Genomic DNA, 1,153,433 nt, shown 5'->3' on the forward strand with positions numbered 1-1,153,433 from the left:
GGCTGAAACAGACTATTCAAAACCTTGGGCAGAATTTTGCCCTTGGTGTGCAGGATCGGTGGAGACGGTCGGGAGGCTGACCGCTGCCCGCGATCAGCAGCGCTCCGTAATTTTATGCGGACAGGACAATTAAGGCCCACCTAGCGTGATACGCGAGCAGCAGTGCTGAGTGCTGCCTGTGCAGGCAGGGGGGCGGGTGAGCAGGCCTAGCCCGAACTTTGCACATGCGTACGAGAGAGCACTGAATAATCTTCCTGAGTCACAGAGCTGCCTCTGTCACATGAGCAGGGACATTTTTAAATTAAAAATTAAAGTTTTCATTTCTTTTGTCTTTGATTTTGGAAACCTCATCCCTGCGGGATGAGGTTTCCAAAAAAGTGCAAAGGCTGCTTGGCCTTTATGCCTGCCCACCAACTGTTAGGTTGAACAGGTGAAAAATTCAGCACAATTGATAACTTAATGGACTTAATAGGCCTTTTAATTGTCGGCAGGCATGCTGCCAGCTTTGGGTTGATATCGGCATGCTTGGCCGATATCATCGCGTGTCATTTCACGCTCGGTCGGGTCAGGCGCACGCCCACCCACCAACCTAAAAATCCTGCCCCTTGATATCTTATTTGACCCCAAGATGGGCTTCCAACCATACATCTGCACTATGACTAAGATCACCAATTTCCACCTCCATAACATTGCCTGAATTTGCACTATCTCAACTAATCCATTCCTGAAACCCTTATGTGTGCGTGTGGTACCTCTAGACTTGTCTACTTCAGTGCATTCTTGGCCAGCCTCCCATTCTTCAACTCACGTAAACTTGATGTAATGCAAAACTCTGCTGCCTATGTGTTAATCCATACCAAGCCCTGTTCCCCTTTCATCCCTGTGTTCACTGACCTTGGCTCCCGTCAAGCAATGCCTTGATTTTAAAATTCTTATCCTTGTTTTCAAACCCCTCCATGGCATCCACCCTCCCTGCCTCTGTAACTCCTCCAGCCACACAATGCTCTGACATATCTGTGAACTTCTCATTTTGGTCACTTGTGCATCCTCAGTTGTAACCACTCCACTATTGGAGAATGCACTTCAGCTGCTGCAGATCTAAGGTTTGCAATTCCCCTTCTAAATATCTCTGCCCTTTAACCTCACTTTTCTCCTTTAAGTCAGTCCTTAAAACCCACTTCTTTGATCAAGCTCTAATATTTCAGTAAATGGCTAGCTGTCATATTTTGTTTGATAATACTCCTGTGAAACACCTTGAGATGCTGGTGGCAATGTGCAGAATTTGTTAATCACAAAATATGGGTTTCTATAGTGAAAAAGCATGACGGGCAATAGGGGGGTGGGCCTTTTGCTAGATTCCTGAACTTTTGGGTACTATCAGGAATTTTACTCCCTCCCTTAACTTCTCCCCAGCAGGGAAATTGGCGTTTCACCCATTGATAAATCCATTATCTTTATATAATTGTCAGGGAGGCACGAGTGGATCCCGGAAAACTTGTCTTGACCTTAAATACAATGGACCCAGGAGTGGGGTGGCAGTGCACCCTAAAGCCATGATGGTAAGCTTGCTCTTGACACTGTTCCAGGTAGTGGCACCTTTATCTCTCTCTAAATATCCTAGAGGGCTTATGGAGAGTCTATATTCAGCAAAAATTACAAGTGTGGAGTCTAATTCCTTCAAGCTCTACATCTTTAGGGGAGATTTTAAAATGTTAAATTTACTTTTTCCTCAATGCCTTTATTCCTCTTTTAATCCAAACTTTCTTTCATTCTTTATATTTCTCTTCCTGGTTTGACATTGAATTTGCTACTTTTAACGTAGTCTCCTTCTCGGTCTTGGTGCTACTTATTTCCCAGTCCTTCAGTCTAACTGGTTAAAGAGATAAACAGATGCTTGCCCTATTCACTCAGGTCCCAGATGCCCCATTTCCCTTGCTGCATCGCAATTTCAGTAACTTTGTGGGCAAAAATGTTTTGAGCTGAAGGGTGAAGGTATAAGACTAACTAATGCCAACACCCTTAGATGCCTTGCTACAGAAAAATCAGGTCCTATGTTCAATATATTAAGTACTAAATCAGGGTTCACAGCATGACCTGCACTCTATAAATCCATAAATTCTTATTGACTCAATAAAAATTTAGATTTTGCTGTTAGAATATTACAGGTTATGAGTGCATATAATTTACAGCGTTTGTTCTCAAAGCAATGTTCAACTTAACTTAATTTCACAATTAAAAAAGTAAGAATATTCATGATATAAACTTTTACAATTTCCACAAATCAAAGGTAGGGAGAAGAAGTGTTCCACCAGAGATTTACATCCACATCTTTGGCAGTGATCTGCAACAATATTTTTTCATTAGCACTTTATTTTAATTAGGCAAAGCTGCTAATTAAACCATCCCACATATTTATAAATACATATAAATGTGTGTATGTACCACATTTCTTTGCTTAGAAAATACAACTTCAGATTAATTTTATGATTCATTTAGTGCCTATGTATGTGTTTTGATGAAGTTTATCTATGCAAAGGGTAAAAATAAATTCTGAGAATGCTGCAAGTTTGAAACCGCCAACAGGAACATATTGGAAATTCCATTGGGTCAGTCAACATTTGAAAGATAACGAAGATTTGAGTCATGAGCCATCTATAGCAATAAACTACCTTCCACTTTTAAATGCTCAATGCAATTGCTCTGCATTTCCAACCTTTCCATTCTTGTATATAAAGCAAGTAAAGATGATGAGAGAAGATTTCCATAGGGGTCTCTGAATCTCTTTGTATACAATGCAGCAGAAGTGCAGAATCCCTAGCGAAATGGTAGAAAAACCCAAATGTAGCTGAATTATGGTGGGAAGTTAGGAAAATCCCTGTGGAAATTCCAGGTGCTCATGAGTTAAACCTTTGGGGGGTTACTTTCTTCCATTTTGATTCGACGAGAGGATAAACCATGGCCTGAATTTTGCACTCATTGGGCGCATGCGGGAAACCATCTCCCGACTGTGATCGGCCCTTGACAGCGATTTTTCACGCTGGCTGGCCAATTAATGACCAGCCAGCGTGAAATACGCCCTGTGCCCTCTTTTGTGAAGACAGAACCAAAATATGTGTTCAATTCTTCTGCCATTTCTTTGTTCTCCATTATAATTTCCCCCGTTTTTGACTGTAAGGAACTTATTTTTGTCTTCGCTAATCTTTTTCTCTTCACATATTTATAAAAGCTTTTACAGTCAGTTTTAATGTTCCTTGCAAGTTTACTCTCAAAACCAAAATATGCCAAAAAGGAAAGGTTCTTACATGAATTATGTATATTTGGATCAGAAACTTGTTCGTTCATGCCAAGAGGAATACATATAGCACCATAAAGGAGGAAATTTTTTCCGTGCTCTAAATTCCCCATTTAGTATCTAAAGGTTGGGCAGGAGAACAGCAATGGATTAGAAATATACAGAAGCACATTAGTGCAGAAAGATTTTTCATCAAAGTGAAGTTTTATTAATACATTCACAAGCTTAGTGAAGTCAGATTTAGCAAACACTTGACTCAGAAACATCTAATCAAGCAGGTCAAAGGCCTTCTTAACATTTATTTTAACATTAACAATTGTGCACAATGTGGTGCAAAATGTTGAAAAGCTTGCCAGTATCCTCCTTTGATTATTTATATTTAAGGTAGTTGGTTTGTTCCAGGGAGTTACCTTGAGTGGGTTGTTCAATGTCACATTTACTTTCTTTTCTTGGTTCAGCCTGTTCAACTTTTAAATATAGAGGAAAAATATATTTTTCTACCATATATTTCAAATAACATTCATTTTGTTCACCTTGGTGTATTTTATCTCATTGTTACAGCAGTTCATTGTCAAAAAACACATTGCAATGTATTATTCATGTTAATTTATGTACACTGTGTGGTATGTTTGTATAATTTAGTCAACTAAATATAAGATAAACAGACTGTTACAATGCCATCATCCAAATTGCTCTAACTAAACTTTAAATCACAATTCAACATTACCAATTAATTGAAAGCCAAGTGAATAGCCTGGATTTTATCAGCCAGGGGGACTGTATTTTGTGAAGCAGCTTCGCACCTGCCCTCGACAGAAGGAATACTGAATAATTTTAATGGCCCTGGATCATTTAAACTCCATTAGCTGACTTGTCAGCTACTGTGTGATGGGAAATTGTGCCCGGTAAGTGTCAGGATCATCAGCCAGGGCCATTTAATTAGTGGAATTATCCTACCTCATCCTTCTTGACTTGCTTACAACCTTTGACCACACCATCCTCCTCTAACATTTCTCCTCTGTTGTCCAACTAGGTTCAACTATTCTCTCTTGGTGCCATTCTTAACTATCTAATCATAGCCAGAGTATCACTTGCAATGGTTTCTCTCCCTGCTCCTGCACCATTCCCTCTGGTGTCCCCTATGGATCAATCCCTGGCCCCCTTCTATTTCTAATCTAAATGCTGTCCCTCGACAACATCATCCTAAAGCACAGCTTTAGTTTTCAGATGTACGTTGACAATAGCCAGCACTACCTCTCTCTCTCTACTCCTCCACTGTTGTTAAATTATCAGACTACTTATCCAACATCCAGCACTGGATGATCAAAAATTTCTTCCAATTAAATACTCGGAAGACTGAAGTTGTTGTTTTCAGTCCCTGCTCCAGATTTTGCTCCCTAGCTACCGACTCCATCCCTCATTCAGTTCAATGATTTCTCAAGATTGCCATCTGCAGGGATTTCAACAGCGCACCCTGTGGAGGAGGAGAGCATCACTGATGGCAGCTTCTGGGTTCCCACAATGGCGCATGTGCAAACCCCAGAGGTTGATGCCAGTTTCACAGTTGCAGTGATGGTGAACAATGTGGTTTTGCTGTTATTACAACTGTAGAATTTGGGCCATTATGTTTTAGAAACTGTGTCAATGGCTGTGTGAAATTTGACTGCCTGGGTTACATATGCTAATGGCAGAGTGCATTGTGAATTTGTAATGACTCTAATGATGTTGGGATTTTGGGATTGTCAAACTTAATTCATGCCAGTTCTTACAGCCAGCAGGTCGGGGGAGACAATTATCTTGTCAGTCTGAATTAGATTCAAATCCTGGTCCAGTATCTAATGCACTATATCACCCAGTCCCTATTTTAATGACACTTTGAGGTTAGAGTGCCAATTAGAATTTCCAAGTTCCACAATCATTCTAATGGCCTTGCCCTTGTTGCTAATTTGGATGGAGTGTGACCACGGCCACATGATAGCAGTGTTAGAAGCAAAATACTGCGGATGCTGGAAACCCGAAACGAAAACAGAAAATGTGGGAAAAACTCAGCAGGTCTAGCAACATCTGTGGAGAGAGAAACGAGATAGCAGTGTTCATGGGAGTGTGAAGCGATTGAGTCTGCAATAATGATTTACGATTGAAATGAGATATGCCTTACAGTTTATGTTCGGTGTGTGTAGCAGTTTGAATTTGGTATGCCCCTATTAATTGCAGTATGAGTTTGAACTATCTGCATTATTACAATGTAGCATTGACAATCTCAGGCTAATAGCAGTTTAAGGCCAGAATACCTGCCTTAGGTTTGAGGTTGGTATGTTGATGGTCCTGTGCTGTACTTCTGCCTTTATTCATTCCAGCGTGGTAATAAGATCTGCTCTGGTTGTGTGTGGTGATATCATAAATGTGTTTGTGAATTTTTGTGCTGTTCAGTGTTTCTACCAAAACAATAAGCGTTTCTTCAGTACTAACGCCTGAGGAAAATGTCTCATAAGAGTTTAAAATGTCAGTGTGAACTGGATTCAATTCCTGGTCTGGTATCTGATGCACTACATCACTCAGCTCCCTATTTTAATGACACTTTGAGATTAAAATGCCAATTAGGATTTCCAAGTTCCACAATCATGCTAATAGCCTTGCCCCCTCAGTATGACAATAGAAACCAATCTCACTCCATGCTACTTTGTGTTACCGGTGTCTTCTATTTTCCTCTGTACTCACTGGCTACATGGTCTGAAGTGAAGGATATTCTTATAAGATAAAATGTAATATTTCTCAATTGATACGTAATCTACTTGCATTATTGCTAATATATTACTATTACTAGATATTACTATTTAGCAATAGTTACCAATAAAAAGTGAAAAATAGCAACACAACGCACAACTAGGGCCATGAATAGAAACTTGGGGGTGAACTTTAACCTCAAAGATGGGTGGCTTGGGGTCAGGTGAGATTATCAAATTTAAAATATCTCAAACCTGTCCCCAACCCACCTCCAAACCACTCACTTGCTGGTTTAAAGGAGACAAGTCAAGTGGCAGGCAGGCAGTTAACCTGCTCCCAGGGGGTGGATCGGCAAATTAAATATTTTAGTGAAGCTGGTGGCCTCAGATTTAACTTGCTTTAACATCTCCCCTCACCATTCAATGGCATTACCATTGCTGAAAATCCCACTATCAACATCCTGGGGGTTACTATTGATCAGAAACTGAATTAGACCAGCCATATAAATACTGTGGCTACAAGAGCAGGTCAGGGGCTAGGAGTCCTGTGGTGAGTAACTCACCTCCTGACTCCTCAAAGCCTGTTCACCATCTACAAGGCACAAGTTAGGAGTGGGATGGAATACTCACCAGTTACCTTGGTGAGTGCAACTCCAACAACACTCAGGAAGCTTGACACCATCCAGGACAAAGCAGTCTGCTTGACTGGCATCCCATCCACCACCTTAAACATTCACTCCCTCCACCACCGACTTACTGTGGCAGTAGTGTATACCATCTCCAAGATGCACTGCAGCATCTCACCAAGGCTTCTTTGACAGCGCCTTCTATACCTGTGACCTCTACCACCTAGAAGGACAAGGGCAGCAGATACACAGGAACACCATGCTGCAAGTTCCCTTCTAAGTCAAACACCATCCTGACTTGGAAATATATCACCGTTCCCTCAGTGTCACTGGGTCAAAATCCTGGAACTCCCTCCCTTACAGCACTATGGGTGTACTTACACCACATGGATCGCAGCGGTTCAAGAAGGCAGCTCACGACCACCTTCTCAAGGGCAACTAGGGATGAACAATAAATGCTGGCCTAGCCAGTGCCACCCACATCCCATGAAAGAATAAATAAAATAGCTATGTCTGGTCTGTTCACTAAAAAATGTTCCACTTCTCCCTAATGGGAAGATAATGGATGACCTTAAATGACCTTGCCTATTCTATTCCAACTTTTTCTGCAATTAGTCCACTGAAGGGATTCAACATTTTGCAGATATCTTTATAGATCTGGCAGGGTGACAGTGCCTTCCAACTGAGTCAAATCATTGCATTTATTCCGAAGAAGAGAAAGCCAATTTTAGCTAAGCAAGGTGAGTTGGAAGGAAGGTAACAGTCCTTGAGAAAGAACATGAATAAATAGGGTGAAGTCTCAGATAGAATAGCAGTGCTCCAAACAGAATAACTATGACTTGGAAACAAACCTCACTGCCTGTTATCTCACTCTACAAACGTACAAATTATAAGCAGGAGTGGGCCATTCAGACCCTCGAGCCTGCTCCGCCATTTCATAAGATCATGGTTGATCTGATAGTAACCTGAAATCTGCATCCCACCCACTGCCGATAATCTATCGCCCCTTGCTTACCAAGAATCCATCTGCCTCTGGCTTAAAAATATTCAAAGACTCTGCTTCCACCACCTATTGAGGAAGAGAGTTCCAAAAACTCACAACCCTCTGAGTGAAAAAGTTTCACCTCATCTCTGTTTTAAATGGGTGACCCCTTATTTTTAAACAGTGACCCATAGGCCAGAACTTTACATCCCATGGGCGGGCGCATGCCCAAGCCAAATGGGTGTAAGGTTGTGTGAGATTACATCAGGCGAGCGTCCCAACATCATCGCATACTCGCCCGGCAGGCACACTTAAAAGTCAAAAGAACGCCCGCCGACAATTAAGTGGACAATTAAGCTCATTAATGCCCAATTAAAAGCGATTTTTTTTGTAGCCTATCCTACCTTACAGTTGGTGGATGGGCCAATTGGCCTTTACATTTTTGATGAAACCTCATCCAAGGGTGGGCTGAAACCTCCATTAAGGTTTAAAATAAAAATAAATAACTGGGGACTTTTTTTATGAGGCGTGCTTTCAGGTGCTTGATGGTGCTGCATGGACATTTTTTGCAGCACTTTTGTACTTTCTGTTATTATCTGGAGGTCTGCAGCTCCCTGAAGCTTCTGTTGGCCTTTCTTTTTATGCATTCATGGGATGTGGGTGTTGCTGGCTAGGCCAACATTTATTGCCCATCCCTAATAACCCTCATTTAGAGGGCATTTAAGAGTCAACCACATTGCTATGGGTCTGGAGTCACATGTAGGCCAGACCAGTTAATTATGGCAGATTTCCTTCCCTAAAAGATATTAGGGGGCTCAGTGGAAGTGCTCACCAACACCCTGGTGATGTCGGTGCTCGCCCTCTTCCCGTCAATGACAAATGCTGAGCCTTTCTCCAGGTGCGTTTCACATTAGCTGGCCATTACTTGGCCAGCCAGTGTAAGATCGCATTCACAGCGTGATTTCAGCCAGGCGCAGGTTTTACATCCACTTCCGGCCACACAACTTCAGGCTCACCCGGAGGGCAAAATTCAGGCTCTAGTTCTAGATTCTCCTACAAGAGGAAACATCCTCTCTACAGCCACCCTGTCAAGGCCCCTCAGACTATTATATGTTTCAATCAAGTCACCTCTTACTCTTCTAAACTCCAGCAGATACAAGCCTAGTCTGTCTAGTCTTTCCTCATAAGACAACCCATCCATTCCAGGCATTAGTCTGGTACACCTTCTCTGAACAGCTTCCAATGCATTTACATCCTTCATTAAATAAGTTGACCAATGCTGTACACAGTACTCCAATTGTGGTCTCACTAGTGCCCAGACAACTGAAGCATAACCTCCCTACTTTTGTATTCAATTCCCCTCACAATAAATGATAACATTCTATTAACTTTCCTAATTACTTGTTGTACTTGCATACTAGCCTTTTGTGATTCATGCACTAGGAAATCGAGATCCCTCTGGATCTCAGAGCTCTGCAATCTCTCACATTTAGATAATATGCTTCTCTTTCATTCTTCCTGCCAAAATGGACAATTTCACATTTTCCAACATTAAACTTGACCTGCCCACTCACTTGACCTATCTATATCTATTTGTAGTCTCCTTATGTCCTCTTCACATCTTACTTTTCTACCTATCTTTGTGTCATCAGTAAATTTGGCAAACATTCCTTTCTTCCCTTCATCCAAGTCATCTATATAAATTGTAAACAGTTGAGGTCCCAGCACCGATCCTTGTAGCACGCCACTCGTTACATCTTGCCAACCTGAAAAAGACCCATTTATGCCTACACTCTGCTTCCTGTTAGCCAGTCAATCTTCTATCCATGCCAATATGTTACCCCCATACCATGAACATTTATATTCTGCAATAACTTTTGATGTGGCACTTTATCAAATGCCTTCTGGAAATTTAAGTACAGTACATCCACTGGTTCCCCTTTATCCACAGCACATGTCACTTCCTTAAAGAACTCCAATAAGTTGGTTAAACATGATTTCCCTTTCACAAAACCATGTTGACTCTGCCTGATGATCTCGAGTTTATCCAAGTGCCCTGCTATAACTTCTTTAATTATAGCTTCTAACATTTTCCCTACGACAGATGTTGAGCTAACTGACCTGTAGTTTCCCGCTGTCTGTCTCTGTCCCTTTTTGAGCGCAATGAATTCTAGTGCAGTGAACAGTGAAAGCATGCAGTAGCCTCAATTTAGTAACCTGACAAAGATTAAGATCAACAGTTTCTCAGAGGGCATTTTAAAAGCTTTTGTTCAATCGCAACAAATTATATCGAATTGTTTATCAACATCCCCAAAATACAATTAGTGTCTTTTGATGGGTCTCATACTCCCTATATTAAGAAGTCTCTCTTCAGTAAGTAACAGAATACCAGTATCTTTCAGACTGTAAAGACCCACAGAGCAATTGTCTCCTTAATAAACTTAAAACAAATTCCTCAGGTTAGCATACCTCTATAATAATGAAATATGAAATAATATTAATGATATATTAAGTACTGCACAATTCCCTCTGATCTAGTCTCATTTCGGTAAGTCAATCTCTCACCACTTTCCTCAGCTGTAATTTCAATCAAGAACATGGTTGCACAGGTGGGGGTGGGAAACAGTTTTGCCTGAAAACCTGAAAGTCCAGGGTTCCCCACATATTGTGGAGCTTTCACTCAAAGAAGACATTGTCACCCAGAAGACAACCTGTTTGCTGGACTTGGCTTCTTGGCCATTGTCCCAGTGAGTGAACATGCAGCTGCCACTGAGAGCTTGGGGGTTTGGTCTTATCCCTAGTTCCAAAGGAGTAATCTGAATTTGTGGGGATCCAATCTCCGACTCGTGGGGGTCAGATGGTTGAAGGTACAATGATCTAGGTAGTGGTAATCTGATCTAGCGAACATTGATCCAAGGCAAGAGGATACGCTTGGATGGTTGGGGAAAGCACTCCTGCTCCTCCCAGTCTATAAGCAGTGTTCTAAGAATTCTTACCTTCTTCCCAAAGCTGTTCTCACTTCCCTTCAGCTGCCTGGTTTCCAGTTGCCTGGGAAACATTGCCAGCCCGGGTTAAAGCAGGTTAAACCCTGCTTTCAATGTCACTGTCTATGCCTGGCCACCAGATATATCTTTGCGCAAGAACTTTCATCTTCAATATGCCTGGATGTGAAGCTCTGTCAAGAGTGGCTCTCTTCCTTGCGAGGGGATGACGATTCTTGATCCCCACTACAAGATTCCATCTTGACAACTTAACTTTGTTTTTCAGGCATGGAATGATCTCATCTCTTCAGACAACTGGTGAATTCGACCACCTTTGCAATACAAGGTCTCTGACTTTCGAGAAAATTGGATCTCTGTTTGTCCAATTCCTTATTTGCTTCGCATACACAGATGAAAAGTCCAAGAAATTCATCACAAGTACAACTTCCTGTGGCACTGGAACATGTACAATGCTATCTGGTAACAGGAGACAGTTGAATGCGTCCACATTTTCAATATGCTCACCAGGACGGTGCATAAAGGTGTACTCATACACAGATAATGTCAAAGCCCAATGTTGAATTCGTACTGAGGCTGTTGGTGGAACACTTTATCTTCACTAAATAAACCCAACAATAATGAAATGTTGTCCATGCAGATACTAACGGAATTTCTTCACTCCAAGTACCACCAACAAACCTTCCTTTTCCAGTTGGGAATAATCCTTCACGGCTGCAGAGAGGTTCAGGAGACATAACTGATTGGCCTTTCTGGTCTGATTCTTGTCTTTCCTTTTGCTGTTTGCCACAGAGTTTTGTCTTGTCCTTAATTTTGATTTCACAATCGGCCAAATTTCTCTCTGGTGAATCTTAACTTGGTCCAGTTCGGTGGTTGAGCTACCCATGTCTTCATTATCCACTCGTATCTTGAAAAGTTCCAAGACTTTTCCTTCTAATGCCTCTTTTGCTTCATTCAGCTGATTCTTCAGCTCTTTAGTCTCTCTCCTGTGTGTCTTGACTTCCTCCTGAACATTGAACATTGTTGAGTCTTCCAAGCCAACTGCTTCTTCAGTTTGTTCAGCGTGGCACTAAATTCATTGCATTTCTCTTCATGATTTTCCAGTGGAACCAACTCTGACCTGAGGGATCCTTGTATCCTGTGAAGGTCCTTCAATTCTTCTAAATTATTCCAAAATACACTGTCATATTCCCTTAACAGCCCAGGAATTCGTCCTGTTCTCACATGAAATATTTCAGACCAGTTGAACTTAATTTTTTGTAACCAACCGCAGCCCAAAAGACTAGGTCCTTCTCCATTACAATGATCACTGGAAGCTGGGCTTTCTGTTGCCTATAGGACACAGGTACTGTGGTGACGCTTTTGCCTGTATGGACTTTCCAGTGTATATCTTCAATTGAGCCATTGTTCGCTCCAGATTCAGTGGCTGGATACCTTCATTTAGGTATTTTAATGTGTGTTCTCCCACCACTCTGGTTGATGCTCCCATATCTACCTCCATGACTAGAGGCTTCCCATTCACTTGAAGGGTGACAATTATTAGTTCAGTTTTTACTGCTTTGACAATGTCCAGGGAATAGCTATTGGTATCAGAAGCTTCAGGTTCAGTTATGTTATTCACTTCAATACTTTTGGACTACTGTCTGATGGGCTGTCTCGGTTTCACCCTACATTGTGTCATAACATGCCCTTATTAAAAGCAGTAATGGCATTCTGCCTCTTTGAACCTGCAGGTTCCCAATACATGGTTACCCCCACATTTGTAACAGATTAACTTTGGAGTCGTTGCTGAAATGCTTCCAATAAGCCTTTTCATTTTTCGAGCAGTAGAAACTGTCTCCCGCTTCGTTGCAGTCCTTCTGGTTTTTGCACTATGCCTGGCAGTAGATTCCAGCCCCAATTGTAGAACAGCGCTATGCTACACATTCTGTAAAGCCTGTGGGTCCATCGCAGCGCTTTCCATGGCTAGCACTATTTCCATAGCACACTTCAAATCAACGTTAACTTCTGCAAGTAAACAGCGCTGAATGCTGTCGTCATGACAACCACACACTAACCAATCCCGCAACATGTTATTGAGTGTCTCTCCAAAATCGCAGCACTCAGTCAACTGCTTCAACTTCACTATATAAGTTGTGACGGACTCTCCCAGGGCCCTTACTCTGGAGTTAAATTTAAACTTCTGCATTATTACCGAAGGCTTTGGCTGAAAATGCTTCTTCATGAGGTCTACCAACTGGATGTATTCAGGGCCGTCACACTGCGGGTGAGGTTGTACATCTTGCTACCACAGACACTCAAAAGAATTGCTTTCTGTTTCTCCTCCATGGTAATTTTGTACATCACGATAAAAAACCCAAAGCACTTTACATACTGGCTCCGGTCTTTAACAGACACGTCATAAGGATTAATTCTGCCAAAGGGTGACATGACTGGTGAGTACGCTTTTCTGTTTTCCCTAAGGCTTGATGTATTCATGTTAACAGGGCGAGGTGCAGCGTTGGAGCTATTTTACCCTCGTTGCCCAATGTAATGACGTACCGGACAGGTTTCTACTTGAAATAGATAACTATTACAGAGTGCTTTTAGAAGCTAAATGCTTGAACCAGATCCACGACCTGAAAGCTCTGTCCCCCTGGATTACCCGCACTTAGGGCTCATTCGTCAAAAACAATCACATGACCCCTAATAGGCAGTAGGAAAGGTTATACCTTCAATCGCTATAATAATGCTTAAATTGCAGTTGCCATCTGTGTTCGGAACATATATAATATGCTTTAAAGAACCAAGTGACGTCGCATTTTAACCAATATCACAATTAATGTGTTTTGAAGTTGTGTACATTTTAACAGGAAACATTGTTGTTGCAATATTGAGGTAGATTTCAACTATCAGGAGGTCAAACAGCAGATCACACCAGTAGGCCAACCAATAGTTCCAGAAGGAAGCCTGGAGACGCTTAGCAACAAATATACAGGCAGCTGCACATCCTGAATATCAGGAGGTTGAACCTACCAGTTAACAGCTGGTTAGTCTGCTGATGAAACGTAAACTCTATTTCTCTCCATAGATGCTGCCTGACCTACTGAGTTTCTCCAGCATTTCTGGTTTTTAAGTCTGGGCCGTGGTTGCGTTTGCAAGCTGCAAGAGGGCTTGGGGTCAGTAGCAGCCCACATTATTTTCCTGGGGCTTGGAGGAGCACAACCTTTGCCCAAGGACCTCTTCTGGTGTTCAGGCAGATTTTAATTAGTGGCAACAATAGGGAGTTAAAATGGTATTGGAGTGCTAAGTAGATCATGCGTGACTGGGTATCCTGGCTCCTTATTCAGGTAAGGACTTTGGTCATCTAGCAGAAAGCTGGGAATATGGCAGTGATGTGGGATTATGCTTCAGTTATACAGGGCATTGGTGAGACCACATCTCAAGTACTGGGCGTAATTTCCCATGCCCGCTGCTGTCGGGCATGCTTGGCGGCGTGAGCAGACAAAATGGCGAAAAGGACAGAAATCAGTTTCTTGATGTCTGGCACCAGTTTGCAATTGTCCACTCTGTCTGTCAATGGAGGGCCACGTTTCCCGCCATTGAATGTCGGGAACCTCATTATAATACATCTGCATATCATTATAAGGCCAGCCCACGGGAATCATCTGCCCATGCTGGATCGTCCGCCCATCACACCAACGTCTTTCACAACAGTATATAAAAGGCGTGCACTTGGCGGGCTGCACTTTGAAGGGACCTCGGAGCTGAGTGCACAGTAACATTGTACAGCGCTTACTCTTGCATCCACGGCATGCCTGTTGGTCTTCAAAGTTGAGGCGCGTCGGAGGAGAGGGGGGAAAGGGCTGCCCTGCAGTTGAGGCAACTTGGGGGTTGAGGGGGGGTAAGGGATGCCCTGTGGTTGAACGTGGCGCACAAGTAGGTGCGAGTTGGGGGAGTGTGAAGTGGCCATGCACAAGGAAAATCTTGTATAAAGTGATCATTCCTCAGCTGCTAAAGCAGTTCAGATACATCCACATTGACATGTATGGAGTCGGGCCTCTAGCTTATCTGCCCACTCAAGCAATGCAGAGGCATGAAAATGTCGCCAAGCGCTCCAGAGCTTTTCACCCCTTGGACACAGACTGCAAACTAATGAGCATTTTAGTGGACTGCAGAACAGTTGGACGACTGGGCACGTTGTACAATCTCCTTTCTAATGCTGGCCAGGGAGCAGTCACTGGTGGATGCGTTCACAGCCCCTTGAATGTCAGCATCCCAGTTTGGACCAGCCTACCCATGGTTCAGGCTAACAGTGCAGGTCAGGAGAATGCCTGTGCCTGAGCTGAGAGCACAGCATGCAGTCCAATGGGCAAAGCCGCTGCCAATCAGTCAGGTGGAGTGGGATGGAGGTGGTTGGTTTCAGGTAGCCATGCAGTGCACTAATGTCTAGACATCCAAGTGGTGGCCAGCACTCTTCGGGATGTGTTAAGGGGCCTTCAGACTTAGTCAAGAGAGGTTCTTAGTACACCCATGCTAACCTACACGTCTCTCTTTCATCCTGCAGGTAGAGTACATCAGGAGCCTAGTAAATTAGCTGTATGCCTCACGATGTACAGAGAGCAAAGACGACAGAGAAGAGAGCAATGATGGTGCCTGGCTGGGCAGAGGGGGAGCAGCACCCTAGAGAAGGTGCAGCTGGGGCTTCCACACATGCCACTGAATAGCCACAGTGAGCCGTTATTCGTCAACGGCTGACTAGACCCAGGGTCTATAGACATCACCTTCATTCCTGCAGATGACCGATAACTAGTGTTTGCCGAAGACTGCGCATGTCTAGGGAACTGGTCGGTCACATTGTCAGTTACTGCAGGATTTGGTGCCATGGACACATGGAGGGCATCCACTGCCAGTGGCTGTGAAAGTGACCGCGGCGCTCAATTTCTATGCCAGTGGCTTCTTTCTGGGCTCCATAGGTGACATCTGTGCAATTCCACAAACCTCCACCCACAAATGCATCCATGAGATCACGGATGCCATCTACGGGAGGGCACACAACTTTGTGCATTTGCCCAGGACCAGGACAGCCAGAATGCAAGAGCGATTGGATTTGCCCAGGTCTCGGGTTTCCCACAGGTGTAGTGTACAATCGACTGCACTCACGTGGCGCTCAGATCTCCATCACAACACACGCTCAACTATGTCAATCGCAAGGGATCCCATTTGCAGAGTGTGCTGCTGGTGTGTGACCTCCAGAAACACATCTTGTAGGTGTGTGCACGGTTTCCAGGGAGTGTCCATGATGCCTACATTCTCAGTCAGTTACAGATCCCTGACGTCTTCCAGGGCCCACAGACGGTGCAGGGTTGGCTCCTTGGGGACAAGAGCTACCCGCAGAGGATGTGGCTGATGACACCCGTGCAATGGCCCTCAGACTGCAGCAGAGTGAAGATATAACGAGGCTCAGGCTGCAACTCGCAACTTGGTGGAGCAGACCATCGGGATGCTGAAGATGAGGTTCCGGTCGCTGGACCGGTCTGGTGGAGCCCTGCAATACTGTCCAAAGAGGGTGTCGCATGTCGTCGTCGCCTGCTCCGCCCTTTACAACCAGGCACTGTAACGGGGAGAGGAGCTGGCTGAGGAGGAGATAGAGGAGGTCTCCTCTGATGAGGAGAATATCAACAGTGATGAGAGTAAGGAGGATCCCGAAGGAAACGATGACAGCGATGAGGCCCTCTGTTGGATCCAGTGCTCTTGCTTTTTTGGGGCCAAAGGATCCAGGTTGCACGCTTGTTTCAGGGTGACCAAGTACAGAGGCAGAGTACATCAGGAGATTGTTGTTAGAATGAACATGTGTTGTTTATTTACAAACTAAACTCTGTAGCTATAACATAAAACTCTGTCTTCACTCATCAGTGACTAACTCAAGATCCTCCACAAAGAGGTAACCCACGCTACATTGTTATTGGATATTAAGATCATGTGACTTTACATTACAATACTTGTCTTAAAGGTGTATTACATGTCAGTTTACTTCATCCCTCACACTGGCCAAATGAAGCAGGTGCACTCAGGAGGCCCTCAAAGCCAGTAGATTTGTGGAGGATGATGGTAACATGCAGTGAGGAGACATCATAGATCCTCGCATTGCATCTATGAATGTTTGTGTCCAATCTGTGTTTTGGAAGCGCACATCCCCTCTATGATAATGCTCCTGTTATAGAGATGCAGTGGAGGCCCTAATAGTCACTCAATTGCAGAATGATGATGACGACATGCAGTGAGGATACTCCATAGATCTTCACATAACCTCTGAGAATGTCGGACTCCTGTCTGGCCGAGGGCAGCTCACTTGCACTCTGTTATCAGGGTCATATCACAGAGACGCAGCCGTGAAACTTTAGAAGCATCTGATCCTTTGTCCACCTTCAGCACCTGACCCCTTCAGGAGCACAGCATCATTGGTCACAGATGCTGAAGAGATGAGGGCCAGTTCCTCCTTAAAGATGCTGGGAACACACTGAGAGAATAAGAGATCTGTGGTGTTTGCCCACTACATTCTGGCAGCAATGACAAGCACCACTGAGGTGCAGGCATCAGTAATGTTTCCAGGGAGTGTGAGGCCGGACCATCAGTTTGGTCTGAAGGCTGCAGAAAGCACAGGGAAGAGGCCTGGACTGAGAGAATTGCTTTTATCTTGTGCAGAAAGGTTTCACATCTGAGTGTCAAGAACACTGCTCATCAGAACAAGGAGCCATAAGCAGGGAGACATTCTTTGGAGTTAATTTACAATTGTGAACATTATGTATAAGTGAATAACACCCGTGCCCAGGTAGTGCAACTAATTCTCCTTAACTTTTCTAACCCTGCCGCTACGCCTTGGTACTCCCCGGACAATGCAGCAGAGGTGGAGGCAGCCTGCTGGCTGTTACACCCTGTCTCTAATGATTGTGGCAGGCGTCCTCTGGAGGGCCAAGGCCTGGAGGGCCTTGGCCTGCTTTCAGAGTCCTGCTGTGTGACAGTGCCACCCTCCTCAGCTTGTGGAGCTGGAGCTGCTGGGGTCACAGGAATAGGGGATTCGCATGGGCCGGTCACTCCTGGAGTCACCTGGAAAGACGGCCCTGGCGGGGGTACACCTGCTGATCCTCCTCCCTATGGGTGCCTGTGAGTCCCTGGCTGATTCCTCGAGGAGCATTTAAAGTTGGAATGAGATCGAGCAGCACCCCTCTCACATAAGCACTGTTGGAGGCCAACTATGACACCGACGATTCAGTTCAGCCCATGCAGCAATGCAGACCGATGTCCTGGACCAAGGTATCCATGGTGGCTGCCAACCTACCAGTGTTGACCTCAGTGCATTGCAATGCCGGTGCTACCACCTCAGGCTGAAGGTGGACCAACTCCTCCATCGTGCCTTGCAAGCTGAGGAGAGGAGTGGACGTCCCTACCTGATGTTCCCGAGCTTGCCTTTGCAGCTGCAGCAACTGTGACATGATCGAATTCAGATGCTCATCATCTGACTCAGACTCAGCAACATTCTATCCTCCATGCAGTTCTCCGAGTGCTGGGGACCTGGGAAGTCCCTGCCTCTGCCTGCTGTGGATCAGGAAGTGTGATGTGCTCACCAGATTTATGATCCCAAGGCTACTCTAAAGCTAGGTCCCACCGAGGTGTGTGTCTCTGCGCTGGTGGAGTGTGTGGGTGAGCGCTGTGACGGGACTTCAGGGAGGGTTTCAGCGGATTCCTCTTCTGAGCTTCCCTCGGGGCTTGATTAGAGGCCCTGGGTCATGGGCTCTTTTGGCTGTTTCCCAGATGTGCCTGCGGAAGCAAGGGGAGATAATTAGTGCATGGCAATAGCCTGTGAAAGAGGACACATCACTCACAGCATGGTTGTCTGATGGATGTTGCGCTGCTGGATCTTCATTTGGCAGAGCAGCACTGAACTCACTGTCAGCACAGGACCAGTCCAGATCGTCCCCAGCCAGCTGGTTCTGTTTTCAAGGGCCCTGATTTTAGGCATTCTTCCACCGGCCTGTTGTTGTGTGCCAGCTTGTCCTGCATGAATAGGCATGGAGACAGTGTAAGCAGGACACCTGCCGGGCCAGATGATAAGTATGCCTGGCATGTGTGGGTGATGAGTGGTCCCATGGACGAGATGAGGACAGTGAAGGTGTGTATGAGAGAGTGAATGGTGATGTCCCTTGCACTGGCAGTGAGTGAGGGCCCTGTGGATGTATGATGGGTTATTGTGTGAGGTGAGAGTGTGAGAAGAGTGACTTACCCTGGCAGAACGGAGGAGATCATTCATCCTCTTGCAGCACTAGGTGGCTGTCCTCTTTTTCAGGATATTGGCACTGACCACCACTGCCTTGACCTCCCAAGCTGGATTAGTGATGCTGCTGCCCCTCCTGAGGCCAGAGCAGGGGTAGAGGACATCACGACGGGCTTCCACTGTGTCCAAAAGGTGCTCAATGGATGTGTCACTGAAGTGGAGTGCTGCAGTCTTTTTGCCTTTTGGGGCCATCCAGTCTTCCATGCGGCAGTCCTGGGCTGGAAGTACTGAGAGGTGTGTGCATGGCTGCACTTTAAATGTAGTGCCCAGCGTGATGAAGCAGCAAGATGATGGCGAATGAGAGCCTGCCCGCCATGGAAATGGCATGTTTCCCAGGAATGCATAATTAATGCGGCGGGTTTGGGACGATATGGCGTGAGAAGCCACCATTGAGTCCGGTGGGTAAAATGCTGTTTTACCCGCCCACGACCTCACAGTGCAAATCTGGGACAATTCCGCCCACTGTGTGCAGTTTTGGTCTCCTTATTTAAGCAAGGATATAAATACGTTGGAGGCAGTTCAGAGGAGGTTTACTAGATTTGTACCTGGAATGAGTGGGTTGTCTTATGAGGAAAGTTTGGAAAGTGGGCTTGTTTCCACTGGAGTTTAGAAGGTTGAGGAGTGACTTGAATGAAATATCTAAGATCCTGGATGGTCTTGACAAAATGGACGTGGAAAGGATGTTTTCTCTTGTGGATGAGTCCAGAACTAGTGAGCACTGTTTTAAAAGTAGGCATTGCCCTTTTAGGACAGAGATGAGGAGAAATTTTTTCTCTCAGATGGTTGTACGACTTTGGAACTCTCTGCCTCAGAAGGCGGTGGAGTTGGGGTCATTGAACATTTTTAAGGCAGAGGTAGATAGATTCTTGTTAGGCAAGGGAATCAAAGGTTATCAGGAGTAGATGGGAATGTGGAATTTGAAACACAAGCAGACCAGCCATGACCTTTTTGAATGGCGGGGGCAGGCTCAAGGGGCCAGATGGCCTACTTCTGCTCCTGTTTCATACGTTTGCATGTTAACATGGAGGCAAGTCCTTCACCTCCTATTGACTCCACTATGCTCCCTTATTTCTGCTGAGCAGAGATATTAAAATTTCTTTGTCTTTTTTGATTCACCCATAGACATAACAACAATAGATGCATTTGTTTAACAGAAACACAGATGCACCTTTAAAGCAAAAGTAATAAAGTAAGTTTTAATTTGCAGATTTTCATTAGGCTGCTACCTAAAACAATGTAATCACAGTGTGGCCTGTTGGGACAACTAACATATTTCGCTGTTCACAGGTGAGTTAAAGCATGCCAAGTTAGGCAAAGTTTCTTATTAACAGGCATAATTATAACATGGCTTTCAAGCAGAAGTAATTAAAATGATCACATCTACAGTGATTTCCAGAATTAAACCATGAGCAGGGAAGTGGTGTCTATTCAATTTGCACAGAAAGCCTTAGGTGACTTTATTATCACCTGAGCTGTGGAGTTTCTAAGGAACAGCTGGTCTGGAAGAGGAGGATGAAAGCTTGTGATTAATTGAGAATGCATCATCAATTGCACCAAATATTTCCTGATCAAATCTTTTGAACTTTTATTGTTGAAGCACAGCAACTTTCCAGGCTAATGTAGATAGCACCAAGAGTGGATGCAAAGGACAAGGTACATTTGTGTGTGTTCAGTTGATGTTGGGGCAAAAGATAATGTAAACTGTATTTATAAACTTTGTGCTCCACATGCACATTGTGAAGACTGTGGCAATACCCCTTCCAAGAAACTAGAATTTGTTAATGGATCACAATCAAGTGTGAATTCATCCGCTTATTAATAAGCATATTCTCTCACTCTGTTGCAGTGTTATTGGAGAGAAAGTAAAAGGCAAATGAGGGAAAGGTGCGCATAAAAACACACACACACACACGCACTCTTACAGGCATACACACACACACACACACACACACTCATACAGACATGCACAGACACATACACACACACACGCGCACACACATACACATGCACACACACATACTCACAGACACACACACTCACGCACACTCTTACATACAGACATACACACATACACACTCATACAGGCATTCAGACATGGCACACTCCACACACACACACACACACAAAAGACTTACATACTCACACACACACAAACACACATACACACACGTGCACTTACATAGACATGCACACACACTCTCACACACACACATGCACACACACTCATGCAGATATGCACATGCACATATGCGTGCACACTCACACACACACATGCACTCAAACACACATGCACACACGCACTCTCACACATACCCACACATGCACGCACACACACATATGTACTCAAGCACACACACTCACACACATACACACATACTCACATGCATGCATGCACACATACCCCCAAATGCACGCACATACACACACATACACACACACACAATACACACACACATACACTCACATGCACACATTCACACAGAGTCACCAGCAACCCCCCCGCACCCCCCCCACCCCCCACACACACACACACACACACACACACACACACACACAGGCACACACACATGCAAACACATTAAAATAGGCACATGTACAGATAAAAACACAAAGAAACAGAATTTTTAGACATGAAACATGAAAATGAATTGTGACAGAGTGAAAAGAGAAAACTGAAGCAAAGAGGAACAGATGTTAAGATTACCAAAGTTTTGAAAGTAAGGCTGCAGCCCACCTTGCATTACAAACTTGAAATTCCAATGCTGCCACCCTTTAATTATGAAGTGTCAAGAATTCAGATGCTGTCTTCAGGCTTTTCCTGTCCAAGACAGCATCTGCTGAAATGTAGATAAATCCATTATACAGTGTTTAGCTTACCTGTGGATCGATTTCCAGCTGACTGACTGGCAGCTGTTAACAATGGAAATCTGGTGGGCTGAATATTGCCATGTACTGGCAAGTCATGATGCTGGAGCAGAATGTGGGAGTCATATCAGAGGGCAGACAGTTCAGCACCCTCAGCCCATTAGTGATGCTATTGCTGAGGCTGCAGCTTCAGGGAGAAAGCACCTGAATGCTGGAGCACCCTTGAAGGGAGTTGAGGTAAATTGGGGGTATAGCTGAGGCAGGTTGCCAGGCCCCGGCGTTTGAGTGGGAGGGAGGGGTGGTGGTCTGTGGAGCACTGGCGACGCTGTTGCTGTGAGGGTGGCCATTGCCGTTGGGTGCCTCTCTGTGGGCCACAGAGTGCCCATAAACGAGGGCCCTGCCCACAGAACTTGCTGGCAGGCTGCCAGGTTTCACTCAGCAGCCTCCCCATCGAGCAGTGGGCTCTCCTAATGCAAAGAAAATGGCTGCAGAGGCAAGAAGTGGCCCTGAGTTGAACACTTTATGTAGCCCTCTTGATCATCATGCTGGCCATTTGGCATGGCAGTGGGAAAGCATCGGATTGGCCTCCTGAAGTAAACCCTCACCATTTTGCCAGCCCTCCCATTTCCCAGACCACCCGCAAAGGGCCTGGAAAATTCAGCTACTTGTCTCTCTACCAAAGATGACGCTATGTCCGCATGGACTATCAGTAAATGACGGGGATGGGAGAGGGGGGTGCATAAAATGGAAATAAATTACAAGGATATCAGGAAGCCTTATCAACTTGACACTTTAATCATACCAGCAATTGCAGAAGAGGGAGCATTGTATAATTGAAACATTTGATTTCTTTTGCAAAGATTTCAGCAGAAGATTGCATGCAACCCTCATAAGTTTCAAGGTGGTTTTCTGTTCTGTTCATCCAGTAACTTGGGAAAAGTTAAGCAAAATAAACATACAGCTTTAAGTTTCAGGCTCCTGGGTGATGACTGATCCATAAGAATGTTCCATAAATATCATTACATGATATCATTAACCTGAGAGAGAGATTATTCTAAAACATCTTGGACTGACAGAATTACAGAAGCTTGAACCAACATGTTCAAGAGAGGAAGGGAATAACCATTATTCATTCAAGCTTACCTTTGTTCCAAGCAACTGCATCTTGTTTAGAAACTGGAAATAAGATTAACTCTGTATGAACATCCAGATGTACATAGGAAGCTGGACTAAATCCGATCTGCCAACCATGGGAGGTCACGGGGCTGATGAACCTCCCAGTCCAGCATTCTGTTGAAGCAGCTGACCAGATATCATGCTTTTCACAGTGAAGATGGCTACCTATCTAGAACTTTGTGCACAAATTTGATTTTAAGTGAATTCCGGACTGTGGAACAGCAATGAAGCAAGGTTGGCCAACTGTGGGGTGATGGGGGTCTGGGGTTGGCGGGGTTGACACAGGTCGTTGTGGGGGAAGTCAATATTTGGCCTGGGCTGGGAACTGGGGAACACTTACTCACCTTGTCCAAAGGCTGAGCTGGGAACCACAGCTGGTAGGCCAAGCTTGGAAGGTATCAGAGACTCCTGGGAGTGAGATGGAATTGGTCCTCAAACGCTGTGCTGGCCAACTTCAACATTATTTGGGAGTGAGGGGGAAGGTTCTAGACCATCCCTCGACCTTCTCCGCCCCTTCTATTGGTTTTGAAACCTGGTTGTTTCAATGTGAAACACTATTCAAGATGGTAAACAGCTGGTAATTATTACTTATTGTAAGCATTTAAAAAAAATAGCTTTGAGAATTTCCTGTTAAAAAACAATTATCATTCCTGCTTCAAATGAAGAGAACCTCTCAATGGACTGTTTGAACATGGACATACAATAATGCTTCCCTTAGGGCTGTGCAAAATGGGTACTTTCTATTTATTGTATTTCCTGTTGAATTGTATTATTGAAGATAAGACAAGGGACAGAATGGTCCCAGATTTGCACCAGGTGCAGTCGCAAGTGGGAAAAAGGACGTTTTACCTGCCGGCCGCAATGGTGGCTTTTCGCATCGTATTGTCCCATTCCTGCCTTATTAATTCTGCAGCGACAGGAAACACACTATCTCACTGGCGAGCGGCCTCTGATCTGCCCGCCATGCCGTTTCCTCGCCACTTCCTCACACAGGGCAACATATTTAAACTGCAGCCGCGCGCACACTTCTCAATGCTCGCAGCCCAGGAGGGCTCCAGTGAAGACATGCCCCAAAAGCCAAAAAGAGTGCAGCTCCCCCCCTCCCTACCCCCAGTTCAGTGACACATCCCTGGGACACCTTCTAGACGCTGTGGAGACTCACTGCAATGTCCTCTATCCCCGGTCTGGCTGCAAGAGGCCCATCAATCTCACCACTCCATCTTGGGAGGCAGTGGCAGAGATGGTCAGTGCCAATGCTGCACACAAGAGTTTGGCCATCCAGTGCAGAAAATGGATGAATTATCTCATTCGTGCCACCAAGGTAAGTTAACCAGCTTATCACTCTAAACTCACACACTCACAAGCCCATCACACACTAGCGTCTCATTCACTGCCAGCTCAAGGGACATCGCCACTCACACTCTCACACATACCCTCACATCTCCATCTGGCCTCATCTTCTCTGCAAACTGCCTCCTCAGCCCTCACCATCTTGAGGTTGCTTACATAGATCAATATGTGCCCCCCACACACACCATGGGATAACCCCTTTCCCCAGTACAGCCCACATCCTGCAGCCTCTTCCCTTGCCTGAGGCCACTTCTCCCCTTTTCCCAACAAGCCCCAGCCCTGCAGCCATTGAAAAGCCTTACGGCTGATCCGGTAGGTAGAGACCTGCCCATGAGCTCCCGCTAAAAGTGATATGGTGCTGCCTGCGAAGCCTGGCACTGATGACCACAAGTGCTGCTCGAAGCAAGGTAGGCAAACAAACTTCGAAGTCCCGAGCCAAGTGCAGCTCGCCAAGTGCACGTCACTTATGTACAGTTGTGAAACACTGAAACACGTCAGCATGATTGTGCCTGGATGATCCAGCGTTGGTGGGGGAGGCGGGGTGGGGGGGGGGGGGGGGGGGGGGGGGGGGGGGCTGGCGTTGAGGGGTGGGGTGGGGGTGATTCCAGCGAGCAGGGCTTATAATTATAAGTATATGTATTAAAATGAGGGTCCTAACGTGTAGTGGCGGGAAACGTGGCCCATCACTGACAGGCGGAGCGGACAATCACAAACTGGTTTCAGGATGGCCTTAAACTGATTTTTGGTCTTCTCGCCATTTTGTGCCTCCCCCGCCGCCCCCGGCTGCCATGATGCCCGATGCCAACTGGGCCAGAAAATTCCGTCCAAGCTTTCTACATAGATGTCTATCCCTGGAGACTAAGAAAAGTATAATGGCCCACTGTATGTTTCGGGAAAATAAAGACAATAGAACAACAGAACTAAAAAATGTTTCTGCTGACATTCCTTGTAGAGAATTGCAGGAGAAAAAATGTCCAGAAAGAGGAACTTGAGCAAAGTGAAGCAGTAGCTTCCTAGATTTGAAGTTTAAGCAGCACAATGGTGACCAGTGGCAAAATGCTAGCAAATACCTTCTTAATATTCTCCATCATCTAAACTCACTATGAGCTCTGGGACTTATTTTGACCATTTTAGAGACATCAGGGGAGCAATTTTCCAGGCTTGTTTTTTTTTTCAACAACCTCTATAAAAATAGCTGAAAAGTGGAATGCACAGTGTCACTTAATACAAGTTTTAACAGGATAAATTTGTTTTTCATCTCACGGTAAGGGCCATCTTCTCGTGGTACCAATTTCCATTTAAAATGGTCAACGGCTTAAACTAAAGGTTATGCTCACCTAGACCGACACAAACTATAAAATGTCACCATCTTGATAGTGGCAGGGCAGTTTCTATTTTAGACGTGTGATGCCTGAGTCACACCAATCCATCAATCTTTATTTTGCAAAGAGAATTGGGTTGCCTTATTTAGAAGTAAAGGCTGTTGACAAGGATAACAGGACACATCTCATTCTTTTATATCTTGGCAAACAGAGAATGTCCCTTTTCTATTAGAACTCACTCAACCAGAGATGGTGCATCTTGCAGAGCAACTGCAATTTCTGTCCCTCTAAGAGGACAGTGTGAGGCAGTGCTTCAGTCGTCCTTGCATGTAGATTCTTCAAACATTATTGCTCATCTCACTGTGTGGACTTGTTTAAGGACTGGCTTTGCCTGTTATTGTGACGGTTTGAAATTTGTTTTAATGTTGTGCCTCTCTGTGGGTTACAGCTGTGCCACTTATTCAAAGGAGGAGAGGGATTGAAGGGGATTGAGAAGTGGGGAGGGAATATGCTAATTATTGTTCTGTGAATAGAAAATGCTGTAAATACACAGATCAGTTTGCACTTTTCTCATTTTACAAGGAGAAAAGATATTTCGGGTGTGTGTTCTTCATTCAGTTTCGGTTAACAGACAAATGGCATTTTAGTAAGAGTGGGAGAAATAGAGGGTGAAAGGGGCTAGAGAAATGGAGGGAAGCAATGGAGATGCCAATTACTGAGACAGCATTAATGGCCTCGATTTTAACTCCCCTCTCCCCACACCTTGAATTCCATTGACAGGCGGGAGAGGATCAGTGCAATCAATGGAGAGTAATATTGGGCAGAGTATAAAACCTACCTTCTACCCAGTTCCATGGGTATCCTGCCCAGCAAGTTAGGTTAAATTTGCTCCCATTATTGTAAATGGGTTAAAGTCAGTGCTTAATTACTGGAAGAATCTAGACATCTGACACAGTGTGCCTTATAAATGGCTCCTCTGGAAAGGGTGAGCTTGTCCATGGGACTTATCTCAGACTGGCAGGAAAACAAAATTGTTATAATGGTGAGTTTGTTCTTGGTTATTTTAACAAGATCTGATTACAATTAGACTGTAGTTGTGCCCCATTTGGCAGGCATTTTACTGCACTCCCTGAGCAGTTACAATGATACATCTCCTATCATTTAAATATGCTACGAAGTCCAAAAATGCTTTGCAATTTAAGGGCAAGTTGATTAGCTGTATGCAGCAGCAGACTCTTCCATACCTGACATCTGAGTGAACTTTGACAAATCATTTGATTCTGAACATCTTTTTATTGTTACCAGGAAGATCATCCCATTGTAGCCAGAGCTCTTAAACAAAGAGCAAGTGTCTCAATCCAAATGAGGTATAGCATTTCCTCAATCATTGACAAAATGCTAATTCTGATCATTTACATGGGAGCTTTTTGTTATTGCTTTTATCATATTATCTTTTTCGACTCAATTTCCAGAGCAGCTGTAGCTCAAACATTGACCGACTTGCCTATTACAGTAGTGTAATCAAGAGCGAAGGCCTTGTAATTATTCTGCATTAATTCCAGATCAGGTAACATACAGCCCAAAATATCACAATGGCATCCCAGTTCTTGTTCAGAATGAGAAAACTGACCATGAAGCTGATTTAGGGTGTCATCAAAAATGACTTCGCTGATCTACACATGAAAGTCTTCCATTTTGAGATAATGTTTCGTGTGTTTAATGTAAATGTCACTACCCTTCACTGGGGCTTAATGGTCTCATTTTGCGTTAGCACTAAGGCATGATATGAACCAAACTAGGCACCTGCACACTGCTGGAGAGAAAACAAAGGCATTTAATTTGTAGGCCATGCAGAACAAAGGTTGCCTCTGGCATTCCCAAAGCCCTCAATGCTACTCCATATTCTAGGCTTGAGTGAACACTGATAAGTGATAACCCAACATATGGCCAAAGTTAAAGAGTTCCTTTTGTTACGGAACTGTCTGTAAACTTAATTCATGATATAAAAGCAGGTAATTCATGCCACCGCTACAAGATTGTGATTTTAATCTCCATAGTAACACTGACTGGGTAACTCACTTAATGTGGCAACTGTACATTCTGTTTATCTCACTCATGTTCTTCTGAGGGGGTTTCAGAAATATTTGTTTTGTATAATCTCACCATACTTTTTAAATCTGAAAGAGAATTAAAACCTTTGCCCATCACCAGATAACATCAGTAAGATACTATGGGATAGAAATTAGATCTGTTTTCCAAGTATAAAAGCTAATTTTGAGGACCAACATCCTGCACACCAAAGATGCTTGAAAGGCATACAGCCTGATGTTGGGTTGGCTCATTTTTCAGGCACCTGGGGTGTAGCCACCTAAAACAGGCTTTAGGCCGCTGTTTAAAGACTCCTCTCTTAAATTAGGCTGTCCTAATGGAGCAGGCACCAAATGTGCTGTGCTCATCTGGCACTGGCTAACAAACAACTACTACTGAGAAGCCAAGTAATTTTCCTTTTGACATTTGATGTAGAGTCAACATGAGCAGGAATGCCCCTTCCATCTGCATAGCACATCTGACAGCCATGGCCATCCAGCGATTAACCCCTCCCACTCTCCTAGCCTTTCTGCCAGCACTCACCTGAGGACAACTGCCAATGAGGCAACAGGTAGCCCAAGATTGGATTCCACAATGAGGGCGATAGGTGCTGGCCAGCTCATTGGAAATAGTATTAGGCCTGAGGACCAATTTCAAGAGCTTCTCAGGCCAGTCTCGTCTGGCACATGTGCTTCCCCCAGCTGGTGGTGTGGTGCAATTCTCAGCCAGCAAAATTAAATCTTGCTTCAAGCTGCAAATCATATTTGAACAACCAGGAAAAACTCTCCATATCTGGCACTTACACCTAAGTATACAATAATCCTCCTGGCTGGAAAATTTAGAATATTTTAAGAGCACAGGCAGGACTATCTGCAATCTCAAAGCATGCAGCAGTTGAGGTGAATAGCATAGATGCATTTAAAGGGAAGTTAAGTAAACACATGAAGAAGAAATAAATAGAAGGTTAGGCTGATCAGGCTGGATGAAATAGGGTGGGAGGATCATAAACACTGACATGGACCAGCTGGGCTGAACGTTCCTTTCAGTGCTGATATTTCTATGTAATTCTATGTGATTAGAAAAGATTTATAAAATGCCTAAGAAGTAGAGTGGAGCCTGTGAGCATATTTTAGAACTAGCTTGACTCTGGATGTTCAAAACTATTTTCCAATGCCAAATCTTAACTTTCGAACAATTGCCACCAGGGAGAAATACACCCAACGGCATCTTTCATTGACTTCCCAGAGATCCATTTGTCAGTTTGGAGGGGTTTTTTTTTAAATACTGTGACGATTCCCTCTCTTGTTTGGTCATTTCCTAATTACGCTACAGATATCATCGGTTTAGCAGTGACAGTAACACTTCCATTAGTCTCCGTGCCCCTTGTTTCCCAGTGGAAAATTGGGCCACTCCTTATGGGCTGCCTTCAATTTGTGTCTAGACCTGATGAAGTAGTGCGGGGCAGAGATACTGGCGGAAGTGCCAGTGCCTTCAGGGGGCAAACAGTCAAAACTATTGGAGTAAAGGAAGGGACAATTGTTATTATTTATTAATATAAAATTGTAAAATAATTATTTAAAAAATAAATATATATTGGGAAAAAAAACATTTCACAACACAGTTAGAACTTCTATACTCCATCTGTTGTGTTAATTGATTTAATTTATCTTGGGTTCATGGTTTTAAAATATCCAATGACAATGATCTCTTTTACTCCACTTTCTTTATCTGATTCTGACTGCAACAGTTTAGCATGATGCTTATTATCCGCATTATTCTGCTTGCCCTGGGTTTTACCATTAATTATTCATTCTCAGATATACCAGTTTGAATCAGCACTAGTACATTGTGGGTGATCTGGTCCATTCACTCCCTTTGCTATGCTACCCATACTGCTCCTCAATGATAAAAATACTTTTTTTCTGACTATGCCCTCACAATTCTCTGCGTTAATTTGGATCTAATCTCCTGGTAGTCCCTTGACATGGATACTGTCCATGTTCACATCTATCAAAAGAAGCTGCTTTCTTCATCAGGAATAACTTAGGGATGGAAGAGGCCTCGCTGGGAGAAAGAGTGCAGGAAAAGACAAAACAAAACGGAACGGAGGTTGGCAGAAAGTGTAAGTTGCAAAATTGGTATGACCTAGGGTTCGGTTCTCAATTGTTCTGAATATGAACATTTTGACTTACAGAATTATAACTGGAGGATGAAGTATATTTGTCTTTAAATTTTCCTCTTTGTAATGAGGAGGCTTTTTATCAGCAATAAGTGTATTGTGTGATGTTTCCCAAACAGTTTTCTCTCTGCAAAAGTTGACTTTCATTAACTACACCTGTTTAATGTTGGTGTAAATCGCCCCCACATGCTTTCAGGATGTAGCCTGGACTGACACATTACGTTATACAAAGCCTGTGCCTTCTGAAGTAACATTATAACAACAGTCTGGTAGCACTTTGTTTTACAGGTTGCATCTGACAAGCTAATTCTTGCACCATGTGATCAAGCGTCACACTGTCACTATAATTTTCCTAAATTAAATGTTTGCATCTAGATTAATTTTGGTGGGGGAATCAGGAATCAGATTACCAACGACTAGCACGGGGTCATTTAATAACATTACACACAGGATGAAGCTTCACTGTGAAGTTTGATAGCACTCCTCTGAAGTGCCTTGGGATGTTTTCCTACCTTAAAGGTGCTATTGAAATGCAGAAAGTAGTGGAAAAACTCAGCCAGCCTGGCAACATCTGTGGAGAGAGAAACAGAGTAAATGGCCGGGATTTTCCAGTCCAGTTGTGGCGGGCCCACCACAGGAGATTCGACAGGACTGGATGATCCTGGTGGCAGGAGGGGTCGAAAAATGTTTCGAATCCAATATGACTCTTCTTCAGAGCATTAACTCTGTTTCTTTCTCCAAAGATGCTGAGTTTTTCCAGCACTTTCTGTTTTTAATTTCAGGTCTCCAGCATCCACAGTATTTTGCTTCTATCTAAATGCACATTGTTGTTGAGCTGCAAAAAAATGCATGTGTTAATAAATGACATTCTTCACAACCGCTGAAATGCCTATGTACCTACAAGTGCCCACTCTCACTCTGCCTGACAATAGGATTCATGCACAGCATTGCACCAAAAATGGAAAACTAGACCTCAAAAGCTGATAATGGTTAATATTTTTACTGTTTAACAAGATGGACCCAAGGATGCATTTGCCTCTGTATGAAACAATGTTATGACAACAATAAGTGGCATTTTCATGGTGCCTTTTAAATATGAAGGTGCTTCACAGGAGTGCTATCAAACAAAAGTTGATATGTGAGTAAGGCAGGTATTATTAGGCCTGACAACTAATTAAGGAGAGTGTTAAAGGGAGAGAAACAGACAGACAGACAGACAGATAGAGAGGAGGAGGGAGAGAGAAGTTTAAGGGGGAATTCCAGTGCTTAGACATAGCTGAAGGCATGGCCACCTGTGGTAGGGTGAAGGGAGTGGGGATGCTTAAGTCCTGAGTTGAGAGACTGAGAGCTGTCAGAGGTTTGTAGAACTGGAGGAGGTTACTGAAATAGGGAAGGGAAAAGCCATGAAGGAATTTGAAAATAAGGATGAGAATGTTAAACTTGAACTGTTGGTGGACCGTGAGCACATTGATGGGTGCACAGGATTTGGTCTGGGTTAGGATATAAGCAACAAAATTTTGAATGAGCTTGATAAGAGAGGGAGGGAGATGGGAGGCCAGCTGGAAAGCACTGGAGCAGACAATCTAGAGATAGCAACAGTATGAATGAGGATGTCAGCAGCAAAATGGGTAACTGCGGGTTTGGCCAGATACAACAATGTTATGCTTTCACTACTTTTGTAGTTGACTTCACGTACCAAATATTATATAACACTGAATTTCTGTCACTCCCACTATTTACTCAACATTGCTCATCAAATTCCAAACTATGGAATGGCAGAGGAGAGATAAAGAGAAAAGCTTCACCTATTCCCTGGGATAACTTATTTTAGCTTGTCTGAAGCAAGCATGTGATGTAGTAAGTATAACATCAGTATATTTGAGATATGGATTAGAGCCCAAGAATAGGATGCACAACAACTGAGAATAGACAATCAGGAGTCATCTTCCGAGGACCCTCAGAAGGAATATAATCTATGGACAGATTTTGAGTTCCCAGTGGGTGGGCACGATCGGTGGGTCCGGGAGCAGCTGGGAAAGTTGTGACCGCCTGCGATCAGCCCCCAACCGCAATTTCACGCTGGCGGGTGAACTTACAAAATACTGAAAGGCCTGGAGAGAGTGGACGTGGGGAAGATGTTTCCATTAGTAGGAGAGACTAGGACCTGAGGGCACAGCCTCAGAGTAAAGGGAAGACCTTTTAGAACAGAGATGAGGAGGAACTTCTTTAGCCCGAGAGTGGTGAATCTATGGAATTCGTTGCCACAGAGGGCTGTGGAGGCCAGGCCATTGAGTGTATTTAAGATCGAGATAGATAGGTTCTTGATTGGTAAGGGGATCAAGGGGATCAAAGGTTACAGGGAGAAGGTGGGAGAATGGGGTTGAGAAACTTATCAGCCATGATTGAATCGCAGAGCAGACTCGATGGGCCAAATGGCCTAATTTCTGCTCCTATGTCGTATGGTCTTATGGTCTTATTAAGGCCCACTGAGCGTGAAAGGCAGCTCCCCAATGGTTGGGAAGGGGTGGACGAGGGTGGGGGGCCTGTCGGCCGCCAGGTCCAATGGCGACCTGGCGGCTGTTTAAAAGCAGAACAGTCAGGCTCTGGAAGGCTGCCAGCAATGAAGACATCTTTGGTGATGTCAACATGAGATTATAAAGCATGGATTCAAGTACGGCTGCAGATGCCAGACAGGAGTGCAGATCGGGTGGGCACTCAGCTCCCCTGTTTTCTAATGAGTGCCTCGTGGTCCTCCTGGAGGAGGTGGCTGCCAGGAGGATCACCCTTGTCCCCAGGGATGGAAGAAGGAGGCAATCGCACCTTACAAAAAGAGCTTGGGAGGAGGTGGCAACCGAGGTCAGCAGCCATAATGTGGTGTGGCGAACCTGGGTCCAAGGACGCAAGAGGTTTAATGACCTGCTGCACTGGGGAAGAATGAGTACCGTGTTAGCATGGATCAGTGTGTTCAAGTGTTAAGTTCTGGGATCCTCCCGTGGAGCTCGGGGTGTTAAGAGTCTGAGTGCTAACTGTCAATGACACTGGAGCTGGCCAAGGGGGTGAGCCCTGGCTGCTTGGACTGAGTGCCTTGCGGCTCGAGGGCCACGACTCGGATGTGCCCTGTAAGGTGTTCCTCAGGCGGGGTTGGCCAGGCTGCAATGGCGCTGCAGGTAGAGAGGGGACTAATTAATGCACCTCTATCCTTTCAGGAGAAGATGGCCCATAACAGCATTGAACAGTCGCAGAGCAGTGGTGGCCCTGCAAACCTCTTAATCCTACAAGCAGAACACCTTGGAGTTGGAGAGGCGCCACTCTCGGTCAACTGGCCGTGGAGAGGCTCAGGTGTCACATGAAGGTAAGAGCGCAGTGCACAGAGGTAAGGGTTTCAGATGATGCAAACATTCTTGTTTAGTCTCATAATTTTGGGAGCCTCAAAACAGGAGTCCCCATTGATCATTGAAAAACAATGGCACCATGAGGCAGATCTCCATTGTCTCACCAGGGTGCCTTGCATGCACATTGACAGTGTGATGACTTAAACTGATAATATGTCATTATTCTCCCTTAGGTTTGCCACCACACAGGACCCCGAAGAGACACCCCTGACGCTAGAGGACCGTCAGGCTTCACATGTACCTGTGTCACACCCGCTCTCTGAACCAGGCACCAGCACAAATACCAAAACCTCGGTGAGCGTTAAATCTTCAGCTAGAATGTTGGAGCATAGCGGTGAGTGAACTTCACATTTGCTTGAGGTGCAGACAGAGGCAGAGAGTGTCCAGGGAACTGACAGTCGGAGGACTGCTGGGGACCAGTCAAAGGCAGATGTTGAGCCTCTGGAGTCATCCATTAGGCAGCTGATGCTGGATGTTCAGTGTTCAGTGAGATGTGGGGGAGGATCTGGCACATATCCATGAGGGAATGCATGCCAAGGTCTCTGTTGTGAAGGCGTCCATGTGGAGCATCAGCACTATGTTGACTTTCAAGGCCAAGCGCACTGCCTCCTCCATTGAGAGAGTGACAACTCTCATGGAGAGGCCGCTCCAGAATCAGAATCAGGAGAATCAGGAGGGTTGTGATCAGATCTGCAAGCTCCTCACACAGGCTCTGACCTCAGATGGTCAGTGTCTGTGTGGGAGATGGATTAGACACCCAGTATTCAAGCTAGGTGCCCTTCCATTAATGGTGAGCACAGAGGTCCAAAGCGACCTCACACTGGCATATGTGAGGGCAGCCTGCCATCTCTGCGGGCTCCTCTCAGGGTGCTCTGGATGACAGCAGCAGCTCCTCCATGCCTCTGCCAGTGACCGTGGCATCTGATGAGGCTGTGGTGACTGGGGAGATGCCAGCCATGGCACTGGCCACTCCCTCCCAGGCGGAGCCAGCAGAGGCTCCACTGGCCAGAGCACAACTGCCAAAGACATCAAGGCCAACAAGAAAGCAGAGTCAGCAGGCTGCCTGCAATGCCAGTGCCAGCGAGGGGGAGGCACCAAGACGTAATACCCACGAAACGTAAGTTTGAGGCATTATGAGCACAAGAGGGATTGCTCATGGGTGATCATCTGTTGTGCAAAGTTTTGTTTAATTTAACTGGTCTGGGGTTGAAGACCAGAGAAGATTCTGTAAATTTCTTTTGACTATCAACATGACATAAATTTTCTTTTGTCATAATGGCCTGAGTATGCTTCACCTTTTTTATTTAATATGGTGCAGGGTATGCCAGTAAGTAATGCTGGATGTGAGTGGCTCGACACTTTATTACACAGGCACTGAGTGGACTGTGGAGTCAAAGGAAAGGGTTTTTTCAGACATCCAGGATGGAGGCAGCAGCTCTGGCATGAGGTGGTAGCGCTTATTTGGCAGCCAAGCTGAAGAAGTGTTGGGTCAAGATATCACTGGTGTCCCTGCCTCCCTGGAGGTTACAGAGGTCTGCCTCCACAGCCTCAGTGTTCTCCTCACTGTGTCCCTTTTCTGACTCACTGCTGGATTCATCATCTGTGGCCTGTGCAGCTGCGTCAAGGTCTTCTTCCTCCACTGGGACCCCCCTTGCCAATGAGAGATTGTGGAGAGCACAGCATGCAACCCTATCAGTGACTCCCGCTCTGGGGGCTGTAATAATTATGGTTTTATTTAGTGTTCAATATACCTTTAAGAACAATACGTGTTAGGCAAGATCACATGATCTGTAGTAACCAATAGGAGAGTAGCACAGGCTACCTCAGCAGTCAGTGTAAAGATAGAGCTGGAGTTGAAAGCACATGTGTAGCTGTTGATGAGTATATTTTAAATAAACTTAATGTTTCCACCCAAGAAGTCTCTGCAGATCAACTCCATCACTAATAGTACAACTCGGCCAGCCTACAACAGGGGATCTTGTAGTTCTCCCCCTGAATGGTCCAGGCATCGGAAGTGAATCTTCAGAAGACCTATGTCTCTGTCACTGCCCTTATGGAGGCATGACTCCTATTATAATGCTGCTCTGCATCTGTTCTTGGGCGGCGGAGAGGCGTCATATCCACCTCTTCAATGGATAGCCCTTGTCACACAGCAGCCATCCATCCAGTTTGCCTGGAGCACTGAAGAGCCTTGGCTGGGAGTGTCTGAGGATATAAGCATCTTGGGAGCTGCCAGGTTACTTTGTGCAGACTTGCAGAATCTGCACTCTGTGATGACATGCTATCTGCACGTTCATGGAGTGGAATCCCTTTCTGTCGACGAAGGCACTGGGCTCACCTGCTGGCACCTTGATGGCCAGATGTGTGCAGTCTATAGCACCCTAGACATGGGGGAAGCCATCAATGGCCAAAGCCTCTGGCTCACTGTATCTGGCTGGCCTGGTCCACACGGAAATGAATGAAAGTCAGTACCCACCTGAACAGAGCTTCTGTCACCATCTTGATGCAACTGTGGACAGCTAAATGAGAGACTCCACACAGAACCCCCACTGACCCCTGGAAAGAGCCATATGGATGGAAGTTGAGGGTCACTGTGACCTCCAGAGCCACTGGCATGGGGTGTCCACCCACACAGTCGGAGGTGATCTCAGGCCCAATTATCAGACAAATGGAAGTCACTGTCTCCCTTGAAAGGCAGAGCTTCCTTCGGCATGGACCTCAGACATATTGAGGTAGCTACATCGCTGCCTGTAAACCCTGGCAGCAGGATAGTGGTGGCTTCTGCAGACCCTAATGCCTTGGACTGCCAGCTGGCCCTGTGCCCCTTGTGCCTGCGCCTCTCTGCCCACAGGTTGTTTCCTCGAAAGCTGTACTGGGACACCTGGCCTCCTTTCATTTCTGCCCCTCTCTTTCTCCTCAGAGGAGTTTTTTCTTTACTCGTTCATGGGATGTGGGCTTTGCTGGCTCAGCCAGCATTTATTGCCCATCCCCAAGCGCTCTTGTTCAGAGGGTATTTAAGAGTCAACCACATTGCTGTTGGTCTGGAGTCACATGTAGGCCAGACCAGGTAAAGATGGCAGATTTCCTTTTCTAATGGACATTAGTAAGCCAGATGGGTTTTTATGGCAATCGGCAATGGTTTCATGGTCATCATTAGACTTTTAATTCCAGATTAGGTATCACCAGTGGAGACCACAATCCCCATTACCAGGGGAACAGAAGGCTGTCCGATACCTGGAAGGGTCCTCACAGTCTGATTTCCGGGAACCTTTGGAAACACCAAGGAGTCCTGAAATGAAGCCTGGGAATACTAGTAATGAAGCCCCAAACAGGGATGAAGCTGCCATATACTAATGAGTCACCAGCAGCAAACTATCTACGAAAATCCTCACTACATACAATGGCAACACTGCTGACCCTTTTTATCCCATCCGTGGATGAGGTTTTTGAAATTGTCGGCTGGCCACCTGCCTGTTTTGCCTGTGTGAAGAGCGTGAAATCGCATGGGCAATGAAAAATCAGCGTCAATTGACTTTTTAATGGCCTTAACTGGCCTCTTAATTAATGTTGGGCATGGCTCCAGCACCAGCATGCACCTGCCGACCGAAATATCGCGCAAGTGCACAATGACGTCAGGATGCTCACCCAACATCATCACGCATTATTTTACGCTCGAGCGGGTTGGGCACATGCCCGCCTGATCAGGAAAAAATTCTGCCCTATATTCCAAGGAACTTTATCATGTATTTCATTTACACCACATTGTGACAAAAGTGATTTGTTAAGATTAGCAAGGTATAAGATTCTTTAATTCTGTCAATGTACAAAAAAAAAGCTTCACTCATTCAGTTATTGTTGCAATTTGTTGGTCTAAGATAAGTGTTCAAGGAAGGGAGGTTAAACAACTCAATTCAAATACAAACATCCTTTAGGATTTATCCAGCTAGGGGTGGAATTTTACAGCTGTCACTGTAGGGCGAGCCGTTCAAAAGTCCATTGACTTTGGCAGGACCATAAAATCCTGCCAGCATAGAAATCCACCCTATGTTTTTGATTGGTAGACCTCTTTTTGATTTAACACAGTTATCGAAATTCATTTGGTCTTGGTTACTTTGTTGAAGTCTGCAATTTGTCAGCCTTTTGTAAATGAAGCCCAAGGCATAATATCTGGTGTGCCTTAAGCCCATCTGTTCCACTGCAAACTGACACATTAAATACATTGTGCATGGGTTGTAAAGTAATTTAGATGAGTTACTTTATGTTTTTGGTTATCAGGTTCACTTTGTCCAATGAAAGCTTGCTGCGCCTTTGTTATTAACACATTAGTTGGTGCTTGAAACAATATAGGCAGAGAGATCGATTAACTGAACTAACACTGGTAGTTTATTGGAACCAAGAACAGATCATGAACACCATATGCGCTTCTTCAATCACTTCCAGCCCTAGACTTATTTACCCAAGAAGCCCAAGCTGTATAGCAATTGGTCAATACAGGCACATGCTCAAATAACTACATTCTCTTAAAGGTACATAGCACTCCATTTTACCACAAGTTCACTGTTGACTTTTTTAAAAAGTTGCTTTTGTAGTTTGTTCTTTATTATATAAATAATCAAGTGTGGCAAAGTGAATGATAACGCTAAGCCAGTGTGAACATTACAGAAGATTATATGTCGCCACATTCATGGTAGGTGAGTGACTTCCCTCACTTCCCATGTTGCGGGAGGTTTTCATTGATGAATGGACAGCATTATGCCTACATTTGTTGAAAACCATCGTTTCCCTGCAACTACCAACAGTAGCAGGTCATAGTGAACTTAACAGAAGGAAAATGTAATAGGGTGTGGGTTTTCTTCAGCAGTTTCTCATGAAGGCTTGTAAACTCATGTCGACTGTTGACTAAAGTATTATGCGAAGACTTAGACTTTCAGTCAAGAATAAAAGGCAAGGAAAAGCAACATGCAAATAATGCCATGCTCTTAGCACACATCCCTTAGGGACTCAATCACATGCAGGGTAGGCAGAGTCCTGCTGAATGGCCTATGGTATTGCAAACGCCTTCAGAAAGATAAAATCTAAATGAAGAGGCAAAGGCCATCAGTGGCAGCCACTGCCAAGGCTGTAATGAGCAGGAGAAAAGACAAAATAAATCATTAAGTTGTAATGAGAGAACATCAAGCTTGGGTGAACAGTTCAAGAATGGTTATGGGGGAAAGTGATTGTGACACAGGCAGAATACTACTAACTGAGGCAGACAGCTTCCTCAAGTATTTCATATGCTCATTTTTGTTTAACAGCCAATGTTTAAAATACATTATAATGCAAGTTTAAAAGTGAAACACTCTTCAGATTTTTGAAATGCTTTCATTATTACTCATTTATAATATTCATAGATTGTGAGACAGATCTGGTTTAAAATATTAAAGGAAAACATTAAAAATGTAAGAAAGACTTAAAAGCCTATTCTGTGGTATGCAACCAATTTTCAGAAATATTACAGCTGCATATATGCACATAACTTTTGATTGCATTTATATGAGAGGAACATGATTAGCAAGTTAAATATACTGTAATACTGTCTTCACAATCCTGCAATCGCTATTTCCCAGCATACTTTCCACACTGTGGAAGAAAAAAAGTCCTTAAAATGGTACTTTTAAGATTGCTGTGCGATAGAGGCTGCAGCAGTAATTATGAGCACTGAAGCATGGAATCAATACATAATGCCTATTTAGATATAGCAGATTAACTTAACTACCACGTTTAATGGTCTCTAAGCACTTTCTAAAAAAAAATTCTTCAATCATCTTTTTTTAATTTTGCTATTTTACACATTCTTATTTGGTTTTCCTGTGACTCAGCAGCAGTTTTGAATTAATTTTTGATAGCGGGCTATATGATTATGATACTTGAGCTGTACATCCTTCATCACCCTTTGTCCTCTGTCTCGCTAAGTGGGTCTGTTTGCCAGCATTTCACTACGGAAAAGAGCTAGATTTACCACCAATCGACTTTGAATGGACGAAATGTCTAGCCCATTAAGGTAAAGTACAGACTACAATATGCAGCACTCTAGGCCATTTACTAAGCATCAAATGACTGTCATACACAATGGGGTGAATTTTGTGCTGATTGCGCAGGCACAAAAAGGCCACAAAAAGAATTGAATAATTATATGAGCAGGCCTAAAGCTTGTTTTGAGCAACACAATTCTTCACTTTGGCTGCATTTTGTGTGCTGCAGAGAGCACAGTTAGGGTGTATTTTATAAATTCATGCTCTCGACACCAAGCTCCGCCTGGAATACGATCAGGAATTTGGTCAGGGAGGTAAGTGGCCACCAAAGGATTTTCTAACCAAATTTCATTTGTTTTCTGCATTTCAGGAAGTGGAAGAGATGTTGATGGCAGTGATGTGGTCATTTGACCAGCATATTCCTACTCCCCTTCTGCCACCACAGTTGGCTGCCTCTCACCTGCGTACGTGTCTCACCCAGTGCTCCCTCCTCAAGCTTGATAACTGCACCCTCTGGAATATGTGCAGCAGAGCTTGTACTTGATAATGTCCATGACAGAGACACAGAGGCAGTGTCTTTGAGTTGCTGGTAGGCTGCTCTTCCAGGCTCATAATGAAAGACAACAAATTAACATTGCAATGTTGGCTGAAAGAGGTACTTTCAAGCACAGCTTACCTTGTGATAGATTGTAGGCTATGTTTATAAGTTTGTTTGTGTTCCTGTATGATAGTGAGCATGAAGAGACAAGAAGAAAAAACAGAATAGTACTATCATAAAGCTAATGGCAAAAGCTTGGAGTTTTACATCTCCCATTTCTCTCAATTCTTATTGTAAGTGTAAAGGGCTGTGACTCCTTGCTCCATTTGGGATCTGTTCCCTCACATCATGCATGTGGCCTTGAGATGTTCTGAGTTGAAGGAGCATAAAGTGGTAGATTTATATCTCACCCACAACCAATCTGAATGTCAGAAAGTGACCCTGTGCCACACAACTATGCTGGGTCCAAATGAGTGGATATGTGAAGCTTTGAAAGCTTTCAATACGTCAGGTCTACCAGTTGTAAGTTTCAGTTTGAAAATAAGTCATTCTTAATGGATGAGGTGCTATGAAAGAGTCGTAAGATTGCAAGCGTACAACATGGGCCAGCAGTAAGTACACAACTGGGTGACAGGCAGAGGTTATGTAACCTCCTGGTTAGTCACACTTTTGGATAACTTTTCTTGGTGGCTGCATGAGGTGTGTCATCTTGTTCAGCATCCTAGGTACAATGAGGTATTAGCTTTAACTCTGGAAAATATCCTGAGTCTAGATGCCATACTACGGTGCTTTGGGGAGACTGTCCTTTAGTACAAAAAATAGCCTTCCCATACTTCGTATAGTAGCAGATTTATTTCTCCAAACACCAATCAGGGTTGAGAGCTGAATCAGGTTCCTACAGAATCCATTTCATGTCTCCACATTGGTTTGCATTCCCATTCTTTCTGTTACTTATTGTTCATGGAGCCAGCAGGAAAGCTGGAAATATTCAATACCATTTATAACCTTTGTTCCCATATGCAGACACTTAAATTTTCCCAACAGCTCCTTAAGAGACACCGGGAAGTATTTCTCTAAACTGCAGATGATCAAAAGATGGAGTGCCTTGCCAGGAATGCTGATTGAAGCCAGCGTGCTGGACTCACTTAAACGTTAAATGCCGCTTTGGAGAGATGGTAAGACTGGTGTTCTGAAAGAATGAGCCAAAAGGGCATCCTTCATCCAAGCCTATTTTGCAACAACATAAACAGCTGGTTACATTAATATATAAATACAATTGTACTTCATATGTAGGTGTTTTTGCCGAAAAGGAGGTTCCTTATTGGTTCATTTCATTATGATAGTCATATATTTTGTTTATGCTTGCAAAACTTTTAATGGTCATTGCAAGCTAAGTAACCTCAGTAGTGCTTAGCAGTTAGTGTTCTCATCATTACAAATCCACAACTCCTTAACGCAGAAGTACATTTTTAATACATGTTTTATTTGCTTTAATGAAAATGCATTCAGATTTATTCATGTTAGTTTGTAAGCTGTGAAGAGGATGGTGATGTTTCACTTCTGTGTTAAGACACTGCTAGCAATCTTGAAATAATAGCAGACATATATTAAAGTCAGTTCATGGAATTGCAATGCCAGAGTGCTCTGCCTGCTTAAATATTTTTAGCCCAGAGAAGGTCTGTGCCTTCTCCTGCAGTTAACCAATTCACAATGAGTCCAGGAAACGCTTGGATCTGAAAAAAAAAATTAATCAATTTGATGAAAAATAAGCAAGTGCACAATCATTTAGATTATCAAACCTGTTCCTTCCACAGACCAAATACTACTAGGCTCTGTTTTATATAATGTCATAGTGTGATATGCACATAAAAATTCAACCCGTGCCAGCTCTTTGATAGAAATATCCCATTAGTCTCACTCCCCTGCTCTTTTCCCAAAGCCACATAATTTTTCCCCCAAATATTTATCCAATTATCTTTTGAGTGTTGCTATTCAATTGGCTTCCACTGCCCTTTCAGGCAACACATTCCAGGTCACAACAACTTGCTGTGTAAGAAGATGTTTCCACATCTCAGCTCTGGTTCTTTTGCCAATCACCTTAAATCTGTGTCCTCTGTTTACCAACACTCTTCTGCTGCTCAAATCAGTTTCTCTGTATTTACTTTGCCAAACCATCATGATTTTGAACACTTCAATCAAATCTCCTTCAAATCTTAAAACAACCCAAGCTTCTCGTGTCTCCACTTAACTACCATTCCCAGACCATTTTAGTAAATCTCTGTGGTCTCTCTGAGGCCTCGACACCTGTCCTAAAGTTAAGCCAACATACAGTTAAGCAAAAAACCTCTTTGTCCTTTTGTCTCTGACATCTTTTGGCTATCTCCGCTATCACTGGCCCTCTATCCAGCTCTACTTATCCCACACCCCCCTTAAACCAGCTTATATTTCACCTCTTTTCTACTTTTCCTTAGTTCTACTGAAGAGTCATATGGACTCGAAAAGTTAACTGTGTTCCTCTCTGCAGATTCTGTCAGACCTGCTGAGTTTTTCCAGGTTTTTTTTTGATACAGTTAAGCAAGACATTTTGAATCAAGTTAGTACCAGTGTTTACGTAGTCATATATCACAAGCTAATGATAGCCTAGGGCGAAAGAGAGTGAGATTCAGAAACCCAATCAGCTTGTTATGCTGGCTTTCTGTTCCCTTTTAGGTGACTGTGCTGGAAGCCACCAATCAACTTTTACTAGAACAGTCTTATCCTTACCCAAAAGGAAACATTTTCAAGGTTGATAATTATATTATAATGGCAAGGAAAGAGGTGAGGCAGGAGGCTGTCAGGTCCGTGTGATAATTTTAAAAAAGTGGCAATAATTCCATCTCCTCTGATTTCTCTTTATCCCAAAAGTCAATTAAGGTACTTGTTATAGGGTGGCCAAGTTGTACTATTAGTGATAGAGTTGATCTGCAGTCAATTCTTGGGTGGAAACTTTTAAGTTTATTTACAATATATTCAGCAACAACTACATGTGTGCTTCCAACTCCAACTCTAACTCAACATTGACTGCTGAGGTTGCCCACACTACTCTCCTATTGGTTACTACAGATCATGTGATCTTCCCTAACAAATATTATTCTTAAAGGAGCATTACACACTAAATAAAATCATAATTATATATTCCTCCCCCAATTAACTCAGCTATACATTTTATATTTACAACCACATATTTTTCAAGACACAACATTTACGCTGGGTAAGGAATTTACAAGTTCAGCCTTTCAGGTGGTTTCCTGGTACGTGTGGAATGTCACAACTCCACAACTTCAGATTCTTTGTCAGGAACCTCCTTTTCTGGAGTTGCCTGAACATCAGGTGCTTCAGTGGGCACTTGCAGTTCTGTATCCTCAACTCTTATAGGAACATCAGACATGTCAGTCCTGGATTGAGTATCCTCAACAGGAAACACAGACCTGGTCATGGTCACTGGTGGAACCATATCTTGATGATTTGTTTCTCTCTTCCTTAAATGGTCCACATGTCCTGAGATGGCGTTTCAACAATAACTCTGCAGTGTGACACCTGTTGTTTTGTGAGGGGTGGTCCTGTAATGACAAAGAAACCGTGCTGGCTTGGTTGCCAAGGAATCGCCAGTTAGCTTTTTCATGCCTTCCTTGAACGTTTGAACCGTCCTTTCAGCAAGTCTGTTTGAGGAAGGGTGGTACAGTGCAATTTTCACGAGTGATACCGTTGAAGCTGATAAACTGTTGAGCTCAGAACTCGTAAATATTGCGCCATTAGCAGAAATGATTACTTCTGGTAGTCCATGAGTGGCAAAGCTCTGATGTAGTTTCTCAACTGTAGCCAACATTGGTGACTTCACCTCATATATGCCCAACCAGTTTGAATGGACATCGACAATGAGCAGAAACATTGTTCCCAGGAAAGGTACAACATAGTCAATGTGTAACCACACCCAGGGCCTACCTGGCCACTCCCATGGGTGTAATGGAGCTGTCACTGGCAACTTTTGCAGTTGCTAACAATGCACACATGATAGCTGTGTGCTATGGTCTTCATTTGGGAATTTCCTGGATGGGTAATGTGTAGTTCAATTAAGTGGCTCCCTTCCCATTGGAGGAACTATCACTCGTGCTCCCCACAATAAGATACCATCCTGGCTGGTTATTTCATGTCTTCTGTTGAAGTCGGGTTTCATTTAATCAGGTACGGGCTCCTGTGACCAACCATGTAGCACTTGTTCTTGTACTTGAGATATGACCAGGTCCTGCCTTGTCTAGTCTCTGATCAGTCGAGCACATACCGGCGAGGAATCTAAGAAATTTAACAGTAAAGTAAGTTCCTGTGGAAATGGGACATGCTCATCATTTTCTTGTAAAGGCAAACGACTAAGGGCATCGGTGTTTGCGATTTGATTGCCAGGTCTATGTCCGAAAGTGTATTCGTATGCTGCCAGAATTAAAGCCCATCATTGTATTCTTGCTGAGGCTATGGTTGGTATAATCTTTTCCTCACTAAACAATCCTAGAAACGGTTTATGGTCTGAAACTATTGCAAAATGATGGCCATGTACATACTGGTGAAATTTCTTGACATCAAAGATGGTGGATAAGCCTTCTTTTTCTATCTGCGAGTATCCCTTTTCTCCTGTGGTGAGCATTCTTAATACATAACCTATTGGCCGTTCCGTGCCATCATGCAATGAGAGAGTACTGCCCCTACTCCGTAGGGATTTGTGTCACATGTCAGCAACAATTCTTTTGTCTGGTTATAATGCACTAATAGGTTGGATGAGTACAACAATTGTTTCATCTTTATGAAAGCTTGTTTCTGGGGCACCTCACAAGACCAACGTTGGTTCTTTTTGATTAGAGAATGCGGGGGGGGGGGGGGGGGGGCAGCACTGTAGACAAATTGGGTAAGAAACGCCCATAATAGTTGGTCATGCCTAGGAATGATTTGAGCTCCGAGGCGTTCTTTGCCGCAGGTGCCTCTCTTATGGCTCTCATTTTCTCCTCAACCAGGTGGAGGCCGTGTGAATCTACCCAGTGACCCAAACAGATTACCTCCCTCACTTGGAATGTGTACTTTTTTTTTTTAAATGCATCTCAGCTTGCAAGAAACATTTTAAGACTTCTTCTAAGTTTGCCAAATGCTCTTTTTCAGTGAATGCTGTTACCAATACAACGTCTAAGTAGACTACAACCCGGGGTAGTCCTGCAGTAAGCTTTCCATTGTTCTCTGCAAGATGGCACAAGCGGAGGAGACACCAAAAGGCAATCGTGCATATCGGCACAACCCTTTGTGCGTATTAATTATGACAAATTGCCAGGAGGCATTATGCAACTCTAATTGTTGATAAGCATGACTAATGTCAAGCTTTGTGTAACTTGTTCCTCCTGCCAGCTTGGCACTCAGGTCTTTGATTTTTGGAATGGGGTGCCTGTCTAGTTCAGCTACTTTATTAACCTTCAGTTTGTAGTCTCCACAAATTCAGATGCTTTGGTTAGGTTTAAGGGTGGGGACTATGGCTGCTGCCCAGTATGAGAATTGAACAGGTTGTATTACACCCAGTTCCTCTAGTCTGTTCAGTTCAATGTCGACTTTTTCTCACAGGCCATATGGCACCGCTCTCACTTTCATGAAGCGAGGGGTTGTTTCTGGATCCACATAAATCTTGGCCTGCAGGCCCTGGATTTTCCTCAGTCCATCCTTGAAGACAGTGGTGTACTCTCTAAGTAGCTCTGGTAACCAACTTGTTCTCAACTGGAAAATTTCAGACCATTCTAACTTAATCTCCTTTAACCAGGAGGCTTGGCCCTTCTCCTGCTACCACCATCAAGGGTAGTTTTGTCAATTGGCTTCCATAATAGATAGTTACTCTGCTTATGTCCTTTACTTGAATGTCTCCACCCATATCTGTTTTTAGCTTGGCATCTTCCCTGATATTGCTGTGAGATTATCCAGTACCCTGTCATTCATTATTCAAATATCTGAAGGTATGTTCCCCAATTACTGTAGAGGAAGCTCCTGTGTCCACTTCCATTCTAACAGGTTTGCCATTTACTTTCACTGCAACAAATATTGGCTCTGTCTTTCCAACTTTCAGGTTAAACAACGAGTAAGTGTCTGAATTCATTGTTTCAGGCTCTTTTACATTGTAGATTTCATTGGCTTCTCCTTTTGTTTATAAGCCTGCTTGAATCTTTCCTTACGCTGCCTCATCACACGTCCATTTCTATGAGAATTGTAGCATTCGTATTTTTTAAACTGTCAATTGCTAAAAGACAGCTTGTTTCCACCTCTATTAAAATTATCTTTTGGTTTCGCTACTAAGTTATTTTTCTTTATTGTTTGGCTAGCGGGGGCTGTTTCCCGCTTCTTGGCAGAGTCTTGCTTTTTCGCGCCTCTTTCAGCTGATGTTTCCCGCCCGATGTGGAGGATGGTGTCATTTTGCACACCCTGTCTTGCTTTTGAATCTCTCAATGCAGTTCCCATGGCCAGTGCTATCTCTAGCGCCTTCTTGAAATCCAGATTCACTTCAGACAATAATCTTTTCTGAATAGAGGAGTAGTCGATGGCATAGTGGTATTGTTGCTGGACTAGTAACCCAGAGACCCAGAGTAATGCTCTGGGGACCTGAGGTTTGAATCCCATCACGTCAGATGGTGGGATTTGAATTCAATAAAAAATCTGCAATTAGAAGTTTAATGCTGACCATGAAACCATTGTCAATTGTTGTTAAAAAACCCACTAATGGCATTTAGGGAAGGAAATCTGCTGTCCTTACCTGGTTTGACCGACATGTGACTCCAGACCCACAGGAATATGGTTGACTCTTAAATGCCCTCTGAGCAAGGGCAATTAGGGACAGATAATAAATGCTGGCCTGGCCAGTGATGTCCACATCCCATGAATGAATTAAAAAAAAAAGTCCCTAAGAAGTATTATTCTTAAAGGTACGTTACACACTAAATAAAACCACAATTACTAATAATACTGGACATATATTATCGGCGGTTATATAAGGTTTTGTAGTTAACACCTCATTCTGTACCATACCTGATTTAAAAGACTTAAATTATACCTCCTGCAGGATTTTGAAATCTTGCATTTCTTTAACACTTTACATGTCATGCAAACATAAAATGAGGAGCAGGAAAAAACCAGCTCATCCAGCAAGCCTCCTCAGACTCATGCTGACTGGAGCATCATGATCAATCCCCTCCCCTCTCTGTTCCCATCTCTGCAGCCATGTAATCCCTTGCATGAAGTAAAAATAATCGTGCCAGTAAGGGGAAAAAGAACTATTGAAATTTTCTCTCTGACCCTTTCATTCCAAGGAATCACATGGATCATGCTTATGTGCCAAAATACCTAGAGTATTACAAAAAGATCAAACTAATCTTAAGCGCAAATTGTAAAACAGCAGACTGAAATTACTTTATAATTGAATTATTTACAGAAATGCAGAAAAAGAAAACTTCTAGATCTTCCCTGATATTGCTGTGAGATTATCCAGTAACCTGTCATAAAATCATATTGCACAGAAGGAGGCCATTTGGCCCATTGTGCTTGTGCCTGCTCTTTGAAAGAGCTAGTAAGGGGAAGAACAGCCTCTTCTTGTCCTTATGTCACTATCCAATTGCACCTTTGCCCCTGCTCTCTCTTCATTAACCCCCTACCTATTTCTCCTCCCCAGTATTTTTCCAGTTCTCTTTTGAAAAATACTATTTAATCTGCTTCTCCCACACTTTCAGGAAGTGTATTCCAGATCACAACAACCCACTGTGTAAAAAAAAACTTCTCCACGTTTGCCCCTCAGGATCTTTTGCCAATGATTAACCTGTGTCTACCAAATCTTCTGCCAGTGGAAAGAGGCTCTCCCTTTTACCCAATATCAAAAGCCCACATAACTTTGAACACTTCTATTAAATCTCCCCTTAACTTTCTCTGCTCTAAGAAAAACAACCCCAGCCTTTCCACTGTGTAATACCTGAAGCACTGCAGTAGGTCACTTGTTGCAGGGTGACTGAGTTGTACTATTAATGATAGAGTTGACGTGCAGATATTTCTAAGTTTATTTACGATATCCTCAGCAGCAACTACACATGGCTGCTTTGATCTCAAACTCTATCTCCACGCTGACTGCTGGGGCAGCCCATGCTACTCTCCAATTGGTTACTGCAGAGCATGTGATCTTGCCTCTCAAGTATTATTCTTAAAGGTACATTACACACTAAATAACACCATTATTACTATAGTCACCTACCATTGTAATTAGCAAAATATCACATGATGGACTCAAGGTAAAGATATAGAGAGCTTACGGAAGTTAAGCAACTTACACATGCTACTTGTAAGATTGTTACCTCTAAGTTCACAAAGCTTGTTTAAGACTTAAGCAACTCTGTTACTCCCACCTTCAAAATCTTATTCTGACTTGTTTCCACAATAAAATACAGATTTCTTTTAAGTGCTTCATCTCACAGTGCATTGGCATTACTCATTTAAAGATGCCAATACTTTATTCTATCCTCCTCCCCACTCAAAGGCTTCCTTCATTTTTTTATCATTCATCAAATGATAAAAAAGATCTTTTCTTCCCCCCAATACTTCTCTGTACTAACCAGGAGATGTTTTTTTGGTCCACATTATGGAGCAATCAATCACAAGGATTGAGCACAAGGACTCAATCTTTATAGTCCATCCAGCCTGGCTGAACCAGACACCCAAAGTATCAAAGCACTTCATAAATGTCCATCTCCCTGACATACAACCACAACTTGCATTTATGTAGCACCTTTAATGTAGAAAAGCATCCCAAGCTGCTTGACAGAAATATAATCATCATCAATTTTATCTCAGCAGCAACAACAAAAACCTTTCAGTGGGGTAAAATTCAACCCCACACACCGAGGCCAATGGCTTACACTTTCCGAGCAAGATTTCAAACTCCCTTTTATGATTCCAAGTTCTTTGCATCTGTTAGATCCTTCCTCTTGAACATATGGGTGCAATCATGAACTCATCAGCTAAATGGGGCATCACTAAAAGGCTGTGGAGACAAAATTGAGGGTTTCTGATTAGAGTAAATAAGGAGAAACTGTTTCCACTTACAGGAGGAACCAGAGGACACAGCCACTGACAAAAAAAACAGAAGGGGGAGATGAAGAAACTTTGGGTGGAATAGTCCCAGGTTTGCACTAAGTGTGGTAATGGGTGGGAAGAAGAACGTTTTGCCCGCCAACCGCAATGATGGTTTTTCACGCCATATCGTCGCATTCCCACCTCATTAATAATGCATTCCCGGGAAATACGCCGGGTCGCTGGCAGGATGGCCTCTGATTCACCCGCCCTGCCATAACCTCAGGTCTACAGTACACCGGGTGCCATATTTAAAGGCTGCCCCTGCAAAGAGCTAGCACCCTTCAAAGTATAGGATGCTGCTGGGAACTGATGGCTGCCAAAGCGAGGAAACATGCTGCCCCCAAATTTAGTGACGTCTCCATCGAGCTCCTACTGGATGCAGTGGAGGCCCACCCCAATGACCCCATCACGATGACCCCTACCCCCACTCAAGGTGAAGACCAGCAAGCAAGGTCACCAATCCAGCATTGGAAGCAGTGGCAGAGATGGTCAGCGCCAATGCCCTGCAAAAAAGGACAGCCATCCACTGCAAGAAGAGGATGAATGGTCTCATCTATTCCAGCAGGGTAAATCACTCTTCAACTCACACACTCACAAACCCATCACACATCCATAGGGATCTCACACCTCAAGGGACAACACCACTAACTCTCACACACACCCTCACATCTCCATCAGGCTCATATCCTCTGGAGCTCACATCCTCATCCTGTCCATGGCTCCACTCACCACACAAACATTGCATGCAGTGCCATGTGCCCTGCTCACACTCCCGCCAACTGCAGGAGAAGCCTGCTCATAATGGCAGGGAGAGGTCCCAGACCGGGAGTGGAGTGGCTCACATTAGACTCCTCACTCACCTTGAGGAGTGCGCCATCATGCTGACTGGTGAAGATGTGGACCATGCTAACAGCGACGGTGAGGTCGGTGGCGAACACCCTCATGAAGATCCTGCACCACACCATCCCTCTCTCAACACAACTGTCTCGCCCCTGCTGCCATGCACTAATTATCTCTATTTTGATTCACAGGGAGCTCTGCCAAGCGACCGACACCCTCAGCCAGCCAATCCCTCAGCTCCATCCAGGTCCTCACCTCCAGCCAAGAGGCGACCTCCTCCATTAAAGAGCAGGAAATAAGCAGCTTGGAAAACCAGCCACAGCGCTTACCCACACCCTCCACCAGCACAGAGACACACACCTCAGTGGGACCTAGTTCTAGAGCAGGCTCGGGTTCACAAATTGGTGGTCACCGCATGACACATGTCTACAACAGGAGGAGGCAGAATCAACGGAGCTCCCCGCCAATCAGAGGACTGCTGCGGAACACGCATCTGTGAGGTCTGAGTCAGATGATAAGCCTCTGGATTCGTCCTTCCAACTCAACCTGGAGAGTCAGCAGAAGACCTGAGAACATCACACAGAGCTGTTGGAAGCCCTCAGCAGAGTGGCACACAAGTTGGAGGAGTGGGTCCACCTGCTCTCTGATGAAGTGGTGCCCACATGTGTGTGTTTGAAATTCTCCATGGGGAGGATGGCACATGCCATGGAGACCCTGGTCCAGCAGAAAGTGGAGATGTGTGCAAACCTGCACTCCATCTTAGGAGCCATGGGTGAGTTCCTGCAGTGGCAACGTGAGGGGTAAACAGGGCAACTCGAAGCTCTTTCCCCTCAAGGAGTCAGGCCGGTGCCCTCGGGCACCTGAAGGGAGGAGGAGTAGCAGGTGGGCACCCCTGGGTCACCCACTCAGGAATCTCAGAAGCTGACCGCTCCGCTCCCCCTTTTGCCTGTGATCCCCTGTGATCGTCCTCTGTCACCCCAGAGGGTGCAGCTGAATCCCCACCAACCACTTCACCCTCCCAATCTACCAGCTCACTCTGCCCTCTTTCATACTCACCATTCCCTACTCCCATGCCCACACCTTACCCCATTATTCACCTTTACTCGTGCCTCCTCTCGAATTCCTTCCTCCCCCGGGCTCCTTTCCCCCTCCGAACTCCTTTCTCCCCAGAAGTCCTACCCATCTCTGAACTCCTTCCCACCTCCAAACATCTTCTCTCACACCTTCCCCCCTCCTTACACTTACCTCCTCAGTTGCCACATTCTTTCCCGTTACACCCTCCAGCCCCATATTCCCTACCCCTCTCTCCCAACCTCAGGCCCCGATACCATCAATCCCCCCCACAACCTAACCCCCCAACACCATTGTTGCCCTCCTCCCAACCTCAGCCCCCGGCACCATCACTCCCCCCTCCCAATCTCAACATCCCTCCCCCGCACCCCCCTCCCCCCCACACAGGTACACCTTCATCTTCCAGTCAAATCTAGACCTTACTGTCCACCTCCTCGATGATTATCCATAACAACCCATGGCCAAGACCTGATGTTCTGAAGCAGATCCCAGCCATCAATGGTGACCCTCCTCCTTCCATGAGCAGCTTCACGGTGGAGCCATATCCATGAGTATCCACTCTGCATGTGTTCCTCTAGGGTCCGGTAGCTGTAGGTCTCCAGCATCTTCTTCTCCTCGGATGTCCTCATGGTAAGTCCCGACTTCTGCATGTCACACTTGTCCAGACATGCTCTGGGCCGGTGCGTTTTCCTGCCAATGTGCCGGATGATCCAGCATGGGGGGACGATTCCGGCAAGCAGGACTTACAATGATATGCGGATGTACTAAAATGACATTCCCAATGTGCGGTGGCAGGAAAGGCGGCCCACCATTGACGGGCAGAGCGGACAATCACAAACTGGTTTCACAACGTCGTGAAACCAATTTTGGACCTTCTTGCCATATTGTCCGCCCATACCTGTCATGACAGCAGATGCCAAAAGGGAAGGATAATTCTGGCCTTTGTTTTTTAAGCAGCAAATTACTTTGATCTGCAATTCACAGGCTGATTGGCTGGTGGAAACAGATTCAATAATAACTTTCAGAGGAGAATTGGAGAAATAGCTGAAAAGGAAAATCTTGCTGAGGCAATGGGAAAGAGCAGGGGAATGGGGCAAATTGCAGAGCTCTCTCAAAGAGCCAGCACAGGTGCATGGGCCAACTGGCCTCCTTCTGTGTTGCACAATTATCATTCTATGAAGTATTCCTTGAGTAATCGATCAGCTGAGGGGAAAGGCTGAGATTAGGACATGTTCCATTAATCTTAGAAACTGTTTGATACTGCAATGCTAAGACGGTAGGATAGCTAACCATCAGCTGGTGAGATCAAATGGGTCGAAACAATGGCCCTAATTTGTGAATTCACGTATGAGGCTAACACTGCAAGAAGATTTTTACTGAAATAGAATAGTAAATAAATTGCAAATTGCTGTACTGAATATACAGTCATTGAAAAATAATCTACTGCCATCATTTTAATAATATAACAGTTTGTGCTACTTTACATATACAGCTAATTTATGGTGATTAAGCGAATGAAAAATTAAATCAATGAGAACTATAAAATAAGTATTTTCTGAATGATTTTATTTATGCAAGCTGTTTATAACATTAACATTGCACAAAGCAGTAATTATCTTCAAACATCGGAAGCATATGGTATTGTACTATTGCGATGGGCTTTCTTCCTCCTACCTAATTATTCATATCACAGTCATTTCATATTTACACATCATTTTAAGTTCTTCAATGGTTAAATTCCATTTTACTTTTAATAACATTTAGAACTCGCTCAAATTCAGGTAAACAAAATTTGATTGCTTTGATGGATTGAAAATGGTTCGCCCTGTAAGAGCTTATTTGATTTATTTCTTCAGGGATTACAAAGAATGGAATGCTATCTCCAAACAGACAACGGCATAAGCTCTTCTGCAAAAAGCCCATGTACAACCAACTCGGCACAGACATAGGCTGCTTTTCGCAGAATAAAAACAACAATCCTATATTTGAACGGATCTGGAGCTGTTAGTCCTAAAATGGATATGCTTACTTACCAAAAGAAAACTGTAAAAACAAGTGGCATTATAGATATCAATGGACTCCCCCACTGCCCTCAAACCGCAATCGCGCTTGCCCTTTTCTTCTCCGAATTCCAATGCAGTACTGAGAGAGCTTTGTCCTGCCAGAACTCTTGGCTTTTGGATGTGACTTTATACCAAGGCATTGTCTGTGCATTAAGCCAGACGTGCATTATCGCCTGGCACCATTTTGAAGAAGTGCAGGGTACTTCTCCATGGCGTGCAGGCTAATATATATCCGTCAACCAACATCCCTACAACAGATTACCTGGTCATTATCTCATTGATGTTTGTGGGATCTTGCTATGCATAAAATGGCTGTTTCCTACATTGTAACAGTGACAACATTGGGTGTAAAGTACTTTGGGATGGCCTGAAGTTAGAAAAGACACTATGTAAATATGCCAAGTTTATCTTCTTTGCCAGATGATGATAGCTGTACCTCCTCCCAATGCAATTCTCTCCTAAATACCTTGTTGTGCAACTGCCAGCACACAACATGACAGGACAGGTCATTGGGATGAATCTTGTCAAGGTGATGGGGTTCTTGGCTGCCGGCTGGAAAGCCAACAAGGCCCCCAGTCACCTCTTATCGGGAAGGCCTTCCGCATCGTATGCTACCCAGGCACCTAGGCCAACAGCAGGCCTTTTCTTGGGATCAAGGACCCCATGGGCAGAAGTCCCACCTGCCAAGAACTAATAGCCAATCAGGGGCTGGCAGCTGTTCTGTACTCAGCAGCACCACTGGGGAGGTGATGGCTGCTGCTGGTAGGACACCCACCCGAGGCCTCAGATCGAAGAGACAGGTAACCGAGGTACAGGTGACTGATTGCAGGAAGGGGTCGTGGGGTGGGTATTGCAGGAGAGGGGTAAGGGTGTTTGGCAGTAAGGACATAGGGATTGCTCTTAATGCAGGAACAGCCCCTTCCTGCTGCACGGTCCCTTGATGAGGCACTGAGTGCCTTTGAACAGGGGAGCCCTCCTGGGAGGCACGTAAGCAAACAGGCCAGAGTTTGCCTGTCATGCTCCCTGCTTGGTGAACCCCCTGCCCACCACTGACTTAACAACAGCAGCAGCAGAATGAAGCCCTTCCATGGGCATGAATTGCCTACTTAAGGGCCTCAATGGGCAGCGGGGCGGGAAGGCCATAGATGGGCCTTCCCATTACAGATCTAATCAGGGTGGAGGCAGGAATGTGGCAGGGACCACACCCAACACCTTCTCAACCAATTAAATGCCCTCCCCACCACCAAACTTACCATGTGGGAGTGCAAAGGATTCCACCCATTGTGTGATGCACATTGTAGAGAGACCCCCAAGTTAATGCAGGCATCTCATCCATGCCTTTGTTAGCTCTAGACTTAACTACAGTATTCCAACCCACTCAGGCCAGCCTCCCATTTTCTATCCTCTGTAAAATTAAGCTTATCTAAAACCCTGCTGCCCATGTCTTAAATCCCACCAAATTCTGTTCACCCAACACTCCTGTTCTTGCTCCCAATTGCATAGCCTCGATTTTCAAATTCTCAACCCTCAAATCCCTTCATAGACTTACCCCTCCTTATCTCTGTAATCTCCTCTAGCCCTACAACACTCCAAGTCCTCTGCACTCCTCCAATTCTGGTATCTTGAGCATCCTTGATTTTAATCACTCCGCCATTAAGTAGCCACCTTCAGGGGTCCCGCCTAATCGAGGAGAGTGGTTGAACCAGGGAAGCAGGAGGCAGCAATGCTCAGTCAGCAGCCCCACCAGAAGAGCCAGGCTCAGCTGAGACGGGTAGGAGACCATGACAGCATCTCATGATGGAAGTGATCTCTCCAGCATTGGGAAAAATGATAAAACATACATTGCCACTGCTGTCAGGCCAGCTGTATGGAAGCGGAGACCTTCCACTGGATGGCCTGCAACTGTGGCCTTAGCCATTGCATCCCAGTGGGCCTGTGCTTGGGTGAGTATGGGCCCTGGTATGTCGCATGGAGGCCGTCTCTAGTGCAATGTTTAACTACTGCCTCATCGGGGGTGGGGGAAGGGAGGCCCATTGCCATTGGGAAGAAACCAGTGGCACCATCATTTTTTCTCCAAATTAGCCCATTAAGGGGCCTAATTGGCAACCCAGCAGTCCCAGGAATGTTTCTGCCACATTGACCCAGCCTCTGGCAAGATCACTCAGAGGAAGGAACCCCGCTGGTAGCTGACATAATACATTATTTTATAACTGTTAACCCAGTCCTGCCTCCTATCCGTCCTCCCCAGGAAAAAGTAACACTGAGGTAATGAAGTTATTTTGAAGCCCATAGTTCAAATTCCATCATGATCTTAATTTTGCTTAATTAAAAATCAATAGTCAGGTAAATATTTATTACTTTTATTGCTTATGGTTTAAGGTCTTTTTGTGGTTTATAGTGTGTATATTCTGTAGTAATGAGGATCAGGAAAGAAGGGCCCTAGGGTAATTGATTTAAAAGGTTTAATTTAAAGGGATAAGTCATGGCAGGAGAGCTCGAAGCCATGGTGTGCTCCTCGTGCTCCATGTAGGAAGCTGGGAACATTTCCAGTGCCTGGGACCAGCAAGTGTGCAGGAAATGTATCCAGCTGAAGCTCCCGGAAGCTTGGGTTTCAGAGCTGTTTTGGCAGCTGGGAACACTGTGCAGCAACTGCAGGTCTGAGAGCATCGTGGATAGCATGTTTAGAGAGATGGTCTCTCTGCGGCTGAAGGGACTTGAGGAAGGAAGGGAGTGGGTGACCACCAGGCAGTCCAAGAGAAACAGTCAGGTAGTTCAGGAGTCCCTTGGGGTCCCGCTCGTAAATTAGTATTCCATTTTGGATGCTGATGAGGGCATTGGTTCCTTCAGGGAGTGCAGACACAGCCAAGCTTTTGGCACCACAAGCAGCCTGTCTGCACAGGAGAGGAGGAAGAGAGGAAAAGCAATAGTCATAGGGGATTCTATAGTCAGGGGAACAGGTAGGTGCTACTGTGGCCATCAACGTGACTCCAGGATGATGTGTTGCCTCCCTGGTGCAAGGGTCCGGGATGTCACTGAATGGCTGCAGGGCACCCTGAAGTGGAAGGGTGATAAGGCGGAGGTCATGGTACATGTTGGTACGAACTACATAGGTAGAAAGATGGATGAGATCTTGCATCAAGAATTCAGGGAGTTAGGCAATAGACTGAAAAGCAGAACCTCTCGGGTTGTAGTCTCTGGATTACTCCCGGTGCCATGTGCTAGTGAGCACAGAAATAGGAGAATAGCACAGATGAATACGTGACTTAAGAATTGGTGCAGGAGGGAGAGTTCTAGATTCCTGGATCACTGGAACCGTTTCTGGGGAAGGTGGGACCTGTACAAGCGGGATGGTCTACATCTGAACCCGAGCGGGACTAGCATCCTTTCGGATGGGCTTGCTAGTGCTGTTGGGAGGGGTTTAAACTAATTCAGCAGGGGAGGGGGACACAGAATGTTAGCAGAATAGGGACACATCATAACACAGTAAAACAATCAAGTGAGAGGGAGTTCAGCTGTATTAAGTTTCAAGGGTGTAAGACAAGGCTGAATGGCCTCTACTTTAATGCCAGGAGTATTACAGGTAAAACGGATGAGTTAAGTGTGAGGATTGACACGTGGAATTGTGATCTAGTAGCCATCACTGAGACATGGTTGAGGGAAGGGCAGGATAGGCAACTCAACATTCCGGGCTTGTTACTCCTTCCTATCACCCTAGAGCGGACATGTTCAGCCTGTACCCTCCCCATTTCCTTTTTGAATGACCCCCATTGCATTTCTGTAGATTTCCCCATAAGTAGCTGTTCCCAGTCTACCTTGGCCAGGTCCTGCCTTATTTTACTAAAATCTGCTCTCCCCCAAAACATTTGTTTGTAACTTGTCTTTTTCTTTGTCCATAACTAGCATTTCATTATTAGTTAAGGAGTCAGTTACTGCAGTAAGGAGAGATGATATCTTGGAGGGGGCATCGATTGAATCTTTGTGGGTAGAGCTTAGGAATAAAACAGGGGCAGCCACATTGTTAGGTGTTTATTATGGACTCCCAAATAGTCAGTGGGAAATTGAGGAGCAAATATGTGCACAATTTGCAGAGTTGTGTAAAAACAATAACAATAGGGTAATTATATTAGGTGATTTCAACTTTCCCAACATTAATTGGGATAGACATAGTGTTAAGGGCTTGGTTGGAGTGGATTTCATGAAATTTGTACAGCAGAACTTTTTAGGTCAATATGTGGAGGGTCCAACAAGGGACTGTGCAGTGCTGGACCTAATTCTGGGGTGTGAAGCTGAGGTGGTGGTGGGGGAGCATTTTCGTGATAGCGACCACAACATGGTACAAATTAAGCTAGTTATGGACAAAGAAAAAGACAAGTTACAAACAAATGTTTTGGGGGAGAGCAGATTTTAGTAAAATAAGGCAGGACCTGGCCAAGGTAGACTGGGAACAGCTACTTATGGGGAAATCTACAGAAATGCAATGGGGGGCATTCAAAAAGGAAATGGGGAGGGTACAGGCTGAACATGTCTGCCCTAGGGTGATAGGAAGGAGTAACAAGCCCAGAGAACCATGGATGACCAGAGAAATTCAGGATACGATGAGAAGGAAAAGAGAGGTTTTTAGCAGGTACAAGGGGAGCAAATCAGCGGAGGCATTAGTGGAGTACAGAAAGTGCAGGGTGGAGCTTAAGAAAGCAATTAGGAGAGCAAAGAGGGGCTATGAGAAAGCTCTGGCTGGTAAAAGTAGGGAAAATCCCAAGATATTCTATAAATATATCAATGGGAAGAGGATAACCAAGGAAAGAGTAGGGCCCATTAGGGACCAAGGGCGCAATCTATGGGTGGAGCCAGAGGACATCGCTAGAGTGTTGAATGAATACTTCACGTCCGTCTTCACCCAAGAGACTGAGGATGAAGGTATGGAACTTGGGGAGAGAGACTGCGAGATTCTTGAGCAAATTGATATAGCAAGTGACAAGGTATTGGAGGTGTTGGCAGGCATAAAAGTGGACAAACCTCCAGTTCAGGATGATTTGTGTCCCAGACTGCTGAGAGAGACAAGGGAGGAGATCGCAGGGGCTCTGACCCAAATTTTTAATTCCTCTCTGGCCACGGGGGAGGTGCCAGAGGACTGGAGAAGAGCTAATGTGGTTCCGCTATTTAAGAAGGGTTGTAGAGATAAGCCAGGGAACTACAGACCAGCGAGTCTCACGTCAGTGGTAGGGAAACTATTGGAGAAAATTCTGAAGGAGAGAATCTATCTCCACTTGAAGAGGCAAAGTTTGATCAGGGATAGTCAGCGTGGCTTTGTCAGAGGGAGGTCATGCCTAACAAATTTGATTGAATTTTTTGAGGAGGTGAGAGGTGTGTAGATGAGGGTAGTGCAGTTGATGTAGTTTATATGGATTTCAGCAAAGACTATGACAAAGTTCCACATATAAAGAAGGCAAATGCACATGGGATACAGGGTAATTTGATAAGGTGGATTCAAAATTGGCTTAGTTGTAAGAGGCAGAGTGTGATGACAGAAGGCTGCTTTAGTGACTGGAAGCCGGTGTCCAGTGGCGTACCACAAGGATCTGTGCTGGGTCCTCTATTATTCGTCATTTATATAAATAACATAGATGACTATATCTGGGAGTAGGATTAGTAAGTTTGCTGATCGTACAAAAATTGGCAGGGTGGTTAACAGTGAGGTTGAGTGTCTTGGGCTACAGGAAGATATAGATGGGATGGTCAAATGGGCAGATAAGTGGCAGATGGAATTTAACCCCGAAAAGCGTGAGGTGATATGCTTTGGAAGGAATAATTTGACAAGGAAGTATTCAATGAACGGCATGACACTAGGAACTTCTGAGGAACAAAGGGACCATGGCGTGTGTGTCCATAGATCCCTAAAGGCGGAGGGCCACGTTAGTGGGGTGGTGAAAAAGGCATTTAGGACACTTGCCTTAATCAATCAAGGTATAGATTACAAAAGTAGGGAGGTCATGTTGGAGTTGTAAGAACCTTGGTGAGGCCACAGCTGGACTACTGTGTACAGTTCTGGTCGCCACATTATAGGAAGGGTGATTGCACTGGAGGGGGTGCAGAGGATATTCACCAGGATGTTGCCTGGGATGAAACATTTAAGTTATGAAGAGAGGTTGGATAGACTTGGGTTGTTTTTATTGGAGCAGAGAAGACTGAGGGGCGTCCTGATTGATGTGTACAAGATTATGAGGGGCTTGGACAGGGTGGATAGGGAGCAGCTGTTCCCCTTAGTTGAAGGGTCAGTCACAAGGGGGCATAAGTTCAAGGTGAGGGGCAGGAGGTTTAGGGGGATGTGAGGGAAAACTATTTTACCCAGAGGTTGGTGACAGTTGGAATGCACTGCCTGGGAGGGTGGTGGAGGCGGGTTGCCTCACATCCTTTAAAAAGTACCTGGATGAGTACTTGTCACGTCATAACATTCAAGGCTATGGGCCAAGTGCTGGTAAATGGGATTAGGTAGGTAAGTCAGGTGTTTCTCACATGTCGGTGCAGACTCGATGGGCCAAAGGACCTCTTCTGCACTGTGATTCTGTGATTCTGATTCAGTGCGGAGACTGGTTCAACAGATGTTGACATCACGGGAATATGAATCTCACAGTGGGACACTATCGCTGAGTGGGAGCAAAGTACAAAATCACAACACCTTCAGTTGACAGGAGCATTCATAACCATCAAATGCCTTAACAAGAGTGCAATTTATTTACATGTCTAGCACACCCGTGACCCAGAAGTGACATCAATTTTTCTTCACTTTCCTAACTCTGGCACTGCACCTGGGTGCAGCCCCGACACCCACACAGAGGTGGAGGCAGCCTGCTGACTGCTACATCCTGATGTCTGCAATGACCTTGGCGGACATCCTCTGGTGGCCCAAGGCCTGGAGGGCCCCAGCCTGATAAGAGTCACCCATTCAAGGGCTAAATAGCCCTCAGCAGCCTGAGCAGCTGGAGTGAATGGGGTCACAGGCAGAGGGGGCCATGAGCAGCTGCACAACCTTGGATTGTCCTAAGAGGAGGCCCTCGGGGTGTCCGGCTGACACTCGTCCGCCCTGTGGATGCAGGAGATAGTGCACCTGGAGGGGGCGTCAAGGCACCTCGTTGCCCATGTTGCCTACATCTTGATGGTGCCCACCAGAATCTGTGGCCATGGAGTGCAGGGCCGAGTGCAAATTGGACAAGACCAGCTGGAGCAAGGTCTCCATGGTGGTTGCCAGCCTTCCCATGGTGACCTTGAGGTATTCGCACATCGGAGCCACGACATCAGACAGAATGTGGACAGACTCCTCTATAATTTGCTCTAGTCTGCTGAGTTACTATAGAATCTCTGCCTGATGTTCCGCCGTCCGTCTTTGCATCTCCAGCATTGATTTGGCAGCTGCCTCCAGAGGCTCATCATCTGACTTGGACTCAGCAGGTGGCTGGTCTCCAGTAGCCCTCTGAGTACTGGACCCTGGGCTGTCCCTGTCTCTGACTGCTGCTGTGGGGACGTGTCAGTGAGGTATTCACATGAAAGTGAGCCCGAGCCTAATCTACAGCTGTGCCCCACCAAAGTGTCTGGTCTCTGAGCAGGTGCAGGGTGCTTGTGAGTGCCATGGTGGTTCATTTGGGGCTTCCTCCTCGGATGAAGCCTGTGGGCTCGCACTGGTGCTGGACTCGCTTGGGGCCCTCAATATGTTGGTGCCTTGAAAATAGAAAATAGAGTTTCAGTTAATGAGCATGAGCTATATAAGACTGCATGTGACTTACTGCGAATGTCAGGATTTGAAGAAGTGATGGAGCTGTGATCCGTACTGGGTTGCTAAGAGAGGCCGATCTCCCCTTCCCTACAGGAGCGATTCCTGTCCTTCCTAGCCAGCTCAGCTGCAGCTTCCTTGAACTCAGTGACGACAATTATGTTGGCTGTCCCTCTCCCGGTCTGTGATTGCTCACGTCTGTTGTGCATCAGCTTGGCCTGTGTGAAGAAGAAAGAAAGTCATGAGAAGGGATGATCAGAGATTGGGTGAGATGCATGTCCCCTGTGTGTGGTGACCCCTCCCCAGAAGGAAGGACACTCTTCTGAAAGTGGATTTTTTTAAAAAGCAGCTGATTGGTAAGTAAATCCTGGTGAGTTTTTTTCAATCTATTAAAGTTATCCATTCTTAATACTGAGGTAGGAGTTAAAAAAAAAGCATAGAGTAGTACTGTACAAATATAATTAGTCAAGAAACAAGGTTCCTAGCTAACATAAATAAGGCCCCAAGCTAGCATATTATTTTTAAGGGAGTAACTAGTTTAATCGAGAGGGAGGTCATGGCAGGAGATCTCAGACCCGTGATATGCTCCTCCTGCAGGATATGGGAAATGAGGGACGCTTCTAGCATCCCTGTTGACCATGTGTTTGGAAGGTGTGTCCAAATGCAGCTTTTAGCTAACCGGATTTCAGAGCTGGAGCTGCGGGCGGACTCATTGTGGAGCATCCGTGATGCAGAGCAAGTCGTGGATAGCACGTTTAGTGAGGTGGTCACACCGCAGGTGAAGATTACACAGGCAGAAAGGGAATGGGTGACCATCAGGAACAGTAAAAGACTCAGGAAGGTAGTGCAGGAGTCCCCTGTGGTCATTCCCCTCTAACAGATATACCGCTTTGGATACTGTTGGGGGGGGATGGCCTCTCAGGGGAAGGTTCACAGCACCGTGGGTGGCTCTGCTGCTCAGAGGGGCAGGAGAAAAACAAGTGGCAGGGCTATGGTGATAGGGGATTCAATAGTTAGGGTCACAAACAGATGCTTCTGTGGCCACAAACGTGAATCAAGGATGGTATGTTGCCTCCCTGGTGCCAGGGTCCAGGATGTCACGGAGCGGCTGCAGGACATTCTGGGGAGGGAAGGTAAGCAGCCAGTGGTCGTAGTACACATTGGTACCAATGACATAGGTAAACTAAGGGATGGGGACCTGCAAGCTTAGTACAGAGAGTTAGGAGATAAATTAAAATGCAGGACCTCAGATGTAGTAATCTCAGGATTACTGCCAGTTCCACGTGCTAGTGAGAGCAGGCTTAAGAGAATAGACCAAATGAACACGTGGCTGGAGAGATGGTGTAGCCGGGAGGGACTCAGGTTCTTGAGGCACTGGGACCAGTTCTGGGGAAGGTGGGACCTGTACAAACCTGTACAGGCAGAACTGGGACCAGTGTCCTTGCAGGTGCTTTTGCTAGTTCTGTTGGGGAGCATTTAAACTAATGTGACAGGGGGATGGGATCCCAGGAATAGGATCAGATAGGTCAGATTCAGATCAGAAAAATGGAGGTAGAACATTAGCTAGGGACGTTGTGATAGACATGGAGTTACAGGAGAAGCAAAGTTTAAATGTGTCCAGCAAGGGAAATTGACGGGGTTAAACTATTTATACTTCAATGCAAGGAGTATTATAAACACGGTAGATGAGTTAAGGGCACAGGTAGACACATGGCAGCAGGATGTCATTGCTTTAATGGAGACCTGGCTAAAGGAGGGACAAAACTGGCAGCTAAATATCCCCGGTTATAGAGTCTTCAGACACGATACAGTAGGAGATAAAAAAGGAGGGGGGTAGTACTAATGGTTAAAGAATCAATTCCAGTTGTGAGAAGGGATGATATACTAAATGCATCAACAAACGAGGCGTTATGGATTGAGCTTAAAAATAAAAAAGGGGCAGTCACACTACTGGGAGTATACTACAGACCCCCAAATAGTGAAAGGGAGATAGAAGAACAAATATGTAGGCAAATTTCTGCTTGTAAAAACAAGAGGGCAATAATAGTAGGCGATTTCAACAATCCTAGTATCAACTGGGATTCAAACAATATAAGGGGCACTGAGGGAGAAAAAAATCATGCAGTGTGTCCAGGAAAATTTTTTCAACCAATTAGTGACAAATCCAATGAGAGGAGATCAAGTTCTAGACCTAGTCTTAGGGAACAAAGAAGGGCAAATGGGTGAAGTGACAGTTGGTGACCATATCGGGGACAGTGATCACAATTCAGTTAGATTTAGCATTACCATGGAAAAGGACAAAGATAAGGCAGGAGTAAAAGTCTTGAACTGTGAGAAGGCAAGTTTTGCAGAAATGAGAAGGGACTTGGCTGGAAAGCACTGCTGGAGGATAAAACAGTGGAAAACCAGTGGGAAGCACTAAAAAGCGAGATCCTAATTGTACAAAGTAGACATGTCCCCTACAAAAATAAGAATGGAACTGCAAAATCCAGACCTCCCTGGTTGTCTAGAGGAATACAGGGGAAGATCAAACAGGAAAAGAAAGCCTACGATAGGCACAAAGAACTAAGCACTGCAGATAGCCTAAACGAATATAAGAAATGCAGGGACAAAGTAAAAAAGGAAATAAGGAAGTCAAAGAGAGGTTATGAAAAAAGATTAGCAAGTAAAGTTAAAGATAATCCAAAGATGTTTTACCAATACATTAATGCTAAAAGGTTAGTTAAGGAAAAAGTGGGACCTATCAGAGATGAAGATGGAAACTTGTGTGTTGATGCAGAGGCTGTGGGAAGGCTTTTGAATGAATATTTTGTCTCCGTGTTTACAAAGGAAAGGGAAGATGTAGATATGGTGGTCCAGGAGGAACCTTGCGAGATATTGGATGGGATAGTCATAAAGATAGAGGAAGTACTCGAAAGGTTGAAATCCTTGAAAGTTGGTAAGTCACCAGGGCCGGATGGATTGTTTCCGAAGCTGCTGAAGGAAGTCAGGGAGGAGATAGCAGATGCTCTGAGGACGATTTTCAAATCTTGACTAGATACAGGGGAGGTACTGGAGGACTGGAGAAATGTAAATGTAGTTCCATTGTTTAAAAAGGGATCAAAGGAAATGCCAAACAATTATAGGCCAGTTAGTCTTACATCGGTGGTGAGCAAATTCATGGAATCAATCCTTAAAGATAGGATTAACTGTCATGGACTAGTCAGGGATGGTCAACATGGATTTGTTAAAGGAAGGTCTTGCCTCACAAATTTGATTGAATTCTTTGAGGAAGTGACAAGAAGGGTTGATGAAAGTAGTGCAGTAGATGTGTACATGGATTTTAGCAAGGCATTTCACAAGGTCCCACATGGCAGATTGGTCAGGCAAGTAAAAGCCCATGGGATTCAGGGTAATGTGGCAAACTGGATAAAAGGTTGGCTTTGTAGGAGGAAACAAAGGGTAATGGTCGATGAATGCCCTTGCGAATGGAAAGTTGTCTCAAGTGGTATTCCACAGGGCTCGGTGTTGGGACCCTTGCCGTTTGTGTTATATATTAACAATTTGGATGTGAACATGGGGGGCACGATTGGGAAATTTGCAGATGACACAAAGATCGGCCGAGTAGTGGATAGTATAGAGGATAGCCATAATCTCCAAAATGTTATAGTTGGGTTGGTGGAGTGGGCAGTAAAGTGGCAGATGGATTTTAACATAGAGAAGTGTGAGGTCATACATTTAGGGAGGTCAAACAGTTACAGGGATTACAAAATAAATGGGAATATACTAAGAGGGGTAGATGAAGTGAGAGATCTTGGCGTACAAGTACACAGGTCCCTGAAGGCAGCAGTTCAAGTAGACAAGGTTGTAAAGAAGGCATATGGAATGCTCTCCTTCATTGGCAGAGGTATAGAATATAAAAGTAAGGATATAATGTTGGAATTGTATAAAACACTGTTGAGGCCACAACTGGAGTATTGTATGCAGTTCTGGTCACCACATTACAGGAAGAACGTAATAGCTCTGGAGAGAGTGCAGAGGAAGTTTACAAGGATGTTGCCAGGGTTAGAAAAGTGTAGCTATGAGGAGACATTGGATAGGTTGGGGTTATTCTCCTTAGAACAAAGAAGGCTGAGAAGTGACTTGATTGAGGTATATAAAATTATGAGGGGAATAGATAGAGTGGACAGAATAAAATTGTTTCCCTTGGTGGAGAATTCTAGAACCAAGGGACATAGATTCAAGATAAATGGCAGAAGGTGTAGGGGGGACATGAGGAAGGACTTTTTTACGCAGAGGGTAGTGGGTGTCTGGAATTCGGTGCCCAAGTTGGTGGTAGAGGCAGAAACTCTAAACTCTTTTAATAAGTACCTGGAACTGCACCTAAAGTGCTGTGAGCTGCAAGGCCAAGGACTGGGTGCAGGAAGGTGGGATTAGAAAGGGCACCAGGGTGCCCTCGGGCTGGCATGGACAAGATGGGCCGAATGGCCTCTTTTTGTGCTGTAAGTTTTCTATGGTTCTATGTTCTAAGGGCCAGAGAATTGACTGTGAGCAACATGATAGATTAGTTGGTGGTGATGTAAAAGTCTCAGTGAGAGAATGAATGTTGATATGTATCTCTTGCTAATGGTTGTGTGAAACCCCTGAAGAGAGTAGTGCATGATGCTATGATAAGAGTTTGATATTGGAGGCAGTTGAAGGATGACTTACCCTGGTGGAATGGATGAGATCATTCATCCTCTTCCTGCTCTGGGTGGCAAAATCGGACATGGTTGCCAGCCACACTGACCTGCTCCATGCCAGCCTCCCAGGCCAGAGAGGTGAGACTGCTGCAGCCATCCCTGGGATACAGTGTGTGCCTTTGCGCCTGCACCCCTCTGATCAAGGCCTGGAGGGCCTGGTGTGTGAAGTGGGGTGCTGCCGCCTTTTTCAGGCTTTCGGCCTTCCTCTTCTGGCTGCCAGACCTCTCTGGTGGGCTGGAGAGAGTGAGATTGTGTGCTGGACTGGCCTTTAAAAATGGCGCCCGGACCTTCGAACCCCCCCAACTGACGGCAGGCAGACAAATCAGCTCCCGACCCGCCAGGTGATTCAGACCAAAAAGCGCCTTTGCATAATTAATGAGGCCCCAAGCGCAGAATCGGGCGCAAGTTCCCACCCTTCCAGACAGCGGGGTGGGGGCTGCAGAAACCACTCACCACTGCACTTGGTCTCATTTATGGAAAATTCTGCCCACTAACTCTGTCTCTCTCTCCACTGAATCTGCCTAACCTGTTAAGTAATTCCAGCCTGTCTTATTTTATTTCAAATTTCCAGTATCCGTAGTATTTTCTTTAGAATCATTCAATACTGTGTTGCCTCTGAAACTCAGAGGGCTGAATTTTCTGGCTGACATGTGGGTGGCGGAGCCTGCACATCAGTACTTCAAATGTAGCGGGCTGACATTACGCAAGCGTCCTGATGTCAGCGTGTGGCATTGCGATATTTAGGTGGGCAGGCACACTATGAAGTGCGATGCGCGCCTGCCATTAATTAAAGGCCTTGTTAAGGCCCTTAATTCGGCAATTGCCGCCGATTTTGAGGAGCCCGTGCGATCTTTGGCTCGGTGCACGGGCCCAACGGGCAGGCGGATAAGTGATTTTTAAACCTCATTCACGGGTGGGCTATGTGGGCTCAGAGGGGTTGTTCATGTTTTTTCTGAAGTATTTATTGCAGAAAGTGTTTTAAACTTGCCTGTGTGATTGTTAGCAGTTCAGATCGATTTCCAATAGCTTTCTCTGTGCTTTGAAGCTTCAGCTCAGCTCTCTGCAGACAGTAAACTTTATCGGGCCTGCAGCTTTCCGGAGGTCTCCATTTAGCCTGGGTATGGGTTCTGACATCTCCACTGGAGGCAGCTTCTCTGAGGAGGAACGGAGGGATAGAATAAGGAGGAGGCCAGGACTGGACAATCAGCCTCCAGGGGAGCCACCTTTGGGAGGCCAGGCGCAGGCACAAGGGGTGCAGGGCTAAGAGGTTGTCCAAGGTGGAAGTGGCCGCAGAAGATGCCACTATCCTGCTGCCAGGGTATACAGGCGGCAAAGCAGCTACATCAATATGATTAAGGTGCAGTCCCAAAGGAGGCTCCGCCTGTCAAGGGAGAGAGTCAACTATATCTGTCAGATGATTGGCCCTGAGATCTCCCCTAACTGTGAGGGTGGACACCCCATGCCAGCGGCTCTGAAGCTCATAGTTGCCCTCCACTTCTATGCCTCTGGCTCCTTCTAGGGCTCAGTGGATGATCTTTGTGGTGTCTCCAAATCAGCTGTACACACTTGTGTCAAGCAGGTTACAGACGCTCTATTCAGATGGGCAGTGACCTTCATCTACTTCCGCTAAGACCAGGCAAGCCAGACACAGTGAGCCAGAGGCTTCGTGGTGATTGCTGGCTCTCCCCGCGTCCAGGGTGCAATAGACTGTACAGATATGGCCATCAAGGCGCCAGCAGGTGAGCCCGGTGCCTTCGTCTACAGGAAGGGATTCCACTCCATGAACGTGCAGATAGTGTGTGATCACAGGATGCAGATTCTTCAAGTTTGTGCAAGGTACTCAGGCAGCTCCCACAATGCCTACATCCTCAGACAGTCCCAGGTGCCGGGGCTCTTCAGTGCTCCGGCCCAGCTGGATGGATGGCTTCTGGGTGACAAGGGCTATCCCCTCATGACACCTCTCCACCATCCAAGAACAGAAGCTGAGGAGCGCTACAGTAGGAGCCAGGGCACCACAAGGGCTGTGGTGGAGAGAGCCATCGGTCTTCTCAAGATGCTCTTCCGTTGCCTGGACCACTCAGGGGGTGCGCTCCAGTACCCCCCAATCGCGTCTCTCTGATTGTGATAGTCTGCTGCGACCTGCACAATCTTGTGCTGGAAAGAGGGGATGCAGTTGACGATGAAGACCTTGACGCCCTGGATGAGGCTGCACATGATGAATCCAGCCGTGCCTCAGAGGATGAGGAAGCACAGGGCGATGATGAGGGGCAGAACACTGACCCGACTACACCAAGGAGGTAGGGACACCCGCGACAATTTAATCCAACGAACCTTCAGCTAGCTCCACACACATGGATCAGCAGGACCAGCATTGCCTGGCGCTTCCATACATGGCACTTAGGTGCTACATCTTCCACCTCATCAGCTGCAACTAAGGGCTTAGTACAGAAACATCAATGTCCACTCAAACACTCATGAGATGTCTGTGAAACAGACAAATGCAGCACAAAGGAAACACCCTCAGCCATGGTCAGAAAAGTGGACTTTATTCCATCCATAATAAACCACAAACATTGCTCAGAAGTACATAAGTATTTTTCCCCATTCTAAGGTCAACATAAAATCACTAGTGAAATACCTGTGGAGTGCCGAACGTGCCCTATGCTTTCATTTTCGGGTGCTACGTCTTGGTGCTGCCCCATTGCTCAGAGTGGCTTGTGAGACAGTCTGCTGACTCTGCTGTCCTGTTGGCCTCGATGACCTTGGCGGCCGTCCGCAGACCCGTGGAGCCTGTGATGGACCCTCCTGGGAGGGAGAGGCCTTTTCCAGAATTGGCACCTCCCCAGTTGTCACAACCTCAACAGATGCAACGGTCACTAGCAGAGGGGCGGGGGAGCTGCTGCCCTCATCCGGAGCACCCTGAGAGGAGCTCGCAGCGATGACAGGCAGCTGCTGCACTGATGTAAAGTCACATTGGACCTCCCTGCTCACCGCAAATGGATGGGCACCAAGCGGCGACACTTGGTGCCCAGAACACCTTTCACATTGGGAATGACCACCCGTGGCCATTAGCGCTGTGAGTGCTTGCAGGTCCAAGCGTAACCCAATCAGAAGAGTCTCAATCCGACTGAAGCCCCTGTCCATGAGAGTCACCAATCTTTCAGTGGAGGAAGCCTGAAGCTCTGTCCTGAGGTTCATGCCTTCCCTGACATTCTGCCTGGACTCCTCCACCACAGAGACCAACTGAAGCATACCCTCATGCAACCCTGCCAGATGCCCCCGTGCCGCTTGTCCTGCAGCTGCTGCATTGGTGACATCTCCAGAGGCACATCATCAGTGCCGGACTCAGCATGTGCCTGGTCCCCTGCAGTCCTCTGGCCATCGGCACTCTCTGTCCATGCCATCTCCTCCAGCAATTGTGAAGTGCCCTCTCCACTGGCCCTGGGACACTAGCCGACGTTATATTCCCCACCGAAGTGTTTGTTGCTGCGCTGGTGCCTGGCTCGCTGAAAGGATGTGACGCAAAATGCAAGTCTTGGCCTTCAGGGTGTGGAGGGGGGGCTCTGGACGTGTTGGGGGTGGTCATGCGGTGGTGATGCTGAAATTAACAACAAGGACAGTGCATCAGTTAGCATTCAGTCAGTAACACCTTTCATCCCTTTCCCCTCCAACCTCATAAGTCACTCACCCTTCAAGAACCTAAGGAGACAAACATTGGTGGGGTGATAAATATGTCAAGAGGAGACCCAAACATTACATGTGCATACAGACAGGCTGGTCAGATGGCCTAAGGAATGCCACGTGGAATGTTATGTGGATAAGTGCTCGGTTAAGCAATTGAGCAAGACCAGCAAGGTTCGGGAATACATGAGTAATGGTAGGACCATGGGAAGTCACGACGATTACAGGGACCTTGCTGGGCAGACCCTTTAAGGTAGCAGAACAGGAACATAAGGCGTTTAATAAGGTCAAAGCCAGACTTGCCTTTATTAGCCGAGGAATAGAATGTAGGAAAAGGGAGGTCATATTGCAAGAGCACAAAACACTGTCGAGGCCACATCTGCACTTCGTCGTCCATTTGTGACCAGCGCTTCATGGGAGGGATGGCATTGGAGTGTGGAGAGTGCAGAGGTTCCTGACCTGGATGCATGCTGGCCTGGAGAGTTAGATTGATGAGGAAACATTGCATACACTTGTGACATTTGCCGTAGATCACAGGAGATTGACAGGTCACATTATTGACCTTCATACCGTTATCAGGGGCATAGAACGGGCGGACAGAAGGCAACATTTCCCTTGGCGCAGGGATGACTCATGTGGTGGCATTTATTTAAGTTGAGTGCCATGAGGTTGACAGGTGAGCTGCTGAGCACCTTTTAGACAGAGTAATGTGGGACCCACTGGCTGAAAGGGTGGTGGAGGTACAAACCCTCCTAAGATGCAAAACATCTTTGGATGTGCAGCAGCGATGCCATGGCATGTTAGGCCATGGGGATAGTGGTCACAAATGGTTTAAGGCAACTTTGGAAGGTGCTAGAGACGTGCATCCTCAAGGGGCCGAGGGACCTTTGTGTATGACCCACATGTCTGACTGTATCAGTCTGTGAATGAGCAGTGTTGCTGCATTAATGATTGCAGCAACCATCAGTGGTTTTGGATGGCGGGGAGATAGAGTGGATGGGACTGTGGCCCTCAAATACCTGACGGCTGCACCCCAGCCTCGCCAACATCTGCCGACCTGGCTGCCTGCCTCCTCCCCAGCTCCATGGCCTGCTCCTCATAGGTGGTGAGGCACTGCAGCACGGCGTGCCCACCACCAGTCCGCTGGCGCAATCTCATATTGTGCTCTGTTTTTGCCTGCAGAACAGAGAAGAGCATTTATTGGGGCAGGTCGCTCATGTACTCTGCACGCGCACACCACACCCCAACCACAGTGGCCCATCTGAGGCCTCCAGCGGCTCCTGTCCACACTACTGGTGATCAGTCCCCAGAAGATAGCATGGCTGGTCCCAACCCCCTCCCCCAATGGACACCATGGCCACATCCAGCGTCCATTACTTTGAATAACACATGGGTCTTAGCGCCCATGGCAAGGAGGCACAACTAGGTGCGGCGCTGAGACCAGCAGATGGCTCTGGGCCATGACATCTTGAGGGTCCCCTTCCATCATCTCATCACCATCAATAAGACATGTGTTGGAGTTCTGAGTATGTGTCTAGCTGCCTCCCCTGCAGGTTGCCCCCAGACTACTCAAATGAGACAAACACCAACATATGCTGCAGGGAGAACACGTCTTTTCCTCAACCACTAAGGCTGATGTAAGCATGGTCACTATCTGTTTGCCCACCCAGCGTGCGCCAAATGCCCAATGCAGTAACAACACTAAGATGTTGTGGGGGGGAGGAGGTGCTCAATGTCTAAGGCTTCCTGCTTAGTCAAATGGCCAAGGCTGACATTGTACTTACCCTTCCAGAGTGCAGCAAATCATTGAATCTCTTGTGGCACTGTGTTCCTGTGCGCGACACATCATCATGGGCGCTTACAGCCACCGCCACCGCCACCTCCTGCCCCACCTGCCTGGTGACATGGGGGGCCTCCTCCTCCCACCCTCTGGATGCAAAATATTCCAACAGTTGGACACCTCTCGGAAGAGGAAAACAAGGCAGACATCGGAGAACCGAGGGGCACAGTGGCCCCCCGCTGGCCTATCCTGCAGCCTGCCCCCTCCTCCTCCTCTGCCCTCAAACCACCATATCCTTCCCTACGAGTGGCCATGGTGAACTGCCTCAAGGAGGCTGCCGGGCCATTCTTTATACAGACTGCCAATTCCCCATTGGAACTGGCGGTCTGGACACACCCACCGCCGATTCGATTTTCCCGTTGTACACGGGAGTTGCAAACCCGCTGAGCAGGCCAATTGGTGGCGCGGCCCATTTCGGCGGCAATCGGCTGTCCGTCAAGGGCAAAATTCAGCCCAGAATGTATTTTTAAATCAAAAATAATTTCATTGCTCAGAGTATCTTTCTGAACTGATGTTTGAATATTAAATATTATAAGTCGTATACAGGTAAGTTATCAGTAACTGTATAATAAATACATCAGCCTGAATTTTGCACATTGGGCTCAATCAGAGATCTGGGTGCAAATTGTGCCCAAAACTGCGCTAGTTTCAAGAAGTGTTTTTTTTCCCCATCTCCCCCTCAAGTATATTTGCACATTGCTGAATGTAAAATCTGCCTTGAACTAGTGCTCTTGAGCAATATTTTAGAATGCAATTGAGAAAAATTATTGCTTTAAAAAAATGTTCCCTTTTTTAAGATACATTTAAGCTAACCTAGTGTGGCTTTATTAATACTGTTGAAAATGGGTTTATCATAAAAAAAATAAGCACTTTTAATTTGCATGCCCTTATAACCACCTGTGAATAGCCCAATTTTAAACATCTAAAAATGGCTTTAAATAAGCGATACAGAGCCATTTGCTAGCTATGTTGCTGTACAGTATTCAGTTACTTAATAAATAAAAACCACATCAAAACCTTTTAAAGTGTATCTATTAGTGCCCTTGTGCCTAAAAAAGAAAACATTAATTTTTCATAGCTTCCTTGGTGACCCACAGGGGTGGGCAGTTAATGGAAACTCCCAGTGGTGATTAATTGGATCTGGGGGTGTGGCCAGTTTTGTGGGTGGGGCCAGCTTCTCACGCAAAATATCGTGGAAACTTGATTTGTGCTTGACGTAACTTGCGCTTAAAATTCCATGATCTTCTGCTCTAGGTTTAGCAATTTTCAGGTGAGTTGCACTGAAAAAGATCAATGAAACCCAACAGAGACTCTTGTTGAAGGGTCTCTGGTTGTGAACTTGATAACTTCCTTGTGCTACTTTAATGCAGCTTTATACATTTTAAACACTTTGGTGAAAATAGCGACAGGAACTTCACATGAACCTGTTAAGCAGTGCGCTACAAGAGAAAATTTAAATCCCTATCATATGTAACATACAAACCACAGTAGCCCATGAATGTTAAATGTTACAAGTTGTCTTCCTCAATTATGTCTTACAAGAATCAGGTCATTTTTAAGAAGTTATTATTTAAAATAGATTGTTTTCTACATAACCTATAGTTCCTGTGTCAGTGAAAGTGATGTATTTTCCATTCTTTGATGATTTTTTCACACTGCAATAGGACCCATTCTTCTCTATGTTTAATAATGTAGATGAAGCTGCCCTTTAACTGTTTGCAGAATTTATAGATGTTTTCAGCTACACCAAGAGTAAGCATTACAGCTTTTCCAATGATTCCTTCTTCTCTGTTGAATGAGAATGATATTAACCGGTAGAGAATTTCCTACAGAAGTAGACCATTCAACCCAGGGATGAGAAACTTCAGCTACAAAGATAGATTGGAGAGGTCAGGACTGTTCTCCTTGGAGAGAAGAAGGCTGAGAGGAGATCTGACTGAGATGTTCAAAATCATGAGGGGGCTAGACAGAGAAGATAAGGAAAAGCTGTTCCAGCTCATAAAAGGATCAAGAACGAGAGGGCATAGGCTTAAAGTGATTTGCAAAAGAAGCAAATGTGACGTGAGAAAAAGCTTTTTCACATATTGAGTGGTTTGGGTCTGGAATGCACTGCCTGGAAGTGTGGTGAAGGCAGGTTCAATCAAAGCATTCAAGAGGGCATTGGATGATTATTTGAATAGAAACAATGTGCAAGGGTATGGGGGAAAGGCAAGGCAATGGCACTAGGTCATAATGCTCATTTGGAGAGCCTGTACAGACACCATGGGTCAAATGGCCTCCTTCTGTGCCATTAATATTCTGTGATTCTGTGATCCACTCCATCCTGGTGTTTATGCTCCACCTGTGGAGGTGATAACTGGACACTTAAAAAATAATGATCTACTGGGCAGAGTCAACATGGAATTATGAAAGGGAAGTCATGTTTGCCAAACCTGTAGGAGTTTTTTGAGGGTGTTACTAACAGTATAAATAAGAGGTGAACCAGTAGATATGGTGTATTTGGATTTACATAGGGCTTTCAATAGGATCCCACACAGGTGGTTAGTAAACAAAAATGAGGGCACACAGCATAGGGGATAATATTCTAGCATGGGTTGAAGATTGGTTGAAGATTCGAAAACAGTAGGAATAAATGGGTCATTCTCAGGGAGGTAGGCTATGACTAGTGGGGTATGCAAGGATCAGTGTTTGAGCCCCAGCTATTCACAAACTATGTCAATGATTTGGATGCAGGGTACCGGATGTAATATCTCCAAGTTTGCTGATGACACAAAACTCAGTGGAAATGTGAGTTGTGAAGAGGATGCGAAGTGGCTTCAAAGAGATTTGGGCAGGTTTAGTGAGTGGGCAAGAACATGATAAATGGAATATAATGTGTATAAGTGTGAGTTTCTTTACTTTGGTAAAAGGGACGAAGATGCAAACTATTTCTTAAATAGTGAGAGATTGGGAAGTGTTGAGGGATCAGGGTGTTCTTGTTCATGAGTCACTGGAAGCTAACATGCAGATGCAGCAAGCCATTAGGAAGGCAACTGCTATGTTGGCCTTTATAGCAGGAGGATTTGAGTAACGATGCCTTGCTTCAATTGTATAGAACCTTGGTAAAATCACACCTGGAGTACTGTTTTGGTCCCCTTATACTTGCCATAGAAGGAGTGCTGCAGAGGTTCACTAATTGCTGAGATGGCGGGATTGTCATATGAGGAGAGATTGAGGAGATTGGGTCTGTATTCTCTAGAGTTTAGGAGGATCAGAGGTGATCTCATTGAAACTTACAAAATGCTTAAAGGGTATGACAGTATAGATGCAGAAAGGACGTTTCTCCTGGCTGGGGGTTCTAGAACCAGGGGACACAGTCTCAGAATAAGAGGCAGGCCATTTAAAATTGAGATGAGGAGGAATTTATTCACTCTGAGGATGGCAGATCTTTGGAATTCTCTACCCCAAATGGCTGTGGAGGTTCAGTCATTGATATGTTCAAGACTGAGATCGATAGACTTCTGGATACTTATGGCATCAAGGGATATGGGGATTGTGTGGGAAAGTGGCATTGAGGTAGGGATCTACCATGATCTAGTTGAATGGCAGAGCAGACTCGACGGGCTGAATGGTTACTCCTGCTCTCAGACAAGTGTATATAATGAGGCTTGGCCAAGAGCCCAGTCAGCAGTCAGCTATTTAAATATGAGAATATCTGCTCCCCAGACGAAACATTTTTTGATTCACAGCTCAGGCACTCTAAGCTTTGTGGTCAATTTCATAATATATATTGACATAAATTAAGTGGTTTCAAGTGTTTGTTGTTTGTATTTTTTGAAACTCAAAGGGCCTGGATGATTGACACTTTTATCAGCTTGGTGCAGACTGCTTTTCCATATGAGAATTTTTATCAATGGATTACATTTTTTCAAAGCTATTTTTTAACAGACACCACTATACACTATAGTGGTCATTGGTTCTAGAAACGGTACAGAGGATTAATGGGCATGGAAGTGCCAGAGCTTGGCATAGGGGGCATTAGGGGACATAGGGGGTGAGTGGAAAGGCAGGGCTTGGTATAGGGGTCATAAGAGACGTAGGGGTGGGTGGTAGGGCATAGCTTGGCATAGGGACATGAGGGGATGGGTGGACTGGCAGAGCTTAGCATAGCAGCATGAAAGTACATGGGGGTGTAACTTGGTATAGGGGCATGAGGGGAACATTTGAACTTACCTTTCAAAAGGTCACCTCATTCACACTAAGGTTCACGACTCCTCTAAGGGGCCATGAACCACGATTCTTAAAAAACCTGACCTGACTCCATGAAAATTGTGGAGGAGTGTGAGATGCCTACCTTTGCAATGGAGTCAGGCAATTTGGGAGTGCCGGATGCGGGCTTCTGACAGGAAACAGCCCGCACTCTTTAAAGGAACTCCTGAAAATTAGTCCGGGAATGGGGGCGGGAATCCCAGAATAGGGTCCCATCAGTTATTTTTAAAGGGATCATGAGTCAACCCGACCAGGTGAAAATCCAGGCCACTGTGTACATTATTAGGTTCCACACTATAGGAAGGGTATTAAGGTGTTAAAACAGGAAAAATGCAGGTCTACTAGTTGCTGCTTGGGTATTAGGAAATACAAATATAACAAAAGAGTTGAAAAAATTAGGCGTATTATGGGAACAATGTAGATTAGAGTGAAGATGAAGATGATAAAGCCACTTAAAATTATGAAAAGAGATGACTAGGCAGATAGAAATAGGCTGTTTCTGAGAATTGAGGGGTTTAGAATGAAGTGCCATTGATGCAGGATAAAGTTTCATTGAATAGATATTCATCTGGGCCTATTTTGGGCCCAGTCTGCACACCTGAAGCCTGGATGAAATTAGGTCTGAGGCCTCACTAACATTATCAGGCCGGGCTGCAGCAGCTCCCCCATTAAGATAAAATCAGTTCTGGGCTGCTTGCTACTGGTGAGGCCTGAAGATATGTTCCAGGTGAGGGGGCTGGAGTGACAACAGAAGGAAGAGGGTAATCTGGAGAGTGTGGAGTCAGGGGAGCAATCCTGCCACCACAGTTTTACTTTTTTAAATGATTTTTTAGTTGACAAACCTAAGGCCTGGCTCCTGCTCACCTCATCCCAAAAAATTTCTGCCACGGTACCTAAAACAGGCAACTGTCCCTCGCGTACATATATCATTCTTTTGTTACACTAGAAACAAATCATCAGTAAAAATCAGAATGGCCCTAAGGCAGTGTTAGTTCCTCAGGGGTGGGAACTAGTTAATCACTGGCTCATATTGTCCATTCATCATTTTCTGTGACTCCAGGAGGAGTAACAGGTAAGGATATACCTTACTGGACTAATGTCTGCTTTAGGTGACTGCAAGGGATCCCTGAAAAATGGTCCAACCTGATTTTGGGTCAGATTTTTTACAGGCATCCTTGGGATGCAGGACATTGGTATCTGAATTTAGCCTTGTAAACCATGGACCTTTTCCTACTCTAATAAACTCAGAGATTCAGGTCAAGATTTAGATGAACTCTAGAGGATACACTGTTATTCAATGTCATATCCAATGTCTACGCTTTATTTTCATTTCCTTTATTCCTTAAGCCTATCCACCTTCCTTTCTAACAATGGTATATTTATTGGCTTCTCATCTCAGCATCAGCTGTCACTTAGTTCATAGCACTCCCACCTGAGTCACAAACTTCCAGGTCCAAGTCTCATTCGAGCGCTTGAGCACTAAAATCAAGGCGGTCGCGCTGGTGCAGTGCTGAGGGAGTGCGGCACTGTTGAAGGTGCTATCTTTTGGGTATGATGGTAAATGGAAGCTCATGCTATGGTGGATGTAAGTGATCCCATGGCACTGTTTTAAAGAAGAGCAGGGGAGTAATCCCAGTGTCTTGGTCAATGTTTATCCCTCAACGTCTCTCGGCTATTTGTAGGAATTTGTTGAGTTCATATTGATGCCATAATTCTTTCATTACAACAGTGACTATGTTTCAAAAGTACTTCACTGGCTGTAAAGTGCTCTGAGTTATCCAATGTGAAAAGTGCTATATAAATGCAGGTCTTTCTTTCATAATGATTCCATTGTTCTTTAAGATCAGTCAAAGCGGTCTATAATTGCTTACCAAATTAACTGTTCCAAATCATAGAACTGATTGAGCGGCATTGAAGAGCACAGGTAGGAACTGGAGCTATTTGGAATTGGGAAGGACTCCTATCCCAAGGGCAACCTTAAGAAACAAACGGAAAACAAAATGGTGACAAACATCACATTGGAAGCTGCTTTGTATAATATTAAAAAAGAATGTATTGACATGAAATTCCTTTCTCCATTAAAAGCATTAACTTGTTTTATTTAATCCACCATGCAATTCCAACCAAAATGACTTGTAGAAAGACCTGGTACGCACATCTGTTCTAATTAGTAAGCCAAAAGCATTTCCATACATATGCAAATGAATCATTTCATGCTGAATTTTTGTCAGAGGCGTTTTGGTTTCCCTTCTTCATCTAAACTTTACTGCAAATGTGCAGGTATTGAAAACAACTCATTGGTCTATAAATACTTTGACTGTTGAATATCTATTGCACCATTCTGCCACAATATCAACTTTCATTAAGGCTTGTGTTGAATGTCATAATGTAGAATTAGAATGTGGGAAATCCTGCAACAGTTCTATTTTTGTAGCATTCCCTTCAAAAACCCCTATAATCCTGTTACATGTGTTGCCTTGGTGCAAAATTACTCTTGGCATACCTAAAAGGGTTCATTTAGTCTTTTTTCTTTTTATCTCTCTCAATAGTTACCATAAAACATGAGTGTATATTTAAACCTTCTTCAAAATATAAATGTATTGATGTGTTTAAAGCTGCTTGTAAGAACAGCCTCTGAAAAGTTAATTAGCTTTGAACCTCTCACTGCCAGGCACAGTAACAATGTGACAGTGAAAAGTCCTTGATTAATGTTTTCAAACATTAACAGACTGTGCACCAGGTACTGTATTTGGTTTATTACTGTTTTGTTAGAATCAAATGTTTCCTCATTTAGAGTTTTAAAAAAACACATTGTTAGAGATGAATCAGTCAGGTGAACAGGTGATCTTTTCTGAGTTCATTAATGTCAGTCTTGAGTTCAATTTCAATAGTATCCAAACTTCCGGAATTAAACCTGAGATTTCTGCTGAATAACTACATCAGCTTAATCTGGTATTTAATTAAGTAGAGGTCAGGCCTTGGGGTCAACTGACTAGTGATCTCAATCTAAGACAAGTAGGCCACACAATGGGTGCATTTAAGGGCTATAGATAGAGATGAGGAGTGGGTGGAGCAGAAACAAGCTATCTGATTAAACATGTTGTATAAAGTAAGTACTGTGAAGGATGCCAGTAATAAAACCCTGGCATTGAATTTGAAGTCAGTGTGCATTGCACTGCTTTAACCACTAGGTAGCAGAGCGTGACAAGGAGACTGGTAGGTCTCTCATAAAGATGGCTATGGAGTTTGAGTTATTGTGATAGAGAGTCGTCTCATGGCACCTATATTATACACTGCTCCCCATGGTGGGAGAGGAAGTGAAATCGTGTCATTACCACCCTTTTGCTTTTTTGCTGATTCCCACGCGATCACAATTAAAATTGAAAGTGCCAGCGGAAGCTTTTCAGTGGCAAAACCTGCCATTAGCTGACAGTGCAGCAGGTACAGGCAAGCTATAAAAGAGCCTCCTGGACAAATAGGGGGCTCTGCATCACAGCCACAACTTTCCTGCCCAATTCCATTGTCATTAATTTAAGAATTTTAGAGAGCACAAAGGTTGCATGGGTGTTTTTCAAATTTAAACCTCACTTGAAAGTATTCTACATTACATTGATTTCATTTTATTCATGTCTGCATCATCGTTTTTTGTTGAAGTTAGCTTAGTTAGAGAACTAAATGTAACCGGCACTCCTCATAGCTGGCACGCATTGATGGTTACAGGGGAGTTTAGGGACATTTCTTCATTGTGGAAAACAATGATGTTGTGTCTTTGCATTCAGTCTTTATTAAATGTTAGTTTCCAGTGTTGTACTTGTCACTCTGTGGAACATAGCTGAACTTGCAGACTTAGCTGGCCCTCCCTTCTATGTATTGTAAACAACATTGTCCGAGAGCAGTCTAACCAGGAATAATTGAAATGTTGTAGGTGAACTCAAATCTTTGGAAGGACTCAGCCAACACCCCAAATAGGCCCACCAGTGGACAGTGCTGACAATGCCCTTTAGGTCTCTCATTTTCTTACCTTCACTTATCTTCCCACCAGCCCCCACCAATCCTAGGACGCCATGCCCTTCCCACTTCACTCCTTCATGCCCCTGAGCCCACACCCATCCCCACTCTGCCCACTCCACCACTCACTTACCCTTGCCTGTCCTGAGTCTCTATGTGAGCTGATATTTTTTTGCTCCCCTCCTTGTGTCACAGAATTCAACAAAGAAACATCAGACAGAATTGCACAAAGCTAACTGTTGCACACCATCTTTAAACGAATGTGAACTGGGTGCCATGCAATTCTCATGCATCCAGGTAGGGTGGTAATGAAAAAATGTTTTAATTTAATGGCCAGGATTTTACGGCCCCTCCTGCCTGGCAGGATATTACGGTCCTGCCGAACTGAATGGTGTTTAAATGGCTCGCCGCATCCGCCGGGAGGAGATAAGGAGACATACTGCGGTGGGGCCATAAAATCCTGGCCAATGAGTATTCATGCCATGCAAATGTATAACAAGTAGGAAATGGCCACGGAACGGCGTGAGGCCTGACCCACCACAAACACACCGCTGAGTTAACCTCTAAATTTGAACCTGCCATCAAGAAAATGAAATTTCAGCCCCCACCTAATTAATCCACCCCACATGCCATGTTTCTCGCTCTTGCAGATCCCATAAAATCCACCCCACCACTCCCCACTCCTCCACCCCATGGGTCTAAAATGAGTGCAACAGGGACCAATATTGAGGGCTAACGTCCAGTTCCCCAAGGATGCCTGAGAAACCAAGGAAAGTTGGGTCAGGCATCCTGTCAGCCACCTAAAATAGCCATTAGGACCCCAGCTTGCTCATGAAAATGAGATGTCTGTACCTGTTTTAGGCAAGTTGGAAGAACTGGTTTTCAGATGAGTGTAGCAGGAGTCTGGTATCATGCTTCATTCTTAATAAATAGCCAATGGGACACTGGCCCTGTGCCAACATTACATAGAACACACAGCATAGAAATAGGCTAATTTGGGCCAACTAGTCTGTGCTGGAGTTTACACCTCACATGAGCCTCCTGGAGTTTTGTGTACAGTTTTGGTCTCCTCACCTAAGAAAGGATATACTTGCCATAGAGGAAGTGCAGTGAAGATTCACCATACTGATTCCTGGGTTGGTAGGATTATCGTATGAGGAGAGATTGGGCCAAATAGGAAGAAAGAGAGGGGATCTCATTGAAACGTATAAAATTCTGACAGGGCAGGACAGACTGGATACAGGGATGATGTTTCCTCTGACTGGGGAGCCTAGAACAAGGGGTCACAATCTCAGGATACAGAATAGATCATTTAGGACTGAGATGAGGAGAAACTTCTTCACTCAGAGGATGGCAAACCTGTGGAATTCTCTACCACAGAAGGCTGTGGAGGCCAGGTCAATGAACATATTTAAGAAGGAAATAGGTAGATGTCTAGACTCTAAAGATGTTGTCACGACTCACTGAAGATAGTGCACTGTAATATTAAGCCCCACTGTTCCCTGGGCCATGACAAATGTGAAAAGTTTGATCAAACCGCCAGATTGTCCCAATTCTACCAAACTGTTTAATTTAGGTTAACAGAATACGAGCACCAGGTTTGTAAACTTAATAAGTAAATAACTGTTCATTGAACAAATTGTCTTTAACCCATGGCAAAAGAAAGAAATATGAATTGCTGACTTCTAACATTATAACCTAAACTCTACCCCTTCTTAAATCCCTATACACACACATACAAGACACACAAAAACATGGATTTTAAGGGTGGGATAAAATAGTTCAATAGCAAAAGTTCTGGAGTACAGGATTTGATGGGTTGATTTTGATTAATGTCTTCCAAATTTCTTTCAGTTCTTGTTGATGACACGAGGTGGTCTTCTAGCACTTTCAGTATTTAGTTCATTGGTTGAGAACTTGCTTTTCAATGTCTCTAACAGTGGTTTCCCCTTTTCCTTTTTATAGGGGTTTCCTCAGAGAGAGAACAAGTTATAGAGATATGAGGAAAAGAGATTTTAGATGTTTTCTCTTTGCAGGCCAGAAGCTCTCTACCTGCTGTACTGCTCTTACACAAACCCCTGGTTACCTGGTCAGGAGCCAATTAAAATGTTGTTGTCAGGCAGCTCCCTTGGTCCAGGATTCCTTTCTGGCACCATCTTGTCTTTCATGGCACACTCTGTTCCAGGACTGCAACATTGTATATATCTCTCATCCTGTTCCAGTGGATATGCCTTTCAAACTGCAGCCATTGTAATTCTAATCCACAGTGCAACAGGAAAAAAAAGATATGTTCTTTACAATGTCAAGGGATATGGGGAGAGAGCAGGAATATGGCGTTCAGATAGAGGATCAGCGAAGCAGATTCGAAGGGCCAAATGGCCCACTCCTGCTTCTATTTTCTATATTTCCTCTCATTCTGTCTACCACATCTCAGTCTTTCGGCTTAGCTTTCTATTCCTTTTTCTCTCATATACTATCTACTTTCCTTTCGAAGGCATCTAAGCTATCTCCCACTTCCTGTGATTGTAAGTTCAATAATCTGACCATTCTCCCTGAGTAAAGAAATTTCTCCTTCTTTTCCATATAGACTTAATAGTCACAACTGGTATTTATAGCCTCTTGTTGTGGATTCTCCCAGAAGTGGAAACTTTGTATCCACATGTACCCTCGCCAATCAATTCATAATCATAAAGACCTCAGGTCACCTCTAAGCTATTGCTTCCTAAAGATAAAAAACCAACCTGTTCAACCTTCCTGATAACTGTTAGTCTCTCAGTTCTGGTACCACCCTTGTAATTTCTTTTACACTTTCTCCAGTGCTTCTATGTCCTTTTTATGGTTTGAACACCAGGACCGTTTGCAGCATTCTAAATGCAGCCTGAGCAGGGTGCTATACAAATTTAGCAAAACTACACTATTTTTAAATGCTATACCCCTAGAAATAAATCCCAGGGCTTTGTTGGCACCTTTAATTGCTTTACTAACCTGGAATGCTGCTTTGAATGACATGGATCCCTTTGCCTCCCTATTCCAGTCAGTTTTTTTTCTAAGGTGTAGATGATGTTTTTATTTTTCTTACCAAAGTGCATCACCTCATATTTATTCATGTTAAGGTTCCTTTGCCATTTAACTGCCCATCCTGTAAGTTTTCTAATGTTTTCTTGTATTATGTTGCCTTCTTGCTCATTGTTATCTTCAACACCACCAGCCAACAACCTCTCCCCACAGCCCCGCCACCATTTGCAAATTTTGATATTGAATTAATTGCTCCTAAGTCCAAATCATGGCTAAAATATCAGACAGGGGAAAATTTTAGAGAGGAGCATTATGTGCTGGGAGTGTATATCAGGAATCCAGGCACAGGAGTCAGCCCAGCACGTACAGTTAGCCATCCAATAATATAAGTGAATGGAAAATTGTGTACGAGGCACGTTGGCCAGAATTTCTAATATGTGCTCCAGTCACAAAGATTTAAGCTAGTACTGCCAAATCATAAAATCTATCTCATATACCTTTGTAATATTGCCATAACCATTTGATGCAGTCATGTTTGCTATCGTAATAGCTGCATTGTCCATTTAAAACAAATGGTTTAACACCTGGACTTAATTAGTAGATAAAGAAATTTGATAAGAATGAATTAAACTTTTATATAATGATATCATACAGTATAATTTCAGAGTGGTAGAAGTTATGCCTCATTTCTCAGCTAAAGGTCCCCCTTTCAGATATAAATCACAGTGATTTGCAACCAACATATACAGTAATGTATGATGAAAAGTTCTTGAAACCTTTTAACTGATGCATTCTTCAAGAAATGTGCTTCAGTTTGGATTGAAGAGGAAGTATAGCGCAGATCTATGCTAGTGATTCTCTTATTAGTCCACATTTTGTTTCATATCTGCCTCACTTGCTGGGAACCACAAAGAACTCTAATTAGCGATTACTGTAGCTCATAAAATGTAATTTCTTAGCGTTCATTCCAAATTACATTGTTATAGAATGTGCACAGCTTAGAAAACTACATCAAAGGCAGTAAAATAAAACTAAATAATGGAGCAGATTGTTATTTTAATTGCATGAAATAATTGTTTGTTGTTGATTTTAACAGATTACAATATCTTTACTTTGCTGATTGGGTCTATTTAAAATGTGTTCAGCCTTTAAAATGCTCTCATGGTATTAAAAAATGAATAGGATCAGTGAATGGATTGTAAGTCAAGGGCAAACAATTTGCTTTTGTAGCATAAGTGAATAGTATAAAATGTAAGCACTAAACCAGTTTAACATATCAAGCTGCAATGTCCTCCATTTGTTTCTTGGCAGGAATCTCAAATTTCCTGAGTAATTTCTGATATTTGGAAAATTTGGGATAACCATCCAGTAGATGCACTATGTGAATATCAATCTTAGTTCACTGGTTTGATGAAGAGATACTTCTTTAAAACTAAAATTCCTCAAGGATTCCCCCCTTATGTAAACAGCATACAATCACATGAAGGTTTTAGTAGGGTGGACGTAGAGAGAATGTTTCCACTTGTGGGGATAAGCAAAACTGGAGGCCATCAGTGTAAGATAGTCGCCTAGTCTAATAGAGAATTCAGAAGAAACTTTTTTACCCAAAGAGTGGTGAGAATGTGGAACTCGCTACCACATGGAGTGGTTGAAGCAAATAGTATAGATGAATTTAAGGGGAAGCTAGACAGGTTTATGAGGGAGGAGGGAATTATAAAGGAATGATCATATTTTTCCTGATATTACTGTGGAATACTTTAAAGCAGACTTATGTTTGTGTGTGTGTATGTTTCTTTGTGTCTGAATAATTTAAGTAAATTGCAGACAGTTAGACTGCAAGATTTGAATCATCTAAGGGGTTAAGTGTAAAAAAACAGGTATTTGAAATTCTAATGGATGAGCTAAGTAAAATGGAATTTGCATTTTTAGATAAGTAAAGAGGCTTTTGGCTTTTCAAAGGTAAGATGGTTACTACTGGCAAGACAAATAAGACAAAGTTATTACGTTTATTTTTCCCAAGAATGTTGGCCAAAATGACAACATAAAAGATTTTTTTATTCTGGGAAAATTAAAGACATTTGGGAACAATGGGATTTACAGATCAAAAAGGAGGAAATATATTTAAAGAAAGATGGAAAGCTGCAAAAGTGTGGCCATGTGAGATCTTGAAAGGTGCACTGTGTGAACCAGACTTGTGGAAAAAGCCTCTAGCCACCCTGGAGAAGTTTGCGGTTACAGTAACCAAGGTGTTTTAAAAGACTTTGGAGTTTCATTGTCCAGTGAGAGGGAGAGAGAAGCTGTGAAAACCTCCCTTACAGCGACAGTGGGTGCTTGTGGTAATCTTGCTGGATGTGTTATAGATTAAGAATCTATTCTGGATTGTTGCTTGAAAGTGGTGTGCAGTTGGGAGTCTAGTTAAATAGAAGTTTTGGGAACTACTATAAGGCTAAGTAACGTGTAACTGTAATCTTGTGTGTGTTTAATTTTTTCTTTTCTTTTGTCAATAAGTGTTGTAATTTAATCTTTAAAATCTCTAAAGGTGGTAGTGAACTCATTACTTCTGACTCCAGTGCAAAAACCTTCTCGTAATAAATACACATTGCAAAATCATTGTGATAGCGTGGCCAAGTTTCCCTTTGGAATTTGGTCAGCCTGGCAAATACCACCTGCCAGCAAAATAGATGGTTAAACTGTCAGATTTAGTTCAGGAGAGAAGGGAATAGGGAAGTGGAGCATAAACACCTATTTTGCTGTGTGTGCATGTATAAATATATATATATATATATACATATAACATATTTATCTATCCTATGTAATCTGTAAATAGCAATGAATTAGAAACAGTGTTAACAATGATAAGGGTGAAACACTGACAAAATAAAGTATGTTTCAAAATTAAGTGTAGGAGGTAAATGAATCTATCCAGCACACTATGTAAGGGTCTAAAATGTCAAGGTTATTAACAAGGTTTAGTTCACTTGAGTTCCAGCCCCATATTTGCAACGGGGGAAAGAGCTTTGCACCTCCTGGTGATAAAGCCTCCCGAACTTTAACTTAGACAAACAATAGCATCCAAGGACTATTACCAATCATCTTCAGAGATGAAGCACAGCAGCCTCCCCAGCGGGCATTTAGGAAACAAGAAGAACTAATAGGATCTTGTATTGTTCAGGATATCCATGGGAAGAGACTATAATTGATTTCAATCATTGCTTTTTTAGGTTGGAATATTTTTCCATGTTATTTCTTGTAGATTTAACTAGTCAAAGTTTGGTTGGCTGTGATTTTTCTGTTGTTGAGTTCATGAAGAAAGTCAATAGTAAAATGACAATAAAGCAAGAAATCACACAATGCACCCATAATAATGCAGGTCTTATACATTACAATCACTCTAATTAAACTAAAGCTCCAAAAAAATTCATTCAGCCAGCTGTGGAGTGCACCAGACTGAATAAAGCTTTGACCTTTGGCCGGTCAATAAATTTGAAAAACTTAAAATAAAAGTAAAATATTGCAGTTGCGGAAAGGCTGGGAACTCTTAGCAGGTCAGGCAGCATCGTGGAGAAAAGAACAAAGTTAATGTCTCATTTTTAAAAATCTGTTTTTGAGTCAAACATCCTGATTTACAGACTGGGATGTGACAATATTTGCTGGCATTCTGGGAAAACAAAGGACTGGATTTTCATCCTCAAGACAGGTAGCAGGAATGGTGAAATTTCCCAGCTTGGTGCTCTCACCTTGGGAGAAAGTGCCCATGAAGTTGGGATTTTCACTACAGTTTGGGAGGGTGGGGGTGGTGGGGGAGGTGCTTACTGGAGTCAGGCTGACTGCCACAGAAAATTTTCAGCGGTAGCCATGGGGGTGGCCGAGGGTTGAGGTGGACAGGTTAAAAGGCCCACCTCAGTGTTTAGGAACTTGGTCCCAGTTATAATAAAAACAGTAAGGCCCTCTAGCCTTCACCTCTCATTCCCCAGCCCCCACAGTCCCCATGGCCCATCCATGCCAAATGATGCCACCTCATGCCCCTACCCATCCCCATGGCACCTCATGCCCTTCATGCCAACATATGGCACTCCCATGCCCATTCACCCAGTATACACTCTGTACAGAACCATTGAACCCTATAGTAACAAAGGCATGTGTGGAAAAGCTTTTTTAAAAAGTCGTTAATTCATGACTAAACTGATTTTACTACAGCCCTATAAAAGTGTCAATCATCCAGACCATTAGAGTATCAATAGCAGAAATAAAGCACTTGACACCTCTTTATCTTCTGTAAATGGACATTGAGCAATTGAGAAAATTGAGAAAAGCCTCATTATGCCTTCTTGACTGAGGGCCCAGACATTGATTAGCCTGTTGCTTGATTGACAGCTCTTTCTCTCAGATTTATTTGGACAATTGCACAATGTTTATTTATACAAGTTAAAAAGGTGTCAAGTAATTGTCATTTTTGCTACTGATACTTTAAAGAGCTGGATGATTGAAACTTTTATAGGGCTGTAGTAAAAGTAGTTTAGTTATGAATGAATGACTACTTTTAAAAAACTTTTCCACACTATAAGGTTCCTTGATTCTGCACAGAGTTTATGCTAGGCGAATGAACATGGAAGTACCATAGGTTGGCACGGAGGATATGAGGAGGCATTGGTGGAGGGGCATAGGTTGGCACGGGGGCCTTGGGGAAGATCTTTTTAAACTTAACTTTCAAAAGGTCTCCTCATCCAGGCTTTAGTACACAGCACCTCGGAGGGGCTGTGAACCACAAGTCCTTGTATATCTGGCCTGACTCCACGAAAATCCAGCCTATGATCTATTTTACAGAATACCCAATTTCTATATAGTGAAGGCAGTAATCAAAGTGTGAAATCAAAGACCTGGCAAAGTTGAGGGTCCCTGTCAAAGGAAGGCATGGCAGGAAGTGCAGGTTTGTCTTCTGGAAAGGGACCAACAGGGTACGGGTATGACCTTAGCACGTACCAACATACTACGTACCTCCAGCTTGGCATCTCTGATGCTGCATATCCTCTCTCTCGCAATAATATCAATGCCGGCCTCTTCTAACATTGCCAATCCATGTAGAGTACCAGTACCTCCTCTATTTGCTGTTCTACATCAGCTTCTCCTATGAGAAGAGTGGAAATGGGTTAGTTCAAATTGTATACAGAAAACTGCTTGAAGCAGCAACTTACATGTATAAATAATCTGTTTTCGGTGATAGTGGCTGAGAGAGAAATGTTGGCCAGAAGACCAGGAGAATACTCTGTTCTTCTTCAAATAATACCATCAGGCCCTTTACATTTAGCTATACAGGTAGAAAAGGCCTTGAGTTGAAGTGGGCAATTTTCAACCACAGGTGTCTATTTCTCAGCTGATAACCAGGCTGAAAAACTGATAAAAGAATTGGGAAGGAGGGATCCTCAGTGACCCATGGATGACCAAGATCTGCCTGAAACAATTTTGAGGCAGAGTTGGGCATGGGAAAAGGCTGGCTCCCAATTGTTAGACTCTCTGTTGCAATTTTCAGCTACAAATGGACAGTGAATGCACAAATAAGGACTAGGCATGTTGGTAATACTTACTGATTTCAGATTTGCATTGCGAGTTTAGCTAACTGTTTGGGAACTTTTGTATATTTTAGTCGTGAATAAATCCAGTGAAGAGTTTAGGCAAAAATTTGTTTACCCAGACAATGTTTAGAATGTTGAACCCACTACTACAGGGGCTGGTTAAGACGGATAGCATGGATGTTTTCAGAGGAAGACAGATAAGTACATGAGGGAGAAAGGAATGGATGGATATGTTGATGGGGTTATGAAGAGGGGTGGGATGAGGCTTGCGTGAATCAGGTTTACCAGCATGGACCCGTTGGGTCAAATGGCCTCATTCTGTCCTGTAATTTTGTAATGCATTGTAGGATGCATCAGCAAGTTAAGCTGACAATCTCTGCCAAGATTCTGAGATGTATTTCACTGGCAATCCTGGACTGAGTCATGATCACGAAGCATGAAAACTGAGATAGAGAAGGATGCACTAGGTAGAAATAAAGTTGAACTAATAGAAGAAGAGAGAGAATACGGAGAATGGAAGAAACAGAAATATTGGAGAGGTAGGTAGGTGATACATTGTGTCTTTGATATCATGAAGTCAGTGAAAAGGACAGTTGCTTTCCCAGTAAACATAAAACTCCAGATGGAGCAAAAATAGCACTGATTTCTTCAAAAGATTTCATACTGGTTTATTTTAGTTGTGTAAAGTTAATTTTGTAGCAATAAAGCTATTCCTAATATTCAACCAGGCTTGTTTCATGTACTGGTCGTACTTGAATCAGCAGAGGAGCTGAATGTGTATAATTTTCCTAGGCAGCACAGTCAGACTGGCACCTATCAACCTCCCGTTGGCAATTTAAGGGTTAAAGAGGTTTCGCTCAGAATTTCATCCGTGGAAGTAAACTTTTCAAATTTCGGCTTCCAAGTTAGGATTTTCTTTTATGTGAAGGTATGTGACAGGGAGGTGGTGTAAAATTGAGTATGCCCTGCTTAGCATGAATAGAGAATGAAAATTTCATAAAACTATGGGCACTTTTGCTCTTCAAATACTGGTACAAACATAGTAAATTGACAGTTTACTTGAAATACTGAGTGTTCATCAGAAACTGGGTACTACTTATAGCAGTCTGTCAAAGGGATGATTTATAAGCTTGAAACACAAGAGGCACTAGGCCCTTCTGCTAGGCCTGTATCACCTGAAGCAATCAAATCCTGCAAATATGAAGCAATTTAGCACTCCCATTTCAAACTGTTCTCCACAATAGGGACTTTTGTGTGCTTAGGTTTAATATTCAGAGCAGAAACCACAAACTCTGACAGCAGCACCAGGTTGAGATAGAATAATTGTTCCCAGGCAATGGGTCTGGTGTAATAGTATTGCTCAAAGCAATTGGGGATTTACTTGTATGTCAGTCTCTAAATCTGACAACTACAGAACTGTGGTAGGTCAAAGACATCCATTTGCTCACTGTTTTGATATAATTGCATAAGGGCCCTTGACGCAGAGTACTATCACACCGGAACAGCAGGATTGTCTGACCTCACTGTCATACAATCCACCAAAAAGTATTGGCTCTATGGTGAAATTTACTTCAGTGTTTGTTTATCAGTAATTGAAACAATGTGAAGACACTCTAAACTTGACATTAATATGCTTTCAGATGAGTTTCGTTAGCAAGGTGCATGCTGTGTTGTCCCTTTACAATTTAATGTCACCAATTTTTTTGAAAGGTTCTACAAATTTCATGGCATGATTTTTCTTAGAAATACGCAGTTCAATAATATGAACTTTTGACAATGTAAATTTTAAATAACTTACCTACTTGTTTACATTTTATGTTAGAATGCATATATCATAATTAATATCCACATGGAACAAGATTTCAATGATAATGCGCAATGTAAATTATTGGCTTGTATAAATTGATGCCAACTTTCAATTGACCTTTTGATGTGGACATTGTGTTTTTTGTAACACATTAATTAATTAACCCAGCAGGACCACAACCTGACAACCAAAACATCTATTTGACCTATTTGGTTTGGACTATTGATCAAAGATTTAAATAAAGGAACATAAAGGGCAGCCGATTAGCTCAGTTGGCTAGACAACTAGCGTGTGGATCAGATTAGTGCCAACAGGGCAGGGTTCAATCACTGTTCCAGTTGAGGTAGATTCGGGGCCTGCCTCCTCACCCTACCCATAGTAAAAATCCTGTGCTTTTCTATGGTTCAGTGAATAATCACCAAGGACCTGCCTTCAGGCAGAGAACTAAAGAAGAATATATGGTCTACTGTAGAGCCCTCTCTGTTGGGAAGTGTAAAAAAAGTTTGTTTAATCATTGTTGCCTGTAGTTGAGCATGTGTTAGTCTGAGTGCAATGCACAACAGAATGACGGACACAAGGATGGGATGGAATTCTTTCTTACATTTCATTTGAGAAATTAAGGAAAGAAGATTGTGAGACTCTTTTTCACAGAATCATAGAATCATTTCAGCACAGAAGGAGGCCATTTGGCCTGTCGTGTCTGCTGGCTCTTATTGGAATGTATAAAGTTGATTTTGAGGAAGTTTGAGCAATTTGAAAGGCTGCTGTGTGTGTGCACATTGTATTCAGGTACACAGTGAGTCAGAGTGGTACATAATTGAAAAATGGCACTGAAAACATATTTGGGGACAACAGGGAAAATTCAACCCGAACAAAGAGGACTAGCGTTATTACAAACAAAGTTTACACAATGCGCTAAAATTGAATAAAACAGGATATGAGGATAAAGTAAATGTTTCCCTCACCATGATAGGGCTAGATCTGGCTTTTGAGGCGGTGTCTAACCAATGTTGGCCATGAGATCCCAGTACTATGGACTATTCTGAAACTGATGAGATTCTGGTCTCATGTTATGGCACAACTAAGAATGAGATTGCACTGAGGGTTGCGTTCCATGAAAGGAAGCAGTTGCTAAGTGAGAATGTTACAGATTATATGCTCGAATTAAAGAAACCCTCTTGTCACTGTGGGTATGGCATGAACTTAGAAATCAACTTTAGAGTCACATTCGTAGGAGGTCAATAAAATCCAGGCCTCAAGCTTTTGAACAAAGGCAATGAGCTGATCGGAAGAAAGCCTGCAATAAGGCCACAGGCATGGAAAAGGCAGAAAGATATAATTGAAAATTGCAAGGGAGTTCCTTTCCTGAAATAAAAACTGAAAGTGTTGGAAAAACTCAGCATGTCTGACAGCATCTGTCGGGAGAGGAATAGAGTTAACATTTGAGTCCAGTATGACTCTACTTTGGAACTCCTTCTGAGCCAATAGGGCAAGTCCACCGGCCTTCAATGAGGTCATGGCAGCCAGGTTCACAGTCTCAGAGTCAGAAAGATAGACACTACTATTGCCATGGTAACCACCAACAATTTAAATGCCCCCATTTCCAGTCAAAGTGCTATGCCTGTGGGTAAGTCAGTCATATCCAGGGGAATACAGGAGTACAGGAAACAGTAATGCTTCAGCTCATGGTAAACTCCAGCTCACAGCCATACAGCAGGTCAACATTATGTTAGATCTAACGCTAGCTCTGGAGTCTCAAAATCCTCAAATGCTGATTGATGTGGAAACAGAAGTTAATGTTATCAAGCAAGATGATCAAGAGTTGTACCCAGTCAGAGAACAAGAAAAAGAGCACATGGAACATGAGAATTATAGGGCTGAAAATCAAATTCCAGTGCCTTAGTAGAAATGAAAGTCGGAGATTCACAACTTATTTTCATCGTTGATACACCAGCAAACGTATCTGCTATCTCAGAGGAAAAGCACAAGAAGTCACTAGGTCACATCTCTTACACAGAACTGGTGTGAAACTGACTGGTTACTCCAATAACAGTATTCCAGTGTTAGGTGAAGTTAGTGTTAGAGTGGAATATGATGATGCATCCTATTACTTGCCATTGGTAGTAGAACAAAATCTCCCTGAAGGGCAGTAATTAGCTTAAGAAAACACAATTAAACTGGGCTAAGTTATTCAAAGTAGGGATCAGTTAGGGTATGTTTGTCATTGAGGAAGTGCTAGGAGAGCACAAAGTGGTCTTTGGGCAATGAGGACCAAATGATCAAATTTGACATCACAAGCTTGAAGTCAAGATAAAGGACAATGGACAGGCAACATTTTGCAAGGCCAGGCCAGTGCCTTATGAGTTAGATGCAGTAAGTAAAGAGCTGGATAGATTAGAACAACAGGTGAAGAGCAGCGAATGGGCCACAAACATTGTGGAGGTTCAAAAAGCAGATAGGTCCATTCAGATTTGTGGAGATTATAACAAACGATAAATAAGGTGACTGAATACTTACCCACTGCCTGCCAATGAAAATTTGTTTTCCAGTTTAGCCAATAGGAAGGTGTTCAGTAAGATAGGCTTGCCAAATGCATATTTACAATTAGAATTAACTAACAAGAGCAAGGAACTGATTACCATTCATACACACAAAGAGTTGTACCAGTATGAAAGGTTACCAATTGGCGGTGTCAACTGCTCCCGCCGTGTTCCAGAGTGTCATGGATCAGATACTAAGTGGGATGGAATGAATATTCCTCTTCTTAGATGACAATCTAATTAGCAGTAAGACAGAGAATGAGCACATTGTAAGGTTGAAGTCCTAGATTGACTTCAAGAGTATGACATCAAGGCTAAAAAGCACAAGTGTTGCATCATGGTGTCAATTGTAACATACCCAAGTCACCAAATAGATGGTGAAGGTACCCCCCCCCAGTGCAGGAAAAGGTCGAAGGAAGTTTGCTGTCTGGTCTCTTAGCTTTCGAAGAAGAACTTAGAAGATTTCATTGGGATTGTTGTGTCTTATTCTAAGTACATCCCTGACTTAGCTAATACATTCATTCCAATGAATCAACTGCTCAAAGGTGAAGTAAATTTGGAGTGGTCTGTGGAGTGTCAGGAAGCTTTTGAAGTGAAGAAAGTACTAACCGGTGATGGTCTTTTGATCTACAGTGATTCCAAGAAACAGTTGGTTTTAGTGTGCGGTTAGATGTGGTGTTATCTCACAAAATGGAAGACAGTGTGGAGAAGCCTGTAGCATATGCTTCACGTACTTTAATGAAGTCAGAGCAAAATTACTCACAAATTGAGAAAAAGACTTTAGTGACCATATATTGTGTTACTAAATTCCACAAATACTTGTATGGTAGGAAGTTCACTTTGTTAACTGACCACCAAGTCCTTATGATCATATTTGGTTTGAAGAAGGAAGTAACATCCCTAATGGTAGCACAGCTTCAGACATGGGCGTTGATTCCGATGGCCCTAACTGTACAAGATTAAATATCATAAGTCAACAGATCGTGTAAATATGACTTTTTTCAAGATTTCCCATGAATACTGATTCATTCTTTGCCACTGAATTACCTGTGAAATACTTTACATACACAAATGACAGTGTCTGCCGGAGAAATTAGTGAAGAAACTCATAAGGATATGATGCTCAGTAAAGTGTTCAATTGTGTCATGAATGACTGGCCTAAAGAATTGATGCTGAGAAATTGCAGAATCCACACATATAAATGAACTGAGTGTAGATCAAGGCTCTCTCCGATGGGTTTATTCCGCCAAAGTTTAGAGAGAGATTGTCAGAGGAACATCATCAAGAGAACACAGGGATAGTGCATATGAAAGCAGTAGCAAGTATCCAAAGGTAAATAAAGATATTGAAGAGTCGGTGAAAGTTGTGAAACATGTTTCACAATGAGAAATTATCCAACCAAAGTTCCTTTCATTTCTTCGTCAAACAAAAGAAAACTGTGGGAATGTGTACATGTCGATTTCTTTGAGGCAGAAGGGGATGAGTATCATGTTTTGGTCGATAGCTATAGCAAGTAGATAAATATTGAGACAATGCCCAATGCCACACGTGCCAACACTATTGAAGTTTTGAGAAATTGGTTTGCAATTTTTGGGTTGCCAGAGTCACTCGTGTCAGATAATAGCCCAGAGTTTACATCAGAAGAGTTTGAAATATTTCTGAGCAAGAATGGAGTCAAACAATCTCTGCTACCACCATATTTGGAGGAGGCGGTGGTATAATGGCATTTTCACTGGACCAGAGAAATCCATGGTAATGCTCTGAGGACCTGGGTATAAATCCCACCAAGGCAGATGGTGAAATTTGAATTCAATAAAAAAAAACTGGAATTAAAAGACTAATAATGACTATTGTTGTGAAAACTCATCTGGTTCACTAATATCCTTTCGGGAAAGAAATCTGCTGACTTCACCTGGTGTGGCCTACATTTGACTCCAGACCTGCAGCAATTTGGTTGACACTTAATTGCCCTCTGAACTGGCCTAGTAACCCACTCAGTTCTCAATGTGAGCCTGCTCCGCCATTCAATTAATTATCAGTTGATCTTGTAGATGAACTCCACTTTTGCACAAAATCCTCATATCCCTTAATTATTTTAGTATCTAAAAATCTATTAATCTCTATCTTGAATATTCTCAATGACTGAGCATCCACACCCTCCTAGGTTAGATACATCCAAAAAAAACATGATCCTATGTACTCTGGGTGGGGACTTCAATGTCCATCACCAAGAATGGCTCGGTAGCACCACTATTGACTGAGCTGGCCGAGTCCTAAATGACATTGCTGCTAGGCTGGGTCTGCAGCAGCTAGTGAGGGAACCAACAAGAGGGAAAAACATATTTTACCTCATCCTCACCAATCTGCCTGCCGCAAATGCATCTGCCCATGACAGTATCAGTAGGAGTGACCACTGCAAAGTCATTGGCCAGACCTTTCCAGCTAACATGCAGGTGGTGGAGCCTGCACGTCAGCGCTTAAAATGTCACGCGAGCGTGCTGATGTCAGCACACAGCATCGCAATATTTCGGTTGGTGGGCGCACTCAGCAGCGGGGCGTTCGTCCGCCATTATTTGAAGGGCTTGATAAGGCCCTTAACTTGCCAATTGTCCAGGATTTTGAGGGGCCCGGGTGAACTTCAGGTCGGAGCACGGGCCCAACGGGCAGGCGGGTAGGAGATTTTTTAAGAAAACTCATGCAATGTTGGGATATGTGGACTCAGAGGGATTGTTCATGTTTTACACGGACTTTTAATTGCTGAAAGTGTTTAAAAGTTGCCTGTGTGATTGTTAGCAGTTCTCATCGATTTCCACAAGATTTTTATGTACTTTGAAACCAGTCTGCAGACAGTAATCTTTCTCGGGCCTGCAGCTTTCCGGAGGCCTCCATTTAGCCCGGGTATGGGTTCTGACCTCTCCATTGGAGGCAGCTCCCCTGAGGAGGAAGGGAAGGATAGAAAAAGGGGGAAGCCAGGACTGGACAATCAGCCTCTAGGGGAGCCACCTTTGGGAGGCCAGGCGCAGGCACAATGGGTGCAGGGTCAAGAGGTTGTCCAAGGTGGAAGGGGCCGCAGAAGATGCCACTATCCTGCTGCCAGGGTATACAGGCGGCGAAGCAGCTACCTCAATACGACTGAGTTGCAGTGCCGAAGGAGGCTCCGACTCTCAAGGGAGACAGTCAACTATATCTGTCAGATGATTGGGCCTGAGATCTCCCCTAACTGTGTAGGTGGACACCCCATGCCAGCGGCTCTGAAGCTCACAGTTGCCCTCCACTTCTATGTCTCTGGTTCCTTCCAGGGCTCGGTGGCTGATCTATGTGGTGTCTCCCAATCAGCTGTCCACACTTGTATCAAGCAGGTTACTGACGTTCTGTTCATACGGGTATCCACCTTCATCCATTGCCGCTACAACCAGGCAAGTCAGATACAGCGAGCCAGAGGTTTCGCGTCATTGCTGGCTTCCCCCGCGTCCAGGGTACAATAGACTGTACACATGTGGCCATCAAGGCGCCAGCAGGTGAGCCCAGTGTCTTCATCAACAGGAAGGGCGTCCACTCTATGAACGTGCAGATAATGTGTGATCACAGGATGGTGATTCTACAAGTTTGTGTCAGGTACCCAAGCAGCTCCCATGATGCCTACATCCTCAGACACTCCCAGGTGCCGGGGCTCTTCAGTGCTCTGGCTCGGCTGGATGGTTGGCTGCTGGGTGACAGGGGCTATCCCCTGCGAAGGTGGCTCATGACGCCAGTACGCCGTCCAAGAACAGAAGCTGAGCATTGGTACAATAGGAGCCAGAACACCACAAGGGTTGTGATGGAGAGAGTGGTCTTCTCAAGATGTGCTTCTGTTGCCTGGACGCTCAGGGGGTGCATTCCAGTACCCCCGAGATCTCGTCTCTCTGATTGTGATAGTCTGCTGCGCCCTGCACAATCTTGCGCTGGAAAGGGGGGGATGCAGTTGACGATGAAGACCTTGACGCCCTGGATGAGGCTGCACATGATGAATCCAGCAGTGCCTCAGAGGATGAGGAAGCACAGGGCGATGATGAGGGGCAGAATGATGACCCGCATTTACACCAAGGAGGTAGGGACACCCGCGACAATTTAATCCAAAGAACCTTCAGCTAGCTCCACACACATGGATCAGCAGGAGCAGCATTGCCTGGAACTTCCACATGTGGCACTTAGATGCCACATCTTCCACTTATTCAGTTGCAAATAAGGGTTTCGTACAGAAACATCAATATCCACTCAAACACTCATGATATGTCTGTGAAAAAGAAAAATGTACCACAAAGAAAAGACCCTCAGCCATGGTTACAAAGGTGGACTTTATTCTGTCCAAAAGAAAAGCACACAGCACTCCATTGTGATAAGAAAAATTTGGGCCCCTATTCTAAGGCCAACATAAAATCACCAGTGACATGCCCATGGAGTGCCTAAGCTGCCTTATGCTTACGTTTGCGGGTGCTACGTCTAGGTGCCACCCCATCGCTCGGAGTGGCTTGAGAGACAGCCTGCTGACTCTGCTGTCCTGTTGGCCTCAATGACCTTGGTGGCTGTCCTCTGGCCCATGGAGGCCGGGAGAGAGTGGCCAGTTGTCGCAGCCCCAACGGAAGAAACATTGACTGGCAGAGGAGCAGAGGATCTACTGCCCTCATCCGGAGCACCCTGGGAGGAGCTTGCAGTGACGACAGGCAGCTGCTGCTCTGACGTGAGGTCCCTTTCGACGTCCCTGCTCACCAGAGATGCATGTGCACTGAGCGTCGACGCTTGGTGTCCACAACATCTCCCACATTAGTAATGACCCGTGGCCAGTACTGCTGTGAGGTCTTGCAGATCAGAGCGTATCCCATTCAGTTCAACCTTTCATCCCTTTCCCCCCCAGCCTCATAAGGCACTCAGCCTTCAAGACCCTAAGGAGACGAACATTGGTGAGGTGGAAAAGAGTCAAAATGAGTCCCAATCATTAAATGCACATGCAGACAGGCTGGTCAGATGGCCTCAGGATTGCCATATGGCATGTTATGAACCATAGGAGTGGGGAGAGTGCAGAGGTACCTGACCTGGATGCATTGTGGCCTGGATAGTTGCGGGGCTGAGGAAACATCGCAAACAGTAGCGACATTAGCCGTCGATCACAGGAGATTGAAAAGTCACATCCATCCAGAGCTCAGCAAATCATTGAATCTTTTCCTGCACTGTGTGCCAGTGCACCGCATATCACCATGGGCATCACCCACTCCTCCCACGCCTGGCTGGTGACATGGGGGGCCCTCCTCCTCCCATTGTCAGGATACATAAGGTGCCGACGGATAGACACCTCTTGGAGGAGGACAGCAAGGCATGCATCTGAAAATCGGGGGGGCACAGTGGCTCCCTGCTGGCTTCACCTGCAGCCTGCACCCCCCCTCCTCCTGCTCATGCTGCTGTCCACTTGATCCTCCCTCTCTCCCCGAGTGGCTATGGTGCACTGCCTCAAGCAGGCTGCCTGGCCACTCTTTATACATTGGAACCGGCAGCCTGAGGCCGCACACCCCCGCAACTATTTTCCTGTTCTCCACGGGAGTCGCTTACCCGCTAGCTGGGCCTTAATTGGCCCGTCCGCGGAAAATGGCAGCGTGGCCCGTTTTGCCATTGGCAGTCAACTGCCCACCCGCCACCGAGTCGGTCAGGCCCACCGACTGACAAACGGAAAATTCTAGCCATTGTGGAGATGAAGTCCTGCCTTCACATTGAGGATACCCTCCATCATGCTGTGTGGTACTATTAACGTGCTAAATGGGATAGATTTCAAACAGATCTAGCAACCGAAGTCTGGGTATCCATGAGGCGCTGTGGGCTATCAGAAATAGCAGAATTGTGCTCAAACTCAAATCTGTGACCTCATTGCCCTGCATATCCCCCACTCTACCATTACCATCAAGCCAGGGGATCAACCCTGGTTCAATGAAGAGTGCAGGAAGGCAAGCCAGGAGCAACACCAGGCATACCTGAAAATGAGATGTCAACTTGGTGAAGCTATAACACAGGACTACTTGCATGCCAAACAGCATAAGCAGCAAGTGATAGATAGGACTGAGCGACCCCATAACCAATGGATCAGATCCAAGCTCTGCAGTCCTGCCACATCCAGTCGTGAATGGTGGTGGACTATTAAACAACTCACTGGAGGAGGAGGCTCCACAAATATCCCCATCCTCAATGATGGAGGAGACCAGCACATCAGTGCAAAAGATAAGGCTGAAGCATTTGCTACAATCTTCAGCCAGAAGTGCTGAGTGGATGATCCATCGCGGCCTTCTCTGGAGGTCCCCAGCATCACAGATGCCAGTCTTCAGGAAATTTGATTCACTCCACATGATATCAAGAAACAGCTGAAGGCACTGTCTAGTGCAAAAGCTATGGGCCCTGACAATATTCCGGCAATATCACTGAAGACTTGTGCTCCAGAACTTGCCACGCCCCTAGCCAAGCTGTTCCAGTACAGCTATAACACTGGCATCTACCCGGCAATGTGGAAAATTACTCAGGTGAGTCAGTACACAAAATCAGGACAAATCCAACCCGGTCAATTACCGCCCCATTGGTCTACTCTCCATCATCAGTAAAGCAATGGAAAGGATCATCAACAGTGCTATCAAGCGGCACTTGCTTCGCAATAGCATGCTCAACTGATACCCAGTTTGGATTCTACCAGGGCCACTCTGCTCCAGACCTCACTACAGCCTTGATTCAAACATGGACAAAAGAGCTGAACTCAGAGGTGAGGTGAGACTGACAGTCCTTGACATCAAGGCCACATTTGATTGAGTGTAGCATCAAGGAGCTCTAGCAAAACTGGAGTCAGTGGGAATCAGGGCAAAACTCTCCACTGGCTGGAGTCATACCTAGCACAAAGGAAGATGGTTGTGGTTGTTGGAGGTCAATCACATCAGCTCCAGGTCATCACTGCAGGAGTTCCTAAGGTAGTGTCCTTGGCCCAACCATTTTCATCTGCTTCATCAATGACCTTCCCTCCATCATAAGGTCAAAATCGGGGATGTTCACTGATGATTGCACAATGTTCAGCACCATTAGTGACTCCTTAGATACTAAAGCAGTCCATGTCCAAATGCAGCAAGATCTCGACAATATCCAGGCTTGGGCTGATAAGTGGCAAGTAACATTCATGTCACACAAGTGTCAGAGAATGACCATCTCCAATAAGAGAGAATTCAACCATCATGCCTTGAAGTTCAATGGAATTACCATCACTGAATCCACAACTATCAACATCCTGGGGATTGACCATTGACCAGAAATTGAACTGGACTAGACATATAAATACTATGGCTACAACAGCAGCTCAGAGGCTAGAAATCCTGCAGCGAGTAACTCACCTCCTGACACCCCAAAGCCTGTCGACCATCTACAAGGCACAAGTCAGGAGTGTGATGGAATACTCTCCACTTACCTGGAATAGTGCAGTTCCAACAACACTCAAGAAGCTTGACACGATCCAGGACAAAGCAGCCTGCTTGATTGGCATCACATCCACAAGCATTCACTCCCTCCACCACCGACACACAGTAGCAGCAGTGTGTACCATCTACAAGATGCACTGCAGGAATTCACCAAGGCTCCTTTGACAGCACCTTCCAAACCCACGACCACTAACATCTAGAAGGACAAGAGCAGTAGATAGATGGGAACACCACCACCTGGAAGTTCCCCTCCAAGTTGCCCACCATCCTGAATTGGAAATATATCAACGCTCCTTCACTCTCATTGTGTCAATATCCTGGAAGTCTCTTCTTAACAGCTCTGTGGGTGTACTACACCACATGGACTGCAGCAGTTCAAGTAGGCAGCTCACCACCACCTTCTCAAGGGCAACTAGGGATGGGCAATAAATGCTGGCCCAGCCAGCGAAACCTACATCCCATGAATGAATTTTTAAAAAATCCTGTGTGTGAAAAAAATCCTCCTCGTCTTAGTTTTAAATTGTCAACCCCCTATCCTGAGACCATGGCCCCTAGTTCTAGACTCCCCAGCCAGAGGAAACATCCACTCAATGTTTACCCTGTCAACCCCCTTAAAACTTTATAAGTTTCAATGAGATAACCTTCTTCTTTCTAAATACGAGGAATATAGGCCTCGTCCTTTCAATTTCTTCTCAAAGGACAATCATCTCTTTCTAGGTATCAGTGAAGTGAACCTTTGTTACATTCCCTTTAAGATTAGTATATTTTTCCATAAGTGAGAAACCAAAACTGTACGTGATACTCCAGGTGTTGTATCACCAAGGTCCTACACATTTGTAATAAGACTCCTTTACTCATACTCCATGTAATAAAGGCTAAGATGCCACTTGCCTTTCTATTGTTCGTTGTACCTGCATGTTAACTTTCTGTGATTCTTTCTGTAAATGGTAACTGTCGAATTAAATGGTTAGGTGGAGAACTGTCTCGTGCTAGATTATCCTGAGTATGATTAATCTGAACACATCAGCAATAGAAAATATAAGAGAACAGTTAGTGGAATGGAAATGCAGTCTTAGAGCAAGCATTGTTTAATTATTGTTTAAGTTAAAAACAAGTAGTTTTTTTTTAAAACAATCAATCTTTCCATCCCTTCATCTTATCACATCTCCACATCTTTTACACAGCTGGACTCATTCATACAACATACTGTAAAAGATTTTGCGGATAGTACTCTGGCCGTTGGTAATTCTAATTCAGATTATCTCAGTCTAAAACGTAAAGATGCCATCATGCTGGTTCGTATTTTATTACGTAGATTTAACAAGACGGTAAAATGTTAATTACATGGACTTAACAATAGCAATTAAGCTAATTACTGGTGAGTGGATCTAATTAATTTTACCTGGATACCAATCCCTATATTGTTATGTGGCAGACAACAGAAATTTTAGTCACCTTCAGAACAGGCATTAATATAACCCAGGCTAGTGTGAATATTTTTTTTGATTGTTATGGTAATAAGTAATGTGACCCTGCTATATTGGCACATGGGGAGGAATAATGCATCAATTAAGAAAATTGGCAAGCACATTTTGTGAGCGTTGCTCTATGGATTGTGCATCTAATGTGCATGGAGTCGAAGTGGGTCATTATTCTGATTATATCTTCCCTAAAAGGATACACATGTAGCATTTACATGGATGAAATGATTTATACTGTCACAACTACATGAGGATGATCACCCTGTGCATGAAGAATTAGTGCTGCCAGCACCAATATGAGAAAACAGAATCAAATTACAGGGGACATTTTAGAAGCTGCCATTATTTTCGCCACTTAAATGTATCCTTCAGCTGCCTGGGCTTCACCATCTGTTTTACTGCCTTGACATTGTCTGTTGTAATTGGCATTGTAAGTCAAACAAGACCCTGGTTAAGCTTTCAGCATTGTTATGGACCCAGGTCTGCCATCTCAGGTTTAGTGGTGACTGATGTCTCAACCTTCCTGTATCTAGCTGTAGGGTGTTACAGACACCTCTTGACTAACTGCAACAAGGTGTGTTTTAGAGAAGTTTTTTTTTAATCCTTTGAGTGCTGAGACTTCTAAGAACAGACATAAAACAGGTGCTTTGGTAGGTTTAAATCAAAAAAATGGGTAAACGTTTACTTGTCACAACACCTGAAATTGTATGCAACAAACACCTGTTCTCCATTCACGCACACACAGACATACACCTGTAAAGATGATTTCCAAAGATGTAACATGCATTTAGATTGCTTAAAGTTCCAAAAGTCAATATTACTGTGTTTTCCCAAGGATGTTGAAAGTGTTGCAGGCCTGGATATTCCCTTTCAGTTCACTGAAGGGGAAAAACAAGGGTTGGCGGTTTCTAGTGATGAATTCATAATGGTACTCCAAAAATGGTAGATTTATGGCTTTTCAGCCAAAGCTGTGGTCATACTTCTATAGTGAAGAAATATAATCTTGCAGGTAAAATGAATTAACTCCACTTCGCTGCTTCTGGTAGATATTTTCAGGCAGGGTCCTCTCTTGTGGTGGGTGAGATAACCTCCCCCTGGCCTTTATATAGCTGACTAACCCTCTCTGGGCTGTTCTTAGAATAAATAAGATATCTGCTATCTCAAACCAGTTCTTGTCATGTGACAACAATATCACTGTTTTCCATTGGCCACACAATGGGCTGATGGCAGATGTATTTGTCACACAATGAGGAATGAATGACACAATTCACACCTGTTGGTGATAAAGTGGTTCCTTCACACTCCTCCTTGTTAGATTTCAAATTTGTAGACATCAAGCCTGAGGTAACCATTGTATTTGAGTTTCTGTAAATATCCAGACAATGGTGATTCTAAATTCCACAATCAATTTTATATCCTGGTAGCTTTTCAATGGAAGGTCCTCCAAAAAGATATTTACATTTTAATAATTTACCAGAGGTTTGTTCTAACATGAGTTAATCCTTGCCTGCATTGAAACCACAAAAGAAATCAAATAGCTCTCTGGAGTTCCATTTTGTCAAGATAAATCTATATTTATGCTCCTTTTTAAAAAGGTAAAAGGTCCATCTTCCTAATAAGCTTTACAGGCATGGGACATGACAATAAGAAGGGATTTTACAATAGCATCCCTTGGAATCCAATACCTATTTAATTTCACACGTCTAATTCTTCAGTCCCCTCAAATGTAGATTAAGGTAACGTTAGGTGCTGGCGGGTGTTTCTTTGAATCATTACACTGCTTAACTCCACTATAAGAATATAAAGAGCAAAATTTATGATCAGATTCATCCAATTCAATCAGTATAGCACATTTCTCTTTAGTAGATTTTTACAAGAGGTTTCCTAATAATCTTTCAACATTCCTAACTTCTTTATCTCAGCTTTCCTTTGAACAAGCCAATTCCTTGCAGCCTACCTGAAAATCCCAAAGCCCATTTCCCTGTCATTTTTAAAAGCCTGCTTTTAGTGTCATCTCTTCCTCAAAGCTGATTACCCTCTCTCCAAATTGAATCCACAAGTCCAACGTGGCAACAAGTCCTGCTAAATTCAAATAAACAAGGCTGTTGAACAGCATTGAGGGTGAATGACTGTTGGAATGTCAAACAATCTCTCAATATGTCCAGAGCAATGCCTTATCTGAAACTTAATTTATAGCCACTCAACTCAACTTTCCTGTGAATGTAACCTCCTGAGAGTAAAGTTTACTTCAACAACAATAACTTGTATTTATATAGCATCTTTAATGAGTAAAGTATTTCAAGGGTCTTCACAGGAAATTTGACACTAAGCCATGAAGGAATTAATAGGACAAGTGATTGAAAGTTGAGTCAAAGAGGTAGGTTTTAAGAAGTTTCTTAAAGGGGAATGACAGAAAGGTAGAAAGATTCAGGGACAAAATTCCAGACCTTAGCAGTTAAAATCACAGACATCAGTGGTGGAGCGATAAAAGCGATTAAAATTGGGGATGTACAAGAAACCAGGATTAGAGGAGTGCAGGCATCACAGAGGGTTGTGGGGCTGTGACACCTACACCCATACAGAGGTAGGGAGGGGCAAGATCACAGAGGGATTTGAAAACAAAGGGTGAGAATATTAAAATTGAGGTGTTGCTTAACTGGCAGCCAATGTAGGCCAATGATCACAGGGGTGATGCTTAAATGGGGCTTGATGCGAGTTAGAATAGTAGTGTTTTGGATGACCTCAAGTTTATGGAAGGTAGGATGTGGGAGGCTGGCCAGGTCTGGTTTGGAATAATCAAGAATGAGGGTTTCAGTAGCAGTTGAGCTGAGACAGGGATAGAGTCGGCCAATGTTATTGCAGGTGGAAATAAGCAGTCTTAGGAAGATATGTGGTCAAAAGCTCATCTGATGATCAAATCTCCTACCAATGTTGCAAAGAGTCAGGTTCAGCTTCAGACAATTGCCAAGGAGAGTAATGGAATCAGTGGTTAGGTACTAGGGTTTTGTCGTAGGGACCAAAGGTATTAGATCCAGTCACCCCAATATCTAATTGGAAGAAATTTCTATTCATTCAGTACAGAATTTCTGAAAATTTCGAGCCAGTGTAGGGATTGAGGGTGGTGGTGGTGAGTTGTGAGGTGATGCTGGTTCCCAGTGCAGGGCAATTGTCCAGAGGAAGCGTGCACTTCTGGGCAATTGCCATGCAAACCCTTACCTGGGAACTTCTGAAAGGTATTCCGCAGCGTATCTTTGGGGTAACCACCCAAATCCAACACTGGGAAGCTTGGAAGTTACGGCCCATAGAGTCTCCCCGCAGAGATGAGCTTGAGAGTCTATGCATTATACAACAAAGGATAAAGTTCGCAAGGTCTGGATGCTGTCAATCTGGAGTTCCCTCGTGTGAAGAGTGACCGCTGGTCCCAAATGCAGACAAGTTACACTCAGATGAGGATTCTCTGGCTGCAGGTTGATAGCCATGCACAATTTCAGGCCAGGCAAAGAGGGAGAGCCAGTTAGGGTAGCCTTCCTTTTTCAACTTATTCCCCAACACGACGCATCAAAGGCAAAGCAGGTGAGCCCAACTGCAATACTGGAATAAAAAACAGAACATCAAATAGAATCATACTAGATAGTTAAAGTGGTCTGCTGGATGATCAGTCAGCAACACTTGGAATGATTCATAATGCATTAAAAAGGAAGATAAATCCACTCAAAATATCCAAAACACATTAGCTTTCACCTTTTATGTCTTATCCCATCACTGATACCCTCCTTATGTGGATATAAAAATGTAGTGTTTCCCAAAATTTTCTTAAATTCTTTTCCCGTTGACTGTCACATCAGGTTTTCTATGCCATGTGCTTCAGTTCTGCTCCTCCAATATTTCGCACTCAACAGGTAATTGGTAGATTAGGCAGTTTAATATTGGTCGAGTGGGAAATGTTCAATAATATTGAATCAAATGCTACCCAAGTTCAGTTAAAAATGTAAAGAGGACATAATGCATGGTGAGCATGATGTTAGATGAAAGGGCTACGCCTTATAAACATGGTGGGCCTCTTTAAGCTGAAGAATTCTGCTTCAGACACCATGAAGTAGGCTTCATAGTCTTGAGCATATTAATAGCAAGTCTTTATTAACAACTCGTAACTATTTAGAGTAGAGGGTACAGGTATGGAGCTGACTCCATCCTAGGTCTTTGTCTATCTCTTGACTGACCCTGGCTCTGGGTCATGTGCCTTCTTACCTCACTGTGTGGATGGTATCGCACTCAGTCCCACATTAACCCTGTATGTACCAGAACCTACTATTAACTTCCCCCCAAGTCTTTATCTCATACATACAGTTTATTTAGTTTACTTCAAGTCTTACATTGTTATATGTCTTGTGCATTTACCTTACAGTTACAACCTTAATGCTATTCTAACATTATTGCTATTACAGTATTAACATTAACAATATTCTCACTACCCCATCTCCCCACTTCAAGTTCTTGAAGTTAGAGGCTCAGGTGGTCTGGAGGTCTTATAACCCTTCCACACCTTTGTCATTCTTTTGGAAGAGTGGCAGGCTCTGGTGGTTCTGGTTCTTGTTGTTGTCTTCAAGTTTGAACTGGCATTTGGGCATGGTTCCATCCGTTTCTCCCACTGCTAGATGTTAAACCACATCTGGTTGGTCTGGCTGGTTTGGTGGTGCAGGGTTGTTGTTACTCTTGATTGTTTCTTGCAGGATGGAAGAAAATGGTGTTTATCTGCTTGCCAGTCCCTTTTCTGCTTTTTCCATTTGGGCCATTGGGAAGCTGTCTGAGGCTGACGAAGGGCATTCCTGTGGCAAGAAGAAGATTGAGTAGCATGCTCACCTCTGCTTTTTGCTGTTGATGGTGTGAGACCACTATCAGGTTCCAGCATGCCTTGTGGCCCTGGCACGTTGGCTGGAAGTTGCCGTGTGTGGACAGCAGTTGGTGTGTCTACCAACTGTACCATCATTGTAATTGGAGGTCGAGGCTCCTCAGACTGTTGATCCTTCTCAGGTGCCACTTCCACCAGAGGTGCTATGGTAATCTCGTGTGCAGTAAGTTGGTCTGACCTTTGTGGACTTTCCAGGAACTAGAATGATGATGGACGAACCTGATCCACAAAAAGAGAAGAGAGATCTCAGGTGAAATGAGAGTCAGAATGCTCTTTAGTGTTTGGGGGCTCAGGACTGCGCTGTTCTGGCTGCCTAACAATATTGGTCTTGACATCTTCTGTTGTCTGGAGGAGATTGAAGGCTTCGCAAACATCCCCGCTCATAAGAGAGAAAGGCTGATTCCGGGCAACAGACATCAGCTCAACGATCTGTTTGTTGCCATACCTCAGCGGTTCAGGGATCATGTCGATGACCGGAAGTCAGACATTCCCATTCCATACAGTGTAGTGTCCGTCGTTCGAATCCAAAGGCCTTGGAGCCATGGCTCCTTGTCTGACAGGGCTGTCATGCTAGCACCCGAATCTAATTTAAAATTGGTTAGATGACCAGTTACCAGGACATCAGCATTCCAAAATGAAGAGCCACATTCTGTGATGTCACCCAAGAAACATGATTGTGTGGCTTCAGGGTTTTCGGCCTCAACCTCATAGATTATTATTGGGCTATGTATGCGGTGCTGGGGTTTTGCCTTGCACAGTTTACCAGTGTCCCTCCCTGCCTGTTGCAGTGGAAGCCTTGGGCCATGCTCACAGGACATTGATCTCTCCGGTGAGGGCGCTTCACACCACAGCGCTGGTACGGTCGGTCTGCTGGGCAGCTCAGGAATTGTTGTCCTTGAAGTGGATGGTGCCTGCATTTCTGTGACTGGATATGGTAGACTGAGGGTTGGTTTCTGCCTCAACTAGCAGTTAGGATGGTCCTGTGTTGTTCACGTAGCTCAGACAATCTAACTAGCTGGATTCCCTTGCCTAGTGTAATGTTATCTTTAGCCTGTAGGAGGTCAGAGAGTGAATCATCTACAAAACTCACCATGATTCTGTGTGGGATGAGCTCAGACTTTAAATTGGCATATTCACCTCCCTCTGCCAGCCTGCAGAGATCGTTTATGAAGGAATGAACAGGTTCTTTGGGAAATTGGATTCTCTCATTAAATTTCACTTTCTCCAATTTTTTATTGGATCTCAGGTTGAAATAAATGTCAAAGGATTTATTGCTTGTCGTGCAATGACGTCATCTGCAAGTGACCCAATTGTGTAAAGAAGTGTATTAACTTATCCTGCTTCTGATTTTTTATTCAGGCTTTAGCAATGCTGTATCTTAAAAAATATTTCCATCCAAAGGCTCCAATTCTGTAACTGGTCTGGGCCATGGGTGAATCCCAGTGGACTTGGAAGTGCGGAATTGTGATCCATTTTAAAGATTTTTAAAAGTGTAAATACAGCTTTAAGTTGCTGTTCACTGATGAACAATGGAGTTTCCATCCCTTGCCAATTTTTGGCAGTCTTTCTGAATTGGTGGCGGAGTGCTTCTGCCTGAAGCAGAATGGCTCACAATGGCTGTAAGGGTCGGCTAGCTGCTGACTTAATTTAATCAGCGGTATAGCGTTGCAAGTCGAGATGCGTAGAAAAGAACCATAGGCTTGTAATTTAGGAAATCGGATGGTCCACGAGGTACCTGAAGTAGCGAAAACTAATTATTAATTTATTTATTTTTACTGAACTCAGGAGCCATATGTTGAGGTTCAGAGCCAGGGATTGGGATCAGCAATAGGTTTTTTTCAAATGGCGCTTCTGACTGAATGAATGAAAAGGGGATTCTCAGGACTGGCTGGCCTGGAATTTAAGCAAAATTTGTCTCACTCTTGTCGGCTGTGAGCTCTGCTTGCTGAAGCTGGACTTCCAAGGGAAATTCATTGGAGTCTTTTGCTCAAGTAAATCTTCTACCTTTTTGCTTCCAGTCTCTTCTCTATCTGGAGCTTTTTCTTTCTGGTGTATTTTCTCCACGTCTGTAGCTTCAACAGGGAGTTTGTTTCAGTTCAGAATCTATTGAAGGTGTCCTTTTTCTTAGATTTTTTGCTTTCTTGTGAGGATGAGGGTTTCTGATCCTGACACTAGCCCCATGAAGAATCCTGCTTTGGGCACCATGAAGTAGGCTTCGTAGTCTTGAGTATTTGTTATTGCTTTGAAGGATAGACAGGATTGGCAGATAAACATTCCAGGATTTAGATGTTTCAGGCAGGATAGAGAGGGATGTAGAAGAGGTGGGGGAGTTGCACTGCTGGTTAAGGGGAATATCACAGCTGTACGACAGGAGGACACCTCGTTGGGCTCATGCTGCGAGGCAATATGGGTAGAGCTCCGGCATAGGAAGGGTGCAGTCACAATGTTGGGGGTTTAGTATAGGCCTCCCAATTGCCGGTGGGAGATTGAGGAACAGTTATGTAGGCAGATTTTGGAAAGATGTAAAAGCAATAGGGTTGTTGTGGTGGGTGATTTTAACTTTCCCTATATTGACTGAGAATCACTTAGTGCTAGGGATTTGTACGGTGCAGAATTTGTAAGGTGCATCCAGGAGGGCTTCCTGAGACAATATGTAGATAGTCCAAATAGGGAAGGGGCAATACTGGACCTGGTATTAAGGAATGAAGTTGGCCAGGTGGTTGAAGTTTCAGTAGGAGAGCATTTCGGGAAAAGTGACCATAATTCAGTAAGTTTCAAGGTACTGGTGGATAAGGATAACAGGAGTCCTCAGGTTAAGGTGCTTAATTGGGGGAAGGCTAATTATAACAATATTAGGCAGGAACTGAGGAATCTAAACTGGATGTTTGAGGGCAAATCAACAACTGACAGGTGTGGGGCTTTCAAACATTTGTTGATAAGAATTCAGGACCGGCATGTTCCTGCTAGGATGAAATGCTAGACATGGCAAGTTCCAGGAACCTTGGATAATGAAGGATATTGTGAGATTAGTCAAAAAGAAAAGGGAAGCATTCATAAGGGCTAGAAGGCTGGGAACAGATGAAGCCCATGGAGAATATAAAGAAAGTAGGAAGAAACTTAAGCGAGAACTCAGGAGGGCTAAAAGGGGTCATGAAAAGTCACTGGCAACCAGGATTAAGGAAAATCCCAAGGCCTTTTATACATATGTAAAAAGCAAGAGGGTAGCCAGTGAAAGGGTAGGCCCACTCAAGGATAGAGGTGGGAATCTGTGTGTGGAGCCAGAAGAAATGGGAGAGATACTAAATGAATAGTTCTCATCAGTATTCACCAACGAGAAGGACTTAACGGTGGATTTGTCTAGGGAAGAGTGTGTAGATAGCCTGGATCATGTTGAGATCAAAAAAGAGGAGGTGTTAGGCGTCTTGAAGAATATTAAGGTGGATAAGTCCCCAGAGCCAGATGGGATCTACCCCAGAGTACTAAGGGAGGCAAAGGAGGAGATTGCTGGGGCCTTGACAGAAATCTTTGTATCCTCACTGGCTACTGGTAAGGTCCCAGAGGACTGGAGAATGGCCAATGTTGTTCCATTGTTTAAGAAAGGTAGCAGGGTTAATCCAGGAAATTACAGGCTGGTGAGCCTTACGTCAGAGGTAGGGAAGTTATTGGAGAAGATTCTTCGTGACAGAATTTACTACCATTTGAAAGCAAATGGGCGTATTAGTGAAAGGCAGCATGGTTTTATGAAGGGGAGGTTGTGTCTCACTAATTTGATCGAGATTTTTGAGGAAGTGACAAAGATGATTGCCGATGGAAGGGCAGTGGATGTTATCTACATGGATTTCAGTAAGGCCCTTGACAAGGTTCCTCATGGCATACTGGTACAGAAGGTAAAGCCGCACGGGATCAGAGGTGAGCTGGCAAGATGGATACAGAATTGGCTTGGTCATAGAACACAGAGGGCAGCAGTGGAAGTGTGCTTTTTTGAATGGAGAGCTGTGGCTAGTGGAGTTCCGCAGGGATCAGTGCTGGGACCTTTGCTGTTTGTAGTATACATAAATGATTTGGAGAAAAATGTAACTGGGCTAATTAGTAAGTTTGCAGATGACACTAAGGTTGGAGGAGTTGCAGATAGTGAAGAAGATTGTCAAAGGATAAAATGGGATATAGATCAGTTGGAGACTTGGGTGGAGAAATGGCAGATGGAGTTTAATCCAGACAAATGCGAGGTAATGTATTTTGGAAGATCTAATACAGGTAGGAATTATACAGTAAATGACAGAACCCTTAAATACATTGATGGGCAGAGGTGTCTGGGTGTACAGGTCCACAGGTCACTGAAAGTAACAACGCAGGTGGTTAAGGTAGTCAGGAAGGCATATGGCATACTTGCCTTCATTGGCAGGGGTATTGAGTATAAAAGCTGGGAAGTCATGCTGCAGCTGTATAGAACCTTGGTTAGGCCACACTTGGAATATTGCATGCAATTCTGGTCACCACATTACCAGAAGGATATGGAGGCATTGGAGAGGGTGCAGAGGAGGTTTACTAGGATGCTGCCTGGTCTGGAGGTTATTAGCTATGAGGAGAGGTTGGAGAAACTCAGAATGTTCTCACTGGTGTGACGGAGATTGAGGGGTGACTTGTTGGAAGTTTACAAAGTTATGAGTGGCATGGACAGAGTGGATAGTCAGAAGCTTTTTCCCAGGGTAGAAGAGTCAACTAGGGACATTGATTTAAGGTGGGAGGAGAAAACTATAGAGGAGATGTGCGTGGCAAGGTTTTTACGCAGAGGGTAGTGAGTGTCTGGAATTTGCTGCCAGAGGAGGTGATGGAAACAAGTACGATAGTGGTGTTTAAGAGGCAGCTTGACAAACACATGAATAGGATGGGAATAAGACCATAAGTCCATAAGACATAGGAGCAGAAATTTGGCCAATCGGCCCATCAAGACTGCTCCGCCATTCAATCATGGCTGATAAGTTTCTCAACCCCATTCTCCCGCCTTCTCCCCATAACCTTTGATCCCCTTACCAATCACGAACCTATCTATCTCAGTCTTAAATACACTCAATGACCTGGCCTCCACAACATTCTGTGGCAATGAATTCCATAGATTCACCACTCTCTGGCTAAAGAAGTTTCTCCTCATCTCTGTTCTAAAAGGTCTTCCCTTTACTCAGAGGATGTGCCCTCGGGTCCTAGTCTCTCCGACTAATGGAAACATCTTCCCCACGTCCACTCTATCCAGGCCTTTCAGTATTCTGTAAGTTTCAATCATAAGAGAGGGATATGGACCCTGGAAGTTCAAAATGTTTTAGTTGATGGGCAATATGATTGGCGCAGGTTTGGAGGGCCGAAGGGCCTGTTCCTGTGCTTTAGTTTTCTTTGTTCTTTGTTTGTATATTAACAGCAAGTCTTTATTAACAACTCATAACTATGCAGAGACTCCATCCTAGGTCTTTACCCATCTCTGTCCATCTCTAGATTGACCCCAGCTCTGGATCATGAGCCTTCTTACATCACTGTGTGGGCAGGACTGTACTCAGTCCCATATTAACCCTGTATGTACCAGACATTACTATTACATAACAAAAACAAAAATACCTGGAAAAACTCAGCAGATCTGACAGCATCTGCTGAGTCAGACCTGCTGAGTTTTTCCAGGTATTTTTGCTTTTGTTTTGGATTTCCAGCATCTGCAGTTTTTTGCTTTTAAACTACTATTACATAAGCTGTTATTTAAGGTAGTGGATGGGATGTCTCCAGTAGAGGCATTTACTTACATTTTGAAAGGGAATTTGGTAAATATTCACATCTGAAATTTGAAATGAGCTCCTGACCTTATTACAGTCTTCATCTAAACATGGACAAAAGAGCTGAACTTAAAGTGAGCTGAGAGTGACTGCCCTTAACATCATGGCAGCATTTAACCGAGCGTGGCATCAAGGAGCCTGAGCAAAACTGAAGTCAATAGAGATCAGGGAGAAAACCCTCCACTGGTCAGAGTCATGCCTAGCACACAGGAAGATGGTTGGGGTTGCTGGAGGTAAATTATCTCAGTTCCAGGACATCACTGCAGGAGTTCCTCAGGGTAGTGTCCTCAGCCCAACCATCATCAATGACCTTCCTTCCATCATTAAGTCAGAAGTGAGGATGTTTACTTGTGGTTGCACAATTTTCAGCACCATTCATGACTCCTCGGATGCTGAAACAGTCCATGTCCAAATGCTGCAAGACCTGGACAATATTCAGGCTTGGGCTGACAAGTGGCAAGTGATATTTGTGCAACACAAGTATCATGCAATAACCACCTGCAACAAGAGAGAATCTAACCATTGCCCCTTGATGTTCAATGGCATTACCATCACTGAATCCCCCACTATCAACATCCTGGGGTACCATTGACCAAAAACTGAACTGGACTAGCCATATAAATACTGTGGCTACAAGAACAGGTCAGGGGCTGGGAATTCTGCAGCAAGTAACTCACCTCCTGACTCCCCAAAGCCTGTGCCCCATCTACAAGGCACAAGTCAGGGGTGGGATGGAATGCTCCCCACTTGCGTGGATGAGTGCAGCTCCAACAACACTCAAGAAGCTCAATGCCATCCAGGACAAAGCAGCCAGCTTGATTGGCACCACATCCACCACTTTAAACATTCAATCCCTCCACCACCGATGCACAATGGCAGCAGTGTGTACCATTTACAAGATGCACTCCAGCAACTCACCAAGTTGCACGTGATCAAGAATGAACATCGAGGTGCCTGTCAAGTTAAAAGGAGGGCTGATCATTTATAAGCAACTACTTAACAACTCACGCAATTTCCAAACCCTTGACTTCTACCATCCAGAAGGGCAAGAGCAGTTGATGCATGGGAACATCACCACTTGAAATTTCCTCTCCAAGCCACACACCATCCTGAAGTGGAACTATATTGCCACTCCTTCACTGTCTCTGTGTCAAAATCTGGGAACTCCCACCCTAACAGCACTATAGATGCACTTACACCATATGGTCTGCAGTAGTTCAAGAAGGTGGCTCACCACAACCTTCTCAAGGGCAATTAGGAATGAGCAATAAATGCTGGCCTAACCAGCGACGCCCACATCCTGTGAGTGAACAAAAAAAATCCATGAAATTGAAGTCAAATTAACTAACTAAAGGTAAATGTGGTTTGGAAATAGAAAACAGATGCGATTGAAAACAATGAAGAAAATCTTTCTCAGGGAAATAACTATTGGAATACCAAAGGAGTCTGTGCTAGGTCTTCTGCTGCAATTGTATCAACCAATATTATTACATTGACTAATAACACCAAACTGCATCACCAGAGAGATTGATAGACAAGTTAAGAAGCTTAGCTTTGGAATAGCAAAAGGCTTTAATGTGGATCATTGTTAGGTAATGCACATTAATGTCAGAAACATATATGAAGTTGATAATTATTTACGGTAAAAATGAGGAAGGAAAGGATTTGGATGTGATTATTAACCATTCACTGAAAGTACCCAGTCACCATAAGGCTAATTTAGAACCAGAATGCCTCTTGAAGGCACTTGACTCCAAGTCAAACAGAATAGCTTAACCCCGTATGAATCATTGGCACAACCATATTTGAAGTATCGTATTCAATTTTAGTCATGATACCTTCAAAAAGCATTGGCCTATTGGAAAGGAGTCAGAAATATAGGGGGAAATTATACGCCACCATCTGCACCCCCTCCAAACCCCTTCCACTTCCCCCCCTCAGCATATATGAAGGTGTGGAGGCGCATAAAATAAACAGGTGTCTAGACCACCTCTTCCCTGTCTACCCATGAGACAGCCTGCCTGCTCTTAGGCCAACTGAGGCCCTTAAATTGCTCTTAAGTCTGAGTGGGCAAATTTTCACCTGCAACATAAGAAGTGGTAAGATATTTTCTATCCAATGCATAGGGATTTGGACTCTATGCTAAACCCAAAGTAAGAAAATTATTTTTGAGGAATAACCTTATTGGCAAAAAGGACAATTATTAATTTAGAATGCATTTAACAAGGTTTAATGGTCAATAAAGATTGATACTTAACATTTCACGAGTTGAGGGGCTTCTGGGATGCTCCCTTAGTTCTTTGAACTTGGTCCCTTGACTCACAGTGTCCTTCAAGATTTTAGCTTAGTCAATCTAACTCTAACATACATATAAATCCCTTTGTAGCTTTGAAACTTCAACTCCAGTGGAGCCTTTTCTAATCCACAGCTTCCCAGTCCACCCTAACTGCTGAAGCTGCCAGTCCTCCTTAACTGCTGAAGCTATATTCTTCACAGCTGCCTGCTGCTGAGTGTTCTCTCTCCCAAGGTAATTACTTTAGCCCTGGCAATCTTGTCTATAATGGATTCACTGATCACTGTACTGGATTCTTACTGCAATCCTCAACCTTGTGACAATTTCTTTAGCCACAATCTTAGTCTGATACTGGATTATTAAGGTAACCCCTTAAACTATGACAAATACCCATCGGCTGACAATGTGCTACACAAATGCTAACCTCCTAGCAAGGGCCCACTCCTAGATCTCTCTCCCGACAACTGCCCCCCAGTATCCTGCAAGTATCCTGAAACAAATGCTATCCCTTGGCAAGAGCAAAATGCCCAGTGAGGCACCCCCTGCAGGTGATCCTGCAACACCCAGCCCAAGCATATGCACCTGTATCAACATAACCAACAACCACCAACACTTGCAATCCTTGACCAATGGGAAGAGAACTTCTGGTTTCCTCACAGCAATCTAACCTCAACCCGCATCTCTTAACCGGAGGTCCTTGGAACACTCAGTCCCCAGACCATCTTCCAGGCCAGCCAGCATTGCAGCCTTGACTTCTGTTTACTGCTATACTAGATTCACTGGAGCCCAAATGTGCAAATATGTCCTAGCTATAACTCCAGCTCACTCTAGTATTTGGCACTTAAAGAGATCCAAACTTCAAGATTGCTTTACAACATCCTAATAATACATACAAATTAAGGGTTTTCATCACTAAACCTATGTACAGCCTAATTTGATTATTTAAGCTTTATTAATTACACAAATGTGCCAATGAGGTGAAGGCTAACAAGTATTAAAAGCATAAAAGGAAACAAATGAGGTTGAATAAATTTGCACAACAGTAGTCCCCAAGTAGAAAACAAAGAAAAATTTCCCCATTGGACTATTCTCATCACATACTAGAAATATATAGAGTACTTTCTGGGTTATTCTCATCACATCCTCTAAATATATATGGGCCTGAATCTTCTGGTCAGTGTGTGGGGGCGGGCCCCGTTCGCCGACACATAAAATGATGCCCGATGTCACCATGTGTCATTCCAATCTTCAGTTCAGTGGGCGCGCACTGGAGTCGGCTGCGCGCCCACCAAACTGTCAAAGGCCTATTAAGTCCATTTAAAAACTAATTAAAAGAATTAACGGAGCTGTACGTCCTACCTTAAGTTGGCGAGCAGACAAAGAACCCAGGCAACCTTCGCAATAATCATGAAACATCATCGTTCATGTAGTGTTTATAAATCCAATAAAATTTTAAATTAAAATTCATTGACCTGTCCCAGCTCATGTGACACTGTCACATGCAGGGACATGTCTGAATATTTTTAAATTTTTCATAATCAAACTAATCTCCCTCAGGCAGTACGGTGCCTCAGGGAGATTTCTGGGCTCTTTCACATGCATGCACGAAAGAGCGCAGGCCCCAACTCAGCCTACTCCCCCCGCCTGCACAGGGAGCGCTCAGTCCTTCTGGGTGTGCATCACACGGGGCGGGCCTTGATTGGCCTGCCCACATAAAATGGCGGCGCACAGCCAATCCCAGGCGGCAATTGGCTGTGCGCTCGCCCGCCCGCGGCTGCTCCCGCTCAGCCCCTCCAATGGGGAGAAAATTCTCCGCATGGTGTTTTCTCAGGACAAAGGGAAAACATTTTCATATTAAATTAAATTTACTTTGTTAAGTGAAGTGCTGAATATGGACAATTTTTTGTCCTTCTTTATATTTTAAAGAATCCTATACTATCTTTGCAGTTTTAATATCAGATTGGCACTAAAGTATAGATAAAGTTGTTTAAGAATTTAGGCAGGAAATGTGCGTAAAAATATCAGGAGAGAGAATTTCCACATTCATATTCTGTCTTGAGAAGATTTTCTAAATAGGCTTTTTAATGAAATTTATAGACCTTAAGCTTGCACAAGGCATCTACCTTGAGAGTCAGCAATGAAGCAAGATATAAACACTTTGGCAGAAACATTCTAAGCTGCTAAAATACAGCTTCTCTCCATCCTTTATTTCTTCATTTGAATTATAATTCTCACTTGCAAGCCAAACTATATTTGGACGAAATCTTTCAAGCCAAGCTATATTTGGACAGTCTTGCTTGTATTGCAAATAGCAAGGATATTTTTCTGCCCATATTTCTCAAATTATACATTGCATCCTCTTAGCAATAATTTCTGCAGCCATGCTTTATAGTGGGAATGTACCCGTATTCTATTCAACAGGATTATGGGCATCAAAGAAAAACATGAAAGATGCTGATTTATTTTAAACCTGAGAGTGATAGATTTCTGTTAACCAAAAATATTAAGGGATATGGGGCAAATGGAATTAGGTCACTGATCAGTATGACCTCATTGAATGATAGGACTGGCATGAGGGGCTGAAGGGCCTATCCTGTTCCTATTGTGAAAACCCAAAAGGTCCACTAATGTCCTTCAACAGCCATCTTTATTGTGGATATCTGGCAGGTTATGATTCTAGTCCCAGCCAATGTGGTTGTTGAGACCTTCAAGCTGGGGAGAGGGTTGGGAGGTGAGGGGATGACCCACATCCATGTTACCCACGCCCATTCCGATTCCCATGCTTTCAGGTCAGACCCCACTGTCCCTGACACCCCACTCCCCCAATCCCCAACACCTGCATCAGAGTCCCAACCACCATGCTGCACCTGAAACATGAACATAAACAAGGCCTGAAGGGACAGAAAAAATCTGGGACAAAATGTGTCTGGGGAAAGCTTGAAGTGGGACAAAAGGCCAAGTTGTGGGATGGTCCCAGAAACTCTGGGACGGTTGGACACGCTGCTTTTCATGCTTATATCCCCCCAATTGTCTCAACCCTCCCTATCTCTGTAACCTCCCCCAGCCCTACAAACATGTATTCCTACAACTTTAACCTCTTGTGCATCTCCCATTTCCTTACTCAGGTAATGATAATGGCCCAGATTTTCCGAGGAACAGCAATCATTGTCAGATTGCCATTCCAATTGAACTTTTCTGCACCTAAACGATGCTCCGCCTTTCTCGCCAGGTATTCCGGGCTCGGCTTCTCCAGAAATACAGAGTATACAGTCCCACGATCAGCTTCATCGTAGCATTGGAGCTTCGGGAGGCAGACAAGCCATGCCCCCTTTTTATCGCACTAGCTGCTTATGATAAAATGTCCAGTGTGAATGTTAGTGAATGGGTGAGTGAATGAATGAGTGAATGGGTTGGTTGGGTAAATAGATGAGGTAAGTAAGTAGGTTGGGTGAGGTAGGTAAGTGGATAGGGTGGTAGGTGGGTGAGGTAGGGTGGCAGCTGGGTAAGGTTGGCACATGAGTAGGATGGCAGGTGGGTGAGGTGTTAGGACAGCAGGTGAGTAGAGTGGCATTGTAGCAAGAGGGGAGGGCAGCAGGTGGTTGAGGCGGGTATGTGAGTGAGAGTGTAGGTGGGTCGGGGTAGTTGGGTCAGGTCGGGAAGGGATGTCAGTTTGGGGGCTTGTCAGGTCAGGTCGGGGGTAGTTAGGTGGAGGGGGCTAAGCAGGTCTGATTGGAGATGTGGTGTGTAATCAGGCAATAGGGGCTAGTCAGGTCATGTCCGGGTGGTAGCTGGGTCATGTCAGAGGGGTATTGAGGGGTCAGTAGTGTGGTCAGGTGTGGTTCAGGGAGGGTAGTCAGCAGGTTGTCCGGGGGGGCTAGTTAAGCTGTCGAGGGGGAGTCGGGCAGGGGGGGGTCTTCAGTGTAAGTGACTGGGGGATCAGTTGTATAGATGGACTAGGATTTTTCTATCTAATATTTCCTGGTAACTGTCCAAATGAGCAAATCGAAACTGTCCAAAGTCTTATGTCCGGTCTCCGTTGCCATGCGTCGTCAAGACAGTTTCAAAATGTTCATATCAGGATCTTTGCCTGTCACAATTTTCAAACAATGACATTCAGCAGAAAGGCTGAACATCACAGATTTTTAACTCCTTAGTTTGGATGGGCCACAGCTTGGACAAGCTTGTAGACAAAACTGATCACACTGCCTACATCTTGAAACCGTCATCATAGGGTGTATCATTCCTTTCAAAAGCACAGCCTAATAATGAAATTTACTATTGCCCAATGAGGCAAATATTATTTAAAGAAGTAAGTACTATGGGGATAAGTTTAACCCCCCCCCCACAAAAATGATGGATTTGAGGTGAGTCAGAAATTAAAATGTTAAAAAGCTGAAACCCAAACCCAACCAACCAACTTTCAGTTTTAACGGAACTGGGAGAGGAGAAGGGACATTCATTTAAATATTTTAATGAGGCTGCGTGCCTAAAACCTCCGCCCAGATTTTCACACCCCCCAAAGTCGTGTGCACATAGTCGGGAGATTTCCCGGCTCGTCGAACACAACCTTTAAAAATGTCCACCCACAGGTCGGGTTTTCGGTCAGGGGGTTGTGCGTACTGAAATAGGAGCCGGGGCAGGCAACTGCGGAATGAGCGTGGAGGCAGACAGGTGCAGAGGCAGGCTGGGTGGAAAGCCTGCCTTTGCACTCCTGAGCTCTGTTGAAATAAGTTTTAAAAAAGAATAAATTAAAAACAGCCCTCACCTCTCATCCCTTCACCCCCACACACTCTCAATGCCCCACCCATTCCAACCTATGCCAACCTATGGCCCCTCATACCCCCTTACCAACTTATGTCCCACAAACCACCTTTGTCCTTACCCCCTCCATGCCAACTCACCCTGTAGCATTGGGCAGTTCCTTGACAGCTTTGATACTTGCCTGACAGCTGGACAGTTATTGAACAGTTCTTCGACAGCTGGACAATTGCTTAGCAGCTGTTTGAAAGCTAGACATTCTTTAAATGTTTTTTGACAGCTGGACAGTTCCAATGAATTTTTATGTAAAAAGTGCATAATCATGTTCATTTTTAACAATCCCAAAGGGTGCCTTACCTCTCCCAAAAGGGTCCTGGGACCCTATCCAAAGGGATACCTTACATCTCCAAAGGAATATCCTGGCTACCCAAACGAATCCACCAAGTTCAGACCTCCTCTTACCTGTTCTTATCTACATGCTTTGGCTTTTACACTCTTGGCCTACCAAAATCCTACTTCAGTGGAGACAGCTGGTGATTTAAATGGCCAGCTGCCTCTGTGAATTGTGCATGCGTGAACCTTGGCCCAACTCCATTGCTGCCTCTGAAGTTGGGAAATGTTGGATTTGGGTGTGGGACATAAAAATGGTGGCCATTTCTGGGATTTTCACCACATCAGAAAGCCTCTCCCTTGTGTTAAAAATCTTGGCCTTTTTCTGTGTTTCAGGTTCAGTACTGGCCGACCAGGTTGCCCTTGGCCTCAGGCAGCCCTGCAGCTAAAGTAAGGCATGGACTGCTACATGGAATAGCTAAAGGTCTTCCTAGCATTTCTTATGAACAAAGAACGAAGAAAAGTACAGCACAGTAACAGGCCCTTCGGCCCTCCAAGCCTGCGCCGATCATATTGCCCGTCAGCTAAAACATTTTGCACTTCCGGGGTCCGTATCCCTCGATTGCCATCCTATTCATATATTTGTCAAGCTGCCTCTTAAACACCACTATCATACCTGCTTCCACCACCTCTTCTGCAGCGAATTCCAGACACTCACTACCTTCTGCGTAAAAAACTTGCCCCACACATCTCCTCTATAGTTTTCTCCTCTCACCTTAAATCTATGTCCCTAGTAATTGACTCTTCCACCCTGGGAAAAAGCTTCTGACTATCTACTCTGTCCATGCCACTCATAATTTTGTAAACTTCTATCAAGTCGCCCCTCAATCTCCGTCACTCTAGTGAGAACATTCTGAGTTTCTCCAACAACTCCTCATAGCTAATAATCTCCAGACCAGGCAGCATCCTGGTAAACCTCCTCTGCACCCTCTCCAATGCCTCCATATCCTTCTGGTAACTTGGCAACCAGAATTGCACACAATATTCCAAGTGTGGCCTAACCAAAGTTCTATACAGCTGCAGCATGACTTCCCAGCTTTTATACTCAATACCCCTGCCAATGAAGGCAAGCATGCTATATGCCTTCCTGACTACCTTATCCACCTGCATTGCCACTTTCAGTGACCTATGGACCTGTACACCCATATCCCTCTTCCTGTCAATGCATTTAAGGGTTCTGCCATTTACTGTATAATTCCTGCCGTATTAGACCTTCCAAAATGCATTACCTCACATTTGTTCAGATTAAACTCCATCTGCCATTTCTCCACCCAAGTCTCCAACTGATCTATATCCTGTTGTATCATTTGACAATCCTCTTCACTATCTGCAACTCCTCTAACCTCAGTGTCGTCTGCAAACTTACTAATTAGCCTAGTTACATTTTCCTCCAAATCATTTATGTATACTACAAACAGCAAAGGTCCCAGCACTGATCCCTGTGGAACTCCACTAGTCACAGCTCTCCATTCAGAAAAGCACACTTCTACTGCTACCCTCTGTGTTCTATGACCAAGCCAATTCTGAATCCATCTTGCCAGCTCACCTCTGATCCCGTGCGACTTTACCTTCTGTACCAGTCTGCCATGAGGGACCTTGTCAAAGGCCTCACTGAAATCCATGTAAATAACATCCACTGCCCTTCCATCGTCAATCATCTTTGACACTTCCTCGAAAAACTCGATCAAGTTAGTGAGACACGACCTCCCCTTCACAAAACCATGCTGCCTCTCACTAATAAGCCTATTGCTTCCAAATGGTAGTAGAATCTTCTCCAATAATTTCCCTACCACTGATGTAAGTAAGGCTCAACCTGTAATTTCCTGGATTATCCATAAGACCATAAGACATAGGAGCAGAAATTAAGCCATTCGGCCCATCAAGTCTGCTCCGTCATTCAATCATGGCTGATAGGTTTCTCAACCCCATTCTCCCGCCTTCCCACCGTAAACTTTGAACTCCTTACCAATCACGAACCTATTTATCTCGGTCTTAAATACACTCAATGACCTGGCCTCCACAGCCTTCTGTGGCAATGAATTCCATAGATTCACCACTCTCTGGCTAAAGAAGTTTCTCCTCATCTCTGTTCTAAAAGGTCTTCCCTTTACTCTGAGGCTGTACCCTCGTGTCCTAGTCTCTCCTACTAATGGAAACATTCTCCCTACGTCCACTCTATCCAGGCCTTTGCGTATTCTGTAACTTTCAATCAGATCCCCCCTCATCCTTCTAAACTCCATTGATTATAGACCCAGAGTTGAGTATAGACCCAGAGTCCTCAAACGTTCCTCATATTTTAAACCTTTCATTCCTGGGATCGTTCTCGTGAACCTCCTCTGGACCCTCTCCAGGGCCAGCATATCCTTCCTGAGACATAGGATATCCCTGCTACCCTTCTTAAACAATGGAACAACTTTGGCCATTCTCCAGTCCTCTGGGACCTCACCCGTAGCCAGTGAGGATACAAAGATTTCTGTCAAGGCCCCGGCAATCTCCTCCCTTGCCTCCCTCAGTACTCTGCGGTAGATCTCATGGGCCAGGGAAGCATGCGTTCTAGCCCTCAAATGGTGGCAGACTCACCAAGGACATAGAGAACCTAATTAAATTTCTTATAATGTAAACATTCTGATGTTATCAAGCTCCTGATCATGAGCGAGACAGCCTGAGAGAACTGTCAGTAAGGTTGCCGGGGAACAGCGCAGTGTGCAGGCAAGCATTTAGGGATCTACCAAGTGAGCTTGGAGAAATCCCAAATGAAAATTTTCCAAGACATTAAATTTCTGAACCATTTGCATTCCATAAGTGACATTTCCATCATCTCAACAGGACTCAAGCCAGTGTTTTGGTAGTTCTACAACATCGAGGAGAGACTAATAAAGAATGTTTCTTGCTATTCAATAACAACGACCACATTTCAGGACTCAAAGTGGATGCCAGTAAAAGCAAGCCTTAGGGTATTTGGACTGATGATATCAGTGCTTTTATAATACCTCATCACTTGCTTTTTATAGGGTGACTCAACCTGAATTTTTCAGCATATTTAAACAATCTCTATAGTAGCCGCTTCAGAAGGTAACCATAACATAGTCCAAACTTGTCACTTGTAACATAGGGCAGAATTTTTCGCTCAGTGTGAGGGCCTGCGGTCAACATGCTCAAACGTAAAATAACATGCGATGATGTCAGGTGAACGTGCTGACATCATCGCGCACTCACGCAATGTTTTGCTCGGTGGGCATGTGCAGGTGCCGGAGCCACGCCTGCCATTAATTAACAGGCTACTTAAGGCCATTAAAAAGTCAATTGATGCCGATTTTTCATTGCCCATGCAATTTTGCACAGGCAAAACGGGAAGGCAGCCAGCCAACAATTTCAAATACCTCATCCAAGGACGGGATGAAAAGGATCAGCAGCATTGCCAATGTGAGTAGAGGAGTTTGGTACATAGTTTGCTGCTGTTGACTTATTGGTAAATGGCAGATTCATCTCTGTTCGGAGCTTCATTCTTAGTATTTCCAGGCTTCATTTCAGGACTCACTAGTGCCTCCAAGGACCCCGGAGAATTCACCTGTGGACCCCACCAGGTATCAGACATCCTTCTGTTACTCTGGTAATGGGGATTATGCTCTCTGCTGGTGGCATCTCCTCCTCTGAGGAGGAGAGGGGCAGAAGGGAGAGGAGGCCAGGTGTCCTTATTCAGCTTCCAGGCGAGCGACCTGAGGTAGGAGAGGGGCAGGCACAGAGGGCGCAGGGTCAACAGGAAGTCCAAGGCAGAAGGGGCCGCAGAAGATGCCACTATCCTCCTACCAGGGTTTACAGGCAGCGAGGCAACTACCTCAATATTATTCAGGTGCAATGTCGAAGGAGGCTCTGCCTCTGAAGGGAGACAGTGACCTCCACCTGTCAGATCATTAGGCCTGAGATCAACTCCGACTGTTTGGGTGGACACCCATGTCAGTGGCCCTGAAGTTCACAGGGGCCCTCAACTTCTATGCCTCCGGCTCTTTTCAGGGCTCAGTGGCGGGGTCTTTGTGGAGTCTCCCAATTAGTTGCCCACAGTTGTGTCAAACTGATGACAGAAGCTCAGTTCAGGTGGGTCCTGACCTTTATTGTTTACCGAAAGGACAAGGCCAGCTAGGCTGAGCAAGCCAGCAGCTTTGCAGCGATTGCTGGGTTCCCCGCACCCAGGGTGCAATTGACTGTGTCAATGCTCATGTGGCCATCAAGGCGCCAGCGGGTGAGCCCAGTGCCTTCGTCATCAGGAAGGGCTTCCACTCCATGAACGTGCAGATAGTGTATGATCACAGGATGCAGATTCTGCAAGTCTGTACAAGGTACCCTAGTAGCTCCCATGATGCCTACATCCTCAGACACTCCCAGGTGCCGAAGCTCTTCAGTGCTCCAACCTGACTGAATGGCTGCTGGGTGACAAGGGCTATCCCTTGAAAAGGTGGTTCATGACGCCTCTCCGCCACTCAAGAACAGAGGCAGAGGTGCGTTATAACAGGACACATGCCTCCACAAGGGTTGTGTTAGAGAGGACCATAGGTCATCTGAAGATGCGCTTCCGATGCCAGGACCGTTCAGGGGGAGCACTACAATACCCCCCAGATCGTGGTCGCACATGGCACTCTCCAAAATCTGGCACTGGCAAGGGGGGACCCACTGGAGGAAGAGGATCTTGACAAAGCTGCACAGGCCACAGACGATGAATCCAGTAGTGAGTCAGAAGAGGGGCACGTTGAGGAGAATGCTGAGGGCGTGGAGGCAGACCTCAGTAAACTCCAGGGAGGCAGGGACACCAGGGACACCTTGATCCAACACTCCTTCAGCTAGGCTGCCAAATAAGCGCTACCACCTCAAGCCAGGGCAGCAGCCTCCATCCTGGATGTTTGAAATGACCCTTTCCTTTGATCCCCAAAGTCCACTCAGTGCCTGTGCAATAAATTTTCGAGCCACTCACATCCAGCATTACATACTGGCATATCCTGCACCATATTAAATAAAAGGTTGAAGCCATTATGACAAAAGAAAATTTATCTCATTTTGACAGTCAAAACAAATTAACAGAACCTTCTCTGGTTTTCAATCCCAAACCAGTTAAATTAAACAAGCGCACAACAGAAGGTCACCTGTGACCAGTCCCTTTTGTGCTCATGGTGCCTTAAACTTATGTTGGCAAGTGCTATGTCTTGGTACTCCCCCCTCGCTGCCACCAGCATTGCAGGCAGCCTGCTGACTTTGCTGTCATGTTGGCCTTGATGATCTTGGCATCGTCCTCTGGCCAGTGGAGCCTGCGCTGGCCTTGCCTGGGAGGAAGCGGCCACTTCCATGGCTGGCATCTCTCCAGTCGCTGCAGCCTCATCAGATGCCACAGTCACTGGCAGAGAGGCAGAGGAGGTGCTGCCAGAGCACCCTGAGAGGAGCCAGCAGAGACAATAGGCAGCTCAAGTGCCAATATGAGGTGCTCTAGACCTCCCTGCACACCATTGATGGATGGGCACCTAGCTGGGATACTGGGTGCCTCATCCATCCCCACACTGACACTGACCACCTGAGGTCAGTGCCTGTGGGAAGGCTTGCAGGTCCGAGCACAACCCCAAGAACCCCTGATTCTGTTTCTGGAGCTGCATCTCCATGAGAGTCGACACTCTCAAATGGAGGTGGAAGTGCACTCAGTCATGAGGGTCAACATAGTGCTGATACTCCACATGGACTCCTCCATAAAGGTGACCATGGCACATATACCCTCACGAATCTCTGGCAGATCCTCCTGCACATCCCCCTGGACATCCAGCATCTGCTGCCTAATGGAAGACTCCAGCTGCTCATCATCTGCCTTCAACTGAGCAGCTCCAGCGACTGGCATCACAGACACTCTCTGCCTCCGCCTGCACCTCAAGCAAGTGTGAAGTGCCCTTACCAATGTGCACCCACATTCTAACCAAAGACCTAATGCCCACTGAGATGCTGGTATTTGTGCTGGTGCCTGATTCAGAGAGCGGGTGTGACGCAGGTACACCTGGAGCCTGGCTGTCCTCTAGCGTCAGGGGTGTGTCTTTGGGGTCCTGCAATTGGGTACGTGGTGGCAAACCTAAGGGAGAATAATGACATATCATTAGCTTATGTCATCAAACTGTCGCTGTACATGCCAGGCACCCTGGTGAGACCATGGAGATCTGCATCATGGTGCCATCGTCTTTCAATGATCACTGGGGAATCCAGTTTTGAGGCTCCCATCAATGATGAGACTAAACAGGAATGTTTGAAACTCTCACCTCTGTACATTACACTCTTACCTTCGTCTGACACCCCACCCTCTCCACAGTTGGTTGACCATGGTTTGTGCCGGCTCTCCAGCTCAAGGGCGTCCTGCTCATATCAGGTTAGTATTAAGAGGTTAGCCGGGCCTCAGCCTGTCCACAACCTTTAAATTCCATTATGGGCCATCTTCTCCTGAAAGGACAGGGGAGCATTGATTAGTCCACTCTCTACCTGCAGCACCATTACAGCCTGGCCAACCCCAGCTGAGGAACACCTCCCAGGGCACATCCGAGTCGTAAGCCTCGAACCGCAAGGCACTCAGGCCAAGCAGCCAGGGCTCACCCCGTTGGCCAGCTCCAGCGTCATTGACAGTTAGCACACAGACAACATCCCTAAGCTCCACACAGGGACGGCCAGCCCTTAACACTTCAACACACTGATCCATGCCAACATGGTATTCCCCCTTCCTGAGTGCGGCAGGTCATTAAACCTCTTGCAGCCCTGGTCATTAAACCTCTTGCGCCGTACCACATCGTGGCTGCTGACCAGCGCTGCCATCTCCTCCCAAGCTCTTTTTGTAAGGTGCGGTGGCCTCCTCCTTCCATCCCTGGGGACAAGGGTATCCCTCCTGGCAGCCCCCTCCTCCAGGAGGACTGCAAGGCACTCATCAGAAAAAGGAGGGTGGGGGGGAGAACAGCAGAATGACTTCCCACCCGGCCTCTGCAGCCGCATTTGAACCCATAATTTTTACTCTCCTGCTGACAACACCAAAGATGTCTTCATCGCCAGCAGCCTTCCAGGGCCTGACTGTGCCATTTATAAATCAGCCGCCAGGTCGCCATTGGAGCCAGCGGCCGACAGGCCCCTGCCCGATCCGCCCCTACCTAACTATTAGGGGGCCGCTGGGCAGGCCTTAATTGGCGTGAAATCGCGGTTGGGGGCCAATCGCAGGCCGTTTCTCGACCACTCCCAGGCCCATCGACCAAGCCCGCCCACCGACCTCAAAATTCTGGCCATAAAAGCAGGTGAGTGCAGTAATTAGACAAACCCATTCTGCTTGTCCCATGGCGCATGTCCTATTTCAAGGTATGATCAAAGCATTTTCAACTTTTTCTCACTTATATCCTAATGTTCCTTGCTGAATAAGGAATCGATGAAATTCCTTTCTGAAATTTTTAATTGAGTCAATTTTTATTGCACTAGGTGGCAGCCTATTCCGTAAGTCAAACCTCTAAAGGTGAATGACTTATTAGCTTAGCTCATAATCACGCCTTGTGCTTCTATCGTAGATTTGCATAAAATTCTTTTCTACATCTATGTTAGTGAGTCTGTTCATTTTTTTTCTAGAATAAATTTACCATCAGTTTCTCTTCATAACTGATACTGCAATCAACTTTGTTGCCATTTTAAAAAATCTTTTCCACTGTTTGTTGCAAATATAACTGTTCTTACACAATATTCCATTTGTAGCAACTTACAGTGTTAGCATCAGTATATTAGGCTTCTAAGCTATGGATCAATAGGTAGCATGGATTCTTACCTCTGAGTCACAAGGTTGTAGGTTCAAGTCGCACTTGAAGAGCTTGAGTACAAAAGTCCAAGCTCACACTACAGTGTTGGATGAGCCATCATTTTGTTAATATTAAACTGAGGTGCCAACTGCCTGCATATGAAAGGTCCCATGGCATGTGTTTGAAGAAGAGCAGGTGAGTGATCCCTGGTGTCCCAGCCAATATTTATGGCTCAATCAACAGCACAATAAACAGATTAACTGGTCATTATCACATTGCTGTTTGTGGGAGTTTGTAGTGCACATGTTCGCCACTGTGTCTCCTACGTTGCAAAAATGTCTACATTTCAAAAGGTATTTAATGGCTGTAAAGTGCTTTGAGACGTCCAGTGGTAGTGATTCAAGTTTTTTGGGAGTCTACTAATACACCCCAATATTTCATCTATCACATGTGATTCTAACTTCAATGTTGATCAAATGCCACAGTAAGTCTTATGCTTGCCACATTAATGATTTACCTTCCATTTTGTAATATTTTCTGCAAATTTTAGTAAAGGTGTAGACCTCTTTCCACTATGCAATATGTAGTTTGTAATTTATATATCACCTTCCTAAGTCTCTGAATATCTCACAATTTAGTAACTTTTTCCAACATTTGACACGCTCATGGAAATTGATACATGCAACATTGAATACCATCATTTATATTATTTTTAAACAATGCTTCAGATTATGCTAGGGTGGGGTATCTTTCACTAAGTGCCATTAGTTAGATTTACAATAGCACATTTATGTTTTACAAACATAAGTGCGATCTGATAACGGTACAGCTACAACAACTGGATATCTTGATGAATAGAGGGACCAACAAGGTATCACTTTAACCAATGACATTAAAGGATTGATAAATAAGCACTGCGAAGGAGGTCTAAATTAGAGTGTGTGAACACAATTTTTAAATAGGTACTGAAAGCGAAATAAAGAGGAGAGAAAGATTGGATGAAGAGAAAAAAGAGACAGAAAAGAAAAGTTAAAATAATTATAAATAACTGAATTTGAAACTTCTAAAACTTCCAAAAATAATTCGAAGTTTGAAGGAATGAGATTCCACAATTAAAATTGTTAATTTTCTGGGCCAGAGTAATTGACTGGCAGTCATTAATGATCATCACCTCGTTCAAAGGGTCCTCACACTGATAACTGCCAGACTTAACTTTTTTTTGTGGCGAGTTTAATAGTTCATCATTGGGTGCACACAGTCAGAAGAGGCATTCCAAGAAATTGTAAAAAAAAACAAAGTGAGGGACATGGATTAAAAATGAATGTGAAGAAGACCAAGACAATGGTGATAAGCAAAGACCTAACTCTGGACATAAAAATTGAAGTGAAAGGACAAGTCCTGGGACAAGTGAAAAGGTTCATATAAATATTAGGCAGAATATCACCGATGATAGGAGATGTGTTTGTGAGATCTGAAGGAAAATTGAGATAGCCAAGACCAGCTTTATCGGAATGAAGGACATGTTAGCATCAAAGAAACTGAATCTGAATCTTAGGAAAAGAATGCTTTGGTGCTACATCTTGTTATCCATGTTACACACCTCAGGGACATGGACAGAAACAAAGAGATTATTGATTAGCTGAATGCATTCAAGATGTGAAAGTGCTGGAAATGGCTAGAGGAAAGAGGAAATTAGTGCATAACATCAAAGAGAGAAAGTTACCAACATTTTTCTCACATCATTGGAGCAGATAGTAGATAGTGGCAAATCTTGGAAGGAATGATTGACAGAAAACGGAGAAGAGGGAAGCAGAGGAGAAAATGGATGATGGATAAAATGGACTGGATGCAGTTGCCCAATGTGAAACATGTAAGGGCAGCACAGGACAGACCAAGGTGGAGATCCAAAGCAGTCAACCTTCTGGGAAGAAGATGACACCAACGAATGAACGAATGTACACAGAATGGTACTTCTTCCAATTTGAATAGCAAAGGTCCCAGATTGATCCTTTAAGACCTCCAAAAAACATGAATTTAAATAGCACTTTTCATGACCACTGGACATCTCAAAGCACTTTACAGCCAATTAAGTACCTTTTGAAGTGTAGGCATTTTTTACAATGTAGGAGACACAGCAACGAATATGTGTACAGCAAACTCCCACAAACAGAAATGTGATGAAGACCAGTTAATCTGTTTTTTTTGTGATGTTGATTGAAGGATAAATATAGGCAGAGACACCAGGGATGCCTCATCTGCTCTTCTTCAAAATAGAAGTGCTGACTCAGTTTCAAAAAGTTTCCAAGTTAATTGCTAACCTGGCAAATCTCAGCCAGGCAGCTGCTGAAATGCTACAACTGGCCTCAGTACCTGTAAAGCCAGGCAGAGAAAATCTGCCAGCGTCCCCACATGTTGGAATCATATGTTGACACTCACTGACTAAACTATTGCATGAGGAAAGGCCACTTCCACAGTAATTGGAGAGCTGTTGGTGCCAGTGTAACTGGAACCTACAAGGAGAGCCTGCTGGGGCTTGCAGAAAATTTTACCAACAGCAATCTGCCTCTTAAAAGGGAAGGAAATTATTTTGATAATTGCCTTCCATTCGGATGTGGTAAATACAGTATTTAATCTGCAACTTCTCTAATCTATTCTTTAAAAATAATTTAGTCCATATTTTTTACCTCAGGTTCTTTCCTCATTACATATAGTGGCCATCAACAATTCTTAACTCTATAAAGCCCAAGTCTGCCCAAGGTTTGAGTATAATTTCCATCTCTGAAGTGCCTTTTCTAATGTCTCCCTAGCACTCTTGTATGTGAAACAACAAAAATTTGTTGTCTGATACGGGATCCTGTCATATCCCCAATCTCTCTCTGTCACTTTTTGCCTTTTATTAATAATCTTATCCTCTGAACTTCATTTTTATGATCTCAAGCTACAAATGTTCTTCCTCCATACATCCCTATTGCATTAAAATCAAAGTTCCTCATAAACTACTCTACATTCTAAAAAGGAATGAGTTTCTCATTTATTATTTTTTTTTTTCCTTTAATGGGATGTGGGCATCACTGGCAAGGCCAGCAATTGTTGCTCATCCCTAATACCCTTGAACTAAGCAGCATGCTAAGGCATTTCGGAGGGCAGTTAAATCAACCACATTGCTCTGGGTCTGCGGTCACATGTAGGTCAGTCCTGTAAGGATGGCAGATTTCCTTCCCTGAAGAATATTAGTGAACTAGATGGGTTTTCTTTGACAATCAACAATGGCCACCGTTAAAGAGACTAGCCTTATATTCCAGATTTATTAATTGAATTTAAATTTCACAGCTGACAAAGCAATAGTCTAGGCCTCTAGATTATTAGTCTAGTGATATTACCACTATACCACCATCTCCCCAAAGAAGGGTGGGGCAGTTATTTGTCCATTGGAAGCAAAGAATATGTAGAGGCAGTGTTTCTGATTGGCTGTGCTGACTTTTTCAGTGCAATTCATTGGAAATCGTCATTACCTGCTGTTATACAGTTGATTTTCCAGACAACTTTTCTTAGCGGACACATTTAACTTTATTTACAACAGCAGCAGCAACTACACATGTGCATAAAACTTCCTAACCAAAGAAGAACTCTCCCAACTAGTGGTTTCCCACACTGCTAGCACATTGGTTTACACAGATCATGTGATCTTACAACACGGGATTATTCTTAAAGCTACAGACCTACATTTATCAAAACTATAATTACTGTGCAAAAGATCATGGAATTTTAAGTGCAAATTGTATCCAGCGCAAATTGAGTTTCTGTGATTTTTTTTTTGCACTAATCTAAAAAAAGGACTAAAAGCAAGCCCCACCCACAATGCTGGCCTTACCTCCAAGTGAATGGATCTTCATTGGGAGCTTCCAATGATTGTGCTTCTTTGCAGACCTCCAAGCAGCTTCCAAATATTAAACTGGAAATTTCAGGGGTGAGGACAAAGATAGACACGCTTTTTTTAATAAATCCTTCTCAAAGCTAGAGCTATTTTGGACTATTTTTTTTTTCATAAGATATGAGCATCTGGCAAGGTCAACATTTGTTGCCCATCCCTGTGCCACTGAACAGTCCTTGTGGAGATAGACCCATCTTCACATAGACAATACCCTCCATCGTGTTGCAGGTCACTACACCACGAGTGAGATTTTGAACAGATCTAGCTACTCAAAACTGGGCATCCATGAGGCTCTGTGGGCCAACAGCAGCAACAGAGTTATACTTAATCACAACCTGGAACCTCATGGCCCAGCATATCCCCCACTTTAGTATTACTATCAAGCTGGGGTTCAACACTCGTTCAACGATGAATGCAGAGGGCATGCCAGGAGCAGCACCAGGCATGCCTAAAAATGAGTTGTCAACCTGGTGAACTACACATAGGCCTATGTGCATTACCAAACAGGGAAAACAGTATGCAATAGACAGAGCTAAGCGATCCCACATCCAACAGATTAGATCTAAACTCTGCAGTCCTGTCATATCCAGCTGTGAATGGCAGTGGACAATTAAACAACTTACTGGAGGAGGGGGCTCCACAAATATCCTCATCGTTAATAATGGGAGAGCCCAGCATATCAGTGCAAAATACAAGGCTGTAGCATTTGCTACAATCATCAGCCAGAAGTGCCAAGTGAATGATCCATCTTGGCCTCCTCCGGAGGTCCCCAGCATCACAGATGCCAGTCTTCAGCCAATTTGATTCACTATACGTGATATCAAGAAACAGCTGAAGGCACTGGATACTGCAAAGGCTATGGGCCCTGACGACATTCTGGAAATACTGTTGAAGACTTGTGCTCCAGAACTTGCTGCGCCCCTAGCCAAGTTGTTCCAGTGCAGCTACAGCAGTGGCATCTACACAGCTATGTGGAAAATAGCCCAGGTATGTCCAATCCACAAAAAGCAGGACAATCCAACTCGGCCAATTACCACCCCATCAGTTTGCTCTCGGTCATCAGCAATGTGGTGAAAAGTGTCATCAGTGCTATCAAGCGGCTTTTACTCAGCAATAACTTGCTCACTGATGATCAGCTTGGGTTCCGACAGAGCCACTCAGCTCCTGACCTCATTACAACCTTGGCCCAAACATGGACAAAAGAGCTGAACTCAAGAGGTGAGGTGACAGTGACTGCCCTTTACATCAGGGCTGCATTTGACTGAATGTGGCATCAAGGAGCCCTAGCAAAACTGAAGTCAATGGGAATCAGAGAGAAAACACTCCACTGGTTGGGGGGTCATACCTAGCACAAAGGAAGATTTGTGTGGTTGTTGGAAGTTAATCGTCTCTGTCCTAGAACATCACTGCAGGAGTTCCTCAGGGTAGTGTCGTAGGCCCAACCATCTTCAACTACTTCTTCAAAGACCTTCCCCCTATCATAAGGTCAGAAGTGGGGGTGTTTGTGGATGATTGCACAATGTTCAGCACTATTTGTGAATCCTCAGATACTGTCCATATCCATATGAAGCAACTTTCAGGTTTGTGTTGATAAGTTGCAAGTAACGTGCATGTCACACCAGTGCCCGGCAATGAACATCTCCAACAAGAGAGAATCCAGCCCTCTCCCCTTGACATTGAATGGTATTACCATTGCTGAATCCTCCACTATCAACATCCTGGGGGTTACCATTGAACTGGACCAGCCACATAAATACTGTGGTTACAAGAGCAGGTTAGACGCCGGGAATTCTGTGGAGACTAACTCACTTCCTAGCTCCACAAAACCTGTCCACCATCTACAAGGCACAAGTCAGGAGTGTGATGGAATACCCTTCACTTGTCCAGATACGTGTAACTCCAACAACACTCAAGAAGCTCGACACCATCCAGAGTAAAGCAGCCTGCTTGATTGCCACCCCATCCACCACAATAAACACTTACTCCCTCCACCATTGACGCACAGTGGCAGTAGTGTGTACCTTCTACCAGAGGTACTGCAGCAACTCACTGAGACTCCTTCAACAGCACCTTCCAAACAAGTGACCTCTACCACTTAGAAGGACAAGGGCAGCAGATGCATGGGAACACCATCACCTGCAAATTGCCTTCGAAGCCACACACCATCCTGACTTGGAATTTTTTGGCATTTCTTCACTGTCGCTGGGTCAAAATCCTGGAACTCCCTTCCTAACAGCACTGTGGCTGTACCTACACCACATGGACAGCAGCAGTTCAAGAAGGCAACTCACCGCCACCTTCTCATGGGCAATTAGGGACGGGCAATAAATGCTGGCCTAGACAGTGACGCCCACATTCCATGGACGATTAATGAAAAAAAAAAATGCCTTTGAGGGTATTGAGCTGCCTTCTTGAATTATTGGAGTCCATCTGATGTAGTTACACCCACAGTGCTGTTAAGCAATTCCAGGATTTTGACCTAGCGACAGTAAGGGAAAGCTGATGTAGCTCCATATAGTAAGATGTATAACTTAGAAGGGAACTTGCACATGGTGGTGTTCTCTTACCTCTGCTGCTCTTGGGTGGTAGAGGTTTGGAAAGTGCTGTCAAAGGAGGTTTGACGAGTTGCTGCAGTGCTTCTTGTTTATGGTACATGCTGCTGCCACTGTCCACTGGTGGTGGAGGGAGTGAATGCCAATCAAATGAGCTGCTTTGTTCTGGATGGTGTTGAGCTTCTTGAGTGTTGGAGCCACACCCAAAGTGCAGAGTATTCCATACACTCCTGACTCATGTCTTATTGATGATAGGCAGTACAAGGGGAGTCAGGAGGTGAGTTACTCATCACAGAGTTCCCAGCCTCTGATCTCCTTTTGCAGCCACATTATTTATATGGCTGATCCAGTTAAGTTGGTGATTGTTCCCAAAGCAGAAACTCTACCTATGCAGTGTATGCAGGGGAAGTTACGGAGAGTGATGACATATTACATTGTTACAGAGAAAAGTGTTCAAAGACATCTTGTGGTTTACAGTGGCATTGCTGAATTTTCATTGTACATGAAAGTTGAGCCTACTGCTGAATAATCAATCTTCAAAATGGCAGGCACACAGCAAGGAGCAAGCGAGAGGATTACATTGTTTAATTTACACCCACTCTCTGAATGCTGATTCAAATAATTCAGGAAAAGTATATTTTAATATAATTAATTGAACAATTAAATTTATATGGGGCCTGATCAGAAGTCTCCTGAAACATCTCACTCAGAATAAATTATTCAGGAAGTGCAATGACTGTTATTATAGAGAAACAGTTTATTGGGTAGTTTTCACGTATTACTGCATCGAGCTATGTGAGAGTGCATACCGAGTGTACAAGCTCAAAGGTCGGCGTGCCCAGAAGGAAGAAACAGTGAAAATTGGAAAATAAGAATACTGGTCCAAATTGGTCTTTTATACTTAAAATGGGACACCAGTATAAACTGGTAAATAAGAGAACAAATCCAAACTGTGTTTTCCTTCTGGGTGCTTCTCTTATTTTTTAATAATGTTTTTTGGGAGAATAAGATAAGAAAACAAAATAGCTTTGACAAAGTTTGATTGGCAGCTTGGAAAACTGCCCACCTTTACCTCACTCTCTCTCTTTTTGTAATGTATAATGAGAAGGTTCCTGTTAATAACATAACATTGCTACTGTCTGCAAAGCTGATGTGCTCATTTGATTTAAGCTACATAGCTCAGTTCAAGCTGCTGAAACCACCTGAATTATGTGTATTATTGAGTGTGGTCCTAGTCTGATATGTGTCCTGTTAGATAACCTTTATCTGTGCATCATCAAACTACTTTTGTTTCACTTTGCTGTTTCCGGAACTCCATTCCAATTTGACACCATAAATAAACTAAGTCCAGGTGTATCTTTGGGCAGTCTGACATTTCTGAGCTGCTCACTACAGTAAGCTTATTGCCGATATCAGAGATTATGTTACAGTACTTTTAACAGGAGGCGACTGTTAATTAAAGTCTCATTTGCTGCTTCCTTCAAATGGCGTAGAATATTATGAAAGTGATTAACTTAGTGTCTGAGTGGCCCTTAAATAGGTAGGGACAAGACCTTGAAAGGGATTTAGGGGGAGAAGGATTGGGAATAACGTGTGAAGCTGTGCAGCCAACTATTACCAGCAGCAGAGGTCAAGTGGCACAACTTGTATTGCACCCCCATCTGCTTTCACATTTGAGACCTTGTAGCATGAAAAATAGACTTTTGTTAAAGAAACAAAACAGTTAGGTTCTTTCTCTGAAATATTCTTCTGAGATTCATTGGCTGAATACTCAGAAAGTGAATTCCACAAATGAAGGTGACTTTTCCTTCTGTGTTATTTATCTCCCCTTTTCATCCTCTCCAAAAGCATGGGTATTTTTTTTTCTGTTTGATCATATGCAGGTAATTCAGCACTTATTGTCCATCCCTGGTTGCCCCGATGGCTTGAAAAGTAAAGCACGTAGTTATGGGACTGGAGTCCTATATAAGCCAGACTAAGTAGGTGCAACAGAGTCCTTTTCCCTGAAGGATGTACTGAATCACTTTGGTTTTTATAACAATCCAGCAAATCTCATGCTTATTATATCCGGCGCCAGCTTCTAAATGACCAGATTGACTGAGTTCAGTTCAATACATGGTAATGATCTCACAACTTTCGGCGGGATTCCCCGCACCCGCCCGCTGCCGCGATCTTCCAGTCCCGCCGCAAGTCAATGGACTTCTGGCTGGGGCGCCATCTCACCAGCAGCAGGTCCGGAAAATCCAGGCCTTTGTCTTTGTACACCAATCATTCAAAGTAAGCATACAGGTGCAGCAAGAGGTTAAGAAGGCAAATGGTTATATTGGCCTTCCTTGTGAGAGGACTTGCGTCCAGGAGCATGGATGTCTTACTCCAGCTGTACAGGCCTTGGCGAGACAACATCTGGAGTATTGTGTGCAGTTTTGGCCTCCTTACCTAAGAAAGGATATATTTGCCACAGAGGGAATGCAGTGAAGGTTCACCAGTCTGATGCCTGGGATGGCAGGATTGACATGTGAGGAAAGATTGAGTTGACTAGGCCTGTATTCAATGGAGTTTCAAAGTATGAGAGGGGATCTCATTGAAACATATAAAATTCTGACAGGGCTGGACAGACTGGATGCAGGGAAGATGTTTCCTCTGGCTGGGGGGTCTAAAGGGGTCACAATTTCAGAATACGAGGTAAGCCATTTAGGACTGAGATGAGGAGAAACTTCTTCACTCAGAGGGAGGTGAACCTGTGGAATTATCTATCACAAAAGGCTGTGGAGGCCAAGTCACAATATAATTAAGAAGGAAATAGATTTCTAGACTCTAAAGACGTTGTCATGACTCACTGGGGATAGATTTCTAGACTCTAAAGGCATCAAGAGATATGGGGCGAGAGGGGAGTGTGGCATTGAGATAGAGGATCAGCCATGGTCATATTTAATGGTGGAGCAGGCTCGAAGGACCTTATGACCTGCTCCTGCTCTTATTATCTATGTTTCTATGTTTCTGTGTTAACCTCTGGGTAGTTAGTCCAGAATCATGACCAAGAGGCTAAGCCCCTAGAATCTGAACCATCCTACATTATTGGCAAGCTCTTTTTTTGCATCTTGGCTATGAGTGTTAGAAAGTTCTTCAACCAAAGGGGCATCACAGCCTCACACAATCCTACCCCGAAAGGAAATTTGCAATGAGATTGTCTTTATGTGAGGTGAAATTTTCAAGAGGATTGGAAAAAATGATCCAGGCAAATTATTCCCTGAGGTAAAAGACTCAATTATCAGAGACACAAGAAAATATAACAAATTAGAAATGAGACAAGGAACAGGATCAAATGGGGGGGTTTCCAAGCCCACCCTTTGTCAGAGCAGTCACCCAGCAGTGATTTTTGCCTAATTGGCCAATTAGTGGTCAGAGGGCATGCTCACCATTCAATCAAGCATTATTGGTGGGATCTCGAGGCTGGAGGTCTACCAACACAGAAGGAACTGCATCTAGAGGCATCCGCTCAGCAACTTTAAAAAACCTGGTCGGATGGTCAGATTCCATTGCGGCTGGGTGGAGGGGGAATTCCAATCCACCTCTGATAATTGGCCTTAAACTTAACGTAATTGGCTACCCACCGTTTGCGGGAAAGTAGCTCCTCCATCCCCATTCCTGCTTTCTGGGAAAGTAGCTTGGGGTGAGATGGTGCTGGCAAACCAACCGAAGCATCTCTGTTCTTGCCCCCCTATATCATGTGAAAGTTCTGCCCAAGAAGAAAGCAGGAACCTTTTGTATCCAAGGGGCTATCATGTTGTGAAATAGGTTAGCAAAGAAGGAGACAATACAAATGGGTTGAAGGTACAGTGTCTCTCTGAAGAGTGGATTTGTAAGATATGAGGAGAAGGTTGGTATACAATTGAAGAAAGGGGTGGGGTCCAATTGGCATTTGCCTATTGCTAAAAATTGCTCTTTGTAGATAGGTGATTTGCTTTCTGTTTTTGTTGCCATCTATAACCATCTTAGTTCAGAATTAGATGTATCATTGTTTCAGAAAGCAATATACAGTTAATTTACTGTCAGTGTATCTGCTTTCGATAATGATGGGCTGAATGTTATGCTGTTTGGGCAGGCGCGCGCCCGACCTGATTCGGGCGTGAAATCACGCGAGATGACATCAGGCGAGCATCCCAACATCATTCTGCGCCCGTGCAATATTTCAATAGGCGGGCGCATGCAAAAGTCAGAAGCGCGCCCACCGACAATTAAAAGGGCAATTGAGCCCATTAACAGGATAATTGTCTGTCATTTTATGTGGCTCGTCCAGCCTTATGGTTGGTGGACGGGCGAATTGGCCAGGCGGCTTTTACATCTTTCATCAAACCTCATCCAAGGGTGGGATAAGGTTTCTGTTATTAAATAAAATAAAATTAGAAATCAGTGGATAGCATTTTTATAATCTATATGTTCAGGTGCCTGATTGCGATGCTTGGACATTTTTTCCCTGATTTTAAAACCTTTATTTCCTGGGTTCCATGTCTTCAGCTCCCTCTGCCTTCAGAGGGCTTTCTTCAGTGCACACCCGCACTTGTGTTGACATCATCATCCGTAGTCTTCCCGCCCTCCACCTCAGCCACCGAGCTTTTCAGTGTGAAATCGCTGTCAGGGGACGATTGCAGTGAGCAGTCCATTTCCCAACCACTCCTGGGCCTGCCCGCTGAACTGAAAATTCAGGCCAATGAGAAACAGAGGGTGAAATCATCCCAGAATTGCACTAAGTGCAGTAGCAGGTGGGTAAAATTATGTTTTACCCATCGGCCACAATGGTGGCTTTTCACGTTGAATCGCCCCAAACCTGCCACAATAATTATGCATTCCCAGGAAATACACCGTTTCCATGGTGGGCGGGCTTTCATTTACCTGCCACACCATCACCTCGCCACTCCATCACGCCAGGCACCACGTTTAAACTGCAACCGCACTCATTGCTTCCAGCCCAGGACTGCAACAAAGAAGACAAGCCCCGAAAGGCAAGGAGACTGCAGCCCTTAAGTACCTTCTGAATGCCATGAAGGCCCACTGTGATGTCCTCTACCCCGGCTCTAACCGCAGGAAAGGCAGCAACCTTACCAACCCAGCTTGGTAGACAACGGCAGTGGTGATCAGTGCCAATGCTGCACTGAAGAGGCTGGTCATCCAATGTGGATAGAGGATAAATGATCTCATCCATGCAGCCAGGGTATGACAACCATCTCATCACTCTAAACTCATACTCAAGCCCATCACACATTCACTGGCAACTCATTCACTGCCAGCTCAAAGGACATCACCACCCATTCTCACACGCATACCCTCACATCTCATCTGTGCCTCATCTCCTCTGGAAATGGCCTTCGCAGCCCTCACCATCTTGAAGCCACTTGCACAGATCAATATATGCCCCACACACACCCTGAGTTACCATCCTTCCCCAGTACAGCTCTCATCCTACAGCCTCTTCCCTTGCCTGAGGCCAGTTCGCCCCCTTCCTCAAGCAAGACCTAGCCCTGCAGCCATTCAAAAGCCACCCACATATGGCTGATCTGGTAGGTAAAGATCTGCCTGTGAGCCCTCCCTAAAAGTGATGTGTTGCTGCCTGTAAAGCCTGGTGCTGATGACTGCGAGTGCTGACTGAAGCAAGGTAGGCAAACAAACCATGAAGTCCCAAGTGAAGTGCAGCCCATCAAATGCACGCCTTTTATATGCTGTTGTGAAAAACGTCCGTGTGTTTTCCCGCCATTATGGGTGGATGATCCTGCGGGGGGAGGATGAGTCCGGCGGGCTGGCCTTTTAATGACAAGCTGATGTATTACAATAAGGTTCCCGATGTCCGATAGTGGGAAATGCAGCCCGTCATTGGCAGGCGGAGCAGATGCTTGCAAACTGGTTTCATGATGTCGTGAAACTGATTTTTGGCCTTCTCGCCACATTGTCCACTCATGCCAGCAAACACACCTGACTCTGGCGGGCACGGAAAATCCCGGCCAAAGTCTTGAACTTTTCCATCAACTCTTTCAATAACAGGTTACGGAGTAGGCGGTTAATCCTCTTAACATTTTTAGATTCACTTTCCATTACAGTGTAATCATGACAAAACTTGCAAATTTTCTAATAGAATCACAATTGTTACTATTATAAGTTAAATCAACCATTATAAACCAATACGAGAAGATTGAGTGTAGTGTAACAGAATTAATAAAACCACTTTCAAGTTTTCCATTTTGCTTCAGGGATTTGTAGCATTTTAATTCTGCAACTTTGAAGTAAGCAAAATGTGCAGGTATAAGGTATGACATCCAGGGGAAAGAACAAACTTCAAAAAAGTACATGAACACATTGCAATGCTAGAGCTAATATCCTGAAGATATTTGAATTCAAATTATGTAAGCTCATTTAGCACCAGTAAATTGGTCTGAGTTCAATCAGGGAAACTCTGACACAGAACAAGGAGTGTGGGCTAATTGTCATTTGTTCATCAAATAAATTTCATTCCGAAAGAAATGAAACCTGCGAGCAAATTCTTTTGAGGTGAGCAGCGAGTTTATTATCAGTTAAATGCAGTAAATCGGTAATCAAATGGTGATAATGAAAATGGAATAAATGTAGCGCTCAGTCTTAACCTGCCATAGGGCAGTTCTGATGAAACTTAAGCACCATAATGTTCATGTGGTTTGATGACACAAAATGCTGCTCTGTACCCCCCTGATGCATTTTGCATTTAAAAAAATTATCAAAGCAACAAGGGATTGCAGAATGTCAGCCTGAACCGTACTGAAGGCAAATTCAGATTTAATTTATTGTGATTTTAACTGCTTTTGACTGATATTCTATGACATGCATGCACTCACATATTTGCATGCTTTCAATAAATATATATTATAATCTTTGTTTTGTGTTGTGATGCTGAAAAATAAATATTGGCAGGTTTTTGCTTTTCCTTTACAGTTATGATATTGCTTTTTCTTTACATAGGAACATTTTGTTGTAGCACATTTAATGTACTATTGCCCAAAGCTGTAATTCAAATTGACTGAGCAAGACAAAACAAAAGATTGGCGAAATATTCTGCTTTCACCACCTACAATGAAGGACACATAAAAATGACGTGTTTAAAATGTTTTGCGTATTTTTTAAAAAGCATAACAATCCATCGGGACTATCAGGAATAACTGAACAGGGTGGGCCTCCTTTCCCAAGAAAAGAGAAGGCTGAGGTAGATAGATTCTTGTTAGGCAAGGGAATCAAAGCTTATTGGGGGTAGGTGGGAATGTGGGATTCGAAACATAAACAGATCCGCCATGATTTTATTGAATGACAGAGCAGGCTCAAGGGCTGAATGGGCAACTTCTGCTCCAATTTCATATGTTCATATGAGGGGGTGACCTGACAGAGGTCTTTGAAATTATAAGTGGGTTTGATAAGGTATAGACATTGAGATGTTTTTACTAATGGAGAAATTCAAAACTCGGGCCCATCAATATAAAATAGTCACCAGTAAACCCAATAAGGAATACAGCAGAAAATTCTGCATAGAGAGAGGTTATAATATAAAGCTTGATACCACATGGCAGATCAAGGCAAATCGCTGAGGTGGCATTTAAAGAGAAGCTAGATAAGTACATGGAGAACAGGAATAGAAGGATATTCATAAAGGGGTTAGATGAAGTATGGATGAAGGAGGCTTGAGTGGAGCACAAACACCAGCATAGACACGTTGTGCCAAATGGTCTGTTTCTGTGCTGTACATTCTATATAACCCTATATAATGAGATGAGGATGAGGTGAATATTTTTATGCGGTGCGTTTTTGTGATCTAGGATATACGACTTGAATAGATGGTAGAAGCATTTTCAATAATAACTTACAAAAGGGAATTGGATGTATACTTGAAAAGAAAAACATTGCAAGGTTATGGGAAAGAGCAGGTGAGTGATGCACTACAAGTAAGTCCTCTTTCTGTATGGTGAGATTCTATGATAATGCATTAGCTGATTCTCTCCCTGAAAAGAGTTGCCAGTTTATTAATGAATATTTAATTATCTTGGTGCAAATCACAGTGCACTTACCATGTAAACATTGCACAACTCTAACCTATGGGAGAATTCTATTGTTCAGAAAGCATGAAATAAGGGAGAGAAGGGATGTTGTATTTTAATAAAATTGTTTTTGGAGGAAAAAAGCTAAAATTTAGTAACTTGAACATTCCAAGAAATTAATCATTTCCCAGATTCATACAACATTGAGAGGTTGGCAGTTCAAACAAAGATCCAATGTTTCAATAAATTTAATATGGAATAAGAGGTCAGTGATTTAGCATCATAACATGCTGTGCCACAGAATAGTGGAATAAAAGTTAAGATATAGATTTAGACTGTGGATTTCCACACAGTGAGTTTCCAATCTCAGCCAGTCAGTTGCAGAGATTTCCACTAGTACAGAAAGCAAAGAAGAGAATCTTAAAATTGAATTGTTGCTTAACTGGGAGCTAATTTGTAGGTCAGTGATCAGAGTAGTGATGGTTGAACAGAACTTGGTGTGAGTCAGTAGATGCACAGCAGACCTTTGGATGAATGCAAGTTTGTGGAGTGTAGAATGTGAAAGGCGTGAGTTGGAATAGTCAAATCTAGACTTCGGTGATAAATCAAAGAGTTATATTTGGCTATAATAATTGTGGCTAAAGGGAATAAATAACTGTTCCTACCTCAGCAGTTATTAACATTTACCCCAATTAATAAATATCCACATTGCATACAATAGTCTAGAAAAGGCATCGGTGAGGGTTTCAGCCAAAGATTAGGTGGGCCTGGGGTGGTATTGATCAATGTTACGGAGATCGAAATGGACGTTGTTAGTGATGGCATGGATTTGTGGGCAGAAGTTCATCTCAGGGTGACATATGACACCAGGGTTGTGAACAGTCTGTTTCAGCCTCAGGTATTTGCCAGGGAGACGGATGGAATACATGTAGGAAATGAAGTTTGTGGCAGTGACTGAAGACAATGGCTATAGTCTTCCCAATGTTAAATAGGGCGCTGTGTTTTCAGATGATGTTACTACTTGGAAGAATGTAGGTGATAAATAGGAGGGGCCAAGGATAGATCCTTGGAGGACACCAGAGGTAGTGTTGTGAGAGCAGGAAGAGAAGCTATTGAAGGTTACCGATAGGGAAATAGGAATGGAACCATGTGAGCCCATTGCACACAGCTGGATGACAGAAAGGCATTGGAGGAGATTGTGTGATCAGCCAACTCAAAGGCTGCCAAGAGGACAAGGAGGGACAGTATACCTTTGTCACAGTCACATAGGATGTCATTTATCATTTGATAAGAGCCATCTCGGTACTGAGGCAGGGGGACATAATTATACAAAGCAAATATTAACCCATTTACCTGGATTATCAAACATCAAATTGTTATATTTGGCTATAATAATTGTGGCTAAAGGGAATAAATAACTGTTTCTACCTCAACAGTTATTAATATTTACCCTAATTAATAAATATCCACATTGCATACAATAGTCTCGAAATTACACTAATGAGAGGATAACTGTTGAGAATTTTTGAGTTATAAGGAAAGATGTTTAATTGTTGATTTCACTGATTTGAATAGATGTAATTTAACACATACTTAATTGGCCAAACAGTGAATTAGCAGAAATGATCATTCTGATAACATCTATGAAATGCAACTGGGCACCATTTACATAGTTGAAATGATGTGGGGTAGCAGGACAATTATAAAAAGAGCAACTGAAGATAAGGAAATCTAGCTTTACTGGTCACCTTCCAGGGAGATAGGACACAGTGTATGGGTCTGCTGATTATCTCCTCCCCCAGAAGCAGTTGGCAAGAAGTGGGAGGTAGAAAGCTTTGCCCAGCCATAATAAGTTGCTCTTGGTTGGCACGGACACAATGGACCGAAGGGCCTGTTTCTGTGCTGTATAACTCTATGACTCTAAGTTTTGATTGACTGGACATAATTTAGCATTTCTGCTATTGTTACAATTAGCCAATTGTATTTTATTTATAAAGCAAAATTAGTGACCCCAAAGCTGTGTGTTAAAATTCTTCCATGTAAAATTGATAAATAAGATGTAGGTTGGCACGAGGAGCAATGACCAATCTTGCCTCTCATTGTTTTGCTAATGTTTTTCAGAAAAGGCATCCAGCCACCCCTGGCTCCAACCCCACTCTAAGTAGTTGATTCTTAGTGCTCTCTGACATGGCTAACCAAGCTGTTCAGTCCTAAAGAATTACTGCACAGTTACTATTATCAAAGCACCATCAGCACAAGAACTGCAGCAGTTCAAGAAGGTCCACCATTGCCTTGACATCTCTATGACCAGCAAACTGGTTAACACTGCAAATGTCAGCAGTACAAGCCTGGAATCAATCGGAAACTTAAGACTAGGAGGTCTTATGCTTTGACAATTATTGGTGCTGCTGTACAAATGTTAGATCACGTCTGGTGGTCTTCTTCATGGAGATGGCACAATTCTGTCAATTCCTTCATTGTTGCACCTAGTCTTATCTCAAATTATTCCAGGATTTTTACTTCAATCACCCTACGTATAGGTTCATTTCAAGTGTTGCTCACACTCTGAAGAGGATTCTTCAGACATGAGCACTAAATTTACCTTTTACTAATCCAACCTGTGCCCTCTTGTCATAGTCTCACAGTTTAATTTGAACTAATGTTCCAGTTTAACCTTTTCCATAACATTTACTATCCCCTATGTTCCCTGTTTTGGATGTTACCTTTCCTGGAAAGCCCAAATCACTCTAGTATTTCCTGATAACTCAGAGTGCCCACATCTGGGATCAACCTTGTAGCTCTGCTTTGCATTGCCACCTGGACATGACTATCTCCCTTGTTTCCCGGTAACCAGGAGTGGGCACAATATTTAAGATGTTGTCTGACCAAAGCACTGTACAGTTTGATCAGGATTTCTCCTGACTTGTATTCTACTGTCTTGGTTGAATTGTTCAACATTTTATGGGTTTTGCTGGTTGCTGCTCTGCATCAGCAGCAAATCTAATAAGACTCTAACATATCTTCCAAATTCCTCCTTTGCTATTTTAATGCCATTCCTGAAGAATGTGTTTGTCCATTTTTCCATCCTATGTGCAATCATTTACATTTGTCACATTAAATTAATTTGCCAATGCTCAGCTCATCCAAATATTTTATTCAACTTATTCTCTAATTTCTGGGCTGCTTCCTTCAATACCACTGTCCCTCTGAGTTTGATATCATGTGTAAATTTGACACATTTGCATGGAGTTTCTGACTCCAAATCATTGACACAAATAAGAAATTGTAGTGGTCCCAAAGTGGAGCCCTGGATCACCTCACTGTGTACCCTAGCCTAATCAGTACCCAATTGTTTTCTACCCAAAAAGGAGCTCCGAAGAAGAGTCATACGGACTCGAAACGTTAACTCTGTCTTTCTGTCCACAGATGCTGTCAGACATGCTGAGCTTTTCCAGCAGTTTTTGTTTTTGTGCCTGTGTTTGTGTTGGTGTTGTATTTTCTACCCAAGTTCTGTGCTGACCACAAGACTTTCATGAGGAAGTTTATCAAAGGGCTTTTGAAAATCGAGAGATAGCACTGCACTGGGATATTGCTTCCTCAAAAAGGGTGGAGATTGATCAGGCAGGATACCCCCTTTCTGAAGATGTGCTGAGTCTTATATCACCATTTTTGTTCTTTTTTGAAACCTTTACAATGCATCAGTAACTTATTGAAGAGAGGTAGTCAAAAATCACAAACAGTATGTCAAACAATGTTCCAAATGACCACATCAATGAATCAGGCAAGGCTAAGGTGACCTGTTTCAACTTTAAAATAAATGTTTTTGAGTTTACAATAGACTGGAAGTGCAGAATATTCCTGTAAAGTTCTTCCTTTTATTTATATACCACCACAGAAATGCTGAAAGAAGTGGCTCAGAAAACTCTGATGCATTTTAAACACATTTATTTTAAGGTATTTACAATCTGACCTATTGATGCCATTCTGTATTTCAGATTTCAGCAGGTCCTGTAACTAAATTCCCAACTATGTTAAATTTCATAAATTGTGGGAATCCAAGTGTTACCTCAAACACAGCCATATTTCCTCAATAAATGAAGAAGGTATTAGTGTAATATACAATAAATTGTAGTTAGTAATGAATGTCCTCTGGATAACCTCTTAGAAACTATTAATAATAGTCTTTACTAATGCCTCAGCATTTATCAATCAACTGGATGGTAGTTCTTCCTGAAAATTGTCATCAGAAAGTAGTTTATTTCTTTGGTATTTGTGTTCACATACTGTGCACCAAGAAAAGCAAATTATTTTGTCTGGATTTCTGACTTCAGCCATTTATGCCACACGGACAAGCCCTGCATGTGGATGCCAAATGTAAATGTACAGTCTGGTACCAGCTACAGAAAATCTCATGCTCAATGTGCAATCCGTTATTCTAAAGCGGGAATTTGGTCCAAGCTGGATTTTGAATTTCGAACTTGGTGTCATTTTCTTTTTACCATTTTTCATTCAGACGAAAACACAATGGGTTTTTTTGTGCTTATTGTACAGTTTTGGCGCTGTGTCCAGGGCTTTGGGTAAGGATTGCCTCATGTTCAATCCATTTATCACTGAAACACCACATTGACTCAACAGAAAGGCAGTACCATTTTTAAGATTTACCACGAAACCCAGGCCACAGGAATGCTCTCTGTGGTAACATTACCTCCTGATTATTGTTTTAAACAATAATGTGGTTATATTGATTATAATCCTTGTTTTCTCATAATCAACACTACCTATTCTGCAACAAATTCAACACCACATTATCAGACAATGATTGAAACATAAATTAAATTAAGTATTAAAACTTGGATTGAATAAAATAATGCAAGCTACATTTGGTTTCAAATTTATTTTTTTCCTTGGGAAATATCCATACTTTTGAAGAAATATTTAATATCACAAATTGTGGAATTTATAAAAAACATATAATCAGTAGTATTATCCCAAAACAGTTAAAAATGTGACGTTTGTTTTAATCACTGGTGCAGTTCACATCCCAGTATTACTATTCAAGTTATTTCTGTTTCCAGGAATTGAACTCTGTGAATTGGTCCTGCCATTCAATTAATACAAGATATTACCCATGTGAATTCTCTCTAACTATAGATAAAGGCATGTTTTCATTGTTTTGGCTGGCTGGTCTGGATGAAACTGGCCAGGTTAAATTTTCCAAATCAACCTCCAATGCCTTTATGTGGGTAAATTGTTCAGATTAGATTCTGAAAATTTAGGATTCAGGAAGGGACTCTGTATGACGTATGTTTTTAAAACAGACTTAAAACATACAGTGATTTAACTGCCTGAGGACACACTAAAACTCCTCTTATACTCCTGCATTTTCAGAGCAGTTTTCCCAATTGGATTCTAAAAATGCACTTTAAGCAAGTAAACTCTTTTCATCGATACCATCCCGTATCCCAATGGAGGAATCATAGATCCTTTTTTCTGCAAGTATCTGATTTGGTTGCTGTAATAAAAAAGCCAGATTTAGTAGTGTAAATGCCAGCACTTGTCTCAAACTATGCCATTTTCTGGGAATCTGATCTATCAAAGGCTTACTTTATGTAAGCTTTCTTGATGAGCAGAAGGTGGGGTTCATAGATCAAGAAGCCAAACCACTGGTAATGACATTCCAATTACAAAAAATCACAAGTTGTCTGGTGCAAGGAAACATTAAAAGGAGCTCAAGATATTCCATTTGTTGGAATGGGGCAGAGCATGCAAAATTTGTGCATATTTCATTATTATTGGCTTTCACTCTTCAAGGGTGTTCTGCATCATTGTAAATTTGCAACTAACGCCAGAGAATTACTGCCAATTACCAATGCCAATTACTGCCCATCAGCCTTGCCTCAATCATCAGCAAAGTGATGGAAGGTGTCATCGCCAGTGCTACTAAGCAGCACTTACTCAGCAATAACCGGCTTACTGACACTCAGTTTGGGTTCCACTAAGGCCACTCAGCTCCTGACCTCCTAACAGCCTTGGTCCAGACAAAAGAGCTGAACTCAAGAGGGGAGGTGAGAGTGACTGCCCTCGAGATCAAGGCAGCATTTGACTGAGTGAGGCATCAAAGGGCTCTAGCAAAATTGAAGTCATCGGGAATCAGGGGGAAAACTCTCTTCTGGTTGGAGTCATACCAAGCACAAAGGAATATGGTTATGGTTGTTGGAGGTCAGTCATCTCAGTTCCAGGACATCACTGCAGGAGTTCCTCAGGGTAGTGTCCTCAGCCCAGCCATCTTCAGCTGCTTCATCAATGACCTTCCTCCCATCATAAGATCAGAAGTGGGGATGTTCACTGATGATTGTATAGTGTTCAGTACCATTTGTAATTCATCAGATACGAAGCAGTCCATTCCCATATGCAGCAAGACCTGCACAATATTCAGGTTTGGTCTGATAAGTGAAAAGTAACACTTGCACCACACAAGTGCCAGACAATGACCATTTACAGCAAGATAGAAACCAACCATCTGCCCTTGGCCGGGAGTTGGCGGCATAATGGTAATATCGCTGGACTAGTAAATGGCTGGCCCAGACTAATTCTCCAGTGGCATGGGCTCAAATCCCACTAGGACAGCAGCTGGAATTTAAATCACAGAATCACACAGTGCAGAAGAGGCCCTTCAGCCCATTGAGTCTGCATCCACACGTGAGAAACACCTGACCTATTTACCTAATCCCATTTACCAGCACTTGGCCCATAGCCTTGAATGTTATGACGTGCCAAGTGCTCATCCAGGTACTTTTTAAAGGATGTGAGGCAACCCGCCTCCACCACCATCCCAGGCAGTGCATTCCAGATAGTCACCACCCTCTGTGTAAAAAAGTTTTTCCTCACATCCCCCCTAAACCTCCTACCCCTCACCTTGAACTTGTGTCCCCTCGTGACTGACCCTTCAACTAAGGGGAATAGTTGCTCCCCATCCACCCCGTCCATGCCCCTCATAATCTTGTACACCTCGATCAGGTCACCCCTCAGTCTTCTCTGCTCCAATGAAAACAACTCAAGTCTATCCAACCTCTCTTCATAAATTAACTGTTTCATCCCAGGCAACATCCTGGTGAATCTCCCCTACACCCCCTCCAGTACAATCACATCCTTCCTATAATGTGGCAACCAGAATTACACACAGTACTCCAGCTGTGGCCTCACCAAGGTTCTATACAACTCCAACATGATCTCCCTACTTTTGTAATCTATGCCTCAATTGATAAAGGCAAGTGTCCCATTTGCCTTTTTCACCACCTCACTAACATGCCCCTCCATCTTCAGAGATCTATGGACACACACGCCAAGGTCACTTTGTTCCTCAGAACTTCCTAGTGTCATGCCATTCATTGAATACTTCCTTGTCAAATTACTCCTTCCAAAGTGTATCACCTCACCCTTTTCAGGGTTAAATTCCATCTGCCACTTATCTGCCCATTTGACCATCCCGTCTATATCTTCCTGTAGCCCAAGATATTCAACCTCACTGTTAACCACCTAGCCAATCTTTGTGTCATCCGCAAACTTACTAATCCTACCACCCCCCCCCCACCATAGTCATTTTTGTCGTTTATATAAATGACAAATAATAGGGGATCCAGCACAGATCCCTGTGACTCGTCACTGGACACTGGCTTCCAGTCACTAAAGCAGCCTTTTGTCATCACCCTCTATCTCCTACAATTAAGCCAACTTTGAATCCACTTCATCAAGTTACCCTGTATCCCATGTGCATTTGCCTTCTTTATAAGTCTCCCATGTGGGACCTTGTCAAAGGCTTTGCTGAAATCCATATAAACTACATCAACTACACCATCCTCATCTACAGACATGGTCACCTCCTCAAAAATTCAATACATTTGTTAGGCATGACCTCCCTCTGACAAAGCTATGCTGACTATCACTGATCAAACTTTGTCTCTCCAAGTGGAGATAGGTTCTCTCCTTCAGAATTTTCTCCAATAGTTTCCCTACCACTGACGTGAGACTCATTGATTTGTAGTTCCCTGGCTTATCTCTACTACCCTTCTTAAATAGCGGAACCACATTAGCTCTTCTCCAGTCCTCTGGCACCTCCCCCGTGGCCAGAGAGGAATTAGAAATTTGTGACAGAGCCCCTGCGATCTCCTCCCTTGCCTCCCTAAGCAGTCTGGGACACAAATCATTGGGACCTGGAGATTTGTCCACTTTTAAGCCTGCCAACACCTGCAATACCTTGTCACTCCCTATATCAATTTGCTCAAGAACCTCGCAGTCTCTCTCCCTGAGTTCCATACCTTCATCCTCATTCTCTTGGGTGAAGACAGAAGTGAAGTATTTGTTCAGCACTCTACTGATGCCCTCTGGCTCCACCCATAGATTGCTCCCTTCGTCCCGAATGGGCCCTATTCTTTCCCTGGTTATCCTCTTTCCATTGATATACGTATAGAATATCTTGGGATTTTCCCTACTTTTACCAGCCAGAGCTTTCTCATATCCCCTCTTTGCTCTCCTAATTGCTTTCTTAAACTCCACCCTGCACTTTCTGTGCTCCACTAATGCCTCCACTGATTTGTTCCCCTTGTACCTGCTAAAAGCTTCTCTTTTCCTTCTCATTGTATCCTGAACATCTTTGGTCATCCATGGTTCTCTGGGCTTGTTATTCTCTCCTATCACCCTAGAGGGAACATATTGAGTCTGTACCCTCCCCATTTCCTTTTTGAACACCCCCATTGCTCTTCTGTAGATTTCCGCACAAGTAGCCGTGCCCTGTCTACCTTGGAAAGATCCTGCCTTATTTTATTAAAATCCACTCTCCCCAAGTCCAAAACATCTTTTTGCAACTTGTCTATTTCTTTGTCCATAACTAGCTTAAATTATACCATGTTGTGGTTGCTGTCACTAAAATGCTCCCCACTACCGCTTCATCCCCAGAGTTAGGTCCAGCACTGCGCTGTCCCTTGTTAGACTCTCTACATATTGACCTAAAAAATTCTCCTGTACACATTTCAAGAAATCCACTCCATCCAAGCCTTAACACTATGTCTATCCCAATTAACTTTGGGAAAGTTGAAATCACCTCATATAATTACCCTATTGTTATTGTTTTTACATACCTCCGTGAATTGTACACATATTTGCTGCTCAATTTGCTGCTGATGATCTGGGGGGCTATAATAAACACCTAACAATGTGACTTCTCCTTTTTTATTCCGAAACTCTACCCACAAAGCTTCATTCGATCCCCCCTCCAAGATATCATCGTTCCTTACTGCATTAACTGACTCCTTAACTAATAATGCAATGCTTCCTCCTCTTTTACCCCCTCCCCTGTCTCGCCTGAAGATTCTATATCCCGGAATGTTGAGCTGCCAATCCTGCCCCTCCCTCAACCACGTCTCAGTGATGGCTACTATATCACAATTCTCCATGTCAATCCTCATCCTTAACTCATACGTTTTACCTGTAATACTCCTGGCATTAAAGTAGAGGACATCCAACCTTGCCTTATTCACTTGAAGCTTATTGCAGCTGTACTCCCTCTGACTTGATTATTTTACTGTATTATGATATGTCCCTATTCTGCTGACATTCTGTGTCCCCTCCCCCTGCCGAATTAGTTTAAACTCCTCCCAACAGCATGAGCAAACCCACCTGCAAGGATGTTCGTCCCACTCTGGTTAAGATGTAGACCATCCCACTTGTACAGGTCCCACCTTCCCCAGAAACGGTCCGAATGATGCAGGAATCTAGAACTTTCCCTCCTGCACCAACTCTTAAGCCACATATTCATCTGCATTATTCTCCTATTTCTGTACTCACTAGCACGTGGCACTGGGAGTAATCCAGAGATTACAACCCGAGAGATCTTGCTTTCTTGTCTACTGCCTAACTCCGTGAATTCTTGATGCAAGACCTCATCCCGCTTTCTACCTTTGTCATTGGTACCAACATGTACCATGACCTCTGCCTTATCACCCTCCCCCTTCAGGATGCCCTGCAGCTGTTCAGTCACATCCCGGACCCTTGCACCAGGGAGGCAACACATCATCCTGGAGTCACATTGATGGCCACAGTAGCACCTACCTGTTCCCCTGACTATAGAATCCCCTATGACTATTGCTTTTCCTCTCTTCCTTCCCTCCTGTACAGACAGGCTGCTTGTGGTGCCAGAAGCTTGGCTCTGTCTGCACTCCCTGGAAGAATAAGTGCCCTCATCAACCTCCAAAATGAAATACTGATTTGTGAGCAGGACCCCAGGGGGTTCCTGAACTATCTGCCTGTTTCTCTTGGACTGCCTGGTGGTCACCTACTCCCTTCCTTCCTCAAATCCCTTCAGCTGCAGTGTGACCACCTCTCTAAATGTGCTATCCATGATGCTCTCAGACTCCGGATGCCCCACAGTGTCCCCAGCCACCATTCTAGCTCTGAAACCCGAGCTTCCAGCAGATGCAGCTGGACACACTTCCTGCACACATGCTGGTCCTGGGCACTGGAAATGTTCCCTGCTTCCCACATGGAACATGAGGAGCACTCCACGGCTTTGAGCTCACCTGTCATGACTTACCCCTTTGAATTAAAACTTTTAAATCAATTACTCTAGGGCCATTCTTTCCTGATACTTGTTACTACAGAATATACAAACTATAAACCACAAAAGACCTTAAACTATAAGTGATAAAAGTAGTAAATACTTACCCAACCTTACCCATTACTTACCAGTCAGTCTTCTCCCTCATAGCCTCTACTGCCGCAACAGGGCAAGACCACTCTCTGAAGATTTAAGAAGTTGGATAGCAAAGAATAAATGCAAAGAGCACCTCGTCCCCTCTGCACCGAATTCCCACTGTGCACCAAATTGCCAATACCCACATTCATTCTGGCTGTATCACATTCAGGATGAGTTCTCTCCCCTGCTTGTATGTAAGCACAATTAAATAAAGAGAAGTCTGGGGTGGAATTTTATGATGGCAGAGTTTTACAGTCCCACCAAAGTCAATGGACTTCTGAACTGCTCATTACACTTTACGGTCCTGCCTCTTCCGAGATGGGGCAGTAAAAATTCACCCCTCAAATTAAAAGATAGTCTCAGTAATTGTTACCATGAACCAATTGTTGTAAAAGCCCATCAGAACCTCTAATGTCCTTTAGGGAAGGAAGTTCTCTGTCATTACCTGATCTAGCTTACATGTGACTCCAGGCTCACAGCAAGAGACAATCTAACCATCACCCCTTGGCATTTAATGGCATCAATATCACTGAATCCCCACCATCAGCATCCTGGAGGTTACCATTGGCCAGGAACGGAACTCGACTACCATATAAATACTATGGCCACAAGAGCAGGTCAGAAGCTGGAAATTCTGCAGAGAGTAACTCACCTCCTAACCGCTCAAAGCCTGTCCAGCATCCACAATGGATAAATCAGGAGTGTGATGTGATAATCTCCACTTGCCAGGGTGAGTGCAGTTCAAACCACACTCAAGGAGCTTGAAACCATTCAGGACAAAGCAACCTGTTTGTTTGCACCCCATGCACCACCTTAGACATTCACTCCCTCCACTACCGGCGCACAGTGGCAGCAGTGTGTACCATCTACAAGGTGCACTGCAGCAACTCACCAAGACTCCTTCAACAGCACCATTCAAACCCGCAACCTCTACATGCCAAAGGACAAGGGCAGCAGATACATGGGAACACCACCACCTGCAAGTTCCCCTTCAAGTCACACACCTTACTGACATGGAACTATATCACCATTCCTTCACTGTCACTGGGTCAAAATCCAGAGACCCCCTTCCTAACAGCACTGTGGGTGTACCTACATGAGATGAACTGCAGCAGTTCAAAAAAGCAGCTCACTACCACCTTCTCAAGGGCAATTAGAGATGGGCAATATATGCTGGGCTTGCCAGTGGTACCCGCATTCCATAAAATATATTTTTTAAAAAGATAAACCAGGGGATCAAAACATAGCGAGGTTACAATTCTGGCTTACTACTGATGAAGGATTCAAAAGCATAGACATTGATACAGTAGGACCATGGCCTGTAGTAAATGTACCCAGAAAATTTACATATTGTGGTTTGCACTTCTGAGTATCCAGATGTAGTTTTTATATCAGCTGCTGCTGATATAGTTGCTAGTGTCATCCTGGTAATACATTCACAGATTTAATAATTCCCCACGGAAACATTATCAGATTGTGATACAAATATTATGACCCAGTTCAGCATGTCACTGTGGGAATAGTGTCACATTAAACATACAGATGTGGTAACAGTACCAGGCCACTCTCTGCCATACTTAGATGAATGGATCAGAGAAATAGTTCAATAAGACCTTGGAGAAAATGCTATTGCCATTCTGGCAGAATTCCAAACAAAAGCTCTCATCAGTCTTATTGAAATTAGGGAAGTAACTACTTGCGCTTAGTTAAACAAATTCTGAATACACGTGCCACACATTCTCTGAAATGATACTGTTTTGTACATTGGGATTCAGCATTTATGTTAGGATTCTTAGCCATCCCAGTACCACTGGTGAATACATGCCTTTGTGACCTCCAGGCTCAACTGTTCCAGTGTTGTCTAGATTAGCCTCCCACCCTCCCTAAGCCTTAAATTATCCAGGCATGCTGCCTATTCCACACCGAGCCCTACTCACCCATCTTTCCTGTCTTTGTTGAGCTATATTGACTCTTGAACTCTAAGTATTTCAAATTTTAAATTCTCATCCTCTTATTCAAATCCCTTTATTGCCCTTGACACTCATCCCTTTGATCAAGCATTTAGTCATCTCTCCTTCTATCACTTGTGGTCCATTTATTTCTGGTTATGCTTCTTCAAAGCTCCTTGAGATCTTTTTCCTATATTAAAAGCACTTTTTAAATGCAGGTTGTTCTGGAAATCTGTTGTGCTAAGTGAGAGATACAAACTTGTGGAATGATGAGAAGGGTCCTATTTACTGTTCCCCCTGATTCATTAAAGTCTCTGTATGAGTCAGAAGCAGGAACCAGGAACTGGAAGTTACGTTGCAAGCCTTTGAGTCTTGCAGCTACAAAAACATACCTGGGAATAGCAATTTGAATAGCTAGTGGCTTGGGTTGGTTGCTGAATGGGTGCATTATTGATAGTGTGTCAGTGGTAGTTGGAAGGCCCAATCCACTTAACATTTTCTTGGTGGCAAACCAGAAGCCAGCTTTTAGCCCACTGTCTGGTGAGGAGGAGAATTGGAATGCGAGGCCTCACTGTGTGGGGATGCTGAGAACTGATTAGCAGCAAGGCCAAAATATTTTTCTGGGGCCTGGAGGAGCACCCTGGCAACTCATGGCTCAACAAAAATCGATTATTTTAAAAACTTATCCTTTGGCAGAGTCTTCATTTAAGGATTTCCAGTTAGGCCTCTATGTGCCTGGAAAAAGTAAGACTGGCATGAGCCATGCTTCCACTCCCTGCTTCCCCCTGAAAGTTGCTGTCTGAGTTCTAAAGCAAGTGCAGATCACGATATTCATGTGTAAACAGTTTATTTTGGATGGAAGGGCTAGCTGCCTTCCAAGGCCTGGCAGAAATCAGGCAAGCAGATGGATGCACAACGTCCCCACCAGATGTCAGTCACCTGTTCTTCGGGTGAAAAATGGACAGCCCAAGGTTCAAGGTCTCTCCTCGTAACCACCCCCACCCCAACCCTGTCCCAACCCCATCCCCCGACACCGACCATATACATTGTGGTACTTTAATTCTTACAAGATAATTCAAACGCATCTTGGAAGATTAACATGATAAATTATTTTCCTCCAGGCACTTTTGAGGTTTACTCTCTGATTAGACTGTCGTATATGCTTGCAGCATAGCAATGTGATAAAATGTCATGGGTATTCTCAGATTATTTCCTAATTTTACATTTCACTTGTGCTTATTTTCCATGCTTAGCAAATATGTTTATTCACTTTTGTTACTTCTCCCATCCCTTATACTCCATTCTGTGAATGACGAGGTGGGCAGTCGAGTTGCTCCTGGGTATTTGTCCTTCTTAAAGCTGACTGCTAGTAGGTGTTTGAGAATTGATTAGCACTTTACTTCCTGCACACTCTCCAGGGAAGCTTCTCAGCTGTTCAACCCATCCCACCAGGCAACCTGGTGGGAATCGAAAACTAACTCTGCAGGGAAATCACAAAGAGAAACTCTTATCTGTCAGCTAGTGATGCACGCACATGGATACACTGTACCTGTAGGACACCATGTATTTATTTTTGGATCATGCAAAGTAAAAATTTGCTCTTTGGTAATGCACTGTCTTTGGGTGGAATAAATATTTGGAACAATTCAGAGTTTAGTTGTGGTATTATGTAAAGCATGCATTGCCTGAAATTTGCATTGTAATGGCGTTAAGGAGAGGCAGCTAAGAGCCAGTGAGGAAACATAAACATATTGTCCAGCATTCCCCCTCCCCCTTCAGCTACCAGACCCTAACAGGGCATTGGTGACCATGGACTTCCATTGCATTGGTGGATGATTCTGCTTGGTTTGCCATTGCCTTCTGCTGACCAGGAAAGTCTCCCACACTTACCACCTGCCATACTGGAAGGATATACAGGCCGATAATCGATCTGCTTGGCCATGTTATGAATGCACCTTCCATGGCCATCAAGTCCTGGAGTAGGACTTGAACCTGGAGCTTCTGTCCGAGAGGTAGAGACATTGGATGGAATTTTCTGACGCTGGGCATGATTAGTGGCGTGGATGGACAATACGGTGCAAACAGCGTGAAACCAGTTCACAATCGACCGGTCAGCCCATGTTTCCCACCATTGGGTGTTGGGAACCTCATTGTAATACATCTCCATGTTATTCTCAGGCTAACCTGCTGGAATTCCACACCCCCCCCCCCCCCCCCCCCCCCCCCCCCCACCTCCAGTCTACATTTCAGGTCTCACTGGTATCTTCAAGGTACCTGGAGGATTCAGACCATGTGGGCCCTTCCAGATATCGGACAGCCTTCCCTTACCCTGGTAATGGAGATTCTGATCTCTGCTAGAGGCACCACCTTTGAGGAGGAAGAGGGGGGGCAGGAGGGAGAAGAGGCCAGGTGTCCCAGTGCAACTTCCAGGGTATCGACCTGTGGGAGGAGAGGCACAGATACAAGAGACGCAGGGCCAGCAGGTAGTCGAAGGTGGAAAGGGCCGCAGAAGACACCACTATCCTGCTGCCAGGGCTTACAGGCAGCGATGCAGCTACCTCAATATGTCCAAGGTGCAATGGTTTCATTTCCACACCAGTAAACATATAAACAAAACATTACAGAACAGAAGATCACCCTTGGACAATCCCTTTTGTGTTCATGGTGCCTGAAACTTACGTTTGTGAGTGTAGTGTCTGGGTGCCTCCCCTCACTCATTGGCACCAGCATTGGAGGCAGCCTGCTGACTCTGCTGTCTTGTCGGCCTTGATGGGCGGAGGAGCTGCTGCAGTCACCCAGAGTACTCTGAAAGGTGCCCTCAGAGATGACAAGCAGCTTGTGCGCCAACATGAGGTCCCTCTGGAATCCCCAGTTTGCCACTGAGAGACGGGCACTTAGCTGGGATACTGGGTGCCTCATCCATCTTCCACACTGACACTGACCACCTAAGGTCAGTGCCGGCCTGAGGACTTACAGGTCTGAGTGCAACCCCAGGAACCCCTGATTCTGCCCCTGGAGCTGCCTCCCCATGAGAGTCGCCATTCTAAATGGAGGATGCAGTGCGCTCAGCATGAGGGTCAATGCAGTGCTCATGCTCTGCATGGACTCCTTCACAACAGAGACCATGGTACACATACAATTATGGATCTCCGCCAGATCCTCCTGCACACCCCGCTAGACATCCAGCATCTGGATGACTTCAGAGGCTCATTATCAGCCTTCGACTGAGCATCGTCCTGATCTCCAGCAGTCCTCCGACCACCTGTGCCCTGGGAACGCTCTGCCTCCACCAGTACCTCAAGCGAGAGTGAAGTGCCCTCACTGCTGTGCACTGACATTCTAGCTGAAGATCTAATGCCCACCAAGGTGCTGGTATCTGCACTAGTGTTCAGTTCAGGGATCGGGTGTGACACAGGTGTGGCTGAAGTCTGGTGATCCTCTGGTGTCAGGGGTTGCTCTTTGGAGTCCTGCAAACGAGAGCGTGCCGAAGAATATAAGGGAGAACAATGACATGTCATTAGTTTAAGTCATCACACTGTCACTATGCATGCCAGGCACTCTGGTGAGACAATGGAGATCTGCATCATGGTGCCATTGTCTTTCAATGATCAATGGGGATTCCAGTTTTGAGGCTCCTATCAATGATGAGGCTACACTAGAATGGTTGCACCATCCAAAACTGTCACCTTTGTGCACTGCATTCTTACCCTCATTTGACTCCACAACCTCTCCATCACTGGCTGAAGGAGGTGCATGACGACTCTCCAGCTCCCACGCGTTCTGCTCAAATCTGGTCAATATTGGAAGGTTTAGGGGGCCTCCACATGTCCATGACTTCTCAGTGTGGTTATGGTTCATCTCCTGAAAGGACAGAGGAGCATGGATTAGTCCACTCTCTACCTGCAGAGCCATTCCAGCCTGGCCAGCCCCAGCTGAGGAACACCTTGCAGGGCACATCGGAGTCATGACACTCGAGACGCAAGGCACCGAGTCCAAGCAGCCAGGGCTCATCCCTTGGCCAGCTCTGGTATCATTGACAGTTGGCATTCAGATTCTAACACTCCTGAGCTCCACGGGGGGACAGCCAGACCTTAACACTTCTCCACACTGATCCATGCCAATACGGTACTTACCTTTCCAAATGCAGCAGGTCATTGAACTATTTGTGACACTGCATCCATGTGGACCTGCTGCTTCCTCTCATTGAGGCAGTTTAAAGATGTAGACTGTTGATCTGTCTCTTCTTCTAGAGATGTTAGCACTTGGTTGAGTTCCTTTAAGAAGTTTCTGCCTGCAGCACCTGAATAGTTACAATTGTCAAACAGGATTCAAAAACTTGCAAGTTGGGTTGGCGAGAGAGAGAGAAAAGAGGGGCCCCACTCAATTCTTCCTCCAGTGTCTTGGCTGCTTGTTCTGTACTGCAAAGAAAGAAGATGCTTAAACACACAAAGGATGGGCTTGCCACATGACCATCACCCAGTGATTTAAACATGATTGTTACTAGTTTATTCCACTGTAACTTAATTAGTTCATGTCTGGGAATCCCCCTCTCAGCCATTGTCCAAGTGATTAAGTTTAAATGATTCATCTTCACCCAGTTCCATACCCCAGGTGATTGTCTTGATGCCTTGCTAATGGGGACAGGATATGTAATTCAGTCATTCCCCTGAGGTCATTGTCTTTGATGGGCTTTTGCGGACATGGGGTTTCCATCTCAGTGGGTTGAAATTTGGAAGGTATAGTGATGCAAATTGTTTAGCCATCTTTGGCTGTGAGCTCAAGTCACCGGACAATGGTTTTTAGTCTCTTTCTTAAAAACAAATATTTAATTAGGGTTTTCCAGTCAGTGGATTCAAAATCATTATTTGATATAAAGCACGTTTTGGTGACAATATTCAGAGTTAAAACAGAAAGAAAATGTCTTTTTTCCTCTGCATTATTGTGCTGCAAGAATATATAATCAGGAATTTTCATTAGGATGCCTTATCTCCTGTACTTTTTAATAAAGCAGGTCTCTATAGTGAAATAATGCAAATTTGATCATCTTAGCTGCATGCTTAGAGCAATTTCCTGTGGCAGACATTTGATTTTAATTGGTTATTGAGAGGAGACAAACAAATCAACACATCCAAACACCTCTAAGCAAAATTTGTACCATTAAGCTTATAATAGAGGCTCAAGGTTTTTGAGGCATTCTGTAAAATACAACATCAAATGTTGATGTATACCTCTTCAATGTAGATCATATGTCATCAGACTGATAATTCTTACGTCAAAAATAAACACTTCTATCAATATAACAATATCTGCAGTATTCCGTAATCTGTTAATTTAAATTGTGACACTGTTAATTTGTGACATTGTTTATTCCGAAGTTTTGCCTTGGTACTGAGACTAAAGTTTCTGCAGCCAATGTTCAAAAGGAGGTCATTGTCATTTCAGCTTGAAAAGGCACACAAGAAAAAATTCAGAGATCCAGTTCTTAATGGCAAACATTCCTCATTAAAATGTTTTCATATGTTCACTATGAATAGCCTATGCTTGTCTACACATGGAACTAATTTGAATCCCTCTATTATTTGCCAAGAAAAATCTCTGCAATGCGAGGTATTCCAAGGTATCCTGACAGTACACCTGCTGTTATCTGTTACCTTGGTATAGAAGCTGGGATAAATAGCCTGTTGTTTTCATGAGGGAATGCAAACTTGCTGCATAATTATCTACAAAAGGTGCATATAAACTAGCAAAGGCGATTTAAGGAGTGGGGCTATTGCCTTTACTACTGTGTCCTCACTTTGATCTTTAGTTTAGCTGGTTGAAAGCCAGAAATGTGGTTTAGCAGGGATATTTGGAAGAGGACCTTGTGTAAAATAACCCGACACAATCATGACTGATGTACATGGTATATTTTAAAGCTGTTAATGCAGCACTGCCCTGGATGCAGTGCTTTGGAAGCCATTTTTTAAATTGTACTCTACAGTGTATTTGTTTCATAACATTTTCTTGTGAGAAATACATCAAAGGACAGCTTATTTTATTCCAAAGTATTTGACTTCAAGGTGCAACTGTAAAATCAAAATCCTTCAGAATTACATGAGAAAATGTTGCAATATGATGCACTTGCAAGTTGCCTGGATGTATTCTGTACTTGTTTGATAAATAGAACACAAAATATCAGGAAGCAAAGCAGCGGCTGTTCCTTATAACTGGTTGGGGCAAGTCTAGTCATATTACTGCTTTTATAAAGTGGGAACTTTTCCTTTGTACCGACTACTTTCATTTCCTTCCTGCTTTAAAGCCCAGTCTCTATCCCTCTACTCTGTTCAGTCATGGTCGACTGATTCTTTTCCAGGGCTTCAAACATTAATTATATTAAGTAGCCAACTTTATCTTGATGTTTCTTTAACCTTATAATTATGGCCTCCAGGTTTCTCCAGTAACATCAGTTGACCAAAGCAATAAACAAGTTAAGCAAAGGATCTAATTGCAAAAGTAGCTATTTAATAATACAAAGGTGTTTCCATAAGGAGAAAAATGAGATGGTAATAAGAAGTGTGATGTTTATATGCTAAACAGTCACAGCACTGTAAAGATATGAAATTGACCCTAGAAGTCTGAAGCAAGGACAAGTCTGGATATATTCCAATTGTGGTAATTATGTGTAACTGAGAGATATCAACCGATAATTTCATTAGCTGACCAAAAACATACTGAACTGTTTAAAAAGAGCCCTTTTTTTAAAGACAAGAAAAAAGCGCTGACTAAAGGTGACTGCCACAAGTCACCTGATGTCTGGAAATGTAAGTTGACCACTAAGTTACTATATGGATTGTAATGCAGACATGCCGTGACATGATTGCTTGTGGAATGTTGCACCTGGGGGGGTGTCAAGGCTGACTTCAAAAATAAACTATGATGACAATGGAGAAGTGCTAACCAGCCAGGCTATACAGCCAACAGACACTCAAACCCCTTGTGCAGGATGAAAGAACCTCATCTCCTGTTCATTTTTAATATACTGAAATGTTCCAAAAGGTTTCTGACATGAAACATCAAAAAACGTGATTACTTGTTCTACAACAGTGTCTCTAGCAGACATGGTAATCAAATTTTGAGTATATATCTACAGCAGGGCTTTAAGACCTGGGTCTTACCAGGCCAAAGGTACACCATCAGAGAGAATTTGAAAAAAGACTTCGTCAGAGAAACAGGCTGAAGAGATCTCTCCCTCTTGTCATGGAACTATTAATGCATATAATATTATTGGAAAATATTTTTCTTTTAAAATAGAGGTTTAGTCTGTGGATGTGAGTTAATTGGATTAAAGCCAGCCAGTCTGGGTGCTTTAATGTGTGCTAGTTTTGATATGTAAGAGAGATAGCGTGTATTTGCATTTTTTTGAACAGAGCATTCAAGGAGTGGGGTGAAAACTGACACTTATCTAGCAGATACCAAGCAACATGTTTATATTACTAATAAAATTGGTGCTATGATAGGGGTTTTATTGTTAGAGAGGTTTAGTTCAGAGGTTGGTAATACAATTAGAATTTACATTCAATGGGCTATGCTAGGTATAACTTCATCAGTGTTGTGTGTGTAGAGTAGAGGCAATGTGAGATTAAAAGCAGCTGTAAGCCTTCACAGGAACCAAAGTGAAAAGAACCTTATTTTGAATTTGTAAGGTGAAAATGCTTTGCCTGGTGCTTGGTTAAGTCTATGGGTTTCTGTTGCCTTAATAGAGATTAGTTTAGGAATTTGTTAAAAGTTATGATAGTAGTAGTTTGTAGCCAAATATATGTGTGCATTGTGTTGTAGCTTAATAAAATGTTTCATTTAGTTTCATATAAAACCTCTCGAGAACTGGTGGTCTGATCCCTGAATTTAGAGTTGCATCTCAAACATAACACTTAAAAATATAGGTTAAGACAGTTGTTTAAAGTTTCCCTCTGAGGTTTTTAAATAGCTCAGCTGTAATAACTGCATTGGTCATAACACTCTCCACACTGCCCGATCCCCACCCCCACCCCCACCCCCTTTTATTCCTCAGGTTTAGTGGCTAATAAACTTGCCCTTTCTTTGACTCAAGAAAACCTCATGATTGGCTCCTTATTGTTCACTGCATAGCTAATAAAAAATACATTTGAATTTGGAAAAAGCATCCACAGAGAAAAGAAATTTAAAAACATTTGCTGCAACCAACTGAGGCTGAATAGAGGGGAACCAGTTCACTCCTCCTCACCTGGCTATAAAAAATGCTGAAAATTAGTTTCATAAAAAGATTGACTAATGCTCACTTATCACCCCTACCATTGCTGATGTATTTGTATAGCACCTTTAACATAATGAAATGTCCCAAGGTGCTTCTCAGGAGCATTATAAAACAAAGTATGGCACGTGAGCCACGTAAGGAGATATTAGGTCATATGGTCAAAAGCATGGTCAAAGTGGTAGATTTTAAGAAGTGTCTTAAAGGGAGGGGAGCAAGCTGAAGATGCGGAGAGGTTTAGGGAGGGAATTCCAGAGCTGGGGCCTAGGCAAGTGAATCCATGGCCACCAGGGTGCAATTATAATTAGATAACACAAGAGGCTGGAATTAGAGTAGTGCTGATATCTCAGAGGGTTGTAGGGCTGCAGGAGATTACAGAGATAAGGAGGGGTGGGCCATGCAGGGATATGAAAACAAGAGGTACCAAGAGATCTGGGTATCCTGGTACATGAATCACTAACAAAAAGTTAGTATGCAGATACAGCAAGTGATTAAGAAAGCAACTGGAATGTTGTCACTTATTGTAAGGGGAATAGAATATAAAAGTAGGAATGTTTCGCTACAGCTGTATGAGGCATTGGTGAGACCACATCTCATGAAGTGTGTACAGTTTTGGTCTCCTTATTTACGAAAGGACATAATAGCATTTGAAGCAGTTCAGAGAAGGTTCACTCGGCTGATTCCTGGGGCAAGGTTGTTCTCTTGGAGTTTAGAAGACCGAGAGGTGATTTTATTGAAACATACAAGACCATGAGGGGACTTGACAGGGTGGATGATGAAAGGGTGTTTCCCCTTGTGGGAGAGACTAGAACTCAAGGACACGGTTTAAAAATAAGGTGTCCCCCATTCAAGACAGAGATGAGGGGAAATATTTTCCCTTAGAGGGTCATGAGAATGTGGAACTCTCTTCCTCAGCGAACAGTGGAGGCAGGGTCACTGAATATTTTTTAAGGTTGAATTGAATAGATTCTTGATTGACAAGGAGTCAAAGGGTATAGGGAGTAGGAAGGAAAGTTGAGTTGAGGCTACAAGCAGATCAGCCATGATCTTATTGAATGGCGGAGCAGACTCAAGGGGTTGAATGGCCTATTCCTCTTCTAATTTTGTATGTTTGCATGTATGTTAGGATGAGTATTTTAAAATTAAAACATTGCTAGACCAGGAGCCAATATAGGGTAGTGAGCACAGGGGTGATAGGGGAACAGGATTTACTGCTGGCTGCTGGTTCCCCAATGCCTCAAATTTAAAATTCTCGTCCTTGCATTTAAATCTCTTCATAGCAGTGTCCTCTTCCTACCTCAGTAATCTCTTCCAACCCTGCAATCACCTCCAGAACTCTCCGTTCCTCTGACTCTGGCCTCTAGTGCATTCTCCATCAGTGGCTGTTCCTTCAGCTACCCACGCTCCACCGCCTGGAATCCAATACCTAGAATCTTGCTCTACTCCACCTTTAATTCCCTGCTCAAAACGTACCCCTTCGAACAAACTTTTGCTCACCCCATCTAAAATTTTCCTCTTTGGCTCAGTAGCCATTATGTCTTGGTGGGGAGCCCAGGGACAAGCTTGTTCCAACATTACAGGTGTAATAGAAATCCAAATTATTGCTGTCCTCAAAGTACGCAAGGAAACAGTGAACTGATTAAGGTGAACAAAACAGGGACAGTAGCATAGTGGTAACATAATGGACTGGTATTCCAGAGGCTTGGACTAATGCTGTGGGGACATGAATTCAAATGGGGGAATTTAAATTTGTAAATCTGGAATAAAATCTAGTCCCATTAATAATGATCATGAAACTACTGGGATTGTTGGAAAATCCACCTAATTCTCTAGTGTCCTTTAGGGTAGGAAATCTGTCATCCTTACCTGGTCTGGTCTACATGTGACTCCAGGCCCATAGCAATGCTGTTGACTCTTAACTGACCTCCAAAATGGTCTAGCAAGCCACAGACTTGTATCAAACTGCTACAAGAAAATAACACTATCTGTAGAATACCACATGAACTACAACAGTTCAAGAAGGCAGTTCACTACCACCCTCACAAGGGCAATTAGGGATGGGCAATAAATGCTGGCCTTGCCAGCAACACTCACATCCCAAAAATGATTAGAAAAAATATACAGAGGCACATTATTCAAGATTAAAAGCAATGTCGGGTTACTACTGTTTGAAAAAGTTAAAGGAATGCTCTGTAACAGTAATAAACCAAAATGAGGCCAGAAATGGGCTGGAATAAGCAAAGTAACATCAGGAGCTGATGTAAACTTTGTATAAAGACAAAAAATAATGGAGTACACTGATTGCCAAACTCCAAGATGGAGAAGGCATCGGCTCCTTCACAGAGCCAGCGCTGACACGATGGGCCAAATGGTGTCTGTCTGTGCTGGAGCTTTGTATGATTCTATCACAGAAAGACTGATTTCACGATTCCTTATTCCTGTCAGGGAATTTCTTCTGTCAAGGGTACAAATTTAAATTAGACGCACACTGCATAAGTGATTGGAAAATCAGTAATAGTTTGCACCCAAACGTTTCCATATGCACACCGAGTGAGAAGGGAGCTAGAGCGAGAGGGAAAGAAATTGAAATTCCTTTTCTGTTTCTGCACTAAGAACTTATACTCACCAACAGATTGCAATGGTTCAAAATGAAAGCCCATCACCAATTCCTGACAGCTCCTCAGGATGGGCAATAAAGGCCAACCTTGCCAGTAAAAGCCATGGTTTTAGATTTTTTCCACTTTGATGGTGATTTTAGAATCATGGGGCAGGATTTTCAGCTTGCCCTGCGGGCGCGTACCCGACATGCATGAGCGTGAAATAGCCCAATGACATTGGGCGAGTATCCTGACGTCATCACACACTCGCATAATATTTTGGACGGCGGGTGCATGCAGGATTTGGCAGCATGTCTACCAACAATTAAGAGGGCTCATAAGCCCATTAATAAATCAATTAAAGTGACATTTCCCCTGCCCATCCAACCTTACAGTTGGGCAGGCGAACAAGCCAAGCAGCCTTTGCACTTTTTGTGAAACCTCATCCACGGGTGGGATGAGATTTCGAACTGTGATTTAAAAAACAACAAGAGCTTTTAAAACTCATTTCGACATGTCCCTGCCTATGTGACAGAGTCACGTGAGGGGACATGTTTTCCTTATTTTAAAAATCTTTATTTTTAATGTTAAAAACCTTCAGCTCCTTGAGGCAGCTCTGTACCTTCAGGGAGCTTTCACTGAGCGCACCCGCACGCATGCGCACACTTCAGTGCTCGCACTCCTCCCACCCCCTCCCCAGCAGCGCTGAGGCTCCCAGCGTGTGTTTCACGCAGGCTGCCTGTTAATTGGCCAGCCAGCGTGAGATCACGGCCGGGGCCCGATCGCGGGCGATGGACTATTGAGCAGCCTCTCCCGGGCCCACCCTCCTGAAGAGGTAAAAATTCTGCCCATGGATTTTTAGAATCGATTCTTTTAGTTATTGATCTGAACACAAACAATATAACATTACAAAAATAAATAAAAACATGAGAGCTTCCAGGTCATACAAATGTTATCACATGGACTTATAGTTGCAAGTATTTAACCAAATCTTTATTGTCTCTGAACTCAGCTTCAAATCACTTCAAGACTTATTTACTATAGAACTTAATAGGATATTAGTAGTCAATGCCATGTTTAATTGTTTTACACAGTACTTGGAATGACCTGATGTTGTTGTAGACACAATGGGCTGAATTTTCTAGCTCTGCGGTGGTGGGGTTGGAGATGGAGGGGAGCTGGGAAAATAATGGCTTCCCAATGCATTCCAACTGCCAGTGAACTTTCCCAGGGGCAGACTGGGATTAGTTCAATGGAGGCAGGGTGGTCATTGGTGGCAGAAGGTCCATTCAATAAAGAGGGGTCAAATTAGCGAAAGGCCGTAATCAAAGCCAAGCTCGATCCAACCTATTTAAGTGTTGATGTGCAGGCCAGTAAGGGTGGCTCCTGAGGCACCCTCACAGTCTCAGTGGCAACCACCTCTGGCAGTGAGGCTGCTGAGGCCCTAATGCTGCTCCCCCCCAATAGGCCTGTATCATTGAGAGACTGCACACCATCGTCAATAGGCTGGTGAGCTCAGAGGCACACAATTAGGACACCACCTCTCCGAAGATTGCTGAGCCAGTCTCAATGCTGGCAAGCGTAGGGTCAGGACCCCCGTTGGGTTCCGCATTGGAGACCCAAAGCCCAAGACAAAGGCTGGGGTTTTCCTGGGATTTTCCTGGTTGGACTAACAAATACATCTCCAGCTAATCTTTGTTGAATCAAGGAAATACAGGAGGACTCAAAGAAGTCTGAAAAGGTTAAAATAGTCTGTGCTTGGAAATCTCTTTGCCCTGCGGTTTCTGAAACTTGAGAAAGATAACTTTGAAATGTAGTGAAGTTCAATAGACAGAACATTGGAATGTTGCTGCAGACTGTCACACAATTCAGCAATGGTTGGTTGACATTGTTAAGGAAGGTTTGCTCTGTCATGCTCATTGTCTTTTGCATATGATAGCCACCTGTCAAACATACTTGAAGCAGTTTCAGGTTTCAAGTGGTAGTGAGTGTCAACATAAAGTATAAAGCTAGGTGGAAATGAACATTAATTCTCTCTACACATTGAACCATAGAACCATAGAAAAGTTACAGTGCAGAAAGTGGCCATTCAGCCCATCGTGTCTGCGCCAGCCAGAAGAAGAGGAAATAAAAACCAGCTACTCATTTTTAATCCTATTTTCCATCACCTGGTTTATAACCATCCACATCACAGCACTTCAGTTGCAGATACAGGTACCTTTTAAATGAGCAGTAACATTATGCAGAACATACTTTGCTAAAACGAAATGTCAGACCTTCTGTGGATTATATTGCACTACAGCGTCTAATTTGCCTAAGCGCTGGAAATGCATTTTTAATGTTCCAAATGGTCTTTTAATTGCATGCTCAGTGAACTCATGTGTCCAATTATATTGCACTTCAACAGATATTACTAAATCAAAGAATCAGCAGCTATGTCTCCACATCTACTGTTTAACATCACAGTAGTAAAGAGGTCTAATTGCTTAAATCTTTCCAGTCAGAGTTGTAATAGAATTGTAGGAAATATGCAAACACATGATGTTTTATGGAGTTTGGCAAGTGTTCTAAAGCTGAGATTAAACCACATTATATCGCTGTGCTGGAAGTGTAGAGGGAGCTTTATCCTGAATATAACTTCTACCACGCTCGACCTCCGGGGACTCTTTGATGCTGACACTAATATCTGCAAATTGAGGTATTATTCCATCGGATAAACAGAACTTGGGAGGCTTTGGCCAATGTGAAACCACTGGGGTTATTTACATGCCACCAGCCAGCTGCCTGCCCGAAAGCAGCTGGCCAGTTTCAGTCAGATCAAAATCAAAGGCCACACTCAAGCACCAAGCTCAGTCCTAGGGGTGTTGTGGGGTGTGAGGGGGATGGGGGCAGTGCTTGGAGGGGTCGGGAGTGTGGTGGCAGGAGGTGCTGAATTAAAGAAGATCAAGGCAGTTTCACAAGGTGGGGAGGCAGGAAGGTTTGCTGGGGAAGCTTTTTTGTTATGGGGTCCTGAGGTGCATTCCTGCTTCTCCTAGCTCATCTTAGAGGGCCACCTCTTATTTCCTTCCAGGCTGTACTGAGCAGGGCACCCACGGTGGGCAGCTCCCTATCCAGACTTTCAGAATACCATCACGGTCCTATTGTCTTCATCTGAGACAGGTGGGCACCAGAGCCATCTGAAAATTAAGGACCAGGTCAAGATGGCAGTGGACAGATATCCATTGAGAAAGGACTGGCATGGATGGTATTTCTAAGATGGACACAGGTGGTTCAACTTTCAAGGGGGAAGTTCTGGACCTAATCCAGTCTGACCTGCTCCGGAGTTAGGAGCAGGGGGCTTGTAATAAACTTCTCAGCAAGGGCTGAAGGTGGGTTTTAAATCTTGTTTTGTGTTGGAATGATAGACAAAATAAGTGGTTTAGCAGCTAACCACTCTGGTGCCATTCAGTCCAAATATTGCAAAAGTGCCCCAGGATCTGGAATGATTGTATACTGAAAACATCTGGTAAGTATAGTTAGCAAATTGGGCACCAGGATCTATCTGGAAGGCAATGGATAAATCAGAGTAAATTATACAAATATTGTGCAGAATAATGGTTAGGCCCATTCTGAATTATGGTAAGCAGTTGTAGCCATCAAAAAAGGATATAGAAACATTTGAAAAGGATCAGAGTATGGAATGACCAGGCTTATTACAAGCTTTAGAGGATTAAGTTATGAGGAAGTCTCAAGCAATTAAAATTTTGCTTTTGGAGCAAAGAAGACTAAAGGGAGACAATACTCTTGAGATTTTTCTTAATCAACACTTGTGGAGTCAGGGCAAAACTTTGACCTACTGCCCTTTCCTTGCCATGACCCTGATTTAGAAGTCACAACATGCTTGACAAACTGAAAAAAATTTAGCCTGCAAAGTTAAGGAACTTGGGCTTGAATTGGAGGGAGAGGATGATAGAATGTTAGACTGGTACAGCACAGAAGGAGGCCATTCGAGTCATCGAGTCTGTGCTAGCTCTACCAAAGAACAATCCAGTTAGTCCCACTACCCCTCACCCCACTCTTTCCCATATCCCTGCTATATTTTCTCCTTCAAATTCCCTTTTGAAGTCTATTATTGAATCGTCAACACTACCAGGCAGTGCATCCCAAAACCTAGCCACTCATTGGTTAATCACATTTTTCATGTCACATCTAATTCTTTTGCCAATCACCTTAAATCTGTGTCCTCTGGTCACTGAGATGTTTTTTTTATTCGTTCATGGGATGTGAGCATCACTGGCAATGACAGCATTTATTGCCCACCCGTATTTGCCCTTGAAAAGGTGATGATGATCCGCCTTCTTAAATCACTGCAGTTCATGTGGTGTGGGTATGCCTACAATGCTATTAGGAAGGAAGTTCCAGATTTTTGCCCCAGCCCCACTGACCTCAGTGTGACAGCCCACTCATAACGATAGTCTACCAAAATCGCAATGGCAATCTACCAACATCAACGGCAATCTACCAACCACACAGTGACAGTCTGCCAACCTCACAATAACGTCTGCCAACCTCATAATAACAATCTACCAACCTCACAATAACTGGCTACCAGCCTCACAGTAACAGACTACCAACCTCACAATAACTGTCTACCAACCTCACAGTAACAGACTACCAACCTCACAGTAACAGACTACCAACCTCACAATGACATTCTACCAACCTCACAACGACAGTCTACCACACTCAGCAACAGTCTACCAGCCTCACAATGACAGCCTACCAGCCTCAAAATAACAGTCTACCAGCCTCACATTGACAGCCTACCAGCCTCACGATAATAGTCTATCAGTCTCACAATAACTGTCCACCAGTTTCACAATAACTGTCTACCAACTTCACAATGACAGTCTACCAACATGAGTGACAGTCTACCAATCTTAGTGACAGTTTATCACTCTTGGCAACAGTATTCCAACTTAAACATAGCCAAGCCAGGATGAATATTGAATCTGACATTTGTGTGCGCTTGTTAAAGATCCTTTCACTTCTTGACAGAATTGTTGCTCAGCACCAGCAACAATTGTCACATTAAGTAAAACTAAAATAATAAATATGTTTAATTGTATGACTAAATTTTATACTGTAAAACTGTTTGTATTTTGTTACAGGGGGCCCATGGAATGTTTATAAAATGGGAGGGGGCTCTCAGAAGCAAAATATTTGAGAACCCCTGCTCCATGCCTCGATTTTTAAATCCCCGGATCCCATAGGCTTTATTAAACTGCTGCTTTAAACTGTCCTACCATCTTCAAAGATTTGTGCACAAACACCCAAGGGTCCGTCCCTTCTTGCAACCACTTGAAAATTGCACCATTCTCACCTAATTGTTCTGACCTATATATAGGGTGCTACCACTAGACCCCTCATAACATTCTGAGATTTTGGAGCCTTCTCACCACTACCATCGGGACTACAGCCAGGCTTTAGGAATGTCCTGCCCAGATCTCCACAATGATAGAGCTGACTGAAAAGCACTGGAAAGAAATATGTGAGAGTGTATCAGATTTTAGAAAGCATATGAGCCAACGTAGAAAGATAGTGCTTGGAGTTGTTGAAGCTGTGAAGAATAGCTGATAATAGCATTATTGTGTTAATGCAAACCAATGCACAGGACATAAAACAATTATTGTTTGTTTTGTGGCTTCTCTGATACTATCATAGAAATAACACAAGAAAAATCATATTGTGATTTGTGCCAGTAATTGCATCAGACAAAGCTCAAAGTCTATTGAGATATTTATTAACATTTTTCATTCTGAAGCGACTTCATAATTGCACTGCCTTGGTCAGCTTCAGTATAATTAGAGGCAGCCGTTCACAGAAAAAAGAAATTCTGAATCAATTATAACCCTGATCTAAGGTACCAATGTAAATAAGGGATATCTTTTCCCTGTGTTCTTACTGGACACTTTGGAACCAAAGGCCATTCTAGAAAAGATTCACTGCTTCCTTTGTCACAAAAAAGCAGTTCATCGAACATATTTGGCAAGATTTCACAGAGAGAAATGTTCACACATTTGTAAGACATTATAGACAGGATATTACTACTTATGCAGAATTTGAGCTTTGACATTTCAGTTTTAAATGGTGAATTATTAACCTGCAAAATGGTCTCCTTTGCATTCCACGTGCTGATATCATTGCACACACAAATCTTTAAATCCTTCACATTATTCTTTCAAAAAATGTTACCTCAGATTTTGGTTTCTAATACCGGAGCAACTTTGGACATTAGTAAGTACTGGGAAGGGATTACCAGACGGTAATCTCATCAGGGGATTCAAGCATCTTTTTTCCAAATATTAATCTTCTCTCCTAAAAGGATGAGATACTGCTCAATGGGTGACAGTGCACCACGCACTGGCAGCTTGCCTAAATTTTTAAGAGGAACCCCTAAGGCCAAATTTCAGTCCTGCAGGGTGAGCACTGCTTGCACTGCAGAGCACATTCATTTAAATTCTTATCCCTAATTATCAACACAGGAATGATCAAACAATACTTTAACAAGTAACATATGAAATGAGCTTTTAAAAGGGAAAGAGTTTAAATGGAGTGTCGAGGTTTTGTAGTTACGTAATATTACCTTGAACTAACTACACTGTTGTATTGCTTTGGGTCCTGTGCCTTATTATTCATTCGCAGAATGTGGGCATCACTGGCAAAGTTACCATTTATTCCCGATTCCTAATTAACAATGGCTGGGATTTTCCGGCCCCACCATGGTGGGTCCCACTGCGGGGGATGCGGCAAGCCAGCCAAAAATCCATTGACTTTCGGTGGGACCGGATGATCCCAGCGGTGGGCTGGGATGGAAAATCCCGCCCAATGAGAACTCGGTGGTGAGTAGCCTTCTTGAGTCATTGCAATGCATTGAAGATACACCCATAGTGCTGTTAGAGAGGCTGCTTCAGGATTTTGACCCAGTGACAATGAAGGAATGGCAATTATATGATCAATTCAGGAGGGTGTATGACTTTGAGGGAAATTTGCAGGTGGTGGGATTGAATGCTTAAGGTGGTGGATGGGGTGTTTTGTCCTGAGTGTTGTTGGAGCTGCAGGCAATGCACACTCCTGACTTGTACCTTGTAGATGGTGGACAGGCTTTGAGGAGTCAAGAGGTGAGTCACTTGTCACAGAATACCCAGCCTCTGACCTGATCTTGTAATCACAGCATTTATGTGGTCAGTCCATTTAAGTTGCTGGTCAATGCTGGCCTCCAGTATGTTTATGGTGGGGAATTTGAAGATGGGAATGCCATTGAATGCCAAGGAGAAATGGTTAGACTTTCTCTTGTTGGCAATGGTCATTGCCTGGCATTTGTGTGGCACAAATGTTAATTGCCCCAAGAACTAACTGCTGTTCCAGCAACAACCAGTCCCAGCTTGAAAGTTGTCCAGGTCTTGCTGTATGGAGGCACAGAATGTGCCATTGTCTGAGGAGTTAAATAAACACTGTGCAATCATCCATGATGGAGGGAAAGTCATTGATGAAGCAGCTGATGATGGTTGGGCCTAGGACACAACACAGAGGAACTCCTTCAGCAATGTTCTGAGCTTAGTTGCGTGGTCTCCAAAAAGAACGAATATCTTCTTCTATGCTGTGTATGACTTCCAACCAGTAAAGAATTTTGCCTCTGATACCCATTGACTTCAATCTTACTAGGAGTTCTTGATGCCACAGTCAAAGGCTACCTTGATGTCAAGGGCACTCTCACCTCACCTCTTGAACTCAGCTCTTTTGTCCATGTTTGGATCAAAACTATAATGAGATCTAGAGCCGAGTAGGCCTGGTGGAACCCAAACTGAACATCGGTGAGCAGGTGAGCAAGCGGCACTTGATAACACAGTCGATGGCAACTGCCATCACTTTGCTGATGATTGAGAGTACACTGATGCAGCAGTAATTGGCCAGATTGGATTTATCATGTATTTTTTGATGGACAGGACTTTCTTGAGCAATTTTCCACTTTGTCGATAGGTGCCAGGGTCCTGGTTGTACTTGAACATCGGCCAGTTCTTGAGTACAAGTCTTCAGTATGACAGCCAGGATGTTGTCAGGGCGTATAATCTTTACTGTGTCCAGTCTGCTCAGCTGACCCTTGATATCACATGGAGTGAATCAAATTGGCTGAAGATTGGCTCCTGTGACGCTGGGGACCTCGGAAGAAGGCCAAGAGGGATAATTCGCTCAGTATTCATGGCTGAAGATAGTTGCAAATGCTTCAGCCTTGTCTTTTTCACTGATGTGACGGGCTCCATCATCACTGGGAATGGGGATGTTCCTGAAGCCTCCCCTTCCCATTAGTCATGCAATTGTCCACCACCGTTCATGACTGGAGGTGTCAGGACTAAAGAGCATTGACCTGAGCAGTTGGGTGTGGGATTGCTATGCTCTGTCTATACTATGCTGCTCCCACTACCTAGCATGCATGTAGTCCTGTGTTTTACCTGAGGTAATGGTTGGAAAATTGACCTGGCTCCATTGGGTGCATTGTGCTCAGCCACTTGTCTGATTTTCCTGTATCCACCACAGCCAAATAATCCTGGAAAACTTGCTTCCCAAGAAATTGCTGAATGAAAGAAAATTCATTACATTAATCTTATTCTTGTCCATTTTAGTAATTTTCTCGCACTTGTTTGCCTTAACATATGTGTTTTGGTGGACTGAGTTCATTAATTGTTTGTACTGTAGCAAAAATGAAATGCAAATGTGATGCTTAATTTGATCATCCAAACTAAAGGTTTGTTTTAATAAATGATTCCATTTTCCATATTTGGTGATGGGCAAACATGGGAATACCCCTATGCAATATTAAAAAATTCCATTTTAATGAACAACAGGCCAAACTACATTAAAAAGAGTAATGATCCCACACAGATCACAATCTAAGAGGTTTGTCAAGTGTGTAGTTTCCTTTCAATAGTGACTAATGTTAAAAATGTTAAATTCTGTAACTAGTAGGAACAATTCTACCTTTGTTTCTTATACAGGAATGTGCTGTAATCCCTCATAATCCCTCTGGATTTACAGATGCTAAATTTACTAGACCATAGTTTTTTAAGCCTGTATGTGATCACCTGCTTTTTCAGTTTTCAAATGCGTACTGTTTACTTGGAGTTTGAACCATTTGGTTTGATCACTGGGCCCCAGGATAGGTATGATGAGGCAAGCTGAACTGGTCCATGAAGTAAATCAAAATATTCTGGTGTTCAGTGACTGTGAAGGACAAAGTGATCGATGAATTAAGGAACTCTATTATCAGTGCATACTGAAAATATCCACAAGTCCGATGCTTTTACGTATTGTACAAAAGTGAAAAATTGTTCTGCAAGACTAGATATGAGGTAGTTTTTGCCCATGAGTGGGTTTAATGTGAATAGGATGAAGCAAGTGCAAAATATTCTCATTGGTCCAGATTGGAGGTGAAAGATATTTAAAATCCTGGGTTTAATTAACGTTTCATTGGTGGATTTCCCACTCAATCATGTCAAGTACAGGAAGCCCCTTGCTCCAGCTCTCGTGATGAAATTTTGTATAGCTGCCTCTCTGTTGCCCTCTTTGTCCTGTTAGGGAGTTGTAAATAAAGTTAGTTCAGCAATGGCTGCCTGTAGTTGAGCCCACATGGTGAATCTTTTCTCAGTGAAATGCACAACAGTATCCTCAGGTTCTCTGGGATTTCCATGGAGGCACTGGTTGCAGAGATTAGGGGAAGAGGGAAATACTGATTCCAATGAGTAAAAGGAAGATTATGAAGCCTGGCACATCCACCAGGCCTGGAAAGAGCTGGCTGAGATATTGTGAGATCTAGGGGCATCAACCTCAGGAACTGGATCCTGAGCAAGAAGCAGTTCAGTTATCAAACAGCCCTTCATTTCCCAATCTCTCTTGACCTTGCACAGTCTTCCCACACACCATCCCTCGCAGCCTTCTGAAAATCTCCTCCCCTCCATCTCTTCCTTCACCAATGATCACAAGAGCATATTAGACAATTCTCAATCCCAACACACATTTGCCCTTTCCTCATTCCCTTCACATCAGCCACTAGAAACATTTTTTTCTCACACAATGATTGTTGGAGTATTGCACATGCTGACAAGAAAGCTTGGCAAAACACTGTGATCTGTGTGGTATTATTACCCTTTTTGATGTTGTTTGTGCCTGATGTTTATTTAAATGGAATTTTTGAATATTGCAGAAGGATATGCCCACATTGACCCTTCTACACTTCACATTCCAACCACTTGCTCTCTTTCATCCTTGCTGCATTCTGTTTGTATCTTACACCTACTCACTCACAGCATATGTTCAGCCAGTAGAAGCCCCATGTGCGTGCATTCCCCATTTCAGTAGGCACCCACAATTTTTTTATTTATTCTTTCATGGGATGTGGGCATCGCTGGCAAGGTCAGCATTTGTTGCTCATCCCTAACTGCCCTTGAATAAATGGCTTGCTAGGCCACTTCAAAGGGCAGTTAAGAGTCAACCACTTTACTGTGGGTCTGGAGTCACATGTAGGCCAGGCCAGGTAAGGATGGCAGGTTTCCTTCTTAAAGGGCATTAGTGAACCAGATGGGTTTTTTATAACAATCATTTCAAGGTCACGATTACTGAGGCTAGCTTTCAATTCCGGATGTTATTAATTGAATTTAAATTCCACCAGCTGCTGTGATAGCATTTGAGCCCATGTCCCCAAATCTTTAGCCTGGGTCTTGGGATTACCAGTCCAGTCACATTACTATTACGCCAACATCTCCCATATCTTTCTTCAGAGGAAGCTGATGTGGACATTTTGAGGTTGGGGTTTATCTGAATAGGGTCACTGTTTCGTACTTGTACGCTTCATGTACCTCAGAAAACTGAAGCTTCAGCCAATTTGACAACATAAAGTTGCACTGTGAAGTGGCATCCTTTGATGATGAGTCTGTTAGTACCAAGCTATCTCTTACCCCTTTCCTCTAGTTCCTTCTTGGTAACAAGACCCTGCTGGAAATGCCTCCTGAGGATGATCTTGCTGCATTCTCCATACCACCAAAGCATCAACATTGAGATTAGCATCCCGGGTTCACAGAATAAGTTGCACATGATCAAACACCCAGCACAAGTGAGCAGGAGCAGCTAGAGGTGGCAGTGACAACTCAGGAGACTGTTCATCAGAGCGCGAGTCGCCTACCATCTCTGCTGAAGATGACAGAGATCAGAACTTCAGGGTCTCAGGCTTGAAACTATGGGCGGAATCGTCCCACATTTGCACGAGGTGCGGTAGCGGGCGGGAAAATGAATGTTTTACCCGTCAGCCACAATGGTGGCTTTTCACGCCGTATTGTCCCAAACCCGCCTCATTAATCATGCATTCCCGGGAAACATGCCATTTCAATGGCGGCAGGCTCTCATTCCCCCACCATGTCGTCACCTCGCCACTTCCTCACGCCGGGCACCATATTTAAAGTGCAGCCACACATACGCCTCTCAGAGCTTTCAGCCCAGGACTGCTGCACAGAAGACATGGCCCCAAAGGCAAAAAGACGGCAGCCTCCTGAGTCAGTGACGTATCCCTGGGATAACTTCTGGACACTGTTGGAGCCCACCACAATGTCCTCTACTCCCACTCTGGCTGCAGGAAGCCCATCAGCGTCACCACTCTGGCTTGGGAGGCACTGACAGAGGTGGTCAGTGCCAATGCTGCACAGAAGAGGTTTGCCATCCAATGCAGATAGAGGATGAATGATGTCATCCGTGCCGCCAGGGTAAGGCAACCATCTCATCACTCTAAACTCACAGGGCAGAATTTTACAAGTCGGCGAGCGGGGGCGGGGCCCACTCAACGACTCGTAAAATGAAACACAGCGATGTCGGGGGTAACTCCCGATGTTGCAGCATCCGATTTAAATTTTCAGGAAGGCAGGAGCGCAGTAAAATCAGCTGCGTGCCCGCTGACCTGTCAATGGCCATTTGAGGCCATTGACAGAGTCAATTAAGTAATTAAAGGACCTGCCCGTCCAACCTTAAGGTTGGCAGACAGGCCAGGCGCCCCGGCAGCAAATAGAGAAAACATGAAACCTCATCCACCAGCGGGATGAGGTTTCATGTCGCCTTTAAAAAATTTTAATAAAGATTTTGTAAAAATTATGGGCATGCCCCAACTCATGTGACAGTGTAACAAAAGGTGACATATAAGGGAAATTTTATTTTTCTATTTTTATCTTTTTGACATGTAGAGCCGATCTTCCTGAGGCTGCACTTAGCCTCAGGGAGATGAGTGAGCTCTTTTGTGCACATGCTCAAAGGAGCGCACTCTCAATTTTGGGATCCCCCCCACACCTGCACAGGGAGTGCAAAACGCTTCTGTGCGGACATCACGCTGGGCAGGCCTTAACTGGCCCGCCCACGTAAAATGGCACCACACCTCCAATCGGGGGCACCAATCGAAAGCACGCCCGTAACTTCCTCCCTCCCAACGGGGGGAAAATTCAGCCCAGCCACTCACAAGCCCATCACACATTCACTAGCACCTGACTCACTGCCAACTCAGGGACATCACCACACGCCCTTGCTCACACACCCTCACATCTCCATCTGGCCTCATCTCCTTTGGAGACTGGCTCCTCAGCCCTCACCCTCTTGAGGCCACTTGCACAGATCAACATGTGCCCCCACACACACCCTGGAATACTCCCCTTCCCCAGTAATGTCCTAGCCTTGCAGTCTCTTCTCCTGCCTGAGGCCACATCTCCCCCTTCCCCAAGCAAGGCTAGCCTTGCAGCCGCTTAAAAACCATCCACGCCTTACAGCTGGCCTGGTAAGTAGAGACCTGCCCCATGATCCCCCCTAAATTGTAGTGTGATGCTGCCTGCGAAGCCTAGCGCTGATGACCACGAGTGCTGCCCGAAGCAACATGGGCAAACAAGCCTCAGAGTCCTGAGTGAAGTGCAGCTCACCAAGTGCAAGTCGCTTATGTACAGTTGTGAAACATGTCATGCTCAGATGATCCAGCTTGGGGGGGTTGATTCCAGTCAGCTGGGCTTATAATGATATGCAGATATATTACAATGAAGTTCCTAATGTGCGGCGCAGGAAACACTGCCCGACATTGACGGGCAGAGCGGACAATTGCAAATTGGTTTCACATCATCGCAGAAACTGATTTTTAGCCTTCCTGCCATATTGTCTGCTCATGCCCACAGGATGCCCGACACCAGCAGGCATCTAAAATTCTGCCCTATATCTCTTCTGGCAAGTGGAATGAAAAGAAGAGAATAACAACAGAATTTGGCATACAGGCATTCAGGAAGCTTGCCCCAAAAGATGCCCATACATGTCTTTATTTTTGTTAATTAATTGTAGGAAGGACCATCTATAGCACCATCTCATATTTGGAATCATTCACCTTGCTAAGCAGTTCTGAAAATCATTATAATATCAATTAATGCATATCCACCCCTCTATAATGATGTAGAAATCTAGGGCTGAATTTTTATTTGAGGGTCGGGATCCCTATGTCAGGACCAGAGGTGAGGTGAGAGTGACAGCCCTTGACATCAAAGCAGCATTTGACCGACTGTGGCATCAAGGAGCACTAGCAAAACTGGAGTCAATGGGAATCGGGGGAAGACTCTCTGCTGGTTGGAGTCATACCTAGCGCAAAGGAAGATGATTGTGGTTGTTGGAGGTTAGTCGTCTCAGCTCTAGGATATCACTGCAGGAGTTCCTCAGGGTAGTGTCTTCAGCCCAACTATCTTCAACTGCTTCATCAATGACCTTCCTTCCAACATAATGTCAAAAGTGGGAATGTTTGCTGATGATTGCACAATGTTCAGCACCATTCACAACTCTTCAGATTCTGAAGCCGTCCATGTCCAAATGCAGCAAGACCTGGACAATATCCAGGCTTGGGCTGACAAGTGGCAAGTAACATTTGCACCACACTAGAGTCAGGCAATGACTATCTCCAACAAAAGAGAATCCAACTATCACCCACTGATGCTCAATGTTATTACCATCACTGAATTCCCCACTATCAACATCCTGGGAGGTTACAATTGATTAGAAACTGAACTGGACTAGCCATATAAGTACTGTGGCTACAAGAGCAGTTTAGAGGCTAGGAATCCTATGCTGAGTAACTCCCACCTCTTGACTCCCCAAAGCCTGTCCACCATCTACAAGGCACAAGTCAGAAGTGTGATGGAATGCTCCCCACTTGCCTGGATGAGTGCAGTTCATCACTCAAGAAGCTTGACACCATCCAGGAGAAAGCAGCCCACTCAATTAGTACCACATCCACAAATCTTCATACCCTCCACCACCAACGCATAGTAGCAGCAATGTGTGCCATCTACAAGATGCACTGCAGAAATTCACCAAGGCTCCTTCAACAACCACTACCACCTAGAAGGACAAGGGCAGCAGATAGTTGGGAACACCACCACCAGGAAGTTGCCCTCCAAGTCACTCACCATCCTGACTTAGAAATATATCACCGTTCCTTCACTGCCAATGGGTCAAGATCCTGGAACTCCCTCCCTTACAGCATTGTGGGGATACCCACACCACATGGACTGCAGTGGTTCAAGAAGGCAGCTCACCACCACCTTCTCAAGGGCAATTTGGGATGGGCAATAAATACCGGCCCAGCCAGCAAAGCCCACATTCTGTGAATGAATAAAAAAAGAGACCCGGGTTCCACCCTCATTCGATATCAGTACCAGGTGTCCAACTGTAAATTGAAAGAAGCAGCCAATTTGCAGTCCATGGGCATACCACCATCCAATTAGCAGCCACTGAGGAAGTGGGACGTAGACATGATCGAACAATTTAAAGGGCACCTGGCAGGCATGATTGTGGATGCCAACACCCTGCACTGGAATGTAGCGGAACAACAGCATCCATAGACCCATGGGAGGACAGCCCCATGAATTGACGACGCCTTTCGGGAGGTAATGTTAGAGGCAGTGACAGCCAACCCGGGGCAGTGTCCTGTTTCCGGAGAGCAGCAGGAAGAGGCCAGTTAATCAGCTAAAGCAGGAGTGGATGGAAGTGGCTCAGGGGTGACAGCTAAAGTATGGTCATTAGGACATGTGCACAGAGTAGGATAAACTTCAGCATCCTTCTGAGGTCTGGTAAGGTGAATGCATTGCTAACCCAAATTCCTGGCCTCCAGTTCCAGAGTCACCAACACACCTATGAGCGGAGCAGCCTGAGAGTGCATAGTGTTTGGGAACAGTGAGGAAAGGTGTGCCTGGCTCCTAAGCCATGGGGAACACTCACATCACAAGCACCTGTGGACGAGGTGGCATTGGAGAAATGGACATCGCATGTGAGTAGACCACAGTGTTTTAACTCTCTTGCTTTTGACTTTACAGGAAACAAAAGGCAAAACATTCAAGAAAAAAGTCACTTGGGTCACTCCATGGGGAAGAGGTCCTGGAATTGCCAGGGTGGCAGCTCGGCAGGAAACCAGTGAGGGTGAGTTGGGTATCTACCCAAGAAAGGTTGAAGGCACAATACCATGTTCATATGACAGGAATGGAGCTCTGTCCTCATTTTTGTAATCCTTAACAATGCCTAACCTATTAAAGGCTGCTGCAGCTCTGGATAAGCAGCTACGGATGCAGGAGAGATTTTGAATATGCAGTAAAATTGGCTTTGGACGATATAATATAGGGCCTTATTTGGAAATGTCCTGAGAAATTATTTGAAACAAAATTAACGAGAATGACCCAAAAATGATATGGGGAGATGATACCAGAACTAGGATAATAGATCAGTGAGAGGGCACCAGGGCCTAGACCCACATGGGCTGGAAATTCTGGGCCCTGTGCCATCTGGGCACATCTAATTATGCCCTTCAGGAGGACAATGTACCTCATCTCAATGAGATTGCACAATTCCACTTCCTGAGTGCTAGAGAAATAATAATTTCCAGCACAGGGTCTCACTGACCATAGTCCACAATCATCCCACCCCATCACCCCGGGCAACTCCAGGGTAGAGTGAATGATTTTTGGAATAGGCAGTAGTTCTATATTCCATCCCAGAAATAAGAATATACAAGAAGACCAAACTCAGATTCAACAATCAATTTGCCGAGCATCTCCATTCAACAAGTTTGTTACGTCTCTAACTTTTGCCAGTTCAGGTGAAATATCATTGACCAGATACGTTAACTCTTTTTCTCTCTCCACGCGTGTTGCTTGACATGCTGAGTATTGTCAAGCATTTATAATAATTTTATCAAAATTATTTTAAAATAGAGTTTAGTGATGTCTGTGTCTATGTGTGTGTGTCTTAATTGGATTAAAGCCAGTTGGTCTAGAGGCTTCGATGTATAGAAGAGAAGTTGTTTTGAAATGGTAATTAAATAAACATAGGGAAATAGAAGATGAGGTGTAAAGAGGGCAATTTGCATTTTTAAATAGACCATTCAAAAGAGCGGGTGAAATATTACACCTAACCAAGTGAAGTTCAGAAAGAATGTTTTTTAAAGCTTACTAGTAAAGTGTGTATTATGGAAGGGTTTAATTGTCAAAAGGTTTAAAGTTAAAAAAGCCTAGTGACAATGAGGATTTGCATTCAAAGAGGAAAATATGAATAAATGAAGAAAAGGCTGTTGGTAAAAGGAGGAAGGATTCTAAGATCTAAAGCCTCCAGCATGTAAGCCTCATGTCTGTCTGCAAGGACCCAGAGCTAAAAGAAACTAATTTTGAATGTGACTGTCCAGGGTATGCTTTGCCAGGGGTCTGTTTAAATCTACATATTTTACTGTTGCCTTACCAGGGGTCTAACTGAGAGTCAGATTATTTTGGGGATTTTTGTAGTTATTATAGTAGTAATTTTGTGGAAATATATATGTGCTTACAATTTCTCTTGTATTAATAAATGCTTAATTTAGTCTTATAAAAAAAAAGTTTTGAGACTCGGTGGTCTTATTACCACTCAATTCAATCGAAATATACAAATTGCAAAAATGGGTTATAACAGTTTTTTCAAACTTCCCTCTGGGATTTTAACAATTCAGTCTTTACCACCATCTGTGTCATAATTGTATTTTCAGCAATTTCTGCTTTTCTTTTCACAAGGATTATATTTGGGGTTCATTTTTTGAATCCTGGTCTGCATTGTTTAGTTTTGAAATAAGCCCAAAGAATTTTCATAATGAGGTGGAGTGCAACAGCCTGGAAGGCCCAAGTTTCAATCTCAGGTCTGAATGGACCAGAATGAAGCAGGGCATTGTATTTGGCTTCAGCAACTTTGGGAGAAGGGGGAGAAATATTAGGGGCAGTTTCTCATTAGTGTTCAATGACTCCGATTGGAAAGTGCACATGTGGACTAAAGTGAGCAAAGGTTAAGACATGGCTGTGATACTATCCTTGGCCATTGGGTCTTCTAACTTGTCTCAGGCATAAAGACTGCTGCTCTTGAATGAGATTGAGGAGGGCAGCTGGTAGCCACGGAAATGTACCTCAGAAAGAGCCAATGCCTACAGGAGAGGACAGAAAAGAAGGGAAATATAATAAAGCATAAAGAGGTGAAATTAGCCTTTGGCAACAATTCCAAAAGCGGAGATAGCCAATCGGTAGCCCATTTTACATGATTCATTTTCTTTTTCATTCTTGCCAACGATTAATTGTGCCCCAAAAATATTTGGGAAATAAAGAGCAAAATGGAAACAAAGGAAACAAGATTTAACATGGAAAAAATAAATCATAGCAAACAACTTTCATATTTTTGTTCTCCAGGAACTACATTTGATAGGATAATTCTCAAAAATTACAAACAAGTTGTAAAATTGATGACCCCTGTAAATCAGACACACTAATTACTGCAAATTCTTAGCGATAAAAAACCTTAGCGTATCTTTGAATGAAGCACGTGTAAACTTCCGTTTCCTAAGCAACTTAAATGTAAGGAAGGTTATAAGCTTTCTGCATTTTCTATTTACTGCATCAAGGAAGTGCAGGAGAAGAAAGAGTATATCAACACCTGTTTAATTATAGCCATCTTAAAGAAAGACATGAAAATATTCTTTTGTACCTGAATAGAGTTGCAAGCAGCACAGGATTCTTTTAGGGGAAAGGTGCTTAATGGAGGATTGATTTCCCTTTCTTGAACTGTGCCCAACAAAAAGAAATTCCATTCTAATGTGAAAATGGGGTTTCTGTGGTGTTGACTTGACAACAAACTCTGCACATGATCCACATGTAAAGAATGAAAGGAGCAAATCAAGTTGTAAGTGGTATCTGATCTGAATAAGGTAAGAGAATTTCCACACAATGTGCAGCATAAATTCCTCATGACTTATCAATGAAGCCAAGCAGCCAAAAAAAGTGCTTAAGATATTCTGCGTTTTAACATCAACAGTCACACAACAGAAGAGGACCAGTAAGCCTAAAGAGAGGAAGTCTTTCTGCAAATTTGGTAAAATATACAGCACCCATTTAGGCACTCTAACTCGAGGTAGATTTAGACAGTACTTTTTCTTTCAAATCAGATAAATGGTATCAGGAAGATTATATTACTTAATAATGGACCTATTTAGCCTTCTCATCATTACCTTAACAGCCACATTAGCTCTGAACCTGCAATTCTTTCCTTCATTGTAGCATGGAGACAAGATTAAGTTACAAAGACTTTTTGTTTGCAGATATCAATTTGAAATTCCTTGAAAATAATAGTAGTGCTCCTTCTAATGGAGCTAAGGATACTCAGGATCATGGTCTAAACACATTTTATACTTTCGTAAAAATGATGGTTTGGAGTGATGCCAACCTGTGAAAGCATTCAGTTCTACAGCATGGGACACAAGTACTATGTGCCAGATTTTCCCTTTCTGAAGCGTTGGTATAAAGTTCAATTTCTTTCTGTCAACCATGTACTAAGGAACAAGCGTTTCTTGGAAATGTCTTTTGTTTTGATTTAAGTAATTGCCACTGTGTTTACCAGCTCTGGCTCTGCTGTGTTAATGGTTCATAGTGAAAATTTACTCTTGGCAACTGCGTTGAAAAAGATGATCAAAGTAATACAAAGGAATTATTTAAAAACCTAACATTAGTGGTCTTTGATTCATTAGACTACTGTATCCAGCCATTTCAGAACCCACCAAACTGGAGTGGACGCACGTCATACTCAATCCCAAGGGACTGCCGAGGAATAAGGCATACCATCCCCTTCTATAGCCTTGTTCCCCCACCCATTTAGAGCTAAGAAGAGACTATAATGGTGGACCATGAACCTACTTATTCAGGATGCTTCCCTGGCCGTTTAATTCACAAATTGGTGAAATGCTTTTGCTAATTATTTATTTCTTTACAAAGCAGTTATCCTAAATGAAGCCATACTTAAACAAGAAGATAGGAGCAACTAGAAGCAGCAGTCATTCATTCAATTTGACCAGGTAATCTGCATACGAGTCACAATAGTGACAAGTGTGCTTCTTCACACCATTTACTTCTTTTTCTTCATTAGATTTTAATGGTCCATTGGTGTGGATAAAATTTCTTGAGTTCATATTTATATTCTAGCTTTGATCTTTAAAGGACTTTTTTTCTGTTTGCAGAAAATGAAACATAGAGGAATAAATAGAAGGAATAAAGAAAAATGAAGAAATAAAGAAGGAACAGCACATATTTCCAAATCAGGGTGTTGTGTAACTTGGAGGGGAACTTGCAGTTAGTGGTATCTAGAATGAGAGGCCATAGTTTTAAGCTAAGGGGTGGTAGATATAAATCAGAGATGAGGAGGAATTACTTTTCTCAAAGAGTCATGAATCCGTGGAATTCACTACCTCAGAGTGCAGTGGATGGCGGTATGCTGAATAAATTTAAGGAGGAGATTGACAGATTTTTAATTAGTAACAGGTTGAAAGGTTATGGGTAGAGGGTGGGAAATTGGAGTTGAGGCCGAAATGAGATCAGCCATGATCATATTGAATGGCGGAGCAAGCTCGAGGGGCTGAAGCTACTCCTGCTCCTAGTTCTTATGTTCTTATTATGTTCTTATTTCCATGTGCCTGCTGCCTTTGTTCTTCTAGGTGGGTTCAGATGCCGCTGTCACAGAAGCCTCAGTGAGTTGCGCTATACATTGTGTTAATGGCACACACTGCTGCCACTGTGCGCTGGTGGTGGATGGAGTGAATGCTTAAAGTGCCAACAAGCAAATGGGCCACTTTGTCCTGGATGGTGTTGAGCTTCCTGTGTGTTGTTGGAACTGCACGCATCCATGCAAGGGGACAGTATTCTATCACACATAAAACTTGTGCCTTGTAGATCATGGAGAGGCTTTGGTGAGTTACTCGCCACAGTGTTCCCAGCCTCTGACCTGCTCTTGTAGCCGCAGTATTTATTTGGTGGGTCTAGTCAATCATAATGCCCAGGATATTGATGGCGGCGGTTTCAGCAATGGTAATGCCAAGTGAAGATGGTTATATTCTCTTGTTGGAGATCGTCACTGCCCAGTACTTGTGTAGCATGAATGTTACTTGCTGTTAATCAAGCCAACTCTTACTGCATGCAGACAAGGACTGCTTCATTGTCTGAGGAGTTGTGAATGATACTGAATGCTGTGCAATCATCAGTGAACATCTCCACTTCTGGTCTTATGATGGAAGAGAGGTCATCGACCAAGCAGCTGAGGACAATTTGGCCAAGGAGACTGCCTTGAGAAAATCACATTACGATATCCGGGGACTGAGAAGATTGGCTTCCAACAATCACAAACATATTGCTTTGTGCTAGGTATGACTTCCGCCAGGGGAGAGTTTTCCCCTGATTCCCATTGACTTCAATTTTACTTGAGCTCCCATGTATGTGTGCACATATGTACATAATATATATAGATATCTATTTATGTGTGTGTGTGTGTGTGTGTGGGTGTGTGCGTGCCACCCATGTGTGAAAATATTAACCTAACCAAGCAATCAAAATGCATCAAAACTAAGCATTAGAATCATAACTTAAAACTGTCTAGTGTCTAATGAAAACATTATGTAAAGTTGCCTTAGAATACAGTACGAGCTAATGTAAAAGTGCAATGCTGGTAGAGTAATAGTGACTTGATGAGGCTGTATCATGTACTGGAGCACAATAATATTGACCATATAATGAGGTGCAGAAGAAGAATTAAAAATTGTTCGATAGCATAGAACTTGAGTATTGCTGAAAAAAGAGACATGTCAAAGCTTTTCATTTTGCAATCATTTGGACAATTTGCAAGAATACAATATAAGGGAAAACAATTTATACTGTATGTGAAGAGAGTGCTGATTGGTTGGAAAGTGGACTCTGACTGGTAGATGCATTGCCATGGAGAATGCACCAGTGATGGCGACTGTCAGTTAACTGCCAACTATTGTTCGAAATTTGAATCAGGCTGCTTGACACTGATTGGTCAATCAATTGCCCTGAAGAATGAGTCAGTGAATGACTGTCACTTATTTTGTTTAGCTGAAACAGGTGCAATGTGTATACATGTTCAAAGAACAGGGCCCTGTATATTAATATATGTAGCTATTGGAAGCTACACTACATTGCTGATATGTTCTCCCATGGCAACGTCTCGACCAATCAGAGTCCACTTGTAAACCAATCAGCACTCTCTTCACATACAACATAAATTGTTGTTTACCCCTTATATTGGTATTCTTGAGAAGTGTCCTGATGAATGCAAGATAAAAAAACTTCAACATGTCTCTTTCTTTCACCAATACTCATCTAAAAATGTAGGGCTACTACTAAATAGAATGGAGGTCACAATTTCTCATTATACAAGCACACCTGAAAACCAGAGACGGCAGCCTCTGTCCAATTAACACGCAGTGTGGAATCGCCACAGCCTTTTCAATTAAAGCTTGAGTTGTTCCTTAGGCTCCAAATTAATGACTTTTGTTGTATTGTTTTAATTGACCTAAGAGCTATATTCCTTTCGAGCAGGCTGAGATTTTGTTGGTGGAACATAGCGCTGATGGATTTAGTCAAAATTTTCACGTCATTCAGGTTGTGCCACAAACCGATCAACATAATTTAGAATAATTATAATTTAGATATAAATTATAAACAGAATTTAGGTAGATTCTATGCTGATATCATTGAATTCAGTGGTCAAAATGCAATCTAACTCAGGTTTATTCATTGATTTCTGTAGTCAAGGAATACTCATTATTTCTCTTCGTTCTCACTCTGCTAGCAAGCTGTAAATGGAGATTCACATACAGCCAGAACAACAAGTCCCGAGGGCTACTCATAAGGAAAAGTTGAATTGCAAGTGCATATTTTGCACACCTGCTGCTTTAGTTGTACTGCAACTACGCCAGCATTGTCAAATTATTTTTTCATCATTTTTAGTTTTTTTAGGTGTGATTGAGAAAGGCAGCATAGAAGGACCAATGACTACTGTCACCAGTAAGTAAACTATTTATCACAGATAAGTTGACAGTGATCATGTAATTCTTCCCTGTCAACTGATCTAATGAAGGGTGTTGCAGGTGTTTAGCCTGAGTCACGTACCATCTGCCAACTGGGTCTCTCCATTCACCAGACAAAGATCCGGTTGATGTCAATGAATAAGTACCATTAAGATATTAGTAGGAGACAATGGTATACTTGACAGGGCCAAGTCTGTGTTTCTAGGAAAAGGTGCAAGCACTTGAGCGTAGTCTCAAAAAACAAAAGAAAAACAAAGCTAAGGCTTAATAGAGCTGGGATCTATAAATTGTTGATTACATTATTTTTTACGGAAGAGAGAAACATAAGCCAGAGTATTTCACTCGGTGTGCTCGGCGTGCAGGCATGCACCTGACACAATCAAGCATAAAATAGTGCGCAATGACGTCGGGTGAGCATCCTGACATCATCGAGCACTCGTGTGATATTTCGATCAGCAGGCATGTGTAAGAGTCGGCAGTGCACCCGTCGACAATTAAGAGGGATATTAAGCCCATTAACGGCACAATTAACTGGGCTGCCCATCCAACATTATTGTCAGGCCAGTTAATTAGGCCATTAATGAGCTTAATATCCCACAAGCCAGGCAGCCTTTGCATTTTTCAGAAAATCTCATCCAAGGTCGGGATGAGGTTTCTGAGATTAATTGAGACTCGTGTAAAAAAAAAAGATAAAAATGTTTGGACACAAATTTCAGCATCCATATGTTTAGGTGACTCATTCTAATGTGTGGGCATTTTTTCTGGATTTTAAAATCTGTTTTAATTGCATTTAAATTGAGGCAGCTCTCTGCCTTCAGGGGGCTTTCTGTGAGCGCTCACCCGCACCCATGCTGGCTTCAGCGTTCACCCTCCTCCCGCCCCCCCGCCCCTGCCCCCCACCCCAGCAGTGCTGAACCTTTCAGTGTGCCTTTCACGCTGGCTGGCCATTAATTGCGGCCGGGGGCCGATCGCAGGTGTGGCAGTCTGTTCCCCGACTGCTCCCGGGCCCGCCGATCACGGCCGCTCAATGATCCAAAAATCATGCCCATAGAGCCAGATAATGACAAACAGAGAGAGAGAGAGTCAATGAGATTAGACGTTCACAATTTTGAATATGACAGGAATACACAACTATTATTTCCACACATTCCTGGTGTGTCAGCTATAGCTCATTTGGTGGCACTCTTGCCTCTGAGTCAGAATATTGAGCTCCAGGACCTGAGCACAAAAATGTAGGCTACTCCAGTGCTGCACTGAGTCCTTAAACCAAGTTTCTGTCTTCTCTCTCAGATAAATGTAAAAGATCCCATAGCACTACTTCAAAGGTAAAAAGGGGAGTTCTCCCCAATGTTCTAGCCAATATTTTCCCTCAATCAACATCATAAAACCAGGTTACTTTCACCTTGCTGTTCGTCAGAGCTTGCTGTGTGCAAATTGGTTGCTGCATCTTCTAAATTACAGCAATGCCTACACCTCAGAAGTACTTGATTGGCTGCAAAGCACTTTGACAAGAGGTCCAGAGATCATGAAAGGCCCTAAAAAATTTAAGTCTTTCCTCGTACAGTACATTTAGTACAGCATGAAAAAGAGTCAGGTTAATAATCATTAAGTGTTTCCTCATGGAGCCCCTCAAAAAGGTTCCTCAAGACTCTATGGACTATATCATAAGAAAATTTGGTGACAACAGTTTTACTGTCCTGATGTGCTGATCTATAAGAGTGTCAAGATGTGGACTCATGAGTATGGTTCCTTACTGCATGAACCTCTGACCTTGACTGGATGTTTAGAAAGTGAGAGAGAAAGGTGATGATGGTGAGTTGAGGTTAGGCACATTCTCACATAGAAATATCCCAACAGCCTGTTATATACTTCCAGTGGTCAAACCAAAACCAACACTGGAAATTAGGACTAGGAGTAGGCTGCCTGCCCAGTTCTTTGGCTTGGACTAGTTTAAATTGGACCAATTTCTTTGAAAGAATTCTCAAATGTGGGTAATGCTGTTGTCTACATTTACTCCAGTCCTTTGTCCTGAGAAAGTGCTTCTCAGGGCTGCCCAATTTCCAAGAAGTGGCTTAGAACAGGTGTTAGGCCCCCCCTATTAGCATAGGCAAGTTTTAGGTGGCTGCCTCAGATGCCTGGATATCATCCAAGGCAGAGTGATGACTCACCAGCTGACTTCTCAAAACAAATGCAAAGCTCAAGTCAGGAGTATGATGGGATATTCACCACTTTTGTTGATAACTGTAACCACAACAAAACATAGGAAGCACAACACTTTCCAAGACGAAGCAGCCCACTTCATTGGTGTCCCTGCCAATATTCAAAAGCCATTCACTCCAACACTAATGCGTTGTGGCTGCAGGATGTATTATCTGTCAGATTCTCTGCCAAGCCTTATAGAACCTCAACATGGCCCTCACCGAAAGGTGCTAAAACAACAACAGCTTTAAGGAACATCATCACTTCCACGTCACAACAAGTCGCACATCATATCCATTTGGTATGTATCCTGCCCTTTCATTATTGCTGGTTCAAAATCATGGAATTTCCTATCTTAAGCAGGCATGAGATGACAGAGACAGCAGTGCCTCAGGGAAAAGGCCCAGAGCCTTGGCAACCAGGGATTGGGAATAAGCATAACTCTCTCCATGTTACCCACATCTCAACACTTTTTAACATATGGGGATGGAATGTAGTTCACTCTGATGTAAGGAGCCTCACTTGCAGATCCGAACAAAGATCACAAACTCAACAGAAGATCGATGAGTTTCATGCCAATATCCACACCATTTGGTGTACATCAGTGGTGTTTGCCAATGAAAGACATTACAAATTGTACCAAAACATTGGTTAGTAGGTGGCAGGGCTCCCCTCCCAATACAAAGAATGAAAACATTGCAGGACATCTTTGGGGTCCAGGCCATATTCACAGGCGTGGTCCACTTTTACCCTTTGGCAGCCTGGCATGCCTAGTCTCACCATTGGTAGTCCGTCCCCTACTATGCTTTAGTTTTGAAAGGTATTTCTTCAGGATCTATCATCTTCAATGCAAAGAAAAGTTATTATGAGTGTTCATCTGAATTTCCAAACAGTCCAGCTCTGTCCACTTGGGGCTACGATGGTAATGCACTGGAAGAGCTGAAAAGCTTCAGACCCAATTTGTTAATACATGCCTTCTCATTACAGTACTTTAAAGTTGAACATTCTGTCCTTCATCTAATAACCCATGAAAGTATCTTTTAGTTTAGGCACAGGCAGAAAACTGGCACAGCACTGCAACCAGAAATAGATCAAGCATGCTATGCAGCTGATCCGCAATAACCAATTGTTCATCAGAGTCCAAAGTGAAAATTACCGCCAATATCTGCTTTGCATAGGTTTTCCAAAAGCACCCAGTGTCTGCTTGCTGCAACATTTTGATCAACTTACCTCTTTTTCCCTTACAGTAACATTGCTTCATCTTAGAATGACCACCATGTTATACTAATAAAATGAGAAAAACAAATATAATTTTGTATTATATTAGCCAATAAGTAGTTGTTATTTCACATATGGAGGCTATGGAATTTATTTCATTTTTTAAATTCGTTTTCGGGATGTGGGCTTCGCTGGCTAGACCAGCGTTTATTGCTCATCCCTAATTGAGAAGGTGGTGGCGAGCTGCCTTCTTGAACCGCTGCAGTTCCTGTGGTATAGGTACACCCACAGTGCTGTCAGGGAGGGGGTTCCAGGATTTGACCCAGCAACAGTGGAGGAACAGCAATATATTTCCAAGTCAGGATGGTGAGTGACTTGGAGGGAAACTTCCAAGTGGTACTGTTCCCATATATCTGCTGCCCTTGTCCTTCTAGATGGTAGCAGACATGGGTTTGAAAGGTGTTGTCTAAGGAGCCTTGGTGAGTTTCTGCAGCGCATCTTGTAGATGGAACACACTGTTGCCACTGCTCATCGGTGTTTGTGGAAAGGGTGCCAGTCAAGTGGGTTGCTTTGTGCTGGATGGTGTCAAGCTTCTTGAGTGTTGTTGGAGCTGCATTCATCCAGGCAAGTGGAGAGTATTCCATCACAATCCTGACTTGTGATTTGTACATTGTGGATAGGCTTTGGGGAGTCAGAAGTGTGTTACTCACTGCAAGATTCCTAGCCTCTGACCTGCGCTTGTAGCCACAGTATTTATATGGCTAGTCCAGTTCAGTTTCTGGTCAATGGTAACACCCAGGATGGTGATAGTGGGGGATTCAGCAATGGTAATACCATTGAATGTCAAGGGGCAATGGTTAGATTCTCTCTTGTTGGAGATGAAAATTGCCTGGCACTTGTGTGGCACCAATGCTACTTGCCACTTGTCAGCCCAAGCCTGGATATTGTCCAGGCCTTGCTGCACTTAGACATGGACTGCTTCAGTATTTGAGAAGTCGCAAATGGTGCTGAACATTAGCAATCATCAGCAAACATCCCCACTTCTGACCTTATGATGGAAAAAAGTTCATTGATGAAGCACTTGAAGATGGTCAGGCCTAGGACACTACCCTGAGGAACTCCTGCAGTGATGTCCTGGAATGGAGATGATTGACCTCCAACAACCACAACCATCTTCCTTTGCGCTAGGTATGACTCCAACCAGCAGAGATTTTTCCCCCTGAGTCCCATTGGCTCCAGTTTTGTTAGGGCTCCTTGATGCCAAACTCAGTCAAATGCTGCTTTTATGTAAAGGGCAGTCACTGTCACCTCACCTCTGGATTTCAGCTCTTTTGTCCATGTTTGAACCAAGGCTATAATGAGTTCAGAAGCTGAGTGACCCTGGCAGAGCCCAAACTAAGTGTCAGTGAGCAGGTTATTGCTAACCAAGTGCCGTTTGATAACACCGTTGAAGACCCCTTCCATCAATTTACTGATGATCGACAGCAGTCTGATGGGGCGGTAATTGGCCAGGTTGGATTTCTCCTGCTTTTTGCGTAAAGGATATACCTGGGCAATTTTCCCCATTGCCGGGTAGATGCCGGTGTTATAGCTGTACTGGAACAGCTTGGCTAGGGGCGTGGCAGGTTCTGGAGCACAAGCCTTCAGCACTATTGCCAGAATATTGTCAGGGCCCATAGCCTTTGTAGTATCCAGTGCCTTCCAACATTTCTTGATATCACGTGGAGTGAATTGAATTGGCTCAAGACTGGCATCTGTGTTGCTGGGGACCTCAGGAGGAGGCTGAGATGGATCATCCACTCGTGCAGTATGAGGTAACAAGGTCAATGGAAACTAGCATCCTGATAGTCACTACAGTTGAAAAAATATTCCAACAAGTGTCGATCTCTACTCAGTAATGAGTCCTAGCTGTAACTATAGCATTGTGCCTGTTAACAGGTCAAGTTTGTAATATCCCACTTGGCACATTTTTTAAAAAGCCACAGTAAAAGTATTTGCTACAAAAGGCACACCTATTTGAAATCTTAACAAAACACTGAAACCATAGTGCATCCATTGTGTGAATAAAATACTGCATCAGAAACAAAACATCAAAATCCTCGAATCCTTTCCTAACAGCACTGTGTGTGTACCTACTCCACATGAACTGCAGCAGTTCAAGAAGGCAGCTCACCACCTCTTTCTCAAGGGCAGCTAGGGATGGGCAATAAATGCTAGCCTAGCCAGCAAAGCCCACATTCTTTGAATGAATAAAAACAAATTGACTGTGGTACCTATTCCAGGAGCAAATCTAACCTGAATAAGTAGACTTTGATGCAAGTGAGGTATCGATAGTGATGAAACAAACATTGCACTCCAAAGCAATGTCACCCACACAATATAGAATAGCAAATAGCTGGTGATTCAATATTATTCACTGCAGCTTGACCATTTTGAATGTCAAATATTTGAAAGAGACACTAATTTAAAAGTACTTATACCTAACTGCGGCTCCTTAAATTTTCGTGTTTTAATGTGAAATTCAAGTGCCAATAGCAATGTCATGTTTTTTTTAAATTATTAAAGAGGACCTATAAAGTTTCATATTTGTAGGTTTAATTTTGCACACAGGATGGACTCAAAAAAGAAATAATCAAAATGTGTTTAAAGCATGACTTTTTTCAGTTTTTGATTGGCTGTTTTAAATTAATGCAGTGTTCCTGTTGTTGCATTAACATTGAAACTTAATATTGAAAAGGTATTTATTAAAAAGTATTCCAAGCATATTTTTTGAGCTTTCTCACAGTTCGGATATGTAAATCCTTGCTCATGTCTGGCGATTTAATTATGTAATTGAAGGAAAAAGACTGTAAAAAATAATTGTGTCATTCTTGTGTGAAGCAACTAATTTAAGGTCAGCACTAATGGAACCTTGATGCTTGAGGAAAAGTGAATGAAGACAGTAAATGGGAATTTCCATTCATAAATTTCTAAAGTGTCCAGCTATACAATGAATTATTAGAAAACTAATTGGGCATTTAGAAAATATTCAATCAATGTTATGAAGATTAATGAACAGTAATTCTCAGCATATTTCAAAGGCTGAGTCACATTTAACACAAAGTTGGGTTAAATATAGGTTACAAATTTCCACAAATACAGTCTTTAGTGAATATTGCAGAGGACGTATTTTCATAAAAATTCCAAATTTAGCCCCTGTCGTATGGGCTCAGCGGGAGTGGCCAGGAAACTGACTGCCAGAAGGCAATTAAGGCCCGCCCAGCGTGAAACAAGAGTGGCAGTGTTCAGCGCTGCCTGTGTGGGGGGAGGCGGGAGGAGGAGGAGGGTGAGTGGGGCGGACGTGAACTTGGCACATGCACCCAAGCGCGTCTTGAAATTCTCCCTGGGGCACAGAGCTGCCTCAGGGAGATGAAGAATTTTCAGAAAAAATAATAAATAATTGAAAAGTTTTATGAAACGTGTCTCCTCACATGACTCTGTCACGTGAGCAGGGACATGTTATTAATTAAATTTTAAAATTTTGATTTTATTTTTATTTCCTTTTGGAAACCTCATCCCACCCCTGGATTCCAGATAAGGGATCAAACAATTTCATATTTTTTACTTAGCAACTGTTGTAATTCAGATTGTGAAGGGAGTGGAACCTCATTTTGAAGAATCCAATGACTTGTTCTATTGGCACCCTGGTGGTGACATGGGCCCTGTTGTACCTCTGTGATAGAGTTCCACAGTGGAGTCATCAACCAGGCATTGACTGGGTATTCCTTGGCCCCCAACACTGAGGCTGTCTAGTAGACATAACACCTCCAAAGGATGAAATAGTTATGGTAGCATCCTGGATACCTGGTGTAGACTTGCATTATGTTCTTGCAGTGCTCACAGACCCATCGAACATTAAGGATTGGAAGTTCTTCTGATTAACAAATATGCCTGACTGTACTACTGTGATTGTCACATGTGTGCAGTCTATCATCCCCTGCGCCTGTGGAAATCATGCAAGGATAGAAAAGCTGACAGCCTCATTCATGCCAAAGTGGAGGTCTTTGCAAACAAGGCATCAATGGCCTGGGTGATGCAGTTGTGATCTGCAGACTGCAAGGTCCTCCAGATGTCACGAGCAGATCGTTGGAATAATTAAGACATGAAGAAACTGAGGTTATAGTCACTATGGCAACCACAGACAATGGGTGGACACCTGCTTCCAAAAGGCTGCATTTTTGTGACTAGCTGCCACCAGAGCCAAAGTCTCCTCTGGCACTGTTGTCTGGAGAAATTGAGGAAGGTAACCTTTGGCTTATAGACACTGTGCTGAGGGTATCGGGTCCTTTGAATGCAGCTCATTGTCCATCCTCTCTGGCCTATGTAGCTGCATCTGGCTGTGGATAAGACAGCTGGAATTGGTGCCATGGCTGCTGAACTCAAACAAGCTGAAGCTCCTCCTTGGATGTCCAAGCAACTGACTATGTAGCCCCCATGTTGCAGGGAAGTCTCATTGGCCTAGATGTTGAGATTGACCTCATGGAATCCAAGTTACTTGACAGGAATTCCCAAAAAGATCAGTTAGTTTAGGCTGAAAGAACTGCTCCTGTCAGCGCTTGTCTTTCGCTGACTGCAGGCTTGCTGATTTCAGCCTTTATACCATTTACTATCAGGTCATTTTCACTCTATAATGAGTTTCCACTCTGCAATCGCCTTCCCCAACCTGCAGGGTGCAGACACAGCACAGAACTCATGCACTCATGGCTCGGAAAGAAGTAATCCAGTGTAGGAACATCAACTTGGTGACAAACACTGGTCTTTCAGTGCAAAGGACTGTTGGCGACCAAGCGTTGCAGTTTGGCACATTGCAAGGACCAGGACTACCTGCTGAGGGATGCACTAAAGCTTTGGGGGAAGCCACCATAAAGGCTCAGTGGGAAAAGGCAATCGTATACTGAGGGCCTGAAAACTATTTAAAACCATTTGGGCTGTAAACACCAGAGGATGTTTGACATGAAAAGTAAACATTCATTTAAGTATAACCTATAATGGCAAGGGTAGTGCAGCATCTAATGTACTGTTATGAAACTGTATCGCACTTTTCATAATGTCAAATTTGAACTGTAAATGTTAAACTGTAATTTTATAAATTAAGTATATTTTGGTGGAAAAATTTCCAAGAAATATTTAATTGCTTTTATTGGTTTCCCACTAGATCCAAGGCAGTTCCTCACTAGCCTTGAAACTCACTCCCGGAAAACCAGATAAGGTAATGTCAGGATTCCAACCCGACTTCAGTTTCAGGGGATTTAGCTCCCTGTACCCATCAAAACCCACCTCCACTTCGCTGGCAAAATTGCCCCCAAAATGTTATTCTGTCTTGCCTCATCTGATGTTGATAGACTTGCTATGGACTTCCAAATTGTCTTTAAAGCAGTTTCAGTTGTTCTCAAGCTTGACCTGTCTCAATAAAGTGGCATACAATAAATGATCCTTCCGGTTAACCAGGAGAAAATCATTTGTTTGACTTTGAAATGCAAAACATGGGAATAGAAGAAAGAACCATATCAGTTTTAGGGTTGAGGGACAGTAAGAGTCTTTAGCTCGTACGTTTCAAATTTCAAATTTTCATGACTCATACCTTGTTATAGAGAATCTAAATAGTGTCACTAACTACAGAGAGGAAAGTGCGCATCTGGCTTTTGGTAATGATTGCACTTTTTTTTTCTTTTGTAATGCCACAGAGCTTCAGTGAACGAAAGATGTAATGTCAATTTGTCACTTGGGTATGGTTCAATGAATTGTAGCTAAGCTTGCTGGATATGGGTCAAAAATATGCCTTAACCTCTGTGATGGCAGTTAAGCACAGTCATAGACACAGCAGCACTTTTAATGCATGTCCTTTATCAGGATCAAATATATAACTGAATATTTTATGAATATTTATACACTTTTTATAAATACCATGCTGTTATATTTCATTGTTTCATGGCACTGATTGAAAATCACCTATCTGACAAGTCACGAGTATATGTTTACTGTAGCGTATCCAGCTGCAGTTGCTATTAACCCAAGAAATAACTTAATTTCATTGAACTAACCATCATGTTAATAAAGTTTATAGGGATGGTGATTACGTTTTGAAACTTTAAGGCTTTTTTTCTATTCCAGTGATGTTTGCAATTCATGGCAGCTTCTAATTGCAAGCTATATCTCTTACTATTTGTCAAACATGTTGTTGAAACATACAATCTACACACTTCCATTGATTAGAGATCAATGCCCCAAGCTTCTTATGCAGCCTACCTACTTGAGGCGTCTTTTGTTTTCACTCTATAATAATAATTAATGCTGTCAGCATTGCTAACAGTCATAGATTAATCAACAATAAAAAGTGTTTGTAATTTACCTACATGTTCATTAAATTTGTTCCATTTTCTTTCATTGTGCATCAGTTCATGTTATACTGTAATTATCCCTCATTGAGATCACAAGAGAAATACAGATGTTCATTTATCTTGATCTTGAAGATGATAATGGACATTCATTATTACCTCCCACTATGAAATTTCCCAGTTCAATTTCCCCATTTATGATGAGGAAAGACGAGGGGAGGGGGATTAATTGGATTGTTCTACTGTAGAGCTGGCATGGAAACAATAGGCCGAGTGACCTCCTTCTGTCCTGTATCATTCTTTATGCCAATTGTGTGTCTGTTTGGTTCAATAGATAACATTGTAACTTTGGAGTCAGGTGTGTGTACGTTCAAGCCCCACTCCAATGAACACATCAGTTCTGTGCTAAGGGAGAACTATTTCTTAGCCAGTTATCAAAATTCGTTTATCCAATATTGTTAAATCATAAGGAGCAATTCTCCTGTTGGTGCTCCTGGGGTTATTGAGGTCCCTGAGTGTGACAATTGCAGGAAAATCAAGGAAATATCATATATAAGAAGCAAAACCAACCAATTTTCCGTGCATGCAATCAAGCGGCTTTCCTTACATAGGTAATTTTCCAATTTTCCTGCATTCACTGTTCCCAGGTTCGGCAGTCCCAAGCACATGAACAGGAAAATCTGGCCCTACGATGGCTTCTTATATCGTTGCCTACTATTGAAATGATGCTAATGGCCAAATTATACTGCAGTGTTGGTTATCAATATGATACAGCTTTCGCAACACATTATTGCAAAAAAACACAGTATAATGCAGGAAAGAAGCCACTGAAAAGACAACACACCAAACTATGGCAAGGTTACTTGATGTTGATAGTCTCACACCACTTTGGCTTCACACCAGCAACAGTATCTCTGTGACTGGTGTTAAACAAATCAACAATGTTAGCTTTTAAAGATTTTACAGCTATTAAAGAGCCTATTCTCATTTTATTTCTCTGCTGAGATTAAAAATATAGCCAGCACTTGGTGCTCCTTTCATATGTGTAAACTTAGTTTGTTTAAGTATTTTCAGTATAAGGGTCACAAGGAATGCATAGTGCCCAGTTCATGTGATATTTTTTCCTACTGAGTATAATTTCTTTTGAATCTCAATTTTTCTTCTGTTTCTAATGAATAGAGAAGATTATCAGTATGAGGTAAAACTAGAGAAACTTGCCCTTTTCAGGCATGAATGGAGGCATTTGAGTTGGTGATCATATAAAGGCGTCAAAGATAGTTAAGGTTGCACTAAAGATATTTCAGAATATTAGTAAATTATTAAACTGGGACAAGAGGACTGATATCAATAAATTCTTCTTTACACAGTGTGATCAACACATGCAATGGGCTCCTGGATAGAATAGAGGAGGCAAAAACATTGGAGTCAGAAACAATTAGATGCTGTGATGAGTGAACTGGAATGTGCTTCTAGATGGATGATTTAAGTCGAATTTAATGGCCTTCCTCATCTATAATTGTGTTATTATCTGCTGATCTTATTCCAATGAACTCCCCCAGTGACCTGAGGTGAAATGCCATCAAGCTCTGGAGCTTTTTCAATACTTGCCACAGGCTTCAAAATAATAATTACTTTTTCTATTTTCAGTGGGAATAGGCTATGTTCCCCAAATACATTTTTCTGGATCTTAAATACTGTTAATATTTTCCACTATAAATTACACTACTTGCAAGTTTCACTAATAGTTGTTTGGTAGTCCAGAAATTGAGTATTGCTGAAAAAGGACACGTTACTGAAGCTTTTCATCTTGCACTCATTTGGATAATTTGCATGAATACCACATGTAAAGGGAACAATAATTTATACTGCATGAGAAGAGAGTGCTAATTGGTTGCTGTTTGCCAGCCAATCAGACACCCCATTTGAAGCCAACTTTGCTCTGGTGGCACAGTAATATATTTTTAACCATATGAGTTTCTCATGGAAAACATAGCTTTCAACTTGACTTGAAGTTAGTAGAAAGTCAGTGAGTGAGTGACTGATATGATCTTGCATGTTTTATGCCCAGATTGAAGTTGAAAGTTCCAGCAGACGAGTGACAATCTTATGAAATGTTAACAAATGGGAGATAATTGGACCAGGGACTATTTCAAAATCAGATATTCAGTCCTGTTCTATAATAGGTTAATGTTTTATATTACTGTTTATAGTCAGAATGTTATCAGCTACGGCCTCTGCGGGTGGCCTTGCTCCCGAGGAGCCATCCCTACAGCCTCTGTGGGCCCTGGAAGACTACAGGGGTCTATGACCAGCTGAGGATGTAGGTATCATGTACACTCCCTGGAAACTGTGCGCACACCTGCAGGATGCGTTTCTGGTGGTTGCACACCAGCTGCACATTCATCGAATGGAAGCACATGCAGCTGATGTAGTCACCATGTTTTGCGACAGAGATCAGAGCGCCACATGAGTGCAGTTGATTGCACCTGTACCTGTGGGAAATCCGGGATCTGGGTGAACCCAATTGCTCTTGCATCCTGGCTGCCCTGGTCCCGTGTGAAATGCACAAAGTTGTGCGCCCTCGCAAAGATGGCATCTGTAACCTCAGGGATGTATTTGTGGGTGGAGGCTTGAGAGATCCCACAGAGGTCACCCGTGGAGCCCTGAAAGGAGCCAGTGGCATTGAAATTGAGCACCGCAGTCACTTTCACGGCCAATGGCAGTGGATGCCCTCCATGTCCCTGTGACACCAAATCCTGCAGTAAATGGCAGATGTGAACAACCAGTTCCCTAGGCACATGCAATCTTCGACAACGCTGGTTCTCGGTCATCTGCAGGAATGAAAACCGGCATCTATAGACCCTGGGTGTCGCTAGATGCCAACCAGCAATGGCTCGTTGTGGCTCTTGCGTGGCATGTGCAGGAGCCCCTTCTTCCTGAGTTTGCTGCTGCTGCTGCCTCTGCGCAGCCAGGAGCCTCAGTTGCTCTCTCTCCTCCATTTTCTTCACACTGTAGGCCATCAGGCATACAACTAAGTCACCAGGCTCCATGATCCTGAAGTACTTCTCCTGCCAGATGAAAGAGAGAGACACGTGGTTACAATAGAATGGGGGCGGGGGGTGGGGATGAGCTCTGCAGTGCTTGGTGACACTTTGATGCCTCTGCATTGCTTGAGTGGGCAGATAATCTGGAAGCCTGACTCCAATCATATCAATGTGGCAGCGCCTGAACTGTCTGAGTTGCAGAGTAATGGTCACTTTATACTGGTTTCCCTATTGTGTGGCCACTTCCTTCACCCCTCCCACCCTCCCCCACCCTTCCCCACCCCAAGTGCTTGTGCGCTATATTCAACGGCAGGGCTGCCTTGCGCACAACCCCCCCGCTGCCACCAGCCGCCTCAGAGGCAGGGCTGCCCTTAACTACCACCACCACCCCACCACCCCACCACCAGTCACCAGTCGCCCCATTGACCAGGCTGCACCTCCCCCCTTCACATGTCATCTCAACGGCAAGGCTGTACTTGCCCCCACTTCCCGTCACCCTCAAAACTCACCTCCAAGGCAGGGCAACACGTCCCGCTGCTCTCCCTCACCCTCACCCTCAAAGGTTGCCCCTGAGGCAGGGTGGCACTTGCCCCCTGCTCTCCCACACCCTCAAAAGTCGCCTCCAAGGCAGGGCGGCACTTAACCCCAACCCTCCCGGCATCCCAGAAGCCTGCAAAGCAACAGGCGACCCTAGCAAGCTCAACAGGATGTTACTGTTCACTAACCTCCAGTTCACCCAAAGTGCAGGTTGCCAAGTGCACGTCACTTATATGCTGTTGTGAAACACGTCAGCATGCTTTCCCACCGATGTGGACAGACGATCTGGCAGGGGTGCAAGAGCCTGGCAGGATGGCCAGATAAGGATGTGCTGATGTATAACAATGAGGTTCCGGACGACTGATAACAGGAAACGCAGACAATCGCGAACTGCCTTCCCACCGTCATGAAACCGATCACGCCATATTGTCCACTCGCACCACCTATCACACCCGCAACCAGCGGGCACAGAAAATTCCGCTCCTAGTGTATATAATTTATTCCACACTCAAAATATTACATCTGGTTACACCAACATCTAACTGGAAATGTGTCCACTCATTTCTTGCCTGCAATACTGGAAGTGGAGTAGGCTGTTTAGCAGCAGCCTCAGAATAGGTGTAGCATGGCTGAATATCTGGGCTAAGACTTTCAATATATAATTTTTAGCCATCTTCTCATTGCCAGGCTAGCTTATATACAATATGGTGAGAAATAAGTCTGTTGAAGAGATCCTTCCTCTAAAACTTAATGGTTCTTTCTAGGCCATACTTAAAGTGATACATGTTGATTAACCCTCCTAAACTATATTTAGAGGAATATGTTGCCTATCAAAGAATAATCCTTGCTACCCTGAGTTATATATGCACTAAGCTGATAATGCAGGGGACTTTTCTGCGCACTTTGTCCATGTCACTGTAACATTTAAGCAGTTGCTCCTTCAGGCAAGAGATGATATTAAAATACATGTCTCTAATTTATGTGTGAAGCCTCAGGTTTTAATTTTTTCTTTTTGGTAACTGCTATTTCTTTTTGAGGGGGAACGGGTTTATAGAATAGGCTTTAGCCATGGTGCATGTTGTGCTGGATTATCTAAAATACATTGGAAAAACTAGCATGGCAACAGGAACATGTGTACTTTAATAAAAACAGGAGACACTGAAAATGCACAGCAGGTCAGTTGGCATCTGAATGAAAAAAAATAAGATTATTTCAAGTGTAACACAGCTGAAATGTTAATGTGCTTCTCTAATCCAGATAGGGGCCAACCTTCTGTGTACTTCCAGTATTTCCTGTTCTTACTTTCATTTTCCAATTTTGTGGCCTTCCTATTTATTAGGAAATCCTTTTACAAATGATTTATAATTCTGCAAAGCATTTTCTTCCGAAGAAAAGCTGCTTTTCGGTGTTGAATGCATTTAAAACACATTTAAACCTGACATATAGCTCATATATTTAAACTGCAGTTTGGCCAGAGATTCTGCTCTGATACTCCGTAACTAAATAGCGCAATGTCCAGCTGACAGAGCCAAGCTATATAACAGATTGCACTTTGCTGTAGATCCGATTCAGCACTGAAGGAGAACACATGTAACATGGCAGGTGGATAATGAGCATGGGGTATTGTTGCTGGGAGTAAATTTGCTCACTATTTCTGGAACATTGTGCAGGAGTGGCATAGGCAACTTATTCCGTGAAAAAATGGGGTGAAGGTCATTTTAACAGATTTCTGACTTTGAAACAGTTTTGCTTGCCTTCCTGATTTTTAGCAGCTTTCCTGGGATCTGCCCACCATCACTTTTAGTCTCATTTGAAAATGTCAAAATGGGAGCCACTGGCAATGCACCTCCGAGCTCCCTGGATTGCTGTGGTGCTTGAGCTAATGAGGTGGAGCATCTGTTAAAGGTGGAAATGAGGAGTTCCTGAAACATGAGAGTCTTTTTTATTTCAGATTTCAAAAGCTTTATCTTTTTTCCTCTCTGTCTACAGACATCCAGACTTGTTGGCCCGTAGATTTTCAGACTCCACCTATTGTAATATGGGTTGTTTAGATGTCTCAATGATGAGATGTCGAGGCTTGTATATTTAAACATGAACCCTTTATTGTTAGCCTTCAACTGTTTACAGATCCCAGGTTACTGTCATGCATGGTGCTGTTACCTCCATTCAGGCTGATTCCAGAGTTTTCTTTCTAGACTTTTCCCTCTGAGTCTATTACCATGTGATCCTATGCATCATACCATGGGCAGTGCTATTTTCCAGACCCACAAACCCTGCTCTGCTGAGCACCTTTACATTACAATGGCATGCAGGCACATAGAACATCCCCCTTTCTTTGCCAAAGAAAATTTTCCCTTCCAACAGGACATAGCTATTTGTAATACAATCTTTACTTGCTATCCCTTCTCCCACACCTCAAGTCTCTGACTTTATAAATTCAGATGGTCTTGAGCCTTGACAGTCCTTCCACGTCTCGGTCGGTCATACTTGGAGGAATGGTAGTAGTACTCTATATTTCTGGTACTTGGTTATCTCCTTTTGATTCACTTTTTGCGCTCCTTCGAGTTGTGTTTCTCTTTATCAACAACTTGTCAGCTTTTTTTGGACACTGTGGGCAGAATTTTCCACTTGTCAGGTGGGTGTGCGCCCGACCCGAACGAGCATAAAATGATGCATTATGACATTGGGCTAGTGTCCCGACATCATCGCGCACTTGCACAATATTTCAGTCGGCAGGTGCGCGCAGGAGTCGGCAGCACACCCGCCAATAATTAGCCGGCTTATTAAGGCCACTAAAGTACCAATTGAATTAAATTTTTCACTGCCCATCCAACCTTACAGTTGGCAGGCAGGTGAAAAGGCCAAGCGGCCTTTGGATTTTTTGCGAAACCTCGTGCACGAGCAGGATGAGGTTTTGTTCAGTGATTTAAAAAAAATTAAAATTTTTCAAGCCAACTTCTAACATGCCCCTGCTCAGGTGACAGAGTCAAATGAGGGGACATGTTATAAACATTTTTAAATTCTTTATTTTCATTGTTCAAAATTTTCATCTCCCTGAGGCAGCTCTGTGCCTCGGGGAGCTTTTCCTGCACACATGCGCACTTGTACAAGCTTGCGTGTTCAGACTTCTCCCCCCAACCCCCGCCCTGACACAGGCAGCACTGCAGCACTTGTTTCACACTGACAGGCCTTAATTGGGCCACCAGTGTGAAATTGCTGTCAGCCCCCAATCACGGGCAGCAGTTGACTTCCTGACCACTCCCACTCGTCCCTGCCAAGCCTGCCCGACAAGGGCAAAGTTCTGCCCTATGGGCTTGTCCGTTCCTTCTGCAGGGAATGTGCACTCCATTTATCCCTAGAGTGGACTCAAATTTTCTTTTTCCAAGGTTTCTGCCATAACCTTGCTGAACATGGACACCTCACAAATGGAACCTTCATTTCCACTTGTTTCACAATCTCAGCCAAATATTTGTTTGCTGTTTTATTTTCAAACCATTTTGCAAGCTTATGAATCTTTTCATTTAGCTCAATGGTTCTCAGTACATCTGAGACATCCAGTGCTCTTTCTTCTTCTAGTTCCTTGCACTTCAGTATCGGATTTACATTTTCTGATCTTATTCCCGTCTTTTCTTTCCTTGTCTGCAACAGAATTTGCTCCTTGTCCTGCATTTGGATTCCCTGTTGGCCAGGTCTGTCTCCAGCAAAGTCTTCACTTGTTTTAGTTCTGTAATTGTGCTACGCACAGCTTCATTATCCGCTCACAGCTTGGAAGGTTCTAAGGTTTTTCCTTTCAATAGCCCCTCTTTTCCATTCATCTATTTCTTCAGCTCTTCAGTCTGTTTCTTTGGCTTCCTCCTGGAATTTTGGAACATTGCTAAGTCTTCTCTGCCAACTGGTTATTCAGTATGTTAAGAGTAATGTTAAATTTATTTTCCTTCTCTTTGTAATTTTCCAAAAAAATAAACTTTGTCCTGAGGGATTCTTGGAGCAAGTGAAAGACTTTCATCAGGTTTTCCTTTTTTTGTGAAGCTCACTTGTTTCAGCTTGAGCTTTCCTGTAATTCATTAGCGTCTCTTCAAGTTTCTTCTGCTGTGCTTCCATTCTGCTGTTCATCAGTTCTTCATGTTGCTGAATGGTTGTGCATTTCGTTTGCAATTGACCTTGAAGGACAATCAATTGTTCGTTCAACTGCTCATTTTCTTGTTGACTTTTTGCCAACTCACTCTGGGCTTCAGTGCAAAGTTTCATTGCCACTGATAACTCCAACACAGCTTTTACTGACGTAATATTCGGCATCCTTTGTAGCTCCTCATGTCTTTCCATGGCTACATGTTGAATCATCAAGGAGTCTTTCAGAGTTGCAACTTCTTTGTGTGCCTTTCCTGCCTGCTGTTTTGCCTGGATCTACATTTGTTGAGTTTTCCCAGCGCTTGCTTTGATTTGCCAACAGTGGAATTGAGAGTTGTTATCTCCACCTGGTACCTTTGTCTCATCTCTGAAATTTGTTTATTCAGATCTTGAACAGTTTGGTTCATTGAAGACTTCAGTTTATCAGGTGTCTTTAAAGGTATATACTCAGCTTGAACCCTGCACTTCAAATCCCCCAGTTCAGCTCTGATGCAAACATTTTCCTGTAGAACAGTTTCATTTACTTTTTGCATATTTTGCATCTTTTGCGTTACCTCAAGAACTTTCCTTCATGCATAACCATCTGCGCACTCTGCACTGCCATCTGTCTCCCTCACTCTAGAGTATTTTGGTTCCCTCACTCTGGGGTTTTCTGTCACCCTTTCTCTGGAGGCTTTTGTTGCCCTCTCTCTGGGATATTTTGTGGCTCTCCTTCTGAGGCCTTTTGTTGCCCTCTCTCTGGGGGTCTCTTTTTACCCTTGGTGCTTTATTGGGAGGTATTCTCTCTCTGGGGTCTCTTATTGTTGCTCTCAGTGCATTATTGGGATTTGCCATCTCTCTGGAGTCCCATGTTGCCCCCAACATTTTTTTGGAAGTGTGCTGGACCTTCTTCTAGGGTCTGCACTCTCCACAACTTAGAGTTTATAATATCTGTCAAAACCTTGTAATATTTCACCACCAATACTCAACTGTTGTTAAGTGTTGATCTATATGTTGGCTGTGGAGTACCTCATCAGCAAATAAACCAAAGATGAATAAAAACTTATCAACTTGTACTTCTTCTGATTCCTCATTTAATCTTGTACTTCTGATGTAAACTAAGAATTGCCTTCTCCAAGACTCCAACTCTTGAGTCTGGTTTAGCCCTTTCCATAGCACAGATGCATCTGGCTTTTCTAATTTTCTGCCCATGACTTTTTTTTCTTGTAGTTACCACTTTAAATGTCATGACCACTTTAAGACTGTCAGTAAGGTAACCATTTTCTTCACTTGGGCTGTCTGCAGCTGTCGGCTTTCTGTGCTGTGCATTTCCCGTGCTTTTTGGGTTATGATGAGCTCTTTAGCCTTTGCCTCTGAACTTCCAAACTTTCAAAGCAGAAGTGTTGTCTTTTTCTGCGATTCTTTACTATTTTTCTGTAAGTCCTCTTCTTTGGGGTTTTGGCGGGCTCGTGGCCCAATCAAGGCCCTTTTTTTAACTTAAAGCAACAGTGCTTCTTCCTCTGCACTTCCTTCCCTTTATCCTTTCTCTCAGGTAACTTTTTTTTCAGTAGCCTCTTCTTTACTCTGCAGCTTTTCTTCTTAAATTTTTGACTCTGCCAGCTGCTTTTTATTTAGCTTCTTCTGTTTTTAACTTCAGTGCAGCAGGTCTTGCTGAGCCCTGGGGCTGCCACCTGTTCTATAATGTGAGTACAGCTTTTTCTTATAATTTTTGTTCACCATCTTGTGAACTGTGTCACTCAGGTTCAATTTCTGCGATGAAATTTCATTCATTCCGGTGGATTCCTCACTTCCAAGTCTGCAGTGAAGCTTCTTCAACTTTTTCTTCAAGTTTTATTCTTAGGTGCGCATCTCTCCAGTTAGGCTTCAGTTGCTTCTAATTTTTCATACCTTGGGGTGCTGTTTGGGGTTCATACATTTAGCTGCCACTTTTCATATCACTGTGGATCACCATGTCAGATTACGGTACTATCTCTGATATGATATCTTTTAGATGTGACCACTGCTACCAACCATGTTGTATTATGGTGCGCGATGCTGTCTCAATGATGAAATTTCAAGGCTTGCATATTTAAACATGATCACTTTATTGTTAACCTTTAACTATTTACAGGTCCCAGGTTACTGTCAAGCATGCTGCTGTTACCTCCATGGAGGCTTTTTCCACAGTGTTCTTTCGAGACTGTTCTCTTTGAGTCTTTTACCACGTGACTCTATACAGCATACTGTGGGTGATGCTATCCTCCAGTCCAATATTAACCCTTGCCCTGCTGAGCACCTTTGCATTACAATAACATGCACACATATACAAGATCATTCAACACCACTGCCTACGACTACACCGCCCTCCACCCCAACCCACCAAGCCCTGCGTACCCATAGTCAAGTCTTCTTAATAATAGGTATGGCAAGGCTGTGTCGTCTATTCTTGTACATCTTCTAACATAATGGCTGGGTTACTAGACTAGCAATCCAGAGATATAGACTACTAATCTGGATAGATGAGCTCAAATCCCACCATGGCAGCCAATTAAATAAATTGGGAATAAAAAGCTAGTATTACTAACGGTGACCATGAAACCACTGTCAATTGTTGTAAAAACCTCTAGGTCACTAATGTCCTTTAGGAAAGGAAATCTGTCATCCTTCCTGGTCTGGTCTGTATGTGACTCCAGCCTAGCAAATTATTCAGCTGGCAAGATGTCAGCTCATTATCACCTTCTCAAGGACATGAAGGGATCGGCAATAAATGCTGGCCTTGCCAGTGATGCCCATATCCTGTGACTGAATAAAAAGAATCAACACCCTTACGATTAAGAATACAGTCAAGGTGGTGAGTGGATCTGTCCATGTGGTATATTATATAGATGCTAAGCTGACAGTGTTGGTGCTTAGTCAGTGACATGCTAACAGTGAGACTTGCCATCCCCATCCTTTACGTTGCCTTTTCTTTGAAGGGACCATGGGGTCTAATGGTGGGAATGTTCCCTCCAGTGGCCTACCATTAGCTGACAGGGTGAGCTGATTTATCATGCAAGAAGATATAGTGAATGGAAATAAGAATAGCAATTGAGGTTTTTGCCTCGATTAGCATGGGAAAGGTGTAGCAAAAGAAGCAGGGTCTGAGTCTTTCAAAGTGGAGAAACAAGTTTTAAAGTTGTGCATGTAATTAAGTGCCGTGTGTAAACTGTTCAGTTTGAGCCTCCCTTAATCAGAGTGCATTGTGAATGGTTGATTTAGCAACTGTTGCTTTAAGTGTGTGAAGAGTGCGCTGCTGCCTCAAGTGGGCAAGTGCAAAAGGGGAGATATGTGCAATATTCTGATGAAAGGTCATTCTCTTGCCACAGATGCTGCCTATCTGACTTTTTCCAGCATTTTCTAGTCTTATTTGTACAATGTGTTACCTTACCCATCCTGGTGAGGATGTACTGTAACAGGGATGAATGATTGGCACTCAATATCAGTGCCACTATCTTCCATTTAGGATGAGTGATAATTCTGGATGACTTGATGACATCTACAACCAGGAGTTTGTATATTCTGCTTTAAGTGTCCTCCAGAAAGATTTGGGCGGGGGGGTGGGGGGGTTGAATGAATGAAATTGTATATTCATATTCTCTGATTTGTAGCAGTGCCCTGCAGCTCACAGACACTGTTTGAGTTGTCATAATTCTGCACATGTTAAATAAACATATTGCCATGATATATAGTGAAGCTATTGGATTGAAGTGAGGGATCCACTGCTCCTCTTTTACCTGTCCCAAAGAAGTCATATTGGACCCAAATGTCAACTCTGTTTCTCTCTCCATGTATGCTGCCAGACCAGCTGAGCTTTTCCAGCACTTTCTGTTTTTAGTTCCTCCCTTACCTGCTTGTCCAAAATTCTGCTGCTGAGATATGCAGGCTGAATTGTCGGAGTTTTGAGGATCTGAAACGTCCTTGAAGCTTCCCAATCAGCTGTCCCAATTTTTCCAGAGTGCAGTGGAAAACATGGTGATGTAATGGCATTGTAGCTGCCCCAGCTACAAGGAAAACCGCACCCACATAGTTTGGCTGCTTACATTGGTTTTGCATCAGTCTCTATGCAAATAGACAGATCCCAGGAAACACGTCCTCACACTCTGTCTCATGAGCCTGGCAGCAGCCACAGCATCTTATTTTTAATGACGCAACTGTGGTGTAACCCATCTCAAGGAAATTCCAGGCCAAGAGAAATTCCACTTGCAGGCAGTTAAACAAGTGAGAGTGACACAGCTCTGCTAATGGTGAAGAAAAGAAAATCGCTATTGAATATAGCAGTTCCTAAATGCCCTACCTATGGACAGCTTGGATATTTTTAAAATGGAACTGCTTCAGGCACAGTTGAATGTATACTCAGTATGGAACAAGGAACAAGCCCTGGGTGTTTAAGACCATCTAGACATGTATTCACAGTTCCATTTCACTGTGTCTTGGAGTCACATTTGGACCTACCTCTTGAATTAAATGTTTCTTCATATCCATGCACTTTGGAAACTAATCTGCTTTGCTGTTGGAAGTGTGAGTATAACAGCTTTGTAATGAGTTAGTTTAGACCAATGGTTCTTAAAATTTTTCATCTGTGGTCCAATTAGGTGGGAAAAAAGACCCCCCCCCACCCCCGCCATCAGTCCTATCCCACCCACTTTCCTTGCCACTGCAACTCTCAACAGAATTAATGGGAAGAATAGCATTGCTTTTGATAAGACACCAGTGAAGTGACGTCTGATGCCAAGCTGAAGAACTTCAGTCTCATGTCAGGCTCCACATTCAGCCAGTTTATCTTCTTTGTTTACAGCCCTTCAAGTGTTGAAAATCTGACTTTGCAGCTGTATGTTGTTAACAGTAATATAAATCTAGCCTATAAAACTACATTGTTATTGCTCGCGCTTACGACAACACATGCCATGCATGCGGGAGCCAACCTGGTTGTGTAATGTCACACAAGTGGTAGGGGTGAGAGCTATAACCTGTTCAATTGTGGCTGTGGCATGGCACATCAGTGACTTGTATTTTGAATTAGCTTACTGATCACTTGGAGGACTCTCACAGGCCACTTGTAGTCCATGAACCACACTTTGAGAACTACTAGCTTAGACTAAGAGAAAATATTAACAAGTTCCAGTCTCCACCCCAAATCAAAGAGTGCCAGTAGTGGCACAATTATTCAAAGATTAGCTAAATATCGTATCCTGATTTATGATAGTGTCATGCTCAATAAAGGCATGTCATATTATGAACTTGCGGTCAATACTTTCGAAAATTGGACACAAACAAGCTGTTAAGGTGGCTGCCACAAATCACGTGACTTTTGGCATCTAGACAGCAGGCAGTATCAAGTCTCTAACAAATACCTAATAAAACATGGACATAGGTAAGGATACCTACAGCCATTTGCAGAATTTATGCAGCTCATTGTTTAATGATGGTCCAACACCTAAAGACTATGGACTTGCCAGACTGGTTTCCATGCTTCTTACTGGACAAAAGGGAAGACTGAAACTTACTGTCCACTATCACAATGATTGTATCACAATGATCTCCCCCATCCAAATTACACTGGATGGGCCTTAGGATTGTTAACTCAGCAGTCATGTGATCCAAGTTGGTTTGAAGGACTGCACACTTATTACCCCAGGGTCCAGGAGATCCATCAGAACCATCAGTCAATCTAAGAACCAGATTCTGAAAACAGTTACAAGTCATCAAGCAGCCAAAGTACTTAATCTGTTCCAGTTTCAAAGTTCACCTGAGAATCAGCCTCCAAGATATTTGACTACAAGAAACATCTCAACATGCTGTAAACCTTTCATTTTACCCTCACCCTCACTTCAACTTTAAATCATCAAATCCATTCAAGAAACCATAGGTCTGCCATGTGAAAGATTAGAAATCATAATTCAGAGACTGAATTAATTGTAATCTGTAGAAGTACACTATTTTTATCTGTATCCAATCTTTGTGTATGTGTGCATGTTTGAGACTGAATTTGTGACATTGCATTAATTCAGGGTAATGTTATCGCACAGCTGATGGTAAATGCTGAGCTGCTCAAATCCCAGAGAGAAAGTTGAAACAACTGCCACAACTTGTTTTGCAATTTGAGATACCTGCCTTAAATTCAGTAGTAATAAGAATACCAAGTCTAATAGGTTTCTTACAAAACAAAGTCAAACCTTTATTAATAGAAGCACATACATAGATCTAAAAATTGCTACTATGTTAACTTCTAACTCCCCTAGTTAATCTAACTCCCAGTTACACTTTCATTAAGGCAATAGTAAGACACATAGATTTTAAAAGACCCAGGCAAAGAAACACGATACCCTGAACAATCCAATTCAAAAGAGTTTTCTTAACTTCAGTACATTGTAGATAGCAGCTTGAGGCTTAAATGCTGGAAGTTTTTTTCACACTTGTTAAATCTTAGATTAACCACAGCCTTCTCTCTTTTATCCATATTTTCCCCTTTAAATGCAAATTTCCATTGTTTCATGGGGTCTTTGAACTTTAACTCTCTGATAATAAAAAATTCTCATAGTAATCTTTGGGAAAAATAAACACACTGTTTCTTAACTTCTCCTGGCTTGGTGAAACATTTCACCCCGCTTTGAAATGTTCCCTTTACACCTATGTTTACCTACTTAATATTTGAAATCCAGCTTATCTTCTGATATATCAAAGCCTTCAGACCAGCTGCTTTTAATTCAATTAAGTCACACACACACACACACACACACACACACACACAGAAAGTGCAAATGGCACTGTTCAGCAAAAGCTACTCACTGACGCCCAGTTTGGGTTCCACCAGGGTCACTCAGCTCCTGACCTCATTACAGCCTTGGTTCAAACATGGCCAAAAAGAGCTGAACTCACAAGATGAGGTGAGAGTGACTGCCCTTGACACCAGCATTTAACAGAGTGTGGTATCAAGGAGCCCTAGCAAAACTGGAGTCAATGGGAATCAGTGGGGAAACTCTCTGCTGGTTGGAGTCATACCTAGAACAAAGGAAGGTGGTGGTGATTGTTGGAGGCCAATTATCTCAGCTCCAGGACATCACTGCAGGAGTCCCTCAGGGTAATGTCCTCGGCCTAACCATCTTCAGCTGCTTCATCAATGACCTTGCTCCATCATAAGGTCAGAAGTGGTGATGTTCATTGATGATTACACAATGTTCAGCACCATTTGTGACTCCTCAGATACTGAAGCAGTCCATGCCCAAATGCAGCATGACCTGCCATACAAGTGTTAGGCAATGACCATCTCCAATGAGAGAATCCAACTATTGCCCCCTGATATTCAATGGAATTATCATCACCAAATCCCCCACTACCAACATTTTGGGGGTTACCATTGACCAGAGACTGAACTAGGTTAGCCATCTAAGTGCTGTGGCTACAAGGGCAGGTCAGAGGCTAGGAATCATGTGACGAGCAACTCATCTTCTGACTCCCCAAAGCCTGCCCACCATCTGCAAGGCACAAGTCAGGAGTGTGATGGAATACTCCCCACATGCCTGGATGAGTGCAGCTCCCACAACACTCAAGAAGCTTGACACCATCCAGGACAAAGCAGCCCACTCAATTGGCACCACATCCACAAACATTCACTCCCTCCACCACCGACAGTAGCAGCAGTGTGTATCATCTACAAGATGCACTGCAGAAATTCACCAAGGTTCCTTCAACAGCACTTTCCAAACCCATGACCACTACTATCTAGAAGGACAAAGGCAGCAGATACATAGGAACACTACCACCTAGAAGTTCCCCTCCAAGTCGCTCACCATCCTGACTTGGAAAGATATCGCCGTTCCTTCACTGTCGCTAGGCCAAAATCCTGGAACTCCCTTCCTAACAGCACTGTGGGTGTACCTACACCACATGGACTGCAGTGGTTCAAGAAGGTAGCTCACCAGCACCTTCTCAAGGGCAACTAGGGATAGACAATAAATGCTGGCCCAGCCAGCGAAGCCCAAATTCCTTGAATGAATTTTAAAAATCCAATGACATTATGAGAATTATTATATCTTCCTGACAGTAATGGTGTGAGAAAAAAATAGCCTTCTTTATTTTAAACTCACAAAAGATTGCTGCTGAATTATTTAATTGGAATACATATTCCAAAGGTAAGAAAAGACAGGACTCTTTCTATAAAAACATGCTGATTATGGGCAGTAAGATAGCAAATACTTTCTGTCCATGGCAATAAACAGGTTGCATCATGGACAACAATTTTGTTCAAATCACTAAAGGACTTTTCACCAATATATATGTTCTGATGCAAAATGAATCCACCCATATGTTATACACCCATTTAATTTTGAATGTTGCTATCATCTTACCTTGATGACCTTTGACCTAGAAACAGTACCATAAGGAAAATTTGTAGTTTCTTTAAACTGCTTGTGAAATCTGTAATTGTTTTTAGGAGTGTTTGAAAAGGACATTTAAGAGTTTGCATCAAATGTGGAGGTGTCAATTGTAATTTTCTTGAATAATAAGAAATGCTGGTCCATGTGACTTGTTGATCCTTGACCAGGAAAAAGTACCAACAGGGAAAAAGTTAAAATACAGAATTGTATGGGCAGAGACAAAGAAGAGCTGCAGTGGGGGAAAAACAGATCAGGCACCTTCACAAGGAATTGTTTGTGATACAGATAAAAAAGGACAGAAAGCTGAAGCCAGGGTTAGAGCAGAGATTGTGAATTGGACATTACAATGGCTATGCTTCAGTTTTGCCAGTGCTGATCAGGCTGTTTAACGGTGTTTATTGAAGGAGTTAGGTAAAGGAGTCACTGAGGAATTTGTGCCATCAAGAATGTCATGAACCTAGCTAAGCAGGTTCTACAGGAATGTGCCATTTGGTTGATGGCTACCTCTGGGGGATGGAATGGAAATACCGCTGCAGGTGACTTGAGGGCAAATTCCATTAAGTGACAAAAATGAGAGATCCTGCATGCTGAAGGACAACTTGGAAGGAGTATGGGCCGTAATTTCCACAGAGTGGCAATCAGCATTGGATTGCCACTCCGTGCCCACTTACCTATGCCAAATTCCCTCCATACCAGTCTCACCCGACCTTCCAACTAAGGCCGGGTGAGAGATCCAGGCAGCGCAACTGTCTCTGCACTAGCTGCCATAAAGCAGGTAATTTTAAAGGTCCCATTGGAATTGACAGATCAGGGAGAAGGTAAGTGCCTAAGGTAAGTGAAAATGATTTTGGGGGTGGGGGTGTTCGGAGGTCGGGTGATGATGGGGGAGGAGGCCAAACATCAGGAGGGGTTGCAGCGGGCTGGATCTTTGGAGGGGTTTGGGGGGGAGTCTGACATTCAGGGGGCTTGGGGTTTCAAACGTTGGGAGGGGGTGCAGCGGGCCGGACATTCATGTGGACGGGGGAGGGGTCGTACATCAGGAGGGCTGAGGCATTGGGCATTGGTGGGGTGGTAGGGGTCAGACATTCGGGAAGACTGGACATTGGGAGCCACTGCGGGGGGAGGGGTGGGGAGGGGCTGGTGGGGGACGTGGGCAGACATTCGGGGGACTGTGGAGGTTGGACATTGGGACAGTCTGGAAGGGGTCGGGCAATCTGGAGGTGGGAGGCTGGGGAAGGGTCGGACATTCAGGGTGCTGGGGGGTTGCAATTTTGGAGGATGTAGGTCAGACATGGGGGGAGTAGGATCGGGGGGGGTGTGTTGGGTGAGGAGTCACGTGCTGGTTAGGGGAATCCTAAGGGAGGTCGGTAGGTGGGGAATACTGTCAGGGGGTGGTTAGTCAGGGCTGCGGGGAACCCCTGGGTGGGCTGGGGCTGTGGGCGAAGTCCTGTGGGGGGATTGGTGTGGGTCTTTACAATAGTTATCTAGAAGTGAGGAGAGGTTTTAATTCATCTAACTTTTTTAAGGTAACTATTGGTATAACCCTGGCGGAACCATCCAAAGTTTGTGATTTAAATCACATTTTCAAATGGTTCCCAGTCCAGCACAATTGCCGGAGGAATCGTGCACTTATGGGCAATTGCCGTGCAAACCCTTACCTGGGAACTTCCAAGAGAGATTCCTCAGTGCATCTTTGGAGTACTCCCCCCCAAATCCGACCCTGGGGAGTGCAAAGGCTACGGCACACTGAGATTACATGTGTGCTATACTTGTGTGGAGAATGATGTAAATGCTTGTAATCTCGTGAGCTAGACTTTGTTGTGTCTACTATTCCACGTGCGTGTTGTGAAGAGGACATAAGGAGGTTGCAGATCAATACAGATAGGTTGGGTGGGTGGGCAAAAATATGGCAGATGAAGTATAATGTGGGAAAATGTGAAGTTGTTCACTTTGGCAGGAAGAATAAAAATGCAGAATATTACTTAAATGGAGAATTCCAAGCTGCAGAGGGATCTAGATGCTCTAGTGCATGAGTCACTAAAAGTCAGTATGCAGGTACAGTGAGTAATTAAGAAGGCTGATGGAATACTATCCTTTATTACAAGAGGAATTGACCATAAAAGTAAGGATGTTATGCTTCAGTTATACAGGGCATTGGTGAGACCACATCTCGAACATTGTGTGCAGTTTTGGTCTCCTTTTTTAAGGAAAGATGTCAATGCATTGGAGATGGTTCTGAGGAGGTTTACTAGATTGATACCTGTAATGAGTGGGTCATTGACTGGGCTTGTTTCCACTGGAATTCAGGAGAGTGAGGGATGACTTGACTGAAGCATAAAAGATCCTGAATGGTCTCGATATGGTGGACATGGAAAGGATGTTTCCTCTTGTGGGCAACAGAACTAAGGGGCACTTTTTTAAAAATTAGGGGCTGCCCTTTTAAGGTCAGGAGAAGTTTTCTCTTTCAGAGGGTTGTGTGACTCTGGAACTCTCTGCCTCCGAAGGCAGTGGAGGCAGGGTCATTGAATATTTTTAAGGCAGAGGTAGATAAGTTCTTGCTAAGCAAGGGAATCAAAGGTTATCAGGGGTAGATGGGAATGTGGAATTCGACACACAAACAGATCACCCATGACCTTAATAAATGGCGGAGCAGGTTCGAGGGGCCAAATGCTCCTATTTCGTACGTTCATATGTACAGTTTGTACCGACTGTACTTAACCTGTTAATTCATGTTTAACTTACATGGGTAATGATTTGTGTTAAAGTAAAAGCTACAAGAAGTGGAATCTTACTGGTAATTTCTTTATGCGGAGGCCATTCAATAAATTTAGTTATTTTGGTTTATGGTTTCCCTATGAATCAGAATCAGAATCACAGAATCTTAACACCATGGAAGGAGGCCATTCGGCCCATCGTGTCTGCACCAGCTCTCCAAATGATCATTATGACTTAGTGCCATTGCCCTGCCTTTTCCCCATACCCTTTCTATTCAAATAACCACCTCACATCCTCTTGAATGCTTCAATTGAGCCTCCCTCCACCACATTTCCAGGCAGTGCAGTCCAGACCCAAACCACTCGCTGTGTGAAAAAGTTTTAGCTCACGTCACACTTACTTCTTTTGCAATTCACTTTAAACCTGTGCCTTCTCGTTCTTGATCCTTTTAACAGCAGGAATAATGAGGATTGTAACAAATCAAAGAGTGTGATGTCCCCCTCCTAGGTTTCTAGAACGTCCAAGAGATAAACAAGAGAAGCATGACAGGTCCCCATTACTTACTGATGGATAACATGAATTCATATAAACCTATATGATGGAGGAAAAGGTGGGAATGTACGACTGGAGTCAGAGCAGATGTTATAACACAGCCAAGGTTATAAAGATAGGGAGGAGTGACCTTCAGATGTCTGTTCCTTCCTGTTCTCCACTAACTAGTATGAAAAGGAAAGTTTAAGAGCTGTGGGGCAGGATTTTCTCCTGGGATTCAGGACCCCAATGCTGGTACCATATAGGGCCAGGAAACCAAAAACAGGAAGATGGTGTCAGCTGTGACTCTGTGCTCGCACTCACTGCTGAGTCACAAAGTTGTGGGTTCGAGTTCCATTTGGCACAGCTATGACAGGCTAAACAACCTCCCTCTGTGCTGTGAGGCTTGATTCCAGAAACCATAGTACAAAATCTAGGTTCGCACTCTAGTCCAGTGCTGAGGAAGTGCTGTGTGTCAGGGGTGCTGTAATTTGTCTCAGACATTAAAACAAGGCACCACCTTCCCTCTTAGGAGGACATAAAAGATCCCGTGGCCCTATTTTAAAGAACAGCAGGGAATTTGCCCTGGTGTCCTGGCCAATCCTTATCCCTCAACCAACATCACTAAAACACCGAGCACTAGTATCACCACTTTTACATGCAAATTGACTGCTGGACATCCTGAAGTCAGAAGAGAAAAATTGGGAATTAAATCAATGCAATTCTTAATCAGTGCCACTTTAAACACCAAAACCATCAAAATTTAACAGCTGCTCGCAATGAAATGATATACTCCCTCACAAAGCAACAAGGACAACTGATGTGGGAAATGTAAAAAAAAAGTTGCACTGGTGCAGCAAGGGGCACTATTTTAAAAGAAAAACTTGTATGTAATGATTTTCATGACCACAGGGTGCCCCAAAATGTTTTGCAGCCATTGAGATACCTTTGAAGTGTAGTCACGGTTGTAACGTAGAAGTACAGCAGTCAATTTGTGCACAGTAAGCTCCCAAAAACAACAATGTGATTATGGCTGTTTTTTTTAGATTATTGCTGATGGATGGATAAGTATTAGCCAGGATGTTCAGGATAAATCCTCTTCAAAATAATGCTATGGGATCCACCTAAGAGAGCAGACAGGACCTGGGTTTAACATCTCATCTGTAAGAAAGTACCTCCAACACTGCTGCACTCCCTCAGTCCTGCGCTGGAGTGTCAGGCTTGACTTTTGCACTCAATTCACAGGGTGGGATTTTCCTGCTGTCTGTGCTGGGAACAGTTGCTACAGGAAAAAAAAATTGCTGCTCATGCAGTCTCTTCTACTTCCGTTATATTTAGATTAGAATCAGCTTCTTGAGCCACCTTGGCTCCATTTCTGTGCTGCATACAAATGTTTAGATTGGTTTTTAAGTGCCATAGTATTGCTATGAATCATTCTAATGTAGGGCATATATAACCTTATAGTAATGGCACTTTTTGACATTTCACGTCATAAATTCTACATGTGTAGGACATGGCAACAGTGAGTGAAGAGAGAAACTAGCATTTATGAAAACTTGGTCGATCATTTTTAAATGAATCATTGGTTTATCACAATATTTTCTACACTTGTCAAGAACATTCATGTAATAAGAATTTACATTGAAATATTAACACATTTAATGACAAGGAAATGAATAGGTATTATTTTAACTGGAGTGAAAACCAGTTCCTGGTATAGACTATGATAGAATTATAATTCCTCCTGTCAGTTGAATATACACCAGGACTGATAATGGTGGACATGCAGGAAAACATAACCATCCTCACAGGACTTTGGGAAAAGATGCACGTTTTGGGAGTTTACTCGTGTAACAGAAACCTGTATATCACGGTTCACCCGAAGGATTGAACCAATGAGATGAAAAGAAAATCAACAAATGCTGAATAGCAAAAATAAAATTAGAAATTGCCAGATGGAAATGCATAAGTTGGCCAGCATCCAAAAACGAAATGTCTCATTGGAAGTGAGGTACTCAGGCTAGGGAAACCCCTTCACAGAACTTACAAAGCATACCGGTCAAAAGTTCAAATATTTCTCCTTAGTTTTCCCATGCGTTTAATATAATAATGATGCTGTATTAAAAAGGGAAAATGTCAGAAATACACAATATACACTGTAGCCAAGAAGAGATAGTGCTAATGTTTCGGGAGTTGAGATGCTTCACCATTACAATGACAATGCTTGGCACCTTTTTTGAGGGCTTATCCCAAAATGAAACTTAATTCATTTCATGTTACCGAATAGACTTGCACAGTTTTACAGTGGCACTGATGTTGAAGCTGAAGACACCTGCACTGTACATTCGCTGAACAGATTCAGTTAAAAAGTACTTCACGACCAGAGAATCAAGATCGATCCACTGGAAATAATGGGCGTAATTTTCCAAGCCCGCTGGCGGTGGGCGTGATAGGTGGCGTGCGCAGAAAATATGGCGGGACTTGCTTCACGACAGTGTAAAGGCAGGTCACCACCGTCCGCTCAGCCCACTGATGGCTGACTTTTCCTGCGTTTCCCGCCATTGGTCGGCGGGGAGCTAATTGTAATACATTAGCAAATAATTAAAAGGCCATCCAGCCAGGCACTTGGAACCCCACCGTATTGTCGGTCCATGTCAGCGGGAAAGCACACCGACGTGTTTCACAACAGCACACAGGCAACTTTCACTTTGGGGGATCTGAGGTGAGTGAGCAGCAGCATTCACCAGAGCTCACCTGTTTTTTACAGGCCTCAGGGGTGCAGGGGGGCATGAGCAAGTGCTGGCCAGCCTTGGAGGCAACTGCTGAGGGGTGGGGGTGGGTGTCCGGGGGCAAATGCTGGACAGCCTCAGAAGTGACTGCAAAGGGGGTGGAGGGATGGGTCAAGTGCTGCTCTGGCGCTGCAACCCATGCACAGGAAATCGAGGTGGGGGGCAGGGGAAGTAAGTGAAGTGGTCACGCATTATGGACACCTGTATAAACTGATCATGCCTCTGCAACTAAGACAGATCAGGTACAGTCACAGTGATATGATTGGGGTCAGGTTTCTAGTCTGCCCATCCATGCAAGCAATGCGGAGGCATCAAAGGGCCAGCAAGCACTCCATACCTTACCTCGCAACCCCACCCCTCCACCCCCACACCCCCAGCACAGACTTCGAGTCCACCACCACTTTATTGGACCGCGGAGCAGTTGGACAGTGCACATTGTACAAGCTCCTCGCCAATGCTGGCCATGCTGCAGTCATTGCTGGAGGCACTCACAGCACCTTGCAATCTCAGCATCCCGGTTGGGAGCAGTCTCCCCCATGTCACAGGGTGATAGGGCAGTCATGCAGCGCACTCATCTGTGGCCATCCGAGGGGTGACCAACACACTCCAGAAAGCATTAAGGGGTGGTCACACAGGACCAGGAAAGGGGCTAAGTACAGCCATGATAACCACATCTCTCTCTCTCCCTTTCACACTGCAGGAGGACACGTCAGGATCATGGATCCTGGTGACCTTACTGTATGTCTAATGGCCTACAGAGACAATAGAAGATGGAGGAGAGAGTGACTGAGGCTGCTGGCTGCGCAAAGACAGGAGCAGCAACCTCATGAAGAAAGGGCAGCAGGGACTCGCGCACACGGTGCCCAGGAGTGACAGCGAGCCGTGGCTGGTCGGCGCCTATAGACACTGCCTACCATTCCTGCAGATGACTGAGAACTAGTGTCGCTGACGACTGCACATGTCTGGGGACCTGGTGGTTCACAACTGCCACTTACTGCAGGACTTGGCACCAAGGGGACATGGAGGGCATCTACTGCCAGTGACTGTGAAGGTGACCATGGTGCTCAATTTCTATGCCAGTGGCTCCTTTCAGGGCTCCACAGGTGATCTCTGTGGGATTTCACAATCCGTCACCCACAAATACATCCATGAGGTCACAGATGTCATCTTCTCCATGGCACACAGCTTTGTGCATTTCACCCAGGATCGGGACAACCAGGATGCAAAGGCCATTGGATTTGCCCTGATCTCAGGATTCCCATAGCTGAGAATATACAGAGAGTAAGAGAGGACTCTCAGGGTGCGATTGACTGCACTCATGTGGCGCTCAGGCCTCCATCGCTACACTCAGTGAACTTCCATGATCAGGGCCATCTCAGAGATGCATCCATGAAACTTTAGACGCATCTGATGCTGTGTCCGCCTTCAGCACCTCAGCCCTCCAGGAGCTGGTGCGCAGGATCACTGGTCACAGAAGCTGGTGTGATGGGGGCCAGCCCCACCTTAAAGGTGCTGAGAGTATACAGAGTATATGAGAGGACTCTCAGGGTGCGATTGACTGCACTCATGTGGCGCTCAGGCCTCCATCGCTACACTCAGTGAACTTCATCAACCGCAAGGGCTTCTACTCACTGAATGTGCAGCTGGTATGTGACCACCAGAAACACATCCTGCACGTATGCGCATGGTTTCCAGGTAGTGTACACGAGGCCTACATCCTGAGCTGCTCGCAGATCCCTGCAGTCTTCCAGGGTCCACAGAGGCTGCAGGGTTGTCTCCTTGGGGACAAGGGCTACCCGCAGAGGATGTGGCTGATGACACCCGTGCAGTGGCCTCAGGCTGCAGCAGAGCGACGCTATAATGAGGCTCAGGAAGCAGCTCGCAGCTTGGTAGAGCAGACCATCGGGATGCTGAAGATATGGTTCTGGTGCCTGGACCGGCCTGTTGGAGCCCTGCAATACTGTCCACAGAGGGTGTCACACATCATCATCGCCTGCTCCGCCCTTTACAACCTGGCGGTGCAACGGGGAGAGGAGCTGGCTGAGGAGGAGTTGGAGGAGCTGCATATCTCCTCCAATGAGGAATACACCAGCGGGATGAGGGTGAGGGGATCCTTGGTGGCACCGATAATGGGGATGAGGCTCTCATATGGGCTAGACGAGGCAAGCGCACTCGAGAGGCCTTCATATGTGCCAGATTTGTGGAGGATGATGACAACATGCAGAGAGGTGTCCCTGTAGATCCTCACATCGCAGTTGTGAACATTTGACTCCAGTCTGGCTTATCGCAGCACCAATACACTCTGAGAGAATACTCCTGTCATGGTGATGCTGTGGAGACCCTAATAGTTGCTTAATCACAGGAGGATGATGACAACATGCAGTGAGGACACTCCATAGATCTTCACATAGTCTCTGAGAATGTCTGATTCCTGTCTGGCCAAGAGCAGATCGCTCGCGCTCCATGATCAGGGCCATCTCAGAGATGCATCCATGAAACTTTAGACGCATCTGATGCTGTGTTCGCCTTCAGCACCTCAGCCCTTCAGGAGCTGGTGCACAGGATTACTGGTCACAGATGCTGGTGTGATGGGGGCCAGCCCCACCTTAAAGGTGCTGAGAGTATACAGAGTGTATGAGAGAACTCTGTGGTGCCTGCCCACTACATTCTGGCAATAATTACCAGCACTGCCGAGGTGCAGACATCAGTAATGTTTCCAGGGAGTGTGAGGCTGGACCATCACTGTGGTCTGAGGGCTGCACAGAGCACAGGGAAGAGGCCCTGGACTGAGATACCTGCCTTTTATCTTGTGCAGAAAGGTTTCACATCTGAGTGACAAGAACACTGCTCATCAGAACAAGGAGCCATAGGCAGGGAGACATTCTTAGGAGTTTATTGACAATAGTGAACAGTATGTACAGGCTGTGCAACTACTTTTACCTAACTTTCGTAACCCTGCTGCTACGTCTTCGTGCTCCCTGGACAACCACAGCAGAGGCGGAGGCAGCCGGCTGATATTGACACCCTGTCTTTGATGACTTTGGTGGGCCTCCTCTGGAGGGCAAAGACTTGGAAGGCTCCAGCCTACTTTTGGGGTCCTGTTGTGTGGCAGCAGCACCCTCCTCGGTTTGTGCAGCTGGATCTGCGGAGGTCACAGGAAGAGGAGATTTGGATGAGTTGGTCACTCCCAGAGTCACCTGGGTGGATGGCCCCGGAGTGTGCACCTGCTGATCCTCCTCCCTATGGGTGCCCGAGGGCCCCTGGCTGACTCCGTGAGCGGAAGGGGTAGCTGGAATGAAACCGAGCTGCCCAGCACCCCTCTCAAGTACACACTGTTGGAGGCCAACTATGGCATCAGTGATGGAGTTAAGCCTGTGCAGCAGTGCAGGAGTGACGTCCTGGACCTAGGTGTCCATGGCAGCCACCATCCTGCCCATGTTGACCTCGGTGCGTTGCAATGCCGGCGCTATCACCTCAGCCTGAAGACAGACGGACTCCTCCATCCTGCCTTGCAATCTGAGGAGTGCAGCGGACATCCCTTCCTGTTGTTCCTGAGTTTGCCTTTGCAGCTTCAGAAACTGTGACATGATCAAGTCCAGAGGCTCGTCATCTGACTCGGACTCAGCAATGTTTTGGCCTGTAGCGTTCCTCCAAGTGCCAGGGACCTGGGAAGTCCCAGCCTCCACCTACTGTGGATCAGAAAGTGCGACGTGCTCACCAGATTGTGCCCCCAAGGCTACTCTGAAGCCAGGTCCCACCGAGGTGTGTGTCTCTGCGCTGGTGGAGGGTATGGGTGAGCGCTGTGATGGGACTTCAGGGAGGGTGCCTCCAGATTCCTCTTCAGAGGTTTCTTTGGGGCTTGATTGGAGGCCCTGGGTCATGGACTCAGTTGGCTGTTTGGCAGATGTATCTGTGAAAGCAAGGAGCGATAATTAGCACATGGTAGTGGCCTGTGAAAGAGGACACATCACTCACGGCATGGTTGTCTGATGGACGTTGCGCTGCTGGATCCTCATTTGGTAGAGCAGCGCTTACCTCACCATCAGCACAGGACTGGTCCTGGTCATCGCCGGCCAGCTGGATGGTTCTGTTTTCAAATTCTGTCAGAGCTTTGAATTCCGGCATCCCTCCACCTGTCTGCGACCTTTCCCTCCTGTTGTGTGCCAGTTTGTCCTGCATGGATAGAGATGGAGAGAATGTATCAGAACTCCTGCCAGGCCAGATGATAAGTGTGCCGGGCCCGTCTGGGTGGTGTGTGGTCCAATGGATGGGATGAGGACAATGACAGTGTGTGTGAAAGAGTGAATGATGATGTCCCTTGTACTGGCAGTGAGTGAGGGCCCAGTAGATATGTGATGGGTCTGTGAGTTGGGAGTGATGAAAAGAGTGACTTACCCTGGTGGAACGGAGGAGATCATTCATCCTTTTGCAGCACTGGATGGCTGTCCTCCTCTGCAGGGTGTTTGCGCTGACTACCGCTGCCACTGCCTCCCAAGCAGGGTTGATGACTTTGCTGCCCATCTTGTGGCCAGAGCGGGAGTAGAGCACATCCCATCGGGCCTCCACGGCATCCAGCAATCATTCGAGGGACCCATAGTTGAAGCAGGGTCTGCAGTCTTTTTCCCTTTGCTGGCCATGTCTCCCAGGCAGAGGTGGTGAGATGGGGGCAGTGAGTGCTTTGCTGGCGGCTGCCTTTTAAAGATGGCAGCTGGCGTGATGCAACAGCGGGGTGATGACGGGTGGGCGAATGAGAGCTGCCCACCATGGAAACGGCGTGTTTTGTCGGAGTGAATAAATAATGAGGTGGGCTTGGGAAGATTCAGCGTGAAAACCCACCATTTTCATCGGCGGATAGGCCTCCATTTTACCCGCCCACTACCACACTTAGTTCAATTCTGGGAAATTTCCACCCAATGTTCTGCTAAACATACAATGAGAAAAAGTCTCTTCTGTCAACTCTTTGCTAGAAGGCATTCTTGATGGGTAATCAGTATTTATTCAAATGCTATCAACAGTTCCTGCAGCTGAATTACTGCAGGTTGACCAACATACTAGCTGTGTCATGTTTCAACAACGAGCCACATTTTTAATGGTTCAAAGATTTTTCCCAGGGGAACAAGATTGTCAAATATTTTTTTCTAAAATTTCAAATCAACTCTTGTGCCAAAGTAAGAATGACAGCTAAAAATGCTATGTTTTTTCAAGAATAATCCAAAGTACCCTAATGACAATCATTAGCTTTATCCTTAAGAGTCCAAATCAACCTCAATACATAGTCTCTCTAATCACTAACTGTAAAACCCATTGTGACAACTGTATACCTCAGTGTTTCAGGCAAAATGGCAAGCTAAACAGTCAGTAATAGGTGTGTGATTATTTAAACATACAAGCTTATTCAGGTATGGAAAATGAGTTTTAAGCAATAATTACACACCATATATAACAAAACCTAATTTGCGCATTAAAAATATATCACATCAGATCCACAAAGCAAACCAAGGCACAGATGCAATTTAATTTATATAATTTGCTATCAAAAAGAATATTTGATGTCTGTATGAAACCTATTCACATTTATAGTCACTCAACTGCCCCCACTGAAGCTATTATAAGCATTATTTTAATAAGAATGGATAGTCTGTGATGTGCAAAGTGTTGCAAGAACAGCTTCAAAACTGATTCTAAAGAAATTTGCAGTAAGGAAACAACATCCTATGCCTGGTTTGGTAAGTTCTTTTCTGCTGAAGACCTCAGAAGCTCAAAATCCTGGAGAATCAGTAGTAATGAATGCATTATCCATTTTGCACCTATTTCAAATCCTAACAAGACCCAGTAATAGGTAAAAACAAAAAAACTGCAGATGCTGGAAATCCAAAACAAAAACAGAATTACCTGGAAAAACTGGCAGCATCGGCGGAGAAGAAAAGAGTTGACGTTTCGAGTCCTCATGACCCTTCGACAGTAATAGGTCTTCAATTTCATTTTCCTCTGAATGGGGGCGAGTCATTGTCAGGGGGGTAGTAGCAAGGGTGATGAACATTATTGGGGGTATGGGGGGGTGGGGTGGGGGACACGGTTAAACATTATCGTAGATGTGGGGGGTGGGAGTAAGCATTGTGGTGAGTGTGCAATCCTGGGAGCACAGGGTTGAGGCGATGGAACTTAACAACAACAAAGTCATTTAAAAACAATGAAATATAGTAAAGTGAGGAAAGTCTGCAAGGAGCATGTCTGCAGACCATGACAAAAAAGTGGTTGTGGCTTTGCTACAGTTCACTTTGCCACAATGAAGGAAATCAAAGAGAGGGCATGAAAAAAGAATAGCAAGTGAAGTTAAAGATAACCCAAATATGTTTTACCAATACATTAGTGCTAAAAGGTTAGTTAAGGAAAAAGTGGGACCATTCAGAGATGAAGATGGAAACTTGTGTGGAGATGCAAAGGCTGTGAGAAGGGTTTTGAATGAATATTTTGTCTCCGTGTTTACAAAGGAAAGGGAAGATATAGATATGGTAGTCGAGGAGGAACCTTGCAAGATATTGGACGGGATAGTCATAAAGAGAGAGGAAGTACTCAAAAGGTTGAAATCCTTGAAAGTTGATAAGTCACCAGGGCCAGGTGGATTGTTTCCGAGGCTGCTGAAGGAAGTCAGGGAGGAGATAGCAGATGCTCTGAGGATGATTTTCAAATCTTCACTAGATACAGGGGAGGTACGGGAGGACTGGAGAAATGCAAACGTAGTTCCATCATTTAAAAAGGGTTCAAAGGAAATGCCAAACAATTATAGGCCAGTTAGTCTTACATCGATGGTGAGCAAATTAGTAGAATCAATCCTGAGAGATAGGATTAACTGACATGTGGAAAGGCATGGACTAGTCAGGGATGGTCAGCATGGATTTGTTAAAGGAAGATCTTGCCTCACAAATTTGATTGAATTCTTTGAGGAAGTGACAAGAAGGGTTGATGAAGGTAGTGCAGTGGATGTTGTGTACATGGATTTTAGCAAGGCATTTGACAAGATCCCACATGGCAGATTGGTCAGGAAAGTAAAAGCCCATGGGATTCAGGGTAATGTGGCAAACTGGATAAAAGGTTGGCTTTGTAGGAGGAAACAAAGGGTAATGGTCGATGGATGCCCTTGCGAATGGAAAGTTGTCTCAAATGGTGTTCCACAGGGCTCAGTGTTGGGACCCTTGCTGTTTGTGTTATATATTAGCGATTTGGATGTGAACATGGGGGGCACGATTGGGAAATTTGCAGATGACACAAAGATTGGCCGAGTAGTGGATAGTGTAGAGGATGGCCATAATCTCCAGAATTATATAGATGGGTTGGTGGAGTGGGCAGTAAAGTGGCAGATGGATTCTAACATAGAGAAGTGTGAGGTCATACATTTAGGGAGGTCAAACAGTTACAGGGATTACAAAATAAATGGGAATATACTAAGAGTGGTAGATGAAGTGAGAGATCTTGGCGTGCAAGTACACAGGTCCCTGAAGGCAGCAGTTCAAGTAGACAAGGTTGTAAAGAAGGCATATGGAATGCTCTCCTTCATTGGCAGAGGTATAGAATATAAAAGAAAGGATATAATGTTGGAATTGTATAAAACACTGTGAGGCCACAACTGGAGTATTGTGTGCAGTTCTAGTCACCACATTACAGGAAGGACGTAATAGCTCTGGAGAGATTGCAGAGGAGGTTTACAAGAATGTTGCCAGGGTTAGAAAAGTGTAGCTACGAGGAGAGATTGGATAGGTTGGGGTTATTCTCCTTAGAACAAAGAAGGCTGAGAGGTGGCTTGATTGAGGTGTACAAAATTATGAGGGGAATAGATAGAGTGGACAGGATAAAATTGTTTGCCTTGATGGAGAATTCTAGAACCAGGGGACATAGATTCAAGATAAATGGCAGAAGGTGCAGGGAGGACATCAGGAAGAACCTTTTTACGCAGAGGGTAGTGGGTGTCTGGAATTCGCTGCCCAAGTTGGTGGTACAGGCAGAAACATTAAACTATTTTAAAAATTACCTGGATCTGCAGCTAAAGTGCTGTAAGCTGCAGGGCTATGGGCTGGGTGCAAGAAGGTGGAATTAGAAAAGGCACCTGGGTGTCCTCGGGCTGGCATGGACAAGATGGGATGAATGGCCTCCTTCTGTGCTGTAACTTTTCTATGGTTCTATGGTTCTAAGGCCACCTGGATCATCTGATCACTGGATCCAAGCTGGAGCTGACACAAGAAATCCCTAAGGCTCCAGCATAAAAAGGAAAGGGCACAGTTTTCAAATGCCTGACTGGAAGACCTGGGCCTACATGTTTACAGATCCAGGGGAACCATCAGTGAGGACTCTTGGGGAGTCATTTCTGAGGTACCTGAAGTTCAGGGCTCCAGCGTAAAATCGGCTTCCCAGAACTTCATTGGCCACTGTGAAAAACAGTGAACATATCAGCATTTGCTGCTATTGGGATTGGAAGGTCACAGACCTGGACAATTAACTTATTAGGACAAAGCCAAAATTCTGTGGATGCTGGAAATCTGAAATATAAACAGAAGGTGCTTGAAATACTCAGCAGGCCAGGTGGCATCTGTGGAGAAACAGAGATAGTTTCGGGTAGGTGATCTTCTTCAAAACTGGAAAATGTTACAAGTCTAACAGGTATTAGAGGCTGGGAAAGTCATGGAAAGGAGGAAAGAACTAGAAGAAAGGAATGTGATAGGTGGAAGTCAGGAATAATTAAATATCAAAAGGGGTGATGGTGCAAAAAGAACTGGTTATGCGGCAAGTCAACAAACAACAGATAGATTAGAGAAGGGGTAAATGGCAACAGCAGAATTATTACCTGCATCATCCGGCTAAACAAAATAGGATTCATTATACTACCTTGCCCTCCAATAAACTTAATGGCACTTTTAATGTATTAATAGAGAATGATGAGGAGTGGATAATTTTGTTCATGTTTCTCTTCCATAAATCAAAGTACAGACACCAATTATGGCCAAATTTACTCAGCCCAGACCAGTAATTAAACCTTGAATGAAAACAGCAAATGCTGGAAAATCCTTGCAGGTCTGGTAGCATCTGGGGAGAGAGAATCAGAGTTAACGTTTCAAGTCCAAAATGGCTTCTTCAGAAGAAGAGGTTCCAAAGAAGAGTCATATTGGACTTGAAATGTTAACTCTGTTTCTCTCTCCACAGATGCTGACAGACCTGCTGAGTTTTTATAGTTCAGATATCCAGCATCTGCAGTATTTTGCTTTAATTAAACTTTGAACCTTGCTGTTCCACTTGGGGCTCAGTAAAGTATATATCCTCAACCGTATCATAGTGTTGGGGTTGCAGGTAGGATATCTCTGGTTGAAGACATTCCTAAAACTCAGTGCTAATTTTGTTTTCAACACGCAAGGAAATATCTCTGGGAGAAAGGCTATTCCACCACAAATCTTTGCAGAAACCACACAGTAATTGATATCTTAAATAGATATTCTGCAAACAATAATCTCAAAATCACTTTTGCTATGGGAAAATTATTTTTAAATCAGGACCCTCCTTAATAATCAAACCTAAGAAGTTTGATTAATTTAAAATGGTTTTGGCTGTTTCAATCAGTTGGGTTTAATGGGCAGATTTTCAGATTCCCATTGGAGATGGGACCAGGAGCAGGAAAGCTTGAAAATTGGAGTGCAGCTTGCTGAGTTGCTGGCATGCTTCCGTCTCCAGGCCATTTTTGTTCTAGCAGGAATAGGGCTTATGGTACTGAGGGCAAGAGGAAGGTAACCTATTATGCCAAGAAAAATGGCTTATTAAGGCGACTCAGCAGAAGCCAACTGGAATCTTCCAAATGGCTTATGCAAGCCCCCCCGCTCCCAACCACTGAGCCCGAAACATGGTCAGTTGATGCCGGTTCCACTCAGCAGCAGATTGGGACTATGGGTGAGGTGGTGGGAGAGGGGTTGGGTGGCTAATGCTCATTCCGCTAGGGAGATCCCCAGATCCCCCAACCCTAGCCCATTATGGCCTCCCTCTCCCTTTCTCTTGCATGTTTCTGCAGCTCCCACCTTGGATGGTCGATCTGTCATTGCTAGAAGACCTCCTAACTCCAGCCTGGACACTCGCCTATTATCCATAAATGCACTCCATGGCCACTAATTGGCCATCCCTACAAAGATCCCATTGGCGTCTACAACTGACGCGAGATGGGATCGAGGCCTGGAAATTCTCCTAATGGCAGGGTGCAGGGTCCAAAATAAAAATCCAGCCCAATGTTTCTGTTTAAATCCTGCAATATAATTTCCTCTGGTGCACCATTGGCTAATGCATTTATACAAAATTACTTTGTGCATTATTTTAACACAGTTGTTAATTAGTTTAAACTAAAATAAACTAGTTAACAGCTGTGCAAACTAATTTAGTGTTAATGTATTAACCAGTACATTATTAGAGAAAATTAAACCCTTTAGTGCTGGTGATATTATTAAAGTAAAGCTTTGGCAAAGAAACCAAGACTAGAAATGTGAGAGAGCTAAATTAAAGTATACAGTTCATGCTAAGCACCCTCAGGACAATGATTATCTCTGTTGATGTTAATTTAGCTTCTCATGAGTTTTAGGCTCAATAATTCAAGCTATAGTGCCATTGTTATCATCAGCATCCTTGGCTGTTCAGGGGTTTCTCAGTGGAGCCGGCTGTCACAATGCAAAGGATGGTCTTGCTCCCTTACCAACCATCAAACCAGAGCTCCTTCTCCTTCCAATTATGCCAGCACCGTTGCACAATAAGCTTTTGCTTTAACCTCGTGGATATCAATTTTGAACGTGCACGATAGGGTTTCGGATGACACCTGAACATCAGCTTTTTGCAAACCTTTTCAGGGTTTGAGGAAACCAGATTCTGACGGAACCCTGTCACCTGGTGATAAACATCTACTCTGCATATCTGCTGCCTCCTTTCCATGGAAAACAGTAATGAAGAATTTGCCTATTGCAAATATGGCATTGTTATTTGGTTGAAAAATGTGTGCGGTGTAAATTGCCTGATTTATAAAAATTCATTCTCAGCATGTGGCCACTCCTGACAAGTCTGGCATATATTGTCCATCCCTAGTTCCCGTTGAGAAGATGGTGATGCAGCAGATGTCTACTAGGGTGGTTTGACAGGATCTTGTAGCTGTGGTACTCCACTTCTTAGGAAAAAGAAAACGTTGACCCAAATACGCACTGTTCATGGTGCAGCAGATGGTACAACTCCAGAGCAGCTTGTCTTGTGAAGCAAAGGTAGTGAAGATAGGCTTCCTCTGACATGCCCATGTGGAGGTCCCTGAGTGCCAACAGGTGGAGTCAAAATATGTGAAGAATCATTGCATCTTGTTGGCCCCCCGCAGAATCCTCTTCCTCATTCCAATTTTAGAAGAATTTCAGAAATCCCAAACAAATGCCCATTCTAAGCAAATATGAAGCAAAATAAAACTGCAAGTGCTGGAAATCTGAAGCATGGTATCACCGAAATACACAGCTGGTCTTTTAGCATTGGCTGGAAGAAGAGACAAATTGAAGTTGTAAATTGGAACCCTTGCCTTTTAGTCTGGGAAAGTGTTCTACTCAATACACCAACAGTTGAAACAGCAGGAGTTTAGTCATGGAAGAAGACAGCATGTCACCTGGCAGCAAATAATACAAACAATAATAGAACAAAAAATATAAATAAATCAATTGTAAAATATGTGGCCATAGATTGCTGGCTTGGCTATCTGGGTGTTAATGGGGTGGAGTAGGCCCATTGTAGGGCCTTTCCGATTTTCATTCCATCGGTTGGATGACCCAATGTGCCAGATAATCATCCAGGAGGTGTATGCAATAACCTATCCCATTATCTACCAGAATGAAAGCTCAGTCCAAAGTTAATCCCATGGAAATAGTTTGAGGCATTAGGCGACAGATCATTTTATCCTGATCTGAACCCATAGCTCTGCAGCATCATTTTTGCATAAACAGTGGAGGGGAGGTAACTTTTTGTACGATCTTCAATTTTTGAAGGGTACATGAAATATTGAGTCCCTCAGAACTTTATCAGTGCAATGTAGATTTAATTTCAATCTTATGGTCAATTGCGGCTTGGTGTTCATGTTGTGCAAGACTTCTTGTAGGCCTTTGCCAAGGCATTAATTTGTGACTTTCGGCATCACAGTCTAAGTTTTGCAAATCAAATTCTAAGGCACTTAGTCTAACGGATGATGCTTGGCTTGTGACAAGACTGGCCTATTTGTATACTTGTGTTTTATCAGCAAAGATATTCAAAACCACTATTACAGGGGGAAAAAAATTAAACATTGTTTGCAAACTCGTAAGTTTGCAGTGCCCATACTAAGAAGCTGGGATCACAGTAATGGACATGAGAAAAAATATGGTTCTTTGCTCACAGCAATAAAAAAATTATCATACTGATATGATGTTCCTCAGCTGTCAACAGAGCTGCGATAACGTTGTTTGATGATTACTTTCCCATGAATGTTAAACAGCTGGCACTGCAGAGGGAAAGAAGCTTATCAGCACCTAATACTGATCTCTAATTCCTGCCCTTCTTGAACTATCCATTTTCTAACAGCATTAACTGGCAAATTTACATCCAGTCTTAATGCTGCTAAAGAGGACAGGGGATGAAGAGTAAATGACAGCAGTGTAATGAGGACAGCTTTTTTCTCCTTCCCTTTAATGGATGCTGATTTGCACAATGGTCTGTGAGCTAATATTGAGAGCCCACCTGAGCTTCTTGCCAGTACTAACTCAAGTGACTAAGGCTTTTGTGAAAGACCAAAACCACACTAAAAATGAATGTTTTCAATATTCCTACATTCAGAGAAGTGACCAAATCACATTACAAAAGAAAAGAGAAATGTGGTTTTAAATTACACTCACCAATAGAATTTAATTAAGTGTGAGTTAAATTAACAGTCGAAGGGATGGTGCATGGAGCCAATAAGCATTCGTGCACTAATACTTATGCAGCATAACTTTAAAGCCTATTTTATTGAAAAACAGCAACATTGACTGGAAATGCACTTCAGGTTGGTCAGCGCCAGAAAAAGAAAGGTTAACATTTTGGATATGACCTCTCAACAGTGCATACTGAGGTCCAACAGCACCCAACTGAACCCTTAGCTTCTCCTTTTATTTCAAATGCTAATTTACTAGCTGTGCATTTCCAGTATTTTCTGGGGTTTTGTTTGGGGTGGTGGGGGGCTCTGGGGTGGTTGAGGGGTGGGGATCCAGATACTGAGGCTTATTTTCAGTTATTTAAGTGCTGTGTATATAAAAAAGCAACTTGGAACTAATTCTGGGAAAAGTGTTCCTTGTAATATTAGCTAAACCTAACAAAAAACATTTTTTTATCTTATTGATCACTTCCAAAGACTATTAGGGGAAAAAAATGCCTGATTTTCTGACCCAGGTTGTAAAGCCACGACCAGAGGATACAAGTTTAGTGCTCACTGTTATCCCACTGGCTCAGCGTCCTGAGACCTCATTTATGTATGGGATCCTCTTGGAACATTGTGGATCTGGTGCCGTGAACTTGCCAAAGGGTACTACTGTATGCAACCTCAACCCTTAAAGTGCTGCTGCCCACAGTGAAAGGGCTGTGGACACTTAAATCCAGTCCAACATGCCCCAGCTGCTTACTTTGTGAAAGGTATGTGTCTGGATGACTGATTGCAGACCAGGGTTATCCGTTGCAGCGCTGGCTCCTGACTCCCATTCATTTTCCTGCTACCCCTGGTGACCACTGATACAATTATCCTTATTGTGCTATCCGAATTCTCATTGTTATTCAGAAGGTATGATTTTGATACTTTGACAGTTCTGAGAGAGTCAGCCAGGGGCTCTCCTGTAATTAGCGTTTGCTGAATAATTTTGCTTTTCAGAAAGGTTCCATTATTGATGCACTAAAAGAGGAATTGGGAAGATGAAGAAGGCAAGCTGGCTAAAATGGTCAGAACTTCTTTTTGAGACAACATTAACCAGGAGAGACCCGCTGACAGCTTCAAGACTCCAAATATCAACAGATTTAGCCCATAATGGAGACTTTCAGCTGAATACCATCCCCACCCACTGTAAAATTCATCCATCATGGTTCACTTTGTTACTGACAAGGAGAGATATGGGGTAATTTTCTCCCTTCCCTCATGGCTGACTGCAATAGACATATTTTAAAGAAGGTGTGTTTTAACACTTTAAATGCTGTGACTTTAAAGAACAGATATTAACAGGCGTTCTTGTAATCTTAAATCAAAAGAAAGGATAAATTTTTATTTCTCACAGCACTCAAAATGAAATCACAACAACATTCGCTCCTCACACATGCTAGATAAACACACATGCACATACGCACACACGCGTGCACACACACACACACACATATACACACACACACACACACACACACACATAAGAAAAGATGTTTTTTAAAGGTGTAACATGCACTTAAATTAAAGAGTAAAAGAAAAAGTTATTTCTAATCAGTCTCAGGATGGTAATTGAAATGTTGCAAGTCTTAAGGATTGTCTCTTGATGCACTATAGAAAAATGAAGGTCATGGGTTTCTGGCAATACACTCATACTGTCCACCCTAAACAATAGAAAACTTCTGACTTTACAGTAAAAGTTGGCAGAACCCCTGTCGTGAAGAACTATACGCTGACAGTTGAAACAAACAAGCCCCAATTCTCTGCCTAAGGTAACTTTTGGGGCAGGGTCCTCCCTTGTGCTAGGCAAGAGATGGCTTCCCTCTAGCTTTCATATCCCAGACTGACCTGCTGAGCGTCCCATGTGAATTAATAAGGTATTGGCTATCTCCAGCCGGTTTCAGTCATGTGATAACAGTGTCAGTGTATTCCATTGTCTACACAATGGGTTGAAGGCAGATGTAATTGACACACAATGAAAGGTGTTTGCTACCTCATTAACATTCCAGCTATAATTAGCCTCAAAAAGTTTAGTTTAGCGGCCGTTGTCATTTTAAATCTCTTCCATTGAAATCATGAGGGGTAGTTAATCAGCATCTGAAAAAACCATTTGAATTTTTCCCAAAGATACATTCAGATAAGTCTCTCTCTCCCTGTACAGAAACCACACAGACACCACCTGATTCTCTGGAGTCCAATTTGTGAAGGTCCAGTGTCCATATTCCATGTTGCTTATTAGAAGTAAGGTGTCCATTTCCCAATAAGCTTTCTGGGCATATGACATGACGTAACAGGCAACCATATCAATTCAGTCATAAGCTGACTTGTAGAACTCTTCCAATGGCAGCCTTGGCAGAAGTAACAACTGTTTCCTACTTTACACTTACATTACTGAATACACTTCAGAAGTACTTCATTGGCTGTAAAGCACTTTGAGGTGTCTGGTGGTCATGAAAAGTTCAATATACATTCAAGTCTTTTTTATTTTATTTTCTGTTCTTGGATCCACTGTTGTCAGGTGCCTCAGATAACTTTGACCTTATGATCTTATAGCCATTACAGAGACATGGTTACAAGGAGATGAAAGCTGGGAACTAAATATTCAGGGGTATGTGACTTTTCGAAAGGACAGGCAGGAAGGAAATGGTGGTGGGGTAGCTTTGTAGTATGAAATGGAATAAATACGATAGCAAGAAATGATCTTGGGTCGGAAGATGTAGAATCCATATGGGTAGAGGTAAGAAATAACAAGGGGAAGAAGACTGGTGGGAGGAGTCTATAGACCCCCCCCCCCCCACCCCCCCCCCCCCCCGCCCCACCACCACCACCAACAGTGGCTATTCTATAGGACAGGGAATAAATCAGGAGATAATGAAGACATGTAAAAAAAGCAGTACATTAATCATGGGTGACTTTAATCTTCATGTAGATTGGGAAAATCAAATGGACAGAGGTAGCCACCAGCAAGAATTCATCAAGTGTATTTGGGACAGTTTCCTAGAACAATATGGGATCAGGCTATTTTGGATCTGGTAATGTGTAATGAGGCGGGTTTAATAAATGATCTCAGAGTAAAAGATCCTCTAGGAAACGGTGACCATAATATGGTAGAATTTAGCATTCAGTTTGAGAGTGAGAAACGTGGGTTGGAAACAACTATGCTAAACTTAAATAAGGGTAATTACAAAAGAATGAGGGCAGAGTTGACTGGAGTGGACTGGGAAAGGAGTTTAGCAGAAAAGACGATTGATGAACAATGGCAGATAGTTAAGAAAATAGTTCATGATTCACAACAAAGATATAGCCCAGTGAAAGATTGTAGGAGGAGGGTAAATCAAGCATGGTTAACCAAGGAAGTTAAGGATGGTATCAAATTGAAAGAAAAAGCATACAATGTGGCAAAGATTAGTGTTAAGCAAGAGGGTTGGGAAAGCTTTAAAAACCAAAAAAAGGGTGGCCAAAAAAATAAAAAGGAGAAAATAAACTTTGAGGGTAAACAGACAGTAAGGGCATCTTTAAACATATAAAAAGGAAGAAAGAGGCCAAAGTAAACATAAGTCCCTTAGAGAATGAGGCTGGGGAAATAATAATGGGTAACCAGGAAATGGCAGAGGAGTTGAATAAATATTTTGCATCAGTCTTCACAGTAGAAGACACTAATAGAATTCCAAAAATCCTGAATAATCAAGGGGCAAATGTGGGGGAGGAAATAAAGACAATAACTATCACTAGAGAAAAAGTACTAGGGAAACTAATGGGGCTAAAGGCCAATAAGTCCCCTGGACCTGATGGGTTGCATCCTCGGATGTTAAAGGAAGTAGCCACAGAGATAGTGGATGCACTGACAGGTCGTAATCTTCCTAGAAACCTTAGATTCTGGAAAAGTCCCAGAGGATTGGAAAATTGCCAATGTAACACCCTTATTCAAAAAGGGAGGGGGACAAAAAACAGGTAACTATAGGCCAGTTAGCTTAACTTCTGTCATTGGGAAAATATTATGTCTATTATGAAGGACGTAAAGAATGTAACAGCAGAGCATTTAGAAATACATAATATAATCAAACAGAATCAGCATGGCTTCGTGAAGGAGAAATCATGCCTGACAAATTTATTAGAATTCTTTGAGGAAGTAACCAGCAGGATAGATAAAGGGGAACCAGTAGATGCAATAAATCTGGATTTCAAATAGGTGATCAATAAGGTACTGCACATAAGGCTAATATATAAGATAAGAGCCCATGGTGTTTAGTATATTAGCATGGATAGAGGACTGGCTGACTAATAGGCAATAGAGAGTTGGGATAAGGGGGGCATTTTCAGGATGGCAATCTAACTAGTAGGGGGCCACAGGCATCAGTGCTGGGGCCACAATTATTTACAATATACATTAATGACTTGGATCAGCGAAATGAATGTATTATCGCCAAGTTTGCGGATGACACAAAAATAGATGGGAAGTCAAGTGGTGAGGATGACATGAAGAGTCTACAGGGGGATATAAACAGGTTAAGTGAGTGGGCAAAAACTTAGCAGATGGAATATAATGTGGGAAAGTGTGAGATTATGCACTTTGGCAGGAAGAATGGAGGAGCTGAATATTATTTAAATGGAGAAAGTCTGCAGAGAGCTGCAGCGCAGAGGGATTTGGAGGCCTCTGTGCGTGAATCACTAAAAGCTAGCATACATGTTCAGCAGGTAATAGGGAAGGCAAATGGAATGTTAGCCTTTATTTCAAAAGGAATGGAGTATAAAAATAGGGAAGTCTTGTTAAAACTATACAAGGCACTAGTTAGACCATACCTAGAATACTGTGAACAGTTTTGGCCCCCTTATCTAAGTAAAGATGTACTGGCATTAGAGGCAGTCCAGAGAAGGTTCATTAGGTTGACTCTGGGTATGGAGGAATTTTCTTATGAGGAGAGGTTGAGTAGTTTGGACCTGTACTCATTGGAGTTTAGAAGAATGAGGGCCGACCTTATTAAAACATATAAGATTCTTATAAGGCTTGACAGGGTAGGTGCTGAGAGATTGTTTCCCCTTGTGGGAGAGTCTAGGACCAGAGGGCATAATCTCAGAGTAAGGGGTCACCCATTTAAGATGAAGAGGAATTTCTTCTCTCAGAGGGTAGTGAATCTGTGGAATTCTTTGCTGCAGATCACTGTAGAGGCTGGGTTGTTAAGTATAGTCAAGGCTGAGATAGACAGGTTTTTAATCATTAAGGGAATCAAGGGTTATTGGGGAAAGGCAGGAAAGTGGAGTTGAGGATTATCAGATCAGCCGTGATCTCACTGAATGGCGGAGCAGACTCGATGGGCCGAATGGCCTATGTCTTATAGTCTTTGAAACTGCCAGGTACCATATGATTGATTGCAGGTCTGCTCATATGTCCATCACGGTGCCAGAGGTGAAATAATGCAATCCTCCTACTAGGCCGTCCTCATGGAAAATATTCTGGAACAGCATATTCACCGCTTCACCAGCATCTTTTTTTTAAATGCTAGATCCCCAAGAAAGTAGTTGTCAGATACACATGCAGGGGTTGCATATATGTTTGGCAGCATACCCCCCCAACTGTCAAAGAGCACACTGCTCCCAGAGACCAAGTGTCATCTCAGGGAGAGCGCTGAAAGTTTTATAAACTTAAAAAATAGAAAAATAAAAAAATTATTAACATGTCCCCATCATGTGACAATGCCACACGAGATGGGACATGTTAATAAATATCACATAAAGTTTATTAAAGTTTTTTAAATCAGACATGAAACCTCATCCCGCCAGTGAATGAGGTTTCATGTTTTTTCAGAAACCCGCTGGGGCTCCTGGCCTGCCCGCCAACCTTAAGGTTGGACGGGCAGGGTCTTTAATTGGCTTAATTACCCTGTCAATGGCCTCAATTGGCCATTGACAATTCGGCAGGTGGATAGCTGATTTCGCTGTGCCCCCGCCTTCCTAAAAATTTAAATGGGGCGGGATGACGTCGGGGTTTCCTTTGTCCCCAACTCGCCGACGGAAAAATTCTGGCCATAGAAACATAGAAACATAGAAACTAGGAGCAGGAGTAGGCCATTCGGCCCTTCAAGCCTGTTCCACCATTCATCATGATAATGGCTGAATATCCAATTCAATAGCCTGCTCCCACTCTCTCCCCATATCCTTTGATTCCTTTCGCCCCAAGAGCTATATCTAACTCCTTCTTGAAAGCATACAATGTTTTGGACTCAACTACTTTCTGTGGTAACGAATTCCACAGGCTCACCACTCTCTGGGTGAAGAAATTTCTCCTCATCTCGGAGAGCAGAGAGGGAGATCAGCAGAGAGGTTTCCGGGGAAATTCCAGATCTGAAGACATGGCCACCAATGATGGAATCAAAAGGAGCTCTAGCATTAACTTTAAACTTGAGCTGTGAAGGCTGTGGGACTCTGCAGCTGACACTTATACATCCTCACATGAGTTTACATTTAAGTTATTGTTGCAAAAGTTGCTTTTCATATTTCTTCTTTTTGAAGTTTTTCCTGCTCAGTTAAATTCCTTTTAATGCTTCCATTCCAATCAGCTTTCCAATAATTTTGCAGATGGAGTATTCAGCTATTTTTGTTTCAAATTAAAAATCTCCCATTGAAATAGAAAAAATAAATAAATGAACAAGGCAATTAACATAAAATTTAAAATAGTTCCTTGTGACAAACACCATCTGTCGAATGGCAGGCTTTGAACTATCAAGGTGAAAGTGGTCCTTGCTAAACAGGTTCACGACAGGCCGGGGCCCTGTGCAGCCAACCTCCACTACTGGGGCCTCCATACAAACCCCTTATGCACTTGTGGAAAGAGACAAACAATGCTGCACATTACCGAGGAGTGTCCCCTCTATGACTAAGTGGCGGACTAATCGCCTTAAGCTCAGCAAATGAGGAGGCAATCGCTTGGCTGCAGGGATTTGCATTCGCTAAATAATAATGATGATAAACAAAAAAAAAAAATTTTTTTTAATCAAAAGAAGCAAAAATCAGTGTTAATACTGAAAATGAAAATAAACGAAACATGTCAACCTTGTTTAAGAGCTCTATGGGACAAAGAGTTTACATGTACACCCATTCCAGATAGGCAAACAGAACACGTTGCACCATCCCATCCAACATAAATGGGAAACTATACTACGCCTTATTAAAATCCATTTATATGCATTTCAATATTGAAATTAAACTCTTGCACAGTTGGTGCGAGTGTTCTTTAGACTGGCTTAGAGGCTCAGATGGAAGAGTGCACACCACACAAAAGCTTCTCATTGATTTCATAACCCCTACATGCATAACCCACATTGGCAGAATTGAGTCAACAGGCCAGAAAATATTAATTGCCTTACCTTGTTTGGTTTTGTGCCTCAACATAGGATTTTGGGGTTGGAGGGGAGTGAGGTGGGGTAGGGAAAATTACAAAAGGAATGAGAGCAATTGTGATTTTCTGCAAATTAATGATCTGCTATTAAATTGTGTGTTTGAAAGCTGCCATTCCATTAACATCATGATAATTAGAAAGATCTTTCGCTGATAGGAACTTCCAGGCCACATTGGTCCCTACCATTAAGGCACTCAGATTGTCCACACAAACCTCAGCAAAGTTAGATTTCTTTGGGCTAAAAATTCGTCCGTTTTTATTTTGGGAGGGGGGGCCTGCGTAAGTACAATTCACAACCAGCCTGCACCCATAAAGACGAGTTGGATAGCGCTGCCACCTCAGCTAGCTGATTGGTGCATAGAGACGAGCATCTCCTGCACTGCTGGCTGTCTCTGTGGATGGCAGGGAGCCGAGCAGCTTGTGCTAATAGCATGTGGCACAACCAGCCTTCTGTTCTAAAAGGCAGTCTGTCCCTCTTAAAGGGACTGAATTACAGGTTGCTGCTGAATACTGTTGTTGCAATTATAAACAAGGAAAATGGAATCCCAGGGCAGAGAGAGTGTCCAGGGTCATCGACGAGGTATGGGAAGACTTACACTTACCAACATTCTTCCCTCTCTCTTGCAGGATAAGGTGACACACAATAGAAGAGAGCTGAAGAGAGCCAGCAGAGTACAAGGACACCTCTATTTCCTGAGTACAAGGAAGCACATGTTTCTCCGCATCATGTGATAGAGCCCATGGTATACGGTGTCACTGAGAACATTGAGGATGGTGGTATGTTCCTGCCTCATGTCCCCCCCTTAACATCCAGCTCACCCTTATCCCTCTATCTAGCATGGTAGCAATCTGCAAAAGATGTTACTTTGAACATCTTGCTCTCCACCCCATGCCCCCACTCCCCTCCTTGCCTCATCCCATCCTTCACCTCCGATTTTCTGATTTCAGGCACCAAAGCAGCAGTCCGTGTGCATATGCAACAAGACCTGGACAACATTCAGGCTTGGGATGATGAGCAGCAGGTAACATTTGCATCACACAAGTGCCAGACAATGACCAACTCCAACAAGAGAGAATCTAACCATTGCCCCTTGACAGTCAACGGCATTACCATCGCTGAAACCGCCCTCCTCCCTCCCCACCACCCCCCCCCCACCCCACCCCCCGCCCCACCCCAAATATCAATATCCTGGGGGTTACCATTGACCAGAAACTGAACCGGACTGGCCACATAAGTACCGTGGCTACAAGAGCAGATCAGAGGTTGGGAATTCAGCAGTGAGTAACTCACCTCCTGACTCCCTCAAGCTTGCACACCATCTACAAAGCACAAGTCAGAAGTGTGATAGAATGCCTGGGTGAGTGTTGCTCCAACAGCACTCAAGAAGCTCAACATTATCCAGGGCAAAGCAGCCCGCTTGAGTGGCTCCCCAACCACCACCTCAAATATTCATTCCCTCCACCTTTGACAGTGGCAGCAGTGTGTACCGCCTACAAGACACCTCACTGCAGCAACTCAACAAGGCTTCTTTGACAGCCCCTTCTAAACCCATGACCTCTATCACCTGGAAGGGCAATGAAGTTCCCCTCCAAGCCACACCTGACATGGAACTTTATTGCCGTTCCTTCACTGTCGCTGGGTCAAAATCCTGGAACTCCCTTCCTAACAGCACTGTGGGTGTACCTACACCACATAGACAGCAGCGGTTCAAGAAGACAGTGCACCACTACCTTCTCAAGGGCAATTAGGCATGGGCAGTAAATGCTAGCCCAGTCAGCGAAGCCCATATCCCATGAAAGAATAAATGGAGAGATCTGCCCAGCCCCAGGAACCCCAGGAGGGGGAGGGAGAGCAACAACTCAGCACTGGCGAAGAGACTGCTTCAACTGATCTGAAACTGCAGCCACCAGGCCAGATCCTGGCACTGCTCGTATCTTGGAGGCTAGCATAAATTTGGGGTTAGCATGTGATAAATCACCAAGTACTTGTGAGCTGCAGCCAGGCCAGGGTTGAAGGATGGTTTATTTTCTAGCTCCCAGGAAGGCAAGGAGTTCTGCTGGAGAGTACTCAGAGGGGGACCTTAATGGAACAGCACACAGGAGAACACTGCTCGGTTTGCACACCAAGTTATGTGTGCTGACCTGCCAGGCAGTCTCCTGTCACTGTCAAGGGGCATGGAGCAGACCATCTCTAATTTGACAGGTGGCATCGTGGCAGAGCTTCCCATCTCCACAGCCTCGGCTCCCTCTCCTTGTCAGATTGCAGACCCAGGGGCACTGCAACTGCAATCCTCATACCCATTGCAGTCTTTGAGTGGACAGACCACCACATCCCCGTAGATTCCCAGTGAAGATGCAGTACCACGCCCTGCCTAATCCAGTAAATCACTATAACTCCTCCAAAAATACTCCAGAATACTCCCGGAGGCTAGGCAATAGCAGAAGCTATTCAAAATTACCTTATCTGCGAGTTAGGAGCCTCTCCTTCAAATAATGTTAGCACCTGACCCTTCATGTAGCTTAATGCTTGGTCTTTAGTGAGAGATAAGCGTGGTCCAAATTTGGACAATGGGTATCACATCACCTGGCAGAGCTGTGAGGCCTTATGATAGGACCACTTCCATTGCTTCTGGCACACGCAGGGCAAACGCACACAATGGTCTTCTCAAGGTGGCGCACCATGTCAGAAGCAGCTAGCGGTGCAGCGCACGCTGCCAGAAGGGTTTTCAGCTTCTGTGGTATCATGTTCAGTGCCACGAATGGTCTGAATTTCATGACCCTCGAGTTTAATTCCGATATGAATTCAGAACATTGATTATTATTCAGTTCCTTCACCTTCCCCCTGGTGGCAGCAAAGTGTTAATTATGTTAATTCTTCTGCCCAGACACTTTAGCTCCGGTATTCATCCCGAATTTAATCATTCCACAATTGGTGGTTATGCCTTTAGCAGCCTAGGGCCTTAAGCTTTGGAATCCTCTCCCTGGAGCTCCCACCTCTCTGTCCTTCCTTAAGACCGAGCACTGTGACCAAGCCTCTGGTCATCTGTCCATTCCCTCATGTGACTTGGTGTCACATTTTGTCTGATAATGGTCCTATGAAGCACTTTGGAACATTTTACTGTTTTAAAGATGCTATATAAATGCAAGTTGTTGTTGTTGTTGCTGCCCATCCATGAGGTGCTATGGGCCATCAGCAGCAGCAGAATTGTACTCGAAGTCAATCTGTAACCTCATGGCCCAGCATATCACTCACTCTACCATTACCATCAAGCCAGGGGATCAACCCTGGTTCAATGAAGAGTGCAGGAGGGCATGCCAGGAGCAACACCAGGCATACCTAAAAATGAGGTGTCAACTTGGTAAAGTTATAATACAGGATTACTTGCATGCCATACAGCGTTAGCAGCAAGTGATAGACAGAGGTAAGCGATTCCACAACAGATCAGATCTAAGCTCTGCAGTCCTGCCACATCCAGTCGTGAATGGTGGTGTCAATTAAATGACTCACAGGAGGAGGAGGCTCCACAAATAGCCCCATCCTCAATGATGGGGGAGCTCAGCCCAGCACATTAGTGTAAAAGATAGGCATTTGCAACAATCTTCAATCAGAAGTGCCAAGCGAATGATCCACCTTGGCATCCTCTGCAGGTCCCCAGTGTCACAGATGTCAGTCTTCAGTCAATTTGATTCACTCTACACGGTATCAAGTAACGGCTGAAGGCAATGGATACTGCAAAGGATATGGGTCCTGACAATATTCCAGCAATAGAAAAACTTGTGCTCCAGAATTTGCCACACCCTACAGTACAGTAACAACATTGGCATCTACCCAGCCATGTGGAAAATTGCCCAGGTATGTCCTGTACATAAAAAGCAGGATAAATCCAACCCAGCACAGTAACTTCTAAATTCTGATCCTTGTCATCAAATCCATCCATGAGCTTGCTTCATTTTACCTCTCTGATCTACTCCAGCCCTTGCTCACAGTACATTTGTAAATATTCCTTCCGGTTCATTACACGTTTCCTTCTCTCAGCTCCTCCTTGGTGACATAACCCTCAGCTACCATGCTTCGGAACACTGGAATTCTCCTCTGTGTTTTGATCCTGGTCCCATACTACCACTCCCCCACCCCCAACACCCATCTTCACAAGACTCCTCAAAACTTCCCTTTTTTGCATTCAATGTATTCCCACAATGCTATGCCACCATTTTGTGCTCATTGTCTAGCATATTCCCTTCCCAACCCTTTAAAATACCTTGGGACATTACATGAAAGGCACTGTATAAATGTTATTTCAAAACTGATTGCTTTATTTACACATGATTTTCATTACTATGTAGATTCCTCAAAATAAATAACAGATAAAAATAATGTATACAAGTAGCTAAAGGAGTGAGCTTTATCCTATTTAACAAAGTCATTAGGGAAATTACCTCAGTCTTTTGTGCAGAGTACAGTCAGCACATTATTGTCTTCAGTCTGTATAATATATCTCAACATCACTACAGAGCTCAATACAAGAAGACAGGAATTAATTAAATCCTTTTGGGCATCTGGTGATGCATTATAAAAACAAACAAAAATAGTAGAAGTGATAATCTCTGCAGAGACTTCAATTAACATCAGAACGACACTTACATATAAAAATTTATTAATACACACACCATTATGTACAATCTCCATGAATAAATAGTGAGTAGCAAATTTCAAAGGCCACAGAACTAGCAAATGTCACATCACATAACTAGGAGTGCTGGGCTATGAAGGTTTTATTCCCATTTGTTTCATATTTCAAGCATCATCTTACCTGTGTCCCATTGCATGAATAAATCCTAAAGGAAAAAAAGAGAAAATATTGTGGACTTTTATAAAAAGCTGTGAAATTGAAATATCAAAGTGCACGGTAATTTTTGGAATTTGCCATGTGTTTATAAAGCTAGGAGAAACTTGCATTTATCTGGTGTCTTCCATATTCACAGACTATAGAACCTTTAGGGAACAATGAGTCACATTTAGTGGTGGACTATTGCACATTTCGCTCTGGGGCCAATGCAGTGTCAATAATTTAGCCCTGAAGAAGAGTCATATGGACTCGAAACATTAACTCTGTTTTTCTTTCCACAGTTGCTGTTGGACATGCTGAATTTTTCCAGCATCCGCAGTACTTTGCTTTTATCTCAATGTCAGTAATGATAGTTTTACAAAGCTTTTGCAAAATGCTGTGGTATAAGTTGATTTTTTTCAGTTATTTTACTCTCTTTTTCTTGACTTTCCATATATCTTATCACCTGGATGAATCTAGCTTTGCTGTCTACTGCTATCCTCCTGGGTGATGTTAGTCTGCAGAGAATCTACATCACCACTGGAAGGTTCAATATCTCCACCATCTTTTAGCAACAAGCAAAAACATCTCTATAGGAGTCAAACCAATCAGTTTTTTGCTTTGCAATTCATTGTCAAAACCTGGACAGTCCTACCCCTATTGTCTTTCCACATCTTAATATCATTTCCTTTGTTTGAACTTTAAAAAAAAGACTTGAATTTGTAAGCAGGCAGGTTGACAGGAATTTTCATTTTGTTCCCTAATTGATCCTGAGTTGTTACTCAATTTTTCACCTTCCCCTGGAGCTTACTTGGTTGTTGGTGGGAAGAGAGTGCTATATTGGGATGCATGAGGCATCACAACTATATGGGTCAGCTCATCTTTTCCTGTCTGACATTTCTGTATGTTTGCAGAACAAAACCAGTTATGATTTATGTTTTGTTGATAAGAATTAGAATGTTTTCATACATAATTCAAGTTTTCTTTCTTTAGTTGTTTATAGCTGTGAGACAGAGAGAGAGAGAGAAAGGGAAAATGAAAGTGAAAGAAAGAGACGGAAGGGAGAGAAAGAGAGATATCCAGGAACCAATCATAAACAGCTGTTCATGAAGACCAATTAGAAAGACACAAATCAGTTTTACCAGATATAGTTTTTCCACACTGATGTAACAGGCCCATGTTCTATCCTCGCAGTGTTGACAGATACCAGGAATGCATCAGCAAACCAAACTACACAACCCACTTCCCATTTTGCCAAATCATGGGCATTTTTCTCTATTTGCAGCTTGTGAAGGAGGATCACAGGAAGAATGTCAGACAATCCTTCAATGGGAATGCAGGATGACTGAACTTACCGTTATCCAATCAAGGTTGGGTTTTTTTCTTATTTTCAGTTCCTCAGCAATTTTGTGCCACTTTTTTTTTAATTCCCAAATTAATTGTCTGATCTTACTCATATAAACGTGAAATGTGAGAACATGGGCTGAATTTTGAGGTCGTTTGCATGGCAGAAATCGGCCATGATGCTGGGGACTGACCTTTTGCCCTGTAGCCACACTTGCTGTGGCCGCAGCAACCTCCCCAACAAGGCTGACTGCTTTGTGGCCAGGGCACATCCCTCCCCCAGCATCTAATGCCCCACATTCATCATCTAGTATTAGCTGGCAGTCCAGCAACATCCCATATATCCAGCTGTGCTTATTTTTGAGGAGCTGGGAGCAGCATCCAGGTACTAAAAATATAAAGCAGGCCATTGTTAACCCACACATGCCACACCCTCCTAGTCCTTACCAGCCCATCCCTCACCAATCGCCACCTTGGCCTCACTAGCCCCTTCTCCTCAGCCTCACCACTCCTGCTCACCCTTGCTAACCCCTTCAGCATCACTTGCCCCCTACTCAGCATCACCACCTTTCCTCTTCATCCCCAACGTCCCCATCCTTGCTAACCCCTCCTCATCCTCATCAACCTTCCTTAACCTCGCCAACCCCTCCTCCTCAGCCTCATCACCCTCTCCCACACCATCCTCTCCATCCCTTCCCAAGCAATGGCATCCAACCGCCGCTCATTCGTCAAACCCTCCGCATACTTGCCATCCCCCTCCTCAGCCTTACCGCCCTGCCCCCTCCTCAGTGGCCTCACCACCCGTCCTCATTCTTTCCATCCCCTTCCTTATCCTCGCCATTCTTCCTTCTCAGTCTTGTCACCCCATCCTCCCCAGACTTGCAACATGCCTCCTCATCCATACTATCTCTCCTCAGTCTTGACACCTCCTCCTCCTCAGGCTCACCACCTCCCTCACCTTATTTCTCCATCCCTCTCCTCCTTGATCATTTGTAAAAACACACAGATTTTAAAAAACATTTCAGACTCCACATTGAGCTGTGTTTGTGGCAAATCAATAATGTCGATTGCTCAGTTGACAAAAATACAATTAACTTAATTTTTAAAATGTTCCTGACAATCTGTCTGTCAGCAATGAATAAAACCTGTAGCTAGTTTAACCAGTTACCTTATTTAAAGCTGCACCCTTTGTATATTTTTCCAATGGGCAGGATTTTTAGGTTGGCATGCGGGCACACGCCCGACCTGATTGGACACGAAATCGCGCGAGATGATGTCGGCTGGACATCCCACCGTCATCCTGCGCCCATGCGACATTCCGGTCGGCAGACTCATGTAAAAATCGGAAGCTCGCCCGCCGACAATTAAGAGGCCAATTAGTGCAATCAAAGTTGTAATTGTCTCCGATTTTTCGTGGTCCATCCAACTTTACGGTTGGCGAATCTGCCGGGCGGACTTTGCATTTTCATGAAGCCTCATCCAAGGGCAGGATGAGGTTTCCGTTACTAAATCTTAAAAAATAACATCGTATGGACAGAATTTGTATCATTTATATGTTGAGGTGACTGATTCTGATGCGTGGACATTTTTTTCCGGATTTTAAAAACTTTATTTATTAGTTTTAAAGTCTTCAGCTCCCTGAGGCAGCTCTCTGCCTTCAGGGAGCCTTCATTCAGTGCTTTCCTGTGCCCACGCTTACATCAGCGCCCGTCCTCCTCCCACCCCCCACCAGGCAGCGCTGAGCATTTCAGTGCACGCTTCATGCTGACTGACAGTTAATTGGCCAGCCAGTGTGAAATCGCAGTCGGGGGCCGATCGTGGTTGATGGTCCATTCCCCAGTCACTCCTGGACCCGCCAATCACGCCCACACACCAACCTAAAAACCCTGCCCTATATAAATGAGTACATAGAAATGCCATTAATTATATCAAACATTTTGAAGATGCTTAATTTTTTTTGCAGAGTGGAAACATGAAGTTTGTGCACTTACAGCACAGGCTTCTCTTCACCAGAGTGCCTTTCTATCATGTCAGACTTCAGGAGTAAAGAAGTGAGGGCAAGCTGTGCATTATTAATATTGCACTCTTTTGGAAAAATGTAATGTATTCAAAATGGATGTTATGCGAGTAACAACTTTTCACAGCAAGCTACCTATACATGGGAAATATTTAATTATGGAGAACTGCAGTTTTAATCAGTCAGGTTGGGTATGACCTGAGGGTAAATATTTCATACACTCCACTGTAATAATGAAGTTTTTGATGATGAAATAAATGAAGCAATGTAATTTATTTCAACAGTAAATTATGCCCCCGAAATTCTTTCACCATGTTCAGTATCTCTGTGGCCTAAAAACTGGGCAACAGAACCTACTATCCTGCAAATCAGGGGGAAGTGAGTTCTGATGGTTTTGCACACCAAAATTAGGGTTTTTTTTTAAGGCATTCCTGGTTCTACAATCAGCTGAGACAGGCAAAACTGAGGGCCTTCTGAGTCTGAAAAGGATTGAAACTTTACCCATAAATGACTGGACATGGGGAAGAGTTGTTGGGATTTTTATTTAAATAGAAACTACTTCTAATTATAGAATCTTACAGCACAGAAAGGGGCTAAAAGGTGCTATTTAACCCATTGTGCTTGTGTAATTGGTCAGCCAGCATGAAATCGCGGTCCGGGCCCTATCGCAGGCAGCAGTCAGTTCCATAGCAGCTCCCGTTCTGCTCGCCCCTGCCAAGCCCACCCGATGACCAGAAAATCCTGGCCATAGAAACATAGAAAATAGGAGCAGCAGTAGGTCATTCGGTCCTTCGAGCCTGCTCCACCATTCGATATGATCATGGCTGATCCTCAATATGATCATGGCTGATCCTCTATCTCAACTTCATACTCCCGCTCTCTCCCCATATCCATTGATGCCTTTAGAGTCTTGAAATCTATCTATTTCCTTCTTAATTATATTCAGTAACTTGGCCTCCATAGCCTTCTGTGGTAGAGAATTCCACAGGTTCCACATCAGTCCTAAATGGCCTATCCCATATCCTGAGATTGTGACCCCTTGTTCTAGGCCTCCCAGCCAGAGGAAACATCATCCCTGCATCCAGTCTGTCCAACCCTGTCAGAATTTTATATGTTTCAATGAGATCCACTCATTCTTCTAAACTCCAGTGAATAGAGGCCTAGTCAACCCAATCTCTCCTCATACAACAATCCTTATATCCCAGGAATCAGCTTGGTGAACCTTCGCTGCACTCCCTCTATGGCAGGAATATCCTTTCTTAGGTAAGGAGACCAAAACTGGACACAATACTCCAGGTGTGCTCTCACCAAGGCCCTGTTAAGCTGCAGTAAGGCATCCCTGCTCCTGTACTCAAGTCCTCTTGCAATGAAGGCCAACATACCATTTGCCTTTTTAGCTTCTTGCTGCACCTGCATGCTTGCTTTCAGTGATTGATGTACAAGGAAACCCAGGTCCCTTTGTACATAAACTTTTTCCCAATCTATCACCATTTAAATGGTGCAATAGATGACCGACCATCCGGTAAAATATGAGATTGTCCCACATTTGCAGTGTTTGTCCCGCGTCCTGGGTTAGCTCCAAATGTTAACGTCATTTGTCCCATATTCTGCATCAGTGAATTTTGAGCATGCACAATATGCACCTGAGCATGCACACCATGATCTCCTCCAGGCAGCTTGCTGTCCTGTTTCCATCAGTGACTTTTATCGTGTCCCCGCCCCCTTCCCCCTCCAATGTCAAAGTGTCCCTTAAATCTTTCACCAACAGTTGGTCACCCTGGGTTGCTGTGCCATCTAACATGTGAAGACCTGCAGCCATAAACTTTGGCCAGAGAACTCTATAAAACATCAGTCAGGATGCCATCCAGACATATGTCTATCAGGTAGCCAAGACACCGGGCAGAATTTTCCAGCCCCTCCCGTGGCAGGTTCCCCTGCGATGGGGCCGGCAAACCATTGAAATCTCCATTCACATCAGCAGGGCCGGAAGATCCTACTGGCGTGAGGGGCTGGAAAATTCCAGCTACTGTTCCAGGCCACAGGGATGTTTATCTAGCTTGACATCGATAATGGCTGCAGCACATTGCCTTTTATTATTACCAACTTGTAAAGCATCTTAGTCTTTTCTCATACTGCTTCACTTCAACATTTTGGTTAGCTAATTGCGTCTTTTCTTCTACTATTCAAGGTCCTGGCCAATGTTTATCTTTCAATCAATGTCATAAAAACAGATTATCTGGTCATTATCACATTGTTGTTGTTGGGAGCTTGCTGTATGCAAATTGGCTGCCACATTTCCTAGATTACAACAGTGACTACACTTCAAAAGTATTTCATTGGCTGGAAGGAGCTTTGAGATGCTCGATGGCTGTAAAAGGCACTGCAAAAATCCAAGTCTTTTCTTTTATATCCTCGCGTTTCGCCAGATGCAATAGAATGGAAACCAGACGGCTTCAGTTACTAATGTGTATCCTCTCTGCCACAATCTTCATACCCAAGCAATGCTTAATGCCCAGGCAGTAAATTCTACCTCAGCATTTTGAATGTTTTGTCTTCAATAAAGCTGCCAAGATCCAAAACAAATAATAGCCCACTCTGTTAACTCACTCTGTCTTCTGAAAGATTGAAGCAGTACATGTGCTCAAGAGATGAAAATCTGGTCCAAATCACAAGGAGTTTCATTGTTACACCCCTGAGTCCTGATAACTGTGCTAATACATACAGGGCAGTGGAAGTAAACATCTGTGATAAAGCTGGCAACCGAACGATCTAAGGGAGCGACTGACGCGATCAAACTGAGTAGGTACCTATGGTAGGCCAGAATTTGCTACATCCATTTCAAATTTGTCATTAAAGTAACCAGTGCATATTGTACTGGCTGTGCCTCCTGTACCAGCTGTTTGGCCTGAACCTTTAAGTATGGCTGCCAGCCCAGATTTTCATGTGTAAGGCCTTCACCAGATGTACCTGCTGCAGAAATTGCAGCATAGTTTCAGCTGAGTCATTTCTGCTGATTGTTCTACAATTCCCAATGAGCCAAAGGAAAAAAAAACTTGACTAAATAGGATTTCTCCACCTTCTTTTCCATGTTCCAGTCTATATTGCATTCCCAGATGACTATGGAGTACAACCATGCAGTGCCCACCGGTGCACTTCAACTGACCATGACCAGGGGCTGCTGCAAGTCATCAATCCTCGGTGCCTGCCTAACAGTGCCCTCAGTGCCACTTTAGGCACATCCCTGGTACTGGCTTGGCCTATGGAAACTCTGCTGTTAATTCAGCTTTGGAGAGGCTGCCATGGACTTTTTCTTCCACTACCACCCCTTAGCAACGTTTCTATTGGTCAAGAGGAGAGATATAGCAAAACATTTGGGAAGTCTGAGAAATTTGACGGGTCTGGTCCTCATCAGTTGGACCCATATATGGCCTTGTGGATGGCAGTATACCTCCACTCCCTTGGTAAGAGTTCTGGTATAGACCAGCAGTATCCGCAGATGTTTAAGGCAAGTTTACAAACTATAACCTGACCTTCGTCCTTTTTCTATCAGTGGCACCCTCCTTCTGTGGAAGGGAGGCTGGGATGAGGGTGCTATACTTTTAACAGTTTGCCTGACTTTAGACAAACCAAATTCCTGAGCAAAACGCACTGGAAAAATGTGAAAAATCACTTGGACTATCCTTGTAAGTATGAGCTTTGTTTTCAAATCGTTGGAGGTGAAAGCACTTCAAGCAGATTTATGATGGTAACTGAATATATTTACTTCCCAGATGATGGCAGCTTTATCAATTCAGCCAAGTTTCAAATTGTGGCAGTAATAAACTGAACCAACCATGCAGCAGTGTCTCAGTAAACAGGAAATGAAGTATTTAACTCACTGATTGATGCTGCAACCAGGGCTGATCAGAAAATAGTAAAACTAAACAAAAACACTTATACTGAACAAGAGGCAAATCTGATGATGGGGAAGCTCATTGTTAAGAGAAGTTTCATATTTCGTATTGTGTTCAATAAGATCAGTTGAGAGAATAGGGTGAAGGTGGTTAAGTACAATCTTGAGGGACAGGCCAACACCAAAAATAACTTTCATTTATATAATACATTTTGTGCAGAACAATGACTCAAGCTGCTTTAAGGAAAACAATCAAAGGAACAGGCCCTTAGCCAAGCTGAACGAAATAGGTGAGGCGATGAACAAAGGATATGAGAGGTGATGCAAAGTTGGATATGATTGTAGAGGGAGCATAGAATGAGGCCACAGGATGAATTGAAGATATGAACAAGTGTTTTAAATCTCTCAAGCAAGGTGAAGGGCAAGTGAGATAGAGGGTGGGTCATGAAGCAAGAAGTAAACTTATGGAGGACTTGGAGTTTATTGATGGTAGGCAATGTGAGGAAAGGAAAAATTGCTCTGAAGATGTTGAAAGTATGGAGAAGACTGTGAGGAGATTTATGATGAGGGTCGGACATACTGGAGAAGTGGAAGCAGTCTTGGTAATGGATAAGTGTTTGACCCTCAGCTGTTGGTCAAACTGAAGGTCCGTATGGCCTGATTCAGCCCAAATAGCTGGCTGACATGAGCAAATAGCAGAGGAAAGGAGGGAAATGGAGTAAATAGCAAAGGAGGGAAATTTATGAAAGGACTATAAATGATGGTTTCAGTTTTGCATCTGCCATTGCAGGAAATTTTTGATCTTATATAACTTAATGTGTTAAGCAGACAGCCTAACAGCTTGGAGATAGCTGTGGGATCAGAACGGTGGAGCAGAGTAACATCCATTTAGATGTGGGAATTCATCTGTGCTTATGCACACCATTGCTGAGGAACCACATATAGCTGAGGAAGATGAGGGCCTCAAGGATATATTCAGACATGACTGTGCAGGGGTGAGAGGAGAAGTCACTGGAGAAGTTGGATTTGTTGAGACAGGTAGGCGTGGGGAACCTAGGCAAAGGAGAAGATTTGGAGGAGGAAAATATCATTAACATAGTGCTGCGCACATTAGTGAACCAGGGCAGATGATGGTTACAGTTAGAGTTATTGTTGTTTAGGACTTTGACCAAGATGGCCTAGGTTCTTTCAACAGGGAAGGAGCAGTATTGAAGGGATTTGAACAGGGTGTTGTGGGAGAGGTAACCATGGAATTAAGAAGTGATGATATATTCAAAGATACTAGAAAAGAAGAGCAAGTTAGAGACAAAGGATGACCATTTGCCTCTTTATTGGTGCTCCTGGCTGCAATGCTGTCACAATTTTCTGCCCTCACACTAGCAAACTCCATTTTGAGGATGGGAATCCTGGGAGAAACCTGCCAAGCATACATGATGAACCTGACCAGGATTGGAGATAAGGCAGATACAAAGAACTTGCACCCGAAAGAGAAGAACACCAGCTCCAAAAAGCCTTCCTTTTCAGTTTTCAGTTTCATTGCTGCTGTCGGGAATTCTCCTATCTGACATGACAGGAACACAGGGTGATACCAGGAAATCAGGCTCAAGGAGAGATGTTCTGTGTCCATCCATCAATAAACTACATACTCTCATCCATAGATAAAGGTGCTTAGGTTAATGAGCAGTGCAGTAGAAGCTTCTCTTACTAAAGAAAGCTGAAACAACAGACTTGATGATACCAGCAAAAAGGAAATTATGCCATCTTATTAATATCACTGTAACTCTTATTCCTTTGCTCCTACTGACATCCTTTTTAAAGATATTGCTTGGCTCCAATCAATAGCCTTCTCTGGGTGTTTATTCCTTATGGCCATCCTGTAGATAAAGGCATGTTTAAGAATTCACAATATGGTTGTGTCTCTTCCTATAGTGAAACTAAAACAGGGATAGATAGTAAAGATATTGGCTCAGATTTTGTGGTTGTAAAGATAGTGAAACTGTCAGCATCCACCATTATTACAACTGTGAAACTAACACCCACTTTGCACATGTGCAATTAAATATGGAAATTGAGAAATCGGATGAAGATTTTACAGGCCCCTGGGGGCAGGTTCACGGGTGTGGGGGGATGGTGGGGCTGTAACATTGGGCGCCATGCCATTGGGCACCATTCCCAGTGCCTACCCATCTGCTCACTGCAGTTTTAGCCGCGGCAGGGGAGGCATCAGAAGGCCACGCATGGGCCAAATGAAGCCCTTGAGTGGCCAATTAATGGCCTTTTAAGGGCCTTCTCCCACTGCCGCTGGGATTTTACCCAGGGCGGGAAGAGGTCAGCGCCCTGTGCAGCCTGGCAGCTAATGCTTCCTTAAATTAAGCAAGTCAAAGAAACTACAAAAATATTTTCTTAAATTAAGTTATTATTTCTTGTTGCTGGTTGCATACTGCCAGAAGCATTCGTGCTAAATGTTGGGCCTTTAATATAAATTGCTTCCTAGTGTGCATTTGCCTGTTATGAACCTACATCTGGCTTTATCTGACTATCAAAGTTGTTCTTAAACTCCTTCTAGATACCTGAGAAACTGCACAAAATATAGGTCCTTGTCTAGTTCATATAAAGCCTCAATCTTTGATGATTAAGAGGAAGGTAGCTTCCTCCAAAAGTGCGGCTATTAAATTAGGTAAATTAGAGATTGCTTGAAACCTTGCCAAGGCTCCAACTAATTTAGGGTTGTCCATTACTGATTGCATCACACAAACAAATCTATCAGATTATATTCCCCTCCAATATTCTGCAGCAATCATGTGCCAAAATAAACGATTGCCAATTCGCTTCAAATTGATGAATGTTAACAGTGCAAGAGTTGCACATGTTTTACCATTACTGCAAACTAAATTTACTGCATTCATTAGCCAAAACAGAGGGCAGCTATTGAATTCACAAGCATTAGCTTTGTATGGATGTAAGCCATTTAGGTTTATCCACTTCTAATTCCTTTAGTTTTAGAAGATAAAGGGCAAAATTTCATTATCCCATTAGGCAACTAATATTTTGTGAAATGGGGCAGGATATTGAGTTCGGCAAGCAAGGGACAGGGCCTGCTCGCCAACGTATAAAATGACGCGGGATGATGTCGGGTGGAACTCCTGATGTCACCCCACATCATTGCAATTTTCAGGTCAGCGGGGGCGTGGCCGAATCATCGCTATGCCTGCTGACCTGTCAACGGCCTATTGAGGCCATTTAAAAACTAATTGAAGTAGATAATGGACCTGCCCGTCCAACATTTAGGTTGGTAGGCAAGCTGGGAGCCCTGGCGGGCTTCAGAAAAAGCATGAAACCTCATCCACAGGCAGGATGAGGTTTCATGTAGGCTTTAAAAATTTAATAAAAGTTGAATTAAAAGTGATGGACATGTCCCAGCTCATGTGACAGTGTCACATGATGGGACATGTCAGGGAAATTTTATTTGTCTATATTTCACATTTTTAAATTTGGCGCCAATCTCCCTGAGGCAGCACTTAGCCTCAGGGAGGTGCGTGCGTGAAAGAGTGCACTCTTGGCTTAGGGAATCCCGCCCCCCCCCCCCCCCCCCCCCCCCCCCCACCATCTGGAAAAGGAGCCTTAATTGGCCCACCCACTTAAAATGGCGGCACACCCCAGATCGAGGCCACCAATCGGAGGCGCGCCTACAAGTGCCCACTCCTGAACTTCCCCCGCAACAGGGGGAAAATTCTTCCCCATGATTACTAATATGAATGAAAACGTCTTCTAACTTTTCAAAGACCATGGTATTATTTGCATGAAGAACAATTAGCCATTGTGAATGATTCAATAGGGACTTAATCTCCAAGGAGCAACATTTTCTTTCTCCAGTTATATATTCAATTATATATTCTGTTCATGTGTATTATAGATTAGCTGATATTAAGAATTATTTGCTATTCTTGTGTAATTTAACTGCAGTCATACACTGATGCTATGCACCAGAGGAACATTACCCTTACTCCTGTTCCAGCAGGTAAAGGTGCCTCCTCTGGATGCTCCAATGTGTTAAATAATTGTCATTCTGTTAATTGGCATTTTTTTTGTAGGAGTGCAAGAGGGGGGATGACACAGGCCTCATTAATGCTACAGAAGGAAAAAAATTGTTCAAAATTGTCAAATCCCAGTAAAAACCAGCAACACTGGCGTCAGTAATACAGGAGTTCCATTTTAATTGATTACAAGATCAGGTCAGACATGCTTTACTGCTTTTAACCAGGTTTTACTGGATTTTCCTTTCAAGCCAGGGAATAGATGACATTTAAACAAAAAAGTTCATGCAGCCCAAAGGCCCGGTTTGAGAGGATGTGATGGGGTGGGCGTAACTGTGAGGAGGGTGACATAGGGTTTCTAGGAGATTCAATGGTTTGGGAAGGTGGGGAGGGGGTTGTGGGGGAGGGAAGTCTGGATATGGGAGGCCTACACTTCCCTCATAGGGTCCAGAGAAGCATCCCAGCTCATCCTGGTATCAAAATGGGAAGTTTTAAACTCAACTTAAAAGTCGTCTTCGTTGCTTTGGACAGGTTGTTGCTGTCAGGGTTCCTGCAGTGGTGACCCAGCTTACTGAACATTCCATCGGGGTCCTATTGACATTATAGGACCCCCTATTTGCATGAACGAATGAGGGTCCAGCCTAACTCAGGCGGATGCCTCAGATTCCTGAACAATTGAGTCAAAAAAGAATCCCAGCCGAGTGGGAATGAAACGGGTATTTCAGGCTGTGGGGGTCAGTGGTGGTAGGGATGGGAGTAGTTGAAATTCCCCAATATGTTTATATCTGAAGAAATAGATTCACATGCTAAGGTCTAAAAAGACACAAAAGATCCATGGTCAAAATTAAATGTCACAAAACTTCAAGCAATTGTCTCTATCTTTGTACGAGCGTTTCCAAACCTATGACCCACAGTCTAATCTGTCCTGCAACCCATGCTTCTGCACATCTTATACCTGTTACTTAAGGCTTTATCTGGGATAGAGGCTGCACAGTATTTGGGCATGAATTTCACAAAAACAATTCCTTTTAGAAAACCTGTACTTGATTGCTCTCCATTACTAACAAGTGCAGCCAGAAAGTCCTCTGGAGAATTGTGCTTTGTGTGCTTGGACAATCACAGTTCAGAACAGTAATTAGTTGTGACATTGTGTGCTGCTGCTGCTCTGTCTGTCTGTGAAGGAAGATCAGCCATGACATTGTGGGTTTCGGTGATTAGAACAAAGACATTATATAGTTGTCTGGTAGTACAGAACTTGAATATTGCTGAGAAAAGAGACAAGCTGTTGAAGCTTTCATCTTGCACTCGTCAGGATAGAATTCACAAGCATACCAGTTGTAAAGGGAACAACAATTTAGACTTTTTTAATTCATTCACAGGATGTGGGCTTCACTGACTGGGACAGCATTTATTGCTCATCCCTAATTAACCTTGAGAAGGTGGTGGTGAGCTGCTTTCTTGAACCGCTGCAGTCCTTGTAGTGTAGGTACACCCACAGTGCTGTTAGGAAGGGAGTTCCAGGATTTTGACCCAATGACAGTGAAGGAACGGTGATATATTTCCAATTCAGGATGGTGAGTGGCTTAGGGGCGAACTTCCAGGTGGTGGTGTTCCCATGTATCTACTGCCCCTGTCATTCTAGACGGTAGTGGTCGTGGGTTTAGAAAATGGTGCCTAAGGAGCCTTGGTGAACTCCTGCAGTGCATCTTGTAGATGGTACACACTGCTGCTACTGTGCGTTGGTGGTGGAGGGAGTGAATGTTTGTGGAATGGGTGCCAACCCACAAACAGTGCTGATTAGTTGGTAAGTGAACTCTGATTGGTAGAGGTGTTGCCTGAAGAATGCACCACACAGCAGTTAACTGGCCAAGCTTTTGCTAAAATCCAAACCAGGCAGGTCAATTCTGATTGGTCATGGCACTGCCTGTCCCCCAAGATTTTGTTTAGTTGTAAAAAGCACAAAGCGTGGATATGCTCCTTCTGTGTGTGAATATATGTAGCTTCTAGCGTGCATACTTACTTAAATGACAAGGGGAGATGGTTAGACTCTCTCTTGCTGCAGCTGGTCATTGGATGGCACTTGTTTGACATAAATGTCACATCACTTAGCAACCCAAAACTGAATGTTGTTCCAGTCTTGCCGCATGTACGCACAGACTGTTTCATTATCTGAGGGGCTGTGAATGGAATTGAACACTGTGGATGGAATTTTCCATGCCCGCTGGCAGCAGGTGTGATAGGTGACATGTGCATAAAATAAAGCACGATCTGATTTGCAATCGTCTGTTCAGCTCGCTCATGGCAGCCGCGTTTCCCGCCATTAGTCGGCGAGAAGCCAATTGTAATATACCAGCAAATAATTAAAAGGCCATCCCGCCAGGATCTTGGAACCCCGCCTTATCGTCCATCCATGTTGGCGGGAAAGCACGCCGACGTGTTTCACAGCAGCACACACGCAACGCGCACTTGGTGGCCTTCACTTTGGAGGAACTGAGGTGAGTGAGCAGCAGCATTCTCCACAGCTCACCTGTTGTTTACAGGCCTCGGGGTGCAGGGGACATGAGCAAGTGCTGGCCAGCACTCTCCTGGAAGCATTAAGGGGTGGTCACACAGGGCCAGGAAAGGTGCTAAGTACAGCCATGATAACCATGTCTCTCTCTCTTTCATGCTGCAGGAGGACCGCGTCAGGATCATGGATCCTGGTGACCTAGCTTTATGCCTGATGGCCTATAGAGACCATTGGAGACTGAGAAGAGAGTGACTGAGACACCTGGCCATGCAAAGGCGGAGCAGCAACCTTGTGAAGAAGGGGTAGCAGGGGTTCCTGCACACGCTGCCCAGGAGCCGTGGCTGGTCAATGCCTAGTGACACCCAGGGTCTATAGACGCCACCTGCCATTCCTGCAGATGAATGAGAACTAGTGTCACTGATGGCTGCGCATGCCTAGGGACCTGGTGGCTCACATCTGCCACTTACTGCAGGACTTGGCACCAAGGGGACATGGAGGGCACCCACTGCCAGTGGCTGTGAAAGTGACTGCGGTGCTCAATTTCTATGCCAGTGGCACCTTTCAGGGCTCCACAGGTGATCTCTGTGGGATTTCACAATCCGTCACCCACAAATACTCCATGAGGTCACAGATGCCATCTTCTCCATGGCACACAGCTTTGTGCATTTCACCCAGGATCGGGACAGACAGGATGCAAGGGCTGTTGGATTCGCCCTGATCTCGGAATTCCCACAGGTGCAGGATGCGATTGATTGCACTCACGTGGCACTCAGGTCTTCATCGCTACACTCAATGGACTTCATCAACTGCAAGGGCTTCCACTCACTGAATGTGCAGTTGCTATGTGACCACCAGAAACACATCCTGCAGGTGTGCGCATGGTTTCCAGGGAGTGCGCACAATGCCTACATCCTGAGTCACTCACAGATCCCTGCAGTCTTCCAGGGTCCACAGAGGCTGCAGGGTTGCTCCTTGGGATCAAGGGCTACTCACAGAGGCTGTGGCTGATGACACCCGTGCGGCGGTCTCAGACTGCAGCAGAGCGGCGCTATAATAATGCTCATGCTGCAGCTTGGTAGAGCAGACCATCGGGATAATGAAGATGTGGTTTCGGTGCCTGGTCCGGCCTGGTGGAGCCTTGCAATATAGTCCACAGAGGGTGTCATGCATCGTTGTTATTGGCTGCGCCCTTTATAACCTGGCACTGCACTGGGGTGAGGAGCTGGCTGAGGTGCACATCTCCTCTGATGAGGACAATGCTGATGGGGATGAGGGTGACGGGGTCCTTGGTGACGATGATGGGGGAGTTGAGGCTCTCACTTGGGTTAGATGAGGCAGGCACACTCGGGGGGCCCTCATAGCTGCCAGATTTGTGGAAGATGATGACCACATGCAGAGAGGTGTCCCCGTAGATCCTCACTACGCAGTTGTGAAAGTTTGACTCCAGTCTGGCTTATCTCAGCACCAATACACCCTGAGAGAATGCTCCTGTCATGGAGATGCAGTGGCGGCCCTAATAGTCACTCGATCACAGGAGGATGATGACCTCATGCAGTGAGGACACTCCATAGATCTTCATATAGACTCTGAGAATGTCTGACTCCTGTCTGGCAGAGGGCAGATCGCTTGTGCTCCATGATCAAGGCCATCTCAGAGATGTAGCCATGAAACTTTAGACGCATCTAATGCTGTGTCCACCTTCAGCACTTCGGCCCTTCTGGAGCTGGTGCACAGCATCACTGGTCGCAGATGCTGGTGTGATGGGGGCCAGCCCCACCTTAAAGGTGCTGAGAGCACACAGAGAGTATGAGAGAACTCTGTGGTGCCTGCCCACTACATCCTAGCTGCAATGACCAGTACCGTCGAGGTGCAGACATCAGTAATGTTTCCAGGGAGTTGAAGCTGGACCATCATTGTTGTCTGAAGGCTGCACAGAGCACAGGGAAGAGGCCCTGGACTGAGACACCTGCCTTTTACCTTGTGCAGAAAGGCTTCACATCTGAGTGACAAGAACATTGCTCATCAGAACAAGGAGCCATAGGCAGGGGGACATTCTTAGAAGTTTATTGACAATAGTGAACAGTATGTACAAGTGATCAACACCCACGGCCAGGCTGTGCAACTACTTTTGCCTAACTTTCCTAACCCTGCTGCTACATCTTGTTGCTCCTGGGACATCCACAGTGGAGGTGGAGGCAGCCTGCTGACTGTGACACCCTGTCAGTGATGACTTTGGCGGGCGTCCTCTGGAGGGCCAAGACTTGGAGGGCTCCGGCCTGCTCTCAGAGTCTTGCTATATGGCTGTGGCACCCTCCTCGGCCTGTGGAGCTGAAGCTGCGGAGGTCACGGGAAGAGGGGATTTGGGAGGGCCTGAAATTCTTGGAGTCACCTGTGTGGATGGCCCCGGAGTGTGCACGTGCTGATCCTCCTTCCTACGGGTGCCCGAGGTCCCCTGGCTGACTCCATGAGTGGAAGGGATAGCTGGAGTGAGATCGAGCTGCCCATCACCCCTTTCATGTACACACTGTTGGAGGCCAACTATGGCATCAGCAATGGAGTTGAGCCCGCGCAGCAGTGCAGGAGTGACATAATGGACCAAGGCCTCCATGGCGGCCGCCATCCTGCCAGTGTTGACCTCAGTGCATTGCAGTGCCGGCGCTATCACCTAAGCCTGAAGAAGGATGGACTTCTCCATCCTGCCTTGCAATCAGAGGAGTGCAGCGAACATCCCTTCCTGTTGTTCCTGAGCTTGACTTTGCAGCTCCAGCAACTGTGTCATGACCGAGTCCAGAGGCTCCTCATCTGACTTGGACTCAGCAAATTTCTGGCCTCCAGCACTCCTCTGAGTGCCGGGGACCTGGGAAGTCCCTGCCTCTGCCTGCTGTGGATCAGACAGTGTGATGTGCTCACCAGATTGTGGTTCTGAGGCTACGCTAAAGCTAGGTCCGACTAAGGTGTGTGTCTCTGCGCTGGTGGAGGGTGCGTGTGTGTGCTGTGACGGGACTTCAGGGAGGGTGCCTTCAGATTCCTCTTCAGAGGTTTCTTCGGGGCTTGATCGGAGGTCCCGATCATGGACTCTGTCGGCTGTTTGGCAGATGTGCCTGCAAAATCAAGGGGAGATAATTAGCACATGGTAGCAGCCTGTGAAAGAGAACACATCACTCACAGCATGGTTGTCTGATGGATGTTGCACTGCTGGATCCTCACTTGGTAGAGCAGCGCTGACCTCACCATCAGCACAGGATCAGTCCTGGTCATCGCCGGCCAGCTGGATGGCTCTGTTTTTGAATTCTGTCAGAACTTTGATCACCGGCATCCTTACACCTGTCTGTGACCTTTCCCTCCTGTTGTGAGCCAGTTTGTTCTGCATGGATAGGGATGGGGAGAGTGTATCAGGATGCCTGACAGGCCAGATGATAAGTATGCCTGGCCTATGTGGGTGGTGAGTGGTCCCATGGATGGGATGAGGACAATGACGGTGTGTTTGAAAGAGTGAATGATGATGTCCCTTGCACTAGCAGTGAGTGAGAGCCCTGTGGATGTGTGATGAGTTTGTGAGTGTGAGAGTTGGGAGTGATAAAAAGAGTGACTTACCCTGGTGGTACGGAGGGGATCATTCATCCTTTTGTGGCACTAGGTGGCTGTCCTCCACTGCAGGGCATCAGCGGTATCCACCGCTGCCACCACCTCCCAAGCAGGGTTGGTAACGTTGCTACCCGTCCTGTGGCCAGAGCGGGGGGTAGAGCACTTCCTGGTGGATCTCCACGGCATTCAGCCGTCGTTGAAGTCGGGCACTGCAGTCTTTTTCCCTTTGTTGGCCATGTCTTCTGGGCAGTGGTGGAGCTAGTAGTGATGAGGGCATTGCTAGTGGCTGCCTTTTAAAGATGGCGGCCGGAGTAATGCAACAGCGGGGTGATGACAGGTGGGCGAATGAGAGCCCACTCGCCTTGGAAACAGCATGTTTCGCGGAAGTGAATAAATAATGAGGCGGGTTCGGGATGATATGGCGTGAAAACCAGACATTTTCATCAGTGGGTTGGACTCCATCTTACCCGCCCACTACCGCACAGTGCAATTCAGGGAAAATTCTGCCCTGTGCAACCAGTGAAAACATCCTAATTTATGACCATATTTTGGAGGGATGAAGCAGTTGAACATGGTTGGGCCTAGGACCCTACCCTGAGTAGTTCCTGCAGCGATGAGCTGGGACTGAGATGCTTTGTGTTCAAAAATCACAACTATCTTCCTTTGTACTCGGCATGATTCCACAGCAAAGATCTTTCCCTACATTCCTATTGACATAAATTTTGCTAAGGTTCCTCAATGCTGTCAGTCACATTCTGCCTTTATGTCAAGGCCAGCCACTTTCCCCTCACCTCTGAAATGCAGTTCATCTGTCCATGTTTGTGCCAAAGCTGTATTGAGCTGTGGAGTCGACTGAGCATTAGTGAGCAAGTTATTGGTGAGTCAGTGTCACTTGATTGCACTGTTGATGACCCATCCTTTACTTTGCTGATGATTGAGAGTAGGTTGATTGGTTAGATTGGATTTTTTTCTGCCTTTTGTAGACAGGACATTCCTGGACAATTTTCTGCTTTGTTGGGCAGATCCCAGTATTGTATCAGAAGAGCGTGGCTAGAGGTGTGGCTCGTTCTGGAATGCTGCAGCCGGGATGTTGTCAGGGCCCAGAGCCTTTGCTGTATCCAGCGCGCTCAGCTATTTCTTGATATCAAGTGGAGTGAATTGAATTGGATGAAAACTGGCTTCTGTTATGCTGGGGGCCGTGGGAGGAGGCTGCGATAGATAATTTTTTTATTAATTCACAAGATACGGTCATTTCTGGCTAGGCCAGCATTTGTTACCCATCCCTAATTGCCCTTGAGAAGGCAGTGGTGAGTTGCCTTCTTGAACCGATGCCGTCCATGTGGTGTAGGTACATCCACAGTACTGTTAGGAAGGGAGTTTCAGGATTTTGACCCAGCTACAATGAAGGAACAGTGATATAGTTCCAAATCAGGATGGTGAGTGACTTGGAGGGGAACTTGTAGGTGATGGTATTCCTATCCATCTGCTGCCCTTGTGCTTCTGGGTGTCAAAGGTTGTGCGTTTGGAAGGTACTGTCAAAGGAGTCTTGGGGAGTTGCTGCAGTGCATCTTGTAGATGATACATACTGCTGCCATTGTGCATAAGTGGTGGAGGGATTGAACGTTTAAGGTAGTGGATGGGTGTGAATAAAATGGGCTGCATTGTCCTGGATGGTGTCGAGCTTCTTGAATTTTGTTGGAGCTGCAGACATCTAGACAAATGGAGAGTATTCTAACACACTCCCTGATTTTTGCCTTGTAAATAATTTGTGTCTTGTATATAGTTGATTCACTTGATTCTTCTGACTGAAGATGGTTGCAAATGCTTCAGTCTTGTCTTTTCCATTCATGTGCTGGACTCTGCCATTATTGAGAATGGGGGTATTCATGTAGCCTCCTCCTCCCATTAGATATTTAATTTTCCACCACCAATTCTGCCTGGATATGGCAGGACTGCAGAGCTTTGATCTGATCCATTGGTTGTGGGATCAATTAGCTCTATCTATATCATGCTACTTCCACTTTCTAGTATACGTGCAATCCTATTGGAGATCACATGCCCTAGGCTCACAATTTCCAGAGTTACACTCTGTGCAAGTGATTGAGCAAATAATCAGCCTTACTAAAATAGGAGACAGGAATTTCAAATATACATGTTAATGCATCTGTGACTAATATAAATATCGCACAATGAAATTTCAACTCAAATATGATTGAACAGTGCTACTTGTCACATAACATAGCTGGTATTCTTCTAGGAAAACACAACCACTCACAACATTCATTATCAACACAGAGAATATCAGAGACGCATAAGAAGCTATTGGATCATTCAAGTGCCAACATGCTGCAACTATAACATAGGATTCTCTTCTGCCCCCGACCCCATCACCCAGCCCCCAATCCCCTCCCACCACCAGATCTCCACTACCCCTTCAACCCACCTATAGGCTGACACCACCAACCACTCAATCAAGGATTGGCAGCCCACCCAATCAATTTCCCTCCACCTGACCCTTACACTTGGACCAACTCCCCTCCTGCCATCAACCCTCCCCCAGAGGTTGTGCTTTGTTCGCCCTTCTCTGGGCCTGGTTCCTCTCCCTCCCTCTGCAGCCTTTCCCCAATTTGCTCAGTTAACTCAGGGGAAATGCTGTGGAGCAAATTTGTGTCTTCATAACACAAATTGCAAATCTTCCGTGAGGTGAGTAACACACATCAAAATTGGATTCTTCGCAGTGCATGGATAGAAATTCTAGTTACTAAACAGGTTTTCTCAAGAAGATTGTTGTAGAACAAGAAGCAGCATGCATCAATAGGTTATGATGGAGTTCAAACGTATACATTTTGTTCTAAATAATGAGTTCAAACTTTGAACCTGTTTTCAATTTAATCATCTTCCACACTCTAAAAAATGTATTTCTATTTTTTTTACCCAAGTTGAATTTGTTAAAAGGTGCATAAAAATTAATTATAGTGATTATTATTTATTTTAAGGAAATATTGAGATGTCTCACTTTTCATATCGCAACAATATTATTCCAGTAAAGTTAGAGAAATAGGCAATTAAACCTGTGGAGTTCCATGAGACATTGTGACAGTATGTACAAATTCTGATGTGGGACAAAATCAATAAAGTTTTGCTGATGTTTCCATCAGGAGAAATTTATTGTAATGTGGTCTAGGTTGAACTTATTTTAACCTTCATTCTTGTTCAAATTGGATTAATGTCATAAAATGTTATCAACAGTTTTTTTAAAAGGTTCAATCTCAGGAGAACACTACTCACTTTCCAAATCTGTGTTATTGATAAGACAAATGCATTACTGACAACACAGAGGGTTTAAGGTTACAGTTTATAGTGAATAAAGGCTTGTAATTCACTACCAATTCATTCACATTTGTTGCTTTATAGCTTACATATGATTTGTGTATGAAGCTGGTACAAGCTTTATGTAGATGCTTAAGGATAACTGTCCAAGGCAACACTTGAGAGCATGATAAATTATGTTGATAATGCAGGAGCCATGATTTCTTTTAGAAAGAGTGCACGGTTCCTGTACAAATAATATTCATATACCAATCTAGACTTTGTACAATGCACTTGTCCTTACAGTTCAAGGAGCCAGTAATGTGTTAGCAAGTTGTCCTTCATTGGTTATTTAATCAATGGTATGACCTTCTTGCAATGAAGAACCCTTTCCCAAATAATCAAAACCTCCTGGCCTAGTGCCCCCATACCCCTCCACTCCCCCAGGATTGAAATTCCCACCCCCACCCCCCACCCCAGCACAGAATTACCAGGTCCTGCAGCCTTCACCGATTGGTTCCATCCTGACTAGAGGCCAAGTCTGCAAATAGGAGAACCAATCAATGACATCACATGAATACTAAAACTCCAAAGCATGTGGGGGAACCCAAATTCCAGGTTCCCCACTACTTTCTGCTCCACCTGTCCCCATTGGTCAGTTAAGTTAAAATTCTGCCCATACATTGAGACATCAGGAATGACTGACCTACAATTTTGGACCTCGTCCCTCTGGATTTTCAGTGCATGTGGAACAGAAAAGACCAAAAGGCCGCTCCAGATAGAGGTTGGAATTTTCTGTCCCATTGGTGACAGGCGTCATGGCGGGCATGAGTGGACAATATGCCGAGAAGGCCAAAAATCAGTTTCACAATGTCATGAAACCAGTTTGCAATTGTCCACTCCACCCGTCAATGGCCGGCTGCCTTTCCCATTGCCACACACCAGGAACATCATTTTAATACATCTGCATATAAGTATAAGCCCTGCTCGCTGGAATCACCACCCCCCACCACCTCCCTCTCCACCCCCGACCACCGCTCTCCCCCCCACCCCCATCATGTTGGATCACCTGAGCATGTTGGTGGAAAAACACGCCGGCCCAGAACAGGTCTTGACAAGTGTGCAAGTGTGACGTGCAGAACTCGGGACTTACTGTTAGGGCCTTGCTCACATTGCAGACATCCGAGGAGCAAAATATGTTTGAGCCCAACAGATACTAGACCCTGGAGATACCTGTGCATTGCCTGCTGGGTGGATCTATAAGGACATGGCACTACCGCAAAGCAGCTCACGGAAGGTGGAAGGTCACCATTGATGTATGGAGTCTGCTTCAGGACATTAGGGTCTTGGCCATGGTCTGCTACATAAAGTGACAAAATGTGTTCACCCAGACAACCACTTGTAATCAGGAGTTCTTAACTTTTCAAGGCCAAACACTTCTAAGTGCCGCTCTGACATCTCAGCAGCGGTGGAGCCTATACAATAGTTGGCCCTGTTGCCTCTGATCATTTTGGCACGGGTCCTCTGGAAAGCCATTTTGAGGGCCCCAGCTTGCTTTAGCTGCTGTCTTGTGGGCTGCTCCTTCTGCAGTGACAAAGGACGAACAAGATTGGCGTGGGGGGGGATGCGGGGGGGGGAGGGGGGGGTGTTGGTGGTGGTGGGGGTCACAAGCAAAGAGGACTCAGAGGGAGAGGACAGCCTCTGAGATTCTTGAGTGGATGACCCAGGGATGTCCAGCTGCCACTCCTCCTCCCTTCAGGTGCCAGATGGCCTCAGCTTGATCCCTTTTGGGGAAGGAGCACCTGGAGGGATACTGAGGTGTCCCGTTTTCCACTCTCATATCCGCTGCAGGAATGCACCAATGGCTACCGCAGTGGAGTGCAGACCTGAGTGCATTTCCGCATTCTGCTGGACTAGGGTCTCCAGGGCGGCCGACATCCCTCTCATGCAGACCTCCATACATGCACATCAGAAAGCAAGTGGACACACTCCTCCAACTCGCGTGCCACTCTGTTGAGTGCTTCCAACAGCGTGCTGTTCCCCCACCTTCTGCTGACTCTCCTCGTTGAGTTGGAAGGCCAAATCCAGAGGCTCATCATCTAACTCAGATCTCACAAATGCCTCTTCCCCAGCAGTCCTCTGGGTGCTTGGGAGCTCGGATGAACCTGCCTCCTCCTGCTGCGACCATGTGTCCATGTGGTGACCACCAGATTGTGAACCCGAGCCTGCTCTAGATCTAGGTCCCACCCAGGTGTGTGTCTCTGCGCTGGTGGAAGGTATGGGTAAACACAGTGATGAGTCTTCCAGCTGCTTATTTCCAATTCTTCAATGGAGGAGGTGTCCTCTTGGCTGGAAGTGCGGGCCTGGATGGAGCTGAGGGACTGGCTGGCTGAAGGTGTTGGTCGCTTAGCAGAGCTCTCTGTGAACCACAGTAGAGATAATTAGTGCATGGCAGCAGAGTCAAAAGAGAGGGAACACTCAGCCTTGAGAGAGGGATGATGTGGTGCAGGATCCTCACGTGGGTGTTCAGCACTGACCTCACCATCGCCACAGGCACGGTCCACATCCTCATTAGTCAACATGATGGCATGTTCTTCCAAGTGAATGAAGGGTCGAATGTGGGCCGCTCCACCCCCAGTCTGGGACCTCCCCCGCTGATGTGAACCAGCTTCTCCTGCATGAAGACTGATGAAGAGAGTGTGAGCAGGACACATGGCATTGCGGGATGCGAGCTCCAGAGGTTATGAGCCTGATGGAGATGTGAGGGTAGTGTGTGAGAGTTAGTGGTATTGTCCCTTGAGGTGTGAAATTTCTGTGGATGTGGGATGGGTTTGTGATTGTGTGAGTTGCGAGTGATGAGAAGAGTGAATTACCCTGGTGGAATGAATGAGACCATTCATCCTTTTTTGCCACTGTGTGGCTGTCCTTTTTTGCAAGGCATTGGCACTGACCACCACTGCCACTGGCTCCCATGCTAGATTGGTGACCTTGATTGCTGGTCTTTGCCCAGAGTGGGGGTAGAGGACTTCACAGCGGGCCTCCAATACAACCAGTAGGCACTCAAGGGAGGCGTCACTAAATTTGGGAGCAGCATGTTTTTTCCCTTTAGCAGCCATCAGCCTCCAGCAGCTTCCTATCCCTTGAAGAGTGCTAGCTCTGTGCAGCCTTTAAATATGGCACCCGACTTACTGAATGCCTGAAGTGATGGCAGGCTGGGCGAACCAAAGGCCGCCCTGCCAGAACCTGGCATATTTCCCGGGAATGCATAATTAATGAGGTGGGAGTGGGATGATACGGCATGAAAAGCTGTCATTGCAGCCGGCGGATAAAACGTCCTTTTTCCCACCCACTACCATGCTTAGTGCAAATCTGGGACGATTCCGCCCAAAGTCTCTCACCTCTGTGCACTTCCCCCTGTCACTTTTCTCCAAGGCCAGTCTTAGTGGTGAAAAATGTACCAACCCAAATATGGATTGACTCAGGAAAACTGCTTGAAAGTAAAGGAAATAAATCCTTCAACATCTAACCTAAGAAGGGTGATCACTGTGGTTCTTATCTAGTTGGGCTAAGTTAGGGACACAAAAGAACAAATCAAGATATATCAAGTTGTATTCATCCTTCCTCTTTTACAGTAATTTAGGGAAAGTTGCAGGCAAGCAACTAAAAATGGGTTACATTGCCCTTATCAAATCCAATGGTATAAGTAACTGTGGTGATTATATAATCACACAGAAATGTATTTTGCTGGATTTTTGAGATAGAATACTATCAGGTTCAGGGAAGCTGCTATCATTGCTATGGAAATGGGCTTTTATTCTATGCAGCAAATACAGGCTATGGTCCTCCAATATCAGTTGGTCTTCCATGTTCACACCAAACATCAGTCTCATGTGGTTCTGAGCAAAACATATGCATGACCTCATATCAATATAAATACTACACATGCTTGAAATGTTAAATAAAGGAAAAGGGCTGGAAACATTCAGCAGATTAGACAGCACCTATGGAGAACAAAACATGAACATTCTACAACGGAAACATTATCTGTTTTCCCCACATATGCTAACTGACCTATATAACCTAATATTAGCCTTGTTCTAGACGTCAGTCATCCTAAACCTGTGCCAGGTTTACTTAAAACTAACATAATAAAGGTTTAGATCTCTGTACATCTGTGTATTTTAGTGCAGGATAAATACATTATATGATGGAGAATCAATTAGGTAAAAATAAACCTCCCTTGATGCATATTTCTTGACTCATTGCCACCTGTAAAACTCACGAGTTGTGTAGCCCAAGGCCACATGCTTAATTTTTCACTAACCACTGAGCTCTATCGTATATGTGACATTTTATGATTGGCTCAATTTTGTTTTAATCGTTAAAGTCAGCATTTATTTACCATCTTGTTAGGGGAATAATATCTGTTGAAATTGCAGAACAAGATTACTAATTAAACAGCTACCTGTTTCCATTTCCCCAAAGGCTCAACCAATAGCTGAGCCAAAACAGACTAGGAAAGTCCCAGGTATGAATTCTGGTCTGTATCAAACTGAGTTTAGCTGAAATGTTTCTGACAATTAACCAACCAACACCCATTGTGAAGGTCCTCCGATGATGGATGAGCTCTTGACCCAAGGTTTCTAGCAAACTGTGATATTGTACCCACCTGAAGTTGGGATACTTCTAGAAAGGGAGACAGCATTTTGCCTGCTCCAATAAAGGAGCATCGCATATAGATAATAATAAAATGCATCTGCCACTTAATTGTAGCCCAAACTGTTAGAGTGAAAGATGGAGGAATTTGATTTTGAGAATTAGATTTTGGTTAATATTATGGCATTAATACTCTTGTTCACATACTTTTTATTGTGAATTATGACAGCCCAGTAGCCCAAATTTTACTTAAAATATGCAATAGTACAAAGAGCAGTCTCACATAAGGGTAAATTTTCTAAGTTCATGCCTGCCACCAACACATGTCAGAAAACTGGGAATGCATCACCTGTGATTTTCCATCCAGCCATGGCAACAACTAAGATACTTTATAATCTCGACTGTGATACAAGGCAGTAACAGAGCACAAAGTTCAAGCAACATCTTAAACCCTAACAGCAAAGCTCAAGCAGTTTAGCAATTTAATATGAAATCACTAACATGTTCTTTGAAATGAACTAAAGCATTTCCTTCCAGCGCGTTCCATTACAAATTCCTCTATCCACATTTCTAATGGAAACTGTGCTCAGAAACTTGCCATACTGCACTTATTCCCACACTCCTATGGTGGCACTGTTGCAGCTTAGGGCGGAATCATCCCAGGTTTGCATTAAATACAGTAGTGGGCGGAAAGAAGAACTCAATGGCGGCTTTTCACGCCATATTGCCCCAATCCCACCTCATTAATCATGCATTCCCAGGAAACACACCATTTCGGTGGCAGGTGGGCTCTCATTTACCCATCATGCTGTCACCTCGCTGCTTCCTCACACTGAGTGCCATATTTAAAGTGCAGCCATTTGCACACCTCTCAGTGCTTCCAGCCCAGGACTGCTGCACAGGAGAAGGACAAGAAGACTGCAGCACCCCCGATTCAGTGATACGTCCCTGAAATGCCTTTTGTATAGGCCTGCCATGATGTCCTCTACCCCCGCTCTGGCCGCAGGGGGTCCAGCAATCTCACCACTCTGACTTGGAGGCAGTGTCAGTGGTGATCAGTGCCAATGCTACACAGAAGAGGTTGGCCATCCAATGCAGAAAGGCGATGAATGATCTCTTCTGTGCTGTCAGGGTATGGCAACCATTTCATCTAAACACACACACTCAAGCCCAACACACATTCACTGGCATCTCACTCACTGCCAGCTCAAGAGACACTCTCTCACACGCACCCTCCCGTCCCCATCTGGCCTCATTTCCTCTGGAGACTTTTGCCTCAGCCCTCACTATCTTGAGGCCAGTTGCACAGATCAACTTGTGCCCATACACACACCCTGGGATTCCCCCTTCCCCAGTACAGCAATCACCCTACAGCCTTTCCCCTTGCCTGAGGCCACTTCACCCCCCTCCCCAAACAAGCCATAGCTCTGCAACCATTGAAAAGCCACCCCCACCTCATGGCTGGTCTGGTAGGTAGACACCTGCCCGTGAGCCCCCTGAAAATGATGTGGTGCTGCCTGCAAAGCCTGGTGCTGATGACCACGAGTGCTCTCCGAAGCAAAGTAGACAAACAAACCTAGAAGTCCGAGTGAAGTGCAGCTCGCCAGGTGCACATTGCTTATGTACCGTTGTGAAACATGTCAGTGTGCTCGGATGATCCAGCGTGGGGTATCATTCGGCGAGCTAGGTTTATACTGATGTGCAGATGTATTGCAATGAAGTTCCTGACATCCGTCAGAGGGAAACACAGCCCGCCATTAACGGGCAGAGTAGATAATTGCAAACTGGTTTCACACTGTCGTGAAAATGACTTTTGGCCTTCTCGCCATATTTTCTGCTCATGCCACCAAACACGCCTGATGCCAACAGGCATTGAAATTCCTGCCCTTAGTCTTATATCTCTCTCAGCTCTTCCCTTGTACTGCAGGGAAATTTCAATGCTTCTGAACTACTTTGCTTCCCAAAATAAAATATAATTAAGCAATGAATGAATTAACACATAACTATGTACATATATACAGGGTATAGCCCAAGCTATGAGCTAACTCCATGCTTTCTTCTACACAGGTCTCTGTCCAGTCCAGAACTGACTCTAGCCTCAGGTTATGTGTATCTTTACATCACACTGTGGATGGTACTATTCCCCAGTCCCATGTCAACCCTTGCTATACCTGATACCCTTGTGCTACATGTTTGCCCTAGTTTTCTCCCAGATTATTGTTCCTACAAGCTTGCCCACCACCAATGTTAAACTTTTAAATGGAGTCTAAATTACACCTGCACACTCTGATCCAAGTATCCTCTGCCTTCTAACCCCACTTCACCTGAAGACTACAGTTGGTCTTGGTGCATGTACATAGGTATTAAAATGCTAGGTTGCCTATTTCCTGCACGTAACTTACTTATTCCCAGTCACACATTGGATATCAGATTTAGTGTACCCTCTGACTCACCATGAATGACACAATAGGTGAGTTACTGAGGTGTATCTTATATTAAGTAAAATGGAGGTAAAACAAGTGCAAGGGATACATGAAAAATTGGGTCTTTTTTCAGCTAGAATGCAGATTATGGGCTGATAAAATACAGGTCTTTTAAATGATAAAAGCAAGGAACAGGGTAGATAGGGACAGGCTGATTGTAGCCATTAGGTGGAATTTTACGCTGGTGGAATATTACAGACATGCTGAAGTCAATGGGCTTTTGAACAGCTCTCTGCAAGTTAGGGCCCCCCCCACCACAACAGGGCTGTAAAACTCTGCCCATTTAATAGCATAGTGGCTGTGTTACTTAACTAGTAATACAGAGGCCTGGACTAATGATTCAGCAACTGAGTTCAAACCTCATTTTGGGGAATTTAAATTCAGTTACTTAAATAAATTTTAAAAAGTAGTATCAGTAAAGGTAGCCATGTAATTACTGGATTATTGGGAGCCACATCTGAATCACTAATGCCCTTTCAGGCAAGGAAGCCTGCCATTCTTACCCAGTCTAGCCTGTATGTGATACCAAACCCACATCAACGTGGTTGACACTTAACTGCCCTATGAAATGGCCTCGCGAGTCACTCAGTTGTATTTCTGAAGGTGAAAAATTAAGGCTGAGCAATAAATCCTGGCCAGCATTGTCCACATCTCATGAATTAATAAAAAGGAAATAATGAGGGGCCATAGGCACAAGATAAAATGCAATGGACAGCAGGAGAAACTCTGTATACAAAGAATTGTGAGTCTGTGGAATTTACTTCCAGAATTAGTGGCTGAGGCAGAAACTGTCAACGTTTAAGGTTAGGTTGGATAAGTGGATGAAGAAGTTTAAGGGGCTTGGAATCAGGAATGTGGTTGAGAGGTTAAGTTCTGACATGGGCTGGTTGGCCAAATGTCCTATTTCTATGTTTTGACTTCTAAGTACTTCTTTTTCTGTTTTTTACCTTCTCCCCAAGAGGAAATGCATACATATTGAAGATTTTTCAAATATCATAGACAGATACATCTGGGGTCTGGTATATGATTATCGTTTACCAAGGAAGAGGACTTTGCTTAAGCAGTGTTCGTTGGGAGACTGGATGAGATAAAAAAAATAGCTAAAGTAGAGGAACTAAAAAGGCAGTAAGTTAAGTCATCCAGATGGAATGCATCCAAGGTTGCTGAGGAAAGGAAGAGTAGAAATTGTGGAGGTGCTAGCCCACTGTCTTCATCGTTAGATACAGGGGTAGTGCCAGAGCACTGGACAATTGCAATCATTACATCCTTGTTCCAAAAAGCTGAGAGATAAATCTGGCAATTACAGGCCCGTCAGTTTAACATTGATGGTGGATAAGCTTATAGAAACAATAATCTGGGAAAAACTTGGGCAAGTATGTAGTACAAGGGTATTAGGTATAGCAAGGGTTAATGTGGGACTGGGAAATAGTACCACCCACAGTGTGATGTAAAGAGACACGTGACCTGAGACTAGAGTCGGTCCTGGACTGGACAGAGACCTGTGTAGAAGCAAACATGGAATTAGCTCATAATTTGGACTATACTGTGTATATATGTACATAGTTATGTGTTATCAATAAACACTTAATGTTCAACCATACAAGCCTCAGAACCTCTTTGTGAGACCTACTGAATTGACATAAAATGTAAAACAAAATATGGACAAATCAATGAGAGTCAGCATGGATCTGTCAAGGACAAATTATGTTTTTCAATGAGCTAACGAAAAGAGTTAGGGCCTTGCAGTTGTTATGTATATGAACTTTCAAAGGATGTTTAATAAAGCACCACATATTAGTCTTGTTAGCAAAATTGAAGCCCACAAGTTAAAGGCAGTGGCAGCATGGATACAAAATTGGCTAAGGGATAGAAAACAGAGACTTGTGGTGAATGGCTCTTTTTCAATCTGGGGGGAGGCACACAATGGATTTCCCTAGACTTCAATACTATAGAACCACCACTGTTTTTGAAATCGATAAATAACTTGGACTTAGGGATTTAAAACACAATTTTGAAATTTACAGATGAAATAAAGCATTGGAAGTGTAGTAAACAGTGAGGAAGACAGCAGTAGGTTTCAAGAGGACACAGATAGCTAGTGGAATGTGTAGATACATGGCAGAAGAAATTCAACAGTCTCCAATGCTGCCTTAACTATAACTCCCATCCTACTCCACAGTGGGTTTGCAGCTCGCTTAAGGGACTTCACTACATTAAGTGCAAATCTTGCTGAATTATGAACAGTGGGTTCATTCATATCCACAAATATCTGAGTTAAAATTGCTATCAAAAAGAAATTACAGCCCTCTTGGCTGTTGTAGGAAAAGAAGGCACAGAAGTAAGTGATTAGCAAAAGAAGCAGAGGCAACATGAAGAAAAGCTCTTTTTACACAACTGGTTAGTGACTGAATGTACTATCTGATATGGGGGCGGATACAGATTGAATAATAGCTTTGAACAGCGAATTCGATAAATACCTGAAGGAGAAAAAATTGCAGGAATTTGGTGAAAGAGCGGGTTGCTCAGAACTAACTGATAGCTCTTCAAAAGAGCATGTACAGGATCAATGGGCTGAATAGTCTCCGTCTTTACTATTCTATGATTCTACAAAAGTATGAGGGTACATTTTGGTAGGAAGAATGAGGAGAGGCAATAGAAGCAAAATGGTGCAACTTTAAAGCGGGACTAAGGACAGAAAGACCAGGATAAGTTTGTGAAAAACCTTTGAAGGTGGCAGGACAGGTTGAAGCAGTTAGTAAAGTTATAATGAGGTAGGAGCTGAGGACCATTCAGCTTCTGACCTCATTACAGTCTTGGTTCAAATATGGACTAAAGAGCTGAACTCAAGAAGTGAGGTGAGAGTGACTGCCCTTAACATCAAAGCAGCATTAGACCAAGTGTGGCATCAAAGAGCCCTAGCAAAACTGGGATCAATGGGAATCAGGGGAAAACTCTCTGCTGATTGGAGTCATACCTAGAACAAAGGAAAATGGTTGTGGTTGTTGGGTGTCAACCATCTCAGTTCCAGGGCATCACTGCAGGAACATAAGAAATTGGAACAGGAGTAGACCATTCGGCCCCTCAAGCCTCCTCTGCCCTTCAATAAGATCATGGCTGATCTTCTTGTGTTTCAAATTCCACATTGCCATCTAACCCTGATAACCTTTGATTTCCTTGCCTAACAAAAATCTATCTACCTCTGCATTAAAAATATTCAATGACCCCACCTCCACCGAGGCAGAGGTTTCCAAAGTTTCACAATGCTCTAAGAGAAAAAATTTATCCTCATCCCTGTCCTAAAAGGGTGACCCCAAATTTTAAACCAGTGCCCCCTAGTTCTGGACTCACCTACAAGAGGAAACATCCTTTCCATGTCCACCTTGTCAAGGCTGTTCAGGATCTTGCATACTTCAATCAAATCAGCCCTCACTCTTCCAAATTCCTGTGGAAACAAACCCTTAGGGTTGTTCCCAAGGAGTTGTTCAAGGTAGTGTCCTAGGCCCAACCATCTTTGGCTGCTTCATCAATGACTTTCCTTCCATTATAAAGGTCAGAAATGGGATGTTCATGCCTCCTCAGATACTGAAGGAGTCCATGTCCAAATGCAGCAAGACCTGGACAATAACCAGGCTTGGGCTGGCAAATGGCAAGCAACATTCATGCCATGCAAGTGCAGGCAGTGACCATCTCCAACGATAGAGAATCCAGCCATCATCCCTTGACATTCAATGGCATTACCATCGCTGAATCCTCCACAATCAACATCCTGGGGGTTACCATTGATCAGAAACTGAACTAGACTAGCCATATAAATACTGTGGCTACAAGAGCATGTCAGAGGCTAGGAATCCTTTGGAAAGTAATTTACCTCCTGACTCCCCAAAGCCTGTCCACCATCTACAAGGCACAGGTCAGGAGTGGGATGGAATACTCTCCATTTCCCTGGATGAGTGCAGCTCCAACAACACTCAAGAACCTTGACACCATCCAGGACAAAGCAGCCCGCTTGATTGGCACCCCATACACAAACATTCACTCCCTCCATCACTGACGAACAGTGGTAGTAGTGTGTACCATCTACAAGATGCACTGCAGGAACTCACCAAGACGCCTTAGACAGCGCCTTCCAAAACCACGACCGCTACCATCTAGAAGGACAAGGGCAGCAGATACATGGGAACACCAGCACTTGGAAGCTCCCCTCCAAATCACTCAGCATTCTGGCTTGGAAATATATTGCCGTTCCTTCATTGTCACTGGTCAAAATCCCGGAACTCCTTCCCAACAGCACTGTGGGTGTACCTACACCACATGGACTGCAGCAGTTCAAGAAGGCAGCTCACTTCCACCTTCTCAAGGGCAATTAGGGAAGGGCAATAAATGCTGGCCTAGCCAGCAAAGCCCTCATCCCATGCTTGAATAAAAGAAAATTGAGCTCTTGGGCTTTATGAGTACAGCCATAAGTGTACAAAAGCCAGAACATTATGCCTGACCTTTTTTAAAAACACTAGCTTGCCCTGAGTGTTGTGGGCTGTTGTGTATAATTCTGGGCACTAGACTTCAGGAAGGATCTGGAGGCTGGAGGGTACAGAAGAGATTTACTAGAATGGTCGCAGAGATGAAAGATTGCTGTTACCTGGAGAAGCTGAGGTTGTTTTCCTTAAAGCAGAGATGGCTAAAACTACATTTGAAAGAGGTATTTAAAATCTTAAAGATTTTTTAAAAAAATAAATAGACAGAAATTGTTTCCAGTGGTTACAGAGTTGCTAAGTAGAGACAACAAATTTAAGGTCAACAGCAAAAGACTCACAGGCAAACGGAGAAAAATGTTTTTACGCAGTGAGTGGTCATGATTTGACATCCACTGCCTGATAGAGTAGTGGATACAAATTTAATAGTTGTTTCAAAATGGAATTGGATAAGTATTTGAAAAATTTGCATGGGTCTGGGGAAAGAGCTGGGGAGTGGAAGTTACTGGATTGCTCTTTGAAAGAGCAGGCACAGGCTCGATGGGCTGAGGGGCCTCTTTTTGTGCTGTACTATTAGATGATTCTATCATTAACTTCAGTACATGAGGCACATATTCCATTGAAAATCCACTGTAACTACCTGCAGTGCTTATTACTCTGATACATGGTGCTATGTTCAGAGAAGAATGAGAGGATTCTCCTTGTGTTCTGGCTCAACCAATACCAACATCTAATTATTTATCTACTTGTTTTTTGTGGAATTTTACTCTGTACAAATTGGCCGCTTCATTTGTGTATATGACATGGAATGGACTCAATGGGCTGAATGGCCTCCTTTTGTGCCATAATGACTGTGATAACAGTGACTACACTTCAAAAGTATTTCATTGGCACTGGCATATCCTGAGAATATAAAAGACGGTATTAAATGCATGCTCTTATTTAATTTTTAAAATGCAGATTAATCTGGGCACTAAAAAAAAATAGCACGTGAAAAATATTTTCACAAAGCATTTGGAAAAGCAGCAGCCAGTGTGAATTATTTACTCAGCCATTTTCCATTATAATGTAGCCATGTGAATTTATAACGGAAAGGTTGCATGAAAAATGGAAGAAAAATGTAACAACAGGAAGCCAAGTGGTTCAGATAGGAAATGTGTGCAGAAGTTGGATTTGTAATGTACATGTGTTATATATATAGGAGTTTGTTTGAAGCATTTAATCATATTTTGGCATTTTTATTTTAACCACAACCTTTTTCAAAACCAATAATAATGGACAATGGTTTTTCACAATGCATTCAGGTGATTTAATCTGACATTAATCACTCAAATTCTCACAAGTGTGACACCAAGGTGAATGCTATACATTTAAACAAATTTCAGCTGGTAACCAAAATTCTTGGAAACTAGACTGAAGCTGCGCAATGGGATTTGCATTTCTGTTTTCAAATTCTGAGTGCACTGTGGAATCAGATCACAGATCCAACTTGATGTTTACACACCAGGCAAAACAGCTCCACTCTGATGCTAAAATTAGAATATAAACACCCTCAAAGACCAACATTCCAAAAATTCCCTTTCTTGGTCTTTGAAATAAAAATGAGCAACTCCCTGATTGTGTTTTTATTCTCCCAACAGGTAATAATAAGTTCTAGTCCTAAAATATTTACATCCAGAGGTAACGGGTGAAATTTTAATTTTAATTCTTCCCCCTAAATGGCAGTAATTGGGAAGAGGCAGTTAAAATGAAATAAATGTGCTTATCCCATCCCAATCGGGCCAACTGCAATTTTAAATTTCACGCTGCAAGGATACCCACCCAAACTAGCAGAGCTCTTCATTAAATATGCGGAGTGGGCTCCAATTACATCATCAAGACCCAGCTGAGGGATTAAAGTCTTTCGCAAAAGGACATAGTTGTCTGCATCTGAAACCAGAACCAGAAGAGGGACAGGAAAGTATTGTAAAAAAAACACCTCTGGTCCTCTGGGTCTTAATAAAGAAATCTTAGGCTTCCTCTGCTTCGGAAATTTTAATTCTCTAAATAAAATATACGGGCAGTTGCTTACATTCATTCAGAAGTGTCCAGTATAACGCACTCACATACGAAACAAAATCCTTTGTAGCGTATTTAACTTCCATTAAAGTTTTTGGGGAGGGAAAGAAGGTTGCAATAACATTGTATGAAAGCAAAGCAACTACTTTCTATGTAGTTGGCATTGATGTTTCTCAACAAAACCCCAAAAATTCTAACAAACTTGTAGCTCTAACAATGTCACCTTACATTTTTCCAGGCAAACAATTTACTAAACTGTATCAATTCCCTCTATTAAAATAGGTTTACTTTTATTGGAACGCCTTGACATCTTTATACTCAATCTTTCCCCACTTCAACTTCTGATAGGTAAAGCTACCACCCTGTTATTGTACCCATTCTAGTTCTGTGCTCTGTTCAAATGTTGAAGAGTCAGATTTACTGAAGGAAAGGAGATTCAATTATTACCTCACACTAATAAAACTGAACGATGCTTCTCTTGTGCAAAATCAAAATATGGTCGATAAATAGTCGCTTGGTAATACAGAACTTGAATATTGCTGAAAAAAGGGACATGCTGTCAAAGCTTTTCATCTTGCGCTCATCAAGATTCATATGAATACCAAATCTAATGGGAACAACAATCTGCATGAGAAGATTGGATGGACAGATGGACAGACAGAGGAACAGTATATATACAGTGAATATATGTACTATATAAATATGGTAGATACTTGAAGTCTAAAATATAAACAGAAAATGCGCTACAGGTCAAGCAACATCTGTAGAGAGAGGAACAGAGGTAACATTTCAGGTCAGTGACCTATAATCAGAATTGATGAAAGATCTCTGGCCTGGAATGTTAATGATGTTTCTCTTGTATTCGACAATAACTTATCATAAAGACACTAAGGATACCGCTAAGGTAAATTCTATTTAATCGGAGGTTGTTGACACTGTCACGATCCCTGTCGGGAAATCATAAACTAAAATAATCAAATTTATTAAATGACCCTCAAATGAGAAATTACCAACAAGATTCCACTTTATGTAGTTTTTACTTAAACTTGACTCAGAATAAGCGTAAATTAAAAATGAATTAACAGGTAAATGATATTTCAAATAAAAAGGTAAATTTCACTTTAAATAGTCTATAGAAGAAATATACATCTTGCACAACCAGAATTATTCCTCTTCAGCATGTATGCACAGTACACAGTTCCACAATATGCTGTTCTTTATTCCTGCAGGGTAGGTCTGGAGCCCTAGCCAAAAACAGCTTTCAGCTCCAAGTTTCATGGGTATGATTATCATCAACAAGGCATGCTTCTATGAACTCTCTCCTTTTGGTCATGACAGTCCTGATGTTGTAGCTTCCTAGAGTTCCTTTTCAACCAACTAACCAATAGCACCCAAGTTCAAGGTTTGGCCACTTCTGTGAATATACCCAGTTCCTTAGTGTCTCTGAGCAATTCACACAGCTTTCTGGGTTTTATACCATTTTAGCCAGCTCACACAGTACCTGCAAGAGCTCCTGCCTCCTTTTATATGAAGCAGAAAACTGACCTCTTTCTGAGAGTGATTTTCATCTTCTCCTCACAAGAACTCAGTGTGTTCCTCTTTCTGCTTTTTCTTTTTGTCTGCATCTGGGCCTTCACCCTCCAACTCTTCTGTTTGTAGCCCTCCTTTTGCCTTCAGCTTTCATTTGTGTCTGTAGCTCTACTTTTAGCCTGCCAGCCACATGGCTGGCAAATGTTAACTTCCTTCCTGTCCATATTGCTTCCAGGACACCAGGTCACATGGACCAGCATTTCTTATGATCCAAGAAAAATACAATGGGTCCCTTTAGAAATGATACAAACTCTTAAAAGCCTTTTTCAAACATTCTTAAAAACAATTACAGATTACCTAGACATTTTAAAGAAATTACAAATATCCCTTACTGCACTGCTTCCAGGTCAAAAGTAATCACAAAACATGCAATGGTTCTTGGGTTGAGGTAGAGTTAATTGCATTTTTTAAAGGAAAACTGGATAACTGTATGAAGCAATGAGGAGAGAGAGGGCCATGGGCTAGTCTTGAAATGCCCCAAATAGCAATTGCAGGAACACTGGGCTGAATGGTCTCCATCTGTGCAGCAAATTTGTATGGTTTTATTAAAATAGAGTCCCAAAACACCATGGGCAGCATCCCAATGGTTATGTTGGGATATTTTTACCCTCTAACATTGACCCCTGCTTTAGTTTCCAGGGTCATTGGGAGAGCACAATATTTACTAGGGGCATGGGGCTGGAGACCATACGAGCCCCCAACCCCCCACCCCACAGCCGACCCCCTCCACAAGGGAAAAAGATCGTATGAGGTGTGAAACGTCAGCCCATTTGCGATCACCCTTTGTTGCCCGCTGATCAAAGTTAGTATGACCTCCACAGGTTGAGGCAGTGCATACACTGCTACAGTCCGCACATGGTGCATGAGTACAGCTACTTGCCACAGTCCATACACAAGATGTAGCAGTGTAGCTAGAACAGAAAGACTTGAAATGCAGTCACTATTACAATGCAGGAAATGCAGCAGGAAATTTGTGCACTGTTAGCTCCCACAAACAGCTGTGTGATACAAAAATAAAAATAAAAATACCTGGTAATACTCAGCAGGTCTGGCACTATCTGCGGACAGACCAAAGCAAGCATGACCTAGACCTCCCTGTCGCTTGCCATTTCAACACTCCACCCTGCTCTCATGCCCACATGTCCGTCCTTGGCCTGCTGCATTGTTCCAGTGAAGCTTAACGCAAACTGGAGGAACAACACCTCATCTTCCGACTAGGCACTTTACAGCCTTCCGGACTGAATATTGAGTTCAACAATTTTAGATCATGAACTCTCTCCTCCATCTCCACCCCCTTTCCGATCCGCCCCTTTTCCCAATAATTTATATAGGTTTTTCTTTTCCCACCTATTTCCATTATTTTAAATGTATTTCCATCCATTGTTTTATCTCTACCGTTTAGCCTTTTTCGATCCCTTCACCCCAACCCACCCCACTCCACTAGGGTTATCTGTACCTTGCTTGTCCTGCTTTCTACCCTTAATTAGCAAATTCCTTACATAATATCACCACCTTCAACACCTTTTTGTCCTTTTGTCTATGACATATTTTGGCTATCTCCACCTATCACCGGCCCTCTATCCAGCTCTACTTGTCCTACCACCCCCCCTTAAACCAGCTTATATTTTACCTCTCTTCTATTTTTACTTAGTTCTGTTGAAGAGTCATATGGACTCGAAACGTTAACTGTGTTCCTCTCCGCTGGTGCTGCCAGACCTGCTGAGTTTTTCCAGGTATTTTTGTTTTTATTTTTGTTTTGGATTTCCAGCATCCGCAGTTTTTTGCTTTTATCAACAGCTGTGTGACGATGGCCAGATAATTTGCTTTTGGAATGTTGATTGAAGAATAAATATTGGCCAGGACATTGGGGATAACTCCCCTGCTCTTCTTCAAAATAATGCCATGAGATCTTTTGCATCTATGAGAGAGGAGACGTGGCTTCAGTTTAATGTCTCATCCGAAAAAAAAACACCTTTGACTGTGCAACACTCCCTCACTACTGCACTGGAACATCAGCCTAGAGTTTTGTGCTCAGGTCTCAGGAGTGGATCTGCTGACTCAGAAGCAAGAGTACTACCATCTGAGCTGCAATAGCTGCTCCAGTCCATGCACGAGGTGCAGCAGTGCAGGAAATTGTTACAGTCCATATACGATGCAATTAGTTGATGCGAGAAGCCTAGCTGCCACAAGCATTAGTTTGGCTGACTGGTAGCATTCTCACCTTTGAGTCAGGAAATTCTGATATTATACTGTCTGCCTATTCAGGTGGACATAAAAGATCATGTTACATTATTTGAACAATAGCGAATGCTGCCAGAATGCTAGCCAACATTCATCCTTCAATCAATACAAAAATAGATCAACTGATTATTAATTTCATTGCTATTTAAATCAAGTGCTATATTTGCTTACAAAACAGGGACTACATAAGTTTGTTCCTTCTTAAGCCCATACAGAATGCAGCAATTCAGTTAGCAGCTGCAGCCCACACACACAGTTTAGGAATGCAGTTAGCTGCTACAGTCCATACAAAGGTAGCATGATTTCAATGCTGAATTAAGTACAGGGTTTTGCTCTTTTTCAGATGGTGCTATGACTTTTCCTTCCCTCCTGAGCTGTTAGCCTGACTTCTAATAGGACAGATTTTCAATCCTTTAAAAATGAATCACCGAGAATAGCAGTTATTGACTGCAGATATTAGAACCATTAGAAGCTTACAACAAGAAGGAGGCTATTTATCCCACAATGTACGTACCAAAATAATATACTGCCCTGTTCTCTCTCTGTGGCCCTATATCTTTCTCTGCTTCAAATATTTATCTACATTTACCTTATGAGAGATAATAATTTCTGCCTCAACCACCTTTTGTAGAAAAGCATTCCATGCCCCAACAAATCTTCCATAGACACATTTCTTCTGGAATGCCTTCTTAATTTCTTCGTCCCAGTTTTTTTTTTGATGACCCCTCATTAGAACTCCACAACCAGAGGGGAAAATACTGTTTAAATTATGTTTTCAAAATCCAATTAGCATAACATTGCCCAACATTTTTCCCTTAAATTTAAGAAAAATATTTGTCCTCTGGCATGACAGGAGACACAATCTGCGATTTCTCCACCGTTTATTTTTTAAAAATACTTTTGAAGATATAAGAGCAGAAAATGCTGGAAACACTCAGCAAGTCAGGCAGCAATCCATGGAAAGAGGTAGAGGGTTAATGTTTTGATTAATTCTCACCAGATTTCCAACATCTTTGGTACTTAATGTTTAAAGATCATTGGGTTCATTACTTTTGCTCTGCAGTTGATATCTAATTTTACTCCATCACCAGCAAAGGGACGAAACCTCAGCTTCCACAAAGCTTCATCATTTCATAAAGTTGCAGAAGGCAATTTATGCTGCAGAAGTAAAACATAACTCCCAGTTTGTTATGCCATTGGCATTGTATTTGCACTGGGGATTGCAGTGGTGTTTGTTTTGTAGAAAAATCAGACTTCATCTTATTTACTACCTTGCCCAAACTCACTAAGCCATCAAAAAAGAATCATAAAAATGGTGTCATTTGTATAGAACTCAATAGCAAATAGCCTACCTGAGGAGAGATGTACAATCGATTCTTAATAGGGTTTTAAACCCAAAATGTAAATGTAAAAAAGCCTTAGCTGTTTTTCCCTTGTCTCCCCAGAATCTTATCAAGCCCCCAGTGCTTTGACTTCCTAACTCATTTATCTTAAATAAAAACCTTTTCTCCATATATTGCTCACCGTCACTCTCAACCACTTCATGACTCAACACCTCCCTGATGTCCTAAAATAGTGAAAGCATAAAGAATATTGCTCCCTAAAATTAGAACAAAATTAGAAGAGAGTTTGAGCACACAGGAAAGAGTCAGCATTAGTAACACTGCATACCAATCTGAAAATCCTAAAAATATTGTTTCAGAATAGATTACACCATCTATTGTTGGGGTTCAGGGTGTGTCCATATATAGGTTGGTAATATTATGCTGTAAATACAGCCTCATTGTTTACAAGTGTCATCCATGAATGACTTGACGTTACTAATCCCAATAAAAATTGATCTAAGCAAATGAATTATACCATCATAACTAATAGATGCAATGGCAACCTGAAAACAATTAGGTAGAGGATTGTCAGAGGAAATGCTAATTTAAGATCTTTTTCCCCCTCTACCACCTTTTAAATTGTAGGTATGCAAGGCAGACCAAGCTACCAGCTCATTTCATGAATTATCAACTTGTTGAAAATTTGTATAGCCACATTACACATGCAAATTGCTCTGGCTGTGCAAATACCACTTGGAGATGATAAAAACATATTAATGATGGCTATAGAAGGAGGATTTGTTTCACTGCCTCGCCCGGGTCAAGCAATACATGTATTTGACGATTGTGTGTACCCAATTTTGTTGTAATTATATCAGTAAATTATTCTCCATAATCTTATTATTTTCCGTCTGTCTCCTTGTGCCCAGGATAATTAGCCTTCTTCACTAGTCTAAAAACAATTCAGTTTGCTGGCCAGGAAGGGCAAAGCTCTATGATCTGTTTTGGGTTTTGCTTTATTCCCTGTATCCTTGGACTCCTCTGCAAATTAAAAAAAATCATAGACCAAATATTATCCACGCATGGCATTCAGCACAGAATTAGCAATCCCTGAACCGCTGCATTCGCTATTAGATATCTCAACTACTTTGTACATAATGTATTAATCTGTGCTAATGAATTCTGCAACCCCTGACCGGGGTGAGATGACAAAAAAATTATTACCACTTTCATAGATATGCTTTTTTCATTTCAAACTCAATTCAAATGCTTCGTATAAACAGCCTGCTGTACAAAGATACCTCATATAATTATGGTTTTTAGATGATTAGTTTATCTTGCAGCGCTTATTTCCTCTTATCCTCCAGAGTCCGAACTTAACTGCAGGCTTGGAGTTTTGAACTTAATTCCTCTCTAACATCAGAACCGAAATTAGAATTGACCTGAATATAATTGACAGATGTGACACGCTCTGCATTTCAATGATGCGCTTGCACTTTGCTTAGAACAGCCGTGTTGGTATAAACGTACACAGAAGCGAAAAAAAAGAACTGATAAGATCATCTCTAATTTACAATTATAAAACGATCGTGGTGAGATATCGATCTTACAAAGATTAAGATGTCCAGATGTGGTTGAGCACAAACGAGGAATTTAAAAGGGATCGGCGCATCATTGTTTTATTCCAATGATTGCGGAAGTCATAAACATTACGACAAACATGTTTGGCGCTTTCAGATGCTTCACGTTATTCAAATTACATTATTGTAATTTATGCAGATAGCTTCAGTAACAGGGGGCAGCATTTGAAAGGAACAAAAAATAGAAAGGGGTGTTCGGAAGTCTGTTCCCTTCTTCCAATCTTTCTGCATGAAGTCTGTGGCAGCCAAGTCCTGGGTACGCTGCAGCATTTCTACAGGGGGCACTTAAACTTGCTGGAAAAATGTACGGGAAAATAATTGATTTGATGCAAATATTAATATAGTTGATTTCTTCCAACCCCTAGACAACCAGTGTTGCAGGTCAGACATAAAAGAATATTCCAAGTTAGGAATTCACAGTGAACGAAAGAGAGCTTATGAACAATATTAAGAAACCACGCTTTCTTTTACTTAGAAAGTATTGTAAAATACAACGGATGTACATTATATTAATAGGAGCAATTCTTTGATTTGGAAGGTGATTTGTATTGTATTGTTATATGATTTTAATATGACTTAGGATCTATATGCTCATGCGTATGCATACATAAGTATCCAGAGGGCCACATCACTGGTAACTAGGACTATGTATGGAACTCTGTATCAGTCTACAGCACTTCTTAAAAATTCTTTTATGGGATGTGGATATGGCTGGCTAGGCCAGCATTTTTTGCCCATCCCTAGTTGCCCTTGAGAAGGTGGTGGTGAGCTGCTTTCTTGAACAACTGCAATGCATGTAGTGTAGGTACACCCACAGTGCTATTATGGGGGCAGTTCTAGGATTTTGCCCCAGCAACACTGAAAGAAGGGTGATATAGTTCCAAGTCTTGGCTTGGAGGAGAACTTGCAGGTGGTAGTGTTCTTAGGCATTTGCTGCCCTTGTCCTCCTAGGTGGTAGGAGTTGCATGTTTGGAAGATGCAGTCAAATCAGCGTTGGTGAATTCCTGCAGTGCATCTTGTAGATTGTACACACTGCTGCCACTGTGCATCAGTCGTGGAGAGAGTGAATGTTTAAGGTGCTGGATGGGTGCCAATCAAGCAGGCTACCTTGTCCTGGATGGTGTCAAGCTTCTTGAGTGTTTTTGGAGCGGCACTCATCCAGACAAATTGAGAGCATTCCATCACAATCCTGATTTGTGCCTTGTAGATGGTGAACAGGTTTTGGGGAATCAGGAGGTGAGTTACTCTCTGCAGAATTCCCAGCCTCCAACCTCCTCTTGTAGCCACAGTATTGAAATGGCTAGTCCAGTTCAGTTTCTGGCCAATGGTAACCCCCATGATGTTGATAGTGGGGGATTCAGTGAGGGTAATGCCATTGAATGTCAAGGGGAGATAGTTGGATTCTCTTTTGTTGGAGATGTCCATTGCCTGGCACTTGTGTGGTGTGAATATTGCTTGCCACCTATCAGCCCAAGCCTAGATGTTGTCCAGGGCTTGCTGCATTTGGACATGGACTGCTTCAGTATCTGAGGCATCGCGACTGGTGCTGAACATGGCACAATAATCAGCGAACATCCCCAGTTCTGACCTTATGATGGAAGGAATGTCTTTGATGATACAGCTGAAGGTGGTTGGGCTGAGGACATTATCCTGAGGAACTCCTGCAGTGATGTCCTCGGACTGAAATGATTGACCTCCAACAACTACAACAATTTTCCTTTGTGCTAGTATGACTCCAGCTAATGGAGAATTTTCCCCCTGATTCCCAATAACTCCAGATTTGCTAGGGGTCCTTGAAACCACACTCGGTCAAATGTGGCCTTGATGTCAAGGGCAGTCACTCTCATCTCACCTCTTGAGTTCAGTTCTTTTGTCCTTGTTTCAGCCAAGGGGGTCTGGAACTAAGTGACCCTGGAAAAATCTAAACTGAGCATCAATGAGCTAGTTATTGCTGAGTAAAAGTCACTTGGTAGCACTATAGACGACCCCTTGCATGAATTTGCTGATGATCACGATTGGACTGATGGGGTGGCAATTAGTTGGGTTGGATTTGCCCTGCTTTTTGAGGACAGGACATACCTGGGCAATTTTCCACTTGTTGGGTAGATGCCAGAGTTGTAGTTGTACTGGAACAGCTTGGCTAAGGGCTCAGCTAGTTCTGGAGCACAAGTTTTCAGTACTATTGTTGGAATATTGTCAGGGTCCATAGCCTTTGCAGTATCCAATGCCTTCAGCTGTTTCTTGATATCACATGGAGCGAATCAAATTGGTTGAAGTCTGGCATGCTGGGGACCTCAGGAGGAGGCCAAAATGGATCATTCCCTCGGCAATTTTGACTGAAGATTGTTGCAAATGCTCTAGCCTTGTCTTTTGCACATATGCTGGGCTCCCCCATCATTGAGAATGGGAATATTTGTGGAGCCTCCTCTGGTTAGTTGTCCACCACCATTCAAGACTGGATGTAGCAGAGCTTAGATCTGATCTGTAGGTTAGCTCTGTCTATCACTTGCTGCTTTCACTGTTTGGCATGCAAGTGGTCCTGTGTTTTGGCTTTACCAGGTTGACACCTCATTTTTAAATACATCTGGTGCTGCTCCTGGTATGCCCTCTTGTACTCTTCATTGGATCAGAGTTGATCCCCTGGCTTGATGGTAATGGTAGAGTGAGGAATATGCCGGGCTATGAGGTTACAGATTGTAGCTGTATACAATTCTGCTGTAGCTGATGGCCCACAGCACCTCATGGATGCCTAGTTTTAAGTTGCTCGATCTGTTTGAAATCAATCCCATTTGGCATGGTGGTGGTGCCACACAATACAATGGAGGGTATCCTCAATGTAAACTCAGGACTTTGTCTCCATAAGGGCTGTGCAGAGTGCATTGCTACTGATTCTGTCATGGACAGATGCACCTGCAACAGGTAGATTGGTGAGGATGAAGTCAAGTAGGTTTTTCACTCTTGTTGGTTCCCTCACCACTGCCACAGACCCGCTCTAGCAGCTATGTCCTTTCAGACTCTGCCAGTTCCATCAATAGTGGTGCTGCTATATGAAATGCAAATACTTACCTTGACTTAAAGTTGGTGGCTGGGAACTCCAGTTCCTAGTGAGCCTTGGGCTTTTCACGCATGCACCGGCGGGGAAATGGCCAGACATGTGCAGTTCTTTTGCTTTTGCATCTTCAAGCTGGGAATTAGCCCTGTGCGCCTGTGTGAAAGCAAAGTGAAATAGTGCCAGACTGCAGATCAGGTGACCTGAACCGGTGCACCATTACCAAGAAAGTGTCCCAGGGAGCAGGACATGGGGAGGGGAACAGACAGTGGTCCCATAAGAAAGTCCCAGGCAGGACCAAAGACAGGTTCAGAAAGAGGTTCCCAGAAGTCAATTTAAAAGAAAGGAGCAGAGCAATAGGCTCTGAGTTAAAGAGAGAGCTGCAAGGAGCAGACTTGAAGCAAGGAGGGCTTGAGAGAAGCCCTGAAGATCTGAGGAGGCAGTCAAAGTTTGGTGACTCCTTACTGTAGGCCTTGGCATGGCTAAAGATCTGAAATTGTGCTTCGGAGGTGAAGCTTGAGTGAACTCGGAGTTCCAGAGGAAAGAAATCTTGGAAGGTGAGGTTGAAACCATGGAGGTGAATCTTTGTTGAAGCTAGCTTGAGTGGGGGTGACATTTGGAGAGAATTCCAAGGCAAGTTTTTCAAATGTGGAGATTGGAAACCCTCATGAGAAAGACAAAGTTTTGGTGAGACAGTTTGGTTCACAATTTGACAAACGCCTGGGTGGGTTGTTGAGAAATCCATGGAATCTGCTTTGGTCACATCTGTCGTTTACTTTGGTATACTGTTTGTCTGACCACAGTTCATCGGTTTATTCACACATACCTCATACTTACCCTGAATATTAAAGTATAAGATAGGTATTGTAAATTGTTTAATCTTTCTGTATTTGCATGTGTGCGTAAGATATTACTGAAGTAAAGGAATAGTGTGATTTGAATCATTTTCTTGTGTTGGTATTGAGATCTTTGTTTTAAAAGGACATCAGCAGAGTCCTGTGAATTTGTTCAGTGACTTTCCTCCACAGTTTCTAAGTTAGGATCTAGCAAGTCAAGTTTCATCCTGGGATCTGACTTGTCCAGTGTTAACATCAGCTGGGATCGTAACACTACTGAACCACTCTTGGTGACGGACACCCAGAGTACATTCTGTGCCCTTGCCACCTTCAATGCTTCTTCCAAGTGGTGTTCAACATGGAGGAGTACTGATTCATTAGCTCAGGTGGGACAGTACATGGTAATTAGCAGGAGGTTGCCTTCCCCATGAGACTTCATGAGGTCCAGAGTCAATGTTGGTAACTCCCAGGGCAATTTCCTCCCGACTGTATACCACTGTGCCACCATTTCTGGTGGGTCTCTCCTGTCGGTGGGGCAGGACATGCCTGGGGATGGTGATGGTGGTGTCTGGGACATTGTCTGTAAGGTATGACTCTGTGAATATGAATTTGTCAGGCTGTTGCTTGTCTAGTCTGTGAGACAGCTCTCCCAGTTTTGACACAGGCCCTCATGTCAATAAGGTGGACTTGGCTGGGTTGACAGTGCTGGGGTGCCATTGTTGTTTCTGGTGCCTAGGCCAATGCCAGGTGGTCCATCCGATTTCATTCCTTTTAGACTTCATAGCAGTTTGATACAAGTGAGTGGGTACTCAAAGGAAGATGCTCTGAAACCGAGCAATGTCATGCTGAAGGCATATGGTGGAACTGAGATTTGACAACCCAAATCAGAGGGACGCACAAACAAAAAGATGTTAACTGCATGCTCTATGTCACTGAAAGAGATGGTCTTGCTTTCCTGGTGTTGAACAGTTGCAAAGAGCTGCAGCTGATCTCATTAAACATTGAGATGAATTGGAGTCACTGAGGATTGAACAAAGTACATCACTGAAAAACACCCTCGAAACAGAACCAAGAAAGCGATTGCCAGAGTCACGGGAGCCTACAGATTGGGTAAATTCCATTGTTTCGAGAGATAACATGCAAAGCCAAATTAATGGCTTGCAGCTAGATATTGAATGACATGAAGAGCCCTTGACAGAAAAGGAAAGGGAACTAACTCCGAAAGTTCAGGCAACTAAAGAAGATTTCCAGGAACTTACAGCACTCCAAGACAAATAGTCAGAACTAGAGAATAAAGTTGCTGACCTGGAAAGACTGAAGGCTGAGCAGGGCCTAACGTGGCATACTGAAAATATGGAGCATATGGAAGAGTAACTGCAAGCTGTACAGTTAGCAGAGGCGACATCCAAGAGGGAGATCTTGAATCTCAGTTCAAAACTTCAACAGTACATGCTTCAAACAGAAGACCTGGAAAAAGAAAAGAATGACAGTGCTGAGTTCAGACAGCAAGTTAGTGAACCGCAGATGGAGCTTAACATTATATCACAGTCGGGGAATGATTTACTGGAGACCAATAATTGTGAGAAATGCTGGAACATTTAAAAGGGGAATAGCAAAATGCAGGAAGCCAAACAGAGCGGGCACAGCAGGAAGCTGAGAAACTGGTGGAAGGCAGGCACATAGATGGTTGGAAAAGAAACATAAGCTGCTGAATCATAATGCAGTGCCTCTCTTCAAAGGCCAAAGATTGGCTGCAGCATGCTGCTTAACTCAGATGAAGAGGCACAGTTTTACCACCTAAGCTATACTGTGAATAATGGTTTTGAGAAAAGAAAACAAAGTATAAAAGACTCTTAAGGTGTTCAATTTAATTATAAGCACCAATCGTTAATTTATTTTTAGTTTAGATATAATATTTTAAAAGTTAATGATTGGAACAGATATATTTATATAAAGAGGCATTATTTTTTAAAGCAGCAAGAATATTATATTGTTATTTTATTGCAATATAGGACCATAAGACGTAGGAACAGAAGTAGGCCATTCGGCCCATTGAGTCTGCTCCACCATTCAATGAGATCATGGCTGATCTGTATGATTGAGGAACTATACATTAATGCATATGTTTACATAAGCATCCAGAGTGCCACTCACTACTGCTCTACAGTCTGTCTATTGAACTAACAATGTATCAGTCCGCAGCACGTGGTGTGATTTGAGAAATGCATTTTATGAAGCTACAGTGTTTGAGTCTAAACATGTGATTATTTAAAACTTCTGGGGAACACAAGACATAACAACTGGGAATATTGGGTTCTCCTTATTTGTGAAAGATAACATGCCAGTGTCCTACAATTATCTGCATTTTACATTGTTGCAGAAACAGTAGCAATACATCAATTGACAGCCATTTTGAGTGCATGTTTTGAGGTGAGGAAGACACAGCACACATGTTTGGAGAACATGATTAGCAAGATTTCAATATGCAGTCCACAGCTTAGTGAATTATTAAAATAAGCAAAACACTGTTTCCATGTTGGTTATTTCTATGGGACAACAGTACCTAATTATTTTAAATCATTTTATGATCAGTGAAGAGAAATGACTGAAAGGAAAACCTAATTTTTGTTATAGCTCACCAAGCTACCAGAAATCTTAGTCACATGTAAAAGTGTTATAATTGTGCAGCACCAGGGTGCATATCATTGGTCAACTAGTTGAACAGAAAAAGTATCGAAGCATTGGAAGCCACGCTGTGTAATTAAGTGCATTGCCTTTATTTTCCCCTAGAATGGAAGAACCCGGGTGGTACTTGAATATTCCCACAATCATACTTTTGAAGGTTAAAAGAAATGTGGAGTATATTGTCCTGTGTTCACTTCGCAAAAAGTAGCTGCAAGTTCAATGTTTAGAACAGGTTTACTTTTTTGCTAAAAGTGATTGCAGAAAAATACATTCCCATGTGCGGATCCTGCAGTTCTGACTGTGATCCAGATCATGAAGTTTAGTCAAGGTAGCTGTGAGGAGCATAATAACTGCCCTTATGATCCCCAGTTATATTATAATTCAGCTACGGGAATAAAAAATAATTATCACAGGAAAAAAATTAATAATAAGCAATTAACTAGTGAACTAAAACACTTTATATTTGAAGATAGTTTTTGGCTTTGGTTAAAAGCCTTCTAGCTCTGTATAATTATTCTTCTTTCCCAATATTTGAATTTAATGCTGAAAATCCAACATTCTTACTGTGCACCTGCTGGTTGTTGTGTTTTTATAATGATATAAAGGCACTAATCACTCATAAGGGATTGGGTAAACACATTGTTGGTTCATTTGTGCCTAGGTACATGAGAATAGATATACAAGGGTATAAAGCTTGAAAACACCAGCAGCAGAGATGTCTATGTGTGCTCTGCTTAAAAGCAAAAGTGAAACTAAACTGGATCGGATGGCATATCTCCTTTCTGGTGATGTCATGCTCTTATCCTTTAAAGTCATATTATGACACTGGTTGCCTCAGGCTGCTGCTATTTTCAGTTCCTATTGGCTGTAAGTTTCCCACACACCCAAAATCATTTAACCAGCAAAGGCATGATGAGCTAAATGGCCTCCTTTGGTGCTGTAACATTGAAGTACTGAACTATTCCAAGATCGTAATTGATGATGCATCAATGGCTTCTTGGTATCTCAGTACATCATTTCTGTCCAAGTGTGTTTTTTGCAGATCAGTAGTGGAAAGTTAAGTATTGTTGCTGATCTAGTTTATACCTCTAAAGGATTGTCAATGAAAATAAAGAAATAACAGTCATACTGAATAATTACTTTATGTCAGTATTTAGAGTAGAGAAAGAAGTCAGCTTGTCAGACATCCCAAGATAACAATGATTGCATCAAGACTGGAACTCAACAAAATTAGCATCAACAAGTGCCCAAGGCCAGATGGTTTCCATCACAGGATTTTAAAGGAATTAGGTGAGAACATTGCAGATGCCCAAATTATGATTTTCCAAAGTTCTCTCAATTCATGAATTTTTAGATTGAAAAATTGTGCTTGTCAGTCCATTATTTAGAAAAGGTGAGAGAGGAAAATAAGAAAGGAAAAGAGGGAGAACTATCGGCCAGTTAGCCTGATAACAATAATGGAGAAAATGCTACTATATTATTAGGATAACAGGGACTTCAAAAATCATATGATTGGGCAGTGTTAATATACATATATGAAAGAGAAATTGTGTTTGGCAAATCTGTTAGAGTTTTTTGAGCTTGTAACTAGCAGGGTAAATAAGGGAGAACTAATGGAGTAGTATATTTGGATTTTGAGGTTATTGCATAAGATTAGGGCTCATGGCTTTGGGAGTAATATATTAACACGGAATGAGGATTGGATAATGGAGAGAAACAGAGAGTAGAAATTAACGCATGATTTTTTGGGTCGTAGGCCATAACTAATGGGTTACCACAAGATTCCTTGCCTATCATAGAATTTTTACAGTACGAAGGCAGGCCATTTGGCCCAACTGGTCCATGCCTGTGTTTATTCTCTGCATGAGCCTCCTTCTATCATAGTTATTTATGATCTATATCAATGACTTATGGACAGATAAGTCCATATGGACTCAGGGACGGATCCATGTTTGCTGACAATGCAAAGTTAGGTGGGAAAGTCAACTGTGAGGACACAAACAGGCTGCAAAAGGATATGGATAGGCTACGTGAGTGAGCAAGAACATGGCAGATAGAATTTAGCATGGAGAAATGTGAAGTTATCCATTTTAGTCGAAAAAAAAGAAGAGCAGGATATTTTTTAATGGTGAGAGATTGGTAAGTGTTAGTATTCAGAGGGACCTGGGTGCCCTTGTACACAAATCACAAAAAGTTAACCTGAAGGTGCAGCAAGCAATTAGGAAAGCTAATGGTATGTTAGCCTTTATTACAAAGGGATTGGAGTACAAGACTAAAGAAGTCTTGCTGAAATCATATAGAACCTTGGTGAGGCTACACCTGGAGCACTCTGTATAGTTTAGGCCCCCTTATCCAAGGAAGGATATATTTGATTTGGAGGGACTGCAACGACAGTTCAGTAGACTGGTTTCTGGGAGGAATGCATTGATCTATGAGAAGAGATTGAGTTGACTAGGCCTATACCCTCTAGAGTTTATAAAAACAACAGGTGATCTTGTTGAAATGTATAACATTCTGAGGGACTTGACAGGGAGGCTGCTGGTGGGGTGTTTCCCTTGCCTGGGGAGACACAATCACAGAGTATGTCATTTAGCACTGAGATAAAAAGAAATTTCTTCACTCAGCCGATTGCAAATATTTGGAATTTTCTACCTCCAAGAGCTGTGGATGATCTGTTGTCGACTATCTTACAGCAAGATATTAGTAGATTTTTTGAATAGTAAAGGAATCAAGAGTTATGGGGATAGTGTGGATGGTGTAGCTGAGGTACATCAATCATGATTTTATTGAATGGCAGAGCAGGTTCAAAGATCCGAATGGTCTACTCCTGCTTATATGTCTTATGTTCTCTTGCATGGTCTTAAGGAGGACATCCCAGAGGTTAAGGCCTAGATTGCTGAAGGCATTGTCACCAAAACTGTGGCAAAGGAAACCACCGACACATTGTAGCAGCAGCATGTACCATCTACAAGGTGCACTGTAGGAATTCACCAGGGCTCCTCAGACAGTACCTTCCAAACCCATGACCACTACATTGTAGGACAAGGGCAGCAGATAGATGGGAATGCCACCACCTGGAAGTTGCCCTCCAAGTCACTCACTATCCTGACTTGAAAATATATCGGCGTTCCTTCACTGTCACTGAGTAAAAATCCTGGAACTCCCTCCCTAACAGCACTGTGGGTATACCTACACCACATGGACTGCAGCGGTTCAAGAAGAGAGCTTCTCAAGGGCAACTAGGGATGAGCAATAAATGCTGGCTGAGCCAGGGAAGCCCACATCCCGTAAATGAATAAAAAGAAAGGCATGAAGAAGGCACATGGCCCATTTGGGGAACTGCACATTTCTCGAGGGCTTGTGGGGGTTGGATGGTGCTACAGGGATATTGGGGCCCTCTCTCTCACTCTCTCATGTGGGGACAAGATGTGAGTTAGGATACAAGCAGCAGAGTTTTGGATGAGTTCAATTGGACAGAGAATAGAAGATGGGAGACTAGCCAAGAGAGCATTGGAATATTCGAGTCTGGGACTAACAAAAACATGGATGAGGATTTCAGCAGCAGATGGACTAAAACAGAGGTGAAACAAATGATAATACAGAGGTGGAAGTAGACAGTTTTGTCAATGAAAAGGATGTGGGTCTGAAAGTTCAGCTCAAGTTCACATAGGACTTGGGTGCAATCAGCATAAAAACCAGTAAACAGCAAAATTTCAAAGCTAAAAGCAAAAAACTGCAGGTGCTGGAAATCCAAAACAAAAACAAAAATACCTTGAAAAACTCAGCAGGTTTGACAGCATCTGCGGAGAGGAACACAGTTAATATTTCGAGTCCGTATGACTCTTCACCAGAACTAAGGAAAAATAGAAAAGAGGTGAAATATAATCTGGTTGGGGGGGTGGGGGGGAGGGGGGTGGACAGGTACAGCTGGATAGAGGGCCAAAAGGTGGAGATTGCCAAAAGATGTCATAGGCAAAAAGATGTTGACGGTGGTGATATTATCTAAGAAATGTGCTAATGGTGACATTAAGGGTAGAAAGCAGGACGAGCAAGGTATAGATAGCCCTAGTAGGGGTGGGGTGGGGGGAAGGGATCGAAATAGGCTAAAAAGTAGAGATAAAACAATGGATGGAAATACATTTAAAAATAATGGAAATAGTTGGGAAAAGAAAAATATATATAAATTATTGAAAAAGGGGGTATCAGAAAGGGGGAGAGAATTCATAATCTAAATTGGTTGAACTCAATATTCAGTCCGGAAGGCTGTAAAGTGCCTAGTCAGAAGATGAGGTGCTGTTCCTCCAGTTTGCGTTGAGCTTCACTTGCAGCAGGCCAAGGATGGACATGTGGACATGAGAGCAGGATGATTGTTAAAATGGCAAGCGACAGGGAGGTCTGGGTCATGCTTGCGGACAGACCGAAGGTGTTCTGCAAAGCGGTCACCCAGTCTTGAAAACTTGAAAGCTACTAGTTTTATGGAAAATGGAGAATCTTCCCCAAGAGCTGGTGAAAATTCTACCTTTTTAGCACATTAAATTTTCCTGTTCTTTTTTAAATATTCACAGAATCTCTAGTTATCAACAATGACAAGTGAATCAGTTGCCATAGAGTAGAGTTTTAGCTGAAGACAAGATAGAAGCAAGAGTACTTCTCGTTGCTCTGTGTAGGGATATAATCAATGTGTCGGCAGAGGTTTTCTATCCACTCTGTCTGCAGAAATAGTAAATACATATTAAAATGATGTATTTATGATTTAGCTGTAAATATCAAATAATGGGAATCTTCACAAACGTATCCCGTGCCATTACACAGTCACAGGAGGAATCATTAATCCACAATATTTTACAGCAAAAAATTACATGCTGCAATAAACAATGAGCAATATTGCCTGCTGAATTTAATAGTTATGTGGAGTAATAAATAATCCACTCCTAAAATTATGTTCATTGCTCAGAGTACAGATCCTTACTTGCCCTGCACACTAAAGCTGTTCTATCTTATAATTGATTAATAATGGATACAAAGATATGATACTAATTAGCACACTAAAATACTGCAGTAGGACAGACTAGCTACTGAACTGGAATGTTACCAATATTTTCAAGCAGTTTTTAGCATTGGTACCTTTAAATTTAATTTCTACAGCATTTATTTTTCTCTAAAACATATGACAATATATCTTATAATGACTCTGCAGAGCAAACAAATAATTAGTAAGCAAATTTTAAATGTTTATAAACAATGTAAAAAGAAATTCTGACATACGGAGATACGAACATACAATTTGGGAACAGGAGTCGGCCACTCGGCCCCTCGAGCCTGCTCTGCCATTCGGTAAGATTGTGGTTGGTATGACTGTAACCTCAACTCCATATTCCTGCCTACCCATGATAACATTTCACCCCCTGGCTTATCAAAAATTTATCTACCTCAAAAATATTCAAAGACTCTGCTTTCACCATTTTTTCTAGAAGAGAGTTCCGAGGACTCACTACCCTCTGAGAGAAAAAATGTTTCCTTATCTCTGTCTCAAAAGGGCAACCCCTTATTTTTAAACATTTTGACCCCTACTTCTAGATTTCCCTACAAGGGGAAACATCCTCGCTACATCCACCCTGTCAAATCCCATCAGGATCTTATGTGTTTCAATTAAGTTGCCTCTTACTCTTCTAAACTCCAGCAGATACAAGCCTAGCCTGTCCAGCCTTTCCTCAAAAGACAGCTAGCCCATTCCAGGTATTAGTCTAGTAACCCTTCTCTGAACTGCATCCAACATATTCACATCCTTAAATAAGGACACCAATACTGTACACAGTACCAGATGTGGTCTCACCTATATAACTGAAGCATAACCTCCCTACTCTTGCATTCAATTCCCCTCAAAATAAACAATAACATTTCATTAGCTTTCCTAATTACTTTCTGTACCTGCATACTAGCCTTTTGTAACTCATACACGAGGATGCCCAGATCTCTCTGCATCTCGGAGCTCTGCAATCTCTCACCATTTAGATAATATGCTCCTTTTTTATTCTTCCTGACAAAATTGACAATTTCACATTTTCCCACATTATACTCCATTTGCCAGATCTTTGCCCTCTCTCCTAACCTATCTATAAGACCATAAGACATAGGAGCAAAAGTAGGCCATTCAGCCCACTGAGTCTGCTCCACCATTCAATGAGATCATGGCTGATCTGATAATCCTCGACTCCACTTTCCTGCCTTTTCTCCATAACACTTGATTCCCTTACTGACTAAAAATCTGTCTATCTGAGCCTTGAATTTACTTAATGACCCAACCTCTACAGCCCTCTGCGGTAAAGAATTCCACAGATTAACTACCCTCTGAGAGAAGAAATTCCTGCTTATTTCTGTTGTAAGTGGGTGCCCCCTTACTCTGAGATTATGCCCTCTGGTCCTGGACTCTCCCACAAGGGGAAACATCTCAGCATCTACCCTATTAAGCCCCCTAAGAACCTTATATGTTTCAATAAGGTCGCCTCTCATTCTTCTGAACTCCAATGAGTACAATCCCAACCTACTCAACCTCTCCTCATAAGAAAATTCCTCCAGACCTGGAATCAACCGAGTGAACTTTCTCTGGACTGCCTCCAATGACATTATATTTTTCCTTATATCGGGGATCAAAACTATTCACAGTATTCTAGGTGTAGTCTAATTAGTGCCTTGTATAGTTTTAGCGAGGCTTTCCTATTTTAATTCTCTATTCCCTCTGAAATAAAGGCCAACATTCTATTTGCCTTCCCTATTACCTGCTGAACTTGTATGTTAGCTTTTACTGATTCATGCACGGGGACCTCCAAATCCCTCCGCACTGCAGCTTTTTGTGGTCTTTCTTCATTTAAATAATATTCAGCCCCTCTATTCTTCCTGCCAAAGTATATAACCTCACACTTTCCCACATTATATTCTATCTGCCAAGTTTTTTCCCCACTCACTTAACCTGTCTATATCCCTCTGTAGACTCTTTGTGTTATCCTCACCACCTTCTCTTCCACCTATTTTTGTGTCACCAACAAACTTGGTGATAGTGCATTCACTTCCCTGATCCAAGTCATAAATATATATTGTAAATAATTGTGGCCGCAGCACTGATCCCTGTGGCACTCCATTCATTTCAGGTGGCCATCCTGAAAATGCCCCCCTTATCCCAACTCTCTGGCCAGAATTCTGCCCTTGGTGGGCGGTTGGGTGGGCAGCCGATTGCTGCCGCCGAAACGGGCCGCGCTGCTATTTTCCGCGGGTGGGCCAATTAAAGCCCACCCAGCGGGTTAGCGACTCCTGTGGAGAACGGAAAAATATTCGCAGAGGCGGGCGTGCTCAGACCGCCGGTTCTAATGGGGAGTTGGCAGCCTGTATAAAGAATGGCCAGGCAGGCTGCTTGAGGCAGTGCACCATGGCCACTTGAGGAGAGAGAGAGACAGCTGTCAGGACAGGAGCATGAGCAGGAGGAGGGGAGGCAGGCTGTAGGAGAGGCCAGCGGAGGGCCAGTGTGCCCCTCGCTTCTCCGATGCATGCCTTGCTCTCCTCCTCCAAGAGGTGTCCAGCCGTCGTTATATATTGTATCTGGAGGATGGGAGGAGGAGGGCCCCTCATGTCACCAGGCAGGCATGGGAGGAGGTTGGTGACGCTGTCAGTGCCCATGACGATGTGCAGCGCACAGGCACACAGTGCCGCAAGAGATTCAATGATTTGCTGCGTTCTGGAAGGATGAGTACCATGTCAGCCTTGGCCATTTGACCCAGCAGGTAGTCTTAGCCTTTAAACGCGCCCCCCACCCCCACCACCTCCACCCCCCCACCCCCACCCCACCCCCCCCCCCATCTTGCTGTCGTTACTGCATTGGGCATTTGGCACAGGCTGGCTGGGTAAATGGGTACTGACCATGCTTACATCTGCCTTAGTGGTTGAGGAGAAGATGGGTTCTCCCCGCAGCATATGTTGGTGTTTATCACATTTGAGTAGTCTGGGGGCAAGCTGCAGGGGAGGCAGCTAGACACATACTCAGAACTCCAACACATGTCTTATTGACGGTGATGAGATGGTGGAAGGGGAGCCTCAAGGTGTCTTGGCCAAGAGTCATCTGCTGGTCTCAGCGCCGCACCTAGTTGCACCTCCTTGCCATGGGCGCTAAGACCCTTGTGCTATTCAAAGTGATGGACGCCGAATGTATCCAAGGTAGCCGTTGGGGGAGGGGGTTGGGACCAGCCATGCTATCTTCTGGGAACTGATCACCAGTAGTGTGGACAGGAGCCGCTGGAGGCCTCAGATGGGCCAGTGCGGTTAGGGTGTGGAATGTACGTGGAGTACATGAGTGATCAGCCCCAATAAATCCTCCTCTCTGTTCTGCAGACAAAAACTGAACACAATCAGCAGGAGCGCCAGAGGACTGGTGGTGGATAGGCCATCTCCAGCGCCTCACAACCTTTGAGAAGCAGGCCATGGAGCTGGGGAGGAGGCAGGAGGCCAGGGCAGCAGGTGTCGGTGAGGCTGGGGTCCAGCGGCCAAGTCTTTGAGGTCCACAGTCCCATCCACTCTGTCTGCCCACCATCCAAACCATTGATGACTGCTGCAATTATTAATGTTGCAACAATGCTCATTCACAGACTGAGACACTCTGACGTGTGGATCATACACAAAGGTCCCTCGTCCCCTTGAGGAATTGTGTCTCCACTACCTTCCAAAGTCACCTTATCCCATTTGTGACTACTATCCCCATGGCCTAACATGCTTTGGCATCGCTGCTGCACATCCAAAGACTTATTGCACCTTAGGGGGCTTAGGACCTCCTGCGCCCTTTCAGCCAGTGCGCCCCCACATTACCCTGTCCAAAATGTCCTCAGCACCTCAGCTGTGAACCTCATGACACTCAAGTTAAATAAATGCCACCACATTACTCATCCCTGCGCCAAGGGGAAATGTTGCCTTCTGCCCACCCAGTCTATGCGCCTCCTAACGGTATGAAGGTCAATAATGTGACCTGTCAATCTCCTGTGATCCACGGCAAATGTCGTAAGTGTTTGCGATGTTTCCTAAGGACCGCAACTATCCAGGCCAGCATGCATCCAGGTTTAGTTGTAGGAGGCTTAGTTGTAGGAGGCAGAGGGTGATGACAGAAGGATGCTTTAGTGACTGGAAGCCAGTGTCCAGTGGTGTACCCCAGGGATCTGTGCTCAGTATCCTATTATTTGTCATTTATATAAACGACATAGATGACTATGTGAGGGGTAGGATTAGTAAGTTTATGGATGACACAAAGATTGGCTGGGTGGTTAACAGTGAGGTTGAGTGTCTTGGGCTACTGGAAGATATAGATGGGATGGTCAAATGGGCAGAGAAGTGGCAAATGGAATTTAACCCTGAAAAGTGTGAGATGATACACTTTGGAAGGAGTAATTTGACAAGGAAGTATTCAATGAACAACATGACACTAGGAAGTTCTGAGGAACAAAGGGAACTTGGCGTGTGTCCATAGATCTCTGAAGGTGAAGGGGCACATTAGTGAGATGGTGAAAAAGGCATATGGGACAATTACCTTTATCAATCGAAGCATAAATTACAAAAGTTGGGAGGTCATGTTGTATAGAACCTTGGTGAGGCCACAGCTGGAGTACTGAGTGCAGTTCTGGTCGCCATATTATAGGAAGGATGTGATTGTACTGGAGGGGGTGCAGAGGAGATTCACCAGGATGTTGCCTGGGATGAAACATTTAAGTTATGAAGAGAGGTTGGATAGACTTGGGTTGTTTTCGTTGGAGCAGAGAAGACTGAGGCGTGATCTGATCGAGGTGTACAAGATTATGAGGGGCATGGACAGGATGGATAGGGAGCAGCTGTTCCCCTTAGTTGAAGGGTCAGTCACAAGGGGCCTAAGTTCAAAGTGAGGGGCAGGAGGTTTAGGGGGGATGAGGAAAAACTTTTTTACCCAGAGGGTGGTGACGGTCTGGAATGCGCTGCCTGGGAGGGTGATGGAGGTGAGTTGCCTCACATCCTTTAAACAGGTACCTGAATGAGCACTTGGCACGTCATAGCATTCAAGGCTACGGGCCAAGTGCTGGTAAATGGGATTAGGTAGGTAGGTCAGGTGTTTCTCAAGTGTCAGTGCAGACTCGATGGGCCGAAGGACCTCTTCTACACTGTGATTCTGTGATTCAGGTCAGGTACCTCTGCACTCTCCCCACTCCAATGGCACATAACATGCCATGTGGCACTCCTGAAGCCATCTGACCAGCCTGTCTAACGTTTGGGCTTCCTCTTGATTCTTTTCCTCCTCACCAATATTCTTCTCCTTAGGGTCTTGAAGGGTGAGTGACTTATGAAGCTGGGGGGGAAAGGGATGAAAGGTTTAACTGACTGTACGCTAACTGATGCAGTGTCCTTGTTGTTAATTTCAGTATCACCACATGGCCGCACCCAAACACACCGCAGCTCCCCCTCCACACCTGAGGCCCAACACGTGCAACTTGCGGCACATCATTTTAACCAGCCAGGCACCAGCGCAGACACAAACACCTCCGTGGGGAATTTACGTCGGCTAGTGTCCTGGGGCACAGTGGAGAGGGCACTTCACAATCGCTGGAAGAGATGGCACGGACAGAGAATGCCATTGGTGCCAGCAGCCGGAGACCTGCAGGGGACAAGGCACATGCTGAGTCCGGCACTGATGACATGCCTCTGGAGTTGTCACCAATGCAGCAGCTGCAGGACAAGCGGCAGGAATCGCGTTTGCATCCAGCAGGGTTGTATGAGGGTATGCTTCAGTTGGTCTCTGCGATGGAAGAGTCCAGGCAGAGTGGACATGAAGGCATGAACCTCAGGACAGAGCTTCAGGCTTCCTCCAATGAGAGATTGGTGACTCTCATGGAGAGGGGGTTCGATCAGATGGAGAATCTTTTGATTGGGTTACGCTCTGACCTGCAAGCCCTCACAGTGGTACTGGCCACGGGTGGTCATTCCTAATATGGGAGATGTTGTGGTCACCAAGCATCGGCACTCAGTACCCAGGCATGTGCGGTGAGCAGGGAGGTCTGTCGTTACTGTGAGCTCCTCTCAGAGTGCTCCAGATGAGGGTAGCAGCTCCTCCACCCCTCTGCCAGTCAACATTTCTTCCATTGAGGCTATGACAACTGAGGAGATGCCAGTTCTGGAACTGGCCATTCCCTCCCAGGCGGGGCCATCACAGGCTCCACGGGCCAGAGGACGCCTGCCAAGGTCATCGATGCCAACAGGACAGCAGAGTCAGCAGGCTGTCTCACAAGCCACTCCGAATGATGGGGCGGCACCTAGACGAAGCACCCGCAAATGAAAGCATAGGGCACGTTCGGCACTCAACGGGTATGTCACTGGTGATTTTGTGTTGGCCTTAGAATGGGGAAAAACATACTTATGTTTGCAATGGAGACGTTTCTGTTATATGTTGGACATAATAAAGTTTATGACCATGGCTGAGGGTGTTTCATTTGTGCTGCTCTTGTCTTTTTCACAGACATATCATGAGTGTTTGAGTGGACATTGATGTTTCTGTACTAAGCCCTTAGTTGCAGCTGATAAGGTGGAAGATGTGGCACCTAAGTGCCACGTGTTGAAGTGCCAGGCAATGCTGTTTCTGCTGATCCATGTGTGTGGAGCTAGCTGAAGGTTTGTTGGATTAAATTGTCCCGGGTGTCCCTGCCTCCTTGGTATAAAAGCAGGTCGCCGTACTGCCCGTCATCATTGCCCTGTGCTTCCTCATCCTCTGAGACACTGCTGGATTCATCATGTGCAGCCTCATCCAGGGCGTCAAGGTCTTCATTGTCAACTGCATCCCCCCTTTCCAGTGCAAGATTGTGCAGAGCGCAACATGCTACTACCATCAGAGAAGCCATCTGGGAGGTACTGGAGTGCGCCCCCTGAGCGGTCCAGGCAACGGACATGCATCTTGAGAAGACCGATGGCTCTCTCCACCACAGCCCTTGTGGTGCCCTGGCTCCTATTGTACCACTGCTCAGCTTCTGTTCTTGGACGGCATAGTGTCGTCATGAGCCACCTTCACAGGGGATAACCCTTGTCACCCAGCAGTCAACCATCCAGCCGAGCCGGAGCACTGAAGAGCCCCAGCACTTGGGAGTATCTGAAGATGTAGGCATCATGGAAGCTGCCTGGGTACCTTGCACAGAGTTGCTGAATCAGCATCCTGTGATCACACACTATCTGCACGTTCATGGAGTGGAAGCCCTTCCTGTTGATGAAGGCACCGGGCTCACCTGCTGGCACCTTGATGGCCACATGTGTACAGTCTATTGCACCCTGGACACAGGGGAAGCCAGCAATGGCTGCTAAGCCTCTGGCTCGCTGTGCCTGAGAAGGTCAATGCCCATTTGAACAGAGCGTCTGTAACCTGCTTGACACCAGTGTGTACAGCTGATTGGGAGACACAGCAAAGATCACCCACCCAGCCCTGGAAGGAGCCAGAGGCATAGAAGTGGAGGGCAACTGTGAGCTTCAGAGCTGCTGGCATGGGGTGTCAACCCAAACAGTTAGGAGAGATTTCAGGGCTAATCATCTGACAGATATAGTTGACTGTCTCCCTTGAGAGTCAGACCCTCCTTCAGCACTGCTGCTTCGCCGCCTGTATACCCTGGCAGCAGGATAGTGGCATCTTCTGCGGCCCCTTGATCATTGGACAATGAGGCCTTTAATTAATGGCGGGTGCGCGTCCCACTGCTGTGCGCGCCTGCTGACTGAAATATCGCGATGCTGCGCCCGCACATCAGCCAGAAAATTCTGCCCTCTGTCTTCTACTAGTTAGCCAATCCACTATCCATTCTAATATACTACCCCCAACACCATTGGCTCTTATCTTATTAAGTAGCCTTATTTGCGGTACCTTATCAAAACGCCTTTTGAAAATCCAAATATGTTACATCTACTGGTTCCCCTTTATCAATCCTGCTTGTTACTTCCTCAAAGAATTCTAATAAATTTGTCAGGCATGATTTCCCCTTCATGCAGCCATGTTGACTCTGCTTGATTTCTAAATGCACTACTATTACATCCTTTATAATAGATTCTAACATTTTCCTAATGACGAATGTTAAGCTAACTGATCTATAGTTACCTCTTTCTTGTCGCCCTCACTTTTTGAATAAGGATGTTACATTGGCAGTTTTCCAATCCTCTGGGGCTTTTCCAGAATCCAAGAACTCTTGGAAGATTACGACCAGTGCATCCACTATCTCTGTAGTTACTTCCTTTAATATCCTAGGATGCAACCCATCATGTCCAGGGGGCTTATCGGCCTTTAGCCCCATTAGTTTCCCTACTACTTTCTCTAGCGATGGTTATTGTATTTATTCCCTACCCCCCTTTTTCCCCTTGATTATTTCATATTTTTGGAATGCTATTAGTGTCTTCTACCACTGAGACTGATGCAAAGTATCCATTCAACTCCTCTGCTATTTCCTGGCTACCCATTATTATTTCCCCAGCCTCATTCTCTGAGGGGCTTATGTTCACTTTGGCCTCTCTCTTCCTTTTTATATATTTGAATAAGCTCTTGCAGTCCATTTTTATATTACATGCTAGTTTACCCTCAAAGTTTATTTTCTCCTCTTGATTTTTTTTGGTTGCTTTTTAAAACTTTCTCAATCCTCTGGTTTACCACTAATCTTTGCCACATTCTATATTTTTTCTTTCAATTTGATACTATCTTTAACTTCCTTGGTTAACCATGGTTGGTTTATCCCCTTCCTAGAATCCTTCTTCTTCATTGGGATATATATTTGCTGTGAGGTATGAACTATTTTCTTAAACATCTGCCATTGTTCATCAAACACCTTTTCTGTTAAACTCATTTCCCAGTCCACCCCAGCCAACTCTGCCCTCCTTCCTTTGTAATTACCCTTACTTATGTTTAGCATAGTTGTTCCTGACCCAAGTTTCTCAGTCTCAAACTGAATGCTAAATTCTACTATGTTATGGTCACTGTTTCCTAGGGGATCCTTGACTTATTTTGACTTATTTTTGCTCTCCTGGTGGATTCTGTAATCCATCCAATTTTAGTTTCTTTTTGACTTTCATTTTCTTTCCGATTTTCACTTTAGGCTGGTTTGTCTTATTATTTTTAGGGACTTATTATGTGTGAAATGCTTGCCGCCTTTGTGTACGCATATCTGAAGCAGTTGGAAACATTTCTGAGCATTGTGATAAGGCATCGTATAAATGAACACCTTTTTCTTACAGTAGATCATTCTATGTACAATCCCAGCATTTCAGAGAATTGAGCTTTACTCCCAAGCACTCCACTTGCCTCTAGCATTGGCACAGATACCAGCGCCCAAGGTGAGCTTTAGGTTGGGGCACTGGGGAATCACAACTTACAGGAATGTGTCATGCCAGTAAGAAGAAATGTGTGTGCACATGTTACTTGTTAACAGAATGTGGAACGGATTGGTATCCGACTGAGCCTTTAATCAGACAGAAGTTAATACAGGAGCAAAACACTTTTGCACATCCTTTGAGTCAACCATTTGTAGTCTGCAACAAGTTGTATAGCTCAGTCATATCACCTGAGCAGAGATGCTAAGGCAAGTTGCTAAGCTTTCCCCAGGCTTTTTAAAAAATGTATTTATGAGATGTGGGTACCACTTGCCAATCCTAATTGCCCTTGAGAAGATGCTGAAGAGCCACCTTCTTGACAACCAAGTGGCTTGCTAGACCATTTCAGAGGACAGTTAAGAGTTAACCACATTGAAATGGGTCTGGAATCACATATAGGCCAGACCAGGTGAAGACAATTGAGACAACAGATTTTCTTCCCTAAAGGATATTAACGATCCAGATGGATTTTTACCATAGTTTCATGGTCACTATTATGATACTAGCTTTTTATTCCAGATTCATTTAATTAAATGAATTTAAATTCCTCAGCTGGCAATGCTGGAATTGGAATGATGACTCTGGTTCATTCATCCAGGCCTGGATTACTTATCCTGTAACATAATCATTATGCTCCCACAATCTGCTATGCAATTGGAACATGTACCATTATTATCCATATCTCCAGACTACACATGCATGTAAAAGTGCATGTTGCCACAGAAATTCAAAGTCCCTGAGTTAACTTTACCCCAGCACCAAGACAAATCATTGATATGGATTGTGAATAGCTGGGGCCTAAGCACTGATCCTTGCAGTAGCCAAGTCACAGCCTGCCAACCTGAGAATAAACCCATTTATTCTTACTCTTTGTTTTCGCTAACAAATTCTCAATTCTTTCTTTTTCTGTCTGGGTATCTCCTTCGACGTCCACTAGCTTGGCTCTGCTCTCTCAACATCTCCAAACCTGAACTTTGATTTTGACTACCAACTCCAGTTAATGGTTGGGACTATGACATTGATCAATTTGCCTTAATCAAAGACCCTGACTCACTTTGCTCTCCTGGTGGATTCTGTAATCCATTCAATTTCAGTTTCTTTTTGACTTTCATTTTCTTTCTGATTTTCACTTTAGGCTGGTTTGGGCAGAATTTTCAGTTTGACATGCGGGGAGTGGGTCCCACACATCCACGTGTAAAATGATGCATGATGACATCACCATGCAGCATTGCGATATTTCGCTGGACGCGCACTCGCCATTAATTAACAGGCCACTTAAGGCCTTTTAGTGTTCGATCGATACCAATTTTTCAGCACCAGTGCGATCTTCGGGTAGGCACATGGGCACAACAGGCAGGCGGGTAGGACACATTTGTATTAACCTCATCCACGGGTAGGATAAGAGGGCTCTGTGGCGTTGTGAATCTGCTTTGTGAAGTATTTATTGTTGAAAGTTTTTCAAACTTGCCTGTGTGATCTGCAGTACTTCAGAGCGCATACTAGCTGCTTTTTCTGGACTCTTAACCTTCAGGTCAGCACTCTGCAGTGAGGAATCTCTTCTAAGTCTGCAGGTTTCAGGAAGCCTTCCCTTAGCCTGGGTATGGGAACTGATTTGTCCACTTGAGGCAGCTGCTCTGAGGAGGAAGGGAGGGTTAGAAGGGGAGGTGGCCAGGAGTGCACATACAGCTTCCAGAGGAGCCAACTTTTGGAGGACAAGTGCAGGCACAAGGGGTGCAGGGCCAAGAAGTCGTCCAAGGTCGAAGGGGCCACTATCCTGCTGCCAGGGTATACAGGTGGCAAAGCAGCTACCTCAATATATTTGAAGTGCAGCGCCGAAGGAGGCTCCATCTCTAAAGGGAGACAGTCAACTATATCTGTCTGATGATTGGGCCTGAGATCTCCCCTAACTGTGTGGGTGGACACCCCATGCCAGCAGCTCTAAAGGTCACAGCTGCCCTCAACTTCTATGCCTTTGGCTCCTTCCAGGGCTCGGTGGGTGATCTTTGCGGTGTCTCCCAATCAGCTGTCTACACTTGTGTCAAGCATGTTACAGACGCTCTGTTCAGATGGGCATTGACCTTCATCCACTACCACTGGGACCAGGCAAGTCAGACACAGCGAGCCAGAGGCTTCGCGGCCATTGCTGTCTTCCCCCGTGTCCAGGGTGCTATAGACTGTACACGTGGCCATCAAGGTGCCAGCAGGTGAGCCCGGTGCCTTCGTCAACAGTCAGGGCTTCCACTCCATGAACGTGCAGATCGAGTGTGATCACAGGATACAGATTCTTCAAGTTTGTGCAAGGTACCCAGGCAGCTCCCACGGCACCTACATCCTCAGGCATTCCCAGGCACTGAGGCTCTTCAGTGCTCCAGCTCGGCTGGATGGTTGGCTGGTGGGTGATAAGGGCTATCCCCTGCGAAGGTGGCTCATGACGCATCTTCACCATCCAAGAACAGAAGCTGAGCAGCTATGGTGGAGAGAGCCATTGGTCTTCTCAAGATGCACTTCCAATGCCTGGACCGCTCAGGGGACGCACTCCAGTACCCCCCGATCGTGTGTCGATGATAGTGGTTGCATGTTGCGCTCTCCACAATCTTGCGCTGGAAAGGGGGAACACTGTGGACGATGAAGACGTCGACGCTGTGGCTGCGGCTGCACATGATGAGTCCAGCAGTGAGTCCGAGGATGAGCACGCACAGGGAAAAGAGGGGTTAGACACCGACCCAGGACTACTCCATGGAGGCAGGGACAACTGGGATGCTTTAATCCAACGAAACTTCAGCTAACATACCACAGATGGATCACCAGGACAAGCCTGGGCTGCCACCTCAATACTTGACACCTAAGGACAAAATCAACCAGGTCAGCAGCACTAACTAAGGGCCTTGTAAATAAAGCTGAATGTCCAACAAGTCACTCATTACACTTTTGTTAACCATACACATGCAGAAGAAACGAGGCACCCTCAGCCATGGTCACACATCTGCATTTAATGTGTGAAGCAAAAGAACTTATCACAGAGAGAAAACAATAGTGTTAACAATCAAAAAGATATAAAGACCTCATCTCGGGCCAACACAAAAGCACCAGTGGGAAACCCATGGTGTGCCTAAGGTACCTTTTGCTTTTGTTTCTGGGTGGTACGTCTTGGCGCTGCCCCATCTCTCGGAATGGCATCTGAGACAGCCTGCTGACTCTGCTGTCCTGTTGGCCTTGATGACCTTGGCGGGCATCCTCTGGCCCGTGGAGCCTGTGCTGGCCCTGCCTGGGAGGGAATGGCCAGTTCCAGAACTGGCATCTCCCCAGTTGTCATAGCCTCAATGGAAGAAACGTTGACTGGCAGAGGGGTGGAGGAGCTGCTACCCTCATCTGGAGCGCTCTGAGAGGAGCTCACAGTGACGACAGGCAGCTACTGTGCCGTGAGGTCCCTTTGGACCTCCCTGCTCACCGCACATGCCTGGGTACTGAGTGCCGATGCTTGGTTACCTCCTACTACTACCAATGGCAAATAATAGGATGCATCATTATATTCCACTCTAACATTAACTTAACTTCATCTTCAACCATATTACTCTCATCTTCCATGTGCTATTTTTCTTGCTCTGAGCACAACTCTTGATCTTCCTGCTCAGCAACAACAACTTCCATTTCCACATTTCTTAAACTAGCTTTTTAGATCTACCGCGACCGTGGTCCAGTGAATGGCTGCAACCTGGAGCATTGCTGTTTCCTCTACTCCTGCGTGCCATCTAGATATGACGGGCTATCCCACATGCACTTTAATGGGAAATGGGGACACTTAAATGGTTGGTGGCTACCAATGTAAACTTTTGGTGGCATCTAAACTTTTGACTCTGTGAACTTGGCTGCCATAGCCTGGATCTTGCTGGAATCTGGTGGACCTCCCCTCCAGCCCAGGAAAAGAACTCCCTTACAATTTGCAACCATCTCTTTCTGCCATTTCTTTCTGCTATTGTTGTATGATGTTATGATGTACCTGCATGCCATTGTAATGTAAAGGTGCTTGGCAGAGCAAGGATTAATGAGAGACTGGAGAATAACACCACCCACGGTATGATGCGTAGAGAAGAGTCTGGAGAGAACACTCTGGAAGCAGCCTAGCCTGCACGGTGAGCAGCTCCATGCAACACATTAACCTGGGACCTGTAAGCAGTTAAAGGTTAACAATAAAGGGTTCATATTTAAATGTACAACTCTACAGAATCTCATGTGGTAGACAACACCATGTTACAATATGGTTGTCAGTGGTAGGAGTTCCTAAAAGATATCTTAAGAGCTCGTATTATAACAGCTGTGACATCATTGTAGGCTTCCTTCCACATCAGCTTGGCCTGGATTTTATTGTTCTTTAGGTCTCCTACGAACATATTTCTAAGATTGAATTCTATGTTTGTGTCATACCCACAATGGTGAGTTTCTTTAATTCGAGAATGTAATCTGCAAGTCTCACTTGGCAACTGCTTCCTTTCACGGAATGCAAAGCTCAGTGCAATTTCATTCTTAACCGTACCATAATGATTCCAGGGTCCATTAATTTCAGAATGGTCTGTATTACTGGAGTCTGGTGGGAAATATTGGTTAGTCACCATCTCAAAAGCATCTGGCCCCATCATGGCGAGGAAAACAATTACTGTATTCTCAGCTCTTATTTTATTCACTTTCAACCGAATAACCTTCATTCAGAATTACACCAGCCCTCTTTCTTAGGATTGAATTCCCCCATTGTCCCCAGGTATGCCTTCAGCACCATTCCTTTCGATTACATACCGTGCTGAATCAGTGTTCACCTGAATATGATGCGCACATGGAGCAATCTTTCAAATCGGCCAAACTTTCTGAAAATCAACTTTAGAATTTCCAATAAGTGTGCCACAATGTTCTTCACGCTTAATTTCGCAAATGAAATGTAAAAGAAAAAGAATTCCATCCCATCCTTTTTTTTTTCATCTTTCTGTTGTGTTTTGCACCAATATTAGCACATGCTCAATTGCAGGTGGTCATTACCGAACAAATTTATTTGCACCTCTGCAACAGAGAGAGAAGTATAACAAAATACTCAGCTATTACTAGATATTAGAACCTCTATTAAGGAGAGATCACAAAGTGGGTTTTGCAGAGAAGATTTAACAATCATTTGTGTATCTAAGGTTGACAAGTATCTATTAAGCTGCCTGTTAAATCTATGGAGAAGGGAAAAAGCCAATGTTATTGAATCATTTGTGAATTTGTTTCATTTTCCTTACTTTTTAAACTGGCTGCACCTGCAGAGTGAAGACCATGTGGAAAGGTGAAGTAGCATTTGAGGGATAATTGAACTAGACCACACACATGTAATTACAGAGATACATTATTTATAACGGAATAAAAATTACACAAACAAAGGAAATTGTTACTTGGAGTATGGGAGTATTTCTGCAGTACAGGCTAATGAACTGGGAGATGCAAAACATGAGATGCTGGTGCACAGCCACTGGTGAGAAGGTGTTTTAAAACATGGCATATTTACTATTTAGTGCCATTATAAATGTGAGCATATAAATTTACAATGGAAAAGTTCATACAAAAGTGTGACTAAATTGCAACAATAGGATTTAAGGTTTTATAGACAGAAAGTAGGCACTTTTTCTTAGACTCCCCCACCGCCTAAACATGGATCTCATCTTGAGAGCCACCCATAAGATATTCCTCCCATCTACACTTAGCTTCTAAATATTCTGACAGAAGTAACAAATAGATATGAGAGGAGTATGATTTAAATGTTAAAATATCTGAGGTTAATCATATGTAAAAGGTCAGCACACAGAGCAGTCACTGTGTCAGGCACCACATGGACACTCCTTACTCAGCAGTCTCAATCTGTCAGGGAGCCACAATGACAACCCCTGTAGAGCAGTTACCCCTCCTGTCAGCAAGACACCCTGAGACTCACTGGACAGCAGTAACTCTCCCTTCACCTCGCTCTCCCACTCCTCTGTCCTCCACCCCCACACTATCCCCCATCCCTCTCTGCCCACACTCCATGTCCCACTCCCCACCCACCCCCTCTGCTCTGAGCACTCTCTTAACCCCTACCATCTCTTTATCTCTCTCTCCCACCCATCTCTCTCTCCCCCTCTCCCACCCCTGCCCCTCTCTCTCCCTCCCCCACCCCTGCCTCTCTCTCTCCCTCCCCCACCCCTGCCTCTCTCTCTCTCTCCCACCCATCTCTCTCTCTCTCTCTCTCCTTCCCCCACCCTTCTCTCTCTCTCCTTCCCCCACCCTTCTCTCTCTCTCTTTCCCCCACCCTTCTCTCTCTCTCTTTCCCCCACCCTTCTCTCTCTCTCCTTCCCCCACCCTTCTCTCTCCCTCTCTCTCTCTCTCCTTCCCCCACCCGTCTCTCTCTCTCCTCCCCCCACCCGTCTCTCTCTCTCTCTCCTCCCCCCACCCGTCTCTCTCTCTCTCTCCTCCCCCCACCCGTCTCTCTCTCCTCCCCCCACCCGTCTCTCTCTCTCTCTCTCCTCCCCCCACCCGTCTCTCTCTCTCTCTCCTCCCCCCACCCGTCTCTCTCTCTCTCTTTCTCTCCTCCCCCCACCCGTCTCTCTCTCTCTCTTTCTCTCCTCCCCCCACCCGTCTCTCTCTCTCTCTCTCTCCCCCCCCCCATCTCTCTCTCTCTCTCTCCCTCTCCCCCCCACCCGTCTCTCTCCCTCTCTCTCCTTCCCCCACCCGTCTCTCTCTCTCTCTCCTTCCCCCATCCGTATCTCTCTCTCTCTCCTTCCCCCATCCGTATCTCTCTCTCTCTCTCCTTCCCCCACCCGTCTCTCTCTCTCTCTCCTTCCCCCATCCGTATCTCTCTCTCTCCTTCCACCACACGTCTCTCCCTCTCTCTCCTTCCACCACACGTCTCTCCCTCTCTCTCCTTCCCCCACCCGTCTCTCTCTCTCTCTCTCTCCTTCCCCCATCCGTATCTCCCTCTCTCTCCTTCCACCACGCATCTCTCCCTCTCTCTCCTTCCCCCACCCGTCTCTCTCTCTCTCTCTCCTTCCCCCATCCGTATCTCTCTCTTTCTCTCTCCTTCCCCCACCCTTCTCTCTCCCTCTTTCGCCCACGCGTCTCTCTCTCCTTCCCCCACCCGTCTCTCTCTCTCTCTCCCCCCCACCCGTCTCTCTCTCTCTCCTTCCCCCACCCGTCCCTCTCTCTCTCCTTCCCCCACCCGTCCCTCTCTCTCTCCTTCCCCCACCTGTCTCTCGCCCTCTCTCCTTCCCCCACCCGTCCCTCTCTCTCTCCTTCCCCCACCTGTCTCTCTCTCTCTTTCCTTCCCCCACCCGTCTCTCTCTCTCTCTCCTTCCCCCATCCGTATCTCTCTCTCTCTCCTTCCCCCATCCGTATCTCTCTCTCTCTCTCCTTCCCCCACCCGTCTCTCTCTCTCTCTCTCCTTCCCCCATCCGTATCTCTCTCTTTCTCTCTCCTTCCCCCACCCTTCTCTCTCCCTCTTTCGCCCACGCGTCTCTCTCTCTCCTTCCCCCACCCGTCTCTCTCTCCCCCCCACCCGTCTCTCTCTCTCTCTCCTTCCCCCACCCGTCCCTCTCTCTCTCCTTCCCCCACCCGTCCCTCTCTCTCCTTCCCCCACCTGTCTCTCGCCCTCTCTCCTTCCCCCACCCGTCCCTCTCTCTCTCCTTCCCCCATCCGTATCTCTCTCTCTCCTTCCACCACACGTCTCTCCCTCTCTCTCCTTCCCCCACCCGTCTCTCTCTCTCTCTCTCTCCTTCCCCCATCCGTATCTCCCTCTCTCTCCTTCCACCACGCATCTCTCCCTCTCTCTCCTTCCCCCACCCGTCTCTCTCTCTCTCTCCTTCCCCCATCCGTATCTCTCTCTTTCTCTCTCCTTCCCCCACCCTTCTCTCTCCCTCTTTCGCCCACGCGTCTCTCTCTCTCCTTCCCCCACCCGTCTCTCCTTCCCCCACCCGTCTCTCTCTCTCTCTCTCTCCTTCCCCCACCCGTCTCTCTCTCTCTCTCTCTCTCTCCTTCCCCCACCCGTCTCTCTCTCTCTCTCCTTCCCCCACCCGTCTCTCTCTCTCTCTCCTTCCCCCACCCGTCTCTCTCTCTCTCTCCTTCCCCCACCCGTCTCTCTCTCTCTCCTTCCCCCACCCGTCTCTCTCTCTCTCCTTCCCCCACCCGTCTCTCTCTCTCTCCTTCCCCCACCCGTCTCTCTCTCTCTCCTTCCCCCAGCCGTCTCTCTCTCTCTCTCCTTCCCCCACCCGTCTCTCTCTCTCTCCTTCCCCCAGCCGTCTCTCTCTCTCTCTCTCCTTCCCCCACCCGTCTCTCTCTCTCTCCTTCCCCCACCCGTCTCTCTCTCTCTCTCTCTCCTTCCCCCACCCGTCTCTCTCTCTCTCCTTCCCCCATCCGTATCTCTCTCTCTCTCCTTCCCCCATCCGTCTCTCTCTCTCTCTCTCCTTCCCCCACCCGTCTCTCTCTCTCTCTCTCCTTCCCCCACCCGTCTCTCTCTCTCTCCTTCCCCCACCCGTCTCTCTCTCTACCCCCCACCCGTCTCTCTCTCTCTCTCTCTCCCCCCCACCCGTCTCTCTCCCTCTCTCTCCCCCCCACCCGTCCCTCTCTCTCTCTCTCCCCCCAACCCGTCTCTCTCTCTCTCTCCTTCCCCCACCAGTCTCTCTCTCTCCTTCCCCCACCAGTCTCTCTCTCTCCTTCCCCCACCAGTCTCTCTCTCCTTCCCCCACCAGTCTCTCTCTCTCCTTCCCCCACCAGTCTCTCTCTCTCTCTCTCCTTCCCCCATCCGTATCTCTCTCTCTCTCCTTCCACCACGCGTCTCTCCCTCTCTCTCCTTCCCCCACCCGTCTCTCTCTCCTTCCCCCATCCGTATTTCTCTCTCCTTCCACCACGCGTCTCTCCCTCTCTCTCCTTCCCCCACCCGTCTCTCTCTCTCTCTCTCTCTCCTTCCCCCACCCGTCTCTCTCCCTCTCTCTCTCCTTCCCCCACCCGTCTCTCTCCCTCTCCTCCCACCCTTCTCTCTCCCTCTTTCGCCCACACGTCTCTCTCTCTCTCTCCTTCCCCACCCTTCTCTCTCCCTCTTTCCCCCACCCGTCTCCCTCTCGCTCTCTCCTTCCCCCACCCGTCTCCCTCTCGCTCTCTCCTTCCCCCACCCGTCTCTCTCGCTCTCTCCTTCCCCCACCCGTCTCTCTCTCCTTCCCCCACCCGTCTCTCTCTCCTTCCCCCACCCGTCTCTCTCTCCTTCCCCCACCCGTCTCTCTCTCCTTCCCCCACCCGTCTCTCTCTCCTTCCCCCACCCGTCTCTCTCTCCTTCCCCCACCCGTCTCTCTCTCCTTCCCCCACCCGTCTCTCTCTCCTTCCCCCACCCGTCTCTCTCTCCTTCCCCCACCCGTCTCTCTCTCCTTCCCCCACCCGTCTCTCTCTCCTTCCCCCACCCGTCTCTCTCTCCTTCCCCCACCCGTCTCTCTCTCTCCTTCCCCCACCCTTCTCTCCCTCTTTCCCCCACCCGTCTCTCCCTCGCTCTCTCCTTCCCCCACCCGTCTCTCTCTCTCCTTCCCCCACCCGTCTCTCTCCTTCCCCCACCCGTCTCTCTCTCTCCTTCACCCACTCGTCTCTCTCTCTCTCCTTCACCCACTCGTCTCTCTCTCTCTCCTTCCCCCACCCGTCTCTCTCTCTCTCTCTCCTTCCCCCACCCGTCTCTCTCTCTCTCTCTCCTTCCCCCACCCGTCTCTCTCTCTCCTTCCCCCACCCGTCTCTCTCTCTCCTTCCCCCACCCCTCGTCCTCCTCCACCCCCTCCCTCCTCCTCCACCACCCCCTCCTCCACCCCCTCCCTCCTCCTCCCCCACCCCCTCCCTCCTCCTCCCCCACCATCCCCCCTCCCGCCCCCTCCACCACCCCCTCCCTCCCCACCACCTCCCCTCCCTCCTCCTCCACCCCCCCTCCCTCCTCCTTCACCCCCATCGCTCCTCCTTCACCCCCATCGCTCCTCCTCCCTCACCACCCCCCTCCTTCCCCAACCACCCCCCTCCTTCCCCCACCACCTCCACCCCCCCTCCCTCCCCACCACCCCCCTACCTCCCTCCCCCTCCACCCTCCCTACCTCCCCACCCCCCTCCCTCCATCCCCCCACCTCCCTCCCCCTCCCTCCTCCACCCCCCCACCTCCCTCCCTCTCCCTCCACCCTTCCCTCCCTGCCCCTCCACCACCACTCCCTCCTCCTCCACCACTCCCTCCCTCCTCCTCCACCCCCCTCCCTCCTCCAACTCCACCTCCCCCCTCCCTCCTCCAACTCCACCTCCCTCCTCCAATTCCACCGCCCCTCCCTCCTCCTCCACCCCCCTCCCTCCTCCACCACCACCCCCCCTTTCTCCACCCCCTCCCTCCCTCCTCCTCCACCGCCACCACCCCTCCTCCTCCCCCTCCCTCCTCCTCCTCCACCCCCTCCCTCCTCCTCCTCCTCCAAACCCTCCACCTCCCTCCCCCACCCCCTCCACCTCCCTCCCCCACCACCTCCCTCCCTCCTCCTCCACACCTCCCTCCTCCTCCACCCCTTCCCTCCTCCTCCACCACCCCTTCCCTCCTCCACCACACCCTCCCTCCTCCTCCACCACCCCCTCCCTCCTCCTCCACCACCCCCTCCCTCCCTCCTCCTCCACCACCCCCTCCCTCCTCCTCCACCACTCCCCTCCCCCGTCTTGCCCCACCAACCCGCCTCCCTCCTCCTACTCCCCCCTCCTCCCTCACCACCACCATCCAACTCCCCTCCCCCTCCCTCCTCCCTCCCACCTCCACCCCCTCCCTCCTCCTCCACCCCCACCCTCCTCCACCCCGATCCCCTCCCTCCCTCCTCCTCCACCCCCACCCTCCTCCACCCCGATCCCCTCCCTCCCTCCTCCACCCTCTCTCCCTCCCTCCTCCAGCCTCTCTCCCTCCCTCCTCCACCCTCTCTCCCTCCCTCCTCCACCCTCTCTCCCTCCCTCCTCCACCCCCTCCCTCCTCCCCCACCCCCTCCCTCCTCCTCCCCCCACCCTCCCACCCTCCTCCTCCCCCCACCCTCCCACCCTCCTCCTCCCCCCTCCTCCACCCCCCTCCTCCTCCTCCCCCACCCTCCTCCACCCCCCCTCCTCCTCCACCCACCTCCTCCCCCACTCTCCTCCTCCACCCCCAACCTCCTCCTTCTCCTCCTCCACCCCCCCACCCTCCCCCACCCCCCCGCCTCCTCCACCCCCCGCCTCCTCCACCCCCACCCTCCTCCTCCTCCTCCACCCCCACCCTCCTCCTCCTCCTCCACCCCCACCCTCCTCCTCCACCCCCACCCTCCTCCTCCTCCATCCTCCTCCACCCCCCCACCCTCCTCCTCCTCCTCCACCTCCCCCACCCTCCTCCTCCCCCACCCTCCTCCTCCTCCACCTCCCCCACCCTCCTCCTCCTCCTCCACCCTCCCCCTCCACCCCCCCACCCTCCTCCTCCTCCTCCCCCACCCTCCTCCTCCTCCACCTCCCCCACCCTCCTCCTCCTCCTCCACCCTCCTCCTCCTCCTCCACCCTCCTCCTCCTCCTCCACCTCCCCACCCTCCTCCTCCACCTCCTCCTCCCCCACCCTCCTCCTCCACCTCCTCCTCCCCCACCCTCCTCCTCCACCTCCTCCTCCCCCACCCTCCTCCTCCACCTCCTCCTCCTCCACCTCCTCCTCCCCCACCCTCCTCCTCCACCTCCTCCTCCCCCACCCTCCTCCTCCACCTCCTCCTCCCCCACCCTCCTCCTCCACCTCCCCCACCCTCCTCCTCCTCCTCCTCCCCCACCCTCCTCCTCCTCCTCCTCCCCCACCCTCCTCCTCCTCCTCCCCCACCCTCCTCCTCCTCCTCCTCCCCCACCCTCCTCCTCCTCCCCCACCCTCCTCCTCCTCCCCCACCCTCCTCCTCCACCTCCCCCACCCACCTCCCCCACCCTCCTCCTCCACCTCCTCCTCCCCCACCCTCCTCCTCCACCTCCTCCTCCCCCACCCTCCTCCCCCACCCTCCTCCTCCACCTCCCCCACCCTCCTCCTCCACCTCCCCCACCCTCCTCCTCCACCTCCTCCTCCACCTCCTCCCCCACCCTCCTCCTCCACCTCCTCCCCCACCCTCCTCCTCCCCCACCCTCCTCCTCCACCTCCCCCCCCACCCTCCTCCTCCTCCTCCACCTCCCCCACCCTCCTCCTCCTCCTCCTCCCCCACCCTCCTCCTCCCCCACCCTCCTCCTCCCCACCCTCCTCCTCCCCCACCCTCCTCCTCCCCCACCTCCCCCCACCCTCCTCCTCCCCCACCTCCCCCACCCTCCTCCTCCCCCACCTCCCCCACCCTCCTCCTCCCCCACCTCCCCCACCCTCCTCCTCCTCCACCTCCCCCACCCTCCTCCTCCTCCTCCTCCACCTCCCCCACCCTCCTCCTCCTCCTCCTCCACCTCCCCCACCCCCTCCTCCTCCTCCTCCACCTCCCCCACCCTCCTCCTCCTCCTCCACCTCCCCCACCCTCCTCCTCCTCCTCCACCTCCCCCACCCTCCTCCTCCTCCTCCTCCAACCCCCCCACCCTCCTCCAACCCCCCCCACCCTCCTCCAACCCCCCCCACCCTCCTCCAACCCCTCCTCCTCCTCCAACCCCCCCACCCTCCTCCTCCTCCAACCCCCCCACCCTCCTCCTCCTCCAACCCCCCCACCCTCCTCCTCCTCCAACCCCCCCCATCCTCCTCCACCCCACCCCCTCCTCCTCCACCACCACCCCCCCACCCCCTACTGCACCCCCCTCCCTCCACCCCCACCCTCCACCTCCATCACCCCCCTCTCCCCTCCACCTCTACCTCCTCTCTCTCATCCCTCCTCCTCTCTCTCACCCCCGCCGCCTCATCCTCTCTCTCTCTCCCATCCTGCACCCCCCAAAAAAGAGGTGGTCCTGCGCGCGCACCCGGGAACGCCCACATGACCCTCCGGCGGAAATATGCGCCATCCAGATTCCAGTCCGCCGGTGGAAATATGCGCCACCCAGATTCCAGTCCGCCGGTGGTTCTTGCTCTGCTACTTCGTTCCCGGGTTTGTTTAACGGTCCGCGCTGGCGAAGCGCCATCTTGGAGGAGGTTAATTCCCGGGAGCCAGCGCTGTGGTGCTCTCGGCTGGCGAGGTAAAATCAAACACATCTTTTTCCTGTAAATCAAGTATGCTCGGTATAGTGGTGGACTCCTTACCTACCAGGTACAAGCATTGGAGACCAACAAGGAAATTAGTAAAAGAAGCAAAACAGAGTCCAGAACCCCACCAAATTGTTTCAGTGCCCGGCGTCATGTTCTGTGTCACATCTTTCCTTTATTAACTGATTTCCTGTGCTCTTTTCCAACTTCATTTTTTCATTGAGCACTGCCTCGTGTTCTGAGTTTTTTTTTAATTCTTTCAGTGATTGTTCTCTCATGCTCTGTCCCTTCACTCCCCCATTGAGCATTCTCGTGTGATCTGTCACTTCTTTTCCCTTCAAAAGATGTCTTGTTCCTTCCCCCATGGACCACCCTCTGTCGTTCTCCGTTGATCGCTGTCGTCTTATATGTCTTTTCCTTGTACTACTGCTGCAGCCCTTCGTTCACTGCTGTCTTCTGTGTCCCTTCATTTTCTCTAGCAATGTGCCTCTTTCTCAACTCCCTCAGTGACTATAATTCCCCTTGATCCCCTCATTGGTTGCTGTTTTGTGCTGGCCCCTTATTTCCCTCCCTGGCTGCTGTCTCATGCCCTCTCCCATGATGTACACTTCATTTTTTTTCATTCATCCACTGTTCAAAAATTTGTGCCCAGTGCCAGATACTCCTGTGCGTCGCATTTCATTCACGTCAGGCACCCCCCCCCCCCCCCCCAAGAATTTGATTACCCCACTTTATCCCAGCTATATTAGCCATGTCTAAATCTAGTGATTACTATCAGGAAGCAGGCAATTTCTATGTGCAGAGCACAATATTTTTATGTTCTTCGGTATTTTACTCCCAAATAATTGAATGTGTACATTTGTAGTGCAAGTGCCCAAGCACAAAAATACCTGAACAGAATTAAAATGAAGAGTGGTGCACCAAACCAATATGAATTAAACGTATTTAACGTACAAATGAACAGGTTGCAAATAGAAATCCAAATTTAAATAATTTACATGGTAATACAGTAGATTAGAAGACGTGAAAAGAAATAGTTGGTGCACTGTTGGCAGTCACTGCATTTGAAAATGACGTGCAGTGTTTAACAGTGTCGACTTTCTAACTGATACTTAAGGTTAACAAGTGAGTTTTTATTTAGGGTGGGAACCATTGAGAGGTTCAGTTGACAACTTTGACAAACAAAAATAGCTTGGCCTAAATAGCCAAGTGGTTATGGTTCTGGGTTTGTAACCCCAAGATCAAGAGTTCAAATCTCACAATGGCAAACTATGAAACAATGTAACTTCATCTGAAACAGATGGAAACGTGTTTGTACTCAAAAGAGTTACAAGAGTAAAGCTGAAACAAGTCATCATCATCTGAATTCTGAGATAAGATCATGTCTCCCAGACATGAATTTTTTTTTACAGAACAGTGTGGTTTTCTTTTGATCATTTAGAATCTTCGCACTATCAGCACTTTTAGAATTATAGGTTTTTATTTGCATATCATTTATGATTTCTGTAAATTTGTAAACACTGGAAGGCAAAACCAGAAACAAACATGTTACAAATTGAAACAGGAAAGCAAGCAGGCTTCAAAGAATTAATGATTTAGGTACCAACTTTAAAACATACTTTGAATCAGTTTTACAAAGGAGCAGCGGTGCTGTGTATTATCACAGCATTTGTAGGAGGCTACTTTGACCACATAATTTTGAGTATTTGTACAATAATACACAAGGTCTATGGGAAGAAAGGGACTGAGTGGTTGGACAAAGGCACAAAGGATCTGTCCAGTTTTTTTTCCCATTATGGTATGAGAACATATATATTGGAAATGTGTGAATCTATTTGGTTAGCTTTAAGGGGAAGAAAGAAAACTACTCTATTGCATGCATATTTTGTGGACATGTTCAAGTTTAGAGGTATTAACACAAGAGTATCAAGCAAAATAGAAAAAAAAATCAGATGGAAGGCAAAATAAAATGAAAGGCCTGACAGGTGACAAAGGGAAATAGTGAAGAGATTTATGAACAGACACTAAGTAAAAGGATAATTAAAGATGGGGTAGATAAAACTGAGATGAAAAAGGAACTCAAATTGTGATTGGGATGAAGGAATGGCAGAGACATTAACAGTCCTTTGCCTCAGTTTTCAGAGTGAGGTAGTGTGCTGTAATTGTAAGGATGTAAGAAGTGATGGAGCAAGTAGATAGATTAACTATAAGGGAGCAGTACTGAAAAAACAGATGTAACATAGTGGAAACAGCTTAGGGCCCTGATGGCATGCACCAAAAAATTGCTGAAGGAAGTCATACGAGAAATAGCAGAGGCTATGACTGCAGCGTTTCAAACATCATTCAATCTGGAAGCTGTGTCAGTACACTGGAGGTTGCCAATGTACCTGTGTTCAAAAGGGGGAAAGGAATAACTATAAATCAGTCTGTTAACACCTTTGGTGGCTAAACTGCTAACATAAAATCAGGACTGCCCTAGAAAGTTGTACATTAATTAAGAACAGCCAGCATGGATTTGTAAAAGGCAAGTCATGCCTGACAAGTTTAATAGAACACTTTGTGGTAATAATGTAGTTTCTTGATAAAGGAAATTCTGTGATGGTTGTGTACATGGCCTTTGATAAGGTACTGCAATACAGGCAAGTTTATAAAATAGAGACACGTGCTATTAGAGAGAGTATGGCAGCATGGATAATAAATCAGTTAAAGGACAGAAAACAGAGTAGTACTTAATGGATGTTTTTGGATTGCAGAGATGTAAATAGTGATCTATCCAGAGGTTCCTATTGGAACCATTATTCTACATAGGTACCAGAGGCAAAATATAAAAATTTGAAAATGATAGAAAAGTATGGATTGTTGTTGTCTTTGAAAGTACTGTTAGCTTCAGAAGAGCTAGTCAAATGGGCAGTTAGATGAAAGATTACATTTAAGGCATAGAAATTGGGGCAATCTGGTTGTTTGGTCAAACTCTTCACATTTGTTGCGGCTCAGGAACAGTGGGGCTTGATATTACAGAGCACTATCCCCAGTGAGTCGTGACAATATATATCAAATGGTTAAACTTTAAAAGGTGTACAGGAACAAAATGTTTTGTGGTTCAGATACACAAATCTTTGAAAGAAAGTTGATGAAGCTATTTGAAACAAAATCTGAGATCCCAAATTCAAATATAGATTAGAAGAAGTATTAAATTAAAGCTAGATCTATATTAAGTGTGGGTTAGATTGCAATTAGAATATTGTATCCAGTTTTAGGAAATATATCAACTCCATCAAAAGGGTACAGGAAGATTCATGAAGATGGGAAGGGAAAAGTTAGCTTTGTCACAGCCAACCCTTCCACAGGCTGTGTACAATTTATGCAGATTATCAACCTCCTCAGATGAAAGGAGGGAAGAGAGAGAGAGAGAAAACCCAAACTTCATGGTCAAAATGGCCTCCTTCTGTGCTGTACTATTATATTCTAAATTGTTTGAGCCTCATGACGCCCTTCTCATGCCACACCCTGAATCCATTTAGCTGTAACTAGTACACCTCTGGTTTCTTTTGCCAGTCTGGGGGGAAGAGTGGCAGCCAGTGGAATCAAAAATCTTGTGCTTGCCTTCTTCCATTTCAATAACGTTAATGCAACCAGAACATGCTTCTTTTAGCTTTGCAGAAGAGTCATACAGACTCGTTTTTTTTTCTCTCTCCACAGATACTATTAGACCTGCTAAGTTTTTCCAGCATTTTCTGTTTTTGTCTCAGATTTCCAGCATCCGCAGTATTTTGCTTTTATGCTTCTTTATTTGTCTAGCCTCTGTGGATGTATAAAAGACAGATTAGGGTAAGGGAAGATTGATTGGGAGGTTTCAGCATCCACACCTAGGCAAGGTTCTACAGTAAGGCTATGCTCCAAGTAATAATATCGACGAGTTGGACTGCTCAGTAATCATGTCTAAAGTGTGGGAGGTTCTGTATTTTTTGTGGTGGCAAAAATGAACTGCCACTTTTTATTTCTAGGAATGAGAGTTGTGATCAACATTAGCAGAGTGATGATATTTTCAGTAGATGCTTAAATATGCCAGATTACTACTGGATTAGATTCTTGGGAAGTAGGTTTGCTCTGCAGGTGGTTCACTTCATCACTTCCCAGTCAGTTTATTTTAGTAGCTGTTTATTTGAATGCTCAATGTTTTTTGAAAACTAAGAACGTAGAGCTGTTGAGCAGGATTTTCCTGCAGGCTTCAGGTTCCCAACTTTGGGACCAAATGGGAGTCCTGAGCCTGCACTTGCTGGAAGCACACCATCTGCAGCAGTCTTTCCATAGGCTGCCACTGTGCTCGTCATCCTGATGCTTGTTGACCCACTCAGAGGGCTGGCAGCTCCACCTGAAGAGGTTGCTGAGGCAGGTTCAACATGGAGGCACCTTCGGAGGTTTGATTTTAGAGGGAGGATGGTGGTAGGCGCCTCGGAGCAGAGAGGAAATCCCTTCGCTTGGATGTTTAGGCCCATGGGGACATCCTTTGATGCTCGCAGCTCCCTCTTTGGGGTTTGGAGTCTGTGACTCTGATGTAATTTTGGCCAATCGTAGGAGGCTGCCCCCCTTAAGCTGGGATGGGGGGACCTTTCTGCTGACAGCAAAATGCTGGCAAGGCTGGAAAATCAAACTAATGGGGCCCCTAATGATGTAAATTGGCTGCCCGCATCATGGAGATGGAAATGCCCTGGTGTCAGGAATGCACGGGGAGCTGTCCCAACACAGCTCTCCTCTATTTCCCAGCACCTCCATCTCCAAGCCGGGAAAATTCTGCCCCTTAAGCCTTTATTGAGCCATTGGTGTATTCACAGTGAATGAAATTCAACAATGCAGCGTGACAAGAAAATGTTGAACCTGAATAGTAAGATTCCACAAAATTAAACATTAGAGGAATACCTTTCATGGGTATAGATTATGGTACTGTAACAGTTACAAATGAATTATGTATCTCACAATAAATAAAATGAAAGGGATATTTTGTATAATGTGTAGGATTCTGTTTATGCAATGAGTAGGAGTAGTTTACAGCATGAACATGTGAGGCCGCCTTACTGAAAACGACTTACAATCTTCAGTTTGTTTGGATGATTAAGTTTCCCTAAGCAACAGCAATTAGCTAGCTTGATTTCAGAATGAGTCTATAATAGCACTTTCTACAGGGATTGTTGAACAGGTTGAAAATCAAATTTCTGTTTTGTTTGTTGAAACCTACCATAAAGGCACACATCAATTTAGGCACAGCACCACATTAGCACAAGACCTTTTTATCAAGTTAGTCTGTTTAACCTATTGGGGGAGCCGATTGAGGTGTAATGCTTCTATTATAAATAATGTACTTCTGACTTACTACATGGAAGATTAACTCCAGTGAAAATATAAAAAGAGAATATACAAAGGAAGATTTTGTAGCTGTATAATGTTACTATGATATTGAGATCATAGATATCTAAGATGTACAAATATCAGATCGTAGTATGATCTAGCACAAAAGGAGGCCATTTGGCTCATTTTTGCCTGTTTAAAAGAAATCAGTTTTGTGAACATTTAGACAGTCTCCAAAACATTGCTGGTGGAAGTAATACAGAACAAGTAGTGATGGGCAAGTTACTACAAGATATTTTATGTAGCAACAACATTGCCATTGCTGAATTCCCCACTATCAACATTCTGGAGTTACCATTGACCAGAAACTGAACTGGGCTAACTATACAAATATGGTGGCTGCAAGGGCAGGACAGAGGCTAGGAATCGTGTGGCGAGTAACTCACCACCTGACTCCCCAAAACCTGTCCACCATCTACAAGGCACAAGTCAGGAGTTTGATGGAATACTCTCCACTTGCCTGGGTAAGTGTGGCTCCAACAGCACTCAAGAAGCTTGATACAATCCATGGCAGAGCAGCCCACTTAATTGGCACCCCTTCCACAAACATTCACTCCTTTCACCACTGACACTCAGTGGCAACAGTGTATACCATCTACTCACCAAGACTCCTTAGGCTGCACCTTTCAAACGCACGACCTCTAATACCTCAAAGGACAAGGGCAGTAGGTACATGGGAACACCACGACCTGGAAGGTTCCCCTCCAAGCCTCGCACCATCTTGACTTGAAATATATCATTGTTTCTTCACTGTCGCTGGATCAAAATCCTGGAACTCCCTCACTAACAGCACTCTGGGTGTGCCTACACCACAGGGACTACAGCGGTTGAAGAAGACAGCTTACCATCACCTTCTCAAGGGCAACTAGGGATGGGCAATAAATGCTGGCTTAGCCAGTGATGCTCACATCCCATAAATGAATAATTAAAAAAAAGAGAACTATTAACTATGTTTTCCTAAATATTTTGTTCATCACTTTGAAATATGTTAATGCCAGGAATGGAACACTTTGTTTCTGGGGCCATTATCAGCCTCAAGCTCTCCCAACCAAGGAAAACGCAGTTAGATACCGAACAAAGCTTCCTCTGTCAACAAAATTATGTCTTAACCCAAATTAGAAGAGCAATCCAAGTATACTTCTATGGCTCTTCCGTTTCTGACAACAACTAACCCCCTGGGTGAGTTTGGCAATGTTACTTGAAGGGGCCAGAGTGGATTGACATCATTAGAGTCCATGGTAGGATGTTGCTGGTTCAAAATCGCTCCCATATTGGCATACAGTGCAATTTACGATTGGTGAAATGAACAAAAAGAAAATAGGCAATTACAAAGTAGGAAAACATGAAGACTACAAGCACTGAACCAATCATAAAGAAGAAAATTATATACACGGAAATATCACTATAATTTTATTATTTAACTCTGTGCAATGTATGTTATTTTATATTTTGCATTATTTATGATCCATCCAATTCGTATTTGTTGTATTAACATTTTTAATTAAATAAAGCCAAAGTACAAACAGTTATTGGCAATTTTCCCCATTTCATCATGGAAGCAAAACTTTCAGGGGTGCTGTCCCTAACAAGCTTCTTAGGAAATCTGAAATCAGCTGATGCTAACTGGAATAAGTTAAACTTGAACAAAAAGAAATCTTACTGCTTTGCACATGTGTTAATCTTTGCAGCTTTCAGGTTTGAATATGTAGATATGTAGAAAGATGTGATTGCGCTAGAGAGAGTGCAGAGGAGATTCAGCAGGATGTTGCCTGGGCTGGAGAGTTTTAGTTATGAGGAGAGATTGGATAGACTGGGGCTATTTTCCCTGGAGCAAAGGAGATTGAGGGGGGACGTGATTGAGGGTGTATAAAATTATGAGGGGCATAAATAGCGTAGACAGGAAGGAACTTTTCCACTTGGTGGAGGGATCAATAACCAGGGGGCATAGATTAAGGTAAGGGGCAGGAGGTTTAGAAGGGGTGTGAGGAAGCATCTTTTCACCCAGAGGATGGTAGAAACCTGGAACTCACTGACTGAAAGGGTGGTAGAGGCAGAAACCCTCATAACATTTAAGAAGTATTTGGATGTGCACTTGCGATGCCATGGCATGCAAGGCTATGGGCCCAGTGTTGGAAAATGGAATTAGAATAGTTAGGTATTTGTTTGACAGGCGCAGACTTGATGGGCCGAAGGGCCTTTTTCTGTGCTGTAGAATGCTATGACTCTATTAAAATTCAAACAAGAACTCTTAAGTGCTGGAAATAATAAGAGATGAGTGATGCAGATCAGTCAACGTCTTGAAAAGCAAACAGTTGTACAGGAACAGGAGTAGGTCATTGAGCCGCTCAAGCCTGTTCCATAATTTGATGAGATCGTGGCTGATCTGTAACTTAGTTCCATTCACAAGCCTTGAAGTTTCCTTTGAAACTGCTATCTTTACCCCTCTCCTCAAAAAAACAGCCCTTTACATCTCCATCCTTACAAACTAATGCCCCAACAGCACCCCCCCGTCCCTTCTTTCCAAAGTCCTTCCAAATCAATGCCCATCGTTCCTGTAACTCTATATTTCAATACCTCTAATCAGGTTGTCATCCCACCACAGAACTGAAACAACTCTTAATCAAACTTACAAATGAAATCCTATGTGACTGAGAGAACAGTAAACTATCCCTCTTCGTCCATGATCTGGATGCAGATCAACAAGCTTGACTACACCATCCTCCATTAACGTGTCTCCACCATGGCCTAGCTCTCACCTGATTCCATTCTGGCCGATCTAATCGAAGCTGGAGAATCATCTGCAATAGCTTCTCTTCCTGCTCCAGCAGTGTCACCTCTGGTGTCTCCCAAAGATCTATCCTTGGCCCCTTCCGATTTCTTAACTACATGCTGCCCCTTCAGGACTTCATCGGAAAACACAGCATCAGATTCTACATGTATGCTGATGATATCCAGCTCTACCACGCTACCACCACCAATCTCTACACTGCCTCTAAATTGTTTGACTACTTGCCTGACATTAGTACTGGATGAACAGAAATTTCCTCCAATTAAATATTGGGAATACCAAAGCCATTTTTTTTGGGTCCCCACTGCAAATGCTGTTTCCTAACCACCATTCCATTTGTATCCCTGACAACTGTCTGAGGCTGAACTAGACACAGCTTGTTGTCATATTTGAAGCTGAGACAAGTTTTCAACTCCGCCTTCATGCCGTCACTGAGGCGGCTTATTTCCACCTCCATAACATCACCTGACTTGACTCCTACTTCAACCATATTTTTGTTATTCTAGACTTCACTACTCCAGGGCACTCCTGACCAGCCTCCCACGTTCTATCTTTTCTCTACCTTGTTTTCAAATCCCTCCATGACCTTGCCCCTCCCATTCTCTGTAATCTCCTCCAGCCCCACAACACTCCAAGATATATGCATTTCTCTAATTCTGGCCTCTTGAAGGTGCCTGATATTAATTTCTCTATTATTGGTGGATGTGCCTTCAGCTGCTATTGCCCCAAGCTCTGGAATTCCCTCCCGAAATCTCTGCGCCTCTCTTTCTTCCCTTTATGATGTTCTTTAAAACCACATTTTTGGTTATCTGTCCTAATATCTCTTTATGTGCCTCAGCATCAAATTTTGTTTTATAATACTTCTGTGATGTGCCTTGGGACATTTATTACTTTAAGGATGCTTTTTAAATGTAAATTGTTTTGTTTGGCCCATATCTTTTTATATACTTAGGTAGCAAAATATTATTGATCACAGATTTAAAATTATCAATTGAGCTAGTTTCGTCTGCTTTTTTGTGGGAGACTTCTATCATTCTTTGGGTGAATAAGTGTTTCATAATGCTTCTCATGAATGGCCTGGCTTTGATTTTAAAATTATGTCTCTTTTTTTTGAAGACTCTCCCACAAGCAGTAAAAGTTTCTCACCTATCCACCCTGTGTGGCTCAGATGTGGTCTAGCCAGGGTTTTATAAAGCTGCAGTAAAACGTATTCCCTTTTTATATTCCAACCCACTAGTTATAAAGGCCAGCACTTCATTAGCCCTTTTGATTATTTTTTGTACCTAGCTATTACATTTTAATGGTCTGTACGTGGACCCCAAAATTTCTTTGGACCCCGCCGCTGTTCCTAGCTTTTCAAATTTTAAATAATTATCAATCTATCCTTTCTTGGTCCAAAATGGATGACGCCCCCCCTCCCCACATTGAAATCTCTGCCATATTTTTTCATGGTCATATAATCTATGATTATCTCTTTCCTATTATATCACTACGTACAATACCACCAATCTTTGCTTCATCGACCGTCTCAATATATGACTTTCTATTGCACCAAATGTCATTAATAAATATATTAAATAGTTGAGGTCCCTGCACAGAACCTTGTGGGATACCATTAGCTACCTCCTACCTATTCGAGATTGGTTATGATGTACTGATTGTTTCCTTTGTCTGTAGTCACCCAAAATGCTTTGACATGTCTGTATTCTTTACAGATGCTGATTGACTATTGTGAATTTCCAGTATATTCTGGAATTATTGATGTTCTCAGAGCACTGAGCTCTGCTGGTTATGAAATTCTTCTTGAAATTTTCTTTAGTTTATAGAACTCGGACAGTTTTATTTTTTTCTTGGAAATCCCTACTGAGCTGCAATCATCTGATTCAGGACTGCTGCGCCATTGTACAATGGATTTGTTTAAATTATTAATAGCTTAACAGGGCAGGTGAAAAATGCCCAGCGAGCAATCCATTCAAATCAAGATTTTGTTGACAAAAGGGTTAACAATGAAACTCTAAATCAAACGGCAATTGTTCTGACAATTAACTTATTACAGTGAATATAAATTAATTCTTAAATTCAAGTTTCAGTTTCTGTGAAAATTCAAGCAATTATGCAAATGCCCCATCAACGTTGGATGTGGGAGCAGTCAAAGATGGTTTAAGATTATTACACTGCAAGGGAAGCTATTCGTATATGTAATGAGGCGGCACATTTGTTATGGTACTTAGTTTTGTGGGTGATATCAGAAGGACATTTGGCTTGGTATAGCTAGGCTGCCTTTGTTACTTCTCCATTTGGTTTTCTCGCCTCCTTTCCTGAAACAGCAAATTCACACATGGTTTCACCCTCAATACTCATAAAAGAAAACAGACCATTCTGATATTTCAGATCTGTACCCTTCATCAATAATCCTCTAGCACCATACCAAAGTGGCTATTCTGCATGTGTTAGCCTGAATAGTGAGTGATGGAAGGCTGTTCAACTGTAGGGGCTTTACAGTTGAGTCTAATCCTGTTTTGCGACAATGACACATGCAGATTTACCAGCTATAATCATTGAAAAGAACAATAGAATATTAACACAATAGGCAATCAGGAGAGCAACAAAAGATTGATTGTTTCCTCTTCCCCTAGTACTGTAATGAATGCCTGAGCTTTTGAGGCTCGGTTGAAAGCCCAGAAATCCATTAGCTTGTTGAAACACCTGAGAACACCCCCCCCACCCCCCCAACCCCCAGAGAAAACATTGCTTGATTGACAGCTCTGGCTTTGATCCATGCTGTCAATTTCAAAATGTTTGTTTAGACAAAGTAGAGGTTTCATGTTTTTTGCAGTTTCAGCTATTGAAAATTTCAGGGTCTGGATGATTGATGTTTCTATTGCCCCGTAGTAAAATGGAGTTTTTTTAAGAAAAGTAAAAAGTTATCAATGAATGACTTTTTTTAAAAGCTATTTTTAGACATCTTACTATCACTATAGTGTTCATTGGTTCTACATAGTGTTTGGTGGATGAATGGTTTATAAGGAAGTGCTATACTTTGGCATGAAGGGCCATAGGGGTTGCTTGGGGAGCATACTTTAGCATGGCAGCCATGAGGAGCCATAGGGGTTGTTTGACTTGGTGTGGGAGGGGGGTGCAAAACTTGGCATGATAGGACCATAGGGGTTGTTTGGAAGGTATACCTTGGATTGGGGTCATGAGGGGCTATAGAGAGTGAGTGGGGGGAATACCTTGGCATGGGGAGCATGTGGAACCATAGGGAGGACCTTTTGAACTTACTTTTTAAAAGATTCCCTCATGTGAACATATTCTGTGACACATCTGAGGTGATGGGAACCATATCACATTGAAAATCTAGCCCAACTCCATGAAAATTGCAGAGGACTAGGACATGCCTATACCCGCAGTGGAGCTGACCAGGTCTGGAGGGCTCACAGCCCGAACCAGCCCACAACCTTAAAAGGCCCTCCCAAAAATTGGAAACTCTGGAAATGGGGTCAGGAATTCTGGAATAGGGTCCTGGCTGCCATTTTCAAAGGGCTCCCAAGTCACTCTCACTCGATGAAAATTCAGGCCTAGAAACCTAGACATTAGTCCTAACTTGAATTCTGTGTAAAATAAAGAAATTGATCATCAGGAGTAAATTTGAGGATTATGTACATTATAATTTGGTAAACAGCAGTCAGCATTGATTCAGAAGGGGAAGATTCTGCTTAATTAACTTTATGGACTCACTAATGTATGGTAGCCTAGTGGTTGTGGTACTGGGCTAGCAGCACAGAGTTTGAGAGTTCAGTTGAGTTGGGTTTTATCAGCAACCCAGCAATCTTCATGATAATTTGTTTGGTACTAGCCCACAAATTACCAGATTTACAGAGTTTAGTTTCACAATTTGTTGTGGAAAGATTTGAGATTTCTATCTCTGGACTGCTGTTCCAAAAGTATAACAGCTTGATGACCAAACACTCTCATGGGTGATGGGTTATTTTTGTTTTGCAACTAATCAGACAGCTACACCACAGACTCAAAAAGCAGTCACAAAGAAGAAAATTACAGTCCACGTGCCGAATGGGAAAAACTGTTATTTTACTGTTCGTACTGTCGTAGTACTGTGTCACCTTTGATTCAGAAACTTGGAATTTCAAGCCAACAGAGCAGGACTTGAGGACATAATCTAATCTGGCAGTTCCATGAAGTACCAAGAACAGTTGGAAGTGCTGTCTTTCAGATAAGATATTAAGCCAAAGCCCTATCCACCTGTTCAAATGAGGGTAACAGATCTCATTGCACTGTTCCTAGAAGAACATGGTGTTCTCCAAGTGCATTGACCAACATTTATCTCTCAACCAAAACCATCAAAAAATGCAGTTGGTTAGTTATTTCACTTTGTATTTACAAGACCTTGTTCACAAATTGCTTCAAAAATTATTCAGTTGTGTGCAGTGCTCTGGAACATGCTGAGAATGTGAAAGATGCTTTATCAATGCAAGTTAATTCTATCAGCTAGATCATTTTTCTCTTTTCATGAAGTTTGTAACTTGTTCCTAACCCTCTCCTGTCATGAAAATAAATGTACCAGCTTCAAAGGAAGCTCGATGCCACATCACACCCAATGAAATATTCTCCTTTTAAAGTATTAGTGTGTTCAATACCCCATTGTTCAAATTAGAATTCAATTCAGTGAGAATGTGTATGCTATAAATTTGGTCTTTTTATTCAAGGCACTTTGTACAAGAAAACTGCCCATAATGACGGATTCCACAGACCAACAACCTAACTGGTAAGAGCACTTCATCTACATGTTGTAATTGTAAATATATATATATATATATATATATTGGATTACAGAAATCTCCTATGAATATATAGCTCATTAGCACGTGTCAATGTAGCAATGCACCACACCACCAAGAGAAGAAATAATGAATTTACATCAATACAGTGAGTTTCAGACCTAGGTTGGTTTGTCCCAAGGGAAGAAGAACAAGGAAGAATTACAAAGGAGAATGAAATAAATCAAAAAGTTTATGAATATATTTGAGGGTGGAACTGAATCTCAGGATTTTGCCGATTACACAAATAATTCAAACTTCAAAGCACTATTCATTATCTTATAATCTTGTAATATACCTCAAACCTGTTTGCTGTGCTGTGAAGTGAAAACATCCTTTGTAGTACATGTATATCATGTTGTTAAAAATAGTCTCAAATTACATAAATTATGTTGTATTACACACAATTATTAATAGTTTAGTAATTGTAACCCTCTTATATTTTAATATAAAGCTATTTTATATGTTTTATGTCTGCAGCTAAGCTTTAATTTGCATGTTCTAGTAGAGTAGACCTTGAATTTACAAAATTATGTAAAACTTTGTGGAGCTGGAACCCAGTACTTATGGTGAAATTTGCCCTGGGGTCTATTAAATGTGATGACCTGCGGTTACTGGAAAGGTTAGCTGATACAGCCCCTCAGGCGTTTATCAACTGAAGTATTTGAATACTGTTTTGCAGAAATGTTTGGTAAGGATGTGTGCGAAACAGGTATGTCAGCTTCCAAAAACACATTTGTAAAGTGTTTTCTCTCCAAGAAATTCTACTCCTCTTTCTTGCATGATTTTATGGGAAATTACTGTGTCTCATTTCCTTTCAATGTTTCCCATTGCCCCACTGTTTATATGTCATCTTTTTTTCAGTATGTCAGCAGGACAGAGTAGCAATGGAAATAATGTGGATACCTACTGGAAAGAAAAGAAAGCTGCGGAAGATTTGAAAGATGTATCTGAAGAGTGTCCAGCCGGAGTTTCTCTGCAACTGTGGAAGGTATGGTTTTTAATTGTATGGTTTAAATAATCGTTCCAAAGTTGTATGATGTTTTACCTGTACTAATATGCTTCATATTAAATGCTACTCAAACCAGTAAACATACAATACAGTTATTTTCCTTTGGGTCCACATTGTCATTTTACATGTTTAAAAACATGATGGTGACAAATTAAAATACTAAATGGCTATTGACTGCATAAGAATACTGCAAATGACTGGTAGGCAATTCCACATATCAGTAGTGATGAAGGGACAGCAATATACATCTAAGCTAGGTTAAACAAGGTGATGATAGTGTCCCCACAACATTGCTGTTCTTGTTCTTTGATGGTTCTTTGCTTGGGGAAGGAGGTGGTATTGAAGTAAACTGCAGTTCATCCTGTAGACAGTACCCACTGCAGCCACAGTGCAGTAGTGATGGAAGGAGTTAATATTGAGTGAATTGATTGGGATATTTTAAACAAACTGCTCTGACCTGCATGATATTGAACTTGGAATTGCCAAGTGATTGGCCTGGTGTCTCCAGGGATTGAAGATCAATCTCCAGGACACAGCTGTGTGCAGCCTTGGAGAAAAATCATCAGGACTGCCATGAAGCTATTAATGTAGAGAATGTTATTGGAAAATACCTTTTCTTTTAAAATAGAGGTTTAGTCTGTGGGTGTGTCTTAATTGGATTAAAGCCAGCTAGTCTGGGTGCTTTGATGTGTACTAATTTTGATATGGAAAAGAGATAGTGTGCATTTGCATTTTTTGAATAGAGCATTCAAGAAGTGGGGTGAAAACTTGACACCAGTCTAGCAGATACCAAGCAATATGTTTATATTACTAATAAAATTGGTATTATGAAAGGGGTTTTATTGTTATCAGTTCAGAGGTTATTGATACAATGAGAATTAACATTCAATGGGGATGGTAGGTATAACATTAGCAGTTTTTGGGTGTGCAGAGCAGAGGCAATGTGAGATCAAAAGGCAGCTGTAAGCGTCCAACTGGCTCCATAGCAAAGTGAAAAGAACTTCATTTTGAATTTGTAAGGTGAAAATGCTTTGCCTGGTGTCTGGTTAAGTCTATGGGTTGTTGTTGCCTTAATGGAGCATTTGGGAATTTAAAAGTTATCAAAAGTAGTAATTTGAAACCATGTGTAAATTATATATTTTAATCTGTGTGAAATAATAAAAAGTTTCATTTAGTTTAATGTAAGTAAAGCCTCGAACTGGTGGTCTGATTACTGAATTTAGAGTTGCAACTCAAACATAAAGCTTGAAATTATAGATTATGACAGTTGTTTAAAGTTTCCCTCTGGGATTTTTAAATAACTCCGCTTTACCAACTGCATTGGTCATAACAAGGGCATTAAAAACTATGGTTTTTTTGGCATTTTCTTTGAACATTTCTCTTTACTATGTATAGCAATACTAAAAATGGGCAATGAAGGTTTTTTGGCTGACAGTCAAGCATCATTCAATTGGGTAATGAGTCTTTTTGCTTTCCAACTGACTTAGGAAGGCATTACGTCACAAAGACCGATATGTTGGTGGCTAATGGCTGAAGCATGGGGGAAATCCATGTGATGAAACCTCCAGGAATACTTTTAATCATAGCTGGCAACCGTTGTTGAATTTCTTGTATGTTGTTGTAGCTGCGCTCATCTAAACATTCCTGACCTTAGCTTTGTAGTCAACTTCTAAGTTGCCTCCTTTAGGGATTGCAGAGTCTGAGAATTCTAACCTTTCCACATGCTTATTGGCTGTGTTCTGTAATGCTTCCAATGTTTAGATGGTTCCTTAGTCCCTCGGTGACTAGAACTGAATGTAGTATTCAAGATACAGAGTGAGAAAAGTGCTCTACAGCTTCATAGTTATGTTTGATTAATGAAAAGCTTGAATATAAGAACATAAGATGAGATTCTTGCAAAATGCTGCATAGCTGGCATAGAGAGCATGCTCATCAGAGCTCAGCTTTGCTGGATCACTCGTGGTTCTCATGGAGGATTCCCGTATAGCAAAGGCAGTACTCTACAGTCAGATGAGTATAGGAACCTGCACCATAGGACATCCCAAACATGGATATAAAGACAACCTCAGAGCTTGCAAGCTGGATCCCAATACATGGGGCAAAATGACCAAATGGAAAAGCCTCTGGCCTGAATTTTCCCGTCGGTGATTTGGGGGCAGGGCCCGCTCACCAACAGAAAAATGACGTCGGGAGGAACCCCCGAAGTCATCCTGTCCATTTAAATCTTTAGGAAGGCAGACGGACAGCGAAATCAGCTGTCCGCATGCCGACCTATCAATGGCCAATTGAGGCCATTGACACGGTAATTAAGATAATTAAAGACCCTGCCCGTCCAACCTTAAGGCTGGCAGGCAGTTCAGGAGCCCACTGGCGGGATAAGGTTTCATGTCCGTTTTTAAAAACTTTAATAAATTTTACGTGATATTTATTAACATGTCCCATCTTGTGTGACACTGTCACATGAGGGGGACATGTTAATTTTTAAATTTTTCTATTTTTGAAGTTTTTTAGACTGTCAGTAATCTCCCTGAGACAGCACCTAGTCTCAGGGAGCAGTGTGCTCTTTTGCGCCCATGCGTGAAAGAGCGCACTTTGACAGATGGGGAATCCCTCCACACACCCCCCCCTCCCCGCCCACACACGCGCACACACACACACACACACACACACACACACACACACACACACACACACACACACACACAGGAAGCACATAGCGCTTCCTGTTGGGCAGGCCACTAGGTGGGCCTTAATTGGCTCGCCCACTCAAAATGGCAGCAGGCCCCGTTTCGGCAGCGGAGTTTGGCTGCCTGCCTGCCGCCGAGCAGATGGGGCTTGCCCGCCAACCGAGGGCAAAATTCTGCCCTCTGTCATTACGCAATTTTGACATTTGAGGGGAACAGAGTCAAGTGGGCATGACACAAAGGCAATGCTTCCATCCAGCCCTCCAACACTGACTCCATATGCAGTATTTACAATTGGTTATGCACATCAAGCATGATTGGCCTAATGTCACACGTGAGACGATGACAGCCTAAACTTTAAACTGGTCTTTGTTTTTTTCGCTGAACATTCATCCATTGAAGTGACAAGAGAGTCATTGAGAATGTAAGAACTTAAGAGCATAAGAAATAGGAGCAGGAGTAGGTCATATTCCCACCCCCCCAACGTTTGAGAGAAAAAATTCTCCACATCTCGGTCCTAAATAATCAGTCATTTATCCTGAGACTGAGCCCTTTGTTCTAGATTCCCCTGCCAGGGAAAGCAACCTTTTAGTGTCTATCCTATCAAGCCTCTTAAGAATTTTGCACGTTTCAATGAGGTCACCTCTCATTCTTCTAAACTCTAGAGAGTATAGGCCCAGTTTACTCAGCCTCATTATAAGGCAAACCTCTCAACCCAGGAACCAATCTAGTGAATCTTTAGTGCATTGCCTCCAATACAAATATACCTTTCCTTAAATATGGGGATTGAAACAACATATAGTACTGCAGATGTACAATTGTAGCAAGACTTCCTTATTCTTATACTTCAGTCCCTTTGCAATAAAGTTCAGCATGCCGGTTACCTTCCTAATTGCTTGCTGTACCCACATGCTTAATTGTTATGTTCCTTGTACAAGTACACCCAACTCTCTCTGACCATCAGCATGTACATGTTTCAGGCCTTTTGAAAAATGTTCTGCTTTTCTATCTTGCTGCCAAAGTGAATAACCTCACACTTCCTTCACATTATACTCCATCTGCCACCTTGTTGTCCACTCACTTAACCTGTCTATATCTCTTTTACAGTATCTTTATGTCCTCCTCACAGTTTACATTCCTAACTGATTTTGCACCATCAGCAAACCTAGTTACATTACTCCCTGTCGCTTGGTCTAAGTCGTTAATATAGATTGTAAATAGCTGTGGCCCCAGCACTGATACTTGCAGCATCCCGCTAGTCACAGCCTGCCAACTAGAAAATTCCCCGTTTATCAACACACTTTGCATCCTGTGCATTAACCAATCTTCTATCCATGCTGATATATTATCCTCAAATCAATGAGTCCTTATCTTGTGTATTAACCTTTTATGTGACACCTTTTCAAATACCTTTAGGAAACCCAAGGGCAGAATTCTCTGAGCGTGGAGGCGGGCCCCACACGCCGACGTGTAAAATGATGCGCGGTGATGTTAGGCAGGTGTCCCGACATCACCGCGCACCATTTAGATTTTCAGTTCGGCGGGCGCGCACGGAGTCGGCTGTGCGACTGCCAAACTGCCAAAGGCCTATTAAGGCTATTTAAATAGTAATTAATTCAATTAGCTGAGCTGCCTGTCCAACCTTAAGGTTGGCAGGCAGGTGAAGAGCCCAGGCGACCTTCGCATTTTTCATAAACCTCATCCCCGAGCGGGATGAGGTTTCATAAAGTGTTTTAAAAGTCAATAAAAATGTTAAAAAATAATTCTTTCACATGTCCCAGCTTATGTGACAGTGGCACATGAGGGAACATATTTTAAAAGTTTTTATTTCCCTTTATTTAAACTTACACATGTCAAACCAACAAAGAACAAAGCCAAAGGTGCGGGGAGGGAGTGCAGGTCAAGAGCAGAGCCAGGGATGGGAGTAAGCTGAGAATCGGAGCCTGGGGTTTGAGCCCTGGAGGCCCTGACAGCTGCTTCTCTCCACTCCAGCTTTCCTACATCCAGAAAAGGTGGCAAAATCCAGGTCAGGGGGAGGGTGGAATAGGAGAAAGGGATGAGTGACTGTGGCTGAATGGGGAATAAGGGCACAAGTGAGGAATGGGATGGGAGGGAGGGAGGGAGGACATGACTGAGTATGTTGGGGCAGATTGAGGAGGGAGAACATGTAAATTTGTGCATCAGTCATAAAATGGATCTATAAAGCTTGTCTTTGTCTTGCGGCTCTCGAGCGTCTGGAGATTAACGTAAATGGCTCTAATGTTCAGAAAGTCTGGCCACCTCTAGTATATAAGCTTGTTCAAGTGGGAATTCTTCAAGTGTAAGTCTAGACAGTGTTTGGATACTATTCAAAAGGAGCAGATGAAAGTAGAAGTATAATAAGTAAGCTTGATCATCTCTCCCTTAGCTTTCACAAGTGTAGTTTCCAGTGGTGGGCACTGAAAAGGGATGAGTGGTTTCTCCTCCTCGCCCAGTACCACCTTGTTTAAGGTATGCTACTCCAGCAAAAAGTGGAGATCAAACCTGGGATCTTTCTGGTCTCTATCCTCAGTTACACATTGCCTTAATCTCACTTCCCTGTGTAAAAGCTAGAAATCAGTTTGTTTAATCCCATTGACATTAGAATTATTTGTATATATTGTCCGTCTATCACAAGTGATTAAATGAACAGTTGTTTTACTGGTGAAATACCTGCTATTCACTCACATTTGTGAAATAAACTCCAACCCAATTTACACTGAGTTGTCCTAATAATATAATGAGCAAGTTATTGCTTTTTTGCTTTAACATTGATATTAATCTTTTATTAGAAATTTCAGGAATTGAAAGAGAGAAGGAACTCCATAACTAAAACATCGTTTAAAGAGGATAGACGTAGACGAAAAGCTGCTGGTGCAGGTATGGCATGATCAGGAAATTCTTCACTTTACTTCTTTTAGTGAATGACACTAATTAGTGAATTACTAATGACATTGCCAACCGATTGTGCTCTTACATTATTCTAGCTACAATTTCTGAGAAAAATAATTGAGACTGAAATGCTTTGTTTTTACTTTTTTTTAGATAAGCTTGTAATTTATCTAAAACATTTTGTTGCAGTTATATTCTTGGTTGAAGTTGCCACTACACAGCTCTAATCTGACCAGTCTCACTCTTCCTCTAAACCAACTAGAGTAAATCTATGATTATGCATCTGTCATCTAGACTACTTGAGAAACAGAGCCAAGGTGCATTTGAGTGGAACTGCAGAACTTTAGCTTGCAAAGTCCCCCCCACAGTTGTTCTACACAAGGAAACATCACTGCCAATTTAAGAAATGACTCATTTTAAGTATGCATTTTCATTGATAATTTATTAGTGGCATATTGATAATATTAGCTCTCATTTACACTGATTAATACAGAACAGTAGTTTCCAATAGGTGTCCACAATTACAAAAAAGATTAAATAGACGATGAGTGCTTTAATAAATTAAAATAATTAAAAATTGAGACTATGTGGAACAATAAGCCTCTTTTTCCTTCACCTTGATAGTCATTGCATTTTGTAAAGATGGTAATAATTGAGGGATTGCCCATGTGAATATTTCAAAATAGACAGTACTCCCTTTCACTCTATTTAGTTGTCACTTGCAGGTTTACTCAAAAATTAGCCAAATGGAAAAGTTAATGTCAGCATCACAAAAGTTTTCTGGATTACAGTAATTATGAATTTGTGTACAACATGGATTATTCTCACACAGAATGCATGACAAATGTAGGAAGGACTGGTGAGGAATCCTCCATCAAAAAGCGGAAATCTGAGCAAGAGCAGAAGACTCTGAATAAAAGGTGCTTAAATGGAATTAACGTAACTGATTTTTTTCAGTCTTGTTGACAATTATTTGATAATCTAATATAATTATGTCTGCCAAGTTCCAACTTCAATTATAACAGAATAAATCAAAAGATTTTGTTTCAAAGAATACAATATTCATTTTTCCTGAAGACAATTTCACAAATGAAATCCTCAGTTTCATTGCTAAGATTTTTAGGATTTTTTTCCACATTCATAAGATGTGTGTGCTGATCCCTAATTGCCTTTAACTGAGTGGCTTGCTAGGCCATTTCAGCGGGCAGTTCAGAGTCAACTACATTACTGTGGGCCTGCACTCACATAGGACAGCAGATTTTCTTCCCTAAATGCCCCTAAAGGGCATTAATGAACCAAATTATTTTTTAACAACAATCCAGTAGTTACATGGTCACCAATACTGATACAATTTTTTTATTCAAGATTTATTTATTAACTAAATTTAAATTCCTCAGCTGCCAAGATGGAATTTGAACTCAGGTCTCTGGATCATTAGTCCAGACCTCTTGCTTACTAGTCCATTAACATAACCACTGTATTACTAATCTCTTGATTTTAGTTAGCTAATGCAAATCATTTTGAGATTTTCTTTGATTTTAAAGTTATTCTTGAGCAGAAAATAAGCAACTTGTTTGAGGAATTACCTTTAAGCACAAGTATATAGGATGACAGTAACTAAATTTGTAAAAGAAATTAATAAATTGTAATGAGTACTATGCTGATAACATGGAAGTTGTGCTTGCTTTTAGCAGTCAGTTGAATGTCCGAGAGGCCCACTGGAATGAACTAAAACAATACTTTGGAGCAAATGATAGATTTGAGATTCCTGCTTGCAGTGCATCTCCTTCAAAGGTAATAAAATATTTGTTTATCTAATCCTACAATTTGTATTCATTAATTTGATCTTGGATCAATAACACATTGCAATTAGGTAATGTCTTACAGCTCTGCAAAAAAAAAATCCCAAGCTGGTTCATGAATAATCTTTTGAAATACAGATACAGAGCCAGGAATGGAGAATTAGGAGGAGGTGACTGAGCCCTAGGTCTAGGAGATGAGTTTTAGAAATGTAAAAGTTTGGAAAGGGTGTGCAAAAAAGTAGAAGGCTGGGGCCAGAAGAGCAGAGCACATAGAGAAGATACAGAGCTGGGAGAAATCATAGAGATGGGTTGAAGCAAGGTCTTGATGATATTTCTGGACAAAGGCAGGGATTTTGCAGTTAGTGCACTGAAAGATGGGGAGACAGAACAAGGATGATGGACAAGTGAGGTTTAGTTCAGGACATGGCTCAGACAGCAGAGTCTGAGCACAAATCAGACTGTTTGCAACCTTGATGTTGTATTTGAACCCGAGATGACCTTTATACCACATACCCACACCATCGCCGAAACCGCCTACTTCTACCTCTGTAACATCACCTGAGTCTGTTCGTGCCTCAGCTCTGCTGCTGCTGAAACCCTTATCCATGCCTTTGTTGTCTCTAGATTTGACTATTTCAGCAAACTCCTGGATTGCCTCCCATTTTTCACCTTCCATAAACTTGAGCACGCGTCTTCGATGAGCTTGTTTCCTAATTCGCACCAAGTGCGGTTCACACATCAGTCATGTGTTTTCTGACATAGGAACATAGGACTTATATAGACCTACATTGATACCCAGTTAAGCAATGCTTCAATTTAAAAAGATTCTCATCCTTGTTTACAAATTCCTCCATGGCCTTGCCACCTCCCTATCTCTGTAACCTCATCCAGTCCTCCTCTCCTAAGTACCTGTGTTGCTCCAATTCTGGCCTCATGAGTATCTTATCAGCTACACAGGCCTTTGACTCTGAAATTCCGCCCCTAAACTTATCCATTGAATGGCCTCCTTTTGTGCCATAAATTTTTCTATGTTATTCTGCTTCTTGTTTCTCCTTTAAAACTCCTTAAAACCTACTTCTTGGCTAAGCTTTTGGCCATTTGCCCCAGTATCAGTTCTTCTGGCGTAGTTTTTGTTTGAAGCACTCTTTTGAAGCATCTTGAGATGTTTTACTACATTAAAGGTGCTGTATAAATGCAAGTTGTTGTTGAGTGTGGGACAGTCCAAATTGATGGAAGATGGAGGATGGAAAGCCAGCAAGGGGAGCATTAGAGCAATTGAATATGGGGGTGGAAAAGACATAGGGTTGGATTTTACGGCCCCTTGCCAGCTGTGTTTTCAGTGGGGGCGTGGGTGGGCATGTAAAATATGTCCATTGCCCAGCACACCACCTTTCCGCCCATCCCCAACCTGTTTCCCATAAAATGATAGGGTGGGGTGATGTGGTGAGTGGGTAAGGTGGCCACTAAGCTGCCACCTCTTAGGTGTATTAAGGCCCTTAACTGCCCAATTAAATGGCAGTTAAGGGGCTCAATCCACCTCCACTGCCAAGAAACACTGGGCAGTGACAGGCGGGCCTGAGTGCAAAAGCCATTTTTGAAACAGCTTTGAAAAGGCAGGAAAGAAGTAGGTGGGGGATGGGGGGGGTGGTGGTGCTCATCAAGTGAGGTTGCCCTCTGTGCACTGGGGGCACTCTCTGCAACCTTTGTTCTTTCCCACCTGCTCCCCCCACAAACCCCCAGGCTTTCCAACCCCTCCCTGCTCTAAAAGCCCGGGATGTACCTGGCTCCGGTCGCTTTCTTCTTCCCAGGGTCTCCTTGTACTCCCAGCAGTGCCCACTACTGAGCTCTGGTGTTGCTGGGACTGCTAGTGCTACCGGCCAATCAGATTACCCAGCAGTCCTTGAGGGTGGAACTTCCTGTCCACTGAGAGGCGCAAGTCCGACCCTGTGTTTATTCAGTGTGCCCCCAGCCTGTTATTACTGTGGGGCAGGCTTTTTAAAAGTTGGAAAGTTTGAGACTGACTTTCCTTCCCCCATGAAATCCAGCCCATGTGTAAGGGGCTGAAGGGTGAAGGCAGGCAGTGTTGCAGAATTGAAAGTAAGCCGTCTTTGTGATGAATAGGGTATCTCATTTAAAACTCTTCTTAGGATTGAACAGAATGGCAAGATTACAAAATCTTGTTCAGCCTGAGAAAGTGACTGTTTCCTCAGTTGTCAGTTTCACGTGTGTACATGTGTCAAGCATTTCATCATTATCTGTGTTGAATTTAATGACTAGAGGAATGCATTGGGAGCAGATATACTCCAAACAAAGTTTTTTTTAAAATCTTACCTCTCCTGCCCATTTTATAGCCGTTCACTTCCATGTCATCTCTCTCTTAACAAAACGCCTAGCCCCAGGTCTTCTAATGCCAACACAAGTTTATGGATTGCTCAGAAGATGTGTACCCAGTAATAATACTTTGTTGGCCTTTCCTTAGGCAGAGAACTGATCATGCATCGGTTGGCAGGTCGGAATGCAACACTCATTTAGACTGTCTTCTCAGACCTAAAATAGATCTGATATAAATCAACTTCCTTCAAAACACTAAGAAAAACTCCACCACATGGGAAAGGCTAATTGCTGGCTTGTGGAACAGGATGATACATATTGTCTTGCAGCTATTCCCCCCAGAACGATTTTTGATTTGCCTTTTCTCACTATCCCGTACTATAGTCAGACAGTTTGAAGTGGGCAATCATATACATAAGTCTACAAATTACTACTATGGTAACTCCTAATTAATCTGACTTCCGGTTACACCCATGTTAAGGTAACAGTAAAAACAAATATACTTAAATAGACCCAGGCAAAACAATGCTCTGGACAGTGAAATTCAAAGTAAGTTTTCTCAGCTTCGGTTCCTATCGACAGCAACTTGATGCAGAGGCTGGAGACTTTTCACACTTGCGTTAGATCTTAGAATGCCTTCTGCTCTGACACATAGCCTCATCTCCTTTATGCATGTTTCTCCCTTTTAAAGCAAATTCCATTGTTCTGATATGTCTTTTGAAATGTATCTTTCTCATAACATAAATCTTTCATAGTGCTCATATTATCAGTAACCTTTAGGAAAAATAAACACACTTTAACTTAGCTTCTTCTGGCTAAATGTAACATCCTACCATCTCTTTGAAGTTCAAACTAACCTAATTTATCTATAAATGCAAATTTTCCTCACACCTCACATTCTAAAACCTCAGCCATGTTTACATATTTAGCATTTCAAACCTAGCTTCTTTTTGATAACCCAAAGCCGCTAAACCAACTGTCTCCGATTCACTAAATCTCACAAGCATGCACATACACACAGAGAAACCATCCAAACACCATTATTTACCTATGTTTACAATAAATCACAATATTATGAGAATTGTTATACTTTCATGACAGTATCAAATTCAAAGAAAAAACATACCATGTGGCAAAGATTAGTGGTAACCCAGAGGATTGGAAAAGTTTTAAAAACCAACAAAAGATACCAAAAAAAAATAAAGAGGGAGAAAATAAACTTTGTGGGTAAACTAGCAAGTAATATAAAAACAGACAGTAAGAGCTTCTTTAAATGTATAAAAAGGAAGAGAGAGGCTAAAATGAGCATAGGCCCCTTAGAAAATGAGACTGGGGAAATAATAATGGGGAACCAGGAAATGACAGAGGAATTGAATAAATACTTTGCATCAGCCTTTTAGGTAGAAAACACTAACAGCATTCCAAAAATACTAAATCAAGGGGAAAAAGGGGGGAAGAAATAAATATAATAACTATCACTAGAGAGAAAGTAGTAGGGAAACCAATGGGCTAAAGGCCAATGTCCCCCGGACCTGATGGGTTGCATCCTAGGATATTATAGGAAGTAGCTACAGAGATAGTGGATGCACCGGCAGTAATCTTCCAAGAACCCTGAGATTCTGGAGAAATCCCAGAGGATTGGAAAACTGCCAATGCAACATCCTTATTCAGAAAGGGCGGTAGACAAAAAACTGGCGACTATAGACCAGTTAGCTTAACGTCTGTCATTGGGAAAATGTTAGAGTCTATTATAAAGGATATAATAGTAGAGCATTTAGAAATACATAATATAATCAAACAGAGTCAGCATATCTCATGAATGGGAAATCATGCCTGAAAAATTTATTAGAATTCTGAGGGGGTAACAAGCAGGATAGATAAAGGGAAACCAGTAGATGTAATATATTTGGATTTCCAAAAGGCGTTCAATAAGGTACTGCACATAAGGCTACATAATAAGATAAGAGCCCATGGTGTTGGGGGTAGTATATTAGCATGCATAGAGGATTGGCTAACCAAGACAGAGTTGGGATAAGAGGGCAACCTGTAACTAGTGGAGTGCCACAGAGATCAGTGCTGGGGCCACAATTATTTACAATATATATTAATGACTTAGATGAGGGAAGTGAATGTACTATCGCCAAGCTTGCGGATGGCACAAAAATAAGTGGGAAGCAAGTGGTGAGGTTAAGTGAGTGGGCAGAAACTTGGCAGATGGAATATAATGTGAGAAAATGTGAGGTTATGCACTTTGACAGGAAAAATAGAGGAGCTGAATATTATTTAAATGGAGAAAGAATGCAGAAAGCTGCAGTACAGAAGGATTTGGACATCCTCGTGCATGAATTAGAAAAAAACTAGCATACAAGTGCAGTAGGTAATAGGGAAGGCAAATGAAATGTTGACCTTTTTTTCAGCAGGAATGGAGTATAAAAACAGGGAAGCCTTGCCAAAACTATTCAGGGCACAAGTTAGGCCACACCGAGAATACTGTGAACAGTTTTGGTTCCCTTATCCAAGGAACAATATACTGGCATTGGAGGCAGTCCAGAGGCGGTTCACTAGGTTGATCACGGGTATGGAGGGATTTTCTTATGAGCTGAGGTTGAGTAGGTTGGGCCTGTTCTCATTGGAGTTTAGAAGAATGAAAGGTGACCTTATTGAAACATATAAGATTCTTAGGGAGCTTGACAGGGTAGATGCTGAGAGATTGTTTCTTTTGTGGAAGAGTCTAAGACCAGAGGGCATAATCTCAGAGTAAGGGGTTGCCTGTTTAAAACAGAGTTGAGGAGGAATTTCTTCTCTCAGTGGGTAGTGAATCTGTGGAATTCTTTACCACAGAGGACTGCAGAGACTGGGTTGTTAAGTGTACTCAAGGCTGAGATAGACAGATTTTTAATCAGTAGGAGAATCAAGGGTTATGGGGAAAAGGCAGGAAAGTGGAATTGAGGATTATCAGATCAGCCATGATCTCATTGAATGGCGGAGCAGACTCGATGGCCTGAATGGCCTATTTCTGCTCCGGCAGCTAAGTCTTATGATCTTATCATAGTTAGAGAATCAGTCCCAGTGGCTTCCCTTCCTGTTCCTACATCATCGCTTTTGGATTTCCCCACCAATTTATCTTTGGCCCTGTTCTATTTCTCATCTACAGGCTATCAGTCATCTATATCATCCAAAAACACAATCAGGTTCCACATGAATGCTGATGACACTCAGCTGTATATCAGGATCAATCCTCTTGACCTCTCTGTCCATGATTTGTCACACTGCCTTTCCAATATTGGATGAGCAGAAATTTCCCCTTCCTAATATTTAATCGGATTGAAGACATTGCCTTTGATCCCTGCCGCAAACTCCATTCCTTCAACATTGAGCTGAGCCAGACTGTTCACAACATTGGCGTCGTGTTTGACCCGAGGTGAGGTTCCAACCACATATCTGCTCCATCACCAAGACTGCCTACTTCCATCTCCGTAACGTCACCCAACTCCAACTCACCTACTGCTGGAACCACTCATCCTTGCCTTTGTTATCTCTAGACTTGACTATTACAGTATTCTCCTAGCTGGGTTACCACCTTCTACCCTACCCAAACTTGTGCTCATCCAGAACTCTGCTGCCCATATCTTAGTGGACTAAGTCTCGTTTACACATCACCCATGTGCTTGCTGATCTACACTGGCTCCTGGTCTGACAAGACCTCAATTTTAACATCCTCATCCTTGTTTTCAAATCCATCCATGATCCTTCCCCTCCCTGTCTTAACATTCTGCAGCCCTACAGCCATTTGAAATTTCTGCACTCTTCCAATTCTGGCCTCTTGTGCAATTGCTCCACCAATGGCAATCATGTTTTCAGCTACCTAGGCCCTAAATTCTAGAATTCTCATCCTAAACCTCCCTGCCTCTTTACCTCTCTCTCCTTTAAGACGCTCCATAAAACCAACCTCTTTGACCAAGCTGTCCTGTAAAGTTCTTCTATGACTTGGACTTAAAAATGTTTTTGATATTAATGATCTTGCTAAGCGCCTTGTGACATTTTGCTACATTAAAATGCTATATAAATGCAAGTTACTGCACTTGTTAATGTGTAATTGGTTGACTTTGAAGCATTTATTATGATAAATATGTTCCAGTTTATTTAGAAAACAAGTGAGTGTTAAATGTGTTGCTTTTCCTGAAGCTAAGCAGATTTTGGCAGAGTAAAAATTTAATTTTGACTTCCCTGGACTGCTAAAGCTTAGAAAAATTCTCAATGAGATTATTTTCATCAGAATCCGGCTGCATGACTTACATGTTCTGGACAAGATTTGTACCTTTTAAACATTTATTAGAAGAAAATTTGAATCTTAACCTCAACAGTAAAATAAAAGTCACTTCAATTTTATAGTATAAGATGAGTTGAAGGACTGATAAGCATGATCTGATTTCTAGGCTGTTCTTTTCTAAATATTATTGGAAAATAATGAATTGAGGGAAGGAAGTTACATTTTGCTGTACTGATGCAATAAAGGCTGTTGCACAGTACGTCATATGCTTCAGGAATGTTTATGAAAATCATTTGTCTTAAGCACCATGTTTCTTGTCGTTCATATGCTAGTGCCTACATCTATACAGACACACATATAGAAAGCTTACCGTAAGTGAATGTGGGTTTGGAAAACCCTGGCTAAAGGGAGTTTTCTCTTCACATTAGCACATTTCTGCTCATTCGCATTTCACCATTGCTTTGTCTTGTCGCCACTTGCAGTCTTCCCCATGCAGGATAGTTTAATAACACACAACTACATACCAGAGTTAAATATTTAGACACTTTAAGACCTGAATACAGGTTGCCCGTGTTAATCAGAGTGTTTCGCGTCACCTTAATGGTATTGTAAAAAAAAAGAACTGGATCTGCTGCAGGGACTGAATTGATAGACAAGTGCTAAAGATATGATTGATGCAGAACAGATTAAAACTGGTTCAGTAAAGTGCAGATTGCAGAAATTCATCCATCACACTATCATTTAAACATTTTATGTCAGCTATCATGTGATGATTTAAATCTCTTTCCAATGTCTTGAGGTAAGAACCCTGTGCATTGAGAAAAATTAGGGCAGGAATGGAATAACTAAAGCATAAGATTGCTTGAACATCGTGCATCAAATTATCAGCTCCCAATGTTCACATCCTGGATATGAAATGATAACTAGTAGATCAGTAACACAATTGAATCTGAAGTACAGGAATATTGACTTGTCTTGCTACTGTTAAATATTGCTTATATATAACATCATCTTTGTAAATATTGCACAGTGATACAGATCCATCATTGGCTGGTAAGAAATACCCGGACATGAGAGTGCTGTGAGAACAGTGCAGATTTATTCTTATATTTGGCTGGCCCATTTTGTTTGCAAAAAAAAGTTCTGACTTTTTCCTGTTAAATTTATTAAAATGAACCTTTTGCTAGTTGTTGAGGAGGTTTTACACTTTGAAAATAGAAATTTGGGGCTGAAGAAGTCACTGCAGTGTGTTGCAATATGGGAAGGAGTTTCCTGGGACTTCAGCACCAAATAACAACAACTTATATTTATATAGCACCTCTAATGTAGTAAAACTTCCCCAAGTGCTTCACAGGAGCATTATAAAACAAAATGTGACAGTCACATAAGGAGATATTAGGTCAGATGACCAAAAGCTTGGACAAAGAAGTAGGTTTAAAGGAGTGTTTTAAAGGAGGAGAGGGAGGTAGGAAGGTAAAGAGGTGTAAGTAGGGTACTCTAGAGCCTCGGGCCTAGGCAGTTGAAGCTGTGGCCAGTAATGGTCGAGCCACTAAAATCAGGGATGCTCAAGAGGCCAGAATTAGAGGAGTACAGATATTTCGGAAGGTTGTGGAGCTGGAGGAGATTACAGAGATGGGGAAGGACAAGCCCATGGAGGAATTTGAAAACATGAATGAGAATTTTAAAGTGAAGGCGCTCTTGACTGGGAGCCAATATAGATCAATGAGCAAAAGAGTGATGGGTGAATTGAACTGTTGCGAGTGAAAACATGGGTTGCAGAGTTTTGGATGGTCACAAGTTTACAGAGGGTAGAACGTGGAAGACCGGCCAAGAGTGCATTGGAATAATCAAGTCTAGAGGTAAAGGTGACATGAATGAGGGCTTCAGCAGCAGGTGTGCTGAGGTGGGGCGATGTTACAGAGATGGAAGTTGGTGGTCCCAGCGATTGAACAAATATAAGGTTGGAAGCTGATCTTGGGACCGTATGTGGCATCAAGGTTGCAAACAGCCTGGCTTAATCTTGTTTGTTGCAGGGGAGAGGGATGGAAATAGTAGCTAATGAAAAATCATTAATATTGTTATAGGTGCAAGATAGTTGACAATAACTAATGCTGCTTTATTTACAAGTCACACCTGGTTGTTCATAATATTTTCTTGTGTAAATTTTTTTTTTAATCATTACCAACTGTAGCCTCAGGTGGCTGAAGTTTTACATGCTGTTATTTGCAATTCACTTATTAAATTGCTCTTTCAGACAAACCTAGAAAAAAACCTTGACAAGGCCATTGCTACAGGGGATATAGAAGAAGCAGAGAAACTGAGTGACAGCCTAGCTGTTCGTGAGGTAAGCTGCTAAACCACAAGTTAGGAGATTTTATCCTGATAAATTATGTTAATATTTATTTAACTTTTCCATAAAAAGAAACAAATATTGAAGTTGTTTAGAGTATCTTGGAGAGTAAGGCTGAATTTTCCCCTTTGGTTCAGGAAGGGCAAGTCACCTTCCCGACTTTGGAAAGTCAACCCATTCGCCCGAATTTTTGTCTCCAACAGTCAGGTGCAAGCTGGAGCCAGGGCCACCCCCTCCTGGTGCAGGCCCGAAGTGGGAATGGAGACCGGCAGATGCCGAAGCTGGTTGGTTAGAAGCCCACCTCGGTTTAGCGAGACCAACCCAGTTCTATCTATGGTTGTTACACCCTCCCCTTAAGCCCCCTGCTCACGCTCCTGCCCCCTGCATACCCCTCATTCCTGATCCATGTCCCCATATATGTCCCATGCCTCCTCCATGCTCCTGCCTATCTCCCCATCCCCCATCATATCTCTCGTGCACCCTCCATTCCCCCGTCTATCCTCCATACCCCATGCCCTTTCCATACCCCTCACATGTCCCACGCCCCCTCCCCCGTAGGAGGAGGCAGTGGCGTAGTGGTTTTGTAGCTGGGCTAGTAACCCAGACACCCAGGGTAATGCTTGGGGGACCTGGGTTCAAATCCAACCAAGGCAGATGGTGAACTTTTAATTCAATAAAAATCTGGGATTAAAAATCTGATGGTCACCATGAAACTATCATCGGTTGTCGTAAAAACCAATCTGGTTCACTAATGTCCTTTAGGAAAGGAAATCTGGTGTCCTTACCTGACCTACATGTGACTCCAGATCCACAGCAATGTGATTGACTCTTAACTGTCCTCTGCAATGGCCTGGCAAGCCAGTCAGTTGTGTCAATTCGCTAAAAAGCCAATAAAAAGGAATGGAACTGGATGGACCACCCGGCATCGACCTAGGCACTGGAAACAACAAAGGCGAACTCGGCCCTGTCAACACTGCAAAGTCCTCCTTACTAACATCTGGGGGCTAATGCTAAAATTTGGAGAGCTGTGTCTCAGACTAGTCAACCATCAGCCTGACCTAGCCATGCTCACAGACAATGTCCCTTACAATGTCCCACTCACCACCATCACCATCCTGGGTATGTCCTGTCCCACAGGCAAGACAGACCCAGCAGCAGTGGTGATATAGTGGTATGCACTAGGGAAGGAGTTGACTTGGCGTTCTCAACATCAGGGCATCAGGTCAAAGATGGGCAAGGAAATCTGCTGATTACCACGTACTGCCCCCATTCAGCTGATGAATCAGTACTCCTCCACGCTGAACACCACTTGGAGGAAGCACAAAAGGTAGCAAGGACACAGGATGTACTCTGGGTGGGGGACTTCAATGTCCATCACAAAGAGCGGCTGGGTAGCACCACTACTGACCGAGCTGAGCAAATCCTACAGGACATAGCTGCTAGACTGGGTCTGCGGCAGGTGGTGAGGGAAAAACATACTTGACCTGATCCTCACCAATCTGCCTGCCACAAATGCATCTGACCATGACACTGTAAGTAGAAGTGACCACTGTTATGAAGTGGCAGATGATGTGTGCCAGACGGATCAAATCCACGAGAGAAACTTGATCACGCAGTCACAAATGTTTTGCGATTTGTATTTTACTTCGCGATGCATGTCCTGAATTCAGAAGTAATGGGACTACCACGAATTCAGAGGTTTTTAGAAAACTAAACTTAAAACTAAAAACTTAAACATTTGTTAACAGAAGAGAAGATTTCAAGCACATACATAGGTCTACAAATTACTACTATAATAACTCCTAAAACCCTAATTAATCTGACTCCCAGTTACACCTTTGTTAAGGCAAGAGTAAAAACAAATAGATTTGAACAGATCCAGGCAAAGCAACACAATACCCTGGACAGTGGAATTCAAAGGGAGTTTTCTCCACTTTGGTTCCTGTAGACAGCAACTTGATGCACTGAGGCTTTTCACACTTGTGTTAGATCTTAGATTTCTTTCTACTCTGACATATAGCCTCATCTCCTTTAATCATGTCTCTCCCTTTTTAATGAAAATTCTATTGTTCCAATATGTCTTTGGAACTTTACCCTTCTCATAATATAAATCTTTTCATATTACTAATTTTATTAGTAAGCTTTGGGGAAAATAAACAAACTGTTTGGCTTAGCTTCTTCTGTCTAGGTATAACATTTTACCAACTCCTTGGTAACTAATGTAATTTATCTTCAAATGCAAATTTCCTTACACCTCACATTCTAAGACCTCGGCCATGTTTATGTATTTAGCATTTCAAACCTAGCTTCTTGCTGATGAATGATCGCCTCCAGACCAGCTGCCTCCAATTCAATTAAATCCCACACAGACAGGCACATACACACAGAAACTATCCAAACCCACTTTTCAATAAATCACAAAATATGAGAATTATTATATTTTCATGGCACTACCACACAGTCTTTGTGGAGATGAAATCCCTTCTTCTCATTGAGGATACCCTCCATCATGTTGTGTGGCACTACCACCGTGCTAAATTGGATAGATTTCAAACAGATCTAGCAACTTGAGACTGGGCAACCATGAGGCACTGTGGATCATCAGCAGCACCAGAATTGTACTAACCACAATCGGTAACCTCATGGCCTGGCATATCCCCAACTCTACCATTACCACCAAGCCAGGGGATCAATCCTGGTTCAGTGAAGAGTGTAGGATGGCATGCCAGTAGTAGCACCAGGCATACCGAAAAATGGAATGTCAACCTGGTGAAGCTACAACACAGGACTATATGCATGCCAAACCGCATAAGCAGCAAGTGATAGACTGAGCTAAGCGATTCCACAACCAACGGATCAGATCTAAGCTCTGCAGTCCTGCCACATCCACTCATGAATGGTGGTGGACAATTAAACAACCCACTGGAGGAGAAGGCTCCACAAATATCCCATCCTCAATGAGAGGGAGCCCAACACATCAATGCAAAAGATAAAACATCTGCAACAATCTTCAGCCAGAAGTGCCAAGTTGATGATTATCTTGGCCTCCTTCAAAGGTCCCCAGCATCACAGATGCCAATCTTCCGCCAATTCGATTCACTCCCTGTGATATCAAGAAACGACTGAAGGCAGTGGACACTGTAAAGGCTATAGACCTTTACAACATTCCGGCAATAGTACTGAAGGCTTGTGTTCCAGTGCAGTTACAACACTGGCATCTACTCGGTTATGTGGAAAATTGCCCAGGTATGTTCTGTACACAAAAAGCAAATCCAAATAACCTAAACAAATGCAAGCCAGCCATCAGTCTACTCTCCATCATCAGTAAAGTAATGGAAGGGGTCATCAACAGTGCTGCCAACCAGCACTTGCTTAGCAATAACCTGCTCACTGATGCCCAGTTTGGGTTCCAGGGCCACTCAGCTCCTGACCTCATTACAGCCTTGGTTCAAACATGGACAAAAAGCTGAACTCCAGAGGTGAGGTGAGAGTGACTGCCCTTCACATCAAAGCAGCATTTGACCAAGTGTGGCATCAAGGAGCCCTAGCAAAACTGGAGTCAGTGGGAAAATTCCTCACTAGTTGGAGTCATACCTAGCACAAAGGAAGATGGTTGTGGCTGTCATCTCAGTTCCAGGACATCACTGCAGGAGTTCCCCAGGGTAGTGTTCTATGCCCAAGCACCTTCAGCAGTTCTGTCAATGACCTTGCTTCCATCATAAGGTCAGAATTGGGGATGATTGCTGGTAAATGCACAATGTTCATCACCATTTGCGACTCCTCAGATACTGAAGCTGTCAATGTCTGAAGAGCCCATGTCCAAATGCAGCAAGACCTGGATAAGATCCAGGCTTGGGCTGACAAGCGGCAGATAACTTCACACCACACAAGTGACAGGTAATGGCCATCTCCAACAAGAGAGAATTTAACCATTGCCCCTTGACATTCAACTGCATTACCATTGCTGAATCCTTCACTGTCAACATCCTAGGGGTTACCAGTGACCAGAAGCTGAACTGGACTAACCATATAAATGCAGTGACTACAAGAGCAGGTCAGAAGCTAGGAATCCTGCAGTGAATAACTCACCTCCTGATGCCCTGGAGCCTGTCCACCATCTATAAGGCACAAGTCAGGAGTGTGATGGAATACTCTCCACTTGCCTGGATGAGTGCAGCTCTAACAACACTGAAGAAGCTTGACACCATCCAGGACAAAGCAGCCCACTTGATTGGCACCCATCCACAAACATACACTCCCTGCACCACTGATGCACATTGGCAGCAGTGTGTGCCATCTACAAGATGCACTGCAGCAACTCACCAAGCCTCCTTAGCACCTTTCAAACCCATGACTGCTACCATCTAGAAGGATAAGGGCAGCAGACACATACGAATACCACCACCTGGATGTTCCCTTCCAAGCCACTCACCATCCTGACTTGGAAATATAACAACGTTCCTTCACTGTCGCTGGGTCAAAATCCTGGAGCTCCCTCCCTAATAGCACTGTGGGTATACCAACACCACATGGACTGCAGTGGTTCAGAAGCCAGCTCACCACCACCTTCTCAAGGGCAATTAGGGATGGGCAAGAAATGCTCACCTAGCCAGTGTACTCATATCCCATGAATGAATAAAAAAATCCCTCATACCTCCCAGGCTTCCCATACATTATCCATGCCCACTCACCTAGTATCCACTATGTACCAAGCTCGGGAGCCATATAAATAGCACTGGGGAGTCTTTAAAATCCACCGAAAATAAAAATTAGCCATTCGAAATCCCCTTGAAAAAAATTGTCCCTCTTAGAAACTCATAAATCTGTCCACAAATACAGCTATTCATACTCCAATTGGAAAAAAAAATTAAGCCACTTAACATCTCATAAATAGCTGTAAATCAGGAAATGTAAGAAAGGGAGGAACTCAAGAAAACTACGATCACCAGGGAAGTGGTACTGAGCAAATTGATTGAGCTGGAGGTTGACATGTCCCCAGGCCTTGATGAGCTTCATCCTAGGGTCATGAAAGAAGTGACTAGTGAGATAGTGGATGCATTGGTTTGAATTTTCCAAAATTCCCTAGGTATGGGAAGGTTCCACTAGATTGGAAAATCGTGAATATAATTCCTAACATGAAACTACTGGCCAGTTAACTTAACATCTGACATAGGCTTGTACTCACTGGAGTTTAGAAGAGGAAAAGGTGACTTGATTGAAACCTATAAGATCCTGAGGGCTCTTGACAGCGTGGATGTGGAAAGGATGTTTCTCCTTGAGGGAGAATCTAGAACTAGGGGGCCACTGTTTTAAAAATAAGGGGTTGCCCATTTAATACAGAGATGAGAAGAGCTTTTTTTCTCTGAGGGTCGTGAGTCTTTGTACCTCTGTTCCTCAAAAGGCATTGGAAGCAAAGTCTTTGATATTTTTAAGGCAGAGTCCTTGATAAGCAAGGGAGTGAAACTTTATCGGGGTAGATGGGAATGTGGAGATGAGGCTACATTTAGATCAGCCATGATCTTATTGAATGACGGAGGAGGCCCGAGGGGCGAAGTGGCCTACTACTCCTAATTCGTATGTTTGTATGTCATTACCCCTTTCCAAATAAATAAGTAGGTGTTGAAAAACCACTTCAAAGAAATATAAACTTATTACAAGCTCATAAAACTGTCAGTCAAATGAAGCTAACAGTTCCCTTCACGGCTGTGCAACCATTTCCCATATTGCTGAACCCATGAGTGGGCCTTGGACCTCAGCTAAGTATTCATAATGAGACCATCTGGGCAAATCTGGCCATCTGTTCAGCCTGCTTTATTGATAAAGTTGTGAGATGGAATCTCATTATGTGAGTGGAATGGTTATGGACATTAGGGGAATTTTACATGTAGAATATACTTGCCCTTTTAGCAAGGGAGATTGCATGAAAGATTGTAATAATATCTTGACTCCAAATGAAAAATGAAGTACATAGTAATTTTTTGTATCTTTGAAGAATTCCTTTAAATCAGAAATGTGCGATTTGGCTTTATAAGACTAATTAAATGATACATCAAAATGTATTAGAGATGCTGAATATTATTTTAAACAAAAACAGAAAATTCTGGAAAAACTCAGCAGGTCTAACAGCATTTGTGGAAAGAAACACAGTTAACGTTTCGAGTCTGTATTTCTCTTCTTCATGAATCTTGTTTCAGATTTGCAGCATCTGCGGTATTTTGCTTTTATCTTAATGAATGTTATTTTCGTGGGGTTCATTTTGAAAGGTGGAAAATATTTTAAGTAAATCCAGGAGTTCAGTGAAATTTTAATTGCATATGAAGCAGTGAACTGTACAGGATTATGGGGAGCGAGTACAACAGTGTCACTCGTTTTGTGTTGCTTGCAATGAGCCAGAATGACATCCTTCTGAGCTTTTTTGTTGTGGATACTCTTATTGAGTAATAAATTGTAGCTCCTGTGCTAATTATAAACAATTAGTGTTGTATTATTTATATTGCATCAGCATCATGGTTCACAACTAATGAATTTTATCAATCATTAACTAGATTTTCCTTCCTCGGCTCCAGGACAGATGTTGTGGTGAGATGTATTGTCGTGGACAGGGATATTAATACAATGCTGGAAGAACAACTGGCTGTTAATGCATTGCCTTTACAGAGATATTTGAAATTCAGCCCTTGAGGTGATGTAGCGGTAGCACCATAGTGGCATTCTTGCTGTAAAATGTCAAATGCAGTATGATACTGATATTCACAAATGTAGCTTCATAATTACTGTGCTGAGTCAAGCCTAGGTTTTGTACAATGCTCAAAGTTGCAGGTTGTATCACGTGGTGCCTTGCGCGTGTTGGTATTTCCCCCTTGCCAAAAAGGACTGCTTTGTAGTGAGTTTTCCTTAACCAAAAGACAGCCAAAAGTAATATTTTGATGAACAGAATGTGCTCTGATGACAGAGATTGCAGGTGCTGTACATTTATTTGGCAGTATTTGCAATAAGCGATCTTGAATTGTTCCAGCACAATTGAATCATTTTGCTTTCTTTTACAAAGTGTGGACATTTAGGTTTTTCCTGGAACTCTGACAATCCGTGCTTTAAAGAGGAAATAAATTACTTCAGTCATGCGGGAGAAATTCAGTCCTGCTTCTTTTGAATGTTGACAAGGACATGCTCTGCTTGCAGAATGTCAGCAGGAGTACATGCTGTCAATCAAGATGTCATCCTCCATTGGCCTTCTGTTGGCAGCTCACCAGAATGTAAATTTTTGTCTAACTGGGAATAATGAAGATAATGAGTTTTTATTTTGTTCTAACTTCTTCTTTGGTGCTCAACTAGTGTTAAAGAAGATAGGAATTAATGTTTGTGTTGTGCAGAACATCTTAATTTGTAAGTTCATATCTAAATTAAGCCCAATTAGCATAATACATGGTGACATTATCCCTGATTGCAACAATTTATATTCTGCTATCAAGTTTAGAAATAACCTAAGTAGTTTACACAGATAAGTTGCAATTATTAACCCTAAAAGTAGATGTTCTGCCTGCCAAGTTTAATAAATACAAAACTGAGCTCTTAATGAAGATAGAAAAGCATTTTAAAAAATAAGTGACCCTACTTTCCCCTCCCAAAAGTCATCCAAGTACTGACATTTTTTTGAAAAGATGTGAATGAATTATAATTGGTGCAATATGTCAGGTTTACAAATTATTGTTTAATAGCCTTGAAATTACTGTTGTTGATATTAGTAGACAGCATTTGATGTGTGTTTGACATTGGCTTGGGTTTAGTGGTACAAATAACTGTGTTTAAATTGGACAGCAACTTTTGCTGTCTGCACATGCGCAGTTTAAGGTGGAAATTAGGAAGTTGCAGTTCGAATTGCTCTGTTTCCCCAAGAAATTTTGCTACACCTGTATCTCATTGAGAGACTCTCAACATTAAAATACATAAAAGGGAGCGAAGTTGCAGTGCTTAGATGTTGGTTACCCACTAAACATGCCAGGGAGAGTTATGACTGGTGCCTTCAAGTGTAAAATTTAATAGCCTGATAATTCTTAATTATTAACAAGCAATCTCTCTGGCATTTATAATTTACTTTTACAAATGTGAAGTCTCATTGCTGCAGCATTGAATTATTGTTGGAGATTTTAAAAAAACATTTAACTTTTCTTTTTGCCTCTTTATATATTTATATACATATCTTGCTCTTACTCCCATCTCTCTCTTCCTCTCATTATTTCACTTTCTATACATGATTTTACAATAAATTAAATATTCTAATTGATACTTCCTGGTTTATACCATGCATGTCTCATTGTGAATTCTACAGTCTAATTGGTTGAAAACACACACTGGGCTGAATAATATGCTCCCAGAACAGGAGTATTGACCACTTCACTCAGCGTTATGTGGGGCATGATGATGTTGGGCGCCGTTTCTGATGTCATCACACTGGTTTGCAATAATACAGCAGCGGGGTAGGACAAAAAGTCAGAAACCCATCCATGTTATTCAAATGACAATTGAGAAACCAATGAGGATGATTAACGACAGAACTCTCAGCAATAATATGCTCAAAAGGCAATAATACCTTCAGGGTGAGAATCACGACAGGTAGGGAATCCATTTTTTGATGGGCAAGCCTGGGCGGGTTTTAAAACTGCAGCGGAGACCAGAATCTCAGCTTTGCAGTGAACACTTCAGTGACTGCAGGGACTGCTCATGTGAATGAGCACAGGAACCTTTTGGTGATTGTTTCATCAGGAGAACTCTCCTCTGATTCAGAAGGCTGCATTTGCTAGCAAGACCTGTAGCATACCGGACTAAGATTGCTCATACTGATGCCGTATTCACCCTGGCTGATCTAATGAGGTCATTTAGCCTTTTGTGGCACTGGGACCAAGTCCTTCTCACCACGCCCACACTGTTGACCTCTTAGGCCACCACCATGCAACACAAGTCTGGCTGGGCTTCCTCCTCTTGCCAGTGGTTGGCATGAGCTGGTCACGTCGATCGTGAACTACATGCAGGAGGGCGCCAAGTGTGGCCTCACTGTATCTGGGGATGGTTTAGCCCTTCTGGTATGCATCTCCCCTCAGATGGCGCTGATTTTTAAAATTTCTGCCACTTATGAAGATTGACATGGTTTGCAAAGATTAGCTACAATTTAAATGCACCTACCTAGGCAGACTGGAAAATGCACAAAACTTATCTCTGTATAGTTAATCCACTAGATTGACCATCTGATGGGTCACCTGACAGAGAGCCCTCTAAAGTGCTGGCCATGACCTTGTTCCAGGTCATGACCTGCAGCCTCCAGACTGGACATCCCACCCCCCCAACATTCATTGGGTGGGATGAAGGTCAAGACTCCCCCTTGCTGCTAATTGGCAGCAGTAACATATCATTGGGCACATGCTGATGGAGGACCCGGAAGCCAGAACGCCATGGTTGTAGGCCAATGGCGGGTGCGGAACCCACTGTCAGCCTACAACCGTATTATTCAGCCTGCTGTTTTTTGCATTGCTCACACACACCACAGATCCCCTGTATAAGGCTCCATTCTGGAATTAATTTCTAAATATCTAGGTTGCCGCTCAAAAGCCCACAAAAAGCCTGGGTAGGCTCAGCAATGAGAAATGAATGCCATTGACTGCAAAACTGGACCATTGTTTTAGTATATGTGTGTGTGTGTATTAAGGTGATCAGTTGAGTCTCTGCTTGGAGACTCATTGTAGCCACTGATGGTATCCACATGTGAACAAAGCAGCTGGCTTCCATTTCAGGGCCTGGCTTGCATGTGGGCTCATTCCACTTTATTGCATAAACAGAAGAGAGTGATCCAGAAAGATTGCTCTCTGGTTCAAGTGTCAAAGTAAAAGCATCTTGGAGCTCTTCTCTGCCAGTTGATTTTTGTATGCATTCCTTGCCTATCATTACATTTAATAAAATACCACGTAACAAATCAATTCAGGAAATAAGGCACATGATGTTAAAGGAACAGTGGTAACTCTGGCACATAATTGGCTTGGGGATAGAAGGCAGAGGGTAAGTGTGAGCAAATGTTTTTCTGACTGGGAAGAAGTATGCAGTGAGGTCCCCTAGTGGTAAGTATTTGGGTCATTGTTTTTCTTGTTATATATAAATGATCTGGACTTGGGCATAGGGAGTATACTGTCAAAGTTTGTGGATAATACAAACTTGGCAACATAGTAAATGGTGAGCAGGTCAATAGCAGACCTCAGGCGTAGATAGACTGGTGAAATGGGAAAATGCATGAGAGATGCAGTTTAATGCGGAGAAGTTTGAAATGATGCACTTTGGGAGAAACATCACAGAGAGGTGGACTGATCTATTTTGAGGGGGATGCATGGGCAGAGGGCCCTGGAGGTGCATATTCACAAATCCTTGAAGGTGGCAGGGCAAGTCAATAAGGTAGTTAAGAAAGTGTACGAAATACTTGGCTTTGTAAATAGGGACATTGAATTAAAAAACAAGGATGTGAGATCACCCGCTAGGCCTCAGTTGGAGTATTGTGCACAGTTCTGGGCATCACACTTTAAGAAGGATATCAAGAATTCAGAGAGGATACAGAGGAGACGTACCAAGATTATACCAGGGATGAGGGGTTTCAGTTACGTGAGAGAATGGAGAAGCTAGAATTGTTCTCCTTAGAGCAGAGATAGTTAAGGGTAGTCCTAATAGAAGCATTCAAAATTATGAGTTTTAATAGAGTAGGCAGGGAGAAACTGTTTGTCCTGGCAAGTGGGTCGAAAACCAGAGTTCATAAATTTAAAATATTGGCAAAAGAATTAGAATGGAAATGAGGAGAGGTTTCTTCAACAGAAAATTAAGGTGGTCTGGAATGAAAGGCCTGAGCAGGTGATTGAATCACACTCCATAGGAACTTTCCAAAGGCAATTGGGCAGACAAGGGCAGAAAGCTGGGTGTGGGACTAAAATGGGCAACTTCAAAGAGCAGGCGGAGGTGTAATGGGCCAAATCGCTCCCCTTTCTGTGCTGCAAGTCTCTATGATTGCATTGAAGCACTCTTTGTTCCCTGAAGGTTTGTCCTTAAATGATTGCCACTTTTCACTTTATTGGCCAACTATATCTGACTGCTGAATTGTGTCACTTCTTTCTGCTAAGATCTTTCCCAGTTATGTGTTTGCTGTTATATTTCCTTTGTTCTTACTGTTCCTTTTGCATTTTAGCAAAGAAAATCTCTCTCAACCTTCCAAGACTTTTCTGGAATTGGAAAGCTGGCAAATATAGTTTTGGATTTTGCAGATAGGGGTTGTTCCTTATGCTTAGGATTGTAAAAGAGACAATTACACAATTGGTGATGTGTTGGCCTTATACCATTACATGTGCATTAACATGTTTTTCAAACACTAACTTAGAAAGGAAAGCATATATAACAGAATTCCCTGCTATATTTGGAACTCATTTCCGGCACCAGTAAGGCAGAGGGTGGAATCGTCCCAGATTTGCACTAAGTGCAGTAGTGGGTGGGGAAAAGGACACTTTACCTGCTGGCCGCAATAGCAGATTCTCATGCTGTACCGTCCCAAATCTGGCAAATTAATTATACATTCCTGGGAAACACGCCGTTTCAATGGTGGGCAGGCTCTCATTCGCCCACCATGCCATCAGCTCGCCACTTCTTCACGCCAGGCACCACATTTAAGGTGCAGCTGCACTCACCTCTCAGAAGACAGGATGGCCCGAAAGGCAAAAAGACTGCAGCACTACCCCCCCCCCCCCCCCCACCGCCCCAGTTTAGTGACGCATCCCTTGAGCACCTCTTGGATGCTGTGGAGACCTGCCGTGATGTCCTCTACCCCCGCCCTGGCCGCGGAGGGGCAGCTGCATCACCAATCCAGCATGGGAGGCAGTGGCATTAGTGGTCAGCGCCAATGCCCTGCAGAAGAGGAGAGCCACCGAGTGCTGCATCCATGGTCTCATCCATTCTGCAAGGCTAAGTCACTCTTCTCATTACTCTCAACTCATGCACTCTCAAACTCATCACACATCCATAGAAATCTCACACCTCAAGGGACAACACCACTAACTCACACACACCTTCACATCTCCATTGGGCTCATACCCTCTGGAGCTCGCATCCTCATCCACGTAAACATTCCACGCAGTGCCATGTTCCCTGCTCACACACTTTCCATTTGTCTTCATGCAGGAGAAGCCTGCTCACATCAGGGAGAGGTCCCAGACTGGGGGTAGAGTGGCCCACATTAGGCCCCTCACGCACTGAAGATCGTGCCATCACGCTAACTGATGAGGACATGGACTGTGCCTGCGGTGATGGTGAGCTCAGCGGTGAACACCCTTGTGAGGACCCTGCAACACATCATCTCTCTCTCTCTCAACGTGACTGTGAGTGCTCTCTCTCCTGCTTTTGACCCTGCTGCCATGGGCGAATTTTCTCCACTTTGGTTCACAAAGAGCTGTGCCAAGCGACCAACACACTCAGCCGGCCTGTCCCTCAGCTCCATCTAGGTTCTCATCTCTAGCTAAAAGGATACCTCCTCCATTGAAGAACTGGAAATAAGCAGCCTGGAAGACCAGTCACGGCTCTTACCCACACCCTGCACCAGCACAGAAGGGGCACACTTCCGTGGGATCTAGGTCTAGAACAGGCTCAGATTCACAATCTGGTGTTCACCACATGGAAATGTTTCCGCAGCAGGAGGAGGCAGGTTCAGGCGAGCTCCCCGACACTCGGAGGACTGCTGGGGAGGAGGCATCTGTGAGGTCTGAGTCAGATGATGAACCTCTGGATTTGTCCTTCCAATTCATCTTGGAGAGTTAGCAGAAGGCGTGGGAATATCACGCAGAGCTGTTGGAAGCCCTCAACAGAGCAGCTCGCGAGTCAGAGTGTCCAGCTGCTCTCTGATGAAGTGTTGCCCACATGTGTGTGTATGGAAGTCTCCATGGGGAGGATGATGGATGCCATGGAGACCCTGGTCCAGCAGAATGCAGACCAGCACACCATCGCAGGAGCCATAGGTGGGTTCCTGCAGTGGGAACGCAAGAGGGAAATGAGGCACCTCAACATCCCTCCAGGTGCCCCTTCCCCTCAAAGAGTCAGGCCAGGCCCTTGGGCACCCGAAGGGAGGAGGAGCATCAGCTGGACACCCCTGGGCCACCCACTCAGGAATCTCAGAGGCCGTCCTCTCTCCTTCCTAGTCCCCTTTGCCTGTAAGCCCCTCAACCTCGCCCTCTGTCACCACGGAGGGAGCAGCAGACCAATGAGTGATTCTGGAGGGAGAAGTGTGTGTGCAGCAGGGCATTTTGGAGCCTTGTGCATGCATTCTCCGACGCACGCAGATCCTTCACGTATCACTCACCTCAATGTCCTGAGCATTTTCAATGCTGCTTGCTGGGGTTCGTTTTCAGTTGACCATCTGAGCTGACCTGCATCTCCGCCCACCCACTGATCACACTCCCATGCAGCGCCTGATCTCGCCCACCATGACTCTCGTTTCACTTTTGATTTAGACAGCATGGTGGTGATTCAGTTCTCCATTCGCTTCACTGTCCTTTCCCCTCCCCCAGTCACCCATTTCCTTCCCCATCACTGTTGACTCCCCTGTCATCACGTTCCACCTCCCCTCCATGATCTATCAGTCACAACTCTTTTCCTTCAGTGATGTCCAGGTGAACGTGCATGTTCCCTTCCCACCCCCATGCACATTAACCTCCCCAACCACCTCCTTCCCACCCCCAGGGTAGTATCTGCCTCAGAGTCACCACCAAACACCCTTACCATCCCTTCTACCGCTACTTTTGAACCCTCACCCTACCACCTCACTCTGTTCTTCGCTATTCTCACCATTCCCTCGCACCACACCCACCCTCAGTTCACTCCCTAGGAGGCAGTCATGGACTCATCAGAGTTCACCTGGCCATTGCCATCCCCCCCACCCCCCAGACCCCTTCCTCCCTTTGAACCCCTCCCCTCCCTTTAACACTCTTTCATCCCCGCTTAGTACATCCCCCTTCCTGCCTCCTTCAGACACCCCTATTTCTTCCTCCACCCTTACTTCCTCCACTCTCCTTACTCCCCTCAGACCCCTTCCCCCCTCACACTCCTTCCCTCCGCTGGAGTCCCTCCCCTCTCTGCACTTTTTCTTCCCACTTGACTCCCTCCCCTCTCCACAATCCTTTCCCCCTCCGAACTCCTTACACTTTACACTCCCCTCTTACGCCTACCTCCCCAGTTATCGCCTTCTCCCTCGTTACCCCCTCCTCCTCCCATACTCCCTCCCCCACCTCCCGCCGACACCTTCGTTCCCCCCACCCAACCTCACCCATTCCGACACCTTTGTTACCCCACTCCCAAGCTCACCCCGTCCAGACACCTTTTCCAATCCCAGTCGATTCTAGACCTTCCTCTCCCACCCCCCAGTACATCTTCCTCTGCCAAACACAACTGGACCTTCCTCTTCACCCCCTCAACCATTGTGAGCAGACCCTCAGCTGTGACTTTCAAGCTTCCATGAGCTGCTACGCAGCAGTCCTTGAGAATCTACCCAGCATGCCATGGACTCTCCTCCAGTGTGCCGTTGCTGTTGGGCTCCAGCATCTTCTGCTCCTCGGGTGTCCACGATGTGTGCAAAGCCCTGGGGGTAAGTCCCGACCTTCTGCACGTTACATCTGTCAAGATATGTTCTGCACTAGCATACAATCATGTCGACATGGGCGGACGACCCAGCGGGGTGGGGGGTGGTGATGATTCTAGCAGACCGGCCTTATAATGATATGCAGATGTATTATAATGAGATTCCCAATGTCCGATAGCGGGAAACACACGGGCTGAGCGGACGAATGCAAATTGGCTTCGCTATGCCTTGAAACCGATTTCTGGCCTTCTTGCCATATTGTCTGCTCATGCTGCCGAACACATCCCACACCAGCGGGCACGGAAAATTCAGCCCAGAGTTTCAGAGAAAGCAACTTGCACCTTAAATGAAAACTCCCATAGAGTGACAATGCACAGGGTAAAGCCCACACCTGGGGCTGAATTTTGGTCTCTAGGCATGAAACTGACGGGAAGTGGATGGGGCAACAGCAATGGCTGCCCAGTAGAGTTGGCAAGGACCCTACCCAATTTATGCATTGTCCTTTTGCATGCAGCAGTGAAGTTGCCAGTGTGAAATGTGGTTCCCCCAATCCCTCCTGTGTCAGCTCGTTGAATAGGAGACCGGAATTTAAGTGCTCCTTTAGGTTATTAAGATCCTGAAGCACCTTAAAGGGGATAAAACAAAATGCTGGAAAAACTCAGCCGATCAGTCAGTATCTTTGGAACCTGTTTCCGATTCCAGGGCTACTTGCCTGCGGCATGCTGGTATATTTGGATCATTGTCATAAGTTGTGTGCCACTACCATCCTGAATCCTAACCAGAAAGGATAACTATCAAGGTTCCAGCACAGCCAACTAATGCACTAGATACTGACACAATAACAAAACACTGTTTCCCACTAAAGACAAGACCTTCTGCACTCTGACATGAATGTAAAAGATCCCATTTAAAAGAGGAACAAGTAAGTTCTCCCTGATACCCTGCCCAACATTTACCCCTCAACCATGCCACTCAAAAAGATTATGTAGTCATTGTCACATTGTTGTTGTACTTGTTGTGCACAAATTGGCTGTTGTGTCTCCTACATTACAACAGTGACTACAATGCAAGAAAGGCTTGGCCTAAATAGCCAAGTGGTTATGGTACTGGGTTTGTAACCCCAAGATCAAGAGTTCAAATCTCACAATGGCAAACTATGAAACAATGTCACTTCATCTGAATAGGAACAGATGGAAACGGGTTTGTACTCGAAAGAGTTACAATGCGAGAAAGGCCTGGCCTAAATAGCCAAGTGGTTATGGTACTGGGTTTGTAACCCCAAGATCAAGAGTTCAAATCTTACAATGGCAAACTATGAAACAATGTCACTTCATCTGAATAGGAACAGATGGAAACGGGTTTGTACTCGAAAGAGTTACAATGCGAGAAAGGCCTGGCTTAAATAGCCAAGTGGTTATGGCACTGGGTTTGTAACCCCAAGATCAAGAGTTCAAATCTCACAATGGCGAAACAATGTAACTTCATCTGAAACAGATGGAAACGGGTTTGTACTCAAAAGAGTTACAATGCAAGAAAATTCTTCATTGGCTGTAAAGCATTTTGGGGTGTCTTGAGGTGATGAAAAAGGCAAGTTATAAATGCAAGCCTTTCTAACACAGCTACTGGTCTCAGAATTAGGTTCCAGCATTGTTATAACATAAGTCATACGATAGTACAATATGTTGTGCATAATATTCCATATTTTATACACCATGCTTTGAATGTAACCAAAGAACAATTGGAAGAAAAGATGTTTTTCAGTATAGAATGGCTATTTTGCTTAGTGTTGTTAGTTAAGGTGAGAATTTCATGATTTGAGATGGCTTGACAATTAACTAAAGCTTTAGATTACAAATATAGCATTCGAATAAATCAAGCAGCTCAGTGACTGTAAAGGCTACTATCAATAGTAATATACAGATTTTTTACCGCTCAGAGCGTTTCCTACAATTAAAAATTGTCATTGAAGAGTCCATTTGCATCACATAATTCAGAGAACATTTATCATGTTGAAGTTGGGGTCTAGCAGCCATCATACTTAGCCTATTCACCGACCTAAATATTTTCCTGCCACTGCCTGATGCTTTGCCCACAAGTGCTATTAAGCAGTTGAGTGGGAAACATGCATTGATTAATGATAAGTAAATTGAAAACTGCATCGCTTAAACAATGTTGGTAAGCACTTGTTAAAATGGTAGTTTAATTGAACAGTAATAAAGTTCATATCTGATAGAAATGATAAATAACAATGCTGTGTTATTTTAAGATTGCTGTTGGGAAGAGATTGGCTTTTGCTGAGCTGTTGGAGAAATCAACAGCTTACCTGCATGACTATGTTTTAAGACCAGAAGTGTTTGCTATTAGCCTGAAGCAATCTCTTCATCTGAAATTTCTTGTTTGGCTGAAACTCAAATTTCACATTTGATTTATAGTTTTAGATAACTCCTGTTTCTGCAAAGGTGCCATACTGTCTGTGAGTGCTCTAGCCCACGGCAACAATTTGATTACAATAAAACATATTGACCTCATTTAACAACCTGCCAAAGTAAATTTACAGATTTTGTGTAATTTGAAGGTATTAACTTCAGTTAATGGTGAACTTTTTTGCATATAAGATAATAATAATTGGACAGAACCTGCATTTCTTTCCTAACTATTGCCAGGTCTGAAATATTTATCTGAAATTTAACTCTTTCAATGGAATAGGAACAGACCAAGATCTTTGCAGTGGAGTTCATCCTTGGTGTTGAACCTTACATTTTCATTAAAGAGCTTTTAAAAGCTGTTCAAAACTTGGAGTGTCAAGCTACTCAGAGGATAAAGAACTGGGGATAATAAATGGGCTTGTTGACAAATGGAGGAACATTTTAACATGTTAGTTGAACATATTCAAGCATAGAGGGCCACGAAGTGATCGCATAACTTACCCTATATTCTTGGAGAAAGATACAAATTCCAGTAACAAAAAGGAGTCTTGGCAGCATGACTGTTTGCTGTAAGTTCCTTTCATTCTATGCCAACTATTCCACAAATAGAATCCGCATTAAAATACTAAGTTTCTTTTAAGTGGATTATTATTATAAAAAGGAATTTCATAAGTCATTAAGGACAGAGAGATATTTATTATGAGGTAAATTTCTTTACCTAATCATAATGATAGATGGAAATTATATATTAAATTTCTTGCATACAGCATGCACTTGCTTCCTGGAACCATTCAAGCTGCTATATTAATGTTATCCTCTGCTTCACTGTGAGCAATGCCTCAGAAGCTGTGCTAGCAGTGGTGATACCTGATTTCAAAACTCATCCCCAAGCATTATATTATAAAATTTGTATTATGAAATATCGATAATGAAATTTACCTAATTTTCTAGTATTCTCAGAAAGGTATCATTTGTTGTATATTGGACATTCTCCCATGAGAACATGAATATTTTCCTGCTACTTCATGTAGCAACCAATTTGATGCTGGACCTTGATGTTTGTTCTGTGTTGGTGAGTGGTATGTTTTAAGCTATCCGCTCATCAAAACAGTCAACTTGGCAGGACTTATTGCATATCAGTAGAAAAAAGAGTGGCATGTACAATCATATTAAAAAAAAAACTAACTTGAGGTATGAATTAGATACATATTGATTGGTTTCTGACTTGTATATGTAATTGTAGCTTCCATGCTAATAGGTAAACCAACTATGCACTATAGACGTGCCTGTTATTGACCTACAGATAATTAATTCTTTAAGAAAGTAGCAGTTTGGAAATTGAATAAAAACCTTCTGATTAACTAGTCTTGAATTCCCATGCAGGCCATTTATCCTAATTAACCCTTATTTCATCTTAAGTCCCCTTTAGGATATAAGCATACATTAACAATGTACTTCATCAGCTTTCACTGATTTTTATCAAAAACAAGTCCCATTATTTTTATTAACAAAAATCAGGCCTGCATACATCACATTTGTGACATTAGCCTGCAAGTTGTGTGCTGTGTGTGCCTTGCTGATGTCAAATTTTCGGCATGGGTCCCAGTTCGTTGTGAAGGATTGTATTCCTCTTAATATAGAAACCATTGGTCTTTTATGAAATAAAAACGGAAAATGCTGGAAATACTCAGCAGCCCAGACAGCATCTATTGAGGGGGAAACTGAGTTAATGGGAGGAATTTAATGCCCGCCTTGGATGAGTTTGGAGTCGAGGCCAGGCATGGTGTGGGCATGTGATCAGGTAGGAGGGTTACAGGGAAGAGATCCCGCTGCCTTCCAGTCTCCCTCCAATTAAGTCCAGGACAGGAAGCGTTGTTTGCACCTTCGCACCCAGTTGCCGATTGAGACCCTTAAGTGGGGCATTAAGGGCTTCATCCTGCTGCCCTTAATGGGGTATTCAGCCAGCGGTGAGCAAGGGCCTTGTTGTGCAGGGAGACCCAACAATCCCTGATGAGTTTGCTTGCAACCTAGTAGGAAAGGCATCCTTGTTCAAAGGCACTCTGTGCGTGATCATGGAACCCAGCATCGGGAAGTTGGGGGCACTGAGAACCATCCCCCACCCTTTCACTCACTTCCCCTTGTGCACCTGACGACTGTCTCCCCACAACCCCATCCCACCCTGGGACCCCTGGTGAACGCCCAAATGATTGCAGCCACGGCTCCCAATGGCACTGCCAGTAATGGAGAGCTGCCAGCCTCTGATTGGCTGGCAGTTCTTCATGGAAGGATTTCTGCTCTGTTGGGTAAGTCCTACAAATAAATATCCTCCATGGAGCCAGAAGCCCCGATGGCAGAGTTCCTGCTGCCAGTTAAGGACATGATTCCCTCAGGGCTCACAGAAATCAAGTTGGTGGAGATAATACCAGTTTTAGTGGTGGATGTCCAGCCCACCACTGCCCTCAGTAAATCCCGCTCAACATTTCAGGACCTGAAACATTAGGCTGGATTTTCCCACGGGTTTCACCCTGAGGATCCCTGAACCTGTACTTGCTGGCAGTGAGACCGGCAGCGCAATCTTCCAAGAGGTAGCTTCTTAATTGGCTGCCTCCATGCTTACAGCCTTAGTAAGGACAGTGGGCATACTCCAGATGCTGTAAGCCCAATCATGGAAGCCCTGGCAACCCTCTGGGGTAGGTAGATGTTGCTGTGGCAAGTCGTGAGGGTGCTTTGCTGTATAGGCACCCTCGGAGTCATGGATCCAATCAGAAATAATGTGGGCCAAGACTGATAGGCCCCTCAGAGCAGAGGAGAAACCCCTCCAAAGGTAGGCATGAAATCTGCTTGTCATGTCCACATCCTCGCCGGGGATCTGTCAATAATAGTCACCATCCCCCCCCCACCCCACCCCACCCCAGCTTGACATAGGGAGGCTGCTTGCATTGAACTGGTGGACTCTGCACATGGTAAATTGTTGGCAAAATTGCACCTAGTTGGGGCCTTAACCATCTTAATTTGAACAAAGGTGGGCAGCCGACCTTATTCCAAACCCACTCTGAAAAAACTCAGCTTCTAGCCGCCTGCCTTCCCTCACAGACTTGGCATATACAGTGCTAAATTGAACAAATTCTTACCCCCAGCTAGGATGAGCCTTTTTTTAAGGGCAATTTGGCCAAAATCAGCCAAACCACAGTATAAAAGATCAAGGGATATCAAGTGTGAATTAAGTCCGGTGCAAGTTGAGTGTCCCTGAACTTTTTGCAGTAGTTTAACAAAGGTTGCACTGGAAATTCACAAAACTGGCCATGTCCCCAGATGGAATTAATCACCTTTACAAGTTTCTGCTAAATGAGCCAGTTGGCTTGTCAGCCAGGAGGCTCATAAACTTTTTTGTAGACACCAGGGCACTGCTTGGTGTATCTTAAAAATGTTTGAGTCTTTTTAATGTAGTGAAAACCTAACTACTGTACACCAGTATAACTAGCAAATGGGTTTGTATATGCCTTTTTAAAATCTGCTCACTTAGTGCCGCAGACACTGATCAAAAATGGTTATTTTTTTTGTGATAAACCCATTTTTAGCTGTATTAATAAAACTACATCAGGCTACACTCTTAAATATACCAAGGAATATTGATTAAAACAAACTGTTTAAAAAATGATTAATTTAAATTAAAAATGAAGGTTTTTTAAGTGCTTTTAACTTCCTAGTTTGCAGTATGTGAATGCTTCAATTTGATTGGTTGCCTACCTACTTGCTGACATCACTGCTGCTACATGCCAAGACATCGCCTTGATTTGGTGCTAGATTTGAACTGCTGGGAAGGGGAAATTCCCGCCACAGAGATCGCTAGGTCTTTGAGGGTTTCTTTCTTTGAGGTCAATGTCGACTACCCTTGCTTTACTGCTGACCTCAAAATCCTGTCGTTTATGTTCGTTCATATGCAAATGAATAGATGGAAGAGAAAATCAACGCTCCTCGAAACTGGCACAATTTTGGGTGCACTTTATGCCTCGGTCACCGATTATGCCCAAAGCAGAAACCCTGAACTGCAAAGTTTTTTTTTTAAATAAAAGCATTAAAAACTGACTTAAAGATCTTCATAATTAATCTATGCTTAAAATCTTATATTCAATACTGGCAGTAATTTTGCCAGTAGTTGTAGGGAAAAATAGTGAGTAGTTTAGATTTGAACAAACAGTTTAATACCGTACCCAAAAAAAATGTCAATGTTTTAAATTAAAAGGCAGATTCACCTCTGCCTTGTTGGGACTTTACAGGTTGGTCAGCTCCAACACAGCTTCACTTCCTGAAGTCCAGGCTGTCCTTTCGGACTGCCAACTTGAAAACTCTGACACATTGTATTAAAAGTTAAAATCTAAAGTGAGTACTTGATGTCAAGTGATAGGGATTATTTATTTGATGGAAGTTTTAAAACTGCCAGTTATTCAAACCAGTTCAAATATTTGGTTGCATTCTCTGTGCAGTTTGCTTTTTTTATTGCATACCTTGAAATTGATTTCTCCCCCCGTTAAGTTCCTCCATCCATTGTGATGCTTCCCATAATGAGGTTTATGTTCTAGGTGTGATTGAAGACCTGTTTATATTTATAGTAATTTTCCAGGGACTAACTCAGCATTGATGTAGAGGAATTGATGTCATGTTGAATCAATTCACAGAAGGTGCTTTGCCCCCCTGAAATTTACTGCCCCACCCCATCCAAGGTCATAAGACACACACTCATTGCATATAAACATATCGATCATGGGCAGTAAAAAATCACACAAATCCTGTCCATGCCGTTAGGTGCTAATGAGGATGCTAATAGGCACCTTTCAAAAGCTTTTGAGTATTAAGAAAAAATTCCTAAGAAACTGACAACACTAATAAAACTAATAAATGGTTCTGAATAGCTTTTTAAAAGTATTTTCAGTTAATTAAAATGGGGTTACTCATGGGTGGTGGAATAAAAACTTAAAGATAAACCCATTTTCAGCCATATCAATAAAATTGTAGCAGGTTACCACTCTTAAGTATATCAAGGAATTTTTTGCAAGAAAATAAATTACATTCAAGAAAGCTGTCTGATTTGTTGCCCCATGGAAGATTTTACCTTTGTGATTATGCAAATGAGCTTGAGTGGAATCTTCACTTCAGCATGTGAGCACAATTTGAGCCTGGATTATCAACTATGGAAACTCAAGCTCCATGGATAGAGTTGATTTGGAGTCCGTGAGCCTGATTTTAATGCTTATAAAAACGGGTGGTTTTTTGATTGGGTTAAAATAGGGCCCCTCAGCTCTATTCCTGTGTTGTACTAGGCATGAGGGTTGTGGATGTTCTAACGTTGAGTATATTGAAGACTGTGATTGATTTTTTGATCATGGAGGGAATCTAGGGCTCTGGGGATCGGATAGGAAAAGTGGAGCAAAGATAGAAGATCAGCCATGATCTTATTAAAAAGCGGAGCAGGTTCAAGTGGTCGTTTGGCTTACCCTTATTCCTGTTTCTTCTAAGTTCTTATATTCATGATGATTGAGATAAAGAGGTTTTAAAAGCAGAAAATGACAAGAAAAATTCAATTGAAAATATCCAAAATTTCCACCCTTCCATCATTTTCACATGGTTTATCTCTGACACTTCCCTTCCTTGATCTCTCTATCTCAATTTCTGGTGATAGATTGTCCACCAATATTCATTATAAGCCTACTGACTCCCACAACTACCTTAACTACAGCTCCTCACACCCCACTTCCTGTAAGGACTCCATCCCATTCTCTCAGTTCCTTCGCCTCCATCGCATCTGTTCTGATGATGCCATTTTCAAAAACAGTTCCTCTGACATATCTTCCTTCTTCCTTAACCGAGGCTTTCCACCATGGTGGTTGACAGGGCCCTCAACTGTGTCCGGCCCATCTCCCGCGCATCCGCCATCATACCTTTCTCTCCCTCCCAAAACCATGATAGGGTCCCCCTTGCCCTCATTTATCACCCCACCAGCCTCCGCGTTCAAAGGATCATCCTGCGTCATTTCCGCCAACTCCAGCATGATGCCACCACCAAACACATCTTCCCTTCACCACCCCCCCCCCCCCCCCCCCCCCCCCCCCCGGCGGCATTCCGCAGGGATCGTTCCGTCCGTGACACCCTGGTCCACTCCTCCATCACCCCCTATACCTCAACCCCCTCCCACGGCACCTTCCCATGCAACCGCAGAAGGTGCAACACCTGCCCCTTTACTTCCCCCCCTCCTCACCGTCCAAGGGCCTAAACACTCCTTTCAAGTGAGGCAGCATTTCACTTGCACTTGCCTCAATTTAGTCTTCTGCATTCGCTGTTCCCAATGCAGTTTCCTCTACATTGGAGAGACCAAATGCAGACTGGGTGACCGATTTGCAGAACATCTTCAGTCTGACGGCAAGCATGACCCAGACCTCCCTGTCACTTGCCATTTCAACACACCACCCTGCTGTCGTGCCCACATGTCCGTCCTTGGCCTGCTGCAACGTTCCAGTGAAGCTCAAATCAAACTGGAGGAACAGTACCTCATCTTCCGATTAGGCACTTTACAGCCTTCCGGACTGAATATTGAGTACAACAACTTTAGATCATGAACTCTCTCTTCCATCCCCACCCACTTTCCAATCCCCCATTTTCCAATAATTTATATATATTTTCCTTTTCCCACCTATTTCCATTATTTTTAAATGTATTTCCACCCATTGTTTTATCTCTACCTTTTAGCTTATTTCGATCCCTTACCCCCACCCCACCCCCACTAGGGCTATCTTTACCTTGCTTGTCCTGCTTTCTACCCTTAATGTCACCATTAGCACATATCTTAGCTAATGTCACCACCGTCAACACCCTCTTTGTCCTTTTGTCTATGACATCTTCTGGCAATCTCCACCTATCACTGGCCCTCTATCCAGCTCCACCTGTCCCATCTCCCCTTAAACCAGCTTATATTTCACCTCTTTTCTATTTTTCCTTAGTTCTGATGAAGAGTGATACGGGCTCGAAACGTTAACTGTATTCCTCTCCGCAGATGCTGTCAGACCTGCTGAGTTTTTCCAGGTATTTTTGTTTTGGATTTACAGCAGCTGCAGTTTTTTGCTTTTATTTTAATTACTTTTTGAATGTTCGATTCCTTGTAATTATCTGAGATTGAGCAGTTATGTTACTGTACTCTGAAACTACCTCTTTTGTATGGTTCCAAACCAGTTGCGAATGTGCGCAAAAGCAGTTATGCAACTGAAAGTCAAGTCTCCACTATGCTTCCTGAGCAAATTGTAAGGCAGTCTTGAGTAATCATAAGCTGTTTGTGCTTAACACTAGGTTTAATATGACTCCAGCCAAGTGTGAAGCCAAATTTGATGCATTTCTGATGGTTTCACCTGGGAACCTTTTCATTTCAAATGTTGAATTGTTTGAAATGTTAAGGGAGATCGCATAGTCCTGTCCACATTCTCTTAACAATGAAATGTAACTAGCTGGCAGGCAGAGCCATGTGTTCGTTACATACACAGAAATCTCTTGTTGCAGAGAAAGTATGGAATCAAGGTGAGAGTCGGTTTTGGCTCCGAACCAGATCTCACACTCTGTTACGTAATTTATACAGTTATATGTCAATCAGAGGCCACAGCTGTGCCATTTATCTTGAATATGACAATCTGAATCCTGTTTCAGTATTCAATTCACTATTCAAAATTAATGCAAAATATCCATTGTCTTCAAGTCTTTGAAGAGCAATTGATCATTTTTAGCTCTTGCAGAATTATATTTGTACTCCTGTCAGCTAAGTTCAACAATCAAGTGATTAATTTGGTTTCATTTTTTCAAAATCAAGAGTGAGCTTTGCCAAAATGTGGTTGAAAATTAGAAATGTACTAATATTTGACTTTTAGAGATCAGCTTGCAAGTTTTAAATGTTAGGACAGTTAATTGCTGTGTTCTTTTTTGGTGCTTTTTTACATGTACAAGTAACTTAATGCTTTACATACATTAAGCAGGTGCTCTTGGTGCAATTACTATACAATGCATTGAAGCTATTTGGGATAATAGTTCTTAACTGACTCAAACATTTACAAAACCATGGATGCGATGATACTCTGCATTCACCACATTGCAGTGCTCCTTTAAACATTACGTTAATGTTGTATTTAGGACATGGTAATTCTTTATTTGGTACCTGGATTAAACAGTTGTGCATTATACTCAACCAGTTCAGTCAAATTCATGAAGGTGACCACTAGGCAATGGATTTATGATATTGTGCTGAGTTTCTACATTGCAGCAGTTATTTCAAGCCATTGAGCTGTCTCGGTTTATCAGGCGAAAAAGTGTAACAGATAATTTTTTTTCAGCACACATTTTGAGCAAGAGAAACACTACCACTTGTGTTTTTGGTCTTAAATTACTGGAGCATGATATTGAGCTTCAATTAATGGGCTAAGAAAGTCAAGCGATAGAATTAGTTTTATTGTATTCTACTAATTGCCGAGGTAGGCAAAGCCTTTTTTTGTACTATTGATTTTTTGCAGTTTAATTAAGCAACATGTTTTCTCTTTTTAATTGCAGCCATTTTTTCAGTAAATTGAAGCCCACAGCAAAATACATATATAATTTGTTTGTAATTAGGTATTAATTGATGGTAGTTGAAGCTTAGCACCCTCTGTTTCTTTCTTCCTGATTGCCATTTTATTACTAGTTACTCATTAATTAATCTGTTTTTCTAATTAGCTTATAAAACTGTTGTTGTAAATGCGATTGAAGTTCAAAGCGAACTAATAAGCTTTTTCTCACTTGGAAGGGCTGAGATAAAGAACATGTGAGAACATGGGGACTAGCTATGTGTTTGTCGGAGGGAGGAAAAAGAAGAAGAACATTTTAGACTTTTTAGAATGCAGGCACTGGAAATTGAAAATCTGCCGTATTACCTACAAGATGAAAGGCTAATTTACACTGAATTTCACTAATTTTGTTCAACCTACGAAATGAAGAGCTGTCACCTGCTCAGTGTTGCATTGACGACTGTGCCAGTGATCCATGAAATAAGCTGCTGCATGCTTTGTTCTGATAAGAATGAACAAATCTGCACAATGTACGGTTCCCAGAATCTAATTTTCATACTTGCATGAAGGCAAAAAAAAAATAAGCCGTTTGTAGGCTGATTAATCAGACAGTGGAGTTTTGTCTCTTTGATCTGTTTGGTCTCCTAGGTAACTTGCATAGACATTAATGCAGAGCTCCAGTAAAGACAATCAAGGAAACCGCAGACTGAACTGATAACATAATTTAATACACAAATCACAGTAGAGTTTCTACTACAAAAATGTTTGTTTTTAAAAATGCCACCAATCCAACCTGTGTTATTAATAACATTTTTGTATTATTTTTCCCCTGATGGATTTAATAGTAAATTTTATATTAAATTGTGAGGAATGTTAGAAAAAATCTTTACTGTTCATTAGCTGCAGGTTATGCAGACGCTTTTACAAATCTTCCAAGTGGCTGTATAGATGAATGCCTCAAGGGCCCAGCAAAAGCCATGTATTTCCAGCCAGCTAAAACCCTTATCTTCAATCCAAGAAAGTACCATTAATCTTTTTGAAAGACCTTTTATGGCTTTTAATATAACCCAAATTAGAACATTTTACACCCTTGGTTCCTGAAATACAGTGATAAAAAGCCTTTGGAGTTCAGTTCTTTTGCTGCATGCTCAGACTCTGTCCTCCCCTCCCTCCATTCCCATCTAAACCGTGCCAGCTTTTAGATCTTCATGATGATGTGACACAATATTACCTTGACCATCAGCTTCACTTAGCCTGCATAGGAACATTTGCTGTTTACCAAAATCTCTACAATGCTTATAAAACTGATGTAATAGGTCATGAAATAAAGCAGCCTGCCGTAATGAGTACTAATAAATCAATGTAGCTTAAATCAGTTCATAAGAAAAACATCAGAATTTGAAGAGTTCTAATACTTTAGTTTTGTGGTAAAACTGAAAGGGAATTAAAAATTCTACAATCTCTTAAAAAAAATCTTTGTGGACTATAGAACAGTCATTTTGTTTAAATATTGGTTTCATCATAGCTGCACAGTCATGTGTTCTAAAAGGCTGAATGTAACTACTGCATTGGTACAATTAGGGATATCCTGACAGGTCAGCTTGTGCTTCTTATTACTTGCACTGTTCCCAGCCTCAGGTGAATCCACTGCTATCTTTGTACATAAATCTGTCCAGTTTCAAAGGGATAATTCTCTTAACGGTATTTTCAAGGTGCAGTAATACATGAGACACATGCCAATCTGGATAATTGAAGCTGGCTTAGTCGACCTGAAGGACCTCAAACAGGCAACCTACCCTCAATTTCTTGTCGCAGTATTTGAGTTCTTGAATAATGTTCCTTGATTATATATTTGCTTTAAGAAATGTTATAAAGTACACAGAAAAATTACAATTCATTATAAGAGGCAACTGCAAAAATAGACTTAATTTTAACAAAAATATCACACCTATTGAATAATAGTCACTGAATAATTTCAAGTATGTGGGTCTGAATTGTGGTGATGTTAGCATTTTAAGGGGTGATATGGTTTCCTTATCCCTAGGCATTCTTTTTGACTTTTTTATTCTTTCCTGGTGTAAATATGGAAAATTTCCCTCACTGACATCCCATAAGTTCATGTTCAGAATTTAAAGAACACCGACTTATCAAAGTTACAGCCATAATCTGATTTTTAAAGTTTTTTTGAATTGCTGTGCTGTTTTTCTTTTGTACTTGATGTTAATGTACGTTTGTGCACATTAAAAATCACAAAGATATTTAAAACTTATAAATGTTTGTGCTTCATCCCCCAAGCATTGATTTTGTCCAGGTAATTTCCACTAATTACATTAAAAGTATTCGATACTTTGGGAGTGAGTTGGTGTTTAAAAGCTTCAGATAACATTTGAAACCAAAGGTTCCCAATTTTTTTTAAAAAGTTTCCACCCCAACCCCCTGCCCAACCTTGGAGATTCATGTCCCATGTGTGCCCCTTCTTTCTAAGAAACAATTATTTTGCATAATTAATGTGAGTGGTAATCCAAAAACTTCAGCTGTTTCAATTCTGTCCTGTTATAATCTCATCAGAACTCAGTGACTGGGAAATTTTTGGATCTGCTCCTGCTATTCCTATGTTGTCTTGCAGTGAAATAACGTTGGCAAAACGGGAGCAGAGCTGAGGTATTTTCTGGCCACTATGTCCACTCCTCCCCTGCGGCTTTCATGTTCCTGGTGGGGTGGGGAGTGCGTGAGGTTTGTGCCCAAAGCTTGGGAATCTCTGGGTTAAACTATAAGAGCTCCAGTAAACGGACCAGGTTGTGTAAGTACAGTTCAGTCCCCATCTTACTTGCACACATTCTGCCTTTATGTATTGCAATCATAAATTTCTATATGCACAGTTTTAATAGAAACTGCCGTTGTATACTAGTACATGCTGTAATTGTACCCTCATCAGTGGTGGTGCTTCTAGTAGGGGAAAGGTGTAATTACAACGTGATATATGTTAAATAGACAGTTACCAATGTTAATGTCAACATTGTCAACTTTAAGTGAAAAAGTTGATAACTACGTAATGATTGCAGGTGCATAAATTATATCTAAAATATGGTTTTCTGTTTGTTAAGGTGTTTATTTACTTGTCATTATCCATGCAAAAATACAAATGACTTAAAAGCCCAAGCCAGCTGTGTAATCTTACATAGATACCATTTCTTTAAATTCAGATAGTTCAATATTTAGTCGATTGAAATCATGTAATGTGCTATTTGTAGAAAACGTTTCTTAGCTTGATTTAAAAGGGATTTATCCCACAAATGAATTAATGCCTCTGTCAAAACAATGAAACAGAAAATTTAATGTGATGGTTGGGCAATTTATGGGCTGGTTGGGTGGAATGGCCTGTTTCTGTGCTGTACATCCCATAATTTCAACCCACTTCTGTTTCTTATGAGTAAATATATAACTTTGACATTATAAGGGGTCAGATAGCATTGTCATATATACAAGGCATGTGATGGATGAGCATGGTGTGCATTCACATCTGTATTTCTAAAATTGATGGTTTCTATTTGATGAATAGGCTTATTGAAAGTGGAATTGGTGTCAAGCGATGAGCTTAAAGTATTATAAGTATAGCAAAACTTTGCATTTTATCTGCTCATTATTGACAACCCCTTCTTTGTAATGTACAATTATTTCCATTAGCAAGGCTCAATATATATGGGCATAGGATCCTAGGTTAGAAGAGTTAGACTTTTCCTTCATTAATCACAAATTGTTGGGATGGCTCAAGGAATTATGTTATTCCGAAGCTTGATTGAGAATATTATTTTCAATTTATGGATTTCAGTTACATTTACCAACTAATCCAGCATATTTTCGTATGAACAATTGTATATATATATCTGGAAAATTCCATAATATTAGAATTAAGGCAAGAGGGAAAAAATACTGAATCGTCATTGCCTAACTAGATACAAAATCAGTGTATTTATATCATCACCATTAATATTAGGAATATTGTAAGTACATAGATGCAAACTGTTTCTTTTCTCCATCTCCAATTTTATGCTATCCCCTTTCCTGAAGGCGTTAAATCCTTTCTGTATTATGGTTTGGTGATCACCCTTAATAGCTTGTCTATATGACAGTTCTTCTTAAATGAACCTCAATGATAATTTCTTAAATCATGTTTGGCATATGAATATCCATGCACTTCTCACTTTAGTGAATTCTCATCCTGACCTCTACTGTAGGAAAGGAAGAGGCAAAGTGCTTCCCTGTGGGGAGAAAGGAAAAATAAAAGAGAGGCATCCACAGGAAATCATAGATATGGCATTGGAGGAATGAGGTATTGCACTGTTGTGCAGTTCTTTCTATAGTGGACATCTTCATCTTCACAACATTGCGCTTCTGTCAGTTATTTCAGTTAGTAGCGTGCTGATGCTATCCATTCATTTACCTACATGCTGTGACTCATAAATTATAACTGGTGGCTTTCAGTTCCACTCCTTTTGGTGGCAGTTATGTGACAAGATGTAATCACAAGCACACAATTACGTGCCAATTTGTAGTTACATAGTGCTTTTAATGAAAAGAAAATCCCACAACCCTTCATAGAGGCCTAATCAGCCAAAAGAAGGAGATTTTAGGAGGGGTAACGAAAAGCTTAATCAAAGATGTGCATTTTAAGGAGGGTCTTAAGAATAGAAAGAGGTGGAGAGACGGGGAAGTTGAGGGAGGGAATTCCAGAGCCTGGATGGCTGAAGACACAGCAACGAATGGAGGGGCAAAGGAAAAGTGAAAAAAGAAATAAGAGAAGCAAAGAGAGAGTATGAGAAGAGACTGGCAACTGACATAAAATGAAATCCAAATATTTTCTTTAAGCATATAGATAGTAGGTCAAAGGAGGAGTGAGAATAATTTGGGACCAAAAAGGGAGGCATGGAGGTGGAGGCATGGATGAGATCTAAATGAGTACTTTGCATTTGTCTTTACTAAGGAAGAAGATGCTGTCCAAATCAGAGTGAAAGAGGACATAGTTGAGACACTTAATGGGCTAAAAATTTATAAAGAAGTGAGTATTGGATAGGCTGGCTGTGCTTAAAGTTGGTAAGCCACCAGGACCGGTTGAGATTAATCCAAGGAGACTGAGGAAGGTAAGGGTGGAAATGCACAGGCAGTGGTCATAATCTTCTGATCCTTCTCCGATATGGAGGTAGTGCGAGAGGACTGGAAAGTTGTAAATGTTAAAACTTCTTTTGAAAAAAAGTTTTAAGCATAAACCCAGCAACTACAGGCCAGTCGGTTTAACATCGGTGTTGGAAAAACTTTTAGAAACAATAATTCAGGACAAAATGAAGAATCATTTGACAACTGTGAATTAATGGAGGAAAGCCAACATATATTTGTTAAGGGAAAATTGAGTTTAACTAACTTGCTTGAGTTTTTTGATGAGGTAACAGAAAGGGTTGATGAGGGTCTTGTGGTTGATGTAGTGTCCATAGACTTCCAAAACACAAAGTGCTACATAACAGGCTTGTCAGCAAAGTTGAAGCCCATAGACTAAAAGGCAACATGAGGTTGCATCTTACCTGTGTTGGGCAGGAGCGGGCAGGGGCGGGCACAGAGCTGATTGTCATTCGCGATTGGCTGTGTGCCACTATTTTACGTGGGCGGGCCAATTAAGGCCCGTCCAGCATAACGCACAGCTGGTAGCACTCAGTGATACCTGTGTGGGCGGGGGGAGGAGGGAGAGTCGGGGCCTGCGCTCTTGCGCATGTGCACAAAAGAGCGCAGCGATCTCCCTAAGTCACGGAGCTGCCTCGGAGATTAAGTTGATGATAAAAGTTTTGAATAAATGAATAGAAAAATTATTTAAACATGTCCCCTCATGTGACAGTGTCACATGAGCTGGGGCATGTTTGTACATTTAGCAAAATTTATTTAATTATTTTATTAAACCTTCAGGAAACCTCATCCTGCCTGTGGATGAGGTTTCCTGAAAAACGCGAAGGCCGCTTCGGCTCTTTGCCTGCCCACCAACCTTAACATTGGATGGGCAGTGTTGTTAATAGGGTTAATTGCTTTTTTAATGGCCTTAACAGCTGTTGACAGTTCAGTGGGCACGCAACCACCGAATTAAAGATCAAAATGACATATGATGACGTTGGGACACCCACCCCCGCACACCGACGGCAATATTCTGGCCATGAATATGAAGCTGGCTGAGTGACAGGAAGCAGAGAGTACTGGTGAATGATTGTTTTTCAGACTGGATGAAGATATATGGTGGGGCTCCCCAGTGTTAGGATCACTGCTTTTCTTGATTTATATTAATGACATAGACTTTGGTATACAGGCCACAATTTCAAAATTTGTGAATGACACAAAGCTTGAGAGTATCTTGAACTGTGAGGAGGATAATGATAAACTTAAGATGACTTTGACAGGCTGGTAGAATTGATGAACAAGTGGCAGATGAAATTAAGTACAGAGAAGTGTGAAATTATTCATTTTGGGAGGAAGAATGAGGAGAGGCAATATAAAACAGTAAAATTATAGAAGGGAATGTAGGAACAGAAGGACATGGGTATTTATGTGATAAATCATTGAAGGTAGCAGGGCAGGTTGAAAAAGTGGCTAATAAAGAATATGGGATCCTGGACTTTATAAATATGAGCATAGAGTACAAAAACAAGGAAGTTTTGGTGATTTAAAACAAAACCCTAGTTCAACCTTAACTGAGTTTTATATTTGGCTCTGGACACCACAGTTTGGGAAGGATTTGTAGGCATTAGAGAGGGTGCAGAAAAGATTTACGAGAATGGTTCCAAGGATGAAGAACTTAAGCTACGTGGATAGATTTGAGAAGCTGGGGCTGTTCTCCCTGCAGAAGAGAAGATTAAGAGGAGATTTAATTAAGGTTTTCAAAATCAGGAGGGCTCAGAGTAGATAGGGAGAAATTGTTCCCATTGACAGAAGGAACGAGAACCAGAGACAGTGATTTGAGGTGATTGGCAAAAGAAGAAAGGTGAGCATGCTTTTTTATGCAGCACGTGGTTAAGATCTGGAATGCTCTGCCTGAGAGTATGGTGGAAGCAGATTCAATCAAGGCCTTTAAAAGAGAATTAGATAATTATTTGAAGTGAAAAAAAAATTGCAGGGTTACAGGAAAAAGGCGAGGGAGTGTGATTAGGTGAGCTGCTCTTCCAGAGAGCCACTGTGGGCACAGTAGGCCAAGTGGCCTCCTCTGTGCTGTAATCATTCTATGATTCTATGAAATGGAGGGAGGATGCAAAAGAGGTCAAAATCAGCTGAATGGAGAGTTCTGAGGAGTAGTGGGAGTGGAGCAGATCACAGAGATTGGGTGGGGGTGACAATTTCATGACACAGTCATTATTACTGCAAGTTGTGTAAACAAGTTTCTGCCTGCAATTAATTCTTACTAACTAGATTTTCAGAGAGAGATGCCAAGTAGAGATGCCAGATGCTTTCTTACAGATAATAAATTATACAGAGTTACCTCGGGCAAATCTCACACACGTAGCAGCAAGCTGAAGAGTGCTGTTGATAGGAACTGAGGATCATGTTACATACTTATAGAGTACAGTACATGACCTGAGAAGACCTAGAAGAGGAGAAAAGGATGAAAATATAAAAGTAAATTGTTGGTTAAGAAGAATTATGTAGTCTTCATACACACAATCTGAGGAAATAAAATCAGAAAATGCTGGAAATAGTCAGCAGGTCAGGCAGCATATGTGGAGTGAGAAATAGTAAGCATTTCATTCAGTGCTTTCATTAGAACTAAGAAAAGTTAGAAATGTTCTAGATTTTAAGCAATGGGGGGACATTGGGAAAAAGAACAAAAGGGAAGTTCTGTGAAGGTTCCCTAGGGAAGACAGGAGAGATTAAATGACAAAAGAGTTGGTGGTGCAAGACCAAAGGGAGTGGTAATGGTGTAAGTAAAGAAATAAAAGATGTGGCTAGAGGAGGTGGGACTGGCAGATTGAAAGCTAAAACAAGAGAAAAACTAGAACAAACCCAAACCTGCAAAGTAAATGGAAACAACATGGGGGCAAAGGTTATGCCTGAAATTGTTTCCCCCTGAATAAAGGAGACTGCATTGTAAACAGCGAATACAGTATACTAAATTGAAAGACGCACATATAAACCGCTGTTTCGCCTAGAAGGAATGGAAAGGTTTGGGGCCTTGGATGGTACGGAGAGAAGAGGTGAAAGGACAAGTGTTGCATACCCTGTGCTTGCATGGAAAGGCACTGTGGGAAGAGAAGGAATTGTTGGGGTGATTGAACAGTGGACCATGGTGTTGCAGAGGGAAAGATCCCTTCAGAATGCTAAAAAGAAATGGAAGATATGTTTGGTGGAGGTGTCATGCTGAAGGATGACACAATCTGAGGAGATGGAACTTAACTCTGCCAAAAGACAAGATGATAACTAACCAGTTGCTCATTTGGAAAATTAACCACCCAAGCTTAAACCCTGATTTGTACTGACTTAGATCAGCAGTGTTTGGACCACTGCAGTCAGCTTCAATATCACTGTCATGAAGAAGGGGCAATTCTTCAAGCACCCTTGCCCCTGAGTGATTCCAGTTAGAGGAGTGCATGTGAACAGTTTGGGCCTCATTTTAACTCCTTGTAAGTGAGTGGGTTTTGAATGTGTTAAAATCTTGCCCCTTGTTTCAGCTGTGACATCCTCTGTGATCAAGTGGCCTGTTGAATCCCACATAAAGAACGGCCCTATGGATGCACTGCTGGAGGGTACCCTGTGCAATGCAATCATATGGTCCAGAGCCATTGAGTGATGAGAGGAAAAATACTGACTTAACTCCTGGTGGTTTGTTGAGTAAATCAAAGGCAGGGAACATAATGACATCATAGCACTTCTGTACTTTAAACCCTCTACCCAGCATCATTGTGGAGTTTCATCATCACCACAAAGACTACAGTGATTCTAGGAGAAGACAGCCCCACCTCCACACCACCGCCTTAGCCCAACTAAAGATAAATTAATTTATAAATCTTATTTGTATAATAAATTAAACCTAGTCAGAGCGCCTACATCCTGAGAACTTAAACAGAAATGCAGCTTGCGGCAAATCGAAAGGAAGGAAACAAAATGTAAGCTAAATTGAATAATATTGATGCAGAAATGTGTATGGTACTATACTATGGTCAGAAAGAATAAATAGTATGAAATATTTGTGGGATAGAACTGCGTCAGCAAGGGCTGAGACATAATCTACTGAAATGTAAGACTGCAGGCCATTCACATGAACAGCCTGTGACAGATCTTGTTCTGCATTCTGGTTTTAATAAATTGTTTCACCATTGCACTCATAGCTTTCAAGTTATTGCGGTTTTCTTCATCCCCCTCCCTTCAAGCCACCACAAAAGCAAAATATTTCTTGACGTGGAGGATTGTAGAATTTTCAGTCAAAGTTTGGCATACTGTGCTTTTGGCTGTAATGTAATTCTGTTGCATTTTTGTGTACAATTTGCACTTTGGCATGAATTTATTTCACTTTTGGATTAAGCATATTTTGTCATTTTTGTCTTTCAATAAGGTTTATTGTGAAAACAGGAGGATTTAGTTTAAGATTTATTATGACTAGATGTGAATGAGGAGAAAGAAATGTTTTTTATTTGAATTGTTTTTGGATCAGTTTGCATATACAGAGGGTCTCATTGTGCTGGATTTGCAGCTCCACCAGTTTCTTAGCCCCAGCTTGCCTCTGGACCATTTTTGCAGATGCAGCATTTTCCACTCGGCCTCCAGGTTCCAGCAGGAGGAGTAAACCAGTTTAGGTGCCTGGAGGTGGCCATGCAATGACAGGGTAGAGGGCACCAGCACTCCAGATAGACCTAGAGGCCCTTCCTATCTTTCTGGATGTAGGAACAGCTACAGGCTGCTCTGTAAGATGGTCCAATTCACACCACCCCCCTCGCCTTCCCCCAACCATAGCGGTGACCTGGCTGCACCAGCCATTTTTTAATTTAGATTTGAAAAAATTGGAGAAAGGGCACCTCCACCTTGGAGTGCCCTCTCCGTTACTTACATTGCAGCCTGCTGCTCCTTTCAAGCTGAAAGGACTTTGATTGGCCCTGCAACTTCGAGAGCCTGGCCACCCTTATTTGCACAGGGAACCTGAAAATCACAATGAGCAACTTACCCCACACCCCTGGGGGTGGCTTTGACACCCAGAAACAAACCCCACCTCTGTTTTTCACCCCCAGAGGGAAAATTCTACCCATTGTCTTTTATGTTAGAAAAGCGAAGACAGGCGAAAGATATTAGAATTAATTTTATTTTTGTATGCCCTTTGTGTTTCATTTTTCTAATGTTCTTTGGTCTTTCAATAGCTGGGTGTGAAAATTGCCAAAGCTGTCAATTGCCGTGATTTTGCAAAAGTCAACCAAGAGGCTGAAGCTTCTCAGCAGGCCCAAAAGAAGAAGCAACTTGCTTGGGGGTGAGTCATTCTTTACCAATTAACTTCAAACACTTCCTGTTGAACTTGAAAAGTAATCAACACAACAAGAATGTTTCTTGTGCGATTAGTTGCCTTTAAGTATGATTTTCAGCTGGCAAGGTTTGGATTAATGGGCTTGCGGCATGGGCTGCAGCAGATTTTTTTTTAAAAAATGGTACTGTAGCTGTTTCAGTAAGCCTTTCACAAGATCAAATACACTGCTTTCATTTATACAAAAGAATGTGCATTTTTTTGTACGGGCATCCGACTGTAAAAAAATCTGGGTTCAGGTCTGGGTTCAGCTCCAAACAGGCTTCACGTTTATTGACCCTTTTTTGAATTGGATAAAATGAATGACACACCTTAGGATACGGGGGCAGAGCAGGAGACTGCAGAAGTAAGCAATGTTTGCCACACTTTTATAAGTACTGCGGTTGAGCACTTCTAGCTATCGGTTATTGGGAACTGAAATCAATACTGCTTCATGCTGTTGTCTAATAATGATCTGATAACTATTTTTCTTTTCCTCCCTCTGTGTTTCCATAGAAATCTATGTGATATATTTATGAAGATTAGTTAGATATGCAGAATTCACTGAAATAGAATCTTTGACAGAGCTGGTTTTGTAATAAGCTGTCTATTTTGGTTGTCATTCAATCACCATTTAAACACAGGATAAAGGAAAACAATAGTTTATTTTGAGAGATTTTTTAGCTGTGAAGTGTCTTGTACAATTAACTTTAAGTTTGGAGTATCACCTATAAAATCAGTAACTGATTTTGTCACCTTCTGGATGACCGATTGTAATGTCTGTCTGCATTTTTTATTTATTAAAGTTGCTGTTGTCGGCCAAAGATTATGTCAGTAGTTTGATGTCGATCTGTTGAGCGAATGAAATTTAAAAAAAATTTCCTGACTGGCTAATGTGTTGGACTTTTGAAGCAATTTTCCAAACAAGATGCATTTTTGGTGAAATGGTTGTGGTCTTGAACATGGATTGTGGAGGCACAGGAAACTGGGTCTAAATAGTAAAAATAGAATGCTATAATGTAAGTGAGAAAATAGACACTGTAGGGAGGATGTAATGCAATATCATTTAGATAATAGGAAAAGAAGGTAGAATTAGAAAGGGAGAAGAATAAAATAATGATCTGATATGTGCCCTGACTGCTGAGTATCTTTATAACCACTGAGAAGCTGAGCTGCAGAGACAAAGACAGTTCCAGGTCATTTTGGGTCTCAATTCAGTTAACTGATCTCAGTTATGTAATTGGGTTTGACTCTCAGCCTCAACATTTTTGTTTAGGGAGAGGGAAATCAAGCAGGGTTCCTGATCGTGCACCCTGCCATCCAGTAGCCTGCTGGACACATGCTGCCCAGGCTTTTATATGAATAATGGACAGCTCAATGAGATATTACCTATTGAACTGTACCTCAGCAGCATGTCAATTTCTCAAGAGAGGTGACAGCTGAAGGCAATTAGTGAGAAAAATCAAGAGGAAGTTTCTCCAAACATGCCTTTTCTAATTGTAGACGAATCTAGGGCTTGATTATGAAGTGAAATATTAATCCAGCAACTCAAAGGTTACAGAGTTTTCTGATAATACCAGTAAGGGTTAATGTATAACAAATATATTATTGCCACAGATATGTTAGGTAATAGAGCTAGGTATGTTACATAGTTTTACAGATATTAACTATGACATAAACTTTAAGAATTCATTCACGGGATGTGGGCTTTGCTGGCTGGGCCAGCATTTATTGCCCATCCCTAGTTGCCCTTGAGAACGTGGTGGTGAGCTGCTTTCTTGAACTACTGCAGTCCATGTGGTGTAGGTACACCCACAATGCTGTTAGGAAGGGAGTTCCAGGATTTTGACCCAGCGACAGTGAAGGACTGGCAGTATATTTCCAAGTCAGGATGGTGAGTGACTTGGAGGGGAACTTCCAGGTGATGGTGTTCCCATCTATCTGCTGCCCTTGTCCTTCTGGGTGGTAGTGGTTGTGGGTTTGGATGGTGCTGTCTAAGGAGCATTGGTGAATTCCTGCAGTGCATCTGAGTGAACAAGGCTAGCAACTGTGCATCTCTTTAATCAATCAGATTGAAAGATTATGAAATTAATAGTACAAGGACTGAGAAGGAAGTATCAATTAAAGTGGATGAACTCAATGCCAAATCAGGCACAGAACAAGAATTAGAGCAAGGAAAAGAAAGCTTTGAATTAAGAGAAAGAGAGAAATCAAAAAGAATAAGTTTAAAAAAACAATTAAAACACAAAAAATTAATCTTTACCCATATAACAGTTAACTTTCAGTACCAGAGAAGTTGTTTGGGAGTAATTAACAGATAACATTGTTAGGAAAAGACACAAGACGGGAATGGACAAGACTGAACTTTCTATGTTGAGTTTAATTCATATCTACTGCAGAAATAACCACAACTTCAGTCCATTCCAGTGGTGAACTTGACATCGAGATGCCGTTTTCATTAAGCAAACCGTGGAATGAGAGCAACTTTTGGATATTTGAGTTTAACAATGCATGTGCTCATGCCTGAAGTTGCTGTACCATTTTTACTTAAATAACAGCAGCACTATTAGTCTAACTGTTAATTTAACAGGAAAATCTGAGTCATTATCAAATTTGATATTGTGCAGATTATTTGTTTCAGAATTATATTACTAAAAGTTATTTCAGCTTTTCCATGTTATGTTAAAAATATTAAGCTTTATTGCTTGCTTTTGTTTTAACAAATTGCAGGTAGCCTCTTAAGGTGTTTGCTTCACACCTCGCTTGTCATGATTTCAAATCACCATGGTGGCTAATGTTATAATTTGTTTAGTAACATGTTATGAGTTATGTTAACTGACAACCAGGCTGTTAGCTGTTCAACATGTTGGAAAATTACCCATGGGTCCTGTAAGAGCAGAAAAGTGAGAAAAAAGCAGTGTTCCTGAGTAAATTTTTATCTGTGCTTGCACTGAGTTGTCTAATGGAAGATGCCACCCAACATGTCCCTTCATTTACACCCAATCTCTGCAGTGAACATGTAAAGCAGCTCCATCATGAAGCAGTGTCAAGGTGAGAAACACTGGGAGCAATCATTTTCTTCACATTCCAGAAAAGCATATTGAAAATTAAGTAGACAGCTTAAGAAAAAGTTACTTTCAGAACATGAGGTGCTACTTACTGCATGTGAATTTGAAACAAAAATCACCAAAATATGTTATTTGTAAATCAAAATGAGCTGTTTACTATAATATAGCACCATCCCAGTATATTAACACCATTGAAGGTCATTACTGTGTGCCCAGTAACTCTTTATATCATTCACCTTCCGGTGCCAATCCTTGCTGAAACCTTTCCTGTCAGAGACATCTACAAACTGACTGACCCATGATTCACAATAGAAACATTTTCTTCCCACTTGCAAGATTCCCATGATATGCAGGTCAAGCCAAGGAAATAATGGTGCTTTGGTGCTGGAAAAAACATTAAAATTTGAGGTGCTAATAGTTTATTGGCCAGCTGTGCACATCATGGATGTGGATTCATTGGGAATTGTGCACTGACATCATAAATCAAATGGCAGGCACTGCAAAAAGATCAATGACTCGACCAGTCCCAGTGGGAACAATGACATGAAATCACAATTTGCTGTGTCTTCAGAATTTTTTCAAAACATTGTGCTGTTAATAATAGGGTGCCCCAATTTGACAGAATATTTTACCAAACACACCTACCACCACCAACACCGCACCCCCCCCCCCCCTCCATCTCCCCTGTCAGCATTCCAAAGGGACCATTCCCTCCATAACACCCTGGTCCACTCCTCTATCACACCCAGCATCTCATTCCCTCCCCACGGCACTTTCTTATGCAATCACAGTAGATGTAATACCTGCTCCTTTTACCTCCTCACTGTCCAAGGCCCCAAACACTTCTGCCAGCTGAAGCAGTGATTTTTTTGTACTTCTTTCAATTTATTCTACGTATTTGCTGCTCACAATGTGATCTCTGCTACATTGGGGAAACCGAAAGCAGATTAGGTGACCACCTTGCGGAATGCCTCTGTTCAGTCTACAAGCATGATCCTGACCTTCTGGTCGCTTGCCATTTCCATTTAACACTTTGCTCTCAAGTTCGCATTTCTGTCCTTGGCCTGCTGTAATGTTCCAGTGAAGCCCAACGCTAGCTGAAAGAACAGCATCTCTTCTTCCGATTAGGCACTTTACAGCCTTCTGGACTCAACATTGAGCTCAACAACTTCAGACCATGAACTCTGTCCTTCATTTTGTATATTTTTCCCCTAGTTAGTGCCAGTTTGGTTTCAGACAGCGCTGACCTTTATTCTGCTATTAATACCTGCACTGGACCAAAGCTTTGTTCCTTTACTACTACCATTACTATCCCTTTGCCTTTGTTCCATGACATCTTTGTCATTTAATCTGCGCTACCCTCTAACCTATCCCTGATCTTTCGCTCCACCTGACTCTTCTCTCTTTTCAACAGCATAAAACTCATCACATTTCTACTTCTCATCAGTTCTGAAGGAGTCATATTAGACTCAAAACATTAACTCTGTTTCCCTCTCCACGGATGCTGTCAGAACTGCTGAGTTTTTCCAGTACTTTCTGTTTTTATTTTGATAAAATGTTTGCCCTGCTCATAATTTTTCAGTTGTACAAACCATCAGTCACAGGTGGTGTGATGGTGCCGCACATTGGAGTACACAACTTGCCTTACCATGGGTGACAAACGTATAGATGAATATACAAATTAGGAGCAGGAGTAAGTCATTTGGCCGCTTGAGCCTGCTCCGTTATTTGATAAGATCATGGCTGATCTGATTGTGTCCTCAACTCTACTTTCCTGTCTACCCCCTATACCTTTGACTGCTTTGCCAATCAAGAATCTATCGAACTCAGCCTTAAAAATATTCAATGGGCCTGTCACCACTGCCCTCTGGGGAAGAGAATTCCACAGACCAGTGACCCTCTCCATCTTAAATGAGAGACCCCTTACTTTTAAGAGTTCCCTAGTTCCAATCTCTCCCATGAGGGGAAACATCCTCTCAGCATCCTGTCAATCCCACTTAGGATCTTATATGTTTCAATAAGATAGCCTCTCATTCTTCTAAACTCCAATGGATACAGGCCCAACCTGCCCAACCTTTCCTCATAAGATAACCCCCTTATCCCAGAAATCAGTCGTGCGAACCTTCTCTGAAATGCTTCTATGAACATACGACTTTGGAGCAGGGGTAGGCCACTCAGCCCCTTGAGCCTGCTCTGCCATTCAATAAGATCATGGCTGATCTAATTGTAACCTCCTGCCTATCCCTGATAACCTTTCACCCCCTTGTTTGTCAAGACTCTATCTACCCCTGTCTTAAAAATATTCAAAGACCCTGCTTCTACTGCCTTTTGAGGAAGAGAGTTCCAAAGACTCTCAATCTGCTGAGAGAAAAAAATGCTCCTCATCTCCATTTTAAATGAGCAACCCCTTATTTTTAAACACTGACCCCTAGTTCTAAGTCTCCCACAAGAGGAAACATTCTCACCAGATCCACCCTGTCAAGACGCCTCAGGAACTTTTATGTTTCAATCAAGTCACCACTCACCCTTCTAAGCTCCAGCTGATGCAAGGCTAGCCTGCCCAGTCTTTCCTCATAAGACATCCGGCCCATTCCTGGTATTCATTTAGTAAACCTTCTCTGAACTGCAGGAGACGTACATCAGGAACATGGAGCCTGGTGACCTACTGTATGCCTTGTAGAGTACAGAGAGCAGAGATGAAGGAGAGGAGAATGACGGAGATGCCTGGCTGCGCGGAGGGAGGAGCAGCACCCTCAGGAAGAAGGGGCAGCTGGGGCTCTCGTACACCCTGCTGAAGAGCCACAGCAAGCCATCGCTGGTCGGTGCCTAGTTGGACCCAAAGTTTATAGACGCCGCCTTTCATTCCTGCAGATGACTGAGAACCAGTGTCACTGAAGACTGTCTGAGGAACTGCCCAGTCACATCTGCCAGCTGCTGCAAGATTTGGTGCCATAAGGACATGGAGGGCATCCACTGCCCGAGGTCATGAAAGTGACCGCAGCGCTCAGTTTTTACACCAGTAGCTCCTTTCAGGGCTCCACAGGTGACCTCTGTGGGATACCGCAAGCCTCCACCCACAAATGTATCCATGGGGTCACGGACGTCATCTTTGTGAGGGCACACAACTTTCTCTGTTTTGCCTGGGACCAGGAAAACCAGGATGCAAGAGTGATTGGATTTTCCCAGATTTCCGGTTTCCCTCAAGTGCAGGGTGACATCAACTACACTCAAATGGTGCTCAGACCCCTGTCGCAACAAGTGGTCAGCAAGGGCTTCCATACGCTGAATGTTCAGCTGGTGTGCGACCACCACAAACGCATCCTGCAAGTCTGTGCACAGTTCCTAGGGAGTGTCTACGACCCCTACATTCTCAGTTGGTCTCAGATCCCTGACATCTTCCAGGGCCCACAGAGGCTGCAGGGATGGCTCCTAGGGGACAAGGGTTACCTGCAAAGGATGTGGCTGATGACACCCGTGCAGCGGCCTCAGACTGCAGCAGAGCAAAGATATAATGCGGTTCCTGCTGCAACTTGCAACTTGGTGGAACAAACCATCGGGATGCTGAAAATGAGGTTCTGGTGCCTGGACCAGTCTGGTGGAGCCCGGCAATGTAGTCCACAGAGGGTGTCACACATCGTTGTCACCTGCTGCACGCTTTACAACTGGTGCTGTAACGGCAAGAGGAGCTGGAGGTCTCCTCTAATGAAGACATGTACGGGGTTGGGGGTGAGGAGGTCCTCAAAGGCAACGATGAGGGCATCGCACTGGCTAGATGAGGCCGGCGCGCTCGGGAGGCCCTCATAGCTGCTAGCTATGTGTAGGATGATGACAAACTCCAGTAGGGAGACACCATAGATCTTCACGTTGCATCTGTAAACTCCAGTCTGGTTTATGGCAGCGCACATATCCTCTGTGATAAGGCTCCTGTCATGGAGACACAGCAGATGCCCTAATAGTCACTCAATTCCAGGAATATGATGACGACATGCAGTGAGGACACTCCATTGATCTTCACATAACCTCTGTGAATGTTTGACTCCTATCTGGCTTGCGCTCTGAGATCAGGGTCATATGGAGACGCAGCCAAGAAGCTTGAAATGCACCTGACCCTTTGTCCGCCTTCAGCACCTGAGCCCTTCAGGTGCACAGCGTCACTGGTCACAGATGCTGATGAGATGGGGGCCAGCCCCACCTTAAAGTGCTGAGAGCACACAGAGAGAATGAGAGAACTCTGAAGCCTGCCCACAACATTCTGGCATCAATAACAAGCACCATTGAGATGCAGGCATCAGTAATGTGTCCAGTGAGTGTGAGGCCGGACCATCACTTTGGTCTGAAGGTTACACAGAGCACAGGGAAGAGGCCTGAACTGAGACACCTGCCGTTAGCTTGTGCAGGAGCCAAGGTTTCACATCTGAGTGACACGAACACTGCTCATCAGAACAAGGAGCCACAGGCAGGGAGACATTCTTGGGAGTTTATTTACAATAGTGAACATTATGCACAAGTGATTAACACCTGTGCCCAGGCCATGTGATTACATCACCTTAACCTTCCTTATGCAGCCGTTTCATTTTGGTGCTCCCCCGAAATCCACAGTGGAGGTGGTGGCAGCAACAACCTGCTGACTGCTATGCCTCTGTCTAGACCTTGGTGGGTGTCCTCTGGAGGGCCAAGACCTGGAGGGCCCTGACCTGCTTTCAGGATCCTGCTGTGTGGCAGTGGCACCCTTCTCAGCCTGTGGAGTTGGAACTGCTGGGGTCACAGGAAAGGGGATTCAGATGGTCTGGACATTCCCGGAATCACTTGGGTGGATCGCAGGGTGTGCATCTGCTGATGCTCCTCCCTTTGGGTGTCCGAAAGCCCAAGGCTGACTCCTTGAGTAGAAGGGGTAGCTGGAGTGAAATCGAGCTGCCCCTCACCCCTCTCACATTGTGACACTGTTGGAGGCCAACAATGACATCAGTGATGGAGTTCAGCCTGTGCAACAGTGCAGGACCGATGTCCTGGACAAAGGTTTCCATGGAAACCGCAATCCTACCAGTGTTGACCTCGGTGCTTTGGCATGCCAGCGCTATCACCTCAGGCTGAAGGCTGATGGATTTCTCCATTGTGCTTTGCAACCTGAGAAATGCATTGAACATCCCTTCCTGATGTTCTGAAGCTTGCTACAGTAACGAAAAGGTAAACCACACAGATTTTAAAAGACCCAGGCAAAGAAACCTGATACCCTGAACAATCCAATTCAACTTGAGTTTCCTTAACTTCAGTTCTTTGTAGACAGCAGCTTTAAGCTTAGATGCTGAAGGTATTTCACACTTGTTAAATCTTAGAATGCCTACCCTTACACACAGCCTTCGCTCCATTTTGCATATTTTCCCCTTTGAAGTCAAATTCTCATTGTTTCCCTATGTCTTTGGGCTTCACCTTTCTAATAATAAAAATCTCTCTCAGTACTAATTTTACCGGTAATCTTTGGGAAAAATAAACACACTTTTTCTCAATTTTGTGTGGCTAGGTGACACATTTCACCCCTTCTTTGAAAACAATCTAGTCTGGTTTATTTCAAAATGCAAATATCCTTTTACACCTTACATACTAAACTTTCCCCTTGTTTACATCAAAGCCTTCAGACCAGCTGCCTTTAATCGAATTAAGTCTCTCACACAGACATAGACAGACAGACACACACACACATATAGAGACACAGATAGATATCACTATTTTACAATAAATTCCAATAACATTATTATATCTTCCTGACAACAGGAACAGTCCAGATCCTAGCCAGCCAACTGGATGGCTCTATTTTTGAAGTCCGTGAGGACCTTCATTCCAGGCATTCCTCCACCAGTCTGTGCCCTCTCCCTCTTGTGTGCCAGCTTGTCCTGCATGAATAGAGATGGAGAAAGTGTAAGCAGGACGCCTGCCAGGCCAGATGATAAATATCCCATCGACGGGATGAGGACAGTGAAGGTGTCTGTGAGAGAGTGAATGGTGATATCCTTGGAACTGGCATTGAGTGAGGGCCCTGTAGATATGTGATTGGTTTGTATGTCTGTGACTTGAGAGTGATGAAAAGAGTGACTTACGCCTGGTGGAACGGAGGAAATCATTCGCCCTTTTGCGGCACTGGGTGGCTGTCTTTTTTTCAGGGCATTGGCACTGACCATTGCTGCCACCGCTTCTCATGCTGGATTAGTGATCTTACTGACCCTCCTGCAGCCAGAGCAAGGGCAGAGGACATCACGGCAGGCCTCCACTGCATCCAAAAGCTGCTCAAGGGACGCGTCATTAAACTGCGGTTGTCTTGCCTTTCGGGGTCATGTCTTTCATGCAGCAGTCCTGAGCTGGAAGCACTGAGAGGTGTGTGCATGGCTGCACCTTAAATATAATGCCCAATGTAATGAAGCAGCGAGGTGATAGGGTGGCAAGCAAATGAGATCCCACGTGCCATCAAAACTGCGTGTTTCCTGGGAATGCATTATTAATGAGGCTGGATTGGGACGATATGGTGTGAAAAGCCGCCATTGCAGCCGGCGGGTAAAACGTTCTTTTTCCCGCCTGCTACTGCACTTAGTGCAAACCTGGGACCATTTCTCCTTTGTTCTCCTTAGTGTCCTGTACAACTGAAGCATAACTCCCTGCTTTTACATTCAATTCCCCTCACATTGAACAATAACATTCTGTTAGCTTTCCTAATTTCTTGCTGTACCTGCATATTAACCTTTTGTGATTCATGCACTAGGACACCCACATCCTTCTGAAACTCAGAGCTCTGCAATCTCTCACCATTTAGATAATATGCTTCGTTTTTATTTCACATTTGTCCACATTATACTCCATTTGCCAGATCTTTGCCCACACATTTAACCTATGATCTCTTGCAACCTCTTTATGTCTCCTTCACAACTCTCTTTCCTACCTATCTTTGTATAATCAACAAATTTAGCCACTTCATTCCTTCATCGAAGTCATTTATATAAATTGTAAACAGTTGGGGGCCCAGCACTGATCCCTGTAACACACCATTTGTTACATCCCGCTAACCAGAAAAGGGCCCATTTATGGTTTCCTGTTAGCTAGCTAATCTTCTATCCATGCCAATATGTTACCCACCACGCTATGAGCTTTTATTTTACACATAATTTTTAATGTGGTACTTTGTCGAATGCCTTCTGGAAATCTGAGTCCAGTACATCCACTGGCTCCCCTTTATCCACAGCACATATGGCTACTTCAAAGAAACCTATAAATTGGTTAAACATGATTTCCTTTCACAAAACCATGTTGACTCTGCCAGATTGTCTTGAATTTTTTCTAAGTGTCCTGCCGTCACATCTTTATTAATAGCTTCCAACATTTTCCTGCTGACAGATGTTAAGCTAACTGGCCTGTAATTCCCTGCTTTCTGTCTCCCTTTTTGAATAAAGGAGTTACATTTGCTATTTTCTAATCTGATGCCACCTTCCCCAAATCCAGGGAATTTTGGAAAATTAAAACCAATGAATTAACTATCTCACTAGCCACTTCTTTTAAGATCTTAGGTTGAAATCCATCAGGACCTGGGGATCTGTCAGCCCGCAGCTCCACCAATTTGCTAAATACCACTTCCCTGGTGATTGTAATTTTCCTGAGTTCTTCCCTCCCTGCCAAGTACTGACTTAAAGCTATTTCTGGGATGTTACTTGTATCCACTATAGCGAAGACCAATGCAAAATACCTGGTCAATTCATCTGCCATCTCTATTTTCCATTATTAATTCCCCAGACTCACTTCCTATATGACCCATGTCACTTTGTTAACTCTTCTCATTTAAGTATCAGTAGAAATTCTTACTGTCTGTCTTCTTATTTCTAGCTAGCTTTCTCTCATACTCTAATTTTTACCTCCTTATTAATCGTTTTGTCATTCTTTGTTATTCTTTATGTTCTGTCAAATCATCTAACCTGCCAGCTGTCTTCGTGCAATTAGATGATTTTTCTTTAAGTTGGATACTGTCTTTAAATTCTTTACTTAACCACAGATGGTCCTCTCCTTGGAATTTTTCTTTCTCGTCAGAATGTATCTATTCTGTGTATTCTGAAATATCCCTTTGAATGTCTGCCACTGAATCAATTTGACCTACCCTTGACCTCATTTGCCAGTTTACTTTAGCTAGATCTGCTTTCATTCCCACATAATTGTCCTTATTTAAGTTTAAAATACCAATCTTGGACCCACTCTTCTCTCCTTCAAACTGAATGTAAAATTCAGTCATATTATGACTGCTGCTACCTAGGGGGGGCTTCGCTATGAGATTATTAATTAATCCTATCTCATTGCACAGTGCCAGGTCTAGTGTAGCCTGCTCTCTGGTTGGCTCCAGAATGTGCAGTTCTAAGAAACTATCCGGGAAACATTCTATGACCTCAACTCAGTTATCTTTGCCCATCTGATTGTTACAGTCTATATGTAGATTAAAATCCCCCATGATTATCACCGTACCTTTTTGACAACCTCCCATTATCCCTTCCTTTCTCCTCTCAACCTACACTGTTTCTACATCCTGGTTTCCTAAACTTGGGTCATCCCTCTCTAAAGCTCCAATATGATAATTAATTAATAGAGCCACCCTTCCACCTTTTCCTAGCTTCCTGTCCTTCCTAAGAGCCACATGCCCTTCAATATTCAGGTCCCAATCTATGTCATTCTGCAGCCATGTCTCTGTAATGACTATCAGATCATATTTATTCATTTCTATTTGTGCTAACAGTTAATCTGTTCCTCAAAAGTTAATCTGTTTTGTTTTGAATGCTACGTACATTCAGGTACAGAGCCTTTAGTTTTGTCTCTTCACTATTTTTGTAACCTCTCGCCTTGTCTGCTGTATTACTCTTAGATTTGTGCTCTCTATCCCTTTGTGTCTCCCCTGTTTATCATTTCCTTTATTAAACCTTTCCCTCTTGCCTTGTCTCTTTGGATTACCACATCTTCACAAATTTGATCCCTTGACCCCACTATTCAGTTTAAAACACTCCCTACTTTCCCAGTTATGCAGCTTGCTAGAACACCAGCCTCAGCACAGTTCAGGCATAGACCACCCCAATGGTACAGATCCTACTTTCCTCAATACTGGTGTCAGTGCCCCATAAACTGGAACCCATTTCTCCCACACTAGTCTTTGAGCCACGTGTTCATTTCTCTAATTTTATTTGCCCTATGCCAATTTGCACATAGCCTGGAACTTTTGAGGTTCTGTTTCTTAATTTGGTGCCTAGCTCCTCATCCTGACTATGCAGAATCTCTTTCTCAGTTCTACCTATATCGTTGGTACCTTCTAATGCTATTATATCCTTTCTCAAGTAAGGAGACCAAAGGTGTACACAGTACTCCAGAAGTGGCCTCACAGATGCACTGCAGAAACTCACTTAGACAGCACCTTCCAAACCCACGACCACTTCCACTTAGAAGAACAAGGGCAGCAGATAGATGGGAACAGACCACCTGGAAGCTCCCCTCCAAGTCACTCACCATTCTGCCTTGGAAATATATCACCGTTCCTTCACTGTCGCTGGGTCAAAATCCTGGAACTCCCTTCCTAACAGCACTGTTGGTGTACCTACACCACATGGACTGCAGCAGTTCATGAAGGCAGCTCTCCACCCCTCCTGAAGTGCAACTAAGGATGGGCAATAAATGCTGGCCCAGCCAGCGAAGCCCACATCCTATGAATAAATTCTTTTAAAAATGCACCAAGATGCCCAGATCCCTCTGTACTGCTGAGTTTTGCAGTCTTTCTCCATTTAAATAATATATTGCTTTTCTATTCTTCCTGCCAAAGCGGACAGATTCACATTTTACCGTTTTTTACTCCATCTGTCAATTTTTTTTCTCCTCGCTTAAGCTATCTAAATCCCTTTGTAAACTCTTTATGTCCTCCAAACAATTTACTTTCCTACCTAGCTTTATGTCATTCGCAAAGTTAGTAACCATGCATTTAGTCCTTTCACCGATGTCTTTTCTATAGATTGTAAATAGTTCAGGACCCAGCATTGATCTTTGTGGCATTCCATTGGTTACAGCTTACTAACCCAAAAATGACCCATTTATCGATGCTGTCTGCTTCCTGTTAACTAACCAATCCTCTGTCCATGATAATATGTTACCCCATATACTATGAGCTCTTATTTTGCATAGTAACCTTTGACGTAGACTATCAAACACTTTGGGAAATCCAAATACACCACATCTTCAGGTCCCTGTTAATGCATGCCACACTTATTCAAAAAACTCTAATAAATTAGTCAAACATGATTTCCCTTTCACAAAACCATGTTGAGGCTGCCTAATTGCAATAAGATTTTCAAAGTGCCTTGCTATAACCTCTTTAATGGATTCTAGGATTTTCCCTGCGACAGATATTAAGCTAACTGACCTATTGTTTCCTGCTTTCTGTCTCTTTCATTTCTTGAATGGAGGAGTTATATTTACAATTTTCCAATCTGATGGGGCCTTTCCAGAACCTAGGGAATTTTGGAAAATTAAACAATGCACTTATGCAAACAATGCACTATCTTTGCAGCCACTTCTTTTAGGACCCTAGGATGAAGTCCATCAAGTCCTGGGGATTTGTCAGCCTTTAGTTCTAGAAGTTTTCTCAGTACACTTCCCCTGGTTATTATAATTGTTTTAAGTTTCCCACTACCTTTCATCCCTTGATTTACATGCATTTCTGGGATGTTATTTGTGTCTTCTATAGTGAAGACAGGCATACAATATCTTTTCAACATTTCTGATATTTCCTTATTTCTCATTAATTCTCCAGACTCACTCCCAAAAGACCCACATGCACTTCAATTACTTATCCTTTTTAAATACTTGTAGAAACCCTTGCTCTGTGTTTATGTTTCTAGCTAGCCTTTTCTCATACTTGAATTTCTCCCTCATTATTTTTTAGTCATTCTTTGCTGGTTTTTAAACTCTGTCCATTTTTATAATCTAACATTAACCTTTGCAGAATTGTAAGCTTTTTCTTTCAATTTCATACTATCTTTAATTTCCTTAGCTAGCCACAGATGGTACATTCATCTCCTTGAGTCTTTCTTTCTCACTGGAGTGTATCTTTACTGAACATTATAAAATATCTCTGTAAAATTCTGCTGTTGCATTTCTACTGACCTACCCCTTAACCTATTTTCCCAATTCACCTTAGCCAGGTCTCCATACCCTTGTAATTGCCTTTATTGAAGGTTAAAACACTAGTATTATACCCACTCTTCTCTTCCTCAAACTGAATGCAAAATTCAAATTGTTATGATCACTGCTACTTAGAGGCTCCTTTGCTATGAAGTAATTAATTTATTCTGCCTCATGCACTACCAGGTCTAGAATAGCTTGCTCTCTGGTTGGCTGTCGAACATGCTGCTCTAAGAAATTTGCCCAAAACACTCAATGAGCTCAACTTCTAGGCTACCTTTACCAATCTGATTCATCCAATCCATATGTAGATTAAAATCACCCATGGTAATCGCAGTGCCTTTTTTAGAAGCCTCCCCCCCGCCACCCCACCCAATTATTTCTTCCTGTGTACCCTGTCTTATAGCATCGTTATTGTTAGGAGGTCTTTAAACTACTCCCACAATTGCCTTCTCCCCTTTGCTATTTCTTATCTCTACCTAAAGTGATTCTACATCTTGATGTTTAGAAGTAAGGCCATCTCTCACTATTATACTAAGGGGCACTAACTTCCGAGCTCTAGGGTGTCGTACCTGGGGGGTACCCAAAGATGCGCTGGGGAACTCCACCTGCTCTGGAAGTTTCCAGGTGAGGTTTGCATGGTAATTGCCTGGGAAATGCACTGGGAACCATCCGAAAATGCGAATTAAATCTCAAACTTCGGATGGTTCCAACTGTGTTACATCAATAGTTACCCAGAACCAGTCAGAAGGATTAAAACCCTACTTCTAGCTTCTAGGTACCTATTGTACAAACCCACACTGACCCCCATGGCACTCCCCTCACACCCTAAATCCCATGGGGACTCTTTCCCGCCCCGCCCTCCAAAGGACTTCGCTCGCATCCCAAAACCCCCAGGGGACTCCTCCCACCCCGACTACTCTTTCCCTCCCCCACCCGCCCTTCCCCATAGGACTGTCTCCAACCCACCCACCCCCCCACGGGACTTCCCCCAACTACTCCCCAAGCCCTGCCCCACCCAACCGGACCTGACTGAACACCACCCCCATGCCTGACCCGGCCTGATATTTCCCCCCCGAAATCCTACCCACATACTTTATACACTTACGTTGTCAAAGACTTTTAAACCTGGCAGGACCTTTAAACTTACGCCTAGTGCCATATAGAAGGGGGCGTGATTTACTTACCTTTGATTCTACAGCCCTTGATGCGAGGTCCCAGGGACACGCTATACTGCCCAGAACTCCCCTGGCCTGAGTCGGAATGTCAGGCGAGATAAGATCGCCTGAATTTCAAGATAAGAACTTTCGACCGTGACAGTCCATCGGAAGTTATGGCCCAATGTCATCCTTAATTAACTGAACAACCCCACTACCTTTTCCTCGCTTCCTGTACTTCCAAAACTTCCAGTACCCTTGAGTATTCAGGTCCCAGCATTGGCCACTTTGCAGTCACTACTCTGTAATGGCCATACAGTCAAACATATTTATTTCTATTTTAGCTGACAGCTCATCTGTTTTGTTATGAATACTATGGGCATTCAGATACTAAACCATTAATCCTGTCTTTTTACTACTTTGCAAACTCTGGCCTTATCTACTGTCACACTTTTATGTTTGTACACACTGCCCATTCCTACAATGCTCTGATTGTCATTCCCTTATTGCCCCTTGCTCTCTTGCCTTGTCCTTTAACTTATCACATCTTCCCTCATGTGATCCATCGCCCCCACTATTTAATTTAAAGACGGTGATTTCCAAATCTGTCCTGGCATTGCTTTGGTAAGTTGAGGTCGTAAACTTGATATGGTGGGCAGAAGAGGAGGAAGGAACAAAAGAAATCCTCAGTTAATTTCGTGTGCCTTCATGTCTCCTGTTTTCCTATAGATGTGTGCAGAGATCTGGGAGAGGTTGACTGTTTCCTCAGCTGTGGACAGTGTGAAAAGTGGAAAGAATCTATTTTCAAAATTACTTATGTAAAATAGCCCATTAGGAGCCAAAATCAGCAAACCACTCTATGCTTATAAAAGTATGAAATAAAAATGTAACGTTTTATCCTTTTTTTTTCCATACAATCCAGATTTGAAGCTAAGAGAAGATGGGAGACAAAAAGCAACATGGGCTATATGTGATGTCTTGAAAATGAAGTGGGCATTGAGATGTGTTGAAAGTAAGTTCTCTGCTAAATCACTTGACCTGAACTTGTACTCTCAATCCAATCTCAAGGGAATCATCTGGAAGCACTTTACAAGAACGTAACAATGGCTGTGCCTTGCTGCTTTCATAACTGCACATTAACTGGTTGTGAATGATTTAGCCTTCAGTGTCTAAAATTTGAACACAGTCAAGGAGATTGGAAGAAGATTTTGACGCACAATAAATAACTTTAACAAGCCCTGGCATAACTTCTGGTGGAACAATTTAGTAATATGTGCAACAAAGTAGCAATTTCTTCTGTCATCCCACAAGCTGAAACACTGAGTGCCCTATTTACAACTGGAAGGTTGTAAATTTAAGTCCCAAGACTTGCTATCTGCCAGAATCTCTTAATTTTGTGATGTGAGCTTTATCTACTCTTGCATTGCCAAGTCATCGACATTGTAGCTGAAAGAAGAAAGGAAAAACTACTCAGATCTGATTTTGCAACCCCCCCCCCCCCCAACCTTTTAATTCAATGAAGTGTTCAAGTTACTCAGTGTCGCTGTGCAGTAGAATAGTTCACAGTCGGCCTGGTGGACAAAGTATGGAGAATGCATTTGTATTCATGAATTGCTCCAGTGCTAGCCATATATTGATTGTGTTCACTATTTCAGTAGGATAAAGATTGATTCGAGCACACAATCTTTTGTTAAATCAACATATTTTGTTAGCCTGTTACCATTTTTAACAAAGTACCCACCATCTTTCTGCTTGTAATAGTTTATGTATGTGGGAACATATCATATAGGTACTCTAATAAACTGGTAATATAATAAATGAAAGAGGATGTGTATCTTGTCACTATGCAAATGTAATTAGTGCATCTTAAATTCACTTTATTAGTGCTGTAGCAGTTGGGAATTAATAAAAGAAAATTGGTTAACAATTTTGCAAGTTTCTTACTTGCCCAACATCCAGGTGGTTTCTGTCACAATTGAAATAATTAAAAAAAAACATTTATATAAATGTTGTGTTTACAAAAGTGTGGATGTCAATGCAAAACGGAATGGAATGCTTTCCCACTTTTGGGATTCAGTATTGGTCACAAATAAAGTTCCTTTTGCTGAGTTACAACAACCTCACCAAAGCCCCAAGCTTAGAAGAGCACAGCAATCATATCCAGTGTGGATTTTTACATTTTCTACAACAGATATCCCTACAGCCCCATTCCAGAACTCGAGTAAGTAACCTAGACTGACACTTCATTGCAACAGTGAGTGAGAGCTGCATTGCTAGAGGTGCTATATCAATTGAAATGTTAAAAGGGTCAGGCATTCAGGTGGACATAGAAGACTCCATGGCACTATCTAAGAAGAGCAGGCTGTTCTACCAGTGTCCTGGCCTTAACTATTATAATCAAAAACAAATTTCCTAGTCAATTATCTCTGCTGATTTTGGGATCTTGTGTGCAAATTAATTAATGCATTTTCATAAACTGCAAAAGTAATTAATTAGATGTGAATTGCTTTGGGGATATGTAAGGTGCCATATAAATGCAAGTTCTTTATAAACTTTCTGATTGACATTACTAATTTAGTGCCAATTTATGGATAGCTTGGTACTGTGAATCTGAAACAGAAAGGGGGTGGGATTTTCCCTACTTTCACTTCACTTAGGCTTCCTCTCAGAAAGAGAGGACTTCCATGTGTCAGTCAAAAGCTGGGCTTGACATCAATGAGTGTGTGCTCTTCAATGGTGCCAACCTGTTGCGCTTCCTGGTTTGAAAAGCTGCTACACATAAACGTCCTTTGAAGAAATCATGTAATCTGATTTTAGGGTCTCCAGCCTCATAAACTGCCTCTGTCGGAGCCTGTCACCTCGTTCTCATTGAGTTTGTCTTCCTGGTGCAACACTTCCTCACTCCCCAGAACATCATTCCTATCTGACTTAAAGTGGTCATTTGATAAAGTGCAGGCCTGTGTTTAAGCTCATAGCAGTATAGAATGTTTTGGTTTTCAGTTATTTAATATTCTACTAGTTTGAAGTATACCCCAAATCCATTTATCTGCTTATGCGTGTTAAAGGATGGTGATACTGTAAACCCATTGCCTTCATGCCCCAAATTGCTGCTATCTTTAGATTTTCAATCATCTTAACTGCTAACATAATACCTTCAATGTGCTGTGATCAATGCTGTTCCTAATTTTCCTTTGTCCTGCTCAGCCTGTTTGTTGCAGTGCACAGCCCCTTTAAGATTGTTGCGTGGAGGCACATATGTGCATCTTAAAGGAATCGTTGTTGCACACAGCTGCTTGTTGCCTGCATAGTATGTTCTGGATTGATGCACGGCTGCAATTCCAAGCAGTTTAGAAGCAATGTTGCCTGCAATCTCTATGATTGTCAATCTAGCCAGTTAACAGCAGAGAGCTTTTTTAAATTGCTTAAGTTTGTAAAACTTCTATAATTAGTACACTTGACTCTTAACTTTAAATTTGGATGTTTACCATCCCACTCATGGCTGCCTTACTTGGGAGTGGGGGGAAGGAGAGAATCAATCTCACTTCCTGCAGCTACTATGCAGAAGGGAAAGGTTCCATTTGGGAGATGGAAGAATTGCAGTTGTCTGGCATTTTCTAAATGATGCGGCCGCTTTGTTTGTTATCAAATATTAGCATTGGTGGCAGATGAAATGGGATTTGTCATTTTCTAGAGGAAAATGGCTGTGAACCACCTGCAGGCAGTTTAGAATGGGAGAAAATGGGATGAAAAAGTTTCCGATAAATGCTTTCTGCTAAAGGGATCTGCTTGAAAGGATTACACGTACCATTTTTTTCAGATAATAAAAGACTTGGTAATCTTAATATTAGGAAGTCTTGTTGATACTTCCTGTCCTCTATGGAGCAATATGTTCTATTCTAGGGAAAACAACATAAAGCCACAATTGCCCTTTGGAATTCTGTTGCTGTTTCTATTTTTAATGATCATATGAATATAAAAGAAGCTAGTGAAAAAAATGTTGCAATGCAACTTCATAATTATTAGTCAGGGACAATGTGGACCTTACCTGTTGAAGCTAGGCTAATAAGTGGTTAGAATCTAATTGGTAGGTAGTTCACAGGCAATAATTGCAAAATAACCAGTGATAATGTGCAAAACTGGTCTCTGGTTGGTCAAGTTTATTTTTTAAATTATATTCATGAAAGAACTCAAAAAATGGTTTGACATAACTTCTCCATGGCTTAAGAATCTTAACATTAAAGTTTCAAGGATACAGACCCCATAAAGATCAAAATCATTGTCTCTTTAGCCGTATGAAAATTGCAGCATACTTACGACATATTTATTAGAGAACTGTGACTACTTTTTACATAGAACACTTGTTTTCGTTAGTAATATGTATGTTAAATGTTCTGAACATATGATTCACACTGAGGTGTACAGAGAAATTAAAGAACTAGCATTACTGGTAAAATTGTTCAGTTCCTTGAATAGATGAGATGGTAGTGACAGTATCATGAATGTCATGTGGGTTGATTGATGCATTTTAGAGCAAATGTTGTTCCACTGATTTACTGTTTTCAGGTACTTCAGGCTGAGACAACTTGCTAACAAATTTAATATTATGATGTTATGACAGTAGCTTTTGAAAATTGCAGTTTTGAATACAGTATGTAGTAAATTACATGGTAGAATTATGTACTTTTATATACACCTCGGGCCATTTCTGGTTTGTCAGCACAGGACTGCATTTCTTTGAAAATGCTGACAGCTTACTGAATTACCATAAGAAAGTAAGTAATAATTTATGTTCACGAGTGGAAACTGCAGCAAATCTGTCATACAGTTCTGGAAAAAGGAGACACATTCATTCAGTGATTTCAAATGAAATCTTAAAGGTCTTTCTGAACAAGGTATAAAATATGTTAGATTGTCTCTTATTTACACTTCTAAAGTGAGGATGTATTTTTAATGTTCACATAATGTGCACCTGTTTAACCATAAGTGCATTCTTATATTACCATAGAATATTTCAGCTACATCATTCCTCATCCTATCAGGCTCCATGTCAATGTATAGTGTAATACTGGTTCTCTTGACCAAGCAGAGGGTTAGGAGGCCAAAGAAAATTAAGTAAATTGCAAATCAGCCTTTGAATTTCTCCTATATAACCTGTAAAAATGGTTTTCTTAATGTGGGAACATTTACCATTGTTGCCAGAGCTGACATGTCTCACTTCTGAACATAATGAACATGATTGCATGACAATTACAATCCAAGATTCAAACATTTTATGTTAACAAGCCATGCATATCATACTATGTTAGTCATTTAGGCACACTGCAATTTTATGAAAGTTCACAGGACATGTGGTTTTGTTAGTAATTAACATATAAGATAAATTATCAAAACAGCATAAAACAGCATATTTCTAGCATAAAACATTTGACTGTTAAATGAAGAAAACAGCAAAGGTCACTTTGAGACTTGAAGAAATAATTAAAAATTCAATCGAGAAAAGCATGCAAAGAGTCTCATTCCTGGGGATGATTTGTCTCCAGTCCTAGGGACCTTTCTGACATTTTCTTCAAACAATCCCCCCTGCTGAGATTGAGTAGTGACTGGTGATGCAAGAAGCACATCTTGTTGTACATCTGATTCTGTCTCTTGCCACATTCTAAGACCAGGAGCAGAAACATATGAAATTATGAAACATGATTTTCAGCTTACTCCACCAAATGACAATTCAAGCTTTCTGTTAACCAATGTTAGAGCTATTTGATGATATAACAACATATCTTCAGTTCAGTCACCTGCAGTATATGCAGAATTTGCATTACAAGGACCACTAGTAACTAACAATTGAGGAGCTTTACATGTAATTTTACATGTAATAAACTGCTAGGTTCTTCATTCTGAGGTAATCATCTTAGGATTTTAGGTTACTTTCCTAAATTATTGCATTTCTCTTGGGCACATAGGGCAGAATTTTGAGTTTGGCGGGCATGCCCGGGATCAGCTGGGAAACTGGCCACTGCCCATGATTGACCCCTGACCACGATTTCATGCATGTGAGCCAATTAAGGTGTGTGCGCTCCCCCACTCTCTTTCCCCCCCACCCCCCCCAAGCATGAAACGTGGCTTCTCACTAATCAGGAAGGGCCGAGCAGGGGCAGGGTCCTATTGGCCGCCGGGTCCAATGACAAACCAATGGCCAGTTTAAAAACTGCACAGGCAGCCCCTGGAAGGGAAGGCTGTCGTGGAAGAACTTCTGTTCTGTGTTAGCAAACTCAAGCAATGGAATTGAGTACGGCTGGAGGGAGGTCGGTGGACACCTGGCTCCCTGCTTTTTAGAGGAGCACCTTGCAATCCTCCTGGAGGAGGTGGCTCCCAGGAGGGACACTGGGCTGCTGTGACCTTTAGAGCCACTGGCATGGGGTGTCCACCTACACGGTCAGAGCTGATGTCAGGCTCAATCATCTGACAGATGGAGGTCACTGTCTCCCTTGGGGAGGGCGGAGCCTCCTTCGGCATTGCACCTCAGACATATTGAGGTAGCTGCATCACCACCTGTAAACCCTAGCAGCAGAATGGTGGCGTCTTCTGCGGCCCCTTCTGCCTTGGACTTCCTGCTGGCCCTGCACTCCCTGTACCTGCGCCTCTCCTCCCACAGGTCCCTCCCCTGGAAGCTTTATTAGGACACCTGGCCTCCTCTCCCTTCTACCCCACTCTTCCTCCTCAGCGGAGGTGCCTCCAGCGGAGAGCACAGTCTCCATTACCAGGGTAACGGAAGGCTGCCTGATACCTGGAAGGATCCACAGGGTCTGAATCCTCCAGGGGCCTTGGAGACACCAATAAGTCCTTAAATTAAGCCTGGAAATGCTAACGATGAAGCCCCGAACAGAGATGAAGCACCAATAAGCAACCAGCAGCAAACTACCTCCAAAACTCCTCACTACTCACACTGGCAATGCCCCTGACCCTTTTTATCCAGGCCTTGAATGAGGTTTAGCAAATTGTCAACTACTCATTTTGCCCGAGTGACGAGCATCAAATCACGCAGGCAATGTGAAATCCAGCTTGATTACCTTTTTAACTGGTCTCGTAATTGATGGCGGCACAGCTCCGACTCCCACGCACACCCACCGACCGAAATATCACGTGAGTGTGCAGTGGCGTTGGGACACTTAGCGTCATCACACGCTATTTTACGCTCGAGCGGTTTGGACATGCACCTGCCCGCTCAGCAAAAAATTCTGCCCCAACAGACATTGAGCCGAATCTTCAAATGCGAGTGGTGTTTGGCATCTGGTGCTGGCATGATTTGAAAACTGAGGTCCGAAGGTTTTTTTAATTTATCCTTTTCAGAGTGAGGGCATTTATAAACAGCATTTATTGCCCATCGCTAATTGCCCTTGACAAAGGTAGAAGCTAACCTTGGGATCCCAACACCTCTGGGAAAGCTTGAAATTTTCAGTGCTGCTAGAGAGGAGAGAATAGAGAACCCGCTTGCTGCCAACCATTAAACTCCTTTAGGAGCTTGTTAAGGGGCTGGGGCAGTTGAGAATGCAATTTTTATGCTTATTTCATTGAAAAGCCTGAAAAGTCTGGTGCACATTCCATTTCTGTCACGTTCGCCACAGGACTAAACAAAAATTCAACTTTTAACGCTTAAAATTACCGGGCCCTCGGCTAATCTGCACTGAAACATGTACATTTCCTTAGTTTGATCCAAGATGCCTCATTCTCAAGCAGTTATCCTTCTGACCCTTTGATGAGCTGCCTGCTTTCTCCAGCAAAGCAGCAGCAGCTGGCACTGGTAAGGCACCTCCCACCTCCAGGAGGCACTTGGTGCAACTAATTGGGTGGCAAGATCACCTCCAGCCCAATTAGGGTATTTACATTCAATAAAAGCCTCAGGAGAGCAATGCAGTTGAGGCACAGGGTCTAGGCCCAGAATTCACCCAGGTGTCAGGTTCCCAACTGTGATTTGAAGATCCAGCCCACTTTTTCAAAAAGTACCATGGGATTTTTAACAACCACCTGAATCCAGAATCACAGAATTTTTACAGAGCAGAAGAAGGCCATTCGGCCCATTGAGTCTGCACTGGCTCTCTGAAAGAGCATTCTACCTAGTCCCATTCCCTTGCCTTATCCCATAACCCTGCACCTTCATTCTTTTCAGATAACAATCCAATTCCCTTCTGAATAGCCTTGATCGAACCTGCCTCCGCCACCCTCTCAGATTCCAACCACCCTCTGGGTAAAAATTTTTTTTTTCCCCACATCACTATTTCTCCTTTTGCCAATTATTTTGAACCTTTTCCCTTTAGTTCTTGATGCTCTCTTGAGTGAGAACAGTTTCTGCCCATACCCCGCAGGACCTTGAAAGCCCCCACTGAGTCTCCTCTTAGCCTTCTTTTCTCTGAGGAAAACAGCCCCAACCTCTCCAATCTGTCCTCATAGCTACAGTTCTTCATCCCTGGAATAATTCTTGTGAATCTCCTCTGTACTCTCTCCAATGCTGTTCACATCCTTCCTCAAATACAGCGCCCAGAACTGGACACTACTCCAGATGAAGCCGAACTAGTGTCTTATAAAAGTTCAACATGAACTCCTTATTCTTGTACTCAATGCCCCTCTTGTTAAAGCCTAAGATTCTATATGCTTCATTAACTGCTCTCTCAACATGCCCTGCAATCTTCAATGACTATACACTGAGGTCCCTCTTTTCCTGCACATCCTTTAGAGTTTCCTCCTTATGCTGTCTCTCCATATTCTTCCTGCCAAAATGAACCACCTCATACTTCTCTGCATTGACCTTCATCTCCTGCTTGCCTGCCTAACATGTTTATGTCCTTTTGAAGTTCAAGACTATCCTCATCACAGTTGGCAATATTTCTAATCTTCATATCATCTGCAAATTTTGAAATCATGCCCTGAACACCACAGTCTAGGTGATTATATATATATATCAGGAAGAGCAAGGGTCCCAACACTGACCCCTGAGAAACTCCATTACAAACCTTCCTCCAATCTGAAAAACAACCATTTATCACTAGTCTCTGTTTCCTGACACTCATCCAAGTTTTTATCCAAGTGCCTACTTTCCCCTTTATTCCATGAGCTAAAATTTTGCTCACAAGTCTGTTGTGTGGCAGTGTATCAAATGCCTTTTGAAAATCCATATACACCACATCAACAGCGTTGCCCTTATCAACTTTCTTTGTCATTCCCTCAAAAAAACTCCAAGTTTGTTAAACATGATTTTCCCTTAATGAACCCATGGTGGCTTTCCTTAATTATCCTGCACTTGTCTAAGTGATTATTGATTTTGTCCCAAACTATGGTTTCCAGAAGTTTCCCTACCACTGAAATCAAACTGACTGGTCTGTAGTTGCCGGCTTTATCCTTGCACCCCTTTTTGAACAAGGGTGTAACATTCGCAATTATCCAGTCCTCCGACACCACCCCTGTGTCTAAGGAAGAGGAGAAGATTATCACTACTGCCTCTGAAATTTCCACTCACTTCCCTCAGTACCCTTGAGTGCAGCTCATTCGGTCCTTCTTTAAATTCATTTTTTACAGGATGTGGATATCGCTGGCTAGGCCAACATTTATTGCCCATCCCCAATTGCCCTTGAGAAGGTGGTGAGCTGCCTTCTTGAACTACTGCAGTCCCTGCGGTATAGGTACACACACACACTGCTGTTAGGGAGTTCCAGGATTTGACCCAGACACAGTGAAGGAACAGCAATATATTTCCAAGTCAGGATGGTGAGTGGCTTCCAGATGGTGCTGTTCCCATGTATCTGCTGCCCTTGTCATTCTAGATGGTAGTAGTGGTCATGGGTTTGGAAGGTGCTGTCTAAGGAGCCTTGGTGAGTTGCTGCAGTGCATCTTGTAGATGGTACACACTGCTGTCACTGTTCATCAGCAGTTTAGGGAGTGAGTATTTGTGGAAGGGGTGCCAATCAAGCGGGCTGCTTTTTCCTGGATGGTGTCAGTTTCTTGAGTGTTGTTGCAGCTGTACTCACACAGGCAAGTGGAAAGTATTCCATCACTCTCCTGACTTCGTAGATAATGAACAGGCTTTGGGGAGTCAGAAGGTGAGATACCCGTCGCAGGATTCCTATCCTCTGATCTGCTCTTGCAGCCGCAGTATTTATATGGCTAGTCCAGTTCAGTTTCTGGTCAATGGTAACCCCCAGGATGTTGATAGTTGGGGAATTCAGCAATCGTAATGCCATTGAATGTCAAGGGGCGAAGGTCAGATTTTCTCTTGTTGGAGATGGTCATTGCCTGGCATTTGTGTATGTGAATGTTACTTGCCATGTCAGCCCAAGCCTGGATATTGTCCAGGTCTTGCTGCACTTGAACATGTACTGCTTCAGGGTTAGAGAGCAAGATAACCTCGGGATTCCTGCACTATCTGCCTGTTTCTCTTAGATGCTCTGGCGTTCATTCATTCTCTCTCTGTCTGAATACTTCTTAGCTATGGTATGACCACTGCTTAGGTTCTGCAACCTGGCATTGAAGTTTCTGCAGCCGGTGACACGAGTTACAGATGTAGTCATTGAGGGTGCTTTGTGCCTGCACAACTTCACACATCCTGCAGGATGCACATTCCACTGGTCCAAAATGCTCTGACATACCTCATACTATATATAAAGTGTTTACTACAATGTGGTATAATATAATAACTCAACAGTCACTCACCAATCATCTCCTCTGTGCTGAGTCTGGAAAGGCCTATAGTTACCAACCAATCAACATACGGGACACCTGTGACGTAACTTTTAGATTTTATCTGTAAAATCCCAGCTCTCTCTCTCTGCTGCTTTATGGGCCCTTCTCCTCTTCTCGCACTGATTTATCCTCTGAATTCTCACCGCGCTCTCTCTCCTCGCACTGATTTATCCTCCGAAGTCTTGCCGCTTCATTTAAAATCTCATTCAAAAAATTAGAACCTCTCACAATACAGCACTTGTTCAGTCCTGGGGTGGGACTTGTTCCTCCAAGACGAGAGTCACAAGAACATATGAGATAAGAGCAGGAGTAGACCACACAACCTATTGAGCCTGCTCCACCATTCAACATGATCATGATTAATCTTGGGCTTCAACTGCACTTTTCTGCCCATTCCCTATATCCCTTGATTCCCTGAGAAGCCAAAATTTTGTCTATCCCAGCCTTTGAGTTTCTTGTAAGAGCACACCCAGGTTTCTCTGAACATCAATATGTATCGTTGCAACCCTTTCAAAAAATATTCTGCTTTTCTATTCTTACAACTAAACCTCACACTTCCTCACGATATAGCCTATCTGCCATCTTTTGTCCACTCACTTAACTTGTCTATAACTCTTTAGAGTCTCTGTGTTCTTCTCACAACTTATATTTCCACCTAGCTTTGTATCGTCAACAAACTTAGATACATTACTCTCTGTCTCTTTGGCTAAGTCACTCATACAGATTCTAAATAACTGAGGCCCAGCACTGATCCTTGCAGCACCCCACCAGCCACAACCTGCCAATTTGGGAATGCCCCATTTATGCCTATAGTTTGTTTCCTGTCCATTAACCTTTCGTGTGGCATGTTATTGAATGCCTTTTGGAAATCCATTTATACTACATACACCGGTTCCCCTTTATCTAGTCTACTAGTTATATCTTCAAAAAGCTCCAATAAATTTGTCAAAAACAGTGGATGGAATTTTCCATAAATGAGACCAAGTGCAGTGATGAGTGGTTTCAGCAGCGCCCACCCCGCTGTCTGGAATGGTGGAAACTTGCACCCGATTCTGCGCTTGGGGCCTCATTAATTATGCAAAGGCGCTTTTTGGTCTGAATCACCTGGTGGGTCAGGTGCTGATTTGTCTGCCTGCCGTCAGCTGGGGGGGTTCGAAGGTCCAGGCGCCATAGTTAAAGGCCAGTCCAGCACACAATCTCACTCTCTCCAGCCCACCAGAGAGGTCTGGCAGCCAGAAGAGGAAGGCCGAAAGCCTGAAGAAGGTGGCAGCACCCCACTTCACACACCAGGCCCTCCAGGCCTTGATCAGAGGGGTGCAGGCGCAAAGGCACACACTGTATCCCAGAGATGGCTGCAGGAAGCACAGCAGTCTCACCTCTCTGGCCTGGGAGGCTGTGGGGGAGCAGGTCAGCATGGCTGGCAACCAGGCCTGAATTACCACCCGGTGCAGGAAAAGGATGAATGATCTCATCCGCTCCACCAGGGTAAGTCATCCTTCAACATCCTCCAATATCAAATTCTCACCATAGGCATCATACACTCAATCAGCCACTCTCTTCAGGGGTCTCACACAACCATTAGCGAGGGACACACATCAACACTCATTCTCTCACTGAGACTTACAAATCACCGCCATCTAATCTATCATGTTGCTCACACTCAATCCCCTGGCCCTTCTGGGGAGGGCTCACCACACACAGGAGACATGCATCTCACCCAACCTCTGCTCCATCCCTTCTCATTGCATGTCTTTCTTCTTCACATAGGCCAAGCTGGTGCAAAACAGGCGCGAGCAATCGCAGACCAGGGGAGGGACAGCCGACATTGCCCTCACTGAGTTTGAGGAGGCTGCAGCTGAGCTGGCTGGGAGGAGAGGGGTCACTCCTGTGGGGAAGGGGAGATCAGCCTCTTCTAGCAGCCCAGTACGGATCACAGCTCCATCACTTCATCAAATTCTGACATTCGCAGGAAGTCACATGCAGTCTTATATAGCTCATGCTCATTAACCAAAACTCTATTTTCTATTTTCAAGGCACCAACATATTGAGGGCCCCAAGCGAGTCCAGCACCAGTTCAAGTCCCCAAATGACATCCAAGGAGGAAGCCCCGGATGAACCACCATGGCGCTCACACACACCCTGCACCAGCTCAGAGACCAGACACCTTGGTGGGGCACAGCTGTAGATTAGGCTCGGGCTCACTTTCTTGCGAATACCTCACTGACACGTCCCCGCAGCAGCAGTCAGAGACAGGGACAGCCCAGGGTCCAGTTCTCAGAGGGCTGCTGGAGACCAGCCACCTGCTGAGTCCAAGTCAGATGATGAGCCTCTGGAGGCAGCTGCCAAATCAATGCTAGAGATGCAAAGACGGACAGCGGAACATCAAGCAGAGATTCTATAGTAACTCAGCAGACTTGAGCAAACGATAGAGGAGTCTGCATTCTGTCTGATGTCATGGCTCAGACATGCGAGCACATTGGGGTCACCACGGGAAGGCTGGCAACCACCACGGAGACCTTGGTCCAGCAGGTCTTGCCAGATTTGTGCTTGGCCTGCACTGCATGGCCACACACCCTGGTGAGCACCATCAAGATGTAGGAGACATGGTGATGAGGCACCTTAACCTCCCCCGGTTGCACCAGTTAAGGTGGGGCCCTCAGGCACCCACAGGGAAGACGAGCGTCAGCTGGACACCCCAGGGGCCTCCTCTCAGGACACTCCAAGGTTGTGCAGCTGCTCACACCGCCCCCCCCACCCCTCTGCCTGTGACCCCATCCACTGAGGGCGCTTCTGCCCCTGAGCATGTGACCGTTATCAGGTCTCGGGCCACCAGAGGATGTCCGCCAAGGTCATCACAGACATCAGGACGTAGCAGTCAGCAGGCTGCCTCCACCTCTGTTTGGGTGTCGAGGCTGCACCCAGGTGCAGTGCCAGAGTTAGGAAAGTGAAGAAAAATTGGTATCACTTTTCAGTCACAAATGTGCTAGACATGTAAATAAATTGCACTCTTATTAATGTGTTTGATGGTTATGAATGTTCCTGTCAACTGAAGGTGTGATTTTGCACTTTGGAATCCTCTGATTGAGGTTTAGCCTTGCTGCCACTCAGTGACAGTGTCCCACTGTGAGATTCACATTCCCGTGATGTCAACCTCAGTTGAACTAGTCTCTGCACCCTTGTATGATGTCAGGGAAATGTGTTTAAATCTTTATTGGAAGTGTGTGATGTAAGCAATTCTAACCCTTCTTCCTCAAGGAACACCATTGCGTGAGGGCAGCTCATCAGCTTTGATATTCTAGCAGCATCTGTGTCTCCCCAGTGGCAATGTCAGAAGAAAAGACATACACAGGAGGAGGAGCTCGCTAGGCATGTCCACATCTCAGTTGCAGCAGTGTTTGCATCATTAGATGGCGGCAAAGGCTTCAAGTTTTCTCTCACATCACTCTTGTTCCTAAATGGGCTCTCAGTCCCCAGAGTGAGCTCACTCACAGGGCCCCAAGGACCAAAGCAAAGATCATGGCCTGGCGAATCATGAGGCCAGAATGCACCAGTGTGAATGCAGGACTCATTCTTGCTGCAAGTGGGTGGACATCCCCTGAGTTGAAAGAAAATGGCATTGAGGGCTAGGAGAGATGTGGCCATATTCCCTCCCTTAACTTTATTCTTCTTGGACCCTGTCAGCGATTAACATATCACGGGCATGTCTCCCACGTCTTCCTTCCTCCATACGTGATTGCACTCATAGTGACACTCAGCAGCCTTCTGAGGGTCCTGGGCCTCCAGATCTTCACCCTCCCTTGAGCTCTCATCCTGTTCCAGTTCATTCCTTGGCAGGGATTCACCTTTTTTTATAGCCAGATTGTGAAGGCCGCAATACACTGATGATGCAGGAAACCCTGTCGGGAGTGTATTGGCATGAACCACCTGAATGGTTTAAGCATCTGAAGCATATCTTCAGAAACCGTATGGTCTGCTCTATAAGGGAGTGTGTGGACCTGTGAGCAGCGTTTTACCTCTCCTCGGAACGACTCTGAGGGTGACGCACTGGTGTCATCATCCAGAACTTCAGTAATACCCCTTATTCCCAAGCAGCCATCCCTGCAGATGCAATAGCCCCACAAAAATCTCAGGCAGCGGCGGGTGACTCAGTATGTAGGAGTCATGGCAACTCCCAGAGTACAGTGCACAAACGTGCAGTATGTGCTTCGGTGATCACACACCAGTTTTACATTGATGGAATCGTAACCTTTGTGGTTTATAAACATTAGGGGCTGCTGTCCTGGAGCCTGTATAACCACATGGAAGCAGTCTATTGCACCCAGCACTGTTGGGAAGCCTGAGATGGTGGTAAAGCCGGTGAATCTCGCAGCCTGGCTTTCTTTGTCCAGATCAAACCAGACTTAATGATGGGCCTTCCTGTAAAGGGCATCTGTGACTGGAGAATGGCCAATGTTGTTCCATTGTTTAAGAAGGGTAGCAGGGATAATCCAGGAAATTACAGGCCGGTGAGCCTTATGTCAGTGGTAGGGAAATTATTGGAGAAGATTCTTCGTGACAGGATTTACCACCATTTGGAAGTAAATGGGCGAATTAGTGAGAGGCAGCATGGTTTTGTGAAGGGGAGGTCATGTCTCACTAACTTGATCGAGTTTTTTGAGGAAGTGACAAAGATGATTGACGATGGAAGGGCAGTGGATGTTATATACATGGATTTCAGTAAGGCCTTTGTCAAGGTCCCTCATGGCAGACTGGTACTGATAGTAAAGTCGCACAGGATCAGAGGTGAGCTGGTAAGATGGATACAGAATTGGCTTGGTCATAGAAGACAGAGGGTAGCAGTGGAAGGGTGCTTTTCTGAATGGAGAGCTGTGACTAGTGGAGTTCCGCAGGGATCAGTGCTGGGACCTTTGCTGTTTGTAGTATACATAAATGATTTGGAGGAAAATGTAACTGGGCTAATTAGTAAGTTTGCAGACGACACTAAGGTTGGAGGAGTTGCAGATAGTGAAGAGGATTGTCATAGGATACAATGGGATATAGATCAGTTGGAGACTTGGGTGGAGAAATGGCAGATGGAGTTTAATCAGGACAAATGCAAGGTAATGCACTTTGGAAGATCTAATACAGGTAGGAATTATACAGTAAATGGCAGAACCCTTAAGTGCAACGACGGGCAGAGGGATCTGGGTGTACAGGTCCACAGGTCACTGAAAGTGGCAACGCAGGTGGATAAGGTAGTCAGGAAGGCATATGGCATGCTTGCCTTCATCGGCAGGGTTATTGAGTATAAAAGCTGGGAAGTCATGCTGCAGCTGTATAGAACCTTGGTTAGGCCACACTTGGAATATTGCGTGCAATTCTGGTCGCCGCTTTACCAGAAGGATATGGAGGCATTGGAGAGGATGCAGAGGAGTTTTACCAGGATGCTGCCTGGTCTGGAGGTTACTAGCTGTGAGGAGAGGTTGGAGAAACTCGGATTGTTCTCACTAGAACGACAGAGATTGAGGGGCGATTTGATGGAAGTTTACAAAATTATGAGTGGCATGGCCAGAGTAGATAGTCAGAAGCTTTTTCCCAGTGTGGAAGAGTCAATTACTAGGGACATAGATTTAATGTGAGAGGAGAACACTTTAGAGAAGATGTGCGGGGCAAGTTTTTTACGCAGAGGGTAGTGAGTGTCTGGAATTCGCTGCCAGAGGAGATAGTGGAAGCAGGTACAAAAATGGTGTTTAAGAGGCAGCTTGACAAATACATGAATAGGATGGGAATATAGGCATACGGACCCTGGAAGTGCAAAATGTTTTAGTTTGACAGGCAATATGATCGCTGCAGGCTTGGAAGGCCGAAGGGCTTGTTCCTGTGCTGTACTTTACTTTGTTCTTTGTTCTTTATGCATCGATGTGTTGAGGACTGAAAGATGCTGCACAGGTCCCCTGTTGATCCTTGGAAAGAACCTGAGGCCAAGAAATTGAGCACCGCGGTCACCTTCAAAGCCACTGGCAGGGGATACCCTCCAACTCCATGTGGCATCAGGTCATCACGAAGAACATGGCATATGTAATGTACCAGAGCTCGGGACAAGCACAGACATGCACAGCATTGCCTCGTACTCATTTGTAAATAGGAGACTCTTCTACAATAAAGCCTGGGTCTGGCAAGTCACCCCCGTTGTCTAGGTCTCTCCTCCTGATCTTCCTGTTCATGCTCTGGCTCCATTTGACCATGTCCCTCCTGCTGGAGCTGCATGCAGAGATCTCTCCCCCCTTCACCTCCTTCATTGCATTAGGACCCTCACAAAGGCAGCATTGAGCCCTGGATCCATGTGTGCTTTTGCCTTCTTTCTGAAAGGAAACATTGAAGACATTAATGATTCAAGGGGCATGGAAGTGAAGCCCAGAAAATGACATGTTTGGAGACTGTAAAGGTCATAGTTTTTCTTGCCCTACTTGCATGGTGACTGATGCTGCCTTCTCCCTCAGACACGAGCACGCACATCAAGGTGACCAAGATGGCATAGCAAACATGTAACATCAAGAGCCCTGTGTGGAATGCTAAAGTTTTGATGAGATGATTGACCCAACCTAGCTCTGTGCTTCAATTTCTGGTGTGGCCTATTAATGACCAATCAGTTGCCTATGGTCAATGAGTGGATGCCCTTTAGCCCGTTAGGAGTGTCAATTCTGGTGAACTCGTGACAGGCCTTCATTAATGGAATGACATATAATATACAGCTGTGCCTCCCTCCCTATTGCCTGCATTCCCAAATTCTAAGTTCCTGTGTTTACTCTTGAAATGCAGCGACTGTGATGTGAAGCCAATGAGTTCTGAGTAGCCCCTTAACAGTGCTAATGAAGTCATTGGTTTCAGTGGCTTTCATCGCAAGGAGGTCTTCCTCCTTTCTTTCTGAGCAGACTCCTGCGCATTCATGCAGCAAAAAGAGGTTAGAGGGTGACACCAGACAGTCTCCCCTCGTGTTCGCCCTTCTCCCTCACTGCCATTCCACAGCCTTCCCTAGATTGGGGGAAGGTCCCATTAGATTGGAAGATACCAATGTAACACCATTATTCAAAAAGGGAGGGAGACAGAAAGTGGGGAACTACAGGTCAGTGAGCTTAACATCTGTCATTGGGAAAATGTTAGAAGTTATTATTAAAGAAGTTATAGCAGGGCACTTGGAGAAGCTCAAGGTCATCAGGCAAAGTTAACATAGTTTTGTAGAAGGGAAATCCTGTTTAACCAACTTATTTAAGTTCTTTGAGGAAGTAATGTGTGCTTTGGATAAAGGGGAATCAGTGGATGTACTGTACTTAGATTTCCAGAAGGCTTTTGATAAAGTGTCACATCAAAGGTTATTGCAGAAAATAAAAGCTCATGGAAAGGAGGTAACACATTGGCATGAATAGAAGATTTGCTGGCCATCAGGAAGCAGAGAGTAGGCATAAATGGGTCTTTTTCAGGTTGGCAAGATGTAATGAGTGATGTGCCACAGGGATCAGTGCTGGCACCTCAACTGTTCACAATATATAAAAGTGACCTAGATGAAGGGATTGAAGAGATGATTGCTGTATTTGCTGATGACACAAATGTAGGTAGGAAAGTAAGTTGCAAAGAGGACATAAGGAGGCTACAAAAAGATAGGTTGAGTGAGTGTGCAAAAATCTGGCAAATGGAGTATAATGTGGGAAAGTATGAAATTGTCCATTTTGCCAGTAAGGATAAAAGAGAAGCATATTATCTAGATGGAGAGAGATTGCAGAGCTCTGAGGCAGATCGAGATCAGGGTGTCCTAGTGCATGAATTACAAAAGACTAGTATGCAAGTACAGCAAGTAATTAGGAAAGCTAATAGAATGTTATCACTTAATGCACTGGGAATTGAATACAAAAGTAGGGAGGTTATGCTTCAGTCGTACAGGGCACAAATGAGACCTGTCAGGAAATAGAGATAGCTTAAACAAGTTACACTTGTATTTGTGGGTGTTATGAATAAGTTTTAGCTTTAAAGTTTAAGTTTGATTTATATTTTTGTATCTGTGTGTTAAGAAAGGTCAAATGGAGTTTTAGTTTCACTTTAAAAGGCTACTTGCATTTCTAATGAGACGTTTACGAACCCTATAAAGTGAAAGTAAACACACGAGAGTAGGAAGAACAGTGCTGTTGCCTAGCAACAGGGGGCCAGATAGGCAGGTTTCTCCCATAGACACACACGCAGAAGAAAGACAGCAGTTTGTTTTGGAAGCTGTTTGAGTTCAGTTGATTTGAAGGCAGCTGTGGAGCAGAAGCGGCCTGAAAGGGGAAAGATAACAAGTCCCAAGTTAAGAAAAATCCAGGGTAGTGGAAGAAAACAAAGTTCAAAAAAGACCTTCTAGTTAAAGGAAGGACAGGAACCTGGGAAATGGTCCTGTTAAGCGAAGCTAAGAGTGAGGGGCAGAGACAAAGGCTCCAATATTCAGATTTAAAGTGAGAACAGCTTGCAAGAAGCAAGAAGGTTTAAAGAGACAACTGAAGGTCTGTAATTCTTTGCTATGGGCATGTGAAGCAATGGTGTACTGTTCAGGCTGAGTACATGTAGTGACCCAGGGAAGAGGAACATCAGAAGTAATGTTCAAAACCCTGGAGGTGAACCCTTGCAGAAGGTGCCTGAGTGAAAACATCAGTTTGGAAGAAGATTCCAAGGTGAGTTCTTGGAGATTGGAAACCTTCGTGTGAAGGACGGAGTTCAGTGAGACTGGTTGGCTCAGGATGTGACAAGCGTCTGGGGGGAGTTGAGGAGAGATCCATAGCATCCGTTTGAGGTGGCATCTGTCACTTGATTTCAGAGTGTGGTGTGCCTGACCACAGAGTGCCATGCGTTTACATGGACTGTGTAATGAGTGTGAACATTAGAGTATAAGGTAGCTTTTGTAACTTGCGTTATCCTTACAAATCTGTATATATCTGTAAAGGTATAGTTGTGGATGAAGGAGTATTGTAATATAGTTTGTCTTTTCTTGTTGAATAAATATTTTATTCTTTTGTTAAAAGTTCATCAGCTGACTCCTGCGCCTCTGTTCAGTAGCTACTCAACGTATGTAAACAAACAATAAGTTAGGATCTATCAAGCTGTGTTCCACTCTGGGGTCAGGCTTGACCGGGGTAACCTCAGCGGGGATCATAACAGACCACATCTGGAGTATGGTGTACAGTATTGGTCACCTTATTTAAGAAAGGATATAAATACGTTGGAAGCAGTTCAGAGAACGTTTACTAGACTAATGCCTGGAATGGGTGGGTTGTCTTATGAGGAAAGGTTGGACAGGTTAGGCTTGTATCTGCTAGAGTTTAAGAGTAAGAGGTGACTTAATTGAAACCTATAAGATCCTGAGGGGTCTTGACAGGGTGGATGTGGAGAGGATGTTTCCTCTTGTGGAAGAATCTAGAACTAGGGGTCACTTTAAAAATAAGGGGTCACCCATTTAAAACAGGGATGAAGTGAATTTTTTTCACTCAGAGGGTCGTGAGTCTTTGGAACTCTCTTCCTGGAAGAGTGGTGGAAGCAGAGTCTTTGAATATCTTTAAGGCAGAGGTGGATAGATTCTTGGGGGGTGATAGGTCATCAGGGGTAGTTGGGATGCAGGTTTCAGGTTACTATCAGATTAGCTGTGATCTTATTAAAGGACGGAGAAGGCTCGAAGGACTGAATGATGTATTCCTGCTCCATGTTCGTATGTCTCTCCTGTTGCCCTCCTCGTGTTCGCCCTACCCCCTCACTGCCATTCCACAGTCTTCCCTCTCTGCTGCCCGCTTTGTGTTCATCAACCCCACCCTCGCCCCACCACCCCTGCCCCTGTCCCCCTTGGTTAAAATGCGGGTTTCTGAAAGTAGAGGCCTGCACGAGTACCACAGCACAGTGGTGTTCCTTGGGACAATGTAGGCAAAGAGCAGGAACAGACGAAACCTACAGCCCTAGCAGAGCAGCGTTCATCACAACAAGACCTATGGCAGGTAGGCTATGAATGTTCCACTCACCTCGAAGTTACCAGTGGACTGAGGCCCGAATTGTACACGTTACCCCTTTTCAAATGGGTATGAGCCCGATGTACTTTCCCACTGGCGTGACGCAAGGCTGGAAGGCCTGACAAGATTCCAATGAGTAGCTGCTTTAATGAGCATTCATGAGATGTTAATTAATGCAAATGATGTTCATGCCGATGTGATAGTTTGCAGGCACTGGTGCAGAAGTTCAGAAATTCCAGTGAATACAGTAGATGGGGGGGCCAGGTATTCAAACCTGGATAGAGCTCTTTTTCTGAGCTGCTGATTGCTACACGGAAAATTACAGGCTGATTGGCATTAACAGCAAGACAGTAGCTGGGATTTTCTGCTCCAGTTTGAGGCAGGCATCATAGTGGGTGGGAACGGAAAATATCGGGAGATCGCAAAACTTGGCTTCACGTCATTGTAAAACCAGTTTCCCACCCGTCAATGGAGGGCTGCGTTTCCCACCACCACATGTCAGGAACCTAATTTGAATCCTTCAGCATCTCATTATAAGCCCTGCTTGCCTGAATCATCCTCCCACACTGGATCATAAGCTTATGTCGGTGTGCTTGCAAGCTGGCTTGTTTCACAACTGTACATAAGCAACATGCACCTGGTGAGCTGCACTTCGCTCGGGGCTTCGAGGTCATTTGCCCACCTTCCTTCAGGCAGCACTCATGGTCTTCAGCGCCAGGCTTCGCAGGCAGCACCACATCACTTTTAGGGGAGCTTACGGGCAGATTGCTACTTACCAGACAAGCGGTAAGGCAGTGGTGGCTTTTCATTGGCTGCAGGGCTAGGGCTTGCTTGGGGAAAGGGGGTATCCCAGCATGTTTGATGGGGCACATGTCAGTCGGTGCAAGTGGCCACAAGATAGTGAGGGCTGAGGAGGCAGTCTCCAGATGAAACGAGGCCAGATGGAGATGTGAGGGTGTGTGTGAGAGAGAATGGGTGGTGATGTCCCTTGAGCTGGCAGTGAGTGAGATGCCAGTGAATATGTGTCGGGCTTGTGAGTTTTTTCTTTATTCATTCTCAGGATGTGGGCTTCACTGGCTGGGCCAGCAGTTATTGTCCATCCCTAATTACCCTTGAGAAGGTGGTGGTGAGCTGCCTTCTTGAACTGCTGCAGTTCACGGTGCTGTTATGGAGGGGGTTCCAGGATTTTAACCCAGCAATAGTGAAGGAACGGTGATATATTTCCAAGTCAGGAAGGTGTGTGGCTTGGAGGGAAACTTCCAGATGGTGGTGTTGCCATGTGTCTGCTGTCCTTGCTTTTCTAGATGGTAGTGTTCATGGGTTTGGAAGGTGCTGTCTAAGGAGCCTTGGTGAATTCCTGCAGTGCATCTTGTAGATGGTATAGACTGCTGTCACTGTGCATCAGTGGTGGGGGGAGTGAACATTTGTGGATGGAGTGCCAATCAAGCAGGCTGCTTTGGAGAGATGAGAGTATTCCATCACTCTTCTGACTTGTGCCTTGCAGATGGTGGACAGGCTTTGGGGAGTCAGGAATTGAGTTACTCACTGCAGGATTCCTAGCCTCTGACCTGCTCTTGTAGTCATAGTATTTATATGGCTAGTCCAGTTCAGTTTCTGGTCAATGGTAACCCTCAGGATGTTGATAGCGGGGGATTCAGCAATGGTAATGCCATTGAATGTCAAGAGGGGATGGTTAGATTCTCTCTTGTTGGAGATGGTCATTGTTGGCACTTGTGTTACGTGAGTGTTACTTGCCACTTGTTAGCCCAAGCCTGAATGTTGTCCAGGTATCGCTGCATTTGGTCATGGACTGCTTCAGTATCTGAGGAGTCGTGAATTGTGCTGAACATTGTGCAATCATCAGCGGGCAACCCCACCTCTGACATTATGATGGAAGGGAGGTCATTGATGAAGATGGTTGGGTGGAGGACACTACTCTGAGGAACTCCTGCAGTGATGTCCTGGAACTGAGATGATTGACTCCAACAATCACGACCATCTTCCTTTGTGCTAGGTATGACTCCAATTAGTGGAGAGCTTTTCCCCTGAGTCCCACTGAGTCCAGTTTTGCTAGGGCTCCTTGATGCCACACTCAGTCAAATACTGCCTTAATGTCAAGGGCAGCCAATGTCACCTCACTTATGGAGTTCAGCTCGTTTGTCTATGGTTGAACCAAGGCTATGAGCAGGCTGGCCCTGGTGGAGCCTAAACTGAGCATCAGTGAGCAGGTTATTGTTAAGCAAGTGCCACTTGATTGCACTGTTGATGACCCCTTCCATCACCTTACTGAGTGTGTGATGAGAAGGTTGCCTTACCCTGGCGGCATGGATGAGATATTCATTCTCTATATGATCCAATCTGTTCTGTATAGCATTTGAACTGACCACCAATGCCACTGCCTGCCATGCCAGAGTGGTGAGATTGCTGGACCTCCTATGGCTAGATCAGGGTTACAGGACATCACAGTGAGCCTCCAAAAGGCATTTCAGGGAAAGGTCACTTATCTCTTCTTGGCTTTCAGGGCCACCTCTTCACTGTGTGTGCGGCTGTGGTTTAGATATGGCACCCAGAGTGAAGAAATGGTGAGGTAATGGAATGGCTGGCGATTCAGAGGCCGCCTGCCAGTGATACAGCATGTTTCCTGTGGATGCATAATTAATGAGGTGGGAAATGGATGATACAGCACAAAAAACCACCCTTGTGGCTGGCAGGAAAAGCATCTTTTTCACGCATACCACCACAATTAATGCAATTCAGGGGAAACTCCGGCCAGTGTTGCAGGTTCCTCCAGTTGGGGGATCATGTCACATGACTCCCACCTATCCACTTTGGCTTTGACAAAGGGTGTATATTCCTTTGTCTGGCTTTGTTAATGTTCCAACCATTAAGATTTCAAAGGAGGTTGCAGGGTCCTTTGACCTAGCAGTCTGGTTGACTCCAGTGGCTTATGAAATGTAGATGGCCTTTGTCGAAGTCCCTTTGAATTTGATCTCTGCAGCCACAGGGGTCATTAGTGTCTCTTCAGAGAAAATGAGGTGTCAGCTTCTCTGATTTGCCAGGAAGTTCCTTTTGTTCAAGGTTATAGGCAGGCATAGCTTCAGCCTTTTTAACATTTTTAAATTTTAGGTAATAGCTATGATGATATATGTGTGTGTATTATTTCATAAAAAATATAGTGCAAGGCCTTAGTTCCATTACAAATGTCTCTGTTATTTTCTCATTCCCCATAATAATCTCTCCTGTCTCTGTTTCCAAGGGGGCAATGTTTACTTTTGCTACTTTCTTCCATTTTATAGACTTGTAAAAGGTCTTATAACCTCTTTTTGTATTCCTGATTAGTTTACTCTCAAATTCTGTTTTTTCTCTTTTTATCAACTCTTTTGTGGCTCTTTGCTGGTTTCTAAAATACTTCCAATCCTCAGACTTGTACTATCCTTTGCAATCTTATAAGCCTCTTCTTTTAATTCAATACAATCCTTAACTTCCTGTGTAAGCCACAGATGATAATTCTTGCAGAGTCTTTGTTTTTCAATGGAATGTATTTTTGTTTGAATATTTTAAATTTTTTCTTTAAATGATTCCCATTGTTTACTTACAGCCATACCTTTTAGTTTATTTACCCAATCAATCTTAGTCAGTTTCCCCTCATACTGATGTAGCTGGCTTTGTTCAAATTTAAGATTCTTGTTTGTGATTGGGGTATGTCACTTTCAAACTTAGCATGGAATTGAATTGTATCATGATCACTCTTTCCCAACAGGTCATTTACTGGGATTACTAATTAACCCTGCCTTATAACACATTATTAAATTTAAAATAAATTTATCCCTAATTGGTTCCACAAAGTATTGCTCCAGGAAACCATCAGGAAAACATTCTATAAACTCATCTTCTAGACCACCCTTGCCAATTTGATTGATCCAGTCTAAATGAAGATTAAAGACCCAACAATTATTACATTGCCTGCCAACTGAGCTAACCTGACACAAATGGGGCTTTATTATCAACAAAACTAGAATATCAATTCAAGATTTCGACATTTTGGTGGTATTCTCTTTAAGACAAAACGCTTTATTCATAGTCACTAGTGGGGAATCTTTCAGAGGCAAATGGCCCTGATTTTCTGGTCAGTGACAAAGGGACAGGGCTCACCATTCACCTTGCTGATAGCTGCCAACAAGGTTTGACTGACTTTAGAGATGCTGTCATCTCTAACATTTTTAGCCAAATATAGTGCAGAAGAAAAATAAAAATGCCTGGAAAACTCAGCAGGTCTGACAGCATCTGCAGAGAGGAACACAGTTAATGTTTCGAGTCCGTATGACTCTGCAACAGAACTAAGGAAAAATAGAAGAGAGGTGAAATATAAGCTGGTTTAAGGCGGGGGGGGGGTGGGGAGTGGTGGTGGTGGTGGTGGTGGTGGTGGTGGTGGTGGGAGAGCATGCAGAAGTGTGAGGTGATGCATTTTGGCAGAAGGAATATGCAATACAAACTTAATGGCACAATTCTAAAGAATGTGCAAAAACAGAGGAACCTTGAGATGCATGTGCATTGACCTTTGAAGGCGTCAGAACATATTAGACAGTGGTTAACAAAGCAAATGGGATCTTGGGTATCTTAAATAGAAGCATTGAGTACAAAAGCAGGGAAGAGAGGGTGCAGAGGACATTTACCAGAATGGTTCCAGGGATGGTGGGGTTGGGGGGTAGTTACAAGGTTAGGTTGGAAAGACAGGGATTGTTGTCCTTAAATCAAAGGAGATTTAAGGGAGATTTGAGAGAGGTGTACAAGATTATGACAGACTTAGATAAGGTGAACGGGGAAAACTCTTCCCATTAGCTGATGTACCAGGACTAAGGGGCACAGATTTAAGATTTTGGGCAAGAGATGCAGGATGAAGGCAAGGAACAACTTTTTTACGTAATGAGTTGCAATGATTGGGAACTCGCTGCTCACAGGGTGATGCAAGTAGAAACAATCGATGATTTCAAAAGGAAATTGGGTGGGTACTTGAAGGATATAAATTTGCAGGGCTACTGGGATCGAGTGTGGGAGTGGGACTGACTGGATTTCTCTGAGGGGAGCCGTCATAGACTCGATAGGCCAAATGGCAAGTTCACACAATTGCAGTCATTGTAGTGGTGAGGCTAGTGCAAAGACTACAACAGCACAGTTTCTCTGATAGCAACTTCTGAATTTCAATGTGTGGATGGTAGAAGTTACTGTTGAATTGACCCATAACAATGGTGAGTACTGATAGCCTCACATTATTAGAACAAAATTTGGGACAATAATCCAAGATAACATATCATTTGGAAAATATGGGGTAATAAACGACAGCCAGCACTGACATGCTAAAGGCTTGGTAAGGTCACGGAAGAGGTTCGTGGTGTTTAATAAAGTACCACATAATAGACTTGTTAGCAAAATTGGAGTTTATGGGATTAAAGGGGCAGTGGCAATGGCAGCATGGATACGGAATTGGCTAAGGGACAGTAGGTAGAGAGTGGTGCTGGACAACTGCTTTTCAGATTGGATGGAAGGATAAAGTGCTGGTCTCTAGGGTATTAGGATACCAGGTGCAGAATTTCACCGTTGTTGGGGGGTCTCGGTGGGGACGGTTGGGAAGTTGACCACTGCCCGTGACCGAGGCCGGAAGGCAGTTTCATGCTGGCGGGCCAATTAAGGAGCTGCCTGTGCAAGCGGGGGCGAGGAGGGTGAACGCGATCTTCAGGCATATGCACGCATCATAATCTCCCTGAGGCACAGAGCTGCATCAGGGAGGTGAAGCATTTTCAAAAAAAAAAGAAAGAAATTAAAAATGTTATGAAGTATATCCCCTCAAGTGACTGTCTCATGAGCACGGACATGTTATTAATTAAATTTTAAAATTTTTGTTTTATTTTTATTTGCTTTAGGAAACCTTATCCTGCCCGTGGATGAGGTTTGCAAAAAAGCGCAAAGGTCACTTGGCCTTTTTGCCTGCCCGCCAACCGTAAGGTTGGACGGGCAGCAAAAATTTCTATTTAATTGATCCTTTAATGGCCTTAACAGGCCTTTTAATTATTGGCGGGCATGCTGCTGACTCAGGCACCCGCCTGCTGACCGAAATATCACGCAATAGCGAGTTCACGGTGGGACACTCGCTCAATGTCGATGCAGGTCATTTAACGCTGTAGTGGGTCAGGTATGCGTCCACCCGCCGAGCTAAAAGTTTTGCCCCAGCTCTTTTAGATGTATATGAAGGACCTGGACTTGTGTATACAGGCATAAGGTCAAAGTTCACAGATAACACATAGCTTGGAAATGTAGTAAATAGTGAAGAAGGTCATAAGGTACTTCAGAAGAACAGGCTGGTGAAATGAGCAAACACGTGGCAGATAAAATTTAACTGAGAGGCATTTGAAATGATTCATTTTGGTAGAAAGAACAAGGAGAAGCAGCATAAACTACATGGTAAAATTTTAGAGTGGGTTCAGGAAGAGAGGTCTGAAGGTAACAGGACAACTTGAGAAGGCTGTTACAAAGCATGTTGGGTCCTTAGCTTTTTAGACAGAGGCATAGAGTACAAAAGCAAGGAAGTTATGTTAAACATTTATAAATAACTGGTTAGGCCTCAGCTATTTCCAATTCTGGACACTATAAGGAGAAAGTCAAGGCTTTAGAGAGCATTCAAGGGAGAGTTACTAGGATGATGCATGGTGGCACTAGAGAAGCTGGGATGGTCCTCCTCTGAGCAAGATAGGTGAAGGGGTGATTTAATAGAGGTGTTGGAAATCATGGAAGATTTTCAATGAGTAAATAAGGAGAAATTGGCAGAGGAATCAGATGATATAGATTTGAGGTAATTAGCAGAAGAACCAGAGATGAGATAAAGAGGTTTTTTTGACAAAGAGAGTTGTTAGAAGCTGGAAAACACGGCCTGGAAGGGTGTTGGAAGCAGATTCAATAATAACGTTCAAGAGGAAGTTAGATTTATACTTGAAGGTGAAGCATTTGCATGTCTATGGGGAAAGATCAAAGGAGTGGGATTAACTCAATAGCTCTTTCTAAGAGCCAGCATAGGCATGATGGAATGAATGGCCTCTTTTGTACTATATCATTCTATGATTCTATGACAATACAACAATAACTTGAATTTATATGGAGCCTTAACATAATAAAACATCCTAAGGCATTCCACAGAGACATTATAAAACAAGATTTGACACTAGGCCACATATATGAAGGTTTACTTCTGCTCCAATTGTCACAAAGAGGCGACCTTAATGATTTCTCAATTGGATGTTGTGCCAAGATGTCTTTAGTTCAAATAACTAGAACAATTGATGTTTGCCGCACAAAAGGATGATGTCCAGTATATTGTGCCTTGGCTTCATTTGCAGCAGAGGCAACTGTGTTTGAAGATGCATGGTCTTATGGACAGTATGAGTTCTTATTAACTCCCACTGATTACTTCAATTGGATTTCTTTCCACGGACATGGAGAAATCTTCATTTGAAGATGATTCAATTTACCACTTTTTCCATTGTGATTCTCCTCTTATCGATGACAAGCAGAATTTTCTTCTAGGATCAAGTTTTTAAGATGCCAAGACTACCTACAGTCACATTCTATAAACGTATTAAATTTGCCATGTATATCATTCACTCCTTCTCAAGGCATCTCCATTCTGCCATGCCTCTAGGCATCTTGATTGAATTTTCCCATGATAAAGATATCTGTCACATAGTGGTGAACGCAGCTATTCACATCTGCCAATGGATAGGGCTTCTTCAGCTCCAGAAACAGCAAATTCCCATACCCAAACCTACAATATCACTGATCAACTCTGAGGGACATTGATTTTTGGCCTGATTTTCTGCAGCCAGTGCCACATGCGATCTACAGGTACAGTTGAAATGTTGGTACACCGACAAAAGATTAGCTGCAATGATGGGGTGCAGGGTGGAGGCGGGAGCCTAAGTCTAGCACCAATATATTTTTAGCCAAGAAAAACTGAGGGTGGTACAGTAAAGAAGTGTGGGTGCCTTCTATACTAAAAATAGAAGGGTTCTGGAGACATAGGTCTGAATTTTCCCATCAGCGATTTGGGGGAGGGGCCCGCTTGCCGACGGGAAGATGATGTGGGATGACATTGGGGGGAACTCCCGACATCATCCCGGTCCCTTTAAATCTTTAGGAAGGCGGGCAGACAGAGAAATCAGCTGTCAGCCCACCGACCTGTCAATGGCCAATTGAGGCCATTGACAGGGTCATTAAGATAATTAAAGGCCCTGCCCGTCCAACCTTAAGGCTGGCAGGCTGGCCAGGAGCCCCAGCGGGCTTCTGATAATACACGAAACCTCATCCACTGACGGGATGAGGTTTCATGTCCGTTTTTAAAAAGTCTGATAAAGTTTATGTCATATTTATTAACATGTCCCATCTCGTGTGACAATGTCACATGAGGGGGACATGTTAATAATGTTTTAATTTTTCTATTTTTTGACTTTTCTTACCTGTCACTAATCTCCCTGAGACAGCACTTGGCCTTAAGGAGCAGTGCGGTCTTTTGAGCGCATGCGCGCAAGAGCACACTTTGACAGATGGGGATTCCCTCCCCCCCACCCGCACAGGAAGCGTATAGTGCTTCTTGTTGGGCAGGCCGCTGGGCAGGCCTTAATTGGCCCGCCCACTCAAAATGGCGGCCAGCCCCATTTCGGTGGCGGGAGTCAGCTGTCCGCCCGCCGCTGAGCCGGTGGGGCCCACCATCCAAGGGCAAAATTCTGCCCATAATTACCTTCAGGAATAGCTCCATCATTTTCACATGGTCCATCTCTGACACTTCCCTTCCCTTCCTTGACTTCTCTGTCTCAATCTCTGGTGATAGACTGTCCACCAATATCCATTACAAACCCACCGACTCCGACAGCTACCTCGACTACAGCTCCTCACACCCCGCTTCCTGTAAGGACTCCATCCCATTCTCTCAGTTCCTTCACCTCCGTCGCATCTGTTCCGATGATGCTACCTTCAAAAACAGTTCCTCTGACATGTCCTCCTTCTTCCTTAACCGAGGTTTTCCACCCACGGTCGTTGACAGGGCCCTCAACCGTGTCCGGCCCATCTCCCGCGCATCCATCCTCACGCCTTCTCCTCCCTCCCAGAAACATGATAGGGTCCCCCTTGTCCTCACTTATCACCCCACCAGCCTCCGCATTCAAAGGATCATCCTCCGCCATTTCCGCCAACTCCAGCATGATGCCACCACCAAACACATCTTCCCTTCACCCCCCTATCGGCATTCCGTAGGGATCGCTCCCTCCGGGACACCCTGGTCCACTCCTCCATCACCCCCTACTTCTCAACCCCCTCCTATGGCACCACCCCATGCCCACGCAAAAGATGCAACACCTGCCCCTTCACTTCCTCTCTCCTTACCGTCCAAGGGCCCAAACACTCCTTTCAAGTGAAGCAGCATTTCACTTGCATTTCCCCCAACTTAGTCTACTGCATTCGTTGCTCCCAATGTGGTCTCCTCTACATTGGAGAGACCAAATGTAAACTGGGCGACCGTTTTGCAGAACACCTGCGGTCTGTCAGCAAGAATGACCCAAACCTCCCTGTCGCTTGCCATTTTAACACTCCACCCTGCTCTCTTGCCCACATGTCTGTCCTTGGCTTGCTGCATTGTTCCAGTGAAGCCCAACGCAAACTGGAGGAACAACACCTCATCTTCCGACTAGGCACTTTACAGCCTTCCGGACTGAATATTGAATTCAACAACTTTAGGTCGTGAGCTCCCTCCCCCATTCCCACCCCCTTTCTGTTTCCCCCTTCCTTTTTTTTCCAATAAATTATATAGATTTTTCTTTTCCCACCTATTTCCATTATTTTTAAATATTTTAAAATCTTCTATGCTCTCCCCACCCCCACTAGAGCTATACCCTGAGTGCCCTACCATCCATTCTTAATTAGCACATTCGTTTAGATAATATCACCAACGTTAACACCTATGTGTTCTTTTGTTCTATTGTTGTTGACATCTTTTGATGATCTGCTTCTATCACTGCTTGTTTGTCCTACAACCACACCCCCCCTACACTTCTCTCTCTCTCTGCCCACCCCCCCCCCCCCCCCCCCCCCACACACACACACACACCTTAAACCAGCTTATATTTCAACTCTTTCTTGGACTCGAACTCAAGTTCTGTCGAAGGGTCATGAGGACTCGAAACGTCAAGTCTTTTCTTCACCGCCGATGCTGCCAGACCTGCTGAGTTTTTCCAGGTAATTCTGTTTTTGTTTTAGTGGATTGTTTGTGCAGCCTCATGTTTAAAATCATTTTCAGCATGGCAGGGTTTTCCATTCGTTGGGCGGGTGGCCAGGGAGTGGCCGGGAAATGGCCTACCACCCACGATTAACGGCCAGCCAATGTGAAAGGCAAGCCTGAATGCTCAGCGCTATTGAGGTGGGGGCGGGAGGAAGACGAGCGCTAAATTCTGCGCATGCACGGGAGAGCATACACTGAAAGCTCCCTGAAGGCAGGGCACTGAAGAATTTTAAATTAAAAATAAAGATTTTAAAAATAAGGGAAACATGTCCCCACATGTGAACAGATACGTATTAAAAATGATGTTTAAAACGTTTTATATTTTATATTTTTCTAATTACTTTTGGAAACCTCATCCTGCCTGTGGCAGTGAAAAATATTACTGAATTAATTGATGGACTTAGTAGGCCTCTTAATTGTGGTTGGGCGCGCTGCCAACTCTCCTGCGCACCCGCTAACTGAAACATCACGCAAGCATGCGATGACGTCCAGACACTTGCCCAATGTCATCGCGCACAATTTTACGCCTGACAAACGTAAAACCCTGCCCCATGTTTAACTTGGCAAGTGAACTGTTTATTCAGTTGCAATTATATATATACTCAGATATACTTAAACCATTTTTCATTTGTAGTGTATTTATAATATGGATTAATCAAAACAGACGTTAAAAACTCTATTTTCCATGATTTTATGTTGCCCATGTGATTTTGTGCTCATCGCACAGGCAAAACAGGCAGGCGGGCAGCCTGTTTTTAATAAAACCTCATCCAAGGGTGGGATGAAATGTCTGGTGTCCAAATATAATAAAAATGATATCTGGAGACTGATGGTTTTTGAGTTCTGCTGTCAGGTGCTTGAATGTGCTGCATAGACACAGTTTGCTGCATTTTTTCTTCTCATTTAATCTGTCCAGGTCTGCAGCTCCCTAAGGCAGCTCTGCAGCATCTGTCTGCCTTCAGGGAGCTCGCTAGAATCACTCACCCGCACCCTCACTTTTGTTGGCACCATCCCGCTTCCTGCCTACCCCCAACCTCGGCAGCGCTGAGCCTTTCTCAGCACACCTTTCAGCTTCAAAATTGCATTCGGGGGCTGATCACTGGCGGAAGTGCATTTCGCATCCGTTCCTGGACCCGTTGACTTGGCGCACACGCCAAGCGTGAAATTCAGGCCATTGTATCGACAACAATTGAGTCGGTGTGCAATGCCCCTGTATACTGGGGCTATTCTTACACAGGCACTTGGCAACAATAGATTGAAGCTGTGTCCCTCTGATCATTCAGCTGTATAGCTGAGCCATCCAGATACAGATTACAGCAGAGCAAGGGAATTAGTCTCAGCATTCCTGGGCTAAGGACAGTTCCTAGTCACTCCATGATGGAATAGCAAAGAGTTTGTGCAATAATATCACAGAATGCCATTTCATTGAATCATAGCGCAGAAGGGGCATTCAGCCCATCCAGTCTGCATCGGATCCTTCAAAGAGCAATTTAGTTAGTCCCAATCCTCTGTTGTTTCCCTATATCCCTGCAATTTTCCCTCATTCAAATATTTATCCAATTTCCTTTTGAAGGCACGGTTTTATAGAATTTTTATTATTCTAGGCTATAACTTTCTGTCAAAAGTTATGTGGACAGTTCTTTACTTGAGCCTCATGATTGGTGACCATTGCCTTGGTCACCATAACTCTGGCAATAGTGTTCCATTTTGTCACTGTAAGCTTGAAATTCCAAGTTTGTTGTATGAATTTCTTTGTAGTCTTAAGAAATGTGTAAAGAAATTAGGCGCAACATTTGCAATAGCAAGTATATTAATGTTTTTCACCCAGTTTCCATGGTAATGTAATTCTGCATGCATTCATCATACAACAAATTATGTGTGACTGGTAAGTATTTTGAAGTGAGACATGACACTTGATTAGCAATAGGAAGGCAAAAAACAGAAGAATTCAAGATCAGTACTGCGCCCTAGACCACTTAATCCAAAAATGTATCCATTTTTACCTGTAGGAGAAGGGACAAATACAATTATATTTAGTGGCCTTTTGCTCGGATATGTATTTTCATGATCACTCTGAAAGTACCCGTTTAATGAAAGGATTATAAGCTTTTGTGGACAGGCTGATGACACTGTTCACAGTTCCGAACTGCAGAGATGGTGAGAACTGCATTGGTGCAACATCTGTCCGTCAGGTAGCAAATGTTCCTTTGTTTCAATACACATTATTAGAGTCGGAAAATGAGCAAAGCATATTTTCTTTTCATCAAATTCAGTGTACCGCTGGAGCTGATTGGGAAGCCTCTTAAAATTAAAGCATTTAACTCGCAAAACCTCTTACTTGCATGAATAATTTACCTTATTGATCTGACCAGAGGCACTGACAATCAGTATTCACCTAACAGTCCTAACAAATAGTTAACAATACTCCTGTGCTAATGTAACAAAGAGGCAATTAATTGCTATTTATTACAGCTTTCAGTTCGGCTGAATGCCCTCCTTCTGTGCTGTACACTTATGATATGGTTTGCAAGTATTTCACTACACTGCCGTGCATTTTTGGAACTAAGCACATTGAAAATACAGTTCCAAGTTGCCATAGTGTTGGCATTGAAATTGCGGCTCACAAGATATAGGAAACATGTTTGGTGTGGCCAATCTTAAATGGTAATGTAATTTCATATTCTAAGCGGAACCAATGTTATGATATTAGGATTCAGACAGTGATCTATAACTTTCAACAATTCAAATATTGGGTTTTTAGCAGTGGGAATTCTGAATCTCATAAACCAGTGTTATTAAATAATTCTGTTTATTTTGTGTTACAACCATAACAGATTGGATCAAGTATAAATAGATTGAAACAAGTGTATCAATATATTGCCATGGAAAACACAGAAAAATGTAAGGACATGGCGAGAAATATGTTTGAAATATTTAGATTATTAGAAATTGGAAGCTGATGTCACAAGGCATGGGAATTCTAAAATCAATGGGTTAAAATCACAGGTCAGCAGATATGAGACAGGTGTGTGAAGAGACTTTACATCAAATTGGCACGTTACAGACAGTGGCAGTAAAGGCGTCAAGGATAATTTAAATTTTTCCCAATATTGGAAGAGGAAGATAGAATTGTGAGCTGAGTTGACAGTAGCTTAGAGAAATTTGTCTGAAAGTTCTTAAAGGGCACTCTCCTGTGCTCCTGTCAAACACCTTGTGATGTTTTGCTATGTTAAAAGTGCTATATAAGTGCAAGTTGTTATTGTCCTTAAACAGATGCAGACATAAAATAAATACTTAATACTGATTAATTAAGCCATCGCAACAAAGGGCAGTCTGTGTCATTCATGTTGTTCAGAGAAGTACAAATGTAAGAACTTGCCAACTTTACATTATAGCTTCATACAGTAAAAAAATGTAGCAAATACTGCAGTTGCTCAATCTGTGGCAAATGCTTACATTTCATCATGTATCAGTTGTATTTAATGGTCAATTTTTAAAGTTATCTTTTGCACCTTCTTTACTTTCTCCCCTCACAACCTATAAACCCTTGCACTGAGGGTGAGCAACAGGCCTGCTTGTAGTCCCTGGTTATGTCACTTTACGCTGACCTCTGGGAATTGTGCTAGAATGACCTAGGTTGACTGCTTGACCTCAAGAGAAGTATCCTGTCCCTCCCTGACAGCCCAAATTGGACTCCATGCTAAACCTGTGACAATGATATCAATTAAAAGATATAAACATGCAAAACAAACACAAATCTGTACTATCTGTAATAATTCATGATATTCATGCAACCGTAATGTATTAATATTGTGTAGCAGCCCACTGCGCCGGAACACCCAAAGAGGAAAGCAAGTGCTGAACAGGTAATGAGAAAATCATGCATCGAACCTTTACTTTAATCAAAATTTAATGGGGTTATTTCCATTAGTAAGCGAATGAGTTAATAACGAATCAGCTTGATTGAAATGGTCTCAGACACCGTGGAATTAAGCAGCTTTGGAGCCTTTAAGTAGTTGCTAAAGGGGTTTTCCATTTCCTAGATTTCCTCCGATTATAACCATGGTTTGTTCATTCCACTAATAAGTGGTGTAGCCTATGGTCAAGATTTACTGTTTCCTTGGGGAAAAAAATTGCACAGCCCTTCATGCTTTGTTGTCAGACTGTGCAAACTATGCTTTGCTAACGCTATTGGGTAATTCGATTTCACTGTTATTGTGTCCACCCTTTGCTAAATTTCTTCCAGCTCCTTTGTTTTCACCTGTCTGATCAAAAATGCCAAATTTGCCCATGCGTAGTCCAGGCATGGCCTGATGATAGTTTAATATGAGTGTGTTAGATAATTTTTATTTAGGTTGACATGGACAAGGTCATTGAAAATGCGCATGTTTATCTGCTTTCTTATGCAGTTCTCTCCATGAGGATTCCATTTTAGATGGCTTGAAAATTATTGCGCACCGAGATTTTCAATTGTAATTAATCTCAAAGGCCAATATTTCACTATTTTTGTTATACTCTCTTTGCTCCAACTTCTCCCACGTTTCAGTGTTTGGAATTCTGTTTTGAGCTCAGCACAATATGCCAGCGATTTACTGTTCAACTGTGACAAACTCCAATCTGGGAATTGGGGCAGGTGGTCTCTGGCACAACACAATATATCTTGTTGATTGTGCTTATCCTACTACCTGTCAGGGTGTTAGCAAATGCTTGAAGAAGACTGTCAACCTTTTTTTGTTAGTAGACCGGATGCTGTTTTGCTGTTTACACTGCATGGTGTTGCTTATTAGTCAAATCAATGATGCATTGATACTGGTATGACCTGCAGTTCCAATACCACTACATTAGAACTAGATGTCAAGTACAAGAAATACTGCTCTGTCTGACTAAATGCCCTCATTAATATTCAATGACTGGAAAAGGAGCCAGCAAAAAAAAAGATCACAAATTCAGAAACATTGCAAAAGTAGTTTCTCTTGTTGCTCCTTGTTTGCAATAACATCCTCAATCTTTGATATTATTTGTAATAATATGTCATTAGCCATCCCTGTGTGCAATCTCTGTTTCTATTCATTGAGAATATTATTGCAAATGACGGAATTTACTTTTACCAGGGTCAGTGTTTTGACCTTGTTTAATCATCAACCAGTCACAATACAGTATTTGTACCAATGTGCGTCAGCAGTGTTATGACAGGTACACTGTTACCTAACACGTCATGAGTATTGTGTCATGTTGCCCTGACCTTACAAAATCATAACTAATAGACTTTAGTCTTAAATTTGCTCTATCTTAAGCCATTCTAAACTTAAATCATAGCAAAAAAAACAGAAACTTATTAACCCAAATTCTTAATAGAAATGTTAAACTAAGAGAAATATTTTCTTGAACATGAACTGATTTCCCATGTCTTCTGCAACCTTTGCAAAAGATAATTCCAGCACTATTACCTAATGTTGAATTTCAGAAGTTAAGCTATAACCTCTGTTCATAGTGAGCATTCTCAGCACCAGACACCTCTTAAATTGGTCTAAAATGTCACATTCAATCATTATAAAAGTAGTTCATTGCATCACATTCCAAGTAAACAGTGAGCTACTTATATTTAAGGTTTAGAACATGATGAAAGGTCTCTTTCACAAATGAATATAATGAAGTTTAAACGAGCAAAATCAGTGGAATTTTCAAGTAAAAATTTTGCATATCCTATTTCTATAAGATCATTCCTTTACAGTGCCAACTTCCAATTATAATTAATGAGACACTTAGCTTAAGATTCTGTGGTCATCGATACACTCCCTTGTAAGTTATAATGAATCATTTTGATATTAACACGTTTGGACAGATGGGAAAAAACTTGGATATTAAAAAATACTATGAGAAGCATTTTTAATACATATCTTTCCATTTATAACAACTAACAATCTCTTACATTGAGATAGATGTAAATTCTCATCATTGGTCGCCACTATTTCTGGTCTGTCCCTGCACTGAGCAACCATGCCATTGATGTAGGTCATGAGCTTGAATGGGAGTGATTTTATACAAAAATCGGTACATCAGCATTTGGATCAACCTGGAGACACGTTGGCAAAAATTCCAGATCAACAACCATTGTGTGATATCTTTCATTTATTAGCTGGCTATTACGAAAGAAGAGTTGCAAGCTTAGAGCTTACTATCAATGGCAGCGAACAACATCAAAACCAAAACAAAGCTTTCTACGGTAAAAATTACCAAGGTTTGTTTTAGAGCAAAGTTCACTGAGCTACAGTGCCTAGTCATTGGCTAGTATATTCTAGTAGCATAAAGCCTCATCTAAAATTATACTGAATTAAACTTGTGCCAACACATTGGGCGCAATATTCTGTTCTGGTGTTTAAGTCTGGTGGCAGACGGGAAAGGTGGCATTATTCCCACTGGGTAGTGGGATGGCTGAACACGCGTGATGTTCCACTGCTCAGCTCATTAGTTATGTTTAGTTATGCATCTGCGAGGAGCTTAGTGAATCTTGTGGTGGGGTGGACAGGAAGTCGCCATCCCACTGTTACTTCATGGGGTCTAAGGTCCTGACACCATATTTAAAGTGCCCCCAGACAGCCATTAACTCAATGCAGACCAGGAGCTCCACATTCTCCTTCAGAGTCCCTGAGGCTGCAGCTTGTACTAGAGAAGCTGGCAGTTGTGAGCAACCATATCCCTGGACTTACAAGGATTTCTCCGGCAATGTTTTTCACTCATTTCTAGATAAGAGCACCGCTGGTGATACACCAGTGGTCAGGACAATGGTGGCCATGGCAGTGGTCCATATTCACCAGCATCTTGACCTTCTTGAGGCCTCGCTGCCTCTTGCTGCTCAGGCCCTTCCTCCTCCTGGCCCTGTGCCAACTGGCGATGAGCCCGCTGTCTCCTCATCTAGATGAGAGCCATTACCAAGGCAGGGTTACCTGCAGCATTGATGCCTCAGTGGATGTGTGAACGAATTGAAGTGATAAAGTTAGTGAACATGTCCTTTACAGGTTTCCTTCCATCTCAAAGCCAGCAGAACAGTGCTAAACCCTTCGCCTGGTCTCCGTCTAGCCATGGCATCCCTATCCCACCTCTTCCAGGTGATGTCCTCTTCCAGGTGAAGGACATCAGGGAGGACCAGAGATGCAGGGTGTTGCTCCTGTTCATATATGACTGCATAAAGAGACATTGTTTGGTGACCAGGGCACTGAAAGCCATATGCAAGAAGCCTCCCTCTGACACTTTTCCATTTAACTCCACCACCCTCAAGACTATAGAGAGACCATTGCCTTGGCAGCATAGAAAGACAAACCACATGGGCCCTTGTCAGCTATGACCATTCACCAGGGAAGATGGAGGTTTGGAGTTGAGTTGGTTGCCCTCCACCAGCTGCCCCCCTTGGAGGCATCCACCTCCCTCCCTCCCTTCATCCCTGCTTCTGACAGCAGCCGATGGCAAATGGCACAGAATGAACAGCAGCTCCACACCTTGCTGGGATCTCGCATGAGTCAAACCAAACTTACTGCAATGCAGGCATCATCACAGAGAGGAGAAAACAGCTGAGCATGATTAACATTCAGTTGCCTCATAATTATTAGGATGTCCCTTTAGTCGGCCAATGTGCTGACTTTGAACTCCACCTACCTGAAAAGCCTCTCTTCCCACCTCAAGGGATCTCACTGACTGACTGACTGACTGCATGGTCAAGGTCAGATTTGAAAAATGGCATTTGTCACCATTCAAACTCGCTCCACCGTTTTCCATCTTTCCCCACCACCCTTGACCTACCAAATATCATCATTCCTCTCCCATGCCACCCTTAAACCTTCCCTCGTTACACTGGACCCTATTATGATCCAACTCCACATGTCTTCTCTCCTCTCAGAGTCAACACCCGTTACCGTCCCCACGCCCACCCTGACCCTGCCCCCTCCTGTTATCCGAGCCACCTGTCTAATCCCCCTCAGTGACCCATCCCCCCGATGAATCGTTCACATACCAAACGTTCACCCTGGACCTGGCACCCTACTGCATCCCACTCCCCTCTCTGACTGTGACTGTTCCCGCCTATCACTAGTGCACCGCACCCGCCCCCCAGGAACCCACCATCGACACCACTGGCCCCACCCTCTAAGACATTCTCTCCCCCTCCTTCCACTAACATCATTTCCCCGCTTCCTCATTTAGCTTGCCTCCACTGTCCAACCTTCACCTCACCTTTCCTCCCTACCACCCCCAACCCCACCCCTGCCCCTACCCCTGCGTTCACCTGCCTCCCTTGTCCAGCCTTGGCACAGCGTTTACTAATGGCACTCAAGTGAAGTTATGTGAGGTCCCTAAGGAGGAGAAAGCAACATCTACTGACCTCAAAGTTGTGAAAGAAGTGAAGTTCACCAGGTGCACGCCACTTATACACGGTTGTAAAAATGAACGTTCTAAATTCTTGCTGGTGGGGAACTTAATTTGGAGGACGAACGTAATTTCAGTGGTGGCCTTTTAATGAGTATGCACGAGATGCTAATGCATGCAAATGGGGTTCCCGTCATTGTTCCCAGGAACCGATGAACCGCCTTTAACTCACCTTGAAAGTCAGGAGAACAAAATTCCAGCAGTTTATCCTGCCTTAAGGAAACAGACTTTGCCTCCCACCAAATTAAGTGCCCATCACAATTCCTGCTGCTGGCAAACTGGAAGATTTTGCTCATTATCATTTATGAAATGTTATTCAGTTGCACATACCAAGTGTATCTGTAATGTATGCTGGAGATTAGAAGGTTTGTTTCTTTAGATAAACTATGCTTCCTTGTATGAACTAGATTATAGAATCTATAGAACTTTCGATCTCCATCAATTGGTTATGAAACAAAGTGCAGATAATTGATCAATGTAGTGCACTTAGAATTGTTACACTTTGAGCTAGTCAAAGGACATTTGACCAGAGTCACAGCCACTTTCTAGGCCAAAATAAAAGAAATAAATCCTTGGAGGACAACAATGTCCCCATTATTTGGGACCGATTTTTCTATCATTAGCAAACACAAATGTTTCCATTTATCAGCAAAACATTAGCTGTGATTTATGAAGGGGAGCCCGTAAAATAATTGTAAGGTTGAAATTTAAATATCCAATCTCTTCCTAGAGATTATTTGGGTTGAAAACTTTAAATGAAGAGGAAAGATTTCTTATGCCGGTAATTTCTTCCTCAGTTTATTCCCCATATAGCCAACCCAATGTAAGATTGTGTGAATAATATGAAATATATTTCACTCTATATTAAATATAAAACATATTTATTTTAGCGTTGTTTTAATGTTAAGCTAGATGATTTCTTCTCCCCTCCCAACCTGACTTCAAAACTTCTCTCCCCCAAAATGTCTCCCTCTTCCTGTCCCTTCAACCATACCGTGAAAAGCCCAGAATTCCATAAAGAAAAACATGCATGTTGTTCCACACGGATAAATATAGTCAAAGGAATAAAGTAGAAGTGCACCAACCAACTACCAATTAACCCGTCTTTACGTGGTGTCAGATCCTCCAGCAACCAGAGGGTGGGTGTTCAACCTGGGTTTTAATCCACATGTGAGACTTAACAAGGATGCAGGTTGCAGTATGTAGGGCATTTATTGTGTCTGCTCCTGGAGATCGCTGTTAACCATGAACAAAAGGAAAAAGTGCTGGCAAGAAGCCTAAATCATAACATAGGCATCTTCTAAAAGCAATTAGCAATCATAGCACCACTTTGTAGTTAGTGGGATTAAATGAACCCTTTCTTCAGACAAAACAGTTCTTTGTCTGATGAACCTTTATGTCCCTTTCTCCCATTTCATCTTCCCAGGTACTGGTTCAGGGAATTGATTTGGTTGCTGGTGTGTTTTCATTGTCTTCGGCCTCCTCTTGAGTGCTTGAATGACTTGCAGCAAGCAATCTTGACACCAATATTGCCTGGCAGCTTGTGTGACACTGAAATTAATGTTAGATATGATGGAACAATTGCTAGTTATGGCTGACACACTTCATGATGGAATTGCACCTTTAGGTTTACATAATTAGTATAGTCAGGTGACCACCATCAACAGATGTAGTGGTAGCTGCAGTACCAAAAACTAATTTGAACTTCCTCAAGACCTTGACAGTGAAGAAAATGTGGTGATTATTTGTTTACCAGTTCATGTACTAGGGGACTCAAAGATGTGGCATTTCAAAATAAGCATTCCTACTGCAAGCTGGGAATTTCCTTGGGTTCTCCTGGTCAGCTGGTGGAATATTGGCAGAAACTTTGTTTCTACTGAAGCAATGGCAGCTGATTTCAAATAAATACCCCACAACAGAGTATAAGATTGCGAGATAGCCCCCCAGAAGATTGAGTAATATACAATTATTAATGCCCACCTACTTGGTGCATTTCCAGTATCACCTGCGTAAACCCAATGGACAACAAACAGGGAGAAGGCCACTCAGTCATTAGCCTCAGAAGATCATCCCTGCTATTTCCAACAGAGACTGCCTTGATAATCTCCATTATGTGAAATTGTTCAATTGATGCTGCCTGTGTGAGACTATGAGATGATCTTGGGGCTTATAGATGGGCTTGAAGCCAGGTCCCAGACATAAATGACCAGTGATCCAATAAACTGCACTGGAGCCCCCAGAGAGACTTTTCTGTCATTTGGCTGGGCCGGATTTGATCATTTAGATTAGTACATGAGGGAGAAGGTAATAGAAGGATATGCTGATTGAGTTAGATGAAGTAGAGTGGGAGGAGGCTTGTGAGGATCAAAGACCGGCATGGACTTGTTGAGCTTGCTTCTGCGCTGTAAATTCTATGCAATTTTCTTAATCTCAAAACATTTCAAAGGATATTGCAAGAGTAATTTAGAGCACATTTTATCATTCATCAGTGCCAACAATGGCAGTTTTGTCCACACATGATAGGTAGAAAACTGTCAGCCTTTTCATCTTAAATTTGAAGAGGTTTGAAGAGTGCCTGGGGGTGCATGACAAGTGCACTGTCAGTAAGGAATTACTAATATTGATCAGTTGATTCTCCTCCACCTTCTGTTCCATCAGCTTCAGGACATTTTTAAGTAAAAACCTTGGTTTTCCTTTTGTCTCCTGGCAAACAACTGCCAGTACAAATAAACATGGTGGAAAACATACACCGGTCCTGTAATGGGGGTGGGATTGGGGTGTGGGGTGGGGTGGGGGGGGGGGGGGGGGGGGTGGTGGGGGGGTGAAAATCTTGAACGGAATTATTTATCAATTCTTTCATATGCTATTGGAGCACTCCACCCTAACTAAGGTAAATGCTCTTCTTATGGAAAAAAATTCCATTGTATTCCAAGACAAGTGATGCTTGAATGTTGAGAAGCAAACTTTCTTTCTTGAAAGACAATGAGCAGAATAGTCCGGTCCTATTGGCGGTGGGTGTGGGCAGACAATGTGGTGAGAAAGCAAGAATGCAAGAATCCTAAATTTCAAACAATCACAACATTTGTACTACAGGAGAAAAGGTTGATTGTTGGTTGGCAAGTTGACTCTGAGGCATCACAATCAAGAAAGCAACAGGGAACTATGCGCCCCCCTACTCCCTGGTAATTCAAAAAAGTGCAAGGCTTGAACCTATTCTTTTTGTTTGCAGAGAATGGATCCCTGCAGATGAATGAATGTCACTTCTCTAAAAATAGAGTTAATTAAATATTTCCGTCCCTCTTCAGGCAAACTTTTCACTCTGGAAGGGAGAAGAAGGAGTAATGTGAGTAATGCTTATACATTTGATGTTTAAGGTCTTCCAGCCTTTTGGAAATGTGTATCAAGCTAGATACCATTGGATTCTTGGCATCATTATTTACTAACTGTTTTAAAAATGATTTAATTATATAATTAGAATAAAGGGTATTGGAGGGGGTACCAAAATCAGTGAGAAAAGGGACTTCCCTGTAGATAGTTGGGTATTTTCATGGCATTAAACATTGCACTCCATCAATTTCTATTCTTTCTATTATGGAGAGTTTTAATTTGAACAACATTATTGAAATGGTTATGTAACTTTTTGCATTTCTCTGGTTCACAAAATAATGAAATTTGTAATTATATAAACTTCAACAATCCAGCTCTTTCACACCCCCCTATTTTTATTGTTCAATTTTATCAGACTATTTATGAATGGATTCAAGACCCATTCTCAGACCTGAGCACATGATCTAGGTTGACACTTCAGTGCAGCTCTGAGGGAGAACTGCATTGCCGGAGGTACTTTCCTTCAGATGAGATGGTAAACCAAGGCTGTGCCCAGTGCATGTAAATGATTCCATGAGACTATACATGGAAGAGCAGGGAATTTTTGCAATGCCCTAATCAACATTCTTTCTGTGACTGAGAACCACAAACTGACAACCTCAAAAAGACATTAACTGGTCATGCATCTCATCATGGCTCAACAGCACCTTCTCAAAGGTAATTAAGGATGAGCAAGAAATGCTGGCCTTGCCAGCAATACCCATATCCTATGAACAAATAAAAAAAATATTTTTTATGGGACTTTAGCATAATCCAAAGGACTGCAATTCAGAAGTAATTCATTGTGCACTCTGTGGAAACCCTTGAAGAAGGTCACAAGTGTTATATAGTTCAGATTCTTTCGTTGTTAACATTTCCTTCTGATAAATTCTTCAATAAGAGTAAAAATTAGAAGCCAGTCAAGATTGTGCAAAAAGAACATCAATGAATATGGAGATGGGGTGCAGATCAGCCATGATCTATTTGAGTGATGGATTAGGTCCAAGGGGCTGAATGGCCTGCTCAAGTTCCTAATGTTCCTATTTTATCCACTTTAGTTTTGCCATGACAGGGCTCATGGTCTGCAAATGAGATAAGGTGGCATATAAATTTACTCAGTTCTGGGCACAGAACCGAGAGTACTGAGCCACTCTCACAAACAGATTAAGAACTAATTTATTCTCAGTCCAAATAGAAGTATATTGATTAAATAATGGGATATTAAAGTCATTGGAGTTATCGAGGTAACACCCAAACAGTTGACACTGATGGAGTAAAAAGTGCAATTGCTGGCCCACCATAGAAGCACAGAAAACGTTGCTGTTACATTGGTAGTATTTTAGAGCTAAGCTTTATTGTACCATTAGAATGATACAGAAGTTTCATATACACTGTCCTTACAATCTCCGCCATAAGTTATGATGAGAAGTGAAGACTATATGCTTCTCAGCAGAGAGATGGGATGAAAAATCTTGGGTTTTGTCTCTCATTTGGTGAGTTGCCATTTTAAAAGTGAGGAGCACTTTTACTGTTCTACCTTCTTAAAAAGTTTCAGTCAGTAGAAACAGACACAACCACACGAGTGAACTGATTCACGTTAAGATTATTAGAGAGGTATCTTTTTACATGGACATAGTCTATTCTCAATTGTCAGTAAAGTGATGGAAGGTGTCATTGGCAGTGTTATTAAGTGGCTCTAACAAATGTTCTGCTCACCAGTGCTCAGTTTGTGTTCTGCCCACTCGGACCACTTGGCTCCAGACCTCATTACTGCCTTGGTTCAAACATGGACAAAAGAGATGAATTCTGGAAGTGTGGCACTTTTTTTTATAATTATTCAATCAATGTACTAGTATTTGACAGAACAACTGCCCTTGAGGGAAAACACAACTGGTTGGACTCATACCTACCACAAAGGAAGATGGTTGTGGTTGTTGGAGGCCATTCATTTCAGACACTGGACATTACCGCAGGAATTCCTCAGGGTAGTGTCTTCAGCCCAAACATCTCCAGCTACCCTGCATCATAAGGTTAGAAGTGGGCATGTTCACTGATAGTTGCACAATGTTCTGTTCCATTTACAACTCCTCAGATAATAAAGCTGCCTGTGTCTGCATGCAGCAAGACATGAATAACATTCAAGCTTGGGCTGCTAACTGTCAAGTAATATTTGCACCACAAAAGTGCCAGGTAAAGACCATCTCCAACATGAGGGAATCCAACTACTGCCCCTGACATTCAAAGGCATTATCATTTCCCCTACCATCAACATCTTGTGGGTTACCATTGATCAGAAAATGAACTGTTCCAGCTATATAAATACTGTGGCTACAAGAGAAGGTAGGCTGGGAATTCTGTGATGAGTGACTCAGCTCCTGACTTCCCAAAGCCTGTCCACCATTTAGAAGGCACAAGTCAGGAGTATTATGGGATACTCTCCACTTGCCTGGATTAGTGCAACTCAACACTCAAGAAGCTTGACACCTGCCAGGACAAAGTTGCCCACTTCATTGGCAACCCATACATCACTGTAAACATTTACTCCCTCAATCAATGATGCACAGTAGCAGCAGTTGTACCATCTACAAGATGCACTGCAGCAACTCCCAAAGTTCCTTCATCAGCACTTTTTAAAAACAACATCTACCAACTAGAAGAACATGGACAGGAGGCCCATGGGAACACCAACGCCTGTAAGACCATGACCCTCCCACCCCCCACCCAGCACTCTGCCACCCCTCCCACCCCCCCGCCCCTCACCCCCACCTCGCATCCCCCAAGTCCCAAACTATTCTTACCTCGAACCATATCACTGTTCTTTCATTGCCACTGGGTCAAAATCCTGGAACTCCCTCCCTATGTAAGATTTCCTGGGGTTCGGGGGCCACAGATACTAATATAGTCAGTCGACTAGTCATAGGTAAGTTTATGATGGTTTATTAAGTTTACAAAGAAACAACAGTTTAGATATGTTATATTAACTAATTAGACAGAAAAAGTGTATGACCCGTGACAGTAGTTGTTTTACTGGTTCCAGGCAGCAGACAACATTTGACACAAAGTGCGTTGATCTCACCATCCTCCTTCTCCTTGTCCAGCTTAAGAAGGCAGCTAACGATGAGTACTGCAACCTTCCCAGTACCTCAGCAGTGTACGATCCCTCAGCTGGACCTCCCCTTATATACCCTCTTTGGGGGATTGGTAGCTTACCCAGTGTCAATCACCTATTCAAACTATTCTGACCAATGGACACAAGACAGGTACTCAAAACGTCAGAGTGGTTACCATCCCCCTTGTGCGTCACCCTGCTCGAGGTCAGCTTTTTAGTTCATATCATGTTGAGGGTTATATTCTGGTCCTTTCTGAAAACCTGCATTGATAAGGGGGCACACAAGATGCCATTCCAACAGCTTAGGAATGTCAACATGGCAGCCTGAATTAAGACTGTTTAGAGGTCAACGTGTTTAGAAATTCTCTTTCCAGAGAGAGAATCAGTGCTGTTTAGCAAATCCTATAAAGGTTTGATATTATGCAGAAAATACCTGCTTATTCAAGACCACAATTTCTACACTTAACAGCACTGGGGGTGTACCTACACCAGAGAGACCACAGCGGTTCAAAAAAAAACACAGTTCATCACCACCTTCTCATGAGCAATTAGGAATGGGTAATAAGTGCTGGTTTTGCCAGCTATGCTTACATCCCATGAATGAACAAAAATACACGTGATGCAACTATCAACCTAAAACGTAGTTAAGATCTGGGGCCAATGGTGCTCAATATTCCATCAATCCAAATGATGGAAGTATATTGATTTTCTAATTATATTGATTTTCAATAAGTTCAAAAATGACTAAATGACATTTGTTGCTTTTGTTAGGTGTTATTTCCAATCAGCTGTGCATTTCCTTAAGAAGACAGAAAGGCAGTTCCATTTAATCTTGAAGCAGATAATCTAATTAGAATTTGTGAAGCTGAAAGGTCGAGCTTTCTGAGATTAGAAGATATATACCATTTGTAATGGGAGGTCAAAAAGATAGAGCCTTTACTAATGCCATTTGGTAGATTCCATTTCACCACACATAGTAATCCTAGGTTACCTGGGTCCTTATCAGAAATGGACAACAAACCAAACTCGTGGGGTTCATATAATTGCTAAGTCAGCTTTTCACATGTTGATCCGAGCTAATGGAGTACCATCTCATTGTGCGCAGAAAAGGTAATTTTCAGAGGGCAATAATTACAGAGCTTTCATCATTGTTTTTCTTCATTATTTCTTATATTGTAAGTGAATATTAATAGGAAACAATAACATCCATCTATTTGCCTCAGAATTTGTATAGAGCGAGGATTTTCCTGTTTCACTGGACAACATTATTCTCTCAACACATACCACCAAAAAACAGATTAATTAGTCATTCATCCCATTGCTGTCCATATTACTAGTGAAGAATAGCTGTCTCCATTGCCTTCATAATAACCATTGCACTCCAAAAAATAACTCCTCACATGAAACATTAAGACAAAGGATAGTAGGTTATATAGTAGGGCTACTTTTTTCTTTCATTACATCAAATTAATGTTATTGCCCACTTGAACTTCCTTAATTATTATTATATTTTAGCCTATTAGTCAATGTTGCTTTAATTAAGCAAGCATATTTCCATTAAAATGTCAGCTAAGGTTTTGTGGATTGGCATTTGTAACAAAAGACAATAACCCCAAAAAAGTTTGAAATACCATGTTATATGTCATGTCATTAAACTAATTACCACTCACAAAGTATTATAACCTTGCGTGCTGGAGCCACTGTTGCCAGAGGGTTGAAACAGTCCTATGAAGGAATTCACGCTCAACTAGATACAGCACATTTATTCATGGGTGTATACAGCAAAATAATATTCTAACTTTTCATACAATGTGTTTCAGTGAAAGAAACGAAAAACAGCAATTAAGCAAAATGTTTAATTAACTCTGTATGTTTCAACTCTGAAACATTCTGCTCTGTTTAGTTCCTTTGCTCATTTAGAATTAATTATAAATGTCTATACATTATTAGGTATTTCAAAGATTTTTGAGCTGTTGATTAGCAGTTTGCATAAACAAACTTTTCTGAAATTGGTAGTTAGCACTTGAATCGCATTCCTAAATTAGATAAGCTGAAAATTTACAGAAGTACCAAATCTTTCCCACCAAACATTGTCCCTTTTATGTAACTTAACCTTCAACCACAGCAATGATTGAAAGGCTTTTCCAGCAGACACAAGCACAGTCCCAGGCTGTTAACGGTGCACTGACAGTTTTGTGCCATAAATTGATGAAAGTTCTTTTACTAAAACCTCAGAAACATATCTGAATTGTGACCAGTAATAGCATGAACTCTCAAACATCTTTCCCTCAGGTACAGTCAAAATCAGGTCTCCAGATGTTTCTGTTTTGAAGAAAGGGCTAATCAAAATTAGACTTCCACCTCTGTTTAAACTGTTCTGCAAAGCTGCACGCACTGCATTTTCTAACTTGTTACTAAACAGAAGTGTCAATCAATTTATGTTCATGTTTTAGGGCATATCAAAAAACCGGTTCAAACAGGATAAAGTAGAACCTTTAATTATTGTTCTTCCAAGTTATTACAATTTGTAGCACACCCACAGGCATCAACGTTAGTGGAGCATGTAAAATATATAGTAGGCCATGGACTACATCAAATCTTTCCACTTTTAAAAAGAACTTATCTGACTATTCAAAATATTGTTTTTCTTCTGAAAAATATCAATACATCATATGTACACGAGAATAAAATCAAATCACAATTAAACAAGGAAGCATTGTATTAAATTGAGTACTTGCATCTTAATTGATAAGTCACTGCTTTAAGTCCCTGAGCGATCAGTCACTTAAATCAGCCAACCAGACCTTTTACATGTTTTGTCAGTCAACAGCCAGGTGCAGGATGGAGAACTTGCCAACTTGGGGAGGGTGGGGTTAGAGATAAAAGTTGAAAACAATCACCATAGTTCAAACACGTTTTATGCCAGGGAATTATGGAACAGTGTTACAACCGCAGAATGTAATGATTGTGACCAGCCCTTGGAAGAGGAAATAATGTGGATTCTTTTAAAAAACGACAATCAATACCTCAGTAGTTGACTCTCTCCTATGATCCTGTTGAACCAAATAAACTTTGTTTAACCTTCTGATCCAAAGAATTGATGCAATATACGTAGGTCAAGCTATTGATCAGGAGTGGATAATGGAATTTCTCTTCACACTGCGTTCTTGATGAGCCCAAGGACCAGCTTGACACTCTCCCTCCTTCAAAGAGCCTCTATCAATCTTAAAAACTCTACACAGAACATTAATAATCAAGTGTTTCACAATCCTTCTGCTTGTATGTACAAATTAGCTTGGTCAATTAGAATTATTAGAATATGCAATATCTTATACAATATGCCTTACAGGTTTTCTGCCAGCATTATCTACAAAGATACACAAGGCGTTACTGAACTGACACATTATTAGATAACGCTATAGATTCAAAGTGATTGCAATTAGAAACCAAATTCTTACACTAAGAAACAACTAAAGAACAAACCAAAAAATGTTTTTTTTCTTAGGACTACTAACAGATGGGAAATACTACAGTTTGTGTTATGCTAAAAGGAAAGACAATTTTAGAATGCGTGTAGGTCATAGAGATGTAATTCTTCTAAGGCAGATTGTCAGGCAAAGAAATATTTCCTAGTTGCTCATGAGTTAATTCATGTAGCTTCTAAACAGACATCAAAAAGAAAAATGAGCACCGAATGTACCATTAATTGAAGGCTGACAGTATTAAAGAAGACTGATGCATTTTAAATTGTATTATCAGAGATTTTTTGGCTTTGGGTAGGACACCATCCATTCATTTCCAGTACCTGCTCTTGAACCAGTCCATAACAGTAGAATGAAAGTTTCCCTTCTTTACTCAATGGAAAGGGATCATTTTCCATTTGGTTCTCCGTGCAAGAAGCTTTGTGCACCATGTGTGAATACGGAAAACTCAAGGAGAGGGCATGCAAGTTTGTAACTATTAATTTAAATGGTCAGAGTATTATGACTGAGTCATGCCAGGATTTTCAAAATGAGTTTCTGTTGGGGCAGACTAGGAATGTAAATTTGGAAAGTTAGCCCTTAATGTCAGACATTGAGGCTAGAATTTTACATCCCACAGGTGGGCGCGCACCTGACCCCCAAATGGGCATAAAATCGCACGAGATGTCGGGCGAGTGTCCTGATGTCATCGTGCACTCGCGCAATATTCCACTTGGCAAGCATGCGCAAAAGCCGGAAGACTGCCCACCGACATTTAAACGGGCACTTAAGCTCAATAACAGCCCAATTGTGTGTGATATTTCGGGGTCTGTCCAACCTTAAGGTTGGCAGACGGGCCAATTGTCCAGGCGGGCTTTACATTTTTGATGAAACCTCATCCAAGGGTGGGTTGAAATCCCCATTAGGATTTAAAATAAAAACGAAATATCTGGGGACTGTTTTCTTATGAGGTATGCTTTCAGGTACCTGATGTTACCGCATGGACATCTTTTGCAGCTTTTTTGTGCTTTCTTTTATTATTTGGAGGTCTGCAGCTCCCTGACGCAGCTTTCAGCTAGCTCAGTGGAAATGTTCAGCAGCCCCCGCGGTGACATCGGCACTCGCCCTCTTCCTGATCCCACCCGCAATGCTGAAGCTTCCTCAGGGAGTGTTGCGCGCTGCATAAGAGCATAAAACCATAGGACGTAGGAGACCATCGAGTCTGCTCCACCACTCAATGAGACCAAAATCTGACCCAAATTTTTAATTCCTCTCTGGCCATGGGGAGGTGCCAGAGGACTGGAGAATGGCTAATGTGGTTCCGTTATTTAAGAAGGTTTGTAGAGATTTGCCAGGGAACTACAGGCCAGTGAGTCTCACGTCAATGTTAGGGAAACTATTGGAGAAAATTCTGAAGGAGAGAATCTATCTCCACTTGGAGAGGCAAGGTTTGATCAGGGATAGTCAGCATGGCTTTGTCAGAGGGAGGTCATGCCTAACAAATTTGATTGAATTTTTTGAGGAGGTGACCAGGTGTGTAAATGAGGGTAGTGCAGTTGATGTAGTTTATTTGGATTTCAGCAAAGCCTTTGACAAAGTCCCACATGGGAGACTTATAAAGAAGGCAAATGCACATGGGATACAGGGTAATTGGCTTAGTTATAGGAGACAGAGGGTGTCTCCTCTGGATGCTTTAGTGACTGGAAGCCAGTGTCCAGTGGCATACCACAGGGATCTGTGCTGGGTCCCCTATTATGCGACATTTATATAAATGACATTGATGACTATGTGGGGGGTAGGATTAGTAAGTTTGCGGATGACACAAAGATTGGCCGGGTGGTTAACAGTGAGGTTGAGTATCTTGGGCTACGGGAAGATATAGCCAGGGTGGTCAAATGGGCAGGTAAGTGGCAGATGGAATTTAACCCTGAAAAGTGTGAGGTGATACACTTTGGAAGGAGTAATTTGACAAGGAAGTATTTAATGAATGGCATGACACTAGGAAGCTCTGAGGAACAAAGGGACCTTGGCGTGTGTGTCCATAGATCTCTGATGGTGATGGGACACTTGCCTTTATCAATCAAGGCATAGATTTCAAAAGTAGGGAGATCATGTTGGAGTTGTATAGAACCTTGGTGAGGCCACAGCTGGAGTACTGTGTGCAGTGCTGGTCACCACATTATGGGAAGGATGTGATTGTACTGGAGGGGGTGCAGAGGAGATTCACCAGGATGTTTTCTGGGATGAAACATTTAAATTATGAAGAGAGGTTGGATAGACTTGGGTTGTTTTCGTTGGAGCAGAGAAGACTGAGGGGTGACCTGATCAAGGTGTACAAGATTATGAGGGACATGGACCGGGTGGATAGGGAGTAGCTGTTCCCCTTAGTTGAAGGGTCAGTCATGAGGGAACGCAAGTTCAAGGTGAGGGGCAGGAGGTTTAGGGGGGATGTGAGGAATAATTATTTTACCTAGAGGGTGGTGACAGTCCAGAATGCGCTGCGTGGGAGGGTGGTGGAGGCGGGTTGCCTCACATCCTTTAAAAAGTACCTGGATGAGCACTTGGCACGTCATAACATTCAAGGCTATGGGCTAAGTGCTGGTAAATGGGATTAGGTAGGTAAGTCAAGTGTTTCTCACATGTCAGTGCAGACTCCATGGGCCAAAGGGCCTCTTCTGCACTGTGTGATTCTGTGATTCATGGCTGATCTGATAATCCTCAACTCCACTTTCCTGCCTTTTCCTCAATACCCTTGATTCCCTTACTGATTAAAAATGTGTCTATCTCAGCCTTGACTATACTTAATGACCCAGTCTCTACAGCCCTCTGTGGTAAAGAATTCTACAGATTGACTACCCTCTGAGAGAAGAGATTCCTCCTCATCTCTGAGATTATGCCCTCTGGTCCTGGACTCTCCCACAAGGGGAAACAATCTCTCAGCATCTACCTTGTCAAGCCCCCTAAGAGTCTTATATGTTTCAATAAGGTCGCCTCTCATTCTTCTGAACTCCAATGAGTACAGGCCTAACCTACTCAACCTCTCCTCGTAAAAAATCCCTCCATCCCTGGGTTCAAGCTAGTGAACCTTCTCTGGACTGTCTCCAATGCCATTATATCTTTCCTTAGATAAGGGAATCAAAACTGTTCATAGTATTCTAGGTGTGGTCTAACTAGTCCCTTGTATAGTTTTAGCAAGACTTCCCTATTTTTATACTCCTTTCCCTTTGAAATAAAGGTCAACTTTCCATTTGCCTTCCCTATTACCTGCTGAACTTGCTAGCTTTTTGGGATCTATGCATGAGGACACCCAAATCCCTCTGTGCTGCAGCTTTCTTCAGTCTTCAGATATTCAGCTCCTCTATTCTTCCTGCCAAAGTGCATAAGCTCACACTTTCCCATATTATATTCCATCTGCCACATTTTTGCCCACTCACTTAACCTGTCTATATCTCTCTGTAGACTATTTCTGTCATTCTCACCGCTTGCCTTCCCATTTATTTTTGTGTCATCCGCAAACTTGGCGACAGTATATTCATTTCCCTCAACCAAATCATTAATATATATTGTAAATAATTGTGGCCCCAGCACTGATCCCTGTGGCACTCCACTAGTTACAGGTTGCCATCACTAGTTACAGGTTGCCATCCTGAAAATGCCCCCCTCCCTCCCCGTATCCCAACTCTCCATCATCTATTTGTTAGCCAATCCTCTTTCCATGCTATTATACTACCCCCAACGCCATGGCCTCTTATCTTATTAAGTAGCCTTATGTATGGTACCTTAGTGAACGACCTTTGGAAATCCAAATATATTACATTTACTGGTTCCCCTTTATCTATCCTGCTTGTAAACTCCTCAAAGAATTCTAATACATTTGTCAGGCATAATTTCCCCTTCATGAAGCCAAGCTGACTCTGCTTGATTAGATTATGCATTTCTAAATGCTCTGTTATTACATCCTTTATAATAAACTCCAACATGTTCCCAATGACAGATGTTAAGCTAACTGGCCTATAGTTACCTGATTTTTGTCTCCCTCCCTTTTTGAATAAGGGTGTTACTTTGGCAATTTTCCAATCCTCTGGGACTTTTCCAGAATCTAAAGATTCTTGAAGATTCCCACCAGTGCATCCACTATCTCTGCAGCTGTTTCTTTAATATTGTAGGATGCAACCCACCAGGTCTAGGGTGGCTGTTAATTTGCCAGCCAGTGTGAAATCGTGATCGGGGCCGATCACAGGCGGAAGTGCATTTTGCGTCCGCTTCCGGGCCCACCGATCGAGCACGCCCAGCAAACGTAAGATTAAGGCCTAAACGTTTGGACACTTTCATGTTCCTGTGTGAAATCCACAAGAGTGCAGTATTCACAAGACTGTCTACTGAGCAACACTAAGCATAATTTGATATCAATTAGTAATTTTGATCAGAGCAGATCACAAGGATGGCCTGTTTAGAAAATACAATTGCATGAAGTTATTCTTTTGAGGTTAGGTTCAGGATGCATTGTCATAATAATGTAGAGAGCTTGTATCAAAGGGCCTCTATATATAACTGTAGATTAGGTGCGAAGGGTTTTCGAATTCACACTGGTGCTGCTGTATTGCCATGAATGCAACTTTAATCTGCAGTTGGGCACCAACTTCGAGTGTGAAACACTGTAACTTACATCATAATTGACCAATGGAGACTGGATGTCCACACTAGCTACAGAAAAAAGGGACATTTTCCATTTCCCATCATTGATATCTCGAACCTTACGGAGCATCAAGTTTAGGCAACATTATAGCCCATCCTAAACATCTTTTTCCTGGTGTATTTGAGAGTATTTTCAGTAATTTTGACAGATTTCAAAGGCAGCAATGTGTGCCTACGTGTGGATCTGTGAAGGAGCTGAAAGGTTGTTTGGGTGTTTTTTATGTAGCCTCAGTCAAGTTCTAACAGGCTGGATGAAACTGTTTGTGGTGTGCATACTTTGCCCATTACCTTACCTAGGCAAATACTGGGTCATCTTACATTTGTAACCTTTCTGAGGCTGTGAAACTATTTTTCATAATCTCACTTCAGTTCATATAAATATTGGAGTTGATCTGCTCTTACACCTGCTCCCGCACAATAGCTGGGAAATTCCATGCCCGCTGGCGTCAGGCATGTTTGGTGGTATGAGCGGCCAATATGGCGAGAAGGCCAGAAATCGATTCCAAAACATTGTGAAACTAGTTTGTGATCGTCCACTCAGCCCATAGATGGCGGGCTGCATTCTCTGCCATCAGACATTGGGAACCTCATTGTAATAGATCAGCATGTCATTATAAGGACAGTCCGCCAGACACACCCCCTCATGCTGGATCGTCTACTCATGTCAGTGGGAAAACATGGCCAAAGTGTTTCACAACAGCATATATAAGGTGTGCACTTGGTGGGCTGCAATTAGCGGGCTGCACTTTGCTCGGGACTTCAACGTTTGTTTGCCTACCTTGCTTTGGTCAACACTCGCAGTGATCAGCGCCAGGCTTCACAGGAAGCGCCACATCACCTTTAGGGGGCTGACGAGCAGGCCACTCCCTACCAGTTCAGCCATATGTGGGTGGCTTCTCAATGGCTGCAGGGCTCAGGCTTGCTTGGGGAAGGAGGAGAAATGGCCTCAGACAAGGGAAAAGGCTGCAGGATGAGGGCTATACAGGGGAAGGGGGGTATCCCAGGGGGTGTGTGGGGGGGGGGCACATGTTGATCTGTGCAAGTAGACATGATGGCGAGGGCTGAGGAGGCAGTCTCTAGAGGGGATGAGGCCAGATGGAGATGTGAGGGTATGTGTGAGAGACTGAGTGGTGATGTCCCTTGAGCTGGCAGTGAGTGAGACACCAGGGAATGTGGAATGGGCTTGAGTGTGAGAGTTTAGAGTGATGAGATGGTTGCCTTACCCTGGCTGCATGGATGAGATCATTCACCCTCTATCTGCATTGGATGACCAACCTCTCCTGTACAGCATTGGCACTGATCACCACTGCCATCACCTAACAAGCTGGAGTGGTAATGTAGCTGCCCCTCCTGCAGCCAGGGCAGGGGTAGAGGACATCACAGTGGGCCTCCACGGAGTCGAAAAGGCACTCGAGGGCTGTAGTCTTCTTGCCATTCAGGGCCTTGTCTTGTTTGCTGCAGTCCTGGACTGGAAGCACTGAGTGCAATTGTACTTTAAATGTGGTGCCTGGAGTGATGAAGCGACGAGGTGATGATGGGGCAGGCGAATCGGAGCCTGCCCACCATGGAAATGACGTGTATTCCAGGAATGCATAATTAATGTGGCGGGTTTGGGGCGATATGGTGCGAAAAGCCGGCATTGCGGCCAATGGGTGAAACATCATTTTTCCTGCCCACTACTGCACTTAGTACAAATCTGGGATGATTCCACCCCATGTATATGATTGTCAGCCCCAACTAGGGTGGCCTTGACCTTCTTTACCAATATTTTCAGTGCTACAATCAGAAAATAAAGCAGCTTTTCCTCTGTGCTGTTGAATGAAATACCAAAAACGTCTGGAACACATTTTTCTGCCAGCAGAAAAATCACATTTCCGTTAAATAGCAGCAGCAGCCCTTTAAGAACTGCTGCCATGCAGGAAATCCTCTAATCAATTAACCGAGTTCCCAGTGCCTGTTCCAATCATGGCCAGGCTCTCGCGATGGGTGCTTAATCAGTCTGATGTTGGTGCAAACCAGTGACTGCAATGCTCACTGTAATCCCATCCTATATCTACTGGCAATATCTACCCTCGTGTTCTTTAGAACAATGAGCTTATTGCTGTCATAAAAAAGGGGCACATCCCTCCCCCACTAGATCACGAAGGAAATTGGTATATGTTTTCTATACTGGCAATAACTGAAACTTCCTTACACCTCCACTCCACATAGATTAATGTTTAGAAATTACTTCAAGTGATAATCATTGATAAAATAAATGTAAATGGCATGTGTCTTATTTTTGATGAACATCAGCCTTGAACAGCAATTGTCTGTTTTGCCAGTAATAACAGGAAATGGAAAATAATTATACTGTATGTAACAAGACACAATGTCCCTGCTCAGGTGTTTTATTGCAGTGAAAATGGACACGCATACATAGGTTGAGATTTTGTTCTTCATCATTCTCACTGGGTGGTAGGTCTTCCCATTTACAAGGAACAAGAAACAGCAAGGTTAAAACAACCATCAGAAACATTATCAAATGCCAGAAACCTCAGAACATACAGAAGCTGTGCATTGTTGCCAGAAAGGAAGGGGCAAATATTTCCAAAAAGTACCCAAGGCTTTGCATTTGTAGGTGTGTAATGCAACCTTTCTCATTAAATCATGTACTGTATTCGAGTATTTAGAAGATACTGCCACTTAAATGACCACAAAGCATTCACTCACTGGAACTTACTTATGACTCGTATCCTGAAACAAGTGACAATTAAAATAATGTGAGAACACAGATACATTGAGACTTTAAAGAATGATTAACTTATCTATGTTGAGGCACCTGGGTAGACATAATCTAGCAATCACAGATCCATAATTACCAGCATGAGATAGATGTTCAGTACAATAGTATTTTTCTTTCAACACCCACAGGCTGTGAAAGGTTTTAGATATCGACACCCTCAGCACTAGTTAGACTGGGGTTGCTGTTTAGGGTGTTTTATGAGCTTTCAAACTGCTGTCAGAAACCAAAAATTACAATGAAAATGCTTGATAGATTTGACAGCCCATTAAAGTTGCATTTGTGAGAATGCGTGGAAGAGCTTATTTATAATTAGTGAAAAGAACACAGAAGGCAATACTCAGACTGTCAGGTGCAAAGAGATTCTAGAGGTTGATAATCCAAGTGGATGATGCCAGGAATGTTTAGAAACAATCTCGGCAAATGCAGGTTATGCTTACCATTTGATCATGACATACTCAATTTCTATATATCAGAGTGCTAAATTACCACTGGTGGTAAGATATCCAGTCATAAACCAGTTGCCAAGATTCAAACATAGCCAGCCATTGAGCTTATTTATATATTATAATATATGCTAATTATGCAAATGAATGTGATATATGTTACTGGCTCTAATGCCAAAAAATAGGATTTAGAAAGACTCAACATTGACAGCCATGATTCTCTCAAGCTGTGCTTTTTATTCTTGGCAAAAATCTTACCACACAGAATACTTTACAGTGAATAGCTAGGTGGCAACAGAAGCCCAAAGTAAGGGTGTATGCATGGTAAAAGAGAACAATGTCTGATTTTCAGTGTACTGTGTAGATTGTTAGAAATATACAACCTTGAAGCAACTACTTTCAAAAAAGGTACATCAAGTACAAGTCTCAACGAGAAAAAGGATATACTGCTGAAAATGCCTAACTGCCAAAGCAATAGATTGTACAGGAAGATGAATAAAAGACCCATTGTTCCCAGGTATCTGGTAAGTTTACATTTACAGTCTATGATTCCATTTATTTTCCTAAAAGTAGCTTGAAAAGCACTGTGCTTAAATATAAAATAAGCAGAATGGCAAAATCATTGTTTTTAAAAAAGTATGCACTCAGTATTGTAAATATTATGCAACCTGTACTTTCTTTTACATCTTTTTCAAAATGGCATCTGTAGCTGCCTGCCTATAGTTCCATGACTTGCATGTAAGAAACTAATAGTTGAGTATATTTCCTTTAACTTCTCAGAAAAGTCACCAGTTCCCTTTTCTACTCTATTTGCTCCAAGCAGGTTACCATTTCTGAGGTCACAGTGGAAGTACTGGGAGGAATGTAGGGTGAGATGGGGAAGCACAAATCCTCCGGCAAGGTCAAGTAAATGTTTGAAATCGTGGAGCAATATCTGACCTGTGACCAGAATCCACAATTTACTGGGTCTTGGGCAGGATTCTGTATTGGCAAATGAGGAGACATAGCTGTTCCAATCTGACATCTCCAAAGATATCTATAGAAATATGTCAGCATATTACGAGATTAATGACATGATTCATCTGCATAATATTTGTACTGGATATTTTTTATTGAGTATGCATACTGTCACATCAATCTGTTCAGCAGGATGAGTGCAAAACATATATTTAGACCTAACTTTGATGTTTGGGATATTTCAATGCCCAGGCTTCATTTGCATGCCTTTCCAAAACTGGCAGAAAGCAGCGATTGGCTGACAGATGAGAGCAGAGGTTTGGGTGACTGGAGACAACTTCCAGGTACCAAAGGAAGGCAAGAGGTCTCGTGAGGGAGGTTTGGGAGGACTTTGTGGGGTTCAGAGCAGGGGAGGTTGCTGTTTTCCCTCATGTTCCAGAAGGAATAATTTTGTCTACCTTGGCTGGCCTCTTAACCCTTATGACAGCTGCCAGCCAGTATTCCTCTAGAGGGAAAATTGCATAAACTTTCCTGCTCAGGTATAGGTCGGAGAACAACTGGAGTCCCACTGTCACATTAAGATCCCAATCTTCATAATAAGACTTCTGCCTACTTCCACTGTTAGTGCCTCAGCCACCTAACTGAAGTGAACAGTTAAAATGGTGGCCAGCAGGATTCTAGCAGGAACAGGCTGGTAATTTAAAATTTTAAAATTCCCCCAACCCCCACTCCTGCTCGCTGGAGTGATTAAGTTCCCCTCTGTGTCTCTGTTAAAATAACAAATGGGGGAAAGTCATGTCTGGCAGTTTCGGTGAGAGGCTCGGTTGAATTTGAGGGCTGGACCACGCATCAAGCACCACAGCACAAGCCCCTAGTTCTGAGCCGCCATAATATTTGGTCCCCAGGTACCTCTGGGCTGCAGGATGGGAGGTAGGAAGGCAGGGGGTTGAGGGCCCTAATCGCAGGTGTTGGGGAGTGGTGAAAGCTGGGTAGGGAGCATTCCAGGCTGATTTTCAGGAACCTGGAGAAATATTGCTGCTTCTCTTAGCCCCACAGTAATGGAGAGGGACTTACTTTTGGCCAGACAAAGAGCTAATGTTGTTGGGACTGTGAATGTGAACATGTTCTTCATAGTTTAGGCCAAAAATGACAGTCGGGTTTCTACAAATGGGGAGGTGATGGTATTGTCGCTGGGCTAGTAATCCAGAGACGCAGGGTAATGCCCTGAGGACCCAGATTCAAATCCTGCCATGGCAGATGGTGGAATTTGAATTCAATAAAAATCTGGAATTAAAAGTCTAATGATGACCATGGAACCATTGTCGACTGTTGTAAAAACCCATCTGGTTCACTAATGTCCTTTAGGGGAGGAAATCTGCCGTCCTTACCTGGTCTGGCCTACACATGGTTCCAGATCAAAACAATGTGGTTGACTCATAAATGCCCTCTAAACAAGGGCAATTGGGGATGGACAATAAATGCTGGCCTAGCCAGCAATGCCCACATCCCATGAATGAATTTTTAAAAATGTCATAGGATCCCAATCAGCATTCTAAATGGCCCTACAGCTTGAGTCCAGAGGGTCACCAGCTACCCAGTGATGGGTCCGGTAGAGGGAACATCACCAGGACCACAGAAATGTTGGCAATGCGCACCTCACTGTCTCTGCCAGATGGCAGGCCTAAAAATTCAACCTACTGTGTGCTTTTAAAAAAATACCTTTTGCAAACTGCACCCATATTTAAGAAATGGCTGCTTTCACAGACATCTTATCCAATTGTCTGTGTTTCATTTTCCTCTCACAGTGATACAGCTTTTAAAATAAAGCCATGCTAGAACATTGGAATAAACTATAATTATCAGAGCTTTCAACATAAAGGTGGGTAAATGAATCTCAAAATAATGTTATACATTGGCAGATAGGTTTGATCTTCAGTCTAATTTGGTTTAAGTGACCTTTTGAAATGACATTTCATTTATCAGAAAGAGTATATTTAATTTTCATTAGAATGAAAAATGTTAATCATGTCATAGTTTGTCCTATTCACACTGAATACTAAACATTGTGGCTGGTAGGACATTCAGCAGATGCAGATATTTATTTAGAGATCTTTATAAATCAGTGCTAATACAGAAATAATTGAGAATGGAAGACTTGAATTGCTTTAGTCTTCTGAGGTATAGTGATTACTTAATTATTAATTAAGTCTCACTTACATCAGTAGTTCTTCATAGAAAATATATATACTGACAAATTTCCTTAAAAATCAAAGATTTTTGTTGAAGAAAAGCTTGATATTATGAAAGATTTCATCTTAATAACACTCCATATGCATTCTACATATAATTAAAGCCGTTACTTAACAGCGCCATCATTAAACAGGGAATTATCTTTAATAATTCTACTACCCAAAACATTAACAAAATAATTAGATATATTTATGTGGGGCTGTTTAGTACTAACAACGCTAACAAGTTGGACTTTCAAGGGACAAATAGCCAACTCTCAGGAAATGTTCTTTAGGAATAGTTTATTATTATCAATAGACAATGGAAGAGTTGAATTTACCCTCTTGCTATACAGATATATCGCTTATAGCAAGTGTGCCGGTGTTAATAGAGGATACTGTGAATTCCACAGGCTCTACTGTTACTAAAATACCAATTGGTGTCAGAAGGAGCTTCCACTGAGTTCCCATGATGACCTAGAGAATCACCAAATGCAAGTTTGCGAGCAGAGAAAACTTTGAGAGAGACACTGCAGCACCAATGCCTCCCAAATTGTCTTCAGGAATAAAACTGAACATCGCACATCATTAAATACTATATGGGGGGCGGGTCAGGGTATTAGCAAAGTCAGAAAAACTGCGTGAAAGTGCGCTTAATATGTTATAAGTGAGCCTGTGTAATCAACTCTTATGGTAATGGCAAATGGTTAGTGCTATTAGTCTGATAAAGGTGTCTGTCCTTGGTAAGCATGGAAAGTGTATGTGATGGGGATCATATCTGGATGTTGTGTTGATATAAATTTGATACAAAAATCTTACTACAAAGCAACAGAATTCTACCCCTCTGTTTACATGGAAATAAAGGTCAAAGTGTTTGCTGGGTATCTAAGTTTCCAAATACATGTATCTTCATAAGTCGAATCCAGAAGTGCTAAATTTTGTAAAACTCTTTTCCTTCCTGAAGCTCGTAGATTGAACCATTTGACCAGTGCAGCGGCCTCTTTCTGTTAGACTGTGTGGGCATATGCCAATTGTATCCTCTTGCTCCTAAAATAAAATTAAAATATTAAACTATCTTCCACAGCTGTCTTTCCTATGTTACAACAGTGACTACACTTCATAAAGTACTTCATTGGCTATAAAATGCTTTGGGATGTCCTGAGATTGTGAATGGCACTATATAAACATAAATCTTTTTTCACGCATCTATTTTAAGATTTAAAGTCGATGGTGCATTTTGATTGATTGACCAAAGTCATTCATTTGACTGAATCGGGGTTTCATGATGTTTGGATTTCTGAAGACAGAAACATCCATTTGTTATCAGTTGTATAGTTCAATGTAAAATTAAGTTCATCTGACTATTTTACTCCAAAAGAATTAAGAGAATTAGAAGTTTGTAATTTTGAAGAAAAGCTTGATATTATAAAGGATTTCATCTTAAATACACTTCATATGCTTTTCTACGTATAGTTAAAGCCACTATTTCACAGCACCATCACTGAATTAAGAAAGTTTAAATGTTCTTTTGGAATTTAACTTAGTTACAGGTGCTACACTTACTGATACCAAAATAGTTATGAAAAGAACAAGCACAAGTGACCCATTAAGGACTTGCTGAATTTTTGTGTTTCTCTTCACTATTTAATTCAAATAAATGTATTAGCTGTAAAAATTCAGGTCTGCGTTTCATATCTACCAACTTGAAGAGTGATGTGTAACAGGTACGAATGTTTAATCCAGCAAGCAAATTACTATAAGTAGGATGAATGTTAGTCCTCAGCATTGGTATGGGTAAATTATCAGGAAAGTAGTTGACTGGACTTTAGGGGGCAAATTCTATTTATGATAACTACAGTTAAACCACTGAGAGAAAATGTTCTATTAAATAGCTATAAACAAGAAAACTTTGCTTTCATAAAAGTTATTTACTGTATTTTGATTTTCCTTTACTTAAGCCTGAATTTTTATGCAGATGAGGAGGCTCTCCACCTTTGCAAGAGGCCCGAATACAGAAGTCCCTCCCCTAAAACTGGCCCCCAACATTTTTGCAATGTAGGGGAAAGGGGTGAGTTGAACTTTGGACATTCATGGTTCATGAAGGCAGCTGCACATGTTAAAGTGCAGCTGACTTCAATCTGATCTGATTTTCACAAGGAGATGGTGGGAAATGTGACTTGTGTCACATTAGACTTGGTAGGAGAAGCTCTAAACTTACTGGAATTCTTTGGAGACATAGGGTACCTTTTTGGAGAGGAACACCTTTGGTAGAGGTCAGGTGCCCTTTGGGGGAGATCAGGCACCCTTTGGGATTGTTAAAATTAGACATGAATGTGTGTAAAAGGTGGATAAACTCATTAGAACAGTCAAGGGAGCTGTCAAGCATCAAGGAATTTAAATCTCAAGCCCTTTAAATATTTGAAAAAGTAGTCTGCAGTGTTGAAAAAAATCACTACTTGCTATTTCAGTTTATCTTCTGACATAAGCCTGAGAGCCACCATTACAGGATTAGTGCTACATGACTGGTTTCACAACTTATCATTATCACAGTGGGTGCCTGTCAGTTCACCATTTGATTGACAGCTCCAAGTGCTTATAAAGTCTTTGAAGTGGGATTGTGAATACAAATGTTTATTCTTCTAAGGGATTAAAGAAAGTTAAATGTATTTTTTTTTAATCTTAGCAAGGGTCCTATGGTCTGCCCATGTTGGATACTGGGTGAGTTAGCATGGAGGGTGTAAGGGTAAATGGTGGTGGGCGGGAGCATGGGTTAGCATGAGTTGGCACTAGGTTGGCATAGGGGCTACAAAGGAGCATGGGGGTGGAGTGGCATAGGTTTGCACAGGGGTTGTAAAAGGCCATGGGAACAGGTGATGGGCATAGTTTGACACTGAGGGTATGAAGGGCTATTGGTGGTGGTCAAAAGGGCATGGTTTGGCATTGAATGGTATGAAAAGCCATGGGTGGTGGCCAGAGGGACATAAGTTGGCATTACAGGGTATGAGGGGCCATGGAGGTGAGTGGAGATGCTTAGATTGGCGTGGAGGACATGAGGGGTCATAGGGGGTGAGTGGGGGACATGAGGTGGCATGGATGGGGCAATGGAAGTGTGCGGGGGTGAGATGGTGTGAGGGGTGAGTGCTGTTTTTTGTTTCATTCTTTTTTCACAGCTGGGTCAAAGTGCCAGACCGCCAAGGAAGGCCTTTCGCCCAGGCCAACCCTGCACCTGGCAGCCCCTCTGGCTGTCGATGTACGATCTCTTTCTGAGGGCAGTGGGGATGAGTCCCATAAAGCCTGCACCCACCCACTGCACCACCACCCCCCCACCAACCTGCAACGAAAATTTGAATTTTTTCAGGAATTGGATCTGGGGAGCTGGGATTTCTCCCACCTCTGTGCAACTGATGTGAGAATGAAAATTCAAGCCTTAGAGTTTAAATGTGAAAAAGATAAACCCAAGTGTACATTTGCCTAAAGAAGAGATGAGGTGAAAGCTGCTTTTGGATACGTTCAGGTGTGAAAGAAAGCCATGTTCCAATTACAAAGGTGTTGGTTGTGATACCAGTATCTTTCATCAACCTTTGAAGTTCCAATGGAATGTGTATGGTTTTCCAGTATTACCGTTATTACCGTTATTAACATTGGAAGTCATAATATTGTGACTATACTACTAATAATATGCTGAATAAAAGTAAACCAATAATAAAACTATTTGATTTAAATTCAAGTAGCACTTAATGCTATTTTAGCAGAACCGTCATTCTTTTAGTGGTTTGAACAGATTGCAACTCTGTATTACACACTAAGATAAAAGCAAAAACTACAGATGCTGGAAATCCAAAACAAAAACAAAAATACCTGGAAAAACTCAGCAGGTCTGGCAGCATCTGCGGAGAGGAGCACAGTTAACGTTTCGAGTTCGAATGACTCTTCAACAGAACTAAGTAAAAATAGAAAAGAGGTGAATTTCTATTTTTACTTAGTTCTGTTGAAGAGTCATTCGGACTCGAAACGTTAACTGTGCTCCTCTCCGCAGATGCTGCCAGACCTGCTGAGTTTTTCCAGGTATTTTTGTTTTTGTTCTGTGTTACGCACCCTCACTTGCAACCTAGCTCCACTTAGCAGGCAGTTGGTGATACAGTTATAGATATGATAAGCTCACTCATCCAATTGTGACTCAAACTCACCTACAGCCAGGGTGGAGGGAGGGTGGAAGCAGAGTGGATGAGAAAAGTGACTCTTAGATTATTTACCATTGGTTTAGTCACAGACAACATAATTTGCAATGTCTCTGCATTAATTTAGGTCTATAATAATCTTAATAACTGAGATACAGACTTAATTATAGTACTTGTTGCTGTGCTACACAGTTTAAAAATACTCTACCTGGCTATGTTATTGACCAGTAGTTTCAACCTGGACATGGTGATGAGATGTCCATCTTCTGGTACAACCTGAGTGGTTGACTTCGAGGAGAGGTCTGTGGGGAGAAAAAGAGTGCTGGTTCTACAATATGCCATGCCATAATATATGTTGACATTCAACAAAATAATGCTAGTATTGATTGATATCAATATTAGATAAGAATATATGTCATCTAACAGATATATTTATAAGACATGAATCTATCTTATTTGTTAACCCACTGCTTAAAAATCCATTTGCAACTCCAGCTTAAATTCGGAGTCAATGAAGGGAAAGGCAAAGAAGGAAAATTTCACCAGGAGCCAGTACCACAGTCCATGAAACTATTATATTGTCCAACCTGTTTTAAATCACTGAATAACATTCTATTAAAGGGTTGAATAGGACTCAGAAGGTGGTGAATAATCCAGTTCTAGTACATCCTTAATGAACTCTGACAGTTCTTTTCTAATCACAGGTCATCAAGAGTTTGGTTAGTGTTGTTTGGTTAGGAATATTTCATTGAGAAAGCCCAGTATTGAATGAAGACTAGAAATACATAAATATTAATTGTTAATGCTATGTTAATATATATTTAATTATTGGAAGGCTTTATTATGCGCATTGGTTTTAGCTATTCTCCATTCCCACCATCCATCCCATATGAACAGATTGAGTAGATTAATTACAGTGTAAATCAACGTAAAACATAAAAATTAGAAAGGTGGTATCACTTTAAAAGATTTTTCTCTTGGATGCACAGTGAGATACAAGACGGAGAAACAACACAGATCAAAAGGTGTTGTGCATTATCAAATGCTAAGCTGTTTAAGAATGGTGGAAAACAGTTCTGTTTTTCTTAGGTAATTGGCATCAAGAATTCATCTCCGGGCTAACAGTAAATCTCAGAATTAGGGGCACTTTGGAGAGCGCAAGTATCATGTGATATCTCTGTGACAAATCAGAAATTTCACAACATATATCAGTGAGGAAGTGAGCTACAAGCACATGGTGGTGAATCACTCTTACATGAGAGTCCTGTGACAGATCGTTATGAAACCAAAAGCAAATTAACTGGCGTTAACTTCATATGAGGCTCCCAACTGCACAGAATAAGGTATCACAATCATGGCATAATGATTGGAGTGGGATCCCTCATAATAGTTCTTCTTCTGCCTAGCTTGGGTGGGCTAAGGCCAAATTTAATGCTCCAGCTGAGATCAGTGGTTTAGCACACATGGCAGAGCAATGTATATTTTATTTCACAACTGGGCAACATTCAGGCCAATGTAAATCTCCTATTATTGTCATTGCGTTACGGACTCTTTTCTAAACTATACAATAAGAGTTGATCCTGTTTGAACAGCCCAGTTCCCACCTCCCCCCACTTTTGCCATAAAGATGAAATACAGCTCCTCACTGGGTGAAAGCTGACATGACTTCCTTTTATTTGTAGTTTGAGAATGTAGCTATTGTTTCTGAGAATGACATCTGTGCTGTTCCGCTTTGCTCACTATAATTTACCAAGGGTATTATCATTTCATATTATCTAGTGAGCCAACTAGAAAGTGCACATCATATTCTGGTGAAACTCAGCAATGTCTAGATTACACAAAGAATTTTGAGATACTAGATAGCTGTCAGTATCCATGAAATTGTACCCCAATAATATTCAATGGTAATTCAGTGATTGTGTAATATGGACAATATCTATTCAGTATCAATCATTTAACTCTACTGATTTTCATTTCCATTTTGGAGAGGTAAAACAGGCAGCTGAATCAGTATAAAGGCAAAATACTGCGGATACTGGAAATCTGAAACAAAAACAAAAAGTGCTAGAAAAACTCAGCAGGTCTGACAGAATCTGTGGAGAGAAAGATAGAATTAACATTTCAAGTCCGTGTAACTCTTCTCAAGAAGAAGAGTCTTATGGACTTGAAATGTTAACTCTGTCTTTCTCTCCACAGATGCTGTCAGACCTGCTGAGTTTTTCCAGCACTCTTTCTTTTTGCTGTAGCTGAATCAGTATCGCTGGTTTTACAGCGTCCAAAGGAAAAATTACCCCCAATAACTTCTAGGGAGGAGGGGAGAAATCTGAAAATTAAAATGCATGAGACAATCATGTTTCCTCCATGCCAAAGGTAAACTGCTCCTTCCCTTACCTGGAGTAACCTGTAGATGTTCTTTGTGCAGATCTACTTGCTGCAGCAGTATCAGGTATGCTATAATCTCTGGTAAGCCATGTTAAGAAAATTAAATGCACACCAATAACAGGGATATAAGCATACTTCAATGTTAAATATACACCTATAAAGGAAGCCATTGGACTGAAACAAGTTATTCTTGGTCATGTATACATAGCCATCAAAGTGAGGTACAGGGGGAACCCGTGAGCTACCTCTTTGGAAAGTGCTGGCTATATTTGAATTCTCAAAGGGCAGAATTTTACCAGCTTCTGGGTGGCGTGCTGGGAGACAGGGGCGAGAGCTGCCACCTGCTCCATGGAGGTGGGCAGTTGATTTGCATGCCAAATTGCTGCATTAAGGAGCCACCAGCATTTTGCTGATGGCAGGATGACCCCACACCAGCCCCCTATTACTTGGCGAGACTGGTCTCCCCAATGGAAGTGGCTCCCTACAGCAGCCGGAGGCTCCAGGACCCCAAAAGGTGGCAGCAGGCAGGGATTTCATTTCTTTTGGAGGCTCGGTGCCTTTGTTGAGGCTTCAGAGCCACTGGCCCTCTGGTTGGGCTGGAAACATAACGAACTCAAACACTGTCCTTAATTTAATGGTGGGCTTGCAGGCAGCCAATTAGGAGGCTGTCTGCAGTAAAATCACTGAGCTGGTCCCGCCACCTGCAAGTGCAGGCTTGGGACCCGCATTTTGCCCTGACATTGGGGTCCCAAGCCTACAGTAAAATTCAGCTTGATGTGTACCAGTTGTTCATTCCAGGGCTTCGCTAACTTTAGCATGTTAGTTCTGGTGCTAACTTATCTTTCTCTTTCAGACAATCGCTGATCCACTGTGTATTTTCAGCTTTTCCAATTTTTTACTTTGGCTTTTCAACATTTGAAGTTTTCTTTTGATCTCTACAATTGAAGATTTTTGCTTTCAAACAAGCTTTATGGTACCAAATGCAAATGGCTTAGCTTTTCCTAGCCTGTACTATAAATACCAACTCCATAAAAGTATTTTCTATTGCACATTTACAAGTTCCCATTTACAGCACTCTATACTTGTGCTCTTTTAGTCTGAGGTGGTGATGTTCATGTTGAATCCAGGGTAGTTTGGGTAACTGTGAATGATTTTTTTAAGGAATCTAGATCAACATTTTTCAAATGCATTTTTGAGAGACCCATAACCAGAGACCAGCATTAAACTAGATTTAGAACATGTAGAATCCTAAACTGACCTGTTGGGTTTATTTAAGTACTTGAATTTGTTAACCTAAATTACTCTGTTAGATGAGCAATAGTGTAAATAGCTACTCTGCATCTGTATGCAAATCACCATTTTATTTTTTATTCTTTCATGGAATGTGGGCATCACTGGCGTAGCCAGCATTTGTTGCCCAATCCTAAATGCCCTTGAGAGGGCCAATTCTCCCATTAGTCCCTGGGCATCATGACAGGAGATATGCTAAAATGTATAACGGTAATGGCATGCAGCTCTTAAATCTTCTAATGTTATATCTGGTGCATTAATGGACGTAATGGAGCTGATAGTTGGCAGAATTTTTGTCGATTATGCAGCTAATTCTTGAAGAAGGGATTTCTACTTATTAGTAAATGTGATATGTTCCAGTCCTTGGTCTTAAAGGTAAATGTCAATACATCATGGGGAGATGAGAGATGTAGCATAGCATAAAGCTTCTGGCCTCAAAGTTACTTGGTCTTTTTGGTTGAATCCAGCTAGAAGTTCAGTGGGAATATTGCTAACTCTAATTCGGCCAGGATTTGCTGTTTCCAGGGTAGGCTGGATCCCAGACTCGTTGTGGCCTTGCTTGAGGGCAAATCCTCTCTCTATCCCAAAAAACAAGGTCACAACAGGCTCAGAACTACTGCATCCTCAGGCTCGAAGGGACCAGGCATATGTTTGACTGCTGGAATGCCAAATAAGATGAGGAATTGGCCATGTAATTGATAGTGAAGAGGATAGCTGTTGTCTCCAGAATGATATCAATGGTTTGGTTGAGCGGGCAGAAAAGTGGCAAATGGAATTCAATCCAGAAAAGTGTGAGGTAATGCATTTGGGGAGAGCAAACAAAGCAAGGAAATACTTAATAAATGGGAGGATATTGAGAGGAGTTCAATTAGACACCTTGGAGTGCATGGGCAGGATTTTTTGTTTAGCATGCGGGTGTGTGCCCGACATGCCCGAACGTAAAATAGCGCGCAATGACGTTGGGCAAGTGCCCCAACATCATCACGCACTTACGCGATATTTTGGTCAGCGGGTGCGCACGAGAGTTGGCAGCTGCCCACCGACAGTTAAGAGGCCTATTAAGGCCATTAATGTATTAATTAACCTGGACTGGCAGGTGGACGAATCGGCCAGGCAGCCTTTGGAATTTTGAGGAAACCTCATCCAAGGGCAGGATGAGGTTTCTGATATTAATTTTAAAAAATTAAAAATATTTGGGCAGAATTTTTATAATCTATATTTTTAGGTGGGAGAGTCCGATATGTGGACATTTTTTTCTGCATTTTAAAATCTTTATTTGATGGTTTTAAATTCTTCAGGTCCCCGAGGCAGCTCTCTGCCTTCAAGGAGCTTTCATTGCGCGCTCCCCCTTGCCCGTGCTGACTTCAGCGCTTGCCCTCCTCCTGCCCCCACTCCGGCAGCACTGAGCATTTCAGATTGCCTTTCACGCTGGCTAGCCGTTAATTGACCAGTCATCGTGAAATCACGGTCGGGGTCGATCGCGGGCGGTGTGCCGTTTCCCAGCTGATCCCACCGCTCCCGCTCGATGACCTCAAAATTCTGCCCCATATCCACAGGTCCCTGAAGGTGGCAGGACAGGTGGATAAGGTGGTAAAGTAAGCATATAGAATGCTTTCCTTTATTGGACGAGATATTGAATACAAATGCAGGGATGTAATGATAGAACTGTATAAAACGCTGGTTAGGCCACATTTGGAATTTTGTGTACAGTTCTGCTCACCACATTACAGGAAGGACGTAATTGCTCTGGAGAGAGTAGAGAGATTAACAAGAATGTTGCCAGGGCTTGAAAACTGCAGCTCTGAAGAAAGATTGCATTGGCTGGGGTTGGTTCCTTTAGAACAGAAGAAGCTGAAGGGTGACCTAATATAGGTGTACAAAATTATGAGGGGCGTACATAGGATAGACAGGAAAGACCTGTTTCCCCTAGCTGAGGGTCAATTACGAGGGTGCATAGATTTAAGGTAATTGGTAGAAATAGAGGAGACATGGGGGAAAAACTTTTTCACCCAGAGGGTGGTGGGCATCTGGAATTCACTGCCTAAGTTGGTGATTGAAGATGAAATGCTCAACTCATTTAAAAGTTACCTGGATCTGCAACTGAAGTGCTGTGACCTGCAAGACTACGGGCCATGTGTTGGAAAGTGGGGTTAAAATGAGCGGCTAGTTTTTTTTTCTCTCTTTCTTGGCTGCTGCAGGCACAGTGGGCTGAAAGACCTCTTTGTGCACCATAACTTTTCTATGCTTCTAGGTATCCAGCCTCCTGATGAGCAGATATGTTCCATATTCTGGGGTTAGAGCTGCAGGCCAGAATTTTGGCCTGGACATCTGAAGATTGGGAGGGTGGGGGTGGGATGGGATGGGCTGGAGAATATATTTTTTATAGAAAGACTTAAAGCAGATCTTCTGAGACGACGATCCACATCATTTTCAGCCTCGCCCTAAGCTGGGCAAATTTTACTGTGGTTTCTGGCATCTTCAGTAGTGGTGGTGGTGAGGGGAAGGTAGCAGGGGTACAAGTTAGGGAAATCCAGATGCACCTCCACAATGTCAAAGGTCTATTCCTGGAGGCCTCTCCTCACTGACTCTGCAAGTTCAGCTTCAGTCTTGATCCCAGCATAACTGCTAGAATCACATGTCCATGGATTTTATGGCCTTTTGGTTTTACTGTTAGTATGTTCATGCTGTGAGCCATCCAGTGCAAGTGGGTGCCTGGCTTTGCACTTTAGAGTGCAAAAATGTTTTGAGCTTTTTCTAGGTGGTAAAGAGATGTTAGCTTATTCCTACTCATAACAACATTTCAGGGGAAAAAAAACTTTGCCTCTGGAATGAACCAGTTCCCCAATGCCTTTGACAACCATCACCACACAAAAAATATGCCATAATTGAGGGCTGTGTCATTATGTTGTGTCAGCAGATCTCAGCTGGCACAGCAGTTGGGATGTTAAAATTAGCCTCGGTGCTGCTGGGCGAAGGCAGTGAGCTCCTGATCTTCATTACAGCTTTGGTTCAAATGGACAAAAGAGCTGAACCCCAGAGGTGAGGTATGAGGGACTGCCCTTGACATCAAGGCAGCATTTGACCGAATGTGGCATCAGGGAGCCCTAGATAAGTGGGAGTCAATGGAAATCAGGGGGAAAACCCTCCACTGGTTGGAGTCATACTTAGCACAAAGGAAGATGGTTGTGGTTGTTGGAAGTCAAACACCTCAGTTCCAGGACATCACTGCAGGAGTTCCTCTGGGTAGTGTCCTAGGCCCAACCATCTTCAGTTACTTCATCAATGACCTTCCTTCCATTATAAGGTCAGAAGTGGAGATGTTCACTGATGATTGCACAATGTTCAGCACCATTCACGATTCCTCAGATACTAAAGCAGTCCATGTCCAAATGCAGCAAGACCTGGACAATATCCAGGCTAGTGGCAAGTAACATTCATGCCAAGCAAGTGCCAGGCAATGATCACCTCCAACAAGAAAGAGAATCTAACCATCATCCCTTAACATTCAATGGCATTACCATTGTTGAATCCCCCACCATCAACATCTGGGAGGTTACCATTGACCAGAAACTGAACAGGACAAACCATATAAATAAATACTGTGCTACAAGGGCAGGTCAGAGGCTGGGAATTCTGCGGTGAGTAATTCACCTCCTGACTCCCCAGAGCCTGTCCACCATCAACAAGGCACAAGTCAGGAGTGTGATGGAATACTGCCCACTTGCCTGGTTGAATGCAACTCCAACAACACTCAAGAATCTCGACACCACCCAAGACAAATCAGCCCTCTTGATTGGCACCCCATCCACAAATATTCACTCCCTCCACCACCAACGCACAGTGGCAGCAGTGTGCACCAACTACAAGATGCCACTGCAGGAATTCACCAATGCTCCTTGGACAGCACCTTCCAAACTCATGATAACTACCATCTAGAAGGACAAGAGTGGCAGACACATGGGAGTTCCCCTCCAAGTCACTCACCATCCTGACTGGGAAATATATCACCGTTCCTTTACTGTCCCTGGGTCAAAATCCTGAAACTCTCTTCCTAACAACACTGTGGGTGTACCTACACTACATGGACTGCAGTGGTTCAAGAAGGCACCTCACAACCAGGGCAATTAGGGATTGGCAGTAAAGGCTGGACTAGCCAGCAATGCCCACATCCCATGAATGAATTAAAAAAAGAATTATTGGCCTGTGACTCTCACTGGAAAGTGCACCTGTATGAGTCTCAGGTGACAACAGAATCTGGGTTTGCTGTGATGCCCCACACCATCAAAATAGCCAACCAATTCTCACTGTTCAGCTAAAGCGTTCATTGACCTGCTCTCAAATTTAGCAGTTGTCGTGAAATGATTAAATAATACTGATTTTCTTTTTGAAAAAAAACTTCATGGTTTTGCTCGGTTTTGTTGTAAAAAAAAAATTTCTCAAAATGGCTTCACATGTATTGCAAATGGGACTGCAGATTTTCCTGCAATATCATTTAGGAAAATCCACAGGCTTCCGGGAGCTATAATTGTTGTCATAATTAAGAAATATTTCCCAACAGTAAGACGGCTGTATATTAATTAATCTGACACCAAAAACCCATTTACAAGACAATGCTTGGGAAGTTGGCAGTGAAATATTTCCATATTGAGAATTGAGACCAATTAATTGAAGAGCTCTATTTTTCTTCCCTGAAAGACATGTGTAAAGTTGAAAGATTGGTAAAGTTAACAATCCAACATAGGCTGTTATTTTATTATTTAGCTATTACAAGTTACAAGATAGCTGCAAATTCATTTTGTAGGATACGTGCTGCACTTGATAGAGGAATAAAGGCACTTTGCCTAGCAGCAATGGACTGTTCAACCAAGCCCTGGCTCACTTTTGCATTGCACTGTGGAGCTATTTTTTCAAAGGCCTGTGCAAATTCTGTGCTTGTTAGATAACCAGGCTCAGTCCCAGAATGCTGTTGGAGATTGGCTTCACACTGAGGAACATACAGGTAATATTCAAAGAACAATTGAATCCCATTAGTGCTTAAAGTGTAAAAGTAAAACAAAAATCATTCTATTCAGCGAAGGTGTTAAAACTGCTTAAGTGGCATTTAATCTGTGTGTCTTTTTTGCTTCAACTTGAACTATGTTGGCTTTGGAATCCATGCTCTTTCTGAATGTCCTGAAATTCTTCGATAATGCCTGAGCTAATTATTAAACCAAGCTGAACAAAACAATCTAGGGTGGTCTGGTAGCTTAGCACTTTAGATAGGCTCTTCATAATCCTTTGCTCTGCCTGACTTTCAGAATCTGCCAGCCACTCTTCCAATGATTCTTTGTTCAATTTGTACTTTTTTTCTACACAACTTCGTTCCTCCTTCTAAAAACTGAAATATTCCTTGCCCCTATGGATTCTGTTTAATAAATCTTTAATCATGGAGTTATGCTACAGGTAGCAGTCTTTTGAGACCTCTACTAGCTTAGACTGATGTTAATCTGGCAGACCCAATTTACATTGGTGGCTCTGCATCACTCTCACATGAAGGAAAGCAGAGCTTTAAACATGTGTATAAGCTGACCTGCACAGCATTCCATTCATGAGGATCCAACTGTTGCCTTCATTTTAATGTTAGTGAAGAGGTTGGACTTTGCCATCAGGGGCAAGGATCAGGAAGCGGAAATTATCCCACATCGCAATCCTGCTTCCGTCACCAGGTTTCCGGGAAATGAGATCTTCTCAGTAGAAGGCTCCACTTTTCACTGCAGCCTATCCAACTTTCTTCCTGGTCCCCACGCCAACTGACATTGTGGATCATTTCATCTCCTCAGGTTCTGATCCCCTCTCATTCAAAACTGCTACCATCATTGTCTTTCTTAAAAACCCATCCTGTATCCCTCTGCCCTTACAAACTGCTGTCCCATCTTCAAACTCCCTGTCCTCTCCATAGCCTAGAGGCAAAATTGCTCCTTTTGAAACCAAAGACTCCAGAAGCATAATTTATTGACACCATTGGGCTTTGGGGAATGGGTGTCAGCCAGTCAGCTTTCCAATGCCAGAGCAGGGAGAGTGCCATTGATTTGCCATTGTGGTTGGCCCAAGCCATGCAAATAATTTCGCCCTGAGAAACTGGGATCAGGTCGCCAGCCTGCAGCTATAGCAGCAAAGGCTTCTGCTCAGGTACACATACATCAGCGGAGCAGATTTCAAAGAATGAAAGCGATCAGGTGTTTTCTCCATTTCTAAGCACAGTACATATATTTACCCACTCAGATTGGCAAAGTGCGACAAGCACTTTATTCAAACATGCATTAAGTGGAGGGACGGGTAGGCAGGGTGCAGGGTGGGAATGCGGCTGTGACACAATAGGAATATTCTATTTTTAATACTGAAGTGCGATGATAGCAGAAATAATTTTTACATTTTATCAGTTCAGTTTGAAATATATAAGAAAAAAGCAAGCATGAAGATTCAAGTATGACATTAGCCACAGTTGCAGAATTATTTTAATTTTAAAATTGTTTTAGTTGAAATGTAAACAAATTCGGAATGCTCTGCTAACATATAAAGAATGCTTAAAGCTACCTGATCCTTGACACACAATGTGCATGCCAGATTTACAAAACCAAGGAATAAAATTCCTTGTGTCTGTTGCTTGTGGTGAAATCATGAATATATCTATCGTCTGCAATTGCAATGTTGCTGCACACAGCAGTTACAGCATTTTTCCAGATGGTTCAGAGATATGCAATGTTTGCATATGTCTGTTTTGTCCTTACCTCTTCAAACAAGGGTTCAGAATTTGTTAAGATAAGTTTCAGAATATATTCCATCACGAGTGTTTTTGAAACACGTTTCTCATTAAGGCCCAGATATCCCATCACCATTGTCTCCGTTTCATCATCCTATAAATGGTTGGAAGAGGGAAAATAATAGTCAATACTTAAGTTTGAATGATGAAAGAAAAGCAACACCAAGGCTGAATAAGCTGGTGGGTTGGGGCATCTCCACCTCTCCTACATATTCACTACATCATGAACATAGCGGGTAAAATTACTGCTGAAAGATATGGGGTGCTTTCCAATTGTTTGCTGCCCATTTGACACTTAAACCAGCTGGCCAACAAGTTAACACTGTGGGGCGGAGTGTGGTTGCAACTCGATCAAGACTCACCTGAGCCCATTTGTTTTTTGCTTAAATGTAAAAATGGTCCTACACAACTTACTTGCAAATTTCAAGTACTAATAGGCAGAGAATATACCCAATACATTCCATTAATTTTGTCTGGGCAGCGAGCATCCAAACCAGCAGTCCTTAAAGAAACCTTTAGTGGCTGTTCAAGAAAAGTCTCACTGCCAGCCCCTGTTCCATCCCATTACCTTGTGCTCCCAGGCCTCAGCCTCTAGCTAACGGGGCATTAGAGTAGGTTGATTTTCCATTCTCTTGCAAGTAGTGAGTTGAAGTGGGACACCTGTTTGGTGCCCAAAGTTTGTGGGAAGCATTTAGATTTAATCCAAAACTGATTCAGTGTTCCCAATACTGGCTTTGGACAGGCAGCATAGTCATCCTGCCAATGTCATACCCATTTTGGATGGAAGTCACATTTCCCTCTCTGTATCATGTGCAACTGTATATATATTCTTTTAGAACGCTCACTTTTCTGCTGGAGCCTGTGAAAACAAGACATCTATACACTACATCTATGAGAAAATCTTCTACTATGGAATGATAGCTGAAATCGTCATATGGCCCTGGATCTGTTTTTACATTAAAATATTTGTTGATGTTTTAATCCTAAAGGCATGATTGCTTCAAGTGCACAAATTCAGAATCCTTGTGCGTAACACAAAGGCAAAAATACTGAGGGACGCTGAAAAACTGAAATAATTGCGTAAGACGAGAAGAAAAGATAGTATAATTTATCTGCATTACTGTACCCAACCTCTACTTTCACTGAGTTTATAACCTATATTGATTAATGGACATAAGTACTTAAAAAGGAGGATTACTTTACAATAACCTTCCATTAGTTTTTGCTGTATGGAATACCTTAGAATCCATTTACCACAAATGAGGGGAGTTCAATCTCATTATCAGTCTGTTTGTACACCAGCCACTTAAGAAGCATATCCAATGAGCCATATCTTGTTCTATAATTTCTATAAGGAGTGCTGAAGTTACTCCACGGGCTTTTCGACAGATCTGAGGCAGGGTAGACCTCAGGACACCTTATGGATGTGACCTGACCTTATCCCAAATCCCAGGGTCTGGGGCATATTTTGAGCAGCCACCTTTGGCACAAGGGAGACTGCTTCAGTGTTGTTGATTGCCATAGTGCAGCCAAGCCTGCAAATGATAGCGGGATTTAGTTCTGCCCGGTTGAGGTCTTGGAAGATCAATATGGTTACTACATGTAGTAGTAGAGGGTAATAGAGGAGGCCAGCTGGCAGCAACTTCAGCAGATGGTTTCATCCCACCCACCCGGCCTTTGTCTCAGATGTCATACATAAGGATGTTCATTTGGCACAACCAAAATAAAAAATGGAGCTCCAAATTAGTTTGTTTTTGGAACGTGGGCCTTGCTGCCACCTCCTTGAACTGCTACACGCTCTGTGGTGTAGGTACATCCACAGTGCTATTAGTTAGGGTGTTTCTGGATTTAGACCCAGTGACAGTGAAGGAATGGTGATAAATTTCCAAGTCAAATAGTGTGTGACTTGGATGGGAACTTGCAGGTTGAGCATTCCCATGTGCCTACTGCCTTTGTCCTTCTAGACCACTGTTGTCCAATAGGATTTCAACGCTCGCCAATCTTGTAGTGCTCGGGACACCATATTCACAAAATGATACAAATATATGCAATATTAATAAAACAAATTTTGAAAATAGGTTGAGGTTTTAAACTATCAGCAATCAAGATCTACACACTTAATGTCAAAGCCAGGAGAAGTGTTCTGTTTCTGACAGTGTCTCCAGTTTATTTAAAAAAATAATATTCCTTCAAAGCTAAACCATCTCTATTTTATTAAAATTAATATGTTTGGTGACAGGGAATGGAAAACAATTTACATATCTCTATGTATTGGCTTGTGCACACTAACTCCTGCCTTGCTTATGCTCTATTGCTTGTCATTTCTGAACAGTGTCTGGATATTTAATAGATCTTTGTCATGAACAACCTCCTGTAATCTCTCCTTTACACCAATAGCTATTCCTTTCAATCACTCATTTCAACAGATCTATTAAGATGAAGGCTGAACAAATTTAGATGTTCTTGCTCTGCCCCAGGTTGCCAAAAATGCACATTTTAGCCCTCAGTGGCAGCCATGTAGTGCTGTCCATCGCTCACAGACTTCAACTGTTTTGTGAGAACTGTCAACTACCAGCTGAACAAAATCAAATTCTTCAATTAACATTCCTTGTGTCACTAGGTTCCCTAAGAACATTTCGAGAGCAATCAAATCACTTTACTTCCAAAGGCTGACCCTGCTTTCACAGCTTTTCCCAGCATGGTCTCACAGATGTAAATGTATTGCCATTTAGAAGCCCCCAGACAGAACAAGAATAGAGAAGACAACAAATAGTGAACTATTTTCCTTGTTTCATTGAGCAACTGACCCTTCAGCTTCCAGGTCACTAGAAACCTGACAATTGAACTATATTTTGATAAATACAGTTGCAGACTGACAGATGTGTGACTCTTGTCCAACAGCAACATGGGTTGATTCTTCCTTGCTTAATTAAGGGCAATAATGGTGGTCCAGTGAGTGAAATCCATACTCATACAAAAACAGAATTACCTGGAAAAACTCAGCAGGTCTGGCAGCATCGGTGGAGAAAGAAAGAGTTGACATTTCGAGTCCTCATGACCCTTCCACAGAACTGAGCGAATATAAGGAGAGGGGTTATATTCGCTCAGTTCTGTGGAAGGGTCATGAGGACTCGAAACGTCAACTCTTTTCTTCTCCACCGATGCTGCCAGACCTGCTGAGTTTTTCCAAGTAATTCTGTTTTTGTTTTGGATTTCTAGCATCCGCAGTTTTTTGTTTTCATACTCATACACTCTGATGGAACTTTAACACAACTCAGCATTGTGTGGCTCTAAAAATGAACAGCATCAATTCACCAAATGTGGCGAGTGGCCTAGGAGGTGCTGTTGAAGGAGGCTTGGCAAATTGCTACAGTGCATCTTGTTGATGGTATCCACATCAACCACTGTGTGTCAGTGGTGCAGGGAATGAATATTTAAGGTGGTGGATGGTGTGCCAATCAAACTAGCTGCTTTGTCCTGGATGGTACTGAGCTTCCTAAATGTTATTAGACTGGGCCTCATCCAGGCATTTGCTCCATCACACTTCTGATTTCTGTCTTGTAGATGGTGGAAAAGCCATGGGGAATCAGGAGTTGAGTCATTTACTGCTCTTGCAGTTATAGTATTTATGTACCTTATCCAGTTAAATCAACAGTGACCTGCAGAATGTTGATGGTGTGAGATTCAATGTTGTCACTGAATGTCAAGGGCAGGTGGTTAGATTCTTTCTTTTTGGAGGTGATCATTGCCTGACATTTGTGTGACACAAATACACTTTTCAGCTCAAGCCTAATGTTCTCCTGTCCAGATCTTGCTGCATGTGGGAACGGACTGTTTCATTATCTTATGACTTCCAAATGGTACTGAACATTACGCATCAGCGATCTTCCCCAATTCTGACCTTAGGATAGAGGAAAAGTCATTGATGAAGCAGCTGATGGTGGTTGGGCTTAGAACACTATCCTGAGGAACACCCACAGTGATGTCAAGGGGCTGAGATGATTTGTTCCCAACAATCACAACCATCTTCCTTTGTGCTAGGTACTGACTTCAGCCAGTGGAGTTTCTCCCCTGATTTCCATTGACTTCAATTTTACTAGGGCTCCTTGATGCCACACTCTGTTAAATACTGTTAAAGGGCAGTCACTCTCACTTCACCACTAGAATTCAGCACCTTTTCCCATGTTTGGAGCAATGCTGCAATGAGACTTGGAGTCAAGTGATCCTGGTGGAACCCAAACTGAGCACTCGTGAGCAGGTTATTAATGGGGTAAGTGCCACTTGATGGCACTGTCAATGACATTTTATATCACATTGCTGATGTTTGACAGTAGATTGATGGGGTGGCAATTGTCCAGACTGCATTTGTCCTGATTTTTGTGGACGCACTGGGGCAATTTTCCACATTGCCATGTCGATGCCAGTGTTGTAACTGTACAGGGACAGAAACATGGCTAGTTCTGAAGCACAAGTCTTCTTTATGAAATCCAGGATGTTGTCGTGGTTCATAGCCTTCGCTCTGTCCAGTACGCTCAGCTATTTCTTGATATCACATGGAGCAAATCAAATCGGCTGAAGGCTGGAACCTTTGATGAAAGGTATCTGAGGAGGAGGCCAAAATGGATCATCCACTCAGCACTTCTGGCTGAAGATGGTTGCAAATGCTTCAGTCTTGTCTTTTGTACTTATGTACTGGGCTGTATGTTATTGTGAATGGGGATGGAGCCTCCTCCTCTGGTTAGTTATTTAATTGTCCACCATCATTCACAACTGGATATGGCAGGACTGCAAAGCTTTGACCTGATCTGTTGGTTGTGGGATTGCTTATCTCTGTCTAGAACATGTAGCTACCACTGTTTAACATACATGTTACCCTGTGTCGTAGCTTCACAAGGCTGGTACCTCAATTTTTAGGAATGCTTGGTGCTGCCCCTGGCCTACTCCTGGACCTGCCCAGAAAATAATGCTGGAATACTGCCAGAGCTGCTGTAAACAGGCCTTGTGTTCACCTGCTCAAGGATCAGAGGAAATTTGGAGAGATGTGTATGTGCAAAGTTAAAGCCTTTTCCAAGAAAGAGTAGATCACACCATAGAAAAATATGCTCCCCAACAGTCAGAAACTCAAGATGAGAAGAATAGTTTGTTACTTTGGCAGTGAGAAGGTTAACTCAAAGGCATCTTTACCTAATGTAGAATGATCTATCAGACCAGTCTTGGGGAAAAAATGTCCTGATCATTGTCGCACTTCAGATAACTACAAGGATGATAAGGATGGCTGCGTTTCACAACTCCTCTACTAAAATTGAGGTCATAGGGACTATTAACTCCCTGCATCAGTGGCTTTTAATAGGAGCTAAGTAAGTATTCCCTGTTAATCAGTGCACAGCACAATGATGTGCATTCTGCTCTCCTGCATTTTGATATCCCTTGTTTGGTAACAGGGCAAACAACCTTTCCCTTTATAAGAAACAAAAGATCTGAAGTGTGCAAGGGCTTAGTTTTATCTACACAGGAGCACACAGTTCTGTACATAAAGTAATGTTATGGAGTGATAGAATAGCACACAATGAAATATATTGATATACCATCATGCTGTATCACAGTGTGAGTGGAGACAATTTTGTGCCCACCAATTCCCAACATGGTAATGTTATGTTTTATCTGTTGAAAGGAGTTGCTGATAGGGGACCATAAAGGGGGGAGGGGGGATTGTCAGGTCAGTTACCTAAATTCTTCTAGATTCATGCTGACTGGTTACAGAACAACATTAGTGAAATCTTGCGAATTAGTCACTTATTTTCCTTATGTCATCAAATGGTGTATGGAATGGAGGAACTTGTGAGGGAGGGTTGACAAAAATAAAAATTGGGAAAGAAGAAAGAACTGTCAACTGATTAACAATGTCTGTTAAGTATGTAAGAGTACGGGGCTAACTATGCAATCCCTAAGCAGAGGAGGGATTGGGGGGTCTTCAGATGCTGCAGCAGAGGAGGTTGGATGAAGGCGGCTGAAAGAGTCAATTCTGTCTCATCAGGATCAGAAAGCAGGTGAAGAATATATTTGCTAATCTCCAAAGATTACCTAGGCAAATGTCTTCACAATTTGCTAAGTTGCCCTAAAAAGCAGTTTAACAATGCTTCACTGCAAGCTTGATGCAGCATCACAGTGGGAGAATGTACAGCAGTCTGGTAAATGTTCATCTACTTTTAAAAAAGCAAGCTATGCCTATACGCATTCTGTTTTGCTGTATGTCAAGCATTTGCAACACATTGGCAGGTCGAAGAGGACAGAGAACTCACTGTGCATACTTAAGAGGGTTGACCTCATGAAATCTCAAGGCAGCCAAGTGTGACATTAGTGAGTGTAAAATTTGTCACAGCTCATCCTGCTTTTTCAATGCCAAGATCCAAAAACTGCCCAGGTGAAAAGTAAAGAATACTATCACCAGTTATCTAAACTTAATTGTTAGTGCATCATTTGCAAACCATCAGCTCAGTGCACTGGTGAAAGTATTCATAATATTCCCCCCACGCAGTATCCTCTCTACATAATTGACAGTTTGAAAAGATCAGTACAGGGTAATGTACAAAATTGTAGCTTAGAGGTATGATATGTGTTATTGATGAGTCTGTTTGAAGTTTGAGTTTAAATTTCAGCTGAAGTAATGAAGAAACCTGATGTAATTAATTTTTTGACACCCCTGCACATTGCTACTCTTGTACAAGTGAAATCCTTCTGCTGATCTGGAAAAAGCAAAAAATGGCAGCAAAGAGTGAATCCTGCTAAAGCAACCTATTCAATCATCTCCATGTTTGAAATAACACATCTGCCAATAGTAACATAGCATGTGTGCACCATCATATACAAAAGGACTTACTCTATCCAGCATCTCACTCAAATTTCAAATTATTTAACCATTAATATTTATTATAATGTTTTAGCTTTACAATTAACTCAGAGTCTCCAACCTAAGTGATATTTTCTGAAAAGTAAGACTTTCAGGAGTTGTTCATATAATCACTTTGATCTAGAAATTTGGTTGCCCTTGTTATGGTGAGGGGTGCATGCTGCACTCAGCTGTTTAATGATCACTGGCAGCATGTTTATTTGAACTGGAACCTCATTAAAATGATTCAGGCTTTGATGTGGCAGGGGGTGGAAAATCAGGTGTCTCTGACCTCAACCTTACAAGTAGCTTTTATATAGTGATGCATATTTGCAAGCGTATATGCAGAAAGGTAATTCCCAATAGCTGCAGCTCACAACATTATTTGGATACTGCCAGCTATATTGTCCATACAGTTTCATACTTAGTAAAATCAGTTCAAATTATTTAATCTAATCTTTTCAGAATACCAACCAGCATCCTATTACAGAAGCTAACTGCTTTTAAGCGAGTCCAACAGCAATCTATGCCAGTAGTGGATCACCTTCTATTTAAAGAAATACTGCTGCCCTTCACCTTCACTACGACATTTTCATTATCACACATCAGAGTCCCTCTAAGATTTCAGCTCAGTTAGTTATGTTTACTATGAAGGTAGACGTTCTATTTTTTGTCCTCAGCTCTGTGAAGGATGTCCATTTTAGGGATCTTTTAGGGATCTTGACTCAGAACAAAACCATACCTAATTTAGTATGTTTTCTCCCAACTTCCCATGGTGAGGTTTCAATTTAAGGTTGGTGCTTTAATGTCAATTTGCCTGAATTTGGGTGATTCTGTGCTTCAGAGGCCACACAACCGGGAACAGGTGTGAAATGCACAAACTAATTTCACTTAGGACGCTTACAGCACAGTTAGAGGAGATCCTTATTCAGTCCATGAGGACCAGTTTTAAATCCAGGCCCTAGTGGTGACAAGATCGTGCTAACCCACTGGACAATTCAATCATCCACAAATATATCTATTAATCAAATTATGATAATTATAATGTTACCAATTGCATAGTTCCACATTAATATCAGATAAGTTTGCAATACAAGACGTTGCTTTTCAATGGTAAGTATAGAATAAAAGTAAATAAATTGGTAGTTCTGCTGGTGCAAGTCATAGTCTGCCACTCCACCTCCTCTGACTAGAGTACATTTTCTTGTCCTAAAGCTGGTAGGACAAAATAAGTGCTGGGGGTCTGGAGATTCTGACTGAGATATAGTATAATCCATTCAAATAAGGCCTAACACTATTTCCTGCTTGCTTGAGCTGGGAACTCACTTCTCCCATTTGAAAGGAAAGTTCCTTAAGCAATGGAGATTTTAAAGGGTTAAGGATTTTTTTTGCTTATTTTGTTTATATCTTTGCCAAACAGGCTTTCATATTACATTTTTACTGGCATTTTTCCTTTTTTTTTAAGCAGTTTTTTCTTTGCCTTAAACATTTGCTAAAAAAATAAATGTTATTGTGAAGTGGGTAATGCTGGTGAGGTTGCATTTATTGTCCATCTCCAGATTTGAGAAGGTGATAGTGGGCCTTCTCCTTAAGCTGCTGCTGTTCTTTTTGTGATGCTACACCCACAATGGTGTAAGATAGGAATTTACAGGATATTGACCCAACAAACTTGAAGGAACGAGGATATATATATAAAATTATGTCCTAGTCAGGATGAGGTTTGACTTGGAGGGGAACATCAAGGTGTAGGTTAGCCTGGGTAGTGAATTTTAGTAGAACCTGACTATTTTTAGACCAGTTTCATTTTATATTTACCGACATAAGCTAACAAGGTCAAGGAAGCTATTTTGAGACTAACATTTAACTGAAGAAGTCATTTTGTATTCTATAAATAATGAAATATATTAACCAAAGAATTGCACTGACTAGACACCAGTCAGAAAAAATGATTAAATAAGTAGTGAGCCTTAACTGTTGATAATTGAAGATCGAATAATTAATCAGTAGTTATGTTATACAGTTATGGGGGAGATGGTGGCATAGTGGTAATGTCACTGGACTAGCAATCCCAAGGCTCAGGCTAATGCTCTGGGCACGTGGGTTCAAATCTAACCATGGCAGCTGGTGGTATTTAAATTCAATAAAAAAACTGGAATATAAAGTTAGTCTCAGTAATGGTGACCATGCCTACTGTCATCAATTATTGTAAAAACTGATCTGGTTTACTAATGACCTTTAGGGAAGAAAATCTGCCATCCTTATCTGCTCTGGCCTACATGTGACTCCAGACCTACAGCAATATGGTTAACTTTTAACTGCCCTCTGAAATGGCCTAGCAAGCCACTGTTCAAGGGAAATTAAGGATGGGCAACAAATGCTGGCCTTGCAAGCGACACCCATATCCCATGAAAGAATGAAGAAAAAAAAACCACTGGATTATATACTTAACATTCTGTATAAGTTTAAATGTTTCTAGAAATTGCAGAGCTGGCAGAAACTGTTAAGGCAACTTATGATAAGCCACAGGACATCATGGTTCCCCAAGGTCTGGTTCAAGAATAAGGCTCATTTGTTCACAATCTGGTCAAGATTGGTAAGTAAAGCGCTTGTCTTCTATAAACTGCCATTTTGAACCGAGGTGCGATCATCGAAAGATGTAATTAAGGACCAATTAAATTAACCAAACAACAGCTAGAACCAATCAATAAGCTAACAGAAGCTTGACCTAATATTGCATGATGTCCAATAAAAGGGATAAAAATGAGGGCCTGTAAAAGGCCTGTTGCTAGCTAGTCTTGGACCAGAAATCCCTGAGGCAAAATTCTCATTAGGGGTACTGAGGGTTATACCGCTGCAGCCTGATCAACTGATGGAAGTTCTAAGAGTCTATCCTGTATTGTTAAGTATACTTTTTTTTGTATCCATAAGTATTTTTCTTTTAAATAAACTTATTTTAATTTACCATCTTAGAGTCTTGTCTTACCTTATATGTCAAAAGTCTTGCTCGAAATAAAACAGTTGACTGAGCTATTTACAAACACTAACGGAATTGGGTTGATTGTATTATTTACATTCAAAATTATGTCTGGTTCATAACAGAAGGTAGGCAATTGATCAAAAAATCAGACGTGAAGTCTGTATTTGCGATTAAGAGGGCTTACCTATATGATCTTAAGTAATTACATATTTTCATAAGCCACAAAATTTCTACAAAGGTGAGTTCCCAGTTCATTGCTATTCACACCCTTATCAGTGGTAGAGGTCACAGACCAGCTAGATGCTGTGAGTCGTCCCAGATTTGCACTAACAGTGGTAGCGGGGGCAGGTAAAACGGCCGCGATGGCAGGTTTTTACATCGTATCGTCCCAAACCCACCACATTATTTATGCACTCCCAGGAAACACTGTGTTTCGATGGTGGGTGGGCTCTCATTTGCTCGCCCGCCATCACCTCACTGCTTCATCATGCTGGGCACCATATTTAAAGTCCAGTTGCAAGCACACTTCTCAGTGCTTCCAGACCAAGACAGCTACATGGAAGACAGGACGGCCCTGAAAGGCAAAAAGACTGCAACCCCCCGCTTCAGCGACGCGTCTCTGGAACGCCTTTTGGACACAGTGGAGTCCCGCCGGGATTTCCTATACCACCACTCTGGCTGCAGGATGGGCAGCAGCATCACCAACCAGGTTTGGGAGGTGGTGGCAGCAGTGGTCAGCGCCAACGCCCTTCAAAGGAAGACAGCCACCCAGTGCCACAAGAGGATGAATGATCTCCTTCATTCCACCAGGGTAAGTCACTCTTCTCATCACTCTCAATTCACACACTCATAAACCCACACAAGTCCACAGGGCCCTCACTCACTGCCAGTTCAGGGCACATCACCATTTACTCTCACACACACCTTCATTGTCCTCACCCCTTCCATGGGACCCTCATCATCCACACATGCCAGGCATACTTATCATCTGGCCTGGCAGGCTTGCTTACACTCTCTCCATCTCTATCATGCAGGATAAGTTGGCATACAACAACAGGGAAAGGTCGCAGACCGGTGGAGAAATAACTGAGATCAAGGTCCTCAAGGACTTTGAAAACAGAGCCATCCAGCTGGCCGGTGATGACCGGGACTGGTCCTGTGCTGACGGTGAGGTTGGCGCTGCTCTACCAAGTGAGGATCCAGCAGTGCAACATCCATCAGACAACCATACTGTGAGGGATGTGCCTTGTTTCACTGCCATGCACTAATTATCTCCCCTCGCTTTCGCAGGCACATCTGGGAAACAGCCAAGAGACCCTCCAGTCAAGCCCCAAAGACACCTCGGAAGAGGAATCTGAAGGCACCCTCCCTGAAGTCCCTTCACAGTGCACACCCACACCCTCAGTGGGACCTAGCTTTAGAGTAGCCTTGGGATCACAATCTGGTGAGCACATCGCACTGTCTGATCCACAGCAGGTGGCATCAGTGATTTGCCAGGAGCCCGGCACTAGGAGGGCTGCTGGAGGACAGAAATTTGCTGAGTCCGAGTCAGATGACGAGGCTATGCACCCATAGGGAGGAGGATCAGGAGATGCAGACTCCAGGGCCATCCACCAGGTGACTCCAAGAGTGTCCAACACATCTGAATCCCCTCATCCTGTGACCTCAGCAGCTCCAGCTCCACAGGCCAAGGAGGGTGCCACTGCCACACAGCAGGACCCTGAAAGCAGGCTGGGGCCTATCAAGTCTCAGCCTCCAGAGGACGCCTACCAAGGTCATCACAGACAGGGCATCACAGTCAGCAGGCTGCCTCCACGTCTGCTGTGGATGTCTACGGAGCAGCAAGAGCTAGTGGCAGGGTTAGGAAAGTTAAGAAGAATTATTGGCACAGCCTGGCCATGGGTGTTAATCACTTGTACATACTGTTCACTATTGTCAATAAACTCCCAAAAATGTCTCCCTGCCTATGGCTCCTTGTTCTGAAGAGTCAATGGATGTGTCACTCAGATGTGAAACCTTTTTGCGCAAGATAAAAGGCAGGTGTCTCAGTCCAGGGCCTCTTCCCTGTGCACTTTGCAGAGTTCAGAACACAATGATGGTCCAGGCTCACAGTCCCTGGACACATTACTGATGCCTGCACCTCAGCAGTGCTGGTCATTGCCGCCAGAATATAGTAGGCAAGTGCCACAGAGTTCTCTCATTCTGTCTGTGTGCTCTCAGCACCTTTAAGGAGAGGCTGGCCCCCACCTTTTCCGCACCTGTGACCACTGATGCTGTGCTCCTGAAGGGCTGAGGTGCTGAAGGTGGACAAAGGATCAGATGCTTTCAAAGTTTCATGGCTGTGTCTCTATGAGATGACCTTGATCACAGAGCGCAAGTAAGATGCCCTTGGCCAGGCAGAAGTCAGACATTCTCAGAGGCTATGTGAAGATCTATGGAGAGTCCTCACTGCATGTTGTCATCATCCTCCTGCAATCGAGCGACAATTAGGGCCTCCACTGCATCTCCATGACAGGAGCATTCTCACAGAGAGTATGTGTGTTGCCATTAGCCAGACTGGAGTCAAACATTCATAGATGCAATGTGAGGATCTATGGTGTCACCCTCACTGCATGTTGTCATCATCCTCCACAAATCTAGTCGCTATGAGGGCCTCCCGAGTGCGCCTGCCTCTCCTAGCCAATGCAAGTGCCTCATCCCCGTCACCATTGCCTCCGAGGACCTCCTCACCCTCATCCCTGTCGGCATCCTCCTCATTGGAGGAGACTTCCAGCTCCTCCACAGCCAGCTTCTATCCCTGTTGCAGTTCCAGGTTGTAAATGGCGCAGCAGACGACGACGATGTGTGACACCCTCTGCGGACTATATTGCAGGGCTCTACCAGACCGGCCCAGGCACCAGAACCTCATCTTCAGCATCCCGATCATCTGCTCCACCAAGTTGTGAGTTGCTGCATGAGCCTCATTATACCGTCGCTCTGCTGCAGTCTGAGGCTGCTGCATGGGTGTCATCAGCCACAACCTCTGTGGGTAGCCCTAGACCCCGAGGAGCCATCCCTGCAGCTTCTGTAGAGCCTGCAAGACTTCAGGGATCTGTAAAGGACTGAGGATGTAGACGTCATTCACACTCCTCAGAAACCGTGCACAGACCTGCAGGATGCATTTCTGATGGTAGCATACCAGCTGCACATTCGGCAGATGGAACCCCTTGCGGTTGATGTAGGTTACCGTGTGTTGCAACGGAGACCTGAGCACCACATGGGTGTAGTCGATCACACCTGCACTTGTGGGAAACCCAAGATCTCAGTGAATCCAATCGCTCTTGCATCCTGGCTGCCCTGGTCCTGTGTGAAATGCACAAAGTTGTGTGCCCTCGCAAAGATGGCATCCGTGACCTCATTGATGCATTTGTGGGTGGAGGCTTGAGAGATCCCACAGAGGTCACCTGTGGAACCCTGTAAGGAGCCTCTGGCATTGAAATTGAGGGCCACGGTCACTTTGAGGGCCACTGGCAGTGGATGACCTCCATGTCCCCGTAGCGCCCAATGCTGCAGTATCTGGCAGATGTTGGCGACCAGTTCCCTAGACATGTGCAATCTTCAGCAACACTGGTTGTCAGTCATCTGCAGGAATGAAAGGCAGCGTCTTTTGACCCTGTGTGTCATTAGGCGCTGATCAGTAACAGCTCACTGTGGCTCTGAGGCAGCGTGTGCAGGAGCCCCAGCTGCCCCTTCTTCCTGAGATTGCTGCTCCTGCCTCTGCACAGCCAGGAGCCCCAGTCGCTCTCTCCTTCATCATCTTCGCTCTCTGTAGGCCATCAGGCATTCAGCTAGTTCAGGCTCTGTGATCCTGATGTAGTCTTCCTGCAGGATGGGAGAGAGAGACACACGGTTAGTATGGGTGTACTAAGGACTAGTCCTGGTTAAGTGTGAAGGACCCTTAATGATTCCTGGAGAGTGCTGGCCACCACTTGGATGGCCAGAGATTAGTGCACTGCATGGCTGCCCGAAACCTCACCACCTCTGCCCCACTCCACCCGGCTGATTGACAGCAGCTTTGCCTACTGGACTGCATGCTGTGCTGTCAGCTCAGGCGCAGGCATCTTCCTAACCTGAGCTGCAAGTCAACACCGTTAGCTTGAAGCATGGGGGAGAGTGGTCCAAACCAGGATGCTGACATTGCAAGGGGCTGTAAGCACCTCCAGCAGTGACTGCTCCATGGCAGCATTAGTGAGGAGATTGTACAATGTGTGTGGAGGGGGGTGGGGGGTGCGGTGAAAAGTTTTGGGGCAATTGGTTACACTTTGAAACCTCTGCATTGCTTGAGTGGGCAGATAAGCTAGAAGCTCAATTCCAATCATATCAATGTGGTTGCACCTGAGCTGTCTGACTTGCAGAGGAATGGTCACTTTTTACAGGTTTCCCTAATGCCTGGCTGCTTCCCTTATTTACTCTAACCCCACCCCAAAGCTTGTGTGCTATATTCAACCCCCCCCAAAAGTCGCTTCAATGACAGGGCTGCCCTTGGCTCCCACCGCCACAAGTTGTCTCAACGGTAGTGATGCCCTTAATCCTGACCCACCAGCACCCTGCAAGCTTGAAGTCCAACAGGCGGCCCTGGCAAGTGCTGCATGTTAATGTGTATTCACCTCTAAGTTCCCCTCAAAGTGCAGTCCGCCAAGTGCACGTCGCTTATGTGCTGTTGTGAACCATGTCGGTGTGTTTTCCCGCCAATGTGGACAGATGATCCAGTGGGGGGGTACAATTCTGGTGGCAGGCCTAATAATATGCTGACGTATTACAATAAGGTTCCCAACGTCCGATGGTGGGAAATGTGGCCCGCCACCAGCAGTCTGAGCAGACGATCACAAACTGGTTTCACACCGCCGTAAAACTGATCATGCCATATTGTCCACTCATGCCACCGAACTCGCCCAATGCCAGCGGGCACAGAAAACTCCGCCTGCTGTTAAAGTAATGTTGGCGATTTGTGAATTGCAGCCTGTAGAACATACATACGGTATAGTACATTGTCCACAATGCATTGGCCATGAAAAGATTGGATATCGAATCCAATGGCAAGGACAACAATTAATTGAATGGTGTCAAGTTTCTTGTGTGTTGTTGCAGCTGCATTCATCTGGTGATTGATGAATATCTCAATATACTCTTGACTTGAGTCTTGTAGATGGAGAAGAGGCTTTAAGAAGCTCTGAGGTGAATCAAACCAAACTCACCCTGCTGTTATTATGATCTTTATTTGGCTGGTCTACTTAAACTTCTTGTGACTTCCCTAAGAGTTTGAAGATGGGGACTTGGCAATAATGGTGCCGCTGAAGGTCAAAGGAAAAATGGTTGGGATTTCTCTCATTCGAGATGGTCACTACCTGGAATTTCTGTGGCATGAATGCTACCTGCTATTTATTAGCTCAGCTTAGTTATTATCCAGGTCCTACAGGCTTGCATGTGATGCTTTATTATCAGCGGAGCTGTAAATGGAGTCAAACACTGGCATCATCAGCGACCAACATATTCTTATCCTTATGATAGAGGAAAGATCACTGATAAAGCAGACTATGATATTTGAGGCAAGTGTGCTTTTCTGAGGAACTCCTACACGATATCTTGGGGTTGTGACTGTTGGCAGCCGATAACCATAACCATCTTCCTTTGTGTCAAGTACTCCAGCCACTGGAGGGTTGGACCCTTGAGAAGTAGCTGAGTGGATATTTATCTGATTTCAAGACAAACAGCAGAGTGTAAGCATAAAGGGTGACCATTCTATGTAACAAAAGGTACTAAGTGGAGTTCCAAAAGGATCACTGGTGGGACCACTGTTGTTCACAATTAATGGTTTAGACTTTGAAATCAAAACACAACTTCTCAATGTATGGGTGAGATAGTTAATACTGAATAGGACTACAACAAATTGGTTAGGCTAAATTGGTTAACTTTCTCCCCTCACTGGAAAGGAGGTCCTGCCCACAGGAACTGCCAGCCAATCTGATGCGCTGGCAGCTCCAGCATTCCCATCAGTGCCAATAGATCAATAGTGGGTGCTGCTGGGACTGCAACCAGTCCCAAGGAGAAGGCCCAAAGGATTCAGAGTGAGGTAAGTCCAGGGTATTGAGCGGGGCAGATTTGGCCAGCATGGGGGTTCGCAGGGTTGGCGATGGGTTTTGGAGAGCAGATGGGTTGGAAGGAAGGATGGTACTATCTTGTGGGGGGGAGGGGGGGGGGGGCGGGGTCGGTAATGCAAGGGCACCCCCTGAAGGTAATACCCTCCCTTCCTTCCTAGCCTTTTAAAAACATTTTCAAAAAGCAGGCTGCCCACTCCCGCCCGCCTGCCCACACTAACCCTATTATGGCATGGACAGCATATTATTGAAGTCAATTAGCTTGTTAACAAGCTCAATTAACCTTTAATTTTTTTAAAAACATGGCGGTGTACTGCCAATTTCGACACCTGCACATTTACCGTGAAGATTGGCCGAGTAGTGGATAGTGTAGAGGATAGCCATAATCTCCAAAATTATATAGATGGGTTGGTGGAGTGGGCGGTAAAGTGGCAGATGGATTTTAACATAGAGAAGTGCGAGGTCATACATTTAGGGAGGTCAAACAGTTACAGGGATTACAAAATAACTGGGAATATACTAAGAGGGGTAGATGAAGTGAGAGATCTTGGCGTACAAGCACACAGGTCCCTGAAGGCAGCAGTTCAATTGACAAGGTTGTATAGAAGGTATATGGAATGCTCGCCTTCATTGGCAGTGGTATAGAATGTAAACATAAGGATATAATGTTGGAATTGTATAAAACACTGGTGAGGCCACAACAGGAGTATTGTGTGTGGTTCTGGTCACCACATTACAGGAAGGACATAATAGCTCTGGAGAGAGTGCAGAGGAGGTTTACAAGGATGTTGCCAGGGTTAGAAAAGTGTAGCTACGAGGAGAGATTGAATAGGTTGGGGTTATTTTCCTTAGAACAAAGAAGGCTGAGAGGTGACTTGATTGAGGTGTACAAAATTATGAGGGGAATAGATAGAGTGGACAGGATAAAATTGTTTCCCTTGATGTCCCCTCTAGAACCAGGGGACATAGATTCAAGTGGCAGAAGGTGTAGGAGGGACATGAGGAAGAATTTTTTTATGCAGAGGGTAGTGGGTATCTGGAATTTGTGCCCAAGTTGGTGGTAGAGGCAGAAACTTTAAACTTTTAAGAAGTACCTGGATCTGCACCTAAAGTGCTGTAAGCTGCAGGGCTTTGGGCTGGGTGCAGGAAGATGGGATTAGAAAGAGCACCTGGGTGTCCTCGGGCTGGCATAGACAAGATGGGCCGAATGGCCTCCTTCTGTGCTGTAACTTTTCTATGGTTCTATGGTTATGGGAGTGATCTCAGGGGTTGCTGTGAAGGTGGTGGGCTTGGCACATGCCCTATTTTATGTGACTTCCCTGAAGGCATGCCCAGCAGGGCACGTAAAATCCAGCCCATAGTTAGGATAATGTTCAATGAAAAGTAGAGTTTGCCAGAAGTCTAGCCTCGAGCATTGTCTGTAATTCCAGACCCATGACTACCACATCTAAGACCACACAAAAATAACAGATGGCCATGCTTCTTTGATGTTCCCAGCAGCTGGTGTATTTAGTTGCCCACACCCTGTAACCAACTACCACCAAGTTCAATCCAGTGAAGGGGGTGGGGGGGGGGTGGGGGCCGTGGTTCTGAAGTGCTACAACTGCAATATTTCATAGTTGAAGTTGTAGTAAAGAAAGCTTGGGAGAAGGTGGTCTGCATAGGGTTAGGTTGAACTTCAAACTAATTTTCCCAGAATGGGCAAGGAGGATATCTGCATATTAATTAGGATCAATCTTGGGAAATTCTGTCAGATTGGGCCCAGCTGGAAAGTGCTGAATACAAATCTCTCTGATCTGTTTTAGCACAGCATTGTTTTAAACCCAAGAGAATCTATTATATTATTATAACCACACAGTATACAACTTTTAACAAGTAATTTTGCATGAAGTTAATCTCCATTGAATCCTTTGAAAACATCACACAGCTTATCAGGCTGATTATTATTATTGTAATCAATTTACTGATTCTGGAAATACTGCAAGTGAAGCAACCCTAAACATGCAATTTTTTTTTGTCTTTGCACATGCAGAATCCTCTGAGTTAATTTGGTAGCTTACCTGTAAAGACTAAACTACAGAGACAAACATCTGGAAATCACTAACAGATTGCCAGGAGACACAGTTCACCAGCTCGGCCATCAAAACAATGTAACGTAACACCACAGCATCCAACTTCCCACACAAAATATGGCCAAATACGGCAATCAGCTGTGAACACAAAGAACAGAAATTGGATAGATTAAAATACGTAGATTACAAAAGTACAAAGCATCAAAAATAATGAATCTGGAAACACTGGAGTGAAATGCAGGAGTTCAACAAAACTCCTTTTCAATGGGAGACTGCTCCACTGTTATTTTTATATCTGATATAAAAGATTTCTCTACATCACTCAATATATCTTGGTGCAACTCACAGATTCACTCACGGCAAATAGAAAGGCATGAATCTCTATTTTATAATAGTTGGAGAGTTACACCATGTAACACATAATGCATTATCCTGCTAATAATGTGGAACTACATAGCTTCTACCTTCAAGGCTGCAAAACCTGATTGCTGTAAATCAGCCTGCCGTGAGGTCAATGAGAGGCTAATTCCTATTAGGAACTTTCTGATTATCTGGATGGTATTGCTTCTCCTTAGTCCCCATTCCTCACACACAGAGGCCCACAAAAAGCAAGAAATTACAAGCTTTCATTCTTTTAAAAATATATTCCTAAGTTTGCTTTTGTATCTGAAACAGATGTATCAACCACAGTGTGATAGACAGCCAATAGATGGAAAACTTCTGTAGATGGGTAGATAGATATTTTGGAACCTATCCAACTGAACAGTGAACATAAAAATAACCACTGGTTAAAATGTGGCTATTTAGACCCATATATTTTAAGCAATTAATATCTTTATGCCTATTATTCAGCTAAAAATAGCCCAAATTGCATACTGTGTTATATATATTTTTATAAAATCTTGCAGAAAAAAATGACTGATGATACTTTATCGGTCTATAGATCCTTTTATGTCCTTCCAAAAACAGAGTAGTTAAGGAACAGTTTGATACATGCTCAAGTTAAACTACTTCAAAGTATTTTATCTGCATCCATTGAAAGGTAAGTATTTCTAAGAAGCATTTTTGAGGAGCTTACCCTGCTTGTTGATGCATATTTCTCTACAGCAGTCAGAAAGTTAAATAGTTGCTGAGGTCTTCCACAACATAGTAATCAGTGAAGAGTGCAACAAGGGAATCCTGAAAAAAATGAAGCTTACATGTTAAGAAAATTCACATCAATGAAAAATACAGTTAAACACTGCAACTAAAAATAAGACATATATATAAGTGGGAGTTTGTATTTTTTCTCTTTATTTTTTTTCTCAATAAACATTTTGGATAGCAGCCCATTAAGACTTCAATGATCTCTGATAAAATATATATAAATAAGATGAACAAAGGAACATGGCCATCCAAGGCCAGTGATGATAGGCAGCCTTGTGAAAGTATCCCCTTCCCATGTAGTATCAAGTTTCAAACTACAGGGAAAGTAGTCAAGCCATAGGAACAGGATGTTACAGACAGATGAAACATTTCACTGCCAACACAGATCCAAAATAATAGGATTCCTTAAGGGTTTTTCTCTTTGTTGTGTTTGGCACAATTATTATATTTGCAGCTTTTCCCACAATCCATAATATTCTTTTAGTGGCCGCGCCTTCAGTTGCCTCAGCTTGAAGGTCTGGAATTCCCGCCCTACACCTCTCCGCCTCTCTACCTTGCTTTCTTCCTTTAAAATGCGTGATGTAATTTATCATGATTATCATTTTGGATAATCTGTGGAACTTTTTCTCTTGTTTAAGGAGTTAATTTACAATATCGAGTTGAAACTATAAATAGGTACCAAACTATAAGCTGAAAATTATGTCTGAGATATTATCAGTCAATGTTTAAAGCATTCATGACAAATTACTTTGTCAACTATTTTAGGGTAGGTGCTAATCTGTTTCAATTAAAGGGGTTAGCACCTCTGTTAAAATAGCAGACAGTGAAATTTGATATGAAAGGATTAAGCTAAAATAATATGACACCATATTTATCATGATTATCTTAAACCTACCTCTTTGACAAAGTTTTAGTCACTTGACATAATATTTCCATGTGTGGCTTGGTGTCAATTTATTTTATTTTATAATGCTCCTTTGAGTCGACGTGGGACATTTTATTGCGTTGAGTGCTATATAAGTGGTGTTGTTGCTGTTGTTGAATGCAACGCTTACTGAAAACACGGTTAAAACACTGCAAGACGATTCATGTTTCCCTCACCTTACTGACTTCTTAAAGTGCTCAAAAGCATCCAACAGCCTTTGAGAGGCAGATAGGGGGCGTGTGCCTGGCTTTTCTTGAACAGGTTTATAGTAGTAATGTGAATTTTCTGTCTCTTCAACTTTCAGCACTGCTTTAATCCCTCCAGGGATGCACCCAATCTTTATTCGTCACTTCTGCTAATGACCCAGTTGAATGGGTAAATGGTTTTTTGGATGTCTATAAATTGCTTGATCGATTAAATATTCATTTTACATTACCTTCCAATCACTGATATTCTACTTGCAATAAAAAATGTTGAGGTTTGGGAAACATAAATGCTGCTTAATGTGGAATTGAAGGATTTTCACATTTGATTCACACTGCTAACAATTGTCCTTAACAAGTAATAATGTAAGACTGGCAATTACATTGTGTGATATCATTTCAGTTTAATCCTTTCATATCAAATTTCACTGTCTGCTGTTTTAACAGAGGTGCTAACCCCTTTAATTGAAACAGATTAGCACCTACGCTAAAATAGTTGACAAAGTATTTTGTCATGAATGCTTTAAGCATTTGACTGATACTATCTCAGACATAATTTTCAGTTTATAGTTTGGTACCTGATTATAGTTTCAACCTGATATTGTAAATTAGCTCCTTAAACGAGAGAAAAAGTTGCACAAATTATCTAAAATGATAATCATGATAAATTACAACACTTGTGCCTTTCCTGTCCCTTCACTGTATTTTCTGCTTCCGATGTTGTAATCCTAACAATAGGGAATGTGTTAATCCCTTTTGTAGAAAAACTGGTACTTGAGCTTTTAGCTCACATCCCATCAGATAAAAGAAATTTAATTAGAGTTAAATCTCTTTAAAAATTCATGAATTTCTCCTTCCCTTGTTTTAAAAAAGCACATGCAAATGATTAAGCAAGAGTGTGATCCTTGCACTGTACAGTAAAAGGCACAATAAAAGAAATAACTGTTTGTGTAAAGAGCACAAGGCTATTTACTGACAAGAAGAAAGAGTCTTGGATACCCCATCAGCTTAGCAAGCTAGGACAAAGGGATATCTTTTAACAACTTCAGAGTTATTATACTGATTACGAACTACAACTAATTAAACAGAGCCTAACCTTTTCTTCATATGTAAAGTGGGAACCCAGATTCAGAATGGCAGATTTTGTTCTTGCTTTGATTAAAGGAAAGAATGGTACTTTCCACTTCAACTGAACCAGAAGGAAAGGGGGACCACAGATTCAATAACCTTAAATAAACAATAAAGTTTGTCTGAAGCATGCACTTTAATGATCAGCTCACAAAGATAAGGAAAGATACAGAAAGACAAAATTAGGGGAACAATAGTTTTGGAATGATAAGCCAATGTGAAAATATCTCTCATTAGCCTTTTTAAAAATCTGTTCATGGTATGTGGGTACTGGAAAGGCCAGTGTTTATTGCCAATCCCCAACTGCCCTTGAGAAGGCAATGGTGAGCCTTCTTCTTGTACTGCCACGGTTCTTGTGGGGAGTTACACCCACAGTGCTGTTAGGGAAGGAGCTCCAGTATTTTGATCAATCGACAGTGAAGTAACAATGATATATTTCTAAGTCAGAATGATGTGTGATTTTGAGGGGATTTTTCAGGTGGTGGTGTTCCCTTTTATTTGCTGGCCTGCTAGATGGTGGAGGTCGCAGGTTTGGAAGGTGCTGTCGAAGGAGCCTTGGCAAGTTGCTATAATGTATCTTTAGATGGTACGCACTGCTTCCACCGTTGTGCCAGTGCTGGAGGGAGTGAATGTTTAAGGTAGTGGTTAGGTTCCCAATCAAGCAGGTTACTTTATACTGGATGGTGCTGAGCTTTCCAAGTGTTGTTGGAGCATCCAGGCAAGCTGAGAGTATTCCACAATATTCCTGACTTATACCTTATGTGGATTAGCTTTGCTGAGTCAGGAGGCGAGTTACTCCCCACAGAATTCTCAGCCTTTGACTTATTCTTACAGCCACAGTATTTATGTGGATGGTCCAGTTAAGTTTCTGGTCAATGGTAATCCCAGCATGTTGATGGTGGGGAATTCAGCGATGGTAATGTCATTAAGGTCAAGGGGAGATATTAGATTCTCTATTGTTGGAGATGGTCATGGGCAGGCATTTATGTGGCATGAATTTATTTATCACTTATCAGCCCAAATCCGAATGTAGTCCGGGTCTTGCTCCATGTGGACATGGACTGGTTCAGTATCTGATGAATTGCAAATGGTACTGAACACTGTGTAGTTATCAGCAAACATCCACACTTCTGACCTTATAATGGAAGGAATGACATTGATGAAGCAGCTTAAGATGGTTTGGCCTAAGATATTACCCTGTGGGATTCCCGCAGTGATGTCCCTGGGCTGAGATGATTGGCTTCCAACAACCACAATCATCTCCTTTTGTGCTGAGCATGACTCCAACCAGTGGAGAATTTCTCCCTGGTTCCCAGTGACTTAAATTTTACTAGGGCTTTTGATGCTGCACTCAGTCAAATGAAGGCAAAATACTCTGAAGAAGAATCATACGGACTTGAAACTTTAACTCTGTCTTTCTCTCCACAGATGCTGTCAGACCTACTGAGTTTTTACAGCATTTTTTGTTTTTGTTTCAGTCAAATTAAGGCCTGATTTCACCTCATCTCTTGAGTTCAGCTCTTTTTTCCATGTATGGGCCAAAGCTATAATGAGGTGAGGAGCTGAGTGGAACCAAACTAAGCACCGGTGAGGAGGTTATTGCTGTGTAAGTGCTGCTTAACAGCACTGTCAATGGCATCTTCCATCACTTTGCTGATGATCAAGACTAGACTGATGGGGCTGTAATTGGCCAGATGGGACTGGTCCACATTTTGTGGACAGGATATATCTGGACAATTTTCCATATTTTCGGGTAGATGCCAGTATTGTAGCTGTCCTGGAACAGCTTGCTAAGGACCATGGATAGTTCTGGGGCACAAGTCTTCAGTACTACTGCTGGAATGTTGTCAGGATCCATAGCCTTTGATCATAGGATCCAATGCCTTCAGCCATTTCTTGATGTCAGGTAGAGTGAATCAAATTAGCTGAAGACTGGCATCTCTGATGCTGCGACCTCAGGAGAAAGCTGAGATAGATAATCCATTTGGCACTTCTAGTTGAAGAACCCTCACTATGCTGCAGATAAATTATATAATTTAAATACAACTGGTCTTAAAGGTAATTTGTCCCAAAATATATTCCCTCCTGGTCTGACATATATAAATGTACCAGTGATTGCCCTGCTTGTGACTTGTACTTGGACATAGCAACCATTAGAATTCTGGTGCATTAGCTGCCAAATGTGGCCTTTCTAGCTAGTTTTCAATTGGATCCTAATTTTTTTGACAAAGTAAAATAGACAGTGGGACCCAAGATGAAGAGGAGGAGAAAAACAGTTTGTCATGCCTAGGAAAGGCATTTCATATTCATAACTTTAAACATGGACTGCATTCAGTGTAAAATTTTCTGGACCAGCTTTTTCTTTTTAAAATGGACATTAAAAGGCTGCTAAGAAAGCTGGCAATTGTCAGGTGACTTTTCCAATTTCTGCATAGACTCAGAAGTAACTCAAGTCTCAGGAAAGTTCCCAATTGAATGACCATGGATGGAGTACCTCCTTTGAATGAACATACCAAGACAAAACCATTTATGGAATTCACACCTTCTATTGTTTGTGGACTTACACAAAACTCAAAATCTATGGACTCCTAGATCCATTGTCTCTGAGCTCGATACTTAACAAAAGAGAAACTAGTTAATCACAGGTAGGTGTGAATGGCCACCACCCATCACCCATTGTGTGGCAATGGCTTTGAACTTCAAATAATTCTGGCTGGACATTTATCATGTGGTCACCTGATTGAAAATGTCCTCAGATGATGAATCTTGTTACCCCAAGAACCAGGGAGAACCTAATCAGTCTGGAAACTACATGCAAGAAACTACAGCAACAAAGACAGCAACTTCTATACCTTAAAACTAAGACTGCAACATCATAGGGTGCTCCAGCTTCCTTTTCAAGTCCATCAGTACAAAAACTTGCCCTCCTGATAAGAAGACTGCAAGTAACTAACTTTGTGAACTGATGAAAATCCATCTCTTTGAGGGAATCTGGCAATAATCCTGATATATGACTCTATCTGGATACCCTACAAGAGTACAAATGCCTTATTCACTGTGCCTGTAATGCATGTTTTTTCCTAAGACAAGACAAGCACATGAATTATGAACTATTCTTTTGTTCATGACTTGTAATAGTGCAATATTCTCTTTAAATGTATTTTTCCATGTGTGTCTGTGTACGTTGTGTGGGTGTGGATGTGTGAGCAAGTGAAAATTCGCTGCTGGTTATTCAAATTAATCGCACACTCAGAGGTTAAGAAACTTCCACATCTTTTTCAAGAAGGCACTGATTACAGACAGTAAAGGAAGGGAATTGTAATTTCAGTTCCCTCTCATCCCTGTCCATAACAAAATTAGGAGCTGCATTTGGGATCTAAATCAATTGGTGCAAACAAGCTGAATCTGACATTAAAAGAATACATTGGAAACAAAAAGGGAAAAGTTCAATAGCTGAAATTGTCCTTTAAGAAGACAACTACAGCAGCAGGCTACGTGTATATTAATACTAGGAAGTAAAATGGTTGACTTTAATGTCAGATCATTCATAGAACAGGAGAATTTAACTTGGCATAAGTTATCAGCCCTAACAATTGAACAGCTCAAAGCAGTAGCTAACCAGGTGAAATTTAATGTGAGGAAAAGGGCAAGAAGACCCAAGGTGCTAAAAATGTTGGCTGAGCATTCCTCCTTCAGCCCAGAACTCGAACAGGCAGAAAATATAGAACCTGAAACAGATCAGTTTACCTTAGCAAAAATTTGCCTAGAAGAACAGAAGCTAGAGTTCGAGTTTCAGGCAAGAAAAGAGGAACAGGAGAGAGAATTCCAGGGGTGGAATTTTAAGCTGATCAGGCAGGCACGTGCCTGATATAATAAATATAATAATAATAAATATAAATATTATATATGTATATATATGCGCCTGACCTGGTCAGACGTGAATTTGTGTGAGATAATGTTGGGTGAGCACCCTGACATCATCCTACGCTCGCACGATGTTTTGGTCAGCAGGCGCATGCAAAAGTTGGAAGCATGCCCGCCGACAATTAAGAGAGCAATTAAGGCCATTAATGGAGTAATTGGCTCCAATTTTTCGTAGTCCGTCCAACCTTAGGGTTGGCAGACGGGTAAATCGGCCAGGTGGCCTTTACATTTTTCATGAAACCTCATCCAAGGGCGGAATGAGACTTCTGTTATGAAATAAAATAAAAATCAAATCTGCGGGCAGCATTTTTATCATCTACATTTTCAGGTGCTTGATTCTGATGCTTGGACATTTTTTTTCTGGCTTTTTGAAACTTTATTTGATGGTTTTCGGGTCTGCAGCTCCCCGAAGGCAGAGAGCTGCTTTCAGGGAGCTTTCTCTCAGCGCTTGCCCGTGTTGACGTCATTGCCTGCCCTCTTTCTGCTCCCACCCTGGCAGCGCCGTTAATTGGCCAGCCAGCATGAGATCGCAGATGGGGGCCGATCGCGGTCAGCGGTCCATTTCCCGGATGATCCCAGGCCCGCCAATCACACCCACGTACTAGCTGAAAATTGAGGCCCAGGAAAAAGAGAGCAAAAGAGAATTCCAGAGGGAGAAGTTTAAGAAGGCATTACAAGCACAAAAAGGACAGAGAAATGAGAAAGGTTAAATTGACTCGGTTAAAAAATGTCTTTCATAGTGAAGAAGCCGCTGGTAATTCAAATGACCCTAGCTAAGATAGAAGCTTTGATTTCTTAAAGTATTCCCTGTTAGCACCCACATTTGAAGAAAATGATATTTAAGCTTCTTCATATCCTTTGAGAAGCTTGCAGATAAGTTAAAGTGGCCTGAAGAGACTTGGACTCTACTAATGCAGGATCAGATAACAAGGAAAAGCTTGTGAAGTATATTCCATGTTGCTTGCAGAGAGCTCTTCAAACAATGAACAAAATGAAAAATGTTATCCCGAGTGTTTATGAGCTGGTGCTAGAAGCATCCTGCCAGAAATTTAGGGATTCTCAAACCTTTCTTGAATTTGAGAGAATTGGAAAAACTCGCATTCGACCAGTAGATGCAGACACTCAAAATTGACAACACTTATGAAGTACGAAGAGAAGTCATGCCGTTAGAGGAGTTCGAAAACTGCCTCTTTTACAGGCTTAAAGCCAATGTAGAATGAAAATAGAGGGCAGGATTTACAGGTCGTTGGGTGGGTGGGCCCAGTGGCAGCCAGGAAGCGGCCTGCCGCCTGGGTTCAGCCCCCAAACGAGATTAACAGCCAGCCAGTGTGAAAGGCGCACTGAAAGGTTCAGCACTGCTGGGCTGGGGACGGGAGGAGGGCAAACGTGATTGCAAGGGAGCACGCAATGAAAGCTCCTTGAAGGCAAAGAGCTGCCTCAGGGAGCTGAAGCATTTAAAACCAAGAAATAAGGATGCAAAAAAGCAGCAAAAAATATCCACACATCGATCTCACTCACCCAAACTATAGGCAATAAAAATTCTGCCCAAATATTTTGATTTTTTTAAAATTGACATCGGAAACTTCATGTCTTTAATCCCTTTGGATGAGGTTTCCTCAAAAATCCAAAGACTGCTTGGCCGATTTGCCCGCCCGCCAACCGTATTGTTGGACGGGGGCAGCAAAAAATCACCGCTAATAGAAACTGTAATGGCCTTAATAGGCCTCTTAATTGACGGTGGGCGTGCTGCCAATTCTCACACATACCCGTCGATCAAACTATCGCATAAGTACACAATGATGTCGGGGTGCTCACCCGACGTCATCGCGCACTATTTTACGTCTGCTCGGGTTGGGCACATGCCTGCCCACTGGACGTAAAATTCTGCCCACAGTTTCAAAAGCTAGAGAAGCAGTCATCATAGCAGACGACTGTGAATTAAGCTGCAAACTACTAACTCAAAATAAATTCAGATCTGGTAACTCTTACAAGTTGGGGAGAGAAATGTTGGATGTAGATTGAGCAGAAATGGGCTCAAGAGAAAGGAGAATAGGGAAAAACATCAGATCAGTCCTGAACTTTTAAAAGAAAGAATCTAGATGGTAAACCAGCAGGGGCACACCGTATGTTTTCAGTGTTGAAAGGCTGGACACATCAGGGAGAATTGTCGGCATTCCAAAAGACTGACAGGGGATGCTGCAATTGAGACACTGTCTATAGCCATGCTGGTAGGAAACCTACCCTCAAATGTAGCAGTGGAGGACCAGGATACCTAACAGAACTTCTTGCACAAAGGGAAAATGACTTCTTTTGTATCCAAGGCACCAATGAAAGATATACTCATCCTCAAGGATGCTGTTTGCCTCCAAACACCACTAGTAGCAAGATATGCCACCCAAAACTGGAACAAATACCACAGTATTGGTAAAAGGGCTTACTGGAAAATGCTTGAATTAAAATTAAATTAAATTAAAATTGAATTAAAATTTACCTGCAAAGTAAGTTAGTCACCAGTGTAGCGATGACTGGAATTGTTCCAAGCTTACCAAAGCAGGGGCTCGACATATTACTGGGCTATGACTTAAGGGAATGTCAGGTCTTGAGTCCAGAGCTGTCCATGGAGACAAAGGGAACTGAAGGGAACCAGGAAAATTCTGCTCAGCTGCAGAGGGCTAAGGAAATCCCTAAAATCCTATGGGGGTAGGGGGTGTGGGGAATAGGGCCAGTGAGAATTAAGGAGTCTAAAGGAAAGCCAGGCAGGTTTAAAAAGACCTGTTTAGAACTTATGAAAGTCAAAAAGGCCAGGATGGAGCCCGTGGAATTTAGAGAGGCCAAAATGGAGTTGGAGGAAAACAAAGGCACACAGATAAAAGCAGCAGAAATTGAAGGAAATGCACCAAAGACATGGATGGCAGAAACCTTCTTCCAAGACTTAAATCGAGATCAAGAAAGTTCCCAAACAGGCAAACAGGAAGTGAGAGAGATGCTTCACCTAGTTGAAGATTCACAGGTGTGTGCAGAAGAAGCTGGACCACTACCTGTGGGCAGTAGTGTCCCAGAGAACATAGGGCAGATTTAGGGAAAACCCATTCCCAAAGTAAAAGGAAAAGGGAAGTTGATGCACCCTAAGCCAAACAGCAGTTATGAAAACCACAAAGGAAATACAAGTGCAGTGTGGAATTGCCCACTGATAGGACCAAATGTTCAGGTTCAAAATTAAGACCTATTTAAACCCAGCAATTCAGCTTCAGATCCCACTGAAGACAAAGTGCAGGAGGATATTCCAGACAATTTACAGGGATTTAAAATAGTTTACCACCCACTGTGACCCTAGGAATAAGAAATATCAATGCATCAGAACCTGAGCTATTAGACCCATGGGTTTTGGAAGCAGTAATTAAGGGGTTAAAGGCTTTACAGGCAATGCAACAATGAAGTTGGAGAAATTTGCATAGTACGAGCTTTGGAACAAAAGAGAACTCTTCAGCAGCCATGGAATTTCATTTCCTCCAGGACTCCAGAATTGAACTTGAACTACAAAACTCAAAACTCACCATAGACAGTGGGCAGAATTTTGCACTTGGTGGTGTGCGGACCCCACCGGCTCGATGGCGGGCAGACAGCCGACCCCCAAACCCCGCTGCTGAAACGGGGCCGGCCGCCATTTTGAGTGGGCGGCCTTCCCGACAGGAAGCGCTGTGGAGGGGGGGAGGGAATCCCCAGCTGTCAAAGTGCATTCTTTCGGGCATGCGCACGAAAGAGCGCACTGTTCCCTGAGAATAAGTGCTGTCTCAGGGCGATTAGTGACAGTGCACAAAGGTTAAGAAATAGAAAAATAAAAATATTATTAACACGTCACCCTCATGTGACAATGTCACAAGAAATGGGACATGTTAATAAAAACTACATAAACTTCATTAAAGTTTTTAAAAACGGACATGAAACCTCGTCCTGCCAGTGGATGAGGTTTCATGTATATCAGAAGCCCGCTGGGGCTCCTGGCCTGCCCGCCAGCCTTAAGGTTGGACGGGCAGGTCTTTAATGATCTTAATTACCCTATCAATGGTCTTAATTGTCCATTGACAGGTCGGCGAGCGGACAGCTGATTTCACTGTCCACCCGCCTTCCTAAAAATTTAAAGGGACTAGGATGATATCAGGGGTCCTCCCGACATCATTCCGCATCATTTTCCCGTCGGCAAGCGGGCCCCACCCCCAAATCGCCAACGGGAAAATTCTTGCCAGTATGTCTGTCAGTATTAGAATTCCCAAAGACAACACATAACTGAGAATTTTTAAAAAGGGAAAGGAATTGGAGGCACTAAGTTCCTGCATTCCTAAGACCAGGCCAGCACAACTCTGTCACATGAGCAGGGACATATTATTAATGAAAAAATAAAGTTTTTATTTGATTTTTATTTGCTTTTGGGAACCTCATCCCACTTGCAGAGGAGGTTTCCAAAAAAAGAATGGAAGAGTTCTGCTGGCTTGATTCAAATCTGTTGGGATTTAATTTATTTCTATTTTGTTTTCTTCCATTCTTCCTAATCCCACCTGTAGTTGAGGTTTCAAAACAAAAGGCCGCTTGGTAACTGTAGGTCAATTGCCTTTTTAATGCCCTTAATAGGCCTTTTAATTGTTGGCATGTGCGCTGCCGACTATGGTGCGCACCCGCCGACCGAAACATTGCCCAAGTGTGCAATGACATTGGGACTCATGCCCGACATCATTGTGCGTCATTTTACGCTCGGTCAGCTCGGGCACACATCCGCCTGCCAAGCTAAAAATTTTATCCTGTGAAATTGATGGAGAGCCAAGCCTCATTATGTATTCCTGGCTGAGAGCCCAGGCACCCATTAGATTACTAAAACACCAAAGTCCAGTGTTTGAAACTGAAACTTTCCTAGAATCTAGAAGCAAACTAACAGTTAGGTTTCAGGTAGTATGTTGCTGAAATACCAGGACCCCCATTTTGCAGATGTAGTGGGCAGACTAAATAAAACTGAAGGTTCAAAGTCCCACTTATCTGCATCCTGCTTCATATCCATGTGGCAGACTCATAAAGCAATTGGCTTACTATTCATTGCTGCAAATGATTCAGGTTGGGACAACTAAATGAACTATAAGCAACTGAGATTCTTTGTTAGCTTCCTTCAGAGGAATGAAGTTCACATTATCCTCATTAAAATGAACCTAGCCACAATCCTCTTTTAAAAAAAATGTGATCATTATATTTGTTTCTTATGCTCTGTGCTGTGATTCCTGACTGCTTTATAATTAAGTCTTGCTGAATTAAGAAATTGTTTTCCTCAAGAGAGATGGTGCTGATTTTTTTTTTTAACGAACACATCTTCTGTCTTATTGCTCCTAATTATAGGTAACATTAGTGAATAAAATAGGGTATTGTACTAATGATTGGCTTTTGAATAGAAATAAATTAAATCCCAACAGATTTGATTGGAGCCAGCAGAATTCTTCCATTTACTAATAATTTACTTACACAACTTACTGTCTAATTAATGAATTAATTTTAAAGCAACTTTCATACTGTTCCCTGTTAATTGCCATATAGATTTTCAATAGTTAGAAATTTTATTAATATGTTTGTCTATTTGACCTCGAAACTCAAATGCATCTCCCTTGTGATAAACACATCCATTTAGTAACACACACCTTGTCACAAGGTCTAATTTTTCCCAAGCATCCATACATCAACAAATTAGAATTCACACTCTACAAACTGAAAGGGTGAGTATCCTGGGTGTTGTTACTGATCACTAATATCCCATAGTGAATTATAATTTTATTAAACCATTTTTTAAAACCAAATATGGAATCTTACTTAGCAATTTTCATTAAATTGTCCACATGCCCAATAAATTAAATCCTGCAGCTATGTTTTTATTTTAAATTCTTCCAATTTTCTCTATTCCTGTCCTGGAGTCTTTGATTCATGCTGTGGAATATCTTCCCAAGTACCAGCTATTCTCCAACACCTCACCAAAACGTCCATTTGGAAGGCTAGATATTGAGGGTTACTAAGGTTCTTAGCTGTAGGATGATATCAGATTCAAGCTTTATGTTATCCTCACCCAACATGAACTACTGCTAACTTTTACAGGTATGCATTTTAATTGAGGGTAATTGAAGTATATACATTTCTGCATAGCTGTAAAACAAATACTATTTTTCTTAACAATCCATTTTCCCCAGAGATAAAGTAACTCTTTCGAGTACAAACCCATTTCCATTTGTTTCAGATGAAGTTTCATAGTTTTTGCCATTGTGAGATTTGAACTCTTGATCTTGGGTTTATAAACCCAGTACCATAACCACTTGGCTACCCAGAGATAAAGTACCTGAACAGAAAGAGCTGGTTCACTAATTGGTTTGGTTTCATCTTTCCACACAAGATTGGCTGCAAGGTGTTCGATTATAGACAGACAGCGATGCTATAACGAAAAGCAAAATAGAAAATTGTGTACAGCCAGTTAGATGTAAAACATGCATTTCTCCCAATTTCAGATCTAGAAATTCCGTAAGGTCAGCGCAGCAGCTGCACTATCCACCCATTGGTGCTGGTCCACAATCTGAGCCATTTTAAGGTCTGGGCCTCATTTGCATGCCCTCAGAAAGCTGTGATGCCAAATGAGTGCCCTCCTGAATTCCACTGGTTATGGAAGGTCGTTAAATTCTATACTGAGGCAGCCGACAGGCCGTGTCATATCAAGTCAGTGGGTGGGGAGAATAGTGACCCTGGGATGGGGCTTGGATGAGCTTGAGTTTTTTTGGGAGCCTGAAAGGAGCATTTTATGCTAGTTTTGGGGTCACAAGATAAGTTTCCTATCATTTTTTTGAGTGGCCATTGAATGGCAGGTGGAAATGGGCGGACCTGCACAATCCACCCATTTCCATCTGAAAGTTGCAATCAGGATCCTACAAACAGTGTAGGACCCCAGTTTACATAAGCAAGTAGCCTTTTTCTCTTTCAGGCAGGTGGGTTTGCTTGCCTATTTACAGACCACCTGAAAATTGCATCGGTTGAGTCTTGTGAATGAATTGGGTGGCTGAGGTGCCCCCTCTCCAATTTACAATTGCTAATCATCCATCTTTCAGGTGAGAATTGGATGCCTGGCAGTTGAACATCACTCATTTTATTCCTACTGCCGTAGTTTTAAATGGCAATAGCAGTACAAATGTACATGTGCAATATAATCAAGAGCAACAAATTTGAATTCCCACAATTAGCCACTGTATGGCAAAACAAGTCATTAAAACTGAATATACTTAATAGCAAAGCAGGGGCTTAATAGCTCCTAATATGTGGTTCTGTGTCATTTTTCGTTTTTTAATGTCCCATGGGAGCACCTTGGACTATTTTATTTTGTTAAAGATGCTATATAACTACAAGTTGTTGCTGGTAGAACAGTGACATTGATAAACGATTGTACTTAAGACCTAATAATGCTGCAATGTCTCTGTCTCCACTTTGAGACATGGTGCTCATTCCAACTTTTTATTAGTCAATTAAAAACTTGATGAATTACTATAAGCCCATAATGAAATGGCACTTTCTTTCGTATTGCAGTTTGCCTCAAGTAAAAGCCATCTGTGAAAGTTCAGCCAACAAGAAGTGTGACGAGGCTCAAATAAAAGCATTTGAAATGAAAGGACTCAGACGGATATTCCGCGTGTCATGGACGGCAATGCGGACAAATGAGTAGGTGCTCGAGAAAGCTGGTGTTACGAGGAACTTGTTTGACAGCGATATCAAGGAAGCTCACGTATTTTGGACACGCACATGATGTGAGCTGGAAGGGAGTGTTTGGAAAAAGAGGTAACACAAGGTAAAACACCTGGAAAACGTGCACAAGGAAGACCCAAAATCGCATGGGTGGATAATACCAAAACATGGACTGGCCTCTCTATGGGACAGGCGGTGAGGGCAGCAGGATAGTAATCAGTAAGGAAAGATTATTCATTGTGCAGCCAACCCTTGGAACGAGAAATGATGAAAGACAAGAGAAAACAAGCCAAAAGCCATCTGTCTGTAGTATAATTAGAGCCAACTGTAGGTGACTGTCCCATAACAAAACTTTGACTTAGTTGAGTAATAAACTTTCTTCAGTTACATTTGAAATGTTACATAAATACATCTATAAAGCTAGCAGCATCTGAAGTTAATGCCCCAGGATTTTTACTTCCAGAACTCAGAAATCAGATGTTAATTTGGTCTTTTTAACCAAAGATGGACCAAAGATCTCCTACATTCTCATTAGATGGGCTTACGTTATTTACTTGAAATTCTGCTAGATGACTGCTTTGGTGTTGACAGTTGTAAGTGCTTAACAATATATAGCTTCAATATAACTGCATTAAAGTCAGTTTGATTCAGTGCTTTTCTAGCTAGTGTGAGACCATCTGCATTTGGTGATCTTCTCTGCTTCAGCTTCCCTCAGTTATAGTATCATTGTAGTATGTGCAGAAAAATGCTGCTCAGGTGGTTCATAGAATAATAGAAAAGTTATGGTGCAGCAAGAGGCCATTCAGCCCATCATGTCTGCACTGGCCAAAAAGAGAGAAAAGAAACTTAGCACTAACTTTACTCCCACTTTCTAGAACCTGTACCATAGCCTTGCAGGTTACAGCACCTCAGATGCAGATCCAGGTACCTTTTAGATGAGTTGAGCATTTCAGCCTCAACCATCAACCTAGGCCATGAATTCCAGGCATCCACCACACTCTGGATGAAAACGTTTTTCCTCATGTGCCCTCTAATCCTTTACATCAACTTTAAATTCAGAATTTTTAATGTTAAGAGAGATGCTTGTAAAGTTAATTCCTTTTTTGACTTCTATCTTCACTGATATCTGGAGGCTGGTAACCTGAGCTTTCTTTATGCATGGCTGGTATGGTCTGGCAATGGTTTTAAAATATATGCTACAAGCAGGGAGCTTCACTCAGCGGGAGCACATTTTGGAGATTTGCAGATGGGTTATCCATGATTTTCCAATTCGGTGTGTGAGACTCTCTCATCCTCAAAGATGGGTGCATATTTGTTAAACCAGCCATTATAACTCCACACTCCTTCAATATTTTATGTGCATGACTCTTCACTGAATGTGGCCAGAATGTTCTACAGAGAAAGGCATCACATCAGCCTATTCACATCCAATGTTCACACCTGGAAATTCCAGAAGAGGTCACTGATGGCTGTCAGAAGTAAGAATGCCTGATTTTTCCCTTTCTTAGTCATTAAATGCTGAGGCCAATCATAGTGCTCCCTTGGCTGAGATCAGCATACTCAACACAGACCAGGAACCAATAACTTCATAGCATGGGCTGTGCCATTAACAACGGATGCAATTTAATAAGCCAGAAATTACTATTGGTAGTAACAGTGGACATTTAATGCAGTTGTTTGACACTTCTTTGTCCGTACTTTAACAGCAATATTAGTTCATTTAAAATAAGTTGTTTAATGCCACTGTTAAAATAGTAGAATGCAAATGTATTAAATGTTTGTCTGTTACTGTTACTGGCAGTAGTTTATGCCTCTATAATTCTTAATTCTCTATAGGTTATTATATTGGCCCCTAAAAAGGGCAGGACTGGGTTTTTTTTAAATTTGTTATCAGGATATGGGCATCACTGGCTAGGCCAGCATTTATTGCCCACCCTTAATTGTTCTCGAAAAGATGGTGGCGAGCTGCCTTTTTGAACCGCTGCAGTACATGTGGTATGGTGCCCACGGTGCTGTTAGGGAGGGAGTTCCAGGATTTTGACCCAGTGAGAGTGAAGGAATGGCGATATATTTCCAAGTCAGGATTGTGAATGGCTTGGAGTGGAACTTCAAGGTGGTGGCGTTCTCGTCTATCTGCTGCCCTTGTCCTTCTAAATGGTAGTGGTCGTGGGTTTGGAAGGTGCTGTCTAAGGAACCTTGGTGAGTTTCTGAAGTGTATCTTGTAGATGGTACATGCTGCTGTCACTATTTGTCAGTTGTGGAGGGAGTAAATGTTTGTGGGAGGGGTGCCAATCAAGCAGGCTACTTTGTCCAGGAATGACAGGGAAGGAAATAAAGGAGGGAGCAATACTAAGAAAAATATTAGTGATGGAGATAGAGGATGTCTTGGAGCCCAAGAACAGAATCTGTTTGGTTAGGGTTAAGCAACAACAGAGGTGCCATTGCACAACTGGGGGTATTCTGTAGGCTACTAGTGGGAAAGACAGAAAGGAGCACGTTTTCAGGGAAATTAAAAGATGAAAATACTATATAGCTGTAATGGGGGACCTTAATTAACCCAATATATATTTGGATACTAATAGTGTGAAAGACAGAGAGGTGGGAGAGTTTCTGAAGTGTGCTCAGGAGAATTTTCTTGTTCAGAATGTTTCTGGCCCAATAAGATGAAGGCATTGCTGGATATGGTTCTGGGAAATGAGTTTGGTTAAGTGGATCAAGAGTCTGTAGGGGACATTTAGGGAACAGTGATCATAGATTCACCAGGTTTAGGTCAGTGATGGAAATGGACAAGGAGCAATCTGGAATACATATAATTGATTGGGAGAAAAGCAATTTCAGCAGTGTGAGAACAGATCTGGCCCAGGTAAATTGGCATCAATGATTAGCAGGAAAAACTGTAATAGAACAATGGGCTCCCTTTAAAGAAGAGATGATTCCGGTAAGGTTGAGGTGCATTTCCAGGACAAGGGAAGGTAAGGCAGCCAATGCCGGAGTTTCCTTGATGATGAAAGAGATCGAGAGTAAGATGAAGTAGAGAAAAGGTTGTGTATGACAGATGTCAAGTTGCCAATATAAGTGAGAGCCAGGCTAAATATAGAAAGTTTGTAGGTGAAGTGAAAAAGGAAATACGAGAGGCAAAGAGAGAGTATGAGAAGAGACTGGCAACTGGCAAAAAAGGAATCCACAAGTATTCTATTGACATATAAATAGTAAAAGGAGGATTGGTGGACAATTAAGGACCAAAAATTGATCTATGCATGGAGACAAAAAGGATGGTTGAGGTAATAAATGAGTACTTTGCATCCATCTTTACCAAGGAAAAAGATACTGCTGAAGTCATATTGAAAGATGAGGAAGTTGAGGTACTGAATGAGGTAACAATTGATAAAGGGAAGGTATTAGAAAGGCTGGCTGTATTTAAAGTTGATAAGTCACTAGGACAGGATGGGATTCATCCGAGGGTGCTGAGTGAAGTAAGAGTGGAAATTGCAGAGGCACTGGCCATAATCTTCAAATCTTCTTTAGATATAGGGGTTAAAGAATTGTAAATGTCACACAGTTATTCAGGAAAAATATGTAAATATGCGTTCAGAAACTGGAGCTCCCCTTAGTGAAAGAAATTGTTCTCATTGACAGTAGGGTTTAGAACCAGAGGACATTGATTTAAACTGATTGGCAGAAGAAGCAACAGTGATGTGAGGAAAAAAAATTTTTATGCAGCAAATGGGAGGTTCTGGAATACATTGCATGAGAGTGTGGTGTTGGCAAATTCAATCCTGGCTTTCAAAAGGGAATTGGATGAGCACCTGAAGAGGAAAAAACTGCAGGGCTACAGGGAAAGGATGGGGAAGTGGAACGAGCTGAGTTGTTCTTGCAGAGAGCTGGCACAGACAAAGTGGGTCCAATTGCTTCCTTCTGAGCTCTAACCATTCTATAATTCTACAGATTTAGCACCAATGTGTAAGTTTCAGATTAACTGAAGAGTAATGTGAACGGAAAGCACAAGTGTGGTTCTCATGTTTAAAATTAAATGACTTACAAGGTAAATTCAGTGATTCTGCACTTACAGCAAGAAATCACACTTATACAACACTAATGATTCACCAGCTCATGTTTCCTAAGGGTGTGGCTGACATTGCAAACATGACATTGCTGAATTACCTTTATATCACAATTTGATAATCATTTAATAAAAATCAATCTTTCATAATAGAAAAGTTCCCTTGTGTTCCCAGGTCAATAATCCTTCTCGTGTGTTATCAGACCAGACAGAATTGATCATATCTGTTTATTGAATGTTTTTCAGGTGCTTATTATGATCCTGTCACACTTGGGCATGTCTCTATTACATCTAGAAGGAGCAAAAGAATTCAGCCAAAAGTGGAATTAAATTACTAAATTATACTGCAATATTGATTGTGATTTTATGCAAGTTTACTCTTTCCTGTAAGAATTTCAGAAAGTAATTGTGTACTTCTCTAGAGTACTTGATGATTTATATCTTGATTGGTATCAGTTCTATTCTCTCACAATAGCTGAGGATTGTAGTCAGGGCTGATCTTTTTCATTCCGAAATGACTTAATTGAAGTATTCAATATTGTGAAGGGCGTTAATAAAGTTAATTTAGGCAAATGGTTGATGAGAGTAAAAAGTGAAAATGCCATCAGCCCAAGTTCAAAATTACTACGGAATAAATTAGGCTGAACTTTTTCTACAAAGAGTGAAAGATTTATAGAATAAATTACCAAGGAAGCCAGTGAAGTGAACAATTTAAATGAGTTTATCAGGCAATTACTCTAGATGTCTTTTGGAGAGAAAATGGATCCAGAAATATAGCAAGCAGTCAGATAGGTAGAATTAAGACAGATTAAAAAGCTTTTTATTGAGCCAATTGATCATTTCCTGTTCCACAAAATTCTGATTTCATATTCCTGGAGTTAAACCAATACCTTTAATATAGCTGCACTCTCATTGGGAACAGTTTTTTAGAGCCATGGCTCAAAGGGCTCTCCCTTTCTGTACAGCAGGGCAAGTACCTGGCTTGAACATTTTATTATATAGAATGGTCATAAAAGGAGGCACTAAATTTGAATGCTGTGGCTGGAATGTACAGGACTGATATTTTTATGCTTAGGCATTTTATGTACACTTTATATGTACAGATTTTATACGTAGACACACAGTCACATGAAATTTTAATGTTATAGCAAAGGAATTGAAAGACCCTGCTGCTGGTAATAATGCTATGTAACCAAAGACTTGCTTAACTGCAATCATCTTATTTGCAAACCCACATCCTGTTATTAGTACTGTTGTCATTGATGGCTATCGTGACCTGAGTAAGTTCAATTTCACTCATTTCTTACAAGTTGTTTCACTAAACACTTGACAAATTATAATGCTTTTTGCAATCGGATCTATATCCTCTTTAAAGGTGTTGTTGGGCTGCATATTGTTAATGGTGCAAGGAGCATTAAGTTATTCTCTGTATTGCTGAAAAGACTTTTTGTCTTGCACTCATCAGGACAATTTGCAAGAAAATACAATAACATGGGAAGCAACAACTTTATACTGTATAAGAAGAGAGTGCTGATTGGTTGGCAAGTGGACTTTGATTGGTAGAGGTGTTGCATGGACAATGCACCAATTGATGGTAACTGACAGTTAACTGGCAAGCATTGTTTGAAATTTAAACCAGGTATCTTGACTCTGATTGGTCAAGACATTTCCCTGGGGAATGAACCAGAAAGTGGCTGTCACTTATTTTGTTTCGCCGAAAAAGGAGCAATATGTGTGCATGTCCTTTCTGTCTGCAAAGAACAGGGCCCTCTGTATTAATATATGTAGCTTCCAGTATACGTAAATGCGCCACACTGAGAGCCTGACTGACAATCTTAAATTGGTTGTCAACATAATTCTTAGCACACTAAGAATTTAGCAAATGTTGTCCAATCGACTACTCACATCTCATGTTGGACACTGTGCTTTGAGTTTTGCAAGCACAGGATAGTTGGGTACGGTCCGTACCTTGCCCATTGCGAATAGTGGAAGGGACACGCTGTTTGATATGATCCACCAGGGATGTACGGCCCACATACCTAGCATCATACAGGCACTGAAATTCATATACTACATTGCTCATTTGTGTGAAAGGCAGAACGTCTTTTTGGTTTTTTGGCAAATTTTTGAGATACCTTGCCCTTCCAGGGTAAACTGAGGTAGGTTAGGCACTTTTCAGGGCTGAAAGTGATGGTCTTGGGCCTGTTCTTGAGTTTGTGCAATATACAGTGTAAAATGATCTGATCAGGGTAGCCATTTTTCCACAGAATGTTCTTGAAGTGTCCTATTTCAGCATCAAGCTTGCATGGTGAGCAAATAGCTCAGGCTCTATTTACAAGGTTGCTGATAAGGCAATCTTATAGCTTGTGGAACTGTAAGAGTCCCAATATGTGTACTGACCAGTGAAGGTAGGCTTGCGGTAGACCGTGGTAGAGAATCCCCTGGCAGATTTCTTTATTAGTATGTCAAAGAAAGGGAGTTCATTTGACTTCTCCATTTCAAAGATAAATTTGAGCACAGGATACAGCCCATTAAGACATGCAAGGAAATTATTAAATGCAGTTGTGGATTTAAATATAGGTAGGAAGTTGGGTGTCATTCCATCAAAGGCCCATTTCTCATGGAACCCAACAAAGATGTTTGCAAGAGCTGGGCCTAGAGGGGATCCCTACCCCTTGCATATTTCTGATATGTGGATGATATGCTTGCTATATTTAAGTCCACAGCTGAATGTAATAATTTCCCTGTGTGTCTTCTTGGGCTCCATCCTACGCTCAAATTCACCTATGAAATGGAGAAGTCAAATGAATTCCCTTTCCTTGATGTATTAATTGAGAAACCTGCCAGGGGGTTCTCTACCACAGTCTACCGCAAGCCTACCTTCACTGGCCAATACAAGCCTTGGGATCCTTACAGGTCCATGTTATAAGTTTGGCCTTATCGGCAACCTCGTAAATAAGGGTCGAGCCATTAGCTCACCAGGCAAGCTTAATATTGATATAGGGCACCTCAAGGCATCCTTCAGGATAAGGGCTACCCTGATTAGATCATTTTGTGCTGTATATCGTGCAAACTCATGAACGGGCCTAAGGCCGTCACTTTCAACCCTAAAAAGTGCTCAGCCTCCGTCAGGTTATCCTGGAATGGCAAGGTATCTCAAAAATTTGAGCAACAGGTGAAGTTAGCTGTTTCATGCTGCGACTATGCAGTAGCAACATGAGTAATATTCGCCACTAACAGGATGCTGCTGTCAAGACATAAAGATGGTTTCCACAAGAACAGAAAATGCTGGAAAAACTCAGCAGGTCTAACAGCATCTGTGGAGAGAAAAACAGAATTAACATTTTGAGTCCACATGACTCTTCTTCAGAGCTAAAGAGATGATCTGCCTATCACACTGTTGAATAATGTGGTATATGAATTTCAGTGCCAGTGTGATGCACATGGGATGCAGGGTAATTTGATAAGGTGGATTCAAAATTGGCTTAGTTGTAGGAGGCAGAGGGTGATGACAGAAGGATGCTTTAGTGACTGGAAGCCAGTGTCCAGTGGCGTACCACAGGGATTGTGCTCGGTCCTCTATTATTCGTCATTTATATAAACAACATAGATGACTATGTGGGGGGTAAGATTAGTAAGTTTATGGATGACACAAAGATTGGCCGGGTGGTTAACAGTGAGGTTGAGTGTCTTGGGCTACAGGAAGATATAGATGGGATGGTCAAATGGGCAGATAAGTGGCAGATGGAATTTAACCCTGAAAATTGTGAGGTGATACACTTCGAAATGAATAATTTGACAAGGAAGTATTCAATGAACGGCTTGACACTAAGAAGTTCTGAGGAACAAAGGGACCTTGGCGTGTGTGTCCATAGATCTCTGAAGGCGGAGGGGCATGTTAGTGGGTTGGTGAAAAAGGCATATGGGACACTTGCCTTTATCAATCGAGGCATTGATTACAAAAGTAGGGAGATCATGTTGGAGTTGTATAGAATCTTGGTAAGGCCACAGCTGGAGTACTGTGTGCAATTCTGGTCACCACATTATAGGAAGGATGTGATTGCACTGGAGGGGGTGCAGAGGAGATTCACTAGGATGTTGCCTGGGATGAAATATTTAAATTATGAAAAGAGGCTGGATAGACTTGGGTTGTTTTCGTTGGAGAAGAGAAGACTGAGGGGTGACCTGATCAAGGTGTACAAGATTATGAGGGGCATGGACAGTGTGGATAGGGAGCAGCTATTCCCTTTAGTTGAAGGGTCAGTCACAAGGGGACATAAGCTGAAGGTGAGGGCAGGAGGTTTAGGGGGGATGTGAGGAAAAACCTTTTTACTCAGAGAGTGGTGACAGTCTAGAATGCGCTGCGTGGGAGGGTGGTGGAGGCGGGTTGCCTCACATCCTTTAAAAATAACCTGGATGAGCACTTGGCACGTCATAATATTCAAGGCTATGAGCCAAATACTAATAAATGGGATTAGGTAGGTGGATTAGGTGTTTCTCACAAGTCAGTGCTCGATGGGCTGAAGGGCCTCTTCTGCACTCTGTGATTCTGTGATGCCATGTATGTAAGCCTTATATCCGAAAGATTGGCAGATTGTATCAAACAGCATGTCTATTCTGCTGTTCGCAATGGACAAGGTATGGACTGTACCCAACTAGCCTGTGCTCGCAAAACTCAAAACACAGTGTCCAACATTCTATGTGATTCATCGATTGGACAACATTTGCTAAATAATCCTCAGTGTGCTAAGAATTACACTGATAACCAATTTAAGATTATCAGTCGGGCTCGTGGTGTAGTGCGTTTACATGTACTGGAAGCTACATACATTAATACACAAGGCCCTTTTCTTTGCAGACAGAAAGAACATGCATACACATTGCACCTGTTTCAGCTAAACAAAATAAGTAACAGCCATTCGCTGGTTCATTCCCTACCAATCAGAGTCAAGTTGCATGTTTTAAATTTCAAACAATGCTCGGCAGTTAACTGTCAGTCACCATCAACTGGTGCATTCTCCATGGCAATGCCTCTATCAATCTGAATCCACTTACTAACCAATCAGCAATCTTTTCTCATACAGTATAAATACATTGTTTCCCCTGATAATTTTTTTTTTTGCCAATTGTCCTGATGAGTGCAAGACAAAAAGCTTTGTCAGAAAATGTCTCCTTTTTTAGCAATACTCAAGTTCAAAACTATCAAATTATTATAGTTATTCTCTAGTTCATCAGCACTGAAGTGAAGTTGATCATGTTGATGGCCATCATGGATTTGACAGTTAAAAGAGCAAACATCAAAAGGTTCATGGTCCTATCAACAGTCAGCATTTCCTTAAATTGAAAAATGAGAATCACTTCTTTCAATGAAAATAATCCCTTATAAAGTGAAGACAAATCCATTTCCACAAAAAGGCCATTTGTTATGGTGGAAATCACAAGCTGACATGAATAAATTGAACTGCCCAAAACCTAGCTCTACCCGTTGCTGTCAAATCACTGCAGCATTGAACTTTAATGGGACTGGATCCTTCCAAGCCACCACTGACCCAATTATTAAAGTACGAAATTACCAAAAAATAACCATCACTAAAAGTTAGTGGAGAGTTACAAAAAAAAAAATCCTGAAAAGGCCAATGGAATGATTTCAAGAGTACTGGAATGCAAGCCAGTGGAAGTTATGTTACTGGTTAGACCTCCTCTGGTTCTAGGCACCCCAACTTCAGGAAGGATATGCTGGCCTTGGATTATAGTGGCCTTACAGGGGGTGCAACCCAAATTCACCAAAATGATAAGGCCTAAAAGGGTTAAATTATGAACATAGGTTTCATAGACTAGGCTTGTAATCCCTCAAATACAGAAGTTTAAGGAGTGATCTAATTGAGGTACTTAAGATGATTAAAGAAGTTTATAAGAGATAGAGAGTAACTATTTCCTCTTTGGGAGGTCAGAATAATGGGGAATAGTGAGCTAGGTCATTCTGCTGTGATGCCAGATAGCATTTCTTCACACAAAGAGTAGTGAAAAATCTGTAACTCTCTGCCTCAAGAAGTCTGAGAGTTATTTGAAAATTTCAAAACTCAGGTTGATAAATTTTTATTAGGCAAGAGTATTAAGGGTTATGGAACCAAGATGGGTAGATCGAGTTAAGAGGATCAACCATAGTCTTAATTGAATGGCAGAACAGGCTCGAGGGACTGAATGGTCTATTCCTATTCCTATGTTCCTACAATGACAACCATCACATTAGTCAGACGTCTGTCCATTTATGCATCAAGCAGGCAACAGAAGTCTTCTTTCCTAGAGGAGACACTTTGACAATTTTGTCATGGAAAAGAAACTAGCAGAGATTGACAGATTTCTAAACGCCAGTGACATAAAGGGATATAAGGATAGTGTGGGAAAAAGGCATTGAATTGGATGATCAGCCATGATCGTACTGCATGGTGGAGCAGGTTCGATGGGCTGAATGGCCTACCCCTGCTCCTATGTTCCTAAAAAAATAGCAGAAGGTGCAGCACTTCTACTACATGCTAGGCTTCTTTAAAATATGGGGACTCACTGATGGATATCACAGTTGCTAACAGCTCCTGGCATATATGGATAGGAAAACTTTCTATTCCATAAATGTGCAAGCGATGATGGGCCACGTGAATTGACTAATTTAGTTTAATGCATGACACCCAGCAGAAGCCATGAAGCCTTCATTCTGTGGTACTTTACTGTGTTAGCCCTATTTTAAGAAACAGGCAAATTGAATGGAAAACTGCTATCCTGGGCTACCTTCTGTAATTCTACTACTGAGGAAACCCTTAAACTGAAAGTGAAAGAAGTAGAAGACATGTGCCATTATTTGATGGAAAATCAATGTGTATATTGAAAGCGAGATTTCATTGTCTGAACAGCTCAGGTGCTTTACAGCTCTGAGAAACTATTGAAAATGAGCTGTGTCTGCCATACCCTTCATAATTTCACGATGCAGATAGTAGAAACTCTTCAGTCAGAGGACCAGAACGGTCAGCTTGTTGTTTTGGCAAAGGAGGAAAGAGAAGAGGTGGAGGAAGAGGAGAAAGCTAAAATGAGTGAGGCACAATGCAACACTAATGTGTAAGAAGCCTGTTTCTTTGGCATCTTAAAGTACAAAATAAAGCATTACAGACATGAAAGGTTGTGTATGAAGTTTATGTCAATGCTTTACATGGTTCATTGCTGATGCTGTACTATATTGAGGGCACGTTATTAGTGGCATGCATACAATAGACAAGCTTGTCTTGGTACTTGTCTCTAGTTCAGAGAACTTCTTTCTTATCTGCTTGCACAATCTATGTATGTGGGAGACAACATTCATTTTCTATGTTACCTATATGCTGCATAGTTCGTCTTAGAGGAAAGTTCCACTATGCTTCAAATATCGATATCCTTCTCTGTCCAGTATCTCCCCATCAAAGGGGGCAGTTCTACATCTTGCCATTAGTAAGATTCCATGCTCTTAGCAGCAGTCAGGCAAAACAAGCAGCATGCTTGGAAACCATAAATCAGAGCAGCAAAGCCATTCTCATGCAATCTGGCTGTGTGAAGTTTGGACTTAATAGTTAATACTCCTTTCTGCCGAGGATCATGAATTAGCAGGTGTGGGAGTTTCCTGCAGGTTCTTTGACACTGACATAAATAGGGAGGGGAGCAGAAGTTGTGATTTATTTTTAACCTCAGGCCCTTCAAGAGTTGTTGCTCCTTTATTCTCTGCCCACGTGCAATTGCAGCATTCCCTATGACTATGGAAAACATGCAGGCAACACACGTTGATTATTTTAATTAACTAATCCTTTTGAATCTGGTGAGGTCAGCTTCCTACTCCATATTGTGTGAGTAAGCTCATGTGTGTAGCGATCCTTGAGGTTATTATGCCAAGAATTGTGGAATCACCTCCAGACTATACGCCATCATTTTTTTTGGTTTAATTACATATAATAAACATTTCAAAACAGAAGTAAAAAGAAAATAAGGCACCTGTTCAAAAACTGAAAAATCTGGAGAGAGAAGAGATGATTTTGCTGGCAGATGAATGCCATTTGACATGTATTGGAGCCCCAAAAATGCAGAGGCTCCTGAGACTTGTAGTCTCGGGGATATATGTTGCAGACTTATCTGGTCAGACTTGGGTTAGAGTGTCATGAGGCTTCTGAATGGAGGGAAACAGCAGATTGGGTGAGGATTGTGAAATCTGGAGGTATGGGTGTACTCAGTGTCTAGGACGTTCAGATGCTAAATTGGGCACATTATACCATTTGGAAAGGGGAAGTAAAGTTGGTATGAGTAAATTTGTGATTGTTTTGATGAATAATCTGTGTGATAGTTACAGGATAAATTTTATTTTTAGACATATGTAGCGGGTTGAGAGAACAAATGGAAAGTTTTGTTACTGGAATGCAATTTGGGAGAAAATTGAAATTGGGGAATAACGTTTTACATAGCATTATTGGTAAATAATTATAACATAATTAAACTGGAAGGGGTAAAACACAAAAAACATTAGCCAATGAGGAGAAAGTATATTAACCAACTGAATAATTGTCACAAAGTAAACCAAAGACTCAGGCCGGGATTTTCTGTGTTTGCCAGCGTCGAGCATGTTTGGTAGTGTGAGCAGACAATATGGCGCGATTGGTTTCATAATGACTTGAAACCAGTTCACGATGGTCCACTCAACCGGCCAATGGTGGGCTGCATTCTCCACCATCAGTCGCCGGGAACTTCATTGTAATACATCAGCATATCATTATTAGGCTAGCTGGAATTGTCCCCCACTGCTGGATCGTCCGCTCACATCGGTGGGAAAACACAGTGACATGTTTCAGCAATGAGCGACGTGCACTTGGTGGGCTGCACTTCACTCGGGATTTCAAGGTTTGCTTGCCTACCTTGCTTCAGTCAGCACTCGCAGTCATCAGTACCAGGCTTCACTTTTAGGGAGGGCTCACGGACAGGTCTCCACTACCAGATCAGCCATACATGGATGGCTTTTCAATGGCTACAGGGCTGGGGCTTACTTGGCGAAGGAGGGGAAGTGGCCTCAGGTAAGGGGGAAGCTGCAGGACGAGGACTGAACTGGGGAAGGAGGGTAACCCAGGGTGTGTATGGGGGCACATGTTGATCTGTGCAAGTGGCCTCAAGATGGTGATGCCTGAGGAGGCAGTTTCCAAAGGAGGTGAGGCCAGATGGGCATGTGAGGGTATGTGTGAGAATGGGTGGTGATGTCCCTTGAGCTGGCAGTGAGTGAGATGCCAGTGAATGTGTGATGGGTTTGAGTGTGTGAGTTTAGAGTGCTGAGATGGTTGACATATCCAAGTTGCATGGATTCATTCATTCTCTATCTCCATTGGATGGCCAACCTCTTCTGTGCAGCATTGGCACTGATCACCACAGCCATTGCCTTCCAAGCCGAGTGGTAATATTGCAGCCCCTCCTGCAGCCAGCATGGGGATAGAGGACATCACAGCGGGCCTCTACGGCGTCCAAAGGGCACTTGAGGGCTGCAGTCTTCTTGTCTTTTGGGGTCATGTCTTGTTTGCTGCAGTCCTGGGCTGGAAGAACCGAGCGCGGCTGTACTTTAAATGCAGTGCCTGGTGTGATGAAGCGGTGAGGTGATGGTGTGGCAGGCGAATCGGAGCTAGCCCGTTTTTCTCTGGAATGTATAAATAATGTGGCGGGTTTGGGACGATACGGCATGAAAAGCTGCCAATGCAGCCAACGGGTAAAATGTAATTTTATCTGCCCGCTACTGCACTTAGTGCAAATCTGGGATGATTCTGCCCTCAATATACTTGTGAAGCAAAATAAATATATTTATAAAGATATAAATATTTGTTTATTCATGCATTTGTTTTATTTAGGTATTCACTTCTGTGCAGGTCAGAAAATGTTACTTTTTACTATGCTGTTACCCCCACAGATCTCTATGAATACCAGTGTGGGACAGATTGAGGTCTATGGATTCACCTTTTAATTAACCTCAGTGCTCTGCTAAACCCTAACTATACACAGTACTATATCCCTAGAGTGTTTGGCAAGACAATCTAATGAGGGAGACATCTGTTTGCATTACTATGTATTACTAATATCATGCAGATGAGCAGTTTTGTAAAATTCAATGGCACTGGCATTAACCCTACAGTCTATTTTCTTTTTGTTGCTTAAACGTATTCACCCATCCATTCAATTGCATTGCAATGAGTTTGAATGGTCCGTGGCAAGTGGTCCAGATAAATTATAATAATGAACGCCAATGTTAGTAAACAATATACAAAAATATGTTTTGTGAACATCAAATCAAAGAAGTAAATTACCAGAAAGAAAAATCTGGGCAGCACTCGCTTGAGTTGTGTACATTTCCTGAAGTAATCCCAGATTGATGTAAAATCATTTCCCTATAAAATAAAAGAGACACCCTAAAATAAATTCCTTAAAAGTGCAAACATTTTCAAGATTATCATTACCCCTTTTCTTTGTAAATTCATGCACTTCTGAAAAGTAATTTGTTTATTGTTACTCAATTAATTCTTCATCCCCCTGCCCCTCAACCCAAGCATCATTAATGCATTCACATTTCCTAAGTATAATAACCTACAAAGAAGGATCACTCTGCTAACAAGCGTAGGGCTGGAACAACAATAATTAGTGTAAATTGCCTTTCTAAACCTCAGTATAGGGACAAATATGAACATGCTGCTGCTTAATGTCACTGCTATATGATATAAGAAGTTATTAAGGAAGCTTAAAAAACGTGAAAACCATAAATCAAGGAATCAAAGTCATTCAAATGCAATCTGAGGGTGTGAAGTTTGGATATAATAGTTAACATTCCTCCCTGCAGAGGGTCAGGGATTAGCATGGTGTGGGAGTTTCTTACAGGTTCTTTCACACTGACATAAGTGGGAGGGGAAAGCAGAAGCACTGATTTTATTTTAACCTTTGTGCCTTCTACTTTCCCAATTTCACTCTGAAATTCTCCCTAATTCGGCAAGGAATTAATAGGTAGATTAAACCATATGCAGCATACAACCTGAGGATGGAGGTCAGGCCTACAAGGCAACACAGTCATATGCCTAAAAGATAATATCAACAACTTCAGATTCAGAGAGTGTAACAAAGATTCTATTAAAATTTTTAAACTGTTACTTGCATTTTTAGCACAATACTATACGTCTTCACATTTTTCTTAGATGCACCATATTTCCTGTATTAAATTCTATATAAAAACTATCATGGGGATTATTAGCTAGTTTTAACTGCTTTAATTTAACATATTGTGCATGGTCTGGACCAAAGCTTTTTTTTTTGCCAAGTCTTCCTTCTTGAAAATCTGAGCATTAAATCTTCCTCTTTCATGACAAATGATACAATATAGCCAGGAGTTTTGGCAAGGAATTTAATATAATGCTTTTGGCACTTTCAGAAAAAGCAGCAAGAAATATTAATTAGAAAGCTAATAATTAGAATGAAGGCAATTTAAAACCATTTTTGAAATTGTTGATAATTCTGCAAAACCCACTTAACAGATGAAAATCATCATTCCATCGGCCAGTATAACTACTGCAGTGCAGTACAATTTGTTTGCTCTTTTCATTGCCCAATTCTGTTATGAAGGTGCTGACTTGTATTGAAATATGGGCAAACTGACATTGGGAATTTTGCTGAAACAACCATTATTCAGAGGCTGAAGGTCATGGCTGCATTTTGCCCTGCCTGACCTGAATGCAGTGGTGGTGGTGTGGTGGAGAGGTATGGGGGGTGTCAACATATGAATATAGAAATTAGGAGTAGGCCATTTGGCCCCTCGGGCCTACTCCACCCTTCAATAAGTTCGTGGCTGATCTGATTGTGGTCTCAATACTACTTTTCCTGCCTGTCCCCTATACATTTTGTTATGATATGGCAGGTGGTATTTGCCAGGCTGACAAGTCCCAAAGGGAAACTTGGCCACACTATCACAGTGATTTCACAATTTGTATTTATTACGAGAATGTTTGTGCACTGAAGTCAGAAGTAATGAGTCCACTACCACCTTTAAAGATTAAATTAAAACATTTATTAACAAAAGAAAATTAAAAGTTAAACACACACAAGATTACAGTTACATAGTTATTTAGTCTTATAACAGGTCCTAAAATTTCTACTTAACTGGGCTCTCAAACTACACACCTCTTTCAGGCAACAGTCCAAAATAGATTCTTACTCTATAAAACATCCAGAAAGATTACCATAAGCACCCACTGTTTCTATAAGGGAGGTACTTCACAGCTTCTTTCTCCCTATCACTCGACAGTGAAATTCCAAAGGCTATTAACACAACCTTGGCTACTGCAACAGCAAACTTCTCCAAGTGGCTAGAGGCTGTTTCACATAGGGCACCTTTCCAGATCTCACATGGCCACACCCTATACAGATTTCCATCCTTCCTTAAATATATTTTTTCCTTTTTGATTGGTAAATCCCATTGTTTCAGCCTATCTTTGGAGGTGACTTTTCCCAGAATATAAAAATCTTTCATGTTGTCATTTATGGCGGCCAGCACTTTTAGGAAAAGTAAAAGTAATAATTTTGTCTTATTTACCTTGCCAGTTGTAAACATCTTACCACGTCCCTTTGAAAAGCCAACAACTTCTTCACTAATCTAAATATGCAAATTCTATTTTACTTGTCTACTAGCATTTCATATACCTGTTTTTTACGCTTAACCCCTTCGACGATTCAAACCTTGCAGTCTAACAGTATGCAGTTTACTTAAATTATTCACACACACAGAAACACACACACACAGACATATGCACACACAAATGTAAGCCTGCTTTAAAGTATCCCACATATCAGGAAAAATATGATAATTCCTTTACATCTTTTGTAGTAGTAGGGTCTGATACATACAGGGTTAATGTAGGACTGAGTACATTACCGGACGAGCTCATATCAGATAATGGCCCTCAGTTCTGCCTACAACAGATGGCACCGCACCAGACACTTGTCGCAACTGCTGCAGGGTGACAAGGTCTGGGTCCCAGACCTCAGGAGACAAAGGACAGTCCTCTGCCAGAACAAGGACCAACCTCGCTCCTACAAGATTGATACATTAGAGGGCACAGTCAGATACAACAGGAGGAGTCTCCATCCTCTCCCTAGAAAGGCACAATTGCATGATGGAGTACTATTAATGAAGATGCTCAAATGCCAGTCAAACCTCCAAGTCAACAAGAATCAGAACCACCAGAGCCTAACACTCTCCCAACAGAACAGCAAAAAAGATATGGTAGTGATATAAGGTCTCCAGACCGCCTGAGCTCTAACTTCAAGGACTTGAAGATGGGGAGATGGGGAAGTGGGAATGTTGTTAATGTTAATACTGTAATAGCAATAATGCTGGAATAACATTAAGGTTGTAATAATAAGGTAAATGCACAGACATATAACAATGTAAGACCTGAAGTAAACTAAAATAACTAAATCCATGGGATAAAGATTTGGGGGGAGGTATAGTAATAGGGTCTGGTGCATATAGGATTAATGTGGGACTGAGTGCACATGGCAATGTAAGGAGGCACATGACCCAGAGCCAGGATCAATCTAGAGATGGACAGAGATAGGTAAAGACCTAGGATGGAGCCAGCTCCATACCTGGACCCTCTACTGTATATATGTATATAGTTATGAATTGTTAATAAAGTTAATAAAGAACTGTTAATATACTCAAAACCACAAAGCCTACTTCAGGGTGTCTGAAACGGGATTCTTCACCTTTGACTCCCTTGTTGGTCAGGAATCTATCTACCTCGACCTTAAAAATATTTAATGACCCTGCCTCCATCAAGCTCTGGGGTAGATAGGAAGACAGACTCACAACCCTCAGAGAAAAAAATTCTCCCATCTCTATCTTAAATGGGAGACCCCTTATTTTTAAACAGTGTGCCCTGGTTCTGATCTATCCCACAAGGGGAAACATCCTCTCAGCATCTGATCTATCAAGTCCCCTCAGGGTCCTATATGTTTCAATAAGACCACCTCTCATTCATCTAAACTCTATTAGATACAGGCCCAACCTATCCAACCTTCCCTCATAAGACAATCCCTTCATTCCAGGAATAAGTCGAGTGAACCTTCTCTGAACTACTTCTGATTAAATTCTGTTCTTTCTTAAATAAAGAGACAGTACTCCAGATGTGATCTCACCAATGCCCTGTACAACTGTAAGACCTCAAGTAAACTAAAATAATTTTATATCTTTGGGATAAAGATTTGGGGGAAGGTGTAGCAGTACAGTCTGGTACATGCAGGGTTAATGTCTGCAATAGGGTTAAGCAAAACCTCTCTACTTCTATATTCCATTCCACTTGCAATAAACAATATTCCAATTGCCTTCCTAATCTCCTGCTGTATCTGCATACTAACTTCTCATGATTAATGTACCAGGACATCCAGATCCCTCTGTACTGTGGAGTTCTGCAGATTCCATTTTGACAATATACTGCTTTTCTATTCTTCCTGCCAAAGTGGACAGGTTCACATCTTTCCACATCATACTCATGCCAAATTTTTGCCCACTCACTTAACCTAACTGTATCCCTTTGCAGACTCCTTATATCCTCTTCATAATTTACTTTCCTACCTATCTTTGTGTCATCAGCAAATTTACCAACTATACATTTGGTCCTTTCTTCCAAATCACTGATATAGATTCTAAGTAGTTGAGGCCCCAGCACTGACACTATTAGCACTCCATTGCTACCAACCTGAAAATGACCCATTTATGCCTCATAGAGAAGGTGCCCTGAGGTAGCAATGATCATAATATGATTGAACTTGCCGTTCAGTTTGAGGGAGAGAAGAGTGGGTCCAAGACTAGTATCTTAAACTTAAATTAGGTCAATTATGAGGCTATGAAAGCAGAGCTAACTAAAGTGAACTGGCAAATTAGGCTAAGGGATAGGTCAATAGTAATGCAGTGGCAGGCATTTAAAGGGATATTTCAGAATACACAGAATAGATATATTCCAACGAGAAACAAAAATTCCAGTGGGAGGACCCACCATCCGTGGTTAACTAAAAAAGTTAAAGAGGGTATGAAACTTAACGAAAAATCATAAGGGTTGGTGGCAGGTCAGGAGATTGGACAGAATACAAAAAACAACAAATAATGACTAAAAGCTTAATAAGTAGGGAAAATTATAGCATGAGAGAAAGCTAGCTAGAAAAATAAAAACAGATAGTAAGGGCAGAATTTTCCAAGCCTGCTGGTGGCGGGCATGATAGGTAGTGTGTGCAGAAAATATGGTGGGAGCCGCTTCATGATGGCGTGAAGGCAGGTTGCGATCATCCGCTCAGCCTGCCGGCAGCAGGCCGCAATTCCCACCATTAGTCGGCGGGGAGCTAATTGTTATACATTAGCGTATAATTAAAAGGCCATCCCGCCAGGCTCTTGGAAGCCCACTGTACCGTCGGTCCACGTTGGCGGGAAAGCACGCTGATGTGTTTCACAACAGTACGTGGGTGATGTGCAATTGACGGCTCTCACTTTAGGGGAACTGAAGTGAGTGAGCAGCAACGTTCTCCACAGCTCACATATTGTTTACAGGCCTCAGGGATGTCGGGGACTGATGCCTGGCCCCGCAGGCAGCTGCTGAGGGGTGGGAGGTGTCTGGGGGCAAGTGCTGGCCAGCCTCAAAAGCGACTGCTGAGGGGGAGGGGTGGGGAGGTGGTCATGTGCTGCCCTTGCTCTGCATCCTGCGCACAGGCAGTTGAGGTGGGGGGGCAGGTGGAAGGAATGGAAGGGGTCGCCCATTATGGACACCTGTATAAACTGACCATGTCTCTGCAACTAAGACAGATCAGGTGCAGCCAAAGTGATATGATTGGGGTCAGGCTCCTAGCCTGCCCGCCCATGCAAGCATTTCAGAGGCACCAAAGGGCTGCCATACCTTACCCACCCCGCCTAGCCTCACCCCGCCCGGCACAGACTTCAAGTCCACCACCATTTTATTGGATCGCAGACAGTTGGACTGCACAAGTTGTACAATCTACTCACCAATGCTGGCCATGTAGCAATCACTGCTGGAGGCCTTCACAGCCAATGTTCCCTCATGTCGCAGGTTGACAGGGCAGCCATGCAGTGCACTCATATCTGGCCATCCAAGGGTTGACCAGCATTCTCTGGGAAGCATTAAGGGGTGGTCACACAGGGCCAGGAAAGGTGCTAACTACAGCCATGATAAGCATGTCTTTCTCTCTTTCATGCTGCAGGAGGACCACATCAGGATCATGGATCCAGGTGACCTGGCTGTATACCTGATGGCCTACAGAGACCGTAGGAGATGGAGGAGAGAGCGACTGAGGCTCCTGGCTGCACAAAGACAGGAGCAGCAACTTCATGAAGAAGGAGCAGCAGGGGCTCCCGCATACGCTGCCCAGGAGTGACAGCGAGCCGTGGCCAGTTGGCACCGAGCAGCACCCAGGGTCTACAGATGCCATCTGCCATTCCTGCAGATGACTGAGTACCAGTGTCACCGATGACTATGCATTTCTGGGGACTTGGTGGCTCACATCTGCCACTTAGTGCAGGACTTAGCGCCAAGGGGACATGGAGGGCATCCACTGTGGAAGTGACCCCACGGCGCTAAATTTCTATGCCAGTGGCTCCGTTCAGGGCTCCACAGGTGACCTCTGTGGGATTTCACAATCCGCCACCCACAAATGCATCCATGAGGTTACGGATGCCATCTTCTCCATGGCACCCAATTTTGTGCATTTTTCTCGGGACCAGGACAGCCAGGATGCAAAGGTCGTTGGATTCACCCTGATCTCAGGATTCCCACAGGTGCAGGGTGGGATTGACTGCACTCATGTGGCGCTCGGGTCTCCATCACTTTACTCAGAGAACTTCATCAACCATAAGGCCTCCACTCACTGAACATGCAGCTGGTATGCGACCACCACGCATCCTGCAGGTATGTGCACGGTTTCCAGGGAGTGTGTATGACACTTACATCCTGAGTTGCTCGCAGATCCCTGCAGTCTTCCAGGGTTCAAAGAGGCTGCAGGGTTGGCTCCTTGGGGACAAGGGCAGAGGCTGTGGCTGATGATACCCGTGTGGCAGCCTCAGGCTGCAGCAGAGCGACATTATAATGAGGCTCATGCAGCAACCTGCAACTTGGTGGAGCAGACCATCAGGATGCTGAAGATGGGGTTTCGGTGCCTGGACCGGTCTGGTGGAGCCCTGCAATACAGTCCACAGAGGATGTCACGCATCATCGTCATCTGCTGCGCCCTTCACAACCTGGTGCTCCAACAGGGTGAGGAGCTGGCTGAGGAGGAGATGAAGGAGCTGCACATCTCCTCCGATGAGGAGGACATTGACGGGGATGAGGGTGAGGGGTTCCTCAGTGGTGACGACAATGGGGATGAAGCTCTTGCACTGGCTCGATGAGGCAGGCACACTCAGGAGGCCCTCATAGATGCCATATTTGTGGAGGATAACGACGACATGCAATGAGGTGTTCTCGTAGATCGCAGTTGTGAACGCTTGACTCCAGTCTGGCTTATCGCAGTGCCAATACCCTCTGAGAGAATGCTCCTGTCATGGAAATGCAGTGGAGGCCCTATTAGTCACTCGATCGCAGGAGGATAATGACGACATGCAGTGAGGACACTCCATAGATCTTCACATAGCCTCTGAGAATGTCTGACTCCTATCTGGCTGAGGGCAGCTCACTTGCGCTCCATGATCAGGGCCATCTCAGAGACACAGCCATGAAACCCTAGATGCATCTGATGCTGTGTCCATCTTCAGCACCTCAGCCCTTCAGGAGCTGGTGCCCAAAATCACTGGTCACAGATACTGGCGTGATGGGGACCAGCCCCACCTTAAGAGAGCATGAGAGAATGAGAGAACTCTGTGGCGCCTGCCCACTACATTCTGGCAGCAATGACCAGCACTGCCAAGGTGCGGACATCAGTAATGTTTCAAGGGAGTGTGAGGCTGGACCATCACTGTGGTCTGAAGGCTGGACAAAGCATAGGGAAGAGGCCCTGGACTGAGACAGCTGCCTTTATCTTGTGCAGAAAGGTTTCACATCTGAGTGACAAGAGCCCTGCTCATCAGGACAAGGAGCCATAGGCAGGGAGACATTCTTAGGAGTTTATTGACATTAGTGAATATTATGTACAAGTGATTAACACCCAGGCCCAGGCTGTGCAACTAATTCTCCTTAACTGTCCTAACCCTGCCGCATGTCTTGGTGTTCCCCGGACATCCACAGCGGAGGTGGAGGCAGCCTGCTGACTGTGACGCTCTGTCTGTGATGACTTTGGCAGGCATCCTCTGGAGGGCCAAAACTTGGAGAGTCCTGGCCTGCTTTTGGGGTCCTGCTGTGTGGCAGTGGCACCCTCCTCGGCCTGTGAAGCTGGATCTGTGGAGGTCACAAGAAGAGGGGAGTCAAGTGGGCCGGTCACTCCCAGAGTCACCTAGGTGGATGGCCCCGGAGCGTGTACCTGCTGATCCTCCTCCTTATGGGTGCCCAAGGGCCCCTGGCTGACTCCATGAGTGGAAGGGGTAGCTGGAGTGAGATCAAGCAGCCTAGCTTCACGCTGTTGGAGGCCAACTATGGCATCAGCGATGGAGTTAAGCCTGCGCAGTAGTGCAGGAGTGATGTGCTGGACCAAGGCCTCTATGGCGGCTGCTCTCCTGCCAGTGTTGACCTCAGTGCGTTGCAATGCTGGAGCTATCACCTCAGCCTGAAGACAGACTGACTACTCCATCGTGCCTTGCAATCTGAGGAGTGCAGTGGACAGCCTTCCTGATGTTCCCTAGCTTGCCTTTGCAGCTCCAGCAACAGTGCCATGACCGAGTCCAGAGACTTGTCATCTAACTCGGACTCAGCAACGTTCTGGCCTCCAGCAATCCTTCGAGTGTCAGGGATCTGTGAAGTCCCTGCCTCCAACTGCTGTGGATCAGGAAGTGTGATGTGCTCATCAGATTGTGGCCCCGAGGTTACTCTAAAATTAGGTCCCACCAAGGTGTGTGTCTCTGCACAGGTGGAGGGTGTGGGTGAGAGCTATGACGGGACTTCAGGGAGGGTGCCTTCAGATTCCTCTTCAGAGGTTTGTTCAGAGCTTGCTTGGAGGCTCTGAGTCGTGGACTCCATTGGCTGCTTTCCAGATGTGCCTGCGAAAGCAAAGGGAGATAATTAGCACATGGTAGTGGCCTTTGAAAGAGGACACATCACTCACGGCATGGTTGTCTGATGGATTTTGCACTGCTGGATCCTCACTTGGTAGAGCAGTGCTGACCTCACCATCAGCACAGGACAGGTCCCAGTCATCGCCGGCCAGCTGGATGGCTGTGTTTTCAAATTCTGTGAGAACTTTGAATTCCAGCATCCCTACACCTGTCTGTGACCTTTCCCTCCTGTTGTGAGCCAGTTAGTCCTGCATGGATAGAGATGGGGAGAATGTATCAGGATGCCTGCCGGGCCAGATGATAAGTATGCCTGGCCTGTGTGGGTGGTGAGTGGTCCCATAGATGGGTTGAGGACAATGATGGCATGTGTGAAAGAGTAAATGATGATGTCCCTTGCACTAACAGTGTGAGGGCCCTGTGGGTGTGTTATGGGTTTGTAAGTGTGAGAGTTGGGAGTGATGAAAAGAGTGACTTACTCTGGCGAAACGGAAGAGATCATTCATCCTTTTGTGGAACTGGGTGGCTGTCTTCTTCTGAAGGGTGTTGGCGCTGATCACTGTTGCCAATGCCTCTCAAGCCAGGTTGGTGACATTGCTACCCATCCTGCGGCCACAGCAGGGTAGAGCACAACCTGGCAGACCTCCACAGCACCCAGTAGTCGCTCGAGGGACCAGTCGTTGAAGTGGGGACTGCAGTCCTTTTGCCTTTACTGGCCATGTCTCCCAAGCAGCGGTGCTGAGCTGGTGGCGATGAGCGCTTTGCTGCCGGCTGGTTTTAAAGGTGACGGATGGCATGATACAACAGTGGGGTGATGGCAAGTGGGTGAGTGAGAGGCCACCCACATTGGAAACAGCATGTTTCACAGGAGTGAATATATAATGAGGCGGGCTCAGGAAGATCCGGCATGAAAACCCACCATTTTCAAAGGCGGGTAGGACTCCATTTTACCTGCCGTTACCGCAACTAGTACAATTTGGGGGAAAATTCAGCCCTAAGAGTTTCTAAAGTTAACAAAGTGAGCATTGGTCCTATAGAAAGTGAGTCTGGGGAATTAATAATGGAAAATAAAGAAATGGCAGATGAACTGAGCAGGTATTTTGCATCAGTCTGCACTATAGAAGGTATAAGTAGCATCCCAGAAAAAGCTGCAAATCAGGGAATGGAAGGGAGGGAGGAACTCAAGAAAATTACAATCACCAGGGAAGTGGTACTGAGCAAATTGTTGGAGCTGCCGGCTGGCAAGTCTCCAGGTCCTGACAGACTTCATCCTAGGGTATTAAAAGAAGTGCCTAATGAAATCATTGATGCATTGGTTTTAATTTGCCAAAATTCCCTAGATTCAGGGAAGGTTCCATTAGATTGGAAAATAGTGAAGGTAACTCCTTTATTCAAAAAGGGAGGGAGACAGAAAGCAGGGGCAGGATTTTTACCTTGTCAGGCTGGCGTGGCAGGTGGGCCTGGAAGCAGTCATGAAGCTGACTGCTACCCGTGATCGGGCCCCGACATCAATTTCATGCTGGCTGGCCAATTAACTGCCAGCCAGCGTGAAACATGTGCTGCAACGCTAAGGGTGGCCAGGGTGGGGGCTGGAGGAGGGCAAGCATGGAGTTTTGTGCAAGCATGCAGGTGCGCACAATGAAAGCTCCCTGAGGCACAGAGCTGCCTCAGGGAGCTGAAGATTTTTAAAATCAAAAATGAAGAGTTTACAAATGTGACTTTGTCACTCACATTAGCAGGGGCTTGTTATAAATAATATTTCAAAACTTTTTATTTGTTTTAATTCCTTTTGGAAACCTCATCCCACCCGTCAATGTGGTTTCATAAAAAATCCAAAGGTCCACTTGGCCTTTTCAGCTGCCCGCCAACTGTAAGGTTAGACGGGCAGCAAAAAATGGCATTCAATTAATGCTTTAGTGGCCTTAGTAGGCTGGTTAATTGTATGTGGGTGCACTGCCAACTCCCACGCATGCCCACCGACTGAAATATCTCGCGAGTGTGCGATTCAGTCAGGACGATCGCCCGACGTCATCACACATCATTTTACACTCGAGCGGGTGAGGCGCACGGCCACCTGCTCAGCGAAAAATTCAGCCCCAGGAAACTACAGACCAGTTAGCCTTAACATCAGTCACAGGGAAAATATTAGAAGCTGATGTTAAAGATGTTATGGCAGGGCACTTAGATAAGTTCAAAGTATTCAGGCAGAGTCAACATAGTTTTGTGAGAGGGAAATCATGTTTAACCAATTTATTGGAGTTCTTTGAAGAAGTAACATATGCTGTGAATAATGGAGAACCAGTGCACGCACTGTACTTGGATTTCCAGAAGGTGAGGTACCACATCAAAGGTTATTGTTGAAAATAAAAGCTCATGGTGTAGGGGGTAACATATTGGCATAGGCAGAAGAGTGGCTGACTACCAGGAAACAAAGAGTAGGCATAAATGGGTCATTTTTCTGGTTGGCAAGATATAATGAGTGGTGTGCCACACAGATCAGTGCTGGGGCCTCAACTTTTTACAATTTATATAAATGACTTGGATGAGGGGACCAAAGACGTGGTTGCTAAATTAGCTGATGATACAAAGATAGGTAGGAAAGTAAGTTATGAAGAGGACATAAGGAAGCTATAAAAGGGTATAGATAGGTTAAGTGAGTGGGCAAAGATCTGGCAAATGGTGTATAACATGCAAAAATGCAAACTTGTCCATTTTGGCAGGAAGAATAAAAAAGAAGTACATTATCTAAATGGTGAAAGATTGCAGAACTCAGATTCAGAGGGATCTGAGTGTCCTCATGCATGAATTGCAAAAGGTTAGTATGCAGGTACAGCAATAAATTAGGAAAGTTAGCAGAATGTTATCATTTATTGTAAGGGGAATTGAATACAGAAGTACAGAGTTATACAGGGCATTGGTGAGACCATATTTGCAGTACTGTGTACAGTACTGGTCTCCTTATTTAAGAAAGGATGTAGTTCAGAGAAGGTTTACTAGACTAATACCTGAAATGGGAGGGTTGTCTTATGAGGAAAGGTTGTGTGCGCTAGGCGTGTATCCACTGAAGTTTAGAAGAGTAAGAGGTTGCTTGATTGAAACATATAGGATCCTGGGGGTCTTGACAGGGCAGATATGAAAAGGATGTTTTCTCTTGTGGGAGAATCTTGATCTAGGGGGGTCACTGTTTAAAAATAAGGTATCACCCATTTAAGACAGAGATGAGGAGAAATTGTTTCCTCTCAGAGGATCTTGAGTCTTTGGAACTCTCTTCCTTAAAAGGCGGTTGAGCAGAGTCTTTGCATATTTTTAAGGCAGAGCTAGATTCTTAATAAGCAAGGGGGTGAAAGGTTATCAGGGGAAGGTGGGAATGTGGGGCTGAGGTTACAAGCAGATCAACCATAATTTTATTGAATGGCCTACTCCTGCTACTAATTCGTATGTTCATTTGCCTACTCTCTGTTTCTTGTTAGCTAAACAATCCCCCAATCCATGCTAATACGTTACAGCCTACAACATGAGCTCTTATTTTGAGTAATAATCTTTGGTCTGGCACTTTGTCAAATGCCTTCTGGAAAGCTAAGTGCAGTACATCCACAGGTTCCCCATTTTCCATGTTGCTCGTTACTTCTTCAAAGAATTCTAATAAATTAGTCAAAATGTCATTTGGTAGTAAGAACTTGAGTATTGCTGAAAAAAGAGGCTTTTTTTATCAAAGTTTTTCGTCTTGCACTCGAATTGCCCTGATGAATGCAAGACGAGAAGCTTTGACAAAAACGATGGCTGTTTTTTCAGCAATATTCAAAGTAGTCAAACATGATTTCCCTTTCACAAAACCATGTTGACTGTGCCCGATTGCATTGAAATTTTCTAACTGCCCTGCTATCTCCTCCTTAATAATAGATTCAGACATTTTTGCTATCACAGATGTTAGGCTAATTGGCCTGTAGTTTCCTGCTTTTAAGTCCCTAGGATGAAGTCCATCAGAGCCTGGGGACTGGTCAGCTTTTAGTTCTAATAATTTTCCCAGCACCCTTTCCCCAGTGATTGTAATTGTTTAAAGTCCTTTCTTCCCTATCAACTCCTGATTCACAATTATTTCTGGGATTTTATTTGTAGCCTCTAGTGAAGACAGACACACAATATCTCTTCAATTCATCCACCATTTCCTTAATTTTCACTATCAATTCTCCACACTCTCTCTCTCTAGAGGACCTTATTTACTCTTTTCCTTTTTAAATACCACTAGAAACTCTTACTATCTGTTTTTATATTTCTAGTTAGTTTTCTCTCCTACTCTAATTTCTCCCTCCTTATTATTCGTATAGTCATTCTTTGCTGTTTTTTATATTCTGTCCAATCTTCTGACCGGCACTAATTTTTGCGGAATTGTATGCTTTCTTCTTTCAATCTGATACTATCTTTAACTTCCTTACTTAGCCACAGATGGTACATCCTTTCCCTAGAGTCTTTCTTTCTCACTGGAATGTATTTTTGCTGAGTGATATGAAATGGGTGAGGCCAGTACAAGGCATGCATGGAAACTGAGGAGAGAATTTTCTGCCCTATCTAGTGGCATGTTTGGAGGCAGGGAGGGCATTTGCTTAGGGAGGATGCTGGGTGATCACCCTGCCCTCTTCCTGCCACCCCGATTATGTCCAGGGCTGGAAGGCCCACGATCAGCCTTCCCACCTGCCGTCAATTGAGGTCCTTGAGTGGACAATTAATAACTACGTACGGACCTCATCCTGCTGTTTCTGGTATTAAACCAGCTGCTGGTGGGCCTATTGACATGTGGCATGCATGGCTAGTAAACCTGTGTGGGCTGCTTGTCATCGCTTGATGGGGAGGGGTCTTCGCTTCTTCAAAGGAACTCAGTGCCTGATCGAGGGAGCCAGCATCAGGAAGGTTGGGGCTGCTGAGAGCCACCCACTGCCCTTGCTGCTGACACCCCTAAACCCCATACCCCATGACCCCCATCACATGAAACCTCTCCCTACCATTAGTTACTTGTTGCCTGTATTGCTCTGCGATCCTGGGCATCCAGTGGCTGTTGTTCCATCATCTTCTGAAAGCACCTACTGGAGACACTGCTGAGCAAAAGCGCTGCTGGCCTTTGATTGGTTGGCAGCTCTCAGTCGGTGGGACCTCCATCCCAAGAGTTTTGATCCCAGCGCAAGGCCCACTGCTAGTCTCTCAACTTCCTGGTTGGTTTATGTTCGGTGGACCTACCCCAGAGGAGGCAATGCAGGTTTCTCGCCAGCTCTCCAGCAGCACACGAGACTCCCTTGGCCTACACAAGATTCCGTCCCGAAAGTCTGGATTCTCCCAGAATTTTAAACACATCGCATCTGTGTGATGTCACCAACAGGGTTCACTGCCCGGAATCCATCCTGATTGACAGGCTTGGCTTCCATTCGGGCTTCACAGATCCACGGAGGCTAACATAGGTCTGTGTTCACTGTTGGGGGAGTTGAACTCGGGAAATGTCAGTAATCCAGGAGGTGGATTACTGACCCCTCGGCTAGCTGATAGCAGCTAAACCAACACAGAATGGGGGTCAAACCTTCTTTGTGTGGCACATACAAAAGCAAGCAATGGATTCAGCCACTAAGTTACAGGGAGCCATACAGTACCAATCCCAACACAAAACATTAAAACAAAAGCAAAATACTGCAGATGCTGGACACCTGAAATAAAAACAGATAATGGATTCAAAAAATGGAACCATTCAGCAGGTCAGGCAGCTATTGTGCAAGCAGATACAAAGTTAGCATTTCAGACCTTTTATCAAATCTATGCTCCTTGTATTAACCTCGACCACCACTGCCTGTATATTTGCCTTGGCACTCTTTTCACATTAGCTGGAAAGAGCAGCTTCTTCCTCTGGGCTCCCTCTTCCTCTATGGGCCACCATTTTCATTTTGGAGCAATATCTGAGAACAATGATTCAAACAGCTAAAATGCACATCACCTTTAAGATGTGCAGGCCTGAGCAGTGTGATAATGACCAGATAATGTTTTTTTTGGGATGGTGATTGAGGGATAAATATTGGATGGGCACCCCAGGAATAACTCCATTGTTCTTTTCTGAAATAGTGGCATTGAATCTTTTATATCAACCTGAAGGCGCACTCATGGCCTCAGTTTAATATCTCATCTAAAAGATGGCATTGCCAACAGTGCAGCCCTCCCTCAGGACTGCAGGAGTGTCAGCCTTAATTCTGATGCTCAATTCCTGGAGTTGGACTTGAACCCACAAACTTTTGACTCAACAGGAGTGCTACCAACTGTGCCACAGCTGACATAATGCCTTGCTGATGTTGGGTCCATAGGCACTAATTGTCCTCCAGTACCTTGAAAATATGTATTGCAAGCAATTGGGCATGGAATGCGCAGTCTAAGCAGAGCATAATCACACAATGGCGAAAGCCTTTATTTCTAGTAAGGGATCAACAGACATTGGGCAGAATTTTCCTCCCCTCGGGGGGGAGTTCAGAAGTGGGCGCATGACTTCCGCAAAGAAGTGCTATGCGTTCCCTGTGCAGGCGACAAGGGGGATTTCCCTGAGCCGAGAGTGTGCTCTTTAACGCATGTACGTGGAAGAGCGCACTCACCTGCTTGAGGCTAAGTGCTACCTCAGGGAGATCGGCTCCACATTAAAAAATGTTAAAAAGAGAAAAAAATTTTCCCTAACATGTCCCCTCATGTGACATTGTCCATCACTTTTAGTTACACTTTTATTAAATTTTTAAAAACCTACACGAAACCTCATCCCACCCATGGATGAGGTTTCATGCTTTTTCCAATGCCCGTCAGGGCTCCCGGCCTGCCCGCCAACCTTAAGGCTGGACAGGCAAGTCCACTAAATACTTTAATTACTTTGTCAATGGCCTCAATAACTGATTTGGCTGAGCCCCCGTTGACCTGAAAATTGAAATGAGGCGGGATGACGTTGGGAGTTCCCCCCAACATCATCCCGCGTCATTTTACGCATTGGTGAGCGGGCCCCGCTCGCCTAACGGGAAATCCTGGCCATTGATTAGATGTGGAATCTTGACTAATTTTACTGAAGACAGTTGGACAACTAAAGTACCTCAACTGCTACCCAAGGTGAGATCAATTGGCTCAAAACAAAATGGGGATTAAACATAAGGGCTTGACTGTCTTTATGGCTCAGCTACTCCCCTACCTCAGCTCATCTGCTGTGAAATCTTCATTCATGCCTTTGTTACTCCAGACTTGATTATTCCAATGCGCCACTCCTGGCCAATCTCCCATCTTCCACCCTACACAAACTTCAGCTCATTCAAAACTCTGGTGCCCATGTTTAAACTTGCAGCAAGCGTGATCACCCATCACTCCTGTATTCGCTGACCTGCATTGGCTTCCAATTGAACAACATCTTGATTTAAAATTTTCATCTTTACTTCCAAATACCCTATTTTTGCAATCTCCTCCAACTCCACAAGCTTTTAAGATTTCTGCGCTCCTCCAATTCTGGCCTTCTGCAAATCCCTGATTTTAATTGCTCCATCCTTGGTGGCCGTGCCTTAAGCTACCTCAGTCCTAAGCTCTGGAATTTCCTCCCTAAATCTTTCTACCTCTCTTCGGAAAGAGGCGTTCCTTGAAATCTATCTTTTTGATACAGCTTCTGGTCATCTGCCCTAATATCCCTTAATGCAACTTGGTGTCAAATTTTGTTTGATAATGCTCTTGAATTGCCTTGGGGTATTTTACTACATTAAAGCCACTATATAAATGCACGATTTGTTGTTGTCAAGGGAACTCAGGCAACTTCTGAATGTCAGTAGATCCTCAAGATTGAATCATTATCTTAAACTCTCTGATTGCTATGCTATTTCTTAAAATAAGACATACATGACAGGTATTCAAGGAAGAGAAATTAAAAATAGTTTTAACTGTTCACGGCATGTGATATTGTCAAAAGACAAATCAAATAAGTTATGATGTAGGACCTCAAGGTACCTAGCATTGTCTAACTGGAACAGGATTATTAACAAGTCTTTTTTGGCAGTAGACCTAGGAAATAAATTATACAGTATATATTATCGTTCAATATTCCTTGCCCTGTGGTCATGCAACAGCCAAAACAATATATTTAAACTCTTTGACTACAACTGTGTTTGTGCATGATACAATGTGTAGTATTAAGGACAGTTCTCACAGTTCCCATAAGACTTATTTCCAGAGGTCAATTGTTTAACATAATAAACCATTGCCCGTCAACAACGTGTATTTAAACCTTTTGTTTTACAGTTGCTTCAAACAGTAGACTTTCCACACAAAACAAATGGCTATTTAAATAGAACTTTATTTTTTAGGTTGAGGGCAAAGTGCTCACTTAATTCTCATCATTGGGTTCCATAATGATGTCTAAATTTAACAAGAATAAAAGTAGTAACACCTCAGTTTCTTGAGAGGTGCTGAAGTATTTTGTCATGCAGGCTTACCACTACAACTTTTTCCAGTCCTACTAAAGGGTCATTAACCTGAAACATTAAATGTCTCTCACTCCATAGATGCTGCCTGACTTGCTCAGTATTTCTAACATTTTCTGTTTTTATCTGCTGATTCCCAGGGTTCCTTATGAAACCATTGAATCATGCACTCATAACCAAGCTGATCAGATGAGCACCCTGGTCTGAGGGCAGTTATGAAATTAATAATGTCTACTTTGGAAGCTGTTAATTAGGTACCTCTTGTAATGGTGATAGTTTTTTTTTACAAACTTCTGGGGTAGGGGGTTATATAGAAGGAAGGAGTATGTTAAACCCCTCTCCTGACTGATTTTTCTTTAATACCCCATTCTTTTTTATTACTGTCCCTTTTAAAGGAATTGTAGAAATGCAAGTTGTAGTTGTTATTGAAGCCATTAATTATTAATTAATTTGGTTTGACTTCTTCACCTTTTGATTTATCCAGTTATTCCAAACTCAATAAATACCTCAACTTGTTACATTTACATCCTTGGTCAGTTTGGGAATAGACAGAAAGCTGAAGGTAGCCTGAGAATTTATATTGGCCACGTTCATTCAGTAGTAACTGGAGGCAATAATTTAATAGCACAAAATTAAGGATATGGAACAGCCCATCGTATTCTACAAGTCAGCAAAATACAGCAATTTTAAGTCATTACAATATTGTTTATGGTTCTGACTATAAACACATTGTTCTCATTTTAAATACTTTTTTTTGTTAGAACTATTTTAACATTTTTATTTGCAAGGAAGCAACTTGCTCTGAGGCCTCTGATTTTGCATTTCAACCTATAGAGGAATTTCACTTATGCTCTTTCAAATTACAGTGACAGCCAATGACAGCTGCAACCTCATGATTTAAATAAGGTGCCACCAATACAGTCAGAGGAGCCATGGATCACCTCTGTGAATGATTTTTGGGGATTAAACAAAGATTCAACCATTCCAAAAAGGACAACTGAGGGATCAGCCTGGACAGTACAGTTTTCTACTTTCATGCAACAGTGTGGAAGGTCCATTACAAAAATAACTTTTAAACAACTGTACATTCCCTGACACGTTACAAGTCCACTTAAAACACAAATTGTTTTGCAATATAAAAGGACATCATTATCTCCCCATAATAATGAAGTTATAAAGTCATGTCCTAATATAGCAGCTTAGTACAGGTATACCTGTAATACTGCTTACCTTTGATGAACATTATTGGAAAGAAACTTACTATAGACTTTGAGGAATTCTTGGCTTACTACATATCAAATACCTGACTGGTGAAGTCAATATGTCATTTATGCTTAAATTGATAAAGGCAAAATCCTGCTGACATAGCATCCTTGTCAACGCAATGCCAGTCCATGTAGTAAATAATTTGTTTTCATTTTCAAGAATTTTTCATTTATACAGTAGTCCCCTGTGTAATATATCTCATCCATAATCCACTAGATTTTACTGAAAGATTTCAAGTCTTTGTAAAATTGTTTTGTTGAGCTAAAAGAAAACTTATTGCAGCTGCCTAAGAGCAGAAAATGCCATCAAATAATTCAATCATCATAACCACATTATATCTGACCTAAAAATTAAAAACACTAGGCATTGTTGGAAGCAGTAATAACATTCACAACAACGCTTGACAGTGCTCCTGTCAATGATGCATTTTTCCAGCAAAAGTAAGTTACCCTTAATCTCAGGTCTGTTGCATTGGAGTTAATTATATTCATACACTATGGGCAGAATTTAATGTTCTCTCCCAAGGCAAATTTGAAGGCAGGGGATCATTTAATCACATTTAATCAGGCTAGAGGAGATGGGATGGGGAGCTCGCTGCCTTCCTGCCTCTGCCCCAATTAAGTCCGAGGGTGGGAAGACTCATGGACAGCCTCCCCGTCCTGCCACCAATTGAGTCCTTAAGTGGATAATTGATGCCCAATTGCCTCGTTCCACCTCCACTGGTATTCAACTAGCAGTGGGTGGGGCAGTTATCATGCAGGGAGCCTGGAAAGCAAAACCTATTGTGGACTCCGGGGGAGGGGGTCCCTCATTGTCAGGCACTCAGTGACTGATCAGAAAATGGGAGGCCTGCCCCCACAACCCCCACAACCAGCGACCCCCTCCCCAAGACTCCCACCTGTTCTCACTCACCAACGGCCTGGGTCCCTTCCCGGTGGGTACATTGCCAACAGCTACCACTACCCCAACCCCCGGTGGCACTGATTGCAATGAGGAGCTGCCAAACATCTGATCGACTGACAGATCTTGGTGGGGTGGGGGTGAGATTTCCATCCATAGGGTCCTTAATCCTAGGGAAGGCCCACTATTGGCCACTTAAGTGACTGAATGGCACTAAACACAGCAGGTCTCCCCCAAAGGCAGCAATGCGACGCTTTCACTTGCTCTCCAGCCAGTGAGTGAGATCCCTGTTGCCTGGAGTAAATTCCACCCTATGTTCCTGACCTGAAAACCTTTATAGCAAAATTAATATTTTTGTCCAAAGGATTAATTTACATAATAAAAGTACCTAAATGTGGTTTAGAAATCTGTTCAGAAATTACATGATTCTTCAACCTGACAGTATGCACCATTCAAATTTATTGCTGTCAGGTGTGACTTGTTTGGGGATAGTGGGTACAGTATGTGATACAGTGTGATACAGTGTGGTACAATGTGGTACAGGTGCTACTTGTTTGGGAATAGTGGGTACAGTGTGCTGAAAGACATGCAATGCCTGGTTTTTCAGGATGTCAGCTAGTCTAGGTCTAAACATATGGCATAAAAATATTACATCCACTTTTAAAGCACAATATTAATCTTATAAAAATTAAAATTTCAAGCAGCTTATCTTTTATCATGTAACACAAGTGCTTTATTGAAATTATTATCACAGAAATGCTACAGTGCAGAAGGCGGCCATTCAGCCCATCATGCCTGAACCAGCTCTCTGAATAAACAATTGATTTAGTGTCATTCTCCCACCTTCTCCCCGTAACCCTCCAAATTCTTCCTCTTCAGCTAAAAGTCTAATTCCATTTTGAATGCTTTGAGTGAACCTGCCTCCACCACACTTTTAGGCAGTGCATTCCAGACCTTAGCCACTCACTGCATGAAAAAGATATTTTTATCACATTGCTTTTCTCTCTTTTGAGAAAAAACTATGCAGTGAAATTACTGGATGTGATCACTCTTGGGAACTCCAGATCTGGCCAACATGGAAAACCTGTCAAGAGTAAGCAAAATAATCATTTTGTGAAAACAAAATATACATTGTCCCATTTGACATAAAGACAGTCCTGTTATTGATATTAGTGTCAGCATGATCCCTAGTTCAGGCAGAAATCTGCTGTGCTGCAGTGTAACTTAGTTGAGATTACATATTTTGAGGGGTTGAATGGCCCATTCCTGTTCCTATGCCCTATCTACCTCAGGGCTTGCCTGTAAAGCTTTAATTCCATTTGTTCTACTGCTTTGAGATGACCACCACTATTGCTGTGCCCATATATTAGCAGCCATGGTGGGCAGACAGGAAAGTGGAGTTAAGGCCACAATCAGGTCAGCCATAATCTTACTGAATGGCAATGCAGGCTTGAGGGGTCAAATGGCCCACTCCTGCTCCTATTTCTGTTCTTTATGTAACATAAAGTTTGATGTTAGACCATGCCAATGAATACATGCTGACACATTAGTAGAATCATGGTGATAAAACTAAAGGTGCCAGATGAATACAATTTCTGGGTCTGCCTAGTCACTTATTCAATATATACCTGGAAACACTAAGCAATTGAAGAAAACAATGAAAATTATTGCCATGATCCACAGGCTTTGTACAGAATAAAGGATACGTCCCTCTGAATGTCAACCAGTGTCTAAGGTACATGTATATTGTCAGTACTGCTTTAAGTAATGACTATTTGTTCCAGCAAGGCAGTACTTTGACTCCTGCCTAGGTCAGATATGAATTCTAACCAGAGGGGAGCTCTGTGCATGTGTGCTTAAATACATTGGGAGACCAGCTCTGCTCAGGCCTGAACCTTTTCAGAGTGCTGGCAGGAGTGTTCATGTTATTAATATATTAACGTTAAGTTCTGGACGTACTTAAAAAGTATCCAATGGATCCCATTAACACCTCTAAAACAGGTTTGACACTGTGCTGGAATTACACTTCATGCTGTAGGAAACCCACATGTTGTAAACCTGCCTTCGTAGCAATGTTAGAGTTGCAATGAAAACACGTGCTAAAATAAATGCCTTTTATTCTACAGCGTTATTTCCCATCATACCGCTGGCATTTTAAAAAATCTTCAAAGCAAATACTCAAACAGATAGGAATGAAGGCAGTGAAATTGGGCTCCGTACTGGAAATACTCCAGAGGTTCTGAGGTCAGCAAGTGGCATCTTCAATGCTTCTGGCCACCTCAGGTGCAGAGCCCCATGCTGGAAAGGGCACTGGTGTGGGTGCACCTGGTATGTACCAGAAGCATCAGGAGTGCTTAAGTTGCAACGTCAATCAGCCATTCGGACTAATTTGACCTACAATTTTGAAACACGAATCACATTAGTTAGAGTCCAGTTAATGTTTGTGCTAATCACTCAGAGTTGAATGTGAGTCAGCTGTCTGAGGACCACCCAAAGAAGCGTTATTTATAGTGCCAGCTATCCAACTTCCAGGTGAGGTGCTTTTGATTAGTTTGCAGAGTTTGTGCAGTGGAGTATTTTTGGAGCTGTTGCGATGAATCAATCCATCCATATAGAGAGAGCAAAGAATTTGGTCACCTGTCCATACCTAAGTTGCAAGAAATGTGGGGTTGTAGGACCTCTAAGGCTGCAGCATCACAGACAAATGGAGCTGCAGAGAGAGGAAGCACAGAGGAAAGTGGTGGGCTGTCTACCGAAAACCTTACCCACAATGACTTTTCAGGGATAATTTCTCCTATTTCAGGTCAGCCAGAAAAATGCCTCAGATTCAAAAAAACCATATCACTTCCTTTAACAAGATCTGCAGCCTCAAATCAGGGTGAACATTGTGCTGGTCAAGGTCACCATCACTTTAAAATTCTGTGGCCGGATCATTCCAGACAGCAGCAGGTGACATAGTGAACATCTCTTAATATTCCTGCATCTGGGAGCTGGTAGAAGCCCTGTATGTAAGGAGAGGCAATTTCATCATCTTCGCTTGAAGAAGAGAGAAGCAGGATAAGCAGGCAGATGGCTCTACCAGAGTAGCAGGATTCCCAGTGATGCTGGGCGCCATCAACTCATCAACTTCATACATCTGATTTTGGAGGTGGGAGCTCAGGAGAGATTGACAAAAATGTCATGGACAAACGACAAAGGGAGTGTTAATGGTAGTGTTAAAGACTAAAAAAAGTGCTGATAGTGGCACAAAGGTAAGATAGCAGAAGAATCATATGGACTCGAAACGTTAACTGTTTCTCTCTCCACAGATGCTGCCAGACCTGCTGAGTTTTTCCAGTATTTTCTGTTTCTAATTCAGATTTCCAGCATCTGCAGTGTTTCACTTTTATCTTAGCAGTCTAAGTTGGCTGGTTGTGAGGCACAAGCATAGGCATTGGCAAGTGACAGTGGTGGGGGCACAAATGTTATCAGTCAGAGAGGACACCAGGTGTATTCTTCACAGTGCCACTCTTACTCCCACGGCGTGGTGCATCAACAATCCTAGTACTCTGCCGGAGGACAGATTGCTAGACTGCCACAAGAACCTGTGTGTCCAATTGAGCACTGAGATCCACAGCCATGATGGCAGCAATCTACAAACATATGAATTAGGACAGGAGTAGGCCACTCGGCTCCTCGAGCCTCCTCCACCATTCAATAAGATCATGGCTGATCTGATCGTGGCCTCAACTCCACTTTCCTGTGTGTGCCCCATGATCCTTGATTCATTGTTGATCAAAAATCTGCCTAACTCAGCCTTGAATATATTCAATGACCCAGCCTCCATTGCTATCTGGGGTAGAAAATTACAAAGATTAACAACATCTGAGAGAAGATATTTCTCTTCATCTCCATCTTAAATGGGAGACCTTTTATTCTGAAATTGTTCCCTCTAGCTCTAGATTCCCCCATGAGGAGAAACATCCTCTCAACGTCTACCCTGTCGAGTCCCCTCATCATCTTATATGTTCCAATAAGATCATCTCTCATTCTTCTAAGCCCCAATGAATATAGACCAAACATGCTCAACCTTTCCTCATAAGATAACCCATTCATCCCAGAAATCAACATAGTAAACATTCTCTGAATTGCCTTCAATGCAAGTATATCCCTCCTTAAATGAAGCTAAAGTGGCACTTAGTACACCAGGTGTAATCTCATCAATGCCCTGCACAGTTGTAGCATTACTTCCCTACTTTAAAATTTCATTCCCCTTGCAATAAAGACCAACATTCTATTTGTCTCCCTAATTACTTGCTGTGCCTACATGCTAACATTTTGTAACTCATGTACAAGAATACCCAGATACCTCTGTACCGCAGCATTCTGCTTTTCGATTCCTCCTGCCAAAGTGAATAACCTCAAATTTTCGTCTGTTATACTCCATTTGCCATTGGAGCTGGACTCCGCCATGCTCCCTGACAGTGACAACAGGCTTCCAGGCAGACCTGCCAATGCAGCAAGAATCTTGGGGTAAAATGTTTAGCTCAGCAAGCGGCCGGGCGCCTGACCCACTCGAGCGTTAAATGACGCGCGTTGACATCAGGCGAGCGTCCAGATGTCAATGTGCAATTGTACGATATTTCGTTCAGTGGGCGCATGCCGAAGTCAGCAGCGCACTCGCCAACAATTAAAAGGCCTGTTAAGGCCGTTAAGTGATCAATTAACTTGAATTTTTCACTGCCCGTCCAACCTTACGGTTGGCAGGCAGGCGAAAAGGCCAAGCGGTCTTTGTACTAATTAGGAAACTTCATCCACAGGCGGGATGAGGTTTCCTAAAGCAAATAAATAAAATTTAAAATTTAAAACTTAATTAATAACATGTCCCTGCTCATGACAGAGTCACATGAGGGGACATGTTTCATGACATTTTTATTTTCTTTATTATTTTTTCATATATTTCATCGCCCTGAGGCAGATCTGTACCTCAGGGAGATTAGGAAGCACATTTGCGCACATGCAGAAAGGTCACCCTTGCCCAGCTCGCACCCCTCCCCCACCCCACCCCCCCCAACACCTGCACAGGCAGCGCTGCTGCTCGCATTTCATGCTGTGCAGGCCTTAATTGGCTCACCAGCGTGAAATTGCCTTCCGGTCCCGATTGCAGGCGGCGGTCGGCTTCCCGACTGCCCCCGCCAAGCCCGCCTGACATGGGTGAAATTCTCCCCTTGGTGACCATGTTCATCAGCATTTGCCTATAGGCTCCACATTGATGTCCTCACCCGAGTCCCCATAACAAAACTTGTGTGTGACTTTTATTCTTTTAGGATGAAGATTCCAAACTTCGCATTGGTAAATTCAGCACAGATATGGTATTACAGATCTCCATCCAATTTTCTTATCACTAATCCCCATTTTATTTGTAAGAATTGGGCATTACCAATATTATCAATTCAAAAACCTGAATGAATGCATTCAGTGAAAAGGGGTAGCAGTTTGACAAAATGAAGAACCTCCCCCGCCAAAAATAAGCTGTTGACTAAAAGATTGCTGAGGTTGTGTGCTTCAACTGTCAAATAATGCTGCTGGGCTTCTCTTGGCTGAAAAATTCCTTTCCCTGTAATTTGATTGCTCAGATCAAATTGTTTCCATATTGCTCAGCTTTTCTGATGCAACCTGTCCTTTCTTCAATTGTAGTGTTGAAGCTCATGTATAGTAAATTGGACAAAGAACCAAATAATTCTGGAATGTAAGAATGTATGTCTCCCGTATGGAGGGAGACAGTGTTTTTTCATTCATGAGATTGATGATTAATGAGAAAATTCATTGATTTAACATTGCATATTTTCTGAATTTCTCATTAAAAATTTATTAAACTTGCTCCATTGTTTTTTTCTTATGATGACAATTTATTCAATAAATACAAGAAACATTTGTGGAAAGATCTTAACAACTGACCCGATCTGATAACTTTATCATAGGTAACAAAATATGTTTCCATTCTTGGATTATGTTAAGTGAGCTGCCTGACTTTTAGTCTTAACTGAAACAAAAATCTCTCACCAATGAATCATGGCAGTGGTATAATGTTTTAGCTGTAAACTCAGCATGTACATATAAAAAAGATATATTCCCAGGTCTTGAAATTACACTGTGAATATTAAATTCACAAACATTGCTGTTCATATGAAACAAAACAGTGGCATTGACCACTTTAAAACAGTGGGTTAATGATTATGTTCAAAAGCGTTAATACTCGCTCAGTGTAATTTTAAAGCATACATTAAGTGGGACAGTTGTAGCCTATAGCAGCAATTGAAGAAGTTAAAGATAGGTTTTTCTTTCCCTAAAGCGGCAGATTTGAAGCAGTATTTTTTTTAAATTCTGTATTCACCTCACAAGATAACAAAGTAAATACTGATACGATAGGTCCTTTGGTCCATTTTAGTTCCTCCATCCAAAAGTATGCTATATTCTCCCATTTCTTCCTTAAATAATTTCAGAGTTTTGCCTCCATTACTCTACCCAAAATCATTCCATTTCTTTATGGCTGAAAATGGTCTTTGCTAGTTGCACAATAATGGATCAGCAGCACGTTTTACACCATTTCTGATTTTCTCTTCCATTGATTGGGCACAATGTAAAACAGGCTGCTGATTCACTATGAGCCTGTTTTGTACTAGTGACACAGACAAATTTCACTTCTTTTGTGTGGATATCAGTCCTAAAGTTCTCTTTAATTGTACAGGATATAAGCTTCCTAGTTATATCACATCAACCATGACTTTGTTGGTAACACTCTTGACTCTAGTCAGAAGGCTACAGGTTGAAGTCCACAGATTTGAGCACAAAAATCAAGGCTGGATACCTTAGTGCAGTACTGAGAGAGTGCTGCATTGTTGGAGATGTTAAATGTTAATTGTTAAGGTGTTAAACTGAGGCCATGCCTATTCTCTCAGGTGCACATAAAATATCGCATGGTACTATTTTGAAAAAGAGCCAGTAAGTTATCCTTGGTGCCCTGACCAATTTGTTCCTAAATCAAAAACAGGTTATCTGGTAATTGTCATATTGCTGTTTGTGGGAGCTTGCTGTGCACTTGGCTGCCACGTTTCCTAATTTACAACAATTACTACACTTCAAAAGTACTTCATTGGCTGTAAAGAACTTTGGAGCATCCTGGGGTAGTGAAAAGTGCTGTATATGAAAACACTTGAATGTAGCCTCAACAACAAAATAATCTGTGCATCGTTTTTTACTGCATTAGAGGCTGTTGTGGCTCCATGTGGCACAGCTCCCAGTCAGGACTGTTAGTATGTGTTAGCACAGTGAAGCAGGTGGAGGTGAATGCAAAGAGGAGAAAGGGTGAATGCATTCATTTATTGGGAAATGTGTTCATGGTAGAAATACTTTTAAGCATTTTATTCATCATAGAAAATGACAGGTAGTTTGTATTTGCAATTTATATCCCCTATATTGGAGTGTAAGTGAATTTCAATATCCAGAGAGGACTTTTTCTCACTTCTAAACTGGGATTATAGCAAGAGTACCATTTAAACTTAAAGTAAAAGTATAGGAAAGTACTTCTCATCCAATTACTTACCTATCATAGGAACAGGGACGTAGGAACAATAACAGGCCATTTGGCCCTATGAGCCTGTTCCGCCATTCAATAAGATCATGGCTGACCTGACTGTGCTCTCAACTCCACTTTCCTGTCTACCTCCCAAAACCCTTGACTCCCTTGTCTATTGAAAATCTATCTACCTCAGCCTTGAATAAGTTTAATGACCCAGCCTTCATTGTTTTCCGGGAAGAGAATTCCATAGACTAATAACCCTCTGAGAGAAAAAATTTCTCCTCATCTTCGTCTTGAAAGGGAGAACTCTTCCCTTTAAACTGTGTCCCCTAGTTCTATTCTCCATAAGAAGAAACATCTTTCCAGTATCCGCCCTATCAAGTCCCCTCAGGATCTTACATGCTTCAATAAGATCACCTCTTATTTTTCTAAACTCTGATGGGTAAAGGCCCGACCTGTTCAATCTTTCTTCATAAGATAAGTCCTTTAGCCCAGGAATGAATCAAGTGCATCTTCTATGAATTGCTTCTAATGCAATTATATCCTTTTTCAAATAAGGAGACCAAAACTGTACACAGTATTCCAGATGTGGTCTCACCAAGGCCCTGTACAGCTGCAGTAAAACTTCCCTACTTTTATATTCTATTCCCCTTGCAATAAACACCAACATTCCATTTGCCTTCCTAATCACTTACTGTACTTGCATACTAACCTTTTGTGATTCTTGTACCAGGAAACCCTGATCCTTCTGGACCACTGAGTTCTGCAACCTCTCTCGATTATTGTACTGGTTTTCTATTCTTCCTGCCAAAGCAGACAAGTTTGCACTTCCCCACATTATAATCCATCTGGCAAATTTTTGCCTACTCACTTAAACTATCTATATCCCTTTGTGGACTCTTTGCCTCTGCTTGATAACTTAATTTCCTACCTATCTGCGGTGTCATCGGCAAATTTAGCTATTTGGACCCTTCATCCAAGTCATTGATAAAAATTGTAAATCAATATATCATCTATCTAAGTTTAAAAAAAATTTCCTACCTGACATAAGATATTTACAATTTAACATAATTTTCTTAGATTAAGACACAGTTCCCCAAAATTCTCCAGGCAGCTATCCAACTGATGTCATATACAGATCCTGTCAATGAGGATTACAATGGTTCTGTCTCAAATACACTCTTTCATATCCTGGATGGCAACCCTTTGGGAGCAAGTACCATATATGCAATCACTTTTAAAATCAAGCCTGATGTAAGAGTTTACACTAAAACTATTACCCATTCCACCTATTTTTTAAATAAATATTTACCGAAAATAGCTGCAAATTCAAAACAGATGTAAATGTGCAGCTGCACTATAAATGTAGGCTACTCAATTGGGAACTGTGCAATACAGAATTTATTCCACAAGTGTGCTAGATTTGATAATTCCCGAGTGTAAAATTTACAGATGAGTTATTAAGGCCTTTCCCACATGTGGAATAAATTCAGTATTCCATATTTTTCCGTCGGGCATTCTGTTTATACTATTATGTATAATTATTTTTATATTTCAATTAGAATTAGTTATCTATCTATAATACAACAAGCATCTCAGAGAGGTTTTGGCCATGCGGCCTGCACTAAGATCTCTGCAATTCTTTGGTACAAAGACATGAGGCTGAATTTTTGCCCCAATATGAGGGCATGCCTGGAGGCAGAAAGGTGCATAATTTCATGCCACCAACCAACATACCAGTTTGCCGGCACCTTCCTGTCCTTGAATTATTTTCCTGAGAACAGAGGGGCTATCTGCCTGCAAGTGTGGGTAGCCATTTAAGGTAAGTAACAGGCCAATTAAGTCCAATTATCAGAAGCTGACTGGAATTTTCTAGTTAGCCTGTGGGCCCCCTCTGGTGTTGGGAACAGGTCAGCTGCTTGGAGTGGCCTCCTGGTGGCAGACTGGAAGTCCAGCACAGCAGGTAGAGTTTGAGGCTGTCCTCTTGCTTACCTGGTCACAGTTGTGGCCACAGGCCTCTCTGTGGAGGGAATCCTCCTCCACAATGGTGGCCCAGCAGCTGTGGTCATTTATTATTTCAGATTTTGTAAAGTTGCTGAGAGGGTACCTCAAAATAGAGGTGCCCTCTCTCTCTCCCTTACCTGCTCCTTCCATGTCAGAGGACCTCCTAATGACCCTCCAGCTTCAAGAGCTGCCTGCAGTACATAACCGGCAGTGAGTTTGCCCTCTGGACCCTAGTTGGCCAATTCAGGGAAAATCACTGCTGGGCACATGTTCCTGAAATAGTGTAGGGTTAGGACCTCCATTTGACCCCAATGTCAGGGTCCCAAACCAAAACCTAAAATCCTATCCATGGTATGTCATGGTCATATCAGGGACATGGAATCCTGTAAATATCAGACATGGTAGATTCAAGTTCAAATTGAAATGAGCCATTTTACAGGCATTTACTTTTATCTTTTAAAAAAATGGGTGTTTCCACAACCTGCTTAAACCATATCTTTATAGCACTGAAATGTAAAACAGGTTTTAATTTAAAAAGTACGGATTTTAAGTTATAAAATACAGTATATGAAAAAAGAAATTTTATTTGAAAAGTATACAATAAAAAGTGTACATCATTATATAATCTTATTTTTGCAGAAAAAATGGATTTGTATATTTTACCTGGTAGAAGCTTTAACTCAGATGTGAAATTTCAAGTTAATTTCAATATCTGAACTGAGAGAAATTAATTTCTGCTATGTATTGCAAGGTCAGCTCTAAATCCAAATACAGTCTCTCCTTTCACGATAAAATGCATGGCTGAGATTTCGTGTCCTTCCTCCATTGATTTTTCTTCTGGAGCAGGTAAGGTTGGAAGTGGGTCAGCACTCTTTTGTGCCATGCCCCCTCCTATTTCCTTACGGAAGTGATGGAATGTTATGTGTTATGTTTTCCCTCAGAAGGAGGGACAAATTTTAATCCAATTAAAAGGTGAAAATAAGTCATCTGACAAATTTTCTGTCAGTTAACCCCCAGGAACCCACTGTGAGCTAAGGTTGGAACATTTGACATGTGACTGGAAATGCTGGTGAGTGGAAATTGCACTATGTGAAGATTCACTTCAATTTTTCAAAAGCAAACTATCTGGCTTGTCTTATGTCAAATGCCTACCTGAGCACCATGGAATGAATATTAGATGGATTCCATAATGTATGGATGATCAGCTCTACTAAATTACTGCCCATGCAGTGATGCTAAAAATCTACCTGAATGTTAGGATGCAATTTTTTTTCCGGAATTCCTGATGTTTTGCGATATCAATTCCGACTAAGCATGATATGAAGAGAGAGAGAAAACAAAGGATTGGCACATGGTGAATATTGCTCCAGTACACATCCTAATGGTTAGTTCAAGAGAGGTGTTGATAGAAGGATTGAAGTGTGTTGCCTGCCTGCCTTCTCAATCAGGGAATGGTCTATGAGATGTGGAATAAACTGCAAAGAACTTGTTCAGAGACAAGAAGGCAGCATCTTGGGCGAAATGGAAAGAATGCATTTTTACTTTTGAAGTGCTCTTCTCAGCTTGAGATGTGCTGCACAGGAGGGAGGTAGAGCTCTGCATTGCATAGTTTATTTTGTCTGGAAGTACTTGAAGATATCATTATGCGCAAAGTTGAAATATTTATTATTTCTTAGCAGATTGACCTGTCGAAGGAGGGGAAAAAGTTAATGGGATAAATCCCAAACTTTTATTAGTTTTTAAAATGTTGTCTAGGCCCCATTATATTACGCGGAAGACTGAAGTGGTGTAGGTGTGCTAATAATACACCTAAATTAATTACTCTACTGAAGTAAATTCAGTGATCCCCAATCCCAGCATTGAATGGCACTCAAAGGGAGGATATCAAAAATGGGGCTGTGCTTCCTTCAAGTGTAGCTTAACGCTGTAAGTCACTGCAGTTACCTTAGTAATCATTTCTAATTCCAAGAAGTAATAAAGATTTAACAGTATCCATTATATCTGTATAGGCTCTAGGAAACCAACTGCAAAAATAATTCAATTAAAAAGAATCCTCTAATACAAGCTAGGATTTATATTACAAATGTATCATACCTGGACCTGATTTATTGCTGGGTATATAGAGTCAATGCATATGACATCAGGTTTAAAGAAGGACTTATTAAAACTTTAAAGAAGATCAAATCCTGGTTAAATGAACTTCAATATCTTTCTCCTAATCCTTCAATATCCAGTTATATTCCAATTTACATGGTCCATGGTGGCCTCAAAATGACTGGTGCAAGATAAGATGGCCACATGCATTATTGCTAGTTGAAAAAAATGGCCACATGCATTATTGAGACTAAGGTCAGCTCAGAGATTAATACTCGTGCAGATATTTTATTACAACAGTAGGGACACCTATAACCATTCCTCTTTTTCAGTATCTTTTTACACTTTCTTTCATGAGCCCTTCTTCCTTTGCATTTATTTTCACCTTTTCTCTTTTAGTGGTAACAGTTCTTACCTTACTTTTTAGTTAATCACTCTAAAGTATAATGGATGGACTCACCCATATTTATGAATGTGAGCAATTGTAAATATTAATCTTTTAATATTGCAGTTTTTTCCCCAATGCATGTTGGTGGATGTGGAATTGCTTATAAATTTCACTTATTCATAAGAACTCCCACCAACACTGTGACGGTCACCATTGACCTTTTTCCTCAATGATTGATGTCAAAATTTCAAGGGACAGAGAAAGACCACTTAGGTCCCTGTTTGATTGACCTTAGGGCAGAATATCGCAGTGAATAATGGGCCTGTACCATGACTGTGCAATGACGCAGGTCGCATTCCTGATATCATAAAGCCTGAATGTGCTAATACGGTAGGCGGGCAGGCCTAGAAAGTGGGAGCCTGCCCACCTTATTTGAGTTCAATTAAATGGCTTATTTAAGCTTGTTAATGTCCCAGTTGACTGGAATAATACGTGCTGGGAGCAATAAAATGCTTAAAGTGTGTGAATCACGCCAGGTGGGGATCTTGTTTCTTTCACAGAAAGATTGTGAGGGCGGGTTAAAAGTCACCAGATGGGTCCTTAGTTTGACCTCAGCAGTTCAGGGTGTTGCGAGTGCTGCCAGTATTTGATATTGAAAGCCATGCTTCCAGGGGATACATTTGCTACTTTGAGGCATCATTTATCCTGCAGAAAGGTGCATTTAGACCCTCAACTGTACCTCAGATTTCTTGGTTGTGAAAACATGGGAATAGTGATCTCCATGGGAGATACATCCTCCAGTGAGGAGGAGGAGGAGGAGATTGAGAGGAAGAGGAAGAAGGACAGATGGTGAGATTCAGGATGCACTGGTGGTGCATGAGGGTAGCAGACCTGCAATGGAGTAATAAGCTGATGCAGGCATATGCTGCAGCAACAGAGGTGTAGAGGACTTATGATGCCAATTGAGTATATAGACAGAGAATGTCTGAGACACAGTGTCGAAGGAGACTCAGGCTCTCCAGAGCCACAGTGACTTCTCTCTGTGAGATGTTGGCAGGGGAGATAGCTTCCAACTGTGTTGGTGGTCACCCAATGCCAGTGGCCATGGAAGTCACTGTTGCACTGAATTTATCTGCCACTGGATCCTTTCAGGCTGTCTGTGGAGACCTCATTGGCATAACACAGCCTGCTGCACATGACTGTGTTAAGGTCTTTACAATTGTAATGTTCCAAACGGCAGGTCAGTACATTGCATTTCCAATGGACTGCCATAGTCAACTGGAGAGAGCCAGAGGCTTTGTGGTGATCGCAGGTTTCCCCAGGGTGCAGCGAGCAATAGACTGCATTCACATCACCATAAAGGCTCCAGCAGGCCAGCCCTGTACATTCATTGATAGGAAGGCTATCACTCCTTAAATGTCCAGTTGGTCTGTGAGAACAATCGATGAATAATGCAGGTATGCACAAGGTACCCGAGCAGCAGCCATGACTCCTAGGATTCTCCAGAACTCCCAGGTGCCAGACTTGTTCAATGGACCTGGTGCCCTGGATGATACGCTTCTGGGTGACAAGGGTTACCCTTTGAAGAGATGGTTCATGATGCCAGTGAGGCCCCCTGGAACAGACGTGGAGATGAGCTATAACGACAGCCATGGAATTACCAGGGCCACTGTCGAGCAGACAACTGGGCTGCTAAAGATGAGGTTCCAAGTGCTGGATTGATCAGGGGGAGTGCTGCAGTATGCTCCATCCAGAGTCTCACTGATGGTCGTTGTGTGCTGTGCTCTCCATAACTTCGCCATTCAGAGAGGGAGGAAGAGGCGATGCAAGATAGTGGGCGTTCCTCTGATGATGAGGGTGAAGAGGAGATGAGGGAACACCCTGAAGGACATGTGCAAGGCCCTGCACAGGAGCAGATGGATGGCCATGACATAAGGCCTTGATAAGACAGAGGTTCCAATAGGTCAGGAATTCTCAGCCTCAGAGATGTGTGTACTGCCTGTATCTCAACTTCATTCCATCTAGAATGTGAACTCACTGAGAATGTCCTGTGAGCACGCTCATCATTTTGATCCCCTAGGTGTTGTTACATCTTGACCAACGTTCAGTACTGACAAGTCAGGAATATTTTCCCAATAAAATTCCACGAGTGCTTATAGATAAAATGAACCACTGCAAAAGGGACAGTGAATTGAAGGTGTATTAACATCCTGCCTATGTTACACCTAATGATCACATCTACAAAACACATCCACGTGACCCGCTTTGTGACTAGTGTGAAGTTTTTTTAATTCTTTTACTTGTGCTCCAGCACAGTGCTCCCAACTCGCTTGCTGCTGCACTGTGAGAGAGGCTGCTGATTTGCTTGTCCCCTTGCCCTGGATGACTTTGGCGGATGTCATCTGTGCAGCTGAGGCCTGAGGGCCCTACCACATTAGAAGTCTCCTGCTGAGTCACAGGAGTATCTTCTGTTGCCATGGCAATTGAGGGGGGCCATGCCAATGGTGGTGGGGCGGAGGAGAGGCTGCCCTCATCAGAAATTCCCTGAGAGGTGCTTCTACATGGTGGCAGTAGCTGCTTTTCCTCTGCCATGAGAATCGATTGGTTCTCCCTACCATCCCATGAGGTCCCATAAGCTGGCTCAGTGTCCAGGCTCCCAGTCCCCCTGTTGCCTTGGCTATGGGTTCCTGAGCTCAGAGCAAGAGGAAATGTATGCAGGTCAGAGTGCTTACCCATAGCATTACAGTGGGTTTGCCCCTCCAGGACAGTCGCCAGTGTGTCCATGGAGGAAGCTTGGCATTCCGAAGAGTGGGTGATCGCAGTGCACATGGCCTGGATGGACACCTCCACAGTCCAGGCCAGAGCACGCAACTCCTCTGGTATATCCACCCAATTTCCATGCACCTCGCACTGGGCATCCAGCATCTGCCACCTCACAGTCGACTCCAGAGGCTTATCATCTGACTCGGACTCAGTCTCTGGATCACTTTGGACACTCCTCCAAGTTCCTGAGGCCTGCTCCATCAGATCTGGCAGCATGTAGATTATGAGGTAAGACACCTAGCAACCATTAAACCACACTTGTAGCAAACTCACAATGTTTCTCAGGAAGCTGCCCTGCCTTTGAATGTATAAACCACACATGCATTATTCATGCAAGCATACTAGGCATCAGATCCCCTCCCCTTAGCCCTCTCCCCCTCTGTGTCCCAGATCTGATTTCAGCCCCTTGCAATCTCACCAGCATTAGGCCTTCTTCCAATTTCACCTCTGCCAATGGAGCAGTTACATGCCATGGGGGACAGCAACTGAACCTTCTCCTCCTGCGGCATAGGGACTGCCAGATTGGCAGATTGGGCACTCCACCTCCAGTCCTGTATGTTTCATGGGCATTGTGGGACCACTTTTCCTGAAATGAGGTGTAACATTGCAATATAGGTTACTCACAGGTAACTTAATTTCATTACACCTCAAAGGTAAGAGTGAAATGCATGATCTGCACAATGGTAGGCAGCCAAGACATTGTGTACCTTCCTCAAGTCTAAGACCTTCCATTGCTGAAACAGCAAACAACAGCGACACCACAGAGGCATCAGGGCTGCGAACAGTGACATTGGTGCATAATGCTGCCTTGGACCTCAGAGGTACTCAAGGCTCCAGCATTTTCGAGCCTTTTCTGTAGCTTCCTTACAATAGCACACAGAGTGAGGGCTTACTCAGCCTTGCCAATCTGAAGGGGTCATTCAGCCTCTTCTGCATTGCCTCCAGTTTTGAGGCACGATCCCACGCTGCTGACCTCCATGGCCACCTCCTCCAAGGCTGGTCAGGTTATGAAGGGAGGTCTCATCTTCCCATCAGCTGGCATAAGGACCTCATGCCAGGTAGAAACAGTTTGACGGAGGGCGCGGAGGGATTCATCATCAAAACGCAAGACTGTTCTGGCCCTTCTTTCCTGCTTCGCCCCTCGCGCCCTTGTCTTGGCCAGCTATGGAGGAAAACATGTTAGAACTAAGCAGCTGCTCAATTGTAATATCTTAACATCATATGCATGATCAGATTTAATGCCATCTGTGTTCACTGGCAACAATCAGCTCAAAGCCTCTGCAGAATTTAACACACTTTACAGAATAATAACAATCACCTCAGATAATGCCTGATAATCTTTTTGGAAAAACCTTCCCTGTGACTTTTACCTTTATACATTTGCAGGGTCACCTGATGCTGTCCCATGCCAGGTGTCTCTTTAGATGAGTGGCTGTGACCTCCTTCCAGGTCATGGCCAATGGCCGGGATTTTCCAGCCCCGGGGCAGTGGGTCCTGCTGCTGTGCATGCAGCGGGCCATTCAATCTTCCATTCACGTCGATGGGACAGGAAAGTCCTGCCAGTAGGAGGGGGCAGAAAATTCCGGCCAACAATTACGGCCACTGGACATGACGCCCTCTTGCTTGGATTGGGCGAGCGAACATGAATCCTCCAACATCACGGGCTTAAAACCTGCCCTGAAGCCATCAATTGACTAATTGCTGTTTTATACGGCATGCAGCAACACTGGGGGCAGGGGTCAGAAATCCACCCACTTCCAGGTGCGAAACGTATTATTCTGAAACGTGACATATTATTCAGCCCTTAATTTCACCTAACTGCCTTCAGACTGCATCCCTCAATCCAGTTTTTCTCCAGAAACACATCAAATTGCCTCTTAAATCAATTTCTATTGTCCACTTCAATGGCTTTGCTGGTAACTATTCCACATGTCCTTTTGTATAAAAAAGTTTAGCCTGATTTAATCCCAATGTACTTACTTTAAATTTCAGTTGCTGGCACTCGTGCTCTTAACTCTCTTGAAAAACTTTCCTAAATTAGCTCTGTTAAACTGTCAGAAGCTAGAAAATTTCAATTAGGCCATCCCAGAGTCTCCCTTTCCAAAGAAAATAAAATCTATTTTGGCCATGATCCACAGCTGCTAGGGCAGAATGAAACTGGCAGTTATCAGTACCAAAACTATCAACTACTCTACGAAATGCATCATTCAATGTTACCTTCAAACAGGCCTATTAACGACACAGTGACGTTTCATATTTTCTTTGTATATCTGAATTAGTATTGCAATGCTAGATTTGTCAAAACTATTTCAATTCCTACTCCGAGTTCTGTTCCTCTGTGCTTCCACATACTGCACTACAGACATGCAGATATATAACAAAACAGTAATCAGCTCTTAAAACATTATAGAAAATTCAGGATTGTTTGGAAGACTGAATTTTAGAAAGCAGACATGATTGATTGCGACTGTTCTGGTAACACACAAGAAACTCTTTTGACCCAAGAAGACAGCTGTGTTTTAAAAAACATTAATGTGTATAATTATTGTAGAAAATTAAGAGGAAAACCTCAATGACCTTCATACTGAACCTCCGGTAAAAAAAACTCAGAAAATAACTTCCGAACCAAGAAAAAGTTTTGAAATATTTGCCTGCAAAATATCTACCCAATTGCAATATAAATCACATTTTCAAATGTAGAGGACCACAATAGGGGTTTTAAGTTAATCTTCAGAAAAATCAGGGTACCCAAAACATTATTTTATCTTTGGTGTCAAATTTGTGTACCATCTTCAAGGAATGTACACTTATTACAGCATGCAACAAAGCTCCCTCAATAGTCCAGTGGGGAAAGACACTGGCCAGAGTTTTATGTTCCACAGGCAGGCAGACGTGAAATGGTGCAAGGTAACGACAGGCGAGCGTCCCGACATCATCCTGCACTCGCGCGATATTTCACTCGGCCGGCGCGCGCAGCAGTCGGGAGTGGACTAAACAGTGATTTTACGTGGCCCGTCCACATGTATGGTTGGCAGACGGTCCATTCTCCCAGGTGGCATACCTATTTTTGCTCAAACCTCAATCCAGGGTGGGATGAAATCTCCGTGGGGAAATAAAACAAAAAGATACCTGGGTACTGGTTTTTTATGAGGTATGCTTTCATGTAGCATGGACATATTTTGCAGCACTTTTGTCATGTCCTTTAGTCTGTGGAGGTCTGCAGCTCTCGGGGACAGCTGTCTACCTTCAGGCAGCTCTCTTGAAGCACTCAACACACCATTACGTACTTTGGCGCCCGCTCTCTTCCTGCCCCCACCCTGGCAACGCTGAGAATTTCAGCACATGTTTCACGCTGGCTGGCCATTAATTGACCAGCCTGCGTGAAATCACGGTGGTCGGGGCCAGATCACGGCTGGTGGCCCATTTTCCGTCCGCTCCTGGGCCCGCCAATCACATGCCCAATGACTGAAAAATTCAGGCCAGTATCTGTAAGCCACGTACAGGCCAGAAGATTTGATCTCAGATCTATGTTGAGTTAACCGATCTTAGCCACAGGAGCAGTTGGAACACTGCAGTTGGGGTTAAGTGGGAGGTGGGGGATTGGGTGGTGGTCAGCGTTCAGGGCATCGCAAGGGAAAACATTAGCCTGAATTTCTGCTTCTGATTATTATCTTAACTGGACTAGCGTTGGTGTGTTTGCAGGACATACAACAGGATTAGAATTGGCTGTGATTCCTTCAATTGTTGAACGCACTGCTAACACACACTGTTAAGGCTCATACACAAAGAATGTCTGAAAAATTAAGAGCACGTAAGTAAGCTTTCTTTTAACTCCCATATGAAGGCTTACTGATGAAATGATACAAAATGTTTCTCATCAAATAAAATTGCAGTCCATGGACACTAAGCAAAGTTTTGTACAACTGTAAATCTGATTAATATTAAAGAAATTACAATACATTCGCCATGACAATACAATGACTATAAATTCCAAACTCATCCATACAGAAGAGTCTTAGGCTGGTTCAACAACTGTGCCTGTGGCAGGTGAACTCTTCAGTACAAAAACCAGGTGTTCACCTATAATTATTTACTTATTGGCAGATTTGATTGCTGAAACATCCGTTGTTGTTATTTAACAATGATTTACTCACCAGAGCATTTTTCCCCTCCCTCTGCCAGCTGCTCTCTGCCTGTGGCGACTGGAGTTTACAAGCTCCAGGGGGTGTTGGTAGTTGTGCGGTGTCATTTTTTGATTTGTTAGCCTGATCTGCAGAGACTGTGCTTGCAGAATCCACCAAGATTTGACTGAAGGAAGATGATTCAGGCAATGTGACAGTTTCTGTGGTATAGACAGGGACAGGGACAGGAACATGCTCTCTCGCATTTGGCCTGTAGTTGTGGGAGAAAGGAGGGGAATGAAAAAAATAACTTGAGTCAGCCAAATTGCTAGCTTGTGGAATTCAAATAATAGAAAAAAAAACTGATAATGCTATTCTTTTCAGTTGTCCAGGATTGCTATTACATCATCAAAATCCATTAGTGTTTTCCATGTCAATCAAACTATCAATCATCGCATTAATTTTATACAATAATGTTTCACTTATTACACAACACTAGAATATCTCACCCATCGAGACACCGTGCTATCAAATGGTGCTTCAAAACCTATAGGAACTATCTCTGTATTCTCTAAAGAGTTGCCAACTCAATTGCACATTGTAATATGCCTCCCCACAAAACACAGCTAATGCACAGTTGATTTCCTGCCTCAAGTTCAGGCATGTTGTCTATTACCTGACAGGCCTACAACAGGATTCAAACTAAACATGGTAATTTAATTAACTCCTTCTTTCCCACAAGGCACCTCCAAACAAGTTGTATGCCTTAAGGCTAAATATCAAACATGATGAAATTGTTTCCTGCTCTAACGCACACCTTGCCTTTGACTTATTGCATGAACATTGGATAAGAACTGTTCACCTGCTACCTACCAGCAAATCTCACACTTGACCTGCTTTGAAATCAGAAGATTAATTCTCTATTGTATGCAAAGGTTTTTTTTTGGCCTTGTATGGTTAAAGTTGACAAAAAAAAAATACATTTACTGGCAGGTAAAAGCACAACCTAGTAGATCAGTAGCCAAAAAGTTCTAAGTGCAATTTTACAAAAAAACAAATAGCAATTTTGACATTTCAGTCAAATCTGCAGTTAGAAATTTTAGCTTCCACAGAACAATGGTGACTCTAATTGCTGTTTTTAAACTGGAAGTAATAAACCATTCTAACAAGAGCCATCATGTGAAAATCACCCACCAATTTGTGAAGAACAGCATTTGCCGTAACATGGGGGAAGGGGCCACTGTTAGCGCAGAACACTCATATATTTGCTTGCTGACTGCTCACCATTCTGAAGGTCTGTACAACTGTTTAAAATGTTACTAGAAGGAAGACATAACTATAAGCAATTGTGCTGGGGCAGTGTTTGATCAACAACATTTTCAAACAGGCCTATTGTAGAATGCTTCAAATTTTTCAAACACACAATGCTAATTATTTGGGTGGCCTCAATGGATCATCAGTGTCAAACTCTGTTTGATCACTTGAATGTATTTTTCCCAGAGTTGTAAAAATAATCTTTCATTCTCACAATGCAAATGTCATTTTATTTGATGGACTTTGTGTTCTTTTTACATTTTTGACAGGCCAACAGGGATTAAAAAAATATAAAGGCTGATTCTGTTTTGCTTAGCTGCAGCAAAATATTCTCATTGTTTTTGTACATTTTTTCCTTTGTGCCCCAAGGCCAGTAGCAAAATCGCCTTTTTTTCTTTATTGCATGGAGATGTCAGGCCTGCTTGTATGCATTGGACTAAACTTACTATTTTACCAGGAAATGGGAGAAATGCTTATTTTTCAATGTAACATATGCCTGCTAAAAGTGCAAGATTCTGCAACATGCAGCTTCAGAAGAAATAGATTTCAGTGGAGATCTGGAAGAAGTTAATTTTAAAAGAAGCATGAAGTATGGCATGAATATTACTGTAAAACTGACTGCAGAACATGTAGCATGTGCTAGAGAATTATGCAACACAAAGACACGTTGACAGGGAGGTGGAAAAGAAAGATGGAAATTAAAATAAGTTATCCCCGATGCCCAGCGAGTTCAGCTAGTGAACTCCTCAGCCATGCAGACCAAAATTGCAGCTGGGTCAGGTGTAGGGGAACTCTAAGTTGCCTCAGTACCAAAGGGGATGGAGGAGAAAATCAGCCAAGTTTCCATGCCTGATTGCAGCAAGCTCCACTGGAAATGCGTGTGTAAATGTTGGTAAAGGCAGAATTGGACACTGCTAAGATGGCCCCGCAGTTTAAAAACTTGCCAGCATTCACTGCCAAGGTCACTAGAACAAGTGGTGTGAGGTGCTCAGAGCCACAGACCCATACCCGAAGCAAACTGTCACTCCTTCAGGAGAACACTGGTCAAGAAAACTGCTGAGAAAATGGGAAACTAATAGAAATAAATAATACTATACATGGCATGATGGAAAAGGGAATGTACTGCAGGAAGCAAAACAAGAAGACCCTCCTATTTGTGAACAGTATAATCAAAAAATACAGAGGAGCAAACACTTCTTTAATGGAAAGGGGGTTGGGAAGGCTTTGGAAGTGTGGAAATGGAGGTGTTGCAAAGTATGTGTTTGTGTGTCTTTCATTGTTGATTTTGAAAAATATGTAACAACAAAATTTCCATGCACAAGCCCATATAATGACAATACCATGCCACGCTTAAGTACTTATATCTGTAGAATTTCCACAGATGTTCTGCCAATCTGCTATCTCAAATTTGGCACAGCACTGGTGGAACCACAGAGAAACAGACTAAATTGTAAAATGGTTATTTGATCATTACTCCAAAAATCCGGTGAACCTCTGCCATAATTACAGGAGATGAGGAGATTCTGCGCAAATTCTCGCCGCCCAAATACAGATACGAACTCTACAGGAAATCATACTGATGCTGAGGAAGGAGCAGAGTAAAGCACCTAGGAGTAGCAACAGAGGGTTGGTGAGGAGGCAGCCAGTGAGCCAGTGCAGGGTGGAGATTTAAAACTCTAAATGCTCTTCCTGGGTTGACAATAAAGATTTTATTGGGCCACAATGGTGCAATGCACCCGTTCCAGACATTTGAACGACCCAATTCTTGTAATCTGGAATGCAATCTGGATCTGCAGAAATTTTAGGCCAATAAAATCAGTTGACTTTTAGTGTACCTTACTTAATATATCTACACCTCCAGGCTGTCTGTTTCTCCTCTGTTCCACTGCAATATAGTCATCATTGAGCAGTAAACAATCTATACTATTTGCTTCTTTCACTTTTCTAGAAACCAATGTTACCACATTATTTCTCAAATAGAACTTTTGCTAAAATTAGAAGACAGAAACAAATGATCCATTGGTGTACCTACGAAATGGGAGAGCAAAATTCATCCCTGGGTACATCTGTGACAGGACATTATTACTTATTACTTGATTCGTAAGTGCATTGCCGTAACTCAGCATATTGTGCTTTTAGAACGAGTCCCCAAGTATTGTCACATGTCACGCTTTAGGAAAGATGTGAAAGACATTGGAGAGAGTGCCGAAAAGATTCACAAGAATGCTTCCAGAGATGAGGAACTTCAATTGAGCAGAAATTTCTTTACACAAAGGTGAATCTTTGGAACTCTCTTCCCCAGAGGGCCACGGAAGCTCAGTCATTGAGCATGTTTAAGGTACAGATTGATAGATTTCTGATTAACAATAATGTAGAGGGCTATGGGGGTAGTGTGGGTAAAAGGCATTGAAGTGTTTGATCAGCCATGATCGTACTGAATGGCGGGGTAGGCTCGACAGGCTGAATGGCCTTCTCCTGTTCCTATGTTCGGATGGGCAGAAAATTTCCCCCATTGGGGGGGATGTGTGGGGGCGGGCGCAAACCCAATTGGCGCCCCCCGAACAGGGCTGCACCACCATTTCACATGGGCGGGCCAATTAAGGCCCACCCACCGTGACGCGCACCTGGAAGCACTGAGCGCTCCATGTGCGGGTGGGAGGGGATTCCCTGAGTGATTCTCTGCGCAAGATTTGTTTAACTTATGGAAATTTGAATAAAGGTGGGAAAAAATTTAAGGACATGTCCCCTCATGTGAAACTGCCACATGAGCTGGGACATGTCCATTATTTATTTCAAAAATTTTTATTTAGATAATAAACCTTTCATGAAACCTCGACCCGCCCGTGGAAGAGGTTTCATGAAAAATGCGAAGGCCTCTTGGTCTCTTCGCCTGCCCATCAACTGTCATCTTACGCATCGGCGAGGGCCCTACCCCCCCCCCCCCCCCCGCCCCCCCACCCCCCCCCCCCCCCCCCCCCCCACCTCACTGACCCAAAAATTCTGCTCTGTGTTGTGAAGATAGGTTGGAGAAGTTGGGTCAGCTATCCTTGGAGAAGGCTGAGAGTAGATAAGGAGAAACTGTTCTCACTCGTGAAAGGATCAAGAACAAGAGGGCACAGATTTAAAGTAATTAGCAAATGAAGAAAAAGTGACATGAGAAACAACTTTTCATGCAGGGATTGCTTAAGGTTTAGAATTCACTCCCTGTTAGTGTGGTGGTGGTAGGTTCAACTGAAGCTTTTAAAAGGAATTTGACTGTTATCTGAAAAGGAAGAATGTGCAGAGTTCTAGGGAGATGGCAGGCGAATGGCAGTAGGTAAACAGCTTATTCGGAGAGCTGGTGCACGATGGGCTGAATGGTCTCCTTCTGCACTGTAACAATTCTGTGATTCTGTCACAGTTACTACACACTTCCTTGCAGCTGACCCAGAATACACCACAGGAGAAACTTCTGGCCATTTTGTTGGTGTGTCATTTCATACTGTCACAAAATAATATAACCAGAAATTTCACTCATGATTTTCCACAGAGATTCTCTTGGTTGGCATCTGGGACAATTGACTCAGAATAAAAAAATAGCCATAGGGCATTCCAGATGGATCATCATGGTATGGCACTGACTGGATGGAGGAGGGAGGGAGTCAATGGTACTTGTTTGCCCGTCTGACCCTTCAAATGGTGCAGAACTTGTGGTGTCAAAAACACAAAGAGAGAACAATTAACTGAGGTAATTATAAAAATTTGGGGAAAGTCACATCAGGAAGATGAACTGCATATAAAATCCTTCTTGATTAACCCCCAGATATTTGGGACCGAAAAAATTCTACTAGCCCAGAAATCATTTTTAAAATGTGAGTGTGAGTGCAAATTTTGTTCCAAATAGCAAAAATTAGTTATTAGTCAATGAAGTAGTTCCTTTATTTCTGACACAGCTTCCAAGATATGTATTAAAACATTCTATTTTGTCAAAGATTGTGCCACTGAATTGAATGCGCTAGTTCGGAGCATCTAATAGAAATGACACTGTAGCTCTCTGTTTTCAAAAACCTGAGCAGCTACCATATCCTAAATTTTAAGTGCTCTATTGCAATCAGTGTCTTCACCTTTTTAAAAGTTGTCTACATGTATTTCTAATTAGAATTTGAAATCCCTTTCTTTGATTTCTTCACACTGGCTTACATCTGTTGGTTCCTTCAAAAACATTTCTTCAATCTTATCTGACCGTGATAATCAGTTTTAGTTCCATACCACAGAAAATGCTTTCGCTTTCGTCTTCAAACCCTTTATAGTTCCCCATCCTCCAACAATTTCTCCTCTCGTTTTATCTCCTTAATCTTTTTTCTGTGCTTCTATGGGTAGTTCTCTGATGTCTTTTCAACTCTTCATTTGTGAGCCAGGGCAGTGAATGCCAGGAGGCTATAATGACATTGTGGTTATCACAGCTAAATCTGATCCTGTCCTGAGTTGAAGGACAGATCTTCATCTCACATATATCTGATTGCTGGTAGTTTGGTAGAGAGAAGGGGCTGGATTTTCATCTTCAAATAGACATGGGAATCGAAGTGCAAAATGCTGCACTCAGGGTTTCTCACCAGAGAAAAAACAATTTTCTTCTGTCATTTTCGTGCGGCCTTTTTGCTGGTCGGGAAGGCCTGCTGTGCAAAATGCACAGACACCTCTTTCAATGTCGGGGTCTCCGTTGTGAGGATCACAGGCAAACTGTGTTTCCTCCTATACCCCATTTTCCTATGGTGTTGTGGGGTTTTGGAAGCACTTAAAAAAATGTCTCCTTGAAGAAGTCATGACCATAGGGGGAAACCTGAAGAGTTTGGAGCATTCTGACAGGTAAGTGTAAAAATGTCACTGTGAATGCTGTTTTGTAATGTAGATCTGTTCTAATGCAGTGATTCATCATAGGGATCTGTTCTGCAAAGGTAAGTTGAACCTTATATTTATCAACATTTGATAATTGTTATCATGCATTGGATTACACTCCCAATTGTCAATCATGCCATAATGCATTAAAAATGTATAAAAAAAATGTCCTGTCAGCCTCCGCTGTCATATTTTGTACTGTGATTTCAACTGACCATAGCTCTAGCTGTCAAAAAAAACCACTGGCCAGAATTTTCCAGCCCTTTAAGCTGGTGGTTCCCAACATTATGAACGGAGGTTTCAATGGATCGCTGGCTTCGCCACAGGGGAACCCACCGTGAAGGGCTGCAAAATACTGGCCACTGCTTTTGAGAGCTGAAAAAAAATCAGCACTTGCTCCAGTCTATTGATTTGACAGGTGCTCTGCTTTGAAATGGAAATAGGACACTATCTGTTCTGTCAGTTTCAGGCAATGTAACTTTTGTTATGACAGCTATAGCCATTATGAATGCTTGGTTGGGTTTCAACAGCTATTAATGCCTTCAGCTCAGCAGGTGGTCGATTGATCCAAGAATGATTAACAGCTTTAAGAGACTATAATAACAAGAATATGTCTTTAATGTGGTTTTTTAATATTTACAAACCTAATAGGCACTTATAGGATTGCATTTTTTTACATTGGAGTAGGTTTTTTTAAAAATCTTCTGAGTATCAATGATAGTGTGTTTGAAATTAAGGGCAGACTTTTCCGTGCCCACTGGCATCAGGCATGTTTGGCAGTGTGAGTGGACAATATGGCAAGAAGGCCAAACATCGTGAAACCAGTTTGCAATCGTCTGCTCTGCCAGGCAACGGTGGGCCACATTTCCCACCATCAGCTGAGACAGTTCACATTAACATGCTTGGAGTCGGGCCTCTCGCTTATCTGCCCACTCAAGCAACGCAGAGGCATGAAAGTGTCACCAAGTGGGGTCTCAGGCAGCCATGTGGCGCACTAAACTCTGGCCATTCAAGTGATGGCCAGCAATCACCAGGATGCATTAAGAGGCCTTCAAACTGAACCAAGAGAGGTTCTTAGAATATCCAAGCTAACCCATGTGTCTCTTTCTTTCACCCTGGAGGAGTACATCAGAAGCATGGAGCCTGGTGACCAAGATGTATGCCTTGTGACGTACAAAGAGCGGAGATGAAGGAGAAGAGAGTGATGGAGGCGTCTGGCAAGGGCAGAGGGAGGAGCAGCACCATCAGGAATAAGGGCCAGCTGAGTATCCCTCACACACTGGTGAAGAGCCACAGCGAGCCACAGCAGCACCTAGCTAGACCCAGGGACTATAGATGCTGACTTTTATTCCTGCAGATGACTGAGAACCAGTGTTGCTGAAAACTGTGGATGTCTAGGGAACTGGTTGGCCACATCTGCCACCTGCTGCAGGATTTGGTGCAAGGGCTTCCACTTGCTGAATTGTGCAGCTGATGTACGAACACCACAAATGCATCCTGCAGGTCTGCGCACGACTTCCAGGGAGAGTCATGACTCCTACATTCTCAGTCAGTCTCAGATCCCTGACGTCTTCCAGACTCCACAAAGGCTGCAGGGATGGCTCCTCGGGAACCAGAGCTACCCACAGAGGACATGGCTGATGACACCCGTGCAGTGGCCTCAGACTGCAGCAGAGAGAAGGTATAACGAGGGTCATGCTGCAACCTCGCAACTTGGTGGAGCGGACCATTGGAATGCTGAAAATGAGGTTCCAGTGCCTGGACCAGTCTGATGGAGCCCTGCAATATAGTCCAGAGGGTCTCATTCATCATCATCGCCTGCTGCACTCTTTACAACCTGGTGCTGCAAAAGAGAGAGGAACTGCCGAGAAGGAGGTGGAGGAGCTGGACGTCTCCTCTGAAGGCAGCACACATATCCTCTGTGATAATGCTCCCGTCATGGAGACGCAGTGGAGGCCCTAATAATTGCTCGATTCCAGGAGGAAGATGGGGCAGGTTTTTCTGGTCGGCGAGCGGGGGTGGGGCCCATTCGCCGACATGTAAGATGATGTGGGGATACATCGGGTGTGCGTCCCGATGTCACGCCACGTCATTTTGATTGTCAGTTCAGCGGGCATGCTTGCCGAACCGTCAACGGCTTATTAAGGCCATTAAAAAACCAATCAACGTGATTGATGGACCTGCCTGTCCAACCTTATGTTGGTGGGCAGGCTGGGAGCCCAGGCAGGCCTTGGAAAAAGCATGAAACCTCATCCACGGGCGGGATGAGGTTTCATGAGGGTCTTTAAATTTTTACGAAAGGTTTCAATAAAAGTTATGGACATGTCCTAACTCATGTGACAGTGCCACATGAGGGGACATAGCAGGGAATTTTTTCAAACCTGCTTATTTGAAGTTTTACATCAGAGATGATTTCCCTGAGGTAGCACTTTGCCTCAGGGAGATCTGTGCGCTCTTTCACGTGCATTTGCGAAAGAACGCTCCCGGCTGAGGGAATTCCCCCCCCCCCTCCCTCCGTCAGCACAGGGACCGCATAGCGCTTCCTGGTGCATGTCACACTGGGCGTGCCTTAATTGGCCTGCCCACTTAAAATGGCTGTGCACCCCCGATCCGAGGCTCGCCCACCTGTGCCCACTCCCACTCTTCCCACCCGGCAGAGGGGAAATGTTGGCCATAACATCATGCAGTGAGGACATTCCATAGATCTTCACATTGCCTCTGTGAATGTCTGACTCCTGTCTGGCCGAGGACAGTTCACTTACGCTGTGTGATCAGGGTCATATCATGGAGACGCAGCTATGAAGCTTTAAATGCACCTGATCTTTTGTCAGCCTTCAGCACCTGAGCCCTTCAGGAGCACAGCGTCACTGGTCACACCTGCTGACAAGATGGGGGCCAGTTCTCCCTTAAGGTGCTGAGAGCACACAGAGAGAATGAAAGAACTCTGTGGCACCTGCCCACAACATTCTGGCAGCAATGACCAGCACCATTGAGATGCGGGCATCAGTAATGTGTCCAGGGAGTGTGAGGCCGGACCATCACTTTGGTCTGAAGGTTAGACAGAGCACAGGGTAGAGGCCTGGACTGAGACAGCTGCCTTTATCTTGTGCAGGAATCTGAGTGACACGAACACTGCTCATCAGGACAAGGAGCCATAGGCAGGGAGACATTCTTGGGAGTTTATTTACAATAGTAACAGTATGTTTAAGTGATTAGCACCCATGCCCAGTCTGTGCAACTACATCTTCTTAACCTTCCCAACCCTGCCACTACGTATTAGTGCTCCCCAGACATCCACAGCGGAGGTGGAGGCAGCCTGCTGACTGCTACAGTCTGTGGTGACCTTGGTGGGCGTCCTCTGGAAGGCTGAGACATGGAGTTCCCCGGCCTTCTTTTGGGGTCCTGCTGCGTGGCGGTGGCTCCCTCCTTTGCCTGTGGAACTGGAGCTGCTGGACTCACACGAAGAGAGAATTCATCTGGATCACACATTCCCGGAGTCGCCTGCATGGACGGCCCCAGGGTGTGTGTCTGCTGATCCTCCTCCCTATGGATGCCCGAGGGCCCCTGGATGACTCCTAGAGGAGAAGGGGAAACTCAAGTGGGATCGAGCTGCCCCACACCCCCTCTCCTTTTGGAGGCCAATTATGACATCAGTGATGGAGTTCAGCCCATGCAGCAGAGCAGGACCGATGTCCTGGACCAAGGTCTCTGTTGCGGCCGCCATACTACCAATGTTGACCTCGGTGCATTGGCATGCCGGCACTATCACCTCACCCTGAAGACAAACGGACTCCTCCATCGTGCCTTGCATTCTAATGACTGCAGCGGACATCCCTTCCTGATCTGAAGCTTGCCTTTGCAGCTCCAACAACTGAGGTATGACCGAGTTCAGAGGCTCAACATCTGACTTGGACTCAGCAGATTTCTGGCCTCCAGCAGTCCTCTAAGTGCCAGAGATCTGCCTGACGTCCCTGCCTCCACCTGCTGTAGATCAGAATGTGTGGTGTGCTCACCAGATTGTGATCCCGAGGCTACCCTAAAGTTAGGTCCCACCAAGTTGTGTATCTCTGCTTTGGTGGAGGATGTAGGTGAGCACTGTGATGGGTCTTCAATGAAGGTGCCTCCAGATTCCCCTTCAGAGGTTTCTTTGGGACTTGATTGGAGGCCTTGGGTCGTGGACTCTGTCAACTGTTTCCCAGATGTGCCTGCGAAAGCAAAGGGAGAAAATTCATGTATTGCAGTGGCCTGTGAAAGAGGACACATCACTCACGGCATGGTTGTCTGATGGATGTTGCACTGCTGGATCCTCACTTGGTAGAGCACTGACACCCTCACCGTCAGCACAGGACCGGTCCAGATCCTCGCCGGCCAGCTGGATGGCTGTGTTTTCAAAGTCCGTGAGGACCTTGATAGAACAAAGAACAAAGAAAAGTACAGTACAGAAACAGGTCCTTCGGCCCTCCAAGCCTGTGCCGATCATATTGCCTGTCAACTAAAACATTTTGCACTTCTGAGGTCCATATGATTTTAGACTTTCCTCTACCAGTCTGCGACCTCTCCCTGTTGTTGTGTGCCAGCTTGTCCTGCATGAATAGAGATGGAGAGAGTGCAAGCAGGACGCCTGCCAGGCCAGATGATAAGTATGCCTGGCATGTAAGCAGGGATGAGGACAATGAAGGCATGTGTGTGTGAGAGTAAATGGTAATGTCCCTTGAACTGGCAGTGAATGAGGTCCCTGTGGATATGTGATGGGTTTGTGAGTGTGTGAGTTGAGAGAAATGAGAAAAGTAACTTACCCTGGCGGAATGGATGAAATCAATCATCCTTTTTCAGCACTGGGCGGCTGTCCTCTTTTGCAGGACGTTAGTGCTGACACAGCCTCCCATGCTGGATTGGTGATGTTGCTGCCCATCCTGCAGCCAGAGCAAGGGTAGAAGACATCACGGCGGGCCTCCACTGCGTCCAAAAGGTGCTCAAGGGATGCATCATTAAACCAGGGGGCTGCACTCTTCCTTTTCAAGGGGCCATGAAGGTTACTTTACACACGGCGTGATGAAGCGGCGAGATGATGGTGTGTTTCCTGGGAATGCATTATTAACGAGGCAGAATTTGGACAATACGGAATGATAAGTTACCATTGTGGCCAGCGGGTAAAAAGCCCTTTTTCCTGCCCATTACCGCACTTAGTGCAAATCTGGGACAATTCCACCCTAAATGCTTTATTAGACTGGTAGAGTGTTTTTTTCTCCAATGATTTTAAAATTATTCCCACTGCTATTGCATTACTCCCGGGAACTGTACATAATGGATACTGAATGAGTAGCTATGGAGAATATGTGGAGGATATGGAGGTGACATGGGGTGGCATGGGGTATCTGAGGTGACATAGGGTGGCAAGAGGGTCTAAGGGGGCATGGGGGATCTGAGAGGGCATTAAGGGGGCATGAAGGTGGGATGGGCTATTTGAGGGGGAATGGAATGGCAATGGTGGGGTGGGTCAGATGGATGAAGTGGTAAGGTTTAAGGGGCCTTTAAACGATGCTGGGAGCTGGGTTGTTGTGTTAGAGAACCTAGCGGGCCTTCTAAACAGCCCACACTGCTCACACACTTCAGCAAAGCTCGCACAATGCACTGCGACCCTCAACCTTGTGTACAAAGGCAAAAGTCCCAGGAAAAGTCACATATGGATCGAGTGTGCATTTTGGAAGGTGTAAAAGTGTGTAGGTCAGATTTTCCTGGGCCCACACAGAAATCTAGACCATGGTATGGAATGTTAAATCTGGACACTTACGGAAACTTGCCTGCATAGGTAGACATTACTATATAATCTTCTATATGTTTCACCTATTCTGAGAAACATGGCTAAGTATTATAGTCATAAAGATCTAAATCCTGGACAAACTAGGAAAGATTGTTTCAATATTAATTTGGGTTTTAAATTCAGAGCACCACTATTTTGATTCCAAATCCAATCTGATGTCTACAATTATCTGAATATAAGTGCCTAATTAGTAGAAAGCCAGTTGGATGAATACATCATTAACATATTTCAGGTAAATTAAATCAGCATTAAAAGTTGTATTTAATTCAAAAAACACATGATTTTTTTGATATATTGACATCTCATTTTTATAATTATTTTTCACCCAAGTTAGCCTCTTCTGTGCACTATTGTTTTAAGTGATGTGAGAAGTTCCAAGCTGTATATGGTAATCGGTGCTTTTCCAATGGGACAGCACTTGAATAGTGCAGAAAGATTCCCAAAGCCAGTTATCCATGACTTCCCTGGATAAGTTGGCCTAGACTAGGACAGAGCTACAAGTCTAGCCCAGGAATTAAACTCAAAGCTCTTAATTGAGTCCACTGAGCTAATATAGCTGTTGGGTTGCCTTGGGCATATTATCTCTTTATTATGCCTGACTTATTTCTGTATCTCATAGCTGTTTACTCCAAAGGAACAATATGCTTTCACCCCTCTTGAGTCAAGGTCTTAGAGGCTCTGTTCTGCTAAAGAACAGATACCAGGATCTTTTCAAAGAACAAAAGGATATCATTGAGAAGGAAGACAGATGGGGCTTACGCTTTTCATGGCTGACATGAACCAATTAGGATAACCACAGATTCTTGCCACTGAGAAGCATGGGTCAGTGAAAACAAATTACACGCGATTCGATGGTAGGGGTCTAAGGACTCAGGTGACATCAGGCAATGAGCCCCCTCCGAGCTTTCAATACATCAGAAAGCATCCTGAGCTCATAATGACTGACATGAAGTGGCAGCTAAGCACCAAATTTTGAAAAGGAAAATCTAATTTGTAAACAAATTGACATCATAACAAGCTATAAACAGCTGTCCTGGTTCTGGCAGATTTACTGATGCTTCAGTGACTAAAAATCACAATGTTTTTCCAAAGCAACTTCATTAATTTGTGGTCTGGCATTCATTAGGACAACAAGCCCCAGGGGACTACTTACAGCTTAGCCTCCATGGTAATGATGTGAGCTTTGGGTCTGCTGATTTTAATGTGGGTGCAATTCTTGGGCAGTGCAATCACACAGTTGTTACCAATTTTATGTGGACAGATCAGTGTCTATAAAAAAATAAAGCATATTAAAGAATGAATGGCAAAACACATATTAGTGGTATTTAAAAGGCAATATAACATAGAAAATATGCCCTTTATCAACAATTTAGTCTATGATATGATTTTACTAAACACGATTGAATGCACAAATAGGAGTCCCCAGTGAAATGGAGAAACAAGCAAGTACTTGTTCTGGCCTGCAGAGATTTCCCAGAATGGTTAAAATCATCACAGTAAGCACTGGTAATGGAACTTTACGCTATTCAGTATAAGCAAGCTGGTCTGTAGAGTGAGGGAAGTAATGAAGTAATTAGCTGGACTATTATGAGCACCTGTGACACTGATTAATACATGTCCGCTTTGGCAAAGTTTCTTCTCCAATTTGACTAAACCTTGTGTTTTCTGTTAAGCACTTCCTCCGCAAGGTAAAGTGATAACACAATGTACGCAAGGCAAAGTTTGTGACAATGTTGCATAAAATCAATCGTAATTTGCTGAAGCAAGGCTACATTATAATTGTTCCATGTCAAATCTAACAAACATTAATGTACCATCTGACCCACAAGCACAAACAATGATGTTCCTGATATTATTATGATAATGGAAAATATTAGGTTATGACATGTTTAAACATTCATCATTATGTTCTAAATAACGTAAGATTTATTTAGATTGAAAATCTTTTTTTCCAAGTCATTAGGAGTAATATAGTAAACTATCTTTAATTAGTGCCTGCATTTCAGTCTATTAGAAATAGTCTAATGAACCTTTTATAAAAACCACAACACAGCATAAAATAATAACCCTCCATTGCACCATGTTAAATGAGGCACAAGCCAGTATCAAACTACACACTAGATAACATGTCCATTTTCCCCAAAAAAAGCCAGAGGCCGCATAAATTTGATTTAGTCCTCTTTTAAAGCATCATCATTTTCTCTTCTTCGTCTGGATTAGCTTTCCCTGCACCCCTCTATACAGGACAGCTTATTTCCAGTTCTCTGATCATGATTCTCTCTTCATCCTCACCTCTTTCTCCTGCCCAGTGGAGAACCACTCAGCCTCCATTGATTAAGGGCAGCTCTGCAACACTGAAGATGTCCAAATTCAACAATGCTTTACAAAATGGCAAACCCGTAACTCCCAAAATGAAATGGAATTGAGTCTCACCTTTGGCTTCTGCGAACTAAAAACCTCTGAGAGTTACTAAAAAAGGTATTTTTCCCTCTATGTTACCTCCAATGTGGATTGACCCTGGCCATGAGGGTGGTCAGGAGATCTGCCTCAAATCTCAAAGTACATGAGAATACCCGGAGAGGTCTCTGTCTCTGTTTTTCCCTCCATTCCTGTGGCACAACCCAGTATTAACATTGACTCCCCACCCGCACCTCCGCTACAGCAGCAAGGCCAAGATTGTGAATTCAGTGTGTTGAGAATCAAGAGCACAAGGCCACATCCTACCACTGGGTGCCAGGATTCTTTAGCCTTTAATGTAGATGCACCATTGTGCCACCCTATCCTATTCTGCCACTGGGTGGCATAGGTCTTTGGGGCTTTAATGTAGGCTGTACCATTTATCATCCTGTGACTTTTATTCAAATTTATTGACAGCTTCATTATAATATTGCAGCGTGGAAAAATTCACTTCTTATTGCCACGTAAACAACATCATGCTTCCATACAGAGCAAATGATGCCTAAAAACAGCCCACACAAGCATTTGTCAACAAAAACAACACTAGTAGAGACCAGTCAGCAAAGAAAAATCCCTCAGGGAGAAACAGGTATGTTTGAACAGGAATAGCGATTTTGCGCATATTATTCAGATAATCAAGGATGGCAGGCAATTTCAGGACTGACCTTGAATCTTCCTCCAGACTGGCCTATCACATATCCTCAGTATTCTTAAAGTTTACAGATGTCTTTTTGGTCATTCTTTTTCCAGTATTAAGTTGAAGTCAGTGGTAGTGCCATTCGTGGTAGAAATAAGCTCTTCTGTGGTACTTTTAAAAATATAATTCTCAAAGTTCATAATTTTCAGGTAATTTTTCTAAGGTTGGAAGACTTTGTTTTGTGTCGTTTCTTATATTTTTGGCCACCCTGTCTTGCTGTATTGTATTTTGTGCTTGTTACTTATTCAGTAAAGTAGATTCATCATCAATCTTGCTGGATTGTGTCAGGGCCATTACTTTTTCAGCAAAATGAATGGATGGGATATTATTTTGCATTATGGGGTCCATGTCAAATTCTTTAACCTCTACTTCTATAATAATAAGGGCTTCTTTTGGCTGGTATTAATTTGAGATTGACACATTTATTTCTGAACAATTGTCCACTCACCTGAACAGGTTTCACCTAATGATTGAGAATCAGTATTCAATAGGTTTTTGTTGGGGTTATTTTAATTTTTCTCCTGCTCCTCAGATGAACTGCAAGTGATCTGACAGATTACTATCAAAAATATTTTTATTCACCTGCAATTTTCTACCTTTATCCTTCCTTTTCCAAAAAGGCACCGACCAATGTTTCGAGTGTAGTTTGATTTACATCAGCAGCTCTCTGGTATTGTAACCAAGCAGCAATTCTTCATGTGTGAGTTGTGACAATGAATCTTGAATGGGCAATTTGACTATGGAATCTGAGACAAAGTGGATTTTCACAATTATATCGCTTGTGCCCCTATGAGTTGCCTACATAGGTCCAGTTACCAACAGGGTTCACTTGATAAAGCTAAAGAGCATCAGCCCAGCCCAATTTTTCCCTGTCCTATTCTAGAGACAGCTGACTGGCTAAGATTGGCTAACTCAGCACATACTTCAAATCAAATCTTGGAACTTCCTGGTCTGTATAGCTCAGTACTACACCCTGCAGAGCCTTCAGAGGCCCTATTAGTGCTGGTTATGTGCCAACCACAAGAAGAGGAAGAGATTATCTCAAAATGAACTGATCTGCAATTTCTTCCTTCCTCCTATGACGCAGGTAAGATTGCCAATTCATCACATGGGGAGCGTTGGGGTTGCCAATTCTTTGTGTCATGTGAGGTTAGAGTGCCAGCAAACAATGTCATTATACTGCCTTGGAAGCTGGGTCTTAAAAGAATGCCAGAGATCCTCTCCCCTCATCCATGCTTTTAACCTTTTGATAGACTCAGTCTCCAATCATATGTTCCTCATTTCAGACCTAACATCATTTCCCTGATGTACATAATGTGCATTCTGACTTTAAACCATTTTCTTATGATTGACTTCATGCTTGCCTTCTCTGCACAGCTCAAACACATCGTGGCCTCCTTCACTTCTACATACGAATTCCCACCATTGCAAGAGGTAGAAATCATGGCTGAATACTTGTTCGGTACAATTTCATTTGCAGAAAAGGCATCTGAGAAAAGTTCCTGTAGGGATTCATCCATGTGGTTCTCCAACCCACTTAGTACTGAAGGGCTTGAGCCTGAAAATATTTGAAACACAATGCATTCTGAAAATTATATAAAGACTGTTGTTCATTGCGCGATCCAATTCACTACTGCAAATATCCCTCCCACTTTCTTTGCTGCTTTAAGTGCCAGCTGCAAGTGAATAATATTCCTAAGTGTCCACTAGGTGGTATCTGCTAGCCATTTGCCCACTGTCATTCCCTGCAATCCCCTAACATTTGTTATAAGAAACTGAACAGAAACAAAGTGTTATTTTTAAAATTATATTCCATCAGTTCAGCATAATTTCAGCCAAAGAGAACCCTTAATTTATAGCAACATTTCTAAACAATGAATTATTACAGACAAACAAGTAAAAAATAATGCATAGCGGTTACTCTTTTACCATCCCCACTCCTTGAAGACATTTACCTGGATTTCCTATTTGCACCTAGATGATTTTTTGACAGTTCCATTACATCCTTCTGTTCCATTTTGCTTCCTGTTGTCCTTCCCCATCTCATTTTATGCCAGTGTCATTCAGTATGCCCAATATGGGCGGGTACATTGAAATAATTGAAAGCGAAGAAAATATGTTGTCTGACATACTTCCTTCCACTTGTGTTGTTTGATTGCTGGATGCAAGGGACGTGTTTATCCCAGACTTATAGCATTTCAAAGTCACTGGGGCAAGGAATTGGTGGGTTTCCAAAGATTTAAATTGAGTAAGGGTGTGTGCCAGCAGTAACAGAGCGTTCTCTCACACAGGGTAAAGAGCAGGCCATATAACTTTTAAGAAAAATGTTTCCACTTTTGTAGGTAGCAAGGAAGCAGCATGCTTCCCCACAGTGTACAACTCCCCTGCAGTGACTGGGGAGATAATCTTCAAAAGGCTATAAGTCCTACCTCTTTTCCCAGAGATATATCTCTATCACAGAAGGTTCCACCCACTGATTCTTGATGGGTTGGGTTCCAGAGTAGCAGACAGACCTCAGGTATCTTTCTAAGCTGTGGCCATGAGTGTTAGCAGAATATTTGATCTGGAAGGGGATGTGGGGGTGGAAATGTAAGGGAGGCATCACAGCGAAGTCTGAACTAAACCAACACACTTACACTTTGCAGCAGAGATCACTGGATAGCAATCAGGTATAGGAACGCTGACAGATTCTTCCCTCTTTAGGCCAGAGGCACCCAGGCCAACTGTTGTTCTGTTGCCAAATATTAATAGATAAATATCCTTTTATAGTTAAATTACAAGCACAGTTACCATTACAATGAAATGCCTTGGTTGGATCACTATTAAAAATATCATCTGGGGCAGACTATCATGGTGCCAAATACTCATTGTGAGTATATATTTGGAATTTTAATAGTTTCTTTCTTGTGTTTTTTTTTCCCACTGTTGCTATGACTGTCATTTACAGTTTGAACTCTGATTCATTTGCTCCATGAAAACTAACTGTTTCTTCACGTGATGAAGAAACCTAGCGATCAAATGACAATAATAAACAACTAAGGGTACGTGTATCTGGGCTTCTGCCACGTCAGCGATTGTTTTAGCTCTCAGCTGCACCTCATGCCAAAACAATCCCTGGGGTGGTAAAACCCCAATCTGTGTACCGTTTGTCGTTCCATTATTATTGCCTAATTAAATGATGATTTAAAGCATATGGTACATCTGTTAGTGTCTATTTTTATTATCCCCTCGGACTAAGATGGAAATTGCGATTGGCTGAAGAAGTGTGGTGTGTGAGAAACTGCTTGTTACTATTTCCTGCTAATTCAAGTCAGCAAGCAACTAAGCTGAGGCCATTACCTGGCCTTGTCACAAGGCACAGGCTGGAAGCATGGAAAATGCCACAGAGAAGCTTTTCGTTAAGCATTCTATAAGCCAGAAAGACTGCAAAATTTATATTGATGCAAAGCAGCTTTTGGCTTCATATAGATCCAAGCTGCCCAGGGCAATTTGGGTGTGAAATTGCTCAAATTGAATTTAGGCAAGTGGTATGAAAGTACCTTGATGAGCTGGTCATAGACTGTTCTGGCTTCTCACAAGTTTCAGGTGATGCAAAGCAAAGTTTAAAACAATCCCATGCAGTCCAGCAGCTAATTTTTTAACCTTAAGATGTAACTGTTATTTGGGTGGTTTCCCATTTTCCTCAACCACAGATGCAGGTCTGTTAGCATGGCTTAACTCTGGCAAGTCTGAATCACTTTAAACAGATACCAGTCTGACACTGATCCCTGTGGGTATCATATAATGATGTTTTAGAGTTTAGGGTAACACAAAGCATGCACTGATTGGTCCATGTACCACATAGTTAACATGAAGCAATCAGCAATGCCAGAGTGCTCTACCATTTTATAATATTACACACTGCTCTCTACAATATTACATAAGCACAGATGGATTTTTTAGGACATGTATTTAAATCCAAGGGTAAAACAAAACAAAAGTTAACTACTACGCAATCCATAGTGAACAGGAGTTCCTCAGATTACGGAGGTGATGAAGAATGCGTAAAAACAAAGCCTTTTGCTTTAGGCCTTCTAACCCCCATTCAGTCATCCCAGCAATGCTTGGCTCATTAGATATACTCAACTTTTGGCTTTTGTTTGTAGTTATTTGATGTAAAAAAATGGGAAAATTTACTGGCACCACCCATTTTCAACATAAGACATATACCCTTGTTACTGTGATTGCAAGAAAGGCAAGTAAAAATCATATGGTTCTTCTGTACTTGACTCATATCCAAATAACACTGAAAGATATTTGGACAACGCCTGAAACTTAGGTGTCATGTTGTTTATGCTCTAATCTTTGAACAAGTGGAGTCTACCTCAAGACATTAAGTGCTATGTGGCTGCCTGTTGAGTGAACAATGACCTGTAATCTATTACAGGTGTCTGTGTCACTGCAGCCCCTATTGTTGGTTTAGAAGAACAAAAATTGATACTTTTTAAAATCATGTTTCATTGTGCCAATTCACAGTTAATTTTTCAATGCACTGTAGGTTAATAGTGCAAGGCCATTGCTCCAGAGCCACTGGCTATCCCGGTGTCCAAATCAGCTGACCTTAACAAGTATTAGAATTTGATGGTATTCTGGTGATGCTCTAGGAGGTCATGATGTTGAGCACTAACGGCAAGAAATGGCTACTGGTCATCGGTTTACTGCTGCTATTGTCGCCAAATTCCAGCTAATGAGATTATAAATTCCCTTGTGAGCTTTGGCTGGTGATGAACAAAAAATACCAAACAGTGGCAAAGAATAATGGTGGCCTATGTTAAGCAGAAAGACACCTTGGATCAAAAATTTTTATGTTGCCTCCCCTGAATATTTTAATTGAAAATCATCCCTGGGGTCTGAATGAGCCTTGAGCACATTTTGTGCACAGAATCCCAGCAAGTTATGTGCTATACTGGAGTAAGATAGCACTCCATTACATAGAGAGAACACCCAATACTTCTGCGCAATGGGCACTGGCCATTGTATTATGAGTCCGTATCTTAGCCTTTTAGCAATGACATTTAAGAGATTTTAATACAATGTTTAATAATGGATACTAATATTATTCTCACTAGGTTTTATAAAATTCTTAGCTAAGAAGTTGCTTCAGAAATAAAAATCAATTATGAAAACAAAATATAATGAAACGGTCTTGTTAAAAGGAACAGGGATTCTATTAATAAAATGTCGTGTACATATTGGAAATGGGGATTTAAAACCATTGTATAGTTGAGTGGCTTAAAGGGGAATATTTCAATATAAAATTCTTGCTATTGTTGCTTATTATTGATTTTCACAGCTCATATTTCTGGCATAAAGTCGAGCTCTGAAATAGCCCTCCACAAATTGTGCTGCATCGATAAGGTACTCAGTGGAGGCTATTTAGAAAAAGTCCTCTTTAGCAAAGCACGACAGTCCCTAATCAATATGAACTTGTAATCATTGCAACGTGTTTGCGTGGATTTTAAATCTACATATTCTTTACATTCTCATTCTTAAGAATCTCTTTATTGTGTTCACGTGAATGAGGGATCATAACACTGGAGAATAGAATATGTTCCCCATTATTCTGCACCCAGTGGCAGCGCTCCCAGGTTAGATATGACACTGTCTGGCTATTGCCCTGCTCTGTGCAGCAAAGAGAAATTGTTTCACCTCCCATAACTCAAAGAAAGACTGCTAATTTAGTACCAAATTATACGATTTTGTGCTTTAGATTCAAATGCATCATCAACTGTGTTTATGCCCCTCAAAAATCACTTGATTTTGGACATTTGCAACCAGCAGAGATTTTCATCCTATTCTTCTGTGTTTAATTTGGATCTAAGTCCAGAGCTAAAAGGGCAGTATCCTAAAGAACTCAGTCAAACATTCCTTCATTCCTTGCATTATAACTTTTCTTCATCAGGATTCTTACTCTGCACTTGGGTTATAGCACTGATACCGCAGGAAGCCTGACTGTAGTTTCAAGGGGGTGATGTTGGTCATCAAGATTGTACAGTGTAACTTCAAGAGGTGAAATCTATCTGCACTGTAAATATAAACAATTACCACTGGCACATTAGATGCCCACATTCTGCCACTGTATTCTGGGATTGGGTAGGCTGAAGTTTCAACCTGTGCATCCAGCATGTCAGCATTACAACATCAACGCTGCAGCCAGAAATTTAAAGTTGCAATTGTAGCTGTGCACAATTATGTCTGTGCATTCTTCCATGTGTGCAATTCTTTCAGTATTGCTGACAATGCTTTGAATTCCATGCCACAAGGTGAACAAAACACATTTCAGAACACCAGCAGCCTTGAACATTGCAGACAAATTTCTTTTTGACACAGTGGCAATATTTCAACTGAAAATCCTTTGAACATATTTTCAGTATCATATTCCATCATCGTCAATCTGGACAGATTTCACTCTACCATAGGTGTGCTGACAAAATGCAGTTAGTGAGCAACTTATTTCTATTATTTAATTTCACAGCAATTGAACAGGATATGCTAACTAACACTTGCTTATGCCATGTTCCTGGTTCCACATTGTGAGTGGGACGTGAATGAGGTAATACTGCTAACTGGCATCACTTTCACCACAAAAACAGAATCTAAAAGCACAAGGTTAAATTAGCAGGTTCCACATTATAATACTTAATCCCACTCCTCCTCAAGTGACATGGGTTCCAGTTTGAGCTACACCTGCTCTGTGCCTCAGAAGACTCCCCCACAATAATACCCACAAGTATATCAATGGCTTATCCAAATGCAAGTCAAAAACAGATGACTGAAAAATGCAGTCCCAGCTCAGGAAAGAATTATATTTAACCTTCTTTTCCACTCACTTCAACCACGGGTGTGTTCTGCAATATATGCCATTGCCTTTTACTCAATTTTCTCAATTAAAAGTAAATATGAAGAGAAATTCATTCATAGAAGTCAACACCATGTTGAACAAATCTAGCATTTCCAGCAATGATCCCAGACAATACAGCATATCACACTGCAGTCATTCTCTGTCTATGAAAATAACTATTTCAAATATTCACTGCATTCAGTTTTTTTTAAAGACACAATATACAATAAATATGAATAGCACAAACAGAATGCCAATTGTTTCAGAGTGGGATATGGAAAAGATTAATGGCGTTATAACCTGCAGAACTCGTAACCTGAGCTATGAGGTCATTTAGCAACAGACATTTTTCCACCCCCATTCTAAAACATATGGGATTGTCTATTTACTGAGCAGTAATAGTGCCTCCACTGTGACAACAGCTTCCTTGTAATGTCAAAAAATGAATAGCCTTCAATACATTTTTGAATGATTTGAAGCAGGTTTGCAGTAAATTTAGCAGAAGTTGTGATGAATGCATTTCCTCTGTTTCATATATATACATTGTACACAGTGTCTCACTACTCATTTACGTAGTCTTCCCTCTTTAAGCAAGACATCGCAAATTTCATGGCCTGACACTGTATATCTCCACAGATGAGTGCACAAAGTCCCTATAGTTGGCATTGCTCAATGTGTTATATATGTGTAAATAATCTAACATAAAATGATTTGCATTTGAATCTTATGGTGTGGTTTAGGTAGTTCTTTAATACAGGCCAGAGATGTATCAGGATTGTGTTATACACACCCCTGTACAGAGAAACAGGTTTTGTACCAAGACCCTAAACCTGAGCAATACATCTTTTTCAGAAAAGCTTAAAAGTCTTTTGTGCTTGTGTTCTGACCACGTTGAACTCACTGTGCTAAAAAAAAATTCATGAACAGCATTGCTTTAGGATCTATTACCAATGCTTTTGTATGAAGCAGAAGTCACAAATGAAATATAAGGCCTGAAGGCTTTTCACCAGGATCTTACACTATATCTAATAACTTCATTCATTGGCAATGCCATTGTCCCAATATTTTCAGTTTATTCATATTGTTATGCAAAGGTGTAATCATTAAACCATCGCATTCTTCTGGGAAATTCTGAGACTTGGGGGAATTAAAGTGATTCTAAGTTGCACTGGTGTCACTATTTCATTATTTTCTGGGATGAAGAAAAGCTTCTTTACCATTCTGGGCATCCACTCATTTCTGAAACATGATTTTTTTTCTTTATTTCTCATGTGAATAAAATACAAATGACTTTGTAACCTGTTGTGCCTAAGCTTTTGAGAGTGAGTGCTCTCTACAACCCTTCCCCCGCTCAGTTTTTTAACCACATCAGCTATGACACAAATGCTTTCGTGCATCTTCTATAAAGGCTCTGGTAAAGAAGAACAGATGAAAAAGCACCAATCAGACATTTAAGTTGAAATGTAAACAGAAGGGGATAGTGTCAGACTAGCTGAAGCATTGAATGTTAACCTTATGTCAAAGTAATAGACTGGCTTAAGATCTGTAAATAATGAGGCAGTTAATGCCATGGTACTCTGTTTTTGCTAGCTTATTGGTGTTCTTCACATCTTCACCCTGCTTAAGAGCTATCCTTCACAGACAAAACCACTGTGCTAATCCCGCCAATGGAATCAGGTGAGAAGGTTGGAAGTGAACTATTATATAGGGCTCTGCAGATCTGGGTTTTGAAATTTTTTTTTCATTGTATCATACATCATGTTTCATAGAAATCAGCTTTAGTGTGTGCACTTAACCCAATGTGCAGCTGTTAATTTCCTTGACAGGATTAAAAAAAATGAAATATTATCATCTACACATTGTTTGTGATCCTTTTCCCCTCTCTGGTTTCAAAAATAAATTAGACAGAGCAGATGTGACAAGTGAGATGAAGGTTGGTTTGTATTACATCTGATTTTTTTTGATGCACTCTCAATTTCTGCTTTGTATTGCAAATTTCTGACACAGTCCCTCCCACCTGACTCTGAATTGGAATCTGATACAGAAAGCTTCTTTTCAAAAAAAAAGTCAAGGGTTGTTGATAAGTTTACATTTTGACAGTTTAAAATGTTCCTTTGATTTCTGACATGGATTTCAAGTTCTCATGTCATCTGGCCTTGGAAAAAAAACTTCAAGAGTTGTCTCCCCAACCAATTTGTATGTGTTCAAGGCTACAATGAATTATATCGCCCTCAAGTTGTGTATAGACTGGCTGCCCTGGAGACCATGCTTGAGGGCTAACACCTGTTAGCGGCACAGACCCAATGAAAAAAAAAATCTTCATTAACTTGAGAAATCAAAGCTTAAGGATAAAAATATAATTTTACCTCTTCCTAATCCTGAGCTTCCAGAAGTGACCTTTGACACAGGAGCTTGTGTGGTATGTGGTGCAGATTTCACAAATTTTTCTTCATCTTGTCTTTCCTTTCAGAACAAAGAAATCAGAGAAATGGTGGTGAAAATAGTTAACAGTCTTGCCCAACAAAGAACAGAGCATCCATGACAAGCATGTGAAAAAATATATAAAGTAATTCTACTTACTTGAGGCTTTATTGAGTTAAACTGACAAGTAATAATTAAGAGGCTAAACGCCAGCATCGAAATTAAGCAGTAAACGCGGCCACACAGAAAGCTGGAACAGCCTTCCAAAACCCTAGGGTGGGTTGGGAGAGGTCACTGGTCAGGGTAATTTCAGGAAAAGCTAATTTCTCAACTACCTTTAGCAGGTGGCATGGCACTCAATGACTATTTACTGAAACTAGACCAAGGAAGTTAAAAAAAAAACAAAGGTCATGACAGACAGGAAGAAATGGAGAAACAAAATCCTCTCATCTAATTCTTTAAATGACTGCATGAAAAAGTCAATGAAATGAAGGAAAATGGATGGAGGGGAGAGGGTACTGAATCAAGCAACCAGCAGAACTTAAGACGCCAAACTGAGTGAGTCAAATTGCTTAAGAAGCTAAATAAACAAACAGTACAAGGCACACAAACAAGGACTGCTACACCTGCGGGAAATGCAAGTTTATATGAAATGTGTTTCATCCCCTGTCAAACCATTTTTTTTAAAGAAAACCCAAAGGTGACCATGTTAACCAGTGCAGCTGGTGACACTGCTGCCTGCAGCAAGGTCAGAAAGGAGTAAAGTGAACAGAGTAAGTATTGTTTTTCCAGCACACAGCAAAACATAGCAGGGAGCACTTTTAAAGCACAGCTGTGGTCACGTTTCCTTGCCAGTGACATTGATCAGATTCACACAACACCATAGACAACTCTTTAATTATTCAGGTACCATCACAATTTCTGCTTTAATGTGTGAAAACATAGAGCATGGTTGTTATTAAAACAAAGGGAATGGGAGGCCATGAGTAATCTAAATTTCCGCCAGCATGGTGATCAGTGTTGACTTATCATGCGTCTGGGTAATTTGATTAGAATAAAGTTCCAAACACGTGGACTGACACTGGGATCTTCACATCTGTTATCGAAGTCTTGATTAGCTTTGCACAAACTGCAAGATTAAACTCTCTGGTTAGTGAAATTCAAACCACTTGCATTATAGATCGACATCAATAGGGATAATTCTACTTTTCCAAATGAGTAAATCCAACCTATATTAAAAAAGAATTAATTAATAATGAGTTTCAGGTAGGCAAAATTTAGCATCTGTGCCTGGGATTACAATATCATAGCACGCTGCTGAAGCTCTTGTAGTCTTTATTAGGATTTAACTCAATTTAAACATCACTTTTAGACCAATTTCCTTTCATGAATTAATAAAAGTCCTAAGATTTTACAAATTATTGTTTCATAATTCATTACCAGCCACCATTTAAAGAATAACTGGTAGCTAATAAGATATTGGGCTACCCATTGTCTGTAATTTTAAATACATAAAAAGTCAATATATGTTTCTAATAAATTACTAATATGATCCAAATGACAATACTTTTAAAGTAATTTTTATTTCCTTTCAATTTTCTATTGCCACGTTTATGTGTACCGGCACCATGCAGACACAGAGACTTGCATTAATGTGGCATTTTCACGAGCACAGGATGTCCCAATTGCTTCTCAGCCAATGAAGTACTTTTGAAATGTAATTACTCTTGAGATGCTAGATCTGTTCAAAATCTATCCTACTTAGCATGGTAGTAGTGTCACACAATACGATGGACTGTACAGTGGTCACTCCTACCGAAACTGTCATGGATAGATGCATCTGCAGCAGGCGGGTTGGTGAGGACAAGGTCAAGCGTGATTTTCCCTCTCATTGGTTCCCTCAACAGCTGCTGCAGACCCACGTCCTTTAGCACTCAGCCAGCTCGGTCAGTAGTGATGCTACCGAGCCACTCTTGGTGAAGAAAATTGAAGCCCCCACCCAGAGTACATTCTGTGCACTTGCCACCCTCAATTCTTCCTCCCAGTGGTGTGCAACATTGGGGAATACTGACTCATCAGCTGAGGGCAGGGTAGGGGAGAGCGGGGAGCATACACAGTAATCAGTAGGAGGTTTCCTTGCCCATGTTTGACCTGATGCCATGAAACTTCATGGGGTCCAGAGTCAATGTCCAGGATTCCCAGGGCCAACTCCCTCCTGACTGTAAACCACTATGCCACTACCTCTGCTGGGTCTGTCCTGTCGGTGGGACAGGACATACCCAGTGATGATGATGGTGGTGTCTGAGACATTATCCGTAAGGTATGATTCCATGAGGATGACTATGTCAGGCTGCTGCTTGACCAGTCTATGAGACAGTTCTCCAAATTTTGGCACTAGCCCCTAGATGTTAGTAAGGAGGATTTTGCAGGGTCGACGGGGCTGAGTTTGCAGTTGTTGTTTCTGGTGCCTAAGTCGATGCTGAGTAGTCTGGCCGGTTTCATTCTTTATAGACTTTGTAGTGGTTTGATACAACTGAGTGGCTTGCCAGATCACTTCAGTGGGCATTTGAGAGTCAACCACATTCCCGTGAGTCTGGAGTCACATGTAGGGACAGGTGAGGACAGCAGATTTCCTTCCCTAAAGGGCACTAGAGGGGATTTTACAACAATCGGCAATGGTTTCATGGTCATCATTAGATTTTTAATTCTAGATTATTGGATTCAAATTCCACCATCTGCTGTGGTGGGATTCGAACTTGGGTCCTGTTCCAAAATGAGAGTCCACTGTCTTCAGAATGCGCTTATTATTTTCCAAAAATGTTGCAGCTCTTTTTATGTACAAAGTTCCTGTGATTTCCTGAACAACGATGTATATCCCCTGTTTTGCATCATTAATCCACTCCTCCAAGGTGGTATTTAATGCAAGCCATGGGGGTCTTGCCTGCCGGTTGGAGCTGGTGAAAGCCCTGCATCGCCTCCTTTGGGTAAGGCCTGCCTAATTAAGTGCCGAATGGCCAGCGGCAGCCTTCCCAGTATTAAGGATCCTTGTGGCAGAAATCCCGTCTGAGAGATGCCTGCTCATTGCTGGCAATGCCACTGGAGGAGTGGTGGTACTTGCTGTCAATGCACTCAGGGACAGGCCTAGGATCAATGAGGGGCCTAGGACACAAGTGAGGGCAGGATGGAGGTCACGTGAGAGAGGGTAGGTGCCAGTAACGGGGCAGGTTTGGCTCTCATCAAAGCCCCCTCTTTTCGATGCCAGGTCCCTCAATCAGGCATTGAATATTGTTGTAGGATGTTGATAACGGGGTAGGTCTGAAGAAGTCTTCATAGTCATACGTATGTTAACTGTGAGTCTTTGTTGCCTCTTAGAACTATTTACAAATATACAGTAAAGGGTACAAGATAGGAACTGTCTCCATGCTGCTGGTGCACACAGTTCTATCCAACACCCAGCTAACCCTTGGTGTGGCTCATGTGCTCTCTTACATCACTGTGTCAGCAGTAACGTATTCAATCCCACATTAACTTCATATGCGCCAGACCCTTATACTACAACTACCTCTAAACAGGGGACCCTCCCTGGGAACCTGCAAGCAACCCTAACAGGCTTTGCTTTTCAGGCTTCTCAGGTGGTAACTACCCTATACGTCGCTGGTTGAATACCTGCAGTGGCAGAATGAGGCCCGTAAGTGGGCATTAATTGCTCACTGAACAGCCTCAATTGGTAGTGGGGCAGGAAGACCATCTGTGAGCCTTCCGCCCCAGACTTGATTGGAGCTGAGGCAGAAAACCGGTGGGGTCCCCACCCACCACCCACCCGATTAAGTGCTTGCCTTCAAACTCACTTTTGGGGAGGGCATTAAATTCCATCTCTGGTTTGCTGTGAGTTTTATTAAACACAAAATCCTCAGTGCTGAGTGTGGAGAAAAAATGTGGTGAAATGGTCAGCAGTAACCACAAATCCCATGTAATCTCTCTCAAACTTGGATGGTGTAGTTTAGTATAGACTTACAAACAGTGTCAATGTTATATAATGCACCCAATGATATTACTTTGAACCCTGTTAATGGCAATCATTTTTCTTTTTGCGCACACTATATGCAAAAAAAAAGTCTGGGTGAAAACACAAGAAATGATATGGGGGAAATCTTTCCAATACTTTAGAGCATTGGAACCTTCTCTGCTTATGCACATCTCTCTCTTCAGGTACCATGCCCTTAAAGGGTGTTGGCAATCACAGAGCTTTGTGATTGGTCCATGGTTATGCTTGGCGAGGTACTGCAGTAGTTTGCTATTGCCTTCTGTTAATGGCTGACAGGAAACTCTCCCACTCAGAAAGATTTACAGATTGACAAACAACTTGTTTAGACACATCATGGCACATCTTCCATGGCCATCAAGTCCTGAAGTGGGGCTTGAAACTGGAGCTTCTGGCTTAGAGGTAAGGATTCTACCCCTGTGCCACAAGACCTCCACTTATGCACATAGTTTCTAAAATAATATATCAGCACAAGTGCACTGCTGTTCTATACAGTATATTTTATATATATATTTTACAGGAATCACCCAGGGAAGAGCATCAAACCTGCTGCCAATCACATGGCACTGTAATCCTCCAGCCCTTGCATAAGAAAGGCTTTCCATATTAAATTGCTCCATTTACATGGCTTCACATAATGTTCAGCAGCCTCCCACTGACAGAAATACATCTTACAATCCTGGTTGAAATAAAAATAAATAAGTCTAAAGCACAAAAATTCCTACTCCAGTAAAATCTAAGTTCAACAGAAATCCACAATAGAAACCAATTCACTGCCTCTTGCTTCATGTTCTTGCTCCAAAAACATAGACTATTACAAAATCACACTGAAGGGAGCAAATAGCAGATAACTGTGCACTACACCAGCACCATGTATAAAGCAACAGCAAGTCAACATATTTATAACTGATATATTGTACATGCACAGTGTTATAAAAGAATAAGCTAACCCTGTAAAGCACAGAGTTGATCCATGGCTAGCGCTGACAAAGTTTAAACTCTGGACTTCATTTGATGTTTGTATGATGTGATTATTTATGTTGGACTGGAACTTTAATGGCTAGTAACTGTTTCTATGTAATGTAACTTAAGAACATTCAAGGCAATGTGTAACAAAATATTTGATCAATATCGTACCTGTGAGACAATCCTGCAAAACAAAACAACTCATTCATGATGAAGGCCCATATTAACATGCAAATCAGGCAGCACATTTGAGTGAACAAAAATGACACCATGAGTTGAGAATCTCAAGAACTTGCTCTACCATTAGCCTCACAAAAATGGCATTTTGCCATTAGATTCACCGGTATTTTTAAGAACGTACTGGGTTTTCCCATTAAACTTGTGCAGAAAGTTGGGCCTCACATTTAACATCATATGTATTCTTGTAACAATGTGATAATTACCTTTGCCACTGACATGGGCAGAGGTAATGTTTATGCCCTCGTTTGTTAGTCTGTTTGTCTGCAAACAATATATTTCAAAAACTAATGGACTGATTTCAATGAAACTTGCTACACAGATAGGTTATGACCCAAGGAAGAACTGATTAGTTTTTTGGCGAAGGAGTGTATCCGTATCCAGATCCTGGAAATTTTAAAAAGATCTGTTAACACTGGGGGATTGACTTTTTTTAGAACGTTGTAAGTTGTTTTATTTAGAATGTTGTTGATTGTTTTAGAACATTGTCGATTGCCTTAGCTGCTGTGGTGGAGTTTGTCACAGCTGTCAAAATGTGGACAGAGTTTTCAGAGCAGGTTGCTGGGTGTGAGTAGGCCTGAAGCCTCCTCAGTGGAAACTCATAATAAAAATATTTCTTTTTTTCAGCTTTAGTTACAGAGCATCAGTAAAGAAAACCCTCAAGGAAGAGCTGCGTAATTGTAATAATGTTAACACATCATGGCAGAGGTATGGGCTCTACTGAGTGCCCTCTTTACTTATTGTTAACGCGATGCCAAGCAACCTTCTACTTTTCCTTCTGTCTCTCTCTCTCACTCTTAATTCATTTTTCTGTCCATTTCTTTATTTCTCTCTCTGTACCTTATTTGACTATAATTCACCCTCTTTCTCTGTTTCTTTCTCAGTCATTAAATCTCTTTGGTTAATGAGGTATGTTATTGGTACCATTGTTCACTAAGGTTCCAGAGGCCCCATTGCCCTGACCTTGCCATCATCAGCTCACGCTTCCAGCAAGTTACATTGCAAATTACATTTGAGCCAAAGGGTGCAGGAAAGTCTAACTAAAAGTGCACACTGTGAGACACAAAGCTTCATTAATATTTGGCCCATTTTCTTTGGTTACATGCATTTCGAAACTAGATGACCTTAGTAAACTATGGCAGTGAAATTGGAATCTTCAAGCTGTTTTCATGTATGGCACCTTAGTCATCTTCAATAATCTTCAGTAGAGCTGCAATTTAGCAAATCTTTGGTATGAAAATCAAAGTCACCTACCAAATTTTAAATGTATTCAGTAATGATCTCAAAGCCTTTTATATATTTGGGTTGAGCTATTGAAGTCCTATAAACATAATATTTAAGTACCCACACACCAAATACTTCCCATTGAAATCATATAAACATATGCACAACAAAATATTAATAATTAATATTAATAATATTTTGTATCATGTTTATGAATGTGGAATGCAGCCATCAAAATAAGAGACAGTGAACACCTCACCTGTGATGAAGTGCTTGTGTTATTAATCCTCTCCCCCCATCATCACCAGCTTTGCAGTATAAATTTTATACTCTAAACCCAAAGAGAAAGAGGCTCCATGTATTAATTTTTGGATGTAAATTGCTGTCTGTGCTAAAATTTGCTGCGTGGCTCTTGCAATATTGCTGGTAATGGCATTCTAAGGATGGAAACTTCAAGAACATTCCCATGATCCCTGTACTGCACTAATGTGCACTATGTATCAAAATAACAAAAAGAGCTTTCGTGTCACAGTTTAAATAAATACTTCTCAGAACCCAATCAGAATGGGTTACATTTAACTTATTCTATCATAATAACACACGGATTAAAACAAAACAGAAAGATTCAGTGGGCTTACATATGCATAATGTACTTCTTTAAACTTCAGATTTCACCAATGCAGTACAAATATTAATTTTGGTCAAATTCAATGGGATGTTATCGTTACCCTCAAGAATTGATATTGCCCAAGCTTGTTAGTACAAAAACATTGCATCAGTCAGAAACAAAATCAATATTTGGGTTCATAACTTTTCTTTCAATAGTGCAATATAAAAGTAGCTGAGTAAATAGCCAAAGAAAACACTGGACCAATTGAACTAGAGATCATTGATGTGCTGACCTTTGACTATTAAAAAAATAAAATTACTTGTAATTGAAAAATAAGAATTAAAAAAAACAAACAGAGTAAATAATATCGTACAATAATACATTATATTTTAAAATATTTTTAACTTAATTCTGCAGCATTTGCCAATGTTCAAAACAGCTTCCACATGTCAGCCTTACTGGGCTAGATTCTCCTCCATAATCCTCCCCAACATAGGAAGAAAAAAAAGGAATTGATAAGAACTGAAGAAACAGGAGCAGAAGTAAGCCACTTAACCCTTCAAGGCTGTGCCATCATTCAAGAAGATCATGTTTGGCTTTCTACCTCAATTTTCCCTGTAGGCTATACTTATAACCCATAATATCTTTAGTACCCAAACATTTATCAACCTCTGTCTTCAATATACAAATAACAGAGCATCCATGGCTGTCTAGGGTAGAGAATTCCAAAGATTCAGAATACTTTGGGAAGAATTTCCTCCCCATCAGAGGGGTTGGACAGGAGTGGGCACGGGCGGGCGTGTAGCTGATCATCACCTGCGATTGTGCCGCCGCCAATTAAGACCCACCCAGTGTGAAGCACACCCAGAAGCACTGAGCGCTCCCTGTGCAGGTGACAGGAGTAGACTGAGTCAGGGCCTGTGCTCTTTCACGCATGTGACAGTGTCACATGAGCTGGGACATGTCAATGAATTTTATTATAAATTTTTATTAAACTTTTAAAATCTTCATGAAACCTCATCCCACCCGTGGATGAAGTTTCATGATAAATGCGAAGGCCGCTTGGGCTCTTCGCCTGCCTGCCAACCTTAAGGTTGGACAGGCTGCTCAGTTAATTAGTTTACTTACTATTTAAATGGCCTTAATAGGCCTTTGACAATTTGGCAAGCGCGCAGCCGACTCCAGAGCACGCCTGCTAAACCCAAATCTGAATGATATGCGGTGATGTTGGGACGCACGCCTGACATCACCACATGTCATTTTACGTGTCGGCGAGCAGGTCCCACCCCCACTCGTCGACCCGAAGATCCTGCACTTTGAACGAAGAGGTTTCTCAGCCCTGTTATGATCTCAGCCGATGTTAATACTGGACAAGTCAGATCCCTGCGTGAAACCTGGCTTGATAGACCCTAACCTTTTTTTTTAGAAACCGTGGAGTTATTGAACAGATTCACAGGAGTCTACTAATGAACGTTTAACACCAAAGAATAAAATATTTATTGAACAGGAAAAAATGAACCATATTAGACCAGACAAAAAGGTTGGAAAGAACTCAATACAAACACAAGAAAATGATTCAAACTCACACTACTCCTTTTACCCCAGCAATATCTTTGCAGGCACATGCAAATTAAGAAAGATAAAACAATTTACAACATCTATCTTCTACTCTAATATTCAGGGTAAATATGAGGTACATGTGAATTAAGAGGTGAAGTGTGGTCTGACACACCACACTCTGAAGTAAATGACAGATGCAGCCAAAGCAGATTCCATGGGTATCTCAACAACCCACCCGGACATTCGTCACACTGTGAACCATCCAGTCTCGCTGAAACGAGGGTTTCCAATCTCTACATTTGAAGAACTTACCTTGGAATTCTCTTCAAATGTTGTTCCCACTTGGATGACTTTGACAAGGATCCACTTCCAGGGTTTCAATCTCACCTTCCAAGATTCCTTTCCCCTGGATCTTTGAGTACACTCGAGCTTCATCTTCCAAGCACAATCTCAGATCTTCAGCCATTCCAAGTAGAACACCACTGCTCCAAAAGGTCCACAGTAAGGAGTCACCAACCTTTGGCTGCCTCCTCTGCCCGTTCACAGCAGTTTCACACTATTTCACTTCTTTGCTTCTGTGCAGATGCACAGGGCTGTTTCCCAGCCTAAAGACACCAACTTATGTGGCCACTTCCCAGCCGGCACAGACGCAGAAGGCCTGGGGCCCTCTGGGAACTGGAGTTCCCAATCTACAACTTCAGATTAAGGTAAGTATTTTGAGTTTGATCACAGCCCTAAATGGCCAACCCCTTATTCTGAAACTGTAGCCCATGTTCTAGATTCCCCAGCTAGGGGAAACATTTTCTCAGCATCTACCCTGTCAAGCCTCTTAAGAATTTTCTGTGTTTCAATTAGATCACCTCGCATTCTTCTGAAGGGAGTTGACCCCTGGTCAACTTAATCTCTCCTCACAAGTCAGTCTCCTCATCCCAGGAACCAGCCTAGTTAACCTTTGTTGCACTCCCTCTAGGGCAACTATGTCCTTCCTTAGGAAAGGAAAGCAAAGTTGCGCAGTGTAATAAGAACATAATAAGAATATAATAAGAACTGGGAGCAGGAGTAGGCAATTCACCCCCTCGAGCCTGCCCTGCCATTCAATATGATCATGGCTGATCTCATTTTGGTCTCAACTCCAATTTCCCACCTTCAACCCATAACCTTTCAACCTGTTACTAATAAAAAATATGTCTACCTCCTCCTTAAATTTATTCAGTGTCCCAGCATCCACTGCACTCTGAGGTAGTGAATTCCGCAGATTCATGACCCTTTGAGAAAAGTCCCCATCTCTGATTTAAATCTACCACCCCTTAGCCTAAAACTATGGCCTCTTGTTCTAGAATGCCCCACAAGGGGAAACATCCGCTCCACGTCTACTTTGTCTATCCCCTTTAGCATCTTATATACCTCAACTAGATCTCCTCTCATCCTTCTAAACTCCAGCGAGTATAGGCCTAAACTGCTCAATCTCTCCTCATAAGACAAGCCCCGCATCTCTGGAATCAATCTACTGAACCTCCTCTGAATCACCTCAAATGCAACTACATCCTTCCTCAAGTAAGGGGAGCAAAACTGTGCACTGTACTCCAGGTGCCGTCTCATCAATGCCTTGTACAGTTGCAACAACACTTCCATATTTTTATACTCTATTCCTTTAGCAATAAATGCCATAGTTCCATTTGCCTTCCTTTTTACCTGCTGTACCTGCATACTAGCTTGCAATGATTCATGCACGAGGACACCCCTCTGCGCTGAAGCATTCTGAAGTTTCTCTCCATTTAAATAATTAAAAAACCTTTTTATTCTTCCGACTAAAATGGATAACCTCACACTTATCCATGCAAATTTAGCTATAGTACTTGCTATCCCTGAATCCAAGTTATTTATGTATATTGTAAATAGTTGTGGCCCAAGGACCGAACCCTGTGGCACCCCACTAGTTACAGCTTGCCATCCAGAAAAAGACCCATTTATCCTGACTCTCTGCTTTCTGTTGGTTAGTACTCCAGGCATGGCCTCACCAATGCCCAGTATAATTGTAGTAAGACTTCTTTATCGTTATACCTGTACTCCCAATCCCTCCAACAAAAACTAACATACCCTTTGCCTTTCTAATTGCTTGCTGTATCTTCATTTAACTTTCTATGATTTATGTACAAGAACACAAGGTTCCCCTGAATGCAAACATTTCCCAGTTTCTCATAATTCAAAAAGTATTCTACTTGTTTTATTTTTTCCTATCAAAGTAGACAGCTTCTGTCTTCACCACATTGGATTCCATCTGCCATGTTCTTGCCCACTCATCTAACCTATTTATATCCCTCTGCAGCCTCTTTGCATCCCCCCCACTGCTTAATTTGCCACCTAACTGTCTTGTCAACAAACCTCTATATGTCACATTCATTCCCCTCATCTAAGTCATTAACATAGATTGCAAATAGCTGAGGTACTGATCATTGCAGTACACTGCTAGTTACTGCCAACCCCCAAATGTCTATTTATTCCTACTCTCTGATTTATGTCCATTAATTAATACTCAATCCCTGCTACATTACCGCCAATCTCACAAGTCCTAATTTTGTGTTCTAACCTCTTGTATGACACCTTGTCAAATATTTTTTGAAAATCCAAATACACTGGATACATTATATCCACTGGTTCCCTTTCATTCACCTTACTAGTTACATCCTCAAAATACCCTTAACAGAATGGTCAACACGATTTTCCTTTCATAAATCCATGTTAATACTGTTTAAATATATTATGATTTTCTAAATGCTCTGCTATCACATTCCTATGAATAAACTCTAGCATTTTGCCTATTACTGATGTTAGGCTAATTGGTCTGTTTTCTCTCTCCCTTTCTTAAATAGTGAGGTTATATTCACTACCTTCCAATCCTTGGGGACTGTTTTAGAATGTTAGGAATTCTGGAAGATCAAAACCAATGCATTCACTATCTCTGCAGCCATCTGCTTTAAATTCCTAGGCTGCAGATCATCAGGTCCAGGGAATTTGTCACCACTTAGTTCCATTAATTTCTCCAGTACCATGGTCTTTAATTACTGATTTCTTTATATTTCTCATTCTTACTAGGCACTTTTCATGACAACTGGATGTCCTGAAGTACTTTAGAACAATGAAACACTTTTGAATTGTAATCACTGTTGAAATGTGGAGAAATGTTGCAGCCAATTTGCACACAGCATGGTCCCATAGTAACATACAAGATCAAATGATCCGTTTTGGTGATGTTGGTTGGAGGATAAACATTGGTCAGATCTCTCTGTTCTTCATCTAATAGTGCCCTGGGATCTCTTGTATCCACCTGTAAGGGCAGACAGGGTTTTCACTTAACAGCTTATCTGAAAGATGGCACCCCCCCCCCCCCAAAGTCTCTAGAATGAGGCTTAAATCCAAGACCTTCTGACTCAGAGGTGAGCCAAGGATGGGGAAAGTAACAAAATCCAGCAGTGAGGACAACCATCTGCCATTTCCCCTTCCCAAATTGGATTTCCACTCCTTTCCCCACACCCCTTCTCCAATCATTGCAAGCAAATGGCAAAGGGTAGCATCAGAATCCCCAGGAGACTTTTCTTGACATTCCTAGTTAGCTCCGCTTACTGGGACTGCCATGCGAAAGTTGGCAGTAGGTTTCAAAAATGGGCTGTTATGGCTTTCAAGTTTTCCAAAGGAGGGGTTTGTAGCAGATTCATCCCCCTCTAATCTGGCCCCCATTGATCTCCTCTGTAGGCTTTGGCTTCAGCGAATTCACTATTTTTCAGCGATCATTGGTGCTTTTAATTGGCCAGCCACTCCTCTTCCACTGCAAATTGCCAGACTTTTGTGGTTGGGCATTGGTAGCTGAAATTCAGCCAGGTCCCACTCTACCTCTTAATGACTCCCAACCCAGGGAAATGGGTTGGCGTAGGGGTAGAGTCAGAGGTGCGGGCACAAGTCCAGGGCCATTGGAACTCTGTCCCAAAAAAGAGAATTCAGCCCACTGCAAAACTAGGCAAGGCTAACAATTCGCTCATGCTTTGTACCACTTGTGCATGTGTCATCATTCATGCAAGAAAATATATGCTGTAGGCTGGCACAATGCATGCCCACCATCGTGAAGGAGGCTTGTTTACAAATAGCACTGGAGTTTTAGTCAGACTTTTTTTAAAACTAGGACAGGAATTGTGGGATTATTTCAGTGGTTAATGAACTTGGCAAGGAATACATTTCTCAAGGTAATATTGAAAATCAAAATATGGTTCACTTAAAAAGTCATAGCAATCCTTTCAAAATTATATATTCATCTGAAAAAGATTAAGCCCTTTCAAACATAAAACGCTAGGTTTTCCAATTTGTCAAAAATGAGAAAAATGCTCATTTTTCATCTTGGTTTGAAACTTGCATTAATCTATAGTCTTGAAATGCACATTTCCTGAAAATGTGATGCTGTTGGCAGTAAGAACAAACTAGCAGCCAATCACCATGCACCTGCTAGAATGAAGCCTTAATGCTTCTCAAAAACCTAATGAACCATTTAACTGGTACAAATTTCAGAAAGTTTATAAGTGCAGCTGCAGAGTGTACAATATTTCTGTGTAATGGCTCAACAATTGTAAAATAAAGTCCACCTAAGTCTTGTGTGTAATGGAAACTTCTGTAATGGAGAAATTCAAACAATCCTTTGTGGGTAAAGGCTGCTCCTAAAGTATGCAAAGGATGCATCAAAGAGTGATTGCAGTCACAAGTACTTCCAATTGCTGACTGGAAGTCCAGCAGTTGCATGACTTAAAGAAAAGTATGAAGGAAATGCACAAATATTAATGTAAAATAGCTTATGTATGATAGACATGAAGATGGATAGTAGTTTCCAATGTTTATACAAAAATGCAATAATGATACAGTCATACTGGTAAGACGTTAGAAGTGCAAACAGAAAGATTATGCAATTTACATTAAATACTATAAATTCAATGTAATAGAGTATTATATTATACAAAGTATAAAGCAGTTTTCAGTTGTGTTGCACATAGGAGTCAAACTAAGTGTAGACTTTAGGTTAAGAGGATTAGAGAGTGAAAAATAATTAAATTGGGGCATGCAGAATTCATTTATATTCAAATAATGCATTATTTTTCTACAATACCTATCTTATTTTTATTTTTATTTATAGTGAATGAATAAAGCATATGGCAATTTCGAAAGCAGAGAAGTTTCTTTGGAGTATAGGGGTTTCTCTGTTTCACAGGGGAAGAGCAGGAAGATACTACACAGAGCTGGTACAGTTGTACCAATGGCGGAGGCTCGTAATTACAGTGACATTCTTTACAATAAACAGTTTTTATTATCAGTATGAACATAGTAATTTACAATGAAAGCGTATGCAGATGTAACATTTTTAATATGTCACTAGTCAATGACCTGTAGTGTTGTGTACAAGGAGTCAAGAACAATGCAACATCAGATCAAACAGGGTTACAGGCGAGCAGTGTAACTTGACCAGGCGGCACAGACATAATTTAGTTACCATTTCAAAGTCATAAATTGTGTCCTTATTTTTGTTTTGTCAGTTATAAATTTAGATCCACATTTATAATGGAAACTGCTTTTGTATGTATTATTACACACCAATCTCTCTCTCATAAGTCCTCTTTCTTTCCTTCAATCATTGCCTCTCAACTTCCTGCTCTCTCGCTCCATTCTCTCTTCCTTTACTCTCAATCTCCCCTTGTCTTTTATTTTCACTCTTTCTGTCAACCCTGCCACTCCTTCATCAGCTCCCTCACTGACTTTCAACACCCTCAACCTCTCAACATCATATTTCTCTCTTAACACGCGTTCTCTCTCAACCCCTTGCTCTTACTCTAAACCCCTCTGACAAACGCATAACAGTCTCTCAACTTGCTTTCTGTCTCTCATTCTCTATCAATTCCTTCTTAGTCACCTTGTTTCCCCTCTTTTTCTGACCCCCTCAAACTTCCTCTCTCAAAACTCGACATTTTGTCTCAGAAAAAATTAGAATCGGGAAAGAAAGTATTGGCCTTGATCTATTTGTGTCTTTCAATCCATCTCTCTATCTCTCTCTCTACACCACCCCCAATCCCATTTCATATGTGTTAAAAATTAGAGCCTCTGTCAAACAGTGTAATCCATTAGCGTTGACTTATTCAAACTTTCAACAGTAGCAGGTGGAGTTAATTAGTTGAATTCAAAGTTCAACTAGTGTTGTTTTAAAATTGAAAATTAACATGAACAAAGACATGGAGGGTAATCTTCAACTTCACCACATAGGCAATAATCTGGTAGAGCACATCATCCACCTGTCATAGAACCCATCCAATTCTCATCCCATTGATTCTAACAATGGCTGTGTGATTAGCTTCACCATACTGCCTAGGTGTTATTTTTGAAAATGACCCCCGCTGTTTCTCTCATCCCACTCAGTCAATTTAATATATTTTGTCCACTCAGAGAATGTGGAAAAAAGGCTACAACTAGTGTTATAGGATACTGATATTTTCTCCTCATGAGAACACGAAAAAAACTTCTTTACACAGTGAGTGGTTGGGATCTGAGAACATGGTAGAGGCATATTCAACTGTTGCTTTCAAAAGGGAGCTGGACAAGCATCTGAAGAGAAAAAAACTGCAGGGCTAACAGAAAAAGGAGGGGAAATGGGCCTAGCTGAATTGCTCTCAGAGAGTGTTGGCATGGATGTGACAGGCCAAATAGCCTCCTTTTTCCTCCAAAAATAGAATCATTCTATGATTCTATCTGTAATATTGAGACATCAAGCTGAATTTTCGCCACAGAGATGAAAACAGGAGCCAGGGGAAAGTGATTAAAGTTGAGATTTTCACTTGGGTGAACAGTTAATTGCCATGGAAACATGTTTGCAGTCCAATTAAGGTTAGTAGGTGGGCTGTCAAAACTGGAGGGTCAATCAGAGGCCTTCCAGCTTCAGTGAAACACCTAACAGGGAGAGCCTGCTGCCTCCGGGCAGTTGATCTGCCCCATTGCGTCAGGGATTTGGAGGCCAATTGGAAAACACCAGTAAACACCTAAACTTATCTTTAACAAGGCTCTGAATAAGCCAAATTACCTCCCCATCATAGGGGTGGGAGAACTTCTTGGGCCCTGAACCCACCTCGCCAACAAAATGGCCAGCGCCAGAAATGGCATCCCGATACTCACACACCAGCCAGTGGCCCATCTACTTCTGTTACCGCTGTCGGGGGGCCCGAAAATTCTGCCTATTATCCAGGCCAAAGCAGCCCACTTGACTGGCACCCCATCCACTACCTTGAATACTCAAAACTTCCATGACCGGGCACAGTGGCATCAGTGTGTACCATCTACAAAATGTACTACAACAACATGTCAAGCCTCCTTCAAAAGCATCTTCCAAACCCAGGACCTCTGTCATCTAAAAGAACAAGGTCAGCTGGCACATGGGATCACCACTACTAGCAAGTTCCCCTTAAAGTCACACACTGGGCGGAATTGTCCCAGATTTGCACTAAGTGTGGTGCGGCTTTTCATGCAGTTTTGTCCCAAACCTGCCGTATTAATTATGCATTCCTGAGAAACACGCCGTTTCCACGATGGGCGGACTCTAATTCACCCACCATGCCATCACCTCACCGCTTCATTGCCGTATTTAAAGTCCAGCCGTGCACACACCCCTCATGACTGCTGCAATGAAGACAGAATGGCCCCAAAAGGCAATAAGACTGCAGCGCCCAGGTTCAGTGACGCTTACTGTGATGTCTTCTAACTGTGCTTTGGCTGCAGGATGGGCAGCAACCTCACTCATCTGGCTTGAGAGGTGGTGGCAGCGGTGGTCAGCACCAAAGCCCTGCAAAAAGAGGACAACCACCCAGCGCCAAAAAAGGATGAATGGTCTGTACTGCCGAGGTAATTCACACTTCTCATCACTCTCAACTCACACATTCACAGACCCATCACACATCTACAGGGATTTCACACCTCAAGGGCCGACGCCACTAACTCTCACACACACCCTCACATTTCCATCAGGCTCATAAACTCTTGAGCTCATATCCTCATCCTGTCCATGGCTCTGCTTACCACACAAACATTCCATGCAGTGCTATGTGTCCTGCTCACACTCACTCCATGTGTTTTCATGCAGCAGAAGCCTGCTCACATCAGGGAGAGGTCCCAGACCAGGGAGCCCACATTGGGCCCCTCACTCACTTTGAGGATTGTGCCATCTCTCTAGCTGGTGAGAACGTGGACCGTGTCTGCAGTGACGGTGAGGTCAGCGACGAACACCCTCGTAAGGATCCTGCGCCACATCATCCCTCTCTCAATGCAAATGTGAGTGCACTCTCTCCTGCTTTTGACTCTGCTGCCAAGCACTACTTATCTTTACTTTGGTTCACAGAGAACTCTGCCAAGCGTCCAACACACTCAGCCAGCCCGTCCCTCAGCTCCATCCACGGCCTCACTTCCAACCAAGAGGACACCTCCTCCATTGAAGAGTTGGAAATAAGCATCCTGGAAGACCCATCACAGCGCTCACCCACACCCTCCACCAGCGCAGAAACACACACCTCGGTGGGACCTAGATCTAAGCAGGCTCGGGTTCACAATCTGGTGATCACCACATGGACACATGTCCGCAGCAGCAGGAGGCAGGTTCATGCAAGCTCCCAGGCACTCAGAGGACTACTGGAGGTCAGGCATCTGTGAGGTCCGAGTCAGTTGCTGAGCCTTTAGATTTCTCCAACTCATCTTGGAGAGTCAGCAGAAGGCAGGGGAACATCATGCAAAGCTGTTGGAAGCCCTCATCACAGTGGCACATGGGTCAGAGGAATGCGTCCGCCTGCTCTCTGATGAAGTGCTGCCCACATGTTTGTGATGGAGGTCTCCATGGGGAGGATGGTAGATGCCATGGAGACCCTGGTCCAGCAGAAAGCGGAGATGTGTACAGTCCTGCACTCCAACGCGGGAGCCATGGGTGAGTTCCTGCAGTGGCAACGCGAGAGGGAAACGAGGCACCTCGACGTCCCTCCAGGTGCTCCTTCCCCTCAAGGAGTCAGGCCAGGGTCCCCGGGCACCCGAAGTGGGGAGGATGGCAGCTGGACATCCCCAGGTCATCTACTCAGGAATCTCAGAGGCCATCTTCTACCTCTGAGTCCCCTTCGCCTGTGAGCACCTCAATCTCATCCTCTGTCACCACAGAGGGAGCAGCTGGCCAACGAGTGATTCTGGACGGAGAGGTGTGTGTGTGTGGCAGGGCCTTTCAGAGCCTCGTGCAAGCATTCTCCCATGCACTCAGATCCTTCACTTATCACACTCACCTCAATGTCCTGAGCATTCTGAATTCTGCCTACTAGGGTTTGCTTTCAGTTGTCCATCTGAGCTGACCTGTATCTCTGCCCACCCAATGATCACACTCCCATGCAGCACCTGATCTTGCCCACCATGACTCTCGTTTCACTTTCGACTTAGACAGCATGGTGTCTAAGCATGGATTTGGTTTCTTTGTGCATTCCCCCGTCTTTTGCCCTACCCCAGCCACCCGTTTCCTTTCCCCCATCACTGTTGACTCCCCTGGAACCTCTTCCAATCCCAGAAGACTTTCTACCCTGGAAGCCCTCCCCCCCCAGCCCCTCCCCCAGGAAACCCTTCCTCCCTCTTAGTCCTCCCCCCGCAACCGATTCCCCCCCACTTAGGCCCTCCTCCTTCCTGACTCCCTCAGACACCCTTACTTCTTCTGCCAAGCCTTACTCCTTCTGCCCTGACTCCTTCCAAAACCTTACCTCTTCCTTCAGCCTTACTCCTTCCCCCCTCCTGACTTCCCCAGGCTCCCTCACTTCCTCTTCCAGCTTTACTCCTTCCCCCTTCCCAACTCCTACCTCCACCCTTACTTCTTCCTCCACCCTCACTCCTTCCCCTCTCTGCACTCCTTCACCCCCCTGGATTTCCTCCCCTCTGTGCAAGCCTTCCTCCCCTTGGACTCCTTCCCCTATCTGCACTCCTTCTTCCCCCGGGACTCCTTTCCCCCCCTGAACTCCTTCCCTTATACCTTCCACACCCCGTACACTGACCTCCCCAGTTGCCATCTTCTCCCCTGTTACCCCCTCCTCCCCGGATTCCTTCCCCCCTTTCCAACTTCCATGAGCTGCTTCACGGCGGAGCCATGTCCATGAGAATCCACCCAGCATGCCATGGACATTCCTCCAACATCTTCTGCTCCTCGGGTGTCCACAATGTGAGCAAGAGCCTGGAGATAAGTCCCAACTTTTACATGTCACAGTTGTCAAGACCTGTTCTGCACCAGCGTGTTTTCCCGCCAACGTGGGTGGATGATCCAGTGGGTGGGGCAGGGGGAATGAGTCCAACTGGCTGGCCTTAAAATGATAGCTGACGTATTGCAATGAGGTTCCCAATGTCTGATGGCGGGGAACACAACCTGCCATTGGCGGGCAGAGCAGACGATCGCAAATTGGTTTCATAATGTCGTGAAACCGATTTTTAGCCTTCTTGCATATTGTCCACTCACGCCACTGAACACGCCTGACACCAGCAGGCACGGAAAATCCCAGCCACCATCCTGACTGAGAGCTATATCGCCATTCCCCCACCATCACTGGGTCAAAATCCTGGAACTCACTTCCGAACAGCACTGTGTGTACCTACACCACATGGACTGCAGCAGTTCAAAAAGGGGGCTCACCATCATCTTCTCAAGGCTACTTAGAGATGAACCATAAATGGTTCAGCCTTGCCAAATGCGTCACATCCTGTGCATGAATGAAAAGCGAGCCTTCTTTTTAAGAATAACACTCAATATAAACAAAAACGGACAAAAGAAAATTAACAATAATTTGTTTTTTCAAAGGGTAAAGTCAAAGGAAGTGTCAATAGCTGGAGAACTTATCATATGTTCTGAATTTAAAACATATAGCACCATAATGCAAAAATAAATAAAGATATCAAACATAGCTAAAAAAAATACTCTTTCACCTGTCACATGTCTGTGTATTCATTACTTGATTACATGATTATTATAGCTGGCCAGTTATTTCAAATGCAACACTCCCATTGTTATTTTAACAGAGCTGAACACCTTTAGATTTAATTAAAGAAACAAATTGAAGGAAGGGTGTAAAGTGTTTTCCCCACTTAAGTGCAGAGTTGTCTACTGTAGTGACTAACAGTGAAATATCTTCCAGGTGTGAGGAATACTTGAAATTGGTCATCATAAAAGTTATTAAGAAGACTATGTATATTCCTAATGAGATAGCAAAGATTTATTTAAATTGCTTTTTCAAAATAGCTGCAGTTTAAAGTTCTGTCCCATACATTTTCCTTATCCTCTACAGTTTTTCTTATTCCAAAGGAAGTTTGTAATTTCAAAATCTCTGTGGCTCACTCCTTTTACATACTAAACCATTAACTGTACCAATGCCATGCTGAAGGTGCTTTATATAGGAACAGAAATCTTCCAGCCAACAAACAACAACTCTGGCATGGCTAGACAAAGTGCTGAATATTTTTTTAAGCTAAGTCTTGTGTACTTTTTGGTCCAATATTCTGCCACTCCAAACTTTTCATTCTTTATTTTGGCAGAAAATGTTACCTGCACTATGTCTAAAAATCACTAGTTTAGCCACTTATTGGGACCATATTGAATTAAATGCAGACATGACGCAGTTTTCAAAAATTGCCTGCAGACTTTTGCCAGGTGGCGAATAAGGATGCAATCAAACCGGGTTTAAAAACCACCCAGTAAGGAAGAACTTTTCTTTTTAAATCTAATAATACTTTGATAATATGATGGACTTATAATATTCCTCTAATATTCATAAGTACAATGGTAAGCCAATGATTTTACATACATTGCTGAGTGTTAGAAATTCATAACAAATCTTTTCATCATAATAACATCAATGTGTTGCTATGAATAACCATCACTGTGTAATGTGGCTGTTGAAATTCATGGCTGCAGCAAAATTGTTTGTGAAACGCTACAACCCAAATCACCTACCGTACATTATATTGATAAGGGCAGGATTGCACAGTATAAAACAACGTCATATGTCTTAAACAAAAACAGAATTACCTGGAAAAACTCAGCAGGTCTGGCAGCATTGGCGGAGAAGAAAAGAGTTGACATTTCGAGTCCTCATGACCCTTCAACAGAACTGATTTTTCTTTACAAGGAGAGGGGGGAAATATAAGCTGGTTTAAGGTTGGGGGGTGTGGAGAAGTAGAGGAGGGGTGTGGTTGTAGGGACAAGCAAGCAGTGATAGGAGCAGATAATCAAAAGATGTCACAGACAAAAGAACAAAAGAACACAGAGATGTTGAAGTTAGATATTATCTAAACGAATGTGCTAATTAAGAATGGATGGTAGGGCACTCAAGGTATAGCTCTAGTGGGGGTGGGGGGGGCATAAAAGATTTAAAAATAATGGAAATAGGTGGGAAAAGAAAAATCTATATAAATTATTGGAAAAAACAAAAGGAAGGGGGAAGAAACAGAAAGGGGATGGGGATGGAGGAGGGAGCTCAAGACCTAAAGTTGTTGAATTCAATATTCAGTCCGGAAGGCTGTAAAGTGCCTAGTCGGAAGATGAGGTGCTGCTCCTCCAGCTTGCGTTGGGCTTCACTGGAACAATGCAGCAAGCCAAGGACAGACATGTGGGCAAGAGAGCAGGGTGGAGTGTTAAAATGGCAAGCGACAGGGAGGTTTGGATCATTCTTGCGGACAGACCGCAGGTGTTCTGCAAAGCGGTCGCCCAGTTTACGTTTGGTCTCTCCAATGTAGAGGAGATCTTGACCTTTCTCCTCCATCCCCACCCCCTTTCTGTTTCTTCCCCCTTCCTTTTGTTTTTTCCAATAATTTATATAGATTTTTCTTTTCCCACCTATTTCCATTATTTTTAAATCTTTTATGACCCCCCCCAACCCCACTAGAGCTATACCTTGAGTGCCCTACCATCCATTCTTAATTAGCACATTCGTTTAGATGATATCACCAACTTCAACACATCTGTGTTCTTTTGTTCTTTTGTCTGTGACATCTTTTGATGATCTGCTCCTATCACTGCTTGCTTGTCCCTACAACCACACCCCCCCTCTACTTCTCTCCCCCCACCCAAACCACCCCCCCCACCTTAAACCAGCTTATATTTCATCCCTCTCCTTGGGTTCAACCAGTTCTGCTGAAGGGTCATGAGGACTCGAAACGTTAACTCTTTTCTTCTCCGCCGATGCTGCCAGACCTGCTGAGTTTTTCCAGGTAATTCTGTTTTTGTTTTGGATTTCCAGCATCCGCAGTTTTTTGTTTTTATGGAATTATTATAAGAGTATGAGAGCACACCGATTGGTGCAGCTCAATCACATGTGATAAAGAAGGAAGAATCATTGGGAGTATGCCTCAATCCATGACATTTAAAGGCAGCTTTGAAACATTCTCCTTACAAAATACCCACATTAGAAGAGTTAAATCCAAGATTTGCAGGTGCAAAATTCTTCTTGAAGCTTCATGACAAGTATAGTTACTGATCAGTACAACTTTTGAAGAAGTCCCAAGAGCTTACTACATTTCATACCGCATTCAGATAATACTGTTTTCAATTACTTCCTTTTGGGCTATCCTTTAGCCAGGATCTTTCAAGTTCACATGAACCACATTACAGACACTGTACCAGGATGCATCTGTATCGTAGATGACATAGCTGTTGTGGGAAGAACAAAGCAAGAATATGACCATAATCTGCACTTATTGATGCAAGTGGCACGTAATGAAAGATTGCCGTTCAACAGTCTGAAACGCAACATCAATGTGCAGCAGATCAATTTCTTCAGTTCTATTAATTCCAGTGCTGGCATATGTCTCTATCCAAGTAAAATAGAGAATATTAAGGCCATGCCAGCTCCTCAAGATAAGGACGATCTTCAAAGATGTCTAAGTCTCTTTAATTTCTTTTCTTCATACATTCCCAATTTCACTCAAAAATCTTTATCGCTAAGGGAATTGTTGAGAGAATATGTGCCTTTTTTGTGGCACAAAGATCCCCAATACCTCTTAGAAGCCCCAAAACAGTCATTATCAGAAGCACTGACATTGCAAATTTATGATCCTAGGGAGACAACTACCCTGGAGATAGATGCCGCACAGAAAGGTCTGATAGCATGCATGCTACAAGAAGGCAAACCTATTGCATTTGCTTCAAAATCTCTGCCCATAATGTAATCCAACTACAACATTAAGTAGGAAACATTAGCTTTAACGTTTGGAATCATGCACTTTCATACCTACTTATTTGGCAACAGATGTGTGGTAGAGACCGACCACAAGCCACTGGAAAGGATTTGGTGAAAAGCACTGACCATTGCATCGCCAAGATTGCACTACCTATTGATAAAGACTCAAGGTTACGACTGTGAGATTAGGTGCAAGGCAGGTAATGATGGAAACACTGGATACACTTAGCAAATTGCCTAACCCAGCAAAAACAGAAGATATATCCTTGGATCTACAAGTTTGACTTCATTGACATCGAACTTGAAAATGTTCTCCAAACCGATCTGTTTCATTTTGTGCAACACAAATGCCGGCAGCTACAAGAAGAAACAGCGAAAGATTTCACACTACAGAAACTGTGGAAAACCATCATAGAATGATGGCCTGGTTTACTTCAGAATGTCCACCAACATGAGAGATCATTTTGGCCTTATTGGGATGAGCCAGGCATCTCCCAGAAAGCCATTTTTAAAGGCAAACATGTCATCACACTGAAAATTTGCAACTTGATGTTCTTCAACAACTTCAATACTCATACATTGGCATGGATTGGAGGAGAAGACTTACAAGAGAGACAGTCTAATGGCAGGGTATGAACAATGACATTGAATTCGACGTCAAGAAGTACGAAGCATGTCATGAGCATATATCAAGTCAGCACAAAGCATCATTGAAGTTCTTACCCATCATTGGCCCACAATTCTTTCTGACCTCTTTCATGTCCATGGCAATGACTTCATCGTCTTTATTGACTACTTCACCATGTAGCCCATTATTTGACAACTGCATTATATATCAAGCACAACTGTCATGCACACCTTAAGTGCTATTTTCAGTTTATTTGGTGTGTCTACAGAGATCATTACAGATAATGGTCTACAATTTATTGGTAAGCCATTTCAGAATATGTGTGAGAAGTGGAATATCGATCACACTACTTCTTTTCCTCAATACCCTCGATCTAATGGCCTAGCTGAATGAATGATTCACATGGTGAAATCCCTAGTTCTCAAATGTAGACAGACCAAGCAGGATCTACGCATTGCAACGTTATATCTGAGAGCAACACTTTTAAGTGCAACTATTCCATCACCAGCAAAGCTCATGTTTGCCAGACCAGTGCATACCAATTTACCTACTCTTACCCATTCTACTCTCTCAGAAACTAGAGAACAAACTTTTAAAACTACAAGAGAGGATGACCAACATGCATGATAAAAGTGCAGGTACGGAATTGCTAAGTTTACAGTTGGGATAACAAGTTTGCATCCAGGATCCCACAGAAGGTACATGGCAACCAACCAGATTTGTTCAGAACCAAGGTCCTATGAGGTCATTACACACAAAGGCGCAATGATGAGGCAGAATCGAAGACAAATCAGATCCATTCCAGCTCCTCAACTACTGTCCCCAAAAAATGGTCGATAAGCCTAATTTCTCACCCTCATTGTCTTAAGTTCACATGCAAAGAAAAGACTCTTTGCTGAGATGCCAAAAAGTTTCCAGTATTCACGCACCATATTCCAGAACAAGGCACTGTCGTGTTATTAAGGGATTGTTCATAAGAGATTGGGTAAGAATGTTGTGAGTTCTTTTATTAAGATTAGGCACATGCATCTAGGATTGCATCTAGGACAAGATCCCAAATGTAACCAGGACAGCATCGAAGATTGACAGATCACTGTGAGCAATTAAAGAAACCTCCAAAAAGGGTTACCATCACAAGATCTGGACGTATCAGCGGACTACCTTTACGCTTTAGAGACTCATAGATTCATCCGTTCTATACATTTATTTAAGGCGACTGAACATCAACATGTATTGTAAATAGTTATACTTCTTTGGAAGGGGCAAAGCATCTTTAAAAAGAAAGGGGCTGCTGTAATTTGTCTTTAAGCAAGATCAGCATGATATCACTAGAAGGGAAACGTGTTATGTGATCCAGTCTTAGTTTCGCTTTTGCTTTAAGCAACAAAGTAGGCATGTTCCTAATGTCTTCAAGCTTTATACCTATCTATAACTATTCTCATGTGCCTAGTCTTAATAAATGAACTCAAAACATTCTTACCCAATTGCTTATGAATGATTAGGTATTATATCATTATAATAACACAACAGTGCCTTGTTCTGGAATATGGTGCGTGAGTACTGAAAATTTTTGGCATCTCAGCAAACAGCCTTTTCTTCGCATGTGAACTTAAGACAATGGGGGTGAGAAATTAGGCTCATCAGCCATTTTTAGGGCATTACAAGCCTTAGAGCTACAAAATGGCATCTGCAGAGCACTTGCACAATTCTGGGATGAAGCACACCAGCTATCATATTGGTGAAGGAATCAGTTGCATGTAGTGAGCATCGCTGGAAGTATGCAGGGAAGGCAGATCATGAAGTCAGGAAGACCTGACTGTGGACTGTACCATCTCAGCATGGGAGGAAGCAGTCTGGGTTGGGTGGCTGACAGTCAATATCACTGGCAGAGTGGCAGGGCACAAAATATCTTCCTGAGAGAAGACAGCAGGTTCTTGCTCCATGAAGTCATTGCCACTACCCTGTGGCAGTGCCTCTGAAATATTAGTAATCTGTTGGCAGATAGATTGCCCTGATACCCTGCAAGCCCCTTTGCACACTTTCATCCACAGCCATGATGGCAACAGCCTGAGCTTGCAAGGCAGCATGCTCACACAACTTCAGGTTAAACTTCCACTGCAGCATTCATGTGTTGTGTGGCTGCTGCTTGTGCTAGAATAGAAGCTGTGACATCACCCACATCATGGCTGGGTCCACAAGTGTGCAAATGGATTTGGCCACCACTTCCATGCTGGATAGGATGGGCTCCAAGCTCTGTGCAAAGCCAATTTGGAGCTGGATTCCTCCATCTTTCTTGACACTGTCTGCAGACTTTCTGGCAAGCTATCTAGTGCATCAAGCGTTTTGTTGTGCATACCCAACAGCATTCTCCTCTAGGTTATTCCTTCAAAGTCCTCATCCCAGAACTGTGCAAAGTCCTCTGCAGCAGAATCTGTTTGCAACCTCACCTTCTGGCAAGTTGACACCTGCACTATCTTTGTTCCTTACTCTAGGTATAGCCCACTCACGCTCAGTGTCTCATCATATGCAGATCCCACCTCTAAGCCATCCGCTGAGGTTAGTATCTGAGCTGGTGGCTACTAAAATGAAATCAAGTGACATTGCTGTGTCTTCATCATCACTCACTTCTTGGTGATCCCCCTATGCCTGGTCAGTTTGCACCTCTTGGCTATTTGAAAAGAAAAAAAGCAAAAGTATAAAATTATCGTGTATGGGGGAGGGGGTTAGTAAGAAGTGCATGCTTACACCATCAGCACCTTAGGATAAATCAGAAGAGAGTGTGGGATGAGGAGGAAGTGGGATATGAGAAGGAAGATTAGATACAAGAATATGGCCATCTTCAATGGTTTCAGCCATGTCCTGGCCATAGCCTGGGCAATGGACATTCCAACAACGGAGGTCAAAGTTTTGACATGCGGTTGCACCTGTCCCCTCTGGTTAGCTCCTGCTTCTTACAGTTGTACACCACTTTGGACTGCAAGAGAGAGGCAAATGTGAGTGAATGGTCATCCAATCTATTGAGCTGATGTGGCTATCATGGTTGAGCAGCTGGCATTGTATGTCAGCTGTGAGATGCCAGTGTGAGACTTGTAGTCATGCTAAATGTGAGAGGGTAAGGTGAAGCTTATGAATAAGACCATAAGACGTTGGATCAGAAATAGGCCATTCGGCCCATTGAGTCTGCTCCTCCATTCAATGAGATCATGGTTGATCTGATAAACCTCAACTCCACTTTCCTGCCTTTTCCCCATAACCCTCGATTCCCTTACTGATTAAAAATCTGTCTATCTCAGCCTTGAATATAGTTAACGAGCCAGGCTCTACAGCCCTCTGCGATAAAGAATTCCACAGATTGACTACCCTCTGAGAGAAGAAATTCCTCTTCATTTCTGTTTTATATGGGCATCCCCTTACTCTGAGATTATGCCCTCTGGTCATAGACTCTCCCACAAGGGGAAACAATCTCTCAGCATCTACCCAGTCAAGCCCCCTAAGAATCTTATATATTTCAATAAGGTCACCTATCTTTCTTCTAAACTCCAATGAGTGCAGGCCCAACCTACTCAACCTCTCCTCATAAGAAAATCCTTCCATCCCCTGGATCAACCTAGAAAAACCTTTTCTGTACTGCCTCCAATGCCAGTATATCTTTCCTTAGATAATGTAACCAAAACTGTTCATAGTATTCTAGGTGTGGTCTAACTAGTGTATGATATATGCTAGTACATACGATATGTGGTATATGGTATGATATATGGTAGCAAATGCTAGGTATGAGAACAGGTTGACAGAGATCGTTGGTAAATGAGTGAAGTGGGTATGGTGATTTGAGCAGTGTCTGAGGCTAGTGCTGTATAGTTGGTTGTATATGGCATTTACAGATGCATTCTCTGATCTTGACCACTCATATGAGGTTATGGAACCTTTTTCAACACTGCATCCATGTCCTCAGGGCTTGACTCCTAATATTGACCTCCACTGCTATCTGCTCCCACTCCCTTTTAAGCCTGCATCTACAGGGCCCTCCTGGTCCCATGCAATCTCTCTTACTTTCCATCTCCACCACCAAAGGCCTACAGTATAGTGCTCAGTACAATATAGAAAACTATTGATTCCGCACTCTCCCATGTTAAGTCATTCTTCAGATTCACTTTCTGCACATCTGCCAGAATGTGCCCCGCCACAAAGCACCTCCCTTTTAAGAGGTGCAGGCTAGCTTTAAGCAGTGCAAGTTAGTTTGCAGCGGTGCTAACAAGTTATGATTTTAGGTCCCCAGCTGACACGTTCAACCAATGAACAGCACGGTTAACTCTGGCTGCATGCAGAAATCTTTCAAATGAGCAGGCAGCATACAGTTGGTGTGCTGCCTACATTACATTGAAAGGGCATAGGTTATTCGCACATTGTCATCCTGTTTTTGGTGGTTATCTAATTTAGCATTCTGAAGATTTTTAGGCTATTTCACCACTGGGCATCATGGTTAACTCTAACCCTATCATCACCCAATGCTCAGGGATGACTAGGTAACACAGCAGAAAATGTGGCTGATTTTTCCTTTTTCTAGCACAGGGACTTTGAGACCAATCCTGTTGGCCCAATTGTTTCTCTCCTCCCCTCCATTTTGGCTGATTTCTGCTAATGCAACATAGACTATCAATCTGTGATCTGCTTAATTATTTTTCCTTCATTCTCTGGATATGGGTGCCACTGTCAAGCACAATATTTATTGCCCAACCCTTGAGAAGATGATGGTGTGCCTTCTTGAATCATTCCAGTCCATGTGATTTAAGTTACTTCCACACGGAGTTGAGCATTTATGCACTAAGACATTAGGAAAGCTGATCTATTATACAAATTATAGGGGAGGCGGTGGTGTAGTGGTATTGTTGCTGGACGAGTAATCCAGAGACCCAGGGTAAATCTGGGGACCCAGGTTTGAATTCTGCCATAGCACATTGTGGAATCTGAATCCAATAAAAATATGGAATTAAAAGTCTAATGATGACTGCTAAACCATTGCCAATTGTTGTAAAAACCTGTCTGGTTCACAAATGTCCTTTAGGGAAGAAAATCTGCTGTCCTTACCTGGTCTGGCCTACATGTGACCCCAGACCCACAGCAATGCGGTTGACTTTTAATTGCCCTCTGAGATGGGCTAGCAAGCCACTCAGTTGTATCAAACTGTTATGAAGTCTAAAAGGAATGAAACCGGACGGACCACACAACATCAATCTAGGCATTGGAAAAGACAACAGCAAACTAAATATATCGCCATTCCTTCACTGTCGCTGAGTCAAATTCCTGGAACACCCTTCCTCACAGCACTGTGGGTGTACCTATACCACATGGACTGCACCTCCACTTTCTCAAGGGCAACTAGGATGGCCCAGCCAGCAAAGCCCACATCCCGTGAAGAAAAAAAGTATCTAAAATAAACACTACCATGTAAAAAAAAAAGTACAGAGCAAGTTAAGTGAATAATTATTCCAATGAGCACAGAAAAGTTCAATTTTCATTTGTAAAACAATAGCAGATTGCCACTTGCGTGAAGATATGGTTCAGACAATGGCCTTGATTTTTTTACCCATCCAGTGGGCAGGGGAGGGTTGGGAAGTTGGTTAAAATATCAGGGTCCATTTTTGACTATCTAAATCTTTACAAACCCAAATCTGGCCAGTGACAAGGCTGCCGCAAAAGGCAGGCGGAAGCCTAATTAACATTCAAAGGTTGCGGCTGATATCAGCACTGCAACTTTAATTTAACTGTAGGCTGGGGGAAGCTGACACTGTTGTCACTGTCCCTTATTCCCCGGTACTCCCCACCCCTAACCACAGCCTGGAGCTTTTGGCAAACTCCGCCCCACCCCCACCCACCCCCCCCACCACCATCACCCCCAACAAAGAAGCTAGCATGCTAGCATCTTCTAGAAACCATCCTACCATTCATCCCGGTGGACATTTTGTGGGTTGGGCGAGATCCCTAATTTGCCTACCATTGGCAGTCACCACTCAGACTTGATCCTGGCCCACACCTCCAGGTGGTGCCACTCGTCAACAGTGTTGGAAAGGTAAACCTCCTCTGATTATAAATGTTTTACTCCTCACCTATATTCACAGTTCAATATGCCCATTTGCATAAAAAGCTTACATTTTCCCAAACCAATAAAAACACTTCTTTCACTGTTTCTGAGAAAAATTCACACAAACATCTTTCCCATTTTTGAGCCCCTCTCCCTAAGCATTAGCAGAACTACCTCACCACAGAACAACATCTAACAGACCATTTGCAATTCCGTGAGATGCATTAGTAGCAACAACATACTCAGCACATTCTAGCACATTGATAGAAAACCCCCAGCCACAGCCTGGCATAGAAATCAAAATGATCAATGTGAGATATGGCTCTGAGCTATCATGCAGGTTCCAGATTCAATCACTTCTTTATTCTAAGTCAATCGATTTAAGCCAATTAACACTGGAGATGTTATGACTAGTCTCAACCTACCCCAGATTGAAGAAATAAAATGGCCAGGGCTCACACTTCCAAGCTCTATCCAATGACTCCTTCCAGAAGAATACATTAGGTTGGGCTCCAATAGTACTCATGTTCAAATACTCCATTAATGATCACTGGATATTAATAATATCCAGGTATATAGCATTGAGGTGTTGCAGACATTTTTGTCTGTGAAACTATACCCAAGTGCAATTCAGTATCTTGAAGAAGAAAAGAATTATGTTGGAAAAACTCAGCTCATGAGGTTCCAAGAAGAAGGAAGATCTTATTTTATATGAAGACTGATGGTATGGCATTTATCAGACTCAAATGTCAGAGGCATTCTGAGGAATGGCTTAATTAGATCAGTTATAGTACATAAGAAAGCCATTCAGTCCATCAAGCCAGTGTCGATTCTCTGTAAGAGCAATTTAGCTAGTCCCACTCCTCTGCCCTTTCCCCATAGCCTTGCAAGTATTTCCCTACAGCTTCCCATCCAATTTCCTCCTGAAAGCCATGATTAAATCTGCCTCCATCACTCTCCCAAGTGGTGCATTGCAGATCCCAACCACCCGCTGCGCGAAAAGGCTTAATTCTACTAAAGTAGAAATTGCAATCTTACTTTGTGGTCTGATGGACTTTACATAAAGGAGTCAGCTTCACTGTGGAGCTCAATGATATTAAGCAATGATCCAAAATGATCAAGTCCCACGCCTGTACCTCAAAACAGCACTGAGGCCACCCAACTCCAAATACACATGGGCAAAATATAGAATCAAAGAAACAATGGCATGGAAATGAGGCCATTCAGCCTGTAGGGCCAGCACTGGTATGCACACCCTGTGTGTGAAAATTGCAATCAGGATCTTACAAATACCATACTAACCCCATTTGCATAGTTAAGCACCATCCCACCTGTTACAGGCAGGCTAGCTGTTCACCTATTTACAAGCCCAAGGAACTACATCTGGCAGACCTTGGGCTTCAATGGAGCAGCCAAGGTGCCCAGTTGTTAATTGCTGGCTTCCCATTTTTCAGATGAGAAATAGAAGAGCTGCAGTTTAAAAAAAAATTGCCTTCCCCACCCCCCCAGTGTATATGGCTAAGTTTGTACTCAGCTCAATACATGACACCTCTAAAGCACCATACGCACAAAAGGCATTTTATGTTGCCTTTTGTTTCATCAGTGAACCACATTTAAGTATGAAGAGCAGGCTGTCTTATTTAATTGTGGCGTCTCCTTGCACCAAGCCCTTGGGAAATGTCAGTTGGCAGCTGTATTGTGCCACACCAAGCCTTTCCGAGATATCTATCCTCCCAAATATAAACTTAATTTCGATTACTAGCGTAATGTCCAAAGTCTGCTGTTCAATTGTTCACTCCAACAAACATCCTGAGGTTTTACTTCTCATCAATCATCCAAAACCCCACTTACATCACCAGCTTTTCTTTTTGCAAATGACTAAGGGTGGAATTTTCCGTGCCCGTTGGCATTGGGTGTCATGGTGGACGTGAGCGGACAATATGGCGGGAAGGCCAAAAATTGGTTTTACGCCGTCGTGAAACTAGTTTGCAATCGTCCGCTCCGCCCACCAGTGGCAGGTCAGGTTTCCCGCAGCCGCACGTCAGGGACTTCATTTTAATATATCTGCATATCATTCTAAGCCCAGCTCGCTGGAATCATCCCCTCATGCTGGATCATCTGGGCATGTCAGTGTGATGGCAAGCTGCCGTGTTTCACAACAGCAGCTATAAGGTATGCACCTGACGAACTGCACTTCGAGGGGAACTCGGAGGTCAGTGCACAGTCATGTTGCTACCCTGTGAGGGTTGCCTGTTGGGCTTCAAGGTTGAGATGCCGCACATTCAGGCAAGGGCATAGGCAAGTCGCTTTTTCCCAGCTGGCTGACTGTGCGGTGCCAAGGCAAGGGCTGCACTGCGGTTGGGGTGAGTTGGAGGGGGCAAGGGCTGCATTGCGGCTGGGGCGAGTTGTGGGGGCCAAGGGCTGCACTGCAATTCGGGTGAGTTGGGGGGACAAGGGCTGCACAGCAGTTGGGGTGAGTTGGAGGGGGCAAGGGCTGCATTGCGGCTGGGGCAAGTTGTGGGGGCCAAGGGCTGCACTGCAATTCGGGTGAGTTGGGGGGATAAGGGCTGCACAGCAGTTGGGGTGAGTTGGAGGGGGCAAGGGCTGTGTTGCGGCTGGGGCGAGTTGTGGGGGCCAAGGGCTGCACTGTTGTTGGGCGAGTTGTGGGGGGTGGCAAGGGCTGCACTGCAGTTGATGGTGATGCATAAGTACATGCGGGCAGCGGGTGGGGGGAGAAGCAGCCACGCATTAGGGAAACCTTGTATAAAGAAGCCAGTCCTCCGCAGCTGAGACAGTTCGGATGCAGCCACATTGACATGCATGGAGTCGGACTTCTAGCTTATCTGCCCACTCAAGCAAAGCAGAGGCCTCAAAGTGCTACCAAGTGCTTGTTATGCCACAGCCGATGGTAAATGCTAAGCTGCTCAAATCCCAAAGAGAAACTTGAAACTTCTGCCACCAATGTTTTGCAATTTGTATATTTCGAGATGTGTGCCTTCAATTCAGTAGTAATAAGTCCACCAAGTCTTATAGGTTTCTTAAAAATCTAAATTAAACCTTTATTAAATAAATAAAAAATGATTTTAAGCACATACATAGGTTTACAAATTATTACCATAATAACTTCTAGCTCCCCTGATTAATTTAACTCCAAATAACACCTCGGTTAAGGAAACAGTAAAAACACATAGATTTTAAAAGACTCAGGCACTGAGCATTCGAATTCAAAATGAGTTTTCTTAACTTCAGTTCTTGCAGACAGCAGTTTGGGCACAGAGGCTGGAGGCTTTTCAGATTTTTTATATATTAGAACACCTTCCCTTGCACACAGCATTCTCTCCTTCATACATATTTTCCCCTGTGAATGCAAATTCCCATTGTTTCACTGTGTCTTTAGACTTTACTTCTCTAATAATAATAATCTATCAAAGCACCAATTTTACCAGTAATCTTTGGAAAAATAAACACACTGGGCTGAATTTGCTGTCGGTGAGCACAGGGTGGGACCTGCTCGCCGACGCGTAAAATGACGCGGGATGACATCAGGGGGGAACCCACAACGTCATCTCGCCCCAGTTAAATTTTCAGAAAGGTGGGCCAGCAACAAAATCAGCTGCAGGCCCGCCGACATGTCAATGGCCAAATGAGGCCATTGACAGGATCATTGAAACAATTAAAGGACCTGCCCGTCCAACCTTAAGGTTGGCGAGCAGGTCAGGTGCTCCGGCGGGCAATAGAAAAAACATGAAACCTCATCCACTGGCAGGATGAGGTTTCATGTAGGAATTTTAAAAGTTTAATAAAGTTTTAAATTTATAAACATGTCCCATCTCATGTGACATTGTCACATGAGGGGGACATGTTAAGGATTTTTTTTTCTACCTTTAACATTTTTAAAACTGTCAGCGATTTCTCTGAGGCAGCACTTAGCCTCAGGGAGATGTGCACTCTTTAGTTCGCATGCGCGAAAGTGCACGCTCTCGCTTTTGGGGAATTCCCGCCCCCCGCTCACACAGGGAGCGCATAGCGCTTCCCGGCGGACGTCACGCTGGGCGGGCCTTAATTGGCCCACCCACATAATATGGCGGCGGGGCCCACTTCTCCGGCGGGGATTGGCTCCCCGCCCGTCGGAGATTGGGTTGGGCCTGCCCGCCCGGTAGGTAGAAAATTCTGCCCACTATTTCTTAACTTCTCCTGGCTAGGTGGAACATTTCACTTCATCTTTTGAATTCAAGATAATCTGGTTTATTTAAAACTACAAATGTTCCCTTTACACTTCACATTCTAAAACTTCAACCATGTTTACCTACTTGGCATTTCAAACCTAGTTTCCCATTTGCTACATCAAAGCACCCAGACCAGCTGTCTCTAATTCAATTAAAACACGCACGCATGCATGCACGCAAACACAGACCCCACTATCACTGTACTTTACAACAAAGTCCAAATAACATTATGAAAATTATTATATCTTCCTGATAGCACTCCAGAGCTTTTCACCCCTCGGGCACAGACTGCAAACAAATGAGCATTTTAGTGGACTGCAGAACAACAAGACGACTGGGAACATTGTACAATCTCCTTGCAAAATCTGGCCATCGAGCAGTCATTGGTGAGGTGCTCACAGCCCCTTGTAATGTCATCATTCAAGTTTGGACTAGTCTCCTCCATGGTTCAAGCTAACAGCGCTGCCTTGCAGTGTGAGTTAGGAAAATGCCTGCGTCTGAGCTGAGAGCACAGCATGCAGTCCAGTGGGCAAAACTACCACCAATCGGGCAGGTGGAGTGAGGCGGAGTGAGGCAGCCATGCAGCGCACTAAACTCTGGCCATCAAAGTGGTGGCCAGCATTCTCTGGGATGCGTTCAGGCGCCTTCAAACTTAACCAAGAGAGGTTCTTAGTACAGGCAAGCTAACCATCGCATCCCTATCTTGCATCCTGCAGGAGGAGTACTTCAGGAGCATGGAGCCTGATGACCTAGCTATCTGCCTCATGGCTTACAGAGAGCAGAGATGAAGGAGAAGAGAGCAATGGAGGTACCTAGCTAGGCAGAGGGAGGAGCAGCACCCTCAGAAAAAGGGGGTGACAGGGGCTCCCATGCATGCTGCTGAAGAGCTACAGCAAGCCTTTGCTGGTCGGTGCCTAGCTGGACTGACGGTCTATAGATCGTTCCTGTCATTCTTGCAGATGACCAGGAATCAATGTCGCTGACGACTGCGCATGTCCAGGGAACTGGTTGGTCATATCTGCCAACTGCTGTTGGATTTGGCGCCACGGGGATGTGGATGACCCGACATCGGTTTTGCGCACTGCAACGCTGAGCGCTGCTGGGGTGCAGGGGAGGGCAAGTGCAGAATTTCGTGCATGCGCAAGTGCGCGTAATGAAAGCTCCCTGAGGCACAGAGCTGCCTCAGGGATCTGAAGATTTAAAAAATCAGAAACAAAAAAATCACCACTGTTATAAACAGGTTCCCTCGTGTGACTCTGTCACGTGAGCAAGGTCATGTTATGAATTAATTTTAAAAATTTTTATTAAATTTTTAATTGCCGTTGGAAACTGCATCCTGCCCATAGATGAAGTTTCCTAAAAAGTCCAAAGGCCGCTTGGCCTTTTCATCTGCCCGTCAACTGTAAGGTTGGACGGGCAATGAAAAATTTCATTCAATTAGAACTTAATGGCCTTAATAGGCCTGTTAATTGTCAGCGGGCGCTCTGCCGATTACCACGCGCGCCCACTTACTGAAATATCACGTGAGTGCGTGATGACATCGGGGCACTTGCCCAACATCATCATGCATCATTTTACATTTGAGCAGGTCGGGCACACGCCCGCCCGCTCAGTACAAATTTCTGCCCTTGGAAATATATTACCATTCCTTCGATGCGGCTGGGTCAAAATCCTGGAACTCCTTCCCTAACAGCACTTTGGGCGTACCTACACCGCAGGGACTGCAGCGGTTCAAGAAGGCAGATCACCACCACCTTCTCAAGGATAATTAGGGATGGGCAATAAATGCTGACCTAGCCAGCGATGTCCACATCCCATAATCAAATTTAAATAAATGGTCACGGGCGCCATCTTCACGAAGGCATTGAACTTCGTGCATTTCACTCGGGATTAGGAAAGCCAGGAGGCAAGAGCACTGGGATTTGCCCAGATCTCAGGTTTCCCACTGGTGCAAGGTGCCATCCAATGTATTCATGTGGTGCTCAGATCTCCATGGCAACAAGCAGTCAACTACGTCAACCACAAGGACTTCCACTCACTGAATGTTCAGCTGCAGGCACAGCCTACATGTCTGCGCATGGTTCCAAGGGAGTGTCCATGACTCCTACATTCTCAGTAAGTCTCAGGTCCCTGACATCTTCCAGGGTCCCGAGAGGGTGCAGGGTTGGCTCCCTGGAGACAAGGGCTACCCACAGAGGACGTAGCTGATGACACCCGTGCGGCGGCCTCAGAGTGCGGCAGAGAGAAGGTACAGCGAGACTCATGCTGCAATGCACACCTTGGTGGAGCAAACCTTCCGAATGTTGAAAATTAGGGTGCTGGACCGGTCTGTGGAGCCCTCCAGTATAATGCACAGAGGGTGTCACGCATCACTGTCATCTGCTGCGCCCTTTACAACCTGGCGCTGCAACGGGGAAAAGAGCTGGCTGAGGAGGTGATGGAGGAACTGCAGGTCCTCTCCGATGAGGAGGACATCGACAGGGATGAGGATGAAGAGGTCCTCGAAGACAAGGATGCCAGCGATGAGGCCGTCGCACTGGCCAGACAAGGCAGGCACGCTCAGGCGGCCCTCATAGCTGCTAGGTTTGAGGAGGATGATGACGCAATGCAGTGTGGACACTCCATAGATCCTCACATAGCTTATGTGAATGTCTGACTCCTGTCTGGCTGATAGCACCCCGCTTGCGCTCTGTGAACAGGGCTATAAAATGGAAATGCAGCGGGGAAACTTGAACTTCTCCTGATCCTATGGCATCCTTCATGAGCTGGATCCTTCAGGACCACACTGTCATTGGACACAGATGCCGATGAGATGGGTGCCAGCCGCACCTCAAAGGTGCTGGGAGCACACAGAGAGAATGATGGCCCAGGACATTCTGGTAGCAGTGATAAGCCCCATTGACGTGCAGGCATGACAGATGTGACCAGTGACAGTAAAAGCTGAGAAGATCACACAAAGCACAAGGAAGAGGCCCTGGACTGAGACACCTGCATTTATCTTGTGCAGGGACCAGGGTTTCACATCTGAGTGACACAAATACTGTTCATCAGAACAAGGAGCCATAGGCAGAGAGACGTTCTTGGGAGTTTAAAGAGAACATTATGTACAAGTGGTTAACACCCATACCCAGGCTGTGCAAGCCTAAATAGCCAGGTTATGGTACTGGGTTTGCAACCCCAAGATCAAGAGTTCAAATCTCACAATGGCAAACTATGAAACAATGTAACGTCATCTGAAACAGATGGAAACGGGTTTGTACTTGAAAGAGTTACATTTCCTTAACCTTCCTAACCCTGTGTCTTGGTGCTCCCCCGATATCCAGAGCAGGGTTGGAGGCAACCTGCTGACGGCAAGGTCTGTGATGACCTTGGTAGGTATCCTCTGGAGAGCCGAGACCTGGAGGGGCCCGGCCCGCTTCCGGGGTCCTGCTGTGTCACAGTGGCACCCTCCTCGGCCTGTGGAGCTGGATTTGCTGTGGTCATGGGAAGAGGGGATTTGATGGGCCAGAGTCACCTGGGTGGATGGTCCCAGGTGTCGAGCTGCTGGTCCTCCTTCCCATGGGTACCCAAGGACCCCTGGCTGACTCCTTGAGGTGAAGGGGAAGCTAGAGTGAGATGGTGCTGCCCCGCACCCTCTCACGTTGATACTGTTGGAGGCCAACTATCCTGTCAGTGATGGAATTCAGCCCGCACAACAGTGCAGGACTGATGTCCTGGACAAGGGTCTCCATGGCAACTGCCAACCTACCAGTGTGGACCTCAGTACATTGACATGCTGGCATTATCACCCCAGGTTGAAGGGGGGGGGCGGACTCCTCCATCATGCCTTGCAATCTGAGGAGTGCAGCAGATATCCCTTCCTGATGTTCCCGAGTTTGCTTTTGCAGCTCCAGCAACTGAGGCATGACCGAGTCCAGAGGCTCGGCATCTGACTTGGACTCAGCAAATTTCTGGTCTCCAGCAGTCCTCTGAGTGTTGGACACCTGGGAAGTCCCTGCCACCACCTGCTGTGGATCAGACAGTACGATGTGTTCACCAGACTGTGATCCCGAGGCTACTCTAAAGCTTAGTCCCAATGAGATGTGTTTCTCTGCACTGGTGGAGATTGTGGATGAGCGCTGTGATGGGACTTCAATGACGGTTTCAGCAGATTCCTCTTCTGAGGTGTCTTCAGGGCTTGAGTCAAGGACCTGGGCCATGAACTCCCTTGGCTGTTTCCTTCTTCTGTGCCTGCAAAAGCAAGGGGAGATAATTAGTGCATGGCAGGGGCCTGTGAAAGAGGACACATCACTTACGGCATGGTTGTCTGATGGATGTTGCACTGCTGGATTCTCATTTGGTTGAGCACTGCTAACCTCACCGTCAGCACAGGAATGGTCCAGATCTTCACCGGCCAGTTGGATAACTCTATTTTTAAAGTCCGTGACAACCTCAATTTTAGGCATTCCTCCACCAGTCCGAGACCTCTCCCTTTTTGTTGTATGCCAGCTTGTCCTGCATGAATACAGATGGAGAGAGTGTAAGCAGGAGGCTAGCTAGGCCAGATGATAAGAATGCCTGGCATGTGTGGGTGGTGAGTGGTGCCGAGGACGGGATGAGGACTCAATCCACAGGGCAGATGAAAGTGTGTGAGAGAGTGAATGATGATGTCTTCGCAACCACCCCAGCCAACAAATGCAGCCGAGAAGTCGATTGGTAGTCCTGCCGCCGAGGAGGCCCCGAAAGCCCGCAAAACCTCCTTTAGCCGTTTCCTCATCGGGAGAACCGAGGAGAAATCATTACCGAACTCCAGCAGTCCCCTGCCAACAAATGCAACTTGCCCAGTCGCTCCCTGTGGATGTGTGATGGGTTTGTGAGTGTGTGAGTTGAGAGTGATGAAAAGAGTGACTTACCCTGGCTGAACAGAGATCGGTATTGGGTAACTGTTCTCTTATACAGGGCACTGATCAGCGCTGACACCGCCTCTTATGCTGGATTTGTCACCTTACTTGCTCACCTTCGCCCAGAGTGGGTGTAGAGGATATTGCGGTGGACCTCCAGTGTGTCCAATAGGCTCTTGAGGAAGGCGTTGGTAAATCTGGAGAAAGCATGTTTCCTCCCTTAGGCAGCCATGACTTTGCAGCAGCTTCCTATTCCTTGAATAGTGCTTGCTCTTTGCAGGGGCAGCCTTTAAATATGGCATCTGGTTTAGTGAAGGCCTGATGTGATGGTGGGAGGAGTGGAAGGAGTGGATGAAAGGCTGCCCTGCCAACAACCTGGCATGTTGCCCAGGAATGCATGTAAAATCAGGCTGGATTGGGACAATACAGCATGAAAGCCCATCGTTGTGGCCGGCTGGTAATATGTCCTTTTTCCCGCCCACTACTACACAGTGCAAACCTGGGGCGATTCCACCCTAAGGACTGTCCCTTTGTACAGGCCTTGGACAGTACATACAGAGTGGCCTTTAGCAACAACACTAGAATTTAGATTTTAGCTGCTTTGTAATTATTTCTTCATGACAAAAATGCATGGCATGAAGATGAATAAGTGAATTACAGTGATAAAAACAAAAAAACTGCGGATGCTGGAAAGTTAATTACAGTAACTGACGGAAAATAAGTCAATCCTACTGCTACTTTCTTTATCTAAATAGGTTTCCAGGCACAAAATTTAGATTATGGGCAGGATTTTACGTAGGTGGGTTTGCGCCTGTCCGTAAAATAGCACGTGATGACGTCGGGCGAGTATACCGATGTTGTCACGCACTTGAGCGATATTTCGGTTGGCAGACGCACACAAGAGTTGGCAGCGTGCCCGACAATTAAGAGGCCTATTAAGGCCATTAATCAATTAATTAAAACCTATTTTCCGCTGCTCGTCCAACCTTACGGTTAGGCGGCCTTTGGATTTTTTAGGAAACCTCATCCACAGGTGGGATGAGGGTTCCAACATTAATTTAAATAAATAAAAATGTTTTGACAGAATTTTTACTATGCCCTTGTTCATATGGGTGAGGCCTATGTGGGGACATGTTTTTCACATTCTCAAAAGCTTTAATTCTGATCTTAAAATTCTTCAGCTCCCTGCTTTTAGGAACTTTCACTGTGCGCTCCCCCACGCATGCGCAGAGTTTTGAGCTCACCTTCTTGACCTGAACATCTCAGCGTGCCTTTCCCGCTGGCCAGCCGTTAATTGGCCAGCCAGAGTGAAATTGTGGTCGGGGGCCGATTGCAGTCAGCGGACCGTTTCCCGCCGCGCCTGCCCGACAACATGAAAATCCTGCCCGATGCTTAAGAACAGAGCGGATACTTCATCTGCAAAGATCCTTATTTCATGAAAATGCATGGACAGGATTTTCTGGTCCCACCCATCGCCGGGATTGTCCAGTCCCGCCGAAAGTCAGTGGACCTTTGGCTGGCCTGCCGCATCGCCTGTGGTGGGTCCCACCACGGTGGGGCCAGGAACTCCCCACCCATGCCTGGAATTTCATTAGGGGTCCCCAGCAGGTGACTGGCAGAATCCCTGTAGAAACAGCTAAAAAGTTTTGCCAACCTTCATCCAAAGTTACAGAAAAGGGTCATGAGAACCCCCCGGAAATTCTCCCTCATGGAGATTAATAGATTTGACTTATTCATGGTCCAAGATACCATGGGGTTGAATTTTTCAGGGCCGTGTAATGCTTGCCCCCACCCCTCTTTAGAAAAGTAGGTCGCAAAACAACCAACTCTAAAAAAGGCTGCCCTGCAGCAATATTACCCTGCAGGTGGCCTTAACAAGCAGAGCTGGGACTTCCACCCCTAGTGGCAGGACTTCCCACCCTCAAAAGCTGCTGGCCAAATCTTCCCTCTCTGATCCAGTTGCCACTAACCAGTATATCAGACAGTACAAGCAGATTGATGACTTTAAGTGGCCATTAATTGACCACTTAAGGGCCTCAATAGACCTAAGGGTGGGTGGGCTAGTCGATGCCTTACCCACCCACTATAATGGTTGTTGGTCAGCAAAAAGGTGATGGGCTACCCACCCACCATATTTTACGTGGCAATCCCCTCACTGAAAACACACCTGGCAGTGAGCTGTAAAATCCAACCCCATGATTTGAAATAGGAAGTAATTTTTAGCGCAGAATTTCAAAGTTTGGTGCCAGGGTCTACAAAAACTTGAGGTGATCCCTGGGGTTCTACAAGGTTATTAAGATATCAGGTTTCTGTATATTTCTGTACAGTTTTTGTACATTATCATTAATGTTATTTCTTGTCACTTTTTTATGCTAGATATTTTCTCGAGTTCATTGCCACTGGCCATTCCTGTCAACGGGCCTTAAGTCTCCTACAATCCTGTTCCTGCCCAACAAATGATAGTGACATCCAGAGATCATAACAGGAAAGCCCTTACACTGTATACCAGCTACTGCTGCCACAAGATGCTTCTCTCTAAAATCGGACTGAATATATACTCTGAGTAAAAACTCAAAGAGGATATATTTAAATAAAGCTGTTAAATGAAGAGTTTTAGGTTTAAAACAGTGAATCATACATTTCACGATCCTCCTCACTACTTAAAATATTAAAGATGCTACTCACTTTTTCTCTATAGATAGGCTTGAAAACAGAAGCACTTTTCTTGCTCTGAGAAACATGCTGTAATTGCAGAACTAGCCTGTCTTTTCTGCTGGCTGGCACAAACTTAACGTACAGAACTTCTCAGTTGGCTGGAAAGCAGAAAACTGCCTGCTTTCCGTCACACTGTTGGCTCAGATAGATCTTTGAAAGATATACTGAAACAAAAGGCTGTATTTGCCTTATCAGTACAAAATATATTGCCAATCCTCGACAATAATATACAGTGCTTGCCATGCTATGTGAAATTTACAGCCAAATGCCATAATTAGGACCTTTGACTCCACATTGTGATTTCCTTAACAACTCATACCTTGTGGAGTATACCAGCTGGTCTGGTCTCTGAGTTCATTATGTTTCCCTTTAGAAATATCCTGTGTGACCTTGGATTTTAACCCCTTATACACTGTTGCCAGCAATTAAAAAGTACGAGTTAAAATTTTAACACAGACAAAATATTTTTGTGATATTTCTGTTTCTGCATACCACTTACTTCCACAATGATAGTTCTACTTTCCATTTGGTAGCTAACACCATCATAGAGCTGGTAAGAAGGGAGTTCCTAAGAGTGTCTCAATGATTGCAAGGGGCACTCTTACAGAAAGATTAAAAAATCCATTGATTTGCACATAGCTAATCAAGGCACCAAATTTTTCTGCCTAAAACAGATACCTTGCAATAATATTTTATAATACGTTTCCAAGGACAATTCAAAATAATAGTGAAGACCTAAACTTACAACTTTTCTTAATTATTCCCAATGTTCGGAAATTTAGGGCAAATGTAGTTGCTCAGTTAATCTACTATATTCCATAACAAAAATAATTCCATCAGGAGGTTCAGATGAGTTTGTTTTGAGCTTCACCTGTGATGGGGTCCCTCACCTACCCCTAGAACGCAGAATCATGGAATCATAGAAAAATGCAGCACAGGAGACCATTTGGCCCATCTTGCCTGTGCTGGCTGTTTAGTGGGTTATTGAATTAATTCCACTTCCTTGCTCTTTCCCCATAGTCTGTAAATATTTTTCCTTCAAGTGTTTATCCAATTCCCTTTAAAAAATTACTACTGAATCTGCTTTCACTCCCCTTTCAGACAGTGCACTTCATAATACAACAACTCACTACGTAAAAAAGGTTATCCTCATGCATTGGATAATCGCAGGCATCTTGCCCAGAAAATCATTTCTATCACCCCACAATGCAATTAGAGCTTTTAAATTACTCCTCCATAGTTTTTATTTTGCATTAGTGCATTGTAGACATCTCAGGTGCCCGTTGTACTAAATGATCAAAGGCTACATATTTAATCCCTGATTTTAACTTGGGGAAGTGAGGGGATTGTGCAAGGCTGGCAGGTGAGCGCCAGGTTTGTTAAGGCTCACTGACATAATGTCCAGACTATTTTAGCTCTCACGTCTCCTTTACATACACCAGTCCCAACTCCGTTCAATCCCAGTATCAATGACACCTGACAGGTGGGAGTTGGGCAAGGGCAGTAGGAGGCCTGGAAATGTAAGAATGGTTACCCCCAATCAGATAAGTGATGGGGAAGGGAGCTCTGAGCCTTGATTTCTGTGTTAGTCTTGGTGCAGCACTCCTGCTCAGCTGGCCCACAAGGAAACCCTTCTTTAAAAATGGATTACCTTTCCAGGCCTATCCTAGGCCTGTAGCTCCATCATGCCCTATGCTCCCGATGAGCCCAGAACAGGTTGTCAAAAGTGACTGTCCAGCATTAAAATATAGTTAGGGTCTGAAAGGTATCATCCAATCTCAATGTTTGAATGACAAAGAGACCCTCACCTGTCCAACGCAAGAGGGTCACTGACTGGTCAGAATGTATCTGACAGAATGACACGTGGCACAAAGCCTTTGAGGATTGGGTGAGTAGGACACTGCAAGGATTTTAACCCTCTTCTACTTTCCCCAATCTTTCTGGGCTTGGCCGGGTTAAATCCAGGTCTTTAAATTGCACCTCTTCTGTTTTCCTCAGAGAAAACCGGATTTTACAGACTTGCATACAGACAAATGTGACTTTGAATCACTTCAGTTGGTCCATTTCCATTATTTCTCACATGGGGTTTGGTGAAAGTCACATATTTTTGACTGGTTCAGGAACTCAGTGTCCCATGTGACCAGGAACTTTGTGACATTTGACAGGAAGCTTGGCTGGGATACAGATGAACATTGCTGTGATCTGGCAGCTGCCTTCCTCGCAATATGTTATAAAGTGTAGAGAGAAAAGATTAGATGGAGAATCTCAAGCGCAAACTTTGTTGGAGCTCTCTTGACCTGAACTATTGTGATAGATAAGGTGTGAGAAATCTGTTAAATTTCATGCTTTCTAAATATTATTTCAAAAGGGACAGCTAAAAAATGTGAGCTTTGCACTCACACAAATTAGGAATAGTTGACCCTGCCAGATCTTCCGAGGTGAACCTCATTATATATTCACTGTGAGCTCTTGCCCTGGATTGCACCTGCAACTCGGATCTGGCTCAATGGGGAGGCAGGAAATCCAACACAGCTCTTAAAGGGGATGTAGCTGTAAGTTAAAGGGGAGGTAATTTCATTGGCATCAAACATTTTGCATGCAACAAGTTAATCAGTGGAAAACAATGATGCAGCAGCCACAATGAGCTCAGACATTTAGTGATGCAACTCTACAGTCCCTTCTTCAATAAGTAGGTGAAAGGAGAGTTGCCCCATTTGTCATTGAAGGGTTTCTTTATCACAGGACAGTCATCCAGATTGCCTGGGAGGAGATGGACAAAAAGTCAATGCTCTGTTTCACAATCAGAGAATCTGGTGGCATTTGGGAGATTCCCAAACACTGGGGTTGGGAGTGGTAAAGGGGGTGGGGGGAGGTGGAGGGATGAGGTTGTCAGGGGTGGAGAGTGTAGGGGGTGAGAGGAGAACACTAGCTGTAACTCACTAGCAAGTAATGCCTGAAATGCATATTTTCTCCAAAGGTGGCACTGTAGCACTCCCCTCAACTTTGTTGCTAATTCCCAACTCTGCTCTCTCCAAAATGAGAGCCTGTTCTGCAAACAACTTTGGCTTGGGTATTATCAATACTCATCAGTTTAAATGTGTTTCTTTCAGTTTAAAAAAGACAAGTGTTAATGAGTTTCCGCCACACCTTCTGCAAAGCCAAGGAAGTGAGAACAGATCCTAGAAATTTCTTGACCAATGACTTGTAATAATCTTGAACTTCATATTCTTGTAAGGGAGAAGAATTAAAACAGCTGAAATGACAAAATTATTCATACCTACACTAACATTAGTAAGACAAAAATACTGTATTCTAGAAAGAATCAGAGAGCATATGGGGTCAAGAATCTCAGAATGGGGGCTCAACAAAGAAGTGTTTGGGAAAGTATGTATGGCACAAAAAGTCACAACTTGACTAAAGGCACAAACAATCTCTTTCCTAAACCACAAATGGATGGTCATAGTGCAAAAAGGCAATTCCTCACCACAATTTCAAACAAGAACCATTACCATTTTGAAGCTGTAAAGATGTGTCGACAAAGAAGTAATGAAAATCTTCATTTTTGCTGCTGTAGAGGACTTGATCTTTCACCTTTTGATGATAGTTTATTCCAAAATCAAAGCGTATATACATGCACACACATATACCTGATATGCAATCTATATGAGATTTGTGAATTTTCACAGCAAAATAACCAGAATATAACTGCAGTTGAATAATTTGACATTAGGCTTCAGATAACATAAGATTTTTATTTCAGCCAGTTTTTAAATGTTAAAATTGATGTTTCAGAAAAAGCCCTATAGAGTCCTAAATTGCAAATGTTGAAAAAAGACTTAAAATAGCTCGGTAATTTCTAACAGAAAATTCACCAGCCAGAAAGTAGAATTCTGTGCTTTGGCTTGAATACCCTTGTGTGGAGCTCTGCTCTATGCTGAACAGGGAGCAATGTGGGTGTCTAGTAGAATTCAAGTATTGTCCTCATGCGCACTGAATTATCAAAGTTCTCTATCAGTTCCGAAAAAGAGTCATATTGGACTCAAAATGTTAACTCTGTTTTTCTCTCCACAGATGCTGCTAGACCTCTGAGTTTTTCCAGCACTTTTTGGTTTTATGTCAAGTTCTCTATACTTGAAGTGTAATGTGATCAATCAGGTATTAAACTCCTAAATGCTCTGAGGAAAAATTGGACAAATTTTCATTTAACTCTGTTAATTGAAGCAAGAAGCAATAAATCTATTGTTCTAATTCCTGAATGCTGTTATAAACTTTATGAAATAGGGTAGAAAATACAAAGGCAAAAGAAGTGGTATCATCTTCAGAAGCTTTCATGTTTTCATTAAATCAAAATGTGAAACTTGGAGAATACAATTATGTCATATTAATTAAAAATGCAAATTACATCTAATTAGTAAATGCAAGATAATTTGAAAATAGACATTCTCCAACAAATCAAAACTGCAAGTCCCATATTTATAAAACTTGAAGATTGTAATCTGCAAATGTTAAGGACAATTTATAAATTAATTATACTAATTTGGTTTAATTTATATATGCAAATTATGAATAATGACTATGCAGAAAAGCCATTATTGAGATTCTCTGAAGTAGCAGTGGAATGGGAGTAGACAATTTTAGTGCTGTAAAATTGACTTGCTTTTTAATTAATTTTCATCATTTAGAAAGAAATTAAACAAGTAAAACTCTATTTCTGTATTTTATGCTTGATGTCCAATTATCAATAACAAAGGGCCAAGATACTTAAATACATGATGGGCTGTTGTATACATGTAAATTGGAAATAATTTTCCACCACTGAACGTAGCTATAATATATTTAGAATCTAGTTTTCATTTCAAATACAGTTTATCTGTTTTAATCCTATATTCTCTGGTACCTCACAAGTGGAAATCCCTACAATTTTCAACAAGGCTAGAGAAATGGATGCATCACTCAACACTTAAGCAGATCAGTTTGCTTTCAGGCTTTGTAAAAGTCCCTCAGGCCTGTATGTGTGAAGTTTCTGAACAGTGGGTGGTCATAGGTACGGTCCACTGCCAGTAACCACGTGTCATGGTTTAGACTACATTGTATTTCTCTTGTGGCTTCTATGTTGCTACTAAATAATCCGTCTGCATTTATTTATTTTTCCTGATTCCTTTAAACACCTTCTGGCTTTAACAGCTGCCTTCCTCTAATCCTCTACTTTTGCTTTCTGAATTCAGAATTCATCAAACATACTTAAGGCCAACAGTGTATCTAAGTGCATTAAATGCAGATGCCCTTGTAACTACAACACACTCCAGGATGCATCCATCATTCCAGTATAGATGCAGTCTGTGAACTCCTCTCTGCTGCCACTCAGATGTTCCAGGTTGATAACAGTCCACTAATAATAGTCCATAACTTCCGATCTTTGGGGCGTCATACCTGGGAGGTGCCCCAAAGATGCGCTGGGGGGACTCCTTGCCCCAGAAGTCCCCAGGTAAGGACTGCATGGCAATTGCCTGGGAAGTTCAAACTTCTGTTGAGCAATTACCCTGCATTGGAAACCATCCATTTTAAATCATAGACTTTGGATGGTTCTGACTGTCTTACAGGAATAGTTACCCAAGAAAAGTTAGAAGAATGAAATCCACTTCTAAATCCTGGGTAACTGTAGTACGGACCCCCACCGCCCCACCTTCCTCCACTACCCCCCTTATCCCCCGGCTGCCTCCCACAACCTTCAACTATCCTCCTAAACCCCTGACTACTCCACTACCCTCCCTGACTACCCACCTGACACCCCCGACTTACCCTCACCAACCCCCCCACCTCGACTACCATTCAGAAGGTCAGACGGGAAAGGTGCAGCTGCAATGTAAGTAAATAGAAGCGGAGTAGCAATCCAACTGTGATTGCCATTCCACAGAAGTCCTGACCTGATGTTTTGCTGTCAGGCACAGAAAGCAAAGCAGGTCCTGTGAGTTCCTCAGCTGAGGGAGAATGCAAGCTGACCTTTGAACAGAACATTCCTATTCTTCACTGGTCTTCATAACCAATTCTCCCAGCATACTTATGTTTTCAGTTGGTGTTTTGCAGGTCGGAATGAGCAATGTTAGCTGCTGTGAGGTCTGGGTTACGAGACTGTTAACACTGCTCCTGTTCTAGTTCTAAAAGAAAAAAAATACAAAGCTATGTTACAACAGTTAGATCACATGTAAAATTAGTTTCATAGAAACATAGGAACATGAGACCATTTAGACCTTTCAGCCTGTTCCGCCTTTCAATGAGATCACGGCTGATTTGCAATCAAACACCATTCACCCGCCTTTGCCTCATATTCCTCAATAACTTCAGTTAGCAGAAGTCTATCAATCTCAGCTTTAAATGAACAATTAATCTAGCATCAACTGCTATCTGCAAAAGAGAGTTCCAAACTTTTAACACCTTTTCATGTAGAAGTGTTTCCTAACTTCACTCCTGAAGGAGCTGGCTCAATTTTTTAGACTCTGTTCCCTAGTCCTTGACTCCCAAACCAGCAAAGTTAGTTGCTCTCTATCTACTTTATCAGTTCCATTGAATATCTCGAAAACATTGATCAAATCACCCCTTAATTTTCTAAATTCAAAGGAATATAATCCTAGTTTATGTAATCTCACCTCTAGTTTAACCCTTGAAGTCTAAGTATCTATCACACCGGTAAATTATGCTGAAGCTTCACCTTCATAAGTCAAATGAAAGGGAAGAAAAAAGGGGTTTTTGCCAAATCAGAAAGTTAGAAATTATAAAAGATGTTGAATAATTGGATTTAACCAGTGTGATAACGGAAAATAATGTAAAAAAAAAGGCATGGAATACAATCTTTTCTTTGTGACCAGATTAATTTATATTGTAGCATGCAGAACAGTTTAGCTTGATATTGCTTTTTAATGCTAAAGGTTAATAAAAGGATAAGAAATTGGGAAAAGCTCTGAATGGCAATTCTGTAGAATTAATCATAGAATCAGAAGATATCTGGAAAATTGTGCCTAGAAGAGGAGAATGTAACTGATTACAAAAGTCTATGTTAACTAATGTTAAGTGATCAATTTCTGGGATGGTTCCAAATGATCTGAGGGTATGGTTGCTTGACCAGGAATGTAATACCCTAAAGTTATTGAGTAAACAAGCAACTCATTTTGTATCAATGGTCAGATTCCTCCCATCAGTCAACCAGGCAGAAACCAGCCTGGCTGCTTATATACCCACAGCTCAGAGATCCAGTACTATTACAAAGAATAGAATTCTATGGGATGTCACCAGGGATGCTCCAGCTGTAACAAAGTGGGGCAGTGCAGGTGACTGGTCCAAGTGAAGGGTCAAGTCCCAATCAGGAAGGCTGGACTCACTCACGAAGCATGACACATGATATTGCCCTGTCTGCAAAGCACCCATATAGGGAATATAAAGGCATTTTTCTTTTACTCATTCAAGATATGTGGGCATCATTGGCGAGGCCAGCATTTATCGCCCACCCCTAATTTCCCTTGAGAAGCTGGTGGTGAGCTGCCTTCTTGAACTGCGGTCCATATGGTGAAGGTGCTCCCACAGTACTGTAGGTAGGGAGTTCCAGGATTTTGACCCAGCAACGATGAAGGAACAATGATATATTTCCAAGTCAGAATAGTGTGTGACTTGGAGAGAAACTTGGAGGTTTGTTTCTGCCTGTCAGTGAATAATACTGAGTGTGAGCAGCCCAGTATGAATGAAGTCTCACTTACCTGCCCCATTTAGCCTATCCCCCTTCTGATCTATCTCCAATAACAAATATAGAGATGCTATACTGAACATTATAATGAGAACAAAAAAAAATCTAAGTTAAATCTTTTGCTCCAAAGCCTACAAAAATAGCTTGAAACAAAATTCATAAACACCAGCCTCTTTTAAATGCTAGCTATCTGAGTGCAGAACACCCTCCATACAATGCCCAATTTATATTAGTGACAGTTAACTCACAGAGCATTCACAGCGAATACTATGAGAAATTGTGTGTATGCTGATTTGCAGACCATTATAATCATTTGAATACTGTAAGGAAGTCCCATCTTTTTTCTCAACAAGTATTTTGCATACCAATATTGCTCCCCAACCCAGAAATATTTAGCAGATCACATGCCCTAAACCCTGCATTTAAAATGTATATTTTGCAGTTGAGTGAATTGAGTTCCACTCTCCCATTATAGAGCTGCCCATTCTTGTGTTATTCTTTTGTTCATTCATAATTGTGACTATTTAGTGACTTAGTATTTCAATTCAAATCGATTTATATTGAGCCTTTAATGTAGGAAATGACTTGGTAGAAAGTAGAAGCAGATGCCAAACGTTAGATGATGAGTTAAAGAAGACAAAAAGCATGATTAAAAAAAGAGAAGGGAGCCAGCTGGCATGGTGGGGCAATGCCAGAGAATAGGGCTAAAATCTAAAAGTCCTGTCACCAATGCAGGGAGCAAAAAGGGGCAAAACAAAGGAGGTCACATTTAGTAATTTGTTCATACTAACTATGTACATAGTTATATTTGCTCCCCTTTACCTATTACAGAAAAATTAAGATAGAATGATTAATGTTTATAAACAGATGAGATTGATATAATCTCTCATTGCTATTTCACAGTTGGTTTGTTTGATTTAAATTTTAAAAGGTTTTGCAAAAACCTCTACAGCTAAAAGCGGAAATCTGGAACTTGCTGTCAGCAATATCCTTCTCCTCCATGAGTGTGCTGTTGCAGTCCTCAGAGATGCAATCAGCACATAATCAGTGATTTGACACAAATTGCAACTTTTTACACACTATTGTCACTGTGAAATCCATTGGAAAAGTTAAGTTTTGTTGAATAAGTTTTTAACAGCCTACCATGTCATAATTATTGCTGAACAACCTCTCTGGCCCTGACAAACTAATTTTAGAAGCATAGAAGAGTGCATCATTTCCCCTATTCCACGATAAAAATTTCCACAGACGCTTAAAATAACAGATTTTTTAAAAAACTTGTTTATGATATTTCATCTTCTACCACAATACCATGTGAATCTGAATCTTTATTTTGCTCTCTGAAAAATAATTAAAAACTGAATGATAATCAGTGCTTTTTACTTTCTAGTTTGCTGACTGAGAATTCTTCATTCAGATTGGCTGCTCAGCTGCTAGATGACTTCACTCTTTCTGGATGCCAGAGATTCCCTATAGATGGCACTAGAGTGAAACTGGTTTTGTAATCGGGAAACCAATGCCACTGAACCCACTGATTTTTTTTGTGGTCAGCTTTCTTTGAGGTCAGCAGCAAGCACCATCTCTTTTGCTACTATCAGCAACGTCCAGACCAACATGTTTTTTTTATTTAAAATGCAAATATTTGTGAAACATTAACAATCTGTTTTTCTATTTTCTGAAGTATAATATGCCAGCAATTGATTCAGAATGATAATAATTTGGCACTTCCATTATTCTTTATTTTTTTATCCTTAACATATTTGTAATTATTTATATGTCACTGCAGCATGTTGGCATTGTTCCCTGGAGTACAGAAGTTAAAGGAGTTAATGTCAATTCACTAAAAAGCAAAATTGATTTTGCATCAAGTGTTCTATGCCAAATCCTCTAATTAATGATAATTTAAGAAATAATTATTTCACACTTATAGAATTGTTAGGTTAGTATTTTGCTATTTGTGTCAATGAATATAGACTCAGCTGAAAATAAGGTGCTAACTAACTGATGCTTTCAGCAGAGGAAAGAGAAAATTAAATTGATTTATTCAACTGCCATCTAAATAATCAGATTATATGGGTTTGTTTTTAAAATAGGAAGGAGCACTGTCAGTAACAGGGTGAGCTAGATGGGCTAACTTACCTTTACGCATTCTTACCTTCTTTATTAGTTAAATCAGCACTTTGCCTGGATTTACTTCCAGTCAATTATTCCAGTTATGTAAAATTTCAAAGTCGTATCCCTCATCAGGAGTGAAAGTCATGCAAAATGATTTGAAGATAACAAAAATGACCACTAAAAATACATAGGGAAGGTATCACCAAGAGTGTGAACAAATGTTGGTTACATTGGAGTTTTAGAATATTGTATAAGTCAGTAAAGCAGGTCTGACAAAGAAACTGAAATCAATTAGGATAAATATACCAAACTTCTGTTCTCAATCAGAGACAAACTCGAAAAGAGTGAAAGTTAAAGAACTGCCATTATAGTATTGTGGGCCTATCTCCAAGCTGTGCTCCCTTCAAGTTGAGAGTGCAGCACCAGTGAAGTCACCTTTAAATATCTACAAAGTGTCTACATCAGGTAAAATACACTCTAAAGTTTTCTGTGAAGAGATACGGAATGGGATTTTATAGTCCCAAAAGTGGGTGGGCGGGGATGGGGGTGGCTTTGAAATCAGATGCCAAGGTGACAGCAATGCCATGCCCGCCACCTACCTACCTCTGCAGCTATTTTATTAGCGGCAGGAGGTATCAACACCATGTAGTGAGGCCACCAGAAACCTGGTAGCCATTTTGCGGGCTGGGGGAACAGGGATGGTTGCCTTTTGGTTGAGCACCCTGTACCCAAATGAGGCCAACACCTACGATACTCCCCCACCCCGCATGTTCCCCCACCACCCCATCCCCAGATTCGCCAGGATCTGCCAACCTAGCCCCACAAAACTCAGGATTTACGTCAGTATCAAGATCCATGGCTTCTCCTTGATGGGCACTACTTGTAGTCCCAACAGTGGCCATTGCACCTGAAGGCACTTTTGGAACTAGAGAACTGCCAGCCACCAGATGAGCCAGCAGCACTAGAAGGTGGGACTTCCTCCCAGATGGGGTGGAAGTCTCACCCTAAGCCAATTAATGGCACCGCTGCAAGGTGACCTGAGTTCACCCCCAACTTTTCAGCTGTGGGAGGTGAGGCCACTGCCTCTGTATGAAATTCCAGTCATGTTTCTAGGGGCTGAATTTTCCCCCCGTTGGGGGGGAGGTTGATGGGCGCATCGCCATTTTATGTGGGCGGGCCAATTAAGGCCCGCCCAGCGTGATGTCTGCATAGAAGTGCTATGCGTTCCCTGTGCAGGAATTGGGGGTGGAGGGGGGGGGGGTGGGGGGGGGAGGTGTGGAATCCCAAAATCGAGAGTATGTTCTTTTGCGCATGCACACGGAAGAGCTCATTCATCTCCCTGAGGATAGGTGCTGCCTCAGGGAGATTGGCTGTACATGTAAAAAAGATAAAAATTGAAAAATAAAATTTCCTTTACATGACCCCTCATGTGACAATGTCATGTCCATAATTTTTACAAAATCTTTATTAAAATTTTTTAAAGCCTACATGAAACCTCATCCCGCCCATGGATGAGGTTTCATGCTTTTTCTAGTTGCCGCTGGGGCTCCTGGCCTGCCCGCCAACCTTAAGGTTGGACAGGCAGGTCCTTTAATTATTTAGTTGACCCAGTCAATGGCCTCATGGCCACTGACAGTCGGTGGGCACACAGCTGATTTCGCTGCGCTCCTGCCTTCCTGAAAATTTAACTCAGGCATGGTTCCCTCTGATGTCATTGTGCATCATTTTATGCTTCGGCGAGTGGGCCCCACCTCCGCTCGCCGACTCGTAAAATTCTGCCCTAGGATTTTAAGAAAGTGTTTGACAAAGCACCAGATCAAATGTTGGTTCACAAAATTGATACTCATAAAATACGATAGTCAGAGAAAGCTTGTTTAAAAAAAATTGGCTTAAGGACAGAAAACAGGGAGTCGTGGTAAATGCTTGTTGTTTTAGGCTGAAGGATTGTAGACAGTGGTTTAGTATTAGGGCCACGGCTCTTTTTGATATATATAAATGACTTGAATGTTGGAATATAGAGTATAATTTCAAAATTTGCAGATGATACCAAACTTGGATGTGTGGCAAAGTGAGGGTGGTATTAATCGACTGCCAGAGGACATAGATAGTCTAGCAGAATGGGCAGACAAGTGGCACATGGAATCTAATACAGAGAAGTGTGAGATGTTGCATTTTGACCTAAGGGATAGGGATGGGCAATATATACTTAATGGCACATTTCCAAAGAGCCGACAGGAAAGAGGGGCCTGGGCTGTTCATGCGCATAGATTTTTAAAGGTGGCAGGGCATAGTGAGAGATCAGTTAGCAAAGCTTATGGGATCCTAGACTTCAAAAATAGAGATATTGAGCAAAAAAGCAGGAAAGTTATGCTGAACCTAGATAAAGTTCTGGTTGGGCCTTGACAAGAGTATTGTGTCCAATTCTCATCATCATACTTTAGGAAGGACGTGAAGGTCCTTGAGAGGGTGCAGAGTGGATTTACTGGAATTGTTCAAGGGATGAAGGAATTGGCTACAAGGTTGTGTTGAAAAAGCAGGGGTGTTCCTTGGAGCAAAGGAGGTTGAGGGGAGATCTGATAAAGGTGTATAAGGTTATGACAGCTTTAGATAGCAGCTGCAACTGCAATCTTATGCATAAAAAAAGGCCTGATTTCAAAGTCCAGTATCTGTATCGGTCATCCGTTTGCAATAAGAGTCATATATCCTTGCCAAGAAGGATTCCTCCAAGTTGTTCTACCAATGTCACCTGCTGTGACTGGCAACTCATTTACATGCGAAAATAAAAATACATCCTCCCTGTTGGACTTTAACTCTGATGGGTATGGTGATCTAGACATTGCACTGGCATTATAATGACCTTCTTATCATCTGTATTTAATGCTGTACTGATAAGCAGAAAAAAATCAAAGCCCATCTCTGCATTCAGCTGCAGCTAAAATGGGTATTGGAGACTTTGGATTCAAAAAAGCCGTCAGTGGCTTATGGTCAGTTTTGATTGTGAAATTACAACCATACAGGTATTTATGAACCCTTCTTATTCCAAAGATCTAAGACAATGCTTCATTATTTGAGCATAATTCAGTTCAGTGGCACTGAGGACCATGAGGCAAATGCAATGGTCTCTCCTCACCATTATGCAACACATGAGAGATCACAGCACATACTCCATGTGGAGAGGCATCATATGCTAGCTTAATCTTTTTGAATATATCATAACGTACAAACATTATACCATCCGCCAATTTACTTTTACACCACTGGAATGCCTTGTCCCACTCCCTTGTCCAAATTCACAGAACACCCTTCCTCAAGGGTTCATCCAATGGATGCAATAAGGTTGCCAAGTTTGATATGAATTTACCATAATAATTCACTAAGCCCAAAAAAAATCTGAGCTCAGAGGTATTCTGAGGATATGATGCATTTCCTATTGCTTAAACTTTACTCTTGGTAGAATGCAATCCATCTTTGTCTACCTGGTGACGCAAATACTCCACAGAGTTTTGAAACATTGCACATTTGTGTGCCTTCACTCGAATTCTATGGACCGTAACTTCCGAGTTCCCCAGCGTCATTCTGGGCAGGAAGGATACCCCAAAGATGTGCTGGGGAATCCCCTTTGGAAATTCCCAGGTAAGGTTTGCACAACAATTGCCCAGAAGTGCAAACTTCCCCTGGGAAATTGCCCTGCACTGGGAACCATTTAAAAATGCGATTTAAAATGCAAACTGCACATGGTTACGACTGGATTACATCAATAATTGACCCAGAAAAAAATGAGAGAAATGAGAAAAACCACTTCTAACTTTTAGGTAACTATTGTACAGACCCAGAGGACACAGCCACATCAACGACAATCCCTTCCATAGGACTCCCCCACCCCAACCCCTGACTATCCCTTCCACGGGACTCAGCTCACCCCCAAGGGTGACAAGAACAACCCCGACAGGAACTTCCCAAACCACGGGATTCATCATGGGGACTCTTCCGCCCTGTGCCCCCCACACCTGAGCCCAATACTCACCCTCATCCTGAAGTTCCATAAAAACGGGAGTGTGGCCTCCTTCTCTTTGACTCAGCTGAACTTTGGCATTAGGCCTCGGAGCGCCCCGCACTGCCTGGATCCCACCCGACCTGAGTTGAAAGGTCAGGCAAGATAGGATCTAATAGAAACTAAGAATTTGGACAGGGAGTGGCAATCCAATGCTGATTGCCACTCTGAGAAAGTTCAGGCCCCATGTTTTTCCAAAGATTGGGGCAACTTATTCAGCCAGTCATCCATTTGGAGCTGAAATAACTATGTCATCCAAATAGCACACTACTCCCTGAATTCCTTGTCAAATTTGATTCATTACCCCTTGGAAAATTCTGGGGGTTTAAGAAACACCAAACGGCAGCCTATGAAACTGAAATAGGCCCATGGGCTGAATTATTTGCTGAACAGGCGGGTGCGGGCCCGACCCACACTTAAGCATAAAATGGTGCATGATGATGCCAGGCAATATCCCGACATCATCGCGCACTCATGCGATATTTCGGCTGACAATTAAAAGGCCTATTAAAACCATTAACAATGTAATTAAATGTTATTTTTCGCTACCCATCCACCTTATGATTGATGGGCAGGCAAAAAGGCCAAGTGGCCTTTGCATTTTTTAGGAAAACTCATCCATGGGCAGGAAGAGGTTTCCAACAACAAATAAAAATTTTAAAAATGTAATTAATAACATTTCCCTGCTCATGTGACAGAGTCACATGAGCGGGGACATATTTCATAGCCTTTTAGAAACCCTTATGTTATATTTTGAAACATGTTCATCTCCCGAGGCAGCTCTGTGCCTCAGGGAGATTTATAAGCACACATTCATGCGCATACGTGAAGTGCGCATTCGCCCTCCTTACCCCTTAATTGGCCCACCAGCATAAAGTGCAGTCTGGACCCAATCAGGTCCGAGCCATCCCAAAGAGGGAAAAATCCTCCCCCATGTGCGCATTCATCGTCAAATATGACTTAGACTCATATTCTAATTCAAGTTGCAGATAGGCATTTGTTAGATCTAACTTTGAAAAAAATCTGGCCTCCTGACAACATTGTGACCAGATCCTCCATGTTTGGCAAAGTATCAGGTGGATCACATTCCCTGGTTTATGGTTAACTTATAGCCCCCACATATTCTTAAACTACCATCTGACTTTGGTGCTACCACAATGGGAGTAGTCCTATTAATCTGTTCTACTTTACTTGAGATAATAGTCTCAAGCGTTCTCAGTTCTTCTCTATTTTCTCCCTTAGAACATAGAGCATTGGATGGGGCCTACAATAAACAGGTCTTGCATTCCTCTAGACCTGTACATTGGCCTTATATCCTTGAATCAGTTTGCTGGTTTCACTAGACACCTGAGGGTACTAGGCGATCATGTCATCTTGCATTGTGAATTTTGCCTCTACTTGAAAATGCTCACCCCAATTGAACATAAGTGCTGTTAACAAGTTCCTTCCTAACAAGGCTGGTTTTTCACTCTTCACTACAATGGCAGGCAATTTTGCACACTGCTCCTTGTATGTGACTGGAGCCAACATAGTTCCCATTATGGAAATTTTCCCTCCATAACTTTATAATTCTATGCATGATTTCTCCAGCAAATGCCAACTTAACTTTTGGTGGTATAGCAATTCAGGGATCACACTGATGTCTCCATGTCAACCTCCATGTTTACTGGAGCTCCATCCAACTCTACTTAGACTACAATGCTCCGCAAATTTCCACTGGATATCCTCGTGCTTCAGATTGTATGGGTTTCAACTGACTCATCATCTACCTGTTCCTCCTCGACAACTGGTATGCATTTACTGCCATTTCCTCCAGCCAGCATTTTCTCCATTTACATTCTTTCGACATGCCACGGCAAAATTACCCTTCTTCTTACACCTGTAAGACTCTGCCTTCACAAATGGACAATGGCCTAAGCACTGGTAACAGGACTTTTTAGTACCTCTGCTGCTGCTTATTACTGTTGTTAGGGCCTTCAGCTTACACAGCTACAGTTTATTTGCTTCAACAGGCAACTAGCAGTTGTTAACTCTGACTTCTCTTGAGTCATGTTCCACTATATCCGTGGACAATGCTGTTTGGCAAGTTATGTTGGAACTTAACTTTCGCAACGTTAGCAACTTACTGTGAATGCATTCACTTTTTAAACTGCAATTAAATCTGTCCTGCAATGCTCTCTCTTGAAATTCTCCAAACTTACAACATGGACAGTTTTTACAAAACCACAATAAAATCTCTTAATGTCCTCATTTGGCAACTGATTCATGTTTCCAAACTGATAGCTTTTAGCAATCTCCAATGGCTTAGGACTGCACTGCTGCTCAAGCTTACACAAAATGTCTGACAGCAGCGTGTCTTTTGACTAAGCAGGGATGAGCAAATTCTTGAGTGCTTCATATACTTCTGGGCTTGCTTCGGTCAGAAATATCACCCTTTTCCTTTCCTCCACTGCCTGATTAAAAGATGAATTATCAGAATCTTATTTGGAAATTACTAGCAGATGAGAAACACCTTGAGCCACTTCACATATGGACTAAAAGACTCTTGTCATAGCTATATTCTCCCAGATGCTCAATAATACCTGTTGACACAGCTATCTTTGAAGGTCAGTCCACCCACATGTACAAACAACCTTTTCACTAAGACTGGGTTTTGAAAGCTATTTCTCAGCATAAAAAACACCTCACAATTCCTCTACTGGCTTACTGGAAACTTCTTCAACCAAATTTTTTTTCAGCTAGGGACATCCACAATCCTACCTTGTTGGCAGATTGTGATATCTTTGCAGTACAGAAAAGAGACAGTGTGCCACATGTAAAGTGAAGTGCGAACTGAAAACTAGTTTATTCAGGTTTGAATATATATACATATGTACACAAATAGCCACAAGAGGGTGCTATTACACTATTACAATTTCCATGCCAGAGACTTTTAAAGAAGACAAAGGAATTAATGACAAATTAGCTAGCAAATTGAACAATTGTTTATCAATAGATAACAAATGGTGGTAAGGAATGGACAAGGCTATGTCCATATAGTGACAATGACTATTGGTGTTCAGCAGAGATCTGTTATAGTTACCTGCTATTTATATAATTCAAAAGGATTTGAAGAAGGGTACTTATATTAATATCAAATTTGCAGGTGACACCAAGGAAATGTACAGGTGATCAATGTAAGACTACTGTCTAATAATTGTTCTGAAAAGAATGGCAGATGCACAAAGGAATATGGAAAAATGTAATATAATTCACATAGGGTATACATATTTGAAATTCCTTATATCAAGTAAGTGCATCAGCTTAAAAAGTGAAAAAAGAAAATAATATTTGACTGCGATCATCAGCCATTCAATGAAAGTACTGGACAATGGGAGATGGCTGTCAATAAAACTAATAACTTTTGAGTGAATTTCAAAGGCATTTGATTTAAAAGTAATTTTAAGTCTATATGTTTGATTAATAACCCATCTTTAGAATAAGGAGCACGCTTTTTGAAGACGTTGATAAAGTATACTGCACAAGGATGGAAAGAGTGATTTAGGGATATTACAAACACATTCACAGAGCAAAATATGTTTATAGTGGAGGAATATAGATGAGGGTGGAAAATATGATTTTAAGTTTTTACAATGCTAGATGGCACACTTAATGTGGATATTAGCAGCTTAACCAAGGGACATAAGTAAAAAATTTGCAAGCCTCAAGCAAAACCAGAAATTGGAAAAATATTTCCATGTTGAACAGTAGCTAAATTGAATTGATTCCCAGTTAACACTTAGTCAATTAATTCCTATAAAAGGAGTAGGACAAATGTCTGCCTAAGAATAGGATTAGAGGCTAAAATAATAAGTATAGGCAAAAGTTCTTGTTCTACATATGTGATGGCTTTAGTCCTGCTGAAGCCATGGAATTGTCATCTGTGGTGTGCAGATGTTCAGACTAAATGTAGATTGTAATGTTAGACACGCTGAAGATTTTGCTCAATTATTTTTGGGGATTAGGAAAAGATTTTGCAATTTTATCTTTTTGAAGTTCTACTTGTGGTTACACAACTTTCTTAGAAGACAGGAAAATTTTGAGTAAAGAGCATAACAGTGCAAGTTGTGCATGAGACAGAAGGATTAGGCTTGATGAGCTGAATTAATTTTTTTGTTTCACCATTTTTTATAGTCTTACAAAACCTTTGATTGAACATAAGCAATTGGACAACTTCATCCAGCTCATACAGCTTTCTTTTCCATTATTTAGAATAGTCAGTCCTGCTTCTTACAGATAAGTTAAAATGTTTGATCCAGCCTACAATGTGTTCACTTGTTGTTCATTATAGTACTCCCATTAGGCTTGGCATGAGATATAAAGGAAAAAATTGCAAGGCTCTATTCTAATGTCGAATGAGAGTCTCACTAAATGGAAGCATGAGTTTGAGATAAAGTTAGATAATTGCAATTCTGATTCCGTGCTTATGTCTGGTGAGACTCCTTGCTTGTGTCCAGCAAAGTTCTGCATGTAACAATTAGCTACACATATAAAGACTGCGTGCATCTTAACTATTGTCCAAATTAAGCTTATAGTCAGGCTACAAAACATGCTGCTCCATTTAAAAATACTACTGGACCTGAATTCATCACATATTGTTATTATAAAGAAGCACGCATTCTGTTATAGAAGTCAAAGATTTTGTATCATTCTGCAAGAGGATTTAGAAATTAGCAAGTGTTATGACCGCAGCCGACGTTATTCGCTGAGTAAGCCAAATCTTCCTATTGCCTCCACTTGCAGGTAAAATAAAATTTAACAACCTTTCCTTGTTTACCTATGAAACCTGTGTAAGTTGTAAAAGTCCATTGTTATTTCTAAACTCTCTTTGAAACTTAACAGCTGAAAAGTCAAGTTCACACTTATAATAAAAATTTCACACCCAACCTTTTTACTGGTATATTCAACTTCACCATAGCTTCTCATTACAAATGCATGCATCTAGCTCCTTTGTCATTCATCTCGCTGCTCCCACAGACAAGCTGTCATTACTAACCTTCCCCCAGTTTAATTGCACACACATACATTCACAGCCTTCTTTACAGAATACCACCATACTCCCAAAAATATTTTTAAAAATCCATCTTCACACCTCCCTCAGTGGAAAAAATGAAATGTCATATTTCAAAAAGATGTTTTCATTTTCTCGACCCATTTCATATTACTTATTATACTTATCAAAAAAACTTACACTATGGTGTACATGTATCAACCATGAAAATATATACAATCCTTTTGTAAGAATTAAGTTCATTCCAGTTCATTCTCAATTCCCCAACATCCAAGTCCTTTTGAACTTAAGCTCTTAACAATGCATCTGCAATTAAATTCTCCCATCCAGCCACATGTACGATTTTTAAATTGAACGGCTACAATAACAAACTCTGCCAGAATAATCTGGCATTTTATCTCAAAAATTTTCCAGAAACCTCAAAGGATTGTGATTCGTGTATACAACTGTCTCTGAAGAATTGTTTGCAATGTGCACTTCAAAATGCTGCAACGCTAAAACCAAACTTAAAGTCTCTTTTTCTATAGTTGAATATTTCTTCTGATGCACATGCAACTTCCGTGACAGTCTCAAGTCCCAGTTCATTTTGTTGCTGCAACACAGCACAAACACCCACATCACTGGTGTCAACAGCTATTTTAAAGTGCTTTGTATAATCAGATGCTGCTAGAACAGTGGTTAGTACAGCTTCCAAGCTGTTGAATGCAGTCTGACCCTCCTGTGTCCATTGGAATCTCCTGTTCTTTCTCAATAACCCAGTCAGTGGAGCAGCTACGCTGCTGGAATTTGGCATGAATTTCCTATAAAATCCATTCATGCCCAGGAATCTCAAAACCTTCTGTTTTGTTATAGGTACTGGGAGCTCTACAATGGCTTTTACTTTTGCATCTCACAGGGCCACTTGACCTTGTCCATCAGTGTGGCCTAAATATGTAACTTATGCTTTTACAAATTCACTTTTAGCCAAATTTATCACCAAGTTGGCTTCTTGTAGTCGGTCAAACAGTTCCTTTAAATGTTGTGGATGCTCCTCCCAAGTTTGACTGAATACTACTAAGTCATCAATATAGACAGCACAATTGCTCAGTCCCTCAATCACTTTGTTTGTTAGTCTCTGAAATGTTGCTGCTGCATTTTTCATACCAAATGGCATTACTTTACATTGATATAAACCATCTGGCGTCACAAAAGCTGATATCTCTTTTGCCCTTTCAAATAAGGATACTTGCCAGTATCCTTGCAGCAAGTCAATTTTTGTGATAAACGCTGACTGGCCCACTCTCTTGATACAATCTTCCAATCGTGGAATAGGATATGAATCTGCCTTTGCTACTGCGTTTACTTTGTGGTAATCAATCCATAGTCTTGTTGTCCTTCCGGTTTGACACCATTAAAATGGGTGAACTCCAATTACTGTGGCTGGGCTCTACAATGTCATTTCCAAGCATAACTTCAATTTCTTTCTGCACTTGAGCTAATTTTACTGGATTTAATGTATATGGGTGTTGCCTTATTGAAACTGAATCAACATCATGCAAAGCCAAATTTGTTTTCCCTGGTCTATTTCCACAAATTGCTTTGTGTGACTGCAACAGTCTTTGCAAATCACTTCCAGTTTTCTGGAAGGTGACTTAATGCTACATTTAGATTCTTAAGTACATTCTCATTGTTCAATTTAATCAGAGGAAGGCCAATTTAGTAACGTTTAATTTCTGTTTCTTCCTCCTTACCTACCACTATCAGGCAATGACCATCTCCAAAAAGAGAGAATCTAACCATCACCCCTTAACATTCAATGGCATTACCATCACTGAATCTCCCACAATCAACATCCTGGGGGTTACCATTGACCAGAAACTGAACTGGGTTACCCATATAAATACTATGGCTACAAGAGCAGGTCAGAAGCTAGGAATTGTGCACTGAGTAACTCACCTCCTGACTCCAAAAGCCTGTCCACATTCTACAAGGCATAAGTCAAGTGTGTGATGGAATGTTCCCCACTTGCCTGGATGAGTGCAGCTCCCACAACACTCAAGAAGTTTGACACCGTCTAGGACAAAGCAGCCTGCTTCATTGGCACCACATTCACAAACATTCACTCCCTCCACCACCAACGTACAGTAGCAGCAGTGTGTACCATCTACAAGTGCATTTCAGGAATTCACCAAGGCTCCTTAGACAACACCTTCCAAACCCATGACCACTACCATCTAGAAGGACAAGGGCAGCAGATAGATGGGAACATCATCACTTGGAGGTTCCCCTCCAAGTCACTTGCTATCCTGACTTGGAAATACATCACCGTTCCTTCACTGTGGCTGGGTCAAAATCCTGGAAGTCCCTTCCTAACAGCTCTCTGGGTGTACCTATGCCAAATGGACTGCAGTGGTTCAAGAAGTCAGCTCACCATCACTTTCTCAAGAACAACTATGGATGGGCAATAAATGCTGACCTGGCCAGCGAAGCCCACATCCCATGAATGAATTGTAAAAAGTAACTCCTTCTATTTATCCTCTCTGTCAGGGTACCTTTTTAAGATGTTCACATGGCACACTTGCTGAGTCTTTCTTCCCTCTGGGGTATTCACTACATAGTTTCCCTCAATCAGTCTCTTTTGGATCTGGTAAGGTCCTCTAAACTTTGCCTTTAACGGTTCGCCTGACACTGGCAACAACACTAACACTTTCTCCCCAGCCACAAAACTACCAGCCTTTGGCCTTTTATCCACATTTGCCTTCATCACTTGCTGTGATATCTTTAAATGTTCCCTAGCTAGCTCACATGACCTACTCAATCTGTCTATAAATTTCATCACATAATCCAGGAAAGTAGTTACAGAACTTTGACTCATTAATTTCTCCTGAATCAATTTGAGTGGTCCCCTTAATTTGTGACCATAAAGAAACTTGAAAGGTCTGAATTCTGTCGACTGATTAGGGACGTTGAGAATAGTGAACAACAAGAATGGAATCTCTCAATTCCAATCATGTGGGTAGTTTTGATTATATGCTCTAATCAGAGGGCAGAATTTTCCTGAAGGCAGGCCAATTTTCCCACCGAAGGTCATTGGGGGGCTCATTGTAATACATCAGCAAATCATTAAACGGCCATCCCGCGAGGCTCTTGGACCCCTCCGGATCGTCCATCCAAGTTGGCGGGAAAGCACGTCGAAGTGCTTCACAACAGCACACATGTGATGTGCATTTGGCAGCCTTCACTTTGAGGGAACTGAGGTGAGTGAGCAGCATTGTTTTCCACAGTTTGCCATGGTCGCCTGTTGATTTGCAGGCTTCAGGGTCAACAGGGGGCCTGGGTGAAGTGCTGTCCTGCCACAGAGGTGACTGTTTTTTGGGAGGGAGGGTGTGCAGGGGCAACTGCTGCCCAGCCTCGGAGGTAACTGTTGATGTTGTCGGGGCTGGGGGGGACAACTGCTGCCCTGGTGTTGGATCTCGTGCACGAGAAATCGAGGTGGGGGGCATAGTAGGCAAGGGAATTGGTCATGCATCTGGGACACCTGTATAAACTGACCATTCCTCTGCAACTGAGACAGTTCAGGCGCAGCCACAGTGATGTGATTGGGGTGCCACCAAGCACTGCAGACATTACCAAACCCCTCCCCCCCACCGTCATCCTACTCACCCACCCCCGGCACAGTCTGTGACCACTTTACTGGACCGCGGAGCAGTTGGACTGCACACATTGTACAATCTCCTCGCCAATGCTGGCCATGTAGCAGTCACTGCTGGAGGCGCACACAGCCCCTTGCAATCTCAACAGCCCGGTTGAGAGCAGTCTCCCCCATGTCGCAGGTTGACGGGGCAGCTAATCTGCACACTCACCTGTGGCCATCCGAGGGGTGGCCAGCACTCTCTGGGAAGCATTAAGGGGCGGTCACACAGGGACAGGAAAGGTGCTAAGCACAGCTATGCTAACCACGTCTCTCTCTTTTTCAGCCGCAGGAGGACCACGTCAGGAGCCTGGAGCTGCATGCCTAATAGCCTTCAGAGACCGTAGAAGACGGAGGAGAGAGTGACAGGCTCCTGGCTGTGCAAAGGCAGGAGCAGCAACCTCATGAAGAAGGGGCAGCAGCAGCTCCCGCACATGCTGCCCAGGAGCGACAACAAGCCCCTGGCTGGTCGTTGCCTAGCAACACCCAAGGTTTATAGACGTCACCTGTCATTCCTGCAGATGACTGAGAACCAGTGTCACCAACGACTGCACATGTCTCGGGACCTGGTCACACACATCTGCCACTTACTGCAGGACTTGGCACCAAGGGGACATGGAGGGCATCCACTGCCAGTGGCTGTGACAGTGACTGCGGTGCTCAATTTCAATGCCAGTGGCTCCTTTCAGGGCTCCACAGGTGACCTCTATAGGATATCACAAGCCACCTCCCACAAATGCATCCATGAGGTCACATATGCCACCTTCTCGAGGGCACACAACTTTGAGCATTTCGTTGGGAGCGGGACAGCCAGGATGCAAGTGTCATTGGATTTGCCTAGATCTCAGGATGCCCAAAGGTGCGGGGTACGATTGACTGCACCCTTCTGGTGCTCAGGACTCCATCGCTGCACACGTTGGGCTACATCAACCACAATGGATTCCACTCAGTGAATGTGCAGCTGGTATGTGACCACCAGAAATGCATCCTGCAGGTGTGCTCATGGTTTCCAAGGTCCACAGAAGCTGCTGGGATGGCTCCTCGGGGACAAGGGCTACCCGCAGAGGCTGAGCTGATGACACCTGTGCAGCAGCCTCAGACTGCAGCAGAGCAACGGCATAAAGAGGCTTACGCTGCAGCTTGCAAATTGGTGGAGCAGACCATTGGGATGCTGAAGATGAGGTTCTGGTGCCTGGACTGGTGTGGTGGAGCCCTGCAAGACAGTCCACAGAGGGTGTCATGCATCACTGTTGTCTGCTGCACCTTTTACAACCTGGTGCTCCAATGGGGAGATGAGCTGGCTGAGGAGCAGATGGAGGAGCTGCATGTCTCCTTCAATAAATAATGGAGATGAGGGTGAGGAGGGTGAAGAGGTGCTCGGAGGTGACGATGACGAGGATGAGACACTCGCACTGGTTGATGAGGCATGCGCACTCGGGAGGCCCTCATAGCTGTTAGATTTGTGGAGGATGACGACGACATGCAGTGAGGAGACACCATAGATACTCACATTGCATCTATGAACGTTTGAGACCAGTCTGGCTTACAGCAGCACGAATACCCTCTGATAATGCTCTTGTGATGGAGATGCAGTGGAGGCCCTAATAGGCGCTGGATTGCAGGAGGATTATGACAACCTGCAGTGAGGACACTCCATAAATCTTCACATAGCCTCTGAGAATGTTTGACTCCTGTCTCACCGAGGGCAGCAAGCTTGCATTCAATGTTCAGGATCATATCATACAGATGCAGCCAAGAAACCTTAGAAGCATCTGATGCTTCATCTACCTTCAGTAGCTGAGTCCTTCAGGAGCTGGATCACAGCATCATTGGTCACAAATGCTGAAGCGATGGGGGAACAGCCTCTCCTTAAAGGTGCTGAGAGCACATTGAGAGAACGATGGGACTCTGTGACACCTGCCCACTACATTCTGGCAGCAATGACCAGCACCACCGAGGTGCAGGCATTAGTAATGTTTCCAGGAAGTGTGCTTCCGGACCATTACTTTGGCCTGAAGGCTGCACAGAGTACAGGGAAGAGGGCCTGGACTGAGACACCTGCCTTTATCTTGTGCGGAAAGGTTTCACATCTGAGTAACAAGAACACTGCTCATCAGAACTAGGAGCCACAGGCAGGGAGACATTCTTGAGAGTTTATTGACAATAGTGAACAGTATGTACAAGTGGTTAACAGCCATGCACAGGCTGTATAACTAATTCTCCTTAACTGTCCTAACCCTGTCTCTATATCTTGGTGCTCCCCAGACATCCACAGCGGAGGTGGAAGCAGCCTGCTGACTGCGACACCCTGTCTGTAAGGACTTTGGCGGGCGTCCTCTGGAGGGCTAAGACTTGGAGGGCCCCGGACTGCTATTGGGGTCCTGCTGTGTGGCAGTGGTACTCTCCTTGGCCTGTGAAGCTGGAGCTGCTGAGGTCACAGGAAGAGGGGAGTTAGATGGGCCAGTCACTCCCAGAGTCACTAGGGTGGATGGGCCTGGAGTGAGCACCTGCTTCACCACCTCCCTAAGGGTGCCCACAGGTCTCTGGCTGATTCCTTGAAGGGAATGGGTAGCTGCAGTGAGGCAGTGCTACCCCGCACCGCTCTCGAGTACAAACTGTTGTAGGCCAACAATGGCATCTGCAATGGAGCTGAGCCCACACAGCAATGCAGGAGCAACATCCTGGACCAAGGTCTCCATGGCGGCTGCCATCCTATCAATGTTGACCATGGTGTGTTGGCAGGCCAGCTCTATCATCTCAGCCTGAAGGCAGATGGACTCCTCCATCGTGGCTTGCAATTAGAGGAATGCAGTGGACATCCATTCCTGATGTTCCTGAGCTTGCCTTTGCAGGTCCAGCAACTGTGACATGACCGAGTCCTGAGGCATCTGACTCGGACTCAGCAAATTTCTGGCCTCCAGCAGCCCTCCAAGTGCTATGGACCTGGGAAGTCCCTGCCACCACTTGCTGTGGATCATACAGTGTGATGTGATCACCAGATTATTATCCTGGGGCTACTCTAAAGTTAGGTCCCCGCGAGGTGTGTGTCTCTGCACTGGTGAAGGATGTGGGTGAGCACTGTGATGGGACTTCAGGGAGGGTGCCTTCAGATTCCTCTTCAGAGGTTTCTTCAGGGCTTGATTGGAGGCCCTGGGTCATGGACTCTGTCAGCTGTTTGGCAGATGTGCCTGCAGAAGCAAGGAAAAATAATTAGAGCATGGCAGTGGCTGTGAAACAGGACACATCACGGCACGGTTGTCTGATGGATGTTGCACTGCTGGACCCTCACATGGTAGAGCACTGACAACCTCACCATCAGCACAGGACCGGTCCAGATTCTCGCCGGCCAACTGGATGGCTCGTGAGGACATTGACCTCTCTCTCTTGTTGTGTGCCAGTTTGTCCTGCATGGATAGAGATAGAGGATGCCTACTGGGCCAGATAATAAATGTACCTGGCCTGTGTGGGTCGTGAATGGTCCCATGGACAGGCTGAGGACAATGAAGATGTGTATGAGAGACTGAATGGTGATGTCCCTTGAACAAGCAGTGACGGCCCTGTGGATGTGTGGTGGGTTTGTGAGTGTGTGAGTTGCGGGTGATGCAAAGAGTGACTTACCCTGCCAGAATGGAGGAGATCATTCATCCTCTTGCGGCACTGGGTGGCTGTCCTCTTCTGAAGGGCGTTGGCACTGACTACCACCTCCCAAGCCGGATTGGTCACGTTGCTGCCCATCCTGCAGCCAGGGCGGGGGTACTTGACATCCCAGTGGGCCTCTCCGGCATCCAGCAGTCGCTCAAGGGACCCGTCATTGAACCGGGGGGGCTGTGGTCTCTTTTACTTTGCTGGCCATGTCTCCTGTGTAACAGTGGTGAGCTGGTAGTGATGAGCGGTGTGCTAGCAACCACATTTTAAACATGGCAGCCAGTGTGATACAATGGTGGGTTGATGGCAGGAGAGCGAATGAGAGCACGCTTGCCATGGAAACAGCATGTTTCCCAGGAATGCATAAATAATGAGGTGGGTTTGGGATGATACAACATGAAAACCTGCCATTGCCAGTGGGTAAAATGTCGCTTTACACGCCTGCTACTGCACTTAGTGCAAATCTGGGAAAATGTCACCCATAATCTTTAAAGTTTGATGCCACCTTTCTAATGCACCTTGTGATTCGGGATGATAGGCTGACGACCTAAATTACTTTATTCCTAAGCTGTTCATTTCTTCTTCAAACAGTTGTGACATGAAATGCGAACGTTGATCTCATTATATTTCTTTTGGTAATCCATATCTTGTAAAGAATTTGGTCAACTCTTCTACAATCACCTTTGCTGTGATTTCCCTCAAAGGTACTGTTTCTGGAAATCTCATGGACACATCCATGATTGTCAGTAAATTCCATTTTCAGTCTTAGGGAGGGGTCCTACACAATCAGTCAGGACCACGCTAAAAGGTTCGGCCAATGCTGGAATTGGAATTAAAAGTGCCGGTTTAATTGCTGCTTGAGGTTATCTTATCACACGACAGAAGTTAACTGCATCTTTATGTAGCCCAGGCCAATAGAAAGGTCTTTGTATCTTAGCTCAAATTTTCCTAATATTCAAATGCCCAGCCATTGGAATTTCGTAAGCCGCTCTCAAAATTTAATTCCGGTACCTAGATGGTATCACTACTTGGTGCACTATCACCCACATTTCATCTGCCGGGACATGGGGCGGTCTCCACTTTCTCATTAACACATTGTCTTTAAGTAATAATACTCTGGAATGTATCCTGCTTCTGATTCAGAATCGGTTGTCTGGTATAACTGCTTTAAGTCTGGATCCTGCTGCTGTAACTCCACTAACTTCAAGGAACCAAACACCCCAGCCTCATCCTCTCCAACCCTCCCCTCCTTTACAATCTTTTCAAAGATAGATCCAGCCAACTGAGGTTCAGTATCCTCCCTATATTTTAGATTCTTCCTCTTCCTGTTTAAGTTTGTGTGTCAGTGACCTCGTGTGACACAATCTGGAAACAATCCAGGATGCTCCATCCGCATAAACTCTGCTGATTATATCTCAACAGGCTCCTCTACTACAATAGGCGTAGTCAATATTTGTGATCTGGCTATATCATTTCCTAGAATAAATTGAACTTCTGCAATAGGCAAGTTCTCCACCACTCCAACAATCACCTCTCCTGTTTTCAAATCACTTTTTAAATTTAGTTTATATAACAAAATAGGCTTGAAGCCCCCATGAATTCCACTAACTAGCACTTTCTCCTGCCATAACCCTTCTGAACAACAGATGGCACAATCCCATAACATTAATGACTGGCTAGCCCTGTAGCTCTTAAGGTCCTCAAAGTCTTTCCTGCTCTTCCCAGAACACATGGATATACTTCCCTTTGAATATAAAATCTTGAAACATCTTTGTAGCTTTCCCTCCAGAATTCCCTTGGGAAGGTTGCAAACATATTCCCACCTTTCTGACTAATACTGACTCTTCCTTCTTCACCTGTACAAGGGCTACTAGTCTGTCTTGTACTTGGGCCTCTTTCACTTACAGAACTCTTCTGAGTTTCTATCACTGCAAATTCCCTTTTAACCTCCAACAATTTGATCTTATATGTCTAGCCTTGTTACAATGGTAACATACTACTTTTCTTCCTTCAACTTTGCCTTCTACATTTCCATCTTTAATAGTGTGGCATCCTTCAGCTAGCTCCTTGTTACTAACACTTCTATCATCACTAGGTTTCCTTACCTCCAATTTTCTTGCTGACTCCCATATGATCCTTTTCCTACACTCAATTGTCTGTGTGAAACATCATAAGTATTGGTTAAGACATCCCTGATCTTTTTACCTTGTCTTTCATCTAAATATGTCTTGATAGTTACTGCAATACTATTTCTAACTTCTTCCATAGTCATAACCTTGCTTACACTTTCAAAAGTCTTGTCTAACTTTAATGCCCTAAACCATTGATTCCAAAGTTTCTTTTTCTCTTGCAAATTCTACAAATGTCTGATCAGTTCTCTTTCTTACAGTCCTAAACTTCAATTGATAAGCTTCAGGGACAAGCTTATAAGCATTTAATATCACCTTTTCTACTACCTCATAATCTGCAGTTTGTTCCTCTGCTAAACTAGCATACATTGCTGTACCTGACAAAATACTCTGTAACGTTAGAGTCCAAGCATCTCTTGGCCAATTCAATTGCACAGTTATCTTTTCAAATGAGGTGAAATATCTTTGAACTCCATCCTCCGTAAATTTAGACACTAACCAAACATTTTTAGTTAATTCAAATTCCTTAACACAAAACTCCTGAATTCATAACTCCCTTCATACTCATATCCTTTTGGATTCACAAACTCCAAACCAATCAAGGAATTTTAATAGCCTAGACAAGCCCCCAAATTTGTTACAACTGCAGCTTATGTTATTCACTGAGTAAGCCAAATCCAAGAGGGAAATTTGCCTTTACTGATCATGACTCTTTTTTTGTATTTTGAAAACAAGGGGAAAACTACTAATCCTAGAAACATGGAATCCCAGTAACACTTTTAGGATTTTAAAATTAAAAAAAATTATTAACATGAAGAAACTTAAGCACACAAGATTAAAATTACATAGTTACAATAGTCGTACAAAACCCTCCCCAAAAAAACTTGGGCAAAACACACCAGTAAACTATTTGGCAACAGCTCCTTTATAGATTTTTAATCATAAAAATCCAGTAATATTACCCAAGGCAAAAATGCTGCTACTTTAATAAAGTATACCACAAGACTTCTCGCCCTCTTCCACTCTGCTGTAGACCCGAAGGAAGTTCAGAAACAGACTGTTTTCCGAAAACAAAGAATCTTCTGGCTTAGAACTGGGTGGTGGCTTCAAATTCGCAACTTTTCCCAGCACAGAGCTGGTCTCAGGACATCTCCCTCACACAGCCAACACAACTAAATTAAACATCTTTCCTTAAATATTCCTTTCCCCATTGATCTTAGACTTCATTGTTCTAAGCACCTCTTTGAACTCAATTTTTCCAAAATATAAAAATATTTCATGTCTTCCTATTGCCTCCACTTTCAGGTAAAATAAAATTTAACAACCTTCCCTTGTTTTCCTATGAAACCTTTGTAAGTTGTAAAAGTCTCTTGTCACTTCTAAATTCTCATTAAACTTAACAACTGAAAAGTCAAGTTCCTACTTATAATACAATTTTCAAACCCAACCTATTTACTCATACAGTCAACTTCACCATAGTCTCTCATTACAAATGCATGTAACACATAGGTGTTAAAGTTGGTGATATTATCTAAACGAATGTGCTAATTAAGAATGGATGGTAGGGCACTCAAGGTATAGCTCTAGTGGGGGTTTATTTTTTTTAAATATATATTCATAATGTCTTTGGTGTCTATAGCTGATGGTATTTGTGGGTACAAGAGGCATCACTGTATATCAGATGTGTGTGTGCGCGCGTGTGTGTGTGTGCGTGCATGCGTGCGTGTGTGCGTGCGTGTGTGTACGTGTGCGTACGTGTGTGAATGTTGTGTGCGTGTGTGTGTGTGTGTGTGTGTGTGTGTGTGTGTGTAAGTGATTTAGATTCTTTTCACTGCTCCCTCATTATGTATGGTTTGGGGGGGGGGGTAGTTAACCTTAAACATGCCAATCTTCCTTACTCAACTAAATGAAGTGTAGGATGCCCTGGCACTTGTGCCTTAAGGCTGCTCAGAAAGGACTTTTGAGTGAGTTATGAGAAAACCCTGAAATGATGCTGAAGCGGCTTGGTCTTTCACCTCTGGAGAACTTCGTAATGAAAGTATTGGGTATAAAAGCTGGAAAATTATGCTGAACCCTTATAAAGCTCTGATTAGGCCAAAACTAGAGTCTTGCTTCGAGTCACTACGCTTTAGGAAGGATGTGAAGATCCTTGAGAAGGTGCAGAGGAGATTTTCCAGAATGGTTCCAGTGATAAGGGGTTGAATTTTACATCCTGCAGGTGGGCGTGCCCCCGACCCGATCAGGTGTAAAATTGTGCAACAAGATGCTGGGTGAGGACACGACATCATCGTGTACTCGCATGATATTTCGCTTGGAGGGTGTGCACAGAAGTCGGAAGCGCGCCCGCCGACAATTAAAAGGGCAATTAAGCCCATTGACGGCGCAATTTTCATGGCCTGTCCAACCTTATGGTTGGTGGATGGGCGAATTGGCCAGGCAGCCTTTGCATTTTTCATCAAAACTCATCCAAGGGCCGGATGAAATTTCTGCTTTGAAATCAAATAAAAATAAATATCTGTGGACAGCATTTTTATCAGCTATATTTTCCAGGTGATTGATTGTGATACATGGACATATTTTTTGAACTTTTTAAATCATTATTTTAGCATTTTCAGGTCTGCAGCTCCTTGAGGCAGCTGTCTGCCTTCAGGGAGCTTTCTCACAGAGCTCACCGGCACCCATGGAAACATCATCGCCTGCCCTCTTCCCATCCCAACCTGGCAGCGCTGAGGTTTTCAGCGCGCATATTATGCTGGCTGGCCAATTAATAGCAAACGGCTCCCAACCACGATTTCACACTGGCTGGCCAGCCAGTGTGAAATCGTGGTTGGGGGCTATTCGCCGTCGGGAGCCTGTTTCCTGGCCACTCCCAGGCCCGTCGATCGTACGCACTCGCCAAAGGTAAAATTCAGACCAAGGGCCAAGAGAAACAATCTCAGAATAAGGGGCAGGCCATTTAGGAGTGAGATGAGGGGGAATTTCTTCACTCAGAGGGTGGTGAATCTTTGGAATGCTCTACCCCAGAGGGCTGTGGAGGCTGTGTCATTGAATATATTCAAGGTATGGATGGATAGGTATCTAGATATTAACCATCTCAAGGGATATGGGGTTAGTGCAGGAACATGGTTTTGAGGTAGAAGATCAGCCATCATCTAATTGAATAGCAGATCAGGCTCAAGGAGCCGAATGGCCTCCTCCTGCTATTTCCTTTGTTCCTAAGTTAGTTTTCAGAAGCTAGGGTTGTTTTCCTTGGATCAAAGCAGATTGAGAGGAGATTTGATAGAGGTGCACCAGATTACGAGAGTTTTAGATAAAGTAGACAAAGAAAAGCCGATGATACAAAAACGAGGGGACACAGATTTAAGGTTTTGGGCATGCGGGGGAGGGGGGGGGGAGAATGTATGGAAGAGCTTTTTTACATAGTGAGTGGTAATAACCAGAAATTTGTTGCCTATGAGTATGGTGGAAGCGGAGGTGATGAATAATTTCAAAAGGAAATTGGATGGGCACTCGAGAGAAATAAACTCGCAGGGCAATGAGGATAGAGCAAGGGGAATGGGACTGACCGAATTGCTCTACAAAGAGCTGGGCGTGAACTTGATGGGCTGAATGGCCTCCTTCAGTGCTGTAATGACTTTATAATATATCTGTATAATACATATTTACACCACATCCCAAAGTCTTATTGAGTTTGTACTTTTTTCCCAGCACAAAGAAATAAATGAGATTCTTCCACTATTCACTCTTTTTTGTAAATTAGAACATCTCTTTTTCTTTTAGAAATAATGACATAGAATTTCCTCAAAGGATGGCATTGCCAAAGTGCACCCAGAATGTGCTGGATACAGCAACAGTTTTATGCAGTTGAAAATATGCTGAAGTTTCTGGGCAAACTCATGAGAATAAGTCCAAACATAAAATCTCCGATGTATCAGCCCAGCAAGTAGCATAATTAATCGTAATCAATTTGTTATTACAAGAGAGTACTCTCTGGCATCACAAGGAGTGGGATTGCCAGAATATGAGCCATTCTTCAACATTTTAAACTAATTGACCTGCACCAGAACAGAGCAGATGAATTGAATTATTTAATGTTCTTGGTCTTACTTTTTAATTTGCTTCAGTTGACTGCTGTTCAGGTGATTAATGCTGGAACTAGGTGACCATGGTGCCTGTGAATCCAGTTATCTGGTCACAACGTGATGAGCGCCCCTGAAAAGGCACAACTGGCGGAAGCTCATCACTCCACCCTGAAGGTATGATTAGTTTTGTAAACAGAGAATGTTTCAAGTGAAGGGCTTTTGAACCAACTTAAAAGATCGTGAATTCTCCATTGTAATGTGGTTATTGCCCCAGCTCATTACATAAAACTGTGCGATCCTTTGCATGACTGCATTTGATTCCGCCCAGGTTAAGCTGATATCAAGGTGTTGAACATGTGGAAGAGCCAAGCTAATATGAGGTGAAGCAATCTCATGAGTTTTAGTTTGTAATTCAAACAGCTCTTTTTTCATTAAAAGATTAAATGAACGGTTTGTCTAACACTTGGAAGGCTTCCCTGTCTTTACAAGACACAAAGGAAAAAAGGTTCATTGTATTTATTCAGTAACGCTGCACAAGATTATTAAAGCAAACACCATTTAAAGTACCTATTAGGTACAGGAAAACATAACAGCTTACTAGAATACAGTTCGAGGATTCATAAGTTTCCTGTTTTCTGTTGCTCTCCTTTCCTGATTGAGGGGTTATATTTGTGGTTTTCCAATCCACTGGGATTTTTCCAGAATCTAGGGAATTTTGGAAAATTACAACCAATCTATCCACTATTTTTGCAGCCACTTCTTTTAAGATCCCAGGATGCAGGCCGTCAGGTCCTGGGGACTTGTCAGCCTTTAGTCCCATAAATATGCCTAGTACTCTTTCCCTAATGATAATGATTACTTTATGTACTTCCCACCTTTTTGTCCCCAATTTTCTACTATTATTGTGTCCTTTACAGTAAAAACATATATAAAATATTTTTTCAATATCTCTTCCATTTCCTGTTTCCCTTTATGAATTCCCCAGTCTCATCCTCTAAGAGACCAATTTTTACTTTAGCAGCTCTCTTCCGTTTTATACATTTGTAGAAGCTCTTTCTGTCTGTTTTTATATTTCTTGCTCATTTACTCATATTCTATTTTCTCTATTTGCTTCAGTCATCCTTTGCTGGGTTTCTAAAATGTTCCCAATATTCCGGCCTACCACTAATCTTCACAATATTGGGCAGAATTTTTCTCTCGTTGGGCGGGTGTGCGCCCAACCCGAACAAGAATAAAATAGTGCGCGATAACTTCGGGTGAGCGTCCCAATGTCATGTGCACTCTCAAGATATTTCACTCAGCGGGCGCACGCGAGAAGCGGCAGTGCGCCCACTGACAATTAAGGCCCTTAATAAATTAATTAAATCTGATTTTTCTCTGTCCGTCCAACTGTTCAGTTGGCGGGCGAGCAAAAAGGCCAAGCGGCCTTTGGATTTTTTATGAAACCTCATCCACTGGCCGGATGAAGTTTCCAACAGTAATTAAAAGTAAAATTAAAATGTTGAAATCTCCTTTATAACATGTCCCTGCTCATGTGACAGAGTCACATGAGCGGGAACATGTTTTTAACATTTTCAAATTCTTTATTTACGTTGCTAAAAATCCTCAGCTCCTCGAGGCAGCTCTGTGCCTTCAGGGAGCTTTCAGTAGCGCACAAGCACAAACATCCATGCTCGCCCTCTTCCTGTCCTCACCCCAGTGGCACTCAGCGTTGCAGCGCGTGATTCATGCTGGCTGACCATTAACTGGCCAGCCAGTGTGAAATCGCAGTTGGAGCTCAATCAGAGGCGGCTGTCGGTCTTGTGGCCATTCCCAGGCCCGCCCATCATGCCTGCCCAACAAGGGAAAAATCCTCCCTATTGTATGCCTTTCATTTCAACTTGATACCATTGTTAACTTCCTTAGTCAGCCACGATGGTTCATTCTCCTCATGGAGTCTTTCTTTCTCAATGAAGTACGAATATGTCTTTGTTGAGAATTTTGTAATATCTCCTGAAATGTCTGCCATTGATTATCTACTGCCTTACCTTTTAATCTATTTTGCTCGTCTACTTTAGCTAACTCTGTCTTCACACCATTCTAATTGCCTATATGCTTAATGTACAAGCTTCGGACCTGAGCCTCTTGCCCTCAAACTGAATGTGAAATTCTATTATGTTATGATCACTTTTGTCTAGAGGATCCTTTACTATGAGCATTAATTAATCCTGTCTCAAGATATAGATTACCGGATCTAAAATAGCTTGTTATCTTTCTGGTTTATTCCACAATGTATTGTTCTTAAAAACTGTCCTGAATACACTCTTATGAACTCGTCCTCAAGACTACCTTTGCCAATTTGATTTCACCAATCCAAATAAAGATTAAAGTTGCCCATGATTATTACAGTACTTTCTTTTAAGGCCCCATTATTTCTTGATTTATACTCTGCCCTACAGTGTAGCTATAATGGGCCTCTAGATTACCCCCACCAGTGATTTCTTCCCCTTGCTATTTCTCATCTCCCAAACTGATTCCACATCCTGATCCTCTGAGCCAAGATCATTTCTCACTGCTGCACTGATCTCATCCTTTACTAACAAAGCTGGTTCACCTCCTTTCCTTTTCTGCCTATCCTTCAAAAATGTTCAGTTGGCAGCCTTGGTCATTTTGTAACCACATCTCTGTCATGGTTGTGAGATCATACCTATTTATTTTTATTTGTGTGATCAATTCATCTATCTTGTTATGAATGCTACATGCATTCAGATAACATCGACCCCTGAGGAAAACCAGTGTATACTTTCCTCCAGTCTGAAAAATAACTGCTCATCACTACTCTCTGTTTCTGTCCCTTAACCTTAGAATATCTAGGCTGCTTCTGACCTTTTAATCCCATGGTCTTTATTTATTGCTGACAAGACTATACTGTGATGCTTTGCCAAATGCTTTAGTCCATATAAACATCATCAATTGCACTAACTTCATTGCTATTGCTTTAACTGCTGCTGATATAAACACAAATCTATAAAAAGAGAAAAAAAATTTATCACTACATAAAAATCCTTAACAGTTGGATTTTGCTGGATCACAGTCTGAAAATTGCTTTCAAACTCCAGAATTCTCAGTTATGCTTGTTCAACTTTGGGCTATGCTGCACTTAAATCTTTGGACATAGATCAATGCCCAGTGCATTATTTGCATAACCCATGAAAGTCAAGTGAGCAGGTCTTTTGAATGGGAACAGCACTATGTAAATGAATGGCAAACAGCTTTGGATTGGCGGGATTGCAGGGGTGGGTGGGGGGGGGGGCTGATGGCGTGCTGCTTCTTGAAAAGCGTTACAAATGACTGAGGAAATTCGCATGTCCTGGTGATTCAAAGTAAAAATCTCATCGTCATTTTCGATCAAATTTTCTTGGGAAATAATGGCACAATTCTGTTCCAAGGCCATAGTTACACTTAAAAGTTCCAGGAAATTATGGGTCAGTGTTTATAGAACCTATAGAGATTCTATTTAGGAATCTTGAAAGGAGAAACACAACAAGCTCTTGGTGAAGTGATTTATGTGACACAATAAGATGTTGCTGATTTCTCACATTATTTGTTATTTTCTCTTTGATCTGTTGATTTTATTTTGACTAGGTGGTGAAAACTGATTAATTTAGGATGACGATTTTGTACTTTTTGAACTTCCAGTGGGGCTTTTATGCATTACATACACAATCAGCAGCCAAAATTACCTTTGAGATTTTTTAGTGAAGTTGTCTAGACATCTGTAAATATCCAATTTCTGTGAACAACCAAGAAAAACTTCACTTTTCTGTCAGCTGGTTTCATTTAAAGTATCTTGGAGTCAAAGGGCACAGCATGACCTCATCAAATTAGCCCCTACTGAGAGAGGTGTTTAACACAAGTAAAAGGAAGTAATCTGGAGGACATTAAATGCAAATGTGATTTCCATGTGCAAACTTCAAACGCGCCAAAACCCATAAATGGCTTCTGCACAAGGTGAACAAAGCAATCCTCGTGTTCTGTAAATCGATCCAAAATATGGAGCGTTTTCTATCCCCAGAGGGCTCTCAAAATTTGCATGCTGAATCATGAGCAGGTCAGAAATCTCAATAAATAAGGATGAAAAACAATTACAGAAGAATGTACATCTGTACAACTGTTTAAGATACAGTAGAGCTGAATTCCAAGCTGAATCACAGCACTGGCAATTTAAACTGGATAGTGTACACTGATATGCTTGACATGTTTTTACAAAAATAAATGCAGAGACAAATACAAAAACAAGAAGCTTCGGCTTCTTGACAATTTATTCTTCTATGGCAATGGAAATTGCAATGGAACATTTTTTCAACAGGTCAATTTATCTGCTTTAGCTTTGTAATAATTTTGTATGTTCAGATTTTCTTTACTGGAGACATGTTTACTAATGAGAGCAGCCATCCTAGCTGAAAAGCTTTTGAATTAAATTAGATGCTTTTAATATTAGATGCAACCACTTAATGCATTCATATGAAATTCCTTCATTCAATATTTTAACAGAAACACTAACCTATTTAAAACTGGTTAAAAGAGGTTAACCCCTTGTTAAAGAGCAGGAGAAGGCATTGCATGTGAATGCATTTAATATTTGTATACCAATATTTGAAGAGCCCCATCTTAAGGAAAATCATTCTCCACTATAAAATTATAATCTCAAAAGGGCCATATTACTTTAGTTTCTGCACAAGCAGTACAAATTGTTATTGTTGTATTTACTGCTACCAATATGTAATAACCAGTCTAGAAAAATAATAAAAACAAATCTCTCTCATTATAGAAATGTCTTCAGAAGTTAGATTTTGCTGAATCACCATCAGATCCATTTTCTTGATGCATCAGTAAGTGAGAAGACAATGATTTCACATTTCTACACACCTGCAGTTTGACCCTATTTTCCATGCTGTGTCCCCCGTAGAGACTGATGTGATTGGCTTGCTAATGTATTTGTCATTATAACTGACCCTAGGTACAGCATGGAAGAAAACGACATTGCATCACTGCAATTATCTTAAAAGATACTGGTTAAGAGGGTAAGTAAAATATTTTAATTAAAAAATATTATTACCTGCTGTTCCATTTAAAGGAGCTTAGTGATGAGGGTAAAACATTTTGCAACGAGGGAAGATGACACTGGGTTACAGTATTTTTTTAAGTTTGTGAGACTGTTGCAACAGCCAATATAATTGTATTCAGGAGAACTTTCCAAATAGGTTTTTCTAAAAACTCATCCAACCTGAAAGCTCTCAATTAAAACAATAATGTATATTTAATGAATCAAGATATTAACAAAAAATGACAGAAACATACTTTCTTTGGAGTATTAATCCTGGTAGAACGCAAGACTCCACTTTAGTTTCCATGTAAGTGAATGGAACTAAATGGATAGTTCTTTCAAACAGCTGGCACAGACATGTTGGGCTGAATGGCCTCCTTCCTCGTCGTATCATTCTGTGATTCTTTGCAATTTAAAAAGAACTTACCGAGAGGTGCACTCTACCTAGCCAAAATACTATCAGTCTCAGTGCAGCCAAATCTTGGACTCTCATCATTCCTACACTTTCAGAAGAGCTGAGCCCTTCCTGACATGGTTGTAATCAACTTGGTATTATGTAAAACATTAAGCAGATGGTCTATAATTACTTGGTAATTGACGTACGCACTCTGTCAAGACCATGAAGGCAGCAATAGCACTCATAAACATTTGCATATGCTATTGTAAATCAGTTCTGCTGGTATTTCACATGAAAAGAAAGGGGCATTTTGTACATGCACAAGAAATGTGATGATACCTCCGAGCATGCTATGGCAAGTTTTCCACAGCTCAAGGATAATGTTTATTTAGAGTAATATATGGTAACAAAATGTTTATGCTAGCTTTCAAGATCATTTAGATTTATTCGAGGCAGGTGTCTTGACATTTGATATCAGAATACTGAGTGAACATGACAATAATCCCTTAATGGAAAAGCATTGTGGAGGTTCTGGAATTTGTTCCAAAGAAATATAAAGATCATTTTATTGCAGGTGGTATACCTTTTAATCAATTCTATTGCTGAAAATATTATTTCCTGAGGATAAAAGGATGAATATGTAAACTTTACTGTTATCTCTTGCTAAATTATCAGACTGCTTATCTGACATCCAGTATTGGATGAGCAGAAATTTCCAAAAAATTAATTGGGAAGACTGAAGCCATTGTTTTTGGTCCTCACTCCAAACTTTGTTCCCCAGCTACCAATTCCATCCCTCACCCTGGTATACAAGACCAAAAGAAAAAGAATGTAACCAGAAATACACTCATTGGTTACAGAGGGCAGAATCGTCCCAGATTTGCACTAAGTGCGGTAACAGGTGACAAAAACTATGTTTTATCCTCTGGCCGCAATGGCGGCTTCTCAAGTTGTATCATCCCAATCCTGCCGCATTATGCATTCCCAGGACACACACCGTTTCGATGGCGGGCGGGCTCCAATTCGCCTGCCATGCCATCACCTCACCTCTTCATCATGCCAGGAGCCACATTTAAAGTGCAGCCGCGCACACACCTCTCAGTGTTTCCAGCCCAGGACTGCTGCAAAGAAGACATGGCCCCGAAAGGCAAGAACACTGCAGCCCCAGAGTTAGTGACCCATCCCTCAAGTGCAGTTTTGACACCATGGAGCCCCGCCGTGATGTCCTCTACCCCGGTTCCGGCCACAGGAGGGGCAGCAACATTACCAATCCAGCTTGGTAGGCAATGGCACTGGTGATCAGTGCTAATGCTGCACAGAAGAGGTTGGCCAGCCAATGCAGGTAGAGGGTGAATGATCTCATCTGTGCCGCCAGGGTAAGACAACCATCTCATCACTCTAAACTCACACACTCAAGCCCATCAGATATTCACTGGCATCTCACTCACTGCCAGCTCAAGGGACACCAGCACTCATTCTCTCACACATACCCACACATGTCCATCTGGCCTCATCTCCTCTGGAGACTGCCTCTCAGCCCTCACCATCTTGAGGCCACTTGCACAGACCAACATGTGCCCCCACATACACACCCTGGGACACCCTCCTTCCCAGTAAAGCCCTTGCCCTGCACCTCATCCCTTGCCTGAGGCATCTTCTCCCCCAAGCAAGCGTTAACCCTGCAGCCATTGAAAAGCCACCCACACCTTATGGCTGGTCTGGTAAGTAGATGCCTGCCAGTAAGCCCCCCTAAAAGTTACCTGGTGCTGTCTCTGAAGACTGGCACTGATGACTGTGAGTGCTGCCCGAAGCAAGATAGGCAAACAAACCTTTAAGTCCTGAGCGAAGTACAGCCCACCAAGTGCACACTTTATATATGCTGTTGTGAAACACGTTGGTGTGTTTTCCCGCTGACGTGGCAGACAATCCAGCGTGGGGGAATGATTCTGGTGGGCTGGCCTTATCATGATATGCAGATGTATTACAATGAGCTTCTCAACATCCAACGATGGGAAACGCAGACCACCATTGAGGGGCTGAGCAGATAATCGCAAACTGGTTTCACAACGTTGTGAAACCAATTTTTTGCCTTCTCGCCATATTGTCTGCTCGCTGCCAAACACACCCGACGCCAGCAGGCATGGAAAATTCTGCCCATATTGTTGCAAATTGCATGTTCTTGTTCAAATTCCACAACAGCACATGGGATCAAGCCAGTCTGTTCGCAACCTTGGTGTTACATTTGATTCCAAGATGAGCTTCCAGCTTCATATTTGTGCTATTATTAAGACCACCTATTTCCACCTCTATAACACTATCCCACTTCATCCCTGTCTCAGCTCAACTGCTGCTGAAGCCCTTATTCATGCCTTTGTTACCTTTGGACTTGACTATTCCAATGCAGTCCTGGATGATCTCCTGTATCCTACTCTCAGTAAACTTGAGGTTATCCAAAACTCAGCTACCCGTGTCTTAACCTACAGCAAATCCCATTCCCCTATCACTCCTGTGCTCACTGATTTACATTGGCTCCTGGCCAAACAGTATATTGACTTTAAAATTCTCATCCTTGTTTCCAAATGCCTCAATGATCTTCCCCCTCTCTTTCTCTGTAATCTCCTCCAGACCCACAACCCTCCAAGATTTCTGCACTCCTCTAACTCTGGCCTCCTGTGCATTTCCAATTATAATTGCTCCACCATTTGTGGCTATACATTCAGTTGTCTACGCCCCAGGCTCTGGAATTTCCTTGCTACGCCCCTCTACTTCATTTTCCTTCTTTAAGACAGCCCTTTAAACCGACCTCTTTGACCAAGTCTTTGCTCATCTAATCTAATATTTCCCTATGTGACTGGGTGTTATACTTTGTTTTATAATGCTCCTGTGACATGCTTTGGGATGTTTCATTTACATTAAAGGCATAATATAAATATAAGTTTCTGCTGTTATCAATGGCTTAAATAATGGCTATGGGCTTAGAAAGATAATATACTCAACACTCTGGAGATACAGCTCATATAACTGATGAAATTCCAACAGAAATTCAGAATCATTGAGATAAAATCTATAGTTTTCCCCCTGACTCCAGTTTTGCTAGGGCTCCTTGATGCCACACTTGGTCAAATGCTACCTTGATGTCAAGGGCAGTTACTCTCACCTCATCTCGGGAGTTCAGCTCTTTTGTCCATGTTTGAACTAAGGCTGTAATGAGGTCAGGAGCTGAATGGCCCTGGCGGAACCCAAACCGGGCTTCAGTGAGCGGGTTATTGCTAAGCAAGTGCCGCTTGACAGCACTGTGGATGACCCATTCCATTACTTTACTGATGATCAAGAGTAGACTAATGGGGTGGTAATTGGCCTGGTTGGATTTGTCTTGCTTTTTGTGTACAGGACATACCTGGGCAATTTTCCACATAGCTGGGTAGATGCCAGTGTTGTAGCTGTACTGGAACAGCTTGGCTAGGGATGTGGCACATTCTGGAGCACAAGTCTTCAGTACTATTGCCGGAATGTTGTCAGGGCCCGTAGCCTTTGCAGTGTCCAGTGCCTTCAATTGTTTCTTGATATCATGTGGAGTGAATCGAATTGGCCGAAGACTGGCATCTGTGATGCTGGGTCCTCCGGAGAAGGCTGTGATGGATCATCCGCTTGGCAATTCTGGCTGAAGATTATAGCAAACACTTCAGCCTTATCTTTTGCACTAATGTGCTGGGCTCTTCCATCATTGAGGATGGGGATATTTGTGGAGCCTCCTCCTGCAGCGAGTTGTTTAATTATCCACCACCATTCATGACTGGATGTGGCAGGACTGCAGAGTTTAGATTTGATCCGTTGGTTGTGGGATCATTCAGTCCTGTCTATCACTTGCTGCTTATGCTGTTTGGTATGCAAGTAGTCCGGTGTTTTAACTTTGCCAGGTTGACACCTCATTTTCAGGTATGCCTGGTGTTGCTCCTGGCATGTCCTCCTGCTCTCTTCATTGAACCAGGGTTGATCCCCCCGGCTTGATGGTAAGGGTAGAGTGGGGGATATGCTGGGCCATGAAGTTACAGATTATGTTAGAGTACAATTCTGCTGCTGCTGATGGCCTACAGCACTTCATGGATGCCCAGTCTTGAGTTGCTAGATTTGTTCAAAATCTATCCCATTTAGCATGTTGGTAATGCCACACAAGATGGAAGGTATTCTCAATGTGGAGGTTACACTTCAATTGTGCGGTGGTCACTCCTACCGATACTGTCATGGACAATGCATCTGTGGCAGGCAGATTGGTGAGGATGAGTTCAAGTATGCTTTTCCCTCTTGCTGGCTCCCTCACCACCTGTCGTAGACCGAGTCTAGCAGCTATGTCATTCAGGACTTGGCCAGCTCAGTCAGTAGTGGTGCTACCAAGCCACTCTTGGTGATGGACATTGAAGTCCCCCACCCAGAATACATCCTGCATCCTTGCCACCCTCAGTGATTCCTCCAAGTGGTATTCAACACGGAGGAGTTCTGATTCATCAGCTGAGGGAGGATGCTATGTGGTTATCAGCAGGAAGTTTCCTTGCCCATGTTTGACCTGATGCCATGAGACTTCATGGGGTCCGGAGTTGATGTTGAGGACTCCCAGGGCAACTCCGTTCTGACTGTATACAACTGTGCTGCCACCTTTGCTGGGCCTGTCCTGCCGGTGGGACAGGACATACCAGGGATGGTGATTCTGGAGGCTGGGACATGATTCCGTGAGGATGACTATGTTAGGCTGTTGCTTGACTAGTCTGTGAGACAGCTCTCCCAATTTTGGCACTAGCCCCCAGATGTTAGGAAGGAGGACTTTGCAGGTTCGACAGGGCTGAGATTGCTGTTGTCGTTTCCGGTGCTGGGTGGTCCGTCTGGTTTCATTCCTTTTTTGTGACTTTGCAGTGGTTTGTTACAACTGAGTGGCTTGCTAGGCCAGTTCAGAGGGCATTTAAGAGTCAACCACAGTGCTGTGGGTCTGAAGTCAGACCAGGTAAGAATGACAGATTTGCTTCACTAAAGGACATTAGTGAACCAAATGGGTTTTTACAACAATCGACAATGGTTCCATGATCATCATTAGACTTTTAATTCCAGACTTTTACTGAATTAAAATTCCACCATCTGCCGTGATGGGATTCGAACCTGGGTGCCCAGAGTATTACGCTGGGTCTCTGGATTCCTGGTTCCAGTGACAATACCACTATGCCATTGCCTCCCCTTGGACTCCCCACTGACTGCTTCCACTCCCCCCAACCCTCCGAACCCCACAACCATCTGACTCCCACCCGACCCTCGGACCCTCCCAATCTACTGACTCCCCCCAACCCAACCTCACACCCTACCTACCCTACCCACCATGTCATGTGCCACCCTACCCACTTACCTCACTCATACTTATTCACTAACACTGTGAAAAGCTACTTAAATGTCCCAAAGCTTTTCAGTGTGTTAGTGAATGAGGACTTAACAAAATATGGCAGTTAGTGCTGTAAAAAGTGGGCGTGGCTTGGCTTCCCCAATGATCTTGCCCTACGAAGAAGGTACGTCCCGCATTTCTGAAGAGGCCTGGTTCCGAAGTCCAGGCAAGAAATGCAGAGCTCTGTCTCATTTATTTCTTCTAATTCCTGTGGGCCAGCACTTTCCGATGCTAGTCGGAACAAGAGCTTCATTATGGATACTTTTGTACTGATTAATCCCACAGGGATGCAGATATCACAGAACCACTGGAATGGTGTTGAAAACAGAAAAGCTGCCAGATCACCTGGGAACTATTTCAAAGCAATTTAAAATAAAAAAAACCTTACTCCCCACTCATTGCATTCCTCCTTGTATTGGTGATCAAATAGCTTGCTTCCAGTACTGTTGCATAACCAGCCACTAGGCAGTGCACTGCGTTAATTTTCCCATCAACTTCCACCACAAGAGTCAAACTTTTACTTTCTATCTGTAAATAATGGCAGAGCCATGTTTGGAAACTCATGCTGTAGCATATTGGCCTTTTATTAATCTGCACTAGAATATAAATAACTTTGGATTCATTTATCACTCCAAATAAACTTCACAAATGTCTTCTGCAATGTCAAAAAAATACCAAGCTAAAGCAAGTGGCACCATAAGGGTTTTGAATAAGATATTTTATTCTCAAATTCCATCTTCAAGTAAAATCCTGATCTCGGGGATTCCTTGGACTATGGTTTAAAACTGGTCCAAAATCATAAATGCCACAGAGGTTTAATTTGCAAAACAATACTTTAAGCATCAAGTTATTTACAAAACTGAGCGATATTTGAGAATCATCCTTTCATTAAGTGCAAACGTAACCAGAAAAATTGCATCAATTTCATTTTCATGAGCAAGCCAGGACTAGTACAAAAAATATTTTTTATGTTTTTTTAAGAAAACTTATTGCAGAATAAACCAATATTGATACAGTTATGGAAGGAGATTTCTAAAACATTCAATTTTTAAAACAATTACTAATACTAAAGAGAACACATTGATCAATTTAGTGAAAATACAGCAAAGCATTTTTAAAATCAAGGGGAAAGTTAATTTTGAACAGCCCTTTGTTTATGGATAGTTGAATGGTTCTTAATTAGTTTACTTGTAACAGTTTCTGCAATTAGAAGGCATTACCTAGCAAATTTTGTAAAAATCCAGTAAAAAGTTATTTACTTAAATATATGTCACATGTTCATAGCAATGAGATGAAATACTGATTTACTTAGTGTCAACTGGAATTTGATTTGGAATCTGAGTTCTGATGAAAGATCACAGATCTGAAACGTTAACTTCGTTTCTCTCCAAATATGCGGTCTGATCTGCTGAGTATTTCCAGCATTTTCTGTTTTTATTTCAGGTTTCCAGAATCTGTATTTTGCTCTTGTATCAACCAGAATTTACTTTTCTACAGTAAACTTCCCAATACGTTGCTTCATGAGATAGCAATTTTGCTTGAATGCAAAATTTGACACTCTTATCTCAGAGTTAGGGCCACAGGTTCAAGCTCCACTCCAAGACTTGAGCATCTGAAATAGGCTAATATTCCACATTGGGGTTGTGCTGCATTGTTGGAGCTTCCATCCTTTGGATGAGTCATTAAGCCATGGGCTGAATGGAAGGAAAATCAATAAGCCTTCCCCACAACAATAACACACCGGGAGAGAATTAAGCAGGCTGAGGATCGGACTTCTGCCGCTCAGTGGACAGAAAGTCCCACCCTCGAAAGCTGCCGGCCCATCTGATTGGCTGGCAGCTCTATCAGTCCCAGCAGCTCCAGAGTTCAGTAGCAGGGTCTGCTGGGACTGCAAGGCATCCCCGGGAAGAAGATCAAAGCGACTGGAAGCAGGTAAGTTCTGGGCTTTTAGGGCGGGGAGGGATTGTAGAGCCTAGGGAAGGGGCCCAGGTTTCGGAGAACAGGCTGGAAGGAACGGAGGGAGGAGGGGTACTGATATCTCAGGGAGAGTACCCCCAGTGCACCCTCCAATTGATGAGCCCCTCCTTTCTTCCTGCATTTTCAAAGAAGCCGTTCTAAAAACTGCCTTTGCACTCTTGCCTGCCTACCATTGGCAGTGGAGGCGACTGAGGATCTTAATTGTCAATTAATTGTTAAAGGCAGTTATGGCCTTAATAGACCTAAGAGCACGCAGACTATTGGGTGGCTTACTTGCCTCCCCACCCATCCCAAGTGGACAGTAAGGCAGTGGGCTGAGCACCCGACATGTTTTCTGTGCTGCCCCTGCCAAAAAACACACCTGGCAGGGGGTCATAAAATCCAGCCCCAGGCCTCATTTTCCAGTAGTTCTGATGATGTCAAAGAGGCACTATTCAAAAACCAGTAAGGAGTTTCCCTAGAGTCGTGTAATAGGGGCTGGACTTTCACCTTGGGAATGGGAAACAGGACCCAGGTCTGTTTTTGTGTCAGAAACCCACTTCAGTGGGTAACTGACTTAAGCTTCAAATTTTCCCAGGGGTGAGCCCATAATTGATATGGAGATAGGTTTCCTGTCCAAACAGTCACTTGGCAGTACAGAGCTTGAATATTGCTGAAAGAGGGACAGGTTGTAGAAGCTTTTCATCTTGCGCTCATTGGGACAAACGCAAGGATGCCAAGTTACAAATGATCACTAATTTATATCACAAGAGAGAAGGGTGCTGATTGATTGACAAGTCAACTCTGATTGGTCGATGCATTGCCATGGAAAAAGTAATGGGGAACTATAGGCTCCCCAAGCATTTGGATAATTCAAAAAAGGTGCAAGGCTTGAACATATTCCTTTTGTTTTCAGGAGAATGGGTCCCTGTTGTCCCATGAATGTATGTCGCTTCTAGCAAGTGTAAATTAACCAAGATCGATTGATTATCTTAAATTGGTTGTTAGTGTAGCTATTAGCACTTAGTTTCCTGTCCAATTGAATACAAAACAGAGGTTATGTTTCAGTTGTACAGGGCACTGGCAAGACCACATCAGGAGTACCATGTATAGTATTGGTCTCCTTATTTAAGGAAGAACGTAATTGGATTAGCAGTTCAGAGGAGGTTTACTAGACTAATACCAGGAATGGGTGGGTTGTCTTATGAGGAAAGGTTGGACAGGCTAGGCTTGTATCAGCTAGAGTTTAGAAGAGTAAGAGGTGACATGATTGAAACCTTTAAGATCCTGAAGGGTCTTGTCAGGATAGATGTGAAGAGGGTGTTTAAAAATAAGGGGTTACTCATTTAAGACAGGAATTAGGAAAAATTACTTTTCTCAGAGGGTCGTGAGTCTTCAGAACTCATTTCCTCAAAAGTAGAAGCAGCGTCTTTGAATATTTTTAAGGCAGAGCTAGATAGATTCTTGATAAGGGGATGAATGATTATCGGGGGTAGGTGGGAATGTGGAGTTGAGGTTACAGTCAGGTCAGCCAAGATCTTACTGAATAGCAGATCAGGCCTGTGAGACTGAGTGGCCCACTCCTGCTCCTAATTCGTATGTTTGTAATTAAAGCTAGTGGGGCAAGAATGGAGGCAGTTTGCAGACACCCAAGGGGGCCAATACTGAGGCTGCTGGTTGTCCTGAAGTAAAGGTGCGCCAAAGACTGCCATTGCACCACCCAAGATGGCACAGGGGAGCCACAACCCTGTCGCCCATGAGGGAGAAGAGCGAGGTCCTCTTCCTGGAGGGTGGTGGGAGGAGACCACCTTGTCATGCAGCGGGGCACCCCCATGTTCAATATCATCTTCTTTTCCTCCATTTCCTCCTCCTCTCTTCTCTCCTCTTTCCCCTAATCAACATAACTAAAACTTAATTAACTAATCATGCATCTCATTGTTGTTTCTGGGGTTTTGCAATGTACAAAATGGCTGTTGAATTTGCCAACATAACAATGAGGACAGAATTTCAAAGTAATTTGCTCTTTGCTTTTGAGATGTTTCTCAAAGGCATGATAATTGATACTATAATTAATGCAAGTCTTTTACTGTAAGGGCATATGAAAAATCTTTTATTCTTAACATAGATTCTGGATAATTTCTTTTCATCCCAAGGTTTTTTTGATAACCATATTTACTATGAGCACTACATACATTGTATTGAAAAGGGTAGATATGCTGACATGATACAAAGTAAAGGTTCCTTTACTGTGTGTCAAACCACGTCATTAGGGTCAGTTGTTTATGATCCTTTTACAGTGCAATTGTCCTTTTATAGATCATATTGCTAAATAAATCAATAAAAAGGAAGATAACAGATCAAATCTTTGTAATCTTGCTTCCCTCTTTGTATTTCCCCTTTACTAAAGTAGCAGCTCTTTAAATACGATGAAAACAAATCATGTACCTGTTTAGCTAAAGGGCCTTTTTTCTGTGCTACAAATATTAAATGTTCATAAAGTTCCAATGTGGCTTTGGTAGCTCTACGATGAAAGGGATTTGGAGACAATTGTGTTTGACAACATGAACGCAGAAAGGCAACAAGGACCATTTATTCCGCCACTAGGGGTTATATATTTCAGTCACAGGCCACAAAACAAAACCTGGATAATAGTCTTTTCTCCATCTAGAAAAATTGAATGTTTCTGGCTGCAAAAGATTGAAAAGTAGATATTTTTCTTGATTTAGGGTCTATTCAAGGTGATATTTACTTGTGGCACCATTGTCGTCATATTCCCAGGTTGTGTGATGGCTATTGGAGCTACGTTAATAATGTGGCATAGACCATTATGTTATAAAAAGAGAGAATGCTTGAAATAGTCAGCAGGATGATCAGCATCTGGGAGAAAAAGATGGCACTGGTTTTGCATTGGCAATGACAACTAAAGTATCAGCAGTCACCATTAGTACACCCCAGCAACTTCAGGATTCTGTACATGTGCAGAATAACACAGAAATCCAAAAGTTGTTGTCAGTGATTTGATGCTTCCTCAGAGTGCACTATTGAGGTTTCCCCAGAGTACAATCCCTAATCAATCGGTGAATTGATGAAAACTTCCACTTTTATGCTGTAAGTCCCACTGTAAAAACCTTAGAAAAAGTCATACATTGATGAATGGGTAACTAGGTTACTAGTGTTCTAAGTTTATAATTACTGCTGAACATCCTGACTGGCTCTGAAAAGCTAATTTCATATTTATGGAATGTCAACTTTTTCGATGATGGTTAAAAAAAATCCACAATTTTAAAGTAATATTTTGAAGATTGTTTTTAATATTTCAACTTCTATCACGATCCAAACATAATCACTTATTTCACTAACATAATCATCAACAGAGTTGAAAAAATTAATTAACAGTGCAGCGAGTCAGCGCTTTTAACTTACTGGTTTGCTGTCTTTGAAAACCGTGTAGCCACAGTGCTCACTCCACTTGTCGATATCACTACTGTTAGATGCCTGGAGATCTTTTTGACAGCTTTAAACTGGCATTAGATAACTTAGATTTTAGCTAGATCGCTGTGGGCAGCTGTCTTCAAGCTAAGTGGTGAGAACTGTGGCTTCATTGCTGACTGCAAAATCCAGCCAGGGAAAGAGTCAGGCAGCCCACCTGCTCTTAGGCCTATTGAGCCCTTAAGCGGCCAACTAATGGCCTCATCCCAACCCTGCCAGTATTTTACATGTGGAAGGGGAGGCCAGAGGGAAGGTGAGTAGCCCAGTAACTTGCATTGTAAGGCTGCTGTCAGGCAGGAAAGGGGTTACATCCTTTGGGGTGGGGGTCCCCTGGACCAGTCGGAGGCACCACGCCTGCAAGATAAAATTTCCTCCCCCATTAATACTCCCTCCTGGCCTCTCAAACCCAAACCACCCCCCCACCCCCCATCCTCCTCCAGCCATTCCACTTTCTGAGGTCTGCCAGCCAGCGTCCAAAATCAATGATTTAGCTTTAAGTTCGGGCCTCATCAACCTTCTTTCTCTGGGACTGCCTCTAGTCCCAGCAATGGCCACCACTCGATCCTGGCGTTGCTAGGACTACAGAACTGTTGGTCAATCAGATTGGTCAGCTGCTCTCTAGGGCAGGACTTCTTCCCAGATGGGGGCAGAAGCCCCACTCTGAATCAATTAAGGCTGCTCCCAATGTTATATTGCTGCGGGGCTTCTGGCTTTTTATTTCCATAGGGAGACTGGGAATACGTCTCCATGGCCAGAATTTTCCCATTGGCACGCAGTGATGTTGGGCGAGTGTCCCGACGTCACCGTGCGCCATTGCGATATTTTGTTGGATGGGCATGCGTTGATCTCCGATGCACGCCTGCCATTAATTAACAGGCCACTGAAGGCCCTTGAGATGTCAATCGATGGCGATTTTTTTTGGCACCCATGCAATCTTCAGGTTGGCGCACGGGTGCAATGGGCAGGACACATTTGTATAAACCTAATCCACAGGTGGGATAAGAGGGCTCAGTGGGGTCGCGAATGTGCTGTGTCAAATATTGTTTTTCCAAAGTTTCTGATACTTATCTGTGTGATCTGCCATACTTCAAAATGCATATCAGCTGTTTGGTCTGAACTCTCAACCCTCAGGTTAGCACTCTGCAGTGAGGAATCTTTTTTGGGCCTGCAGGTTTCCCTTAGCCTGGGAATGGGAGCTGAACTCTCCTCTGGAGGCACCTCTTCTGAGGAGAAAGGGAGGGCTAGAAGGGGGATGAGGCCAGGAATGCACATTCAGCCTCCAGGGGAGCCACCTTTGGGTGGTCAAGTGCAGGCACAAGGGGCGCAGGGCCAAGAGGTTGGCCAAGGTATACAGGCAGTGAAGCAGCTACCTCAATATGACTGAGGTGCAGTGCCAAAGGAGGCACTTTCTCTCAAGGGAGACAGTCAACTATATCTGTCAGATGATTGGGCCTGAGATCTCCCCTAACTGTGTGGGTGGACACCCCATGCCAGTGGCTCTAAAGGTCACAGCTGCCCTCAACTTCTGTGCCTCTGGCTCCTTCCAGGGCTCGGTGGGTGAACTTTGCAGTGTCTCCTAATCAGCTGTCCACACTTGTGTCAAGCAGGATACAGATGTTCTCTGTTCAGGTGTGCATTCATCTTCATCTACTACCGTTGGGACCAGGCAAGCCAGACACAGTGAGCCAGAGGCTTCGCCGCCATTGCTGGCTTCCCCCCCCCCCCCCGTCCAGGGTGCTATAGACTGCACGTGGCCATCAAGGCGCTAGCAGGTGAGCCCGGTGCCTTCGTCAACGGGAAGGGCTTCCACTCCATGAACGTGTAGCTAGTGTGTGATCACAGGATGCTGATTCTACAAGCCTGTGCAAGGTACCCAGGCAGCTCCCACGACGCCTACATCCTCAGACATTCCCAGGTGCCGGGACTCTTCAGTGCTCCAGCCCAGCTGGATGGGTGGCTGCTGGGTGACAAGGGCTATCCCCTCAGAAGGTGGCTCATGACCCCTCTCTGCCATTCAAGATCAGAAGCTGAGCAGCGGTACAATAGGAGCCACGCCTTCACAAAGGTCTTCTCAAGATGCGCTTCCGATGCCTGTACCGATCAGGGTGCGCACTCCAGTAACCCCCAGATCGTGTGTCAGTGATAGTGGTTGCATGCTTGCCTCTCCACAATCTTGCGCTAGAAAGGGGGGGACGCTGTGGACGATGAAGACATAGGCACAGTGGCTACAGCTGTAGACAATGAGTCCAGCAGTGAGTCCGAGGATGAGCACGGACAGGGAAATGCTGAGGGGATAGACACTGACCCGGGCATACTCCAGGGAGTCAGGTACACCTGGGAGGCTTTAATCCAACGAACTTTCAGCTAGCACACCACATATGGACCTCCAGGACAAGCCTGGGCTGCAGGCTCCATACTCAATACCTAAGTGCAAAATCTGTCTGGATAGGAACATTAACTAAGGGCCTTGTTAATAAAGCTGAATGTCCCACATATCACTCATAACATTTTTGGAAACCATCCGCCTGTAGAAGAAAAGAGGCACCCTCAGCCATGGTGACATGTCTGAATTTAATATTACAACCAAAGGAACTTAAGAAAACAAAATGACAAAGGCGTTCAACATCACACCAACTCAAAGACCTCATTGCAGGCCAACACAAAAGCACAGTGATAAACCCGTGGTGTGCCTAAGGTGCCTTATTTTTACCTTTTCAGGTGCTACATCTTAGTGCTGACCCCTCGCTCGGAGTGGCATCTGAGCCAGCCTGCTCACTATGCTGTCCTGTTGGCCTTGATGACCTTGGCGGTCGTCCTCTGGCCCATGGAGCCTGTGCTGGCCCTGCCTGGGAGGGAGCTGCCAATTCCACAGCTGGCATCTCCACAATCATCGCAGCCTCACCGGATGCAACGGTCGCTGGCAGAGGGGCGATGGAGCTGCCCCCCTCATTTGGAGCGCCCTGAGAGGTGCCCGCAGAGACAACAGGCAACTCCTACACTGACGTGACCTCCCTGCTCACTGTGCATGGATGGGCACTGAGCTGGGAAACATAGTGCCCATCCCGCTCCCATGTTGGCAATACCAGCTGAGGTGAGGGCTTGCTGGACCAAGCGCACTCCCATGAAGCCCCAATTGGTCTCCTGGCAGAGCCTCTCCACGAGAGTCGCCACTCTCTCCATGGAGGATGCATGATGCTCGGCCAAGAGGCTCATTGCTTTGGCGATAGTCTGCGTTGACTCCTCACCACGGACACCAAGCCAAGCATAGCCTCATGTATTTCCACCAGATGTTCCCGCACACCCGGCCACATATCCTGCGTTTGCTGCGTCGCGGACGACTCCAGAGGCACATCATCAGGCATGGACTGAGCATGTGCCTGGTCCCCTGCAGTTCTCCAACTGCTGGCACCATGGGCACTCTCTGTCTCTGCTAGCTCCTCCAGCGACTGTGAAGTGCCCTCACCGCTGTGCCCCGAGACACTAGCCAATGTTCTAATTCCCACCGAGGTGCTAGTATCTGTGTTGGTGCCTGCCTGGCAGAGATGGTGTGACGCTGGTGAGTCCATGACTTCAGGGCCCTCAGATGTGAGAGGGGGCCCCTGCTGCTCCTCCTCCCGGCCCTGCTCCGCTGATGCTGAAAGAAAGAACAAAGACATTGTCTCCACGTTAACTGATTCAATGTCAATGTGTATCCTTCTAGGAGGCCACCTTATTAAGGATGATGGATGTGATCCTGAGGCCGAGGCCCAATCAAAGGACCCCGCAGCAAAGGTTGGCTAGCAGCCCCACTGGGAGAAGTGGGCGCTGCTGAGGTAGAAAGGTGACTGCAAGTGCGCAACAATATGCAGGTTCTACTGGATGCCTTCTGCAACTTTGAGAATGAGAAGGCCCAGAGGTGGTATGGACATCAGTTTGGAGGGATTCCTCTTCCACAGGATTGTTTTTGGAAGCTGCTGTGGCCTATCGTAGTAGTGGTTCCTTCGTTGAGGCAAAGAACCTCTGGTTCCTGGCCCCTGGCCTGCCACTGGGAGGCTGCCTCCACAGAGTTGCTGGCCTCCACATTTAGAGGAAAGCACTCTGATAATGGAAAACAGCTCCTTCGTAATGGGGCTGATGACTTTGTTCTGAACCTGCCACTGGGAAGTTCACTGAGGCGGGAAGGTATTCAGAGCCGTCCTGATGCAGCTTCCCCGCATTTTTCCGTCCCACTCCCCCAGCTTCCAAATCAGTTTCTATGTTGCCAGGAAAATTCAGCCCAACAAGTCATGATTGCTTGAAGCAAAGGCTTGCAATGATTTTCGACCCTTTTGGAAGCTGTGTTGGGGCCACAAATGTCTGGGGGTGTATTATAAATAAACTCCCTCATCTGAATTTATCAGGTAATATGGGAGAAAGGTGACGAGCAAGAAAATGGTGAGAAGGCCACCCACTTTATTTTATAAGCACCCCCTCATCCCCACGCTCAATTATGCTGGCGGCAGGCAGGGGGAGTAAAATCCAGCCCTTTATTGTTGAAAAATAATACTGTTATAGTCAGTGCTAAAACTTCTCCATAAATATATCTTTTGGTAAGCTTCAGTACAGTGTGGAAGTTAAACTTGATAAGCTATTATCCTTTAGGTTATAACTGTAACATTGGAGCAATTCGGGAAAAAAATGCACAAACATTCTTTTCATGTAGTGTCCTGCTTTTGAGGACTGCGTTGTTAAAATTATTGTCCTAAGGGTTACAGAATGACTGTGTGTTATTCTGCACTATTGCTGTCTGATGTAATTTCCTCAACACTGCAGCTGTCTCTAGAGTCAATTCCCAATAGTGCCAATTATTCCATTCACACAACTACAGTTTAGCCAATCATATCTGAAATATCAGATCATGGATATAAATTTTGCAATAGATAATGGATGATAATACATATTTTGAATAAAAAGCAAATAGATAAGCAGCTTGAAGTATTACACTTACTGAAGCCACACTTGGTTTCTTTGTGATAGCAAGAGGCCTATTCTCAGCCTTTGCATCAAAAGGTTGCTTCATTCTCCATTCTATGTTAAAACATGATTCCCTCCACCCAGCAGGGACCTCTTAAGTGGCTTCCTTCTCTGTTATGAAATCTTTGTCATTTTCAGTTACATTTGGAGGATGTTTTGAATAAATTACTAGAACCTCACCAAGAAACAGCTGAAAGTACAAGTCATTACTTGCCTATAAACAAGCTCCTATTCTTTGTGAAGACTCCTGTGGACTAAATTACATTTTCGCACAGTAAGGTGTGAGCTGTAGTACAGAGCTAAGCATACCAACAAAACAGCAGCTGTGTAGATATGCAACATATGTAGTGTTTGTATTTTAAGGTTTCCAGACAAGCACAATGCTTTATAACACATTTCAATATCATTTTTAATAAGCATTTCAATACTTTCATATGTATTTTTACTTTCTCACAGTTGAGTTTTTTTGCAACACATCAACTACTTTCTGCTAAATTGCAGTAGTACAGGAGTGGCAAATGGCATTATTACTGGGATTTGGCTAATTGGAGGGAGACAAAATCAGAAGGCAAGATACATCAGGATGTTCCCACATAACTCATAATGGTTGGGTCAGGAGATGCATTGTAGAAGGGATGGAACAGGTCATCTGTTCACCTTTTCGGTGGTTTTGAAGGAAGGAAAAACTTGCATTTATACAGCAGATTTCATGCCATCAGGTTGTCGCAATGTGCTACACAGCCCATTATTACTTTTGAAGTACAGTCACTGGTGTTACATTGGTATACACTGCAGTCAATTTTGTGGCACTTTGCTGTGCACAATAGTACTAAGACAATGGCCAGGACATTGGAAGAATTACCTTAAACATAGGCCCATCATGCTTATACCAGGTCTTTGGGAGAGAAATCCATTTAATTCCACTCCTCTGATCTTTCCCCATAGCCTTGCAATGTTTTTCTTTAATTATATATATAATTCTCCTTTGAATGTTACGATTGAATCTGCTTCTACCACCCTTTCAGGTAGCGCACTTCAGATCACAACAAATCACTGTGGAAACACACATTCGTTCATGTCACTTCTGAATTTTTTGCCGGTCACCTTAAATGTGTGCGCACTGGTTACTGATCCTTCTGCCACTGGAAACAGTTTCCCCTTATCTACTGTGTCATAATTGTTCATGGTTTTGAACAACTATATAAAATCTCTTCTTAACCTTCTCTAATCAAATGAGAACATCTCCAGTTTCTCCAGTCTCTCCACATAACTAATGTATTGTACTAGGTAAGGGACTAGTAAATTCCTTCAGCACCCTTTCCAAGGCCTTGATATCCTTGCCAAAGTGTGGTGTCCGGAATTGGACACAATATTCCAGCTGAGGCATAACCAGTGTTTTATAAAGTTTAGAATAACCTCAACGATTTTGTACGCTATGGGCGCGAAATTGGGCATCTTTGTGATGGTTTTCAGGTACTACATGTACCTTTTTAGAGTTCTAAAATGGCATCCACGGACTGCTGCGGTAAATTGCACAGGGTGCCATGTTAGTAATGCAATTAGCATGTCTGCAGCGAATGTCATCTAGAAGAATGCAGATCAAGTAGATTGCATGTTAATGAGTGTGTAATGCTGATTTGATGTCAATGGGGCCATTTTGGAGTTCAATGCTCCAGCTAATGCCCTCTATTCACCTCGCACAGTTGACCCTCTCCCACCAATGCTACTTAAAGGCATCATCAACTACTTGCAAGTTAGTTTCCAGCTTATTTTTTCTGGGTTGCTACGATTCTACAAATGTTTGGTGTTTTCTATAGTTGTTTCAAGTTGCAAAAGTCTACAGGGAGTGATGTGGCAGGAGCTGAAGGACCTTTTGCTGACTTCAAGCTTTTTGCACAAACCAATTGCACCCAGACATGGGTGCACTAATAGGTGTTCCCCTTGGAATACGGTTTGACCTGGGGAATGAATAGAGACTCTGTAGAGCAGGACAAATTGGTGGAAGAGGGAGGAGGGGAAGAAGGGTTCAAGCAGAAGGCCATATTTGCTCAGGGAGTAATTCTCCTACATGAAACTCAATGAGGGACAGTTTTTGAGATATCTAAACTGCACTAAATAGAGATTAATCAAGGATTAAAAGAATTAATGTGACATGAAATGCAAGCAATAAGTAATATTTTTGTTTCCCAGGTAACTGATTATTTTTTAGCTATTTATGGGATGTGGGCATTGCTGGCTAGGCTAGCATTTATAGCCCATCTCTAATTGACCTTGACAAGGTGGTGGTGAGCCACTGCAGTCCATCTGGTGTAGGTACACCCACAGTGCTGTTAGGGATGGAGCTCCATGATTTTCACCCAGCGAAAGTGAAAGAATGGCAATATATTTCCAAGTCAGGACGGTAAGTGGCAAATTTCCAGGTGGTGGTGTTCCTGTGCATCTGTTGCCCTTGTCCTTCCAGATGGTAGTGGTCGTGGGTTTAGAAGGTGCTGTGCAAGGAGGCTTGATGAGTTCCTGCAGTGCATCTCGTATATGGTACACACCGCTGCTACTGTTCATCAGTGGTGGGGGGAGTGAATGTTTGGGGAAGGGGTGCCAATCAAGCAGGCTGCTTTGTCCTGAGTAGTGTCAAGTTTCTTGAGTGTTGTTGGAGCTGCACTCATCCAGGTAAGTGGAGATTATTCCAACACACTTCTGACTTGTACCTTGTAGATGGTGCGTAGGTTTTGGCGAGTCATAAGGTGAGTTACTCGCAGCAGGATTCCTAGCCTCTGACCTGCTCTCATAGCCACAGTATTTATGTGGCTAGTCTAGTTCAGTTTCTGATCAATGGTAACCCCAGAATGTTGAGTGAGGGATTCAGCGATGGTAATGCCATTGAATGTCAAGGGGCAAGGGGCAGGTTCTCTCCTGTTGGAGATGGTCATTGCCTGGCATTTTTGTGGTGTAAATGTTATTTGCCACTTGTCAGCCTAAGCCTGTATATTGTCCAGATCTTGCTGTATTTGAACATGGACTGCTTCAGTATCTGAGGAATCGTGAATGGTGCAGAACATTGTGCAATCATCAGTGAACATCCCCACTTCTGACCTTATGATGAAAGGTGTCAGGAAATAGGGATAATTTAACTGAGTTATATTGATATTTGTAGCTATTAGGAATGAGTTCTGTATTTGTGTTAAGAAACGACAAATGGAGTTTCAGTTTCACTTTAAAAATGTGCTTGCATTTCTAATGAGGAGCTTTACGACTCCTATAAGGTAAAGGTATATATACAAGGGTAGAAGGATTGGAATATTGCCTAGCAACAAGGGGCCAGAGAAGCAGGTCCCTCCCACAGACACACACACACACAAGGAAACAGTAGTTTGTTTTGGAAGCTGTTTGAGTTCAGTTGGTTTGAAGACAGCTGTGAAGCAAAACCAGCCTAAAAGGGGACAGATGGTAAGTGCCAAACTAGGCAAAACCCCAAAAGTCCAGAGGAATGGAAGAGGGGAAAGTCCAAAGATGACCTTCTGGTCAAAGGAAGAACAGGAACCTGGAAAAAGGTCCTTTAAGTGAAGTTAAGAGTGAGGGGCAGAGAGAAAGGCTCCAAGCTTCAGATTTAAAGAGACAAAAGCTGCAGAAAGCAGGTTTAAAGAACAGCTTGCAAGAGGCAAGAAAGTCCAAAGAGATGGCTGAAGATCTGTAACCCTTTGCTATGGGCTTGTGAAACAGTGGTGGGATGTTGACGGCTGAGTTGTCGAAAGAGAGTGCGTGGAAGACAGCTTGAATGCATGTGGTGACCAGGAAAGAGGAATATCGGAAGGAGAGTTCAAAACCTTGGAGGTGAACCCTTGCGGAAGGCGAACCCTTGCGGAAGGCATCAGAGAGAAAACATTGGTTTGGCAGAAGATTCCAAAGCGAGTCCTTGGAGAGGGGAGATTGGAAATCCTCGTGTGAAAGATGGAGTCCAGTGAGACCGGTTGGCTCACGGTGTGACAAGTGTCTGGAGAAGTTGAGGAGAGATCCATAGCATCTGGTTGAGGTGGCATCTATCACTTTGTTTCAGAGTATGGTGTGTACGGCCACGGTGCCATGGGTTTACATGGACTGGGTACTTACTGTGTACATTAGAGTATAATATAGCTTTTGTAACTTGTGTTATCCTTACAAATCCATATACATCCTTAAAGGTATAAGTGTGGGTGAAGGAGTATTGTAAGACAGTTAATCTTTGCTTGTTGAGTAAATGTTTTATTCTTTTCTTAGAAGTTCATCAGCTGACCCCTGTGCCTCTGTTCAGTAGCTACTCTCCACATATCTAAACAAAAATAAAAGTTAGGATTTGTCAAGCTGGGTCGCATTCTGGGATCAGGCTTGTCCAGGGGTAACCTCAGCTGGGATCATAACAGAAGGAAGGTAACTGGTGAAGCAGCTGAAGGTGTTTTATTGCACTGAATCACATAATCGGAACAGCGCAGAAGGAGGCCATTCGGCCCATCGTGTCTGCACTGGCTGTCCAAATGAGCAGTTCCCTTAGTGCCATTCTTCCACCTTCTCCCAATAACCCTCCACATTCTTTCATTTCAGGTAACAGTCTCATTCCCATTTGATGCTTCTTTTGAATCTGCCTCCATCACACCCTCAGGCAGTACTTGCTGCACGAAGAAGTTTTTTTTCTCAAATCACTTTTGCTTCTTTTGTCAATTACTGTAAATCTGTGCCCTCTCTTTCTCGATTCTGTACTATCTTATTACTATTTTGCACAATAATTTGTTGGTTTTCTAGGTTTACTTTGCTTTAAAATTTCTTTTTTTTATTCGGATTCTTTGAAGACTTACAAAGTTCATAATATCATGATCATAGTTAAATCTAGCAATCTGGTAGTAACTGCTGGTACAGGCACAGCATTTAGCCAATTCTATAGGCAACTTGAAGTTGTTCAATGAGTAGGCCTGTTTTATTTACTGATAAATATGGGGTTCTCAAATATCATAGAGGTTGTGAGTTGCACAGGAAAATAGTGCTTCTTTGCATAGTGATTCCTTTATCCCTTTCAACCGCCTATCTGGTGAGTGCTTCAACTTAGGAGCAATGGACAGTACACAATTTGGAAGTGATGTCTTTCAGTTTATAGCAAATGATAATTATATACAAAATAGGCACTAACCATTTATTAAGTAACAAAATAACACCACCACCGTAACTTCCTATTTTTAGGAACAAAAACAGAAATTGCTGGAAAAACTCAGCAGGTCTAACAGCATCTGTGGAGAGAAAAACAGAGTTAATGTTTCGAGTCCGTATGACTCTTCTTCAGAGGCTCTCTGAGGCATACGGACTCGAAACATTAACTCTGTTTTTCTCTCCACAGATGCTGTTAGACCTGCTGAGTTTTCCCAGCATTTTCTGTTTTTGTTTCAGATTTCCAGCATCCGCAGTATTTTGCTTTTTTTTTTATTTTTAGGCTTTGCTTGGTTGTAGTATACAGGAAAATCTCAAAATTTCCCAAAAACATTGTCTAAATTTGGCCCAATAGCAACAACTTAACAATTATTAGAAATATAATTCTGCACCTACATGCAGTGGGACATGATAGAGCTCAAACTATTTACACACACGCGTGTGCACACACACACACAACTACAGTTAATCAATCCAAAGTCCATGTGTGGTGCAAAGTAAGTCATCTCCAACAACACTGGCACAGTGTTCAATTCTTTTTTACAAATATTTTTAACAATTCATCCATGATACCCGAAGGGACAGGACAGACAGCTTCCTGATGATGCCATCCTGTGGAGTGGTGCCTCTCAAGCTATAGCCTCTGGCAATAGGCTAGCGACCTGTTCCAGGAAAATCTAGACATAGAAAGGCATAAGCACGTGCATTGTCTACCTCATATGTCACTAAGACATGGGAAAGCTCCTAATTATAAAAGTATGTGTAAGGCATCTCATATTGAGTAATTGCACCTTCTAAGCAGCAGCTTGGTGGGATGGGAGCAAAGGCAGCCTTGTGCTGGTGAAATAAAAACAGGAAATGATGGAAACATTCAGCAGGTCAGGCAGCATCTGTGGAGAGAGAAATAGAGTTAACATTTCAGGTCAGTGGCCTTTAATCACAACTGGAGAAGGTTACAGATGTAACATCAAGTACAAAGGTAAGGAATGTGGGAAAAGGAATTAGAACAAATCGGGAAGTCTGCAATAGGGTGGAAGGCTGTAGGGATTAAATGATAAAGAGATGATTGTGTATGGCAAAAGGAGATGATAAAACAAGTAAAGAAACAAAAGGTGGGTCTAGACAACGCGTTAATAGGAATGGTAGAATCTGCACCACAGCTCATGATTATCATAACCTCTACCCCAATTTTTCAGACAGAAGCCATTGGTAATGATTCTGCCATTCCCATTTACATCTCTTCTAGACCCATTTTTGTTTCTTTATTTGTTCCATTCCCATCTCCGTTTGCCTTGCACTATCATCCTTTTTGTTATTTAATCTTTCCTGCACTTCACCCTGTCACAGATCTTGCCTTTTGTTCTTACCCTGCTCCCCCTTTCCCTGCTTCTGTACTTGCTTAAAACCTATTACATCTCTAGCTTTTTCCAGTTCTGACAAAAGGTTATTGACTTGAAATATTAACTTTTTCTTTCTCCACAGATGCTACCTGACCTGCTGAGTATTTCCAGCACTTTCTGTTTTCATTTCAGATTCACAGCTGGTGCAGTATTTTGTTTTTGCCTATGCTAAGACATTTCCAATTGATTATTGACGGAGGAAAAGAGAGCCTTGTACTGCTGAGATATATATATCCGATCTAAATTATTTCAACAACGCTAAGGAGCATCAAACAGAACTGCTGCCAATTTTATTTTACATACCACAGATTTTGAGTTTTGAGTTCAGCTTCAGCGAACTTGGCTTTCAAGTGGAATCTGAAATTCAAAATAAGCCAAGTGCATATGTCTATCTGTTTTGTTTTGAATAGTGTATTTATTAATCTGCTTTGATAATTTGAGTCAACGTGTCTGAGCAAATGTATGTCATGTACATTAATTTGCACATCAATTGTTTCTAGTCACTCTACCTGATGCAGAGACTTCTCCTGTTCATTCAGCTGCTGTAGCAAGCTTTCTTTGTGTTGATTTATGAGGGCTAACTCTGTTACAATTTGTGCCATTGACTGCTTAAAGATCTGCTGTTTCCCTGTGAACTGAAAACAAATAGAGCTTAACATCCACATACAGAGTTCCAATAATGCTGTTTGAAATATTACAGATAATATTATCCTCTAACGTTTCTGCTCAATTTACAACTACAGATGGTCTCACAGATTAAGATTGAATGCAGACATTTCTAACTAGCTGTTACTTTTCATTAGATTAAAAAAAATGTACACTCATCATGCTGCACTCCCTTAAATTAACACATCTGTCCTAAATTTGCAGTACTTCAGTGATGACATGATTTAACTTTCCACCATGCAGAGTGCTATTTACAGATCGAATATAAATTTATTATTATAACAATATTTATATTGGCTCAATTAATCAGTATGTGTGGTATTTGAGTCCAGTTTTAAATTATTTTCTCAAATTAGTTATAGTGCTCTCAAACCCACAAATTCTGGTTTCAGAAACTTTTAACTATGCTCTAGAGATTATTGTTAACAAGGTACAGATTTGGATAGGGACAAAACTGCACATTAAAACATTGCTGATAGGAAATTAAATAAAACCAATTCCTCTTCCTATTGTATGGCACTTTCCAGGGTAAGAACTTGAACAAATTGGTGCTGTCAAATCAGTGGAGAGTGAGGCAACTCACACTTCTGCAGTATCTCCCTGCAGTGTCTCCCTCAAGGTTAAACACGAAAATATCAAACTGCTTACTTCTTTATTTATAGTTTGTATTTCAAGTTCCTCAGCGCAATAAGCAGGGTCATCTCTGTTATTCTGGAAATTCTTGGAAACCAGCCAAGTCTTGTGATTTTCCAAGTATAAATCAAAATCTGTGAAAAACACCAATTAAAAATGAATAGAAATAATCTGATTTCCACTAGTATGATGAACTATCCCAAGACAGATTGGAACAAAAGTAATGTATTTGGTATTATATAAAGAGATCACTTTTGGGAATGTATTCATGTCTATTTCTGCCATCAGTATATATTTGTAGTCCAACAAGGAAAGAAGCATTTCTTGATTTTGTCCTGGGGAATGATGAGAGGCAAATAACTGCTGAGACAGCAGGAGACAATGGGAAATTGTGCCTAGATCACAGATTCACTGTTAGAATGCACTAGGTCATAGAATTATAATGTGTGGCTTTAAGCCCATGCTCCATCACACTGTAAATTGCTAATCTTGGTTATAATTTGAGGAAGGCGCCAATCAAAAGATGAGAAACTTCATCAGGGAGTTACATTAATAATTAGGTTAACCTACTGGATGTGTATTGTCTACTGGCTAACAAACATTGAGATTAATATTTTGTTGCTTTCCTACTGTAATTCCAGCAGAACGGCACTAGATGATGCTGGGAAGGGGGAGCGGGGACAAGATTTCAAAAGCTGAGTGTTGATGCTGTTGAACCTTGCAGGGGACCCAAAATTACAATGGCGGCTGTTTATATAGTTAAGTGCGGCATACGGATTTCCACAAACATGCTTGTGGGCCCCAAAATTGAGTCCAGGCCAGGCAGTGGGCTGGGTCCCCGAGGAACTAAAAGAAATGCTATTTCTAAGTTCACCCAGATCTGCCTTGTTGCTCAGTGGAATGGGTGGTTGGTGTCAAGCTTCTTGAGTGTTGTTAGAGCTGCATTCATCCAGGCAAGTGGAGTGTATTCCTGACTTGTGCCTTGTTGATGGCGGATAGGCTTTTGACAGTAAGCTGGTGAGAACTTGCCACAGAATTTCCAGCACCTGTTGTTTCAGGAGGGGTGGTAGAGCATGTATCTGCAAAAGCCACTACCACCATACACCGCCACGTCTAGTCAAAATGGACAAGTGGGTACTGGAGATGCACCCAAACTGGATCTTCCAGTCATCTGGCTCATGTAAATGAGGTATCTTCCCATTCATCATGTAAACTCTGGTCATTGTTTGAGGGGAACCATTGGGTAACCATTGGATATGAGGTAGCTGTAGAATTGCAAATTCTGGACAACGTGGGCTGAGCTAATAGAACCATATTGGATACCATTGTTTACATCTTCAGAAGGAAAAGGTAATCTTAAATAGGTTAAGGATTTAGCTACAAGAGCAGGACAGAGGCTGGGAATTTGGCAACAAATAAGTCACCTCTTGACTTCCCAAAGCCTCTCAATTCTCTACAACTGAGGAGTGTGATTGAATATTCTCAACTTGCTTGTATGAGTGCAGCTCTAACAGCACTCAAGAGGTCAACACCATCCAAGTCAAAGCAGCCCACTTATTTAGCATCCTATCCACCGTTTTAAACATCCACTCTCTCCACAATTGGCATACAGTGGCAGCAGTGTGTACCATCTACAAGATGCACTGCAGCAAATTGCAAAGGCTCCTTATGGCCAACTTTAAGCTCTCTTCCAAGTCACACACTACATTGCCACTCATTCACTGTCACTGGGTCAAAATCCTGGAACTCCCTCTCTAGCAGCACTGCAGATGTGCCTACATCATGTAAACTTCAAGAAGGTGATTCACCATCAGCTTCTTAGGGGAAATTAGGGATGGAAAATAAATACTGGCTTCGCCAGGTATGCTCACATCCAAACGACAACTAAAAAGGATGGTGGTTATTTGTTTCAAAAGGCATTTTTATAATAAGAAAAAAATCAACACACAAGCTGACTGACCTTCGAAAATACTGTTCTGAACTTGGAAAAGCTGATGCTCAAGTTGTTTTGTAGCCTCAATACATGAAAGTAAATGAGTCTGTAAGGCAAAAACAGACAGAAAGGTTAACAAATAAGTTTGAAAACACCTTTGAATAAGACCACCTGGAGATCAACTACTGATACCTCGGCAATGTTTCTGGATATTGCAGTATTAATAATGGTGAAACTGTCAAGTGTTCACTTTCATTAAAACTTGCTTTTAACAGCATACTAAGTTCATAATTACTTTTGAACCACATCTCTGATCCTGAAAACTGCTTTATTTGAGGAATGTCAAATTTCTCCATTAAGATAAAGAGGTCCCACAAATTGGTAAAATATATAAAGGCGAAATATTGCGGATGCTGGAAATCTGAAATAATAACAAAATTGCTGGAAAAACTCAGCAGGTCTGAAAGCATCTGTGGAGAGAAAGACAGAGTTAACGTTTCGAGCGCGTAAGACTCCTCTGAAGAAGAGTCATTTGGACTTGAAATGTTAACTCTGTCTTTCTCTTCACAGATGCCTGCTGCAATGTTCCAGTGAAGCTCAACACAAACTGGAGGAACAGCACCTCATCTTTAGATTAGACACTTCATAGCCTTCCAGACTTAACATTGAGTTCAACAGCTTCAGACCATGAACTCTCTCCTCCCTCCCCACCCCTTTCTGATTTCCCCCCCCCCCTTTTTTCTTAATTTTTATTTATTTTATTTACTTTTCCCACTTATTTTCATTATTATTTTTATTTCCGTTTTTATTCATTGTTTTATCCCCAGATTTTAGCCCTTTCAATCTTTTTTCCCACAACCGTCCCCTCCCCCACCCCACCCCCACTGGGGTCACCTGTCACTTTCCAGAGTGCTTACCCTGGTCCAGCCATTATCACATTCTGCTTTCCACTCTTAATGTCACCATTAGCACCTCCTTTAGCCAGAACCACCACTATTAACAACCCTTTGACCTTTTGTTTGTGACATCTTTTGCAATCTCTCCTTTGCCTCCACCTATTGTTGGCCTTCTATCCAGCTTCACCTGTTTCACCCCCCTTAAGCAGTACATATTTCACCATATTTCTACTTCCCTTCAGCTGTGAAGAAGTCATACCAACCTGAAACATTAACTCTTTCTCTCCACAGATGTTGTTGGACCTGCTGAGTTTTACCAGCATTTTTTGTTTTTGTTTCAGATTTCCAGCATCCACAGTATTTTGCTTTTATTTTGGAATATTATTACTTCCAGTAGCTAATACCTAATGCAATGTCCTTTTAATGAACCCCTATAAATTTCCCCACTCTGTTAGTCATGAAATAAAGGCCCAAGTCTTCTGGTCAGCGACAGAGCGAGAGTGCCCACTGCAGACAGCAATTTAAACTGTCGATTTACTTTTTTACGTTGGAGCCTTAGGAAGTTCTGGTCCCAGCTCCAATTTGAATCCAATGGTATGAAGAGTCAGGAGGCCTAATGGTAAAGCATAACTGAAGCAAAGACATGCCTTTCTTTTTTGTCATGAACTGAAGACATCCCCTTGAGATCTGTTCATTGACTTGCAGAGTTTTAAATTGTCCCCGTCACACACAACACTGCACAACCTCTACCACTGACAATGTTCACCTCCCCCTCACCCCTCCTCCCTCCTGACAATGCTTATCCTCAACAACACCTTGACATTGCTCACCCCGCACCCCCCCAAGCCCAGCAATGCTCACCCCCCGCAATCTCCAACAGTGCTCACCTGGCCCAATCCCCCCTTCCAATGTTCACTATGTTGGGGGATTGCTGAGCTGTGTCAGGGGAGTTACCAAGCAGTGTTGGAGTTTCTATGGATGCTGGAGTGCTTTGACACACCAGCTGATTTTACTTAAAGCTGCATTCCTGAGCAGGTTTTACACCTACCAGGAAAAGCTCTTAAGTAAATCTGTGTAAAACAAGTAAGTATAGGACAAACAGCCCAATTCTGCATGGAAATGGCCATTTCATCCCACACTTGTAGGGAATCGTGCAGCAGTCTGGGCAGGATAAAGCTGGCAATCAGAAGTTTAACTGTCCGCATAAGCACTGCACACGTGTGTGCATCAGGGCCTCCTCAGAGCCCCAAGGTGCTCAGCAACTTAAGTCCAGTCATTCACCGCTCCCCATATCAGAAGATTCAGGCCAAAATGTATCAGGCTCTTTATTCGTCCTGCTGCTGCTGCTGCTCAGCACATCATGACTTGATTTTTTTTTTTGCTGCAATGCAGTTGTGTAAGTTTTTTCAATAGAATGGTTTCTAGTGGAATGCGCTTGGAGAGAAGGTTGAAATTGTGGAGGATATTCTTGTTTGTCCTCCGAGGCACAGATGACCATGTTCATCATCTAGGGTGTTTGGTAGGGTTCCAGTGGGTACATAAAAGTAGAAAATAACCCATTATAAAGGAGAAAAGCAGAGACTTACTTAAAAAAAACACTAGTGAGTAAGAAGACAACTGACCAATACCTTGACAGTCACAGACACCATAAATTTTATTATAAATATACATTTGGCTTGATTATTTTCTTCCTCCCTCAGGCTTAAACCTTCCTTGCCTACAAGGATGGTTGATTTATATTCACTTTGTGTAAAACTTATCAATAGAAAGGTTAAATGATGTGGAAGAGCAGATGCACTTGAGGGGTTTACAAGACATTAAAAGCACTTAAAATTTACCTTATATATTTCCTTGTTTCTAAATTTTGAGAGTAGGTTTGACCCTTACGTGGAGCATTTACAGCAGTGGTTGTTGAAAGTGAATTCCTAAACATTAAATTTCCCATGGAAATCATCACTCTAAGCTAAAGTCATAATAAATGTTGAATTTGACTTTTTAAAAAAAACTGGACTCATTCCCCATTAAAACAGAAAACACAACTATCCCATAACATAACCCTCATTAAATTTTCAAAGATGTTAAACACTACCCACAAATACCAGTATCATAGGTCCTTGCCTATCATCTTACAACAGCTTCACACTGCTGTTTCCATAGCAACCACACAACAAACCAATCACAACTTAAAACAGAGCATTAAGTAACCACAATTTTAAAAATACAAACATCTACAGCACAGCAATTAGGAAAAAAGATTTTGATGTAAACTTTAATCTATCATTCCCAGATTTCTCCCCAGTAAAAAAATGATGATTTAATAAAAAGGTTTGAAGCAAACATCTCAATATAGGAACTTCAAAAACCGTAATAGAAAGCAGAGATAATTACAAGAGATTTACCATAAATTGAAAATCGGCAAAGAACTGCAATAGCAACTGGTCAACAAACAGAACTAAAAAAACTTCAATGGAAACCAGATACAAAATGAAGCAATTGGAAACAGCATATGCAGCAGCAACTAGTTAACTTACCTTCCTGCCAAAGGTTTATTGTTATTATAGAACAATACCACTTTAAATAGGACATCACACTTCCATGTGAAACAAAAACAATATTCCATCAAATTTCAAACAGTACAAAGAAGAATTAATCTCCGGGTGCTTATAAGCAAATGGAAAGGGGTGGGGGGAAGGGGGCAGTCACCAGGGCTGTGAAGTTAGGGTGCACTCCTGCTCCTCCTGGTTGCACAAGAATGTTCTTAAAAATATTTGTTTATAAAAAATGGGCCTTCAGTTGGCAGTTGCTGAATAGGACTTCTGAACGGATCTACAAAGCACCTAACCTGCTCATTGCTGCAATTTCTGTTTGGAGGTCTAAACCAGTCATAATGCAGGTGAAGGACCTAACACCTGTTACAGGCGGCTGCCAGGGATGCCTGAAAAAATAACCTATACCAATTTTGCACTGGATGTTTTTCAGGCACCCAGGACATTGGCCCTCAAAATTAGTCCAGGTTGTGCATGATTTATGCCCTTTTAACAGGTGTGGAAAGATCCAATTTCTACCCCTTGTATACATTTATAAACATTAGTTATGTAGCAAGTATGCTACAGCATTCAATAGTTGTGGGAAATCTCTAATGTTCATTGGCAAATGAGCATTTTCTACCAAGGCTTCCTGTACTCGCAACAACTAGTATGGTTGCAATTGTGAGACATCTGTACTCTTATTGGAATGGTTAGGTTGACTAATAGACCAAAAATGCATGGTGAAACAATTTTTGTTGTTGGTAGGAATTTTGATTCTACTGGTGGCATTGCATCAAAGAGACTACATATTTATTTTGTATAAACATGCTGCGCAAATATAATTAACATATTGTAGCCGCATAGCATTACCAGGTAACACAAAACGTATATTAATATCCTATTTATATATTGTGTCTCTGTAGGGCTTCTCTGTCTGCCTCCATATGTAAAGTGCCATTTGCAGCACTTGCATTTGCAGTGATTTTTGGTGGCTCTTGGCAATGGTATACCATTTTATCCTGTATGTGGATAGAATTCTTTGGCTGCCTATACAGCCCAGCAATATAGTTCAGCATTGCTTTAATAAAGGGTATTCTTTTCAACTGATACGTATGAAGAAATATCAGTACACCACAGGATTATGCACAGCAAATTAGCTTACAAAATGAATATAAAATCTTACATGTATATAGTTATTTCAATGTCACAAATCTGTTTGGCAGTTTAAGTATGGTGAATTTTTCGGGATGGGCAATAAATGCTGGCCTAGCCGGTGACGCCCACATCCTATGATTTTTTTTAATAAATTCTGGCCTTAGAACCAGCCTATATCATGAAATGTTTCCTTGGATTGCAATATGTGAGTATAAGATTAATAATGCCTTCATCACAGAGAAATTTGCTCTCACAGAAACTTCATTTTTTTTTGTTAATTGTCATTGCTTTGCTTCCTTGCCAATCTCTACTGAGGCCCGAGGCCAGATTTCAAGAGGAATCTCTGTGAACCACACTAAAGTCAATAGCAAGCTGTAACAAACAACATGTTTCCACAGGTTATTACCGTCATATTTCATGCTAAGTCATTTTTAACATTTATACGGACTACATCTACACATTAAAAATAAACAATGAAAGCATAGTGATTGACCTTTTCAATAATGCATGAATGTTTGTAAAATTCATTTCAGAGGGTTTCCTTTCAACTGTTACTTACAAATAAATGCCAGAACAACACGGGACTACATGGTACAGCAGGTTAGTGTATAAATAATGAAGAATCTATAATGAGAAAATAAATTGGTGTTTGTGCCTCATTGACCAATGCTAATCACATGACTATGGTATTGGTGTTTTTGGCCAATCTTACCCCTAATGGTAATCACATTCTGTATATGTACCATTTTTAGTTACCTTGCTCACGATTAAGGACCTCACTGACCCAATTGTTCGACTTTTGATTGACAAAGCTCTGGACTAATTTTGCATAGCAAGGAAACTCAATTTGTTCGGTTGGAGCTGCACACACCAAAAAGATTAATAAGGGTCTGCAGTCCAAATGGACTTCTAAGGCTATTATCACTAAATTATATTAACTATCATTTAATATTACAATGATTTAATACTTCATTAATAACATTCATTGTTTTATTTGTTCATGCAGTGTGATATTTGAGTAACCTTGATATAAAGGTTTATATGCATTTAATAAGTAGCTCAATTGCAACAGAAACATGATTAGTGAAGATTGAACTGAGAGAATAGACAATTTCAAAGATCTCATAGTTGAGCAAAACATAAGAAATTCTAGCTTTACTGATTTATTTTTCTATTATTTGACGTACAACAATTCATATTTGACTGTACTGGAAAGATCTGAAAAACAGTCAAACCATTTCTCCTGTTCAGATCGGCATTACTAAATGCAGATTTATTAATCCATTGTTCATATCACAATTACAAGAGCGTTAACAGTTTAGTGCTTTGTTTCGTTCTACCAGGTTTCTCGGTAATTCTTCAATTGCTGTCCCCACCTGTTTCCCCTTCAAAACATTATGGCCTGGATTTTCACTGAGTTGGGTTGACTTGGCAGCCCTTTAAAAATAGCAGGCGGGTCCCGTTTCCAGGATTCCCTATTCCTGGGCTGTGCGATTTTTGGGTGTGCCTTTAAAGGATGTGGACTGCACCTTGTCAGAAGCCCGGCACTACTGACCTGGCTGGTTCCATTGCGGAGATAGGTATCTCATACTCCTCTGCAATTTTCATAGTCACAGAATCACAGAGCAGAAGAGGCCCTTCGGCCCATCGAGTCTGCATCAACAAGTGAGAAACACCTGACCTACCTGCCTAATCCCATTTACCAGCACTTGGCCCATAGCCTTGAATGCTATGACGTGCCAAGTACCTGGATAGGCAGGCACTTTTTAAAGGATGTGAGGCAACCTGCCTCCATCACCCTCCCAGGCAGTGCATTCCAGACCGTCACCACCCTCTGGGTAAAAATGTTTATCCTCACATCCCCCCTAAACCTCCTGCCCCTCACCTTGAACTTCTGCCCCCTTGTGACTGACCCTTCAACTAAGGGGAACAGCTGCTCTCTATCCACGCCCCTCATAATCTTGTACGCCTCGATCAGGTCTCTCCTCAGTCTTCTCTGCTCCAAAGAAAACGACCCAAGTCTATCCAACCTCTCTTCATAACTTAAATGTTTCATCCCAGGCAACATCCTGGTGAATCTCCTCTGCACTCCCTCCAGTGCAATCACATCCTTCCTATAAGGTGGCGACCAGAACTGCACACACTACTCCAGCTGTGGCCTATCCAAGGTTCTATACAACTCCAACATGACCTCCCTACTTTTGTAATCTATGCCTCGATTGATAAAGGTGTGTCCCATATGCCTTTTTCACCACCACACTAACATGCCCCTCTGCCTTCAGAGATCTATGGACACACGCCAAGGTCCCTTTGTTCCTCAGAACTTCCTAGTGCCATGTCATTCATTGAATACTTCCTTGTCAAATTACTCCTTCCAAAGTGTATCACCTCACACTTTTCAGGGTTAAATTCCATCTGACACTTATCTGCCCATTTGACCATCCCAACTATATTTTCCTGTAGCCCAAGACACTCGACCTCACTGTTAACCACCCAGCCAATCTTTGTGTCATCCACAAACTTACTAATCCTACCCCCTGACATAGTCATCTATGTTGTTTATATAAATGACAAATAATAGGGAACTGAGCACAGAACCCTGTGGTACGCCACTGGACAGTGGCTTCCTGTCACTAAAGTATCCTTCTGTCATCACCCTCTGCCTCCTACAACTAAGCCAATTTTGAATCCACCTTATCAAATTACCCTATATCCCATGTGCCTTTGCTTTCTTTATAAGTCTCCCATATGGGACCTTGTCAAAGGCTTTGCTGAAATCCATATAAACTACATCAACTGCACTACCCTCATCTACACACCTAGTCACCTCCTCAAAAAATTCAATCAAATTTGTTAGACATGACCACCCTCTGACAAACCCATGCTGACTATCCCTGATCAAACCTTGCCTCTCCAAGTGGAGATAGATACTCTCCTTCAGAAATTTCTCCAATAGTTTCCCTACCACTGACGTGAGACTCACTGGCCTGTAGTTCCCTGGCTTATCTCTACAACCCTTCTTAAATAGCGGAACCACATTACCTGTTCTCCAGTCCTCTGGCACCTCCCCCGTGACCAGAGAGGACTTAAAAATTTGGGTCAGAGCCCCTGCAATCTCCTCCCTTGCCTCCCTCAGCAGTCTGGGACACAAATCATCCGTATCCGGAGATTTGACCACTTTTAAGCCTGCCAACACCTGCAATACCTTGTCACTCCCTATATCAATTTGCTTAAGAACCTCGCAGTCTCTCTCCCCGAGTTCGATACCTTCATCCTCATTCTCTTGGGTGAAGACGGACTTGAAGTATTCATTCAACACTGTAGCGATGTCCTCTGGATCCACCCATAGATTGGTCCCTTATGGGCCCTACTCTTTCCCTGGTTATCCTCTTCCCATTGATATACTTATAGAATATATTTTTAAAGGATGTGTGGCAACCCGTCTCCACCACCCTCCCAGGCAACGCATTCCAGACCGTCACCACCTGGGTAAAAATGTTTTCCCTCACATCCCCCCTAAACCTCCTGCCCCTCACCTTAAACTTATGTCCCCTCGTGACTGACCCTTCAACTAAGGGGAACAGCTGTTCCTATCCACCCTGTCCATGCCCCTCATAATCTTGTACACCTCGATCAGATCACCCCTCAGTCTTCTCTGCTCCAACGAAAACAAGCCAAGTCTATCCAACCTCTCTTCATAATTTAAATGTTTCATCCCAGGAAACATCCTGGTGAATCTCCTCTGCGCCCCCTCCAGTGCAATCACATCCTTCTTATAATGTGACGACCAGAACTGCACATAGTACTCCAGCTGTGGCCTCTCCAAGGTTTATAAAACTCCAACATGACCTCCCTACTTTTGTAATCTATGCCTCAATTGATAAAAGGCAAGTGTCCCATATGCCTTTTTCACCACCCCACTAACATGCCCCTCTGCCTTCAGAGTCACACCAGGTTTTTAAAGAATCGTGGTTCACCCGCTCTTTAGTGGAGTGGTGAACCATCGTGTGCATGAGGGTACCTTTTAAGGTAAGTTCAAAACTCGTCCCAAGTTACACCCATCCACCCACTCCGCAAGGTCCCTCATGCCCCCTATGCTAGGTTCTGCCCTTCCATCCACTTCCATGTCCTGTTGTGCACTTTAATGCCAAGCCCTGGCACATCCATGCCCACTGACCCATGTTCACTTTCTAGAACTGATGAACACCACAAAGTAAAGTGTGATGTGTAAAAAAACGAGATTTGAAAAAATGAAATCCTTTGATCACTTTCCCCAGTGCTTGAAAAAAAAAGTCTGGGCAAGCTAATAAAATATCAATAATCCAAGCCCTTCGAAGTTTCAAAAACCACAAACATTTGAAACCACTTACCTATGTCAACAAATATTGTGATCTCTGCGGTCAATTTGAAAGAGACTGAGCTGTCAATTCTACAACGTTTGTCTGGGATGCAGATGTTCTGTTACTCTATTAAATGTCTGGACTCTCAGCCAAGCTATATTTTTACAAAGCATTTCTTTTTTTTACACACCCCACTTTACACTGTGGTGTTCATTGGTTCTAGAAAGTGTACAGTGGGTTAATGGGCATGGACTGAGCTAAAGCTTGGCATAAGGGGCATAAGTGGGTACGGATGGGACTTGGAGTGTTTGGAAGATGAATGGAGTGTGAGGGGTGAATGTTGGAGGGCCACAGTCCCTGTGGCTGCCTCTGCACCTCTTCCTAAGTCGATGACCCCGAATCCAGCTTGTACCTGGCCCCCAGCAATGTAAGTCCCACACCTGAGCGAACATTTTCTCCTGAAGTGGGCGGGCTGAGCCAGAAATTTTCCCGATTTCCCCCTACCTGCCTCATGGATGGAAACCATGGCCTACTAGATTCTAAATGAATAAGTTCCAGTTGAAGTTTCCCCAAGTTCAGAGAAAAGATTGCATGTGCTTGCTGATTCCAGCTGCGTTTGGGTCAAGGACAAACAAATGAATTTCACTGATCCTCAAAGCACAATTCAAATTCTGTACAGGTTGCACAGGAAATCAAAAAGACAATTCAAGTGAGAATTCTCCATTGTTAACACCTGATCTGTCTATATTTGGAAGTGGAACAATTCTGATGCTGTAATATCTGTTTGAAGCAACAAGGTATTTGCAAGCTTATAGAATAAGCCTCAGTTTAGACAGGAACCTCTGCCTTTCCTAGAAATTCCGATTCAGCTCATGGAGGCATTCAAATGATGTGTAATTAACAAAAAGATTTAGTGTCATGTAAATTTCCTCCAAGGAATCTGCAAAATTTCTCCCAAGAATTATTTTCTTCTTGTCCATAGATAACTCAAAACAAAAACTATTTCCTTGGTCATTTTTTAAAAAATTCATTAATGGGATGTGGATGTTGCTGGCTAGGCCAGCATTTATTACCCATTCCTAATTGCCCTTGAGAAGGTGGTAGTGAGCTGCCTTCTTGAACCACTACAGCCCCTGTGGTATAGGTATACCCACAGTGCTGTTAGGAAGGCAGTTCCAGGATTTTGACTCAGCCACAGTGAAGGAACAGTGATATATTTCCAAGTCAGGGCATGGACTGAGCTAAAGCTTGGCATAGGGGGCATGAAAATCCAGGGGGTGGGTGGGGGGCATAAGAGAGCATGGATGGGACTTGGGGAGTGTTTGGAAGATGAATGGAGTGACGGGTGAAGGCTGAGTGGCTTGGAAGGGAACTTCCAGGTAGTGGTGCTCCCATTTGGCTGCTGCCCTTGTCCTTGTACTTCTAGATGGTAGTGGTTGTGGGTTTGGAAGGTGCTGTTTAAGGAGACTTGGTGACTTCCTGCAGTGCATCTTGTAGATGGTATACACTGCTGCCACTGTGTGTTGGTGGTGGAGGGAGTGAATGTTTGTGGCAGTCCTGGGAGCAGCTAAGCTGCTTTGTCCTGGATGGTGTCAAGCTTCTTGAGTGTTGTTGGAGCTGCATTCATCCAGGCAAGTGGAGAGTATTCCATCATACTCCTGAGTTGTGCCTTGTAGATGGTGGACAGGCTTTTGAGAGTCAGGAGGTGAGTTACTCGCCACAGGATTTCTAGCCTCTGACCTGCTCTTGTAGCCACAGTGTTTATATGGCTAGTCCAGTTCAGTTTTTGGTCAATGGTAACTCCAGGATGTTGATAGTGGGGGATTCCGCAATGGTAATGCCATTGAATGTCAAGGGATGATGCTCTTGTAGCCACAGTGTTCATATGGCTAGTCCAGTTCAGTTTTTGGTCAATGGTAACTCCAGGATGTTGATAGTGGGGGATTCCGCAATGGTAACGCCATTGAATGTCAAGGGACGATGATTAGGTTCTGTATTGTTGGAGATGGTCATTGCCTGACACTTGTGTGGTGCTTATTTTTGCCACTTGTCAGCCCAAGCCTGGACATTGTGCAGGTCTTGTTGCATTTGGACATGGACGGCTTCAGTATCTGAGGAGTCATGAATAGTCCTGAACATTGTGCAATCATCAGACAATGTTCCCACTTCTAACCTTATGAAGGAAGGTCGTTGATGAAGCAGGTGAGGATGGTTGGGCCTTGGGAACTCCTGCAGAGATCTCCTGGAACTGAGATGATTGACCTCCAACAACCACAGCCATCTTCCTTTGTGCTAGGTGTGACTCCAAACAAGTGGAGAGTATTCCCCCCAATTGCCATTGACTCCAGTTTTGCTAGAGCTCCTTGATGCCACACTCAGTCAAATGCTGCCTTGATGTCAAGGGCAGTCACTCTCATCTCACCTCTGGAGTTCAGCTCTTTTATCCATGTTTGAAGCAAGGCTGTAATGAGGTCAGGAGCTGAGTGACCTTGTTGGAACCCAAACTGAGCGTCAGTGAGCAGGTTATTGCTAAGCAAGTGCCACTTGATAGCACTGTTGATGACCCCCTTCCATCAATTTACTGATGATGGAGAGTACACTGATGGGGTGTTAATTGGCTGCTTTGGATTTGTCCTGTTTTTTGTGTATAGGACATACCTGGGCAATTTTCCACATTGCCAGGTAGATACCAGTGTTCCCTTCCCTTACTTGAACTCTCTATCTCCATTTATGGTGATATACTGTCCACCAATATTCATTACAAGCCCACCAACTCCCACAGCTACCTCAACTACAGCTCCTCATATGCTTCTTCCAGTAAGGACTCTATCCCATTCTCTCAGTTCCTTTGCCTCTGTCAGATCTGTTTCGATGATTCCACTTTCCAAAACGGCGTGACTAACATGTCTTCCTTAACCGAAGTTTCCCCCCTCCCCCAACACTGGTTGACAGGGCCCTCAGCCGTGTCCAACCCATCTCCCACACCTCTGCCCTCACACCTTCCCCTCCCTCCTAGAACCATGATAAGGGGCCCCTTTGTCCTCACTTATCACCCCACCAGCCTCAACATTCAAAGGTTCATCCTCCACCATTTCCGCCAACTCCAGCATCATCAAACACATCTCCCCCTCACCCCCAGAATGTCAGCATTCTGTAGGGACCGTTCCCTCTGGGACACCTTAGTCCACTCCTCCATCACACCCAACACCTCCACCACCCCCCCCCCCACAGCACCTTCCCATGCAATCGTAGAAGATGCAACACCTGCCCTTTTACCTTCTGCCTCCTCATTGTCCAGGGGCCCAAACACTCCGTTCAAGTGAAGCAGCGCTTCACTTGCACCTCCTTCAATTTCATCTACTGCATCCGCTGCTCCCAATGTGATATCCTCTGCATCGGGGAGACCAAACGCAGGCTGGGTGATCGAACACCTCCAGTCTGTCCGCAAGCATGACCCAGACCTTCCGGTTGCTTGCTATTTCAATATACCATCCTGCTCTCATGCCCACATGTCCGTCCTTGGCCTGCTGCAATGTTCCAGTGAAGCCCAATGCAAACTGGAGGAACAGCACCTCATCTTCCAATTAGGCACTTTACAGCCTTCTGGACTTAACAGAGTTCAACAACTTCAGACCATGAACTCTCTCCTCCATCCTCATCCCCCCCCCCCCCCCCCCCCCCCTTTTTAATCCTTTTTTCTTCATTTATTTTTATTTTAATTTATTTGTGGTTTTATCCCCTTTTTTATATACCCCCTTCTATCCAATTTTTTATTTTTTTTTTCCCACCACTGCCCCCCCACCACACCCCATCCCCTACAGGGCCCTCTGTTACTTGTTCCATGTTGTTCTTTCACACATGCTACCCTTGTTCTGCTATTATCACATTCTGCTTTCTTACCTTTATGCTACTATCAGCACCTTTTTTAGCACTAACCACTACCATTAACACACCCCTTGTCCTTTAGTTCATAACATCCTTGTCAATACCTCCCATGTCCCCACCTATCGCTGGGCTTTCTATCCAGCTTCACCAGCCCCACCCCCTTAAACAGTATAAATTTAATCACATTTCTACTTCTCTTCAGCTCTCTAGAAGGGTCATACAGACTCGAAATGTTAACTCTGTTTCTCCCTCCACAGCTGCTGCTAGACCTGCTAAGTTTTTCCAGCATTTTCTGTTCTTGTTTCAGATGCCAGTGTTGTAGCTGTACAATAACAGCTTGGCTAGGGGCGTGGCAAGCTCTGGAGCACAAGTCTTCAGTACTATTGCTAGAATGTTGTCAGGGTCCATAGCCTTTGCACTATCCAATGCCTTCAGCTGTTTTTTTATATCACATGGAGTGAATCGAATTGACTGAAGACTGGCATTATTGATGCTATGGACCTCCAGAGGAGGCCAAGATGGATCATCCACTCAGCACTTCTAGCTGAAGATTGTTGTGAATGCTTCAGCCTTATCTTTTGCACTAATGTGCTTGGCTCCCCCATCATTGAGGATGGGGATATTTGTGGAGCCGCCTCCTCCAGTGAATTGTTTAATTGTCCACCACCATTCATGACTGAATGTGGTAGGACTGCAGAGTTTAGATCTAATCTGTTGGTTGTGGAATTGCTTAGCTCTGTCTATCACTTGCTGCTTATGCTGTTTGACATGCAAGTAGTCCTGCTTCACCAGGTTGACAACTCATTCTTAGGTGTGCCTGATGCTGCTCCTGGGATGCCCTCCTGCACTCTTCATTGAACCAGGGTTGATCCCTTGGCTTGATGATAATAGTAGATGGGGGATATGCTGGACCATGTGTTAAGATTGTGGTTGAGTACAATTCTGCTGCTGCTGATGGCCCACAGTGCCTCATGATTGCCCAGTCTCAAGTTGCTAAATCTACTCGAAAGAAACAGAAAATGTTGGAAAAACTCAGCTGGCCTTATCTGTGGAGAGAGAAACAGAGTTAATGTTTCGAGTCCGTATGACCCTTCGAAGCTAAAGAGAAGCTCCTCTTCTCTTCTCTTTTTAGCTCACTTCTCTTTAGCTCTGAAGAAGGGTCATACAGACTTGAAATGTTAACTCTGTTCCTCTCTCCACAGATGCTGTCAGACCTGCTGAGTTTTTCCAGTATTTTCTATTTTTAATTCAGATTTCCAACATCGGCAGTATTTTGCTTTTATCTGTTCTAAATCTATCCCATTTAACTTGGTGATAGTACCACACAACACAATGGAATGTATCCTAAGTGTGAAGATGGGACCTTGTCTCTACAAGGACTATGTGATGGTCACTCCTACCGATACTGTCATGGACAGATGCATCTGCTGCAGGCAGGAGAGGATGAGGTCAAGTATGTTTTTCCCTCTTGTTGGTTCTCTCACCACCTGCTGTAGACCCAGTCTAACAGCCATGGAAGAATTTATGGAATTTAATGTTAATTTAATGTTATGGAAGAATTTAAAAACAGTACCCCTTTAGGAATGAGGTCTCATGTAGAAGACAGTAAAGTTTCTAAGATAAAAGAAGCTGCTCGTTAAAACTATCCCACAGCCATATAGGTGGTAGTAAACATTTGTTTGGAAACCCAGACAGAAGCTGGAGAGATAAGAGAAGTGATAATGAACAGGTGTAGCAGGACGGCACTCATGTCACTGAAAGCTGTGTGCCATGATAAAGCTATGCAGGTGTGACAGTGGTTGCTGCCTCTGTGAGCATCAAACTCTCAGCGACTACAGTTCTTCTATATCACCTGAAACTCTATTTCACTGCATGGATATGGAGCCATTTTATCTGTTTGTATCACACATTGACAATAAGTATGGTGATAGTCATTGTACATGAAGCAAGTGCAACATCAAAATATATTGATCATGGACACCCTTGGCACTACAAAACTTGGTAAAATTAATTTGCTTACTTGCAGTTTCAGATTCTTTGCACAGAAAAGAAAGTGTCAGTTGTCCAAAACCAAAACATAATGTAAGTAGTACTCAGCAAAAATAAAAATGGGTTGCAAAAACAGCTTCATGATTATCAATATGTTCAGTAGTGCTTAATTATACAGCTCACTAAAAGAATGAGATTTCAAATGCCTTTCTCCCTCATACAGTGTTTGGTCTGCTGCTATTTCTTGCTGAACAACAGGGTGTTGCAAATAATAGACTTCCTTAATGAACAGCACAGGGCAAAGCAACAGATTCCCGAGTTGTGACAAATGGATCCCTGGAAGATCACTGCAGCATATCAATTGAGGTGAGGTGGTGGCCTTGGCTATTACTGGGTGGCTAATGATTCCTAAAGGTCTACAAAGGTCATATGTACAACTAAGTCATGGTTTCTGTGGGCGTATTTATGGATGGTGCTGCTTTATCATTTTCATGCATTGATTATTAACAATCACTTACTAGTGCAGAACTTGAATATTGCTGAAAAGAGGGACATGTTGCTGAAGCCTTTCATTTTTTTTTGTCTTCCACTCGTTGGAACAAACACAAGAAGACCAAATTTCAAATGATCATAACAATTTATACTATAAGAGAAAAGGGAGCTTATTGATTGGCAAGCCGGCGTTTTACCCCCCTATTTTCTCCATGGCGATTCTGTGTCGACTTGCCATACAATTAACACATGTTCCAGCTACAGTATAAATTGTTGTGATTGTTTGAAATTTGGCAGTATTGATTATTGTCCTAGTGAAAGAGAGAGAAAGATTCCACATTTATACCGTACCTCATTGCATCCTCCAGATATACCAATCACTTCTCAAATAATGAAGTGCAGTTACTGTTATGTACGTAAACACAACAGTTAATTTGTGAATAGTAAGATCCCACAAACAGCATATCTGATGGATAACCAGTCAATCTGTTTTTATTGGTGTTGGTTCAGGGAGGGAGACTGGCTATAAGAACTTCTTGCTCTTCTTAGAATAGTGCCATATTTATGCCCACCTGAACACCAGAAAAGACAGCTGGGGTCTCAATTTGCATCTTATTTGAAAGACAACACAGCACTTTCTTAGTTAATGACCTGAGGTATCAACAAGGTGGTAGAGGTAAGGGTTAAATGGCCAATCAGTTAAGTCAGAGGTGAGGCTCCTAAGAAAAATCTGATATAATCCACTGCTTAATGTAGTGCCTCCTGTTCTGATGCCTCATTGCTCTTGGCCAGCCCCTCTGCAGTTTCTATCCTTACTTCCCACAAAACCTAAGATGTATCCCATCCAGTCCTGGTGACCTATCTACTTTAATTATGCCTAATCTTTCCAGCACCTTCTCTTTATCAATTTTTAGCCTCTCCAGTATCTCACAACCTCTTCTTTTATTGTGACTTAATTGATAAAGACAGATGCAAAGTACTTATTTAGTGCCTCGGTCATGCCCTCCCTCCATGCGCATGTTTCCTTTTTGGCTTCACTCCTCCTTTTACTACCATCTATATTTCTATGGCTATAGAAGATCTATAGATTCCTTCTTATGTTAGCTGCTAGTCTATTTTCATGCTCTCTTGTTTTATTTTATTTCCCTTTTCATTTCCCCTCAAAACCTTCTATGTTCTTCATGGTTCTCACTAGTAGTTAGCACAGTGGTTAACATGTCTGTACATCTTTTCTCCACCTGCTGCTCTACCCTGCCCTTTTTGGGCAGTCCTAAAATGGGATCTGCTTTTAACAACATAATTTCCAATAATGGATCTCATTTGAAGAATTAATCCATCTTTCAAATACTTACTGGCAGAGTTTTACATCCTGCGGGCGTGCTCCCGACCCGATCGGGCACAAAATAGCACATGATGAGGTCAGGCAAAGCGTTCCGACATCATCGCACACTTGCACGATATTTCAGTTGGCGAGCGTGCACGAGATTCAGCAGTGCACCCACCAACAATTAAGAGGCCTATTATGGTCATTAAAGCATTAATTAAGAGAGATTTTTTTGCTGCCCATCCAACTTTAAGGTTGGTGGGTGGGTAAATCGGCCAGGCAGACTTTGCATTTTTGAGGAAACCTCATCCTCATGGATGGGTAAGGTTTCCAATATTAATTTTTAAAAAATAAAAATGTTTTGACATAATTTTAATTATGTATATGTTCATGTGAGTCCTATGTGGGGACATTTTTTTCAGAATTTCCAAATCTTTATTTTTGATTTTAAAATTCTTCAGCTCCACGAGGCAGCCTTCAGGGAGCTTTCATTGTGCGCTACCCTGCGCCTGTGCAAACTTCAGCACTTGCCCTCCTCCCGCCCCCACCCCGGAAGCACTGAGCCTTTCAGTGCGCATTTTACGCTGGCTGGCCGCTAATTGAGCAGCCAGCGTGAAATCGCGGTTAGGGGCCGATCGCAGGCAGCGGACCACTTTCTGGCCCCTCCCAGGCCTGACACCCGCCCGATGACCCAAAAATCCTGACCAATGTGTACTTCCAGCCTTTTATTCCAATTCCAACTATCTCATTTTATGCACACAGTTCCATTTAGATTTAATTGAACCAAGTATCCAAACTAAGCTATGGCTCTTTCAATCGGAGGAAGAGTTATCCCACCCAGCTTTAGAGGTTTACTTATATTTTACTGCCCTTAAAACATGCTTTTATAGTTATGTATTTTACCACTGAAGTCCATTGATTTTTGCCACAAGTGGCACATAACATACATGGACTAAGTTTATGCATACTAACCAGATGGGGTGTTGTACCTTTAGTACATGTATATCATATTTAGAGCAGATATAATTTGTTTAAAGTTCATTGCATGAGTAAATATAAAGTTTAAAAAAAAGACTTCCATATAAGCAACATAGTCAAAACTGCTTTTGAAATCATCTACAAATATTTTACTTTGTTCATACATTCACTTGATTAGTAGTATAATGTACTGCTGACAAACTATTGTATGGATGATAATCTATTTTCATTCAAATTAAATTATTATCTACAGGGTAAATTTTGCAAAGCCCTGCACTGCCAGTACCACTTCACACTCAATCAGCCCATAATGGAAAATCATCGTTGTACATGACTGTAACATTTCATCCACTGAAATCGATTTATCACAAAACAGGAAGACTACTGGTGCAAATTCAAACTATTCTTTTTTTTAAGAAACTTACCAGTAATAAAAGACAAAGGTGTAACTGCTAAACAGATCTTGTATGATTCTAGTAACTTTTATAATGCCTAGTTGGTATTTGTATCCCGTCAAAACCTTACAGGTACAGCCACAGCAATTGCCAATAACAATGCAAAGATTACATAGAACCTGATATTTTTTTTATTCTTGTCTTTTCAGTGTGCAGGGGACTTCAGTTCAAATGATTTAAAATACAGGATTAAGTTCAATTTTCTGCTGGTGATTAAAGTTCACTGGCTAAATGCTTCTGAACAACCACCTTTGATATGTATTTGCTTCAATCATGACAAATAATTGAGCCATACAATTATCCTGGATTTGTGACTTTAATGGCTTAAGTTACATTAGAGATGCCCTGTTGGCATTAAATCAATGTTAATTTTAAATGTTTTGTATTTGTAGAATTCTGAGTGTTTGCCGAACAAATATGATAGTAACCTTCCTACCCAAAGAAAGAAGATAGCAAACGGGATAAGAAAAGAAATACATCAAAGCAGATGTACTGGCGTGTAGGTTTCAGGTTCATTCCTCTGACAATGAAGTGTCAAAATAAGACGTGGGGGATTATCTTTCTTTTTACCTTTTAAATCATTCTCAACAAGATACATTTCTGTTTCACAAGGTAAAAATATCAGTTACATGTCTGTAGCAGTTTACTCTTAGTGGCTGGATCCTTTTCAAACATTCTATTGTTTTACCAATAAAGCTGACACCCTTAAAATGACAACTTAATTTAAAATGTCAATTGCAGCATTGAAGAGAATCCTTTGCTGTGCAAACAATATTCACTCAAACAACCCTCTTGAAAAGGTAAATTTGGCTTGAAGCATGTTAAATGGAGTAACCTTGATTTCAAATTGATTGGGGCTGTTTCCCTGAATTTTCCCATGAGGGCTGCAGTTTTGTGATTCTTTCAGTTACAAAGATTAGTAGTAGTGTTGTTTTGCCCTTTGGCTGGCAGAGAAAGAAATTATCTTATTTCAGATGGTCAAAGAAATTCCAACAGATAAACTACTACCTTGAAAAATTATTCTTTTGTTCAGAGTTACTGTAGGTAATTGAAAGGTTTTCTGATTAAGTTTAATTATTCCGAATTTTTTAAGTGTTTACATTATAGCTCTAGTACAAGGGAAAAAAAACACATGCAGATACATTTAAAGTAAATCTAAAGAATACCACTGTAGAAACTGCTTTGACAGCCAAGTTTTGTTTGGTGATGAGGAATCCCTCACATCAGTTAACTAACTCATACATTGAGCTAGATTTTTGCTGAGTCGGGGTGACTTGGGAGCCCTTTAAAAATGGCGGGCAGGTTCCGATTCCAGGATTCCTGACCCCAATCCCAGGGATTCTGGGATTTTCAGGAGTGCCTTTTAAGGGTGTGTGCTGGTTTGGGTCACAAACCTGCACCTACACTCCTGACCTGGCCAGCTGCATTGCGGGGATAAGCATGCCCTAGTCCTCATGGAGCCAAGCCAGCTTTTCAAAGAGTCCATGGTACCTCAGATTTGTAAACCATAGTCTGCATGAGGGAACCTTTTGAAAGGAATGTCCCCCAAGCCAAGGTATGCCCCTCCCCATTCTGTGGAGCTCAGGGGTTCCAACAGGCTAATGGATTTCAGCCAAGCTTCATTATGTATTCTTGGTTGAGAGCCCAGAAATCCATTTGAGTACTAAAACAGCTGAACCCCAGGGAAAATAATTGTTTGATTGTTAGCTGTCTCTCTGATCTATGCTGTCAATTTCACAATGTTTATTTACACAAGATAAAGAGGTTTCATGTGCTTGCAATTTCTGCCATTAATACTTTAAAGGGTCAGGATGCTTGACACCTTTATTGGTCTGTAGTAAAAAGGAGTTTTTTTTTAAGGAAGTGGAAAGTTATCAATGAACGACTTTTTTAAAAGATTTTTTTTATATGCATCATATTGATACTATAGCATTCATTGCTCTATATAGTGCATAGTAGGTGAATGGGCATGGAAGTGCCATATCTTGGCATGAGGGACCATAGGGGTTATTTGGGGACATATCTTAGTATGAGGTGCATAAGGGACCATAAGGGGTGGGGGGAGGGGGAAGGGGGGGTGGCATACCTAGGCATGAGAGGCTGTGAGGCTGTTATTGGGGCATAGCTTGGCATGGGGAATAAGTGACCAGAGGAGGTGGGTAGGGGGCTATGATGGCACGAATGGGGTATGGGGAGTGTCTGGGGGTGGTGAAGGTTGTAGTGCCTTTCTGTTTTTATTATAACAGGGATGAAGTCTCACAGCACCGAGGTGGGCCTTTTAAACAGCCTGCCTCTGGGCTGTCAGCAAACCTTTTCCCAGGTCAGGGCTGGCCCAACTGTAGCCCACACCCACAGCCCCACAATCAAATCCCGTCCTTGTGGGCACTTTCTCCTGAGACAGTCGGGTCAAGCTGGGAATTTTCTCTATTCCTGCTACTTGCCCCGTGATAGAAAATCCAGCCCAACATTCTTGCTCTGAATTAAATTTTCATCCGATATCACCCATTATACACTACTGGTCCAAAGTCAAAATTACTTGCAATGGATTCTGAAACTTAACGTAAATTGGTCATAATTGCAAAATGATATCAAACTAGGGGAGTAGTTGATTCTGAGGAAACAGTTCAGGAACCACAAATTAATTGGGAAAAGTATGTATGTACAACAATGAACAAGTGTAAAGTACTGCACATAGGCAGAAAAAAAAAGTAGAAAATAGTCCATGAATTAATTGTGTCAAGCCACACCTCAAATACTGTATCCACTGCTGCTCATCGAGGTGCAAAAACCCTGGATACATTTTAGGAAAGAGCCATGAAATTGAACTCTAGATTTAGAGGGCAGACTAATGAGAATAGATTGAAGAAATTTGAATTTTTCAGCTTTGAATGGAGGCAATTTAGAGATGACCTTTTAGGAGTATATGTAATAGTATGAAAACAGTTCATGTCACGCTGAGGGGCTGTAGGGTCTTTTCAGAAAGTTAATCGAAGGTGAGTGGAATGACCTTCCTTGTGTATTTGTGTTATAATCTTGAAACCTGCCCTTTAAAGAGATCATTTGCATCTCACTGAGCCTCAGCTTCCATTGCTTGCTGGTGACTTTCAACAAAAACACTTGGGCTGCTAGATGGACCCCCATCTTGCCACACAAAACTTAAGCTTGAAGCAGGGAAAGTCTAATAGCTTGCCCAAAGACTCCTACTGGCAATCGCTGTGCAGAACAACCCAGAGCACAAGATTGTCCTAGCCCTCCTGAATGAAATGGGTCATGATAGAATCATAGATTGGTTACAGCATAGGTGGAGGCCACTTGGCCCATCATGTCCATGCCAGCTCTCTGCAAGAGCAACTCATCTAGTCCCACTCCCCTACCTTTTCCCTGTAACCTGCGATTTTTTTCTCTTCAGATAATTATCCAATTCCTCTTTAAAAGCCACAATTGAATTTGCCTCCACCAAACTCTCAGGCAGTGCATTCCAGATCCCAGCCACTTGCTGCGTAAAGAAGTTTTTCCTGATGTTGCTGTTAATTCTTTTGTCAATCACTTTAAATCAGCATCCTCTGGTTCTCACCCGATCTGCCAATGAAAGTTTATCTCTATCTACTTTGTCCAGATCCCTCATGATTTTGAACACCTCCATCAAATCTTCTCTTAATTTTGTCTTCTAGAGGAACAGCCCCGGCTTCTCCAAACTATCCATTTATCTGAAGTTCCTCATCCGTGGAGCCATTTTCATGAATCTTTTCTGCACTCTCTTTAATGCCTCCACATCCATCCTAAAGTGTGGTGCCCAGAACTGGATGCCATACTCTATTTGAGGCCAAATCAGTGTTTTATACAGGTTTATCATAACTTCCATGCTTTTGTACTCTATGCCCTTATTTTAAAGCCCAGGATCCCATATGCTTTATTAGCCATGCTCTCAACCTATCTTGCCACCTTCAATGATTTGTGCACATATATCTCCAGGTTCCTCTGCATCCCCTTTAGAATTGTATGAAATGGGAAACTGCCCATTTGACCCTACTGAGAAATCTAAAGGTAGCACGGATTTTCAAAACTAAAGGGGGAGGAACAGAGTTAACATTTCAAGTCCATATGACCCTTCTTCAGAGCAGCTTTGAAGAATGGTCATACAGACTCAAAACGTTAATTCTGTTCTCTCTACAGATGCTGCCAGACCGGCTGAGTTTTTCCAGCATTTTCTGTTTTTGTTTGATTTCTAGCGTCCACTGTACTTTGCTTTTGTTCTAAACTAAGGTTTTTTTTAGAAATAAACAATTGTATATCTGCTCTTTATTGTAATATAAAAGTTCCACTGTATTTGACTACTCCTATATACTGTACAGCACAATTACATAATTAATTAAACTCCAATTTTATTTGGCATCTAAATTCCAGCAAACTCAAACCCTTTAACAAATCAGATCTTTTGTGTCAAGAAGCCCATTTGCTTCCAGAGTTCTGTTATACATTCAGTTTAAAGCCATAACATGAAGTAATCCTTTAGTTTTGTTGACAAAGGAAAACAGTGCCCAGTAGCCAGAAATATGGGTAACAGTTATAATGTTTATCTGTCTTCTCTGAACAATGCCCTGCCTTTCAAAACTTCAAGCTGCAAAAAGGTACCCAAATCTGCTAAGTTTACAGAGCAACACTTCAAATGAGTCTCTTGATCAACATCTCTTAAAATATTACAAAGTCAAAAATAACCACATTGACACTTTCTTGTGCTTGTCAAGGTACGTAAAGGCTAAGTCTCAATTTTATGCGACTGGTATGTTGACTTACCTTGCCCTCCAGAAGTGCGGATAGAAACTCAGGCACTCGCTGTGCATAATTTGCAACTATAATAGTCAGAAAATCATATTCATATTTTCCAATATACCATGTTGGCTGATAAGTAGCATGAAGTCAGAAAATAAATCTTCTAGTGCAAACATCACTGGTCACGTACAGAGGTGATGCAGAACAAATGTTTACTTTCCAGCTATCCAAAGGTTGTGCTTACAGCAGTGATTCTCAACTGGAAGTCCACAAGTAGGTTTCAAGCAGTTCACCATAAGGATGTGGAGGGCGGGGAGAAGGGAGAGAAAGAGCTGTCACCGTCCCCATGCCATTTGAGAAAGGTCCACTCACTGGCTCCAGTCTGCCCCCACAACATCATGGATTTCTACCCTCACTGCGCCACTGAAGCTAAGCCATACCTTGGGAGCCATTCTGCTTTGCGCTTCCCTCCCTCCCATACTCACTAGTGGCCACCCACATTGTCCCCGGCAGCTGGGTCAGGTATTGGGAGGGGAAGCAGCTCCACTGGGACGTCAGAAACCACCCTCCTGTTGTGGGTGGTGGTGAAGTGGATTAACCTTATGAAATTGTCAATATGTAGGGTAGAAATCTTAGTTGTTAGCTACATGTAATGGGACCATACAAAGAAAAAATGGGTTCAGAATTTTGTTACACCAAGTGCAAAGAAGAAATTTGTCCTTGATATCAATGTGGAAAACTGAAGGCATAGATATTATAACTTACAAATTTTAAATTTTTCCTCAAGAATGATAATGTTTCTTGTCCCTCTAATCTGCATCCAGGTTCTACTTACTGCATAGGACCCTGATTTGCATGCAGTAATGAGACTCCCAACAAATTCAGGTGTTCTCCAGGCACACCCAGCAAAAGACTACTGGAAATATGATGGCAGGTGGGACCCAAGCGGGAAATTGGTGGTAAGCGCTATATAGCTATTTAAGGGGCCCCTATCACCCCACTTTCTGCTGGGTAGGCCAATTTAAAATTGGCCCCTATTATTTAAACCTGAGAAATTGTGATGAAGGATCAAAGCTGACACCAAGGCCAGAATTTTACGGTCGGCATGTGGGCTTGGCGGGCACGGGCGGTTAGGAAGTCCACAGCCACCCGCGATCGGCTCCACAACACCATTTTACACGGGCGGGCCAATAAAGGCCCACCCAGCATAAGACGTGACAACAGCAACAGGGAGAAGGGGCAGGCAGGGGCGGGAGCTCAATGTCTGCCGAGTCCAATAGCGACCAATTCAAAAGCGGGCACGGCAGCCAAGCGAAGGTTGCCGATGAAGCAGATGCACCTCATCATGGAGCTCATAAGTGCTGAACATGACAGACAGGAGGGCAGGTCAGCGGGGCATTTGGCCCCGCGTTTTTCTGATGAGTATCTCGCCGCCCTCTTGGAGCAGGTGGCAGCACACAGAGATCATTGTCCCCAGGAGGAGGAGGCTCCCCCCCACCTTACCAAGCATGCCTGGGAGGACGTGGCATACAGGGGGAGTTCCCATGATGTGGTGAGGTGCACATGGGTGCAGTGCCGTAAGCGGTTAAATGATCACCGGCAATTGGGAAGAGTGAGTACTGTGTTGGCATGGGTAACTTAGCACAGCAGTTAGGAGCACCCCTACCCCCTGGCCTGGACCTCAGCGTTCTTAGAGTGTGAGTGAGTGGCAAATGTCAATGAGGCAGCATCTGGACAAGGGGTTGAGCCCTGGCTGCTTGGAATGAGTGTCTTGCGGCTCCAGGGTCACAAATCGGCTGAGCCCTGCAAGGTGTTCCTCAGGTGGGGTTGGCCAAGCTGCAGTGGCAATGCAGGCACAGGGTGGACCAATCAATGCTCCATTCTCCTTTCCGGAGAAGACAGCCCACAATAATGCTGAAAGGTTGCAGACTGGCGGAGGACCGCCCCACCTTTAATCTTGTCCAGATACGAGCAGGAGGCACTGGAGCTCATGCGCCTAGGTCAACCGGCCATGATGAGGTTGGGGTGCCACAGGGAGGCAAGAGTGCAGTGCAGTGAGGTCAGACTGTCTGTAAGAGCAACCATTCCACTGCTGTTTCTATATTGGTGTGAGTGATGGGGTTAGTGTGTGAATGAGTGGCAAATGTCAATGAGGCAGCATCTGGACAAGGGGTTGAGCCCTGGCTGCTTGGAATGAGTGTCTTGCGGCTCCAGGGTCACAAATCGGCTGAGCCCTGCGAGGTGTTCCTCAGGTAGAAACAAGGGGTTGGCCAGGCTGCAATGGCACTGCAGGTACAGGATGGACTAATCAATGGTCCTTTGTCCTTTCAGGAGAAGACATCCCATAACAATGCAGAGAGGTTGTGGATTGGCAGAGGACCACCCTAATCCTAAGTAGATATGAGCAGGAGGCCCTGGAGCTGGAAAGGTGCCATGCACCAAGGTCAACCGGCCGTGGTGAGGTTGGAGTGCCGCAGGGAGGTAAGAGTGCAGTGCAGTGAGGTCAGAATGTCTGTAAGAGCAACCATTCAACTGTTGTCTCTATATTGATGTAAGCCTCGAATATGGAATCCCCATTGATAATGGAAAGATGAGGGCACCCTGATCCGAGTGCCAGGCATGCACAGTAACAGTGTGATGACTTCATCTAATGACATGTCCTTGTTCTTCCTTTCAAGCTCGCCAGCAGCCCATCAGGGTGAGGAGCCTGCAGGCCCACCACTGGCTCCAGAAGACAGCAACCATGGAAACGCATCTGCATCACACCCTCTCAGCCAGGCAGGCACCAGCACCTCGGTGGGCATTAGATCAACAGGTAGTATCTCGAGGCACTTTGGTGAGGGCACTTCACACTTGCTTGAGGTGCAGGTGGAGGCAGCGAGTGCTCAGGGCTCCAGAAGTCGGAAGAATGTTGGGGACCAGCAACATGCTCAAGTTGGTGGCTGGTGATGTGCCTCTAGAGTCGTCCCTGAGGCAGCAGATGCTGGATGTCCAGTAGGATGTGCAGGAGGATCTGGCGGAGATACATGAGGGAAGATGTGCCATGGTCTCCGTGATGGAGGAGTCCTTGCGGAGCATGAGCAATGCCATGACCCTCATGGCCGAGCACTCTGCCTCCTCCATGGAGAGAGTGGCGACTCTCATGGAGAAGCTCCTCCAGGAGCTGAATCAGGGGTTCTTGGGGATGTGATTGGGCCTGCAAGCCCTCACACCAGCAATGGCCTCAGGTGGTCAGTGTCAGTGTGGAAGATGGATTAGGCACCCAGTATCCCAGCTAAGTGCCCATCCATCAATGGTGAGCAGGGAGGTCCAAAGCAACCCGACGTTGGCTCACGAGCTGCTTGTTGTCTCTGTGGGCTCCTCTCACGGCACTCCAGGTGATGGCAGCAGCTCTTCCGCCCCTCTGCCAGTGACCGTGGCATTCAATGAGGCTGCGGCGACTGGGGAGATGCCACCCGTTGCACTGGCCACTCCCTCCCAGCGGGGCCAATACAGACTCCACGGGCCAGAGGACACCGACCAAGGTCATCAAGGCCAACAGGACAGCAAAGTGAGCACACTGTCTCCAATGCCAGTGCCAGCAAGGGGGGAGCACCTAGACATGGCACCCGCAAGTAAAAACTTAAAGCACCTTAAGCATAACATGGGCTTATCACTGGTGATATTTTTTTCCCACACTTCTACATTAATTATTATTTGGTGTGATGGATAACACCTTTCACTTTAATTTGTATTATGTGTGCCAGGCACACAGCACTAAATGTGCTTCTGTTCAACAAGCCTCTGGGTGCTTCTTTAGTTCTGCAGGTGCAGGGTAACCCATGGTGTTATGAGTGACTTGCTTGTCATTGAACTTTATTGAAGTGGCACATGGTGAATGTTGTTCACCAAGCAAATGTTGCACTCAGGTATCGAGAATGGAGCCTGCAGCCCTGGTATGTGTTGGTGGTTCATCTTTGGTAGGCTAGCTGAAGGAGCGTTGGATCAAAGCCTCCTGGGTGTCCCTGCCTCCCCTGGAGGTTGCCCAGGTCAGCGTCTATCCCCTCAGCGTTCGCCTGACTGTGCTTGTCCTTGGACTCACTACTGGGTTCATTGTCTGTTGCGAGAGCAGCTGCGTCAATATTTTCTTCCTTCACCGCGTCGACCCCTTTCCAGCAGCAGATTGTGGAGAGTGCAGCATGCAACCACTATCGGTGACAATCTGGGGGATATTGCAGTCCGTCCCCTGAATGGTCTAGGCATCAGAAGCGCATCTTGAGCAGACCTATGGCTCTCCCTAACACCGTCCTTGTAGAGCCATGGCTCCTATTGTACCGCTGCTCCACCTCTATTCTTGGATGCTGGAGAGGCGTCGTGAGCCACCTTTTGAGGGGATAGCCCTTGTCACCCAGCAGCCATCCGTCCACCCAGGCTGGAGCACTGAAGAGCCTCGGCACCCGGGAGTGTCTCAGGATGTAAGCGTAAAAGGAGCTGCCTGGACTTGCAGAATCTACATCCTATAGTCACACACTCTGCACCAATCCCTTCCTGTTGACGAAGGCTCACCTGCTGGCGCTTTGATGGCCACGTGTGCAGTCTATTGCACCCTGGACGCGGGGGAACCCAGCGATCACTGCAAAGCCTCTGGCTCACTCTACCTGGTTGGCCCCTTCCGTGTGGTGGTGAATGAAAGTCAATGCATGCCTGAACAGAGCGTCTGTCACCAGCTTGACATAAGTGTGGACAGCTGATTGGGAGACTCCACAAAGATCCCCTACTGACCCCTGGAAAGAGCCGGAGGCGTAGAGGTTGAGAACAACCGTGACCCTCAGCTCCACTGGCATGGGGTTTCCACCCACACAGTCGGAGCTGATCTCAGGACCGATCATCTGACAAATGAAGATCACTGTCTCGCTTGAGAGGTGGAGCCTCCTTCGTCATTGCACCTCAGACATATTGAGGTAGCTGCATCACTGCCTGTAAACACTGGCAGCAGGATAGTGGTGTCTTCTGCAGCCCCTTCCACCTTGGACTTACTGTTGGCCCTGCGCCCCTTGTGCCTGTGCCTCTCCTCCCACAGGTCGCTCCCCTGGAGGCCGAATAGAGACATCAAGCCTCCTCCCCCTCCTGGTCCTCTCTTCCCCCTCAGAGGGGGTGCCTCCAGTGGAGACCACAATCCCCATTCCCAGGATAAGGGAAGGATGTCTGATACCTAGAAGGCCCCAAGTGGTTTGACTCCTCCGGTATCCTGACCTGAGCCCCTTTTTTCTGTCAAAGTAGCGCTGAAGCAAAATGAAATTGTCCTGTTCACACAAGCAAGCAGCAGTAACTTAAGCTAAAGTACAAACAACTCGCATTAGCAAGTCCACTCACCCCTCTTATCCCACCCGTGGATGAAGTTTTTGAAAATGTGGCCTACCCGCCTGCCCATTGTACCCATGCAATGCCCTGAAAATCGCATGGGCTACATAAAAATCACAGACAATTGGTGCCTTAAGGACCTTAACTGGACCTTTAATTAATGGCGGGCACACCTTCGTTTTCATTGTGCCCACCTAGTGATATATCGCGACAGTGCGTGGTGAGGTCTGGATGCATGCCCAACGTCATCACACGTCATATTACGTTCGGCATGTCAGGCGCATGCCTGCATGCCAAAGGTAAAATTCTAGCCCAAGGTTTTGCGCTCAGTCATGAACATCAGGTCACCCATTTCCAATGTGCTCTTGTCCAGTAGGTTTATTTCGGTCTGTCTGTCGATGGTGGTGCTGACTTTTCAAAAAGTGTCCCATTTAGTTTTTCAATATATAAAACAGGTAAAAACGTGTTTAATTCCATAACTAACTTTTACACAGAAAAATTACTTGTGCTGTGTTATTGGGATTTTTTTAAAACTCAGGAGAGGATGGGCTCATAAGCAAGAACGTTGATAGCTCCTGGCTTATAGAACTTGTTCCCATTTGTGAACCAGGCTCCTCTGATTTGCCAAGTTCACACTAATTTGTCACAAATTGTATTTAGTTTTAAACTGTGGGCCTCTAACCACTAGGAAGTAGATTGCAAATCCCACGTTATTTCACATACTACACACATATTTCTAGTGTCATCCTTGTAAGTCTTCTCTATAGTGCCTCTATTTCCTTTTTATAATGTGGCAATCAGAACTACATGTATGCTAAGTTGGGTCTAACCAAAGATTCTTCACTGCTTTTCAATTCTATCTCTCTAAAACTAAGGCCTACTTTGTTTGCTTTTATGGCCTTGCTAACTTGTGGCACAACTTTAAGTGGTTAGTGTAATTGTACTCAGATTCCTTTGTTCTTCTACCCCACCTAGACTTGAACCTTCCAAGTAATAAGTGACCTCCCTATTCTTCCCACCAAAATGTACTACCTTACATTTATCTGTATTGATCTTCATTTGCCAATTATTTGTCCATTCTGCAAGTCCCATAATTTGTTGCAGTCCTCCTCAGTATTGACTATCGCTCCAATTTGGTCTCATTGGCAAATTTAGAAATTATGCTTTTGATTCCAAAGTCCAAATCGTTAATGTAAATTGTGAACAGAAATGGACCCAGCACTGATGCTGTGGAACACCACTTCCCATCTTCTGCCACTCTGAATAACGACCCTTTAATCCCACTGTCTGCTTTCTGTCTTGAAGTCAGCTAGTAAACCATTCTGCCACATGCCCCCTAACTCCACACACTCCGACTTATTCATTAGTCTATTGTGGAATACCTTATTGTAGGCCTTTTGAAAATCCAGATAAATTACATCTGCTGAATGACCATTGTCTAATCTCTGTTACCCCCTCAAAAAATTCAATGTTTGATCAAGCAAGATTATCCCTTTTAAAATCCATGCTGACTATTCATTATTATATATTTAATTTCTAGATTTTTTCTAGAACTCTTACAACCAATAGAAAGATGATATTTATCTCATCAGCTTCAACTACATTTCAATCTTGCTCAGAACTAAAAGAAAGCCCTCTTGAAAAACACAAACTCACTGCCTTCCGTATGATACAAATGGGACACTCAGAATTTCTCATTTGTAAACTGGATGTACAATGTCTTCAGTTACTTTGTCCTCCGCCATGTAGGATAAATTGCACATTAAAATGAATTGCCATTGAGCCTCTGTATAAATCATTGTTGATAAATGTTCAGTGTACTGCTGAAATGCTTTCACACTAATGAGATACACAGATGCATTACAGCTTGAACCTTACAACTGTACTGCTGCAAAAGTAAGACAATATGCCACATTAATCGTGGTATTCTTCAAAATTAATTATTCACATTCATTCATTTTATCAAAATAAATCACTTAATATTTTAGCAACTGTGTAGCTTTACCTAAAATTCTGAAAGATTGAGTGAAACTAAATTTTTTTTTTTAAACCTTGAATACTATAAATGTGCAATACACACCTTGTTTGTTTGAGCTATCTTTCTGTTCCCAGAAGTTTTTGTGAAAATTGATGACAATGAGATTCTCTTCTTCATTTCCATGGGGTACTGGAAACCTTTGTAAAATAAGATATGTTCTGATAAATGGTCACACCTTGAAATGTTATTTGTCTTTCAGATTCTGGTCAATGTATTGTGATATTTCCAGCATTTGTATTACTTTATTTAAAATAAATCTTTACATTTATAAATTCCAATCAATTCAAATCTCAAATTCAATAACAGCTGTGAAGGCTCAAATCTTTTTTTTAAAAAATTGATTAAGAAAGGTAAAAGTAAAATGTTATCAGTGGGATAAAATACAAAGGAGTAGTGCACCTAGTACTTTTGAGATTCAGATTTGAATTTGTCTCAAGGCGTAGTTACCTCTGGATTTACCACGCAATTGTGTATTAGCACTGTTGGCAAGGAAATGAGCCACAGCATTTAATTGAGGCCAGGCGTTAAGCAATGGAAAGCACTGGGAATTCATCATAGCCTATGCTCCCTAAACCTTTGCGCTCAGGTGCACTACTTGTAGAGACTGCAAAAATAGCAGCAGAGTAGAATCCTAGAATCCCCAATAAGGCAGAATAAAATCCCCAATGAGGCATAACAGTTGTTTTTTAGACAGATTATTCGGCAATCATTGTCACATAATTGATGTTTTCTTGCAATCTCATTGGCCAATACTAATCATCATGACAAGTCTATGGTTCTTTCTTTTGAAAAATAGCACTTAACTGAGCATTGAGATGGTCCATGGGAAGATTGTAATTGAACAATATATGCCATTAATTTGAGGTAATAATTGGTAGTGAATAACTATGTGGCCATAAAAAGAAGTGACACACCACAATGACAGTGACTTCATGGAGCAATTTTAACTGATTTTTCTTAGGTTATGAAAAACAAATTCTTTTCAAAAATGTATCATCAGAGCCATCAATAGCATGTAAATTGGGAGGGGGCAGAGTTCAATGTTATTTTTACAATGCTCAGAATTAGTAAAAAAAATACATAGTATCTGCAAATGAAAAATGGTATCTATAATATCACAACAAAAATTGATGTTCGTTATTACACCCAATCTTTAACTTTTTAGCTGAACTGCATTGTAGCACTCATGCAACAGACCATTCAACAGAGTATGATCAATAATGAGGGCAAATATCTATTATCATTAAATACCTATTAAAATCCAAGAGCATAGGAGTGGGCCCAGCTCTTGATTCTGCAATTTTACGTAACATGAGTGTAGAAAATCAAGAGCAGACACTATTAGTAATAATAATATGACTGGAAGGAGTACAAGGAAGACAGGTTGCATTTTTTGTAATCTTCTCCTTCTGTGCCCGTTACAGCAGCTATAAAGGCAGAAGGTGGTAGGTGGCGGCAGGATTTCTGAATGAGTCAGCATTGATGTCGACAGCCTGAAGGGGCTGGAATGAGGTGGGAATATAGATGGCTGATCTGAAGAAACCTGCTAATTACTATTATGGCACAGCCGATGGTAAGGGCTGAGTTGTTCAAATCCAAGAGGGAAACTTGAAACAACGGTCATAATCCATTTTTGTAATTTGTATGTTTCAAGATGCAGGCTTTGAATTCAGTAGTAATAAGACCACTGAGTCTCGAGGATTTTTATATAAAACTAAGTTAAGCGTTTATTAATTTAACAAATTAAACACATACACATGGCTATAAATTCCTACTATAATAACTTTTAAACAAATGCCCAAATTAATCTGACTCAGTTACATCCCAGTTAAGGCAACAGGCAAAGCACATTTGACCTTATGAATTCAAAATGAGGTTCCTTGCAGACACAGTTGCAGACGTACAGGCTAGTTAGATCTTAAATGCCTCTGCCTTACACATACAAACTCCTTTCTGTTTATACCTAGCTTTTCCTCCGAATGTAAATTTCCCATTGTATTACTAGGTTTTTAATTTTACCTCTTTTAACAATAATATCCTTTCATCCCACCAATTTCATTAGTAAGCTGAAAAAAATAAATACATTGCTTGGCATCTTCTAGCTCGGTGCAAGATTTCACCCATTCTTTTGAATGTTTTATTTAAAAATGCAAATTGTCCCCTTGACATCTATGTTTCTACACTTCCCCATGTTTATCTAAATACCATTTCAAACCTACTTCTTTCTCTACATCAAAGCACCCAGACTAGCTTAATCCAATTAAGACACACACACATATACATACACAGACACCACTAAACTCTTTTTAAAAAAAATTCCAATAACATTATAGACATTAATCTCTTCATGACATTAATTTCATTAATATGCCATAAATGACCAAGATTTTCATCCCTTTCAAATTGCTGACTGTTTCCTATTTCCCCATGCAAACGTGGTGCAGTACTGTGGTTAGCATCCACAGGAACCCTCAAGTTGGCACTCTTGTCAACAGTTTACACCTCTTCCAATTCCACCTACACAGTCTCCTCCTTTGTACAGCAAGCTAGTGTTCCCTTCTGCAACTTGGCTGATGAGCTCCCTTGGAGTGGACCTTTCCACTGTTAGAAACTAGAGTTAGTTTTAAGTAAGCTATATGTGTATTTGTGTGTGTTAGGAATAAGCTATAGCTTTAAGTTTAATTTATATTTTGTATGTGTATGTATGTTAAGGGGAAATCTGGGTTTTGGTCACTTTAGAATGTTGCCTGCAAGTCTGTAGATTTGTTTGTATACCTGCACTTTAGTGAGGTTTTAGGACCCTTGAAGTCGTTTAAGGAAGTTAAAACAAAGTAGGGAAAACTGCTGTTGCCCAGCAGAGGCACAGAAAGAAACAGAAAGCAGTTTGAGTTCTGTTGGTGATCATGCTTTAAGGTGAAGAGAGCAGTTTAAGTCTCTCTCTAGCTAGACATACTAGCAGATTGCTGAGGAAAATAAGTTTAAGAATCTTAGATGAGTTGCTCAAGTTAAAGTAACAGTGAATGTCAAGTGAGACCAGGATCTCAAGGGAGATACCAAGTTCTCAGTAGTCTATTGGGAGAGGGAGCTTCAGAGAGCAGGTTCTAAAGGAAAAGGAGAAAGGTCCCAAGAAGACCTTTAAGTTGAGTCAAGGAACAAGAACAGGAATCAGAGACTGGCCCTGATCAATTAAAGTGCAGAGCAGAGAAAACGGCTCCAAATAAGAGAGAGAAAGCTGCAGGAAGCAGAAACAAGGCAAAGTGGGCTTCCGAGAAGCCAGAAGATTTGAGGAGACAACCAAAGGTTAGTGACTTCTTACTACAGGCCTTTGATGCAGTGGTGTTCTGTTGGCATGGCTGAGTATCTGAGAAAGGGTGCATGGAAGGCGAAGCTTAAATGCACGTGGTGATCCAGAGGAAAGGAACGTCAGATGGAGAGGTTAAAATCCCGGAGGAGGATCCTTGTGGAAGGTGACCAAGTGAAAGCGTTGCCTGGGACAAGATTCCAAAGTGAGTTCTTCAAGCATTGAGATTAGAAACCCTTAGGAGAAAGACGGAGTTCCGTGAGACCGGTTGGCTCACTGTGTGACAAGCATCTCAGGAGAGTTGATGACAGATCTGTAGCATCTGCTTGGGGTGGCATCTGTCACGTGATCTTGGAGTGTGGTGTGTCTGACCACAGGGTGCCTATTGGCTTACATGTATACTTATGGTGAACATTGAAGTATAAGATAAATTTTGTAACTTGTGTTATCCTTACAAATCCTTATATATCTGTAAAGGTATGGCTGTGGGTGAAGGAATGGTATAATATAGTTCATCTTTTTCTTGTTCAATAAATGTTTTATTATTTTGTTAAAAGTACATCAATAGATTCTGTGACTTTGCTCAGTAGCTGCCCTTCACGTTTCTAAACAACAAACAAGTTAGGATCTATCAAGCCAGGTTCCACACAGAGATCTGACTTGTTTAGTCGTAACATCAGCTTGGATCATAACAACTACAGGGGCAGAATTTTCCCGTCGGCGTGCGGGGGCAGGCCCAAAAGGCCAATGTGTAAAATGACGCGCAGTGACATCGGGTGTGCATCCTGATGTCACCACGTGCCATCGCGATATTTCAGAAGGCGGGCGTGCTATGAGTTTCGAGGCGTGCCTGCCATTAATTAATGGGCCAGTTAAGGCCCTTGAGGCACCAATTGAAGACTATTTTTCGCAGCCCGTGCAGGCGGGAAGGCCACATTTTTAAAAACCTCATCCACAGGCAGGATGAGAGGAGTGAATGGGCTCGCTAATGCAAGTTATTAGAACTTTAGTTTATTACTTACTGTTACTTGCTTGTGTGAACAGGACACACTTGTTTCACTTCAGAGCTGCTGTGACGGAAAGAACAGGTTTCAGTTCAGGGCTCTGGAGGAATCATAACACTTGGGGCCTTCCAGGTATCAGACAGCCTTCCTTTACCCAGGGAATGGGGATTGCGCTCTCCGCTGGAGGCACCACCCTCTTGAGGAGGAAGAGAGGGCCAGAAGGGGGAAGAGGCTAGGAGTCCATATTTAGCCTCCGGGGAGCCGCCTGTGGGAGGAGAGGTGTAGCCACAAGGGACACAGGGCTAACAGGAAGTTGAAGGCGGAAGGGGCCAGAGAAGATGCCACTACCTGCTGCCAGGGTTTACAGGTGGCAATGCAGCTACCTCAATATATCTGAGGTGCAGTGGCGAGCCGAAGGAGGCTACGTCTCTCAAGGGAGACGGTGACCTCCATCTGTCAGATGATCGGCCCTGAGATCAGCTCCAATTGTATGGGTGGACACCCCATGCCAGTGGTGCTGAAGATCAAGGTTGCCCTCAACTTCTATGGCTCTGGCTCTTTCCAGGGGTCAGTGGGTGATCTTTGTGGTGTCTCCCAATCAGCTGTTCACAGTTGTGTCAAGCTGGTCACAGGGGCTCTGTTCAGTTGTACATTGACTTTCATTCACTACCGCTCGGATGAGGCCAGCCAGGCAGAGCAAGCCAGAGGCTTTGCAGTGATTGCTGGATTCCCCTGCATCCAGGGTGCAATTGATTGCACATGTGGCCATCAAGGCGCCAGCAGGCAAGCCGGAAGCCTTCGTCAATGGGAAGGGCTTCCACTCCATGAACGTGCATATAGTGTGTGACAACAAGATGCAGATTCTGCAAGTCTGTGCAAGATACCCAGGTAGCTCCCATGCCGCATACATCCTGAGATTCTGAGGCTCTTCAGTGCTCCAGCCCAGCTGGATGGATAGGTGCTGGATGACAAGGGCTATCCCCTCAAAAGGTGGCTCATGACACCTCTCCAGCATCCAAGAACAGAGGCTGAGCAGTGGTATAATAGGAGCCATGCTTCCACAAGGGCTGTAGTAGAGAGAGCCATCGGTCTTCTCAAGATGCGTTCTTGAAAACCTTGCTGGCCTCATTTGATTCGTGACCCTGGAGCCACCATACGCTCATTCCAAGCACCCAGGGCTGACCCCTTTGCCCAGATGCTGCCTCCATCACATTTGCCACTCACACTCTAAGACCTTCCAAACCCACAAGCACCACCACCTAGAAGGACAAGGGCAACAGGTAGACGGGAACACCGCCACCTGGAAGTTCCCCTCCAAGTCACTCAGCATCCTGAATTGGAAATGTTTCACCCCTCCTCCACTGTCGCTGGGTCAAAATCCTGGAACTCGCCCCCGAATAGCGCTGTGGGTGTTCCTGCACCACATGCAGTGGAACCAGAAGGGAGCTCACCACTGCCTTCTCACCGGCAACTAAGGATGGGCAATAAATAATGCCCACCCAGCGAAGGCCATATCCCGTGAATAAATTAATACAAAAACAAAATTCTTCATGGGGGTGGGGGGTTTGGAGAGTGCAAACCTAACTACTATGCTAAGTTAGGTGGGGGGGCTGCCTCCTCCTGCACCAGGATCTCGTGGTGTGCTGCCACCTCCTCGATGGGTGCAGCAGGACACTCATCCGAGAACCTCGGGGCCGACTGCCCAGCCGACATGCCCTCCAGCCTGGCCTGCTCTCCGAGGACGTTATCCATCATGCTCCTGCTCGATATCAGTGGCAGCCTTAGGACGGCTGCCTATGACATTTTTGAATAGGCTGCCTGGTCGCCATTGGCCTCCCACCACTGCGCACCTCTTCCCACTGATCTCGGGAGCCGTGATTTATGCTGGGCAGGGCTTAATTGGCTCGCCTGCATAAAATGGCAGCGGGGAGCCGATCGCCGCCCCAGCTTGCTCCTGCCCAGCCCACCCACCACAGGAAAAATCCTGGCCCAGGAGTATTTGATATAAATTGTGATGAGTTGCTCAGGTACGCTACTAGTTTTTCCTCTGCTGAATTTAAAATTGCAAAGGAATATCAAAGATTAGCAATTCTGTAGTGACAATCATGAAATGGAAATGGCACATTGTAGCTGACTGGAAAAAATTGGGTACAACTTGTTGCCTGTACACAAGTATAAAACAGCATGACCAGCAGGCTAGTGATAGCAACAGAGACTAGGAAATTGCAGGTCTATAAATCAGGTTGAAAAGTTCCATTATATGTGAGGAAGCAATTCGGCACTAGAAAACAGCATTCAACTCTGAAAGCAAGATAGAGAGAGAAAAACAGCACAAAGAGGTTGCTACCCTCAGACAAGCTGATTGCGCAGTCATTTAAAGCAGCTATGTATTTGGCTTCTTCAAGGATCTATAAATGATCTGATTCTGAAACTGAGCACCTCCCACCAACCCTAACCACAGTATTGTTTCCCACCATTTTGGACGATGGTTCACATTCTCCCTGGGATGGCAAAGTCCTTTCTCCTATGCTACACATTACCATGTGCACAATATGTTTCTTTTTGATGCTATAGCTCCTCCCACTTGTAGAGAGGTAGGGAACTAGCCTAATTGGCTGTGCTGAGAATAGTCAGATTGTTTCACTTATCTGCAAAAATAACTAGCAGTATTTTTCAGTGTGTACAAAAGTCAGGAAGTTATGCTAAAGCTATATAAAACACTAGTTTTGTCCCATACTGTAACCATTTTCGGGCATGAGACTTTAGGAAGGATATGAAGGCTTTGGAGACATTACAGAAGATATTTACTCGAATGGCTCCAGGATGAGGGTTACATGGATAAATGTGAGAAGCTGGAGATATTCTCCTTGGAGCAGAGAAGGCTAAGGGGAGATTTGATAGAGATGTTTAAAATCATGAAATGTTTAGCTAGAGGAATTAAAGAGAAAACAACAGCTGAAGGGGGCCAAAAACCAGGGGGCACAGATTTAAGGTGACTGACAAAAGACCCAGGTGCAACAAGAGGAAAAACTTTTTATGCACGAGTGGTTACAATTTGAAATGCTTTACCTGACAGGCTATATTTGAATCTGTAACCGCACCCTTCAAAAGGGAATTGGATAAATACTTGAAGGAGAAAAATTGTAGGCATACAGAGAAAGAACAGGGATTGAGGCCAACTGCATTTCCTTCAAAAGTGTCTGCTCATATTCAACAGACTGAATGGCCTCCTTCTGTGCTGTACTATTTTATGATTCCATGGTTACATACGCTTTGTGGCTTGTACTGGAGCTGTATGATTGGAGGATGACCATTGATGCAAAAAGGTCTTGTAGTTATGCAGCTTTTTAACCTTAAACTGAAGGCTTCAGCTAAACAGTTCACAACACAGTTGGTGTTTATTTTGGTAAAAGGGTGAAAACAGGCACTAAACAGTTACTATGTTAATAAGATATGCCGATTTGAAAGTCTAGTTTTGGCACACAATTTTGGGCCTAATTGCTGATTACCATAATTTGAATGTCCCTGCCGGTTTACCACTCAAGTGTTAATTAGACACAATTTTTGTGGAGCAGTAAGTGTGGGCTCCACGTAGCCAGTAACTGAAGGTATGGAGTGTGCTGGCTGAAACACAGCGGCAAGTTTCAGGATGGCTCAAAGGCCTTAAAATAAGGTCTTGTGTAGGTGGTCCAGAGGAGGAGGGATGGAACTGCAGTGGGAAAGAGTCCACCTCACATTCTGACCCTCTGTCTTGCAGCAATTGGTGCTGTTCCGCCTGGCCAGGTCCTCCACCCATTCCTCCTATAGACCAATGCGCATCCCTTACAAGATGCCAATGACTTCTATAAGGTAAAGTAATGCACAGCACTCAGTCTTACTAGGTGAAGTCCTCAAAGAATTTTCAAAATAAATATTAGTAATAGCATTGGTGAAGTCTTGACAAAGTGTCCCAGAAAGCCTCCCAATGTGTTTCAAAAGTCCTCAAACCTCCAACAGCAGGTCAGCAATAAAAGGTGATATACCTTTAAATAGCACTTGAAATCCTCTACAATGACTAGTTTACTGTCAGGACTTGGAAAAATTTATTAATTTTGCTTCCAATCTCCACCCCTCCATCACTTTCACGTGGTCCATCTCTGACACTTCCCTTCCTTGACCTCTCTGTCTCAATCTCTGGTGATAGACTGTCCACCAATATCCTTTACAAACCCACCGACTCCCACAGCTATCTTGACTACAGCTCCTCACACCCCGCTTCCTGTAAGGACTCCATCCCATTCTCTCAGTTCCTTCGCCTCCGTCGCATCTGTTCCGATGATGCTACATTCAAAAACAGTTCCTCTGACATGTCCTCCTTCTTCCTTAACCGAGGTTTTCCACCCACGGTCGTTGACAGGGCCCTCAACCGTGTCCGGCCCATCTCCCGCGCATCCGCCCTCATGCCTTCTCCTCCCTCCCAGAAACATGATAGGGTCCCCCTTGTCCTCACTTATCACCCCACCAGCCTCCGCATTCAAAGGATCATCCTCCGCCATTTCCACCAACTCCAGCATGATGCCACCACCAAACACATCTTCCCTTCACCCCCCTTATCGGCGTTCCGTAGGGATCGCTCCCTCCGGGACACCCTGGTCCACTCCTCCATCACCCCCTACTCCTCAACCCCCTCCTATGGCACCACCCCATGCCCACGCAAAAGATGCAACACCTGCCCCTTCACTTCCTCTCTCCTCACCGTCCACGGACCCAAACACTCCTTTCAAGTGAAGCAGCATTTCACTTGCATTTCCCCCAACTTAGTCTACTGCATTCGTTGCTCCCAATGTGGTCTCTACATTGGAGAGACCAAACGTAAACTGGGCGACCGCTTTGCAGAACACCTGCGGTCTGTCCGCAAGAATGACCCAAACCTCCCTGTCGCTTGCCATTTTAACACTCCACCCTGCTCTCTTGCCCACATGTCTGTCCTTGGCTTGCTGCATTGTTCCAGTGAAGCCCAACGCAAACTGGAGGAACAACACCTCATCTTCCGACTAGGGACTTTACAGCCTTCCGGACTGAATATTGAATTCAACAACTTTAGGTCGTGAGCTCCCTCCCCCATCCCCACCCCCTTTCTGTTTCCCCCTTCCTTTTTTTTTCCAATAAATTATAAAGATTTTCCTTTTCCCACCTATTTCCATTATAAAAAAAACCCCACTAGAGCTAGACCTTGAGTGCCCTACCATCCATTCTTAATTAGCACATTCGTTTAGATAATATCACCAACTTTAACTTTAACACCTATGTGTTCTATTGTACTATTGTCGTTGACATCTTTTGATGATCTGCTTCTATCACTGCTTGTTTGTCCCTACAACCACACCCCCCCCCCCCCCCCCCCCCCCTCCACCTCTCTGTCTCTCTATCTCTCCGCCCCCCACACACACACCTTAAACCAGCTTATATTTCAGCTCTTTCCTGGACTCGAACTCAAGTTCTGTCGAAGGGTCATGAGGACTTGAAACGTCAACTCTTTTCTTCTCCGCCGATGCTGCCAGACCTGCTGAGTTTTTCCAGGTAATTCTGTTTTTGTTACTGTCAATCAGCTGGTCATGGTTTGGAGAGTATTTTAGGATAGGCAATAGCCAAGAAAATACCATACGGCCTCATTTTTAAGTGACAATCAGCTACTTAATGATACTGCAGGCACCATTCCCAATTCCTTTATTAAGATGGTGCCTTGTGTTAACTGCAGGCTAAATTGACCATTCACTTTAAGGCCCCATCTTGGCCACCTTGGAGGTTTCTTAGCACCTAAAGTATCTGGCGACAGGGATGCTCTAATGTTAAAACGACCAAAAATGTTCTGAAAGGAAACTCAGCCAAAAACAGTTTCAGAAATTCTATACTATGCATAAGTACTTCTTATTAGAAAGATGGAGGCATGCATGGGACATGAATATTAGAAGGGGTCCTCGATAAAAGTAACTTACAATCCTTTGCCTAATTAGATAATTACCACCTGTAGGGTGGTCAAGAGAAAAGTAGCATCATCATAAAGGAGAATGTAAATACTGGCAAAGTAAGTAAACACAGGAGGATTAAAACTCTGAAGAAATGTGATTGAAATTTTATCCCAAAACCTGAATGCGAAAATGCTCGATTTAAGAAACAAATGTGGAAATAACAAAGAAGCTACATTTTCATGCCACAAAAGAAGGCATGATGTGAAGATAAATGGCTTTCCTCAAAGTATTTGTTTTCACTAATTCCGATTGTTACAGTATGACGACAATAAAATTCATCCTTAACCGAAGATGTTAAAGTTTCAATAAAATTTATGAAAAATAAGGACTTGATAAAAGAATATTAATCTTAATTTTGCTTCACTCCAATAAAGTTGGACTTACTAAGGCATATGTGCCCTTGTTTATAGGAAACTGTGTAGGACACCCTTTCTATATCATATTACTTAAGGTTAATATATGTCTTTTGATGTGGTTTACAAAAGATTGATTAATCACTCTAATCCTAACAAAATTAGATACAGCGGCCTGAATTTTCCCGTCGGGGATTTGGGAGCGGGGCCCATTCGCCGACGGGAAAATGATGCAGGATGACATCGGGAGGAACCCCTGACATCATCCCGGTCCCTTTAAATTTTTAGGAAGGTGGGTGGACAGCAAAATCAGCTGTCCGCCCACCGACCTGTCAATGGACAATTGAGGCCATTGACAGGCTAATTAAGATAATTAAAGACCTGCCTGTCCAACCTTAAGCTGGCAGGCAGGCCAGGAGCCCCAGTGGGCTTCTGATAACACTTGAAACCTCATCTACTGGCGGGATGAGGTTCCATGTCTGTTTTTAAAAAGTGTAATAAAGTTTATGGCCTTTTTATTAACATGTCCCATCTCCTGTGACATTGTCACATGAGGGGGACATGTTAATTTTTAAATTTTTCTAGTTTTAAAGTTTTTTGCACTGTCAGTTATTTCCCTGAGACAGCACTTAGTCTCATGGGAGCAGTGCGCTCTTTCAAGCGCATGCGCGAAAGACCGCACTTCGACAGTTGGGGATTCCCTCCCCCCACTGCATAGGAAGCGTATAGCGCTTCTTGTCAGGCGGGCCTTAATGGGTCCACCCACACAAAATGGCGGCGGGCCCCGTTTCAGTGGTGGGGGTCGGCTGGCCTCCCGCCGCCAAGCCGGTGGGGCCCGCACGCCCACCAAGGGCAAAATTCAGTATCGCAGAAAATATTGGCCCTGATCTTCCAGTCTCTGAATGGTCAGAGACTGGACATACCCTGGTAGATGCATTACAGGACCCCTCAGAAGTCCCAACACAAGGATTCTGCGGGAATTTCCTGGGAAGTTTCAACTTCCAATGGGCAATTCCCCTGCATCCGGAACCCTCCGAAAAATTCTCCGACTCTGAGTTAGAGTTGGAAACTTCAGAGGGTGCTGACTCAGTCACCTGGCTAGTTAACCAGGAGAAAAGCCATGTATAACTCTTGAATGCAACTGACTCCCAGCCCCCGACGACTCCTCCCCAAAACCCTCGACTCTGACTCCCCCTGACCCAACCTGACCCAACATATCACCTTACCTGCTACCATTTCCTTGTACCTCACTCACACTCATTTACTTATGCACTGAAAAGCTATTTAAATATCCCAAAACTTTTTGGAGTGTTAGTGAATGAAAACTTACCAAAATAAAGCAGCTAGTGCCATAAAAAGGGGGCATAGCTTGGCTTCCCCTGACAATCCTGCACTAAGAAGGAGGACTCCGAGAACAGGGATGCTCTGCATTTCCAAAGAGGCCCAGTTCAGACGTCCGAGCCAGAATTAAGGAGCTCCATCGTGTTGTAAAAAAAAGATTGGAGCAGAATGGCAAGCCAACAGTGATTGCCACTCCTCAGAAGAGTCTGCCCACTATAATAATTCAATTATTTCTAAAATATTGCAAAATACTTTTGTTACAATCCTTTAAGTTAATAAAGGTACATTTCTGTCATAAAATATCACAATTTTCTAATACATAATACAAACAATAAGTAAATGGAATATTTTGTTTACATTTCATGAATCTAAACAGAAGTATTCTGAATAGACTACTTTATAATTAATTTGATCAGGTATAACCAATAATACATGATTTCACAGTTTTGCATCATATAAATACTTACAGTACACTAATGCAATTTTAATTACATTGAACAATTTTGATGAATTGTCTGCTTCTGTCTCTTGATGTTATACCATTTTTTCTCACATTTCCACAGAGGCCGCAGGGATGGCTCCTCAGGGACAAGGGCTACCTGCAGAGGCCATGGCTGATGACACCCGTGCGATGGCCTCAGATTGCAGCAGAGCAAAGATATAACAAGGCTTATGCTGAAATTCGCAACTTGGTGGAGCAAACCATCGGGATGCTGAAAATGAAGTTCCAGTGTCTGGATCAGTCTGGTGGAGCCCTTCAGTATAGTCCACTGAGGGTCCATCGTTGTCATCTGCTGCGCCCTTTACAACCTCGTGCTGCAACGGGGAGAGGATCTGGAGGTTTCCTGATGAGAAAGACCGTCAACAATGATGAGGGTGAGGAGGTCCTTGAAGGCAACGATGATGGCAATGAGGCCCTCGCACCGGTCAGATGAGGCAGGCACATTCGGGAGGCCCTGATAGCTGCTAGATTTGTGGAGGATGATAATGACATGCAATGAGGAGACACCATAGATCTTCACATTGCATCTATGAATGTTTGACTCCAGTCTGGCTTATGGCAGTGCACATCCCCTCTGTGATAATGCTTCTGTCATGGAAATGCAGTGGGGGTCCTAATAGTCGCTTTATTGCAGGAGGATGATGATGATGAGATGCAGTGAGGGCACGCCATAGATTTTCACATAGCCTTTGAGAATGTCTGGCCGAGGACAGCTCGCTTGCGCTCAGTGATCAGGGTGATATCATAGAGACACAGTCATGAAACTTTAGAAGCACCTGATCCTTTGTCCGCCTTCGGCACCTGACCCCTTCACTGCTCACAGATGCTGAAGAGATGGGGGCCTGCCCCACCTTAAAAGGTGCTGAGAGCACACCCAGAGGATGATGGAATTCTGTGACACCTGCCCATGACATTCTGGTAGCAATGACAAGCACCGATGAGGTGCATTTTCGGGTTTCATTTCAGATTTCCAACATCTGCAATATATTGCTTTTGTATCATTAAAATTATACTTACCAATAGTTATATAGACTATTATGATCTCAACAGCAAAATTGTCAACACACTTTCTCCCAAACAAACGTGGAGTGAAATGCTTAATGCCATTGGATTTCCAGGTGCTCCCCTCATTTTATATGCTTGTTTTGGCTTTAAACATGACTGCATTTAAAACATGAGAGCGCACAATGATTCAACTGTGGAAATTCCTCAGCATATTCTCTTTCCCACTGTGCATGAATAATGACACTTGCATAAGCCTGTCCATTTCCCTCTGAAAAGCTTATTATGTGTCAGCACAGCATTTCCTCTATGTAACTTTGCCAATAGTCACAATGAGCGGAATTTTACAATTTTGTTGAAGTCAATGGACTTTTGAATGGCTCGCCGCACTTTACAGCCGTAAAATTACGCCACGACAGGGTCATAAAATTCCACCCAATATTTTAATTTTGTACTGCTGATTTAATGCACACATTTAGATTAGATAGTAAAAAGGTTGGAGGTGGGGGGACAGGATTTTTTCTGTCCCGTCAACCTTTCTCTCCAATGAATTGCAAGCATCGAAACTGTACTGCAAATTTTGTTTATAATCATTGGCCATGCTGGAACGACATATTTCCTTCATGCCAATATCATGTCTTACACTTCTACTTTATTGGTGACATTCATGTTCATGAAATTATTTAATTCTTCTGGCCAATGATGTCCTGCACTGGGTCCACTCTGTCAGTGTCATACTGAAAGGAAGAAAAGAAAGACTGCCCCACTTAATGTCTTCTCTGCATTTTTGGGGGGCTGTCCACCAAAAAGAGGCTTTCATTGTTTCAGTCGAAATTCCCAATACTTGTACGGCCTTGTTATCAAATTAGTTGGCATTCAGATATTTGCATCAAATACTGCACACTGCACAGCTGGATCAACAAACATTGACAGTTTATTTGATCAGTTGCTTGGGAAATATTAAAGAATCACTACTGCAAATATTAAAGAATCACTACTGCTACATTTTGCCATCGACAAAATATATTCTCATGAATCACATGTTTCAAAGCTGTTTCATTCACAATTCGTTAGCAATGGAGGAGAACAGGCACTTCTCTCATTTTTCAATAACAGAAATATGGGGTCACAATATTTAGTGAACATAAATATTTGGGGAAATCTCCATTGGATCATATGTTTATTTAAATGTCCTGAAAACTACAGAACTTTAAATATCAGGTGAAATTATCTTGACACTGAACAGTCATTGACGGGGTATTCACAATAAATGTTACATAATAAATAGCTATTCAAATAGTAATTTTTTTATTCAGCAACATTGAATGTGCAGTTTTGATGCCCTGCAGGGCTTTAACTGCTTTGATTTATGTTGCAAAATGTTAGCGCAGCCCTGAAAGGTTCACTGAATGAAAGAAATTCCCATTTACACGTTTCCAGTAAATCAATCACTTTTTGTATGTAAAATATACATTGACATTTTAGCCACACTTTGGAGTCTCTAAATGTTGAAGATCTGCCACAGATTATGTCAAAAGTCATCAAAAGCCTCTTCAAAAATTCCTGCCTGAAGCCAGATCAAAGGTGAACACCTGGAAGCCAGCAACGCCAGCACGGCAAAAAGTAATCCTATACTCTTCCCTGCTCATAGATTTAGTTTTGTTATGGCAAACACTTATTTAAGTTTTATTTATTGCCTCAAACTTCTCTTTTCTAATGTAAAAGGATAGTTAAGATTTTCCCTTTGATAAAAATCATTTTCACGGGGGAAAAAAGGAGGTATGTTTTACCCTCTTGAAGCTCTTCATAGACCTTCTTGTACTGGCTTAGTGAGGCCACTTGAGCCTTTGTAGTCTGCAGCATTGCCCTTAGGTCTGTGATGGTCACGATATAGCATCTGGCTTGTTTTGCAACTTTCTCCTGTAGATCTCGATAGTCCTGATGCAACCTGACAAATAGAGTTGAGGTAGATCAGCCATGATTGTATTGAATGACAGGGCAGGCTCAAAGGGCTGATTGGTCTATTCATGCTCCTATTTTTTATTTTCTTAAATATTAGGAACTAAATGGTTACATTCAGGACAATCACCAAGTTCATCTCTTACAACATACTGCTTATATGACATCAGAATTGTGTGTATTTTCTCAAATATTTATTTTCACTAGATAAAATTTCACTGCTTATGATCTCAACAGGATCTTCCTCAAAATGCCACTTTGTCATATGTACCAAAAATCACATGCCAGGAAACATGAGTGTTGGTGTCGAATCCCATTCCCCAAATTTCAGTTTATCCTATTATCCCTCACTATTTCAATCAGTCCTTCATCATTTACTTCTATTGTATTTCTCTCGCTCTCTTTCTCTGTACAATTTTCTTCGCTCTCTTATTGCTACTGGTCTCTTCCTCAAGAATCTCTGCCTTTCTCATATGTATAACTACTTTTTAATCATTTTACTCTGCCACAATTAATGTGGTTACTGTTAGTTTTGGAGAATTGTTTTCCTTTAGTTCTATGTTAATCTACCATTTTACAGTTGGCATAGCTGATACAAAACAGTACTAAGTACCGTTTCATTTATTATTTGTTTTAACCAAAATAAGATATAACTCAAATGAATATGTATGCAGTGATTTGCAACAAGATAGACGAATTTGTACATTATTTTGCCACATCCAGCTCACCTAACAGCAAGCAAGTTTTTTAGTCTAATGTGGCATTAATTAGATATATTTTTTAAACGTCTGAAAAGGAATACTCATCAGAAATAAATGGAATGTTGGCAAAAATTTAAACATTTATAAAACAGAAATATAAACAGAAATAGTTTCATTCTGAAGTGATGAGTTACAATTAACAAGATTTCAAATTATGACTATACACTGAATAAATTATGATGCAAAAGGGTTTCTTAATATACCATCCTGCCATTTTAATTTCAGCTTTTCAGATGCAAATTATTTTGATATTATCATGGTTAACTGAACAGTTAAATGAACAAGGCAGACAATCTATTCATTAACAAACATATATTTAGCTACATATTACAAATTATGAGCTGCTAGAATCTAAGGTATAAAAGAATCTTTTTTCACTTGGTTTTGTACTTTTACAAATGTCAAATTAACTGGCACATCTTTAATAATTACTGTTAATTTATTTTCATCACACTATGATCAATTAGTGGAATGATAATTAAAATTTAAGACATTATCATGCTTATTATTTCAAATTCATACTTTGAAAATGCATCTACTTCTGAAATTATTCATGTAATAAACTGATCTTTATCACAAAATCATAAACTCTTTCAGTCTAGCAACAATGTGTTTCCCAGATATGAGAAGCTATTTGGTCTCTGCCTCTTCAATACAACAGAAAACATCAAAGTTGAAAAATCAACCAAATAGAAAATATAATTAGCAGGCCAAAATGACATGAACTCTGATACTTGTCTAGAACATGACAATGGATGATGCATTGCAATGTAAAAATCCATCTCATTATTCACCTTTTAGCCTCCTCAGTTTTCTCATGCACCTTCTCATTGAGGAAACTAATGTGATCTTCCAGCACTTTATTATTTTCTTTCAGTTCAACCACTGAACATTGCAAATGAATTTGGTCTTGTTCCTTCTGCAACAAACTGAAAACATATCTAGCATTATTTATGCATATTACCACAATTATTATTTCCACATGGTGAACTGTGGTCATATAATGCCATTTTTTTAATGTGCCTGCTGGTGCCTGAAGAGATAGTTACACAAGAATTTCCTGGGAAAGATAATCTGCCTATCCATTGGAGTAGTCATTGGCATGCACACCATGTAGAATAGGTGTAATTAGCTGGAATGCATGGAAACCAGAATGCAAACTTGAAAAAGGTCATTCAGACTGCATATTTCACTGCAGGAAGGAACAGTACTTGGCACATCCACTCGACTTGCATGTATTCTTAAGTTTTATCAATCTTTTCATCAGAAGTTTCAAAATAATACACCATAAGCACGTACACCAAGTGGCCAGGTAAGGCACTAGGGCATAGTGTCAACCTGGAGGAGAAGAACACAGAACTTTACCAAACTACATCTCTATGGCCTGATGTAGATTCTGAACAGCTGAATACAAGAGACACAGACTTCTAGATCTGCCTGCCCAGTTAGCTAGAAATATCACTTATAACACCTGGAGGGAGCTGGCAATGACTTTAGGACTGCAGAGAGAAAGCTAGTTTTGGCACAGTAGACTTCCGTTGAATCCTTGACCATCCTGGGCACCAACACACTGTTCACCCTCCCTCTTAATGCAATACATGAGCAACAAATCCTGCACAGTGCACACTGGTTAAAGCTCAACAGCTCTTACTTTGATTATTTCATGCTCCTCAGCTGCTAACCTTAATCTTATTATTCTATGTTCTTTCACGAGAAAATGGTCTGCAGGGAGGGGGGGGTGGTCTTTGCTTGTGGGGCATGGGCAGGGGGTGGGCCTGTGGGAGCTGGAGGCCTGGTGGGGAAGGCTATGGCTTGGGGTGGGGTGGGTGAGACAGTGGTTGCTGCCTGATCGCAGGAGTTGTTCTGGCAGGCACACTGGACCTAGGGGATAGGTGTAAAGGCATTCACCCCCTCTGGATCCAGAAAGCCCTCACTTGGATGTACCTGCCAGGTTTCCTTAAGCACAGGAAACACTGTCAACAACAATAAAAATAAAAAGCTGAAAAACAATTAGGCTCAATTCTTTTGGTTAAAACTCCCCACAAAGAGCCAAAAGATAGACTGGATTAAGCCAGAGAAAAGAAAGAGACAGTAAGCAAAGATAAGAATAACATAGTTTAAATTCAAATTTTAAAAAATCTCTGAAGACAATTTACTACTTAAATGAACGATACTTCACAGTTTCAATTGTTCTCCTTGGCCGGAGAGGTTGAGTGACATTGCAACTACAAATTCCATCACTGAAAAGCTACTTATGCCATTAAGCACTAATCCTAACTTTCGGCGGCAAGTTTAATTAGAGTTATAGAGTCATAGAGCCATTTACATTGCAAATTTCTTGAAACTAACAGGGAGTTCGAGAGTGAAATGCCCTTTTTTGCAAAGCATTCAACAACATCTGGCAATTCACAATTCATGGGCTATTTCTTCTTTGCCATAAGTTGCTGGAGGATTTTAATGTTAATAATGGTGTGCGTATTAAACTCACCATTACTTTGGTAGCAAAATCTAGGCCATACTATTTATAAAATATAACAGCATTCCTGATCAATCAAAAGATTATTCCCCAAATTGTAAAAAGCTGTCAGTTCAATAATAATTCATGTCAAACATTTAAGAATAATTCAATTGTTTTCCACTTTCTCAAGTGCAGAGTTCTGTAGGTGGTATAATACATGAAGTACGGTTCCCAATAGAACCATAGAAAAGTTACAGCACAGAAGGAGGTCCTTTGGTCCATCTTGTCCATGCCAGCCCAAGGACACCCAGGTGCCCTTTCTAATCCCACCATCCTGCACCCGGCCTATAGCCCTGCAGCTTTCAGCACTTAAGGTGAAGATCCAGGTACTTTTCAAAAATAGTTTAGAGTTTCTGCCTCTTTTTCGAATTCTGCAATTCTTTTCTCTTGCCATAATTGTCAAAGGTGTTTATGTCCCCATTGTTTCTAGTTACAAATCTCCTTTCATACCGAAGTCTGTGTCCTGTTTCTAAACGATCTCGCCATCCCGTTAACACTGTATCCTCCGTTTTCTGTCCTATTGTCGAATGGCTCATTTGTGCCATGAACGCTGCCAGAAAGGAATGTTTTCTGAGGATTTTTTTTTTTAAAAAGAGCTTCTGACAATTGTTCTAGTAATGTGTGTCTTTCTGCAAATTTAACTCCTGTCAAAACTAGAAATCTGTCCATATTCAATACATTGGCACAGTCTAGTAACTTAAATGCCAGCACTGATTGCATAAATTCCATCTAGAAATTCCCTAATCTTGCATATAGTCTACTGAATTAAATTATGTAATCTTCTATGGAACTATCCTCCAACTTTCTAAGTTTATCAAAATCTGACCATGCTTTGTAAGCACTTAAGTCATATTTTTGATGGATCTTATCCATAAAATTTAATAACGTTTTCAAACCTTCATCCACGTTCAAATACTCAGGCTCCAGCTCAGAAAATACTTTGCATCTTATTTTGCTTTTGTATGGTAACAAATGTGTCAAGGCCATTCCTTGCTTTTTATCTTCGGCAAGGGTGTAACCAGTGTCCACATAATTACTTCATTCTTCCATTACTTGTAGGGTTCACTCTTAAAAAACATTGGTGGGTAATCATACCCGAAACTACATTTTGATTCAGCCATTCTCCAGAGTTACTCCAAACCACTCTGCTCTTAAAGTTAACACCAAATAGTCTTTTGTCTGAAGAAAGCTTAGTTTCCAATCTTTTACTTACAAGCAGCACACATCATCTGCTACCACTGTTAACATTCCAATAACTGCTTGATAACAAATACAGAGACCACGACTGCCTTCTCCAAATAGAGTTTTATTCTGATGCATAAAACTCCACAAATACATTGTCTCACCTGTTTTCCCTTTACATACACACCAAGTACTTAGCTTATTTACAGGCTCACTTTTTGCCACATGGGTGATTTTAACTGAAAATCAGGAGGTCCACTGCCAAATACAACAGCAATATATGGTGGTAGGTAGCAGGGTGACCAGATGCCAGGAGAAGAATGTTTTCAACAATTTGTGAAGATTCTCTATAGGTCATGAGAACTAAGAGTGCAAACTGCAACAGTTGGTTGTAGTTCCGATTACAAAAGTTGGCACAAGAATGTGATAGCCTCCCTATAGAGAAGCATAGCTTCCTCATGAGTTGGTCCTCTGAACTGCCTTTGTGTTATTCTGAGCCATAGGGCGATAAATTTCCCATGAGTATGCCTCCTCCTATCTGTTCTCTCTAATGCTTTAGTTGGGTGTGCTTATTCCTTCTGAGTCCCCTCCTCTTACAAAAGTGGAATTGCCAGGCGGATCCACATGTCGAAAAAAGTGCCAGAAGCCCCATAAGATCTACAAAGACTTAAATGTGTTCTAAGTAGCCAGAAAGCACAATGTAATAGATGCAAACTGTCTCACAAAACTTTCCAGTGTTTTACCTGAGAGCAGCTGATGATCCCTTTACATGTTGCTGGAAATAGCTACCTCCAAACTTGAAAATCAAGCAGTTTTGATATTACGTGGCAAACCCACAAAGCCAGATTTATGCCCAGGATTAACAAACTAAAACAGCCAGAATTCAAAACGTACCAAACACGATCTTGACACAAGGCCTTCACTGTGTGGAAGCACCAGAATAGCTAGGGCATATTATTCACCAATGACTAAGTGGAGAAACACTGTGGTGGCAAGAATAGATTCAAAATCATAGTGCAGAGCGGGTATGAAAATTCACGAGAAAGTTTTGCAATCAGAGCATCACAGATTGTGAATACTCATGCCACTGTTTTGTACGGGAGGCTTTGCTCCTCCTCCTTCTCTGTGTCCTGGTCATTTGTCACTTGGGCATCTGATAACTAATTTTGGGCATCCTTTTGTTGGTCCTGAAGAGTAATCCATCTCTGAATTCCTAAGTTATGAAGGATGCAACAAAAATAATAATGCAGGGGACTTCTACAGGCTATCCCAGCAGCATAGCCCCTAAACATCATACCTAAACATCACAGGTTTCTTCAAAATACCAATTGTGCTCTCAATGTCGGCTCCCATGAAGACATAGGGGTTACTACATCTTCTTTCTAAGGGTGTGCTAGGATGATTCAAAGTAGCAATGGACACTCCTGATTTCCAAGGAGCCCGCCTTTTATTTTATTTGTATCTGAAAAAGGAGACAGAGGGTGGAAATGACTACTTAACCAGGATAGCAACCTGAATGCCTGGCGATAACTTGCATTGTGTAATATTCATTGTCTCATAGCAAATGAACCATGACAGAATAATAAAGAATCAAATACTGTGGATGCTGGAAATCTGAAACTAAAACAGAAAATGCTGGAAAAACTCAGCAGGTCTGACAGTATCTGTGGAGAGAGAAACAGAGTTAATGTTTCAAGTCCATGTGACTCTTCTTCAGAGCTTGGAATGATTGAACAATACTTCTTCCTATTAATATATGGGACACTTTGCCCAGAGGAGCCCAAGAGGCTACACAAGTCCCAATAATTAATTAGAGGAAATTTCACTATGTAGTAGAATCAAAGCGATCTCAGCTGAACTTCCCTGGCCTTCAGAGAAAGCTTTATGTAGGTTTTGTCTCCTGTGAAAAGGGCATATGTCATCTGCTCTACACTCCACTGCACTGATATCTTGAACATCTACAAGTTATCACCTGTCAGTCTGGAATGGACTAATGCAAAGAAGTTCAAAGCAGTGGTGACTTTACTGCTACAGAGATGGACATTCTTGCCATGGATTGTGGCACAAGGTCCTCCTCTGTGCTCCCTTCTCAGCTACTTGGTAAAACCAAGCCTGTAAAGGCACATTCCTCAGAGAGCCAAAGAATATTATTTGGTTCCAGTAAACCTTTGAACGTAGCTACTATTAAGTAGGTGCCCTCCTCCTCATATGCTGTTTAACTTCATTTAATGTCCAAACATTCTTCCTCCTCTTGAACAAGGTACAGTAGCATGCCAAAAGGTACTCTCAGTGGGGGCTCAAGGCTTTCCCAAGAAAATTTTTTCAATTTTTTCAGGTGCTTTCTTTTGACCACAAGAATACACTATAACCTCACTAGTCCAGAATGCTTGGGACCATGTCATTTCAGGATTTCAGAATTTTATGGATTATAGAATGACATTAAAATGCCTAACCACAAGTGTGTGAACTGGAAAATACCATAGGTGTAAATATTTACCTGAAACATAAAACAGTGCTAAAATGCTATAAAGCAGTAATAAAAATTGTTTTACTTATCCAAATACTATATCTCCCATGCTTCTGCTCCAAGGTATTGTACTAAAATGATGGATGACGTTGAGGGAACAGGTGGTTCCATACACTGCTTTATTTCACCAATAGTTAGAATGGGCGTAGAAGAAAATGTTTGATCATCAATCTCAAGACCAACTAATTCTGGATCCTGTGTTGCATCTGGTCTGCTAGTTGATGAGATTGGGCTTGGTGAGGGTGTGAGAGAGAGAGAGATGGAGAAAGAGATTGAGAGAGACAGGGACAGAGAGAGATGGAGAGGGAGACTGAAAGAGCAAGACAGAGACAGCGTAGAGAGAGAAGGCAAGTGGCTTGTTAATTTTGGCTGCGTTTTCCCGCTCTGCACAGTCACTGCATTCCCCCATCACCTACCATTTTCTGCCCTCAGTGTGAAAATCAGGTGAACTTCTCGATTTGTTGCAGCACCTGAACAGTCGTGTGGTAAGTCCGTGAGTTGCTTGGGTATGCTTAAAAAAATTTGTGGACACCTGACATTTCTGACTTCAGGATTTTGGATTGAAGAAACTCTAAAAGGAGGTGCAGGAACAGAGGGACCTCAGTGTATATGTACATATATCATTGAAGATGGCAGGGCATGTTAAGAGAGCAATTAATAAAGCATTTGTTATTTTAGGCTGTATTAATAGGGACAATAAGTACAAATGTAGGGAGGTCATGTTGAACTTTATAAGATCTCATCTGGAGTACTGCGTCCAGTTCTGGGTCCCATGCTACAGTAAGGATGTGAAGGCATTGGAGAGAGTAAAGAGGCGATTCACAAGAATGATTCCGGGGTAAAGAACGGTAGCTATGAGGGTAGATTGGAGAGGTTGGGACTGTTTTCCTTGGAGAAAAGAAGGCTGAGAGGAGACTTGGTAGGAGGTATTCAAGATCCTGAGGAGTATGGATAGGGCAAGTAGTGAGAAACTGTTTGCAAGAGAACATTAAGAGCTAGAGGGCACAGATTCAAAGTAATTGGCAAAAAGCGTAGTAGTGATGTGAGGAAAAATTTTTTCACCCAGAGAGTGGTTGAAGTCTAGAAAGAATTTCCTGAGAGAGTGGTAAAGGCAGGTTTGATCGAAGTTATTCAAAAGGGAATTGGATCGCTATCTGAAAAGAAAGAGTGTGCAAGGAGATAAGGCAAGGAGTGGGACTAGATGGAAGACTCTTTCAGAGAGCCAGGGAAGATCAATGGGACAAATGGCCTCCTTCTGCATTGTAAAGATTCTGAGAGTTTATAGTGTAAATTCTGATCAAAAGTTAGCAAGATTCCACAAAAGTCTCTGTAATTGTCTTAACCAAATGCTGTAGAAATTCTACAGTGAGAAACCCTGCCCCCTGTTCCTTACTGGCTGGCATTGCTTCAGATCTGTGACTAGTGGAGATAGTTACACGTAATGATGATGTCATATAGAGTCAAAATCATTTAAAAGGTACAAAAGGAGGCCATTCGCCCACTCAAGTTTATGCTGGCTCCCTGCAGAACAGTCCAGTCAGTCCCACTCCCCTGTAGCCCTGCAGGTTTATTTCCTTCAAATGCCCATACAATTTCCTTTTGAAATCATCAATTGTTTCTGCTTCCACCACCCTTGCAGGCTGCCTCTTTGAGATCATTTACCACTTGCTGCGTAAAAAAAGTTCTCCCTCACATTCTCCCTGCACCTTTCACCCAAAATCTTAAATCTGTGTCCCCTAATCTTTCTACCATCAGCTAATGGGAAGAGATTTTCCCAGTCTACCTTCTCTAAGCCTGTCATAATCTTAAACAAAAACAGAATTACCTGGGAAAACTCAGCAGGTCTGGCAGCATCGGCGGAGAAGAAGAGAGAAGAGTTGACGTTTCGAGTCCTCATGACCTTCAACAGAACTAGGTCTGTTGAAGGATCATGAGGACTCGAAACGTCAACTCTTTTCTTCTCCACTGATGCTGCCAGACCTGCTGAGTTTTTCCAGGTAATTCTGTTTTTGTTTTGGATTTCCAGCATCTGCAGTTTTTTTGTTTTTATCTCTGTCATAATCTTGTACACCTCTATCAAATCTCCACTCAATCTCCTTTGCTCCAAAAAGAATAACTCCAGTTTTTCCAACTAAACCTTGTAACTAAACCTCCCATCTCTGGAACTATTCTGGTAAATATGATCTCTATTTCCATTTCATTTACATGGCTATGATATTTCTGGTGTACCTTGACCCAGGCAAAGGAGAGGCAGGCAGGATAACTGACTGCAGCAAGAGTGGCTGCTATTCCACCATTTTGCATCTGCTCTCACACTTAATTCAAATTGTGCTGCTCAAATAGGCACATGTCAAGCATGAGGCCAGCAAAAAATATCAATTATAACTTTTCTACACATGGAAAGCGCTGCAATTGCACGATAGCAATTTACTCTAACTGCTGATTTTCTCTTAATGGATGTACAAAAAACCAAGAAGCTAATTTTCACGGTTGGCATGCTACAAGTGTATTTTATGACTTTGATTTTTTTGTATTGGTACCTCTTCTGAAGCAATTTTTGTTTTATCTATGTGGTATTTTCAGGTGGGGAACTGCATAAAATTTCCCTATGGCATAAAAATATTATGCACAGCTACTTTAGTATAACTGTACGCATTTCTTTCTCGTGTCATCTCAACCAAAGTTCTTTGCATTCAATTTTTACTTCAAATCAAAGTCATGCACAATAATAGTTTGGAACAGCTTTAACTTTTCTCGTTACAAAGGGAAGAGGGCAACAATTATGTAACTGTGTAATTTGAAACATTTAAATTTTGCAGGCATGTGTATCAAACTTACATTACATAATGAAACATATTCATCATATTCTGAAAGTGTTAACGTTATGGAGAAATATTTCACGACGTAATGAAAACTTCTTAGAAATACGTGTATAGTATATAATTAAATTAATCACCCTGACATCATAATACTCGGGATTGGGAAATGTGATTAATAAAGTAGACTCATCGCAAAAGAATAACTAATCTTTACAGAGTTACAAGAGTTCCATTTTACAGCTTTTTCAGATTTTGACAATATATGGTATAATGACCAAAATATGGATACGTTTGGTAGTATGTCAAAAAAGAAACTATTACAATAGCTCTCAAAGCTTACTATGTATAAGGTTATAAACAAACTAACCGAGTACCAATTTTCAACTTCTACTAACACTGAGCAGAATTTTCCATTTTGCAGATTAAGTGTGATGGCAGGTAGGATAGTCAGCAAGTTTCCTGCTGATTGGCAGGGTGGGCTCTCATGCCCAATATTCCGCTTTTTAAAATTCATTCATGGGATGTGGGAGTCACTGGCTAGGCCAGCATTTATTGCCCATCCCTAATTGCTCTTGAGAAGGTGGTGGTGAGCTGCCTTCTTGAACTGCTGCAGTACATGTGGTGTAGGTCCACCCATAGCACTGTTTGGGAGGGGATTTTGACCCAAAATCAGCTTGAAAGGTGATTAATTATGCGTCAGGGAGCTGCTCGCCAAATCATGCGGTGGAGCGGGCACTGGTTCATCCACCCACCATTACCTCATGGGGTCAAAGTTCCTGGCACCACATTTAAACAGCACCTAAACACACATCCACTCTGCAGGTCAGCTATGTGGTCGTATGACATGTCGTCTAAGAAAAGCAAGTGATCCATGCCTCAATTCATCCACAACTCCCCAGTGAGTCTCCTCCAGGCCCTGCGTGAAAGGCAAGATATCCTCTTCTCAAGGGAAGGAAGCAGGAGGGCAACAACCTGACCTAGCCGGCCTGGGAGGAGGTCGCCATGGAGGTCTGTGCCCATGACACACAGAAAAGGGACACGCTGCAGTCCAGAAAAAGGATGAATGATCTTATCCACTTTGCCAGGGTAAGTCAACCTTCTATTCACTTTAGACTTACATTCTCATAAGGGCATCAGGCACAATAAGGTTTACAGCCCACAGGGATCTCAAACACTATTAACAGAAGAGACATCTGCACTGAATGTCTCACACACACTTTAACATTTTCACCATCTCATGTATCATCCTGCACACTCAACTTCCACTGCCTTTTCTGAAGAGGACACAGCACACACAGCAGCCATGCATGCTTCCCAACTTTTCTTCCACCCGTTCTGATCACATTCCATTCCATCTGTCTTCATGCAGGCAAAGCTAGCCCATAACAAGAGGGAGAGATCCCTGACCGCTGAGGGAACCCCTGAAATACAGAAGCTGACTGCATTCGAGGAGGAGGCAGTTCAGTTGGCAGGGGAGGTCAGAAATTGATCCTGTGGTGAAGGCAAGATCAGCCTTCCCCATCAAAGCAGTATGGATGACCCCTCCATAGTCAAACACATTATGACCTTCACAGTGAGTTAAATGTAATGTTGGATTCTGCCTATTCAGGAACAAATTCTATCTTCTCTCCCAGGCATCAGCAGGAGAAGGCCGAGACAAGCCTCCAGCCAGCCCCTCAGTCCCAGTCCCCAGTCCACCTCAAATGATGATGCTGAGGACCCATTAGAGGTCAAACCGTCACTGCGTTCACCTATACCCTGCACCAGCACAGACAGACACACCTTGGTGGGTCCTAGATTGAGATTAGACTCAGCTTCACTATCTGCAGAACACCTTGCAGCCACGTCTCTCCAGCAGTTGGAGGCGGTGACAGCCTAGGTCTCTGGCACTCACAGGACTACTGGAGAACATGCCACTGCTGAGTCCAAGTCAGATGATGAGCCTCTGTAGTCAACCAATGCACACATGCTGGAGAGGCAAAGGCAAGCAGGGGAACATCAGGCAGAATTGTCCGAGGCAGTCACCAGACTGGAATGAAGGATGGGGGAGTCTGTCTGTGTTCTCTCTGATGTCGTGGCTCCTGCATGCAAGTACCTTGAGGTCTCCATGGGAAGGGTGGTGACCGTCTTGAAGATCACGGTCCAGCAATTTCTGCCAGATTTGCGTGTGGACCTGCAGTCCATCACTCTAGACTTTGGTGGGATCCATCAGTGGCTAGGCAAGAGGGGAATGGGGCACCTCGACCCCTCCTCCAGGTGCCCCTTCTCTTCAAGGAATCAGGCAGGGGGCCCCAGCAACCCAAAGGGTGTGCCAGACACACCAGGGCATCGACACAGGAGACTCCAAGGGTGCCCAGCTGCTCCCAATCCTGCTGCTTGTGACCCCATCAGCTCCAGCTGCTCAGGCCAAGCAGGGTGCACCTCTCCCACAACAGGAGGCACAAAGCAGGTCAGGGCTCTCCAGGCCCCAGGCCTCCAGAGGACGCCCGCCGAAGTCATACCAGGCAACAGGGCACAGCAATCAGCAGGCTGCCTCCACCTCTGCTGTGGATCTTGGTGCTATACCTAGTTATTGCGGCAGAGTACATAAAGTTAAGAATTTATGACTGGACATTGGTAACAAGGGTGCTTATTCACTGTATATATAATCCACCTTTGTAAATAAAATTTGTTCTTATGACCCCACATCTCAGGAGGTGAATGCCTCTTGGATCTGATTGGACGTGCTGTCTTATTTCAAGGGTGATCTAAGCTCCCACTCCTCAACGGTCTATCTTTGTGTCCCTCAGATTCATGTTATGTTTAGGAAGTCATGTTATGTTTAGGAAGTCATGTTAGTCACTCACCCCTCGTGTCCCCTAAGGGAGATGCGTCAACCCAGAGCCTTCGAGAAAGTGCATGTAGATACAGAAATGCTGTTTTGAGTCTTGCAGCACACGACTGAATAATGTGTGCTCCTGTGTCTTAGAGGGTGATATCTAATGTTGTGGTTTCAGCACTGAGCTGAGTTCCTTTTGAGTGTGAAAGTGCACATCCTGGATGCATTATGTTCACTGCAACCAACTTAAAATATAAATGGCTGCTGGAAGTGTCATGTGCTGGTGGCAAAGACTGCGCAATGTGCAGTTGACTCAGGTTGCGTGCTGGTGTGTTGCCTTTCACATTGCACAGGTTCCACATGCAGCATTGGATCCAGACCTTTCCGACGCTGATACATTTGTGATCCCGGAGGGTACAGGTCCCAGGCTGGAAGATGAGCTTGCTTGAGTTTTGTACGTTTGGAAAGGGCTTCCTGATCACTTCCATGCCTCTAGGGGATAGGCGAAATGTGCACTTGACACCTTGTGTGGACCTTACACTTCCTGGAACCTAGAGGCACTCAGCATATCACAGGCATGTTATCTATGTCCTGCCATTACAATGGCATCCTCACATGGCAAGTCTCCATCCTGGCCCTCTTCAGGTTCCAGCCTCACCTGCCTCTTCCATGTCTCCCTCTGGCAAGTGATCTACCCTTTGAAGCACCAGCTTGTGCAATGCACAGCATACCACAATGATGCGGTACACTCTCTGTGGACAGTACTGTAGACACCCACCTGAACAGTCCAAACATTGGAAGCCTGTCTTCGGATGTCAATGGTTTGCTCTATGATGGACCTTGGCACAGAATGCGCCGCACTGTATCTCTCCTCCGAGGCACTTTGAGTTTGATGCATGGGCATCATAAGCTAAGTCTTCTGCGGGTACCCTGGACCATGACCATGACTTGCATGCTGAGCCCCAGGACTGGCTTTGATTTCCCATCCCAACAATGTGCTCCAAAAAGACATGGCTACATGAGTGACTGCCACTTTCCCTCCTGGTTCCATCAAACTTCCCCCCTCCCCCAGTCATGAGTCTGTGTGAACTCTCTCTTGCGCTGTAAACCCACCTCCCCCAAGTCATGAGTCTGTGTGAATCCTCTCCCGCTCATCCAAAACTAAACCCTACTCAACCCCCTCATGAGCTCCAGTTCCCCCAGTCCCAATCATTCCTTTGCAAGTCAGCCCTCCCCTCCCTTGTTCGTCATAACCCCACCCATCCCCAGTTATTCCTCTACCTGTCATCCCCTCGCTTATTCCCTTGTTCATTTGAAACCCATACTCCTCTCCCACCCCTGCATGACTCTGAATATTCTCCCTGCAGCCTCTTTCCCAGTCTAGTCTCTCCAAGTACAGTGCAGCCCTGCCTACACTCCACAACAGTCTCTCCGGGTATAGTGCAGCCCTGCCTACACTCCACAACAGTCTCTCCGGGTATAGTGCAGCCCTGCCTACACTCCACAACAGTCTCTCCGGGTACAGTGCAGCCCTGCCTACACTCCACAACAGTCTCTCCGGGTACAGTGCAGCCCTGCCTACACTCCACAACAGTCTCTCCGGGTACAGTGCAGCCCTGCCTGCACCTCTCAACAGTCTTTCTCGGTATGGTGCTGCCCTGCCAACCCACCCCACCCTGGTCTTGCCTGATAGAGCAGTTTTATGAGTAGTCAGAGCAGCGGCAAGAGATGGCAGGAGCACAGTGAAAGGTAGGCGAACGCTGTGTTTATGCACCTCGAAGTCATGAGTGAAGTGAAGGTGGGCAGGCACATGCCACTTTCAACTGGTTGTAAATCAGACTGATCTAATTACCCGCTCACACAGCACTGAATTAGGAAGGAGGACGTGATTCTGGCGAGTTGTGATTTTAGTGTATCAATGACATGCTGATGCATGCAAATGGGGCTCCCAACATGGATCAACGGGAAAGTTGACCCGCCATTAGGCCACCTTGAAAGCCCTGAGGGGAAAATTCCAACTGATTTTTTGGCCAGTGGATATCTGACTTTTGGCCTCACACCCAATTTTGCATTCCTGCCCACCACGATTCCTGCCACTGGTGGAAGCAGAAAATTCCACCCTTTAAATTTTTTGACAGCAGAAATATCAAAGAAAGAAGATTACGAACATGTGAATTAGAAGGAGGAGTAGGCCACTCAGTCCTTCGAGACTGCTCTGCCATTCACTAAGAATCGTGGCTGATCTGATTAGACGGAGAGGTATTCATTACCATTTTGTCACCTCTCCACTAGATATGTACTCATACCAGATTGCAAGGTGCTGCCTTCCACCACCGCACCATTCCACCCCCCCAATCCCCACTTAACTATCAAGTAATAAAATATTTAAAATAGCTGAAAAACAGTGATATAAACAGTTCAATTACAATCACATTTCCATTTTGTTTTTCTTCAAAGAACAGTAACGCAAAATAATCTCAACTATGATAAATTTGAGTATTTGTTATTAACCTACAATGTTTCAGATCAAAAGCGTGATTTTGAATTTAGAAGACTTATATAAGCTAACTGTCAAAAGGATCCACTCTACTAGCTGAATGAGGTTGCAATGTGGAATGCAGCTTGTAAGGTAAAAAAAATCAAAAAAATGAGAAGTAAAATAAAACTGTCCAAAATGTCACTTTAAGAGAAGACAATAATAGGCCTTTTAACAGTAAAGCGATCTAGACTTGTCTTACCTGTCAAGCACCATGCTCACAAATTGAAGTATATTTTGAAAATAAAAATCAGCTTCCCCATCATGGTTTTTGTTCATGGACAAGTTTAGGTGATTAAACAGTTAAGTACAGCAATGTACACTTACATCTCTCTTAAATCATTCAATTTAGTGCAGGCTGCCTCTGTCTCTTCATTTCTGCAAATAATAAAGAAATTATTTTGTATTAAGATTTGCATTTACTTTAATAAATGATTTTATCATTAACTCATTTAAAGTTTCAGAATGTACACGTCCAATTTAGTTCTTGAAATGCACAGAATGTGACGAATTATATAATACAATTGCTCAGCCTCTCTGCTAAAGTGTGTAATTGCTATTAATTATTTTTTCCATGTGTAATAACCATTGGATATTAATATACATGGGTTTCAAAAGCTAAGTCAAAAAATTGATCTAGTTTTAAAGGTATTTAGATTGAATATTAATAGATCAATAGTATTAGTTTAAATAGAAGTTTGCTCAAAATATTTACATTAGAAACCCAACTCATTAACGTCAGATACAGGACATTGAATGACAATTGAACACTTCAGCAGTGAAAAGATCAAGTTCCTGTTTAGGTTGACTGGATTATTTGATCTTCAAGGACACTGGAGGAAAAATGGACACTTTCCACTATTTCTACTTACTGTCAGTACATCCAAGGCACATGAGGAAAAAAAAATGGGTAGACTACTCTCTGCCATCTGCCCAGCAATCCTTTTAGCCATATTCCACACTTAATATGACATTTCCATTTCACAGACGGCTATCCTATGGGTTGTCAAATCAGATTGCCAACACAGTACAAATGCGTACCCTTCTAAGATACTTCTGTGCAATGAGCTAATAACTATTGGACCTAAGTTAAGATTGCGTACACTAAATTAATTTAAGACCCGTATAGCTATCAGAGAAAGCGGTTTTCCTTCTATTATCTGAGGCAGGATGGAAACATGGGCCAGATTTTTCCGTTTGTCGGTTGGGCGGGCCCGACCGACTTGATCGTGGGTGGGCGGCCAATTGCCACTGGAAGAATGGGCCGCGCTGCTATTTTCTGTGGGCAGGCCTTGTAAGCGACTCCCATGGAGAACAGGAAAATAGTCGCGGGAGCGGGCAGCCTCAGGCCGCCGGTTCCAATGGGGAACCGGCAGCCTGCATAAAGAGTGGCCAGGCAGCCTGCTTGAGGCAGTGCACCATAGCCACTCGTGGAGAGAGGGAGGGAGGACCGAGTGGACAGCAGCATGAGCAGGAGGGGGGCAAGCTGCAGGAAAGGACAGCGAGGGGTCACTGTGCCCCCCCATTTTCAGATGTATGCCTTGCTGTCCTCCTACAAGAGGTGGCCATCCGTCGGCACCTTGTTTATCCTGAGGATGGGAGGAGGACGGCCCCCCATGTCACCAGCCAGGCATGGGAGGAGGTGGGTGACGCTGTAAGCGCCCATGATGATGTGCAGCACATTGGCACCCAGTACAGGAAAAGATTCAATGATTTGCTGCGCTCTGGACGGGTGAGTACCATGTATGTCTTGGCCATTTGACCCAGGAGGCAGCCTTAGCGTTTGAGCCCCCGATAGCATGTCTTGCTATCGTTATTGCATAGGGCATCTGGAGCATGTTGGGTGGGCAAATGGGTACTGACCATGCTTACATCAGCCTTAGTGGTTGAGGAGAAGAAAGGTTCTCCCTGCAGCATATGTTGGTGTTTGTGACATTTGAGTAGTCTGGGGGCAAACTGCAGTGAAGGCCACATGACACATACTCAGAACTCCAACACATGTCATATGGATGTTAATGAGATGGTGTAAGAGGTGCCTCAAGGTGTTTTGGGCAAGTGCCATCTGCTGGCATTGGCACCGCACCTAGTTGTGCCTCCTTGCCATGGGTGCTAAGACCCGTGTGATATTCAAAGTGATGGACGTCGAATATGTCCAAGGTGGCCGTTGTGAGAAGGTGTTGGGACCAGCCGTACTATCTTCTGGGGACTGATCACCAGTAGTGTGAACAGGAGCTGCTGGAGGCCTCAGATGGGCCACTGTGGTTGGGGTGCAGTGTGCGCGTGCAGAGTACATGATACTCTTCTCTGTTTTGCAGGCAAAAAGTCACCACAATGGCCAGGAGTGCCAGAGGACTGGAGGTGGGCGCGCCCTCCTGCAGCGCCTCACGCCTTTTGAAGAGCAGGCTATGGAGCTGTGCAGGAGTCAGGAGGCCAGGGCAGATGAAGGCGGCGAAGTTGGGGTCCAGTGGCCAGGTATTTAAGGTCCACAGTCCCACCCACTCTGTCTGCACACCATCCAAACCACTGATGGTTGCTGCAATTGTTAATGCTGAAACAATGCTCATTCACAGACTGAGACATTCTGACATGTGGGTCATACAGAAGGGACCCTCGTCCCCTTGAGGAATTGCGTCTCCAACCCCTTCCAAAGTCACCTTATCCCATTTGTGACCACTATCACCATAGTCTAACATGCCATTGGATCACTGCTGCACAGCCAAAGACTTATTTCATCTGAGGGGGTTTGGGACTTCCAGCACCCTTTCAGCCAGTGCGCCCCACATTACTTTGTCGAAAAGGTCCTCAGTACCTCAGCTGTGAACCTCATGGCACTCAACTTAAATAAATGCCACTACGTTACTCATCCCTGCGCCAAGGGGAAATGTTGCCTTCTGCCCACCCGGTCTTTGCTCCTCCTTACGGAATGAAGGCCAATAATGTGACCTCTCAATCTCCTGTGATTGACGGCAAATGTCGCTACTGTTTGCGATGTTTCTTCAGCCCCACAACTATCCAGGCCACAATGCATCCAGATCAGGTACCTCTGCACTCTCCCCACTCCTCTGGTTCATAACATGCCATGTGGCATTCCTGAGGCCATCTGATCAGCCTGTCTGCATGTGCGTTTAATGGTTGGGGCTCATCTTGACTCTTTTCCACCTCACCAATGTTCTTCTCCTTAGGGTCTTGAAGGGTGAGCAACTTATAAGGCTGGAGGGGAGAGGGATGAAAGGTTGAACTAAATGTACGCTAACTGATGCACTGTCCTTGTTGTTAATTTCAGCATCACCAGCAGAGCGACCCGCACCTTGACCCCGCAGCGGCACCTCCACACCTAAGGGCCAACATGTGCATCTTGCGGCACATCATTTCAGCCAGCCAGGAACCAGCGCAGACACACGCACCTCGATGGAGACTTTACCATTGGCCAGTGTCCCGGGTCACAGTGGAGAGCGCACATCATGATCGCTGGAGGAGATGGTAGGGGCAGAGAATGCCAATGGCGCCAGCAGCTGGAGGGCTGCAGGGGATGAGGCATATGCTGAGTCTGGCACTGATGACGTGCTTCTGGAGTTGTCCCCAATGCAGCAGCTGCAGGACAGGCAGCAGCAAGTGCGTTTGCATCTGGCAGGATTGAGTGAGAGAATGGGAAATGCTTCAGTTGCTCTCTGCAACGGAGGAGACCAGGCAGAGTGTACATGAAGGTTTGGCCCTCAGGGCAGAGCTTCAGGCTTCCTCCAATGAGAGATAGGCGACTCTCAAAGAAAGGGGCTTTAATCGAATGGAACATTTCACGATTGGGATAAGCTCTGACCTGCAAGACCTCACAGCGGTACTGGCCACGGGTGGTCATTCCCAATGTGGGAGATGTTGTGGACACCAAGCGTCGACGCTCGGTGCTGGGAGGTGAGCAGGGAGGTCGAAAGGGACCTCATGTCGGCGCAGCAGCTGCCTGTCGTCACTGCGAGCTCCTCTCAGGGCGCTACGGACGAGGGCAGCAGCTCCTCCTCCCCTCTGTCAGTCAACATTTCTTCCGTTGAGTCTGCGACAACTGGGGAGGTGCCAGTTCTGGAACTGGCCACTCCCTCCCAGGCGGGGCCATCACAGGCTCCTCGGGCCAGAGAACGCCCACCAAGGTCATGGAGGCCAATAGGACAGCAGAGTCAGCAGGCTGTCTCTCAAGCCACTCCGAGTGATGAGGCAGCACCTAGACGTAGCACCCGAAAACGTAAGCATTAAGGCACCTTAGGCACTCCCCAGGTATGTCACTGGTGATTTTGTGTTGGCCTTAGAATAGGGACCCATATTTCTGTGATAGCAAAAAAGTGCTGTGTGCTTTTCTTTTGGACAAAATAAAGTTCACCTATGTAACCATGGCTGAGGGTCTTTTGTTTGTGGTGCATTTTTCTTATTCACATATTTATCAAGAGTGTTTGAGTGGATATTGATGTTTCTGTACTAAGCCCTTATTTGCAGCTGAACAGGTGGAAGATGTGGCACCTAAGTGCCACATGTGGGAGTGCCAGGCAATGCTGTTCCTGCTGATCCATGTGTGTGGAGCTAGCTGAAGGTTCTTTGGATTAAATTGTCACGGGTGTCCCTGCCTCCTTGGTGTAAATGCGGGTCATCATTCTGCCCCTCATCATCGCCCTGTGCTTCCTCATCCTCTGAGGCACTGCTGGATTCATCATGTGCAGCCTCATCCAGGGCGTCAAGGTCTTCATCGTCAAATGCATCCCCCCTTTCCAGCGCAAGATTGTGCAGGGCGCAGCAGACTACCACAATCAGAGAGACGCGAATTGGGGGTACTGGAGTGCGCCCCCTGAGCGGTCCAGGCAACGGAAGCGCATCTTGAGAAGACCAATCTCTCCACCACAACCCTTGTGGTGCCCTGGCTCCTATTGTACCGATGCTCAGCTTCTGTTCTTGGATGGCGTACTGGCGTAATGAGCCACCTTCGCGGGGGATAGCCCTTGTCACCCAGCAGCCAACCATCCAGCCGAGCTGGAGCACTGAACAGCCCCAGCACCTGGGAGTGTCTGAGGATGTAGGCATCGTGGGAGCTGCCTGAGTACCTTGCAAGGACTTGTAGAATCTGCATCCTGTGGTCACACACAATCTGCACGTTCATGGAGTGGAAGCCCTTCCTGTTGACGAAGGCACTGGGCTCACATGCTGGCGCCTTGATGGCCACATGTGTACAGTCTATTGCACCCTGGACGTGGGGGAAGCCAGGAATCGCCACAAAGCCTCTGGCTCGCTGTATCTGACTTGCCTGGTCGTAGCAGAAGTGGATGAAGGTGGATACCCATCTGAACAGAACATCTGTAACATGCTTGACACAAGTGTGGACAGCTGATTGGGAGACACCGCAAAGATCACCCAACGAGCCCTGGAAGGAGCCAGAGGCTTGGAAGTGGAGGGCAACTGTGAGCTTCAGAGCCGCTGGCATGGGGTGTCCACCCACACAGTTAGGGGAGATCTCAGGCCCAATCATCTGACAGATATAGTTGACCGTCTCCCTTGGGAGTTGGAGCCTCCTTCGGCACTGCACCTCAGTCATATTGAGGTAGATGCCTCGCCGCCTGTATACCCTGGCAGCAGGATAGTGGCATCTTCTGCGGCCCCTTGCACCTTGGACAACCTCTTGGCCCTACGCCCCTTGTGCTTGCACCTGGCCTCCCAAAGGTGGCTCCCCTGGAGGCTGATTGTCCTGTCCTGGCCTCCTCCTTATTCTATCCCTCCCTTCCTCCTCAGGGGAGCTGCCTCCAATGGAGAGGTCAGAACCCATATCCCCAGGCTAATTGGAGGTCTCCAGAAAGCTGCAGGCCTGAGAAAGATTACTGTCTGCAGACTGATTTCAAAGTACACAAGAAGCTCTTGGAAAATGATGAGAACTGCTAACAATCACACAGACAACTTTTAAACACTTTCAGCAATTAAAAGTCCATGTAAAACATGAACAACCCCTCTGAGTCCACATGTCCCAACATTGCATGAGTTTTCTTAAAAAATCTCCTATCTGCCTGCCCGTTGGGCCCGTGCTCCGACCTGAAGTTCGCCCGGGCCCCTCAAAATCCTGGACAATTGGCAAGTTAAGGGCCTTATCGAGCCCATCTATTAATGGCGGGAAAATGCCCCGCTGCTGAGCGTGCCCACCAACCGAAATATCGCGATGCTGCGCGCAGACGTCGGCACGCTCACGCGACATTTTAAGCGCTGACATGCGGGCTCCACCACCCGCATGTCAGCCGGAAAATTCTGCCCATGATTCTAGAGGTGAAAGGACATTTAAATCTAAATATTCTAAATCATTGTGCTACCTAGTCCCCAAAAAACATTTGGAGCTAATCAGTGTCTGAAAACAAGAGGCTTTGCTTAGTCAAAAGACAACACAAATGATAGCTGTTTTCCAGTGAAGTGCAGGTAGATAAATATGCTAGCTATTAAGATACTTCAGTTTCAAGTAGTAGGGATCTGTATTAAGAACCCAGAACAGCACACTATATTCAGCCAAAAGACTGCAATCAACAAAACCTATATGTTCTGCTGATGTAGCTGGCATATATTTTTCTAAACTTTCCAGTTGCATATTAAGCAGAGTGCTTCTTAACAACAAGATACTTTGCTTCAGAGAAAGGGAAAACCTATGATCTGTAATCATGTGCCACTCTTGACTGATCATAGACTATGCATGTTGACCTTGATCACCATACCTTCACAGCCAAGGGAAATTCCATAGAAGCAAGGAGCCTCTTGGGGAAAAACAGAGGAAATATCAAAATAATTATGATAAGCAATTTATATACTCTGTGTTGAGCTTTACCTTTTTAAAATATATATATATATTTAATGTTTTGTTTTGGAGATAAATAACAGGAATTTACAATTGCATCCTTACTGTGCTAAATATTTTTCCCCACTGCTGGGTTCCCATCAATCAAGAACAAAGAACAAAGAAAAGTACAGCACAGGAACAGGCCCTCCAAGCCTGCACCGATCATATTGCCCGTCAACTAAAACATTTTGCACTTCCAGAGTCCGTATCCCTCTATTCCCATCCTATTCATGTATTTGTCAAGCTGCCTCTTAAACACCACTATCGTACCTGCTTCCACCACCTCCTCTGGCAGCGAATTCCAGACACTCACTACCCTCTGTGTAAAAAACTTGCCCTGCACATCTCCTCTATAGTTTTCTCCTCTCATCAGAGAACAAGAAATCAAGGCTTGAAGACTATGGCCAGCGCTGTGAGGACACATATGTTTGTCATTGTCATCGATCCTAATTCCAAGAAATTAATTACATACAGTGAGGTAATGACAGAAACAATTTTGTCACCTCCCCTGAGGTAAGTTCCTTCAGCTTTTACTTAAATATGGAAAACATTGGAATTGTGAGCATTTGCATCCTTTAGAAAATGTGTTTAATTAGAAGTCTTTTAAATTGTCATCATCATTAATAATATTCAAAAAAGTTGTATAGACTGGAATGTACAAACCTCCAGGATAAAGATGGTGAGGCATAGTCTAAAAATTAGAGACAGATCTGTCAGGTGTGAAATTGGGAAACATTTCTTCATTCAAAGGCTGGTTGAGTTTGAAACTCTCTTCCACAAGTGTCAATTGAAGCTCAGTCAATTGTTAATTTTAAAACTGAGATTGATAGATTTTCATTAACCAAAGGCAGGTATATGAAGTGGGGTCACACATCAGCCATGATCTCATTGAATGGTAGAACAGAGTCGAGCAGCTAAATGGCCCGCCCACACCTGTTCCAATGAGTGAAGAAGACAGCAGACTGCAAGAGGATGTAGTAGTGAAATAGGCAGATTTGGTTGGTGAAATTTAATGCAGAGAAATGAGAAGCGATGCATTTTGAAAAAAAGATGAGACAATATAAGCTTAATGCTGCAACTTTGAAAGGGGTGCAGGAACAGAGCAACTTGGAAGTTTATGTACACAAATCTTTGAAGATAGCAGGAGAAGTTGACAAGTTGTTAGAAAGACATATGGGACCCCTGATTCCATAAATAGAGGCATAGAATATAAAGCAAGAAAGTTAGGCTAATTTTGTATAAATCACTAATTAAACCTCATTTGGAGTATTGTGTCCTATTTTAGTCAGGGCACTTAGAAAGAATGCCAAGGCCTTTGAAAGAGTGCAGATAAGAATTACCAGAGTGGAATTGGGGATGAGAGACTTAAGTTATTTGGTGAGACTAAAGAAGCTGGGATAATTCGCCCTGCAGCAGAGAAGATTAAGGGGAATTTAGTAGAGGTATTTGAAGTTATGAGGAGTTTAGATAGTTTCCCTTTATTTACTCTGTTTCCACTGGCAGGTAACCAGAGGTTACTGATTTAAGGTCATTGGCGAGAATGTTAGAGGGGAGATGAGGAAAAATTATTTTTATGCAGCCAATTGTTTTGATCATAAATGCATAGCTTGTAAGCGTGATGTAAGCAGATTCAATGGTAACTTCCAAAAGACAACTGGATAAATATTTGAAGGAGAAAAAAAGACTGCAAGACTATGGGAAAGAGCCAGGGAGTGCGACTAAATAGATAGCATTTTCAAAGAGCCAACCCAGACAGGAAAGGCCAGATGATCTCCTTTTATACTTTATGATTCCTTGATTCTTAGCTTCCTTGGCCAATCCAGCTTAGCTCGTTCATCAATAACCTTACCTCCATTATAGGATCAGGAGTGGGCCTGTTTATTGATGGTTCAACAATGTTAATTCCATTCCTATATCCTTTGATAATGAAGCAGCCCTTTGCAGGGTCCTACAGCGCCTGAATAATGTCCAGACTTCGGCTGAAAGATGGGAGAAAAGATTCACATCATACAAATACCAGCTAATGACCACCACAAACAAGTGAAAGTCCAGCCATCTCCCATTGACCTCTAACTGTATTACCATTGCTGACTTCCAACCAACGTCATCCTGAGGGTCTCAATCAAACAGAAACCGAACTGGACCAGTCATATCATGCATGACTAGAAGAATACAGACTGGATAGGTTATCCAGCACAGGGCATATTGCTTGAATATTTCCCCTGCCACTCCATTCAAAACCCACCTTTTCCATCATTGGTGCAGTGTGATTGCATAACAGGTCACTTTTTAAAGTGTTAATAGCCATTCGTTAAGAAACAATATTAAAAAAGAACAAAATCATGAATTATTTCCCTGAACTGTATGTCTTGCTCCACTCTTTAGACATGAACAATTTCACATTGTGGGTAGTTGACGGCTGAAACTTAAATCATGTTCATTGAGAATATGAGTAGAAATACGAATGTGAAAATATAATTGAGGCATTTAGAAGTTTAGACCTTTCAAATAACATGGTAATTATAATATGCCTCAATATAAAGAATCCAATACCTGTCAGAATTTTAAAAACTTGCTGTCAGAAGTATGAATTGGAGATTAACTTTAGTTAACACAATCGTTGATCCTTTACCTCACAAATAAACCTTTAAAATTCATTTAGGCCTTGGGCCAACCTGCTGAAGGTTTGGACACCCCAACTCAAAGGGTCACAAGCTCAAAAACATTCCAGTTTCAACTGATAATCGAGTGTACCTGCCCAAATTTGGCAAGTTTTACCAGTTTCTGAAAGACCTGGCCCACAGAACACTAACAGCACCTCAGAGATGCAGAAAAACTTGTAGGGCAACTATCCTACAAGAGCTAAGCACCTGTTAAGTTATCAAGATGCGGGTAAACAAAATCTGTCCTACCTTGCAGGTTGAAGGGGAAAAGGATAATATTAATTGGAGAGACTTCTAAGCCTACGCACTTTATGGGAGGATGGGTTAGCTTCCCCGCTCCCCCCCCCCCCAAAAGTCAGTCAGCACCTTGCCAACCAGAAACCCAGCTGCCCCTCAGCAATATTACTTAGGGGGCAGCTTTAATAAGGGCAGAAGCTCCACTCTTACCAAATCAGGGAGGAAGTCCCGCCCTAGAGAGCTGCTGGCCAATCAAATAGGCTGGCAGCTCTGTAGTTCCAGCAGCGCCAGAAGAGTAGTGGCCACTGCTGGGACTACAAGCACTCCCAAAGGAGAAGAGAGGATGTCTCCTGGACTTGAGTTTAGCTTGGGGATTTTGGGCAGGCCCAGAAGGAAACCCCCAGGTAAGGGGAGAACTGGGGGCGTCGAGTTCGAGAGCCCGAAGGGGAGGGATAGAGGGGTATAATCTGAAGGTGTCCTCAATGGGCACAATGAACCCCCCTAAAGGAGGTACCCCAATTCCTGCCTGACAGCAGCCCATGGAGTCAAAGCTGTCGGATGTTCACCTTGCCTCTACCTCCCTCTGAAGGCCAAAAAATTGCTGCAAATGCAGATTGAGGCCACAGCTTGTGGTGAATTTTATGAGGGGATAGATTAACCACACCCCCAATCTAAAAGTCAGTCGGCACCTCACTAACCAAAAATCTGGCTGCCCTGCCCCCTACATGGGGGCAGCCTTAATTTGGTTAGTGGCAGTTAATCGGCTACTTAAGGGCCTCAATGGGTCTAAAGGCAGGCGGGTGTCTGACACCTTACCCGCCCCCTGTAAAATGGGGGGCATTTTGGGGTGGGTGGGAAAGTGGCGAGCTGGCCACCTACTTTATTTTACGAGCGCCCACAAAATACGCCAGCAGGGAGCTCTAAAATGCAGCCCTTTATATTACTTGCAAAGAAGACAAACTGAAAATCTGCAGTCGTTTCCCTGGCCAAAAAGGAGTGAAGGGGCAATTTTGTTTTCATTTTGGTGAGCCCCAGAATACACCTGTCACCCGCAAGACAGTCTTTCAAGATTTCCAGCCTCCTTTGGCAGGCAGAAAAAAAGGCAGGCATGCAAGGTGCACCCCAGTGGCTCAGACAACCATCCCAGGGTATTCAAATTAGCAAACTTGCCCCATTCAGCAGGACAGACACAGGGGCCGATGGATTAATATCAGCAGCTGATGCTAAGATTAAGGCGGGGAGAAAGAATTATTTAAATATCAGCACTAGAACAGCCAAGCAGAAAGACAGCTTATAGCAGCAGTACACTGATGGAATAAGAAGAAAGAGTAAATGCATTAGTGGACACCAGCCAATATACACACTGTGGCAGATAGGAGTTTTTTTTCTTACCTTATATGCAGGCTTTTCTTTGGGCTTGAATTTTGGTTGGGGTTCATCTTATACAGTTGGTGTATAAACTCTGAAGTTCTCTCGCTAAACATTTCCATTCTCCAACTCTCTCTCCTCCTTTAAGAACCTCATTAAAACTTACTAGCTTGATCAAACTTTTAGTCACCTCTCCTTCTTTGGCTCAGTGTCAATTTTTATCTGATTAAACTCCCCTTAGGAGGTTCTCCTACACTAAAGGAGCTATATAAATGCAAGTTGTTATATATAATGCATTAAAAAGGGTGGGCACTCCCTGACGCAATCCAATTAATTAGTCAGTGTCTTGAAACACTCCCTCGAGACAGAACAGTTCACTAATAAGCCTCACAAGTGATACTCCCTTGAAACAATTCATTTTTTGTTAAACAGTATCAACATTTATCACCCTTTGTTTTCCGTTCACTAACATCCCTTCAAGGTATTTCCCATAACATTCCCAGAAACAAGGCCCTAGCTTCATTAAATGTATATACATGCTATGCAACAATGGCCCCATTCTTACTTGGAAATGGCAACAAGGTCAATTGATACATCAACAAAAAATGTGCTGCAAAATATAATCAAATCATCCATGTGTTAACATCTAAGTTCACAAAATTATAACGAACCATTTTAAACTTAATCATAGACAAAATTATAACGCTTTGATGAGTGAGTCCAAGTACTGGATAGCTAAAAGCAGAAATCTGACTAGTATAGTAAATTAACTACAGTCTTTTCACAAATTCAATCTACAGTACAATTCAGCTAAGGTGAGTGGAATGAAATATTCCTCTGCAGCGCCACAATCACTGACAAAGTAATGTCTGGGAAACAGAACATGGCCATTAATTGGTATAATCAGAAAAAAACATGTGGCTATCCAGTGTTCGACCTGTAATTCAGAGAGTTAGGAGACCAACTTAACTGAGAAAGCTAAATTTGAGATTTAATCAGCTGAATTGACATGTCACATAATTAATGTCCAAATGATATATCTGAATTTAATACTACACTGTTCTAGCCAATGTGAGCATCTATTACAGAATGCAAGATGCTTCAAGGATATGTTCATCTACAAAGTCTATATTTCTATATAAATTTTGAATTTGCTACCTATATGATATATTGAAAACACTATGTTGATATCACCAATAGAGCCTAGTTTAACCATTTCACTCAAACCACCTGTTCAAAATATACCATAAACATGTACATACACTATTTTTAAGCACATTTCACAATCTATAAAACCAAGTACATTCCTAGCAATACTAGAGTAACGAAAGAACATTTTCTTCTGTGCTAAAACTGACTGACATTTTATCGCCAACAAAGTCTTACTTTTCTAGCAGCAGCTATAATACTTTTGCACTTCATGCTGATGTCACTGATACTTCATTGTCTACATCACTCATTAGCATATCTATTCTATTAACCCATTATACTACAATTGTGACCAAAAATAATCCTTGAGAGTAGCAGCTAAAGGGTTATCATCTTTGTTAATGAAATAATTCTCCAGGTCATGCTACGTGTAATATGGACAACAAAGGTTCATAATTCTATTATCACTAACCGTTTCTCCTGTAATTGATGAAGTAAGCTGAAGTAAGGTGCTCGGGCGATTGCATCAGCTATTCCAGATTCTGGTGCTGAACTCCCAGTAATTTGGGAACTGTATACTCCATCTACAAGGCAAGACATGAAGATAGCATATTTTTGAAAAGCTGCTGACTAATTTACTGAATAAATCTAACCCAACATTTATCAGTGAATACATTACAAACAGTACATTAACATCAAGACTACAAACACAAAGAAATAGTGTAAAATATATTGGGGGTGATTTTCCACAAATACCTAAGCTATATAAATACTAGTTGATGCCTTTGTCACTAAAGAGCCTCGAAAAGGGACAAGATTGGTGTTAAGCTGAAATGCCAGTTTAGCCTGCATTTTGCACTAGATACCATCTTGGAGTTAAAACTTGCACTGGGAACAGCCACCAAGACGATCTTTAAGGGGCTGATTGGTATTTAAATTGACAGTTAGTATTCATTAAGGAAGCTGCATGGCATTTTGGTGAATTGACGCTACCTCCTAACACCAATCAGCTGATTAGAAGTAAACAAGTTTTGCAGAGGGTTTCAAGGTTATTTAAAGGTATAACACCTTTTGCCCTTCACTTGCTAAATGAGGTTGGAAAAGGATTTTTGAAACACACCAAGAGACTTTCTGGGACACTTTACCAAGATTTCACCAACATTTATCAACATTATTCCGGAAACTCACTGAAGGCTTCATCTAAAAAGAGTAGGTGTTGTGCTACTCTACTTACTAGGAGTCAAGAAGAGAAAGGAAGGGTTCAGTCATCAGCATCTTGCCAGGCGCTCCCTTAGTTTCCAGGAATAATGGGAAGAGGACTTGAGGCCGAGCAGAGCACCACCAACTGGTACAGGAGAGAGGGACAGGAAGGACAGAAGAGCAAGGTAAACTCGTTCCCCCTGTGGGTAGAGGACACCAATCCTGCTCTGGACCTCCTCCACCAGGACCTAGATGCCACATCTGAAAATCTGTGTACCCTCATTCAGTCCCATGAAACCTGCTGCTCTGCATCAGCTACCACACTCCACATCTTCAAAAGGAATTGGGTATATAAAATCCACATATACTGCTCCATGAAAATAGTTTCTAATCAACACGAGTGCTAAATCAGCAGGTGTCTTCAGGAAAATACAAATTATGGTAATCACCAGTTAGAACCAAAATTGGGTGCAAAAACCAAACTTTCAAACAGGTGTGACTTAATAGCATGGCATCTAACAGCCTGTCTCACTTCACCAAAATAATCCCCATTGTGTTACTATTATTAAAGTGGAAAATAATTCAATATTGATTGGCAGCTTGCACTGAATAATATTACATGGTTGTAGAAAGGAGATATTGAAAGCTTTCTTCTTCTTACCATAAAGTTCATCCCTGATGAGTTTCAGTACTCTGGAAAATACACCCATGTGTGGTAAAAGGTCTTCTAATACTTGAAACACCAAGTTCATTCTTTCCTCTGTTGGCTTTTTGAAGGACAGTTTCTTTTTGTCCTCAATCAGGCGCACAAGATACTGATTAGCTGTTCAAACATCGAAAAAATAATGAACGAAACAGCAATGTCCACAAAATTCAGACAAGGTGCATTTATTCAACAAAAACAAAAATGCCTGGAAAAACTCAGCAGGTCTGACAGCATCTGTGGAGAAGAATACAGTTAACGTTTCGAGTCCATATGACCCTTTATCAGAACTAAGGAAATAGCAAAATTAGGTGAAATATAAGCTGGTAGAGGGGGGTGGGACAGGTGGATAGGGCGCCAGTGATAGTTGGAGGCAAAGAAGAGATTGCCAAAGGTGTCATAGACAAAAGGACAAAGGGGTGTTGACAGTGGTGACATTATCTAAAGGATGTTCTAATGGCGATATTAAGGGTAGCAAGCAGGACAGGCTAGTGGCAGATGGCCCTAGTGGGGGTGGGGTGGGAGGAAGGGATCAAAATGGGCTAAATGGTGGAGATAAAACAATGGATCGAAATAAATTTTAAAATAGGTGGGAAAAGAAAAATATATATTTTTTAAATTATAAATTATTGGAAAAAGGGGGATCGGAAAGGCAGTGGGGATGGAGGAGAGAGTTCATGATCTGAAATTGTTGAACTCAATATTAAGTCCGGAAGACTGTAAAGCGCCTAGTCGGAAGATGAGGTGCTGTTCCTCCAGTGTGCGTTGAGCTTCACTGGAACATTGCCGCAGACCAATGGACATGTGGGCATGAGAGCAGGATGGTGTGTTGAAATGGCAAGCGACAAGGAGGTCTGGGTCATGCTTGCGGACAGACCAGTGTTCCGCAAAGTGGTCACCCAGCCTGCGTTTGGTCTCTCCAATGTAGAGGAGACTGCATTGGGAGCGGTGAATGCAGTAATCTAAATTGAAGGAAGTGCAAGTGAAGTGCTGCTTCACTTGAAAGCAGTGTTTGGGCCCTTGCCTTGGACGGTGAGGAGGGGGGAAGTAAAGGGGCAGGTGTTGCACCTTCTGCGGTTGCATGGGAAGATGCTGTGGGAGGGGGTTGAGGTGTAGGGGGTGATGGAGGAGTGGACAAGGGTGTCCCAAAGAGAACAATCCCTGTGGAAAACCGCCGGGCCGGGGGGGAGGCGGTGGGGGGGTGGGTGGTGGTGAAGGAAAGATATGTTTGGTGGTGGCATCATGCTGGAGTTCGCGGAAATGGCGGAGGGAGATCCTTTGAACGCGGAGGCTGGTGGGGTGATAAGTGAGGACAAGGGGGACCCTATCAATATGGTAAGTAGTAACTTAGTAATGGAGCGAAGTGAAATCTCCATCTAGACTCAGTTATCCAATATATAATCCAAACAGGATCACAGATTGGCCAAACTGGCTGATTAAGGGAACTTAAGAGGTAAAACTTGTCTGGGGCACACATCCTCACATTCAGATGCAAATAAACCTAGAAACTGTTGATTTAGCAGGTAACATCTCCATTAAGATAGCAGAGAGGAATTTCAAGTGACTGTACTAAGCTTTTAGTGTTGCACTGCATTATTTTACCCCACATAAATCCTCATTCTCCACTCCAAAAGTAATGAGGTGGTGTCAAACTTATATTATAGGCTACATTATTCAACACTGGCCAATTCCATAGCACGAGTGAGAGCACTTTGAACTAACTGGAATTACAGTGTATGGAAATATACAACTGGTGCTGCAAACTGATTTTCACTGCAGCAAGGAGGTTGATAATGGCTGATGCCATAAATGTCACCAATCAAGAACTGCTGACTTAAAGGGCACCTAGCTTTTGGTGTGTTGGCTTTTGACTTCCCTTTTCTATCACTTTGGGGCTATGCAAGACAACAGTAACCAAAAACATGACTTGCAATGAGCTTCCTCTTCTCTATCCATACACATTTCTCCCCCAGTATTGTTTTATGTGCAAGAAGGTAAAAGTGAACCAGAAAATCCTTTTTCAAAGGAGGTTCGGATAGATCAATACCACTAAACAGCAGGATCAGCACACATCAGAGATAAAACAACAGCTCTGTCAACATAATAGAAACTGATTTATTCCTCTATATATACCCTAAGTTGTGCAAGACACTTCAGAAATGTTAATACAAGAAACGTTCAGTGTGTGAGAACACTGCATTCACACTTTGGTAGTGAATTTATTCACTGGCCCATCAGATTGGTCACTCACCTGTTGAAAACAGCTTATTTTTTAAATATATGGCCTTGGCTAACTAGCAATATACATTAAAAACTGCATTTTGTGACAAAAATGGTATAAAAGTTATACATTGGCTACAAAATTCTATAAAAGGTGCTGCATATATTATCATTCCATTGCAAAATTAATGTAGATTTATATTTCCCTGAAGCAACTATGAAAATATCTTTAATTATTGCAACAAGATAATCAATTCCTTGTTGCAGTCAAGCTTACCTCCCTCTATCCTGTCTGCAGGTCAGCTGGACCGGAAGACTGAATAGTGAGCTTATTGTATCTGGCACTGTACCATGTGTTGCCTGATAAGAAAAATCAGGTTTCAGGTGGGCAGGAGTACACAGCTCTAGTATGCGTGCCCTATTCACGTGCAAATTGGTATCCCTGATAGAGTGCTACTCAATTCCTAAATTAGTTTCTAAATATACAATACTTTTTTTAATTAGATTTTTTGAAATCAAGGAACACTGTTCCTTTCATGTCTCAATACAGAACCTGAGGCTGATTATGCCATTTTTCCTTCTCATAAGCGCAGATATTGAGTTCAGCATGCCACAAACTTAACTGATACTGATTGATATCTGCATTTTGAAGCTTGCAAATGTGATTTTCTTAATTTTCCTTACCTGGTGATATTGCCCCGAGTATAACATTAGAATCCAATGATTTAAGCTTCCGTGATTTTGTCTTGAATGCCATCATGGACAAAGAACCTGTCACTCAGTTGTGAGGAAATTGCAATTATGCAACTGAAACAAAAATAAATTAGATAAATTATTATGCAAGCTCTTATGCTTTGTAAGGCACTTATACTAGAGATTGCATTAGAGATTGTTGCCACCAAATTTAATATAGAAACAAAGGCCACAGAAATCTCAAATTTTCTACCTTAGCTCCCTCTTGCATCTTGCACTTGCATTAGCATCCAATGTGATGTCCAGCATGTCCCAGATGCCTGGTTATGCATCATTCAATACTTTCATCTCCCTTTACTTCAAGCACTTTCAATTCCTTTCGCTAGTTTCATCAATCAAATTGCTACATTTCTGAAAGTAGAGGAGGTTGTTGGCGGCATAATGTTCCTGCTGGATCCTCCTCCGCCATTTTCACTTGTTCTTTCTCACATGCTCTTTGTGATTCATCTGGTTCCTCAACTTCACTATATGTATCTTCAAGGACAGCAGCTGAAGATGGAAGCTCAGAACTGGACAAGTCTGAAGTAATCCAAGGCATTGTCACAATGACAAGCTTGGAGGGATGGACTTGTCATTGGGATCAGAAATCTTCCAACTTAGCTTCAGGTATTCTGCAAACTAATGTCTCAATGGGTGGACTGGTTCTAGCATGGTAAAAAGTGGAAAACACACCAATGCTCTGCACTGGTAAGTTATAGTTTTATCTGATAAATTCCAACTGTGCTTTCTTGGGGGTTCCAAAATCTTGGCTCTGGCAAATTATATCAAAGCTCTCTGCTACAAAAGCAAAATACTGTGGATGCTGGAAATCTGAAATAAGAACAAAAATGCTGGAAAAACTCAGCAGGTCAAGCAGCATCTGTGGGGAGAACAGAATTAACGGGCGGGATCTTCTGGTCCCGCTGAAGTCAACGGAGATTTGAATGACTCGCCACATCCTCAGTAAAGCCCAACTGATTCACTAATGTCCTTTAGCAAGGGAAATCTGTCGTTCTTATCTGGTCTGGCCTACATGTGACTCCAGACCCACAACAATGTGGTTGACTCTTAAATACCCTCTGAACAAGGTCAGTTAGGGATAGACAATAAATGCTGGTCTAACCAGCGACGGCCACATCCCATGAATGAATATTTAAAAAATTCACTGAGTGTGCAGCTGGTGTGCAACTACCACATCAAACGCATTCTGAGAAATGAAACTAGATTTCGTGTCTAATTTTAGATCACGTCTTTTTTTGTATGAACGATCATTTGAATTTTTGGGGCAATTGTAGAGGATCATCAAGAGGATCCATTGACCAAAGACCAGTTCATAATAGAACACCCTTAAATAATTCTGATAATACGCATTAACCCAAAGGTGTAAGAACATATAGTGGTAGTGGCACAGAAGAAAGCATGTGATGTGAAATCAGGTACAAACCTATTGTGTCATGTGTTGCAGTGAAAAAAAAATTTTGGAGGCTGTGCTGTTGACCAATACAAGCCTCATTAAAGCTACAAATATCCATATTAATGTACCATATGCAAAGCTTGATGAACTATGAATGTAAAACTACATATATTGCTCAGAAAATACAAATACATTTTCTTGAGAACCCAGTCAAAAAGTATGTAATTAGACCCAATTCTAGATGTAGCATTATTTGCAGTTTAAGATTGATTCAGTGGTAGTACTCATGCCTAAGGGCCTAAGGTGATTGTTGAATCAGACCCACTCCAGGGCTGGAGCTTATCAAACTAGTGTAAGGAACATATCTTTTTATTCGGTTGTACTGTTATGAAGAACATAACTTTTATTTTCTTTTGGACTGGGGATTAAAATTACAATGGCTGCAGGTTGAAAGACCTGTCTACTGGAACAGGATGAGAGATATACACAATGTTGCAGTCCTGGAACAGAGTGTGCAATGAAAGACAGGATAGTGCTGGAAAGGAGTCCAAAACCAAGGGAGCTGCCTGGCAACCGCAATTTAATTGGTTCCTGACCAAATGACCAGGTTTTGTGTGAGAGCAGAGCAGAATAGCTCCTAGCCTGAAAGGAACAATACCTAAAACCTCTTTCTCCTGTGTGTGTGGAAGATTCCAGTAATTCCACAATAATAACTAGCTGTTTTTTTTTCTGCTCATATCTCTATAACCTGTTCTCTCTCTGAAAACCCCTGTCAAGAGGCAAAGGGCAAACTCACTGTTAGAGACATTGAAAGGCAAGTGCTCAACCAGTGAACTAAATACTGAAAGTGCTGGAAGACCACCTCCTGTCATCAACAAGAACTGAAAGGAATTTGGAAGACATCAATCAAAATCAACCCATCGAATCCTGTAGTCCAGAATTCTTCGAACTGTTTAGTCCAACCTTATATTCCATGTTTTTGTGTGTCTCATGTGTCTTGTATGTGTGTGTATAGGGATTTAAGAAGGGGGTAGCGTTTAAGTTATAGTGTTAGAAATTAGCAGTTCATTTTTCTTTCTTTTGCCACTGCTTAATGACAGTTTGTTCAATAAACAGTTATTTACTTATTAAGTTTACAAACCTGGTGCTCTTATTCTGTTAACCTAAATAAACAATTAGGTAGAATTTGAGCAATCTGGTGGTTTGACCAAACTTCTTCACATTTGTTGCAGCTCAGGGAACAGCAGGGCTTGATATTACAGCAAACTATCCCTCAGTGAGTTGTGACAAAGTTTGGAAGCTCAACTGAGATATTTTGGAACAAAAGACAATGACAATTTGGGTGTAGATTTAGTAAGTAATAAAAGCTAAAAGGAAACACCAGGTTTGTACTGTCAAAAATAAGATGGCACTGGAAACTGCTAAAGCTTTCCTGCAAGTTGAAGAAATGTTCCTGATGATTTTAAAGGGGTCCCAAAAGCCAGGTTAAATCGAATTGGCAAGTAAATTAAGAGTAGGATTGCCTGCCAAAGCTAGGGAGGCAGAGATAATCGAAGAGACGGCACAGCATTTGAAATTGGAAAGAATACCCGAGAGACCGAGTTTTCCAAGGGTGGTTCATTGGAATGGTTCAAATTCAATTGCAGATAAAAAAAATTGGAACCAGAGGCAGAAGAAAAAGAAAAGGAAAGAGAACCGGTATTCCAAAGGGAACAGGCAGAAAGGGCAGAGAAAGAAAAAGAAAAGGAAAGAGAAAGGGCATTCCAAAGGGAATTAGAAATGGTGAGGTTAGAAATGGAGAAACATAAACTTGAACAGGAAAGAACAGAAAGAGAAAAAAAGAAAGACGAGAAATCCAGCTTAGAATGCTGGCAGTTAAAAAAGAGACGCCAGTAGGTGAGGCAGGACTTATTTCCAGATCAGAACTCAGTGGGGAGATGTTTAAATTTGTACAAGCTCTTCCAAAGTTTGAGAAAAGGGATGTTGAAGCATTCTTTATTTCATTTGAGAAGATAGCTGAACAGATCAACTAGCCAAAGGAAAACTGGACATTGCCCATGCAAAGCAAATTGACAGGTAGAGCAGAGGCAATGTATGCTTCACTGTCAGAGGAGGTTTCTAGGGATTATGATGTGGTGAAAAAGGCCATTTTAAGTGCATATGAGTAGGTCCCTGAAGCATGCAGACAAAAGTTTCAAAACAGCCTGGGCAAACTTACATTGAATTTGAAAGGATTAAGCAAACTGGTTTTGACAGGTGGATACGAGCATAGGAGTTAAAACTACCTATGAAGTTCTCAGAGAGACCATGCTCTTGGAAGAATTTAAAAACTCCCTACCTTCTGTAATAAGAACCCATGTTGAAGACCAAAGGGTTGCAACTGCTAGACAGGCAGCAGTAATGGCTGACGATTATGAGCTGATCCATAAAACTAACCCTTTTTTCCATCACCCCCATGAATTTGAAAAGGATAGAAAGTGGGAGAGTGAAAGGAAGGCAAGTAGCCAGGGTAAAAAGAATGGATAGCTGGGAATACCTTGAGATTTCCTCCCTAGATCAGGAGGGAAGGTACTGTGAAACTTGAAGGCCTAAGCATTTCCTTTGTAATAAAGTGGGACACATTTGCTCAGAACGTTGGAAGTTGCAAGGGAAGCCCATGGACTTATTGGAGTTCGTAAGAGTCCAAAAAAGGGAACTCAAAAAGAAAATGCTACGGATCAAATTGTCGCTTTAACTACAAATAAGGATCTGGAGTTAACACTGCTATGATTGAAAGCAAAGTGAATAAGGTAGATGAGAGATATAAAGGGTTTTTGTCTAAAGGGGAGATAACCCCTTTTTCACCAAATGATGCAGCTAAACCCATAACTATATAAAAAGGGACACAGGAGCTACTCAAACCCTTTTGCTGGAGAAGGACCTGGTTTTCCCTTCAGAGAGTTCAATGAAAGCCAAGGTATTAGTAAACGGGATAAGTGGATAATATATCCCGGTTCCATTGTACAGAGTGCAAGTGGAGTGTGATTTGTTGTCTGGATCGGTGGTTGTAGGAGTGGTTAAGAAATTACACGTGGCATTTACTTCCGGGGAATGATTTGGCAGGAGTGAAGGTTCTGACTTCGCCCATAATTACAGAAAGTCCGAGAGAGGCTAAAGAGACGTAGCAGTTAAAGGAACAAGTTCCTGGTATTTTTCCATCACATGTGGTTACCAGAGCAATGGCTAAACAAAGTCCATCGCCAGAGGTCAAAGTAGTACCACAAGCAGATGTCAGAGGAGCCGAAAATTTCTTTAAAGATGAGGTTAATTTAAAGGGAGTGTTTGGCAGGTCTTCATTAATTGAGGTTCAGAAAGCAGATTCAGAATTAAACAACTTAGCATAGTCAGCTCACACTGAAGCTGAGGCGGAGGGAGTTCAGGGTGCTATTACATTAAAAATGGAGTCCTGAAGAGGGAGTAGAGATGCCCTCACAGATTGCGGATGAGGAATGCACAGTTGTTCATCAGATAGTGCTACCGCCCAAATATCATAAGGAGATATTGCAAGTAACACATGAAATCCCTATGGCAGGACATGTAGGAATACTGAAAACCCAAGCATCGATAAACAGGTATTTTATCTGACCACGACTTCAAGGACGTGGTGCAATTTTGTAAAACATGTCATACATGTCGGGTAGTAGGTAAACCTCAACATGTAATCAAACCAGCACCTTTAATACACATACCAGTTTTTGAAGAACCATTCAGTTGGGTATTAGTAGATTGTGTAGGATCATTACCCAAAATGAAAACAGGACATCAGTTTCTCCTCACAATCATGGATATGACAACCCAATTTCCAGAAGCTATTCCTTTAAGGATAATTACAGCTAAGGTGGTAGTGGAAATGTTAACTCAGATTTTCCACTCGTTATGGCCTACTAATTGAAATAAAATTAGAACCTTGGTCAGATTGTATGTTTAAAATTTTCCAGGACATAATCAGCAATTTCTGTATCAAATAACTAAAGTCTACCGCTTATCGCCCACAGACACAGGAAGCTTTAGAGGGATACCATCAGACTCTCAAAACCATGATTGAGACCTATGCCATGAATACCCAAAGGATTGGGACAAAGGATTAGGTTTCTTACTATTTGCTACCAGAGATTCTTCAAATGAATCTACTGGATTTAGTCTATTTGAATTAATCTATGGTCAGGAAATAAGAGTTCCATTAAAAGTGATTAAAGAAAAGTTCCTAAAGCAGAAAGACAAATCCTCCATGTTGGATTATGTGTCCATGTTTCTAGAAAGACTCACAGGAGCATGTAAAGTAGCATGAGAACACTTAAAAATTTGCCAAACCAAAATGAAAGAATGGGCAGACAAACATGCTACAACTAGAATGTTCCAAGCAGGAGATGAAGTATTGGTATTATTACCTTTGCAGGGTGAATGCCTGAAAACAAAATTCAGCGGCCCCTACAAGATAGTTAGGAGAGTTAGCAAAGTGACTTATCTGATAGATACTCCTGTGCGTAGGAAGAAGAGGTGGTTATGTCACATAAACATGGTGAAGCAATTTATTTGCAGAGAAGATGTTAAGACAGAGTAAGTGTGCCAGGAGGTAGGAGTAGTGGTGGGTGACAGAGACAGTAAGGGCAAGGTGGAAAGAGAAGCAGACAATACCCAAAGCAAACCTCCTACAATTCGACTAGCCAATATGACAATACTGGGACAGTTAGACACTGTGTTCTCATATTTACAGGAAGGACCAAGGAAAGATCTAATTAGGTTACAAAGGAAGTATAAGGGAATTTGTAGAGATACACCTGGATGTACCACATTAGCTAAACATGATGTAGACGTAGGAGACTCAGTACTGATAAAACAACATCATTATCGGTTGAGCCCAGAAAAACAAGCAGAGTTAGAAATAGAGACCCAATATATGCTGGACAATCAATTGATTGAGCCTAGCCAAAGTGGCTGGAGTTCACCGGCATCCTAAGCCGCATGGATCCACTAGATTTTGTATAGGCTGCAAGAAAGTGAATGTCGTAACAAGGACAAATTCGTACTCAATTCCTCAGTTAGAAGATTGCATCGATAGGGTTGGCAGTGCCTCATTTCTTTCTAAAATTTATCTAATGAAGTGGTACTGGCATGAACATCAAGGGCTAAAGAAATATCCATCTTTGTTATACCAAGTGGGTTGTATCAATGTCTAGTCAAGCCGTTTAGGTTTAAAAATGCCGCAGCTACATTTCAGAGACTTATGAATCAAGTTGTAGCTGAAGTACATAACTGTGTGGTTTATTTAGATGATGTTGTAATATATAGTAACACATAGGAAGAACGTGTAAAGCAATTAGAGGACCTGTTAAAGCAATTGCAGTTGGCTGGGTTTGTCATAAATCTGGCCAAAGCCGAATTTGCAAAAGCAAGGGTAGCTTACCTAGATCACATTGTGGGACAAGGGCAAGTGTTGCCAAGAACAGCAAAGTTCTAACGCCCTAACAGAATTTCCCATTCCTAAAACTAAATGAGAAATCATGAGGTTTTTGGGAATGTCTAGGTTTTATAGGAAGTTTGTGCCTAACTTCAACACAATAGCTGTACCTCTCACCAATTTGTTAAGAAAACAGGCAGAAGTGGTGATGGTCAGCAGAATGCCAAGCAACCTTCGAAAAGCTGAAGGCAATCTTAATAAATGAACCAGTGTTGGCTGCCCCTGGCTTTACCAACCTTTTAAAATGGCAATTGATGCTAGCGACTTGGGGGTGGGTGCAGTTCTATTACAAGATGATCAGTTAGGGACAGAGAAGCCAGTGGGGTATTTTTCCAAGAAACTAAATCAATACCAGAGGAAGTACTCTACAATAGAAAAAGAAACTCTAGCATTGTTGACGCATCAACACTCCGAAGTTTATGTCCAATATGATAACAAAGAAACATTAATCTACACTGTCCATAAGCCTCTGGCATTCATTGAAATGTTTAAAACTCAAAATGCCAGACTGTTTAGATGGAGTCTATTGTTTCAACCATCCGATGTAAAGATTGTTCACATTGTCAGCAAATATGTGATCGCGGATGCATTGTCCCAGGTGTAAAATACTAAAATAAGTTAAATGGGTAAGAAATGCTGAAGATTGTACAAATGGGAGGAAGGGTGAATGAAAGTAAGTCTGGTGTTTGTTGTCCATGTGTCACATACCTTGTGATGATACATATTTTTGAAATGGTGTTTCATCTCTTTTAAGGGTGGAGGCATGCAAGGAAAATATCTTTTTATTTCAGTTGGACTGGGGATTAAAATTACAATGGCTGCAGGTATAAAGACATGTCTATTGGAACAGGATGAAAGATATATACAATGCTCGAGTCCTGGAACAGTGTATGCCATGCAAGACAGGATGTGCTTGAAAGGAGTCCTGGACCAAGGGAGCTGCCTGACAACAGCATTTTATTTGGGTCCTGACCAGGTGATCAGGACAGCAGAGCAGGATAGCCCCTAGCCTGAAAGGAACAATACCTAAAACCTCTTTCTCCTGTGTGTGGAAGATTCCAGTAATTCCACAATAATATTATTTTTTCTTCTCATATCTCCAAAAGCTGCTCTCTCTCTCTGAAAACCCTTGTCAAGAGGCAAAGGGCAAAATCACTGTTAGAGACATTGAAAGGCAAGTGCTCAACCAGTGAACTAAATACTGAAAGTGGTAGAAGACTATCTCCTGTCATCAACAAGAACTGAAAAGGAATTTGGAAGACATCAATCAAAATCAACCCATTGAATCCTGTACTCCGGAACTGGTGCTTTTGAACTGTTTTATTCCATCCTTAAAATCCATGTTTTTGTGCCTCATTCATCTTGTATGTGTGTGTATGAGGATTTAAGAAGGGGGTAGAGTTTAATTTATAGTGTTAGAAATTAGCAGTTCATATTTCTTTCTTTTGCCACTGGTTAGTGACAGTTTGTTCAATAAATAGTTATTTACTTATTAAGTTTACAAACCTGGTGCTCGTATTTTGTTAACCTAAAGTAAACAGTTAGGTAGAATTTGGGCAATCTGGTGGTTTGATCAAACATTTTCACATTTGTCGCAACTTGGGGAACAGTGGGGCTTGATATTACAGTGCACTATATCCAGCGAGTCGTGACACTAGACTGCTACATAAGTGCAGACTGAAATAGTTCGACATGGTCAGAGGTGCTACATTTCAAAATATACTTTAAATATGTAAGATATCATGCCACTTTTTCAGTCCTGGCCAACATTCATTCCTAATTTACCACTATCAAAATATACTGGTCATTTGCCTCATTGTTGTATATAAGACCTTGCTGTGCACAAACTGGTTGATGCATTTGCCCACAAAACAACAGGGACTACACTTCAAAAGTGATTAATTGGCCGTAAAATACTTTGGGACATCCTGAGGATTTGGAAGATGGTACATAAATGCAAGCTTGAAATGTGCATAACAGTGTGCGAATGACCTGTTCTGTAAGAATTGTTTTCTTATGGGCAAGTATCACTGTTTATTGTTGACTGAAAAGTCAAATTTTTAAAAATATTGTTTATTCATTTTCATTCATTGTTGTTTCAGTCAGTAAACTTTTGCAGTTTAAAACATCTATTTCTAAATTCATTTTTTAAACAATAGTCTTGCAATAGTCCAGCAGCTATTTAATTTGCTGCAATCAGAGTGAGCAGATCAGGGATTAATTTTGGGATATCAATGTGCTTCAATATTTGGAGGTGGGAGGGTAGTTTTTAAGAGGAGAAGAAGGGCAAGTGTAACTATACCTCAGGTATGGTGAATGTACCTCTTCTTTTCCCCGGCCCTGCAGTTACTGGATCACAGAATGTGAAAGAGAAGATAAACCTTTGGCACCTCTGTGCCACAAAACTATTGGAAGTGCAACTCCTGGCCAAAGAAAAGGTGCCTTCATAAGTCAGTCTGCTCTCAGCAGATAGTGCTTAGCCCTTGTTTACAAAAGGAAACACCTTATCACTTTTCCTATGCAAAGGAGGCTTAACAGGGCACAAAATTTTTTTCAAGTTGAAGAATTGCCAACCGTGTAGAGCATCATAGGTAGAACAGACTATTGAACTTGGCCGCAACCACCTGACAGGACAGTGTTGTCCTCTGGGATTGGAGTCCTCGTACTCACTCATGTTGCATCACCCTAGCAATTTCTCATAAATGCTCTTTTGGGCCTTCCCACAGCCTTTCTTTGCATTATGTGGCAGACATGGCTCAGCTGGTAGCACTCTCGCCTCTGAATCACAATGTTCTGGGATCAAGTCCCACTCCAGGGGACTGAGCACAAAAGTCAAGGCTGATGCTCCAATGCTTACTGAAGAGTGCTGCACTTCATGCCGTTTTTCAGATGAGGACCAGGATTTTCCCAGGTGGACAGGGACCTTGCCTACCAGTTCTGTGGGGGAGGCCTGATGGAACTTAAGTGGCCACCAATGGGCCTTCTCCCTGATAGGGGTCCCCAGCAGCAAAAGTTCCACCTGCGGAAAGCTGCTGACCTCCAACCAAAGCCAGCGAGAGCGGTGGCTGCTGGCAGCACCAGAGGCCAGGTTCACTGTGGGACCCCAGAACAAAGGTGAGTGAAGGCAGGACTACGGTTGCGGGAGAGGGGGGAGGGGAAGTTGAAGGCAAAGACAGAGTGGTGGCCTTCATCGGCCACCCATATACCCAATGCTGGGTCCCTTAATTGGGCACAGAGTGTCTGCCTACAAGGGGAGGCCATTGGCAAACCCGACAGGGCGCCTTCCGAGGGCACGGGAAAGCCTCCATTTAACCCCTGAGCTACCATTAAATTACAGTGGGCTCAGGGATAATGGGTGTCAATTGGCTCATTAATGAGCCTAACTGACATTCCACCAGCAGTGGCTGGGATTCCCACATCAGCCTCTCTACCCTCTGACTAAATCAGGGGAGGTTTTGCCACCGAGATAAAAACAAAAAAACTGCGGATGCTGGAAATCCAAAACAAAAACAGAATTACCTGGAAAAACTCAGCAGGTCTGGCAGCATCGGCGGAGAAGAAAAGAGTTGACGTTTCGAGTCCTCATGACCCTTCGACAGAACTTGAGTTCGAGTCCAAGAAAGAGTTGAAATATAAGCTGGTTTAAGGTGTGTGGGAGGAGGGGGGGGGAGGAGAGAGAGAGAGAGAGAGAGAAGTGCTTTTGCCTACAACCACACCACCCCCCTCCACTTCTCTCTCTCTCTTCCCCCCCACCCCCACACCTTAAACCAGCTTATATTTCAAGTGCTTCTTGGACTCGAACTCAAGTTCTGTCGAAGGGTCATGAGGACTCGAAAAATCAACTCTTTTCTTCTCCGCCGATGCTGCCAGACCTGCTGAGTTTTTCCAGGTAATTCTGTTTTTGTTGAGGTTTTGCCACCACTGGGAGACTGAAGCAGGGCCTTTCCCAAGTTTAGTGGGCCTGGTCACCATGTTTCTCACCACAATGGGCTGCATTAAATCCACCCTGAGGCGTTAAACTGAGGCTTCAACTGCCTAAAATAAAGGCAAAATACTGCAGATGCTGGAAATCTGAAACAAAAACAAAAAACGCTGAAAAAACTCAGGTCTGATAGCATCTGTGGAGAGAAAGACAGAGTTAACATTTCGAGTCTGAAGAAGAGTCATACTGACTTGAAATGTTAACTCTGTATTTCTCTCCACAGATGCTGTCAGACCTACTGAGTTTTTCCAGCATTTTTTGTTTTCGCCTCATCTGCCTGTTTGGGTGGACGTAAAAGATCCTGTGACACTATTTTGAAGAAGAGTAGGGGGTTTATTCTCAAAATCCCCAACTAGGCTAGCTGCCAATGCAAGGACAAAGATGTGATGGGAGTTTATGCCCATTATTCAAATAACTTAACCCTACAAAATTCTACACAATCACTTCAATGCTTTTGAATACTTTTCAACTAGCAACACAGACGTTGATGGGATCACAAAATGAAGGCAATCATGATTTCCTTTATTCCCTTTAACAAATCGAATAATTCTGCTTTAATTGTTTCTTCAATGTTCATTCTGTGGAGCAGTTGCCTAAATGCCACTCCATCAAAAGGGTTATTTCTCTCCAGCCATTGTAATAACTGCATCCATCTTCTATTTTTTATTGCTTGATCAAAAATTGAACATTACTTTGAAATCGCCAAATTATGACTTTTGTAACTAGTTTCTTTTGATGTACTATTTTGAATACTTTTTGGTCTTCTAGATTATAATGTTACATCTACTGCCTCTCCACCACTCTCAACTTAGTGATGCCTCCTAAATCCATGCCAGCTTTCATTAAAAATAATATTATTGTGTAAATCTCAACAGTCAGAACCATATCACCTCCTTCCTTGGTACTATACCTGCTCTCAAGGAGCTAAAAAAGATTTCTGCCAAAAGCTTCCACTGTTTCTTCCTATGCTTGCTCAAGAATTCCCAGATGTACGCAGTCAGGCCTCCAGTTCCTTAATAACACTTCCTCTACTAATATCTATCTTCACTAAACAGTCCCAGCTCTTCCAGTCATCTTATTTATGGGATCAGGAATCCTCTCTTGCGAAAACCGAACTGAAGTGAAGAACACATTTAAAAATGCATCCATGCCCTTATCCTCTACAACTAATCTGCCAGTCTTATCCTTCAGAGGCCCAAAGTGTTCTCTAATCCTCTGCCTTCTGTGAACATAAACTGAAAAACTCCTTATTCCCCTTGATAAACCACTGCAATTTTCCTTTCTAATTTCTTATTTTCTTTCCAGATTTCTATTTTAGTAATCCTTAGGTGCTGCTTATATTTGTTCCCCCTTTCCTGCTTCTTTACATTAGTTAAAACAATTTTTGCCTGTCCCTTTACGCTATAAATTTACCTTCTTATTCAGCCATATCAGCCTAGATCTAATATTATTCTCTGGCTTTTCAGAACTATAAATTTTGATTGAATCCTTTCTGATGTTTTTCAAACATGTATAATTTCACTGCATTTTTTAACTTTTAATGTCTGGGTGTTTGTTTTAAGCTGTTGTGACAGGACAGGTTGGCACCATCATTCAAGCACTGAGTGCTTGACTCCCAATCAGAAACTACTTTGACTTCCAGGATTACTTATCACTGATGATTGCCTGTTGTGGTTGAGTGACTTACTTTGGCTCTCAGACAAGGTCTTAAAAAAGAAGGGTGGGAGAGATCACGCATTCCACTGCATTTGAATTGCTGCTAAATACTGACAATAAACAAAGAAAAATAGTCTTGTCTTGCATTTATATAGTGCCTTTCAGGACATCAGGATTTCTCAAAACATGTTATACATATTCTGGACAATTCAGCATTTTAATTCAAAGCGAAATTTGTTGCCTGGCTGAAATTAATTTTTAGTGCAAAGCTAAATGAGTGTGCAAGAGAAGAAAACTGTAATATAGGGCTGGAGAGCAGCTCAAGTTGGGAAATTTCCACGATCAGTGCACCCACCTTGGGGAAAAAGAATCCACGAATGCCGTGATTTTCGCTCCGGGATGGGTAGGCGTGGGATGGAGTCAGGCACACTGGCCCCAGATGTAGATCGGAGGTGGCCACAGGGGCTGCTGAATGGCGAAATGGGCTGTTTAAAAGGCTTGTCAGTTCACTGGAACTTTGTCCCAGTTGTTCTGTTAAATACTAGGCCCTCTAGCCCTCATCCCTCATCCACTCCCCATGCTCCATCCATGCCAACTCATGCCCTCCACCCACTCCCTATAGCCCCTAATACCCTCCATGCAAATTCACAACACTTCCATGCCACTTAAATAACAGAAACTATAAGCATTTGACACCTCTTTATCTTTGTAAATAAACATTGGGTCATTGACAAAATAGATCTCAGAAAACAAAGCACATTGCTAGATTAATCTAGCCTTTTGGACTTAACATCGAGTTCAACAACTTCAAACTATGAACTCTCTCCTCCATCTTTACCCTTTTTTCAATCCAATTTTAAAATGTCTTAAAAATCTTTTTTTATCATTTTTTCCCCAACCCACTCCCCCCAACCTTACATGGCCATCTGTCACTTGTTTCTATGTTGTGCTTTCACAAAGCACTGACCTTTGTTCTACTATTAACACAATCTGCCATCTTATCTTTATGCCACCATCAGCATCTCCTTTAGTCTTTAACACTACCATTAATGCTCCCTTTATCTTGTGTCCATGGCATCTTTGTCAGTCTCTCCTGAACTCCCACCTATCCCTGACCTTCTATTTTGCTCCACCTGCTCCACACCCTCTTAAACAGTATAAAATCCATCACATTTATACTTCTCTTTAGCTCTTAATAAGAGACATATGGACTCAAAACGTTAACTCTGTTTCTTTGTCCAAAGACGCTGCCAGTCCTGCTGAGTTTTTCCAGCATTTTGTTTTTATTTCTTGCACACTGTAACCTGCCTCTCTCCCCTTCTCCCCATTCACAGTAATCAGCCCCTCTCCCCTTGACCACATGTACACTGTAAATCAGCCCTTCTACCCCTCGCCATAAGCAAACACACACACACTAATCAGCCCCTTTCCCCAAACACACACAATAATCAGCCCCACTCCCCACACAGACACAGTAATCAACCCCTCTCACCTCTCCTCCCCACACACACAGTAACCTACCCCTCTTCTCACACACACACACACACAGACACACACACACAGACACACACACACAGACACACACAGAGTAAGCAGCCCCTCTCCCCCACACACACAATAATCAGCCCCTCTCCCTATACACACACTGTAAGGAGCCCCTCTACTACCAACCCCCAACTCCATTTTGGTCAGTTTGCCAGTGCCTGCGAAGCAAAGTAGCCAGCTTGGGGTAAGGACCTTGTACAACAGGCAGACAGGAGCAGAAACACAGCGAAGTTTGAAGCCTCCATTCACCTTCCCAGCTTAGTCGCATCATCTCCTAATTTTTTCTTCCCTCCAGGCATGTCATTAAGTCACTGGGATACATTTGCCTTTGCCTGTGACAAGTCAGCGCACAAGTATCCCAAGGCCGCTCGGCACTTGCTGCCATAAGTGTTTTCCAAGGTTGAAGAGCACTTTGAACTCACTGACCACCCTTTGCTGTCTAGCGGCATTGATCTGGTGAATCCAGGGCTGTCCCGTCACCCCTGGGCTGGGTAGTCTCCTCTCCACAGTCAGCTTTGCTACCTCGGAGGAGGGGCAGCGTGCCACCCCAAAAGCTATCCCTGTGATCCCACCAGGGATTGTGACTCTCAGTTTGGGAACTGTTGTGTTAGATTGGGTGGGATATTTTTAGGCAGTTTCTTCAAGCACAAAAGAACTTTCAAAGTGGTCCAATTGGAGCCTTGAGCTAGCCTGCGTTTAGCGTAAGACACCATCTTAGGAAAGGAGTGGAAGTTTGCATTAGAAACAGGCACCTAAAGGATTGTTAAGCCACTGATTGCCACTTAAGTTGTCTGCAAACAAAACTGCATTGTATTTTGATGAATAATAGTTGGCCTACAGTCCCATAACAGTGATTTTGGAGTAAACAAGTCGTTGCTGAGGATGTCAACAACAACACCAATGTATTTACACAGTGCCTTTAAAATAATAAACATTCCAAAACATTTCTTGGAGTGTTATGAAGCAAAATTTGACACGTAGTTGCATTGGAGATATTAGCGCAGATGGAGGAAAGAGGGAGAGAGATGGAGAGGTTTAGGAAGAGAATTCCAGAACTTAGGACCTAAGCAGCTGAAGACAAGGTCACCAACAGTGGAGCAATTAAAATCAAGGAAGAGCAAGAGTCCAGAATTGGTGGACAGCAGGTATCTCAGAGGGTTGTGGAGCCAGGGGAAGTTAAGAGAGATTGGGAGGCGTCAGGCATGGAAGGATTTTAAAATGAGGATGAGAACTGCAAAATCAAGGTGTTGCTTAACCGGGAGCCAATGTAGGTCAGCAAGAACAGGGATAATGGATGAATGTGACTGTGTGAGGTAAGGATGCGGTTAGCAAGAGTTTTGCATAATGTCAATCTTATGGAGGGTAGAATGTGGGAAGCCAGCCAGAAGAGTTGGAATAATCAAATCTAAAGACAGCAAAGGCATGGATGAGGGTTTCAGTGGCAAATAAGCTGAGACAGGGTCACAGTCGAATGATGTTAGGGAGGTGTCGTAGTGATGGGATGGATATGTGGTAAGAAACTCATCTTGGGCTCACATATGACACTAAAGTTGTGAACATTCTGAATCAGGCTCAGACAACTGCCAGGTAGATAGATGGAATCAACAGCTAGGGATTGGAGTTTGTAACAGGGGCTGAAAACAATGGCTTTGGTCTTTCCACTATTTAATTAGAGGAAATTACTGCTTATCCAGTACCAAATATCAGACAAGCAGTCTGATAATTCAGAGAGTGGAGGAGTCGATAGAGGTGGTAGTGAGGTAAAGATGGGTGCTGTCAACATATATGTTTTTATGGATCTGCTTAGAGATTGCACAACAAGATTTCACATTTTATGACCTTTACTGTAACAAACATACTAAAATCAACATAGACTAAACGTTGCTTAGTATGCAACTACTACACTAAACCACAGGAAAGGTGTTCCCCAGTAACTTCTTAAAACAACCGAAAACCCCAAGCCATGTTTATGCATTGTGGCTCATTCTCAGCAGATAAGTAGGCTTGTATTTAATGTCTCAAATGTCTCCCAGTGATTCAATAGGCTCTCCTCTCCCTTCCCCTTAAGAGTGAATCTTCCAGTGTCTCTTCCAGTATCGTTTTAAACAAAATCGTCTTCATTCAGTCTTCTGAGAATAGTTGAATGGACTTCTAGCAACAAGGCACCCACTGGTGATTCTTTGGTCCTCAACTCTCCACAACAAGCTATGTTCCTTCAAACAGGGGTTCCATCCTCACCAGCACACTGCTTAGCAATTAACCCAAAAGCAGTCTTTTCTTCTACCTGGCATAGCAGCACTTGCTTTTGGTCTGACTGACTCTGACAGTCCGTGAGTCTTCAGTAATAAGGCCAGCTGCTTTTCCTTTGTGTCCAGATGTTAAAGTTCACACCTGACTTTGAATAAGTTTTGACCTGGTCCCCCTACCCCATTGTAACCAGGTCACATGGGATTATTGCTGGGTAGAGTTCAGCAGAAAATTACACTATCCCCCCATTCCAGGACATTCTATTTTTTACCTTGAATTAAAAGAGACAATTTAAAGCATGGGTGACACAGTGGCGCAGTGGTTAGCGCTGCTGCCTTACAGCTCCAGGGACCCGGGTGTCTGTCTGTGTGAAGTTTACACCGAACGTGTAAACCCAGTGTCTGCGTGGGTTTCCACCAGATGCTCTGGCTTCCTCCCGCTGTCCAAAGACATGCTGGATAGGTGGATTGGCTATGGGAAATTGTCCCCCAGTGTGTGTGTCTGTGTGTGTGCGTGTATGTGGGTGTACCCCACCTAGCACCCACTGCCTGTTGGGATAGGCTCCGACTCCCTGCGACCCTGAATTGAATAAAGTGGTTCTAGAAAAGTGAGTGAGTTTAAAGCATAGCCATCTTACAAATTCAGTGGTCATAAAATCTGAAAAACTAATAGAAAAAAAAATTCCCTTACATGTCCCCTCATGTGACAATGTCACATGAGTTGGGACATGTTCATAATTTCCATAACAACTTTATTACAATTTTTAAAACCCTACATGAAACCTCATCCCACCGCCGGGGCTCCTGGCCTGCGTACCAACCTTAAGGTTGGACGGGCAGGTCCTTTAATTGTTTTAATTATCCTGTCAATGCCCTCAAGTGAGACAGAGAGGTCAAGGAAGGGAAGGGAAGTGTCAGAAATGAACCACGTGAAAATGATGGAGGGGTGGAGATTGGAAGCAAAATTAATAAATTTTTCCAAGTCCCGACGAGAGCATGAAGGAACACCGAAGTAATCATTGATGTAGCCGAGAAAGACTTGTGGAGAGTTGTGACCTCTCTGTCTCAATCTCTGGTGATAGACTGTCCACCAATATCCATTACAAGCCTACCGACTCTCAGCTACCTCGACTACAGCTCATCACACCCCGCTTCCTGTAAGGACTCCATCCCATTCTCTCAGTGCCTTCGCCTCCGTCGCATCTGTTCCGATGATGCTATCTTCAAAAACAGTTCCTCTGACATGTTCTCCTTCTTCCTTAGCTGAGGTTTCCCACCCACGGTCGTTGACAGGGCCCTCAACCGTATCCAGCCCATCTCCCGCGCATCCGCCCTCACGCCTTCTCCTCCCTCCCAAAAACATGATAGGGTCCCCGTTGTCCTTACTTATCACCCCACCAGCCTCCTCATTCAAAGGATCATCCTCCGCCATTTCCGCCAACTCCAGCATGATGCCACCACCAAACACATCTTCCCTTCGCACTCCCTGTTGGCATTCCGTAGGGATCGTTCCCTCCGGGACACCCTGGTCCACTCCTCCATCACTCCTCAACCCCCACCTATGGCACCGTCCCATGCCCACGCAAAAGATGTAACACCTGGCCCTTCACTTCCTCTCTCCTCACCGTCCAAGGCCCCAAACACTCCTTTCAAGTGAAGCAGCATTTCACTTGCATTTCCCCCAACTTAGTCTACTGTATTCGTTGCTCCCAATGCGGTCTCCTCTACATTGGAGAGACCAAACGTAAACTGGGCGAACGCTTTGCAGAACACCTGCGGTCTGTCCGCAAGAATGACCCAAACCTCCCTGTCGCTTGCCATTTTAGCACTCCACCCTGCTCTCTTTCCCACTTGTCTGTCCTTGGCTTGCTGCATTGTTCCAGTGAAGCCCAACGCAAACTGGAGGAACAGCACCTCATTTTCCGACTAGGCACTTTACAGCCTTCCGGACTGAATATTGAATTCAACAACTTTAGGTCTTGAGCTCCCTCCTCCATCCCCACCACCCTTCTGTTTTTTCCCCCTTCCTTTTGTTTTTTTTTTCCAATAATTTATATAGATTTTTATTTTCCCACCCATTTCCATTATTTTTAAATCTTTTATGCTCCCCCACCCCCACTAGAGCTATACCTTGAGTGCCCCACCATCCATTCTTAATTAGCACATTCGTTTAGATAATATCACCAACTTCAACACCTCTGTGTTCTTTAGTTCTTTTGTCTGTGACATCATTTGATGATCTGCTCCTATCCTAACAAGCCCCCTCCACTACCCCACCCCCCCCAACCAGCTTATATTTCCCTCTCCTTGTAAAGAAAGTTCTGTTGAAGAGTCATGAGGACTCGAAACGTCAACTCTTTTCTTCTCCACCGATGCTGCCAGACCTGCTGAGTTTTTCCAGGTAATTCTGTTTTTGTTTTGGATTTCCAGCATCTGCAGTTTTTTGTTTTTATCTTTGTACACAAAGCAAACAGCTTGTCTGTCTATCTTGTCTCATCTACACGTAATGAATTATGCACTAGATAAAGAGCCCTGCTGAGATAAAGATATCTGCTAGGAAAAGCGAAAGACTACATCAAGAAACAAAAGCCAATAGGAAAAGAAAATCGGAAAAATTCTTCTCCACGAGGTCACACTGGCCATGACTAACATTATTTGGTCACTACTTCCTGTATGGTGCAATCTCTGCACCAGACAGCAACTAGTTCAGTGCTCCCTTGAAGGAATACAGTTAATCAGCACCACTGGACAAGCCGGTAACTGTTTCCCTGGGTCTACTATTCTCTGGGCCCTTGCCTAATTTATACACGTGGCCCTGGTCCTCCCCAATGTATCTAACTGAAACAATGTCAATATGCAGAGAATCTAGTCCCTTCTTATTTTAGGACCACAATGAAAATGTCACTTCTCACAAGTATATAGATCCAGTTCTTTAATCCCATCTGGGCAGCTAAGAAGTTTTAAATGGGAATCGTTCTTGTGGCCAGCCTATTAACCTTTTTCCAAAGCCTGAACATCACTCATCATGGGAGGGGACCAAAACTGAATACAGTTTTGAAATTAGGTCTAAACACGTAATATCAGGGTCTGGCACATATAGGTTAACATGGGACTCAGTACAGTACCAACCACACAGTGACGTAAGAGAACACATGACCTGCACCTAGGGGTTAGTCTAGTGGGTTAGTCTAGTGTTGAGCAGGGTCATGTGCACAAATAAGTATGGAGATAGCTCCTAGCTTGAACCCTTTACTGTATATATTTCTTAACTACAGGACATATGTATGTCTGTATGTATGTATATATATATATATATATATATACACACACACACATATACATATTTCCTGTAGTTAAGAAATACATACAGTTTACCTGCTTAAGACCATGAAGACTTCACTAAGATCTACTGAATGGCTTCCAACGCCCTACAACATGGTGGCAGCGAATGAAAAAACCCAAAAGATCACAAACAATGCCAGGAAAATTTAAAATCCTGCAAGATTAAAGAAAAATTCGAAGAAGTAATCCGACCTGAAGGAAAGCTCGAGAGGCAGATGCGCTGAGGAAAATTGCCAGGGAAAAGCTCCAAAGAGAGGCTTGGAAGCTGAAGGCAGAAATTCAAAATTCTTCATTGCAGCAGAAGACTCCATAGGATCTCTTGGAAGTCCAGCTTCAAGTCCCAGAGTGCAAAGTCAGCAGACCTAGTAGGGATGAGCTAAAACTTTTAAAAGTTGTGAAGTGCACAGAGCTTAAAAAGAGGCACAGAAAAGCCCCAGTAAAACACCATGAGGGTGCCAGGGAGCTTACCGGAATTCTCAAAAATATATCTATTTTGACATATTACCTGAACTGCCACTACAGATGATGATGCAGAGTGAGCAGCTGGCTGTGAATGAAGGAAAGCTATCTGATAAAACCCAAAATAACAAAGCCGGAAAAGGAAAATGAAATAAAGTTGGAAAATTTTTGTATCAGAACTCAATTGGAAGATTTGAAAGCTGAGTATATACCCTTGAAAACACATGAGACATTAAAGTTGTCAATGTACCAAACAGTTCAAGATCCGAACAAACAAAATTTTGAAGTGTCAGAGCTACAAGAAAAAGACTACAGAACTGAAGAAAATGGTTGGACATTTGGAAGAAAACTTGGAAAAAGATTACATTTCCCAGGAGGTATATGAGGAGGTGAAAATCCAAGAACCTAGAATGGCAGGAGAAAATAGAAGTTCCCCCAAAAGAGCATGAGCAGTCTCAAAAACAATCAGCAGGAGCACAATTACAGAATGAGAGTTTTAACGATAGCACAGAGGAATTATACTCTGCCAAGGTAAAAGTAATCGATGTGGAGAATTAACTTTCACATACGAAAGATACGTTTGATAAGGAAAAACAAGAACTAATGAGAATACTGTAACGTCACTCACAGGAAGTAGAATATTTGAAAGAGGACTTGAAATGCTTAAATGATGAACTTGTAGAAACAAATTCAACAAAAATGGATCTTCAATTAAAACTTGATGAACTTTAGCATTAGAAGTCTCTAGTAAGTATTGCGCAAAATGCCAGGAACAGGAGAAATAATTGCTGATGGAATCAGAACACTTGCTTGAAAGCAGAATTAACAACAAAAACTGATGAACTTCGGTCCAATCTGAACAACATGAAGGATGAGATGCACAGTATGGAAGAGCAAATCCAGACTTTGAAAGCAGAAAAGGTGAATTCTGCAGAACAGCTTGAAGATCTAACAAATGAATTGAAAGAGTCTAAGAAGCAGTCAGTGGCCATGGAAGAAAGATTCCAAAAAGAACTCAATGCGAAGGTGAAGTTGTTGAACTTATATAAGAGTTCCACAGATAACTCTGAAACAAAAACAACTCAATTTACCAGAGTTGTTGCTGAGCTGAATGAAAGAATTCATAAGTTCAAAAAACAACTTGAAAAGGAAGTGATCAAACATTTAGCTAAAATTGTGAAATGAGTGGAATGAAGGTTCCATTATTGAAACATGAACTTCATATGCAACATGGTGAGCTGCATAATGAAAGAAGAGAAAAAAAAAAACATTGAGGAGGAGCACAGTGTTCACCCACCCTGGAAAAAACAGGATAAATCAACAACTAGCTATCACCACAACTGCCAAATCAACAAAGAGTAGTTCCATACCAAGGAATGGAAAAAGAGGATGAAAAGATACCCAAGGCCAGAACAACCTGCAAATCAACAGAGTTTACTGCAACGACAGAGCCTACCACTCCCCTGACAGTAGTGTGAATGAGTTATAGTATGATTATAAGGCTTCCAGGCCTATGAACTCAAGAGACTTGAAGGGGGAAGATGGGGTAGTAATAATTATGTAAATACATGGGATAAACTAGAATAACTTGAAATACATTAGATAAAGACTTGGGGAGAGGTGTAGTATAAGACTTCATTAAGACCTACCGAATGGAATCCAACACCCGACAACAAAACACAGCAAATGATAAAACAACATGCAATTATGTAACAAAAATCTGTTCTGATGAAACTGCATCAACCTGAAACATTAACTTTATTTCTCTTCACAGATGCTGCCTGAAATGCTGAGTATTTCCAGTTTATATTATGCATTTGTAGAGTGTCTTTAAAATAGCATGACATCCCAAGGCACTTAACAAGAGCGTTACCAATAAAAGTATGTTTTATATGTAATGGATATCCTACCATTAGTCCTACACCCTACTTACTGTAGCAGGCAGGCATGGCTCAGTTGGTAGCGCTCTCACCTCTGAGCCAGCAGTCATAAAGTTGCAATTCAAGTCCCACTCCAGAAATTGGAGCACACAATTCTAGATTGATACTCCAGCGCAATACTGAGGAGGTGCTGCCTTTCCGATGATAAATTAAATTGAGGTTACATCTGATCTTTCAGTTGGACATAAAAGATCATATGGCTCTGTTTTCAAAGAAGAGTGGGAAGTTATCCCTACTGTCCTGGTCAATATTTATCCCTCAATCAACTTCACAAAAACAGATTATCTGGTCATTATCACATTGACGTTTGTGGGAGCTTGCTGTGTGCAAATTGGCTGCTGTGTTTCCTGCATTACAACAGTGAGTACACTTCAAAAATATTTCATTGGCTGTAGCTTTGGGCTGTCCTGAAGTGATGAAAGGTGCTTTATAAATGCAGCTTTTTAGATATAACTACTTAAGCACATTACATAACATCTTATATCTATTGCTTTATTTGTACAAACAAACAATATTTGTATTTCTTGCATTACAACAGTGGCTACACTTCCACTGGCTGTGGGTCATCCTGAAGTTGTGAAAGTTGCTATATAAATGCAAGTTTTTGCTATAACATAATTACTTTACACAGTGCTTTATAACTATTGTTTTATGTTTACCAACAATAAATGGATGCTATTTAGCTTTAGAGGAAATGTATCAGAAGTAATGGTACATTTTCTATTACAAGTAATTAGAGATCCTTCTTGTGTTTATTAGCAGAAAAGGTCTATGTCGCAATTTTGAGAAATATGTCTTTTCTTTTGAAAAGAATGACAAATTATGGCACAACATATTATCTACACCACATTATCACTATCCAAATGAAAACTATGAATTCTGAGAAAGAGAAACTAACAATGGGATGTGCTCTTTTATTCAAAACTCCTCTATTTACACTGGGGACATATAGGAATCTCAAAATTTGGATTGTTAATTAAAAAATGCAACTTTGTTACCGGCTTGAGGTTGATTTCATCCTCTATTAATGTGCTGTGTGATGTTACCAATAGGAATGACCCCATGTGCCTGCAGAAAATAGGGGTCCAACCAATAATATCTGATTGTCCTCAGAACTGAGTTGGAGTTTCAAGATTAGGGGAAACCACAAAACTGGTTAAGGGGCACCCAAAAAGAAAAACGGATCCTAATTTAATGCATTTCAGCACTCTTAAAAATAAACACAGCTCCTTCTGTTCAAATGAGATTTTCAATCAGCTTTACCCCTGAGGTTTACTTGATAATGTTTAACGTACATCCTAATTCCATTCAGGCAGTTATACACGAGCTTTCCCTGCATCTCACATTTATTCTTTTAGTGTAAATGCTCTGCTTACCTCGAAGAATCGTTTGAAATGCAGGCCTTGCAGTGGCACCCAGGACAAATCCTCTGTGTTCCCGAAGCCAAGTGCGTTGCTATGGGAAACGGGGAGAGTTTCAACTCTAACCTCTGACCCGTTCCCTCCCCAATCAGGACGCGGCCAGGATGGGAGCCGAGGGAGAGCCTGGGTTTTTCCTCATATTTCGGCCTTTTATATTCCGGCAGCAGTGAGGGAATGTGAAGGTGATATCGCCAGGACGTCCAAGACACCCTTGAGCTTGAATGTACGCCGAGTTTGCGCATTTTCAAATGAGATAATTGAACAAAAATAGAGAGACAGATGATGCTGGCGGAGCAGTCGCAGACATGGTTCCCTACCCATGTCCAAGTGACTGTCATGCAAGCCCGGGATCTCAACCCCAAAGGCAAAAGCGGCACCAATGACACGTACACCATCATCCAACTGGGCAAGGAGAAATATTCGACCTCCGTGGCGGAGAAAACCTTGTGCCCAATATGGAAGGAGGAAGTGTCCTTCGAGTTTCCTGGGCTTCTGCTGCAGGGAACCCCGGAGAAATACATCCTCCACCTGATTGTCATGCACCGTTCACTGGTTGGGCTGGATAAATTCCTGGGTCAGGTAGCCATTTGCCTCAATGAACTTTTTGAAAACAAATCGAGGAGACAAAAAGAGTAAGTGGTTCCCTTTCTATAATTTGTTGTATACATTTGCAACCTAGTTCAAGGTAAGTAGGACTTCCGTTTTTTTTTAAACCCTGAATCCTTTTTTTGATGTTGCATGCGCAATAATTCACTATACGTACATAGTAATTGTCCATGCTGTGTATTTTGATTTAGGTATGAATAAACTAAAACCACCACCCATTTGCCACCTTGTTTGCTGCACCTGAATGTTAACTTTTTCGTAACTATAGTATTTTTTTTTAAAAAGAATAAGCTTTGTTCTATTGTGCAGTCCAGATGAAGCTGTAAAAGGACAATGAATGCATACCTAGGTATGTGGCAGTATCCTATCGGTAATTGTGTGCATGTCTTCTGACAGACTACAAAGAAATGTTCCAAACTTTATCTTTTTTTGGTGAAACATCAGTCCAGTATTATCTTAACTTCTGAGTTGCATCACTTCTGCTATATTCATTATAGCTTCGGGTCTCAGAAAAGTTTGTCTTTCTAGTGGTCCCAAGTAATTAATATATTTTCATTCCATAACACTTGTGAAAAGAAATTAACCTGAAGTCTAACAATTTGTCTTTGAATGCATTTACACTGCAATTATGCATAAGTGCAATGAAAAATGATTGAAGTAAATGCAGCCCAAATCTGGAGTCTGGGCATGATGTGAGACCAGACTGAATGGAAATGGGGCTCTCACTCTTTGTTTCAAAGTCAGGTTGAACTCAGGATTTGAGAGTTCTTGTGTTTTAACTGAAGTCTTTCAAAGGAAATGGAGATGGCATTCTAACTTATTTTAGGAAAGGCTAATTATAACTAAAACAGTGGCTTTCAATTCTGAACTGTCCAAGCAACACCTGTAATTAGAAATGGTGTGGTTTCCTTATTGGCAAAAGGGACCAGGGAAATTATTTAACAAGATAGGACATTTTTCAGTTACTAACCTTATTACCATTTTTAAAAGACAGGTTAATCATTTCTCTGTTTCTGAGGCTTCAGGATGAACATTTGTGAAGTTATTTGTTTAACTTACAGAATTTTTTGTTGCTGTACAAATTGGCAAACTCACCAGTTTTAAACTAAAGAGTAAATTCTATGATTCAGTGCTCCTGGTGCACATCAGGAAAATTCAGACTCCATTTCTGTAACTTTCCATACGTTTTTTTTAAGGAGTAGAAAATCTAAGGCAGGTGCATAAAAACCAGAAACAGCTGAAAATGGAGGAAAACAGTCCAGGAAGTTTATTTAAGGATACAAAATGGACCTGGCCAGGGATGATGCTGATCAGGAAGCGCAGGAATGCATTTGAGGGAAGGAGGTTTTGAGTCCTCCCTCAGTAGGGGCCAAAGGCATTTCAGATCCAATTTCCCCCACATTCACATGTCCCTCCCTCCCCTCCTTTCCTGGTGTCCCCAGACCTGGAACCCCTCTCAAAATACTAGGAGAACCTAAGACAAATTCAGGTACTGGCTGATCCTAGAGTCACCCCTAAATGCAAATAAGTTAATGTCCCTAATAATAATTCCCATAACACCATAGGGACATAGGAAATAGGAGCAGAAGTAGGCCATTCGACCCCTTAAGCCTGCTTCGCCATTCAATTAGATGGTGGCTGATCATCTACTTAAATGGCATTTTAAATGGCCTATCTCTATTCCTTGATGCCCTTAATATCTGAAAATCTGTTGATCTCTGTCTTGAACGTACTCGATGCTTGAGCCTTCACAGCCCTCTGGGGTAGAGGATTCTAAATATTCACCAGCCTCTGAGTGAAAAAGTTCCTCGTCATCTCAACCCTAAATGGCCTACCCCTTATTCAGAGACTGTGTCCCCTGGTTCTAGACTCCCCAGCAAGGGGAAATATACTTCCTGCACATCCCTGTAAGAATTTTGTACATTTGAATGAGATCACTTCTCATTCTTCTAGATTCTACGGAATACAGGCCCAGTCTCCTCAGCCTCTCCTTATAGGGCAACCCCACCATCCCAGGAATTAGTCTGGTGAACATTCGCTGAACTCTCTCTTTGACAAGTATATCCTCCACAATACTCCAGGTGTGGTCTCACTGAGGGTATAAAAGATTGATCAAGAAGGGGAAAATGGAGTATGAGAGTAAACTTGCAGGGAACAGTAAAATTAACTGTAAAAGCTTCTATAAATATGTGAAGATAAAAAGATTAGCAAAGACAAACGTAGGTGACTTACAGTCAGAAACGGGGAAAATTATAACGGGGAACAAAGAAATGGCAGAAGAATTGAACACATATTTTGGTTCTGTCTTAACAAACAAAGACACAAATAATTTCCCAGAAATGTTAGGGAACCAAGGGTCCAGTGAGAGGGAGGAATTGAAGAAAATCAGTATTAGTAAAAAAATGGTGCTAGAGAAATCAATGGGGTTAAAGACTGAAAAATCCCAGGGCCTGATAATCTATATCCTAGAGTACTAAAGGAAATGGCCCTGGAAATACTGGATGCATTGGTAGTCATCTTCCAAAATTCTATAGACTCTGGAACAGTTCCTACAGTTTAGAGGGTGGCAAATGTAACCCCACTATTTAAAAAAGGAGGGAGAGAAAAAACAGAACTACAGACCAGTTAGCCTAACATCAGTAGTGGGGAAAATGCTAAAGTCTATTATAAAAGACATGGTAACAGAACACTTCGAAAGCATTAATGGGATAACACAAAGTCAGCATGGGTTTATGAAAGGGAAATCATGCTACTGGAGTTTTTTGAGGATGTAACTGGTAGAATAGATATGGGAAAATCAGTGTATTTGGATTTCAAGAAGCCTTTTGATAAGGTCCCACATAAGAGGCTAGTGGGCAAAATTAAAGCACATGGGATTGGGGGTAATATACTGGCATGGATTGAGAATTGGTTGCCAGGACGGAAACAGGGAATAAATGGATCTTTTTCTGAGTGGCAGGCAGTGACTAGTGGTGTACTGCAGAGATCAGTGCTTGGGCCCCAGCTATTCACAATATATATAAATGACTTGCATGAGGGAACCAAATGCAAGCTTGCTGATGACATATAACTGGGCGTGGTTTGGAGGAGGATGCAAGGAAGCTTTAGGACGATTTAGATAAGTTGAGTATGGGGGCAAACACATGACAGATGCAGTATAACATAGATAAATATGAAGTAATACGCTTCGGTGCGGAAAACAGAAAGGCAGAGCATTATTTAAATGGTGATATGTTCGGAAAATGTGTATGTACAAAGGGATCTGGGTGTCCTTGTACACCAATTAATGAAAGTAAACAGCAAGCAATTAGGAAGACATCCTCACTTCTGAACTCAAATCCTTTTGCAATGAAGGCCAACTTACAAGTAAGTAATTGTAAGTTGGCCTTCATTGCAAGAGGATTTGAGTTCAGAAGTGAGGATGTCTTACTGCATTTATACAGGGCCTTGGTGAGACCATACCTGGAGTATTGCGTGCAGTTTTGGTCTCCCTACCTAAGAAAGGATATACCGGCAATGGCAGGATTGTCGTATGAGAAGAGATTGGTTCGACTGAGCCTGTATTCACTAGAGTTTAAAAGAATGAGAGGTGATCTGATAGAAATTTTATACTTTTCAAACAGGGCTAGAAAGACTGGATGCAGGATGTTCCTCTGTTTGGGGAACCTGGAACCAGGGGCCACGGTCTCAGGATACGGGGCAGGCAATTGAGGACTGAGATGAGGAAAAATTTCTTCACTCAGAGGATGGTCAACCTGTAGAATTCTCTACCACAGAAGGCTGTGGAGGCCTGGTCACTGAGTATATTCAAGAAAGAAATTGATAAATTTTTGGACATTAGGGCCATCAAGGAGTATGGAGAGAAAGTGGGAATATGTCGTTGAGATAGAGGATCAGTCATGATCATATTGAATGGAGGAGCAGGCTCGAAGGGCCAAATGTCCTATTCCTGCTCCTAGTTTCTATGTTTCTGTATGCAATTGCAGCAAGACCTCTGTACTAAAAGCCTCTTGCAATAAAGACCAACATACCATTTGACTCAGTGATTAACGCCATGGGAGATCTGGTCAACTAAAAATCTTTAGTATAGATGAGAATGCATTTAAATCCAATAATTATCTTTAAACGTTTTTCCCTTCCTAAATGTAAAATTTTTAATTTAATTTTCATTTCAAATAAATTGTATCTTACTTTAATTTGCGTAGAATTATGATTGCACGCTCAGATCTAGATATCTTATTTGGAAAAATAATGTTTAACCCAAGTGGAAGAAGAAAAATGAACTGCAAAGGATACCTATTGTCTCTGCCAAGAGTAATCTGATTTTAAAAGGACAATTCATCTCTAATCAACCTATTGTACAATTGGTGCAAGGAAGTTCTTATTATTTCGCTCAGTCCAAGCTGCAGATTTTTTATTTCTTTTGTAGGTGTCAGCAATTCTAGAATTATGCCTTTTATTATTCATCTTCTCCTGAAGATCCCCTTAAAATGCACCCATGTTTTGCATCATCGGTGCAGGCAGTGGGCCGAATGGTTGCCGCCTCCGCCATAACGATTCTGTGATTCAATATCCTCTTCTTTGGTTTGGCATCACTTTTTCCCCTAACCCGAAATCTTGAGGCATTTTTTTACATTAAAAGTCCAGTGTAAATAAACCCATGTTATTGAACGCACAATCCTCCTCTTCCACCATAATCGTTGCAGCACATACCATCTACAGAATACACTACAGAAACTTTCCAAGGTTATTTCAACTTCAGAGCCTTGGACATAGATGGCTGAAGGCGCATTTGACAATGGTGATGTGAAGGAATGGATGCATAAGAAATCAAAGTTGGAAGAATAGAGAGTTCTCCTGCAATGATTGTAGGGCTGGAAGAGTTTAGAATTATAGGGAGGCGCAAGGCCATGAACAAGTTTGACAATGAGGATAAGCATTTCGAATTGAAGACGTGGGGGACCAGTAGCCAATGTTGATGATTTATGGGTTAGCAGGTAAAGGCACAATACGAGCAGCAGGATGTGCTGAAGCTTGTAGAACATGGAACATGAGGCTGGGTGGGACAGCATTGGAATACTCAAGTTTGGAGTTGGGAAAGGCATGCTTAGGAATTTCAGCAACGTATGGGCTGAGGTAGGGCAGACGCAGGCAGTTTTATTGAGGTAGAAATGGACCCATTGGACATGGAGACAGTAGGTCAGTTTGGGATCAAATAAAATGCTGTCATTATGAACATTCTACTTCAATCCCAGACCATGGCAAGAATATGTAATTTATGACAGGGACTGAATACGATGCCTTGGGTCTTCCCAGTGTTTAATTAGAGGAAAGTGCAGTCCATCCAAGACTGCACGTTAATTGTATTTTAATTGCATATGGGTGGTGAGCATTAACTTGAGGTTTCATTTGAGCACATATAAAGAGATACTTATTGAAACTATGGGGCGGTTGTGTTAGGAGGCGCATGCTTATAATGTTTAACTCTAAAAATAAGTGTAAGACTGAGAAAAGGTTATCTCCAGTACCAACTGGCTTTCTGGAAAATAGCCTGGTAACAGAGAATGGTTGCCTAAAGGTAAAGGCTGGAAACTTTAAAAATGTCTCTCAAAAAAACCACCAGTAACCATTGTGAAAAAACAGCAGAAAGTAAGGAGGGGTAAATTGTTGGGGTATGATTACCCTCCGATGTTCTGAGTCTGAACCTTATGACCAGTGGAAGAATAAAGTGCATTATGTGGTCACGGATTACCTCCCTGCAAAGAGGTAACAGGTCATAGCCTTGGCATTGACACTTCCTACAAGAAGTAAAATCAGAACTAATGTCTTTTGTGAACTGAATGCCTGTCAGTTGGCTACTGATGAAGATTTGGATCTTCTATTAGTGTTCTTGGATGAAATTTACAAGAAAGATGACCTGCTAAATGTCTGAGGCATAGTCAGACTTTGAAAGATTCTGGAAAACAGATGAATATTCAATGGAGGAATATATCATGAACTTTAACAGATTTGTATAGAAGATTGACAAAATTCAATTTGGAGATAGAAGAGCAAAGACCGTGGATGTCGAAAATCTGAAAGGATAGGTCTGGTAGCATCTGATGAGACTGAAACAGAGTTAACATTTGAGGTCAATTACCTTTTCTTTAGAACTTGAAAAGATTGTAAATATAATAGGTTTGAAGGATTAGTTATGCAGTGTCGTTGGGAGTGGTGATGAGGCAAGAAAAAAAAAACAAAGAAACAAAAGATGTGCCTGGAACAGGTGTACCACCACAAAAAAGCAAAAAAAAAAAGAGAAAAATGGAAACATACAAAGAAAAGGAAACGAAAGAAAAGAGCAGTCTGAAATTGTTGAATTTAGTGCCAAGTCCAGAAGACTGAAAAGTACAAAATAGAAAGATGAAATGCTGTTCCTCAAGCTTATGTTAAACTTCATTAGAACACTGCAGCAGACTGAGGACAGAGAGGTCAGCACGAAAGCAAGGTGGATAATTAAAATAACAGGTGACTGGCATGCAACACCTACCCTTTTGCCTGTTCTTTCTCCTGACTGTCAAGACCCCAATCACTCCTTCCATTAAATAGCAATTTACTTGTACTTCTTTCAGTTTAGTATACCATATTCAGAGGAAGTCTTTTGGCACAGTGGTAGCGTCCCTGCCTCTAAGCCAGAATTTCTGGGTTCAAGCTCCACATCAGGACTTGATAGCCAAGGAAGGCGCATCCATGATGTGGGCAAACGGGTTGAGTATCCACTTGTAAACCCTTCCAACATACACCAATGGCAGGCGGTAAGAGTGGGAGAGATTCCTGGCCAGCCATATGATGGAAAGAAATTGGAGCCTGTACAATCACTATTCATAGCTTCAGACTGCACAACACATGTAGAAATGTATGTTGTCAAATCAACTCGGACTCCTTGGTTCAGTTGGCTGGACGTTTATTGTGGGTCATATTAGTGTCAATAGCCCAGGGTTCAATCCCCGTTCCAGCTGGGGTGGATTCAGGACTTGCCATAAATTACATACCTTTGGTTGAGATCATGGCACTATGGGTCAGACCTGCCTTATGTCAGCGAACTGAAGGTACTGCTTACCATGCAGTCAGCTTTACATTGGGGAGACCAAATGCAAAATGGGTGACTGCTTTGTGTAACATTTCCCTTTAGTCCACAAGCATGACCCCGAGCTATCGGTCACCTGTTTTAAAATTGCATTGATAATTTTCTCACCCAACTTCTCAGAGGTTGATGTGGTTGATGAAGCCTATACCAAACTAATAGAAAAGATGAGTCAGAAGTATGAAGGGTGTCGCCACATCCCATTATAAGCTTTCCATTGGCTAGTAACTTTAATGGGGTAGTCGCCATGAATCAAAAACAGACAAAGACCACAACAATTTCATTCTGTATTTTGAAGGCCTGACAACCAGATTTTGTCTTTCTACAATAATACTAAGTAGGGGTAAAGTTGACAGCAGCCTGGTCATGGGCAGTTCATGCAAAGAATTCACTCCAGATGATTGAAGAATGTAGTGCCTATCAATTGGTCAATGGGTGAAATCTCAAATTGCTTTCCGTTCTATGTGATAGTTTGCCTGTTGTAGAAGGTAATGGAGTGAAAGAGTGGAAAGTACGAAAATCCAGTGCAAGTACTGATAATTGGTCTGAAAGTGATTCTTGTCAGAAAATGATCACATACTGGAGTCTGATAATGCAAGAGGGAGATCTCTCAGTACTTGTTCTGACGACATATAAGTAGAGGCTGCAGCTTGAACAGATTAGACAATGAAATGAAGGCATCTGAACGAGAAGTCCTCATAATCGTGAAGCTTTGGTGACTGCCAATAAACTTGGGGAATTAGATAGTTGGAGAGAGTTAGGAGTTTATTCTGAGCTATCACTTAAGGGGTAACTAGCCTAGTCACAGATTTTTACTGACAATATTCTTGCAGATAGAACTTATTAGACTAAAGCAAAGCTAGTTGCTAGAGGTTTTGAAGAGCAGCTGGATGGTGGAGATATCAGAGTGGATTACTCCACAGCTGGCAAAGTAATCATTTTAAAATCTTTTTAGCTCTTTTGACCATATATTCATGGGAATGTGGGTGAAATCAGCATTAAAGCTGCAAAAGGACGATACTTTTTGGAGAAACAGGTGTTTTGTGTCTGTCTTCACTGTAGAAGACTTAGAAAACCTCCCAAAGAAACTTGAAAATCAAGAAGGTAAAGGGAGAAACTTAAAACAAACACCATCGCCAGGGAAAAGCTTTGCCCTAGAGGCTAATAACTCCCCAGGACCCGAAGGCCTGCAACGTAGGGTCTTTTTAAAGAAGTGTTAGTAGAGACATTGGTTATAATCTTCCAAAATTCCTCAGATTCTGACAAGGTCCCAGTGAATTGGAAAATAACAAATGTAACACCTTTACTCAAGAAAGGAGAGAGATAGAAAGCAGGAAACTATAATCCAGTCCACCTAACATCTGTCATAGGAAAATTGCTAGAATCCATTATTAAGGAGGTTGTAGCAGGATACTTTGAAAACGATAATAGAATCAGGCAGAATCAACGTGGTTTTGTGAAAGGGAAATCATGTTTGACTAATTTATTCAACTTTGAGAAATAGCAAGCAAGGTGGATAAAGGGGGTACCTATAGATTGTGTGCTTGGATTTCCTGAATGCATTCGGTAAGGTGCTATATCAAAGGTTACTACACAAAGTAAGAGCTCTTGATGTATGGGATAACATATTAGCATGTATAAAGGATTGGTTAGCTAACAGGAAGCAGACAGTAGGGATAAATGGATAAATGGGTCATTTTTGGGTTGTTAAGCCAAAATTAGTGGAGTGACACGGATCAGTGTTGGGACCTCCACGATTTACAACTTAAATCAATGGCTTGGATGAAGAGGCCGAATGTTTGACAGCTAAATTTGCCAATGACACCAAGATAAGTAGGACAGTAAGTTGTCAAGAGGAGGTGAGAGTCTACAAAGGGTTGAAGAAAGGATTAACAAGTTAAGCCTATACCCATTGGAGTTCAGAAGAATAAGGGGTGATCTTATTGAAACATAAGATTCTGAGGGGACTTGTTAGGAGAGACAAGAACTAGGGGACACAGTTTAAAAATAAGTGGTCTACCTTTTAAGACGGAGATGGGAATTTTTTTTCTATGAGGGTCGTTAGCCTGTGGAATTCTCTTCCACAGAAAGCTGTGGATACTAGGTCATTGAATTTATTCATAAGTTAGGTTTTTGATAGTCAAGGGAGTCTAGGGTTAATGAGGGGCAGACAGGTATGTGAAGTTGAGACCACAACCAGATCAGCCATGATTTTATTGAAAGGCAGAGCAGGCTTGAAGAGCCGAAAGGACTAATCCTGCTACTAAGCCCTGTGTTCCTATGTAAGAGGCAGCAAATATAGAATGTATGCTTCAAAATGCTTTCCAACCAATGAAGTGTTTTTGAACTGTACTGTGGTAATGTGGGAAACTCAGCAGCCAGTGTGCACACAGCAAGCTGCCACAATTTGTTAATGACCAGAATATTTACTTCGGTGGTTTTGCTTGAGAAATAAGCATAAGTACGTCGAGGAGCACGCCCCTGTTTTATGTAAATAGTGTAATGAAATCTTTTACGTCCATTTAAGAGAGCACACACGGCTTTGATTTAACATCTCATTAGAAAGACTGCCCCTCCAACAGTGAAGCACTCCTTTGGTGTCCACCAAAGTTACTTGCTCAAGCCTTTGGAGTGAGGCTTGAACCCACAACCTTTTGGCTGCAAGGCAACAATGCTACTAACTGAGCCACGCTGGTCCAGTTGAAGGTTGAAAATGAATCGATAGTTTGCAGCACCAATGGCAGATTTTCTTTTATAGACCAAGGCGGTAACAATTTTGGATGAAGGCTGGGGAGTGGGAGTGGGGGGTGTGGAGAGGAGGGTAGTACCTAAACAGAGGGAATGATTTACAAGTTTTAGGTAAAGTTACTGTGCTGTGAGGCTGCATGCTGCCAGACTGAATGCTAGAGTTGCTGCTAATGGGAAGGTAGTTGAGAGGCTACATTTGGTAATGTTATTTACAATCAAGAAACGTGCCCAATGTTCATTTGAAAAAACCCATGTAGTTAAGATCCATGCAGTCCAATGTGCTATGTGAACTTCCATACGTAGAGAAATTGCATAGTTTTAGCCAACTAAGGTGAAAAGGAAAAATGTTCTTGCAGATCTGGAGTAAACATAAACCTTCTGTTTGGTGCAGTAACTTTTGCACCACCATAGTTTAGATTTCAGTTGCTGATTCAGTGATGATCCTGTAAGTTTTACTTGCCTGTTGTCACTGTTCTTTGCATAAAGAATAGAAATCATATCAGTTGTTTGGCTTTGTTATTCTTCTGCCACGAGATTAATTTCAAAACTTTTACAGAAGCTAAATAAGCTGAAACAAATGATTTATTGTTTGAGAATCACTCAGCATGTGTAGAACATTCTATACAGGTCAATAAACTCTGATAGATAAATAATGTAACAATGGAACCACTTTGGGAACAGAAAGACAGTATAGTGCAATAGGGCTAATTTTTTTTCAAACTGGAATGTATTGGATGAAACAAAACTATGCAAGAGTTAAGTAAAATCAGAAACTAAGTCTATAAAACTAGAAAACATTTGAGTAGCTTAATCATTAATTTAGGAAAGGAATTGAGATGAGGTGTAAAGAATTGTCTATCAATCCTTATTACATACTTATCAAGTATTCACTGGAGTTTCATAATTTGTTCTTTCCCTGAATAGATATTTCTTTTTTATTTCTCTTCACTTCATTCAAAGGTACAGTCAGCAGAACTCCTTTAAAACCAGTTAATATGCATGCAGAAGATGATTTGGATAAATTCAAAGGTTTGATATGTGCATTGACTTGCTGTCTTTCATTTCTAAAGTTGAAGTTTTTATCTAGCTCAGGCTGATTTATCAAGTTTTCTTTGTCATCTAAGAGTTCTGTTTGAAATAACTTTCCTAAAGGGTAACTGCCTGTCTACTTTCCCAAAGGTATCCTTAACTTAGCATTAATTTTACTGAGACTAGGAGATCAATTATATATGGGGACTAGGAGTAATACTTAAGTCATTGCCAGCCTCACACCCTAGTTTTGCAGGTGGGTAAGGTTCATTGCCCCACAGTGTCCTCAGCTCTCACTGATCCCTCCAAGCAGCTGGTAATTCACAACAGCGGACATACCCTGATACCTTGCCTTGGCTGATGAGCTAAATTAAGTGAGGGCATTATCAAATCATCTGCTGTTGATAAGGGACGTCACCCCTCTAAGTGCATAAAGTCTCAAACAATGGAAGAGGCAGACGATCCCAGTAAGAGGACACTGGCTCTGAAGGTGGACACCAGCAAGATGTGTGACATTTAGGGCACTCTCCTGACAAAGTGGACTTGTGATTAGTCAGCTCGGGAGATCTTGGGACTTCAGTGAATATCATACTATAGTTAGCAATGAAACCTAGTCACAAAAATGCTGTTGCTTACAATAGAAGTGACTGGCACAACATTGCATCCAATCATCAAAGATGAAAGAACCTGAAGAAGAAGGTTGATGTTGAGAGAAAGGAAAAAGAAAAAGTTCACATTGAGTGTGTATGCTCTTTTGAGGTAAGGAGTTAAGAAGCTTCATTAGAGGAAGGTAAAGGGGGATTTATTTTGCAGTCTGCTCCAATTTGGAAATCAGGCGATTCTGTTTTCCATAACTGAAATCCTTCAGCTTGACAAACACTAAGATAGTAATATTTTCTGTACCCATATAACTGGTAACTTAGACAAGTGGCTGCTGTTTCTCTAATTCAATGTAAGCTAACTCAGCGAATTAGTACATCTTGGTAAATATGCATACTCCAAAAGGTCAATACTTCTGCACCAGAATGCAATCTTCTCCTGTCCCAGGAAATTGTCAGGTGATGCAGTAATCTGGTCTAATTTCCAATGTATGAAAATTTGAATTTATAACTTGAATTGGTGTAGATTGAGTCTTGTGTAAATATTTAAGATACTAATCAAAAACATTGATTCAATTGACATGCCTTTTGTAGTTAGTTTAGTAGGAGAGTTAAGCTAAACTTATCTGGTGAAAAATGTTGATTGTATAATTGTAGATAAGATTACATTAATGGGTGCTTGCTAGAAATTGCTTAGGGATTCCATAGGCACATTAGGTCTCGACTTTCCAAATCTTGTCAAAAGAGTATCTTGCCGTTTATTATAATGGTGAATAATTTCATTACATAATTTCATAACATACCAAGACACTATCTTTTGAGGCAAATCAAGTGTTTTTTTAGCAGTTCCTTTACTTATATCTCAATTACACTTGATATAACCAAGACAGATTTTATTTTGTTCCTTTTTTTGCTTGATGTGAATTGTTAATGCAAGCTAATTTTAAAGATTATGGGGGCAGAACTTTGACTTACCCTGATTTACCCCTCCTCTTCATTTTCATTTTTGGAAATGGTGACAGCACTGTGAACTTTGGGGGCAGAAAGTTGACAGTATTGGAACAATCTGTCCATTTTATACCCTCCCTGATTTCCTTTCCAAATCATTGTAAAGTTAAAATTCTGCATGACATATAACGGGCACCCAATCCAACGGCCCCAGTTTAGCTCCCCTGCTGAAGTTGAAAGTTACCCACTTTTTATGTACTGAAAGAATAAAATTGGATTTGTAAAAATGCAAAGTCTTTATTCTGTAGATGGTTGCATGCATACAACTTTCCCCTTTTTGGACACTACTTTTGACATTCTCTTTCTCCCACCCCTTCCACATAAAGTATTAAAATGAAATTATTTCAGCCAGACGGATGTTACATTTTTGATCACTTTCTTGTTATTCACTAGTTTCCATATTGCTACACAGAACCGTTAGGGATTCTGTCAAGTGGTGCAACATATGATTCTGCTTGCTAAAGGTGCAGCTGGTATTTTTGAAGATGAGATGATCTGAAAGATGATATTGTATTTGGGTAATGGTCAGCAGGGAAGCCTGTCTTCAATACTTGTGGAGAAATTGTTAGTGCATTCTTCATGCACGGATACATGCACATTTACACTTTGTTACAAGTGGCAAACAAAAGAAATCCTTTTTCTTTCCATTCTCAGAATGTTCCAAGATTTTAAAAGTTGTTGCAGGCAGGTGTGACTTTGGCAGCATGGTAAGCAAAGAGTGACTCATTAATTATTTTCTGCAGGACCTCCCTTTATCTTCCTCCTGCAATCAATTGGGTATCGCTCATCCCTGATTTACCCCTCCTCTTCATTTTCACTTTTGGAAATGGTGACAGCACTGTGAGCTATGGTATTTCAGCTATGTTTCTTAGTTTTATAAAACCATGTAGGTTCATCTCAAACTATCACACCTAAACTTTTGTGCATCTCCCTTAACCTTAAATCTACTCTTACGATGCTAGTTTAATATTGCACCTTAGTTTTCTTATTGGGAATTACAATAACAAATGATGGTCACTTGAATGTCTTCTGAGGGAGAATTAACAAAGCCATGTGAATTTGATTTTTAAAAATGGTGCTGTTTTGAGTGGCAACTGGTGATGCCAGTTAAATTTCGGCAAATCCTATATAAATCTGCACCAATTTAAATAAATGCAGTGGCTTAAAAATAGTACAATTGTTTTAATTGTGGTGTATTAACTTTCAGCAGTTGGGGTTACAAAAAACAGGCTATAAGCCGGAAATCTTTTATACAATTCTCTTAAGGAGCCACAAATGTGGATGGTATTTCGGAACATTAAATTATAAAAGGATCTACTGTTACATTTTGGGTTTGAAGCCCAGGGGTTTCCAAAGCCTTGACTCTTCTGTAACTATACCCCTCTTTAAAGTTGTAACTGCTCTCAAACATCTTGAACCACATCAGTAATTAAAAACAGGGAATACAGTAGGCTAAGATTATGGGGCCCTGTTCTACTTGGTGAGTTGCCAGGTAACCTCATATAATGAAATTAACATATTGAACCTGAAGTAACCCTTGAATATGTGATTATGTTCATTTCATAATGGGTAGAAATCAGTTGCAACAGAAGTTGGAATGCTAAAATGGTCAATAACCCTAATGAGTTTCAATTTAAAAAAATGGCTAGGGCTGCAAAATGAATGGTTACAGTAATGTAACTGGCTGAATAGTAATTTTACTATGCATCATATGCCTTTTACAGGTGCATTGTAGACTTTGTATTTGGAAAGTATGTAACCCACATGAGAGACCACTAATGGAAAGTTCTTGGCTGCTACAGTACACTGATAAAATATTGTATTTTAGCAACAACCCTGTAACGTTATAAAAACACATTTTTATCCAACGCATTATTCGACAGATAGTATACAATGCCTGCCATTCATTGATGGGCATTAATTGGAATGAAGGTTGGACATTCATAAAATACCCAGCAAAACTGAGGAACGGTCTTGAATCTGAAATGTCAACTGACTTGACTTCTGTTTCTTCACAATGCTGCCAAACCTGTTGAGTATTTCTTGCTTTTTCTATTTTTATTTACATGAAAACACTTTGTCATACCCTGATACCCTTATGACAGGAAAGGATGCAAGCCTATTAAGATTATAATTCACTGTTTGTTTTGGTTTACTGTATTGATCTTGTGGCCATTTCAAAAATGGACCTTAACCATATTTACCGTGCTTTGAACAGTCACAATATGGTAAGGTTTGAAAGAGTGATATTTGTACATTTCATGGCTCTGAGTAGCCTTGTTGCTGAGTTTTACATTTCAGTCTCTGTTAGCGACGCACTATAAGCAGATGTTTTGTGTTGAACTTCCACTGGTGTGACCTCACCGAGGTTTGTTATACTATAATGTAAAAAATCCTAATGGAAATCTGCCCAATAAGTTTCACTCTATGTCTCTGTAAGCCTACCCCCTCTCATGGGCTTGGAACTTATCCTTACTCCTTTGCAGGAGCTTTCTACCTTTCACTTGGCATTCTCTCAATGTTGTCCAGGGCTCTGTGCATTTGTGATTTAGTGCCCGGAGACATCACTGCTAGCCTTTTTTTTTAAAAAATCAATTCCCTTAAAAGTTTGCATTACAATTGAAGGGGAGAACACGTTTTTAAAAAATATATATTTTTAAACTCCTGAACTAGCAGTATTTTTTCTAAATGACTCAGTCACTGGTAATTTCATATTAGCAATATCTCCTGGGAATTTCTTGTAGTTTTGATACCATTATAAATATGCTATGATCTTATTTTCTATTTGTGTAGTTTTTATGTATAACTATTTGGCATTATTGTCAGAGTTTATAAGGTCAATATTGGGATCCTATAAATTCCAGGGTCTCATTCAGACAAAATATTCAATTTGCATTTTCATAAAATCAAATGCAAAAGTGACACATTCCTATTAATAACCGCGACATAGATGTAGAGTAATTGATAGAAGGATTAGAGGTGAATTGAAGGGAATTTTTTCCCCCAGTAGGAATGCACTGCCTGGAAGGGTGGCAGAAGCAGAAACACTGAACACATTTAAAAAATACTTGGATTTGCACTTGAAGTCCTGTAACCTAAAAGACTATGGACCAAGAGCTGGCTGAATAGGTCTTTTCTCAGTCAGCACAAGTATGATGGGTCGAATAGCCTCTTTGTCATAAATTTTCTGTTTTTTGGTCCTTGTGACCTGAAAATTTAGGTACAGTTTGTGCACGAATACAAGTGAGCCCTTTTGCTGTTAGTTTGATGCAAATATCTGGTGCCATGTAAACCCTCAGTTTTATGGCATTTCATTTTTAAAACATTTTATCATCTTCACATTAACATTTTCGCTAATACATTTAGTGGAACCCCCATTGTGCAGTAATTGTCACAATTTATAAAATTACTGTATCTAGTTTATTATTTTTAATGTTGAACTGAACAAGCATTCTTTCATTCCTTGCCATTTTAAAACTGTTACTTCAAGGCTTAAATGAAAATCATAGCATTCAAATCTTTTGTGCCAACTAATATTTTGAAAAAGCAGCCCTTTTTTATTCAAACTTTATTTTGCAACGTTTTTTTTAACATTAGGATCCAATATATGCCACAATATGTTTTCAATAGGTTTTTCTTCATAATGGTAAATACCATTTTACAATCACTCAGACTTTAAAAGATGGTTATCATGCTACCCAGTACTTAGTGGATTATTGTTTAGTTTTCTTCCTCATCTCAAATTGGAGTTAAATAGACAAAGTAAATATTGGCCTGCTCTAGTTGGATAACGTTATAGAACATCTCTATCTACTGTTATTTTCAATAAATCTTTTTTTGCAATGCTGTGTTAAATTGTGAAAAAATAATTAACATTTGTTTTATACTTGTATTGGTTCAAATTATTGTCACAAAATTCTTAAGCCATATGGAAGACAATTATTGAAAGATATTAAAAAGGCCTATATAATTTGAAATGAAACACTTCAAGTTGGCAGTCCTTCCTGTACGCATGTTCAGAATAAATGCTTTATGTCCCACAATGAATTCTTGGCCAGTGATGAAGTAATGGATTAGAACATAGTAAAACAGTAATGTTAACAGGTTCTGATGAACATGAAAATTTTTAAGTGCAAATTATAAACTGCCTGTTCACAACACTCCTGATGTTTAAGTTAAACAATCTGTGTTTATTATATTTCTTTCCCGGCACTTTCCTCACCTTAGAAAATTAAAGTGTCCGTGAGCAGTGTCTAATGTATGTTTAAAAAAAAAAAGTATTCTCCACCAAGTATGAGTTATCATAGCCCTGCTTCAATAAATATCTCAATCATAGGAAGTTACTTACTGGATGGCGTGCCCACTGGATTCTCTCATTACATCAGAAGCTGAGGGGGGGTGGGGGGGGTGGGAAACACCAGTATACAGTACACAAGCTAAACTATTTGATTTATATTTATTTATAGATAAAATAACATGTAAAGAAAAGGTACTGTAGAATACAATACTTGAGAAATTGCTTGTACTGTTTTGAGCTGTAGATTTGGTATTCCAGTAGAATATGATGTGAAAGGCCATGATACCAACCTATCCTGTGGTCTTGTGATGACTTATTCTTGGTATTGGAGCTATGTTTTACAGGTAGATAGTGATTTTGACCTTGGGTTCCTAATAGAATAAAAACTTATGTTACCCCGGTTACTTTAACAAATGAGTGTCTAATGGTTTATATTTTGCAAGACGTGACAAGACTTGTCTGTTTATGGGAATTGATTAACTCGCTTACCTTCAGCTCAATGACTTTACATGGGATTAAAATGGTTCTCTGCAATTGATGTGTTTTTTGTCATAGGGATAAGCTTCCATATATTTTCTTTCTGGGCCAGCTGTAGGCACCCAGAGCAGCCAACTTGATCCTAGATCTCACAACTACTTTCTGATTGATACAGTAGTTCAGGAATGAGTTTATGACTTGTTATTTTTTCTCTTCCCTCTTTGCTTCCCCTGCCCCAAAGGAGACACCTGAGCTCTATTTGACACAGCCTGTAGCATCATGTTTTAGAATGAGATTTCAACAATTGAATCTTACATATTTTCACTTGTGTAATTCCATGTGTTCTTTTTATCTCAAACTGAGATAATGGCCTAACAGATAAACCTTCAGATCAAGCAGCACATAGTTATATACAGAAAGGAATTTCCAGGATTGACCCCCTAGTTTGGTCTGCCTTTGCTGAGCTCAGCCAGAGCAACAATTGGTTTCATCGCTGACTGACTAGAGAGGAGAAGAAACAACCAGGGTTTCTGTTCCTGATTACTAATCAATGTGTTGATGAAAACAAAAGTGGTCTTCAGTTCCATGGTGGATAGCCTTTCCCCACCCAAAAATAAAGAATGGCTGACTACTTAAGCAATATGACAAAGGTTTCTTGTACCAATAGCAAAAAAAGTTTTTTTCTCATCTTTCCAGAAAGTAGAGAATTTCAAATTTTAAAAACTTTGACATTCTCTCTTAGACTAGTATATTTTGTAGAATTTTAGAAATTTAGCACAAAAAGAAACCACCTTGGCACATCATGTAAGCAGCATAGCAAAGCTAACTGCATCAGCCCCTTTTTCTTGCTTCCTGCCCCCCTTTTCATTGTATTTAATTGTCTTTTGAACTCCCTCATGATCTTTCTTATACAGTCAACTCATTGTAGAATCAGAATAGGTCTGAAATTTAACAGCACTATAATATGGTAATGGAACCAAAACTTTTCTCTAAACTAAAAGCTAAGTATTGCAGGTGCTGGAAGTCTGGAATAAAAGGAAAGTGCTGAAAAACTCAGCATCTGTGGAGAGAGAAGCAGAATTAACATTATGAATAGAATATGACTTTTCAGAACTTAAGATAGGTAGAAATGTGAAGGGTTTTATGTTGTTGAAAGGGGAAAAGAAGAACAAAAGGGAAGGTCTGGGTTAGGATAATTCCATGTGTTCTTAAATTACACCTTTGTCATTTAATCTCTCCTGCCCTCGACTCCAACCCAGACCTTTCCTTTTGTTCTTCCTCCCATTCATCCCTGGCAACAGCCTAAAATCCATCAGATCCCTACCTTCTTTACATTCTGAAGAAGAGTCATGTTCAACTCAAAACTTTAGCTGTTTCTCGCTCCACAGATGCTGCCAGACCTGCTGAGTATTTCAGCTGATTTTTCTGTTTTTATTTCAAAAGTTTTTCTCTCTCCCCCTTCCCAATACAAAATGGACACACTTTGCCTCGCTTCATTAGAAGTAAAAGGTTTTGGAGTATTTTAAGGACATGACAAAGTATTTTAAAACAAAAGAATATTTGTGTTTTGTTAAACCTCAGTATATAGTCAAATCTGCATTCTAAAAACTGACATAAGGGCTTCAGTAAGAAAAGCAGTTGTAAACTATTATGGTATTTTTAAGCAAATCTACAATTGAGTTACTGTAGCTGAAATTTGTGTATTTCATGAATAAGGTCAAAGGATAAGCCTATGATTACATCCGTAGAATATGGGGCCAACTTTTCATCTATTTCTAAAAAGGTTGAGTACTTCAACATCCTACTGTATTGAATTAATTATTGTCTTGTTTTTCTTGGATTTCTTATTGTACAAATTCACTGGCTAATTAGTGTATATATAGTATTTAAAATGAGTAGAGTGCATCTGGTTAGTTTTAAGACCATAGTTCAACAATGATAAAACCACAAGAATAATGGGATGTCTAATTGGTAGTGAGTGGTCTTGTGACACACTGATTTGTATGCCCAAAACAATCTGCTGTAGCCTTGTGTGCTCCATTTTTATTTTGCAGAATTGCAATAATATCTATTTATTTAATATGTATTTATTTTCAGGATATTGGGAAGATATGGGCAGTAATTTTTCTTGCTTAAATCAATCCCTGTCCTTAAAATGCTCCATAAACTGATACTTACAAAGTAATCATCCCTGTATTGTACATAAATTTTGTATGTTTAGAAGTATTGAGAGTATTGTTTTCTTGTGTTCCTCAGTTTCATGTCATAAAAGAAACCAATCCTGAAGAAAGTCTCTCTTTGTTTTTGAAATAATATCTGGAGTGGAGCACAGGCTTAGGCCAATCAAACTTGTTCCACGATTTCATTAGATCATGGCTGATCTGTATCTTGACTCTATTTGCCTGTCTAGGCTCCATATGTAAATGATGTTGATAGCATTATTCCCACTAGAAAGAGCTCAGACTCCTTTCCTGTTGTGGCCATCAAACTTTTGTTGGCTCCGTCTGACCTGAATTTAAACCTATGTCCAAAAGGTGAAAGGGCAGTGTTTATCCAATTTTGCCATCCAACTTCCCTGAATCTGTTTTGATTCAACCCATGGTGACTACTTTAATGCCACTACCTGCATTAATTGGGAGCCACTTCTTCTGGTGCAACCTGCATTCTACAATGATGCATTTCATTTATGCACCAACTCTGCTGTGATTTGCTGAATAATTAAGAAATTAATCCGTTTAAAGTATCTGCTTTTCTACTATATGAAATGCATTAGTGTGTCATTTCTAATCCACATCAACGAGCATTCACTTCTGATGGAATGGTTTCTTGCATTCAAATTTTAATGTTGGTGAAATTGCGTATCCAGTAACCTGTAAGAATATTTATTGCCTTAAATCAGTAGTTAATGTTTAACTCAAATTACAGCTGACACCAATGCACTATTCCTACCTAAAATCTGTTGGATTTGGTAACTGTAACAGATCTACATTTTCTCCCTGAGATGCATCAGATTTTGTTCTGCACAAGGTGTTCATCTAAATGTTAAGCATTTGGTGCTGTACTTTATTTAGTGAGACGTCGATTTACTCAATGCAATATGTGGAGCATTTGAAAGTAACTAAGGAGTTTAAGTTTGTATTTAAGTTCTTGCATAAAAAGCTTTAATATGGTATTAAGTACTATTATGAAACTAGTTTATCTACAATGCCACTGTAACGGCCCATAATTTGCTGTCAAATTAATGGTGAAGCTAATGGTGCCTCCGCACCCCCCCCCCCCCCCCCCCCACACCCCCAACCAATCAGCTGACCCTGTTGTTTATGCACAAAGGCTATAGAACAGGGCTTCCCAAACTGGGGGTCATGAGATGTGAATTTGGGGTCACGAGCTCCAAGGCAGCAATGGCTGCTGTGGAGCTCAGACTGAGTGCTAACGGCTGTGAGGCCCCTTTAAATCTTCATTTTTTTTCTATTGGAGACATGACCTAATGGACAGATTTTTCAGACCTGATGCCTGCTGCAAATAAAAGCCTTTGAAAAGGTCGGTATTTGTTTTCGTTTTCAACCCTGCAGTTTCCCACCACGGTGAACTTCTCCCCCTTGAGTTTTAATTGGAGGTTTTAAAAATGTATTTTTCTGACTCTGTCTCTGTAACTGCAATCTTTCTTCCCCTCTCTACGTTCCTTTCTGTACCTGATTTGACAGTAATTTCAACACTCGAATTTACACTTCCTTCTTGGTCCTTGCGCTGTTAGCTTCAAAGTTCTTCAATCTGATTGATTATGCAGATGCACACTTGCTTGCCCTATTTACTCAGATCCCAAGTGCTTGGTTTTCCTTGCCATGCCGTTAGCAACTCTCACTTTCAGCAACTTGCCATGCTCATGTCCTGTCCTGTGTGTAGCTACTCCTACCAAGAGATCTGCTGTCATACTATGTCAAGCTCATCTGTCTTGTGCCATCCTCACACATTCACTGTGGCTTGTCTGCAACCACATAGGCATCTGTCAGCCAGCTACACTGAGGTGGACCCCTCTCTCTTCCCTTTACTTTGCCCTCTGGAAGGGATTTCTGTAGCTTTTCGGCTCAGATTAAATTCCCAAAATACTGGCATTTCCTTCTCTGGGTATCACTTTTCAGAGTTCTTTTTTGCTTTTGCAATTTCAAGCACCTCTTAATTTGTCTTATGGTCTGTATATGGAATTTTAAGCATACGTCTTAGCATCCACATTTCAAAGGCCTTGACAGATTTTCTTCCATAGGTCTTTATTGTCCAGGTTTCTGGGGCATACAGGAAGATGGATAGAATGTAGCAACTGAGGACTCTTTCTCCTCATTTCAAGCTTGAGTTTCCTTGTTAACACATCCTTCATCTTCACAAAATTACTTCTGGCTATCTCTATCCTTCTTCTGACTTCGGCATTGCATCTACTGACTTCTATTATCACTTGTTCTAAATAGACAAGCTTATCTACTTGTTCTAGTGTGACACCATCCACTTCAATCTTTACTGTAGTGTCTTCTAATATATTCCTTCTGACTACCATTGCTTTTGACTTTTTCAGTGTCCATACTCAATCCATGTTCTCAACTTCTAGATTTTACTTAAACCGTGCTATTTTGTAGGGCCTCTTCTGATTCGGCAAGTAATGCTGGGTCATCAGCGTACTCCAAGTTTATGTTCTTGCCTCCAATTTTTATCCTGGTAAGTACATCTGACTCTGTATGGATTCAATAATTTTGGTGACAGTATACAGCCTTGCTGTACTCTCCTCTTCACTTGACACCATATCTGATTGCCCATCTTTTAACCTGATGCTCGCTGTTTGGTCCCAATCTAGGTTCTGGATAAACCTCATACCTTTACTGTCAATGTCACATTTTAGCTTTTAGTGATTAAACACGATTGAATACTTTTCCATGGACTATGAAGCGTATGTAAGTGTTCTTAGTTACTTCTAGATATCTATCGAAAATTGTTCTTAGATTAAATATTCCCACTCTTGTTCCTACCCCAGTTCTAAATCCAGACTGTTTGTTTGTTTCACCAATTTCTGCTTTAAATGTGTTATTTCTTTCTATTATTTTCAAGATCAGTTTAATGAGATGACTTATTAAGCTGAAAGTTCTAAAATTATTGTATTCCATTTTTTTAGGTTTCTTATGTAACTTAAATAATGAATGCTTCAAGTCACTTAGAATATATCATTTGGTATATATCTATCACACATTGATAACTTGCCATACAAAACATTTAAAAACCTAAACGTGCAAGGGCAAGTCTAAGTAACGGGCAGGTGCTGTTGCATTCACTCCTGCAAATTATGGCCCAACTGAAAAATGAAGTTGTAAATAGTATTGTGATGCTGTTTATCCTGATAGCAGTTGTGTTCTTAAAAGGGAATATGTAATAGACTTTATGGTTTTACCAAGCCTAATGTATTCCTTTTCTAATGAACCTATTCCGCTCAATATGCTGTTGTTCACTTTTTTTTATTTGTGTAAGTTGAGGAGCTCTGGCTGCTCATAGAAATATTATTGGTAATGTTCTAAAAGTTTTATTTCAGGTGGCCAGTGTTCTTTAAACAAAGTGTTTTCAGGCTTCTAGTGTGTTAGGATCTGTCATAATTTCATGTAAAAATAAATGTGTAAGCTAGAACCTCACTTTTTGTCATTGTATGTTTGCTTTTCAGACATTTAAACGGGGCTAAATATCTAGTACCAAAATTTGAAAATGTTGGCAGTGGTAAAATATATATGCACATGTGAAAAAAGAGCAGAAGTAGGCCATTTGGCCCCCTTGAGCCTGCTCCACCATTCAATAAGATCATGGCTGATCTGTTTGTGTTTTAAATTCCACATCCCCCCATCTATCCCCAATAACCTTAGATTCCCAACAAGAACCTCCGCCTTAAAAATATTCAATGACCCGCCTCCACCACCTTCAGAGGCAGGGGGTTCCAAAGTCATGCAACCCTCTGAAAGAAAAAAATTCTCCTCATCTGTCCTAAAAAGGATGACCCCTAATTTTAAAACAATGCCCCCTCGTCCTGGACTCACCCATCGGAGGAAACATCCTTTCCATGTCAACCTTGTCAATACAGTTCAGGATCTTATATACTTCAATCAAGTCATCCTTCACTCTTCTAAATTCCATTGCAAACAAGCCCAGCCTGTCTGACCTTTCCTCATAAGACAGCCCACTCATTCCAGGTATCAATCTAGTAAACCTCCTCTGAACCACCTCCAACGCATTTACATCCTTCCTTTAAAAAAAGAGACCAAAACTGCGCACACTATTCGAGATGTGGTGTCACCAATGCCCTGAATAACTGAAGCATAACATCCATGTTTCTATGTTCAATTCCTCTCGTAATAAAGGATAGCATTCTATTAGTCTTAATTACTTGCTGTACCTGCATACGAACTTTTTGTGACTCGTACTAGAATACCTCGATCCTCTGCATCCTCAGAATTCTTCAGCCATTCTCCATTTAAGTAATACTCTGCTTTTTAATTCTTCCTGCCAAATTGAACAACTTCACATTTTCCTACATTATACTTCATTTGTCAGATTTTTGCCCACTCACTCAACCTATCTATATCCGTCTGCAACCACCTTTATGTCCTCTTCGCAACATACTTTCCTACCTGCCTTTGTGACATCTGCAAATTTAGCTACCTTATCTAAGTCATTGATATAAATTGTAAGATGTTGAGGGCCCAGCCCAGACCCCAGCGGGGCTCCACTTGTCACATCCTGCCAATCAGAAAAGGACCCATTTTGCATACTGTGTTTTCTGCCAGCCAGCCAATCTTCTATCCATGCTAATATATTACCCCCTACACTGAGCTTTTATTTTCTGCAATAACCTTTGATGTGGCACCTTATCAAATGCCATCTGGGAATCCAAGTACAGCCTACAGGCTCCCCTTTACCACAGCGCATGTTACTCCTTCAAAGAACCCCAATAAATTGGTTAAACATGATTTCCCTTTCACAAAAGCATGCTGACTATTCCTGATTACCTTGTGTTTCTCTAAGTGCCCAGCTATAACCTCCTTTAATGATAAAGCAGATTTTAATATGGGCCATTATGCAGTGCCTTCAACTTTCCGGCAACGTTGCAGTAAATTCATAAACGGAAACCCAGATTTTATTTTTTAATCAGTATTTATAAATTTGGAGTCATAAGTTCTTTGTTCAAACGACTTTTTTTTGTAGAATGGCTTACCCTCTAGATTTGTTTGACCCGTATTTTTAACATTTATTGTTTACCTGTATAATTGCCCTGCACTCTGCAGAAGTAAAGTATTTACTGTAAACTCACTTTGCTTGTTCCTGATTGTGTGATAATGACAAAATGCCTCATATCCTTATGCTTGGGCTGTATCATGCACTGGTGTAATCATAGAAGCTGCTGATAGGATATGGTCCAGCTGCATTCCATTCATCACCAAATTCCTTAGTTGGAACTTGCTTGTTTTCTGCAGAGCAGCTCCATACTACTCCCTCTCACAAGTTCCCACTGAGAGAATTCTACAGTGAATTCATGCATCACAAACGATTCTGTGAATGTAAAATGGGAAATCTTGGATTTGTTTTTTCTTCTTCTTGTCACTATTGTGTTCCATGCTACGTATGGCCATGCCTACCACTTGTGTACATCAGTCTTTGAACCGGAAGCATATGTTTGCACTAAGTTTGTAATTTGGTAAGCAAATAAATAAAAGAAACCCAAGAGTTTACAGGTGGATTTTTGATTGCATCACTTGTGATGTTGCAGATGTTTGCAGCATTCGTAATGCAAGTGCCTTGTGATGTTTGACTACGTTAAAGGCACCATCTAAATGTAAGTTGTTAAGCAGTTCAAACAGTTTGATTCAATTTTTATTTCTTGTTCTCACCAATCAGTTATCCAGCTTGAATATCAAAGTCAAGTATGTTGGAGACTATGCCTGCATAAGCTCAAGATTTGACGTGGCATGCTGATTTTAAGCAATATAACATGACATCTCACACAGTATGTTTGAAGTTGCACTTGTATTTTGCAATGTTAGCAAATATGGCTCTTTTCATGACAAAAATGAAATAGCAGGTTTCTTCCAGGTTCACATTGAACTTGACTTAACCTACTGTCCTTTCCAAGAGCCAGATATCCAAGTCTATGGATTCTCTTCATGTTCATACTCTCCAGTGCCAATATAATTTGTAGACCAGAGAAGTTAATAACACAGTTATGGCTGCTGCTTCTCATCATACTCAGCATGCTTCCAAATGTGTATGTACAATGACTTCTCACCAACTTAAAAATACTGACGCTATTCAAGTTAGAAAAAAACAACAGGGCAGTTTGCTCTCTCCTAACATTAAAGCTCAATGCTAAAGTTCTTAGGGAATTCATTAGACCATCCCAAAAGGTCATCTAAATAACTTGGTACTGGCTGTTGTTATTGTGAAGTCAGTATAAAGTTAAATTGGTGGCAGAATCCATCTCTAGATAGTCTCGTACTACCATAAAAGTACTGAATTGAACATTGATACAAGATGTGCGTTGTTTCAGCCCTCTTTGTGCCATACTTCCGTTGTTAGATTTAGCTTTCCTCTAGAAAGTTGCTCAGATCAAAATGTTCACATCTGCTAATGCACTAACATCTTTATTCCAGCTCTAAGTTTGGCATTGTCACTCACTTATTGCAGTTTCATTACAAGCATACATATGAATTAGGAGCCAGAGTAGGCCATTTGGCTCCTCAAGCCTGCTCCGACATTTCATAAGATCATGGTCATCTGATTGTGGCCTCTACTTTCCCGTCTACCCCGATACTCTTTGACTCTCTTGTCAGTCAAGAATCTATTTAACTCAGCCTTAAGCAAAATTATTCAATGACCCATCCTCTCCTATCTGGGGAAGGGAATTCCACAGACTAATGACCCTCAGAGAAAAACTTACTCCTCACCTCCATCTTAAATGGGAGACCATTTATTTTTAACCTGTGTCCCTTAGTTCTAGTCTCCCCCATAAGGGATACATGCTTTCAGCATCCGCGCTGTCAAGTCTCCTCAGGATCTTACGTTTCAAAAAGATCACCCCTCATTCTTCCAAACTCCAATGGATGTAGGCCCAAGCTATCCAAACTTTCCTCAAAAGACAACCCATTCACCACAAGAATCAGTCGAGTGAACCTTCTCTGCACTGTTTCTAATTGAATTATATCCTTTCTTAAATCAGGAGACCAAAACTGTGTACACTACTCCCAGATGTGATCTCATCAACATCCTGTACAACTGTAGCAAAGCTTCCCTACTTCTACATTCCATTCCGCTTGCAATAAACACAGCATCCCATTTGCCTTCTTAATCACTTGCTATACCTGCATGCTAACTTTGTGTAATTCATGTTCCAGGACACCTAGATCACTCTGTACTGTAGGGTTCTGCAGACCCTCTCCATTTAGATAATATGCAGCTTTTCTATTCTTCCTGCCTAAATGGTCAAGTTCACATTTTTCCACATTACACTCCATCTGCCAAATTTTGCCCACTCACTTAAATTATCTATGTCCTTTGCAGATCACTTACGTCATGTTCACAACTTGCCCTCCTGCCTATCTTTGTATCATCAGCAAATGTAACCACCATATATTTAGTCCTTTCATCCAAGTCATTGATATAGATTGTAAATAGTTGAGGCCTCAGCACTGATCTGTGGCACTTCACTGGCTTCATCTTGCCAACTGAAAATAACCCATTTATCCCCTGTTTTGTTTCTTGTTAGCTGACCAGTACTCTAGCCATGTGCTGGATACTGAAGAAGCTATGGGCCCTGACAATGTTTGGGCAATTGTACTGAAGACTTTTGCTCCAGAACTTGCCGTGCACTTAGCCAAGCTGTTCCAGTACTGCTACAATGCTGGCATCTACTCAGCAATGTGGAAAATTGCCCAGGTGTGTCCTGCACACAGCAGGACAAATCCAGCCCAGCAAATACTGCCTCATTTGGCTACTCTTGATCATCAGTAAAATGATGGAAGGGGTTATCAACAGTGCTGTCAAGCGGCACTTGCTTAGCAATAACCTGCTCATTGACGCTCAGTTTGGGTTCTGCCAGGGTCACTCAGCTCCTGACCTCAATACAGTCTTGGTTCAAACATGTCCAAAAGACATGAACTCCAGAGGTGAGGTGAGAGTGACTGCTCTTGACATCAAGGCAACATTTGACCAAGTGTGGCATCAGGGAGCCCTGGAAAAACTGGAGTTAATGAGAATAGGGGGTCGGGGGTTGGAGGGGGGGTGGGGGGAAAAGCTGTCTGCTAGCTGGAGTCATATCTAGCACTAAGGAAGATGGTTGAGCTTATTTGGCAGCACAGAACTTGAGTATTGTTGAAAAAAGAGACATGTCAAAGCTTTTTATCTTGCACTCATCAGGACACTTCTCAAGAATACCAATATAAGGGGAAAACAACAACTTGTACTGTAGGAGAAGAGAGTGCTGATTGGTTGGCAAGTGGACTCTGATTGGTAGAGGCGTTGCCATGAGGAATGCACCAGTTGATGGTGAATGACAGTTAACTGCCAATCATTGTTTCCAATTTAAACCAGGCAGCTTGACCCTAATTGGTCAAGGCATTGTCCTGAGTCAACGAATCGCTGTCACTTCTTATTGTGTTTAGCTGATACAGGCGCAATGTGTGTACATGTTCTTCTGTCTACAAAGAACAGGGCACTCTATGTTAATATATGTAACTTCCAGTACACGCAAATGCGCCACACAGCAAGCACAACAGAAATCTTTAATTGACTGAGCGTAATTCTTAGCGTACTGAGGATTACTTAGCAACTGCTGTCCAATTGCGGAATCACATCAAATGTTGGACACTGTTTTGAGTTTTATGAGCACAGGCTGGTTGGGTATGGCCTGTACCTTGTCGTTGCAAACGACTGGGATATGCTGCTTGATACGATCTGCCAGTCTTTGGAACGTATGATGTACGTACCTAGCATCACACTGGCACTGAAATTCATATACCATATTAACAGGATGCTGCTGCACAAATGAGTAGTGGTGAATACCACTCGTGTTGCTACTGCATAGCAGCAGCGTGAAACAGCTGGTTGCACCCGTTGCTCAAATTTTTGAGATACCTTGCCCTTCCAGGGTAATCTGAGGTAGACCGGGCGCTTTTCAGAGCTGAAAGCACTGATCCCTGAGGCACTTCATGAGTAACAGCTTGCAAACCTGAAAATGACCCATTCATCGCTACTCTTTGCTTCCTGTTAGCATGGATTGGGGATTGGTTAGCTAATATAAATATATAATACATGCAAAAATAAATGACCATAAACAAATATACGCTACTAAACCTTCTCAACTATGCTACTCCATTTACTGTAAACATTATGAAAATTGAAGAGCTTGTCCATATTTTAAACAGTATTCAAGTTTATTAAATCTTTTGCAATTCATTTAATCCAAATTATTTTATTTGGTTCTGCAGTTAAATTTCAGCCCCTAACCTTATCTTTCAAATGGCGGAAGAAATATTCTGTCTGATCAAACACTCATTCCTTTATCACAGAACGATACTAATCACTGTCTGATGTTGCTCATAAATCAGCTGTGATTTAGCTTTTGGGCCACCTTTAAAAATGATAGTAACTTCTCAATACAATATCTTACATTGAAGTAAAATGGCCTTTTGAATATAACATGCTGTTTGACCTTTGAGATTTGACTATCAAGTTGTCAATTTTATTAGGAATCCACCTGTAGCCAATAATTAGACAACCTTAGTTTTAAAAATATTAACTGCCTTTTTAATCCAAAAATATCTATATCCCATTACTAACTTTCTCAATTGGCAGTTGAATTGGCATATTTTCTAAGTCTCAAATAACATTCCAATTTGAACTTTCCAAATGAACAAAAAAGGCCTAATATCCAAAACAAATGACTTTCTGCTAAATTACATTAATTCTTGACTATGGCATTCTGCACCAAAGGTCAGAATAACCATTTAATGTGATTATGCACTATTATGCTGTCAATCGTTTGCATACCTTACAGGTACCAATATTTCATGTTATTAGTTGACCACATATTTTAAAAAGGAACTTTAAATTATGCTCTGGATGGAGTCTCCAGTTGTTTCCTGACAGTTCAGTTTGGCTGTTGAAAAGGAAGTGGCTATTCGGCGTAGGAGCAAGCTACCAAAAAATGCAACACAACTTCCTATAACCTACAGGATTGTGAATATTGTAACAGTGCAATTCATTCACCCACACTTTGATTAAAAGGTGTCACTATGTGAACCCATATGGGTACTGGCTATGCCTGCCTTTTTGCAGGACACATGCAACAATTTTGATCTAGTTCTACTCTGATCTCTTCTTCACAACATTTTCTGGTTTATCGACAATATTAGTACTGTTGCTGCTCTTACCCTCGGCTCAAAAATGTCATTGACTTTGCTTCAAATTTCCATGTCTCCCTCACGTTCATGTGGTCCATCTCAACCTCTTCTCTTCCCTTGCCTGACTTTTCTATCTCCATTTCTGAGGATAGGATGTCAGCCAATATCCGCTGTGAGCCCCTGGTTTTACTTCTTCCCACCCTGATTCCATTAAGGACTCCATTCCAATCTCCCAGTATTTTCTTCAAATCTATTCTAACAATGTCAGCTTTCACACAAGTGCTGCCCATGTTTTCCTCTTTCCTCAACCAATGATCCCTTTCCACCACTGTTGATAGGACCCTCGACTGTGTCAATCATATTTCCCAAACTTATGCTTTCACCCTTTTTCCGCCCTCCCAGAGCCATGATGGGGTTCTACCAGGGCCACTGAGCTCCTGACCTCATTACAGCCTTGGTTCAAACATTAACAAAAGAGCTGAACTCCTGGGGTGAGGTGAGAGTGACTGCCCTTGACATCAGGGCCACATTTGATCAATTATGGCATCAAGGAGCCCTAGCAAAACTGGAGTCATTCTGAATCAGGGAGAAATGCCATACCTAGCATAAAGGAGAAATGCCATACCTAGCATAAAGGAAGGTAGTTGTGGTTGTTGGAGGTCAGTCATCTCAGCTCCAGGAGGTCATTGTAGGAGTTCCTCAGGGTTGTGTCCTTGGCTCAATCATCTTCAATTGCTTCATCATTGACCTTCCTTCCATCATCAGGTCAGAATTGGGGTTTTTCGTTGATGATTGCACAATGTTCACCATTCGTGACTCCTCAGATACTGAAGCAGTCCATGTCCAAATACAGCAAGACCTGGATAATATCCAGGCTTGGGCTGACAAGTGGCAAGTAACATTTGTGCCGGGCAATGACCCATCTCCATCAAGAGGGGATATAACCATCACCCCTTGATATTCAATGGAATTGCCATCACTGAATCCCCTACTATCAACATCCTGGGTGTTGCCATTGACCAGAGTATGAACTGGACTAGCCATATAAATACTGTGGCTACAAGAGCAGGCCAGAGGATAGGAATTCTGCGACAACTAACTGACCTCTTGTCTCCCCAAAGCCTGTCTTCCATCTACAGGGCACAAGTCAGGAGTGTGATGGAATACTTCCCACTTACCTGGATAAGTTTAGCTCCCACAACATTCAAGAAGCTTGACACCGTCCAGGACAAAGCAGCCCCCTTGATTGGCACCACATTCACAAACATTCACTCTTTCCACTACCAACGCACAGTAGCAGTGTGTACAATCTACAAGATGCACTCCAGGAATTCAACAAGACTCCTTTGACAGCATCTTCCAAACCCAAGACCACTACCACCTAGAAGGTCAAGGGCAGCAGATAGATGGGAACACCACAACCTGGAATTTCCCCACCAAGTCACTCACCGTCCTGACAGAAATATATTGCCATCCTTCAATGTCGCTGCGTCAAAATTCTGGAACTCTCTTCCTAATAACACTGGGTGTACCTATACCACGCGGAGTGTAGCAATTCAAGAAGGCAGCTCATCACCACCTTCTCAGGGCAACTAGGGATCAGCAATAAATTAAACACAGAGATAAAAACAAAAAAACTGCGGATGCTGGAAATCCAAAAAAATTCCGCCAACTCTAGCATGATGCCACTACCAAACACATCTTCCCTTCACCCCCCTTATCGGCATTCCGTAGGGATCGCTCCCTCCGGGACACCCTGGTCCACTCCTCCATCACCCCCTACTCCTCAACCCCCTCCTATGGCACAACCCCTTGCCCACGCAAAAGATGCAACACCTGCCCCTTCACTTCCTCTCTCCTCACTGTCCAAGGACCCAAACACTCCTTTCAAGTGAAGCAGCATTTCACTTGCATTTCCCCCAACTTAGTCTACTGCATTCGTTGCTCCCAATGTGGTCTCCTCTACATTGGAGAGACCAAACGTAAACTGGGCGACCGCTTTGCAGAACACCTGCGGTCTGTCCGCAAGAATGACCCAAACCTCCCTGTCGCTTGCCATTTTAACACTCCACCCTGCTCTCTTGCCCACATGTCTGTCCTTGGCTTGCTGCATTGTTCCAGTGAAGCCCAACGCAAACTGGAGGAACAACACCTCATCTTCCGACTAGGGACTTTACAGCCTTCCGGACTGAATATTGAATTCAACAACTTTAGGTCGTGAGTCTCCTCCCCCATCCCCACCCCCTTTCTGTTACCCCCTTCTTTTTTTTTTTCCCAATAAATTATAAAGATTTTCCTTTTCCCACCTATTTCCATTATATAAAATATAAAAAAAAAACCCACTAGAGCTATACCTTGAGTGCCCTACCATCCATTCTTAATTAGCACATTCGTTTAGATAATATCACCAACTTTAACTTTAACACCTATGTGTTCTATTGTACTATTGTTGTTGACATCTTTTGATGATCTGCTTCTATCACTGCTTGTTTGTCGCTACAACCACACCAACCCCCTCCACCTCTCTGTCTCTCTATCTCTCCGCCCCCCACACACACACCTTAAACCAGCTTATATTTCAGCTCTTTCCTGGACTCGAACTCAAGTTCTGTCGAAGGGTCATGAGGACTCGAAACGTCAACTCTTTTCTTCTCCGCCGATGCTGCCAGACCTGCTGAGTTTTTCCAGGTAATTCTGTTTTTGTTCAGCAATAAATGCTGGCCCAGCCAGCGAAGCCAGCATCCTGTGAATGAATTTTTAAAAAACTTCCACTCTACCATTCAACAGATGATCTATTCCCTCCAGCACGATGTCACCACGAAACATATCTTCACCTCCCATCCCTTCCAACATTCTGAAGAGACCATTCCCTCCACGACAGCCTGGTCCACTCTTGCTCCTTGTCTCGTCTTCCCATACAAGTGCCATGAGATCGACATCTGTACTTTCATCACCTCCCTTCCTAACATTCAGGGCTACAATGTATTCCTTCAAGGTAAATAGCGAATTACTCATACTATCAACTGGTATGTTGTATTTGCTGCTCATTTTGCAGTCTCCCCTACACTGGGAGACTAAACACTGATTGAGTGATCACTTTGCTGAACACCTCCATTCAGTCTGAAAGTATGACCCTGAGTTTCAGTTGCTTATCATGTTAATTCTCCACTGCTTGTCATTTCAATTCTCCATCCCACTCCCACTGTGACCTCTCTTCACTTACTGTTCCAGTAAAGCGCGGAGTAGCATCTCTTTTAAATAGACACTTTACAGCCTTCTGTTCTTGACACAAGTTCAAAAATTTCAGATTATTAACCGTTGCTGTCTTTTTTTCAGACAGCATTCTGTTAACATTTCCTCAAGATCCACCTCTTGTTTCTTGTCTCATTGGCTCTTCATTTTGCCCAGTACCATCATCTTTTCTGCCATTTAATCACTCCTCCCTTTTGCCCCATCACAGTTATTCCCTTTTGTTCTTTCCTTCTCTTTTCCCCATGCCTTCTCCTTCCCTGCCTGCTACTTGTTTAAAACCTATGAAATGTGTAATATTTCATAGTCTGAAAAAAGGTCATAGATCTAAAACAGTAACTGTTTCTCCCTTCTCAAATTTGCAGCATTTTCCATTTTATATTTCAGTTTAATTACATACAAAAAACAAAATTCACAAAAAAGCTGACAAACAACTAAACTAACTAACTTGATGGTTTCATTGTGTGATATAACTTCTACTTCATCCGAGGCAAATCTTTCCTGTATCAAATCCTAATTTTCTGCATTAATTTATAGTTAAGTAATACCCAGCTTATGGGTAATAACAAGTTGTGATTTATTGTTCGCATATTACTTAGTCTGATTTCTGGCTCAACTATGGCATTGCATTTCATGCATTGCCAACTCAGTCCAGTACAGTTATTACAGCTGAACCCATTTAAGATCAATTTACAGTATGATGAGATGAAATCCTACTTGAGATGAAAATTATTGCATGTTCAAAAACAAATTCCAGTCTGCAATGTTGACCCATAGTTAAGTCATTCTATAAAATCAAAATCTTCTATCCAGTCAAAAATTTAAGCTTGTAATTTTAGTTCTTAGCCATTTTAATTTTATGTTCGTTTCATACGAACAAAGAAAAACGTAAATGTGAGTTTGATCATCCTGACTACATCACCTACTTGCTTATTTAATCAATTTACAATTTTTAAAAATCTTGCTATGAAAAGGTTAAGGAAGATTACTTCCTCATTTCCTCATTTTATGCCAGCGTTAAATTTAGCCATTCCTGCTCTAGAGAATTTTCAGGATGTTCTGAAATAACTTTTTTTCTTCTGGAGGGTAACACAAATCCAGGTATGTTTAGAGCCAGGATTGAACGTTTTAAGTAACAGCCGATAGAGTTGAATTTTATACTAAAATATGACCATGGGAGTGGAATCTTAGATGACTTGGGCTTTCTATAGAAGTGAATTGCTCAGAAGCACACAGTTTAGAACCTGATACCATTCAACAAATACAAAAAGCACCTTCTTCATTTCTCCTGCCTCCCTCCTCAAGATTTCTGGTCAAAATATGGAAAAGGACTAATGGCAACCCAGAGCCCAGAAGTAATTACGTGGGCTGTTAAATTATTCTGAATTGTTTTTATGTTAAAATCATCATCAAAACCAGATATTTTGATTTTTTTTTAATCAGATTTTATTGACAGGAAAGTAATGTGGGTATTATAGAGGAATTGCATTCTGAAAATCTTGACTTTAAATGAAACAACTTTAAATGAATCATAGGTTCCCTTAGGAATCAATGTTAAAACCAGAGTTGGGTTCCTTCAGACATCCCCCCCCCCCCCCCCCCCCCCCGCCAAAAACCAGTGTACAGGTTGAAATACTATGCCGTACATGTGCAGTCCTGTGCATTCATAGCTGGAATAACTTGTAAAATAAATCACTGGATATAACAGAATTACTGTATGAATTCAAATTAGATAACATTAATCATCCAAACAAGTACTGAGTGTCACGGCTTCTGTGTCTCACCCACAGCACTCCTGAAGCTCAATTCAACTTTTTGCTTGCTTTCCTTTCCCACTCTGTCATTCTCTCTTTTTTTCCCCCATTCTGTCTCCCCTTTTTCCCCGCCCCCCCCACCACCCCCCACCCTTGCCGAGGACAGTGACTCAGCAACCCAAGGCTCTGGCCAACTCCCAATCTGAGGCTGTATCTGGTTGAGGGCCTTTGGTTGAGCCAAAGGGGGAAGCCATGGTGGGGTCAGCTCTGCAGATTGAGCTGGGGGCCCAGCTCCCTCCAATCTCCCACCCCCACCCTGGGTTACTTAATCAACTGGTTAGCAGCTTCCTGTCCTAAGCCACCATGGCAATTCTCTGAGCGTCAGTGATTGTCCCAGTCGAACCTCTGGGTCCATCCCCCTGTCCTGCGCTCCTGCTTCCAGATCTCTGGATTCACTCTTTCCTGGCAGTATCAGCATCTTGTGGCAGCAGCCCTGGCATCAGAACATGTCATTTGCTGACCCAGACTGCAGCACGTGGTGGGTGCAGGTCGAGTGCAAACAACATAAAAGCAAAAATGGCAAAGCAAATTGAAAAAAAACAGGCCCTAAAGAATAAACAAAGTGACATTAAGCGAGCTGACTTCAAGCAAGGACTTAATGTACCAGTTCCTGAGATTGCCCCATGAGGACAGATTGAGTAGACTAAGCCTATGTTCCTTAGAGTTCAGAAGAATGAGACAGTGATCTCATTGAAGCAGATAAAGTTCTTAAGGGAATTGATAAGGTGTCACTGGGAAGATGTTTTCCCTAGCTAGGGAGCCTAGGACTACGGCTCACAGTCTCTGAATAAGCAGTAGCCATTTAGGACTGAAGTAAAGAGAAATTTTGTCACTCCAAAGGATTGTGAATCTTTGGAATTCAGGGAGACATGGATGTTCTGTTGTTGAGTATATTCAAAACAGAGGTAGATTTTAGGCTGCTAATGGAATCTAGGTATATGAGGGTAGTGTGGTAAGGTAGAGATTAGGCGAATGGGAGTTGATGGCGTAGTGGTAATATCACTGGACCATTAATCCAGAAGCCCAGGCTCTGTCAGGCCCCTTAAGAATTTTATCTGCTTCAATTAAATCACTGGTTCATTTTTCTGAACCCTAAGGAACATAAGTCAATGCTCTGGGGATATAGGTTCAAATCCCACCATGGCAGCTGGTGGAATGGAAATTCTGTTAATTAACCTGGAATATAAAATTAGTCTCAGTAATGATGTCCATGAACCTTTAGTTGATTGTTGTAAAAATGCGTCTAGCTCACTAATGCCCTTTCGGAAAGGAAATCTGCCACCCTTACTTGGTCTGGCCAACATGTGACTCCAGACCCACAGCAATGCGGTTAACTCTTAACTGCCCTCTGAAATGGCCTAGCAAGCCACTCAGTTCAAAGGCAATTAGGGATAGGCACAAATGCTGGCCTTGTCAGTGACGCCCACATCCCATGGGAAATAGAGATTGGCCATGATCACATTGAGTGGCGGAGCAGGCTTGAAGGGCCAATTGACCTACACTTCCTATTTCTTATGTTCTTACCCTATGAATTAAATCATAATCCCCTTTAAAGTAGGAAGAAAATCTCCAATCTAATGTAGATCCAGAGGTAGAAATTTTGTGTTTAATCGATGTCCATGAGGAGTTGAATCAATATGTGCATGATCCTGATGACAGAAATGAAGTTCATTTTTTCATATCGTAGATTCATTTGTTCAGGCGTTTGTTAGTTTTTTTCATTTTCTATTGATTGCACTCAATGCTGCATTTAAAGAAGATCCTGACTCATTGGGTAAACTCATTGCTCACTGCTGTGATCTAATTGGAAAGCAGTTTCTGTCTGTGATTTAAAGCACACTTAAGCCTTTGGATTGATAATTGGTTTTCAGAATTGGCAATTTTTAAACCTGTACCTTGTGCCAGTAAACACATTTCACGTGACATTACATGATAATTTTTATATGAACTTTGCTTCCTCTTTTTTTGGCTGCTCAAGTGGTTGTAAGAGGTTGAATGTAGTTATGCCTCTTTTTTCTTTCCTGAGATATGAAAAGGTATGTGAGTCATCCTGCCATCCAGTTATCTTATTTTTCAAAGCACTCTCTGATGCAATTTTTCAGGCCATTCTTCCTTTTGTTGTAATTATGGTTTGCTTCAGGTAATGACAAACATTTTTAATAACAGAGAAAAGCTACATGGCCGAATAATTCCTTTCTATTCATCTTAATCTCATACCTGTTTTCTCATGATCATTTAATTTAATCAGAAACATATCCTTCTCTTTGCTAAAAACAAAAAAACTGCGGATGCTGGAAATCCAAAACAAAAACAGAATTACCTGGAAAAACTCAGCAGGTCTGGCAGCATCGGCAGAGGAGAAAAGAGTTGACGTTTCGAGTCCTCATGACTCTTTGCTACCCATTTGTACTATCTGATTTTGTGGTATTCCTTGGTAACTTATTCTACCATCCTATCCCTATTTTTCTTCACCTTAAATTGTCAAACTTTACTTATTTCTAATTTCATAATCTTTAACCTTGCTTTATTAATGTTTTAACTATAGTGATCAATGTTGAATGCAGCAAATTTGTCAATGCCCTTCATAATATGAGAAAGGCAAGACTTCTTAAAGTCATCTTGAAGAGAACAAATCTAACCATAATTTAGATGCGGATATTCAGAATCGTTATGGTTGTTCACCACCTCAAGAGCAATATGATTTTGTGACTGGACACACACACTACTCCAGATGGGATGTGAATAACAATGGTGTGGTTATTTTTGATTTGTGCTTTTAAGTCTCTGCTACTGCAACCAAGTACTTATTTTGCCATCTTAAACTGCAAGCAAACACTGAGCGAATGGTTTCAACAATTTATTCAAAGTAGTACCAAGGATGTTTTTCCAATTGCTGTGCTGTCTAACTAGTTCAGACATTTTAGTTGCTTGTTTCAATGCTAGTTATTTTACACTTCTAAACATCAAACAGCATCTGACACCTATTCATTTCATTATATTTTTATTGAGCTTTTTTATATGAGCTACAAACTTGGAGGTTTTGTTTCCTTGTGCAAGTCATTGCTAGACACAAAAGGTAGCAATAGTCCAAATTATTATCTATCGTTGCACTCTTCTTCCTATTTTAAGACATGTAACTACTTTAGACTTTTTTCTCTCTTTGCTGTGACATAACTTTTAGCTATTGATGGTAACATTGAAGCTTGGCATAAGCTTTTGGAAGCTTGTGTATAAGACCAGCTTCCTTGTTTACCATCCAAATGTTGTAATCCATAAATTAAGCATACCTCCCTTGCTGAATCCATGCTGCTTATCTGTTTGCATTTCTCAGCATTCACTTCTTGGAATACGTAAAATTGTTTTAGATTTTATTTGCAACTAACAGGTTTACTTGTTTGAGATATGTTGTGACATTTCTTTTTAAATAAGAGCTTTGTAAGTCACCTCTGAATATTCCAGAATTGGTAAATTTACAAAATCAAGTTAGAATTTTGCTAATTCAAGACTTACTTTCAGTTCGAAGGTTTTATTTCCTTAAATAGGTCAAAACTAGGAGATAGAACGTTTTTTCACATGATCATTTAAAAAAATGTTGTGTCCCCAGTGGGGATTTCAAAGCTTGAAAGAATTCGTCTGAGCAAGGCTCAGATTTCTTTGACAGAAACTTAAAAAAGGAATGAGGTTCAACTCTCTATATAGTGGAGACTTTGAAAGGTTGAAGATGACAGTATGTTATTTCACTTTACAGTAGATATCATTTTCTACATGTAAAAAATCTTTATCTAAAGTGGCATACTAGAAAGTACAACTTATTGTTTTAAAGCTACATTCCTGAATAATATTATAGCCAGCTGAGAAAGTGAAGAAATTTTGTGCCATCTGCACTTGCAAAGCATTTCCATGTTTGGTAAAAAAATTGTTTTTAATGGCACACCAAGGATTATGGTAGCATTTTCCATCATATCCAAAAATATAAGAGGAATGGAATTTTTATTCAGAGTATACTGGAGGTCAGCTTGTGCAATTAGGCTTAAATTATGCATGTATGTAAGTTTTTTGAATGTTTTAAGAGTCAGGTCAACTACTGATGTGGATTTAAACTAATACCCAATGCACATCTATTACCTTCAGAGCACTGTAATAATCAGGTACAGAGATACTGTAACCTGTGAAATGTAGCTGCATTACTGTATCGTTCTGGTAAAATCACAGATGGTTTGGTAGTGCATGCAGTCTGTTGTGACTAGAATTTACACTTCGTATTTCATTATTGCAGACATAAGAAATTTTAAATATGGAGAAAGCTGTACAGACATGTAAACATCACGTGCTATAATACAAAGGTGTTCATACTATCTACCTATATAATTGTCATTCTGTAAATCTGTATCGAGGACAAAGATATCACACTTTTTCCATGTGATTCATCTGAATGTAGGATAAGCTATCACCTGTTATATCACTATAAATAAACAATTCAAGAATTCTGGAAAACAATTTAAAGGTTACAAATAAACCTGCTCTGCAACTCATTGTTTATTGTGGATTTTTTTGTCTGCAGGATCTTTCCCTTCATTGCCTTTTGAGACTCTCTTTTTCATAAGTGACAGCCTTGGCTCAGTAATAGCGCACTCGTCTTTTAGTCAGAAGGTAGCAGATGCATTCTCCCCTCAGGTGACCTGAGCACACAATCTAGGCTGACAAGTGTACAACTGAGGGAGTATGTTGAGATGCCATCTCTTTCGAATGCAATGGTAAACTGATTGTTTTCTGGCGCTATTTGAAAGAGTAGTAGAGTTATCCCAGCAACCTCTCCAATATTTATCCTCAACCAACATTATTTTTTAAATCCAAAACAAAACAAAAACAGAATTACCTGGAAAAACTCAGCAGGTCTGGTAGCATCGGCGGAGAAGAAAAGAGTTGACGTTTCGAGTCCTCATGACCCTTCAACAGAACTAGGATTTTTTAAATACTCGTTTATCTCATGACAATTTGTGGGACTTTTGAGTGTAAATTGGCTAGTGACTTTCCCTACATTAGAACAGAACCTCATTGCCTGCCTTTGGGCATCCTGCAGTCATGAAAGGCACTATATAAAATGCAAATTCATTCTTTGAATCCTATTGCACAAATCCCTTGCTGAATTAAGAAGCACTGCTCTGAGGGAGAACATTTTAATTGAAAACTACATATTTTGTAAAATGTGTTTTTTCTAACCATTGCTTACTGAAATCATCTCTAAGGTGTGTTATTGCTTACCTCACTTATTGCTCACGAGTCGTTTTATTTCATATTTCCCCTGAAACAGTTACTAAGAGCGAAATCTTCTGCTCTGAAGTCTATGCTTGGTGGCGGGCATGGAAGTGAGAGTGATTCCTGCTGGGGTGGGATGGGTGACCATGCGCGATATTGTGCTGGTCAGCTCATTAAATATGCATCCGCAAGGAGCTCGCTGATTCTCATGGCGGAGGCAGGTATGAGGTCAACATCCCCATTACCTCATGGGGTTGAAAATCTGGGCGCCATATTTATTTAATGAGCACCCAGACGGTTTGCACTATCCCTTCCACCTTTGCCTGTCCACTGCTCCACCCTTCCCCGCTAAACCTCCTTCCCTTCCTTGGTCATCCTCCATGCAACTTGCACTGCCACCACCCAGTTTCAAGCATAGGCTGGCATTTACAGACAAAAGAGGACAACGCAGCAGCAACTCAACATTGACCATGGAAGAAGTCCTACCTCACCAGGTGCACGCCAATTATATACAGTTGTAAAAGTGAACATTCTAATTTCTCACTGGCAGAGAACTTAATTTGGCGGGGAACTTAATTCCGGTGATGTGGCTTTTTAATGAGCATGCATGACGTACATCATGCATGCAAAAGGGCTTCCCAACATTGTTAATAGAGAAGCTCAACCTGCCTTTAAAGTCCCAAGAACTTAACTCCAATGTCATCCCAATGTCAAGATTTTTTTGGGCTCAAACCAAATTAAATTTCCCCACCCGCCACATTTGCTGCTGCTGGCAGGACTGGAAGATTTTGCCCTGAATGTTCTTTCCAAATTGTATGTCCTCTGTATTGCTTAGCCATTGTCTAATTAGCTTAGCTCACTTGTATTGAAAGCCAGTATTAACTTTGAAATTAGTTTATAAGAATTTGGCTTGCAATGAATTATTTTGAGATTACTCATCTGCAAATTGGAAATTAAAATGATCAACAGTTACAAATAGTAAGAAAGTTAAGGTCTAGCCTTGGTGTTTCAACTGTACACATTATACACATGCAATAGAGTCAAGTAATAATCTTGCAAAAATATTAAGGTAAGCCTACATATGAGAGTGTCTGTACATTAAGTTAACAAAACACAATTGTTCAGGTAATAAATTATAAAACTTGATAATGATCAAGGCTATTTGAGACAATGATATTAAGGGTATTTACTATACTAAAGGTTGCTTCAAATTAATTCTATATATCAAACATGAATGTTTTTGAATTTTAATTTCAAATTTTTAATTTACTGAGTTGAGTACAAGTTCATAATTAAACGCTGACGTTCTTAAATACCTAATTGTCATTTGATTGTAATCCATGAAGTTAATACTTGTGTTAATACTCCTTGCTGAATGAATTTTAATGTAGCAAAAGCAATAGAAATAAAAATAAATTGCTCAAGTCTGTCATGTAATGGTAACGCTAGAGCTGAAGACACTTCATTGATAACAAAAGCCAAAGTTAGAAGGCAAAACTGTGTCAAAAATACAAGATGCAAATTCTTAAACTAGCCAAGTTTTAAAAATTAGGTTCTATGCTTAATGCATTATGCAAAGACCCGAGTACATAACAAACTGTATACAACTTCAGCTTACTGACACACAAACATTTTTCATATTCTCATTATTCTCCCTGAGTTAGCTGCTTTTGTATCAATATTTAATCTAAAAACCTAATAGGTCCTCCATTGAAAATAGAAAAATATTTTTTTTCATTTTTGTACTGTACAGTCCTAGTAATTTTTTTGACTAAATCTAATGAATAAAGTGGGCATGTACCTTAAGCAATGCTAATAACTTGTATATGTGCCCTCGGCCATTGCTTTTTTCAAGAAGTATGTTTCTTCTTTAAAAGCATAGTTTAAAAAACTAGAAATAATTTTACTTCACACTATTGTGTTGAGCTAACCTGCGTCTATGGCTGTCTTCATTTTGCAATTGTATTAATTCATATCCATAGTAACAAGTCCTGTATCCTGTGTTTAGGTGGTTCAAGTTAGAGTCTAAACCAGGAAAGAAGTCAAAAGAAAGAGGCGCAATTCAGGTTTCCATCCAGTTCATGCGAAACAATATGACTGCAAGTATGTTTGATCTTTCCATGAAGGATAAAACGAGATCCCCCTTTGCCAAACTGAAAGACAAAATGAAGGGAAGGAAAAAAGATGCCACTTTTTCTGACCATTCGTCTGCAATCATTCCAAGTACAACATCTACTAACCCTGATCAAGAAGCATTGGAGATAGATAATCAACTCAAATCAAAGCCAAAAAGAGCCTTCCTCTTGGGACCACAAAGGCTATCATCTGCCCAGTCAATGTCAGATTTACCTGGTCCCCGTCCATCACTGGGAAAAATTAAATCCAATACCATAGGTCATGTTGTCTACAAACCTCCTTCAGATTCTGTTCACTCCAGTGAAGAAAGGGGTAAGTCTGATCATAGAGTTAATTATACTGATTTTATTCTTAAGCAGACATTTCAATTCACTTAAAAAAATAATGGCTGAAACTAGCTTGCTTTCTAAAGTAGCCAATTCTTTTTCAGATTTGGCTTTTATGAACTTTTTTGTCTGGCTTGTATACTATTGAGGTGACATTGGCAGTAAGTAGAAAAACTAAAACAAAGTAAATTAAATGCAAAATGATTGCATGAATTAATAGAAAAACATCATGAAACTATTTACTTGTGGTAAGCTGTTTTTATTTACAGCTTTTGAACTGATTAGAATTGAAACTATTTTGAGTGTAGCCTGGATTTAAGCCCCTGTCTCTTGATGTAGCCGCGACAATTTATAAAAATAAAATGTCATGTAAGTACATAGAATCTGTTTTTGGATTGAATGATCTTGGCTTTGACATATATCTGCAGTATTTAAGAGCACCAAAACATTACCAATTCCTACTGTTTTAGTGTAAAAGTGGGCTTAATGGGATGGGAGCCGGTGTAACCAGAGGAAAATCAGGCATTGACCCTAGGAAGGAAAGGTTAGGAGATGACCAGAAGATTGTAAAAGTAGTAGATTTTATGGAAAATTTTAAAGGAGATTGCAGCATTGGGAGGGGGTTTAGGGAGGTAATTCCAGAGCTTAGAAATTAAGCAACTGAAATTACAACCACCCAAGGGTAGAGAGCAGAAGAAAGATGCATATAAGGCTGCGATAAGGGAAATAGTGTGTTGATGGTTAAAGGTTGTAGTGCCTGTGAAGGTTACAGATGGGGAGAACTGAAATTATGGAGGGATTTGAACTCTGGAATGGGGATTTTAATTTGGGGGCAGGAAGCTACTTCAGGTCGTCAAGGACTGGTGTGGTCGGTAAGGATGATTTGATGTGTGACAGAATATGCACATCAGAGTTTTGAATCATGTAAAGTTCACCAAGTGGGAGAGTTTTGGATTAAACTTCCCTACAATTGACGGAATCAGAGGCGTATTTGCCAAAGTAGAGAAGGCAGGAGTATTGGAGGCATAAGCAGAAAGTGTTTGTGACTGAGAGGATGAAGGATAACAAACCCTGCTCAAGCATGAAAGTGCTGCTGAGGTAATGAACAATTTTTCTGCCCGAGGTTGTGGCCTGGCGGAGGTTGAAGTAAGGAGTTTGTTCAGATCTGAAGACAGCAGCTTTATTCCTCCAATTTGTTTAGCTAGAGAAATTACAACTCATCTAAAATAGAATGTTGAATAAACAGTCTGGCAGTATAGAAACAGTTAAGAAATTGAGAGATTAGAGCTGGGTGTCATAAGCCTACTTGCTGTCCAATGTCTCCAAGTGCCTGCACGTTTATGAGAAAGAGGAGGGACCAAGGATGAACCTCTTCATTTTTCTCACCTTTTGCCACATTCTTTCGTCTGTGATTTTATGCAATAATTAAAGACTACAGATACTTAGAATTCTAGATCATAAGTAGGCGATAATCTTTGTTATGGACAGAAGGGAGTTTAATTTAAACAGCTCTGATTCCCACCTGTCCACTTTGGCTTTGACAAAGGATGTATAACCCTTTGGATGCATGAGATTGTTAATGTTTCACCCATTAAGAATTTGAAAGGAAAAGTGAAGGATCCTTTGTCCTAACAGACCAATAGCCTCCACTGGCCAGGCCGGGCCTAGGAAATATTGATAGCCTTTGTATAATTCCCTTTGAATTTGATCTCTGCAGCCACAGGGGCTTGTTAGGGTCTCTTCAGATATAACGAGGTATCAGCTTCTCGGCTGCGTGTGCGCGCATGTGTGTGTGTGTGTGTGTGTGCGCGCGCGCGCGCGTGCATTGAATACTTAAAGCTTATTGTGTGAAATAGTCCTTAAAAGTATTTACATCTTCCTAAGGATGATTGTAGGAAGGATATAAAAGTAATGACCAAGTTGCAATGTAGATTCACTACGTTGTTCCAGGGTAGATGGATTAAAGGAGGAATAAGAGAGATTTCTAAATAGAGACTTTGTCTCTTTATGTAGGATTATGATGGGATAAGTAGTGGTGGATGTTTCTATTGGTCAGCAAGATTGTAATGAGGGGTTGGTTGTCTACTACAGATGATCATTTGAATGTGAATATTCAGCCACAAACTCTTGAAGTAGGTTCCAAGAGAGCTTTTAAAAAGCAACTTGATAGTCGCTCAAACCAGGGTATATCCTATTAAATGGTATGGATTATAGTGGGATTAGATTTGGGTGACTCATGAAGGAGAAGCATTGGTGCCCACTTGGTGGGCTGAATATGTTTCTCTGCTTAACATTCTTTGATTCTGTAAGTATCTCCGATAATTGGAATATTTGCTGTTAACTGAAACAGTTATTCCTCCTAGTCTGACTAATTTTCTAACAAGTAAGGGAGGAAAATGCAATTTGAACCATTGAATAAAGGTTTGAATTTTTCAACAAATTGTATTTATGCCAAGCTTTTAATGTAGTAAAATGACCCAAGATGCTTCACAAGACGCATTGTCAAACAAATTATGCACCAAGCCTCATAAGGAGCTATTAAGGCAGATGACCAAAAGCTTGGAAAAGAGGTAGGTTTTAAGAAGCCTCTTGAACCTCTATCTCCCTTTCCTCTTTTAAGGAGGGAATCCAAGAGCTTAGTACCTAAGCAACTGAAAGCACAGCCACCAGTGGTGGGGAGATTTTAAAATCAGGGATATGCAAGAGGCCTGAATTGGGAGGATCACAGTTTTAGGGCTGAAGGAGATTGCAGAGACGGGGAGGGTTGAAGCTGTGGAGGAATTTGGAAAAGGATAAGAATTTTAAAATAGAAATGTTACTTATGAGTAGGTCAGCGAGCTCAGGGGTGATGAATGAATGGGACTTAGTACGAGCAGAGTTTTGGATGACCTCAACTTAGGGTGGAAGATGAGAGTTCAGCCTGGAATAGGTTCATATAGTCAAGCCTAGAGATATTATAGGCATGAATGAGAGTTTCAGCAACAGATGAGCTAAGGCAGTCAACACTAAATCCTGACAGTGTTGACATAAGAATTATCACCTTGGAGCGGAGAACACTAGAAGAGATTTGATAGATGTTTAATATTATCAATGGTTTAGGTAGAGTAAGTAAAGAGAACCTGTTTCCAGTGGCTAAAGGGTTGAGAACCAGATGATTTTTAAGGTAATTAGCAAAAGAACCAGAGGCGACATGCGGAAAACTTTGTTTATTCAATGAGCAGTTAGGATTGAAATGCACTAATAGGATAGTGGATACAGATTCAATTGTAGCCTTTGAAGGCGAATTGGATAAATACTTGAAGGAGAGAAAAATTAAGGAAAATTGGGGGGGTGGGGTTGTGTGGGAGGGTGGTGGGGGTGGTGAATGGAAAGAGCCAGCACAGACTTGATGAGCTAAATGGTGTCCTTTTCTGTAATATTCTTTGGTAGAGTTAGTTTGGCTGAGACGTGGAGAGGGAGAGAAGATTTAAAGTAAACTTGTGTAATGTGGTTTGCTGTAATGGAGGTTTGGGTCTGGTGTATTCTTTTCAGTATCTTCCCACAGAAATCCAACAGTAGGGGGTATTAGGGGGAAAAAAGAGCTTAATCCCTTTCTCTCCGCCACTCTTATTTCCTATCCTGTACTCTCTATGCTATGAATAGCCTAGTGAAGAGCAAGGGGCAAGATCATCTCCAAACCTACATCACAACTGTTTTATAACCACCCATGAGGAGTTACAGAAGAATATCCCTGGAACATCAGCCACTTGGTTTTTTTTTAAAGATGCTGAACCTCTGCTTGCCAACTATCTGAATGATAAAATTAATACATGGGAAAAGGTGGGTGTAAATCCCACCATAACGTGCTGCAATACATAATGTAAAATGCCAATAGACTTTGCTATCATATGTTTTGAGTTTAACATTACATTTCATAATAAGGAACTGATCCATTAAGTATGCCAAACAAACTATAATAGTATTAGCTCTGTATTTGAAACTTTGAAACTAATCTTGTTCTGATCCAAGGCTCCTCAAATCAGATTTTTTTAAGTACTTTTTTTTTAAGTGGCTCTTAGTGTCAGCCGTGGGTCAGTTGGTAGTACTCTTGCCTCTGAGTCACAAAGTTCCGGGTTTGTCAAACTCCAGGGCTTGAGTGCAAAAATCAAGGCTGGCATGCCAATGCAATACTGAGGGAGTACTGCATTGTTGGAGCTGCAGTCTTTTGGATGGGGCATTAAACTAAAGCCCCATCTGCCTGCTTGCGTGGATGCAAAAGATCCCATGCACTAATTTGAAGAAGAGCGTGGGAGCTATCCCCAAGTAAACCTCAAACAATATCACAAAAGCAGATTATCTGGTCATTATGACATTGTTGTTTGTGGGAGTTTGCTGTGCACAAATTGGCTGCTGCGTTCCCTACGTTACAACAGTGACTACACTTCAAAAGCACTTCATTGGAGGCAATGTGCTTTTGAGATGTTCAGTGGTTGTAAAAAGTGTGATATAAATGCAAGTCTTTTTTATCATAAGTATTTGTTTTAAGGTTGAAAGTCAGAGCTATTAAAACTATTGCATTTTTTCTGTTTTTAAAAAGCTCTTAAGTTTAATGTGTGTGTGTGTAAATATTATAGAAATGTTTAATTTGCATTTTCCACCTTTGGAAGATGGTCTTCAATCTACTGCAGTTAATTTGTATTTTGTTGATATGCAATTTAAATCCAATATAGATTAAGGCTTAAATTTAAGTTTTTTTTCCTCGATTAAAATCATTGCAGGAAATGACTCATTGGCAAAATCACCTCACAGGAGATCACAAAGCATGGACACCTCCAAGGTGAACCAGTTTGACCTAATATCTGTCACAAAGAATGGGAATAATGCAACAAAGTCACCAGCGGATCCATTTTCAAAGCAAGGGGTGTATGTAACACAAAAGGCTGCAACACTGCCAAGAAGCAGAAATCCATTTGACAACAGCAATGACTCATGGCAGATCAGAGACACAAGTTTAGAAACCACAGCAAATTACAGACATCCAGAAATTAAAAGAGAGACCAAGAGAGACAAAGAGAAGGAAAAAATTAGCCTTTTTGCACGTGTGACCGGCAAGAAAGATGTCAAAAAGTCAGAAAAGGCTGCCAACATGAAGGCGGATGGTTTTAGTGATGCAAAACCAGTAAACCCATTTTCTGGAAACTTTCACAGCAGTTTTGAATTTGATTCCAAAAATCCATTTGTCACAAACTATAACACAGTTGATATGTCCTGGTGAGTAAGATTTTTTTTAAACTTATCCTTGCAGACTTGTGTTCAACTGTATGAAATTTAGTTCTGTGCAGCTATAATAATCAATGATGGTTGTTACAATACAGTAAAACTTATTAAAGACCATCTGGCATCAGACCCACCACTAAATTTAATAATATTTGAAGAAGTATTAAATCATTGACTGTATAAACCACTTCTATTATGCTTTAAATATTATTGTTACAAGAATGAATTATGTACAGTGCATTTTATAAGTAAAGAGTAACAACCTTTTGACTACACTTAATACAGATTATGTCAGGGCTCTGGTTGCAAGCACATCATTTTGAACTGACTGGCTATGGGTTCAGCTGAAAAGCACTCTTCCTTTTTTAAAGGTTAGCATTTTGGCTTTGAATAATGTAGACTTTTGCCAACTTGGCTAGAAGTTTAAATTTGCATTAGTCATCAAGTTTGTTTTGACAATTTATGAATGAGCGTAATATAACACCTTCTCCACCTGTAATGACATTTACATACACCCATCAGCTAATTAGGTTAGATGTTCAAAAAAGTGCAACCTTAATTGTATTTGGGAAACTGACTACTAAAAATTGGATTTATAGATACGCTCAATAATTTAACCTTTTTATAGGTAGTTTTGAGCTACAAATTGTAAAGTCAATACTGGTGGTACATTTTAAAGCAAATTTTAAATCCTAGTTCAGACCATTTGCACATTGTATATTTCCTGCAAAATGTATATATCAAGGTAAACCTGTCTGTTTTTCCCTCCTACTTGATTCATTTCGTTGGTGTTCAAAGACTAAGTTGGGAAACAAGTGTGAAGTGTTGAGCCATAATACAAGATGTCTTCAAGTTGCAAAGACTATCCAGTGGTAGTGTTTTAATTTTAAGTGGCACTTTAATTCGATTTTAATAGCATATCGACAATACTAGGAAAGGAAAGAAATTGTGGCGAGTTTTATGAGGTACTAGGAAAGAGCAATTAAGAGTAGGAGTCTGCAATGAGCCCTGATTTTTAATTTGTTGGGAGAAAGTTTGCAGCTTAGGAGGAACAAGAGAGTAAAATTTGGAGCAGCACAGGAAAATTCATACCAGGCATATACATTCAAAATTAGGAAGTCAAGTAAGAAAAGAATTCTAGTCTGAAGAAAGAGAGTCTGCTAGAATGTCTTTACTCAATGGGTAGAAGACTGGTAGAATAACTTATCAGGGAAGACCACTGAAGTGGAGTTTATGTGGATTCAAGAGTTAACTAGATCCTGGTGTTGGATTTAAGATCAATCACAAATGGGAGTCATTTGTTGGATCTAATGGCCTTTTTTCTGTTCCAGAAATACTAATGTTTTATATATTCTCAAATTTATATTGGCAGCTTATTGAAGTATTTCAACTTGCTTGATATACAATCACTGGTCTAACAATATTTAAATAACAAACATGCACAATATATTCCTTGTGATGTTGCTACATCTCCCAATATATTTTACTGCTGTTCACTTTGGCAAGAAGAATAAAAGAAGCAGAGTATTACTTGAATGGAGAATGACTGCAGAAATCCGAGGTGCAGAGGGACCTAGGTGTTCTAGTGCATGAGTCAGAAAAGTTAGTGTGCAGGTACAGCACATAATCAAGAAGATTAATGGAATGCTATCCTTTATCCCGAGAAGAATTGAACATAAAAATAATGACGTTATGCTTCGGTTATACAGGGCATTAGTGAGACTACATCTTGAATACTATGTGCAGTTTTGGCCGTCTTATTTAAGGAAGGATGTAAACGCGTTGGAGGCGGTTCAGAGGAGGTTTACTAGATTGATACTTGGAATAAGCGGGTTGTCTTATGAGGAAAGGTTGGACAGACTGAGCTAGTTTGCACTGGAGTCCAGAAGAGTGAGGGGTGACTTGATTGAAGTATGCAAGATCATGAACGGTCTTGACAAGGTGGACATGGAAGAGATGTTTCCTCTTGTGGGTGAGCTCAGAATTCACTCCAGAGGGTACTGTTTTAAAATTAGAGGTCACTCTTTTAGGACAGATGAGGAGAAATTTTTTCTGAGAGCTGTGCAACTTTCGAACTCCCTGCTTCAGAAGCATTGAATATTTTTAAGGCATAGGTAGACAGATTCTTTTTAGGCAAAGGAATCAAAGGTTTGGGGTAGATGGGAATGTGGAATTCAAAACACAAACAGATTAGTCATGATCTTATTGAATGGTGGAGCAGGTTCGAGGGGCCAAATGGCATACTTCTATTCCTATTTCATATATTGTAAAAAATCTGCAGAGGATAGATTGGGTAACATTAACTAGTTGGAAGACTAAAACACTTCACTGTAGGAATATTGTACAAATACTGAGATTTAATTTACCTGCTGTTGCAATTTGAGCTCTATGTGCAGACTTCACAGGCAAATTTGAAGTTATAAATAAACAATTCTGGCAAATTCTGAAAATACAAGAAAATGTAAGAGCAGAATTTCACTTTACACTAGATATAATGAAATCTTAAACCCAATCTTAAAACTATTTGATCTTACATCTGATGCACAAGAGGAAATCATCCAGAACACACACACATCAGCCTGAACTACAAGCAGTATAATTCTCAGCTTGTTTGATTTTCAGGCTCTTGTTCATTTGGGTTACTAATGTGCTTATTTTTTATGTATAAACCTAGAAGGATTTGTTGTCTGCGTGCCAACTATGTGGGATAGACTGGTCAGAACTTTTTGAAGCGGGTGCACAGAAAGAAAATAAGTTGACTGGCTTACAGCTGATGGAAGGAGTGTATTGTGCATTGGTTTCTTAAGTACCATGTTAGCTTCAACTGTTGTACAAATACTACTCTAACTCTTGGCCATATATTAAGTGATCTATTCTGCAGGAAGATCTGATCGATATTCAGCTGCTGGAGTGTGCCAAATCTACTAGGTGTGTAGCTATTTAGTATCCAAGGCTACTTTCTCATCATTTTCTGTTGTGCAAAGGTCCCAGTTTCTTTTGATTTTTCTCATGCCTCCAAACTGTCTGGAGCTTGTGTACTCCACGTTCTTTAAGTTTCCAAATTATTGAATTACTTTAAATATTTATATGGAAAACCACAATGCTAATTGCTTTGGATTCACCTAATATCTATGAAATCACTGAACTTGTGTTGGATCAGCTTAACATGCTCGTCAAAAAGTCTAGACAGTACTTGTGGTGCCCACTTTTTGTTTCTAAACAGAGAATAGCTAATTGACTGTTTGGATGCACCAAGCATTAATAGATAGCAAACCTTCAGTGAGACTCGAGGACCATTCCATGGAGACCACATCTTGAGCTAATTTTTAGAAAGATCACTACAGACAGCATTTGCAGTCCCGATATTTCACCAAACATTTCTGTTTCAATTTTCAGCCAAGGATGCTTTGCAGTTTTGGAAGTCTGTTTTGACTACAAGTGTGTTCCTCCTGGTTTAGATGAAACGATTTTCCTCCTAATCGTTGCTGGGTTAGAACTCTGGTATGTGGAGGCTCCTGAATGATGAAGAAGTAAGATTACTTGCCACATGGGGTCTTCCTTATTTTTCTAATGAACTCATTCTTTACATACCAAAGTTAGTCCCATTGGAATTTCTTTGTATAGTTACTGTGTTTTTAGATATTACATTTCTGTATAACTTACTATGTTGTATAATTTATCTGTGACCACTGGAAATGAACTGCTCCATTAGTCTGCTGGAGAGATACCCTTTATGTGGGGGGAAGAATTACAAAGGCCATGGCCTGATGCTTTTAATGTTAATAATGTCTTCCAAAGGGACTATCTCCAGATCTGTGCTCTACATTGTCAACTTGTACTTCTTGCACTCCCTTATTTAAGAGAGGTGAGAGAGGGAAACCAGGAAATTATATATCTGTTGGTCTAGCATCTGTTGTGGGGACATTACTGGAATGGCGGAGTACTTGGAGAAATTTGAACTAATTTAGAAAGAGCCAATATGATTTGTAAATAGGTCATGTCTAATGAACCAAATTGAATTTTTTGAGGAAATAATATTGTTGAAGACGAGGGAATGTCAATGAATGTAGTTCATATAGACTTCCACAAGGTATTCAATAAAATTCCACATAAGAGACTGGAAACTAAAATTAAAGCTCGTGGAACCGAAGGCAAATTATTGACCTGGTTAGAAGACGGAGTAAGGATAATAGTGCCATTGAATCAGAAGGAAGTGATTAGTGATGTCCCACAAGGACCTGTGCTGGGGCTTCAACTATTCACTATATCTGTTGATGAATTGAATAACACTTGAGAGCCACATGTCCAAGTTTGTCAATGACGCAAAGATAATGGCATACTAAGAAGTATGGGAGATGGGAACATAAAATTAGAAACATTGCTAGATTAAGTTAGTGAGGAAAAAGCTGTGGCAGATGAATTTCAACACAGGTAAGTGAGAGGTCATCTATTTTGGACCAATAAAATATAGAATCCAAATATTCTTTAAATGATGAACAGCTAGGAACAGTAGAGATCCAAAACGATGAGGTGGTCCATGTAAATGGATCACTAAAACATAGTAGTCGTGTACAAAAAAAAAATCAAACGGGCTAATATAATGTTAGATTTTATAACTAGAGGGCTAGGATATAAAGAGAAGTTTTGCCACAGCTATGAAAAATATTGGTTAGACTACACTTGGAGTATACAATTCTGGGCACCACACCTTAGAATATATTGGCCTTGCAAGGATTGCAGAACAGATTCACCAGAACGTTGTCAGGACTCTAAGGATTAGATTATGAGGAGAGAGTACATACACTAGACTTGTATTCCCTGGAATATAAAAGATTGAGGGATGATTTGATTCAAATTTTGAAAGGAATTGATATGATAGAGAGAAAGGGGGGTGGGTAAGTCCAGGACAAGGAGACATAGCCTTAAGATCAGAGCCAAGCCATTGAAGAGAAGTGTGGAACTCTCTCCCAGAAAAAGCAGTAGATGCTAGCTCAATTAATTTTAAATCTTGATTGCTTAATTTTTGTAAGGCAAAAGTATAAAAGGATATAGAGCCAAGGCAGCTGGATTGAGTTAAGATTCTTGGTTGAATTTTTTTGAGGATGTAACAAGGAGCGTTGATGAAGATAGCACAGTTGATGTAGCCTATGTGGATTTTAGTGAGGCTTTTGACAAGGTTCCACATGACAGACAGGACAGAAAAGTAAAACACAGGGGATCAAAGAGTAGGTGGCAAGTTTAATCCAAAATTAGCTCAGTGGCAGGAAGCCAGCGGTAATGGTTGGTGGCTGTATTTGTGACTGGAAGGCTGTTTCCAGTAGGATTCCGCAGAGCTCAGTACTCAATCTCTTGCTTATCGTGGTATATCTCAGTAACTTAAATGTATGATTTAAGAAGTTTGCAGATGATACAAAATTGGTGTGGTGGATAGTAAGGAAAAGAGCTGTAAACTGCAGGAAGATATTAATGCCAGATGGGTAGAAAAATGGCAAATGGAATTCAATTTGGAGAAGTATGAAGTAATACTTTTGAGGAAGGTAAACAAGGTGATGGAGTATACAAATGGTAGGAATCTGAAGTGTAGAGGAGCAGAGTCTAGAGATCCCTGAAGGTAGCAGGACAGATAGATAAGGTAGTTAAGAAGGCATACAGAACACCTTATTAGCCAAAGTATAGAATATAAGAGCATACAGGTTATTCTAGAACTGTATAAAACACAAGTTATTCCACAGCTACGGTACTGTGTACAGTTTTTTTGATCATCACATAACATAGGAACATAGAAAATAGGAGCAGCAGTAGGCCACTTGGCCCCTCAAGCCTGCTCCACCATTCAGCTGGATCATGGGCAATCATCTAATTCAATGCAATTTTTCCACGATATCCCCATATCCCTTGATGACTTTAATATGTAGAAATCTATCGATCTCCACCTTGAACATACTTCATGACAGCCTCCACAGTCCTCTTGCCAAATATTTACCTCCCTCTGTGAAGAAATTCGTCATTTCCATCCTAAATGGCTTGCCCCTTATTCTGAGACTCTGTCCCCTGGTTCTAGACCCTCTCAGCCATGCACCTACCTTGTCAAGCCCTGTAAGAATTTTGTATGTTTTAATGAGATTGCCTTCATTCTTTTAAACTGTAGAGAATATACAATTTCTCCTTAGCAGACAATACCACCATCCCAGGAATTGTCCTGAATTGAATATTAGTTACTATAACTAAGGGACTAGATTATAAGGTAAGATGTTTTTCTACAGTGATACAAAGCCCTGCTTAGACCACATCTGGAGTACTGTGTTGTTTTGGGCACTGCATCTTAGGAAGGATATAATGATCTTGGCACGAGTGCAGTGCAGACAAAGAGATAAGGTGATAGTAGTGTGTAACACTCCAACAAGAAGCTCAACCAATAATTTTAAATCTGAGATCAATGAATTTTACTAGTTATGCAAACGCATGCACGCGTGCATATATGCATGCACATGGATAGAGCCTTATGAATTTAATTAAGATGACCATCAGCCATGATTGGCAGAAGACTTAATGAGCTGAATGGCCCACTCCTGTTCTTATGAACACCAAGAAACATTCATTTGGTCACCTATAGCCCTTTTCAATCAGATCAAGGCTAGATTAGTGTACAGCTCCCGTCTACACAAGCAAAGTATCGGCCATTTTTTATAGCAACAAAGCAGGGAAAACACATGTGAATAATATCTATGGAAAGAGTAGAAGCAAAACAGGAAAGATGCAATTGCACTAGAGTATAGAGGAAATTTAAGAGGATATTGCCTGAATTGGAGAATTTAAGCTATGAGGAAAGATTTGTTAGGCTGGGGTTGTTTTTGTTGAAATAGAGGAGCCTGGAGGATTTTAATTGAGGTGTATAAAGGTGAGGGGTTTAGTTAGAGTGGATAGGAAAGACCTATTTCCCTTAGCATAGAGGTCAATGACCAGTGGGCATAGATCGGAAGTAATAGGTACAAGGTTCAGAGGGAAGTTGAGAAATATTTTTACCCAGAGAGTAATGGGGGTCTGGAACCCGCTGCCTGAAAGAGTTGTAGAGGCAGAAAACCCTCATTCCATTTAAAAAGTACTTGGATATGTACTTGAAGCTCCATTACCTACAAGGAAATATCTTGCCTCAGAAGGCCATAGGTTCAATTCCTACTCCAGGACTTGAGCATAAAAGTCAATGCTGACAGTCCACTGGAGTAGCAAGAGAGTACTACAGTGTAGGAGGTGCCATCTTATGAGATGTTAAAGCGAGGCTCTGTCTGCTCTCAGGTTGATGTAAAAGATCTCATGGTGCTATTTTGAAGAAGAGCAGGGGAGTTATCTCCAGTATCCTGGGCAATATTTATCCCTCCGTCAACAGCACAAAAGCAGATTATTTGTCCATTGTGACATTGTTTGTGGGAGTTTGCTGTGTGCAAATTGGCTGTCACATTTCCTACATTATAACAATGACTATATTTTAAAGGCACTTCATTTGCCTTTAAGATGCTTTGGAACATTTGGTGGTCGTGAAGGGTGCTACATAAAGTTCAAGTCTTAATTTTATTTGAATGGTGAAACAGACTTAAAGTCCTGAACCGCTTTTACCTTTTCCTATGTTTAGAATGGAGAGAATTATCCAAAGATTGAGAGAGTCTGCAAGGTTAAATCATTTTATCTTCATGAGTAAACAATGTCCTGAGAAATTGGGTTGTCCAAGTTAAAAGTACCAAATGCAATTAGCTACATATATATTTTGATAATGTTTTAAAATTACATTTGTGGTCTAGTATACACTATGAAAATGGTTCATATAATGTTGGGAAACATATTATTGAACTTGAAATATCCAGGTGGCTCCATATTTTTGTTCTAATCATGCTGATTTTAATATCTAAGTGAAGCTCTGGCATTCTTTTTTGTGGTTCAATGATTACAGGCTGTTAGTTACCTACATGACAAACGCACATTCAGTTGGAGTACTTGTAAAGGCTCATAATACAACAGACTTGCACAATTGTTAAACCAAGCATATTCTTCCTGCCCTGCAGTTTGTAGAACAATGACACAGTCGTTGTGATAAGTCATAGTTGGTGCCAGTACATCACCTTGTAATAAAGATTATCGTCCCAGTGAAATCCGTCAATTAATATTCAAGGGTGTTACTGCCAAGAATTTTGGGGGGGAAAAAAGCAAATTAACCAAATCTTTACAGCTTTCCACCTGATTATTGACAAGGGAACCAAAATAATCCGCAGTGATGTCTTAGTGGAGATGCTGTATGTCATGTTAAATGTTTGAATTCATCTTTTAAGGGGGTCCTACGACAAAGTTATCTAATAAACAGCTTCTCATATCTAGCTTCCAACATTTCAAAATTCTAACCTGTTGTTTCTCTCTTTGATCAATAATATTATAGTAGGTGCTTCTCTAGTATTTAGTTGTCTTTCTTCTAATCTTCAAATATGCTTCTCAACCTCTTATCACTATTAGCTTGAAATGGAGACACTCCTTGATCTCCTACTCCAATGTTTTCCAATATATTGAGTATTAGCCATACTTGGCTAATTGAGAATACAGGTATGGTTAATTGCATTTGCCTTTAGTAAATTAAAGAAAAAATGACTAATAGACATCAGTGTTGGATATGTGATTTCAATACACATTTGTGTTTTAAGAATGGAAACTTGACCTTCTCATTGCTCGGTCTTTTATTCCTTTTAAAACTTCTGTCCTGTAATTTAGATCTTAGCTCTGGCTTCTCTTTTTTTATATAGTAATTACAAAGAAATATTCATTTTTCTATCATTAATTCCTATTATTGTTATAACTGTGATTTATATAGCTGCAGTGTTTTTTATTTCTAAAATGAAGGCTAACTTTATTGTAGCTAGTGTCAAAGTACTGACTACGAGCTGATCTAACAAATATAATCATCTTTTGCCATCTATCTTCAGATTCTTCTCCCACCACCACTACCAACAACAACTTGCATATATATAGCACCTTTTTAACGGGGTGAAATGTTCCATGTTGCTTCAAAGGAGCATTATCAAACAAAATTAGATAGCAAAAATTCTAATCCAGAAAGCCAGTTGATGGATAAAACTGGAGCTAATGTTTACACACTTTAAAATTTTCAAAGTTACATATTACAAGCATACACCTAATCCAACAACCACAGTTTCAGTCTGTGTCTAATTATACAGGCACAAGTGAATCCCCAGTTATGCCCACCTTTTGCGTACAATTTCCTCCTTTGTTAGTTGCCAGTCTCTTCTCATACTCTTTCTTTGTACCTCTTTTTTTCACTTCCCCAGAACATTCTATATTCCACCTAACTCCCACTTGCATGACTGAAATCAGGTTGAGATTACACCTTTTTCTACTTCATCTTTGTCTCTATCTCTTTCATCACCCAGAAAGCTCTGGCTTTGGTTGTCCTACCTGTTCCTCCTATTTGGGATGGATCTCGACTGTATCCCCTCTTTAAAGGCAGTCCATTGTTCGATTACAGTTTTGCCTGCCAATCAGTGATTCCAATTTACCTGGGAAAAATCCCTTTGCAACCCACTGAAATTGACTCTCTTACAATTATGTATTTTAGATTGTTGCTTGTCACTTTCCAAAACTAATCTGAACCTTATGATAAAATGATCTCTGTTCTCTAAATACCCTCTAGTTGATTTATTTGATCCATCAAAATTTGGGGGAGGGGCTCTCTCCACTGGTTGGAGTCATACCTAACACAAAGAAAGATGGCTGAGGTTGCTGGAGGTCAATCATCTCAGTGCCAGGACATCACTGCAGGAGTTCCTCAGGGTAGTATCCTTCACCCAACTATCTTCAGCTGCTTCATCAATGACTATCCCTCCATCATATTGTCAGAGTGTGAATGTTCACTGATGATTATAGCATGTTCTGCACCATTTGCGACTCCTTGGATACTGAAGCATCTGTGTCCGAACGCAGCAAGACCTGGACAACATTCAACCTTGAGCTGATGTGTGGCGCGAATATTACTTGCCACTTAAGTGTCAGGCAATGCTCATCTCCAACAAGAGAGAATCCAATCATCTCCCCTTGACTTTTAATGGCATTATCATCGCTGAATCCCCTACTATTAACATCCTGGAAGTTACCATTGACCGGAAACTGAACTGGACCATCCATATAAATACTGTGGCTACAACAGCAAGCCAGAAGTTGGGAATTCTGTGGCAAGTAACTCGCTGCCTGACCACCAAATACAAGGCACAAGTCGTAGCGTGGTGAATACTCTACACTTCCCTGGATGAGTGCAGCTCCAACAACACCTTAAGAAGCTCGACACTATCCAAGACAAAGCAGCCTGCTTGATTGGCACCTCATCCACCACCTTCAACGTTTACTGCTTCCACCACCAACACACAGTGGCAGCGTACTGTGTACTATATGCACTGCAGCAACTCGCCAAGGCTCCCTTGACAGCACCTTCCTAACCTATGACCCTACCATAGGGAACACCAACGCCTGCAAGTTCCCCTCCAAGCCACACACTATCCTGACTTGTAACTATACTTCACTTACTTCACTGTTGCTGGGTCAAAATCCTGGAACTCCCTTCCCAACAGTACTGTGGGTGTACCTACACCACATGGACTGCAGCAGTTCAAGAAAGCAGTTTTTCTGAACGCACTTCAGAAACTCTTCCCCTTTCTGCCCTTACACTCCTACTATCCCACTCTATAGTAGGATAATTGAAGTCCTCCTTTATCACTGCTCTATAATTTTGCTCTATAGTTCTTGCACCTATCTGTAATTTCGCTGCAAATCTTTCCTACTAATTGGTGACCATCAAGTGCACCCAGTAATGTAATGTCAGCTCTTGTTTCTTAACCCTCTAACCAAATGGGTTCTGTTCTTGACCCCTGCAGGTCATCCTCTCTCTCCAGCACTAATTTTCCTTGATCAATACTGCTCCCCACCACCCCTCCTTCCTTTCTCTTTTCTAAACATCCTCTGTGTCGGTTAGTTTCTAAGTTTGCAGTTTTTCAAATATTTAGTTTAAGGATATATTAAATTAATGAATGACTCACTCTAGTATTGTGGCTGTAAGCTAGTTTCTTCAAAGTGGTGCACATTATTAGCTGATTCTGCCATTAAAAGTGGAGCAAATATTTGAACACTTTAAGATCAGTCTTTGCCATTTCTAAAGTCATCTCTTGTAAGTGGTAGCCAGAATATGAATTATTTCAAGTGTGTAATGTTAAACAGGATGTGCATTTTGTGATTTTATCAGATTTGTAGAATACTATTCAAATGTATCATGCATCTGTTACTGTATTACGTTGCCTCTCTCGTAGATCTCTAAGCGTCGAATGTTTGTATCAGAGTATTTTTGTACCTCTCCATTGGTAAACCATTTGGGATATGAATAAAAATACTGACATTTATTACACTTTTTCAAAATAATGTTCAAGTTAAATCCCCTTTTTAAAACTGTACTAAGTTTAATATCTTGGCTATTTTATGTACTTTAGAATTTGGTAAGTTGTCACCAAAATCTGGCTTTTGTTTATAAATTGAAAACCAGATTTGCTTGGTTCATTTATGCTCTTTCTCGCTGCATTAACAATCTATCACAGTTTTAGTGACTGCTAATTACTAAATTATGATGAGATATATGGCCAGAGAAATGTATTATTTTATAGTAGGTTGTGGAATATTATTCAGCTGCAAAAACATGGTAGTGTGATGACTTTTCTTCTGACAATCTATTAACCTTTGTTAATGTGAAAAGTCTGAGACAAAATTACCAAAAAAATAGTACAAATTATGTGAAAATTTCTCAATTTACAGCTTTTGACAAGTGGTAAAAGAAAGCTCAATATAATATGAATGTGTTATCAAAAGCTCATAGCGATACTGGACATATCATTAACAAGCTCCATTGAGATACCAGACAGGTAATTAACTAACTCCATAGAGAAATAGGATAGGTAATTAATGAGCTCTTAAGAGTTACTGGACAGTCTAGCGGGAAGCACAACCATTTAACTGGACAAGTTATTACCAATCCCTTTTAACTCTTTCGAGTACAAACCCGTTTCCATCTGTTTCAGATGAAGTTACATTGTTTCATAGTTTGCCATTGTGAGATTTGAACTCTTGATAGTTTTGCCATTGTGAGATTTGAACTCTTGATCTTAGGGTTGCAAACCCAGTACCATAACCACTTGGCTATTTAGGCCAAGCATACCAATCCCTTTTAGTGGAACCTTGGAGATAACAAGCAGATTAATGAGCTCTTTAGAGGTTCAGAAATACTGAGGCTTGTTGAACACACCTGTGATCATCTATGTGGAAAAGCCAAATTAAACCAAAGTAGCTCAGTTGATAAGTGCACCATGTGTTGGCTTGCCGAGCACTATAGGCAAATAAGATATTGGGTTTAATTTTTTCCAATTTTGTGTGCTTATTGGTTGGCCGAGAGCTCATCCTATCCTACAGTTTTCATTGATTGGCCTGTTCCTAAGCCAAAGTGTTCTGTCCAGAGTGCTACTAAACCCAGGCTCCCTATTCTAGCTCTACAATTCTGCTGCATGGACAAGGCATCCCTTGAAAATATAACATTTCCATAAGTTTCTTTTCTAACTGTACAATAGGCAAGGGAAACATTGGAAAAAATATCAGCTGCATTCTTTTGTGGAAATTCTTGTATTAGCAGAAAGGTGCAACTGCACTGTACTGTTGAATTCCTAAAGCTGTTCATGTGGTTTATGTTCTTTGGAGCTGGACAAATGCATAAACTCTTGTGATCTCAGCTGGCCATTTGACCTGATGTCCATGATAAACTAGTGATCCTCAACAACATGTGATGGTGTAAATGCAAGCTATTACTAAAACTAGGAAACATTACAAATCTATTAGCTAAAGGAGAGCCACTAATATAACAATAGATGTTCTTTCTGTAATGCACTTAAGGTTGCAAAATCTATACCACAGCTCATTTTGTAACTCCTCCACCTGAATGTTTACAATGAGGTGAGTGATTATTTTTTTCTGTTTTTTCTCTACATTGATGAACAAGAATTTTGTTTTGTATTCTTGTGATTTTTGAGCATCAACAGAAAGTAGAGATTGATTGCCTTCCATTTCTTTTTGGTGGGTATTCAGATTTTTTTTTTTAAATATTCAACTTTTATTTTTTCACACTGTGGGTGCATAAAATAACACAGAGGTTCTACTGACAGAGCAGCTGAAACATTACTATTATCCTTGAGTCTTGCTGTTAATTACCTGGCTAGGTGGGGGCAGCTTTGCAAGTGTAAACTGACTTCTTGGGCCATTAGTTTATTTCTAATCAAAAGTAAGTAAACCCATATTCTGGATTAATACCATTTTGTTGGCTTGGCTAAATCTCACCACTAAATTTAAACAATTGACAAATGTGAATCTGAAAATGTTCTGTTCTGTATTCCTTTATATTATATCCCCATAATAAGCTTCAAAATTAGTACTGTGATAGCTCAGCAGTTTTTGAAAAATATTTTGTTATCTATCTTGCGCTGAACCTCTCAAATATCTTTCATTCAGCTTATCCTTGAGTTGCTGGTCAAATTCAAATATGATTTTATAAATTTGTATATATTTCTGTAACATTGCCTTTAAATGGATTATTTCTACAACTGGTTTGTAAATAGTTTACAAATCAGTTTGTCATGTGTGGTAATTAGGGCCTGCCTCTTTAACCTTTAGCCATAGACCCTTCTGAGCAATTGACCACCATATCCTCCAGCTTGTCTGACATGAGAATGACATCAGATGAAAAAAGGGCACAACAAATTACTGCCACACTTCTATAAATGGAGCTGTTCTTAGTTTTCACCACAGCTAATTTGATCCAGTTCACTTCACTCATTTTTCGGAGCGAGATCAAAAAAGGAACCATGAATGAACAAGTCCATCATGTCTTTGGCACATCAGTGTGAGAATGAAAAGCATGCCATGAGGGAGGATTCCAGTTCTTAGAGTTTAGACAATACTTGATAAAAGAGTGCCTCATTCAAATCAATCCTATAGTGAGTAGGGCAGAACGCCTCAACACTATTGCAGACCAATATAATGAGATTTAGCAGGTTTGATTCACCAGTCACCTTTTTCCTTATAGCTGTGACCTTTGTTGTAATGTGACCTTTTCTTCTCTCCCTGACCTGAATCCCCACTACTGCTGATGGATATTTTAGGTTCTGATTGGGTTTAGTTTTGGTCAGGAACCCCAGCAGTGTTAGCAAGGTAAAGTGTCCTGATCATGACCTAAGCAACCTGGGTGTAGCTCCTAAACTGCACCAACTTAACAGGAAGAAAATAGAGCTTCAAGTAACATTTGACATGTCATGGTTTGATGAAGCCCTGCTTTCCAGCAGTTGACTTCTTCACAGAAAGATATCACTATTTGGTATTTATGCAAAATAACACAACTTGTATACTTAATTTGGACCAGAGCATTTTTTAAAATTAAAATAATACAAACAAAGATTATTTTCTGAGTCACATATGCTTGTTAATCTTGTGACAATTTAAAAGGGTAACAATGAAAACTCAAATTTAAACAAATTTTATTAACCACCTCTGCAGTGAGAGATTGGAATGGGATATTATATAACAAAGTGTAAATCTTTGATTTCTTTTACAGAAAATGTTAGTATAGTTTGTGTGTGTGTGTGTCTGTGTATAATACATTATACATTATATCATCTTTTCGTGGCAAAATGAGTTTAAGAAACACAATGGAATGAATAATCAGAAAAGTATAAAATGCAAAGTAGAGGAGGGAGGAAAGGGAATCAAACTGAGAATTATAGCAACAGAATTATTATTGGAATATGAATGGAAGCTCCTCTCTATTTAAGTTGGGGTGTAAATGCATTGGAGGCTGTTCAAAGGAGGTTTACTAAATTGATATCTGGAATGAGTGGGTTGTCTTGTGAGGAAAGTTTGGACAGACTGGGCTTGTTTCCACTGGAGTGAAGAAGAATGAGGGGTGATTTGATACAAGATCCTGAACGGCCTTGACAAGGTAGACGTCGAAAGGATGTTTCCTCTTGTGGGTAAGTCCAGAACTAGGGGGTACTGTTTTAAAATTAGGGGCTGCCCTTTTAGGACAAAGATAAGAAAATTTTCTGTCAGAGTGTTGTGCGAATTTGGAATTCTCTGCCTCAGAAGGTGGTGGAGGTGGGTGTCATTGAATATTTTTAAGGCAGAGTTAGATAGACTTGTTAGGCGAGGGAAATCAAAGGTTATTGGGGTTAGATGGGAATGTGGAAATCGAAACACGAGAAGATCAGCCATGATCTTATTGAATGGCGGAGCAGGCATGAGGGGCCGAATGGCCAACTCTTGTTCCTATTTCTTATATGTGTGTTGATTAAACTTTGAGCAACAGATTAATTTCCCCTACACTGAAGATCATTAAATTAGTGTATTCAAATAGAAATTTCATCATAAAATGATGATCTGGCCCATTATATTTGAATGCATGACACTGTGAAGGGATGAAAATAATTTTGAAAGTGTATATAATGGCATTGTAGTGACTTTCACCATAGAGGATATGTGTGGCAGTCGTTGAAAGGTGGACAGATCTAATTGTTCTGTCTTGGAAATATTTGAGAAGTACCCCAGGATATAGGTTAAATGAGAGTAATGATTTGTATGTGATGGATTTTTTTTATTTTGGCTTATTCAAGTTGCTGAATCTGGTTGAGTGCAAACTTGCCACTTCCCCATTTGTGAGTGGCATGCAAGGAAAAGGGAGTGATGGAGAATAGAAAAGTAAACTATTCTTTTGCACCTTTATAGACTCTCGTTAAAAATTGTAATTAGCTTTGATCTAGGTGCAACAGCCTGTCTTTTTGGTAAGCAAATCTAGCATTGTGCAGCAATTGGGGGAGGCTAGCTGTTACTTGCCATTTGTCAAAGTCTGTTTCCATTAACTTGCATTGGTTTTCAACGAGAACTGCAGCCTTACTTGGGTTGGCCTGTAACACCACCAATTGAGCAGCTTCCTAGGAATGGACGTCTTCAAATTAAAAAGAGGAATAGTGAGGCTGTGCATTGAAGTTTGAAACACGCACATCAGTGAAATTTTTGTAGCAAAATTCTAATACAAAGAGTGAATTGAACTGCTCTGGATGTCACTAAACTTCATTTAAATGAACTATGGTATAGGCACAGCTGAACTAGAATTTTTCTGTTTCTTATTCCAGTTTAACGAAGCCCATAAATTCTGAAGATATGAAGGTGACAGAATCCACTCTCAGACACAAATATCTAGCGAGTGACCAACATTCAAGTAACACGTTCAAGCAACATCACTTTGAATACTATGAAGACAAAACTAGAGTAAGTGTAAAACTACCCTTCTATGACACTCTCACTTCTATACTGTTTTAATAAGACTTAAACTTCTTGGTCCTTCAGTAAAATTTTCAGCTTTACAAAAATATTATAATTTAATTTTTGGATTGAATTTAAATAACTTTTTAATCAAGAACCTACTTTATATTAGGAATCTGAAAAGTGATTCCCTCTTACAATTTATGAATTTGTTATGTTCAAGCTACAACTTTTTGATTTATCCTGTCACTATTTCCAGTTTTTATATCTGCTTTTATGGGTGTTGGCCATTCATTTAATTTCCCTTCTTTTGAATAAAATGTAGGTTATATTTAAGCAGGCTTTGGCTTATGCCTTCCCAATAAAGTCATTGAAATGTTTTGAGTGCTAGAGTAGCCTGTCACTGAACCCAGCAGCTGCAGCTAGAATGAGTTCTTTCAAAATTTCTCAGCTGCCTGCGAGTTGGTGTGACTAGTAAAATGAAGCATTCTTTAGAAAGAGGAAAAGGATGAAAGGTTTGCCTCACCGTAATAAGTATCTGTTGTTAAGTGACCATGAAACAACATGACAGCTCTTCCCTTCCATCAGAATTAGGGCATGTTAGAGAGGGTTGAATTTAGGGAGAGAATGGAATCTAAAAAGTTCACCCTTTTTTTAAAAAAAGTGCTGCTTTTTTTCTCGCCAATTTTGTCCAACAATACTTTCCAGATTTAAGTAATCTTGATTTTTGTTTAAATTTAACTAGCCCAGAATGCATTACTAATCGTAATTTAAATTTACAATTAACATGCACTAAAAACCTATGTCCAATATAGCACAGACCATTTCTAAGTAGATTCCCTCCCTACTTTGCCCTCACTCAACAAGGTGTCTTTGGTGTAGTCAGCTGCTTATCCAATGTCCAGTTTTGGATTAGCCACAAATGTTTTCCAGTTTAAAATTTTGGATGTCTGAAGCCATCATCTAAGCCTGCCTCACACCATCTGCCACTGAAACCTACATCAGTGCCTTGTCATCTCCATATTCTACTGTTCCAAGTGTTTTTCTGGCTCCAATCCCATCCTTCAACCTCTATAAGATCATCCAAAACTCTGCTTCCATACCTTTGCTGACTTAATTTGGTTTTTGGTCCCTACACACCTCCAGCTTAAAATTGTCATCCATACATTTAAACTCCTAAAATGACCTTGCCTCTTCCAATCCTTTTGTAACCTCCAGTCCTGCAACCACTCTCCAATAGAACTCTCCAATTGTCTAACTCTTGACCTTTGTTCATCCTCCCCTGCCATTACGCCACCATTGGCGACTATGCCTTTGGTCTTCTAGACTCCACGATCTGAAATTCACTTCTTAAACTCCTCTGCCCTTCTCCTCCTATAAAACTGTCCTTAAAATCCACTTGTTTGACCAAGCTTTTGGTTATCGCTCCAACATAATTTTTTGCTCCACCTCCACAAAGCTGCTTGAGATGTTTTTCTATGTTAAGGCACTATACAAATCAAGTTGTATACTTTTGGGAATACGACATGGACCAAACCCACTAAATTCGTAATTCCTGAATAGGATAAATAGGAAGTAACACAACAAACTAAGTAATGCAATAATGTGGTGACAGTTGATAACAAAAAAAATCCCAAAATAAATTTTCATTAAACAACATATAAGTTCACATTGTTGGTAATGATATAATGTCTTTTAATGCAAAAATATGTCCTAAAATATTTCACAAATAGAATAAAGGTAAAGGAATGAATGTTTAACAATGGAGAGAACAGTTTAGATAGGTGACCATAACCCAGTCTAAAAAAAAGCTGTTTCAGAATTCGAGCAGTGAAGTAGTTTTATTAGTGAGATTTCAAGAAACGGGGCTGACTCAGGTGAAGCTTCTGTGCCAATGGTGGAATGAAAGGAGGTGAGTAAGTCTCTATATTCCAAACTTCAATAAATAGTAAATACCATCTAAGATCTATGTCTTCTAGTTAAGTTTAACAAACATTAAAACTTCTATTCAGCAAGCAGTGCATTTGTGTGATAAGGACTAATGTAGAGTGCACAGATGTTAATCCAAAATCATATAATGGTGAATATAGACTGGTTAGGGGGCTGGCTAGCTCAAATGGCTAGTGTGCGGTTCAGAAAGATGCCAACAGCACAGGTTTGATTCCCATTCCAGCTGAGGTAGACTTGGGACCTGTCTTCTCACCTTGCCCCTGAGAATGCAAGGCAATGGCAAACCACAAGAACTGCCAAGAAAATGGCTCAGGACGAAGCATCATCAGACAGTGAGCCAGGGACCTGCCTTCAGGCAGAGCACCAACGCCATCCATTGAATGGATATTTTGTGTTTATATATTTCATTATGAATAATTACATTTTCTATAACCCATGTAAAGTAGAGTTAATATAAGGTCACAGTTTTATTGTGATCCTTGATGTTTGGGAAATTAACCTGTACTTGGCATATTTGGAGTTTGCAAATTCCTGCCAAACATAAAAGGCTTCAGTGTGTTCAATTTTTTTTGAAATCTTATAACTCAGCCTGGATTTATCCATAGCTGATCAAAGTGTAATTTATAACCAGACATGGAATTCCAATGTACCATTCTCACTTGCTCCTGTTTTATATGGAAGACTTGGTCCAAGCATAACATTTCTTGGCAGCCTAGTTAAACTTTAATCAGGAACTTTGGTACTATTGAATTCTATCAAAGTTTAACATGTTGACACATCAGCCGGTACGTTTTCTCCACAGATGGCATTCATTTGGACAAGTTTCCTAATTGACTATCAAAGTGTCAGCAAAATGGTATCTTATTTTTTATAGTGTGGTTAATAAAATTACTTTAATATCAGTAGGTATAGGGAAATTTTGCTGAATTTTTCCCTATGCGTATTTCGTAACCAATATACCTTTCTCAAATATTATATGCTATTTGGTATATTGTATAGAGTATTATTTCTGTTTAGTGGAAAAGTTGTATTATAGAGATGTTTTGCTATTCACACTGCTGTAGTCCACTGAACCAAATCCAAATGTGCAGTATCACTGTATATTTTAACACTGCAACGAAAGTTATTTGTATTGCACCATTTTGTGCCACGATTTTAGTGGTGGTAAATGAATAGAGTTCCTCGGAACATTCAACAGAGATTCATTTTTGCATACATTTTTCATAGAACCCAGGGGGAAATCTGGTGCCAAATAATGTGATGTTTTGAATGGTGCTGAGCTAAAGAGTTTATAGAAATGAACATAGATGTTAAAGAGCTTTTGGAAATGGAAGCATCTTGATAGGGTAGGGGACAGATGGAAGGAGGGAATCAATTCAAAGTTTTAAAAATACTGCTTTTCTAAATAGATTTTTTTAATGAACTGTTTTAAAAACCTAGCAAAGGATGTGTCACTATGATAATCTCCAATATATTTTCAGGAATTCAAATTACCTAATTACTAATACAGTTATACAATGCAATCCAGTGACTGTAATTTCTACATAGATAATTACTGTAAAATTCTGAATATTGGCTTCCAGATTTACTGTGCCTTATTTCAAATTCATTTGAGGGCCTATAGCTTATGAAATACTTTTTCAAATTGTTCTTTTTAATTATTCTATGTAAAAAGGTTTCTCTGTTTGCTTAAGGATGTTTGAGTGTAGTGTCTTTTGATATATCATTTTTAATGAAGATATTATTTTAGAGGCAAGGGGATACTGGAAGATTGTCTGTACTTAGTAGGGTGCCAAGTTGGCTTCACATCATTTGCTCTTTCATTAAGAATCTACATTGGTTTCAACTGGTGCATAATTTATGTGGTCTCCATACAAGAGTTTCAGGATAATTTGTCTTCTGTTCTCCATCATTGGGTACTGAAGAGGCTTTATGCTGGGCATGTGCATAATGATTAGATCTGCCGCCATCTCTGTTCTAGTGCCAGTACCTGTCTCCAAATTGCAGTGTTTAAACAGGAGTGGCAGCCAGTTTAGAAGGCAGTGTGAACTCCTTAATGCCTAATTAACCACTGAAAAGTAAATGAGGGGAGTAGATCAGTAAATGTGAAAGTAACTGTATTGATATTCCCAGAGCCAAGTTCCTCATTAGAACAACATTGAGAGAATCATGGCTTGCCAGATCTTCCAACTTATCTGACTCCTCAAACTGCTTTGGATACCAGCCTGTGTTGCTTTGACATGTTTAGTCTTATAAGCGTTCTTGCCTGACAATGTATCCAGCCAAATTGATTTAAATTTAAGAGAAAAAAGATTTTGCACATTAATCAATAAGTCTAATTATTGTTAGAAACCAAGGGTAAGATTTTCCCAGCTGTCTTGTGAATCTGCCATCAGTCTGCAATGTGGGTCAGAAGCCTGCACTGTGGGAAACAGTCACTTGTTGTGATTTTTCCCCAGGGCAGCCAATTAAAGGCCAGAGGGTGGGCTCATCGTCCAATTAAGGATGGCAGGCAGGCTCTCAAAAGGGAGCCAAACTAAAAGCCTTCCAGCCTGAAAGAAGCCGGAGAGGATCAAGGGAGAGGGTGCTTTAAAATGGAGGTTCTTCTCTGCAATTTTTAAAAAATTTAAACAACAAATATGGAATTTTCAGCCAGGTGAACACTGCATCAGGGGAGGGGGTACCTGCAGCTGGTGCAGTGCCTAGCAAGCTTAGGCTTTCCTGGAATACTGACCCACCCCAATCTGCCACCCAGTGGTCACCTGTAGGCAATTAACCCCCCCCCCCCCCCAGTTGTCTGAGGAACCTGGAGGCTGCTTGGGGTTTTCTGTTCGGCCTCCTTTAATTGGCCTTAAGTAGCCATTAATTACCTGGATTGGCCATCCACTGCATGTGTGCAGGTGGTTCAACTGACCCCCCATTCCCCCTCCCAGAAAATGGCCCATTAGGGCCTAAAAATCAAGCCCCAAATTTTTGATTCAGAAAATAATGCATTGGATTTTTTTTTTATTGTAACAATTGCTGTGTATGTATTTGAATTTTTCTAACTCTTTAAAAATTAGCCATCTGCAAGATCTACTGATCTATTGAAATCTAACCCATCTAATGAAATACGTTTTCACATTTGGCAGTAAAATGCTTCAGTGTTAGAAATATCATTATTTCACATTAATTTACTTCAGCTGCAGGTGCGAGTAACCTTTTTCTGCAGAGTCAGCTCAATGGGAACAGCATCTTACAGAAAATGTTTTGTCTGTTTTGAAAGTTTATGGATGATTCCATGCCTGAATCAGTTTCTGCTAATGACTTTTCAGGTGGGAGAGTTGATAAATGGCTGCTAAATCTAGGAGTTAAACTATTGCATTTTTAAAAACTACCTAAAGGAGTCTGTCACTTTTCTGATATTTGAGTGCCTAAATAATGAATTCCATTATAGTTTATCTAAAAGGATAAGTGCCAATTTCATCATATTCCAAGCTCCACTTTAGTCCAAATGTTGTCAGATATAATACATGTGATATTTCTGGAAAAGGCAAAGTACATTAACATGATCTAGTATTTTATAGGCAAGCCATTTATAGATGTATTGTTCTAAAGGGAAATATTTTGTCTATTAAGAGTTGAAATAGATCAATGTGTAACATTGAGAACATAAATTCATTTTAGAAACTTATACCCACTACTTAATTTGTCTTCTATTTGTATTACAGAGCCACTTTGAGTAGAGGGGGGTAATAAACCCTGGCAATTCATGCTATGGAATCCTTTAAATGTACATTATATTTCGGATAACATAGCTCCAGCAATAACAGACAGTTGTGTTCAAGTCTTTTATATGTAGTTTGAAGATTGCGTTTATTGTCTGCCTGTTGGACCTTTCCTTAAGGATAAAACAGGCCCCTATGAGCAACAATAGAAAAGAATATTACAGAGATAAAAACAAAAAACTGTGGATGCTGGAAATCCAAAACAAAAACAGAATCAACTGGAAAAACTCAGCAGGTCTGGCAGCATCGGCGGAGAAGAAAAGAGTTGACGTTTCGAGTCCTCATAACCCTTCACATGGTTGAAGGGTCATGAGGACTCGAAACGTCAACTCTTTTCTTCTCCGCCGATGCTGCCAGACCTGCTGAGTTTTTCCAGGTAATTCTGTTTTTGTTAAGAATATTACAGGCTGTGTACACGTAGACTGAGCACGGCCTGCCTACAATCAGAAAATATGATAGCTGGCTCCACTAGATACATGAAATTCTTGGAAATGTATGTAAACAATGCTGTATGAATGGCCCAATGCCAATTTTTGACACACACAATTGAGGGAGTGACTTAGGTACATTTTTTTAAGCTATGCACCTGAATTTCCTTGATCTCATATGCCAGTTCACGAAACTTCTGCCAAAAATCTTTGCTGCTCATTAACATAATTTCCCACTCTTCAAGCAAAATTATAGCTCACATGAATTTATACCAGATCTGAATGGACTGAAAGTTTGCACCAAAGGTTTTAGGTGCTTTATGCTCATCTTTATTTATTGTCAAAGATATACAAAATACTTTCTGTATCTTTAAGTGCATCTTTTTGACATCTGTGTAATTTGCATTAAAAATTTCCATAATTGCATTTTCTTAAATGCGCATGAGAGAGAATTTGATGTCTTCAAACATTAATTTTTATGCTTGAAGCAGTATTTAAAGAAGGAATATGGCGTGAGTTTGCTGGCCGTGACCATTTACGCTAATTTCTATTTGTTATACATGATTAATAGTGGATACCACATTTGCACTGATGACATCCAGATGTTCCTCATCATCCCCTCTCGACCCTTCCACTGCCTTTGATTTGTCATGCAGCTTGCCTGATATCCAATATTGGATGAGCAGAAGTTTCCTCCAATTAAATATTAAAAGACTTCTGTCGCTGGCACAAACTCCATTCCCCTCCGACAACTTTCTGATGCTAGCTCAGACCATTCGTTGCTCCGATGTCCTATTTCACCCTGAATTGAGCTTCCAAACCCACGTCCTCTTCTCAACGAGACTACTTATTTCCACTTCTGTAATATTGCCTGTCTTCATGACTGGTTCACCCCATTGGCTGCTGAAACCCTCAAAGGTTTTTGTTACCTTTAGATTTGATTATTCCAGTGCCACCTTGGCTGACCTTCTGTCTTCCACACCCTGTAAAACTTAGCTCATCTAAAACTCTGCTGCCCATATCCTAACTTGCACCAAGTCCGCATACCTATCACCCCTGTGCTCACTGACTTACTTTTGCCTTCAGCTACAGCTACGCCTCAGATTTAAAAATCCCACCCTTGTGCTCAAATTCTACCTCTCTCCGTAACCTTTTCCAGCTCTTTGGGCCAAGAAATCTGTGTGTCTGTGTCTACATGGGCTCAGTTAGCATTGCGTTGCACAGGCATCTGAGGCCTGAAATATTTTTTTAAAAAGTATTTTTTAGAGGGAGTGCTGATAAAAGCCTGAGTTCCTGTTGCCAGTACAACAGGAGCAGAAAGTTGGCTGTGGTCAGGTGCATCTCTATGGTGAGTAGAAGTCATAATTTCCTTCCATCTCCTCTTGGAGGTGTGTCAAAATTGTGAGGGAGGGTGGAAAAACATAGCCCCTGATCTTCACTTTGCAGTGCTATCACCAAATAGATGAGTCTTTGGAGAAAATGATTATCAAAGTTGTGTTACTGGGGTAGCTCCTTGAACCAATTTTTTTTAAGTGTTCTAAAGAACATTGTGTAACAACTACAGCAACTTGAATTTATATAGTATCTTTAACATAGTAAGACACCCTCAGGTGCCTCATGAGCAAAACAAAATTTGATACGACTCATATCAGGAGATATTGGGCAGGTGACCTTAAAGCTTAGTCAAAGAGATTGGTTTAAAAGAAGGAGAGATAGTCATGACACATAAAACAACCTAGTTAATGCCCCTTCTTTCACAGCATCCCAAGGAGGCATTTAGAGAGATTTGCAGATTATTTTGCTACCAGTCCAATGCATTTAGTGACCAGAGTTAAACCAATAACGGGTGATAAAAAATGCAGCTGTTTTAAATTGATCTACTAGCGCTAGGAGATCCTAGGTTATGGCAGTTGATGGTAGATGATCAAAATAAATAGATTCGCTTAGAGGAACATCAAACTTTTTTTTGAAAAAGGATAGTCTGTTTAGAGTACTCAAATTTAATTAAATGCATGCCTCCAATTGAACTTGGCACACTCCCATGCAAGCTAAAAATCTGTTTTATTTTCACATTGTTTAATTACCTATTTTCTTTGTGTGGAAAGGTTAAGGTTATGAGTGATTATTCAGTAAAAATGTAATGGGTAACTTTTTTTTTACTGGTTAACTAATGTTGCCCAAATCGGTGCACAAGTGGTGTAGGGCAATGTCCTCCAGCTCTTGACACAATAGCTCTAATACAATCCAAAAATAATGTGAAAGTTTTCTTTCTCAAGTGAATTAAAAATTTTGATCAACAGCATCCATCTGGCTGCATGACAAGGCAATAGTCACACTAGTGTAATTAGGGTTGTTCTTCTGAAATGATGATTAAAGCACATTGGGCAAGGTAGAGCAAACTTTTTTCCCCCTGTATCTGACCCATTAACTTCCTGATCTAGGAATACTTGATGCTGGAATGCCATACAAAAATTAAAATGTCTACTCTCTACTATTAACATCATTCACCTTTTGACCATTAAGCTAATTTTTATTCCCCTCCTGTATGAAAATGTAATACAGGCAGGAAGAATTAAACACTGAATGCATAAAACATTGGTATTTCTATAATAGTGGTTTGTTACTAATGCAGTTAATAGGAAGTTTGAAGCAAATTTATGTTTGGATATTGATTACAAAACTGGAGAACTAGATCACTCTACCAAGAAATCAGGAGGCACATTTTGACCATTTTCACAAAAAGTGTCATATTTCTAGCTAAAACAAAATTTAAGATCAATCACAATCATTCATGCCTATTAAAATGTTATTTTGCAAAGCTGATTATTTTCCAAAAACATTTCAGTTTTCAATCATTGCGTTATTTCTTTTATCTTGTACATACAAAAAATTAATGTGCTTATTTTCAGATTTAATGGCATAGATTTCCTGGCCACACACCTGATGATTATTTTGGTGAAACTAGGGTGGACTGAGACCAAACATAGCTAGTCACGTGTACTGGTGCAACCCTTAATCCAGTGGCTCAAGTAATATCCATATGGGAGGCATGTTGCAATTTAAATGCAAATCTGTAAAATATATCCTTCAGTGTGCACACTAGATTTCAAGGAGCCCAGGATCATCCAGTGTTCTCTTGTAACAGTCCTGAATTGATCATCTTTTTCTTTCAAACATTCACCCCAGAAGGAACTACAAGTAAAAAATTTTAAAATGTTTCCATTTTTTTTGAAAGCCGCTACTTCTGCAGGAACCTGCCCCAAAAAGGTAAAATCACTCCTAAGGCTGGAAGGGCAACTGGGGTAATGGGATCGTTCCTCCATCCCTACAAAATAATTGCCCCAAGCAATTGGTTTCAAAGGTTGAGTAAAAATCCTAATCTGTGTATTCAATTTTGTAATTAAATCTCACAACATTACAGCACTAAACTTTGTTTCCAAAATTATGTTGGAAATATGAATTATATTTAAATGAGCAAATCCTCTTTTTCTTTTTAAAATCATATTTTTTTCCTTTCCCCCTTCCTCAAATAGTCCTTTAGTGTGTTAACTCAAGCTTTATGTATTTCAAATATTTGCTAATTATAGCAATTGAGATCCTAACCTGGGCTGGATTGAATATTTTCAATGTTCTGAATATGAGATTAATTGTTATTGGAAACAATCTACATGATCCCATCTTCAGTGAATATGTAACTAGGAGCCCCCCAAACAAACCAAGAGAATGCAAGAGGGATGAGGTTTAAATTATGCTCATATTTTAGCTAAGTTGAAGTTCTAAGTCCGATTTCCAGCATCCGCAGTTTTTTTGTTTTTATCAATTTAGTGCAGAACTGGTTTTGAAATAGCTGCAGTGGGAGGTCCATTATGGTGCTGCCATCTTTGATAAGCCAGTGCCTGTCTTTGGAGGAATATCCAATAGTGTGGCATCATCGATTTGCAATGATCGCAGGGTTTGTTGCAGGGAAAAACTGACTTCATGTAAGCTTTAAGTGGCACCTAGTATTAAGTTATTTGTGGGTTTAAAAATAGTCTAATACAAGGAGGTTACAAATGTATACAATCTAACTTCAGTTTCTGATTCCAGGATCCTGGTCTACTTGCCACTGGATATCGTAACTTATCATATGATGAACTGATCTATGAACTTGTGAAGCACAAAGAACTTGTTAAGAGAAAGGATGGTCAAATCCGGGAGCTTGAGGACTACATTGATAACCTTCTAGTGCGAGTAATGGAAGAAACTCCCAGCATTCTTAGAGTACCATACGAACCATCTAGAAAAGCTGGAAAGCTATCAAAAAACAATTGACCTAATTAACATTTTGTAATTGACAAAATATAGTTAGTACCTGTTGCAAAATGGATGGCAACTCTGAAGACCTTTATAGTCCACAAATTAGTAAAGTAGTTTACAGAACTGAAATAGTGTAAAACTTTCCACAGTGAGTATTGAGTAATTGTTGCCAAGCAAAGTAGAATCAATATATCTTAAGTCTCTCTCTTAGCAATATGGCTAACATTCAAGTATGAACTTAAATTAAAATGTCAATTTGTTTTAAACAAATTGTGCAGATTAGCACATATATAGTGACTTCACTGGTAGATTGACTATGGGGGGAGCCCTCTCTCTCTGAATGACTCTCGCCTGTTGACCTTGCATATTTATTTTTGTATTATCTTTACAGATAGGATGTAGCAACAATAGAATGAAATAGCAATCTAAAATGAATATAGCTTTGCTGTAATTATAGTTATCGTTTAAATAGTTACAGTACTGTTTGCATACCTTTGGGAAGGATCCAACATTTATTTGGGGAGTTTCCACAGTATAGTGTTGTGTTTTGTATTTATATTGTGGAAGTCATTAATACACTTGAATATATTGAAGCAAAATGTCAGTATACTCTGCGATGCCAAAACTGATCACTTTATACTTGCTTATTACTTGATTATCTGTTATGTTTATGTACTTTGGGGAAGGGTCTGACATATTTATTGGGGAGGAATTCACACAGTAAATTTAGTGGTGCGTTTTCTATTATAATGCAGCAGGCATTCATATGCTTTAGTTGAATACGTTTGAACAAGATGTAGGTATGCTCTGTGTTGCCAAAACTGATCACTTTATTCTTGCCTGTTACTTGATTACCTGATGTATTTGAATCTTCCAGTACTTCCAGAACACTGGGCTCTCTTTCTGGAGCTCATTTTACACCTGTACTTACACAAAATATAATTTACCTAATATTGCAATACATTAGAAAATGCAATGTTTTCCATTCTCATTTTCTCTGCATTTCATCCTGTTTAGGGGGCAAATGTATAGCAGAAATACACTGGGCATCTTTTTTTCAGAACAAACTGATGATATTTATTTATGTTTGTTGAAACATTAGTTATGTCACCTGAGGCTGTGGTTTTACTGGCGCTTTTGCATTTAGGAGAAGTTGGTGACTGTTGATTCAAAATGGCACCATAACTTAAAACACCAGAGAGCCAGAGGGTGTAACCCCTCCCAACCACACCCATCTTGTACTGGATTTGGTTGAGAGTGCAGTATAACTCCAACCTGAGATGTTTCATCTTTTTGAAATGGTACTTGAGATTTTATAGAACCAGCCTCCAGTGGTGAATTGTTCATATAGTCTTAAAATAAAAATGTCAAGTTTTCTGTCATTTAAAAAGCAGCTGGTCCGAAGAATGATAGTTCTCACAAATTTGATGCTAAGTTAAATACATTTTTGTAAAGACATTCTTTGCTAGTTGTTCAGAATAAAAGTTGTGCATTTTATGCCAAACAATACTAAGGTTTCTTGTGCATTTTAAATTGAACTATAACTGCCACATTACTGAATAGCCTTTAACAGCTGATTGTAGTCTTTAATGCATCATAATCCAGAAGTATTAATTTACCTTTATATTCAGTTGACTGTCACATTTATGATAGTTATTCAAAACAGATTATTTAATGCTAGACATTTAATGGACATAGTCTATGGTTGCAAATTACTGTCATTTAGACCTGTGAGCATCTTAAGGTACATGAAGTGTAGCCGTACAGCAGGTAGCCATTTCTTGTTTTTGTCCAGAATCACTCATCGAAAGCGTGTTGATATCAAAGTTTTTAAGCTGAAGGTAAAAGCTACTTTAGTCATTCAGGGTTAATTACCTGGCTGCAATAAAACAATACAGACCTCCAACCCTGAGGAGTACTCTTAACTGGGTAAAGTTGCTTGTTTTGAAAATTTGACACATACCATTAAAATTATTTAAATGTTTTAAGTGCCCACAGAATCTATTTAAATGCTCTATACCAGTATTGCCTTTGCACTTTTGAAAATGAAATTTGCAACAAAAGGTTTAAATTACTTAAATTTTGTGCACTTGGTCTTCTTTTAATGTTTCATAAAAACATAATGCCAGCTTTTGTAAATTAACTTTTGTTATTCTTTACACTATTAAAGATACTTGCTGGATAACTTTGTTTTTATTATTTAGCGATAGAAGCCATATCAAATCCTTAGTACATGTAGATTTTTTTATTGACTGCAGAAATAAAATACAGTGAACTTTTTGAAGTATTAATGAATGGTACAGACAAGAGCTGTGAAAACTACAAAGTCATCCATGCTGATTTAAGATGCCCTTTTAAAAAGAATAATGTTTCAGTTCAGGTCCAAGGGACCTGCCCTTTAGAGAATTGATGTAATAAATATGCCATTTGTAGAAGGATGCCAATAATTAAGGAGACTTGACAATGTAATAAAGTTGTACATTTTACAGTGAACATCTATATGACTTGCAAGAGGACATCGCCTAAACCCAAAGATGGTGTTTATTGGCTAATGTACTTCCAGACTCTTCCTCTGTTGTGCCATTATATTTTACCTTGCACCTTTTTATTTTCCACTGCCTCTTTTTGTGATATCTAGGTTACTAGCTGCTGCTTTTACCATCCTGGTTAAACTTAGAGTCATCCATACTGAATTTAAATCTTCTATGACAGAAAGTATTCTTGCCTCCAGTTTCTTTTATCGGTGCCAGTGCTCGATTATTTTGTTATTGGTTTAGACAGAAGTAAAATGATGGATGTCATTTGCAAAGGACATGTATTGTGATTCTGTGAACCAGAGTTTTTTGTACAGTTTTTAAAGATGTAATGTGTATTGCGTGTATTCTGCATTATGCCTAAATAATAGCTCTGTCACTTCAGTATCGTATTTGCACCCTAAAACAGTTTTATTTGTCTTCACTGGTTAGCTGCTATTGGAAACCTGAATGTACTTTCTTTAATTAAGCATAAAATTCATTTATTTCCAAATAGTCTTCTATAATAGAAACCGGGCTGCAGAGTAGGAACAGTGAAATGTACAATTTATCGATTTCTGAGCCAATGACTCAATAACTGAGGTCACCGGCTGGACTAAGAACTTAACATTGTGTGCAATAAATTATTCATTCATATTTTCCAAATTGGATAAACTGTTGAAAGTTAAATGTTCTGGTTTACACTGAGGGAACACAAAGGATGCTTCAATTCTGTTTAGGGTCAGTGCTAAAGGTACAATAATACCAACACTGGACACCAATGGTTTTCCTTCTTTCCTCCTGTTGGATTTTTAAAAAATGCTAGTTAAAAGCTGAACTTTCACTGCAATGCTATGGCTGCTTCCTTCACTAGAGATCTGATGCAATTGCCCTAGTCCCTGTGGTTTGTATCAGTCCTACTTCTGTAAACCTCAGAAGAGATAATTAAAGGTGAAACACTTATTTCTGATTTTAATGAACTTTTGCCCTGCAATGAGCATATATTACAACAATCCCTTCATTTTATTCCTTGCCATTTTAATTACTGCTCCCTCCCAATAGCAGTCTCTTTGATAAAGGATGTAAACTGTTGAGGATGAAGCGTTTGAGATTTGTCACTTGTCAGAAACTAAAGGAGTAAAACCAGCCAAGTCTACTTATGTGTCGTCCAAATTATCTGCAAAATCGAAAAGGTTACATCCAATTTTCATATTTGACTTGTTTATCCCTGCATTATCCACTTTCCCTTATGATCTATTGTGTTGCATGGAATGTATCTGTTGAGTATGTTCATTTCTACTTGTGGTATAGATACACATACGCTGCTTATAACATAACTCACTGAAAAACTGTGCATTTTTCTTGCATCTGAGGTTTTTAAATGCTTTGACCAAGAAGAACTTATAAATAGTTGAAGGTAACTTAATGCTCCCTTCTACTTTACTACATTTTTCAAAATAAATCTAATGAATGCAACATCAGCCATGAAGAGTACAACATATAAAATGATACTTCAAATACATGGGCATCTATGCGGTTTTATTTTAATAAGGTAGGATGCTGCACAGTCCTGCTACAAGCATATTGAACAAAGACCATAACTGATTTCTGCAGTAATTGAACATATTGAACACTGAATATATGTAAACTTCATTGATAAATGTGAAGCAGAATGTTATGCAAGATTGTCTTCAATGATTTTTTTAAATGCACCTCGGCAAGGCATTCAGAGTTGTTTTTTAATGAGTATGTATAAGATTTCATGTTGTATATTATATGAATTCATGGCATTTTAGAAGTGAAAATGTTACTGATCATTCAATGTAACTCTCCATGTATCTATGGAAAATTTAAACAGCTCAATTATAAGTTAAAAATGGAGTATGCAGTTAGCATCTGTTTATATTCTATATTAAATTGATATTCTATATTTGGTCTGATATTGTAAACAAGCTAAGAAAAATGGCTGCATGTAGCTTTGCTTGGTATGTATATTGTTATGAAAGAATTTTGATATAAATGGCTCTCAGTAAATTGATTGCATGTTTAGAAATTACATTGGGTTGAAAGGAAAGTACCAATGGTATTAATCTGCTAATGATTTAATGAGTAAGTTCAGTATAATTACGTTTCCACTGTAATTAAGTTGTGACAAAGCACATCTTTCATTACACGTATTAAACTTCTAAATGCATTCTGCATTTGTAGCCACGCTTGAAATATTGCTAAAAACCATATGCTGCATGTTTCAGATATTTAATAAAGCGTATTAACTATATTATGGAATGTTGTCCCTATTTTACCAGGAAACTGAGTAAATCTTGACTGTATAGATGTCAATTATTTTATCAGTTCATGCTGTGACCTCATTAAGGAATATTTAATATTGTTGAAATAATGCTACAGAGGATAACGTTTTTCAACTTTGCATCATGCAAGTATTAACATTTTAGTTTGACTTCCTTTTGCGCTGCTACGTAACCCAAACTTAGAACCTACTGATTGTATCTGAAATGAAATGCAAGGTCATCAATCTGAAAGGATAATTCTGTTTCTCTGTCCACAGATGCTGCCTGACCACCCGAGCATTTCCAGCATTTTCTGTTTTTATTTCCGATTTTTCACATCCAGGGTATTTTGCTTTTGTTCCAAGCTGATGTTGTCTTTGTCTTGTGCTGAATGTTAGAACAGTTGTTACTCTATGGATTAGCTAAAGGTGCCAGAAATAAAAATAAATGTTGTCCTCCATTAAAAGCTAATGAAAATTAACATTTTTCTAGCCAGTTTCAGGCTTGTCTTCTATCCAAGCCTAAATTATAATCAGATTAACAAAATTATTTTGGAAAACAGTGTCATCTGGATCAGTTGAAGATCAAGCCTGATATCAAATACTAGGTACTTGGTGTTGAAATGCAAGTGATAGTGATAATCAAAACCATGCAGATACCAGACCCTATGGAAGTCCCATGTTATAGTCATAAAAGTCACTGTCAGCAGTATTAGCTGTTGCACGGTAATAAATACAACAAAAAATTCATGGTGTATTATTTTTGAATTGAATAGATTTTCAAAACGTGCAAGTATTCCTGTACACTTTAATTGGAATTATCAAAGTCTTTCTCATGTGGCAACTTGCTGACTTAAGTGATCTAACTAATTGGCAAATGTTTCATTTGTCCCCTCCCAGTTTCACTGAATTAAGTTAGGCATAACTTCACATTTCTGGTATCATTACATATCAGGAAAGGACAAACAAGTTTCTGTTTACTCTTGGGGTGTGAAGGCTGAGAGATGACCTAATAACTAGCTTTAAAGTCATAAAAGGTTTTTAGTGTTTCCATTTGTGGGAAACAGCAGAACTAGAGGCCACCAATATAAGATAGGCACTCAGAAATCACATCTGAAGTAGGTTCTTTACCCAGACAATGGTGAGTGTGGAAAGCACTACCAAATACACTTAAGGGGAGGAGGGTTATGATGATAGATGAAGGATAAGAGGACACTCGTGGAGAATAAACACCAGACGACTAGTTGGGCCAAATGGTCTGTGTCTCTGCTCTATTTTTCATTTAATTCTGTATGGTGAAAATATATACAAGATGTGCAAATGTCAGCTATGATCTGTATGAAACTAGGGTTAGGAAAACAAATGACAATTGTTTCTTTCCATAAAGAGGCTATTGGTGCTAGTTCTCAGTTCTGCTTTAACAAGCATGTAATAAATATACCTTATATGGTGGTTCTGATGCATTTGGTTATATAACTTGAAGCAATGTGGTTGTCATATATCATCACTGATGTAATTAGGAAACTTTAATATGGCACTTACTTAAAATGGATTGCTGGACATATTAAAACCTTTATCGTATTACTAAGTGACTTTGGACTTCAGAGGAACTTGGAGGATGTTTAGCCCCCAGACATGCGGAATGCAGGCCCATGGGCATGTGGACATCTCCTGGCACTCATGATCCAAACTCCCAGCTATGGATGCATAGCTCCACTGCCTGTAGATACCTCAGGAGAGTTGAAAGGTAAAGGAGTAAACCCTGACAAAAAATCTGCAGTTGAATCCTAAGGGAGTGATGTCGGATACGTCATTTTTCCAGGAACTCCTGCAACCAAGCCAGTGCCAAACATTGTGCTTTGCATTCCTTTACAATCGACTAGAGCGCTCATGAGTTGGTGGGGGGTGGGGGGACACCCGGACATTTGGGCAGCCCAGAGCATTCATAAATTTTATCTAGCCTTGCATCCTGGAGAGGACACTCCAGTTTTGCTTCAGAGTGTTAAAGCAACACAGTAAACAGCAGATCTGAGTGATAAGCCCAACTTGATTGGGGTAGAGCTATGGGCTGCCTCTGGTGGGAGGGACCATCATGTCCCACTGGTCAGCCACCACCCACCTCAAGTTGGGCAGCCCCCGACTAGTAGTGTGCTGACCCGCCACTGTCCATCAACTTCAATGGATTCTTGGACCTTATGAGTCTCTGCTGAATATGTGGATGGAATCCATCACACCAGGCAAACAAAGGAAACAAAAATAAAGATGAGAATTCTTCTGCTGGCGAGCTGGAACGTCAGGCCCATGTGCATGAGACTTACAGATGAGTTGCAGCTGGTTGATGAGTGCAAAACAGCTGTGATTGACATTGAACTTGATTGATTGGACAGCAACATAGCATCCCTACAAGAGACATTGTTTGCTGAGAACAGATCACTGAAAGAAGAACATTATATGTTCACCTGACAGGGGAAGAGGTAAAAGGAAATGCATGAGCTTTGCTGTTAGGAACTCGCTACCCTTGATAGAACCTTCAACAAATAGTTCAGAATATGTTCTCTCCATCTGCCTTTCAGCTTGAACAGGACCAGTTAACCTCAAGAGTATCTATGTTCCAGTTTCACTCCAAAGGCAAAAGACCAGTTCTATGAGGATCTTGGTACTGCTATCAGCAGAATTCCTAAGTTAGTACATTATTACCTATTAGGGGATTTCAATGCAAATGTAGGCACAGACCATGAGGCATAGCCCTCCTGCCCTAATGTCATGGCCTGAAAACCAACAGAGACCATTTAAGCTTTGCTGCTACCATGAGCTTTGTGTAACCAACACACACCTTTCAGAACACAAGGTGTACTGGAAACATTCAAGGTCAGGACATTGGCACCAGCTGGATCTGAACATCAGATGTGACTCGCAACAGCATTCTGAACACACACCAACTACAGCTGTGATACCATTCACTCCCTAGGGTGAAGCTGTAACCCTTGAAGTTTTTTCATTCAAAGCAGAAATGCCATTCTCATCAACATCAGTGATACTGCCAACCCAGACAAAAACCAACAACCCCATGATTCGATTGAATAGGCACTTTCTGGCATTCCCATACAGAGTGCAGAAGCGAAATGGAATATATTTCAGGAGACCATCTACGATACCATGCATCAACAAATGAGAAACAAGAGCGGAAAATGCTGACTGGTCTGAGGCTAACATCACTGCGATGGAACAGATCATTGAAGCCAAGTGGTTCGCTCATTAATTATGAGAGATCTGAGCACCCGTTCTCATTAATTACAAGACAGATCGGAGCAAGCAATGCTTTAAGAGCCATTCAAGGTAAAGTCCAACAGCCTGCTAGGTGCTGCACCAACTGGTTACAACTCTCTGCCAGAATATCCAGATGTCAATTGACACAGACTGTCGGGCATGTATGAAGGGATCAAAACGGCAACCAGTCCATCAGAAAAAAAGTCTCCATTGCAAACAAAGGCAGGGGAGAGGTCATCACTGAGTGCAGTAAATAATTGGAGAGATGGGTCAAAACTACCTTGGGTTGTGCTCTAGGGAGAACATTCTTACCAAGGAAGCTCGAAAGCCTGCCTGTCATGGCAGAGCTGGCTATCAAACCTACAGTGGAGGAATTTAGTAAAACTTGACTTGCTTGCTATGGGCAAAGCTCCATGTGCTGATGCTATACCATCTGAACTCAAGCAGCACGGGAAACCAATACTCCTGCAGCAACTGCATGAGTATCTCTGCCTTTGCTGAGGAAAGGGGGCCATGCCCAGGATATGCATGATGCAGAGATTGTGACCCTGTACAAGCACAAGGGTGACCACAGCAATTGTAACAACTATTGAGGCATCTCTTTGCTGAGCATTGTGGGAAAGGTATATGCCTGTGCTGCCCTTTTAATACTGTATCTATCCCGAATCCCAATGTGGTTTCAGATCTGGAAGATCTACAATTGACATGATCCTCTCGGTGCAGAAGCTACAAAAGAAATGCTCTGAACAAAGGAGACCACTATATATTGCCTTCATCGACCGTACCAAGGCATTCAACCATGTGAACAGAGGTGGTCTATTCAAGCTGGAGAAAATTTGCCCGCCCGCCCACCATAGCTGCTCAATGTGATCTCTTTCCATGACAATATTATGGGGGAAGGTCAGCTATGATGGTGCAACATTGGAGCACTTTGAGATCCATGGCGGGATCAAAAAGGGTTGTATTCTGGCACTGACACTCTGGCATATTCTTCTGTTTGCTGCTGTCATATGCCTTCAGGTCATTGACAATGTCTATTTGCATACCAGAACTAACCGAAAGCTGTTCAGCCATGTTCACTGAGCTCCAAGACACGGGCCCAGATCTTCCACACAGTGATGGTTGGATTGCCACTGCGCTTAAAATCCCCCTGGCTCAACATTGCTGTGCAATTTTTCTGTGATGATCTGATCCCAGCTTTCACAGAAAGACATAGCATCCCTTGGGGTTCTCTTTCAGAGTGAGTAGTCAGCAGAAGACATGACACAGCCCATTTTTATAGCACAAGCTGTTTAAGTTTAAATGTCCAGTCTTTGATTGTGAGTGAATGAGTAGCCTTGGTGAGTGAGTTGGTGGGTAAGTGGGTGGGGTTGGGGGTTAGTCAGGTTAGATGGATTTAGTCAGGTTGGTTGTGTAAGTACCCAGGTGATAGACTAGTTTTTAATCTTTCTAACATTTCCTTGGTAACTATCCAGATGAGTACAGTGGAACTGCCCGAAGACTCCGACTCTTAACTTCAAGCCATTTGTGCAGGGTCTCGGGGAGCACGGGACTTGCCTGTCGGAAGTTTAAACTTCCCGGGCAATTCCTACATAGGTCTGTGCATCAGGACTTCAACAAGGTCCCAACCCACATCTTTGGTTGTGCACCCAGGGTTAGCCAATCAAAAGACTGGAAGATTTGGCCCATAAGTGTGCTAAGTTCTCATTAGAGAGTTGTTCCATGCTGCTGATGCCTCACTAACTTCCATACTGAGGAACCTCTACAGCATCAAATGAGCAGACTCTTACGCCTGTAAAAAGTTTGGTTTGACCATCAGGTAAACAAATGTCACAGTCCAGGATGTTGCTCACTGCCACCTATCCGCATTGACAATATGACGCTGGAGGCTGTTGATAGCTCCATAATCACCAGTAATCTGTCACTTGATGCTGAAATCAACAAATGCATTGCAAAAACTTCAGCTGTTATGTTCAATCTGAGTAAGAGCATGTGGAACAACAGCAACCTGACTCAGAATACCAAACTGCAAGTCTACCAAGCCTGTATCCTCAGCACACTCGTCTCCTGCCTACCATATGTTGTCCAGGTCTCACTACTGTAGAAAAGGTTGAACAGTTCCACCTTCGCTGTCTCAGATATCTCCCTGGCATCTCTTGGCAGGAGAAGGTGACCAACACTGAGGTCCTATTGCATTCTAATTCCATCATTGTTAAGCCAACGATGTTTTGTGCTGGCTCAGCCACATACATCAGACAGATGACGGTAATGCACCCAAATGCCAGAATTTTCGGGGCGGGGCCCACTCACCAATGCGTAAAATGACGCATGGTTAGGCCGGGCATGCGTCCCAATGCCACTGTGCGCCATTCAGATCTTGAGTTCAGGCACACACTAGAGTCGGCTGCACGCCCACCGAACTGTCAGAGGCGTATTAAGGCTGTTTAAACACCAATTAAGCTAATTAACTGAGCTGCCCGTCCAACCTAAAGGTTGGTGGGCAGGTGAAAAGTCCAGGCAGCCTTAGCATTTAACATGAAACCTCATCCACAGGCAGGATGAGGTTTCATGAAGGTTTTTAAAAGTTTTTAATAAAAATTTTTAATCAAATTTAATGACATGTCCCAGCTTATGTGAAACTGTCACATGAGGAGACGTCTTAAAACCTTTTTTTTCTTTACTAAAATTTTCAAATATCAAACTAATCTCAGAGGCACAAGCTGCTTCAGGGAGATTTTGGCACTCTTTTTTGCACGTGTGCGCAAAAGAGTGCAGGCCCTGACTTGGCCTACTTCCACTGTCCACACAGGGAGAGCACAGCGCTTCCGGATGCACATCACACTAGGAGCCCACCCATGTAAAATGGCAGCGTGCAGCCGATCGCAGGTCAGCATTGGCTATGCGCCTGCCCACACCCACTCCTGTCCAACACGCAACCCCCCCCCCCCCCCCCCCCCCCCCACCCCCCCAAACAGGGAGAAAATTCTCCCCAAGACCACCTACACAGTGATTTGGCTACTGGGTCACAACCTCATGGGCATCCATACCTCCACTACAAGGAAACCTAGAATTGAGGTATGACGATGGCGGATATTGACGGTGATAACTGGGAGACTATCGCTGACACCTATGACTTTTGGCGGCTGACAGTTTGAAGGAGCATTAGAAGGGGTTAGCAGAAACGAAAGCTCAGTTGGCCAAAAAGAGGGCCCAGAGAAAATAGAGGTCAGCCCACTGTCTTCCTCTGCAGTAAAAGTGGCAGAGACTGCCTGCCAGAGTAGAGTTCCAAGCAACATTAGGCGATCCTCAACACAGAGTTCACCACCTCGGTGCAAACCATTGTCTTACGAAATGGAAGGCTGCCACATACACTGAACGTAATACTGATTCATCTAGCTCCAGCTTCTATAAGGCTACAATATAGATGTATGCAACTGGAAAAAAATAGCACTTTCATCCAACTTGATCTAAAATATTAAATTAGTTGAGCAATCATGTATGTAACTGACTGGAAGACTGAGCAATTTTGGCAATACATTCAATGGTATTCATTCTCTTGTTTGATTAGCTGTATATATAATGACATCATTTGATGCAAGTTTGGGCTAAAATACTTTAAATATTCCCTAGAGTTAATCCAACCATGGACGTTAATTTCAATCCTTGAAGTTATTTCTTGTCAGATTTGCTCAAATGTAAAAAGTGATTTTAAATCATTTGCAGGCCATCGACTATGTTCTTAAAATTAATCTTATTTTCAGTGTAAGGACACCAATAGGCACATTTGAAAAGATTTTTGAATATCATTTTTAATTTTACCATAACTGATCATGAGTATAAAACTGGTGGTTCTTCATTTTTTTACTGACATTTTCAGTTGTTCAAATTTGTAATACTCAAGTGGTAGAGGGTAAACTAGATGCTGATTGTGGGATAACCTATTTCAGCTGTATTAATCAAATTACCACTCAAGGTATCCTTGACTGATTTATAAATCTTTTTTTAAAATTGCAGTCTAAACTGCTGACTGCACTGGTTCAAGGCAGATTTTACATTCGATGATATGCAGATAAGTTTAAGTGGAAACTTGAAAAGGTGAAACTTCTTAAAACTAGCACAATTTGACCATGACCTTGCCTAGACGAGTAAGTTGACTTGAAAGGTAATGGGGGGTGGTTGGGGGGAGATTAGAGAAATTACATCAGTTCTTCACAACTGTCTTCTTAAATGAAGACTCTGAATTAATTCCAGATCCAATCGATATGCCTTGAAAATCTATAACAGATGAGTAAAAATTATTTCATAAAGAAATAAACTATTGGACTCTTTTATGCAGATAGATGGTTAATAATACTGTTAGAATTCTTCTGTCCTTCCTTTCGGACCTCTACTTGGCCTTAACCTATTCTACTTTAATGGCAATTTCCAGCCTTTTGGGCACTAGAACTCTGTATTTCTTTAATGCTGAGATTTTCCTTGTGCCATTTCCCCATTTTTGGCTTTATATTCCACTATTAAACTTTTTTTCCTCTGGAATTTCCCACAAAGATCTCTCCAACTTGTCACCTTCTTTGAAAAAGTAACCTGCTCAAATCCCTTTTCCCCATGCTGTGTCTTTGGCCTTCCCTTTTAACTTTTATCTTTTTCTGTTCTCTGCCTTTGATTCAATTTTTGTTTGCAAAATATTTTGAATTTTGAATATATAGAGTGCCACGCAAATGGTGGTCATATGAAGGTGGTAGTAATGGTATTTAAAGGCCGCAATCTTAGGTGAAATTTCACTGGAGATGAATTTGTGAACCCCAGAACTGTTAGGAAGAAACAACAGATCACAACATATATTAACAATGGGATCAAGGCTTGGGATAGTGTTGGAATTGGGTGAAATGTTGGTCAAAGATTTCTACCACTCCAATTCACTTGAACCGACAGTATTTTACCTATTCCAAGATTCTGGGGTGGGATATAAAAGTTCTGGTTAATAATTATGGTATTTGCAAAGCTTTAAGGGTTTACCTGAAGATTAGTGACTGAACTCCTGTTGTTCAAAAATAGATGAATCAAAAACATTTTTGCTTAGTACTACTCAAGTTCTGTACTACTGAAAAAAGAGACATACTATCAAAACTTTTCGCCTTGTACTCATCAGGACAGTTCACAAGAAATTACCAACTGTAAATTGCAGTTCCCCTTTACTGTTGGTGATTTCTTAGGAGCTATTCTGATGAGTGCAAGACTAAAACCTTTGATAGCATGTCTCTCTTTTTCAGCAATACTCAAATGTTTTATTAATACTTTTCCCAGCACAAAGGAAGTAAAAAGTGATAGTATTCTAGTATTCATACTTACCTAGATTGACAGTATTTATGTTTCATTAAATCATGGTGATTATTTGAGAAAATAACTGACTAACTTAGCAAGGCAGTTTGCCAGTGTTTATCATTTATTTACTAAACACCTCCGAAAATCCAAATTAATATTTTACAATTTGAGGTCTTTCAAAAAAGTTAAGAATTCCAAATTAATGATAATTTAAGTAACTGAATTAAGAACTGGGTGTAAAAAAAAAAGTGTTTTCTTTAAAATGAAACACTAGCTGCGACAGTGATAAATGCATTTCCCCCAGGCTCGTTGTTATGGTGTGCTCTGGTTTTCACACTAGTAAAGAACAACTTTCTTATTTAAATAAACATTATGACACTCTGTATGGTCAGATGAGGAACACAAATGATTTTCAATAAGACCTGAACCAATTGAGCAGACAATGAATTTTTGTGTGGACAATACATATGGTAAAATCCATCAACAAAGACTTGAGGTTTTGGATGTAACTATTGATCATTTATTTAGTGACTCGAACTTCTGTTACAAAGTTAATGCCACACTATCTGTGTCTTGCTTGTCTACAAGTCCAAATAAATGTTGCCAATCTTATACTTTGGGATATTAGCTGCAATTTTGAGCACCCTTCCTTCCAAAGCGCAATCTATTAAATTAATTGCTAGTTCTACTGGAAATTGCTACATTTTGATTCTTATCTAAACTCACATTGGCTGCTTACTTTGCTACAACAATTTGCATTATATAGTGCCTTTAAAATAGTAAAATATCCCAAGGTGTTTCACAGAGTTTTATCAAATAAAATGTGACACCGAGCCACCCTCCAGAGGTATTCAGACATATGAGGAATGAGGTGGGTTTTAAGGGGTATTCATAGGACACATTTGCCTAGACTGGCTTAGCTTTAGTTGTTTGGAGTAAATGCCAAAGCCTAGGTTATCAGGATAGTTCCTTGCCATGTTCAAATTGCTTTTTGCAAAATACTTTTATAAAACTTTACGCAATCGCATTTAAACTTTTTGCAGGTGAAAATAAACCTATATTGCAAATGTGCTACAATTTACCAAGCCCTTTTGTGAAACGTGGACAAAATGCTTTTCAGATGGATGAATCTCTAGTCTTAAAACTGTTGTGAGCCATTTGTGTAAAAACTCTCAATGACCTTTCAAAAAGTTGTAAGAAGTTTTTTAAATTCATTCAAGGAATGTGGGTGTCACTGGTTAGGCTGGCATTATTGCCCATCTCTAATTGCCCTTGAAGGTGGTGGTGAGCTACCTGAACCTACAGTCCATGTGCTGTAGGTACATCCAAAGTGCTGTTAGGGATGGAGTTCTAGGATTTTGATCTATCTGCTAACAGGCAAAATGTGCCAAACACAGCCCAAGACTAACGTAGTATTCATTAGGATACCTTGAAACAACCATCATGAGTAGCCACTCTGAGACTGTCAAATGGACATTAAATCTAAAACAAAAATAAAAATACCTGGAAAAACTCAGCAGGTCTGGCAGCATCTGTAGAGAGGAACACAGTTAATGTTTCGAGTCTGTATGACTCTTCAACAGAACAAAGTAAAAATAGAAAAGAGGTGAAATATAAACTGGTTTGGGGGGGGGGGGGGGTAGAGCTGGATAGAGGGCCAGTGGAGGTGGAGATAGCCAAAAGATGTCATAGACAAATGGATAAAGAGGTGTTGAAGGTGGTGATATTATCTAAGGAATGTGCTGATTAAGGGTAGAAAAGCAGGACAAGCAAGGTCCAGATAGCCTTAGTAGGGGTGGGGTGGGGGGAAGGGATCGAAATAGGCTAAAAGGTAGAAATAAAACAATGGATGGAAATACATTTAAAAATAATGGAAATAGGTGGCAAAAGAAAAATCTATATAAATTATTGGAAAAAAGATGGGGGGGAATAAAAGGGGGTGGGGATGGAGGAGAGAGTTCGTGATCGGACATTAAATCAAGATGGTTATCGCTTTGCATGTTCATAAATTACGAGGGTATAGACAAAAAATCAACTTTAACTCTTATCAGGAATGAAGAGTTATTTAGGATTCCCTATAAAAGTGGAAGGTATTGTAGTTATTTGAACGTCAAACCTCGCATTAGGTAATTTGTTTGATTAGGTGGCGCTTTGCTGCAGGATGCGAGTTTAAAAATGTCCATTAAGCCTCTTTGAGGACTGACCAAGTCTCCTAGTCAAATATTGTCAATACAACCTGATCGCAAATGTGTATCTTTGCTATTGCTCTTAGACTTTAGATACCGACTTGACTGGCGTGGGGACGGTACTCACAAGTAGTCCATAGATATCTGCAAAACAAAATTACCATCACAGCAAGGACATGTCACATTTAGAAGCACCACTGTTTGCTTTTTAATCGCACTTTATTTGATCACATCTCCACATTTAATACGCTCGCTGCTGAATTTCTTAATCGTTCCACTGTTTAAGTATCTCTCACCTGCAGTAGGCGCCATTTGTTCCGCACTTTAACAGCTCAATTGCCTTCTGCCTACAGAGAGATGCTTGTCTGAGTTTTAAATAGCAATTTGTGAATAGGAAAATGTTTAATAAATTAATGATAATCCCTCGCCTATGCATATTCTTGTATCCTTTATCCATTTACCTACTGGCAGAACATATGGCCTCACAGAGTCCAGTTTTTTTAAAAAGAAAAAAATACTGCATGCAATTTGTAACATCAGCATCAAAGTGGTGACATTGAAAGAAAAGTACGGTAATTTAATCCCATTCCTAACAAAGAGCATCTTCCCGTAGTAACACCTGAAAATTCTATAAACATATGCACTTGTTTATATGGCGGGTGGCAAACGCGTGTCAGTTAAACAGAAGCGGGCAAGCTGCAATGCAATGATATTAGACTAATCCGGGGTTAATGAAAGCGGATCGATATCCGTCGACTTGCCGCTTGCTGGTGGCGATCATTTGAAACGTCTGAAGCAGAAAGTTAGCAGATGGAATTAAAGGTGTTTTATGTCGGAAAGCGAGCAGACGCAGATGCCGAGAAGCCCCCAGTAGCAGCCAGCTGCTACTCCCATTCGAGTCTTCACGGCGGACACGACTTTTTTTCCCGTTCTACAAAACATTTTTTTTAAAAAGTAAACTAATCTTGGTTGCAGTGGAAGTTGAAAATGCCTAAAGAAATCAGATGTCAGACGTGGCACGCGTGAGGCTCAGGTCTCCCCCCATTGTCTCTCCTCTTACCTGACACGCGTCTGAAAGGACTCTGACAAAGAGCAGATGACACCGACAACAACAGAGGCAACGCCAGGCGAGAAACCTTGGCTCACCAAATGTTTGCTTAAGTGATCACCCACGCCAGTTGTGTGCTAGATTTGTGCAGACGTGTGCCCTTAAATGAAAAAAGTTAATTCTGGGTCGACGGAGCCTCTCTTACAAAGCAGATGCATTCCCAAGTTTCTGTTTTTGCCTTTAGTACCATCATTACACAGGCAATACCAGATCTACATGGATATGGTACACACACTTGCACATTGGATTGACTCTGAATTCCCTGGCTTGGTAAATTGGAGTTGTGAAAAAGAAATGTTTCTCGGAGCAATTTATCCAAAAGATGCTGGATATACTCAGCAGATCAGGCAGCATCTGTGGAGATGTATATATCCAGTATTGAATAATAGATTGTTGGTTTTGGTAAAAGGTCAGATGATGAAAAAAGCAAAATACTGCAGATGCTGGAAATCTGAAATAAGACAAAAAAAAATGCTGGGAAAACTCCGCAGGCATCTGCTAAGAGAGAAGCGGAGCTAATGTTTGGAGTCCGTATGACCCACTGACATGAATCCTTTTTTCTATTCATGGGATGTGGGCTTCGCTGGCTAAGCCAGCATTTATCGACCATCGCTAATTGCCCTTGTTCAGAGGGCATTAATGGAGTCACATATAGGCCAGACCAGGTAAAGGACATTAGTGACCCAGATGGGTTTTTACGATAATCGGCAATGGTTTCCTGGTCATTATCAGACTTAACTGCAGAGTCCTTAACTGCAGGTTTTTATTGAATTCAAATTTCACTATCAGCCCTGGTGGGATTTGAACCTGGGTCCCCAGAGCATTACCCTGGGGTCTCGATGACTAGTCCAGTGACAATACCACTAGCCCCTCCTCATCTGTTGAAGTGGAACTTTGTTTCTCTCTCTGACCTGCTGAGTATCTCCAACGTCTTGTGTTTATTTCAGATTTCCAGCATCTGCAGTATTTTTTATTTGCTTTTTTTTCTCTCTATGTTTTTGTTATCTCTATCGACGAGCAGGAGGAACCCATTCTTTAAATTTTAAAGAGTCCCTTTTGTGCTTTAAAAGGTATCACGAACTCTTGACGTCTTCTGCTATGAATCACTTCTGTCCGGGGCGCGAAGAGCGGAAAGTTGTTTATCTCGCCGCGAGATCAAAAATGAAAGGTAGGATCTCTCTGAAGTTTGCCTGCTAAAGGCTGGACAATCAGTGCAGCTAACTGGCGCTGTATTGTTGGGATTTGCCGGAGGCGCTGAGGTGAGTAATGGCGCCTGTCTCCATTCTACTTAAACAGAGGTAAGTGTTTGGTTGCAACAGATGCACGCTCTCGCCCAGTTTAAAATTAAACCCCACTCTGAGGTCAGAAAAACAAAGTGATCCCTTTGCACTGGAAGCGTGCTGACAATTGTTCGTCCTTTTGTCCGCTCTACACAACAGGTTGAAGTCGATATTTTAAAGTAACGGGGAGGGGAGGGGACCAGGAGGAATATAGCTACCGTTGGAAAACGAAAGTGTTGGGATCTTTGGAACCTTTTTGTTCAAAACTACGAAATCACCAGGAGAAAATAACTTGTTGAAAGAACGATAATCAAAACGGTACAAAAACTAAGTGGGGTTCTCAATCATTTAGGGGTCTTATTGAATTGGACTTCCGATTTCACTGTCATTATAGTTGTAGCTTTTACTTTTCAAACCCTCTACCATTTGGTGAAAACAAACGCACTAGTACGAGTGATCCCATTATCATAGAATGATACAGCACAGCAGGATAACATTCGGCCCGTCGTGCCTGTGCTGGCTCTTTAATAAGCCTGTCCAATTGGTCTCACTTTCACCTAGCCCTGTAATTATTTTTCCTTTCAAGTATTCAATTCCCTTTTTGAATGTTACTATTGAACCTGCTTTCATGACCCTGTCAAGCAATACCTTCTGGAACACGACTCACCGTGGTTTCTAAAAAAAACTTATCTCATATCACCTAGAGTTCTGTTGTCAATTCCCTTAAACCTATTTCCTCTAGTTACCAACCCTTCTGCCACTGGAAACAGTTTCTCCCTATTTAGTCTATCATTACTATTCATGATTTATCTATCAAGGCTCCTCTTAACCTTCTCTACACTAAGGAAGATAACCCCAGTTTCTCTGGTCTCTCCAAATAACTGGAGATGAGGGACTTCAGTTACCTGTCTGGTACCCAGAGATGAGGGTCTTTGTAAAAACCCATCTGGTTCACTAATGTCCTTTCGGGAAGGAAATCTGAAATCCTTACCTGGCCTGGCCTACATGTGAGTAGGCCCAAAACAATGTGGTTGACTCTGAACAAGGGCAATAAAAGCTGGCCTAGTCAGCGACGCCCATATCCCATGAACAAAATATTTTAAAAATTCTAGTAACTTTCTTCAACATCCCTCCAAGGCCTTGACATCCTTCCCAAAGTGTGGTGCCTGGGATTGAACTCACTATGCCAACTAAGTCACAGTCACTTTTCCTGTAGTCTTCCATGCACTTTCCTTATTCCTGTACACGCCCAAGTTCCATCATTAAGTATAGAAATAGTGAAACTGTTGCATTGCTTTTGGCTATTGTGTGTACTTATATTGTTTTCTGCAATACAATTAGTAACCTACTATCTTATTGCCTTTTCTTTCAGTCACTTTGCTGTTTTAGGTGTCATTTTGGCTGCTGTCTTTTACAACCCTTTTCAGATGTTGTATTGCCACCTTGCTTTGATATGAAGTGCTTTCAGCTTTGTGGCAAAGGTGTGGAATAAAATTGCTGACAGAGTGGTCGAGGCAAAACCTGGAATAATTGACACAGGGGAGATTTGAATCATGTTTAGTGTTGGCATTGGGGTTTCTCTGAATGGATGGATGGATGGATGGACTGAAACAGCCTTCCTCATCTATAATTATCTTGTTGCAAAAAGTGGCAGTATTATTAGAGACACCCTTTCACCTGCCTAAATGCATTGATGCCAAGCTATGTGAGACCCCACGTGTGGTATAACTCTAGTGCAGTATGAGGACTGTTTTATATGATGTGCTCTTAGGCAATTTATAACCTTTCCTGTGCCACCTTTAATGTTGTGCAAAAATGCACATTCTGCCTTATACATGTAGAATGTTTTGGGAGTTTTTGGCAAAACATGTAGGACTATGCATGCATGTAAACAAACTTCTGTGCCAACAGATTGAAATTTGGAACCCATAAAATAATTCAGATGTTGGCGACTGTACTTCACACTCAGTCTTGGGTCCTAAACACAATCTAACTGTGGCAATAGGTTGTTTTTGTTGTGCATCGACATAATCACTATCCTCAGGACAGACAGTAGAATTTTTTAAAAATGTATGCAAACCTGAGTAATAATATCTTGGGGGTTGGAATATGATTTAAGCTTTGTTCTCACTGGTTATGAAGTGATATAATGCCTTAAATTAAGTAAACATTGTGTAACTTACTGAACTGTTTTATGTTTATACCCTCTTAGAATCATGAGACAGTTGTAATCTGTAGCATATCTTAATGACCATTCAGAGTATCAAATTAATAGACCATTATAATGTTCCTTTGAAACTGGGAAAAATAAATTGCAGAACATGTTAAGCTACTGTAGAGTGGCAATAGCTGTAAGAAATATTAGGAAGAAACAGAAAGAACTTGTACACTTCTGGTCATGGTGTTCTGTGTCTGTCACACCTAGGGTATTGCATTTGATAGATAACATATGCATAACATATGCAACTGATTTGGTTCAAATTTCATATTTAATCCAATGATTAAATCACAACTGAGTGATTTAAGTAGGTAAAGGAAATGTACCAAATGTACCAGGAAAATCTGATTAAATACAGCTGTGTCTCTTTTAATTACCTATTTGGGACAAAAGGATGGATTGCCTAATTTTTCAAGGATGTTCTGAATAAAAATCCTGAATTTTGAACATATCTAATGATGTCAGACCTTTCAGTAACTCTATATGCAGTTGGTGACATTAGGGACAACTCTGGCAGACTACACTCCTGGTGTGGAGCCTTGCTAAACAAGAATGTGGTTTGCAGAACCATCCCTGTAGTGTTATAGCCCTATATCTGGCCCAAGCTCCCATCTACAACTGCCTAGAATTGGAGATGGAAGGGTCACAGAAAGTGCTCTTCAAAGACTGAAGTTGAAATAAATTGTTAATTCTGAATTGAGGTAGCTTAACTTTCCGTCTAGTTGTGCAATACTAACTTTCATTTTAACAACATTATGTCATTACTAAATTATCCCATTCCCCACTATTGAAATGCCTTCATCTTGACAAACATTCATCAGAATTGTAAAAGCATAATACTGTGGATGCTGCAACTCTGAAATAAAAACAGAAAATGCTGGAAATGCTCAGCAGGTCTGGCAGCATCTTTGCAGAGATATATAGAGTTAACATTTCAGCTGTCACCTTTCATCAGAGATAGAATCAGAAATCAGTTAACTTTGTTTCTCTTCCCATGGATGCTTCCAAACCTGTTAAGTACTTCCAGAATTTTCTGTCTATATTTCTGTCTTTATTTCATCTGAAATGTTTCTTTGGAAGAAGAAACAGCAAAAACTTGTGGAAGAGAACTTGGCACTTCAGTAGCTTACTTCTAGAATTTAATAATGTGGAACAGTAGCTCGCCACAATATTAAACAACTGGCTTCATTATAACTCAAATCTTCCTCTTGAATTGCTCCCCATGCCAAGAGATGCATGAGGAATATGCTTACATTTTTTTCCATAGGTAGCTTTCCCTGCAATAGGTTGCTAGCCTGTTGTCAGTGGCCATAGCTTGAGGGTGCCGCTCCACATCAAGCATGGTTGACCAGGAGACTCTCCAGCTCTTACCAGGCATCTTGGAAGGGATTAAAGGTTGACAATTAACCTGTTTAGCCACATTATGAACGTGGTCATCAAATCCTGAAGTGGGACTCGAACCTGGAGCTCCTGGCTCAGAGATAGGGATGCCACTCATTGCGCCACAAGACCTCCTTTTCTCAGTCTACAAATTCTAAATATAGTTGGAACCCTGATTTTGTGGTGGCAATGGGCAAAACTGTCAGTTTTTGCTGTCATTGTTCCACTAAAACTGACAGCAACTCCTGAAGTCCACATATGTGTAGAATAACATGGAAATCCAGAAAGTGATGTCAGTGATTCTCCAGAAGGTGTGCTGTTGAGGTCCCCACAGATGGTAATTAATGGGAAACCTGAATCGATGACAACTTCCACTCTCAGTCCGGGATTTTCTGGCACCCCATCCAGAAGCCCATTGACTTGTGGTGGGACCAGAAGATCCTGGCGGCGGGCAGGTGTGGAAAATCCCGCCCTCAAGCTGTTAATCTCGCTGTGACCCTTGAAAAGTTACGTTTTATTGAATTATTATTTTTAAATGTGTCACAACTTCATGTTTTTTTAATTCATTCATGGGATGTGGGCTTCGCCGGCTGTGCCAGTATTTATTGCCCACCCCATGTCTTGCCTTTCATCCAACCTCATTCCAAGGGATGGCCACACTATGAACAATCTTTCTCCACTGATTTCTATTCTCCACTGTCTGGCCGATTAAGAGGCCAGCCCACGTCCTGACATTATCCATCCATACCATCTTGAGTCTTCCTTGTGCACACATTCCAGGTGTTTAACCTCTTTTTCCAAACACTCACCTCCTGTTCACTTCACGTACGTGTCAAAAATACGTGAGTTTCCTTGTTATCACTACCTTAAACAAGTTCCTCTTAACATCAGCTTTCTTGAGCACCCACTCATTTAACCGCTTGGCCGTCCATGATACACATAACATATATCTGAGACCTCTCATTCGAATGCTCTTATTTGAGCCTCATCACTCTTCTTGGTGGCCCAGCTTTCACAGTCGTACATTATCATCGGCCACACAATGGCTTTCAGAAGACAATTTTTTGGTATCGAGATGCTGTGACTACTCCATACTGTTTTAAGTAAGAACAAAGAAAGAACAAAGAACAAAGAAAAGTACAGTACAGGAACAGGCCCTTCAGCCCTCCAAGCCTGCGCCGATCATATTGCCCGTCAACTAAAACATTTTGTACTTCCGGGGTCCGTATCCCTCTATTCTCATCCTATTTATGTATTTGTCAAGCTGCCTCTTAAACACCACTATTGTACCTGCTTCCACCACCTCCCCTGGCAGCAAATTCCAGACACTTACTACCCTCTGCATAAAAAACTTGCCCCACACATCACCTTTATAGTTTTCTCCTCTCACCTTAAATCTATGTCCCCTAGTAACTGACTCTTCCACCCTGGGAAAAAGCTTCTGACTATCTACTCTGTCCACACCACTCATAATTTTGTAAACTTCTAACAAGTCACCCCTCAATCTCCGTCGCTCTAGTGAGAACAATCCGAGTTTCTCCAACCTCTCCTCATAGCTAATAACCTCCAGACCAGGCAGCATCCTGGTAAACCTCCTCTGCACCCTCTCCAGTGCCTCCATATCCTTCTGCTAATGTGGCGACCAGAATTGCACGCAATATTCCAAGTGTGGCCTAACCAAGGTTCTGTACAGCTGCAGCATGACTTCCCAGCTTTTATACTCAATACCCCTGCCAATGAAGGCAAGTATGCCATATGCCTTCCTGACTACCTTATCCACCTGTGTTGCTACTTTCAGTGACCTGTGGACCTGTACACCCAGATCCCTCTGCCCGTCGATGCACTTAAGTGTTCTGCCATTTATTGTGTAATTCCTGCCTGTATTAGATCTTCCAAAATGCATTACCTCATATTTGTCTGGATTAAACTCCATCTGCCATTTCTCCACCCAAGTCTCCAACCGATCTATATCCCATTGTATCCTTTGACAATCCTCTTCACTATCTGCAACTCCTCCAACCTTGGTGTCATCTGCAAACTTACGCAGTTACATTTTCCTCCAAATCATTTATGTATACCACAAACAGCAAAGGTCCCAGCACTGATCTCTGGGGAACTTCACTAGTCATAGCTCTCCATTCAGAAAAGCACTCTTCCACTGCTACCCTTTGTCTTCTATGACCAAGCCAATTCTGTATCCATCCTGCCAGCTCACCTCTGATTCCGTGCGACTTTACCTTCTGTACCAGTCTGCCATGAGGGACCTTGTCAAAGGCCTTACTGAAATTCATGTATATAACATCCACTGCCCTTCCATCGTCGATCATCTTTGTCACTTCCTTGAAAAACTCGATCAAGTTAGTGAGACACGACCTCCCCTTCAAAAATCCATGCTGCCTCTCACTAATATGCCCATTTGTTTCCAAACAGTTGGAAATCCTGTCACGAAGTATCTTCTCCAATAGTTGCCCTACCACTGAAATAAGGGTCACTGGCCTGTAATTTCCTGGATTATCCCTGCTACCCTTCTTAAACAATGGAACAACATTGGCCATTCTCCAGTCCTCTGGGACCTCACCAGTAGCCAGTAAGGATACAAAGATTTCTGTCAAGGCCCCAATAATCTCCTCCCTTGCCTCCCTCAGTACTCTGGGGTAGATCTCATCTGGCCCTGGGGACTTATCCACCTTAATATTCTTCAAGATGCCTAACACCTCCTCTTTTTAGATCTCAACATGATCCAGGCTATTTACACACTCTTCCCTAGACAAATCGACCACTAAGTCCTTCTCTTTGGTGAAAACTGATGAGAAGTATTCATTCAGTATCTCTCCCATTTCTTCTGGCTCCACACACAGATTCCCACCTCTGTCCCTGAGTGGGCCCACCCTTTCCCTGGCTATCCTCTTGCCCTTTACATATGTATAAAAGACCTTGGGATTTTCCTTAATCCTGGTTGCCAGTGACTTTGCATGACCCCTTTTAGACCTCCTGACTTCTTGCATAAGTTTCTTCCTACTTTCTTTGCATTCTCCACGGGCTTCATCTGTTCCCAGCCTTCTAGCCCTTACGAATGCTTCCCTTTTCTTTTTTACTAAGTAGGTTCACAACACCATGACCCTTGTTAAATCTAGCCTGAATTTCTTTGGCAGACTCTGCATCTTCTGTGATGAGTGACCCAAGATAGCAGAAGGTATCAGCTTGTTCAAGCTGAACGCCATTAATCAGAATCTTACAATTCTTTCCACCATCCCCATCACCTTTGTCTTGTTGACACTAATGAGGAGACTGGTTTTCTGGTAAACATGATCAAGACAATCCACCAATTCCTGCAGCTCTTCTACTGAGTTGGTGAGCAGAATGTCTTCAGCATATCGAAGATTCAAAACTCGTCGCTTGCCAATCTGTATCCCACCTTTATATCCAACAAGTGTCTCTCTTATAATCGTTTCTGCTAGGATATGATGAGAGGACATGCTCCAGTCTAACACCCTTTTTGACTCTGAACCATTCTGAGAGTGTTCTGGCAACTCTGACCCCAGCTCATTACTTATGATAAATCTTGGCTAGTCAGTTGGTTAAATGGGGAAAAGCATGTGACAGAGATCACTGAATCTTTATGTGCAGCTTTCCACAACGTCACTTTGCTGCAGCCTGCAAAATCCAGCCCAAATGTTTTTTTCTTGTGTGATACTAAGATGTTTAGATGTTTTATTTCGCCACAATGATGTGATCATTATTTTATTTACACAATATATTGTCTTATTTGTATTTATTTTAAATAATTGTACATTTTACTAAACAGAATATGGAAAACAGGAAGAAATCACAGTTTAGAGTTTCAGAGGCCTAATTTTAAGTGAGGAGCCCATACAAAGTTTGAACCATTGCTCTTTAATCCTAATGAAATGTCAGAGACATAGGCCTGGATATTAACAGAGAGGAATAACATAGGCCTGGGGGTACTGGAGTTGCAAAAGGGAAACCCTTAGGTATGGATTTCTCTGCATGTTGTGGAGTTTTTGCTCCACAGTGTCAATCTTTTGGCCCTTGTGGGTTCCCCCTCTGGAAGTTTGATTGACTGGCTTGGCTTTCAGACAAGTGGAGAGGATTCCAGAGCAGGCAGCAAGAGCAGGTCTCTCTGATCCTGAGCCCAGTATGGGGGATGGGTGGGAGAGGGGTTGATTCCCAGCCCTGGATCATTTCAAATCCCTGCCCCAGGGATCTTTGTATGTGGAGGGTGAGCTCTGATGGGTGAGAGCTTGGGGTCTGTAGGGAGGGGGTGGGGGGAGCAAGCACTCATGTTCCTCTTGGCCCTTCATCTCGCCCAAGTTAAAATGAATAGGTTGAAGGTGGGTTTAATATTTTTAAAATTTTAACATCTGACTCAACCCAACCCGTCTGTATTTGGATGCTAAGACGCAGCTTCCGGTGAGAGGGAAAGTTGGAAGCAAAAAGGTGGATCGACTGATTGATGAGATTCAGAAATGTTAGTGTCGTGGTTTGTTGATCTGGCGGTGATGAGACACTGTGCAACAATGGGAAATATGTGCCTGTGCAATGAAACGAGTTCTGAAAAATATGCCTTTGCTTCTCAACCGACAGATGTCACAAGCACAAGTTTGTAAATTACCCTTCATATTAAATGCTTCTATGTAAATATTTGATTAAATCCAGACCTAAAATAGGATATTTTTAGCCTCTGCTTCTCCTACTGTCAATGGACTACTGTTATAACTGAGAAAATATTCTACTACAACCTGGAGCTCTTCCAATAACAACATAATGGCACCAAATTATGCTGTCTCTGAATGTGTGCTACCTCCTAGTTTTATTTAACTGATCACCTTAAAGAAGAGTGACTTACTTAAGTATACAGGTGCTGCCCTGAAGATTTGGATATGGGGACCAAATGTAATATTTCCAAGTTCTCGGATAAAACTAGGTGGGAATGTGCGTTGTGAGGAAGATGAAAAGTGGCTTCAAGAGGATTTGGATAGACTTAGTGAGTGGACAAAAGCATATAATGTGGAAAAATGTGAGGTTATCCACTTTGGTAGGAGGAACAGATGTGCAGAAGGTTTCTTAAATGGTAAGTGATTAGAAAGTGTAGATGTACAAAGGGACCTGGGTGTCCTCGTCAATAAGTCACTGAAAGTACCATGCAGGTGCAGCGGGCAATTAAGGCTAATCACAAGAGGATTTGAGTGCAGGAGTAGCAATGTCTTGCTTCAGTTGTATAGAACTTTGGTTATACTGCACCTGGAGAACTGTGTGCCGTTTTTGTTCCCTTACATTAGGAAGGATATTATTGCCTTAGAGGGTGTGCAATGAAGATTCACCAGGCTTGTTCACAGGACAGTCCTGCCATCCCAGGAAGGGAGATTGGGGAAACTGGGCCTGTATTCTATAGGGTTCCAAAGGATGAGAGATGATCTCATTGAAGCCTACCAAGTACTTAAAGGGAAAGAGAGGGAAGATGCAGGTCAGATGTTTCTCTGGTTGGGGAGTCTAGAATGAGGGGACACAATTTCAAAATAAGATGGAAGCCACTAGGGCTGAGATGTGGTGAATTTTTTTTTTACTCAGAGGGTTGTGAATCTTTGGAATTCTCTGCCTCAGAGGGCTGTGGAAGCTCAGTCATTGATTATGTTAAAGTAGAAATTGGTATTTAGAAATCTGCCAAAGGGATATGGGGAGTGTGGGAAAAAAGCATTGAAGTAAGTGATCAGCCATGATCATATTGAATGGTGGAGTAGGCTCAATGGGCTGATTGGCCTACTCCTGTTCCAATGTTCCTATGTTTATATTGGACTCAATGTTAACTCTGTTTCTCTCTCCACAGATACTGTCAGACCTACTGAGTTTTTCCAACGTTTTCTGTTTTTAATCCACTTGTTGGTTTAGTCTATTATTGTACTAAAGATCTCTTAACATTGTGAATAGTCTCCAACACAAATATGGCCATCCTGTCCATTCTTTAATTCCCTTCAGTAATCGGATCCTCTTCACTTACCAGTGACCCAGTAATTAGCTCCCTTCTGTTCTGCTACTGAGAGAGGAACTGCCTCCAAATGGCAAACTAAATAATTGCTATTGCACAGGTTGCTATTTTGAAAAGATCTGCTTCATCCAACATGAACATAGATAGATAGAGGGTGGTAAGAAGAGCATAAAATCTTGAATAAGTTCACCATCAGGGACAGCTTAGCTTTTCAGAATGGTGAAACTGAAACTTAGGGGAGAATTTTCCCACTGTCAGGGACGGCTAGGCAGGGGCAGGCATGGACCTGATCTGCACCCCCAATAGGGTCTGCACCGCCATTTTACGTGGGCCGGCCAATTAAGGCCAAGCATGATATGCATCCAGAAGCACTGCGCGCTCCCTGTGTACATGGGGCGGCGGGGGGTGGGGGGGATCCTTGAGTCAGGGCCTGTGCTCTTTCACGCATGATGTCACCCTGCATCATTTTACACCCCCCCCCCCCACCCCAGCTGCTCTCCAAGCCACAAATTCTGGCCTTAAAATTTCTGACTTCATTATTATTTTGTAACATAGCTGGTACAGCAGTATCTTTTACCATATGCCCTATTGCAAATAGGTATCGTATTACAACAAATTCAAAATATATAGGTTCTCTGGGCCAGACTGATAGGATGAATGCCTGTTTTCTTCTGCTTGTTTGAGATCTATATCATCTGTGCAACCTTCGCATCGAGAGTGAATGTGTGGATAAAACGGTAAAATCAAGCCTGCCGCATTTAACCAACAGAAGAGTTGCATGCAGGTTTGCCATACTTGTTACATAGTGACAAGGGGAGTGTATACATTCTATTAATCTTTAACTCATTGTGCAAAGGCACTGACTTCAGGAAACCTATCTGCTGCTAAAGTAAAATTGCCCCTTCAGAACCATACGATCATAAGAAATAGGAGCAGGAGTAAGCCATTTGGCCCATCGGGTCTGCTCAGTCATTCAATAAGATTATGGCTGATCTGACTGTGGCCTCAATTCCTCTTTCCTGCCAGTCCACCTTAACCCTTGACTCCCTTTTCAATCAAAAATCTAACTCAGCCTCTTAATATATTTGATGATTTAGCCTTCACTGCTGTCTGTAGGAGAGAATGCCGTAGACTAACCACCCTCTTGGAGAATATATTCTTTCACATCCCCACCTGAAATGGGAGACCCCTTATTTTTAAAATTTGCCCCCTGGTTCTGGATTCCCCCATGAGGGGGAACAACCTCTGAGCATATACCCTGACAAGCCCCCTCAGCATTTTACATGTTTCGATGAGATCACTTCTCACTCTTCTAAACTCTATTGAGTATAGGTCCAACCTGTTGAACCATTCTTCATAAGACAACCCCTTTATCCCAGGAATCAGCCTAACTGCTTCCAATGTAAGGATACTCTTCCTTAAGTAAGAGGACCAAAACTGTACACTGTACTCCAGGTGTGGTCTCACCAATGCCCTGCACAGTTGTCTCTACTTTTATACTCCCTCACCCCACCATGTGCAATAAAGGCCAACAATCCACTTGCCTTCCACATTTTAATTAGTGTAACTCAGTACATTCTGAGATCAGTTGCAGGCTAATTGTTGTTGCTAAGCAAAGTTTGACTCTACATTGGCAGATGCTTGTAATTCTCTTCTCTTCTCTTCCCCTAGAGACTGATGATCTGCATTCTATGTTACTCCTTGGTCTTTTTATATCTCAAAAAGATACTATATCTTCTGACACTGAATTGAAACAAGAACTCTGCACCTACTCTTCTGGCACATGCGTGGTTCCTCCCACTACTGATATCATTGTTGTGCGCATGTTGTCCATTGAACACTCAGCACCCACTCGCTGTCACACCACTCTTGACTGCTTGGTGCCTCTCCCAAACCCACTCACCTCCTCCTTGGCACCCCACTCCTGACTGATCTCTCCACCTCACCTTTAGCGAGGCAGTGAGGGCTCAGGAGAGGAACAGCAAGTGAGGCGGCAAAGGTTTGGGAGTGGGGTGATGAGCAGGGCAGTGAAGGATTGGGAGGGGGGCCTGTCTCTGTCTCTCTTCCTTTTAAGACATCCTCTTCAACTAGGCCAGTGATTGGCAACCATTTTTTATCAGAACAGTCTTTTAAAAAAAATGCCTAAAAATTGTTGGAAGCCGCAAAACATAATTTAGCATTTCTAAACCTAATACTTGGCAAATTGCCAACTTTGTCTCTGGTAAAAGCATTATTTGCATTTATAATTAATAGAAAAACTATACTATAACATAAATATAAAAACTAAACTATAATTTGTCAGTAAAATCACCTTTTAAAACAAAATAACTTAAGATGCATAGAATTACATCAATGTTTCAGGCTGTTAATTCCCGAGATTTTAACACATTCAGAATAATTTATCATCTCAGTTTTATTAGAAACAATAATGGTCACATCCATAAAAACTGTCCCTCAAACCAAAGACATTATCTATAACGATAATTCGCTCAACAACTTGAACAGGTTTATTCGGGTAATGCTTTTCTTTAAAATGATTTAAAACTTTTATCCCCACAATATGAGCTCCTTTTACATCTCTTGAGTTAATTTTTTTAGGCTTTTTTCATGTTTATATGATCCAACTGGAAACTGTTGGGAGCTGCCAATCGGATGTTAAAGAACAGCATGCAACTGCAGAGCCACAGATTGCAGGCCCCTGGACTAAGCTTTTGGTCACCTGTCCTAATATCATCCTATGTGGTTTGATGTCAAATTTTGTTTGATCATGCTTTTGTGAAGTGTCTTGCTATGCTGTGTTGAAGGTGGTGTTTAAATGTAAGCTGAAGTTGTATCAGTGATAGCACTTTGAGTCAGAAAGTTATGGGTTCAAGCTTTACCCCAGAGATTTGAATACATTACCTAGATGACCGCTTCAGAGCTTACTTTTGATTGTGCTGTCTTTTGGATGAGACATTAAATCTGACCTCCCACCTGCGCTTTCTGATGGGTATAACAGAAGGAAAGGGGAGTTCTCCCAGTGACCTAACTGAGATTTTTTATGTCAACCAACATCATTAAAAGACAAATTATCACCTGGTCATTTATCTCATCCCTGTTTATGAAACCTGCTTGTATGCAAACTGGTTGCTCAATTTTGCTGCATGGTGTAGCACTTGTAAATATTCTAAGATCATGTAAAGCATTATTTAAATGCAAGGTTTTTAAGTTATATTAGACTGCAATAATTGGACTTTACAAAATACTGCAGTACACCTGAAGCACAGTGCATAACACAAGGTGGAATATTGCTTGTCACCTTCAAACTGTACTACTAATATGAGATATATATGGTTTCAACATGGTCAGAACAATGAAGGCACCTTTTCAGGATTTAGTTTTAGACATCCTATGGAAAAAGTGATGGAGCAATGAACTATACCCCAGGACCTAGTCAAAGGTAAAAGGAGCATTAACTCTTCCCAACAACTCCATCCAGGCCACTCTCACTCTGCTTCAGAGGGAAAGGCCCCTCAGCTTCAAAAATAACTTTTTAAAAATTCATTCACAGGATGTGGGCTTTGCTGGCTAGGCCAGCATTTATTGCCCATCCCTAATTGCCCTTGAGAAGGTGGTGGTGAGCTGCTTTCTTGAACTGCTGCAGTCCATGTGGTATAGGTACACCCACAGTGCTGTTAGGGAGGGAGTTCCAGGATTTTGATCCAGCGACAGCAAAGGAACAGCGATATCATTCCATGGTAGGATATTGAGTGATGACTGTGGCTTGCTCTATCTGTGATGCAGTATAATACAGTGAGGAAATGCTATGCAGCAACGCCGCCTTCAGCAAGTTCTTTTTGAAGCTGAGGGACCTTTCCCTGTGAAGCAGAGTGAGAGTGACCTGGATGGAGTTGTTGGAAAGAGTGACAGCTGCTTTACCTTTGACTAGATCCTGGGAATAGTTGAGTAAGATACTTACCTTGGCAAACTTTGGGACTGGTTAAGTGGGCTCACATTTTGCCTAATTCTACAATACATTCTAACAACAGTTCCTTTTTAAAATATGAGCAAGTAGATTAATGGCTGGCAGGATGAAAGGAAAGTGAAAGGACTTGTATTTACATGACTTCATGATGTTCATGACTTCAGGATGTCCCAAAGTGTGGCCATTATTATAATGCAGGAAAATGTGACAGCCAATTTGCACTTAGAAAGGTCCCACAAACATGAAGCTGTTTTTTTAATGCTGCTTGGTGAAGGGCAAACATTGGCTAGAATACCTAAAGACACTTCAGCTGTTCTTTAAACATGCTATGGGATCTGCCTGAGAGGGCAGACTGCCATGGATTAATGTCTCATTTGAAAGACAGCACATTTGACTGTAGCCTTCCCTTTGTACTCCATTGTACTCTCAGCCTTTATTATGGCCTCAAGCCTTTTGATTGGGAATTCAATCTATGACCTTCTGGAAAGAGCACCACTACTGAGCAAAAATTGATGCCTGCTGTGCATTCTTCTTCTGTGATATTGCAGCATGCTGCATGGTTTTTGTTTCTTGCCACATTTTTTGGGCAAATGTATGTTTATAGCCTATGGTCCACAGTATTTTGGATAGTTAGTCCAGACTGCTCCAAAACTCTCCTCTGGTCCTATCTTCCTTCCTCCAGAACCAATAGATTGATAAGCTTACTCAACCTACTCCTGTTTAAGAAAAACTTAACAATTCTTCCTTCAGCTAACATCAACAGATAGCAAATGGAGAATAGCTTAAAGAAGAGATGAATAGAAGAAGAAGCAAAATCCAAAGAGACCATAAAATAGATAGTGACATCTCTGGGTCAACATATTGCTACTCTGCTCAATTGTCAACCAGATTTCAGGAACAGGAACTAACCTGTCTAAATATATCAATGCTTCAGATGTTGAGGCCACATTACAAAGCCATAAGTTGACTGACATTCCTTTTAAGGCCTCAGTAAACGTGCGCTATCCCTCAGCACCACAGGCATTTCCTCACTGTTATACTGCTTCACAGATACAACAAGCCATTGTCACACCAAGTAACATAACTCACCTGCACCTGAAGCAGAGCATTACTGTAGGAGGATGTATATAGTTGGGATAAAGACTTGAGAGGAGATGTAAAGGGTTAATATCAGAAGCACCTGATGATGATGTAATGACATGGCTAAGTAACAGAGATCTTGAAAAAGGAGAAGTCTAACCTTGTGCAGAGTGACTAAGATGCACATTGAGCTGGAAATAAACAATGATTTTTAACAAACTACAGTCGAGTAGCTTGCTTAGGGAAAATAGACAAACCCCAAAGAACCAAGCCTAGACCCCAAACACACAATTTAACATGGTGGCACTGTACAACGAGTAAAGGACCTAGAAAAACTCCAAGAAAAGATTACAGACTTGACAAGCATATAGATCATTGAAAGAAGGATGAAAGGAGTGGATTGAAGACTCACCAAAAAAGTTGGAACGTCGCGGTACAGCAGATGCTAGCTGAGACACAGGCCAAGTCTGGACAGCAGTGAACAAGGATCCAGAATCAACAAGCAACACCTGTGAAGCAACAACTATTCCAGTGCTTGGTACAAACATGAAATCTACATTGCTGCTCCAAGAACCTTTCTGAAGTACTGAAGGCTTGCAACAAGCTCAGCATTGGGACAACTGGAGTAAGAGGTTTTCCAGGTGTAGAACCATTCCTGGCTTGAACAAAAGGATCTGGTCAGTACTTTATGCAAGTGAAACTATTACTAATGATGTAATGGCAAAACAGGGAGTCTATGAGAGTCAAAGCTCTTACAAGGAGGTCCTCCAGGCATTTGATTCATATTTCAGCATTCATAAAAAATTAATTACAGAACAAACAATATTTAATAAGCAAAAAAGACCAGGTGAAAGCATGGATTCGTTCCTCAACTATCTATATATAGGGCTAGCAGAAACTTGGGACTACGGAATAGTTGAGGGATGAATTGATTCGTGAGGGCCATGTTATTATAATGATAAAATACCTTGCGTTTATTTACTGTACAAGACTAGGCACCAATCACTCATAGGGATTGGGTAAACTCATTGTGGGTTAATTTATTAAGACTAGGCACATGAGAACAGTTATACATAGGTATAAAGCTTAGAGGCATCAGAGCTGTGTATATGCTCTGCTCAAAGCAAAAGTGAAACAGACTGGATCACATGATGTCATGCTGATATCTCTTAAAGGCATATTACAACATGCCTCTTTGTTTTTAAAGATGCTTTCCCCCTTCTAAAGAAGTATAACTGTTTACAATAAATGTTCATGTTTAGTTACCATGAGATAAATGCATTGAATGAATCTGAGTCTTTAAAGCGTAAAGGTAATCTGCTGCTCCACCCAGATCTTGTAATGGTAATGGTGTCTGGGGGTTTCTTTAATTGCTCACAGTGGTTTGTGGGATCATCATTTTTGGATGTTGTCCCTGGTTCCATTTGGGATCTTGTCCTGGATGCAACAGAACTATACGGTAGCTCAGGAGCTGGAATGGATCTAATTTGTCCTCTGTTACACCTCACTATTGCGCCATTGCATGTAATGACTTCATAGAACTTTGGTTCCAAACAAATCCTTGTCACCTTGGCTGGTTGCCACAGACCTTCTGTGGAATCCTGAATGCAAACTTGTTGGCTGGATTGATTGTACTTGCACTCCAGGACTATGGATCCTGCGCATGGAACTAGTGAACCGTTGTACGCTGAACGTTTCACATAGTAGGTTTCACCATGGCCTTCCATGTCTGTGGATATATGTCTTTTAGAAATCATGGAGGTAGGATGTTGGCTCCTGGCCATTAACTAATAGTTACCAACTTTCTGAGGACAGATAATTTAAATCTTGGCAAACACTTTAGATGGCGTAATAGCATTTGTTTTCCATGAGATTGATGGCGTGAATTGTGATCACCACTCTTTGTCTCGCCATGCACCTCATCATTTTCTGGTTTGTTAATCACCTCGTTTCTGTTCCTGACAGGATACTGGATGGCCAATCTTATTGCTTGAAGGTTCCGTTGCATATGGCCTTTTAGGATCAGTGCATGGCTCTTTGTAACTGCATCAGCCTTTGATCTCGTGCACTGTCACTGCCCAAGGCCTATTCTGCCATATGCCGTGCAAAATAATGAAAAGCTGGGCATTTCCCTGATGCATGTAGAAGGCCACACCTTCCACATGTCTTGTTAGGTTTCGGTGCTCTCATGAGTGCATCAACATTTGGGGGTCATACTTAAGACCTTTTAAGCTTTGTTGACCTGCAAGGGTCACTTCGTATTTATGGCCATCCTGCAATAGCTCTTTGCTGTACGTTTTGGACTTGTCTAGCAGATCTTTTTGGAATTCTTCCTTGGGAGTGGATGTGATTACTAATTCATCAATTCTGTCTGTTAGCTTCATGTTTGAAAAATCACAGTATGTACCCTTTTCTCTGAATCTGCTGATGAAGCGGTCTATGGATTCTGTAGGCTGTTGTTGAAATGACATAAACTATAGTCGATGAATATGGAAGTTTAACCTGATTCTGAACCTGAATCAAGAAACCATAGTTCTGTATGCTATTTAAACATTTTTAATTTGGATAGTAGGTCATTTGCATCCCAATTCAAAATGGAATTTTGTGGACGTTCTGACAATATCGCTTTGACCTTTCTTCTTCAGTAGCACCAGAGATGAGTAGTGCTGTAAATGTTTTTACACGCTTTACCAAAGCTCCGCCCCTGGAGATGAGTTGTGGTGGGAATGCACTATGGAATAAGTACATGTTTGTTTTTCATTCAGTTTTACTGTTCAGCAACTCCTGGAGCCACCCGTTATAATTGCAGTCTTCCCTGGCTCGATTTTTATTACTTTTTTTTTGTTTTCTTTTGCTTGACTCTCCTTTGCTTGCTATCGACCTCACCCACACCGAGGCCACTTGTCTTTCCTGACTGAGCTAACCCGGTGCAGGTCCTCACGACCTGCTGTCCCACTCACGGAACTGACAGGTTATATGCAATTTCACCATGCGGGTTCCACCTGCTTACCAGCTCTTTGAGAAGCAACTTGGTGCTCAAAGGCTTTCTTTCACCGTTGCCATGCTGCATTTTCAACACTTGCCGATGCTACGGCTTCGGTGCTGTCTGACCAAACATTCAATGGTCATCTCGTGCCATATAGCATGATCAAAGGCTATTTACCATGTCATACCTGTAGTTAATCTTGCTGCCAACTGTCTTACCACTACTGATCTCCGTGTCATGTTTTTATAATGATATAATATTCTTGACAAAAACAAAAACAGAATTACCTGGAAAAACTCAGCAGGTCTGGCAGCATCGGCGGAGAAGAAAAGAGTTGACGTTTCGAGTCCTCATGACCCTTCGACAGAACTAGGTGAATCCCAGGAAGGGTTGAAATATAAGCTGGTTTAAGGTGGGGGGGGTGGTGGTTGTGTTGGGGGGGGTGGTGGAGAAGTGGAGGGGGGTGGTGTGGTTGTAGGCAAAAGCGGTGATAGAAGCAGATCATCAAAAGATGTCACAGACGGCAGAACAAAAGAACACATAGGTGTCGAAGTTGGTGATATTATCTAAACGAATCTGCTAATTAAGAATGGATGGTAGGGCACTCAAGGTATAGCTCTAGTGGGGGTGGGGGGAGCATAAAAGATTTAAAAATATTTAAAAATAATGGAAATAGGAGGGAAAAAGAAAAATCTATATAATTTATTGGAAAAAACCGAAAGGAGGGGGGAAGAAACAGAAGGGGGGTGGGGATGGAGGAGGGAGGTCAAGACCTAAAGTTGTTGAATTCAATATTCAGTCCGGAAGGCTGTAAAGTGCCTAGTCAGAAGATGAGGTGTTGTTCCTCCAGTTTGCGTTGGGCTTCACTGGAACAATGCAGCAAGCCAAGGACAGACATGTGGGCAAGAGAGCAGGGTGGGGTGTTGAAATGGCAAGCGACGGAGGTTTGGGTCATTCATGCGGACAGAACGCAGGTGTTCTGCAAAGCGGTCGCCCAGTTTACGTTTGGTCTCTCCAATGTAGAGGAGACCACATTGGGAGCAACGAATGCAGTAGACTAAGTTGGGGGAAATGCAAGTGAAATGTTGCTTCACTTGAAAGGAGTGTTTGGGCCCTTGGACGGTGAGGAGAGAGGAAGTGAAGGGGCAGGTGTTGCATCTTTTGCGTGGGCATGGGGTGGTGCCATAGGTGGGGGTTGGGGAGTAGGGGTTGATGGAGGAGTGGACCAGGGTGTCCCGGAGTTTATTTATTGTACAAGACACAATGCATTAATCGCTCATAGGCGATTAGGTAAACATGTTGTGGGCTCAGTTTTTAAGACTAGACACATGAGAACCTTTATAAACATAGGAATATTGCTTGAAAGTATTCAGAGCTCTGTGTGTTTTGTGCTCAAAGCAAAAGTAAAACTAAGATTGGATCACATGACATGCTTCCCTTCAGTGATGTTGTCTTGACATCACTTAAAGGTATATTACAACAGTGATCACAGAGCTTCATCTAGGACTGCAACTACTATCAGATCTCTTGCAAATGAGAGGAAATTCAACTCTAATTGAGGCAGTACAAATTGTGGGGCAAACTGAGATCAAAAGTAAAATAGTGTTTGTTCAATGGGAAAATGAGGACCCAAGGAAATGAATGAGTGAGGCCATTCAACATGTAGGCCAGAAGAGGAAAAGCACACCAAAACAGAAGCCTGCAAAAACAGAAAAGTGCACCAACTGCTTTCTTGAAATGCTCTGTGTGGCAGGAAAACCATGCACAAGTGGGTAGAATGCCACAACAGTGGAAAGTTAGGACATTTCAAAAGAAAGAAAGAATATTAAGCCCAAATGCATACAAGAGGTGGAAGAATCACAGAAAAAGGAAATAATTTTCTTAGGAGAAGTAAATGAAACAGAAAATAAATACTGTAGCATTAAACTTGATGTGGATGGACACCCCACAGCGTTTAAAATTAGACATGGGCAGGTATTTCAGTCTTATCTGATGAAGTAATGTGGCTTAAGCCCATTACATTACATTCAGCATCCACCCATTTACAAGGTCCAGGTGGAACCACACTGGAAGTCATAGGACAACACCTGGAAACATTAAAATACAAGGATAGAGAAATCATTAAGTTTCTGTATGTCATACAGAATCAAGAATCATTGTCATTAAGCAGAAAGGCATGCTTACAATTGAAGCTGATCTATAAAGTTAATGAAGTTACTGATAAATAGCACATTCAGAAATAAATTTCTAAGATTATTTACAAGCTTGGGAAAACTGAAGACCGAATACGATGTTACCTTAAGAGCAGATGCTAAACCCATTTCCCTCTTCACACCGAGGAAGGTCCTTCGCCCACTCTTGGACAAAGTCAAGGGTGAAATTGAGCACATGCTACAGCAGGGAGTTGTCTCTCCAGGAACCAAACTGAGAAAGTGGTGTTCTGGAATGGTCATGGTCACAAAGGTAGATGGCTCAATTACAACCCATGTGGACGTGACTCAACTAAACAAATCAGTGGAACGTGAGATTCAATTGATGTCATCAGTGGATGAGAGTCTTGCCAAACTAGCCATGGATGTGCAAGAAGTTCTCAGACTACATGATGGGATTGTGGTTTAAAATTGAAACTGACCAAAGCCATTAGTAACCCTTCTGAACATGAAGGAGATTGTGAAGATGCTACCTAGGATTCAACACTTCAGACTCGAGACTAATGAGGTATTATTCAGTAACTGAGTATATCCAAAGGAAGTACCAGATGGCAGTAGACGTATCATCAAGAATACCAGTTGAAGGAACCAAAATAAAAGATTTGAATTTCATAGAGGAGGTGGAAGTGTATACTTCACTCATTACCAAACACCTACCAGCTACTACAAAGAAATTGCAGGAGATAAAACAAGCACAACAGCAAGAAGGTGAATGTGTCCAGATAAAAGAATACTGTCTGGAAGGATTGCCAGATCATACTTCTAACAGCCCAGTACTACGGCAGTACTTTGAACAGAGAAAGCATCTCACAATCATTAATGATCTCCTAGATTTTAATGACAGAATAATCACTCAGAGAACACTTCAGCTTGATATTCTCCAAAAAATTCATCAAGGTCATATAGGGATAGCAAAATGTCAAGCAAGAGCCCAGCAATCAGTCCGGAAGCCAGGCATTATTCGTTCTATTGAAGAACTAATTTTGAATTGCCTTATGTGTGCAGTGAACACCCAAGAGCAAAGGGAACCACACTCACCCTCCACTTTTTTTCATAAAGGCCATGGGAGCGCCTGGGAATGAATTTATTTGACTTTAAAGGCAAGGTATTTCTTAGTGTCATTGATCACTACTCCAGAAGTGAACAGATTGCATGGCATTTCAGCTGAAGCAGTCATTCACTCACTGAAGAGAATCTAAGCAACACGTGGCATCCCAGATATTGTAGTGTCAGACAATGGTCCATAATTTGCTAATGATTTATTCCACAACTTTATGAAGGATTATGGATTCATTCGTGTAACTAGCTCACGTCGGTAGCCTCAAGCTAATAGATAAGCTGAAAGAAGTGATCATCAAAGAGTTCATGAAGAAGAATGAAGATCTCAGCTTAGCCCTTCTTAGTTACCAAACCTCACCACTACAAAATGGGTAATTAGTGTCAGAGTTGTTAATGGGAAGATGATGGGAACACAACTTTTAGCTCTGCAACAGAAATTAGAACCAAATATCACCTCAAAAGACTGTGAGGGGGTTAAAAACCGTGAGGAGGAAAAGACACAAACATAACTTCAAATTCAGGCATACAGCACTCAGTGGTGCTGAGGAGAGTGTATGGATAGGAGACCAACAGAAAGAAGGCATAATAATAGAAAGAGCTCCACAACCAAGACCTTATGGGATTGAGACAGACCAGGGAATTATAAGCAGAAACTGCAGCACCTTGATATTCTTGGAAAGAAACCCAATAGAAACCTAGGCTTCCTATTAAGATCCGGATGAAGTTAAGGCACAAGAAATAAGACAGCAGCCACCCAGGAGAAGGACGCTCATAATGAACAAAGAGAGAGTGCTGAATGTCCTTGACCCCAGAAAGAGATCAGAACAAGATCAGGGAGATTGGTCAAGGCACCTCCGAGACTAACCATGTGAAGTCTGAGACTTTGGGAGAAGGTGTCTACATGAACTTCAGTAAGGCTTTTGACAAGGTCTCACATGGGAAACTGGTCAAGGTGGTAAGAGCTGATGGGTTCCAGGGCAATTTGACAAATTGGATCCAAAATTGGCTTAGTGATAGGAGGTAAAGGGTGATGGTTGAAGGTTGTTTTTGTGACTGGAAGCCTGTGTCCAGTAACGTACCACAGGGTTTGGCGTGGGTTCCTTGCTGTTTGTAGTGTATATTAATGATCTGAACATGAATGTAGGAGAAAAGATCAGTAAGCTCGCAGATGACATGAAAATTGGTGGTGTGGTAAATAGCGAGGAGGAAAGCCTTAGACCACAGGACAATATCGACAGGCTGGTCAGATGGGCAGAACAGTGGCAAATGGAATTTAATCCTGAAAAAGTGTGAGGTGATGCATTTTGGGAGGACACTAAGTGCACTGAATGTGGGACAAAATGACACAAACTGCACCAACTATGGGACGAAATGACACAAACTGCACCGACTGTGGAGCAAAGTGACTCAAACTGCACTGGGAATAGGAAGGGAAGGGAATACATAATGAATGGTAGGACCCCAGGAAGTACAGAGGATCAGAGGGACCTTGGTGTGCATGTCCATAGATCCTTGAAGGCAGCAGGACAGGTAGATAAGGTGAATAGGAAGGCATATGGGATAATTGCCTTTATTAGTCAAGCCATGGAATACAAGAGCAGGGAGGTTACGTTGAAGCTGTATAAAGTGTAATTAGGCCATATCTGGAGTATTGTATGCAGTTCTTGTCGCCACACTATAGGAAGGATGTGATTGCACTGGAGTGGGTGCAGAGGAGGTTTACCAGGATGTTGCTGGTCTGGAGCGTTTCAGCTATGAAGAGAGACTAGATGGTTGAGGTTGTTTTCCTTAGAGCAGAGAAGGCTGAGGTGGGGTGTGGGGCGGGGGGGGCTGATTGCAGTGTACAAAATTATGAGGGGCATAGATAGGGTAGATAGGAAGAAACTTTACCTCTTAGTGGAGGGGGTCAATAACCAGGGGGCATAGATTTAAGGTAATGGGCAGGAGGTTTAGAGGGGATTTGAGGAATTTTTTTTTTCATCCAGCGGGTGGGGGGCATCTGGAACTCACTGCCCGAAAGGGTGGTCGAGGCGGGAACCCTCACAACATTTAAGAAGTATTTAGATGAACACTTGAAATGGTATAGCATACAAGGCTACATGCCAAGTGCTGGAAAATGGAATTAGAGTAGCTAGGGGCTTGATGACTGGTGCAAAAACGATGGGCCAAAGGACCTCTTTCTGTGCTGTAAAACTCTGATTCTTTGTAGAAGGATGTGTATATAATTGGGATAAAGACTTGAGGAGAGATGTAGAGTAAAAGGTTAACACATGGTGCTGATGTAACTATGACACATGGCTAAGTAACAGAGATCTGAAGAAGAAGTGCAACCTTGTGCAGAGTTCCTAAGATGTACATAGAGCTGGAAATAAATTATAATGATCTTAACAAACTACAGTCTTGAGTAGCTTACTCACGGAAAATAAATAAACCCCGAAGAACCCTATCTAGACCCCGAACATATGATAAAACAATCACTGCAAAAATTTACTATATATGTCAAATGAATTGAATAATGAAGAATTTACCTAGCCAAGAGAAAAGACACCATGAGAATAGTGATGTTAAATATGCAGCAAGAAGCAAAGTAAATAGAGCAATGATTATGAAATCTTTGTAATATTAGGCTAAATAAATTATGCTTTTGAATTGTGGGTGTTAATCTCAGACTCCTATAATAAAATTCCTAATTTTGAAAACGGAGGAATCTATAAACGGAGTGCAATGTAGTGGTAAGTTATTTACATTGTGGGAATTGACAATTAAGTTACCAAGTACTGGACTGAAACTCCTCAAACTCAAACCACTTACAATCTTTAAATTTAGAAGAGTCAAGGTGAAGAGTGGAGAACTGTCTGTATCGCTTCCAAATTGTAAAAATTTTCATATTTGCACGTGCAATCTTGCTACCAATAAGGAACAAAGGAAATCTTTGTACCATAAATATGCTAATGTTATAAGTGAAATTATTTTGGGAACTTTCAGACCAGTACCCATTAAATATATGATTAGTGGCAAAAAAAAATGCCCAGAAGTTACACTGTTGGCATTAAGTTGTCAATCTTGCTCAAAGGGACCACAAAGGTATCATTATTCAAAAATTGAACCATGACACTGGGTCAATGTGTGTAGATGGCAGCTTCCTGAAGTTGGCATTAAGGCATTTGAGGAGGCAGAATGGAAAGAGTTTTCATCATCATCTAATTTAATTTAAATGTACCTAATTTGGGAGAATTTGCTGCACTGACTGCCAGCAATGATAAAGTATTATGGCTAGCCACTGAACATCTCAATAAAATAAAAGGACCAAAGAACTTCATGTACAATTAATTACTTTGTAATTATAGTAGGCAAACTTGTTAAACCGAATTAAAACAGAAAATTTTGGAAAAGCTCAGCAGGCCTGGCTGCATCTGTGGAGAGAAAAACAGAATTAATGTTTTGAGTTTGTATGACTCTTCAGAGCTCTGAAGAAGAGCCATATGGACTTGAAACATTAACTGTTTCTCTCTTCACAGATGCTGCCAGACCTGCTGAGCTTTTCCAGCATTTTCAGTTTTTATTTCGGATTTCCAGCATCCGCAGTATTTTGATGTTATCTTTGTTGTTAAAATGAATGACCAGTTTGTTTCTGATAGTGCTGGTTGATGAGAAAGATTGGTGGAAGCTTTTTTCCCCTCAAATAGCACCATGAAATCTTTAACATCCACCAGAACAGGCAAATAGATTTAGCATTTCATCCAAAGGACAGAATGTCTGACAATACACATTGTCCTTTTGTAATGCACTGGAATTTGAAAGTGCCAGCTTCTGACTCTGAAGAAAAAGTGTTGACAAATAAGGAAGACAGACTATCAGCACCAATAGATATTGATAGAATCAAAAAAAGGCAATGTTGGAAACTGCCTTAGCTTATTTAGTTTGATAAAGAAAACTTCAGCCAACCTACACCTTGAAACAACTGATAGGATGTTAACAATTTTACAATTCTGGTGTCTGTATGCCTGTTCTAATACAAGTCAGCTGTGGTTTTTATCTGCTTAATTCCAATAGTTAGATATCCATGTGTTAGTAGCCTCCAAATATACCAGTGGAGATGATTAAGCATGAAAGGAATGCCAATTGAGTGCTATTTCTGATTCCAATAGTAATTTTAAAAAGCCCTTGTTCATGATTCTTATGACAGAAGACTGTGTTTGGAAAACTGTACACGTCATTAGGGTTGTCTTTATATTGAGGTTGTAAAAAAAGTTCACAAACTAATATATATAAAAATGCAGAATAAACATGATTTTGGAAGAAGGGCCAAATACTATTTATTCATATAGGAAGACTAAAAGTGTTGTGCATTAATCTGTTATTCCTGTACATAAAATTAATTAACATAGTTCAGTTGGAAAATTGGTCCTGAAAAGAACATATGTTTTGGTTTGTGTTGGTGGGACAGGGTTTGTTGGACTAAGCTTAATGAATCAATGTAAGTGAGGACCATCTAGTTCAGCCTTGAGCCCAACCTGTGGTATGGAAATATGAAAACCTCAGTTACATAGTAATAGGATGACATTGCTTTTGAATATTGTTGAACATGATCCAAAAATGCCACTGTGGTCTTCAGAAGATTAAATTACAGTGCATACCTGCCCTGAATTTTCAGCAAGTAAAATACTTGCTGTAAAATGTAATGCTATGCGTGGGGAGCCATTATTAAAATAATTATTCCTTTCTTTGACTACAGTAATTAAAGGTTTCAAATGGAAAATATTTACTGCAAGCTTATATCACACCACAAAAAATAATACAGCAACATGTCATTGGTGGAGTCACACTTTGTAAAACAGAAATAAATGTCAAATATAGACTTCTATCATGCTGCAAGCTTGTATGACTAATAACTGAACAATAATATGATGGCCATTCTCTGCCCATGTAGAATTTGTAAAAATGCAAATAAATGTCAAACATGAGACGAGGTTTTCCCCTCCATGGTCTAAGTGTTGGGGGGGGCGTGGGCAGGAAAAGTGGCTTTTTCCCTGCCGACCACAACGGCACATTTTCACACTCGATTGACACCTCTTGTCTCATTAAATAATACCGTTTTGCTGGTGGATGGCCTGTAATTCGCCCGCCCCACCATGACCTCAGCCATATTTAAACTGCACCTGTGCACAGATCTTTCAATGTCTGCAGACCAGGACTGTTCCAGGCCGGATATGACCCCCAAAAGCAGGAAGATTGAGACCCCAAGTTTAGTGATGCCTCGCTGGGTCACCTTCTGGATGCTGTCGAGGCCGGCAGTGATCTTTCCTACCCTGGGGATGGCTGGGGGAAGGTCCAACAAGGCTGCCAACCTGGCTTGGGAAGTGATGTCTAAGGCAGTGTGCCGTATCAGCCCGCAGGAGAACAGCGATACAGTGCCACAAATGAATAAGTCAACCTTCTTATGCCTCTCAGCTCACACTCTCACAGCCCCTCACACGTTCACAGGATAACAGTCCACAGGGATCTCACACACTACCAATACAAGGGACATCACCACTCACTCTCCTAAACACACACTGATATCTCCATCTGGGCTCACATCCTGTGCCGTTCACATCCTCATCCCGTACACGGCTCCACTCAGCACCTATATAAGGCAGGCATCCTTATCATATGGTTTGGCATGCTTCCGACTCACACTCTCTCCATCTGCCTTCATGCAGGCCAAGCTCGTCCATAATCAGAGGGTGAGGTCCCAGACTGGTGGCAGGATGCCAGAGATCAAAGCCCTCACCCAGTATGAGGAACGTGCAGTGTACACCTGGCCAGAGAGGACTGGGACCATGCCTGTGGCAAAGTGAGGACCCTTCAGACAGCGAGACTGTGAATACAATGTTATGCCTTGGAGTCTAATGTTATGTCTTAGAGTCTGTTGCCATGCACTAATTATCTCTACTCTTATCCATAGACACCACTGCAAGTGCCCCAGGGACACTGGGAGCCAGACCTGACGACCCTTCGGATGAAGATTTTAAGGATTTGTGGAAGACCCATCACAGCACTCACCCACACCCTCCACCAGTGCAGAGACATACACACACCACAGTAGGACCTAGATCTAGAGCAGACTCAGTGTCACATTCAGGTGAGCACAGCACAGATTCTGTTCCACAGCAGACGGAGGCAGGAACATCCAAGGTCACTGACACTCGGAGGACTGCTGGAGGCCAGGATTCTGCTGAAGCCAAGTCAGATGACAAGCTTCCAGACTCATCCTTAATGCAGATGTTGGAGCAGCAGCAACAGACACGGAAATATCTGGTAGGGTTGTCAGCTGCATTCCACAGATGACAACATGCGATGGAGGAATCCATCCGCATTCAGTCTGAGGTAATAATGCTGGCATGCTAACTCCCTAAGGTCAACACTGGTACGATGGCAGTTGCCATGGAGACCTTGGTCCAGAATATAGCACCCGTGCTGCTGTGGGGGGTTGCACTCCATTGCTATAGGCATTGATGGCATCCAGCAGTGGCTACACGAGAGGGGGCCAGGGCAGCTTGATCTCACTCCAGGTGCCCCTTCTCAAGAAGTTAGCCAGAGGTCCTCAGGCATCCATAAGGACCAGGGTTAGCAGCTGGACACCCCTGGTCCATCCACCCAGATGACTCCAGGAGTGTCCAGCCGATCCCAATCCCCTCTGCCTGTGATGCAATTGGTTCCCAGGCCAAGGAGGCCTGCCCCACAGCAGGACACCCAAAGCAGGCTGGAGCCCTCCAAGTCTTGGCCCTCCAAATCTCAATCCTTCAGAGGATACCAGTCAAAGTCATCACAGACAACAGAGCGTAGCAATCAGCAGGCTGCCTCCACATCCCCTGTGGATGTCGGGGATGCACTAAGACTAAGATGTAGTGGTTGGGTTAGGAGGATTAAGAAATATTCGGAGCACAATGGTAGCACAGGTGTTCACCGCATGTATGTACTTTCCACTAACGTAAATGGAATTGCACCTACTCCATATCCCATCTTGTGTCTGCCTCCTCTATCTGCTGCGTTGTTGTGCTCAGTCAGATGTCACACCGTGTTCCCTACCCCACTTAACACAGATTTTGTGCCATGTGCCTTTGGTCGATGCTGTGTGCAGCTGTCTCTTCACAGTGTGCGTCACTTCTCAATTCATTCCCAACATCAGGGACTCCTCACTCTCAATGTGAAGTGTGCTTGTGCAAGGCATCTGGGTGCCATGCACTGCAGGTTCAAGTCATGTTCATCCTTGGCTGTGTAAGATGGAGGCTTATGTTGTTTCCCCAACTTGTCTGCATTGTGGAAAGGTAAATGTTTAGCGTAAAGGAGAGATGCAGATGCACGTGGAGAAGGGAATCTTTCCTTGAGCTCCATGTTCGGTTAGCCGGGAGGGTTTGCAATCCACGAGCCCATACTCTGAGGTCATGTGTGCTCCTGCCAGCCTTACATGTTGTCAACTCTGTCCGTCTGCTAAGCTGATAAATAAGTAGGAGTGCCTTCCCACCTCAATGTGCTGGTGCTCTGTCCCTCAAAGCTACAGCTTTAACCAATTTGGATCTTGGAATTGTCTGCATAGTGACCACAAGGATATCATCAAAAAGAAGGGAAGCAGCAGTGGCCCACTCCTTCTGCTTAGCCTCCTCTCCCCTAAACACTCACTGAGCTCAGCGATGCTACATCCATATGGAGATGTGTTGCGGTCAATGGTACTGCTGATATGTTAGCTTGATAGGAAGACAATACTGAGGGCAGAAAGGGGCTGGAAGCTAAGGTGTAACGCAGCTGATGTGTGCTCTTTATTATCAATGAAGTGGAATCTTGAGGGCTCCATGGTGCATCCGCATTTTCAAGGTTGCAAAGGGCAGGGCTGACCAATATGAGAAACTGATGGTGTGGAAAAGGAGGTGATCTATGTCCATTGAAAGGTCAGGTTAACAGGAGCCCCGCATTTCTAAGTGAGAGTGGAGGGACTCAGTGTAATCGGGATTAAGTAATGCTAAGGATTGAGTGCTTTGAACAAGTGTTAACAGCTGTTGAGTGTCCTCAAGTGCCTTGGCCCAAGTCTAGCTTTGCAGTATCACCATCGAAGTGACACATAAGGCGTTGTTCCATTGCTGGAGATGGATCTCCTCAAGGCGATTTGCTAGATTGAAGGACCATGATTCCATCAAGGACCGATTCCACTGAAGACTGCAATGCAATTCCTGCCTCTTGCATTAGCGACTGGGATGCCGGAGTGACGCTTGAAGAGGCCGCACCTTCTATCGTGTGACTCCCAAATGACCTTCTGCAGTTGGTACCTCATCTCAGCAAGGGCACTTGCCCCCAAGGCTTCATACTGCTTCAAAGGATGAGGACATGATGAGCAGATTGTGTGAATACTCAGTCTCCATTGGAAAACACTAGCCATACTGGTGGTGATGTTGGCCCATCATGGAGAGTATTGGTCCGACAGGATAAGAACTGCTACTCATCATCCTCCGGCAATGTGGTGGCTATGAGGGCCTTGTGTGCCCATCTCATCTGACCCGTGCTGTGGTTTCTTCTCCTGCAGCCTCAGCTTCCTCGACCTCCTCGCCCTCATCTCTCTCATTACCCTCCTTAGTGAAGGAGACATGCAGCTCTTCCATCTCGGCATTTGGCAAGTCCTGTCCCCTTTTGCAGCGCCAGGTTTGTGTAGGGCACATTAAGCCACAATGATCCATGAGACCCTCTGGGGAGTGTACTGGAGCATTCCACCAGATCTGTCGAGGCATCGGAATCACATCTTCAAGATGCCAATGCACTGCTCTAACAATGTTCATGTGGCAGAATGAGCATTGTTGTACCTTCCCTCAGCTGGAATTTGTGGCCACCAGATGGATGTCATCCACTATGTCCTTTATGGGTAACCTTTGTCACCGAGGAGCCAACCCTGGATGTTGTGTGGTCCCCTGAAGATGCCTTGGATCTGTGATCTACTCGTAGGAGTCGTGGTAGCTTCCTGGGTATCTTGCATAAGTTTGCATAATGTGTTTCTGGTGGTCACAGGCCAGCTACATGTTGAGCGAGTGGAAACTTTTCCTGTTATGTATTGCAGTGACTGTTGCCAGGAAGCTCTTCTAGTCACACGAGTGCAGTTGATGGCACCCTGCACCTGTGGGAATCCAGAAATAGCAAATTGTGATGAAGAGATTTATGGACTCGAAACGTTAACTGTATTCCTCTCCGCAGATACTGTCAGACCTGCTGAGTTTTTCCAGGTATTTTTGTTTTTCTTTCAGACTTCCAGCATCCACAATATCTTGCTTTTATCCCAGTGCTCTGGTTGCCCGGCTAGCTTGATCTCCAGCGAAATGCATGTAATTGTGGGTCTTGGCAAAGAGGGCATCCATCACCTCTTGTATGCACTTTGGGCGGAAGCTGAGAGATTCCTGCAGAGGCCCCCAGAAGAGCCGTGAAAAGAGCATTTACAAAGAAGTTATGAGCGGTGGTGACTTTCAGAGCCACAGGCAAAGGGTGTCCTCCCGGTCTCTGCGGCATCAACTCATGGAGAACATGACTGATGTGAGCCACCAGATCCCTGACATGCAGAGGTGTCGACAACACTGTCTGTCTCTCGCTCATCTGCAGAAAAGACTTGCATCTTCTGTATACCCTCTGTCTTGAGAGGCACCTACTCACCGTGTTTCTGTGAGCCTCATCCTATGGGTGTGGAGGGGGCCCTGCTTGCTGCCCCTGGCTCATCAGGATGAAGCACCTCCCTTTGGCGAGCCTGGCGCTGTCGTTGCACCCTTCTCCGCCTTTCCTCCTGCCCACATTTGATGAGACAGGCAACATTAAATGCACCCTTCGTCATCCTGAAGGTTTCCTCTCTGCAGGAACATTGAAAGAAAGACATGACTGAGCATCAGCCTCCAAAGGTTCTCTTTCTGTCGCTGGCTCATGAGTGGCTGTGGGTTCGAAGGCTCGGTTACAGTCTAGGCACCTGTTTGCCAATACAACTCTGGCCATCGCAATGACTGCTGTCACATTATACTTTCCCTCCACACTCACCCACCCCACCCCCCCCCGGCCCCATTTCAGTAGACCAATGCTAGGAGATGGATTTGGTCAGGTGCTTGGATGTCCTGCGTTTATTGAGGCAATAAATTACTCAGTGGACTCTATGGCTACATCCTTTGGAATACACATGAAAACACAATATTCTGTGAGGGGATGAGATTCTTTTAGGGGGGCTGGGAGTTCCCATCCCTGAACCTGGCAGCTGCAGGGCTCTGGGGTGGGCTTTCCAAGAGGCTTTTCCTGCTTTTGGAGTCATTATCACACTGGGGAATTACCACAATTGGTACAATAGGTTTTGCAAGGAGATCGATGATTGAAACGCATCAGAATTAACCTCGCATGAATGCGCTGTTACATTGAAGACTCCAACTTTCTCTATAGTTATTGAGGTGCTCCTAACATGTTTCAGTTGTGCATTCCTCCTCCATGTAGTAACACAGATACCAGATGGGTGTGCCTTTAATTACCCCCACCACCCAGTGCTGTGATCCACTCCACTCAGAAGCCCTAACATCCCTCCCCAATAATGTTTTTTCTTAGTTTTACTTTCTGCTGTGCAGATACTTGAGGCTCCAAGATGGTGTTCCTCAGATTTTATTTCCAGACCAGTTTAAACCCTTCCTGTGTGATTGTGGAAATCCCTCATATCGTCCTGAAGGAGCATAACATTCAGGTTTCCCTCCCTCCTGTTACGCTCAGTCCTTCTCCTGTAATCCTCGATCGCATTGTAATTGTGGTTGATATCACTGTGTTGCTCTGTGTCGTTTGAGGTGGATGTGCCTATGCCCCATGTAGACCTTACCCCTCCCCATCTTGAAGCCTACTGTATCCCCACCCTGCATGAGGCCATCGAGTGCCCTCCCTTACACTACCCATTCCACATCTGCAGGCTGCAGATGCCTCCCCTGACTGTGACTGTACCATCTTTGCCAGAAACCCCCTGGACTGCTGTGGCTGAGGTGATGTCTATGCCCTGCGCACTATGCTGGGCACGACTGACATGCCCTCCCCTTCCCTGGACTGGGACAAGGACAGTCTTTTCAAGCTCAAATCATGACTTAAGTGCTTCTTTAGTCAGCTGTCTTGCTATGTGCCTGAGACTCCCTTGGGACTACCTCAGTCAACTCTCTTTACTATCTGGCCATGAGATTTCTTTGCCCACCCCCCCAGCCATGTGTCTGCATTCAACATTCCCCAGTCAAGATTTTGCCCTCTAGCCCCTTCGCTTGCCTCTGTCTTGTCTTTTCCCACATATGTTACCTGTAGCATATTAGAACCCCACCCCTGCTTTCCCACTGGTCTAGTGTATGGAGCCATGCCTGAGAGAGGCCCCTGAAGTCAATGGGCTGAAGCCAGGCACAGAGTCTGCAGAGGCACCAGTGCAGCAAAACACAAGGTAAGCAAACTTACCTCGAAGTCACGAGTGAAGTGCAGTTCACCAGGTGCATATCATAATGCACATCGGTGCAATAGTTTGACCAAAAAACCAGATTGTCCCAATTCTGCCTAACTGTTTAATTTAGGTTAACAAAATATGAGCACTAGGTTTGTAAACTTAAGAAGTAAATAGCTGTTTTTTGAGCAAACTGTCTTTAACTAGCGGCAAAGGAAAGAAATATGAACTGTTAACTTCTAACACTATATAACTCAAAACTCTACCCCCTTAAATCCCTACACACACTCATACACACAAATACACAAGACACACAAAACGTGGATATAAGGGTTTGATAAAACCGTTCAGCTGCACCAATTCGAAAGTACAGGACTCAATATGTTGATTTTGATCGATGTCTTCCAAATTCCCTTCAGTCCTTGTTGATGGCACGAGGTGGTCTTCCAGCACTTTCAGTATTTACTTCACTGGTTGAGCACTTGCCTTTCAATGTCTCTAACATTGATTTTGCCCTTTGCCTCTTGACAGGGGCTTTCAAAGAGAGAGCAGTCTATAGAGATATGAGGAGAAATAAAACAGCTAGCTATTGTTGTGGAATTACTGGAATCTTCCGCACACAGGAGGAGGTGGTTTTTGGTCTTGTTCCTTTCAGGCTAGCAGCTACTCTGCAACATTCACACACAACCTGGTCAGGAGCCAATTAAAATGCTGTTGTCAGGCAGCTCCCCTGGTCCAGAACTCCTCTCCAGCACCATCCTGTTTTTCATGACACACTGCTCCAGGACTGCAACATTGTATATATCTCTCATTTTGTTCCAGTGGACAGGTCTTTCAGCCGCAGCCATTGTAATTTTACCTCAGGCCAACAGAAATAAAAAGGTATGTTCTTTACAGCTATACTTGGATTTAATTGAGAAACACCAGGAAAAAGGGAAAGTCAGGGCTGGTATAATAAAGTAAACCAAAGTAAAATAAAGCTAAAACATGACAAGGCAGCTCGGTCGAGTGGAATGTGTGTCCTGTAATATGTGGGAAATCATGAATGCTGCTGGTATCCTAGATGCCCACATGTGCAGAAGTACTGCCAGCTGCAGAATCTTGAGCTCCAGGTTTCAGAGCTTGAGCAGCAGCTGGAGTCACTGTGGCATATCCGTGAGGCTGAGCACTATCTGGATAGCACATTCAAAGGTGGTCACACCGCAGTTTAGGAGCCTGGATGCAGAAAGAGAATGGGTGGCCACCAGGCAGCCCAAGTAAGCTAGGCTGGTAGTGGAGTCCCCTAGGGTCCCACTCACAAATCAGTTTTCCATTTTAGAAGCTGGTGAGGGCGCTGGCTCCTCAGGAATGCAGTCAGAGCCAAGCTTGTGGCAGCACGAACGGCTTGGCTGTACAGGAGGGGAGAAAGAAGAAAGGAAGAGCTATAGTGATGGGGGATTCATTAGTTAAGGGAACAGACAGGCATTTCTGCAACAGTAGACGTGACTCCAGGGTGGTATGTTGCTTCCCTGGTGCCAGGGTCAAGGATGTCACTGAGCAGCTGCAGGGCATTCTTCTGGGGGAGGGTGATCAGCCAAAGGTCATGGTCTACATTGGTACCAATGACTTAGGTAGGAAGAGGGATGTGGTCTTGCAATCAGAATTTAGGGAGCTAGGTCAAAAATGAGCAAGCAGGGCCTCAAATGTAGTAATCTCCAGATTACTCCTAGTGCCATGTTTGAGTGAATACAGAAATAGGAGGATAAGGCAGATGAATGCATGACTGGAAAGATGGTGCAGGAGGGAGGGCTTCAGATTCCTGGGACACTGGGACTGGCTCTGGGGAAGATGGCACCGGTACAAGCTGGATGGGTTACACCTTCACAGAGCCAGGACTGATTTCCTTGTGGGACATTTTGCTAGTGCTATTGGGGACAAACTCATCAGGGGTATGGGAATCAGGAGAGAATATGAGAGAGGAATACCAGAGTACACAAAATATTGGGAGAGACAGATAACTTACTATTCTCTATCCTAGTGCTAATAAGTGGAGTCGGAGTAAGGGAGAAAGTCATGACGTCTAAATCAGGGTTACTGTGCGTGGATGGGAATGCACGGAATATAGTAAATGAGTTTGGGGAGTTACAGGCACAGATTGCCATGTGGAAACATGATGCTGTGGTGATAACAGAGACCTGGCTCAAGGAAGGGCAGGACTGGGTGTTAAATATTCCTGGGTACAAGGTGTTCAGAAAAGATAGGAAAGGAAGAAAAGGAGGAGGGGTGGCAGTATTGGTTAAGGAGACCATTGCAGTGCTGGAGAAAGAGGCAGAATCAATTTGACTAGAGCTAAGGAACAAAAAGGGTGCAATTACACTGCTCAATGCAGTCTATAGGTCGCTGGGAGAAACAACTTCAATGGGGCAAGAATGGAGCTGGGCCAGAAAGACTGGAACCAAAGGTTGGCAGGAAAATCTGTAGCTGAACAATGGCCATAATCTTCCAGTCTTCCCTAGACTCAGGGGAGTGCCAGAGGACTGGAGAATTGCAAACATTATGCCCTTGTTCAAAAAATGTTGTAAGGATAAGTCCAGTAATTACAGACTGGTCAGTTTAACTTCAGTGGGGAAGCTTCTAGAAGCAATTATTTAGGATAGAATATAGACTGCCAACTAGTGGGAAAAATGCAGAGAAACAAATCTGCAGGGAAATTACAGAGATGCAGATATTATATATTATAGAGTAGTTATAATGGGGGACTTTAATTACCCGAATGCAAAATTTTCTACAGCGCTATATTGTCACATGGAAAAATGTGGGTTGATAGGAAGAGCCAGCATGGATTTCTAAAGGGGAAATCGTGTTTAACTAACTTGGAGTTTTTTGAAGAGGTAAGGGAGAAAGGGTTGATGAGGGTAATGCTGTTGATGTGGTGTACATGGAATTTTAAAAGGCATTCAATACAGTGCCATGCAACAGACTTGAGAAAAGTTATAGTTCATGGAATAAAAGGGACAGTAGCAACATGGATGCAAAATTGGTTGAGTAATAGGAAATAGAGGGTAATGGTCAATGGATATTTTTCAGGCTGGGGGAAGGTTTGTAGTGGAGTTCCCCAGGGTCGGTATTGGCACTGTTGCTTTTCCTGATATATATTAATGATCTAGATCTTGGTGTGCAGAGACAGTTTCAAAGCTTGTGGACGATATGAAACTTGGAAGCATTGTAAATTAGGAGGATGACAGTATAGAACTTCAAAACGATATAGACAAGGTTGGTGGAGTGGGCAGATAGGTGACAGATGAAGTTCAGTGTGGAAAAGTGTAAGGTGATGCATGTTGATAGGAAGAACGTGGAGAAATATATATAAAAGTAGGGAGCATAATTCTTAAGGGGGTGCGGGAGCAGAGGGACCTAGGTATATATGTGCATAGGATGGGTGGAGGGAGAGCAGTTAATAAAGCATACAGTATCTTAGGCTTTAATAAAAAGGGTTTAGAGTACAAGAAGGAGATTATGCCAAGCTTGTATAAGACACTAGTTGGACCTCAGCTGGAGTATTGTGTACAGTTCTGGGTGCCACACTATAGAAAGGATGTGAACGCATTGGAGAGAGTGTAGAACAAGTGTAGTACAAGAATGGTTCCAGGGATGAGAAACCACAGTTATGAAGATTGGAGGTTGGAACTGTCCACCTTGGAGAGGAGAAGGCTAAGAGGAGATTTGATTGATGTGTTCAAAATCATGAGGGGGCTGGAAAGAGTAGATAGGATGAAATGGTTCCTGCTCATAAAAGAATTGAGAACAAGAGGGCACAGATTTAAAGTGATTTGCAAAAAAAAGCAAATGTGATGCGAGAAAAATATTTTTCACACAGCAAGCGGTTTGAGTCTGGAATGCACTGCTTGGAAGTGTGGTGGAGGCAGTTTCAATCGAGGCATTCAAGAAGGAATTAGATAATTATTTGAATAGAAATACTGTGCAAGGGTATGGGGAAAAGGCAGGAGAATGGCACTAAGTCATAATGCACCTTTGGAGAGCCAGTACAGACATGATGGGCCAAATGGCCGCCTCCTGCTCTATAACACTCTGTGATTATTCGTGGAGCTTTTCTGTGCAGAAATTGGCTTCCGTGTTTCCTGCATTACAACTGTGACTAAAGTACTTAATTGGTTGAAAGGTTTAGTGTATCATGAGGTCACGTAAGGTGCTATACAAATGTAAGTCTTTCTTTCCTGGATATTTGAAGTATCAAGTTCCAACTATCCAAATATTCAAAACTAGAAAATATACATTTATATATGTTATTACTATTGATAGTCGATTCTTTTTCCTGGTTAATTCCTAACTAATTTTCAGTTTTTATGGTGACCTGATCTTCAACTGACAGATTCAATGTCATCCAAGTATTACAGGGATTATTCTATCAACTCAGACTCCAGGTATGGAGCCTCCTCCTACAAACTCTTTGATACAGGTAAAGGAAATTCATTTCTTTTCCCATTGGCTTTGTTTCAGTACATATTGAAAGGATTTGGAACAATACCTCTGTGGCTAAATTTACCTCTAAAAATTTGAAGCTTATAAAGAGACAGTCAATTAAGTCTGCAACTCTTAAGATTGTGTTTCACCACATAAAAAATGAACAGTTGTTTTCAAAGCTCAATTTATGTTGTGTGTATTCAGGAGGAGCAGCTTTATTAATTTTGAAATATCATGAATGATAGCAAAGTATGCAAATAATTATAATTACATACTTTTGCATTGAATACTGTTCATTCACCTTTTCAGTTTTAAATAATTTGTCTGTTAGTTCATAACCTGAATGTCAATCAGATAGAGTGCATATTCTATTCACCTGCTGAAGATGAGGAGATTCACTTGGTAGCACAAGGTACATTCCAGTAACATGCAATATTATGACAAGGATTCTTTATGTGATCTCTGGATCTCTCAATTGTTTCACATAGATCTAGGTGGGTAAAAGGTGAAAAGTAGGCATTAGCATATCATGTGGTCTTTATAATCTCTGTCTGACCCCCTATGCCTGCTGTGACTCCCAAATACTCTCAACTTTATCACATATGGGAAGAAATTTGACTAAGCAGCAGCTTTAACCCATCTTTCCTACCTGCTGTGTTTTTGTTAACCAGCCCTCTTATAAATACTAGAGTCAAGGAACAAATCTTCTGCTGCATTATTAACTATTAGAGAAAAGGACAAGGAATGTGTTTTTAAAAAGAGGAAAAACAGTAAATGAGAGAAAAGAATAACTGGAGTTTTAGGCATTGCCAATGACGGAAAACTGTAGGATAAAATGTTGAACTTTTATATAAACATGTAATATATAAATGTTCCAGAAAGGGGGTTGAGAAGGCAACACCCCAATTTGCAGAATGTAGAGGTAATTCTATAGTGCTCTATGATTTAAAATATTTGATTAGCTATACTAATTTCTCACTAAATCTGAATATTGGAGATAATATTGTTCTTAAAATGCTGTGGAATGATTGCAGGCTTAGTGCTGTGGAAGAGCAGAGGAGGTGGTGACATAGTGGTATTGTCACTGGACTAGTAATCCAGAGACCCAGTTTCAAATCCCACCATGGATTAAAAAAAGTTATAAAAACCCATCTGGTTCACTAATCCCCTTACTTGGTTTGGCCTACATGTGACTCCAGACCCACAGCAATTGACCCTTAAATACCCTCTAAACAAGGACAATTAGGGATGGGTGGCCTAGTCAGTGAAACCCACGTCCTGTGAATGAATAATAAAAAAAAAAATCAAGTGTATACGTTCACAGAACATTTAAGGCAGCACCTTGCTTTCTCATGAAAGAGTTTCAGGTCAATGACCTTTCTCCATGTTTCAGCCTGAACTACTGAGTACTTCCAGCATTTTCCACTTTTTAACCTTTGGGTTGACAAGGTTGTTTTCTTTTTTAAAAAGTTTTAGATAGGGTGCTACCCAGATTCACAAGGATGATACCTGACGTAAGGAAATACAAATGTGAAGAGAGACTTGAAAAACTGGGTCTGATTCTGTTATAAACAATGTAGGTTAAGGGGCAATATTTACATATTATATTTCAGAAGGATATATGAATAATTTGAAACGTGACATAAGCATATCGTGCTTGGGAAGAATGAATGACCTTGGACCAATGGTTCCTAATGCTTTCTACTACTGGCAGTTTCTTTGCCTCATGTTTTGGTATGTTGTAGACTAATTGACAGAGATTGATTGTAACAACTCCAGTATTGTGGTACCATGTGATGCCTAGGAAGGTAGAAGGCAAACCAAATGCACCTTGGTCTTTTTTTTAGTTTAGGTGGTAATGGCTTAGGTGGTATTGTCACTGGACTAGTAATTAGAGACACAGGGTAATGCTCTGGGGACCTGGGCTCAAATCCCTCCATGGCAGATGGTGGAATTTGAATTCAATAAAAATCTGGAATTAAAAGTCTAATGATGACCATGAAACCTTTGTCGATTGTTGTAAAAAACCCATCTGGTTCACTAATGTCCTTTTAGGGAAGGAAATCTGCTGTCCTTACCTGCTCTGGCCTATATGCGACTCCAGAGCCACAGCAGTGTGGTTGACTCTTAACTGCCCTCTGAAATGGCCTAGCAAGCTACTCAGTTGTAACAAACCACTACAAAGACACAAAAAAGGAATGAAACCAGATGGACAACCTAGCATCGACCTAGGCATTGGAAATGACAATGGCAATCACAGCCCTGTCAACCCTGCAAAGTCCTCCTTACTAACATCTGGGGGCTGGTGCCAAAATTGGGAGAACTGTCTCACAGACTGGTCAAGCAATAGTCATCCTCACAGAATCATACCTTACAGATAGTGTCCCAGACTCCACTATCTCCATCCCTGGATATACCCTGTCTCACTGGCAGGACAGACCCAGCAGAGGTGGCGGCACAGTCATATACAGTTGGGAGGGAGTTGCCCTCGGAATCCTCAACATCGACTCTGGACCCCATGAAGTCTCTTGGCATCAGGTTAAACATGGGCAAGGAAATCTCCTGATTACCACGTACTGCCCTCCATCAGCTGATGAATCAGTTTTCCTCCATGTTGAACATCACTTGGAGGAAGCACTGAGGGTGGAAAGGGCGCAGAAAATTCTCTGGATCGGGGACTTCAATGTCCATCACCAAGAGTGGCTCGATAGCATCACCACTGACTGAGCCCGAAATGACATAGCTGCTAGATTGGGTCTGCAGCAGGTGGTGAGGGAACCAAAAAAGGGAAAAACATACTTGACTTCATCCTCACCAACCTGCCTGCCGCAGATGCATCTGTCCATGACGGTATCGGTAGGAGTGAGCACCGCACAGTCATTGTGGAGATGAAGTCCCACCTTCACAATGAGGATACTCTCCATCGTGTTGTGTGGCACTACCGCCATGCTAAATGGGATGGATTTCAGACTGGGCATCCATGAGGTGCTGTGGGCCATCAGCAGCAGCAGAATTGTACTTGAACACAATCTGTAACCTCATGGCTTGGCATATACCCCACTCTACCATTACCATCAAGCCAGGGGATCAAACCTGGTTCAATGAAGAGTGCAGGAGGGCATGCCAGGAGCAGCACCAGGCATACCTAAAAAAGGTGTCAACCTGGTGAAGCTATAACAGAGGACTACTTGCGTGCTAAACAGCATAAGCAATGAGTGATAGACAGAGCTAAGCAATCCCACAACCAACGGATCAAATTTAAGCTCTGCAGTCCTGCCACATCCAGTCATGAATGGTGGTGGGCAATTAAACATCTCACTGGAGGAGGTGGCTCCACAAATATCCCCATCCTCAATGATGGAGGAGCCCAGCAAAGCAGTGAAAAAGGCAGAAGCATTTGCAACAATCTTCAGCCAGAAGTGTCAAGTGGATGATCCATCTCGGCCTCCTCCGGAAATCCCCAGCATCACAGATGCCAGTCTTCAGCCAATTCGATTCACTCCACATGATAAAGAAATAGCTAAAGGCATTGGATACAGCAAAGGCCATGGGCCCTGACAATATTCCAGCAATAGTACTGAAGACTTGTGCTTCAGAAATTGCCCCTAGCCAAGCTGTTCCTGTACAGCTACAACACTGGCATCTACCCGGCTATGTGGAAAATTAACCAGGTATATCCTGTAGACAAAAAGTAGGACAAATCCAACCCAGCCAATTACCGCCCCATCCGTCTACTCTTGATCATCAGTAATGGAAGGGGTCATCAACAGCGCTATCAAGCGGCACTTGGTTAGCAATAACCTGCTCACTGATGCCCAGTTTGGGTTCTGCCAGGACTGCTCAGCTCCTGACCTCATTACAGCCTTAGTTCAAAACATGGACAAAAGAGCTGAACTCCCGAGGTGAGGTGAGAGTTACTGCCCTTGACGTCAAGACAGCATTTAACCGAGTGTGGCATCAAGGAACCCTAGCAAAACTGGAGTCCATGGGAATCGGTGGAAAACTCTCAGTTGGTTGGAGTCAAACCTAGCACAAAAGAAGATGAGTGTGTTTGTTGGAGGTCAGTCATCTCAGCTCCAGAACAGCACTACAGGAGTTCCTCAGGGTAGTGTCCTCGGCCCAACCATCTTCAGCTGCTTCATCAATGGCCTTTTTCCCATCATAAGGTCATAAGTGGTGATGCGCAATCATCAGTGAACAAAGCTCAGCACCATTCGCGACTCCTCAGATACTAAAGCAGTTGTTACATTATACAGTATAACACTTTGTTCAGATCTGACTGATATTATTGGATTCAAAGGAGACAACTGACTACTAAATGTTACTTTATTGTATTTACACAACTACAAGCAATTATCTCACGTCCTTCTGACGGTCGGGGACCCCGCGGCAACGTTTGGTTGAGAGATCCTCAAGTTCCTTGGCACCGGTTGTGAACCCAGTCCATAGGTGAAGTCTGAATTCGACTGGAAGGTCCCCGCCTTTATAGTATGGTGTAAACAAGGACTTACCTTGTTTGCTACATTCTTTCCCGAGTTAGTCATGGCCATCTGGTGTTGGTAAGCATTTGACAGATTATGCTATATTAACCCATGAGTATCATTCTGAGACCATGGCAATCCGCAGATTCCCACATTCCACCCCTTGATCCTCAGGGGTTATCAAGCAAACGAGTATATGCACAAATTAATTGCTCAATAGCCATTACCTTATGATACAATTATATAACTTACATTGTATTGCACTTTTGGTTTTATTGATATTACTGAGTATGATTAGTAAAATCATAATTGGATGCATAATTAAGGTGAGGATCGTAGAGGGTTTGGGAGACCATCTGCTGAAAATATCCCACCAATGATGGGTGGTTAAGGTATGTAATTTGTCTGTAATATGAACTAATTCCAGATTCATGTATACCGTGGCAACTTCCTTCTTAATTAAATCATGTTTTATGGTGGCCAAATACTCAGTAATTTTGGAGTGATTCCAGAGGAATGCTTCTAATTGTTTCAAAGTTACAATTGGAAGAAGACGTTGTACACCATTAATTTGCTTGCATCTTACTATGGAATTCCATTGCCTAATGGGATACATCTTATGGGTTAATGTATCATAAATCCAATAAATTTTACCTTTGCATAAATTAACAGGGGGCTCTACTCGCTCTGGGTTGAGGTAAACAGTGTGGCCACTAGTAATACAAACATAATTATGCCTAATTTCATGTATAAATAGTATTATTTATGGGTAACTTCCTCCATTTACATGTTCCTCCTGAGGCTCGAATGGTGCATGGCTCAAATACTGGGGTGTGAGAAGGACATATCAATCCTTCAGGCCAATGCTGACAATCCTCCCCAACATGGGTCTTATTATATTCATCCAACCATGTTCCATAGAATACAGGGAGCCAAAACTTAGCTCCAAATAAATGTAATGTAATAAATTTACACTATATATCTTTACGAGTTCCATTTAGAATTGTAAATGTTACATTGCATGCAGTATCATTACATTGCGTACATTTCAGGTCTGGATTTATAGTCAAAGTAGTATCAGTCAAATTTAACAGCTTCATTCATGTATTATCATGTCCAGTATATAGAGTGAGTTTTAGCTCATTCAGTTGGGCTATCTCATACAATTCCATCAAATTGCAATGTATTCTATTTGCTTCCATACTTAAGTATTTTATAACTTTCCCAACTTGTGTTTCCTGTGATCCCATACCATTTCTGTGGCTAGCCAATTCTTTAGCTCACTTTCAGCTAACTGCTTATTCCAAACTGCTGAAAGTCTAATAGTATCTTTGGTTAAAAGCAAAACACTGCGGATGCTGGAAATCCGAAACAAAAAAAAACCTGGAAAAGCTCAGCAGGTCTGACAGCATTTGCAGGGAGGAACACAGTTAATGTTTCAAGTCCGTATGACTCTTCAGCAGAACTGAGGAAAAATAGAAAAGAGGTGAAATATAAGCTGGTGTAAGATGGGGTGGGACAGGTAGAACTGGATAGAGGGCCAGAGATAGGTGGAGATTGCCAAAAGATGTCATTGACAAAAGGACAAAGAGATGTTGACGGTGGTGATATTAGCTAAGAAATGTGCTAATGGTGACATTAAAGGTAGAAAGCAGGACGAACAAGGTACAGATAGCCCTAATTGGGGTAGGGTGGGGGTAAGGGATTGAAATAGGCTAAAAGGTAGAAATAAAACAATGGATGGAAATACATTTAAAAATAATGGAAAATTAGGTGAGAAAAGAAAATATATAAATTATTGGAAAAAAGGGGGATCGGAAAGGGGGTGGGGTTGGAGGAGAGAGTTCATGATCTAAAGTTGTTGAACTCAATATTCAGTCCAGAAGGCTGTAAAGTGCCTACTCAGAAGACGAGGTGCTGTTCCTCCAGTTTGCGTTGAGCTTCACTGGAACGTTGCAGCAGGCCAAGGACAGACATATGGGCATGGTGGTGTTGAAATGGCAAGCAACAGGGAGGTCTGGGTCATGCTTGCGGACAGACCAAAGATGTTCCGCAAAGTGGTCACCCAGTCTGCATTTGGTCTCTCCAATGTAGAGGAAACGGCATAGGGAGCAGAGAATGCAATAGAATGCGGTACCTTTGCTTAACTGGTTACTTTCCCAACTTGTGTGTTTCCCATGATCCCATACCATTTCTGTGGCTAGCCAATTCTTTAGATCACTTTCAGCTAACTGCTTATTCCAGACTGCTGAAAGTCTAATAGTATCTTTGGTTAACTGAGCTGCTTGGGATAATTTATTCCTGATTGTTTCAATGTCAAACGAATTTAAGGCACTTATGCCAGTTCCCACACCTCCTAATATAGTAGGCCACACACTTCTCTTCTGTTGCTCTGGTCTTTTCAATTATACCCCTGTACAGATTCCTTTACAATATATGGGAAGATTATTAGTTAATTTAATTTCACTCGTATTGATATAGGCTTGAAGACAGGGGCACGTCTATCATGCAGTCGCTATAAATGTGGCATTGCTGTGGTCTGAGATTGTCAAGGGTAAAGGCACTCCAAGCTTGGGCCCAAAATTGCCTTCCAGTTATACTGGTAGCATTTTGGCACAAAAACCATTCCCCATTGCATAAAGTCATATTATCCCATGCGTCACTTTTACTACTGTTTTCAGGTGGAGGCAGCATATTGTTTTATGGATGTTTTGTTGTATCACAAATTGCCATATCCTTTGCTATACCTTATATTTGGTTTATTATTTGCCCAGTATAACTTCAACATGACATCAGTCTTGTTAGAACTTAGTGGGATCGTGGCATTTCCCAGGCCTGCTTAGCGTGGTACATGCTGGTTGACAGTGATAAGTAATATTTATGAAGCCGCAGCATGAGCCATTGGGACATGTATAATTGCCTTTTGTGCAAGTTCATTCGGACGTTTTCCATCCTCCTCTAAAAATCCCTTGACATTTTCAGGGGCATAGGTAAGATCCTATGCCAAACCACCAGAGTTATAATGATTCACAGAAGTAACCATGTCATCTTCACCTGTAATGACATAATTATTTACAGTTTCACTCTTTTCCTCAGTTTATCAGTATTTATACAGGTTGGTATATCTTCATTCTCAAGTAACACCCAACAGGTATTCCCTTTCCCACATGCCAAAACTTCTCCTTGTACTGGTTTCTTATTAGGATAATGCATCCATACTTTTCCACCTTTTACATACATTTTGTTCAGTGGGCTTCAGTTGTTGGGGAGGAACTCGGTTCCGCCCCATCATCTATTCAATAGGAGTACCCCCAGGCCTAGGCCGATTGTTAAGATTGTATTCTGCTGAAGCTAATACTTTCAACCATCCCCTCAGATTATGATTGGGGGTTAGCAATTTGATATCTTTCTTCAATAGCCCATTTATTCATTCAATTAATCCTGAGGCCTGTGGATAACGTGGCGTATGATACACCCACAAAATTCCAATGCCCGACTTCTTGTCTGGCAAAGCGTGAGCCATTATCTGATTGTATTTCATTAGGGACAGCGTATCTCTGCACAAGATGCTCTAACCCTTTTATTGTTGCAGCTTGGTTTGCTTTCACAGTGGGATGGGTGACCATATAACCTGAGTATGTATCTACCATTTTAAGTACAACTGATATCATTGCTGAAGGGGTAAGGGCCCTATATAATCAATCTGCCCTGGTCCCACCCCTACTTTTATCTGTCCTAAGAGTTTCTTCTATAGTGGGAATTGTTTCACATTCTTGCATGTTGAGCATTCAACTACCATTCGTGTGGTATCATGTGCAACTGGGATTCTTCTGTCAGATGCCCATTGTCAGGTTCCTGCCACCCCTAGGTGTCCAGATTTCTGATGAGCCCATTGTGCAAACTGCTGAACTTCAATAGCTCGAACTCTTGTCATCTCATCAACATTCGCATTGTTCGTGCTAGTGGGTATGGTAGTTTTCATGTGGGCGTCCACATGATTTACATACAACTGTCTCTTAAGTGCTTCTTCCCATATCCAAACCCACAAGTCTTTTCCCCAAAGGGGTTTTCCATGTATCACCCATTGATTATCCTTCCACTTTGGCATCCAGACTGCCATTCCATTGGCTACTGCCCACGAGTCAGTGTAAATATGTACTGCTGGTCCTTCTTGATCATGTTCTAAGGCAAGGATTACCGCCTTTAGTTCAGCATATTGACTAGAGCCGTCAGTACCTTCTAAGAGTGTCTGGATTTTTGGATTAAACGCCACAGCTTTCCAGATACATCTGCCTCGGCAATACATAGCCGACCTTACATGCCCTAGGTCCTTATTTTCCAAACTTCATGCATTTGACCCCATTTAACAGGAGATTCAGGTAGAGGTGGAGGCTGGGTAGCAATAGTCTTAGGGTCAATAGGGTAGTTAGCCACTTCCTCATATATTTGACTAACCCCATCCCTTGCCTTAGCCACTCTATCCTCAATGTACCATTTCCATTTCACGATCAAGCTTTGCTGTGCTCATCCAATTTTATTGTTGGTACTTTCAGATAGTATCCAAGTCACGATAGGGATAACTGGCCTAAGAATAATTTTGTCTGGACTGGTCAATTCTTCAGTTTCTATCAGATCCCAGTAGCATACCAACTGTTGTTTTTCGAATGGAGAGTAATTTGTTGCAGCTTCTGGTATTTTCCATGACCAGAATCCCAATGGAGCTGGTCTCCCTGGCAAATTCTGCCATAGGCTCCAGGTCGCCACATTCTGCTCGACTGATACTTGCAATTCTAAAGAGTGTCCTGCAACCTTTGGGGCTAGAGGTATAGTGGTCAACACAGCTTCTTTTGCTGTCTCAAAGACCCATTGTTGCTTTGGTCCCCATTCAAAGGCAATTTTCTTTCTCGTTACCTTATAAATTGGCTGTAGCAAACTCGTTAGATGGTGAATATGTTGTCCCCAATACTCTTTATAAACCATTGGGTCAACTCTTTTGTTGTAGGGGCTTGTATATCTCAGTTATCTTTCATTTTATCTGGTATAATTCGCTCTTCTCTTGTCCACTGTATTCCCAGGAACAACTGTTTTGCTGGGTCCCTGGATTTTCTTGGGATTGATTTCCCATCCTCTGTTTCTTATATGTTGCACCAATGTAGCCAAAGCTTCCCCGACTATCTCTTTAGTTGATCCTCAGATTAGAATATCAATATAGTAGGTGATGCTAATTCCTGGGGAGAGGTTACAACTTTCCAAATCACGTGCTATCAACCCATGACAGAGTTGGACTATGTAGATAACCCTGGGGCAGTCTTTGAAAAGTATATTGCCTAGCATCCCATGTGAAAGCAAACTGATTCTGGGATTCTTCATCCAAGCAAATGGAGAAGAATGCATTGGCCAAATCAATCACAGCATACCATTCATCCATACCTTGTGATAGTCTTTCTACCAAGGTTACAATATTGGGGATGGTGGCTATTAATGGTGGGGCATATTTGTTCAATTGTCTGTAGTCTACTATCATTTGCCAACTCCCATCTGGTTTCTTTACTGGCCAACCTGGACTATTGTACACTGCTGGTCTCAATATTTTTGCTTCCATTAAACCCTCAATTATGTGAGAGATTCCCGTGACCCCCCCCCGCCCAAGCAGTCTATATTGCTTTACATTTACTATTTTTAATTGGCGGGGGTATGTGCAAAGGTTCCCATTTTGCAGCCCCAGCCAAAACTGTTACCTTAAGGACCCCAAATGCAACACGTCCCATGGGTACTTGGATATTCAGTCCTTGTAAAAGGTCCATTCTAACAATATATTCTGCGATTTCAGTGATCAATACCAGGACTATCTTTGGTGGTCTATTATCAATAGCTAACCATATATTAGTTCTAACTACCAGGCTCTTGGCGCCTCCAAACCCATTTACTACCATCCATATGCCCTCATGTTTTCCAGGATTTCCTTAAATTAATGTCACCTTGGCTCCCGTATCCATAAGAACCATTACATATTGTCTATTCCCGTTATTCCAATATATTGTAATCGGCACATGTGGCCTCAGGTCTCCAGGCTCAACTCTCTTTGTTCATCATACCTCAGTCTCCATGCCACATCCCTATGTTGGATAACTAACTTTCCTGTTTCCTAACTCCTCTAAATCAGGGTACAATCTCAGTTTCGGCTGCTTTGGTGGCTCTCCCTGATTGCCTTTATTATGAGACTTATCCGATTTCTGTAGTCAGACACCACTTCCCACACCAGAGGTGCACTCAGCTCCCTTTTACCCCCACATTGTTTTTTCCATAACACATATATAGAGCCAGTCAAGATACCATCTATTTCTTCTCTAGGTACCCCCAACTTCAAGGAGAGCTGTAAACATCTCTAATCTGGTCATCTTCTTCCCAATACCACTATTCCTATTTTAATCTCCTCTGGGTTTCCTTTCTCCACTATTTGTGACTCTGGCTCTCGCTCCCTTTCTTCGACATCTCCTAACAACATTACCACAGTTCCCACTGGTTGTCCTTGTGCTGGACCTAACAAAGCGCCTTTTAAGTGTGGAGGACTGTGTTGCATTAATCGATTTCGCATACCAGCCATAAAAAGCTCATGATCTGGTCTCTGAAAGTTTGCGGTATAAATCCCTATTTGGGTCACATTAGTCCAGGCTGCCTGCCTGTCATCCCAGTCCACAGCATCTGGGTAGTGGCTTCTAAATGCAATGTCCAACCATGTCATCAATGAGTTAATCATCCCCAGCTGCACCCCAAGCAATACATGGTTAATCATGGGATTATTTGATATTGCTCCCATGTTAAGTAATTCTCAGTCTGTCACCATCACGCTGGCACCACTGTCCCATGACCTTGTAAGCCAAGCCCGGTTTCTGTTTAAACCAAATAGATAGTTCAGCTAGTTAATTGAAGGTATAATCTCTAGCCACCGGCGTTTGCTGTGGCTGTCTCTGATTCACTCCCACCTGCATTTTCATTATTATAAAAGGAGACAGACTTCTGGACCCCCTTTATCCTCCTCTCTGTCCATCCACTCCTACTCATCTGAAGAGTAGGAAATATCCCCAACCACAGCCAGGGTCCCAATTGGACGTCAGCAACGCCCATACTTTCACTAGATCTACCTTCCAGTTTCTTCGCATTGCTCTCCTTTACTATACAGTGGCCAGTTGTACAGCCACTTGAGTTTGCTGATCCTCAACCTTGTGCGCTACTTCAACGAGAGCAACATTCTGCTCCTGCAATCGGGTTGTCTTTTCCTTACTCTTTTGCCTGTCTTTCATTTTCCCGTGCAAGATATCGCACTGCAGTAAGCAGAATCCACCCCACTTGACTAGAACTTTTCCGCTTGGAAAAGCCCACTTCCTCCAATCAGTCCTTAATAGCGTAAGGTAACTTCTTTGCACTATTCATTGTCCCAACTTTCGGGTGGTCTCACTTTAGCTTACATATTCACTACTACCCCAAAATGATCTGAGGTAGTCTATCCTGGCACCCAACATATGCTATCATCCTCAGGGACACTAGAATCTGCCTTTTTCTTCCACATAATCACTCAGATCCTGCTGACTATGCCAAATTTACATTATAGCAGTCCATGTCCAAACTCAGCAAGACCTGGACAATATCCAGGCTTGGGCTGACAAGTGGCAAGTAACATTCATGCCACACAAGTGTCAGGCTATGACCATCTAGAACAAGAGAGAATCCAACCATTGCCCCTTGATGTTCAATGGCATTACCAGTGAATCCCCCCAATATCATCCTGGGGGTTACCATTGACCAGAAACTGAACTGGACTAGCCCCAGAACCTGTCCACCATCTACAAGACACAAGTCAGGAATGTGATGGAATACTCCCCACTTGCCTGGATGAGTGCAGCTCCTAGAACACTCAAGAAGCTGGACACTGTCCAAGACAAAGCAGTCTGTTTGATTGGCATCACATCCACAAACATTCACTCCTTCCACCACCAATGCACAGTAGCAGTGGTGAACCATCTACAAGATGCACTGCAGGATTTCACTAAGGCAGGAATTCACTAAGGCCAGAATTTTCCCACTGGCATGCATGGGCGGGACCCACATGTAAAATGATGCGCAGTGACATCAGGTGATGTCACCACGCGCCATTGCAATATTTTGTTGGGTGGGCATGTGATGATATCCTATACGCACCCACCATTAACAGGCCACTTAAGGTCCTTGAGGCGCCAATCAACAGCGATTTTGGCACCCATGCAATCTTTGGGTCAGTGCGTGGGCACAATGGGAAGGTGGGTAGGAGACATTTGTATAAACCTCATCCACAGGCAGGATAAGAGGGCTCAGTGGGGTTGCAGGTGTGCTGTGTCAAATATTTAAATTTGCAAAGTTACTGATACTTGCCTGTGTGATCTGCAATACTTCAAAACGCACACCAGCTGCTTGGTCTGGCCTCTCAACCTTCAGGTCTACACTCTGCAGTGAAGAATCATTCCTGGGTCTGCAGGTTTTAGGAAGCCTTCCCTTAGCCTGGGAATGGGAGCTGAACTCTCCATTGGAGGCACCTCCTGAGGAGAAAGGGGGGGGGGGGGGGTGGGGGGGGGCGCGGGGTGGGAAAGGAGGAGGCCAGGAGTGCACAGCCACCAGGGGAACCATCTTTGGGAGGTCTAGTGCAGGCACAGGCACAAGGGGCGCAGGGCCAAGAGGTAGTCCAAGGCATGAGGGGCCACAGAAGATGCCACCATCCTACCAAGGTATACTGGTGGCGAAGCAGCTACCTCAATATGTCTGGGGTGTAGTGCCGAAGGAGGATCCATCTCTCAAGGGAGACGGTCAACTATATCTGTCAGATGATTGGGCCTGAGATCTCTGCGAACTTTGTGGGTGGACACCCCATGCCAGTGGATCTGAAGGTCACAGCTGCCCTCAACTTACTATGCCTCTGGCTCCTTCCAGGGCTCGGTGGGTGATCTTTGTGGTGTCTCCCAATCAGCTGTCCTCACATGGTGTCAAGCAGGTTACAGACACTGTTCATTGACCATCCACTTCTGCTGCGACCAGGCTAGTCAGGCAGTGAACCAGAGGCTTCGCAGCCATTGCTGGCTTCCCCCAAATCCAGGGTGCAATAGACTGTACACGTGGCCATCAAGGCACCAGCAGGTGAGCCTGGTGTCTTAATCAACAGGAAGGGCTTCCACTCCATGAACGTGCAGATAGTGTGTGATCACAGGATGCTGATTCTACAAGTCTGTGCAAGGTACCCCGGCAGCTCCCATGACACCTGCATCCTGAGACACTCCCAGCTGCCGGGACTCTTCAGTGCTCCAGCCTGGCTGGATGGATGGCTGCTGGGTGACAAGGGCTATCCCCTCAAAGTGGCTCATAACACCTCTCCGCCATCTAAGAACAGAAGCTGAGCAGCACTACAATAGGAGCCACGCCTCCACAAGGGCTGTGGTGGAGAGAACCCTCGGTCTTCTCAATATGCGCTTCTGATGTCTGGACTGCTCGGGGGCGCACTCCAGTACCCTTCAAGATAGTGTGTCACTGATGGCGGTTGCAGCACATTCTTGCGCTGGAAAGGGGGGGACGCTGTGAACAATGAGGACGTAGGCGCAGTGTCTGCGGTTGCACACGAGTCCAGCAGTGAGTCCCAGGATGAGCATGGACAGGGAAATGAGGGGTTAGACGCTGGCAAGGACACCGGGGAGGCTTTAATCCAATGAACCTTCAGCTAGCACATCACATATGGACCTCCAGGACAAGCCTGGGCTGCCGGCTCCATACCTAAGTGCAAAATTTGCCTGGATAGGAACATTAACTAAGGGCCTTGTTAATAAAAGCTGAATGTCCCACAAATCACTCAGAACATTTTTGGAAACCATCCACCTGTAGAAGAAGAGGCACCCTCAGCCATGGTGACATGTCTGAATTTAATATTACAACCAAAGGAACTTAAGAAAACAAAATGACAAATGTGTTCAACATCACACCAACTCAAAGACCTCATCTCGGGCTAACACAAAAGCACCAGTGATAAAGAACCTTAGGCACACCACGGGTTTATGTTTATGTATTCGGGTGCTACATCTCGATGCTGCCCCCTCGCTGGGAGTGGCATCTGAGACAGCCTGCTCACTCTGCTGTCCTGTTGGCCTCTGACCTTGGCGGTTGTCCTCTGGCCTCTGGAGCTTGTGCTGGCCCCGCCTGGGAGGGAGCTGCCAGTTCCACAGCTTTCCCAGTCTCACTGGATGCAACGGTCACTGGCAGAGGGACAAAGTGCCCCGAGAGGAGCCCAGAGACAACTGGCAGCTGCTGTGTTGACACGAGGTTGCTTCAGACCCCTCTGCTCACCGTAGATGGATGGGCACAGAGTTGGGAAACTTGGTGCCCAGACCATCTCCCACACTGGCATTAACCTCAGCTGGTCAGTGCCAATGCGAGGGCTTACTGGTCTGAGCGCATCCCCAGGAAGCCCCGATTGTTCTCCTGGTGGAGCCTCTCCACAAGATTCGCCACTCTCTCCATCGAGGACGCATGATGCTCAGCCATGAGGCTCATTGCTTCTGCGGTAGTCCACATAGCCTCCTCCACCACGGACACCAAGCCAGGCATAGCCTCATGCATCTCCACCAGACGCTCCCGCACACTCGGCCGCATTTTCTGCGTCGTGGACAACTCCAGAGATGCATCATCAGGCACAGACTGAGCACATGCCTGGTCCCCTACAGTTGTCCAACTGCTGGCGCCATGAGCACTCTGTCTCTGCTAGCTCCTCCAGCGACTAAGTGCCCTCACCCCTGTGCCCCGGGCCACTAGCTGATGATCTAATTCCCACTGAGGTGCTAGTATCTGTGCTGGTGCCTGCCTGGCAGAGAGGGTGTGATGCTGATGAATCCAAGACTTCAGGGCTCTCAGGTGAGAGGGGGGCCCCTGCTGCTTCTTCTCCCGGCCCTGCTCCGCTGATGCTGAAAGGAAGAACAAGGATCAGTTAACGTGGAGACAATGTCAATCTGCATCCCTGTCCCCTGATCATTATGCACTCATCCTTCCATAAGCAATGGTCAAGCCATGTTGCAAACTTCAATCATTGGACATTCAGCACTACCATGGCTGTTGGGAGAACAATGGTAACCTCAGTGCTGAGAAAACATACCTGCCTGTGGCACACTAGCCTCACCAACACCAGTGGACCTGGGCACATGGCACCTCTCCAGATCCAGGGTCTCCTGCTCTAACCAGGTAAGCATCGCCACCAGGGCCGGCCCTCTGCCAGTCCTCACCTGCTCGGTGACATTATGTGTATTCTTCTCCTGAAAAGGAGGGAACTGCATTGTACCTGGATTCTCTTCATGCATAGCCCACCCCAACCAGAGTGGGACGTATCAGGGCTCCAGTGCCTCCCCCCCACCCACAGAGGGCAACAGATCAATCGGTGCCATGTTACGTTGAAGCTCCCCTCCCAGCATGTCATCATCCTGACTTTCACATGTCCTGCAGTTCCAGCACTGTGCCTAGGTGCAGCTCCTCCAGGTTGCCCCCAAAACAATAATGTGGGTCTCAGTGTACCACATGCTGCGGGTGCAGAACCGACCTCTTCAACACCCTCTCAGGGTGACCTAGGCATGGGCAATATCTGCTGGCCCACCCAGCGAAGGACACTTGCTGTCAATGATTCAATGCAGCCACTACACTCAGACTGTGGTGGGTAGTGGGGGGGAAAGCCTACCTGCTGGGTTAAATGACCAATGCCAATATGGTACTCACCCTTCCCGAGCACAAGAGGTCATTGAAGTGCTTGCGACACTGGATCCACGTGCCTCATACCACATTGTGGGAGCTCACTATCTCCACCACCTCCTCCCAGGCATGTTTGGTCATGTGGTGGGGGGGCGGGGGGGGGGGGGCTCCTCCTCCTCCCGTCCAGGGGAACCAGCACCTCCCGCTGTGCCTTCAAGGGCAACAAGGCAATCATCTGAAAAATGAGGGGCACTGTGCCCCTGGCCCTACCCTCCTGCCTGGCCTGCTCACCAGCAGCACTCTGGGGAACCCTGCCAGTAGCCATGTTCATCAGCCTTTGAAAGGCTGCAGCAGCTTTTTTTTTTTTAAATATATAAATGGGTCACCATTAGACCCGGCAATCATTGCAGCCCCACCGCTGCCCGCCCACTCTCGCTGTCCTTCGGACCCGCGATTCATGCTGGCCAGGCCTTAATTGGCCCGCCCACGTAAAATGGCGGGGTGGACCCAATCACAGGCAGCGATCCAAGCCCATGGCCACTAACACCTAGAAGGACAAGGGCAGCAGATAGATGGGAATACCACCACCTGGAAGTTTCCCTCAAGTCAGTTACCATCCTGACTTGGAAATATATCGCCGTTCCTTCACAGTCACTGGGTCAAAATCCAGGAATTCCCTTCCTAGCAGCACTGTTGGTGTACCTACACCACATGGACTGCAGCAGTTCAAGGAGGCAGCTCACCATCAACTTCTCAAGGGCAACTAGGGATGGGCAATAAATGCTGGCCTAGCCAGCGAAGCCCACATCCTGTGAAAGAAGATAAAAAGTTCCTATGTTTAAAGTATTTATAATTGTAAAAGGACGAGTTGCTAGATCTGTTCAATATCTATTTAGCACAGTGGTAGTGCCACACAACATGGAGAGTATCCTCAATTTAAGGATGGGACTTTGTCTCCACAATGACTGTGCAGTGGTCGCTTCTATCTATACTGTCATGGACAGATGCATCTGTGGCAGGCAGGTTGGTGAGGATGAGGTAGAGTATGTTTTGCCTCATCACCTGCCGCAGACCCAGTCTAGTCACTTATGTCATTTAGGACTTGGCCATTTCAGTGTCCTTCGCTGGGTGGGCCAGCAGATATTGCCCATGCCGAGGTCACTCAGAGGGTGTTGAAGAGGTGGGTTCTGCACCCGCAGCATGTGGTACACTGAGACCCACATTATTGTTTTGGGGGCAACCTGGAGGAGCTGCACCTTGGTGCAGTGCTGGAACTGCAGGACATGTCAAAGTCAGGGTGATGACATGCTGGGAGGGGAGTTCAAGGTAACGTGGCACCGATCGATCTGTTGCCCTCTGCGCTCCACATACTTTTGCCTCCTTGCCATGGAAAGTTACCGAGCCACTCGGTGATGGACATTGAAGTCACCCACCCAGAGTACATTCTGCACCCTTGCCACCCTTAGTGCTTCCTCTAGGTGGTGTTCAACATGGAGAAGTACTGGCTCACCCCCCATGTTGGACACCACTTGTGGGGAGCACTGAGGGTGGCAAGACCTGCTTGATTGGCACCAATACTAGAAGGACAAGGGCAACAGATGGATGAGAATACCACACCTGCAAGTCCCTCCCTAAGTCACTCACTATGCGGATTTGGAATTATACTACCGTTCCTTCACTGTCGCTGGGTAACAGCACTGTGGGTGTACCTACACCACATGGACTGCAGCAGTTGACCACCACTTTTTTCAAGGGCAATTAGGGATGGGCAATGAATCCTGACCTTGTCAGTAATACTCATCCTAGGAACAAATTAAAAAAGCATTGAATTCTGGTGGCAGTGGGGATGGGAATGACAACACCACAAAGGGAGTGCAGCATTGAGCTTCACACTGTACAATAACAGATTGGACAGTGGGTGGAATACAGCAGTAATTGTGAATTTGATAGTTATGGGGACAGGTGAATGGCTCTGCTACCAAGAAATATAGGAATTAGAGGTGAGGAGTCGGCCACTCGGCCCCATTGGGCCTGTTCTGCTATTTGGTTAGATCATGGCTGATTTTCTATCTCAACACCCTTGCCACCCTCAGTGCTTCCTCCATCACAAAAATCTATTGTCATAATCAATGACTGAGCTTCCACAGCCCTCTGGGGTAGAGGATTACAATGATTTACCACCCTCTCGAGTGAAGGAACTCATGTTATGACGGTAGTTGATGTTAAGATCTGGCTTGTTCAGCATTAAGTTAAAATCCACCTCGTCTAATTGGAGAAGTGAAGATGGAAAGCCACTGAACACATAAGCATAGGTCTCCAGTGATGATAAACATTTTAATTCATCAAGTTTTAAAAGAAGAAAAAAGATACCCGGTCAGAAAAATCTTACAAAAATAAAACTATCTTTTTGGCAAGTCCTTATAAATTCTTAACCATAAAATCCAGGAAGTATTACCCAAACTGAGAAATTGCTTTTATTTTTAAAACAGAAGTGCAATTCCATGACTTTCCAGAACAAACCCATACTGATGTGGGTTTTATCCCCAAAAGGGGGAAAAAAAAGTTGCAGGTCAAATGGTCTCCTGGCACAAAAGTTGCTTTTTCCAACTAAAAAGACTTTCACTGCTTTTTCAGCATACTCCAAACACACAGGAGTTGCCTTTCAGCAGGAGCTTTCCCCACAGCAACTCACTATAGCCAAAAACCTGTTTTCATTAGTACCCCTTTCATCTCCATTGTCTTCAAATATCCCTTTGAAAACTCAGCTTCCCAAATATTAAAACCTTTCCTGTTCCTATTTTCCTTCTTAATTTGAGCCAATAAAATTTAAAACCCCTGCCCCTGTTTCTGTAAAATGCAACAGTTCTTTGTTACCTTTGAACTGCAACAGCTACAAATCAATTTCAACACTTGTCCCCATATGCAAATTTCAGGTCTACTCTGTTTACTTGCAAGTTAAGACCCACCATAAGGCCCCCATTACCAAATGCAAGAAGATAACACCTTTAGTCTTTCATCCCTTAGATTTCACAGGCAATCTGACTCCTCAATCTCTCCTTTGATTAAAAGCAAAATACCGTGGATGCTGGAAATCAAACAAAAACTGCTGGAAAAACTCTGCAGGTCTGACAGCATCTCTGGAGAGAAAGACAGAGTTAATGTTTCGAGTCCATATGACTCTTCAGTTCGAAGAAGAGTCACCTGGACTCAAACGTTAACTCCGTCTTTCTCTCCACAGATGTTGTCAGACCTCCTTTGATTATACCTGGATACACACAGCTTTATCCTTACCTACACAGAATATATTTTTAAACAAAGAAATACAAAAATATAGACATCATCACACTCACCATCTCAGTACCAAATGGCCTACCCCTCATTCTGAAACTGTGTCCCCTGGTTCTAGACTTGCCCAGCCAGGGGAAACATTTTTCCTGCATCTTTGAGGACTCTGGGTCTATACTCAATGGAGTTTAGAAGGATAAGGGGGATCTGATTGAAACTTACAGAATACTGAAAGGCCTGGATAGAGTGGAAGTGGGGAAGATGTTTCCATTAGTAGGAGAGACTAGGACCCGAAGGCACAGCCTCAGTGTAAAGGGAAGACCTTTCAGAACAAAGATGAAGAGAAACTTCTTTAGCCAGAGAGTGGTGAATCTATGGAATTCATTGCCACTGAAGGCTGTGGAGGCCAGGTCATTGAGTATATTTAAGACTGGGATAGACACGTTCTTGATTGGTAAGGGGATCAAAGGTTACGGGTAGAATGCGGGAGAATGGGGTTGAGAAACTTATCAGTCATGATTGAATGGCGGAGCAGACTCGATGGGCCGAATGGCCTAATTTCTGCTCCTATGTCTTATGGTCTTTGTCAGCAACACCCAAGAATGAATACAACACAATGTGATTTTCTAGTTCAATAACTTGTTGAGCTCTAAGAATTTTAGATGTTTCAATGACAGCACCTCATTCACAGGCCCTGTCTCCTCACTGTTTCCTCATAAGACAATCCTGCCATCCCAGGAATGAGTCTGGTGAACCTTCGTTACACTCCCTTTCTGGCAAGTATATTGTTCCTTTGGTAAGGAGACCAAAACTGCAAAGGGACAAGGGTGAGTGTTCCTGGAGTGTGTTCAAGATCATTTTCTGCAGCAGGACGTTTCTGGTCCAATGAGAGGGCAGGCACCATTGGACCTGGACCTGAAGAATGAGTTGGCCCAAGTGGATCAATTAATAGTGGGAGGGCATTTAGGGGACAATGACCATTGTAGCGTAAGGTTTAGGTTGGTCATGGGGAAGGATATGGAGCAATCCAGAGCAGGGATAATTAATTGGGGGGAAAGCCAATTTCGATGGGATGAAAATGCACCTGTTGAGGGAGTTGGAATTACATGTTGGCGGAAAAGACAGTGGCTGAACAATGGGCTACCTTCCAAGAGACAGTGTTACAAGTAATGTCAAGGTATAGTCCCTTGAAGGGAAAGGTTGGACAAAAAACTCTAGAAAACCCTGGATGATGAGAGAAATAGAGGTGAAGATGGAAAGGAAGAAGTACACCTATGACAGATGTCAGGTAGAAAATACAATGGAAAATCAGGCTGAAATAGAAGGACCATAGAGAAAAAAAAACTAAATCAGAAAAGCAAGGAGAGAATATGAAAAGTGGCTGGCAGTGGACATAAGAGAGAATCCCATGTTCTATAAGCACATAAATAGTAAAAAGGTGGGGCCAATTAGGGAGGAGACTTGCATGTGGAGGCAGGAGAAGTAGCAGGGGTTTTAAACAAGTACTTTGCATCTGTTTTTACAAGGAAGAGGATGTTACCCAGGCTGACATGAGAGGTGATAACTGGTACACTTGAATTTACAAATCGAGAAGGAGGAGGTATGAAAAAGGCTAAGGCTATCTTTACTTAAAATTGAAAAACTACCAGGCCCAGATTAGATGCATCCAAGGGTACTGAGGGAGGCGAGAGTGGAAATTTAAGAGGCACTAGTGATAATCTTCCAGTCTTCCTTAGACGCAGGAGTGGTGCCAGAAGACTGGAGAATTGTGCATGTTACACCCTTGTTCAAAAAGGGGTGCAAGGATAAAGCCGGCAACTACAGACCAGCCGGTTTGACTTCATCATAAGGAAGCTTCTGGAAACTATAGTTCAGGGCAAAAATCAATAGTCACTTAGACAGGTGCAGGGTAATTAAGGGAAGCCAGCATAGATTCATTAAGGGAAAATCATGTTTAACTAACTTGGAGTTTTTTTTGAAGAGGTAACAGAAGGTTGATAAGGGCAATGCTGTTGATGTAGTGTATGTGGATTTTTTTTTTTTAAAGACACTTGATACAGTACCACAATAGATGAGTAAAATTCATGGATAAAAGGGAAAGTAGGCACTTGGATAAGAAATTGACTGAGCAACAGGAGACAGTAGTAATAAATGGTTGTTTTTCAGACTGGAGGAAGATCTATAGCGGAGTTCCCCAGGGATCAGTGTTGAGACCCTTGCTCATGCTGATATATATTAATGAACTAGATTGTGGTATGCAGGGCATGGTTTCAAAATTTGTGGATAATACAAGACTGGAAGCATTGTCAACTGTGATGAGAATATTCTTGTTACAAAAGGTCAGACATATTGGTAGATTGGGCAGACTGATAGATGAAGCTCAATGCAGAGAAGTGAGGTGATTCATTTTGGCAGGAAGAAGGTGGAGAGACGGTATAAGGGAGAAACTCTAAAGGATATGCAGCAACAAAGGGACTTTGGTGTATATGTACATAAGTCATTGAAGATGCTAGGCCATGTTAATAAAGCATATAGTGTCTTAGGCTTTATTAATGGGGCATTTGGTACAAGAATAAGGAGGTCATGTTAAACTTATATAAGATGCTAGTTAGGCCTCATCTGGAGTACTGCATCCAGTTCTAGGTGCCATACTTGAGGAAAGATGAAGGCAGTGGAGATACACAAGAATGATTCCAGGGATAATGAACTGTAGCTATGAGGATAGATTGGAGAGGTTGGGTCCATTTTCCTTGGAGAAAACGCGCTCAGAGGAGTCTTGATAGCGGTATTCAAGATCCCGAGGGGTATAGACAAGGTAAATAGTGAGAAACTGTTCCTGCTCAAGAGTACATCAAGAGCTAGAGGGCACAGATTCAAAATAATGGACAAAAGGAGTAGAAATGATGTGAGGAAAAATTTTCACCCAGAGGGTGGTTGAAGTCTGGAACAAACTTCCTGAAAGGGTCATGGAGGCAGGTTTGATTGAGGTATCCAAAAGGGATTTTGATTGCACAAGGTTACAGGGATAAGGCAGGGGAGTGGAATTAGAGAGAATGCTTTTTCAGCGAGCCAGTGCCGACTTGATGGGCCGAACAGCCTCCTCCTGCACTGTAAAGATTCTGAGACAGGATAGATAGTAGCAGAGATAAAAACCAGTTCTGTCGAAGGGTCATGAGGACTCGAAACGTCAACTCTTCTTCTCCGCCGATGCTACCAGACCTGCTGAATTTTTCCAGGTAATTCTGTTTTTGTTTTAGATAGTAGCAGACTGCTTCTGTTAATTGAGGTCAAGAACAAAGCGCCATAAACACAAAATAAAAGATTTAGAACAATGGGTAGGGTTAATGGTCGAGGTAGAAGCTAATCAACATTCAAAATTTAAATTGAATAGACGGAATGGATGAAAGGATATGGGAAGGGGATTGTTAAATGTGATTAGAATTATTTGCTCTGTGGAGAGTAAATGCTGGCACAGACTAGTTGACACCTGGCCTGTTTGCATGCTGCAATGTTCAAGTATTTCTGTGCAGACTATTGCATAACACTGGTATGAAACTGCTTTTCCCCTAATTTTATTCAAGGTGTCAACCAATTTATTTTAACCTGCTAAGCCTCTCCACTAAAGTAGCAGAGAGGAATTTCAAACAAAGGCATTAAGCATTCTTATGCAATTATCCCATGTAATTTCAAGATCATGGAGAAGAATGATATCTCAGAATATGTTACAAGGCTTAAACACATTGGAGCAATTTGGAGAATATCAGGCTTCTAAGTATGGAGTTTCGGATTTTATAATCACTGTGTAATTCCCAACCTTAAATTTACATTTAGACATATTTCTTTACTTTTGGTCTTTTTCAAATTCTCCTTTTGCAGGTTTTAGTGTTGGAATTGCATAAGTAGCAAATGCTAACAGGAAACTTAACTGGACAACTCACCTCCAAAAATATATTAAAATGTTATCTTGGGATCACAGCAGTGTGATAATGTGAGTTATGCAATGCTTCAATACATGTGCTGTTACATTTCCTCAATTTTCCAAGTCCCTTGTGTCGCATAGGCTCTTCTCTCTTCATTCCATATCTAAGGGAGCCCAAACCTAATAACTCAGTCACTGAACATGGTCATTGGTTTGTGAATTCTATAGTCAAAAAAACAAAAATGAAACAGGCTTGCATATGAATTAAGAGCAGGAGTAGGCCATTTGGCCCCTTGAGCCTGCTCTGCCATTCAATAAGACCATGGCTGATCTGATTGTGGCCTCAATGCCACTTTCCTGTCTACCCTTGATACCTTTAGATTGTTGACTAACAAGGGTGTCAATCTACCTCTGCCTCTCCCTGCCTCCACTGCTGTCTGTGAAGAGTTCCACAGGATCATGACCTTCAAGAGAGAGAAATTCTCCTCCCCATCTTAAATGGGAGTCCCCTTATTTTTAAAAGGTATTTCCTGGTTCAGGTCTCTCCTATAAGGGGAAACATCCCCTCAGGATCTTACATGTTTCAATAAGATCACTTCCGATTCTTCTAAACTCCAATGGATACAAGCCCAACCTTTCCTCATAGGAAAGCCCCTTCATCCCAGGAATCAGCTGAGTGAACCTTCTCTGAACTGCTTCTAATGCTATTATGTTCCTTCTTAAATAAAGGAGATCAGAACTGTATTCTAGATGTAGTCTGTACAACTGTAGGAAAGCATTCCTATTTTTATATTCTATTCCCCTTGTAATAAACAAAAACATTCCATTTGCCTTTCTAATCACTTGCTGCACCTGCATACAAACTTAGAGAGGATCTGGGTATCCTGGTACATGAATCTCAATCTCAGTTCTGCAATCTCTCTCCATTTCGATAATATGTTGCTTTTCTATTTTTCCTGCTAAAGTGGATAAGTTAATTTGCCAGATCTTTGGGCAATCCTTTAACCTATCTATATCCCTTTGTAGACTCATTATGTCCCCTTCATATATTTCTTTCCTACCTATCTTTGTCATCAGCAAGTTTAGCAACTATACATTTGGTCCCTTCATGCAAATCATTAATATAGATTGTACATAGCTGAGGCCCCAGCACTGATCCCTGTGGCACACTATTCATTACTTTCTGCCAAACTAAAAGTGATCCATTTATGCCTGTTTCCTGTTGGCTAATTTAGTGTAAAAAAGGTACTTATGGATAGGTTAACATCCTACATGGTATAACTATTTCTATTTTCTTAGAATGTATTCAAAAATCAATATAAAATAATTTAAGAGAATTGTCAGAGGTGAGAAATGTCTAATTGAGAGTTTAGTCTAATTAACTAATTAGCACTTGTGACACCCCTCCCCCACTTCCATACAGTCAAGTGATCCATGATTCAGAGCGTTAGGTTTTTAAGTAGGGCCAATTAAAACTGAACAAAAATAAAACAACCAGCAAAATGAGGGGCGAAATAATGAACTATTGTCAATATTGCCATACTGAAATAAAAAGAGGATTCATCAAGTACACATTTCAGGCCAGTTTCTTGTAATTGTTAAAGAAAATGCTACTACATGTTTCAAATGCATCTATCTAAAACATTAAACATCATTTGAGTCCTGCGCTGGTGACATTCACATAGAACCAAACAAAACCACCTCTCAGACCTGTAATTTCATGAGGCTTAAGCCAATACTCAAGAGGGCCCACAACATTCTGATTGGAGCTCATTACATATTCTTACATTTTAAATTTACGCCACTGAAAATGGTTCTCATCACTGTATCCTGGCAGCTAGCCTGGAATGTGCAAGTATTATTCTTTTGTAAATACAGTACTGTATTGTTTGCAATTTGACGGCAGGAGTATGTGGAACCAATGAATCACCCCAAAACTTTCAAAGGGCATGAAATGGAGAGGGTCAGGGTGGGGTGGATGCTTGATAATGGACTGGATATGACATTTGAAATTAAGTTCAGGGTCCAGCAGAATATCCAAGTTGTGTATCGTTGGATTCAGCATAAACAAGCATCCAGGATGTGGAACAGAATTAGAATCAGGGTCTAGGGTATAGAGCTCCTGGCAGGCATTAAACGACATGTGACATGAGAGAGATCAATTAGGGCTTCAGAACGACCTGATTCATCCAATACTTAAAAGTCTTACAAGCATTTGAACAATTGCAGTAGAGAAGTAAAGCTGGGTATCATCAATGTCTGAAAGTGGACTCCATGTTATGTCAGACAGTGGCATCATATGAACGAGAAAATAGGATGGATCAAGAATGGAACCAGGGAGATTCCTATGTAGACACAAGAGGACAAATCATTACAGGAGATGTTCTGGCTCACACTGGGGAAGAATGGAACCATCAAAAGCAGTACCACAATGGAATACAAAGAGGCAGTGGAGGAAATTATGTAATTAATTAACTGTCAAACACTGCAAAGTGGTTGAAAAGGGGCAAAGCACCACAATTGCAATCAAAGAAAATGTCATTGCTTATATTGACTGGAATGGAGAACAGTATTAAAAAATACACCTAAGGTTTTCAAATAGGATAGATAACTGCATTGATTAATTAAAAATTAAAATTGTAGCACAGTATAAAAGTTCTTCAAGAATAAACTTTTGAGATTCAATGACATTATCTGAGGATGCATATATACTACAGATACTGCAGTATAATGGCAGGCTTGTATATTTGTATTTTTAATTAAAAAACAAGGTGAAACATCCCATCAGACCTGAGTTACACTACTAACTGCATTTCCCACTGAACCCAATGAAAGAGTGCATGCATTTTTATGCCTCAAGGCCCTACTCTCCCAAAGTTTTAATGTTATGAGAAAACAGGAACGTGCAAGAGGGTTTTCTATTGACAACAAAAAGGGTTTCACACTTTATAACATGCTTGGAAGATTCAGTAGATAAACATTTTTAAAATGTGGCTGTGCACAGGACTGGAATTATACTAATCCCAGAAATAGTCCATCACTTTACAGCTTTAGCATGCTCAAGAGTTGATACAGATCAGAAATCGCTTTTTACATTGAAATATTAATGTTACATTGCCACTATTGCAAGTCACATCAAAAGTTCTTGGATGTCAGCTGACCACCCTTTTTTTTAAAACCAGGTTTCTCTTCTCTCCTAAAGGTTATGACACTTTTGGAGGATTTGGTTCAAACAAATGCCAGTTTCCATCCAGTGCATTTTGTAAGTGGCCATCCTTCATTTGCAAGCCTCGATTGTGGATGTCACTGGTCCATTCCATCCTGGGGTCACTACCACTGAGCCCAGTCCTGCCTTCACCCAACATCCTTACAGGCATACTTCCAGTAAAGGCCACTGAACAGCAATTGGAATCAGAAACCCAGGCCCATTATCACCAGCTTCTAAGGGGCCTGAGCCAATTGCAATGGCTTTAAAACAAAGACTTGCAGTTAAGTAGCACCTTTCATGACTATCAGATGTCCCAAAGTGCTTTACCACTACTCAACCACTTTAAGAAACAGGAATATAGCATAAAAAGGTAAAATACTCAGATATTGGAAATCAGAAATAAAAACAAAAAATGCTGGAAAATCTCAGCAGGTCTAACAGTATCTGTGGAGAGAAAAACAGTTAACATTTCGAGTCCGTATGACTCTTCTTCAGGAGCTCTGAAGAAGAGTCATAGAGACTCAAAATGTTAACTCTGTCTTTCTCTCCACAGATACTATCAGACCTGATAGGAATATAGCAGCCAATTTACACACAGCAAAAACAACAACAACATCAATGATCAGATGCTTTTTTTTTGTGATGTTGATTCAGGGCTAAATATTGGGGACAATTCCCCTGGCCTTCCTTGAAATAGTGTCATATGTCCATCTGAGAGGTCAGATAGATCCTCACTTTAACATCTCAACCAAAAGGTGGCATCTGCACTAGTGCAACACTCCTTTGGTAATGTGCTCAAAAGTCCAGAGTGGGGCTTGAACACAAAGCCTTCTGAATTAGTGGCAAAGAGTGTTACCAACTGAACCACAGCTGACACTGGCATGACTTAAATGTGCTGAATGGAGACAGACCAGGAACAATGGAGGGAATTTCTTTTAAAAAGTCTTGTAGTTTACAAAACTAACTTGGCATTAATTGCAATTATATTGTAGCATGTATGCTGCCCAAGGGGTTTCATGGTGTATTTATACTGCAGTTACCATTTATGTGAAATGATTGAGAACATATGCAAAATCATCTTCCCTCTCTATAACTATTTTAAGTCCATTTAAATGTCTAAAGTTCACAACAGATCTAACAGACTTTTGATTATTTTCAGTTTTGACACCACAGTAGAGTTAGTATCCTCCATGTGCTTGAGGTTTCACATCAACCCTAGGTACAATGAAACTATAGGTCACACCTGGGTCCAAAGTTGAGTTGGGCTCCAATTTCATCCAGAATTAATGTATTAGCTTTACTGTTGTACCAATGTTGAAACTGCTTCGCAGCTACACTAAAGATGCAGCAAGAACATACCCCAAGGACACATTTATGCTTCAGTGAAAAGTACTGCCACTTCACACAATACGAAGAATTATAAGGGGTACCTTTCCAACTTTGTGCACCTGGTGAGGTGCCCTGTCTGCCAACAGCACGTGTTGGAAAATCAAACAGATTTCATGCCATTTTCTAGCCCGTGAACTGGTGAGCGATTGCCCCCATAGTGTAAATGTATTGTAAATTAAGATTAAGAGCTAGATACAACTCCAATGTGAAGAGAAGTGAGTTTTAAGACACACTCTTGCTCAGTTTCAGGTTGAATCGAAACTTTGATATATACTAAAAACATTTGAAAATACTCAGTAGGTCAGGCAGCATCTGTGGAGAGAGAAACTGAATTGATGGTTCAGGTTGATGACCCTTCAGCAGAACTGATTTGAAAAATTGGCCCTGAGATTTACTAGGAGCCAAAGAGAGAGGTGGAGGATTTTCAGATGGGTATCTTTGAAGTTAGGGCTTCCCGTAAATTTTGCCAAATTTAACTGCAAGGTATCTTTAGAATTTGGTTTCAACATGATTCCAAGCCAGCTTGACCATCAGTCTGCCTGGAATGCAGGCTGGGAGTGGATATCAGGGGGAGGTGTGGGCTTAGGGTTCATCAAACATTGCAGGGAATGGGGAGGGTCCAGACACTGTGGGGAAATAGGTGCATCATTGAGAGGGGGAGGAAATATAATACTAGGAAGTACCTGCTAAACAAGGGCAAAACAAGGACTGAAGCAGTTTATGTCCAAATGCAGCAAGACCTAGACAATATCTAGAATTGGAATGGCAAGTGTGGCGCAATATCTCCAACAATCACTCCTTGATGTTCAATGGCATCACCATCACTGAAACCCCCACTATCAACATCCTGGGGGTTACCATTGATCAGAAACTGAACTGGACCAGCCATATACATACTTTGGGTACAAGAGCAGTTCAGAGGCTAAGAATCATGCGCTGAGTAACTCACCTCCTGCCTCCCCAAAGCCTGTCCACCATCTACAAGGCACAAGTCAGGAGTGAGATGGAACTCCTCACTTACCTGGAGAAATGCAGCTCCCACCACACTCAAGAAGCTTGACACCATCCAGGACAAAGCAGCCAGTTGATGGGCACCACATCCACAAACATTCATTCCCTCCACCACTGACGCACAGTAACAGCAGTGTGAAGCATCTACAAGATGCACTGCAGGGATTCACCAAGGCTCCTTCGACAGCACCTTCCAAACCCACAACCACTACCATCCAGAAGGACAAGGGCAGCGGATAAATGGGAACACCACCACCTGGAGATTCCCCTCCAAGTCACTCACCATCCTGACTTGGAAATATATCACCACTCCTTCATTGTCACTGGGTCAAAATCCTGGAACTCCCTTCCTAACAGCACTGTGGGTGTACCTACACCACATGGACTGCAGCAATTCAAGGCAGCAGCTCATCACCACTTTCTCAAGGGCAACTGTGGGTAGTCAATAAATGCTGGCCCAGCCAGCAAAGCCCACATCCCATTAATTTTAAAAAAAACTCCTGGATGATTCCTGAACATCAGTCAAACAGCCTCCCCCCCCCATCTCCACTTTTTTATGGCAAATGAATAAAGGTATTCAAGAAAAGTTTTAATGCCCAATTTTTTCAGCAAGTCCTGCAAATCAATCTTCAATTCATGAGGATTCCAAGCTAGCCCTGGAGAATTGACAGCCATAATCCCAAATCCAAGGTCAGACCAGTTGGACTGCGGTCAGACCAAACCAAAGCTGTCTTGCTGCTGTCAACTACCTTTAATATCACCACATCAATGTAATCAATTAGCCTGCCTCACAGGAATTGTATTGTTTATCCTCACAACTTTTAGACAGCAGGGTTAGTTTTCATTCCTTCAGGATTGTTCTGAGAAAAAAAAGGATTTTTTCCTGCGTTGAGTGGTTAGGATTTGGAATGCAGTGCCTAACACCACGGTGGAAACTGGTGCAATAGTAGCTGTCAAAACGGACTCGCAGGAATATGGGGGAATTTCTCTCCCAAAAGACAGGATGGGCCAAATAGCCTCCACCTATGCTATGCTATTATGGGGGGAGACAGTGGCCTCATGACAATGTCATTGAACTGGCAATCCAGAGGTCAGGCTATGGCAGCTGGTGAAATTTAAGTTCAATGAACAAATCTGGAACATAAAGCTAATCTTGGTACCATCTTGTTTCACTTCGGGGAAGGAACTCTACCAGCCTGCTGCCGTCTGGCCTGCAGATGCAATGTGGCTGCCTCTTAACTGACCCCTCTCAACTCAGTTCAAGGGTAATTAGGGTTGGGCAACAAATACTGACCTTGCAAGTGACGCCCACATCCCATGAAATAATTTTTAAAAATCCACGATTCTATGACAAAAAATGCTTATTATAAATGCTTCCTGACTGAACAAAATTACCAGTGATAGAAATTGCCGTTAATTGAAAGATTGGAACGTTTTGAGAGGGGGGAAAGAAAATCGGCAATGTAACAGGAAAATGAACACCTCACCTGAACCGTTGCAAGGCGCTATTTGAGTGAAGATTCATCCATCCGTTTGATAGTACTCATCCTGTCGGATTTAGCAAGCATTGATTTATAGGGAACCCTGGCGGTCATTCACTGGATCCATCTGTTTCTCTGTACCAGCTAATTAACAAAGAACAATTAGCCAATTGACCAATTAGTTGCAATCCTCTTATCTACACTCAATAGGGTATTCATGGCTTCATTATAATTTCTCACCGACACAAAGCAGCAAATGGATTTAAAGCAGGCTCCATGGGCCTGTGCAAGAGAGATGATTTCTGTGGTTTTAAGTCTAATTAGTTCGAGATAAGTAATCCCTCAATCTCTGTTTAGTGAGAAACTGCTTGCATTAAGAGCAGTTTTTTTAAAAAAAACAACACATTCCAATATTGGCCATCGATGAATCATAACAGAATGTAAAACTTGACATAAATTTGATGGATTGTTAAACATGTTGCTGTGGGTTTTGCTTTTGTGGTAAAATAAAAAGCCCCCAAAATGACTTTTTTTTTACTGAATGGAGGACTATTTTTGTGTAAAATTGACCAAATGCAAATGGTCAGGTGAAAAAATTTTAGTTTATAATTGAAGACGCGCAGATGAAGTCTGGTGATGCAGACCCCAAGTCTTTCTTGTTAATCCGTCAGCATTCATTCACAGGTCGGACGTTAAGATTATGGTATGTTTTCGATTGTTCCATTCTAATGTCCTCTTGATTTTAATATCAGATAAAAGCCCTGACCGGGGGAGTGACTGGGGACTTATTAGGTTATGCAGGTGGGTGAGCTGAGGGCATTAGTCATCCTAATTAATTGGGGGAATGGTCATGAAACCTGCTCGACCCCGTCTTAAAGTTGCGTCCAAACGAGGTAATTAATAACGCCGACTCCATTCCACAGGCATATTATTACTGAAAACTTGACGTTGATATCTTATTCAGCGGGTAATTGTAGGGTTCTAAATTGGTACGTACATACAGCAATTCCTCATGACATCATCTCTGAAAATGAAGGCCCACAAAAGCCTGTCCTTTTAAAAACTAATAGATGCACTGTTCTTCCAGGGCAAATGAATTCCCTGCAGATAATGATATGAATATTCCCTTATTAGCTGGAGCTCCGCGTAGGGGATTAGATGCGACGGGTTTTGTACATTTTTAAAACAAGAGCAGGCAATGGACAAATATGAACTCGGTTTGTAACAGCAGCTGAAACGTCAACAGTGCAAATGTGGCCCCGAGATCAGATAAGCGTCTTAGTGTTTAAGACAAAATGTGTAAGTCATTGGGGAGCTGTTTGTTAAAATGTTGTTAACAGTACATCATTACAACTGCAGGACGTCTGAGCATTTGAGAACAGAGAGGCGTTTTAATTAAAATGGAATGGCTGTTCATTGTCTTCAATACTTGAACCTGAATAAACTAGTTTTTTTCTTCCTGATTTTACTAAATTTCCTCCTTGATTCGGATGACTGACCCTGAAGTGAATTTTCTTCAGTCGCCTAAATTCTTCTCTGTTGAATATCAAATTTGCTCAGATTTTTTTTCCATCAATTCTACCGTAACATTACGTTTAAACGGTTACTAAGTAATCTAGCCTCGGTTTATCCTAACGCTAGAAAACATGTTTTAAGCAGTAACGTGTGAAAAGGGTTGTTCAAAGAAGGTCACATTGAATTGTTGGACAGACAAGAATAGTAAGTCTTAGGATAACGTTAACAGGGGTTCAGTGTGAATCTATGTGTATGCCTTGAACACATGAAAATATGAATTGTCCACCTTACAATTGTAAAAAAAAGACACTTGAAGCTCCAGTTAAACTCGGGTTTGAAATTAAATATTACAGATATACGCGCAATGCGACTTCCACAGAAATCCAATCCTCCCTTTGTAGGACACGTTAATATGGTTAGTTTGTCTCAGGTGAAGTTCTGTGTGGTCCTTTAGTGACATTAAATAATGACAGATCAGGCCGTGGATCCGGATAATTCGCTCTTCTCTTTCACGCCTTTAAATTATGACTGAACTGATATGATCAGTAGTAGAAGTCCAATACTAGATTGCAGGTACTAGGGAAACTGAATTCAAAGCTGTTCTCCTCTCACCCAACTCATTGAACCTGAACAAAGTGATTGTTTGCGAGCGAGACAAGAGATCCATTGTTCGCTGTATTAATAAAACGCAGTGAGCCAGGTAAATCCTTTGCCAGATGAATGAGCTCCTTTCTCCCCTTCAAATAATTCACCTCGACTTGCTTAGAATGTATGTACGTGTTTCTCTTCAATTATTCTGATGAGCTCTAGTTTTCAGACATTACCTAAATACTTCTAACAGTAACGATTTTGACCTGCGTCTCGCCTGATCAGAAGGCAGAGGCAGGTGAAACTGCCTGAAAGAAACTCTTATTTTAATTGGGGAAAACTTTCACAGATGAAAAGAATGATTACCACAGTGATACTTCTAATTATACGGTAATGATGATCCTGCAGTGCCCCGCCGTGCTGCGTGAAGCATACATGATCCAAAACAAGCCTGAGACGGGACGTGTTCCACCGGCTCCCAGAAACTAATTTGAACTTGCAACCCTTTAACTGTCAATCAAACAATAAAAGTCACAGCAATATCACATTGTTTAGCAGTAAATTCAATATTTCGCGAATAAATACTGATTTAGTTACCGCGTGAAACAAATGCATCAAATTGCACAAAATATGCTTATATTGAAGAATGACTTTAAAATAACACCTCATTTATTTCCTGTCTTAAAAGTGAGCTATACATTTACTAAGATATCACGTCTGATATTGCTGATGCTATTGCCACTTGTTACCCAAAAATATTTTAGGTTGAATTTTTTTTTGTAATTGTGAGCTCTTGTCTAGTTTGATATTCCAGAAAGAAACGCAAACTACACAAGAAACGTCGATAGTGATTACTCATCACATCAATCCTCGAAAATTAAGTTTGAGAAGAAGCAAGTGATAGCTCCACTCCGGGTGCTCTGAATGCGACAGGTAGTATGGGAGGCGCTTAGCTTATTTTGAAAGAGTGTAGCTGTGGGACGTTTAAAATGCAATGGTGAACAGGGACAATGGACCTGCAATGATTGTCTGATATAACTGTGCTGGCTACTTTGACTCTACAAAGCCATAACGCTGTGTGGTTTCATGTGTGCATTTGTTTCAAAGTATATTAACCTAGGATTGTTAACTGCAAGTGACCTAGAGGCGATTGAGGTTTAGATTGGAAATTCCAGCAGTGTTTTTCAGAGTTAATCTTATGCTAAAATGCGGATGAACTGTGTTCATGTAAAAGTAAGGTATCCAGATGAAACTGACAGCATATTTGCCCGATCTGTGGTGGAGAAGGGATTGGACAGGACTCCAAAACTTTCGTATTCTAAACCTGATGGCATACAAGTTCAAGACGATCCGGGAAAGTGAACTACTATTGTAGACCTTTCTCACCATTCAGATCCAGTAGAAGCGCTTCAGTCCCCTGTGCAACAGGCCTTACAACATGAGCAACAAAGTTTCCAAATAATGAGAATTTAAGACTCCAATCATGGCCAGTAGAAGCGTGCACCCGTTAACTCATCCAGAAAGGAAGGCTGAAAAGATATTCAGGCTACATTAATCTACAAACAAGTGTACTTTTGTGTCTCTTTGGTATTATTTTCATTGCCATTAATTTGGTACACAGGCTGTGATTCTAAACTGGCTATCAGGTTGCTTAAGACCCCTGTCCTGCACGATTCTACCACAGAAGTGCTGTTTGATTTAAACTAACTTCCAAGTTCAGTTGGGGAGGGGGGGCACTATTGAGAGCAAGTTTTGTACAAGCCAATGATTCTATTCTGAAGAAACACTCTCGCCTTTCCCTTCGCAAAATGACTACTATCTGAGCCTCAAAAAACGTTTGACCTCCCGATGCAGTGGTACAAATTACATAGCAGGAGAGCAAGAAAGCTGAAACGATCTGAAATGCGTTCATATTCGGCATGTTTGGAGTTAAATAGGTTTCTTTAATAGAACATATCAGCACGGCGATTCATTTTAGCCTCCTGTAATAAAGTCTGATGTTTGTAATTTTTCAATAGAATCCATTGATCGTATGCCTAACGCTTATGTATATGTCTGTAGGCCAACACTGAGCGAGAATCAAATCCACATGCCACTCGATCCCATATACAAATGGAGTTAGACATTAAAATGGCATGCTGCATTAAACACATCAGCATATTTCCTTAAGGGCCCCCAAGAAAAAAACGGCATGTTCTTATTTAAAAATGACTATAACTGTATCCTTGTTATGTTAAAGCTACAACTCACGTTCACTTGTCACTTTTATACAGAATGAGTGTAAAGTTAAAAGCCCCTGAAAATTTGCGCCCCATAAACTTTCAATCCCAAGTTTCCAAATTGATTAAAACATAAATTCACATTGCAAAGATTAAAAAGAATGATGGAAATTATTAACGCTGTTTGAAGTGTGTTTCCAGTTTTGAAAATTTGTAGTTAATTCTGCTTAATGGTGTAATGAAGTTTTACGACTTAAGTTGGAAATGCATAGGATAGTTGATAAACACCCATTTTCTAACTTAGGTTTCAGTTCAACTGGAACCTGTTCACCCGCCAGGTTACTAATCATCTTAATCTCCACTGCTGAGCGAAATGGTAACTCTCAAATTAATCAGATACATAACACAACTCCACCCCAGTTATAACTAAAGATCTGCTCTACATATAAAGAATATTACTGTTATAGAGAGTGAATAAAGAAATGGTCCCATTTATATATAACATATTGGAAAATAGTCACAAATGTGCAGGACTAAGAGCTTATTCTATGGATTTCAGATTACTGTTGGAAATCTGTGTGTATATGAACAACATACACTAGGAGCAATAGAAATAAAACGGATCTCTGCATTTAGATGTGTGTTTTTGCTGCTGTTTGACACGGTTTATTCTACTTTCATTAAAGTCTTAAGATGTGTTTTTAATTTCACGATCGGCAATGTGGTGACGAAAATATGAGAATTGTGGTCAAACAACTTGCTTAAGAACACATGCTGAGGCAAAGAGCGTCGATCGCCCAGCTTCATGCGTTACTGTGAATTGCAATTCACGGTTGGTCGTTCTAGGGCAGAGAAAAAGTTTATTGCACACAAAGTAAAAAAAACTAATTTTTTTGGCGGAATGACGGCCTGTCATTTTATCTACAGTAGGCAGCTGGTTGGAGACTTCGCTGAGCTCCGGGTGTTGTTATCGCTGTGCTAGGACTCCATCTGACCTGGCTTCCCGGAGCAGGGTAATTATACTTGTATTAATGAGATGAGATTAAGTCCTGCAATGGTCGAACACCAGCTTTAACCGAGAGCTGGTTGTCCGGAAAGCTAAAGAGGGAGAGCTTGAAAACCACCTTTTAGAATTCGTTGACAGCCCAACCGCAGGTCTCATTTTAATTGAAGTGTTAATTCGGCGCTTCCACCTCCCCCAACCCCCGCCAACCGTTCAAACTTCAAATCTAGTTTTTATGCCACATCCCTGGCCAGAGCCTGATTACACTAAATGGGCTGAATATTCATAGGTTAAATTGAAAATATAAAAGCCCTTTAGAATGGTCCAACAATTTGCACCGTGTAGTTTCATATACGCAGCCACTCCAAATTGCATCTTTTATGAATATTAAGATATTAATCCTGAAAGCACACCATTAACTCAATGCAAAGTGCTGACGATTAGTCAGATTGTAAACTGTTTATTATATAACAGACAACCCCCCCCCCCCCCCCCCCATCTAAACCGGCACATTTAATCGCATGATTTATTAAACTTGGTTAGACTGAAGTCGGAGCCATTTTTAGAGACGCCCATTTCTTTCAGTGGCAGATTCCCACGAGTTAGAACGTGGCCTATATGATAAGAGAAGTAACTCGGGAGATTGCATTGAGAAAAACGACAAGTATTAACGTCAATTGTGCCAGTCGGGGCTACCAGATTATTGTACAATAAAAATCCATTCTGAATTGACAGGTCAAACTTTCACTTTATTTAAGGGGGTTGCACTTGAGTTATGCATTAACTGAAAGAACAATAAAGGTTGTGCATTGTTCGCGAACAGTGCGAGGGGGTGGGGGGGGGGGTTGGTTGATGCAGAATAGATAGGCTATAATTACACTGAAGTGTAGTATTCACAGTTAATGACTATCCACTCGGTTATTGTTGCTGTTAATCACCCTTCTTAAAATTACATCTATTTTTCTTTGGGAATGAAAATGATGTAAAGCCTGATCTGCTGCATGATTGGCTTTATTTCATTAAAACCGTGTCTCTCTATTCCAAACTGCTTTGCTAGCCAATTTCTGACCAAGTTTATAAATTTCAAAAGCAAGGCAGCTAGATGTGACTGTGCGCTGACTATTGTTGAGTTAAGAGACGCAGGAATGAATCGTTGCAATAAAGATCTCTTCAGCAAAATGATCTGCGTGGGTCCTGTGACTGTTCTTCACAGAGATATCTCAGTAAATAAACATTTCATTCAAAAGATAATTTCATACACCGAAGTGATTTCATTTTCGTGCCACACAAATATTCGACATTGCAATAAATTTAACACATTCCCCAGAAATTACTGTTCTTAATATGACTTTGATCTGATTTCTTATCTCGGGAGGACGTATTTTAAAGTTTAAACTGCAAAGTCTCGTATATGTTTCACATCTGCATTTAGTGCAATATTTTAAAGATCTCTCTGATTGGAAAATCAAATGCGTATTCACTGCATTATTTATAGCTTAATAATATTCCCCAGTGCCTATTTTTTTGTCTTATGTCCATGCTGTCCCTAATTCAGAATTAAACTAATTAACCAGTCTTTTTATTGGCCCGAAGGACTTCCTATGGGTAGAAAGTCAGTATTTGTATTCCTAAACACATCTTTAATCTTTTCTGTTTTGTGGTTCTCTACATTTTATAAAATTGCTGCTGGCAATATAAACACAGGGTACGGTTTCAAATTGCAAGTTTTGCAGAAAATGCAGGCCGCATGAACATAGAGTCACTGACTTTAAAATGTTATAATATCGCCTAATCTTAACTTCAAACCATGCAATTACTATGATACAATAGTAATCTAACATCAAATGTTGCATTTAAAATAAATGCAACGCTGATTGTATATCAAACCCCAGATACTGATGACAAGAAATTGAATATTGTGCAGGTTATCAGAAACAAATGTAGACACGCACAAATTAATTCTAATAAGTACAGACCAGCCACTTCCTGCACATAATATGTAACTGATACTGTAATTAAAATGCGACACGCAGGCAAAAATCCACACTAATAATCCGGCCTATGCGAGAAATCAGATTTATTTCGCAATGCTCTTACTTGCCGGTAACTCTATGGATTCCTATAACACTAGGATTGCCTCGTCCTCCTCTTTGATTTTTCTTATTAATAAGTAACGGGGTTAAACTCAGTGAGTAGCAAAGTAGAACAGACCAGATGTTCATTTGTAGTCTCAGCGTTACACACTTCAAACCTCAGAGTGGATGGATGGATTTTGTACGAGAGTGACACTGGAGTGCGATCGTTTCATTTTCCATTGATCAGCTACATGCATTCAGCGTGGGAGGAGGCAGCAAACTGGAGAGGCTGGCGTCAAGTGGACCATCATTGAATAGCCGAGGGCAAAAAAAAAGGATAATATCAAAGGCTGAAATTTGCGATAATAATTAGTCAAAGTAAAAGTTGAAGTTATGCCGGCTGAACTCCATTTCCCTGAGTGCACCGCACCAGTTTCCGCTAACACGTGAGTCATCACTTCCTCTGGCGGGATAAACCCAATAGGAAGCAGTTTGGAGTTTGTATCATTTGGTTCACATGTTAAGTGTATGGGCTTGTGTGAAAGGTGCCGAATGGTGAGTGGCGTGTGTTCCGACGCATCAGGCTCTGCTAGAGTGAAGCAATGATTTACCTGGGAAACTATCTATTTTGGGTTATTTCAGGATCGGGCGGAGAATCGTTTGAAAAGGCCCCGTGGATCAGGCTGCTATAATTATCACTTGTTTTTTAAATTAAAAATTGCCATTCTGGTGTTTGAAGCCTTGAACTTCCTCCAGCCAGCCCAAGAAATCCCTTCTGCACCAACCAGAGTTCTTTGACTCCGGCAGCTCCCCTGCACTCAGCATCGGCAGACCACACTCTGGGATTCCCAATTTCCCCGTACCTCTTTAAGACCCTACACAAAAACCACCTCTTTGACCAAGCTTTAAATCACCCTTCCTAACATCTTCCTTTGGTTTGGCGTCCATTTTTTTTTACTGACACCACTGTGAAACACCATTGGGCATTTTCAACATTGAAATTGTTTATCAAATGCAAGTTATTGTCACACTGTATTGCTTCATATTTATTTATACAGGTTATGAGATAAATATACATAAAGGTGGGTTTGGATGGAAGGACTGGGCAACTGCTGCATGTTTACAGTATGTGCTACATCACACATACCATTGAACTGAATCAGGGTACAGAAAGTTTGTTATCCCTACAGAATGTTGTGATTCTTTAATTTCATTAAAATTAATGTCCTTTACCAGATTACTGAGGTAAACTTATGATTTTGTGTACATTTCTGCAGGTTTCATAAGATATATTTTTGCAAAGTAATTGGAACAATAAATATAAACAATGTCATCAGGGCACAATGATTGGTTCCTGGTTTAAGAATGGTCACCGAAGTGAAGTTCTTCAATCAAATAGGCTCTTCTAATTCCCTGTCATGAGGTAATACAATTATCGCCTGATTTCACCCCTGCTCACCTGCTGCTGAAACCATCGTCTGTGACTTTGTTAGCTTTAGGCTTGATGATTCCAAGCCCAATACATTCTACTCTCCATAAATGTGAGGTCAGCCAAATGTTTGCTGCGTATGACCTGACACCAAGTCCTGTTCACCCATGTGTTCGCTCACCTACATTGTCATCAGTTAAGCATCGCCTTGATTTTAAAATTCTCTTCCTTGTTTTCAAATCCTTCCATGACTGCTTTCCTCCTGAACTAATTTTCTTCAGCCCACAGCCATCCAAAATATTTGTGTTGCTCTAGTTCTGGTCTCTTGAGCATCCCCAATCTTAATGGGCTGTTCCCCAGGTCCCCAGCTCTGGCATTCCCTCCCTTTACCTCACTTTACTCTTTTAAGACACTCCTTTAAAAAACAACTTTGACCAAGCTTTTGGACATTTGCCCTAATATCTCCTTACAAGGCTTTTTTAAAATCAAATTTTGCTTTATAATGCTCCTGTAAGTGCCTTGGGAAGTTTTATTATATTAAAGGCTCTATCTAAATGCAATTTCTTCTTGTTTCAACATGTTTCTATCTCAAGACTGGGAACAAGATGCAAAGTGCAAAGGAAGCCTACTTTGTGAGAGCATCCTATGTTATGTAAAGATCCCCTCAAAGAAGGATAAAAGATGACCATTGAAATGAGAATGACTGTCCATAAATGATATATGTTTATTATATGGATTATTACACCTTAATGTCAAAAGAAATGCAGGGAGCAGCAACCGCCAGTCCGCCCTGCTTCTGTGGATCTCACGAAAGCATTTGATACCATGAGCAGGATGGGCCTCTATGAAATACTAGAGAAAATCAGCCGAGCTCCCAGGCTTCGCAGTCTCGTACACTCCTTTCATGATAACATGCACGGCACCATTCCGTTGGACTGCTCCAGCTCTGACCGTTTTGAGCCTTATCCCCTACTCAGTTTTGCATCTTTTTTTCTGTCCTCCTGACCTATGCGTTCCCTGCTGACATGGAAGGATCAGATGGGGAACTCCTCAACCTGTCAAGACTGAAATTAAAGACAAAAGTGCTAAAGTCTTGATCAGAGAACCTCTGTATGCAGATGCTGCTGCAGTAGTTGCCCAGACAAGACCAGCTCCAAAAGACTCACGGATCGTCTGTCCCATGTCTGTGTCATGTTCTCCCTCACCATCAGTGTGAAGAAAACTGTAGTTATGGGATAGGGTGTTGTGTCTCTGCCTGTGATCAGGCTCAACAACACATTACTGGAAGCAGTCTGCAAATTCTGCTACCATGGATCTATGGTGACAGACAACCTGTCCCTTAACAAAGAGCTCAGCACATGCATTGGAAAGACAGCCACCAACTTTGGCCCACTGACAAAACTGACCCGTAGGACCAAGATGCTTATCTACAAGGCCTGTACCTTCTGCACATTGCTGATTGATAGCAAAGCCTGGACAACTTACAGCTACCAAGAAAAAAGGCTAACCAGCTTCCATCTTCAGCCCTTATGATGCATGCTCAGCACCAAATGGAAAGACCAATGAAGCAGTCCTTTCCAGGGCAAACATGCCAAGTGTGCTAGAGCTAATCAAGTAAAGAAGGTTTTGCCGGCTTGGGCATATGCATAGGATGGAAGATGATCGCATCCCCTAGGATATGCTATACAGGGAAGTAGCCCATGACAGGAGAACAGCAGAACACCCAAAGCTCCGATTCAAGGAAGCTGTCAAAAGAGACATGAAAGCCTACAATATTAATCATAACAAATGAGAAACTCTTTCTAACGATCGATGCAAATGGTGACAACAGCATGGGCAGGAATATGCCACCACCACAGCATGTAGTTTCCAAAACATCAAAGCAGACACCAGCCCTGCAAACAAAGCGTCAGCTGAGATCATCCTGCACCACTGGCAAGAGACAATTTAATGTGTGTAGCAGACTTTGTCTTTCCAGAATTGACTTGTTTAGCCATCAAAGCAAGTACAGCAAATGATCTCACCAAAGTTCTGAGGCTCCATTCTCATCATCTATCACAGATGGAAGGATGAAAAATTATTTCCAAACACACAACTGTATTGTAACACTTTGGTAGCCATAATAGCCTCCAAAGCAATGAAAGATTTATTTTTTGTCAGTTAACTTCTGAGTGCAGCAGTTAAATTGAAACAGAGATACATGTTAATTCAATACTCAGCACTACAGTTGTAATGCAATGTCATTAAAGCAAGCAGAGAGTGTGCAGTGGCTGTTTTTTTAAATTTTGTCCTGCAGCTCTTCTATTATTGGTACAGGGTTGATATTGCTGCATTGAATTTCTACGCTGACTATTGATAATCTAATATTAATTTCCAGCATTACATATATTCAGAGTTGCACCATTAAAAATCAGTACATGACTTTCTGAATAAAGAAATGTTCAACTGGTTGTGAATATAACTTGGAACCCAAACTTACAATTCACCAGTATGTAATAAGTGGAAGACAGATAACATGAGCTGCAATTTATGGAGAGATGCTATAAGGTAGTTAACATAACATAGCCTTAATCAACAATCATGAATGTAAAATCGAAAGAAGCTATTATAAAATGAGCAATTGCAGGTTATGCTATGCCACCACATTGAGAACATTCCCAATGTGAATGGAAATGATGTACTAATTTTCATAAATGCCTATGATTTGCCCCAGAATAAAGAATTTATTGTGCATTGTTGCAAGAGCATTAAACACCTGTCCATATTACATATTGAACTGATAGAGAAAAACAGCAACCTTAAAAATGTCCTCTAAGCCCTTAGTAACTGCTGTTGCAAAGCTCTATGGACTCCTCTGTGCATCTTGACAAAGATCCAAGTTGCATTTTACATACTTTTCTAATTAAAAAAATTGATCTACATGACCACAGAAGAAGGACCGATTTAAGATGTTTAAAAGAAAACTTTAATTTTTCAGTATGTCATAAAGTGCCTTATAACCAATGAATTACTTTTGAAATGTAGTCATTGGATTTCTAAACAAGTAAAACGCAATCACGTTTCTTAGATCTTTTTTATAATGAAGGAACATGAACTTTTTGTACATGGAAAGTCATATATTTCAAATGGTGTGTTTATAGCTTTGATGCTTGACTAAGGGCATTTAACTTATGCACAGATGATTTTAAAACAGTAAACACATTTTAAAAAATAAATTCTCCTTGACTTGTGTTAATTGGAACACATGGAGACCCCAGTTAAAACAAAACAATCAAATTAGCAACATTGTTGCAATGTTGTTGTTCTTAAATAGCTTGGAATGACAAGAATGTTTAGAATATCATGGAGGGGGCACATGAACGTGTTCAGAAGAGCTTTGGCACATGCATTTTGTGACTGCTGAAATTAGCCCATGTTGCTTTCCTGCCTGTTGAACTGGAACTTTTATTTAGCGATGCCACCTGATGATACTGAATTGAGAAAGGAGAAATGAAACGGCCACCTAGGTATTTATAGACTTTGTAATTATTGTGCTGCTTCAGGTTAACTACACATCAAGAGAAGAAAAATCACTCAAATGTCATTGTTCCTGATGAGTTGAAGTTGAAGTTGCCCTATTTTACTGGCCAGCTTATGTTTGTGGAAAACAGAAATGCATAAATGACAAGTTCATTGAAGCAATGTGACATTATGCATAAGTTGTGTTTTCTTGTTAGTATTTGTGAGCAGTGTAATTAAACTCACTCAAAAATCAATAAATAGCAGAAACTTGAAAGAATAATAGTTTGCCTCACAGATGCTTTTCTGCCTCGAGAAAAATCTGAGCAAACTTGATGTTCCCGATATATTTTCCATTTTTGAACTAACAAATGTGAATGCCTTTAAAAGGGCCTCCCTGTAGTTAAAATGGGCATGTTATTTGCTGAACAAGAACTGATTATAGCATGAGGCACAGTCAGAGACTTTGAGTCACTGAAAGCCCTTGATCCATCATAAAATATAATGCAACCCTCCTGGGATGAGAGTGTTGTCCTACAAGGAGAGATCGAAGAGAATGGGCCTATATCCTCTGGAGTTTAGAAGAATGAGTGGCGATCTCATTGAAAAGTATAACATTCTTTAGTAGCTTTGACAGGGTACTTGCTAAGACACTGTTTCCCTTTGGATGGAGAATCTTGAACTGGGGTCATAGTCTCAGGATAAGGGGTCAGATATTTAGACCTGAGATGGCTTTATAAACAGAGGCATAGAGTACAAAAGTAAGGAAGTTGTGCTAAATAGTTATAAATCACTGGTTCTGTCCCAGCTGGAGTGTTGTACCCAATTCTGTGCACCACACTTTAGGAAAGATGTCAAGGCCTTGGAAAGGTTACAGAGGAGTTTTACTACCGTGGTCCAGGAATGCATGACTTCAGTTTGTGGAGAGACTGGAGGTGTCGGAGTTGTTCTCTTTAGAGCAGAGGAGGTTAAATAAGGATTTGATAGGATGTTCAAAACCACCAAGGGTTTTAATAAAATAAATAAAGATAAACTGTTTCCAGTGTCAGAGGTGTTGGTAAGCAGAAGACACCGATTTAAAGTCATCGACAAAAGCAGCACTGACAAGATGAGGATTTTTTTATATTTAGTGAGTTGTTATGAGTTGGAAGGTTGACAGAAGCAGATTCAATAATAACTTTCAAAAAGGGAATTGAATAAAAACATGAAGGGGAAAATGTTGCATGGCTCTGGGGAAAGGGAAGGGGAATGGGACTAATTGGATAGCTTTTTCAAAGAGCTGGCACAGGTGTGCTGGGCCAAATGGCCTCCACCTATGCTCTCCTTTCTATGATTTTATGGCATCACAAAATCTCACGAATAGAGCAACAGTTCCTTAGAACAAGGCAACAGTTTCACACAAGACCAGAACAATGTTTTCAAAAAGCTCCAATAATCATGTCACAAAGTTGTAAGTTAGTTATGTTGCCGAGAATGTAATGATTATATCACATAGAGCTATGATAGTCATGCCATTAAGAAATGAATGGCCATTTTGAAATGGACTACAGCAGTTCTGTCACATACATACGAACATACGAATTTGGAGCAGGAGTAGGCCACTCAGCCCCACAAGCCAACTCCGCCATTCAATAAGATCATGGCTGATCTGATTTAAACCTGAACTCCATATTCCTGCCTACCCCCAGTAACCCTTCACCCCCTTTCTTATCAAGAATCTATCTAGCTCTGCCTTAAGAATATTCAAAGATTCTGTTTCCACCACCTATTGAGGGAAAGTTCCAAAGACTCACAACCCTCTGAGAGACCCTTATCTCTGTTTTAAATGGGCAACCCCTTATTTTTAAACAGTGACCCCTAGTTCTAGATTCTCCCACAAAAGGAAACATCCTCTCAACATCCACACTGTCAAGGCCCCTTAGGATCTTATATGTTCCAATCAAGTCACCTCTCACTCTTCTAAATTCCAGCAGACACAAATCTATCCAACCTTTCCTCAAAAGACAACCTGCCCAAACCAGGTATTAGTTTAGTAAACCTTCTCTGAACCGCCTCCAATGCATTTACATCCTTCCTTAAATAAGGAAACCAATGCTGTACACAGTACTCCAGATGTGGTCTCACCAATGCCCTGTATAACTGAAGCATAACCTCCTTACTTTTGTATTCAATTTCCCTCACAACAAATTATAACATTCTGTTAGCTTTCCTAATTACTTGCTGTACCTGTATACTAGCCTTTTGTAATTCATGCACTAGGACACCAAGACTCCTCTCCATCTCAGAGCTCTGCAATCTCTCACTATTTAGTTAATATACTTCTTTATTGTTCTTGCTGCCAAAGTGGATAATTTCACATTTTCCCACATTACCCTCCATTTGCCAGAACTTTTCCTACTCACTTAACCTATCTATGTCCCTTTGTGGCCTCCTTATGCCCTCGTCACAACTTCCTTTCCCACCTAGCTCTGTGTCATCCCTAAATTTAGCAGCCATGTATGATAGAGGCCAGATGCAGACTGTCCTATATGTGTCCTTCAGTTGTCACCAGGAGAATGCTTTGCTGTTTTGAGCAGTGATATTGGGCTGAATTTTGCCATTGGCAAGCAGGGGGCGGGGCCTGCTTGCCAACGGCAAAATGATGTGGGATGACGTTGGGAGGAACCCCAACATCATCCCGCCCCATTTAAATTTTCAGCAGTGTGCCCACCGACCTGTCAATGGCCAATTGAGGCCTTTGACAGGATCGTTAAAACAATTAAAGGACCTGCCCGTCCAACCATAAGGTGGGCGGGCAGGCCAGGAGCCCCGGTGGCAAATAGAGAAAACATGAAACCTCATCTACCGGCCAGATGAGGTTTCACGTAGGGATTTAAAAAGTTGAATAAAGTTTTAATGACATTTATTAACATGTCCCATCTCATGTGACATTGTCACATGAGGGAGAAATGTTAAGGATTTTTTTTTTCTCTTTTTAATGTTTATACAGCTGTCAGCGATCTCCCTGAGGCTGCACTTAGTCTCAGGGAGATGTGCGCTCTTTCGTGCACATGCGTGGACGAGTGCACTCTCGCTTTTGGGGAATCCCCCCCTCCACCCGCACAGGAAGCCCTTAGCACTTCCTACCGGACGTCATGCTAGGCGGGCCGTAATTGGCCTGCCCACTTAAAATGGCAGCAGGACCCGCTACTCCGGCGGGGATCGGCTCCCCGCCCACCAGAAATTGGGTCAAGCCCACCCACCCGCCAGGCAGAAAATTCTGCCCTTTGAATCTTTCAGGATTGCCTGAACATACAAATGTATAAGAATGAGGAAAGGTAAAGAAAAACCTTTGTATCCTTGCATTGTGCGACCTCTGTACACCAGCCCACCAGCTACACAAACACACAGGCCAGGAATTTTCCAGCCGCATTGGCATCGGGTGTCATGGTGGATGGGGAATGGTGGGGGGAGGCAACAATATGCTGAGAAGGACAAAAATCAGTTGCATGCCATCGTGAAACCAATTTGTGATCAGCAGGCCGTGTTCCCAACGCCGCATATCGGGAACATAATTTCAATACATTAACATCTCAATATAAACCTTGCTCACTGGAAACAAACCTCCATGCTGGATCATCTGGGCATGTCAGCATGATTGAACACCAGCTTTTTTCACCACTGTACATAAGCGACATTTACCTAGTGAGCTGCACTTCACTCGGGACTTCGAGATTTGTTTCTACCTTGCTTCAGTCAGCACTTGTGGTCATCAGTGCCAGGCTTCGCAGACAGCACCGCGTCACTTTCAGGGGGACTCACAGGTAGGTCTCTACCTTCCAGACTAGCCGTAAGGTGAGGGTGGCTTTTCCATGGCTGCAGGGATAGGGCTTGCTTGGGGAAGTGGGGTATCCCAAGTTGTGTGTTGTGCACATGTTGATCTGTGCAAGTGGCCTCAAAATGGTGAGCACTGAGGAGTCAGTCTCCAGACGAGATGAGGCCAGATGGAAATGTGAGAGAATGTGCGGTAATGTCCTTTGAGCTGGCAATGAGTGAGATGCCAGTGAATGTGTGATGGGCTTGTGAGTGTGTGAGTTTAGAGTGATGAGATGGTTGCCTTGCCCTGGCAGCACAGATGAGATCATTCACCTGTCTTCTGCACTGAATGGCTGACCTCTTGCGTGCAGCATTGGCACTGACCACCTTTGCCACTGCCTCCCAAGACTGATGGGCCTCCTACGGCCAGATCAGGGGTAGAGGACATTGCAGTGGGCCTCCATGGTGTCCCAGGGATGTGTCACTGGACCAGGGTGCTGCACTTCTCTTGGCTTTTTGGGGCCATGTCTTCACTGGAGCAGTCCAGGGCTGCCAGCATCGAGAAGTGTGCGTGCGGCTGCAGTTTAAATATGGCGCCCTGCTTGAGGAAGCGGCGAGGTGGGTAAGTTAGAGGCCACCCACCAGCAAGACAGCATGTTTCCTGTGACTGCATAATTGATGAGGCGGGAAATTGAACAATATAGCGTGAAAACCTGCCATTGTGGCCGGTGGGTAAAATTACCTTCCCACCCACTTATGCACTTAGTGCAAATCTGGAACAATTCCACCCACAATCTCCTGGAAATGGGGATGGGAAAAAAAACAAAACAAACCTTAGGCCAATTTAAGAAATTTCTTTCAAGAGACCATTGGGAGATTTTGTGACAATACTCCCATGACTACCTACCTTGTACCATCCTTGAGAACATGCTCAGTTTTTGAATGTTAACACTGAATCTACACTCCCAGCATATGCCAACAATTTGTATCAATGGTTGTTAGCCCTCCTGACATCTAACCTAATCTATGCTTGTGTAATTTATACTTTGGTGCTTTAGTCCTTGGTAACCTAACTAGTTAAAATAATCTATCCACTTAGACCAAGTGTAATCCTTTCATGATTTTAAAGGCTTCAATCAAATCTCCTTGAAGTCTTCCCACAGTAAAAGGCCCCAGACCTCCACTCTATGACAGAATGAATCTACACTTGGAGAGACAGGGATTAATCAAGGACAGTCAGCATGTTTTTGTTGAGGGGAGGTCATGTCTGACCAATTTGATTGAATTTTTCAAACAGGTGACCAGGTGTGTAGATGGGGGCAATGCACTTGACGTAGTCTACTTGGACTTCAGCAAGGCTTTTGATAGGGTCCTGCTTGGGAGACTGATAACGAAGGTAAGAGCCCATGGAATCCAAGGCAATTTGGCAATTTAGATCCAGAGTTGGCTGAGTGGCAGGAAGCAGAGGGTAATGGTTGAAGGGTGTTTTTGTGATTGGATGCCTGTGTCCAGTGGGGTTCCACAGGGATTGGTGTTGGGTCCCTTGCTGTTCGTGGTATATCTAAATGATTTAGAATGGAATGTTGGAGGGTTGATCAGTAGGTTCGCCAATGCCATGAAAATTGGTGGGGTGGTAAATAGTGAGGAAGATAGCCTTAGATTACAGGAAGATATAGATGGGCTGGTCAGATGGGCTGATCAGAGGCAAATGGAATTTAATCTGGATAAGTGTGAGGTGATGCACTTGGGCAGGACAAACAAGACACAGGAATACATGCTGAATGGTAGGACCCTGGGATGTATTGAGAATCAGAGGGACCTTGGTGTGCATGTCCACCGATCCCTTAAGGTAGCGGGACAGGTAGATAAGGTGGTTAAGAAGGTATACGGTATACTTGCGTTTATTAGCTGAGGCATAAAATATAAGAGCAGAGAAGTTATGCTGGAGCTGTATAAAATGCTGGTTAGGCCGCAGCTAGAGTATTGTGTGCAATTCTGGAATCTGCATTATAGGAAAGATGTGATTGCACTAGAGAGAGTGCAGAGGAGATTTACCAGGATGTTGCCTGGGCTGGAGAGTTTTAGTTATGAGGAGAGATTGGATAGACTGGGGTTATTTTCCCTGGAGCAGAGGAGATTGAGGGGGGACATGATTGAGGTGTATAAAATTATGAGGGGCATAGATAGGATAGACAGGAAGGAACATTTCCCCTTGGTGGAAGGATCAATAACGGGGGGCATAGATTTAAGGTAAAGGGCAGGTGGTTTAGCGGGGATGTGAGGAAGAATTTTTTCAACCAGATGGGGGTGGGAATCTGGAACTCACTGCCTGAAAGGATGGTAGAGGTAGAAACCCTCATAATATTTAAGAAGTATTTAGATGTGTACTTGCGATGCATTGGCATACAAGGCTATGGGCCTAGTGCTGGAAAATGGGATTAGAGTAGTTAGGTCCTTGTTTGAACGGTGTGGACTTTTTCTGTGCTGTAGACCTCCATGACTCTTTGTCTCTTTGGGCAGAATTTTGCCGCGGTGATCCCGCTCGCCAACATGTAAAATGACGCGGGATGATGTCGGACGGAACCCCCTATGCCATCCCACCCCATTTAAATCTTCAGGAAGGCGGGGACACAGCAAAATCAGCTGCGGGCCTGCCGACATTTAACCAATTAAAGGACCTGCCTGTCCAACCTTAAGGCTGGCGAGCAGGCCAGGAGCCCCAGTGGTAAATAGAGAAAACATGAAACCTCATCCACCGGCTGGATGAAGTTTCATACAGGGTTTTAAAAATGGTAATAAAGTTGTTCTGTAAATTATGAACATGTCCCAACTCATGTGATATTGTCACATGAGGGGACATGTAAGGGATTTTTCTTTTCTCTATTTTTAATAGTTTTAAAAGTCGAAGCAGTTAGCCTCAGGGAGATGTGGGCTCTTTTGTGCACGTGGGCGAAAGTGCACACTCTCGCTTTTAGGGATTCCCCCCCCATCTGCACAGGAAGCACATAGCGCTTCCCGGTGGACATCACGCTGGGTGGGCCTTAATTGGCCCGCCCACTTAAAATGGCTGTGCGGCCTGCTTCGCTGGCGGCGAGCAGCTCCACACCCGCCCGAGGTGGGTCGGGCCCACCCACCCGACAGGCAGAAAATTCTGCCCTATAACTTTATATTGACAATCTTAGTGGCCATCTTCTGAATTTTTTTCAGGATCTCAATTATCATGCTCCAAATGAGGGGACTAAAACTGGATATGGAATCCTGGTTGTGGTCTGAGAGTAAAAATATTTATTTTAGATTTAATTGTCCTGGTAATACATCTTAACACCCTATTTACTTTTACAATGGCCTCCCAGTACTTATTGAAAAAACAAGCCATCACTACCCTACATGGAAAACCACTGCAGGTATTAATTAATCTCTTCATGCTCCCTGTCATTAGTCCTGGAATTGTCTTTTGCTAGTTAGTACCTATTTCCTTGTGTCTTGCAGTGATAGTTAATTTGAAATAACACTCAGAATTAACCTTTAGATTCACTTTTTAATTTAACCAAAATGTCGGCCTGGGCTCCATTAGAACACTCGTACCTTTGTAAGAGAATGTTATGGGTTCAATTCTCACTTCAGAGACTTAAGCACACAACCTAGGGCTCACACTTCTGTGCAACGCAGAGGGAGAGCTGCACAGTTAGAGGTGCCATCTTTTGCATGGGATGTTAAACCCAGGCTCCATTTGCTCTCTCAGGCAGACATAAAAGATCCCACAAAAAATCTCCTAATCAAAGAGGAGCAGGGGAATTCCTCTGATTTCCTGGCCAACATTTATCCTCAACAGATGATCTGATTATTATCTCATTGTTTGGGTAGGCTTTGTTGTATACAAATTGTTTGCAGCATTTCCCTGAATTACAACAGTGACTATTTTGCAAATGTACTTCGTTGGTTTTAAAGTGCTTTGGGATATCCTCAGGCTATGAAAGGCACTATATAAATGCAGCTTCCTCTTTTTATCAGTACATTACAGCAAAGAAGGAAATGCTACCACATGAATACGGCCTTCTAATGCAACACATTAGCATTGTTAGCTCAACCGTACACCCACAGATTCAGTTAAATATGTAATAGTTATTAAAAGAAATTGAAAACTGACAATAATTCCAGATTAATAATAGTTGGAGTTTCCTATTTTGATAACAGGATTACCATAAAAGAGCAGGTTAGCATGGGGATCACTATCTCTCACAGAAGCTCATGAAAGAATATTTCCTATTTAACTCTTGAAACAAGCTGTTACTTATGAACAGGATAAATAGGAGTCAGTGAAACTAGTGTATTTTTGAGTCAAATAGGGCATCAATAAAGATGGTAACAATCAAGAAGCAAATTAAAAGAAGCGGGTGTACTGGAGGAAATACTAACTAATGAAACTTACTGAACTTCTGCTACCTTGTAGTAATAATATTAACATAGCGCAAACTAAATAATTCAACCTAAAGTTCAGAGAAAACCCAAGAATATAGCCTTTGTAATTTTCTATTTCCCAGCACCTGTTTTTGTTTAATTTTAAGTGTGCAAACATCTTATGAGCTGACCTGCAGAATGCCATTAGTATGCATATCACATACATAAACCAGATGGATTTTGTTTTAATTTTAGATTGTCTGCATTATACCGAGGATCATCTTTTCTTTGTAAACAGCACTGTCTCTTTAACCTTCTACCATTGTGCTTGGGTTGGTTTGCATTTGTAGTTGTACAGCCTACATTTCTAATTTTTTTCTCTGGTTTCAGTTTGAAAATGCACATTAGCAAGATTGCGCTTTATTTCCCCTTATTTTCTCCCTATATCTCCCAAGGGTAGTGATTTCTGTTCTTGTGCAGTTCCTTAAGTGCCAGCTGAAATTCAGTAGCTTTCCCAATTGGTTATTTGGATCATGAGTTCCAGCAAGCTACTAAACATTGAGTGGTAGGTATGTGAGGATGGTGGGGGTAGTAAGTTTGATTCTGTCCTTACCTGATGTCGCACAATGCATTTGCTACCAAAAGTGATTAGAAGTGGGAATTCAAGCTGATTTTTCTCCTCTGTAGCCCAGGAACACTGACACCATTTTTGTACCTCATCAAAACTGCTACTAAGACTGGAGTACACACAAAGAACAAGGATATAACCCAAACCTTCTTGGTCTGTGTAATTCAGTGCCGCACACACTTTCCATTAAACCACGTGGAAAACCTAACAAGTTTGAAAGATGTACAGTACAACATAGCGCTATTTATTCAAACCCTTAACAGACTAGAGTACACTGAACAACAATTTACTTGTACTTCTTCCAATTTAGTACACTTTGTTCACTGCTCATGATGTGGTCTCCTCTACACTGGGGAAACCAAATGCAGATTGGGTGACCACTTTGTGGAACACTTTAGTCTGCAAACATGACCCTGATCTTTCAGTCACTTGTAATTTTAGTTCTTCACCTTGCTCCTACTCTGATCTTTCTGTCCTCAGCGTCCGACAGTATTCCGGTGAAGCTCAATACAAGTTCAAGGATCAACTCCTCATTTCCACTGGGCATTTCACAGCCTTCTAGACTCAATACTGAGTTCAACAAACTTTACATTATAACCTCTGCCCCCATTTTGTTTCATGTGTTTTGTTGGTTTGTTTTTTCTCTCTTATTTCTTTCTGAATAACTTTGCATTTGGATGGCTGTTATCCTGCCATTCACACCTCGCCTGGACACATCTTTTGTTTCTTTACTTATCCAATTACCACTCCTTTAGCTTTGCCCTATGAAACCTATTGTCATTTAATCTCTCCTGCCCTTCAACCTAACAGAAACCTTCCCTTTTGTTCCTCTTGCTACTCTCCCCCTTTTCACACCCTCAAAACCAATACATTCCTAACTTTTCTCAGTTCTGATGAAAGGTCACAGATCTGAAATGCTAATGCTTTCTCTCTCCACAGATGCTGTCTGATCTGTTGAGTATTTCCAGCGTTTTCTGTTTTTATTTATAATGACATTGGATGTGTTACATTGATGAATATGGTCAATCTCTTACCAGTCTGAAGAAGAATCATTGGGACTCAAAACGTTAACTCTGTTTCTCTATCCACAGATGCTATCAGACCTGCTGAGTTTTTCCAGCATTTTTCGTTTTTATTTTTTACTTGTCTCTATTGTCTTGCTGTTGCTACTTCTCCACCTGTCTTGTCTCATCTGTGTCCTTCTCTAATTTGCTACTTCTCTGTTCTTAAATTTTATTTTTGTTTATTTGTCCTCTTTTGTTTCTTTCTCCTTTTTATTCTCTTTTTGGACCAAGGGTAGTACAACATGATAAATTAGGGAAAGAAGCTACTGTGCCGCATTCTTAACCTTCCATTGACTCTTCCCAATTCTATTTGCTTTTCCCCCCAAGGTGGGCAGTAAGGACCCAGCCCAGCCCTCTCCCCATTAGTTTCTCTCTTACCTGCCTGGTCCTACTCAAACTTCTGTCTGCTGCCCGCTTTTTCTTTTTAAATCGAGTTAGAATGAGGAAGAAAACTACTTGTACGCCTTTCTCTCTTTTTGTGTTCTTTGTCCTGTCTCTCCCTCTTTTTCTACAGGTGTTCAATGTTAGATTTTTTGTTTCAGGTGTATTTATTGGCACTGACCTAGTAATCTTTTCAACTGAAGATAGTTGTGTGGCTTCAAGTTCCACATTTTTTGAAAATTTAAATAATATTAAATGAAGAAACTTTCTCTTTCAAACATGCCTCTCTCTCTCACTTCTCTCCCTTTTCCTCTTTAACACTAGTTTCTTTATTGGATTTCACAGTGGACAACATGAGGTTATGCCTATGATTCCCCATGATCCAGGGGAAGATTTCCTTTTTTATGCTATTTGCAAACATATTCTTTTAAAAAATTACATATAGTGTCCATAGGGAATGTTTCTCCATAGCGTGTTGATAATCTTACTAATGCCATCTTAAGAATCAGCAGGGCTAGCACTTCTTAATTAAGGGAAGGAGGAGGAAAAAAAGGAAAATAGCAGGTTCCACAGCAGGACTGAGAACAGATTCCTTGTCTGTCCTTTTGGGGACACAAAATGGAGGAAAGAATTTTTAAAAAATGTTAGTACATAGTATTGGTGGATGTCCTGTAGTTTTCCTCAGGGTTAATTCAGGAGATGCAGTGTTTTGTAAGATCAGGTGTATTGTACACAATGCACAAGGCATCTTTGAGCTACTAATTTGGATCTATTTCCCTTTAAAGACACAAAGTTTAATTGCTGTTAATCAAACACAGATTCTGGGTCATTTAAGTTTAATTGTTTTGCAGGAGAACTTTATAACTTGTAGTGTACTGGGTAGTTTCAGATTGGAACACTGTCATTCAGCCAAGATTATTTTGCATTGTTAACAACACGTAACAGTTGTAGTGCGACCTCGGCATGCCACAGATGTACTGTTTCTAATTAGAATAAAAATATTCCATTCTCGCACAAACTATTCTCCTTTGCATTTAGCTCAACACAAATGGTGGTCATCCAGAATCCATTGTCCACAGTGTCAAGGAGGCACCTCAACAAACCATTCCTTTAATTCCAGAAACTCCTTCTGTAAAGAAGTTCAATTTGTAAATGGTGACAGGCATTTTATGCTGCTCAAGAGCTGCATTACTTAGACATTAGAGCACTCCATAGTTTTCCTTTATTTAGCTGGAACATTAAAATAAACAATATATAAAATTATCAAAGGGCTCAGTTGGCTAGATGGCTAACATGTGGTTCGGAATTACATCAACAGCTTGGGTTCGATTCCCATTCCAGCTGAGGTAATCTTGGGACCTGCCTCTTTACCCTCCCCCTGAGAATGGAAGGCAATGCAAACCACCACGGATAAAAACTGCCAAGAAAACAGCTCCAGATGAAGCTTAAGCAGACAATGAGCCAAGGATCAGCCTTTGAGCAGAGCACATATGAAGAAATGAATAAATGAATGAAATTTATTAAGGCCTACTGCAGGAACTCACCAAGTCTCCTTAGACAGCATCTTCCAAACCCACAGCCACTACCATCTAGAAGGACAAGGGCAGCAGGTAGATGGGAACACCGCCGCCTGGAAGTTCCCTTCCAAGTCACACACAATCCTGGCATGGAAATATATCGTCATTCCTTCACTGTTTCTGGGTCAAAATCCTGGAACTCCCATCCTAACAGCACTGCGGGTGTATGCACCACATGGACTGCAGCAGTTCAAGAAGGCAGCTCACCATCACCTTCTCAAGGGGAGTTAAAGATGGCTAATAATTGCTGACCTGGCCAGTGACACCCACATCCAATGAATGAATAAAAAGAAGTTGAAATAATGTACAATATGATGTGCATGCTATAATGTACAAAGAATATAATGATGAGCATGATGTGATTTGCTCACAGCAGCAGTCTTGCTCCTGTGAAATGGGTATTCAGTTTAGTTACCCATGTGCTATCCCATCTGATTTAACCATTGGAGCTGGAACTTGCTGAAAATAATAATGCCACGCATCATTTGCAAATTGGCCTGTGGATTCGGGGACACAGAGGTACGCTGGTCCTGATCTTGTGATCCCAATAGCAGCAAGTGCTGAGACATTTGCCGCCATCCAGGACCTCAGTGCAGGTTCTGAAAGTGGATTAACACTCAAACCCGGAAGCTGTGAAATGCTTGTGGGAGGTGATGGTGTGGGGTATTGTCGCTGGACTAGTAATCCAGAGACCCAGGTAATGCTTTGGGGACCTGTGTTTGAATTCCATAGATGGATTCAAACCATGACAGATGGTGGAATTTGAATTCAATAAAAATCTGGAATTAAAAGTCTAATGATGACTACGAAACCATTGTCAATTGTTGTAAAAACCCATCTGGTTCACTTCCCTTTAGGAAAGGAAATCTGCTGTCCTTACCTGGTCTGGCCTATATGCCACAGATAATGTGGTTCACTCTTAAATGCACTCTGAACTATGGCAACAGGGGATGGATAATAAACCGAAAATGCTGGGAAAACTGTGTGAGAGAAACAGAGTTGACATTTTGAGTGCATGTGACTCTTCTTCAGATGGGTAATAAATGCTGGCCTGCCCAGCGATGCTCACATCCCATGAATGAATAAAAAAAAAGAATGGAGTCTGATTGCTGATGGTTCTGCCAGGACATGTCATTTGGCAAGTTGTGCTGATTGCCCGGAACTTACAGCACTTTTTCTGTTGGATTTCTAAGGGCTGCTCCTAGCAGACACAGAGCACGTTCAGGCGCGTAACCCTTAAACCAACAGGAGTTTGAAAATATGCCTGTTCCTCTGGCTGGCTACTCCCCGACACCCTCCCTCGGCTCCTTCAGCTCTGCTCTTCACCTGCACTCCCTAGCACCCCCCCCCGCTCCAGCAACATTGGGTCCTCTCCACCTCTGTACCCCCTGCACTCCTGACTCCACTTTTCCTCCCTGCACTTCAGGCTCTTCCTGCTTCCCTCAGCTCATCTGGCTAACCCCACCCCCCACACTGGCACCCCGGGTCCCCCACCCGGTCGTACATGTTCCACATGGTCAGTGGCGAATATCTCCACTTTGCTGCTAACTGCATGATCCTGCTGGTGCATGCTGTGAATTTCCAGGTGCAACTTGATTTATGCCACCCTGCCCTTTGCTTCTCACTGTTAGCCTCCCTGTTATTTTTGAAAACTTGCTGGATTTGCACATTATTGGCTGATTAAACCTGTGACAGAAAGTTAAGTCTAGTAATTAGTAGTATAAGGACCTTTTCAACAATGCGATAATTGCTAATAACTGCCAATCAACCTCCCTGGTCCAGCAAGTGAACAATTAAAAGTGTGGAGTCTCATTCCTTCAAGAAGTGAATTGGTGATGTTAAAAAAGTAAAATTTTAAATTTTATACTTTTTCTAACCTTACCCATTTCTTTTTCTCTCCCTCTTAATCCAATCTTTCTTTTTCTTTGTTTCTCTTTGAATCTGATTTGATTCTAATTTACCCTCTGTTTATTTCTCAATCCATAAATCTCATTGGTTAAATGATAGCCTTTTGATTTCACTGTTCACTAAGGTCCCCATTGCCTTACCATGCCTTTATCAGCTTCCTGCAAGTTGGGGTGCAAAAACTATTAGAGCTGAATTATGCTGGAAAAAGTCTAATGAAGTGAGCTGCCTTGCTGCAGCAAATTCTGGCCCATTGTAAAAACGAGATATTGCACAACTAAGAGTTGGATTTTCTACCTCTAGATCAGAGGGCGCCAACACTAATTCTACTGAGTGTGGCTTAGTTCACCTACTTGGCATAGATTGAGGGATTGAACCTCAGCGCTTCCTACTCCATAGGGCTCAGTAACAGATCAGGTGGTACTTTTTCCCGCTAAACCATTGCTGAGCTTGTCAACAACTAATCCCAATTATGCCTTCATGGGCAATCTCTACACACATGCATCCTCATTAGTTCCTGATGGTGGTCAGCAACAAGAATCCTGGCTTGATGTAAATTCCCACTCCCAAAACCAGGAGCACCAAGGTCAATTGTAGCATCCTGCACACTGTCCCAATGAGATCAGCTGACTCGGCCCAGGCCTGGAGTGACTCTGATATCTGGAGTGGAACCATTGGGGGAGAAACAGGGTGGGAAAAGCCAATGCAAATGGCATCCTACTGCTGACAAATCTTCCACCAGAAGGAAAAATTCAAAACCACATGGAGGCACCCTAGATCAAAGCACTGGCACCTCCTGGATTATGTCATTGTTTGGGTCAAAGATCTAAGTAATGCCTGGATCACGTCATCCATTTGGGGGTCCGATGCCTGCTGGACAGATCATCGGCTTGTTTGATCAATGTCAAACATCCACCTCGTACCAGGACATCGCAAGGCCCAAGAGTCAAGAGGAAGAAGGTCAATGCCTCATCCCCAAAGCAGCTCAATCGAAGCGAGAATTCCAAGTGCAGTCCATGGCCAATCTGGAAATTCCTCACACATCCAACTCAATTCCAGAACAGTGTGATCAAAGTCAGTGTGTACTAGACTCCTATGCCCAGATGTTTGAGCATTGTTGTCACTAGGACTGGTTTAATGAAAATAATGCTGAAATATGTGACCTCCTAGAACAAAAATTAGCAGCTTTTATTTCCTGGCAAAACAACCCAAGTTCACAAGTCAAGAAAGCAGCATTCTCACAGCTCAAGGCTGATGCTCAAAGACAAATTCTGTGGATGAAGAGCATATGATGGGAAGAGAAAGCCCGAGAAACCCAAAAATATGCTGACCAGCATAAAATGCAAAGCTTTTTTGAAGCCACCAAGTGGCATTTGTATACTAAGGTCAAATGGTGAAAATCCCCTTCACTCACAGGATGGTATTTCTCTTCCTAAGGACGACAATGCCACCCATCCACACTGCAAAGAACATTTTGAACAACCTCTCAACTGTGAATCCACAGTGGCAGTTGATAGGCTCCAGACTATGCCCCAGTGCCCTGTGGTAGAATCCATGGGTGAACCACCATCGAGGGGAGAGCTGCAACAAGCAATCGAATGAAAAACAACAAAGCCAGTGGCCCCAAAGATATTCCAGCTGAGGTCTTCAAAGCTGGTGGACTTTTGCTCACTAGAAGACTCCATGCACTCATTCTACAGATTTTGGAAGAAAAGGAACTCCCCCCCGCCGCCCCGACTTTAGGAATGTGATAATGATAACTATCTTCAAAAAGGGAGATTAATCCCGCTGTGAAAACTATGGAGGTATTCCCCTCTTACCCACAGCAAAGAAAATCCAAACACGCTTTCTCCTGAATCACCTACTTCCTGTGGCTGAGGAAGTCCTCCCAGTGACATGGTATGGTTTTAGATCTTTCAGAGGAAGCTCTGACATGGCCTTTGTTGCCAGACAAATCCAAGATAGATGTTGAGAACAACACCAGGAACTCTTCACTGTGTTCATCAACCTGACCAAAGCATTTGACACAGTAAATCACAAGGCTGTGTGGGTTGTGCTCCAAAGATTTGGATGTCCAAGACACTTCATCACAATCCATCAATTGTTTTATGATGATATGACTGCGACTATCTTGAGTGGGAAATCTGAAACAGACACTTTCAAAATATGGACTGGGGTCAAGCAAGGCTGTGTGATAGCCCCCATACTGTTTACAATCTACCTGATGGTGCGATTCACCCCAACAAAAATCAACTGTCTTCTGGTGTCAGTATTAAACACTGTCTAGATGGAGAACTCTTTAACCTCAGTCACCTCCATGCCAAGACTAAATTGACCACCATAGAGGTGCATGATCTACAGTTTACAGATGACTGCAGTGTCGTTACCCACTCTGTACCAGATTTTCAAGCCACTCTTCAATTCTGCATATAAGAAACTTGGCCTGTCCTTGAACGTTTTCAAAATGAAACTCAGATATCGTCCCACACCTCATCACCCAAATATTCCACCTCCCATATATGCTGAAGGAGAGAATCTGGAATATACTGAGCAGTTCCCACACCTTGGCAGCCACCTCTCTCAAAGGCCACCATTGATGAGGAGATCCAACACCAGTTCAGCTGAGCCAGCTTGGCCTTCAACAAACTAAGGCGGTGAGTGTTTGACAACAAAGACCTTTGCAAATCAACAAAAATCCTAGGGTACAGAGCAGTTTTTGTTACCATACTCCTTTTCTGCAGTGAGACCTGGACCAGGTCAGCAACACATAAGAATGCTAGAGAAATTCCATCAGCAATGCCTCTGCTGCGTTATGCAGATTCAATGAAAGGACCGTCAAACAAAGGCTAGTATCCTTCTTGAAGCTAAATCCACAAGCACTCAAGCAAAACTCCTATAAAGTCAACTTTGATGGATTGGACACTGTGCTTCGATGGCTGAAAAATTTACCCTGCCAGATCATGTTTTCTCAACTCGCAAATGTCGAACCAAGGACAAAGAAAACTCTTCAAAAACACTCTGCAGCTCTCCTTGAAGCATGGTGCCTTGACATTAATGACTGGGAAGAGCTTGCTACCAATCTTTCAGAATGGCGATAACTTGTACAAAAAGCTGCATCACGCTTTGAGTCACGATGTTTTAATGATGAGGCAGAATGGTGGCAGAGAAAGAAAGAAGAGGAAGCAAATCCTGCACACTGGATTCCACCAAAGTTCTCTCAGTCGAGAATCACTTTGTAGAGTCACATGGCGACCCATGGCAAAAACTTGTGACTCTGAGTAGATATTATTTGTGAATCGAGGGACAATTGATGATGACGGGCCTGGAATCGATGGGCCTTTTACCCTGTTTGTTTGTCAAAACTGGTTTCATCAAATGAAAAACTGAGACAGTGGTCACTTTTTAAAATGAGGGTCTGTTTGCATGAATGGAGGGGGGGTGTTGGGGTTGTTTTCTTCATGGTGGGCAGGATGTGTGCAGTGAACTGACTGTTAGCCAGGGTACATTAATTCACTCGTCTCATTTTCATCTCAGTGACCAGCTACCGATAGGCGAAGATTGGGCAGCCTGGTGCTCACCCACTGACACTCAAGTCATGGTGGTTTCACCAGTGCCCAGTCGCTGCCACACCTGCTCCAACTGGCCCCACTGCAGTGTCGCTTCCTGTACTAGACCTCTTTGTCCTGGAGGTAATAAGGGGGATATTTTACATCTCGATGGGGCAGGTATGGTGACAATTGCTCTGTGTTGCTCCTCAGGCCATTTCCCTGAAGATGAGTTGGGGGCGGGATGGGTGGCAAGGCTAGCAATCGCAAGTGGCGGTTTGACCCTGTTAATGTCCTATTAAGGCCTGTTGTCAGAGGCTGAGTGGAATTTTCCCCAGTAGGCCTCCAGGCCATCGGAGGCATCAGCTGCCTGAGGTGTCTTCTGGCTGCTGACTGAGGAACCAGCACTCCAAGCAGGCTTAGAGGCTCCTTCCACAATGGCCCGCCACAAGGGGCTTTTCTTAATCTTAAATTTACAGAAGCTAGAGGGAGGGCACCTTAAAATGGTGGCACCCTCTCCCTCACTTATCTGCAAGGCCACCTTCTGCTTCTTCAGTGCTGGAGGGCCTCCAGCTTGAAAAGCCCACCCGCTGTCCTTAATTGGATGGCGAGTCTGCCCCCTGGCCATTAATTGACCAATTTGGAAAAAAAAATCACAACCAAGTGACTGATCCCACACCGGGCTGACGTCTGACACCCATTTGTGTCTGATGGCAGAGTCCCAAAGCACACGGGGAAAATCCTGCCCCATTGGGATCCATGGCGAATTGGCATTTGAAATACCATCAGACTCCTAATTACATCAAAGGACCTTGATTTACCTGAATTAATGAGACTTCTGCCCATGTTAAGCAGGTAACTTGATCATCTAAAAAAATAAGGGCTGAATGAAGGTAGAGGGAAGAAGGATGGGTGTGGGAACAGTGCAAGAAGTTATTGAGGACAATTTTAACTGTTCAGCTTCCCCATTCACACTGAGTGGGGTGGGTTAAAATCACCCATTCTCCCGATGCATTACTCTCCATAAACATCTCCCACTGATGTGCATGTTTATATATTAAAAAATTCATATGTGGATGCATTGTGAACAATAATAATTTTAAACCTATTTCCTGTTTTTACTTTTTGTTTTCGAAGTATTTGTAAATTGGTTTAGAGAAACCATTTTGTCCTATCCACGAATAGATTATCCTGGCAGCAGCCGAGGCTCCAGCTGAGGACTTTCATCCTATGTCATTTGCATCATATTAACCACAGAGCCATGGGTCCATCAGGCCTGCCAGGCATTTTTGCTTTGCTTGCTGTTAATTAGCAGAGGAATCAGGAGTTAATGAAGAGCTTATGATCCTGGGATGATTCATCTGTGTTGTTTCAGATGAACCATTGCACTCTGACCACTACAGTAAGCTCTTGAATGTGGGATATCACAGCAGAAGATGGAGAGTACTTGCTGGGGTCTATTAGAGTGGTAGTCCCAAGGGACCTCTTGCATGGTGGGCTCTGTTAGTTAAAGATTTGAAGGAGTTAATTGCTTCAAGATTGCTTCAAGATTAGGTTACGGGGAACACTATAGCCCATGTTAGCACTCTGTTTGTCAGTGGTCCAGCCAAAACACAGGACATGAATATTTCTCTTCATAAATCAGAGACACAAGAATTTTTAATCACAATAATCCTCTGCCGTCAGTTAATTATCTTATTTTTTTTTATCTAAATCAATCTTTAAAATACTTCCTCTTCTAATTTATAAGGATTCAAACTGAGTAACAATTGGTTTTAAAAAAAAAGATGAAACTGAATGAAGCTGGTAGGGGATTGAATTGTCAACGAATTTAATATGTTTGATGTAACATGTCTGTATTTCAATTTGAAGGTTGGTTGATGTTTATATTGTAAGGCCTTTAATTTGACCACAATCTACACTTGTTTAATTTTGTAAAAGAAACAAGTAACCAGAAATAAATTTAAGAATATATATATTCTATCTACTGGCAAATTCAAAATAAGGCTCAAGTATGCTCTTTAAAGCTTGCTGAACGTATACTTGTCAGAAAATCATAAGGTTCTGAATTTGTAATGCTTCATAGTAAATGTATTTTTATATATTAAGCAATTGAATAAAATAAACAATCCTTCAGTATTTTAATCTGATAAAAACATAGACAAGTTGCATTCTTACCATCTGTTCTATTTGTGTAAAGGGTATTGTATGCGGCAACGCTATATTTCAACAGTACTGACTTCTGACTAAACTGAATGTTTCTTTGTACTCCCTGAAAGCATTTTAAAGGGAAACATCACCTTTAAACTATTTCCTTCAGGTGCAGATCTCTTGGGTAGAAACATAAAATCTGAAAAATTCCAAATACAAAGTTTACTAAGGAAACGGTTTATATTTTAAGTTACAATTTTGCTGTTAATATTTCCATTCCCACGTTGGCTTGACTGAACATGATTAGTAGCTCTGAAACTTCAGTGAGCTCGATAAAATGCTAATGATTTTTAGATAGATTTACATGCAACAAAGAATAGGATAAAAGTGTAAACAGGAGATGTCAAGTGGAAAATATGTAATGGCCAATTTGCCTTTCTTCCTCAAACTTGTACACTACGAGTATGAGACATGAGGGTCTTTCATGAAAATGCAAAGTGAACAATAGGTTCTTTGTTAATGGCATTGTGTTCTGTTTGTTTCATTGCTATAACTCAGCTGCTATTTTAGGTTTGGTTGCATAGCATAACATTATATGATATACATCAAATAGCTGATTGATTGGACTGCTTTATAATGCTGTAACCTGATGAAGGAGCTCAGGTAATTATAGAAACTGTTAGAGTGCGATGCATTTAGCTTCTGAATGCCATTTTCAACCTCAGACTATGTTACTCACTTGAATGCAACTGTTACTCTTTGTAATATGTAGTGGATAAGGTATCTTTCTGCTTTTGCATGGTTACCAAGATTCAAATTGCATTGCAACCATGGAGACCAACTACTATTGTCTATAAATGTGCTCCACAAATGTTTTCTAAAGACAGAAACATGTGTTACATCTGTGATCATGAAAGTTAGGAGGTCTATAGTGTCACATGACAGGAAGGTTCAGAATTACTCAGATATTACACATCTATTATCCTGTACATGAATTTCAAATAAGCAGAACATGTAATTTAATTATTATTCATCACTGGCATAAATATACAATCTTTTAGAATTTAGTGTATCTAAACAGATGAGCATTAAAGACTGAGAGGTGGCATAGAACACACATAAAAGCCTGGTTATGCATATAGGATCTGATCCAAGTGACAGTGCCCTGGTGTAGCCTTTTTCTAAGTGGTAGAGAACACTAATAATGCATTTGTCTTATATTTTATTTAATTATTGCCCAAATAAAATGTATAATAATTCCTGGCTGCTTCATGTTGTGTAAATTCACTAATAGGTAATATATATTTATTTTTCACTAATGTATGTTGCCTCTATCAAGGGCTATTAAGCAATAAAGAATGCACACAGGAAATAGGCAATTATTTAATTGGCAAGAATCTGCCTGTTCATTATGTTTATGGAGAATTGCTGTGTTGTGCTTCATAGTTTTTACAAATCGGAGAAGGATATGAAAAACCTTCCATGTCACTTGACCCTACTCTGATGTGGTAAACAGCTCTTAAGGAGTTTCATGAATAAGAAAGTAGATTGCACCAGAATAATTTATATATACAAAAATAATTCTTATTAAGAATATTGTGTAGCTGTAATTATTTCTCTAAATCTAATTAATGATATTGAGGATACAGTAGGTTGCTTTGGTTGAAAAGCACTTAAAAATCTGTAGGGGACATCCTGTACTCAGAAATAGTTAACTACTTTAACTGAATGCTGAGACAATGTTTAAGGTATTTTTAGTTTGACATTAACATTTACAAACAAGCCAGCCTGATATATTCAAAATGATTATCGAATCTCTAAAATATCAAGAAAGACAAAAGAGAAAATATTTTCAGAATAGTTGGTGTATTGTGTCTAATTTCCCTCAGAGTGCGCCAGTATAACCTTGGTGTCAGTGAGAAAGATTATGGCATTTACTAAATAATTTGAATGATAATTCGTTACAGCTCACTCATTTTAATGTTAATTACACTAAATGAAGAGGCATTTCACATAATTTAAGTTGAAAGAAAAATAAGACCAATATAATGAAAGTAACTCAGCCTATCTGACTTCAGAGTGATGAATTAAATGAAATTGGATGTAGAATTGCACAACAAAACTAGCCTGAAATGCAGACTCATCATATCTTTAAACAGACAAGCAAAAGCTAATGATTGAGCAATTTGGAACATTTACTCACCCCAAAGACTCTCATTAAATCAATCACTGGCTTAGCTGAGACCCACTTCCAGCAAAAGAACGGCAAGCACATATTTTGACATCAATCAGTGACCACTTTTGAGTGATGAAATAAGCAGAAGTAATTTATTTGGGATGTTCATGCCTCTTTGAGAGGATAATAGTCAATTATTTGTTTATAACACTGGTTAAATTTTCATTAGGCGGATTAATGGAATATCATGTACTGTCAACATTGGACTGAGGGGTGGTCTGTAAGAGATAAACGGGCAAACAGTTGATGACTTGCCGTTAGTAAATTGGTTTTCCTTCCACTTTTCCTCGCAAAATGTAAAGATGGACAAGGTGCAGAATTTTAAAATAAGTCTTAAGGATGTGAAGGAAATATGTAAATAATCCTGGCACAAAACCCATCATCTGTCACATTTCAGATACTAATGCCAACAAAGCCCAGTCATTACTATATTTTTATGTTTTCAGCATCTACACACACCATCACGAGAACACTCTAAAGGGATCTTTTGATTGACCTTCAAATGCATTTTCAAATAAATTTGAAGATTTAAAAATAGGTAAAATATATAAATAGAATTTAATCTGTTTTCACATTTAAGATGCTCAGGAAATAAAGCCAAAATTGTTACTATATTATTAAAGCACATGCTTTTTGTAATTACAGCAAATTAAATGTTTTTGGAAGCCATCACTGCATTCAAAATTCAGTTCATTCCATACATTTTTAAGCAAACCGTATATCAATATACACAGTCACTTTCACTGTACCAAACCAATAACTAAGGGAATACTCAAGTCAACATTGTTATTTTATATTAGATAGGTAGTCTAAAGAATATTTATGGTGGCAGTGAATTTAACTGTTTACTGTATAAAATGGATGCAGAACTCAACTGGGAGCATATTGCTCTTGTAAACTTTAACTCTATCAGTGCTGAGTTAATCTGACACATTCATCTTTACAACTGGGCTCATCCTAGGCTTAAATTTTCAACTACTAGTTATGGATTTTTACTCTTCTCAAATTGATTTCAAGGGTTTCAGCAAGTTTAAGGTTAACAAAAAACATCATCATCAGTCAATGGTCATCAGAGCTCTTTGCTCTTTCATTGACTTGTTTTAGGCTGCAGCTGTGTCATGGTTTGAAGATTGTAGATGCTGTTGGCTAATTCAAGGATTACTCATCTGTCTTTTGATGGCATTTCCTTCATCAAGGCTACCATTACCCTTGGCCAAGCATCCATCTGCCTGAAGCAATTGGCACCTTCTGGAGGTTACTCAACCACTGCCCGGCAATCAGCACTGAGAAAAGAACAAGGGTTGAATAACATTAAAGAATTTTATTCCTCGACAGAGATCTATGCCATTTAAAGTTTATTGTGGAGAAGAAAAATAAGTTTCTTTAAGACTTTAAAAATTTAGTTCTTGGCCTTTGAAAAAAACTCAACAGTAGGTTTTAGACAATGGCACCTCAGCTTTCACTTTTTCTTTTCAAAATTTACCTTTTTAATTCATTCTTAGGATGTGGGCATTGCTGGCAAGACCAGCATTTACCACCCATCCTTAGTTGCTCTGAGAATGTGGTGGTGGTCCCTTTTCTTGAACCACTGTGTATAGCGGTATGATACAACAGAATGGCTTGCGAGACCGCTTCAGAGTGCTGTTACAGGTTAACTATGCTGCTGTGGGACTGGAGTCTACAGGCCAAGCTGGCAAATGATGGCTGGATCCATTCATGAAAGAACCAGTTGGGTTTTTAACAGTAGTCCAAGAGCTTCATGGTAATTTTTACTCATATCAGCTTTATATTTCCATTTTTTTAAAAACTGAATTTAAATTTCCAAGCAGCGAAGGTGGGATTTCACTGGACTACTGGTCCAGTAACATAACCACTGTATTACCTGTACCATGTTCATAACACACGTTGTATTCCCTCTGAATGATGAACCATTATGGGGACAAAATGCTAAAATGGAATATTTTAATGCAAATGGAATGGAGGAGTAACTCACATCATGACTCCCCGAAGCATGTCCACCATCTACAAGGAACAAGTCAGGAATGTGATGGAATACTCTGCGCTTGCCTGGATGAGTGTAGCTCCAACAACACTCAAGAAGCTTGACACCATCCAGGACAAAGCAACCTGCTTGATTGGCACTCCTTCCACAAACATTTACTCCCTCCACCACCAACGCATAGTGACAGCAGTGTGTACCATCTACAAGATGCTCTACAGAAACTCACCAAGGCTCCTTAGGCAGCACCTTCTAAACCCATGACTGCTACCATCCAGAAGGACAAAGGCAGCAGATACATGGGAACATCATCACCTGGAAGTTCCCCTCCATGCCACTCACCATCCTGGCTTGGGAATATGTCATTGTTTCTTCACTGTAACTGTGTCAAAATTCTGGAACTCCCTCCCTTACAGCACTATGGGTGTACCAACACCACAGGGACTGCAGCAGTTCAAGAAAACAGCTCACCATCACCTTCTCAAGGGCAATTAAGAATGGGCAATAAATGCTGCCTAGCATTTCACAGAGATGATAATTTTAACTTAACCTGCCAGAGCATCTAGAACAATTCATCCAACAAGATTGTTTTCTACATTATACAATCATTAAGAGATTGACTGGTACCAAAGCAGTTTATTCTAGTCTGATCTAAGGTAAACTTTAGTTAATACTCGCTAATGCAAGTTTAGTACCAGCAACAAAGTATATTGCAAAAATAGGGAATAATGCAGAAAGGAATGCCTAATATCCTAGGACTTTCCATAGAATAATTTTATTCCACTCATTAGGGTAACTGTGACTCATTCATGACTTTGTTGATTACGAGCTGTGCCACTGACTCGCAGCTTTCATAGAAATAATGGATGGCACTTTAGAATCCCATGTGATGAAAATGGATTTGAAATTCATATACCAATGGACTTTATTATAATTGGGCAGGATTGCAGAATGCAAACCCCAAACCACCAATTAAAAACTATCAGAAGTCCAAATGATAGAAATAGAATGCAGCTTATTTATTCGCCATAAAATAGTAGACCTGCCACATTATCTCAGTTTCCCTCACTATTGAAAAGTAATTATGCAGAGCAGAAAGTACCATAAAAATGTATTATTCCAAATATTATAATTCAATGGCTCTATTATTTTATTCCGTTTAAAATAAAATTTTTGAGACAGTTACATTGTACTCCCTGTGTATTCTTAGTATTTTCTTGCCTATCCAATTAAGGTTGGGTCCCAGCTGAGAGACGCAAGAGATATAGCAGCCCTTTCACACCCGCTTCTGCTGGTGTGCAGACACAATGAGAGCTCACGACATGCTAAGATCAGAATATGATGTACCTTGACTAGATGTCAAAGATGCTAAAAAGGTGATGATAAAGAGTGAGTAGAAGAGTGGAAATGCAACAAGATAACTGTGGACCACATTCAACAGATTTAATTGGATCTCAGGAAAGACAGTTCACCAAAAGGGGTTTAAAATACTATTTGCACCATCATAATTCAATCAGAGAGAGAGTCCCAGTGACAATGAATGTGGATAATTGGCATGTGGTAAAACAAAGGACGAGGACAAAACACTAATTACACAAAAGGGCAATGCAGCCTCTCATTATTTGTTTCCAAATGACTTCTATTCAATCACATTATTAGCAACAGAATTATGAGAGCGTGCACTTCATGAGATTTGGATTATCTGTCTGTGCTTCCTTACTCGGGAAAGTTGCATAAGCCATTATATTCTGCAGTGTCTGCTGTTAACAATGACAACAAACGCTTCAACAAATCAGTGAAGTGACTGTAGTTCTCCACATTAGTTCTGATAATGAAATGACCCCTTCTGCACATTTATTTATTCTTCTCTGTAATCTACCACAATGCTTTCTGCCAACATATTGGAACTGGTCCAAAGAACATCACTGTAATTGGTGATATCCATTCATATGACATAGGAAATGAGGAAAGGAAGGATCGCAGAAAGCTGGAGGAAATGGTGTAAAGATGAAAAGAGAAACAGTGACAAGTCCAGTAATGTCTATCTTTTCCTTGCTTTCCTTCCTGCTCTTTTTCCAAAAGTATAGAAGGAAATGATTTTTACTCATTATTTACAGTGGAATTGTAAGTGCATTTATAAGGATATCGTTTAAGGTTTCAAACTGACTAGCTAACGGAAGAGATCTTCCCAGAGTTGTTAGATGTCTCACTACCTAATTATACTTTCTTTGCAAGTTCAAATTGTAGCCATATCCTGCAGACTGTGGTTAAAAAAATAGAATTTTAGTCTTTTTATGCTAGGACAAAGAGGTGGAGGCTGATTATGTTCCTATGAAGCACTTTGGGTTGCTTTACTTCATTAATGGTGCAATATAAATCTACATGTTGTTGCTGTGTGGAAAAGGACACAGGTGATAGAGGAAACCCCCCCCCCAACCCCCGCCCGGCTGACCGTCTACGACAATTCTTTGTCCCTCCTCAAGGATAGCCAAAGAGTCAGAACATTGCATTTCCACCTCTTTAATAGTTAAGGAATGAACTGCAGCCTCTTGGTTACTGAATTGTTTTCTCCAGACACATTTTAGCAACAGAAACTAGTTTGAATGTTTGAGATGAATCTGCAGGTTGGAAACATTAACATTTCAAAAACAGTACTGTCCAAATAACCTTGACCTGATTAGACTCCAATTACAAGAAGTGGCACTGCCAATGATTGGCAGCTTTCTCCCTCGGAACTATTTGCAATCGTTTTGTGTATTGTCTGTCTGGTCATAAAGACAAAATAATTCATTTGGGAATACAACTCCCAAAGGCAGTCTTTAAATCACACTGGTCTGTGTATCTCAAAAAAAATGTAGATTGTTTTCCTGTTTGAGGCATGATGAGGCTTTGTTTCTGTCACAACAGGTTTGGCGATTATTCCAGTGTTTCATTTGTCCGCTGTTCAATTTAGCAGAATGGTACAGTTGTGCCAGAGCAGGTTATTGATTTCATTAACCAAGGCAATAATATAAATAATTTGTAGCGCTTTTAAAAAAAGTTTTAAAAACGAGAAAGTGGGATAATACATTTAAGCATTTTTCTCCATTAAACAATTACCTTTAATAGGTTAAAGAATCTGCTTCATTTGTTAACAAGCTGAATACACATACACCAGTGTCAAATTTCAGCAGATGGAATAAACTTTTCAAAATATTGATTAAAATGGAATTTGTTACTGTATTACCCAACAGCCTGCCCCTCCCCCCCACCCCCCACTCCCCCCTCCCCCATCAAAAAAAAAAATACCCTAATGTTTGATCATTTAACTTAGTAGTGCTCTTTGGGCCACTTTCTTTTTTCTGTACGATCCATATCTTTTCAATGAATAAATAAATTATAATATATTTGGAATGAATGAAGGATTGATAACTAGCAAATTATTCCAGAAAATGTGGAAAACATATTTTAGAGGTCAGACAATTTAATTGCAAATATTTAGAGATTTGTTTTTTAACGTATTGCCAAAATTGGGCTCCAGAGCACTCTCAGCTTCAGTCCCATGAGTGTAATTTTGGTACCACAATGGCATTCATGTGCACAATTTTAGCATGGTCTGTGCTGAACTCCATCTATGTGAGGGAGTCATCAATGTGCACTGGAAGTATGAAGACTTGGCAGATCATGATATCAGTCAGCAAAAATATACCCCCTTATACATGCACACCGAACATGCATTGAGGAGCAAGAGTTACCCCCACCACCATCACCAGTGCCTTTTTCAGGAACATCAACAACTTGCAGGTTGCTGCTGATGACTTCTACTGGCTCTGTTTGAGTTTGTGGAAGTGCTGGGTGTTTTGAAGAGTAAGTTACAGACAATGAAGTCTGCAGGGAATGGTGATGCCCTTGGCTGTGACTGATAGGGTTCTGGGCACATCACCTGCTCTCGGTCATGGATGCTATAGTTGCAAATCCCCCTTTGACTGCAGCATGAGAGGGAGATGGAGCAGAGGCAGCAAAGAGGAGGGCAAGCTATTCATAGAGGATGGAGGGGCAGAAGGGGGAGGCCTTATCTAAGTTGTGTCTTCCAGGGATACTTCTCCTACCACCATCTAAGCCAGGAACAGTGCATGCATCATCTGTGCTTTATGAAGTAGGTGTTCACAGAACTCTACTACCTCTTGCAACCAGACCTGTAGTCTCAGAGCAGGGTGAGGAAGCACTGTAAGTGGCTGTGAAGGTCACCATAGTCCTGAATGTCTTTGCATTGGGCTCCTTCCAGGCTGGAGCAGGTGACATATCTAACCTTATCCAGTTTGCCATTCACTGCTGCGTCAGAGAGGTGACAGATGCTTTCTATGACAACAGAGGAGAGTCCATTGCATTTTCTCTGAACAGAGAGAAGCAGGCAAGACATGCTTTGCCAAGATAGTGTGTTATATTCCAAATAGACAGGTAGTGAAGGATAGAACTGGAGCCAATCTTTACACATTTTTATAAGCTTTTATTTACAGAGATACACATTATAGGCATATACCTCCTAACCTAGCCACCACGACAGTTTCAGTATGTTCCTATTTAAAAGAGCACAGGTGAATCCCCTGTTCATGCCTTCCACCTACAAGGAATTAAACACAATTAATATACAATTAACATAGTCAGCTTCCCATGGTGCAAAGTGGTATCAACTGCACACATGTGGCTTTGCCGGTGCAGTATCTCAATGCTGAGGTGTACGGCAACTGCAAACGTTACCACTCACTGATTGTGTAGATGGTGTGCAATACTCGGTATTTCATGCTGATGAATGTTCGGTATCCTGGCAGCAGTCAAGATATTTTCATTCTGTGCCAATCTGCTGTTTCCTCAATTTTTCAGACAGCATGTCAAACCATAAGGTGGCTGCTGGGCATTTTATTTTACACCAGGCTCACGACTCTACTCTATAACCCAACTACACGTGACCAGCATGTATACAATGAGAGCCATGCTGCCACACAAAACATCATCGAGCAGACCATTGGAGTTCTGAAGCAACCATTCAACTGTCTGGACTGCTCTGAAGAAACCCTCCAGTACTTATCAGAGTGGGTGCCCCATTGTATCCTCCATAGCCTGGTCAGCATGGGGTCATAGCCCTAGCCACCAAGGATAAAGCGAACAGCTCAGAGAGAAAGAAGGAGTAGTAGGAGAAGCAGAGCAGGAGGAAAGAAAGAGGCAGCCACACATTCACCTTCGAGTTGGGCTATTGTTGATTCCCTCATTTGACCCTGGTTCCTGTGAACATAATCCCAGTTCCCCATTGTACAACAGTTCCTCACCTTACCACCCCTCTGTAAGGGAGTGTCACTCAGGCCACAAAGCTGAAATAAAAGCCACCTCAAAACAACTATTCCCTGCCAATTTTATCCAACAAAATATCCAATAGTCCGTCCAAAACACAACTAATCATCCTTCTGCATTTCTTTAGTGCCTGTCTTACTGGTGTCTTTATCTGGCCTAGTGCTTCTGTGCAGTGCTACTGCAGTAGTTGCAGCATAGCTGGTGGAATGCTGCTCACTTTCATTGGGGGAGGCTGCAGATGGCATTACAGGATGCCCTTGAGCAGCTCTGAACCTATAAGGCTCAACCTTTGGGCTTTATTGTACCATCTCACCATGAGCTGGCTGGCTGACAGGCAACAGCAAGAACACTGGCAGAGTGGCAGTGGTGAGAGAGGACAGCAGGTTCATGTTCCATGGAACCACTGCCATTCCTCCAGGGTAGTGCCTCAGCATTCCTAATAATCTGTTGAAGTACGGATTGTTGGACTGCTGTGAGGTGTTGTGAGTCCCTTTGAGTACTGTCATCCGCAAGTCCCTTTAAGTACTGTCATCCGCGATGGCAGGAGTCTGAGCTTGCATAGCAACAAGCTTGGATCTGAGAACTCAGCCTGAGCTCCCACTGCAGCACTGAGATGTTGGGTGGCTTCTGGTTTAGCTGCAGTGGAAGCTGAGATATCAGCCATCAGGTGCTGCATCATGGTCAGGTTCCCAAGTGCACTCATGGAGTTGGCAGCCACTTCTACGCTGGAAAGGATGGGCTCCAAAGTCATATGAAAGGTTGGTGCCGGTCTCCTCCATGCTCCTTGACAGTGACAACAGGCTGGTCTGCCAATGCAACAAGTGTTCCTGTGTGCATACCCATCAGTGTTTTTCTGCATGACACACCATCAAAATCCTCACCTCTGTCATGTGCAGCAGAACTTGCATACAGGGAATGGGCACAATGCGATCCTTTCCCCCTACCCTGGCTGGAATCACTCGTGCTTGGTGACTCACCTCATGCAGATCCCATGTCTATGCTGCCTTCTAAATTATATGCAGTGCCACTATCTGAGCCACCTTGTCCTGCTCTCTTAGAGGGAAGTAGTGTGTTTGAATGATGGGGCTGTCACAGTTGAATAGTTGGCAATGTGCAGAAGTGGTGAGATAAGGGTGTAGGGCTTGCAGCAGTGCTAAATGTGTGAGGTACAGCTGTGAATGTGAGGTATAAGTCATGCTAGATGGAGAATGTTGGTAGATGTGTGAAGTGGGTGTGGTAAACAAAACGGTGCTTGAGGCTCATGGTTCAGCTGTATGGACATGGCAGGTTACTTGTGTGAGGTCTTGCGGCACTGCATCTGGACATGTTGACCACTGTGGCTATTTGCTTTCGCTCCTTTCTATGTGCTTGTCTGGAGGGCCACTAGGGCCCTCTGTGAACGCCCAAAATCTGCTGGTCCAGACTCCCAAAGCAGCTGTTCTACTTGAAATTCTATCACAGCAGGACACTCCAAGGAGAATAGCAGAAACACTTTGAGGATATTCTCCATGCATCCCTGACAAGGTCAAACAACCCCACTAACTCATGGAGCCCCTGGCTTGTGACCAACCAAAATGGAGAAGGTTGGTTCAGGAAGAATCACAGAATCACAGTGCAGAAGAGGCCCTTCGGCCCATCGAGTCTGCACCAACACGTGAGCAACACCTGACCTACCTACCTAACCCCGTTTACCAGCACTTGGCCCATAGCCTTGAATGTTATGATGTGCCAAGTGCTCATCCAGGTACTTTTTAAAGGATATGAGACAACCCACCTCCACCACCCTGCCAGGCAGTGCATTCTAGACCGTCACCACCCTCTGGGTGAAAAATTTTTTCCTCACATCCCCCCTAAACCTCCTGCCCCTCACCTTGAACTTATGTCCCCTTGTGACTGACCCTTCAACTAAGGGGAACAGCAGCTCTCAATCCACCCTGTCCATGCCCCTCATACTCTTGTACACCTCGATCAGGTCGCCCCTCAGTCTTCTCTGCTCCAACGAAAACAACCCAAGTCTATCCAACCTCTCTTCATAACTTAAATATTTCATCCCAGGCAACATCCTGGTGAATCTCCTCTGCACTCCCTCCACTGCAATCACATCCTTCCTATAATGTGGTGACCAGAACTGCACACAGTACTCCGGCTGTGGCCTCACCAAGGTTCTATTTAACTCCCTACTTTTGTAATCTATGCCTCGATTGATAAAGGCAAGTGTCCTGTATGCCTTTTTCACCACCCCACTAACACGCCCCTCTGCCTTCAGAGATCTATGGACACACACGCCAAGGTCCCTTTGTTCCTCAGAGCTTCCTAGTGTCATGCCATTCATTGAATACTTCCTTGTCAAATTACTCCTTCCAAAGTGTATCACCTCACACTTTTCAGGGTTAAATTCCATCTGCCACTGATCTGCCCATTTGACCATCCCGTCTATATCTTCCAGTAGCCCAAGACACTCAACCTCACTGTTAACCACCCGGCCAATCTTTGTGTCATCCGCAAACTTACTAATCCTACCCCCCACATAGTCATCTATGTTGATTATATAAATGACGAATAATAGGGGACCGAGCATAGATCCCTGTGGTAAGCCACTGGACACTGGTTTCCAGTCACTAAAGTATGCTTCTGTCATCAACTTCTATCTCCTACAACTAAGCCAATTTTGAATCCACCTTATCAAATTACCCTGTATCCCATGTGCCTTTGCCTTCTTTATAAGTCTCCCATGTGGAACTATGTCAAAGGCTTTGCTGAAATCCATATAAACTACATCAACTGCACTATCCTCATCTACACACCTGGTTACCACCTCAAAAAATTCAATCAAATTTATTAGGCATGACCTCCCTCTGACAAAGCTATGTTGACCTCCCTGATCAAACCTAGCCTCTCCAAGTGGAGATAGATTCTCTTCTTCAGAACTTTCTCCAATAGTTTCCCTACCACTGACGTGAGACTGACTGGTCTGTAGTTCCCTGGCTTATATCTACAACCCTTCTTAAATAGCGGAACCACATTAGCTGTTCTCCAGTCCTCTGGCACCTCCCCTGTGGCCAGAGAGGAATTAAAAATTTGGGTCAGAGACCCTGCGATCTCTTCCCTTGCCTCCCTCAGCAGTCTGGGACACATCATTGGGACCTGGAGATTTATCCACTTTTAAGCCTGCCAACACCTCCAATACCTTGTCACTCCCTATATCAATTTGCTCAAGAACCTTGCAGTCTCTCTCCCCGAGATCGATACCTTCATCCTCATTCTCTTGGGTGAAGACGGATGTGAAGTATTCATTCAACACTCTAGCGATGTCTTCTGGCTCCACCCATGGATTGCCCCCTTGGTCCCTTATGAGCTCAACTCTTTCCCTGGTTATCCTCCTCCCATTGATAACACTTATAGAATATCTTGGGATTTTCCCTACTTTTACCAGTCAGAGCTTTCTCATATCCCCTCTTTGCTCTCCTAATTGCTTTCTTAAGCTCCACCCTGCACTGTCTGTACTCCACTAATGCCTCCGCTGATTTGATTCTCTTGTACCTGCTAAAAGCCTCTCTTTTCCTTCTCATTGTAACCTGAATATTTCTGGTCATCCATGGTTCTCTGGGCTTGTTACACCTTTCTGTCACCCTAGCAGGAACATGTTGAGCCTGTACCCTCCCTATTTCCTTTTTGAAGGCCCCCCCCCCCCCCCCCCCCCCCCACTGCTCCTCTGTAGGTTTTCCCACAAGTAGCTGTTCCCAGTCTACCATGGCCAGATCCTGCCTTATTTTACTAAAATCCACTCTCCCCCAGTCCAAACCATTTTTTGCAACTTGTCTATTTCTTTGTCCATAACAATCTTAAACTGTGCCATGTTTTGGTCGCTATCACTAAAATGCTCCCCCACTACCACCTCAGCCACCTGTCCGGCTTCAGTCCCCAGAATTAGGTCCAGCACTGCGCCATCCCTTGTTGGACCCTCTACATATTGTCCTAAAAAGTTCTCCTGTACACCAAGCAAATCATGAGACTTCATTGGGAACATGAAGAGGTGAAGTTGGGGCATTTGAGAGAGCACACAAACTTGCAAACAATCTACCTGACCCATCAAGTAGCACCCAAATTACATGCAGCAGAGTCTGCAGATCACACATTGAACTTATCAGCCATCTTAGAACCTATCGAACTACATTGGAAGTCAGTCATCCTTGATCCCAAGGGACTGCCTAAGGAAAGCTCCTCCTGGCTACCTGCTGGATCAGAAAATCTGGAAGCCCACTCTTTGCCATGTTGCGCCATCTTCATGTAGATCAGACACTCTTCTACAATGACTTCCAGTACCTGCTGCAGCCAGAATGCACCTCCCATTTAAGAGGCTAACTTTAGTTTAGTGTCGGCTATCTTTAAGTGATGCTAGCCTCATACAAACTTGGGGCCCCATGCGGAGGCATGCAGCCACTCAACAGCATGTTTAACACAGGGCTGCATGCCACTTTCATATTATATATTTCTAAACTTTATTCATCAATGGGCAATCTGGTCAGTGAAGGAACTTTTAGGCACCAGTTCCTGTGTTGGGCTTTGAGAGCAACATACTACAGCTTTGAGGTTTTTGTACCCTAGAGCTTCTATAGAGTCAATCACCAAGGCGACTCAGACACCAATGCAGCATGAAAAAAATTGTGAGCACTTTTACTCAATTTTATATCAATGCCATTAATAAGATTTTGTCACACTACTAAATGAACACATTCCTTATATGCTTATTTATAATAAAAATTGGGTCATTTATTGGACTGATTTTTATGCTGAGGTGGAATCATCTTTATCAACACTTGTACTCTTCCTAAATTGATCATGCATTAAAATGGAGAGGGATCTGACATGATAATCCCTGCCCTGGCTCCCTTTTTCATCTCTCAGCTTAGCTCTGCCTTATCCTAATTCTCCATATAATCTTCTGCCTCTTCACCTTATCTCACAACCCTGCTGTGCCTTGTTCTACCTCTCCATTTCACCTCCGCATTCAGCTCTGCTTCCTTGAGATATTCCTCTGACCTGACTTGGCTCTTCATTTCACCTCTTATCCCTATTTTTCCCAGCTATAGCCTTTCATTTCGTCTCTTTTGAATTCTCCTCTGTCCTGTTCTGGCTTTTAATTTTATCCTTTAGTTATTTTTGGTCCTGTTTATCTTTTTATTTCCTATTGTCTAGCCTTTCTGCTCTGCCTTGTCCAGACTTCTTTCTACCTTTTCCCAGATTTGTTTCTCTTTCCTTCCTCCATTCTGCTTTAAATATCAGTCATGTCAGTCATTAGTCAGCCAAAAATTTAAGTTTCAGAATTTAGTGGTCTTAATTTTTAACAATGACTATGACTGAAAAATGTATAATGAAAGAACATAGTAATCGAAATTAAAGCAGAGTAACAAAAAATGAAAAAGCCAAGAGCTGCAGAAAAAATAAAGAGTAATAGAACGGTAATATTTCAGACAACTGCTTCTGCTGTTTTGTTGTGAAGTTAAAACAATTTCCACCATTTATTTTTGCTATTCCATATTGGCAACCATGTAGTTCCATCAAATAAAGCAGTGCAAAATATTAAAGAACAATTTGCTTTTATAGAGCAACCTGGTCAAACTTGGATTTGAGGAGTCACCTAAAGAGGGCGGAAATGGGAAAAATGCAGGGGGGAGCTATAGGAGGGCATTTTAAAGTGCTTATTCATGATGGCTGAAGACTCTACTACCAACTTTGGTGTGGAGGGAGGAAGCAGAACACTGTAGATCAGAGTTGGAAAAGTGAATGATTTGGGCTGGGAAATAGTACAAACAAAAGCATTCGTAGCGTGCACTTACTGATATACTATCTGTAATATGTTGGAAAAACATTTAAGGCTCACATAGAATAATACTCAGATGTATATAATGCAAAGTTCTGTAAAGATATATATCCAACACCATTGCAATTTTTGAAATAGGGTTTGATCTTCAACTGCCGATGCCAAAGTAGATGTTCCATTACTGCTACTGACTTATCTCAAATAGGCTGTTGCCTTACAAAAGTATTAGTCAAGGGGTAGGATTTGTATGGTTTCAACATTCCACTAACAATTGATAGAATTTGTCATTTGGATCTTCTTCCATTGCTGTACCTTTTGGTTTGTAATTCTCAGCATTGGGAGCACTTTTGAAGATGACCAGAAACTGCTTAACATATGAAAATGGGGGAACTATTGTTTCATTGACTATAAGTAAAGAACTCAAGTTATATGATTCTTTAGGTTAATGTTTTAACATTTGTATCTGGATGTTACCTGTATTTTTACTAAGCATGTTTAATGAAGTGAGTAAAATTTCTTAATTATAACCATGGCAATAATATAATTTCATCTTAAATTCAGAAAAAAATATCATTGTAGAGAATACAGGCCAAACTCACTTCTGGTTGGTAATTGCAAAATAGTACTGCTAGATACTGGACTGGAAACCATGCTGTTGAAAATGGCCAGGTTGGTTTAATCAAAAAATGGAATTCATTAGTCACTGTCCATCATTTTCTAGGAATTTCAGTCAATGAGAGAATATCAGTGTTCATAGAATATTGAAACCATATGGACCCTGTCCTGTAACCAACACTTGTGTAAGTTAAAAAGCTGTATGGAAAAACTTGGCAGCAGTAATGGAAGGTTTCAACATCTACATTTGCATTGTTATTTGAAGATCAAACTCAATTTCACAAACACAAAGTGTCTTGGTAATATTTCTGGCATTTTCTAATATATTGTAACTGGATGTTACATGATAAGTATTACTCTGAACATTAAGCACCTTTCACAATACTGTATTCTCTGGCAGCTGTAACAGATGTATTTTGATACAGCTTTTGATATAGTGGAAAAAATACTGTCCTTTCGTCTCCTCAGAAAAACGGCCTTGCCTTTGTCAGTACATCGAGAACTTAATTTCCACCACTAACAATTCATATTGAGGCACTGGGCTTAACTGACTTACAATGACAGTTTTAGTTATAGAAACAGTGAGGGCACAATCATCCTGCAAGAGAGAACCAAAGCATAACATTATATTATAATTTGGATATTAAATATTAATGTAGATATACCTTTACTGACAATCTCAAGATATCCATTCTAAATTTTGTTTGCTTCATAGGTAAACATCCATTGTATGCTTGTGAACTATTTTAACTGAATAGTTAAAGCTTGCTATGTCTATTTTAAGATGGAATGGTAGCCAAGGACTTTCCCTCTTTACTCCCTGACATCCACACCAAACAATGTATGCCCTCTCTTTACTTAAACAATCCGAGAAAACCCTATCTTCAAACCAACACTTCCTACTGTAGTGGGGCAACAGTTTAGTTTCCAATCGTCATCTGGAATCATCTATTCTAAGTGAACTTGTGAAACTGAAGCCATTTTCTAATGAATTATAGCCAATTCTGTGTTGTCAACATATGCCGACTGGAAAGTGGATTGAGACTACCTGTCATGCAAAAATCACAATTCTATTTGGATGAGATTATTTCCAGGAAATCAAAGGCCAGCATAATTCACTAGAATAAAAACAAAATGACTCGAAAGAAACAAATGAATATTAAACAATTTGGTGAAGTTGGAACTCAATACAATTGGAACTATTTATCGACTGCAATTTTTCCTGATAAGATTATATATGCTGAGGGTTCAATCCAATAATTCTAAGTGATGTTGCCAATCTAATTTAAGGATTGGGAAAAATGGGTGTTTCCAGAATTGTTGAATTATAAGCAGGGTCAAGATGTTAATGCCCTTTGCGAAGGTAAATAGCTTTTTAAGATGCCCTCAATTTTTTGACAAATTTTATCTTCATGGGTCACATTGGCACATACCAAGGAACATCAGGGCCATACATCAAATTTAAACTCCTGCTCCCATTAACTAGTTGATAGGAGTAGCCACTACTAACTGTGTTCACTGACTGATCAATGAGACACCAGTAGTAAAAGTTGATCCAGGCTCACTGAGTTCAAAAAGTGATAAATACTTGGAATGGCCTTGTAGGTGGTGGAGATTAAAATGCTGAGATCATTTAAGAGACTTGTGGAACTGTAGATTACTCTGGATGGATGTGTTGGGTGGGCGCAGTGGATTTCCTCATGACACTTATCTTTGTAATCTTTCAATATCTAACAACTGGAAGAGATAAACGTAGACATTTAGCATCAGGCTGTATGGATTGTTAGAAATAAAAATCAATATCATTTACAAAAACAGAATTACCTGGAAAAACTCAGCAGGTCTGGCAGCATTGGCGGAGAGGAAAAGAGTTGACGTTTCGAGTCCTCATGACCCTTCGACAGAACTTGCGTTCGAGTCCAAGAAAGAGTTGAAACATATTTCAACTCTTTCTTGGACTCGAACGCAAGTTCTGTCGAAGGGTCATGAGGACTCGAAACGTCAACTCTTTTCTTCTCCGCCGATGCTGCCAGACCTGCTGAGTTTTTCCAGGTAATTCTGTTTTTGTTTTGGATTTCCAGCATCCGCAGTTTTTTTGTTTTTAAATCAATATCATTTGTTTGGTTAAAATCAGAAATATTTCCCCTTTCAAAGAACAAAATTGAAGGCGTTGAAGAAAACATGTCATAAAGTTTCTCCCAGGTTGATCAAGTTCAGATTGCTGTATTCAACTTGTTGCACCTAAAAACCAATTAGAGAAAATAGAACAAAGGATGATTTTGTCAACTCGCCCTTATTGGAAATAAATGTTATTATTTGTGGAAGGTGAGGATGAATTTCAGATCTTCGAAATAAGAGATGTTAGTGAGAAGGAACAGAACATCCTTTCTCTTGTGGCACAGGGAATCAGTGTCTCAGGTAATTCTGAAGCACTGAAGCAGTAAGAGGCAGGATCAGTACATGATCATTGCTTCTTTCCATCCCTGAGATTGTTAGGATTTTCTTTCATGGGCACTTAAATGGCCTGTGGATGCCTCTCACAGGAGGCCACCCCTTGCCCAGTGTACCAGTAGAATGGACATGGAAAGCAGTTGCAACTGTAGACCCCGAGTCAGCAATTGCATGCCAGCTCTGCCAGACTGACTTCTCATTGCCACTCTCCATCAGCAGCCAGTGGGTCCTAATAGGGCTCAACAAATCCAGGGCTGGTGGTCGGTGGGGGGAGGTGGGGGAGGGGGGGGGGGGTGGTGGTGGGGGAGGTGGGGGGAGGGGAGCTGGTGGTCAGGGGGAGGTAGGGGAGGGGGGGCAGTGTGGCGGTAGTGTGGCTGAATAAGAACATAAGAAATAGGGGGTTTTAGAAGCTGGGGCGGGGTGGGGGCACAAAGGGGCAGTACCATTGTACCATTTTTTGGGAGGAGGAGGGGGGTACCATTTTGGGGCTGTGATGGGGAAAGGGTGTCCTCCAAAGGAGGTAACCCCCTTCCTTCCTGCCTTTAGCCTGTGCAGTGAAACCTACTAGGCTACCTCCCTTCCTTCCACCCTCCCCCACCGCATGCACTGTAGCAGCGGAGGCAGATGAGGTCCTCAAGAGGCTACTTATGGGCTTCAGTATACCTAAGGACAGGTGAGTTGAATGACTCCTTATCCGCACCTTGTAATAAGGTGAGGAGGGGGGGCAGGCCATCCACTTTATTTTACCTGCCCACCCCGCCTTTAAATTAGCCAGCAAGGGCTGTAAAATCCATCCCTATGGCTCTTAGTCCTAGACTGTCCAGCCAGGTGAAACAGCCTTTCAGTATCTACGCAGTAAAGCCTGCTAAGAATTTAATGTTTCAGCGAGTTGACCTTTGATTTTTCTAAACTCCAGAGACAGGAATAAAAAAATTGTCAAGGCTATCAATGATAAAAGTGAGGTGGGAGGCTCGTGCCTCCTCATGCCTCCTCCTGCCTTAGTTACCTGGTCATTAATGCCCAGAACCTACCTATCTCACTTAAACACACAGGTGTGCTATCAGCATTTTTCACAGTAACCATGTTTTATGCTATTATGAACTAGAGATAGTTTTAAGTAAGTTATATTTGTATTCGTGGATGTTAGGGATGAGTTTTAGCTTTAATGCTTAAGTTTGATTTCCATTTCTGTATGTGTGTGTTAAGAAAGGATTTAAAATTTGAGTTTTAGTTTCACTTTAAAAGATTCCTACATTTTAATGAGGTTTACAACTTTGAAGGGGAGTTAAACAAACAAGGTAGAAAAAAAACTGTGCTGTTGCCTAGCAACAGGGGTCCAGAGAGTGAGGCCTCACACAGATACGAAGAAACCGAAAGCAGTTTGAGTTCAGTTGGTCATTCTGTTCTAAGGTGAAGGGAGCAATTTAAATCTCTCTCTAGCTGGCATACTGGCAGACCGCTGAGGAGAATAACTCTAAGAATGTTAGATGAGTTGCTCTAAAGTTAAAGTAACAGCGAATGTCAAGTAAGTTCTAGATCTCAAGGAAAATACCAAGTTGTCAGCAGTCTATTGAGAGAGGGAACTCAGGGGGCAGGCCCTAAAGAAAAAAGAGAAAGACCCAAGAAGGCCTTTAAGTTAAGTCAAAGGACAAATACAGGAATCTGGAAAAAATCCTGTTAAGTGAAGTTAAGAGTGAGGAGCAGAGAAAGGCTCTAAGTTTAAAGGGAGAGAGCTGCAGGTCACAGACTTGAAGCAAAATAGCTTTGAAAGAAGCCAGAAGGTCCAAGCTGAAGGTCTGTAACTCTTTATTATGGGCATGTGAAGCAGTTGTGTTCTTTTGGCATGGCTGAATATCTGAGAGCGAGAGAGAGTACATGGAAGGCAAAATTTGAATGCAAGTGGTGATCCAGGGGAGAGGAACATTGGAAGGAGAGTTTGAAACCTGGAGGTGGACAGTTGTGGAAGGCATCTGAGAGAAAGCATTGTTTGGGAGAAGATTCTGAAGTGGGTTCTTCGAGAGTGGAGATTGGAAACCCTCATGTGAAAATTGGAGTTCAGTAAGACTAGTTGGCTCACAGTGTGACAAGCGTCTGGGGGGAGTTGATTAGGGATCCAAAGCATCTATTTGGGGTGGCATCTGTCACTTGGTTTCAGAGTGTGTTGTGCTTGAACACAGGTCACCTATTGGTTTACATGGACTTTGTACTTACAGTGAACATCAGAATATAAGATAGCTTTTGTAACTTGTGTTTTCCTCACAAATCTGTATATATCTGTAAAGGTATCTATCAAGCCGGGTTCCACCCTGGGATCTGGCTTGTCCAGCAGTAACATCAGCTGGGATCATAACAATGCTCTCTGATTAAGCTGCAGATTCAGCAAACATGGGGCCAATTTTAGCTTGGGCCTTCTTCTTGGCTGAAATGTAGCAGAGTTAAAATCACTGTGTACCATTTACTAAACTATTTCTGCCATATTGGCTGGGACCTTCCACTGAGCAGTCCAGGTACCCACCTCAATCAAGCAAGAGGCTCATTACTATTTGCAAACTGGGATAAGACCCTGATGCAATTTAGCAGGACAACTGGGTGAAGTTTATGTCTTGCACACTCCACATAGTTGAACCAGGCAGTGAAGAGGAAGAGGTTCTAAAAAGTAAGCCATTACTTTTGGAGGAGCAGCAACAATACTTGTCTAAGAATAATGTTGGTGGCTGCTGTTCTGGGCTCCCACTTCTTATGATCTAGCTTCTTGCCAGACAGGTTGGCCTCCGGGCTGTCTGATTCTGCCAGGCAAGGCACCTGACTGGGCCATGTCTCTCACCTGTGATATGGTAACGAGGTTCTGTCCTCAAAATGGACTCCTGCCACCAGGATCAGGCAATTGACACACATAGCCACTGACCAGATGCCAGAGAGTTAAAATCTACCCTCATTATTATTGAAATATGGTCTATTTTGTGTTGTGAATCTACATTTATTACAATTGCAGTTGAGGTCCCTACAGCCTCAGGTGGAGGTTTCATTACAGCAGACTGTGTGGTTCCATCATGAAATTAGAATGTCCTGATCTACAATGATAATTATTTATTCTTAGAAAAATTGGATATAAAATTTCTGGTTTTGATAGTAAGAGCCTGACACTAGTACCTATTCAAACAGCAAAAGCAATGTCTACTCCACCCATGACCATGAAGTTGGCTACAGAATACATTATAGCAACTCACCAAGTTTACTTCGACAGTACCTCCCTCCCCTCTATCTCTAACACCAAGGACAAGAACAGCAATATTGTCGGTAAATCATCATCTCCAAGTTCTCCTCCAATCGCATTCTGGGTTGGACATGTACCTGACCATTCCTTCATTGTCACTGGTCAATACTCTAGAATTCCTGACCACCATGGAAGCATCATTACTGTAAGTGCTGCAGCAGTTCATGAAGAAGGGTTGCCACCATCTTCTCAAGGCAATTAGGAATGGGGGCTAAATGGGGAATTGCCAGTGTGACCAACATTGCAAGAACAAAAAAACAGCTGAAAGTCAGTTAACTTTAGACAGAGTTTTCCAAGCTCACTGGTGGTGGGCGTGGTCAGTGGCTTGGGCAGAAAATATAGCGCGACCTGCTTCACGATGGTGTGAATGTAGGTCGCGATCTTCTGCTCAGCCTGCCAATGGTGGGCTGCATTTCTCGCAATTGGTTGGCGAGGAGCTAATTGTAATACATTAGCAAATAATTAAAAGGCCATCCTGCCAGGCACTTGGAATCCCACCGTATTGTCCGTCCATGTTGGCGGGAAAACACACCAACGTGTTTCACAACAGCACACACTTGGCGGCTTTCACTTTGGGGGAACTGAGGTGAGTGAGCAGCAGCATTCTCCACGGCTCGCCCGTTGTTTACAGGCCTCCAGGGTGCTGGGGGGCAGAGGCAACTGAAGCCTGGACCCGGAGGCGACTGCTGTGGGGGGGTGGGGCAGTGGCAGGGGGTTGTCTGGAGAAAGTGCTGGCCAACCTCGGAGATGACTGCTGTCTCCGTCTCTGTCATGACACTCAGTGGACTTCATCAACCACAGGGGTTTCCACTCGCTGAATGTGCAGCTGGTATGCAACCACCAGAAAAGCATCCTGTAGGTGTGCGCACAGTTTCCAGGGAGTTTGCACGATGCCTACATCCTGAGTCGCTTGCAAATCCCTGCAGTCTTCCAGGGTCCACAGAGGCTGCAGGGTTGCTCCCCGGGGAGCAGGACTACCCGTAGAGACCGTGGCTGATGACACCCGTGTGGCGGTCTCAGACTGCAGCAGAGCAAAGCTATAATGAGACTCATGCAGCAGCTCACAATATGGTGGGATGCTGTAGGTGCGGTTCTGATGCATAGACCAGTCTGATGGAGCCCTGAAATACAGTCCACAGAGGGTGTCATTCATCGTCATTACCTGCTGCTCCCTTTACAACCTGGTGCTGCAATGGGTTGAGGAGCTGGCTGAGGAGGAGATGGAGAAGCTGCACGTTTCCTCCGATGAGGAGGATGCTGACGGGGATGAGGGTGAGGGGGTCCTCGGCGGTGACGACAATGGGGATGAGGCTCTCGCACTGGCTAGATGAGGCAGGCACACGTGAGAGGCCCTCATAGCTGTAAGTTTGTGGAGGATGATGACGACATGCAGTGAGGTGTCCCTGTAGATCCTCACATCACAGTTGTGAATGTTTAACCCAGTCTGGCTTATCGTAGCGCCAATACTCACTGTGAGAATGCTCCTGTCATGAAGATGCAGTGGAGGCCCTAATAGTCACTCGAAGACAGGAGGATGATGACAACATGCAGTGAGGACACTCCATAGATCTTCACATAGCCTCTGAGAATGTCTGACTCCTGTCTGCCCAAGGGCAGATCGCTTGTGCTCCATAATCAGAACCATCTCAGAGACGCAGCCATGAAACTTTAGACGCATCTGATGCTGTGTCCGCCTTCAGCACCTCAGCCCTTCAGGAGCTGGTGCACAGGATTACTGGTCACAGATGCTGGTGTGATGGGGGCCAGCCCCACCTTAAAGGTGCTGAGTGTATACAAAGAGTATGAGAGAACTCTGTGGCGCCTGCCCACTACATTCTGGCAGCAATGACCAGCACTGCCGAGGTGCTGGCATTGTTTCCAGGGAGTTGAGGCTGGACCATCACTGTTGGCTGAAGCCTGTGCAGAGCACAGGGAAGAGGCCCTGGACTGAGATACCTGCCTTTTATCTTGTGCAGAAAGGCTTCACATCTGAGTGACAAGAACACTGCTCATCAGAACAAGGAGCCATAGGCAGGGGGACATTCTTAGGAGTTTATTGACAATAATGAACAGTATGTACAAGTGATCAACACCCATGCCCAGGCTGTGCAACTAATTGCTGATGGCATAGTTGGCCTCCAACAGTGTGTACATGAGAGGGATGTGGGCAGCTCAGTCTCACATGAGCTACCCCTTCCACTCATGGAGTTAGTCAGGGGCTCTCCGGCACCCATAGGGAGGAAGATCAGCAGGTGCTTGCTCCCTGGCCATCCACCCAGGTGACTCTGGGAGTGACCGGCCCATCTGAATCCCGTCTTCCTGTGACCTCCGCGGCTCTAGCTCCACAAGCCAAGGAAGGTGCCACTGCCACACAGCAGGACCCTGAAAGCAGGCCAGGGCCCACCAAGTCTCAGCCCTCCAGAGGACACCTGCCAAAGTCATCACTGACAGGGTGTCACAGTCAGCAGGCTGCCTCCACCTCTGCTGTGGATGTCCGGGAAGCACCAAGACGTAGCAGCAGGGTTAGGAATCAGCGATGGAGTTGAGCCTGCGCAGCAGTGCAGGTGTGACATCCTGGACCAAGGTGTCCATGGCGGCCACCATCCTGCCAGTGTTGACCTCGGTGCATTGCAATGCTGGCGCTATCACCTCAGCCTGAAGATGGACAGACTCCTCCATCGTGCCTTGCAGTCAGAGGAGTGCAGTGGACATTCCTTCCTGTTGTTCCCGAGCTCGCCTTTGCTGCTTCAGCAACTGTGACATGACCGAGTCCAGAGGCTCCTCATCTGACTTGGACTCAGCAAATTTCTGGCCTCCAGCAGTCCTCTGAGTACCAGGGACCTGGGAAGTCCCTGCCTCTGCCTGCTCTGGATCAGAAAGTGCAATGTGCTCACCAGATTGTGATTCCAGGGCTACTCTAAAGCTAGGTCCCACCGAGGTGTGTGTCTCTGCACAGGTGGAGGGTGCGGGTGAGCACTGTGATGGGACTTCAGGGAGGGTGCCTCCAGATTCCTCTTCAGAGGTTTCTTTGGGGCATGATTGGAGGTCCTGGGTCATGGACTCTGTCGGCTGTTTGGCAGATGTGCCTGTGAATGCAAGGGGAGATAATTAGTGCCAGGCAGTGGCCTGTGAAAGAGGACACATCACTCACACTATGGTTGTCTGATGGATGTTGCACTGCTGGATCCTCACTTGGTAGAGCAGCGCTGACCTCACCATCAGCACAGGACTGGTCCTGGTCATCGCCGGCCAGCTGGATGGCTCTGTTTTCAAATTCTGTCAGAACTTTGATTTCCGGCATCCCTACACCTGTCTGCGACCTTTCCCTCCTGTTGTGAGCCAGTTTGACCTGCATGGATAGAGATGGGGAGAGTGTATCAGGATGCCTCCCGGGCCAGATGATAAGTATGCCTGGTCTGTGTGGGTGGTGAGTGGTCCCATGGATGGGTTGACGACAATGACGGTGAGTGTGAAAGAGTGAATGATGATGTCCCTTGCACTGGCAGTGAGGGCCCTGTGGATGTGTGATGTGTTTGTGAGTGTGAGAGTTGGGAGTGATACGGAGGGGATCATTCATCCTGTTGTGGCACTGGGTGGCTGTCCTCCTGTAGGGTGTTCGCTCTGACCACCGCTGCCACCACCTTCCAAGCCAGGTTGGTGACATTTCTACTCATCCTGTGGCCAGAGTGGGGGTAGAGCACATCTCGGTGGCCTCCACAGCATCCAGCAGTCACTCGAGGGACCCATCATTGAAGCGGGGGCTTGCAGTCTTTTTCCTGTGCTGGCCATGTCTCTCAGGCAGCGGTGGTGAACTGATGGTGATGAGAGCTTTGCTGGCGACTGCCTTTTAAAGATGGTGGCCAGCGTGATGCAACAGCGGGGTGATGGCAGGCGGGCCAATGAGAGCCTGCTCACCATGGAAACAGTGGGACAATACGGTGTGAAACCAGCCATTTTCATTGGCGGGTAGGACTCCATTTTACTCGCCCGCTACCACCCTATGTCTCAAGGTAACTCAGGGCAGTTGTTTCATAAACAACCCCTTCCTTGTGCGGGTATCTAGATTTAACCTTCCTTAAAAAGGCAATTCTGGCACATCAGAAAACAATGACTAGTCTCACTTTTTGATTCAACCTGACTTTCTTCGAGTCTTTGTTCTTGACCTCTGGAAATGTGATAATCCCTCTGGGTGTTCAATCAGAACCTGCAACTGACATGTACAGGTTTCATGCAAATACTCCATACTTTACAGTTTGAAATAGCATCTTCAATTTTGGAAATTTCGTGATCTTTACTTTCTACTCTGCATTTGTACCTCTGGGTAAAACACCAATAAGATGTACATTTAGCACAGTTTTGAAAATACATCTCAGCGTCACAAAGAATACAATTCTGATATTAAATAGCTCTCAGTCACTAAGAACATAATATCATGAAGGTTAAAGTATAAAACATGAGCTGGTCATTTATTTAATTGCAGTAGAAGGGTTCTTGTGCACAGATTAGATGCAGTGATCCCCAGTAGGTAAAGAACAAGGGAATGGGACTAATTGGATAGCTCTGTCAAACAGCTGGCACAGGCACGATGGGCCAAATGATCTCCTTCTGTGCTGCAAGATTTGAAGATTTTATTTCATATTAAATAATATAATAGCAACAGATGAAACAGTAGCCATAGCTGTTTTTGTGACGCTACCTATTGTGGCAACAATAATCTGTCTACCTGTGTTGGTGATCTGATTGAAGGCTTGCCAAGAGTGCAGGGGTGCTGAAGTGGTGAAAGAGAAAAGTGATCACGGACAAATATACAGATTAAGAAAGCAGCAATAGGGTGAAAAATAAAAGAAACAGCAAAAGGTAACAGGAAAAGCAAAAAAGGAAAAGAAAAAGTAAAACAATATATAAATGAAAAACAGATGACAGAGAGAGCAGAAAGAAAGAGCATGAACAAATGAAAGCCAGGAACTGGTAAGGCAGAAGATAAACAGAAATAAGAGAGAGACAGAGAAAGTGATGTAGAAACGACGATGGGAGAAAGGAAGAAAAGAATGAAGGAGGGAAAGAGAGAAAGGAAGATGGAAAAGAAAGGAAGACAACAAGATGAAAAGAAACAAAGACAGACAGACTGTGAAATAAAATAATTATCCAGCATATTTATCTGTGTAGAGAGAGAAAGAAGAAAGCAGGGGCGTGAGAGACAGTTAGAAAAGAGAGAAGAATGATGGAGAAATTATTAGAGTGAAAAAGTGAAATAAAATACAGGGACAGGCCTCACCCGAGATTACTGACCGTCACATACAACACGTATCTGTTTTAAAAGAAACATTGTTTTTTAGTTTAAGTGTTATTTGTTAAAGAGGTGGTTTAACTCATTTGTTTTGAATTATAGAAAAGGGATGATTTTCATCGTTCGTTAATATAAATAGTGCCCGTATGTAAACCATTAATTTAACCTTAAACTGTTTTTGAAGTGTGACATTTTCACCCTTATTTTGCCTGCACGAATTCTGAATCGCATTTCACAACACTGGAAAATTCCAGTGACACTAAAATAAAACAATTTTGACAGGTTATTTTTTTCACTCACTATCCATCTTTTGACCACCACTAGACAGGATATGAGGGCCATTTAATTAGGACCAGTTCTACTTTCTGGTGTGAAAAGGCTCTTATAAGCTTTGATTCCCTGCAGCTTCTCAGTGGGAAGTTGTTGGTGATAATTGACACAGGATTTCCTTGTTAACCAGCAGCAGACTTCAAGGATTAAAGGGAGAAAGATCTGGAGAAGAAAGTGAAGAGATAAGGAGTGGAAATGTTGCTACTTATTGCTGAGGATACAGCTTCAACAAATCACAGGCTAGGACTGAGGAGGGAGGCCTAGGATTTGGGCCTATTTGAGCTTAACTGATCAAAGCTGGACTTCTTGGAAACGCCAATCTCTAATTTGATCCTTATTGTGTTGTCATTTTAAAGTTTTCTCTGAGCTCCCTGAAATAAACATCAAAATGGAAAAAAGTTAAAAACTACAAATAAAAATGACGGTAGGGATAGGCAGTAGAATGCCAAGGGTTTAAGGTAGCAAAGTATCTAACACATCATAGAGCAATGGTTTAGAAATCTTATCATCTTTCTCTCAATGCATCGCTCTGAAATGCAGTTAGTGTATGCAAGCAAACACATCAGCATTTTGAACATGGTGCAGCAAAAAGAGTAAGGATCAGTTAAGGAATGTTTCTGAGGATGCACCTCTAACAAATCATGGACAACGTGCACTTTTTCGAGTAGTGCCATGGCATCCTTGGCATACCCATGAACCACTGTGGCAGGAAGATGAAGCCTTGATTTAAATTTCTCACCTCAAGCACAGGACCTCAGCATTCCCCAATATTCTCAACTCCTATGATGATTCCTGAACACCCAAATGCCAGACTTAAGTGTCTGTAATATTATTAGGTTGAAAATTGGCAGCTTTCATTTAAATCTAAATAAGTATCCACAAATGAACAGTGCTTTAATCTAAATGGATAGAATGCTTTATCAAAAAGAAAGCTCACTTACTAACATGCACGCTTCTTATTTTAAGATTTAACAGTTTGCTTTTCAATTTTGTAATACTGTAAAATTTTAATATAATTATTTATATTGTTGACAAGATAAAATCTCGCAATAAGTTTGGAACCTTGCTGCCTGCTTAAAGCCAGACCTGGAAGCTGAAGGAGCTATCTGTATTTGTATTTAGGGACTCTGTTATCCCAGGCTGTGTTAGCTTACCTCCACACACATTAAGGGCCTAGATTTTGCAGTCAGCAGAATTCAAAGGGCGTTTGCTGTTCATCACACTTACATTTGCCCACAAACTTTCTTTGGGCTTTTCCACTGCGATTTGTGGTTATTAGAGAGTTGAAACAGTGTAGCACCCTCTACACAGGCCCTAGTATTAACTTGGAAGTGTGTTCAATGCGGGATGGTGGGGAGGGGCAGAGGGTGGGGAGATGGGGGCAGTTGGGTTGGGAGTGGGGGGGTGGTGGGGATGGTGGGGGTGGGGGTGTTAGGGGAAGAATCCTGGAAATACAGGATTCTGGAATATTCTGCTGTTTAAAACTTTCACATTATTTCTCCAGGTTTCCCGTCCAACAGTCAACCTGATTGACTGGCTGCCTGCAGATTGGAAATCCTGTACCAGGACACAGTATGGAGAGATTGCTGCTGGGGTTCTAGTTGGGGGAGGGGGGAGGAGGTGACTAGGAGAGACCACAAGGTATGAGTGAGGATGGTAATCAAGTGGGATCTGATCTGTGGCAGAAGTGGGTGAGTGGGAGGAGAAGACAGATTACAAAGCTAGATTTTTTGGACCTGGACAAAACACTCCTGGCTCACAAGTAATGCTGTAAAGCCACTTATCTTATGTATCCAGACTTTCTTGCCTGCTTTTACCTGCCAGGTTTCCCTAGACCTAAGAAGCCTGTGGTTAAAGATAGAAACACTCTTAAAATGGAGGCACACTATCTCCTGGAAAGGTTTCAATGTCCGACCTACCTCTCTGGTTGGCCGCCCTTTCATCTGCCTTTGTTAAATCCTGAAGTGGGCGGGCTCTTTTCCTATTTCAGAATTTTAACTTTTTAACTTTCCACCTGAACCAAACTCACCTGATTCTGGGGGTTTGGGGAGTGGGGGAGGGGATGGATGGCAGTGGTTAGAATTACCTTTGCAAAGTCTAAACCAAGAAGTGTAAATTACATTGTTTAATTCAACTTAAAATTATGTACAGTAAGTGAAGAGAGAAAATTAAAGGAGAGAAAAAAACACAAGACCAAATGAAATAGTAAAAGTTTTTTTTTACAATTTCCAACAGTAACAATAACAACTTGTATTTATATAGCACCTTTAACATCCCAAGGTACTTCAGAGGAAAATCTGACGCTGAGCCACTTAAGGAGACATTACAGCAAATGACCAAAAGCTTTTTAATCAAAGAGATAGATTTTAAGGATTGTGTTAAACAAGGGAAAAGAGGTAGACAGCTGGAGAGGGTTAGGGAGAGAATTCCTGAACTTAGGCTAGTTAAAACCCGAAGGAATGAGGCTCCCATAAAGACAGTAAAATAAACTTTCAGTGCCAGAGAGGTTGTTTGGCAGTAATTAAAACTTATCATTGTGTTAAAAAAATCACTTGCACATGAATGAACAAGCCCCAACTTTGTCTGGCACGTTTAGTGGTATCAGTGTTAAATAATTCATGTTCATGATGTTGCCTGTTTGTGAATGCTGAGTTCTGGCATAGTGAAGCTTGTGGAGGAACATGGCAGTAACTTCCTAATTTCAGTGTTTAATTGCATACGTTCACATGCCGGAAGTTGCCATCCGATTCGCTCTGAAACAATGGTGCGTACTGATAGCCTCATTGTTGTTGTACTGCGAAGTCCAGGTCATTATTTCTTCAGATTGGACTGTATACAAGAAAGCATCTGATCATCTGTGTTTCATCAAGATCAAGACCCTGACAATACAATATAATCATCATAAAATGAAAACATCTATGCTAATGACATAATTTCCTGCAGCTCAAGTAGTTTGTGGGATGCACGATACCATTTGCATTATTCTGTGGATAACATTATCTGTAATCTGAAGCCCTGTTTACACTGCAACCATAAATTTAGATTCGCTCTAAATCTACAGCTGTTTTGAATTAATACACACTAACTAAACAGCGTAAATTAACCTGCTCTGATGTGAAGTTTGAAGGAACAACTCCTACCTCCTGATTCCAATTTAAAACCACTTTTTGCCCCATTTACATGGCAGCAACTAATTTGGGCTCATTCCAATCAATCAACTGCACAAAATTAGTTATGGTCATGTAAACATTGTGATGCTGGCCACTGCAAATCTAATGTGAAGCGGGGAAATAAGAGGTGGGGGGGGGAGGTGGGGGGGGGTGATGGTGGGGAGAAATCCCCCTCCTGGGTCCAGATTTGATTTGACCCTGCAGTAAAATTAACTTGAGTTGGGGGTGTGTAAACAGCTTGGTGGAGCTGAAAGTGAAGAGCACTGGGTTAGGTCACTCAGGCTGTTATTTTTTACATTTGAATGTGCAAACTATTTCAGCTCGCAGCCTCTTTAACTGCTCTACGGAGCAAACCATTTACAGGATAATCCCAGGGTTATGAATAGCTACACAGCGTCATGTATCAAACTGTCTGCTAACAACAGAAAGCCAGCTGATTAACATCTAAAAGAGAAAAGACAAGTTAATGTCTCAGAATAAAGGTGAACAGCCTTCATCCAAAATATCACACTGTCTCTTCCTGTTCAGATGTTGACAGACTGACAGGGCTGAATTTAATGTGGGCAATGGTGGCTCTGACAGCAGGCCAGCCAGACAGCCATTTCCAAGGGACCTGCCCTGATTCTGTGGCCATCAAGCAATTAACTACCTGTGGTCAGGCCTCCTGTCCCTTTAAAAGCAGCAATCCAAGAGCTGCTGGCCAATCAGATGGCTGGGAGCTCCTGTCCCACTAGCACCACTGGGAAGAGTGGCCATTGTTAAAACTGTACCCAGCCAACCAAACTGTAACAGCACACTTTCCTATGTTCTCATCAATTGCTGCTTGCAATCAATAATGGACAGACTGATGTAAGAATAAATAGTGATGGTTTATTGAGACATAGAGCAGAGCACCAGATCATACATGTTCACTCAGAAACCTCCAGAACTATACTTGCAGTTCCCAGTTGCCCATGCTGTACAGAGTTTCGTCAGTGCTGTCACATGATCAGTACACTTGCATTCTCTTGAATAGACAGGGTACCTCACTTTACCACATCCCTCCCCCTTTACTTAAAAGTACAGTTAACAAGCTTAAAACACATGAACTATTTTCACAATAACTACAATAACTATTTCCAGCTCAAGTCTCTCAGGAGGCTATCTTTGACGGGTTGAACATTATAGCCCAACAACCTCAGCTGGTGTTTCCGAGACCTCCTTTTCATGGGCAGTTGCCCACCATGTCCCTTAGTGGATGATTTCACCATCTTCCGGGTGCAGACATGTTCACTCCTGCTGCCCCTTCCCTCCAAGCTGAAGCAGATAAAGGCAACAAGCACAGTGATGAGCGACATGATGTGTGAGAATAAAGAAGAAAGGGAGAAAAAAAAGTTTTTTGTTTTTCTTTCCGAGGACTGTCAATAATTTTTCTTTTTCTTCCTGTATGTCATTTTCTTGGCAACACTGACCCATATCTCTGTCTTCTCTTTAATTTTACTGTTGGCTAGACTAGACTCAGAAGTGAGCTGAACGTGAATGAGCTCAGTAGTTGGGTTTTCCGACAGCTCTTCTCAGAATTCAGGGCCTTCTAGCTTTAACACTTCAGGGCTTTTACGCAGCTGCTGCTTCAGCTCTTCCAATTCTTTCCTATTCTCATTAATAGTTTCCTGGAGAATTGCATATTGTTGCCCTTTCTCAGCTAATTCGTTCCTTAAATCGGCCAGAGACAGGCTTAAATCTTCCTTTCCTTCTTCATGGGCAGAAACTTCAGCTCAGGGAGTGGGGCCTGCTCTCCGAAGCATAAAATGACACGCAGTGACATCAGGTGTGCATCCCAATGTCACCATTCTTCATTTACATTTTCAGTTCGGTGGGCACGCAGCCCACTGTCAAAGGCCTATTAAGATCATTTAAAAAGCCAATAAAGCAATTAGGTGAGCTGCACGAACAACCTTTAGGTTGGTGGGCAGGCGAAGAGCCCAGGCAGCCTTCGCATTTTTCATGGAACCTCATCCACAGGCGGGATGAGGTTTCATGAACATTTTTAAAGTGTTTGAAAAATCTTAAATAAAATTAATGGACATGTCCCAGCTCATGTGACAATTTCACATGAGGGGTCATGTCTTTAATTTTTTTTTACCTTTAATCAATGTTTTACAAGTGAAAGTAATCTCCCTGAGGCACCTCTGTGCCTCAGGGAGATTTCTGTGCTCTTTCACACACATGCATGAAAGAGCCGACTCCCCGACTCAGGCAAACCCCCCACCCCACTCGCACAGGGAGCACTCAGCGCTCCTGGGCGCGTGCCTCACTGGGTGGGCCTTAATTGGCTTGTCCACATAAAATAGCGGCTGCACGCCCGCCCGCGCCCATCCCTACACACCTACCTGCCCAACGGGAAGAAAATTTTCCCCATATCTTTTTCATGGCAGAAATTGGGAACTGATTGAATTTTGTAGTGCATGACAATCATTTAATAGATTTTCCATTTCCTTTCAAAGGATGTTGACTTCAGCTTGAACTCTGTCGGTGTAACATTTCTGTGGGCTTCTCCCATTGGGTCTTTGCGTACTCATTTTTTCTTGCAGCAACAGTTCTGGTTTTGAATTGGGAACTTAGTGGTTCCTCAAGATTTGTCTCTCCCAGCCAGTTCCATTCAAGGAGACTCGGTCCCCTGCCTGACATTACAAATAGGGGTCATTTTGCAGACTGTTCATCATACTGTACCTTAACTTGAAATTCCCCTTTCACATTTATTTCTTCTCAGTGTTTGTCCTCAGCTTTGTGTCCAAAACTTCACACTTCTAAGGATGGCTTCCTTTGCTCAGATATCTAAATGTATGCTCTCCAATGATGGAGATCGACCCTCCTGTGTCAATTTCCATCTAATGGGTTGTCCATTAACCATAATGACTTCTTGGATTGGCTTGGTTCTTCCCGCTTTGAGGTTATATAACAAATGGATGTCTGATTCTATTTCTTCTTGTTCTTCCATGAGGCATATTTCATGATTTTTCTTTCTGTCTTTATAGTGTTGTTTTAGCCTTTCTTTGCAGTGCTGCATTGTTTGAGTTGTCGTTCACTCACTGGAGGCCTGGGTGTATTTCTCTCATTCATTTTGTGGGTTTTCACTGCAGTACCATTGTTTTTCAATGATCTGGAGCTAGAGAGGTTTTCCCACCTTTCCATCAAGTCTGAAGTTTTCACACCTTTTGTTGCCGGATTGTCCCGCTTGATCAGACAGGCAGCACCATTTTGTGTATCTTTTATAACTTCTTGTGTATCTCTTATAACAGCACTCTCCATTGCAGTAGCTAATTCTAATGCCTTATTGAAGTCTAGGCTAGGTTCAGCCAGCAAACACCTTTGGATAGTATCATCTCCAATCCCGCATATCAGCTGGTCTCTCAAAACATCACTAAAGGACGTTCCAAATTCGCAATGCTCAGTTAATACCTTTAAAACGGTCACATAGTAAACTATTACCTCCTCTGGAAGCCTGTTCCTTGAATTGAACTTGAAGCACTGCATAGTAACTGAGGGCTTTGGCCTCAGATGGCTCTGCACAATTTTTATTAACTCATTGAAAGTCTTCGAGTCTGGGGCGTTAGGTGACGTAAGGCTGCAGATCAGCCTGTATGTTTTGCTCCCGCATGAGGACAAAAGAATCACCCACTTCTTCTCCTCCCCCGCGATGTCATTAGTGGTAAAAAAGAACACTAGGCATTTGGCATACTGAGGCCAGTCATCTGAAATGGGGTTGAATGGATCGACATGCCCAGACTGCGGCATCATGAATAACTGCAAGGGGACTGCACTTCTAATAGGCTTTCCAGGTAATGACAAATTTAGGTATTTGGCTTACCGGGGAGTTGCCCTCTCTCTGGAGTCCCTTATAATTTTCTGTCCATAGCCATTTTTCATGTATTGAAATTGCTTTTAAATGTATTGGCACTTTAAGAGCAGTCTCCTTTTTTTGTAACTCTATCTCTGCAGCTGTCAGCTTTTCTCTGCTGGGTTTCGTGCTGTTTTCGAGATTTGGCAGGATCCCCAAGATTCTGCAGGATTTTTTCTTTAATTTTGGAACTGCAGCACTGCTTTCTGCTCTGATTGCCGGCTGTCGCCTATTTTACAAGATAAGTACAGATGGTCTTTCCAATGCTTTGCTTACCCACATTGTGGACTCACACTCAGGGGTCTTGCAATGTTTTCTCCTCGTCACCACTTTTATGTCTTGGGATAAATGAGTTCATTAGCCAACTGAACTCTAACTGCACGCCTTCCTATGTTCTCATCAGTTGCTGCTTGCAATCAATAACGGGGAGAGACTGATGTAAGAATAAACAGTGATGGTTTATTGAGACGTAGGGCAGAACACCATATGTGCTCACTCAGAAACCTCCAGAACTAGACTTACAGTTCCCTGTTGCCCACACTGTACAGTGATTCGTCAGTGCTGTCACATGATCAGTAAACTTGCACTCTCTTAAAGGGACAGGGTATCTCACCTTACCACAGGGGGAGTTGGAGGAGACCCCTCTACAGGGTGGCCTATGGCTGGTGCAGCACCCTGGCAGGCCACTAACCTGGAGAGTTGTCCACTCCCCTACTGCAGTCTGCCACCAGGAGCCCACCTCCAGGCTGTTAGACTGACCACCCACCCCCCCCAACAACCCCCACCGCCTGCAGGAGCCTGGAGGCCGTCTGAAAAATCCTATCAATTGGCCTTAAATGGCCTTATCTTAATCAACTACCTGCCGCTTATGGGCGGTTAGACCTGACAGTCCTACAAACCGCCTCTGTGAAACTGGCCCAGCAGCAGCATGGACTCCAGGAACTGACACTCAGATTGGCAGTGCTCTTTTTAGCACCCGCCCACATCTGATCCCGGCCTCATGAGGGCCTAAAAATCAAGCCCAGTGAGTGGGTTACTCTGGAAACACTAGAATATTTTAGTAATAGAAACTGTTGCTTTTTGACTGACGCTTTCGATGTTACTTCACCGATACCCATGGGAGTTTAATTTCTCAGAGTAAGTTTTTCACAATCTCTTGAATGGAAATAAAGACAAGCTGCAGCAGTCTGGCCCTGCTCCATTGATGAATGCACTGGTCATTGTCAAATCAGATATACAGATTGGAACTGTCCCACATTCAATTAAGCTGAATTGACCACTCTCATTAGGGTGGTAGCAGGGACACTTCAATTGGTTTCAGAAGCTCAATGGTCAAATGGCCAGCTGACATTCATTGTTTGGGTTAAGAAGAACTGCCACTTGGGTGAGGACCTGGAGGACAGCTGTTGCTCTTGGAACCACATACTGCCACTTGCATGTATTTTCAGGACAGAAAGACAACTGGAAAGGGTTAAAAATGCACAAATTATAACAGAAGCAATTCCAAATCATTTTTATGCTTTTGTATAAAATAGGAAATTGGCATAATCATTTGGTGTTTTATTACGTGGATCGCACATATGTCAGGTGGCAAATAAGTTGGCTCAGTGTATGCAATAGGACTCAAACACTCTAGTATGAGTCAGATAACACCATTACTTACTATCCAAACCTGTGAGTGTGTTACAGGTATGAGCCTTCTATTGTTCTCTAGATGTTGTTTGATTCTTAATTTTACCTTTCTTTTTTAGATGTTTTCACTTGGAGATTTGCAACTAAAGACTGCAGCAATTTCTAGTGCTTAGCTGGAATTCTCCATTTGAATGCAGGAGTCTGCAGATCTGGCTGTCCTTTGCCACTTGCTGTGGCGGGGGTTGGAGGGGTTGGGGGGTGGGGGAATGTGGTGGGAAAGTTCTCACTCTCCAATGTGAGGTTTCCCGTCCATTGCTCCTGGTCACTAGTGCATCCCCCCTTTGCACGCCCCTCTACATCTAAATCGCCCAGATGAGATACTTCAGATTCTTACAGTGGAAAGATCTGGCCTTGATTATTCATTGACATTGAAAAGACAGAAGAATTACTGCTGTTGGCCTCAGAAGACTTACATCTATATAAGTATCAACATTAAATGGAAGTGTAGCGGCAAACAAACCCTACCCCAGGGTGTTCAAAACCATGAAGAGTCTAGATAGAATAGATGGGGAGAAACTGTTTTCGTTGGCAGAAGGGTTGAGAACTTTGCGACACCAATTGTGAGGTGATTGACAAAAGATGAAATGGCGATGGAAGAAAAAGCTTTTTTTATTCAGCAAGTGGTTGGGGTCTGGAATTCACTGCCTGTGAGAGTGGTGGAGGCAGACTCAACTGTGGCTTTCAAAAGGGAATCAGATAAGCACCTGAAGAGAAAAATATTGAATGGGGAAAGGATGGGGGAGTGGCACTAGCAGAGTTACTCTTGTAGAGAGCCGGCAAAGACACGATGGGCTGAATAGCCTTCTCTGATTCTTTCTGCCTGCTTCTTCATCTCCAGCTTCCTCCTGTTGATAGTGCCCCTAGATTGTTAGGATACTTTCCTCAAAAAGATGACACTGCACTTCTATGCCTCCAACAATTGCTGACTTTTGCCTTCTATGGTGGGGAGACTTCAAATGCAATGGAAAATTCATTGGCCCCAAGTATAGGGAAAAAAAAGTGGTTCAATGTTCTCTCCCTGCACATTATTATTAGCCCCAAGAATGCTAGGAGATGGATTTACCCCCAGGAATCCATGGGATCCAGTCCCGCCCGCAGCAGGAATCGTTGCGGGTGGGGTGGAAAGTTTGACAGACCAGCCAAAGGTCTGTTAGCTTCAGGTGGTAATTTCGGGTCCCACAGCAGGCAGGACTGGAAATCCCGGCCGTGATTCACACTGAAAAAAGTGGAGGTGATGCAGTAATACAGCACTTTGGATTCATTCATGACACACTTGGAACATCTGATTGCTCAACTGGTTTGTCTGCTCCAGGAGAAAGGTGAAGAATAATATCAATGATTGAACAAATAATGCTATAAGGTTATGTAACTGGTATGGAGTGGGACTACTGTGATGAAGATATAAGGGTTTCTTAGGGCAGAAATTACCGTGTGATTGGGCGAGAAATATAGAGTGGAGATCCTGCTGCCTTCCCACCTCCCTCCGATTTAGCCCACTTAAGGACATTATCCCACTGCTGTTGGCATTTAACTGTTGCAGGTAGCCCTGGGGCCTGGCAGGGGGCCCCTCCTTGCCAGACACTCTGTCTGATGGGGGCACCACTAGCAGGAGCAGTGGGACCCAGAGTAAGTTACCTTAAATCTATGCCCCCAGTTACTGACCCTCTGCCACTGGAAACCGTTTCTCCTTATTTACTGTGTCAAAACCCAAGATTTTGAACAACTATATCAAATGTCCACTTGACCATCACTGTTCTAAGGAGAACCACCCTAGTATCTTTCTAATCACCCTAGTGATTCTGTGTAGCTGAAGTCTTTCAACTCTGGTACCATTCTAGTGAGTCTCTTTTAGATGCTTTTTTGACATCCTTCCTAAAGTGTGATGCCCAGAACTGAGCACAGCATTCCAGCTGGGCCTAACCAGTGTTTTACAAAGGGTTAGTATAACATTTTACAGCCCTGAAGGCAGACCACTGCACCGTACTGGCTGTGTTTATTACAATAGCCACTTCTTGCTAATTCCTCCTGCTCGTACCCTTATTCTCTCCTTTGTCCAAGGCAGTGAACAGGATCTCCTCTTTTTCTCTCAGCTTCTTGAAGAAGGAGCTCTGTACACTCAAAAGTATTTTTAATCCCTAACCTTAGTAGAGTACTAAAAAATAAAAGCAAAATACTGCAGATGCTGGAAATCTAAACAAAAACAGAAAATGCTGGAAAAATTCAGCAGCTCTAGCAGCATCTGTGGAGAGAGAAACAGAAATAACGTTTTGAGTCCATATGAATCTTCTTCAGAGTAGAGTGCTCCTTATTAGGCCAGTGTGACATTTTTAATTCCTATACTAAATACTTATGTGTCCTTTCCAAGTCATATTTGTTTATATTCTCAGGGAGATTAACTCCAGTTTTAAAGTTGGAAAAAGTAAAAAACATAAAATTATGTAGACAGTGTTACATGAGCTGGGACATGTTTATGAATTTTCATTAAAAATTTTATTTAATTTATAAAACCTTCATGAAACCTCATCCCGCCCAAATGCGAAGGCCGCCTGGGCTCTTCACCTGCCCACCAACCTTAAGGTTGGACGGGTAGCTTTCTCAATAGGGTTAATTGGTTTGTAAATGGCCTTAACAAGCCTTTGACAGTTTGGTGGGCGCACAGCTGACTCTGGTGCACGCCCGCCAAATGAAAGGTTGGAATGATATGTGGTGACTTCGGGACGCACGCCCGATCATTTTACGTGTCAGTGTGTGGGGCCTGCCCCTGCACGCCAAACAGAAAATGCTGGTCTAAGACTCTGAGGTTTCTTTCAACTCCATCCTTAGCTATTTGAACATTATACATGGTGTATATATATTGCCCATTGTTATTTCTGGCATGCAATCATTTCGACTTCTCTACATTAAGTTACACCTGTCAATGTTTGGATCACTCTGTTTAGCTCATTCTCCAGGTTCTCAGCTGCCTCTTTCGATTCCATTTGATCCCCTTGGTTAATATCATCTGCAAATTTCACCATTAAGGTAGGATAAAATATAAAACCTGAAATGGGCTTGGCCTAATGGAGACTCTTTTGAGGGAAAGCGAATGTGACTGTGTCCAATGTGACTGGAAAATTCCACTTGCCGACTTATATAATTATATATATAAAAGTATGTATAAAAAAATCAACTTTCAAAACTCCCTCTCCGTTGAATTGAAGCTGCTATCAATTAACAAGATGTATGTCTATTATTCCCAAGCATTATGATGCGTAACTTTTGTAATGAATAATAACTGTTGTGCCCTACAAGTAATTCAAGGTGTCACTATGCATGAATCAAAGATGCTTATTGGATTATTTCCTCAGAAACAGGTCTAATTATTTGTGTATTTTTGAACTGCTAAATTTGATAGCAATGTAGCATGTGACTCAACTGGTTTATTAATATATCTTCATAACTTGTTTTGAAATTTTTCTTCTCTTGTCAATCCAAACTGGCTAATCAAAAAGGTCCTTTTGGGTCATTCGTTCCAAATTGTCATAAACCTTTCTCTTGATCTTGGACTCACTGTCGACAATTTTAACACAAATCCTAAGATTCAGTCCCTTTGGTCTGGATCTCCCTACTAAAGAATGGAGTCATTCCTTGTCTACCATGCCATTATGTTTTATCAGATTAACCCTTAACCTTATATCAAGGGATTATAATAAATTTACTCACCACTATAGCTTAGTCTCTTTATCCCAGTTACCATTTTAATGGAATACCATTGCAATTTTACCAAGACCAGTATACCTTTTCTAAGGTGTGCACCTAATATTGAATTGGTCAGCCTTCTAAATGAGGTCTGACCATTGTCTTTGTAATTGTAGTAATGCTTACTTTTACACTCTTTACCTCCTGGTGAAGCTTGGAATCCTGTAATATTTACAGTAGCCTTTTGTACCCATTACCCTAACCTAAGCTTGTAACCACTTATGGACATGAACTCCTAGTGCTTCCCACTAATTTTATGCAGACTTTTGGCATTTTTATGTCTAAAATTTACTACCTCACATTTTGTTACTTGAACATTCATCAACCATTCCAACCACTCATTTTATTCTATATTTTGAAGTTTATTTTTCTTTTGTTCACAGTTCACAACTTCCTAGTTAACTTTCATTAGTAAAACTGGATACACTCTACTCCCAAATCTATATAACCTATATGTGGATTGAACTATTGGAACCCCAACATCAGTCTCTCTGGGACACCATTTGTAATCGCTTACCAATCTTTTATGTAGAATCTTATCAAATTCCTTCTGAAAATTCTTGTAGAGTTCAACCTATGCTGTACCTCATCTATTCAGTACTCCATGGAACTCTATCAAATTTGATTAAATCAGACATAAGCAAGAAAAATTTTAACTCGCTGCTATCTGTGTTAATGGTGTAGTAATGACTCCAAAATGGGGTCAGTAGATTTAGCACCCCTTTAATGCTGATGAGCCCAACAGTCACCATTTCTACAGGGGCCTATTTCAAAGAGTAGGCCAATCCTTTAGAAGAGAGTTTACATTTCAGTTCTCCAGACACCTGTCCAGGCTACATTTTGGGAAGCTGTATCATCCAATAAAGGATCATCAATCAATAACGATGACTGGATTGAAACTCATGGGCTGCAGGTGGGCAGTTTCCTGATACGTGCTCCTGGAATGGGACTACATTTGAAAAGTAATTCATTTGCTTTTAAGCATTTTGGATGCTTTCTCTTCCCTCTTTATCTTTCATTTTTATAGTGATAATTCATAATTGATACCCTTGATACTGTTTCACCAATCTTTGCCTCCTCAAAACATTTCTGAATTTTGAAAGTCTCTATTAGATTTTCTCAATGTTTCTGTTCCAATGTAAAGGACCCAATGCTTTCCTAAGTGTTTCTTCTTAGCTATACCTTTTCAATTTTAATACCATTCGAGTGACCCTCTGCTGTATTTTATCCATGATTTCATATTACAATGGGGTGTCCAAAACATACCAACAAACAAAAGGATACATCCTTACATTGAATCTAAAGCAGCAAAAACAGGCCATCAGCCCAATTGGTTTATGCTCCTTTTAATTTTCTCAGACCAGTCCCCACCCATTCTTCTTCATCTAACTTAACCTGATTCATCTATTCCATTCCCTCCCATATCGTTGTACAGCTTGTGGTTACAATGCACAAATCTAAGTGTCTCAACTATACCCAGTGGTGGTTTATAATGCATAATGGCTCTGCACCCACTCGCCCCCACTCCTGACCGACCTGCCCAACGGGGAGAAAAGTCTCCCCTTAGAAGACTCAACGCTCTACAAATTCCAATCAATGTAGATCAACAAAGAGAATAGAATGCTGAATTATATAATCAAAAGAGCAGAATATAAACAAATATGACATGGAAAGGACACACAAATATTTGGTATAGGAATTAAAAATGTCACACTGGCCTTATAAGGAGTACTCTACTCTGAAGAAGGGTCATACGGACTCAAAACATCTAACCACTCCTCCTGCATTCTCTTTTGGATTTATTAGTGACTATCTTATATTTACAACTTCAATGTAGTATAAAATGCACATGAGAAAACATTGACAATTAATAATTTTTTAAATACAGAGTTCTGCTGTGAAATCACAACAGAATAGTAATAAATCTTATTTTGCCAGGTTTCCTTAGTATTAAATGCCCCCCATTTACCCTCACAGCATGGCATTTAGTGCCTCAGACACTTGACAGGCAGTGGGAGTTCTCACTTAAATAACCATAAACACCACAAAATGTGGGCATGGCTTTGCTCCTCGAGTTCCACAAATTTGCTCAGACCTTGTTGAAAGACCTGTGCTGCTTCCAGTCAGCAGCACAGGCTTTAGAAACAAATGCATGAAATGAAGGGCACTGATTGTTCACAGAACAGAGCTTGAATTGACTTCCTGCAGGAAGACATGCTTGTTGAATGGTGTTTTTCTAATGCCTGATTCCTATCAGAGAACAAAAGTAAAATAACTTTGTAACTGTAATTCAATTATCACAAAGAGGGAAACCAATAAAAACATATATATATACATATAAAATAACTTCACTAATGGTATCCTTGGAATCTATTGGAACTACCCTTCTGGACTTACTATTAGTGTTGGCAGAAATACACTATCAGCCTTAGGGAATTATGTCATCTTTAATTAAAACTAAATTTAATTACAAAAAGAGTAGGGGGTAAAGCCTACATGCATTATAAAGAAGCCATTCTAATTTATTTTCCCTAATTCATACTGTATGCTTGCCTAGTCCCCAATAGGCCCAGACTCTCCTTAATAATAAAAACCTGTAGATGCAAGCATATAAAAGATTTATGTAGCCTCATCATAACAGCCTCGCAACGCTTCAGTATTGATGGAGTGAATACACACCATATCTGGTCATTTTCAACTGGAAACTAATAATCACACACATAATGATATCATGCAAGCAATCACCTAGGTTAAACCTTAGTTCATCAAATAAATCAGTCGGGAATTTTTCCTGCCTTTTCTAGGGCTTCCCAGATGCATTGCACATCTGCTCAGGGAAGGGAGGAAAGAAGTAAAATTCCTTTGATCATTTTTTTCCCCGAAAATCTGTGTATATGACCCTGGGAAGATGGTCTTAAAGGTTTACCAAGCAAATAAAACAAACTGGGATGCAGCTCTCCTCATGAGCCTATCTATTCAAATACTACAGAGAGTATGGAGCAAATTTAACCCTGCTCACCCAGGGGAAACCTGGCATGTGGTTAGTTAAAATTACCCTTACAACCCAGCATTCAATGTTTCACATCTCATGCAGGCCATGAATTTAACTGCTTTTCTGAGCAGGCAAGAAAGAAACCCATTGAAAGCCAGTGGGGTCCTTATTTATATATTTATATATGCACATTGGGCCTTGATGATGACATTAAGGTCTGACTGCTATTTTAACCTGAATGGAAGAGTGGTCATGATTTTCACACAAGTCTAATGTAGTGAGAAGAGGTCTAATTAGTTGTGTTTTAAAACTTTAAATTTTAAACTTTTCTTGTGATGCTGGGTGTAAGAGAAGTGCTCCGCCTGGCCAACAAGGAGAGTTTCAGTCTCTACTGCCTTCAATAACCTGCTCTTCCCCTCATGACGTCCTTCCGAAGCCCCCTCCTGGTGACTTTTCTGAATGCCAGGAACCATTCCTCCAATCACTGGCAGTGGCTTCCTACTGACTGACATTGCTCTCCTGCCCACCTACCAGCTGATGCTTCCTGCCAATTTAGGATGGGGAATTGACTTGGGGGGGATGCAGATGATATCCAATGGTTAAAAGCTTGTGGGTCTCACACTGCCAAAATCAACAAGTTTGCTGCTCTTGCACTTTGGCCCTCACCACTTGATTCCCACCACAAGTTGGGTAATAACTTTAAACACAAGCAAAATACTGTGGATGCTGGAAATCCAAAATAAAAAGTTTAAAAAAATGATGGAAATGATGGAAGCGGGCCTTACTCAGCAGGCCAGTCAGCATCTGTGGAGAGCGAAACAGCGGCTGGGACTTTCTGGTCTCGTCCGCCACTGGACTGGAAATTCCTGCCTGAGGTCAACGGACCTTTGGCTGATCCATCAAATTTTCCATCCTGCCGGCGACGATTCCTGGCATAGATGGGTTTAGAAATTCCCGGCCAGAGTTAACGTTTCAAGTTGATGACCTTTCAGCGAGTGAACCATTAACTCTGTTTCTCTCCACAGATGCTGATTGACCCCCTGAATTTCCAGCATTTTCTGCAGAAACTTTAAACGTTGTAGTGCAAATCGGATAATCATCGAATGATACAACCTAGAAGGAGGGCATTCGGTCCTTGGTGCCCTGGCCAGCTTTTATTGAGCACTTATAATAACTATTTAGAGTCTTGGAATCAAAAACAAATTTTCTAAATTTGTGGACAATAAATTGGGGGGCAGGTAACCAATTCTGAGGAGGACTGCAATTAATCACACAAAGGCATTTATAAATTTGCAGAATAGGCATATCATTGCCAAATGAATTTCAACACAGCTAAGTGTGAGGTATTATATTTTTGGTAAGAAAAATAAAGAAGTTGCAGATTACTTGGAAAATTCAAATCTAAATGGAGTACAGAAGCAAAATAATCTGGGAGTAGAAATACACAAATCACTAGAAGTGGTGACTCAGCTTAATAAGGCCATAGAACAAGCAAACAAGGTTTATTTCTAGATAGGTAGAGTTGAAAAATGGAGAAGTTATGCTAAACTCGTTTTGAACCTTGGTTAGGCCACACTTAGAGTACTGTGTACAATTCAGGTTGCCATATTATAAAATGGATTTCAGACACTGGACTTGATGAAAAAAAAGGTTTACAAAGATAGTAGCAGACATGTAAGGGTATATCTATCAGGAAAGGATGAATATTCTCCCAATTTTTTTCCTCTTGAAAATAGATGGTTGAGGCTGATAACCTCATTATCAGGAGGTTGCGAATCACGGTCCTCCATTTCTCCCTGTGCCATGTTATCATAATAGAGCAAGAAAAAGGGGCAGACCTCAAGAACTACCTCAACTGGAATTGGGCCTGAACCCATGCCATTGGCCTTATTAAACAACCTGTTCTTAGCCAACTGAACTAACCAACTTAACTAACTGAACTTATGGAGGCAGGTTGGCAACAGGTATGGTCACTCCCCGCCTTCCCACCTGATTTTACACCTCCCTCCCACCTGCCAATTCACTCTGGTGGGGGGTAGGGGTGGGAGGGGTGTGGGTTAAGGGGAGGGAGGGCTGTAATATTCCAGCCAGAGAGAGTGTTTCCATTTTTGTGGAAGCAAACTTCAAGACCGTTGATATAGATAGTCACAAGAAATCAAATAGGGAATTCAGAAGAAACTTCTTTATCCAGAGACTGGTGACAATTTAGAGCTTGCCATCACATGAAGTAGTGGAAGCAAATAGTATGGATGCATTTAAAGGGAACTGGATAGGTATATGAGGGAGAAGGGAATAGCGGGCTTTACAGATAGAGTTGGATAAGGATAGACAGGAGGAGGTTCAAGTGGAGCTTTAATGCCAACCTATCGTGGTTGGAATTAGTGGCCAATTCCTGTGCTGTTTATTCCAGATAAAATCTAATTTATAGCACAGAAACAAGCCACTCAGCCCAACTGGTCCATGCAGACAATCAGGGTCCACAGAAGCTTCTTCCCACCCCTTCCTTGAACCCCAGAAGCCCCTTCCCTAAGCTTGCTTGAGGCTGGCAGCTGTTTCACTCTCATTTCCAGCCTGTTTGGGTGATGTACCAGCAGCATGTGAATGAGGCTCAGTGGCAAAAATGACCATGACCTTGAGACGTGGAAAACAAACCAAAACCAAAGGTTTCCCATGGGCAGAAAGAATCCCCTCCCCATATCTTTGACAAAACACTACAGTACCAGTTAGAATACATCACTAGTCACTGAATTAGTTATCACTGATTAACTTTACTAACAATCAGACATCATGGCCTAGAAATTTGGTCCATTTTCTGCACCTGAATCGTGGGGTGCAAGGCTCCTCCAATATTGGGCCTCTGGGCTCATTTCCATAAAACCATTGAGCTGTGGAGGGCAACAGGCAGCCTGACTGCATAGCGAGATTGAAGACCTGGCAGCTCCAAGTGTCACTGTGGCTCTTAGGTTAGATAGGAAGTGAAGCAACTGAGTCAGGATGGAATGGTGGCCAATGAGCTAGTGGTGGTGATCAGACCTTGTACTGATCAGAGTTGTGGGGGAATAAGAAGCAGTGATGATCAGTGGAGTAGAGTTCTAGCCAGTAGCTCCTTGCATTCTTTAAGTTCTCGAGGACAATTAGGGATGGGCAATAAATGCTGCCTAGCCAGCGATGCCCACGTTGAGTGTACAATTAAAAAAAGCACGGGTTGGAATCAACTGTAGTTGATTTCTGCTCTTCCTGGATTCACTTTTAAGTAAATATATTTATAAAACTTACCTTTTCGGGGCAGCCTGGAGTGGCCACTTAAAGGGCCACATGTTAGGCTGCGTGTAGACCAGGATAACTCAAGACAAACCAATGCTGCAGTGGCAGCCTCAATCAGATAGGCCCCTTATTTGCATAGGTAAATGGGGCTAATGCCTGTTTCAGGTACGTATGCCACTTTTTGGCCCTACAAATATGTTATAGGTTCATAATGAGCATCTGCTTCTTGCCTGGAATATTAGACTTAAGTGGTCACTTAACCCCTGAAAAACAGATGCTGCATGGCCAAATATCGAGTTCCAGATTTCAACATTCCATCTTTCAGGTTGTTGGGAATTCTGAATATGACTATGATAGGGTTATATTGACAAAGTACAGTATTAATCTGAGGCTAGTGAGTGGGCAGTGTAATGGTCAAAGGTTTTATTGCACTGTGCAATAGACAGTGGGTGTTATAAAAACAGAGAATGCTGGAAAAACTCAGCAGGTCTGGCAGCATCTGTGAGGAGAGAAACAGAGTTAACATTTTGAGTCCATGTGAGTCTTCTTCAGACCTGCTGAGTTTTTCCAGAATTTTCTGTTTTTATTTCAGATTTCCAGCGTCCTCTGCATTTTCCTTTTATCTTAGTAGACAATGGGTATTATTTCTCCATGCTGATCTTTGAAACAAAATGACATTTCACTATAGTTTAAATCTCTGGGGCAGAATTTTCAGGGCAGGGGCAGAGCCTGCTTGCTGACACTTAAAATGATGTGCGGTGATGTCAGCGTACGTCCCGGTGTCACCGCATGTTATTTAGATTGTCAGTCCGGCAGGCGGGCAGCCAAGTCAGCTGCGCGACCGCCGAACTGTCAAAGGCCTATTAAGGCCTGTTAAAAAGTGATTAACTGAGCTGCCCATCCAACCTTAAGGTTGGTGGGCAGACAAAGAGCCCAGGTGGCTTTCTCACTTTTCATGAAAACTCATCTACAGATGAGATGAGGTTTCATGAAGGGTTTATTGTCTAACTAAAAAATTTTGAAATAAATAATGGACATGTCCCAGGTCATGTGGCAGTTTCACATGAGGGGACATGTCCTTAAATTTTTTTCCCACCTTTATTCAAATTTCCAAAAGTTAAACAAATCTCCCTGAGGTACCTCCATGCCTCAGGGAGATCTCTGCGCTCTTTTGGGTGCACGCATGAAAGAGTGCGGGGAAACACTCAGAGAATCCCCTCCCCACCCGCACAGGGAGCGCTCAGCGCTTCCGGGCATGCGTCACGCTGGGCGGACTTTAATTGGCCCACCCACGTAAAATGGCAGTGCAGCCCCTATCGGGTTCGCACCCACCCCCACCCCTGCCCACTCCCGCGCAACCTCCCCCCCCAACTGAGGGAAATTTCTGCACCTGGTCTTGTAACACTTCAAATTAAATATATTTGCATGTTAGTTTTGTTTTATGAAAGTAGCTTTCCGCTCAACTCCATCACCTTCATATATTTTCATCAGTTTAATTTTGTATTTTATTTATTAAAATAAAGAAAAAGAAACATGTTTGAAGACAATAATGTAGTTCAGTTTTAACTGACATTGATACATGACACATCTTTGTTTTCACAGTTCCTAAAGTAATCTGAATCTCTCAATGTGTTACTGCCTCAACCCACCCTCCTAACTATGTGTTATATTACAGGTAACATACTCCCTGCAGTGTGCTACCTCAAATGTAATCCTCAGCTGACACTTCAGTGTAGCACCAAGGGAGTGCTGCACTGTCAGAGGTGGAGTATTTCATGTGAGACAGTAATTCGTCCAACCTCCCAGCTGGATGTAAAAGTTTTTTTGGCACTATTTTGAAGAAAAACAGAGTTATTCTTCCCGGTGTCCTGGCCAATATTTATCCCTCAACCAAGATCACTGAAACTAATTATCTGGTCATTATCTCATTGCTGTTGTGGGCCCTTCCTGTATGAAAATTGACTGCCATATTTCCTGCATTACAACTGGGACTGCACTATCTCATTGGCTTTAAGAAGCTTTGGGACATCCTGAAGTTCTAAAAGGCACTATATAAACATAAGTTCTTGCTTTCCCACTTTTACCAGCCATGTGCTACTTAATACATAAAAGTGCTCAATATGCATTATTCCACATATAGCACACTCCAAGTTAAACGTTGACCTAGAAGGGTCATTTTCCAAATAGACCCTTCGTTTGTGGTCTTAGTGGGCAACACTAAGTTCTTCCCCAGCTGGTGCATTAAACAGCATTGCCTACAGCATGTATAGTTTTCTCAATACAAAGGTAAAACAAGTATTGATAATTGCATGGACACCTTAGCGCAATTTTCCAATTTTAATCTTTAGTAGGTATAAAGCAATGGATGACACATTCAGAAGTAAACTGCATTTACTTAGGACCTCTGGACAGAAGTTTACAATTTTACTGGGTACTGTACCACAAGAGTGCTCAAGGATAGGAGCAAAGAGAGAATTTATGGGACCACATGGCGTTGTTTGCAATTACTGTATTATACAAATCCATGCCCTTAGGACAGCTGCGAATTTGTTGGTATTGTTTTTGTTCTTTTCTTCCATTCTATGATTAGTATCTCACATGGAAAGAAGGCCCATTAGAGCAGCCCCTCTTAAAAATACTGAATTATAACCGGTTTTAAATTGATTCAAGATTGAGTTTACCAATTCTCACTTATTAAATGGACAAGGTTGGAGACAAAAAAAAATACAAGGTACTGAAGGACATGACTTTTGGTCACCCTGCAGTTATCAAGTCAATAAGCAAACATCTCAAGAAGCTTTGTTTCATTAAATGTGTTTGTGGAAAAAAAATTGAACAAACGACGTCTGGTTACTGTAGATTCACTACTGGATATAAATCACTGATGCACACAGAATCTTCAGAAGATCCATTGCAGAAGAGTAATAGAGCTGGAAGTCCAACACCTGCGAGGTTGCTAATAATTTACTTATCCATAGTGACTTCTAGGCAAGTTCTTTTCATGATGGATGGGTCAATTAAACATCTGTTAATCAAAACATTATCTCACATAGATGTGAAATAGTTATTCTACACAAGCTGTTCCTGACTCTGATAGCATCTTGTTTTTTTCTGCTTTACTGAGAGATCGCATCTAAAACATTTAAAAGCAACTTTTTAACCCCTGGGGAAAGAATTGCTGGGCCGCACAGTTGTTACCCATCCCCCTCCAACCTTGCCGTAACCTCAGGCTTATGATCTCACATGTACACTATAGGCCCTAATAATAAAGAAACATCTGCAAAAGTTACAAGGACTTTACCAGAGTTAATTGAGTAAATTGAAGCAAGCTGGGTTACAGGGTGATCTATGATCCCAGGTTGAGGGCCTAAGAGGGAGACAACAGATTTACTGCAAAGACAGTGGGCGGCCTTTGTTCAGGCTGTGGTTCACGGGAAGTTTGAGGTCATGTAGGAGAGAAATATGCAGAAGAACAAATGCAATAATTTGATTAAAATAGTGGGTAACCGTACCAGCCAATGCCAGGAAAACAGGTGTAATTTATTTGCTTTAAATAGAAAACAGTTTTTTTAAACGTCCCTAATAACCCACCCCTCAATTCAGAATTTATATATTATTGAAAAATCCTTTTACTATTATTTACTTTCCTTCCGAATTATTTTTGGAAGTGCCAAACATTTTCTGTATTCTTCATAAATAACAACATTGAAGCTTTTAAAACACCTCTAATGAACACTGACTTGGCATGCAGCACTTAATAAAAATGGTCTAAACTCGTTTTCTGCATGACAGGTTACTAGTGCAGAATGTGCCCTACAAGTAAATGATTAAGAGGCAAAAATCTTTTCGGGCCTGCTATTAAACACTTCAAAGATTTTTGAAGCCTGATAAAATGAAAAGCAAATGTGTTTCACTAGCTTTCAAATACCACAAATGTTTTAGCAGGTGCAAGCAATGAAATCCTGTGCACTGACAGCTCTTTAGGGTCTGCAAAGTGCAGCAAACTAAATTAGGAGGCAGGCTCAATTTTTTATATGGAAGTGTATCATATCAAAAGCTTTTTTCCCTTCTTCTGGTACCAAAATCTACCTGTAAATAAACCAGCAACAGAACAACAGAGGAACACACTAGCTTCAGTTTGTGAGCTATACATCCAATCTGATAGCCAGTCTGCTAGGTGAAAGCTTCTATTACCCTTTCAATAGACAGAAGGCAACAGAATGCCATCACGGGAAGAGCTCCATTATATTCACAGGTGAATTGACTATTGACGTTTAGTACCGACGTGTTGGTATTATTCTTTCTTTCTGGTCTTAGAATACTGTCAAAGACAACAAAAACTTACCCATGTCCTATCAGACTGCAAGATTTCCCTGGTTTCATTTTGATTGCAGAGAGGGGAAATCAAAGGCAGAAAATTCCTGAAAGAATCCATGGAAAACGTTGAACACAGAGAATCATAAACCCTAATTATTTTTTATTGCTGTCGCTTTCAATTACTATAAAAGTCCACTCTGGGCCAGGTATTTGAGTTGTCAAAAGGGGGTGGGGGAAATTAATTAAACCAAACATTAGACCAAGCATGTGCTTTTGTAATCAGAAATGCAAAAGTACTGCATGGAGTAAAACTCATTACTTTTTAAGTTCTCAGTACTTGGTTTTAATTATTTCCAATTACCCTGGGAATGGATATCTGCTGGTATAAGTTTCTGATCTCTGTTTTCATGTTCTCTTCCAAACAACCTTTAACCTCTTTAATGAAGAAACTTTTCCATGCTATGGCATTAAGAGCAGTATTTTTAAAATGCACTGACAGAACTCAATTTACAAAGCAATGCTGCTGGTAACATTTGTTATGTTTAGACCTCACTTACAGTACTAAGGGTAACAATGTCATGTGCTCATAATAACACTGGAGTTTTCATTGAGGCTAAACGCACATCTCAAGTTCCAGTTAGGTTAACGTTTCACTGGAGATCTTTGTGAACTGCTTGGTGAACCTAGAGTGCCCCCAAAACTGTGTACGTTCAATGTCACTGCAGAGTTCATACACAACAATGTTTGTATTAGGACATCATATGTTGCACATTTGATTGAACCAATATTCCTCTCCTTCCTCATAATTGTGTTGAAATGAAAACTTATTCCCTATTCACTCTAACTCATTTGTTCCCAGGACCTCGAGCTGTGGAACCTCACTCAATCTTCCCTTCCTCTTGCAATCAACAGTCATGTAAAGCCAACTATTTCTTGAGTTAAATTACCCGCTTCATCCACCTTTTAACTTTTAACTTATGTGGCGTCCTGCATTATGTCTTTTCTTAAACTCAGCAAAAGAATCAAGCCTTCACAAACTAGAATCCTAGTAAATCCATCCACTCCAGTCTGGGGTGGAATTATTTACAGCTTTTCTGAATTGGAAACCAAAGTTAGAGCATTAACAGAGGGAGATATTGTTTCCCTCGATCACCAGCAACTGAACTGAATGATGCCACTAGACCACAATAGGTCAGAAACACATTCTATCTACTGGATTGTTAGTTTACTATGGCCTGAATCCATTCAACCCTAAAGCTTCATTAGATCAGCAGGGAATCTGAGTTCCAGATTGTATTTACGATGTACTTAAGCCCACCTACACACAAGTAACAGCATTGCTTGGCCTCAGGAACAATAGAGTGAATATTTCTGCAATACACTGATAACATAATGGTCCTTGTGCATGTTTTCTTCATAGGTCTTGTTGATTGTCATCACTATTAGCAATTACTGTAACAAGATATCTTTTGCAGTCACATTGGACTGTCCCTAGCTGCATGTTTAACATCGTTTACCCTTGAGTCAGGCCAAGAGGCCAAGTTCAATCAACCCTCCTGGGATGACCATGCTCAATGCACATTTTTTTCCATTAACCCTGCAGTGTACAGGGACATTATTTATGTCCACCAGGCTACTAAATAGCTTTGGAGGCCTGTGTTTTCCCATAAACTTTACTGACATCACATGGACCTGTAAAGGAAGCATAGTTGACTTAATCAAAGCCGTACAGTGCAACTTGCAGGATGTGGTTCTATTCTAGACTGTGTCAGTCTAGACATTAAACCAATAGACATGAAATAAATCCAAAATGATAATTCAGTACAATTGTTCTGGACTCAATTCATCAGTTCTGGAAATGCATACTGAATTGTTCTTAATTATAGATTTGCAGTTATTCAACACAGAACAATTTTATGCGAAATGAAGATAGGCAAATACAGAAAGCAACAAATTCGATCGAAGGATATTTGTGTTAACTGTCAAGTCATTAAATATACAATTGTTTTCATTTTACAAAATAGCACCTTATCTACCTAAAGGAACTCCTGTCAAAAGTATATGTTATGAACATCTATCAATTTTATCTCCTTAAGTGCCTTTGCATAGTTCTAACTGATCGAGTCTCTGTATTTGATTTTTTTCAAATTGGTTACATTTTAACTCTAACCATGCCCAATCATGGCGGAATTCTCCCAAGCCCCCGTCGGCAGGTTCAGTGGTGGATGACGCGGGGGGTTGCAGGGCGGGCGAGAAAATTCGACAGGAGGTCCAAAAATTGGTTTCGTCTGTGTGAAATAACGGTGGGGTCTCCCACTACTGCCCGTCATGGTGGATCACAATTCCGATTTGCATCTGACTAATGGGATGCAAATGAAGACCCAACTGGAATCTTATCCCCACGACCAATTCTCCGTGATGCCAGGCGGGAAAACATGCTAGTCCAGAACACATCTGAACCAAAGTGGCACGCAAACGTTGGGATTTACCTTAAGAAGGCCTTGGGCGGCTTGCGGAGATCTGAGGAGAGGATGGACACTTCAGCTACTGGACACTGGAGCATTAGGTGCAGCACAGGGTGGGTGGAACTTCATCCATGGGGCTCCTCCTCAAAGCAGTTTCCAGAAGGCGGGAATTCTCCACGCAGCAACTTTGCTCAGGCTTCAGACCTACTTCCAGGGACTTCACCATGGGATCGGATTGTCCAGCTGCAGGTGGGAGGCAGCAGAAGGTACTTTTGGGCGATGAGGGTCTGCAGGTGGGGGTCTAGAAGAAGGGTAGCAGAGGAAGAAGAGGTGGTGAGGGGGTTGGTGGAGGTCTAGAGGAGTTGGGGGTACTGGGGAAAGGGTATTGCAGGGATGTTGCAAGGCGGCAGATGGAACGGAGCAGGAGGGTGGGAAGGGCCGTGGTGGGCACCGGGTGGTGGGGAGGTGGGGTTATGTGCACATCTGAAGGGGCATGGGGGATGTCAAGGTGCGAAGGGGCATCGGGATGTCGAGGTGAGAAGGGGCATGGGAGGGTGTCCAGATGTGAAGGGGTTCACAGGGAGGGCTTGGTGGAATCAATTATGGATTGCTGGGGCACAAACTGAGGGTAGCTGTGGTATGAAGGAATGGTGAGCAGAGGGAGCCAGAAGGGTGGGAGGATGAGGCTGCGATGGTGCCATGTGAAGAACACCGAGGGTCATTGGTGGGGACGTGGAGATAGACACAGACTAGGGGGGATGTGTAGGAGAAGATGGGCAGGTAAATGGTTATGAATATGGGATTCTCAGGGAGGAAGGGTATGTGGATGTTAATTTCAACATGGTCGAAGGAGAATGGAGAGGGTTGAAGGGTAACAGTGGGAAGGTCAAAAGTTATGCCAGGGAGTGTAGTCAGTGGTTATGGGAGATAGGATATGGATGACTGGGGGAGGAGGAATGGTGCCGGAGCACAAGAAAAATGTGACTACCACCATTACTGGTCTGGTTGAAACTATGCAGAGCCTCGTGGAGATCTCGAGCTGCTGCATGGGCATTGGGTCAGTGGGTGGGCGGAGATGCAGGTCATCTCAACTGGACAACTGAAAGAGAACTCCAGCATGTAGTATTTACAATGCCTGCGCCCTGGGGCACATGAGACTTTGAAGGATAAAGGCTCAGCATGTGTGGGACAGTGCTTGCACAAGGCTCACAAGGGCCCTGGCACATACCCTTCTCCCTGCAGATGCTTCATTCACAGGCTTGAGTGTCCGCAGGCAGAGAAGGGGGCAGGGAATGATTGGTAAGCCTTAAGGACCACACTGAAACAAGACAGTAGGCATTATTAAAGTGAAAGTGATTATATTGACAAAAATTCTCTAATTGTGACCTTCAATTGTTCACTCGTGTAACTAGTTAGGATTTAATATTTCTTGCTATTCCTTGGCCTGCTGCTGCTTCTAGGAGCTCCCCCGACATCCACAGCAGGAGTTGACGCAGCCTGCTGACCAGTTTGCTCCCTTATCTTGGATGAATTTGGTGGCCATCCTCTGGAAAGTTGAGGCCTGGAGGGCCCTGGCTTCCTTTGGCTGTTCTGCTGTGGGCCAGCTGCTCCCTCTATGGTTGAAAGGGTTACAGGCAAAGGGGATGCTGAAGGTCTAGACAACCTCTGAGATTCCTGAGTGAATGCCCCAGCGGCGCCTAGCTGCTGCTCCTCCTACCTTTGGGTTCCCGAAATCCCCAGCCTGACCCCTTGAGGGGAAGGGGCACCTGGAGGGAGGTTGAGGTGCCCCATCCCTCTTCGCATGCCAACTACAGATGCTCCCCTATGGCTACCGGGGTGGGGTGCAGGTCTGCATGCATCTCTAGTAGAATCTACTGGACTAGGATCTCCATGGAGCCTGCCATCCTTCCCATGGAGACCTCGATGCGTGCACAGGTCAGCATCACGTAATCAACCAGCAGGCAGACAAACTCCCCCCGACTTGTGTGCCACTCTGTTGAGAGCCCCGAATACCTCTGCCTGATGTTCCCCCACCTCTTACTGACTCTCCACCATCAGTTGGAAGACCAATTTCAGAGGCTTGTCATCGGACTCGGGCCTCACGGATGCCTCTTCCCCAGCACTGCTCTGAGTGCCAGTGAGCTCAGCTGACACTACCTGCTACTGCATGTCCGTGCAGTAACCATCAGAGTGCAAGACCCTTCCTACGCTTGTGTGTGTCTCTGGGCTGGTGGAGGGTGCAAGTGTCTGCTGTGATGCCTCCACAGGTGCACATCTCTCCTCTTGTCCTCTCTCCTTACTCCTCTCTGGGCCAGGGCTTCCGCTGAGGCCTGACACGGATTCCTCATCCTCAGGCCTTGGCTTCTTCCTGTAAGTGAGATAGGAGAGAGCAAGTGTGAGCTGCCTCCAATATAGAGGCACCCTAGGCCCTGAGGTTTCTATTCCATGCATGGATCCTTCCTGGACAGAGGCCCAAGTCCAGTCTCCACATCTCCAATTGGCTGGTCCCACTCCACAACTGCCAGCTTGGCTGTCCTCTCCTTGAACTCTGTCAGAACCTTCAGATGTGGGCGACCCGCTCCTGTCTTCTCACGTTCTCACTGGTTGTGGCTTAATTTATCCTGTTCAAAGACAACAGAGAAGATGGGGTTGAAAGGAATTGTATGTCGCATCCATTTGTACATAGCAATTTCACGTTCATTTCTCATGTTTCCATTCTACGAGAGAATCCACTGGATTGTGTGGCATGACATTAATGCACTGCATGTTGGCCAGAAGGGTTCTGGGCCAGCTCCCTCCAGAGTGCTGAGCCTATCAGCATGCAAGGATAAGGCTCAGAGAGGCATCTCATTTGCAGAGGTTGCTGGTGTCCTTTGCGCCTGAGACCTGCCCTATACATCAATGAGCTTTCTGTGTGGAAGGGCAAAGGGGCACCGTGGTCACTCTGCCACAGAGTGGATGGGCTGCAATGGGGCTATGAGGCACGACCTTAAGCCATTGTCACTGAGGCCCTTGTCCCCTGACATATTGGTTTCATTGTGGTTAGTGTGAGCAGCTGAAGCTTCACTTACCCTGGCGGAGTGGATGAGGTCGTTCATCCTCTTCTGGCATTGGATGGCTGACCTGCACTGGGCAGCTTGGGCACTGACAGCGTCGGTGACCTGCTCCCATGCAGGGTTGGTTTCCCTGCTCGGCCTCCTGCTCCCAATAGCCGGGTAAATAACACTCTTCCTGACCTCCACCCTGGTCAAGGAGGACGCGCAGGGATGTGTTACTGAACTTAGACGCTGGAGCTCTGTCTCCCCTTCCTGCCATCTCTATAGGATTTGACGATAAATTGGATGTCCAGGCGCCTTTTAAATATGGTGCCCGGATATGACAGTGGAGCACACGCCATCGGGAAACCACTGACTGCATAATTAACGATGCCGGGGCTGCAAGATACAGTGGGATTTCCCGTTGGCCTCCACAGTGGGAGACACTCCCTGTCCCTGCTCCAGCCATAGGACCATGGGAGAATTCCACCCATATTGTTTTATTTTCCCAAAAATATTCCTCGCTGGTATAAAGTAGCAAAATAAATTTTTTGAAAAACAGCCACGATATACACTCTCCAACCCAACCCAGAACAAACTTAAAGTAAGTTCTTGATTAAGAGCATTATTATGAATTCCGAGGTATGAAATAACAGAAATATTGCCTGCTTAAACCTGCAACTTCCTTGATAGGAAGCCTCATATCCGACTTAGAAGCTTGCTTCCTGCTTCATACTCCTCCCCAATCTACCGTTATTTCACTCTCTAGCCTGCCTCTGCTCTTGATCAGGCTTAATGCCCTCTTTCATACCTCTTCCACCACCTCCACTTTCACATTCACTCTCAAAGGATTGTCATGAATGACCCAGTACGCCTTTCAGGAAGAAGCCTCATTTTATCACATTGCATCTATTAATATTTTGGATGCAGCAGATTTATGTTTGGCTAATCCCTCAAACAATGTCACTAAGAATAGATTGCCTGGTCATGTATCTCATTGCTGCAGTGGGACTCTGTTATGTGCAAATTGACTGCTGTATTTCCTAAAATTATAACATTGACAACACTTCATAAGTGCTTCATCAGCTGTAAAACACTTTTCAGACATCCTGAGATCATGAAAGGCACAATATAAATCCAAGTTCTTTCCTTTCATTTCAGAAAAGATCACGATTTCAGTGAATAATATCTTCAGAACTGTGCCTAAATACATTTCAGATTCAATCAATACTGCACTCATGAGGATTATGTGAGCAAGTTGGTTAGCAAACTCTCCTTTCAAATCTGGGGCTGGGTGCCAATCCACTCCTGACTTATGACTGAAAGTTTCCTCTCCTGGGTGGATTTGGAGAGTGTTTCTGAAATGATTTTGAGCAACTTCTGCATTCCGCTCATCAGCAGCCCCTTGATAGATCATTTATAATTTAGTTACTCATGAGTTATGGGATCTTTCTTCACAGAATAAAGTGGACATTCCGCTGTCCCCACTGTGTACCTTTTCCTATTTCCCAGATGCATATCTGAGAGTTTTGAATTAAATCTTTGGTTGACATAACTTACACAAGCTCATCACACATGTCACAAACCCTGCTCCCTTGCCAATAACTCCATCTCTCTCAGATTGAACCAGAATGTTTGCAATCTTTTCGCTCAGTTCAATCTCAAATGCTATGCCCGCGCTCTCGTAGAAGTTTCTTACTATCTTTTCTATGACATTACCCACTCCAGCTCCCCATGCCAGCTTCTTCACCAATGAAACCATTTTACTTACCATTGCCACCTGATTGCTTCAGTGCTCTCCTTGCTCCCAACCTCCGTAAACTTCAACCTGCTGAAAACACTGCTGTCCAGTACAGGGCCATGGAAATAAATCCTGTTTCTAGACCCCTTATCTCCCTCTCCCCCCCTTTAACTCTCCCCATCACATCCTTCAGGTGCCCAGGATTGGGAACCACAGTCACAATGGGGTCGAACTGTTTTATACTGGTTTAGTGAAACTTCTTGGCTCTTGTACTCTATGCCTCTATTTATAAAGCCCAACAAAGGCTCAGGTTTCAGTATGATACACTTTATAGCCACGGCTTTGTCCAGCAATTACACACAAATTGGTCATTCATGTTATGCAACCAGCTCCGAACCTGGCCCTATGCAATGTCCAGACAGCAACATCCAAAATACTTGAATCTCAAGCACTACAACTAACAATCCTATGTACAAATGAGAATATTTTGAATTAACTGTGATACATTCTATTGGCGCATAGTTTCACTTCCAAGTTTAAAAATGGCAAAACCTTCCAGTAAATTAGCACCAATCAACTCCCCTGCAATAATGTGCTATTTCTATCCACATAAGTGGGCTTTGTTAACAGAAAAATTACACCTTGCACTGAGTGATAAATATTTTCTCATTTAAATTAAACTAATCACACTTACAAATGCCCAGCATGGAGCATATAATAGGGGAGAAAAGTGCTGCAGATGCTGGAAATCTGAAAGAAAAGCTGGAAATGCTCAGCAGGCCAGACAGCATCTGTGGAGAGAGAAAAACAAAGTCAGCGCTTCAGGTCCACAATCTGCACTAGTTCTGACAAAGGATCGCTGACCTCTCTCTGCACAGGTGTCACTAGGCACACTGAGCATTTCCGATACTTTCTGTTTCTATTAGAGCAAAAATAACCCCTTTTGCCAGCCCTCCAAACACAATCAGACTTCCTGTGAGCCTCTCAATCCCCTTCAGCAAGAAACCCAGCAGCAACAGCCTGAGATCTGGTTTGGCACAACATTAAACCTGAATTTCAAAAAAAAATTAAGGTATGAAGAAAAGATAAACTGCGCAGCAAAAAAAATCAATCTCAAAGCAATAAAATGATTATTGCTTATTCATTTTTAAAATTAAAATGACCATTTTAAAGTGCCAAGCAGCAGAGCTAACTAATAAAACCTTTTTATGCCTTTTGCTTAAGAAGAGAGCAACAGACTAGGCCCCAAGTCCCGCTAACCAGGGAAGGGGGAGGAGACGAGGACCAAGCTAAGGAGCTGGGTTTAACTGACATTGATCTTGCGTTTGTCTCTGGTGGTGCATTCTCCGAACTGGCTTCAGCGGAACTCATACAAAAGTGGGGGTCAGAAGTGGGTTGCCTTTCAGCCTGGGTTTACCTCCTCTCCCAGCCTGGTGTGTGTTTGGTTTTCAGGGAGGGAGGAGGTGTACGTGTGCGCATGCATATGTGTGTGTGCGTGCATGTGTGTTTGTGTGTGTGTGTGTGTGTCTCACTCCCAGTTTCCGGATTCTCTCGCTCTGCCTCACACACACACACTCATTCGCTCTCACACACACTCACTCACTCTCACACAGCAGAAGTCAGGACCAGGGGAACACCATCATCACAGTTTTCTCTCTCTCTCTCTCACACACACACTCACTCGCTCTCACACAGCAGAAGTCAGGATCAGGGGAACACCATTGTCAAGGGATTAAGGAGAGATCAGAAAGGGCTTGGGCCACTTCACTATTCTGTCCTCCACAAATTCCTGCTTGCCCATCACCCTGTCCTATTGGTTTACGTCGGCTCCCATCTTCTGATCCATACATTTAAAATCTTAAATCCCTTTTTGGACTCACACTGCCAAAACCAGCAACTTCCTCAATCATACATCTTTTCCAGAGCTAACCTCCAGCCTCCTGTGCATCCTTCCTCCTTTCACCTCATCCTGGTACACGATCTGTTTCCTACCCTTTGAAGTGTCCTCACGAAACCCTCCTGCATCTCTCTCCTGGTCGTATTACAGACATTTTTGACAGTTCTTCCATAGAATCAATCAGAAAAAGGAGCAACTTTGATGTGTTACAACAAAGGGTATTCACAAATCTTTAAAAAGTATCTAGACAATAAGTGGTTAATATATTAATCAGAAAACTATGATATTGTTTTCACACAAACGGGAAATTGTATGAAATTCAGTCGCCTATTTTGGCAATTACTAAACACCTCCCACCCACTGTGATGGGAAGACACTGGTCCTTTCTTGGCCATGCTATACACAAAGGGAGATTTTTAAAAATTAAATCAGAGATGTGGGCAGCCCATTAGGTCCAGCAAAGGCTACAAAACCAGTTACATTTTAGGTAGAGCTCTGCAGTGCCAAGCTTTTACCCAGCGCAGCAGTTTATCATGCTGTAAGGAACTATTTTGTTTAAGAAGATGATATGGGGAATTGTAGTGTGTTCACTATTTTGTCAAGTCACACTGCAGAGTACAGAGCCAGTAAGCAATCTACTATTAAGTGATGACAAGTTGCACTGTTTGAATTAAATGAATCTGATCATAACTCATGCTCTGTATGTTCATTCACAGTTTGATGAATTGTATCTGGCCTTGTCTTTCCAAGTGTTTTTCTCAGTCCCCCTTCAAAAAAATGAAGAGGAAAATAATAAAAAAGGGGAGGTAATAGTTACGTCCTTTATTATGCTATCATATAAAATAGGTACACCCCTCAATGTAAGATGCTCAGACTGCTTACATAGTGAACAGTGTTGTTGTACCTAAAAGAACATCTAAGGCAAGATATTAAACACACTCCTCCTTTAAAATTCTCCTCTTCAACCAAGCCTTTTGTAACTCTGACTCGATTTTCTTTCCCAACTCTTCAGCCACTTTCCTTCTGCCTATCTGTGAAGTGCTTTGGAAAATGTTCTTCTATGAAAAGCCCTTCATAAATATAAGCTGTTCTTGTTTGTCATTACTTGTTTTGCTGAGTTTCATATACCTTATTTCAGTGATAATCTGTTCCTGTCACGATTTCTCATTGCAGATTATTGCTGTGATGTTAGTTTATACATAGTTGTTTCTTACATTGTTCCTTATTTCCTGGAAAGTTTCAGCATAACTATGGCATAAGAGTGACATTGCACCATTGTGCTCAGAAGTAGTAAAGGGGTGATTGATTTATATCAGTTTTATGTTGAAACATCATGATGTGCAAATTTCCTCAATTGTTTGCACTGCTTTGGAGATGCCTCAGCCAAAACCCTCTGCTGCTCATTCACATAGCCCAGACTCCATGCAAAAGACTTGCTCACACGAGTTTCCTGTATTTATGCAAATAACAAACTGGTGAAGCTCTACTCCAAATCATTTACGTCTGGCATCAACTGATATCGGCATAACTGAGATTTCTGAAGTTCTATAGTGAGCTTCTTCACTGTTTTATTTAAATTTTTCTTACGGGAACCTGCACTATAGCCACATGTACTCACTGTCACAGTGAACCTGAATTTTTTTGCATTACCTGCAACATGCTCTGTAGCAGCTGAAATGCCCTTTTCCAATGGGCATATCCCAGCGCTCCACCATAATGGAGGAGGAAGCAGAGTGACAGAGGTAAGAGACTGAGAGTGAGGTGCCATATTAGATGGAAGCACCCCACTCACTATTACACCAAATGTCAGTGCTACATTTGTGCTTGTTTTATGCTTTCCTTATGTAGACAAATGTGCTCCACAGGAAATGTTTGGCATAAATTCCTCTTGGCAAGAGCAGCACAGAAACTAGTGTAAATTTTAGTTCAATTTCTGTGTAACTGCAATCCAGGAAATTTGGGGTCAACATGTTTCTATGTGACTTCACAGGCTGGAGGCGTAGGGCGGAATCGTCTGGTCCCATTGGTTTGGACATCATGGTAGACGGAGGGGTTAGAATTTGTCCTGAGCGTCAGAAATCGGTTTCACGCCGGTGTGAAAGTGCAGCGGCTCCATCCAATGGTGTCCACCATAGCAGAAAGCCAATCCCACTAGAGGCTGGCATGAACAGTATTTGCATCCTGGTAATGGGAGGCAAAGCAAGGCCCAACCTGAATCGTCCCCCCGTGCTCGATTTACCGTTATGTGACGAGAAACCATGCCGGCCCAGAACATGCCTGGACAAGTGTGACAAGTAGAAGTCAGCACTTACCGTTAGGGTCTTGCTAAGATCATGGATCATGGACACTTGAGGAGCAGAAGATGCTGGAGCCCTACAGCTACCGGACCCTAGGGGAATACATGCATCACATGCTAGGTGGATGCACATGGCTCCACCTCAAGGCAGCTCTCGAAAGGTGGGAGGTCTCTGTTGATTCTTCGGAACATCACAGTCTTGGCCATGGGCTGCTACAGATGATCAGGGAGCGGGGGCGAGAGGAAGGTCCAGTTGTGAATGAGAGAGGAAAGTGCATTGGGTGGGAATGAGGTTGGGAGGGGGTGTATGAATGTGTCAGGGTGTTAGGTTGGGAGTGGGTGACGAAGATGTCAGGGGCTCTGAGGTTGGGAGGGGGAAAGAGAGTGTCTGGGATGAGGACGGAGTATGGGGAGGAGGGTGTAATGGGGGAGAATGCTGCATGAGGAGGTAGTTGTAAGGGAGGGAGGAAGGTATAAGGGAGGGAGTTCGGAGGGGGAAGGTGTCGGGATGGAGGAGGGAATTCAGAGAGAGGAAGGTGTCCAGGGGAAGAAGGGAGTAAGGGTGGAGGGGGAGGAAATAAATATGGAAGAGTGAGTAAGGGGGGAATGTCCAGGAGGGGTCTTTGGAGCCAATGACTGCCTCTAGGGTATGAACTGTGGTTGGGAATGATAGGAGGGAATGGTGAGTGTGAGAGGGGGCAGAGGGAACCGGTAGGGTGGGAGGTTCAAGGTGGCAGTAATGGTAGAAGGGATGGCAAGGGTGTTTGGTGAGGACTCAGAAGCAGCCATGGAGCCTGGGGGTGGGAAGGAGGAGGACGGTGAGGTCAATGTGGATGGGGGTAGAATTCTCGGGACACCTGGGAATTCACCTGGACATCCTGGAATGAGAAGGGTTCGTGTTGCTAGGTGATGGTGGGGAGGTGGAAGGTGATGCCAGGGTGGTCCACAGTGATGGGGGAAAGGAAATAGGTGACTGGGAGATGGGAAAGGGCTGGGGAGCTTACGAGAAACATAACAACTACCATTTCGCAGAAATCGAAAGTGAGCAGAGCCTCGTGTTGGACGGGCACAGGTGATGCATGGGAGTGTGATCAGTGAGTGGGCGGAGATGCAGGTCAGCTCAGATGGACAACTGAAAGAGAACCGCAGCAGGCAGAATGGAAACTGCTCAGGCCATTGAGGTGAGTGTGATACGTGAAGGATCTGCGTGCATGAGAGAGTGCTTGGACAAGGCTCTGAAAAGCCCTGCCACACACACGCTTCTTCCTTCAGAATCACTCGTGGCCCGGCTGCGTGCAACTGAACTGTCATTGGGGTGGGGGGGGTGGGGGATGTAGATGAAGGATTCACAAAGCCTGTCAATGAAGTTGAAAGACAACATTGCACATTATTCAGTGTTTTCAATAATTTTCAGATTATTAAGTGACAAAATGTGTACACCCGGACAACCACTTCTGATCAGAATTTCTTAACTCTTCTAGGCCTACCACTTCTTTTAGGTGCTGCCCTGACATCCGCAGCAGGGGTGAAGACAGCCTGTGCAATGGTTGGCCATGTTGCCTCTGATGACTTCAGCATGTGACCTCTGAGAGCTGAGGCCTTGAGGGCCCTGGCTTGCTTAGGCTGTCCTCCTGTAGACCAGCTGCTCCCCCTGCTGTGACAGAGGACGAGGTTGAAAAGGGTCACAGGCAGACGGGACTGGGAGGGAGTAGGCAGCCACTGAGGTTCCTGAATGAATGACCCAGGGGAGTCCAGCTACCGCTCCTCCTTCCTTTGGGTGCTCGAGGGCCCTGGCTTGACTCCTTGAGGGGAACGAGCACCTCGTTCCTCTCAGCTCCTCTCTGAGCTGTGCCAAGTCAGGAAGTAACAAGCAGAAGCTGTAGTATCTTCTAGCATCCAGAATGGAATTTCCAAGGGAATAGACACTCATACTGGCATCTTTCTGGCAAGTGGCTGATGGAGGCTTCATCAACATAGAGAACAAGCTGATGGTTCATCCTCTCAGCACCAGAGGTTACCTGATTTGTGTGATTAAAGCTAAGGGTGGACTTACTCAGAGGGAATGCATATAAGAAAAACGTCCGAAAGAAGAAAGTACATTAATAATAGGAAAAAACACAACAGCCAATCAGTTGATGTGATTACTACTGTGGTCATTATTCAGTATCCCATTTGTTTCTTCTTGTATGTGTCCAAGCCTCCAGCTTGTAAAGTCACACACAAACATATTGGCCCTAAATTTCCTGGATTGCAGTTAACAGAAATTGCACCAAAATTTACATCAGTTTCTGTTCTGCCATTGAGGACTTGTTTGCCAGATCCCTGTCTGCTGAGTATTTCAAGAGTTCCTAACAGGTCTACACAGCAACCGAAGCAGCCCAAGGCACAAGGAGTCCCACTCTACCTCACCTTGTTTTGAACAAGGCTTTCTTACTCATTGCCTAGATTGCACAGCAAGTACGAGGGGATGGATTTTGGAACCCACAGCAACATACTAAAAAAGCTTGAACAACATCATAGTTTGTTAAGTTCCAAACCAGCCCTCATGATGGTCTCAAATTCATTAGTAGACAGTAAACCAGGCTGGATTTAATGGAGGCAACAAGGATCTCATCTGTTGGCTGGAGAGTTGGCGGGAGCACCCCATCACCTCTTTTAGGGAAGGTCCGCCACACATTGTGCCACTCAGGTACTTAACAGGCCTTTGGTTGGGATCAAGGACCGCGGTGGGGGAGTAGCTTGGAGATGGGCAAAAGCTCTGCCCACCAAGAACTGCCAGCCAATCAGGGGCTGGCAACTTTATTGACTGGCAGCGCCGCCAGGAGGCGGCTGCTGTTGCCGGTAAGGCACCCACCCAAGGCCTAGGATCGTCACTGGATCCCAGGCCACAGGTGAATAATGGCAGGAGGGGCATGGAGGAGCAGGGAGGAGGGGGTTGGCAGCAAGGGCAAGGATGGTGGCTCTCAACCATGCCAGGTCCCTCGATCAGTCACTGATTGTCTTTGAAAGAGGGACCCAACCTTGTAGTCCACAGGCAAACATACCTGGGTTTACTTGTTTGGTTCCCCACAGGGCGAGACCCCACCTATGCCAGCAGCAGTAGTAGGGTGAAACCTTTAAGTGAGCATTAATCGGCCACTTAATGGCCTCAATTATCAGCGGGGTGGGAAGGCTTTCTGTGAGTGGGAGCCCCCACCCGCTCCCTCCCACCTGATTAGCTGCCCCGCCATCAAACCTGCCGTGGGGGGAGGGCATTAAATTCCATCCACCATGTTGTAAACGTATTAATAAAGTATCAGATGATGATGGATGTGATGGGGATTTTTCACTCATTCATAGAGAAGCAACAATATTCCAAGATCTGCTCATGATTATTCAGAATTGTCATGAGTAGATTTATCCAGTGAGAATAGAATAGAGCAAACGCAAGTGTCAGACAAGAACGTGGGACAGACAGAGGAAGTAGCATAAGATCGTGGATGATTGGTGCAGCATCATTCAGGTACATTTTTAGTCCTGAGATGATTTTAAAACCTGCGGAAAAAAAGTGTAATGGAGGATATGGGAAACATGGGCCAAGTATTCTCTCTCGAGTTGGGTACGCAGAGTCCGGAAATGTCCCAACTCTGCAAACCCAACACGGGAGAAAGTGCCCTGAATTTTCAAATTTTCATTTCGCTGGGGTGGTTGGGGTGGGTGTGGGGTGGGGGGCGGGGCCAGTGCTAACTGGAGTCTGGACCACCATCCCCAGAAACAGTGCCTCAGAGGCTGCTGAGTGCTGAGGCGGGCTAGTTAAAATGCCCATCTCACTGTCCTGGGACTTCATCCTAGTTGTAATAAAAGCAATAAAATGAAAAACAGCCCTCACTCCTCAGACCCCCTTATGCTCCACACAATCCCATTGCCCCATCCATGCCAATGTGTGCCTCCCATCCACTCCCCATGGTCCCTTATACCTTCCATGCTAACTTAGTGCCAAATAATGCCAACTCATGACTGCCCACTCAACCCAATAGCCCTTTATAGCCCCAGACCAACTTAGTGTTAACTCATGCCCACATATCCACCACCTTTTGCCATTATACCCTCCATGCCAACTCACTCAGTATCCACTATGGGCAGATCTTAGCAATCATGCTGAGATGAAATAAAATACTTCACTGTATTAAAAAGCACACTCTTATTGATAAAAGCCCATTCAATGCATTCAAATCCCTTCAAGTACTTAATCCCTTTAAAAAAAAAACAAATGTTTATATTCATAGCCCCATGCCAAAGATAGTTAATCCCTTTACAACCATGGACTTGTCAATCAAACTTTGAATGTACAGGCTCCGTAATTTAAGGAAAGGGAGTTTCAGATAATGTTGCAGTTGTTCAGAATCAGCATATACATCACTCATGGAGTTAACGTCCTTCCGTATCATTGCGCAGACTAGTTAATTGTGCAGTCCCAACAAAGATATGTGGAAAATAGTTGCCTCTTTGCTCCTGCTCCCATTCATATGCCACCATATATTTCTGCAAAACAGCTTGTCAGCTGAGTTTAAGGGCCCTTGTTATAGTACAGCAATAGTCTTTGGTTTCATGGTAATATTTCTGCCTCTGAGTCTGAATTTGAGCCTCACGCCAGACAGACCCAGCACATGGAGACTAGAATATTGTCTGTAAATATTGGGTTGATATCCAGCAGGGTCCATACACATCTAGGCTGAGTGATCATTGGTTCAGTGGTTGTAATTCCCACTTCTGAGAAAGAAGGGTTGGGTTTGGACAACTCCAGTGAGCAGAGACCAGAATACCAGCTCTGAATAATGAATAGATGTCCAGTGGTGTAATTATCTCCAATGGGTTCAGATGGCACCCTTCATCATAGTGAGTGGCTCAGGAATCTCATATGTGAGGCTTTCAGTTAGAACCTGTCCTTGGGTGGGACACAATGGAAAAACCATATTATTATGATTCAGACTCAAAACATAGGATCTGAAATTCAGAAATGCATAGCTGATTATTTTGTGTTACAATTACTCTTTCTAATCATTAACCATCACAATAACTTGCTTCAATAATTAATGAGCAGTTTGGCTATAAATGTATTCAGTAAGCTGTTTTATAATATTCAGGTCCTAAAATGATGATTTTGATGTTTTGCATGTTTCATGTTGTCAGGAGGCATCTTCTTCACTGATGATATTTAACAATCAAGCTTCCAAATACCTACACGTTTCTTATTAAAATATTTCAGATTTATATTGGTAAAATTCTATTTAAATGACCACAGGGAATGTTAGCATCAATCTCCAGTCCTTCTGAAAATCTCACCTGAGTGTAAAGCATACAAAGTAAATACACCAATATAAAGAAATAGGTTAAAGCTATATTTAATGAACACACACAGAACAAACTAATGAGGGATTGTAATGATCACTGGGGTGGCAGGCAGTCACATGAAATGAACCTATGCATCTATGAGGTGTCCGTGCTTATCATTAATTCTAAAAGGAAAGAAATGAGAGGTTAAAGTGTTGTAGGTTTTGACAGGAACTGTATAAGGAAGTTGGTAATAATTAGCTTCAAATAAGTTGTGCTGTGTAGCTTCTAGTTACAGACTGTCAATGCTGACTGTCACTGGTCGAACTACAGAACATGTTTTTGTGTGAGCAATATAGCTTCAAGGGTGAATATAATGGAGGTGTCCACTTACTACTGAATACTAATTGCAAATTAAAGAATAACTCTTGAACTGTTGTTATCCTCGTGTTTAATGATGAAAAAGTCCATACTTAATAAGCAACTATTAACTCTAGTTTAAAAAAACAAAGAATTTCATTGTATGCATCACATTGGGAAATTACCATGGGGTTCATTTAAGCTGTACCCTGTTTGTGCTACCTTGTTCGAACTACAATTTTCATGTCCAGGATCAAGCGCTCCTCACACATGCATGTGCAGACTCATCTAGGAATGGGTGAGCCTCAGAAGTGTTAACCCAGTGGTCATGTGATCAAAACTGATTTCAAGGAGTGCATTTCCCAAGGACCCAGCAGATTTATCAGAACCATCCATCGTTAGCCAGTCGAGAACTAGACTCTGAAATTAGCTGCAAGTCATCAAGCAGCCAAAGTACTTAACCTGTTCCAGTTGAAGAGTTCACCTGAGACCAACCTCCTAGATATTCATCTACAAAAAACATCTCAACATGCTGTGAACCTTTCATTTTACAAGACACTCACTTCAACTTTAAATCTTCAAATCCATTCAAGAAACCATAGGCCTGCCATTTGGGAGACCGGAAATCATAAATCAGAGACTGAATTAACTGTAATCTGTAAAAATGCACTATCCTTAACTGTATTTAATCTTTTTGTGTCTGCACACATGCATGAGACTGAATGGGTGAAGTTGCATTAATTTGCAATATGTGTGTAAGAATAAATAAAGTTATTTATTTTAAATGCACAAAAGCATGCTGCTGAATTATTTAATTAGAATACGCACTCTAAGGGTAAGAAAAGACACACCTTTTCCCATAAAAACATACTGATTACAGGCTGTAAAATAGCAAATACATATCTCAGAGAATCATTGGGGATTGGGAGAGAGTGTTGCTGGGGATCAGGGAGAGAGTTGCTGGCAATCATAGAGAGACTCGCTGGGGATCAGAGAGAGACTCGCTGAGGATCAGGGAGAGACTCGCTGGCGATCAGGGAGAGACTCGCTGGGGATTGGGGTGAGACTCACTGGGGATCAGGGAGAGACTTGCTGGGGATTGGGGCGAGACTCACTGGGGATCAGGGAGACTCACTGGGGATCATGGGGAGAATCACTGGGGATCAGGGAAAGACTTGCTGGGAATCGGGGAGAAAGTCGTTGGGGATCAGGGAGAGACTCGCTAGATCAGGGAAAGACTCGCTGGGAATCAGGGAGAGAGTTGCTGGGGATCAGGGAGAGATTCAGTAGACCAGGGAGAGGCTCGCTAGGATCAGGAAGAGAATTGCTGTGGATCAGAGAGAGCCTTGCTGGGGATCTTGGGAGAGACTGGCTGGGGATCATGGAAAGACTCGCTGGGGATCGGAGAGACAATTGCTGGGGATCAGGGAGAGATTCGCTGGGGATCATGGAGAGACTCGGTGGGGATCAGGAAGAGACTCGCTGGGGATCAGGGAGAGACTTGCTGGTGATCAGGGAGAGATTCGCTGGGGATCAGGGAGAGATTCACTGGGGATCAGGGAGAGATTCACTGGGGATCTTGGGAGAGACTCGCGAGGGATCAGAGGGAGAATCGCTGCGGGTCAAGAAGGAAGCCATGGGGGATCAGAGAGAGAGTCACTGGGGATCAGGGGAAGAGACTCACTGGGGATCGGAAAGACACTCAATGGGGAACATGAGGGGGAGAATCACTGGGGATCTGGGGAGAAACTCTCTGGGGAACCTAACTCCTGTTTATACTTTGGCCCAAGTCATCCAAAAAGTGGCAATTGCCATCAAATTGGCACTCCACTCCTACTTTTCTGTGTTGTGCCGGAGCTCCGCACTTCTGTCTGGGACTTCCATCCCGACTCTGCCAGAAATGCAAGTATACCAGAAATGGAATAGCTTCTTCATAGTGCTGGATTGTCAAGGTAAGACAAGCCATGTTCCTGTTTTATGCATTTGCTGCCTAATTCAGGTAAGTAAGTAAGATGGATGAGAGGTAGGGTGGCAGCTGGGTAGGTTGATGAGTTCAGGTTAAGTTGGGGGTGAGTTGGAGCATCGGGGGGGGGACTTTGTGGGGTCAAGGATGAATCGGTTGGTGAGGTTGAGACAGGTCTGGCTGGGGTTCAGGGAGGCATTGGGGGCCAGTGGTTTAGTTGGGTGATGAGGTTAGTTCGGGTCAATCAAGAGAGGAGTCGGCGTGTTTAGGAGTTGTGGGTGGAGTTGGGTGATGAGGTTGATCAGGTTGGGGGAGTCAGGGATCAAGCGGGCACTCAGGTAATGAGGTCAGCTCAGGTCGAGTTGTAGGGGTCATGGAGTTGGGGGGGATTTGAGGCTTCTGGAGGAAGCCGGAGATTTGTTGGGGGAGTATCGAGGGGGAGTCGGGGAGGCAGTCAGTGTGAATGAACGGAGGATCAGTTGTATAATAACCCAGGAGTTGGATGAGGACTTTACTCTCTAACATTTGCTGGTTAACTATTTGGGTAAGTAAGTTGGAACTGTCCAAATCCTTCAACTCTAACTCAGAGTTGGAGACTTTTTCAGAGGGTCCGAGGGGTAGAGGAATTGTCCATCAGAGGTTCAAACTTCTCAGGCAATTCCCACGGAGTCATTGCATTGAGACTTCCGAGGGGTCCCATGGAACTTCTTGAGGTGGGTGCGTGGGGTAGTGGTACATTTGGAGATTAGATGATCTGGGCCATTAATTCATATGGTAATATCTGATTCATTTTAAGTTGTTTCACTTAAAGTCACACTTATAAAGAATGTAACTAAAGCTCATGCCCAGACTCAGGGACAGGCTCATAGGCATTGGGCGGAATCATCCCAGGATTGCACTAAAGTTCAGCTGTACGCACACCTCTCAGTGCTTCCAGCCACGACTGCAGCAAAGAAGACATGGCCCCAGAAGGCAAAAAGACGGCAGCCCCCAGATTCAATGACACTTCCCTTGAGTACCTTTTGGATGCAGCAGAGGCCCGCTGTGCTGTCCTCTACCCCTGCTCTGGCCATAGGATGGGCAGCAACCTCAAGAATCTGGTTTGGGAGATGGTGGCAGCGGTGGTCAGTGCCAACGGGCTTCAAAAGAGGACAGCAACCTAGTGCCGCAACAGGATGAATGATCTCCTCCATTCTACCAGAGTAAGTCATTCTTCTCATCATTCCCAGCTCACACACTCACAAACCCATCACAGATCCACAGGGCCCTCACTCACTGCAGGTTCAAGGGACATCACCATGCACTCTCTCACACATACCTCCATTATCTTCATCCTGCCCATGGAACCAATCACCACCCAGACAAGCCAGGCATACTTATCATTTGGTCTGGAAGGCATCCTGCTTGTATTCTTTCCATCTCTATTCATGCAGGACAAGCTGGCACACAGGAAGAGGGAGAGGACGCAGAGCGGTGGAGGAATACCTGAAATCAAGGTCCTCATGGACTTTGAAAACAGAGCCATCCAGCTGGCCGGGGATGATCTGGACCAGTCCTGACGGCGAGATCGGCGCTGCTCTACCATGTGAGGGTCCAGCAGTGCAACATCCAGCGGACAACCATGCTGTGACTGATGTGTCCTGTTTCACAGGCCACTGCCGGGCACTAATTATCTCCCCTTGCTTCCGCAGGCACATCTGGGAAACAGCTAACAGAGTCCACAACCCAGGGCTTCCAATCAAGCTTGGAAGAAATCTCTGAAGAGGAATCTAGAGGCACCCTCCCTGAAGTCCTGTCACAGCGCTCACTCACACCCTTCATCAGCGCAGAGACACACACCTCAGTGGCACCTAGATTTACAGCAGCCTCAGGACAACAATCTGGTGAGCACATCACATTGTCTGATCCATAGCAGGCAGAGGCAGGGACTTCCCAGGTTCCAGCACTCGGAGGACTGTTGGAGGCCAGAACGTTGCCGAGTCCGAGTCAGATGACAAGCCTCTGGTCTTGGTCATGTCACAGTTGCTGGAGCTGCAAAGGTAAGCTCGGGAACAACAGGAAGGGATGTCCGCTGCACTCCTCTGATTGCAAAGCACGATAGAGGAGTCCGTCCATCTCCAGGCTGAGGTGATAGTGCTGGTATTGCAACGCACCAAGGTCAACATAGGTAGGATGGCGGCCGCCATGGAAACCTTGGTCCAGGATATCACTCCTGCACTGCTGCGCAGACTCAACTCCATCACTGACACCATAGTTGGCCTCTAATAGTGTGTATGCAAGACGGATGTGGGGCAGCTCGATCTCACTCCAGCCAAACCTCCTCCCCATGGAGTCAGTCAGGGGCTCTTGCCCACCCATAGGGAGGAGGATCAGCAGGTGTACTCCCCAGGGTCACCCATCCATATGATTCTGGGAGTGTCTGGCCCATCTGAATCCCCTCCTCCTGTGACCTCAGCAGCTCCAGATCCACAACTCGGGGACAGTGCGACTGTCACACAGCAGGACCCCGAAAGCAGGTTGAGTCCTTCAGGTCTCGGCCCTTCAGAGCAAGCCTGCCAAGGTCATCACAGACAGGGCAACACAGTCAGCAGGCTGCCTCCACCTCTGATGTGGATGTCCAGGGAGCACCAAGGTGTAGTGTCAGGGTTAGGAAGTTTAAGAAGATGTAGTTGCACAGCCTGGGGCACGGTTGTTAGTCATTTGTACAAACTGTTCACTATTGTCAATAAACTTCCAAGAATGTCACCCTGCCAATGGCTTCTTGTTCTGATGGGCAGTGTTCGTGTCACTCAGATGTGAAGCCTTTCTGCACAAGATAAAGGCAGCTGTCTCAGTCCAGCGCCTCTTCCCTGTGCTTTGTGCAGCCTTCAGACCAAAGTGATGGTCTAGCCTCACACACCCTGGACACATTACTGATGCCTGCATCTCAATGGTGCTTGTCATTGCTGCCAGAATGTTGTGGGCAGGTATCACAGAGTTCCATTATTCTCTTCGTGTGCTCTCAGCACATTTAAAGTGGGGCTGGCCCCCATCTCTTCAGCATCTGTGGCCAGTGATGCTGTGCTCCCGAAGGGCTCAGGTGCTAAAGGTAGACAAAGCATCAGGACTTCTAAAGTTTCATGGCCATGTCCCTATAATATGACCCTGATCACAGAGTGCAAATAAGCTGCCCTTGGCCAGACAGGATTCAGACATTCACAGAGGCTATGTGAAGATTTATGGAGTCTCCTCACTGCATGCCGCCATCATCCTCCTGCAATCGAGTGACTTTTAGGGCCTCCACTGAATCTCCATGACAGGAGCATTCTCATAGAGGGTATGTGCATTGCCATAAGCCAGACTGTAGTCAAACGTTCATAGATGCAATGTGAGGATCTATGGTGTCTCCTCACTGCATATTGTCATTATCCTGTGCAAATCTAGCAGTTATCAGGGCCCCCCAAGCATGCCTGCCTCGTCTGGCCAGCGCGAGGACCTCATCACCGTCATTGTTGCCTTCGAGGACCTCCTCACCCTCCTCCCCATCAGCATCCTCCTCATCGGATGAGACTTCCAGCTCCTCCATCTCCTCCTCAGCCAGCTCCTCACCCTGTTGCAGTGCCAGGTTGTAAAGAGTGCAGTAGGCAACAATGATGCATGACACCCTTTGTGGGCTATATTGAAGGGTTCCACCAGACCAGTCCAAGCACCGGAATCTCATTTTCAGCATCCCTATGGTCTGCTCCACCAAGTTGAGGGTTGCTGCATGAGCCTTATTCTAGCGCCGCTCTGCTGCAGTCTGAGGCTGCTGCAGGGATGTCATCAGCTACAGTCTCTGTGGGAAGCCCTTCTTGCCGCAGACCCAATCCTGCAGCTTCTGTGTGATCCTGGAAGATGTCAGAGATCTGTGACTGACTGGGAATGTAGGAGTCGTACACACTCTCTGGAAACCGTGTGCAAACCTGCAGGATGTGTTTGTGGTGGTCACACACCAGCTGCACATCCAGCGAATGGAACCCCTTGCAGTTGACATGGTTGACTCCTTGCTGTGACAGAGATCTGAGCACATGTAAGTGCAATCGATGGCACCCTGCACCTGTGAGAAACCTGAGATCTTGGCAAATCCAATCGCTATTGCACCCTGGCCCCGGGTGAGATGCACAAAGTTGTGTGCCCTCATGAAGATGGCATCCGTGACCTCATGGATGCATTTGTGGCTGGAGGCTTGAGAGATCCCACAGGGGTCACCTGAAAGGAGCCGCTGGCGTAGGAATTGAGCACCACAGTCACTTTCACAGCCCTGGGCACCAAATCCTTGTGTCCTCGTGACACCAAATCCTGCAGTAGCTAGCAGATGTGCCAGTCATCTGCAGGAATGAAAGGCGGCATCTATAGACCCTGGTCTAGCTAGGCGCCGACCAGCAACCGCTCGCTGTGGCACTTCGGCAGCGTATGTGGGAGCTGCAGCCGCCCCTACTTCCAGAGGGTGCTGCTCCTCCCTCTGCACAGCCAGGAGCCTCAGTCACTCTCTTCTCCTTCTTCTCTGCTCTCTGTACGCCATGACGTATACAGCTCATTCACCAGGCTCCATGCTCCTGATTTACTCCTCCTGTAGGATGAAAGAGAGAGACCCGTGGCTTAGCTTGGCTGTACTAAGAAACCCTCTTGGTTAAGTCTGAAAGCCCCTTAGTTCATCCCGGAGTGTGCTGGCCACCACTTGGATGGACAGAGTTTAGTCTGCTGCATGGCTGCCTGAAACCCCACCCTCCTCCGCCCCACTCCACCTGACTGATTGGCAGCAGCTTTGCCCATTGGACTGCATGCTGTGCTCTCAGCTCAGGTGCAGGCATTCTCCTAACCAACACTGCAAGGCTGCACGGTTGGCTTGAACCATCGGGGAGAGTGATCCAAACCGGGATGATAACATTACAAGGGGCTGTGAGCATTTCCACCAGTGACTGGTCCATGGCCAATTTTAGCAAGGAGATTGTACAACATGCCCAGTCACCCATCTGTTCTCCAGTCCACTAAAATGCTCATTCCTTTGCAGTCTGTGCCCAAGGGGTGAAAAGCTCTGGAGCACTTGATAGCACTTTGATGTCTCTGCATTGCTTGAATGGGCAGATACGCTAGAAGCCCGACTCCAATCACATCAATGTGGCTGCGCCTGAACTGTCTCAGCTGCAGAGCAATGCTCACTTTATACAAGGTTTCCTGATGCGTGGCCACTTCCCTCGCCCAGCAGTACCAGCCCCCCACCCACAACCCTGCATGTGCTTGTGCACTACCTTCAACTGAAGGGAAGCCCTTGCCCTTCCCCCCCAACCCCCCCCACCAAGTCGTCTCAACTGCAGGACAGCCCTTGCCCCCCTGCCCCCCTCCAACCTACCTAACCCTTGAAGTCCAACCAGCGACTGGGGCGAGCGCTCCACAGCGTTACTGTGTATTCACCTCCAAGTTCCCCTCAAAGTGCCGGCCGCCAAGCACACGCCTTTTCTATGCTGTTGTGAAACATGTTGGAGTGCAACCACGCCAACATGGGCGGACAATCCAGTAGCGGGGGTAGGGACAATTCCGGTGGGTTGGGCTTATAACGACATGTAGATGTATTACAATGAGGTCCCTGACGTCCGATGGCGGGAAAAGCGGCCCACCATCGGCGGCAAAGCAGACGATCACAAACTGGTTTCAGGATGTCGTGAAACCGACTTTTGGCCTTCTCGCCACATTGTCCGCTCATGCCACCGAACACACCCATGCCAGCGGGCACAGAAAATCCTGGCCATTAAGTGAGAAATTATTGTCTACAGTTAACACAACTGGCACTAGAAGTCCATTTAAGGCCATTTTTTATCTTTCACATTTCTATGTTTGTAAATCTATCTTCCTATGAACATTTAAAAATACTGTACTCTTGTAATTACTTTGTGCAGATTTATAGGCAATCCCTTTTTTCTGCTATTTTAATGGAGGCATTAATCAATTTATATTAAACAACTGAATAATAGAAAGAAAGAGTTTCATTTGAGCTCGTTAAGTGCTGTCTGATAATCTCCATAGTGTGATTTTAAGGCACATACGTTTTGGGTTTATTTGCCACTAGGTTTGTTTTAAAGTGATGGGCATTGAAAACAATATACCTTCAGCAGGAATTTCCTTGAGGATTCTCGTGATCAGCAGTGTAACTACTGGGTAGAAATTTCTCTATCCAAGGTTTTTGCCTGAAACACCTACCAGAGTTAAGGCAGCCTATGAAAATAATTGCTGAGGTGATTGCAAGCAATTATATTTACAACAAAGTGCAGAAACCTATTTGTATAATTCCATTAGTTTTACAATTTTTTAACCACATTTTTACCCAGTCAGTTCATTTTTCTCCTATATTCCAGTCCTTCTTTATGGTTTTTATCTGCAGTCTGAGGCTACAGGGAAAATGTCAAATAATTTTGAGCATCTTCTGCTACATTGTTTTATTGAGTGGGTCCTGTTTACTTAAGTAGATTCACGCTGCTTCAAAGCATCAAATTTGTTTATGTTTAAAAAGAAAGTTGCAAAAATAAGAACACTGTGGGAAAGTAGATAATTCAAATGGGTTATAATAGCACTCATGGCACAAGGATAGCCTTAATAAATTGTCTTTGTGTCTAATTTACTTCAATTTACTGCATTCCCATGCCCCACCTATATTGCAGCTCATGCTTGCACCACATTCAATCACCCATGGACTCCACCCCTGTTCTCTCACCTACTTTCCCATAGTGTGCAGCACCAGGCTCCCTCCAGCACCTCAACCCAATGACAATTCTTCACATAATTCAGGCAGTGAATGTCAATAGGGTATTCAAACTTGGAGGGGAAATCACAGCTAAACTTTAGCCTGTCCGCAACTTACATACTACCTAGCAGGCAACGCTGACTAGAAATCAGTAGTACCAGCCCACAGTACTTTTTTCCAACCTTCGAGGGTACTTAGAGCCAATAGCAGCACTACTTTTGAACAGTGCAATATAAATATTATACATTATCATTTGATCTTTCATGAGATTGACACTGGACCAGAATTGAACTTATGATTTTCCAGATCTCTGACTTAAGCCTAGACTAAACAGTATAGCTGCCACTGGAGAGATGAGGGCAAAACTCAAGCTCATGCTAAGACTCAAGGCCAGGCTAATAGACTTCTCGTGAATTGGTGGCAATACTGTCTCATCATAGCTAACAGCAAGAAGTCAATTATTCCTTCCCCTCTAAGTGATACAATTTTCTGCCAAACAAGCGTTCAGTGTACAGTCCCATCTAGAACAGACAAGACTCTTCATAATTAAAGCCAGAAAATTCATCTGTCAGACAATCCAAGTACGTGACCCCTGGACTGTGAAGCATGGGCCCTGATCGGTACATAACCAGATTGCTGGCTGTCTTATTCATTTTGACGTAGAGACGCAGTCTGTAAAAGGTTCATATGCCCCTTAGAAACTGTGGCTGCAAATTCTGAAAATGCCTACAGGAAATTGATCCTCAGACAGATGATAAATAGTTAAAAATAAGAGAGGTAACACAGAGAAAACGAATGAAAGTCAAGAAATGGTGGAGATGGATTTGGTGGCAAGGGACATATATCACTGGATTCTGTGAAAGGTTCTCAGTCTTAAATTAAATACAAATGTTTGTTCATTTGATCCATATTGTACACAATGCAGTATTTTATGTGTGTTAATCCGATGTGAAGGAAATGCTAGTTGTAGAAGTGAATTCAATCACTGGCTCTGAGGGGTTCAAATACTAGTCAGGAAAGGATAGATGTAGAGCTTGGGGCTTAGTCCATTTATTGGATTTTATATTTATGGATGCCTTTTCAGATTTTCCAGCACAAACTCTTTTTCTTGAATCTCTTAGTGCCAACAATAACCCCTAAAATATTTAAAAATATAACATTTATAAATTATACACTTTGCTTCCATTCCTCTGAAGTAATGAAATGTAGGTTTGTAAGGTATCTTACAGTCGCAACTTATTTTCTTTGGCCTTTGTTAGCATATGTGAAAATGACTGAAATGAGAATTACATTAAATAATCCATTGATGTTAATTCATTTTATGCTGCACCAGGTGCATTCATGGATGATTGCATTAAATTCTTAGGCAGTAGTGTTATGCTATTGGATCCTGGCATATCGGTGCCAGATTTTATTATAATAGGTTAACACCTCCATTAAAATGGAAAAGCGAGAATTTCAGACAGACACATTATACATTGGTAAGAAATCAATTGTTTTATCATTTATTTCTATGTCGATGAAGCAAACTTTTGGTGGCCCCTTCTGGTTGTGCTGATTTGCTGAGCTTGAATCACTTCACAATGAACTAAACTCAACGTTCAAATTGAGGGTTGTTCACCCCTTGCCACCATTTTGATGGTGTAATGAACAAATTCTTAGGAAATGATACTGCGGCTTTTAACTGAGATTGTCCACAAAACAACATGGAGAATAATTTCTTTATCTGCCTTTGCTCACAGTAAGAGTTATACCCTGTGTTCCTATCTAATCAGCACATTGGAGCCAGGTAGGAAAACATTCTACAGTGCTAGGTAATAATTGTTCTATTAATTGGTGCTGCCCGGGACATACAGAATGTAAAAGTTCCCAGTGGGTCCAATAATTAGCCCTTTCTTACACTTACATAGGATTAGCAGTGGCTCATCTAGATGAAACAAGTAATTAGGCAATTGAGCTTATTTAAGATACAGTATTTTTAGTTATCCAATTTGTGCAAAGACCTAAATGACTTGGAAGTGTCTCATGTCATTTAGCTTTTCATGTGGCTCATCGGGGGAGGTTGATCTGGTTGTCTGCCTGACATTCACAGCCTTGTCCCTCCTGGATGGCCCTGTGGAAGGTGTTGGCTGGGATGCTTGAGAGCTTCCGTGACCAGCAGGCACCATAGAAACTGGAGTGCGTGGTGGATGGTACAAATAATTATTTCAGTTCATCATTTCCCATGTTTTTTGCTTAAATTCTATAAAAAGGGGGCACCTTTGGTGGATCGTTTCATTTGATGACACTCATGGGGCAACCCAGGGCTTGGGAGTACAGAACTTGAGTATTGCTGAAAAAAAGAGACATTTTCATTGAAGTTTTTTGTCTTGCACTCATCAGGACAATTCATAAGAATACCAAATGAAAAGGGAGTAAAGGGCTGGCAAGTGGACTCTGATTGGCAGAGGTGTTGCCATGGTGAATGCACTAGTTGACAGTGACTAACAGTTAACTGTCAAGCATTGTTTGACATTTAGACGAGGCAGCTTGACTCTGATTGGTCAAGGCATGGCTCTGAGGAATGAAGCAACGGATGGTTGTCACTTATTTTGTTTAGCTGAAACAGACGCGATGTGTGTACATGTTCTTTCTATCTGCAAAGAACAGGACATTGTGTGTTAATACTTGTAGCTTCCAGTACACACAAATGTGCCATGCTGTGAGGCCGACTGACAATCTTAAATTGGCTGTCAGCATAATTTTTAGCGCATTGAGGATTATTTAGAATATGTTGTCCAATCGCGGAATCACATCTAGGCCAGGATTTTCAGCTCAGCGTGCAGGCACATGCCTGACATGTCTGACTGTGAAATATCGCGTGATATTTTGGTCGGCGGGCACACGCAAGAGTCAGCAGCACACCCACTGATAATTAAGAGGCCTGTTAAGGCCCTTAAGCAGCTAATTAAGTTGAATTTTTTGCTGCCTGTCCAGCCTTGTGGTTTGCGGGTGGACAAATAGGCCAGGTGGCCTTTGCATTTTTTGTGAAACCTCATCCACAGGGGGTATGAGGTTTCCTACAGTGAATTAAAAACCAATAATTTTGTTTTACTCATTTTTAACATGTCCCTCTTCATGTGGCTGAGTCACATGTGGGAACATGTTTATATTACTTGTTGATTCTACAATTTTCATTTAAAACTTTTTAGCTCCCTAAGTCAGCTCTGTGCCTTCAGGGAGTTTTCAGTGAACACACCCCCACAAATGCGCAAACTTCAGCGCTCGCACTCCTCCCACCCCCAGCAGTGCTGATGCTCTTGGCGCATGTTTCAAGCTGGCTGGCCGTTAAATATTCAGCCAGTGTGAAAATCCTGCCCCAAATGTTGGGCACTATGTTTTGAGTTTTGCAAGTACGGGCTGGTTGGGTGCAGTCTGTACCTTGCCCATTGCAAGCAGCGAAAGGGACATGCTGTTTGATACAATCCGCTAGTCTTTGGGATGTACGGCCTACATACCTAGCATCACACTGGCACTGAAATTCATATACCACATTACTCATTTGTGTGATAGGCAGAAACTCTTTTTGGCTTGACAGCAGTATCCTGTTGTGGCAAATACCACTTGCATTGCTGCTGAATAGTAGCAGCATGACACAGCTAGCTTCACCTGTTGCTCAAATTTTGAGATACCTTGACCTTCAAGGGTAATCTGAGATGTACTGGGCACTTTTCTGCCACGGGTTCTCTACCACGGTCTACCACAAACCTACATTCACTAGTCAATACATGCATTAGGACTCTTACAGCTCCATGTGCTATACAAATATAATGCCAAAATAGGCCACATCAAAGACATCTTGCAGGATAATGGTTACCCTGATCTGGTCACTTCATACTGTATATCAGGTAAACTCATGAACGGACCTACAGCCATCACTTTTGGCCCTGAAAAGTGCCCAATATGCCTCAGAATACCCTGGAAGGGCAAGGTATCTCAAAAGTGAACAACTGGTGAAGCTAGCTATTTCACGGTGCTACTATTCAGTCACAATGCGGGTGGTACTTGACACTAACTGGATGCTGCCGACAAAGCCAAAAAGTGCTTTTCCCTCTCACACAAATGAGCAATGTAGTATATGAATTTCAGTGCCATTGTGAAGCTAGGTATGTAGGCCGTACATCTCAAAGACTGGCAGATCATATCAAAGAGCATGTCCCTTCCACTGTTCACAATGGGCAAGGTACAGGCCGTAACCAACCAGCCTGTGCTTGCAAAACTCGAAACACAGTGTCCAACATCAGATGTGATTCTGCGAATGGACAACATTTGCTAAATAATCCTCAATGCGCTAAGAATTATGTTGACAACCAATTTAAGATTGTCAGTCAGGCTCACAGTGTGGTGCATTAATATGTACTGGAAGCTACATATATTAATACATGGGGCTCTGTTCTTTGCAGACAGAAAGAACATGTACACACATTGCTCCTCTTTTAGCTAAATAAAATAAGTGACAGCTATTCATTGGCTCATTCCTCAGGACAATACCTTGACCAATCAGAGTCAAGCTGCCTGTTTTGAATTTCAAACAATGTTTGGCAGTTAACTGTCAGTCACCATCAACTGGTGCATTCATCATGGCACTTGCCAACCAATCTTCTCATACGGCATAAATTGTTGTTCCCTTTAATGTGGTATTCTTGAGAGTTGTCCTGATGAGTGCAAGTCAAAAAGCTTTGACAAAAATGTTTCTTTTTCCAGCAATACTCAAATGAACTTATCTTGACACATATAAGCATGAAGAATGTACCCTTATAATTTTCTTTTCTTTTTATTTATTTCATGGGATATGGGCATCACTGGTTAGACCAACATTTATTGCTCATCCCTAATTGCCCTTAAGAAGATGGTGGTGAGCTGCCTTCTTGAACCACTGCAGTCCACGTGGTATAGGTACATCCAAAATGCTGCTAAGAAGGGAGTTTCAGGATTTTGACCCAGTGACAGGGAAGGAACAGGAATATAATTCCAGTCAGGATGGTGTGTCTTAAGTCAACTTCTACAACTGGCATTCATTCATCGATAGGTATGCATTCATTATTGGCCTTTGCTTTAGAGTATGTAGTTTTTATCAGTTGAACCTAGACACTAATGTACAGTGCAGTAGATCACATTAGCAGTAACTAGACATGGGATAGTTCACTTCAGTAATATCAGTTGAAGTTGACCGGCTATACTCTAAAGTGGACTGGAAATGTGTGTGTGATCCAAATCACAAAGATAATCGCTGTGCAGATTTGATTTAATAACAACAGTGGTTTCTTGAATTTGAGAGCTAACTTTGACTCTCATTCTTGATTCTGGCTTGCCCCAAGCATCAGATTTTGCAGTATTAGTTGAGAAAGCAGGGCAGGCTTTTTTTTTTAGTGCTGAAGTGAATAAAGCAAGAAGTATTGACAAATTCCATTGGAATACTGTTGAGAAAAACAGTGTAGAGGAACACTTGGAGAACAGGAAGGAGGTTCATTCAAAGACAAAGGCATCTGCAGTGAAAAACTCATTTTGATTATTATGGGTAGAAAATCACTGAAATGGCCAGAGAATCACTAATTGAACCGAACTGAGTTTACTGGGCATCTAACTCCACCTTGTTTCACTGGTTTAAAACTCTTATCGAATCTATTCATATCATACTGGGGAACAATGTGGTCATTGATGGATATGAATAATTATGTGCATATTCAGAAACTGTATTTAGTCTCATGTTACAAGATCTGTGTTACCATCCCCATTGAGACTGATAACTTTTAAAAAGAGTAATGAGTTTCTCAATGACCTTCACAAAGAATCACATGCCAAGATTTCATATTTTAAGACTTTTACTGCAACAAACCAACTAAATTCAACAGCAACTAAACATTAGTCAGTAGCCAACTAATACACTAAACTATAGAGAGGGCATTCTCTAGTAAATTCTTAACACAACTGAAACCCCATGCCAAATTTATATGTTATGGCACATTCTCAGTAGTCTTGTATCAAAAGTCCCAAATGTCTTCCAGCAATTTAGCAGATTATCTTCTCTCTGTGATGCCAGGGTGAATCTTACAGGCCAGAATTTTATGGCCCCAGAATGGCAGGGGTGGGGTAGTAAAATGTGGCGTGCCTTTCAAATGCCCATTGACTTCGGCAGGGCCGTAAAATTCTGCTGGTGTAAAATTCCACCCACAGTGTCCTTTTAAACAAGATCCCCTTCACTCATTCTTCAAAGCGTACTTGAATGGACTCCTGGCAGCAAGCCTTCTGGTGACTCTTTGGTCTTCAACTCTCCACAATAAGCTTCATTCCTTCAATCAGGAGTTCCATCCTCACCAGCACTCCGCTTGGTGATTAACCTAACAGCAATCCTTTCCCTCTGCCTGTCTTCCTCCCCAAAACTCTCTGTCTGTCTGCCTCTGAGAGTTTGAGAACCTGCAACCAGCAAGAAGCCGTCTCCTTCGGTGTTAAAACTGGCATTGACTTTCAATTGGGGTTGACCTGGGCCCACTGTCCCCTTGGCAACCACATCACATGAGCCTGTTGCCGGGCAGAATTCAGTACAGCTTCACACCATTCTCCCATTCCAGGGCATTCTGTTTTACCTTAAATTAAAAGATACAGTTTAAAACATTGAAGCTTAGCAAGTCTAGTGGTCATAACAACTGTAATAAATGTGGTTAATTTCCTCATTGATACATTTTTGGTAGTTATTGTATGCTTTACAGCTAAGAGTTCATGGTCACTTGAGGCCAGGAGGATAATGCCACTGTGTAACACAGTCCTACAAGGCACAAGAGTTCTCCAATCAAAACACCAAACCTATGGAGGATAGCCATTAACATTACTTAGAACAATAACGGATTATACATTAGTTACTTGTTTGCTGGCTGTATGCTACATGGAGAGGTTCAAATGCTCCAGATAAAAATCTATATTATTTGCATGTCTTCACAGAACTTGTTCTTTATATTGACATATAAGACTTAAATATGACTCATAATGAGGTGAGTCTTGCCCTGATTTTCAAAAATTTCCATTTAATTTCCATTTTCTTCTCATAGTGTTTGGGATTCCATAATAATGCTCTGTAACTCTTTATGTTTTATTTGAAAGTATTTGTGAATCATTTCATTGTTATTCGCTCTTGCCTCTGGTCAAGTGATAGATGGACAATCAAAGATATCCCCACAATGTTTACTAATGCTGCTCCCAATCAGTCAGCAGGAAGGTGGGCTGAAAGAAATACTATTTCTGGTGTTCTCATTACAAGTAGCAATTCACTGTCACTAGCACAATACACTAGTCCACCATTGTATTCAGGATTTATCACATAGAATTATTTCAAAGATACTTCACTTGCCTCTTGAAGCTGTGAAGAACTTAAAACACCAGTTCCAAAAATTGTCGAAACCCTTCTGGTGATCTGGAGTTGACTCTGGCATAGGGTTAATGACTGAAGGTTGTCTCCTTTCTTGAACTTAAGCGTTATAATTAACAAACTTGTGTAAAAAGGAATGGGAATCAGCAGTTTCAGGATCTACTATTGATGTGGGTTCGGAGAGTTTTCTAGCAAGTGAGTAGAGGCTGGTGTGCCATGCAGGATCAGCAGTAAGTAGTTTTCCCAGATTGAGTGATGTACTGTAGGGAATGCAGGAAAACCTGTAAGGTCATTGAATTGTGTCACACCTGGTTTAAAAGGATTTAGTACTGTCATTAACTATAACATGGAAAATATTTAGTTCACAACACTGCTATCCCCTCCCTCCTAATGAACACCAGACTAGGATCAGATTTCTTGGTCCCAAGACCAAGCATATCAAAAATGCAAAATTTGGATGCAACTAAGGCACGCGATAAACACTAAAAGAGGAAACTGTTTGAAAACAATGATGTCCTTGTGATGCTTTATTTAAATGAGAAAGCAAAATGAAGCTATAAAAGAATAATATCCTCTCTCTAAAACACCTAAGTGCAAGACACCTCACACTGATTGTGAATCCGTTAAGCACCCTTCTTCTAAAACATTCATCAGCCTAATTTATTTATGTTCACCTCTCAAATACAAGTAGCCACAAAACCGCAGCTCCCTGCAGTCATTCAATAAGTGGATCAATAATATTTTATCTAAACAATAGAGGATTGAAAAAATAGAGACATGTGTACCAATCCCTCACATTCATTTCTCTCAAACAAACTCATAGGTTGCACTCAACAAAATAATATTTGGAAGCATGTAAGCAAGCAAAGAGGCCACTTAAATATGGAATACTTAAAGACGCACTGCCAATATTCTACTTAGCATGAGTGCAGCTAAAATATTCTTCAGCTTGCCACTGGGCTGCCTTCGCAGGGATAAGATTTTAAATGAAAATTCTGCAAATTGGCAAAAAGAAAGGAAGATGCCTCAATGTGTTCACACAGCTAATAAGATGCAGTAACTTGCATTTGTATATTTTATTAATTCATGGCATGTGGGCATCACTAGCTAGGCCAGCACTTATTGCCCTCATTCAGGGGGCATTTTTAAGAGTCAACCACAGTGTTGTGGGCCTGGAGTCACATGTAGGCCAGACCAGGTAAGGACAGCAGCTTTCCTTCCCTAAAGGACATTAGTGATCCAGATGGGTTTTTATAGCAATCAGCAATGGTTTCATGACTTCTAATACCAGATTTTTATTGAATTCAGATTTCAGCATCTGCCATGGTGGGATATGAACCCAAGCATTACACTGGATCTCTAAAATACTAGTCCAGCAACAACACCACTATGCCACTGCCTCTCCATTTATATAGTGGATTTTGCAACAACTGGATGTCCCAAAGTGTTTAAAGCCAATGAAGTGCTTTTTGAATTATAGTTACTGTTGTTCTGTAGAAAACATAGCAGCCAATTTGCACACAGCAAACTCCCACAAACAGCAATGTAATAATGATCAAATAATCTGTTTTTGGGGTGTTGAGTGAGGGATAAATATTGGCCATTTCACCAGGAATACCTCTCTTGCTCTTCTTCAAAATAGTGCCATGGGATCTTTTACTTCCACTTGAGCAAGCAGATGGGGTTCAGCATCTCATCTAGGATACAGCACCTCTGACATTGAGACTCTCCCTCTACACTGCACTGATGTACCAGGCCACATTTTGCACTCAGGTCTCATGGGCGGGCGCGCACCTGGCCCAATCAGGAGTAAAATAGTGCACGATGACGTTGGGTGAGTGTCCCGATGTCATTGCACACTCGCGTGATATTTCACTTGGCAGGCATGCGTGGGTGCCGGAGTGGCACCCACCATTAGTTAAGTGGCCACTTAAGGCCCCTAACAGTCCAAACTGACTGTGATTTTTCCTTGCCCGTGCGATTTTGCGCTCTTCGCATGGGCAAAATGGGCGGGTGGCCAGCCAACATTTTCACAAACCTCATCCAAGGGCTGGATAAAAAGGGTCAGCAGCATTGCCAATGTGAGTAGTGAGGAGTCTTGGAGATAGTTTGCAATTGGTTGCTAATTGGTACTTGGCAGCTTCATCTCTATTTGGGACTTCAGTCATAGCATTTCTAGGCTTCATTTCAGGACTCATTGCTGTCTGCCAGGCCCTTGGAGGATTCAGACCGTGTGGACCCTTCCAGGTATCAGGCAGCCTTTCCTTACCTTGGGAATCCTTGGTCTCCTTGGTCTCCGCTGGAGGCACCTCCTCTGAGGAGGAAGAGAGGGGCAGAAGCAGGAGGGGGCCAGGTGTCCCAGTGAAGCTTCCAGGGGAGCAAACTATGGGAGGAGAGGCGCAGGCACAAGGGGCACAGGGCCAGCAGGTAGTCCAAGACGTAAGGGGCTGCAGAAGATACCACTATCCTGCTGCCAGGGTTTACAGGCAGCAATGCAGCTACCTCATTATGTCTGAGATGCAATGCCAAAGGAGGCTCCGCCTCTCAAGGGAGAGCATGATCTCCATTTGTCAGATGATTGGGCCTGAAATCAGCTCCAACTGTGTGGGTGGACACCCCATACCAGTGGCTCTGAAGGTCACAGTGGCCCTCAATTTCTTTGCCTCCGGCTTTTTCCTGGGCTCAGTGGGGGATCTGTGTAGTCTCCCAATCAGCTGTCCACAGTTGCATCAAGCTGGTGACAGAAGCTCTGTTCAGGTGGGCACTGATCTTTATTCTTTACTGTGCGGATGAGGCCAGATGGCTGAGTGAGCCAGAGGCTTTGCAGCCATTGCTGGGTCCCCCTGCATCCAGGGTGCAATAGGCCACACACATGTGGCCATCAAGGCACCAGCAGGTGAGCCCAGTGCCTTTGTCAACAGGAAGGGCTTCCACTCCATGAACGTGCAGATAGTGTGTGACCACAGGATGCTGATTCTGCAAATCTGTGCAAGGTACCCAGGCAGCTCCCATGACGCCTACATCCTCAGACACTCCCAGGTGCCTGACTGGATGGATGGCTGCTGGGTGACAAGGGCTTTCCATTGAAGAGGTGGCTCATGCAGCCTCTGCAACATCCAAGAGCAGAGGTAAAGAAGTGTTACAAGAGGAGTCATGCCTGCACAGGGCGGTTGTAGAGAGGATGATTTGTCTTCTCAAGATGCACTTCCGATGCCTGGATCATTCAGGGGGAGCACTACACTAACCCCCAGAGCGGGTGTCACTGATCATGGTTGCATGCTGTGCTCTCCACAATCTGACACTGGCAAGGAGGACCCACTGGAGGAAGAAGATCTTGACGCAGCTGCACAGGCCACAGATGATGGGTCCAATAGTGCATCCGAAGAGGAGCACGATGAGGAGAATGTTGAGGGTGTGGAGACAGACCTTGGTAACCTGCAGGGAAGCAGGGAACCAGGGATGCCTTGATCCAATGTTCCTTCAGCTAGGCTACTAACGGTCAGCTTCAAATGTATGCCAGGGCTGCCGTCTCCATCCCAGATGTCTGAAAGGACCCTTTCATTTGAACCCAAAGAACACTCAGTGCCTGTGCAATTAAGTTCAGAGCCACCTACATCCAGCATTACATACTGGCGTACCCTGCATCAATGAAATAAAAAGATGAAGCATACTCAGGCCACAATGACAAAAACACAATTTATGTCATTCTGACAGTTCAATAATCTTAACAGAAATGCTTCTGGCATTCAACATCAGACCAGTATACATAAAGTTAACAAAAATGAACAGAAAATCACCCGTGACCTGTCCCTTTTGTGCTCATGGTGCCTTTAACTTACGTTTGTGAGTGCTACATCTTGGTGATCCCTCCTCGCTGGCACCAGCATTGGAGGCAGTCTGCTGACTCTGTTGTCTTGTTGGCCTTGATGACCTTGGGGGGTTGTCCTCTGGCCAGTGGAGCCTTTGCTGGCCCCACCTGGGAGGAAGCAGCCTGTGCCACAGCTGTCATCTCCCCAGTCGCTGCAGCCTCATCAGATGCCATGGTCACTGGCAGAGGGGCAGAGGAGCTGCTGCCGTCATCCATGAGAGGAGCCCGCAGAGATGACAGGCAGCTCATGCGCCAATGTGAGGTCACTCTGGAACTCTCCGCACACCATGATGGATGGGCAGCTAGCTGGGATACTGGGTGCCTCATCCATCTCCCACACTGGCACTGACCACCTGAGCTCAGTGCCTGTGTGAGGGCTTGCAGGTCCGAGTGCAACCCCAGGAACCCCTGATTTTGTTCTTGGACCTGCATCTCCATGAGAGTCATCACTCTTTCAATGGAGGAGGCAGAGCACTTGGCCTTGATGGTTAACGTAGTTCTCATGCTCCGCATGGACTCTTCCATCATGGAGACCGTGGCATGCACACCCTCATGGATCTCCGCCAGATCCTCCCACACATCTCGCTGGACATCCAGCATCTGCCACCTAATGGACGACTGCAGAGGCTCATTATTAGCCTTTGACTGAGCATTGCCCTGGTCCCCAGCAATCCTCCAACTGCCTGCATCCTGGCACTCTCTGCCTTCGCCTGCACCTCAAGCGATTGTGAAGTGCCCTCACCAATGTGCACTGAGATATCAGCCACCACCCTAATGCGCAACAAGGTGCTGATATCTGCGCTGGTGCCTGCTTCAGAGAGTGGGTGTGACGCAGGTGCAAATGATGCCCGGTGGTCCTCAAGTGTAAGGGTTGGCACTTTGGGGTCCAGAGTGTGAGTACATGCTGTCGAACTTAAAAGAGAGAACAAGGACATATCATTAGTTAAAGTCATCACACTGTCATTGTGCATGCCAGGTACCCTGGTGGCAAGACAATGGAGATCTGCATCATGGTGCCCTCATCTTCCAATGATCAATGGGGACTCCAGGTTTGAGGCTCACATCAATGAAGAGACAACATGAGAATGGTTGCATAAGCCACAATTCTCACCTCTGTGCACCACACTCTTACCTCTGTCTGGCACCCCTGCCTCTCCACACCTGGTTGTGCTTGGGCCTGCCAACTCTCAAGCTCCAGGGCATCTTGCTCATATCTCAAGAGGATTAAGGAGCTAGTGGGGCCCATCCCTAATTGCCCTTGAACTGATCTTGCTAGGTCATTTCAGAGGCAACCACATTGCTGTGGGTCTGGAGTCACAAGAAGGCCAGACCAGGTAAAGGCAGCAGATTTCCTTCCCTAAATGGCACTAGTGAACCAGATGAGTTTTTACACAATTGACGATAGTTCCACAGTCACCATTGCTGCGGTTAGCTTTATAGTCCATATTTAGTAACTGAATTCAAATTCCACCAGCTGCTGTGGTGGGATTTGAACCCATATTCCCACAGCATTGGCCTGGGTCTCTGTTCCAGCAACATTACCACTATGCCACCGTCTCCCCCATTTTTTATCCAACCCCATGGCAGGACGTGGACAGGATTATTGTTCAATGAGGTCCACTGATGAAATAATTGCTGAAATTGGTTCATCCATTTTTTCCAGGCCAAGTGCCACTGCCACTTACTTGGGAAAGGAAGGTTGTGCAAGAAATAAAATGATTCAACCCACTGAGATACCACAGTGCAATACCAACAGAGTGTTGCATGGCCTATTGCATAATATTTTTCCTGCCCAATTTGATAGGACATGAATTTCCTGCATGGCAAGATTTTAGTTTTGAGCAACTCTCAGAGAGACAAAGGAAAAAAGAATCCACAAAATTAACCTGAACTATTCTAATGCATTTCTTAAGGGCCAGTGGTAGAACAAAAGAAATAGGAGCAGGAGCAGGGCCTACAGCCCCTTGAGCCTGCTCTGCCTTTGAATAAGGTCATACTGATTCTCAACCCTAACTCCACTTCTCCACCCATTCCCCATATCTCTTGGTTCCCTATAGTATGGATAAAGGACCAAAATCTGGCCACAGCCCACCCACTTGGCTGGAGATAATGCATGAAACAGAGGATTTAATTAAAGGAGAGAATAATTTAAGAAGTGGAGGCTGAAGGGCTGAATGGTCTACGTCTATTCCTGCAAGTGATTTTAGAGGTTGCATAAGAGCTGCTTAGTGTACATATTCCATTTTTGTACATACACAGGCAAAATGACTAATGCTTGAAGATGCCTCTGAGGCTTATAGAGCTTGCTGTGCTCCCAGCATGCTCTCTGCTGCTAGAAGCTGGCAATTAACATAAAAAAGCACTTGTAATGGAATGAAATCATAAATTGCAGCATGTGTTGACACACTCCTGCTGGTACCAACAAGCTTCCAGAGCACCACTGCTGGGAGAAAGGAAATATTTGTTATTTAAATCCAAAGTAGCCCTTCACAGTGTTCAATGTATTTTTTTTATATCTGCTTATTTAGTAGCTGTCTCACATTTCATTTCTATATATCCAACTCAGCCAATAGGATCGTTTACATCTGCTTGGTTTATCAGGGTTCAAGTAATGATGATAATTGTAAACCTCCATTAAATACCCAAGTCATCTTTTTAAATAATCCTTTTCTTTTCCCAAAATATAGAATTAAGCCTGCTTAAAGGACTTTCAAAGGTTAAGATATTCAGAGGGGGATAAAACAGAACCTCTTAATGAAATTCAAATTAGCAGTTTTATGCTCTTTGCTATTAACCTAAGTCATATCAGATTAATACACATTTTCACTACCCATTTTTCAATTAAGCACATTAGTCTGCTGTCAGATACTTCATCCAAAAAAGGTAAGCTGACATACAATGTGATAGTCATATTTAGTAAGTACCATCCTCATTAATTTTATGTAAATGAGAAATGTTTACTTCTTTTTAATTAAGCCTTTATGAAAGGCAGGTTCTTCCAGATACAACGTCCATAAAGTATGAATGCAGCTAACACTTCTACAGGACAAGATGAGGTACAAACTGTTGTGTTTGCATTTGACCTTTCTCTCAGTAACATTGTTCCCAGGACATTTGGTTTTATTTTCAAAATTGCTTGAGGGAATTCTTCACAATCACTGCTGCTGTGAGGACCTTCACCCGGCTCTCTCCAGCAGCAACGCCTCCCTGACTTCCTCCCAAACTATTGACCTTGCAGGAGGGCTGTCCCTTCCCAGCCTCAACACCTGCAGCCTGAGCCATATGACGAACTCAAGTCATTCATCAGCTTCAGAAATGAATCATGCTGTGAAATATACTTGTACTGTGGCAGCAGCTTGCAGCCCAAAAGAGCTATGTTTATAAATGCACAATTGCACGATCATAGTGATTGGTCTAATGGATTCTGACCACTTTCAGTGGATCTCTGATATTAACTCACTTTTACTTATTTAAAAAAACACATTTATTGCTCTGTATGAAAGCTCCTTGTAAATGATGTATTCAAGTGATGCTAAAAGTTCCTTTTAATTGCATTACCTTGATAATATTATAAAAGCTCCAAAGTACTTGAGTTGCGACAGAGAACAATCATAGGTAAGATGATAAAGTTGATAGATTCACAAAAAAACTTTCAATGCAAGTTAAAGCTACCTGAACAAAAAGACTTGATGCTACTGCTTGATCAATGGCTGCATACTCTGTTGATAGTGATGGGATGCTAAACATGTGTATAATGCAATGTACAGCTTGTAGACTCAAGTAATGCCACAGGCTACATTCTGCACTCCGCCCCGCAACAGTGTAGCTCAACACATGTGTGCACGCTGCAGAGCTTTGTGTGTAGGATGGTTACGTCTTAATATTAGAAGAGAACAAAAGCATTGTCTCTTTCCTAATATTGAAAACACTTAAACATAGATTTATACCTGAATGAAAGAGAATATCAAGCACTGTGAGACTGTAATAAAAACAAAGTGCTGGAAAAACTCAGCAGCTCTGGCAGCATCTGTGGAGAGAGAAACAGGGTTAACGTTTCGAATCCAATATGACTCTTCTTTGGAACCCTGTGAGACTGTAGTTTGGAGCTAGTATTTCACACCTTGCCTTTAGTGTGGTTTGCCTTTAGACCTTCTTGAGCTAGCTACTGAACTTCATAGAATCATTGAAATTTACGATACAGAAGGATGTCCTTCAACCCATCGTGCCTGTGCTGGCCACAGATGAGCCTCATCTCATTTTGCAGCTCTTGGTCCGTAGCACTTCAAGTGCATATCCACGTGCTTTTTAACCGTGATGAGGGTTTCTCCCTCTACCACCCTTTCAGGCAGTGCGATCCAGACCCCTATCACTCTCTGGTTGAAAGAATTTCTGCTCAACTCCCCACTGATCCTACTACCAATTATCTTAATTCTATGTCCCTTGGTTATTGACCTCTCTGCTAACAAAAATAGGTCCTTCCTATCTGCTCCACCTAGGCCCATCATCATTTTACACATCCCAATTAAATCTCTCCGCAGTATCCTCTGTTCTTATGAAACACTACAGCCTATCAAATCTTTCCTCGTAGTTTAAATTTTCCAGTCCTGGAAATATCCTTGTAAATCTCCTCTGTACCCTCTCTATTTATGATCATATTCTCCTTGTAACGTGGTGGTCAGAACTGTATGAAATACTCAACCTTTGGCCTAACTAGTGTTTTATGCAGTTTTAGCTGTTATGTTCAAGCCTCAGCTAACAAAGGAGAACACCCTGGATGCCTCCCTAATCACCTTAACTACCAGTCCTGCTAACTTCAGGGATCTATGGGCATGTACTCCAAAGTCCCTCTGTCCTCCACACTTTTCAGTATCTTATCATTTATTGTGTATTCCCTTGCCATGTTTGTCCTCGCTCATAGTTCTCAGATTGAATTCCATTTGCCACATTTCTACCTCCTGACCAGCCCATTGATATCTTCCTGCAGTCGACAGCTTTCTTCCTCACTTTTAACCACACGACCAATTTTTGTATGATCTGCAATTCTTAATCATGCCTCCTACATTTAAGTCTAAATCATTGATGTATACCACGAAAAGTAAGGAACCTAGTACTGTGTCCTGAGGAGCCCCACTGGAAACAGCATTACTGTCACATAAATAACCATTGACCATTACTTTTCTTCCTGCCACTGAGCCAATGCTGGATCCAACTTGGCACTTCCTCTTGGATCCCATGGGCTTTTTCTTTTCTGACCTTTCTTGCATTGATCTGTGCCTGAAACAGCTTTGCGATGACCACAAGTGGTGGTATAAATACAGTTATAGGTCTTGAGATTATGCAGCCTTTGCTCACCATTTCTAGTCCTGTTGCTTGCAGTTTTTTTTTTGTTTTCTTTAACCTGCGTAATCATGTTGATGCCACTCTTACTCATTTTACATTGTAACATATTTGACATTTTTAGTGACTCCCTAGGGCCTTGTAGGCTTCACAACAATTTCACTCACAGAAAAGGACATTTGCTCTTTGTTTACTGGCAGATATCCCACTGAGATCATTTCAAGGCAGTGTGTCTTCAAATTATTGCACTGCACCACTGGCATGCACTAATCCCCTCCCTCCCCAGCCCATTCAAGCGAGTGATCCATAATTTAAAGTAATGACTGCCAGACATCAACACAGAGAAACATAGCAGATAGGACATTTTTCAGTGCAGCAAGCGTTTTTTTTTCATGCAGTCAGAAAAAAGATGTGCCCAGGGCACAGCTAGTTCTCGAAACATGTGGAAACACTTTAGAAGTGATAAATGATTTGAAATCTAGTGTGTCCAGTGGAATGCTTCTCCGGAAACAAAATTAGGGCTAACAGGTGTTAAATAAGGAATTCTGGTGCACTTCAATAGAAATGTCAAAATGCTGTTGCCACATGTACATAAAAGCCCACAGGAATATACCTAATTACTCTCAAATTTGCACATCTCATTCTTCCTTTACCATTGTGAGTTTATACTGGTGACAAATGGAAAAAGTTAGAGGAAGATAAGGTTGAAGCAGAAAGTGCATTCTTGATATTTAAAAGTGTATGTGTGTGGCCAAAGGGGGACTTGTTGTAACTCCAGTCTAATGTGAAGTGACTTCTGATCAGTTAAAAGAAACATTTGATGAAAACAGTAGCCTATTTGTCTTCCTGGCAACTTTTTAAAATAGATATCTTTGTTGAAAAGAATGTGCAGATGCTTTAGAATAAATATTGCAGAAGTGTTATTTTTCAAGTCAGCAAATGTGGTGCATTAATGGCAGGCAAATTCTGTGTGCACCTGTGATGGTTACAGAAAATGGCGGTAAAACTCAGCAGGTCTGGCAGCATCTGTGGAGAGAGAAACAGAGTTAAAAGTTCAAGTCAATATGACTTCTAAAGATGCATTAACTCTGTTTTTCTCTCCACAGATACTGCCAGACCTGCTGAGTTCTACCAACATTTTCTGATTTTATTTCAGATTTCCAGCATCCACGGTATTTTGCTTTTATCTCTGTGATGATTATGTTTGGTATCACATCTTCCTCCTATTGTTTCTGAACAACCCTCTCATGAGCACGTTCACAACAATGGGAAGTATTAATATAGGGCTATCTACCATGACACGTGCTTTAGATTTTATTTATTATGATTATACGTGAACAGCAATCATCACTGTTAGATCAAGGAAAAGTGCCTTCAGGTTCTAGATTTTGTTCAATGTTGAACTCAACAAGTCCAACTGGAGAAAAGAATGGGATGCTGGTAATTAGGTTAAGTGATTTGTTTCAAACATGCAACAAATATAGGGCTGGAAAAAAATCAGCTGGTTCATTGACCAACAGCCAAGTTGCCATAAGGAACATGATTTATAAAAACCGTCACCCATCAGCAGCTAACTGATTTCTTCTGGGAGAACCAACAAACTAGACTTTTAAGAATACATGGCCAATTTACAAAATCAACAACCTGAATTTATATAGTGCCTTTAACATAATAAAAATTCCAAAGTGCCTCAAAGGTGCATAAACAAAATTTGACGGTGAGCCACATAAGGGGGAGGATTTTCCCTTGTTGGGCAGGCTCGTCAGGGATGGGTGGGGGCGGCCGGGAAGCTGACCACCGGCCTCAGTTGGGGCCTGACTGCGATTTCACGCTGGGTGGGCCTTAACGTGCACTGCAGCACTCAGCGCTGCCTGTGGGGTGGGGGGGGGAGCAGGGTAAGAGCGCAAGCTTATGCATGCATGCTGGTGCGCACTGGAAAAGCTCCCTGAGGAGATGAAGAGTTTAAAACATTAAAAATAAAGATTTTTTAAATGTTATAAAATGTGTCCCCTCATGTGACTCTGTCACATGGGCAAGGACATGTTATAAATGAAATGTTAAAATGTTGATTTTATTTTTATTTGCAGTTGGAAACCTCATCCCGCCCGTGCATGAGGTTTCCTAAAAAATGCAAAGGCTGCTTGGCATGTTTGGCGGTCAGGGAAAAACTTCTTTCAATTATAACTTTAATGGCCTTAATAGGCCTTTAAATTGTCTGTGGGCACGCTACCAACTCCGACACCATCGCACGTCATTTTACGCTCAGTCGGGTCAGGTGCATGTCTGCCTGACGACCTAAAAACTCTGGCCAAGGAGATATTAGGACCAATAACCAAAAGGATGATCAAAGAGATAGGTTTTCAGGAATGTCTTAAAAGCAGAGTGGGAGGTGGAGAGGTGAAGAAGTTTAAGGAGGAAATTCCAGAGGCGAGAAGCTAGGCAGCTGAAGGCACAGCTGCTAAAGGTGAAGTGATTAAGATCAAGGATGTGGTAGAGACTAGAATTAGTGGAGTGCAGGGATCTCGAAGGATTGTTGGCAATGCATCCTCAAACTTCTACTTGTTGTGTTCAGCCAGCTTGTTGCACTGCTCTGTCCCTTTAAGATTGACACGCAGTTGTGAATGCGGGCATCTTAAAGGGAACGTTACTTGTGTTCAACTTCTTTGTTCCCTGTATGGTATGTTCCTGCTTGCTGCATGGCTGCACACCTGCACAGCTTAGAGGAAACATAGGTTGTAGGGTTGGAGGAAGGTGCAAAGAAAGAGTGGGGGCAGCGGGTTGGTGAGGCCATAAAGGGATTTAAAAACAAGGATGAGAATTTAAAAATTGGGGCGTTGCCTGACTGGGAGCCAATGCAGGTTAGTGAGCACGTGGATGATGGGTGAATAGTACCTGGTGCAAGTTATGAAATGAGCAGCAGAATTTTGGGTGAGCTAAAGTTTACAAGGATTCAACATGGGAATCTGGCCAGGAGAGCATTGGAATTGTCAATTATGGAAGTAACAAATGAGGATTTCAGCAGCTGATGAGCTAAAGCAGGGCAGAGACAGGTGATGTAGAAAGGAAAAGCCTGGAAAATTCCTCTCTGACCTCCTTTGGCAATCAAAAATAGTCCAGGAGAACACATTGCCCACAGTTCTTAGTATTTAGTATGCTTTCTAACTGTTATATGCCACAATCTCAGACCCAGCTAGGAATTAATCCAGTTTTCTTTTGAGGACTGCAGTGAACCTCCACTCACTGCATTAGTTAGCAGCTGGTTCCATCGATCTACCATCCTCTGGGAAAAGAAGAACCTCCTGACATCTAACCTAGTTCTACCCTTATGCAACTTTAAACGCATGACCCCAGGTCCTTCTTGACCTTTCTAATTGAAATAATCTATCTATATGAACACAGTCTAGTCCCTTGACTGTTGAGGCAAGTGGCTTGTTATCATTGAAATCTGCTAAGAACCAAACATTTTTGCTACCTCCTGGGACATTTTATTCAAAATTGGCATTCAACAGCAGCAAATTGTGCTATTTGTGATATTTTATGGAAGCCACACTGTGCTTATAACTTGTCCTAGTGATGTTAACCTTTACTACCATATTCTTATTGCACTTGTAAAAATCTCTGAGCTGCCATTATGATTAATAAACTTGCCAGTGTCATGTAGCAGGAGACTGTGCCAGTCTTTACTATTAGTGATTTGCTTTTTGATTCATCAATTTGGTCCTTTCAATGATATCCAATAGAAGCCTTCATGTGGCTGAATCTATGACTAATGGATACAACATATTATCAATATAGAAATTGTTTGCATATTTAAGTGATAAGTTCTCTTTGTTTTTGATGAGATATTTCAATTACTCAGGTTCGGGAAAGCCACAAATTGGTCCCAGGTTTGTGCTGAGGTTTAGATAATCTCAAGTGTGGGAGAGCTATAATTAATGACATTGGTGCTTTGGTCTATGGAGGGTTAAGGGATTCAGCCAGGGTTTCTACTCTTTCTCACCATTTGGTGACTTGATTATGAAGAGGAAGACAGGGGATAACTGATTCAAAAGAACAGAGGTACAAACTGGGATACAGGGATGAAGGAAATTGAGGGGATGCCATTGAAAGACTTATTATATGCTGGATGATTTGGAAAACCTTGAGGTAAATGAGTACACACTCCAGTGAGACTAATTACTGACCTGATTTAACCGCAGAGAATAATATTGTGTACAATGGATTGAATACCAATACTGGCTAGAAGAATGGAAAGGAATTGTTTGTATAGGAGATCAATCAACTTGAGTAGATTCAAGACAGCGATCAATAGATTTTTTGGGTATTTAGGGAATTAAGAGACATAGGCATAGTGTAGGAAGGTGGAACTGTTGTTGAAGATTATTCATGATCTTATAGAATGGTGCAGCAGCTCAAAGGGCCGAATGGCCTGTTCCTGCCTCTGTTTCTTATGTTCCTATGTTCTTATAACTAACCTTGCTGAGGCCCCTAAATTCTTAAAACTGGCTGTAGAAGATCTGAACAAAATGCTCAGCAGCACTTACTCCCAATCATTGTGATGTGGTAGGTAGACACTATTACAGATTGATAGTTGAGTTAAGCAGTGATCAAGCAGAGCCTATGATTGCCAATAAAACACACCATTCATCAAATGACCACTGAGCAACAGATAACCAAACTCAACCAAATCATCAGACAGCCTTTCAGTTATTTTAAACGTATTTCAAAATTAATACTAATACATTACAGGCTCCTTCTCAGATGGAACCTGATAAGAAAAACAGCAAAGTTAGAAGAACACTCTAGGGCCTAATTGAATAATGAACCATTGGGGCTGCAGACACTGTACAGCACTTGCTTACTATTTGCCTGAAGCAGTTATGAAACACTGATGTGGACAGTACCTTTTTATCACTTTTACTCCATCTATTATGAATCAACTTCATGAAGAAAATTTATGGTGACTGCTCTAAACCATTTATTTATGTAGCCTAATCTTTTTTCATGCAGACGTTGGTCCTTTTCCCTCTTGTTTAAATACCAGACTCTGTCTACCATTCTCCCCTCAAATGAATTAGAAGCAGCTTCAAATTTAGGAGAAAGCTCATTTTGATACTGAAACTTTGATTTCTTTTCTTTCTCTGGGGAAGTGGTCTTGAGAATTCTGTTGTGGTCTATCTTTCTCCTCAGTGGGTCCAATGGCCAGGTCATTTGCCACCTGTATGCTTTTGGCAAAAATGTTATCCACATTTAAAGGCATAAGATTCCAGTGCAGGAGAACAAAGCACCTTCCACTTTTGCAACAGTGTCACAAGTAGAGGTTTAACTCCACCTAATGCAGAAGGAAACCCCCTCCTGTCCGTCACAACCTCAGCCTCAGAAGAGCAAACCCAACAGCCCCCTGGTGTGATTTCTTTTCATTCCATGTAGCAGTCATTCTTTAGGCAAATATGAATAGTGCAGGCAGTTCTGTTCCATTTAAAAAGTGAAATATTTGCAGTGTTTTTGTCATGAATTCCTGCCACTAGGACCTGGGTTAACATCACTGCACAAAATCTGTTCACATGGTATTCTTACAGCTAGACTACACTGAGTGACAATGGTTAATTCATATGTTCTGTCTTGTGTCAGCTGCGGCTCAGTTGGTAGCAAACTTGCCTAAGTCTCAAGATTCTGGATTGCAATCCCTTTCCAGGGCTTGAGCACAAAAATCAAGGCTGACACTCTAGTGCTTTACTGTCAGGGGTACCATCTTTCTGATGGGACATTAAACCAAGGCCCCATCTGCTTGCTTGCTTGGATGTAAAATATCCCGTGACACTATTTCGAAGAAGAACAGGTGATTTATTCCTGGTGTCCTGGCCAATATTTATCCCTCAATCAACATCACAAAAACAGATTATCTGGTCATTATCACAGAGCTGTTTGTGAGTTTGCTGTCCGCACATTGGCTGCTGTGTTTCATACATTACAACAGCAATTACTGTTACAATCTAAGTGGCAACTGATAACTTTTAAAAAAAGATATGAATTTTCCAGTGATCGGTGCAAAGGACTGTAGAACAATTTCACATTTTGAGACTTTTACTGTAACAAACAAACTAAAATCAACATCAACTACACATTACTTAGTAGGTAACCAATACAGTAAACTGCATAAAAAGTATTCCTTATTAACTTCTTAGCTGTAAACCCCACACATGTTTATTCACTACACCACACTCTCAACAGGAATGTAGTCTTGAATTTAAAGCGCCAATCTTCACCCAACTTTAACAGGATCTCTTCTCTCTGCCACACCAGGGTAAAACTCCAGTATCCTTTTATGCTTCTGAGCATAAGCAAATGGAATTCCAGTAGCAAGGTACCCTCTGGTGATTCCATGGCCTTTAACTTTTCACAAGCCCAATTTTTTCAGACCATGAATCCATTGTCACCAACAGTCTGCTTGGTGGTTAACCCAAAATCAATTGGCGAAGCGGGTGAGAGGTGCTCCTCGAGACAGACAGCCAATTGAATCTATGGCTCCAGAGCAGACCAACAGAGTTCTGGGAAAAATCTAGTGTGATGTCACAGGTAAACAGGCTGTTGATTGGTTCAAGGTTCTTGCAGCCTGTATGGATGAAAACAGGGTCTTACCTGGGAGTCAGAGAGGCAGTAGAACTGCAAGGAACCAGCCCAGAGCAGGAGGATATTAATAAGGGCCGAGACTCAAGGCCTACACTTACCTGGGAGTTAGAGAGATATATCTGTCAGCTGCTTGGATCAGCGCATGCTGAGTTTGAAGGAAAAGTGAAGAAAAGAAACAGTGACCTCACAGCAAAGCCGTAAGCTGATTGATCAGTGAGTATCTACTGTAAAAATCTTTGTGCAAATAGCTAGATTAATTCACTGCTTTAAGGAAAGGTATGTGAATAGTTGGATTATAGAAAAATGTAAAAGTTTTACATAGCCCTTATAGGCACAGGAGAAAGAGCTAATTAACGAGTAAGGGTGAGTAATTCTACTTTCTAGTCTCCAAGCTTAAGGTATGGAGGGCAGCTCGGCCATGTGGAATGTACATCCTGTAGCATGTGGAGAGTTGTGGATGTTTTACGTGGCCTAGACGAACACATGCAGGAAGTGCCGTCAGCTGCAGAAACTTAACCTCCGGGTTTCAGAGCTTGAGCAATGGTTGGAGTCACCGTGGTGCATCTGTGAAGCTGAGAATTACATAGATAGCAGATTTCAGGAGGCGGTCACACTGCAGGTTAGGGGCAGAGAGGGAATGGGTGCCTGCAAGACAGTCTAGGAGTACCAGGCAGGTAGTGCAGCAGTCTCCTGAGTCTATCTCGCTCACTAACCGGTTTTCCATTTTGGATAGTTGTGAGGATGGTAGTTCCTCAGAGGAGTGTAGCAAGAGCCAAGCCTGTGGCTCTGCTGCACAGGTGGGGAGGACAAAGACTACAAGAGCAATAGCGTAGGAGATTTGATAGTTAGGGAAACAGACAGGCATTTCTGCAACCATAGATGTGACCCAGGATGTTATGTTGCCTCCCTGGTACCAGGGTCAAGGGTGTCACTGAGTGGCTGCAGGACATTCTTTTGGGGAGGATAAATAGCCAGAGGTCATGGTCCACATTGGCACCAACAACATAGGTAGAAAGAGGGATGATATCCTGAAAGCAGATTTTAGGGAGCTGGGAAAGAGATTGAAATGTAGAACCTCTAAGGCAGTAATCTCAGGATTACTCCCTGTCCTTAATGCTAGTGAGTATAGAAATAGGAGGATTGAACAAAAGAACGCATGGCAGGAGAAATGCTGTAGGAGGGAGACCTTTAGATCTCTGGGGCATTGAGATTGGTTCTGGGGCAGGTGGGACCTGTACAAGAAGGACAGGTTATATCTTAGCAGGGCTGGGACCAATATCCTCGCCGGGAGGTTTGCTAGTGATTTTGAGAGGGGGTTAAACTAGCTTTTTAGGGAGATGGATACCTGAGGGGGAATTCAGTTTCTGTCTCCATAATAAGCAGATCACATTGGTCTGTCTCTGGGCAGATTTAGTATGAAGTCACATGGGCTTGTCTCAGGGCAGATTTTGTAGGAGGTCACATCCCCCTCTCCAAGCTATTCCATTTTACCTTGAATTAGAGAGAACAGTTTAAAACGTAACCATCTTATAAAGTCCAGCACTGGTAACACTACACTTCAAAAGTAATTCATTGGCTGTAAAGCACTTTGAGATGTCTGTGATCATGAAAAGCACTATATTCACACATTTGTTTTCTTTTTTCTCTCATTTATATGGAAGTAAATATAAAACCTTTAGTATTTTTAATCAGTAAATATTTGTAATAACTAAGAATATGCTGTTGGTTCCTGATTCCATCAGATGTTGCTTCTGCGGGAAACAACTTTCTAAGAGCTGACCAGAAACTGTTCCCTCAATTTTAACATGGTGACCTGCTCAGGGTGGGTGAGTGTGTGGCCTCAGGCCTGAATGTTGGCTTGGCCTATTAACCCTTCCCAGACACCATTCTAGCCAGGTGAAGGAGTGGAGTGATGGGGGTTGGAGTTAACATCCAGGCCTATGTCCTTTGTTAACCTTATTAACCGAAATCAGAGGAATGATGACCTGATGGCGGCTGCCAGGTCCAACAAAAGGGGGTAAATTAAGATTACAAGTACTTTAGATTGAGTAGAAACTTACCCCTCCCCACGGCGACCTTTTTTAAAGGCACTTTGTTTGCCCATCAACCTTACTGACAATTAAAAAGATTTCCTGAACAAAGCATTTGATTTCTGAAAATTATTTGTTTTTGTTTGTGTCAGGAGGAAACTCAGAAGCACATATTGTATCTAGCATGCACCTGTCATGCACCAGGCTTCACATTTTGTTCCAGGTGAAGAACAACCAGAGGAAAAAAGGGAACCTGGACACTGATATTTACAAGCAATTTACTGACTTCTAATTGACTGAGGAATTTACAAGCACTGACAATTATTTGGATTCCACTGGGAGTCCTTAAGCAATGGCCTTAAAGTAACATTAGCAGCCAAATATCACAGCAATACTCTGGACCAACAAGCAAGATCATTGGTTCACTGCAGCTTTCTGTAATAATGTGATGAAAACTTTTCTTAAAAATGCCAAGAGATTTATCCAGTGAGTAGCTGAACATACAAACATACGAATTAGGAGCAGGAGTAGGTCACTCCGCCCCTCAAGCCTACTCTGCCATTCAATAAGATCCATGGCTAGGACGCCATGTGCCCCAAGGATACCCGAAATACACCATAATGGCCTCAGATGATTTTCAGGCATCTGAGGCAACTGCCCAAAACAGGCATTAAGTCGCTTTCATATGCTAAACGCGGGCTTAACACTTATTTTCAGGCCCTTCTGAGAAATTGGATTTCCTTGACTGGAGCAGGTGTCAGGCTTCAGGTATTCCAGGCAAGGAAAGGTGAATGAATTTCTTTTAAGTTTGATGTGGAGCAGAAGGCCACTAACTTAAAAGCGTGAGTTTTGAATTTCACATTAATGTCAAGTTTTCCCCAACTGAATTCTACTCTGAAAGATAACAAGGTGATATCTTCCATTAATCAATGTTACTTTTTCATCCCAGTAGAGGATAGATATTCCTCATAAGCATTCAGCACCATGACAGATGTATATGGTCCATTGTGACATGGTTACATTAACTTTGAATATTGTATTAAAGTCACACTAAAGTCATGCTCAATACAGACCATGGTAAAGGCTGGCCCTGTGCTGAATGAAATTATGCTTGGTAGCCCTTGGGCACAGTTAATTGCAACATAGTTTCCTGTTCTTTCACATGGACCTCATAACAAATAACATTCAGTATTTAGTTTGTTCCTTGTTTATTTGGAGTAGCTTTTACTTCATCTTATTCTTCTAACTCATAACCTGCATGAGTTTGGAGGGTAGGGTGATATCAAGCAACAAACCATTCTTCAGTACCCGCATTATAATTGCTTGGTAATTGTCACAGGACAGGTTATGCTAGATTTCCTATTTTCTGTTTCCCAATGTCCTGTTACCATGAGCTGATTTAGCTTTTGACTTGGCTTGGAAGTAACTTCAGCTAATAGATTCAAACACTGGGAAGCCCTTTAAGTACCACCTACAATCAGACGCTAATGAAGGAAAGTGTTTTAATATGCCACAATGGAAAATGTACAGCTCAAGCAAGCTCAAATCATTAGGAGGTATATGTGTCCCCATAATGTCGAATTCATGATTAATAAAATTGAGCAAATTACCTTTAATGGCCCTGGCCTTTCATCTTTTGAGGCTAATAAAAGTGAACACCCTTGCTTTGTTCCAGTGAGAATCCATTTGGTGTTGATTATCACAATCTTATTAGAGCAGCTGAAGAACACACTCATTGAGAGAAATCTTATGTGAAGAAAATGAACACTAATCTTACAACCAACACCAAATAAACTTTTACAAACTATTAAAGAAAGTTTTGTACAAAATTTAATGTGCTTTTTGACTAGCACATGAAATCCAAAACCTATAATTAATAGAACTGGGTGAAAGGTATGAATGCATCCTGAATGAATAAGGAATTTAATGAATGCACTGATAAGCGTATCTAATAATACATACCAAGAAAGAATATTGTAATTATGTGACGTTCCCATGGAAGTGACCTTTGAAAGATTTATGCCTTCTCCAGAACTATTTGTAAAGCCCCCATTTGGCTTCAACCCAGTGAAACAATGAGGTTCTAGTCAATTTGTGCACTGATCCAAGAAATATACCTCCCGCAAGAATAGGACAAGTTCTGACCATTGCCACCAAAACCTACTTGAAAAGTCATGCAGAAATATTAAGTTCTTAAATTTAGGATAATAATACAGGATTCAGATATATTTTAACAATACGTTTTCAGATTCCATGACTTAAAAAAATGTTAAAATTTTGTTTCACTTTTTTTAGAATTTAATGGGATTCAGAATAATGATTTTGAAATGAAAAGTAGTCTGGGCAGACTTATCTATAAAAAACGAAAAGATGACCAAGATAGCTTCCCAAGCAACACTGTACTGAGCACTACAATTGTCATTGACCAATTACAATGAACATGCAAATCTGTCATGGCATCAAATTCACTTACTGATAATTTACTATTGGAGATCTCATCAATACGTTGTTAAAAGATAAAAGGGGGTATATATTCTGATTCTGGCTCTCCAACTCTAGGGCAGGTAATCTTCACTTGTCCAAGTTAGGTAATAAAGACTAATCCCGCCTCCACACCACCACTAGGTATCTTCCAGAGACAGCCTCACTTTGTGTTGAGTGTAAACTCTTGGGGTTGGATTTTCGTAATCCCATTCAGGACAAAACAGAGTTAGGCAGGAAATTAAAATGACAGCCTTGCTGTGAATCTGGAGATCCTGCCAGGCATTTACAGTGGCACAGAAAAAGAGGCATCTCGGGAACCCCAAATAATGGTATTCAGAAGTTTCCAGCACCATTCTAGAAGCGGGCATTTCAGAAATTCTGGAATTTTCAAAGAGGCGGCCACATTTGGGAGCCTTCCTGCAGAGCAGAGGCATGAATCATGGATTGGAGTTTGGAAGAGATGAGTAAAACTGTGTTACCTCCTTTACAGTTCATCATGAAATGCTGTAGTCTGAGTTATATCTGTGTTGACTGAAATGAGTGATGACAGTGCTGAGATTGGAAAAGGTAAGTGACCATTAAATAATGTGGCTGCCAGGTTGTTACTTCTGACAATTGGCAAGCTGTCACATGAAAGAATAGCATTGTAAAAGTGGAAACGTCATCAGATGCATTAGAATAGATTATCCACAGTGCTATTCTGCATTGTACAATACTGAAATAATAGCTTAGTGTGAGATCTAGTGCTAATTGTTAAAACTCTCCCCCTGGCTTTTATACAGTCTTTGCAGATCAGCTGAACCATCTGCTTGGCAGTTTGAAACTGTTACAATCCCCATAGAGACTGATTACTTTTAAAAGGATATTTGAAATTGCAGTGACTGACTGAAAGGATCACACAATAAGATTTCAAGTTATAAGGCTTTACCGTAGCAAACGAGCTAAAAGCAATTTTAACTAAACATCATTTCAGTAGATAACTTATACTCTAAACTACAGAAAGCTTTCCCCATTTAACTTTTAAAATGACTGCAGATCCCCTTTCGTAGTTATACTTTACTCTGTTCCTTAAGTGGTCACTGAATTCTCCAGAAACCAGCCCAAAGCTATTCTCAGTTCTTTTCTCCTTTTCCAGCCTGATAACTTCTAATTCCCAAACTGACTTTCACTCTAAGGGTTACCCTGGAGACCCCTCCTTCTAGCTAAAGTTAGGTGAACTTCCAGCCTCATTTAAATCCTCACAAACTTGGTCTCTTCAATCGAGCATAAGCTCCACATCTGTGTTGTGTGTTGGCTGCCAGCTGCGTTTATCTCTCAGCTCGGTCTCTCTCTCTCTCTCAGATTCTTGCAGTGTCATGAAAATATAATAATTTTCATAATATTATTGTGATTTATTGTAAAGGTAGGTTAATAGTGGGGTTTGGATTAGTTTCCCTGTGTGGATGCGTGTGGGGGTGGGGGGGGGATTTAATTGAATTGGAGACAACTGATCTGGAGCTTTTGAGTTATCAAAAGGAAAGCTAGATTTGAAATGTTAAATACGTAAACATGGATGAAGCTTTAGAGTGTGAGGAAAATTTACATTTTTAGATAAATTATAGTGCTTTGAATTTCAAAGAGATGTAGGATGTTACACTAAGGTAAAAGAAGCTATGCTAAACAGTGTGTTCATTTTTCCCAAAGGGTTACTGATCATATGAGTGCTATGAAAGATTTCTATTATGAGGAAAGTAAAGTTGCAAAAACATATGGGTACAATGGAATTTGCATTAAAAGGGAGAAATATGTATAAAGGAGATGAGGTTATGTGTGAGGGAGAAGACATTCTAAGATCTAACACAAGTTGAAAAGCCCCCAGCCTCTGTGCATGAAGTTGCTGTCTACAGGAACCGAAGCTAAGAAAACTCACTTTGAATATCACTGTCCAGGGTATTGTGTGCTGTGCCTAGGTCTGTTGAAATTTATTTGTTTTTACTGTTGCCTTAATGGAGGTATAACTGGGAGCCAAATTAATTACGGGATTTAGGAGTTATTATAGTAGTAATTTGTAGACCTATATATGTGCTTAAAATCTTTTCTTTTATTAATAAATGTTTAATTTCATTTTGTAAAGAAACCATGACATCTTGTTGGACTTATTACTGAATTTAAGCATGCACCTTGAAATAAAATACAAATTGCAAAATAGTTGTGGCAGCTGTTTCAAGTTTCCTTCTGGAAGTTGAGAAGCTCGGCATTTACATCTGTTGTTCCATAATATGCAGACTGATCTGTCTGTGAGGTTCGGGGATATATAAAGAAAACCTTTAGATAAAAACAAAAAACTGCGGATGCTGGAAATCCAAAACAAAAATAGAATTACCTGGAAAAACTCAGCAGGTCTGGCAGCATCAGCGGAGAAGAAAAGAGTTGACGTTTCAAGTCCTCGTGACCCTTCAACAGAACTAGGTAAATCCAATGAAGGGGTGAAATATAAGCTGGTTTAAGGTGTGTGTGTGTGTGTGTGTGTGTGTGTGTGTGTGTGTGTGTGGAGGGGGGTGGGGGGGGGGAGGGGGGCGTTGGGTGGGGGGAGACAAGTGAAGGGGGTGGTGTGGTTGTAGGGACAAGCAAGCAGTGATAGAAGCAGATCATCAAAAGATGTCACAGACAACAGAACAAAAGAACACAAAGGTGTTGAAGTTGGTGATACATATCTAAACGAATGTGCTAATTAAGAATGGAGGGTAGGGCACTCAAGGTATAGCTCTAGTGGGGGTGTGGGGAGCATAAAAGATTTTAAAATATTTAAAAATAATAGAAATAGGTGGAAAACGAAAAATCTATATAATTTATTGGAAAAAACAAAAGGAAGGGGGAAGAAACAGAAAGTGGGTGGGGATGGAGGAGGGAGTTCAGGACCTAAAGTTGTTGAATTCAATATTCAGTCCGGAAGGCTGTAAAGTGCCTAGTCGGAAGATGAGGTGTTGTTCCTCCAGTTTGCGTTGGGCCTCACTGGAACAATGCAGCAAGCCAAGGACAGCCATGTGGGCAACAGTGCAGGGTGGAGTGTTAAAATGGCAAGCGACAGGGAGGTTTGGGTCATTCTTGCGGACAGACCGCAGGTGTTCTGCAAAGCGGTCACCCAGTTTACGTTTGGTCTCTCCAATATAGAGGAGACCACATTGGGAGCAACGAATGCAGTAGACTAATTTGGGGGAAATGCAAGTGAAATGCTGCTTCACTTGAAAGGAGTGTTTGGGCCCTTGGACGGTGAGGAGAGAGGAAGTGAAGGGGCAGGTGTTACATCTTTTGCGTGGACATGGGGAGGTGCCATAGGTGGGGGTTGAGGAGTAGGGGGTGATGGGGGAGTGGAGCAGGGTGTCCTGGAGGGAACGATCCCTACGGAATGCCGACAGAGGTGGTGAAAGCAAGATGTGTTTGGTGGTGGCATCATGCTGGAGTTGGCAGAAATGGCGGAGGATGATCCTTTGAATGCAGAGGCTGGTGGGGAGATAAGTGAGGACAAGGGGGACCCTATCATGTTTCTGGGAGGGAGGACAAGGCGTGAGGGCGGATGCGCGGGAGATGAGCCAGACATCGTTGAGGGCCCTGTCAACGACCGTGGGTGGAAAACCTCAGTTAAGGAAGAAGGAGGACATGTCAGAGGAACGGTTTTTGAAGGTAGCATCATCGGAACAGATGCAACAGAGGCGAAGGAACTGAGAGAATGGGATGGAGTCCTTACAGGAAGCGGGGTGTGAGGCGCTGTAGACAAGGTAGCTGTGGGAGTCGGTAGGCTTGTAATGGATATTGGTGGGCAGTCTATCACCAGTGATTGAGACAGAGAGGTCAAGGAAGGAAAGGGAAGTGTCAGAGATGGACCACGTGAAAATGATGGAGAGGTGGAGATTGGAAGCAAAATTAATAAATTTTTCCAAGTCCCGACGAGAGCATGAAGCAGCACCAAAGTAATCATTGATGTACCGGAGAAAGAGTTGTGGAAGGGGGCCGGAGTAGGACTGGAACAAGGAATGTTCCACATACCCCATAAAGAGACAGGCTTGGCTGGGGCCCATGCGGGTACCCATAGACACACCTTTTATTTGGAGGAAGTGAGAGGAGTTGAAGGAGAAATTGTTCAGTGTGAGAACAAGTTCAGCCAGACGGAGGAGAGTAGTGGTGGATGGGGATTGTTCGGGCCTCTGTTCGAGGAAGAAGCTAAGGGCCCTTAGACCATCCTGGTGGGGGCTGGAGGTGTAGAGGGATTGAACATCCATGGTGAAGAGGAAGCACTGCAAATTGTTGATGTAACGTAAGGTGTCAGAGGAATCACGGATGTAGGTGGGAAGGGACTGGACAAGCTGAGAGAGAAGAGAGTCAAGATAACGAGAAATGAGTTCTGTGGGGCAGGAGCAAGCTGACACGATCAGTCTACCGGGACAGTTTTGTTTGTGGATTTTGGGTAGGAGGTAGAAGCGGGCCGTCCGAGGTTGGGCGACTATCAGGTTGGAAGCTGTGGGAGGAAGATCCCCAGAGGAGATGAGGTCAGTGACAGTCCTGGAAACAATGGCTTGATGAAAGCCATTTCTCATTTCTCATTTCTCGTTATCTTGAATCCCTTCTCTCTCCCCTTGTCCAGTCCCTTCCCACCTACATCCGTGATTCCTCTGACACCTTACGTCACATCAACAATTTCCATTTCCCTGGCCCCAACCGCTTCCTCTTCACCATGGACGTCCAATCCCTCTACACCTCCATCCCCTACCAGGATGGTCTGAGGGCCCTTAGCTTCTTCCTCGAACAGAGGCCCGAACAATCCCCATCCACCACTACTCTCCTCCATCTGGCTGAACTTGTTCTCACACTGAACAATTTCTCCTTCAACTCCTCTCACTTCCTCCAAATAAAAGGTGTGTCTATGGGTACCCGCATGGGCCCCAGCCAAGCCTGTCTCTTTATGGGATATGTGGAACATTCCTTGTTGCAGTCCTACTCCGGCCCCCTTCCACAACTCTTTCTCCGGTACAGCGATGATTACTTCGGTGCTGCTTCTTGCTCTCATTGGGATTTGGAAAAAATTATCAATTTTCCTTCCAATCTCCACCCCTCCATCATTTTCACGTGGTCCATCTCTGACTCTTCCCTTCCCTTCCTTGACCTCTCTGTCTCAATCTCTGATGATAGACTGTCCACCAATATCCATTACAAGCCTACCGACTCCCATAGCTACCTTGACTACAGCTCTCACACCCCGCTTCCTGTAAGAACTCCATCCCATTCTCTCAGTTCTTCACCTCCGTCGCATCTGTTCTGATGATGCTACCTTCAAAAACCGTTCCTCTGACATGTCCTCCTTCTTCCTTAACTGAGGTTTTCCACCCACAGTCGTTGACAGGGCCCTCAACCGTGTCCGGCCTATCTCCCGCGCATCCGCCCTCACGCCTTCTCCTCCCTCCCAGAAACATGATAGGGTCCCCCTTTTCCTCACTTATCACCCCACCAGCCTCCGCATTCAAAGGATCATCTTCCGCCATTTCCGTCAACTCCAGCATGATGCCACCACCAAACACATCTTCCTTTCACCACCTCTGTCGGCATTCTGTAGGGATCATTCCCTCCAGGACACCCTGCTCCACTCTTCCATCACCCCCTACTCCTCAACCCCCAACTATGGCACCACCCCATGCCCACGCAAAAGATGTAACACCTGCCCCTTCACTTCCTCTCTCCTCACCGTCCAAGGGCCCAAACACTCCTTTCAAGTGAAGCAGCATTTCACTTGCATTTCCCCCAACTTAGTCTACTGTATTCGTTGCTCCCAATGTGGTCTCCTCTACATTGGAGAGACCAAACGTAAACTGGGTGACCGCTTTGCAGAACACCTGTGGTCTGTCCGCAAGAATGACCCAAACCTCCCTGTCGCTTGCCATTTCAACACTCCACCCTGCTCTCTTGCCCACATGGCTGTCCTTGGCTTGCTGCATTGTTCCAGTGAAGCCCAACGCAAACTGGAGGAACAACACCTCACCTTCCGACTAGGCACTTTACAGCCTTCCAGACTGAATATTGAATTCAACAACTTTAGGTACTGAACTCCCTCCTCCATCCCCTCCCCCTTTCTGTTTCTTCCCCCTTCCCTTTGTTTTTTCCACTACATTATATAGATTTTTCTTCTCCCACATTTTCCATTATTTTTAAATATTTTAAAATCTTTTATGCTCCCCCCACCCCCACTAGAGCTATACCTTGAGTGCCCTACCATCCATTCTTAATTAGCGTATTCGTTTAGATAATATCACCAACTTCAACACCTATGTGTTCTTTTGTTCTGTTGTCTGTGACATCTTTTGATGATCTGCTTCTATCACTGCTTGCTTGTCCCTTCAACCACACCACCCCCTTCACTTGTCTCCCCCCATCCCACACACACACACACACGCACACACACACACACACACACACCTTAAACCAGCTTATATTTCACCCCTTCCTTGGATTCACCTAGTTCTGTTGAAGGTTCATGAGGGCTCGAAACGTCAACTCTTTTCTTCTCCGCCAATGCTGCCAGACCTGCTGAGTTTTTCCAGGTAATTCTATTTTTGTATAAAGAAAAACTTGTGAGCTGAGACAATGGGCAGAATTTGCCCTTGATGGGTGGGCGGGCGTGGGCCCCACCAGCTCGCGGTGGGTGGGCAGCTGATTGTCACTGCCGAAATGGGCCCCGCCATCATTTTAAGTGGGCCGGCCAATTAAGGCCCGCCCAGTGGGCTGCCCAACGGGAAGCGCTATGCGCTTCCTGCGTGGGGGGGAAGGATTCCCCAACTGTCAGAGTGCGTTCTTTCGCACATGCACGCGAAAGAGCGCACATCCCCTGAGACTAAGTGCTGCCTCAGGGAGATCACTGACAGTGTTTCAAACTTCAAAAATAGAATAATAAAAAAATTATTAACATGTCTGCCTCATGTGACAATGTCACACTAGATGGGACATGTTAATAAATATGACCAAAACTTCTTTAAATTTTTTAAAAACAGGCATGAAACCTCATCCCACTGGTAGATTTTTCAGAAGCCCACTGGGGCTCCTGGCCTTAAGGTTGGATGGGCAAGGCCTTTAATTGGCTTAATGATCCTGTTGGCCATTGACAGGTCAGCGGGCGGACAGCTGATCACACTATCCACCCACCTTCCTGAATATTTCATTGGGGCAGGATGATGTCGGGGATTCCCCCAACATCACCATGCATCATTTTCATGTCAGCAAGTGGGCCCCGCCCCCAGTTCGCTGACGGAAAAATTCTGCCCAAAGACTTTCTATGGCCTGTTCCCCTCTCAAAGCCCATCTCCATGGCAATGTGAATCACATGGGCCTTGTAACCAGGTAGAAATGCTGATTAACTATCTTCTAAACCCTCAACTTCATTCTATCTTGGAAAATAAATAGACTGTTTAAAGTATAACCATTTATAAAACCTGTTATTCCTAACACCTACCTCTTAGGCTTTATGACATTGTCTGTAATTCTCATTTAGATTATTGTCTCATAGATCACACAGAAGATAAATAGGTCGGCTATTTAGGACTGAGATATGGAAAAATTTCTTCACTTAGAGGGTTTTGAAATTTTGGAATTCTCCACTGCAGAGGCCTATGGATGCTAAATCATTGAAAATATTCAATGTGATCATAGCTCCTCTGGTCAATATTTACAGGTATGAATATCTTGCACCCTCTTCCCAGTAAGACAACCTCGTTCCACCATTGATCTTTAACAACCAAATTACCCAAGTTTCCTGCTGGGCAAAATTCAGAAGGAACCTGTTCATTCCTCTATTTCAAATTAAATATGTAGTCTCCAAAACTTAACAATCATATAAAATTCATATTTTTGACAGATGTATAAGATTTCATTCATTTTTTACAGATCAGCTCAGCCATTTGTTTGGCTGATTGAAAGCTTTTATAGATGTATGAGCCTTTGGCTTCCTTCCAAAGCACTAACAGATACTTTGGTGTGGAGTTTGTTTGTTCAGCTGTCCTGAGGAATGTGAGTTTCATGTATTTCATGAGCTCCTGAAGAGGATATTGATGTTTGTTTATTTTGACAGTTTTATTATCTTCTTAAGATAATAATTTCTCAAATGCCAATTCAAGTGATCTTGGTTTGTTTTGACAGATTTATGAGCTTTTCAATGATTTCCAAATGTTATCACATAGCTTGTGAGTTCTGTTTATAAAGGGATGCTGGGTGAGTGGGTTTGGGTGTGAGGAGGGTAGGGGTGAAGAGGAGTGAGGGGATAGGTAGAGGGGGCAGGGGGTTGAGCGGGTAGGGAAGTGAAGGGCGGTAGGGGTGAAGGAGGTAGTGCGTTGAAGGGATAAGGGTGAGGGGGGACTTTACACTGATCTGAAGAACTGGGCCAATTTTCCTGTGAATGGAGGTGGATGCTTTGGCATCAGTTGGCCTCCACCTCTGTCTCTCTAGGCTGTCTTGGTTTCCAGACGATGAAAATCCCACCTACCAGCACTGCCAGGATGGAGGCAAGACTGCAAATTCAGGATGAAACCTAACTCCCATGTCCTACGCCCAATGGGAAAATTCCGGCCTTATTGTGCGTTAGGTGTGCCACAAGGTCCATTGAATGTGAGGGCAGCGACTGTACCAGGGTTGCAGCTGTCACTTAAAGCAAAGGTCATTTTGTTAGCTCCAAGTAAAACACAGGCAGCAATTTGGGAGTTCAGAAAAAGTTCATTCAATCCTGCAGCTGAGCTAACGTTCATTAGAAACTTAGAATGCAAGGAACAAGAACTCCAATCTTCTCATCAAGTCTACTGTTTGCACAGATCATTTATAATTTCCTCTACCATTGTCTCTAGTCTGGATATTTAAAATTATGAGGAAAGCTTCTACATAACCTCTGCAATTTCCCCAAAGGTAAATCAAGCTAAACTCCATTATATATATCTCACATTTTTTCTAATAATTCATCAAGTGCCTACAGTTTATGACATCATCTGTAGTTCTCATTTAGATTATTGTCTTGTGGATCGCACAGAAGATAAATAGGTTGGCTGTTTAGGACTGAGTTGTGGAAAGATGTCTTCACTTAGAGGGTGTTGAAGCTTTGGAACTCTCCACTGCAGAGGCCTGTGGATGCTAAGTCATTGAAACTATTCAAGGTTAATATTGATAGATCATTGGGCAGCAGGAGATTTCAGGAACACAGAGTTTAGGGTGGGGAAAATGGAGTTGAGGGAGGATAAGAGCTGTGATCTTTGTTAATGGCGGACCAAGCTCCAGGGGGTCATCTAGCCCACTACTTCTATTTGTTATGTTCTTAAGTGTCTATCAGGACTTCTCCAATTGCTGAATGGTGAATAGCTGAGCCATATAGATCAGGCAAGACTTGGATTCAATGCTCAGTCTGTTCACGTTAGTTGAACTTAGTCAGGATAACAGTGGTGATACTGTAATAGGCCTCAATCAGCATCTATGGATTAGGGATTTCTGCTCATAATCACTACCCAGAAGCCCCTATTGGAAGTGTATATGTGGAAGACAGATGAGGTCAAGAATATACTTGGCCATGTTGCCCCCCCAGATAAGTAACCTGCCAAAACTCACTGTCAAGATTCATGCATGAATATATGTAACAGCGAGGAAGGATTGGAGAACAGCTAGTACTGATAGAATTGTACTCCATTGGAGAAGCATGAAGAGGCAAAAAGAGGATAAAATGAATACAAAGAAGGCTCATAAGCCTCTCTATATTATCCGTTATAGGATGCTGCTAATGCTTGGTTTTGGTTATTTTTATTTCCTACGCTAAAATGCCACCTCAGTAAACAGTAACAAAAGGACATACACCAGCAGTTGCACATTATTTAATGGACTGTGTAGTTATTTTTATTTTTTATTTATTCGTTCATGGGATATGGATGTCGCTGCTAGACCAGCATTTACTGCTCATCCCTAATTGTCCTTGAGAAGATGGTGGTGTGCTGCTTTCTCAAACAGTTGCAGTCCAAGTATTGTAGGAACATTCACAGTGCTGTTAGAAAGGGAGTTCCAGGATTTTGACCCAGTGGCAGTGTTGTCAGGGCACATAGCCTTTGCAGTATCCAATGCCTTCAGCCATTTCTTGTTATCAAGTGGAGTGAATCAAACTGGCTGAAGACTGATGCTGGGGACCTCAGGAGGAGGCTGAGAGGAATCATTTACTTGATACTTCTGGCTGAAGATTGTTGCAAATGCTTCAGCCTTGTCTTTTACAGTGATGGAGGTATTTGTGGAGCCTCCTCTTCCTGTTAGTTGTTTAATTGCCCACCATCATTCATGACTGGATATGGCAGCATTGCAGAGTTTAGATCTGATCCGTTGGTTGTCGGATCACTTAGCTCCATCTATCACATGCTGCTTCCAGTATTTGGCATGCAAGTAGTTCTGTGCTGTAGCTTCACCAGGCTGAAACTTCATTTTTAGGTATGCCTGATGCTGCTCCTGGCATTCTCTCCTCCATTCTTTATTGAACCAGGCTTGATCCCACGGTTTGATGGTAATGGTAGATTGGGGAATATGCCAGCCATGAGGTTACGGGTTGTGGTTGAATACAATTCTGCTGCTTCTGAGGGCCCACAGCTCCCCATGGATGCCCAGTTTTGAGTTGCTAGATTTGTTTGAAATCTATCCCATTTAGCACGATGGTATTGTCACACAACCCGATAGAGGCTATCCTCAATGTGAAGGCGGGACTTTGTCTCCACAAGGTCCATGCAATGATCACTCCAACAATACTGCCATGGGCAGATGCATCTGTGACAGGTAGGTGGTGAGGATGAGGTCAAGTAGGTTTTTCCCTCTTATTGGTTCCCGCACTGCCTGCCGCAGATCCAGTCTAGCAGCTATGTCCTTTAGGACTCGGTCAGCTCAGTCAGTAGCGGTGCTACTGAACCATTCTTGGTGATGGGCATTGAAGTCCTGCACCTAGAGTACATTCTGTGCCTTTGCCACGCTCAGTGCTTCATCCAATTGGTGTTCAACTGATTAAAGTAGCTGTGCATTATTTCATCTACAAAGCATTAATCCAAAATTATTCTCAACTGAGATTACTTGGCCCAATTTATAAAAATTTTAGAAAATTTTTCAGATTGATGAAAGTAATTTTCTCTCCATTTCGAATCTGTCCCTCTTCCTTCACACCCCATTATCTAACTTAGAAAATGGGTAGACAAGTTACTTCTGGGTTTCTAGACAGAAGTTGTCCAAGGCTGCCGTAACGATGCTCTCCAATTGTCTCTCATTCTTTGGTAAGTGTCCCAGCTCCATTTGGAACCTTTCCTGATGCACAAGCAAGTTCAAGAGCATACGTATGGAAAAATCACCAGAATGAAATCCTCATCATAATACTGTGTTGCACAGCATAATCATAGTTAACAAGAATTCCAAAATGATAGACATGTAGCATTTGGTTAACTATGTGCTTCCTTTAGCATTGTCCATTGCCCTAATTAAGAAGGGAGACCGGTATACTTAACTATTAGCACTTATGATTGATAGAGTTATACAATAAAGGAACAATAAAATCTGGCAGTGTGTCCTGTTTTTAATTTATTGTGAGAGACTCTGGGATTAACTCACAAAATGTAATGGAATTATGAACTGTGTGCTTCCTGGTCAACTACATTTATATTACACCAACTATGTGTGCATCATTTATATAATTATAATTAGGAAAATATCTAAATCTTATTTCAATTTGAAGTTTCATCAGTAATGCAGAAAAGAAGTGTCCTTTCTTGCTTGAATTTGAAAGGGTCAAAGAGCTAAGTATTTTATTACAACAAATCAGAAAGGTCTAGAAATTTGATTGCACCTGAAAATGGGCATGCAATGGGCAGGTGCAGTGACCAAGTTAAATTGGCACTGCCAGCTCATTACTATGATTCCCACATGCAGCCAGCAGTAACTACTTGCTAGCTATGCTCTTGTTGGGTGGGGTTGGGTGGGATTGGGGGGGGTGGGTGTGGAAATCAAACTTCACTAATGCCACTTAAATGCAGCCAGTATCTATCTCTTAGAGAGAAGATGGACCCTTGTTGCAAGCACCCGGCAAACATTCTTAAAAGGATAAAATGGCTGGAGGAGGGTATCCAGGTTCTCAGATGTAGCTCTGGCCCAGGCTGTTGACAGGAGGAGGGAGATCCTGCCCGGCCAGATGAGTTTCTCTCTATGGGATCCTGCAGCAAGGGGCACTGGTAGTCGCTGCTGCTCATGACATGCCTCCTCCTCCTGTTCCTCCTCTTCTTGCTGGTCAGATGGCAGTAGGAGCCAATACCCAAACATTGCAAAGTTGTACAGCTGATAACCACAAATCTGGATGCACCATCACAGCTGTATTGCAGCATCCTCCTGAAGAGACCAGACAGTGGAAGCATTGCTTGGAAATGCAGATGATATTGTTGGTGTTGGCATGAGTTTTTTTTTGTAGGTTACCTCAGAAGCTGTGTCCAGGTTCCTCTAAAGAGTCATGGACCACGTCTGATGGAGAACCACCTTGTCGCTCACAAGCAAGCCTATAGACTGTCAGCTTGGTTGGAATAAAGGCAGCACGGATAACTGGTGCAAGATCAAAGCTGCTGCCAGGAAACTAGGTGCAGATATGTGGTCGCAAATGGGTTAGATTAGCAATGAGGCATTGGAATCTCTTTCAATTCTTTCTGAAGGCAACTCAAGGCAATGTAAGTGCAGACGAAGGCACTTTGTACCCAGGGCAATGTGGAAAAAGCTTAGTGTTTTCTCTCATCCTGCTTCACTCTGTCCATTAAGTGTCCACTGTTCCTCCAGACTTAGAGACGCTCTGTGATCCCTGATAATGCAGTGCACAGCAAAATGGGAGATATCTAATATCAGCTGTTACAGCCTGGAAGGAGCCAATTACATAAAAATTACAGGCCACAGTAACCTTGTCAGGCTGTGCTGTCTATGCCCTGATGCAGGGCTTGAGTTGTGACTGCAGCCATCTCATATCTCAGTGACAGCCTCCCGGGTGAAGTGAAAATGCCTGAGACATTGCTCTTCAGTGAAGATGAGGTGCGAAAAGTGCTTCATGAACCGCTGTGGGTACGACCCCCAGTATAGTGCCTTCTCCTCCTTCTTCTCCCAGTTGACCTACTCTCTTCTACCTTTTTTTGTTGCTCCCACTTGTCCTCCAGCTCCAAAGATAGACCTACCAGACCACATTGTTTGGAATTAAGCTGTTTTGAAGGCAGACAAAAACAGTCCATACTGGCAAAAATCCTATTAACAGAAATCACACTCAGTTGCAGAATGCAAAAGAACTTGTCCTTAAAGAACAAACCAGAAACCAACCATTGTGTGGTTGATAAACTTTTGAATAACTCTGGTAGCTGCTTGCTGCCTGTTAGTGCCACAATTTGCTAAGGGAGTTTAACCCAATTTTACAAAACAGTTCTACAATGAATATAGGTTCCTCAGTTAAATACCATAGTGAGCAATTTTAACATTCCGGTGTGCACCCTGAATACATAGGGAGGAGCACATTCCAATCTTGTGTACAGTACACTTCTGATGCAAAATGAGCATGCGTATTCCACAGCCATGTTAGACCTTTAGACACCAGTTTCACACCTGCAAAAAAAAGAGACAGAGCAATTGAAGTTCTAGGCTATGTCATTTTCATCTGTGTACATATGTAGGCATTTTTACAGTTTGACAGCATTATCTGTTTTGTATTGGTTGTCACTGGTCTGCTGCCTCTGAAGCCACTAGGGGAAAAGCAGCTTCTGAAGTAATTCTCCACACTTTCAGAGAAGCAGCACCCGCTCTATATTCCAAAAAAGCTGCTGCTGATATTGGAGCTGCTTTCAGCTGTGGTGCCGTCATAAAAGGAAGTGGTAAACAATGTACTGCACTATTTTAATTAAAGAAGGCTTACTTTTGAAGCACTCATCTGTTTTGTCAGCCTAGAAAAGTCTTAAAATAATTTACTTATTGTTTGTAGGAAAAAATGAAGAAAAAATGCATTGAAAGACAATCAAGAATTGTTAGCACTTTGTATCGTGATATATTAAAAGTGATAACTTTATTTTACAATAATTGTGGCAAAGGATATTATTTTGGTTTGTACTGTTACATTGGAACCAATAAAGTATACAAATAGCTTCACATTCCTTCTTCAAATAACCCTTGGAAGAACCATATTCTTTTTAGTCGTTAACCTCTTTTCACAATTCAGTGCAAAGGTGTCCTATTCATGTGAAAGGGTTAACCGGAAGGAATACACATGGGTAGGGTAGATGACATTGGCTGTCTTACATATTTTACTGGTTTTGGTTAAAAATGGCACAAAAATGATCAATTTTTTCAAAGTAGCTATTTTGTTTTTCTTTTAGCATCAGCTGTGTCAAATGTGGCTCAGTTGATATCATTCTTGCTTTGCCAGAGACTTAACAGCACAAAATCACAGCTGAGACTCCAATACAATACTAAGGGAATGCTGCACTGCCAGAGGAGCCACCTTACAGATGATACATTAAGCCGAGGCTATGTCTGCCTTCTGAGGTGGACATAAAAATCTCATTGCACTATTTCAAAGAAAAGTAGGGGAGTTATCCCTGATGCCCTGGCCAATATTTATCCCTCAATCAACATCACAAAAACAGATTATCTAGTCATTATCACATTGCTGTTACTGGGAGCTTGTTGTGTACAAATTGACTGCCGTATTTCCTACAGTACAATGGTGACTACACTTCAAGAGTACTTCATTGACTGTAAGAAGCTTTGGGACAACCTGAGATCATGAAAGATGTGATATAAATGAAGCCTTTCTCTTGTCGAGCTGGCGTCTAAATTTGATGCATTCTCCACCATGATTTTCTTGAAAAGTCCACCTACATAGTAGAAGAAATTAACTCATTACAACTTAATGATGGCATTCTTTGCTCATGAGATTAGTTCTGCAGTTTATCAGTAACAAAATATATTCTAGTATGATTGATTTCTCATCAGATCCTATCATTTTCATTTTCTTACGTAAATCAGTGCCAACATATTAAGCTTGGCTGCATATTCAATGTTAAAACAAATTGACTTTGGTTAACAATATTGTAACTATAAATGTCAACTTATCTCTTTTTTTGCTTTTGAAATAAAAATGATGTTGCTTCTGTAAGTTAGCATCAGCAATATAGACCAGGGCTATTCCTTTGCTGCTTAGCATTAAATACTTCCGTAACCAAAAATTCCAACAATTTATTGTACCTTTTTTTTCAAAAAAAGAGATTGTTTAATTTACTATTCCTAATGGCTGGGCAAAGTCATTTACTAGAAAAAGCTTCTTTCGAGGTTTCTGGAACAAAAGAGTGGGAGTGGGAACTCAGGCTTTGCTTGCAGTGGATGCAATGATCCGTTAATGCTTTGAGGATCATTTCTTTTATAAATTGCAAGAAGGAGTTATTTAATCACAGGTAGTAACCATCCGCTTCAAGCTAAGTAACTATGAAAAGGAAAGAATTTGGAATTAAAGATTTTTTTAAAAAATGATAACAGAACAATGAATACAAATGACAATGGATCCACTTTAGAACATTTCAAGTCCCATATTTAGTCATTATTAAAAGGTATTCAAATGTGACAAGATTATTACTCTGAGAAACATTGAAATGGTTCACAGAATCACAGAAGATGGAACAAACCTGCATGCTGTGTTGTTCTCTGTACACCACCTATTGACATAAATGCGGAGTATGTTGAGCAAAATTCATAGCAGGAGTTCACTGAAGATGAATAGGCCACAGCAGAGAGAGGGGAGACACAGAAAGGAATACCAACCCGTGTCCCTCAGAGAAACCATTTATTCTATAGGGTAGTGTCATATTCAGTAGGCAGAGCACCAGGATCATTTTCATTGAGTGTTGGGAGACTTGTAATTGGACTCCATAATTACCACAGCCTTGTAGTACCATGAGCCAGGGTACCACTCGTATCCTTTGCAGTTGCTGCTTTTGTTCACTTGCTAGGCATAAACCTTAATTCAAATTCCAAATCTGAAATAATTTGAATTTGGTTATTTTGGATTTATTCACAACACGTAAAATTGTATGCCAGCATCTATTTTTATTGATGAGGAAACAGAGACAGGTAAATTCATCTTGACCTGGTGGAGTAAGCATTTTCTTTGTTTGAAGTTTGCTGGAAGGGTGAATGAAGTAATTATGGTTTTGTTTAGTGTGTAGTGTACCTTTAAGAATAATAGTTATTAGGGAAGGTCACATAATCTGTAGTAATCAATAGGAGATTAACTCAGGCTACCTCAGCAGACACTGTAGAGATAGAGTTGGAGTTGAATGCACAGTGTAGTTGCTGCTGAGTATATTGTAAATAAACTTAATGTTTCCACTTAAGAAGTGTCTGCAGTTCAACACTATTCCTAATAGTACAACTCGGTCACCCTACAACAAACTGGCAATGAGCATAAAACAGGATTGAACGGAAGAAATCAAGTTAAAAAGAAATCAGCACTATACCTCGCCCAGTGATTGTAAGTAGCAAGCTCCAGTAGAATTGAAGAAGTTATCCTCTCTCAAAATGCCACAGTTTGGGAGAATTTATCCTTTTGAACCAGCCACAGATGATCGGTCTCAATACATAGAACACCTCACGTTCTTTTTTCAAGCAAATGAGATTATGGGGGAAAGGAAGAGGCGAGCGATCCTCTTGAGTACTTGTGGGAGTAAAACCTACAATTTGATTGGAAGTTTGATGGCACCCAGTGCCCCAGATTCAAAGAATTTTGATGAACCTCATGAAGGGTCACTTTCAACCCAAGCCCTCAGTCATGATGCAGAGGTTCAGGTCTAATTCGCGAAATACAGCCACAGGAGAGACAATTGCATGATATGTAGCAAATTTGAAGCAGCTAATGGAACATTGTGAGTTTGATATGATATGCTCAGAGGTCGTTTAGTGTGTGGTGTGAAAGAGGACACTATTCGGAAAAGTTTATTGTCCGAAGCGAATCTGGATTTCAAGAAGGCATTAGAGGTAGCGTTGGCCATGGAAAGCACTGTAAGAGATTCAAAAGCAATATGGGGTGTACAAAATGATGCTGTCCTCCACATCAGGCAGGAAACCTCAAACAAAAGCTGTGCAAAAAAGCGAGACTCTGCCCAGAAGCAGGAAACAGCCCCGGCTAGCCAAAGAATAAGAAAAAATAACAACAGCAGAATCAAAGAATAATTTTAATAGTGGTGGAAACAGTCAGTCTTTTAGTGATTAGCAGTTTAAAAAAATTGAATGCTACTACTGTCACTGAAATGGACATATGATGAGGCAGAGTAAGGAAAGATACAAGCAGGCTTGTAAACAAAAGAAGACACTCAATGAAATCTACAATGTAGAAAAGCCTGAGATGACAAATTCAGACATTTACTCATTGTTTAATCTGAGTTGGAAAGACAGAACCAATATTTGTCACAGTGAGAGTAAATGGCAAGCCTGTCAAAATGGAAGTAGACATGGGAGCTACCACTACAGTAATTGGGAATGCCTTCAGATATTTGAATAATGGTGATCATCAATTAAGTTAGAACAAACAGCTGCCAAGCTGAAAACATATACAGGTGAAGACATTCAAGTAAAAGACATAAGCAGAGTAACTGTCCATTATGGAAGCCAATTGGCACAGCTACCCATGATGGTGGTAGCAGGTGAAGGACCAGGCCTCCTGGGTTGAAATTGGTTAAAGGAGATTAAGTTAGAATGGTCTGAAATTTTCCAGTTGAGAGCAAGTCGGCTACCAGAGCTACTTAGAAAGTATACCACTGTCTTAAAGATCTGGGGAAAATCCAGGGCCTGCAGGCCAAGATTTATGTGGGTCCAGAAACAACCCCTCGTTTCATGAATGAGACCGGTGCCATATGCCTTGCGAGAAAAAGTCGACATTGAAGTGAACAGGCTAGAGAAACTGGGCATTATGTAAGCTGTTCAGTCCTCAGAATGGGCAGCACCCATAGTCCCCATCCTTCAACCCGACCAAAGCGTCCGAATTTGTGGGGACTACAAACTGACGGCTAATAAAATAGCCAAGCTGGACAGGCACCCCATTCCAAATATCAAAGATCTGTATGCCAAGCTGGCAGGAGGGACAATGTATACAAAGCTTGACATGAGTCATGCTTATCAACACCTAGAATTGGATAATGCCTCCTGGGAATTTGTCACAATTAACACCCACAATGAGTTGTACCAATATACACGATTGCCTTTCGGTATCTCCTCAGCTTGTGCCATCTTTCAGAGAACAATGGTAAGCTTACTGCAGGGACTGCCCCAGGTTGAAGTCTATTTGAACGATGTATTGGTGACAGGATTCACTGAAAAAGACCATTTGGCAAACTTAGAAGAAGTCTTAAAATGTTTCTTGCAAGCTGGAGTGTGTCTAAATAATGAAAAATACACGTTCCAAGTGAGGGAGGTAATCTATTTGGGTCACCGGGTACATTCACAGGACCTCCACCTGGTTGAGGAGAAAGTGAGAGCCATAAGAGAGGCACTTACGCCAAAGAACACCTCAGAGCTCAAATCTCTATTTGATCAACTATTATGGGTGTTTTTTTACCCAATTTGTTGACAGTCCTGGCCCCCCCACATTCTCTAATCAAAAAAAAATGTCGGTCTTGGGAGATGCCCCATAGGCACCTTTCATAAAGGTGAAACAATTGTCGCACTCGTCCAAACTATTAGTGCATTATGACCAAACGAAAGAATTAGTGCTGACATGTGTCGCATCTCTCTACAGAGTTGGAGCAGTGCTCTCTCATCGGATGGATGACAGCACAGAACGGCCAATAGGTTATGTATCAAGGGCGTTCACCACAAGTGGAAAACGATACTCACAGATAGAAGAAGAAGGCCTGTCCATCATCTTTGGCGTCAAGAAATTTTACCAGTACATACATAGCCGCCATCATTACAATCATTTCAGACCACAAACCACTGCTAGGTTTGTTTAGTGAGGAAAAGGTTATACCACCCATAGCCACAGCAAGAATACAACGATGGGCCTTAATTCTGGCAGCATACGAATACACTTTCGTACATAGGCTTGGCAATCAAAACACAAACACCAATGCCCTTAGTCATTTGCCTTTACAAGAAAATGATGAACACGTCCCAGTTCCACAGGAACTTGTGTTACTGTTAAATTTCTTAGATTCCTCACCGGTATGCACTCGACAGATCAGAGACTGGACAAGTCGGAACCCAGTCCTATCTCAAGTACAAGAACAAGTGCTACATGGTTGGTCACAGGAGCCTGTATCTGATTAAATGAAATGGTACATCAACAGAAGACATGAAATAACCAGCCAGGATGGCATCTTATCGTGGGGAGCACGAGTGATAGTTTCTCCAAAGGGAGCCTCTTTTAGTTGAACTATGCAGTACCCATCCAGGAATTTCCCAAATGAAGACCAAAGCACACTGTTATCTATGGTGGCCTGTGATGGCAAAATAGCGAGTTTAGTAAAATACTGTGTGCATTGTTAGCAACTGCAAAAGTTGCCAGCGACAGCTCCGTTACACCCATGGGAGTGGCCAGGTAAATCCTGGGTGTGGTTACACATTGACTATGTTGGACCTTTCCCGGAACAATGTTTCTGCTCATTGTCGATGCCCATTCAAAATGGTTGGACATATATGAGGTGAAGTCATCAATGTCGGCTGTTAAGAGAAATGTCAGAGTTTGCCATTCACGGACTACCAGAAGTAATCATTCCTGATAATGGCACAGCATTTACGAGCGCTGAGTTTCAACGGTTTATCAGCCTCAATGTTATCACTTACATAAAAACTGCACTGTACCACCCTTCCTCAAATGGACTGACCGAAAGGATGGTTCAAATGTCCAAGACAGGCATGGTAAAATTAACTGGCGATTCCTTGGCAGCCAAACCAGCACGCTTTCTTTTTCATTACAGGGCCACCCCTCACACAACAACAGGTATCACACCTGCTGAGTTATTGTTGAAACTCCATCTCAGGATGAGATTGAGTTTAATAATGCTGAATTTAAAGGGGAAGGTGGAAAGGAGTCAGGGAAGCCAGAAAACGAGACATAGCTGGCAAAGTCGTGAGAGGAAATTTATCCTGGTTTATGTGAAAAACTTCAGGGAAGGACCAAAGTGGTTACCGGTTGAAACAGATGCGGTGACTGGACCTCTATCTTACTACGTGGCTGGATTATTCATAAACATGTGGGCCATTTAAGGAAGAGAGAGACAAATCATCAAGATTTGGTTCCAGCAGTGACCATGACCAAGTCTGTGTTTCCTGTTGAGGATACCCAACCCAGGACTGACATGTCTGATGTTCCTGTAAGAGTTGAGGATACAGAACTGCAAGTGCCCACTGAAGCACCTGATGTTCAGGCAACTCCGGAAAAGGAGGTTCCTGACAAAGGATCTGAAATTGTGGAGCTGCGACATTCCACACGTACCAGGAAACCACCTGAAACACTGAACTTGTAAATTCCTTACCCAGTGTAAATATTATTTTGTCTTGAAAAATATGCACTTGGAAATATATGTGTAGACAAATTAAAGGGGGAGGAATGTAGTAATTATGGTTTCATTTAGTGTAAAATGTGCCTTTAAGAATAATACATGTTCAGGAAGACCACATGATCTGTAGTAACCAATAGGAAAGCAGCATGGGCAAGCTCAGCAGACAGTTTAGACATAGAGTTGGAGTTTAAAGCATATGTGTAGTTGCTGCTGAGTATATTGTAAATTAACTTAATGTTTCCACTTAAGAAGTGGCTGCAGTTCAATTCTATCACTAATAGGACTACTCAGCCACCCTACAACAGTGACTGATCTATGCTCCATTTCTGCTGATTTTTGATCCCATCAGTCACCCTTCCAGCAAACAGCAAACAAACTAAATATTTCTCTCTCCACAGATGCTGCCAAATCCTTCATCCCTTGAGCCATTCTGGTAAATCTCCTCTACAACCTCTCAAGGGCCCTCACATCCTTCCTGAAGTGTGGTGATCAGAACTGGATGCAATGCCCTATCAAATTGCCAAGCCTCCACGACAGCATCTGCCAAATCCACAATCTCTACTGCTTAGAAGGACAAGAACAGCAGACACGTGGGAACCTGCAAGTTCCATTCCAAGTCATACAACATCCTGAATTGGAACTATATTGCCACTGCTTCCCTGTCACTGGGTCAAAATCCTGAAACTCCCTCCCTAACAGCACTGTGGGTATACCCACACCATATGGACTGCTGCGGTTCAAGTAGGCAGCTCACCACCGCCTTCTTAAGGACATTTAGGGATGGGCAATAAATGCTGGCCTAGCCAGCAACACTCACATCCCATGAAAAAGATAACAAGAAAAGCTGTGTACTAACCAAGGGTAGAATCTTCAGCTCAATGACCGGGGGCAGGGCCCACTCGCTGAGGCATATAATGACTCAAGTTGATGTCGGGCTTGTGACCCGATGTCACTGTGCATCATTCAGATTTTCAGTTCGGCAGGTATGCACCCAAGTTGGCTGCATGCCCACCGAACTGTCAAAGGCTTATTAAGGCCAGTTAACTATCAATTAAATTAATAAACTGAGCTGCCCATCCAACCTTAAGGTTGGCGGGCAGGTGAAAAGCCCAGGTGGCCTTTGCATTTTTCATGGAACCTCATCCATGGGTGGGTTGAAGTTTCATGAAGATTTTTAAAGGTTTGCAAAAATTTTAAATAAAATTCGTAGACATGTCCCAGCTCATGTGACAGTTTCACATGAGGGGACATGTCCTAAAATTTTTTTTTTTCTTCAGTAAAATGTTTTAAACTTAAATTAATCTCCCTGAGGCTGTTCCATGCCTCAGGGGGATTTCTGTGCTCTCTCACACGCATGCGCGCATCACACTGGGCGGGCCTTAATTGGCCCACCCACATAAAATGGCAGTGCCCAGCCAATCGCGGGCGATGATTGGCTGTGCGCATGCCCACGACCCCCCCTGATGGGGAGAAAATTCTCTCCCAAAGGTTCAGCATAACTTCCCTGTTTTTTATTCAATACCTCAACTTATGAAACCCAAGATCCCATATGTTTTTCTAACTACTCTCTCAATATGTCCTATCACCTTCAAAGATCTGTGCTCATCAATCCCCAGGTCCCTCTGTCTTTGTGCACTCTTTAGAACTGTGCCATTATTCTACATTACCTCCCCTGTCCCTTTAGCCAAAATGCATCTCCTCACGTTTCTCCGTATTAAATTCCATTTACAACCTGTCTGCCCATTCTGATGGCCTACCAATGTCCTGTTGCAGTCAATTTGTATCACCCTCACTATCTGCCTCATCTCCAGGTTTCATATCCTCGGTAAACTTTGAAATTTTACATCCATGTTCCAATGTCCAAGTCACTTATACAAAAAAAGCCATAGTCCTACCACTGTCTACCTTCCTCCAGTCTGAAAATATACCACCTACCACAACTTGCTTTTTCCTGTCCTTAAGACAATTTTTTATCTAAGCAGACACTGACACTTCTAGCCCATGAGCCATTTTGTTAACCAGCCTTTTATATGGTATTTTGTCAAAGGTTTTCTTAAAATCCATATAGACAATATACATTGCTTTCCCTTCATCACCCAACTCTGTTACTTCATCAAAATAAATCAATTAGACTAGCCAAGCACAATCTACCCTTTACAAATCCATGCTGACTCTCACTAATTAACTGAAATCTCTCCAAATGCCTGTTGATTTTTTCCCTTAATTATTGGCCCAAGTTTTCGCCACCACAGAGAGGCTCTCCATTGTGGTGAAAATAGCAGAAATGCGTGAAAATCTGAAGTCCCACCCCCAACCCAACACTTCCCATTTTCACAGGGGCAGGATTGGGGGCAAGACATGTTTTGTGCATGTGTGGTTTATGGAGACATCTGGACATTTAAATCATCAGCTGCCTCCATTGGTGTAGGAGTTTGGTGGGCCAGGAGTGTGAAACCCGTAATGTGCAGTTTAGGCCAGATAAGAACAGGTTTGAACTTCATGGGATTCATTTAGATAGCCAAGATACCCCACTGGAGAAGGTGCCCCTTTGGATCTTGCCCCAGGATACCTTTGGGGGAGGTAAGGTGCCCTTTGGAATTGTTAAAAGTAGGCATAGACGTGCATAAACTCATTACTGCCAGGCTCATTGGAACTGTCAACAGACCTGTCAAAACCAACTGTCAAAACTGTCAGAGGCACCTGTCAAAGGAAACTATCAAGCTGTCAAGGTATTTAAAAAGTCCTGCCCTTCAAATCCTTGAAAAAATGTCTGGAAGGTTAAAAAAAAGATTGCTTGCTATTCCACTCTGTTTGTTGACAAAAGCCTGATGGTTTCATTACTGGATCAGTGCTGCATGACTGATTTCACAACCATCAATTATCACAGTAGGGTGCCTGCTATTTCACAGTTTGATTGACAGATACAAGTAGTTATAGATTCTTTGACATAGGAATATTAATTCCAATGCTTGTTGTTAGAAAGGATTGTGTATTTGAATGAAATGCTTGATTGGTCGTACGGAACTTGAATATTTCTGAAAAAAGAGACATGCAATTGAAGCTTTTTGTCTTGCATTCATCAGGATAGCTTGCAAAAAATTACCAACTGCAATGGGAGGACAACAATTTATACTGCATGAGAAGAGAGTTCTGATTGGTTGATAAGTGGACTTCGATTGGTGGAAGTGTTGCCATGGAGCATGCAGCATGGAACAGTTAACTGCCCAGCATTGTTTAAATTCAAACCAGGAAGGGCAACCCTGACTGGTCAAGGCATTGCCCTGAGGAATGACTTTTCGCTAAACTTTTGTCTAGTTGAAAAAGGCACAAAGTGTGGATATGTCCTTTCTGTCTGCAAAGGACAGGGCTTTGTGTGTGGCTTCTAGCATGTGTAAGTGAGCCACACTGCGATCCAGGCTGACAATATTAAATTGGTTTTCTGTGTAATTCTTAGCATAATCTGGATTGTTTAGCAGGTATTGTCATGGGGTGTATGAGGGGCCATGGAGATCGGTACAGGGGCCTAGGTTGTCATGAATGGTATGAAAGGCCAAGGGGTGGGTACAGAGCTTGAGCTGGCATAGGTTGCATGGATGGGGTATAGGGAGTGTGTGGGAGGATGAGAGGGTGTGAGGGGTGAGGGCTGAAGGGATGTTTCATGATTTCATCTTTATTTTTAAACTTTGGACACAGTGCCTGAGCCCTAAGTCAGATCTTCTGCCCAGCCCGTCCCTGCACTCCTTCCCGGGTCGCCTGGCCCAACTCCTATTCAAGACGCCCTCCAACCCCAGGCCAAAAATCTGACATGGGGCAGCCATTTTTAAAGATCAGGTTCATGCAGCCGGTAATGCTCCTGTCTGTGCACACCCAACCCAGGAGCCAAAATCTGGGCCATTGTTTCTAAAATCTTACCCATCACAGATGTTAAACTGATCAGAACGTCCTTTTTTGATTAACACTGTCTTTTTGCCACTCTCCAATCCTCAGGCACCTCGCCCATATCTAACAAAGATTGGAAGATTATGGCAAGTCCTTCCGCTATCTCACCCCTCACTTCCTTTAGCAACCTGTGTGCAAGCCATATGGACATATTTAAATAAGAGGCTTAGCGATTTTTTTCAATCCACTGTCACGGTGGAATCATCCCAGGTTTGCACTAAGTGTGGAAGCGGGCAGGAAATAAACGATGTTTCACCCGCTGGCCGCAATGGCGGCTTTTCATGCTATATTGTCCAAAACCCACTGTATTAATTATGCATTCCCCGTAAATTTGCCATTTTGATGGTGGGCAGGCTCTGATTCACCTGTCATGCCATCACCTCACCGCTTCTTCACGCTGGGCACCACATTTAAAGTACAGCCGCACTCGGTGCTTCTGGCCTAGGACTGCAGCAAAGAAGACATGGTCCCAAAAGGCAAAAAGACCGCAGCCCTCGAGTGCTTTTTGGACACTGTGGAGGCCCGCTGTGATGTCCTCTACCCCTGCCCTGGCTGCAGGAGGGGCAGCCACATTACCACTCCAGCTTGTTAGGTGATAGTAGTGGTGGTCAGTGCCAATGCTGCGCACAAGATGTTTGCCATCCAATGCAGATAGAGGATGAATGATCTTATCCGTGCAGCCAGGGTAAGGCAATCATCTTATCAATCTAAACTCCCACACTCAAGCCCATCATAAATTCACTGGCATCTCACTCACTGCCAGCTCAGGGACATCACAACCCATTCTCACACACATACCCTCATACGTCTATCTGGCCTCATCTCCTGTGGAGATTGCCTCCTCAGCCCTCACCTTCTTGAGGCCACTTGCACAGTTCAACATGTGCCCCCACACACACGCTGGGATAGCCCCCTTTCCCAGTACAGCTTTTTCCTCTTGGCTGAGGCCATTTCGCCTCTTTTCCCAAGCAAGCCCTGGCCCTGCAGCGATTGAAAAGCCACTCCTGCCTTATGGCTGGTCTTGTAGGTAGAGACCTGCCCATGAGCCCTCCTAAAAGTGATGTGCTGCTGTCTGTGAAGCCTGGCGCTGATGACTGCGGGTGCTGACTGAAGCAAGGTGAGCAAACAAACCTTGAAGTCCCGAGCAAAGTGCGTGCCTTATATATGCTGTTGTGAAACACATCGGCGGGGCGGATGATCCCAAGGGGTGGGCTGAGTCCAGTGGGCTGACCTTATAACAATATGCAGATGTATTACAATGAGTTTCCCAATGTCCAATGGCGGGAAATGCAGCCCGCCATCAATGGGCTGAGCAGATAACCACAAACTGGTTTCACGACATTGTGAAATCGATTTTTGGCCTTCTCACCATATTGTCCACTCATGCCACCAAACATGCCTGACGCCAATGGGCATGGAAAATCCCAGCCTCAGTAACCATTGCAGCATGAAAAGTGTGCTACAAAAGAAAGGTAGTTTTTTAAAATCATTTTAAAATATGTTCCAGTGGAACCAGCATGAGCAGGGGCACTCTTCTCAGCTCAAGAGCCCTTCTGAGGGCCTCTCTTGACCTGCAATCTATCCTCCTCCCTATTCTCCCTCCTCTTGAAAACTTACCTGAAATTTGTTGCTAATGAGGCAGGTGCCTGCAGCTTGTCTCAATTATTTAGATGAGGCTTAAGGACTAATTTTTTACAATCTTTAGGTGTCCACTTTTGGTCAAAAAGTTTGTTCCATGTGCCCATTTTGTGCCAAAAACAGGCCTAAACTAATTTTAGGCCCCACAGTGTTAAGTATTCCCTTGATACTAAATTTAAACTAAAGATTTTTCAGGCTGAATTATGACTTGAAACCTCCAGAAGAAAGCTCAAATCTTAACCCATGTTCTCTCATCCATTTATTCATTAATGCACTTCTACTAAACTCAGCATTAAATCCATTATGACAATGACTATACTAATCAGTTCTATCACCAAAATTCATCGTTATAATTAGGTGAATGCAGTCATTTGCGTGTCGGCAACCTCATAAACAGTTGACAACATTTTTTTTCAATTCTTGTCTTGCTGATACCGCTAACCAGATCTACACATCTCAGATCTATGCTTTCCCCAGCTCCTCCAATTGGTTGTCTTGAATGCTAATGAAGGAATTAAGCACAACAGTGAGATTTTCTGTATGTGATTCATCAAACACAACACAACTCCTTTGGGATCTGAAGCCTTATTTTCATTGCTTGCCAATCAAATTTGGGAGGTATGGATTTTGTCATACGTTACATATCTACTGCTATTGTCGAAAATAAGGGGCAAACAAGCTTCATACATTTGGTTAACAGCCCAATGTCATCATGATCTATCATTTAATCTCCATTAACTGTCTTCAGTGGAGATAAATCCTGTGATACTACACAGATACTCCAGGATTTCAGTGTGAGTCGCCTGACATTTTTACACTTTATTGGGCTGGCTTTGTGATAGCTAAAATAATCATTGTGGTGTTTTTGTGGTTAATTTACTACAGGACTTTGTAATTACATTAGGCTAAATGTGGGGTTAAAGCTGGGTTTCAACTTTCCAAGAATCATTGTAAACAAGCACCAAACATTGAACAAATAAGCAACAATTAATTTATCTCAACAAATATAAAAGCTAATATTCATAATGGAAATAATAAATATATAATATATCTGCATTTATTATACCTTTTAGCACAATAGACTCTGTTTCAGCTTTAGACCTGATCTTGTAGTGAACCGACCGTTGGCAGGCTAAATCCACAGTAAAACACACTTTGCTGGCCAAGCACAACTTGCAGTAGAGGTTTCTTTAAAACAAATTGTGGTAATATGATTGATTAGCAGTTAGAACTATTACATTTTCAGCATTTCTAAGTTTGAGTGTAATGCAAAGGTCATGCACTGCTGCAGCTGGGTCACGTAATATTTACATGAGCCAAGTGTAAGCTTGTGAGCTTTTAAACTCAATCGGGGATTCCTTTTCTTCTCTCATGGCTCAGACAGCTCTCTCCCCCGTGAGTTGAACTGTGAGCCGTCAACCAAACAGTTTTATGGGGCATCAGGGAACTGGCGGACTGCGCTCTCTAACCTCAGAAAACTCCTTCCATCTGATCTTAAAACATTTTTTATAAATTGCCAACTTCAAAAATCAATCAAATGCCTTGCCACTCTGTGCAGGTTAAACTCCTGCTCTGCCTCAGTCGCTTGGGGTCCAGAGTTTCTTTGGGAACTCCCATCCATTGTTTTTAATTTGTGAGACAGTTGTTAAGCAAGACATGCACCAACACTGACATGAAGAATGTACTTTCCTTTAGTGGATACCTGCCAAGACTGACCCAAGTACCTGAGACCTGGAGATTAAATTGGTGAAGGGTATTTGCTGATTCCTAAATGGCATTGATTTATGTGTCTTAGTTTTGTTAAATTTCGGATGGTTTCATCCCAGAATTACGCTAAGTGTGGTAGCAGGCATGAAAAATGACGTTGTACCCGCCAGCCACAATGGCGAGTTTTCATTCCGCATTATCCACTTCCTGCCTCATTAGTTATGCAGCCACAGGAAACATGCCATCTCGTTGGTGGGTGGCCTCTGAATCGCCCGGCATGCCATTACCTCATTGTTTCCTCACCCCGGGTGCCATATCTAAACTGCAACTACCCACACAGGTCTCAATGCTGGCGGCCCAGGACTGCTCCAGTGAAGACATGGCCCTGAAAGCCAAGAAGAGTTCAATTGCCTGACCCTGGAACGCCTTTTGGAGGTCCATTGGTGTTTCTTCACCCCACTCTGGCTACAGGGAGTCCAGCAATCTCGCCACTCCAGCTTGGGAGGTGGTGTCAGTGGTGGTCAGTGCCAACACTGCACAGAAGAGGTTGGTCATCCAGTGCAGAAAGAGGATGAATGACTGCATCTGTGCTTCCAGGGTAAGGCAACCATCTCATCACTTTAAACCCAACACTCACAAGGCCATCACACATTCACTGGCATCTCACTCACTACCAGTTCAAGGGACATCACCACTCATTCTCTCATGTGCACCCTCAAATCTCCATCTGGCCTCATCTCCTCTGGAGACTGCCTACTCAGCCCTCACCATCTTGAGGCCACTTGCATAGATCAACATGTGCCCCCACACACACCTTGGGATACCCGCCTTCCCAAAGCAAGCCCTAGCCCTGCAACCATTGAAAAGCCACCCCCCGCCTTACAGCTGGTCTGGTAGGTTGAGGTGAGCCCACCTAAAGGTGGTATGGTGTTGCCTGCGAAGCCTGGTGCTGATGACTGTGAGTGCTGCAAGGTAGGCAAACTAACCTCGACGTTCCAAGCGAAGTGCAGCTCGCCAGGCGCACACCGTTTATGTACAGATGTGAAACAGCACTCTGACGTGCCCAGATGATCCAGTGTGGGAGGATGATTCCGGCGAGCAGGGCTTATAATGAGATGCTAAAATATAGAAATTAAGTTCCCAATGTGTAGCTGTGGGAAACTCATCCCACCATTGATTGGTGGAACGGATGATCACAATCTGGTTTCACGACGGCATAAAACCAATTTTTGACCTCACCAAATTGTCCACTCATGCCTACGATGATGCCCACCGCCAATGGGACCAGATGATCCCACCCTTCATTTCAGAATTACAGTTGTTGTTCTGAAATAAAGTTGTTGAAAAGACCCTCAAAACTGAATCCCATTCTTCAGCCAGATAGCAATTATTACATAAATGGTGCTGACTGACAATGAAGAGAGTAGAAATACTGGCCATGTTATTCTATAAATGCTTAATGTGCTCACACCAAACTTATTTCTCCACTATTTAAACAAAGGTATTAACCCATTTATTTTAAATGGCTTATTGCGTCATTTAAAACAGCAGAAGTAGGAACGTGTTCATAGGAGGACAACACCAAAAGCAAGTTTTAATTGGCAGACATTACTGAGAAAATGATGAATGGTTGCTTAGATTGAGTGTACCCATGCTAAAATAATAATCTCTTTAAATTAAATTAAATTACATAATAAATCTCATTTACTCATATTTTTCAGAGTATCGTTTTTGTGCATTTATTTAACATATATTGTATAAGTTTTCTGGAGTTAGTTACTTTTCATTAAAAAATTGCATGCTGTTGCAGGCAACTTACAATGTATCAGACTCAGACAGTTGTTGGGATAACAAAGGTGCCTGTGGGCAGCAAAAACAAAATTATCTGTCATTATAATTCTCGGGCCTACATATCAATGGTCCCTACAACGTTAACAACAAAACACAAAACAGCTGTTTGATAGGAAACTTGTTAGGTGAAAAGTTGTACTAATGCAGAGGCATGCCCCCACGCACTGACACACCCACACTTTGACAGGAGTTTTCACCAAGTGCACCAGCCATTGAACAATTTTCTTCCATGCTTTTCTGTTGGATTCTTGAGGTCACCCAAATCTCTGCTGTCTGTGTCCTAACTCACATCAAGTCCCATTCATCCTCCACCCCTGCGCTTTCTGATCTATATTGGCACTCGGTTAAACAATTAAAAAATTCTCATCCTTGTTTTCAGTTCGCTCCTTGGCCTCGCCCTCCCTATCTCTGTAATCTCCTCTAGCCGTACAACCCTCCGAGATATCTGCATTCCCCCAATTCTGGCCTCTTAAGCATCCTTGGTTTTAATTGCTCTGTGCCTTCAGCTGCCAATACCCTAAACTCTGGAATTCCCTCCCTAAACCTCTCTACCTCTCTCCAACACACTCTAAAACCTACCTCTTTGACCAAGCATTTGCCCCAATATCTCCTAACGTGTCGATTTTTCTTTAATAATGCTCCTTGGGACATTTCATTATCTTAAAGATTTTTTTTAAAATGCAAGCTTCTTGGTATTATTTTTAAGGAACAGTACATTTTGAATATGGTCCCTTTCCTAAGGAAGATATCTTCCGTTTTTTGTGTAAATCCACACAACCAAGAAAAGCAGGTCAGACCATGCAAAGGGCATGTAAATAGAGACTGAATATGCTCAAAATTTAAATTGCATGAATGCGCACTCACTGGGGACTGGGCCCATGTTTGTGCATCTGAATCGGCAATGCAACTGCGGAGAGGGTGTAATTCCATCCATTAGGTGTGAAAAAGCTGTAGGTAAACAATCGATTGAATTTTAAAATTAGCTGTGAGATGCTATAGACAAATTATGGAAAGATGCTTGCGATATTATTATTTATGGACATTATACAGCAATCACTGTTTACCAGGTGAGTCTCCAAGCTCCAAATAAGGCACTCTCTATCTGAATTTGTCACACTTGACACAACTTTCCCCCGCAACTAACATGACATCGTCTTCCAATTAGAGGTAAAGGCACCACTGGGTTATGAAAACTGGGGTTGGTGGGGGTGGGGATCTTGCCTCTGCTAAGATAGCTACTAATCTAAAGAGGTTTGAGAACATAAAGAATATGGTGGCAATACTGAGACAAGGGAACTGACATCAAAGAACTGCCAGCAATGGTCCCTGAAAAGGTCAAGCTGCACTCCTTCTGACCCCAGTCTACTTTTAGGTCATGACTAGGTAATCTCAAACATGACACGCTTTTTTCAGTGATGTCTGTTCTGTGATGTTAACTGCTTCAGTGCCAAATTCTCTGGGGCTGACATGTCTGTAGCTAAGCTGTTCTTTCAAACTTTACTTAATTGTAGAATTCCTAAAATTAAGCAGGGGCATCGTGGGGACAGACACAGCAAAGCAGAATTTTGAGATAACAGAAAAATGCTAGAAATGCTGAGCTGGCTACTCAACTGCTGAGTGACACCAAGATAAATTAATGTTTCAGATGTATCTCTTCATCAGAACCTGCATAAAGGATCCTACTACAAACACAGATCTACCTACCTCACCTGCTGATTGCTCTGCTATGCATTTCCTGCATTTGCTCTCATTAATTCCTAAAATTACCTCATGATTGTAAGTAAATTTGCATGACAATGAAAGTGCAGCATTTTTTTAAAACGGTGTGCATACGATGGAAAAATAACAATCCATTTGTTTTGCAATGTTTTAGCATTAAGTGTCATCTCCTTGCATTGCTTCAGCAGCAGATTTGCTTTTGTCAGGCTGCAATGATTCAACAGGTTTTCTTTTCCCTCACTCTATATTTCACTCAATAAAACTTGATTTGTTGTAGTCTCATGGTGTGGCATAGTTAGTACCAATTCACCCATCGAAGGCAGAATCAAGACCATGATGACCCAATGCTGTCTGGGTCGTATTAAAACCCTTCAGTATTTTTTTCGCTGCTAAACATCATGTGGCTTTGTGATTGTATTTTAGTGAATAATGCCTGAGAGAGATTATGCCTGTTGGGAAATGTAGATTATGCACATATTCTTAGTTTGTCTCCAAAAGAAAAAGTTTTAACAGGTAAATAGTCAGCAGTGAAAGGCAAATTTTAATCTTAACATTTTGTCATGTGGTATAAATAGAAAGAATGATGGAGGACACAGGGTCCCTCTGATTAACTACAGAGCATTCAATGGCACTCAGGTAGCTGACAAATATTTTTCAATAATGTAAATAGATATTCAGATTAAAACAATAAAATTTAATGATGGCCTTGAACTAAGGCATGCCTTTTAGTGCAGACTAGATTCAAAGCTGGTCTACACCATTATTTTAAAATATTATTTACCAAATATACACAAAAGATTTATATAATTCCATGATAATGCAAAAATTTAGACCTATTAGCAGGAAATTAAAAAATTCTTGCAATACCAAGCCACCATTGAAAATCAGTCCATGCTGTCCCAGAATTCTGCAGCTCTGAAGCTGAGCCAGAGTGATTATCCAACAGTTATTTCAGGCGTTTGAAAGGATCACATCGTTGTATTAATACACTGCTTTAGCAGCTGGTGACGGAGAGAGGGTGGCATTTTGAGGCAGAAGAAGATGCCAGTCTCTGGGGAGAGAGGTGTTAACTTCTAATAGCTTTCCCGTAATAGCAGAGCATCTGCAGACCCAGTCAAAAGGATTTTTAAAAATTAATAGAGCTGAATGTGCTTCACACTGAGGAGAAGGCTGGATTAATAAGCGCATTAAGGGCTGCTTTGGATTGGAAATAATTATAGAAGCTGACAAGGAGCAGAGGTGGTAGGGGTGGGGGTTTAAGGAATGCATTTTAAAAGCAGTTTAAACAACCTTCAGATGTTGGAATTATCCTGCATGACCAAATTAAGAGTAAATGAGAAAAGTTTATCTGGCATTTTAGAGTATTGAATCAGCTTATGATTTTAAATTATACAGTGCGTGAGGAGGCTAGAGAAGGGGATTGTGGGTAATTCATGTTAGCTACTTTATGAAGCACTCAATGGATTTGATTTATTAACTCTGCCACTTCCTGTTGCTTTTGGGAGCCTAAAACAAAGGAATGTTTCAAATATGGAATTTTGGAGGCTTGGTAAAAATGCACTGCATGTGACAATGGTCATCAAATAAAAAAGGTTCCAAGCAAACTTCCTAAGATTGATACTGGCCTTGTTTATTAGTGCATGCAGAGTATTGTGATAGAGTTCTCTCCACCACCATACACCTCCCCCATGAAGAACTGGCCTGTTCTCAACCAGTGGGCTCAGCGTGAGATTGATTGTGGTTTCAATCAGCAATCCATTTTGCATCCAAGACTATGAGTTGAGAGACCAGATTTTCAAAGGAGTTAAATGACAATGATTGACCCACTCCTTCCATTGTCTTTCATTTAGCAGTAATATTAAATAAGTGCAATAAGTAAAATGCCATTTTCAATCACACTCATGCACTCAGGCTACATGTGACTCCAAACCCACAGCAATGTGACTCATAAATGCCCTCTGAACAAGGGCAATTAGGGATTGGAAATAAATGCTGGCCTAGCCAGTGACTCCCACATCCCATGAATGAATTAAAAAAATCATTGTTCAGCCCTATTCCCTAGTTATTGTGCAGTTTTTGGGAGGAAGCAGGATTTTCTTGAGGAAAATTCTATTTGAATGATTTCCATCTAATTCACGATTTGAGTTGACAGACACAGATGATTTTGAATTATTCTTTGGTGTCACCCTTGACTCCATGGTTATTTTGCCTGAGTGAAGATTGTGAGTTCAAGCTGCACTTGGAGACTTGAGCATAAACTAAGATGACATTTCAGTGCCGTACTGAGAGAATACTGCAATGTCACAGGTACTGACTCCCAAATGTGATATTAATCCAAGGCCTGTCTACTTCCAGGGGGGTGGGGGGGGGGGGCACAATTGGGATGACAGATTATATTTTACAGTATTCTGCTATGCATGGTACAGTATTTGTTAAAGTGCTGATTTGATTCTATAGCAATGGGCCATTCTGTCCATCAACTCCACTGTGTCCTTTTGTTAGTTTTACAGATAGAGAGAATTCTGGCCTCCCCATCATCACAAACCCCTCAATTCTCAATGAGAGACAAGATAAATATTGCATTGTACATTTTTATACATCTTTATACATATAATCAGATAAGAGATGGGTCTGGAGCAAGACTTAATTAAAAGATCCCTTGATGTTATCCGAGGAAGAGTAGTTCTGGCCATTACTTTTCCCTCACCCAAGTCATTAAATCAGATTTCCTGGCGATTTACTTCATTGCTGTTTGTGGAACCTTGTTAAGTGCAAATTGGATGCTGAATTTCCCAGCATTACGTCAGTGAGTACATTTCAAAAATAATTAATTGCGATGTGGCATGCTTTGTGATGTTCTGAGGTTCTGAACAGTGCTAATTCTTTCTATCTTTTCCATCTTTATGCTGTGGCTCCAATATGGATGGAGACTATTAGAATATTGTTGATGTTCGTGTTATTTTTCACATCTCACATCAGGAAAATTCCAGGCACAATATCCAATGGTGCAGAAAATGTTCCAATGGTACCAACTAAACTCCAGCATCTTGGCCTTTCATTCCATAATAAAAATGTTCAAATATAAAATGGTATTGACATCATATTAGTTTTCATTTGGAGTCATCTTTCTGCATTAAGAATATATTTAATAAATGTTCCTTCACAACTAGTAAAACTATTTCTGTTTACAGCCTTCACTCAGCATTAAGAACATCACTGGAAATAGAGACAATTGAACTTGCCTATCCCAATAGCATCAGCAGCAAAAAGTAGTTCCAATAGTCTGAAGTCTGACTATGATCACTAGAGATACGTAATAATTTAGTTAAGTCTTGCTCCCCACCCATCTCTTATCTGATTATATGTATAAAGATGTACAATGCAATCTTTATCTTGTCTCTCATTGAGAATTGAGGGGTTTGTGGTGATGGGGAGGCCAGAATTCTTTCTATCTGTAAAACTAACAAAAGGACACAGTGGAGTAGATGGACAGAATGGCCCGCTGCTATAGAATCAAATCAGCACTTTAACAAATACTGTACCATGCATAGCAGAATACTGTAAAATATAATCTGTCACCCCAATTGTGCCCCCCCACCCTCCGCCACCCTCCCCCCCCCTCCACCCCTCCCCCCCCCACCCCCCCCCCCCCCCCCCCCCCCCCCCCCACCACCACCACCCCCCCTCACCCCGAAGTCTTGACCTTTTCTGCAAAACAGACAGCAGGCCGCCAGCCTGTGGTACCTCAGCTCACTGCTTATTCTTCATGTATGAACCTAATCAGTGGGGGTAATTTTGACTTTGGTGGTTTAGATCCTCCCATCCCACACCGCCCACCCCCACTTATACATTTCGCCTGAGTTTCATTTTGATTGACTTCAAGGGGATTGAAAATGGAGAAAGATGTATAACTGACAAAGGACGTGATACTGCTGATTCTATATCTGTCACTCAAAGTCAAAATTATCCTCAGTAATGTTATCAGGCTGTTTTGCCACAAGGAGCTGATTCCATCCTCATCTAACATACACATTTGCACCAGATTTTTGGATAACAATCAAGTGCATAATCACTTACTGGGCCCAATTTTGTGTGTGAGTTTTGAATGAGTTAAGATCTCACCCATTGTATCCTCTCCTCAGCTCGAGTGTGCTGAGGGCATTTCTATGTGCCACAGTGTACCTTAGTTGAGATTATCTTAAACAGAGATCGAATTGTGACCCTCTCTGATCTGTATGACACAATTCCACACGAGGCAGCACATTCACCAACTGAGCTGCTAGCAGAGTGTGAATTACTTCTAAGATGCTTTTGGTACACAGGGGTCCATACTAACCTGTCAATTGTCCCTCCTGAGTGTCACACAGCGAACAGAGCAGCTCAGCAAATTATATGGGAACTGCTACTGACCTAGATCAACCTGGACTGGTACTGCACAGGAGAAAACACTTCCCAATACACACCTGGCAGATGCAAGCAAGACGGTTAAAAACAATTAGACACAAAATGAAAATACCTCTTAAAATATTAAACTATAACATAATCTCCAGAATCTTTTTAACAAAGAGAATAGAAGTTGCTGCAAGTGTTCAAGAAAACAAATATCTCATTATTGGACTTAACATTAATTTTGCAGGTTCCAAGCTTGGCCATTGTCAAACATGAAACAGATGTTAGGAAAGCATTTGCATCTGCACAAGCACAGCTAAGTGGTTTGTCACATGTAAAATTTACCTCATCAGCAATTGTTATTGAACCAGATATCCTATTTACTTTAAATAGAAAAGATAAGTTTTTTTTCACACACCTGCAGGTCAAAATAAATGTGTAGACACAATGGCCCTATTGGACAGAACAGAGTCCTCTAACTGCCTGTCAATTAAATATTCTTACCAATCAGTGATATTAGATAACTGTAGTGCCTTAAGGCTAGGAGAGTGAAAAGGACAGCGGTAACACCACAGAGGGACAGACACATCAAGGAATTTAGGCTAATATGGCTTCGTACTTCTCAGTGTGAGATAATGTAGTACCAGCAAATCAGTTGACTTTAGCTTGAGAGTTTTGCTGCTTTTCTCAATGATGCTACTTAATATCGGACCTTGCAATTAAAATGGACAATTATGAGGTATGGTATGTTTTACTGATATTGGGGTAATTTTGCATTTGTTCAGTCCCATCAAAGTCACCAGAAATGAAAATCACGAGCAATGTTACATGGGCTGCTGACTTGCCATCACTCATTTTACACTCTTGCACAAAGTCGAAATTACCTCCATTTGTGCCTTTCATAATTGATAGAAATATTGTGGATTTTGCAATTAAAGAAAAATCTTTTATGAAACTTGGGAAGCTGAAAATGACTATTTTATATTTTTTCTGAACTGTGCACAATAGAAAAATATATCGAGCTCTACTAACAAGTAAAATAATTTACTTTAAGAAAAGATAGCTTTCTTGAAAGCAACTTATTATCTGAGTATCCCAAAGTAATTAAAATCCACTGATTTACTTATGAAGGGTAGTCACTGTCATTAAGTTGGCAAGTTTATGCATCTCATGATTCCACAAAATAAGAAACATGACCAATTAATTTGTTTATTTTGGTGATGCTGGTTAAGAGAGAAATGCTGGTGAGAACACTAGAAGAACTCTCTCCTCTTTTTCAATATCACAACAAGTTCTGTCGAAGGGTCATGAGGACTCGAAACGTCAACTCTTTTCTTCTCCGCCGATGCTGCCAGACCTGCTGAGTTTTTCCAGGTAATTCTGTTTTTGTTTTGGATTTCCAGCATCCGCAGTTTTTTTGTTTTTAAGATCTGTCACATCTGCCTAAACAGACAGAGGGTAATCTAGTTATGTTTTTGAGTCCATCAGTGTGGCTTAGACCCACAATCTACAAGAAACAGGAGTGCTATCAAGTGAGCCAAACTGACAATCTTTTTTTAATAAAAGCTATTATAACCACTTTCTTTATAAGCTGGCTTTGCAGTTCTTTATTTGGATTCTTGATGAAACTCGGCCTTACGTTTCCTGCATCCTACTCTGGTTGTCACACTTCAGGCATCAGATCTGGCATAGCCGATTCAAATGTAATTTCCTCACAATTGATTGGCATACTTTTCATATTAATAAGCGGATAATAGATCAAACTTAGTAACTATAATAACCCACAAAGCTACCAAAAAAAAACAAACAAATCAATTCATTCAAAATTTTCTTCAAAATATTTCAGTCGCCATTCTTCAGATTGGCTGAACACTTGAGCTGATAAAAAGAAAGACAGCATAGTTTTGTTCCATTCCAATTGGTGATGCTGCATCTCGAAATGTTTTCCCCACAGTGTAACTACAGCATTAACTTGTCAGAGCAGAAGTTCCCTGGAGGAGGGAGCCGTCCATTTTGAACTTTTAACATCCAGTTTACATTACACAAATCTAGGGTCAGTGTGAAACTATAGGGCAGAATTTTCCCAGAATTGCACCAAGCATGGTAGCAGGCAGGCAAAATGGAGTCCTACTGGCCGGCGAAAATGGTGGGTTTTCACGCTGTGTCGTCCCAAGCCCACCTCATTATTTATTCACTCCCACAGAACACACTGTTTCCATGGCGAGCGGGCTTTCATTTGCCTGCTCGCCATCACCCCACTGTTGCATCATGCCAGCTGCCATTTAAGAGGCAGCTTCCAGCAAAGCGCTCATCGCCACCAGCTCAACACCGCTGCCTGGGAGACATGGCCAGCAAAGGGAAAAAGACTGAAGCCCCCCCGCTTCAATGATGGGTCCCTCGAACAACTGCTGGAGGCCCGCCGGGATGTGCTCTATCCTCACTCTGGCTGCAAGATGGGCAGCAAAGTCGCCAACCCTGCTTGGGAGACAGTGGCAGCAGTGGTCAGCGCAAATGCCATGCAGAAGACGACAGCCACCCAGTGCTGCAAAAGGATGAATGATCTCCTCCATACCGCCAGGGTAAGTCACTCTTTTCATCATTCCCAACTCTCACACTCACAAACCCATCAGACATCCACAGGGCCCTCACTCACTGTCAGTGCAAGGGTCATCACCATTCACTCTTTCACACACACCTTCACTGTCCTCATCCTGTCCATGGGACCGCTCACCACACACACACACACACACACACAGACCAGGCATACATATCATCTAGCCCAGCAGGCATCCTGATACATTCTTCCCATCTCTATCCATACAAGACAAACTGGCACACAACAGGAGGGAAAGGTTGCAGACAGGTGGAGGGATGCCAGAGTTCAAAGTTCTGATAGAATTTGAAAACAGAGCCATCCAGCTGGCAGGCGATGACCGGGACTGGTCCTGTGCTGATGGTGAAGTCGGCTCTGCTCTACCAAATGAGGATCCAGCAGTGCAACATCCATCAGACAACCATGCTGTGAGTGATATCTCCTCTTTCACAGGCCACTGCCATGCACTAATTATCTCCCCTTGCTTTCGCAGGCACATCTGCAAAACAGCCGACAGAGTGCAAGACGCAGGGCATCGAATCAAACCCCGAAGAAACCCCTGAAGAGGAATCTGGAGGCACCCTCCCTGAAGTCCCATCACAGAGCTCACCCACACCCTCCACCAGCGCAGAGACACACACCTCGGTGGGACCTAGCTTTAGAGTGGCCCTGGGATCACAATCTGGTGAGCACATCACACTGTCTGATCCACAGCATATGGAGAAGGGACTTCCCAGGTCCCCGGCACTCGAAGGACTGCTGGAGGCCAGAACATGACTGAGTCCGAGTCAGATGGCAGGTCTCTGGACTCAATTGTAAGAACACGAGAACTAGGAGCAGGAGTAGGCAATTCAGCCCCTCGAGCCTGCCCCACCATTCAATATGATCATGGCTGATCTCATTTCAGCCTCATCTCCAATTTCCCACCCTTTCCCCATAACCTTTCAACCCATTACTAATTAAAAATCTGTCTATCTCCTCCTTAAATTTATTCAGCATCCCGGCATCCACTGCACTCTGAGGTAGTGAATTCCACAAATGGATTTGGACAGGTTAGGCAAATGGGCCAAAATTTGGCAGATGGAGTTTAACATGGATAAGTGTGAGGTTATCCATTTTGGTTGGAAGAATAAAAAGGCGACTTATTATTTAAATGGAAAGAAACTTCAGAATGCTTCAGTGCAGAGGGATCTGGGTGTCCTCATCTCTGATTTAAATCTACCACCCCTTAGCTTAAAGCTATGGCCTCTTGTTCTAGAATGCCCCACAAGGGGAAACATCCACTCCACGTCTACCTTGTCTATCTCCTTTAGCATCTTATATACCTCAAATAGATCTCCTCTTATCCTTATAAACTCTAGTGAGTATAGGCCTAAACTGCTCAACCTCTCATCATAAGAAAAGCCCTGCATTTCTGGAATCAATCTAGTGAACCTCCTCTGAACCGCCTCCAATGCAACTACGTCCTTCCTTAAGTAAGGGGAACAAAACTGTGCACAGTAGTCCAGGTGCAGTCTCACCAATGTCTTGTACAGTTGTAAAAACACTTCACTATTTTTATACTCTATTCGTTTAGCAACAAATGCCAAAATTCCATTTGCCTTCCTTATTACCTGCTGTACCTGTGTACTAGCTTTCAGTGATTCATGCACGAGGACACCCAGATCCCTCTGCACTGAAGCATTCTGAAGTTTCTCTCTATTTAAATAATAAGTCGCCTTTTTATTCTTCCAACTAAAATGGATAACCTCATACTTATCCATGTTAAACTCCATCTGCCAAATTTTGGCCCATTTGCCTAACCTGTCCAAATCCATTTGTAAATTTCTTATTTCTTCATTGCAACTTACTTTCCCATCTATTTTGGTGTCATCTGCAAATTTAGCTACAGTACCTTCCAGCCCTGAATCCAAGTCATTAATATAGATTGTAAATCATGGCACAGTTGCTGGAGCTGCAAAGTAAAGCTCGGGAACAACAGGAAGAGGTGTCCGCTGCACTCCTCAGATTGCAAGGCACGATGGAGGAGTCCGTCCATCTTCAGGCTGAGTTGATAGCTCCAGCATTGCAACGCACCGAGGTCAACACTGGCAGCATTGCGGCTGCCATGGAGACCTTGGTCCAGTACGTCACTCCTGCACTGCTGCACAGGCTGAACTCCATTGCTGATGCCATAGTTGGCCTCCAACAGTCTGTACAAGTAAGGGGTATTGGGCAGCTTGATCTCACTTCAGCAACCCCTTCTGCTCACGGAGTCAGCCAAGGGCCCTCGGAGGAACAGCAGGTGCAAGCTCTGGGGCCATCCACCCTGGTGATTCTGGGAGTGACCAGCCCATCCAAATCCTCTCTTCCTGTGACCTCCGCACTCCAGCTTCACAGGCCAAGGAGGGTGCCACTGCCACACATCAAGACCCCGAAAGCAGGCCAGGGCCCACCAAGTGTCGGCCCTCCAGAGGAGGCCCACCGAAGTCATCACAGACAGGATGTCACTGTCAGCAGGCTGCCTCCACCTCTGCTGTGATGTCCGGGGAGCATCAAGACATAGCAGCAGGGTTAGGAAAGTTTGGTAAAAGTAGTTGCACAGCCTGGGCACAGGTTTTGATCACTTGTACATAATGTTCACTATTGTCAATAAACTCCTAAGAATGTCTCCCTGCCTATTGCTCCTTGTTCTGATGGCAGTTTTCATGTCACTCCGATGTGAAACCTTTCTGCACAAGATAAAAGGCAGGTGTCTCAGTCCAGGGCCTCTTCCCTGTGCTCTGTGCGGCCTTCAGACCAGAATGATGGAAACATTACTGATGTCTGCACCTTGGCAGCGCTGGTCATTGCTGCCAGAATGTAGTGGGCAGGCACCACAGAGTTCTGTCATTCTCTCTGTGTGCTCTCAGCACCTTTAAGGTGGGGCTGGCCCCCATCACACCAGCATCTGTGACCAGTGATGCTGTGCACTGGCTCCTGAAGGGCTGAGGTGCTGAAGGCGGACACAGCATCAGATGCGTCTAAAGTTTCATGGCTGCGTCTCTGAGATGGCCCTGATCATGGAGCGCAAGTGAGCTATCCTTGGCTAGACAGGAGTCAGACATTCTCAGAGACTATGTGAAGATCTATGGAGTGTCCTCACTGCATGTTGTCATCATCCTCCTGTGATCCACCAATTATTAGGGCCTCCACTGCATTTCCATGACAGAAGCATTCTCACAGAGGGTATTGGTGCTGAGATAAGCCAGACTGGAGTCAAACATTCAAATGAATGTGAGGATATACGGGGACACCTCACTGCATGTCGTCATCATTCTCCATAAATCTAGCAGCTGTGAGAGCCTCCCGAGTGCGCCTTCCTAGTCCAGCCAATATGAGAGCCTCATCCCCATCATGGTCACCACCAAGGACCCCCTCACCTTAATCCCCAATGATGTACTCTTCATCAGAGGAGAACTCCAGCTCCTTCACCTCCTCCTCAGCCAGCTCAACTCCACGTTGCAGTGCAGTTTGTAAAGGGTGCAGCAGGTGATGATGATGTGTGACACCCTTTGCAGACTGTATTGCAGGGCTCCACCAGACTGGTGCAGGCACCGGGACCACATCTTCAGCATCCCGATGGTCTGCTCCACCAAGTTGCGAGGAGCTGCCTGAACCTCAGCATAGCGTCGTTCTGCTGCAGTCTGAGGCCACCGCACCGGTGTCATCAGCCACAGCCTCTGTGGGTAGCCCTTGTCCCCAGGAGCCAACCCTGCAGTCTCCGTGGACCCTGGAAGACTGCAGGGATCTGCGAGCAGCTCAGGATGTAGGCGTCATGCACACTCCCTGGAAACTGTGCGCATACCTGCAGGATGCATTTCTTGTGGTCGCATACCAGCTGCATATTCAGTGAGTGGAGGCCTTTGCGGTTGGTGAAGTTCACTGAGTGTAGCAACAGAGACCTGAGCACCACATGAATGCAGTCAATCGCACCCTGCACTTGTGGGAATCCAAGATCAGGGCAAATCCAAAGGTCCTTGCATCCTGGCTGTCCTGGCCCCGGGTGAAGTGCACAAAGTTGTGTGTCATGGAGAAGATGGTATCCGTGACCTCATGGATGTATTTGTGGGTGGCAGATTGTGAAATCCCACAGAGGTCACCTGTGGAGCCCTGAAAGGAGCCACTGGCATAGGAATTGAGCGCCACGATCACCTTCACATCCACTGGCAGTAGATGCCCTCCATGTCCCCTTGGTACCAAGTCCTGCAGTAAGTGGCAGTTGTGAGCCACCAGGTCCATAGACATGCGCAGCCATCAGTAACACTGGTTCCCAGTCATCTACAGGAATGACAGGTGACATCTATAGACGCTGGGTGTCACTAGGCGCCGACAAGTCACGGCTCACTGTCGCTCCTGGGCAGCATGTGCGGAAGCCTCTGCTGCCCCATCTTCATGAGGTTGCTGCTCCTGCCTTTGTGCAGCCAAGGGCCTCAGTCACTCTCTCCTCCGTCTTCTACGGTCTCTGCAGGCCATCAGGCATACAGCTAGGTCACCAGGATCCATGATCCTGACGTGGTCCTCTTGCAGTGTGAAAGAGAGGGATATATGGTTATCATGGGTGTACTTAGCACCTTTCCTGGCCCTGTATGACCGCTCTTTAAAGCTTCCTGGAGAGTGCTGGTCACCCCTCAGATGGCCAGAGATGAGTGCGCTGCATGGCTGCCCTGTCAACCTGCGACATGGGGGACACTGGTCCAAACCGGGATGCTGAGATTGCAAGAGGCTGTGAGTGACCTCCATCAGTGACTGCTACGTGGCCAGTGTTGGCGAGGAGATTGTACAACGTGTGCAGCCCAACGGCTCCGCGGTCCAAAAAATGTTGGCGGACTTGAAGCCTGTGCCGGGAGGGTGGCGGGGGTGCGGGGTGTTGGTGCAGGGGGTTGCTGGTGGCAGGGGTAAGGTATGGAGGACTTGGTGGCTCTTTGGTGCCTCTGCATTGCTTGCATGGACGGGCAGGCTAAGAGCCTGACCCCAGTTAAATCACTGTGGCTGTGCCTGATCTCTCTTAGTTGCAGAGGCATGGTCAGTTTATACAGGTGTGCCTAATGCATGATCACTTCCCTTGCTTACCCTGCCCCCCCACCTCGATTGCCTGTGCGCAGGATTTCAGCGCCAGGGCAGCACTTGACCCCACCCATCCCCACCGACAACAGTAGCCTCCAAGGCTGGCCAGCACTTGCTGCCGGGCACACTCCCCCTCAGAAGTCACCTCCGAGGCTGGCCAGCACTTACTCATGCCCCCCGGCGCCCCGAGGCCTATAAACAACAGGCAAACTGTGGAGAACGCTGCTGCTCACTCACACCAGTTCCTCAAAAGTGAAAACCGCCAAGTGCACGTCGTTTGTGTGCTGTTGTGAAACACGTCAGTGTGCTTTCCCGCTGACATGGACGGACAATACAGCGGGGTTCCAAGAGCCTGGTGGGATGGCCTTTAATTATTTACTGATATATTACAATTAGCTCCCTGCTGACTGATGGTGGGAAACACGGCTCACCATCAGCGCGCTGAGCGGATGATCGCAACCTGCCTTCACACCATCATGAAGCAAGTCTCACCATATTTTCCGCGCACACCACCAATCACACCCACCACCAGTGGGCTCGGAAAATTCCCATAGTCTTTTACAATGAAACTATACTTGTAGTGTGAATATATCCTAATGTGGTCCAGTACGATTTTGAGTTGATGTATCAGCATCACAAAGTGCACATCTCAGTCCTTTATCTGGAAGAGGAAATGAACTTCCAATCTTTGTTTCTAATGTTTTAAAACAACCTGCATTTTCCAGAGAGGGCACACAGGTGTCTGTGGTCTTTCATATGCTAGATTGTCTTTAGCAACTTTCAATATGCTTAAACCAGTTTCCTGCTGATCTGAAGTCTATCCTCGGGCAACATTTACCTCACCCTGAAAAGCCAAGGCCTCTCACTTAAGAACACGGATGATTACAGCAGTTTGAAAGATCTACAATCAGTTACAAAGTAGTTCTGACCTTGGTAAATGGCGAAGGAACATTGGTGTTACCGCTGTCCTTTTCACTCTCCTAGCCTTAAGGCACTACAGTTATCTATCTTCACTAATTGGTAGGAATATTTAATTGACAGGCAGTTGACTTGTAATTAATGGTTGGTAGAAATGAGATTTAGAAGTTTCTGTCTGGGTGATAAAAGCCACCGGTGAAGTAGTGGGTGGCTGAGAGTTGGCTCAGAAACTCAATGAAAATCTACAAAGGATTCGTACCTCCAAGCACAGATGTTGATACAGATATTTATAGCTGTTACTATGTTCTTGAAATAGCTGTTCAAAGCCTTATTTAAGTTAGCACCTGGTGCTGTTCCTAGAATAATTAATTAGGTAGAAGCCAGAAGAACTCTCGACTGCCCCCTTGCCTTTACACGACAGCTCACACTGAGGAGTCAGACTACACTTAGGCACAAAGATCAGAGTTAAACGGCGCCTATTAGGGTATCAACACAAGTAATGTGCTATTTTACGATACGGATATTCTGGTATAAAAGTGCTGCAATAAAAAGGATCAAGACGGGACAGAAAATAATTTGCTAATGCAAGCTTAAAAGTCTAGGCTGGCAAACCAGGACCAGTAGAGAATGTTGGTGAGTTCTACTTCACACTGCTGACCTCCATTTCATTGATTCAGATGCCACAGTGCACCTGCAAATGGGGAAAGAACAAAGGCTTTTTTAGACAGAGAGCCTAAATGAGTTGCTTCTGGTCAGTGGAAGGAAGGGGCCAGGCAGTAAGTGCTAATACAATCACAAAACACACTCCCACCCAGTGCAATAAGAAGTTTAATAACCTTTCCAGGTCAGGCAAGAAAATAAAGCCATGACACAGATTTTTTGAAAATGCATTGTACTAAGCATGTTTTCCACTTCCAACGACTTCCCTCCATTACTGTGCTAAAGTGGCTAGGGATATAGAGGACACCGTGCTACTTCCTAGGATTATCAACAATGCCTACAATGTAGGACGATACACTTAATACCATCCGCCTCCACCTGAATATGTCACAGACTTAGACCCCACAGAAAGCCTTGCATGCTATGTAATTGATGTCACATGCATCCATTATGGACTGCACATGCACACCTTTATTGTGGTTAATGAAAGTAAGTTGGCCCTTATCCTTTTATTTTTCCAGGACAATGCAACCTATAACAGCAAGGAGATATCAGTCACAGATGGCAGATATCAGCTCTCAGTTGAATAACCCGAGGGTCTGCAGCTCACTAGTTCTGTAACTGTCACAGTATTAAGTATGGGAAAAGGGCTGGGCTGTACCAGACAGCATGTTGCAGATAGTAGCTCAGGTGGAAAACTCTACCGGCAGCATGTACAGAAAGTTGGGAAGCAATTGGAAGGCACTGCAGTCCATCAATAAGCATGTTACAGTGTTAAGATAAGAAAATGTGCTACAGGAGTTCCCATGACTGACACCTAAAGGCATTTCCTGTACAAATGCTCAGACTTTTCCCACAGAGTTTTGGATACTAGATTGATATACCATTTTCTGGTTTGGGTAGGCTTGGTGGAGATTGTAGACAACCATTACACAGGATTTAATTGGTCTCATTTGGATCATTAGGCCTGTTTTCCCATAGATAACTGGCCATGTAGAACCAATTTCCAGCACTAGTAGTATGGCAAGAAGCCAGGTGGATTTTATGACAGCAGCACATACATGCCCTCCCAAAAACTCCATCCAATGCCTATGCACATGTCAGAAAGGAGAAACCACCAGGTTACCCATGCAGTCACACAAGAGGTGCAGCTTGCAATAGATCCATGTCCAGACTTATCTGCTCTGTGACCAGGGCCTCCTCTGTCCCAAGAGGCTTCTCTTGACATTCAGCAGGCACTTACATCACACAGTCCCACCACAAGTGACCCCCAGGAGAGGTACTAGATGAGAGCCACAGGTTTGTATACGCTGGTTGGACTGACAATATAACTGTGGCAGCATTAAAGTTATTGTGGGTGTAGATTTTGTTTTTGAGATAGTCTGGAACTTACTGGCATTTGATAGTTTGGATGGAAGTTAAATGAGTTGTTGAGCAGAGAAGAAGTCATGGAAGTTAACATTTTTGTGGAAGGACGGGGAGGGTGTAGATGTCTGTTAATTCATGTTCAAAAGTCAAGAGAAGACCTCAAATATATGAGTATCATTAATATCTCTTGAACAGGTAATGGTGTTTCATCTCTAACCTCTTCAGCTTGCTGCTGCCCCTCAAACTGAGCAAGTTGATGTCCTTGGGTGCACTTCTTTGCCAAGTCCTTGATGATGTGGCCTCTTTGCAAGGTAGCACATGACCCATAGGACTCCGGCAGAACTATATTGCAAGGCAACCACAGATGGATCCAGGCACCTAAAACATTGAGCTAGTTGTGTGCTGAATGACTCTCATTGCTTCATGCGCCTCATTGTATTGGTGACTTGAGAAAATGCACAGATATCATGAGAGTAGCTTTGATCTCCCAGAGAGTTGCCTTTCTAGGTCAGAAAGTGCTGGAACTATGGACTGTCTTAAATTGAAGACATTATCCACTCCCAGAGATGCAAGCGTTTACTTTCTTGATGTTGCGTTGCAGATTGCAAAAGAACTGCACATTGTTGTAGGTGATGACTCATTCAAGGAGCACATCTGGCCATGTGGCTCCTTTACCTTGAGGGTATAGTGCCAATTGGTAAAGTTGGAGTGTCTCGTAAGACTGCTAATGGTTCTCCACAGGAAAGTGAATGAAATTGCTTACTCAAGCAAACAACATGTGCATGCTGATAAAAATGCACATACCAGATTAGCTATTCATAGAATTATAGAACCTTACAGCACAGGAAGAGGCCATTTGGCCCATCATGCCTGTCCTAGCTCTTTGAACGAGCAGTCATGCTTAGCCCCATAGCTCGACCCTTTGTCTGTGACTCTGTAAGTTTCTCATCCTCAAGTGCCTGCTCGCCTACCTTTTAAAATTATTCATAGAAGCAGTTTCCACCAGTTTTTCAAATACAGCTCTCCAGATTGCAGCAACTCTCTGAATAAAAATATTTCCCCTCATCCCTTATCTAGATCTTCTGCCAATGATTTTAAATATATGACCTCTGGTTATTGATGCACTGTCTAGAGGGGATAGCTTTTCTCTACCTACTCTATCACTCCTAAAACCTCACCATCTTGAAAACCTCAGTAGGTCACCTCACAAACTCCCAGAGCAGGGTTTTCCGGCCCCACCCTCTGCCGGGATCTTCTGGTCCCGCCGAACGTCAATGAGTTTTGGCTGGCCTGCCGCATTCCCCGAGGTGGGCCTCACCACAACGAGGCTGAAAAATCACAGCCCCAGGCCCTTGTTACTGATGTCGCAGGGACACCCTTGAATAGCCCCTTAAAATAAAAGTGTAGGGTGTCTGCGGCCTTTACAAGCAGCTGTGCCTGTGGCAGAAGTAGTTGTGAGTTGAGTGGCAGCTTGTGGCAGAACATGGTGGCTGCTTCCTTTGTAAAGCAAAGCATTTGCAGGCACCAATCCTCAGGCAAACGGAGCACATGAGTGGGGAGCCTACGGGTGCCCTCTGCCTCTGATACTGCCTGGCCAGACTGGCATCCTCTTCTCCCAAAAAATAAATATCCAATGGGAAACGATACCTCCTCCCCTGAACTAGGGCACACCAAATGACAAAGAAGGTGACAACAGCAAAAGGAAATCCCCTAATTAATTGTAAAATAAGCTTTCTGGCAGGGTTAAAAGTATACCTACTGGTGTTTTTTTTACTTCATTCACAGGATGTGGGCATCGCTGGCTGGGCCAGCATTTATTACCCATCCCTAGTTGCCCTTGAGGTGGTGGTGGTGAGCTGCCTTCTTGAACCGCTGCAGTCCATGTGGTGTAGGTACAACCACAAAGCGCCATCAGGAAGAGAGTTCCAGGGTTTTGACCCAGCAACAGTAAAGGAACAGCAATATTTTGCCAACTCAGGATGGTGAGTGACTTGGAGGGGAACTTTCAGGTGGTGGTGTTGCCATCTACCTGCTGCCCTTGTCCTTCTAGATGGCGGTGGTCAAGGGTTTGGAAGGTGCTGTCGAAGGAACCCACATTTTAAGCTTACGTTTGTGCTTTCAGCACTACTGAACAGAGAAAACATAGAAAAGAAGGAACATGCATTTATATAGCACCTTATTATGTTCTCAAAATACTACAAGTGCATTATTTTTTGGTGCTGTTGTTATGTAGAGAAATGCAGCAGCCAACACAAACTCAAATACATAGCAATGGCAAATTAGTGAGTCCCAGTACTTGTCTACTTTTGGTATTATTGAGGAAGGAATGTTGAATCAGGAAGATTCACTGTCTTGTCCAAACAGTACTGTGGACATTTTTAAATTGACCTGACTAGGTCAACAGAGCTTCAATTTAACACCCCAATGCAGGCCTCCCTCAGTACTGCACTTTGAGTGTTAGCTCAAGAACCTGGTAGCATTGGAAACCATAACCACCTGACTCAGAGGTGAGAGTGCTACAAAATAAGTCAAGCTGACACAGAATAAAGCCACCCCAGAAAGAGGCGGACACTTCCCATTTACTGACAGAAATTTTGTTGGAAGATGTGGCAGCTCCAGACATGGGCAGAGTGTTAGCCGGTTCTTGCATGATTCTTTGCCATTTCGTCATGAAAACGACTTGTGTTGTACCTTGTGGTTCAGGGTATAGGCACATGTGCAAAGGGCCTGATGCCATGCCATGGTAACAAGTCGACTTGGTTACGCATATATAGTATGTGCCTCAGCTGCCAAAAAGGTCACCAGTTGCCACTGTGTGGCACTATTTGAGGGCAGCAACTCATTGTGGCAGCGTGCCACCTGACTAGCCTAATGGCATTCAGCTGCAAAATATGATTAAGAGGAATGCAAAATAAATGTTACCATGCTAACATAAAACAAAGCTTTATGCCATGTGGAGTGAACATAAAATATAAGGAAAAGAAAGAATGAGGAAAGGTCACTCAGCCCACGTAGCTTTCTCTGCCATTTGGTCTGTGTACAGGATGCATCTACTTTCACAACTCAACTTGTTGAAATCTAAGCTATGAAATGTATGGGTGAAAGGCATTGCGATCCCTTAACTGATTTACAATTAAATGCTATATTTTGCATTTTATTAATGCAATGAAGATCATGAACAAAGAAAATTGGCACAAGCTGGAGAAGTCCCTCTGCTTGCTATGTCCAGTAGCATATGTTTGTGTGAATTTCCTCTGTTGGATATTCCTAGCAAAACTGTGAATATGATTTTTTTTAACATTTATGATTTTTCAAGAAATTGAGCCAAAGGAAGTCTTCAGGAATACAGTCATGATGCTGCCACACCTGGCAAAGGAATTCTTTGCCCAGTCTATACCTCCATTCTGAACAGCATAGATTTCACAAAACGGGCAATGCAATGAGGATGAGTGCTTTAATCCTCACCTCGGCAGTGCTGAGTGATGATGCATGGCATGTTTTGGGGGCTCTCTATTATTTTTTGACTTGAGAACGGAGATTTGGTGCCTTCATAATGTTTCACTTCTAAATGTTAACAACATGGGTACAATCATTCAACATCTATAAATCCTCATCAGCTTTCTTTGTGGTCCTGAACAACAATGTGAAGTTTCGATAAGCTGCTGCATACATGGTAAGCTGCCTTTGAAATTTCACACAGCAATATATATAGCTGAACTTTATTACTAACCAATTACATTAATCGGACTGAGTGCAATTTGCAAGCAATGCCTTGGATTATTTTTTACATTTTCTGTTTAGTTCTGTCAATTATAGCTGCAAATAGTTCTCGCCATAGTTCACTGTGCACCAATTATTTAGCAATTACTAGTTTCCCTACAACATTCTCCCTTTCAATTTAATTACCATTGTCACAGAGAGTTTTTTGTGCAGGCTATGTTCTCGGGCCAACCAGGAACACCCTGCCTGACAACTGAGCTCAAAGTTCATCACATTTTGTGCAGGACCAAACCCATTCGTCATGGACCACAATTTTTATGATGTGACTTTTTAAAAAAATGTTGATTCAAGATCAAATATGAAATAATTGCCGTAGATGCAAATGGTCACCCAGTGGCATAATTGTATAACTAACTGCACCATTGATCAGATTCTTGTTTAAACACCTGTGCTTGAACTCGCGTTGTGTAATTTCATTAACCAATACATAGAAGTAGTACCTGTCAGCAATTTTAATAGGTGTGTTAACACTGTGGTGCACCATGTCTGCAAGATGCACTGCCTCAACTCACTCATGCTTTTTTGACAACATCTCCCAAAGCCACAATCTCTACCACCTAAAGGACAATGGCAGCAGAGGCATAGAAACACCACCACCTCCAAATAACTGTCCAGACTTGGAAATATATCACCATTCCTTCATTACACTGGGTCAAAATCCTGGAAATGCCCACCCAAGAGCATTGTTCTTTTCTCATTCATTCTTGGGATGTAGGTGTTGCTCGCCAGGACAGCAATTATTTTCTTTGAAAAGGTGGGGATGAACTACCTTCCGGGAATGGCTTGCCAGGCCATTTCAGGCAGTTGTTAAGAGTTAATCATATGTGAGTCTGGAGTCACATATAGACTAGACAAGGTAAAGATGGCAGACCTCCTTGCCTAAAGGATACTGGTTAACCAGATTTTTTTTTTACAAAAGTTAGTTGTTTCATGGTCAGCATTACTGACATTATCTTTGTATTCCAGGGGGCGGAATCTTCTGTTTGGTGCGTGGAGCTCACCCTCGCACACTGATATGTAAAATGACGAGCGGTGACGTTGGCTGTGCATCCCGACGTCACTGCAAGTCATTCCGATCTTTAGTTCGGCGGACACGCAGTGGAGTAGGGGCTGTGCGCCTGCTTAACTGTCAAAGGCTTGTTCAGGCCATTAGTAAACTAATTAAAGTGATCGCCAGGGTGGCCTGTCCAAATTTAAGGTTGGCAGGCATGCAAAGAGCCCAGGCAGCCTTCGCATTTTTCATGAAACTTCATCTACGGTCAGGATGAGGTTTCATGAAGTGTTAATTAAGTAAATAAAATTTTTCATGAAAATTTATAATTTTACACTGTCACATAAGGGGACGTCTGAATACTTTTTTGTTGTTGCCACCTTTATAACTGAACTTAATCTCCCTGAGGCAGCTCCATGCCTCAGGGAGATTTCTGCGCTCTTCCGTGCACATGCGCGAAAGTGCACAGATCCTGACTCTCCCTCCTTACCCCCCCCCACCCGCACAGGTAGCGCTGAGCGCTTCTAGGCATGTGTCACACTGGGCAGACCTTAATTAGCCCACCCATGCAAAATGGCGGTGAGCAGCCGATCGCAGGCAGTAATCGGCTCCACGCCTGGTCACGCCCTCTCCTGACGGGGAGAAAATTCTCCCCCAGGTTTTATTTAATTCTGCCACTGCCGTGGCAGAAATGGAATTGATGTCTTTGGATCATCAGTCCAGGCCTCTGGATTATTAATCCAGTAATGTAACCACTATGCTACAGTGTTTAACACATGGACTGCAGCATATAAGATGGCTCACTACCACCTTCTCAAGGGCACTGAGGGATGAAAAATAAATACTGGCCTTGCCAGCAATGCCCATGTCCCATGAATTAATTGAAAAATAACCAATTTTTGAGTGGTCCATGGCTTTGTTAAAACGGAGGGCAAAGCAAACTCACCTGAATGCATTAACACATGAGTTATTAATATTACACAAGAAGATTTCAATGCATTGAGAACAAAAAAAAATTCATGATCCTGGAACAAAGGGTCCTGCCTCTTTGAGAAGCATGTATGGATATGTAAACAAGAGGCAATAAAATACACTTGACTGCACCAGGGGTTAAACTAAGACCAATTCTCCAATTTTTACAAAGCTTCCACATGTTTATTTTAGTGATACTCTTTTTCTTTTGATCCTTATCCATGCTGCCTCCCATGAACATTCATGCCCCAGGTTCCCAGTAGGGTCAGGTATGAAACCCAGCTCATTAGAGGATAGGGATTTATCAGTGAATAAATGTAATTGATAGCTGTAGGCCAGTGAGTAGTGATTTATGGCTACGAATATTTTAGATCCTGAGAACTGATGTTGCTTTAGTGTTGATGGCAGGTGTTCTTCACAGTACAGTTTGCTGAAATCACGGTTCTCAAAGGGCATGGTCTTGAGGTGCTTGCAATGTCTCTGAACTTTTGGTACTAAGGGTTTTGAGTACTGGCGATCCACTGTTCTAATTGTCTATCAGTCTGACACTATGGAGCTAATTAGTGTGTTTAATTAGGTTTTTATTTTTGACGTGTGAGAATAAGGGTTGGTGTGAACAAGAAGTTTGGTCTTTTTAGCACCTTTCTGTGAACTGAAGGTTTTGGCTGCAGTTTACATTCTAATTAGTATCACGGAGTGAGAATTCTATTTTTTAATCAAACCCTATCAATTAGGCTTAGCTATTTAAGTGATTTTAACCCTTATAAGCTTATTATTTAGGTTTATAGCACATGGCTTTTGCACAGCATTTATATATTTCCTCATGGTTCTGTTTCTTAGCAGCCTTTTAAAAAACAAATTGATGAATTAACCCTGTAAAAGCAATGCTTTCTTAATTAGGTTTCTTTGGAATTAACAGGCAATTTGTTCCAGTATATTAGGTGGGTAAACAACTTGGTGGAACCATTGACTGTAACTGAAGTCTATAAGCCCAACAGAAATAAGAAATTCAGCTTCCTTTTTTATTGCCTTGCTAAAATTTCTAAACAGATTATTTCATAAGAGGTACTGAACCTTCAACTCCAATGAAAAAAAAGTTAACTTGTTTGTCCTTATCAAATACTAATTGCTAATGCAATTCCAACCTATCTTTTTATTGATGATTTCTAGTGCTAGCTTAAATGTCTTAGTTTATCACTTTCCCCTTAAAATTACATTTTCTGCTGGGCAATCATTATCTCACATTCTGATTAATCCCACTGTGTAGAATTGTTGCAATTGTTGAAATTTCTTAAAATCCCTGATATGTTTCACTGGACCACTCACATAATAAAACAACACCAATCAATAAACAAGCATTTCAAAGAATGTTGTGGAAATCATGCTGAAAACATTGATTTGTAAAGTCAATGATCATGTAACTTTGTATTGTTTGGATTGTGAGGGAAAAATTGGTTGAGACCATCCAGAAAGGCATACCTTCTCAACCTTACATTATTTATAAATCTGTTTTTAAATTATTACTAATGAGTATTGGCTGTTCCCCCAGGAGCTCAAGCTTGTCTGTCGCAGGAAAAGGGTGTATTATTAATCTAGGGGTCATTTGTTAGGTAATTAGTACAATTATTTGTAATATTCATTATTTGCCATATTATGATTTGAAGAATACCATTAAATTCTTTGAACTTAGCTTCCTATGAATAATGCTGTACATTTCAATATTCAGAATAGTTCTATTCCTAAATCAAAGCTGGTTATTAGATGCATGTTTCAGCATTGTTATCATATGATTTACTTTATATTGATTTTAAACTCTTGATCAGAAATGGTAATTACCTCTGTGCTTTGGTACACTTCAACAACAACTTGGACTTATTGCCAACTTCATTGTTGTTGTCAAGATTTCTGACTGTTCAATTGCATTTTCTCCAGAAAATGGTTTCAGCTTTAGACTATGGCAGTTCAGAGTGAATGAATGTTGGGATTTTTCTCATACACTCACATTCGTTCCTTTCCATACACCAAGACTCAGTGAATTAGAGGTCATAAATTTGCATATGGTGTCACCACAAGCTAGAGGGCTCGGTGATAACCTACGCATCTCTTCCATCATCCTTCAATCAACCAAAAAAAACTCAGTGAAGATGTAAAACAGCGCAGAGATTTGGAGTGATGGCAGCGCTGAAAAAAATGGAGAGAACTTGAAAAATGTCAAAAATTCAAAAAGAAATTAATAAATAAAAGAAAAGGGCAAGAACCTATCATCTGCAAGTAAATACATAAACAAAAAGCATGTCACAATCCATTAATCATAATTTAGTATGCAAGATTAATCAGGTAATATCAGAAATAGGTAAACAAATAAATATAAAAAGTATATTTGACACAGCATAAAAAAGCAGCACAGGCAGTTTGTCAGGACTTCATGAGATGGCAATTTGTGGATGGTGAGATTGTCCTGAATGATTACAGTTGTGGGAATTATCTTTGAGTTAATTTACTCCAGTTCAGTTATTTATTTTGACTAACCTAACTCATAAATTAAGAGGGCAGGGATGTCTACATATTTTACTCTATAACACTATCACACCATATGGAGGAATGCAGACAGTAAGAGGAGTGTGTGACTGAAAGTCAATAAGATAGGGGATACCTAATGGAGGTAGAAAAAGAAGAATCTCAGAAACTAATCCTGGTCAGTAGGTATGATATACTCACTGCGTTTGGGATATGAGGAAGGCTCAGGCAGTACTGCCAGAACGTTAACCACAGCACGAGGCAATTCAAGGTTGGGGCGGGGGTGAGGGGCAGTGGAAGCGGAATATAAGGCTGTATTTGCTGCCAACCCGGTGCATGCACAGTTGTACTGATTTATCCCATGATGTCCTTGCAAGTGACGGACTAGGTAGGTGGCGGCCAGAAGCAGAGATGCTTATCAAACTGTTATTGAAGCCATTTTCCCATGAATTTTGATAGATATTTTAAGCAAATGCAGACACTATAAGAAAACACCAAGCAAGACCCTGCCTCCACACCAGTAAAACAAAACTCACATTGCACCCAACAATGTTCACCCTACACCCCAAGCATTGTCGACCCTGGCGTTTAAACTGATCTTCAGCACCTTTCCTGTCCCTTAAGTCAATGTGTCCAGTTTCACGAATTTGAAAATGCATCAATTTATTGCAGTCATGACTGGAGAAGCAACTACTGTTCTAATGCATGGCAGCTGTTAATCAAAATTGTTGCTTTGATATTATTGTTTTTGTGGCAAGGAAATCAAATTTCTTCTCCTACGCAGCTTTTAAAACGTTGTTGGTCATCGCCAATCAAATGATATTAACTAAATATTCACACAAGTCTGGAAGATCAGAATTCATATCAATTGTACTTTTCAGTTCCTTAGATACTTATGGGCCTAAATTTCTATTTGTAATGAATAAAAATTGCAGAATCTATCAATTCAAGTTCTTAGATATTTAAATACAAATATAGTTTTTGGACTCAAATTTGTTCAGTTTGAAAATAGAAAAGAAATTACTCTGAACTACATAATACCAGGGCTGTTGAGTTGAAGGAGAACTCCTACTCCAGCCATTTCCACAGAATTTTTTTTTAAAGACAGGTTTTGCTGGCATTGTGCCTCCAACCAATGACACCATTGGTTTTCTGTGCATGTGCAGACGGGTATTGGTGGCCATCTAATTCAGCCAGTTTTCATTGGCAGGAGACACAGTGAGAATATTGAAGGTTGGGTTTTTGTGGATTTAATCATTAGGGCGAAATAGAATCTAACCTCTCCAGTTGTAATCAAGAGTGTGTTGCCCACTCGATGCCAGGATAAGAGATATTTAGAAGTAGTTGGAAAGAAACTTTGAAGGGGAGAAGGAAAATCCAGTTGTTATGGTCTGTGATATAGAATCAATGATACAGAAAGAACAAGGAGAAAGTCCTGTTAAGAGAGTATCAGGAGCCAGAAAGAATCTAGGAAGAATTTCCTTACATAGAATGGCGAGAAGAACTTACTGCCAGATGGAGTTGTTGAAGCATTGACACAATTAATGAGAGGTTTGAGGCATATATGAATGAGAAAGCAATAGACCGAAAAAGTGGGGACCAAGGTAATTAGAGTGGAGGGAAGCCATATGTGGAATATAAACATCAGTGTAGACCAGTTGAGCCAAATGATCTGTTTCTGTGCTGTAAATTCCTTGTCATTTTTATAATGTTTTCCAGGTGCTCTGACCTTTAAGTAGCTTTTCAGGACAATGTTTGGATATATTTGCTTAATCTTAATTTGTCTTTACAACACTATAACTGGTTAATATGCTGAAACACTACCATTTACATATGAACCAAAATCCCCATTTTGGCAAATATTTCACCAACTGGACTTAACATGCTATTGAATTGGTCATTTTTCTGTTTGCTAACAATGACTCACTTGTTATAACCATTTTAACAATATGCATGGTTGTTACCATGCACTCTACTGGGGAAATGGAGTATAAAGAGTTTGCTTCAGTTCTTGAATCAAACTTTCTCCACAATTCCTACTTCAATACACAGCAAATTTGATCTTATTTAATGCTTAAAACATTTTACCTTATATGAATCTATTAAAATGGTGAGGACATCAGGCAGGACTGGCCTAGAATGATGGGATGAGTACTTCCTTGCTATGGTGACTGTAATTTGAAGAGAATCAAAATGCAGAAAGAAACTATAATATATTTCACACCAAGTTAGGTGAGGAGTGATTATTGATTGCTATCAATTGTTGGAAATAATGGGAAAAGGGGAGTTGAGTAGACCTATGAGGATAAATATTAATAATAAAGTTAACAGAGTAATATTTATTGCTGATGATAACTAACAGGACTATCGCTGTTTAGACAAGAAAGACTGAGAGAACAATAATATGATAAGAGAGGTTTTCAACATCATCATGATAAAATGGACAAACGAGAGACAGCTGAAAACATAGCAATGACACTAGCTGATTTATGGAGGTAATCAGTGACTAGCTCTTAACATTAGAAGAATGATATAAGGGCAGACATTACATTAGATTTAGTATTAACAGTCCAACACAACTAATTAGTAACTTGTAATAGGCAGATGTGCAGTCTCTATTCATTATAAAAGTAGACTTGTTAACATACAGTAAGCTGAAGCAAAAAGCAACAATTCCAATTCACAAGACTTTAGACAGACAAACTTTCGAGTTAGAAGAGGGAATCTAGGGAGGTGTAAATGGGAAGCAGTATCAGAAAATAAAACAATAGTTGAAAAACATTTGTTTCCACAAGATTGCTCCAAAAGTACATGTTAAAAGTACTGTTTGTCCCTAAGAGATAAAGATGAAGTGTAGCAACACCAAAACCATAATGACTGAATAGGAAGAACAAAAATAGTCCATATGTTGAGCAGAATGGTTTAAAAGGGGCAAGGCAAAAAATACTAAGGACTGGGAAGATAGTTTGATATGAGAACAAATATTATTTAAGGGTGACAAGGCATGAATTTCAGACAGTAGATAAAGGGATCTAAAGATCATTTTTAGCTGCGAAAGGAATGTATATAAGCCCTAACAGGACTTTCAAGTGATAAATTGGATCAAAATGCAATATGGTCTCCAACTAACAGCAGATTTGTTACATTTATGCTTTGCAATGAAAACAAGGAATAAACTCTTGATTCAGTCAGGTTGGATTTGGATTCCATGGGGAATATAGAGTGAGGTTATGCATGTATAAATAAGAAACTCAAAGAATGAAGAGACATGTTTCAGATTTGTATTTAGGCATCTTAGATAGTCATGTCATTGTAATGCATTTATTTCCCAACCTGGCAGGATGGGCAGCATCTTAATTTGTCTATCATAATTTAGTATTAATTAATTAATTGAGAATGCTAACAAATATAACATTATGCAAAGACAGGAATAAATGATGCAAAATGAAACTCAGGACAAAGGTATCAGAGGCTTTACAGAAGCTGGACATTTTTTTTAAACAATTCATTAGATCTAAAAAATATTTGGAACTAAACCATCACAATCAACAACATAAGAGTGAAAACAAGTATGGTATGTTATAGCTTGAACAAAGTGTTGAAAAGTCTATCAAATTTACAATATTAAGATGAACTGTAAACCAGAAAATGTGCCACACACACAAACAATCCTTAAAGTGCCATAAAACATCATTAATTGGATAAAAAAGAACCATCAACCCCAAGAAGGAGATAGAATGTCCTCAAAGCCCATATAGTTTAATCAGCATGAAGTACATTGTTGTGAACAATCTTCCAGTAGAGCACAAGTGGTTTGAAAACACTCCATAACATTTACCATAAACAAGGAACCAATAACAATTTATAAAATCATTAACTTTAATGATTCAAGCTCTGTGTCAATAATCTTCTTCTGAGAGTAGGCTGTACAAATTAACCTCTGCATTTTTGGTGCTTCCAGTGGCCTTACATTGCTGGTGCATGCATTAGTTAAAATTCATTAATGAAACAAGGTCCTTCATTTGTATAGTGCTGTGTTCTTTGTTCATCCCTGAAGTTATCACCATCTAGGAAGAGGACAATGACAAAGCCTCATTTGAGGGAGAATTGACAGCAGTCATCAAAGAAAGACCTTCTAAAAATTGTGCTTTAAACGATGGAAAGACTCTTCCTTTATTGCTAGATCTTCCGGAGGGCTCTTTCTGGATAACACAAAACAAGTTGAGGGGCCTGTAACGACAAGTTGCCCAAAGGACAAGTCAGCCATGGGAGAGGTGACTGTCCTTTGACACCTCCAAACTAACCCAGAGCTTGCAGTCAAGCAACTGCTTTATCAGGCATTTAGCATTATTCTGCCAGTCTTCTGTCTACTAATATTGTGCAATTAGGTTGAGCAAAGTTGGCAAAACAAGGTGACTGTCTATTTAGTATGCTCTGCACACTGCTGCAAAACCAACGATGCTTTTCTCTCTGCTCTGGCACATTTCTGCATGGCTGTCTCTCAAGTCATCCAAAGGCCCTTTTTACAGAAGAAACAACATACAGTTATTCTGTGGCTGTAGTGAACGTTAATCTAAAGCTCAGCACCAGTGCCTTACAGTTGTGTAAGTGAAACAAAATAAGAAAAATCATTTGGTCTAAAATCACATGACATCATTTGGCAATATTATTGGTTTTATCTTCAGTTGTTCATTGTTACATATTTGTCTATTTCAGACATTGCATAGACATATTAAAATACATTTAGGAACTATTTGTTTACATTTCGTTCATTTAGGTTCTACTGCAAATAATTGCACTAATATATATCAGTTTAATATATTTTTCTAGTTAATGAAATATAAAGTATTCATTTTCCTTACTTGTCTCTTTGTGTTATCTTATCCTTCCACTCATATTTCTCACTCACATTTCATGAACAGATGAGGGCATCTGCCAAATTGTCCATTCACCCTCCTGGATATAATCATAATAGTTTCTAGAATGTTCAATCTGATGTAGCCCACATAAATGTTGCATTTGCATATGCTTCCAATGTGTGAATTCAGAACAGTGTAATGAGTGTAACTCAGCAGCATTGCAAAGCATTCCCTCATACACCATTATGGTAGCCACATTCACAGTAGTTAATACATTCCTGAAAGTTATTTTTTTGAAAAGAGACCCAGCTTTTATCTGTGAGCTTTGTTCCAAGTAGGATTTTATATTTCCAGGACTTCATGTTACCAAACAATTGGAAATTGGTTTCAAACCTATAATTGCCTGAAGTAGCATTTTTAGTCTTTAGGATAAATAATTTATTTGAGTTAAATTTATTTTAAATTGCAAAACTAATGTTTATACCAGGCAAAGTAGCCTTAACAATCAGACACATATTTTCAGCATAGTGCTAAGTCAGTGTAAAATCTATGATTATCTTGGTTGTCATGCCATGGCTCTGACCACCTCTGTAATCTGTACAGTTGGGGGTTTCAATAGTTAACTGAAGGACAGAGTTTATACATATACATATGTCTTATACATATGCAAGAGTGCCAAATCCTTATGTGAGATCCTCATGAAGCTTCTCAGAATTGGAAAGAGGATGCAAAGAGAAAAGAGTAATTTCTGATTGCTGTAATTCTGGTTCTCAGTGGAACTGTGCATAAATATTCAGAGGAGGAGTTAATTTATTCACACTTTACTTCATCTGTACAAGAAACCATAAAGGCTGACAAGGATGGATCTGGCCTGAACAGGGCTAAACAATCTACACCCTCAAACATTTACTTCTCGTGGACAATTGTGAAATCAGGGCTAAACGCTTGTAAGCACTGACCGTCTGAATTCCATTTGACATATAATACCCACTACAATTTTTTCTGATGATATTGTAGGTACCTATTTTTTCCTGGGCCAGCGACTAGATCGTGGTTTATTCACAATACTTTAACATTTCAGTAAGTTCTTGTATCATGCTGTCATCTTTGGCCAGTTAACCCTGTGGCCGGGATTTTCTGCCCCTGTTAGTGTTTGATGGTGAGATGAGAGAATCTCACGAGAAGGCCCTAGTCGCCTTTCCGAGTGACGTAAATCAAGGACACAATTGTCCGCTCTCCCCACCAATGGAAGACTGCATTTCCTGCTGCTGCACATCAGGAGCTCAATTGTAATAAATTTGCATCTAATTATTATGGCAGCACGCCAGAATCATCCCCCGTCAAATTTAAATCCCACGTCGGCGTGATTTCACGAGGCATGATTTCCAACTGCCTTTAAAAGGCGTGAACGTCAACTTCAAGGGGAACTTGGAGATGAATGCACACAACTTTGCACTGTGCTCGCAATGATCCCGGTGGCTTTGCGGATTCGGGGGGTGGGGTCACAGGCCAGTCTCCGCAGTGGCTTCTTCATGGCTGGTCTTGTGGTGTTGGGGCAAGGGTAACAGTGCACAGGGGGAGATGGCAACCTCAGGTCAAGGGCGACAGTGCCGCGAGGGTCATGGCAGCACCAACTGAAGTTTGAGCACAAACAGAAGTGGGGGGTTTGGGTGGAGGATGGGAAGAAAATGGCCAGGCTAATGGCAAAACATATCAAAGATGAGCACTCCACCACAGCTGAGAGTATTTAGCTTGAGCTCAGGTGACATGCTTGGAGTCAGCCTAGTCAAGCAAATTTACCCATTCAAGCAGCACTAATTCCTCACAGTGCCAATGATTGCTCCTCTACTGTTAACCCCTCACGTGCACACTTCAAACTCGAATGAGTGTTATGGTGCTGCAGAATCATTGGGTGAGCAAGCCTGAGGATCCTGTTGGGGAAGGTGGCCATCAAACACTGACAGAGGGGTGTGCTCCTAGTTCCTTGCATTATGTTTCAGTTGACATTGAAAAGTCGCCCTCATGGTACAAGCAAACCGCAAAGCCTTTGAGTGCAGGTTAGGAAAATGCCTGCACGTGAGGTGAGAGTTCAGGATGCACTCAAGTGGCCAAAGCTGCCACTAACTCGGAAATGTGATGTGGGGCAGTGCTGGGTGTGGGCATGGTGAACCATCATGTGCACTAAACACTGGGCATCCATGTGGTGGCCTGGACTCTCTGGCATACAGAGTTTTGAGAGGCAGCTGCAGGTGATCACTTGGCCAAGAATGGGCCTTAAGAGACAATTGCTGACCCTTGTGTCTCTCTTTTTGATACTGCAGTAAGGAGACTTCCAGGAAAACGCAGCCTGGTGATCCCGCTGTCTGTCTGATTGCTTAGAGAGAAGAGAGAAGAAGGAGAAGAATGCGACAAAGGTACACGGTTCACCAAAAGGAGAAGCAGAACCCTGAAGACCAAGGGGTGGCACAGCCTCCTCCACACGCAGAGGATGAACCCCACAGAGCCGTTGTTCACAGGTGCATTGCTAGACCCAAGGGCTACAGATAGAGCATGTGTTACCTACAGATGAGTGAGGGTCACCAATGCCTGCATTATCAAGGGAACTGTTTACACACGTACATAACCTTCTTCAGCTTTTGGAGGGCATCCACTGCCATTGTCAAAGTTATCGCCGCGCTCAATTTCTACGGCAGTGGATCCTTCCAGGTATCCACTGGGGATCTTTACGGGATTGCGCAAGCCTCCAACCACAAATGTATCCAGGAGGTCAAGGATGCCATTTTTGTCAAAGCATACAACTTTGTCAACTTCGACAGAGATCAGGTGAGTCAGGAAGAAAGAGCGTTGGGATTTGCTGAGATTTCCGGATTACCACAGATGCAGGGTGCCATCGACTGCACCCACGTGAATCTAACATCTCCCTGGCAACAAGCAGTCCAGCATATGAATCGCAAAGGCCTCCACTCTCTCAATGTTCAGCTGGTCTGTGACCATAACAAATGGCTCATGCAGGTTTGTGCAAGATACCCCGGAAGCATCCATGACCCATACATCCTCAGCAGGTCTCAGATCCCTGACAACTTCCAGGGACAACACAGGGTGCAGGGTTGGGTCCTCGGGGACAAGGGCTACCTCCACCATGGATGTTGGGGGAGCACCAAGATGTAGCGTTAGGGTTAGAAAGGTCAAGAAGATGTAGCTGCACAACATGGGTACAGGTGTTAATCATTTGTGCATAATGTAAATGTAATGACCATTGTAAATACAGCTTAGAGGCTGGGCTCCTTGGCTTGCAGAGCTGGAGCTGCTGAGGTCACAGGAAGAGGGGATTCAGATGGACCAGATACTCCTGGAGTCACCTGGGTGGATGGCACCAGGGTGTGCACCTGCTGATCCTCCTCCCTATGGATGCCCAAGGACCCCTGGCTGACTCCTTGAGAGGAATGGGCAGCTGGAGTGAGCTCGAGATTCCCCACCCCCTCTCACATTGGCGCTGATGGATGCCTGCAAGTGCCTCAGCAATGTCCTGGACCAAGAACTCAATGGCAGCTGCCATCCTACCAGTGTTGACATTGATCTGTTGGCATGCCGGCACTATCACCTCAGCCTGAAGACGGACAGATTCCTCCATCGTGCTATGCAATCTGAGGACTGCAGTGGACATCCCTTCCTGATGTTCCCGAGCTTGCCTTTGCAGCTCCAGCAACTGAGTTATGACC

The 1,153,433-nt window shown here is 42.8% G+C and overlaps 4 protein-coding genes, 1 long non-coding RNA gene and 1 other non-coding gene across 13 annotated transcripts; 3 read left to right on the forward strand and 3 right to left on the reverse strand.

Annotated features, from left to right (window-relative positions):
• Positions 1 to 76,213: 76,213 nt before the first annotated feature.
• LOC121290265 lies at positions 76,214 to 76,343 on the reverse strand. Its single transcript, XR_005945744.1, has one exon. It is a non-coding gene; the product is annotated as a U8 small nucleolar RNA (small nucleolar RNA).
• Positions 76,344 to 319,812: 243,469 nt separating this feature from the next.
• fam204a (family with sequence similarity 204 member A) lies at positions 319,813 to 403,829 on the forward strand. 5 transcript variants are annotated; one of them, XM_041210517.1, is made up of 9 exons: positions 319,815 to 319,972; positions 332,895 to 332,953; positions 333,870 to 333,996; positions 339,512 to 339,599; positions 340,462 to 340,531; positions 341,306 to 341,405; positions 350,269 to 350,358; positions 386,366 to 386,472; positions 402,828 to 403,829. In XM_041210517.1, exons 2-9 carry the CDS (start codon positions 332,922 to 332,924, stop codon positions 402,877 to 402,879), a joined length of 666 nt encoding a protein of 221 aa, XP_041066451.1. In that variant the 5' UTR covers positions 319,815 to 319,972; positions 332,895 to 332,921; the 3' UTR covers positions 402,880 to 403,829. The 5 variants fall into 5 exon arrangements, with proteins under 5 accessions (XP_041066452.1, XP_041066451.1, XP_041066449.1 ...); XM_041210515.1 differs by having other exon boundaries at positions 319,816 to 319,972; positions 341,303 to 341,405; XM_041210513.1 differs by having other exon boundaries at positions 319,817 to 319,972; positions 340,444 to 340,531; positions 341,303 to 341,405.
• A 59,570-nt stretch (positions 403,830 to 463,399) lies between these two features.
• Positions 463,400 to 962,242, reverse strand: LOC121289648. The gene is made up of 24 exons (XM_041209274.1): positions 961,976 to 962,242; positions 954,446 to 954,583; positions 770,448 to 770,570; positions 767,502 to 767,663; positions 766,113 to 766,224; positions 753,713 to 753,763; positions 739,780 to 739,914; positions 738,056 to 738,213; positions 722,797 to 722,891; positions 692,592 to 692,670; positions 690,647 to 690,765; positions 689,842 to 689,967; positions 587,489 to 587,585; positions 579,571 to 579,800; positions 576,242 to 576,357; positions 563,112 to 563,349; positions 508,805 to 508,897; positions 495,154 to 495,258; positions 492,529 to 492,645; positions 477,020 to 477,145; positions 475,059 to 475,236; positions 468,972 to 469,040; positions 466,789 to 466,882; positions 463,400 to 463,449 (listed from the first exon to the last, which is right to left on the reverse strand). The coding sequence occupies exons 3-24, from the start codon at positions 770,521 to 770,523 to the stop codon at positions 463,410 to 463,412; spliced, it is 2,616 nt and encodes an 871-aa protein (XP_041065208.1). The 5' UTR covers positions 770,524 to 770,570; positions 954,446 to 954,583; positions 961,976 to 962,242; the 3' UTR covers positions 463,400 to 463,409.
• LOC121289561 (rab11 family-interacting protein 2) lies at positions 794,074 to 871,340 on the forward strand. Of its 3 annotated transcripts, none has more exons than XR_005945604.1 (6): positions 794,074 to 794,629; positions 836,625 to 837,064; positions 841,836 to 842,328; positions 845,731 to 845,864; positions 858,588 to 858,723; positions 868,949 to 868,966. XR_005945604.1 is itself a non-coding variant. In XM_041209080.1 (6 exons), the coding sequence occupies exons 1-6, from the start codon at positions 794,277 to 794,279 to the stop codon at positions 869,171 to 869,173; spliced, it is 1,752 nt and encodes a 583-aa protein (XP_041065014.1). In that variant the 5' UTR covers positions 794,074 to 794,276; the 3' UTR covers positions 869,174 to 871,340. The 3 variants fall into 3 exon arrangements, 2 of the variants coding, with proteins under 2 accessions (XP_041065014.1, XP_041065016.1); XM_041209080.1 differs by having other exon boundaries at positions 845,731 to 845,835; positions 868,949 to 871,340; XM_041209082.1 differs by lacking the exon at positions 845,731 to 845,864 and having other exon boundaries at positions 868,949 to 871,340.
• On the reverse strand, positions 932,252 to 932,710 carry LOC121289649 (ribonuclease H-like). Its single transcript, XM_041209275.1, has one exon. It carries the CDS (start codon positions 932,708 to 932,710, stop codon positions 932,252 to 932,254), a length of 459 nt encoding a protein of 152 aa, XP_041065209.1.
• Positions 962,243 to 962,301: 59 nt separating the features above from the next.
• On the forward strand, positions 962,302 to 965,999 carry LOC121289562. 2 transcript variants are annotated; one of them, XR_005945606.1, is made up of 3 exons: positions 962,302 to 962,394; positions 963,117 to 963,262; positions 963,862 to 965,999. It is a non-coding gene; the product is annotated as an uncharacterized LOC121289562 (long non-coding RNA). The 2 variants fall into 2 exon arrangements; XR_005945605.1 differs by lacking the exon at positions 962,302 to 962,394 and adding an exon at positions 962,709 to 963,003.
• Positions 966,000 to 1,153,433: the final 187,434 nt, after the last annotated feature.

Source organism: Carcharodon carcharias, chromosome 17 (genome assembly GCF_017639515.1).
Source record: "Carcharodon carcharias isolate sCarCar2 chromosome 17, sCarCar2.pri, whole genome shotgun sequence".
NCBI lineage: Eukaryota > Metazoa > Chordata > Chondrichthyes > Lamniformes > Lamnidae > Carcharodon > Carcharodon carcharias.

Excerpts from the sequence above, each read along its gene's own strand:
- fam204a (XM_041210513.1), top strand. The coding sequence starts at position 332,922 with ATGACGGATTCCACAGACCAACAACCTAACTG. Across the intron at positions 332,954-333,869 it reads ACAGACCAACAACCTAACTG|TATGTCAGCAGGACAGAGTA; the intron begins GTAAGAGCACTT and ends TCTTTTTTTCAG. Across the intron at positions 339,600-340,443 it reads ACGAAAAGCTGCTGGTGCAG|AATGCATGACAAATGTAGGA; the intron begins GTATGGCATGAT and ends ATTCTCACACAG.
- LOC121289648 (XM_041209274.1), bottom strand. The coding sequence starts at position 770,523 with ATGATGGCATTCAAGACAAAATCACGGAAGCTTAAATCATTGGATTCT. Across the intron at positions 767,664-770,447 it reads ACTCGGGGCAATATCACCAG|CTAATCAGTATCTTGTGCGC; the intron begins GTAAGGAAAATT and ends ATGTTTGAACAG. Across the intron at positions 722,892-738,055 it reads CTATGAAGAGCTTCAAGAGG|GTTTCCAGTACCCCATGGAA; the intron begins GTAAAACATACC and ends TATTTTACAAAG.
- LOC121289561 (XM_041209080.1), top strand. The coding sequence starts at position 794,277 with ATGATGCTGGCGGAGCAGTCGCAGACATGGTTCCCTACCCATGTCCAA. Across the intron at positions 794,630-836,624 it reads AAATCGAGGAGACAAAAAGA|GTGGTTCAAGTTAGAGTCTA; the intron begins GTAAGTGGTTCC and ends TCCTGTGTTTAG. Across the intron at positions 858,724-868,948 it reads ACTATGAAGACAAAACTAGA|GATCCTGGTCTACTTGCCAC; the intron begins GTAAGTGTAAAA and ends TTCTGATTCCAG.
- LOC121289649 (XM_041209275.1), bottom strand. The coding sequence starts at position 932,710 with ATGTATTGCCGAGGCAGATGTATCTGGAAAGCTGTGGCGTTTAATCCA.